The sequence below is a fragment of the Schistocerca nitens genome, chromosome 2 (genome assembly GCF_023898315.1).
Source record: "Schistocerca nitens isolate TAMUIC-IGC-003100 chromosome 2, iqSchNite1.1, whole genome shotgun sequence".
Classification (NCBI taxonomy): Eukaryota; Metazoa; Arthropoda; class Insecta; order Orthoptera; family Acrididae; genus Schistocerca; species Schistocerca nitens.
The window spans coordinates 753660432-754778438 of record NC_064615.1 but is presented as its reverse complement, the minus strand read 5'-3'; the positions used below and the strand labels follow the sequence as shown (position 1 = coordinate 754778438).

The following is a 1118007-nucleotide window of genomic DNA, read 5'->3' as shown; positions in this document are numbered from 1 at the left end:
CTGCGATTCATTGGCAGCACATTTAGAATGTGCAACAGATCTATTAATGATACTGTTACAGCACGCTTGTCCGTCCTGTTCTGGAGTATTGCTGTGCGTGTAGAATGCACATCAGGTAGGACTGACGGATGACATCGAAAAAGTACAAAGAAGGGCAGCTCGTTTTGTATTATCGCGAAATAGATGAGACAGTGCCACAGACATCATACGTGAATTGGAGTGGCATTCGTTAAAACATGAGCGTTTTTTGCGACGGGATCTTCTCATGAAATGTCAATCATCAGTTTTCTCGTCCGATTGCGAAAACAGTCTATTGGCACCCACCTACATAGGGAGAAATGATCATCACGATACAATAAGAGAAATCAGGGCTCGCACAGAAAAAATTAAGTGCTCGTTTTTTCCCGCGCGCCATTTGAGAGTGGACCGGTAGAGAGACAGCTTGAAGGTGGTTCATTGAATCGTCTGCCAGGAACTTTATTGTGAATAGCAGAGTAATCACGTAGATGTAGATGGAGATGAAAGAATTTCAGTATGGGAACTAGGAGTCGCAGTTACTTATTTTCAACGCTACATGACCGTAACTGAAAACTGACGTACGGACGTCTTTACTCAGAGTGAATCGTAATTCACAGACAATGTACACGCGAACGAAGTGTTTGGACTATGTGTTCGTGACGATGAGAACAAGAAAAGCTTAAGACATTACGTACATATGCATCGCCCTTGGAGTACCATACAGCACTTCTTTAGGAATGAAAGCTATCACATGTCCATGGTCCATGCTCCAACGTATCCTAAAAAGAGAAATTAAATGTTTAAACTGGCCACAGTTTTGACTCCGGCATAGACCAAAGCGGCGATACAGGGACTGGTTTTGTCTGCAATAACTCAGGAGTAATCTGAATCACTTATGCTGCTGCCATAATATGAGCCATCAAGTCCTGTTCATCCTCGACTGACGTTGCAAACACGCTATCTTGCATAGTCCCCCAGAGGAACCAATCTAAGGATGTGAAGTCCGGCGAACATGGAGGCCACCCCGTTAGTCCAGAGCGTCTGATCAATCCATTAGAAAATGCCCTGTCTAGGTGATTTCAGATGCAAGTGCAAAACGTGGAGTACCATACAGCACCTGCCTAACTGGCTCTGAGCACTATGGGACTTAACATCTATGGTCATCAGTCCCCTAGAACTTAGAACTACTTAAACCTAACTAACCTAAGGACATCACACAACACCCAGCCATCACGAGGCAGAGAAAATCCCTGACCCCGCCGGGAATCGAACCCGGGACCCCGGGCGTGGGAAGCGAGAACGCTACCGCACGACCACGAGATGCGGGCACCTGCCTAACTCTAAGAGTACATCTTCCAGAACTGCTGAACTATTTGTTGCAAAAACACAAGGTACATGTGAGCATTCAACCCTTAAGGTTGTAAGGATCAATAAGTGAGCCATTGACAATTCCCACCTATATGCTCACAGCAAATCGCTGTTGATAGTTAAAGACGTACGTAGCGTGAGGATGCTTTAGTGCCGAAACGTGGCTGTTGTGTCATTTTAAAATGCATTCACGGTTAATGCAAGAATCCTCCATAAACAACACACGTTAAGAGAAGTGCGGCTGTCGTCCTACTCGTTGTAGGAATCAGCAAATAAATTCCAGACGCCCAGGGAAGTCGTTCTGACCCAGGGCTTGTACCTCTTGTCGCTGAAAAAGTTGTTGACCAATCTCATGAACGACATTCGAGACATGACGCCGATCCACGCCAAGTTCATTTGCGATTCGTCTGGTGCATATCGTTGGATCTTGCTCTGCGCCATTTAACACCTCTTGGTCAAACTCACTGTACTAACAGTGCGTCTCCTGCCTGTACCATGATCTCTCTCATACGTCTGTCAACTGACACAAATGTGTTTTTGTAAGGCAGCCTGTGATGTGGATAACGTTCATGTGAATACTGCGAGCCGCTCTTGCATTGCCATGAGCAGCGCCACAGGCCAAGTGCCTGTCACTTAGCTCATTCCATGTGAAACCATATTCGATGTTAATGCATTAGAACACACACTCACTCGTTGGTACCTACTCTAGTCGATGAAAGGATACTTAAAATCATCGTTCTGCATTGCTCATCAGTCACTTCTAGCGACAGTGAATAGAATGTGATATGAAACTTCCTGCACATTAAAACTGGGTGACGGACCGACACTCGAACTCGGGACCTTTGCCTTTCGCGGGCAAGTGCTCTACCAACTGAGCTACCCAAGCACGACTCACGCCCCGTCCTCACAGCTTTACTTCTGCCAGTACCTCGTCTCCTACCTGGGCAAAGGTCCCGAGTTCGAGTCTCGGTCCGGCACACAGTTTTAATCTGCCAGGAAGATTCATATCAGCGCACACTCCGCTGCAGAGTGAAAATCTCATTCTAGAATGTCATTTGTTTACATCTGGAAAACACAAACAAGTTTCATATTTGAAAACTGTCATACAGCCGGAACTGATGTTGATGCACATAGCGCCGTAAATGTACAACTCCGTCCCCTCGTTCCTACACTCATATTCCTTCGTTTGATGCTACACTTCTGGCTAAATTGTTTTTTCGCACTCTCAATATGGTTCAAATGGCTCTGAGCACTATGGGACTCAACTGCTGAGGTCATAAGTCCCCTAGAACTTAGAACTACTTAAACCTAACTAACCTAAGGACAACACACACATCCATGCCCGAGGCAGGATTCGAACCTGCGACCGTAGCGGTCGCGCGGTTCCAGACTGTAGCGCCAGAACCGCTCAGCCACCAGCGGCCGGCTTTCGCACTCTGTAAACTGATAATCCTACAAATCATACTGACACACTGTACACACAATAAGCGCATTCGACCAGTGTAGCCTACCACCAAGCGCAAACACTCTAAGGGTAGAGTAGCGCTCTACCAGAACTGCGGTTGAGTAGTTTTCGTGTACTATATAAATGACTTAGTAAATGGTAGGATTACCGGAAGGATTGGTAGCATTGACAGGTAAAAGAAATCTAAATGAATTTGTAAGAAAGTGGGGGGGAGCCGGCCGCGGTGGTCTCGCGCTTCTAGGCGCGCAGTCCGGAACCGTGCGACTGCTACGGTCGCAGTTTCGAATCCTGCCTCGGGCATGGATGTGTGTGTTGTCCTTAGGTTAGTTAGGTTTAAGTAGTTCTAAGTTCTACGGGACTAATGACCACAGCAGTTGAGTCCCATAGTGCTCAGAGCCATTTGAACCATTTAAGAAAGTGGGAGCCCATGACTGAGCCGTAACTTATCTCTGGAGCGGTTAGTGTGTAGGCTGTTTCTTGTGCCCCCCCCCCTTTTTTTTTTTTTGCTGTGGTACTGTTGGCCCATATCGCCTATTGAGGCGCGCGCGGAGCAATTGGGCGCAGCAGCGAGACGCGGCTGAAGTTACGCGGCTTACTGGGAGAGGGCAGTGACCCTGTCAGACGCTGTCGCTGAAGTACTGGTCGTGCTGTGATCGGTGGTGGGTCGTGCGAACCCCGAGTTTGTTTTGGCCGAGTACGGAAGCAACGCTCGCAAGTGGACGACGTGGCGTGAGACCTCCCACTAGAACTGTGGGACAGGAGGACAGTGCGGCCGCGCACAGGCCTGAATACAACCGTCTCCATCCCGTCACTGTGCCCAGACTTCTGTCCGCGGGTACCACCTCTAGCTGCGGTAATTCTGGTGGATACGCTGTTTTCTCATCCAGGATCATTCTTGTAGGATTAACTGTTGGGCGGTTCTTTACAACTTTCGCGTTGAGCTGTGGTGCCTCAAATGAGCTGTCGCGTTTTGTGTGCAGGAGTTCATCGCCCCGTAGGTGCCGTTTCGCGTATAAGTACTACCTGTGTCTATTGCGTAATTTACTGGGTCTAACTTACAAAGCTGTGAAAATTGTCCAAAATGTATAGAGCTTGCGTCCGGGAAATTTGTATGGAGTAATATTTATTTATTTAAAGCCGAATGCCTGGCAAGTTCTACAAGCGTGACCGTGGTAAAGTCTGTTGTGTTGTTTGAAATCTGTTGTATTGAATAGCAGCGTATGTAATCTCAACTGTGAGGCAGACAAATTACTGGTAACGGTTGCTCTTGCAGTACTTGATTACGTCCTGGTTACCTCTATTCGATTGTGTACGCAAGCACCTCAAATTATGCAACAGCGTTTTAGTGGCAATTTTAAAGGTGTCATTTTTTCTTAGCCTTATAATGAGCTACGCTTTTACTGATTTGCGCACTGCTACAGTACTTCAATAAGCCTCCTACTTACATCATCTGATGGTTAAAGTTGCAATGAAAATGTCTCACCTCCTTTACAATATCGTAATATGCTTTAAGAACTTCGGGCGTTTTGACTGTTTGCAAGGCTGTATGTTAATATCTGATTTACCATTTTGCGTGCAAAAGGTTGCCTGCCTTCACAGTTGGAGTAAAACGGGCCATGTTCTCGTAGTTTTTTTGGTGTTTTATAAAAGGAACTTGCTGTCTTCTATGCTGTCTGGCCTGTGCCTCACGCGTTGCCAAGTGATGAGTACATCTAAGTGGTTCTACGACCGAGGACGGCTGCTAAGTTAGGGTAGTACTGTAATTGGTGCATATATTCTACCCTTAAGAATTTTTTTTCTTGTATCGGCGTAAAGTCAAGCGTCGGCACGTGAGTCGGGAACGGCAGAGCAGAGGCGGCTATGAAGAAGGCGTCAGCCAATTGCGCGCTGACCGACCCCTCTCTAGGACGACAACGTGACAGCAGCGGCCTCTATGCGAAGAGAGCATAAGCGCTGGTCCCGACTGGTCGTGGCCCACTTCTACAGCAGCATCAAGATTACGCACTTCTACACCAGCGATTTAGGAACTGTATATACTGAAGAGATTTCTTATTTGCATGTCGCCCTTTGCTTGCGACACTTCTATGTTATTGTGAAAGTTAAGTATTGCCATTGTTCGTTTCGTAATAACACTCATTAATACGATTTGTTTGAATTGTTGTCCAGTGATCCGAGAAAGCAGGTTTCCCAGACACGCCACATTTGACGAGTAGCCAGGATTCACCATTTCTGATTCCAAACTGTAGCTAGTAAATGTTTTTTTTTTGTGTTTTAAACTATTGAAAAGATTTCAAACCCTTCCGGAGTTGCCAGACTTGTTAGTAGTCAGTCAAATAATTTTTTATAAAGTATATGAATTGAACAAGTGGGTCATTTGTAAGGTATTTTATTAAAACTTCTTCTTTTTCAGAAAAGAACCAAAAAGAAAGCTATATTTTTCAATTAAGTCTTGTCACAAGCAAAAGCATAAGTTCCAAGTTAAAAAAAAAAAAATTCGTCTACTGACGGAAGTCCCTGTCATTTGTCTCAAAATAAAATTAAAAAAAATAAAACTCCTCCCAACGATGCCGACCGGCCGCCTCAGTCCATAGGCGTCACTGGATGCGGATATGGAGGGGCATGTGGTCAGCCCACCGCTCTACCGGCCGTAGGTCAGCTTCCGATACCGGAGCCTCTCCTTCTCAATCAAGTAGCTTCTCAGTTTGTCTCACAAAGGCTCAGTGCACCCCGCTTAAAATAAAATACATATTCTTAAACGTTAGGCTTGTCGTTCTGCAAGAGTCTTCTGAATTTCTGGCTTTTCGTATATTTGAACAAATAGTAAGTTGTAATATCGTTGTGTCTCTGTGCTATTACCAGTGTTGGTTGTTTCGATACCTGATGGATAAATCCTGCTGTTGGAAATGCTGTATGGACTTGGTCCTTTCAGTCCCCGCAGCATTGAGACCTACTAGCAACATACCAAGGACTTCTTTTCTTTGTTTATTTGGTTGTTTGTTTTGCACATAATTCACGTCATTCTGTTTTAACCCATTGTGAATTTAGTAACCTTACAGAATATAAATTGAATTTTAGAAGTAATACAAGTTACCTGATAGCGTAACTGCTGCTCTTTTATGTACCAAAGCAATTACTTTTGATGAAACGACAGTTTACATGTATAAACATAAAAAATATTTATATAATTTTTGCTTTTATTTTGGACTGAACAGAACGTTCTTCATCGCAGTCAAAGTGGAGAATTCCCTGTTATTATCGATAGGTGCTAAAGTTTTTTTTGTGAATAAAGGAAACACGTTTTATGTACCGTCGAAGTACTGAAGCGATGTTTGATATATTTCTGCTTCCGAAATATTGTGACCGGATGTCGAGATGTTACGGCTGTAAACCCGATATGAATACAACGAATTATTTCGCCGGTAAAGTTTACGGAGCCACAGTGCTGGAGGGAATTGACACCATGATCCTACAGGACTGTCCATAAATCCGTAAGAGTACGAAGGGTGACAATCTCTTCTGAATAGCACGTTACAAGGCATCCCAGATATCCTCAATAATGTTCATGTCTAGGGAGTTCGACGGCCACCGGAAGTGCTTAAACTCTGCAGAGGGTTCCTAGAGCCACTCTGTAGGAATTCTGGACGTGTGGGGTCGCATTGTTCTGCTGCAATTGCCCATGTCCGTCTGAATGCATAATGGACACAGATGGATGCAAGTGATCATACCGGTTGCTTATGTACGTGTCACCTGTCAGAGGCCGGCAGGGGTGGCCGAGCGGTTCTTGGCGCTACAGTCTGGAACTGCGCGACCACTACGGTCGGGCATGGATGTGTATGATCTCCTTAGGTTAATTAGGTTTACGTAGTTCGAAGTCTAGGGGACTGATGACCTCAGAAGTCCCATAGTGCTCAGAGCCATTTGAACCTGTTAGACTCGTATCTAGACGTATCAGGGGTCCCATAACGCTCCAACTGCACACGCACCAGACTATTACAAAGCCTCCACCAGCTTGAACAGTCCCCTGCTGACATGCACGGTCCATGGATGCATGAGGTTGTCTCCATAACCGTAATCGTTCATCCGCTCTATACAATTTGAAACGAGACTCGTCCGACCAGTCCAATGTCATCAACAGTCCAATGTCGGTGTTGACAGGTCGAAGCGAGGCGTAAGGCTTTGTGTCGTGCAGTCGTCAAGGTTACACAAGTGAGCCTTCGGCTCCGAAATCCCATATTGATGATGCTTTGGTGAATGGTTCGCACTGTGACACTTGTTAATGGCCCAACATTAAAATCTGCAGCTATTTACGAGAGGGTTGCACTTGTTTCACTTTGAACGATTCTCTTCAGTGTCCGCAGCTCGTGGTCTCGCGGTAGCGTTCTCGCTTCCCGAGCACGAGGTCTCGGGTTCGATTCCCGGCGGTATCAGGGATTTGCAGCTGCCTCGAGATGACTGGGTGTTGTTGTGTCGTCTTCATCATCATCATTCATCCCCTTTACGGTCGGAGGAAGGCAATGGCAAACCACCTCCACTAGTACCTTGCCTAGTACGACGGTGTGGGTCTCCCGAATCGCCCCCAACGCTCTTCAGTCATAGTTGGTCCCGTTCTTGCAGGATCTTTTTCAGGCCGCAGCTATGTCGGAGATTTGATGTTTTATCTGATTCCTGATATTCACGGTACACTCGTGAAATGGTCGTACTGGAAAATCCCCACTTCATCGCTATCTCGGAGATGCTGTGCCCCGTCGCTCGTCCGCCGACTATAACAAAGTCACTTCAATCTTGGTGATCTGCCATATTAGGAGCAATAATGTATCTAACAACTGTCCCAGACACTTCTCTTATATAGGCATTGCCGACCACAGCGCCATGCCTATACCAGTTTCTTTCCGGCTTCAGTGTAATTTAGGAAATGTCTTAAAATTTCACACACTTACATTATGAAATAGCCTGATATAAGATCGAGACATATGACTTACACACTCTCACATGTGGATACTGATAATAGGGAGAGGGTTTACCAACTACCTAGTACTCTTTTTGTCCCAAGTTACGTCAGAAATAAAAAGAATGAAAAGTCTTTAACATAAGTCTTTGAAAATATGAATAACAAACGTAGGTTATGTAGGGAAAACAAGCTCTACTAATTACCACCACAAATATTTTGTGTGTTATTTAATGTTAGAAACAGGAACAAACATAGTGGCTGAATTTTAACGCCTTCACATAACGAATCCGTTTGGCAAGACCGACTTTAACACCCCTCTGGGCACGCTGCATGGACGGCGTCATGACGAGTGCACTGTGGATACGACATATTAAGTAAAGAACACAGAGAATATATGACAAGTCGACTGCTTTGTGTAGTATTAAATCACAAGGAACTGAAAGGTTAGGTGGGGTGAGTGTCAATATATTTCTGGCGGCGATTGATCGCAAACGAGTAGTGAGCTGCAACTCTCAGAAACGATGTTGCATCCATCATCGCGAAGTCCGCGTCTCACAACGTCGATTTCGAACAGTTCTGTCCCTCAAGTGATGAATCTGCTGATGCGGGAACATGTTTCCCGCTGACGGAGTGAGCTCTTTATCTCAGCAGCTTCCGTCCGTTCTAAATACGACGAGTGACGGACACATTTGTTTCCGTCCGCCTGACAAATGGTTCTGTTGTCCGAGATGGCATTACTGAATTGATATAATAGCGACACCATTGTGTGTTTACTATGGCGAATGAAAGTGCGTGTCTGCCGTTCACGGCACCACTGTTCTATGACGTGCTGTGGTCTCTTGAGAGAGATATTGCCCTTTACGAATTCTGAGCAAATGGAAAAGAAAAGATAATGTTAGGCGATCGGAACTGTTATTTCCCACGGAGAAAGAATACAGATGTGTAAGAAAATTAGAGGTCTTGCTAACTCGGAAAACTTTAAAATTTGGAAACTTGTGTTAAGTTCCTTTGGGAGCAAACTGCTGAGGTCATCGGTCCCTAGGTTTACACGTTACTTAATCTAATTTAAACTAACTTACGCTAAGGACAACACACACACTCATGCCCGAGGGAGGACTCGAACCTCCGACGGGGGCAGCCGCGCGAACCGTGGCAAGGCGCCCAAGACCGCACGGCTACCCCGAGCGGCCAGGGTCTTCCTAATACTGAAGCAATAATGTATGAGCACGAACAACGAAATATTGCACTCATTAATACCAAAATGATATTTTACAACCTTGGTGATTCGACCCTTACTCTTTTGCGGAAAACAGCACAGTGAAGGAAAACTCAACTATAATATACGTCCTTGTGTCTCTACCCGGACATGCTTATGAGTGAGTCATCTACGAATGTAATAGTTTGACGCGACAAGTAACAGGAATGTCGTCAGACCTTGTATTGATCTCTGGCACAACAGTCGAATGCACAAAGGACAAGACGGATGATGTCAGCGTATTTAACAGCGAACAGGTCGTGGGCGTTCGGGAAAAGTGACAGTCCATCTCTATGAACATGCGGATCTGGGCTTTCCACGTGCTACCGAGACAATGGTGTGCCAGGAGTACCTTGCCTGATTCAACTCTTGTGGGCAACCAAGTATTGATGACAGGGCCCACCGAACAATGCCGCAGATTGGTACAGTGAACAGGTGGGCCTCAGCGAAGCTGATCATTGATCGATTTAAAGCTGGGCAAGGAGATTCCATACTATCCAGAAGCGCCTCTATGACGTACAGAAGCCACGGCTCCATTAGGGTACCGTGGCTCACCACATGCCACAAGTACAGATTAGCATTGGCGCAGAAACACTGCCATCGGACGCTTACAGCATGAGAGAAGACAACCTAGACCAATGAATGGTCGCATTCGTTCGTACACACTTTAGACTGGTTACGAGTACTGTGAAAACCACGTAAGACGATGAATTCCGCTTGCCAAAAGCCTTACTGACCCATTATAGAATCCCATTGAAACACATCCGCGCCACGCGCTCCGACATGCTTCATACTTCATACATTCTGTACAGCCGCACTCTGTGCGAGTCACTTGTTCACGGAGTTAACGTGTCATAAGGATCGATAGGAAGCGACAAAGATCTCTAAGCCACTGCCGTGTCATATCTTCGTGAGCTCTGATACTTGAACTCACTCGAGCCAATGGGAAGGCAAAACGCCAAAATTAATTTTCCAGCATGCTCTCAGCACGAAAGTATTTAAACACTTACACCTAGTTAAGGTATAGGTACAGGTAGCGTGATCATTAATACATTAATATATACCCATTTCCGTGAGTTAGTTGTTTTTTTTCTCTAACAGTCTTCCCGTAAACATCGCATAATTTACTACCTAATTTTTTCTGCACACTCATAACTATGCCACAAAGTCATCTCTGCCTGTCAGTATATAGCAACCGTTTTGCGTCCTTGCATCTACACTACAGTACCTGAACTGCTGCTGAGGGAAAATTAAACGTTAATATATTTTTTGTGCCACACATACTTGATGGTACTAACCAACCTAAAAACGTACTACTCATCATCGTCATCATCATCATTTAAGACTGATTATGCCTTCCAGCGTTCAGTCTGGGGCATAGTCCCCCTTATAAAATTCCTCCATGATCCCCTATTCAGTGCTAACATTGGTGCCTCTTCTGATGTTAAACCTATTACTTCAAAATCATTCTTAACCGAATCCCGGTACCTTCTCTTTGGTCTGCCCCGACTCCTCCTACCCTCTACTGCTGAACCCATGAGTCACTTGGGTAACCTTGCTTCTCCCATGCGTGTAACATGACCCCACCATCTAAGCCTGTTCGCCCTGACTGCTACATCTATAGAGTTCATTCCCAGTTTTTCTTTGATTTCCTCATTGTGGACACCCTCCTGCCATTGTTCCCATCTACTAGTACCTGCAATCATCCTAGCTACTTTCATATCCGTAACCTCAACCTTGTTGATAAGATAACCTGAATCCACCCAGCTTTCGCTCCCATACAACAAAGTTGGTCGAAAGATTGAACGGTGCACAGATAACTTAGTCTTGGTACTGACTTCCTTCTTGCAGAAGAGAGTAGATCGTAGCTGAGCGCTCACTGCATAAGCTTCGCTACACCTCGCTTCCAGTTCTTTCACTATGTTACCGTCCTGTGAGAATATGCATCCTAAGTACTTGAAACCGTCCACCTGTTCTAACTTTGTTCCTCCTATTTGGCACCCAATCCGTTTATATTTCTTTCCCACTGACATTACTTTCGTTTTGGAGATGCTAATTTTCATACCATAGTCCTTACATTTATGATCTACCTCTGAAATATTACTTTGCAAACTTTCAATCGAATCTGCCATCACAACTAAGTCATCCGCATATGCAAGACTGCTTATTTTGTGTTCACATATCTTAATCTCACCCAGACAGTCTATTGTTTTCAACATATGATCCATAAATAATATGAACAACAGTGGAGACAGTTTGCAACCTTGTCTTACCCCTGAAACTACTCTGAACCATGAACTCAATTTACCGTCAACTCTAACTGCTGCCTGACTATCTATGTAAAGACCTTTAATTGCTTGCAAAAGTTCGCCTCCTATTCCATAATCACGTAGAACAGACAATAACTTCCTCCTAGGAACCCGGTCATATGCCTTTTCTAGATCTATAAAGCATAGATACAATTCCCTGTTCCACTCATAACACTTCTCCATTATTTGCTGTAAGCTAAAGATCTGGTCCCGACAACCTCTAAGAGGCCTAAACCCACACTGATTTTCATCCAATTGGTCCTCAACTAATACTCGCACTTTCCTTTCAACAATACCTGAGAAGATTTTACCCACAACGCTGATTAAAGAGATACCTCTGTAGTTGTTACAATCTTTTCTGTTTCCATGTTTAAAGATTGATGTGATTACTGCTTTTGTCAAGTCTGATGGAACCTGTCCCGACTCCCAGGCCATTTCAGTTATCCTGTGTAGCCATTTAAGACCTGACATTCCACTGTATTTGATGAGTTCCGACTTAATTTCATCCACCCCAGCTGCTTTATTGCACTGCAATCTATTGACCATTTTCTCCACTTCCTCAAATGTGATCCTATTTCCATCATCATTCCTATCCCATTGTACCTCGAAATCTGAAACATTACTGATCGTATTTTCACCTACATTGAGTAACTCTTCAAAATATTTCCTCCATCTGATCAAGGCATCCACAGGATTCACCAGCAGTTTTCCTGACCTGTCCAAAATACTTGTCATTTCCTTCTTACCTCCCTTTCGAAGACTGCTAATTACACTCCAGAATGGTTTTCCAGCAGCTTGACCCATAGTCTCCAACCTGTTTCCAAAGTCTTCCCAAGATTTCTTCTTGGATGCTGCAATTATCTATTTGGCTTTGTTTCTTTCTTCAACATAACTTTCTCTGTCTACCTGAGTTCTAGTATGTAGCCATTTTTGATACGCCTTCTTTTTCCTTTTACAGGCTGCCTTGACTGTGTCATTCCACCAAGCTATTTGCCTCATCCTACTTTTACACACTACTGTTCCAAGACATTCTTTAGCCACTTCTACTACTGTGTCCCTGTACCTTGTCCATTCCTTTTCCAATGACTGTAATTGACTACATTCAACTAACTGGTACCTTTCTGAGATCGCTGTTGTGTACTTGTGCCTGATTTCCTTATCCTGAAGTTTCTCCACTCTTATCCTCCTACATATGGACCTGACCTCTTGCACTTTCGGCCTCACAATCCCAATTTCACGGCAGATTAAATAATGATCAGTGCCATCAAAGAATCCCTTGAATACACGTGTGTCCCTCACAGCCTTCCTGAATTCCTGATCTGTTATTATATAGTCAATGACAGATCTGGTTCCCCTGCCTTCCCAAGTATACGGGTGAATGTTCTTATGTTTAAAAAAGGAGTTTGTGATTACTAAGCCCATACTGGCACAGAAATCCAAGAGTTGATTCCCGTTCCTGTTGGCCTCCATATCCTCTCCAAATTTACCCATAAACTTTTCATACCCTTCTGTTCGATTTACAATCCTGGCGATAAAATCACCCATGAGCAGAACACTGTCCTTGTCCTTTACTCTAACAACTACATCACTGAGTGCCTCATAAAAACTATCCATCTTATCTTGATCTGTCCCTTCACAATGCGAATATGCTGACACAATCCTAATTTTCTTGCTAGACACTGTCAAATCTATCCACATCAGTCGTTCGTTTACATACCTTATTGCAACTACGCTGGGTTCCATTTCTTTCCTGATGTAAAGCCCTACACCCCATTGTGCTATTCCTGCTTTGACTCCTGACATGTAGACCTTGTATTCTCCCACTTCCTCTTCTTTCTCACCCCTTACCCGAATGTCACTAATAGCTAAAACGTCCAGCCCCATCTTACTTGCAGCCTCTGCCAGCTCTACCTTCTTCCCAGAGTAGGCCCCATTGATATTAATAGCTCCCCATCTCATTACAATTTGTTTGCCAAGTCGTATCTTAGGAGTCCCTGGTTTGTCAGTTAGAGGTGGGACTCCGTCAGCTCCAAAGGTCCGAGGCATTTTGCTCTGATTGTTGCCAGCATCATACGAGGGCAGTTCAATAAGTAATGCAACACATTTTTTTCTGAAACAGGGGTTGTTTTATTCAGCATTGAAATACACCAGGTTATTCCCCAATCTTTTAGCTACACAACACTATTTTTCAACGTAATCTCCATTCAATGCTACGGCCTTACCCCACCTTGAAATGAGGGCCTGTATGCCTGCACGGTACCATTCCACTGATCGATGTCGGAGCCAACGTCGTACTGCATCAATAACTTCTTCATCATCCGCGTAGTGCGTCCCACGGATTGCGTCCTTCATTGGGCCAAACATATGGAAATCCGACGGTGCGAGATCGGGGCTGTAGGGTGCATGAGGAAGAAAAGTCCACTGAAGTTTTGTGAGCTCCTCTCGGGTGCGAAGACTTGTGTGAGGTCTTGCGTTGTCATGAAAAAGGAGAAGTTCGTTCTGATTTTTGTGCCTACGAACGCGCTGAAGTCGTTTCTTCAGTTTCTGAAGAGTAGCACAATACACTTCAGAGTTGATCGTTTGACCATGGGGAAGGACATCGAACAGAATAACCCCTTCAGCGTCCCAGAAGACTGTAACCACGACTTTACCGGCTGAGGGTATGGCTTTAAACTTTTTCTTGGTAGGGGAGTGGGTGTGGCGCCACTTCATTGATTGCCGTTTTGTTTCAGGTTCGAAGTGATGAACCCATGTTTCATCGCCTGTAACAATCTTTGACAAGAAATTGTCACCCTCAGCCACATGACGAGCAAGCAATTCCGCACAGATGGTTCTCCTTTGCTCTTTATGGTGTTCGGTTAGACAACGAGGGACCCAGCGGGAACAAACCTTTGAATATCCCAACTGGTGAACAATTGTGACAGCACTACCAACAGAGATGTCAAGTTGAGCACTGAGTTGTTTGATGGTGATACGTCGATCATCTCGAACGAGTGTGTTCGCACGCTCCGCCATTGCAGGAGTCACAGCTGTGCACGGCCGGCCCGCACGCGGAAGATCAGACAGTCTTGCTTGACCTTGCGGCGATGATGACATACGCTTTGCCCAACGACTCACCGTGCTTTTGTCCACTGCCAGATCACCGTAGACATTCTGCAAGCGCCTATGAATATCTGAGATGCCCTGCTTTTCTGCCAAAAGAAACTCGATCACTGCCCGTTGTTTGCAACGCACATCCGTTACAGACACCATTTTAACAGCTCCGTACAGCGCTGCCACCTGTCGGAAGTCAATGAAACTATACGAGTCGAAGCGGGAATGTTTGAAAATATTCCACAAGAAATTTCCGGGTTTTTCAACCAAAATTGGCGAGAAAAAAAATGTGTTGCATTACTTATTGAACTGCCCTCGTATTTAAAGTACCAGGGAAGCAGGTTGCTAGCCTTACTTGCCCCGAGTCCCATTGGGTTTTACCCCTAACGGTTGAGGGACTAACCGGTGGATTTGGTAGTCTTTGCCGTATTAGCACAAAGGTGACCACGACTCAAATTATGTCCGAAATGCCCAGCCTTATTCCAAAGTAACTGGTATCCCGACTGCCGGGACCACTTACTTGGCCACTCATACGTTGCCCCTGGTTTATGACTAGGACATGACTACTGGAACCCACACCATGAACCACCGTACTACTCATAATAATTATAATTATTAGTCTGCAAATGAAGTAAGTATTGATGTAATTTTGTTCAGTAGCTTTCTTTAGTCACACATGGAAATGTCTGCACTTGTAGCCCAGACACTCTGTATAATCCTAATTGTGATTCTCTATTAAACAGTCGCATCAAAACAGAAGAGCTGAACTCTTGTACCTGTTGGGTAGATTAACATCGTGCATGGCGCTATGCATGTTACTTTTGAGCAACTATTTGTGAACGAGAATTATATGTCTATTTTTACTTTTTATTTTATGTCCGAAAATAGACAAAATAAGGTCGAAGACTGTTGGATCATTCTGGCTTAACGATAATCCAACAAACAAACCAGAAGCACACAAGGCGTGTAAAATATTATACCTCCAGAAAAATGCAGGTTCAAAAAAATGGCTCTGAGCACTATGGGACTTAACATCTTTGGTCATCAGTCCCCTAGAACTTAGAACTACTTAAACCTAACTAACCTAAGGACATCACACACATCCATGCCCGAGGCAGGATTCTAACCTGCGACCGTAGCAGTCGCGCGGTTCCGGACTGCGCGCCTAGAACCGCGAGACCACCGCGGCCGGCAAAAATTCAGGGGTAGTGTGGAATCAGAGACGTTCAAAAAATGGCTCTAAGGACTACGGGACTTGACATCTGAGGTTATCAGTCCCCTAGACTTAAAACTACTTAAACCTAACTAACATAAGGACATGACACATATCCATGCCCGAGGCAGGATTCGAACCTGCGACCGTAGCTGCCGCTTGGTTCCAGACAGAAGCACCTAGAACCGCTCGGCCACCGAGGCCGTCTCAGAGATGTTAATTTGCGCTCTGCGCACTTACGATATCCCCTATCACAACATGTGAGATATAAGGACACATTATAAAAGTCAGACACGTGCCGGTAGATCCTGGTTCAGTGCAGCTCTAGTGATGTATCAGTGTTTCATCACGATGTTCAGGTAAGCCTTGCTGCAGAGGCTAATCACAGGTTTCATTCACGATCAGTTTATGCTTCTCGTGTTTCAAGCACATATTTAGAATGATGTTCACTCAAAGTAATTTCTCGAACTACGTGTTGGGTGATCTGTCACGGGACTCGGAGACACTTTTGTGAGTTATGCACATGCGGGTGCCAGTATCCAGTTATAACTTTTCCAGCTGCGAGGACGAGGGCTTGCTGAAAGGTAATACCTCGGAATATCTGATGTGAAATCTTTTTTTTTTTCAGTTTTTTAGATGTGAAACGGTAAGACGGACTGCGACCATTTCCTAAGATTTTTTTTTTTTTAAATTGCTACACCGATTTCTGGATCGCTAAATAAAATTTTATCACTTAGTGTTCAGTAAGCAACACTTACTGAGGCGTTTCGATATATTTACGAGAACGTCTGTCAAAATATTACAGAAGTGAAAAGCAACAGAGTAACAAAGACATTGTAAATAATGATTATCAATTTTTTTATAAACATAATGGTCAAACCTATGAATACCTAACAAGAATAATGGAATTCATCATACACTGTACGGTGTCACGTGTGAGGTAAATGCTTGAGAGTACAACTGAGGGTGAAGTGGAAGTTAACAGAAATGACCTCGAGATAGCGTGAGTAGATGGCTGAAGTGGCGCTACGAGAGACTAATGGAGGTACAAAGATACAAGTGTGCTGATAGTTAAAATAAGATATAAAAGAATATAAAGAAAATGTAACAGATCACAGAATAATATTAAACATGTCATATATATCAATAACAGTCCTCTTTAAAAGTCACACAAGGCAATTTATTTTCTCTACTTTATGCAAACGCAGTCGGAGAGGTTTCAATTTCATTGCTTTTGTAGCACTATTTGTTTGTGTAAAAGGAGAATTAAACTTTACCAACTTTATCTTTTGTTAATTGCATTGTATAAACGTATTTAAATAAATCGTTGACCGTATTCTTCCGAAAAAATTTAATTTTACAACTGCTTTCACTTGGCGGCTCGAGTATTGTGAAACAAATTAAAAGGGAACCTCAGAGGTAAAGTAATTATGCTGTTTGTTTCTTCGCTGTCTCTGAAATAATGGTCTGGATGACAAAGGTTGTGAATCGCAACAGTCGGTGTTTCCTCGTACCGTCAGAACAATGAAGATGAAGAAGAAAAAAGGAATTGTCTCATACACATTAGTACAAAAATCGAGTCGAATACTGCTACATTTTCTTTCTTGACTTATCGGTGAAGGATTAGGTTTGCACGCACCACTTCGTCTCAGTCATCCTTATTTCACACTCAGTCGGTTGATAACAGTGTAGCCGGCCGAAGTGGCCGTGCGGTTAAAGGCGCTGCAGTCTGGAACCGCAAGACCGCTACGGTCGCAGGTTCGAATCCTGCCTCGGGCGTGGATGTTTGTGATGTCCTTAGGTTAGTTAGGTTTAACTAGTTCTAAGTTCTAGGGGACTAATGACCTCAGCAGTTGAGTCCCATAGTGCTCAGAGCCATTTGAACCATTTGATAACAGTATATCTTTTGAGAAGCGGAAACACTCGCTTTTTCCTGCAGAGTATTGGGTCCTATTTTCCTCGAGTCCAATTTTAAAGCCATAGTGCTCACTATACATTCTCGTACGGTAGTGTCGACATAAATATTAAACATTAAACGTGACATATCGCATGCCTGACGTATGCCCATTGTGACATTTATTTGTTTTCGCACTTCTTCATTAGTTTCTATGACTTATCTTATATGATTACATACGCTCCAATCCCATTAATGTGACCACCAACCGTGTTAGACGTCAATGCGCACTAACCAATCACAGATGCCAGGTGGTAGCACTAGCAGTGGAGGGTATATAGAGGTTCAGAAAATGGCTCTGAGCACTATGGGACTCAACATCTTAGGTCATAAGTCCCCTAGAACTACTTAAACCTAACTAACCTAAGGACATCACACACACCCATGCCCGAGGCAGGATTCGAACCTGCGACCGTAACAGTCCCGCGGATCCGGACTGCAGCGCCAGAACCGCTAGACCACCGCGGCCGGCTGGTATATAGAGGGTTGGGGGGAGGGGGGAAGGGGAGGAAAATAGTGCAGTCGTTGTCGTAATGCGGAAACGGAGCGATTACCTGACTTCATGGTAACTGGCTTTCGCTCCAAGTGTGGAAGCACTTCCCAACTGGCAAACCTCGTGCCGTCGTGCATGTCAAAATGACGCTATCTGATACCGGCGCCGAGGCAACTGTGTTGCACCATGCGCCATAGGTGACAGGAGTGGGCGATGGGTGAGGAGTATGTACGGGTGAACAGACGGGCAGTTGTTGAGCAACTGGCCACCCTGTTGAAACAGGGAGCTACAAATAGAGTCCAACCCTCAACGACTATTCATCGAACGCTGCTGCGTATGGGCTTCCACGGCAGGCGCCTGGTTCATGCACCTGTGCTGACTGCAGTTCATTGGTGACGAAGGCAGTAAGTCCACTGAGTGGCTACATATGACCTTTTCAGGTGAATCACGTTTTATGCTCCATCGGAGAGATGACCGTTCGCGTGTACGGCGTGAAACGTCTGAAATCAAACAATCGTCGAGTAGGTCGGCGCCAGAGGACGGAGCGATATGTTATGGGGAACGTTTCCATGGCACTCCCTGGGTGATCTCGGGATTCTGGAAGGCACAATGGATCAAACCAGGTATGTATCTATCGTTGAGGATAATGTCCACTCCTAAATGCAGTTTATATTTCCTGGCACGATGGCATCTACCAGCAGGACAATGCAATGGACACACAGCTCGCAGTGTTCGTGCGTGGTCCTAAGAGCGCTAGAATGAGTTTACCGCACTCCCCTGGCCGCCAAGCTACACCGATTTAAACTTAGCAGAGACTATTTCAGTCGGGCTATTCATGGCATGCATCCTTAACCAAGAAATGTAGTGCAGCTGGCAGCGGCACTGGAAATGGCACGGCTCGACATCGTGCTGGTGCCTTCCAGAACTCTGCCCTTGCACATCTCGCAGCGGTCCACGCGCCAAAAGATGGTTACACGGGTTTCTTACAGGTGGTCGTATTAATGTTACTGGTCAATGTACTACCCATTAAGAACAGTTTTTTAAAGAAATATCCGCCGTTTGAATGTTAATTGTTCAACTATTTTACACACTCATTATTTCTACCTTTGGAACCAATGCCAAGTACATGTCCATAAATCCGTAACAGTAAGAGGGGCAGAGATCTCTTCTCAACAGCAGGCAGTGCATGTTAAAATATATCTGACCTGTCTGTGACATATCATCGTCGAAAAAATTATTTCTGGTCTTACAGACCAGATGTCGTATTACAGAATACGAGTACATATGAAAGAGACATAATATGGCTGACATTGTGCAATGGTTAATTTAACTCCTGTTCATCGTCAAAAATGGCTCTGAGCATTATGCGAATTAACTTCTGAGGTCATCAGTCGCCTAGAACTTAGAATTAATTAAACCTAACTACCTTAGGACGTCACACACATCCATGCCCGAGGCAGGATTCGAACCTGCGACCGCAGCGTTCGCTCGGTTCAAGACTGTAGCGCCTAGAACCGCACGGCCACTCCGGCCGGCGTTCATCGTCACTTTTAGGTGATGATAGTTACTTTTATATGTTTGTCATTGCTTCCATTGCCACTATTTTGACTAATTTACCTTTCTTGAGCAGTAGAGCCTACAAAATAGATAACTGTTGTCTATTTCCTATTATTTACCCATAGCATCAAAAAAGAGTTAAGATAAATGGAAGATACACTTACCGGAAGGAAGTTTCAAGTGCCAAGTACCTATATTACTTCCACCAGGCCGTGAGCCGTAATCAATTATTATTGTTATTTGTGAACTTCTTAAGATATCTATGTCATTTAAACTTCTCGGATTTTTTTATAAATTCGGCACAAAGTAGATACTGTTTGTAAGATGACAATCAATTTATTTTTGGAACTAAAGTACCCGCCTGTTGTAACTCCGAGATTTTCCATGCACATTTCATTATGTGTAATGTGTTGCACATGTTCCATCATAAACTGCATCAGTTACACATGGAAGTGTTTTAGGCACTCTGCTGTTTCTCATCTTTTCAAATGAATTAGGAAACAACATAATCAGCCATCTTAGATTGATTGTAGAGGACTCTGTCGATTACCCTCTAGTTAAGTCATCAGAAGATCAAACCAAACTGCGAAGTGAATGAGAGCATATATCTGTGTAGTGGAAATTAATCCTAAAAAATGAAAAATGTAAGGTCATTTTCACTGAAGCGCCAAAGAAATTGATATAGGCATGCATATTCAAATACAGAAATGTGTAAACAGAATACGGCGCTGTGGTCGGCATCGCCTATATACGACAACAAGTGTCTGGCGCAGTTGTTATATCGGTTACTGCTGCTACAATGGCCGGTTATCAAGATTTAAGTGAGTTTGAACGTGGTGTTATAGTCGGCGCACGAGCGATGGTACACAGCATTTCCCAGGTAGCAATAAAGTGGGGAATTCCCCGTACGGCCATTTCACGAGTGTACCGTGAATATCAGGAATCCGGTAAAACATCAGATCTCCGACATCACTGCAGCCGGCAAAAGATCGTGCAAGAACAGGACCAACGACGACTGAAGAGAATCGTTCAACGTGACACAAGTGCAACCCTTCCGCAAATTGCTTTAGATTTCAATGCTGGGCCAGCAATAACTATCAGCGTGCGAACCATTCAATGAAACAGTACTCGGCGGTCACCAGCGCAGCCGCAGTCAGCTCGCTGCCCTCCTAGCCGCCTCTTCCGCCCTCCGCCTTCCCCGGCGATGTTTACTCCTTCACCGCTGCTCAGCAAAAAACTCACGCTGTCACACCGAGGCTGCTCTTCTGGTGAAGCAGAGTCCCCAGTCGTTACGGCGGCCCAGGCGTTAACTCCAGTTGCACGCCCTTCCGACACTGCGGTTGGCCGCACCTTGTGACGGCTAGTATCATCACGATAATGTTGTGGGAAAGGCGAACCAAAGACTGCGTTTTATTGGCAGACACTGGCTCCGTCCTCTATTAGAGCACTGATGTGTAGCGTGGGATCCTTACCAGTAAGGATTGACGGACGACATCGAAAAAGTTTGAAGAAGGGCAACTCGTTTTGTATTAACGTGAAATAGGGGAGACAGTGTAACTGGTATCACACGCAAGTTTTAGTGGCAGTCCTTAAGCAAAAGCGTTCTTCGTTGCGGCGAAATCTTTTCGTGAAATTTCCATCTCCACATTTCTCCCTCGAGGGCGAATTCTTTTGTTGACATCCACCTAGATAGGGAGGAAATATTTAAATGTTCGTTTTCCCTACGTGATATTCGAGAGTCTGTAATTGATTTAACGAACCCTCTTCCAGGCTGTGGTGAAAACAACAGTCTTTTATTGCTTTATTTACTCATGAGGGGCCTTTCGCCTGATATAAGGCATCTTCAGATTGACCAGTATGGTGTTTATAAGTGGGTTTTAGGTGGCACGATTAGGAGATCGGCAAAAACAGACTGCCCTCGTCATGTATATTCAAATAAATCGGAGCAAGTGTGTGCTCATGTCATACTATATGTTTTACTGTACATCACGAGAGCAGTCTGTTTCAGACGATGCCCTACCTGTGGTTCCCAGAATCCACTTAACCAACACTACACTGGTCAATCTTAAGTGCTTTGTATTAAGTGAAAAGTGCGTCCCGAATAAACGAAGGAATAAAATGAATTCTGCAGTCAAGACTGTTGTTTTCACCACATTCTGCATACTAGTTGCTGCACAGTTCAAAATGGTTCAGATGGCTCTGAGCACTATGGGACTTAACAGCGTAGGTCATCAGTCCCCTAGACCTTAGAACTACTTAAACTTAACTAACCTAAGGACATCACACACATCCATGCCCGAGGCAGGATTCGAACCTGCGACCGTAGTGGTCATGCGGTTCCAGAGTGAAGCGCCTAGAACCACTCGGTCACAAAGGCCGGCTGCTGCACCGCGCCATGAAGTGGAAATTGTCTGCCCGGCACTTATGTGTGAACTGCAGAGTAATCATATAGATGTACGATTTGGTTATCAACTATATTGCATGTATGTCAGTTTATACAGATGACATCAAGATATTAGTAATGCTACTGTTGCCACACAAATAACAGTTCAATAAAATTACGTCTTAGTTTAAAATACACAGTCGGTTTTTCGGTTACAACGGTTCTTTTCGCCTCCAGTTTAATCTGACTGTTAAAATCATTCAAAATAAACGGTTTTCAAAATATCAATTTTTCCGTCTTTTTATTGCCACATCTCCCAGTGATAAATGAAGACTTCGATAAATATTGAAAAATTGTAATGAAGATGAATAAAAAGGAGATCACGATCGATAAGGGGTTGATCCTGTAGGAGAAAACAGTTTCACTGTCTCCAGGAAAGACTGCGAAGGTGAAGGAGATAGGCGCGGCGACAGAGAGAGCGAAAGGGGACAAGTTGATGACCTGGTTCCCTCAAGTGTTGCATACTGCAAGTGCATGAGTAACAGACCACGCCACACGGCAGCAGGCAAATTATTGTCTATGCAATGCTATGCCGATTCTTATGTCGTATGTTTGTTGCTGGTTTCTAATTATAGGCGTTTTTATTAAAGAAGTGCTGATTGCTTTTCTCAACTTCTATAACAATTCAATATTTCAAGGCAATGGAAGTTTTATTCTTTTTTTATTTTTTTTCTGAAAAACCAAATATCTTAGCACTGGTGCTGTGGCAGATTGATAGCCGGTTGTTTACCCAGTTATTAGTAAAAAGTGAAAAAACTTGTAGCCGAGACCAAACAAATTCCGCAAAATGCCGGATGTTCAGAACTAAAATACCGCAATCGGTTTTAACCGGGCGGTTATCCCCATCCCTAGCGTCAAGTACTTCGATCCAGAGTATAATTTGTATGTAAACGTGATTATACAGTTTTGCGCAATGTTAGGCTGTGCTACCGTAAGCTGTAATTTCCACAATCGTGATACAAAAGGAACTAAAATTGTATTTCATACTTTGCTAAGGTGCAAGGCTAGAAGAAGCCTTATTGACGAAATGCTGTGGAAAATGCAATATAAATGTAAGAAACGGTAGTATTCGCTGTTATTTCCAAGAACCTGGTTAAATAAGAAACTGTTTTCGGTCGTAATCGTTTAAGTTCATGTATAAATAAGTGTTTAAACACTTCGCCATGCATTTGCCTTCGAACCCTCAGAAAAGTGGTTTCAAAGAGCAAGCAAGTTTGAATTAACGCTTGCTTTTATGCTCAGATGCGGCAACTCATTCTGAGAAAGTAGTGTCTTTAGAAACTTGTGTCCGACATCTACAGATTGGTTCCCCAGTACCCATCCAGAAATAATAAATATTCCTGCATAACGCAATCATTCGTCCTTCATGTTGTCGCCAAAAACAAAAGCAGCTCACCTCGACAAACAAGAACGTGGTATGCATCCTCATAATAGTGAACAACTTAATAAAAATTTGGGAAAATAAATTTACGCCATAACTGTATTGCAGGCAGTGCAGCTCCTTTAATAACGCGCATACAACGCTACTTCAAAACATCATCCACCGGAAATGCTGTGCTCTGATGTCACATCAACAGTCCTTGATTATGATATGCATTTAATGTACGTGCCTTAACAGTATTGTAGTTTGACAACGATCAAGAGCAAAATAAATCTTCAAGCGAAACTGGTCGCCGCTTCTTCTTCTTACAATTAAAAAATCGCCCACAACACTATTTCGCAGCGTTAAAAGACTTACAATGCCAAAGTTTGTTAGTGTCACTGACAAGAAGGCGAAATCGCTTTGTTGTTGGAAGTCGTGCCGTGAAAAACTTAATTCCTTGTGTTAACGTGTTTCAGTATAATTGTGTTCCAAGTTCTTGAATTTTTAAGTCAACGATTCTAATTAAAAAGAGGACCAGTGACAAAACACATACGTCATTTGATTTGTTGCTGATATGTCGGACATACGCTTACCGGTACCATAGAAGATGACATACACTACCGGAAAGGCGACGTCGATTTGGATCCGATAACGGTGTTCTGATAAAGCTTTCAGCGTCGTCCGCAAACAGACAGCGTAGTGGCATAGCTACCAGAGTCCATCTATGTCTACCCCTTAGTACGGAATGCTCACAGGTAGAAGGCTCAGTGTGGTGCAACCGTGTGAAGCAAGCAGGCCGTCATGCCACGGAGATGCACTTGTGCTTCCTACAGCCAGTTGAGAGAGTTTAAAAGCGGTAGGGTTGTAGCCCTCAGAATAATGGGACGGTCCTTTCTAATTGCCACACTAGCTGAACGTGTGCAGTGATGCTGGTATCAGAGATCACGTGAACATCCTCACATCTGTTGACGAGGTTCTGGGCATCTACGCAGCACAGATGCCCGCCTGGATCGTCGCATTGTAAGGGCAGTAGTGGCAGATCGCACAGCTATCGTAGCACAGATACGAGGGCCTTTGATCCCGTACGTTTCGACACGGACTGTTGCAAAACGGTTATTAGAAGTGGTACTGTGGGCATGGTCACCTGTAGCCCATCTTTCACTCCCCCAAAGGAATGAGGTTCACGGCTCGCCTGGTGCCATCAGAGGATCACTTGGGATACGGAATGGCGCACTTTGGTCCACACCGATGAATGCAGATTCTGCCTGCACGCAAGTGATGATCGTTTGCGTGTGCAAGGTAGACCTGGAAAGCGCTGCCTGTACAGTGCATTTGTCCAAGACACACTGGTCCCACTCCAAATCTTATGGTCTGGGATGCTACGAGCTCCAACTCTCGTTCACATTTGGTGTTTCCAGAGGGGACGCTAATCAGCGCTTGGTACGTGCAGAATGTTGACCCATTATTTTGCTGCTCTTGCAAGAGGAAGGAGATTTGTTGTTCCAGCACGATAATGCTCGCCCACACACTGCCCGTGAAACTCGACGTGAAGCAACTTCCCTGACCAGCACGATTCCCAGACTTGTCCCTAATAGGGTACGTGCGGGATATGATGGGAGGAGAATTGACTCGTGTGACTCGTAAACCAACATCTCTTATTAACGTGAGCAAGTCAAGTAGACGTGGAATAACGTATCCTAGTACAGCGTTCGCCATCTGTATGATCGCCTGGATGCCAGAGTAATATTAGAAGCGAACAGGACGCTCATGAGATCCTCGCAATGATTAAAGAAAAATATGTCGACCCGAAAGCAGAAGGAGGTGACAAGATACGGCAGTATTATTTACAACAGGACGATGTGTTGTACAGAAGGACAAATGTGAACTCAGATAAATAGCAGTTGTGCATTCCTAGACACGTAGTGGATGAACTTATTAAGTATATACACGCTGGTTATGCTCATTTTGGACCTCGAAAGTGTGTGTTGAAGTTGCAAGAAAGTGTAATTTTTGATAACATGCCTCGCAAAGTTCGATCAATTTTGTATTCCTGCGATATTTGCCAGAAGACGAAAGTGTCTACTGTTCAACATAAAGCATTTATGCACAGCATAATACCCAAGAAACCCGGAGAAATATCAGCTCTTGATTTATAGGGATCTCTGCCTCGCTCGAAAGGAAATTTTATGCAAATTATGGTTGTAATGGATGTCTATTCAAAATTCGTGCGGTTCTTCCCACTTCGAAAAGCGAAGAGGAAAATTATAATAAAGAAACTGAAAGAAGATTACTTTTTCAACACAGTCAAGCCAGAATGCATTTTGTCAGACAACGGCCCACAATTTCGTGCAAACCTTTGGAAAGATTTTCTACAGAAAGAAGGAATACGACATACAGCAATATCATCATATAGACCTGCGTCAAACCCTTCTGAACGCATCATGCGTGAATTAGGACGATTATTCCGTGCACATTGTGGGAAAGCGCATAAGAAATGGATCGAACGATTAGCAGACTTTGAAACAGTCATTAATAGTTTGAGTCATGATCCGACAGGGTTACCACCATGCACTGTTCTATTGAGTAAGAAACCTAACAGCATTTTCGATGCATGTATCAAATTTCCGCAGCAGGATGAGCTAACACCGGAAGATAGGATCAAATTAGCGCTCGAAACGATGGCAAAGAAATCAGAAGAAAGGAAGCAAGCCCACGATAAAATAGTGAAACCTATCACGTACAAGGTTGGAGATCTGATCCTAATTCGGACACATACGAAGTCATCTAGTGTGAATGAGGAGATAAAAAAGTTCAATCATTATTGCAAAGGACCATTCAATATTAGACAGCTGGTTCACCCGAATTCAGTGGAGGTAGAAGTGATTACATCTGGCAAATATCATAGCCTACAACATGTTGAGACCATTAAGTTGTATAAGTGTCCTGAACTATCACAAGGAAGTGTCAATTAGTGAACCATGTTTAGTTATAAACGCTACGCAACCGTCTTTGGCTCACGCAGCCTACACCTTCCACAGCCTCTCAGCTACGTTACTGATGGACAAATCTTTGGACAATAGTCGGTAGCTATTGTGAGATGTTGAAGACTGTAGTCGGTAGCTGCAGTGAGTGCGTTTTATTCTCTGTGTTTGATACCGTGTGACTTTCTCTTATGTCATGTGACAGGCGCAGCAGTGGACAACGGGTCGACGCTTGTAGCGTGTGTTTTGGTTTTCAGGAAGCAGGCAACAGTGCACAGCTAAGTGCGCAGCGCGTTAGTCTTTTGTTACCTCACGCTGCCGTAATGTTATTTTATTGTTTTCATGCCTGCCAGCCAATGACCCACGACGCCCGGCGCGCTACGGTTTGGCGGAGGAGGAGGTGGCTGACGTCACGAACAGCTGACTAACATCCGGTACTTGTCAACATAACGGGAACGTGCCACCGACGAACCGTACGGTGGAATGCGTCCGTGGAGTAGACACGGGTGTTTCAGCAGGGGCCGATTCCTGGTACCTCACAACACCTTGAGCTATTGATCTGTAAATGTAATCAATTCATGGACACCATATGCACTGTTGCAACAATAAATCTTTAGTGAACTGGACACCTGTAAAATAATTTATTACATTTTCCCTGCAGTCTATTTTTAAAATTAAGATTTTAGTAGCAGACAAGCATTTTATGTGTAAAAATTCTGGGGAACAATGTTCTTCGTGGTGATGTCATGGCGACCACCGGTAGCAGAGCGGATTACTTAAAGCCCAATTTATTATTTCTATAAGCGTCCTTGCCACTGCCCAGCAGGTATCGTCCCCTCACTCCACTCTGCCCCTTGCGGTGTGCACACACGTCGTCTGGGAACTCAAAATGTCAAGCTCTTTGCTTTTGAGCTCCGCCATTGCTTGGCTTACGTTAATCCCCAAGATCTGACTTTTATCCTGGAGTTCTGACTGAACTGCTATTACCGTTTCGGACAATTTATCAAAATCTACTACACTCCTGGAAATGGAAAAAAGAACACATTGACACCGGTGTGTCAGACCCACCATACTTGCTCCGGACACTGCGAGAGGGCTGTACAAGCAATGATCACACGCACGGCACAGCGGACACACCAGGAACCGCGGTGTTGGCCGTCGAATGGCGCTAGCTGCGCAGCATTTGTGCACCGCCGCCGTCAGTGTCAGCCAGTTTGCCGTGGCATACGGAGCTCCATCGCAGTCTTTAACACTGGTAGCATGCCGCGACAGCGTGGACGTGAACCGTATGTGCAGTTGACGGACTTTGAGCGAGGGCGTATAGTGGGCATGCGGGAGGCCGGGTGGACGTACCGCCGAATTGCTCAACACGTGGGGCGTGAGGTCTCCACAGTACATCGATGTTGTCGCCAGTGGTCGGCGGAAGGTGCACGTGCCCGTCGACCTGGGACCGGACCGCAGCGACGCACGGATGCACGCCAAGACCGTAGGATCCTACGCAGTGCCGTAGGGGACCGCACCGCCACTTCCCAGCAAATTAGGGACACTGCTGCTCCTGGGGTATCGGCGAGGACCATTCGCAACCGTCTCCATGAAGCTGGGCTACGGTCTCGCACACCGTTAGGCCGTCTTCCGCTCACGCCCCAACATCGTGCAGCCCGCCTCCAGTGGTGTCGCGACAGGCGTGAATGGAGGGACGAATGGAGACGTGTCGTCTTCAGCGATGAGAGTCGCTTCTGCCTTGGTGCCAATGATGGTCGTATGCGTGTTTGGCGCCGTGCAGGTGAGCGCCACAATCAGGACTGCATACGACCGAGGCACACAGGGCCAACACCCGGCATCATGGTGTGGGGAGCGATCTCCTACACTGGCCGTACACCACTGGTGATCGTCGAGGGGACACTGAATAGCGCACGGTACATCCAAACCGTCATCGAACCCATCGTTCTACCATTCCTAGACCGGCAAGGGAACTTGCTGTTCCAACAGGACAATGCACGTCCGCATGTATCCCGTGCCACCCAACGTGCTCTAGAAGGTGTAAGTCAACTACCCTGGCCAGCAAGATCTCCGGATCTGTCCCCCATTGAGCATGTTTGGGACTGGATGAAGCGTCGTCTCACGCGGTCTGCAGGTCCAGCACGAACGCTGGTCCAACTGAGGCGCCAGGTGGAAATGGCATGGCAAGCCGTTCCACAGGACTACATCCAGCATCTCTACGATCGTCTCCATGGGAGAATAGCAGCCTGCATTGCTGCGAAAGGTGGATATACACTGTACTAGTGCCGCTATTGTGCATGCTCTGTTGCCTGTGTCTATGTGCCTGTGGTTCTGTCAGTGTGATCATGTGATGTATCTGACCCCAGGAATGTGTCAATAAAGTTTCCCCTTCCTGGGACAATGAATTCACGGTGTTCTGATTTCAATTTCCAGGAGTGTATATTGAAATCTTGTAACTGTGATTCAGTACTATTTTGAACGTGCACAGTCTATCCCTGCAAAACATTTACAGACTGATTCATTTTGGTATATGCATATTTACCCCTTGCGTCTTTCACAACTTTCTTAATTTGATGATCAATTTTTTCGCATCAACATTACTACAAACACTTTCCAGCTTGTTAATTTCTTTACTCTGTTTGTCTATTGACTCAGTGAAACAATTTATTCCACTATCCAATGTACCTATATGTCCATGAAGCTTACTGCCCAATTAAGTATTCAAAAATCCCATTTCCCTTTTTAAATAATTCGCATCGACTTATTTAAGGAATCTGCGAGTATTTTATTGTTTAAAGACTGATTTTTAAGAATCTACTTTACTGCCTAAATCATGCCGTATTGGCTTTTTGAAGCATCTATTGCATTTTTTGGTAACCAACTATTTATTTTCACGCAATTATTTCACACATTTCACAAGTTCTTGCTGTAATTGTTTGCACTGTCTACCTCAAATCGCAGCTTTGGTATTGTGTGTAGAATGTTTAAACTACATACTGTACCTAAAGGCCCTAAACTGAACTTTTTGAAACAACTGGAAATTTACACACATATGTACGAATAAATATCCCGATGCCATTGTCAACTAACAAAACGATTTTTTAGAAAACATTATTCAAATTTTTGGGAAAGAAAGCGAATAAAAACCACTTGATACACAAAAACAATAGACAACCTTCAACCGGAGTTAACAACAAAATTCTAATATCTGTGATTCACAACCACCATCTCTGACTTTCAGAGATACGACGTACTCCGTTAACATAAAGCATTGTAGGAGCGAGAGCTGTCTTTTATCCGAGACGAAACTACGTGATTCGTATAACTTGTCAATGAGGGAAATATCCGCTCCAAAACGCATGATGACCGTCACTCCATCTAGACGTAAGTAAAATTGAAAAATAACTCTATATGAAAAATGCGTAGACGTAAAAAAGTGACATTAATTTTAACATCAACATATGCACTAAACCTTGGCACTCTAGCCGAAACATGCACATAATGAAGAAATACGACCAGCACAGGCAAGGGGATTAATTTGTACAAAAATGTCATATTTTAACTGTTGTGTTGGAATTGTGGATGGCACAAGTTTAGATGACTCAGTAACAACTTGAGTGATTACATAGTGATTCAATTTCAATTAATTTTAAATCGCTGTCGAGTCCAAGTAGTATTCTCAGTGATGTGTCAAATTACTATAAAGCTGTTTATCTTGTATATCATTCGTCTGCTCGTAACCATTAACATTAAATGCGTTTTTCTTAGTGTTATGTAGGTGCAGTTTCTATTAATTAATGTTCAGACAATTTGGTACGAATCTCGAGCATTCAGCTGTGAAATGACGAGTGACGAGTAAAATATGATTGCTTCGTCAATTCTTTTACGGCGATTGCGTTGCCTTGGATTTAAACTTCCTGAAGTGTCACAACTGGACGAGAAAACATCCGTGTGGAAGGTGAGTTCTTGTCAAGATGTTGCTCTCTGTAGAGGTCATCTACCTGAGTAGCAGTACGCCAACCTTCAGCCACAATAAGTGAAGAGTAATGATGCAGTTTTTAACTAAAACCTGACTTTACTATATACAACATATTGTTTAGATGTACCCGTTCCGAAAATATTGCTCTAGTAATTTACTTTCTCCACAGATTGTAGTATTTTTACCTTCTCCCCGTCGGAGGACGTTGTATTCACACATGCCTTCAACTGAAGATGGTCGGCTACGCGACCAGTGTGCATTTCCTTGTGTTTCCATTAGTTTACTGTCAACCCTAGCAAATGGACGAATTGCGTACCTACATAGTGTGCTGCAATAGGAGAGTCGAAGCCAGTTTTGAGTTGCGTTTTTAATAACGTCATATTTACTTTACTGGCGCACTGTAACCCATTTTTGAACATGTGTTGAGGAGAGGAAGTAGGTTATTAAATATAAAATACAAGGTAAAATTTGAAAAAGATGTGCTGCTGTCCATAATTCCGTAACGAGAAAAGTTAGAAAGAAAGCATTTCTGCTGGTTAATTTCCTGTGGATAGCTGGACAACATTTGCTTCATATTTTTCTAATTTTGCTTCTGGACAAAAAATTAACGCGAGTGGTCAGGATAAATGGGTCTCTTTGCTTAAATCTCACATTCTAAACTGAACAAACAGAATTACAAATAAAAGTTGATACAGAAGTCGTCCTTTTTACAATAACTGAAGATACATCGTTCTATTACTTCTCCATTGAGTTGTTTCAGGGTAATGTACAACGAATTCCAAAACAGTTGAGCAAATTTTACTTATAGAAGACATTAGTGCAATCTAATTCATTTGTGATACTTACAAATATTGCAAACGCTAAACGTACATTTTTAAATAGATGTTTTCAAAGTTTTTTCGACACATGTAACATGGCAACAGTAATGTCACTTTGATGAAAACACCGACATATACCTCTTGACATTAATTTACCAGTTCCCCTCTTGTTCACAGATTGCTCAACAGAGTATGTGTAATCATCAGATGAGGAAAAAAACTCTACGTCGAGTCTTCGTCACTTTTGCTTTCAGGCGATCAAGCTATTAGCGTCGTCCTTAGCATAAGTTACTTTAAGTTAGATTAAGTGGTGTGTAAGCTTGGGGGCCCATGACCTCAGCAGTTCGGTCCCATAAGACCTTACCACAAATTTCAACAAAAAAAAAATAATAATAATAAATAAGAGACAACGCAACCTATAAAATGTTAATAACTCAGATGTTGTATCTACTTTATTTTTCATTTTTATCTTTACGAGTGGTCAAATTAATGTATATCGCACCAGGAAATATATGAAACAAAGTATTTATTTTTCGTACCACGTTTTAATAGCCTTTATTATTGGTTTATGACGAATTAGGCCATCTTTTGATATGGTACTATAATACAGGACGTTGTTAGCACCATCACCTGGCATTCGTCGTTTCAGCTAACCAAAGTATTTATAGTTACATAATATTATATTCCAATATAATTTCAGAATCACTGTGCTTCAATATGATCCTCTTGAGAACTATGAAAACTAATCCTCTAAATCAAGTTTTTGTTCTTCTTATGTGTTGTCATCAGTCCGAAGACTAGTTCGATGCAGCTCTTCACTGTAATATAATCTGTGTGTCCCACTTCATCCCTACGTCGCTTCTACAGCCTACATCCATTTAAGCCTATTTACTGTGTTCAAGCGTTCGTCTCCCTCAACAGTTTTTGTCCCCCCACACTTCCTTCTATTTCCAAATTCAAGTTTCCTTTATGAATGGGTTGTGTCCTATCAATCGATTTCTTCCATTAGTCTAATTGTGCCAGAAATGCATTTTCTCTACAGATCGGCATAATGCCTTGTCACAAGTTTCCCTAACGTCAGAATTTCAAAAACTTTAGTTCTCTTCTTGTCTGAACAGTTTATCGTCCACATTTCATTTCCTTCAAAGTCTGCACTCTAGACAAATACTTTCGCCAGCCGCTGTGGCCCAGCGGTTCTAGGCGCTCCAGTCCGGAACCGCGATGTTGCTATGGTCGCAGGTTCGAATCCTGCTAGGGCATGGATGTGTGTGATGTCCTCAGGCTGGTTAGATTTAAGTAGTTCTAAGTCTAGGGGACTGATGGCCTCAGATGTTAAGTCCAATAGTGCTTAAAGACATTTCAACCCTTTTTGAACAAATACTTTCGAACAAGACTTCCTAACACTTACATTTGTATTGGACGACAACAAATTTCTTTAAATTAAATTGCAACCAACTTTGTATATTGTTAGCTATCATACAACCAATAAGTCAATGGACAATGTAAGTTGATAATTTCAACTATGCTTGTGGATTCCTTGGACAGAATAATTAGAAAGATACAAAAATACATTTTCTAAAACAAAGCATATGCTGCTTACATGGCATTGAACAATGGATTTTTTTCCCTTAACTCTGTGTCACAAGAAGAGGGAGACTGACAAACGTGCATCTATGGCAGCAGCTTAACATCTTGGTCTTAGAAGAAAAGGTCGTGTGAGACCCAACCCGCTTTATTTGTTCACGAGACCCAGAAAATATTAGATACAGGCTCCTAGATAGATGCTATTTTCCTTGATTTCCGGATGGCGTTCGATACAGTTCCGCACTGTCGCCTGATAAACAAAGTAAGAGCCTACGGAATATCAGACCAGCTGTGTGGCTGGATTGAAGAGTTTTTAGCAAACAGAACACAGCATGTTGTTCTCAATGGAGAGACGTCTACACTCGTTAAGGTAGCCTCTGGCGTGCCACAGGGGAGTGTTAGGGGACCATTGCTTTTCACAATATCTATAAATGACCTAGTAGATAGTGTCGGAAGTTCCATGCGGCTTTTCGCGGATGATGCTGTGGTATACAGAGAAGTTGCAGCATTAGAAAATTGCAGCGAAATGCTGGAAGATCTGCAGCGGATAGGAACTTGGTGCAGGGAGTGGCAAGTGACCCTTAACATAGACAAATGTAATGAATTGCGAATACATAGAAAGAAGGATCCTTTATTGTATGATTATATGATAGCGGAAGAAACACTGGTAGCAGTTACTTCTGTAAAATATCTGGGAGTATGCGTGCGGAACGATTTGAAGTGGAATGATCATATAAAATTAATTGTTGCTAAGGCGGGTACCAGGTTGAGATTCATTGGGAGAGTCCTTAGAAAATGTAGTCCGTCAACAAAGGAGGTGGCTTACAAAACACTTGTTCGACCTATACTTGAGTATTGCTCATCAGTGTGGGATCCGTACCAGGCTGGGTTGACGGAGGAGATTGAGAAGATCCAAAGAAGAGCGGCGCGTTTCGTCACAAGGTTATTTGGTAAGTGTGATAGCGTTACGGAGATGTTTAGCAAACTCAAGTGGCAGACTCTGCAAGAAAGGCGCTCTGCATCGCGGTGTAGCTTGCTGTCCAGGTTTCGAGAGGGTGCGTTTCTGGATGAGGTATCGAATATATTGCTTCCCCCTACTTATACCTCCCGAGGAGGTCACGAATGTAAAATTAGAGAGGTTCGAGCGCGCACGGAGGCTTTCCGGCAGTCGTTCTTCCCGCGAACCATACGCGACTGGAACAGGAAAGGGAGGTAAAGACAGTGGCACGTAAAGTGCCCTCCGCCACACTCCGTTGGGTGGCTTGCGCAGTATAAATGTAGATGTAGATTTAAAGATTACCTCAAAAGTGTTTCTTAACACGTCTTACCAACAGTAACAACAAATAGAAGATGAAAAAAACACCAGATGTGGGACTGAGCCCTCAACAAGCCCTGAAACCCCCGCGTTCTTGAAGGAGGAGGAGAATGAGATCGACAAAAACGGAAGAAACGTATGGGTGTCCCGATTCGCTTTATTGAATACACACTAGTCGAAGTCGGCGTATCCTGTAAGGAGGAGGAGAATAGAATATTTGTCGTATTGTTTATTGAGCTGTAACATGGTACTGTTTCAGAAGCCAGTGTCTCACTTTATTCTGCTATAAAAGTGCGGACTATTTTTTGCTGCGATGCTTTCGTCCCTTTACGTCTACCGCTAACGCTCACTCAATTAAAGGGCGCTCGTGCGAGCCGATCAAAGCGGGCCGCTGCCAGCCCAGCCGTCACAAAGCCACAGTACGTGCCAGCGCCGCGCTGCGCACGGTTCACCGCGGATCTCCAGCTGCGCCGGAAAAACGTGCCACCTATCCACGAAACTCATTGTGGACCATCCAGCACTCAGCCACAGGCAAAGTGTATCCACTGTAATAGCTTCCAACACATTGTGACGTACAGTTATTGAGGCATTTGTAGCCATTAATGCGATTCACTCATTACTGATACGAACAAAATGCCGTCCAGCCATGCAGCGGTGCTGTGGAAGTCTTTGTCACGGTAGCGGTTCCTAAAACGTTGGAGTGTAAAGTGTATGCGACGTATTATCAGAGTTTCAGAAAAATATCATCCACATAACTGGAACACAGTAAGGCCCCGTAAAGCGAGAACTAAAGCACAATTAGCTTAACAGCCCTTGCATCAAAGTTGCTGATAAAAATAATTTAAATAAAATGGGAAAGAAAATTGGGGATCTGTTAAATGTCGATCAGTTTGATTATAGGAAGGCGAAAGGCGCCAGAGAGGCCATTCTCACGTTGCGGTCGATGATGGAACTAAGATTGAAGAAAATTAAGACTCATTCATATTATTTGTGGAACTGAAAAAAGCGTTCGACTATGTAAAATTGTGTAAGATGTTCAAAACTGTGAGAAAAATAGGGGTAAGCAATAGGGAAAGACGAGTAATATGCAATATGTACAAGAGCGAAGTGGGAACAATAAGAGTAGAAGATCAAAAACGAAGTTCTCTGATTAAAAAGGGTGTAAGGCAGGGTTGTAATCTTTCCTCCACAGTGTTTAATGTATACCTCGAAGAAGCAATGAAATAAGAGAAAGGTTCAAGAGTGGAATTAAAACTCAAGGTGAAAGGATACCAATGTAAGGATTCACTGATCTCATTGCCCTCCTCAGTGGACTGAAGAAAAATTACGGTATTTGCTGACTGTGATTAGTAGAATGATGAGTACGGAACATACTGTAGTTTGAGTGTAAATTGAAGAAAGGTGAAAGTAATGAGAAGTAGCAGAAATAAGAACAGCTAGAAACTTAACATCAGGATTGGTGATAACTATGTAGATGAAGTTGCGGAATCATGCTATCTAGGCAGCAAAATAACCCATGACGACGGAGCAAAGAGGATATAAAAAGGAGACTAGCAGTAGCTTTTCGGACATTCCCGGCCAAGAGAAGTCTATTAGTGTCAAACATAGGCCTTAATTTGAGGACGACATTTCTGAGAATGTACGTTCGGAGCATAGTGTTGTGTGGTAGCGGGGAAACCAGAACAAAAAAAAATCGGAACATTTGAGATGTGGTGCTACAGACGAATGTTGAAAATAAACCGAACTTATAAGGTCAGCAATGAGAAGGTCTCTGCATAATCGGCGGGGAAAGGGATGTAGGAAAACACTGACAGGAAGAACGGGCGTTAGGGAACAACGTCAGTGGTACTAGAGGAAGCTGCAGAGGGTAAAAACTGTAGGGGAAACCGGAGATTGCAATGTATCCAGCAAATAATTAAGGACATAGACTGCGAATGCTACTCTGAAGTAAAGTTTATCGCTTTGACTTGAATTAATGCACTAAAATAAAACGAATAGGTCGATCGGGATGAAATCAGTGAATATGAGGGTAATGAAATAGTAGCAGTGTAAGCCGATCGTATTATCCCGTAAATGCAGTGCAGTATACGTGTAGTGACATTTGAAAATTTGTGCCAAGTGACGTAATGTTTAAGGTGAGAACTCACAAAGAAGAGGAAATACGGGTTCGAATTTTTTACACTGTAGCTACACCATACCTAAAAGGTTTGCTTGAAAGGAGAGACAGCATTGGTCGTATATTTTTGTTTATTATCGCAAAATCGATTTTCGGTCACTTAGTGACCATCTTCAGTGCTGTAATATATAACATAAATTAGTAAGCACTGGTGTCAATAAGCTTACGGCGATCACATAGAGTCTATATTACAGCACTGAAGATGGTCACTAAGTGACCGAAAATCGATTTTGCGATAATAAACAAAAATATACGACCAATGCTGTCTCTCCTTTCAAGTATACCCATTATCTGGTCGTAGTGCACAGGACACTATGGAGTCGCCAATCAATAAAAGGTTTGCACTGATGCGATGCTTCACCGACTGCGTCACCCTACTGGTGCTATTTCCACGTACCTCGTGGAGGGATCTTTAGTACTAGTCTTCGCCGGCCGCGGTGGTCTAGCGGTTCTAGGCGCGCAGTCCGGAACCGCGCGATTGCTACGGTCGCAGGTTCGAATCCTGCCTCGGGCATGGATGTGTGTGCTGTCCTTAGGTTAGTTAGGTTTAAGTAATTCTAAGTTCTAGGGGACTGATGACCTCAGATGTTAAGTCCCATAGTGCTCAGAGCCATTTGAAATACTAGTCTTCGCAAAAGACAGATGGCAGCAGCAGTGGCAATAACACTTCCAGTCAGGCCCAGATACATGCCGAGGTAGCTCTTATAGGATTCCGCCTGGTACAAATTTCATCGTCTATCGATCAATCCACTTAATTTCGATGCATTTCGTTTATCTCATATGCAGCCCTTGTGGCCAGATGCTATTCGCACCTAACCCGTGGAAGACATCCGATCACGGTACGGTGCCTGTTATAAAAGATATGACAGCCAGTTTGCTAATTTCTGGTGTTAAAGACACGGGCCTACCGCCAGTCTATCAGCATATTGCCGTTTCCGTGTCTCTCAGCACCTACCATCTCATCGTAGACGGATACGTATCCGCCACATGTGTATCTGTGATCAGCGGATAGAACATCTGAACATCGGTCAAGCCAGTAGAAGACGACTGGTTTTATGCGTCTGCTGCAACTTATGCTACCTACAGTAACCTACAAATCGAAAAATCATCTACGCCTTCCTATACCGTCACTTCTGTCTAGCCGGTGAGTATTTATATTGCAAACAGAACGTTCAGTGTGTGACAAATAGATACAGCCAAAGTTTCAAGACGTACTCCCCCCACAAAGAAGAAGAAATTTTAATGGAAATGCCTCCGGAAGCGCTTAATTTTTATCTTAGAACTGCTTTCCTACAGAGAACTTGCAGCTCTTCCATCGAGAAAATCCTAAAATCATTTACTCGATGTATGATAGCGCTTCTTCATTTTGGTGTTCACATCAGTGACATATGGAAAAGGTGGACCGATTCCCTGACCTCTTTGTTCTCCACCCCTAAACCGATTAGGGTTTTGTTTTTGTCGTATCGAACCCCGCAACAAGATGCAGGGAATTTTCGTGAGCGTATTGTGAAAGACTGCGATATCATACGCAGTACTTCAGGATACATCAGTGCTTCCGTCATTCAGTTTGACGGTGAATTAATCTATTTTCAAAACTTCATACAGGAAAGAGTTTCATGTAGCACACTGCTCGAGCTCTTTTGCTGTCGGACTGCAACTGGTGGCGTTCTGAGGGTGCCAGCCTGCGACCGTTAAACGCCTCAGCGACCAGAGCGGTCGGACATGCTGGATACCTACTCTACTCTGCAGCGTCTACACCTGCCGCACAGTAAGGTAAGCGCTTTGCTCCTTCAACACTCATTTTCGAGTAGAAATGCAGTCCTCGTAACGTCTATATTCTCGCATCAGACGTAGGTAAATCCCCTTGAAACACAGTACTCATTTTGAAAAGCTGCCTCTCGTATTATTTTGGTGGTTTTGCGTTATCAAGTTCGGTTGAGTTTCTGTTCATGCTCCAACGTTGCGAGCGTTTTCCAAGTTCATTTTTTCCAAGGAGGAAGACCACGCTAGGAACCTGAATTTGTGTGCCTTTATTCTCACCTTATTTACAACTGACAGTCAGCCAAACATGTACCTATAATCATCTGTCACAAACAAGCATGCTTGTTCACTCTGAATGAATGAGGGCATAATAAGTAATGCATGAAACTAGACAAATTCAGTTGGAGGCTCTTGGTTTAGCTTTGCAGTAGCAGCCTGGAAAGGCGGTTGAACGTTATTTTCGAAGCCAGCTCCATTCGCGACTTCCTGGCGCGACACGGGGTCGCCAAACGCGGCCGCATGTCTCCGGAGTGAGGCCTCGGAGCCCGCATCTCGTGGTCGTGCGGTAGCGTTCTCGCTTCCCACGCCCGGGTTCCCGGGTTCGATTCCCGGCGGGGTCAGGGATTTTCTCTGCCTCGTGATGGCTGGGTGTTGTGTGCTGTCCTTAGGTTAGTTAGGTTTAAGTAGTTCTAAGTTCTAGGGGACTTATAACCACAGCAGTTGAGTCCCATAGTGCTCAGAGCCATTTGAACCATTTGATTTGAGGCCTCGGAATGGCCGTTTTCGAATCCTAGCGTTCAGACACGGTCTTAAAACTATCAGCCGTTGAATGGAACGGAAAATTTTAGAGCAAGAGAAGCGGGCTTTTCCTTTCCTGTCTTCTGATTGGAGGGAACGCTTGCTCTTTCTAGAAGAAGCGGTTTGGAGATTGGTCACTACGCCCCCATCAAGTTTTGTACCACTGTCTATGCAGTGTCGAGACAATTGAGGTTTCTGGCAGAACTTAGCTGATCGTGGATGACATCAGCCTCAGCAAGCAGTCTCTGCTCCGTGGACAAGTAGACTTTTGGATGGGAATTAGATCGATTTCGCGTTAGGTTTATCTATAACGAGAAAACTCCATCGTCAGAAACAAATGCGATTTCAGTATCGTCTTACGTGAACTGGCACAGAACAGAATCCAGTGTCTGATCGGTCACGAAGCAACCAATTGCTGACAATCAGTACGGTAGTATGATTTGCTATTGTAGCACCATAGTATTAGTATTTTTGTGTGAGTTCCACGTTCCTTCTCCACTCCTGTAATCCTCAACATCCTATACTCGGTGAGAGAAAATTACTTAACATGTTCAACAAGGTTTAGCCTGGACACTTATTCTGATTTCAGTAATAAAATTTTCGTTGCGCAGTTTTCTCTTTAGGATGTAGAGTAGGGCTAATAATCAACTAAAGTTCACGGAACTTCAGACGATTTGGCACTCAGGACTGAATAACTAATGTTAATTACACTGTTTGCAAACAGTTAGAGCTAAGCTCTCCGAAGTCCTTGTTATAAGACTTTTATCTGAAGTGAACCCCTCTGAATGAGAGCTGACAGATTTTTCGTAAATATTAATGTCAGGCGATTTCGTTTGGAGGTTACACTAAAATGTTCCTCCTACTGGCCCTCAGATATGGTGCGTCATCGTTGAAGCCTCGCTCATGGCCGCGGATGGAATCCACGTACTAGTTGGGACACCTGTCCATCATCGTAGCTGTCAACGGCAACTGTGTAACAAGCATTTTAAAATTATTTGATGTATCAGGTGTCCTACTTAAAGTGTTTGAAGAGAGGAAGTGAGTGGGCCCTGTGGATACCTCGTTCCCTGTTTATTGATTAAACAGTAGCCATCAATGTAACAGGCACCGTGTAGTTGAATTTCCTTATCACCAAACGATTGAAGGATTTTAATACATATGAACCGCATATTTGTGTCAAAATGGCCAGTCATTCTGAAGAAATCTGCCAAGCTGCGTTCCTGAGAATTGGCTGCAGCAATTTCGCTAGTGAGTACAAACATTAAATCGCGAAATGTGTGTCGATATCCGGTAAGTGCGCTGATGGTCACGCTGTTCAGCGACCTAAGTCGAGCATCATAATCATCATGAAACACCTAATTTAAATGTCCCGTTGCAATCTAACTGTATTCAGAAAAATTAAGAAACCGAGCACTGAAAAACGTACACCGACAACAGCTAGTACATCGCCCTCAATTGGTCCACTGCAGCTTCAGAAGGTAATCTCACCAATACAAAACAGCATAACAGCTAACAACTAAACCGTCAAAACATGCACAAAACAGTTGTATTTAACTGGCTTCGATAGAACTCGTGAAATCCGTCTCTTTCATTGTGCAAGCTAGCTGATGGCTCCAAAATCTATGCGAAACCCGTTCCAGTTAGATACTAAGCCTTAACATCTACCAACATACATTACCGGGAATTTCACACCAGTGCACGAGACCACAACTTGCGAATTTCTTTATGTTTTCCGTCCTGAAATAAATACCGATCACTAAGTCCCGTAACGTGAGATACACAGCACATTTAAAAATCACATCTGAACCACACAGCCGTATGAGCTGTCTCCTTAAATCCAGGACGTCTGCCGACCGACTCTCAATTTCATGACTTCAAAAGAACTACCGACTTTGTTTGATCATCCAAGTCATCGGCCAGCTTGTCGCACGAGTGGGATGCGAGCGTTATCACTGACTACCCCTTTACTCCACTCGTAGCACTCCTCTGGGGAACGTTGTCTCCCGCCACGACTGCTCACAATGTTGTTAATGGGAAGTAAAGGAAAATTCTTTACCCATTAAACGACTGTGCTCGCAACTTCGCCGTGTACTCGTATTATGTACCTCCCTTAGGATCACTCTGTGCTGTTTATGACAACCCAGCGCATCTGCTGCAAGACCCAAAGTACGCATCCCTTGCTGAAAAGCCACCGGGAACATTCGCCTTGAGGCGTAGCTTTATATCGCTCTTGTCTACAGCCTCTGTATGGGGAGAATGACTCATGCGTGCACAGTGACAGATGGCCCGAAGCAGGTTCAGTCGAGTACTTGTAGTTCTAATTTCCATCTGGTAGAGCACAGTAGTGTACAGAGACATTGAAGAAACAGGTGATGAGAATGTTTTTGTGAATTGTTCTGTTTATTTCTTGAAGGCTTTTTTGTTTATTTATGTTTGTACAGTTTTGCATACGCTTTTAGCAGTGTGAACGATGCGTGAATGTGGTCTAAAGTAAATATGTAGACCTTTTTTTCTACTGATGAACGTTGTACGACGGGAAATTTTGTGTCATAATATGTCAAGTAAGTTTATAGTAAAAGGAGAGCTAATTCAAGTGCAAATGAAAAAAAAATAAATAACGTAAATTATGAACAAAATATCAATGTTAAATATTTATTTCTGGAAAAAGTACGGTTCGAAATTGTGTTATTTGTTGATTGGTTAGCCATGAAAACCGCGGACTAACGCTGGAGAATAATGTTTTTCTATTACCCTTAAGGAAAAACTGACCAATCAGAACGGAGTATTCTTCGCTCGTCTTTTCTCTTGGAGATATAGAATGCTTACAACAGTCTAAAAGAGTCGGACGCCAGCCTTTCAATGGTATGGTCGTGTGTAGTATGAGCTCCGAAGGAAGTTATAATTTGCCGGTTTTAGTTGTGCTACATGTTTCAAAAGCGTTTACAAGTGAAGGCATATTTATTCCCGTGTGTTTTTTAGAATGTACGGATTTTTTAAGAATTTTGTGTATGAGAAAAAACAATAATCCCGCTTGGCATATTGAGCAGATCGGTGACTAAAAACTTGACTGCATTAGACACCGATAAACTTAATAGTATGGCGAGCATTTTCATTTAAGAACAATCCGTACTTATTAGCTGTTCAGATTTCGGGAAATACGTTACCAGAAACTTGCTAACGTGAATGAAAGGTTTTGTGCATGATTGTGTTAAGATTGGCACGGGCTTGACAGAGAACGTGTACATTACCAAGGTTCAGATTATACCGAAGTTTTGCCAGTATTTCCACTTTCATTCAAAATTAAGATCTTTTCCCGATTTTGGAATAGTTACGTTGTATGCGGCCTGGTGCGACTTGCAGCACGTTAGATTTCTGCTGGGCTTTCCTACCAGCGATCTGCTGCAACGAGTTCACAGCAGGTAAAGGACGAAAGCTGGAGCCAGACGCCGGCTCTTGCCTCGCTAACAGCCTAGATCATGTCCGGGCGCTATCGTTTATCGGGACAGACACAAAAAGCAAATACAACCCCCTTCAGCCGTGGCGGGACTGGTGCCAGGGCTATCTTTGGTTAGGCACTATCGATTCCCTCTGGCAGAAGTTTGTCTTTGGAACCTGGGCCAGCTAAGGATATAGCGGGCAGTACCGGGTGGAAAGGGACAACAACGTTGGGTACGGCACGCGGAAGTTCGCATATTAGCAAGACGGTGTGCCTGAGTACGGGCAGCAGGGTCAGTAACAGCGGGCTGGCGCTGTGGCTTCTTGGCAACCTCGTGAAGCTATGCATGTGCTCACTTCCGTGAAGGAACGCGCTATTACTATCGGACAAACCAACGTCTGGTGTCTTCGCCACATCGATCCAGCAGCTGGCATCAAGTTAAGTAATTCAAGTCCTACCAACGATTAGTGAAATATGATGATGATTTCTCTTGAGGCAGCAAAGCATTGCAAGGACTGTGATGTTATATTTCATGCCTCTTATTAAGTGTGTGCTTCGCTCCATAATAGTATTGTTCTTACTTCAGCTGGCGAGTGTCTAAAACATTGATACGTGTGTGCAGCCTTACCGAACGATCTACACTCCTGGAAATTGAAATAAGAACACCGTGAATTCATTGTCCCAGGAAGGGGAAACTTTATTGACACATTCCTGGGGTCAGATAAATCACATGATCACACTGACAGAACCACAGGCACATAGACACAGGCAACAGAGCATGCACAATGTCGGCACTAGTACAGTGTATATCCACCTTTCGCAGCAATGCAGGCTGCTATTCTCCCATGGAGACGATCGTAGAGATGCTGGATGTAGTCCTGTGGAACGGCTTGCCATGCCATTTCCACCCGGCGCCTCAGTTGGACCAGCGTTCGTGCTGGACGTGCAGACCGCGTGAGACGACGCTTCATCCAGTCCCAAACATGCTCAATGGGGGACAGATCCGGAGATCTTGCTGGCCAGGGTAGTTGACTTACACCTTCTAGAGCACGTTGGGTGGCACGGGATACATGCGGACGTGCATTGTCCTGTTGGAACAGCAAGTTCCCTTGCCGGTCTAGGAATGGTAGAACGATGGGTTCGATGACGGTTTGGATGTACCGTGCACTATTCAGTGTCCCCTCGACGATCACCAGTGGTGTACGGCCAGTGTAGGAGATCGCTCCCCACACCATGATGCCGGGTGTTGGCCCTGTGTGCCTCGGTCGTATGCAGTCCTGATTGTGGCGCTCACCTGCACGGCGCCAAACACGCATACGACCATCATTGGTACCAAGGCAGAAGCGACTCTCAACGCTGAAGACGACACGTCTCCATTCGTCCCTCCATTCACGCCTGTCGCGACACCACTGGAGGCGGGCTGCACGATGTTGGGGCGTGAGCGGAAGACGGCCTAACGGTGTGCGGGACCGTAGCCCAGCTTCATGGAGACGGTTGCGAATGGTCCTCGCCGATACCCCAGGAGCAACAGTGTCCCTAATTTGCTGGGAAGTGGCGGTGCGGTCCCCTACGGCACTGCGTAGGATCCTATGGTCTTGGCGTGCATCCGTGCGTCGCTGCGGTCCGGTCCCAGGTCGACGGGCACGTGCACCTTCCGCCGACCACTGGCGACAACATCGATGTACTGTCGAGACCTCACGCCCCACGTGTTGAGCAATTCGGCGGTACGTCCACCCAGTCTCCCGCATGCCCACTATACGCCCTCGATCAAAGTCCGTCAACTGCACATACGGTTCACGTCCACGCTGTAGCGGCATGCTACCAGTGTTAAAGACTGCGATGGAGCTCCGTATGCCACGGCAAACTGGCTGACACTGACGGCGGCGGTGCACAAATGCTGCGCAGCTAGCGCCATTCGACGGCCAACACCGCGGTTCCTGGTGTGTCCGCTGTGCCGTGCGTGTGATCATTGCTTGTACAGCCCTCTCGCAGTGTCCGGAGCAAGTATGGTGCGTCTGACACACCGGTGTCAATGTGTTCTTTTTTCCATTTCCAGGAGTGTATATTCCGCGTCTAAAGACAGGCCCACATAGGGTGATCCATGTGATGATTGGGTTTTAATGAGCCAGTTCCGTTTGCATCATTCGTGTACGTGGTTCTGCTTAAAGGAATGAAATCAGTTTTATTATTGTCAATTTTATCGAAGTAGTTTTCTGTATAAGTTTGAGGATTAAGGTGAAGGAAGGGTTGTTTGGTTCCCTGTTGTCGCTTCTGATTTATGTTTCAGAGATCGGAAGCAGTGGGCCAATGAGTGCAGAGCCTCCCCTTTTAAATTACTAACGGGCGTACGGGTGGTGGACTTCGCCTGAGCTCGCGTGTGCTGTTTGGTTCCGATTTCGGTGTTCTGAACGGGGTGGAAGTACAAACGGAGTCCACATCTTAATTCAAAGATAACTACGCAGTCGCCTCCAGCGTTAGTGGCCAAGTCGCGGCCTCACAATCTCGGACCTCAGTTATTGTACAAGCTGTAGTTTTCTAAAACTTGTGGTGGCTCTGCAAGGTTGCCCAGGTTAAATGTTTTAAATATTTGTCTTAAGAATTTTGAGGGATTTTTAGAAGAATGTGTCTTAATTGAAACCGTTTTCTAAAATTGCGGTACAATTCAGCCTTAGTGGCGTATATCAATTTTGATGGGGAAATAACTGGGTTACTACTAATCAAACTGACTATAACTTTGTAAAGTTGTTTGGTAATATCCCGCCCAGGAGGGGTGGTTTTCAATCTATGTGGAAATAATAATTTATTTCCTGGTTATTTAATGTAAAGTTTATTTTAAATGATTTACTTGGCCCGAGTGGTGGTTTTTTTAAATGTTTGCAAAGAGATTAATTCGCTTGTGGTTTCATATAAAAAGCAGTTTGTAAAATTTGCCTGAGTGGCTGGTTTTTAAATGTTTTTAAAGAAATTTATTCATTTGTGGTTATATATAACAAGCAGTTTGTAAAGTTTGCCTCGATGATTTATGATTTTACTTCTCTTAATGATTTATCTATGTTGCAAATAAATATGTTGAAATGAAATTGTCACTGTATAGGTCAACTCCTTCCACTCCCTTTATATTAAAGGTTAAGAAAATTGCAGTTCAAAATAGAAATAACGTACCACCCCTGTCCCATTTAAAATCCAAATATGATAATTGTCCCTTCGAACCCTCGTTTCAAACGCATGGGACGAAATCTTACAAAATATGATCCCAGTATATTCCAATTACTAGTTTTGAATACATGCATCTCATTAATTGACAATATTTCATTCAAAATAATAATTATTTGTCCAACACAAATAAAATGAAAGTAATTCATGTACAAGTGAACTGCCGTGGAGCTGTCTCATGAAATTAAATCCACTATAACTCATAACACAAGCGCTCAGACACACAAGTGTTGACCATACTGTACTCGTATTGTTCAGCTGATTGAATAAATCAGGTACAGTGTAATTATAATATACACTGTGTGTGTGTGTGTGTGTGTGTGTGTGTGTGTGTGTGTGTGTGTGTGTGTTTGTGTGTGTGTATGTGTGTGTGTGCCTTGCCTATCGAAGTTCAGATAATACTTTTGGAAACAAAACAAAAATGGCTCTAAGCACTATGGGACTTAACATCTGAGATCATCAGTCCCTTAGACTTAGAACTACGCAAACCTAACTAACCTAAGGACATCACACACATCCATGCCCGAGGCAGGATTCGAGCCTGCGACCGTAGCAGCAGCGCGATTCCGGACTGAAGCGCCTAGAACCGCTCGGCCACAGCGCCCGGCTTTTGGAAACACTTTGCAGAATTCAATCCATTTCTAAAAACTTTCCAGAGTTCATTTTCCGCACCTAACACTTTCCAAAATCCAATCCTGTTCCAACACTTTGCTAGATACTTATCCTTCAACTAACACTTTCAAAATTCCTATCCAAGACGAACGCCCAGTTGCGAGCTAACATCCCAAAGTTGCTCGGGCTCCATTCAGTTTCTCTTCATCGAAATAAGTTGGCCTAAACTCGTCTAGGGGTGGAACCGCACGTGTCTCATTACACCCCCAGAACTGTCCCTCTGCCCGTCTCCGGCCGCGTCTCCCGCGTATCGAACATGGTCGCTCAACTGACTAGTGTAGTTCCCTTCCCTGAAGCCGTCCATCTGATTGGCTACAGATTATTCTACATTGTTTTACATTTTAACATATTTAAATAATCAAAGTTTGACCACTTTCACATTCCAAATAAAGTAACAATAATATCGATTACACAATAAACATTAAATTCTTTTATATAAAATCAATACAATTTTCTTCTTAACTTTGAATGTCATGGCCAGTAGCCGAATGTGCTTTCTGATAAATAAAGAGGAAATGGTGATCTGATGCTTAACCGGAAATACCGATAATTTAAGTTTACTATATCTTTCAAACAAATAAAGTTACAGAGTTGATATTTGCAACATTTGTCATTTTAATGATGCGCTTTCATAAGAAATGTAGATCGTTGAGATTGACCAAAGCGTTCAGATTTTAGCATTCAGGTCTTTGTTACAAAACTTGTTAATTTATCTCTAACAGTAAATCGTAAACTATTATACGAGGGCGGTTCAGAAAGTAACCTCCGATTGGTCACAGTGCGGGTTGTGGGGGGAGTAGCGACGCCATCTGTGCGTTCACGCACTCAACAGGTCAGCCGGCATCAAGCCGTGATCGAGGGAACGTCGTACCTGCGCTAGTTTAGTTTTTGTGGCAGTTTGAAATGTGTGCTGCAATAGAAAACCCCGCCAAATGTGAAGTGCGTGCTGTCATAAGGTTTTTTACAGCCAAAGGATATTCTGCAGCAGCTATTCATCGTGAGCTTTGTGCCGTGTACGGACCAAGAGTTATGAGTGAAGGAGTTGTCCGTAAATGGGTACGTTTATTTAAAAATGGACGAGAAAACGTTCATGATGAAGAGAGGAGTGGTAGACCATCATTGGTGACTGACGAACTCGTTCAGACAGTTGATGCAAAAGTTCGTGAAAATCGACGTTTCTCAATGTCGGAGTTGTCTACTGGTTTTCCACAGATTTCTAAGACTCTCTTGTACGAGATAGTGACAGCAAGATTGGGTTACCGTAAGTTCTGTGCACGATGGGTGCCCAAAATTCTTACCGACCACCACAAAACTCAAAGAATGGCCTCTGCATTAGACTTTCTGTCACGTTATGAGGACGAAGGAGAACCATTGTTAAACAGAATCGTGACCGGTGACGAAACCTGGATTAAGTACGTGAACCCTGAGACAAAAGAACAATCAAAGATGTGGGCACATTCAAATTCGCCTACCAAACCAAGAAAAGCCTCGCAAGATTTTTCTGCCAGAAAACTGATGGCAACGGTGTCTTGGGATGCCAAAGGGGTGTTGTTGGTTGAATTCATGGAACGTGGTACGACCATTAATCAAGACGTGTACTGTGAAACAATAAAAAAGTTACGACGGGCTATACAGAACAAACGCCGTGGTATGCTGACTTCCGGTATCGTTTTTTTTGCACGATAACGCCCGTCCTCACTCTGCTCGCAGAACAATGGCCCTTCTTGAGTCCTTCAAGTGGGACGTTATCAACCATCCACCTTACAGCCCAGACCTGGCGCCAAGTGATTATCACCTCTTCATGCATTTGAAGAAATGGCTCGGGTCACAGCGGTTTGATGACGACGAAGAGCTCAAAGATGCGGTCACAGGCTGGCTCCAGGCACAAGCGGGTGATTTTTATGCAGAAGGAATTTCAAAGCTTGTGAAGAGATACGATAAGTGCCTCAATCGCTATGGAGACTATGTAGAAAAATAGTGCAAAGATGTAGTTGTAAGATGTATATATTAAAATATTTTTATTTAACTTGGTGTATTTTTTTAAATCAACCGGAGGTTACTTTCTGAACGGCCCTCGTAGATATGATCAATATTGAAGTTTTATTGGGATCACCATGAAAATTTAAGAAAGATGGTAGATTAAAATTACTCTGGCTTCATTTCCTGAATTACTACAGAATTCAGAAGTTTTCATAAATGTTCCCCTTTTTAGATAATCTTTTCCCTTTTTTTCATAAATGTTTCCCTGTTTTTTAACTTCGGTCCGCCATATGTAACACTGCTACGCCTCCCTGCGCACGAACAGCACCTACGGTGTTTCCCTATGACGTACGTTCTCGTCTGTCTCACTCGCACACTACAGCGCTTAGGCCCGATCATCCTGGCGTCATTGAAAACAAGATGCCTGTCAGTTTCCCCAACTCGTGCGAATCTGCGCTCTTTGTGGCACACGGTCTTGGACGAGAGGTTTCGTTTCACAATTCCTGGAAGGCTGTCTCTTTCAGCCATGTACTTAAATGAGAGCGAATTGCTCGTTAACTCACACAGTACAACAGGTCGAATCACCAGACAGACATACAAATTTACAGTCAGGGTACGTGGGCTAACCATGATTGTGCTCCTGCAGTCGTAAGAAATCTCACCCCAGACCTTAACTGCCTGTGTAGGCCCAATGTGCCTAGCACGGAGACCGGTTGGTCGCTATCCCTAAACTGGCCTCCTTCTAACCAACACACGGCCAGCAATGTCACCGAGACAGAACCAGCTATCATCATAAAACACAACATGCCTCCACCCACCTTGCAGTGAACTCTTGCTTGACATCCCTGTTGTCACAATAGGCGGTGGTTTGGGGTTAGTGGAATGCTCGCTTGAGGGCGTCTTTCTCGGAGCAGTCCTTGAAGTAACCGATTTGTAACAGTTCGTTGTTCACTGTGGTGCTTCCCGCTGCTCAGATTGCAGATGCAGTACGACGCGCCAAAGCCATACACCGAACACCATGGTCTTCACACTCGCTAGTGCCACGTGGCTGTTCTCAGCTCCCTCTTCTTGAAACCGTACATTCCCGTAACTACCGCTGCCAGCAGTCGTATACAAGGGCTACAAGTCTTTCTACAATATCGCAGAACGAACATACAGCTTCTCGTGGCCCTATTACATGACCTCATCCAAACTCGGCGCGGTGTTGATAATGGCGTCTTTGTCGCCTGGCATTCTTGGCTAACATCAACTCACCTCCGTCCAGTCTCAAAGTCAACGACGTTACACCGTGTATTTAAAGCAAACCCGATTTGCACCCTTATAGTGGCGCTAATAGCGCCACTTTTATGTGACTGGTCCGAAATTTGAAGCGACATCTTCTTTCAGATACAGAAACACACCTACGAACTTTCGTTTATGTCTCGCAGCTCCTTCTTAGTGTTGTGATTTTTCTTTCTGTTAGTATACATTTCGCAACGGACCTGTTCATGGGACTAAGAGTCTCTGAGTTAAAAACAGTCGTTAACTTTCAAAATACCATATAATTTGCCTTTTCTTGGATGACTGTATTTATCACATTTATATTAATGCATGCACTATATCCTACTTAGTGAGGCGGGAATCAAAGTTTGGAGAAGGAAGTAATTTTATCAGTTGTTTCGTTTTGTAAGTATTCATGTGACTTGCTCTTGGTCTATTAATAGTAACAATTTCTCTTCTGGTGAAAGCCGAGTTGAGCAACCACTGGTGGCTTGGAATCTTCGCTGAACCGCCCAGTATCATGTGCCTTTGATGTTACGGTCTATGTTTACTAAGATCGTCCGTTTGGTTTTTGCTCCGTTGGCGAGTCTACTAAGACAATCACTGTATGACTGAGTATGGCGATGGGAAGTAAATGCTGCATCATTTTTGTTAGGTTGCGTTCATCACCCCTAATTGCAAAACGTCCCTATATCCATTGTAGATGAACCAGTTCACGCAGCCCCTTTGCACAATTGACATTCTCAGTACACTGTGTGCCAAAGGATTTATAGTTTTCCCTTCGTCTGCCCTCTGTGGCGTTGCCTCTTTGTCATAAAGCCGGCAGGTCTGTGTTATTGACATAATGTTATATTTTAGTTTCAGGGTGTGGGTAAGCGTTTAAATGCAAGAAACGCCCACATGCTATGAGGATCAGAGCAAGGAAGACGAATGTAGGTAATTTTCTTGGTAACCCTTCGTAAAATAATTGAAAATTAGCGAACGATGCTGATAGCTCAGAACTTCAATTTAAAGTTCAAAATTATTAATTACGTCATGAAAGAAAATGAAGTTTTCACTCATTTATTTCTGTAAAAATAGATTGTAAAGACATTCATTCTCTTCTGATACTGTAAAACATAAAATTTACTTTTAACAGAGTCAAGTCTTCGAACGAAGCGCTTGAGAATTCATGACTCCAGGAACAGATGGCTGCAGTATATCAATATCGATAATTGTTCTAAGGTGCATAAGAGATCTGAAGATGGAATGTTGAAATGCCGAAACTGGTAGCGAAAATAAAATAAAATAACTTCTCAATTTAAATGGCTGTTTGGCTAATTTGTTTGTTAAATGTTTGATCAGCCGCTGTCCCACGTCCACAATGGATCAACAGACACCAAAATATACTTCATTAGAAAGTTAAAAAATTATTACCCTGTTTTATTAAATACCAATTTGATAGAAATAACATTTCTAGCTCTCCTTGAAACAGTCGTGTATGTTCATATATAAGCTAATTTTCTGCTAATTTAATCACAATCTTCATAATATCAGAATGAAATCCATATCGTAATTAATAGCAAGATACAACACTCGATGAATAATTTACATGGAGTAAAGGGGACAATGAGTGAAAAACTTTGATGTTCGTCAACCTTCGCCTCGTTCCTGCTAGTGACCAGCTGTACGGCAACGTGATCCGTTTTCAGAATCGTGATGAATTCTTCCGCGTTCGCTCATCCTGTTAAAAGAGGAAAATATATCTTTTATAGTAACAGAACAAGCACATACTGTAACACATAAACCGTCCTTGTATGTGGATTGGATCGGCCGTTACAGTATATGAACGCAGGTAATAATCTCACGACACTACCCCTCGTGAGAATCCTTAAGATCACTCGTCGAGGGCATTGTCGACTTCTGAGTTGACTATGCAAATAACAGCTTGATGAATGACACACAACTCAGCAGTTAGTATCGACATTTCTGTTGGCAATAGGAAAAGTTGCCCACATTCTGACCCCAAAAAATGCGGCTCCTGTAGATACATGCATTTCGGAACCATTTCTAGGCCTACAATTTGCACCAGTCATGCCAGTTTCAATGCTATTTTGACGGTGTAAAGGCTTTTATATAATTTTTAAAACAATATTTAAGCTGTTTTTTGGCCATATGTGCTGATGTATTTCCCTTTTCAGACTAATTCCTTCCTGGATTCGCGTAAAAATAACGTTAATCCTGTGTGTGGGTGGTTTACTGATAAGGTTATTGCAATATTGACGTAAGCTTACATTTTCCTCACCATCTAGCTGTCCACTATTTTTAATATATTTCGTTGCATATGTACGTAAACTAAATAGTATTTAGCCAGAAAAGAAGGTCACAACCAAATAGCTTTCAGTTACATAAGGAAATCCGAAACAGATGTTAAACAAGTTACGTATGTTTCATAAGGCCGTGCGTTTTGCACGATATTGCCATGAATGTGAAAATATGTTCGTAGTAAATATCGTAAACATGCAATATGTCGTGCGCATTAGACCGGGCGGAACCATCTGTACGCTGCCCATCAATGATGTATGCGAATGAAGTGTCACTGATAAGGAGCGAGTAGAAGACAGCGGGCCATCAGGAGACCGTTCGTATCATAAAGATAAGGAGACACCGTAGGTTTCATCTAAGCTGGGAACACCCCTACACTCCGGTGGTCTAGAGGGTAATTATCACAACCTGTGTTGACAACTGAGAGGCGTAAAATCGGCAGTGTCCAGAATTTGTTCGCTTGACAACTGCTAGAACCAGTTGAGCTTCCCTAATACCAAATACGTCATTGCAAAGGGCATTTCAAGAATGAATTTCTGATGTAAAGCGATTATTCGTCAATCGAAAACTTCAGAAGCTATTCTTGTTTTAACATAAATAATTAGGCAGTTTAGTAAAAGTCAGTATCTAAAAAACAAATATAAATAAGCAACCAGCAAAGTGACAGTGGATAGTGCTTGTTGAACACCAGCGAATGGCTTAAAAATAGCTGCGATACGCTAACTTACTTAGTCGTCAGACTCGGTTTACATTTAATGAACTTATTTATTAATTCACAGTTAATTAAAAATAGAGACAGAGGTGCATACAACAGCATACAGTATGGGTAATGCATACTGATAACTTTATCAGAAATGTACGTAGAGATTAACACAGTTACTAACGCAGGAAACAAGAGAACGTATAACAAATTATTTCGGAATGCTATATTTTATGCCTGTCTATATTGATTTTAAACATGTCTGTTTTGTTGTACGAAATCTGGGTTTCTGTACAGGAACCCGACTATCTTCCCAGCTTTATTTCAATGTCGAGAAAAAGATAATTTCCGTGGAATCGTGGAAGAAGTTTTAAAGAGGGATTTCATTTAAAAGTTACTTTAGGTTTCCTAATACAAATCCCTAAAACATACACGCATAGCTAGCAATGGAAACTCATCAGTTAAGCAACTAAAACATTTTGCATTCATTCGACTTATTATATATTTATTGTCATGGTTATTAAGGTTGTCATGGTGTCAGTAGTATCTTGTAACGATACTAGACTTCCCTTGTCACCAGGGCCTCGTTGTGTGATAACGAGACTGCAGAACTCATTTTACTTGGCGTAAACTGCAAGTGGCCTCTGGACGCGGCATGGACTCTAAGAACGTGTGTCACAAGTATGCTAGGCGTAATCTATGGCCGGCCGCGGTGGCCGTGCGGTTCTGGCGCTGCAGTCCGGAACCGCGGGACTGCTACGGTCGCAGGTTCGAATCCTGCCTCTGGCATGGGTGTGTGTGATGTCCTTAGGTTAGTTAGGTTTAAGTAGTTCTAAGTTCTGGGGGACATATGACCTAAGATGTTGAGTCCCATAGTGCTCAGAGCCATTTGAACCATTTGAACGTAATCTATGAACCGTTTGGTCGCAGGCCGGGTGCCGGTACTGTGGAGTTCCAGGACCACTGGAGCCGCACCAGCTCTCACTAGGTGTGGATTCTCTACGCCATGTGAACACATCGGACCCTCTTCCAAGACGCACGTCCATCTACTTCATCCACAATTTCGCGGCAACCTCTCTCATCACTCGAATATGTCTGCTTCTGTGGCAAAAGTTATAATCTATGTTTGTTTACAATATTTATAGAAATTATGGTTTCCTCCTAATGGTTTCGTTAAAGTATTTTACAAAAAATATGTTCTCTTTTCATCAAAAATTTAATTTTACAGATACACAAAATCATCAGACGGGTAAAACACTTACTTATTAGTGATACAAAGCGGATATATTACAAGCACCGTCTTGTGGAATAAAACCTCCTTTCATAAGTATGCGTATGCCAAGAATATAATGCAGCAGGACAAATGTAATGAGATATTAGTCTGAAAGAGTTGACACGATTACAAAAATAAGCAGAAAACCAAATCGCTCTCTCGGTGACGAAATATGACATCCACTTGTCGCTGTTTTCTGTTGCAGAATTTATGTATAAATTTGGAGTAGAAACCCTCAAACTTTGTTACCATATTCGTCTCAATGGAGAGCATTGTAAGGGAATGTAGTCGTTGCTCTGACATGGTATTCCGAAGAAAGGTCTTGGTTCTCTTCAGAGACGGGATGCGTCTTTCAGCTTCAGCAGCTGCCATCGGTATTGTCACTACTATTTTCAGAAGTTATCTGAGAGAAGGTGTTCTGTAGATTGTCTTCGAAGGGAATCTGAGTAGCGATACAACTCCAGTAACATTCCTGAAGTCTGGTTGTTGACACAATACCGAGAGCTCCGCCTTTAACCTTAGTTTCTCCAAAACAGCTCAAGTTGGACAGCAACTTTAAGTTGTTCCCCGTGAAACGTATCGTGTGTTCTTCAAACTTTGAGAAATCCAACAGCATTGCTCCGTCAAGATTATATAGGGCTTGGAAACTGTTACAGGTTACTCTGTCAATCCTGTCGTTGACTTATTTTGCATCGGAACGTCGGCGAAGACTTACCTTCTGCAGATTGCCGTGAGAGATGGTTTTTGCTATGACGCCCAAATCATTTTCGTCGATTGAGGCACTTATATTAATAACCTGTATGAAACGGAACACCGCACTGAACTTTTTACTTTTTCAGCATCGACCGATCTTGCCTCCAACTGGCTGTACATGATATCCACATGAGGCATTAATTTCTCGAAGAATGTTAGCTAAAAGAGGGATCCTTCACCTTGTAGACTGCAGCGGAGTCCAACATCTTGGCAACAAGTTAGGTCGGGTGGTGATTTTTCTAGCGCCGTTAAACATTCCAGCCGCGAGAATTTACACTCCTGGAAATTGAAATAATAACACCGTGAATTCATTGTCCCAGGAAGGGGAAACTTTATTGACACATTCCTGGGGTCAGACACATCACATGATCACACTGACAGAACCACAGGCACATAGACACAGGCAACAGAGCATGCACAATGTCGGCACTAGTACAGTGTATATCCACCTTTCGCAGCAATGCAGGCTGCTATTCTCCCATGGAGACGATCGTAGAGATGCTGGATGTAGTCCTGTGGAACGGCTTGCCATGCCATTTCCACCCGGCGCCTCAGTTGGACCAGCGTTCGTGCTGGACGTGCAGACCGCGTGAGACGACGCTTCATCCAGTCCCAAACATGCTCAATGGGGGACAGATCCGGAGATCTTGCTGGCCAGGGTAGTTGACTTACACCTTCTAGAGCACGTTGGGTGGCAAGGGATACATGCGGACGTGCATTGTCCTGTTGGAACAGCAAGTTCCCTTGCCGGTCTAGGAATGGTAGAACGATGGGTTCGATGACGGTTTGGATGTACCGTGCACTATTCAGTGTCCCCTCGACGATCACCAGTGTTGTACGGCCAGTGTAGGAGATCGCTCCCCACACCATGATGCCGGGTGTTGGCCCTGTGTGCCTCGGTCGTATGCAGTCCTGATTGTGGCGCTCACCTGCACGGCGCCAAACACGCATACGACCATCATTGGCACCAAGGCAGAAGCGACTCTCATCGCTGAAGACGACACGTCTCCATTCGTCCCTCCATTCACGCCTGTCGCGACACCACTGGAGGCGGGCTGCACGATGTTGGGGCGTGAGCGGAAGACGGCCTAACGGTGTGCGGGACCGTAGCCCAGCTTCATGGAGACGGTTGCGAATGGTCCTCGCCGATACCCCAGGAGCAACAGTGTCCCTAATTTGCTGGGAAGTGGCGGTGCGGTCCCCTACGGCACTGCGTAGGATCCTACGGTCTTGGCGTGCATCCGTGCGTCGCTGCGGTCCGGTCCCAGGTCGACGGGCACGTGCACCTTCCGCCGACCACTAGCGACAACATCGATGTACTGTGGAGACCTCACGCCCCACGTGTTGAGCAATTCGGCGGTACGTCCACCCGGCCTCCCGCATGCCCACTATACGCCCTCGCTCAAAGTCCGTCAGCTGCACATACGGTTCACGTCCACGCTGTCGCGGCATGCTACCAGTGTTAAAGACTGCGATGGAGCTCCGTATGCCACGGCAAACTGGCTGACACTAACGGCGGCGGTGCACAAATGCTGCGCAGCTAGCTCCATTCGACGGCCAACACCGCGGTTCCTGGTGTGTCCGCTGTGCCGTGCGTGTGATCATTGCTTGTACAGCCCTCTCTCAGTGTCCGGAGCAAGTATGGTGGGTCTGACACACCGGTGTCAATGTGTTCTTTTTTCCATTTCCAGGAGTGTATTTTCATACATCACATTTATGGCCAGTAATTTAAAATCCCATCTAGCAGCTGGCCCGCTTCATGCTACCAATGCCTCGAGTTCGGAAATTCGTTCTGCCAAAGGTCGAAAAACCTGGTAAATTTAAAACGAAAATCCTAAGCAACTGATTTTGGGAAGCCGAGTGTTCCACTGCTATATTTAATTGGTGTCCATAACAATACACATAATGCGCATTAGGATACACTCTTTTAAGTTATTGGCTGCACGCCATCGGTACAGCTACTCATTACAGCTGCATAGTCGTACGTTTGTGCGAGAATCCCGTATGGTGTATCTTTGAACAAGAGTCTATAACATTCAAACAACGGTTTGTTAGAGCGTGTGCATTATACCCATTGGGCGTTAAAAAAAAGACTGTTCTCTTACATTGTACACTATTCTCTTTAAGCGGAACACTAAGACTTACTGCGTCTTTTTGGAAACATCTGTCGTTTTATCTTTCATTATAATAACACATTCAGTTCACTTTATTCCTTCAGAAATAACTTGACAGCAAGTTTCAAAAATACAGACCAGCAGCTCATTTTGGATGAATTTTGAAACTGATTTACAAACTTTATCACCTTCCAAGTGTTCTTTCACTGCACTGTCTATATCCGTAATTAAGTCTATCAGAACTAAAAAGACGCCTGGATTCCTGATGTTTCTGTCTTTTCATGCCCTCTAAAGGCAGTTTGGGAGTGCCACACCATTTTATACAATCAATAATTGTAGAGATCACATACCTTTTTTCTTTCCTCCCTGCTGATTGCGTTTCACTATGTGGTCGCGATTGGTGTGGCTTAATATTATTGCGATATTGGGTCTACCTAATGCACTAAGATCAAGTATGTATATTTATGATTTCCCCAATGTCCTAGATATTTCACGCCCCCTGTATCCTTCGCATCCCTAATCCCGAATAACAAACATGGAAAGCATCCACACATCCCCATCTTCTCGTGTACTTTATTTCCTTGTATACTCGCTTTTCTTAGCACCAGCTATAGCCTTTTGACTTAGATTTAAATCTGCATTAGGTCTACCCAACACTTAAATTCCCACTTTCTACTTCAAAGATCTACTAGTAAAGGACTCTTCAGCAGACTTTCCACAGAACTCGCCATGTTGCTTGGAAAATACTTTATATGCACTTTCAAAGAATAGATACAACAAAGATTTTCTTCAGCGAGCCAACAACGCTCTACAGCAGCGCCCAAGTTACGTGGTGCTGCAACAAGTTTAGCACTGTTACTGCTGGCACGAATTACGTCACATCAGAGCTTGTGCAGTTGAGCACAGACAGCAGTGTGCCTTCTCTGAGTGAATAGGAGTACGACTGAAATCATTTCAGCACTTGACACTGTGGATTCCAGTTATCACAAAGAGATTTCTACAAAACATGTTTTTGTCCATTTAGTTTCCATACAAGCTCGCGTTCGAAGATGAATGGCACGATTTTAGAGTGATTTAAAGCTTGTATTCGAAGAGAAATAGCACAACTTTAGAACGATGTTTACAGTGTGCTGTAGCACTTTAGCACATGATCACCAGCTGCCACTGACTGAAACTTCGTTTAAGCAGGAGTCTTCTACATTTTTGCAGTGGAAATTATCTTCAATATAAGCACCCAAAAATTTTGAAGATTATTTCTCGACAATTAACTTTTCTTCGTGCACTAAATTTATCATTAATCACCTCTTTCATCATCATAAAAAGATCCGCTACAGTTGTAAATTAATTTGTATTCTAAAATGAAACTGCAGCCCAGTTTCGGAACCTGTGCCAATCTTCAGATGCATCTGCAAAGTTATAAATAAATAATGACTCCTATCCAAGTTGTTAACTATTATACAACCCAACATCCAGCAATTTCCAGTACAAAACTTACAAAGGACCGATCTAAATGGCGTGCCAAACATCGATCTCTACAAATTTAGATATGCGCTCTTTCAAACGCTGAAATCAACAAGAAAGGGGATATGTGGTCTGTGTACCTGCAGACATATGTGAATACACGGTGTAGGCCCTGACTAAAAGTTACGACTTTTGTGCCAAGCACACACCAGAGTTGAAGTGAAGCCATAATGTAAGCATGTGCGCTGCTTGCACCATCTGACAGTGAAAATATGAGATACTAAAACCATTATCGTCAGGTCTAAGAACTCACAGACTAGTAACAATGGCAGTGAGAACTAACTTCACTCATGTACAGGACAGGCACAAATAGAACAGGTTACAACTTGTGAAGTAAATCTGGTACACACCAACAAACAGGTGCAAAAGCAAGTAAACAAACAGGTGCAAAACCAAGTAAACGGACATGATTCCTATAATGCGTGACAAGAAACCATACAGCACGTTATGAGAGAATAGTCCAAATTGTAACTAATTTGTACCCATTCAGGGATGTTGATAAACTAAAGAAAATGAAAATGAACCTATAAGACACTTCACAGCCTACCAACAATATACGAGTGCTGTTCGAAAAGGAAGTTCCGACCGGTCACGAAATGAAAACCACTGTTAAAATCCGATGAAGTTTTGCACAGATGTGTTTTTCAGTGTCTCTAATAGGCCCGTCGATGCATCACGTCGCTCTTTTCAGTTCTGTGCGCGCAGTGAGCACGTAAAGATGCCAAGAAAATACTGTCTCCCGCCAAGCACGAGGACCTGGTGAGAAATTTCACGTGAAGCTATGCAGCCCACATAAATGCCATGCTTTTCCTTCTTCAGGACAATTCTCAGCCGTATTCTGCAGAGGCAATGAAGGCGCTCTTAGAGCGTTTTGGATCGGAAGTGTTTGATCACCCACAATACAGCCTTTAATTGGCACATACTGAGTTTCATCTCTGCTCACATGAACTGCTGGCTGTGAAGGCAACATTTCGGCACAGACAATCAGCTGTAGACCGGCGTACAGAATCGCCGGAAAGCACTGGCGCCTGTCTTCTATGACGCTGGTATTGGAAAACTGGTACAACGCTACCACAAATGTCAAAGCTGGATCATCGACTATGTTAATAAGTAGCTGTAAGCTGCAGCTAACTGTTGCCTATAAAATATTTTTGTCTATCACAGTGGTTTCCATTTCGCTGCCGATGGGAACTTACTTCCCGAATAACCCTCATAGATGAGGCAGCTAAAAAATTACAGTAGTATTGATCACATTACAATAAAAGCCAAAATGAAAGATTTGTAATGAATATTGCCACGCAGCAAGAACAGACACACCAATAAAAAACCTGCAGCGGGGGTAGCCGCGCGGACTAGGGGCCCCTTGTCACGATTCGCGCGGCTTCCCCCGTCGGAGGTTCGAGTCCTCCCTCGAACATGGGGCCGGCCGAAGTGGCCGTGCGGTTAAAGGCGCTGCAGTCTGGAACCGCAAGACCGCTACGGTCGCAGGTTCGAATCCTGCCTCGGGCATGGATGTTTGTGATGTCCTTAGGTTAGTTAGGTTTAACTAGTTCTAAGTTCTAGGGGACTAATGACCTCAGCAGTTGAGTCCCATAGTGCTCCGAGCCATTTGAACCATTTTTTTTCGAACATGGGTGTGTGTGTTGTCCTTAACGTAAGTTAAAGTTAGATTAAGTAGTATTTAAACCTAGGGACCGATGACCTCAGCAGTGTGGTCCCATAGGAAATTACCACAAATTTCCAAATTAACCAATAAAAACCAAAATAAAATGCAGGTAACAAAAAATCATTGATGAAATTTAAAGCAATAAAATACATAGTAATCTTTAATAGGGAATCCCGTAACTGTGCTGCTGTGCAAAGACCACAAAACCAATAGCAACTACACTGAAGCGCCAAATAAACTGGTACAGGCTTGAGTATTCAAATACAGAGATATGTAAACAGGCATAATACGGCGTTCCGGTCGCCAACGCCTATATAAGACAACATGTGTCTAGAGCAGTTGTTCGATCGGTTAATGCTGCTACAATGGCAGGTTATCAAGATTTAAGTGAGTTTGAACGTGGTGTTATAGTCGGCGCACGAGCGATGAGACACAGCATTTCTGAGGTAGCGATGCAGTCAGGGTTTCCTCGTAAGACCATTTCACGAGTATACCGTGAATACCAGGAATCCGGTAAAACATCAGATCTCAGACATCACTGCGGTCGGAACAAGATCATGTAAGAACGGGACTAACGACGATTGAAGAGAATCGTTAAACGTGACGGAAGTGCAACCTTTACACACTTGCTGCAGATGTCAGTGCTGGGCCATCAACAAGTGTCAGCGTGGGAACCATTCAACGAAACATCATCGATACGGGCTTTTGGAGCCAAGGCCCACTCATGTACCCTTGATGACTGCACGATGCAAAGCTTTACGCCTTGCCTGTGCCCGTCAACACCGACATTGGACTGTTGATGACTGGAAACATGTTCCCTGGTTGGATGAGTCTCGTTTCAAATTGTATCGAGCGGCTGGACGTATACGCGTATCGAGACAGCCTCATGAATCCATGGACCCTGCTTGTCAGCAGGGGACTGTTGACATGCAGGGTAATAAAGTGAGGCGTGTGCAGTTGGAGTGATATGGGAGCCCTATTGCGTCTAGATACGACTCTGACAGGTGCCACGTACGTAAGCATCCTGTCTGATCACCTGCATCCACTCATGTCCATTGTGCATTCCGACGGACTTGGGCAATTCCAGCAGGACAATGCGGCACCCGTACGTCCAGAAAATCATTGAGCATATCTGTGATGCCTTGCAACGTACTGTTCAGAAGAGATCCCCATCCGCTTGTACTCTTACGGATTTATGAACAGGCCCGCAAGATTTATGGTGTCAATTCCCTGCAGCACTACTTCAGACATTAGTCGAGTCCATGCCACGTAGTGTTGCAGCACTTTTGCGTGCTCGCGGGGCCCTACACAATGTTAGGCAGGTGTGCCAGTTTCTTTGGCTTCTCAGTCTATTTATTTAATTTCTTATCTGTAGAACGCGAAGAAACCATATAGTTAAAATAAGGCAATGGCAAACCCTCGTCGCATCAAGAGAGAGTCGCTCCGTGAACAATCCTGACTTGAGCTTGAGGGAAGAAGAGAGTAGGTATAAACAAAACGGAAAGAACACCAAAGTGTAACTTTATAAGTTCTGTTTAGCTTCTTAATTGCTAAAAATGTGGATACGCATCTTATTTATTTATAACTTGGCAGATGCACCTGAAGATGGGGTACAGATCAGACAGCTACGCTATGCTTTTTTTTCTAGAAAATAAAAAAGATTTACAGTTCTAGTAGTTCACACCGTTGATGATGAATATCAACAGTTGCAGATGCCATGTCAAGAGAAACAAATCTCCTCCTTGTCATGGAGTAGAGATTGTTTTTAAAAGCGAAACTAAAGAAAGAGATCTTTAGCGGAAACCAGCTAATAATTATTTTAACGTCTCTGTACACTTACATAAATTCATTAGAAAGAAGTTTCTCATAATTTCTGTGGAGAGAATTATGACAATTTTCAAGTTTTTCATCCTTAATAAAGTCTTTATTTGCAATTTCGCAACTGGGAACACGTACAAGCGAAATGGAGTTGCTCATCGCATGTTTAAACATTCTGTTTGACGGTACCTGTCGAAACTGAATGTGAGATGGTGAAATTTCTGTAGATGTGTGCGGTGTAGTACCTCATCTGACGGCGACCAGTTTCACCAACTCAGAGCACCAGCGGCGAGGACGAAAGGATTGTCGGACTCCATAGAGCGAACACCAGACACTCAGCAACTTGGCGGGTGCCCTCCCCTCACTTAAGGATGGACACCTTGCGTAGATCCTGGAGGACAATACGAAATGTGTAGGCAACTGTGGACCCCTGCAGCTACCAAGAAAAGGCATAGAAACAAAAACACATGGAGGCATGTGAAGCTTCTGGCTGGCAACAGCCGTTTTCACCTGACGTAACAAGTAAGAACATGTCGAGAATTTGAGCACCCCACAGGTACTCGAGTGGAGCGTAGACCCAAAGTGCCAAGAAATCAAACAGGGAAGCTTGTGAAACTAAGGAACAGCGCAAGAAGTCAGTCTGCTTACAAAAAAAGAAAAAAAATGTTTGCTGGACAGTAACAAGTTTGCTTGTAAATCAAGGACGCCAGCAGATTATTAGACGAAACACGGATATAAGACAGTGCAAGACTCACACAAAGGTAGCCTTATAAGGAAGTGTTGTGTGGCTGGTTTCACAGCAACTTAGGATCGCAGAGAAACATCAGAACAATGTGCGACCAATGCTGGGAACAGCTTCGACAATGAAAACGTTAAGACTCACACACCAGCCAAAACAAGACAGATAATTTCCTCCCTGCGATGGGAGACGTGGTCAGGTAAAACGATCATTCATTGGGCAGTACTGAAAATTTTGCCAATCATAATGCCGAAGAGAGGAAAAATTTCAGGAGTCGGTGAGACTGCGTGGAAGGAAAAGGACATGGGAAATCTTCGATCCATATCCTACCTAGTCTGCTGACTTTGAATCTGAGCCGGACTCTCATCTTAATGTTCATCACCACTTTTTGAGGTATACTGTTTCTGTTCTGTGTTAAATAAACGAATTCTTAAGGACAAGTGGTTAGGAATGAAGCACTCGACTGAGCATAGAATGTCCTTGCCCAACATCTTGCTTCCGGCACCGCGATAACGCTGCTTCAACCACAAAACCCACAGCGACCTGTCGACACGGAAACTGGTCAGAGCCCTCACTGCACGGCCCCGTGACACAGCGGAGTACAGCCGACTCACGCCGCCCAGCTCTGAGACGGTGCACCGTACCGATCCAGCGTCTGCTAACACCTCACGACAAATGACCACGAAGAATAGTGAGATGATCCACTGCCACCTCCTCCCCTTTAACAAGTGAGTCGTGTTCTCACCTGTCAAATCGGCATTGAGGTTTGTGGCCTTACGTTGAAAAACTATTGTAATAGATATTTTTAATAATAATGTAATCAACCTAGTCCATTCTCTTAACAATATCTGATTCTCATAACCTTTTTCCGTTTGATTTCACGTGATTATTACTGTCACTAAGTTATTGGTGCTATCTTTATAATTTGCGTACTTGTCTTATCAAAGAGAATTTCGAAGAATTCACTACATTTTGGCTTCTAACGTGGGTCAATATAAAATAGTAAACTCCATGCCTTTCTACGCAAGAAATCAAAGAATTCGCAATTTACTACATTTTGACGCCCAACGTGGGGCGACCTCATTTTTCATCTACATGACATTTCTGATCAGAGAGGGCACTTCTTCAGTTCACTACATTTTTGACAGCCAAGATGGGGAAATAGAAATAGTCATCTGCATGTCATATTACGCAAGAGATCAAACCATTCACAATTCACTACAGCAGCTATGAAAGCGAATGCATGTAGTGAGTACTGAATGACAAACAGAAAATAAGTTTTAGCTCTCTCTTTCTCTCTCTCATCTTTTTCTCTCTGTTTATCTTTCTGTCTCAATTTTCTAAAACTGATACGTATGGAGCGCTGATGCTTTGACGTGTCTAACAACATAGATACATGACTTCACTTCCTTGTACATATATATAAACACTAGGGGCCTATACACTACTGGTCATTAAAATTACTACACCACGAAGATGAAGTGCTACAGATGTGAAATTTAACCGACAGGAAGAAGATACTGTGATATGCAAATGATTAGCTTTTCAGAGCATTCACACAAGGCTGGCGCCGGTGGTGACACCTACAAAGTGCTGACATGAGGAAAGTTTCCAAACGATTTCTCATACACAAACAGCAGTGGTCCATGGTGTGGGTTCCTGTAGTCATGTCCTAGTTCATGAACCACGGGCAACGTATGAGTGGCCAAGTAAGTGGTCCCGACAGTCGGGATACCAGTTACTTTGGAATAAGGCTGGGCATCTCGGACATATTCTGAGTCGTGGTCACCTTTGTGCTCATACGGCAAAGACTACCAAATCCACCGGTTAGTCCCTCAACCGTTAGGGGTAAAACCCAATGGGACTCGGGGCAAGTAAGGTTAGCAACCTGCTTCCCTGGTACTTTAAATATGATGCTGGCAACAATCAGAGCAAAATGCCTCGGACCTTTGGAGGTGACGGTGTCCCACCTCTAACTGACGAACCAGGGACTCCTAAGATACGACTTGGCAAACAAATGGTAATGAGATGGGGAGCTATTAATATCAATGGGAGCTACTCTGGGAAGAAAGTAGAGCTGGCAGAGGCTGCAAGTAAGATGGGGCTGGACGTTTTAGCTGTTAGTGAGATTCGGGTAAGGGGTGAGAAAGAAGAGGAAGTGGGAGAATACAAGGTCTACCTGTCTGGAGTCAAAGCAGAAATAGCACAATGGGGTGTAGGGCTTTACATCAGGAAAGAAATGGAACCCAGCGTAGTTGCAATAAGGTATGTAAACGAACGACTGATGCGGATAGATTTGACAGTGTCTAGCAAGAAAATTAGGACTGTGTCAGTATATTCGCATTGTGAAGGGACAGATCAAGATAAGATGGATAGTTTTTATGAGGCACTCAGTCATGTAGTTGTTAGAGTAAATGACAAGGACAGTGTTCTGCTCATGGGGGATTTTAATGCCAGGATTGGAGATCGAACAGAAGGGTATGACAAGGTTATGGGTAAATTTGGAGAGGATATGGAGGCGAACAGGAACTGGAAACAACTCTTGGATTTCTGTGGCAGTATGGGCTTAGTAATCACAAACTTCTTTTTTAAACATAAGAACATTCACCGGTATACTTGGGAAGGCAGGGGAACCAGATCTGTCATTGACTATATAATAACAGATCAGGAATTCAGGAAGGCGGTGAGGGACACACGTGTATTCAAGGGATTCTTTGATGATACTGATCTTTATTTAATCTGCAGGGAAATTGGGATTGTGAGGCCGAAAGTGCAGGAGGTCAGGTCCATATGTAGGAGGATAAGAGTGGAGAAACTTCAGGATAAGGAAATCAGGCACAAGTACATAACAGCGATCTCAGAAAGGTACCAGTTAGTTGAATGTAGTCAATTACAGTCATTGGAAAAGGAACGGGCAAGGTACAGGGACACAGTAGTAGAAGTGGCTAAAGAACGTCTTGGAACAGTAGTGTGTAAAAGTAGGATGAAGCAAACAGCTTGGTGGAATGATACAGTCAAGGCAGCCTGTAAAAGGGAAAAGAAAACGTATCAAAAATGGCTACATACTAGAACTCAGGTAGACAGAGAAAGTTATGTTGAAGAAAGAAACAAAGCCAAACAGATAATTGCAGCATCCAAGAAGAAATCTTGGGAAGACTTTGGAAACAGGTTGGAGACTATGGGTCAAGCTGCTGAAAACCATTCTGGAGTGTAATTAGCAGTCTTAGAAAGGGAGATAAGAAGGAAATGACAAGTATTTTGGACAGTTCAGGAAAACTGCTGGTGAATCCTGTGGATGCCTTGGGCAGATGGAGGTAATATTTTGATGAGTTGCTCAATGTAGGTGAAAATACGATCTGTAATGTTTCAGATTTCGAGGTAGAATGGGACAGGAATGACAATGGAAATAGGATCACATTTGAGGAATGGAGAAAATGGTCAATAGATTTCATGCATTAAAGCAGCTGGGGTGGATGAAATTAAGTCGGAACTCATCAAATACAGTGGAATGTCAGGTCTTAAATGGTTACACAGGATAATTGAAATGGCCTGGGAGCCGGGACAGGTTCCATCAGACTTGACAAAAGCAGTAATCACACCAATCTTTAAACATGGAAACAGAAAAGATTGTAACAACTACAGAGGTATCTCTTTAATCAGCGTTGTGGGTAAAATCTTCTCAGGTATTGTTGAAAGGAAAGAGCGAGTATTAGTTGAGGACCAATTGGATGAAAATCAGTGTGGGTTTAGGCCTCTTAGAGGTTGTCAGGACCAGATCTTTAGCTTACGGCAAATAATGGAGAAGTGTTATGAGTGGAACAGGGAATTGTATCTGTGCTTTATAGATCTAGAAAAGGCATATGACCGGGTTCCTAGGAGGAAGTTATTGTCTGTTCTACGTGATTATGGAATAGGAGGCAAACTTTTGCAAGCAATTAAAGGTCTTTACATAGATAGTCAGGCAGCAGTTAGAGTTGACGGTAAATTGAGTTCATGGTTCAGAGTAGTTTCAGGGGTAAGACAAGGCTGCAACCTGTCTCCACTGTTGTTCATATTATTTATGGCTCATGTGTTGAAAACAATAGGCTGGCTGGGTGAGATTAAGATATGTGAACACAAAATAAGCAGTCTTGCATATGCGTATGACTTAGTAGTGATGGCAGATTCGATTGAAAGTTTGCAAAGTTATATTTCAGAGCTAGATCAGAAATGCAAGGACTATGGTATGAAGATTAGCATCTCCAAAACGAAAGTAATGTCGGTGGGAAAGAAATATAAACGGATTGAGTGCCAAATAGGAGGAACAAAGTTAGAACAGGTGGACGGTTTCAAGTACTTAGGATGCATATTCTCACAGGATGGCAACATAGTGAATGAACTGGAAGCAAGGTGTAGGAAAGCCAATGCAGTGAGCGCTCAGCTACGATCTACTCTCTTCTGCAAGAAGGAAGTCAGTACCAAGACTAAGTTATCTGTGCACCGTTCAATCTTTCGACCAACTTTGTTGTATGGGAGCGAAAGCTGGGAGGATTCAGGTTACCTTATCAGTAAGGTTGATGTTACGGATATGAAAGTAGCTAGGATGATTGCAGGCACTAGTAGATGGGAACAATGGCAGGAGGGTGTCCACAATGAGGAAATCAAAGAAAAACTGGGAATGAACTCTATAGATGTAGCAGTCAGGGCGAACAGTCTTAGATGGTGGGGTCATGTTACACGCATGGGAGAAGCAAAGTTACCCAAGAGACTCATTGGTTCAGCAGTAGAGGGTAGGAGGAGTCGGGGCAGACCAAGGAGAAGGTACCGGGATTCGGTTAAGAATGATTTTGAAGTAATAGGTTTAACATCAGAAGAGGCACCAATGTTAGCACTGAATAGGGGATCATGGAGGAATTTTATAAGGGGGCTATGCTCCTGACTGAACGCTGAAAGGCATAATCAGTCTTAAATGATGATGATGATGATGATGATGATAAAACAGCAGTTCACTGGCGTTGCCTGCTGAAACGTTGTTGTGATGCCTCGTGTAAGGAGGAGAAATGCGTACCATCACGTTTCCGACTTAGATAAAGGACGGATTGTAGCCTATCGCTATTGCGGTTTATCGTATTGCGACATTGCTGCTCGCCTTGGTAGAGATCTAATGACTGTCAGCAGAATAAGGAATCGGTGGGTTCAGGAGGGTAATACGGAATGCCGTGCTTAATCCCAACGGCCTCGTATCACTAGCAGTCTAGATGACAGGCATCTTATCCGCATGACTGTAACGGATCGTGCAGCCACGTTTCGATCCCTGAGTCAACAGATGGGTACGTTTGCAAGACAACAAACACCTGCACGAACAGTTCGCCGCCGGCCGGAGTGGCCAAGCGGTTCTAGGCGCTACAGTCCGGAACCGCGCGACCGCTACGGTCGCGGGTTCGAATCCTGCCTCGGGCATGGATGTGTGTGATGTCCTTATGTTAGTTATGTTTAAGTAGTTCTAAGTTCTAGGGGACTTATGACCTCAGCAGTTGAGTCCCATAGTGCTCAGAGCCATTTGATTCATTTTTGAACAGTTCGCCGACGTTTGCAGCAGCATGGACTATCAGCTCGGAGACCATGGCTGCGGTTACCCTTGACGCTGCATCACAAAGAGGAGCGCCTGCGATGGTGTACTCAACGACGAACCTGGGTGTACGAATGGCAAAACGTCATTTTTCAGATGAATCCAGATTCTGTTTACAGCATCATGATGGTCGTATCCGTGTTTGGCAACATCGCGGTGAACGCACATTGGAACCGTGTATTTGTCATCGTCTTACTGTCGTATCACCCGGCGTGATGGTATGGGGTGCCATTGGTTACACGTCTCGGTCACCTCTTGTTCGCATTGACGGCATTTTGAACAGTGGACGTTACATTTCATATTTGTTACGACTCGTGGCTCTACCCTTCATTCGATCCCTGCGAAACCCTACATTTCAGTAGGATAATGCATGACTACATGTTGCAGATCCTGAACGGGCCTTTCTGGATACAGAAAATGTTCGACTGCTGCCATGGGCAGCACAGTCTCCAGATCTCTCACCAATTGAAAACGTCTTGTCAATCGTGGCCGATCAACTGGCTCGTCACAATACGCCAGTCACTACTCTTGATGAACTGTGGTATCGTGTTGAAGCTGCATGGGCTGCTGTACCTGTACACGCCATCCAAGCTCTGTTTGACTCAACGCCAAGGCGTATCAAGGCTGTTATTACGGCCAGAGGTGGTTGTTCTGGGTACTGATTTCTCAGGTTCTATGCACCCAAATTGCGTGAAAATGTAATCACATGTCAGTTCTAGTATAATATATTTGTCCAATGAATACCCGTTTATCATCTGCATTTCTTCTTGGTGTTGCAATTTTAATGGCCAGTAGTGTATTTTTGTGTGCAACCATTTGTTCCGCAAATAACCGAAAAAACCGACTTCAATACCCCGGTTGCCACCAAGGCTTGCGGTAGGTTTCCATTGGTACTAAGGAGGGAAGGAGCGCCTCGTCCCCGGCACGAATCCGCTCGGTGGAATTGTGTCGAAGTCCGGTGAACCGGCCAGTCTGTGGGTGGTTTTTAGGCGGTTTTCCATCTGCCTCGGCGAATGCGGGCTGGTTCCCCTTATTCCGCCTCAGTTACACTAAGTCGGCTTTTGCTGCGCAAACAAGTTCAGCACGTACGCGTACACCACCATTACTCTACCACACAAACATAGGGGCTACACTCGTCTGGTGTAAGACGTTCCCTGGGGGTCCACCGGGGGCGGAACCGCACAATAACCCTGGGTTCTGTGTATTGCGGCAGAGGGGTGGACTGCGGTAGTCGTTGTGGGGTTGTGGACCACTGCGGCTGCGGCGGGGACGGACCCTCTCCGTCGTTTCTAGGTCCCCGGTTAACATACAATACAAGGCAAATCTCGCAGCTGGCAACCATCGCTCAATATATTACCAGTCGACAACCTTTCTGTCCCACTCCCAGTTCAGTTAATACTTGGCTGAAAAGAACCAAGGGCTGAATTGGATAGCACCTGAAAGAATCCCCTCTTGCTTCAAAAACAAGAAATCATCTACTTGAAGTGTTCGTAATTTACATTATGTCCAACAATAAACATTACAGTGACAAAATACGATACGTGCTAATTGTCCACCACACGTCCCTGAGATACTGGTAGTGGATGGAATGGTAAAATGACGCTTCTGGTTGGTGGGTCACAATACAGTTTCTTTTCGGCGACTATGTTCCATACCACAAACCACCTTCTCTGACGCTCACCACTAAAATACATGAAAACCTGCATCCTAGAGACTGGACGTCATAGCACTGCACACTCTGGCAAGCATAATCTGTGACGCAGGTGTCAGCAAAGTGCATGGCGCGGACACATGCTGGGTCAGCAACTGCGTTGAGCACTTCATCTCTTCTGGCGCTTCAACGACTGTTCATTAGACGTATGAAATAGCTTTCCTGTCTACATCGACTCTGCTGTAATGAACGTTTTGAGAGGTCACAAGAAGATACTGTAACTTCTGTTCATTATTCAGGGTATCCCAGAAATGTTGCGACCAACTTCCAGGGTAGTAGAGGGTGGCTTGACCGAACAAAGCGAGGATAGGAAACCTTGTTCGTAACGTCATCCAACTACGCTGCAGAGTGTCGAAGCTATAGGCGCTGACGCCTTCCATGAGGCAGCACTCCGGCTGCTAATGTAACTTTTTACGCTGACGTGCCGTTAGCAGAAAGCCACGAAATGTTGTTTGTTATTCAGTGATAGCGACCCACAAAAGAGACAGCTTACATTACACTTGTCCGTCCTCTGCTGGAATACTGCTGCGCGGTGTTGGATCCTTACCACGTAGGACTGGCGGAGAACATCGAAAAAGTGCAAAGAAGGGCAGCTCGTTTCGTGTTATCGCGCAATAGGGGTGAGAGTGTCACTAATATCATACGCGAGTTGGGGTGGAGGTTACTGAAACAAAGGTGGTTTTCATTGCCACGAGATCTATTTACGAAATTTCAATCACCAACTTTCTCTTCCGAATGCGAAAATATTTTGTTGACACCCACCTACGTAGGAAGAAATGATCATCAAATAAAATAAGAGAAATCAGAGCTCGAACGGAAAGATTTAGGTGTTCCTTTTTCCCAAGCGCCATTCGAGAGTGGAATAGTAGAGAAGTAATATGAAAATGGTTCGATGAACCCTCTGCCATGCACTTTAGTGTGATTTTCAGAGTAACCATGTAGAAGTAGATTGCCACTATCGCCAGTGGACAAGATGGAGTCAGCTGCTGCGTAGGCAGCAGGCCTTGTCTCCTATGAAGGCAATGTTCTGTTGCCTTGGTGGACGACGATGTCGGACACGGGTTTCCATCTGTAGTTTATTTTTCTATCGAAAAATAATGGAAATTTTAGAGGATTCCAGCAGAAAAATATACCGCGGATGGAAATCTGTGTCCGAAACTGTCATACATCGAGGGAACAGATCATCGCAGTCAGTAGGAGACAAAGCCTCTCTACGCAGCAGCTAGCTCTATCTTCTCTACTGGTGATCGTGGCAACCAGTTGCGATGACTGAATAACAAAACCATTACGAGACTTTCCGCCTACGGCATGTCAGCGTGCAAGTCAGGTTTACTGGCGAAGGGATGTCATTTACATATACGAGTTCCTATCCTTGACTTGCCCCTCAAGAAACCCTCCACAGGCCCTCTAAGTTTGTCGTAACATTTCTGGGACCTCCTGTATATATAGAGGTGAAAGATATGGGATTATTCTGCAAAGGGTAGCTCTGTTAATTTTTTAAGTCACTCGTGATGGGTTCTACTGTTCTACTGTTCTGATACGCATTATCGTTGCACAATGCTTTACGGCTTTTGCCGTGGAGGTCTTCAAAACTTCTGTTCTGTAGCAAGGCTGCTAACGCTATGTGCGCAGTTATAAGTGCAAAGGGAACAAAACAGCACTCCGGTCACAGTTTGGCAGTCCGAAACAAATGTACTGCGATATTTATGCAGTAGAAGCACATTACTTGACAGGTTTTTAGCTTTTTTGTGGGCTGTACCTTGCCGTTCTCTGTTCTTTTTTGTACAAGTTCTATATTGACAAAGAAAGAAGCCGTCGCTTGGATTCTCTCTCGCAGATTATTTTGCACAAATAAATCGTTTTTGTTACAGGCTTGATTAAGGAGACATTAGTGACTAGTCACTTTGTCCATAAAACCGAAAGTGTTCACAAGGTAGGAAATACAACCAACGAACGAATTGTCGCAGAACTCCAGACATTACCCGTATGGCTATCCTGGTTATGGTTTTTCATGGTTTCCCTAAACCATTAAAGCCTAATGTCGGGCATTTTTTCCAGAAGGTCACAGCCGATTAAGTGGAGTGTTGATGTCCAATTCAAGCTTGGACTGAGTTCTTCGTCGACTGGGATTTTTTAAAAAAAGGCCTCCTGTCTTCCATTCAAAGTCACCAAGACTTCGGGGGAAGGTTAAGTTAATACAAGGAAAGAGAACATTCTCGAGAACATTTGTGAGACGTCCCAAGAAAGAAAGTGAATTCTGTACCGGATCTTCAACAGATGTTCAACAGACACGGCATTTTATTTGCAGGTTACCTGGGCGCACACAGTAGCGAGAAATTAGAATTGGGCTGCCGGGCTACGACCTAACAAGAGTCTAGACTTCTACGCGCTCTGCATTATTCACGCGCGTCTCGCAAGCAGACTCCACGTGTAATCTTGTTTCCTTCCATACCTGCATATCTGTTAACCTCTGCAGTGGCTCTGCAACTGCACTGCTGGGAAGACGAAGAGGGTGTAAGTAGGCTGTTTAGGTTTTTTTATTGGTAACTCCACCTCTGTATAGAAAATCACTGGCTGTGCGGTGTGCAGTCTGTGGCTGCTTTGCATTGTTGTAATACTCGCCATTGTAGTGTTAGGCAGCTGGCTGTGAACAGCGCGTAGCGTTGGGCAGTTGGAGGTGAGCCGCCAGCAGTGGTGGATGTGGGGAGAGAGATGGCGGAGTTTTGTAATTTGTCATGAACTGCTATATATATGATGATATCAAGGTAAATACATTGTTTGTTCTCTATTAATATCTTTCATTTGCTAACTATCCCTATCAGTAGTTAGTGCCTTCCATAGTTTGTATCTTTTATTTAGCTGGCAGTAGTGGCGCTCGCTGTATTGCAGTAGCTTGAGCAGCGAAGATTTTTGTGAGGTAAGTGATTTGTGAAAAGTACAGGTTAATGTTAGTCAGGGCCATTCTCTTGTAGAGATTATTGAAAGTCAGATTGCGTTGCGCTAAAAATATTGTGTGTCAGTCTAAGCACAGTCATGTACAATTGTTCAAAAGGGGACGTTTCAAGGGAAACAAATGACGCGCTGAAATTTTTAGTCTGTTTGTGAGACGTACACAGATAGTAAAGAAAATTTTATTACATTGATCTTTTCATACCATTTTCTGTGGCTTGTGAACCTCGCAATGTGTTCTGTATTTGAACATTTTCTACGGAAAACTTTGAAATTACATTAAGAAATACCGGAAGTACGACTTTTTATTCCGACACACAAGTTTAACTTTTCATAAATGTTTAATGTAAATTTTTAACGTGAAAACTTCTAAGGCTTTTTCTTCCAAAGACGTGACAGCTTGATTCTATTTATCAGCCAAAATGTTATTACGTTTTGAGGTCGATAACTGGTTTTCTGAAAAAATAGAATTGTATATCAGCGGGCACTGAATGACATACTGTACACATTTTTGCCATTAAATAATGAAGTACACTACAGGGAGCCTGAAGGTGGATAAATGGGGAAATCTTTTGCATTACAAATTTTTCTCTGCATACACCATCACATTTGTAGCATATCTTCATAGGGTAACTGTTTTTTCAGTTGCGTAACACGAATATGTTGCGCTGTAACGAACTGTGCATCTCTTCAGTTGGACGTGGATGTTCTTGTCTATTTTGAAATTGCATTCTTAGTCTCTGGATCTGTTATTATAGCTGACATCTAGGGCTCTAGGCTTTTCCTATAGAGCTAGTTTCTTTTATTTTATTATGTGTGGTCAAGGTAAAAACAAGGTTCGCGGAACTTGTGTGCTAGATCTTGAATCTCTGACAAAAAAATAGATACATACTCATTCTATGTTGTTAAGATGGATAATGCATGGGCTAAGTCGTTTCTAAACTTGAATCCTGTACTATATAGTAATTCTATAGCGTAAATAGTAATACTAATTATGATGATAGTGAAAGAATTAAAGTGCTCGAAATCCAGTTCTTTAACATCGTAATACTAGATTTGGAGTGCAAAATCGAGGCATGCAGTTCACACGGCCTACTCCTTACCCTCTCGTCTGGTGACTTTTCCCTTTGGCACTGATAATGTTTTCAGATGGCTTAGTTGACACCAGTAAAAATCCATCAGATGAACTATAAAATCCCACAGGGTTTAGTAACATTATGCTCATAGAATGGAATAAATGTCGCTTCACCAAATGAACCATGCTTAATGTTCAGTTATCACGTCGTTGCTCATATCAGGATACAGTGCACCAAGAGAACGTGTGGTAGAGATCTGCATCGCGTGACATTGTCAAGTCAGTTAAGGAGGTAGTATTCAGCAACTGGCGTCATACCGACCCCCGTAGGACCTTTGGATATCACAGAAAGCACTATAAAAATCGTACACAGAGTCGACATTGTTGGACACTTGGTTTCGCTGACGTATCATGCCTTTCTCGCCGTATATGACGATTTTCAACCGAAATGTGATTCTACAAAGATTGTGTGGAATCCAGCTCGCTCTTCTCGTTCACGACACCCAGAAAGCAGTAGATACCGATTCCTGGGTTGATACCGTGTTCCTTGTCTTTAAGAAGGCGTTTGGCACACTTTCACATTAATAAACAAAATACGAGTGTACAGAACATCTGATCATGTGGGTCACTGGATTAAAGAGTTTCTAGCAAAAAGAAAACAACCTGTTACTCTCAACGCAGAGAAATCTTCAAACGTACAAGTAACCTCGGATGTACTCAAAACGAGTGTTATAGGACCATTACTTCGCAACATACACGCTAAAGACAAAGCAGATAGTATCGGTAGTTTCATGTGGCTTCTCGCAGATGACGCTGTGATACAGGGTGTTCCGAAACTGTTCGTTCAAATTAATACAGGAGGCAGAGAAAGTGAAAACAAATAAATTCCGATGAGGAGCATGTGGTCTCTGAAGTCAAATTGTAGTGTTAGGGAACATTTTGTTAGTGATCCTGGCGTAAGTTGTTGTGTAAGTGTCACTGATTGCGAATGGGTACTGACATTCAAATATCCACAGCTCGCATCTTTGGCCGTATGTGAATCCACGAAGTACTCGACGTCGTGCTCATCAACAAGGAAGGCCACATAAAAATAATTGCAGGCAAGGTTCATGACAGGCAGACCCATTGTAAGACTCCTCAGGAAGTGTAGTACCCAGAAAGGAGATAGCTTGCTAAACACACGTCCGAAAAATGCTTGAATACTTCTAGTCAATCTGGGATCCGTACCAGAGAGGACTCGTTGAGGAAATAGAGAAGATCCAAAGAAGAACAGCACGTTTCGTTACACGCTCATTTAGTAAGCTGAGGGGCGTCACGGAGATATTCGTCGAACACCAGTGTTAGACGCAGCAATAGAGGCGTTCCGCCTCGCGGTGTGATTTGTTGTTAAGATTCCGAGGGTGAACGTTACCAGAGGAGTCAGCCGCTATATTATTTCATCCTACGCTTATCTCGCGAAAACACCATGAAGATGCTATTAGAGACATGCGAGCTCATACAGAGGTTTACCAAAAAACGTTCTTCTAGCTGACCATTCGCGACTGGAACAGGAAAAGGGGTAAAGTTACAGTAGTACACAAAGTACCCTCTCCCACACACCATAAGGTTACTTGTGGAGTAAAGATGTAGATGTAGATGAAGACTGTGGTTTGCGGACTATGACCGGTAGACGCTGTGACCTCCGGATTCGCCGGAGTGTAACCTCTTCTGGCATACATGATGTCGGCAGCCAGGGCAGAGAACGTAGACCAAATCCTCGTCAAACGAGTTTTGTTACCCGCAATACGGTAATCGGAATTTCCAAGAAACCAGAATTATAAGATGCCAAGTTTTCTTGCGTTTTTAACAATATTCTTGACGTAATATCTTTTTCCGTAGTTGGACTCGATCAAATAAAATGCAAACTCGCAGTTTCACAGACGGAATTTAGCTAAGAACTTGTTCGAAATACAAACAAGAGAATTGGGGGGACGCTTTGTAATTTTTATAAGTAATGTCAGTTCAGATAATTCCGAGCAGCAATGCAGCGATGTGTGAATGTGTTACTAATGGTGGCCGTGAGTTACATTCAGTACTTCAGGTAAAGCTGCTCTCGACGTGACCACGCTCTGGAGACGAGGACAAGCTGTGGTTACACACTTCCCGACAGCAGCAACTTACGGCATCCTGGTCTGGACTTCGAGCTAGCCTCTCCAGGTCGCGCGCTGTGTCTGCGACTGTTGTCGTCCTTTAGGATTGAATCAAAGTGTATTCCACCGGCATCAAGAACCACGATGAAAGACACCGAAGTATGTGAATCCACCATAAGATATATCACCACACACCACACAAAACAAAGGGTTTCCTTTCTCGAGTGCTTGGTGGAAAATAATAGCTTCTGCCTTCTTGTAAAATCGAACCACGTTTGCTGTCACATCTCATGAGGAATTGAAACTCCTATGATATAAGGGCTGAGCGTAGTTGAGACGGTGCATTAAAAATTACTTTGAGTTACTTACAGTACTACCGGTGATCGGCGCGCATCGTAACCCTCTAATGTTATGGACTGAAACTTCCAGATGTCGAACCTGTGGTTAGAAGTTATTGTGGCACTCCATAAATAACAGAACGGTGGAAGTTTAGCCGCATGTCCTTCTCTACTTTTGTAACTGCTTCCAATTTCCTAATGGCCCTGCGGACATTTCCTCCCGCTAGTTCTATCGCGACAGAATTCGACCAAAAAGTTTTCGATTGCGTTGAGCCACAGCCATGCACTTCTATTTAAAAGAGTAAACCAACAGTTTTTGACTGTGTGTTATAATGTTTATCTTCTGTACTATCCATATTTCGGTTGTTAGGCCATTATCAAGTACAATTCCAGAAGTTTTTAGGCCGTTATAAAGTCGTGTCTGCTAAGGTAGTCAAAAAAAGGCAGATATGACTTAAAAATGATGCAACAACTTTTAGTATTCTGCATGACTGATACTAGCTTAAAAGCTGAAATATGAAAAGTACAAAAGAAAAATATAATAATACACAGTCAAATGGTGGTTTACTCTTTTGAAAACCATTCGACCAAGTTCTCTGTTCCAAATGTCTCTTCGCACTCTCCTCAACAACTGCCTTCCTACTCTCCATCATGCGACTGCCTGATACGTACGGATTAAGCAAACGAATGGCACCGCTCCTGGTATGGTTATGGTGCTTTTGTGCAACACTGGTGTAACAATGAATTCAATATTCTTGTTAACTGGCTTTTATGTTGTTGACTTTCGAATTACTACTGCTATGGGGATTCCAAATTTATGGAATCGGTTACTACCATAATACCTAGTTCGCCAAGTAGTGGGCAGATTTTATCCATTTTGGCTCCAAAAACGAACGAAATATTAGCTTTCAACTCGCAAACAACATCGGACGGAGACGTCAGTGGGTAATGATACATCGTGATTTGTAAATACGAGAATGTATTGTAAAGTAATGCCTCTGAATTCTTCATCCCGTTCTCAATATCAGTATCATATCACATTACCCGGTGACTTTGCCGCTTCGCTGGCGCAAGTTGCAAACCTATGGCGCCAGAGGGCTGTGAATTGTAGCGGTGTGTAACGTAACTATGTCGGTGCGTGACAAAAAGCGTGCTGCAAGCGAGTTTCTAACCGCAGCAAACGTGCTTCCAGTTGTAGTTCTTAGAAGAATGATAGTTGTTTACGGTGATGACTGTATTTACAAGAGTAATTCGCGACGTTGGGTTGTTCGCGCTCCTGATGAAGCAAACAGTGTTAACCCCGGAAAGAAGAGAGTATAAATGGACTTCAGCAATAGAGGATTGCCGACCCCAAAAAACTTAAAGACCTAGCCATCAGCAGGTAAAATCATGGTCACAGTGGTCAGGGCTGTTCAAGGTGTGGTGCGTTTGGAATTCACGCCTAAATGAACCGCCAAAAGTCTGCAAGGTACTGCCGGACCCTCAGAAAAATGAAAACCCAAATTCGAAGAGCTCGTTAACACATGGAGCACCCTTTCTTTCAGCACTACCGTATCAGACCACACACGAGCACTACGGCGTCTGCGACAATCCGCGTCCTTCATTTCAGGGTCATCCGATTTTTCCAGACTTTAAGACTTGACCTCGATTGTGATGAAACAAGCAATCTCCGATAGAAAAGTTAAACAGCCTTCGCTGACGGTATCAACAAATTGGTCTCTCGTTGGGAAAAATATGTACATCGCCACGGTGACTATGTTGAGAAATAAATATGTAAATATGAAGCATAAAGGTTTAGAATTTCCATCAAGTTTGTTTTATTTAAAAAGCGTTAAGAGATTTCACATAAAATATTTGGAGACATTACTTTTCAGCACGTCCTCATTGGGAACACAGTTGAGCAGACCATAAAAGTCAAAAACAAGAGAAACACTCCTGTAATGTCCCGTTTGGAATACGAAACAGTCATTGGCGCAATATGTGGGATCTCGAAAAAGTGAATGTACAGTGAGTGGTGTGTAGGGAAAATGCAGGAAAATGTTACTTTTAACGCAACGTATTTCGAAAAAACCTGTAACTCCTCTGTCTGTCGCTAAGTGGTCTTAGTCCCAGATGCGGTTACTATGAATACACTCTCGCGACAGTGTTGTCCCAACTGAAATTGATTCGTGACATTGTGATTCTACCAGATACTCGCCCATTATGTCTTGAAATAAATGGAAAAATTCCATCAAACTGGCAATGTAGCAAATGATGATCAGCCTGCTCGACTTAGATCTTGGTACTGCTATCTCACCAGCAATACCTAAGTCCGAAAAACACTAAACGACGGTTCACTCTAACATATAATGAGGCAAAGAGTATGGAACGTAACATTTTACGAAATAAACTACCCGACAAAAAACTAAAGCATTTAAGAAAGGGAAGAAGAAACGAAATGAAACTTCACAGGCTGAGAGGGTATATGATATTATTTGAGCGATTACAATACCGAGTCAAATTTGTAAACAACTTGGGCCACTTACCAGCAAAACGTTGCACCTCCTCTGGCCAGGATGCATGCACTCATCCAATTAGGGCCGGCCGGAGTGGCCGAGCGGATCTAGACGCTACAGTCTGGAACCGCGCGACCGCTACGGTCGCAGGTGGGAATCGTGCCTCGGGCATGGATATGTGTGATGTCCTTAGTTCTAAGTTCTGGGGGACTGATGACTTCAGAAGTTAAGTCCCATAGTGCTCAGAGCCATTTGATCCATTTGAGCCGTCCAGTTGGGCAGAATGACATTAAGGCGTAATATCCTCTCCGTTGTAACTGGTCCTCGATATGCCGGATACTGGTACCGGTACGGAGGTGATGACCGCTCTGGTCCCAAACGTGTTCTATCGGGGACAAATCTGTAGATCCTATTGGCCACAAAGGACCTCAGTATTACGCAGAGAGTTCATAGAGACTCGTCTCTTGCGTTGACGAGCGTTGTCCTGTTGAAAAATGTCACCACTATACTGTCGCCTGAGAAGTGATAACACATGAGGATGTACGTGAAATACTGTTATCTGCCAGCGAGCTTCACTTCTATGTCATACAAAATGTACTGACAATCATATCGAATGAAACTAAATGCTCTAGGTGGTCGTAAAATGGGGGGATGATAAGCCTTAATTCGCCAGCACATTATTGGGCAAAATTTATTCCACGACGATGGTCATCCAGGAACTTGCAGAACCGCCCTTCATCGCCGAACAGATTGAGAGGCTATTCATCCGCGGCCCATGCTAACCGGTTGCAGGAAAACTCCAAACCCAAACGTTTATATTGTGGTGTTAACGACGGCCTACGAATGGGCTGACCCGTGGTCTAGCGGTTAATAAAAAACTGAGTGAAAGGATCAACAACGAACTTCAACGGATGTCTTGTGACGTCAGCTACCACCAAATACAACGAATAATACCGAACAAATTGCGAAAAACAAGCGGTAGCATATTTGATTCATAATCAAAATGTCTTCGGTCACGGGTTCGAATCCCGCCGCTGCTTAAATTTTGATTAATAATCAGCATTGGCGGCCGAAGACTTCAGGCATAAGAAGTCACTCCTCATTCTGCCAACAGCCTTGTCAAAGAGGGTGGAGGGGCGAACACAGGTTCTGGGCACTCTCATGTCCTAGAGATGCTACGTACTGTCTCAGATGCAGACACGTCTGCGAGATGATATTTACAACGTTTCTTGTAAATAAAACTGCACTGTCACTAGGACCATACGGAAGGTATAAACCATTTACATTTGGCTCGACCTTGAGCAAGAGCTTTAACTTACTTCCAGCCGAAGCCCTACGACTGCTCTCAATGTTCCAGTTACGGTGAGGTCTTTCTATTGCTCACTTACCTTCGGCTCTTCTCATAACATGTCCCACAAAGCGCGATCTGTGGTCTTTCACTACAGTATTGAGTTATTTGGTCTAAATGTCTGCCCAGAAGGAATAATTGTGTTGCAAAGTTGACCGTCTTACTCCAGCGACGCATAACAGACATTTCTTGCTTAAAATTTGCACATCCATCAATATCTACTTACTTCTGCTATAAAGTTAAAACTTTTGCTTTCAGAAACACGTGTGTGTTGAACATGCTCTTGAAGATAACAGCCTTGTTTCGTCTGTTCGGTACTCTCGATCTCTAGTCTGTCTGTAATACTGTACAGGCTAATCGTTATCACGAGATGCGACATTGTCCGAGCAAAATTCCCAGTGATCCATCCAGGAAAGCTTTTATGCTTTTATTCCAGTTATGGAGATTGTGGTCCGAAACTCGATTAAGACATAAACGCTAAGAAGGTTAGGTTTACCCCACTAAATATAATTCTGAATTGGGTTTTTAATCATGTATTATTTATAATTAAACCCTGATTAATCAAAACAATGTAAGCACGTAATTATTGTCGTGTTCACCTTTGGAGCGCAATACAGTGGGGCGATTCTCCGCGGCATGGATTCGTCTTTGGTAGGGTGGCAATAGATGTCTAAGCGGAAGTCACGAATTTCCCACAAAATGAGGGTGTCCCAGATGTGTTTCATCGGATTCAGATTAGGTGAATTTGGTGGCCAGGACATCAACGTGTGAGTTCATTATCATGCACCTCAAACCAGTGTAACAATTCAGGCCTTGTGACACGAACAGTTACCCCGCTGGAAGGTGTCATTGCCGTCGAAGAAGACATCAAGAATGAATGAATGCAAGGTGGTCCGCAACAGTTTTCAAGTAGTCTGAAGCTGCCATGCTGCCTTCGACTACTAGCACAGATCCCATGAGAGCCCGGGTGAATGTCACCCATAGCGTAATACTCTCTCAACAGCCTGTGTCTACGGCGTGTTATACATTTGCCTGGATAAGGAGCCAGCTGGACACGGTCATTGACTTGGTGTAATAAGAAACGTTTTTCATGAGACCAGTCAACACATTTCCACTGACCCACGGTCCACTCTGGACGATGTCATACTCATTGCAGTCATAATCGTTCACTCTATTACGTGTGTTTTTTTTTCCTCTAACGCAAGAGACTTCTCCAAGAGGTAATTCTTACTTTCTTCAAAAGCTTCCTTCCTTTCACAAGATGCGACAAACTCAATTCTGAATAGAGACAAACTGACGAAATTATAAAAAGCGGCCGGCCGCGGTGGTCTAGCGGTTCTGGCGCTGCAGTCCGGAACCGCGGGACTGCTACGGTCGCAGGTTCGAATCCTGCCTCGGGCATGGGTGTGTGTGATGTCCTTAGGTTAGTTAGGTTTAAGTAGTTCTAAGTTCTAGGGGACTTATGACCTAAGATGTTGAGTCCCATAGTGCTCACCGCCATTTTTTTTATAAAAAGCGGAAAACCACCTCCTGAAGATTGGTAAAGAGATGCCAGAAATAATTATGGAAACTTATGAAGGCGATCATCTCCCAGTCTAGTACCTTTCTTTTTCGTGTTCGCTGAGGCGTTGTTCGCCAATATACAGTGTGAAACCGAACTCTATCTACAGTATTTCGGAGGTTGTTCAGGGATATTTTCTGACCATTTTCGGTATAACGTATCCAGAATCTGCGGTGGCTCGTTACAGTGTTTCAATGCAACTAATTATTCGGTTCGTTACTCAAATTATCTCTGTCTCTATGAAAATACAGTCTCTATGAAAATACAGTGCTGTAATGTACACTCAATAAAATGTACAACACAAAACACAGAGTAATGCAACAACCCTGAGACACAGACAATTTTACCACGATATATATGTCGGTCTTCAGAACAGGACGTAACAAATAGATAACTGTTGCCTAATAGACAGTGGTCGAAATGTCGACCATAGTGATCACAGCAGAGCAGTCAGCTACTTACTGTCGACTGTTTTACACGCTCAAGACTCCCAGCCGTTTGGTGTACTATGCAGGGTGTCCCACGTGGAACGATCAGTATTCAGGGATATGACAAGAACGATCCATCGAAGCAAAAATTTCCGGTAAACAAGAGCTATTAAGTGCATACCTTAAAAGCTTCGAGCACTTGCTCAATTTCGAAACCGTGGAACACATATATTCTAATGAATGAGTATTAATAGCTCTTAAGGAATGCATTTCCGAGCCCATTCTTACCAGACAATTTTTTCTTGTTTTTATCCATACTACCTACTCCAAGAATGTATGAAGGATAGAGCTTGTAATACAAGTTGTTTCATACCATTGAAGATGAAGAATTACTCATAGCTTCTGAAGTATGCATTTTAGATCCCATGGTTACTCCACTTCTTTGAATGGTTACTCACATAGGCCTGAATACCGATCATTCCTCCTGAGACACCCTCTATACTACACCAAACTACTGGGAGTCTTGAGCGTGTAAGACAGTTTACAGTTCGTAGCTGAATGCACTGTTGTGATTACCACGGTCGACATTTCGAATATTACCTATTAGGCAACAGTTCTCCGTTTGTTACTTACTGTTCTGAAGACCGGCATATATACATTCCTGGCGACCAGGCCCATTTGAGTGTCGAGCGCAATCGCGTGAATTAGGCCTCCAGGAAAGGAATTCCATTCTTTTCATATCTGGTGTCCGACCTGGTCATGGAATATGACCACCGTGACCAGTACATTGTTGTCAAACAAAATGCAATAACACTCTAACGCGCCACAGGTGACCGAGAGACTCCTGTACCAATGTACTCAGAAACTACCCTGAGCAACCACCGAAATTTTGCCGGTGGAGTTCGGGTTCACCTTGTAGAGCGTGATATCAACAATGGGACTTAACATCTGAGGTCATCACTCCCCTAGAACTTAGAACTACTTAAACCTAAGTAACCTACGGACAGCACACACATCCATGCCCGAGGCAGGATTCGAACCTGGGCCGCAGTGGTTGCGCGGTTCCAGACTGAAGCGCCTAGCACCGCTCGGTAGATCGTGATATCCACATTGTGATTTTAACGTGCACTCCTCCAGGCACTAGCCCCGCTTGGCACTATGCAGACAGAAGGCACTCTTGGATGAGTGAATGAGTTCTTTAATCCATATACATAAAAAAATCATCATTTGCAAATCCCGGGAAAAAGGCAGAAACTTAGATGGTATTTTTGTACGAAGATAATGGATGAAACGTGACGGTTTGAAAGTTTTCCTGTCACATGTTTCCCTAACAACAAAAACGTGACGTTCAGTTTAATAATTTTGCGAAAAGGAATACATTTGAAAGCGATATTTCATTGTGTCATCGGTGGTGATCGCATCTTCAGTGTCTTGCAAATACTGTATTGATGTTAGTTCGTGGTAATTTGGTGTGTTGCAAACATTTACTTGATTTTCTTTGGAAAAAATGAAGCCAATGAGGCGTCCAAGTATCGGGCGGCGTACGCGCAACGGAGGCCAACTACATGATCGTCGAGTCAATGCGAAGAGCGTAGACAATGTTTGGAGGCAAGCCGAATAATATTTTCCAACGCGCTTCATTAGCACTCCGTAACAATGGATGCAGACGAGTTCGTATTACTCAGTTGAAACCTACGCGAAAAATAATGTGGAACGCCAACGAAACACGTGCAAATTTGTTTTCCCTTCCGCAGTCATTTTTAACAGAAAACAGAAAAGTTTTGTTTATGGATAACTTTAAAACCCCACCTGTTCGTAGACGGAACCATGCGAAACACTGTCATGAAAGCTACTATCCTCACAGATCCAGCAGCTACAAAGATCTCTCTCGTACCCCGTGTATTAATCATTCCAACCAGTTTACTCATTCATTTTCACTTCTACTCCTAATCGAGGTTCCGTTTGCAATAACAGTGCATAAGATCAGAGAGAGGAGGAGGAGGAGGAGATGGACAGAAAAGAGGGGAGAAAGTGGATATAAAGAAGGGAAAGTTGGATATGGACGGACAAATGAGGGAGGAGGATGTGGACACTGAGTATGTGGGATGAGAGATGTACAGAGGCCAGGGGGAGCTGATGAACAGAGTAAGGGGGTAGTAGGAGTATATGCGCAAATGGGTTGAGGGGAGTAATAGAGTCGTGGGACAGAGAGGGAGAATAGGACGTAGATCCAATTCCCATACACATTTAGCAATTGCGAAGTATTAACGGGTTTGTTAGTTTAAATTCCTGAAGACTTGCTCTGGTGCATAGTTTGACATCATCTATATCTAGTCAGCGATGGCTTACTGGAACCTCTGCTCACGGTTTTCTTGCGTACAGCTGCTACATTTCAAGTGTAGTCACGATGATGATAGTCAGAGACTCCGGCACACGCCAGCTGAGAGCGTGGTCCAGCAGGGCAGCACGGCAGCTGCTGGCTGGTGGCGCGGCTGCGGCAGTCTGCGTGACGCAGGATGCACCTGTTGTGGCGGTGACGCAGCACGGCGTGCGCCGTATTGATCGTGGCGCACGCGTGCCGTGCTGGTGCTGGTGGTGAGAGCACGGCCGAACTGGGGCGGCGCGTGACCCGCTGCCTACCGGGTCACCCACGCACCGCGGCCAGCGGCGCGTCCAATTAGCCGCCCCCTCGCCTGCTACGCGAGACGCTAATGGACCGCCACAGCTGCCCGATTCTTCGCGCCTATTGTCTACTGGAGAGGACAACAGAGGGCCGTGACGAGGCCCACCAGTCGAACACGAGCAAAGATCGTCCATCGGCTGTATCGAAGAAGTTAACATGAAGCTCATGTTGTTTCTTGTATTACAGGGGTTCTCAAACTTTTCTGGAGGCGAAACTCTTTTGAAACACTAGACACACTCTAAGACAGAAAAAGGACACATCACGAAGGAATTATCAAAGTGGAGCGGAAATCGATAACCGTGAGGTATGTGCGCAGAAAAAAAGTATGTATAATTTCATAAAAAGTCGATGATTTATTCAAGGGAAAGAGCTTCACAAATTGAGCAAGTCAATAACGCGTTGGCCCACTTCTGAGCCTTATGCAAGAAGTTATTTGCCTTTGCAGTGGTTGATAGAGCTGTCGGATGTCGTGCCAAATTCTCTCCAATTGGTGCGCTAGATCTTCAAAATCCCGTGATGGTTCGAGGACCCTGCCCATAGTGCTGCAAATTTTTTCTAGTGGAGAGAGATGCGATGACCTTGCTGGCCGAAGAAGAGTTTGTCAAGCACGAAGACAAGCAGTAGAAACTCTCGCCATGTTGGGCGAGCATTATCTTGCCTGAAATTTAAGCCCAGTATGGCTTGTCATGAAGGACAACAAAACGGAGCTTAAAATATCGTCGACGTACCGCTGTGCTGTAAGACTACGTTGTCCTCGATGGTGAGTGTTCATCGGAGGTGAGGGTATCATCTGGAGTGCCCCAGGGAAGTATGGTAGGTCCGCTGTTGTTTTCTATCTACATAAATGACCTTTTGGATAGGGTGGATAGCAATGTGCGGCTGTTTGCTGATGATGCTGTGGTGTACGGGAAGGTGTCGTTGAGTGACTGTAGGAGGTTACAAGATGACTTGGACAGGATTTGTGATTGGTGTAATGAATGGCAGCTAACTCTAAATATAGATAAATGTAAATTAATGCAGATGAATAGGAAAAAGAATCCCGTAATGTTTGAATACCCAATTAGTAGTGTAGCGCTTGACACGGTCACGTCAATTAAATATTTGGGCGTAACATTGCAGAGCGATATGAAGTGGGACAAGCATGTAATGGCAGTTGTGGGGAAGGTGGATAGTCGTCTTCGGTTCATTGGTAGAATTTTGGGAAGATGTGGTTCATCTGTAAAGGAGACCGCTTATAAAACACTAATATGACCTATTCTTGAGTACTGCTCGAGCGTTTGGGATCCCTGTCAGGTCGGATTGAGGGAGGACCTAGAGGCAATTCAGAGGCGGGCTGCTAGATTTGTTACTGGTAAGTTTGATGATCACGCGAGTGTTACGGAAATGTTTCAGGAACTCGGATGGGATAGAGGAAAGGAGGCGTTCTTTTCGTGAAGCGCTACTGAGGAAATCTAGAGAACCAGCATTTGAGGCTGACTGCAGTACAATTTTACTGCCGTCAACTTACATTTCGCGGAAAGACCACAAAGATAAGATACGAGAGATTAGGGCTCGTACAGAGGCATATAGGCAGTCATTTTTCCCTCGTTGTGTTTGGGAGTGGAACAGGGAGAGAAGATGCTAGTTGTGGTACGAGGTACCCTCCACCACGCACCGTATGGTGGATTGAGGAGTATGTATGTAGATGTAGATGTAGGTGATAACCAAAGGGGTCCTGCTGTCTAAAGAAATGGCACACCAGATTATCATTCCAGTTTGTAGGGCCGTATGGCGGGTGACAATTATGTTAGTATCCCACTGCTGTCTGGGACACCTACAGACATGTCTTCGGCCTAGTATCACATTAACCAGAGTATAATTGTCTTCAGTGATGAGCCCTCCTTAGAACTAAATTCCGAAGACCAGCGAAGACGTGCCTGGTGACGCCTCGAACAACGATGGGGTACCAACCTTACTTACCCGCCTTACGGCCAGACAACCAGGAGACATGGTCTACGGTGCCATTTCTTTTTCACAGCAAGATCCGTTTTGTTGTCACTCGCCGCATTCTTACAGTACAGCGGTATGTCTTTAGTATATTGATTCGACTGTAAAGTGACAAAAACGTTTCCATTTCATCGGAGGTATGAGGTATTTTTTATTATTTTTGACCAACTGTTTAATGTCAGGCTTGATAGAAGAGAGCTGACGATGCATGTCAGGTTCAGAATCCAGTCTGCTGCGGTACATTGTCTCTGTAGCTGCGTCTACTGAGACTCCAGTTTCACCCAAGTACGTTCTTGAGAACGGGAGAGGAACATTAAGATCCTGTTTGGGAAACTGTAGATATTCATCACGAAACGCGCACAAAAACTCACCAAACATTGTTTTGAACAATAATTCCATGCTTGAGTCTGATATCATTTTTAAGAAGGATTTTTTTCTGGCTTCTGTAAATTCGATGCAAAAGGATTCCGAACTCATGAATTCATTTTCAATTTTGAATTCTGCTCTTCAGGAAAGACATCTCAAAAGACATACATATCATCGAGACACTGAACCTGTTCTGCAAATGTTTGATCTTGTCACACCAACAGACACATTCAGTGTTAAAAAGCTCTTTAGTTCTCTCTTAGCCAACCCAAACAATCGAAAAATATAATTTTGTTTAAGGTTCAAATGGCTCTGAGCACTATGGGACTTAACATCTGTGGTCATCAGTCCCCTAGAACTTAGACCTACTTAAACCTAACCAACCTAAGGACATCACACACATCCATGCCCGAGGCCGGATTCGAACCTGCGACCGTAGCAGTCGCGCGGTTCCGGACTGAGCGCCTTTTTTTTTTCTTTTTTTTATATATATACATGGACAAAAGGCGTCTTTCAGTTACGACAAACAAAATTAGAAAATTGCAGCCGTAGCAACAACAGAACAAGAGTTCCTTCTAAACTATGAAAAAGAATTTGAAACTATTAGTGTGATGATAGATAATAAAGAAAGAAAAATGTAACCAAATCCCGCACGCCATTCCATGTGCATGGCCCCTCGGCGTACAGATTCCATGTTCCAAATTGTTACAACATTTCGCGGCGTGTGGAGCCCCATGTCGGCGGTCATCCTCTGCCCGGTACTCCCCAACTGTGAGGGGGGTTGTCGAAGACACTGCGCAAATAGTTTGCAAATAGCTGTCTGTATCGGGGTGTACACTCAAGTGTGCTATGACCGTCCTGGAGAAATTGCCAGTAATCAAGCACCATCTTCTCATCATCGCGAAAGAGGTAGTATATGGACATGCCTTTAAACCATGTGAGAGCGTGAGTCTTCGCAGGTGGGAAATAAGTATCCTTTGGACAAAGGAGGAGCCGTGGCTCAATTGTGCGAGGCGCGATACGTAGGTAGCAGGCGAGGATCTTCTGCACCAGCAGCCATACCTCTAACGCCGATCCACATGTTAAACGGTGGTCGTCAGTATCCACGAGGTGGCAACGTGGGCAAAGGGGGGAATCCGTCATCCCAATAGCGTGCAGCCTTTGTCGTGTTACAACCTTCCCGTTCACCACCTGGTACCACGCGGCTCGTACCCGCGTGGGGAGGAACGGCTTCTGGACCGCTCTCCACACTGCCGGCCATAGGGTCGTAGGGCTCTTCCTCTCAATCACATTCCGAGGTATGGACCTTAGCAGCAGTCTGTAAACGTCTCTCGCCTTGGGAGTGCGAGTGTGGGGAAGGTCTGGGTGCACGTAACTATATTCAAGAATAAATGTCGAGAGGTGCGAGAGTGAAGGTGTAATGTGCGCAACCGTGACAGGTGGCAGAAGAGACGCCGGCAGCAATTCCTCTAACAGACGTCCCGTAAGGGAAGCATCTTTGTGGGTCCACAATTTCATCATTGTGCACAAGTATAACGCTGTAGCTCTTGCTCGTACATTTATAAGTCCCAGTCCGCCATCACGCGGAGGGAGGGTGAGTGTTTCGTAGCGGACTTTGAATAGGTGTCCGGCGGTAAGGTAATATCCAAACGCTGCTTGCAATCTGTGTGCCATCGCTGTCGATATCGGTAGGACCTGGGCCATGTGGATCATCTTAGTCGCCACGTGAAGGTTGAGGTATTTCACACGCTGTAGGAGGTCCATCCGTCGAAGTAAGTTCCGGCGAACTTCTGTGCGTATGGCCTGTAGTAATCGTGCATAGTTCATTGCAGCCGTGCGGCGCACATCCTGTGTAAATGTTATGCCCAAGAACCGGATCTTGTTAACTAGTGGGAGTGGGGCTAAAGCGTCCTCCTGTAGACCTCTCCCAATCGGCATCGCTGCCGACTTGGCCACATTCATGTGGCTGCCCGCTGCCAATCCATAGCGATTGATCCATTGTATCACCGATCGTACCTCGTCACCAGATCGGACAAGTAATAGAAGGTCATCAGCATATATCCTACAGTGAAAGGTGTGATCCCTCAATGACATTCCCGAGAGCCTGTTTTTCAACCCTCCGACAAGTGGTTCGAGTGCGATCGCGTAAAGGATCATGGAGAGTGGGCATCCTTGGCGAACTGACCGTCGGATCGGAAAGGGACCCGCAATCCGTCCATTCACCAGTACACGGGATGCAGCTCCACGGAAAAGGCGCTGAAAGATGTCGAGAAAGTCAGGCGGGAAGCCCATGCGGGCCATAACGGACAGAAGGAACTTGTGGTGAACTCTGTCAAACGCGTGGTCGAAATCAATGGAGATCAGAGCAGCTCGAAGGCGACAGCATGTGGCGATGGCTATTAAATCCCTGCATTCGCTGGTTGCCGTTTGTATGTTGGTCACTCCGCCCTGTGTCGTTTGCTCCACTGAGAGGAGTAGGGGCAGAACCTGCTTTATGCGGCTGGCGAGTAGTCGGGCGAAGATTTTATAGTCCGAGTTGAGCATTGTAATGGGCCTGTAGTCCTCGACCGTCCGACCTCTGGAAGGCTTGTGTATCGGTATAAGGAGACCTTCCACGAATGCAGGTGGCACGTGGGAACCGGGGGTCATCAGTTCTTGGTACATGCTGATCCATCGGGGCATCATTAGATCGCGGAAAATCCGATAAAACTCGAGCCTCAGTCCGTCTGGCCCGGGAGATTTGTTGAGTGCTCCCTTGTTAAGCGCGTCCTCGATGTCGTCCCGTGTAATGCCACCTAACAGCGTCGCCGCTGCTGCATTGTCGAGGGTGTGCGACACGTGCTGCAGTAAGTCGTGATCGTCCGCTTCCTCTTCCTCCGTATTCACCTCGTCGTAAAACTGGCGATAGTGATCTGCAAAGGCTTCTGTAACCGCGGCCTGAGTCAGTACGACCCTACCACCTGGCAATACGAGGTCCGTGATCAGCTGCTGTCGGCGTCGGCGGCTGTCGAGCACGATGTGATGCATAGACGGGTTTTCTCCTTCCGCTCGGTCGTGACGTCGCGATCGCACGACGACCCCCTCCAAACGTTTCCTCGTAAGAGACAATATTTGACCTTTAATTCGGCGGCTTTCCATTTGTCGGTTTGGAGATGGTGGTTGGCCGTCGAGTTCGCGAAGCATCGTGTAATAAAAGTCCAATGTGTGACGATGCCAAGCTGCGATATCTTTACCGAATTGAGTTAGCACACGCCGAAACGCTGGTTTTGTACAGTCCACCCACCATGCTAGAGTCGAAGGATATCGGAGAAGACGACGTTCGCAATCCAGCCATGTGTTGGCGATAATTCGACGGCATTCCGGGTCTTGAAGATGTGCCACATTCAGCTTCCAGGGTCCGCGGCTGCGCCATATTCGCTGCTGTTGTAGAGTGAGTGTGCATATGAAAGCGCTATGATCGGAGAAGGCAAGCGGCCAACGTTCGGCGTCCAATACTCCCGGCGCTAGAGCTCGTGAGACATAAATGCGGTCTAGGCGACTGGCCGAGTGACTAGTAAGGTATGTCGGCCCGGGACGGTCACCGTGCACTGTCTCCCACGTGTCAGTGAGAAGCAGATCACGAACCAGGAGCCGAAGTTCTTGACAAGTCGAGAAGTGTGGGACTTGGTCTTTGGGGTGGAGCACACAGTTAAAGTCGCCGCCGAAGATATATTGATCGTAGCGGCTGATAAAGAGGGGGGCGATATCCTCCGAGTAGAACAGCGATCATTCGCGGCGTCGGTCAGTTCCTGATGGAGCGTAGATGTTAATGATGCGTGTGCCCAGTGCTGTGATCGCCAGCCCCCTTCCTGACGGAAGGTAAGTCACTTCTTCGATGGCAATTCCGTCGCGCACTAGTATTGCCGTACCGCTGCCATTCCGATCCGCCGGTGACATATGTGTCACGTAACCGTAGAAAACGGGGAGGGCCGCTATATACACTTCTTGCAACAGGGCAATATCAACATCCGAAGAACGAAGCATCTCACGCAGCAACTGGATCTTCACTGCCGTTCGTATCGTGTTGAGGTTAAGCGTGGCGATACGATATGCTTGTTGCCGAACCGCAGGTGATAAGTTATCCATTAAGACTGGAATTGCCTATGGCGCTTCTGACTCTATTGACACCTCCGCATCCCCACAAACCTCACCTGCCGTCCTTTCTAGAGAACCGGCGCCAATGGCGTGGGCCCTGTTGGCGTAACTTGCATGGTTCCGTCGTCGTCGTGGTCATCCGCCCACGTCGGGGAACTCAATGCAAGATCTGCTTCCCTAGCGTCCTCCGGACTCGGCATGGGTGCTCGCACTCCAGAAGGTGGTGGGCAGCATCTGTCCTGCATATCGGCATCCGATGTTGCCACTGTAGGTATATGTGGTTTGTCCTCAGTTCCGTTCGGTGGTGCCACACTGCAGCAAATGGCGGCTGCCTCTGTGGTAGCGTCGTCATTGAAGGTGGAGTCGTCGTCCTCTGGAGGCTGCGTCGCATCCCGTTCGGAAGTTGCTCTACGCCTCCGCTTCCGTCGCTTCGGGGAGCGTTGTTTCCTGGAGTGTCCTTCTGTGTCAGACGACGGCAAAGATTCCCGACGTTCCGGCACAAAGGCAGCTGTAGGCACAATAAGCGAGTCTACGGCCATGCTATCGTCATGTATGTTGTTATCCGTCGACGGGGGCGGCGGCATCGGAATTGAATCCGTAGCTTGTGGAACGGGTGTGTCGTCATCGCCCTGTATTGGAGGATGGAGCCACGACCCAACAGTGGATGTCGGCTGTCGTGGTGAAGTGGTAGCTGTCGTGAGGGCTGCTGCATAAGTCACGGGAAGCAGCGTCGGCTGCGATGGCGGGTCTGCGTCAGCCGGCGGCAGTTGCGTGATTCGACGTTGGAGACATTCTGATCTAAGGTGTCCCTCCTTCCCACAACCAGAGCAGGTCTTTGGTTGCCCATCGTAGATGACGATGGCACGGCAGCCACCGATAGTCAGATATGAAGGTACATGTCTTTTAAGTTCTATTCGGACCTGGCGGACTCCATTCAGCACAGGATATGTCTGGAATTGCGTCCATTTTTCCGCAATATGATCATGGACCGTGCCGTAGGGGCGCAGCGCTGTCACGACGTCCTCCGCCGGTAATTCGAAAGGAAGTTCGAAAATTCTGATCGTGCGAAGTCCCATGCCAGAATAATCGACGTGTACAGTCCCCACATTGCCATCAGCATGGCAGAAACGGAGGCCCTGTCTCGTGTCCCGAAGGATCCGTTCACATGTTGCGTCGTTGATGATCTTGACATATACGATACTACTCACAATGGACAAGTGAATGCCGAGAATGTCGGTCGCCGGGATTTTAACTTCTTCTCGTAGAAATCGTTCGACTTCGAGTGCTTTGGGCCGTGCAAATTCGTTGCGGAACGTAAATTTGAGCGTCGATTTTCGATATTGGTGCGCCATGGTGATCTATATGCTGAGTACGGCACGCGCGAAACGGTCGAGTACGATGTAAACAACACAAGCGCTCGCTCCGCGGCAGGAACACAAACAGCGCGTCCTCACCGCAGCACAGCCAAAGGCCAACTGTGGCCTTAACCGCGAGACCACCGCGGCCGGCTTTGTTTAAGGCGTTTATTTTGTTATTACTGTTGAAAAGTGTTGTCTTTTTCCCTTGTAAAGACTGATTTAACTCACTCATTTTTCTAAATATATCTGCCATAAAAGCTAATCTGAAATACAAAACTCACATCGCTCAATGTTTTAATTTAAGAGAAAGTCCAGTCCAAATGTTTCTAATTCAGCTCTTAGTTCGAACAGCCTTGTTAAGGTCTTACCCAGAAATAAGTATTTAAGTTTACTGTGGGACAGTAGTGTTTTATGTCTACTCTTGCAATCTTCACACAATATTGAAAACAATCGGCACTAAAGAACGCATGATTTAACATAATTGATTGTTTTTATTGCTTCATTAAGAACCAATTTTAGCTTCGGTGGCCCCTTCTTCATCGCGATTGGTCTGTACAAGACTTAACGACTGCAACTATAGCTTAGTGCTTTACTTTTTACTTGTGATGTCCCTCCTGCTGTTTTACCAGTCATTGCCTTGGCTCTATCCGTACAATATTGATACAGCCGTTCCGGTCAAGATGGTTTATTTCAAAAAATTTGATAATCGTGTTCTAACTTCTTTTTCGGTAGTGCTAGCAGCGAAGCAAGTCTTCTTCGGGTGAATGTTTATATGAATCAGCAAGATCGAGTCCAGCAACACCAGTAGACTCGTCCATGTGCAAGAGGAATTTGTTATGTTGAAGGCGACCAACTTATTCTTGTTTGATATAGCCTGCAAGAACATTAATTCGACACGAAACTGTCGTTCGAATGCGGCACTGTGGAAAGAAGCTTTGCAGATGTTTTCTCTAGTATACATAGTATTATGTCTGCCACCCGTAGTTTTATTAAGTTCTCAGAGATAGGGTGCACTTCACCCACTTGTGCAGTGCGATAGCCGTCCAGATAAAATGTCTTCGTGGCGTTTTCATTAACAGTTCGGGTTGCATACGTCACAGTTCCTTGACATCTTAGTAATTGTTCTTCCTTACATTCAAAACATTCTCGTTTCTTATCTGTGTGTTCGGGGTGTACAGTTTCGAAATGACAGCTCACCTTAGCAGATACCACGAAACTATTCGGTAGTAGCTTGCTAGGTAACATGCAGCGAGGTGAACTGTTAGAATCAACAAACCCGAGACTGAAATAAGGTTCGTCAAACTTTCTTTTTTTGGCCTTTAATGAGTCCTTAGACAACTTACTTCTCTTAACCATGGAGCCGCAGTCGTTACACAACCTTCTTAAATCTCAAAGACATGATCAGAAATCTTTGAGGTTGATGCCGCAACTTCCAGACGAACCACCTTTGAACATTCGTTGTAAGATTTTGTTGCAATTCCTTTAACCTAACATTCCATTCTGTCTTTTAAAATTAACAGTGTAATTTTTCAGTATGACAAGTACAGAATAATACCGCCATAAGATATTAAATTTTACTACGGTAATCAGTAACTAATACGACTTGAATATATTTCGGTCCAAGGTAGATGTGCACTTTCACTGTGCCGAAATGGACTGCTCACCACTGTCGCAAACTCCAGTAGGAATTCTACTCTGTGTTGGACAGCACAGAGTTATCTAGCTCCGGGCAGTGAATCATAGCAAAGTGACGAAGTCGTTCGAGGTGTTTGTGGATGAAAGAGAGTGTAGTGGAATGTTTGCAGCATTTGTAGATCAGAAAGCGTGCAGCGAAAGAAGAGAGAGAGAGAGAAAGAGAGAGATTAAGAGTGGTGGGGGAGAGGAGGGGGGGGGGGGGGAATGTCAGCATTGCTGCTGTGTGCTTGTGTAGCGGCGAGTATCGAGTTTCCACATACCTACTTTTATTAGCTATAATTCAATTGTTTGTAGGTTTTGATCATAGCACTGTTATAGATTTAATATAGTGCATGTCTCATTCTCGGCTATTACGCATTGAGAGAAAAAATAACTTTTATAAACCAGACGCTGATATGATGTTTATAAGAGTTGCTTTGCTGCCTTGTTCATTAGATTGATGTTATTTTGACGGAGGCCCTTGCAGAGGCCTTGCAGAGTCCCAGGTCTCCACAGAGCAAACTTTGAATATTTCTGCTGTATCGCACTGGTTTCTACACACGCTAGTGGAACATGGAATATCGTCACCTAAAACGGTGGCAGCATGTTCACATGTCTCATAATTCTAATTTTGCCCTTAAAAAAAGATTGACAGCATCTGTATAAATATATTGTTGTTCCTGTGACTTTAGCATACACCTTGCCACGTAAAAATGTTGGCACCCGGAAGAGGATTTAGCATACCGATGTGGTACACCTTGCCACGTAAAAACGTGGAGCACCCGGAAGAGGAGAAGGCAATGAAAATAAACTTCACATGCTGAGAGCATATGCAATGATATTTCATTGATTACAAAATCGAGTCAAATTTACTACGAACTTGGCAGAATGAGCGCACATATCACGGACGTTGCAGCCGCCTCTGGCATGGGTACGTGCACTAACTGGGTTGGTTAGCGAGTCAAAGCCGTATTATCCTCTCCTGAGGTACGCTGGCCCACAACTGTTGTAACTGGATCGTGATATCATGAATGCTGGCACTGGGACAAAACTGACATCCGAGCTTGTGCCACAAATGTTCTGTCCGGGAGAGATCTGGGGATATTGCTCACCACGTCAGTACCTCAACATCATAAAGCGTGTACACACTGGCCCAATGAAGACAAACAAACAACAGCCAATGGAATTGGCCGGACGTTGATCGCCAACGCATTGGCGTAGGGCCTGTCATCCTCAGCAAACCAAGGGTTTGGGACCAAGGGATTAGGCCATGTGGAATCAAAATGGACTCTAATAACTTTTCGAGGTTACTCAAATTTTGTTTTTATAAAGTAGCATTTTAATTACAGTTTCATCGGTCGATATTACGAGGAAAGAAGAGGGTTTAGCAGTCGTCGGCTAGTCGCATATGCAGAATTTATTTTACTGCAACAAGCCGATCATCAGAGAAGGGAAGAGAAGAAGATACGACCCTGGTGGACAACCTCCCTTTTAAAAAGCAGGGAGCAGAATGGTGGGGCAAAGTTAATCATAGAGCTGAATTGTTATATGGGCTATTTCATAATTTTTACTAACGAGAGATACAGATTTCGCATTGTTATTGTGTAGGCCCTGAAATTTCCAAAGATGACTTCTATTTTAGGAGGATTGTACCTGCAGTAAAAAGATATCCATAAGGACTCTATAATATCGTCCACATTATTTCCTAACTCCTCACTTATTTCTCTCCAAGCTTCTAGTCCTTTCACTTTGTTTTTATAATCGCAGCTTGGAGTATCACAATAAAACTGTCAACTTTACACTCCAATATTTTAGACACAACAAATAATTCGCGTACAGTATAATGTGACCCTATTCCATGAGCAGGCCATGCTTCCCGGTCGCGACGCCACACCAAAGGCAGCCATTTGAGATGAGGTGTAAACAGTTTACTACGCTTGGCACGTTAATTCCATAGTCTCGTTGCTGCTAGTCTCTGACCAATGGTGCGAAAGGGTACAGAATGCTGCCGGTAGTGCATTATTTGTTGTTGGATGTCAGGTGCAGATGTGAACCGTTCAAGACGTTTTCGGTGCATAATACGGATGTCATCCCTAGTCGTGCTCATATATGGTCGATCGGAACCTTAACGACGATTTTGCCTGCCCTCTAGCTCCCATGCAGGTCTTCAATGGGCCACTGTCACAACCGAATGCTCCACAAATCTTGATATTCCACGAGTCGACCAGCTGCCAAAATGGTAATTCACAATGAGGCCACTTTCAAACTTTCTCAGGTGCTCATAACGCTATCTCAAACGAGAATCAGCTCGTATAAATAGGTCTTAGATTCTTCCACTACCGATCCCTTCGATGTAGGAATGTCTTTCAGCCTGGGCTAAGGAATACTCACGTTCCGTTTTCGTTTATCTGTAAAAGTAATCATTGACGTGACGATAGCTTCCGCTGAGAGCGAGGCAGCTATAGGCAAGGCTCCGCGTAAGCACACCTTAGTGCTGCACGGCGAAGAAAAAAGGAATGTCTCGCCTATGTATCCGGGGCCGCACGCTACTGACAATACCGCATGCTTTGGCACTGAGTAGTAAAGCACTGAATCCTCTATTGGTGCTAAGTCTGTCAGTCGTTCGGTCGGACGAGAACATAAGTTACCGCGATTACTTTTCATGCAGACATGCGGCAGCTGATTCTCAGGTCACGTGCTTCCCGATCAGCATGTGGGCTACGTAAAAAAATTATATCGCATTTTGTGGGGCCACTACTTCCCGGATGCATCCGCTCTCTTTTGCTAAGTATTGATATGAATGAAATTCAGAATCCGATCAAAATTCCTATGTAGGTTTTATGGTTACACATCAACCACGTTCCATTCACTCATGAAATTCACATAACAGTTCACAATAGCTCATTTGTATGCAGGGCTATGTGGACATTTTAGCTTCCTCTTTTTTTCCGAATGGTTTCACGTTGTTTCATATTAATTTTTCATACACTTTCAGTCGTTTGTGAGTGAATTACTAGCTCAAGGTGTTAATCAGTTCTCGCTTAAGCCACTACTGGCGACGTACTTTATAGTCATCTTCCAGTTATTGACCCTGTGTGTTAAAATTAATGATGCCCATTGGACCCTCATCATTCTTTTTTTGTAGCAATGTATGTCAGCCGTTAATAACAGGTCTTTACAACCCGAGTACAACAAGCCATACTTTCCCTCCACCATCCTCAAGGTCGCAATCACACCCTTGACCAGTCTGTTGTCGTTAGACAGCTGTATGCCTTACATTTCATCTCTTAAGATAAGTTTCACTGTAAACCGAGTGTACGAGTCGCAGAGCAGGGCTACACACTAACTACTATCAAATTAATTTTGTTAATTCAATTAAGTCTTGATGTGTTAAAAACGAGAAGTAATCATGGAGAAGTGACTTATAGGTGACAGATATTTATTCATATTCAGCTTACACTTTCGAGTTAGACTTTGGAAAAGATAGTGTCAATTGGAAGTAACAGAATTTGTAATTGAGTGTGCTCATACACTGTACTGTTTTAGAGCATTCAGATATTATATTCTTTTTATTGTCTGCTCCTATTAATAGAGGGGGCTGTTTGAGATCCGGTCCAGTAATGAGCAGCTGTTGTTTTTTCATTATGCTGGGAGTGGGGCGTGGAGAACCCTGCATGGAAATACATACTGAGTGAGGACTTGTTCGGTACAGAGATCCAAAGTAACTTTCACACATGCATTTTGACAATGAGAGCTGTTTAAGTGCAACGGTTAAAACTTCTAAAGAAGTGAGGCACAATTACCATTTTTGCAATAGATAATGTGGAGGGAACTAAAAGAGAAAGTGAAGGAGGGCTCTGTTGATCGACTGCTCATTGAACATGAAACAATAACACATATTTGCCTTGCAAAAAGGTTGCTGTACTGTTTGTAGCACCATACTGCGTTAGGAGACGTTACAGTCGTGACAGGACTGATGTAGACGGGGATATTTCCTGCAGTTAAACACATTTCAGAGCTGTGACATTATGGGCCTTCAAGGCACCGAAGAATCGTTCAACGCGCGAGGTACGAGATTCGTTCAAGGCCTGAGATCACTAATATTTCTTTCGTTAGTACTGGAATCAGATATAAACATGGGGTTTGGCTTAACCCTAGCACACTAAAGCGAGAAAATGTTACATTGTAACTAAACCATCGTAAATTTTACTACTCCATATTTTATTTAAAAAAATCATAATTTGTAGTTTATGCACTAGTTAATTACAATTATAAGGTCTCCAACGGTGTGTCACATACAAAGTAAGTACAAAATGTCCTGTTTTACATTATATGCTGATAATACCAGATTAGAGGGAACCGCGAATTGGTACCAAGCGCTATCGTAAATTCTATGAGAATTTAGTAATTTAGAGTTTATACACGTGGCAACTCTTTGTGTACGCATGACAGATGGCAGCACTGTACAGCACACCGTACTCTAGTGGCTGAGGCCAGAGTGAGGAGTTTTTAATGTAAGACATAGAGATGTTTTCATTACAAGAACAGCGAATATACATTTTATTTCTCACTAGTTGAGAGAAACTCACTGCGATGGTGTCATGAATTTGAAGAATGTGTGTTAGTAGGTGTAAAAATTCAGAGAAAGTCGAGCGTCGAGTGAAGACGAATCAAAGCCATCTCGCCCTCGCAGTAGCAAGTCTGACAATGTGGTCACCCGAATAGATAAATTTGTTCTGAAGGATCGCCAAAGCGCACTTCGGTGAGAGTTATGAGCTACTAATATGTATTTAATAACAAACTCCTTCTAGTATGGCCAGAAAACCGGCGGAAGAGGCTGCATGTGTGTTCTTGCTCCAAGACGGGACTGAGGAGTGGTTGGGATCCTAATGTAGTCCGTTCAGTTGTGCAAAGCCATCACCGCAGGGTGGTATAGTCGTTAGTTCATCGGATTACTGAGCAAGAGAGCCGGGTTCGAATCTCGTCCTTGGTACCAATTGTCATTCGTCGCTCCAGTCTAAATATATACATCACATAACATGAAGTGGTTTCTCATCCTCCTTGCCCGTCTATCCTTAAACATAGTGATTTTTTGCTATTTTCGTCGATGAAAAGTGCAATCCATGGCCGCAGTTTCTCGATTATGCCGCTATTGTATCAACAGAAGTCAAGATAGACACCTGAAGAAGCATTCGCTGCGGCCACAGAATCATGCCGTCGAGATTGTGGGAAAATGTGTACTATAAATGAGCCAAAGTGTTCTTTTCAGAGATCGAATCAGAACCATTCACTCTCTTATTGTTTTCCATGACTCACTGCTCACTTATTAAAATAACTGAAAGGAAAGTAACTTGGCTTTTTAATTCAGTGTCATTTTTCTTGTATTTGTACCATTGTAAAGTGGTAGAGTTATAAACGAAATTTATAACCAGCAGCGCAGTGCCGGGGCAGAATCAGCTGGGCATGGGCCAGTGCACTGCGTACTCAGCAATTTCGGAACTGTCTCTGTACTGACTGACTAAACGTGCCACGAGGCTTCAAGGAGGTATTGAAGCCCAACTATGACAAGGTCGTCGACACAACCACAGGCCTTCGTGCGCGAAAAGCTAATGCCAACATTATCATGACATGAGCAAGGAGTATCAGTATTTAAGCACGCGCGAACCAGCTTGTCATCATCGAATAGCTGGGCAGTGACGTCGAGCCTGACCTATTCCTCACCACGCCGATGGCGTAGATGCTTCTGCCTCAGCCGGGACACGAACCGTTGCCTGCAGCCTAATCATTTGGGCACCAGGGACAGTCCCGCACTTCGCTGTCGTCCCCGAGAGTACGATGAGAGGACCCAGTCGTCCTTCCATTGCTGGGATACTAACGGAAGAACACCACTCTCCGAGCCTTGGAGTGGGACACAACCTGACGTTCTCGCAGCAACAGCGGATGGCCATATCTTTACCTGGAGCCCGCGCGACGCATCAGCAATCGCAGCAACAGAGGAGCACAGTGAGCAGCTGAAGGCTGCTGCACCGAGGAAACTCGGTCATGTTCACTGCGCTGCCCACTAATAACTGTGTACAGACCCCAATAAAGAAGTTATTGTAACCATCATTGGCCCTTCTTCAGCTGCACAACATCCTTCCTCAGCAGAGAATCCTAACCCACACGAAGCCATCAGAGCCATCCCATTACACCTTCTTTTAACCTGCCTTTAATGAACACAGAAATATGACTAATAATTTACCATTACGTCCCTGAACGTTTTGTGGTTCCCGGAAAGTCCTTTGCCTTCAGTAAAAATTTAAAATATCGCAACAAAATTCCGAATTTTTTATGAAGACCGGAAATCATAAAAAATAAAAGCCATGTTTTTATTTTTCATAATTTTATTCAAAACAAAAAATATAAAAATTGCAACAACATTGAAATTTATTTTCTACCTCCTGAAGTTATCTATAGCTGTCGTTCACAATCAGTGTGACTCTTTATTTCTCTAAGAGGAAGTAACTAATGAATTTTGTGGTTTGTTAACATAATTTGACTAATTTTACTCGATATGAGTTCACTCCTATTCTCGGTGCTTACTTTTCCTTCCTTGCATAATTCCGTTCACAGGCGCCAATGTAGTTGGAATATCTAAAATTTTCATAATGTACAAGTTAATTCCTGGGTACATCAGTAATCTGGATTCCAACAATTTTAAGGAATCACTGCTTCCCGGCAAATATATCTCTGATTAAAATTTGTCTATCAAAACTGCACGTATTGGTCATTAGGGAGTGGACTGCGAATCTTATTTATAGAAATTATATAAGGAGCAGTCAAATGAAAACTAGACAAACGGGAAGAAAAGTAAGTAAACTTTTCAAATAACTTACGGGTTTTCTGCCGGGTGACGTCGTCGACACCCGCCGATATTTCGACAGGATCATACCCTGCCATTGGCCATTGTCAAGGCACAACTGCAAGGAGGAAGCGGTGTGCAAGGTAATTTGATACCTCGGTTCACAGAGGAGAAACAAGGAAGATACACCACTGGCCATTAAAATTGCTACACCATGAAGAAATGCAGATGATAAACCGCTATTCATTGAAGAAATATATTATATTAGAACTGACATGTGATTACATTTTCACGCAATTTCGGTGAATAGATCCTGAGAAATCAGTACCCAGAACCACCACCTCTCGCCGTAATAACGGCCTTGATATGCCTGGGCATTGAGTCAAACAGAGCTTGGATGGCGTGACACAGGTACAGTTGTCCATGCAGCTTCAACACGATATCACAGTTCATCAAGAGTAGTAACTCGCGTATTGTGACGAGCCAGTTGCTCGGCCACCATTGACCAGACGTTTTCAATTGGTGAGAGATCTGGAGAATGTGCTGGCCAGGGCAGCAGTTGAACATTTTCTGTATCCAGAAAGGCCCGTACAGGACCTGCAACATGTGGTCGTCCATTATCCTGCTGAAATTTAGGGTTTCGCAGGGATCGAATGAAGGGTAGAGCCACGGGTCGTTAAAAAGCCGGAAACGTGATGGTACGCACTTCTCCTCCTTACACGAGGCATCACAACAACGTTTGACCAGGCAACGCCGGTCAACTGTTGTTTGTGTATGAGAAATCGGTTGGAAACTTTCCTCACGTCAGCACGTTGTAAGTGTCGCCACCGGCGCCAACCTTGTGTGAATGCTCAGAGAAGCTAATCATTTGCATATTACAGCATCTTATTCCTGTCGGTTAAATTTCGCGTCTGTAGCACGTTATCTTCATGGTGCTGCAAGTTTAATGGTCAGTAGTGTACCACACACAGAACAAGTAACCGCAGAGTCAACACACAACCGAAGATAACCAACATCAGAAATATCGATAGTGACTATTAATCAACAGGTGAGGTAGCATCAATTCTGTCCCTCTGTTTTTTTATGAGAGACAGAGCCGGTTTCCAAGTATGATTTAAACAAAGTCCACCATCTCAGTTTATAAGGTTGCTTGATAGTTTGATTTCAACTGCTTCCTTAATAACACTATCCCAATAGCTGGACGTGCAAGCCAGAATCTCTGTGTTGTTGTATTCCGTAGGATGAGCGGTGTCAAGGCAATGTTCTGCAATAGCGGATTTGCTCCGCTGTTGTAAGCGTGTGTGACGCTTATGTTCAATACACCGGTCTTCCACAGCCCTGATTGTCTTACCAGTATACGACCTGCCTCAACTGCAATGAATACGATAGGCACCAGCCTTACGCAAACCAAGATTATCTTTTACGGACGCCAACAGGGCCTTAATCTAAGAAGGTGGTCGAAAAATACATTTCACATCATATTTCCGCAAAATACGGCCAGTTCTGTTGTAAATGCTTCCTGCGTAAGGCAAAAATGCCGTAGACTGCCAATTCCTTGCTATCGTCACTCACTCGTTGCACAGAAGGCTGATAGCGCAAGGCACGTTTTATCTGCCTCTCACTAAAACCATTCTGACGAAAGATGACTTCGAGATGTGATAGCTCAGCTGGCAAACTTTCAGTGTCTGAGATAACGTGGGCCCTGTGAACCAAGGTACGAAGTACTCCTTCACGCTGAGCTGGATGGTGACAACTATCAGCTCGCAGATACAAGTCAGTGTGAGTAGGCTTCCTATGAACAGAATATCCCAGCGTATGTTGTTCAAATGCTGCTTGGAATCCGGCTATGTCTATCATCAATAAATAGAGGGACAGAATTAGTGCTACCTCACCTGTTGATGAATTGTCACTATCGATATTTCTGATGTTGGGAATATTTTAAATGGCTCTGAGCACTATGGGACTTAACATCTGAGGTCATCAGTCCTCTAGAACTTAGAACTACTTAAACCTAACTAACCTAAGGACATCACACACATCCATGCCCGAGGCAGGATTCCAACCTGCGACCGTAGCGGTTGCGGACTGAAGCGCCTAGAACCGCTCGGCCACACCGGCCGGCGATGTTGGTTACCCTTGGTTGTGTGTTGACTCTGCGGTTACGTGTTCTGTGTGTGGTAACTTCCTTGTTTCTCCTCTGTGAACCGAGGTATTAAATTCCCTTGCACATTGCTTCCTCCTTGCAGTTGTGCCTTGAGAATGGCTGGGTGTGCTCCTATCCAAATATCGACGGTGGTCTACGACGTCACCCTGCAGCAAACCCGTAAATTATTTGAACATTCAATTCGCCGGGAAAAGTTAAAAGGTTTCCCAGTAAGTAAACTGTTTATTATTTAATAAGTTATCGTCATAACTGTTAATATTGTATCCCACTGTGCGACACATGGAAAAATGCTTGCGGTTACCTGTGGAACCATGATGGTACCCAGGCGCTCACGTCTTCGTCCAAAGCAAATCGACGGCAATAAATGTCTTTCTTCAAGGCTCCGAAAATATGGAATCTCATGGAGAGAGACTGGTTCTATATGAGGGATGCGTAAGGGGTTCTCAGCGAAACTTCTTCAATGGAGCCGGAACAAGGCCGTCGATCTGCTTTGGTCGAAGAGCTGTGCGTTTGTGTACAATCATGGTTCCGTAGCCAACCGCAAACATTTTTCCATGAACGTATTGACCATTCAGTCTCACAGTCGGATACAAGTATTAATAGTGATGGCGATCACGTTTGAAATAATAAACAGCCTACTTACCTTTCTCCATCTGTCTCATTTCCATTTGACTGCCCCTTACAGTTATTTTCAGACTGTTGGTCACCGTTTTACCGTCTCAAAATTACCGGTTTTGGATAGTCGCCCATCTTAACGTCATTTCTTGAAGTTACCGATTCACTATTCTTAACAGTAACACTATCGGTTTCACCACCATATACTCAGTGTTTCCGTTCAGAGTGGTTATTCTGCAACTACGGGAAACAGGGAAGGTTCTAAAACATTTCTGCACACTAACTGTGATACGCGCTGTACACCAATGTTGCACATGGGCGCCTCTGCTGACCGTCTCAGCTTGGCGCCCCAAGGGCGGCTTGTGCCGTTTGAGCCCTAAACCAGCCTTGCCGAGAAATGACCTCAAGAGAGACAACTCTGTCCGAAACCGGTCATTATCTGATGATAAAATAGTGACTGACAATCTGAAAAAAGTATATTTTACCATTTGCACAGTTCGATAATCGCCACAGGTTCCAGGTATTGGCTTCCTTGGACCAGAGTAAGCTAACTTCAACTCCACCCAGACTGAAGAATTCCCACCTTTCAAGGTGGTAACAGGCTGGTGACTAGTCTTTTTTAAGTTTCCTTGCGTTTCAATACGTTTTCTTAAGGTAAATCGATTCTTATTGAAAAATATAACTGTCTTTTTGACATCAACAGCTTTCTGTATTGACTTCTGTATTGTGTGTTGCACAATGAGATTTAATGAGTGCACAAAAGATGGCATATGTGGACGAGTTGAAAGCACAATACCTAATTTCATGTTTGAAGTTCTGTCCGTTATTATGGCAGTGATTTTAAACTTGGTATTGTATTTGCTGATAACAGTGTTTAACTAATAAGAAATAATTTCTTTTTGCATATTGGAAGTACTGTGCAAAACAAGACTTTGAGTCTTCTTATCTATAAGGTGTATCGTCACTGCATAGAAACGAATATTATTTATAACGGTCCACACATTGCTGCCTTTAGCTGTGGTCAAATTACGTTAATTTTATCAAGTAACTGGACATTAGAGGCTTTGACATCTTTTTCGAATTTTTAAATCATAGTTTGGGCAAAGTATATACATGAATTTTTTAATGCTGTATATCTAATGCTACAATTTTTATCTCATGTAAACGTCTTTACAACTTCAAAGAATTTTCCTACGCGTTGTTTCCAACAAAAGTCGGCTGGAGATGAGGATGTCACAAAAGAAAGTAAATCAGTACCTGGCCAGAAACCCAGAAACCATGCTCGATACAGACTGAGACTCACTTTGACATCGTGGAAGGCGAATTTCATCTGAAGTGAAAGCAGACATTGCTAGCTTGATTGGCTTCCTGTCCCACACAGTTTCAGAGATACTGATGAGTACTTGGTCTATACATGTCTCTTCAGGTTCGATGAGCCAGAAGAACAGGGACTTATCAGCTCGCAGTAATGTCATTTTCATTTTGTTATCCACTTTGGTAAATTATATCACACGTTGCTTGAAGCTCTTAAGGCAAAGCATATATTGTTCATATGTTGTGCAGCACTCAAAAATAATTTATTTGAAGAAATTAAAATACTTTTTAAATACGCTACTGGCCATTAAAATTGCTACACCACGAAGATAACGTGCTACAGACGCGAAATTTAACCGGATGCTGTGATATGCAAATGATTAGCTTTTCAGAGCATTCATACAAGGTTGGCGCCGGTGGCGACACCTACAACGTGCTGACATGAGGTAAGTTTCCAACCGATTTCTCATACACAAACACCAGTTGACGGGCGTTGCCTACTGAAACGTTGTTGTGATGTCTCGTGTAAGGAGGAGAAATGCGTACCATCACGTTTCCGACTTTGATAAAGGTCGGATTGTAGCCTATCGCGATTGCGGTTTATCGTATCGCGACATTGCTGCTCGCGTTGGTCGAGATCCAGTGACTGTTAGCAGAATATGGAATCGGTGGGTTCAGGAGGGTAATACGGAACGCCGTGCTGGATCCCTACGGCCTCGTATCACCAGCAGTCGAGATGACAGCCATCTTATCCGCATGGCTGTAACGGATCGTGCAGCAACGTCTCAATCCCTGAGTCAACAGATGGGTACGTTTGCAAGACAACAACCATCTGCACGAACAGTTCGACGACCTTTGCAGCAGCATGGACTGTCAGCTCGAAGACCATGATTACGGTTACCCTTGACGCTGCATCACAGATAGTAGCGCCTGCGATGGTGTACTCAACGACGAACCTGGGTCCACGAACGGCATTTTCTCGGATGAATCCAGGTTCTGTTTACAGCATCATGATAGTCGCATCCTTGTTTGGCGACATCGCGGTGAACGCACATTGGAAGCGTGTATTCGTCATCGCCATATTGGCGTATCACCTGGCATGATGGTATGGAGTGGCATTGGTTACGCGTCTCGGTCACCTCTTGTTCGCATTGACGGCACTTTGAACAGTGGACGTTACATTTCAGATGTGTTAACGAGCCGTGGCTCTACCCTTCATTCGATCCCTGCGAAACCCTAAATTTCAGTAGGATAATGCACGACCGCATGTTGCAGGTCCTGTACGGGCCTTTCTGGATACAGAAAATGTTCGACTGATGCCCTGGCCAGCACATTCTCCAGATCTCTCACCAATTGAAAACGTGTGGTCAGTGGTGACCGAGCAACTGGCTCGTCACAATACGCCAGTCACTACTCTTGTTGAACTGTGGTATCGTGTTGAAGCTGCATGGACAACTGTACCTGTGTCACGCCATCCAAGCTCTGTTTGACTCAATGCCCAGGCGTATCAAGGCCGTTACTACTGCGAGAGGTGGTTGTTCTGGGTACTGATTTCCCAGGATCTATGCACCAAAACTGCGTGAAAATGTAATCACGTGTCAGTCCTAGTATAATATATTTGTCCAATGAATAGCTGTTTATCATCTGCATTTCTTCTTGGTGTAGCAATGTTAATGGTCAGTAGTGTAGTAAAAACTTAAAATAAGAAAGAATGTACATGCAGAATATTCAACAATCTATGCATGCATATGAGTAAAATTTAATAATGTAAGACATGAACTATTATTTTGTAATGATCAATATCTATGGCGAACTTAACACAAATCGAGAAAGATGAGTGAATAAATAACCAAACTGATTAGCGAGTGAATCAGTGAATGAAGCAGGACTTCTGAGAGCTGAAGCAGTGAATGAGCCAAGACCGCAAAGCACTTGGTGACTCCAGAGTCGCCATGCTGTCGCCCCCACGCATGGTCAGGAGTGGTTGGTAAGCTGTGAACTACTGACAGCAGCTAGTTCCCTTGTGATTTGCTCCACGCAGAATCAGAAATGGCAGGAGAGCGATGAGCAGGAGAGCGATGAGCAGAGAGCTAGCTCACCCACTCTCATGAATCAGTTCTTTGTATTTTTATAAGAAGGTAGAAATTCCACCATGGCTGTATAAAGCTTTGTATGAAAAGCAGACCTGTTTTCACACCAAATTAGGCACATTCTCAGGTGATCTAAGTAGGGAGTAGAAAGGAAGTATTTAATAATCTTTTTCTGTTCACATTGGCTTACTGAAGATTGTTTATGGAATAGAATAGCCCCAAACATTAAGTGCTTACATAAATTGTGTCTGTAACTATTTTACACTGTCACAAAGCCTGAAGCCTGATGCCTTTGCAGCTCACTCGTTCCCCAGTTTGTTGCTGTGTGCACCTTGTCACTTCTCTTTTCAAATCAAGAGCAAAAACAAACTACCAGAAAGGATTTCTTACATAAATAAAGCATCCTAAAGAGCTAACCTTTCTCCACTTTCTACCGTTTCCACGTCTGACAACTGCTCACAACAATAAGTTACACAATCATATACATACACATCATCTAACACGTATTTTCGTCCAGCTTGGAAGCTTTGTCTTACTATAATGGTCCATGCCGTAGTGAGTAATTTAGGATCTTTCGAGGGATGCCGTTGCATCCACCTGCTCCACAAATTTTGTTCCACTTGCGATCACTGGAGAGACGTCCCGGATCTGAAGAGCACCACTACTTTTTTCCTGAGCCACTGACTGCTCAGTCTGAAGAATATCTTTGCATAAGTTCAGGTATAGATCGTCCCTCTCTTGCATATAGCTGCAGGTTGAGAAATTACACAAATAAAAATATTTTTGTGTGGCTATTTCTTGAAAATGAAAATCAGAGACCTTAGAATTTGAATGCATCTCTTGTAAGATCTGCCCTGTGGATCTCTGTTAGTGGTGATGCCCAAAGAACTTGCATAAATTCTTGATGGAAGCTGCATACCCATACATACTTTCACAGTGCAATGTGGGTGTCAGATAAGACAATCAGGGACTCTTTGCTGCGATCTCTAAACCAACTAGCAGACTTAATGAGAGTTACGAATTTGTCAAATTTACATTTAGTGGTAAGAGGAGATTCATCTTTATTTCAGTGTTAGTTGCCCTTGGCTGCAAGCAGCAGCTAAGAGACTGGCAGCTAAAAGTGTTCACAAGACTTCAACATGTAGTATCATCTGCTGCCACACTGGCATTGAAGCCGTTGTTTGCAATGCTGCTGTGTCGGCCTCTTTATTTGTTGAGGGAATGCTAAACGCTTCAGGATTCATTTAATAAGCCGTTAGTGCTGTAGTCATGCTTTCGGTGATACCTACTCTGCTCCGCCAGCAAGATAATGTTAGACACATTTCTACATCTACATGTACCTTCGCACATAAACAACAAATGTAAAGGGAAAGACTTTTGGTTCAAATGGCTCTGAGCACTATGGGACTTGACTTCTGAGGTCATCAGTCCCCTAGAACTTAGAAGTACTTAAACGTTACTAACCTAAGGACACCACACACATCCATTCCCGAGGCAGGATTCGAACCTGCCATCCCAGCCGCCTGGACTGTTGGTATTTACCATGGCACAACATGTTAGGGGTCTTACAATTCCAACCATGCATGGAGTGTGGAAAGTAAGACTGATTGGTTGCCTGTTTACGTGCTGTAATAAAGCTAATCTTCCCTTCAAGGTGATTACGGAAGTGATATGTATTGGACAGAAGAAGACTTCCATATGCTTGTCTTAATACTGGTTATTGAAATTTTGTAAGTAACCTGTCGCGGGAAAACTGGACCCTCGCTCTCCCATGAGTCAAAGAAATTGTTAGGAATAGTGTTGCCCTTCTTTGTCTTCAGAAAGACCGTAGGGAACTCAAATGTGAAGAAGATGCGAATATCCTTTTAATATAAGAAATGAAGTATATCAAAGAAGCTTAATGGCTGAAAGAGAGATGGTAAATAAGCACACAGTGCCAAGGTTGAATCAAATGAGAAGCAGTAAGAGAAAAACGGCGTCGAAATAATGGAAAGTTAGGATCAATGAACATTATCACTGCAGATTTCACTAAAAAAAAAAAAAAAAAAAAACTTCATGTAGGGAAACCAGTGCTTACAAAGCCGGGAGAAAACAAGTAAACTCAGTGCCTGGCAGACAGAGGCACACTGTGTGAATAAAACGAAACTAAAAGGAAAATACACAGACAAAAACAGAGCTCTAGAGTAGCCACATTTTCATTGTTTTACAGAAGAATGGGGCGAAATGTAAACTTGTGCGCAGGTGTTTCGCAGAAGACAGGTGCATAATGAACAGGGGGTGCGGCAGCGCGGCGCCTTGCGGCTGGCTCGTGTTACCGCCGCGCTCTGGGAGGTGAGGTGTCAGCTGCTCTCCCCCACCTGCCGCGCTTTAATGGTGCTTCCTGGGCAGATCTGCGATAACGGAGTTCAGAAGATAAACAAATGCAAAGCGTGTACCAGAGTGCCTCCTTTCAAAAATGGTTCAAATGGCTCTAAGCACTATGCGACTTAACATCTGTGGTCATCAGTCCCCTAGAACTTAGAACTACTTAAACCTAACTAACCTAAGGACATCACACACATCCATGCCCGAGGCAGGATTCGAACCTGCGACCGTAGCAGTCGCGCAGTTCCCGACTGAGCGTCTAGAACCGCGAGACCATCGCGGCCGGCAGTGCCTCCTTACCACCCTTTTTGTCTTTCTGTATCTCTTTTCCTTCGTCACGTTATTTCTTCTTCTACGACGAGCGTTCAATAAGTAATGCAAGGCATTTTTTTCTCGGAAAATTTTGATTGAAAAAAAAAAAAAATACTGCGGTATCTGTTATGGGTCATCGTCAAATATTCCCGCTTCAACCCTTATAGTTTCATGAAGTTCCGATAGGTGGCGGCGTTATACGTAATATTCAAAATGGCTTCGTAATGGAGTTGCGTTCCAAGCAGAGGTCTCGCTGAGTTTATATTGCCTGAAAACCATAGCATTGCACATATTCTCATGCACTTGCAGAACATATATGTTTGCTGGCAGGGAAAAAAAGCACGGTTAGTCGTTGGGCGAGGCGTCTGTCATTAGCGGAATAAGGTCGCGCAAACCTGTCCTATCTCAAGTGTGCCGACGAGCCATGCACATCTGTGATCCCTGCAGTGTTGGAAAGTACGGAGGCTTATCATTTGAGATGATTGACGCATCACAATGAAATACCTCACTGCAGAGCTGAACGTCTCTGTTGGTAGTGCTGACACATTCGTCCACCGCTGCGGTACTCAAAGGTGTGTGGTCGCTCAGTTTCTCGCAGCTTTCCCAGAAGTCCATAAAGAGCAACAAAGGATCATCTGTGAGGAATTACTTGCCGGGTACGTGGCTGATCGTTACATTTTTTGTGAAACATCGTCACAGACGATGTAGCATGCGTTCATCACTTCGAACCGGAAACAAAACCGCAATGCATGGAGTTGCGCCACACCACTTCTCCTCGGAAGAAAAAGTTCAAAGTCGCACCATGAGCCGGTCAGGTCATGGCGATGGTCTTCTGGGCCCTGAAGCGGTTATTCTGTTCGATGTTCTCCGTCAAGGTACACCGATCGACTCTCACGTGTAATTCAAGAAACAACTGCGTCACTATAAAAATACAAACGATCTTTTACTTTTCCTTGACGACGCAAGGCCTCACACTGGTCTGCGCATGCGATAGCAGCTCACTCAACTTCATTGAACTGTTCTCCCTCATCTTCCCAACTGCCCGGACCTCATACCCTCTGACTTGCATCTGTTTTGCCCAGTGATGGATGTGCTCCACATGAAGGAGTAACTGGATGATGGGGAGGTTATTGATGCAGCAAGACGTTGGTTCTGACGTCAACCTATAGAGTGGTACCATGCGGGCATAACAGGCCTTCCCAGTAAGGTGGCGTAAGGCCGATGCATTCAGCTGAGACTATGCTGAAAAAAGGATTTTGTGGTCGAAAGAGTGGGCAATAATATGGCGTATCGGATGGTTCGAATGGCTCTGAGCGCTATGGGACTTAACAGCTGAGGTCATCAGTCCCCTAGAACTTAGAACTACTTAAACCTAACTAACCTAAGGACATCACACACATCCAGGCACACATCGAGGCAGGATTCGAACCTACGACCGTAGCAGTCGCGCGGTTCTATACTGAAGCGCCTAGAAACGCTCAGCCACAGCGGCCCGCGGCGTATTGGAATCGTGAATAAAACCAACCTGCTTTCAGGAAAAAAAGTAGCATAAGTTATTTCATGTATAACACTGAAATAGGAAGAAAAGAAGCAATACGGAGAAAGTCTTACTGGTCACACGCATGTCAGGAAATTATATCGTAGCCTTGGCAGAGTCGGAAGATGAAATTGTTGAGACTGTCAGTGCAAACTAACCTGCAGGTCGTAAAAATGGTAATTTCAGTAATGATAGTAAATAACGAAATTTTACAGTATAACAGGAAGAACACACGAATAAATTTGGAGGTGATCTGATGGTTTACAAGGTGTAATATTTAATGCACTGAGCCGCCACCTTTGGCAGCAACAACGACCCTACACTGGCTGGGCATCGCATCGAACTGAGATCCGATTATAGCTACGGGTACGCCTTTTCACGCTACTTCAACCCTGTGTTAAAGTCCATCAGTGTAGTCGCTGGCGAGTGGTGTCGTACTGGTCTCTCGGCACTCTCTGAGTACATTGCGTCCGGGTCTGGGACATCTGGAACAAGTGCTGACCGGGACAGCACAAGAACGCCGACCTTACCGAGGTAGGTCAGCACAGCACTAATAAAATGCGTCTTGCATTATCTTGTTCAACTACAGTGTCACTGAGACACTCCAAAATAGTGCGCATCCTCTCGACTTAAAACGTCATAAATAGAAAGGCTGCTGTCCAAATTACTCGCTTTGCGAAACAGATATAATCGTGTTGTGCGCTAAGAACCCAAAAACGTCAAGTCAAACGCTGGGCCTGTATGGTGACGAATGCAGTCTGGCCACGTTCTTTCTCCTCGGAGCCTCCACGCGGGGATCGGTCCATCGGTATTCTGTAAGAATTACAGACTCGCCTGAAAACACGGCGTGGTGGCACTCCCGTGTCCAGTTTTTCCATTAGGCGCACCTCCAGGCACGCCTGTCTCTGCCGCCACGTCAAGGGAAGCCGCAACAGTGGTCACCGTGCTGATAGACCTCGGTGTACTGCCAGTGTGTATATTTCTCATGCCGAAAACAAGCCCATTTCTTGAATCAATGTGTGTGATGTAGCTGTACGATGCGAAAAGGCCGAACTAATTATGCGTCTGTCTTCTCGGGCGCTAGAGACGTGGGGTCGTTAATATTCCGTATGCAGCTTAGTATGGCCATCTTGAATTTATCGATTCTTTACACGCATGACAGCCTTTAGATCACTACCATCACGAACTGCAGTTTCGCGGAATGTTAAACAGCAGTCTCGACACACCACGATCTTGCGGTGTTAAATTTCAACAAATGTTGATACGCGTTTCTCCTTCTTCCACAAAGCGTAACAGTATCTTCTAACAAACAGTCAACATACAATTGCAATTTCTTAATGAAAAACACGTTGAGTGATCTTTCTTTACTCAGCAAATATAGATAGCGTTACTCCTCCCTCTTTTGGCTGGCTGCACTGAAATGCTGACAGGTGTGGCTATAAAAAACGGGTATATTGGTGTAAAGCATTTTATTTTAAAAACATACATATTTAGTTATTGTCACCCTCAATATACTCCCCTCCTCTATCCGTACGAAGCTCTATGCAAATCTTTCAGTAATGGAAACAGTTCTGGAAGTCTTCCTCCATAAGCTTTTGATGAAGCGTGCCGCTTTTTCTTTCTTTTTTTTTTTCACTGTTTCAACAGACTGAAACAGATTTGGCCTAATGGAATAGATAAGAGTCATACGTGGTAAGTCTGGCGAATAAGGTGGGTGGTCTAACACTGGGATGCTGTACTTTGCTAGAAACCTCTTAATAGACAATGCGGTATGAGGCGGAGCGTTGTCTTCAGGAAGGACACACGATTTGTTCTTCCACATTTCGCGTAGATTTTTCTTATTTTCTCATATAGTTCAGCAAGAACCTCAAGGTAGTAATGCTGATTAATAGTTGATCTTCAGCAACCCAGTGAAGCTACACAGTTCCATGAATATCGAAAAAACAGTCAGCATCGTACTGAAACTGGATTTGTTGGTACGAGCGTTTTTCGCTCTCGGGGAATTGGGGCCCTTCCATGACATGGACTGGCACTTAGTTTCTGGAGCATGAGTGAAAAAACCAAGTTTCGTCATATGTTATCACTTTTCCAAGAAGTTAGTATAATTTTCAGTCGTATTCAAAACGTCAGTACAAACATTTTTACAGGCTTCCTTCTGGCCGATCGTGAGAGTTTCCGACACCAGTTTCGCACAAAATCTTCTCGTGTTAAATTGGTTATACAAAATTTTCCTTATCCTTTCTCTGTCAATTCCTATAGTTTCAGCAATCGATCGAATACTCAAACGACGGTCAGACCTACTTTTTTGGTATTTTCATCCGTTTTTGATGTTGAAGGGAGCCCCGGGAGTGAGCCATTTTAATCGTCTTTTCGGCCATCTTGGATACGTTTCAACCGCTCGAAAGCTCGCACACATGATCAACAGTGTTCGCCACACACTTTAGTAAATGATACGTTTTAGTAGCATTTTTTCTAAGTTCCTTCAGAAACTTCATGACAATTCGTTGCTCTGTTACTACACTTTGCATTTTCCGGCAAACAAAATAACAGCTCCTACACAAACAAAGGCCACTGCCACATTGGTTTGTCTAAAGACACCAGGGATACCGCATTCGACTGAGAACGCTTCGCACATCACAGCTATCGGTGGTTCATCTTTTGCGCATGTGTACTTACTTTGTGAAAACATCAGTCCCGTTACTTTATAACCACAACTCGTCGTCATTTGGCCGGCCGCGGTGGTCTCGCGGTTCTAGGCGCGCAGTCCGGAACCGTGGGACTGCTACGGTCGCAGGTTCGAATCCTGCCTCGGGCATGGATGTGTGTGATGTCCTTAGGTTAGTTAGGTTTAAGTAGTTCTAAGTTCTAGGGGACTGATAACCACAGCAGTTGAGTCCCATCGTGCTCAGAGCCATTTTCGTCGTCATTTGACGAGCCAAACATTTGGTACACTCTATACCAACTGGACATTTCTCGCTGCAGTTTTAACAGAATATCAGCATACTCGAATGCAGAAAAATGCTGAGAAGACACGAGAAGAAGTTCCCTTCGAAAAGTGCAGTGCACTGCAAGTTAGGAATTTGAGAGAGTCCAAAGCAGAGAACTTCAGATATCTTGGCACCACTTTGAACAGTCCTGAAATCTTGGTGCTGTAGATAAAGAATGGTTGATTTCTTCCATCCAGAACAAACTTTGATGTCATACAGGTTATGCTATCCAAATCATGGTACTAATGGTATTATATGACAATTGTCGGTAGACGACAAGGAACTATTAACGTACTGGCGAAAAATACTGAGATTATCATAGGCCTCACACGAAATAGGTAAAATTTGATAAGAATAAGGACTGAAGCGACCTGAAAATGAAGGGGAACAGACGTCGATTGGTAAAATATGTAGCTCACTTTCTTTGGAAACTTGAGTTAAAACTCTGACTATGGACGTTCGTCCGCGGAAGTGATGGTATATAACACAACTTGGGTCAAATATGGAACGACGAAAAACGTTTAAAAAGGGGAGAAAACTGTGACTTCGAGAAGTGCATTCAAGGTTAATAAAAGCAAAAAATGTTTTCATCGACGTGTGGAATGGAGTTTCTGACCATACTAATTCTAGTTGCTTTACTTTCGGCTTGATCTTTTTATGCTGATGCTATGTGTCAGAGTGCTCTCTAAAAAGTTAGTGCAGTCTAACGGCAGAACTTTCAAATAAAGTAGTGCACTTTGCGATGCTAGTTACGGTTATCGCATGAAGCTCTGATTCTGTCAACTTAGTGCTCTGCTTCCTACCGAGGACTGCGTTGATGTAACGCGACCGTGCAAACCACAACCGATAAGAAGGTACGTAGAATTAGTGTGTTTAACTTCACGATTGCTTATGACAAATAGAACTGATTATGGTTGGGTTATGTTGCTTTCAGCCTCAGCTCAGACGACGCCAACGTTTTGGATCATCCACAGAGTGTATAATAATGATTCCTGTTATCACTGTTATCACCCAGAGTCGAAGAGGTAAACAGATTTCACTCCATGCTGATGAACTTATGTACTGAGATCTAATAATACGTATGTTTCACTATTTGTATTAAACAGAAAGTGTCATCGTGCTTGGTGTTCTGTGACATGATTGATATGGTTATATTAGGTAGGCATCTGTTCCGGATTTGAACGCATGCAGAATTAGTATCCCGTCTACTAGCCCACAGTTACTATTATATATGTAAATGGAATAATAAAACACGGTATATGACTAATTACAATTTAAGAACCTTCAACATCGCAGCGCGTCAGCAATCGTTGGTTAATATATTAAAAAACTAAAAACCCGCCTTGATTGCGAAAAAAGCACCTAGTGTTAAGTGTTAACCTAGAATTCGGTGTAGATAACTACACCTTCTTGAGAACAACAATAAAACCCACAAGTGCCTAAGAAGACCTTTGTCAATGATTAAAAGAACACCATAGCTATACATTTATAAACGAAAAAGAAAAGGAAAACACAAACAGTACATATGTACAAAGTCAAAACCACTACTTAACTTGATGGTGTACGCTCCACCTCACACCGGCCTATGTTCGATGGCCCATGACCCGCCATAAACTGCAGCTACAAACGGTCGCTCACTCCGAGTGAAGTGTAGTTACCTTCGCCGAAACCTGGGTTAACACTTAACACTAGGTGCTTTTTTCGCAATCGAGGCGGGTTTTTAGTTTTTTAATACTAATTACAATCTAAGACCATATCCTTTACCGTCTGTGTAAAATGCTTTATTGGCGAATAGGTTTACCTACTTAACTATTTCAGCTGTTCTTGATATGTGCCTACTAGCGGTACGTTTAGTCACTTCCAATTCTTGTTTTCTTTGAGGTATCCTTGTACCATACTCTCATTATATATTCCAGGGCACAATTGAATAGTAAAGGTGATATGCAATCATCTTGTCTTAAACCTGCTTTTAAAGCGAATGGCTCAGAAATTTCTCATCTAAACTTCACTTTAGATTAGGTGTTGATTAGAGTAAGTGCTATTAATTTAATTATATTTGGATAGAGTTCCAGATTCCTTAAAATTTTTATTACTGAAGAACTATAGAGACAGCTATATGCCTTCTTAAAATCTACAAATGTTATTGCATGGTGTTTGTTCCGTTTCGTGTAGTTATACCTACTTTTATGACACATTTTGGTTCCACCCCATGCAAGTGACATTTATCATACAGCTTTTCAACTGTTTTATGTGGCTGACACAAAAAGAATATCGCCATCCTCGTCAGGTTGACATAGCCTAATTGTAACACCGAAATCGATTGTGTATGAATAAAAACAGTAAATACAGCTGACGGTGTTATCCTTACTATATATTAAAAATTTTAAATAAATCTGAGTTGCATAAAAAACAAACAGTTTACAATATTTTGAGTCTGGCTCACCTAATTAACAAAATAGATGACAGAAAAAATCTCCCTGAAGACGAATATCTGACGAGAACCGTCCGCAACGGGAGACAACTGCGATCTTTGTAGAGAATTGCAAACATGGCCGCATTTCCGCATGAGGTTAATGGTAGACATCAATTTTATTTAAGAGTGATGACTCATTGTTGAATTTTTACGGGTCTTGCTGTCTGGAAAGCTCTAAAATGACACTTCATAACACGATAAACTTCACTGACATGTAATCCGTGCTGGACCTGCTACAAAGCTTCCAAATATTTGTCTGCAAAATACGATCCAAAAGTCGTCTTTGTGGCCTTACCAGTACGCTAAAAATTTCAGGAAGAGACTGTACTTCGACTGTACAGCATAGACGACGTTACGGGTGTCGTGAAAGTCCTGTTCTGCTCCATCTTTGAATTACGTTACTGTCTCAGTCAGGGAATATTCCTGTATTGTACACAGATCAGTGTAACAGTTTGTGCGGGATTTACAGACAGTTCATAGTAACTGTTCATATTTGTTCTCTACGTTTTACTCCTCGCATATTGTTTCTAGGCTTTGGACACTAGTTAAGTTATGTGTGTATTTGCCGCTATGTTACTTACGTATTTACATAACATTGTATGTCTGAATGTATATATGTTATTCAACTAATTCCACCACATAAAATAATTTTCGTCGACCATTCCTCTTATTTACTTAATTTTGATGTTGCAGAAATCATAATGTCCGTATTTCTTCCATTTCTCCATCGATCGCCATTAAAATTAATTCCCTTTTTTCTACTGCCTAACTCCTCTCGCATTCATATTGCTTCCAATTCTCTCCCCAAAGCTTTTTCTGTGTTATCATGCGTGGCTAAGCGTTCTTCCACACGCCTGATTACTTTCTCATTCTTGAGACGTAAACCAAGATGTAGTGTGCTAAAAACCTTGTTTTTCTTAAAAAAAATACTTTTCAGTACCGTTCTACTGCATGTTTCAGTCAGTAGAATAAAATTTTATAATTGTTTTCTTATTTTTTCCTGTGCAATAAATTTACTTTCATTGCAATTAAAGATTTCTGCATCCCAGAGTTCAATTTAAAAAATACGGACACTGATTTGAAATAATTTCAGTTTCGTACCGCCTTAGAGTATCCCCATAAATCAAAATATAATGTTATGCGCAGCTGCCTGCAAACAAGCTCTGCTACAAAATCCTGGAACGGCGAAATGAGTCTGTAATTGGAAATTTCATTATACATCATGAGCAGAGACCCTCACCTGAAACGAGGCGTTTCTCTCGCTGTCATTAGCACTGCGTCGCTAATTACTTCGATTGTCAGTTCATCCCCAATACATGTGCTATAGAAAGGGGTGGTATCGGAAGGGGAGGGGGATGGCTACCGTCCATCGCACTGTTACAAGGGCAGCAGCATTACTGGAACAAAAATTAATATTTTTCAAACCACATTTTCTGCCTGAGTTACGTTCTTCCGGAAGACAATGTGTGATCATGACGAACGTTGTCCTAATTTCGTATGCTTTTTTTGCAGCTATTATGATGTTACAGGCAGTAAGTTACAGTCAGTGCCAAAATCTCATGACAGTTTATTTGCCCTCGCAGCCTGGAGCGTTGTTGTATCACAGATGGCGCATTCCCGTACCTAGTGTTCTGTATCGTGTTCATTTGTAAGGCATCTGTTTTGAATGTTTTTCGTCGGTTATACGAAAAACGGTTGACTTTAACGAGTTTCCTGAGCACTAAGAGTCAGAAAAAAGTGATTACTTTTTATTTACTTAATGGCAGTCTGTAACCGCGGTAATACTTATACCCAAGTAACTACTAAATATAGTGATGAGACAAAACCTTATGACCACCTCCTTAGCAGCGTATGGGTCCATGTTCGAGCTAATACGGCATCGATTCTGCGTGGAACAGATTCGCCAAGTACTCCGTGGCATGGCGGAAGCCACCATATGTCTGCAAAGATGACGCAATTCCCGTAAATTACGGGTCAATGTGGATAATCTGTTGTGAAGCCCCACGTACAACAGTGTGCGCTGAACGGAGTGCTCCGAAACACTTGCGCCTGTACCAGCACTGTGTTCTGTCGTCATGTATGCCGCAAACTATCCTGCTTTAGAGAGCGGGCAAGCCTTGTCGCCTACTCATGGTTTGACCGTCCTTCATCCTCTTTCCATGGTTCTTCTTTTTCCCGGCCTTATCCTGTGTCTTCACGTGATCGCCGTGCGTCTCTGGATTTGGCAGTGTTGGCGGTAGAGGGTTGCCGTATGTCCTATCCGTCGCCACCCTCTTCCACCGCAGGGCGAAATTTGTGTGCCACATGTGCCCCCGTTTAGCGTTATCCCATACGAAATTGCGAGATCGTCTTCAAAATATTAGCGGATCGTGTAGCTGAGAGGGGTCGTAAGTACCAACGTGATATGCAACTACTCGGATTTGGGAAACAGCCGCACACCGACCCCAACGTTAATCCGCCGGGCGGATTCTATCCGGAGATGTATGCATACAGCTTTTAACCTGCCCATGCTTGCCCGACAGCCAGGCAGGCAAGCAGCCGCACATTAGCAGCACAACGGGCAGATCGCATTACACCCATACAAGCCAAGCTAAATGAATCATGCTTCCCTGCTACGCTACGCTAGTGTTATGAGTAAGGTTCAGAAGTTGATTGAAAGTCTTTGTTTACCCGAATATCACAAGACAAGGCTCAACGAAATATATATTCATTGTAGGTCATTGTAGGCCTGAAAATGGTGGATTATAACTGAAGAACCAAAGAAACTGGTACACCTGCCTAATATTGCGTAAGGCCCCCGCAAGCACGCAGAAATCTGGGGGAAATTGACACCATGAATCCTGCAGGCGTGTCCATAAATCCTTAAGATTACGAGGGAGTGGAGATCTCTTCTAAACAGTACGTAGCAAGGCATCCCAGACACGCCCAGTAATGTTCATGTCTGGGGAGTTTGGTGGCAAGCGGAAGTGTTTAAACTCAGAAGAGTGTTCCTGGAGCCAATCTGTAGCAATTCTGGATATGAGGGGTGTCGCATTGTCCTGCTGGAATTGCATACGTCCGTTGGAATGCGCAATGGACATGAATGGGTGCAGGTGACCAATCACGATGCTTACGTTCAAGTCACCTGTCAGAGTCGTATCTAGACGTGTCAGGCGTCCCATATCATTCCAACTGCAGACGCTCCACATAATTACAGAGCCTCCATCAGCTTGAACAGTCCTCTGCTGACATGCAGGACCCATGGACTCATGCCGTTGTCTCCATACCCGTACACGTCCATCTGCTAGATGCAATCTGAAACGAGATTCGTCCGACCAGGCAATATATTTTCAGTCATCGAGAGTCCACATCGATTTTTTTTCGTTGAATTGCTCGCACACTTACATTTGTTGATGGCCTAGCGTTGAAATCTGCAGCAATTTGTGCAAGCGTTGCATGTCTGTCACGTTGAACGATTTATTTCAGTCGTCGTTGGTCCCACTCTTGCAGAATCTTTTTCCGGCCGCAGCGATGTCAGAGATTTGATTTTTTGCCGGATTCCTGATATTCACGGTACACTCGTGAAATGGTCATACGAGAAAATCCCCACTTCATCGCTACCTCTGAGATGCTGTGTCCCATAGCTCGTGCGCTGACTATAACACCACGTTCAAACTGATTTAAATCTTGATTACCTGCCATTGTAGTAGCAATAACCGATCTAACGACTGCGCCTGACACTTGTCTTATACAGGCATTGCCGACCGCAGCACCGTATTCTGCCTGATTACATATCTCTGTATGTGAATACGCATTCCTATATAAGTTTGTTGCTTCTGCTACGCTCGCAGTTTCGAAACCTGCCTCGGGCATGTGTGTGTGTGTGTGTGATGTCCTTAGGTTAGGAAGGTTTAAGTAGTTCTAAGATTAGGAGACTGATGACCTCAGAGATTAAGTCCCATAGTGCTTAGAGCCATTTGAACCATCTGAACCAGTTTCTTTGGCGCTTCAGTGTATTTTTCCCTCTCTTCCTTTCGGAAGTAATTCGTGCTTATTTATTTATTTTGATATGTATGGTTTTCTCTGCAACTTTGCCCTCTTTCGACTAGTACTGGCTGTTCTCCTTTCGCACCTGTAATACATCCTTTCTTCAGAAATCAGAACCATCCTTTGCAACGAAGAAGCTGAAGATGTCTGTCATACTGCAACGTCAACAAAAGTAAGGTTTCGGGAGTCTAGTTTCTGTAACCTAGGTGTGTTGCAATAAAATATGACCTCAGTTATTCCGGTTTTCATAACTTTTTCCAGAACGTGTACAGCTGGATCCCTGAGTTCATTCTAAGTGGCCAAAAGAGTTCATAGTAAATTTGTCAAATATATTTTGGAAACAAACAGTTCGTTTTCCGTGTTATGTTAATCTAAAATGTATGTGTCTGAAAGAAGACGCTCTTCTTTACTGCTAAGCTTTCTTCGCACTACGTTGCATATTACTGGAATGTGGTTTTTAATATCCACTGAGATATTTTGTCCCTATTTTCGTTAACGTTTGCCCTAAACATATAAAGCCTATATACTTCTAAATGGTCCTAATTCCTTACAATACATTTCCCCACATTTGTCAGTTAGTAAGTCTTTGTCATCTTTCCAAATACACTCCTGGAAATGGAAAAAAGAACACATTGACACCGGTGTGTCAGACACACCATACTTGCTCCGGACACTGCGAGAGGGCTGTACAAGCAATGATCACACGCACGGCACAGCGGACACACCAGGAACCGCGGTGTTGGCCGTCGAATGGCGCTTGCTGCGCAGCATTTGTGCACCGCCGCCGTCAGTGTCAGCCAGTTTGCCGTGGCATACGGAGCTCCATCGCAGTCTTTAACACTGGTAGCATGCCGCGACAGCGTGGACGTGAACCGTATGTGCAGTTGACGGACTTTGAGCGAGGGCGTATAGTGGGCATGCGGGAGGCCGGGTGGACGTACCGCCGAATTGCTCAACACGTGGGGCGTGAGGTCTCCACAGTACATCGATGTTGTCGCCAGTGGTCGGCGGAAGGTGCACGTGCCCGTCGACCTGGGACCGGACCGCAGCGACGCACGGATGCACGCCAAGACCGTAGGATCCTACGCAGTGCCGTAGGGGACCGCACCGCCACTTCCCAGCAAATTAGGGACACTGTTGCTCCTGGGGTATCGGCGAGGACCATTCGCAACCGTCTCCGTGAAGCTGGGCTACGGTCCCGCACACTGTTAGGCCGTCTTCCGCTCACGCCCCAACATCGTGCAGCCCGCCTCCAGTGATGTCGCGACAGGCGTGAATGGAGGGACGAATGGAGACGTGTCGTCTTCAGCGATGAGAGTCGCTTCTGCCTTGGTGCCAATGATGGTCGTATGCGTGTTTGGCGCCGTGCAGGTGAGCGCCACAATCAGGACTGCATACGACCGAGGCACACAGGGCCAACACCCGGCATCATGGTGTGGGGAGCGATCTCCTACACTGGCCGTACACCACTGGTGATCGTCGAGGGGACACTGAATAGTGCACGGTACATCCAAACCGTCATCAAACCCATCGTTCTACCATTCCTAGACCGGCAAGGGAACTTGCTGTTCCAACAGGACAATGCACGTCCGCATGTATCCCGTGCCACCCAACGTGCTCTAGAAGGTGTAAGTCAACTACCCTGGCCAGCAAGATCTCCGGATCTGTCCCCCATTGAGCATGTTTGGGACTGGATGAAGCGTCGTCTCACGCGGTCTGCACGTCCAGCACGAACGCTGGTCCAACTGAGGCGCCAGGTGGAAATGGCATGGCAAGCCGTTCCGCAGGACTACATCCAGCATCTCTACGATCGTCTCCATGGGAGAATAGCAGCCTGCATTGCTGCGAAAGGTGGATATACACTGTACTAGTGCCGACATTGTGCATTCTCTGTTGCCTGTGTCTATGTGCCTGTGGTTCTGTCAGTGTGATCATGTGATGTATCTGACCCCAGGAATGTGTCAATAAAGTTTCCCCTTCCTGGGACAATGAATTCACGGTGTTCTTATTTCAATTTCCAGGAGTGTATTTATGGAGTATGGAAACAGCTGGTCAAATTTACAAACATGTCATAATGTACTCGAGTAACTTTTTACACAATTTGCACAGCGACACACCTACTGATTAATTTGAAATGCCTCATAAACACACGACAACTTTTTCCCTGCTGGACTCGGTCTCTGTTTTGTGACTGGTATGTATCCGGCAAATCTTAATTTCCCGTCAGTCCCCTTTAACTTTTGTTTGCTGATTTTGCTGCTCCCACTGTCAAACTACCTAAGCAGGCATATAGGTGGGTAGTAACGTTGGATTGATAGAGCAACATGTCGTCAGATGCAGCAGGCTGAACGCGTCCCGTGAAGCTTGCCAGGCTTGCGGAAACCCAGTTTGGCCAGCTTTAAACACCACGCTTCAGTACACGTGCGCTCTTGTGTTATGAACTGTTTTAATGGTTGCGGCGGAGACAGGGGCAGGCGGGCTGGAAGCAGAATTTTTACGTATCTGTTCGATACGGGCCGACGCACCGCACCGAATCCCGGACGGGGCTAGCTAACATTCGAGGCTACCTCTTTCCATAGGTGGTCACGACAGTAGAACGCGAAGAGCCGACAAACCGTTTCTGTAAAGCTCATTCCTTGGCGCAATACCATAGCCATCAGTCCTATGTTCTAAGTCAGTGAGTTTATCCTCGCATCGCCACCAGGTAGCTTTCAATCTCGCGGTAGGTATTGGTCAAAGTCTTTTAGCTCATCAGTATAATTATGTCAACGATTTCGTAAGTGAGATATTACCCATCCCAGTCATATTAATATGACCACCTGTCAGAAGTCTGAATAATCACCTTTTGCGGAGCGCGTCGCTGCAAGACGTGCAGGAAGGGAGTCAGTGAGGTTCTGGAAGGTACCGACAAGGATGCTGAGTCCCGCCGAATCCAGTGCCATGGCCAGTTGTGCTGAATTTCTCGGTTGATGAGCCATGGCACAAACAGCCCGATCGAAGTGGCCCCATAGATCCTCCATTGGCTTTAAATCCTTGTAATCTGGTGACCAGGGGCGCGGTAAACTCGTCCTGGTGCACCTCCAAACATGGACGTACACTGCGAGAAGTGTGACACGTTGCATTGTCCTGCTGGCAGATGCAATCGTGCCCAGAAATAACGGACTTCATGTACGGATAGACATGGTCCCCAAGGATAGATGCAGACTTGTGTTCATCCTCTGTGCCTTCCAGAATGACGAGATCACCGAGTCAATGCCATGAAAACATTTCCCAGACCATAACTCTGCCTCCTCTGGCCTGCTTTCAGACGTTTCACGCCGTACACGCCAGCAGCCTTCTGTCATATGGAGCATAAAACGTGGTTCATCTGAAAAGGCCACCTGTCACTACTCAGTGGACATCCAGTTGCGGCATTGTATTGCAAGTTATAGCACTCGTAGCCGCTGAATAGCGGCGAACATGGATACATGAAGGTTCGTTGAGTGGTCGTTCAGGAGACGCTGTTGGTAGCCTCCTTGCTCAGCAGCTGCACGTCTATTCGCCCTCGCCTATCTCCACAGCCGTCGTTCACCCCTGTCGTCTTTCACCCATGGTGCACCACAGTTGTCTCGGCGCCATTTTGCAATGCACGGCATACTTTAGCCACGGCGGAACAGGAACAGTTTAAAAACTTAGCCGCTTCGGAAATGCTTCAACCATTGGCCTGAAAGCCTGTGATCATGCATTTTTGGACATCAGATAAATCGCTCCGTTTCCGCATTACGACAACGACTACATGTTTTCGGCGTCCTCCCGACACGCTTCATGTAGTCTCCGCTGCTAGTGCTGCCACCTGGCTATTCCGCGTCAATGTCGACCACAGACGGTGGTCAAATAAATGTGTCTGACTGAGCAATTTCTATATTATTTATATTACGAATGTAAAGCAAATGGGAAGTATATATTCAAATGACATACATATACGGCCTGGAACGTGTTAGTTCTGCGGTACATGTAATTACACCGTTGTCCTGATTTTCTGGTAAATCATACATTTACCGCCCATTATAACAATAACACTCGTTTGACAATTACATTGGTCAACAGCCAGAACAGATGGAAGAACGATAAGTATTTAACATTCTGACGTCATTAGAGACTGATCACAAGTTGGGACAGGAGAATGTTGAGGAAGCAAATCGTCCCTGTCCTTTGCAAAAGGAAATGTTAAATTATGATGGCCGCCAGGAATATGAACTCCTTTCGTCCCAAATATACTGGTGCATTCCATCAAACGCTTGACTACACAAAAGGAAAGCAGTTAGATGAACTTAACGGCATCTCCGTATCTGTTTTTTGGTTACCACGGTCCGGTCTGTGAGGAGGATATTTCAGAAAATCTATGGTAATTCTAATCGTATAAAGAGTCAATGAACGGATCAAAACTTTCCATTCAGTCTCTTTACGTCAATTTGGGAATCAAACTGAAAAAAATGGATGAAAAGCTAGAACAATGAACATTACATTAAAAGAAAAAATGAAATAGTTGCATAAAAACAGTCGCAACCCAAAGCGAACAAAGCACGGAATACTAGTGAACAGAATACCAATATTTAGATCGATTTCCTGTGTTTCTAACACGCATTTTGTCTCGTAGCTATTGAGAGCACCTTGGAAACGGACACTTCAGTGTGGATAGAACATGTGAATAAATCAGTTACATTTATAGGAAGTGTAAAATAATGGATGCACAACATTACTGACCGATCTTTTTAACTTCCAATTCTTAAAACATTTTATAACCACCAATATTGTCACTTAGAAGAAGGTGTAATTAGATGAATGACGAACACTTACTTCACGTAACGAAGGTTTATTCAGGACTTACACATACAAGAGCGCGGAGCGAACTGCCTCCGGTCGCAACAAGTACAGTATATACAGCTACAGAAGATTCCAGTACAATGATTCTTAACATTTGTGGATACTTGTAGAATGTAGTCGAACATAATATAGAAATTAAAATTGTACACTGCAGATAATTTTTGAATTTCCGACCCTCCATGCATTAGTTTAGTATCATAACCACTACACCACGGTGCTACTGAGCTTCTCTCTGCAACAATATTATCACATTCCTGTAGATAGAGAAGTTCTTCTCAAATAATTAATAAGCAAATACTGTTCTATGGTGGGAAACACAAATCTTTTTTTTCTCCACACATAATATCTGGGAAATCGTAGACGCATTCCGTCTTTGTGAGTTTTGGAAAAGGTGTATGACACTCTAATGACAACTGATAACTAGGAGAGGATAGTGGAGAGAATCTTTAAAAAATACGCTATCGGTTGTTTAAAGACGGTTCACCTAACAGAAGACAGTACGCTCATGGGACAAACAAACGACTACTCATGTTAGTGTGTAGAGTCTCTGGAAATGGTAACATACAATTAGATTTCGAAGAGAAGTATTATTCTCACAAACCGGAAGAGCGGATAAAGGCGAGAATCATCAAGTAACCAACGTGACAGATCACGCATCCAGTTCACCAGCCAGAATAATACCTAAAATAAATCTGCAATCAGTTTGGCTTTACGAATGGTTACGACACCAGAGAGATAATTCAAGATAAAGCCAAGACACTTTCATGGCATCTGTTGACCCAGAAAAAGCGTTCGACTACGTAACGTAATGAAGTACGTATGAAATCGTCAGAAAAATAGCTTCACGCCACAGGGAAAGACCGACGAGAATCATATTACAGCATTAACATCTTTCCCCAACACTACCAAACTGATTCTCCAGTATTCTCATGCCTGTGGGTTATCTCAATAAAGACTCCATTGAAACGAAACTTCCTGGCAGATTAAAACTGTGTGCCCGACCGAGACTCGAGCTCGGGACCTTTGCCTTTCGCGGGCACGTGCTCTACCATCTGAGCTACCGAAGCACGACTCACGCCCGGTCTCACAGCTTCACTTCTGCCAGTATCTCGTCTTCTAAAGACTCCATTGTTATACCACCTTATTTTCAATACATATGAATGACGTGAATATATGATCATTGTTATGTGTATTTCCCGTCACTGGACATTTTCGGATGACGATCGCAGCAAAGCATGACCAGAAGACGTAAATAATGTGCAGCGTTTCGCAGTCTCCCGCTCATTGAGAAAGGTCGAACAATTGGCATGAGGGAAATCAGCACATTGACTGAACGCACAGACGATCAGCTATAGTGCTCTGCTCCAGAATGGGCGGTGACGAGGTGGACTCTGGCCAATAGTGTGGCAAGAAGATTAGGTACAGCTCCTTCCAGAAGCACTGCACAGAAGAATATCATAGGATTGGATTGTTCGACAGACTCTGACGAATGTACTGCTGACACAACTGAAACCCGACCAGAGATTACAGATAATGTGTCACCAAGAACCGTTCTGATCTGATTACCAGGAACTCGGTTGAGATCTCCAGTTCCCATTCGTCGTTTACCACTGACGCCATGCTGCAAAAATGAGAGACTTGCAAGTTGCAGAGCCAGCCTCAACTGGGACAATGAATGGCATTCTGTGGCGTTAAACGACGAATCTTGCTCCCGAAGCCAGCGTGTTTGTAAATGACCTTTTAAAGGGTCACAGGAAAAAGCAGCTACTACGTAAAGGATCTGGTCCATTGCGAAGAAGTGGGAACATCCTTATCAAATAGGTGCTGTCACATGTTGGACCAAATACACTACTCCCTCCAGATGCAGCTTGTGTGCTAAACTTGATGAAAGTAATTTCCGCATGACATGTCAATGCCAAGTGACAGAGCTCACTGAAACTTGGACCATACATAGAGAAAACTGCTACAGTATAATACGGAAGGCAACTGAAAGAAATACGCAATTGAACGAATAGAAATAATACCTTTATTCATGGACAATAGTTAAACTGAAGTCATCGCGACTCATGATGGTCCCCTGGATGTTACAAATGGGCGTGGTTCATATCAGGCTGTGTGGTAACCAAGGACAGCAATCTGTGCTCTGCACTGTGCTCCGATGGTGGTCACAAAATCGATAAGCAGTTCTTATGTTAGGGCGCTCCATTCTTCCACTAGCGCGGTTGACAAGTGCGGGATGGTCATTGGTGCATGTGGACGTGCCGGAATATGTTTTTCCAATGCATCTCACACCTGCTCGACGAGATTTAAGTCGGAGAAACGAGCAGGCCATTCCATTCACCGAACATCCTCTCTTCCTCTCATCCCAAGAGCTCATCTACTTGCACTGTACGATGGCGTCATGGATTATTATCCATAAAGCGAATTAAGGGCCGAGCGCATATGAGCAAGAAGTACAGTGTCACTGCAACGTTGATCGGTGAGTGCCCATTGTTCAGAGATTTGGAGGTGAGTATGCCCAAGCAACACCATGCCTCCCCACGCCACAACACCTGCACCACAGAAACGATCATGCTCTACATTGTTCCCGGTTGTATTACATCTTCCTACATCTCGCATTTCTAGGGTACGTCCATCACTGTAAAATGACCATTTTGATGCTCCGCTCCTATTTTTTGTAACGTTGAATATCATGACGAGTTGTCGTGTGCCTAAATTGTACGGCCGCGTGCGTGCGGCGTTAACACGTCCCCGCGCAGCGTTCCGTGAAGGGAGTGGGACAGCGATATGGACGGCAGTGCTGGTACCCCTGGACAGCCGCTCGCCCTCTCATTTTACTCAAAAGTGTGAGTAAAATGACAATCATCCACATCTACATCTGCATGGCTATTCTGCAAATCACACGTAAGTGCCCAGCAGAGGGTTTCATCGAAACATCTTAACAATAATTCTCAATTATTCTGCTCTCGACCAGCGCGCGGAGAAAAACGAACACCTAGATCTTTTCGTTAGAGCTCTGATTTTCCTTATTTTATTATGATGACGGTCCCTCCTTATATAGGTCGGCGTCAACGAAATATTTTCGCATTCCAAGGAAAAAGCTGCTGACCGAAATTTCGTGATAATACCCCTCCGCAACGAGAAATGCCGTTGTGCTAATGATTTCCGCCCCAAATCCTGTATCATGTCCGTGACACTCTCTCCCCTATTTGTCGATAGTATAAAATGTGCTGCCCTTCTCTGAACTTGCTCTATATATTCCGTCAATCCTCTCTGGTAAGGATCGTACACAGCGCAGCAGTACTCCAAAAGAGAATGGACAAGCGTAGTGTAGGAGGTCTCTTTAGTAGGTCTGTTGCATCTTCTAGGTGTTCTTCCAATTAAAGGCAGTCTTTCGTTCGCCTTCTTCATAACATTTTCTGTGTGTCCTTTCCAGTTTAATTTGTTCCTAATTCTAATTCCTAGGTATTTAGCTGAATTTACGGTCTTTAGATTTGATTGATTTATCGTGAAACCGAAGTTTAACGGATTTATTTTAGCACTCATGTGGATGATATCACAGTTTTCATCATTTAGGGTCAATTGGCAATTTTCGCAACATACAGATATCTTTTCCAAATCATTTTGGAGTTTGTTTTGATCTTCTCATGACCTTACTGGACAATAAACGACAGCATCATGTGCAATAGCTTAACACCGCTGCTCAGACTGTCTCCTAGATCGTTTATATAGATGACGAACCACAGAGGGCCTGTAAAACTACGTTGTTGAACGCCAGAACTCACTTCTGTTTTACTCAGTGAGTTTTCGTCAATTACTAAGAAAGTGACCTCTCTGACCGGAAATCATAAATCCAATCCCACAACTGGGACGACATTCCACAAGCACTCGATTTGATTACAAGACACTTCTGAGGTACCATGTCAAAAGCCTTCTGGAAATCTAGAAATACAGAATCAATTTGAAATCTCTTTCAGGTAACACGCAACACGTTGTGTGAGTAAAGAGGTAAGTGTGTTTTACAAGAATGATGTTTTCTATGTCCTTGTTGACTACGTGAGGTAATTCGTAATGTTTGAACACAATATATGTTCCAGAATCCTGCTGCATATCGACGTTAATGATATGGGCCTGTAACTTAGTGCATTTTTCCTATTGCCTTTTTTGAATATTGGTATGACTGGCGCAACTTTCCACTTTTTGGCATGGATCTTTCGTCGAGCGACCGGTTGTATACGACTGTTACGAATGGAGCTGTTGTATCAGCATACTCTGAAAGGAACGTAATTGGTATACAATCTGGACCGGAAGACTTCCTTTTATTAAGTGACTTAATTTGGTTCACTACTCCAAGAATATCTATGACTTAGTTTCTTATGTTGGCAGCTATTCTTGATTCAAAATTTGGAATATGCGCTTCGTCTTCTTTGGTGAAGTTACTTAGGAATGTTGTGTTTAGTAACTCTGCTTTAGCAGTACTGTCATCGATATTATATCCATTGCTACCGCGCAGAGGAGGCATTGATTGTGTCTTACCGCTAGCGTACTTTAAATACGACCAGACTCCCTTCGGATTTTTTGCCAGGTTTCGAGAGAAAGCTTCATTGTGAAAACTATTATAAGCATCCCGAATTGAAGTCCGACCTAAGTTTCGAGATTCTGTAAAAGATTGTCAGTCTTGCGGATTTTGCGTATGTTTAAATTTTTCATGCTTTTTTCGTGGTTTCTGTAACAGTGTTATACCTCGTTTTGTGTATCATGGGGAATCAGCACCGTCGTCTTAATTTATTTGGAATGAATGTCTCAATTTCTGTCGATACTATTTCTCTGAATTTAAGCCATAACTGGTCTAATATTATATTGTTCATTTGGAATGAGTGGAGATTGTCTCTCAGGAAGGCGACAAGCGAATTTTTATCTGCTTTTTTGAATACATATATTTTTGGTTTATTTTTGGTGGATTCGGATGTTAACGGTATTCAGTCTCGCTACGAGAACGCTGCGTTCATTGATCCAGTATATGTTTTGATGCTCGTTATTAGCTCAGGATTATTTGTTGCTAAGAGGTCAAGTGTGTTTTCACAACAACTTATTATTCTAGTAGGCTCACGAACTAACTACTCAAAATATTTTTCAGAGAATGGCGAATGGTTCAAATGGCTCTGAGCACTATGGGACTCAACTGCTGAGGTCATTAGTCCCCTAGAACTTAGAACTAGTTAAACCTAACTAACCTAAGGACATCACAAACATCCATGCCCGAGGCAGGATTCGAACCTGCGACCGTAGCGGTCTCGCGGTTCCAGACTGCAGCGCCTTTAACCGCACGGCCACTTCGGCCGGCTTTTCAGAGAATGTTTTTAGTACAATTTTGAAAGATGTTTTATGCGTATCTCCGGATTTAGACATGTATTTTCGCCAACATATCGAGTGTGAATTGAAGCCACCATCAACTATAATTGTATGTGTTATGTTGGCTGAAGAGCCAACACCGTGTTACGAATGGAGGCCAAAATGCACGCGTTTTAGCTCACGCAGGCTGGCGTGAGGAGGGAAGAACAATACTGACGTGAGGTCTGGAACATGACAAGGAATTAGAATTCAGAAAGCGGACGTAATTAGTTTGATACTTAACTTTAATCCATTTATGATGAACGTCGCTCTTAACGGTACATGATTCACAATATTGTCTGTTCAGAAGATATAGTAACTGAATATGGCGCCTTGCTAGGTCGTAGCAAATGACGTAGCTGAAGGCTATGCTAAACTGTCGTCTCTGCAAATGAGAGCGTCTGTAGTCAGTGAACCATTGCTAGCAAAGTCGGCTGTACAACTGGGGCGAGTGCTAGGGAGTCTCTCTAGACTAGACCTGCCGAGTGGCGGCGCTCGGTCTGCAATCACTGATAGTGGCGGCACGCGGGTCCGACGTATACTAACGGACCACGGCCGATTTAAAGGCTACCACCTAGCAAGTATGGTGTCTGGCGGTGACACCAAATTATGAGTCAGCTATGTGTTTGAAATTAGACTCTAGTTTTCTTCAGCAATAGTATCATCTGAGTTGCGAAATCAGTAAAACGATTCAATTATTTTATTCCCGTTACAAAGAATGACCTCTACCGTTCTAATAGGAACTATCTACTTCAGTTTAACTGCAGATGATCTACTTCTAACAGAGACAAACACACCACCACCAACTATATTTAACTTATCCTTTCTGAACACAGTTAGGTCCTTCGTAAAATTTTTGCCTGAACTTATCTCCGCCTTTAGCCGGCTTTCAGTGCCTACAGCGATTTGAGCATCAGCGCTTTCTATTAGCTCTTGGAATTCCGGTAATTTCCCATCAGCAGAAAATAATTTTCTTCAGAAACACCTCACGTGCTTACAGGAAACAGTCGGACGTACGTTAACGAGCTTTTTACTTTAGACGAAACTGAGGAAGTAAAAAAAAACGAGTTCTAAAGGAGAATCTCCAGGAGTGGGTTGGGTTCCTGTGTAATTTTATCTGAAATACTTTAATATTTCAGGTTAAGTTTTACTAGATACTGCTAATGAAATCCGAAATGGTATCGACATACAGGAAGAATTTCTAAGACGGTGCATATATAATAACAAAAACTACATAAACACTAAATTTACAGAATCTATGTCCGATCATATTACTCAGCGTTGGCCATTCACTAATCGTTCGATGCTCTGCTGGGAGATTCAAATAACAATGACAAAAGTTATTAGTCCGTATCAAATGTATGCCGTGCCGGAGAGAAACATATATGCCTTACTACCATATAGAGATTGTATTTCGTACACAAAAACCGACACGTCAAAGAAAGCACATATTTTATTAATAAACTTTAAAAATGTTTTCGACAGGGATAGTTGTTTTGGTTGGCAGGAGAGCCAACACCGTGTTACTAGAGGAGGCCGAAAGGCACGCGTTTTAGCTCACGCAGGCTGGCGTGAGGTCTGGAACAGGACAAGGAAATTAGAATTTAGAAAAACGGACGTAGCTGGTGGAATACTTAACTTTAATCCATTAATGGTGAACGTCGGTCTGGACGGTACATGATTCACAATATCAATAGTAACTGATAATGGCGCCTTGCTAGGTCGTAGCAAATGACGTAGCTGAAGGCTATGCTAAACTATCGTCTCGGCAAATGAGAGCGTATTTTGTCAGTGAACCATCGCTAGAAAAGTCGGTTGTACAACTGGGGCGAGTGCTAGGAAGTCTCTCTAGACCTGCCGTGTGGCGGCGCTCGGTCTGCAAACTGATAGTGGCGACACGCGGGTCCGACGTATACTAACGGACCGCGGCCGATTTAAAGGCTACCACCTAGCAAGTGTGGTGTCTGGCGGTGACACACAATAGTTATAAATATCTGGAAAATGTCATGATTAAAAGGGTTTTGGTACCAAGTTCACGTGTGTGATTCAGAATATTCTTGGCAATACTTTATCAAAAGTCATTATTAATGGCAGGATAAGAAAGAAAATGACCATCAACAGATCCGTCAACATAACCTGGAACTCAATGAAAGTGCGCAACCCTTTGCAAGTAGAAAAGCAGTGTGGTAAATTGAGGTAACTGCAGATTCATTCGTTGAGAGTTTGCATTTGGCAAAATCACCGTCTTTTTTAGGTTAACAACTGCACCTGAAGCTTTTGCTATGAAGCTCTTCACACAAACGTCACACAGTAGGTGTCCGTTATCTATGGCATCATATGCAATAGCCTTCGAGTGTCAAGGAATGCAAATGAGCGGCTCATGTGCAGAGCTTTCGCTGATGATTTTGATATTTTCATGGAAAGTTCACGAGATGCTGACGTCTTACACAACATCCTCCGACAGTACGAAAAAGCTTCAGGTGCAGATGTTAACCTCAAAAAGACTTTGCTGTTTCCAATTGCAGATAATAAGTGGAAAATTCAGCGGAATTGGTTTACTGCTAAAAACCTACATAGAGTGTTAGGAGTCATTGTGACAAATAATCCACAAAGATTGGAGGCCCTCAATTGGCGCACGACACTATGTAAAATAAGAGGAATAGTAAAAATACATGCAGGAGGAAATTTAGCTATGACAGAAAAAGTCAAGCTTTGCAAAACAAACACACAAAAACACACACACACACAAACACACAAAAACACACACACACACACACACACACACACAAACACATAAATACTCGCAAAAGCGTTGTACTTGCTCAGATCCTTCCGATGCAAGAAACAGGTAGGGAGCGCTACACAGCAAGCGGTATACTGGTCCGTATGGAGAGGTGAAATCGTTAAGGTTTCTCTGCAGACAAGGCGCCATATCGACTTGGTAAAAAGTGTTAACCGGACAATAGCGACCAACTCCAAGCTTTACTCCATACAGTTAAAACCATCAGCCGCATGTGGAAATTGTAATTCAGAGGACACAGTTGAACACCGTTTTGAGTGCCTGAAATTTGTGCGATATGGCATACAGCAAGAGACATGGTTCGACTGACCAACTGAACGGGCATACGCAATATATGGGTTTCTAACGCCATGATACCCAAATGGATACCGTTCCCAAAGCAGAGCCACACGCAGCAACGTGGGTCGAGGTATATACAATTCATATAATTTTTGGACTTAAATTAACGGACAACTTACAGTATATAGCATACTTAAGGAATGAATACAACAAAATAACTCGTAGTTCTAAATACAGGCTAACGTACGCGAATTTTGTCAAGATTCCAATAATTCAAACTTACAATAATAATAATTTGGCACGAAACCTAAAGTAAAAAGAAGTAATGTGAATTCTACAAAAGTGTCATTTAAGAAATAACTTACTGGACGATTTCTTGCAGATTTCCGTACAAAAGACAGAAATATGAATGTTTTGTACTCTATATAATTATTTTTAAAATGAGTTTGATTTCTGTTATTATGTGAAACTGTTAAATGCCAAGTAAATGTCTTAAAGAAAGGAAAAAAAAGATACGTCTTGGTGTCACTCCAGCCAGACGAATTGTTTGGTGGTTCCATACGTATTATAAAAATGGATGTGTGTGTGTGTCTGCGTTTTTGTGTTGTGAGTGGGTAAATGTATGCCACATTTCCTCTTAAACCAATGTACAGATTTCAACCGAACTTCGTACACATATACCTTACTGTCAGGCGACAACCGCGGTGGGGGTAAGATACACCTATTAAACCAGGGAGTGGGGGTGAGGGTGAAAAAGGAGCGTAGCCCACCACGCATTTCCCTTAATTTATTGATGCAATGTTTGAGAATGAGAGCACTTAGCGAAATGCAACAAACTTACCGCATAATTTCAAATACTTACAAAAAATTTTCTCTCCGACAACCACTAGAAACTGATGAAAGGAAAAATTTTTTTAGCATACTATTTTCTGTTGTTCGTGCAGTAAAAGTACACCTGTGCAATGACGTTCAAATTTACTACATCTATGTTACTAACTGTATTCGCAATAAATTTCGCAGAAAGGATTGACATATGCCGCTAAATTCACCTACAAAATTATCATGGTACCACTCATAGTTCAGGAGACATTGCGTCACAAACAGTGAGATGCGCGAAAAACTGCCGCACTGCATGACACATAAATTCCTTAATTCGTTGCCCCTAACTCCATTCACAAAACTTATTGCAGATAGTATCCACATAAGCTCCTGATTGTACCTAAAAATTATGTCATTGTGCGACACACAAATCAGGAGTAATGATGTCATAAACATTAAACACAAGGTCAGACGATGCGTGGTACGGGCGTGGACGCACAGCTACAAATAAATACCTGGGAAAAGTGGGGTTTCTGCGCTAGTCTTTATATGGAAAAGAAAATGTCCATGCTGATTCACTATAGTCCAGCAGAAACGACAAAAGACAGAAACTTGAAATTTAGAGAAGGTGTTGATCTTATACTGTAGGCATTGTTTAAGAACGGACTTTTCGAAATTCCTCCCCTTTTGGGTGAAATAGGGGATGAAGGATTTTTTGAAAATATGACGTCATTAAAGCAATTTTGAAGCTAGAACTACGAAATTGGTATTTGGTTTGTCGGTTAGAAATAAAAAATTACGTTTATCAGCCGCTTTGTAAACTCAGCCCCTAATGGGATGAAATAGTGGGTGAAAGTTTTTTTGAAAATCATGTTAAAGAACATCTAAAACCTTTCTATAGCCAAACCTACGGAAATTCCTATTTGACTCCTGGGTTGGAAATAAAGTAATATGGGTGTGGAGATGGAAGTTTCTATGGAATTATTACCACAAGAATTCAAAAGGCAGGAGTAACAAAAACTTCGCCTGCAGCAACCAGAATCTCTTTTTGGTCAGAAGTAAATTCGGAAAATACCATGCTTCTATGCTCTTAATTAGCACAAAAAGTTTAAAAGGTGCTACAATTTGTGAATTAAATCAAAGAAACTATTTAACAATCGCCACTACAAGTCGGCTTCGTGACACTTGCACAGGAAAAGAACTAGATCTTTAATACATTCATTTTTAGTAGACCTAATATATGCACACAAAATTACTAGCTGACAAGCCTGGAACTGCCTCGGTATACATTTTTCCAAACGAAAACAAAATGTGAACTGTGTTTGTAGTGTAACACTAAAAAAATTCATTTCCCTGTATTAACGAAAACACCTTTCAAATTATGAAGCAGTCTTACAAAGAACTATGTGTAATGTACAAATGTATCAGTACAGTGTCCAAATTAAGAACCATAGTATGCAAAATATTAATTCTCTGTAATGTTCGTTTAACTCATAACGAGATAATAGACAACATTTATACGTATATATCTAGGAGCTACGATGAATGACGCAGCGGATTCTCATGCATCTCAGTGTTTCTGACGCCATGTCTCATGGTCTATGTGTCATATAATGATCTAAATTTGTAGGTACATACAGCGGCGTATGTGGTTACCGTCTGAAAAATGTCTTGCGAATGTAGTTTCTACCAAAGAAGTAATAAATTGAAATTTCATGTATAATGCGGCAGTTTTTCTCGTATCTTATTGTTTATGACGTCGTACCTCCCGAACTATAATAGGTAGGTGGTTCTTACCGCCACAGCAATTGTTGCCTGACAGTAAGGCATATGTGAACCAAGCTTGGTTTAAATCGGCCCTGTATCTTACGAGCAGACCTGGAACTCACACATACGCACATAAATTTTTGTAATATTTATGGATTTTTTTTGTAACTGCTACGCAATCTATTCATTACTGATCATAAACTAGATACCACGTTGAAATGTGATTCCGTGTATAGGAATATCTGTCTGAGATCACTAGGTTCTTTATTTGTCAATGAATAATGTGTATAAGAATACATAAATTCAATTAATTAGTTTCAAAAAGTACTCAAATCTTATACGAAGAATTGTTTTATTAAATTTTAATACCCTGTTTGCAGCTTAGTTTTCGTAGTCCAGATGCACTGTTTGCGCAGTGTGTAGATTTACACATGATCGATGGCCGTAATAACGTACAAATTCGGTTGAAGAACGGAAAAAAAAAGATCTAGCAGACAGTACACTCTGCGCGAGCCAAGTAGCTGCTGCTAACCTATGAAATTATATGCTTAAATCTTTCTTGTGAAAGGTATGTATGGATATGGTGACTCATACGCTGAGTTTCGTCCCTTCTTCCTCACACAGTTCAGCGCTCTCACTCTGCTGTGTACGTGGGTTTGTGGATACAGTAGCTCCCCGATTACGCTGGGAATACATTTGGGTAACGAGTGATAGAATTAAGCTGCTACATGGACCCCGAGAACTATCACCGTGTTCTGCCAGGCGGTTGGAGAGATCTCTGCGTAATTCAAGTAAAGCCGCTGTCCAGTAATGCCAGCTTAATCTATATAGACGCCTATTGTGTAGTTGACACGGACACAACATTCTACCACCGGATCTCTCGCTGTTATTCCACCGTAGTCAGCAGAGTCATGAAATTACTGTAACTCTAATAACAAACTAAGCATATAAAACTTGCCTGTAATGTGTTTATGTATGTATGTTCGCTTCAGTTTTATTTTAATACGGAAGACTGGTCACCACAAATTATTTAAGCTTATAAAAGTTTTATTAAAATTCTCAAGTTAGTCTCAGTTTCAAAATTACAAGCGCCTGCATTCATTGATATTCTCTCTTTGCTGTAATTTCTAACACACACTTGTGATATAGTTTTCGAACTCAGTACTGCTTTGTATTTAAAAAAGCGCTACCCGAGTAAAAGGTAATAAAACAGGCGTATAAACAGTCGCAAAACTTGCTTCCATCCACATAACTGAAGCTAATGATCAATCAGTTCCGCAGACGAGAGTGTATGCGCTACCTTGTTGCCATTAAGAACAAATACGAAGAAGGCAGCAACAGATGTATTCAATGTTGCATGTTTGTTAGTGTAATCTAGTTGCATCAGGACGCATTTATTACAGCAACTATTATGTAAAAAGGAAACACAGTTGGAGGTCTCCTAAAGTGTAATTTGTACAACAAAATATATGTCCACTTTACATGGAAATACAGTACTGGTATTCGGTCGCTCGGTTGTTCAGTTGCAATTACGTATACCAGAAGCTATTGAGAGCAAAGAACTAGGCATTTGTTATTTGCTTCTATATGGGGCATAGCAGTTGAACAGAATGATAATGACACAAAACTACGACATGTAAGACGTTCCCGTCTCGTCCACCCTGAAATGTTGTCAGTTAAAACTAGACAAAGCTATTCCAAGCAGGTGCTACGGTCGCAGGTTCGCATCCTGCCTCGGGCATGGGTGTGTGTGATGTCCTTAGTTAGGTTTAAGTAGTTCTAAGTTCTAGGGGACTAATGACCACAGCAGTTGAGTCCCATAGTGCTCAGAGCCATTAGAACCATATTCCAAGTAGGAAAAAATGAGAAATACTTGACAATGGACGAATAGCGAGAGAAATGATAGGAGTAGAGTGAGAGGGGACATTTAAAGTGGGACTTGAAAAATATCTCACAATCAATATCCGTTACTTGGAACGCCGTTGCGGTATCTTTAATTCGCACTAAAGAATTTCGAAGAATACAAACGATTTACGGTCGGGTAGTTGGCAATGTCTAGAAAAAACATTACTTTCTAACTGGATCAGAGAAGAGGAAGCAGCTTAACATTTCCACATTGTTGAGGTGGAAAGAAGAACTAGCACGCGTTAAGGTACTTTATCTGAACCCACTTTATTTAGCGACTGAGATTTTATTTGCTTTAACAGCAGTAGAACGTCATGGAAAAATGGCTGCACCGAACAGCGCAAGTCAGAATGGAGCTGGTAATTAACTACACTGCCGTTAAAAAGGATGTATAATTCACACCGGCAACTGACGATATGGAAATAACGATAACTCGTCATAAGACTGGTAGTCGTATACTTTAAAGGTTTACCGTTTACTTTAAATTGCACTGTGAGGCACCTGAATGGAAAACAAAACAAGCAGAGTGTTTGCTGACGAGACTGAGATATGAACTGCATGTGGTCGAAACTGGGCTCAGGATTAAGGACAGCTGGTCTGGTACAATTCTCAACTTGGGAGTGACTTTTAGGAGGCTTCCAATTCAAATTTACATGAATTACCAGGTAGCCCATGCCTACTACAGTAGTACAAGTTTATATGCCAACTAGCTCTGCAGATGATGAAGAAATTGAAGAAATGTATGATGAGATAAAAGAAATTATTCAGGTGCTGAAGGGAGACGAAAATTTAATAGTCATGGGTGACTGGAATTCGTCAGTAGGAAAAGGGAGAGAAGGAAACATAGTAGGTGAATATGGATTGGGGGGAAGAAATGGAAGAGGAAGCCGCATTGTAGAATTTTGCACAGAGCATAACTTAATCATAGCTAACACTTGGTTCAAGAATCATAAAAGAAGGTTGTATACCTGGAAGAATCCTGGAGATACTAAAAGGTATCAGGTAGATTACATAATCGTAAGACAGAGATTTAGGAACCAGGTTTTAAATTGTAAGACATTTCCAGGGGCAGATGTGGATTCTGACCACAATCTATTGGTTATGAACTGCAGATTGAAACTGAAGAAACTGCAAAAGGTGGGAATTTAAGGAGATGGGACCTGGATAAACTGAAAGAACCAGAGGTTGTAGAGAGTTTCAGGGAGAGCATAAGGGAACAATTGACAGGAATGGGGGAAATAAATACAGTAGAAGAAGAATGGGTAGCTCTGAGGGATGAAGTAGTGAAGGCAGCAGACGATCAAGTAGGTAAAAAGGCGAGGGCTAATAGAAATCCTTGGGTAACGGAAGAAATATTGAATTTAATTGAGGAAAGGAGAAAATATAAAAATGCAGTGAATGAAGCAGGCAAAAAGGAATACAAAGGTCTCAAAAATGAGATCGACAGGAAGTGCAAAATGGCTAAGCAGGGATGGCTAGAGGACAAATGTAAGGATATAGAGGCTTGTCTCACTAGGGGTAAGATAGATACTGCCTACAGGAAAATTAAAGAGACCTTTGGAGAGAAGAGAACCACTTGTATGAATATCAAGAGCTCAGATGGCAACCCAGTTCTAAGCAAAGAAGGGAAGACAGAAAGGTGGAAGGAGTATATAGAGCGTTTATACAAGGGCGATGTACTTGAGGACAATATTATGGAAATGGAAGAGGATGTAGACGAAGACGAAATGGTAGACAAGATACTGCGTGAAGAGTTTGACAAAGCACTGAAAGACCTGAGTCGAAACAAGGCCCCGGGAGTAGACAACATTCCATTAGAACTACTGATGGCCTTGGGAGAGCCAGTCATGACAAAACTCTACCGTCTGGTGAGCAAGATGTATGAGACAGGCGAAATACCCTCAGACTTCAAGAAGAATATAATAATTCCAATCCCAAAGAAAGCGGGTGTTGACAGATGTGAAAATTACCAAACTATCAGTTTAATAAGTCACAGTTGCAAAATACTAACGCGAATTCTTTACAGACGAATGGAAAAACTAGTAGAAGCCGACCTCGGGGAAGATCAGTTTGGATTCCGCAGAAATGTTGGAACACGTGAGGCAATACTAACCCTATGACTTATCTTAGAAGAAAGATTAAGGAAAGGCAAACCTACGTTTCTAGCATTTGTAGAGTTAGAGAAAGCTTTTGACAATGTTAACTGGAATACTCTCTTTCAAATTCTGAAGGTGGCAGGGGTAAAATACAGGGAGCGAAAGGCTATTTACAATTTGTATAGAAACCAGATGGCAGTTATAAGAGTCGAGGGGCATGAAAGGGAAGCAGTGGTTGGGAAGGGAGTGAGACAGGGTTGTAGCCTCTCCCCGATGTTATTCAATCTGTATATTGAAGCAGTAAAGGAAACAAAAGAAAAATTCGGAGTATGTATTAAAATCCATGGAGAAGAAATAAAAATGTTGAGGTTCGCCGATGACATTGTAATTCTGTCAGAGACAGCAAAGGACTTGGAAGAGCAGTTGAACGGAATGGACAGTGCCTTGAAAGAAGGATATAAGATGAACATCAACAAAAGCAAAACGAGGATAATGGAATGTAGTCAAATTAAATCGGGTGATGCTGAGGGAATTAGATTAGGAAATGAGACACTTAACGTAGTAAAGGAGTTTTGCTATTTAGGGAGTAAAATAACTGATGATGATCGAAGTAGAGAGGATATAAAATGTAGACTGGCAATGGCAAGGAAATCGTTTCTGAAGAAGAGAAATTTGTTAACATCGGGTATAGATTTAAGTGTCAGGAAGTCGTTTCTGAAAGTATTTGTATGGAGTGTAGCCATGTATGGAAGTGAAACATGGACGATAACTAGTTTGGACAAGAAGAGAATCGAAGCTTTCGAAATGTGGTGCTACAGAAGAATGCTGAAGATAAGGTGGGTAGATCACGTAACTAATGAGGAGGTATTGAATAGGATTGGGGAGAAGAGAAGTTTGTGGCACAACTTGACTAGAAGAAGGGATCGGTTGGTAGGACATGTTTTGAGGCATCAAGGGATCACAAATTTAGCATTGGAGGGCAGTGTGAAGGGTAAAAATCGTAGAGGTAGACCAAGAGACGAATTCACTAAGCAGATTCAGAAGGATGTAGGCTGCAGTAGGTACTGGGAGATGAAGAAGATTGCACAGGATAGAGTAGCATGGAGAGCTGCATCAAACCAGTCTCAGGACTGAAGACCACAACAACAACAACAACAACAACCAGGTGATTCCGCAATTCCACCTTAGATATACAAAATAAAAAGCGTTAAATCTTAAATATACTCAGGGCAGAGTTTTCATGATTTACTGACAGCCGGCGTACATGAACTCCGCGTCTTAGATTAAGGTGACGACTGGAATGAGGAAAGGCACGAGGGTAAAGAAATAAGTGTAGAACCCCGATGAAAAAATACTTATTCAGAACGGACTATACGAACCGTCACGATAACTATTGAGGAAAAAATTTGAAGTCACATGGGCAGAAATACAGACATATTTGCCATTTCTTACTTTACTTAGCAATGCACCTCCTACACTAGTACCTAAAGGACTACATCATTATGGATAGAGTGAGAAACTGGTATGTTTTTCAGTTTTATTCCATGTACGATTTGACTCCTGAGCAAAATATTTCCAAACAAAATGCCCCTTGTTTGAAAAATGTAAATCTGCGAAATAGTTCGATTTAGACGTCACGTGGCAGTTGGCAGATAACTGAGGAAACGCCGCTTTCACAGGCTTTGAGCAGCCAGTGTTAGCTGGTGACCTACTAATCAAGAGCACGCAGCTGATATCCAATTAGTCAGGCTAAGAGGGCCTCGTCCCTATGGACAGCTGTTAATTTGCTACAGCGTCAAGAGTAGTCTACTCGACATCATCCCTTACACCGGTACACAACAGAATCGCACTAATGTACTAAATACATCAACTCTTCATCTGCGGCACGAGCAAATAACACAGGAACAGCAAGCATTGTAAAAAGAAAGAAAGTAGCATCCTACGATTTGTAATCCAACTAACGCACCCTTTGGCTATGAGCACTATGCGACTTAACTTCTGAGGTCATCAGTCGCCTAGAACTTAGAACTAATTAAAGCTAACTAACCTAAGGACATCACACACATCCATGCCCGAGGCAGGATTCGAACCTGCGACCGTAGCGGTCGCTCGGCTCCAGACTGTAGCGCCGAGAACCGTACGGCCACTCCGGCCGGCTAACGCACTCTTTATTCAGCTTATAGTTCGCTCATCTTATCTACGTACGAAGGGCTGCTAACACTCAAAACAACACTAATTAAGCTTAAAAATGTAAAATTTTACGCCAGGAAATGCCACCTTTACTAAAATATTCCGGGCTCTTATGCACTGTATGGATGAAATCCTTTGAAAAACCCAACGTTTCGTCCCCACCCCCAGAGGTTATCTTCAACATGGATTGTGGCTTCTATAATCATCCTATTGACGCCCTAGATCGCTTTTGAGTGCAGTGAAACTTTGTTTCCTCGTGCTCCTGCTCAGGAGCATGACGTCACACGGTTTCAAAGCTCGAGCGCAAATGGCCGTTTGGCCGTTGTCGGTTGCTGTCGGTCACTTATTGCTACCGCCCCAGATGTGGAAGACTGGTACACATCGCCCCAACAATTGAATACAGATATCACTTAGATCTACACCCGCATCTTTCTGATTAATGTAATTGGCGTGTTTAACAATCTCTACAGCCTCTCAGTATATCGTGTCGTAATGCCTGGTCGTGGGGACTGTTGACCTAAGCAGTTTGCTCCCTTAGGAATTCAAACACATTTGCCTCGTCGTGGCAGCCAAGACGTCAGTCCTATCAAATCGAATCAGAGAGTCTCCTGGCAGCAAAGCGTGTTCCGTAATAGTTGATCTATTCGTCACACACGCCTCCACTAGTACACGCTGCTCTGAAAATTCCTGCTTTTTCCAGTGTCTTTTTGTCATCCTTGACCGACTTAAAATGGATGTTCCTGTGTCTCTCGGGTGGGTTTGTACACAAGGGTGACATTGCGTTTCCCTCCAGAAGTTCCCAGGGAGATCAGTGACATTATTAATGAACAGCAGGAAAACTTAGGATTTTGCACACGGTAACACGTCCATGCGATCCTTACGAGGCGGTCTTAACACGGTTTTCATTTCAGCGGATGAATACTGATTGTTCTTAGGTCTTCAACCATCAGGTTGGAAATCAACAGTTCTCTATGTATTTCTGTCTTCGGTCTTCCTGCTCATAGCGGTATAGGGGGTGCAACTGGCATCCTCCATGATCCGGTTAATGTATTCTGGTCGCAGTCTGCCTCTGGTATTTTTCCCTTCTACTGTGCCTTCAATAATTTTAATTATACCATTATGTCCCAGCAGATGCCCAACCCTTATGTCCCTTCTGTGTTCGATTATCTTCAGGAGACAAGGCTTCCCTTCCTCCACTTTGCGGAGCAACTCTGCATTTGATATCTTGTCTGCCCATGAGATCTTGAGCATACGTGGTAGCACCACGTTTCGAAGGCTGTTATTTTATGTTTTTCTGCTTTTTAGAATGTCCATGTTTCACTTCCGTGCAGCAGCACTCTCCAGACAAACTTGTTTATGAGGGTTTACCTGAGATGTCTCGCTATGATGGTGCATAAAAAAAGGTTTCTTCTCTTGTTAAAAGCAGTTTTTGCCTGGTAGATTCGGCCTGCAACAACTTTCCTTGACCTGCTGTCTGGTTAATTTTACACCCTAGGTAGGCAAAGAATTCGACGGTATCCAGTCGCTCATTGTTAAGTGAGCAAACGGTGTCTTGTCTGGTCACCATTAAGGTTTTGGTTTTACCTTTATTAATTTTCGTATTATAGGAAGAGCTGAGGTGGTTTCCATCTTGGCCAGCATCACTTCTAGTTCTGAATCTTCACTTAATAATGTGACAATATCAGCAAATCTCAGCGTGTCTTCTTATCATGAACTTTAATTCATAAAATGTCTCCTTGTTTCTCCCTAGCTTATTTATTTGCCCCTCAATGTATCCACTGAACACAACAGGAGGAAATGAGCAGGTCGTACACCTGCTTAATATAATAACTTCTTCATGTTCTCCACACCTTATCACAGCCAACTTTATGCGAATCTCTCTCAGCATCTCAAAAAGCTATCGCCAGTCTACCGTCTTAAATGGTGTTTCTAAGTCGATGAAGGCAATGTGTGTTACTTTACCCTTAGCCTTTTTCATGAATTAATCGTACGTCGAGTATCGCTTCTCGTCTCCCTGCACCTCTTCTAAAGCCAAACGGGTCATCCGTGATCACTGCATACACTATGTGGTCAAAAGTATCCGGACACCTGGCTGAAAATTACTTACAAGTTCGTGGCGCCCTCCATCGGTAATGCTGGAATTCAGTGTGGTGTTAGCCCACCCTTAGCCTAGACGACAGATTCCACTCTCGGAGGCATACGTTCATTTAGGTGCCGAAAGTTTCTTTGTGGAATGGCAGACCATTCTTCACGGAGTGCTGCACTGAGAAGATTTATCGATGTTGGTCGGTGAGGCCTGGCACGAAGTCGGCGTTCCAAAATATCCCAAAGGTATTCTGTAGGATTCAGGTCAGGACTCTGTTCAGACCAGTCCATTACAGGGATGTTATTGTTGTGAAACCACTCCACCACAGGCCGTGCATTACGAACAGGTTGGCTGGCTCTGAGCACTATGGGACTTAACAGCTATGGTCATCAGTCCCCTAGAACTTAGAACTACTTAAACCTAACTAAACTAAGGACATCACACAACACCCAGTCATTACGAACAGGTGCTCGATCGTGTTTAAAGATACAATCGCCATCCCCGAATTGCTCTTCAACATTGGGAAGCAAGAAAGTACTTAAGACATCAGTGTAGGCCTGTGCTGAAAGGTTGTATCATCATCACGGAATCGCTCTGAAGATGCGATGGCCTTGAAATAATAGCAGACATGGGTCAGTCTTATCACAGGACGAATTACTCATTGTTTCTGACCAGATAGACAGTAAAAGTTCGGTTATTAATATCGAAGAGACAAATTAATCTATCTAATTCGATATTTTCTCACCCAAGCTGTATGGGAACGTAGAGAGCTCGTAGCACTTCAGTGTGAAATGTTGGAGCGCAGCCAGTGCTGAGCGGTAAAGAATTAAAGTGTACAGAAAATTCATAAGAAGTAATGTCAGTCAGGGAATGTGAAACGAAACATCTGACAAATTATTTTCAAGACAGTACAATTTTTTCAAGACCACGACCTAGACGATATTTTTTCTTGAGGCGCTGCTCGCATGTACGAAAGAACTATCATTGGCAGAAGCCACACAGAATGTTGGTTACAGTGTAACGTACAATTGACAACGAGGCTTTTAGAGACGGAAATACAAGTGTATGGATTCAAGGTGGGAGAGGAAGTGTAACTCTATTCACGCCGATTTTCCTCTGAAAGTTAGTCACAGCACAGAACAAGGGCCTATTTATGTTGCAGTATTTGCAGCTGAACACATTCTCCAAAATCAATTTGAAATGTGTTAGTCAATCGGCTGACAGGAGGGTTACTGCCACGAGCTATCGCATAAGCTGCAACGATGAATATACGAAAGCGTGCTGAAAAGTAATACCTCCGTGTTACGTTACTCACCGCCATTTTACACGCTACAATTCGGAGCCCTCTAGCGGCAGAGTTTTAAGGGGTGAAAACTCTTAAAGCGTTTTTAAATAAAATTAATGTTGTTAACATTCTACATCTTTATTCTTTATGTCTACATAACTGCAGCCCTCTGCCGCAAGAGTGCTGCGAATTGTAGCGTCCAAAATGGCGGTGAGTAACGTAACGATATCGGTGCGTGACAAACAGCGAGCAGTAACCGAGTGTCGAATTCGAAAAGTTCGTCCAGACAACATGACAGTGCTTGACCACACACTAACGCTGCAATATCTGCAACAATCCGATGTCTTTGCTTCAGTGTAACGGATCATCCTCTATACAGTCTCGAATTGACCTCGTCCGATTTTTTTCAGCTGTTTCCAAAATTGAAGAACACTTTCACTTTGTCAGTGATGTAGCGGCGCAAGCAGGGGTGTGGTTATGGCTGCGTCAAGAAAGTCAGAAAGTCTACAGTGACGGTATCAACCAAATGGTTTTTCGTTGGGAGACGTGTTCGTCACCAGGGTGTCTAAGTTGAGAAAGGAATATGTAGACATGAAGAATAACGATTGTTTTATTTGAAAAGATTGAAGAGTTTTCACATTAAAAAATTCAGAGGCATACCTTTCCTGCACGTTGTCATAACTAAGGGATGAGCTGTGAATATGAGTGAAAGCCAGCGTGAAATCAAATACAAAATCCTCCGTGAACATTTACCGCGGTTTATCCATTAGTACACAAACTGTGATCGTCCTACGAGGACGAGAAGGAGAAGAACTATTTTGACGAACATTTCTTCTAGAAGCCAATGAAATCTCTAATACTGTAACCAACTTCTAATTGCTGTTTCTCTCACGCAAATGTTGGAATTAATATTCGCAGCTCATGCTGATAACACCAAAATATAGCGCCGTAGCCGGCCGCGGAGACCGAGCGGTTCTAGGCGCTTCAGTCCAGAACCGCGCTACTGCTACGGTCGCAGGTACAAATCCTTCCACGGGCATGGACGTGTGTGATGCCCTCAGGTTAGTTAGGTTTAAGTAGTTCTAAGTTCTAGGGGACTGATGACCTCAGATCTTAAGTCCCATAGTGCTCAGAGCCATTTGAAACATTTTTATAGCACCGTATTTGTTTTACGGCGTTGGCATTAGACTTTCCGAGTAAACCGTCTTTCTTCCTGTGTAGCTGACGCCGTCAGAATTAATGCCAAACGTACGTCAGAATGTAAACCTGTTCACAAGTCGGCTTTTGGTTTTAACACAATAGGGCTTTATCGGGAATAGCTCCAACAGGAGTAATACGCTCATTTACTCGCCGACTGAAAAGGAAACACACAGCTTAAAGTGGATTCTGAACCAAAGTGTAACATAGGCAACAGGAATTATAAACAAACACGCTATAAAATCTTTCTCCGCAAGTGGACGTCGAACTTGTTGAATGACGAGCGTACCTTCTGTTGCTTTATATTTATACTGCGACCATTTGCTATATAAAGATTTTTTAAGTTAGTTTTCCATTACATTTTATTCTAAGTGCAGCTAGTCGCTGGGACCATGGCACTCGTGGAGATAGATGGAAGTATGTGGATTCTGCGTTTCTATGCACATAATTGAAGGATTTCGATGTTATTTTGAAATTTATATATTATTTCATTCCTGAAGTAAGTATATCACTTTAAAACAATCTATTACATACCAGTATGGAGAAAACAGCACTAAGATGCACCTTGTTTAACATCATCCGTACAAACACGCAACTTAAACGCTAAGAATTACACGGTATGAAGTACGACACTCTTCAACAGGTCAAAAACGATTATGTTACAGCCAGTAATCGACAGATGTTGTATATAGATACCCCAACATTTTTTTATCTCAAGTGTGCAAATATAAGGCGCAGATCATTTACTTATTGAAATTATGGTTCAAATGGCTCTGAGCACTATGGGACTCAACTGCTGTGGTTATCAGCCCCCTAGAACTTAGAACTACTTAAACCTAACTAACCTAAGGACATCACATACATCCATGCCCGAGGCAGTATTCGAACCTGCGACCGTAGCAGCCGCACGGTTCCGGACTGCGCGCCTAGAACCGCGAGACCACCGCGGCCGGCTATTGAAATTATGTTCATGCGAAAGAGAGAAAGGTGTGAGTTTTATGTAAGTACAAGGTTCTTTCAATAAGTATGTTTCATTATTTTTTTCTGAACATTTTTATTCTTAAAATTAGAAACTGGTGGCAACTGAGCCAACATTTATTTTACGTGTACTACTGTCTACGCAGTATACGAGTATACCACGTTTTCTGTTATTACGCCAGTATTGTCATAGACCATGTATTGCCTCCTAGTAAAAGCTTCTGTTGTGGACTCGTAGCAATGTTTTCACTGCATGAATTACGCTATCATCATACTGAAGGTGTGGCCCACGTAGAGAGTCCTTAAGCGGTCCAAAGAATTGTTAGTCCGACGGCGTCACGTGTGGGCTGTGGGGAGGCTGAGGCATTTATGTCCAGCCAGTTTGGCGATATGCTCCCGGTCCTGAGAACTGTGTATGGGCAGGCTTTGTCTGGCTGGAGCACGATTTTTCAAAATTCCTGGCTGGCCAAACACGTCGGAAACGACTCATTAATTTGTTCTGAGGCATCTGAATTAATGGTTATCACTTTTAGCAACACAGCCACGAGGAGTACACCATCTCTAACCATAAAGACTCTCCTCATGACTTTACCAACGGAAGGAGCTGTCTTGAATTTCTTCTTTCTTTGGTGATTGCGAGTGGTGCCACTCCACTGGCTCCTTTTTTTCCTTCTTCTTCTTTCGGCTCAAAGTGATTTACTCAGGTTTCGTCACCCGTTACAATCCATGACAGAGACTGCTGTAGCATTCCACATACAATTTCCTTTCTTTGAATCTTGTCAGCATGCGTGGAACCCATGTTGAGCACACTTTTGAGTATTTCATCATTACACATGCACTTCCAGTGCTCTTGCGGAAGCCGCAGAGTCTGTTGTCGAGCTATGATGTACTGGTACGCATGAATGCGATTCACCTTGTCTGGCGCGTTGGCTTTGACAGAACGTCCCGAACGTAGCCGATTATGGCACTCAGCTTCTGCACTTCCTGACGTTTTAACTTCCTTTACCCATCGCTCATCAGTATTCGTATCAGCAGCGTCACTGCCACACACTGTGCACAAACGTTAATGGACGTTCACCACAGTTAATTTTCCCGCAACCAAGATATGACTTACAGCATGTTGCCTGTAACGACAGTCTTGCATAAATGCAATTCCCATGATTCACTGAAGCTCTGCCAAGATTGCCCTGCTAGCTGCGCGGTCTAACGCGCTACTACCCAAGCGGGAAGCGTGCCGGTCCCCGGAACGAATCCACCCGGCGGATTAGTGTCGAGGTACGGTGTGCCGGACAGTCTGTTGATGGTTTTTAAGGCGGTTTTCCATCTGCCTCGGCGAATGCGGGCTAGTTTCCCTTATTCCGCCTCCGTTACAGAGTGTCGGCGGTTGATGCGCAAACACTGTCCCCACGTATGCAGACACCATAATTACTCTACCACGCAAACGATTGATTTTTCGTCAGGTATGAGACGTTCCCGGTTGGGGGTCCACTCTGTGCGAAATAAATTATTTATAAATAATAATAAATCTTCACTAGTATGGGGAAATACAAGTCAGCTATGCAGCTTACATGGAGACTGCGATATGCAATTACGAATATATGTACTTGTTAATAGCAAATCTAGCACAAAGAAAACTCTAGATCCGTATTGATACCTCTATGAACAGGACGAGGTAAAAATAAAATTTATCACGTAAAGAAATCTAAGGTAGTATCGGAAAAAATACATTTTCGATATAATCTCAAACTGAGACTGCGATACCTAAATTCAGCTACAACATGAATCTCAGGTTATATGTCACGCAAATCATAACCAATCATCGTGTCAGCCCCGCGGGGTAGCCGCGCGATCTTGGGCGTCCTGTCACGGTGCTCGCGGCTCCCCCCGTCGGATGTTGGAGTTCTCCCTCGGGCATGGGTGTGTGTGCGTTGTCCTTAGCGTAAGTTAGTTTAAATTAGATTAAGTAGTGTGTAAGCTTAGGGACCGATGACCTTTTCAGTTTGGTCCCATAAGATCTTACCACAAATTTCCAAAAATCGTCGTGTCCTCAGAAAGCAGCCGATTCAGTATTTAATTAACAGAAACTCAAATGCATCTAATCACGTCACTAAAAAACTAACATACGCAAATAATAATTACAGTTAAAGGATACGTAGGAGCGCTGACGAATAATAGAGGAAAGTGCCCTAAAGTAGACTCACCGCTCCCCTAAATTGTACACCCTCCTCTCTTTGCTCTTCATCCTCCTTAACTCTAGTGAGGCCAAACGTCACTAGTAGTACAGGCTTCTATCAATCCTGCAGCGGAGTGCATAAATAACCCCCTCTACTTGTTACTTAACTGGCAATTATAGGTTTTGACAGACGAAAATGTTTTTACATTGTGCTAAATTTTTCGTTATTTCTCCTAGATATTGGCAATTAAGCCTTTTAACCTGTATATGTTCTTGAATATTAAGGTTTAAGATTAATACTTATAATCAAACCGGTTCATTTAGACGTTTGGTTAAAAATTTACTCAGTTAACAAAATGAAGGCTTAGTCATGCAAATTGGTCCCCATCAGTTGCTTATACTAGACCTCCAACTTTTTCAGTTTTTAAAGTGTGCTTGTATTAGTACACACTTTTATTCTCTTGGAATTCTCTTGCAGATTCCAAGAAGATAATTGGGAAGGTTGATCAAAGAAAGTGAAGTCCATCTAAAAAGACTAAGTCTAATGATGTAGGTCAGAGAAAGATGATGGGTTGGAAGGAGACCAGTAAACAATGTGATGTTCCAAAAACAACATTTATGTGTTTGTCCGACATGATTGACGTACGGCGCATCTGAGGAAGCAGTAAAAAACAAAAAGAGGCAGGCGTCCAATTTTGGGTAAAGATCTTGAAAAAGGGTGATTTACTGTTATCTTGCTACGGAAACTTTCTTTGGGCTTATTTGTAATTGAGTGTTTACAATGGCCGTAGAACTGGCCGAGAGAAATAACAGTGAACACCCATTAAGAGACGAAATTTCTGGCAAAAATATGTTAGCCTTTCTTAAACGCCACAAAGCCAAATTTTCGGACACAGAGCTTGCAGGTATACTCTGCACAGGACCTTGGGTTGAACAAAGAAAACAGGCATTCTATACCTTAAATAAAATATGGCGTTTCAGTCTTCGATCGCTGCTCTCCCTGAAACTCTGTACAACCTCTGGTTTAGTTAATTTATCCAGGTCCCATCTCCTTAAATTCCCACCTTTTTGCAGTTTCATCAGTTTTAATCTACAGGTCATAACCAATAGATTGTGGTCAGAGTCCACATCTGCCCCTGGAAATGTCTTACAATTTAAAACCTGGTTCCTAAATCTCTGTCTTACCATTATACAATCTATCTGATACCTTGTAGTATCTCCCGGATTCTTCAATGTAGACAACCTTCTTTTATGATTCTTGAACCAAGTGTTAGCTATTATTAAGTTACGCTCCCTGCAAAATTCTACCAGACGGCTTCATCTTTCATTTCTCTCCCCCAATCCATATTCACCCACTATGTTTCCTTCTCTCCCTTTTCCTACTCTCGAATTCCAATCACCCATGACTATTAAATTTTCGTCTCCCTTAAGTACCTGAATAATTTCTTTTATCTCATCATACATTTCATCAATTTCTTCATCATCTGCAGAGCTAGTTGGCATATAAACTTGTACTACTGTAGTAGGCGTGGGCTTTCTGTCTATCTTGGCCACACTAATGCGTTCTCTAGGCCGTTTGTAGTAGCTTACCCGCACTCCTATTTTTTTATTCATTATTAAACCTACTCCTGCTTTACCCCTATTTGATTTTGTATTTATAACCCTGTATTCACCTGGCCAAAAGTCGTGATCCTCCTGCCGCCGTATTTCACTAATTCCCACTATATCTAACTTTAACCTATCCATTTCCCTTTTTAAATTTTCTAACCTACCTGCCCTATTAAGGGATCTGACATTCCACGTTTCGATCTGTAGAACGCCAGTATTCTTTCTCCTGATAACGACGTCCTCTTGAGTAGTCCCCGCCCGGAGATCCGAATGGGGGCTATTTTACCTCCGGAATATTTTACCCAAGAGGAATCCATCATCATTTAACCATACAGTAAAGCTGCATGCCCTCGGGAAAAATTACGGCTGTAGTTTCCCCTTGTTTTCAGCCGTTCGCAGTACCAGCACAGCAAGGCCGTTTTGGTTAGTGTTACAAGGCCAGATCAGTCAATCATCCAGACTGTTGCCCCTGCAACTATTGAAAAGGCTGCTGTCCCTCTTCAGGAACCACATGTTTGTCTGGCCTCTCAACAGATACCCCTCCGTTGTGGTTGCACCTACGGTACGGCCATCTGTGTCGCTGAGGCACGCAAGCCTCCCCACCAATGGTAAGATCCATGGTTCATGGGAGTAGGAATTAATTTAAACGTAAAAGGCTGAAAAACAGGTATTCCAATGTCCTATGTACATCGTATACGTTAAAACCAGTTTTATAAACATTAAATAATTTATGCCAATGTGCAGCCCAGCACGCCATCTGGAGGCAATAGGTAGAATTACGAAGACGCTGTTTACATAATAACTCCTACTACGTCATATATTAGTAATAGAATAAGAGATAAAAAAATACCTATATTACGATTAAATACACCAGTATTCACATTAGCTTAACTCGTTTGTTAAAAATACTGTACAGTAATGCGGAAAATTGGAGGCTACGTGGCATATGAGCGCCATCTCATGGCATCGGTTAGAATGTCTAAGATCTCCGTTTCCATGGAGATATCGTCGTTGATATGAATGTCGTTTGTCAAAGATATATTCGATGGACGCCATTTGATGCCTTGACTACAGTGGTGAATACCAGTCGTCCAAGATGAAAGAGAATGGTGTCGCTAACAGAAGTGGCTCCAGTGTGTTGAAAGTTTTTGTCAACAGCAAGAAGTTGGCGATATTTACAGCAAAAAGACTAACTGAATTAAGTAAGCTGAAACAAAAACTGGAAGTTTGAATATTTTTTCTCAAGAGGTAAAGTCGACGTATAATATTGCGTTAAAAAACGTATAAATATCAGTCACAATGATGGAATAAAAAGGTAAACTCATTGATACGGATGTGATGTTTACCAAATCTGCGTCTTTTACATGGAAGAGGTAATTACCTCTAAAATAACCAGGTACTTTTGTAAGATTCATTGTCATGTTACCATTTTTTACCACTACATACCACACGCAAAATTCCATTAAAGACAAAACGAAAGGACAGTATGAGATACAACTATTCTCTGGTTTTGATAACATCTTCGATCGGCTGGGGTGGCTGAGCGGTTCTAGCCCTACAGTCTGCGGTCGCAGGTTCGAATCCTGCCTCGGGCATGGATGTGTGTGATGTCCTTAGGTTGGTTAGGTTTAAGTAGTTCTAAGTTCTAGGGGACTGATGACCTCAGAAGTTAAGTCTCATAGTGCTCAGAGTCATTTGAACCATTTGATAACATCTGCGAATAAGTCAAACAAGGCTTTTTCGCGGAAACTCAACAGATCATTCAAAAGAGCTGACGTATTACTCTGGCAGTGCACAGAAATTTTCAACTCATAAAGTGTTCAGAAGTAAACCTTTAGAGGTAGTGTGCATTATCTCAAGATTGGTTTTGATATCATCTTCTGAATGTTTGCTATTAGTAAAAAAAAAAAGCTCCGTCTTTAGGCCACAAGTGGCCCTTCCGGGACCGTCCGGCCGCCGTGTCATCTTCCGAGGAGGATGCGGATAAGGAGGGGCGTGTGGTCAGCACACCGCACTCCCGACCGTTAGGACGGTATTCTTTGACCGAAGCCGCTACTAATCGGTCGAGTAGCTCCTCAATTGGCATCACGAGGCTGAGTGCACCCCGAAAAATGGCAACAGCACATGGCGGCAGGATGGTGACCCATCCAAGCGCCGGCCACGCCCGACAGCGCTTAACTTCGGTGATCTCACGGGAACCGGTGTAGCCACTGCGGCAAGGCCGTGGCCTTGCTATTAGTAAGGTGTTCTGAAAATATACTTTTACTTAACTGACGGATCACTGTTTCGCAATAATGTTATCTTAATATCTTCTGACTGTTTTGATGCTGCTGCCACGAATTCCTCTCTTGTGCCAACCTTTCCATCTCAGAGTATCACCTGCAGCCTGCGTCCTCAATTATCTGCTGGATGTATCCCAATCTCTGCCTTCCTCTACAGCTTTTACCCTCTACAGCTCTTTCAAGAACCTTCGATGTTATTCCTTGATCTTTTCACAGACGCCAAATCATCCTCTCCCTCCTTGACAGTGTTTTCCATATCTTCTTTTGCACTCTGATTCTGCGGAGAACCTCCTCATTCCTTACCTTATCTGTCCACCTAATTTTCAACGTTCTTCTGTGTCAAGCGACGGTGCCTAACGATTACTGCTGCTGAGATGCTCTTCGTAACAGCAGTCCATACGAGCAAACCAGTTGCGTCTCTGTCTGCGACTACTCGTTGTTTAGGTACTGAGGCTACTCACGGCTCTGTTTAAAACGAACTGCTCGTTGTAGTCACAGGGTCGAGCCGCGCACGTTTGCTTTCAAGACCCGCAACTAATTCGCTGCAGATATTGATAGCATTTACCTGAGATACCGCAGTCAAATAGTCTTTGCATTGGATAGAATTGCTACTTAATAAAATACAAAGAAATACTAATTAAAAGTCAAATGAATAATTTCATCACATGGTTTCTGTTATGACGTCTGTATTTGATGTGGACGTCAGAAAATTATGCTGAAAAATGTTTATTCTAGAAAGGACATCTCAGATAAACGAGAAGTGGTCCTACAATATTCATTTAAAATACGGACAGAAAATACCCTTTTCAAATGCAATACCGTTACATTGAGAGCGTTATGAGCATGGCAGCAATAACCCCGAAGTCAATGACGATAGGCGAAAACTAAGTCCATTTCGTAATCACAATACACAAAATATTCAGCAGCTCAAAACATTTAATACACAAGACACCAAGAAGAGTAACACTCTGTCCATTCTAAGTTCCGTAAATCAAGCACCAAAAGTTAGAGCCCTACTTAGGAGCACATTCAGACCTCTCGAAACATAAAACCTTACGGTTTGAAGTATGGTTAGCGGCCGTTCACTGGCCAGAATCAGTCAACTTTACAATCGAATATCACTCGTTATCACAGATCGGTCTGCCTCCTTCCAGATCTCGCGTAAAGGAGTCCGGAAACACTCCCCTGATCCCTTAACTCGAGAAGTCCCAGTCTCCACTTGACTCCCATAGTGTTATATTACATTACGTTAATACTTGTTCCATAGATCATGAATACGACATTTCGTAATGATGTGGAACGTGTAAGTTTAACATAAGTTTTCTTTATACACCTTTTTTTTCAGTTACTACTTCACATCAAAAAATTCGTGTGTTGAGTAGAAAGAATTGTCATTCAGAAATTCTTTTAATTTGTTTCTAAATTTTAGTTGGCAATGTCTCAGACATTTAATGCTATTTGGAAAATGACTAAAGATTTTTGTGGCAATAATTCACCCCTCTCTATTGCAAAGTCAGATTTAACCCAGAATAGTGAAGATCATCCTTTCTGCTGTAGCTATGCACTTCGCAATTATTTTTAATTGGGATGGGTTATTTATAACAAATTTCATAAATGAATACATGTATTGCGAAGGTACTGTGCATATTCCGAGTTCCTTAAGTAAATGTCTGAAAGATGATCTTGGGTAGGCTCAAGCTATTATTCTGATTACATGCTTTTGTTCAATGAACACTTTTCTTCCTCTTAATGATGAATTGCCCAAAATATGCTGCCATACGGAAGCAGTGAATGAAAACAGGCATAGTAGGCTAATTTACTGATATGTTTATCACCAAAATTTGCAGTAACCCTAATAGCACAAGTAGCTGAACCTAACCATTTCTGCAGATTATCAATGTGTTCTTCCAATTCGATTTCTCGTCCGTGCACACACCCAGAAATTTTGAATATTCTGCCTTAGCAATAGACTTCTGTTCAAAGTCTATATTTATCTATAGTGGTAAGCCATTTACTGTACCAAAATGCATATACTGTGTTTTCTCAAAATTTACTGAGGGACCTTCACAGAGACTAACTTAATAATTTTCTGAAAGGCATTACTTACAATTTCCTCAGCTGATTCTTGTTTGTTGGCTGTCATTAATGCACTTGTATCACCACCAAAAACAACTAGCTTTGCATCTTGATGAATATAAAGTGGCAAATCATTTATACAAGGTGAAAAGTATTTAAACCGACAAACTCTGGGAGGTTGTAGGGGACATCAAAACAAACATTTTTCCCTAATGTCATTTTTTCCTATGAGAAGTATTTAAACCTGTAGCGGAAGATTTCTCTTGCAGCAAAGTAATTTAACCAACAAATTCTTTTCCATTTTTTTATGACCAAGAGACAACACATTAACACAACCCAATTTCAATTACAGTAGATTTTCAAAAATGTCTCCATTGACACGAAACCAAGGTTACACCGTCGGATCATGTTCTGTCTGACACGGGCAAAAACCCCAGGAGTATCCTGAATTGTTCCTGCTTCTGCTACTATCCGGTCAACCAGATCCTCTTCTGATGCAACAGGAGTTGCGTAAATAAGGTTGCGCATCGCTCCCCACACAAAAAAGTCCAGAGGGGACATGTCTGGGGATCGAGCAGGCCATGGTACAGGACCACCAATGCCAATCCACGATTCTGGGAACCGTAGATCCAGGAGTCGACGTACACGACGACTGAAATTTGCCGGCACCCCGTCATGTTGGAACCACATTCGTTGTCTTGTAGGGAGCGGGACGTCTTCCAGCGATTCTGGCTATGCTCTGGCTAGAAAATCCTAATAGTGCCTGCCATTTAATGGCCTAGGTAGCAGATACGGCCCAATTAAATAGTCCCCAACAACACCGACCCACACATCAACGAAGAACCACACTTGATGAGCGCTAGTAACTGTGGCATGTGGGTTATCCTCACTCCAAACATGCGAATTGTGCATGATCAGAGAGACCATTCTAAAAGCATTATTTATCAGTGTGCTGCTTTCATGTGCCACCCCAAGTAGGAAAATTAATTACTGACGTGAAATTGAAAGAACCAATTAATACTTCACGGTCAAGCTTTCTTTCGTACTTTCGAAAACATATGTTTAAATCATCACAAATAATAATTATTTTTCTCTCCATCTGACAGATAGCACAACAATGAATCCATGTTTCTCAAAAATAGCTGAAAATTTCCCAGTGGAACCTATACACAGCTACAATTATAAAAGTACTGTTATTTAGTTTAAGCTCATACGCACATGCTTCTGTATATTGCTCCACAAAAAAAAAAATTTAGTTTCTAAATTTTTCACGCTACGACCGATTTTAACATATATGGCAACTCCTCTATAGTGTCTCTATTTACATGTGCTGAAAGTTTGTATCTACCTAAAAAATGGTTCAAATGGCTCTGAGCACTATGGGACTTAACTGCTGTGGTCATCAGTCCCCTAGAACTTAGAATTACTTAAACTAACCTAAGGACATCACACACATCCATGCCCGAGGCAGGATTCGAATCTGCGACCGTAGCGGTCGCGCGGTTCCAGACTGTAGCGTCTAGAACGGCTCGGCCACTCCGGCCGCCGATAAAACTGTCAGATACTGTTCTCTTTCTGTGGCTCCTGTTCCTTGGTACTACCTCCCATCTGTCTTCACCCTTCTCTCCCTTAACTCAGTTCCTCCCCAGAAGTATCCAGTTCAGCCTTAACGGCCTTAATCGTCCTTTCGTGTTCAAGTTTTTTTCTATTCATTGTACATACTCTGCAGTACCATGGAAGAGGCCTATTCACTTTCCTAAGTCCCACGCCACTACATTACCCCCCCCCCCCAAATGTAATCATCTGCACACAAGAGCTGCATAGAACCCCAGAACTAGCTTTACTATAGCAGCTCAAACACTTCCCACTCGTTGTTTAAAATATTATTTACAAATTTTATCTAGCCAATAACAGTAATATTCTATTAACTACAGATCACAAGAGTAACTAAAGTTGGGTGGAACACTAATATACCTGTAAACGATTAATACAGTAACGTAATGCATTTAAACTAACCTTAAAACTCAAAACTTGTATATCCGAAAAATTAGGCCTAAGATCGTATATACGTGATATGGGCTTTACGCGTTTTGGAAGGAAATAAAAGATAGAATTTAAGGCCTTTAATTCCCCGAGTAGACACGACACTATTAAATATATGTGTAATGAAAACAACCCAAATTCTTCATTTAATATTTACGCAAACTTCTTAAATTTGTATGTAAACCTACGTCTAAGGTACGCGAAAACCGGCCATTAGGTTACTTAATGGACAGTTATTATATAATTAACTACTTATCTTCGTGAGCTCAATATTTAAGCATGTGCGATCTGCGCCAGGGCTGGCAACTGTGTCAGTTGTTTCCACTCCTCCTCTCTGCATAGTCATCCACGGATACAAGCATAAAACCATTGTTGTCAGCGCCGTTTTTACGATATCTGTTAATGTTCCACTACTATCTGCTTTTCCATTGACTGAAGGCCATTCCCACCAAAAATACATCGTTCTTAAGCTCTACAGACATTTGATGATTTCATTCAAGTTGACCATTTCCCACACTTACCTAATATAGTACAACAATATTTAAATAAGGAAATGTTATAATCATTATGTCACGCTAAGTTAATTTAGACGAGTTATAAATAAAGGTTTGTCCATAAATAAATAAGTCTGTATTCTTTTGCAGGTACGCTCACGATAAATTACAATAGACTGTCGTTATATTTTATTTAAACAATTATTTACGCCTTCTTGACAGACATCTTTTGGTTCTCTTTTCAGTTGCGGTGTCCGTTAACACTTGTTATGGAACACTTTTAAATTGACACTGTTTTTAATAGCACTTGCAATCAAAATTTTAAAAAAGTTAGATAAAGTTACAGGGAAAATAGGGTAAATTTTTCATTAAATAAAACGCAAGTATGACAAATTATGAGATACTAATGCTGTATTCATTTGCTGTATAAATGGGAAGAATACGACGTTCTGACAAACAATTGCGTAATAAGAAAGATACGAATGACGTAAACCAATAAATAAAATAGATACAGACATGTAGCTTTCAGGGATCGTAGCTACAGTACAATGCTATCATCTTAGATATCGTCTGTTAAAATCACACGAAGTAATTAAAAATTGTTAACTCAGAGATTCATTGCGAAAATGTTTATTCGCTGTGAGATACTAACTTCAGTAGTTTTAAAAATACTGAGATACTGTTGTGTCACTGGATGTGTCTCATTTTTTGAGATCGCAAATGTATTTAGATTTAGATGTCGAATCTCAAAGAGCTGTAACTTAGCCATCTTTAAGATTGTCGGACGCATTTCTTGGAGCATCTAATGCACAAAGGCCGTGAGAATATCAGCATTGGAATTTACCCGTTTCTGGGGACGTTGCTCGTCTTGTAACTGGATTCTCCTGTACCAGTCATTTAGCTTGAAGCCATAACTGCCACAGCGCGCCCTGAGACCTAGGCCTGCTACTAGTCAGCTCTGCAACAAATTCATCTTCCCTCATACCAATATTAGGCAGCTGGGTAGCTCGCCTAAATACCCATAACGTTGTCGACTGCACATCTCAAATGCTTCTATTCTCTTCTGTTTTAGTTTTCCCACACTCCATATTTCACAAACATAAAATGCTGTGCTCCAAAAGTACATTCTCAGGTATTTCTTCCTCAAATTAACATCTACATTTGATACTAGTAGGCTTCTTTTGGCCAGAAATGCCGTTTTTGATAGTTCTGCTGTGGTTTATATGACCTGTAATTCTTCTTCACTATCAGCATAGCAGCGTAACAGCATATATTATTGTTGATATCCTTTCACCCTGTATTTTACTTTCACTCTTGAAACTTTTATTTCTTTCATTGATTCTTCGGTGTACGTATTGCACAGTAGGGGCGAAAGACTATATACCTGTCTTACATACTTTTTAATCTGAGTAATTTGTTCTTGTCTTCCACTCACATTGTTCCCTCTCGATTGTTGCACATATAGTATATTACCCGTCTTTCCCCATACTTCACCCCTATTTTTCTCAAGATTTCGAACGTTTTGCACCATTTTACATTGTCTAATGCTTTTTACAGTTCGACAAATCCTACTATGAACGTGTCTTGCATTTTCTTCCTTCTTGCTTCCATTGGCAACAGCAATGTCGGAACTTCCTCTTTTGTGCTTTTAACTTTCCTAAAACCAAACTGACCGTCTAACAGATCGTCAATTTTCGTTTTCATTCTTCTGTATATTATTCTTGGCAGCAAGTTGAATGCATTAGCTGTTAAGCTGGTTGTGCCATAATAAACTGTCGACTCCTGCTGTCAACAAATTTGTGTGAATGACTTTTTTTCCGAAAGTCAAATAGTGTATCGCCAGACTGATACATTCTACACACCAGCGTGAATAGTTATTTAGATGCAACTGCTCCCAATTACTTTAGAATTTCCGAAAGAATAATATCCATTCCTCATGCCTTATTTGATTTTAAGTCTTCCAGAACTCTTCTAAATTCTGATTCTAATACTGGTTTCCTTGTCTCTTCCCTATCGCCTCCTGTTTCTTCTTTATCACGTCATCAGATAATTTCTACCCCTGATACATGTCCTCAGTCTCCTCCTTCCACCTACCTGCTATCGCCTCTGTATTTGACAGTGAAGTTCCCATTGCACTCTTAATGTTACCGTTCGTAATTCTCCGAAGGTTCTTCTAATTTTTCTATTGCTGAGTCAGTCTTCCTTCCAACAATCGTTTCTTTTTCGTTTTCTTCTTATTTTTCTTGTGCCCATTTCTCCTTACCTTCCCTGGGCTTCCTGATGATTTCATTCCTAAGGGACTTGTATTTCCGTTATTCTGAATTTCTCTGAACATGTTTGTACTTTCTTCTTTCGTCGATCAAGTGAAGTATTTCTGCTTCTACCTTCCTTGTGCAGACGTTTTTCTCTCCATTTTTGTGATTGCTGGCTTTGGTTATGTCCGTTTCTCTCCAGTCGAACTGCCTGCTGAGCTATTCCGTATCGCAGTATTTATAGCCTCATAAAACTTCAAGCGTATCTTTTCATTGCATAGTACTTCCCTCTACCACTTCCTTGCACACTGATTTTTCCTAAGAGGCCTTAATCTTCATCCAACTCCTCACGATTACCAAATGGTGATCTGAGTCTGTATATGCCCCTGGGTATCTGCCTGATCATGAGGTATCCTAGCTGAAATATTCCTCTATCTCCACCACGTTCCAAGTATACCTCCTCCTCTTGTGATTTTTAAACAGAGTATTCGCTATCAGCACCTGAAATTTATTGCAAAACTCAATTAGTCTTGTTCCTCTCTCATTCCTACTGTCAAATCGATATTCTCCCGTAACCATTTCTTCTAATCTTCCCCTGCAACTGCATTCCAGCCACCCATAACTATTAGATTTTCATCTCGTTTTACGTATTGTGTTTCAGTATCCTCATATAGTTTATCTCTTCATCTTCAGCTTGCGACGTCGGTATGTATATCTGAACTATCGTTGTCGATTTTAGTTTTTTGTCGATTCTGATAAGAACAACCCTATCACGGAACTGTTCACATTAACTTACTCTCTGGCACATCTTCCCAGTCATAACGAGTCCTACTACCGTCATACTATTTTCTGCTGCTGTTGATGTTGCCCTACACTCGCCTGACCAGAAGTTCTTGTCTTGTTCCCGTTTCACGTCACTGACCGGCTGTATCTATTTGAGCCTTAGTCTATCCTTTTTTACATTTGCTAGTTTCCCTACATGTCCAGACTCCTGACATTCCACATCCCGGCTCGTAGAATGTTACTGTCTCGTTCGATACTGCGCCCTTTTCTCATGGTCACCTTCCGTTAGCAGTCCCTTCCGGAGATCCGAATGGGGAACTATTTCCGGATCTTTTGCCAATGGAGAGATCATTATGACACTTTCCATTACAGACCACATGTCCTGTGAATGAAGGTTATACGCCTTAAATGCAGTGATTCCATTGCCTTCTGCACCCTCATGCCGTTGATCATTGTTGATTCTTCCACCTTTTAGAGGGGTTTCGCAACACAAGTGCAAGAAAGTGCCCTAAACCTCTGTCATCTTCTCCACCCTCTTTGACAAAGGGCTTTTTCGAAGTGAGGGTAACTTCTTATGCCAGAAATCTTCGGCCACCATTGCTGATTATTTTTATTCAGAATTGAAGCAATGAGGTTATAACCCGTGGCGTAGGACCGTTTCATTACTGACGGAAAACGCTAGTCGTACACCACAGGTATATATTCCATCGATTATTTTTACAGGGGATCTGATTCTGGTAACTATTTTTCAGACTCGCTAAAGGTAAGGTTTCTGAAACCCATTTTTTTCATTCTTACTTTTAATGATATTTTCTAAGAGTAAAATTTAAATGGTGCATAATATTATAATGCAAATATTGCATAGTTTTAAAACATAAATTATTATTTTCTATTTTTTTAAAAATCAAAAACAAAATAGGCTCTGGTTTTGTGTACTTTCTTCTACCTGAATATTTCCACATAGCGTCTCATATCATAAATCGACGCTATGTATGAGGTTATTTAAAGGAAAAGATCCCCAATATTAGAAAACGAAACGCAAATTAGAATGTAGGATTTTGACTTTCACCATTCTCGCTCCCTTCAAAAATATGTTCCAAATATGATGGAGTACTGAAAATCACGATATTCTCTTTCTTGTACCTTTGTCCTTCATCGGAATGATCACGAAAGAATTTGGAAAGCTTAGTTTAAGTGGTAGTCGTATACCCTTCCTTGTCGACACCCCTGTATCCTCCCAGGCGGAATATGTGTATCCCGTCTGTCTGCGCATAGGCTTACTTATCAGAGTAGGTCTTATAAATGTTTACAAATCGTGAACTGACACGAGAACAGGCTGGTATGCAACTAGAGTGATATGGAAAAACGCCAAAAATCACATCCAGATTGACCGACCCTCATCGATAATACGCCGGGCGGATTCAATTGGGGCTAGCGCACCTCCCCGTCCCGGGAGTGGCTATCTGGGTGGGTTGTAGCAAACTTCCATGTTTGCTATTAAAACGGTTTTAAATGACGTAAAGGTTAGAATTCCCGCCGACACAGAATAGACGGTATCTTGTTCCTCATACACAGCAGAGGTTAAAAAAATAATAATTTATCCCTCAACGACAAGAGTATGACGTCACATAACACTATAAAGGAATGCAGTTCAACATACGCAGCGAGAAATGACGTCACATTAACAAGGAAAGGAATCGATTATCGCATAAAGAGCAAGCCAATAATATTTACGGCAATTGTCAGCGACTAGTATCGCAAATTCCCCTTGACCCATTACGCTTATGTAAATAGAGAATTGGGAGGTTGCCTTGAACAGACAGGCCGGCCGGAGTGGCCGAGCGGTTCTAGGCACTACAGTCTGGAACCGCGCGACCGGGACGGTCGCAGGTTCGAATCCTGCATCGGGCATGGATGTGTGTGATGTCCTTAGGTTGGTTAGGTTTAAGTAGTTCTAAGTTCTAGGGGACTGATGACCTCAGAAATTAAGTCCCATAGTGCTCAGAGCCATTTGAACCATTTGAACCGGTTGAGCATTTGCACCGGCGGTGGGCTCTCGTCCGGAGCGCGCAGCCTTATGGGTCTTTATCGCCAGTTACACCGTACGCATCGAGTTGTAATGACACTCTCTAATGTACTCCAGTAGCAGTCCGCCTGAAAATGTTCCGTTTGTTTCTGAACAACAACAATAATTTGGAATCCCAGTAAACGTCCTGAGAGAATTTCGTCAATATTTTTGGCATGTTACTCATTTACCATTTTAAGGACAGTGTTGGACGTATGTAAACTGTTTCATAAGTGGTAATTATAGTGAATAGCAGTGGACCAAATACATATGTCACAATAAATGACTGTAACATAATATATTTACATTGCCACAGCTGGTGCATCTAATACCTTTATTTATTATTTATTTACAAATTCCGTACTCATGTGCAATCTCGTGATAATTAGTAAACTTAGCCTTCTTTCTTATCCTAACCTGAGCAAATTCTGTCATTATTTACTTGACGCGCACTAAACTGTAACTAAAATCTGTCACCAAGTTTTCGAAGAGGTCCTTAGATGTTTCCGACAAGACTTGAGTCCACTGCGCATCCAGGCCATGGCAACAGAAGTACGATGATCTCAAAACGTGCCGGCCGCTGTGGCCGAGCGGTTCTAAGAGCTTCAGTCCGTAACCGCGCTGCTACGGTCGCAAGCTCGAATATTGCCTCGGGCATGAGTGCGTGTGATGTCCTTAGGTTAGTCAGGTTTAAGTAGTTCTAGGTCTAGGAGACTGATGACCTCAGATGTTAAGTCCCATAGTCCCATAGTCCTTATAGTCATTTGAATCATTTGAACCATCACAAAACATATTGACAGTGGAGTGAGCTGCATAGAGACGAGTTACGTTGCTCATAAATACAAATCAATCGCCAATGCAGTCAGTACACAAGAAAGCACAAGTTCTGATGATCTATTTCTCATACTTTCCTGCTCAGAAAGAATTGTTTCAGAAGACATGGTGGTCCGTATGTACCAATGCTGATTCCATTCATCATTGGTGTGCCAGCTGGATTTCCAATGGGACTGTGGAATTTATGCTTATCAAACTTATAAATACACCGGTAAAAAAGGCCAGTACTAAAGAGCGAATCGTTATAGAATGATAAGAAATACTCCAGTCGATGTTCCACGGTTCACAATGCTTCTCCAGTGAATGCATTCACGCACTATGGCGATTTGACCTTAATAACAAGTAACATGTCGGTGTTGGTGTATTAAGAAACATATGCGAAGACGCTTATAGATAATTTGCGTTAATATTGTGGGTTCTGTTGTGGTGTGCGAGGCTCACGTCATTTTAATTGCATATTGCAGTCTGTACAGGTCGTCTCTGTCGGTTCCAGTGTAAACATGTCCTGGTATTATGCGAATCCCTTTCATTCTTTGGAACCAAATCTGCAGTTGTTGAAGTGCATAGTGAGAGTCTTCACTTGACTGATGTTCAACAGAAATTACATAGCTCCTGTTGTTCAATTGGTAGCCTATGTCAGTCCTCACAATTCAGGAAAGGATGTAGTTAATAAAACCCGACTTTTACTCCTATCAAAGTAAACACTGTAGCCGCACTCAATTCACTATTCGACGAATGCGAGATGTAACTGTAACAACTCTAGATGAAATATCACAATCATAAGGTAATTCGTTTTGCGGTAATGTGTTCCACATTTTTTTCTCAGAACGTACCAAGATATATTTATTCAACCATATTAATTTTCATTTTATATTTCATACCTCTTTGATTTATCAATACAGTCACTGAAGAGCCAAAGAAACTGTTAGACATGCCTAATATCGTGTAGGGACCCCGCGAGCACGCACAAGTGACGCAACACGACGTGACTTTGGCTCGACTAATGTCTGAAGTAGTGGTCGAGGAAACTGACGACATAAATCAGTAAGAGTACCTTGCAAGGTATCCCAGATATGCTCAGTAATGTTCTTGTCTGGGGATTTTGGTGGCCAAATGGTTCAAATGGTTCTGAGCACTAAGGGACTTAACATCTGTGGTCATCAGTCCCCTAGAACTTAGAACTACTTAAACCTAACTAACCTAAGGACATCACACACATCCATGTCCGAGGCAGGATTCGAACCTGCGACCGTAGCAGTCGCGCGGTTCCGGACTGCGCGCCTAGAACCGCTAGACCACCGCGGCCGGCGTTTGGTGGCCAGTGGAAGTGTTTAAAATCATAAGAGTGTTCCTGGAATCACTGTGTAGCAATTCTGGACGTGTTGGGTGTCGCATTGTCCTGCTGGAATTGCCTAAATCCGTCGGAACGCACAATGGACCTGAATGGATGCAGGTGATCATACGGGATGCATACGTACGTGGCATCTGTCACAGTCGTATCTAGACGTATCAGGGGTCTCATATCACTCCAACTGCACACGCCCCACACCATTACAGAGCCTCCACCAGCTTGAACAGTCCCCCGCTGCCATGCACGGCCCATGGATTCATGAGGCTGTCTATATACCCGTACACATCCATCCGCTCGATGCAATTTGAAACGAGACTCGTCCGACCAGGTAACATCAACAGTCCAATGCCGGTTTTGACGGGAGCGGCGAGGCGTAAGGCTTTGTGTCTCGCCGTCATCAAGCGTACACGAGTGGGCCTTCAGCACCGAAAGCCCATATCGCTGATGTTTCGTTGAATGTTTCGCATCCTGACACTTGTTTATGGCCCAACATTAACATCTGCAGCAATTTGCTGAAGGGTTGCATTTTTCTCACGTTGAACGACTCTCTTCAGTCGTCGTTGGTCCAGCTCTTGCAGGATCTTTTTCCGGCCACAGCGATGTCGGAGATTTGATGTTCTACCGAATTCCTGTTATTCACAGTATACTCGTGGAATGGTCATACTGGAAAATCCCCACCTCATTGCTATCTCGGAGATGCTGTGTCCCATCGCTCGTGCGCCGACTATAACATCACGTTCAAATTGATTTAAATCTTGATAACCTGCCATTGTAGCATATCTAATGCTACCTTGTCTACTTTTATAGGAGTTGTGCACGCACATTCAAGATTACGGCACGTCTTTAAATTTTTCTGTCCTGTAAGCACTCTGTCAGAAGAGGCACGTTCCTGCGAGTAGGATGTTGTGCCTGTTGCTGTGATACGAGTTGAATCCTATGCCAGTCTTGATCATTACGTCGCCTCACAGGTCGTGAATGGTAAGGGTTATCCAGATGATCAACCCAGAACCATGGTGCCAAATCAGCACTGCAACTATCCATTATCCGAACTCTCCACGACCTGCAGAGCTAAGCTGCCATTTGTACTGCTACATCTCTCCTCAAGCGAACAGGGGAAGATTCTGAAGAAAATTTATGAGTTGTGAAATATGCAAACAAAGTCGTAAGCTAAGAGCTAAATCGTTTATAGGCGAATGATCATCCTCAAACATTACCGTCAGGAATAAGACATTTGATTTCTGACGTCTCAAAACGAAAAGCAGTTCCCGATAAATTAATCATGAGTCATACAAATACAGTATTTCACAGGTTGACAAACTGCCTATTGGCTTCTGTCTCGGGTTCTTCGGCCGACGTTCATCTAATGATTTTTCTGACGTTTCGCCAGCACGAGTGGCTGGCATTGTCAAAGCTTCACCCTCCATTGCCGGTGGTGAACTGGAGGCGAGCTCGCGGCCGCAGACTATATGTACCTGGCGCGCCAACGTCCGAGGGCTTCTCAGCGGTCATTTCCGGTGCGGTTCTCCTCTTGCTACCTGCGACGGTCGTTCGCTGCAGAACGGGAAGCCAGGATCCGTTTACCTTAAGGCTTTCCTCTTTCTTGTTGAAACTGTTCGCGTGTTTTTGGATTTCTACAGCTTCTCTGAACAAGCGCGTGTGATAGTGGTTCTCTACAGCCAGAACTTCCGTGTCGGCGAATTTTATTACGTGGTCGGTCTCATTCAGTGCGTGTTCTGCCACGGCCGATTTCTCCACCTGCCCCAACCTGCAATGTCGCTTATGCTCTTTGATCCTGGTGTTAATGGATCGTCCAGTCATTCCGACATAAACTTTTCCGCATGTGCAAGGTATACGGTATATTCCCGACATTGCAAGTGGGTCTCTTTTCTCCTTCGCCGATCTAAGGCGAAGGAGAAAAGAGACCCACTTGCAATGTCGGGAATATACCGTATACCTTGCACATGCGGAAAAGTTTATGTCGGAATGACTGGACGATCCATTAACACCAGGATCAAAGAGCATAAGCGACATTGCAGGTTGGGGCAGGTGGAGAAATCGGCCGTGGCAGAACACGCACTGAATGAGACCGACCACGTAATAAAATTCGCCGACACGGAAGTTCTGGCTGTAGAGAACCACTATCACACGCGCTTGTTCAGAGAAGCTGTAGAAATCCAAAAACACGCGAACAGTTTCAACAAGAAAGAGGAAAGCCTTAAGGTAAACGGATCCTGGCTTCCCGTTCTGCAGCGAACGACCGTCGCAGGTAGCAAGAGGAGAACCGCACCGGAAATGACCGCTGAGAAGCCCTCGGACGTTGGCGCGCCAGGTACATATAGTCTGCGGCCGCGAGCTCGCCTCCAGTTCACCACCGGCAATGGAGGGTGAAGCTTTGACAATGCCAGCCACTCGTGCTGGCGAAACGTCAGAAAAATCATTAGATGAACGTCGGCCGAAGAACCCGAGACAGAAGCCAATAGGCAGTTTGTCAACAAGTGGCCACGAAAGCCTTAACAATTTTGTATTTCACAGGTTGTCAACTGTCGTCTCCGGAGTAACATGGAGATAGATCTGTTCAGCATTTTGTACACTGTAGTGGGCCATCAAGAAAACAATTCAGTAGTTTCACACGTCCGCTTCGACTCGAGACTTATTACGTTTAAATCATCTTTTTGTCGCCAAGCGGGATGAATTAGAACTTTTCTACAGTTGTTACTGAATCCTACTTTAAGGGCGACTCAACTTCGAGGATCTTAGTATTTACATCATTTTACATGTGTCGGTAACACAATTGTGTGTTTCTACGATAAAAGAACAGAAAATTGTTTGACACAGCTAGTTATGCCTTATTGAGGCCAAGTAAATTTTTGGATGCCTGCATTCGTTTCTTATTACCTTACTTAAAAATAATTTTCGTTGGACATGTTATGTAATGTACAGGTAGAAAAATAACCAGGAAGTCGCTTAAGTAATTACACATATATGAAAATAACATTATATTGAATTTAAATGCGATTTAGGTGCCAGAAATCGAGGTTTCACCATGTTTAAATTGGTTATACTCTCTGTTACTAATGTTCGGAAAAGGTTGTTACTAGACGTATCAGCTATTATACATGGAGCAGTAGTTTATTAGAATAGTTCAAGGTAATTCTCTGTGACCTGAATAAAGAAATCATCAAGAATTTCACTGAAGCTACTCCAGAAGATGACGGAATGATCCCAAAATGACAGCCGGAGATATGAACCGTGCACCCACCTAAGACGTTAACTGTCTTTGGCTAGTCAGACTGAAGTAGCTAATGAACACGAAATTGACAGGACGATAAGTTTCAGTTATTATAAATGGTGGTTGGAGATGAAGAAATTTTCGAGTAATTTTATTGCCCGTGTCTATTAAAATTGAGAGAGGACGGCAAAGCCGCGGAAGCTACATCAAACTTTTATACACAGTTATTGAATTTACTGCTAAATTAACTCAATAACAGAACACATAAATATGGAAATTGTGCATGGAACAGCAGCGGCCGTTTTAAAAGGCTGTAATATATTTCACTGTATTCATCACAATTATTAAATCAGTTATTCTCTTACTTATATATTTATAGAAGCTAAACTGTTTGGTGGATCATACTGTGAACCGAACAAAAGAGAAGGTACAAACAGTATTTTCAGGCTCATTCAGAGTAATTTCCACTGCCCACAATACACTTTGACAATGTTTATGGAAATGAGCTGAAGACTGTCAGCGCTGGCTTGTTTTGGAATCCATTGAAGTGATCACTTTACTCGTTTATGGATCACAGAAAAAAAGAAATGTGAGGTAGACACAACACATGGGCATGCTAATGGTTGCTCAACCTACTGTGGAACTTGTAGCGCCATGTCTCATCTCCTGTGATACTGGCTTCCAGGGTACATGGATGCCTGTCAGACATGTCACTAACTGTCCAGCTTTATCCACCTTCCTGGTCTTCTGCTCTCATTCGAAATGTACGGTAGTTTTCCTTGTAGTTTTAGTGGGTCATACCCACGATACATGCATGTTAGCTGTGTTGCATATCTACCAGGCATTACCTGATAACAGTCGGGGTGTGGGGGGGGGGGGGTTGTTTGCGGGGGAAGAGATCAAGCAGCAAAGTCATCGGTCTCATCGGATTAGGGAAGGACGGGGAAGGAAGTCGGCCGTGCCCTTTCAAAGGAGCCATCCCGGCATTTGCCTGGAGCGATTTAGGGAAATCACGGAAAACCTAAATCAGGATGGCCGGACGTGGGATTGAACCTTCGTCCTCCAGAATGAGAAACCAGTGTGATAACGATCGCATTCTCTACGTATGCGATCGGTGTCTTACCAGATTACCCTAAAACCTGGAAGCAGTAAATCGTCTGGAAACCGACTGAGATCTATGAAGGGCTGCGTAGTCTACGGAACATTTTCATTCTAAGTTACAAGCAGTATTTATAGCAGAACTGAACTGCTAAATGTTTAATTCAGGTTTTATTCGAAAACTGTTGATTTGTAACGTGAAATGTAGGCATGTTCTAGTAAAAATAAATAAATCAATACAGATTTCTCACAGAGCGCTAAAATCCGCAATTTCCTCAACAAAAAGCCAAAATGAAAAACACTGCAAAACGAAAATATATCAAACATAGCTTCAATATTTCGTCGAACTTATGTAAAATATGTTTCTGTTATTCTGAACGTCAAACCGGAATGTGCGCAACAACAATAATTTCTTTCTTTACCTTAAGGCTATGGACAAGTCGTAAGCAAAGTTTCTGCTCAAAGCTTTTGTTCTATTTTCTTGCCCCGATATCGAATGCTTCTCGGTCAGTGTTTTACACAAACTGCAGCCAAACATTATGTTTACCTGTTCCGTTTCACATCATATCAATCCCAGTGGGAGGATGATCAGTTTGAATGGGCACATTTCTGCTCCCAATATCTTAAAACAATCAACGAGCGTCCTGAAGATGGACTAGGTCCCGGAAAAATGGTGCTTTTCCACAGCGACAAATACACTTATAAGAAAAGGAGCCTAGCTCAGTACATTAAGATCAATGGAAATAGGAAAAAATACATTGAGCAGCAGATGGTATATACTACAATAAGTTCCAGCGCTTTCTATCAACACATAATTCGATCTTGGTCCCAACAAATCTGGAGACATATGAAGATGGTATCTGTTCTTTCGGATATGTAGTGTGTGGACATTAAGTTGGGAATGTGGGTCTCACGGAGAGCGTGCAAGGGATAAATCCCTGCAGTCGCACTATCCTTTGAGCCCTCGGTGGCTCAGATGGATGCCGGCACGGTAGCTCAACTTGTTCGGTCACAGGGCTGCTTGCCCTCTGTAATAAAAAACTGAGTGAAGGAATCAGCGGTCAACTTGAACGGATGTCTTGTGACGTCCGCCAGACCAAACGCAACGAACAATACCGAACAAAATGAAAAAAAGAAAAAAAATGGAAAGAGCGTCTGCCATGTAAGCAGGAGATCCCGTGTTCGAGTCTCAGTCGGGGCACACATTTCCAACTGTCCCCATTAGTGTATATCAACGCCTGTCCGCAGCTTAGGGTCTTGATTTAATTATCATTTCAATCCGGAGATAGTTGTGAAGAAACTGACAACAGTGATGATGAGGTTTGTAGCTGTGCCATAGAGCGATATAGCAATTAGGATGGTCGTGAGGAACGCTGGGAGAGCAAGTGATCCCATCACAGTCATCAAAAACATCTAATATTAAAGATAATTGTATGTGTGAGAGGCAAGATATGGATGTCATTTCTCTATCTGGAACCGGCTTTCCACTTCTGCTGGTGGGAGACCGCCACAGTCAATATAAACTGCTGAAAGAAAGTTTTCATGACCGTCAAAACTTGCACACTTTGTACGTTTTTCAATAACAAATATCTATGTCATTGTTCGTCTGATCAAGGGCTATCACTATTTATATCCACCGAGTAAATGAGGTAAAAATACATCTCGATTATCATCACAATGCCTCCAGTGGTGAACGGGACACCGCGACTTTTGTGTACTATTTAGTCTGCCAGCGTGCCTCGAAAGATCATTTCTAGCTTAGACTGTGCGTGCACTCTCTCTTTATGGCAAGTAAGGGTGTCAGCACGGGAAATTCCGAGCTGTACACCATAGCTACATAATTCGTTCAATCGCTATCGTAAGAGACAAATTGTGGACTATGTGCCTCGGAGTGGTCGCCATAGTTAACAACTACAGCTAATTGCTCATAGGCACAGCGAGGAAATATTAAGGAACCACACACCGCGGTTTGGAGACAAAGTGGGAGGGCAGCATTGACCCAGACTGCACGCGAACGTCTGTACAGCATCTGTCTGGCCTGTAGGCGGTATGATGGTACAATTTTTATACAAGAAACCTTCCTCCTACAAGTGTTACCATTGTGTCCACGGTACTCACCTCATTTGTTCTGAGACTGCAGTGTACTTGGGGGTCGCAGCGGGATCTTAACGAATAGGAAAAGGTAGCAGAGTTCTGTAAGTTATACTAACATGGCGTCTTCATTCCATGTGGTTTGTTCCAGCGTAGTGATCGGTGAAGTGTCAGCTCTTGATCAGGCATTGTCGTCCGAAATGGATTGCTACTGTACGCAGTTCGGACATTTAGGCTTAGGTAGACTATTAGATGACATAGTCGAAGTTCCACAAATGATGCCAATTGTTTTCTCAATGTTGCGTTAGCTAAAATAACGAAACCGTAATCAAAAAGTTGCGTGTACATAGCGATTAACGATCTAGAATCCACACGCTACGTACTCCACACTGTTGCAAGATTACTTTTCATGCAAAATTAGCAATAAATAAATTCCTAATAAGTAATTAACCTACATTGCTCACACATTTGCGCCAACACGCAATTATTTCGCTGCCGACAAGGTTCTGGGCTAGCACATCTGAATTGACTGCCACAGTTTTTCTATCCCAGGCGGCCTGAATGAAAAGAGCTTGCCCCAGTTAGCGGACAAGATAAATGTTGATAGGCCATCGGGATCTCATGTTATTATTCTACCCAAATATCAAACCTTCGGAAAGAATGGACTACGAGCGTAATTGTAGGGAGCCAATTATTTGAATGCACTCTGAGGGAAGGTGTTGGAAATCACAAGACAAATAAAATATTTAGAAACTAACACTAAGAGATATATTCTAAAATTAGCACAGAACAACGTACCCTTACCCGAGGGCAGCCTCCACAGGCGTAGACTCATTTACAGTATGAAACATATAAACAGCATTCACCTATGGCTACACAAGTTTTACTGAGAGCACTTCGGAGAGAGAATACCGAACCACGATAATTATGTTTCGGCAACAAAAGGATGTGGGCAGGTGGTAGAATCGGTGCACTTTAGCGCATGGCTGGCGCTGCTGCTCCCCCGTAGTATCGCTAAATATTCGCATTCACCAAACGACCGAAACGGCGATCAAATCTGAGTATCATTAGACTGTGCCCGAAGTCACGAACCGTTAAGCCTTTCCGTCGCATGGAGAAGCATACGTACGGACAAGAGGCGTTCGCGTAAGAGACGGCAGCCAGTGGACTTTCCAAAATGGTCTGGAGCACCGATGCTCAGGGGTTTTGTTAGCTGGTCAGCACCTTAGACTAGTGTGTCTACGGCTGAAAGATGTGGTTCCGGTGCGGTGCCAACTTGCTGTGTGGTCAAGCGGCTAGCTGTCGCCTGCGGGACCATAGACTTGGCCGCTCCCTTTTTGCCACAGAAGTTTTATAATCTGACGCAGCCTCGGCCGTTGGAACTGCTGGATGTTCTGTGTTCGCGCGCGCCTCAATACGCAGAAGACGCTCCGTTTGAACTTGAATCTTTTTAACTGCTGCCGCCATTTTGAATACTTTATTGTTTCCTCACAAAATGACGGCAGCCGAGATCTGTTTACAGATGTAGATTCCACCATATGTAAGCAACTGTTATTACAAAGTTATTTTCCTTTTTTGTAGTTATTGAGCTGCTTCAATTCGCGGTTGAATCTTTAGATATTTCGAAATAAAATTGATATGCAAATTATGGATAGAGCAGCGGTTTGTTCCTCGTCAAAAGACACCGAATCTGTCACTTGATTTCACATTTATTAATTGCTTCTCGACATCCTTTTTTCTGGCCTTGTACAGCCTCACACGCCCTCGTCACTGTACGTAGAGTTCTTGAAAGCGTTCGTAACACGATGTGTTACAGCTCGCACACCACGACTGTCTCCCATCACAGATCACTTCATGGGACGTTGTTCGGGCTGTCCATATCATTTCTTACTTTACAAATTTTATAGTACGAACTATTTCAATAACTACATCCTCACTGAAGAGAAACTTGTTCATGTCTTGTTTAACCAATAAATAGTACTGAAATTGTAAGTTTTGATGTGTAAGCCGTACCCCCGTCGGCAATCAGAACGCGCCATGCTTCGCTGGTTACGCATCAGCTAAAAGCTGGAGCTCACCGAACTGTAGTGCCGTGCGCAGACGGAAAGGTGGTGGTTTTCCTTGGTCGCAACCACTGGTATGCATGGCTGAAAAAACGAGAATTGTTACACTGGCCGTTACGAACAACTGTACAACACGGTGCACAAAGAAGGTGGCTAAGGCCTGGAACTGAACTAGGATCAGTGGCGTCGGGTTCTTTTCACTATGAATGCACGATTTCAGCCTAATGATCCGCGCAGGAGGGTGTGAGGCGGCACGGTACCAAAGGACGTCTCACGGAATTAATCCCACACATTAGAAGGGAAGTAGGTGAATATCAAGTACGAATGCTGGTCGCATCACATAGCCACTGTGGGTAACTGAAGGACTGTACAATATCAGGTTCCTCAAACGTACAGTCCAGACGTAGGGTCAGCATTTCTGTAATCTTATCATATTTCAAGACGATAATGTACAAGCACAGCGAGCCAACCACCAGGAGACAGGAATGAACCAAATAGAATGGCTTGCTGTTTCTTCTGGCATGAAACCGACAGAGCGCACTTGGAAGCAGCTGAAAATTCTGTCGTTGCAGAAATCCTTCTCACACAATGGATGACCTCAGGCAGGCTGCTACTGAAGACTGAGGCAGCACGCCTCGATCACCATGTGGACTGCGTGTCAGGCACGATCCAAACACTTTAAACTACACGAGACGATGGAAAATTGTATTGAATGTCGTTTAGGAACAAATTTTGATTTCGCGGATGACAAAGATGTGTGCTTTCTAATATATTGCCTCCATTTTGGTTATTTTTGTTTCCATTTCACAACATCTTGATTTCTTTAATGTCATAAGTCACAATCATTCAGCGTCGCTCCCTTCGAATGTAAGTGCACAGACGTTGGAAGATTTCCAAATGGTGCTAAACTTCGTTTCAGTTGTTTACAATCTAGAAACTTGCTCCTGGAGTTTATCTGCGTTTCAGAGTCTCCTTGCTAAATAGAGAGTTTAATCAGCTGTTGCAGAGACACTTCTGCAAATATCTTGATATTTTTACTATATCAAATACACGAACTGTTTATATCTCCAAATTTTCTTACCTATCTCAAACACTGTAAGGTTGTAGACAGATACCGAGAATTCTTCCGGGTTGCATGGCCGTGGTCCATGGAACTCTTCTGTCCCTGATGTTTCGTCCAAAGCAACGTTGGACATCTTCGGAGGTGCTCCTGGTTGTGCTGAGTCTTACCTACTGACAGGTCGGACGTCGAGGAACGGCGTAAATACCGTGGAAAGTGGGTGTGGTCTGGGTTTCACGTGATAGCAGAGATAAACCTTGTCAAGGATAATATATAACTATCGGTCATACTACGTCAAAGATAGAAACTTCTCATCGATTCTGTAACGACACTGTCCATATACCGCTGAGTTTCAAGGCTTCTTTTCTGTTAAAATTATCCCCATGTTTATATATTTCGATGGCTTCTCTATATAGCTGTGGATAATAGTTCAACATAGTACATAAAACTTCAGTTTCCGAAAATTTCACTATGTGATCACCCGACTGAAGAGCATGTTTCGCCACGGCTGACTTGTCTGTTTTCCCTAGTCGGCAAAGATTTTTATGTTCCTTCAACCGTGTATTCACACTTCTCTTTGTAGCTCCAATGTAGACCCTACCACATGTACTCGGAATCTTGTAGACACCCCTTGCCGACAGAGGGGGACGTTTATCCTTAACGGAACGAAATGCTTGGCCCATTTTCTTAGATGGTCTGAAAATCGGTCGAACGGACACAGCGATGGAAGAACACGGTTTCTCTACCCTTCATCAAAAAAGTAACGGATCAAATCAGCAAGATTTTAAGGAAACATAACGTTCGACCGATTTTCAGACCATCTAAGAAAATAGGCCAAGCACTTCGTTCCGCCCACATTCCATGGTATTTAGGCCGTTACTCGACGTTCGACTCGTCAGTCGGCAAGACTCAGAACAACCAGGAGCACCTCCGATGATGTCCAACGTAGCTTTGGACGAAACGTAAGGGATACAATTGTTCCACGGACCACGGCTATACAACCCGGACGAATTCTCGGCAGCTGGAACATCCGGTTGTGAAAGCTTTCATTATTGACCCATTATCAGGTGTGATGTACGTCACTGAAAAGTAATCAGTCCCAGTAAAACACATATTAACAAGCATTGACGGATGGTCTCATGTAGTTCACCGTGTCTGGTTATGTTTGCAACTAGACTCTCTCGATTTGGTGAGTTGATACATGAAAGGGTTTTTTGTAATGTAAAACAAACCGTTACAGTTAATTAACTGAGTTTCGCATTGCGGATTCTCTCTGGAGGAGTTACGCGCTCAGCCTTGTGATATGTCTGTATGGTTCCTTTATAGGTGACACGAATACATTTCTTTTAATTTATTTGTTAGTCTCACGATGGAATTAAATTGCTATCTCTATCTCTGTCTTTCTGTCTCTCCCTCCCACAACTACTCCCTTCTCACTCACTCTCGTTTTATTTCTTTCTTCTCTCACATTTTTTTGCTTTGCTGGGTATATAATATTGTCGTTTAGAAACACAGTGAGATCACAGCCATCATTTCTACATCTATATCATACTCCGCAAGCTACCTAATGATGTGTGACGGAGCGTACTTTCGGTACCACTATCTGATCCCTCCAACTCTCTTCCACTCGCGAATTGTGCGTGGGAAGAATGATTGTCGGTAAGCCTCTGTATTTGCTCTAATTTCTCGAATTTTCTCCTCGTGGTCAATACGCGAGTTGAATGTAGGGGGAATTAATATGTTGTCTGACTCCGCCTGAAAAGTGCTGTTCCGAAATTTCAATAGTAAATCTCTCCGTGATGCACAACGTCTCTCTTGTAACGTCTGCCAATGGAGTTTGTTTAGCGTCTCCGTAACGCTCTCTCGCCAACTAAACGATCCCGTGACGAAACGCGCAGCTCTTCGTTGGATCTTCCCTATCTCCTCTATCAGTCCTACCTGATAGCGATCCCAGAATCGGACGAACAAGGGCCTTATAATCTAGTTCTTTCGTGGATGAGATACATTTCCCGAAGATTTTTCCAATGAATGTAAGTCTTGTGTCTGTTTTCACACTATCTGTTTTATATGGGCAATCCACTTAAAGTCGCACTGGATAGTTACGCCTAGATCTTTTGCGGGAGACGCTGTCTCAACTGTTTGTCATGAATAGTATAGCTGTACAGTAGAGGATTTCTTTTCCTATGTATGCGCAATATGTTACATTTATTTACGTTCAGGGTCAACTCCCAGAGTCTGCACCATTCATCAATTTCCTGCAGCTCGTTTTGAAAATTCTTACTATCTTCTAGCGTTGCTATTTTGGTACAGACAACTGCATCATCTGCGAATAGCCTTAAAGAGCATCCGACGCTTTCTAATAGATCATTTATATATATTGTAAACAGCAATGGTCCTATCACACTTCCCTTTGGTACCCCGGATATTACCTTTACCTCTGTAGATTTAGTTCCGTTAAGAGCGACGTGTTGAGTTCTATCTGAAAGAAAGTCTTGAATCCAATCGCAGGTCTACTCCGACATTCCGAAAGCTCGTATTTTTTTCATTAAACGGCAGTGTGGGACGGTGTCACATGCCTTACTGAAATCAAGGAACACAGCATCAGCCTGAGCGCCGTTGTCCACTGCGCTGTGGATCTCATGGAGCAACAAAGCGAGCTGAGTTTCGGAGGATCTCTGTTTGCGGAATCCTTATTGATTTCTATAGATGAGATGTTCATTTTCCAAGAACGTCATAATTCTTGAGCATAAAACATATTCCATAATTCTAAACAAATTGACGTCAGTGGTATTAGTGTGGATCTGACTTACGGCCTTTCTTAAAAACCGGAATGACCTGTGCTTTTTTCCAGTAGTTAGGTACTTTTCTTTGTTCAAGTGAACTACGATAATTTACTGCTACGAAGGGAGCAAGTTCATTCGCATAATCTTTATAGAATCTTATATGTATTTCATCTGGTCCTGAAGCCTTTCCACTACTAAGCGATTGTAGCTGCTTTTCAATTCCGCGATCGGTTATCTCAATATCTGGCATTTCGATGTTCGTACGGCGATTGAAAGAAGGGACGGTGTTACGATCTTCCGCGGTGAAACAACTCCGGAAGACCGAATTCAGTATTTGGGCCTTCTCTCTGTTTCCTTCCGTTTTGGTGTCGTTGTGGTCGCTGAGAGAATGAATAGATGATTTTTACCCACTGACTGATTTTACATGCGACCAAAATCTCTTAGGGTTTTTACTGAGGTCGGTTGACAACGTCTTACAATCATTGAACGCTTATCTCATTGCTCTCCTTACGCTCATTTTCGCTTCGTTCAGCTTTTGTTTGTCAGCTAGGTTTTTACTTCTCTTGAATCTGAGATAAAGTGCTCTTTGTCTACGTAGCGCTTTTCTAAAACGGCTTTTAAAATGTAGTGGATCTTTCCCATTGCTTAAAACCTTACTCGGATCATACTTGTCAAGGGAATATTGAACGATGCCTTTGAATTTTTTCCATTTGTTTTCCACATCTTCGTCCTCATCGCTGAATATTTGATGTTGACTGCTGAGATATTCTGAAATTTGTATCATGTCAGCCTTGCTGAGCAAATATATCTTCCTACCTTTCGTAACATTCCTTGTAGGACCCGTAGTCATAGATGCTGTCACAGCCATATGATCATTGACACCTTCCTCAACGTTAACTGATTCGATAAGTTCAGGTCTGTTTGTTGCCAGGAGGTCTAAGACGTTACTGTCACGAGTTGTTTCTCTAACTATATGCTCAAGGTAATTTTCGGACAAGACATCCAGAACAATGTCACACGATTCCCTGTCACAAAGCATAACACTCCCAGTCTATACCTGGCAAGTTGAAGTCACCCCTTTACAACGTCATGATCAGGAAAATTACTAATAATATTCTGCAAGTTCTGTCTGAAGCGCTTTGCAGCTACAGATCCTGACCCAAGTGGACTATAAAAGCATCCGATCACCATTTTTGACCGTTGTTTGATACTCAATTTCACCCAGATTAATTCACATTCGGAATCCGTGATAACCTCGCTAGATTTTATCGAATTTTTTTCTGCAACAAACACACCGCCACCATTGGCCACTAACCTATCCTACGATAAACATTCTAGTCTACACTTAGGATTTCGTTGTCATTGACGTTTGGTTTCAACCAGCTTTCTGTTCCCAATACTAGCTGTGCATCATAGCCTTTAGTAAGCAATACTAATTCTGGGACGTTTCCTTGAGTGCTCCTGCAGTTTATTAAAATCATATTAATCTTTTCTCTCTCTGATCTGCGACGATTAAGAATCTCTGAGGTCGCTGTGGCTGATTGTAGAGGCAAATCGTCTTTGCTCCCAAATGAGGGGTCCTCTAACCTAAAAAAGCCTCATGTGCACGCCACACGTACTCCACTATCATAGTATCTGCTTCCTGTGTGTAGTGCACGCCTGACCTATTAAGGTGAACGCAACAATTCTGCAACCGACAGCAGAGGACGAGAAATTCGCATCCGATACCGACACAGAGCCGTCTGAGCTTCTGGTTTAGACCTTCCACTCTGCACCAAACCAGAGGACCGCTTTCAACCCTGAGTACGATCCTACAAATAGACAAATAGTCTGCACCCCACGTGCGTAGCTAGTTGCTGTCAAAAAATCAGCCAGCCGCCGAGAGGAGCCAAGGATGGCCTCAGAACCCAAGCGGCAATCGTCATTCGTGCCGACATGTTCCACTGCATGCAGCCGGTTGCACACAGTGCGCTCGATAGCCGCCGGTAGGGCCTCCTCCACAACACGGATGAGACTTCCCAGCAAACATACCGAATGTACACTGGAATTCTTTCCCTCCTTGCCTGCTATCTCCCTGAGAGGCTCCATCAATCACCTAACATTGGAGCTCCCAATGCTTCAAATGGCTCTGAGCAATATGGGACTTAACTTCTGAGGTCATCAGTCCTCTAGAACTTAGAACTACTTAAACCTAACTAACCTAAGGACATTACACACTTCCATGCCCGAGGCAGGATTCGAACCTGCGACCGTAGCGGTCGCGCGGTTCCATATCGTAGCGCCTAGAACCGCTCGGCCACTCCGGCCGGCGGAGCTCCCAATGACAAGCATACCCACCGTCTGTACTTGTTCAGACTGGGCAGGAAAATCGACCTCTGTCCCAACAGGAGGGGCATCCCGTGCTGGCTCAGAGCTATTAGCTACACTGGGCAGCACCTCGTACCTGTTGCTAAGACGTAGGGCGCCAGCCGCACGGCCTGCTCCCTCTTTCGCCTTCCGCCCACTGACACGCGAACCCACTACTGTCTGCCACCCACTCTGGAGTGAGGACGGACCGATGTTGCGGATCGGAAGCCGCAGCGACGTCCAGGTCACCAGGAGATTCAAGTGGCACCAAAGGTCTCACAGGTCTCGTCGCAGGCGCCCTGACGTGACCGCAACTTTGAGCATTAGCTAGAAGCTTGTCGACGGTAGCCAACGCAGCTTCCAGCTGTATGCGAACAACAGCCAACTCTCCTTGTGTCCGCTCACAACAAGCACAGTCCCTATCCATATCCTACTGCTTGTAAAATAGTTATAAGATCTCAAATGGCGCTACTGAATTTGAAAATATACCAAAGGAGAATAAAGTAACACTAAAAGTTTCTGTGCAGATTTCTCCCTGTACTCTGAGATCGCAAGCTATTAAATAGAAATAAATTTCTCTTCTGAAGTTGATGTATTTACAGATATCTGTTATTTGCCGAAAAGTTACTGCACAAGATAAATATTCAAACTAGAATTCACCGATCTAAACTGTGTGGTGCCTACTACCACAAAATTAAAACTTAGTGGCGTGACCGAGTTTCTGGAGACGGGAAAATTTGCACTAGGAAGCCGCCCTACACAAGGATATTCAGAAGACTTATGCAATAACAAAATCTACGATTAATTTTCTAACCACCAGACTACACAGTAAAATACAAACGTAGAGTTCACTCCTTGCAAAAGCACGTGAAGAAAAAAACAAAGACTAAACTAATGTACAGTTTATCAGACAAGTGCTGCTGCTGCTCTGCTGCGCGTCCTCTCGGCTCGGTGGCTGCAGCAGTTCATATTGTGCTGGAGATACAATCCGCTAAAACTTATCAGAGGGCAATAATCCACATTACTAAACGACTAACCCTGCGCACGGTCACCCGATCCTGGTTACAGCTTGCATATCTCACGGCTTCCAGTCCAACAAAAATGTTATTTCACTATTTCATATAGTTCCTGAGTGATTTAAAAAAATTAAATTGCTGTCATAATTACTCATTAAGAGGTATAATCCTATGTCACCCGATCCTAGTTACAGCTAGCATATCTCACGGCTTCCAGTCCAACAAAAATTTTATTTTACTATTTCATATAGTTTCTGAGCGATTTAAAAATTTAAATTCCTGTCATAATTACTCATTAAGAGGTATAATCCCATGTTAAAATATAATCTTATGTTAAAGGTTCAATATAGTAAGACAAAAAAACCATTCAAAGGCCAAGATCGCACAAAATATTTTTTATTCAAGGCAGCAGGTTTCAACAGTCTTAGCTGTCAACTTCAGGTCAGGCCTTAAACAATTTTTTGTAGTAAAACATGTTCATTTTACGCTGAACCTCACGCACAAGGTGTCAAGAGGAAGAAACGCAGCCCATTAAAAACGTTTGTCATTAAATATCTAAAAACACACAGCACCTTGTCCAAAAGGCCATGTCCATATACTTATTGCTCACAGATGCTTGTTATATGATACAAATACGATACATAATAGCACATGTGTTTACATATGCTGGGCGCATACTAAACCACGTTTAGTAGCCCATCTGTTTACATATACTTGTGTTGTTTTGTTTTAGGGCGGAGAAACAACTAGGGTCATTCGCGCCCATGTCAAAACTGTGAAACAGGAAGACAAAGAGAGGAGTTAAAAACAACTGCACGTTAATCCCAATCGACCAAAGAGAAGACAGCTAAAAACAGTGACGTCGAGAAAGGTCTATAAGAATATGCCATAGAGAAACGGAGGTCCAAAACTAAAATGTAAATGGCCTTCGCAATATTGCTAAGACGCATAGAAAGTAACACGCGATTGACAGCCCGCGAGTCTTTTGCTAAAACGGCAGATAACTCAGACGGTAAACCCAAGCGGGAACGTAAACAGTTAAAAAATGGACATTCCGTCAGGAAATGGCAGACTGTTAAAAGTTGTGCGCAATGTATACAAAGTGATGGGGAAGCGCCACTTAACAAATGACGATGGCTAAAAAGGCAGTGCTCAATACGCAATCTAGTTAAAATGTCCTCCTCGCTGCGGAAGGGCCGAGAAGAGGTCGTCCAAACCGCTGGGAGAGGCTTAATAACCTGGAGCTAATTACCGTGAAAGGAGGGACCAATGGCGATGCCAAAGTGACACCACCTCCTGACAGGCAGCAACACAGAGATCATCGGAGGGAATATAAGAGCAAGTGGGCTGAGGTACGAGGACTGGAGCTTTGGCAGCAGAGTCAGCAGCGTCGTTTCCCGTCAGACTGACATGACCAGGAACCCACATAAACAGCACAGTGGCTTCATCAAGAGTGAGCAAGTTTTCCTGGAGCCATTGCACTAATTGATGGGCGGTGTACAGTGCACAGAGGCTTTGATGGGCGCTGAGAGTCTGAGCAAGTGACACAATTGAAAAGCCTGTGTCGCCGGATATACTCCACATGGCCTGATACAGGGTGAAGAGCACTGCTGTAAATACTGAGCATTGTGCCGGAAGCCGATGCCGGAAAACGTCGGAGCCAATGACGAAGGCACACCCCACACCACGTTCAGTCCGAGACCCATCCGTGTACACAAAGGTAAAGTCGCGAAGTTCCCTGCGAAGGTCGTGAAACTGAAGGCGATAGACCGAGGCTGGAGTAGTGTCATTAGGAAGCGAATGAAGGCCAAGGAGAACATGTGCCACTGCACGAAGCCAAAGTGGAGAAGGGTTCACACTCACTGGGAAAGTTTCAGGTAGCGTGAAGTTAAGCAGCCGGACCAATAGCCGAAAGCGAACTGCAGGAGGTAACAGAGAAGAGGGCCAAGCCCTATACTGGCGATCAAAGGTGTTATCGAAGAAGAAGGCATAGGATGGCCATGCATGGCAGACAAATGTCAAATGTCATGCATACCTGCTGAGGAGAAAGTCACAGCAATAGGGTAGCGGTAGTTTAGCAGCTTCTGCATACATACTCTCAACAGGGCTAAACTAAAAGACGCCAGTGGCCAAACGGATGCCTCAATGGTAGATAATACTGAGACGGCATAAGAGGGACAGACGCGCAGATGCATAAACAAAGAACCGATAGTCTAGTTTCGAAAGGACAAGGGATCAATGCCAACGGAGGAGGGTGGTTCGATCTGCAGCCCAGGAAGTACCATTGAGGACATGTTGGACATTGAGGGACGGTGTGCAGCGGGCTGCCAGGTGTGAGGACCAAGAGAGTTTCCTATCGAGCACGAGCCCCAAAAATTTCGTAGTCTCAACGAACGGAAGAGCAACAGGCCCAAGATGATGGTGGGAGAAATAAATTGCGCCGCAAGAAATTCATAGAAACGGTGGAAAAACGAAAGCCATTGTCGATACTCCATGATTAATGACGTTCGAGACATCGCTGAAGACGCCGCTCGGTGAGACAGCAACGAGGAGCAATACATGGCAAAATCGTCAACAAAAACGGAGCTGGAGATGCCCGGCAGGAGACAAGCCATTACAGGGTTAATGGCGATAGCAAAGAGGACGACGCTCAGGACGGAATCCTGAGGCACACCGTTTTCCTGGATAAAGGTGTGTTCCATCACCTTGAAAACACAGTTGGTGAGACAGATGGGGCGGTAGCTACAAGGAAGGTGTTTGCCCTTATCAGGTTTAGGTATGGGTAAGACAGTGACTTCACGCCAGCGTCTGGGAAACGTGCCATCTGCCCAGATGCAGTTGTACATATTAAGCAGAAAGTGCTTGCCCGCAAGAGAAAGGTGCTGCAAAATCTGGATATGGACAGCGTGTGGCCCTGGGGTGGAGGATCGTGATGAAGTGAGAGCATGAGCTAGTCAAGGCGACATTCTAGCACTCACGATTCAGAGAAGAGAAGAATATCGCCCGAGCCTCCTCCGTTTGTTTCCGATGGAAGAAGGCAGAGTGACAGTGGGAAGAGCTCGAAATTTCCACAAAATGGTGGCCCAAGGTGTTACAGATAGCAATAGTGTCCACGATGACATAGCCCGCATCTCGTGGTCGTGCGGTAGTGTTCTCGCTTCCCACGCCCGGGTTCCCGGGTTCGATTCCCGGCGGGGTCAGGGATTTTCTCTGCCTCGTGATGGCTGGGTGTTGTGTGCTGTCCTTAGGTTAGTTAGGTTTAAGTAGTTCTAAGTTCTAGGGGACTTATGACCACAGCAGTTGAGTCCCATAGTGCTCAGAGCCATTTCCACGATGACATCGTCTGCTACTATCAGGCTGGAAATTGAAGAATGGATCTTGGTCCTAGAGGGCCGTCGGAGGCTGGCTCACACGACAGAGGCCAGAGTGGAATTGTTAAAAGAACTAGTGAATAAAATCCAGCTAGCTATTTTGCTATACCGAAAAACGCGACGTCACTGTGCACGCACCTGTTAATAATGAACGCAGTTTGTCGTCGTAGGATGACGGTTAAAAACGCGGAGAGCGCATCTCGGCCCGCGAATTGCGTCGCGGCGTGCCTCAGTCCACCAAGGGACAGTTCACCTGGTCATCACAACTGGGGAAATCGTTTTCGTCGAAGGTCGCCAGGGAGGAGTAAAGGCAACAGTAGGCCTTAGTAAGCTGCCATTTGGGTGTGCAAGCAGGAGTCAGCAAACTCGATTAGGTGTCAGAAAGAATGTACCACTCGAGACGATGGGCAAGCTGGAAAGTGCAGAAGGATAGGTCCAAATGGGAATAGGTGTGCGAGGAGTTGGAAAGGAAAGTGGGTGTTCCCGTGTTAAGACAGAAGAAGTTGATAGAGAAGGTCAACCAAGAGGGCACCTCTCAGACAGGTTCTGGGAGAACCCCAATGGGGGCGGTGTGCATTAAAGACACCGAGCAGCAGAAATTTGTGAGATAGCTGCCCAATAAGCTGGAGGAGGTCTGTCCTGCTGACATCGAATGACGAAGGGATATAAATGGCACAAATGGAAAACGTCAGGTGAGGAAGAAAAAGCCAAACTGCAACAGCTTGAAGAGGGGTAGTCAGAGAGATGGGTTGACCATGAACGTCATCCCGTATGAGCAGCATGACTCCCCCATGAGATGGAAAGTCGATCTCAGGGGGAAGGTCAAAACGGACTGGGAAGAAATGCGAGAGCTCAAAGCGGTCGTAAGGAAGCAATTCTGTTTCCTGAAAGCACAGTACAAGGAGACACTGTGATTCTAAAAGCAGCCATAAATACTCTTTGTTGGATCTAAGGCCGCGAATGTTCCATTGGAGGAGAGTCATGATGCGAAAGAAATGAAGGGATGTCACCACAGTGGTTGCTGAGTCCTAGCCTAAGAAGACTCACTGCTACTGGGCACAGAGGCAATAGGGTCCTGCTCCTTGAGATTCACAGAAGCATTAGCTTTCTTGTGCTGTTGATCTGCCGAGTCCAACGCAGAAAAACGGTTGGTGGTGCACACTGGCGACACAGAGGCTGGCCAGGCAAACGTATCACGTGGCGACAACGTCTAAGAGGATCTTCAAGACAGCGAAGCAGAAGAACATTTGCCTTTGTTGGACTTCTTCAACCCTTTACGGTTAGTGGAGAAAGACTCAGGTGTTGGTTGGCTGGAGGGATATAGAAAGTCTTCACAGGAGTACTCCTTCTGTTCTTTCTGGCCTGCCAGTTTTATGGCTGGTGGCTTCGCCCCTTCAGGTGAGAGTTTCATGGCTTGTTGCACTCTGGACGAGGGGACGGCGATGCTACCTTGACACTGGGCGATTGCAGAACCTCAGAGGTGAATTTTGAGGTCGCATGTCTGCTTGGCCATGTCCTTCATAGGGCTGGATGTAGCAAGTAGAACGCAAGTTTGTAACTAGCAAATAACTTGCGAGTGACCAGGTAAGGAACTTTTTCTTTTACTCTGATCTCCTGGACAGCCCGCTTATCGAGATACACAGGAGAATGTCGAGAGGAGGCAGCATGGTCACCATTGCAGTTGATATAGTGGGGAGAAGGAGGTGGACAATAGCGCTCGTGCACGTCCCTACCACAGGTTACACATTTGTCTGGGTGTCGACAAGTGTGGTGTCGACAAGTGTGGTTGCAGTTGTTACAGTGGGGAGAAGGAGGTGGACAATAGCGCTCGTGCTCGTCCCTACCACAGGTTACACATTTGTCTGCGTGTCGACAAGTGTGATTGTACCGATGACACTGGTAGCAGCGCAGTGGGGTCGGAATGTATGGTTGGATTGTGATAACTTCATAGGCTGCTTTGTTCTTGGATGGAAGGACCACTCTGTCAAAGATCAGAAAAAGAGTGCATGTGGGCACTAAGGAGAGTATCTACCTTTTTCATCACCTCATGGACGGCGATGACACCCTGATCACAGAGGTATGTTTGATTTTGGCCTCAGTCAGATCATCTAGCAACCTAGTGTAAATAACATGGAAAGAATTCAGAGTTCTATGGGCCTCGACACGAACAGGATAGCCGTGGAGAAGTGGCAAGCAGTTGTTGTGCTTGAGAATCAGAAGCAGTCTCCAAAAGCAAAGTGCCACTCTATAAATGAGAGAAGGATTTCACGGGGCTGGCAACTGCATCAACACATTTCTGAATAGTAACGGAATTTACTGTTGCGAAGGACTGGCCGACTTCAGCACATGAATCTACGAGGAACAGTGGTGCAGCTCAAAGGGTCTTTGAATCGTTAGCATCATTCCGTTTACGTTTCTTAGATGTTGATTGTGAAGATGATTGACTCATTGCTAGAAAATCCCCCATGATTACCAGCATCTCGGATGGCGCACTCCTTCCAACTGGGGGACCCCTCCACAAGTGGGAGCACCCACCTTAGGTGAGTGTTCACATTTCAGGTCACACCTCCCGAACACCTGACATACGGACCAACCGCCAGTTTGGGAAGGTAGCAGCTCAGGCAGTCACCCATCCCTGGGCCTAACCTGTACCAGGAGCATGTGCAAAGCCTACCTGTCGACCTGGGGCTGGGAATTACGCATCATCTAGTCACCTGTTACGTGTCAGAATTGTGGGTTGACCTTCAGGTGGGCACAGGGAGAAAGAAGAAAACGAGGAACCTCAAACGCCAAAGCGCAGGAAGGATAGGAGAAGATAAACAAAGAACGGAAAGGGTAGGAGAAACAGTGGTGAGACTGTTCTTATGTCAGCGACGGACAATGCGGAACATTCCCAATAATACACCAGACGTGTTCCCCAAGAAAAGGGATAAAGAATAACAAGAGGATAGACATGCAGCACGGAAGGGAAAAGATTGTGCAAAGTCCTGAGGTAGCCAAGCACGAACCCGCCAGAGAGTGGCGAGCCCCCTGGGGGAGTTTTATATATGCTGGGTATATGCCAAACAATATTTAGTATGTGTCCAACATATGTAAACAGATGTACTATAATGTACCGTATTTGTATCATGTAACAAGTATCTGTGAGCAATATGTACATGGACATGGCCTTCTGGACGAGGTGCTGTGTGTTTTTAGATATTTTAGCAATGACAACCTTTCTAAAGGACTGAGTTTCATCCACTTGACATCTAGTGCGTGAGGTTTAGCATAAAATGAACATGTTTTACAACAAAGAAATGTTTCAGACCTGAAGATGACATCGAAGACTGTTGAAACCGGTTGTCTTTAATAAAACTTCCAATAACGTTTGCAAAACTTTTCCTCGCTGATACTGCACACAAAGTTCATCGCTTATCACATTTTCACTGTTCATGCAGTAAAGCTGCAATGTCAGGCATGACGTTTTAATCTGTTACTTATTCGCTATTAACTCCATTCACAACGCATTTTGCAGACACTCTCAACATATGCCACTGAACGTTCAGAAAATTTTATTATGAACGACACATAGTTAGAACCAAGAAAAACTCGGGCCATGCAACGAACGTGTGACGTCACACTAGTTGCCTTGCCCGGCATACATCGTGAATGCTTGGTTCAGTCCGGAGCCCACACGAATCATTATATCAATGAGAAACTACCCACTAAAGGTCTTAGCTTTGTCGTGTATTGTCGAGAGGTTGCATGCATTTAAATGCTCAGTTACGAATAATTGAACTCATCTGAAATAGTTACTAGCTCCCCTCCAGAGACGTTCAATGGAGCTCGTAAGGCCTGCAGTCCCATATGCTGTGACGCACGTCACAGGGCCTGTACACTTCGATGACCCCAGTTCAGGAGATATGACGTCATAAACATTGAGTTGTGTGCAAAACTTAGCTTTTGCTAAAAACGAAGAGCAGATTATCCAGACTATATTCATTCAGTGATTTAATGGCACTACTTAGCGACCTACAACAATCTTTTAACGTAATTTCAAATCTTTTCTAAACTTTTTTTCGCCTACATGCTTCACGTCAGATGTTTAAAACATTAACTTTTTTGTAACTAACCTGCAGTTTAAAGCCGTTTTGTACATAGGAGTTCGAATCTTTAAGGAACCGAGTGTTTGTTGGTGTTGTCAGAAAATTTAAACATTCAATTGTTCTGCGACACAAGGTTTCACACCCACTAGACTCGACTGACCACAGCCTGGTTACGATGAGTGTGTTCGAAGTTTCTAAATATGTCTCTCAATGCGCATCCACTCATTTGTTACACACACGGTCACTTGAAACAGTGCGTGTTAATATAATTTTCTGATGCAGCCTATATTTTAAAAAATACCAAATTAAGCAGTTCTCAGTGTTATTTTGGAATATTACTGACTCCTACAATGAAATTGTCAATATTACTATTTCTGAACTATTTTTAGACAACAATACACCGGATTTCTTTTTCTTTTTTGTCAGATTTGTATACGGAAGCTTTCAATTCGTCCTCCTCGTTGTCATCGTAACGAGTTAAATGTAGTTCTAATAGGCCGTATGGCACTTTCACAAACACACTGTCCAGTTGAATTAACGTGATCACCAGTCAAAAGCCTGCAGAACCACATTTTGCAGACAGTTGCGATATGTGCAGGAAGAGTCAGTGAGATTCTGCAGTGTACCGACAGGGATGTGGAGCCATACCGACTCCTGCATCGCGGTCAGCTGCGCTAGTTTTCTCGGTTAAGGATCCATAACACGCACAGGCCTTTCGAGGTGGTCCTATTGGTTTCTGACTAGGTTTCAGACCGGGAAGTATAGTGGCCAGCAGAATACGGTAAACTCATCCTGATGCTTTTCGAACCACGCATGTATACTGCGAGCTGTGTGACACATTGCATTATCTTTGGTTTATAGTACCTGGGAAAATCGAACTCCATATAGGTGTGGTCATGGTCCCCAAGGGTAGATGCATAGTTGTGGTGATAGATTCTGCCTTCAAGAATGACGAGGTGACCCCGAGAATTCCATGATAACATTCCCCAGACCATAACGCTCCTTCCTCCAGCCTGGAGCCTTCCGAAAATTGTTGAACGGATTTGCTTCCACACGTTTCAGGCTGTACAAGCCAACGGCCAATTGTCCGATGGACCATAAAAAGAGACTCAGCTTAAAAGGCCACCGGTCGCCACTCAGTGGATTCCAGTTGCGGTACTGGCGTGCAAATTCCAGCTCTTGTCGCCGATAAACAGCAATCAGCATGGGTGCCCGAACCAGGCGCCTCGGTGAGGGATCGTTGGAGACATACTGTTACTACTTTCTACCTCCTTGTTCCACCTAGGCGGTCGGTTTCCCAACAGTTGCATGTCTATCCGCCTGTGCACGTCTCCACAGCAATTTTTCCCCTATTATCTACGGCCTGTGGTGCACCACAACTGTCTGGGTGCCGGTTCTCGATTCAGCTACTTTGCTATGCACGGTATATGTTAACCACAGGCAGGTAAACAGTTTAAGAACTCATCCGTTTTTGAAATGCTTCCATCTTTGGCCCGAATGCTAATGATTACGTTCTCTTGGACTTCAAATAACAAACAAATTACTCCATTTCCGCAATATACCCTACAGTCCTAGAGCTGCCATCTGCTGTTGACGTCGAACATAAACAGTGGTCACATTAATGCGAACCATAAACCATGTCATGGGGACACAGGTGACCTATTAATACGACAGTTAACTTCTGCAATAACTGTATGGAAAGTCGTTGAAAGCTTCACTATAGAAACAGATTTCCCACTTCAAGAAACCCGAGAAACCTTTTTCCAATAATGTCGCCCGTTAAATGCCATATCTCATTGTTGATGTGCATCTACATGAATACCTTGCAAGCCCATGTGTATTGCTCAAACTCCTCTCTGGCTGGACATGGGGGTTGAACCCCTCTACCATCCTCCAGACCTACAAATCCTTAATCCGTCCCAGCCTCTGTTATGCCAGTCCCACCTGGAACTCCACCCCCCCCCCCCAAATTCTATAAATCCCTCCAGATCCTCAAGCACCATGCGCTCCACCTCACCTTCTGTATACGCCTCCCATCCCCCATGCAGATCCTCTATGACCTGATTCCTTACCCCCAACTTCTCCTTTTCCTCGAACATCTCCGCATTCTCTACATCTCCCGCCGCCTTGATCCCTCTCATCTCCTGGTTGCTCCCCTTTTCTCCGACCCCACCCTCTGCCGCGCCTTCACCATTGTTTCCCCCCTACCCTCCACCTCTACGAAAAATGGCTCTGAGCACTATAGGACTTAACATCTTTGGTCATCAGTCCCCTACAACTTAGAACTACTTAAACCTAACTAACCTAAGGACATCACACACATCCATGCCCGAGGCAGGATTCGAACCTGTGACCACCTCTACAAACTTCATCTCCTTTCCCGAGGTGGCTTCTGTCGACTTCCCCTCCCAGATGATGTCCTCTCTCCCTCCATTTATCCCTCCTATCAACTCTGATCCTCACCTCCCCCTCCCTTCCTCTGTCCTTTTCCCGGGCTCCCTCTCTCCCCCCCCTTCCATCCTGTTTTTTCCCCGCCTACCCTCTCTATGCCTCCCTTCTCTCGCCCAAGTCCTTTTGCACTCCCCTCTTCAGTCTTTCCCCACTCTCTCTCACGTCTGCCCTGCCACTCCCCCCCCCCCCCCCCCGCTTATGAGTCCACTCTCTCCGTCGGCTCCTCCCCCCCCTCCCACTTCCCCCTTTTTTCCCACTCATCTGTCCAGGTCCCCCACAACTGCCCTTGGCTGTGGTGTGACATCTTCGTGCCAACTTTTTAGTGCAGTGTTTTAAGTGAGTGTTCAGTGTTGTGCATCTTTTCCGAAGTGCTGCGAACAGAAATCATACTGTCGCTGGTTCCGATTTTTATATCTCTTGCGAACAGAAACCAGACTGTCACCTTGCTTTTTTAGTTGTCTGTCTACTATTTTACTGTCTGCCTCCTGTGTATTTTATTACCATCACCCCTTTGTTTTATGTTTTACCTTCCAAAGTTTCCCACCATTTTACAATTTAAGCCGCCGTTTTTATCGCCTGCTTTTATTGTTTAATGTCTTCTTCTTCTGCTTTAAACATTCTGTAGGCCGAAGAGAGGCGTACTACGCTGCTGCCAGCCCGCCCCCTTTGGGGGGAATCCAAATTCAACAACTGAAAAAAACTGTGTATTGTATGTCACAGGATGCTTAGTGAGTTACAATATTTTAAGGTTCCTTTCCGTTGAAATCGTTTATTGAGCGCATAAGAATGATTCCTTAAAAGGGTCTATACGTACTGTAGCCAGTCTCATCTCGTCTTCGGTGGCGCATCAGGATCGAAACTTAGGACGATGAAAAATGCATCTATATTTGTCAGTTAATATTCATTCTTGAAGCTTTGTTTGAAGACTTCTGTGCCACCCTTCCTTGTATACGTTTGATATTCTCTGTTAGTACTTTTTGTATTACATCCCACATACCTGAGAAATCTTTAAGATGGAACGAACAACCGATTTATAAACAATCTCCTTTCTACAGGAACTGCATTTCCCCGGTATCCTGCCAACTAACTGAAGTATGCCCCCCGTCTTACGTACGATTGAGCCGGTGTGACTCGACGACATTGTACTCTACGTTTAGTTAAGTCCACAGTCTTCAATTCCTGATGATCTGAAACCATCTTGCACCACTTTCAAATCCTATCACTGTCCGACTGAATACTTCCCTTATTAGTTTTGTGAAGCTAGCGCAGAGCAGTTTCCGCTGTGTGTGACCTGAGGCTAACGAGGCAGATCAATCGGCCCCCAGCGACGGAAGCCTAATTGCAGGGAGGGGTTCCCGTATGCACGGCGCGACTGTTTTGGCAAGTCGGTGTGAGCGAGGCGGGGCAGAGCAAACAGCGGCGCCAGGCGTGTGCGCTTATGTCGGCGGCACGGCTGTGTACCCAGCCAGCCCTCAATGACACGAGGGCGGCGCGCCGTGCCGGGCAGATGGTGTCGAGAGTCGCTCACGGTCGATCTTCCTCGAGGGAGGGCGGCGCGTTTCGCCGCCCGCTCCCTAGTATCGACGCAATTGGAGTGGCGCGACACGGGGAACGGTGGAATACGGCAGGGTGTTTGCCTTAGAGAAGAAGCTGCAACAGCTGTGTCAGTGGCAAGCTTACCTACGAAGAAAGGAAAAACAAAGGAGACGGGAAGAAACTGTTATTTCCTGACACACACAGTGAAGTACTGAGAAGACATGGTCGAATGTCAGTGTAACTTCATACAAGTACACAATATGGGCAGGCATCTAATTATTACAGTTGCAGTTCTCTGTAATGGGTAAAATGGTCACCAGAGTGTGTTAGTTTTGTAAGTTTGCTACGTCTGTATTTTTTTTAGTGTCTGTATAGCACTACACAATATCCTAGACACTGGTGACGATCTACAGTCGTATTAAAGAGACGAAATGCATTCGCAAACTGCGAATACAATTAGAAATCAGTTGTACCATTTATTGGTTGGCTGATTTGGGGAGGGGACCAAACGGTGAGGTCGTCGGTGCCATCGGATTAGGAAAGGATGGGGAAGGAAGCCAGTCGAGCCCTTTCATAGGAACTATTCCGGAATTTGCCTGAAGTGATTTAAGGATATCTCGGAAAACATGACTCGGGATGGCCGGACGCGGGTTTGAACCCTCGTCATTCCGAATGCGAGTCCAGCGAGCTAACCGCTGCGCTACCTCGATCGGTCTACAGTTTGTTAGTAACACACGAAAGTTTTTACCGGACCGGGACTCAGGCATGGATTCCCCGCTTAACGCGAATTTTCGCCTCAACTATTTCGGCAATCGAGGCACGCCTTCCGGGCCTATCCAAACATCTTTATGTCTAGTTCCCTCAGCGTTCGCACCCATCATGTGAATCCTACCCAAGGAGAGACAATGTTACTATCGTCGGTTTGGCCTGTCTTGGAATGTAATACAACTCTGTAAGGTCTGTGCCGGCCAGGGTGGCCGAGCGGTTCTAGGCGCTTCAGTCTGGAACCGCGCGACCGCTACGGTCGCAGGTTCGAATCCTGCCTCAGGCATGGATGTGTGTGATGTCCTTAGGTTAGTTAGCTTTAAGTAGTTCTAAGTTCTAGGGGACTGATGACCTTAGCTGTTAAGTCCCATAGTGCTCAGAGCCATTTGAACCATTTGTAATGTCTGTATTTTACAGTGCCTACGTAGTATTATGCAGTGTCCTTCAGACATTTCGTATCCCCATGAGACAACTGATTCTAGGTGTGACTAACTGAAGCCGTATTTATAGGACATTAACATTTTCGTTATGCGACCTGCACAATTTTATGTATAAAAACTTAAAACAAGCTGTCTGTCTTTGCATCACTTTGTAAACTGTCTTCTCTGTAACTTTCTGCAGATAGACCTACGTTATACAGGTTGGCCCATAGATGAGGGACCACCCTTCTAAAACAAAAAAAAACTCAAAAAATATGAAATTTAACTAACTTATGGTTTGTAAAGTTTAGGAAGTGAAGCACGTGATGGTAAGTTCAGCTCACTAACATATTAAATTTTGACTGACCCAAATCCGTGACTCGATAACTGTGATTGCTTGCCACGCTTGGAACATAAGTGAAGATTCTGCGCAACTATTTCAGCCCTAGTGGCCAGGCAAAACTTACCTGTGGAACTACTGAGGTTTGCAGATTTCATCACTACCTATGCAGCCGGTGCTGCGCATGAATCTCACCATCGCTGGAGGTGAGTGTCTTGGCTCTGGGAGGTGCTGACGGTTCGATAAGTGCGCCTGTGTTCACGTAGCCCTCGGACGAGGTCTGAAACTAGAAGTCTGTTGGGCGAAGCCCCTGCCTGAAGCATCCTGACCGAAAAGTGTCCCAACTGCGTGCGGAACGCGAACTGTCTCTCCCTCTCTTTCTCTCTGCGACCGAACTGGCCTCAGAGTCCCAACTGTACAGACCGACCGCCTTGTCATCCTAATGCGAGGGCGTCACTAGATGCTAACTTGTGGCTAAAATGTGGCTAGTTTGTATGACATCTGGTCACTGAACCGCTTTCGATCATTGTCAGCTTTTGTGACCGAAGCTGACTTTTCAATCAGGCAAGGCACCTGCTGATCTGGCGTCAAAACGGCTAAGTGCACTTCGCTTGCCCGAACGATCACCCATCCAAGTGCTACCCAAGCCCGACAGATCTTAACATCGGTGATCTGACGGGAACCGGTGTTAGCACTGCGACAAGTCCGTTAACCTAACTGTCTCTACCTATTACAGAACGCGAAGTGACTCTGTTGCAGACAAAGGCCAAAGTTTGCTCTCTGTAAGAAGAGCATGAAGCCGCTCTAGTCAGAGCAGAATCCAAAGTGTCAAAAGAGCACAATTTTTTACCCCCCCCCCTTCCCCCAATAAAAAAATACGTGAACGCCGCTGTCTCCCAACAATTTACGGAAACTGCGGCTCTCCTAATCAAGTATACTGCAGCCCCCACTTCCAGAAACTAGCGTCTAAAAATTTATGTAATGACATTCCAGCTAATCCAGATATCTTATTTTTGGGCCTTTGGCGCGCTGTTTCCTATCGTGGGAACATGAGAAAAAGAAAAATACATTGGGCTAAACACCGAACAGGGGGCCAAAACGTGTGATCGTCATTTCCAGGGACTGTCCTCGTCTTTTAGAAAGCTTTCGAGATCAGTATTTCCCGTAGAATTTTTTTATCAAGAATGGCTCAGAAAACTGCCGGTGTTCTTTGAGAATCCTCCTACCACTGGAGAAACGTTTCGTGGATGTCTATAGCAGTAAAAATGCTAGCAGAGGCCGCCAGACCTAGTATGTCTCTCCAGGAATCGAGCGGCACAAAGGAGCTACCTTCACTAGAAAACTGGCCATCTTATTTAAAAAAGAATCCCCCTTCCACATGACAAACGTTTAGCGGATGTTCACAGCAGTAAAAATGTTAGCAGAGACCGCCTGGCCGATAATGTCTCTCCAGGAAGTCGGTGGCATACAAAGGCCGCCTCGCAGCCCACCGTCCGAGTTGGATACGTGAATACACCACCTGAGGCCGGCGTTTTCCCGGCCTACTGAACCAGCGGTGGGTTGGGGCAGTTATTCTATTGAACTGTTTGTTCTGCGACTAACATAGCTCACAAAAACCTTCTTAGACCGTAACCAGGAGAAATGAAAGGAGTATTTACAAGTACCGAGACGAAAGAGAAGAAAGACATCGCCTATGCAATCACTGTTGTATTGCAATTGAAAATAAACCTGCATTTCCTCTGCTCTCTGATTTCGACTGGATTTGATTAATTAATTAATTTTGATATCACACTGACACTAGTCTCCATATGAAAATGTGGCTAGTTTGTACGACAAAGTATTGTGGAATTAAAAGAAATGAAGCATACAGCTCCGACACTTTTCAGTGGGTAAAGCGAAACCTTAAAACCTGTGAGGCTATGTATCAACATGGCGGCCATTTTACTAGCCGCCATCTCAGATGCGACTCGTAATTTTCGGATGTAAAGGGCGAAGGTGGGGGGAGGGGGTCACGTGACATTTCAAGTAGATAATTACACGGTGAAAATAATGGTGTCCTTCATTAGATTATAGCTTTATTCATTCTTGAGTTACGTCTAATGTTTTTTTTCTCTCTCTCCTTACAAGTGCTATGAAAGCGCTGTTGGCCTTAACACAAGGTGAACGCCTTGCGATCGCCCTGCTATCACGAGAGAGGAGCACCCGCGTTATCATAGAGGGTTTCAACAAGGCAGACCACCCATTACCCTTACTTCAGTGGTGAAACTTTTAGCGAAATTTCGTGAAACTAAAAGAAAAATTCTAAATACTATTTTCTAGAAAAGAATGAAGACATGATCAATTGCACAAGGAGTTCAAAGCGGCAACTATATTGCCGATATCTGGAAGTGCGTTAATCCAATCCTATTAAATAAAACTCACTACAAAGTCAAGGATTATTTACAGCATACGGATTAAGACAAATCTCTAATAAAAATCTCTGTCATTCCACAACATAGAGTCAAAGTACGGTACATCTTACCACAAAATCTTATGCCCAAGACCTATGACGCACAATATAGTAAATGGTCTCCTGCTTAACATTTAATACCCAATTTACTTTCAGAAGACTGCTGACTCAGTTTGGCGACATACAAATGCTACAAGTTTTTGTGTTTGTGGGTATTCACAGCCTCCATATGTTTAATAAACGTAAACATGGTCTGTGGTAGGCTGTAACGTGATTTTTATTTAATCGTATTTCGAGTATTTGTGATTGTCAAGCACTTGCAAAACCAACATCGAAAAGCAATACTTTGTCTGCATGCTTCGTATGTGGAACTATGGTTGGAGTTACGAACGATGGCGGTCGAGTTTAGGCTTGTTCTGCATACTGCGACAGCCATTGAGCGTTCGGTAGTGTCCTGAGCGCTCTGCTCGGAATGCCGTAGTTGATGCGAGTATTAAACGTGATCGTAGCGAGTTGCTTAGTGAATTTCTGTTTCATTTGTTGCGAGTTGTTATCGCTGATGGCATGGCAAGTGATAAATTTTGCACAAGTAAGCGAGAGACATAATTTAAAGTATATACGCTTCCTTCAAGCGGAAAGCATGCGCATGCGCATACCGCAACTGCCGCTTGGTATCGTCAGCAATGCCAACCCCGTCCGTGCCTCGACATGTGCGAAGCGCCATCATTCGTGGATCGGACTATAGCACTTTACACACCTTACATTAAGATAAAACATTACTGCACAAATTTCTTACAACCACATGGTAAACGTCAGCATCTGTTAGTTTGTTGTAACAGATTCATATTCATCGAAAGACTTTAAGACTCTCGATAGCACATATCAGAGGCACATAACATATATTACTGGCGTTCCAGACTTACTTTATGCCATCAATAGAAACAGCGAGCGTCCAAAGAATACAGTAAGGGCATGCAAATGGGCATAAAATATTATCCACAGTACATGGAATATCACCAGCCAAACTCCACTATTTTAAACATCACAGCCGGCTGGGGTGGCCGAGCGGTTCTAGGCACTTCAGTCTGGAACCGCGTGACCGCTACGGTCGCAGGTTCGAATCCTGCCTCGGGCATGGATGTGTGTGATGTCCTTAGGTTAGTTACGTTTAAGTAGTAAGTTCTAGGGGACTGATGACCACAGATGTTAATTCCCATAGTGCTCAGAGCCATTTGAACCATTTTTTAAACATCACGTTAACAAAAATATAGAGGTATGTACAAAATTCCACAAATAATAGAAATGGAATACTCCATCAGCTGCTGCGGTGCCATTTATAACGACTGCCATATATCGAAGTCATCAGTGTTATGAAAGCTATTTCTAGACTCACAGAAGCCACACCTGACTGTTCGTATGGAAAGGTAAATTACAGAATTTTTTAGGTAACAACCAATATGCAATGCACGAAACGGTGTTAACCAAATGTCACCTTCGTTATTAAATGTATCGACCAGCTTTGGGAACATAAAGTACTTCATGACTTACAGTGTATGATAGTATCATAATATAAAATACATTAGAAAACCATGGGATCAGTTCAATATAAAGAGAGATAACATGGTAAATAACTGTAAATGAGGAGAAAAGACGCCTCAAAACAGGAAGGGTTATGTGGCCACATAAAGTAAGCATAACACCAAAATATAAAATGTGTAAAATCTGTATCACACTCCTAAAGGAAAAGCAGTTTGTTACTCAACATTCACTAAATCAAACATTACTGGGTATTTAGGGATTTTGTACGTACCTCTTGTATATTTTTGTTGACTACGATGTCTCAAAAAATGGCTTTGAGCACTATAGGACTTAACATCTGAGGTCATCAGTCCCCTTGAACTTCTTAAAACTAACTAAACTAAGGACATCACACACATTCATACCCGAGGTAGGATTCGAATCTGCGACCGTAGCAGTCGCGCGGTTCGGGACAAAAGTGCGTAGAACCGCTCGGCCACAGCGGCCGGCGATACGATGTTTAAAATAATTTAGTTTGCCCGGTGATATGCCACGTACTGTATATAATATTTTATGTGTATTTGTATGCCCTTAACGTATTCTTTGGTCGATGGCTGTTTTTATACATGTCATCTAAGTCCGGCACGTCAGTAATACAGAAAACGTGCCTATGATATATGCTATAGGGTGTCAAAGTCTTTGGACGAATGGGAATCTGTTACAACAAATTACCAGCTGCTGTGAGTTATCAAGTGGTTGTGAGAAATTTGTGTGATAATATTTTATCTTAACGTTAAGTGTGTAAAGTGTTAGTCATACATGCGATGCATGCAGACAGTTTAGTGCTTTTCCATGTTGGTTTTACAAGTGCTTGACAACGACAAGTAGTCGAAATCCGCTAATCGCACGATTAAATAAAAATCACGTTACAGCCTATTGGGGATCATGTTTAAATTTATTAAGATGCGAAAAGTTGAGTGTGTTTGTGTGTATGTGTTTGTGTGTGTGTGTGAGTGTGTGTGTGTAAGCAGTAGCCATAGAAACGGTAGAAATAAACATTGTGCAAGTGTCTTTTGAGATTATTGTTTAAGTTGTTTATAAATAAGCGTAGAAAAAGAAGAAACTTTATACCCAACATAAATCTTCTGTCGCATTACGCTTTGTGAAATAATACGACAGTATGTATGAATTAACTAACTTTTACTTTTCCTACATTTTTATATTAAAATGACATGTTGAATCTCGCTGTGTTAATAATCTAGGCGGAAAAAACTGAGAAACATGTACCAAAATTTTCCGCAGTGGGGGAACAGTGTGCGAGCACCGTGTTCCATCGTCCTCTGTCTTCCTCATCATCAAAAACACGACACTACACTCTGCACTTAATGCAGTTACAAGCCTCCAGTCGTCTAGATGGCGTACAATTAGAGAACTTAACGTCAGATAACAAACCAGAAATTAGGTAAGATCATAATTTTTACTAGGCTTATATTTCGTACTGACAACATCAGAGTTATCCAAGTCAAAACGCAGAACGCAATCATTTTTGACAGAAATAACGAATGTGTACGCTGAATTCATAACAAGTGAGATAATTACTGTACAAAAATGCGTTGTGACAATAAATTCAGCAGTTAAGAAAATATTTCATTCTGTTTCTCATTTCCGTTTCTCTGACTAAGACAGATCACTGCCTTAGATGAAAGGAGAGCAGATGGTTCATGCATATCAATTTTTAAAACACATGCAGTATACATGCGTGAAGGCACTAGTAGGAAGCAACAATTGTAGAAAGCAGTTAAGAGTTCACTGCAATGTAACCACATTACAGATAGATACATAAATTTTCTAATATCGCAGTCTGCTAAGAATCAAAGTTTTCATTTGGTTAATCAAATTAAACTTGTTTGTGACTTGTAATGAAAAATATTTTAGATAAGCTACCAAACAGCTGATGGCTGGTAGGAAAGTATAGTGTAATGAAGAGAACGCTGACTTTCACAGCAAAAGTCGTTCGAATTAGCCGTGTTCAAATAAAGGAGTATCGCGGGTTATAGGCTCGTACGACACTGACCTCTGCCTTTTTTCCATGAGCAGCAGCTGTTCTAGATGCACCGGGAATTCATTGTGCCAGACATTGTCAGTGATATCCAGATCGAGTTACACTTTGTCATTCGTCTGGCTACCTAATACCTCTATGGCATCACTGTAATTAAATATAACGAGAATTTTCTGACAACTGGATTTTCGCTGCATATGCCAATTGCCAATCACTATACTCGTGCAATCACTGCCCCTGACTCGTCACAATTTGAGACTTATGTTCCAGGAAGTCGGTGCCGAGATTCAGCTTTCAGAACTATGTTGGAGCAGTCTCTGCTGTTTCAAAGCGGCTTGTGTCGAGCTGTCATTGACTCCCATCACTTTTGAAAGTATTAGGTACTTGCACGTTAGTCGCGCTCTGCAAAGACTTTAAGGGGTTAATACAATGACGGAAATGGAAAGTGTTTCATCGTGAAGCATCAGGCCGATAATTATCAAACGTTGTAGATATCATCATCACGTAACTGGTAGTCCGCTATCAACATCAGTATGAGGTGTTACCCCCATGGGTACGAATACCCTCTTGCATTCGAAGTGGAAACAAAATGGTCTCCGAATTTAATCGAATTTCTTACCATGCCTGAAAGGAGCGCTTTGTCATTTCATGGAGATTGCTGGCTGAATTAATCGTGGTGTTAATTGCAGTGTGGGGCCGCGCGGGATTAGCCGAGCGGTCTCTGGCGCTGCAGTCATGGACTGTGCTGCTGGTCCCGGCGGAGGTTCGAGTCCTCCCTCGGGCATGGGTGTGTGTTTGTCCTTATGATAATTTAGGTTAAGTAGTGTTTAAGCTTAGGGACTGATGAACATAGCAGTTAAGTCCCACAAGATTTCACACACATCTGAACATTTTTTGCAGTGTGGGTTACAGAATTATCCTGCTGGAATATGCCTTCTGTTACCTTGATCTATATGGTACGACCCTGTTACTGTTCTTATCACATTCTAGCGAGCATTCTGCACCCTTTGAACAATTATTACACATTCTATTGTCATATCCAATAGCTCCCCATGTCATTTCTCCAAGAGGTAGAGAGTTATGGATCTCGAGAATCTCTGCTTTCTATGACCTTTCACTAGATCGCCTAAGGACAATTCGCCAACGACCTGACCGCCACACACATGTGAGATACACTGCTCAGCACCCCCGTCATAATGCTCAAAAATTACGGTAGCTTACGCTACATGAGCAGTTAAAAGTTCACTGTAATGTAACCATATTACAGATACATACATAATTTTTCTAATATCACAGTCTGATAAGAATCAAAGTTCGAGAGAGTACTCTCCGGGAATAGTTGGACAACATATTACTTCCTCATTCATACATTTCGCGAAATGACAACGATGGTAAACTTCGAGAAATTATAGCTTATACGGAGGCTTACCAACCAATTCGTTCTTCCAGTGCGCTATTTGCGAGTGTAACTGCGAGGGGACGATCGGTTAGTGGTACCAGAAGTAGGCTCCACTGCACACCGTCAGGTGGGTTACGGAGTGTTGATGTAGACGTAGGTGAATGCTCCACGCTGACTCCAGTTCTACGTTGTGCAAGTGCCTGTTGTCCTTAGTATTGTGTCAGTGGTAAACAGCGAATGGAAACTCGATATTTCAGTCTGATGGTTCGTGGTAACAAGCTGCATTTAGCCGCTGTTTGCATTTCAGCTGTTGTCTTCCAACTATTCGTAGAATCCTGGTAAAACAATAGCTTGATATTTTCGTGGTGTAGACTGGAAAGATCGTTGCCTACTCCTCTTGGTTCACTATGACACTTCCATGTGAAACTAGTCATCTAAAAACTTTTAATTCGAAACTGTCACTTTTAAATTCCGATTAGTGTCGCCAATATGTTCTAATCTCGAATAGCCTTTGCTACCGTTCTTTTGAATACAAAAATTAAGTATGTAAATTATTTACGACATGTGTGTTGCCAATTACTATAAACTGAGTCTGACTATTCGCAAATAAACAGAATATAAAGAATATCTATCAATAATACACTGAATGGCTTCCTCATAAAAGAATCACAACACAATCGGTAGCTGTTGTGCACTGAAACTCTGCCGTTAGAAAATGTATGTAATGAATTATGTGAAAAAATTTGCAAATCAATACTATTTCCTAACTTCGCCTCACGAAGTACGTTTAGACGTCACAATTCCTCATTGCCTGCACATCAGACAACCCGCGAGGGAATGGTCCCGTCCGACATATCGAAACCCGCTCTGAAATTTTGTTACACCAAGAGTACACTGAAAGAAACAATATGTCAAAACTTTAGCTGCTGATACACATTGTATGTATTTTTTTAATGTTGAAACCTTACAAATTCGTAGCTTTCCAGGCAGTTGGAGAAATGTACACCCCTACCGTAGCTGCAGCAGACAGCGCACAGGCAACACGGCAGGTGCATACCATTGATTGATGACGCATCGGTTAACATACAATACAGGTCAACGCGATCGTAATTTGTAAAGCGAATTTCAGTTTCCGGTGACAGTTCCTGTGGCACAACAGTACACAGTTACTATTTGCTCGAATCTGTAACTCATCACCGTAATAATCAGCAGTTGCCTTTGAGATATTGCTGACTGTTAACAATGCAGAAAACACTAAATTAATTTTCTTTGTGTTTTCTTCATACAAGTTTATTAATAGCATTTGTCTGTTTGCAGGTTCCAGAGTTTCACAGTGATGTGGAATCCAGTTTACGTCTTCAACCTTGAAAAGTTGAAATACGAAGAGTGTGGTATACAATCCAAAGCACTTACTTGTCCTGAAGACCTGTTATTTAGTAGTTAATTTCTAGGACATCTATTCGAATGATGTCAACATTTCGTTTGAACTTGTGGAATCATTAGAAGAATTAACTGGATGAATTGTGGTTCGAATTATGATTGTTGTGCTGATGAAAATCCGGAAAAAAATTCAGTAACTTCTTACCCCGAAGAAATTATTGCAGTAAGAGCTTTGAATGACAAAAAAGGATGCAAATTTTTTGATTAAACGAATGTGGGAGAAAACGCTTCTATTTAAGCAGTGTGCAAAGTCTGCCTTTTATTTTGTTTTATTTTTTTATGGAAGAAAGTTTACACTAATTATGAAATATGCGCCGGAATGAAACAGGCAAAAGTGTGAAAGAAAAATTATTCGAAAAATTTAGAACTGCTCGTGAGAGTGAATGCACCGTTACAGAGAGAGGTCTGCGAGACGTGGACTTCCGCACTGCAAGCGGAAGGAACATAACTGACTTCCAGGCTTCTGCAACCTAGTGCAACAGATTCAGGAAATTATACTGGAAAGGAAATTCCAGAATTACGAAATTTACTTCAAGTAAATGTGTAGAAACGTCATTAATAGGTAATAATATAGAGATTCGCAGATGACTTGAAAACGAAGCTTCTTGTTAACCCTTAAAATGCCTTATATAAAGCCAATCATTCCGAGCGAAAAACGCCTTTGCGGTCGATGAATACTATGACACATTCGCACACAACAATACCAGTGGTAAGTATCAGTGGATTGTTGTTTCCACCGTTTTATACCTTTTTTCGGGTACCTCAAGACAAATTAAGGACCAAAAATTTAAGAAACGACTGTTTGGTTGCATCTGAAAGTATTCTTATCAACTGCAGATAATTATTCATTGCTTTTGTTGGACTCTTGGTCTGGACGTAACAATACTCTATACACAGTAGCTCAACGAAAAGACTGTTAATATAACTCGGATTCCACCCGGAACTAATACTTTCTTTCAGCCTCTCGATGAAGAAGTGTTTCTACAGTAGAAAGTATTTTTCAGAGAATTGTTGGGCAGTGCAATTTCCAAAAGGTCTTTGTGATTTCAGGGTTACCAGTGTGTTCTGGAGTGCGTGGTACCGCCGTCCAAAAAGGAAGCCGTACAACCAGAAATAAACCGAATCCTGGAATGCAATGTTATAAAGAGGAGTACAAGTCCCAATCCCTTGATCATGACAGGAAACAGACATGGTAATGTCAGAATCGTGATTAGATGCACCTACGCTGAGCAAAGTTTTTCAACATGAAACGGATAGAGGGGGAAGAATGGAGGAGGAACTACAAAGATTTCATAATATACGATTATCCTCAACCTCACGGTTCACTACTGGCAGATCGCTCTTGAGGAAGAATCTAGGAAATATACTGTGTTTTTGTATGAAGGCAGTTGTTTACAGTATAACAGAGTGCCATTCGGACTGGACATACCAGTGTGTCTTTATCAGGGCGCTCGATAAAGTGCTACGCGTGGCACTAATTTCGAGACTGACAATGTACGTGGACAACTTGCTGTTGGCGAATGCGACCTGGCAAGAGCACCGATCTTTTAGACGTGGTTTCACAGAGCGTTACGCAAAGGTGGAATTACTCTGAAACTGAGAAGTTGAGTTTGTGTAGCAAAATTGAATTTTCTTGGTCACGTAATTACCATAGCAGGAATCGCCAATGATCCATAGAAGGTAGAGGCAATAATGAACTGTCAACCTTCAGATACTAGAAAAAAATTGAAAAGTTTTCTAGGATTAACTAGAATTTACCATAAATTCGTGAAAGGGCAGGAGTTCAATGATCCAAAATTAACTAAACTGTTACGCAAGAATCCACCGTTTGTGTGGACTAACGAGTATCAGGCCGCATTTGAGAAACTGAAAAGCGAGTTGTTACAGAGTAACATATTGTACCGTCCTGACTTTCCGTTACCATTTCACATGGAAAAGGATTCGTCACATTACGGTGTAGGTGTGGAACTGTTTCAGGTGGGAGAAGAAGCGGACGCTGACGAAAAGTGAGCGAAACTATACGATTTCTGAGAAGGAGGATATCGCAATCGTACGGGGTTTTAGAAAATGTAAAGGTTACTTGTGGGACTCAAAAGAGAAAATTCACACGGACCACAAAGCTTTCACTTATCTCGAAGATGGTCGTCTACTGCACGAAAGATTGACAACATGGTCTCTTTATTTACAGCAGTTTAATTATGACATATGTAACGCAAAAGGTACAGACAGCTACATAATGGATGCGCTGCTGCGTTTAACTGAAACGAATGATTGAGTAGTGAAAGACAAAGCCGAAGGTGTACGGAAATTGTACTACTTTGAAGACGTAGAAGGACAAAAGACGACAGAGAATATTTGTAAAAATGTGCGTCGTCGTCAAAGCGAGGACGAAGACGAAAAGAATAGAGACAGAGAAAAGTTGAGAAAGTAGTATAGGATGTACAGCAATATCATATATATATATATATATATATATATATATATATATATATATATATATATATATATATATATATATATATATATATATATATATATGCACAGACGATGATCGCGACACTTGGTGGACGTGTTGGCCCACCACGTACATGACCGAAATAGTAGGCTCTTGTCACTTAGCCTATGGTCATTGCGGACAAAAATGTACAGAGAAAATGGCTGGAGTTGTGAATTTTAACAACATGTTAAGGAGAATAAGAGATAGGATAAGACTTGTGGTAAGCGTCAGAGGGTGAAAGTGACCAACTGCAAAAATCGTGGTCCTATGCAGAGCATAAAACCTGACGATGTACTAGAGTGCACGGACATCTATGGCCCCCTGTCGAAGACCTCAGATAATTTTGCTTACATATTGCTAGTGATGGAAGCCATTTCCAAGTTCATTAAGTTGTATCCGATAAGAAAAGCGACAGCGAAAGCGGCATTAACGAACTTGCAAACAATTAGTTCGTTCATGTTGGGAAACCAAAACCTATTTTTTCCGATAATGGGGACAGTTCACTTCCACATTACGGAATGAAGGTATGGAAAGCAATGGGATTGAACCGATACACCTCTCGGCCTATTGCCAGGCCGGAAATTTCGCTTAACGATATATGTGTAAGGTAAGGCGACTTTGCCGAACGTATTGTCACCACAATCGCAGGGCATGGAGCAAATTTATAAACGATTTTGAAAAGATTATGAATGCTTTGAAGCACAAATCTACGGGATTCATTCCGGAGGGAATACCATTGAACCATAAGTCTAAGAGGTTGGTGGAAGAGAGAACTGATTTCCTTCCGCGAGTGAGTATTGACATTGAGGTGAAGAAAGAATGTTTACGAGACGTAATGAAAAAGAAAGCCGAGACGCGAATACGCCGTCATGACGCAAAAGCGCGGTTTCCTAAACTGTGACCTTGTTTTCGTCAAAGGCTTTGCCACACAGGACGCGGTCTGTTGCGGCGGTCGGCGATATGGCTGGGTCACATACAGAGCTATATCTGTGTGGGCGATCCAATGCTGTAGTTTTCCACAGAGTAGGATCACAGCAGTGTTTTGCACTGGTTAGAAGGTTTTTCAAGTTTTTCTCGGAAAATATGTAGTTCCGATGAGGAGCAACTCTTGCTTCTTTTAGCAATACAATGCAGGAGATGGAAAAGACGTTATTGTGTGGACCCAATTAATGAAAAAAGAGAACAACCTTTTCTGTAAGGAACTGCAGTCACATGAAGACAGATTTTTTTGTATATTCCTGTATGTCAAGACAAACTACATGACCTACTGCAACAGAAAATTGAGATCACTACGAACTGGAGAAGACTTATTGAAACTGGGGAAAGATTAGCCGTTTCTATGAGGTAAGTTAACCAAAAATGTACTCGCACGTATGTTATACGACCAATAATCTATTTCAGTTTGTCAGGAAACACTATGAACGTTATAATACATACTATACATTGCAATCATTTGTTATTATTTACAAATACCATTACCTAATGTGACTGAGAATGGGACTCATAATTGTCATAGAAGTGACGTGCATTTTCAAACAAATCGTTGGTTGATGAGCCAATGGGATTCATACTGTGATAAACTGTGGACGTATTTACTGAGTCAATGCGGTATTGTTATTTTTTGAGGAATACGAAGAATTATCAGACTGCGTTGTAGAGCAGAATGTGGAGCGAATTGGTGTACCAAACTCTCTCATTTCTGTTCTTGCGAAGACTGTAGCTAGCTCTATCTTCAGCCTTGCTTGTGTTGTTGGCTGAGATTTGCGGAACGTATCAGCAAAACTTATAAACAAATGATGTATGCCATCAAACTCATGTTTAGCAGGCTTGCTTTGGAAATAAGCAATGACTTTGTCAGCTGCAGAGTTTTGGGATGGATCACCTGGGGTTGTAGATCCAGCTCCATGTCAACATTTGGTATACTGATAATCGTGGAAATGGATCGAAGCGTATCATTCAAAAATTGCATGTATTCACTCCACGACCACTTGTGATACTTTTTGGCCTGCCCCGTTACGCCTTTTAAGTATTTCTTGCGTCTCAAATAACTGTTCCGTAAATTTTTCCACTTTGATTTGGCTTCATCACTTAAAACAAATTTGAATGTAAATTACTTTATCATTATTATTATTATTATTATTATTATTATTAAACTATTGCTTTGGTCAGGAACACGTGGCGATGTAATATTATAATAATAAAATTTTAAAAAAAGAATGGATGGAGATTAATACACATATTTTACAATGTGTCGAGGTTTTTGTTTCCTGCCTGTTAAGTGGTGATAATTCCATATAAACGTTTATCCCCTAACCCGTACTTCTTTATTTCTGAGAAGTCAAAAACCAGTTTTCATAGACTTAACTTCAAAAATGTTTTAATATAACGAAATATTTTCATGATGTGGCAACTTTTTTCAACCATTTCTTCCTTTTTCCTTTATTTGTGTACTAGATTGTAATTTCCAGTATCTCTGCAGGTATTTTACTACAGGCGCCAGTTTCTAAACCACAGCTTTTTCTTTCCGCTTGGGGTGTTCAACTGTTTCCAACATAATGAGTGAAGTTTGCGGAGAAATACGGAATATTTTACAGCGAATCTCTTTGTCTCCTCCCACGATATGCATGTGGAAAAAAGCTGAGGACGGTTTTTCAGCACTGTGGGGTTTCGCGAACAATACTGGAAGCGTAGATGGGAAACACATCAAATTAAAATGTCCCAAGAACGTGGATCTGACTACTAATGTTACAAAAATCATTTTTCACTCGTTCTTTTAGCGTTGGTGAACCAACTCCACAAGTTTATGGTCGCTGACACAGGAAGTTAATGAACGACATATCAAAAAGTACCATTTTTGAGAAATGAGCATTCTACCGACGATATATCGCTGGAAAAACAATTCTACCTCCGAAGCCACTACCTGGCACACACATCCACTTTTCTTATGTCATCGTTGGTGACGAAGGCTTTGCACTTCAAACGTACCTGATGAGACTGTAACCTAAAGCCGGAAAGCTGTCTGATCCCAGAATAAAATGTTCCAATGCACAACTCTCTCGAGCACGTCGTATCGTTGAAAACTGATTCGGTATATTGGCTATGAAATGGCATGTATTTCTGGGAGCCATATACAGATGAGTCAGCAACAGACTGCACAGTTACATTAGCTAGGTGTCTAGATCACTTAATTATAATGAAGAATGACAATGAATGTTCAGCTAATGATCAAAGTGAAGAGGTCATACGGCCTATGCATATGATGTTGCCAACACATGCTACTAATCAGGGATCAACCCATGCTGCAATCCAATTCGGCGAAACTTTTGCTGATTATTTTGTCAGTAGGACATAACTTTAATAGACATTGTTTGTAATACTAGCATGGGGTATCTAATAACAAATGATAACTACATAACACAATTTGTTTGTGAAACAAGAACATGTTCGTACTTACTAGTAACATTCAGCTCTTGTGCAATCATTTATGTAGAGCTAGTGTGAAATGTCGTACAGCTACATATACTTTCTCACGTTTTCTACGAACCAATCTGTTTCGTCTTCCATCTTGAAAAGACCTCTCGACGAACTGATGTACATCGCCTGGACCACACGATACTTTCGTGATTTTGTACAAACGTATCACCTGCCGCCTATAATTAATATAAATAATAATATTCCTTCTGCGTATGAGGATGAGAATAGAGATCAGATAATTAATAATATTTCAAAGTATCAAGATTAAACAATATTATTGTCTCATGCGAACAATGGTATTGGTGGCAGAGGTCGTGCCTTTGCCAGGTATTTTTACATTACCGAGTGAAATATCGGACTTCATGCAGTAAAATTGCCGTGAAGATTGATTTATGGTTCTTTTAGGATAGGACTTTATAATTTTCCAACAGACTGCACACAAAACTCTGTCATGTCGCAGCCGCTTACATCATTGTTAAAACTAATAAAATGAAAAAAAAAGACATAGAGATTAATAAAACATATGTTCAAGAAATCATACAAATTATGAAGAGAAACTTACATATAAATAATAATTGTTGCTTGGCAGTATATCAATATAAATGAGTACGTCGAAGCGTCTCTTTAAATCTGCTTATGTTCAGTATGCAACAAAATGTCTGGAGGCACGCAGCAATCACAAAATGCGTCCGTAGAGAAACAGATTATCTCACTAGTCTAAGTAGCGCGAGAGAAGTCAGAGCTGAAGTACAATAATAAAACGTTTTGCTCTTTTTTCAACCCAACTACATACTGTTTATAGATAGCGCTTCATATCACGTCCTCGACAGCGCGGAAAAATTATATTATCGCTTTCGCGTGCAGATGAGCCCTTAAACGCCGCGGCCAAAACTGTTTCGCTGCGACAAACCGCTTCGTGTGTGACGCGGCCACAGCAGTGTTGCGTCATACAAACGTATCGCTGGATCGCGGCGAGCAGGAATCGCTGCCCGCCACAATAGAGCGCGTCCTGTGTGGCGAAGCCTTAAAGCGGACGAGAAATCGAGCGAGACTGACAACGTGATTTCAACCCTTAAATTCGTTTATAATGGACCATTCTAAGTTTGGCAATATACCTCACACTAACGCTTACTGTTTAGCTTTTCCTAATTTTGTCAAGCTGTTAGGTGTTCGTAACATTGTTGACTTGAAATTGTACCAGTCAAGAACTGATTAATCTGAGAAAGAATGTCCAGTAAAAACTCATTTATTATTGTAATTTTCAAATTTTGTTCCTGTAGTGGACTGTTAAGGCAGCCAGTCCACAGTGAAGTAGCCGAAAGGGCACGCGTCAACTCACGCCGTCTGGCGTTAAGTCTGGAACAGGATTCGTAATGAATGTGATAAAGAAAAGAACGTAGCTACTAGAACACTTAACTTTTATATCGTCCTTTGGTATACAGCAATCTTGATGAGACAAGTGAGACTATCTTAAGATACATGCAATGGTACAAATGGCGCCTTGCTAGGTCGTAGCCATTAACTTAGCTGAAGGCTATTCTAACTGTCTCTCGGCAAATGAGAGAAAGGCTTCGTCAGTGTAGTCGCTAGCAACGTCGTCGTACAACTGGGGCGAGTGCTAGTCAGTCTCTCGAGACCTGCCGTGTGGTGGCGCTCGATCTGCGATCCTGACAGTGGCGACACGCGGGTCCGACATGTACTAATGGACCGCGGCCGATTTAAGCTACCACCTAGCAAGTGTGGTGTCTGGCGGTGACACCACAGTTCCAAATTTATTTTTGCGACCAGACGGTCATCAACGACTCTTATTACTAACGAGAAATTTAGCTTACAAAGTAGGTGTTCTGAAAGCAACTTAAACGAAAGGAAAACCTAAGCCATGGCTAATACCTATAAACGTAACTCTGGTATATATATCATTGTATTTGTGTAAATAACATGTTGTAAAAGTTCTTTTATACCATGTATTATGTAAGTGAAAATCGAAACACTCAGACAATTTAAACGGTCTGTGTATGCGTGTGAATGTGAGCAGTGTTGACCTATCCACTGGAATAAAAATATAAGGATTCCTTGAGATTTCTCGGGAGTGAATTTTCAAAGAACGCGAGGCAGGGGGACGTTCTGGAATGCCACGACACAAACAGATAGAGAAACCAAGCGTGCCGCAGTGACGCAAGCAACAGTGCCGTGTTTGGGATGATCCGCTGCGGTCTCTTAGAACCCTACGGCATTCTTCGTAAATACGTGTGTGGAATGCGACGTTTTTCTTTTTTGCACAACCATTGTAAAACTTTGATGTAAACATTTAAGTTTTGTCTCGACCCTTGCTTGAAACACATGAACTCCCATAATGAGAAATGCAATCTGTTAATGATTATGATATGTATGAAAAACTGTGTAAAGTAAACATTGTAACTAGTAATGTCTTTTCTCGTTTCTTATCTTTTTACTTATTCTTTTGTGTGCCTTCAACTGTGTTACTTATATTTTCTTGTGCAGTTCTGACACGATATTTTCGTGACAGATGAACCATATCAAACCTAATGACTTTTTGAAAGATGCAATTTTGTTGTTTAAAATATGTTATGGTATACTATAATGTTTTGAGTTAAAATGACACAGTGTTGTCATGCTAATTACTTGCGCACACATAATTATGATAATTTATGAGAATCTAAATGAATGATTAACAAAATTTATGTAGACAAAACTGAATGCCATTACGCATCTGCACTTTCGCTTGTATTTTTTCAAACATTCCCTGATTCTGTTTCCCTTCAGGAAAAACTCATGGAATGTGGGGCAAATGAAACACCGGAAATGCAGATAAAATACCTCCTACACTATCCAAAATCTTTCACCCTTTAATATCTGTTCATAACTTGTAATATAATGCTATTTCTGAAAATGTAAGCTTTATTACAGAACCTATATTAATATCTTCCCCCATGAACCATGGACCTTGCCGTTGGTGGGGAGGCTTGCGTGCCTCAGCGATACAGATGGCCGAACCGTAGGTGCAACCACATCGGAGGGGTATCTGTTGAGAGGCCAGACAAACATGTGGTTCCTGAAGAGGGGCAGCAGCCTTTTGAGTAGTTGCAGGGGCAACAGTCTGGATGATTGACTGATCTGGCCTTGTAACATTAACCAAAACGGCCTTGCTGTGCTGGTACTGCGAACGGCTGAAAGTAAGGGGAAACTACAGCCGTAATTTTTCCCGAGGACATGCAGCTTTACTGTATGATTAAATGATGATGGCGTCCTCTTGGGTAAAATATTCCGGAGGTAAAATAGTCCCCCATTCGGATCTCCGGGCGGGGACTACTCAAGAGGACGTCGTTATCAGGAGAAAGAAAACTGGCATTCTACGGATCGGAGCGTGGAATGTCAGATCCCTTAATCGGGCAGGTAGGTTAGAAAATTTAAAAAGGGAAATGGATAGGTTAAAGTTAGATATAGTGGGAATTAGTGAAGTTCGGTGGCAGGAGGAAGAAGACTTTTGGTCAGGTGATTACAGGGTTATAAATACAAAATCAAATAGGGGTAATGCAGGAGTAGGTTTAATATTGAATAAAAAAATAGGAGTGCGGGTTAGCTACTACAAACAGCATAGTGAACGCATTATTGTGGCCAAGATAGACACAAAGCCCATGCCTACTATAGTAGTACAAGTTTATATGCCAACTAGCTCTGCAGATGATGAAGAAATTGATGAAATGTATGACGAGATAAAAGAAATTATTCAGGTAGTGAAGGGATATGAAAATTTAATAGTCATGGGTGACTGGAATTCGTCAGTAGGAAACGGGAGAGAAGGAAACGTAGTAGGTGAATATGGATTGGGGGGAAGAAATGAAAGAGGAAGCCGCCTTGTAGAATTTTGCACAGAGCGTAACTTAATCATAGCTAACACTTGGTTCTAGAATCATAAAAGAAGGTTGTATACCTGGAAGAATCCTGGAGATACTAATAGGTATCAGATAGATTATATAATGGTAAGACAGAGATTTAGGAACCAGGTTTTAAATTGTAAGACATTTCCAGGGGCAGATGTGGATTCTGACCACAATCTATTGGTTATGAACTGCAGATTGAAACTGAAGAAACTGCAAAAAGGTGAGAATTTAAGGAGATGGGACCTGGATTAACTGAAAGAACCAGAGGTTGTAGAGAGTTTCAGGGAGAGCATAAGGGAACAATTGACAGGAATGGGGGAAAGAAATACAGTAGAAGAAGAATGGGTAGCTCTGAGGGATGAAGTAGTGAAGGCAGCAGAGGATCAAGTAGGTAAAAAGACCAGGGCTAATAGAAATCCTTGGGTAACAGAAGAAATAGTGAATTTAATTGATGAAAGGAGAAAATATAAAAATGCAGTAAATGAAGCAGGCAAAAGGGAATACAAACGTCTCAAAAATGAGATTGACAGAAAGTGCAAAATGGCTAAGCAGGGATGGCTAGAGGACAAATGTAAGGATGTAGAGGCTTGTCTCACTAGGGGTAAGATAGATACTGCCTACAGGAAAATTAAAGAGACCTTTGGAGAGAAGAGAACCACTTGTATGAATATCAAGAGCTCAGATGGCAACCCAGTTCTAAGCAAAGAAGGGAAGGCAGAAAGGTGGAAGGAGTATATAGAGGGTTTATACAAGGGCGATGTACTTGAGGACAATATTATGGAAATGGAAGAGGATGTAGATGAAGATGAAACGAGAGATAAGATACTGCGTGAAGAGTTTGACAGAGCACTGAAAGACCTGAGTCGAAACAAGGCCCCCGGAGTAGACAACATTCCATTAGAACTACTGATGGCCTTGGGAGAGCCAGTCATGACAAAGCTCTACCATCTGGTGAGCAAGATGTATGAGACGGGCGAAATACCCACAGACTTCAAGAAGAATATAATAATTCCAATACCAAAGAAAGCAGGTGTTGACAGATGTGAAAATTACCGAACTATCAGTTTCATAAGTCACAGCTGCAAAATACTAACGCGAATTCTTTACAGACGAATGGAAAAACTGGTAGAAGCGGACCTCGGGGAAGATCAGTTTGGATTCCGTAGAAATGTTGGAACACGTGAGGCAATACTGACTTTACGACTTATCTTAGAAGGAAGATTAAGGAATGGCAAACCTATGTTTCTGTCATTTGTAGACTTAGAGAAAGCTTTTGACAATGTTGACTGGAATAGTTTCTTTCAAATTCTAAAGGTGGAAGGGGTAAAATACAGGGAGCGAAAGGCTATTTACAATTTGTACAGAAACCAGATGGCAGTTATAAGAGTGGAGGGGCATGAAAGGGAAGCAGTGATTGGGAAAGGAGTGAGACAGGGTTGTAGCCTCTCCCCGATGTTATTCAATCTGTATATTGAGCAAGCAGTAAAGGAAACAAAAGAAAAATTCGGAGTAGGTATTAAAATTCATGGAGAAGAAGTAAAAACTTTGAGGTTCGCCGATGACATTGTAATTCTGTCAGAGACAGCAAAGGACTTGGAAGAGCAGTTGAACGGAATGGACAGTGTCTTGAAAGGAGGATATAAGATGAACATCAACAAAAGCAAAACGAGGATAATGGAATGTAGTCAAATTAAATCGGGTGATGCTGAGGGGATTAGATTAGGAAATGAGACACTTAAAGTAGTAAAGGAGTTTTGCTATTTAGGGAGTAAAATAACTGATGATGGTCGAAGTAGAGAGGATATAAAATGTAGACTGGCAATGGCAAGGAAATCGTTTCTGAAGAAGAGAAATTTGTTAACATCGAGTATAGATTTAAGTGTCAGGAAGTCGTTTCTGAAAGTATTTGTATGGAGTGTAGCCATGTATGGAAGTGAAACATGGACGATAACCAGTTTGGACAAGAAGAGAATAGAAGCTTTCGAAATGTGGTGCTACAGAAGAATGCTGAAGATAAGGTGGGTAGATCACGTAACTAATGAGGAGGTATTGAATAGGATTGGGGAGAAGAGAAGTTTGTGGCACAACTTGACTAGAAGAAGGGATCGGTTGGTAGGACATGTTTTGAGGCATCAAGGGATCACAAATTTAGCATTGGAGGGCAGCGTGGAGGGTAAAAATCGTAGAGGGAGACCAAGAGATCAATACACTAAGCAGATTCAGAAGGATGTAGGTTGCAGTAGGTACTGGGAGATGAAGGAGCTTGCACAGGATAGAGTAGCATGGAGAGCTGCATCAAACCAGTCTCAGGACTGAAGACCACAACAACAACAACAACATATTTAATATATAATAGAGGTAATAGTGTATTTATTTGTGAAGTGAACGTATATAATTGACTGTAATTGTAATGCAAATATTGCAAATGGCTGGCAGTAAGTGTGCCCTTGTATGGAGAGTCTCTGTCGCGCTGCAAGCAGAGAGAACACACAGCAGCTTGAGTCCCGAAAGAGTGCGGAAGTGTTTAACCAGCGACTTCATTTAACTTTGCTTTCAAATTTAGTATTTCAGTATAAGTAACTGCAATTTCAGTGCTTTGTGATCCATTTATCCTCTCGTGAACTGTTGTGGAAAAGTGACAATATCCTGTTGCCACACCTGTGATTATTTGCTTAATTTTCTTTGCCATTACTTTTCTTAAAAGCTCTCCGTCTTCAGGCCACAAGTGGCCCATCGGGACCATCCGATCATCTTGTCATCCTCAGCTGAGGATGCGGATAGGAAGGGCGTGTGGTCAGCACACCGCTCTCCCGGTCGTTATGATGGTTTTCTTTGACCGGAGCAGCCACTATTCAGTCGAGTAGTTCCTCAGTTGGCATCACGAGGCTGAGTGCACCCCAAAAAATGAAAACATTGCGTGTAGGCCGGGCTGGTCACCTATCCAAGTGCCGGCCACGCCCAACAGCGCTTAACTTCGGTGATCTGACGGGAACGTGCTCCCTGCCGCCGTTGGATAAACAGCTGCAGCAGCAAGTCGTATTCTCCTAGCTCACTCATTTGTTACACAGTTTAATTCTTAATTTCTTTGCGTGTTTTTGGTACTTGCATTGTTTAATTCGTAAATTTCGGGCGTGTCATAGTATTTGAGATTTGTAGCATCGCGTTTTAGTACCTGAATAGTGTAAATTCGCGTAGTCGTTTGTCTTCTGTTTTTGTTTTGAACGGCCAGTGTCGGTTGGTCACAGTCAGTGTGCTCCCTGCCGCCGTTGGATAAGCAGCTGCAGCTGCAAGTCGTATTCTCCTAGCTCACTCATTTGTTACATAGTTTAATTCTTAATTTCTTTGCGTGTTTTTGGTACTTGCATTGTTTAATTCATAAATTTGGGGCGTATTATAGTATTTGAGAGTTATAGCATCGCGTTTTAGTACCTGAATAGTGTAAAATCGCGTAGTCTCCTTCCGCCGCCGAGCAGTGTGTCAGCAGTGCGCAAGTAGCAGCATTACTGCATTTACTAGGCAATCTTGTATTTTAATAACCGTTTAAATTTTGTGTCGATTTGTTTGCGCTCTCTGTAGATTAGTTCAGACGTTCTTTGCACAACAGTTTTTAGCATGGATAGGGACTGCAACTGCTGTGTTCGGATGCAGGCTGAGTTGGCATCCCTTCGCTCCCAGCTTAGGCAGTGTTGGCTTCGGTCACACAGCTTGAGGCTGTTGCCAATGGGCATCACTGTGGGGGTCCGGATGGGGGTTTGTCGGGGACGGCCAGCTCGTTCCAAACATCTCCCGATCGGACTAAGACTGTGGTTGCCCGGGACACTACCCGCATTGAGTTTGATCCCTCACCTGTGGTAGAGTGGGAGGTCGTCTCAAGGTGTGGCAGGGGGCGAAAGACATTTTGGAGGGCTGAACGGAAGGCCTCTCCAGTTTGTCTGACGAACCGGTTTCAGGCTCTGTCTCAGGCTGATACTGATCTTCGGCCTGACATGGCTGCTTGTCCTGTTCCAGAGGTTGCCCCTCAGTCTGCAAGATCCGGGCGGTCGCAGAGGGTGGGCTTACTGGTAGTTGGGAGCTCCAACGTCAGGCGCGTAATGGGGCCCCTTAGGGATATGGCAGCAAGAGAGGGGAAGAAAACCAATGTGCACTCCGTGTGCATACCGGGGGGAGTCATTCCATACGTGGAAAGGGTCCTTCCGGATGCCATGAAGGGTACAGGGTGCACCCATCTGCAGGTGGTCGCTCATGTCGGCACCAATGATGTGTGTCGCTATGGATCGAAGGAAATCCTCTCTGGCTTCCGGAGGTTATCGGATTTGGTGAAGACTGCCAGTTTCGCTAGCGGGATGAAAGCAGAGCTCACCATCTGCACCATCGTCGACAGGACTGACTGCGTACCTTTGGTACAGAGCCGAGTGGAGGGTCTGAATCAGAGGCTGAGACGGTTCTGCGACCGTGTGGGCTGCAGATTTCTCGACTTGCGCCATAGAGTGGTGGGGTTTTGGGTTCCGCTGGATAGCTCAGGGGTCCACTACACGCAACAAGCGGCTACACGGGTAGCAGGGGTTGTGTGGCGTGGGCTGGGAGGTTTTTTTGGTTAGATGGCCTTGGGCAAGTACAGAAAGGGCAACAGCCTCAACGGGAGCGGGGCAAAGTCAGGACATGCGGGGACCAAGCAGCAATCGGTATTGTAATTGTAAACTGTCGAAGCTGCGTTGGTAAAGTACGGGAACTTCAAGTGCTGATAGAAAGCACCTAAGCTGAAATCGTTATAGGTACAGAAAGCTGGCTGAAGCCAGAGATAAATTCTGCCGAAATTTTTACAAAGGTACAGACGGTGTTTAGAAAGGATAGATTGCATGCAACCGGTGGTGGAGTGTTCGTCGCTGTTAATAGTAGTTTATCCTGTAGTGAAGTAGAAGTGGATAGTTTCTGTGATTTATTATGGGTGGAGGTTACACTCAACAACCGAGCTAGGTTAATAATTGGCTCCTTTTACCGACCTCCCGACTCAGCAGCATTAGTGGCAGAACAACTGAGAGAAAATTTGGAATACATTTCACATAAATTTTCTCAGCATGTTATAGTCTTAGGTGGAGATTTCAATTTACCAGATATAGACTGGGACACACAGATGTTTAGGACGGGTGGTAGGGACAGAGCATCGAGTGACATTATACTGAGTGCACTATCCGAAAATTACCTCGAGCAATTAAACAGAGAACCGACTCGTGGAGATAACATCTTGGACCTACTGATAACAAACAGACCCGAACTCTTCGACTCTGTAAGTGCAGAACAGGGAATCAGTGATCATAAGGCCGTTGCAGCATCCCTGAATATGGAAGTTAATAGGAATATAAAAAAAGGGAGGAAGGTTTATCTGTTTAGCAAGAATAATAGAAGGGAAACGAAAATTTCTGTTCCGACACTGACAATGTTGAGCGTTTATGGAAAAAGTTCAAGGCAATCGTAAAATGCGTTTTAGACAGGTACGTGCCGAGTAAAACTGTGAGGGACGGGAAAAGTTAGGAAACTACTGCGAAAGCAAAGAAAGCTTCACTCCAAGTTTAAACGCAGCCAAAACCTCTCAGACAAACAGAAGCTAAACGATGTCAAAGTTAGCGGAAGGAGGGCTATGCGTGAAGCGTTCAGTGAATTCGAAAGTTATATTCTATGTACCGACTTGACAGAAAATCCTAGGAAGTTCTGGTCTTACGTTAAATCAGTAAGTGGCTCGAAACAGCATATCCAGACACTCCGGGATGATGATGGCATTGAAACAGAGGATGACACGCGTAAAGCTGAAATACTAAACACCTTTTTCCAAAGATGTTTCACAGAGGAAGACCGCACTGCAGTTCCTTCTCTAAATCCTCGCACAAACGAAAAAATGGCTGACATCGAAATAAGTGTCCAAGGAATAGAAAAGCAACTGGAATCACTCAACAGAGGAAAGTCCACTGGACCTGACGGGATACCAATTCGATTCTACACAGCCGTGTACCGCAAGTCTCTAGAGGAACAGAAGGTTCCAAATGATTGTAAAAGAGCACAGGTAGTCCCTGTCGTCAAGAAGGGTCGTCGAGCAGATGCGCAAAACTATAGACCTATATCTCTGACGTCGATCTGTTGTAGAATTATAGAACATGTTTTTTGCTCGAGTATCATGTTGTTTTTGGAAACCCAGAATCTACTATGTAGGAATCAACATGGATTCCGGAAACAGCGATCGTGTGAGACCCAACTCGCTTTATTTGTTCATGAGACTCAGAAAATATTAGATACAGGCTCCCAGGTAGATGCTATTTTTCTTGACTTCCGGAAGGCGTTCGATACAGTTCCGCACTGTCGCCTGATAAACAAAGTAAGAGCCTACGGAATATCAGACCAGCTGTGTGGCTGGATTGAAGAGTTTTTAGCAAACAGATCACAGCATGTTGTTATCAATGGAGAGACGTCTACAGACGTTCAAGTAATCTCTGGCGTGCCACAAGGGAGTGTTATGGGACCATTGCTTTTCACAATATATATAAATGACCTAGTAGATAGTGCCGGAAGTTCCATGCGGCTTTTCGCGGATGATGCTGTAGTATACAGAGAAGTTGCAGCATTAGAAAATTGTAGCGAAATGTAGGAAGATCTGCAGCGGATAGGCACTTGGTGCAGGAAGTGGCAACTGACCCTTAACATAGACAAATGTAATGTATTGCGAATACATAGAAAGAAGGATCCTTTATTGTATTATTATGTTATAGCGGAACAAACACTGGTAGCAGTTACTTCTGTAAAATATCTGGGAGTATGCGTGCGGAACGATTTGAAGTGGAATGATCATATAAAATTAATTGTTTGTAAGGCGGGTACCAGGTTGAGATTCATTGGGAGAGTCCTTAGAAAATGTAGTCCATCAACAAAGGAGGTGGCTTACAAAACACTCGTTCGACCTATACCTGAGTATTGCTCATCGGTGTGGGATCCGTACCAGATCGGGTTGACGGAGGAGATAGAGAAGATCCAAAGAAGAGCGACGCGTTTCGTCACAGGGTTATTTGGTAACCGTGATAGCGTTACGGAGATGTTTAACAAACTCAAGTGGCAGACTCTGCAAGAGAGGCGCTCTGCATCGCGGTGTAGCTTGCTGTCCAGGTTTCGAGAGGGTGCGTTTCTGGATGAGGTATCGAATATATTGCTTCCCCCTACTTACACCTCCCGAGGAGATCACGAATGTAAAATTAGAGAGATTCGAGTGCGCACGGAGGCTTTCAGACAGTCGTTCTTCCCGCGAACCATACGCGACTGGAACATGAAAGGGAGGTAATAACAGTGGCACGTAAAGTGCCCTCCGCCACACACCGTTCGGTGGCTTGCGGAGTATAAATGTAGATGTAGATGTAGTTCCACGTCGGCAAAGCCGTTGCCCCGTTATATTTCTTATGGTTTAGGATATTCATTACCTTAATGGTATGGCGACCGTTTAATTGTTCCTTTTATATGGTAATCAGTATTTCGTGTATTTTATGTACCCTTTTCCCCCGTGTGGTTCGTGAGTGATTGCTCTAAATTCCACCTATTTCAAAATTATTATCAGTATTTCGATTAGGTTTAGGATAGATACTTTCTTCAGAAGTGTCTGTCATACATTTGTCTCCCACTAAACGGTGTTACTTTCTTTCGGTAACGATAGCCTTACTAGTAACATTTCATAAGGCATATGCAATCACTGTCATTTATATTGCAAACCAAAAGGCTGATTAGGAAGGGGGAGGTTACAAGCGGAACAGTATCGTTAAACTTCAGAGATTTGTGCATTGTCAATTTGCATCACCACGTTTTACACATTTCATCAAATATGCCTAGAACGCAGGAAAATGTGTGGAACAATGAATACAACCATTTCTTCCTCCATCCCAGTTTTGTGTAAATAAGACTATTAATTACTGACTCCATTAATTTTTCTTTTATTAGGTGTGCCCAGTGTAGGTAAATGTTTGTTTTCATTTCATCTTCCAACGCTGACAACCCCGGTGATGAGCTTCTTTTCATTATCCAACAAATACTTCGCATTCTTGTGACGACTACAGGGAATAAACAAAGAACTGTTTCATTGTTGGTGAAATAAACATTATTCAAAAATAATCATAAGAACTGTGCTAGAGGAACTGTTATAAAATATTTATTATCAACAGTTTAAAGCCCCCGTTGATGATAGTTTTCTGTAATGTAACACTGCCTTGATTTTCTTTACTTTACTAGTCACTTGGGTAACAATGGCATCTGCAACAGTTTGGCTGTAGTTATGAACTGCAAGTCTTTCAAAAAATTAATGATTTGAGACATTTTTGGTATGGTTTAAGAGTTTAAAATTCGTGTGTGTGCACTTTGGACTTGACGCTATGCGGTGTTATGTTCCCTTGTCATGGCTGCACCTGCTTGTTCGTAGATTCGTCCGCTACGCAGGAAGGGCTGTCCAGACCGCCGTTATAAGCGGTTCTACGTGCAGCAAGTATGAGTAACTTCAAAATTAAAAAAAAAAAAAATAAACCTGGCCGTGCGCCTTAGCAGCTAAAATTTTGACACTGCGTTTCTTTCGGTGTAGTATTCCAGAGTGAAAAATTTCAGGGAAGATTTCGACATATCGGATTGGACCATTGTCAAACCTGCCCTGTTTGCTTAACTGTGTAAAATGAAATGTTGAACTGCATGTACCTAAAATAAACCATTGTGCCGTTAATTGCCTTAGGGTTTATTTTTAGCTGCACTGCGAAATGAGAATTTATTACAAAAATGCACCTAGCTGTCCATGCAATAGTGAAAGGTTTGACAACACGTATATGTAAAGATATGCAATCAAACTGTGATGATAATCTCAGTGAATTATTGTCTCATGAATGAATGGTTGCTTTAAACTGAAATTATATTACGATTGTTTAATAACACGGAAGGGGTCTATATTATCTTGAAAATTAAGTTTTTCATTTGACATTATTGTGAACAGTTCAAAATGGTTCAGACAAACATCGCTTGAGTTAGGAAATTTACTCTTTGCTTTTATTACAAAACACTTTAAACTGAAAGTGGAGGGTGACAAATAATAAATAAAATTCTGCACACATGACCAATAAATCGCCATGGACACCAAATAAAACTCAATATTTGCAGTACCATAATTATACGGCTAGCGCATGCAGCAAATAAGAACTCTTTTCATGTTACCTTTCTCCAAATGTGCTGTCACTATTAAATCATGTCATAAGCATCCCATATCCTCACTCACATCAGAGAGCATCTCAAAATTCATTCTCCATTCAGCACGTCCACCTTCAAAGGTCCTCATTCACGGACCGTGCAACACTGTCTCGCAGCATATCTCTCTCTGACATCCTCTGCTACTCACACAACCTCTGGTAGCAAAAGAGCAGCCTTTCTCAAAGTCCGGAAGATGACGAAAACCTGTAGATGTATGTCCACTGCACGTTCTCTGTTGTGATCTCTTCTTGAAAAATTCCAGTAACGTTAGGGACAACCAATAACCATCAAGTACTCACACCTTTCTCCAGCTGTAGGAATCTTTCTTTTCCGAACTGAAAATAAACTCACGTAACGATGATTCTTTAATCAACAAACCCCACAGGCTTGAGAATAATGAAGTCACAGTTTGGTCGGTTTATTAATGGTGTAACATTTTCCATTTGCTTCCGTGTATTAGAACAAGCAGATACATTCAACACCCTGCCAGAGTGTATCAAATGACGTATAGGTTATGTGATGAACTCCTTACACTCCATCGAAATCCAGAACCTTTTAAAATTAGGTTGTTTTGTAATGAGAATCAGCAAGGTAATACGATGGTTTTTCCTAGCGCTAAATCGTTTCATCGTGTACACATACACTCCTGGAAATTGAAATAAGAACACCGTGAATTCATTGTCCCAGGAAGGGGAAACTTTATTGACACATTCGTGGGGTCAGATACATCACATGATCACACTGACAGAACCACAGGCACATAGACACAGGCAACAGAGCATGCACAATAGCGGCACTAGTACAGTGTATATCCACCTTTCGCAGCAATGCAGGCTGCTATTCTCCCATGGAGACGATCGTAGAGATGCTGGATGTAGTCCTGTGGAACGGCTTGCCATGCCATTTCCACCTGGCGCCTCAGTTGGACCAGCGTTCGTGCTGGACGTGCAGACCGCGTGAGACGACGCTTCATCCAGTCCCAAACATGCTCAATGGGGGACAGATCCGGAGATCTTGCTCGCCAGGGTAGTTGACTTACACCTTCTAGAGCACGTTGGGTGGCACGGGATACATGCGGACGTGCATTGTCCTGTTGGAACAGCAAGTTCCCTTGCCGGTCTAGGAATGGTAGAACGATGGGTTCGATGACGGTTTGGATGTACCGTGCACTATTCAGTGTCCCCTCGACGATCACCAGTGGTGTACGGCCAGTGTAGGAGATCGCTCCCCACACCATGATGCCGGGTGTTGGCCCTGTGTGCCTCGGTCGTATGCAGTCCTGATTGTGGCGCTCACCTGCACGGCGCCAAACACGCATACGACCATCATTGGCACCAAGGCAGAAGCGACTCTCATCGCTGAAGACGACACGTCTCCATTCGTCCCTCCATTCACGCCTGTCGCGACACCACTGGAGGCGGGCTGCACGATGTTGGGGCGTGAGCGGAAGACGGCCTAACGGCGTGCGGGACCGTAGCCCAGCTTCATGGAGACGGTTGCGAATGGTCCTCGCCGATACCCCAGGAGCAACAGTGTCCCTAATTTGCTGGGAAGTGGCGGTGCGGTCCCCTACGGCACTGCGTAGGATCCTACGGTCTTGGCGTGCATCCGTGCGTCGCTGCGGTCCGGTCCCAGGTCGACGGGCACGTGCACCTTCGGCCGACCACTGGCGACAACATCGATGTACTGTGGAGACCTCACGCCCCACGTGTTGAGCAATTCGGCGGTACGTCCACCCGGCCTCCCGCATGCCCACTATACGCCCTCGCTCAAAGTCCGTCAACTGCACATACGGTTCACGTCCACGCAGTCGCGGCATGCTACCAGTGTTAATTACTGCGATGGAGCTCCGTATGCCACGGCAAACTGGCTGACACTGACGGCGGCGGTGCATAAATGCTGCGCAGCTAGCGCCATTCGACGGCCAACACCGCGGTTCCTGGTGTGTCCGCTGTGCCGTGCGTGTGATCATTGCTTGTACAGCCCTCTCGCAGTGTCCGGAGCAAGTATGGTGGGTCTGACACACCGGTGTCAATGTGTTCTTTTTTCCATTTCCAGGAGTGTATTTGACTTGTTCTATACATGCTAGAGAACACTGCACGGGATCCGTGTGGTACGATTAATGTACCGTAACGTAACTCGCTCCGTAGCCGAGGTCACTAACGCACGCCTGTGCGATGGCGCTCGACTCTGAGGCAATCCGGTTCGAATCCTGGTGACAAATGGAACTTCCACTGCGAGCATTTGGCTGGCAAGAGGAGGAGAGGTGATGGCGTATAGTTCCTGATCACCAGTCTTTGCGCCATTGTCCTGGATAAAATTCCTTACCTTCCCGCAGTGTCTCTTGAAGTGAGGGCGTGTGACACTGTCGATGATGATCCGTACCTCAGGTGGGGATATAGATCTCGTCGGTTCTCTAGGCGATTTTTGAGAGGAGCAGGCTACCAAGTTTCTCCTTCTCCCTTCCCTTCACCCGTGACAGATACCCAACGCTACAACCTACAAGCACTCATCACAGTCCACACGACAAAGATAAAATCTTCACAGTTAATAACTGGTCGGAGAAGCAACGACAAAGCGCCTTCACCAGGACCTTGTCATGAGCGGCGGTGCAAGATTTCTGCACCTGCTTCTCCTACGCTCATTCCCTGAGTGTGATCATTCATCGTTATGTTAGAGTGTGTGAGTAGTTCATGACTCATCTAATATGCATCTGCCTGTAGTACATAATTTGATATTCCCAAAAGGCAAACTACAAAACTCGTGGATTCTCAGAAACTGATGAAGATAAATTACGATGGTGGAAGCGACTTAGTACAGATCTTCTTGAGACGGAAACTGAAGAAAGTACTGGATAAATTGAACGGAAGGTACAGAGCAGATGGATAACAATCATGTCAACGCGGTTCATGGGTTTACTGAAAGGCTAATAAAATGAGAACGTTGGAAGGAGGACTACAGTTAAACGTCCAATTAAGGATGAGTTTTCTACGGACGTGTGAGGAAATTTCTTTGTTTACATCAGTATTCCGGTATTCGCCTTAAGTTAGTTATGAACACCAGTATAAACTAAACCCAGCTGGTCCGACTAGAATTAGTGCCACACTTCTTTTAAATACGAGGGCGTGCTCAAAAGTAATGCCTCCGAGTATTTTATTCTAATCTCACTGTCGGTTGAGATATTACGTAGCATGCAAATTACTTTTTAGACTCCCCCCCTCACTGACGCAGGTTGCAAATCTCTAAAACCAGAGGGCTCTGAATTGTTTCGTGTAACATGGCGGTGTGTAACGAAACGTGCATGAGAAACTGCGTGCTATGATCGGGTTTGCAATTCTAAGAATTTGTCCACACACTTGTCACCGTCTCCTCCAGCATGACGATGTCAGACTACAACGAGCGCTGCGCCCTGTGTTAACAAACCAACGCCCTGGATTCACTCTCTTCTGTCGTCCTCCAAACATTCCCGACTTGGCCCCATCCCATTTTCACCTGTTCCCAAAACTTAAAGAACACCTTTGAGGACTTTACTTTGGTTGTGATGAAGCGGTGCAAGCAGAGGTGAGGTTTTGGCTCCGTAAACAAGTCAAAGTTTCTACAGTAACACTATCAACAAACTGGTCTCTCGCTGGAGAAATCTGTTCTTCGCCAGGGTGCCGATGTAGGGAAAATAAATACGTTGACATGAAAAATAGATGAAGAATGTTAAGAAAGTTTTATTTAAGAAGCATCAAGATTTTTCACATACGAAATTCAAAAGTATTACTTTCCAGCACGCCCTCGTATGAGAATAACATCAAAAACACAGCGCCACCTTACTACATCAATAACGAAAGGTAAATAACTCTTCTTCCATGACAAAGACGCGAACGTACAAAATGCAAGGATGTACTGTCTGAGTATCATGTCCTGGGCACATATTGCAGAAAGAATAGACAACGGCCGTGTGCTACTGTACTAGAATCCTCAACAGTTTTACTTTACCAGTACGAAACTGATAACATACGTAGGATAATATGACCTCGTCTTATGCTCAAACGTCTAACAAAGAAAGTGTAATTTAGGTATAACTGGTTACGTAGCAGAAATGCAGAGATATTCCACCAGCTTGCTCGTATAAACAACTGATCATTTCTTATTACACACCGTCGCCTTCTGAGCCCTCTCCATAAACTTTTAAGACCAACGTAAGGAGCAATATTCTTCAGTTTTATGACATAATACTTTTCTTAAGAGGATAAACCGAGCTCTAGTATGTAGGTCAACGAACATAAAGTCTGTTTTGCAGTTAGTCCTGCTTGTTATTCCTGCCCCTCACGCAACATAAAATATATAGTGGCACATGGGTACTGAAAATCACATTTCCCTATCTTCATACTTACCCTGCTGAAACTACTTTGGCTGCATGGTGTTTGAAATACGTAGATAGCGTCAAAGGTGTAGGATGTTTCAGAAGAAAACGTACAGAGTATCATATTCCACCTCATTCAGTATGTGACAACGTTAAACATCGAGCAAAATAAGTGCACTTTAAGTGTAATAAGTATTCACCATTCTTGCTCTACTTAATTATTACTGAGAGGAAATGATTCCAAACAAATCATTTTTAACTGTCTTCCTCCCTTGATTCCGACTCGATTTCTAAGGTCGGGTTTTTTATTTCTTGACTGAAAGACATTTATTCGCCTTTTCCGTCATTTATTAACCAAGAGAACAGCTGGTCGAGATGCAGGTTCTGCAGACAAATGAGCCAAATGACAAACGTCCTCAGACCAGTGGCGTAGTACCTTTCAAGTAATCAGCTAATCACAGACCGACCTGCGTAGTATCTTCACAGTTCCAAAGCTAAAGCCACACACACCGCATTGGCGCGCAAAGCACTTTTTTGTAATCTCACATTTCCGGAAAGATTTTCGCGAAACAAACTTTTCGTTATCATAATTTAAAAATTTTGGCATTAATTTTGACAAAAGTATACATTTTAGAAACATGAAAACTGCGGTTACAAAAATATAGAATTGGTTATTAAAATCTGATCCAATTACTGATATGTTTGACTCATAGAGCTGCTAAGTGCTATATCACCTACTGCACTCCCCTGACTTAAGTCCTCGTCGATTTCTAAACTGAATGAAAAACTTCACGGCATTCGCTTCAGAACTGCTACAAATTCGTCGGTGTAGACCGCGCCGCTCGAATTGCCAACACAACTGGCACTGCTAAGAGTATCCTACGACTTCCACATCGCTTGCAACGGGATATACACAATGCTGGTGACTACTTTGAAGGTCAGTAAGACATTGGAACACGTATCTATTTTGTACGAGCTGTAAATAAATAGTTGCCACTATTAAAGTTCCAACCCTCGTATGCAGGTTGGTCCATTGATAGCGACCGCGCCAAACATCTCACGAAATAAGCATCAAACGAAAAAACTACAAAGAACGATACTCGTCTAGCTTGAAGGGGGAAACCAGATGGCGCTATGGTTGGCCCGCTAGATGGTGGTGCCATAGGTCAAACGGATATCAACTGCGTTTCTTTAAATATAAACCCCCAATTTTTATTACATATTCGTGTAGTACGTAAGAAAATATGAATGTTTTAGTTAGACCACTTTTTTCGCACTATAATAGTCACAAACGTGTAAGTACGTGGTATCACGTAACATTCCGCCAATGCGGACGGTGTTTGCTTCGTGATACATTACCCATGTTAAAATGGACCGTTTATCAATTGCGGAAAAGGTCGATATCGTGTTGATGTATGGCTATTGTGATCAAAATGCCCAACGGGCGTGTGCTATGTATGCTGCTCGGTATCCTGGACAACATCATCCAAGTATCCGGACCGTTCGCCGGAAAGTTACGTTATTTAAGGAAACAGGAAGTTTTCAGCCACATGTGAAACGTCAACCACGACCTGCAACAAATGATGATGCCCAAGTAGGTGTTTTAGTTGCTTTCGCGGCTAATCCGCACATCAGTAGCAGACAAATTGCACGAGAATCGGGAATCTCAAGAAAGTCGGTGTTGACAATGCTACATCAACATCGATTGCACCCGTACCATATTTCTATGCACCAGGAATTGCATGGCGACGACTTTGAACCTCGTTTACAGTTCTTCCACTGGGCACAAGAGGAATTACCGGACGACGACAGATATTTTGCACGCGTTCTATTTAGCGACGAAGCGTCATTCATCAACAGCGGTAACGTAAACCGGCATAATACGCAGTATTGGGCAACGGAAAATCCACGATGGCTGCGACAAGTGGAACATCAGCGACCTTGGCAGGTTAAGGTATGGTGCGGCATTACGGGAGGAAGGATAATTGGCCCCCATTTTATCGATGGCAATCTAAATGGTGCAATGTATGCTGGTTTCCTACGTAGTGTTCTACCGATGTTACAGCAAGATGTTTCACTGCATGACAGAATGGCGATGTACTCCCAACATGATGGATGTCCGGCACATAGCTCGTGTGCGGTTGAAGCGGTATTGAATACCATATTTCATGACAGATAGATCGGTCGTCGAAGCACCATACCATGGCCCACGCGTTCACCGGATTTGACGTCCCCGGATTTCATTCTGTGGGGAAAGTTGAAGGATATTTGCTGTCGTGATCCACCGACAACGCCTGACAACATGCGTCAGCGGATTGTCAATGCACGTGCGAACATTACGGAAGGCGAATTACTAGCTGTTGAGAGGAATGTCGTTACACGTATTGCCAAATGCATTGAGGTTGACGGACATCATTTTGAGCATGTATTGCATTAATGTAGTATTACAGGTAATCACGCTGTAACAGTGTGCGTTCTCAGAAATGAAGTTCAAAAAGGTATATGTATCACATTGGAACAACCGAAATAAAATGTTCAAACGTACCTACGTTCTGTATTTTAATTTAAAAAACCTACCTGTTACCAACTGTTCGCCTAAAATTGTGAGCCATATGTTTGTGACTATTACAGCGCCATCTATCACAAAGCGAAAAAAGTTGTCCAACTAAGACATTCATATTTCTTTACGTACTACACGACTATGTAATAAAAAATGGGGGTTCCTATTTCAAAAAAACGCAGTTGATATGCGTTTGACCTATGGCAGCGCCAGCTAGCGGGCCAACCATAGCTCCATCTGGTTTCCACTTTCAAGCTAGACAAGTTTCGTTCTTTGTAGTTTTTTCGTTTGACGCTTATTTCGGGAGACACTTGACCCGGTCACGATCAATGGACCACCCTGTATACACTCGTCTCGACTACTTTGGAAATTTACTTTCTTTGCCCACAAGTTCATTTTAACGAGTTAAGCGAAAATATGATAGAAACATGGGTTTACTCTGTAGGATGTTACAAAATCACAAATGCACAGTCATTGAAGTCCCTCCCCTCTCCCCCTCGAGTGCTTTTATATACCCCTCCTCAGCCGTTCCCCACTCCCTGTCGCATCTGTCCAGAACCCGCCCCCTCTTATGGGTCCTCGTACTCCATCGGCTCCTTTGGCTCTGGCTCTGAGCACTATGGGACTTAACATCTACGGTCATCAGTCCCCTAGAAGTTACAACTACTTAAACCTTACTAACGTAAGGATCACCCGTGGTCTAGGGGCAGCGTCTTTGATTCATGATCCAACCGTCTTCGGTCCCGGGTTCGATCTCCGCCACTGCCTATATTTTGATAAATAATCGGCTTTGGCGGCCGAAGACTTCCGGCATAAGAAGTCAGCTTCATTCTGCCAACGGCCTTGTCAAAGAGGGCGGAGGAGCGGATAGAGGTTCAGGGCACTCTCTTGTCCCAGGGGTGGGAAATTGCCCCTAAAGGTGGAAGAATCAGCAATGATCAACGACATGAGGATGCAGAAGGCAATGGAAACCACTGCATTAAAGACACGTAACGTGTATCCACAGGACATGTGGCCTGTAATTGAAGAAGTGTCATGATGATCTCTCCATTGGCAAAAGATTCCGGAATAGTCCCCCATTCGGATCTCCGGGAGGGGACTACCAAGGGGGAGGTTACCATGAGAAAAAGATTGAATAATCAACGAAAGGATAACGTTCTACGACTCGGGGCGTGGAATGTCAGAAGCTTGAACGTGGTAGGGAAACTAGAAAATCTGAAAAGGGAAATGCAAAGGCTCAATCTAGATATATAGGGGTCAGTGACGTGAAGTGGAAGGAAGACAAGGATTTCTGGTCAGATGAGTATCGGGTAATATCAACAGCAGCAGAATATGGTATAACAGGTGTAGGATTCGTTATGAATAGGAAGGTAGGGCAGAGGGTGTGTTACTGTGAACAGTTCAGTGACCTGGTTGTTCTAATCAGAATCGACAGCAGACCAACACCGACAACGATAGTCCAGGTATACGTGCCGACGTCGCAAGCTGAAGATGAACAGATAGAGAAAGTGTATGTGGATATTGAAAGGAAAATGCAGTATGTAAAGGGGGACGAAAATCTAATAGTCATGGGCGACTGGAATGCAGTTGTTGGGGAAGGAGTAGAAGAAAAGGTTACAGGAAAATATGGGCTTGCGACAAGGAATGAAAGAGGAGAAAGACTTATTGAGTTCTGTAACACATTTCAGCTAGTAATAGCGAATACCCTGTGCAAGAATCACATGAGGAGGAGGTATAGTTGGAAAAGGCCGGGAGATACGAGAAGATTTCAATTAGATTACATCATGGTCAGACAGAGATTCCGAAATCAGATACTGGATTGTAAGGCGTACCCAGGAGCAGATATGGACTCGGAACACAATATAGTAGTGATGAAGAGTAGGCTGAAGTTCAAGACATTAGTCAGGAAGAATCAATACGCAAAGTAGTGGGATACGGAAGTACTGAGGAATGACGAGATACGTTTGAAGTTCTCTAACGCTATAGATACAGCAATAAGGAATAGCGCAGTAGGCAGTACAGTTGAAGAGGAAAGGACATCTCTAAAAAGGGCCATCACAGAAGTTGGGAAGGAAAACATAGGTACACAGAAGGTAGCTGCGAAGAAACCATGGGTAACAGAAGAAATACTCCAGTTGATTGATGAAAGGAGGAAGTACAAACATGTTCCGGGAAAATCAGGAATACAGAAATACAAGTCGCTGAGGAATGAAATAAATAGGAAGTGCAGGGAAGCTAAGACGAAATGGCTGCAGGAAAAATGTGAAGACATCGAAAAAGATATGACTGTCGGAAGGATAGACTCAGCATACAGGAAAGTCAAAACAACCTTCGGTGACATTAAAAGTAACGGTGGTAACATTAAGAGTGCAACGGGAATTCCACTGTTAAATGCAGAGGAGAGAAGAGATAGGTGGAAAGAATACATTGAAAGCCTCTATGAGGGTGAAGATTTGTCTGATGTGATAGAAGATGAAACAGGAGTCGATTTAGAAGAGATAGGGGATCCAGTATTAGAATCGGAATTTAAAAGAGCTTTGGAGGACTTACGGTCAAATAAGGCAGAAGGGATAGATAACATTCCATCAGAATTTCTAAAATCATTGGGGGAAGTGGCAACAAAACGACTATTCACGTTGGTGTGTAGAATATATGAGTCTGGCGACATACCATCTGACTTTCGGAAAAGCATCATCCACACAATTCCGAAGACGGCAAGAGCTGACAAGTGCGAGAATTATCCCACAATCAGCTTAACAGCTCATGCATCGAAGCTGCTTACAAGAATAATATACAGAAGAATGGAAAAGAAAATTGAGAATGCGCTAGGTGACGATCAGTTTGGCTTTAGGAAAAGTAAAGGGACGAGAGAGGCAATTCTGACGTTACGGCTAATAATGGAAGCAAGGCTAAAGAAGAATCAAGACACTTTCATAGGATTTGTCGACCTGGAAAAAGCGTTCGACAATATAAAATGGTGCAAGCTGTTCGAGATTCTGAAAAAAGTAGGGGTAAGCTATAGGGAGAGACGGGTCATATACAATATGTACAACAACCAAGAGGGAATAATAAGAGTGCACGATCAAGAACGAAGTGCTCGTATTAAGAAGGGTGTAAGACAAGGCTGTAGCCTTTCGCCCCTACTCTTCAATCTGTACATCGAGGAAGCAATGATGGAAATAAAAGAAAGGTTCAGGAGTGGAATTAAAATACAAGGTGAAAGGATATCAATGATACGATTCGCTGATGACATTGCTATCCTGAGTGAAAGTGAAGAAGAATTAAATGATCTGCTGAATGGAATGAACAGTCTAATGAGTACACAGTATGGTTTGAGAGTAAATCGGAGGAAGACGAAGGTAATGAGAAGTAGTAGAAATGAGAACAGCGAGAAACTTAACATCAGGATTGATGGTCACGAAGTCAATGAAGTTAAGGAATTCTGCTACCTAGGCAGTAAAATAACCAATGACGGACGGAGCAAGGAGGACATCAAAAGCAGACTCGCTATGGCAAAAAAGGCATTTCTGGCCAAGAGAAGTCTACTAATATCAAATAGCGGCCTTAATTTGAGGAAGAAATTTCTGAGGATGTACGTCTGGAGTACAGCATTGTATGGTAGTGAAACATGGACTGTGGGAAAACCGGAACAGAAGAGAATCGAAGCATTAGAGATGTGGTGCTATAGACGAATGTTGAAAATTAGGTGGACTGATAAGGTAAGGAATGAGGAGGTTCTACGCAGAATCGGAGAGGAAAGGACTTTGTGGAAAACACTGATAAGGAGAAGGGACAGGATGATAGGACATCTGCTAAGACATGAGGGAATGACTTCCATGGTACTAGAGGGAGCTGTAGAGGGCAAAAACTGTAGAGGAAGAAAGAGATTGGAATACGTCAAGCAAATAATTGAGGACGTAGGTTGCAAGTGCTACTCTGAGATGAAGAGGTTGGCACAGGAGAGGAATTCGTGGCGGGCCGCATCAAACCTGTCAGTAGACTGATGACAAAAAAAACCTAAGGACAGCACACAACACTCAGTCATCACGAGGTAGAGAAAATCCCTGACCCCGCCGGGAATCGAACGCGGGAACCCGGGCGTGGGAAGCGAGAACGCTACCGCACGACCACGAGCTGCGGACTCGGCTCCTTTCCCCCCACCCCCTCACTTAGTTTTTTCCTCTCCTTCCCCCCCCCCCTTTCCTTTCCGCCGGCCGAAGTGGCCGTGCGGTTAAAGGCGCTGCAGTCTGGAACCGCAAGACCGCTACGGTCGCAGGTTCGAATCCTGCCTCGGGCATGGATGTTTGTGATGTCCTTAGGTTAGTTAGGTTTAACTAGTTCTAAGTTCTAGGGGACTAATGACCTCAGCAGTTGAGTCCCATAGTGCTCAGAGCCATTTGAACCATTTTTTTTTCCTTTCCCGTCATCTGTCCAGTTTGCCCCCATCTGCCCTCGGCTGTGGTATATCATATTTGTGCCAATTTTGTAGTGCAGTGTTCAAGTGAATGTTCAGTGTTGTTCGTCTTTCCAAAGTGTTGCGAACAGAAACCGTGCTTTCTCTGTGTGTACATTTTATATCTCTTGCGAACAGAAACCAGACTGTCACCATTGTTTTTTTAATTGTCTGTCATTTCTGTTACCTGCCTGCTTCATATGTATTTTATTAGCATCATCAACCCTTTGTTCTATGTATTAAGTTCCACGATTTTACTCCATGTTACCATTTAAGTCTCCCATTTTATCGCCTGTTTTTATTATTCATTATCTTCATCTTTGTAAAACAAATTCTGTAGGCTGAAGAGCGGCATACAACGCTGCTGCCAGCCCGCCCCCTTCGGGGAGAATCGACACTGAATAAAGAAAAAAAAAAGTGATTGAAGTTGTAGATGGTATTTAATACGTTAAGTTTTGCTTAGGGGCCTATGTCCACAGTCGACCAGTTTCCATGTTACAAGAAAATATAAAATAAATATTAGCATTTCTTGTAATTACAGTGACTGCTCTAAATCATGGACACAGTATTCGTTGTAAAATTATAACTAACATTCTTGGTTAAGAACATTTTTCCACAGCGCTTAATTTTGCAGCACTCACACAAATAGGTCTTCCTTCAAAAATGCTGGAGTGTCATTAACAGCACTCCTCAACAAATGGTCGACACAAGTGGTGCAGCAGAAAGCAGGAAGGTCGGAAGTGCACTTCCCCATTTGGCCGTCCTGATTTAGGTTTTCCGTGGTTTCATTGTATCGCTCAAGGAAAATGCAGAGATGGTTCCGATTTCCTTCCCCGTTTTCCCGAAACGGACCCTGTGTTCCTTTTCCAATGACGAAAGACGTTAAACCCTACCCTTCCGCCCTTATTTTCTTTCGATTGTTGCGTTGAGGTGTCCAACGAAAACTGCTAGACCTAAATCATGTGAAAATCAGGTTTCTTTAGTTATGTTCTGTTGAACATCTTTAAAAAACTTCACCAATATTTCTTACAGCACACCATACAAGAAGACTACGTACAGGACACTGCGACTGGAACAGGTCGCAAATGGCTACTGTGCACGATGTGGATGATAGTTAATTAATAGATTATTAGTGATTACATTGTAATCTCAACTTCATGAAACCTCAAGTTCAAAAATTGCAACACCTACTGCAATTTATTTAATAGACTATTTTAAGTAAATTATTGGTCAAGAGCTTATAGACAACAGTTTTAACAAGACACAGCGTGTTCTATTCCTGGAGAATCTGCGGATGGAGAGCGTAGAAGATGTTCGTTTGCCAAACAAGGGATAAAATTTAGTTACATCATGATGGCGCCCCTGTGTATACGACGTTTGGTATCATAACTCAAGGAAACTATTCTGATGCTGTTTGGTTGTCTGTCACGCTGTAACTTGGGCATCATATTATATGAAACTTACAAATCATACAAAACAATAGGATATTATGGATCAGTTATTTGAATTATTGGAAATTTAATCCCAAATAGTACGTGTGTATGCCTAGTAGTGCTCTTCGAACGTTCGTGTTCTGGACTGGAAAGCTTAATCTTCTCAAATGACCTCGTAGTCGGCAGGATGTTAAACAATAACCTACCTCCCTTCCTGAAAATTTACACGAATTGCATCAAGATCAAGCCTCTCTGAATTATACTGTTTTGCCGGGCAGTGTGGCCGAGCGGTTCTAGGCGCTTCAGTTTGGAACCGCGCGACCGCTACGGTCGCAGGTTCGAATCCTGCCTCGGGCATGGATGTGTGTGATGTCCTTAGGTTAGTTAGGTTTAAGTAGTTCTAAGTTCTAGGGGACTGATGACCTCAGATGTTGAGTCCCATAGTGCTCAGAGCCATTTGAACCATTTGAACCAATTATACTGTTTCCGCAAGGCACTCATTTTCTCCGGTTTATTATCCGTTAAGGCGTTTGGCAACACAATGGGTATAGTTTGTCAGCCCATGCAGGCTGCAAGTGAGCATTACCGGTTACTTTTTATTCCTGGAAAATATAAACAGCGTGAGAAATGTCCATCTGGTCCACTGAGGATGTGAACACGGACATCCATTTATGTGAACCCAACTCCAGTAATTGAAAACGTTATAGCCATCGCCTCTGGAGCATTGCCGTTCCGTAGGGAAATACACAGTGCCAAACACACGCATTTAAGCTTCGCGCAATAACATACACTTGTCTGCTAACGTTTTTCCGCTGATCATGAGAGCAACTCATTTGCATTCCATGCGTGTGTCAGCGTTTGAAAGAGATGAAATCAATAATTAATACGCAATATGAGACGCCGTGTTTAACGAATTACAGTGCCAAATTTCATTGGTATTGCATTAACGAATCGGTTTTGTGCTTGCCGACACGAAATACGAGCTTCATTTCGAAGCGCTGATTAAGCCAAAGGAGATGAATAACATAGAAGTAATCTCGTTAGTCGGCGTCTTCACTGTAAATAAACACTTCTCTTCAACTGCACAGAATTTTTAATAAAATTTGCTGTTGTTGTTGTTGTGGTCTTCAGTCCTGAGACTCGTTTGATGTGGGTGGAAAAAATGGTAATCGAATCAGCAATGCGTTAGACAGCGTCTACTGTCGAACTGCAATCAAGGTCAAATTCTGACGATGAAAATTTCTTCCACAGTCAGAATTCTACCAGCTAACATTTAGGTGTAACGTCACTTCGCTAACGTGCATTTACAACGTCCGCTATGTAGGCAGCTCAAACATGTATTACATAACCACTAAGCAAATTATACAAGGCTGTTTTTCATCGAGGTGGCGGTGAATGCTACCGAGCGAATTGGGGTAGCTGTTTAGGCCAATCCGTGAGTATGAAATCCATTCGTTAGCGCAAACAAGAGAAACATTATTCTGTTGATAACTGTTCAGTCGGCACCTATGAAACCAAGTACCATTTTAAATTCCATATGTAATTACTCTATACTTTGAGTTTTACTGAATTACCGTTAACACAATTCATGTTAGAGCAGATACAGCCGTGAGATACTTTCAGTATCATATATTTTCTGCAGTGAAAAATCTGAGATACCTGTTACATATAGGTCATCCCCCTTACCACTAAGGCAGAATTTCGTTAATAGCTAAACACGTATCTTATGAAACCATAAGTTTGGACAAGAGCAGAAACACTATGAAAATTAATGTTATCGTGTAAGATGCTCTATACCTGCGTGGTCGTTCCCTCATGCACAAGAGCACGGGCAAAGGGGAGTAGCTTCATGTCAGTCAGTCAGGTCACCAAGATGAAGAACTAGTTAGTAGCGATCGCACACAGTGACTTGTCAGTTAGTATGTCAACAGTTCTGGAATAGTTTATGAGAGTGATATCCCGAACGCTATTCGATAAATACTATTGGGGAGGAAAATGAAGGAAGAAGACAGTACAAGTAGATGCAAAAGTTACTTTTGCTTTACATCCAAAACAGAAATAATGAAATATTTTTGTTTAATACTGCCGCTAACGGCCTTTCCGCTGTGGTAACACCGATTCCCACCAGAACACCGAGGTTTAAGCACTGTCGGCCTTGGCTAGCACTTGGATGGGTGACCGCCCACGTCTATCGAGCGCTGTAGGCAAGCTGGATGCCCTCAGCCATTGTGAGACCAACTGAGAAGCAACGAGACTGAAAAGTGGCGGCACCGGTCACGAAAATTTATAACGGCCGGGAGAGTGGTGTGCTGACCACATGACCCTCCATATCAGCATACAGTGACGCGTATCGGCAGAGGACGATACGGCGGTCGGTCGGTACCGATGGGCCTGAGGGGTGTTCGGATTTTAATACAGAGCTGCAGCTCATTTACGGAAAGATGGGAAAAGTAACTGTCTATGGTCTTGTAGAAGCTAATGTAACAAGTTTTCCCTGAAACGATTTTGAAATGTAATATCTTGTATCAGCTTGGAAAGCAAATTATTATTATTTTTTTCAATTTTATTATTCATCTAATACGCAGGTCTCGGTACTGCTGCACCACTTCACCCATTGAGAGTGACCGCCACCTCGATAAAGAAACAGCCTTGTATCACTTACTTACAGTTCGCATAATGCATTATCTGAGCTGCCTCCATAGCGGACGTTGCAAATACGTGTAAGCAATGTGACGTTCCATCCAGACGTTAGCTGGTAGAATTCGTACTGTGGAGGAAATTTTCATCGCCAGCATTTGACCAGCAAGGGCAAGAGAGACGTGTAACACAGTTTCTGAGCATCACACCGCGCACCAATGTCCTCGTTCAGCTTCAAACCTCTGAAAAACGCCTCACGTAAGAGATAATGTGACTAAACTGCTAACACGGTGCAATACGAAGGGTCGCAGTTGCAGGTTGCCTATCCATTAGCATCCAGGGGCAACAAAATTTCGTTTTTAATATTTCACTTTGATCAAATTTAAAAATTTAAAATGCTGTCATAATCTAGTGATTAAGGTATAATCTTATGTCGAAACTTTAACACAGTAAAGCAATTATTACAGTTAGAAACTGTTTATTAGTGTTGGGCAGCAAATCTCACAGCGCGAAAATTACCCAGATTATATTCCTCCAATATTTGAGAACAGAACACTCAGCAACTCCCAAAAACTTTACACATATTTTCAAACCTCTTCTAATCTTCTTCACATTTACGTGTTGAACGTTAAATACGTAACGTAATCAGACGTTTGAAGTTTTTTATACATTGGAGCTCCATTCCTTAAAGATTTCGAGGTGTTAGGCTTGATACTGTCGATCTTTCAGCCAAACAGTGGAGACGTTAAATTCGACGGCTCCATAGATGCTATTCGAGAGTGATAAATATTTCTTCTCTCTCTCTCTCTCTCTCTCTCTCTCTCTCTCTCTTTCTCCCTCTGTCTATCTTTACCTGTCTATCATTACAGTCTAGGACTCACTACAGACACTTAAACCTAACTGTTTCACTTATATCTTCTCAAAGCAAAGATGCTATATTGTGCGAGTTAGTTGTTACATATCTACCTCCCGCCCTACTAAGAATATACTTTGGTACTATCGCTAAATATGGGAGAGAATGTCACGGACATGATATGTGAATTAGGGTGGCAGTCAATACAGCAAAGGCGTTTTTCGTTGCGGCTGTGTCTTCTCATGAAATTGAAATCACAACTTTCTCTTCCTATTGCAGAAGTATTCTGTTGTCGCCAACCTACACAGGGAGAAATGACCATCACGATAAAATAAGAGAAATCAGAGCTCGCATGGAAGGATTTAAGTGCTCTTTTTTTCTCGCGCGACGTTCGAGAGTGGAACGGTAAAGAAATAGTTTGAAGGTGTTTCGATGAACCCTCCGCCAGGTACTTAATTGTGAATTGCAGAATAGTCATGCAGATGTATAGAAAGATATAACTGCAAAAGAAAATTTACGTCTCTAATTGTATGACTTAGAACCGCAATATTTACATGTCTAAAGCGTATAATAAACAAAACTGTATCCAGGTGGAATCATTCCTTCAAAATTGTTACCTTTAATTTGCAACTAGAATTCTGCAAGCGGAGTCAGTGTGAATAAAGTTTCCATAGGTGTCTTATCGTACAACGATGAAATTTACTTTTTCAGACGCCCTCTTTGCTGGTGATGAGACGTACCACTTCTCTGTTGTACACGTTAATGTGTCTAAACTGAGCTCTAGTCACTCAGCCACTTAACTCTATTACTTTTCCTGTTCTATCTAAAGAACGTTCTGCCTCTGTTGAGTAATAGAATTACCGAATTCAGTACCGACTTCTGACTACGCTGCAGGCTGCAGTCTCAGATTTACGAGGTCGGTCATGCTTGCTCTTGATTTCACAAGGACAGTGACGCAGCTGATCTCTCCATGATCCAACGAAGAGCTGGTAGTACGTGGGAGGGCTGCGACAGCTCGTGTCTCACGCTTACCTCGCTCATTCTTATGACATGCTTCTCCGAAGTTCAGCACACAGTGCAGCTTTTTGATCACAGTTTGCATGAAGAAATGTAAAATACCGAGTAAGCAAACGTAACACAAGTCTTACAAGAGTTTCGTCTTCCACTTTATCCTGCCTCAACCTTGAATTAATTTGCAGTAGTTTTCATGAAGCTCCTGCATATTAAACCTGTCTGTACACGGTGCTCATTACCCAGTCAGCTTCTCGCTTATGTCCCTTAAAGAGTACTTTCTAGTAGTGAGGATGGTATAATTTTCTTCATCAGTATGTGTCCCTCAAAGATGTGAAACCCTCTACTAACTGTATAAGTCAATATTTGCGTCTCACTTTTGCTCAGTAGTCAGTTCTGGCGTCTCACTTGTGCTCAATGAAGTTCTTCGATCGCTTTCCTTGCAATCCGATCAATCTACTGAAACTTCCTCTTATAGCCTACTTTACACAACTCTGTTCTCCTCCTTCCATCAGTTCCTGTTACCCATGCATCAGTGCCGTATCACATCAGTAGAAAATTTCTGCTTCTAGGAGACATAGGCACATCACGAGGCTTGAGAATTACATAGAAATTCATGGCCGCAAACACTAGGGGTAAATGATAGCAGATGTTGAAGATCGTAAAGAAAACGAGACAGTCATTTGAGACATTTATTGCGAATAATGAGCACACATGGTGAACGACATGAATACAGCTCTAATGTTGCATCAAATTCCCGACGTTTGCACGGTCAGACACACGCAAGTCCAATGAAGCAGTGACTGCCGGACACGCTCGAAGACGCCGGGAGTTTGATTGTAACAGCCGCACAGACGCTGCGACGAGATCCCTTTCAGACTTCAGACTCCACGCGATCGCGATACATATTTCAAGGCTCCTCAAGAAAGAAATCAAACCTCGATAAAACCGGTAAGCGTGGACCCCAGGCAACTGGTCCAAAAAATGGTTCAAATGGCTCTAAGCACTATGGGACTTAACCTCTGAGGTCATTAGTCCCCTACACTTAGAACTACTTAAACCTAACTAACCTAACGACATCACACACATCCATGTCCGAGGCAGGATTCGAAACTGCGACCGCAGCAGGCGCACGGTTCCAGACTGAAGCGCCTAGAACCACTCTTCCACAGCGGCCGACACAACCGGTCCATCACGCCCAATCTATCGATGCGGCGCCCCATCATGTTGGAACCACATACTGCGCCTGAAATTTGCTGGAACATCAGAACGTTTTCCAGAAAGGTCTGATAATTCGCAGCGGTCAAACGGGGTGATAAAGTTACGGCCAGTAGTCGCCGACCAAAACCGCCCACACATTAACTGTGAAGCGATACTGCGCCGCGCAGTGCCGCACACCGTGGGGGTTTTATGGTGCCCACAGGTGTTTATTGTGATGAATGAATACGCCATCCCTGGTTAATGTGATCTCATAGGTGAACAACATATAAGCTGGGAAATGCACGTTTCGGCCACTTTGTTGTAGAAAGCACCGTGCGAAACGCACACGTGCAGGATTGTCATCGGGCTGCAAGAACTGTACCCTTTGGAGATGAAAGGCGTTTAGGAACTCTGCCTTCAAAGCACGCTGGACACCGCTACGAGACAGTCTTAATTCAGAGACAATGGCACGTATCCTGGTGCTTGAATTAGACTCTACGACATCCAGCAAGTTTCCATCCACAACGACCCAACGCGCCCATCGTGACCTGTCCTCACTAGCCCTGTAAGTTCTTAATGACCAGTACTCGCACGAATTTAGATGCAGACGTGCAAACAAACTGTGGTTTGGCTGATGTCTGGGAAGCGTTCTCGATAAATGCGTTGTGCGGCTCGTCGTTGCACTCAGCAATGCCATACATTAGTGCATGCCTGCAAGCTCACCGTTCCTATACCGTCCCATGCTCCTCGTACGCTGGTTAGGGTTCGAATGATGAAATCCTCACACTCACCTCCAGAACTCTGTGTACAGCACCACCGAGCGGCGAGCGACGACGTTTGCGGACGCGGTTGCGATGCATTTCTCAATCTTTATGATGTGCCCCAGTTCCCCTTGAAGTTTGTTGCAACATTTCTAGGATACTCTATATAATAATATTATCAGAGACAATTCTGAAGGATAAACGTCTTACGAACATACGCATACACTGTGTCTTCACAAGTTGAATCTATGAAGATAGACAGGAATACATCTCGCACCCTAGGCGCCTCTATCAAGACTTTTGCACGTTTGTGAGGTGTTTAACACTTGATTTTGGTTTGCAGCACTTCCATAGCGCACAGTGGACGAACCCAGAGCGGCATCCAACTATGTGACCAAATGAGTCACGAAGATTAGCTGATTCTGGGAGATATACGAGGGCTATTCCGAAAGTAAGGTCCGATCGGTCACGAAATGGAAACGACTATGAAAATCCGATAAAGCTTTGCACAGATGTGTTGGGTAGTGTCTCTAGTATAACCCCAGTTAGCATCACGTCGCTCTTCTCATTTCTGAGCTCGCAGTGAGTGCGTAAAGATGTCTAGAAAATAGTGTCTGCCGCCAAGTACGGGGGCCTGGTGAGAAATTTCCCCTGAAGCTATGCAGCTAACATTACATAACTGTCGTGCTGTTTCGTCTTCAAGACAATTCTCAGCCGCATTCTGCAGGGGCAATGAAGATGCTCCTGCATCGTTTTCAAATGGAAATGTGAGATTACCCACAATACAGCCCGTAATTGTCTCTCTCTGAGTTTCAGCTCAGGTCACATGAACCGCTGGTTATGAAGACAACATTTCGGCACAAGACAACGAGCCGTAGGCCAGCGTAGAGAATTGGCGGAGAGCACTGGCGGCTGCCTTCTATAGCGAGGGTATGGGAAAGTTGGTACAACGCTACGATACACGTCTAAGTCGGGTCGGCGACTATGGAGATAAGTAGCTGCAAGGTGTATCTAACTGTTGCAAATAAAACATTTTTGATTTTTTCCGTGGTTTCCATTTCGCGACCTATCGGACCTTACTTTCGGAATAGCCCTCGTACAAGCAAACAGTATGTTTCCAATGTTTACAGACAGAACATTAATTTGGCAAGTACGAATTGTTAATGCGGGGAAAAGAGGTTGCTGACGAATAATGCTGCTCTTATGATGTTTCTTGACCTTGCTGGAAGGTACGCCTGCAAGTGGAATCGGATCAACTTATCAGCGACACTGTGTGCCGTTTACTTACCGAGGCCACAGTAAAACACAACCGCCTTATTTGGATCTTTATCCTCCGTTTTAATACTGCTGAGGGACCTAAGAAAACCCCCTGCGGGTTCTGGGGTTAGAATAGGCCCGCGGTATTCCTGCCTGTCGTAAGACGCGACTAAAAGGAGTCTCAAATGTTTCGGCCTTATGTGATGGTCCCCTCTCGGGTTTGACCTCCATCTTTCTAAATTATTCCGAAGAGCGAGCCAATTGGGGAAGGGCGCCTTACATGGTGCACTGTATCCGTCGTGCATTGAGACCTTTAGCCGGCTTTTTCGTCGTTGCAATGGTGTCCCGCTCGTTTTCCATCTCTTGGGCGAGGATACGTCCGTGGGTGCGATTACCACGCTGCACTCTGCAGTGTTGCTTTTAACTGCGATGACGACCTTGGACATTTTTGCACCTAAGATCCAGTCCGTTGTGGTGGGGCCGCCATGAACCCTGTTGGTTGTAGCCCCCTGACAACACAGGGATCGCTCTACTGATGCCTGCGCCGTTAACTCCCCACGTATGCCAAGGAGTAGAGGCCCATCTCCCTGGGGCATCAAGACACCCGGCAATGGCCATCCTGCAGGTGGCTATTGCTGCGGCTGGGTGGCGCCCGTGGAGAAGGCCCTTGGTCTGAGTAGGTGGCATCAGGGCGGATGACCCGCAATGAAGCGTGGTACATCATCTCTCGCTGGCGGCCAGCCACCAGCAGTCTCTAAGCGTTCGAGGGCTCATTTTAAAGCTAACGTTTATGACCCCAAATCGTTCCCATCCCTGGCCACACCATGGGAGGAACGAAAGGCAATGAATGACAGTGACGTGTATTCGCCCAGGTATCTCGTCTGTACCAGACCTGATGGTGACTCGTTTCTATCCGTGAAGCCTCAGTTCTTTGTAGAGCATTTAGAGGACAAGTTTGGGGAGGTGGAGGGCTTGTCCAAAATGCGCTCTGGGTCAGTTTTGATAAAAACGGCATCCTCTGCCCAGTCACGCAGGTTACTTGCTTGTGACAAGTTGGGGGATGTTCACGTTACCATCACCCCACATAAGAGTTTAAATATGGTCCAGGGTATTATTTTCCATCGGGACCTACATTTGCAGTCTGATGACGAGCTGCGCGCCAATTTAGAGCGCCGAGGTGTACATTTCGTCCGGCGCGTTCATCGGGGTCTGAGGGACAATCAGGTAGCTACCGGTGCCTTCATCTTGGCCTTCGAATGTGATACATTACCAGAGAAGGTCAAGGTGATGGTCTACCGATGTGATGTCAAACCCTATATCCCTCCCCCGATGCGGTGCTTTAAGTGCTGGAAGTTCGGTCACATGTCCTCTCGCTGTACTTATAGCCTCACATGTAGAGATTGTGGACGCCCATCTCATCCCGATAATCCATGTGCTCTGCCTCCCGTCTGTGTCAACTGTGGAGAGCCTCATTCCCCTTGCTCGCCGGACTGCAGTATCTTACAGAAAGAACGCAAAATCATGGAATATAAGACCCTGGACCGACTGACCTACACTGAGGCTAAGCGGAAATTTGAACGGCTACATCCCGTGCGCATGATGTCATCTTATGCCTCCACTGTCACTCCTGCTCCAGCTCCTTCAGCTGCAAGACATACAGTCAGCTCTCAGAGGACCTCACCTGCCCCCTTGACGATGGGGGCCCCTTCTCTCGCTGTTGCTCCCACACCATCTACCTCGGGAGCAGCACCCACTAAACCACTGGGGACACCAGTCCCCACTTCTAAGCCGGAGAAGCGTAAGTCTTCTTCGGCTTCTCTCGCTCGGCACGGCAGACACCAACCAGTGGTTGAAGAAGCCACAGGTCGCTGGTCGACGGGCTTCGCGATCCTCTTCTTTCCCGGAGACTGGCTCCAATAAGCCCTCTCAACAACGGCAACCAAAGGAACAGCGAGAGAAAACGACTTTGAAGACCCGTAAGACCAATACACCTGCGGTGGCACCTACTCCACTGCTACCTAAAAGCTCTGCGTCTGAGGATGAGGTGGAGATCCTTGCGTCCGCTGAGGAACTCGATCTCGCCGGTCCCTCAGACGCAATGGATAGCACTTGCACGGGTGCTCCATCGGAGGCAGCAGGTGACCCAGTGGCGTAATCTGCCTTCCCAGTCCCGTCACGCCTTTCTCCGCCATGGACAATACCATCCTCCAGTGGAACTGCAGCGGTTTCTTCCACCATCTAGCTGAGCTCCGCCAACTAACCAGCATTGCTCTTCAGGAAACTTGGTTTCCAGCAATGCGAACCCCCGCCCTCCGTGGCTATCGGGGTTATTATAAGAACCGGGCAGCATATGAAAGGGTGTCTGGTGGCGTCTGCCTCTATGTCCTTCACACTCTGCACAGCGAGTCTGTCCCTCTCCAAACACCTTTAGAGGCTGTCGCTGTTCGGGTGTGGACGCCACAGGCTGTTACCGTCTGCAGTCTTTACCTTCCACCGGATGGTGATGTCTCGCAGCATGTCCTGGCTGCGCTGATAGCCCAATTGCCGTCACCTTTCTTACTATTGGCCGACTTCAACGCCCATAACCCTCTGTGGGGTGGGTCAGTGGCAACAAGTCGAGGCGCCACCGTTGAGCATTTATTGTCGCAGCTCGAGCTCTCGATTTTAAATGATGGTGCCTTCACACACTTCAGTGTGGCGCATGGCACATACTCCGCCATTGACCTTTCAATCTGTAGCCCTAGCCTCTTACCGTCTGTCCAATGGAGTGTGCATGACGACCACTTTCCGATCTTTCTGTCACTACCACAGCGTCACTCTTCTGGGCGCCCTAGCAGAGGGCTATGAATAAGGCTGACTGGGACTTGTTCTCCTCCACTGCCGCTATTGAGCCTCTCTCTAATGATGACATTAATGCGGTGGTTCAATCGGTCACCACCGGCATCGTTACTGCCGCCGAATCTGCCATTCCCCGTTCCTCTGGGTCCCCTCGGTGGCGGACTGTGCCTTGGTGGTCGCCTGAGATCGCTGCAGCGATTAAAGATCGCCGGCGGGCGCTACAGCGTCACAAGCGACATCCCTGCATTGAACACCTCATCACCTTCAAACGGCTGCGTGCGCAGGCCCGCCGCCTTATCCGCCAAAGCAAGCAGGAGTGCTGGGAGCGGTATGTGTCCACCATTGGCCTCCATGTCTCTCCATCGCAGGTCTGGGCCAAGATCCGGCGCCTCTATGGCTGTCGGACCCCTGTCAGCGTCCCTGCGCTCTCACTGGATGGAGCAGTTTGTACAGACTCCGACGAAATTGCCAACAGCTTGGCAGAGCATTTTGCTCTTAGTTCCGCTTCTTCCAATTACCCACTGGCCTTCCGCTCCATTAAAGAGCGGATGGAACGTCGGAGCCTTTCGTTTCGCACCCACCACCCAGAATCTTACAATGCTCCATTCAGTGAGTGGGAATTTCGCAGTGCCCTAGCCGCTTGCCCTGATACCGCTCCTGGGCCAGATGGCATCCACTGTCAGATGCTGAAACACCTTTCAGTGGACTGCCAGCGGCGCCTCCTCGATCTTTACAACCGTCTTTGGGTCGAGGGGGAGTTTCCGTCGCAATGGCGGGAAAGCATTGTCATCCCCGTTTTGAAACCTGGAAAGAGCCCTCTGGAGGTGGACAGCTACCGTCCCATTAGCCTCACCAACGTTCTTTGCAAGTTGCTTGAACGGATGGTGAGCCGGCGCTTGAATTGGGTACTGGAGTCTCGGGGCCTTCTGGCTCCGTCTCAGGGTGGGTTCCGTAAAGGCCGCTCCGTCACCGACAATCTGGTGAGCCTGGAGTCGGCCATCCGTACTGCCTTTGCCCCCCGTCAGCACCTGGTCGCTGTCTTTTTCGACATGGGGAAGGCGTACTATACGACATGGCGTCATCACATCCTTTCCACGCTTCATGGATGGGGTCTTCGGGGTTCTCTGCCGCTTTTTATCCGCAATTTTCTGTCGTATCGTACCTTCCGCTTGCAAGTCGCGGCCTCATATAGTTCCTCCCACGTCCAGGAGAACGGTGAGCCACAGGGTTCTGTTTTAAGTGTCTGCCTGTTTTTAATAGCCATTAACGGGCTCGCTGCGGCCGGGGGCAATTCTGTCTCCACTTCCCTGTATGCTGACGACTTCTGCCTTTAGCTCTATTGGCATTGCAGCTGCTGAACGTCAGCTACAGGGCGCAATCCGCAAGGCGCAGTCTTGGGCTGTCGCGCGTGGTTTTCAGTTTTCGGCTGCCAAGACCCGCGTTATGCATTTCTGCCGGCGCCGAACGGTCCATCCTGCGCCGCGGCTTTATCTTGACGGCGAACTTTTTGCTGTGGTGGAGACCCACAGGTTTTTGGGTGTACTTTTTGATGCCCGGTTGACTTGGCTGCCTCATATTCGGCAGCTTAAACAGGCGTGTTGGCGGCATCTCAATGCTCTGCGATGCTTGAGCCACACCAGCTGGGTCGCCGACCGATCTACCAGGCGTTAATCCAGTCCCGTCTGGATTATGGGAGCCTGGCTTATGGCTCCGCTTCCCCATCTGCGTTGCGGGTACTGGACCCAATACTACACATCGGGATACGACTTGCCACTGGTGCCTTCCGCACCAGCCCTGTGGACAGCGTACTAGTGGAGGCAGGTGTCCCTCCCCTGCGGTTACGGCGCCAACGTTTGCTGGCCGCTTATGCTGCCCATGTTTTTAGCTTGCCCGGGCATCCAAACTATCGTCTCCTGTTTCCGCAATCGGTCGTACATCTGCCAGAACGTCGGCCCCGGTCTGGTTGTACGATCGCGGTCCGCGTCAAAGAGCTTCTCTCCGGGCTTAGGGTTTTCACTGTTCCACCTCCTTTCCGGGCCACTTTGCGTACTCCCCCATGGTGTGTTCCTCGCCCTTGCCTTCGGCTCGACTTGACACTGGCCCCGAAGGACTCCGTCCCTCCAGAGGCCTTCCGCCGCCGCTTTTATTCCATCCTGGCCACGTATCAGGGCTCTGGCATTGTTTACACTGACGGTTCGATGGTTGCTGGTCGTGTCGGATATGCGCTAACTCTAGGGGACCATTCCGAACAACGTTCCTTGCAGGATGGCTGCAGCGTTTACACTGCTGAGCTGGTTGCCATCTTTCGTGCCCTAGAGTATATCCGCTCCTGTTCAGGTGAGTCCTTCGTTATCTGTAGCGATTCCCTGAGCGGTTTACGAGCTCTCGACCAGTGTTTCCCTCGTTCTCGTCTGGTGATGGCTATCCATGAGTCCCTGCATACTCTTGCCCGTTGCGGCCGCTCTGTGGTCTTTGTGTGGACCCCCGGTCATGTCGGTACCCCGGGCAATGAACGTGTTGACCGCCTGGCCAAACAGGCCACCAGTGAACCCACTCTAGACATTGGCCTTCCGGAGACTGATTTGATGGCGGTCTTACGCCGCAAAGTTATCTCGCTCTGGGACGCTGAATGGCGCGGTCTGACCACCCGTAACAAACTCCGTGCCGTCAAAGAGACGACGACTGTGTGGCACTCCTCCTTGAGCGTCTCTTGCAAGGAGTCTGTCCTCCTATGCCGACTGCGCATTGGGCACACACGGATGACCCAGGCCACTTATTGCGCCGTGAGGACCCACCTCTATGTCGCTGCGGCTCCATTTTATCTGTGGTCCACATTTTCTTGGAGTGTCCGCTTTTAGCTGTGCTCAGGCAGACGTTCGCACTGCCTGACACGCTCCCTACCCTTTTAACTGATGACCCTGCTATGGCTGGCTTAGTTTTACGTTTTATTCGGTCAGGGGGTTTTTATCATTTAATCTGAGTGTTTCTGTTTTTTAGTGTTGATTCTGGCTTTTGGCCTCCGATTTTAAACAGAGTTTTTAATGTGTTCTCGGTGGTTGGCTTTTCCTTTTTTTTCTCTATGGTCGGCCAACCACCGTCACACTCTGTGTGATTTTAATTTGTTTTGTCTGATCTCTGTCGGCGTATTTCTTGTCCCGTGTCGTCTGACGTCTTTCCTGCTGTTCGTTTTTATTCTCTTTGGGTGGTTTTAATTTTTTGGACAAAGGGACCGACGACCGTTGCAGTCTGGTCTCTTTAATCCCACAAACCAACCAACCAACCTAAGAAAACGAGAAATACTCAAGAACTGTTCGGACGAAGTTTTTGTAAGTTACATCCTTCAGGGATGAATCACATTTCTTTAGGATTCTTCCAATGTGGTCAAGCTTACCTATAGCTAGTTCGGTCACAAAGCATACTCGTAGGTGTTGAGCAGTTGTGAATATTTCGAATGATTGATCACCAATCGCACAATTAATTGCGCTTACTTATGCAAACTGCTTTCTGGGGTAACTAACATTTTCTCATCCCAGCATCTAACTTCAATAGACCTTCCCGCACTTCGTTAAAAATTGCTCGTGCTTCAACTTCCGTATGCACAACAAGTATTTAGAAGATGTATAACTTGAGCTAACTGCTTTCCCGTGATACTACCGAATTATTTCTCTTTATCATGGGTATTTTCTTGTTATTTCCACATTTTAAAGAGTTGTCACTCAACATACCAAATGGAAATTTTTTCTAAACCGTTGTGAAATTCCTTATGATCACTCAGAGACAATACTTAGCTAAACACACCATCTAAAGCGCAACATTTCAGAGCACAGATGTCTGTTACAAACCGTTCGTCTATATTAAGAACATTACAGGTCCTTCTAAGGTTGCTTAACGCACATCTCATGTTACTCCCGTTTCTGTTGAGCATTCGCCGTTCAGTATGAAGTATTGCTGTATGTTACTTGAGTGCTTAAAACCAGTGATACATTTGGAGTAACTCCGAATAACAGTGCTTCCCAACTTTTCTTTCTGAGTACATTACCCCTGAGTGTAATCAGATATTAGCCATAATCCCCGCCCTAACCAACATCAATATTAGCGCCTAATTTAATATCAAAGGGTAAAAGAATTTTGTTAGAACACTTTCGTTTTTAAAACGATGAAAAGTAAATGATATTCTGCCTTCGTAGTTTTAGTAAACCAATAAGTCAATGAAACAACTCCTATTTTTTATTTTTAACAATCTTTTTTATGTTGTTGTTGTGGTCTTCAGTCCTGAGACTGGTTTGATGCAGCTCTCCATGCTACTCTATCCTGTGCAAGCTTCTTCATCTCCCAGTACCTACTGCAACCTACATCCTTCTGAATCTGCTTAGTGTATTGATCTCTTGGTCTCCCTCTACGATTTTTACCCTCCACGCTGCCCTCCAATGCTAAATTTGTGATCCCTTGATGCCTCAAAACATGTCCTACCAACCGATCCCTTCTTCTAGTCAAGTTGTGCCACAAACTTCTCTTCTCCCCAATCCTATTCAATACCTCCTCATTAGTTACGTGATCTACCCACCTTATCTTCAGCATTCTTCTGTAGCACCACATTTCGAAAGCTTATATTCTCTTCTTGTCCAAACTGGTTATCGTCCATGTTTCACTTCCATACATGGCTACACTCCATACAAATACTTTCAGAAACGACTTCCTGACACTTAAATCTATACTCGATGTTAACAAATTTCTCTTCTTCAGAAACGATTTCCTTGCCATTGCCAGTCTACATTTTATATCCTCTCTACTTCGACCATCATCAGTTATTTTACTCCCTAAATAGCAAAACTCCTTTACTACTTTAAGTGTCTCATTTCCTAATCTAATCCCCTCAGCATCACCCGATTTAATTTGACTACATTCCATTATCCTCGTTTTGCTTTTGTTGATGTTCATCTTATATCCTCCTTTCAAGACACTGTCCATTCCGTTCAACTGCTCTTCCAAGTCCTTTGCTGTCTCTGACAGAATTACAATGTCATCGGCGAACCTCAAAGTTTTTACTTCTTCTCCATGAATTTTAATACCTACTCCGAATTTTTCTTTTGTTTCCTTTACTGCTTGCTCAATATACAGATTGAATAACATCGGGGAGAGGCTACAACCCTGTCTCACTCCTTTCCCAACCACTGCTTCCCTTTCATGCCCCTCGACTCTTATAACTGCCATCTGGTTTCTGTACAAATTGTAAATAGCCTTTCGCTCCCTGTATTTTACCCCTGCCACCTTCAGAATTTGAAAGAGAGTATTCCAGTTAACGTTGTCAAAAGCTTTCTCTAAGTCTACAAATGCTAGAAACGTAGGTTTGCCTTTTCTTAATCTTTCTTCTAAGATAAGTCGTAAGGTTAGTTTTGCATCACGTGTTCCAACATTTCTACGGAATCCAAACTGATCTTCCCCGAGGTCCGCTTCTACCAGTTTTTCCATTCGTCTGTAAAGAATTCGCGTTAGTATTTTGCAGCTGTGACTTATGAAACTGATAGTTCGGTAATTTTCACATCTGTCAACACCTGATTTCTTTGGTATTGGAATTATTATATTCTTCTTGAAGTCTGTGGGTATTTCGCCTGTCTCATACATCTTGCTCACCAGATGGTAGAGTTTTGTCAGGACTGGCTCTCCCAAGGCCATCAGTAGTTCTAATGGAATGTTGTCTACTCCCGGGGCCTTGTTTCGACTCAGGTCTTTCAGTGCTCTATCAAACTCTTCACGCAGTATCATATCTCCCATTTCATCTTCATCTACATCCTCTTCCATTTCCATAATATTGTCCTCAAGTACATCGCCCTTGTATAAACCCTCTATATACTCCTTCCACCTTTCTGCCTTCCCTTCTTTGCTTAGAACTGGGTTGCCATCTGAGCTCTTGATATTCATACAAGTGGTTCTCTTCTCTCCAAAGGTCTCTTTAATTTTCCTGTAGGCAGTATCTATCTTACCCCTAGTGAGACAAGCCTCTACATCCTTACATTTGTCCTCTAGCCATCCCTGCTTAGCCATTTTGCACTTTCTGTCGATCTCATTTTTGAGACGTTTGTATTCCTTTTTGCCTGCTTCATTTACTTCATTTTTATATTTTCACCTTTCATCAATTAAATTCAATATTTCTTCTGTTACCCAAGGATTTCTATTAGCCCTCGTCTTTTTACCTACTTGATCCTCTGCTGCCTTCACTACTTCATCCCTCAGAGCTACCCATTCTTCTTCTACTGTATTTCTTTCCCCCATTCCTGTCGTTCCCTTATGCTCTCCCTGAAACTCTCTACAACCTCTGGTTCTTTCAGTTTATCCAGGTCCCATCTCCTTAAATTCCCACCTTTTTGCAGCTTCTTCAGTTTCAATCTGCAGTTCATAACCAATAGATTGTGGTCAGAATCCACATCTGCCCCTGGAAATGTCTTACAATTTAAAACCTGGTTCCTAAATCTCTGTCTTACCATTATATAATCTATCTGATACCTATTAGTATCTCCAGGATTCTTCCAGGTATACAACCTTCTTTTATGATTCTTGAACCAAGTGTTAGCTATGATTAAGTTATGCTCTGTGCAAAATTCTACAAGGCGGCTTCCTCTTTCATTTCTTCCCCCCAATCCATATTCACCTACTATGTTTCCTTCTCTCCCTTTTCCTACTGACGAATTCCAGTCACCCATGACTATTAAATTTTCGTCTCCCTTCACTACCTGAAGAATTTCTTTTATCTCGTCATACATTTCATCAATTTCTTCATCATCTGCCGAGCTAGTTGGCATATAAACTTGTACTACTGTAGTAGGCATGGGCTTTGTGTCTATCTTGGCCACAATAATGCGTTCACTATGCTGTTTGTAGTAGCTAACCCGCACTCCTATTTTTTTATTCATTATTAAACCTACTCCTGCATTACCCCTATTTGATTTTGTATTTATAACCCTGTAATCACCTGACCAAAAGTCTTCTTCCTCCTGCCACCGAACTTCACTAATTCCCACTATATCTAACTTTAACCTATCCATTTCCCTTTTTAAATTTTCTAACCTACCTGCCCGATTAAGGGATCTGACATTCCACGCTCCGATCCGTAGAATGCCAGTTTTCTTTCTCCTGATAACGACGTCCTCTTGAGTAGTCCCCGCCCGGAGATCCGAATGGGGGACTATTTTACCTCCGGAATATTTTACCCAAGAGGACGCCATCATCATTTAATCATACAGTAAAGCTGCATGTCCTCGGGAAAAATTACGGCTGTAGTTTCCCCCTACTTTCAGCCGTTCGCAGTACCAGCACAGCAAGGCCGTTTTGGTTAATGTTACAAGGCCAGATCAGTCAATCATCCAGACTGTTGCCCCTGCAACTACTCAAAAGGCTGCTGCCCCTCTTCAGGAACCACATGTTTGTCTGGCCTCTCAACAGATACCCCTCCGATGTGGTTGCACCTACGGTTCGGCCATCTGTATCGCTGAGGCACGCAAGCCTCCCCACCAACGGCAAGGTCCATGGTTCATGGGGGAAGATCTTTTTTATAGGCTGATCAAAAAATTCTCAGTGCATAGAGAATTATGTCTACAACTCAGTTGATCGATGAAAGGAGGAAGAAAAAAAAATGTTCAGCGCAGTTCAGAAAAACAAGAATCAAGACACCTTCATAGGATTTGTCGACCTGGAAAAAGCGTTCGACAATGTAAAATCGTGTAAGGTGTTCGAAATTTTGAGAACAATAGCGGTAAGCTGTAGGGATATGCGGGTATTATACGAGTACAATATGTACAAGAGTCAAGATGGAATAATAAAAGTGGACGACCGAGAACGAAGTACTCGAATTAAAAATCGTGTAAGGCAGGGATGAAGTCTTTCGCCTCTACTGCTCAATCTCTACATCGAAGGAGCAATGATTAAAACAAAGGTCCAGGAGTGGAATTAAAATTCAAGGTGAAAGGATATCAGTGATATGATTCGCTGATGACATTGCTACCCTGAGTGAAAGTGAAGAAGAATTACGTGATCTGCTGAGTGGAATGAACAGTCTAATGAGAACAGAATATGGACTGAGAGAAAATCGAAGAAACATGAAAGTAATGAGAAGTAGCAAAACTGAGAACAGCGAGAAAGTTAACATCAGAAATGATGGTCAAGAAGTAGATAAAGTTTAGGAATACTATTACCTTGGCAGCAAAATAACCAATGACGGACGGAGCAAGGAGGACATCACAAGCAGACTAGCACTTGCAAAAATGGCATTCCTGTCATAGAGAAGTCTGCTAGTATCAAACATACGCCTTGATTTGAGGAAGAAATTTCTGATAACGTACTTTTGGAGCATGGTAGTGAAACATGGACTGTGGGAAAACCGGTAAAGAAGAGAATCGAAGCATTTGAGATGTGGTGCTATAGACGAATTTTGGAAATTAAGTGAACTGATAAGGTAAGGAATGAGGAGCCTCTGTGCAGAATCGGAGAGCAAAGGGATATGTGGAAAACACTGACATGAAGAAGGGACAGGATGATAGAACGTCTTTTAGTCATCAGGGAATGACTTCCGTAGAACTAGATGAAGCTGTAAAGGGCAAAAACTGCAGAGGAAGCCAGAGATTGGAATACATCCAGCAAATAACTGAGGACGTAGGTTGCAAGTGTTATTCTGAGATTAAGAGGAATTGGTGACGGGCAGCATCAAACCAATCAGATGGCTAATGAAAAAGAAAAGGAAGACTGAATCCACATCTTCATCTTGTATTTAGGTGATATCATGTGTGAATAGCACGGAAGTGATTGTTCTTTGAGAAAACTTTCTTCTCACCCGTAAATAATGGGCTGTGAAATGAAAATGAGACAGAGGGAAGAAAAGTAAGTAAATTGTTCATTATTTCTAAAGTAATCGCCATAATTTAATTCATTTATCCCCTTGCGAGACAAGACATCATAGGAAAATGTTTTTGGTTGCCTACGGAACCACGATTGTGCTCAGGCGTTATCCTCTTCGACGAAAACAAATCAAGGGCCACGAATTTCTTTCTTCAGGGCTCCAAAAATATGGAAATCCCACAGGCAGGGATTGGCACTGTGTGCAGCATATGTCATGGCTTCCCAGCGAAACTTCTGCAATCCGCCCACATGTTTCAAACGTTCTTTTGAATGCGCTGCAGAAGTTTCGCTGGGAAGCAATTACACATCGTCCATACCGTAAGTACCTTAAGTAACAAGAATAAATAGTAAAACTAATTTTATATTCAAGTGGCAGAACGTTCAAAATCCAGTCACCATAGATTGATCCGCTTACTGGTGACAATCCAAAATTCACGATGAACTATGTGACTTCCAGCCTACAGCCTTTTAAGAGCCTATACGCTCTAGTTACATCAGAGTAACTGCGGTTGCATGGCAGGCCAGCAAAGCCCTCAGTACAACAGTAGCTATGGGCCAGATAACAATGAACAGTATACGCTACGGAATTAAGATGGCAAAGCCAAGAAAACACATCATCTAGTTCGTAGACGTAAGTCTTTTTAAGTCGACACATAAGAAAATAGTACTCTCAGCACAGCCCAACTGCAGTATTATTTCTGCTTTTGCAGCTTATCCACTCCATGCTGAAGGTGAATCATGCAACCTTTTCTCAGCGACATCCAGTCAACATCCATTACAGAAGTCGAGCAGCATCACTAAGTCCAGGCTGCCTCCTTTCTGAGAGACAATTGCTTATAATTAGCGCCGTTTAAAGACCAACCCCAATGTAGATCCAAGTCCGCCGCGCGGCCTCACACACACAATCGCCGGCCAAGCCGACTGACTCCCGGTGCTGGGACCATCAGCCACGAGGAGAAACTCCTCGTAGTTAATGCAGTTCGCAAAGTTCCTCTCTCCGCCGGCGGAACCGCTTCAACCGCCTTCACCGGCCGTGCCCTCTCTCGGCCGGCCAGAGATGTCATAGAATTCTCCGAGTAAAGATAGACGAGCGTAATGACCATCGTTACGCGCGCCCTCACTCGGGTCACTATGCAGCTGACAAGGGGACCGTACATACTAGCTCTCACCGATTTGATTCTTGGTGACAGGGTGTGTAGAGCATGGCTAGAACTTCAACTTGTGTAAAGAAGAAGGCGCAACTCTCAACCGTTTTCGAGAAAATCGAGTTGAAAGTTTTAAGAATGTGTATATATACTACTGTGTGGTCGCTACCACGCCAGGAGTTCGTAGCAGAGTGATTCATTGCTTAGTTTCGTAATGTCAAGGTCGTTGGCTCACATCTCGCTGTTGGCGCTTTTTTTCTTATTTTTTATTCTTACACATATTATCAGTATTTAATGATTCTTTTGTTATTTGCCTAATATTCATTCTGAAAAAGAAAAAAAAGAAAATACGAGTACTTTTGTAAGGACAGTGGAAATAAAAAAGGATACACGACCATTTTGAATCTGATCAGTATAGTCTGACGTTTTTGTACTTACATTTGTGACAGGTATGGGGCACTACTGGAATCAGGATGATACTGACTGTAGGAACATACACTCCTGGAAATGGAAAAAAGAACACATTGACACCGGTGTGTCAGACCCACCATACTTGCTCCGGACACTGCGAGAGGGCTGTACAAGCAATGATCACACGCACGGCACAGCGGACACACCAGGAACCGCGGTGTTGGCCGTCGAATGGCGCTAGCTGCGCAGCATTTGTGCACCGCCGCCGTCAGTGTCAGCCAGTTTGCCGTGGCATACGGAGCTCCATCGCAGTCTTTAACACTGGTAGCATGCCGCGACAGCGTGGACGTGAACCGTATGTGCAGTTGACGGACTTTGAGCGAGGGCGTATAGTGGGCATGCGGGAGGCCGGGTGGACGTACCGCCGAATTGCTCAACACGTGGGGCGTGAGGTGTCCACAGTACATCGATGTTGTCGCCAGTGGTCGGCGGAAGGTGCACGTGCCCGTCGACCTGGGACCGGACCGCAGCGACGCACGGATGCACGCCAAGACCGTAGGATCCTACGCAGTGCCGTAGGGGACCGCACCGCCACTTCCCAGCAAATTAGGGACACTGTTGCTCCTGGGGTATCGGCGAGGACCATTCGCAACCGTCTCCATGAAGCTGGGCTACGGTCCCGCACACCGTTAGGCCGTCTTCCGCTCACGCCCCAACATCGTGCAGCCCGCCTCCAGTGGTGTCGCGACAGGCGTGAATGGAGGGACGAATGGAGACGTGTCGTCTTCAGCGATGAGAGTCGCTTCTGCCTTGGTGCCAATGATGGTCGTATGCGTGTTTGGCGCCGTGCAGGTGAGCGCCACAATCAGGACTGCATACGACCGAGGCACACAGGGCCAACACCCGGCATCATGGTGTGGGGAGCGATCTCCTACACTGGCCGTACACCACTGGTGATCGTCGAGGGGACACTGAATAGTGCACGGTACATCCAAACCGTCATCGAACCCATCGTTCTACCATTCCTAGACCGGCAAGGGAACTTGCTGTTCCAACAGGACAATGCACGTCCGCATGTATCCCGTGCCACCCAACGTGCTCTAGAAGGTGTAAGTCAACTACCCTGGCCAGCAAGATCTCCGGATCTGTCCCCCATTGAGCATGTTTGGGACTGGATGAAGCGTCGTCTCACGCGGTCTGCACGTCCAGCACGAACGCTGGTCCAACTGAGGCGCCAGGTGGAAATGGCATGGCAAGCCGTTCCACAGGACTACATCCAGCATCTCTACGATCGTCTCCATGGGAGAATAGCAGCCTGCATTGCTGCGAAAGGTGGATATACACTGTACTAGTGCCGACATTGTGCATGCTCTGTTGCCTGTGTCTATGTGCCTGTGGTTCTGTCAGTGTGATCATGTGATGTATCTGACCCCAGGAATGTGTCAATAAAGTTTCCCCTTCCTGGGACAATGAATTCACGGTGTTCTTATTTCAATTTCCAGGAGTGTATTAAACAACAATTATTGTGGCAAACAGTACACGCAATGGACGCCGAGTTTTTGCATGAGCATAGTTTCATCAGTATTTCTACTGCAAAACAAACTTGGTTTATGTTCGCAAACGTTTCTCGGTCATCGCACAGTGTCGCGACGTACCACGCATATCTGATCATATTACCGAATATTTGTGGAGACAGTTGATAGTTTACGATTGATCGAATTTTTATGCAATCTTCTCTTGAAGCTATCTCTCTATTGTGTTCGATGAAGTACGAGCAATTTTCTAGTTGCTTTTCACCTGCCTGTGAAAATAAACGTTACAGGGCTATACCAGCAAAGTATATTTTGGAAGAATTACTTTAATAATGCACGTTGGCAGATACTCTCTATCTTCAAAAAATTCGTTGTATAAAACCGGGTTCGTCTGCAATCCCCTTGAATAGAGGGTCGAAAGAAATTGTTCTTCTCTCACGTATGGCTTCAGTTAGAAATTTCCTGTCTAGTACTGTTGTGAGTTTGCCGGACTCTGAAGATGTTATAACGTTTTTGTATTTGTGTGCGTACTCATCAGCTGCTTTTTGCACACTTGGTCCAAACGAGATAATAGTCTTTTGCAAGCAATCGAAAAAGGTTGGTTGTAATTTTCCAGATAAGGTGACAGCTTATTGTGAAATGCACTAATGTGTCGCCTTGTGCATATCTTTTCGCTGCAGAAAAACCACCCTTGTTCCGCATTCGGCCAGAATTCTGTCGTAAGTTAATTGATATTTGCACCCTGGAACAAACATTACAAATTAGCAACGGATGGCCTATAAAAACAGTATTGCAATTACTGAAAACGAATCAGGTACTTTTATGTGTAATATCTGTTTGATCAGTGTTAATAACAAAATCACTGGGCTCGAGTCTGCATTCGGAAATTTGCTGCTGCATCAAAGACTTGCTGCAGTGAAACGCTTTCCCTCTCGGAACAAATCTGATTATTTTTCTCTGAGGAATCCGATATCTTCATTTGAAGAGCACGATCCACGAGTCTGAAGCTTAAAAATTTAAATCAGGGAATTCGTTAGCAGCAGCAAGAGCCCATTGCTGCAGGATGATTACATTCTCGAGCTTCTATGAAACGATCTACGAATGAATTGTTTTCAATATACTTCCCATATTTTCGAACATTCCATGCTTTCTGGTCGTGAATCTCTCCTTCACAATGAGCGGTCAAACCCTTTCCTGGATGCTCTCTCACTAGATTGACGACCGTAATCTTGTAATACTGCGGATTGGTTGGTTGGTCGATTTGGGGGAGGGGACCAAACAGCGAGGTCATCGGTCCCATCGGATGAGGACAGGATGGTGAAGGAAATCGACCGCACCCTTTCAAAGCATCCATCCCGTCATTTTCCTGAAGCGATTCAGGGAAATCAAGGAAAACCTATAATTGGGATGGCCGTGCGCCGGTTTGAACCGTCGTCCTCCCGAATGCGAGTCCAGTGTGCTAACCACTGCGCCACCTCGCTCGGTAATACTATGGAACGAAATCACTTTCCGTTTCCGACTGCTCTTCTTCGGCCTCGTAATCGTCTGATGAATATGAAGCGACTTTTCAGTTTCTTCAAACACACCCTCTTCGTCGATGTCTTGATGGGAAATTCTACATCTACATCTACATTTATACTCCGCAAGCCACCCAACGGTGTGTGGCGGAGGGCACTTTACGTGCCACTGTCATTACCTCCCTTTGCTGTTCCAGTCGCGTATGGTTCGCGGGAAGAACGACTGTCTGAAAGCCTCCGTGCGCGCTCTAATCTCTCTAATTTTACATTCGTGATCTCCTCGGGAGGTATAAGTAGGGGGAAGCAATATATTCGATACCTCATCCAGAAACGCACCCTCTCGAAACCTGGCGAGCAAGCTACACCGCGATGCAGAGCGCCTCTCTTGCAGAGTCTGCCACTTGAGTTTATTAAACATCACCGTAACGCTATCACGGTTACCAAATAACCCTGTGACGAAACGCGCCGCTCTTCTTTGGATCTTCTCTATCTCCTCCGTCAACCCGATCTGGTACGGATCCCACACTGATGAGCAATACTCAAGTATAGGTCGAACGAGTGTTTTGTAAGCCACCTCCTTTGTTGATGGACTACATTTTCTAAGCACTCTCCCAATGAATCTCAACCTGGTACCCGCCTTACCAACAATTAATTTTATATGATCATTCCACATCAAATCGTTCCGCACGCATACTCCCAGATATTTTACAGAAGTAACTGCTACCAGTGTTTGTTCCGCTATCATATAATCATACAATAAAGGATCCTTCTTTCTATGTATTCGCAATACATTATATTTATGTTAAGGGACAGTTGCCACTCCCTGCACCAAGTGCCTATCCGCTGCAGATCTTCCTGCATTTCGCTACAATTTTCTAATGCTGCAACTTCTCTGTATACTACAGCATCATCCGCGAAAAGCCGCATGGAACTTCCGACACTATCTACTAGGTCATTTATATATATTGTGAAAAGCAATGGTCCCATAACACTCCCCTGTGGCACGCCAGAGGTTACTTTAACGTCTGTAGACGTCTCTCCATTGATAACAACATGCTGTGTTCTGTTTGCTAAAAACTCTTCAATCCAGCCACACAGCTGGTCTGATATTCCGTAGGCTCTTACTTTGTTTATCTGGTGACAGTGCGGAACTGTATCGAACGCCTTCCGGAAGTCAAGAAAAATAGCATCTACCTGGGAGCCTGTATCTAATATTTTCTGGATCTCATGAACAAATAACGCGAGTTGGGTCTCACACGATCGCTGTTTCCGGAATCCATGTTGATTCCCACATAGTAGATTCTGGGTTTCCAAAAACGACATGATACTCGAGCAAAAAACATGTTCTAAAATTCTACAACAGATCGACGTCAGAGATATAGGTCTATAGTTTTGCGCATCTGCTCGACGACCCTTCTTGAAGACTGGGACTACCTGTGCTCTTTTCCAATCATTTGGAACCCTCCGTTCCTCTAGAGATTTGCGGTACACGGCTGTTAGAAGGGGGGCAAGTTCTTTCGTGTACTCTGTGTAGAATCGAATTGGTATCCCGTCAGGTCCAGTGGACTTTCCTCTGTTGAGTGATTCCAGTTGCTTTTCTATTCCTTGGACACTTATTTCGATGTCAGCCATTTTTTCGTTTGTGCGAGGATTTAGAGAAGGAACTGCAGTGCGGTCTTCCTCTGTGAAACAGCTTTGGAAAAAGGTGTTTAGTATTTCAGCTTTACGCGTGTCATCCTCTGTTTCAATGCCATCATCATCCCGGAGTGTCTGGATATGCTGTTTCGAGCCACTTACTGATTTAACGTAAGACCAGAACTTCCTAGGATTTTCTGTCAAGTCGGTACATAGAATTTTACTTTCGAATTCACTGAACGCTTCTCGCATAGCCCCCCTTACGCTAACTTTGACATCGCTTAGCTTCTGTTTGTCTGAGAGGTTTTGGCTGCGTTTAAACTTGGAGTGAAGCTCTCTTTGCTTTCGCAGTAGTTTCCTAACTTCGTTGTTGTACCACGGTGGGTTTTTCCCGTCCCTCACAGTTTTACTCGGCACGTGCCCGTCTAAAACGCATTTTACGATTGCCTTGAACTTTTTCCATAAACACTCAACATTGCCAGTGTCGGAACAGAAATTTTCGTTTTGATCTGTTAGGTAGTCTGAAATCTGCCTTCTACTACTCTTGCTAAACAGATAAACCTTCCTCCCTTTTTTTATATTCCTATTAACTTCCATATTCAGGGATGCTGCAACGGCCTTATGATTACTGATTCCCTGTTCTGCACTTACAGAGTCGAAAAGTTCGGGTCTGTTTGTTATCAGTAGGTCCAAGATGTTATCTCCACGAGTCGGTTCTCTGTTTAATTGCTCGAGGTAATTTTCGGATAGTGCACTCAGTATAATGTCACTCGATGCTCTGTCCCTACCACCCGTCCTAAACATCTGAGTGTTCCAGTCTATATCTGGTAAATTGAAATCTCCACCTAAGACTATAACATGCTGAGGAAATTTATGTGAAATGTATTCCAAATTTTTTCTCAGTTGTTCTGCCACTAACGCTGCTGAGTCGGGAGGTCGGTAAAAGGAGCCAACTATTAACCTAGCTCGGTTGTTGGGTGTAACCTCCACCCATAATAATTCACAGGAACTATCCACTTCTACTTCACTACAGGATAAACTACTACTAACAGTGACGAACACTCCACCACCGGTTGCATGCAATCTATCCTTTCTAAACACCGTCTGTGCCTTTGTAAAAATTTCGGCAGAATTTATCTCTGGCTTAAGCCAGCTTTCTGTACCTATAACGATTTCAGCTTCGGTGCTTCCTATCTGCGCTTGAAGTTCCGGTACTTTACCAACGCAGCTTCTACAGTTGACAATTACAATACCGATTGCTGCTTGGTCCCCGCATGTCCTGACTTTACCCCGCACCCGTTGAGGCTGTTGCCCTTTCTGTACTTGCCCGCGGCCTTCTAACCTAAAAAACCGCCCAGCCCACGCCACACAACCCCTGCTACCCGTGTAGCCGCTTGTTGCGTGTAGTGGACTCCTGACCTATCCAGCGGAACCCGAAACCCCACCACCCTATGGCGCAAGTCGAGGAATCTGCAGCCCACATGGTCGCAGAACCGTCTCAGCCTCTGATTCAGACCCTCCACTCGGCTCTGTACCAAAGGTCCGCAGTCAGTCCTGTCGACGATGCTGCAGATGGTGAGCTCTGCTTTCATCCCGCTAGCGAGACTGGCAGTCTTCACCAAATCAGATAGCCGCCGGAAGCCAGAGAGGATTTCCTCCGATCCATAGCGACACACATCATTGGTGCCGACATGAGCGACCACCTGCAGATGGGTGCACCCTGTACCCTTCATGGCATCCGGAAGGACCCTTTCCACATCTGGAATGACTCCCCCCGGTATGCACACGGAGTGCACATTGGTTTTCTTCCCCTCTCTTGCTGCCTTATCCCTAAGGGGCCCCATTACGCGCCTGACGTTGGATCTCCCAACTACCAGTAAGCCCACCCTCTGCGACCGCCCGGATCTTGCAGACTGAGGGGCAACCTCTGGAACAGGACAAGCAGCCATGTCAGGCCGAAGATCAGTATCAGCCTGAGACAGAGCCTGAAACCGGTTCGTCAGACAAACTGGAGAGGCCTTCCGTTCAGCCCTCCGGAATATCTTTCGCCCCCTGCCACACCTTGAGACGACCTCCCACTCTACCACAGGTGAGGGATCAGCCTCAATGCGGGCAGTATCCCGGGCAACCACAGTCTTACTCCGATCGGGGGATGCGTGGGACGAGCTGGCCGTCCCCGACAAACCCCCATCCGGACCCCCACAGTGATGCCCATTGGCAACAGCCTCAAGCTGTGTGACCGAAGCCAACACTGCCTGAAGCTGGGAGCGAAGGGATGCCAACTCAGCCTGCATCCGAACACAGCAGTTGCAGTCCCTATCCATGCTAAAAACTGTTGTGCAAAGAACGTCTGAATTAATCTACAGAGAGCGCAAACAAATCGACAAAATTTAAACGGTTATTAAAATACAAGATTTCCTAGTAAATGCAGTAATGCTGCTACTTGCGCACTGCTGACACACTGCTCGACAGCGGAAGGAGACTACGCGATTTTACACTATTCAGGTACTAAAACGCGATGCTACAACTCTCAAATACTATAATACGCCCGAAATTTATGTATCAAACAATGCAAGTACCAAAAACACTCAAAGAAATTAAGAATTAAACTATGTAAGAAATGAGTGAGCTAGGAGTATACGACTTGCTGCTGCAGCTGCTTATCCAACGGCGGCAGGGAGCACACTGACTGTGACCGACCGACACTGGCCGTTCAAAACAAAAACAGAAGACAAACGACTACGCGAATTTACACTATTCAGGTACTAAAACGCGATGCTACAACTCTCAAATACTATAATACGCCCGAAATTTATGTATCAAACAACGCAAGTGCCAAAAACACGCAAAGAAATTAAGAATTAAACTATGTAAGAAATGAGTGAGCTAGGAGTATACGACTTGCTGCTGCAGCTGCTTATCCAACGACTTGTTTTTCCGCTAGCATTTCCAAAATTCTGCGACTTATTTCTTCTCCAATTTCCATGTAATGTTGTGTTATTACTGCAGAAAATTTCGAAGCGATGTGATTGTTTGGAGAACGAGCGGTTAACTATGCACAAGTGGCGTTTTTAATCGTACTTTTGAAACTTCACTGTAAAGCGATTCGGCTTACAATTAGGTTCACGTTCTCTTGCTGTCGAAGTACCAGGCACACCAATACATTTACTCGTAACATCAGACATATTGGAGCGTTGACGTGTAATTACGTCGGGGGCTAACATACGAATGAAGTATTGTTTGCGTTTGTAAACGCTGTTCCCTTTCTCTCTCCACCAACCGAAAGTTGTTTGTGCACATGCAGCTGTTTCTGTTGGATGAAAACTAACCGCAAGATTACTAGGAAAATGAATTCATACGGCGAGTCGCACCGCACCTATACCTATAGCGGGAAAATGGGACCATGGTGGTTGAAACGTATCTGCAGGAATATGACTATAATGGTAAACTACTTCTATAATGTTAGAAAGAAACCCGAATTTCCAAGGTGAAGATAACGTTAACATTAAATGAGTCCTTAGATACTAATAATTTGCACAGTCCTAATACACCTGTAATAAGGATTACATGTGAACAATGAAAAAAAATCAGTAGCAGCACCGAGATTCGATGCAGAGTCCTTCTGTTTATGAAACCAAACGCTTACCCGTTCGACTTTTTTTTTTTCGAGGATCGAAGGATCAGGAAGAGGATGTAGTGGGTTTGTCTATGTTGTTTTATTTATTTATTTTTTGATTTTATAACATTTTTAATTTAAAAAAAATTCATTTTGTATTGTATTTATAGATTTATTTTTGTGTCATTACAAAGAAAAGATCCTACCACTGCCTTAGCCGAGCGTCCGAGTCGTCTTCTCATCTGTTGGGAGGGGTTCCCCCCTATTCCGTCCGTAGAGGATCAATAGGCTCATATGCTCTAGGATTCTTCTGCATTTTCAACGTCTCATACCCGAAAATCCCCAGTGAGCAGGAGGATCCGCAAATAATGAACCTAAATAATTTGCGAAACGAGTTCTGTACTTCGGGTGGCGGCTGAAAGCTGCATGTGTCGTCATCAGTAGGGACCAAAAGTCGAGTGTGCCTTTGGGAGCATCGCAGAATATGTAGTAAAGGGCCATGCCTTTTATCCAGTTAACGGCGTTCGTCCTGGTTGATGGAAAGTATACGCCGTTGGGGCCCAATATATCATCTGGGGAGATAGACTCCGGCAATCGCCGCAAGAGTAATGCCAGCATGCGCTGCGTCAGTAGCCAGCACTCGCTGGTCGCGGCACAAGTCAAACGGTGTGTATCCGAGTCAACGACTGAGCATGTCGGACACAAGGGGTCGTCCGTCAGATGTATGGAATGTAGCCTCTGACGAGTAGCGAACTTCCCATTGACAACCACGTACCACAATGAACGTACCGTCGTAGGTAGAAAAGGTGTGTGTACCGCTCGCTACACCGTGTTCCAGGCAACTTCAGGATGTCTGTGGGCGACCGTATTTACAGGTTGCTGCTGTTGATAGAGGCGATAATAGTCTTTCGTGCCGGGCTTCCGTGTCGTCGGAAGTTCTGACCGTAAGTAGCTGAAGTCAATTAAGAACTCTCTGATGTGGGTGAGTGCCGGTGAAATGTGTCCCACAGAAACTGGGGAATGCAGAGAGAGTGGTGCCACTTCCGCTATCAGGGTGCCCGTCAGAGTGGCGTGGGCAGAGCTCCACGTGCGACGCATAGTGTTGAGATAAAGCGATCGCGCACGGTTATATACATGAATTAAACCGATACCGCCCGCCCGCTGCGGCAGTGTCAGGGTGGCGTATCAGACTTTAAAAACAAGACCGGTGCTTACGAAATGTCCATATGCTGCTTGAAATCTGTCGGCCATCGTAGTCGTCAAGGGAAGGACATGCGCAAAATAGTTCAGTTTTGAGATAAGATAGGTATTGACATAACGTGTTCTGAGGAGCAGATCCAAGCGACGCAATTTGTTGTCCTGCAGCAGAGCACGTGTCTGGTGTAGGAACTGGGCCCGCATCTCGTGGTCGTGCGGTAGCGTTCTCGCTTCCCACGCCCGGGTTCCCGGGTTCGATTCCCGGCGGGGTCAGGGATTTTCTCTGCCTCGTGATGGCTGGGTGTTGTGTGCTGTCTTTAGGTTAGTTAGGTTTAAGTAGTTCTAAGGTCTAGGGGACTGATGACCATAGATGTTAAGTCCCATAGCGCTCAGAGCCATTTGAACCATTTGAACCATTTGTAGGAGCCGGCGGTACGTAGCCGCCGCCGTGCGGCGTACATTGCTATAGAACTGCATTCCTAAACACTCGAGTCAAAGGGCACCGTTGCGTGGGAAAGTCCCCCTCCGACATCCATGTATTTTGTCTTCTTCACGTTGATGACGCTCCCAGCGACCGCCCCGTACTGGCGTAGCCACTGTAGCGCCATATGCATTTCATCCTCTGATCTGGCCAGGAACACCACGTTATCGGCGAATGCACCACAACGAAAGGTCACGTCCCGCATGGAAATACCAGTTAATCGTTCCCGTAGACCATGTAAAGCTGGTTCAAGCGCTTGCATGGGGGCTTAATTAAAATAAAATGCAAATAATTTTAATTTTTTGATTTAGTAGCTGTCTGTTCGGTTACGAAGTCTCGTAACGGTTGGCCCTGACTAGTATGATTACGCAACCTGACTGCATAGAACAACAACAAAGAATGAAATGGAAATTTTCATTAACACAATTAATTAATTAAGTCCCCAGCAACTATAAAACCTACGAAACCAAAGCACAAGTGTAACTGTTCTGTGTGTGGAAGTATGACTCAACGTACGCATCTGGCACGGTTCTTCTTCAACAACACAAGAAATTTTAAATATCATTTATACTGAATTAATTAAAGAAAATAGAAATACCATAATTACTCAAGAAAACCAGAATTACACTCTAATACAAGAACACAAGCCAGATGCTTTGTTGACTGAACCTGTAATGACGCATTATTCAGGACATTGAAATAGTAAACAGAAAAGGAAAAGTTTTTTTCTTTTACCTTCATATATTGACCAAAATCACTCTAATCATTACAATATATCTCCACACCGACTCGCTATTACTACATCTCAACAAGAACTTTTCAGTATCACATCTCAGCAAGCACTCCCTACTAGCACATCTCAACAAACACTCTCTGCTACGAGTTCTTAACAAGCACTGACTACCACGAGCTCTCCCCAAGCACTGCCCACCACGACATCTCAATAATCACTGCCAGTGGAGGCGGCGGAACAATGCTCTCTAGCGCGATCTCTGGCGCTGTGGCTCAGTGTAGCCACCTTTCACGCTGCCACAAATAATATACCCGACAGGGGGCACCCTTGTCGCACTGATCGTCCAACAATAAACAAGGGCTACAACAAACTCGATTTCCTCGAAAACTATTGAGAGTTGCTTCTTCCTTTTTACGTATGTTGAGGATCTAACCATAATTACGCACCCTACCAACAAAATCAAATTGGTGAGGGCAAGTACGTACGGTTCAGTGAGTTAAAATAAATACAAAAACTGGTTAAAAAATCTCGTTCCGCAGTCTTTAATTTTCGCGTTAAAATGATTTTTTCTAAATCTTTTCATGAGAGACTACTTCTGACTCTTCCAGCAAGCCGAATTCTCTTTCTGTCTTTGCCATGTTTAGGATTTCTGTCTTTCATTCCCTTTGAGCAGTGGCATGTTTCTTACACGTGGTTAGCTACTCCAGGCTCGTCGTAATTCCTCATTCCGATACAGCCTCTGTGCTTATTGTATATGAAAATCTATTCTTCCCGCCTGTTCAACATACTTTGTATGATAGACCTTACTTTTTTGTAACCAGCGTCATGCTTCGGGGTATACCTAACAAAATTGTTCGTGTGGAATGTTACTTTGACACTGCGAGAGCGTTTGTTGTAGTTTGCGAGACTGTTGCAGACGACAGCCTGAGTGTGATGTCCGTAACAGGAGAGACAAGTTGGTTTTCGTTCCAACACAACTCCTCAACTCATTCTTCACGGGCACAGTCAGACTTGCCGTTCCTTTGGCCTATCAAATTTTGTCTCATTCCCTTTAATTGTCCGGAACGACACCAATTGTTTTCTTCCTCTTTCCTCAGACTCATGACAGGCACTTCCTGAATGACGATGATGTAAGTTTCGAGGTTGATCGTTTCTTGAACAGTCAGATTATAGACTCACTGCCAGGCGAAAACATACAGATGAAATAACATCATTACCAGTTTCACGGTAGCAGCTTGATTTTTGTGAGCTGATAGTTGGAATTCTACGACTTCGCCTCGTAGACAGCGGTACTCATGCCTGCTTTGTGTGGCTGCACTGAAATGCTAATAACTCCTTGTAGTACACTACATCAAGGGCACCGGCTTTTAAAAATCGGTGTCGATGCTCTAAATTACTGTTCACAGGCGTTGAAAACTAGTCACCCTGAAAATCCAGTTTCTTATGGTTTTGAATGAGCTACACCTGCTAAAAGCAAACAGACTGTATTCTTTCGGCTCTTTTTGCACATTAATTAATTGATGCAAAAGTGATCCACAATCCGCATGGAACTGTTTTATTTTACTCACATCTATGTGTAATTTTTAATTCTCACTCATAAAGGATGTGTTCCTACGAAGACTGGATCGTTTGATAAAAATATTCGCCACTCTGTCGAACTCCAACTCTTTTGCTTCTTATATATGTATCTGCACCATGGCATTGTCATTTAATCTCTCTTGCGTCATGGAGTTGTACATGGAAGTCTTTCATCATATAAGGGCGGAGAAAGAACTTTCTGCTGTACATGTAGAAACTAATGTATTTAGAGAGATCTTTGTCAGTTTCACCGCCTCATGAATCATTTCGGTGAAATGCATATTTGAGGAAAAGAAGCGATGTAAGTCTTCCATAGTCCTACTTCCAACGAAATAATTTTTAGATTTACATATATCTGACATATTTCTGTGCAATGTATATTTCTCTCAGACGAATTCATCCTTATAAAATTGTATTACATACCTGCAATGTTTCATTTTTGGAACAAGAAACATTTTTACTTCTCTGAAGCGAGGCATATCAACTTTCAACGAATACTTTTATCACATTTTTGTCTTGTTTAGTTTTCTTCGCAAAGTGCCCACAAGAGGAACTCACTTCCTTAAATACAGAATAAAACTCTTCCCACATTTCTCGTCGTACAACAACCACTTATATTTGCCTTTCCACTGTTTTTTAAAAGAACGGCCAGCACCAAAGTGACCCGCTTTCTTTATTTCACTCGATATATCACCTGAATCGGAGCTACCTGATGCAACATCTGCGTATGTCGTAGCCGAATCACTTTTCTTCACTGACGAGCGAACGATGAATTTATCCATTACAAAAACTAACTACCACAAAGAAATAAACAAAATAGTTTCTGACTGTTAACAATCGTAAATGATATTTCTTCATGCAATATAAATGTAAACCAAATCTTACTGACGCACAAAGAACCGTACTGAGTGAGTGAACATCTGTCGACGTTAAGCAGGCGGTTTCAGTCTCTGCCCACCGACGCCCGTTAGCCGTAACGTTCTAAACTTTCGTGATTTCGGCGAGAGAGCAGTGATGGGCACTTGTCAGCTGATTTTGAAGGACTGAGAAGAGCTAGGCTCTGCGTGCATGGGAAAACGCAAGAACGTGAAGCCAAAATTGACAGTGACAGTTTTGGATTTTTCGCATTTTTTTCTTTTTTTCAAGGTATTTATTCTATTTTAGTTTCCTTCCCCATTTTGTGCGGGTACTGAGCACACCAAAAAAATTCCTGGTGGTGGAGGGGGGGGGAGAGGTTGCGCGAAGCACCCACCGGAGTCGGTGCCCGCTGCATTCCATGCCAATGTGACTTTTTTTTGCATGCTACACTAGCACACAGGACAGACTTGAATTGAATGCTACTAAATTTCTCCTGATCGTTTCACTACTGCATATAGTGACACAAGCCACACCGTTCCAGTTCGTTGTATCACACTGCCCGTCTCTTGAAACTCACTCAGCTAACGCTTCAGAGACCGTTTTGCACAAGAACTTTCACTAAATTCAGTTATATACCGCGTGTAACTGAGGTTAATAGATTGGCACAGGAGAGGAAATCATAGTGGGCTACATTAAACCAGAAGACTTATTTCTAAAAAAATCCATGTATCCTAGGAAACATTGTTTCCAACGACTGACGACGGACATCTCTTTGCCGGTCGTCATCTTTTCTGTCTTCCACGTTGATAACGGCTCTTATTGTGGACAGCCACTTGCAAAAACGTCTTTCGCTGGTTCTATTGAGAGCCTCAGGGAACTCCTTGGTATATGAAATACTGCTTTCTTAAGAGATATAATGATGTGGTGATCATCAGAATTAATTTTCCCTGTGTAGCGGAGTATGTGCTCATCTGGAGCTTCCTGGCAGATTAAAACAGTGTGATGTACGAGAAATCGAATCTGAGGTCTTTGTCTTTCACGGGAAAGAGCTCATGCGACTAGGATAGCTCAGTCGGTAGAGTACTTGTCTGCGAAAGACAAAGGTAGCAGCTTCGACTCTCCGTCCTGGAAACAATTTTAATCTGCCAGGAACTTCCACCCGGTGGTTAAGTTATGTATACCCAACACGTCTGCTGTTGCAGCGCGCGAAAGTCTAGTGGTAGCGAGTGGCGAGACAGACATTAGCGGTCTGGCTGCACAGGCAGTCGACACCCGCGCCCGTGATTACAACGCCGCCTTTGATATACACGGCGCATACCTGTCGCCAGCACGGCTCTCGCGCTTTCATCGCGGGCCGGTTAGCTGGTAATGTGCCGGCAGTCTGCGAACCATCCCGCCTGTCCCACGTACATTCTGTACGCCACCACTGATGACCCTCTGCCAGACTCATTAGTTCCTTCTTTCATTGGTCAGTAATTTAGCGCCTGTATAGAAGTGCTTCTCCACAGGCTGGAAGCCAGCTGACACGGAAACAATACCTACCAAACAAAGGCGACGTACGAACGTCTGATTTAACACGTTGGCCGAATGATAGATACCCAAAATATTACACCTATTAATAACACACGAAGGGGTTCACATATATTGTGACGAGACTGACCACATACCGTCCTATCATGGCCGCCAAATTGTCTCGAATCTGTGCCGGGATTGAATTCCTGTTTCACTTGACGGCAATTGGACTTCGGTGAAAATTAATTAGAGCCTTACCTCATGTATCGTTGACGTGGGATTCTTTATAGCAGGAAACAACTGGTCAAAGTCTGCTCTCTGCCGGTGCTACGACTGAACAAAAGTGGAACAATTCGTCAAGGAATTTCATTCGTTTTGCTCGCTATAAATGAAACATACTTTTGATGTATCACACAGCTTATTAAGAGACGGTCCACAGACGATGTCATGTGTTAATATACAGCTTAGCACAGAAAAATTAATTACGTCTGGCTTCTTTCAAGACACGAAGACAAGAAGAAAAAAGAACATTAGCGCAAGTCTCTCCATTTCTTCATAAACAGAATAAGCAAGACTTCAGAAATACCTGTGCAAAAATATTATTATAGTATCTGAAGGGGGCTCCACTTATGTCTTTGATCAATATACACGGGATGACAGTTATTTAAAACACCGAATAGGCTGGGCTCTGAGCACTATGGGACCTAGCTTCTAAGGTCATCAGTCCCCTAGAACTTAGAACTACTTAAACCTAACTAACCTAAGGACATCACACACATCCATGCCCGAGGCAGGATTCGAACCTGCGACCGTAGCGGTCGCGCGGTTCCAGACTGTAGCGCCCAGAACTGCTCGGCCACCCCGGCCGGCACCGAATAGGGACATTACACTACTCTTAGCATTAGCGAGAGAAAAGTTACCGTTTTGGTGAGCCGGCGCTTCTATATCTGTGTTTCTTTAGTCTCAGCCGGCCGGAGTGGCCGAGCGGTTAAAGGCGCTTCAGTCTGGAACCGCACGACCGCTACGGTCGCAGGTTCGAATCCTGCCTCGGGCATGGATGTGTGTGATGTCCTTAGGTTAGTTAGGTTTAAGTAGTTCTAAGTTCTAGTAGACTTATGACCACAGCAGTTGAGTCCCATAGTGCTCAGAGCCATTTGAACCATTCTTTAGTCTCATTTCCATCTCAGATTATTATGGCGAAAGTAGTTGGTATATTGCATGAATTAATATCTGTTCCGTAATTTCTTCCTCCCTGATTCCCCTGTGAGGTGCTGGAAGATGACCGGACGAGAAAACCCGTACTAGGAGGGCATCACCCCCGCAATTCACTGGCACACTATCGCCGTACCGCTTCAACTGACTTCGGTGGAGCCTGTCGATGATGGCACGACTAGTGGTGATGGGATGGCGATTACGGCGAATTTAGTTACCGTACATGTGCAGAACGAGCTCTTATATCGCGTATTCATAGACACTCTTCGGTCGGTTCATGAAACCTAATCCACATGTGTATGAATATGTTATCAACAAATTTATAGTACATTCCTACGCTTTATTTTTCTATTTTCTGTCCTACTAAACAATACCTAATTAGCCAACTAAGATCATAAATATAGATATAACAACGTATTGCAGTTCGCTATTTGCATTACAGGTGCATGTAAATCCCCACCTTTCACTCAAGGCGATGTAGGTTTTGATAGCGCATCCTCTTTCTCGCATGATTCGTTAGTGTATCTTGATATGTTGCTTTCAACAGTTTGCGTTCTTGTCGCTCCAAAAATTCAGGCCATCCACATGCAAATAACCGCATTGTCCTTGAGGACTATTGTCATAGTGCAATGGAGCAACGTGTGAACTTTACGCTTTTCAACGACGCCGTTCCATTTACTGATAGAGCGTGAGAGGAATGACTGCTTGCACGCTGTTGCCCAATTCCTCAACTTTTATCTGCAAGATCTCTGTCTCAAAATTTTCGCAGTTTCTACCCCAGAACGACGGTTTTTTTTTTTTTTTTTTTTTTTTTTTTTGCATATTCGTAAGAAGACGCTTGCGACGTCTTTTTTCGAGTATCTATCACTTACGGTTTTCCAACTTTTTTTTTCATCTCTCGCCAGTCAAACACGTTTGTGACTATTCGCAACGCCCTTCTTTGTACACACTTGATGGCCGCTGTTAATCAGACCTATTACTGATCCGACACACGTGAGCAGTATTCAGGTATGAGCTGTATAAGATTACGTATGTAAACTCCTTTGTAGACAAGCTGCATTCCCCCACTGTGAACATCTTACCCCTTGGTTTACCTACTTTATTTTTAGTTGTTTGGGATAAGCAATTTCAGCTAGGCGCAGAGCATTTCTTAAATTGTAAGTTTGTGGTAAGATCTTACGGGACCAAACTGCTTAGGTCATCGGTCCCTAAGCTTACACGTTACTTAATGCTAAGGGCAACACACACACCCATGTCCGAGGGAGGACTCGAACCTCCGACGGGGGGAGCCGCACGGACCGTGACAAGACGCCAAAGACCGCGCGGCTACCCCGCGCGGCTGAGCATTTCTTAATGGAGAAGATGCATACTGACAGATAGATGCAGTACGTCTCACCTTCCGAAAAGCATTTGACTCAGTACAACACCTACGCGTTTATTGGAAGTACCATCGTACGGGGTACGAAGCGACTTGATTGAAGATTTCATGGTTGCGAAGATCCAACACGTTAACTTGGAGATTCGTCGACAGATGTAAACGTAGCTTCAGATGTGTTGGGCTCTTGTTGTTCGTATTAGTGCCCCACTATTAGAATATTAATGAGTCACGATCGGAATCGGTGAATTCGCACAAATATCTAAGTGCAGCTATCTGCAGCAACATGAAGTGGAACTATCACATAGGCTCATTCGTACAGTCAGTAAAACAGGTCGTTCTCTTGGTTGCATACTGAGAAAATGCAATCCATCTACAATTGAGATTGCATAGAAAATGCGTATGTGACCCTTCCTAGAATACTTCTCAGGTGTGTGAGTTCCACGCACCTAGAGTAAGAGAGCGTCCTGAAAGTATATAAAGAAGAACAGCACGAATATTCACAGTTGTTTGATTCGTGGGAGAGCTCCACGAAGAAGCTGACAAAAAAAACTGAATGGCAAACGCTCGAAACAAACGCAAACTTGCCGTCTAAAAAAACCTTCCACAAAGTTTCTAGAACTAGCATGAAACGAGGGATCTGGAAATACACTAGAACCCTCTAGGTGTTGCTTCCGCAGGGATTGCGAGGACAATATTAGACTACTACAATTTGCGCCAAGGCTTTTAAGCAATCATTGTTACTTATTTTTAGCAATGTCTGAACAAATAGACGTTGGTGACAATCTTGTAGCTGTACTGCATTTATGAAATTTATTCGCTAATGCGGAATCTTACTGATATCACCTGCTCTGGATATGAAGACAGTACCTATTGTTGACACAAGAAAATTCGTGCCTGACCGGGACTCGAACCGAGATTTGCCGCTTGTCGCCAATGGTCGCCGTAACTGCTTCAGCTGTCCGACCACTTTTCCAGGACTGGCCCAAACTTCCATATGGCATACCGTCTACTATCCACTCCGCATTTGCGAAAATTATAATAAATTTAGTAGAGCTGCAATATAGACACCAATGCGTCTTTCCTCAGACATTGTTAAAAGTAATTGTTACAAGCCTCGACCAACAATATAACGATCGCAATACTAACGTTGAATACATTTGTCTCCTTGGCGCTCTGTGGCGGGAATCCAAGTAAAATTTCGAAGGATGAGGTCGTAGATAGCACGACATACGGAAGTTTCGGCTCGTTCTGGAAGTTTGCTTGCATAACCGAAGCGATCAAGGCGACCACTCGCGACAAGCAGGAGATCCGGGTTCGAGTCCCGGCCCGGCACGAATTTTCATTTGTCACCAGTAGGTAATATTTTCACACCTAATGTAGCTGACGTCAGAAAGATTCCGCAATGGCAAATAAATTTCAGTTATTGTTCCCGCGCTCCGTACGTGAAGGGAACGGAAGAAAGCTCTAATTATGGGTACACTGAAAAGTAGCCTCCGCGAAACACTTTACAGAGGTTTGCAGAGCATATAGATCGATGTGTTAATTTACTTACCAGATTATTCATGACTATATGTTGAAGTGCATCGACTGAAACTTATAATTAATATTTCACTATCGTCATTAACAAATTTCAGCCTCTCATTGAACTGTTTTACCTGACTGTGACTGTTTATCTCCGAACCTAACGGTAAGTCTTGTTAGTGTACCTGCGATACTAATAAGAAAGAAGGTGACGTAATCTGTCAGCACATTAACGATCATGACTGTGAAGGGAGGTTAAAATGTCTACTAACTGCGAGTTAAAACTGTTTGTTGAGCCTCACGGAGCTTCGGCGGTTAGGGAAAAAGCTAGCACCGCAAATAAAGCGCCATTCCCCTGCAGCCTCCGACAATTTGTTCCACTGGTCTGCCATTAGTTAGTTTAGTGCGAACACCTCTCTCTCGTTGGCAACTCAGTAACTCACCTTCAAACGGAACGCAACAGACAAAGTTACCGTTTAGTCCTAATTGTGTGCCCTCCATCCACTTGCACAGTGAAAAAGAGCAAAACTGAGTGTAGCCTTTGGTCTCTGTAATCCGCAGATTACTGCAGTTACCGGTTACAGTCAGTTCTTTTTCCGAATATATCGGGAAATTTAACAAACCAGTAAGTTTGTACTTACTGCTTCTCTTAGGTACTGATAAAACACTTACTGAAGATAATATAATAATGTAGTCATTCGAATCTTACTTAAGCTAGTCGAGCATATCGTATTAAAAGTGCGAAATGTTTCAGGACGAAACGGACCTACTTTCAGAAGTTAAAATAAAAGGTCATTCTAAAAGAAAACGGTAATACAAACATATTCGGTTGTGGCAATGCTTTTCAGGATACAGCTGATTGAATTTCAAGGTTTTTACCGTCTTGATAATTTGAATACGTATATCACTTGCTGATATAATGTACAGACTGAGTAATTTCAATGCAAATGGTAGGCTCTCTGTCAGAGACCCTTATTATTAATACAACGAATACATCGTAGAACAGAATTTTTATCTGTTTTTCTTGTTTACTGAATCATTAAAAGCCACGATTGCTCGCAAAAAATGAAGCATTTACATGAAAATTAAGTCACAAAACTATCGTAATCATGTTTAAAGTTCCCAGAATGAGATTTTCACTCTGCAGCGGAGTGTGCGCTGATATGAAACTTCCTGGCAGATCAAAACTGTGTGCCCGACCGAGACTCGAACTCGGGACCTTTGCGTTTCGCGGGCAAGTGCTCTACCAACTGAGCTACCGAAGCACGACTCACGCCCGGTACTCACAGCTTAAGTTGGAAGGTAGGAGACGAGGTACTGGCAGAAGTTAAGCTGTGAGTACCGGGCGCGAGTCGTGCTTCGGTAGCTCAGTTGGTAGAGCACTTGCCCGCGAAGGGCAAAGGTCCCGAGTTCGAGTCTCGGTCGGGCACACAGTTCTGATCTGCCAGGAAGTTTCATGTTTAAAGTTGGTGGTACAAGCCGCAGACTCTATAATCCAACTACTCGGAGGTTGATCGTTTCGTAAATTGGAACGAACTAGCAACAGATCTGATCCCCTACAGATTCCTCACAGTCGCTGATGCCGTAAAGCAAAAGATGTTTTGGGATATGATAGGCGTGTTCGCGGTTGCCAAAGCACTGTCATAGAATCTGTCCATTTAGTGGAACATTAGGAGTGGCAGTATTTCTTAAGTAAATAATAAGGAAACATTATCGTATAATTTAACCACTTACCCATTACAAAAACTGAAATTCTTTGCAAGGAATATTTAAGAGATAGTAAGTTGGTAGGACGGGAATATGTTACTGTCAAGTCATTATCAAAAAAACGATGAGCTTAACACTCAAAAAAGGAACTATAAACACAAACTTACCATTATACATATGAAATCAGACAACACACAATATGTTGAGTCGAATGTTTACTGCTATGTGTCGTCGTCCCTCACCACAGTTATTCTATCTACCCTTGTAACCTGGTCTGGTCCACTTTCGAAAAGCTAAAACGTAACACAAAAATGGCTCTGAGCACTATGGGACTCAACTGCTGAGGTTATTAGTCCCCTAGAACTTAGAACTAGTTAAACCTACCTAACCTAAGGACATCACAAACAGCCATGCCCGAGGCAGGATTCGAACCTGCGACCGTAGCGGTCTTGCGGTTCCAGACTGCAGCGCCTTTAACCGCACGGCCACTTCGGCCGGCAAAACGTAACACAGTTCATCTCATACTATCTTTACCTGCTACATCTATGATGTCATTCCCCCTAATTACGATGTACCCTGTTATGTGAGAGAATTTTATTGTTAAGTTTCAAATTCCAGTTAGCGAGTGTAGTTCATTAAAAACACTGGAAACAAAAGAAATGTACAGACGTACTTATGATTATGACATAAAGGTACTGAAATATGTTTGTGCATTAAAAAGGAACGTTGTCTGCATAATAGATGGACATGAATTCCAAAAATGTAAATCTTTTCTCGGGAAACGAAGAAAGACACATGAAGTATCGAGGTCGACAATGGCATGTAACTCCTTGTTCCCCCATATTCATAGGCTGTGGCGGCTTACTTCATGGAGTGTAACCTAGCACAGAACAACAGAAGTGAAAGGAAATTGTTATATTCTATATCTACTCCCAGAAACTCTGCGCATTGTTTGTCACCATCTTGAAAATGAGAACGCAAAACGTCATTTGTTCCTGCGTTATAGCCTTAGTGGATGGCCATTGGTACTGAACGAGTGAGCGAGGGAGTTAGCTGCGCTACGGAAACCGGCCACTTACAGCTTGCGACTGGGTAAACTTTTAGTTTCCATATGTAACTTAAAATCTCCCAAAGCCTCGCATGTGGAACATACAGGCTGATTCAAGTGCCGCTACCTATGGGTTTTATGCAACCCGCAACGCCAACAAAAACCATGCGCAAGATTTTTGTATTCTCTCGTTCGCCAAGTGCAAACAAACAAGACAAACGAACAGGATCTTTTTGTAGGAAGTGTAATGTAGTTAAAATTTATACTGGGATGCTCGAAAGCTGTGGCCTCCAGCGAAGACGTGTCCCAGCACAAAATTTAACAACATTAAATTTCCTACAAAAAGACCCTGTTTATTTTTTCCGTAGGAGTAATAGTTTGCACGTAACGAGCGAGGTAAGAAGAAAACCTCGCGCTAGGTTTTTGAAGACGATGTGGGATGGATGAATTACCATGTATATTCTTCTATTTTTTTTAACAACGTATTTTTAACTTCATATTGAGCAGAATTCATTCATTTTGACTCACTACATTGTCCTGATTTTGCTGTTGAATTTAACGCTAGTGTTATTCCTGTTGCACCTCAATATATCGTCGGTAGATTATTCAGTACACTATTCATCCCTTTCAATGTTTCCAGTAATTGTTACTCATTTTAACAGATCAGCAATGTCATCAGCGAATCTTAACGGTGGTACCTTTTCACTCTGAATTTTAACCCCAATTCTGGATCAGTCTCTCATTTACTTCCAGAATGAGATTTTCACTCTGCAGCGGAGTGTGCGCTGATATGAAACTTCCTGGCAGATTAAAACTGTGTGCCCGACCGAGACTCGAACTCGGGACCTTTGCCTTTCGCGGGCAAGTGCTCTACCAACTGAGCTACCGAAGCACGACCCACGCCCGGTACTCACAGCTTTACTTCTGCCACTACCTCGTCTCCGACCTTCCGAACTTTACAGAAGCTCTCCTGCGAACCTTGCAGAACTAGCACTCCTGAAAGAAACGATATTGCGGAGACATGGCTTAGCCACAGCCTGAGGGATGTTTCCAGAATGAGATTTTCACTCTGCAGCGGAGTGTGCGCTGATATGAAACTTCCTGGCAGATTAAAACTGTGTGCCCGACCAAGACTCGAACTCGGGACCTTTGCCTTTCGCGGGCAAATGCTCTACCAACTGAGCTACCGAAGCACGACTCACGCCCGGTACTCACAGCTTTACTTCTGCCAGTACCTCGTCTCCCACCTTCCGAACTTTACAGAAGCTCTCCTGCGAACCTTGCAGAACTAGCACTCCTGAAAGAAAGGATATTGCGGAGACATGGCTTAGCCACAGTCTGGGGGATGTTTCCGGAATGAGATTTTCACTCTGCAGCGGAGTGTGCGCTGATATGAAACTTCCTGGCAGATTAAAACTGTGTGCCCGACCGATACTCGAACTCGGGACCTTTGCCTTTCACGGGCAAGTTCTCTACCAACTGAGCTACCGAAGCACGACTCACGCCCGGTACTCACAGCTTTACTTCTGCCAGTACCTCGTCTCCTACCTTCCAAACTTTCTTTCAGGAGTGCTAGTTCTGCAAGGTTCGCAGGAGAGCTTCTGTAAAGTTTGGAAGGTAGGAGACGAGGTACTGGCAGAAGTAAAGCTGTGAGTACCGGGCGTGAGTCGTGCTTCGGTAGCTCAGCTAGTAGAGCACTTGCCCGCGAAAGGCAAAGGTCCCGAGTTCGAGTCTCGGTCGGGCACACAGTTTTAATCTGCCAGGAAGTTTCTCATTTACTTCTTTGCATCTTCGATCTACAGGTTGAGCAGAAGAGGAAAAAGACTGCATCCTTGCTTTACGTAGCCAGCCCCTGCGGCCGAGCGGTTCTAGGCGCTTCAGTCTGAAACCGCGCTGGTGCTACGGTCGCAGGTTCGAATCATGCCTCGGGCTTGGATGTATGTGATGTCCTTAGGTTGGTTAGGTTTAAGTAGTTCTAAGTCTAAAGTGACTGAAGACTTCAGATGTTCAGCCCCATAGTGCTTAGAGCCATTTGAACCATTTTTTTGCTTTACGTTGCTTTTAATACGAGCACTTCTCATTTGATCTTCCATTATTACTCTTCCCTTTTGGTTCAAAAGGTTCAAATGGCTCTGAGCACTGTGGGACGTAACATCTGAGGCCATCTGTCCCCTAGAACTTGGAACTACTTAAACCTAACTAACCTACGGACATTACACACATCCATGCCCGAGGCATGATTCGAACCTGCGACCGTAGTGGTCGCGCGGTTCCCGACTGAAGCACCTAGAACCGCTCGGTCACCGCGGCCGGCGCTTCCCTTTTGATTTCTGTGCATATTATACTTCACTTCTGAACAGTATATACTATTTTTCTGGGGTTTTGTAACATTTCGACTGCTTTGCATTGTCTAACGCTTTTTCTAGGCCCCAACAGTCAACGAAAGTGTCTCCATTTTTCTTAATCATATGTTTTGTAAAAGAGCACTCTTTTTACGTTCATAAAGCCTTTGCAGTGGAAACCTAAAAGATTTGTTAGTACGCTCCCAGAACCATTTGTGAGTGCTTTGACAAATGCCGTTCCACCGCTAAGCGATCGTACAGAAATTGAAGGCCCGCTGGTTTATTGACGAGCGGCTTCGTAATAAAAGACCCCCACGCCGCGCCCACGCTGGCGTGACCCGCGCACCGCGCAGCCCGTTATGCCGTGACCTGTTTGCGTTCCTCAGCGTCGCGTGACGGCGCCATATCACTTAGGCCATTCAAATTACCCAGTGAATCCCGGCCGCAGTCGCCACTGCCGCAGCTGCAAGGCTGGGGCAAGCGCGGCGGGATTGCCGTAGGCACGCGCTCCTAAACTGATTTCGGGACTCTGAAGCGCTACTGCGCCTCTCAAACCACTGAAGTTCTTCTCGTACAGCTGGATTACGTTCGCTGCGAAACACGCTAGGTTCTCACAAGTCCCTATCGTGCCGTAGAGCAGAAATGAAGCAACTGTTCTCGAATTGAAACCGCCGTTTGCAGGGACCAATATGCAGCTAAACCTACATCTACTTTATTACTCTGCTATTCACAATAAAGTGCCCGGCAGACGCTTCAATGAACCACCTTCAGGCCGTCTCTCTACCGTTCCACTCTCGAACGGCCCGCAGGAACGATCAATTAATTTTTTCTGTGCGAGCCCTTATTTCCCTTATTTTATCGCGATGATCATTTCTCCCTATGTAGCTGGGTGCCAACAGAATATTTACGCAATCGGATTAAAAAACTGGTGATTGAAATTTCATGAGAAGATCCCGCCGCAACAAAAAACGCCTTTGTTCTCATGAATGCCACTCCAATTCACGTATCATGTCTGTGGCACTGTCTCCGTTATTCCGCGATAATACTAAACGACCTGCACTTCTTTATACTTTTTCGATGTCATCCGTCATTCCCACCTGATGCAGATCCCACACCGCACAGTAATACTCCAGAATAGGGCGGACAAGCGTGGTGTAAGCTGTCTATTTAGTTGACCTGTTCCACCTGCTAAATGTTCTGCCAGTGAATCGCAATCTTTGGTTTGCTCTACCCACAATATTATCTATGCGATCGTTCCAATTTAGGTTATTTGTAATTGTAATTCCTAAGTATTTAATTGGATTTACAGCCTTCAGATTTGCATGACTTATCGCGTAATCAAAATTTAGCGGATTTCTTTTAGTACTCAAGTGAATAACTTCACACTGTTTTTATTTAGGGTCAACTGCCACTTTTCGCACCATACAAGTATTTTATCTAAATCATTTTCGTTTTGGTCATCTCATGACTTTACAAGACGGTAAATGACAGCATCATCTCCAAACAACCAAAGATGGCTACTCATATTGTCTCCTATGTCGTTAATATAGATCAGGAACAATAGCGGGTCTGTAACACTTCCTTGGGGAACGCCGAATATTAATTCTGATTTACTCGATGACTTTCCGCCTATTACTACGAACTGTGAACTTTCTGACAGGAAATCACGAATCCAGTCGCACAACTCAGGCGATATTCCATAGGCACGCAGTTTGGTTAGAAGACGCTTGTCAGGAACGGTGTCGAAAGCCTTTTGGAAATCTAAGAATATGGTATCAGTTTGATATCCCCTGTCGATAGCACTCATTACTTCATGAGTATAAAGAGCTAGATGTGTTTCGCAAAAACTACTTTTCCCGAATCGGTACTGTCTATGTGTCAATAAATCGTTTTCTTCGAGGTACTTCATAACGTTAGAATACAGTGTATATCCCAAAACCCTACTGCAAATCGGAATTAATGATATGGGCCTGTAATTCAACAGATTACTTCTACTTCCCTGTTTGGGTATTGGTGTGACTTGAGCAATTTTCCATTTAGGTACAGGTCTTTCTGTGAGCGAGCGGTCGTAAATATGGAGCTATTGTATCAGCATACTCTGAGAGGAACCTGACTGGTACACAATCTGAACCGGAGACCTTGGCTTTATTAAGTGATTTAAGCTCCTTTATTACACCGAGGAGATCTGTTTCTCATCTTGGCAGTTGTTCTTGATTGGAATTCAGGAATATTTACTTCGTCTTCTTTGGTGAAGGAGTTTCGGAAAACCATGTTTAATAACTCTACTTTTGTGTATGACACTGTGGTCAGTTCCTTCACCGTTGTTATGGCGCAGTTGTGGTATTGATTGTGTCTTGCCACTGGTGTATTTTATGTATGACCAGAATCTCCTTGGGTTTTCTGTCAGATCTCGAGACAGAATTTCGTTTTGGAAATTATTAAAAGCATCTCGCATTGACGTATGCTCTATATTTCGAACTTCTGCAAAACTTTGCCAGTCTTGGGGATTTTGCGTTCTTTTAAATTTGGCATGCTTTTTTCGCTGCTTCTGAAACAGCATCTGACCCGTTTTGTGAACCTCGGGGGATCAGTACCAGCACTTACTAATCTATGTGGTATATATCTCTCAGGTGCTGTCGATACTATCTCTTTGAAATCTTTCCACAAATTTTCTACGCTTACATGATCATATAGGAAGGAGTGAAGACTGTCTCTTAAAAAGACGTTAAGAGCATTTTTATCGGCTTTTTTTTAAATAGATATACTTTGCCTTTCTTTTTGATGGTTGTAGGTGTTACTGTATTCAGCCTAGCAGCAACTGCCTCGTGGTCGCCAATCCCTGTATTCGTCACGAAACTCACTATTTGTCCAGGATTATTTGTTGCTAAGAGGTCAAATATGCTTTAGCAGCCATTTACACTTCGAGTGGACACAAGGATTAATTGTTAAAAATAATGTTTTGAGAAAGCATTCAGTACAATTTCGGATGACGTGTTATGCCTGCCGCCGGCTTTAAACGTATAGTTTTTCCAGCATATTTAGGGTAGATTGAAGTCACCACCGACTATAATTGTATGAGTGAGGTACCTATTTGAAATGAGACTCAAGTTTTCTTCGAACTGTTCCGCAACTATATTAGTCCGATTGTCAGGTATAACCTCTACCCATACGATTTCGCAGGAACTATCTACTACAATTTCACTACAAGGCAAAGTACTTCTGACAGTAATAAATACTCCACCACCAAATGTATTTAATCTATCCTTTCTGAACACTGTTAGATCGCTTGAAAAAATTTTGGCTGAACTAATTTCCGGCTTTAACCAACTTTCAGTACCTATGACAATTTGAGATTCAATGCTTCCTATCAGGGCTTGGAGCTCTGGTTCTTTCCCAACACAGTTAGGACAATTTACAACTACAATGCCGATCGTTTCTTCAACTACCTTACTGTTTTTTACCTGCCCCGTTTTAGACGGGCGTCCTTTCTGTGAATCCCTGAGACCCTCTAACCTAAAAAAACCGCCATGTCCCTTCCACATAACCCCCGCTACCGGTGTAGACGCCTCCTGTGTGAAGTGGATGGTTCAAATGGCTCTGAGCACTATGGGACTTAACATCTGTGGTCATTAGTCCCCTAGAACTTAGAACTACTTAAACCTAACCAACCTAAGGACATCACACACATCCATGCCCGAGGCAGGATTCGAACCTGCGACCGTAGCAGTCGCGTGGTTCCGGACTGCGCGCCTAGAACCGCTAGACCACCGCGGCCGGCTGTGTAGTGGACTCCTGACCTTTTAAGCGGAACCCGAATACCCGAATACCGTCTTAGCGATATGAAAGGTAAGAGAGACAGCAAAAGGAAATAGAAGAACTAAATAAAAGGACGCTTTCTTCACAATACCTACAGAGTAATCAAGTCTGTCTTAAATGAATGTAGTTTCTTAGCTTTCTGTATTGGGTTTACATAAAAGACGGGAAGTTATAGATACCTATTCAAAAATGTACTGTTTGTTTCTAACAAATTATTAGTTCAAAACAGTTGCATGAAACCTACGAAGAAACAGATAAGCTATTTTATCATTAACTAAATTTTTTGCTTTCGTTTGTTGTTTAATGTCCCCAAGCACATCCTGTGCGTCTGACTTTTGCACTTTTTTTAAGGCATTATTTTTGTATGGCATAATTTTATCTACCGCCCGTTCAACAATTTTATTATATTTTTCCTTCAACCATCTTGGACTTGAAAAACTGTAATCTGCAACTGAACTAGCCATTTCATTTTCACACCTATTCTTAACAGGGATACGAAGTCATTATGAACATTATTTGTGTCTGTTGGCTCATGGCGTATCTACAGTTTCATCAGATACTTGACTTCATTTACTGAGGGTAAACATAGCGCTGCCCTGCAGATGGCTTCCGTGCTGGAATGGTACGTTAGTGCCAGTGAGCGGTCTAGTTACTTTTAGTAAGTCTGTAGATACACACTAAAATTAGAAAAAGAATAAGAAGAAAGAGGCATGTGCCAGCGTCCACGCATCACCTTTCGTTCAGCATTGTCTCATCATACTTGTGAAGGAATACATAAATCCTAAATGCAAGCAAATGGAAGGGATTTCCGTTCATTTATGTTATGCTAGGACGCAGGACACATCATTCAGAAACAGTCGCAGGAAACTCTGTCTGATTATTCCTAAGACTCCACTGAATACTCATGGCATCATAAGTATATTACGTCTATAATAAACAAGAGACTCGAAAACATGAGGGTTGAGTCACCTGATCATTTAAACTTGAATTTTTTTGAAATCGTTGAACATTTCGAAACTAGGTTTACGACATATTGTAGTCCGGAAAGGCGCGAGTATTTTGCTGTACGTCCAGTTGGTTACATCTTCGTTATATACTAAGGGGCATAACTAACAGCGATTTTATTGACGATTGTTAACGTCATTCGTAAACCCTTGAAAGGACTCTTAGGTACATGATGAATGTTATCATCTGCAGGGCAAAAATTTTAAAAATTAGGTAGTAAATGTGTCAAATACCCTGCAACACCAAGAAGGAGTTGTGCAACATAAACGAAAGATGGTAGGCGTGTTTCTACACTACTGGCCATTAAAATTGCTACACCACGAAGATGACGTGCTGCAGACGCGAAATTTAACCGACATCAAGAAGATGCAAACGATTACCTTTTCAGAGCATTCACACAAGGATGGCGCCGGTGACGACACTTACAACGTGCTGACATGAGGAAAGTTTCCAACCGATTTCTCATACACAAACAGCAGTTGACCGGCGTTGCCTGGTGAAACGCTGTTGTGATGCCTCGTGCAAGGAGGAGAAATGCGTACCATCATGTTTCCGACTTTGATAAAGGTCGGATAGTAGCCTATCGCGATTGCGGTTTATCGTATCGCGACGTTGCTGCTCGCGTTGGTCGAGGTCCAATGACTGTTAGCAGAATATGGAATCGGTGGGTTCAGGAGGGTAATACGGAACGCCATGCTGGATCCCAACGGCCTCGTATCACTTGCAGTCGAGGTGACAGGCATGGCTGTAACGGATCGTGCAGCCACGTCTCTATCCCTGAGTCATCAGATGGGGACGCTTGCAAGACAACAACCATCTGCACGAACAGTTCGACGACGTTTGCAGCAGGATGGACTATCAGCTCGGAGACCATGGCTGCGGTTACCCTTGACGCTGCATCACAGACAGGAGCGCCTGCGATGGTGTACTCAACGACGAACCTGGGTGCACGAATGGCAAAACGTCATTTTTTCCGATGAAACCAGGTTCTGTTTACAGCATCATGATAGTCGCATCCGTGTGTGGCGACATCGCAGTGAACGCACATTGGAAGCATGTATTCGTCATCGACATAATGGCGTATCACCTGGCGTTATGGTATGGAGTGCCATTGGTTACACGTCTCGGTCACCTCTTGTTCGCATTGACGGCACCAGAACAGTGTACGTCACATTTCAGACGTGTTACGACCCGTGGCCGTACCCTTCAGTCGATCCCTGCTTAACCCTGCACTTCAGCAGGGTAATGCACGACCGCTTGTTGCATATCCTGTGCGGGTCTTCCTGGATACCGAAAATGTTCGACTGCTGCCGTGGCCAGCACATTCTCTAGATCTCTCACCAATTGAAAACGTCTGGTCAATGGTGGCCGAGCCACTGGCTCGTCACAATACTCCAGTCACTACTGCTGATGAACTGTGATATCGTGTTGAAGCTGCATAGGCAGCTGTACCTGTACACGCCATCCAAGCTCTGTTTGACTCAATGCCCAGGCGTATCAAGGCCGTTATTACGGCCAGAGGTGGTTGTTCTGGGTACTGATTTCTCAGGATCTATGCACTCAAACTGCGAGAAAATGTAATCACATGTCAATTCTAGTATAATATATTTGTCCAGTGAATACCCGTGTATCATCTGCATTTCTTCTTGGTGTAGCAATTTTAATGGCCAGTAGTGTACATCTGAAAGAGGATATCTATTAAAATTTCGTGCCATTCACCAAAGAGTAGCGCCACGATGACGATGCAAATCATGTTTGCTTTAAATACACAGAGTAACGGTCGTGACCTTAGTTACCTTTGAGATGGGACGTGGCGAGTTGATGTTAACCAAAAATTCCTTTAAGGCGACAAAGGCGGCATTATCAACAGCTCACTGAATTTGGACGAGGTCGTATAACAGTGCTACGAGAAGCCAGATGTTCCTTCTGCGATGTTGCTGAAAAACGTGGCAGGAATGTAACCACCGTACATGTTGTCACGAAAATATACAGTCGCAAGAAGACTGCGTTCCGGACGACCACATGGCACTACCGAGAGAGAAGACCAGTCGTGTTTGGTGTATGACTGTGGCGTATCGTACTGCATCTGGAGCAGCTATCTGAGCTGCAATTGGCATCACAAAGACACAACGAACTGTTACAAATAGGTCACTTCAAACATAGCTCTGTACCAGAAGCCATGCAGCATGCATTCCACTGATCCCAAACTATCGCCATTTGCGACTTCAGTGCTGTCAAGCGAGATCTCATGCAAGGATAGGGTGAAAGTTTGTTGTGTTTTCGGAAGATCTGGTTCTGCCTCGGTTTGAGTTATGGTGATGTGTTGGTAAGAAGGACAGTTGAGGGTCTGCAATCAACCTGTCTACGTGCTAGACACACTGGATCTATTCCTGGAGTTATCGTCTGGGGTGTGATTTCGTATGACAGCAGGAGCACTCTCGTAGCTATACCACACACCCCGCCGGCAAATATGCGCGTAAGTCCGGTGATTCGACCCGTTGTGTTGCCTTGCATGAGCAGCATTACAGGGTGTGTTTTCCAACAGGATAACATTCGTCCACATACCGCTGCTGTAATCCAACATGCTCCAGAGAGTGTCCACATGTTGTCTTGATCTGCTCGGTCACCGTCTCCAGTCGAGCACACATGGGAAATCATCGGACGACAACTCCAGCTTCATCCACAACCGACATTAACCGTCTGTGTATCGAGCAACCAAGTGCAACAGGCGTGGAACTCCACCCCACAAACTGACGTCCGGCACCTGCAAAACACAATGCGTGCAAGCCCACATGCTTTCATTCAACATTCTGGTGGTTACACCGGTTGTTAATGTGCCAGCACTTCACGTTTACAATGGCTTATCTCGCGCTCACGTTACCTATGATCTTGCGACGTTAATCACTTAAATATGTTATCTAGACAAATGTATTACCTAAATTTCATTACTCTACATTAATTATTTTTGGTGTTGCTATATTTTTGCGTACATATAGAAAGAGTAACACTGCCAAGAGCCCGAGGATTAATCCGTCATTAGATATTTGTGTACAAAAACAAATGAAACTTGGAATAAGATCAAGAAAGGATAGCTTTAAAAATACTACAGTAATTTCTTTCATTTAAAACAGTTTTTATATCTCTGCGAGCACAGTGCCCTATTCCTTTCTCCATAGTGTATTAACTTGACTCATTGAATTTTTTTTTGTATCCGATGAGATTATAATTGTCTTCTTCAATTCTTGTTGTAACCACTTAATTTTCAATATGTGATACTTGGTTTCTTTCGCTAATGGCGAGTGTGGCTATTTTTGTGTCTGCAACGTTTCGTGCAGTATTCGTTTTGACTGCTACAGACTGAAGTTACGGACGGACAGCTTTGCGTGATTCTGCCTGCAGTACTGCCGGTGCCACGCAACTCTGAATACTTATGGTAACCATGGCAATTAATAACTACAACAGTAATAGCAGACACAGCCCTTATACTGAATACCAAATCATTTGTATTCTTTCTCAGACGCATGGAATAGACCAAATACAAGTTGAACATTACTAAGTTCATATAATATTTTGTCATCAGCTGATGAAGAATTATGTTCTTCAGCAACGAGGGAAACAACAATGCTATAAAGCAACAAAATCTTAATTCTCGGTCTTATTGTTATACTATTATTTGTGGTGCTACACCACCATGAAGCTAGCGTGAAAATTATATTCACTAAAACAATAATAACAGCAGATGTCGATGTTTATATCGGCTACAGCTATAGATCTATAGTGCGTGTCAGGGCCGTGCAGCGCCCTCGAAGCTTAAGTAGGTGGCGTACAGCGCCGAACCTCTTCATCCGTCCTTGAGGCCAGAAGGCAGTGTCCGCTAATATCACTGTTTTTGATGTGGAGCGAATAGTTTTTTCAGTGATGGGTCTGGTGGACCATGCGACACTTTGAGTGAGTCCTAATACTACTAGAGTCGTACGTGTATGGCATCTGCGGGGTGAGACGATTCGGACGAGCTGTGCAGACATCAACAGATACCGAAATACGATATTTCTATAGCAATGACATACTATACGTATCATCTCGTGTGCATTGCAATATTGCAGCATTTCTAGAATTGCATCATCGTCTGCCCTCAAAAATCTCCATCTTCTGTTGCGGTGCATATATACCCCTGGGCACAGAATACCGCTGAAATCAAACTAAAACAGTCTCCGAATACAGTGTGAACGTGAACTCGGATAGCTCTTTAGATCGGCCGAGTTTCGCTACACTACGGACAATAGTTTCAACCAAGGACGCTCGAGTCACCATGGAGTTTCAACGCTATCTACACGAGTGGTTGAAGCAGCACCATACATGACGAACCCGTCCCGTTAATCATGTGGGACGCCGTTGGGTTTCATGGGCGACTGTGGTGGGTCGAACTTACGAATGCTCATGACAGTGTTCGCTCCTGCAGGACAGGTATGCAAACAGAAGTGTTTCAGTTCTTTCAATGAATTCATTGAGCTGTATTCCAACAAGTCACAACTCATCCCTGTGTTGAAAGCAATGTTTCATCCCTGGCACGTCCATTCATCTTACATCTTTCCATATTTTGGCGGTTCGCTTGTGGAAATCACCTCGTCATCATAACAGGTCGACTTTGGTCTGGTATAGAATCTGTTAGGAATGCCATTCTATAATGACACTATTAAATTCTCTTTAATTCGAGCCTATGACACGGTGAGGCAATAGTTGCGTGTTGCAGTTCTGCAGACCTCCATTTTGGACATGTAACGTTTATTTTATTGTTCCTTTTCGGACCGTTTTTTAGTATCATAAGTAATATATATTTTAAACGTCAGTCTTTGGACTAGTTTCAACCCCTCGTCCTTGTATTCCTACCTTGTGCAACTCTTTTCATCTCTGCGTATACAGGGTAGTCAGAAACAGTCTGAAAAGCTTTTTAAGGGTGTTGCACGGTAGACTGCGCTGAGAAAAAATTGTTAAGAAGAAACACTATACGTTGCATAGTTTCCGAATTGATTAGCATGGAAGTTAGCCAATCAGGCCTTTGCGCGCGCAAATTCAAGCCAACCGCCAGAGACGGAGTCAGCAAGCGTGTTCTTCGTTTCGTTTTCTATAAACGTTCAAGAGACCAATACAAATATTGAACATTGGACGGTAGTAAGGAAACTGAGCCAAAGGCTGAGTAGTCTTATGCGCCATCATCTGCTGACACTAACTGTATATGGCATGATGCTTGAATTTGCGCGCGCAACGGCCGGATTGGCTAACTTCAATGCTAATTAACTCTAAAACAGCTCAACGTATCTTTCTCAGCACAACCTACGCTGCAGCACCCTTACGAGCTTTCCAGACTTTTTGTAAATGACCTGTATGCTATGCTCATCATCCGAAAGATCTTTTTAACATGTTTTCTTTGGTCTTCTTCTCTACAGTGCACTATACTGTCAAGTATCGAGCAAACAACTGATGGATGCCTTATCTTCTGATAAGGGTCCTCCACAAACTGTTTTATAACCAACCCTTTATATTACATATTTATTTCGCACTTTTACCTGTACTGTGCGCCAGAAATGATGAAGATTATAGAAATATAGTGTACATACAGGCCCTAAGTAATGTGGCCAGAAAGATTAGTTTACGCAAACTTATTTTCCAAAGACCTATCCAGCGTAGTATCAGAGTAAGCATGCTTCTCCGATGTCAAAGAACGCAACTTCCGCATTTATCATTGGTCTCTGGGAAGTAGATTCCTACAAGCGAGACGTTCTGAGTCATGCTGGGCATTTTCCAAAGACGATGGTACTCGTTTGGAACCAGTCAATAGAAGAGCCATACACAGCGAGGAATAAGAACTGTTTCACGCAATGGGTTCATATGTGAGTACGGCAACGTATTTTAGCAAATGCTAATTTCCAATGGTTCCATTTTCTTCTTTACTGACATGTTCATGGTCTACGTTTTAATTTGTTGAATTTATGACACCCAAAGCTATAGTTTCAGAAGCGTATTTATTGATTCCGTCTTAGTATTAAAAATCAGTATATACAGGATGTTACAAAAAAGTACAGCCAAACTTTCAGGAAACATTCCTCACACACAAAGAAAGAAAATATGTTATGTGGACATGTATCCGGAAACGCTTACTTTCCATGTTACAGCTCATTTTATTACTTCTCTTCAAATCACATTAATCATGGAATGGAAACACACAGCAACAGAACGTACCAGCGTGACTTCAAACATTTTGTTACAGGAAATGTTCCAAATGTCCTCCGTTAGCGAGGATACATGCATCCACCCTCCGTCGCACGGAATCCCTGATGCGCTGATGCAGCCCTGGAGAATGGCGTATTGTATCACAGCCGTCCACGATACGAGTACGAAGTGTCTCTACATTTGGTACCGGGGATGCGTATACAACAGATTTCAAATGCCCCCATAAATGAAGGTCAAGAGGGTTGAGGTCAGGAGAGCGTGGAGGCGATGGAATTGGTCCGCCTATACCAATCCATCGGTCACCGAATCTGTTGTTGAGAAGCGTACGAACATTTCGACTGAAATGTGCAGGAGCTCCATCGTGCATGAACCACATGTTGTGTCGTACTTGTAAAGGCACATGTTCTAGCAGCACAGGTAGAGTATCCCGTATGGAATCATGATAACGTGCTCCATTGAGCGTAGGTGGAAGAACATGGGGCCCAATCAAGACATCACCAACAACGCCTGCCCAAACGATCACAGAAAATCTTTGTTGATGACGTGACTGCACATTTGCGTGCGGATTCTCGTCATTCCACACATGTTGATTGTGAAAATTTACAATTTGATCACGGAATGAAGCGTCATCCGTAAAGAGAACATTTGCACTGAAATGATGATTGACACATTGTTGGATGAACCATTCGCAGAAGTGTACCCGTGGAGGCCAATGAGCTGCTGATAGTGCCTGCACACGCTGTACATGGTACGGAAACAACTGGTTCTCCCGTAGCACTCTCCATACAGTGACGTGGTCAACGTTACCTTGTACGGCAGCAACTTCTCTGATGCTGACATTTGGGTTATCGTCAACTGCACGAAGAATTGCCTCGTCCATTGCAGGTGTCCTCGTCGTTCTAGGTCTTCCCCGTCGCGAGTCATAGGCTGGAATGTTCCGTGCTCCCTAAGATGCCGATCAATTGCTTCGAACGAACGTCTTCCTGTCGGAACACCTTCGTTCTGGAAATCTGTCTCGATACAAACGTACCGCGCCACGGCTATTGCCCCGTGCTAATCCATACATCAAATGGGCATCTACCAACTCCGCATTTGTAAACATTGCACTGACTGCAAAACCACGTTCGTGATGAACACTAACCTGTTGATGCTACGTACTGATGTGCTTGATGCTAGTACTGTAGAGCAACGAGTCGCATGTCAACACAAGCACCGAAGTCAACATTACCTTCCTTCAATTGGGCGAACTGGCGGTGAATCGAGGAAGTACAGTACATACTGACAAAACTAAAATGAGCTCTAACATGGAAATTAAGCGTTTCCGGACACATGTCCACATAACATCTTTTCTTTATTTGTGTGTGAGGAATGTTTCCTGAACGTTTGGCCGTACCTTTTTGTAACTCCCTGTATAAATATATATATCAGTATATTTTCAGCTGTCCCCATCGACGTATATCAACAACATGCGTTGGCAGCTGAGGTTTCAATCAATTATCATTTATTAAAAATCAGTATTGCTCTTTCTTTGAAGAAAGTTTTCTAGACCCGCTAGGCACTGCTTCTGACGCCTCGTTTGTCAGTGGCACCTTATGTCGTCTTACTTCTCATATAATATATCCCTATCATTTGCTTTTTCTGCTATGCCTTATGTAATTACATTCCCATTTAATTCTCCTTCTTATCACTTGAATCAAAACGTCTCGCTAGGAGAAATCCATATCCCAGAGGCAATCATTCATCCCAAAACAGCAGAAATTGCGTTCTTTGATATCCGCAAAGCATATTGACACTTGCTTTCACGGTGCCACTACGTTGGACAGTTTTTTTGCTAAGTTTTCTTGCCACTTAATACAGAGCCTAAAGGTAAACCATATATCTTATATTTCATCACTTGCTATTGCTGTACTGTCCTACATTATATGCCCTCCGATTATGAGCTCTGATGAATCGAAGGCCTTCGCCTGTGATCATGGCTACCAGCATTTCAGGCATGGTCAGCAGGTTGTCCGCGCTCGGGCTCCGCAGGAGATATTCCGTTATATTCCATTGGCACACCTGCATGGCAACAGTAGGGCGGGCACTGAGTGTCAACCATTATAAGCTCAATTGTGTCCAAAACACGCCGCTCTGTTTTGAAGTGGAACTCCAGCCAGCACCACGGGAACATACGGCGCCAGCTTCGCTACAAGAAGGACCAACGTCGAGACCAGAGCCGCGAACATCCCAGACAACAGCGCCACAGCCGAAAGTATTACTTTGGCTCACCAAACCATGTGCCACCCAGGCACCGAGCACATATTACACTGCATCGGTTTAGAATGGCACCTGGCCGCTCTCTGCCAATTCAGTTCACTGAACCACTGTAAGTAATTCCAAGGCAGAGCGACCACCAAGATCTACAGCGCAGTGTTCCGGCATCACCCTGATCTGAGGGGTAGCGCACCGCAGACGGGCAGCCAACTCAACTCCTGTGGACTCTGTATTCCAAAACGAATACTTCTGTGTGCAATTTAGACTGTGAACTGTGTTCAATAGTTGCCACCATTACACTGTCCAATGGACATTAACTTCGTCACACTTGCACGATAGGGATCAGTGCTGATTCAACGCCAGACGTGTAATCCCTATCGTAAACTATTTAAGTGACTCCCATTATAATGATTTCTTCTGTGAAATTTATAGTCTTTCAAGTGCTGTCAAAGACAGAAATTAAATAAACTTTATTGTTTAAAAATCACTACTTTGTGGTTAAATCCAGTCGGCACACATAGTCAGTGCTGAACAAGTGTTTTGTGTGGAATTAGAGTAAATGCTAATTGAATACGACCAGAAACAATCAGCTGAGTGTGTGCTACAACATAGGGCACATCAGTTTTGGAGATGAGGTGATTATTTGTTGAACTGTCGCTTTTACTACGCCTAAGGTAGATGGTGTATCCTTTCAAGTAACTGCAAAAATTTTTCTCTTTCTATACCAGCTTGTCTGACGCTGGTCCAATGGACAAAAACTTAGTGCAACGACGAGATTTTATTTCAGGTACTTTCTCATAAACATGTTTCATTGTTTACTTGGACTGTATTTTTCTTGTACCTGCAGTGGTGCAGTACATATCAACTGTTTATGGCTTTGTGCAGTTAGACGCGGATGATGAGGGGGGCGGGGGGGAAGGGGGGCAGGGAGGGCGAGTAAGTGGTGTTGAGAGGCCAGTAGGCACAATAGATAGAAACTCTGTTGACAGTAACGAAGGCTTTTATTCAACTCTGCCAATCCATGGCGCGTCAAGGCTCAGTGAGGTAAACAAGCCTCACACTGAGGTCTGGGCGCCGGCTTCCGCACTGGATGCTGTACAGGCAGCCTGCAATACTACCAGAAGTGCCGTGGTCGGCCCCAGTCTCTGGAAGCCATGGCCTTGATCTTAGCGGCGTTCTGCTTCCCTTCGACGACATGCAACGCTGGCGGCCCCTTAGTTCTGCACGCGTTTACAGCAGCAGCTCATGGAGATAGCAGTGTGCGGGCTTCGACTTGCTGCTCTCTGGCAGGAGCTGGGCGGCGACTGTCGCTGAGGCACTAAGTCCCACTATAGTGCTGCCGGCTGCAGGCACGGATGGCAAGTTGGCAGGCTGTGGCACAAAGTCCCATGAAAAACTTAGTGTTGGAAGCGGTAGGCATAGGCCAGACTCGACCCCATGGCTACTGCTGGCGGTGCTCAGTTTTCTCGGTGCCCATCGCGAATCTCTGTGTCGTGGTGGTGCTGCTGGAGTCAGGAGACGAGAGCAATACAAGAGGGCCTTGCACCTCAAAATCCACATTTTTCCGCTAAAACTTGGCTCCCATTCACTTCGTTCAAAACAAGACACTTCCCATGGTGTGATGACATCGACCCTCCTACTAGGGCCATTACCACAGTGAGGTGCAGTTTTGCACTGATTGTGTGCAGGGCTACCCTTGTCTCACAATCCCCTCACGTGAATGTTATTCTGACCTACATGTCGCCATACTTGCGGCTATCAGCCCACAGCTGGAGTGTAATGCTTCACGATGGCTTTCTCACTAATTCTAATTATTTTAGCTATAGACCGCATACCGGTATTACTGTTTCAAGTGTTTTGTATCCTCAATGATGGAGATGAAGGTGCAAGTTTTCAAGTCTCATCCCATCAGTTGCGATTGATTATTGTTATTGGTTTCCATGTTTCATCACTCTTCTTAACAGCGACGGCAACAACTAATCTATCGCTTACGTTCTCAGTGTCGCCAGTGCATCCATAAACACTTTTTGAACTCTAGTGCCATTTCGCCACACAAAATGCAAGTGTATTAAGCAAGTTTGTTCACAGAATGAGGAGCAGTTGACACAACTACTGCATGACTGGTAGCTACTTTAGTAAGAACAGAATACTCTCCCTGCAAAGTAGGACCCGCCCAGACATTACCTTACCTCAATCTTTCCTGTAACTTCAACACCACTGGAAGCTTCTGCTGCAGACGTTGGCCCAGGCGAAGACGACCTTGCTTTCGTTGTTTCAAGACTTCAGTGAGAAAATGGAGCCGGGGCTGCCTTTACCACTTCATGGCGTCCACAGTTCACAATGATACACAACCAGCTCTTCTCGAAGCACTCACTGGTGCTCACGCCTATCAAGTACTTCAACGTCTTAAACCCAGTGTAGATCTCCGTACCGTAGCTAATGTTCTGTTAAAATCGCAACATAATGTCTAATACGTTTCAGGTGATAAATTTTGTGCCAGCACTACACATTCCGAGGCGTATTTTATGATGTAAGAGGAATATCTCCCAGTCAACATTTCTCATACGCTCAATAAAAATTTTAGTCGTCTTCCGCGTCGCAGTGGGACTACCTGCCAGCCTTCATAAGCACGATAAAAACTCCATATCGTTTTCCACACCGTAACTGCACTCCCTGCCGATCTCGCCTGCTTCTCAGATTTTTAGTGCTCAACCGCAAGCTCCACTTTCCGTAACGTCAGCCATTTCGCCCCTTATCCATTGTAAACGTATTAGAAGCCCACTTGCTTCAACTGCCACAGGCCCAACATAGCCCTCCAATAGCAACATGTTTGCTACCACTCATTTCGAGATGTTTTTGCGCTGCCCGACAACCTCTGTGAAAAAAAATTTCTAACTGCCACTGCAAGGTGTTCGTGCGATACCTCCTTCAAATTATGGAACTCAAATGTGACTGCACTTCTGGAACGGAGTCCTTTTCTGGACAGATTCTTTCAGCTGCAGACTGATTCTTTTTCTCTTTTGCTTCCTGTGCCTGATGCGCGCGCATACACTGTGTCTTCATCCAGCCCGGTAGATGGTGGTGACAGTTTCTGTATTAAGTAGTGTCTCTGCTACACATTCACATAATGATACTCCAGTTCTGGTACTAGTTCTTGCACTGTGCAAGTCTGTCATTGCTGTGATAGATTATGTGAGTGTAGTACCTAGCCCTGCTGCTGCAGCAGCAGTGGATGACCACATACTTCTGATTGCTCTGTCACTTGCCGCCCACAAGAGGGGCTAAGGATTTTGTCTCCAATTTAGCATCAGGGGGTGGCTCACCCTTGTATAGACGTATCTTTGTAGGCTCCAGGTCTGGCTTCCATCGATGACTCCCTATGCAAAACTAGTGAGGTCTCCAGGCCAGGTGCCGACCGCAGTTGCAGTTCAGCGATAAGAGATGTGCTAGGAAATCATCAGGTTCTTTGACACGGAAGTGTGGCCAGTAACCACAGCTGTATGGAGCCGCTGGCATCATCTCCAGGCTTCGCCGAGACTTGGCCCTTGCACCAGGGATACGAGTGGACTTTTATATTCACTGTCGTAGTGCCATGTGTAACAAACTCTTCCTTCTAAATTAAAAGCACCTCAGGACATTCATCTTGTAGCAGACACAGTCTCTCTTTTCAGTGAATGATACCGTTGTCATATAATTCCACTGCTTTCGGACGGAAGACTAAGCAAGATAAGCCCATCGGTCTTTGGTCCACACTGGTGTAGTCCACATGGCACAAGTCATCAGCTGGATGACAACTAGGTCACATACAGGACCCTCTCACCTCCATCGTGTCACCCACAACTGTTCCTCAGACAGCTTACATGGGTCATTGTTGAAAACCTTCATATAAAAAGATAGCCCTCTTTGGCACACATATCCAGCATCACCGGCGATTGGCATTTTTCTATCCAGATCCACTCTACTCCACTGGATCTGAGCCAGCTCCAGTTCTTGCAGCCACACTTGGGCCATCCATACCAATATCCAGAAGCTTCTTCACATCCTCGGGTCTGTGGTTCCAGGATTCGCTCACCCATAGACATTGACAACTACTCTGTGCAGCTCATCTATTTCGACACAACATCAATGTCATAATTTCAGTCTTCGAGATGGCACCACCATTTCTTCCCTCATGGGCGAGGGGCGCTGGATTTCCGTCAAACATCAAGATGGCTTCACCATCTTTCCGCTGGAAGGAAAGGGGGGATGATGCATCCAAGGCCTCTGGAGAAGGACTATCTTGTCAGACCAAAGCAACAACAGTATGGAAGCACGGCGTATCAGTCATGACAAGCTTGGTTATGTCTAAAGCATGCCAATCAGTTTTTAAGTGGGACTCCAGCCGGTACATGGGAACATGCGGCACTTGCTTCGCCACAGGAGGTAACTAGCCTCCAAACTGGAGACACGTGTCTCAGACCACAGTACCACAATGGGAAGCACTACTTTACCTCTGCGAGTCAGGTGCTATCCAAGTATCGAGCGACTCTATCAGGCGTGTTTTCAGGATTGAGCCCATCCGCTCTCGGCAAGCTCAGTCCACTGAGCCACTGCACTCAATTTCGAAGCAGAGCGACCACCAGGTTTTACACCACACAGTTCCTGCAGCAGCCTGATCTGGAGGATACCGCAGTGTACCCACTATGAACAGCCATCTGTTGTCAAGGGAACTTCGCCTCCTCCAGTGACTGGTATTCTTGTGTGGATCCCAGACTGCCAACTGCGCTCAGTAGTTGCCGTCACTGTACTACCCAATGGACTTTGTTGCACTTCTTGGGCAGTGCTAACTGAGTGTAAGATTATCATTATCATAAACTACTTCAGTGACTCCTGTCATCGTGATTCCTTCTATGGAACTTACAACATTTCAGGTGCTTTCAGGGAAAGAGACTAAATAATCTTTATTGTTTATAAATCACGCTAAGTTAATGCCAAACATCTTTTTTTTTATTTTTGTGTTTTTGTGTGTTATGAAAGTAAATACTAATTGATTGCGTCCTGGGACAATCAGTTATTGACTGTGTGTGCTAATAAATAGGACACATTAGGCTTATTGCCAGCATTCATTTTCATTGCTGTAATTTTCATAATCGTTGGCATAGAACCGTGTCGTAACTGATTAGTTACGACGAATCCCACACGGTTCTACATATTTTAGAATCATGGCTTATACCTTCTAACACATGAATGCCTAATACACCTGACCAGCAGTCCTTAACTAGGGGAAAAGTTGTTGGGTCAATATGATTTTAACGTACGAGTTCTTACTTTCTTCTCACTTTTAGCACGTCTTATGGTAATATCGCCAATGTGGTCATTAGGGAACACTACATTAGGTTCGGGTATGTACAAGAAACTGTCCCGTGATAAACCAGGGATGATGTTAACAAACCAAAGGAAACTAAGATTCATCTATTCTCTGTTTAATGCAACAAATTCAAGGGAATTTGTTGTGCGTCTCCCAATCCGTTGTTAACAGCAAGTAAAATTTGGACAAACGAGAAGTAAATGGTAAAATGGCCATGATTGTGTCAGAGCGGTGCGCGTTATTCACTTGCGATCTCAACAATGCAAAAGTCAAATTTTCAGACTACTTGCAACGCACGAAGAATACAAAAGCCGTAGGAATGTGTTAGAACTTCAATTCCTAACACACTTGATTATGAACTAGAACGTAAGGTGATTTTTATAGACGGTTCACTAAAGAAATTTTTGGCACTCGCAGTACGTTTCGGCTGTCGAAATTCTTTGCTATTATAGAATTTCAGTCTGGAAATTCTAAGAGTATAGTTAAATATATTTAAACATAGAATGATCTAGACTAAAAGTTGGCGTGGGGTAGCTGGAATCTAAGTATGTTGGAAAAATTAGAGCTGTCAACGAGATCTGTAATGAAGAGATGAAGAAAATTAACTATGTTAGTGGTGGTAGTAGTAGCAGTATTAGTACTTTGAATAGATGCTTAAGACTGAGCGAGCCTGTGGAGAGGCCATCAGTTGGTTCAGGCACAGAGTCCGTTAACAGAAAGGCCCTGAGCAGGGACGGGCAAATGTTCCTGTTTGCCGGCCAGCGCACATTTCTTTTCGCTGTCGCGGGCTGGTAGTCTAGCCCAACGCTGGCTCTCAACTACGGAGAGGTCGCGCATGCCAACTTCCAGGGAAGGAGGTTGATTCTGAACAATGGGGTGAAACTAAGGCAGACAACTATTTCATCATTGCTTAGAACAGCTCAATAGTTCAGTCTTAAGCGGTAAACAGATGGTCAATCAACACTGCAACTGTATAATTTTTGGCTTATCTCTCCCGCAGGCATTCTTATTGTTTCTGCCACCTCAACTATTAGAAACAAACCTGCGTTTGATAATGCCGCCTAGAAGAAATTACTCATTGCTTAATTTGGCAAACCAACAATGAGAAAAAATCCTGAAGGTATTGAAAATCCTAAGAATACTCAGTAAAGTGGAGAGCTGTTCCCGGATTTGGGAAAAATCCCCTCTTGAGCTGCTAACAAAGGGAATACCAAGGTTTCAGTGCAGTTCGGAAAGTCTTTCGAAAATAGTAGTGGAATGTTTACCCTCGTCTCGGTGATTACGACGATCTCTGACGCCATACTTAAAACACTATCCTTCTTATTGGATAAACAGCTCTTGACCTGAGAAGAAACATGCAATGTCTGCAAGGAATCACTTATACCGAGAGCAGCACTGGTGACATCCAGGTCGGAGCCATGTGACGTAAAGTAGGTAGTACGACGGTTTGAAGCGCCTGTAGTCCATAACTGAAATCTCAATCACAGTCTCTCTCTAGAAAAGAATTCCTAACTGAAATCTGGAACTGAAAGTTAAGTCCAGAGTCCACAAGTGTCTGGCAAAGTTCTCCCCGGAGTCTCTTGTTCTAACTGTTCATCTCATGCTTTTAGTTCTGAGAATCCGAGCATCTGTTACAAAATAGCAAATAATTGTATCAGGGAACTACGCTGCCCAACAAAAAAGGTGAATCACTTAGTAGACGGGACCGATGACCTTGCTGTTTGGTGACCCTCCCCCTAAATTAACCGACCAATCAACCAACTTACGAGACATGGTTGGGCGTCAATGTAACATCGTACATGTACGTATCAACGGCCGGTATATACATGTTTGGAATTTTAGGTCTCTGTGACAGACTTGCCGCAAGCGTACATTAATATAGTTCGTTTGTAGTGTTATTACCGGGCCTGGTAGAGTGCAGGGTGTCCTTAATTAATGTTCCAGTTTCAAAACGCTGTAGGAAGTGAACCATTCCTCAGAATGGAATCAACTTTGAACAACATGTTATTGAAGCAGGGGGAAACGCCCGAAACAAAAAGAAATTAACGTAGAACGGCTGTTCCTCAATTTACGTGCGAGACGCCCAACATTACTGTCTCCATAAAGGATCGGGAGCTTCTGGTAAAGCTGTTTTACAGAAAAGGTGACTATGTGCCAGTAGCCCTGAAGAAGTTACTGTCACTCAAGAGTATGAAGAAAGGCATTGATCCGATGTTGTATGGAGAAAATAATTACAAAATTGGAAAAGACAGGTTCTTTTGAAGAGCAACGTAGCAGAGGGAGGAGAGCAGTTGATCCTACATCTGTCGAAGATGTGGCCACAGCATTGGAGTAGGAGTAGGGTGGTGGTATGCAAACGTGCAGTGCACGGGAACTGCCCGAACTTTGGACATGCTTGCGAGCACGATGCGTAAAATCCTACGAAACATCCTGCATTGCTATCCATAAAAAATCACGCATGTTCAGTAGTTCCTCCCTGCTGACCTGTCAGCAAGACAGACGCTCGCTCTGGAATTTCTTGCCTACATGTGAGTGGACAATGGATGGCCACCAAACATTCTGTCTGCATACGAAGCTCATTTCATCTCCAAGGACACGTCAATAAGCAGGACTGCAGAGTATGGGCAACGGAAAACCAGCATTTCAAGGATATGAGACCTGGGGGTCCTGTTACCTCTACCGTCAGATGTGAACGCTATGAGAGACTTGCACATCAATGACATTCCAACCCTTCAGCATCGTGGATGTGGGGGTAGGATAATCTTTATGCAAGATAGGGCTCCTAGGCACATTGCACAGTTATCGAAGCGGCTGCTGCAGAGACATTTCGGAAATGCTACATTTATCAGCCGTCATTTTCCTAAAGCCTAGCCGTCCAGATCATCTGATCGTGAACCGTGTGATCTGTTTTTTGTTCGAGTGCATGGTGTCAGTTCCTTCGAAAGACAGACGCCACGCACATTCCACAGCTGTGGGACACAATATCTAAATTGAAGAGGGATGACAGCTATGAGCTGCAGCGGGACATTAAGCAGAATCAGCAGCGACGAGCGAAAATGTGTACTGGACCAGGATTCGAACCCGAGATCTCCTGCTTATTAAGCAGGTGCTGTAACCCATTCGCCATCCGGGACACAGCGCTGTCACAATTGCACGGACTGCCTCGGTACACCTCACGGCCGATCCACACTTCCACCGAGGTTTAGATTACTCCGTGATTAGGCAGATGTTCCGAAATCAGATACTGGACTGTAAGGAGTATCCAGGAGCAGATACGGACTCAAATCACAATTTAGTAGTGATAAAGAGTAGATTGAAATTTAAGAGACTATTCAGGAGAAACGAATGGGCAAAGAAGTGGGACACGAAAGTACTACGTAATGAAGATATACGCTTGAAGTTCTCTGAGGCTATAGGTACCTCGATAATGAATAGCTCATCAGGCAGTTCAGGTGAAAGGGAATGGACATCTCTAAAAAGGGAAATCACAGAAGTTGGAAAGAAAGACCGGGATGTAGTTTTCGCCCCTATTGTGCAATTTATAGAACGAAGACACAATGACGGAATTTAAAAAAAACGTTCAAGAGTGGAATTAAAATTCAAGGTGAAAGGATATTAATGATACGATTGGCTGTTAACATTGCTATCGCCGGCCGGAGTAGCCGTGCGTTCTAGGCGTTACCGTCTGGAATCGCGCGACCGCTACGCTCGCAGGTTCGAATCCTGCCTTGGGTATGCATGTGTGTGATGTCTTTAGGTTAGTTAGGTTTAAGTAGTTCTAAGTTCTAGGGGACTGATGACCTCAGAAGTTAAGTCGCATAGTGCTCAGAGCCATTTGAACCATTTGACATTGCTATCCTCAGGAATTACAGGATCTTCTGAATGGATTGAATAGTCTAATGAGTACAGAATATGGCCTGAGAGTAAACAGAAGAAGGACGAAAGTAATGAGAAGTAGCAGAATTGAGAACAGAGAGAAACATGACATCAGAACTTGTGATCAGGATGTAGATGAAGTTAAGGATTTCTGCTAATTAGACAGCAATATCATGTAGGACGGATGGAGCAAGGAGGACATAAAAAGCAGACTAGCACAGGCAAAGAAGCCATTCATGGCCAAGATTAGTCTGTTAGTATCAAACATAGGTCTTACTTTGAGGAAAGCACATGAAATAAATTTCTGAGAATGTACAGTGGGAGCACAGCATTGCATGGTAGTAAAACAAGAACATTGGGAAAACCTGAGGAGAAGAGCATTTGAGATGTAGTGCTGCAGAAGAATGTTGAAATTAAATGGACTGATAAGGTAAGGAATAAGGACGTCCTCCGCAGAGTCGGCGAGGAAAGCAATAAATGGAAAACTCTGACAACAAGAATGGACAGGATGATAGGACGTGTCGTAAAGAGATCAGGGAATAACTTCCTTAGTACTAGAGGGAAGTGTAGAGGGTAAAAACTGTAGGGAAGACAGATATTGGAATACGAACATCAATTAATTGAGGACGTAGGTTGGAAGTGCTTGGCACAAAGAGAAATCCGTGGTGGGCCGGATCAAACCAGTCAGAAGACTGACGACTAAAAAAAGGTTTTAAACCTTGAAGTTTCATTTCATTATCTCCTCCCCTCCTGGATGCTTCACTTTCTTTGTCAGGCAGTGTACTATCAACTCCAAACTCCTCGTTTTAATATTCTTCCAAGCGTCTTTCTAATGTATTCCAGAGACCTCCCTGTTGTTGAATGAAGCATCCCTTTGTCTTCTAGAAATCATCTCGTCAGCATCTTCGGTACGGTAACCATGACTTTCACAGTCATAACAAGCTTCGACACTTTCAGGAGTTTCGCATTTCCATTTAAAAGCTGAGGTCCAGTGCAGTGTCAAAATGGTTCAAATGGCTCTAAGCACTATGGGACTTAAAATCTGAGGTCATCAGTCCCCTAGACTACTTAAACCTAACTAACCTAGACTACTTAAACCTAACTAACCTAAGGACATCACACACTTCCATGCCTGAGGCAGGATTCGAACCTGCGACCGCAGCAGCAGCGCGTTTCTGGACTAAAGCGGCTAGAACCGCTCGGCCACAGCGGCCGACCCAGTGCAGTGTTACCAGCACCGTTGCCCAGTAGTACAACAACCCGCCTCTATTGCCCGACCTGCCTTAATGCAGAGTCATGACAACGGTTTCTGTGTGTTAGTCTTTTGTGTTTGAAGACGTATTTGAATGATAGATACAGTCAAGAGCGAGCGTGGAATTCTCAGTGTAATATTTATCTTCCTACAATCAGATAGTGTCAGTGCCCATAATCGGGCGACTATGAAAATTTTCATCCATTGAAAGACTTGTGTTTCATTAAAACTGTCTTGAAATTTTTTATACGATATCTGCACATCTGTTCAGAAAATTTCGGAACTTTGTCCACAAAATTTTTCTACCTTTATCTTTTACTTATTGTGAATGGTCTCCTTCGAAATACTCTCCTCCAGAATTCATGTACCGCTCCCAACGCAGTTTCCATTTTCGGAAGCGGACTTAGTATGTCTCTTGCTGGATCGCGCGTAACGCCGTCTGGGAATTTTCCTTTATCTCGTCCATGGTTGCCAATCTTCGTTCTTTCAACGAGCTTTTCAACTTCGAAAATAAACAAAAAAGGTCCTCGGTGGCCAGGTCTGGAGAGTATGGCTGATAAGGCAGCACAGTGATTTCGTTTTTTCTGCAATAGTCACGCACCAACAGGGTTGAATGTGCTGGTGCGTTAACGCGGTGCAAGGCGCCACGAATTGTCGCGCCACATTTCAGGCCATCTCCTTCTCACATTTTCTCGCAGGCGTCGAAACACGTCTTAGTAGTACTATCGATTAACAGTTTGTCATGATGAACTAATCCTTTAAAGTGAAAGAAAAGTATCAGCATGGCTTTGAAGTTTGACCTGACCTGACGAGCTTTTCCTGGTCTTGGAGAACCTTTCCAGACCCATTTTGATTATTGAACCTTGGTGTCAACATTATAACCGTAGACCCACGTCTCATCACCAGTTATGATTCTCTTAAGGAACATATCGATCTCATTTGCGCGATCCAAAAGCTCTTCACACATTGCGAGGCGTGGGACGAACTTGGCGGCAACACGATGCATTCCAAGATGCTGTTTCAGGATTTCATGAAATGATCCATCTGAAATATTGCATTCTTCTGCCATCTGCCGGACAGTCATTCTCCGGTTTGCACGCAAAATTTCGTTGACTTTCCTGACAAGAGCGTTGGTGGTGAACGTCGAAGGGCATCATGAAAGAGAGTCACCTTTAACTTCCGTCCGGCCATTTTTAAACCGTATGAACCATGCGTAACACCGAATGCGGCTTAATCATTCACCACCGTAGGCTTTCTACATAATTTGGCGTGTCTCTGTAAAGATTTTCTTGAGTTTCACGCAAAATAACATGCAGACGCGTTGCTCCTCTAATTCCGCCATCTCGAATTTCACAAGCTGTGCGTCACAACGTTCAAATCAATACAGCGTTGAACAGTTTCTAATAGACAAACAACAATGAAACTTCCGGCAGCTACACATTAAACACAGACATGTGCAGGGATGACAAACACATTTCGCTTCAAGACACCACTGGCGTGAAATTACGAATGTTCCAAAAATTTCTGAACAGACCTCGTATTTGTTGCAGTTACATCCCTTAAATCTATTTGACAGCATTCTCAAAAATTTTGCCAGCATTCTCAAAAATTTTAGAAAAAGTAATGTACAATCGGCTTTATAACCACCTTATCTCAAATAACATACTGTCAAAGTCGCAGTTCGGATTTCTAAAGGGCTCTGATATTGATAAGGCAATCTACACTTACAGTGAAAATGTGCTTAATTCATTAGACAAAAAACTGCAGGCAACTGCTATATTATGTGATCTGTCAAAGGTATTTGACTGTGTAAATCACAACATACTTTTAAGTAAATTAGAATATTATGGTGTCACAGGAAATGCTGCAAAATGGTTCAAATCTTATATCTATTGCAGTAAACAAAGGGTGTTACTAGGAAAGAGACATCTATTAAGCTATCAGGCATCATCCAGCTGGGAACTAATTACATGTGGGGTCCCACAAGGTTCCATTTTAGGAGCCTTACTTTTTCTTGTGTATATCAATGACCTTTCATCAGTAACATTATCAGATGCCAAGTTCGTTTTCTTTGCCGATGATACAAACATTGCATTAATAGCAAATCAGGTGTAGTCTTAGAATGATCGGCTAGTAAAATATTTGTGGACATTAATCACTGGTTCCTAGCCAATTCTTTGTCACTACACATTGAAGAAACACACTACATTCAGTTCAGAACCTGTAAGGGGTGTCTCACGAGTATATGCCTAACGTGCAATGACAAGCAGATAGAAGAAGTGGACAGTGTTCAATTCTTGGGCTTACAGTTTGATAATAAATTCAACTGGGAGGAACACACCACAGAACTGCTGAAGCGTCTTAACAAATCTCTATTTGCAGTGCAAATTGTGTCAGACATAGGGGATATAAAAATGAAAAATCTGGCATAGTATGCTTACTTTCATTCCATAATGTTATAAGGGATTATTTATTGGGGATAATTCATCAAGCCAAGAAACGTTTTCCGAGCACAAAAACATGCATAAAGAGTTATATGTGGTGTGAACTGAACAACATCCTGTAGAAGCCTGTTTAGGAAACTAGGGATACCAACTATTGCTTCCCAATATATTTATTCCTTAATGAAATTTTTCATAAAAAATATTTTCAAACCAACGGCTCAAGTCATGGAATCAATACTAGAAATAAGAATAATCTTCACAAGGATTTAAAGTCACTTACTCTTGTACAAAAATGTGTACATTATTCAGGAACACACATTTTCAATAACTTGCCAGCAGCCATAAAAAGCTTAACAACCGATGAAATTCAGTTTAAGAGAAGCCTAAAAGATTTACTGGTGGCCAACTCCTTCTACTCCATTGATGAATTTCTCAGCAGGACCAACTGATTTGTGTATATATATAACACTGAATTTAAAATAAAAAAGTTTTTTTATTTATGAGGTAATAAACATAAACTACTAGAATACTTATTTACATTACTGCAGTGAAACGAGCAGGAGTTATATAACTTCTGCCCATTTCACTGCAGTAATGTATTCAATGTAAATAAGTATTCTAGTAGTTTATGTTTATTACCTCATAAATAAAAAACCTTTTTTATTTTAAATTCAGTACATTAGTGTTTGTAAAATGATTTTTTCATATAGTGTTCATCAAAAAAATGACTGTGGAAGGTACATTAGCTTATTTGTTTCAGTTGTAAATATTTGTCATGTATTATTGTTCTTCTGACATGTTCCACACCCTGGAGGACCTCCTCACATTGGATCAATTGGAATGAAAGTAAATCTAATCTAATCTATAATACTACTACATGCCCAACAACCTCGTAAAAGTGATCAATGGATGAAACCAACTATTACTGCTACTGTTACTACCGTATGTAAATGCAACCCGTATCCGATATTTCAAAATAAATGAACTGGTTTATGGCCTTGTAGCCAGATAACACATTTTAAAAAGTCTCTTGAACAAAATCTATTGACCAAAGGACCTGTCACCCCCACAAAATATTTCGCGCCCGTCACATTATAGATGTGTAACAAGCATGTGGCTGTAACATGTTTTGGTATTTACACACTATGGTGCGTTGTCAGCGAGGCTTGTGTAGCTGCACTCCATTTGTGGTAATCGCGTCTCGGGGGAGGCTGCCACATGGAGGCGAGGTGTTTGACGATGTGTGACACCCGGATGTCCGCCGCAATTCCTGAGGGGCCGGTGTAGCACCGCTCCGCCTCCACTGCGTCAACACGCGCGCCGGCGCGGCGTGACGGTGGGTTATTAACTATTCGGCGCTGCCAGCTGTGGGTGCGTATGCGCACGAATATAGAGATGTGGCTGCAATAATGTAAATTCTCCATGAGATCCAGAAAGCAGTGGGTAGCGGTGCTCGGCTTGCTGCTGTATTTATTACTATTCTTTTTTGTTGCCACAATATTTGTAATTGTCATACCTTCACATGCATTGAGAGAATGCTTACAGTCCATCGTAGCAGGGAGGCTAATGTATCTGATTGCAACCAAGGGGACAAAAATTTGCTCCCCGGTCTTAGCAAGAACGTTTCCTTCGTCGAAAGACTATAAATTGATTTATTGCCCTGTGAAGACAGCCAAGAAATTATCTGAAGAACTAACAGTCCCAGTTCTGAAAGACAACATTAAGAGATGTTAGTCACACACGAGGGAAAAGGAGATGATGGTGATCATCTTCTAGTAATATTCGTGTGAGACGAGGTACTGGTTTGGATTTCGGAGACATCTTCTGAACGTCCGACTAAGTGAGGGAATGTGATTTTACTTGTCCTTGCCCATTCATCGGATAGGCATTCGAGACGAATAAGTTTGTGTCCCGCGCCAAGTTTTATATTGTTGCTTGTCTCTAAGACGCAGCACAAGCACAATATCGCACTCTGTTTGCACCACTCATCTCTGTCAAATATACATGGTTACTCAAAATGATGGATCCAATTTCATTAATTTGCATTTCACTGCGCTCTTGAGTTTGCAAGAAATGAGTCGACGGTTACAGTGCAGCGAGCGTTTCGTCTCCAACAACTCTGGCCGACCTGCGGAACCGTGTCACTGGTGCGGTGAATTCCGTAACAAAAAGACATGTTTCTTCTCATGTGGGACTAGTTCGGCTACCACTTCGACGTCTGTCACGCAACAGAGGATGAAACATTGAACGTTTATACGCCGCGTTAAGAAACTTTGAAACCACCTCCTTTCAAAGGTATCTAGGTTGTTCGTGTACAATTTTACACACATCAAAACAAGTTTTGTATCATTCCGGTTCCCAGAACTCCTGAAGGCAGACGTTGACTGTAGATATTGTATCACAGTCACAGTCCCTTTGACTGTTTAGAGATGTAACTAAACACCTCCATAAATGTAAACAACCATGCATGAGCAGAGCCATGCCTAGAAGGTGAATACCGCGGTTCGATCGCGTCCACATCGTTACTTTGTGCCAGGAAGGGCTCTCAACAAGGGAAGTGTCCAGGCGTCTCAGAGTGAACCAAAGCTATGTTGTTCGGACATGGAGGAGATATACAGAGACAGGAACTGACGATGACATAACTCGCTCAGGCTGCCCAAGGGCTACTACTGCAGAGGACTACCGGTACCTACGGATTAAGGCTCGGCGGGACCCTGACAGCAACGCCACCATGTTGAATAATGCTTTTCGTGCAGCCACAGGACGACGTGTTACGGCTCAAACTGTGCGAAATAAGCTGCACGATGCCCAACTTCACTCCCGACGTCCATGGCAGGGTCCATCTTTGCAACCATGACACTATGCAGCGCGGTACAGATGGTCCCAACAACATGCAGAATGGACCGCTCAGGATTGGCATCACGTTCTCTTCACCGATGAGTGTCGCATATGCCTTCAACCAGACAACCGTCGGAGACTTGTTTGGAGGAAACCTGGTCAGGCTGAACGCCTTAGACACACTGTCCAGCGAGTGCAGCAAGGTGGAGGTTCACTGATGTTTTGGGGTGGCATTACGTGGGCCGACGTACGCCGCAGGTGGTCATGGAAGGCGCCGTAACGGCTGTACGATACGTGAATGCCATCTTCCGACCGATAGTGCAACTATATCGGCAGCATATTGGCGAGCCATTCGTCTTCATCGACAATACGCGCCCCCATCGAGCACATCTTGTGAATGACTTCCTTCAGGATAACGACATCGCTCGACTAGACTGGCTAGCATGTTCTCCGGCCGTGAACCCTATCGAATATGCGTGGGATAGATTGAAAAGGGTTGTTTATGGATGACGTGACCCACCAACCACTCTGAGGTATATACGCCGAATCGCCGTTGGGCAGTGCGAAAATCTGGACCAACGGTGCCTTGATGACCTCGTGGGTAGTATGCCACGACGAATACAGGCATGCATCAATGCAAGAGGGCATGCTACTGGGTATTAGAGGTACCGGTGTGTACAGAAATCTGGTCCATCACCTGTGAAGGTCGATCTGTATGGTGGTACAACATCCAATGTGTGGTTTTAATGAGCAGTAAAAAGGGCGGATATGATGTTTATGTTAATCTCTACTCCAATTTTCTGTATAGGTTCCGGAACTCTCGGAAACAGGATGATGCAAAACTGTTTTTGATGTGCGTACTTATTTTCTAGAAAGTCAAAAAATGGTTCAAATGACTCTGAGCACTATGGGACTTAACTTCTGAGGTCATCAGTCCCCTAGAACTTAGGACTACTTAAACCTAACTAACCTAAGGACATCACACACATCCATGCCCTTAGGCACTATTCGACCCTTCGACCGCAGCGGTCGCGCGGTTCCAGACTGTAGCGCCTAGAACCGCTCGGCCACTCAGGCCGGCCTAGAAAGTCAAAGTCGATTGTATGTCTGTTCATTAATGAGAGATGAGAACAATGCAGGCATCCTACACTGCTTTCTTTGGTGAGATTCTAGTAAATGCTGCTTTTCAAGGCTTTCCGCTGGCCTATTATGAAGTGTTAGTTATAGTGAGGGGATACTGAATATATGCAAACGACAGCACGAATGGTCGTTTGATTATCTGACCGACGGGAGAGCACCAAGGAAATGCTGAAAAACCGCCGACCGGTCTGACCGAACAGTTCTAGGCGCCTCATTCCGGATCCGCGCTTCTGCTACGGGCGCAGGTTCGAATCCTGTCTAGGCCATGAATGTGTGTGATGTCCTTAGGTTAGTTACGTTTAAATAGTTCTAAGTCTAGGGGACCGATGACATCAGATGTTAAGTCCAATAGTGCTTAGAGCCATTTGAATTTTTGCTGAAAAACCGAAGTAGAAGATGCGTGCTAATAGACATCAACTATTCCGCAGAAAGCTACTTATAGCGTCCCGACGCCCATGGCGAGGTCCATCTTTGCAACCACGGTACAGATGGGCAACAACATGCCGAAAAGACCGCTCAGGATTGGCATCAAGTTCTCTTCACCGATGAGTGTCGCATATGCCTTCAACCAGGCAGTCGTAGGAGACGTGTTTGGTGGCAACCCGGTCAAGCTGCCGTTAGACACACTCTCCAGCGAGTGCAGCAAGCTGGAGGTTCCCAGATGTTTTGGGGTGGCATTATGTGTGGCCGACGTACACCGCTGGTGGTCATGGAAGGCGCCGTAACGACTGTACGATACGTGAATGGCATCCTCCGACCGATGGTGCAATCATATCGGCAGTATATTGGCGGGGCATTCGTCTTGATGGACGACAATTTGCGGCCCCATCGAGCACATCTTGTGCACGACTTCCTTCAGGATAACGACATCGCTCGACTACAGTGCGCAGCATGTTCTCCAGACATGAACCCTATCGAACATGCCTGGGATAGATTGAAAAGGGCCCACCAACCACTCTGAGGTTCTACGCCGAATTGCCGTTGAGGAGTGGGACAATCTGGACCAAGTGCACCTTGATGAGTTTGTGGATAGTATGCCGTACGAATACAGGCAAGCATCAATTCAAGAGAACGTGCTCTTGGGTATGAGAGGTACCGGTGTGTACAGCAATCTGGACCACCACTTCTGAAGGTCTCGCTGTATGGTGATACAACATGCAATGTGTGGTTTTCATGAGCAATAAAAAGGACGGAAATGATGTCTATGTTGATATCTATGCCAATTTACTGTACAGGTTCTGAAACTCTCGGAACCGAGCTGATGCAAAACTTTTTTTGATGTGTGCACTTCACGAAACACAAAGCAATTAAACTGGGTCCATTTTTTAATATCGCTGTATTATATTGCGATTTCATGTTGTAGGCATTCGACAGTTACAGACTACATTGCTCCCGCCAGCAATACACGAATGAGAGCCTGTTTCTTCAGTTCACACTGACTGCCAGTTCTCTAGCAGGAAAGTTTTCCGGACGCGAATATTTCAGTAATTAAAGATAAACGTAACTCCGACCGTAATTAAATCTAAGAACAATTTTTTGAAATATCTGGCTACACTGTAGAGATGTAAACCACGCGTGAATTTCGAATTTTTTACTTATGTGGAATAATGGCTTCACAGTGATTTTCTGTTGTCGCAGAGTGCTGAAGACTTTGGCGGCTGCCTGCAGACACTACTTAACGATACAACGTCGCCTCCTTGCACTTTAAATGTCAGACATCGCCTTACTTAACTCAGACTATTGTTACCAACAATGTTTCAGTAAGTGTCTCCTAAGTGCAGCCACTCTGCTGGCAAACTCTGCACTCTGCGATCTCTCTTCGCCATCATCATTAGTTGGTATAAAACCAAAATTTATGTTTCTGCCGTTATATTTACGACGTTTACATTTCCTTAAACCGATGCCTTTGGTTCGACCTCTTCATTTTCAGTTGTATCTTGCTTATTCAAACGAGTCCAGTTTTAGAGCGACTTTTAAGAATCAACTTCTGTAGTGTTATGCTACGAAACCTGGTCTGGGAACGACAGCTCTCCCACTCGTATTGTTTCCTTCAAGGAAGTAAGTACGGATGAGAAGGTTTTCTCAAAAACTGTAAACGTACACTGTTGATGTAGTGAGATTTCCACTGCTGCAGCCGCCTGAATAGTGTCATAGCAATACAATGTTTATCAAACAAACCTCCACAGCCGACAGCGTTTGTGTGGCAACATTGAGCACGATTTACAAAGCTGTTTTGCTGCACAGCACCCTCACCTTCAACACTGGAGCTCTGACTGCTGTTTCACAGCGTTACACCTACATTTACATTTAAATCTTGTAATGTGACACCCTTTTCTAACATTACATTTTTTATAGAAATAACCGCTACCATTTATACTATCGAATCTGGTATAGGTGAACTTTCTCCGCTATTTGACTGAAAGAATTTTATTTGATTTTGTATACGACGTATTATATTTCAGGCTAAAATGTATAAAAAGAAATTAATTTGTTAGTACTTTGTACGTACAGTTAAAATTACTTTTCTTTTAAGATTATTTGAAATTAGGAAATATCTGGCGTACTTAAAATTCCTATTATTAATTGCATAATCTGATGATAATTATAAAATTTATTTCTGGACTCATTTACAAAATAATGATATATTTTATCGAAGATTCTTCTTTTGTCAAGAAAGTTTGTTAACTCTTTAGCTTTGTAAACTCTTTGAAATTTTGTGAGTACCACAGAATGTAAGTAGTAGTGGGCATGTTTCTGATGAAACGCGCGAGTTTTTTTACTTTTGTCTACAACAATGTAATTGATGGTTTTATGAAAAAGGAGATTGTGAATTCAGTGTGACATTGAAAAATGTGACACAGAATAAAATTCAAGAAATATGCATTCATCTGTTATTTAGTCTTCAGGAACCCACAACGTTAAATCAAAATTTCAGCCGTAGGAATGTACCAGTAGACACAATAACTGGAGCCAACAATAACAACAACAACAACAAATTAAAATAAGTAAAAAGTTTTTCTTTTGTATATCTTACGCCTCACGAAGCTTTCAAAACTTGTGCAAAGACAGAGAATTTCAATATTGATGTATGGGACGGTAAGATTACAATCAAACCGCCACAAGTCATCTCACGGTGTGTGGCAGAGGATACGTTGAGTACCACTGTCCCTTACTCCCTTTCCTGTTCTAGTTGCGAATCGTTGGCGTGAAGAACGATTGCCAGTAAGCCTCTGTGCGCACTCCAATTTCTCTAATTTTATCTTCCTTATCTTTTCTGGAGAGGTGGAGGCAATATATTTGCCTGCCAACTTTTCTACAAGCATACGCTCTTGGAAATTTAGAAGTAAACCACAGCGTGATGTACCACACCTGTCTTCCAGCGTCTACCATGTGAGTTAACGGGCATTGTGCTATCATTTAAATATATGGCCGAAACAGCCAGCCTTCAGGAATTGTGTAACGATCCCAGTCGCCCAGGATCGTGTGCCACAAAGAGCACCGCATGCCCGGTGTGAACTCTAACTTTTCGCGTAGATAACTTGTATTTCGATGAGATTGTGCATGATCGAACTGCGTCAAATGGGTATGCGCTCGAGTGTAACAGTAACTCTAAATACGACCACATTCGCTATTAGTTTGATTTCTGAATAAACATTATTCTAACCAAATCACAACTTTGGGGCCTACATCATTTATGGATGGTTAACTTTATTTCCGATATTATTATTACTTTTATTATATGTTACGTTAACTTTGTATTTCGCAAACTTGCCATCAGCCAGACAGTTTAACCAAAGGGTCACAAGTGTCTAATCTAGGGCGTGTAATGCGACACGTGTGTTTAAACCCCTAAACTAGTTTGAGCCAAGACATTTCGTTGAAGATGAACCGCTTGTGAGCCCGAACATATTTGGGATGTTAGCTCGAAGCCACTGAAACGGGATTGGATTGCAACAGTTGGCGGCGAGGAGCTGAAGTTTTCGCCTATGTGTCTTAGACATAGTACGGCTTTCACGTAGCTTTCTTGATGTCACTTCACACACATTGTACGTCAGCTACATCAACATCTATATTTATACTCTGGAAACCACTGTGAAGATAATGACAGAGGGTACTTCCCACTGAACCCGTTAATAGGGCTTGTTTCCTATCCATTCACATAGTAAGAGCGGGAAGAATTTTTGCTTAAACGTTCGTTCGGAAACGATACGTAGTTGGCCTAGAGTCCTCACCCAAGGCTGGCTTTTGAAACAAGCAGGCTTACACAGGATGGTTTGCATCTATCATCAAGCGCTGGCAGTGAATTTTTTCAGCATCTCCCTAGGACTCTACAATGGATCGAACAGACCTGTGACCAGTTGTGCTGCCATTCTTGGCATACGTTCAATATCGCCTTGTTAGTCCTACTTCGTGTAGAGCCAATAGACGTGAACAGCACTCTAGGATGGGTTGCAGGAGTGTTTTCTAAGCAGTCTCCATTGTAGGCAGATTGCATTACGAAGCATCCTACTAAGGAACCAAAGTCTGCTACTAGCTTCACCTACCACAGACCCTATATCATCGTCCCATTACATACCTCTACAAATAGTTGTAGTCAGGTATTTGTATGAGTAGACCGATTCGAATTGTAACTCGTTGTTATTTGGACGAACGAGACTACGTTTTTCCGCTTTTTTTAAGTGCACAGTATTTCATTCCCAAAAATTTGGCTTTTTGCCAATCTTTACAACAGTTCGAAATGATAACATGATCTGGCTGAATATTTATGCAGCTTTTTTTAGACAGTAGTTCATTACAGACATTATCTGCGAAAAGTCTGAGGTTATTAGTTTTATTCGTTACATCGTTAATATACAACATGAAAAGCAAAGCTCCCAGACATACTGACCTTTTGCACGTCTGAAGTTCCTTGTACGTCTGTCGACGACTCTTCATTCAAGATGACACACAGTGTTTTGCTACGAATAAATCATCAATCCAGTCATCATTTTCTCTTGATACCTCATATGATTGTACTTTCGATTGCAAGCATAGGTGTGGAACTAAATGAATTACTTTTCGGAAATCACGATATACCAATCCACCTTGACCCATAGCTTTCATCACGGGATGCAAGAAATTCCTTTAGAAGATTGTTCATAGTGACTGTACGTCATGAAGAGCCCCCTTCCTCCGAATATCAACTGTGCTTCTAGGTACAGTCGTGCTCAAAAGTATCCGAACGACCTGAATTGCATTTCGCCTGATTCGCATGCAACCCACATAACTCAGCTGTCTAGCAGGTCCTCTAATCGCTCCTTGGTACAGTCGTTTGACTATTGAAAATGGTTCCAACAAGTCACCACTAGAAAACACTACTCTGTATCGCAATAACTCAAGATGTCAAGTAATACTAAGATACTACAAATATCAGGGAACACTTTATCACAGGAAAGATTGTCCTTAAGGCTTGTAAGCTCACATTTATTACAATAAATGACACTACCTGAAACGTTACCACTCTCATTATTACGTCAGATAAGTAATGCACGTAGTAAGTTCGTCGTATACATGATTTCCTCTTCAAAGTAACATACCGTACATATTATTTAACACAAAAGGACATTAAAAATTTAAATTATTCACGAGCAGATAGTTGAGAACACGTACGAACTTCAAGTGACACGGCGAACCGTCTCGTTCTGCACATGGATTCAAACCCAGGTCATGCAGACTAAGCAAAGATTTCGTGACTGACGGAAACTAACAGTCATTCCTGATGAGGCATACGGAGAGTGATATACCTCGATTTTAGACAGTATCAGTCAGCAAATACCAACTTTAAATTACATAACGCAAACATTTTTAACGGACTCGAGTTCCTACCCAGCACCTATTGTCCCTGTTAACGAACTACTAGAGATGTTAAATATTGCATCTTAACAAGTAACTTATTTGAAATGCCGTGAGGTAAAGCTTTGTGTTGGACAGGGATTCGAGCCCAGAACCTAATCGGATAGATATCGAAGCACAATCAACTGTGACATATCGCATTTTCTCGGCAGTAGCTAGATGTTTTAACTGAAAATACGAGACGAAATATTAATTTTTTCCTTTCCAGGACTCCAACCTAGCACCTATCGCTGTTTCATTCTAGAGAAAACGAACGTTAAATATCGGTTTCTTGCACCAGTAGCAACATGTGAGCATGTTTGAACTAGAAATAATATGACGAAGAGTTCAGTGCTGACTGGGAATAAAGCCCCACACACAAAGAGACGTCAGCTACCGAATTTTTCTCCACCAGCAGCTCGCAATAACATCTTGAACTTACAATGATCACGCAAATAGTTCTGTGTCTCGCTGGGAGTCAAAAACGTCAAATTTGGTTAGTGTTGACAACGAACGAAAGTACATTAAACATCGACATTATCGTCCACCAGCAGATAGGTGTTCTCATGCTAGATCTTGATAATACATAATGAAATCTTTAGTGCCTGGCCAGGATACGAACCCATTCACGCGCAATATGTGGAGATGTTGAGGAATCTGCAGTTTTGAACAAACAACAAATTGTAACCGACCTGTATGGTCACGAAGGGTTCAAATTCCGCGTTAAGGGCGGTCTGAGTTGCATTCTCAGTTCAGAACAAATTTTATCGACATACACAAGCTCAGATGAAAGATGGAATAAGTGTCCTGTGATCCTACTTAGCGTTTATTTCGTCAGTAGAAATAAATAACTACTATAAGAAAGGTCATGGTGATAGAGTTTCTACATGTCGCCACTCCAGATTTTTGTAGCTCACCGTAACGTCTACTTGGTAGAGAAGGAAAATAATTTTTAATGTGAATTTCAGACCACAAAGCCATTATATCTTCTTCACGTGGTATAGCCAGAAGAGAATGGAATCTGTCTCTCCCTGTCAAAAATCACTGACCGAAGTTGGAATCGAACCCAGACCATAGATATATGAACCTATCATCAGCCCAACAGACTACCAAATCCTCTTCTCAGTGTCTCATTTTTCTGTCATAACACCGTTGTGCCACACTGGCTGAGAATTCTGACACACAGGCTCCCTGTATCAATTTGCAGCATGTTCAATAACTTCATTTACTTTGTTGACTGAATCACCATGAACTAGCTGCCTCGGCTACCCAGTGCATACATTCAACTTTATTTTGTAATCACCAAAATAAAATCACGTAACTGCCGCCAACACAGAACTGCCAATAGTGTAGGATGCAGAAATTTAAATAGGAAATGTTACTTTCCACTTGAGCTACTCTATTGCGCTATCTGTTTGTTGAATACGCGGTGCAGTGTAAAAGAAAAGGTATAACTGTTTGTCTCTCATAAGTATTGACCTGGCCATATGCATTAACCCACAGCGCTGTGGAATGCAGAATTTCTGGAGGAATTGTTGTTGACTTCTGCAAGTGTTATAGGTATGTGTCAGCTAGTAGCGTAATGTTAAGTTTCGCGCATGGTAGATAACATGTCGCGTGTTCGAGTACATTCACTGCTATATTTTTTAAAACACAATTCTGCTGTCTTCTAAAGTAATCAATCTAATGGAACTTTTAACATAACTCCCTTCACTTCTCAACCCAAAAAAGTCGTATGTGGGGAAAAGGGCTAACTTCTGTGACATTTTGTTCATTTCAGGTTTAACAGCCAGCCAGACAGTAGATACATCTCGAAACTTTTGTATTATGTATGGGTAGAGCGCATCGTGCCAAAATACGTCGGAAAAGTATTTTCTACATTAGCTGTCGTCTCGTAGTGGCATTTTATTCTTCTTAAAACCTTGTTTGAGAGCTTTAACTCAGAACAAATTTTCTACTTGCTTGTAATCAATAAACAACATGTGCATTTTGAGACTGTTATAGATTATATCAGATAATTCGCATATATCGTTGATAATTAATTTCTCTCTCATGTTTACTGTTGTTTTAACAACATTAAAGGAAACCTTACGAAAATTGTGAACTGTATTATAAAAAATGAAATAAAACTACCCACGATAACCTTACGACTAAAGTCTGTTTTAATAAAACTGACTATCTGTACACAAACGAGCCTGTATCGACACGAATTGGTAAAATACTACTCACTTAGATTTTGATTGGGTCTGTGTTTAATTGGTATGCAGTGTCATACTCAAGAGGTATGCAAATGTGGCATTTCATAAATGAAATTATGTATTCCTAGAAACCCAATATGTGCTTGTCAGCAGCGGAATGAGGCGTTACCTGATGTGCAGCATTTTAAGCTTTTCACCATGAGCCGAAAGTATTTTCTTGAGATTTCCTTAGCGATGTTCGATCTGCCTGCTTGTAGCTCTTTCGCAGAAGGGATAAAAACGGTACACTCACTGAGACTGGAACTGCGAACCACAACAGACGCATTTTCACAGGTCAGCACGTTACCACAGGGCTCTCGAACAAGTATGTGTCTTAGATTCCTCTTACGAGACCAATAGTGGCTAGAACTCGTAAACCGCTATTTGAAGGACGAAATTATTTGCGATTTCCACGTGCAACGACTTTCCTGGGCTGAAAACCGTAAATTTACAATCTTTTGTTGCACCTCAAGCGATAATACAGTAACTCATATTATTCAATGGAAATGACAGGTAAAATCAAGTGAAGCCCGCATCTCGTGGTCGTGCGGTAGCGTTCTCGCTTCCCACGCCCGGGTTCCCGGGTTCGATTCCCGGCGGGGTCAGGGATTTTCTCTGCCTCGTGATGGCTGGGTGTTGTGTGCTGTCCTTAGGTTAGTTAGGTTTAAGTAGTTCTAAGTTCTAGGGGACTTATGACCACAGCAGTTGAGTCCCATAGTGCTCAGAGCCATTTTTGAAAATCAAGTGAACTTTGAGGCTTAATTCCGTGCACACCAGGAAGTAATTCGTCGATCACAGAGGTGCCAAACATACATTGCCTTGTTGCCAAATCTCAGTTACAATACCAGCAGGAAGTAGACGAACCGATGTGATCTTACTGCGGGCTGGGAAGTGACCATAGCTGGTGTCTCCAAGTCGCAGCTGCTACGGCCTGGAACACGTAATGCGTCTATTCGCATTTCTGTAACTATGTTTAGGGACTGGAGCGTAGTTACTAATAATACTCAGAACTGACTGCAAACTAAGCATCATAAATCAGTAACTGTCATAGTGTTTTTATATTTCTTTCGTAGGTGTACTCAAAACTAAGAAATTCATTCGCAGACGTTTTCGTGCCTCGCCGATAGTCGAGCACAACAAACAAATAAAAATAAAAAAAGAATGTTTGTGTGTGTGTGTGTGTTTGTGTTTGTGTGTGTGTGTGTGTGTGTGTGTGTGTGTGTGTGTGTGACAAAGAGGGAGAAAGAGAGAGAGAGAGAGAGAGAGAGAGATAAAAATCAAAAGAGAATGAGAGAGAGAGAGAGTAAAAAATTGTAAAGAAATTGAATCATGGTATGTAAAGAAATCATTCATTAAAATGACACGTTCCACATCATTACGAAATATCGTATTCATGATCTATGAAACAAGAATTAATCTAATGTAATCTAATCTAATCATATCATATTGATGACTAGCCATGAAGAGTCATGAATTATCGAAGTTTTTGCCAATACCAGTAACCAAATCTGAACTTGAAAATAAAAGACGACAGTTTTTGTAATAAGCCGGGACTTCTGTCAAGACCCTTTCGTCCCTGTTAATTAACCACGAAAGTTGTCTGATATACCTCTAGTCTGAAGTAACAAAGTGTGCATGCATTTAAAGATGAAGTGCGTGATGTGAAGTTCTGTGATAGAGATACGAACCCAACACGGTTCTTTCCCTGCCTACGGAATCCTTTTCATGTTAATATCAAATATCAGTAATTACTCGTAGATTACATTAAAACTAAAGTAATTGACGAAGACGTTATTTGATAACAAAAACGCGCTGCCTTTCTTCATATACTTGCGCCTAGAAATGGCTATCGAGTACTGCCAAACCAAAAGGCAAGACATCTTACTGCCTTCCGATCTACGTCGCTGTCAGTTCTTCCATATGATTTGGTCGACATGACCTGTTTCAGGTTGTGTATGACAGACAATGTTTTAGAAAAGCAATTGTTTTCCTTTGCAATAAACAGAAAGATTTTCATTCTAAGCTGTCCAAGTACAAAATTTTCGCAATATTAGTTGAAATTTAATATTCGCTCCTATAATGTAGGAAAGTATTTCACAGTTGCAAAACTCGCATCCGACTCATTGACTTTACACTTAGTCGCTGACCATAAATTCTAGCTCAGAGTGACACCAGAGTTTGCCAGTGCTCTTTCTCACCGGAAAATACGCAATTCACTCATTGGGCTCCATAAGTACACTGTAACAGTAATTTCTGTGTGTATGCAATGTATACTGATTCGAATTTAGTGGTGCTCTCTCTTCCACTTATGTATACAATATGCCCGACCTAAACGGGCCCTTTATCATTACAGGCCCTGGGCAGTGGAACATCATACTGACAACAGTAAAGTGCTTATACTGACAATCTGACTGTTCGTTTTACCTGATTTTGTAATCATTTAAATAAAACAACATGACCTTCCAGTGGGAGACATTTCGTCCCTCTTTTCCTTCTGTGAAATTTCTCAGTAAGCTTTTTGCCTTCCAGCCAGCGAAATGCGGCAGAGTACGGCCGGTAAACGATTCACAAATCACGATTTAGTGCCGTTAAGACGATTTCTTTAAACATTGTCGTAACTGAAGGAATTAAGTTTCGTCTTAAATCGTCACAAGCAGCAATGTTCACAGACATCTCAAATAGGAAAAAGCTCATTATCCAGGTACGAAGGCTGTAAAACTAACTTGCCACAGTTTGTGTCAGGTTGATCTTTTCTTCTGATAGCACTGCGTAAGTATTTTGTCTATGAGGTATCACAAGTAGTGTTCCTGTGGGTGTGGGAATCATTGGTTGAAAACTAGTTTAACACCAATGGGTAGAGTACTGCTAAATATTCAAAATGATTATCAACCTAAGTCTGAGTTCATCTGCAAACTGAGGGGAATTTATAATATTGAAGCTAGACTGTGTATCCTTGTCTTCCATGAGTGGGCATTGGAAGGCGTTTACACACACGTATACAATTATATGAATACTTCGAACGCTATAGTTAACGTTGCTCCCATAAACTGCTTTTGTTTTTTAATTCTTCTGGGTCTTCAGCGTGCAATATGTGCTGTAGAATCAGTCTTAGAGCAAAACTTTGACCGCCGAGTCGTTCACGTAAGGGGTGGGCAATACAGTTGTGCTCCTCTCAGAATACTATGTCCGGCAATATGCTCGATCTGGCAACATTGTTGACTGCGGCACTTCCCAGAGGAAGTCTTGACTTCAATCTTAGTACTTTATTCTTGACTACGACCGTAGTCTTGAGGTAAAACGCGAGACTAGCTAATACGACGTCTGGTAACTAAAAGCACCAGTCGACAAAGTTTTTATCGCCCCTTTCCTCTCGGTGCTGAAGCTATGAGTGTAATTCAAGCGAATCTACAATAGATTTCGCTTTCTGTCACACTATTAATAACAGTTTGATCCAACAATGTTTTAGCGAAAGATTTCTTTGCGGACCATCTGCCTCTCAACACCGCATGCGTCTGAGTTCTCTGGGACCCGTTTACTGCCTACCGGCGCGGGCTGAGGCACTGCATTGTCTCGCCTTCTGCCGACAACGTCTGCTCCGCTCCGCACTCTCGACCATGTAAAATGCTTTAATGTTGTTGAGTGGTGACCCACAAAATCTGTCTACGATTTGTGTTTCACTCTTGATAGCAAAGGAGGCACAAAACCGTTTTTATTTGATGATTATTTTATTATACTAGAATGCAATACATCAATGTGGCACAGAATTAATTTCATTGTTTCTGATCCAGTGCACTACAATTAAAGCGTCACGTTCTGTTCTTTTTCCTTTCATGGGAGGTTCCTCAAATAATTTATTATTGTCATGTTTTAGTCGTGTGTTAGTCATGTGTTAATCAAGGCACAGAGAGTAAATGCAATGTAATGTGTTTGATTTCTTTCTTTGATTCTCTATGGTAAATGGATGCAAAAGATTGTGTCAATACCTATCAGAACCTGCTCTGTAGCTACTCAGGCAAATTGCTTGTTTTGAGATCTATACCTTAATTAATGGAGAAGTTAACGCTGTTCACAAGTGATATTTAAAATATTCAATTCGACTTAAGGTGACAAAATTGCTCATATTTGTAGCTACCCGGAGAAAAAGTAAGTTGCTAGAGTCGCTGTTAGCAAATGTCTGCAGGAAGTTCCTAATTGCTACTGTGGAGATTTAGCATGGAGACCCTATAGTTATCAAGAGGTTCATTTCCTTCATACTTATCACCCTGGCATGTGAGTCTTAAGTGAAGAACAATATTGAAATTCGTATCGCTGATGGTCGATTCGAGTTTCTTCAGAGACGCTGGTATTGCGAAGCTGCTTGGCAAAGCCAAGATCTATGACCATTAACACAACTTACTGAGTCGAGCTACCAAGAGGATTTCATGTGTAAGGCTTTTCTTCCGCTTTCGATACAGAATTTTTTCTGGAAATTCGCAGCTCCATAAAATATATCAGAAAAAAAGCTCGCATACGCTGGCCCCTACCACAGTTAGAGCTGAGGGTTGATTGAGCCATTCTGACCCAACACACGGGCGGTAGCACCGGGCTACGGACACACTGCTGCCTGTACGCCCCTCTCATCATGGTATTTGTCGCTCAGCCTCATAACGCATAGTGAAAGATAATAAAAGTTGTCACTTATGTGAAAAATGGCGTTTCTTTAGGCAAAAAATTGAATTTTCCTTCTCAGTGTCTTAGTTTACATGAGGATTATATAGCACGAGACATTCCTATGGAAAGTGAATATCAAGTGAATTTAGCGAGTCAGTTCAGTACCATACGCGGAAGTGATTGCAAAAAATGGTTCAAATGGCTCTGAGCACTATGGGACTTAACTACTGAGGTCATCAGTCCCCTAGATCTTAGAACTAATTAAACCTAACCAACCTAAGGACATCACACACATCCATGCCCGAGGCAGGATTCGAACCTGCGACCGTAGCGGTCACGCAGTTCCAAACTGAAGCGCTTAGAACCGCACGGCCACAGCGGCCGGCTGAAGTGATTGCACTGTCACAGTGTTGCCTAATGTTTGTGACGATGTTGCCAATTCTCAGCTGTGCTAGGAACAGCTCTACAGCAGTATGCGAGGAGAATCCCGTGCTCGTGTCATAGGAGGATACAGAGAGGAGGCGCGGGGTTTGGTTAATACGCAGTGTTTTCTCCTACCAGTTGTGTCAAACATTCAGGTGTGCAATCTTCCATCACGATTACAGCTTCCTACAAAATATATACGAATAAAACACTTACTTTGTTACTTGGTGACGAAAGATTATTTCAGTATAATAAAAAGTCTTTGGAAATCACTTATGCCCACCTGTCACAAAAGTAAGATAACAAACACTTTGCACCTCGAAATCGATTGCACCTATGTGCAGTCTTGTGACGTTTAAATAAATCGTCTTAACGGCACTAAATCGTGGTTTGTGAATCATTTACCGGCCGTACTCTGCTGCATTTCACTGGTTGGAAGGCAAAAAGCTTACTAACAAATTTCACAGAAGGAAAAGAGGGACGAAATATCTCCCACTGCAAGGTCATGTTATTTTATTTAAATGATTACAAAATCAGGTAAAACGAACAGTCAGGTTGTCAGTATAAGCACATTACTGTTGTCAGTATGATGTTGCACTGCCTAGGGCCTGGGCCCGTTTAGGTCAGGCATACTGTACACAGAAGTGTAAGAGAGAGCACCACTAAATTATAATCCTTATGCATTGCATACACACAGAAATTACTGTTACAGTGTACTAGCCGGCCGCGGTGGTCTCGCGGTTCTAGGCGCGCAGTCCGGAACCGTGCGACTGCTACGGTCGCAGGTTCGAATCCTGCCTCGGGCATGGATGTGTGTGATGTCCTTAGGTTAGTTAGGTTTAAGTAGTTCTAAGTTCTAGGGGACTGATGACCACAGCAGTTGAGTCCCATAGTGCTCAGAGCCATTTGAACCATTTGAACAGTGTACTTATGGAGCCCAATGAGTGAATTGCGTATTTTCCGGTGAGAAAGAGCACTGGCAAACTCTGGTGTCACTCTGAGCTAGAATTTATGGTCAGCGACTAAGTGTAAAGTCAATGAGTCGGATGCGAGTTTTGCAACTGTGAAATACTTTCCTACATTATAGGAGCGAATATTAAATTTCAACTAATATTGCGAAAATTTTGTACTTGGATAGTTTAGAATGAAAATCTTTCTGTTTATTGCAAAGGAAAACAATTGCTTTTCTAAAACATTGTCTGTCATACACAACCTGAAACAGGTCATGTCGACCAAATCATATGGAAGAACTGACAGCGACGTAGATCGGAAGGCAGTAAGATGTCTTGCCTTTTGGTTTGGCAGTACTCGATAGCCATTTCTAGGCGCAAGTATATGAAGAAAGGCAGCGCGTTTTTGTTATCAAATAACGTCTTCGTCAATTACTTTAGTTTTAATGTAATCTACGAGTAATTACTGATATTTGATATTAACATGAAAAGGATTCCGTAGGCAGGGAAAGAACCTGTTCTTGGGAAACTACTTCTATAGTGACCAAAAGGCATCAAATGATCCTCAAGTACAATGATCCAGCAGCGGTATGAAGAAAATGATAGTAATAATGACGGTAATAATCCTATTATCCGGTAATTTCACACTTCGAGGTGGATTTTCTCGAATTAAGAAATTTCCTGAAATTGTGAAAATTTCAAAATGGCTTCACATCGAGCCTATGATGCCTAGAAGAGTCTTTACATGCTGCTGACATGAGAATAGCATAATCTCCGCTTCAGAAGGCTTGCTTCTACTTACCCATTTAATAGACTCGCGTTTTTTCCACCGTGACTAATTTTGTAAGCTAAGCACATCATTTGTTACAGCACACTCCTGGGGCTGGGAAATGTGGCCACAATGGTCTGGCGGAACGAACTATAACAGGTGCAATGCGTGGGTTCTGGCATTTACTTTTAAGAGGCACAAACAGATTTACTTTACACCTGGTAACATCAAGAGAAAGACGTTATAATCCAGAATCCGCACTAAACATCACGTTCCTTCATTACCAACTGGGCAGAGACGGTTTACGTTGGGAAATGACATAGCGGAAGCCATGGTAAACAGAAACACAGTCACCAGTAAACATACTTACATTAGAAAATTTTATTTTATTTGATGAACCAATAGCCATTTAAAGGAACAGGGGTCTTACTTTACTTGTACTTCATTGAACTAGAGACGTTGAAAAATTTGGTGCTGGACTGTGATTCGAAATCGTATCTCCTCTTTCGAGGATCTGAATCTCTCGCAACAGTATAGTTCAATCATTTTGTTCCTTTTCCCAAGATTGCAATCTTCTCCAGGTCTCCTCAAAAGGTAAGTATGTGGGTCCGAATCCTGATCTAATACAAAAATATTCATAATTTCATTTCAAGCCCTATCACGTGCACACCGTCCTGCTAGTGAAAATTAACGTACATTTTTAATGTCGGTTTATGTGTTGCCAACAATCGCAATAGGTGTCGTTAATTCTGGTCAAACACGCACACATCTTACTATTGGTGAGTAAGCAACTGATACTTAAGTTATATTCGTGGATGCACGGTAGGTGTGCAGTTCGGTTGTCGCTTAGCACAAAAGTTTGTATCCTTATTTTACATTCAAAAAATGGTTCAAATGGCTCTGAGCACTATGGGACTTAACATCTATGGTCATCAGTCCCCTAGAACTTAGAACTACTTAAACCTAACTAACCTAAGGACATCACACACATCCACGATTGAGGCAGGATTCGAACCTGCGACCGTAGCAGTCGCGCGGTTCCAGACTGAAGCTCCTAGAACCGCTCAGGCACACCGGCCGGCATTTTAGATTCAAACACCTAGCAGCTGGTAAGAAAAACCGATACGAAACATTTGATTTTACTTAGTTAACAATCCGATTACGTGTTGGCTTCGTATCTCCGTCACAGAATTTCACATCATGCACTTCATCTTTAAATGCATGCACACTTTGTTACTTCAGACTAGAGGTATATCAGACATCTTTCGTGGTTAGTCAACAGGGACGAAAGGATCTTGACAGAAGTCCCGGTTTATTACAAAAACTGTCGTCTTTTATTTTCAAGTTCAGATTTGAGTACTGGTATTGGCAAAAACTTCGATAATTCATGACTCTTCATGGCTAGTCATCAATATGCTATGATTAGATTAGATTACATTAGATTAATTCTTGTTTCATAGATCATGAATACGATATTTTGTAATGATGTGGAACGTGTCATTTTAATGAATGATTTCTTTACATACCATGATTCATTTTCTTTACAGTTTTTTACACTCACTCTCACTCATTCTTTTTTATCTCTCTCTCTCTCTCTCTCTCTCTCTCCCTCTCTCTGTCTCTCTCCCTCTCTCACACGCACACACACACATTCTTTTTTTGTTTTATTTGTTTGTTGTGCTCGACTATCGGCGATGCACGAAAACGTCTGCGAATGAATTTCTTAGTTTTGAGTACACTTACGAAAGAAATATAAAAACAACTATGACAGTTACTGATTTATGATGCTTAGTTTGCAGTCAGTTCCGAGTATTATTAGTAACTACGCTCCAGTCCCTATATCTAGTTACAGAAATGTGAATCAGACGCATTACGTATTCCAGGCCGTAGCAGCTGCGACTTGGAGACACCAGCTATGGTCTCTTCCCAGCCCGCTGTAACATCACATCGGTTCGTCTTCTTCCTGCTGGTATTGTAATTGAGATTTGGCAACAAGGCAATGTATGTTTGGCACCTCTGTGATCGACGAGTTACTTCCTGGTGTGCACGGAATTAAGCCTCAAAGTTCACTTGATTTTACCTGTCATTTCCATTGAATAATATGAGTTAATATCGCTTGAGGTGTAACAAAAGATTGTAAATTTACGGTTTTCAGCCCAGGAAAGTCGTTGCACGTGGAAATCGCAAATAATTTCGTCCTTCAAATAGCGGTTTACGAGTTCTAGCCACTATTGGTCTCGTAAGAGGAATCTAAGACACATACTTGTTCGAGAGCCCTGTGGTAACGTGCTGACCTGTGAAAATGCGTCTGTTGTGGTTCGCAGTTCCAGTCTCAGTGAGTGTACCGTTTTTATCCCTTCTGCGAAAGAGCTACAAGCAGGCAGATCGAACATCGCTAAGGAAATCTCAAGAAAATACTTTCGGCTCATGGTGAAAAGCTTAAAATGCTGCACATCAGGTAACGCCTCATTCCGCTGCTAACAAGCAAATTTTGGTTTTCTAGGAATACATAATTTTATTTATGAAATGCCACATTTGCATACCTCTTGAGTATGACACTGCATACCAATTAAACACAGACCCAATCAAAATCTAAGTGAGTAGTATTTTACCAATTCGTGTCGATACAGGCTCGTTTGTGTACAGATAGTCAGTTTTATTAAAACAGACTTTAGTCGTAAGGTTATCGTGGGTAGTTTTATTTCATTTTTTATAATACAGTTCACAATTTTCGTAAGGTTTCCTTTAATGTTGTTAAAACAACAGTAAACATGAGAGAGAAATTAATTATCAACGATATATGTGAATTATCTGATATAATCTATAACAGTCTCAAAATGCACATGTTGTTTATTGATTACAAGCAAGTAGAAAATTTGTTCTGAGTTAAAGCTCTCAAACAAGGTTTTAAGAAGAATAAAATGCCACTACGAGACGACAGCTAATGTAGAAAATACTTTTCCGACGTATTTTGGCACGATGCGCTCTACCCATACATAATACAAAAGTTTCGAGATGTATCTACTGTCTGGCTGGCTGTCAAACCTGAAATGAACAAAATGTCACAGAAGTTAGCCCTTTGTCCACATACGACTATTTTGGGTTGAGAAGTGAAGGGAATTATGTTAAAAGTTCCATTAGATTGATTACTTTAGAAGACAGCAGAATTGTGTTTTAAAAAATATAGCAGTGAATGTACTGGAACTCTCGACATCTTATCTACCGTGCGCGATATTTACCAGCTGACACGTAGCCATAACACCTCCAGAATTCAACAACAATGCCACCAGGAATTCTGCATTCCACAGCGCTGTTGGATAATGCATATTGCCAGGTCAATACTTAATGAGAGACAAACAGTTATACCTTTTCTTTTACACTGCACCGCGTATTCAACAAACAGATAGCGCAATAGAGTAGCTCAAGTGGAAAGTAACATTTCCTATTTTAATTTCTGCATCCTACACTGTTGGCAGTTTTGTATAGGTGGCAGTTACGTGATTTTATTTTGGTGATCAAAATAAAGTTGAATGTATGCACTGGGTAGCCGAGGCAGCTAGTTCATGGTGATTCAGTCAACCAAGTAAATGAAGTTACTGAACATGCTGCAAATCGATACAGGGAGCCTGTGTGTCAGAATTCTCAGCCAGTGTGGCACAACGGTGTTATGACAGAAAAATGAGACACTGAGAAGAGGATTTGGTAGTCTGTTGGGCTGATGATAGGTTCATATATCTATGGTCTGGGTTCGATTCCAACTTCGGTCAGTGATTTTTGACAGGGAGAGACAGATTCCATTCTCTTCTGGCTATACCAAGTGAAGAAGATATAATGGCTTTGTAGTCTGAAATTCACATTAAAAATTAATATCCTTCTCTACCAAGTAGACGTTACGTTGAGCTACAAAAATCTGGAGTGGCGACATGTAGAAACTCTATCACCATGACCTTTCTTATAGTAGTTATTTATTTCTACTGACGAAACAAACGCTAAGTAGGATCACAGGACACTTATTCCATCTTTCATCTGAGCTTGTGTATGTCGATAAAATTTGTTCTGAACTGAGAATGCAACTCAGACCGCCCTTAACGCGGAATTTGAACCCTTCGTGACCATACAGGTCGGTTACAATTTGTTGTTTGTTCAAAACTGCAGATTCCTCAACATCTCCACATATTGCGCGTGAATGGGTTCGTATCCTGGCCAGGCACTAAAGATTTCATTACGTATTATCAAGATCTAGCATGAGAACACCTATCTGCTGGTGGATAATAATTTCGATGTTTAATGTATTTTCATTCGTTGTCAACACTAACCTTAGCCGTCCGTGGTGGCCGAGCGGTTCTAAGCGCTTCAGTCCGGAACCGCGCGACTGCTACGGTCGCAGGTTCGAATCCTGCCTCGGGCATGGATATGTGTGATGTCCTTAGGTTAGTTAGGTTTAATTAGTTCTAAGTTCTAGGGGACTGATGACCTCAGATGTTAAGTCCCATAGTGCTCAGAGCCATTTGAACACTAACCATATTTGACGTTTTTGACTCCCAGTGAGACACAGAACTATTTTCGTGATCACTGTAAGTTCAAGATGTTATTCCGAGCTGCTGGTGGAGAAAAATTCGGTAGCTGACGTCTCTTTGTGTGTAGTCAACAACGATATGTATGGGGCTCTATTCCCAGTCAGCACTGAACTCTTCGTCATATTATTTCTAGTTCAAACATGCTCACATGTCGCTGCTGGTGCAAGAAACCGATATTTAACGTTCGTTTTCTCTTGAATAAAACAGCGATAGGTGCTGGATTGGAGTCCTGGGAAGGAAAAAATTAATATTTCGTCTCGTAATTTCAGTTGAAACATCTAGCTACTGCCGAGAAAATACGATATGTCACAGTTGATTGTGCTTCGATATCTGTCCGATTAGGTTCTGGGCTCGAATCCCTGTCCAACACAAAGCTTTACCTCACGGCATTTCAAATAAGTTACTTGTTAAGATGCAATATTTAACATCTCTAGTAGTTCGTTAATAGGGACAATAGGTGCTGGATAGGAACTCGCGTCCGCTAAAAATGTTTGCGTTATGTAATTTAAAGTTGGTATTTGCTGATTGATACTGTCTAAAATCGAGGTATATCACTCTCCGTATGCATAATCAGGAATGACTGTTAGTTTCCGTCAGTCACGAAATCTTTGCTTAGTCTGCATGACCTGGGTTTGAATCCATGTGCAGAACGAGACGGTTCGTCGTGTCATTTGAAGTTCATACATATTCTCAACTATCTGCTCGTGAATAACTTAAATTTTTAATGTCCTTTTGTGTTAAATAATAAATACGGTATGTTACTTTGAAGAGGAAATCATGTATACGACGAACTTACTACGTGCATTACTTATCTGACGTAATAATGAGAGTGGTAACATTTCAGGTATTGTCATTTAATGTAATAAATGTGAGCTTACAAGCCTTAAGGACAATCTTACCTGTGATAAGGTGTTCCCTGATGTTTGTAGTATCTTAGTATTACTTTACATCTTGAGTTATTGCGATACAGAGTAGTGTTTTCTAGTGGTGACTTGTTGGAACCATTTTCAATATTCAAAGGACTGTACCAAGGAGTGATTAGAGGACCTGCTAGACAGCTGCGTTATGTGGGTTGCATGCGAATCAGGCGAAATGCAATTCAGGTCTTTCGGATACTTTTGGGCATGACTGTACATGTCTATCGAATGCATAGTCACCTATTCTACTAAACTTGAGCATGAGTTTCTACATGTTGCTATCCAGAGCTAAAAGTTTCAAGTTCCTCACTGAGACATGACACTTCTGCTTCTTTACCTACTTTACTGAACATGTACGCCTTTCTACTTCTTTTAACTGCACTTTCTACTTTAATAATCATTGTTATTACAACTTCTTCATTGTCACTGATACCAGTTTACGACACTACCGGCTACCACTAAGTTAGTAATACACCCATAACTCACAGAACATCTACTTACTAAGGTCTTTATTGTTAATAATCATTCGAATGCATTGAAATATTGTGCAAATCATAATATAACTAAAACAACATTCAGAAAGGCATCAATAGTTTAATATCCGTACAAAAATGAGTCACATCCATGATCATAATCTACATACGATTTCAGCAACCGACCAGAACACATTAAGTGTCTTTGTGTGACACAGTGGAGTATTAGAAAGGAATTACAGAATCTTTGTATTAGGCAACTCCTGTTACTCCACAGAAGGGTATCTTCACAGAGGATATTACAACTACTGTACTGGGTTGTAATATCTAATTCGTATTAACGCTGTAATAATGTAACATTTCATTATTTCGAGATATTCAATTGTATTTGCTTAAATAATATGTACATGTGATTTATTTCCACCTAGACGCCCCTCTCAGTGCTATCCATGGAATGTGATTCAGGTATTAGAAACATAAAGACTGTACCCAACACTGTCTGCGAGTAACTACCTTCCTCTTCCACTTTACCTCGCATCACACGTTACTTCACGCACATGCCACATTTAAGGCTTCGTCAGATGGGTAATGAATCATTACTGAAGGCTTTGAATCATATTTAGCTTTTAGCCGTGTTGCTACTGTAATAAGGGGTCCCCATGTAGTGGACTTCTCGTAGTCCAAAGGAGCGCTTTTTATTCGCGGAAAATCCTTACAGAGTCAGAGCCACCATGCGTCTCGCAGCAAGTGCCCACGATTTATGGAACGTAGAGGGCAGCTGCGTCGCGGTTGCCTCTGGGAGTTTCTTTCCTGCCGGCTCGTATTTCACTCTGCGCGCAGGGCCCTGCATCATTTACTCACGTCTCTTCAGCCACGGAGACACCAGCCGTGCACCGTTTTGTATGCCGAAGTACCCCTAAAACGCACAGCTTGCCTCTTTTGTCAACTTATTTGCAGATTTCTTTTCGTCGACAGTTTCGTAGTCTTATGTTCAGTCCGGTATATGAGAAAAATAGGTGACATTATTGTAAGTTCTGAAGACAAAATCCACACCACAATAGCTCAGATCGCTAACCGAGATTATTATAGTAGCACTCTATCCAGAGGAACTTTTGACGGAGGATAAATATTCTTTAGATTAATCTGCACGGCTGGGAAAGAGAAACCATCACATTGGGTAAGAGCGTGTGGCACTGTTGTAGTAATGTGGTATTCTGCCCAGGTCATTACAGACTGAGTACAAGTTCGGATTGTGGAAGTATGAGAAACAACCTACTCTTTCAAACCCACTCTTTCTAATCTACTTTTTCAAACGAACCAACCCAGCAGTTGCCTTAGCGATTTAGGAAATTTACGAAAACTTAGATCTAGATGGCCGGACGGAGATTTGCACTGGCGTCGTTCCGAATACGAGTCCAGAACTTGTCGAATAATATGAAACTCGACAGTCGCCTTGGTGTGGCGGTCCAGGTTGGTTTGATTCTAGGTAACCACCTCGAGAGTTTTCTGTAGGGGAAAGATCTGAAACGAGGCCACTCTGCCTTGTGAGACTAAACGAAAAGTTTCTTGTTTAAATAAATAGAAAAACTGACATAGAAAAAAAAGAGAAATGAGAGTATGGATCGTTGACCGGGGTTCCCCATCCGGGAAAGTTCTGCCGCCAGGTCTTATTTCAGTCGACGCCACATTGGGCGACTTGCGCGCCGGTGATGAGGATGAAATGATGATGAGGACAACACAACACCCAGTCCCCGAGCGGAAATCGAAGCCGGGCCCGCTTGCATGGGAGGCGAGCACGTTACCACCCAGCCTAGCAGGCGGTCCCACTGACAGAGAAATGCTAGCACGAGAAAAAAAATCGAAACAACATACTATTCTTATTTACTTTTATTTCATACTATAAGAAATACAGCCAAAAATGGTAAAGTGACGTAAGATGCGTCTCAAATTTAAAACACCAGAAGACGAAATGTTTTCGATCTATAACAGCATGTGATAATACTTACTAGTCTTGAGAAACGGACTAGATTCTTCAGACATCACTTTCGTAATTGCAGACTATAAGACTGCTTCCAGACTAAAATGTGTAAGATGCGTAGGTCCGTAAGCTAGTGTAACAACTTTCTTTCACTTCATTTTTCGACCGTCACGTCCTCTATTGGGCAATAAGTAATATTGTTACCACAACTGGAGGGAAGTGGCTGAGTTCCTCACCAAGCATGGGAGTCGTGCAGTCTTTGTATCTCTTCTTCCATCTTTTGGGCGTAGGAGTTTTTTTTGTGATGACAACACCTGCTGAGGTATCCATAAGGCTTCTGTGTAGACTGTTTGTAGTTCTCAGATAGTTTTACCCTTGCGCAGAGCTGCAGGAGTTTCAAAGTGTTCATTTTCCTGTAGTACTATAAACTTAAGCTAGCGGCCCTTCTCATTAAAGACCACAAGGTTATTGTGGTGACGTGATAGATTTTGACCACCCAAGTGTTGTAATATCTGAGATGTGGTATCAGGTTACCGTAAATCTCCGTGTCACTCGTGAAGCCGCGCTCCGTGGACAAAATTATGCCCACTTGTTAAGGATGGATGCGTGAAATCAAATCACGATTGGGCAGTGTGTAACAGAAGTTATATAATTTTATAGTGTATGAATGCTTATGTGAAACATATTTATAATTTTGTTATTTTGTACGAAATGTAAATCTGATCGCATGAAGATGTTACTGAGAAGAAAGAACACATACGTACGAGGGTGGTTTGAAAAGTCCTCGGAACGGAATAGAAAGAAAGTACTTACATCACTTAAAATGTTTTTATTTTTCAATGTAGTCTTGTTGCAGACTAATGCACGTGGTCCAACGATGTTCCAGTGCCTTGATCCCATCTCGAGAATGAATTTCCTCCAGGCCTGCAAAATAGTTGTCAACTCCGACTATCAATTCTTCCTTTGAAGTGGATCTTCGTCCACCAAGAAAAATTTTCAGTTCTGGGAGGAGATGGAAGCCTGACGGAGCTATATCAGGCGAATAAGGTGGGTGTGTCAACAATTCCTACCTTAGCTCGTGTAATTTTCCATGGCGACGGCACATGTTTTTGATCCAGCGTCAAGAGTCGCGGCATCCATCTTGCAGATAATTTTTTCATTACTAGATCTTCAGTTAAAATGTGACATGCCCTTTCAGATGACATCTGGCAAGCGTGAGAAATTTCACGCACTTTCAATCGGCGATCCTCCATGACCATTTTGTGCACTTTTGCAATGATTTCTGGAGTAGTGACACATCGTTGCCGACCACTGCACGGATCATCATCTAAGCTCTCCCGACCAAATTTAAATTCATTTGTCCACTTGGAAACAGTTGAATATGAAGTAGTAGAGCCCCCAGTGTATTCTGGAAATCGGCATGAATGGCCTTTGCCTTCATACCTTTCTTTACGAAGTACTTAATCACTACCTGAATCAGAATTTTTTCCATCTTCGCAATTCACTACGCGGGAACAACAACAGAGCCACGTCATCGCCACAGCTCTCTTCCAAGAGCACTGACGTGGCACGTGTTTACAGGCAACAATCTGATGAATATCACGTGAACAACTCGTTGCGTTAGCGCTGACCTGTCGTGGTTATTCCGAGAACTTTTCAAACCACCCTCGTATGTTCTTTCGCGAACGTGAACATCAAAAATCTTGTGCATACGAAGTGAAAACTGAAACTGTAAGCAGTAAGCAAACAAGCATTAGTCTCGGAGTTCCAGTTTCTTTTTCTTTCGATTCAAATACAGGAAAAGCAGAATTAAAAGGACTACGAAAGCGACCTTTCACGTCACACCCTCCTCGCCTTGCTTATTCGAAATATGGCAACAAAAAACAAGTTACATTAACGAGACAAAACTATTACTCTTACTTTTCCTATTACTACTACTATTACTATTACTAGAGGAAATTCGCATTTAAGAGCAGAAAAAAATAAAAATTTCGTTCTTGACACTATGTTACTCATGTAAGCACTGTAATTTTTAGTATTTCTGACACTTATTGCGTCCACACGACAGAAATGAGTAGCCTAATATCAAACCGGGACATCTGTCCTCCAGGTCGAAATCTAGTTATCAGTGGGTTTCGATAGGAAATTTTCCGCTCTCTTCATTGGTGTAGTCCATTTGTTTCAGTAATGGGCATACGTATGATAAATTACACGTTGAAGTTCAGTGTTCACTTCAAAAGTGGGCACCCACACAACAGCTTGGTATCAAATTCGTAAATTTGCTGCACATTACCTCCAAAATCAGACATGGAGACCGCCCGTGCCAAATAATAAGTGTGCTAACTAGTATTTGAGGTGTCGAAGAGTTTTTTACTGTATTATCACTAATAATTAACAGTTAAGTGAGTGAAATGGAACAAAATGTTTTACCAGCCACAGACGGAAAAGCCATGAAGAGAATTCGGCAACCTGAAAAATGGAAAACAAATTTTGGAAAGAGCAAAGGTAAGGATAGCTTGTAATTTACGCTGCTCCATTTCTGCGTGTATTGCACGTAATCATCAATCGTTGGAAAGAATTTTGATGTCACAAATAATGTAAGGGTATACACGGAGGAATCTGGTACGACTTTCAACTGACCTTATGCTAAGAACTTCCGAGATTCAGGGCCACAAAAAGTAGTAATTCTGGTGATAAAATCTGAGGTCGTCGGTTGAATTGTTGGCTAAATGGGCACAGTGGAAGCGGTGAGAGAGTCACTGTTTAAAAATATGCACCAAAACACACTAAAAATTATTATTCAAATGCAACACTTAGACCACCAAAACAAGCGTGTTTCCAAACTGAGTGCTGTCTATTTAATCTTATAATTAGTATGCTAATGGGGAAAAATAGATGTTCATTGCTATTTTTACATGATTCTGCCTCCATTTTTTAAATATTTTTCTCAATTCTTAAATGTTTCTACTATATGGCAATACAAAATTGTCATAGCGGTTTCATTACTTCGTGTGTCCAGGTATTCCACTCAAGGCCTCCTAGAGTATCCTACATGTAACCGCAGAGTTGGCTATCAGTATTCATTAATAACGATGTCTGACATCAAAGACTTCCACTATGCATTTTACTCCAGAATAAGTAAGATGCAGCCATTCTCAGATACCGTCGTGATGAAACAGTCAACCATAAGACGAAGAAGAACCAAGGGCTTAAACTGCAAGTCTGTCGTGAAATATTCCTCAAGTTGTTGACACCAATAACGAAGCACAGGATCACAGAGGTGCTCAAGAGCTTCAAGGAAGGTAATTCCCATGTCCCAGTAGAAATCCGACGTGGAAACCACAAGGAGATCAAATTTGGCCCACTTAGAGAAGCGATGAAGACCTTCATTTGCAGTCTAGATACCTGTGAATCGCATTATTCAAGTTAAAAAACATTCCCTGCTTATCTGCCGAGAGATCTCCCTATAAGGAAACTATGGAGAATGTTCAGTTCAGAAAGAGGCGATCAAGACAATCACTCACACCTTTTTCAGAAAAGTTTTCTGCACACAGTTTAACATAGGATTTTCTTATCCAAATATTGACGAGTGAAGCATATGTACTGAACTGGGAAATAAAATATCAATGTAACAAAATGAGACTGCGAAGTCAGGACTAAAAATCAAATTGGGGCTTCACAAGAAACAAGCACAAGATTTTTTCCAGCACTTGCGTATAAAGCCAACAGACTGTTTTCTCTTGAACTTCAACTGTCTAAAGAACCTTGTTCCCCCTAACGTAACAGACCAAATTGCCTACTACTTCAGAAAGCTTTATTGCTACAATCTTTCAATTGTTCAAGACGTGTCAAGTGATCGTCTAAACGCTGCTAATGGATCAGTATACGGAAGATGAAAGCAAGAAATCCTTGAAGGAGGTGGCTTCCATCGTATTCAATGAGTTGAAAGCTGTTGATCTCTCAGGATATGACACCATCCGGCTGGTGGCGGATGGATGTGCAGGACAAAACAATAATATCAATATGTTAACAATGTTGAACAGGCTCTTGGATAGCTATGCACCAGAAAACATAATTAAAACTGTAATAGTCTTCCCAGTTATTGGCCAATTTTTCCTAAATTCAGATAGTGATAGGCCTAATAGAAAGAGATCTAAGAAAAAAGTACCATCGTCAATAAAGCTAGGTATCACAAAGTTTTTGAGAAGTATGGAACTCTGAAACTGACTGGAAGAAACTGGGTGTATCAAGATTGGAAAGAACAAGTCAAGCTGCATATGAAATCAGGATGTGAGCTCCACTTCAAACTATGAGCATGCAAGTGCATAATTTTTCTGGAAACGAAGTCGGGCAAAGTGGTGGTCAAAGGAGAACTTGATTACAACATGGCTCTAAGCACACTGGGACTTAACATCTGAGGTCATCAGTCCCCCAGACTTAGAACTACTTAAACCTAAGGACATCACACACATCCATGCCCGAGGCAGAATTCGAACCTGCGACCGTAGCAGCAGCGCTGTTCCGGATGTTTACAACATAAATATGGGAGCAGAGAGACCGGTTTCTAAAGTCAACAGCAAACCAGAAGAGATAAACCGTCAGAACATCACCATTGATATACCAATCAAGGCAGAAAAACTTCGAGATGTTGACAGGTTGCTAGTCAAACATTTTGGAGAAAACCGGACGAATCTTTACTCTTGAGTGGTAACGAAAGTGTACTACACAGACGGTCTCGTGACTCAGATTTGCCTGATAACCGATGTGAATGTGAAACACAGCAGAATGATTTTGGCAATGGTGTCCTTTTAATGTCTATTCGGGACCAGGTTCAGATTTACTTGCATTTACATTTTAAAATGCAAATTGAAATTTTAAGTTCCTCTGGCAATTTTCTCATAATGCAAGAACTTTAAAATAGAAACAACTGTAAATGAACGTCTTATTTTGTATTAGCATTCAGGTTACTGTAGTTTTTAGTTTTTCAGTAATATAATAGAGTTTAAAACATAATTTCTTTCAAATTTCTTTCACTTTATGTTCAAGTTCCTACAATTTCCCAGCTAATACTCTTGTAAAAGATTCACAGCACTGTGAAGTGAATCCCTGCGCATCAAAGACGGACACCTGCATGCATATTCGCATCAAAAATGGACATCTACACATTTTGGTTTCAAAGACGGATATCTGTATTTTCAAAGACAATTTTAACTGGTTTATCTAACGAAATTGACATTGGGTACTTTTCGGAACTATTCCTACAGTATTAAAGTTAATGATGGAGATATATTACCTCCACACTTCGTAATTAAAAATGACGTTTATCTCAATTTCTTGCAAACGACAGATGTCCATCTTTGATAATAAGTTACCTAATAATGAACAAGAAGCAATTGCAAACATTAGTCTGCTAATGGTTTGGCCTACTTAAGATGGCGGCAGGCCCCGCCCACTCTGGCTTCAAAACAACGTACAGCGTAAGTCTATGGCGCCGTCTCCCTCCGTTTTTTACCTCCATGGCGCCAACTCCCTCTTTTTTTACCTCCATTATTTTTCTCCTATAGCGCTTCGCAGCTGTTTTCGTAGACTGCAATTAAGCCGAGACGGAACTATTGTTTCCCAGAGACAAGTGTTAGGAGAAAACAGCAGCCATACTGATGTTTCCTGTGTGTTGTTGGATCTTAAAATAACATTTGGAAGTGGGAAAAATTTGAACAGTGGCTCAGAGATGTACTGGACAGCACATTTTATATTGTGTAAGTAGAAACACCCAGTTAAAAATTCATGCACCGAGGAGCTTTGTAAACCGAAGGATACGTACCAAAAACATATGAGTAATAGATACGTACCAAAAACATATGAGTAATTAATTTCTGGCTGGGGGAAGGAAATGGTGTACAGTTTCTGTAAACTATCTTTCAGGGAGTAGTTTTGCAGCTTATAATTGTGTTTCAAATTAATGCACGGATGAAAGTTATCAAGTTCCAGTGCACGTACGTGAAACTTAAATTCGTGTGTCTTCCTATTCTATAATGAAAAATCCCCGTTCATATAAAGATACGTAATTATAATTTTTTCATAATGCGAGGCCACATTCATAATACACTTCTTTAAAGTTAGTACTGTTGTTTATTCACAGTGTTACATTTACACCTACACAATCATGATTTCGACATCAAAGTGCCATTATCATGTGTTTTAGGTGTTATAAATTGCCTAAGATGTCATACTGTCGTATTAAAAAACAATAGTGTATTTTAATACGACAGTGTGCCATCTTAGGTAATTTACAACACTTAAAACACTTGATAATGGCACTTTGAAGCCGAAATCATGATTCTGTAAATGTAAATGTTACACTGTATATAAACAAGAATCTAATGGCGGTACTGACATTAAAGAAATATGTAATTACGTCAGAATGTCCATCAATTTTCAGAGCAGAGGAATTAATTGTCTAGAGAAGGTGTGTGCACAGAAGACATACTGAATAACAACAAGAATTTTTCACGTACTGGAATTATGGTGCCAAATAATATTATTGGACAACATATCGACACCGCAGGGAAAACTATCAGCAGATACCAGTACAAATAAAAAGGTCTTCATCAGGGTAGGTAAGATCGTTGTTTTCTATACAAAACTGCCACGCTCGTAGATTGACGACAAATCAACAGCGGCCCGGGACTGCCAAAATCAATTGTTATTAACGATCCAAAGGTTTAGTGAACGTTTCGAGTAGACATAAAGGTGAATCATGAGACGCAGTTGCTGTAATATATATATATATATATATATATATATATATATATATATATATATATATATATATATATACACACACAGCTGAAAGAGGTTGTAAATCAAGAACAGTTTCTATTATTTGTTGTCTGTTGTGGTCTTCAGTCCTGAGACTAGTTTGATGCAGCTCTCCATGCTACTTTATCCTGTGCAAGCTTCTTCATCTCCCAGTACCTACTGCAACCTACATCCTTCTCAATCTCTTTAGTGTATTTATCTTTTGGTCTCCCTCTACGATTTTTACCCTCCACGCTGCCCTCCAATACTAGATTGGTGATCGCTTGATGCCTCAGAATATGCCCCACCAACCGATCCCTTCTCCTAGTCAAATTGTGCCACAAATATCTCTTCGCTCCAATTCTATTCAGTACCTCCTCATTAGTTATGTGATCTACCCATCTAATCTTCAGCATTCTTCTGTAGCACCACATTTCGAAAGCTTCTATTCTCTTTTCGTCTAAACTATTTATCGTTCACGTTTCACTTCCATGCATGGCTACACTCCATACAAATACTTTCAGAAACGACTTCCTGACACTTAAATCTATACGTGATGTAAACCAATTTCTCTTCTTCAGAAACGCTTTCCTTGCCATTGATAGTCTACATTTTATATCCTCCCTACTTCGACCATCATCAGTTATTTTGTTCCCCAAATAGCAAAACTCATTTACTACTTTAAGCCTCTCATTTCCTAATCTAATTCCTGCAGCATCACCTGATTTAATTCGACTACATTCCATTATCCTCGTTTTGCTTTTCTTAATGTTCATCTTATATCCTCCTTTCAAGAGACTGTCCATTTCATTTAGCTGCTCTTCCAAGTCCTTTGCTGTCTCTGACAGAATTACAATGTCATCGGCGAACCTCAAAGTTTTGATTTCTTCTCCATGGATTTTAATACCTACTCCGAATTTTTTTGTTTCCTTTACTGCTTGCTGAATATACAGCTTGAATAACATCGAGGATAGGCTACAACCCTGTCTCACTCCCTTCCCAACCACTGCTTCCCTTTCATGTCCCTCGACTCTTATAACTGTAATCTGGTTTCTATACAAATTGTAAATAGCCTTTCGCTCCTATATTTTACCCTGCCATCTTCAGAATTTGAAAGAGAGAATTCCAGTCAACATTGTCAAAAGCTTTCTCTAAGTCTACAAATGCTAGAAACGTAGGTTTGCCTTTCCTTAGTCTATTTTCTAAGATAAGTGTAGGGTCAGTATTGCCTCAGGCGTTCCAACATTTCTATGGAATCCAAACTGATCTTCCCCGAGGTCGGCTTCTACCAGTTTTTCCATTCGTCTGTAATGAATTCGTGTTAGTACTTTGCAGCCGTGGCCTATTAAACTGACAGTTCGGTAATTTTCACATCTTTCAACACCTTCTTTCTTTGGCATTGGAATTATTATATTCTTCTTGAAGTCTGAGAGTATTTCGCCTGCTTGCTCACTAGATGGTAGAGTTTTGTTAGGCCTGGCTTTCCCAAGGCTGTCAGTAGCTCTAATGGAATGTTGTCGACTCCCAGGGCGTTGTTTCGACTTAGGTCTTTCAGTGCTCTGTCAAACTCCTCACGCAGTATCATATCTCCTATTTCATCTTCATCTATATTCTCTTCCATTTCTATAATATTGTCCTCAAGAACATCGCCCTTATATAGACTCTCTATATACTCCTCCCACCTTTCTGGTTTCCCTTCTCTGCTTAGAACTAGGTTTCCGTCTGAGCTCTTGATATTCATGCAAATGGTTCTTTTTTCTCCAAAGGTCCGTTTAATTTTCCTGTAGGCAGTATCTATCTTACTCCTAGTGATACTTGCTTCTACATCCTTACATTTGTCCTCTAGCCATCCCTGCTTCGCCATTTTGCACTTCCTGTCGATCTCATTTTTGAGACGTTTGTATTCATTTTTGCCTGCTTCATTTACTGCATTTTTGTATTTTCCCCTTTCATCAATTAAATTCAATATCTCTTCTGTTACCCAAGGATTTCTATAAGCCCTCACCTTTTTACCTACCTGATCCTCTGCTACCTTCACTATTTCATCTCTCAAAGCTACCCATTCTTTTTCTACTGTATTTATTTCCCCCATTCTTGTCAATCGTTCCCTAATGCTCTTCCTGAAGCTCTCTACAACCTCTGGTTCTTTCAGTTTATCCAGGTCCCATCTCCTCAATTTCCCACCGTTTTGCAGTTTCTTCAGTTTTAATCTACAGTCCATAACCAATAGATTGTGGCCAGAGTCCACATCTGCCCCTGGAAATGTCATACAATTTAAAACCTGGTTCCTGAACCTCTGTCTTACCATTATACAATCTATTTGAGACCTTCCAGTATCTCCAGGCTTCTTCCATGTATACAACCTTCTTTTATGATTCTTGAACTAAGTGTTAGCTATGATTAAGTTATGCTCTGTGCAAAATTCTACCAGGCGGCTTCCTCTTTCATTCCTTACTCCCATTCCATATTCACCTACTACGTTTCCTTCTCTTCCTTTTCCTACTATCGAGTTCCAGTCACCCCTGACAGTTAAATTTTCGTCTCCCTTCACTATCTGAATAATTTCTTTTATCTCATCATACATTTCATCAATCTCTTCGTCATCTGCGGAGCTAGTTGGCATATAAAATTGTACTACTGTGGTAGGCGTGGGCTTCGTATCTATCTTGGCCACAATAATACGATCACTATGCTGTTTGTAGTGGCTTACCCGCATTCCTATTTTCCTATTCATTATTAAACCTGCTCCTGCATTACCCCTATTTGATTTTGTGTTTATAACCCTGTAGTCACCCTACGAGAAGTCTTGTTCCTCCTGCCACGAACTTCACTAATTCCCACTATATCTAACTTTAACCTATCCATTTCCCTTTTTAAATTTTCTAACCTACTTGCCCGATTAAGGGATCTGACATTCCACGCTCCGATCCGTAGAACGTCAGTTTTCTTTCTCCTGATAACAACGTCCTCCTGAGTAGTCTCCGCCAGGAGATGCGAATGGGGGGCTGTTTTACCTCCAGAATATTTTACCCAAGAGGACGCCATCATCATTTAACCATACAGTAAAGCTGCATGCCCTCGGGAAAAATTACGGCTGTAGTTTCCCCTTGCTTTCAGTGGTTCACAGTACCAGCACTGCAAGGCCGTTTTGGTTAGTTTTACAAGGCCAGATCAGTCAATCATCGTTTGTTGCCCCTGCAAGTACTGAAAAGGCTGCTGCCCCTCTTCAGGAACCACACATTTGTCTGGCCTCTCAACAGGAACCCCTCCGTTGTGGTTGCACCTTGGTACGACTATCTGTATTGCTGAGGCACGCAAGCCTCCCCACCAACGGCAAGGTCCATGATTCATAAATACAGATGAAAGTGGTTGGAATTCAAGAACAGTTTCTATTATTATTCCGATCAATATAAAAGTGGCTCTCGCAGTTGCAAACGCGTGTGCTTTATATGATAACTACGGTAGAGTAGTGTAGCTGAGCCATGGGGTATAAACGGCCAGTATCGGTTGGTCGCAGCCCGTGTACTCATACTCCTAGCTCACTCATTCGTTACATAGTTTAATTCTTAATTTCCTTGCGTGTTTTTGGTACTTGCATTGTATAATTCATAAATTTCGGGCGTATTATAGTATTTGCGAGTTGTAGCATCGCGTTTTAGTACCTGAATAGTGTAAAATCGCGTAGTCTCCTTCCGCCGCCGAGCAGTGTGTCAGCAGTGCGCAAGTAGCATTACTGCATTTACTAGGCAATCTTGTATTTTAATAACCGTTTAAATTTTGTGTCGATTTGTTTGTGCTCTCTGTAGATTAGTTCAGACGTTCTTTGCACAACAGTTTTTAGAATGGATAGCGACTGCAACTGCTGTGTTCGGATGCAGGCTGACTTGGCATCCCTTCGCTCCCAGCTTCAGGCAGTGTTGGCTCCGGTCACACAGCTTGAGGCTGTTGCCAATGGGCATCACTGTGGGGGTCCGGATGGGGGTTTGTCGGGGACGGCCAGCTCGTCCCACGCATCCCCCAGTGGGACTACGACTGTGGTAGAGTGGGAGGTCGTCTCGAGGTGTGGCAGGGGGCGAAAGACATTCTGGAGGGCTGAACGGAAGGCCTCTCCAGTTTGTCTGACGAACCGGTTTCAGGCTCTGTCTCAGGCTGAGACTGATCTTCGGCCGGACATGGCTGCTTGTCCTGTTCCAGAGGTTGCCCTTCAGTCTGCAAGATCCGGGCGGTCGCAGAGGGTGGGCTTACTGGTAGTTGGGAGCTCCAACGTCAGGCGCGTAATGGGGCCCCTTAGGGATATGGCAGCAAGAGAGGGGAAGAAAACCAATGTGCACTCTGTGTGCATACTGGGGGGAGTCATTCCAGATGTGGAAAGGGTTCTTCCAGATGCCATGAAGGGTACAGGGTGCACCCATCTGCAGGTGGTCGCTCATGTCGGCACCAATGATGTGTGTCGCTATGGATCGGAGGAAATCCTCTCTGGCTTCCGGCGGCTGTCTGAATTGGTGAAGAGTGCCAGTCTCGCTAGCGGGATGAAAGCAGAGCTCACCATCTACAGCATCGTCGACAGGACTGACTGCAGACCTTTGGTACAGAACCGAGTGGAGGGTCTGAATCAGAGGCTGAGACGGTTCTGCGACCGTGTGGACTGCAGATTCCTCGACTTGTGCCATAGGGTGATGGGGTTTCGGGTTACGCTGGATAGGTCAGGAGTCCACTACACGCAGCAAGCGGCTACACGGGTAGCAGCGGTTGTGTGGCGTGGAGTGGGCGGTTTTTTAGGTTAGAAGGCCGCGGGCAAGTACAGAAAGGGCAACAGCCTCAAAGGGTGCGGGGCAAAGTCAGGACATGCGGGGACCAAGCAGCAATCGGTATTGTAATTGTAAACTGTCGAAGCTGCATTGGCAAAGTACCGGAACTTCAAGTGCTGATAGGAAGCACCGAAGTTGGAATCGTTATAGGTACAGAAAGCTGGCTGAAGCCAGAGATAAATTCTGCCGAAATTTTTACAAAGGCACAGACGGTGTTTAGAAAGGATAGATTGCATGCAACTGGTGGTGGCGTGTTTGTGGCTGTTAGTAGTAGTTTATCCTGTAGTGAAGTAGAAGTGGATAGCTCCCGTGAATTATTATGGGTGGAGGTTACACTCAACAACCGAGCTAGGTTAATAGTTGGCTCCTTTTACCGACCTCCCAACTCACCAGCATTAGTGGCAGAACAAATGAGAGAAAATTTGAAATACATTTCACATAAATTTTCTCAGCATGTTATAGTCTTAGGTGGAGATTTCAATTTACCAGATATATACTGGGACACACAGATGTTTAGGACAGGTGGTAGGGACAGAGCATCGAGTGACATTATACTGAGTGCACTATCCGAAAATTACCTCGAGCAATTAAACAGAAAACCGACTCGTGGAGATAACATCTTGGACCTACTGATAACAAACAGACCCGAACTTTTCGACTCTGTAAGTGCAGAACAGGGAATCAGTGATCATAAGGCCGTTGCAGCATCCCTGAATATGGAAGCTAATAGGAATATAAAAAAAGGGAGGAAGGTTTATCTGTTTAGCAAGAGTAATAGAAGGCAGATTTCAGACTACCTAACAGATCAAAACGAAAATTTCTTTTCCGACACTGACAATGTGAGTGTTTATGGAAAAAGTTTAAGGCAATCGTAAAATGCGTTTTAGACAGGTACGTGCCGAGTAAAACTGTGAGGGACGGGAAAAACCCACCGTGGTTCAACAACAAAGTTAGGAAACTACTGCGAAAGCAAAGAGAGCTTCACTCCAAGTTTAAACGCAGCCAAAACCTCTCAAACAGAAGCTAAACGATATCACAGTTAGCGTAAGGAGGGCTATGCGTGAAGCGTTCAGTGAATTCGAAAGTAAAATTCTATGTACCGACTTGACAGAGAATCCTAGGAAGTTCTGGTCTTACGTTAAATCAGTAAGTGGCTCGAAACAGCATATCCAGACACTCCAGGATGATGATGGCATTGAAACAGAGGATGACACGCGTAAAACTGAAATACTAAACACCTTTTTTCAAAGCGTTTCACATAGGAAGATCGCACTGCAGTCCCTTCTCTAAATCCTCGCACAAACGAAAAAATGGCTGACATCGAAATAAGTGTCCAACGAATAGAAAAGCAACTGCAATCACTCAACAGAGGAAAGTCCACTGGACCTGATGGGATACCAATTCGATTCTACACAGAGTACACGAAAGAACTTGCCCCCCTTCTAACAGTCGTGTACCGCAAGTCTCTAGAGGAACGGAAAGTTCGAAATGATTGGAAAAGAGCACAGGTAGTTCCAGTTTCCAAGAAGGGTCGTCGAGCAGATGCACAAAACTATAGGCCTATGTCTCTGACATTGATCTGTTGTAGAATTTTAGAACATGTTTTTTGCTTGCGTATCATGTCATTTCTGGAAACCCAGAATCTACTCTGTAGGAATCAACACGGATTCCACAAACAGCGCTCGTGTGGGACCGAACTCGCTTTATTTGTTCATGAGACCAAGAAAATATTAGATACAGGCTCCCAGGTAAATGCTATTTTTCTTGACTTCCGGAAGGCGTTCGATACAGTTCCGCACTGTCGCCTGATAAACAAAGTAAGAGCCTACGGAATATCACACCAGCTGTGTGGCTGGATTGAAGAGTTTTTAGCAAGCAGAACACAGCATGTTGTTATCAATGGACAGACGTCTACAGACTTTAAAGTAACCTCTGGCGTGCCACAGGGGAGGGTTATGGGACCATTGCTTTTCACAATATATATAAATGACCTAGTAGATAGTGTCGGAAGTTCCATGCGGCTTTTCGCGGATGATGCTGTAGTATACAGAGAAGTTGCATCATTAGAAAATTGTAGCGAAATGTAGGAAGATCTGCAGCGGATAGGCACTTGGTGTAGGGAGTGGCAACTGACCCTTAACATAGACAAATGTAATGTACTGCGAATACATAGAAAGAAGGATCCTTTATTGTATGATTATATGATAGCGGAACAAACACTGGTAGCAGTTACTTCTGTAAAATATCTGGACGTATGCGTTCGGAACGATTTGAAGTGGAATGATCATATAAAATTAATTGTTGGTAATGCGGTTACTAGGTTGAGATTCATTGGGAGAGTCCTTAGAAAATGTAGTCCATCAACAAAGGAGGTGGCTTACAAAACACTCGTTCGACCTATACTTGAATAGTGCTCACAGTGTGGGATGCGTACCAGATCGGGTTGACGGAGGAGATAGAGAAGATCCAAAGAAGAGCGGCGCGTTTCGTCACAGGGTTATTTGGTGACCGTGCTAGCGTTACGGAGATGTTTAGCAAACTCAAGTGGCAGACTCTGCAAGAGAGGCGCTCTGCATCGCGGTGTAGCTTGCTGTCCAGGTTTCGAGAGGGTGCGTTTCTGGATGAGGTATCGAATATATTGCTTCCCCCTACTTATACCTCCCGAGAAGATCACGAATGTAAAATTAGAGAGATTCGAGAGCGAACGGAGGCTTTCAGACAGTCGTTCATCCCGCGAACCATACGCGATTGGAACAGAAAAGGGAGGTAATGACAATGGCACGTAAAGTGCCCTCCACCACACACCGTTTGGTGGCTTGCGGAGTATAAATGTAGATGTAGATGTAGAAGTTCCATTATGAATATGTTAACGACGAGAAAATATAATATTTATTTAACTTCTAGCAACTGTACAAGATTTCATTTAGAATATGTTAATTCTGAGAAAATACCAAGGTTATTCAGATACTAGTAACTATTTCACACAAACTCTTCATTTAATTGTATGTCTATCAAGTCTTGGCCGAAAAGCCTTTGCATTGGTGGTTGGCTTTATGGAATCAGTAAGCTTAATGATAAGCTATTTTGAGAGCATTCCACTCTCAAATTCGTTTGGTGACAAATAAAAGATCGTTACATTGTTGTGCGCAGTGAGCGAAAGAAGAAGACACAGTACAAAACCGAGAGGACGCATAGCAAATTGAGACATCGTATAGCGCAACAAATTAGTAACAATATACTGTAATAAAAGCAGCGAGAAGGAAGCAGACGCAATAATGAAATGAAGTAGCACTGATGGAAGCTGGTGGGATTCGGTATCGTCGTTCGCAGTGACTGATCACGATACACGCGCAACAATGCGAACACAACATTGCACTACACAAGCAAACGATACGAATACACAATTTTGTATCTACTTCCATTCTTTGCAAACCACTATGAAGAGCATGGCACAGTAATCTTCACAGTGATCCACATATTAGGGTGTCTTCCCGTTCCATTTACGTATGGGGAGCGTGAAGAATGATTGCTTAAAACGACTGTGCGCGCTGCAACTGTTCTAATATTTACGACATCTATGGGAGATCACGTAGAAGGCTGTCGTATATTCACAGATTCCCCCACATAACACTGCTTCTTGAAACGCTATAAGTAGGTTTTAGCGGAATAGTTGATGTCTATCAGCACGCATCTTCGGTTTTACAGGATTTCCTTGGTACTCTCCCGTCGGTCAGATAATCAAACGACCATTCGTGCCATCGTTTGTATATATTCAGTATCCCTTCACTATAATTAACACATCATAATAGGCCAGAGGAAAGCTTTGAAAAATAGCATTTACTAGCATCTCACCAAAGAAACCAGTGTAGGATTCCTGCATTGTTCTCATCTCTCATTAATGGAACCTGTACAGAAAATTGGAATAGACATCAACATAAACATCATTTCCTGCTTTTTTATTGCTCATGAAAACCACACATTGCATGTTGTACCACCATACAGAGAGACCTTAAGGGTGATGGCTCAGATTGCTGTACACACCAGTAAATACCCAGTAGCACGTCCTCTTGCATTGATGCATGCCTGTATTCATCGTGGCATACTATCCACAACTTCATCAAGGAACTGTTTGTCCCACTCCTCTACGGCGATTCGGCGTAGATCCCTCAGAGTGGTTGGTGGGTCACGTGGTCCATAAATAGCCCTTTTCAATCTATCCCAGGCATGTTCGAAAGGGTTCATGTCTCGAGAACATGCTGGCCACTCTAGTCGAGCGATGTCGTGATCCTGAAGCAAGCCATTCACAAGATGTGCTAGATGAAGGCGCGAATTGCCGTCCTGGAGACGAATGCCTCGTCAATATGCTGCCGATATGGTTGCACTATCGGTCGGAGGATAGCATTCAGTATCGTACAGTCGTTACGGCGCCTTCCATGACCACCAGCGGCGTACGTCGGTCCCACATATTGCCACCCCAAAACATCAGTGAACCTCCATCTTGCTGCACCCGCTGGACAGTGTGTCTAAGGCGTTCAGCCTGACCGAGTTGCTTCCAAACAAGTCTCCGACGATTTTCTGGTTGAAGGCATATGCGACACTCATTGGTGAATAGAACGTGATGCCAATCCTGAGCGGTCCATTCGGCATGTTGTTGAGCCCATCTGTACCGCATAGTCGTGGCTGCAAAGATAAACCTCGCTATGGACGTCGGGCATGAAGTTGCGCGTCTTGCGGCCTATTGCGCACAGTTTGAGTCGTAACACGACGTCCTGTGGCTGCACGAAAAGCATAGGGGCGTTGCTGTCAGAGTTCCTCCGAGCCATAATCCGTAGGTAGCGATCATCCTTTGCAGTAGTAGCCCTTGGGCGGCCTGAGAGGGGCATGTCATCCACAATTCCTGTCTCCCTGTATCTCCTCCATGTCCGAACAACATCGCTTTGGTTCACTTCGAGACGCCTGGACACTTCCCTTGTTGATTGCCCTTCCTGTCACAAAGTAACAATGCGGACGCGATCGAACCGCGGTATTGACCATCTAGGCATGGTTGGACTACAGACAACACGTGGAGGACGGGAGGACGACGGTTCAATCCCGGGTCCGGCCATCCTGATTTAGGTTTTCCGTGATTTCCCTAAATCGCTCCAGGCAAATGCCGGGATGATTCCTTCGAAAGGGCACGGTCGACTTCCTTCCCCATCCTTCCCTAATCCGATGAGACCGATGACCTCGCTGTCTGGTCTCCTTCCCCAAACAACCCCAACTCGTGTACCTCCTTCCTGGTGGAATGAGTGGAACTGATCGGCTGTCGGACCCCCTCCGTCTAATATGCGCCGCTCATACATGGTTGTTTACATCTTTGGGCGTATTTAGTGACATCTCTGAATCGTCAAAGAGACTGTGCCTGTGATACAATATCCACAGTCAACGTCTGTCTTCAGGAGTTCTGGGAACTGGGCTGATGCAAAACTTTTTGATGTTTGTAAATGTAATACGGTACTTCCAAAATCCTCAAAGGCAGCTGTTTAGTTCATTTTGTGGATTATTACCACATTAGTTATTCATCCAATGAAGTGATGGCCGGTTTCATGAAATGCTGAAGGTCGTGAATGACTTGTATGATGTAACAAAACCTTCGCTTAAAGGAGCAAACGATCAGCTTTGGCGTATGCTGTATGGCTCTGGTCGTCAAACTAGGGCCCGAATCATACATTTGTGAGGCCCACTGTTCTCAGTCGTATTTTATAAGAGTAGCTAGCAACTGACAGCCGAACCTAAAACTCTCAATAAACGTTAAGAGCTTGTTAAAGAGTGTAGTTTCCCTGCTCGGTAACAAACAAAAACATAGAGAGACAAAGAAATACTTTATGGTGTGCTTAATTTTGATTCACTTTGATCAATTCGGCTGTGAGCTAAATGAAGTGGGCTGCTTATCCCAGGAATAGAGGGGTAAGTAGGGCGGTCATAGCAGGGTTGGAGGATATAGGAAAGGTGGTCTTTTACTGTTTATCAGCCAGTACTGTCAGCTCAATGGCGTGCGCGACTCGTAACGATCAGCTAATGTCTATTGCGGATTTAGAGGAGGGCACAGGGGCACATCGCTTTAGAACTTCATATTCATGATCTACACATTTTAAATGTATGTACTTGCAACTATGACCGGTAGATAGTTGTAGTAGAGGAACTACTACCCCTATTCGGTATAATTTAAACGAGCATGGTTGACAATATGTTACTTGTGGATTGACATGACACACGTGATCACATCAGCAATTATTTGTAAGCATGCATAATTGTGTCTGCTTCCCGCGTGCGTTTACTGGAGACGATATGAGTGGGTCTAAATGACAAAAGACACTTCGCTAGTTTTTTTGCAAAAACTTTAAAAGTGAAATTAATGTTGGAGAAGGTGCAACACTTCCAGCGATTGTGAATTCAGCTTCTACCAGCAATTCCTCTATAAGCAGTGATGTTTTTCTGGGGGAACACTGGGGGATGCGTACCCCTAAACTTTTTCGTCGACAAAGTAATTTTTTTTACTATGTTGAGAACTTGGACGAGTGCCAAAGATTTATTTCACTGACGTAAATATTTCATTTCATTTTTTCGTGTTGGTAATTGCAATACGAATGATACTAGTGCAGTTTTTGGTGGGAAAATCGATGTCATTGACTGTTTCAAGCATTTCGAAGCTGCGGCAACCGTTCTCGACAACTGAATCGCTGGCAGCGAGTTCGACAACGATGTAGTGCCCTCGCCCGCTAATAGTGTGCGATACTAGTGCTAAACGGATATGTGTACGCTCAAATCGCATGCTTAATTTGAGGTGATGTAAACTGAAGCGTTCGATACCACATTCTCTTGTATGTGTGTTCCTTAGTATCGCCTGCTTCATTTGAGCAAAGTCAACTGAAGAGTCTGATACCATTTTTTTGTTTCGACATGTTGATGACGTCATGGCTAAAAGCAGACGGATGGTATCCCATGCTTCAGTTATAACTAATTTTCACTGCATTTTATCCCATGTCGGAGTACCCTCAAACTTTTTTTTTAAAGCACTGTCTATAAGTAACTTGGGTGATTTATGTGATGACGAGACTGTTGTGGATGAACACAATATCGGTCATTTGGTGAACAGAGGTCGACATCTGATGGACGAGGAAATAAATATTTCAATGGTTAAAGTGTATGTGGGTACCTCCAACCAAATTTTGCTTTTTGCATATTGCAGAAGATAATAAAATTCAATCCTTCCAGAGAAAATGGTTAAAAGAAAATCTTTGGCTGGCCTGCGGCAGCAAATTAAGGTCGGATTTTGTAAAGCTTGCGTTCTCTCCGGTGGGGAGGAAGGAGGCAATAGTGATGTAAAACAAGGAATACTAGTGAATGAACCAATGAAAATGTATAAGAAAGCAACTGGTATTATACACAGTCGCCAAAGAGAAAGCGTCTCATAAGAGATATTTGGTTGCCTGGCAGAATTTTTTGCATATGATTGAAGGGAAGTCAATGGATGTTTTAACAAGAATGGATGAAGTTAGAGAGAGAAGATCGGACGAAAACAGAAAAAAATAATCCCAGTTATAGAAATACTTTTACTTGAAGCCCACAATATACTCTTGCGGGGCATAGAGATCATGAATTATTGCTTGCTGAAGGCCGTCAGGAAATGGACAGTGGATCGTTGGAATTTACTTCAAAGGGAAACTTTCGTGCTTTACTGAAATTTCGAATGGACGCAGACGATGAAATATTAATAGAACAATGAAATATTAATACAACACATACAGCCAGTCTCCAAAAATGTGATCTCTATCAATAAGACAACACAAAATAATTTTATACATTTCTGTATTAGTGTTATTACTGGAAAGCGGTTGATTCTGTAAAGGAATCTAAATTTTTCACGTAATACCAGATGAGACAGCTGATACAAACATCTCTGAACAATTATCGCTATGCATACGTTTCCTTGATTTTAAGAGTAGTGTTGTAAGAGAAGAATTTCTAAAATTCATTCCTGTTACTGACGTGACGGATGAAAACTTAGCAAACACCATGCTCCAGGAGAGTAAAGCAAGTGGCACTGATGCAGCTTAGTGCCGAGGACAGTCCTATGCCCTCCAACGAATAAGAGTGGTAAAAGTAGTTCAAGCAATTATATCACAGGAACAGCCATTAGCAACTTACAGTCACTGTACTAGTCACAGACTCAATCTTGCCTTAAGCAAAACCTTTACTGTAAGCAGCGTGCAAAATCCTGTGCATATAGTCCCGTAGCGAACTTCATCAGGGAATCTGCTCAACGACGACTCTTACTAGAGGAAGAAATACAGTAACCTCTACCAGCAGAAAAGATTCACACAGTAAGAAACCGAGTGAAACTCGATGAGAAGAGAGTCATGATGCTGTCCTGCATTTTCAAGACATCGTTCCTACCCTACCTACTGTGCTGCAGACGTTATGTAACATTCGTTATGGAAGTAGTACTGTAACGACTGCATTGCCTTTACTTCATGATGTGCACTCATCAGAATTTATTGTAAGTTTATTTCTATTTGACAAAGTGCCTGGGATAACACTGCCACTTGCACGACAAATGTAGGACAAGGAAATCGTTCTGTTCCAAGTAATGCAATTCGTGGAAGCAGCGTGCGACAGCTTGAAGGAATTTCCAGAATTTCTTACATTTCCATGCTGTCTATAAAGTAGCAGAAGAACTTGCTGAAAAAATTTGGCACTGAGATAAAATAACTGCCCTACAGAAGACTCCAACGAATGTCCTCGCCGAGTCACACGAGGAATACTTTAAAGTGGCGATCTGGATTCCTGTTCTACATTTTCTGTTTAATGAACTGCCCTTTAGATTCCCCAAAGCATACCTTGAAGTCATTGGTCATTTAAAGAAGCTAATACCAAAATACATTTCTGATGTGTCGACTAACGGCCGGTGTGGCCGAGCGGTTCTAGGCACTTCAGTCTGGAACCGCGCGACCGCTACGGTCGCAGGCTCGAATCCTGCCTCGGGCATGGATGTGTGTGATGTCCTTAGGTTAGTTAGGTTTAAGTAGTTCTAAGTTCTAGGAAACTGATGACCTCAGATATTAAGTCCCATGGTGCTCAGAGCCATTTGAACCATTTTGCGTCTACTGGGGAAGTGTTGAAGAACGATGAAATATACAAAAATGATTTTTTATGCTTCGCACCTTTGGAAGGGGAACTGATGATCTGGGGACAGTTGTGGAAGAAACAAGACCACAAGCCAACCTCTCCAGCAGAAGCTCAAAGAAGTTCATCTTGAGTTTCAAACATCGCAGTCTTCCTCCAACTCCTACTGATTCTGCCCATCACTGCTAGCTCAGCAGGAAGATCATTTCCTGCGCTTCGACGCTTAAAAACCTATCTCCGTAGCACCATGGTAGAAAACCGACTGAATGGCTTAGTTTTGATTCATATCAACATAAACATTAAATTTACAGTAGATAAAATGCTAGAGTCTTCTGTCGAAAATTTAAGAGAAGATTTAACGTGCAAAATTTTTGAGAGTGCAGTATTTCTCAGAGTGTATCTTATGTTAGAACTATGTAAAATGTTTATTTAACTTGCTTTACTACAATTAAACCAGCATAATTTGAATAAAACAGTTCAGTTGATTTAAATTTATTACGAAGTCCTCGCGGAGACCACCTTGACTTAACATATAGATACCTTATCACAGACACAGTATGCTGTGCTGTGACATGGATAGTTATTGACGTGAAAACTTGTGCTGCTCCCCTCCCTCAGAAAAATATTATATATCCGCCCCTAGCTGCTATGGTACAAATAAAAAATATAAAAATATCGGAAGTAACATAATTCGCGAATAGAGATGATCGTCTTCAAACACAGTACTTATTTGTAGCAAGGAGAAAATTATATTCAAAATATTTAGGAAGCATTTTTTTAACGTGATGCACATTGCATGTAACTTTTCACCAGTAAAGGTATGTTTGCACCGCTTGCTATTTGTGTTTCAAATTGCTGCTGTTCCATCTAACTGCATTATTTTGTATTGTCATTATTTTATTATCTCTCTAAATTCCACATCGTATTTTAACTGTCCTCCCAACTTCTACAAACTCTTGGGCTCATGACTACTCTGTAATTGCGGTGGCTGTGAAAAGAGCTTCTACCGATAGTGACTGAAATTTAACAAGGCCTGGTCGATATGAATATCTTAATATGTCAAATTAAACCTTCTTATTAACGCAATATTTCCTTTTGCCAGGTCTAAAGTTACTCAGAGAATTAGATGGAGAAAAAAAATACTGTACTTTTAAGTATAGTCTAAGAGTAACCTGAGAGACGGTGTAACTTTGTACCAGTATTAAAAATGAAATTGTAGGAGATAATTAGCGTACATTTTCACTTTCGTTAGCACTCAGTAATTTTAGATGTAAAATTTTACAATTTCCGTTAATATGTGTAATTCCTACTCTGTGTCCAGTATTTTCAAAAAATGGGAAAGAAGTGGTACGAAGTTCCCCCGGTTGAATGTAATATACTAAAGCTAGTGTATGTAGGTTGCGAATTAATAATATCATTAAATGTGTGGCCAGAGGTGCTGCTCTGCAAAATGTCCGTTTTGGCACTTCAGCAAAAAGCGTTTGACGTCCACCGCTATAGACGATAGCCAGTTAGTATGGACCGGTAGATAGAATGGGCTACTTAGTGTTTCTCAAGTTTGCCGCACAACAGATGACGTATGCTGTGCTTGGAATACACCGCAGACATGACTTTCTCATGTGCTAGAACTTAAGCGATGCAGTTGTTGAGTTTGTGCCACAAGTTAATTCATTTGTTCTTGAGTGGCGAAGCTGGTGAGCGTTGTAATTTTCATCAACAGTTGATACTTCTAAAGGCAAGAATTGATGTTATTGTATCAGTATTAGTATGTCAGTAGTCTAATGTAGACCGTATCGTAATGATGAAATTATACTCGCTCAAACAGGTTTCTATTTCCGCCACTTTGTATTGTGTAATGCCAGTCGTGTAGTATGGGCCATTTGAAAGTCGGTTGTTGTAGGCCATATATACAAGTTTTTGGTTTGTTTCTAGGGCATAATGCCGGTGAGGGTCGAGGGGAGTAGTCCGAGACTGTGATGAGGCAAGCTGCGTCAAGTGTTTTGAAGGAGAAATAACCGGAAGGGCTGCAGCAGATGGTTTTATTGTTCCTAGATTTACAAAAAATTGAAATTTGTGGTAAGGTCTTATGGGACCAAACTGCTGAGGTCATCGGTCCCTAAGCTTACACACTACTTAATCTAACTTTAAATTACGCTATGGACAACACACACACTCGAACATCCGACTTGGGGCACCGCAAGGACCAAGACAAGACGCCCTAGATTTAGACTGACAAGGTGAGGCCACTACGTTCGGATCACGGATTTACTTCAGACATTTTATTTCCCGTTAGGACAACACAATCTGCAAGTAGTAAGGCGTACTATTTAGGCAATTTCGAGAAAATCGCAAGAGAAGCTTTACACGTCAGTAATGTAACGGTGTATTGCAACCCTCACCCCGAGATGGTGGGATCATGGGGTTAGCGTTCAAGCTCCATAATCGGTGGATCGCTGGAATGGGCTCCTTCATTTATTAAATGTATTTGTTCCAACACTAATCGCATTATTTCGTACATATTACATTTGAAAGGTAGTATGATCAATAGAAACGTGTATTTGCATGAACATTTATTGAATTCTCAATGTTATTTGACTTTTTACTAATTTTTGTATTACAACAGATATTGTGCGACTTCTGTTTCTATAGACAAGTTAAAAACTTCACCAAGGCCCTCCAAACCCGCTCATATTTGGTAGACAAGGAACGAGAAATTGCTTCTCGAGAAGATGCAACTATAATATATCGCCAATTTTCGACACGGATATTTACGAAAATGTTGCGTCGTGCATGGTTTTGCAACCAAACTGTCGGAAAAAAGAGCAATTTTTCCAAATGTCAACGAGTTTTGTTTTTCCTTATAAACTCTGAAGATCCCTTGCGCATGTGGGAAAACTAGATTCATTCGATGTAGCAGATGCCATTTTAAAGTATATTTCCCCTGCCCGTATGAAAAGTACCATCCTGCAACTTGTAATGTCGAAAGCACATCTGACAATTAATCGTATATTACCCTCACATTCTGACATATTGTAACTTATTGTATTATTAAATAAAATAATTTAAATATTTGATTATCGATCTGTATATCGAAATGTCCAGCTACAAAGCTACGTTCCCGATTGCAGTTGGTATAAGGGATTTCGGAAATCACGACAGGCATACATTTTCAGGGAAACCTCATACGTCTGTTCGCTTACTTGTTGATAATTACTAAATATAATATTTGTAGTGACAGTAAAAAGTAGTAAACAACCACATAACACTGGAGATTCACTGAAAGTTCATGCAAATAAATGTTGTGTCTTTTCATCGTATTACCTTCCAAATGTAATATGTATGAAATAATATGACTAGTATTGAAAAAACATACATTTAAAAAAATGAATGTGATTCCATTCAGCGATCAAGCTATTACACAGGTTGAACGCTAATCACATGATCGCTGCCACTTCTTGGTTAGAGTCGCAATGCACCGTTATATCAATTACGTATCTCGCGATTTTCTCGAATTCGCCTAAGTAGTACACCTTTCCACACATTCATTATGTTGTCCTAATGGACTACTTAAAATGTACAAAGTCTGAAGTAAATCCCTGATCTGGAAGTTGTGCCCTTTCCTTATGGCATTAAAATCATTGTAAGGAATCACCTGACATCTGTGACCCCTCAGATGGGGATTTTTAAACAAACGTTTGAATAAAATTACGAAGAAATACTTGTAAGGCATACGTCAGATTTAGATTCCGGGTTAATGTCGCTAGCAAAGATTGAGGTTCACGAACTGACTTACGATTTGGCAGAAAATTTAAAACATCCTCATAGATTTAACAGACAAAAGATATTGTCAGGTAAAGATATGCATCAAACTTTGCGAAAAAGCAACCAGAAGTCTCTTACAGGAAACCTCAGACTACAAGTTTAAAGCGATGCTTTAGGATCAATCGACCACAAGGTGAAAAGTTTTTTAATCAACTGTTTCCTATATTATCTCGTCGTTCTGACTGTTGTATGGTCTACACTACCCGGCCTTTACCGTAACATTTCAAACTGTAAGTCTTATAAAATATTTTCTTGCTGTGTGTCGTTTTGGCCAGAAATCTTCTTTTCACTATTTACACCAAAACAAATGTTCAAGCAAATGTTTCATGCTGTTATATCTTATCTCAAATCAAGAACAAAAAGTTTTATACTAATTCTGGCTTGTCCGGCGTTCCCCTGTACGCGTGAGTTTGAAATGCATCACTTTGGGAAATAATCGTGGAAAATTAAAATATAGAAATAGGTACATGACAGCGAAAGAATGTCGTAAGAAAAAAGATTGTTAACATCTCACACGCACAGCTAAACAAACCAGATCAGTAGCCATTAATGTACAATGCAGCTTCCATTTTATACGAATTGGTCAATTTTAACGTCTTCATGCCACGACCAGTGAACGCGCAAATTGGAGTGCTTTTCGCTTTACGCTTGCGGGGCAGGTGCCTCAGACGCGGACCATCTGTTACATATCAATTGCCTTCTCATTTCATTCCGAAAGCATGCCAGGTCTCCTCCATCAAGAAGTATTCTATATGAATAATACAGTATGTCATTGGGATGGATGAAGTATGGCGGCAAAAATATACGGGAGTCAGATGGATCGATAGCGGGTAAGTGTGTTTAAGAAGAATATGGCAAGTAAATGAGGTTGAAAGGACGACAGGAGGGATTTTTCGAATTCAGAGCATCGCCTGTATTATAAACCAGAATCATAACTATGAGCTAAACAGTAACATTAGTCAGGCCACAATGGGAGAAATTTAAATTATTCTCTTAAAAGATCGCCCAATATGTATTAATCGCTGGGGGATTTTTAGATTTCAGGGCATCGCCTGTATTATGAATCAAAATGATAACTACGAACTAAATTATAACATTAGTCAGGCCACTCTTATGAGATAAATTTAAATTATTCTCTTAAAAGATCGCCCAATAGGTATTAATCGTTCAGCTCCCTTCTGTTAGACGTACTGCTGTCATACGTTCCGGTGTCCCCGGATTTGAGCTAGTTTTGAGGGCGTCCGGGAAAGTCCTGGATTTATTTATCTTTTTTTTATACAACTGTCCGGGATAAACCCGGGCCTTTTTTGTATCTGGAGAAAGTCAATGTATTTGAACGAAATGTTAGTAAAACTTGGTTCGAACTCAGTAAATGAGGACTGGGCATAATTATTTTCTTTCGTTTTGCATTAAATAACAAGCGGAAAGCACGCTTAGATTCTCTCCTACACGTCCAATTATTTTCTGTCCCACACCTCTTTATTGAGAACAAAGGGAAGTCGCCGACAATAGACGATCGCAAGCATTGCGGCTTTCACCGCCGCCTCCTCTCCCCCCCCCCTCCCCCCCCCCCATCTTCCACGCCGACAGTCAGTTATCCTATGCGCACGCAAGCCAATTGTGCAAGTAAACGTTTTTCGTTTAGAGTTTTTAACTGGTGGTATTATTTGTTGTCGGGGAGTTTTCGGCGTCTTTGTCTGGAGTCGGCAATTTAAGTAATGGCAAATCCACTTGATGGATCTGTTGAAGGCGCCTGAGGGGGGAAGGGAGAGCAAACTGTGTTCCGTGGAACATTTGTGTTCCGTGGGAAATAATTGAGTGCTCCACGAGAAACAATTACTAATATGTGTTTTTAGGACACTTTCACGATACTAATCATTTTTTTTATTTGTGTTATTAGTTGACCATCTCAGGTGCAAAAGCCGCTAATTGCATGATAAGCGCAGCCGGCCGAAGTGGCCGTGCGGTTAAAGGCGCTGCAGTCTGGAACCGCAAGACCGCTACGGTCGCAGGTTCGAATCCTGCCTCGGGCATGGATGTTTGTGATGTCCTTAGGTTAGTTAGGTTTAACTAGTTCTAAGTTCTAGGGGACTAATGACCTCAGCAGTTGAGTCCCATAGTGCTCAGAGCCATTTGAACCATTTTTTTGCATGATAAGCGATCTGAGATAATCGCAAAAACTCGTCCCATCCAAACTATTAAAGTAGAAGACATCATTTATTTTTTTTAAATAAGCAAAAAGTAATTAATTATTCGCTAGTAATGGCTGATACCTGCGATTAAGTTTTATACGTTAAAATCTTAAGTGAAATACTGACTTAGCGGTTTTTGCACCCAATTTATGCAATTGGCATGTTTTGTAAACTTATCGACCAAATTACGAAACAAACATTCGACTGCAAAACCCGCTATTCGGTGACATGCTACGAATGACAGAAGGATGGATAGTAATTATTGCGAATGTAAGCAAAATACTTTTTATTTCAAAGATAAGTCTGAATATTCTACAAAACTGTCGTATAGAAATACGAAGGCGACATTATTTTAACAGATAAACTGACGTATTTAACGTCAAAAAGAGAAGAGAAATGAATGTTCATCGTCAGGCTTTTTTTTAAATTATACCATCATGCTTTTGACATCACAAGATAGTGTAGAAAATAAAATAAGCTCCAAATTGCATCTTAGAAAACCGATAAAATTTTAGAAAATAATAAAATTGGCGGAAAGTTACATCTTAGATAAAACAGCGACAAAAAATTCTAGAAAATGAAATTGCCTCAAAATTGATTTTAAGTGACGCCGATCAACTCAAAATCGCTTCCGTCTCCTTCCTCGTTCTGAGGGTTGGCGGCGGCAGGAGCGACTCTAGCAGTGCCTTCCTGCTCGTCTGCCACCTTGGTGAAGAATTTGCGTTTGTCGTTGGTCGCCCAGTCTTCACCAAAGTGGAGCTCCAAAAGCTTTTTGACGTCTCCGAGTTTGACTTCTGAAAGTCCTACACCTCCTGTGACTGCTGTTGGGCCGTTTCCTTCGCTGAAACTTTTCCCGCCCTTCAGGATGCTATTCCCTTCTTCGGCTTCAGAATTATAGAAGGGGTCTCCACGAGCTAGGCAAATCGTTTTGTTTTTGCTTTTCGTGAAAATGATTTTTCTTCCTTTTTGATCTGGAAATGCCAGTTACCAGCCACTTTCAAAGAACCTTCCGCGTAGGTCATAATAATTATAGTTGGAGTCACGAACGATGACGGTCGAGTTTAGGCTTGTCCTGCGCATCTACACTCATGCTCATTAATTACGTATAATGATGATACATGCTGAAACAACGGTCTGGTGGGCGGTTTGCGGGTTTAAATCACCTGCGGTCGTCGCACGGTGGCGCTGGCAGCAGTCCACGTACGCAGAGGTGTGTTTGAGCATGTCAAGAGTACGGTGCAGCGAGTAAGTGTGCAGACGTCTTCAGACGTGCTAATGGTGACTGTGTGTTGAAAATGGCTCAAAGAACACATATTGATGACGTTATGAGGGGTAGAGTACTAGGGCGACTGGTGGCTGGTCAAACACAGCAGGACGTAGCACGGGCCCACCGTGTGCCACAAAGTGTGATCTCAAGATTATGCCAACGATTGCAGTAGACAGGAAACGTGTCCAGCCGCTACAGTAAAGGACGTTCACAGTGTACAGCACCACAAGAAGACCGATATCTCACCATCAGAGCCCACAGACGGCCACGCAGTACTGCAGGTAGCCTTGCTCGGGTCCTTTCCGCAGCCACTGGAATAGTTGTCTCCAGAAACACAGTCTACAGACGACTGAACAGACATGCTTTATTCGCCCAGAGACCTGCAAGGTGCATTCCATGGCCCCTGGTCTTAGTAGAGCCCGTAAAGCCTGGTGTCAAGAACACAGTACATGGTCATTGGGACAGTGGTCCCAGGTTATGTTCACGGACGTGTCCAGGTATAGTCTGAACAGTGATTCTCGCCAGGTTTTCATTTGGCGTGAACCAGGAACCAGATACCAACCCCTTAATGTCCTTGAAAGGGACATGTATAGAGGTCGTGGTTCGATGGTGTGTAGTGGGATTATGATTGGTTCACATACACCCCTGCATCAGCTGTATGGGGACGTCATTTAGCACCAGTTTGTCCGCCGTTTCAGGGGTACAGTGGGTCCCACCTTCTTCCTGATGGATGATAACGCACGGCCCCACCATCTTGGAGGAGTACCTGGAAACAGAAGATATCAGGTGAATGGAGTGGCCTGCCTGTTCTCCGGACCTAAACCCTATTTAGCACGTCTGGGATGCTCTCGGTAGACGTATCACTGCACGTCTTCAAACCCCTAGGACACTTCAGGAACTCTGACAGGCACTGGTGCAAGAATGGGAGCTATACCCCAGCAGCTGCTTGACCACCTGATCCAGAGTATGCCAACCCGTTGTACGGCCTGTGTACATGTGCATGGTGATCATATCCCATATTGATGTCGGGGTACATGCGCAGGAAACAGTGGCGTTTTGTAGCACATGTGGTTTGGGACGGTTTTCTCAACTTATCACCAATACCGTGGACTTACATATCTGTGTCGTGTGTGTTCACTATGGACCTATGCTGTTAGTGCCAGTTTTGTGTAGTGCCACGTTGTGTGGCACCACGTTCTTGAATTATCCTTAATTTATGAGCATGAGTGTATGTCACGCATACTCCGACAGCCAATGAGCTTTCAGTAGTGTTCTGACCGCTCTGCTCTGAATGACGTAGCTAATGAGAGTATTAAACGTGATCGTAGCGAGTTGTTTAGTGAATTTCTATTTCATTTGTTGCGAGTTGTCATCGCTGTTGGTGGTGGTAAGTGATAAATTCTACATAAGCAAGCGATAGACATAATTTGCAGGCTATGCGCTTCCTTGAAGCGGAAACACGCGCATGCGCATGCCGCAACTGTCGGCTGGAATCGTCAACAATGACATTCCCTCCGTGTCTCGACAAGCCCGAACCGCCATCGTTCGTGGATCAGATTACAGGGTATACACAATTTACATTGCATAAAATTGCTTTAATAATACTTTTTGTGTTCTTATCTTTACGTTTTGGGAACATTTCTTTCCCACTGAGCAGGGCGCCGCTTCCTTTTCCGGGAGGGACCGTCGCACTCGTTATCGTTCTGGACGTTTTCAAACTAGTAATTGTATTAGTAATTGTATTAGTAATTTCAATTACTCCGACTGCTTTTGTACCATCTTGTGCATTTAAACCGTCCACAAAATCACTCACTTTCTTCAAAATAGTCACGCAAATATTTCAACACACATCCTGTTGATCAGCTGAACTTTACTTGCCAGCGTGTATTTAGACAACGCATCGGCAGTGACAGTTTCACTGTTGAGTACGCGTTCGCTACAGTGCAGCCACCCTAATTGTGAATAAGAAAAATAACCCTTCCAATCCTAATAAATGGAAATGTAGCTCTGAATGTTTAGAATGGTAAGCTTGTTGCCGTGGGTTGCTTCCGGACATGACACGGCGATCGCCATACCTGTTGAACTTGGCACGTTTTGCAAACGGTGGACATTTAGCGAGCTTTACACCCGAAGAGAATGGGCCGTTAACGGCTTTTGCATCCAAACACGATTTTCTACAGCCATTTTCAACGGTTTATAGTGGGTTTTGCATCCAGAAACCCATTCCATCGGGTAGCCGCTGAAAAAATCCATACGGCAGTGTGTTCATATCAAAATCGACAAAAAATGCATTTAGCGGCTTTTGCAACTGGCTACTCAGTTATGATTTAAAATCTCTGAAACAGTTTCAACTTTTTATAAAATTTTATTAACTTTCAAAATAAACAGTGTTCCGTCAGAGGGAAAGTATGGGAACCCCTGCTCTAGGGAAAATTCTCAGACCTAGGGAGTATTCATTTAGCTTAATAATGTAAAAAAAGGAATATGTAACAGCACAGCTTGGATTTAAAATACTTGGAAATTTATCACCAAATGAGCTGAAAATGTCGATAAAATGACGTAAAACTAATACAAAACATATATAACCTCTGTTATAAAATGAACTAGAGCAATCAAAAACTTTGTAGTATAATTGATGTAAAATCTCTGTTTTTCTTTCTTTTTCTTTTTCTTTTTAACTTTTCTTTTTCTTTAGAGCTATTGCAGAGTATGCCAGTCAGCATTTCTAGGTTTCCGAAAGCGAGGGAATATCTCTTGTCGGACAACATATACAACTCAAGGCACCTATAGAAACAATCTGGTAGGCCATTCCGGGGGTTGCGCTGATGTTGGCTAATGCGTATGACGTCAGCGGGAATACCGTTAGTGGCTTCTGCTCTTGGGACTCTCAATACCGTCTGTGCAGACCGCGAGATTTTCAACATCAGTTTCGTGAACTGTATGTTGTAAAGTGCTGATGCACGTTATCAAGCATCGCTTGGATCTAAAATTATTAAATAAACACTTGGATGTTATAATAACAGCCACTTTCGAAGATTACACCTTGCTTCATAAATACTCATTATAGCTCAGAAAGATTACGAAGGACCACACTGAAAATTTTTCTTCGCGGCAAGTGTTTTCATGTTTTCTGTTCAAATGGCTCTGAGCACTATGGGACTTAACTTCTGAGGTCATCAGTCCCCTAGAACTTAGAACTACTTAAACCTAACTAACCTAAGTACATCACACACATCCATGCGCGAGGCAGGATTCGAACCTGCGACCGCGCCTAGAACCGCTCGGCCACTCGAGCCGGCCATGTTTCCTGTTTTATGTTCTATGTTCAGATACCATATTTAATGAAGGTTCTTTGACCGACGTAGAGCGAAACCACTTTTTGATGCATTTCGGGAAACTTTGACGTTATTGTAGAAATTATCTTTTGCATCACTTTGTCACACGTAGCAACATGTCGTTCATGAAAACTGCAAAATGTCACTTCAAACTCGTTTATTTTATTGTACGTCACCCCACGTCTGGAGATTATGGAGATGCAGTCATTACCGGTGATGTAACGTGAATTTAGACTGAACCCAAGGAACTGTCAGTGTAAGATAGAATCTTGTCCGATGTGAAACACTATCCAATTCTTCGTTTTATTGCAGGAGAAAACTGGCAATTTACCATTAATAATGGAAATGCGAAGTCATTCCACATGAATACTAATAGAAATCCACAAAACTTCGGTTTCACGATGAATCACACAAATCTAAAGGCTGTAAGTTCAACTAAGCACTTAGGGATTACAGTTACGAATAACTTCAATTTCAACGATCACATAATTATATGGTAGGGAAAACGAACAAAAGTTCAACGAAGCACTTAGGGATTACAGTTACGAATAACTTCAATTTCAACGATCACATAATTATATGGTAGGGAAAACGAATTGCGATATATCGGCAGAACACTTAGCAAATGCAACAGGTCTACAACGGAGACTGCATACACTGCGCTTGCACGTCCTCTTCTGGAGTACTGCTGTGTGGTGTGGGATCTGCATCAGATAGGATTTACGGAAGGTATCGAAAAAGTTCAAAGAAGGGCAGCTCGTTTTGTACTATCGCGAAATAGGGGAGAGAGTGCCACGAGCGTGACACGCGAATTAGGGTGGCAGTCATTAACGTTAAGGCGTTTTTCGTTGCGGTAGGATCTTCTCATGAAATTTCAGTCACTATCTTTTTCCTCCGAATGTGAAAATATTTTTCTGGCACCCATCTACATAGGGAGAGATTATCGTCGTAACGATATAAGAGAAAACAGAGATGGAATGGAAAGATGTAAATGTTCGTTATTCCCGCGCGCTGTTTGAGATTGGAACGGTAGAGAAATAGCTTGCAGGTTGTTCGATGAGCCCTCTGCTGGGCAGTTTATTGTGAAATGTAGAGCAGTCGTGTGGATACAGAAGCACATATATGTACTTCTACAACGTATTTCGAATACTTGGCTTGCAGGAGCCTATTGCTTCTTTTCAACGCGTTGTTTTCTCTCCTCAGCAATTGTCTTAATTTTTAACTTGTCTGTTTCGCGTTTAGCAGTAACCACTACGTCGAGAACTACATCTGTGCCGGTCGACTGATGTAATTCAATTTTCTACAGAGATAAATCCTCTATGGCAGACAGCGTACTCTTCCCTTATCACATCGGCGATCTCTAAAAAAATAGAGCGAGAATATTTCCAAAGCCGATAATACACAGAAACATGTTTCTAAAGAGGATGAATATCTTGTAATTATATGTACGTTGTTCTTGTTGGTGCTTGCGACAACATGGAATTTTTTGTGATGGTAAAAATCACCCTCTAATTATGTTTTCAAAGAAAACCATAAAAGCTCATTTTTAAATTCCCGTTCAGAATCTTCGGAAAGGAAATTATCTAAATAAACCCTTGCATTATCAGAATTAACAGGATCATTTCTTTTAACAGCGTGACACTGATACGCCCTGTAATTCACTTATCCTTAGGAAATCGACGGTAAGCGACATCCACAGTTTAATATGAAGCATTTTTGCATTCAGCAATAGCACAATAATTTCTAGTTTTGCTCATAGTTCTACAAATCGACCATTAAGAAGAACAGTTGTACTCTAGCCATCCCTGCTTAGCCATTTTGCACTTCCTGTCGATCTCATTTTTGAGAAGTATGTATTCCTTTTTGCCTGCTTCATTTACTGCATTTTTATATTTTCTCCTTTCACCAATTAAATTCAATATTTCTTCTGTTACCCAAGGATTTATATTAGCCCTTCTCTTTTACCTACTTGATCCTCTGCTGCCTTCACTACTTCATCCCTCAAAGCTACCCATTCTTCTTCTACTGTATTTCTTTCCACCATTTGTGACAATGAAACTCTGTACAACCTCTGGGTTAGTCAGTTTATCCAGGTCCCATCTCCTTAAATTCTCACCTTTTGCAGTTTCTTCAGTTTTAATCTACAGGTCATAACCAATAGATTGTGGTCAGAGTCCACATCTGCCCCTGGAAATGTCTTACAATTTAAAACCTGGTTCCAAAATCTCTGTCTTACCATTATATAATCTATCTGAAACCTGTCAGTATCTCCAGGCTTCTTCCATGTATACAACCTTCTTTTATGATTCTTGATCTAAGTGTTAGCTATGATTAAGTTGTGCTCTGTGCAAAATTCTATCAGGCGGCTTCCTCTTTCATTTCTTAGCCCCAGTCCATATTCACCTACTATGTCCCCTTCTCTCCTTTCCCTACTACCGAATTCCAGTCACCCATGACTATTGAATTTTCGTCACCCTTCACTATCTGAATAACTTCTTTAATTTCATCATACATTTCTTCAATTTCTTCGTCATCTGCAGAGCTAGTTGGCATATAGAGTTGTACTACTGTACCAGGTGTGGGCTTCGTGCCTATCTTGGCCACAATAATGTGTTCACTATGCTGTTTGTAGTAGCTTACCCGCATTCCTATTTTCCTATTCATTATTAAACCTACTCCTGCATTACCCCTATTTGATTTTGTGATTATAACCCTGTAGTCACCCTACGAGAAGTCTTGTTCCTCCTGCCACCGAACTTCACTAATTCCCACTATATATAACTTTAACCTATCCATTTCCCTTTTTAAATTTTCTAACCTACCTGCCCGATTAAGGGATCTGACATTCCACACTCTAACCCGTAGAACACCAGTTTTCTTTCTCCTGATAATGACGTCCTCCTGAGTAGTCCCCGCCCCGAGATCCGAATGGGGGACTATTTTACCTCCAGAATATTTTACCCAAGAGGATGCCATCATCATTTAACCATACAGTAAATCTGCATGCCCTCGGGAAAAATTACGGCCATAGTTTCCCATTACTTTCAGCCGTTTGCTGTACCAGCACAGCAAGGCCATTTTGGTTAGTGTTACAAGGCCAGATCAGTCAATCATCCAGACTGTTGCCCTTGCAACTACTGAAAAGGCTGCTGCCCCTCTTCAGGAACCACACATTTGTCTGGCCTCTCAACAGATACCCCTCCATTGTGGTTGCACCTACGGTACGGCTATCTGTATCGCTGAGGCACGCAAGCCTCCCCACCAACGGCAAGGTCCATGGTACATGGGGGGGGAGTAAGTACCTATTAATAGGAAATTGTCGATTATTGCTGTCATTGTTCCAAGAAAAGTCTTTGCTTAACTACTTCAAAAAGTTTTATATAAACCATATAGTATTTTTAAAATTTTCGATCTGTTCTCGAAATAGCTGTGTGCTATGCTGATACTTTATTCTCATCAGTTAGAAATCAGGATATAGTCACATCTTAGAAGCATTTCCTTATTGCAACTCTCAAAGCTGTGAAAACATTCAGAATACATTATCTCTGATCAATGTAAAAACCAAAATTATGATCATGTAATACTGTCACGAAGTTGGATATGTATTTGTCGATTTCCAACTAACAAACAACAAAAGAAAACTTATAAAAGCAACTGTGCACAACGAGGAATTTGACATGTCATTCAACAGCATTGTTGTACAGACATTACCCTGATCTGGAATCCCAGTAGGCTGTGGCATAACTAATGTGCTACTAAGAAGACTGAGGGGTTTATAGATGGCATTAAACATAGTAATTTCATTGATACTTTTATGTGTAGAAGTCTGTTATTTTTACCATATTCACTCTGTTAGAAATCCAAATTTTAATTATACTTCATCTTGAAACTTTGTAGCATATTAAAACTATGTGCTGGGCTGAGACTTCACCTTGAGACTCTAAGCCTTTCGTGGGCGAGTGCTCGACTGACTGAGCTACCCAGGCATGACTTACAACCTGTCCTCACAGCTTCCACCAGTATCTCATCTTCAACCCACAAAATTTCACAGTACTTCTCTCATGAAACTTGCAGGACTAGCACTCCAGGAAGAAAGGATATTGCAGACATGGCTTAGGCACAACCTGGAGAATGTTTCCAGAATGAAATTTTTACTCTGCAGCAGAATGTACCCTGATATGAAGTTTTCTGGCAGATTAAAACTGTGTACTGGGTTGAGACTTTAACTTTGGACTTTGGACTTCATGCTTGAGTAGTTCAGTCAGTAGAGCACTTGCTTGTGAAAGGAAAAGGCCCTGAGTTCTAGTCTTGGTTTAGCTTGTTGACCTAACCTGCCAGGAAATTTCAAATCAGAGCACACTTCACTGCAGAGGGAGAATTTCATTCTGGGTGCTTCATCCTCTCTCGTCCAAAGTTAAATTATGTAAACAGAAACTGAAAGCCCAACTGAAGTATGTATAGTACTTAAACCACATAGCTCACAAGAGTTGAGGTGCTGCCCTTGTTCTCCTTAAAAATTAAGTAGCAATTCTTACAAAGTGTTTCATGCATGTTTCAAATACTCATCTATTTAAGTGGTAGGAACAGTTAGCGTCTACATGAGAAATATTACTCCAACATAATAAACTTATTGTATCTTTGTAGATTTCCAACAAAAGCAACAAGTGCAGTCTTCACACATTTAGAGACTGCTGGAATTTAAAGAACTTTGGACAAATGGCACATCTGTGTGTAAAACAGCCAACATAGCATTGTTATACAATAGAATTTTCTAGGAGGTTCATGTGAAAAGTTTGGTGTATAAGACTCCAGTTGAATCACAGGTGCATGCATTCTGCTACAGTTCTCAGAGTCATCCTAAATCTCAAAATGATAGAATTTACACATTGGTCTGTGGCACACTGCTATACAGTTTGTTGTATTCCCGAGGAATTGCTATTTCCGTGAAATGCTATAAAATAAAAAATAAGACTCATCGTATGTTACAGTGTCAGAGAAAGTGCTGCAGCCTGATCCAAAAAGTGTTCAGATGCAACAATGACCCAAAGCTAAATTTCAAAATCCAGAAAACTAAAAGTGAGTGGTAGGTGGTAGAGAGGAAATAAATTGAAGATATAGTTCTGGTAGGAAAGAGATGCAAATTACAAAGTAAGCAAAAATGTGAAGAAAGATTAAAACTAAAAAATAGGAAGATATAACTTTATTCATGTGGGGAGAACAAAATGAGGGAGAATTTACTGTAACTTAAAATAGACTGATTGCAAAAGGCCAACTATATTTTGGGGAAACTACTTCCCACATCCTGTTTTTTGAAGGTCTGTGTGAAAGGATTCAAATGACCGGTGTGATGAAACAAAAATCTAAGTTCCTCATAATAATATTGATAGAAGTTATGAGTACTTAGTGTCCTTGTTAGCAGCACCCAAGGTCCCTTGTGTTCTGCAGAATATTGGGTTACTGGTATGGGCAATTTGTGGTGAGAGCTACCAGCTTTGTAGTGATTGTGAGAATATAAAAAACTAGATAACATTTGTAGGTCAGATGAAGCACCACATGAGGCCACACTGCATGGTTTTATTTTCCTTAAGTTATGTATTTGTATGCTAAGAAGGTGCAAAGTGCAGTTTGTACTACTGTGCTGCTTGTTTGGATAGGAACTCAAGACTAAAAATACATGACAATTCATGACTCCGATTATTGGTGAGCACTGCTGACTGTAAGACTGAATGCCCTTCATGGAGTTCCAGGCATGTGACATGGTAAGAAAAATATCTAATTGGAGCGGAGATGAATGGCAAATCATTCTAGCTACAATGTGAGTCACAAATGGAGAAATCCACTGACGTGAGTGACATTGACAGTGGTCATATTGTTATAGCCTGATGCTGGGAATGAGTATCTCATGGACAACACATCTGGTTGGCTGTTTATCAACTAGTGTCGTGAGTACCTAAGGAAAGCAGTTGAAGGATGGGGTAACCACAGGTAGGTGACAAGTTGTTAGACATCCACTTCTCATCAGAGAATGTAGAAGTCCGAGGCTTTCCTGCTCTGTGAAGCAGGTTGATGGTTGTGTCATGATATACCATCACCCTGGAAAATGGATGCTCAGAACATGAACCAAGACACAGATGACAGAGAATGGGGACAGTATTATGCTATGGGCTGCATTCACCTTGGTTTCCCTGGGATCTGTGTCAGTAATCAGAGGCACCGTGACAGCCATGCATTTCATAATCACTGTTGGTAACAGCCTACATTTGTTCATGCTTCATTTCATTGTTGAGGTTGATGGCATCTTCCAGCAGAAGAATAAAGTCCATGTTGCCAGGTCAGGATCATGCCACAGTGATTTTAGGAGCCTGATAGTGAACTAATGTTTACATATTGGACACCAAATTTACCCGAACTGAGCCAAACAGAACACATCTAGGATATTATTGGGTGAGAGTTCCACATCCAAAAACCACTTGTTCATAATTTACAGGAACAGCATGACTTCTGCAGTGATATCTGGTGCCACATACATTTGTAAACCTACTAAGGGCTTGACAAATCCATGCTAAGCAAAACCACTGTTGTAGGTGGAGCAGCATATTGTTAATCAGGTGGTGACAATGCTTTGGATCATCGGTGTTCGTCAGTAGTGTAGGATGTGTAGTGGAACATTATGTTAATAAAAATAAGAAGGCTTTTATATTCATCTTACATAACAGTATCCAATTTTGTAGCCAAGGTCATTAATGCACACTTGTGTGATGACACTAGACTTGGAGATTGTTCATTCAAATCCTAGTGGTAGAAGAAATTTTCGCCATCAGAGTTTGGCTGGCAAGTGGAGAAGAGATAGAATTAATTTTCTGATCACCAGATTTTATGCCAATATCCTGAACTAAATTCCAAACCTTTCCACAATATCTTATGGAATGAGAGCATGTAATACTGTTGTGGTGGTCTGTCTGTGACACGGAAACATTAATCATGGTGCCCCCCTACCCCTTGGTAATATTTGTGAAGAATAGGCGCCAGGTTCCATGTTCACTTTTCTCCATTCATCATGCAAATAAACTGTCACACTGTATACACATACCATATGACTCTTTCTTTCTTGCCTTTTCAAGTCAAATTCCTGGCAATTCCTATTATTAACAGGTTCTAGTTACGCATGGTATTGTGGGCTGAAGAAAATATTTGTTTTTTCTTTAGACGGGCATCATTCAGCTATGTGCCAAGGGATCTACTTTAATGTTGCCTTTGATGGGCATTTTGGATGCAAAACGATTTTCAAGATTATTGGTGCATTTAGGGAGAGTATCTGTACATAATCTAATATTATTTCTGCCCAAACTTTTCCTGCAACTTGTTTTTGCCTTTACCCTGCTGTCTATATTTTCTGTTTCTATTTCTTCCTTGGGGTTTGTGTAGAGTTCTTCTCTTCCCTGTTTTAATTAAATTCTTCTTTCTCTGTAATCAACAAAGGATGCATAGTCTACAAATCATGCACGGCATGACAACTATTTTGTGATCACATTCCCTACCTGTTGCCACAATTATCAGTCTTTCTAAATGGATGGATGTCATCAATATGTACATATATACACTGTGAACCACTATGAAGTGCATGGAAGAGGGTACATCCCATTCTACCAGTTATTAGGTTTTCTTCCAGTTCCATTCACTTCATTAGTGCAGGAAGGATGACTGTTTAAATCTCTGTGTGTGTAGCGTAAATAATTTAATCTTGTTCTTGCAATCCCTGTGTGAGTGATACCTAGGAGGTTGTAGTATACTCATAGAATCATCATATAATGCCAGTTCTTGGAACATTGAACATAGCTTTCTTTGGATAGTTTATGTCTATCTTCAAGAGTTTTCCAATTCAGTTTCTGTAACATCTTTCTCCTTCCATGACGGATTGCATTTCCCAGTATTCTACCAATAAACAAAAGTATACCACCTGTTTCACCCATGACTGAGCCTATCTGGTCATTCCATTTTGTATCCCTACAAGGTGCTATACCCAAGTAATTGTGACTCATAGATATTATAGTCATAGGATACTATGTTTCTTTATTCTGTTTTATAAACTGCACAAGTTTACATTTATGAATATTTAAAGCAAGTTTGCAATTTTTGCACCATTTTTAAATTATATCAAGATCTGACATATTTATGCAGCATCTTTCAGACAGTACTTCATTATAGATAACTACATCATCTGCAAAAAGTTGATATTACTATTAATATTGTCTGCAAGGTCATTAAGATACAGCATGAACAGCAAGGGTCCCAACACACTTCCCTGGAGTACACCTGAAATTATTTCTACATCTGGCAATGACTTTCCATCCAAGATAACATTCTGCATCCTCCCTACAAAAAAATCCTCTATCCAATAACAAATGTCACTTCATATCCACTTATGATAGTTGTTTTGATAATAAGAGTAGAAGTGGTACTGAGTCAAATAAACTAAACTAATTTCTATCTGAACAGACCTCGAAGGCCCAACACTACCGACTGGCTGCCGTATCATCTTCAGCCCACAGGTATCAGTGAATGTGGATGGAGGGCACATGGTCAGCAAACAACTCTCCTAGCCATTGTCAGTTTTCTTGACAGAGCCAGTGCTTCCCCATCAAGTAGCTCCCTGATTGGCCTCACGAGGGCTGAGTGCATCCTGCTTTCCAACAGCGCTCGGCAGACCAGACGGTCATCAAACTAGTGCTAACACTGTGGCAAGGTATTGGGCCACTGATTCAAATGCTTTTCAGAAATCAAGAAATGTTTCATCTACCTGACTGCCTTGGTCCAAAGCTTTCAGTATTTCATGCAAGAACAATACAAGTTTAGTTATGCATGATTGATGTTTATGGAATTAATGCTGATTGGTATGATGGAGGTTATTCTGTTTGAGATACCTCATTGTATTTGAGCTGATAATATGTTCTAAGATTCTACAACAAATCAATGTTAAGGATATTGGAAGGTAGTTTTCTGGATTACTTCTACTACCCTTATGGAAACGGGTGTGCTTTCTTCCAGTTACTAGGCACAGTTTTTTGCTTTGAGGTATATATGAGAGACTGTAGTTAGAAGAAGGGCTAACTCAGCTGTAAGTTCAGTATAGAATCTCACAGGGATCCCATTGGGTCCTGGAGCTTTGTTCAGTTTTAACAATTTCAGCTCTTTCTCATCACCACTGATGCTAAGACTTGCTTCACTCACATTTTCAGTGGCATGAGGATTAAATTGAGGCAGTTCTCCTGGGTTCCCCTTGTAAAGGAACATTTGAAAATGGAATTAAGTATGAGGTGCATTCAAGTTCTAAGGCCTCTGATTTTTTTTTCTCCGGACTGGAAAGAGATAGAAACATGAGCATTATTTTAAAATGAGGCCGCATTCATTGTCAATACATCCCAGAGATGGCAGCACTGTATGGCAGATGGATTTTACCGCCAGCGGCGAGAATGAGAACTGTTTTAAATACTTAAAATGGCGACGTTTTCCTTACTTGAACAGCGTGCAATCATTCATTTTCTGAATTTGCGTGGTGTGAAACCAATTGAAATTCATCGACAGTTGAAGGAGACATGTGGTGATGGAGTTATGGATGTGTTGAAAGTGCGTTCATGGGTGTGACAGTTTAATGAAGGCAGAACATCGTGTGACAACAAACCGAAACAACCTCGGGCTCGCACAAGCCGGTCTGACGACATGATCGAGAAAGTGGAGAGAATTGTTTTGGGGGATCGCCGAATGACTGTTGAACAGATCGCCTCCAGAGTTGGCATTTCTGTGGGTTCTGTGCACACAATACTGTATGACGACCTTAAAATGCGAAAAGTGTCATCCTCGAATGCTGACGGACGACCACGTGGCTGCCTGTGTGGCATGTTGCCAAGCAATGTTGACGCGTAATGACAGCATGAATGGGACTTTCTTTTCATCGGTTGTGACAATAGATGAGATGTGGATGCCATTTTTCAATCCAGAAACAAAGCGCCAGTCAGCTCAATGGAAGCACACAGATTCACCGCCACGAAAAAAATTTCGGGTAACCGCCAGTGCTGAAAAAATGATGGTGTCCATGTTCTGGGACAGCGAGGGCATAATCCTTACCCATTGCATTCCAAAGGGCACTACAGTAACAGGTGCATCCTACGAAAATGTTTTGAAGAACAAATTCCTTCCTGCACTGCAACAAAAACATCCGGGAAGGGCTGTGCATGTGCTGTTTCACCAAGACAACGCACCCGCACATCGAGCTAATGTTACGCAACAGTTTATTCGTGATAACAACTTTGAAGTGATTCCTCATGCTCCCTACTCACCTGACCTGGCTCCTAGTGACTTTTGGCTTTTTCCAACAATGAAAGACACTCTCCGTGGCCACACATTCACCAGCCATGCTGCTATTGCCTCAGCGATTTTTCAGTGGTCAAAACAGACTCCTAAAGAAGCCTTCGCCGCTGCCATGGAATCATGGCGTCAGCGTTGTAAAAAATGTGTACGTATGCAGGGCGATTATGTCGAGAAGTAACGCCAGTTTTATCGATTTCGGGTGAGTAGTTAATTAGAAAAAAAATCGGAGGCCTTAGAACTTGAATGCACCTCGTATTTCAGCTTTTGTTTTGCTACCCTCAGTTTCAGTTCCTGTCTGTAAGTGACTGGACACTAACTTTGGTGCCACTAACACCCTTTTCATATAACCAGAATTTCATTGGGTTTTGTCAAAGATCATTTGACAATACTCTGCTATGATATTTATATTAAAGACTTCACACACCATTCTCTTGACAGCCCAAACACATTTCATTCACCATTTCTCTATGTTTAGTCCTATGCTTTGATTTACCCCTGTTATGTAATGGTCTCTGTTTCTTTAGAATTTCTTTACAGTGACAGTATATATGGAGGGTCCCTTCCATTATGAAATGTTCTTCTTGATACATATCTCTCTAATGTACAGTCAACTATTCTCTTAAATTTGAGTCATAATTCCTTTACATGCTTCTGTCCTGTGCTGAAAGTTTCAAATTCCTCAGCGACATATGACACTACTGCATTTCATCTAGTTCCTGAAATACATATTTTTCTATTTGTTTTGGTTGTTCTTTGTAATTTGGTAATCATTGTTACCACAACTGCATCACGATCACTCAGACCACTTTCAATCTGGACATCCTCAAAGACATCAGGTGTGTTTGTTGCCATTAAATCTAATGTATTTCCGTCATGAGCAGGGCTCTGAACTGTCTGTTCTAGGTAGATTTCAGAGAAGGCCTTTAGGAATGTTTTAAAATATGTCTTGATATGACCACCACAAAATTTTTTATAGTTTTTTGCCCATCCCTGATACTGTGTCTTGCTTGCTCAATCTCACATGCAGCTTCAGTTTCTGTCTCAGTGGATCTGAGTTTCTTGTCTACTGAGACAAATACACCACCTCTATTTCCCATTAGCTTAGCCTTTCAAAAAACGCATAAATTTCCTCCAAAAATCTCACTGCTATCAATTTCAATTTTCAACTAGCTTTCTGTACCTTGTATTACGTGAGCTTCACTGCTTTTCAAGAGTGATTCAAACCCTGGCACTTTGTTGTGAATGCTTCAACAGTTAACTACTAGGATTTTGATACTCTCACATGTAGGGGGTATTCTTTTGAACCTTGCTCTTTCATTGTCTGCACTGAATGGAGAGTCACCTAATCTAAAACACCATTATGTGCACCACACACACAGTCATCTACCTGGGTAGAAGCATCTGATGTGCTGTGCACACCTGACCCAGTTATGGGGACTCCACAGTTCTCAATGCTGTGAAGCAAGTGTGGGAAGTTGCAGCCTACTTTGTCATAGAACCTTTGATGTCTGTGGTTCAATCCTGTCACTTGACTTGGAACCATGGGCCATGATCTGTTTTGGGAACAATGTTGCAAATAATGAAATTTGATAAAACTCTGTGTACAAGGCTGGTCTTCTGAACATTCTCTACCAGTCACTGGAATGATCCAAGTATGACCTCAGAGCCCAGATGACAGGTTTCATTTGTTGCAATATGTGCCACAATCTGCAGTTGATTGCACCCTGTTCCCTCAATGGCTGCTGGAATAGCTTCTTCAACATATTGAATGAGGTGCCTGGGCATACACACTGAGTGGAGCTGATGTTCCTTCCTGTCCCTTGCTGCCATTTCTGTACGGAGTACCATTATTCACCACATGTTTGAACTGCTGATGATTCATAGATCCTGTCTGTGTTTGCCTCCTCTTGACACCGGACAAAACAGGTTTCCCAAAAACAGGTGAAATAAGTCCCAATGGCTCAGTTTTAGTTTCAGTGAACAGCACCACCTCAAACTTGTTGGTTATTGTTGGTTAGTCCCTCCCTGTCCCTATCTACCCTGTACAGGATGCTTAGATCTACCATTGACATGCCACTCACAGTCAAGAGGATGAATAGTGACAGACCCTATACTTCCTGCAGAGGAGAGAGAATCCACAGGGGAGGGTAGCACTTCAGATATCTTCAGTACCACAGGTAGGTGACTTTCGGGAGCTCTTCCACTACACTGGTTCACAGTAGCTGTTGACTGTTTGACAGTAGTCAGGGCAGTTTCCAGCTGCGTATGATTGTCAGCTAACTCATCCTGTGTTCGAGTACACCACTGGCAGTGGGGTTGCATTGTGGCTGCTGCAGTGTTTTACAGGGTAGTACACAAAGAACTTGAAACTAAGCCTGTTGGCTATCTTTTAATCTGTTGACCTAAAAAAATTACTGATTCCTTATAAGAACTGAAGCAAACACACAAAATGACATTTCTATTAAGGTAACATAAAAACTTGATAAAAATTACTAGTTTCCCAAAACTATTTCAGTTTAATTATAGTCACTAACAGGCTCAAAAATAGAATGAATTTATGATAAATATAGATAATATATTCTCCTCTTGGAAGGGTAAAACTAAATGTAACACAATTTGTTAGTACAATAGCTGCTGCAGCCATTAAATCAAAAACACTGTTTAAACACAATAAATTAGTTTATGCACAGGACAATGACAGCGTCTCAAAATTCTCAAAAACATACATGTATTTGATTTGATTTATTATTGGTCCTGTAGATCACACAATTTGTACAGAAAAGCACATCATGATACAGGAAAAATTATTGGTATACATTAAAATTCAGGTTGATCTGTTCTGTTGTAGTAACTGTGGGTCAAAAACGCTGATTTCATACCCAATCAGTTATCCACAACTCCACAACTGTTGTAACTTACAAAATTTCCAGAAATATATTTTTGTAAGTGTCCAAGAACCTGTTTCTCATGTAATCAGACAGTGAAATTAGAGAATGATCTTTTGAATGAGGATGTGCCAACTGCTCACAAAAATTTTAAGAGAGCATAAGTAGGTTTACGCTAAGCTTACAACTGATGATAACCATACAAGTTTACTATGGTACTCGCAAATGTTCAAAATTTAACAATATATCACAATTTAAATGAATATCGACTCAGTCAAAAAAATATTATGTAGAATATATGAATTTAGAATTTCAAATCAGCACATGGATCTGGCATACGATGTAAAATTCCGATGTCAGATTTTCCATATAAATAAACATGCAAATTGCATGGCTTTTGTACTTAGTGATTCTATTATAACTTCTATGTTGGTTTACCATTTATGTCAGGCAAAATCTTGAAAATGTACAGCACCAACAAGCATGTCCTCTACCTGGAACAGCTAAGAATGTAGTCTATATGTGTCTGAAGGTGTGAACCATTTTTCATGAGTGTGTTCATATTTTAACTGTTTGTGAATCTTATTTCTGTAGCAATGATGGGAAAGCAACCCATAATTATCCTTTATGACCATGAAAAACTACTACCTGAAAAGACTTTTTTACATATTCTCTTTACTGTTTAATTTAGGAACACAAGCTACATGAATGCAAACACAGTAATATTGTTTGCTATGCCGTAAGCTGTTCAAAAAGGATTGGTTGGCTGGTGGATTTAGGGAATGGGACCAAACAGGATGAGGAAGGAAATCGGGCATGCCCTTTCAAAAGAACCATCCCGGCATTTACCTGAAGCAATTTAGGGAAATCATGGAAAACCTAAATCAGGATGGCTGGGTGTGGGTTTGAACCATTGCACTCCTGAATGTGAGTCCAGTGTGCTAACTGCCGTGCCACCTCTCTCGGTTCAAGAAAGAAGTGAAAGTGGAAGTGGAATAAATATCACTAAAAATTATATAATAGGAAAATTCCAGCAGAATGTAAATACATTTAGGAGTAAATGAGACTGTTCACTGAGTAGAAAAAGGTGTTGAGTCATCGAGAGGCACACACAAGAAACAATGAAAACATTGCTAGGTTTTGGAAGAATTCTATTGATGAATCTAGAACCTTGACAGCAGACAGTGAAACGGATGCAGAGGAGCTGCCATGGCTATTGCAGCAGAATAGTACAGAACACTGTGATGGAGGATATGTATGAAGTGTGACATTGGCAGAGACACTGACCAAGGCACTTACCTGCTGGTGGCAGTACACCAGGTCTGGTGGTCCTAGAGCTGATCTCTACACCTGCAGATCAGGCCTTCACCTCAAGTAGTGTTCTGTTCCCATGAGCTTGGTTGTCAGTTGCTCATTCTGGTCAAGAGTTGTTTTGTCCTCCATGCTCATTCTCTACATAGTGTTCAGACTCAGTGCTCCTCTGTAGATCGACTCACACATTGAGATTTGTTCCCTCTTGAGTAGCTCAACTTCCTACCACGTAACTGACTCAATGTCAGCTAGCGTAGTTACGTTTGTGCTGACAGTGACTGCTCTGAGGTGATGTCACACCTACACCAATACTAAAGCAGCAACATCAGTCATTCTTAAACATGTGATGCTCTTGCTTTTTTCATAGTGTTAAACCATGGCCACCATGGACCCAGAATTTTTGCAGTTCTGGGAGGAGCAGTGGTGCCTCCTGCAGCAGCAACAAAAGCTGCAGCAGGAGCAGGTGCAGGAACTGCTCAAACAGAATGCGGAATTGCTCTTTACTCATGCCACACTGATAGCTAGCCAGTCATAAGCAGAGAAGGTGTCTCTCCTGATGCTTGCCCGCTGGCTTTGATCAGTTGACAGAAAGGGGGAGAATTATGCATGCCAGCTCTTGCTGCATTGCAAAGTAAGGCACATCATTGATCCTCTTGATAAGGATGCCTTGTTATTCTACAGCAGTATGGGATTATATGAGATAGTGCAGAATTTGCACCTCTCTATTGAGATTATATGAGATAGTACTGAATTTGCACCTCTTTACCAACACTGAGAAACTTAAATTTGGAGAACACAGTATTTTGATCTTAAAAACCATGTGGTGATGGCATGGTTAAAAACCCAATGCCGAGGTCCAAACTAGGTCATTGGTTATGTCCGATCTTCTTTTAGCCAAAATCCCTAAGATTTCTGAATCCAATGAACTTACATCAGTGGCAGTTGGCAGGTGGCAAAGTTAGACATGCAACTCCTGGTGCCCTGTGGGGTGAGCCAGATGGCCTTGTTTTGTGCTGCCCCAATGTGTGTTGATATTATTGACGATTTGCGTGCAGCAACATCACAACACTAGCCATATTTGCACTAATCAGGCTTGATGCATAAATCAAGGCTTCATTATCTCAGCTCATGATGATTTTCACATTCTTTGGTTACTCTCCTTCTGCAACTGTCTTCACTCAATGGGTAAGCCAGCAGTCCTGCTGCCCAACTGTCGTTTGGTGCATGTTTGACATGATTGCCCATATGTGGAGGCCATGTGTGGAGTCTGCCACAAAATTTGCCATTTGGCAACAGTTTGTGACAGTCAGGTAGCCGCGGGATGGTCATCAGGGGCCCCAGTGTTTACCTGTCTCCAAAACCAGACAAGAATCACCCCAGCATATTCTCCTGTCATTTGTAATGGATGGGTGACTGATGGAGTTTCAGGTAGACACAGGAGTGACAGTCAGCCTAATTAACATAGGTACACACAGACTCTTGGGCTGCCCTGTGTTGCAATGGCCACTACGTTAAGTTGTGCCATATAGTAAATGATTCATTCCTTTGAGGTGGCAATACTTAGTCTCAGAACACTAAAAGAATGTGGAGTGGGACTTACATTGTTAGTGGTAAATTCACAGCTGGAATGAAATATTTTTAGGTTAGATACCTTTTCTGTTTTTGGCTTCCAAATACTTGACAAATTACATTTACTGTCTCAGTCATCACCTTTCAAGATTTTGACTCCTTATTATGATTGTACAGTCAGCTATTTGAGAATACTTTTGAGACACGCATCTCCCATATGCCATTTTTTTTTGTCACCCCTGCTCCATCCCCTTCATGATGCGCAGTGAGGTCAAAGTCAAGCTGTAGTGTTGGCAGGGTCTCAGCACCATTTCTCCTATTTCGTTGTGTCAGTGGGCCCCTCTTTCAATGGTGATTCAGAAGTCAGATGACAGCGTGCGCCATTGCAAGGATTTTAAACAGTCAGTGCACAGTGTGTCACATATTCATATTCAGTTCCATGGCCAGAGGTGTTACTGTTGAAGTTGTCAGAGAACCAGTATTTCTCACGCATCAGCATGTGCAATGCATAATTGCAGTTGCCACTGGATGCCACTTCTCTGAGTTTCTTTGTGCTCAATACCTCCTCTGTGAATTATTAGTCACTTGCCTCTTGGAACTGCATCTCTGCCTGGAATTTATCAACAATCTTTAGAGCAGTTGATTTAGGACATTCCTCATTGCATAAACTAGTGCAATGATGTCTGTGTCACAGGCTGCATGCTAGAGGAGGTTTTATGAAATCTGGAGGCAGTTTTCCAGTGCCTGCAGGAGAATGGCCTTCATTAAAGAAAATAGAAAAATATGGTTCTTTTCCCCTGTACCATAGTGCATTTTTGGGCCATGTGCTCAGCAATGATGGCCTCATTCCTACAAGCAATCTGAGGGGGCTCCAGTCCATTTTAGGCAAGATTTCATATTATGCTAAGTTCATTTCCCAGGCCATGCACATGTGTCATCTTCTTACTTTCCAATGGGCATAAAATGTGTGTCAGCTGCAAGCTTTCAATGGGCTTTTTAGTCTCAGAAATGGTGTTTGTGCTCCACTCCCTGCCTGGCTGGCTTCTTTTACACCATGTATACCTTTAAACCTAGCCTGCGACATGGCGCGGATATGTGATTGGTGCAGTCCCCTCACACTCAAATCTGGATGGCACTGAGCACCCCATCACTTACACCCTTAAGATGATTTGTGCAGTGCAATGTTATCATTCACAGGTGAAAAAGGAGGCACTGTCTATGATTTTCAGAATTAAAACATTTTTCATTTTCTTATATGGGGCGATGTTCCTACTCATCACTGATCACAAGTTGCTACTTTCCTTATTTGGCTACTGATCTCAGGTACCATCTAGGACTGCTCACCAATTGTAGAGGTAGGCACTCTTTCTAAGTAATTACTGTTATGACTTTTATACCAGTTCAACACTCAGCATACAAATGCGGATGCTCTATCGTGATTGCTGACAAGACCAGATCCAGAGTTCGACAGACAGGAGGCTCCCGTTTCTGCCTTGGATGATGCCTTGGAGTAAACTCTGTTGGATTTCCCTTTGACAGCATAGCAGGTCATGGTTGCTATAGCCACCCACCCACTTTTCTGGAAAATTGTTTTGGCTGTCCAGGTAGTGGGTTGGATGCAGCATATGATTGAACCTGAGTTGTCCAGTAGGTCCTCATGCTTGCAAGTGAGGAACAAAGCTGTCAACTGTTAATCCCTCCAGCATTATGTCCTTGCATACTCCAGGTGCTGTATGCATCACACTGGGCTATGATTTGTATGAATGCTTTAGCAAGTTGTCATGTCTACTGGCTGGTATTCAATTGTAGTATTGAGCATCTCATGTGGGCTTGCACAGCCTGTGCACAAAACCAGGCTGCAACAGTGTGTCAGTTTTCTGTTTGGTCAAGCCAGAGCACCACTGGGACAGGGTGCTTGTTGACTTTGCAGTCCTTTTTGGGGAAGCATGTAGTTGTTGATGATTAATGCTTTGTCATGTTTCTCATACACCGTCAAGCTGTCTTTCGTGATATTGACAGCAATTGTTCATGCATTGTTGGTCATTTTTGCTATTGAGGGCTCCCCCTGGACCTTCATATCCAAAACTGATTGGCAATTTTTGTTGTAGGAATTTGAAGACTCTTGTGCTTATAATGGAATCCAGAATCTGACTGCCACCTCATTTCACCTGGCATCTAATTTTGATGTGGAGTGCTTTGTACATGCAGTCAGAACTCAAATGAAGAAGTCTGTGTCTGCACAATCCACTTTCAATTTTTCTGGCTACATACCAGATGATCCCAGTTAATGGATGTAGTCAGGCAGAAATTTTGCATGGGCACCAGCAGTGGGGTGTTTTGGATTTGTTGACCCCGAGTTGGATGCCATAGACATTGCCAATATGGTGGAGCATGTTGTGTTGGCAGCATCTGCGTCAGGGCCTTCAGTGGCCTTTCCAGTCTTGTGATAGAGATCATGGCACAAACTAGCCCATTTCTGGCCTATCTCACCTTTCGGGAGTGAAGGAATTAGTATCACCATCAGTGGACATTGAGAGGTATGCAGAGGAGTTGGCATGATTATCAGAGCAAGTGTAAGGTCTATTTGAAAAAAAAAGGGTCCAATAAGTAATGAAATGGAAACAACAGTGAAAATCCTATGATGCTTTGCACAGGTGTATTGGACAGGGTCTCTAGTATGCATGTCAATCACATCACTTTTCTCTTTTCGGTTCTGAGCACACAGTGAAGACTTAAGAATGCCAAGAATAATTGTGTCTCCCAAAGAATATGGGTGCCCACTACAAGTTTTTTGCCTGATTTCATGCAACCCCACTTACTTTACCTCTCATGTGTTTCCTTCTTCATGATAACTCAGTCGCAAGGACAATGAGGATGCTGCTGCAACATTTTTGATATGGAGTGTTTGATCACTCACCACACATTCTGGACTTGGCTCCCCCTGAAATTCATCTCTGCTCACATGAACTGCTGCCTATGAAGACAACATATTTGAGCAGACAACAAACTGCAGACCAGTGTAGAGAAGTGGCAGAAACTACAGGCAGCTGCCTTCTATGACAAGGCCTATGTAGAGGAGTAGCTGAAAGATGCAGCAAACTGTTGCAAGTAAAACAATTTTAATTTTCACTGTGGTTTTATTGTCACAACCTATCAGATCTTACTTTCTGAATTGCCCTTGTAGTAAAAAATGCTGTCATGGTGGGTGCATGCAAAGTGTGGCACAAGCAGAGCCACTGGCCCTAGTGCTTACCTGCTGGTGACAATAGGCCAGGCCTGGCAGTTATAATGCTGATTTCAACACCTGCAAACCAAGCCTTCATCTCACACAATTCTCTGTTCCCATAGTTGCTCACACTGGTTGTGTGTTGTGTTTTTCTCCATGCTCATTCTCTTCATGGTGTTCAGACTCTTTGCTTCCCAATAGAATGACTCACACATCAAGATTCATTCCCTTTTCTGGGGTTCAGCTCAGTGGTGTGTAGTCAACACACCATTGGCTAGTGTAGTTACGTTCATGCTAACAGTGACTTCTCCATTGCATTGTCACACCCATGCCATGAAACTACACAGTGGTCTCCATTATTCCTAATTTCTTTACTCACTATAAAATTTCTGTGAAATACAACTCCAGTCATTCAAATGCTATTAACATCTAATGATAATGGCCTGATAGTTATCATATCGCATAAGTAAAAACAATCTGGGTTTCATCACCACAATGTGTTGTAACAGCGACTGGAACAGTCGCGGGGTTGAAGTGACGGAAACGCGGCAGGACCTGTGGAGCGGCCTGCAAACAATAACATAACGGGGAGGACGGACACGACCAATGAAGGACCTTATGACAACAACAAGAATAGACAACAGAGTCAAGAAAACCAAACAAGACAACCACATCCACTTGAAAAGAAAACACAAAAGTAAATATGCTGTCTAATGCTAGGTGATGTGTCCTGAGACATATGCAAGGTTAGACTGGCAGGCTGAGCGACAGGCAGGCGCTTAAGTACTCGATCGGGGATGCCACTATTGGCTGCTGCAACCATGTGTTCCACTGTGGCACCCTCACTCTAAATGCGGGCCAGGAGGCACGCGCCGCCACAGCTCACGGCGCGATGGTGTAGAGACCTCTTTGGGTCTTCAATGTCCATGACGTCTGGCAGGGATTCAAATTCTGTGGCGTGCGGTACCAGACAATGCTTTAAGGTTAGTGACAAATCACAGAAACACATTCATGTCAGCAACAATTTTATTAAACTCTTGTACTGTAATTTATTAACAAATTAAATGACCTTTTGCACACACAAATGATTGATACATGCATTATTGACATCTCACTAGCCTTGCAAACATAACAAACAATACATATTCTATTTATTAGGTTTTCTCTTTTAGCTTAACCAATGCACAACTTCAGCAAGCATCAACCGAGAAGATAAAGTATACCTGTACACAATTACCATTCTAATGCCACCATTTATGACATCAATACATTGGGAATGGCACCACCAAGAAAAGATCATACAATCATTTCTGATGACTAAGTGTATTATACCACAAGTAACTTAAATATGCAACAAAAAGATTGATTATTCTAGAAATATTTATTCTCCAAACAAATTTTTTGTCCTGGAAATCATTTTCTATGCTATTTATATTTTGAATAGAATATGCTGACACAATGTCAAACTAACTGAAGTGAATGTATTCAGGAAACAATATCAATAGAATAATTTAGAAGAAGAATTTATATTAGAAAATCACATATTGTTCTGACAAGCAACTAAATACTATCACAACCATTTGAACAAATATCTTGAATGTTGTCTCAAGTATTTAAACCTTCTGCTACAGCAAGACTGACACTGAACACATCTGAATGTTTTAAATTTTATATAAAAACCTTTTGCAGTCTAGATGATCTACCACAACAGTAGCACTGAATTTAACATTTACTGTTAAAGATTAATATTTTTGCTCACAGAGAGATATTTCAATTCATTAACATCAGTTCACTACAGTGCCTTTTTTTATCTTTTCTTAGAGAAACTGTTGTTATTTTACTTACAACTTACAGGAAAACTATACACTGTGACTGCAATGAAAATCTAGAGTTACAGGAACATCAGAACTAATATACCAATCTCGTTTACACAGTATAAAGTTTCTTATAAATTATTATAGATCATTGTACACTTCATCATACTACTCTTCTAACTGAGCTACCTACAGGTCTATAGAATATATTCTCACACTGTACAAAAGTTTTAAAAACATATTTACTTTTTACATTTTTGTCATAAAATAATTTTAGGAAATATGATCACAGTGTTAAAAGTTTTTAGGTCATCCACAGTAAATTTCACACTGGAGACAAAGAAAGATTTAATAGCTCAAAGTAACTTTATTTATGCCCAGAATGTTTAAAATGTTTTATTTATATCATCATAGATGACTCTCAGATTCTCCTCATATTCTATTTGATCATTACTTTATTCACCTCTTTGCAGTAAACAAGTCAGTAAAAAGTTAATTGCAAGGAGTATTGCTCATAACTGTATCAAAGTATTCATAAAGATGTCTAGTAATGATATAATATAACAGCTAAATAATGATAATGCTGATTAAAATGTCTCATGATATTTTGTTGGTGTTATGTATGGGAACATTGTGGCTCCATATAATGTCTGTATGTTTCACCATTACTGTTTGACTTTTCCAGTCTTCTTCAGTTGTGATTATGTACTGGTACTTCTTCAGGTCATTTGCACTTGTTATTAACATTTTATAGCTGTTTTGGTATTTGATCCACATTGTCTGCTACATTATATTCAGATTCTGGATTCCTTATATTGTCTTCTTGTGTCATTCTTATGTTATAATAGTATTGTTAGTTCAGAATAAGAAGCAGCTGCCATTGGCCTTTCAAACATTGCATAGAGGTATGAAATGTACTACACAAATGACAGTTTTCCTTTCTGAGTAAATACACGTTTCTCAGAAAAACTTGAACATATGTAACTGCACATTGCTACAAATTTATTGAATACTAAAGATTTTAACTCAGAATTCAAGACAAGTTGAAAGAATTACTATGATATAGTAAAACCATTTAGCTATTGGAGTGATACATTTTTCTTGTTTACACCTTCAGTGAAGAACCAGTAGTTCATATATAATTTGTGTGTCTGGATAAATCAGGATAAAATCAGTGGGTAAGGTCATAATTTTATCAAACTCAAACTCAAATATATGCAGACAAAAAAGAATAAATAAAAATTAGTTGCCTGTGTTTCTTGTACGGCTAAAGCTATGTCTCAAGCACTTCCAATAACATGCAGATTTGAAGTATTTTGTTTGAAAAAGCTCATTAACACAATGAGTATACTGAAAAAATGTGGCCAAATTGTTCTATTCAGTGTGAACATCGGTGAAATAAAAAAGCAGAGGTTCTGTTTCCCATTTTCTGGAGCTGTGGACGCTTCTGAAATTTATCTTGTAATATGTCGTGTGATGAGGGCCTCCCATCGGGTAGACCGCTCGCCTGGTGCAATTCTTTTGATTTGACGCCACTTCAGCGACTTGCACGTCGATGGGGGTGGATTGATGATGATTAGTACATCACAACACCCAGTCCCTGAGCGGAGAAAATCCCCAACCCAGCCGGGAATCGAACCCGGGCCCTTAGGATTGACTGTCACGCTGACCACTCAGGTACCAGGGACATACTATCTTGAATTTATCAGATATGAATGTCTCATTATTATGAAAAAAAATTGTGATACTGGTCCAAGATACACAATAAATATTTGAAAAAAGTCATATGATCATGGAATGTGTTAGTGATAGGCCATTGTCAATGTGATTAAATAAATCCAATAACCCAAATGGAAAAGATTGCATAACTGGAGGAATCCAATGTAAAAGGAGTCAATAACTGATTTTCACCTGCTTACAAAGGTCCAAAACTTCCATTATTTGATTACATTGCGATTTGTCAATCTTAAACCAATCTTAGCCAATAATGAAGCACACAACCAGTAACAGAATATGTGGCTAGTAACTCTGCTGATGGCAACCAAAGTGAGAAATAAAACAAGGACTCCAATTGCTTACAAATTCTTGATAAGGCAGTTAGAAAATCTGCCTTACACTACTGATACATTATTTATTATAGACTTAACACAATCAACAATTCATTGACTGATGCTATGATGTGAACTGGGGTTTTTTGAGAACAACAAAAGGATCTGACCATCACGAGATCACACTACATTAGTGAACAACTTATCATGGTATGTTCTGCTATCCTCAGGTGATCAGTATAAGACTGAGAACAGTGACAAACAATAGGTTTCTAATTAAACTAATATGGCAAGAAATATTCTTGGTTTAAAATGATAACACTGATTGTGGTGCTTTAGGATTACATGATATGGAATTACCTAAATAGCTGTCATAACTGAAACTTCAAGTGCACTGAGGGTGCTTTATCACTGTTTTATAAAGTTCAGTGTGCACTGATATGTCTGCACAAGATACTACAGATTAACTTACTAAGTCACTGTGTTCCCATCATTACTAAAGTAAAATTGATTATCTTAGTAAACTTAGGGACTTTCTGTTACTTTCTGCTCAGGGAGCTAGAAACTGAAATACTAATTGATATTTTAGTGTCACCAGTTTCCATATACACAATATTTCTGGATCATAAACCATTAGACTGCAAGTGAGAAGGATGTTTCAATATAGTTTTTGGAGGTTATAGGTGAAATGTAAATTTCTGTGCTGATGTCTCCTACTATACAGAATGGAGATGGTACACCAAAGGAGGACAGCACATTTTGTATTATCACGAAGTAGGGAAGAGAGTGTCATTGATCTAGTTAGTGAGCTGGTATGGCAACAATTAAAACAAAGCCATTTTTCATTGCAGCAAGAGCTTTTACTGAAATTTCAATCACCAACTTTCTCCTCTGTGTGTCAAAATATTTTGCTGACTCCTGCCTACACAGGAAAAATTACCATTGAAATAAAATCAGATAAATCAGAGCTGACACTAAAAGATTTGGGTGTTTATCTTTCCCATGTGTTATTTGTCAGAGGAGCCGTTCAGCAATAGTCTGAAAATGGTTGTGTGAACTCTCTACCAAACCATTAAGCGTGAATTGCAGAGTAATCATGTAGACATACATGTAGACCTTTGATGAAACACCACCATGCTTCATGCTTCCCAAGATGAAAAAAACTAATAATGAGGTGGATTTCCTCTCTGCAGGGCATGCCACAGATAACATTGTGAGGTTTCTGATTCAATATTTGAGCATTTTAAGATTTACTTACAAATAATCCGTGAAAATTAATATCATAAGTAACCTGTAGCATCATAACAACCCATACATTGAACAACCAGTGAAGAAGTGATTTTAAGAAGACAAATAATAATAATAACTACAATAACAATAGAACAGATAACACGAATGAGAGACTGAGGAAGGGTTAGTACTAACGTAGAACTCTCACTGCCTGTAAAGGGTGTGTTCTTAAGTACTAGTAGTGATGGGAAAGAATTGCTGGAAATGTAGATTAGTGAACAAATCTTTGTAACAAGGTACAGAAATGTCTCAAGTTTGGCCTGTATAAACCTGGGAAGTAGGATATTGTCCAATTTTAGATGCTTCACATCCCTAAATTGTTGTGTAATTGTTAACAGATATTTGTGATATTTTTCATGTTAGGTATTCCTACATAAGTAATTTCCAGCATACTGGAAATCCATTTACCTAAATGTTTGTTATATATGACACCTCTCTGTACATCTGTGTCTCTGATTTTTCTGTTATTGGAGAACCAATTTCAACATATATGATTGATTGTGACAAATGAACAAGGAACTACTACCAGTATGTAAATTGCAGGACTTTACATGTAGAACTTAACACAAAATTGTTTTTAATTGTATGACACAACTCAAAACAAAGATATTGTTGTTTATCTATCTCTCCATTGTATTTTTACTATACTCTGTTATCATAATGTTACTATTTATATACCCTGCATTTCCATAGTCATTATGATAAACTCATTCTGTAACTTCACAGTGAGAACTGCCAAACATTTTAAAATAAATGTTACAAAATATATATATACAGTGAGATATTTAAGATGGTCACTATGTAAATATTCATAAAATGATAACTATAAAATCATTAAATTGTAACTTTTGTACGCTTTGTAGTATTCAATCAACAGTGAGAGTCCAATAACTTAAATTACAATGTTGGACTTCCTCTGCATTTTACATTGATTTTGATGTTGCTTTCGAAATGAGACAGAGTTCACTCTTGCAAGGCTACAATACTTTATGATCAAGTTTGTACAACAAATGCAAAGCTCATATTAAGATCTGGAAATGTTTAATTAATATCCAGACTGTGGTCTGTTTACAAGGTTTATTTCTCAGTTGGACAAAACTGAGCTACATTATTAAATGATTATTTCTGTGCTTGCTGGAGATGATCGCCACACAAACAAACTTGTTAACTGCTATCAAATATTGGAACATAGGGTAAGGACTGACTGTGAGTTCTAAAGCCTGGGTCATGGAAAATAAAAAGCTGTCAAACACAGGCAAGAAATCTGTTTACTTGTTTAAAAAGAATGTAATAATTACAATCCTCCAAGTACTTTCTCATTCACTGAAACTGAAACTTAAGCAGCTTCAGTACTGTTTTATCTTACCAATTTCAATAACTTTTATGTTATCCTCTTTTGTGCAATACTCTCACACAGCCTCATACAGGTTATTCAGGCTGTTAACCAGAATATTTCATAGTGGCCATTAAAATGGGAAATACTGAGAAATTCCATTCTCTAAACATGTAACAGCTTTTTGTATCTTCTCATCAGTATTTCTGTAAGTCAGACAAGGATACTGTAATGAAATAAAATAAAAAAGCCTTTTGACATAATAACTCATTTAGCTCCAGAGAGTCAACAATCACAAAACAAATGTGGCATACTTGACTGCAGACATTAAGCCTTGTGAAGCAACCATATCACTTTCAGTGAACGCTCACTTTCTCAGTAATTTTCACAGTTAAATTCTCTCTGGAATATCTGCTGAACAAACTGATGGCACACATGACATAATATGAGAGTGTTCATATTTATATCACATATATGATAATATTTACAATTAAAAATGAGATAAATGGAAGTATATAAATTGGAAAAGAATGTGGGGAAGGGCCAATGGAGAAAGTGAAAAGAGTGTTAATACAATTCAACACATGATGCCTATGTAGTACAATTTCAGTTTTGAAAGATGCATTTTTCTGTGATCTTTCTGTTCTGATATTATTATTATTACAGTTCACAGTCCACTTTTTCTTATGCAGCCTTTCATTCTTCATTAATCAATGACATATCATCTCAGCCAATAACTCTCCATCATTTAAATTGTTGTACTTCAGCTGCGACACATTTATCTGCTATCTGCTTTAGTTATACATTCAGCATTTTCTTTAGATTGATACAGCGAATATTTAACAGATGTTTGCTGTTGCTTGCTTGTCATTCACTATTCTAAGTGATCACCTGCAAAAAGTTGAATAAAGATATTTCAGTACAGAAAAATGCAGAGCTACATGGACCAGTCCTCATAAATGTTTATATTACTTTTGGAAACTGTCCATAGGCCTTGATTAAACTGCTTATCCTTTCAGATGTTGAATATAGTTTTTATTTTCTGTGTGTTGTTAAGAGTAGTATTCCAGGCAACATTAATAAATAGAAGTGAATATCAAATGCTCTTCCACCTGAATTACTTGTAGTTTAGGCCATCTTGCAGTACATGTATTGCTGTATTTTTAATGGACAATTTTTCTTGTTAGACATGTCACTTTTATTCATATCTGATTGGATTGTTTTTATTATTTCTCAGTCATTACAAAAAAATCAATTAAATCATTAGGATTACTATCATAAAGCAGACCATTTTTCAGTTCTTTGCAATCAGTGAACCTTTGCTGGGTAAAAATAAACATGTTCCTTGTTAAACATCTTGATAAAGCTCCACTTATCATTCTAGTGATATATTGTTTTCAGTTTAAATCTGTTTGGTCATCTTGTGGATTCCCTTGTTTAAATGCAGTGCATAAATAATCTATCAAACTCATTAAAATACTATGCAGTTAGCAACTCACACTCTCACCTTGGGAAGTTTCTGGTAATGTATACTGTAGCATGGACTGCCACAGCTTTTGACAGGTATTGTGTTCCAGTGAACAATGTGGATCAGTTGAAAGGATTTTGTTTATGTTCATTGTTAACCTGCAAAATTTTTTATATGTTAAAATTCCTTATACGGAAACTCTGATACCCAAAGACTAGCCATTTTCATACCACTTCAGTACTTTTTTTATTTATTTTTCAGATTTCTCATTCAAAAACTACTGATGACATCAGTAGTTCTCATCTTTGTTTATTCCTTCAATACATCAGATTTATTTCTTTAAGGTACTACATGTAGATCCTTTAAAAGCTATGCTGAAGTTGGTGTGTGTAGAATGAATAGTGATAAAACTTGACTGTTGAGGAGTGAGTGACCTGGTGCCTGTTGACATAGAAGTCTACAACCACTGAGGGACTGCTGGTGATCACTGTTTTAAAATACTGTTAACACGTATTGAAATCCCACTACTGTATATTTCATGTTTGTAAGTTGCTAGCATCAATGCATTTCTCACATGTAACCCTGAATGAATACTATTTATAAACTTAAGATGTGTAGCAAATAATTATTCTGTAGTAATTATAGTGTGCCAGAATGAGCCCTGCAGTAGATACACATTAAACCTATTGCTCTCAGCAAGTGACTTTCCCCTTTTGTTGTCACTGATGACCATGATGTTGAGTGCTCCACAAACCAACATCACCATCATCATCATCATCATCATCATCCCCTTCTGTTCTTCCCAGCATATATTGTTAGTTTGGATTTTTGCCACAAGTAAGGATTCTTCAGCTAAAGCGTGTCCTCCAGTCCCTCATTGCTACATTTTCTGCAATGAAAATTGGATAAGAACTTACACTGTAAATGACTGCAGTATATGCCAATACCCATACTCTTATCTATCTAGGAGCCTCAAGCAACCCAATTTTTAGTTAAGACATGGATGATTCATATAATTCTCGAAATATTCACATAGTAAAAATGAAATTAAAAACTTATACACCACTGTGGGTAGTGCAGCAATCAGAGCTGTTTTGTGTTACATCGTGATCCAATTCCTAATCAACATTCTTACGTATATGGGGGCTTATTTTAACATACTAAAAGTAAAATTGTCTTTTGGTTCTTGATTGAGTAGTGTAACATCATGATAAGGAACCATAAATGACGTAAACTTATATTTAATTTCCACTCTGTAGTAAGCGTGATGTAAGATCTGCTCTTATTCTAAAGAAAGTAAGCTAAGCATGATAGATGAAAAATCTGCTGTAGACAGAACATCCCATGTTACACAGTAAATGTATTAACTGTATGTAATCTGATCTATGTGTAAATACATTTTCGACACACAGTTTACCAGTCTCAAACAAAACACATACCCAATTAATTACCGGTACCAGTACTGTCCATAAATGTCTTTACAATGACAAATATATAATCTACAACAGATTTTCACAAAAGATGCTAAGCACTGTTTTAGATATTAGTAACAGGTAATGTCTTTTGATCACATGTTTCAGACATAGCATAAAATAGTACTGATTCATTGCTTTCAATAATTGCCAGTTATTGAATACACATGTTGTTCATCAAGTATGCTTAACTCTTATTATTATTTTTAACAGTTCATGTTTTCATAAATAAACAGCACAGATTTAAAAGCAATGTAAAAGTTTACTTATTATAAGTCACTATGGCATACAATAAGTAAAAATGAGCATATTTTAATGTGCCTTTGTTAAAGAAAGACTGAAAGTTAAATTTCTAAGAATCATCTATCTACAAAGAATTTGAAGGTACTGTAAAACTGCCTTGTACAAAAACACATTAGGCCCATGCTTAGAACAGCATTTTTGTTCTATAATTACAAACAGAGTACAACAAAATCCTCTAATACTATCAAAGTTGATTACTGAATTGCAAACGTAGTGTGGAGTTTTATGAATTTCGTTCCATGTCTTGTAATTTCATGGAACTCTCATATGACTAGTACAGCCTGGTTCACAATATTTAGCACCACTTATCCTCATTTGTGGCTGATTGTTGATCAATACCTAATATAAGAAATACTGATTTTACTCATATAATGCTGATTCATCTCAGTCATTCATAAGTACATTCATTTCACATTAAACATCACACATGAGTGTTCAACATAGTAAAAGATGTCAGCCATTTCCCTATGTGGTCCCTGTAGATTGTCTATGCTTCAGTTTGCCATTGTAGAGTGGCCTTACCTACAATCATCAGTAACAAGAGGAGATACATCAGCTGGCGATGCTCTATTGTGCAGGTCAGTCTGCTCTTGTGCCTGTTGACTGTCTTCAAGTGGTGGTTGTGCCTCTTCACTCTGAGGCTGTTCTTCTTCATTTTGAACTGTATTTGATGCTGTCACACCATCTTGTCCCTCTTTTCCAATCAGGTAGTATGTCATCAACTGACCTTTACCTTTCACAGAAACAAGGCCACGTTGTTCAAACACATAGCCAAAGTGCCTCAAGATTTCCATTGTTTCATCTGTTACCTGCAAAAAAATGCAATAATTAGTTATTAATATAACAGTATATTAAAGACAATATTATACTGGCCATCAGAGAAATAATGTTTTTATCTAATGTTCCATTTTAATTTTCATCTAAGATTATACGAGGGACTTACTGATTTACTATGGCATTTTTGAATGTTGCACTACACTTCAATGTGACACAGATACATGATTCTAGTTTCCACAAAATTCACTAAGTCTCTGTCAAAAGTTGTCAGAACTTTCTACCAGTCATTCAGTTCCTCAACAATAGAAATCTGCACCTTGATCAAGGAGCCACTAAAGAACAACTATGTGAATGTCCTCATTGTTGAAAAATCTCCTTCAGTCAGATGTTCTTTCAGCTTTCAGAAAAGGTGGAAATCGCTTGGTGCGACATATGGTCATCCAGATCAGCATCACCCCTTTCTGTGTGACCTTGGTCAACTTGTTGGCACCAATCTATTATGGCTGGACACAACATTGTGTACTGCCTACCTCCAGAATTTCACAGTATATCTATGAGAAAATTGGACAATTTGTACACAAGTACTGAACTGACCTGCTTGCCTCAGATTTGTAGTATGTTTCTAGTTGCAGCACACTGTGGTGTGCCTGTTATCCATACCACAACAGAACTGTGTCTGCAAGGAACCAGGGACATGTACTGTCTTCTGGCAATGTGCCACTCTTGTTATGCAATGGTCTTGCAGTGGGATGACATGTGTAACATACTTTCTGAAGTCCCTGCATACATGATGATAGTGAGATGTCATCTGATTGATTTCATTAATCACTTGTTACTTCAGTGACACAAAGTTCCCCACTGTAAACAACTGCATCATATAATCCTTACAATGAAGGTACTGGCAAAAAACTGAATTGCACATCTATAGCCGGCCAGTGTGGCCGAGCGGTTCTAGGCGCTACAGTCTGGAACCGCACGACCGCTACGGTCGCAGGTTCGAATCCTGCCTTGGGCATGGATGTGTGTGATGTCCTTAGGTTTAAGTAGTTCTAAGTTCTAGGGGACTCATGACCTGAGAAGTTAAGTCCCATAGTGCTCAGAGCCATTTTTTTGCACATCTATAAAAGACCTTCATCGTAAGTCAAAATATAAGATTTTTCAAGAGATTAGCAGATCAGAGTTGGATTGATGTGTGTAGAGAAACCAACAAAAATACAAAATTTTCTTTGTTCTCAATATTATTTAAATTGAATTTACAAAAGAGATTTGTAAAAGTACCTCCTATAGTAGCAATGTTTCACAAAAACAAATGGATAATAGCAGCTGTTATGAAGTCTTCCCAGACCCTCACATACCTCATGCCCATACAATAAAGAGTCATAATGAGCCATAGTTCTTAAGTTTCTTTGATAGGTACAAACTTATTTACAGTAGGGTGCTGAAGCTGCAAAATGAGTTATTTAATGACAAAATAATATACAGTGCAGAGAATAAATAAAAGCACTCTGATGGTATGAAACAGAAAACAGAGAGAAACAGACAAATGTGTAATAAAAAGCAGAATAGGGAGATGGATAAGGTAATAAGTAGTCCAATCAGCTGGCTTGGATGAAGTGGCAATCTGTGCTCTGAAATAGTGCACACACAGCATATAAGCTCTCTTAACTTTCCAGAATATCTTAAAACAGACATTAATTTTGCCTCTGCTAAAGAAAAGTAGTGCAGAAGACTTAGAAACTATAGGCCCATTTTCCTGCTGGTATCTTTCTCAATAATAATAATAATAATAATAGAATGAATCATGTAAGATGGATTAATGAATTACTTGAATAAATAGCACCTTTTAAGTGATTTCCAATTTTGGTTATAAAGTGGAAGAAGTATAAAATCAGTCGTAGAAGAATTCATAAAGTTGGAACATAATGCTCTTGACAAGGATGAGCATGTGAGCAATAAATTCTTAAAAATTTCTAAGCTTTTGATGAGGGCTATACCAGACAGATCACTGTCAAGGACACAGGCATAAAAGGGGTGCAAAAACTTAGTGGAAAAAGAAGAAATAAAAAAGAAAGACGCTTAAGAATTAAGTGGGAGAGTGACATGAATTCTTCTACCCTTTGTGTTCCTGTGTTCTGTATTTGAGAAAAGCCTTCCCATCACCCTGTGACTGTAAATGCTTGCTCTTGTCTCAGTGACACTTTGTCCAAGAAGTGACACAAAGAAAAGACTAACACTGAACAGGTGTCTTCCAATAACAGGTTTATGTGGCAACAGTGTGCTCATTACAGACAATTGCCACCTACACAGCTCACTCACATGGAGCTCTAGCTGTTACCTTGCTACAGTACTGTAGGTCAACGAGTGGGTGTTGAAGCAAATATGTTATTTGACTGAAAGCTTTCAACGTTTGCTCACTGAAGGCTAGGGTAGAATTCAACAGTGGAGAAAGCATGCAGGAAAGGTGGGGTAATTTACTTGTCCCTCCAATTAGCCCCTTTTATGGCTCCAAAGTTTCAGTTAGTACTGTCAGATTCATAAATAAAAAAAAGAACTCAGGAATAAGCTTTTGTGGCAGATTAATATTATTAGTGGCTGAGCCTCTATTTACCAAAGTTTAATCACCATGTAAATAAATGCATGATCTGCCAAAGGTCATGGACAGCACTATTTAAGCACTTAGTGTTGAAGACCACTGGAAGTAGACCTTTGTTACTGTTAAGTATTTTGTTGTTATTCTAGAGTGAATGAAACTCTGACACATGCTAAAGCACTGAAAGTTGTAAGCTCATTGCTGTGTTAAACTATTAAGCCATGTAACTCTTGTGCCAAATCTCAAGTCAGTTTCACTGTGCCTGCCATTTGTGTTGTTCATAATTGCGTATCGGACAGGTCATCAATATAGATCATTTAGGACATATTTTCCAATAAAGCATAATTTTTGTTAATTCTATTATAAGATTCTACATCTACATCTATATTCTGCATACCATTGTGAAGTGCTTGACCGAGGGTACTTCTCATTGACCCAGTTACTAGGGCATCTTTTCGTTCCATTCCCATATGGAGCATGAGAAAAATGACCATTAAATCCTCAGTGTGTGTGCTACAATTAATTTAATCTTGTCCTAATGAGTCCTACAGGAGCAATACATGACACTCTCCCACAGGTCAGACTAATCTGTGACCATTCAAGCTACCCTTCTCTGTATACACTTAATCCCCCCCTCCTCAGTCCTACGTGGTGCAGTTCCCATACATTTGAGCAATACTCTAGGATGGGTCACACAAGAGATGTGTAGACACCTTTGCAGACATTGAATTTCCTTAGTATTCTACCAATGAACTCCTGTCTACCACCTGCTTTACCTACAACAGAGCCTCTGTAGCTGTTCCATTTCACTTCCCTACAAAGAGTTACCTCTGAAAAGTGACTGACCCCACTCTGAAGGGTGTGGGGTGGGTGAGGAGGTCAAAGTCCACAGTTGAAATACTGTTAATCATTAAGCATGACTTTTATTGACTTCAACACATGGCATAGAGAGCCATACTTCTCTCTCCTTGTTGCCCCTGGCTGGTGCCTGTGAACAAGCATCGGCTTCTGCCCATAGCTGCTGAGGTGCACCCTGCATTGCTGAGGCCAGCGGCCTTTGGAGGCCAAAGTCGTTGATGCCAGTGGGACTATATGATGTGCTGTGATGGTGTTCTGCTCAGGGAATGGCCCCACAAGCAGTGGTGGTGTGTGGTGTCTGCTGTGTGCAGGGCTCAACCCGCTGCCCGCAGGTAGGAGTCAGACAGTGGATCCCATGGTTGCTGTTGGCAGTACTCAGTTGTCTCATTGCCTGATTTAGCTCTGGCATGGAGGTGGTGCTGCTGGTTTCCAGTGAGAGGAAGTAATCCATGCCTCAAAATCCGGAGTTATTTATATGCCTCTAGGAAATGTTTGTTTTACTGGAAGCTGACATCTAGTCTTCTTGCAAGAGACCTGTCCTGGTGTGGTGACGTTGCACTGTTGGCTACATGATTACCATTGCATGCTACAGTTTAATGCGGTGCTTAGCTATCGTGGCTTTGAAATCCTCTTGCATGTCTATTACTGTGACCCATATGTCGCCACACTGACAGCTACTGGTTTGTGGCCATTAATGCAATGCTTCACAGTGGCTTCCACACTACTTCTCATTATTTTTGCTGAAGACATAATTTTTACTCAAAAATTAGGTAGCAGCACTATACTGCCCCCGTCCACAGAGAAGTTCCAGTCCCTTGGGTCTTGCCCAGGCCTGGCTCTCTTTTGCAATTACATCTTTGGGAAATATGAGTACAGAGCAACTCCAATCATAGTAGCTGATAAATGGAATGTAGGTCCTGTAATTTCACACATAATCCCATTGATTAATAGTCCACTACCTCCCAATTCTAAACGTCTTGTCACCATGAATTTCCTTGTTCATAGCAACTAGCAACCACCCCCATGTCACTGTGCACTGAGTATATCCAATGTAAACCAGCTCTCTGAAAGTGTGGTACTGATTTGGTCACCTCCTTCTGAGTAAGATCATTCCTCCACAAACCTTTTATCCTTAAAGAGTTGCATGAAGCACATGCCCCCACTTGTTGCAATCCTGAGTTAGGCATATGGTGACTACCCTGCTCTGACATTGCTGGAGCTCACGCTCAGTCATCATGACATGTTGATCCCTGTTTTCTTCTAATAGTAGCACCCCTTCCTCTCTCACTTGCACAGATTTCCCAACTGATGCCGAGTTCAGTGGATAAGAGCGCACTGTGTAACACATAGTTACATGAACCAGGTAAGGAAACCTCAGTTGTATTTGATTGGAGATATCAGTATTGGTAAATATACAGTAACTGAAAAGACCATAAGCCATCAACAGGATGTGTATATGCCATATTTTCCGAATTTTGTTGCTGTAGAATGTTAATGCCAGTTCTTCAATTCTCTCTCCTGAATCAGGTAGCAGAATTGGAAGCCTCAAGGCATTAGGATAGTATCTGATATGGTACAATTTGCTTAAAAAGTGCCAATGCAGACATCAGCTAAACACAAAACATTTATTCAGAATATTATTTTTCCTTTCTGCTTGCAGAACATTAGATGTACAATATTTTTAACCATACATGAAAAATATTTAACTTCTGCTTGAATAGCATCATCTGCTTTAGATTCAGATCCACTTACCAATGTACCAACATGCAATGGATTAGTTTGAAATACAGTATTCTTAGCATGCTTGTCAGCCACCGGTAACAACTTTGCACTATCCTTTGTTACACCCATTTTAACACCATGGTAACAGAACAACAAGTTCTGGTTGCTTGGCTCTATTACTAGATGTAGTTCTGGTGGTAATTCTCCTTGCACCATCCTTAATTTTTCCAGATACTACTCCATCAACAGCAAAATGGGAATTAACTGACCATGTAGCACTTGAGGAAAGGCTCCCTGCAAATCTGTTGATTCTACTCATGTTTCCCTGTGTTTGTGCCATGTTCAAATCCTGGTTCAGAGTGTTAGCTAAGGCCATGGCCAAATCCATGATTTCCTTAGGCAGCCGTGGAAGCATGTATGTGTTTTTTAACAAACCAAATGCAATCTGTGTGGATTGCCACTCTACAGTTTCTTTATTTGTCTTCGTGAACCAGCTTGAAGCTTCTACTGTTTTGTTCAATTGGCTTACGTTGCTTACATCTGCTGTCCAGAATATGGCTTTCAGTAATCTACCCTAGTGGCTACCCACCCCCCTCTTCACTTTCCTTGATTCATGCAGCACCACTCTGATCACCATCTGCATCTGCTCCTTTGGTCATACATATGCTCCAATGAATTTCTTGCGATCCTTTGAGACTTCTCTCAGCCTCCCAATACTAACTACTGACTGTTAGATCACTGAAAACACCTCCTTCAGTCTCCTAATTTTGTTCCACAACTGCCACACATTAAACTCTAAACCTAGTGACCCATCTATGACTGGATAACAACACATCTAGTTGCCTGGAAAACAAAACTGCTGGAACACAAAACCCCTCCATCATCTCATGCGGCAGTCTGAGGACAGGGATTGGTATCATCTCCCACTCACCTCAGAAGCCTGCTGTCATTACACAGCACACTTTAACACACAACGATAAAACCTACCCTAAAACAAATATATAATCTTATCTAAAACCATATTCATCATCATCATCAGTTTTCTGCTATATTAGCAGGTGCTTTGCCTCTCCATTTTCTGCAATCCATTGATTCCTTCTTAAGGCTACTGTATGTTGTACAGTCCATCATGTCATCCAGTATCTGAAATCTCTTCCTTCCTTGCTCCATTTTCCCTTTTACATAACCTTCTAAAACTGTTTTTATCAGTCCATCATTCTTTTTTAAAATATGCCCAATCCAGTTTCTTTTTCTTCTTTTTATTACATTTAGTAAATGTCTTTTCTCTCCCACTCTCCTCAGTACCTCTTCATTTTTTACTCTGTCCATCCAACTTATTCTTTCCATCGTCCACCATGTCCACATCTCAAAATCCTCCAGCCTTTCTCTATCTTTCTCCCTCAAAGTCCATGTTTCAGCACCATACAGAAGAACATTCCATACAAGACATTTTATGAGTCTCTTCCTGAGTTCTCTGTCCAGACTGCTGCAGAAAATTCTCCTTTTCTTATAAAATGCCTCTTTTGCCATAGCTATCCCAGTTTTAACTTCTGTGGTGCACTTCCAGTCGGTGTCCATCCTGCTTCCAAGATACTTAAAATTTTGCACCTGTTACAATATTTCTCCATTCAGAATAATGTTTATTTCCTTATTTCCTCCTAGTGCCAATACTTATGTTTTCTTTGTGTTAATTTTCATTCCATAATTTTTTCTGTTAGCTTCAATGGTGTCCACCAAATCCTGTAATTCTTTTTCCCCTGTGGCTAGAAGGACCATGTCATCAGCAAACCTCAAACACCCTACTCTTCTTCCTCCAATTTGTACTCCTTTGTCATCTAATGAGCATTGGTGAATCGTATTTTCCAAGTAGAGGTTGAAAAGGGTAGGTGATAGACAGCATCCTTGTCTTACACCTTTTCCTAGTCCAATCCAGTTTGTACTTCCTCCTCTCACTTTAACTGAGGATTTTTGATTAAGATCTAATGAGTTTACAAGTCTTCTGCTTTCCCAGTCCACTCACTCTCTTTTCCCTCATTATAGTCGCCAGCTTGTCCCAAACCACATTGTCAAACGCCTTTTCTAGATCAATGAAACACATAAATAGGTCTCTTCCTTTTTCAATAAACCTTTCTCCCAAGATTCGTAGGAGCCCTATTGCATCTCTGGTGCCTGTATTCCACCTAAAACCAAACTGCTCCTTGCCAATATTCTCCTCCATTACTTTTTCAAGTCTCCTATTAATTATTCTTAACGTCACTTTGGCTGCATGTGAATGAGGCTGACTGTCCTGTGCTCACTGCATTTCTTGGTTCCTTGTTTTTTTGGTAATGGAATCACCACTGTTGTCAGAAAGTCCTCAGGCCATTCACCACTGTCATATATTTTATTGCATAACCTCAATATTTCTCTTATTCCATCTTGGTTCAAGCATTTTAATATTTCTCCCGGTATCGTATCTGTACCTACCGCTTTGCCATTTTTCATTACAGCTATGGCGGACTTAATTTCTTCCATTATGACGGTTGCTCCTTTCTTGTCATCACTTACATTGTTGAGTGATTCAAGTTCCAGAGTTTCTGGTTTGCGATCTGTGTCATATAGCTCTTTTGGATATTTTTCCCATCTCTGGAGGACATCGTCATGATCTTTGTACACTACCTCTTCACCTTTACTCAAAATTTCCATAGTAGCACTTCCTGCTCTATTTTGATCCCATGTCATAGTCTTTACTCTGTTGTATAGTAAGTCATATCTTCCCTTCCTGTCCAGTTCTTCAAGTGCATCACATTCCTCTTTTAGCCATGTTTTCCTAACCTGCTCTGTTTCCCTTCACAGTTCATTATTTAACCTTCAGTACATCTTTCTTGCATCTTCAGTGTTCTTGTTTTGGAATTTTCTTCTCTCCTCCATCTTGGATATCATTTCTTGTGTGACCCATGGTTTTTTTTTTGTTGCCCTTTTCCCTTTTACATATCCTATATTTTGCTGTCCTGCTTTAATGATTCCTTCTTTCAGCATATTGCAGTACTTAATGGCATTATCATGTGGTCCTTTGTCTTGTAATGTGTTTAAAAACTCCTAAGACAGCATTTCTGTAATTTGTTCTTCGTTAGATCTTATCTTCTCTAGGTCCCACTTCTTCACCATGGTCGCCTTCAGTTTTTTCATTCTTATTTCTATTTCTGCCTTAAGTAAGTTGTGGTCACTATTGATATCTGCACCTGGTAATGTATGCACCTTCTTGATTCCATTTCTGTATCTTTTTTCTACCAGTATAAAATCAATTTGGTTTCTGTATTTATTTCCTGGTGATTTCCAAGTATAATGCCATTTATTATACATAAAAGAAAATATTCTGAAATCATACAGTTGAAATGCACATCAATTACTTCCTTGGTGTCAGTGAATACTGAATATAAGATATCTGGATCTCATTCTGCTTTCTCTCATCCTTCCACTTCCTCCTCTTGGTCTGTTTTTCCATCTTCACTAATCCCTCTGATGGGATTGCCTCTGGCACATCCTTGAATGGTGTAGACATCCAGTATGTTGTCCTTCTCAGCAGCTGCAGTTTCACATTTACTGGGATGTAGTTTCAATTACTTGGTATAGGCCCCGGTACTGTATTAACTTTTTCACCTCTCCCTTTGAAGTATATGTACTTGACAGTGTCACCTACTGGCCTACCGAGGTAATGTTTCCTCTCACTTCACACCTCCTCCTGCTTCTCCAGCACCTTAGTATGTGCTTGTCAGACATTTTCTCCACACTTCCCTTCCCAGGTTCATTGACCTCTTTCCTTTCCTGCCTCCTTTCTGCCTGATTGTGTTCAACGGCTACGGCATTTTTTTCTGTATGTCACCTTGGATGGTGACAATCTTGTGCTAATGCGTACTTTGGAGTCATATCCTCTCACTATGAAGGATAGATGCATGTCCAATGTGAATGGTGTGCACTCACATAATAACAAAGTATATTTCCAATAGGGTATTTGATTGTTTTCTGGAAATCATCCTAAATGGTTCATGATGACATGTTATGCTCATCACATACTCTTTTCCCTCTTGAATTTCAAGATCTTTTATAAAAATGGAAATGAAATTCAAATAATTTGAAAGTCTGCTAAAACGCTCCATTCGAGTTATGCAATGCCTGTGTTGTCGCTTGCTAGCTCACTGCTCCTACTATCATCAGGCTAATTCACCGTGATGCCTTGTTTTGGAATTTACACCTTGGAAAGCCGATTACAAATGGTGTGTAGTACCACACTGTATGTCCACAGCTCATGGCCTAGTGGCTAGCGTTACTGCCTCTGGATCACGGAGTTCCGGGTTCGATTCCTGGCCAGGTTGGGGATTTTCTCTACCTGCGGAATGGGTGTTTGTGTTGCCATCATCATTTCATCATCATTCATGAAAGTGGCTAGATTGGAGTGCGTAAAGATTGCGACTTTTTATGGGTGCTGTTGACCGTGCAGTTGAGCGCCTCACAAACCAAACATCATCATCATCATCATCAACAACATACTGTACAAATATATCCATAAAAACTCTTGAAAAATTGAAAAATTGTTTTTGAGTGTTCAAAAGTATGAGAAGATACCTAAAAAAGTGGTTGTGTCGGGAAAATGCAAAATGCCACCACATTAGTATTCAAGTTTCTTACTTAATTAAAAATGTGATTACACTGCAAAACTAACATTAATATACCTCCAAGATATGCTACCACACTGTTACAAAGAAGGATAGTGTCATTGAATGACATCCAACTCTCGCCAAAACTTATTGTCACAGCTGTTTCCTTACACATTATTTGGTAGCTTGTTGCCAGAGTCATGGACTATTTGGAATTTGAAAATGATATCCATAGATTGCTGGTTTGAAACCAGCCAGTAAGAATATTTTAACTGATTTGTAAAACAAATCAACAGTCCATTTATATGAAAACCAAATCACAATTACAAAAACTTCACCACTCTGATTAGAAATGGAACTTTATTGCTATTTCTGAGCATTTGCATGTGCTTACATTTGCAGTAGTCGTCCACACATGTAATGTTCAAAAATATATTTTCTTGTTTATGTAACCACACACTTTTTACTTTTATTAGAAACAGTGTTTTTTTTATCTTCTTCCTGTCTAGCTAGGTTTCTTATTATTTAAGCTTTTGAAGTTTAATCATCTTACTTAAGATGAAGTTAAGTATGCTTCAGACACTGATGTTAGTTTTCACTCACAAACAGCACAGCCCTTACATTTGCATTACCTGCATGTTGTACTTGCTTTACATCTCTCTGCATACAGTCCGCAGCTTGAGGTCTAGTGACTGGCGTTGCTGCCTCTGGATCATGGGGTCCTGGGTTTGATTTCTGGCAGGGTTTGGGGATTTTCTCTGCCTAGGGACTGGGTGTTCGTGTTGTTCTCATCATTTCATCATCATCATCATCATCATCATCATTTGTTGATTGGATTGCGCGAAAAACTGGGACTTTGTATGGGCACTGGTGACCATGACCGTGCAGTTGAGCGCCCCCCAAATGAAACATCATTATCATCATCTCCGCCTACAAAACTTCATCATCCTACACCACAGTGTACTGTCGGAGTATTCACTAACAGCAAAGCTTTCCAAAAAAAGGTAATTGTTTGTGAGCAAAGTAAATCCATTTCTCTTCTGTTGCATATTTTCCAGACTAAGATTATTGTGAAACTATAATACATCCTACTTCAAAGCAACTGTCACAATGAGTTCTTGCTAATGCTATTTTCATATTTCATGTAAAAGTTTCAAAAATATATGAGCCTTCCAGGATTGGAACCTGTGTCCTTGCCACCCACAGTCACGTGATCCCCCCCTCCACATTTTTTTTTTTTTTTTTATATTGGGTGGGATTATTTGTGACCAGGAGAATAAGACCTCTTCAGGAAACCTGCACTCTTTATTATCTATTAGCTAACAACTTTCTCTTTTGTATGACATAAAATTAAATATGGAAAACATAAAACAAGAGACAAGCAAGACAGTACACATTTCTTCAATCCTTAGGTCCCAGCATTTTTTGCTCTCTAATATTGCTACAGCTTTACACAGTGTGCTTTCCTTTCTGTGAAAGAATCTATTACCTCATCAAAGTCCATTAAACATATTGCTGCATGAAAAGTCAAAATGTCATTATCTAATACTGAAAAAGCTGTTAATGCAAATAGTATGGAAGACTGATGTGGTTTCTCAATTTGAGTATGTCTGTTTTGACACTGTCTGCTAGATAAAGTGAAATAGGCTTTCTAATATTGCAGCAATTGCAACACATGCCAAATATGTGAGATTCTTTTGGCACAAATGGTCATTCTTATGTACCTCATATACGTAAACAGCATGACAGAATATAATTCACAAAGTACCAATATCAAATGCCTGTTAGGCCCACTACAAGCAAAATGTTTTATCTTAGGAAATATTTTCACATTCCATTCATATGCTCCAGTTACTCAAGCATGAGATCAAAAAGTAGCAGTACAAAATTTTTATGTAAATTTGGACTCGTCATAGTCTTCCATATAATTTGTGTCCCTGTTTCTTCCCCTTCCTTGTTCTAACAAACAATCTTGTCATCACTAATCCTGTAACTATTATAAAAACTTATTCTCCAGTTAACTTCACTAACCATGCCAGAATCACTGGTTCAGCTATCCTGCATTTATTATCCAGTTAGGCATTATTATGTGTTTGTACAACACATTTTCCATGCTACTCTGAGAACAGAACTTAAGGCAGCTGCTAACCGGGGACCTTAGTAGTGTAGCGATCTGTCAAAAATGTTCTGTCAAAATTTCATTTTCTTGGGTATACTGAGAAGATAATATGTACCTTTTCTTCCCTGTTATTCATGTTAGTCATTTATTTCCACTCTGATACAATCTATGGATTTCGCTAATTTGCACACCCAGTGCATAAACAAACAGTGGTAGGCATTCACTCACTGAGATTTATTCGGCTCAGCTCGTACAGCCATGTCCCCTTTTGTCTGCAAGAAAGTTTTTTATTTCTAGATGTGACAGGGCTTCCCCTTTCAGAGATGTCATGTACACTATGCATGCATTCAAAAATCAACTTGTGATTCAGGAAATTAACTTAGAATGTGTTCAAATATGTTCAAAAACCAACTAGTATGCATTTCAAAACTATATGAATATTCAGTGGACCAACATGCACAGGATGCTCGGTGAAACAGTTTTTTTCTTCAAGAATAAGAATTCCTTGTGTTTTGTGAGAGATATTCAATAGTATTTTGTGATGGTAGTTATTAAATTCATCATGCCCTCCTGACAGCCAGACATGTTTCATTTAGCATTTTATCAATGGCCGTGCACTTTGTTTTACACCTTTTATGAAGTAGTCTCTGTTTCTTTAGACGTTTCATTACAGCGACTGTATATGTCTTGCTTCTATCATGGGCTGTTCCAGAAGATTCATATCTATCAAGTGCTTGGTCAACTATTCTTTTAAACTTAAGCAACAGTTCTTCTAAGTCCTCTTCTCCAGAGCTACATGTTTTTAGTTCCTTGATGTGATATGACACTACTCCCTCTTGATCTAGTTTGCTGTAAATATAAATTCTTCTACTTGTTTTAGTTGCTCTGTGTACTTTGGTCATCATTGTTGCTATAGCTGCCCCATATGGCCACTGATGCCAGTTTCTAGGTGAACATCCTAAAAAAGTTCAGGTCTGTTTGTTATTACTAGATCCAATATATTTCCATCATGAGTAGACTTCTGGATAGCTTGTTTTAAGTAGTTCCTGAGAACACATTTAATAATGTTTAGCAGAAGTCTTGGTCCTCCCACCACATACAAAACTATAATTTTTCCAATTGATTGTTGGATGACTAAAGTCTCCTCCAGTGATGACAGTATGATTGAGGCATTTATGTACTAGTGGAGATAGATTTTCTCTAAAGCACAGCTTTTGGTGTTCTGCAACAGGTGCAGGATCATCTAGGTATAGTTCTGTTTTTGATTCTACGGCCATGAAGATTCTACTAAATAAGCTAGAATCATGAGAAATAATAGGTGCAGCTTAATAACTGGTTCCAATTGCATCTAATAGATAGAGTACAAAGAGACAGCACAAACCTCAAACAAAGCTAAACTTTCATTTTCAGAACCAAAATACATTAAGATAGGAGTTCATCAGGGTAGCATACCAGGAGCAGTGCTGTTCCTAATACACATTAGTGACTTTCCCAGTGGTGTTAAATAAGGGGAAAGTATTCTCTTTGCTGATGAGAGTAATGTTATAGTTATCGAGCAATCAAGAGCACTCCTTGTGGAGAATGCAAATGAACCCTGGGTAAGGAGGTTTATCACTTGCCAATAATCAAAATAAAGGAAACAAATGCCATAAATTTAAGTTTTAACTGGAAAAATGACACTCTTATATAAGATGCATCATTGCAGATTGCACAATAACACAAAATTTCTGGAATGAATACTGATTTTCAATTTAAGTGGCACAAATACCCAAATATACTTGTAAACAGAGTGTCATCAGCATCTTATACTTCTAAGAATCCTGTCATTTGCATATAACTTGAGGTGTCTTTTACTTACATACCATTCATATGTACGTTCAGTTCTTATTTTCTGGGGAACAACAACATAAAATATGAACACAGCTTTCAAACTACAGAAAGAGGCAATAAGAATAACAACCAAAATTATTAGTTGCACTGATTGTAAAGATCTGTTTAAAACACTGGATTTTACCTAAAGCAAGTGAGTAAGCTACATTTAACATTCACTTATGTACATCAAAAATAACCTTAAACAAACAATGGAAAGTCCAGGTTGGAATATCAACAATCATGGAAAGGATAGATTGCTGTCACTGTAGAGACGAAATGGTGAGTTACAGAGAGGAACAATGAAAAGACTGTTATACATTAAGCTTTTAGCAAAGCATTCTTTAGACAAAATAAAATGCACACAGTCACATAAGCAAGCAGACCTCAAACACAAATGACCGCTACCTCCAACTGCTCAGGATAAACTGAAGCTGAAATGTGTCATACAGGAGCAACAATCCATTGTGGAGCAGGGAAGGGAAGGGATAGCAAGGTACATAGGGGGAAAGAGGAAACAGTGCTGCCTCGCAGAGTGCACAGGGACTAGAGGTGACAGACAAGGCTATCTGATGCTGCATCGGGAGGCTGCGAGAGAGGGAGGGAACAGGAAAAAAAGGGAGTAGAGAAGGGGAAAGGTTACTGGGTGCATTGGCAGAGAGCAGTGTACAATGAGGGTGATGGGACATGAGTTGAGAGGAGGTGATAGGACAGATGGGAAGGAAACAATTGGGTGGAGGGTGTAGAGACAGAAGGTTACTGTAGGTTGAGGCTGGGATGATTCTGGGTGCAGAGAATGTGTTGTAAGGATAAATCACATCTGTACAATTCACCAAAGGACGTGGCTGAGGGGAGGAAGCAGACAGCCCAAGTTATGAAGCATCCACTGAAATGAAAGATGTTATGTTCAGCTGCATGTTGTGCAACATGGTTGTCCACTTTGCTCTTGGCCACACTTTGGCAATGGCAGTTCATCCTGATGGATAGCTGGCTGTTAGTCATAACAACATGTAGGCAGAGGGTTGGATGAAGCCCTCAGAGAAGAGGAGATCAACATCCAGGAAGGAGGCACATTGGATTGAGAAGGACGAAATGAATTGGATAAGAGAGAAACTGTTTAGGTTGTGAAGGAATTAATGTTGTCCTGGCTCAAATATGAAGATATTGTTCAGTGGACCTGATACAGATCCAGGGTTTGTAGTTTTGGGAGACTAGGAAGGTTTCCTCTAGATGAGCCATAAACAGGTTGACATAGGAGGAGGCCTTGCAGGTGCCCATGGCTGTGCTACAGTTTCATTTGTGTACCTTCCCTTCAAAGGTGAAGTATTTGTGTATTAGAATTAGTTATTAAGGTGTATTAGGAATGAGTAGTGGGTTTGGAGTTTGAAGGATGGTGGTAAAGGTAGTGTTCAACAGTGGCAAGATCATGGGCATGAGTGAGGTTGGTGTGTAGGAAAGTGGCATCACCACTCACAATTAGGGATCCAAGAGGTAAAGGGGTGCGAACAGTGGAGAGTCATTGAAGGATGTGGTTGGTATCTTTGATGTGAGAGACTAGATTTTGGTCAATGAGGGCCACAATTTTATCAGTGGGAGCACAATAACCAGCTATTCATACAGCTTACTAACTATATTCTAGCACACAATTACTTGTCCTTCGAAGGGAAGATATACAAACAAATCAATGGCACAAGCATGAGTACCTGCATGACACCTTCCTTGTTTGTGGGCCATCTAGAGGAAACCTTCCTAGCCTCCCAAAAGCACAAACCGCTGATATGCTTCAGGTTCATTGATGAAGTCTTCATCATCTGGACTCAGGGCCAGGACACCCTATACTCGTTCCTTCACAACCTCAATACCTTCTCTCCCATCTATTTCACTTGGTCCTTCTCAACCCAGCATGCCACTTTCCTAAACATTGAACTGACTCCATCCACACCTTTGTCCACATTAAACCCACCAACCATCAACAGTACCTGTATTTCCTTCTCAACCCGGCATGCCACTTTCCTAAACATTGAACTGACTCTATCCACACCTTTGTCCACATTAAACCCACCAACCATCAACAGTACCTGTATTTTGACAGTTGCCATCCTTGTCACATTAAAAAATCCCTTCCACACAATCTAGCCACCTGTGGAGAGTGTAACTGCAATGATGGCAGCTACCTTTCCCAAGATGTTGAAGGTCTGACAAAGGCCTCCAAAGACATAGTCCCCATATACCCAATTTCTCCCCCTCCCCCCCCCCCCCATTTTTTCATGGACTCTGTAAGTGATATTAGGAACAACATTGAAACAACAAACACTAATGCAAGTGATCTACTTAAGCAACAACAACCCGCAAACAATACCTTTAAATGGAGGACAATTGCACCTACTGAGATTACAAAGATAGTGGCAGAGTTCTCAAACTCCAAGAGCATTGACTACTCTTGGTTGTCCAATTACATAATTAAAAAAAACAGTGCATATAATTAGTGAACCATTGGCCTTCCTGTTTAATAGGTGTCTAGAGTTTGGAGTCTATCCTACAACTCTAAAAATATTGAAAGTTATACCAGTGTATAAAAAAGGGGACAAATATGATCTCAAAAATTACCGACCAGTTTCAATAGTTCCCATTTTTTCGAAAATATTTGAATCTCTTATATATAACCAACTAAACTACTACTTTGAGTCACATAACTTACTCTCTAATAGTCAATTTGTCTTCCGCAAGGGAAGAAATACCACCACTGCTCTCCTTTCAATTGTGAGTTAAGTAATAACAGCCTTCAAGAATAAAAATAAACCCTCACTTCTTTTATGTGATTTAAATAAGGCATTTGACTGCATTTCTCATGATATCTTACTTGCTAAACTCAAATTCTATGGTGTAAAAGACTCTGCATTGGCAGTAATTGAATCATACCTAAACAATAGAAAGTAGTTTGCCTATGTCAGAAACAAAGACTCACAATTTCTAGAAGTTAAGACAGGAGTCCCACAAAGTTCTGTCCTTGGGCCCTTCTTTTTTATAATTGCAGTCAATGATTTAACCCATTGTATCCCCAATACTGTTATTTGTTATGCTGATGACACAACTTTGCTTGCTCAGCATGAGAGCATATCAGTTCTGCAAAATATGATGCAAGATGGCCTGGAAGCAGCACTAAATTGATTCTCATCAAATACACTACTTTGCAATCCTGATAGAAACCAACAGATTATACTAGGATTGTCAAAAGAGATAGAGGTGAAAGCAGTTAAAGTTCTGGGAATTCATGTAGACTCTAAGTTAACGTGGGAAACACACATCAACCATACCTGCACAAAATTGTCTTGAGTTACGTATTTAATGTGGAAACTGAGAAGCCTGGTGACAAAAGAATAGTTAAGAGTTATTTATTTTGGACTCTTTCAGTCACATATAGAGTATGGGCTACTGATATGGGGACACTCTCTTCACATCACTGAAGTTCTAAAAATTCAGAAGAAAGTGATACGGGCGATGAGCAATTCTAGTAGATCAGAGCACTGCCGGCCAGTGTTTATTCAGCTGGAAATATTAACAGTTATTAATCTTTATATATTCGCCTCAGCATTGTATGCAAAAAACAATATAGCAGATTTTGAAATGAGGGAAAACATACACCACCATAATACCAGAGGCAAAACAAAATTAGACATACCTAGGCACAGGCTGACAAGAACAGGGAATTCCCATCTAATCAATAGTCTAAAAATATTTAATAAACTTCCATTTTCTGCTCGGTCAGCTCACATAAGGAGCTTCAGAAGCAGGCTACTAAACTGGTTACTAATCAATCCTTTTTACAATATAACAGAATTTATGAATATAAAATCAACTGACATTAATTTTTAAGGATTTCATTATGTGATGTCACTGAATATATTTATCTTACGTTATGGTGTATGTTATCATCTATGGACACTATTTGCAATGCTCATTTAGCTTTAAGGTACTATTCAAGGAAAATGTTACATGATATCAGGTGGTCAATGGTGAATAAAGAATCTGAATCTGGTTTAAGATTTTCATGGTTTCCCTAAAGTACTTTGGCATTACCGACCATCTATCCCATCATTGTCAAACTAGACTGTAAAGGTAGTGAATGCTTGCACATTTGAATTATGTTTACTCCTGTTCTCAACCCGTAATACCATGACACATCCAATACCCTTATAAAAGTAATCCATGGATAAGCAATAGTACAGCAGCAATAACTACTACTATTATACTGCTACTACTGCTAGTATTACTACATGTAAGTGTGACTGGAATGAAAATAAAATAAAGGTAGTCCTAACTCCTTGCTCCATGGCTGATACTTCTGTGAAAGTTCTTCATGCAAGGTATGTCTGATACATCTATCCAGCACATCCTACTCCAGTCCTGTCATCTCAGGCTTATTTTATCTTATTAGAAGCAAGGCCACCAGTGGGAGCTGTTAAATCATATATCAGTAATGTAGTAATTCCTACATAGCATTTTATGTGGGTATGAGCACCAACCAGTTGTCCACCTGAATGAATGGCCACCAGTAAACTGTGCCCAAGAGCAGAGCTAACCACAGAATGGCAGAATATGGTACTGAGGACAACATACTTGATTTCAGTGGCTGCTTCATTACCTGTGCCATCTGAATCCTTCACCCCCTTAATCCCAATACCAACGTCTCTGAATTACGTAAATGGGATTGGTCCATCCACCAATCCTGTAAGCCATCTTTCTCTGTTTTACCTCCCCTTCCCAATATACTTTTCCACGTGACTGCGCTCTGTCTCCTTTCTCCTCTTGCCCACTCTATCAGACAGAATTGTCATCCCAGTTGAGCTACAGCACTGGGATAATTTAGTCAAGACAATGTAGTAGCCATACAGATGTGTGTCAGATGTGTGTGTGTGTGTGTGTGTGTGTGTGTGTGTGTGTGTGTGTGTGTGGGTGGGTGGGTGGGTGCACTCTGTACAAGGGGATATAAATAAGGTTTGAGACTAGCTCATTCTACAACATTTGTGCTATTATGTTATACTGAACAATGAAGGCAATTCTCACTAAACCATTTTTCATAATATACTGCTGCCTAATTTGTCCCCAGGCTGCTGACCCAGAAACAGAACTAACTCCACATGAGAGTCTACCAAGATCTTCATTAGTGTGCCATCACATGGATGATTAAATTGGTCATATGGTTATGACCCTGAGACAAAGCAACAGTCTTTCCAGTGGAAGAGCTCATGATCAAGTCTGCAGCATGACTGAATGCATGCTCATCAGCTTTTTTGCGATTGAAGCATTGTGTGTTATGAATTCACCCACAGATATTAGCAGTCAACAGCAAATTCTACTGTGTGTAAACTTAGATATGGAAATAAAGTACTTTCTTGTAAACAGAGCTGGTCACGAAACTTTTTCATTCATATTTGTAGCACTAAAGAAGGATTCATGTGAAAGCTATCAGATCTCTCAAACTCATCTGTGTGACTAACAATGACTTATTACCTCACCTATTTATTGAGTTTTTACTTTTAATTAGTTATATTCCATGAAGGAATGACATATGATGTGAAAAGACAGGTAGGCATCACATATAGTCAGTTGAATGGATGACATATGGTTCGTGGAAGTATTCCAGAATGTAAGAAAAGACTGAGTGTGACCTAATGGAAGGTGGGTGGATGATATTAGATAAAATGAAAAAGAATTTTGTGTAGGATAGCTGAAGACTATTAAGTGCTGTAGAAATCTGGAGGTGGCCTTTATCCAATAGTGGACGTTAACTTACTAATGATGATGTTGAAATTAGTTCTTGAACATCATTGAATTTTTATGTTAGTAATTTGGGCAGAAGTAGAACTTCCTTCTGTCTTTATTTGATTATAGTTTCAATTTGGATATCTTCTTTATTGGAGAATGACAAAAGATTAGACATTTTGGAAGAGGAAGTGCAACATTTAGCTAAGCAAATGGATCATAACTGGTCTAAGGATGGTCTTTGCTGAATTTCAAGAGAAAAGAGAGGACTCAAATGACTTTGTAATTGAATGTAGATTGATGACTTCATAAAATATGCAGAAACAACATGGATGCATTTCTCTGAAAACCACAACACATGGAAAAGTCGAGAGGAGGACTTTATGCAAAAGATAATGTTGGTAACTGATAGTGTTTTCTTGTTTTTCTGTCTTCATTTTGCCCAGTTAATGAACGTGTTAAAGCTTGGTGATTGGTCTGATAGTTTTTATTTTCTTATCCCCTCATGATCACTTCATGAATTCAGAATGTGCTTATTTCAATGTTATGTTATACTTATTACAAGTTTATGTGGGTACAAAGAACTGAAACGAAAATTTTCATCACAAACTTATAAACAAAACTGTCACACACAGTAACTGGTGCATCATTACAGTGTATATTGCCAATTCTTATATATAGCAACTTGAGGTTGATTACTGATGTGGAAAGCACTAAAAACTGAGCATTTCTCAGAAATCGATGGAAAGATGCATATTGAGATTTGCTAAATGAGACAGGAAACCAAATAAATGGACCAGCTTGCAGGTCCATGTGTTTGGAACTGGAATCTCACTTTGGTTTATTTTATGTTTGGGACTGTAATTTCACTTTGATTTATATTAGATAAGGGTCAAAGTCAAAAACACCTTTACACACTCTGACATTTTGGGTTGAAACATATTTTGTGTGAAGACTGCAACGTGACCAGTTTGAACTTTGCCTAGTAAATGAACACTTGAAAGCTCTGTCTACTGCTCCTGTCAGGCCATTAGGTACCGACTGGCTGCTCTATCATTGTCAACCAGTGGCATCATTCAGATGCAGTATGGAGGGGAAATGGGTCACTGTCAGTTTCCCAGACCTTGGAGCTGCTATTTGTCACTCAAGTAGCTCCTCATTTGGTATCGTGAGGCTGAATGCACCCTGCCCCAGTCCATCCACCAAGGAAAAGTCCCTGGCAGTACTGGGAGTCGAACCTAGGTCTTCCACATAACAGTCAGATATATTGACCACTTAGCTATGGATGTCAACTCTCATAGTAAATTGTTAAAATTTTAAAGAGTTTCCTTTTCAAGAGGATACCTGGCAAATTGTGCAGACATGAGTTTCTAGTCAATTTGTATAGGAAGTTCTTTGTGTTGTATCACCTCCAATGCACTAAGTGATGGCGTACTATGTATGTGAGTTTCTTCTTTCTACATGCCTCTGTATTAAAATCATCCAATAAGACTTTCAAATTATGTTTTGGGATTTTGTTGATGGCACTATATAAGAGTTCTTCTTTCTGTGGGGATCCCTTATTATTGATGTTTGTGGGATCTTGAGGACTGATCAATGCATGCACTTTTGTGCTAGGTTTCACTGTAAATATGAAGAGTTTTCCAGATGGAGAGTTAATATCAAGTACTGAATCTATAATATCTCATTGTTCCAGAAAGGCTTTCCCCAGTACTGTTAGATTTCCCTTAATCCTTGAGGCTGATCCACCCTTACTGTATATGTCCTGTTGTTTTCCATGTCAAAGTGACTGTCAGGTTTGAAGCTTGTTTCCTAGGAAAACTACAATTTGAGTGTGTCAAAAGCTTTAGTAAGCTGTTTATGCTTGCCATTGGTGTGTCAGTGTTACTGTACCTAAGAATTTTTTCATTACTCTGGCAAGCAGAACAGAAGAAGCTGACAATGTTAATTTACAGGTATGAGAGTAGAGATCAATGGGCACACAGTGGATGAGCCTACATGTTTTAACTTCCTAGGTATCCAGATGAAAAATAAGTTGAGGTGGCATAATAAAGCCCGCATAGTACTAGCCAATCAGAAGTAAATAGCAACAAAATTTCAAATTTTGATTGGAAAGTATACGACAAAGATATTCTGGCTGGCCGTGGTGGAGAAGTGTGTTTATAGCTATAAACAGTGTGATAATAGCTAGTGAGGATAGCATAGATTCCAAATCTGAAATAATTTTGATGAGGATAATGTGTTAAATGTTGAACAAATGTGACAGTATCCTCAAGATCTGTAAAGGCAGGAAATTTCAAGGTAAACTTGCAGAAGTCAACACATTAATTTCTTGATCACATTATAGTATTTGGGGGATGATCTCAAACAACCAGCTGCTGACTGGGGTATTCAAGTGATTAGGATGAGTGGTAGGGATAAGGACTTGGGTGATATTTTTCTAAATTACTTATCCAAAACTTACCTTAAGCAGTTAGTCAGAGAACCAATTTATGAGAATAATATGTTAGACCTCCTGGTTACAAACAGGCTAAACTTTTTGATTTCTTTAACAGAGACCAGGGAATCAGTGATATAAGCCCATTATGATATCACAGACTATGTGTGTCAATTGGGATGTAAAGAAAGGGTGGAAGATATTTTGACCTAGTAAGTAAGACAAGAAACAGATTTCAGATTACCTGAACAATCAACATCAAACATTCCCTTCTTTGACTGAACCGGACAGATTTCATGAGCATTGTACAATACACCTTAAAGAGATAGGTATTTGTGGCAAGCAAAATTGTGAGACCTAAGAAAGGCCTGCTGTGGTACAACAGCACATTAGGAAGCAGTTCCAAAAACAAAAAGGGCTGCAACACAGATTTAGATATAGCCAAAGATTAGTAGACAAACAAGGACTGTCTGAAGCTAGAATGAGCGAGGAGATAGTGATATGTGAAATGTTAAATAAATCTGAAAATAAAATCCTGTCTCTGATTTGACAGAAAATCCTAAGAAATTTTGTTCTGTGAGAAGTCTGTAAACAGATCAAAGCCATCTGTCCAGTCATTCAGTGACCATATTGGCACCACAATGAAGGATGGCAATAGAGAATGTCAAAATATTAAATTCAGTTTCAAAAATTGTTTCACTGATGAAAATGATATATGGTTCCTCTTTTCAGTCATCAAAACACCAGAAACTGAAATAACAGACTGTGGGGTAGAAAATCAAATAAAATCATTGACATAGGAATGGCTACTTGATCTGATAATGTTCATATATAGTACAGTTCCACATAGTGTATGAGAAAAAGGTTGCTCCTCTTCTAGCACCTGTCTGTCATAGACTAGAGGAAGGAAGTGCTCTAAATGTCTGAAAAAATGAGCAGATCCTTCCTATTTTGAAGATGGGTTGTCGAACACTTGCACACAGTTGTAGGCTTATGTTACTGACATCAATCTATTGAAGAATATTGGAACTCATCTTATGCTGGTATATATGACATTTCTGCAGACCAAAATTACCCACTGTAAAAGTCAACAAGGACTTCACAAACAGTGATAGATACTGGCAGCTTAGTTTATGCTATGTTCTTTGGCTTCCAGAAGGCATTTGATACAGTTTCAGATTGTTGCTTAATGAACAAAATACAACTTGTTCTTTTTTCTGCCTGGAGCTGATTATCCAAAAAGATAGTAAAATAAGCCAACAAAGCACGTAAATATCCAAAGTAAGCAGCTTTGACAGCATGCTTGTATGTAGAGGATACAATAATGTGTAAGAAGAAATTCTAGAATAAAGTCCGTTTTTTTCCTATCAATGTATATACCGGTACTCAAAAACTTAGTGGAGTTCACTTGCTGTATTTGTTTCCTGCTACATTATCAATCATATCCACTTGTTTCTTCTGTGTCACATCCACTGAGGATATCAGTGAATTCACTATTTTCAGAAGTTTCCATGATTTTTTGCTGCTATTTTACCACTATGAGAAAAGTATCTTCGGCACAGAGGGAGATTGTGTTCTCCATAATGCACAGAGTGTGAAGTCATTTATAAATCCTACCTATTAGATAAGACTTAATGATCCCTGTCTCCACTACTCAGCTTAACCCACAGAATTCTGTTTTACTTAGCAAAATTTCATGTTTGACATGGTCAGAAGTCTTAGATACGTCACATAGCATTCAGACTGGTGCCAGTTTGCTGTTAAAGATGGGAGATTTTGATCAGGAAGCAGAAAATTGCACCATCTATTGATAGGCTTTACCAGAGACCACATTGACTGAGTATGCTGTGGCTGTTCAGTTAATAACCCAGGCTCCTGAACATCAGCTTCTCTAAGACTTGAAAAAACTTTTTAGTATGGAGACTGGATAGAAGTTTGTTCCATCAGTTGCCTAACTCTTCTTGAAAAATGGTTTCACACACATAATTTAATTGCAGGGGAACAATATATTTCTGTAGGGATTTATTAAATATGTGACACAGGACTGCACTTATTTAATCATGACAGTGCCAGAGTATCCTGAAGGAAATATTATCAACTCCAAAATAACTTTTTATTTTCATCTGTTTGACTGGCTTCTTGATCTCATTAAATGTGATGGGAGTTATTTGCATCTGACTGATGCAGGCATTGTTAGCTTTAAGCAGAATGGCTTTTACATCACTCACTAAACCTTTACAGCTTGTTTTTTCTGTAGCTGTTAAAAATGTTTATTAAATATATTAGCTGCTTACTCCCTAATTTTTGAAGGCAGTTTTATGGAAATAAAACAGCAATATCAAAGGAATATTATAAATCAAAGCAGCCATGATTGCAATACAACATTTATCAGAAATGACAGCCAGTTTCGGCCATATAGTAACTACCTTCAGACCATATGCAACTTGATGGACTACTGAAAACCATGATAACAGGCGGTGGTAGTGAATGGAACATGTATTGTAGATACATAAAAGTCAGCTGCTCAGCATTAAAAATATCTGTTCCATTCATCACCACCACCTGCCATCATGGTGCATATGGCCTGAAACTGGTCGGTGTCTGACTGAAAGCAGCTGTCATTTTTAATAAACTGTCTATTGTGATCAACACAGTTTTAATTTTAACTTGTAGAAAACTTCCTCAGTGCTTTTTTACGACATTTTCAAAGTGACTTATTTATATCAAACAATGGAAAATCCAGGATGGAATGGAACAGTATTAGAGACAGAAAGTTGCCACTCACCTTATAACAGAGATCTTGAGGCACAACAAAAAGATTCACACAATTACAGCTTTAGGCCATTAAGGCCTTTGTCAACAATAAACACACACACACACACACGCATGCACACACACTCTCATGAAAATGCAACTTGCGCACATGTCTGCAGTCTCAGGCAACTGAAACCTCACCTTAAGCAGTAGCACCAGTGCATGACGGGAGTGGAAACTGTATGGGGTAAGGAGGAGGCTGGGGCAAGGAGGGAGAGGGATAGTATGGTGGGGGTGGCAGACAGTGAAGTGCTGCAGTTTAGACAGAGGGAGAGAAGGTGGGGAGGGGGGAAGGAAGTAATGGAAAGCAGAGAAATAAAAAGAAATTAAAAGACTGGTTGTGGCGGTGAAATGATTGCTATGTAGTGCTGGAATGGGAACTGGGAGGGTGCTGGATGGGTGAGGACAGCGACTAATGAAGGTTGAGCGTAGGAGGGTTATGAGAACATAGGAAAGCTGAGTTGGTGGAAAGAATCCATATGGCACACGCTGTGAAGCAGTCATGGAAATCAGGGATATCATGTTTGGCAGTGTGTTCAGCAACAGGGTGGTCCACTTGCTTCTTGGGCACAGTTTGTCGGTGGCCATTCATGTGGACAGACAGCTTGTGGGTTGTCATGCCTAATAGAATGCAGCACAGTGGTTGCAGCTTAGTTTGTAGACTGTATAATCAGTTTCACAGGTAGCCCTGCCTTTAATGGGATAAATGATGTTAGTGACTAGACTAGAGTAGATGGTGGTGGGAGGATGTATGGGACAGGTGTTGCATCTAGGTCTATTACAGGGGTATGAGCCATGAGGTAAGGGATTATGAGTAGGGATTGTGTAGGGATGGATGAGTATATTGTGTAGATGATTCTTGGGAGTTCCCACCGATTTTAGTGCATTTTTGCCTTCTGCTATCATCATCTTCCTCAGTTTTCATCTCATTTTTTCCTTTTTCATACATTTCATCCTTTCGTGATTTTTCACATATATTTGGGAGTATTTTTGCTTAATTTTTTGGACGTAATTCTACTTTTTAATGTAATTTTTAGTATTTTTTGCAGCACCATGGATCCTTGCTCCTTCCATCTGCATCAATACAGAAAAGTTTCCTTATCCCTATCCAGATCCCAGTCCCATATACTGTTCCTGCATTGTTGCTTGGCTCATGAAATACCCCCTAATGGCCTTACCATCAAATTACCTATCTCTGGTTGCCACCCGTCCTTCCACAATGACCTTCACCTATTCAGATTCTGCCAATCCTTAGCCCTCATCAACACAGTCCTGCAAAACCATATCAACCAAGCCCAAAACCTTCAAACCTCCCCCATGTCCCCTCATAGCTTACAAGCCCTGTCTCGCAGACCTAATACAGTTACCCCACCCTCAAAAACTCCCTCCCGTCACCACACAGAACCCAGAACCTAAACAGACCCGCAACATAGTGATGAACCTTTCCCCCAGAAGCCTTAATCTTACAGTAATATCAGTCCTTTCCAATGGCCTCACCTTTTGACCCACACCCAAATTCAGGTAGCCAGGACTTGTTAAGGACCTTCTCTCCTTCTCCTGGTCCCTACAGTGGAAATACTTGTTTGCCACCAACCCAACCAGATGGAACCAGAGACCAATATTGAACCTTGTCTAACTCAATTCACTACTCTATCCAACCATGATTCACCCCCTCTGCCCCCAAACCATCCCCTGTTAACTTTCCAGAATTTCTTAACCTCGAACCTTGCCTCGCTATCATTCCCCAAATCCCTCAACACACAAGATAACCTTACATCCGCAGAAAGAGCTGCAGTTCACCATCTAAAAACTGATCCTGACCTTATAATCCTACCTGTAGATAAAGGCTCTACCATCATCATTTTGAATCAAATGGATTACCTGGCAGACAGACTCCATCAGCTATCAGATACTTCCACTTGCAAACTGTGCCACAGTGACCCCATTCCAGTAATCCAGCAGGATCTCCAGTCACTACTCAAATCCGTAGGCCCATCCCAGAACCTCTCCTCAGAATCCATCTCTATACTTACTCTTACCATTCCCTGCAATCCTACCTTCTACATGCTTCCAAAACTCCATAAACGCAACCATCCTGGATGCCCCATTGTGGCCAGTTACTGTGCTCCCACTGAGAGAGCCTCTGCTCTTGTAGACCAACACCTTCAGGCTATTACCCAGAACATACCCTCCTACATAAAAGATACCAGCCATTTCCTCCACCACTCTCCACAGTTCCTGTCCATTTACCATACAGTGCCCTGCTCATCACTATTGATGCCACCTCCTTGTATGCAAACATTCCTAATGCCTGTGGCCTTACCACTATTGAACACTACCTTTCCAAATGCCCTATGGATTCCAAACCAACAACCTCCTTCCTAGTTGCCATGAGCAACTATATTGTCACCCACAAATACTTCTCCTTTTAAGGCATTACCTACAAACAAATCCGGGTTGTGGCTGTAGGAACCCACATAGCACCATCCTATGCCAACCTATTCACAGGCCATTTGGTGGAATCCTTCCTAAAAACACAGAATCCTAAACCCCTCACCTGGTTCAGATTCATTGATGACATCTTTGATATCTGGATAGAAGATGAGGACACCCTATCCACATTCCTCCAGAACCTCAACAACTTCTCCCCCATTTGCTTCACCTGGTCCTACTCAACACAACAAGCCACCTTCCTAGATGTTGACCTCCACCTCAGAGATGGCTACACCCATACCCTGTCCATATCAGACCTACAAACTACCAGCAATACCTCCACTTCGACAGCTGCCACCCATTCCATACCAAGAAGTTCCTTCTGTACAGCCTAGCCACCCGTGGTCGTCGCATCTGCAGTAACGAGCAGTCTCTCTTGAAATATACCAATGGTCTCACTGAAGCCTTCATTAACCATAATTATCATTCCAACCTTGTACAAAAACAAATCTGTCGTACCTTACCTTTACAGTCTCCCATCACCTCCCAAAGTCCCACAGTCCAGCCAGAGAGGAGCACTCCCTTGTAACTCAATACAATCCAGGACTGGAACAACTGAATTACACTCTCCTGCCATGGTTTCAATTACCTCTCGTCATGCCCTGAAATGAGAAATGTACTGCCCACTACCTCCCCACCCTTCCTACAATGATATTCCGATGTCCACTGAACCTACACAATATACTCGTCCATCCCTACACGACCCCTGCTCCTATGCCCTTACCTCATGGCTCATACCCCTGTAATAGACCTAGATGCAAAACCTGTCTCATACATCCTTCTACCACCACCTACTCCAGTCGGGTCACTAACATCACCTATCCCATAAAAGGCAGGGCTACCTGTGAAACCAGTCATGTGATTTACAAACTAAGCTGCAACCACTGTGCTGAATTCCATAAAGGCATGGCAACCAACTAACTGTCTGTCCGCATGAAAGGCCACTGACAAACTGTGGCCAAGAAACAAGTGGCCCACCCTGTTGCTGAACACTCTGCCAAACATTATATCCCTCATTTCCATGAGTGCTTCACAGCCTGTGCCATAAGGATCCTTTCCACTAATACCAGCTTTTCTGAATTGTGCAGGTGGGAACTTTCCCTGCAATACATCCTACATTTCCGTAACCCTCCTGGCCTCAACCTTCATTAGTCAGTGTCCTCACCCATCCAGCCCCCTCCCTGTTCCCATTACAGCACTACACAGCCATCATTTCACCGCCACACCCAGTCTTTTAGTTTCTTTTTATTTCTCTGCTACTTCCCCCCCCCCTCCCCCCTCCCCACCTTCTCTCCTGCCATCCATCTAAATTGCAGCACTTCACTGTCTGCCACCCCCAACATACTATCCCTCCCCCTCCCTGCCCCAGCCTCCTCCTTACCCCCACCCAGTTGCTACTCTCATCATGTAGTGCTGCTGCATCTCACGGTGTGGTTTCAGTTGCCTGAAACTGCAGACATGTGTGTAAGTTGCATTTGTGTGTGTGTGTGTGTGCGTGTGTGTGTGTGTTTGTGTGTGTGTGTGTCGTTGATGACAAAGGCCTTAATGGCCGAAAGCTATAATTGTGTGAATCTTTTTGTTGCGCCTATTGCAACTCAGCATGTCCGCTATATGGTGAGTGGCAACTTTCTTATTTATATATTGGACATGCACTATACTTCTCTCCCACTCTTCCTTTTTATAACTTTATGTGTATGGTTTTGCCATTGTTGTTGCAGTTGTCAGTTTAAGATTCAATGTACATAGTTTTGGATATTTGAATGATTCTTTTAAAAATATTACAGTAAAATCTATAGTTCTTCTTTATATGGTATCATCAGATATCCTTAATGATTCATATAAATTTCTTTTTTAGGATAGGATTATTTCTCTCTCTCTCTCTCTCTCTCTCTCTCTCTCTCTCAAACAATGACAAAACATATTAAAGAATGCATTAAATCAGTCATTAACATGACTGTCCTTATACACTAGGTCCAGTTGATCTGCTGCAAGTAAGTGCTGAAAGTGTCTCTGGTGTCTGTTATTATTATTGTTGTTATTATTATTATTATTCTATTTATTATTAATATTATTACTATTATTGTCTTGTCTGAAAGATTTGAGAGAATATTTAGCTTTACCATAATGGTTGATGTCATTCACTGTATGCAGTTATCGAGGTAGCTTACAAAACCCTTGTTGGACCATTATGTGAGTATTACTTCTCACTCTAGAATTAGATTGAAAGGGGAAATGGAGAATATCTAAAGAAGAGCAATGCATTTTATCATGGCTTCATTTTGTAGAGCAAAACAGAGCATCACGGAGATTCTCATCCAACACTAGTGGCATTGCGTGTCATAGAGCAGTATACTGTCAGAATTCAGAGAGTGTATATTCCTAGAAGAGTCAAAAATATATTTCTTCCTTTTACAAATATTTCTCATGAAAAGCAAATAATGATAAAATTATGGAGATTCGAGCTCATGTGGAGGTTCCCTAACAGTATGTTTTTCCAAGAACCATTCACAGATGGAACAGGGGAGGGGAATCACATTGATACACAAAGCACTCTGTACCACACAACAAAAGGTATGTGCTTTGCAGAGTATATTTATGGTAGATAGGATGGATCAGCACCTTTCTCAAAGACTTGTGTGTGTGTATGTGTGTGTGTGTCCATGAAACAATGATTTTTATGTATTTTTAAAAAGTGTGGTTGCGTATTGAAACTGATCTGCTATTATGGTTGGCTGCAATTCATTGTAAATGATCATGTAAGTACACAAAAGTGTGAATACAGTGACAATATTTTGATCTGACTGTGGCATGATTTCACTATACAAGAATTTGTTTCTTTATTGTGATAAGACATAATGAACTACAGATCACACACTTTTACTAGGCCACTGAGTGGAGGGTGCTAAGAGCAGAAGCTTGCAGTCAACTCATAGCATATTGGCTGCCAGGACAAGCCCCACCTCCTTCTTCCAGAGCAGTCAGCTTACAGCTTATAAAAGAAACACATATGTAATGGATTAATTCATCACAAAAGTGACACAAAAGTTGGTGGAGAGTCATTAGCAGGACCAGGTACAGCCTCTTAGCTCATTTTTATAAGCAGTATTAACAATCACTTTGCATAACACTAAACACTATATTCACAGAGGTTACTTATTGCTACAGTACACGACACTGTTATGTAACTAAGTTTGGCAATGAGTGCAAACATTCTGGGGTGGCATGAATTCACTTTACTTTCACCCTCAGACATGTACCAAATTAAAATGTGTGATCTGCACAGTTGATTAAGTATAATTATTAAAACACTGATAATAATTCTTTTTTAATGTTACAGAAAGATAACAACATAAAAATCAATCATTAAACTCTTACAGATTTCTGGGAAACAGTGAGATATGGCAGTTTGCTCGGTTATAACAGGAGTATCGGAACTATTTTGTGACCTTCTATATCTCATTTCTTCCTCATGAGAGAAGTCTTAAATATTCAAAAAAAGGCACAGTGTAATATGTGTGTTTAATTTTGTGTCATTTAGAACTGACACAATTGCTTCCAAACTGTTAAATGGTAAGTAAATATTATTAGTCTTCATTTATGGGTTTTATTCTGAATAACAAATAACGAATCTAGAAAAAAATGACTTTTTGATAGCTGTCAGTCCTGTTATGTTTCTGGCAGAGTCATCTATATGCAGCAAACAATAATGATAGTCTTTGCATAGTTAGATTGTCTGCAAGCAAAATACTCCAGGTCTGTATGACTGTTAAGTTACAAGCATATGGTTCTTAAAGTGGAGGCTCTGATATATTTCTAGCTGCAACAACAAGGGATCATTTTGTTTTTCACATTTAGCATGTAACAGAAACATAATTAACAAGTACTACATCTGTTGCACTTTAACGATTTCAGTGTAAAGATTATTTATGTAGTTATCTGCTGAACTAACCTGAATACATCCTGCTTTCCCTGTGCTCTCCATCCGTGAGGCTACATTGACTGAATTGCCCCAAATATCATAATGAGGTTTTCTTGCACCAATGACACCAGCAGTAATTGGGCCATGATTGATTCCTGCCAAATAAAGAGAAACATTTGATGTGGATAATATAATATTTTTCCATTATTCATTGCATTTCAATAGTGGTTTCTGATGTACTAATAAGTGTATTGTAGATGTCATTCATAGCCAGTTGTTTAATGAATGATAACTAATTTTAAACATTTTCAATGAAATAAGTCAGACTTACAGAGTTCTTAATTGGATATTTAGAGATTGATGCTGAACAACGGTGTGGGTGAAATTACTTAATGTCCACATTCATTAGATATTGCTATATAATCTAACCCCCCCATGAACCATGGACCTTGCCGTTGGTGGGGAGGCTTGCGTGCCTCAATGACACAGATAGCCATGCCATAGGTGCAACCACAACGCAGGGTTATCTGTTGAGAGGCCAGACAAACATGTGGTTCCTGAAGAGGGGCAGCAGCCTTTTCAGTAGTTGCAGGAGCAACAGTCTGGATGATTGACTGATCTGGCCTTGTAACACTAATCAACACTAACTGACTGGTACTGCAAACGGCTGAAAGCAAGGGGAAACTACAGCCGTAATTTTTCCCGAGGGCATGCAGATATACTGTATGGTTACATGATGATGGCATCCTCTTGGGTAAAATATTCTGGAGGTAAAACAGCCCCCCATTCAGATCTCCTGGCGGGGACTACTCAGGAGGACATTGTTATCAGGAGAAAGAAAACTGACGTTCTACGGATCGGACCGTGGAATGTCAGATCCCTTAATCGGGCAGGTAGGTTAGAAAATTTACAAAGGGAAATGGATAGGTTAAAGTTGGATATAGTGGGAATTAGTGAAGTTCGGTGGCAGGAGGAACAAGACTTCTCGTCAGGTGACTACAGGGTTATAAACACAAAATCAAATAGGGGTAATGCAGGAGTAGGTTAAATAATGAATAAAAAAATAGGAGTGCAGGTAAGCTACTACAAACAGCATAGTGAACACATTATTGTGGCCAAGATAGACACAAAGCCCACGCCTACTACAGTAGTACAAGTTTATATGCCAACTAGCTCTGCAGATGGTGAAGAAATTGATGAAATGTATGATGAGATAAAAGACATTATTCAGGTAGTGAAGGGAGACGAAAATTTAATAGTCATGGGTGACTGGAATTCGACAGTAAGAAAAGGAAGAGAAGGAAACATAGTAGGTGAATATGGATTGGGGCTAAGAAATGAAAGAGGAAGCCGCCTGGTAGAATTTTGCACTGAGCATAAATTAATCATAGCTAACACTTGGTTTAAGAATCATGAAAGAAGGATGTATCATGGAAGAATCCTGGAGATACTAAAAGGTATCAGATAGATTATATAATGGTAAGACAGAGATATAGGAACCAGGTTTTAAATTGTAAGACATTTCCAGGGGCAGATGTGGATTCTGACCACAATCTATTGGTTATGAACTGTAGATTAAAACTGAAGAAACTGCAAAAAGGTGGGAATTTAAGGAGATGGGACCTGAATAAATGGAAAGAACCAGAGGTTGTACAGAGTTTCAGGTAGAGCACAAGGGAACAATTGACAGGAATGGGGGAAAGAAATACAGTAGAAGAAGAATGGGTAGCTTTGAGGAATTAAATAGTGAAGGCAGCAGAGGATCAAATAGGTAAAAAGATTAGGGCTAGTAGAAATCCTTGGGTAACAGAAGAGATACTGAATTTAATTGATGAAAGGAGAAAATACAAAAATGCAGTAAGTGAAGCAGGCAAAAAGGAATACAAACGTCTCAAAAACGAGATCGACAGGAAGTGCAAAATGGCTAAGCAGGGATGGCTAGAGGACAAATGTAATGATGTAGAGACTTATCTGATGAGGGGTAAAATAGATACTGCCTACAGGAAAATTAAAGAGACCTTTGGAGAAAAGAGAACCACTTGCATGAATATCAAGAGCTCAGATGGAAACCCAGTTCTAAGCAAAGAAGGGAAAGCAAAAAGGTGGAAGGAGTATATAGAGGCTCTATATAGGGGCGATGTTCTTGAGGACAATATCATGGAAATGTAAGAGGATGTAGATGAAGATGAAATGGGAGATACAATACTGCGTGAAGAGTTTGATAGAGCACTGAAAGACCTAAGTCGAAACAAGGCCCCGGAAGTGGCCAACATTCCATTAGAACTACTGACGGCCTTGGGAGAGCCAGTCCTGACAAAACTCTACCATCTGGTGAGCAAGATGTATGAGACAGGCGAAATTCCCTCAGACTTCAAGAAGAATATAATAATTCCAATCCCAAAGAAATCAGGTGTTGACAGATGTGAAAATTACCGAACTATCAGTTTAATAAGTCACAGCTGCAAAATACTAACGCGAATTCTTTACAGACGAATGGAAAAACTAGTAGAAGCCGACCTCGGGGAAGATCAGTTTGGATTCCATAGAAATGTTGGAACACGTGAGGCAATACTGACCCTATGACATATCTTAGAAGCTAGATTAAGGAAGGGCAAACTTACGTTTCTAGCATTTGTAGACTTAGAGAAAGCTTTTGACAATGTTGACTGGAATACTCTCTTTCAAATTCTGAAGGTGGCAGGGGTAAAATAACAGGGAGCGAAAGGCTATTTAGCCGGCTGGGGTGGCCGAGCAGTTCTAGGCGCTCAAGTCTGGAACTGCGTGACCGCTACGGTCACAGGTTCGAATCCTGCCTCGGGCATGGATGTGTGTGATGTCCTTAGGTTAGTTAGGTTTAATTATTTCTAAGTTCTAGGCAACTGATGACCTCAGAAGTTAAGTCGCATAGTGCTCAGAGCCATTTGAACCATTTGAAAGGCTATTTATAATTTGTACAGATAGCAGATGGCAGTTATAAGAGTCGAGGGACATGAAAGTGAAGCTGTGGTTGGGAAGGGAGTGAGACAGAGTTGTAGTCTCTCCCCGGTGCTATTCAGTCTGTATATTGAGCAAGCAGTAAAGGAAACAAAAGAAAAGTTCGGAGTAGGTATTAAAATCCATGGAGAAGAAATAAAAACTTTGAGGTTCGCCGATGACATTGTAATTCTGTCAGAAACAACAAAGGACTTGGAAGAGCAGTTGAATGGAATGTACAGTGGCTTGAAAGGAGGATATAAGATGAACATCAACAAAAGCAAAATGAGGATAATGGAATGTAGTCGAATTAAGTCGGGTGATGCTGAGGGAATTAGATTAGGAAATGAGACACTTAAAGTAGTAAACAAGTTTTGCTATTTGGGGAGCAAAATAACTGATGATGGTCGAAATAGAGAGGATATAAAATGTAGACTGTCAATTGCAAGGAAACCGTTTCTGAAGAAGAGAAATTTGTTAACATCAAGTATAGATTTAAGTGTTAGGAAGTCATTTCTGAAAGTATTTGTATGGAGTGTAGCCATGTATGGAAGTGAAACGTGGACAATAAATAGTTTAGACAAGAAGAGAATAGAAGCTTTCGAAATGTGGTGCTACAGAAGAATGCTGAAGATTAGATGGGTAGATCACATAACTAATGAGGAGGTATTGAATAGAATTGGGGAGAAGAGGAGTTTGTGGCACAACTTGACTAGAAGTAGGGATCGGTTGGTAGGACATGTTCTGAGGCATCAAGGGATCACCAATTTAGTACTGGAGGGCAGCGTGGAGGATAAAAATCGTAGAGGGAGACCAAGAGATGAGTACATTAAGCAGATTCAGAAGGATGTAGGCTGCAGTAAGTACTGGGAGATGAAGAAGCTTGCACTGATAGAGTAGCATGGAGAGCTCCATCAATCCAGTATCAGTACTGAAGACCACAACAACAACATATAATCTAAAGTTATATAAGCTACTGAGGAAACTGAATTCGGCCAGTTTTACTCTTAAAATTACCTCACTATGTTTGTTCTGAAGTAAAACTACTGAAAATTTTATTAATTAAATTTGTTTTGTACTAAGCACTTTTTTATGGTTAGACAACTCACATTAATGACATGATGGTTCAAAGCAATTGATATAAGTAGCTTTGGTTAAGTGTTTATTTTACTTTTTAGAAGTTTCTATTGAACCAATGAAGTCATAGCTATTGCACTGTATTTACAGGTTTGATTGGCAGAGCAATAATCTTCAGCTCTCTTCTTTTAATGCTAGCTTTTATAAGTGACCAGTCATCAGGGCCAGTTGCAGGCCCAAGTGACATAGGCAGTCATTTTAGACACTGAATAGAGAGGTGCCAGTGGTGCTGAAGTGGAAAATTTGTTTACAGTGTGCATCATAATTAGTAGTGAAAACTGATATTAGTGAAGGTATATGATGCTAGAAGCAAAAATGTTTCAGTGAACATGAGTCTGCAAACAAGTTATTTGCTAGATAATTGCAAATGTTTGGTTACAGGTCACCACTGACTTCAGTATCAAATACTGCACTATTTCATTTAAATGTATTTGAATAGTTAAGTTTTCAGTAGGGATGAAATATCACCAAATGATGAAGTTTTGATTCTAGCACTCATTTTTTATACTGTAAATTCTCTGCTAAGCTCCATTATCTTATACTGACATATTTCTCAGCACTTTTTGAAAGTTTTCAAATCTTCTTGACTTTACCAGTATTTTGTACCTAGTGGTGAAACAAGTTTTTTTAAAAATCTAGAGGTACCGTACTTCAAGCTAACACATTCTCAAGAACAGTTGTGTCAACTGTCAGCTTTAGTCAATTAAAGCAATGTCTTCAGGACAACAATTTCAAATTTAAATTTGAAATATTTTGCTAAGTAAAAGCTTGACACAGCCAACATAATGCTTTTATCCATGGGAATAACTGTCAGTGCATATAATGAAGAACTGTAGAAGTTATTTATGACTTTATTAATTGAATACCCTTCGTTTGTATATCACACACAAACTTGTGTGTTCCTTTTCATTTAAATATATAAAAATGTTTAGCATATTTATCTATTTTCAATTACTTTCATGGTAAATTTTCTGAAATTTGATTGCTTAACGACCAGTTTTCATCATGTGTAATGCACAACTTATGCACTTTAGTTATGTTTGACACATTAGTTTGAAATTAGGTGATATTTTTGTAGGCCTATTTTTGTCTGACCTTTTCTGAAGGAAAATTTTGTAGATTGTAGGATTAAAAAGATAATTATTTATAAAAAAAAAAAAAACAGATATTCTGTATTTTCATTCTTTCTGCTTGGTTCAATAGGTAGCACATTTTTATTGAAGCTGGAAAAGTATAGTAGGTCTAGTTCATTCTGCTTTCACTTAAGTTTTTAAAGATCTCAGGAACTACCTTAAAAGGGAATGAATTGTTTCTTCTTTTAATATTTAGCATTCAGATAAGATTCAAAAATTTATTGCTGTCACAGAGGAATGTCTATATAGCAGTCTCATTAAAAGAAAAAACAACCCACTTTCACAACTTTTCAGTGATCTGAACAAAAGTTCAGGGAAAGGCAAACTAGCATCTGGGGAGTGGGGGTGAAGAGTTGGGGTGCAAAATCACATGTCACTTTTGTGGAAAATGTTCTCAAAATGGCCCTGTCTATTGCTGATCTTATTCTCCATGACATTATTGGTATTGTCAGTTTGTTGGAATCTGTCAAACTCCCATTAACCATCATGAGCTTGAAGTTAATGCATAAATGACTGATGTGTAGTTTAGTAGGGAGCTCAGAGTCTTGAGTTTCCTGAGTGACACTGGTCTCTAGCTGTACAATTTGGCGTGGATCACTATACAGTTTCAGCCACTTCTTTCAAAGGTCACTTTCATTAACTGAAGATTCAGATATAACAAACAGAGTAGCATATGCTAGTTTCATGCATTGTATCAACCTGTCAGTGGTCCTCATTCGGATCTTCTAAATCATTTTTGGGTTTCTGGTATCTGTGTATTATTATTTGTGTTGTAGTCCTCTGTGTTACAATTACTGAGCCAGTGATGCTAGTTAGAACAGATACAAAACATTAACAGAACTGTCACATCAACAGTGACATTCTTGCTCTGCATTCTGATCCTGACAGACCACTTGGTGCCATCCAGTTGACATGTTTTATTGTGCTAATGGTGTCATTCAGGTGTGGTAGAGTGGGGTACAGAGTCTGCATACCACTCTCCCAGCTGTTGTCAGCTTCTCAGAGCTTGGAGCCACTATACAAAACATAAACAGAATTGTCAAGTCTACAGAGACATTTTTGCTCTGCAGTCTGACCCTGACACCAGTTGCTGCCAACCAGGTGCTAATAGTGTCATTCAGATATGGGAAACAGGGGTGCAGAGTCTGCACACCAATCTCCCAGCTGTTGTCAACTTCCCAGAGTGTGGAGCCACTATTTCCAATTGAAATAGCAACTCAGCTGGCATAATGAGGCTGAGTGAGCTGTACTACATTCCTCCCACCAAGTAAAAACCCTTGGCAGTTCTGGGAATTGAACCTCAATCCTCCACTGACCGTCCAACTGCAGAGGTGGACTGTACAATGAAATAATGAGATTTATGTCCCTGTCTACACTGAGAACAATCCCTTTGCCACACAGTTCATACAAAGATTTGTTGAACAGTTCTCACAAGAAAGTCATTCTGTTAGTGCCAAATCTTTTAGTATGAACAGAACATCAAGCAAACTCATGAAAAGATATGTATGTGAAGTCTATCATATATGAAGATAATAATTTGTTTTTGTTTCTAAAGCTTGCTGTTTTCTATCTATGTAAATATTTGTGAGGTGAATTCTACTTTGTTTTTAAGTTTCAGCACTCTTGTTTTCATGTTAATTAGATATTGGTTATATAGGAATAGATAGTGCTCCAGAAGGGAATTTTCTCTTGCAGTAGTGTGAGAAATCTGCACCAAATCACAACCTTAACCCAGAGCCCTGCAGTAATGCTGTTTTGACCTGACTTACACAGATGCATAATCTTGTGATTTTGCATTTGTAGGTGCAACATTCCAGATGACAAAAGAAAACTTAAGAAAGTATACAATTTCTAAGCAACATGTTATTGTGGTATCAAACAAAATCACAATGTCCTTACAGAGCATCCTAATATGTATAAGATATTTATATGTGGATTGACTTGTAATTGTGATCAATCTTTATAACATGTTATATTGTGTGTTACAGCTTCCACTGTTCTGTTTGAGTAATGACTACCAAAGGTTTGACACTGAAGGTATTAAAATTCAGGAGGAACTGCGAAAAGTAACTTAAGATATTGGGCGCTAAATGCTATGGAGAAAGCCAGAACTGGCACAAAGCTACTGAAATGACTTTAGTGCTGCCAGTTCTTCTAAGCTGAGTTTTAAGCAATGAAGTTCAACATCATAGTAAACAGCCAAAAGATGACTTGTAGCATTGGTACAAAATATCACCTTGGTGATTGGGAATGATTGAGTGAGTGAAAATGACTGAGTGAATGAGAATGAGAGAGAATATTCTAATTTTATCTAAATTGAATGTGGAAGGGGAAGAAAGAAAAAGGAAAGGGAAGGAACTTATTATGTCAGCTACAGTGAGACTTTCTGCATTCATATAATTGAGCACTAATTTTATGTGAAATTATATGTAATTTCATATTAATTGGAGATCCAGGTAGCAGGTTGGACAAGGATCCAATAACCATGTCAGTGAGATGCTACTGTCACCACTTTTTCGTCCCAGTTTCACATTTGCAAAGATCATACATTTTGTATCTTGGAAGACCTCCAGTGAAGCTTGCTATCAATAAGTCAGTGGAAGGGCTTGAAAATTTTTCCAGTGAATACAGCATTTTCACAACATCGTGATTATTACGCATTGCAGTCAGTTGCAACTTAGGTGTTCCAGTCTTTGTCATTAATTCAGTGACCAGAGGCACCTAGCACACCTATTTACCAAAATAAATTAATGTAATATGGAATAGAATCATGCTTTCAATGTTGTTTCCATAGTCAGTATGTTCTAATAAGGGAGAGAGAGAAAGAGAAAGAGACTTGCAATAATGATGGCATCAGTTAAAGCAAGTAATATGATATGAATAATGGAATGTGTAAAGGTGTATATTTCAGCCACCGAGCAGTCAACCAGTAAATAAACAAAAACTGGAATTTATAAAGGGAAAAAAATTGTCTAAAGCTTTTTTAAAGTTTTTGTTATTGGTTGGGACTTCATTAGTCCCAGTGGATTGATCCAGCAGAGTGAATTCAGAGACATGCTACAGAACTGTTAAGTCTAGGATGACGTAGAATCAATGGTCACAGCTTAAGAGGAAAGCAATAGTAGACACAGTTCTCTTTCGATTTCAGAATTCTCATGTGTTATGCATGAAAGAAAACAATTCCCCACTTTATTTAATTCTTACTCATACAGTAACATATATAACAAATGGTGAACATCTTACAATTTAACATGGAACTGAGGCATTTTGTAAATTTGTATTCTCATACACAAAAATCTATAAATACCACTGTTGTCAACCACAGACCTGGCAGTGACTTTAGCGCCCATCAAAGTACATTAAGTGTGGCATAAAAAAAGGTGGAAGATTTAAAGCTAAATGCAGAAACATATTGTTGCCATCCAGCCTCAGTTACAGTACAAAAGCCTGCAAGAGTTAATTTGCAGATCATGACTACTGTGTTATGCAACAAATGATAGAAAGTAGTGTATTAATTTTTCAATTGCTACGAAGGTAAAGTGTACCTAATATGTACATTAAGTTTCAGTATGTTTTTGTTCACCAGCAGTCAATAATGTCTTCCTGATAAGTGTGTCACTGCGGCAGTGCAAGGCTACAAGTACACAGAATGTCTGGCTGATACTTAATTTTAGTAGGCAATACTCAAGTGCTAAAAAAAAAAAAAAAAAAAACTATTAGCCTTAAAAATGGATTGTTGCTTCATCAGGTAGGAAAGAGGTATAGATTTGGGAAAACTGAAAAAAGGTGATTACTTAGGCATGAGATTGAAAGGGACCCATCTTTTTTGGGGATGAGGGGAGGCTAACAGTTTTGAAGGCTAGGAATAGTTTTCTTGTACATATAAATACATGTATAAGTGTACTGAAATTTCAACTCATGAAAGTAAGCAGAGGTCAGCCATTCTGTCTCTGTCATTTTACAGTTTTCTTAAGTTAATTCTCCTTTTGACACAATAATATCCTAATTTGATCATCAATTCAGCAAGGAAAATATTAAACTCACCCATTTTTAGCACGAAGTGGTTGAAACTCTGTTCGTTAATACTCTGTAGCGCTTTCTTGAGCTCAAGTGCAAACTGAACAAGGAGAGACAGGTGTGCCCACCTTACAGTAATAGGATCATCAGGCTGAAGGAAAAGAAAAAAGAAAAACAGTTTAATTCATCAAATGCTATATCTGAACTGCAAGTCCAGCAATTATGTGGAATCCATTACTACTTTCATTCATCATTTAATGTATCTCACTAAAATACAATTAAATCCATAACAGCTATCCTGAAAGTAGCAGTCATAACAAAAGCAATATACATAAATGGGTAAATACTTCCTAACATCTTAACTAATAAAACTGCTATATCAAAGGAAGGAAACTGACACTTCTCTTTCTTTAAGGAAAACTTTTTCAGTCAATAAATCCCATGAAATTATTAATATTGGAGGAAAAAGAGATCCCCATTCATTGTAGTGGTGGAGAATGTGTAATATATGGATAGAGTGCTGAACAGTGAATGGGAAAGTAACATGGGATGGGTTTAGCAAAGATCTGAAAAGAGGGTGATGGTATTAACGTTGAGATGCATGAAAGAAAAGTTCTTCCAACCAGTGCTAGACGAGGTGAGATGGACATACACTCTAAGACAAAAAAATAAAAGATACATACCATTAAGGAGATGTGATGTACATGTACAGACAAACAAATAATTGCAATTTCAGAAAAATTGGATGATTATTCAAGAGAAAGAGCTTCACAAATTGAGCAAGTCAGTAACATATTGGTCCACTTTTGGCTCTTATGTGAGCAGTTATTTGGCTTCGCATTGATTGATAGAGTTCTTGGGTGTCCTCCTGTGAGATATTGTGCCAATTTCTGTCCTATTGGCACATTAGATTGTCAAAACCCCAGGATACTCATAATGGTCCAAACATCCTCAACTGGGGAGAGATCTCACAACTTCAATGGCAAAGGTAGGATTTGTCAAACATGAAGACAAGCAGTAGGACCTTTTTCTGTGCGCTGGTGGGTGTTGTCTTGCTGAAATGTAAGCCCAGAATGGCTTACAATGAAGGACAACAAAACAGGGCATAGAATATTGATGACATATCACTTTTCTGTTAGGGTGTTGTGGATGATATCCTAAGGGGTACTGCTATGAAAAGACATGGCACCCCGGATCATTACTCTAGGTTTTCAGGCTGTATGGTGGAAGACAGTCATGGTGGTATCCCACTGTTCTCTGGGTTGTCTCCAGACAGGTCTTTGGTATGGAATCTCACTGACTAGAGTTGATCTTCATTAAAGAGTCCACTTTGAACTGGGCTTCGATTACCAGTGAAGATATGTCTGGGTACACCATGGACAGCAGTGGAATACCACCCTGATTGTCACACACCATACAGGCTGAAACCCGGAAGTGATGATAAGGGATGGTATTTCTTTTCAATGCAGCACCCATTTGGTTGTCATCCTTGGCACCCTTACAGCAAAGTGGCATGTCAATAATGTTCTATGCCCTGCTTTGTTTTCCTTCATGGTAGGACATCCTGGGCTTACATTTCACCAAGGTAATGCCTGCCACACATGGTGAGAGTTACTACTACTTATCTTCATGCTTGCTAAACCCTACATTAGCCAGTCAGGTTGTCAGAGCTCTCTCCAGTTGAGAAAATTTGTAGCATCATGGGCAGGGCCTTTTAACGGAACATATTAAAGGCTTTACTTTAATGAAGTATGCGATCCCTTCCAAATTCAACCAGTTTAATGAGTATTTATGATTATAGAAAAGTTATTGTGTATGTTAACAATGATTGCATAACATGTCTCCATAAACAGTCAACCCATTAAATTATACTGAATAACTGACCCACACAAAAGTTAATATCACTTGATCACTGATACAGCAAATGTCATCATGTAAAAACACTAAGTTCATCTTAAATAATTAATATGAAGTACGAAAAATAGTGGCCAACATAGGTATTTTGGATCTCCTTAAATAAATATCACCCAGTGAAACCTATTTGTTCACTAGGAGCGTTTTCATTCAGTATTCACGTAATCAATCCTATTTTAGACGAAAACCAATTTAATTCTTAATAATTCATGTTACTTACTTATTTATGCAAATTAGAGAAGTGAATTGACAAACTTCTAAAAAACGACCTTTTTGTAACAAATAATTATTCTGTCAAGTCAACAAATCTGTCTGTCATTTTAATAACATGTTAAATTATGTCACTCGATACAAATTAATAACTTTTCTGCACAAATTATAACAACAGATGTACATGTGACTTATAAACTATATCTCTTTTTAGTAGTTCTTTGACAATGTTATAAATACAAGCAGCGAGAAGGGTCGTGAGAGCAGTCGGAGGCAGTGGGGCAGTCGGAATGTCACTTTGGTGAAGTGTGTTTCTGTGTTATTGTTTGGGATGGAAAAACAATGCAAAGAACATGTAAAGGAAGTACTACTTTGTGTTGTGTTATGGTCTTTGGTGGACAGTGGAATTAAGAAGGCCACCAAAGTAATAAATATTTGATGTTTACATATGTGTTGGTTTCGTTTGTTCTTTATCATCAAAAGCACATGAAAAACACGGGACCTCATGTTTTTAACCCTAGACAACCAGATTTAGAGCCAGCATCAGCATCGAGACACAGCAGCGATCCAGCAAGCAGCAGCGATTACTACAATGCATTGTAATGGCGCCAACCTAACATCAAGTGCTAACAAGCTCCGTAAATGGGAGTGAAATAGTGCGATTACAGCAACTAGAGATATCAACGACTAGGCGGACCATTACAGCCTGCACCATCTCAGGATTTTGATGATCTAATGAGCAGTTTGAAATAATTTGGCATGGTAGCCTTCAGGAGGACATACAACATTTTTGTCAATCAGTGCCGAGCTAAAGAACTGCTTGCATAAGGGCCAAGGTGGACAAATGCATTATTGACTAGCTCAATTTGTGAAACTCTCTCTCTCTTGCATAAATCATTCAATTTTTCTGAAGCTGTAATCATTTATTTGTGCATATACATGACATCTACTGACTTCTGTCCCATTTAGATAATTCCTTTGTGGTGCCTTGTTTTTTGTTGTAGAGGCAGGGGTTCCCAACCTGAGGGTAATTACCCTCTAAGGGATAAAATGTAATTTTCTGAGGGTTAAATGTATTTTGACTGTGAAACAAACTATTTTTAAAAGTTTATTACTATTTTGATTATTTTGTAAGGCAGAAATACATAAGTTATCAATAACTATATTTTTTTCAAGTACCATTGTTAATGTGTGACCCAGTGTAATGGAAGTTACAGCTTGTAAAATGAATGTATGAATAACATTTTCTTCACATACTTCACCCACTGCAAACATATGTACAACTTTCTGCCATGCATCTATGACAGTAAAATTGGGACATAATTGTCACATATGCTTAAATATCTCACAAAATTGCTTCTCTGATTTCCAGGCAGTTCCTGCAGTAGATCATAAACTGCTTCATTATCCATTTTGCAACAATAAATATACTAATCAACAGGATAACAGAACATTAACTACATAATGGCTATTCTACTGCTGCAGGCCCTACACAGTTTTGCCATTATTATTGTTGCTGTTATTGTTATTAGTGGCAGTGGTCAGACACAAAGCACTGCCAGCCTGAAGATTTACAATTTCTGACAGCTCAGAAGTAAGGAGTCCAGCAGTCAAGTGATTTACAATGAGCAGGCCCAATTACAGTGCACACTTTTTAAGTTGGCCGATTTGAAATGTGGCTGCAGGGTGTGTGTGAAGCAATTGTCACTAGGGAGAGGATTTGTGCAGAGGAAGTAAGTTTTGTAAGAGGTATCTTGTCTTCTTGTCAAAATGTGGATAATTTTCTTTCTCTTCTCAGGAATTGTAGGTAGCACTCACAATGTGCTGAGGCTTGCATCATTATATAGGTGAGAATTACGGCTGTTCCTGGAAACCTACATAATTACCTCACGACACAGCAGAGCTAACATTTTTAGAAAAGAAGTCACACCATACATCCATAATCAAATTGGAATTGTATGAAAGTATTGCAGAACTCTGTTTGTTTACCATCACCTATATCACATATTTTAAAATATTTAAGGCTTATACAAACCATCCTTCAGGTCCTTAAGATGTGGTAACCAGATAAATTTGAAATCAAATGTGAACCCAGGAACTTCATATTCCTTTAAAATTGAGAAAAGCGTATCTTATCCTCAGACCAGGAAAGTTAGAAACACTGTGCAAATGATTAAAATGGCCCTTAATAGATTCTCGTTTTAGTATTTAAAACATTTTTCCTCTGTCCATTATTCAACCTTCCAGTAGTTTGTTGTAGTTGGTGGCTAATAGTTGCAAAGCTGGAAGATGGAGATATCATGCCTGACTAGACACTAGACAGGAGTTCTCACTAAGGCAACTATTGTTAACAATTGCAGAAAAGCTGTAATACTCAAAATACAAACTTCAAGGACACCATTCTCTCTTTCAGTGTTGTCAGATGGGACATCAGTGACACAAGTGTACTTAAAATAATTTTGGCAGAGGAAGGACCTAAGAACCTTCAAGATATGGGAAGATGTCTTTGCAAGCACTGTTCATGGAGCTGTGTAAGCATATTATGCTTATAAGTACTCTCCTAAGGCTTTGAAAGTAAAACAAAAATTAAACGTGACTAAACTTTTTATTTTATTTATCAGCATTGCTCTTGGCTTTGTGAAAGTCATTTCTAGTTTATGCCTGTGGGGCAGTTTGCAACTCACATATCTTAAACTTTACTGTTTCTGTAGGTGAGTGATGAATGTGTATATAAAGCAGTGTGTTGTTTTGCCAAGTTATTATAAATTTTATTTTCTTCAAAATGTCCAAAACATACCTCTTATCAAGTTTGTATAGTACATGCAGTTTTCCATAAATTTTATTAATGCTATCGCTTTTACTTTGAACGTGAGACTTAAATGATGATGTTTTACTCTCACTAGAATGAATGTTGTTTGAAAATATTGCTGGAAACTTATGGTAGAGGTTTTCTTTCACAGTATTAATATGTATTGTGTCTGATTGTTTGGAATGAAGTGGTGAATTTTCAAGTTAGATTTTAATGAACAGTTCTAGTATAAAATCTTCAACAAACAGTTGTTTGTTCTTAGGTGGTGCACAATCCATCTGCACCCACTATTTGTACCCAATGTCATCTTGCAGGTTAACATCTTTGCACAAAGTATGACTCTTAGTTCAGTTTTTCGTAGATACCTATCTCATCAGTCAAGCATGCAATCTTTTGATTCTGTACTGCATACTGTCACACCATTAAAAAAAATTATAATTTCTTTCCATAATGCTACTAGCAATCATCAGTTTGACAATCTGATGAGTGGGACCCACACACAAGGAATGAATTTAGGATGTCCTTAGAGTGACACATCACTTAGGTCTGAGATCAAAGACTTTGCAGAAGCCAAACTTACTTTGATAAGCAACAGACATCTCTATCAAGTTACATAGCAACAGTTCTGCTTTTGAACCATTATCCCATCAATTTTACAGACACAAAGTCTTTCATCCCTTGACAAAGTCTACTGATTTCATCATTATCAAAGTTCCAAGCACCCTATTTTTTACAGAATCAGACAGAAAGTTGCTCGAACTTCTGTTTCTTGTGTTGCCAAAATACTAACCTATTTTTTTTCCAATTAGCTGGCTGATTTCACTATTCTCTCAGAAATTCCAAACTATGTAGTTGTCTTTCTGATGTACCAACTGTTTGCTGCCATTGTCAGAACCAGAATTGTTTCACTGTGACTTTATATGCATGGGTTGGATTTACTTTGAAAGAAGTTTCAATGTAGTTCATACAGTTTTCACTCTCACACTGTTGATAAGCTGACAATGAAGACTGCTGTATACCTTTTGGATGAAAACTGTTTGCAATTGCTACTTCATTAGTTATCAGTTTCTGGGAATGGTTATCTTTACACCTGGTATAAACTTTCAATTCACTTTTTTCGGACCCTTCTTTATTTTAACTGGTGAAGTGTCAATAGGAATCAAACTTATATAAGGTGTAAATCAAACAATGGAAAATCCAGGATGGAATGTAACACTGTTATGAGAAGGAAAGTTGCTACTCACCATATAGCTGAGATGCTGAGTCACAGATAGGCACAAAAAAAAGATTTTCACATTTAGAGCTTTTGGCCATTGGCCTTCGTCAACAATAGACACATATATGTGCATACACACACACTCATGCAAATGCAACTCACACACACAACAGCAGTCTCAGGCAACTGAAACCACATTCCAAGCAGCAGCACCAGTGCATGATGGGAGTGGTGCCTGGTTGGGGGTAAGGGGGAGGCTGGGGTGGGGAGGGGGACAGATAGTAGGGTATGGGTGCTGGACAGTGAAGTGCTGCTGGTTAGACACAGGCAGAGGAGAGGTGGGGCGTGGGGGGGGGGGGGGGGTGAAGTAACGGAAAAGGAGAGAAATAAAAAGACTGGGTGTAGTGGTGGATTGACAGCTGTGTAGTGCTCGGATGGGAACAGGGAAGGGATGGATGGGTGAGGACAGTGACTAACGAAGGCTGAGGCCAGGAGGGTTAAGGGAACATAGGATGTATTGCAGGGAAAGTTTCCACCTGCGCAATACAGAAAAGCTGGTGTTGGTGGCAAGGATCCATATACCACAGTCTGTGAAGAAGTCACTGAAATGAACGATTTCGTGTTTGGCAGCATGTTTGGCAGCATGTTCAACAATGAGGTGATCCACTTATTTCTTGGCTACAGTTTGTCAGTGACCATACATGCAAACAGCCAGCTTGTTGGTTGTCATGCCTAATAGAATGCAGCACAGTGGTTGCAGCTTAGCTTGTAGACCATATAACCAGTTTCACAGGTAGCCCTGCCTTTGATGGGATAGGTGATGTTAGTGACTGGATTGGAGTAGGTGGTGATGGGAGTATGTGTGGGACAGGTCTTGCACCTAGGTCTATGACAGGGGTATGAGCCATGAGGTAAGGGATTGGCAGCAGGGGTTGTGTAAGGAAGGACGAGTATATTGTGTAGGTTCAGTGGATGGCGGAATACCACTGTGGGAGGGGTGGGAAGGATAGTGGCAGGACATTTCTCATTTCAGGGCACAACAGGAGGTAATCGAAACCATGGCAGGAGAATGTAATTCAGTTGCTCCAGTCCTGGATGGTACTGAGTTACGAGGAAGTGCTTCTCTGTGGCTGGACTGTGGGACTTTGGGAAGTGGTGAGAGACTGGAAAGGTAAGACACAGTAGATTTGTTTTTGAACAAATTTGGGAGGATAATTACAGTTAGTGAAGGGTTCAGTGACACCCTCAGTATATTCCAAGAGGGACTGCTTGTCACTGCAGACAAGATGACCACAGGTGGCTAGGCTGTACAGAAGGAACTTCTTGGTATGGAATGGGTGGCAGCTGTCGATTTGGAGGTATTGCTGGTGGTTAGTAGGTTTTATATGGATGGAGGTACTGATGTAACCATCTTCAAGGTGGAAATCAACATCTAGGAAGGTGACTTGTGTTGAGTAGGACCAGGTGAAGCAAATGGCACAGAAGTAGTTGAGGTTCTGGAGGAATGTGCCCACACCCTCAATCCAGATAGCAAAGACATCATCAGTGAATGTGAACCATCCCCAGTATCCCAAATCCACCCCCTGTTAACTTTCCAGAATTTCTTAACCTCAAACCTTGCCTCACCAACACTCCCTTACAACAGCAGAAAGAACCACAGTCCACCATCTAATAACTGATCCTGACCTTATAATCCTACTTGTGGACAAAGGCTCCACCACCGTTGTTTTGAACCACAAGGATTACCTGGCGAAAGGACTCTGCCAGATGTCAGATATGTCCAACTACGAACTTTGCCACAGTGACACCATTCCAGTAATCTAAAAGGATCTCCAGTCACTACTCAAATGCTAAGCCCATCCTAGAACCTCTCCCTGCAGTCCATCTCTCAACTCACCCCTACCACTGCCCACAGTCCTACCTTCTACATGCTTCCTGAAGTCCATAAACCTAACCATACAGGATGCTTCAGTGTGGACAGTTGTTGTGCCCCCACTAAGAGAATCTCTGCTGTCATAGACCAACACCTTCAATCTATTACCCAGAACCTATCCTCCTATATAAAAGATACCAACCATTTCCTCCATTGACTCTCCGCAGTTCCTGTCCCTTTACCACATGGTGCCCTGCTCGTCACTATTGATGCCACCTCCTATACACAAATATTCCTAATGCCTATGGCCTTACCACTATTGAACACTATCTTTAACAACACCAGATGGATTCCAAACCAACAACTTCCTTCCTAGTTGTCATGACCAACTATATCCTCACCCACAATTACATCTCCTTTGAAAGCATTACCTACAAACAAATCTGGGGTATGGCTATGGACACCCGCATAGCACCATCCTATGCCAACCTATTCATGTGCCATCTAGAGGAATTCTTCAAATATAAAAAAATGATAATAATAAAAAAAACCTCACCTGGTTCAGATTCATTGATGACATCTTTCCTATCTGGATCGAAGGTGAAGACACCCTATTTACATTCCTCCAGAACCTCAACAACTTCTTCCCCATTTGCTTCACGTGGTCCTACTCATCACAACAGCCACCTTCCTAGATGTTGACCTCCACCTCAAAAATGGCTACATGAGTACATCCATCCATATCAAACCTACGAACCACCAGCAATACCTCCACTTCGACAGCTGCCACCCATTCCATACCAAGAAGTCCCTTCTGTACTGCCTAGCCACCCATGGTCATCACATCTACAGTGACAAATATACTGAGGGTCACACTGAAGCCTTCACTAACAGTAATTAAACTCCCAACTTTGTACAAAAACGAATCTCCCCTGCCTTATCTTTCCTGTCTCCCACCACCTCCCAAAGTTCCACTGTCCAGCCGCAGAGGAGCATTCCCCTTGTAACTCAGTACTACCCAGGACTGGAGCAACTGAATTATGTAATTCTCCTGTCAGGGTTTCGATTACCTCTGATTGAGCCTGAAATGAGGAATGTCCTGCCACTATTCTTTCCACCCCACCCACAGTGGTATTCTGCCGTCCACTGGACCTACACAATATACACATCCATCCTTACAAAGCCTCTGCTCCCAATCCTTTACATCATGGCTCATACCCCTGTAATAGACTTAGATGAAAAACCTGTCTCATACATCCTTCATCCACCACCTAATCCAGTCCAGTCACTAACATCACCTCTCCCATCAAAGGCAGGGCTACCTGTGAAACAAGTCATGTGGTCTACAAGCTAAGCTGCAACCACTGTGCTGCATTCTATGTAGGCATGACAACCAACAAGCTGACTGTCCAGATGAATGGTCACCGACAAACTGTGGCCAAGAAACAAGTGGATCACCCCATTGCTGAACACGCTGCCAAACATGATATCCTTCATTTCAGTTACTGCTTCACAGACTGTGCCATATGGATCCTTCCCATCAACACCAGCTTTTCTGAATTGCACAAATGCCCTGCAATACATCCTATGTTTCTGTAACTCTCCTGGAATCAACCTTCGTTACTCACTGTCCTCACCCATTCAGCTTCTTCCTTGTTCCCATTCGAGCACTACACAGCCATCAATCCACCACCACACCCAACCAGTTTTTTTAATCCTCTTCTTACATTACTTCCCCCCCCCCCTTCCCCCATGTTTAATCTGCAGTACTTTACTTCCATCACCCCCACCATACTATTCTCCCCCCTCCCTGCCCCAGCCTCCTCCTTGCCCCTACCCAGTTGCCACTCATATCATGCACTGGTGCTGCTGCTTGCAGTGTGGTTTCAGTTGCCTGAGACTGCAGTCATGTGTGTGAGTTGCATTTTCGTGTGTGTGTGTGTGTGTGTGTGTGTGTGTGTGTGTGTGTGTGTGTGTGTGTGTGAGCACGCGCATGTGTGTATAGTTGTGAAAGTCTTTTTTTGTACCTATCTGTGACAAACCATCTCCGCTATATGGTGAGCACCAACTTTCTTTTCATAACATTGTATTAGGTGTTTCACACATGCCCAAATCTGTATCTTCATAAGAGAAGTTGAATCAGAAGCACTTGCCAACTTATTAGTCTGCTAAATGTGAGTTGTTGTGCACAGTTTTTGACCAGGCAAAACATAATTTCCAACATTTCTCTGTTTATTTCCTATAGTCTGATATATTAGAAACAAACTTTTGTGAACATGGTATTTCCTTTTAGACCTGAATAGTAACTCATATTTTGAGAGATGTAAGGCTTCATGATGAAAACAATAGATTAGTTCAGTTTATCAATGAACCTCAGGTTGACAAAAGTCCTGTTTGCTCAGCAGAAAATTCATGTAATACTTGTAACACTATACTTGACTTAAAAGTCAGCAGATGGTAACTGAAATTTCCCAAGTTGCCAAAAGTGCAAGAGCTTCATTCAGCTGTTGACACCATTGAAAATGTGGCAAAACTTCAAACCTACAAGAAAAAACCTAATAGTGTGGGGTTACACCTGTAGAGTTTTCTGACAGACCCATGCCCCTTTCTTGGTAGCCAGATATCAAAACATAAATCCAATGCAGCTGCTGTTTTCTTCATCTCAGAGACAATACTGTAGGTTTTATTTTATTTTTTTAAATTTTTTTTTACAATGCAATAATGTAGATAACAACAACAGATCTTAATTTGGGTGGAAATATACAACAAACTTAGTGTCAATATGACAGTTTAGGCAAAATGAACTTGAAATTCACTTTCATACATTTCTGTTAGAGAACTACTCAGATACCAATGCAAAATGGTGGCTCATGCAAAAATTTAGAAATATCTTACAATGTGGTAGCCTATAGCTTTCTGTCTGAAGAGAAGGGTAGCAAGCATACCTAAATTGAGTATATTAATGTTATGTATATGAATTGAGCTGTATAAATATATTCAAATTTTATAATTAATCATTTGACATTGTGCCAAAAAAAAAAAAAAAAAATAATGATGGTAGCAACAAGAATTGAACCCAAGCTGATGGACTGCCATCTGGTATGCTTGAACACTACATCACACCAATATATTAAGTGCTGCTAAAAATCCCTCATACTCTATACACAAATCTTTGGACAGCATTTCACCTTTTCATACAGCTCTCTCAGGCAAAAAGGGCATCTATAGTGGCGGATTAGCCATGCAACTGAAGTTAGCAAATGCCCTGCACATTAGGGGCCCCATGCCTGGGTGTAAAACAATCTATCAAGTTAGATATGAATGATCTTGTACCTACCATCCAATGGAAAGACAGTGGTGCCAAATATACAATGAGTAACAACAGTTTTACTTCATTTCTAAAAGTTAGTGCTGGTCATACCATAATTATGTGTCATTAGTTGACAACTCCACAAAATTTACCCATATCGAGAAGTTCCTTAATGTTCAAATGGTTCAAATGGCTCTGAGCACTATGGGACTTAACATCTATGGTCATCAGTCCCCTAGAACTTAGAACTGCTTAAACCTAACTAACCTAAGGACATCACACACATCCATGCCCGAGGCAGGATTCAAACCTGCGACCGTAGCAGTCACCTTAATGTTGTCCAAGCTATTCATAATAAGCCAATCAGTTAGAATAGGGTTCTGTTGAGTACCAATTAGAAAGTAACTGATGAACAATATATTTACTTTTGTAAGTCTACTACTACAGTCCGTAATTCCTTCCATTTTTCTTCCAGTACTTCTGATTTGAGCCATCTAGAGTGAAGGCTGCTTTCTTGTTAGCAGACTATTATTATTGTATAATACATTGTAGTTTCATGGTTCCTGCTTTTTTTGTGTCATAGTTTCTTTCATGGTTCCTGTGAACTAATGAGATCCAATACTACTGTTTAACATCCTTTTTCTTCAATTTCTTTGAAAGCCTCTATACATTTATTCTGCTTCTGCCTATAGATGGGGTCTTCTTTTGAAAGCAGTGATAGAAACTAGTTCAAAAGTTTCAGTTTTGGAGGGGTTGTTGGACACTAGGTGGTCAGCCCAAGCAGATGCTACAAAGGAATTTTATGTGGCTTTCCCATACCAAGCAGGTTTTGGATAACGTATCTAATAGAATAAATCAAAAGTTAGAGTGTTATAATCAGGCTTATGGACTAGTTTCAAAGATGAATAAGATGTAAATCAGAATAGTGACTATCCCTTGAAATGTAAAAATGTAAGAATGCTTACAAGTGACCAGCGTTTTCCTGGGATCATCTTATCAAGACTTAAACAAAGGATATGCCATTTATAAATCACTAGCTGGGTATACAGCTTCACTCAGGAACTTGATATGAGGTTGTGTCATAGTTGGAATAAAAGGATAAACTTTAAAATATAGGAGGTAAAAAAAAAATGTAAAGCTTATTCTAACTATCCCACCCCCTCCACGAACCATGGACCTAGTCATTGGTTGCGAGGGTTGCATGCGTCAGCAATACAGATAGTTGTACTGTAGGTACAACCACAGCAGAGGGTATCTGTTGAGAGGCCAGACAAACATGTGGTTCCTAAAGATGGGCAGCAGCCTTTTCAGTAGTTGCAGGGCACAGTCTAGGTAACTGACTGATTTGGCCTTGGTGTGCTGGTACTGCAAACAGCTGAAAGCAAGTGGAAACTACAGCTGTAATTTTCCTAAGGGCATGCAGCCCTACTGTATGGTTAAATGATGTTGGCATCCTCTTGGGTAAAATACTCCGGAGGTAAAATAGTCCCCCCATTTGGATCTCCAGTTGAGGACTACTCAGGAGGGCATCGTTATCAGGAGAAACAAAACTGGTATTCTATGGTTGGAGCATGGAATGTCAGGTCCCTTAATTGGGCAGGTAGGTTGGAAAATTTAAAAATAGAAATGGATAGGTTAAGGTTAGATACAGTGGGAATTAGTGAAGTTCGGTGGCAGGAGGAGCAAGACTTCTGGTCAGGTGAATACGGGGTTATAAATAAAAAATAAAATAGGGATAATGCAGGAATAGGTTTAATAATGAATAAAAAAAGTAGGAACAGGGATCAGCTATTATGAATAGTACAGTGAATGCATTACTGTAGTCAAGATAGAAAAGACGCCCACACCCATGACAGTAGTACAGGTTTTTATGCTAATTAGCTCTGCAGATGAGGAGGAGATGGAGGAAATTTATGATGAGATAAAAGAAATTACTCAGATAGTTAAAGAAAATGAAAATGTAATAGTCATGGGGGACTGGAACTTGGTAGTAGGAAAAGGAAGAGAAGGAAAAGTAGTAGGTGAATATGGAGTGGAGAAGATGAATGAAAGAGGAAGCTGCTTGGTAGAATTTTGCACAGAGCATAATTTAATCATGGCTAACAGTTGGTTTAAGAATCCTGGAAGAAGGTTGTATACATGGAAGAGACCTGGAGACACTAGAAGGTTTTAGATTGATTATCCAATGGTAAGACAGAGATTTTGGTACCAGGTTTTAAATTATAAGACATTACCATGGGCAGATGTGGACTCTGACCATGATTTATTGGTTGTGAACTGCAGATTAAAACTGAAGAAATTGGAAAAAAGGTAAGAATTTAAGGAGGTGGGACCTGGGTAAACTGAAAGAACCAGAGGTTGTAGAGAGCTTCAGAGGGAGCATTAGAGAATGGCTGACAAGAACAGATGAAAGGAGTACAATAGAAGAGGAATGGGTAGCTTTGAGAGATAAAATAGTGAAGGGAGCAGAGGATCAAGCGGGTAAAAAGATGAGAGCTAGTACAAATTCTTGAGTAACACAAGACACATCGAATTTAATCGTTGGAAGGAGAAAATATGAAGATGAAATAAATGAAGGGCAAAGGGAATACAAATGTCTGAAAAATGAGATCAACAGGAAGGTCAAAATGGCTAAGCAGGAATGGCTGGAGGACAAATGTAAGGATGTAGAAGCAAATGTAAGGAAACAGATATGAATATCACTAGTGGTGAGATAGATGCTGCCTACAAGAAAATTAAAGGGACCTTTGGATAAAAGGGAATCACATGTATGAATATCAAGATCTCAGATGGGAAACCAGGGAAGGGAAAGCAGAAATAGTGGAAGGAGTGTATATAGGGTCTACACAAGGGATATGTGCTTGAGGGCAATATTATGAAATTGGAAGAGCATGTAGATGAAGATGAGAAGAGAGATATGATGCATGAAGAATTTTACTGAAAGACTTAAGTCCAAAAAAGGCCCTGGGAGTAGACAACAATCCTTCAAAGCTACTGAGAGCCTTCGGAGAGCCACCCATGACAAAACACTTCCACCTGGTGAGCAAGATGTGTGAGACAGGCAAAATTCCTTCAGACATCAAGAAGAATATAAAAACTCCAATTTCAAATAAAGTAGGTGCTACCATGTGTGAAAATTACTGTCCTCTCAGTTTAATAAGTCACAGGTGCAAAATATTAACATGAATCCTTTACAGAAGCATGGGAAAACTGGTAGAAGCTGACCTCAGGGAAGATCAGTTTGGGTTCTGGAGAAATGTAAGTACATGTTAGGCAATACTGACCCCACGACTTCTTATAGAAGATAGGTTAAGGAAAGGCAGACCTACATTTATAGCATTTGTAGACTTAGAGAAAGCTTTTGACAATGTTGACTGGAATACTCTCTTTCAGATTCTAAAGGTGGCAGTTGAGGGGTACAAAAGGGAAGCAATTGTTGAGAAAGGAATGAGACAAGGTTGTAGCTTATCCCCTACATTATTCAATACGTATATTGAGCGAGCAGTAAAGGAAACAACAGAAAAATTTGGAGTAGAAATTGAAGTCCGGGGAGAAGAAATAAAAACTTTGAGGTTTTCCGATGACATTGTAATTCTGTCAGAGACAGTAAAGGACTTGGAAGAACAGTTGGATGGAATGGACAGTGTCTTGGAAGTAGGATTTAAGATGAATGTCAACAAAAGCAATATGAGGATAATGGAATGTAGTCGAATTAAATCATGATATTGAGGGGATTAGATTAGGAAATGATACACTTAAATTAGTAGATGAGTTTTGCTCTTTGGGAAGCAAAATAACTGATGTTCAAAGTAGGGAGGATATAAAATGTAGACTGGCAATGGCAAGAAAATCTTTTCTGAAGAAGAGAAATTTGTTAACATCAAGTATAGATTTAGATCTCAGGAAGTCCTTTCTGAAAGTATTTGTATGGAGTGTAGCCATATATGGAAGTGAATAATGGATGATAAACACTACAGTAGAATGCTGAAGATTAAATGGATGGATCATGTAACTAACAAGGAGGTACTGAACAGAATTGCAGAGAAGAATAATTTGTGGTACAATCTGACTAGAAGAAGGGATCGATTGGTAGGACACGCTATGAGGCATCAAGGGATCACAGATTTAGTATTAGAGGGAAGAGTGGGGGATCAAAATCATAGAGGGAGACCAAGAGATACAGTAAGCAGACTCAGAAGGATGTAGGTTGCAGTAGTTACTCAGAGATGAAGAGCTTGCACAGGATAGAGTAGTATGGAAAGCTGCATCAGACCAGTCTTTGGGCTGAAGCTCACAACAACAAAGTTCTAACTATTTACAACACTTGTTTATAAACAACATTTTTCATTTTGTTATCTAAGGTATATATGTACAAATTTTTCAAATTTCTTACTCGAGAGCAAGCTACATATAGTTTACCGTGAGAAAAGCGGGAGTCTTTGATGTTGAAACCACAATGTTTTAAAGTTTGCCTTTACACTTTGTTAATTGTAAAACTATAGGCTAATTTGATTGGAAATTCCAGTCTTTTTAACTTGGAATGGCAGTTCAGAAGAGATTAGTGGTATTCTGGGAATAAATAGGTGTGTCCTTTGTACTTTCCAGACATAAGTTTGGCTTTGATGATGTATTTCAATAGCTGTTTGATGATCTCATCCATGTTCCATAACATCGGTTTGGTGAGTTGAGATTTCTGGGTAGTGTGACCAGAAATTCAATTTTAAGTCAAAGGCAGGATAATGGCATTCCTGGTACTTGCAAAGAGTTTAGAAATTCTGTAGGGAAGTTCACACTTTCTTCAATCTTTAACATCATATCAGACAATTTGTATATTATCTCTTCACCAGGAATTTTATTTTGACTATTTAAGTTGATATCATCGATAATATTATTTCTAGTTACCAAAATTGAACTGTCAACCAGATTGGTATATTTGTGAATGATGTTTGGATAAATTTGGTCAATGAGTTCATTTTCAGTAGTGGCTATGTTGCAGAAATCACTGTTGAGTTTAACAAGGCCAGTAGCTGGTCACTAGGATGTGTGTCTTTGCCTATTTGTAAAAATTGTTGAGTAAAATGTGCTGATGTTTCATCTTTTGATAGTTCAACTCTCATTTTCTTGTTAGTTGAGTATTTATTTGTGTGGCCAGAGATGAAATTTTTCTACAACTGGAAGTGTTTGCCAAAAATCTTTTTAAAATGTGAGTAAAGCTCCTCCCATGACTTCAGAGTTTCCTCACAAGTCTTGTAATGTTGTGTCCATGGCTTCAAGTGATTTTTTGTGTGTCATTGTGTATTCATCCCAGAAGATAATTTTATCTTGCTTTAGAAGTTCACCCTGTCCAGATGCTCTTGAGATTTTACATACTGGAAATTGTTCTTTGGCTGTATTCAGTGGTAGTTGTAAGGTGGAATGGGTAACATCCTCTTTCCACAAGTGTGGCTGCAAAGCCGGATGATGCCAGTGCAAGTTTGACATGTTGTTCACCGTGTATCTTCACCAGCAATAGATTTATTAGAAACATTTTCCTGGTGGCACCTGGTGCTTCCAAGTAAATAATTCCACTAGTGTTGTTGTCAATCCAGTCCAAGATAACATTGCAAATTTCCTTTTGAAGAGTGGTTTGTTGTGAGCAATGTACCGAAGTAGTTCGTTGGTATCTTAGCTCTTTCCCTGTGTAATTTCGAAGTTTATCACACTGATAGCATCTTTTCATGCTTCTTACATCCCAAGTTGTATTAAGGTATGGTTGTTTACTGCTAAACATTCATGTTCTGGGAGAATAAATGTTTCATTGAAAATGTTGTTGAATTTGACAGTCAGTTCAGGATAAGTTTGATGGATTTGGTACAGTATGTCATGACCTGTACTCTCTTTGATGGAGTCCCATAGCTGTGTTGGATTTGAGGGGTTACATGTTGTTAGAATTATGATGAATAAGTCTCTCATTTGTTCAGCTGAGGCTGTGAGTGAGATTTCTTGTTCTGTTAATTGCCAGAGGTTGTTGGTTTCCAGTAGTCCTAGGCATTGGAGTGGTTCTCTGTATATCTAGCACTGTTAACCATCAATAGTCTTGATATCCATGAAACTTCTTAGTCTCCATATTTTGTGTAGTATGTAAATGGTCCGCCTAGTCGTTGATATCTCTAGTTGCTATAATCGCACTATTTCACTCCCATTTACGGAGCTTGTTAGCACTCGATGTTAGGTTGGCGCCATTACAATGCATTATAGTAATCGCTGCTGCTTGCTGGATCGCTGCTGTGTCTCGATGCTGATGCTGGCTCTAAATCTGGTTGTCTAGGGTTAAAAAACATGAGGTCCCATGTTTTTCATGTGCTTTTGATGATAAAGAACAAACGAAATCAACACATATGTAAACATCAAATATTTATTACTTTGGTGGCCATCTTAATTCCACTGTCCACCAAAGACCATAACACAACACAAAGTAGTACTTCCTTTACATGTTCTTTGCATTGTTTTTCCATCCCAAACAATAACACAGAAACACACTTCACCAAAGTGACATTCCGACTGCCCCTGACTGCCTCCGACTGCCTCTCAACCCTTCTCGCTGCTTGTATTTTTAACATTGTCAAAGAACTACTAAAAAGAGATATAGTTTATAAGTCACATGTACATCTGTTGTTATAATTTGTGCAGAAAAGTTATTAATTTGTATCGAGTGACATAATTTAACATGTTATTAAAATGACAGACAGATTTGTTGACCTTGGGCGCTAATGACCATAGCAGTTTTGCGCCCTAAAACCACAAAAAAAAAAAAAAAAAAAGATTTGTTGACTTGACAGAATAATTCTTTGTTACAAAAAGGCTGTTTTTTAGAAGTTTGTCAATTGACTTCTCTAATTTGCATAAATAAGTAAGTAACATGAATTATTAAGAATTACATTGGTTTTCGTCTAAAATAGGATTGATTACGTGAATACTGAGTGAAAACGCTCCTAGTGAACAAATAGGTTTCACTGGGTGATTTTTATTTAAGGAGATCCAAAATACCTAAGTTGGCCACTATTTTTCGTACTTCATATTAATGATTTAAGATGAACTTAGTGTTTTTACATGATGATATTTGCTGTATCAGTGATCAAGTGATATTAACTTTTGTGTGGGTCAGTTATTATTTCAAAGTCAGTTCTCATTGTGTCACAGATTAATCAAGATAATAGAAGGAACATAAATATATTACATAGATGGACAGGTCAGATGTCCATAGGAAAAACAATGCAACTGTCTGCTCGTTTTGAGCCACATAAAGGAAATGAAAACAAAGAACATAATTATAAGTATGGACATGATATATATAAACACAAACACTAGAGAAGTCACATGTATGAATATAATATGCATTTAAAAAAAAGAAAATATTTAAAAAACTTGTCTCCCATTGAGACACATAGTCAAGATAGTGCAAGAACATATTAATACTAAAATTGAACACTTAAATTGGTCAGAACATAACACAAACATCAAACTTGGCGAACATCTGATTAGCTGTAGAAAATTGTACACAAATCTTATGCCTAAGAAAACAATAGTAACAAAATGATGGGTCTTGCACAACAATTTTTACATTGTCTTTTATTTGGTGCAAGTATGCCCCATATTCAACAATACAAAAGAAAAGTAATAAATGTTTGTCACCTTCTTGCCCGTTGCAAGTAAAGAAGATGTCTCAAAATTTAATATTCAATAGTGACAATAAAAATATAAAAACATTCTCTCAGAGATCTGGAACTTTTCCAGGGTCTGTAGCATGAGTGGTAGTTGCTATTTGACACACCCAGTAAAAACTTTGCTGATAACTTGCTTTACGGAAAATGGGTAAGTAACTGTATTCAAACAGGGAAATGTGCTTAATCATGTTTATATGGTTTCAATTCTGTGATGTTTCTTAATCCATATAACCTTCTTGATCTGGGAAAGATAAGTCTATACGCATTAGGATGTGGGCTTTCTTTTATTTCAAATGGACAAATGTCAATGTTTGCTTTAACATATAATACATCATTTTCAATTTCTTTAGTTCCTAAGTCTAATGTCTCTTTCCTACACTTAGACACATCCCTCTCTGTTTGCAAAGCATTGACATTTAAACATAAACCTTTGTTTTCATCTGTTCCTCTTAACACTGTGTTGCCACTCAACAAATTATTGTTTTCACCCCATTTTTTATAAAGTCCACTACGGATTCTTATCCACCATATAGGATACAAGGTTGCACTTACCTTTGCTAATTCTTTCCAAAAGGCATCTTTGTTTATACAGTTTCCATAGTTGTTCCACAAAACTTCTAAAAACTTTTCCCCTTTTCCTTGAAAACACACATTTACATTCCATCCGTTTATATTTTCTTTAATATTATTATTATTACCATTCTCATAGATTAGCGTTTCATAGTTCCCAATAGGCAATAGCTTGTCCTCAGATACACATTCCCTAGTCTGCATTTCACTTAAATTAACCTCATTATTACCCATGTTTGTCACATTACTTACCTTTTCCACATAATCACTTTTCAATTCTACAAATACTTTTATTTCTTCCTCCACACTCTCATCAATAACATCACTTGATTTAGGATCATTATTTAAATGTCCCTCTATTACTTCTTCCTCCTTCTCCACAACAACCCCATCTTCAGTTTCCCCCCTATGTATCTGAATCTCAGCAATTGAGTCTTTGGCTCCATTAAACACTTCGTCATCCCCCTTCTTATCAAATAAACCCCCCAAAATAGATTCTATTTGTGGTGTGTCTGACTTGTTATTCACACCAGTATCCTTTTCAGCCCAACTATGGAACTCTGCAATACCTTCAACTTCTGCACTTTCACTAACTACCTGTGCTTGAACACAGTTTTTATTAACTGTATCACTTTTACTCATAGTATCCCAAAACCTTTTATTAAATTCTAATTTATTCATTCTAGCTACATCAGTATTTTCATGGTATTTACTTTTTACATTGTATCCTCTCCTTTTCCAGTTTCGGTTATGTGTTGTCCTGTCATAATATTGTCTAGCTACAAAACTACGGACATCTAGTGGGACTGTCCACCGTTTCCCGGCTGGTTTCCTCAGTCTGTCCGTTTGTAGTTGTCGTTTTGTTCACTAGTTTCAACAAACCCCCTTCTATCTTGTTCTCTTCCCCAATACCTATTTCTATCATTCCTGTTATCTCTCCTCCATCCTCCCTCCTGTGAATTGTTTCTGAAATCATTTTCATATCTCCTATATCCCCTATTTGGGGCATTATTTCCAGAATTTTCAAAGTTTCTCCTCCCATAATAATCTCTATTTACATTCCTGTTCCACCCCCCATACTGGTTGTTGCCAGAGCCAAAACTTTGGTTACTTTCTCTTTCCAAGGCCCTATCTAATCTATCTACAAATTTCAGGAACTCTTCCATTGAATCATCTGGTCCATGGACCAATTCCCACTGCAGTCTCTCTGGTAACCTTCTTTTTAAAACATCAATTTGTGTCATAATATCAAAAGAGTTATTTAAATGAGCAAGTTTTTTCAATTGATCTCCGCAAAATTTTTGCATTCCCCCTACTTTCCCTCTATACACTGGTCCATTTAGGAATTCTTACTTTAATCTGGCTTGTATGGACTGTGACCAAAATTTACAAATAAATTTAGCTTCAAACTCTTCAAACGTATTCCAAGAATCATTATTCTCATTTGCCCAGGATAGGGCCTCCCCTTCTAGAAACCGTTTTACTAACTTAATTTTTATGTTATCTGACATTCCTACAACAATCATATCCTTACATTGGTGAATAAAGTCAATAGGGTGCAGATTTTCACCAGGAAAGCATTTCACTTGGATGTGCCCATACATTGTATTTTGATTGTAAATCGTTTGTTTGGACATCAATGCGTCCTCCAATTGTGTATATTTAGTGTGTATATTTTCTACTTTTGTATCTACATTAGTGGTGTACAGGTTGTATTCCTGTTTAAGGTTTTCTGATGTTTTGTCTATTCTCTGATCTAATCTTTTAGCTTCAGTATCTACTCTGTTGTAAATGACAGCAATGCTGTCTGTGTTCGCTTGTATTTTTTCATTTAAACTTTCAACTTTAACTTGAAATTCTTTTCTGAAGTGTATCAACTGTTCGCTAGTGTTCTTACTGAGGGTAGTTTTAATTTCCTCACACTTCTCATTGAGACGAGTACTTAATAGATCAAAATCCAAACTTAACTTATCCAGTCTATCTGTGTTTTCTTCACTTGATTGTTTAAAATCCAAACTTAACTTATTCAGTCTATCTGTGTTTTCTTCACTTGATTGTTTAAAATCCAAACTTAACTTATTCAGTCTATCTGTGTTTTCTTCACTTGATTGTTTAAGTTGCGAGCTTATTTGAGTTGCAAACCCTGCTAGCCACTCTGTTAGGTTTAATTGTTCACCACCCCCTGGTTCAATTTTTACATTTCCTACGATCTCATCCCTCTCAGGTAGAGACATGTTAACAATTAATTATTTTAAATGACAACAACAACAAAATACCTTGCTTTATGTCTATGCTATGATGTCATGGTCAGTGTTCTTGTTGGCTTTCTTCACTTATATTCGGTTTTATTGAAGCTGAAGTCTTGATTGATGAAATCCATTGACATAATCCAGACGTTAATCTTCCGAGCGGTGTGATGATAGTTTTTCGTAGTCGCACAAACACACTTTATTTATTTATTTATTTTAGACATATTTTCACTGTTGCCACAATGCACAAATAATTTTTTTTTTTTTTTTGGAGTGCCAAGCACTTAAAAAATTTATCGCTGCACTATTATCATCGATGCACTTAAAGATCCCGGACGAGCCCCCACTTTTGTAAATGGTCCGCCTAAGTCGTTGATATCGCTAATTGCTATAGTCGCACTATTTCACTCCCATTTACGGAGCTTGTTAGCACTTGATGTTAGGTTGGCGCCATTACAATGCATTATAGTAATCGCTGCTGCTTGCTGGATCGCTGCTGTGTCTCGATGCTGATGCTGGCTCTAAATCTGGTTGTCTAGGGTTAAAAAACATGAGGTCCCGTGTTTTTCATGTGCTTTTGATGATAAAGAACAAACGAAATCAACACATATGTAAACATCAAATATTTATTACTTTGGTGGCCATCTTAATTCCACTGTCCACCAAAGACCATAACACAACACAAAGTAGTACTTCCTTTACATGTTCTTTGCATTGTTTTTCCATCCCAAACAATAACACAGAAACACACTTCACCAAAGTAACATTCCGACTGCCCCTGACTGCCTCCGACTGCCTCTCGACCCTTCTCGCTGCTTGTATTTATAACATTGTCAAAGAACTACTAAAAAGAGATATAGTTTATAAGTCACATGTACATCTGTTGTTATAATTTGTGCAGAAAAGTTATTAATTTGCATCGAGTGACATAATTTAACATGTTATTAAAATGACAGACAGATTTGTTGACTTGACAGAATAATTCTTTGTTACAAAAAGGCTGTTTTTTAGAAGTTTGTCAATTGACTTCTCTAATTTGCATAAATAAGTAAGTAACATGAATTATTAAGAATTACATTGGTTTTCGTCTAAAATAGGATTGATTACGTGAATACTGAGTGAAAACGCTCCTAGTGAACAAATAGGTTTCACTGGGTGATTTTTATTTAAGGAGATCCAAAATACCTATGTTGGCCACTATTTTTCGTACTTCATATTAATGATTTAAGATGAACTTAGTGTTTTTACATGATGACATTTGCTGTATCAGTGATCAAGTGATATTAACTTTTGTGTGGGTCAGTTATTCAGTATAATTTAATGGGTTGACTGTTTATGGAGACATGTTATGCAATCATTGTTAACATACACATTAACTTTTCTATAATCATAAATACTCATTAAACTGGTTGAATTTGGAAGGGATCGCATACTTCATTAAAGTAAAGCCTTTAATATGTTCCGTTACAAGCAACATCTGGAGATAGAAACGTTTAGCATTGTTCAGATGTATGCTGTATACTCAGCGTAGTGCAGCAATTTTCATAATTCCTGGGTGATATTCTACTAGAATTCCTTGTTCTCATCATTTAAAGATTTTTTCTTGTTGTGTTCCATCTGTAATAGGTAGGGAAATTGTCATATAGTAATGTTTTCAGGAATGGGTAAATTTGGTACAGTTGGAAAAGAGCTGTTAATGTTGTGTTCTGAGGTGGTTCACTTGCAGTTTTTCTGGTGGTGTCTTTTGTAAAGTAAACTCCCTTTCCATTCTCCAAATGTGCTGCTAGATGTTACACAGTTGCTTCGTGTTAATGTACAGGAAAACCAAAAATCCGCCATGCTGCTTCATTACTGATGATTATGTTCCCATTTGGTACATGAGGATCTCATCATTTCTGTTTTGTTGTTCACTGTCTTTGGCTATTTTAAATTGTGTCATGTCACTTCCTTTGTTCACGTACTTACAGACATATTTCATGGATTTCACTGAATTGCAGTACTCTACATTTATATGTGCTTGGTACATTTTGGAAAGTAGTGTTGTGTGGTACTTTGTTACTAGGCAAGACCGAAAACAATGAATTTTTGACAGAATAATTTAATTGGATAGATAAAAAACTCAACTTTCTCACCAAGCAGCGGCAGAATACACACATAAAAGACAATTGTGATTGGTCAGCTTTCAGAGCCAGTGGCTCCTTTTTCAGGCAGAAGGGTTGAAGGGGAAGGAAGAGATGTGAAGGAAAAGGACTAGAGAGGTCTAGGAAAAGGGGTTAGATTTCAGGAAAGTCACCCAGAACCGCAGGTCAGGGGAGACTTACTGCATGGGATAAGAAGAAAAGACTGATTGTTGGGGACTGCATCGGACAAGATTTGTAAACCTGAGTGCTTAAAGGTGGAAGACAGGATAATAAGCAGACAAAGATTACTGCTTAAACATCATGCATGATTTAATAAGAATGAAAAGCTAAGTGCACTGTACATAACAGAGGTGGGAGGGAGCAATGAAAAATGGATGGATAAGACAATGAAAGATGTTGAAATCTAAAATGGAGTGAAGCAAAGAGTAGTTATTGTGAAGAAATGCTGAGACTTAAGAAATTAACATAAATTGAGGCCAGATGTGTGGCTAGAGCCAAGGACATGTTGTAGTGCAGTTTATCAGAGCTCCGCAGGTGGGAGCTAGCGCTACAACATGTCTTTGCTTCTTGCCACCCACATGGCCTAAATTTATGTTAATTTCTTCCATCTAAGCAATTCTTCACAGTAACTACTCTTTGCTTCACTCTGTTTTAGTTTTCTACATCTTTCATTGTCTTACCCATCTATTTTTCACCACCCCCTCCGACCTCTGTTACATACAATGCACTTAGCTTTTCACTCTTATTAACTCATGCATGATGTTTAAGCAGTAATCTCTGTCTGGATATTACCCTGTCTTCCATATTTAAGTGCACAAGTTTTCAGATCTCGTCCTTTGCAGTCCTCAACAATCAGTCTTTCCTTCTCATCCCATGCAATAAGTCTCTCCTGACCCACAGTTCTGGGTGACATTCCTGAAATCTACCCCTTTTCCTTGACCTCTCCAGTTCTTTTCCTTTACCTCTCTTCCTTCCCCTTCAGTCCTTCTGCTTGAAGAAGGAACCAATGGCTTGGAAACTTTCCAACTATAACTGTCTTTTATGTGTGTGTTCTGCCGTTACTTGGTGAGTAGGTTTTTTACCTAACCAATTTAATTATTATGTTACTAGTGTGTTATGTGGTAGCCACTCATTCACTGCACCACTTTTTTGTTTCCTTTCTTCGTCACTGATAAGAACTTGAAGTTCAAATCAATGACAGGTCTTAATTTATATACCACACCAATGGGTTGCCCCACTAGTGGTGAATTCTAGTGTTGTGACTTGCCGATCTTTCACAGTGCCACCACGCAGTTACGCGCATCCTCTACATGCGGCGCTGTCTGCCAACCATACAGCAGCAGCGCCACCTAAGCGGCCAGCCAGCCAGTGGTCACTAGACTTGGACTCAGTTCTGATTTGACTGTTAAAGTGTACACATGTCTTACTTTGTTTACTTGATCTGTGACTTACATGTATTGTGTCGTCCTTGCAATATATTTGTTCAACTTGAAGTTATAACTATTGGCGACGAGGTAGTGAATTTTTCTTTTTCATCGTTGACCCACAGGTTTCCATGGCTACTTTAGAGCAACTATTGCAAGGTCTATAGAATAGCAAATGCTTCTCACAAATGCGATTCGTGATTTCGGCGTGGCATCCAATGTGGGGCATCTCTCGTCATTGTCTCTCCCTCCTTTTCCTCCTTACGATGAGACGGCGGAAGACTGGTCTGATTACGAAAAACATCTTCGACAGCACTTCTTGGTATTTCATGTTGCGGATGACCAAACATGTAAGTCTCTGTTCCTTTCATGAATTTCACCTCAAATGTATTGGTTGTTGTCGCAATTGGCTCCTTTGAAAGATCCTGCGTCTTTGTCCTTTGCTGAAATGTGCTCACTTCTGTCCGTATATTTTCAAAAGCATACGCATGTGGTAGCCTCTCGTGTTGCCTTTTATCATTGTCAAAAACATCTGAATCAATCCTATCACGCTTGGGCTGCTGAACTTCATGGCCTCAGTCGAAAGTGTCAATTTGTTACTGACGTTCACAAAGAATCCTACGCCGATTCCATGGTACGGGATGCTATTATCTGGTCGGCGCCCAACAAAGAAGTTACGCAACTTGCCCCTCAGTTGGCAAATCCAACTCTAGATGAAGTCCTATCCATCGCTCAGTCTTTTGAAATTTCTCGCGCCGCTGGAGCGCAAACAGAGGCATGGGGTGATGTCAGGGACATACAACTTCTGTGCGCTATTGACGAAGCATGAGACGTGTCCCCACCAGCCGATGTGGCTGCAGTACGCTCCCAAGAGCAGCCTCGGCCTAACTGTAAACAAACCTCTAAGAAACTGCAGCAAACCCCATGGCAACTTCCTTCATGTCCGCGGTGTTTTACGAAATATTCACGAGAGGATTGTCCCCAACATTGGGCCGTGTGTCACAAATGCAAAAAGAAGGGTCATGTGCCATCCATTTGCAAATCCGATCGCATACATGATGTTCATGAACATGCTGCTGATTCTGATTCTGTGTTGTCTGTCAATTGTACTTCTTCCCTTTCAGGGAAGTTATTCCTCATGGTCCAAACACTTGGTCGGGATGTTTGCATGCAGGTGGATACTGGTTCTGCTGCCACTATCATCTATTCTCAGACGTATCTTCAGTTGGGTTCTCCAATCCTGTCACCTGTTACTAGGCAATTACGGACTTACAATAAACAGAAGATTTCTCTCTTGGGACAATTTGATGATGAGGTATCTTACAAATCTGTTGTTCACACTGTTCCCACATTTGTGGTCGACCATAGTAATGCGGAGAATCTTTTCGGTTTTGATGCCTTTTGCGTTTTTGGATTCTCTATAGATGACTCTGTCAACATCATCTCTGATGCTATTCGTTATGCTCAACTGGATTCCTTGTCGACGACATTTTCGACCCTTTTTTTCTCCTGGGTTAGGCTGTGCAAACGACTTTGAAGCTCATATCACGCTCAAACCCACTGCTCAGCTTAAGTCTTTTTGGGCTCGGCCCATTCCTGTGGCCCTTCGTGATCGGGTCAAATGGGAGCTGGATCATCTCACTGTTTCAGGGGTCTTGCTTCCTGTCACTTCCAGTGATTGGTCCTCTGCTGTCATTGTCATTGCTAAGCCCAATGGTGATATTCGTCTCTGTGGCGATTTCAAAGCCACTGTAAATGCTCAATGCCTCGACCTGAAGAATTGTTCACTAAACTTGCTGGAGGCCAGTATTTTTCTAAACTTGACCTGTCAGAAGCTTATCATCAACTTCCTCTCGAAGCTGCTTCCCGGCAGTTTCTGATCCTTAACACGCCTTTCGGCCTCTATCAATACCAACGATTGCCATTCGGGGTTGCCAGCGCTGCTGCTCTCTTTCAGTGATTCTTGGAACATTTATTGCTCACTGTCCCTGGGATTATAAATTACATGGACGACATTGTTGTCACTGGCTCCACCACTGAAGAACATCTTCAGAATCTCCGCACACTTTTTCATGTCTTACAGACTGCTGGTCATAAGTGTAATCTTCAGAAATCAAAATTTTTTCAGGCATCTATCACGTACTTGGGGTTTCAACTGTGTCGGGATGGTATTCGTCTGCTTCAGCAAACTGTTGCTGCGATCAATGCCCTTCCTTGCCCTACATCTGTTAAGGAACTGCAGGCCTTCTTGGAGAAAATAGCATACTGTCACAGGTTTTTACCGTCTGCTGCTTTGGTGGCTCAGCCATTGCATCGCCTGTTGCATAAAAACGTGCCTTTTCACTGGTCCACGTCATGCAAAGCGGACTTCCAGAAATTGAAACTATGCTGAAACAGGCCCCGTGCCTGGCTATTTATCGACCTGGCCAACATCTTGTTCTTGCCATGGACGCCTCTCAATACGGGGTTGGTGCAGTCCTTGCGCACCGTTTTTCTGACAGTTCTGAACAACCCATTGCTTATGCCTCCAAAACGCTCACGGATGCCCAACGAAAGTATTCTCAAATTGTAAAAGAAGCTTTGGCCATTATTTATGCTCTTCATAAGTTTGTTGTTTTTCTCTATGGATCCAAATTTCATCTTGTTATGGATCACAAACCACTTGTTTCCTTGTTTCATCCATCAATGTCACTTCCCGACAAGGCTGCACACCGCCTCCAGCGTTGGTCTCTTTACTTGTCTCCTTTCAATTATGAGATTCATTTCCGGCCGACGGCTCAACATGCAAATGCTGATACACTGTCTCGCCTTCCCATGGGTCCTGATCTGGCATTCGATAGGGATGAACGTTTGTGTTTCCACCTGGATGTTGCCGAGCAACGGGTTGTGGACGGGTTCCCCAACACTGGGGACCGGCTGGCAGCTGCTACGGGTTCTGATTCTACTGTCTCCTGGGTTTTACACTGTATTCAGAAGGATTGGCCAGATCGTCCATCCACTAAGACTTCTGATCCATTGCGGAACTACTACCCTTTGCGTTACCACCTCATGGCTAGGGATGGTGATATCCTCCTTTCCACTGAAAATGCTTCGCAGTGTGTTGTGGTACCTGCGTCTTTGCATGCTTCAGTCTTGCGCCTCCTTCACCAAGGGCACTGGGGTGTCTCTCGCACAAAATCTCTGGTGGGCCATTATGTGTACTGGCCCGTCATTGACTCTGAAATCGCACACATGGTCGCTGCCTGCGGCCCTTGTGCGTCACAGGCTATCGCTCCGAAGTCATCTTTGTAACCGTGGCCTTCGTCTGAGAAGCCCTGGGAGCATATTCATGATGACTTCACAGGACCTTTTTTAGGTGAATATTGGCTTCTCATTATTGATGCCTACTCTAACTTTCCTTTCATTGTCCGTTGCACATCGCCTACCACCACAGCAACCACCAATGCTCTAGCTCGCATTTTCTCTTTGGAAGGCCTTCCCTCTACTCTTGTTACTGATAATGGTCCGCAATTTGCCTCTTCCGATTTTGCGGATTTTTGTGCCCGACACGGCGAAATGCACGTCACGGCCCCTCCGTTCCATCCACAGTCAAACGGTGAGGCTGAACGTCTGGTCCGCACAATTAAGGCTCAATTGAGGAAACTCCTGACTTCTTCTGCTGCTGATGATGTGCTTCTCCAATTTCTGGCTTCTTACCGTTTCACCCGCATGGGCGACCACAGCCCGGCTGAGCTCTTACATGGCCAACAGTCCCGCATGCTACATCATCTTCTGCGGCCTTACACCTCACGGCCGTGGGTGGCTTCGCTCGGCCAGTTCACTGCCAGCGACCTTGTATGGGTAAGGGTATATGGCAGGCGGCCAAAATGAAGTCCTGGCCGCATCTTACGACACCGTGGGTGACGCCTGTATGAAATCTAAATGGACACGGGTGTTGCAGTGCGTCATTCGGACCAGCTTCGGCCTCGTGTACTGGCAACGCCTTTTCCGGATGCCGCTACACCACCTTTGGCTCTACCTGATGCTCGGGATCCTGGAATACCTCATTACTCACACTGCAGTCCTCTCACCATCATCTCGGTGCCAGCACAAGAACGGAAGCCAACGGGAGACGTGCCCATGCAGGAACCATATGACCACCATCTGTCGGAACAACTCTACTCACCTCCTTCTACTACAGATGCGGACACATCGCCCATGTCTTCTGTTATAACAACCGGACTTGCCGCAATGGACAGATTGGTGCACGGGGCCCCAGCAGATGCGACCCCCATGTCTCCTGTCATTTCGACCAGTTATCATTGGGGACACTTCCGTCTGTACGGGAAGCCTCCTCCTCGAGACTTTACGGCCAGTCAAACAACACCTATGGACGTTAGCAATCTAGAGGCCACCTCCATCAAGACGTGCAAAAACTTCAAAGGGGGGAAAAGTGTTGTGACTCGCCGATCTTTCAAAGTGCCGTTGCGCAGTTAGGCGCATCCTCTACATGCGGCACTGTCTGCCAGCCATGCAGCAGCAGCGCCACCTAAGTGGCCAGCCAGCCAGTGGCCGCTAGACTCGGACTCAGTTCTGATTTGACTGTTGAAGTGTACACACATCTTACTTTGTTTACTTGATCTCTGAGTTACATGTATTGTATCGTCCTTGTTCAACTTGAAGTTATAACGTCTAGAACATACCAAAAAGGCTTCAAATGGTACACATTGTTCAGAACATTGTACAACATTCAAGATTGTGCTGGAATGTTCCACAATATTCTGGGGTGTTCCAGAATGTTTCTGAACACTCTGGAATCTTCCCGAATGTCCCAGGCTACCCCTGAACATTCCAGAACATCCTGGATCTTTATGGAACATTCAGGAACATTCTAGAATGATGTGAAATGGTCTTGAATACTCACAAATGTTCTGAAATGTTTTCAAATGTTCCGGAATGTTCTAGAAATTTCTAGAGGGCCAAATTTCCCAGCCCCTATATCTTCAAAAGCATGCCCTTCAGGTAAAAATGAGAACCTTCTTCATGGATGGGGGATTGTGCGTTATCACACCATATAACTCCCTTGATTGTATCAAGACTTGTTTCTGAGTTTTAGCAGTACCCACATTGCACACTTACTTTTATATTACACTGAAATGCCAAAGAAACAGGTATAGGCATGTGTATTCTAATACAGAGATATGTTGTTGTTGTTGTGGTCTTCAGTCCTGAGACTGGTTTGATGCAGCTCTCCATGCTACTCTATCCTGTGCAAGCTTCTTCATCTCCCAGTACCTACCGCAACCTACATCCTTTGCTTAGTGTATTCATCTCTTGGTCTCCCTCTACGATTTTTGCCCTCCACGCTGCCCTCCAATACTAAATTGGTGATCCCTTGATGCCTCAGAACATGTCCTACCAACCGATCCCTTCTTCTAGTCAAGTTGTGCCACAAACGTCTCTTCGCCCCAATCCTATTCAATATTTCCTCATTAGTTATGTGATCTATCCATCTAATCTTCAGCATTCTTCTGTAGCACCACATTTCAAAAGCTTCTAATCTCTTCTTGTCCAAACTATTTATTGTCCATGTTTCACTTCCATACATGGATACACTCTGTGGTGTCACCGCCAGACACCACACTTGCTAGGTGGTAGCCTTTAAATCGGCCGCGGTCCGCTAGTATACGTCGGACCCGCGTGTCGCCACTGTCAGTGATTGCAGACCGAGCGCCGCCACACGGCAGGTCTAGAGAGACGTCCTAGCACTCGCCCCAGTTGTACAGCAGACTTTGCCAGAGATGGATCAATGACAAATACGCTCTCATTTGCCGAGACGATAGTTGGCATAGCCTTCAGCTACGTCATTTGCTACGACCTAGCAAGGCGCCATTACCAGTTTATATGGAGATTGTAATTATGTATCATCAAGAGCGATGTTCTCCAATTATGGATTAAAGTTAAGTATTCAAGCAACTACGTACTTCATTTACTAGACTCAACTCCTTTAACTGTTCCAGACCTCACGCCAGTCTGCGTGAGCTTAAACACTTGCATTTCAGCCTCCTCTAGCAACACGGTGTTGGCTCTTCTGCCAACACATCACACTCCATACAAATACTTTCAGAAACGACTTCCTGACACTTAAATCTATACTCGATGTTAACAAATTTCTCTTCTTCAGAAACGATTTCCTTGCCATTGACAGTCTACATTTTATATCCTCTCTACTTCGACCATCATCAGTTATTTTGCTCCCCAAATAGCAAAACTCCTTTACTACTTTAAGTGTCTCATTTCCTAATCTAATTCCCTCAGCATCACCCGACTTAATTCGACTACATTCCATTATCCTCATTTTGCTTTTGTTGATGTTCATCTTATATCCTCCTTTCAAGACACTATCCATTCCGTTCAACTGCTCTTCCAAGTCCTTTGCTGTCTCTGACAGAATTACAATGTAATCGGCGAACCTCAAAGTTTTTATTTCTTCTCCATGGATTTTAATACCTACTCCAAATTTTTCTTTTGTTTCCTTCACTGCTTGCTCAATATACAGATTGAATAGCATCGGGGAGAGACTAAAACCCTGTCTCACTCCCTTCCCAACCACAGCTTCACTTTCATGTCCCTCGACTCTTATAACTGCCATCTGCTTTCTGTACAAATTATAAATAGCCTTTCAAATGGTTCAAATGGCTCTGAGCACTATGCGACTTAACTTCTGAGGTCATCAGTTGCCTAGAACTTAGAACTAATTAAACCTAACTAACCTAAGGACATCACACACATCCATGCCCAAGGCAGGATTCGAACCTGTGACCGTAGCGGTCACGCAGTTCCAGACTTGAGCGCCTAGAACCACTCGGCCACCCCGGCCGGCTAAATAGCCTTTCACTCCCTGTTATTTTACCCCTGCCACCTTCAGAATTTGAAAGAGAGTATTCCAGTCAACATTGTCAAAAGCTTTCTCTAAGTCTACAAATGCTAGAAATGTAGGTTTGCCCTTCCTTAATCTAGCTTCTAAGATAAGTCGTAGGGTCAGTATTGCCTCACGTGTTCCAACATTTCTACGGAATCCAAACTGATCTTCCCCGAGGTCGGCTTCTACTAGTTTTTCCATTCGTCTGTAAAGAATTCGCGTTAGTATTTTGCAGCTGTGACTTATTAAACTGATAGTTCTGTAATTTTCACATCTGTCAACACCTGCTTTCTTTGGGATTGGAATTATTACATTCTTCTTGAAGTCTGAAGGTATTTCGCCTGTCTCATACATCTAGCTCACAAGATGGTTGAGTTTTGTCAGGATTGGCTCTCCCAAGGCCGTCAGTAGTTTTAATGGAATGTTGCCTACTTCCGGGGCTTTGTTTCGACCCAGGTCCTTCAGTGCTCTGTCAAACTCTTCACGCAGTATCGTACCTCCCATTTCATCTTCATATACATTCTCTTCCATTTCCATAATATTGTCCTCAAGTACATCGCCCTTGTATAGACTCTCTATATACTCCTTCCACCTTTCTGCTTTCCCTTCTTTGCTTAGAACTGGGTTTCCATCTGAAATCTTGATGTTCATGCAAGTGGTTCTCTTATCTCCAAAGGTCTCTTTAATTTTCCTGAAGCAGTATCTATCTTACCCCTAGTGAGATAAGCCTCTACATCCTTACATTTGTCCTCTAGCCATCCCTGCTTTGCCAGTTTGCACTTCCTGTCGATCTCATTTTTGAGACGTTTTTATTCCTTTTTGCCTGCTTCATTTACTGCATTTTTATATTTTCTCGTTTCATGAATTAAATTCAATATTTCCTCTGTTACCCAAGGATTTCTACTAGCCCTTGTCTTTTTACCTACTTGATCCTCTGCTGCACTCACTACTTCATCCCTCAAAGTTACCCATTCATCTTCTACTGTATTTCTTTCCCCCATTGCTGTCATTTGTTCCCTTATGCCCATTCTGAAACACTGTACAACCTCTGGTTTAGTCAGTTTATCCAGGTCCCATCTCCTTAAATTCCCATCTTTTTGCAGTTTCTTCAGTTTTAATCTACAGTTCATAACCAATAGATTGTGGTCAGAGTCCACATCTGCCCCAGGAAATGTCTTACAATTTAAAACCCGGTTCCTAAATCTCTGTCTTACCATTGTATAATCTATCTGAAACCTGTCGGTATCTCCAGGCTTCTTCCATGTATACAACCTTCTTTCATGATTCTTGAACCAAGTGTTAGCTATGACTAAGTTATGCTCTGTGCAAAATACTACCAGGCGGCTTCCTCTTTCATTTCTTAGCCCCAATTCATATTCACCTACCACGTTTCCTTCTCTCCCTTTTCCTACTACCGAATTCCAGTCACCCATGACTATTAAATTTTCATCACCCTTCACTATCTGAATAATTTATTTTATTTCATCACACATTTCTTCAATTTCTTCATAATCTGCAGAGCTAGTTGGCATATAAACTTGTACTACTGTAGTAGGCGTGGGCTTCGTATCTATCTTGGCCACAATAATGCATTCACTATGCTGTTTGTAGTAAACAGGCAGAATACGGCGCTTTGTTCGGCAACACCTATTTAAGACAACAAGTGTCTGGCACAGTTGTTAGATCAGTTACTGCTGCTACTATGGCAGGTGAAAAAGATTTGAGTGAGTCTGAACTTTGTGCTATAGTTGGTGCATGAGTGATGGGACACAGTATCTCTGAGGTAGTGATGAAGTGCAGATTTTTCCATACGAACATTTCATGAGTGTACATGAATATGAGGAATCTGGTAAAACATAAAATCTCCAACATCACTGTGACTGGAAACAAAATCTGCAAGAAATGGACCCCCTTCTGCAGATTGCTGCAAATTTCAATGCTGGGCCATTAACAAGTGTCAATGTGTGAACCATTCAATGAAACATCATTGATATGCTGGATCATGGGGTCCCAGGTTCAATTCCAGCCCAGATTGGGGATTTTCTCTGCCCAGGGACTGAGTGTTTGTGTTGTCCTCCTCATTTCATCAACATCACCAACATCATTATCATCATCATTTGTGATAGATGACTGGGTAAAAATAGGTACTTTGTATGGGCCCTGATGACAGTTCAGTTGAGCACTCCACAAACCAATTATCATCATCATCATCATCATCATCATCATCATCATCATCATCATCATCATCGATATGAACTTTTGGAGTCAAAGTGTGATTTGTGTACCCTTGATGACTGTATGACACAAAGCTTTAGACCTTGCCTGGGCCCGTCAACACCGGCATTGGACTGCTGATGACTGGAAACATGTTGCCAAGTCAAATTGTATCAAGCAGATGGACATGTATGGGTATGGAGGTAACCTCATGAATCCGTGGACCCTACATATGAGCAGGGGACTGTTCAAGCTGGTGGAGGCTCTGTAATGGTGTAGGGTGTGTGCAGTTGGAGTGAAATGGGATCCCTCATATGTCTAGATATGACTCTGACAGGTGACATATACGTAAGCATCCTGTCTTATCACCTGCATCCATTCATGTCCATTGTGCATTCCAACAGACTTAGGCAATTCTAGCAGGACAATGTGACCCACCATATGTCCAGAATTGCTACAGAGTGACTCCAGGAACATTCATCTGAGTTTAAACACTTCCACTGGCCAGCACAATAGAGCATCGCCAGCTGATGTATCTCCTCTTGTTACTGATGATTGTAGGTAAGGCCACTCTACAATTGCAAACTGAAGCATAGACAATCTACAGGGACCACATAGAGAAATGGCTGACATCTGACTAATGTCTGAAGTAGTGCTGAAGGGAATTGACACCATGAAACTTGCAGGGCTGTCCATAAATCCATAAGACTGAGGGGGTGGAGTTCTCTTCTGAACAGCACGTTGCACATTTGCTCATTAATGTTCATCTTTGGAGAGCTTGGTGGCCATGGACAAAATTTTACCCTTCCAACCTAGAAAGCAAAGGGGGCCAAAGCAGTTGACTGGCTCTTAAACTTACTTAAAGCCATCCATCTTCCCCTGATTGTGGGCAGCTCCTGCGCTCCATTATGGAACAGGCTGGTTTCACAGTTGGATAAAGCCTGTAGAACAGGTTATTCAGCAGTACATTGAAGTGTAAAATAGGATTCTTCCATTTCTGGATGTCAGGATGTTTTGGATGAACGGTGATTATTTTGATTTGCTGAGCTTCAGTCTTGATGGCTTACTTTCAGGTACTGCCTCACCTGGTGGGTCAGTTGTGATTGGAAAATGGTTCACTTAAGAGCCAATTATCAAACATTTCTCTCTGAGCATTATCTACTGTGGCAGTAGAGTATATCAAGAAACTGATGGCTGTGTAGCAGTGCTGAATCTTCTCCTAAAGAGAAGGCATGAAATTTCAAAGTCATGAGGCTCTCAATTTGACATGGGACAGATGATGGCAGAAAGCCATACCACAGTATGTCTGTTAAAAGTCGCGGGACACCTGTGCAGTAAAGTCTTTTGAGAGCTTCAGCATTACAGTAAGATATGGAGAATATAAAGTTACACTAAAGAAGCTGATTACAAGTAGTTGTTAAGAGTGAGAAGAGTGGACTGGTATTAATAAATGATAAATATGTTCACTCCTCCCTTAGTTCTCTCTCCTTTAAAATTGTCTTTCCTATGGACACTATAGTATTGATGTACAGAAATGTCAGACTGTCTCTGCCAATCACTGGCACATTTATGTTCCAGTGGATCAAGGGGCCATTTTGTTGATGTTGCTCTTTTTCTTTTCACATTTTTCTGTTCAGTTGGGGATACTATGATAAAAAAAAGTTAGTTGGGAGTCTCACTACTTCCCGCAAGCAGATATCAAATTATACATCATCCATGAGCTGATCAACTTAAGTCTTACCCAAAAGTACTAATGTTGTATGATTTAATGATTCTTTCTTTTGGCATTTTCACATCCTTTTTCTTTTGATGAACAAGAGAATATCTCTGCAGTTGGTACTATAATCCTAACTTTGCATCTCTCTTGCCAATTGAAAAAGTTTTTCTGAGAGGTACCATCTTCTGCTGGTATCATCACTTTTATGATTTTCAGTTGATATCATCACTTTTATAGAAGATAAGATCCACTGCAAGTCCATGATCATAGAAATTTAGAGTTTATGTAGAATTCAGTTAAACCACTGGTTATTGTGGAGTTTGATAGAATTTTCCATCATCAGAATACAGTGTACACTTCATAACCTTTATTTCTCAATTGCTATTTGTTCAGAAAACATTGGAGATTAGCAATAAAAAGGTAAATAATAAGCTACTAACAGCAAATGAACAGCTAGAATATAGTAAAACTGAGGACACAGCAGCTTTTTGCAGAGCAATAGCTATCTCTTATTTACTTGATTCAAGTAGGCATCAGCATTATAAAGTGTGTTTCATTCAGTGTAAGACCATTAATGTCTACTATTTGTACTAACATGCTAGTGTTGCAGGCTTGAAATTGCATAATAGGAGTCTTTGTTATGGTGTTAAGACTTAAATTGTTAACTGTGAACTGCTTGTAGGCATCTCCATCTATCATCTGAGCTGTGCTAAGGATGAGATTGGATCCTTGATTAGTATGATCATGTAATCAGAAAACATTACAGTTTTTGAGTCACCTTTTAAATTCATGATCATTTATCATATGCCCTATATATGGCACTCCACAGGTTATATTCTCTTGTTCTGGTCAGTATCATGCCTGAGACAATCTGTTAATGAAACCCTCTACTCTCTGTTATGAAGGTAAGATTACATACAAGCAAGAGGAATGCTGGTCTTCCTACAAGATTTTAGGTAGCTACCTAGAATTTGGCCATCCATACAATCACACACTTTAGCAGGGTCATAGAATGTACTAAATGGATAATATTTCTTGTTTAGCTCTGATAACACTTAATTTGTGAGATTTTGTATAGATTTTTCTGTGGAGAATTCTTTATGAAAACCAAACAGAAATGGCTAACAATTTCTCCTCAGTTAAATAAGACATTATTCTGTAATAGAACACTTTCTCAAAAACGTATGGAAAGGTTGAAAGGAGTGATGTAGGACTGTGATGAGAGATGGCTTACTGATCATCAGTTTAGGTTATACATGTTCATCTTTGCTAGTGTGGAACACATCTCTTCTATTGAGCAAGTGTTCGTGGCTCTTTAGGTATGCATTTTACAGCCCATGTTTGCAGAACCTTTTCTCTTATTTTGGTCCATACTACCACCTCTGAAAGCTGCCTACCCTACAGCCTTAGCAACAACAGTATGATTACATGTATTCCACTGTCAGCGGTACATATCAGAAAGTAAAACTGAGGTTTCTGGGTGCCTTACCTCAAATTCGTACATATATCCTTCTCCATCATCCTAGAAAATTTGTAACACCATCACTGAATCATCCTTTATATACATCCATTTACAGGCACTGGGACCTATAATTTTGACACTGTGTAGTATTGTTGGATGACGTTTCTGAACATGGGTTCTTGTGTAAAACTTGATCTACTAAGACCACTCTACAACATCTAGAGGTGTGTAACATGAATTGTGAAACTCCCTATATGTTGCATCCATGTTTCATGAAGTTACTGAGAGAGGTCATAAACCAGATACTGGATCATAAGGTGTACCCAGGAGGAGATATAGCACAGATAATTAACAGTAAGCTGAAGGTTAAGACCATCATCAGGAAGAAGAAATGTATATGGATACAAGGTACAGATCTGTTGAGGAATGATTATGTGCGTTCAAAGTTCTCTGAGGCTGGAGCTATTGTGATAGTGAAAACCACAACACGTAGCTCAGCTGAGGTGGATTCAACATCCTTGGAAAAGGTAATAACAGAAATTGGATCAATAAAGTTAAATGAAGAGACTGTGGGTAAGGGATGAAGTACTTCAGTTGACTGACAAAGGAAAAACATACCAAATGTTCAGGAAAAGTAAGGATTGCAGCAATATAGAGCCACTTAGATATGAAACAGTAGACATTGAATTGGTTGTAGGACAAATGTAATAAACTGAAAAGGAAGTGGTCATTGAAAAGGATGGCTTCAGCTTACAAAAAAGTCAAAATTAGTTTCAGAGAATTTAAAAGCAAACACATGACAGTCAAAAAAGTAATCCAGTGTTGAATGCAGATGAGAGAGTGGGTAAGTGTAGAAATAGTACATTGAGAACCTCAGTGAGAGGGAGTAACTGTCAGCTAACATAACAGAAAATGAAAAGAGGATCCATTTAGAGTCTTGCTAGAGAACAAGCAATAAGAAACAGAAACATTCCTGCTGTTATGTAACTCTCCTAATTCACCATTTAATTACATAAAGGCAATCAAATACATTATTTTTTCATTGATCCAAAACAATGTTTATGTGTTATAGAACTTTGTTCAGTTGCAAAGCTACATGCATAATTAAAATTGTGATGAGATTTTTGTCTGTTAATTATTGTTGCTGGTGAAATTAGCTTCAAAACACATAACTGTTAAATCAATTCTAAAATAAAATACGCATCAAAAATTATGTACAGTAGGCATCTGAGAAGAATGGCTGTGAGGGATGAGATGGGAGCAGGGCACAGTCCTTTCCCATGCCCCGGTTCTACCTGCCCTGTCTGAAAAATATTGCCTTGCCAGTAGACTTAACTGTCAGCATTGTTCACCAGTTATGGTCGCTTGTTTCCTTTCATTATTTACAGCTTAATGCAAGTGCGCCTATATGATAGTTTGTGGAGGGGAGAGGGGTAGACCTGGCGGTATTATACGTATTTCTAATATTTTGGAAGATGAATGCTGACTTGTAAACAGCCACAAAAAAGTTGCAGTTTCAACCCTGTTAAAAACCTGGGTGATCACTATCAGCTACAAATATTGAAATACTGTCATCTTAGATTTATAACATTTTTCTATGAGAAAGGAAATTTCCCTGACATATCATAAAAATTGCTGATTATGCCTTATTTTGCTAAAAGCTACTAATTTTATGTTATTTTTTATGTTATTTTTGCAAAATTTTTCTGCCCATAGTGATGTTTTAACTGAACAAAACAAAAAACCACATCTCAGTAGTTGCATGCACAGTACAGTGTTAATAAAGTACTGATTCAGCAATTAAAGCTACCATAGATGCACATGAAGAATTTGTCTGGTATTATTTTCGAAGTATGAGTAATTAAAATAATTTATTATAGTTGCATTGTTCAAATCTCTTCAAGTTAGTCACTTTTACAATTTTCACATAGTTGTTTTATACGTCTTTAGAACAGCATACACTTTCTTTCTAGACCACATCACCCTACTTGCAGCCACACTCCTACTACATGCATTCTTCTCAGCTGCAGACAGTATTTCATATTTCATGAAGGAAATTTATCTAATTTATTACTAGAACATGTATCATGAAACTAGATATAAAAATAAGTAATAATGGGCTTCATGTAGCAACAACAACAATCAAAAATTATAATATGATTATAGTTATGTATTGGTAAGGAGCGGACAGTTATATTATGAAACTGGATTTCAGTTATACTACATAAATGACAAAGTTCTGGGAAAATATTGTATTCCCAGACATTTCAGAATAAATCACTACTATATTGTGTATTTTATAGCATCAAATTATATTCATTTCAAAAACCAGGAAATTACTCTGTGGAATTTCTAAATCACTAGGGAAAGTCAAAACCAAATGGCTATTCAAATTAGTGCATAGAAGCTATGAGACTGAAAGTATTCTATTACCTTGGAAGCCTAATAAACCAAATAGCACAAGCAAAGAAAGTATTCTTTACCAAAGAAAGTCTCCTAGTATCAAAAATGGAACTTAGTTTGAGAAAGAAATTTCTGAGAATGTTCATCTGGAGCTCTCTATTATGCTGAGGTCAACTGTGAACTTAGAGAAAATATGAAAAGAAGAGAATCAAAGCATTTGACATGTGTTCTTCCCGTTTGGGTCTGAAACACTGGTTTCAAGAGATTTTCATTTTGTGAGAAAATCTAAGGCATTACATGACAAAACAGAAAATGAGTAAGGTCACTGCAGTAGTTTCCACTAATGAACTGTTGTACCAAAGCAGAATACACCACAAAAACAAATCAGAAAAGTCTATCATACCTTGTCCTCAAAATAAAAGAAATGAAAATCATTTGAATAAACATCTATCGTTTGATAATATCTGTAGATTTAACTATGGATACTTGCTGAAACATAATCAAATGAAACAAGGCATACTTTTTTGCCACTTGTTTTAATAAACATTCATTTTTGTGGCCTAGGTTGTGGGTTATGCTGCAAAGTGTGCTAATTATGCAAAATGTAAATTGCAAAAATAAATAATTAGTGAGACAAGTTGAAAAAAATTATTTTTCATCTACCATTTGCGTTATGTTAAAGTAATACATGAATAGGTCTTAAGATGATCAGCTGCTTACAAAACTAAACTGCAGGACTGACAGCTGTTATGGAAGTCATTAAATCAATTGATTCTCAAATTTTAGTGCTGCCAGTTATTCACTCCTACTGCTAATTAGTTATCTGGTTAACTTTCTTTGTGTAATTGTTTAATGCTATTAAAGAGGTGCAGACTGTCTGTCAATGTTTCAAAATACAATAATTTCTTTCTTCCAAAACAAAATAAAATGAAGAAAGCTGTGTGACTTTCTAAAGTACCTTTACTGTGCGTGATGGGTTGAGACCACTCGCTGCCATGTATGTTGAACCAATTGTTTTGATCTTGATAATATCCTGGTAGTGTGGCTGCTCCAGCAACTGAAAATTAATACAAGTAATAAAAATTGTGAGTATGTGCAGAAATTATAACAAAATTAAACATAATTGTAAATAAATGTAATGTTGTACCAAAAACTGCTTTAGATTTCTTCCTTGTTGTCCTCTTGCAGATTCAATGCAAAAAAGAAAAAAAAAAAAGAAAAAAAAATATTATTTGTACAGCACTGCAGTGCCTGTGTCAGTAAGAAGTAAGATGCAGTGTTCCTTTCGACATGCGTCCATGTCTGAAGGAACAGGCACTGTGGTGACTACAGATGTAATTAAATACATGAAATGTATTCACAGTGGTGAATATGAACATCCTACGGCTGTATAGTGGAATGATAAAACTGAAAATCTGTTTCTTACTAGGACTTGAACCCCGATTTTCTGCTTTACACAAGCAGTCGCTTTAATCACTTTAACTATCTCAGTGCAACTGAAGGCCATACTGAAACTTTCATAAGTCATTGTCTATGTGTCTACAAACTTCACTCATCCACATCATACCTGAAGGAACATTACATCATACTTCTTAACCAACACAGGCACTGCAGTATCGTATTTACCGGCCAATACCAGGCCAGCAACTTTCAGTTAAAATGTCTCCTCTGCATGAGAATTACAACAGCATATGAAAGTTTGGGTCTGGCTGTGAGTGGTGCCTGAATAGCCAACGTGTTAAGGTAACCACTTGTGTTAGGTGGGAAGTCTGTGTTTGAGTCCCAGTCTGTCACAGATTTTCATTGTCATCATTCCATTATGAAGATGTAGGTTGTTTAATATTTGCCATTGCCAATGGATTTCATATTATCATTTGTTTTCATCTTGTAATTGTTAAACATATTGAAAAATGTGAAAATCACTGTACAGTTTCAAAATTTTCATGATCAAACTAACATAAAAATTTAACAAATCTCCTGAGGGAAACTGAACATCTGCGTGCCTTACTTCCACTCTCTATCAAAGTTAAAGGGCAAAATGACTACCGGAAAATTGTGATGAAATCAAAAAGGAAATTTGTTTTGCAGGGACTGTTCAGTGTATAGAAGAGTCAAAAAATTTCTGGTGAAATTTAAAACAAGAGGGGCAGTCCTTGCTAAAAGAAGTCTACTGGTGTCAAACATAGGCTTTAATTTGAGGAAAAAATTTCTGTGAAGGTACATCTGCAGCAAGGCTTTGTGAGGAAGTGAATCATGGACTGTAGGAAAATTAGTAAAAAGGGGAATTGAACCATTTGACATATGGATTACTGAAATATGCTGAAAACTAAGCAAACAGACAAGAAAAAATGAGAAGATTCTCCACAGACATTAAGATATTGACCAATGTGATGCAGTAGGAAGGCTCAAGACATTTTCCAACTTGTATAATAGAATGAATACTCTTTATTAACCAAAAAATATTGACAGTAAACATTGTCATAAATGAAATAAACAGTGACATGCATCAGTTCACAGAGTAGCAAGCATTTATACTTAGACCAAGAACTTTTCTGCTCCTTACGTTTCGTCCAGAACTGCGCTGGACTTCCTCAGAGGCGCTGCTCCGCTGAGTCTTGCCGACTCAGCGGAGCAGCGCCTCTGAGGAAGTCCAGCGCAGTTCTGGACGAAACGTAAGGAGCAGAAAAGTTCTTGGACCACGACCTCACATCCCGAAAAGTATATCAACAGCCATGTCACCCGGTCGTGAAAGCCTTCATTCTACATTTATACTTAGAACTGATGTACAGTTTAAAAACTTTTTTAATATTATAAAACAAGCTACTTACTTAAAAGCATTTTTTGCGGCAAAATTATATAAACATTTCTTATATTTATTTGGTGTTCTGGGGCACATGTGTTTCAAGGGTTTCAATCCAAAAAAAATTATAGAACGTAATAACTGCTAGTTTGTAAATGATAAAGCAAGCTGTGTGCAAAAGGTAATGAGACAGACAACAATATGAGGAATTTGGCAGTGCTGTGATGTTTTACTTGTGCATACCAGTGTGTTCATCCCATCCAGAAGCTCAGTCAGAGTTTCAGCTCTGTACAGCCATCATGTGATTTTTGAGACTGCCATTAGGACGTTGTGCTGTTGTTGTGTTACAAAAATGGAACAGCAGCTCTTAGAGCAACGTTAAGCAATCAAGTTTCATATGGGACTTAGGGAATCCATAAGTGTAACCTGTGAAAGGTTGAAACAGGCCTGTGGGGAACATTCTTTATCGAGAGCAGAAGTTTGTTGGCACAAATCATTTTTTGTAATTCTGAGAACATGTCAAAAATGATCCTCACTCTGGGACACCTTCAATTTCAAAAAACAACATAAACTTTGAATGTGTGTGTGCTCTTGTGAAATTACACCAACATTTAACAATAAGGATGATGAGTGACCTGTTAAACTTAAGCACTTTCACTGTAAATTAAATTTTGTCTGTAGTTTTGCACATGCAAAAGATCAATTCCAAAATGGTGTCAAAAAACCTCGCAACTGAGCAGAAGGACAATCAAAAACATGTGTGTGTTGATCTTCTTGAGAGGATTGCCAGTGACTACAAATGGTTCGATTGTGTGCTCACAGCTGCTTAATCCTGAATTTTTGAGTATGATCCTGGGACAAAGCAGCAACACTAAGACATCTCCTCAGCCGAAAAAAGCTCAAATGAGCAAATCAAAGATCAAACCAAAGCTGATTTGCTTTTTTGACAGTAGGGGTATCGTGTAAAGAATTTGTTCATCTAGGACAAATTGTCAACTAAATGTTTTACAAAAATATCTTTTAACAGCTCAGGAAAAGGATGAGTCGAGAGAGACTTTACACTGCAGACAAGTGAATGCTGCTCATGAAAATGCCCATGTCACATGGTCACTTCAGTCATGGAATTTCTGACCTCAAAAAGCATTCCTGTTGTTACCCCCCACCCCCACTCATATTCATTTGATCTAAGTCCTTGTGACTATTTTCTTTTCCTGAAATGGAGAAATGCATTAAAAGGACGTCATTTTGGGACTCTGGAGAACTTTCAAAAGAATGTGACTGACATGTTAGAGGCCCTACCAGTTGAAGCTTTTCAGTGCTGTCACCATGGTTGGGAACAAGGACTCCACTGGTGTATAGCTATGAAGGAAACTACTTTGAAGTTTGTTGTTTGACAAAAATAAAAAAAATAAAACTTCGGTAGATAAAAAACCAGTCTCATTATTTTTCTCACACACCTCATACCTAAGTGGCCAGCAATAATGTCATGAACAAAAGGACAATAGTGAAGAAGGAAAGTATAGTTGTAAGTTATGTTTACAAATTCATGAAAGTGGATTTGTACTATGCTATGTACGTTCAGCGTATGATGAATAATATTAATGTTAAAATGTGCGTGTCATGAGAATATTGTGAAGGGTGGGGATGGAACTTCTACCGTAGTGGAGGAAATGCCTATGCTAAGATTAGGAAGTAATGCTAGGTCATGTGTTGTGAGAGATGGTGACTGGAATTGAGTGGCTAACAGTTAGTAAGATATAGCTGGTAGAATTAGGCTTTTATTTATGTTAGGTACAGAGGTGTGGTTGCGAACACTGGCAGCAATATGTGCTGATGAATGACAGTCCTGTCCAGGCTGTTGGCTCACCTGACGCCAGGGAATACAGCACAGGAAAGGACATGTACTCAAACCGTCAGCCCCGGGATACTTGATGATGAAGGTGTGTGCCTGCCCTCCACAATGATCAGCAACAAGGTGGTCTGCAAGGACTGGAGAGCAACAAAAAGGTGGCCACATAGCTTGTGATCTGGACCCAAACACACTTCCCACCTGAGAGGTGGACACCAAAAGGAGGTAGTCTCCCAATAGGTGACATGGCATTGTGACGATGCCAGTTAGTATGCATGTGATCTGTTCAGGTAGATGTCTGCAGCTTCTGGAGCCTATGTCCAGGTTAGGTGACTGACTGCGTGTACCACAAAGGGCTTTGAGTCTGAGTTACAGACTGATGCTGACAGCATCATGTGGCATCACCTGCATAACAACACACTGTCTGGAAACATCTGAACAAACTAAGAATAAGAAACTTATATGTCTCCCACAGCAGCACTCCCAACTCAGAAGTGTAGTGCCATCATTGACTTTTGGGCACTACCATAGAAATATTTGCTCTGCTAGAGCTGTATTAAAAACATGGATAGCCAACCAGTGCTGAGGTAATGGTGTGTCAATTTCATCAACACATTAGTTTATTTACCATGAGGCTGGCCAAGCCATGCCTTGCATTCATGGCACCATAGAAAAAGAGTAAGACAGCTGTGGGACAGGCCAGGAGGTTTCTACATCACTGATCCACAGAAGTATTGTTTCATACATGATTGGAAGCTGTACATTGACATAACAAACATGCCATTATCCAATATAAATGCTCTTTGATTTTAGCAGAAATAGGTACAGTCTGGCAGCACCCATCCCCATCTTATGGATCAGCCAGCAGCTGACAACAGACAGGGCTGCCTCCTCCATCAGATGAGTCTCAACTGCAAAGTCCACCATTTGTAGATGTGGTGCCTTGCTTTAGCTGCTCCCAGGTTCTCTATATCAGTAGCTGAACCTCTGCCTTGGAGGTCATTGATTTGTGTCCCAAGTAGTACAGTCCTCTGCAATCCACCACATTAGTGACCATTCCTGCACATATCATTGTCACCTGTAAGGGTGAGCTCTTCTCTCAACTGACGCCTCCATGAGAATTGTGGTAGGTAGATGTGCCACTGGCCTCTGCTGCATGCTGCACATTGTGCAGACTGGGCCATATGTCACTGAGTAAACAAAACAAGTGTCATAAAAGCTGGATGTGGACATTACTGCCAGACACATAGCCAGCAGCTGGCTTCTGCAGCGGACAGCAGAGTCACCATACCACACGCCCAAGGGGGCATCACTGGGGCTGCAGTGGCCAAAGAACATTGTAGCACAAGTTGAAATGAAAGTGTTTCACATTCCAGCTGTATTTTTCTAGCTAGCACCACTGTCTCCACCCCCCACTGGCCTCAACCTCTACAGTCTTCACTCACCCCTCAGGCTGCTACAGTTTGGTGTCAGAAGTAGAACACGTGAGTTGGAGGGTAATGGTGAAGTGAATAGCATCATGTTCCTGGAACCCGTTCAGGCATTGGATGCCCTTTTAAGGGGCTTCCCACCCATAAGGCCCAGAAGGACTAGGACACGTGCCTCAAAGGACTTGCACTCTGCAGTCAGGTTGACTACAGAATTTCAGAAATTTAAATATCAGTGGGAATACATGATTGACAAGGGTTTTTTCTGCCAGTTTAAAGTGCTATATCAGATCACCAAAGTTAAGTGCTGTTAGGCTTGGCTAGCACTTCGTCACTGTCAGGGTCTGTTGAGTGCTATTGGCAAATAGGGGGAGAGGGGGGATGCACTCAGCTCTTGTGAGGTCAATTGAGAAGCTTCTTGATTGAGAATGGTCATGATAACTGCCAATGGCCAGGAAAATGTTGTGCTGACCATGTACCCCTTCATGTCTGCATCTGGTGATGACTCAGGACTGAGGCTGGTCAATACTGTTGGGTCCTCTAGACCTGTTTTTTTTTCTTTTCTTTTTTTTTCTTTTTAAAAAAGTGATATAGATGTGGACAGACAGTGCATGTCCAGAGGCACCCTCAGCTTGTTAGGTATGGCATGGTTGGACACAGTCATCATGATTTTAGGGGCACTAAGACTAAGGAAGGGGGAAAGAGACAAGTGTTAAACAGAAGAGGGAACCCAAAATCTGCCAAACTGCATTCATGTTAATTTTAATGCCACTGTACATATGCAAAGGCAGAATGAAGTATAATGAGACTTGTCTGAGGCACGAAGCACAAGTTTTTGTTAGACACAGGGTAGTCCAGATGCAATTGAACCCATCCCACTGTAATTTGTGTGGAGTTGGGGACAGTACTGTTAAGTCTTTTGGTTCAGCTATAGTGAATTTTCAGATTGAGGCAGAACATTTAAGCAATGTGGAGAAGTCTTACCTCCTGCAAAAGAGGGTTACTGTATGATCCTATGGTTAGACATTCTGATAACACGGCATCAACAAATTGACCTTAGGTAATGTGTGACTGAACTTAGAGGGTTCATCTATCTTAAGGAGTGAGCCAATTGAAAAATGAACAGCAACACTAAGGTTTAATTTGCATGATATTGCGCTGCAAGGCATTGGGAAGTAACTGTGGGTGAGTGTGGAACCAGAGTGGCCTGTTGATATGTTGTGTGTGGTTGAACACTTTGAGAAAATAATGTTCTGGATAAATCAAATTGTTCTTTGAGAAGAAGTATTGTATGCATACAAGGGAAAGGTGACAAGAAAGTGGTATCTGTAAATATAAGTAATTTTGGTGCCAATGATGTAAAGCTGACCAAGGAATTCCTGGTAACTAATCTGGATATCCTAGATGAGGATGAATGGGAAAAGGCACATGTGCATCATGATTAGATGCAAGCCACTGCAAAAATTGCATTATTTAAGAAGGCAAAGCATCTAGAAAGAACTGAAAGAGTGAAAATGGAAAAGTTGTTCTTAGAGTTTGAGGATTTGGTTTTTCTTTGAGGCCCATTGCCAGCAACACCTGTGACACAACACTGAATTCCTATGGGGAATAAAGCACCAGTACATCATAAACCATATCCTAGCAGATGGAATAATAGAGGAAGCACTAGTCTGTGGAGGGCTGAAGACGTCATGAGATGGACCTAAGAAATATAGGTTCTTCTGTGACTACATAGTTCTTAAGAGCAAGTCAGTATCAGATGTGCAAACAATACATTATATCACTGTGACTTTCAAAAACTTGGGACAATGCAAATATTTCCCCACCATAGATCTAAGAAGTGGGTTCCATCAGCTGGAGGTATTGCATGGGAACCAATGGAAGAAAGCATTCTTGGTCACTTGTGATCATTATCAATATCAAATGATGTCATTTGGTTTAATGAATGCACCAGAAATTTTTCAGCAGTTGTTGGACTGGGTTTTAAAAAGTCTGAAAAATCAGCAATGTATGATATACCTAGATGATATAATTGTTTCCATAAGGGTTATTGCAGAATGTATATGACAGTTAAGAGGGGTTTTAAAAGGTTAGAGTGCAACACATTTAATGCTAAGCACTTAGAAGTGTCTGTGTTGGAGAAAATTTCATAATTGAGAATGTAATTAATACTGAAGGGGCTAAGACAGACCCAAGATTGATGCAGGATGTTAAAGATTTCCCAGTTCCTAGAAAAAATAAGGAATTAAAACCAGTTTTTGGGTTCAGCAAATTATCACAGAAAAATCATTAAAGGGTTGGCAGGGATGGCAAGACAGCTTACGTGTGCAGTTGTGAAGAAAGACGTAAAGTTTGAGTGGGCAAGGGAATGGCAAGATGCATTTGAGGAATTGAGTCTACTCTTGGTTTTTCTGTAGTGCAAGAAATAATGTGTTAGGGTTTCTTACATTGTTATTAGTTGTAAAGAACCCCTCTTGTAGGGTCACTGGTGCTAAGACTGAGCAAGGTTGAATATGAGGTTGCACACAAAGTGGTAAGAAACATGGGAACACATTTGGCTTAAGCAGGAAGGTAGCAGTAATACAGACAGGGGTCATGATCTATCACAGAAGCAAGTGGTGCAATGTGCTGACACCAACTGCAAGCTACATGCAACACAGCTGCAGTTGATTGTATATGATGGCCTGTTATGTAAAACAACAATGTTAGGGCTGTATGTGGTAGTGCCAGCTAAGCTGAAGGAGGAAGTTCTGGAGCAGACACACAATCACATGCTGTCTGAGCATGTACCATGGAGGGTGAAGAACAATGAATAACAGAGTGTCAGAAAACAAACAATGAAAGATGAGAAGGAGAGATGTTGACTGGTTCATAAGAAACTATATAGAATGTTCGTAAGGAGCAGATATGAGCCATAAGCTAGTACCACTGCAAAGGTTGCCAGAGGTGATTAAACCTTTTCAAATGACTGAATGGATATCTTCAGACCAATTAACTGGACCCTGCAGGAAACTTGATTTGTATTAAAACTTGCTGATCATTTTTCATGATACCTGGAAATGATTGTCATTCCTAGCCTGAGAGAAGCAACAGTGGTGCAAGCATTGGTCAACAGCTGGTTGCTCGAAGGTGGATCACCGGAAACCGTAGTCATGGACCGAGTGACAAACTTTATATCTGATAAAATAAAACAGCCAAGTCATTTGCTATGGGTTTAGAAATGAAGAGCTAGTCCACCACACCTGTAAACTAATGGTAGGATAGAGCATGTGCATTATCTGTTGGACATTGAGTCATTATGTTAACTCACACCATAATGACTGGGGCACATATTTATCATTTGCTGTGGCAACATCTAATTCATGATACATTTTAATACTGGACTATATTTGCATGAGGTGCTTTATAGAGGAAAGATGCCTTTGCCATTTGACAAGATCAGCTTCAAAACTGGTAAGCTGCAGAGAGTCTGTTAAGCAGTTTGCCAAAACACTGAAATAGGTATGAAGGTGTGTTCAGGGGCAAACATTGAAGCCCTAGAATGCAAAGGGCAGGTAGGGAATAGCATGGGACAAGGTTATGGTTAATATTACTGAGCCCTTACATCCTAAAGGGCAAGACCAACAAATCTGTTACCAGGTACCAGGGATCTTATCGGGAAATTGAGACATCACTAGTTAACATCAAACCTCAGTTACTGACTCACACAGCAATAGTTCATTTTGGACACCTGTGAACATTTTGAGGTGCTCTGGATGCGTTGCCAAAGGTATCACCATCCATCATGGGAAAGTGAGAGGTAGTAGGAAGAAAGGTGAATGCAAGAACCTTGTGTGAACTGCACATCGAACTCCATATGGAGTGAGGACTAGGAAGTAGGAGAGGATATTTAGTGTTGTATACATTTAAGGGGTTAAGTTGAATCATAATGGTAATTGGGGTAAGTGTCAGGAAGCTGCTGTGTGGCTTTGTAGCAGAATTTGGTTGTGACAGTCAAGCTGTTTCACATTCAGTTATGTAATTAAGTCTTTCTTTCTGTGTTTGCTGGGCAGCAGACCTTTCCAAAGGGAGGAGGAGAATGACTGCAGCTCCCTGTCCCCAGTTTGCTGCATACCAGGGATAGAGATGAGGAGAACCCTAGTTATGGTAGTACTTCATCTCTCCACCAGGAGTGGAATGGCAGCAGTGAAAATAAAACCAATGGAGAGCAGAGTGTTTTCATTAGATGAGAGTATGTGGTCCTCATAAGTCATTAATGGAGGCTGAAACTAACTTTAAATCCATGGGAGATGCCACCAGAATCAGAACTTATTGCACATCCATACACAAAGAATCTACTGTTGTACTATCACATAGCAATAGAGCAACAGTCAAGACTAAGATGGACCTGACACACCTATATGTTTTGATTCAATTTCCAGTTACCAGTAGTTACACAGTTTAAGTGTTTCACCATTCCTGTTAAGGTAGGAGACCTTTTTTCATAGAGGTTAAAACAGGAGAAGTATTGCTGATCTCAGAAGATGAGGCTAGGCCTGAAAATATTGGAAGAAACTCAGCACTGTCAGAGGAGAAGCGTTACAATCTACCCAGCCAGAATAATTCATATTGGCATGGGCACATCCAAAATTCAGTTATGCTTAGGTAAGATAGATGGGGTATGACAGTGTGGAGCCATGACCCTACCTCCACCATTCCGGAAATAGTATTGTAGTTTTGGGAGCTAACTGCTACAAGCGGGGAAGGCTTGCATGGGTTAAGAGATTTGAAATGCATGGCTATGGATTAATAATTAATGGAACAGATTGTTGCCATTTCACTTGTCTACTGCTTGTAGTATAGGAGAGACTAAGTTAAACATTCCTCAGTCACAGTTGTACTGGCCAGATAGACTACTAGCAATGCTCCCAATGCAATATTTGACTTATCTGAATGAAACATTAGATCTTGATGTAATTCTTACCATGAATCAGCTAACAGACATGCAAGAGGAACAGATTTCGACAGGGAGAGGGGGGTTGCTTTAACATGTGCTGCTAGTTTGGGAGGAACAATAACATATGGTTGTGACTGTAAGTGTCACAATAATGCATGCAGAGGTAGTTTTGACTCTGTTTTGTGCAGCTTTCACCTACCTTAGGCAGAGAGTTACTCATCAGTGTGAACCCCCAGTGTATCAAGTACGACTAGACTTGTTGACCAGTTGTACATAAAATAGAGGATTAGAATACAGGAAGTTTCAGATAAGTCTAAAGGTAATGCTAAGGGATGTGTATTCTAGAATTAAGAATGTGTGAAATTCAGAGGGCATGGGGCCCTGAGTAAATTATTGGTATGAGAATTTTGGGTGCTCAAATGGAAAAAAGTCATGATGGCAAAATGAGTGAGAAACGATGTTAGTAGTTATTGTATGTTGTTATAAGAGTAGTTAGCAATAAGAGGGGAAGTTCAGCTTAATGATGTATGAATGGAGATGGATGTGCAACACCCGTTGTTGTTGTTGTTGTTGTTGTTGTGGTCTTCAGTCCTGTGACTGGTTTGATGCAGCTCTCCATGCTACTCTATCCTGTGCAAGCTTCTTCATCTCCCAGTACCTACTGCTACCTACATCCTTCTGAATCTGCTTAGTGTATTGATCTCTTGGTCTCCCTCTACGATTTTTACCCTCCACACTGCCCTCCAATGCTAAATTTGTGATCCCTTGATGCCTCAAAACATGTCCTACCAACCGATCCCTTCTTCTAGTCAAGTTGTGCCACAAACTTCTCTTCTCCCCAATCCTATTCAATACCTCCTCATTAGTTACGTGATCTACCCACCTTATCTTCAGCATTCTTCTGTAGCACCACATTTCGAAAGCTTCTATTCTCTTCTTGTCCAAACTGGTTATCGTCCATGTTTCACATCCATACATGGCTACACTCCATACAAATACTTTCAGAAACGACTTCCTGACACTTAAATCTATACTCGATGTTAACAAATTTCTCTTCTTCAGAAACGATTTCCTTGCCATTGCCAGTTTACATTTTATATCCTCTCTACTTCGACCATCATCAGTTATTTTGCTCCCTAAATAGCAAAACTCCTTTACTACTTTAAGTGTCTCATTTCCTAATCTAATACCCTCAGCATCACCTGATTTAATTTGACTACATTCCATTATCCTTGTTTTGCTTTTGTTGATGTTCATCTTATATCCTCCTTTCAAGACACTGTCCATTCCGTTCAACTGCTCTTCCAAGTCTTTTGCTGTCTCTGACAGAATTACAATGTCATCAGCGAACCTCAAAGTTTTTACTTCTTCTCCATGAATTTTAATACCTACTCCGAATTTTTCTTTTGTTTCCTTTACTGCTTGCTCAATATACAGATTGAATAACATCGGGGAGAGGCTACAACCCTGTCTCACTCCTTTCCCAACCACTGCTTCCCTGTCATGCCCCTGGACTCTTATAACTGCCATCTGCTTTCTGTACAAATTGTAAATAGCCTTTCGCTCCCTGTATTTTACCCCTGCCACCTTCACAATTTGAAAGAGAGTATTCCAGTTAACGTTGTCAAAAGCTTTCTCTAAGTCTACAAATGCTAGAAATGTAGGTTTGCCTTTTCTTATACTTTCTTCTAAGATAAGTTGTAAGGTTAGTATTGCCTCACATGTTCCAACATTTCTGCGGAATCCAAACTGATCTTCCCCGAGGTCCGCTTCTACCAGTTTTTCCATTTGTCTGTAAAGAATTCACGTTAGTATTTTGCAGCTGTGACTTATTAAACTGATAATTTTCACATCTGTCAACACCTGCTTTCTTTGGGATTGGAATTATTATATTCTTCTTGAAGTCTGAGGGAATTTCGCCTGTCTCATACATCTTGCTCACCAGATGGTAGAGTTTTGTCATGACTGGCTCTCCCAAGGCTATCAGAAGTTCTAATGGAATGTTGTCTACTCCCGGGGCCTTGTTTCGACTCAGGTCTTTCAGTGCCCTGTCAAACTCTTCACGCAGTATCTTATCTCCCATTTCATCGTCATTTACATCCTCTTCCATTTCCATAATATTCTCCTCAAGTACATCGCCCTTGTATAAACCCTCTATATACTCCTTCCACCTTTCTGCCTTCCCTTCTTTGCTTAGAATTGGGTTGCCATCTGAGCTCTTGATATTCATAGAAGTGGTTCTCTTCTCTCCAAAGGTCTCTTTAATTTTCCTGTAGGCAGTATCTATCTTACCCCTAGTGAGACAAGCCTCTACATCCTTACATTTGTCCTCTAGCCATGCCTGCTTAGCCATTTTGCACTTCCTGTCGATCTCATTTTTGAGACGTTTGTATTCCTTTTTGCCTGCTTCATTTACTGCATTTTTATATTTTCTCCTTTCATCAATTAAATTCAATATTTCTTCTGTTACCCAAGGATTTCTATTAGCCCTCGTCTTTTTACCTACTTGATCCTCTGCTGCCTTCACTACTTCATCCCTCAGAGCTACCCATTCTTCTTCTACTGTATTTCTTTCGCCCATTCCTGTCAATTGTTCCCTTATGCTCTCCCTGAAACTCTCTACAACCTCTGGTTCTTTCAGTTTATCCAGGTCCCATCTCCTTAAATTCCCACCTTTTTGCAGTTCCTTCAGTTTCAATCTGCAGTTCATAACCAATAGATTGTGGTCAGAATCCACATCTGCACCTGGAAATGTCTTACAATTTAAAACCTGGTTCCTAAATCTCTGTCTTACCATTATATAACCTATCTGATACCTTTTAGCACCTCCAGGATTCTTCCAGGTATACAACCTTCTTTTATGATTCTTGAACCAAGTGTTAGCTATGATTAAGTTATGCTCTGTGCAAAATTCTACAAGGCTGCTTCCTCTTTCATTTCTTCCCCCCAATCCATATTCACTTACTATGTTTCCTTCCCTCCCTTTTCCTACTGACGAATTCCAGTCACCCATGACTATTAAATTTTCGTCTCCCTTCACTACCTGAATAATTTCTTTTATCTCGTCATACATTTCATCAATTTCTTCATCATCTGCAGAGCTAGTTGGCATATAAACTTGTACTACTGTAGTAGGCATGCAACACCCAGAGGGCTAGAACTGTAAAGTGAATGTATGGCCTCTGAAACTTGTGATTCAAGTCACATAATTTTAATAAGGAAACTTGAATAATATGAGTATTTGTTGTTTTTACATATGTGGAGTCTTTTTTTGCAAACCTGTCATGTGCAGAGACCCAGGGACTGGGTCTGTCCTAAGGAGGAAGGTGTGCAATTCTACTGTTAACTTTTGGGCGCTACCATGGAAAACAGCAGCTCTACTACGGCTTTGATGAAAACCAGGGGCAGTCAACAGATTATGAGTTCATTAACAGGCCTGTTTACCTACCATGAGGTGGGCTGACCTCTGCCTCGCAATCCTGGTGATGTAGCAGAAGTTCAGTACAACTGCAGAACAGGCCAGAAGGTTTCTACATTGTTGAGCCACAGGGGAGTTAAATCATATGTGGTTGGAAGCTGTGCATCAACATAACAAACATGTCATTAAGGAGCACAGGATTTGAACAGAGATAGCTGCAGTCTGGCAGTACCCACCACTATTTGGGTGCCAAGCCAGTGACCATCAGGTTATGGGTCAACAAGCAGTAACAAATGAGCCACTCTGAGGCTCTCTACATCAGCAGCCAAACATTTGCTTTGGAGGCAGCAGTTTGTGCCCTGGTTGACATGGACCTCCACACTACACCACCTAGATGAAAGTTCCTGCATCCACCATCATTGCCCACAGGGGCAAGCTCTTTTTCCAGTCCTGATATCTCCATGAGAATTCTGGTAGACGGACATGCCATTGACACTTCCTACAAGCCATTATACCATGCAAACTGGGGAACACCTTGTTAAGTGGGCAAAACAAGTGTCAGAAACAATGGGCGTGGACATCACAGCTAGACACACTGCCGGCAGCCAGGAAATGCAGTGGTCAGCATGGCCCATTTGCTGCATGCCAATGGGGTCTGATTGCAGCATTACCACACTATGACTGTTGTAGCAGAAGTTGTGTTGTCCTAGCCACCATCAGGTAGCACCACCCTTCCCACCCCATGTGTCACCTCAACCACTACACCGTAGTGGTCTCTCACTCCTGGCTCCTACAGAAGAGGCAGCAGGTTGTACCATCCAGGTGTCACTTTTGGATGGTGATGACTTCATTCGTTCTGCTCTTCTGAGCTAGAGCTGCAGTATTCCCCAACTTCACTCAGTTGATGCTAACTATCTTCTTATGCTTTGTAGACTTCTTGAATGAGTGTTCTTGCACTCTGAGTGTATCTTCTTACTTTATAGTTTGTGGTCACCAAAATGGTGGAACCTCCCTCCATATGGCATCATTTTACTGCCCTGTCACAGGCGGTTCAATGCCCCAGATTAGAGCACTGCATAGCACCCTTCCTTTCTGTGGCTTCTAGTATTACCAGGGAGGTGTATTAATTTTTAGCCATCTACAGCATGTACATTATTTTGCTGTGTAACACTACATATAATAGAATACTATTTATATAAATACTTATGTTCTCCCTTCCTCTGTCTCTCTCTCTCTCTCTCTTGTGTGTGTGTGTGTGTGTGAGTGTGTGTGTGTGTGTTTAGATACTGCTGTATAAAATTTTTAAGTTTTCCATGAGAACAACTTACTGCATCAAAATCCGAAATAACTTCATTCAGGAATCTTAGGCATTCCAGTCCTTGGTTGTTGACAGTTTCCTCTGAGTAAAAATCTGTAACAATAAGAGTGTTATTCTCATTCAGTTAATCATTTCTGTGACAGACATGAATTTCAAATTACTAATTCTAGTTATTATGCACCCTTCATATATGAATAAATGATTTCATATAAAATGTTGTATTATGCAAAGAAGAAACAAGAGGAAATTCATAAAAAATAAATTTTTTTGATCAGAGAAGCAAGAAAAAGGTGATTTACAATTGGACCAACCAGAAGTTCTGTTAAGATTTTGAAAAGTGACTTAAGTAAGTAAAGTACAGCAAGTCAATCACCAGTCCAAAGACTATTTTGAATGCCACAGTGCTTTACTAGGCATGGTCCTAATGAAGGTGGTATGCTGATGCTGTTGCTTTCCTCTTACCTTTGAACTGATTTACCCAGTCTGTTATAGGGGGATCTACAATTTAATGTGGATTCTGAACCATGGTGAAACTCAGTGTTTTTCACATGAGCAAACTTTGCCAGAGTTGAAAAAACTGATAAGTGACAGAATAAAATCCTAGCCAGCTGGTGTGGCCGTGCGGTTCTAGGCACTTAAGTGTGGAACCGCGTGACCACTACGGTCACAGGTTCGAATCCTGCCTCGGGCATGGATGTGTGATTTCCTTAGATTAGTTAGGTTTAAGAAGTTCTAAGTTCTAGGGGACTGATGACCACAGATGTTAAGTTCCATAGTGCTCAGGGCCATTTGAACCATTTGAACCAATAAAATCCTAGGACTGACTGGTGATTGAACCCTAAATCTTTGGACTTGTAATCTGGCATTTTATCAGTGAGTTGTTGGTACCTCTTTTCACCAGTCCAAATATTTATTTGTGAATTTTATTGAGATGATATTTTTCTCTGAGGAGATATGTACAGTCCTATAACATTAGAGTTGCCTTTTCCACCAATAATAATAATCTGCACAAGAATTTAATCCACTCATTGCAGATCACAGATGATAAACTGTCTCAGTCTGGAGTATATAAAATTACTTGCGGTGACTGTCTGAAATTTTCCATAGGTCAGACAGGCCGAGTTCTCATGACTAGATATAATGAGCACATCCCCACTAGAAGCGGAACCCACGAGGGGTTCCACTTATGCAGAACACCTTATACAAATGGCTCATGCGCTGAGTCCTCCGTCTAATATCGAGTTGCTTCATGCTCAAGTTAAGGGTTCAAAATTGGACATCTTAGAGGAAATGCAGATTTTTAAACACCTGCAGTATGCCAAAGACGATGTCCTTAATGATGAGTTGCAATTAAAAAACAGAAATTTCTTTGAATGTTTCGGTCCCTTGCTTAATTCTTTATATTAAGTTACATGATGTGGAAGTTGGTTGATGCTCACTCATGATGTTGATTGTTCACAGATGGTAACGACCCCCCCCCCCCCCCCCCCCATTTTGGTACGTTTTCCCTTCTACTGTGTTGAGGGTTTGGTTAGCCAAGAAGAACACCATTTGTATTTTCTTATTGCTGCACGCTTTTAGGAGGTATTTTACATATCTTCATTGGCTTCTATGTAATTATAAAATCATGGAGCCAAGGTATGTTACAAATCTTTAACGTCTTCTGATTACGGCCTGGTCAGCCGCTTTATGGTGATGTAGCGACTATGGTTGTTTTTGCTGCAGATATTATTAGTGCGGTTTTATCTGTTAACAATAATGTCCTTAGCATAGCTATCTCTTTAGTTTTGATGTTATCCCACTCAAAAGCAGCTGCTGATACAGAATATAACTTTCCCAGTACATCTAAAGGGGGTGTAGTTTTCTCTGAGAAACACATAAGTAAAAGCAATTTTGAAATGATCTATTATACCTGTTACCCTTAGCAGAACAGCCATCACAGTCAGCATGGCAACACTCTACTGCCACATGACAAATGCTGAATAACAAGTAGCTTGAATCAGAGTTTAGTAGAATGAGATTTTCACTCTGCAGCAGAGTGTGCGCTGATATGAAACTTCCTGGCAGATTAAAACTGTGTGCCCGAGCGAGACTCGAACTCGGGACCTTTGTCTTTTGCGGGCAAGCGCTCTACCAACTGAGCTACCGAAGCTCGACTCACGCCCGGTACTCACAGCTTTACTTCTGCCAGTATCTCGTCTCCTACCTTCCAAACTTTACAGAAGCTCTCCTGCGAACCATGCAGAACTTGCACTCCTGAAAGAAAGGATATTGTGGAGACATGGCTTAGCCACAGCCTGGGGGATGTTTCCAGAATGAGATTTTCACTCTGCAGCAGAGTGAAAATCTCATTCTGGAAACATTCCCCAGGCTGTGGCTAAGCCATGTCTCCACAATATCCTTTCTTTCAGGAGTGCTAGTTCTGCATGGTTCGCAGGAGAGCTTCTGTAATGTTTGGAAGGTAGGAGACGAGATACTGGCAGAAGTAAAGCTGTGAGTACCGGGCGTGAGTCTTGCTTTGGTAGCTCAATTGGTAGAGCACTTACCCGTGAAAGGCAAAGGTCCCGAGTTTGAGTCTCGGTCGGGCACATAGTTTTAATCCGCCAGGAAGTTTCAGAGTTTAGTAATTTGCACACCTGTTTTGTCACCTTTTATGTTGGCATTCAACCTCACTGTCAATAAATTTAATGATTAATAATGTGGTGCCACACCTCTACAAAAGTGTATTTCCATTCAAACTTCCCTCATTCATGCTGCAAGATTATAAGGTGCAGTCCTTTGAACTAATGTCAGTACAACATCAGCTTACCTTCCATGACAACTAGAACACTGTTCACATTGGTGACTAATATATTCCCATCAACTAATATGTAGGCAATGCACAATATAAGTACACAGGTGCATCATAACACTTGTTGACACTTTGGAGAGTTACTGTGTGCAGAATTGGAGGGACTTGCACTGGGAAAGGATAAAATTAGGGACAGGAATATTGATTTTGTGGGGTAATAGATTTAGAATGGAAAGTAGAAATGAATGTAGTATTGGAGGATGGCTGATACAAACACATGTGATCGGAAGTTGGAATGACTAGGATTGTGCAAGAACACCCATATCCCTGGGTAAAGAGGGACCGAAACTCGCAGGGAAAGGAAAACATATTTATGGTTCAGTTAGGGGTTTTCTTTCAAGAAAATCATTTAAAACTCTGTATTATGCAGGTTTTTAACTGGGTTGGAACTGGAAGTTTTTTATGACTACTTACATATCACCATTCATCTTCCAAAATATTAAAAACACTCCATACCCACAGGTATACGTTCCCCTTCCCCTACAAACTATCGTATGGGTGGCTTTGGGACAGAGAAAAAAATGTTAGTTGTGAAGAGGAGAGCAAAGGAAGGTATGGGGAAGAAGGGGGATCTGTGATTTGGGGTAGGTATTAGGAGCACTTGATTGGATACGTTAGAAGAGATAACTGTCAGGAATAACTTTGTTTTCTGTGAGTGGTAGTCAGCTAAAGATGAAGTGGGAGAAGTCACAGAGGACTGAGATGTGTGGTTCATTAGATGTGTTTGTGCAGCCAGGCAACATATTTGGATTGGAAATTAAGAAGAAATGGTGGGCTTGGAGTCGAAATTGTGGGATTTGTAGCGTATGTTGAGGTGTCTGATATCAGCAAGGAATTATGGGATTTTGACACTTTGGTAGAGGGTTCATGTAGGCAAGGACTCAATGGATGTGGAAAACAAGACAAAGTGTATGTCTTCATGAATTAGGAGGGCAAGAGTTGCACTCTATCAAAAGTATGGCTTGGTAGTTTTGGTACACTAGGCCTACATAATTGATGTAGTAAATGGTAGGATTATTGGTAGTGCTGTAGCATGGTAGTGGAAGACACATTAGTAAATGTGTAAGACAGAAACTGGGAGTCAATTGTTTGTTTGATTTGCACATAATTAGAAGTACACATCAATCAGTGTTAGTTCATTGTGTATTTCATATCCTTGTAGAATTTAAATTTACTGTTCACTTTTAAATAACAGACAGAAGGATAACATTCTATAACAAAAAGGTTCCATAGGCTACGTGGCCCTTTATACATCCTCACTCAGTTTCTAGACTATTCACTGCTTCTAGTAAGATACTGAACGCATATGCAAAGAAAGTAATCATTATGACTGAGATAATGCCTGGTAGGTATGTAACACACACATGATACAGGTAATCCGGGCATGAACATAACTGATCAAAGCTACAGGTAGCCTACAGGTAGTTTTACAGCTCTGGGAGGGACTAATAGAATCTGAGAAGAGTCAATAAGTGGATGAGGACAACGTGGATGAGCATATTTGGTAAATGAGTGCATAGGAGAGGATACATTGGATCAAGGGCTTGTGGGTGTGTAGGATTTTATTCTAATATGCCTTTTCTGTTGGATTTTTAGAAGGCGGGGTTTCGGTTTTAGTTGATGATCGAGGAGATCACAAGGTATTTTAATGTGACAGATATTCTCTTTAGTACTGAAATTTTCAGATATTGAAGCAAATGGAACACTTGCATTACCAGAGCTCCGCTTTCAGGAGTATGAGGACTCAGTGAGTCGCGAGGATAATTGTTAGTGCTGGCGTTTGTGAGGGCCGGAGGGCGCACCTGAGAAGTTGGGCATGGAAGCGAAGAGCACGCCGACCTCTGCGTAGCTCTGGCTGTACAGCTCCTCGTGCTGGCGCTTGCGGCTGCCCATGAAGTGCGCGGCGACGTGCGGCGGCAGGATGTTGTACACCAGCGCCTCGTTGCGGCGCCGCATGTCGGCCGCGCGCTCGCGCTGCTCCTCCACCTCGGCTCGCCACACGAATAGCACGCGCATCGCCTTCTCCGTCTGCAAAAGCCGCCGATGCACAGACGATACCGCAGGCAGCAGGTACAGGTCACACAGCAGGGCACGTCAAAGGCACAATCACCCAGCGGGAGAGCAAAATTGAGGTACTCTGTATCGTATTTTACGACTTTTAATTTTGCGTTTCTAGTATTGAATGTAGGAAATGATTTGAAATGATTCCAGGTCCCACTCTGGCTACTTTCTTGCCCTAAAGTCGTCATCACACGGGACGAGATAGCTATCGTTGATGTAGCGCTCTACGAGTTTTGTGACGTCATTGCGCGCTATTTCACGTTGAGGAGCCGTTTAGTTACGTGTGACACAAAAGTTCTACGATATTTCGGCAACGTGCCACGTAAAGCAGAGTAGTAGAAAGGAAGAACGCTCCCTGCGTCATGAACAGAAAGCCATACTGTATCTGTCGTATTCACTAGAAGCCTATATTCGTTGGTTTTCATGTTATATGTTATACCCTACCTACACCAAAAAAAGTTTTGTATCACCCCGGTTCCCAGAACTCCTCAAGATAGACGTTGACTGTAGATATTGTATCACAGACATAGTCCCTTTGTTCAGAGATGTCACTAAACCCTCCCAAAGATGTAAACGACCATGCATGAGCAACGCCCATTAGACGGAGAGGGACCGACAACCGATCAAAAATGGTTCAAATGGCTCTGAGCACTATGGGACTAAACATCTATGGTCATCAGTCCCCTAGAACTTAGAACTACTTAAACCAAACTAACCTAAGGACATCACACAACACCCAGCCATCACGAGGCAGAGAAAATCCCTGACCCCGCCGGGAATAGAACCCGGCAACCCGAGCGTGGGAAGCGAGAACGCTACCGCACGACCACGAGATGCGGGCGACAACCGATCAGTTCCAGTCATTCCACCAGGAAGGGAGTACACGGCTCGTGATGTCTGTCGTTCAACCATGCCTATACGATCAATACCGCCATTCGATCGCGTCCGCATTGTTACTTTCTTCCAGCAAGGGCTCCCATCAAGGGAAGTGTCCAGGCGTCTCGAAGTGAACCAAAGCGATGTTGTTCGGACATGGAGGAGGTACAGAGACACAGGAACTGTCGATGACATGCCTCGCTCAGGCCGCCCAAGGGCTACTACTGCAGTGGATGGCTACTGCAGTGGATGGTCGCTACCTACGGATTATGGCTCCGAGGAACTGTGACAGCAACGCCACCATGTTGAAGAATGCGTTTCATGGAGCCACAGGACGACGTGTTACGACTCAAACTGTCGCAATAGACTGAAAGATGCGCAACTTCACTCCCGACTTCCGTGGCGACGTCCATCTTTGTAAACACGACAACATGCAGCGTGTACAGGTGGGCCCAACAACATGCCGAATGGGCCGCTCGGGACTGGCATCACGTTTTCACCGATGAGTGTCGCATATGCCTTGAACCAGACAATCGTCGGAGACGTGTCTGGAGGCAACTTGGTCAGGCTGAACGCCTTAGACACAATGTCCAGAGGGTGCAGTAACTTGGAGGTTCCCTACTGTTTTTGGGTGGCATTATGTGGGGGCCGACGTACGCCTCTGGTGGTCATGGAAGGCACCATAACGGGTGTACGATACGTGAATGCCATCCTCCGACCGATAGTGCCACCATATCGGCAGCATATTGGCGAGGAATTCGTCTTCATACACGAAAATTCGCGCCCCCATCGTGCACATCTTGTGAATGACTTCCTTCAAGATAATGACATCACTCGACTAGAGTGGCCAGTATGTTCTCAAGACATGAACCCGATCGAACATGCCTGGAATAGATTGAAAAGGGCTGTTTATGGACGACGTGACCCACCAACTACTCTGAGGGATCTACGCCGAATCGGCGTTGAGAAGTGGGACGATCTGGACCAACAGTGCCTTGATGAACTTGTGGATAGTATGCCACGACGATTACAGGCATGTATCAATGCAAGGAGACGTGCTACTGTTTATTAGGGGTACCGGTGTGTAGAGCAATCTGCACAACCACCTCTGAAGATCTTGCTGTATGGTGGTACAACATGCAATGTGTGGTTTTCATGATCAATAAAAAGGGCGGAAATGATGTTTATGTTGATCTATATTCCAATTTTCTGTAGAGGATCCGGAACTCGCGGAACCGAGGGATGCAAAACTTTTTTTGATGTGTATATGTTACCAGCATACTGTATGTCTCGAGAAAGAATCGTAATCGGTGCGATTTGTTGTAATAATATGACGGGGAATCTCTTCTTGATGGTTAAAGGCGTTTCGTAATGTTCTTGTTGTATCTCGCGTGTTATGAGAGGAAACTGTTCTAAAGCAACAAACCATTGATGATTCATGAAAGCGTGTCGTTCTTCTTAGAATTTGTAACAGTTAAATGTCAGTTAATAATACTTGGGTGATTAAAACTTTTAAATATAGTAACAAAAAATACAAGGTTACGAGAAAAGGAATTAGAGCATAGCGTAATTGCTTGATGGGTTACGTTACAGAACCGAGGATCGATCGATAGAGCGTTTTCCTTCTGCTATATACTATTTTTTTCACCTTCACATTTTCAGAAAGGTTGTGGGATTTTCCTGTGGCATTAATAGAAATAATTTTTGTAATATCTGATGTTGTGTAAATATAAACGTGCTTTCTGTCAGGAGTGAGTTTGTTCAATTTGGTAAACTTTTATGAGCTGAACATGTATGTTTCCTTTTCGTCTTATTGCATGTCTACAGATATTGAAGTTTTTATTTATATGTACGACAGACAGAATAACATGAGGAGAGTAAGATCAAGAAAGGAAATGTGCTTTTAATAGAGCTAACGTAGGAAATCTACGCGCACCCATTTTTTGAGCAAACTGTATTGTTTGTGAGCCAAATGAAGCAGGCAGTTGCCGCTGGAAAATGCTGTGAGCGTAAAATTGGGTTAACCAGCTCTTGCTGTGTGCCGACGGCGCTGAGTCTCGTGATGTTGACTACCCCACCTGCGTCCACTTCAACGTTAGCTGTCTCGTCCCGTGTGACGATGGCTTAAGTGAGAAGTGTATTTCACCATCTTCCACTCTGACATAAGACAGCAACCAAGGCGGAAATGGAAGATGTAGACCGAAAGTTACCAGAGTTATACTGAAGCATTTTCATGGCTGTTGTATGAATCTCCTGCTTATGCGAGAATATTTTCAGTACAGAAAAATGCCATTCCTACGGATGAAGAATGCTCAAATGGTTCAAATGGCTCTGAGCACTATGGGACTTAACATCTGTGGTCATCAGTCCCCTAGAACTTAGATCTACTTAAACCTAACTAACCTAAGGACATCACACACATCTATGCCCGAGGCAGGATTCGAACCTGCGACCGTAGCAGTCTCGCGTTTCCGGAGAAGAATGCTCTGAGCACACAAGGACTATTGGTTGTGTCTAACGTTAATGGAATTTTGCAGGTGGAGATCAAAACAAAAAGCACAGAAGGTGTGCACGTGCAGCTTTTCGTCATAGAGGGTGATTATAATTAAACTTTCGCTATTTGAGAGGGCCACCAGAAAAACGAGTGATCGTAAAACAATGAAACTTTGTGGAAACATTTCTAAGGATACGCTTAAGATAATTAATGATTACCAGCTGAAACAAACGCATTACAGTTTCCACATGAGAGGGTAAAATTTGTTAATTGCGTACCGTGTTTAGATTCTAGGTTATAAACGTTGCTCAATGTGATGACCAGCTACAGACTGCTCTACTGCTGCCCGAAACAACGGTAGACCATGGAACATTTAACTGTCGTGAAAGCTCGTGCGGCCGGCCGCGGTGGTCTAGCGGTTCTGGCGCTGCAGTCCGGAACCGCGGGACTGCTACGGTCGCAGGTTCGAATCCTACCTCGGGCATGGGTGTGTGTGATGTCCTTAGGTTAGTTAGGTTTAAGTATTTCTAAGTTCTAGAGGACTTACGACCTAAGATGTTGAGTCCCATAGTGCTCAGAGCCATTTGAACCATTTTTGAAAGCTCGTGCGCTGCTTGATGATCCCACATTGCGTCCAGTATTCTCAGCCAACAGTAACTTAAACAATTTGTGGCCTTATTGGCCGTCGGTCTCTACCAGGGGCAATTCCCTACTCTCTAGTTAATTCGAATTTCCGAATCGTGTTCTTCAATCCCGGCGCGGGAAGAGGCTCTCCGTTATTCCTTTAATGTGTCGATATTCGTGACGAGCAGCAGCACTATTGCCTTTGTTTTGATAAAATAGTTTAATGCGTAAAGTATCAGTATCAGCGCCTAACGCCAAGTCATAATATTGACGTACTAACAACGCAAGTTGTGCAGCTCACAGTCTGAACATCATTCCTACAAATTGTGTACCCATGCGGTAGTTTTCCGTCGACACAGATCAAATAGCAAAAATTTCATTATAACTACCCTCTTTTTCTGATACAAAGAGAGGTCAAATCTTTGGCATGAGGGCATCATACTGACAGATCTCACAAATAGTTGGCTATACTAGAACGGCTCCAGACCAAGTGCTGACTTCCCAGAACGACTGCACCACAGATCATAGAACTGTTCGACTGTCCCCCCATAGACGGATGACAACGACTGAAGTCTGGGCAGAGCATCAGCATGAACCATCGGGAACATATTACTGGAAGTTGGGTTGAGGTCTCGAGTTGCCACGCGCCATTTATAATTGACACTGTACCACAGACAACAGAGGCTTGCATGCAGTAGAGTCAAAGGCAATTGGGACACTGAGTGACTTTCTTTGGTGTTCAATGATGAATCTTGATTCTGTATGTGGCGGTCAGATAGACACTATTGTGACTGTACGCGAAGTGACAAAAGGGCACAGGAAGCGACGATTCTCAAGACTCATACACATTCAGCCCTGAAATCATGATGCGGAGAGCTATTGGATATGAAAGACAGATTCGGTAACTAATGGAGGGAGGCTTAATGCCCGTTTATGACAACAATACTAAGCCCTGTAGTAACACAATTTATGATCAACACAGCAACTTGGATACTCCAACAGGACAAAGCAAGACCCGTCTCTGCAGTTCACACGACGAATGCCTCGAGGAATGAACATATTCTTGATTGGCTACGTAGTCTCTTAAAGTGTCACCCATAGAGCACGTCTGGGAGAAGACATACAGTTTCATACCAGGCTTCAGCCTGCAATCTTCGTGAGATAACTTAGCAAATGTTTCATACATGGCAACAAATTCCTCAAGATGACATCTGGAGGCTATTTGTTTCCATGCCACAAGAATACAACAGTGCACTCGTGCCCGAAAGGGATCGCACTTTATACTGATGTTGATAATTATGATCGATTCTGAATGGAAAGAGAGTGTAATTATTTAATCCTCGTTGTATGATGAACATCTCCACAAGTACTGATAAATCCGGACCAGTGCTTCGTGGTGTAACACTTTCCGTTTTTGTCAGCGTACACTGAGGTGACAAAAGTCATGCAATACTCCCTAATATCGAGTTGGACCTCCTATTGCCCTTCATGGTGCAACAACTCCAGCAACTCGACGTGGCAAGGACTCAACAAGTCGTTAGAAGACTACACAAGTAATGAGCCGTGATGCCTCTAAAGCCGTTCATAATTGCGACAGCGTTGCCGGTGCAGGATATTGTGCACGAACTGATCTCTCGATTAAGTCCCATAAATGTTTGATTGGTTTCATGTCGGGCGATCTGTATGGTCAAACCATTCGCTTCAGTTATCCAGAATGTTCTCCGAAACCAATCATGAACAGGTGTGGCACTATGACAAGGCGCATCTTTGTTTGGGGACATGAAGTCCCAGAATAGCTGTAAATGATCTCCAAATACCCGCACATAACCATTTACAGTCAATGATCGGTTCAGTAGGAGCAGAGGACTCAATCCATTCCATGTAAACGCAGCCCACACCATTGTGGAGCCACCACCAGCTTGCACACTGCCTTGTTGACAATTTGGGTCCATGGCATCGTGATGTCTGCGTCACGCTCGAACCGTACCATCAGCTCTTATCAACTGAAATCGGGACTCGTCTGGCCAGGCCACGGTCTTCTAATCGTCTATGGCCCAGCCGGTATGGTCACGAAGCCAGGAGAGGCGATGTCGTGTCGTTAGCAGATGCACTCGCGTAGGTCATCAACAATCATAGCCTATAAACGCCAAACTTAGCCTCACTGTTGTAACGGACATGTTCGTCGCACGTCCCACATTGATTTCTGCGCTAAATTCATGTAGCACTGACAACTCCACGCAAGCGCTGATGACCGCGTAGTTGAGCGCTCCCCCCCCCCTTCCCCCCAAACCAAACCAAACCAAACCATCATCCAACGCCATGCAAACGCCGCTGCTCTCGGTCGTTCAGTGAAGGCTGTCAGCCACTGTGTTGTCCGTGTTGAGAGATACTGCGTTAGCTTTGGTATTCTCGGCACGCTCTGCCCGGGGACTGGCTTTTTGTGTTGTCATTATAATTTCATCATTATTTCATTCGTGGCAGTGGTTACATTGGATTGTGAAAAAATTGGACTGTGTGAAAATTGGGACTTTTTAAGGGCGCTGATGACCGCGCAGTTGAGCACCCCACAAACAGAAACATCATCGGCACAATCTTGGCACTGTGGATCTCTAAATATTGAATTCTCTAACGATTTCTGAAATGAAATGTGTCATATGTCTAGCCCAACTACCATTTCGCGTTCAAAGTCTGTTAATTTCCGTCGGGGGGCATAATGACGTCGAAACCTTTTCACCTGAATCACCCGAGTACAAATGACGGCTGCACCAATGCACTGCCCCTTTTACTTATGTAGGCGATACTACCGCCATCTGTATATGTGCATATCACTATCCCATGACTTGTGTCACCTCATGGTGTAACGCATCATTGTTAGTGTAGGAACAATTTTCAACAGATCGTACTGAAGAAGGAGACACAGCATAACAGAACAATCGACAGTATGTCCAAATCATGGAAAGTAGAAAAAAGTAATAAAAATATTAGCTGGTCTCGGCTGCGTTTTAGTAACAATAGTTACAATCTAGATGCTAAATCCAACTGGGTACTTACAAGTATTCCAAGGTTCTATTGTAGATTATCTACATTCTTATATGGGGTAGCAACCGCTGGATTTTTGAGTCTTCTGAAAAGAATGCTGACACTTTTGGAAGTAAAAGGTTTGTGTTCTCCCCCGTAATTCTAAGGTGAAAACTTTTTGCCACTTCATCAAAGATTCTTGTTTTTTCGTAAAGTCAAACGTTCTTTCGTGAGCAGCATTTGAGATAATATATACTTCATTTACGATGTTCCTGACAAATTTTCATTCATCTCAAAATACCTGCGAATACACTCAGTATTACCTACATTTGCAAAGAGTTTACTCGTCTCGGATTTAAAGAACAGACGGTAACTGCTTTATAAAGTGATTTTTAAACTAACCATATGAGATCTCTTATAGCTTCAACACCAGCTTCATAGTTTCAAATCTCAAAATAACTGATTTATATCTTTTCCACTGTTTCCCGTTGCCCAGTTACACTTGAAAACGTTTCTGCTGTATCAGAAGAAAAGCGCCAATGTTTTGCAAATCCTATGGAGAACCTATAGCCATCTACAAAAGCCTCACTCAGAAGTGTGGAAATAAAGCAACAACCTCACTCAGTACTGATTGAAAGAGGATCTGCTAACTTTTAATTTGTTACTTAGGACCCCCTTTGAGGAATATTTCTGATGTGTTTAATAGAGAGCTTAACTGACATCCCATAAAAGATTGACACAACTACGAGGACATTATTTGGTGTCAGTTATTTAAAAGAGTAGCCAGTTTTGTGTACCATTATGATATCGCTGAAATTTTTAAATCTATTGTTGACTACCATGTGGAAGTTGCAGTCGGGGAAAATAACGTTCTCAGAATGAAATGCTAACTCTTAATTCGACAAACAACATGCTCGAAATAAAATGAGGCATTAAAAATAAGCTGATAAACTAAGATAACTGAATCTCATAATTACGAAATTGCCCTGTACTGAAGGTGATACGTAGCCTTTCAAATTTTGCTACGAAATCCATCCCGATATTCCCTCCTACTATTAAATCTCACAGACTCCTCATTTCACATTGCTTGTTAACGCTCCACTCACCTCTTTCCTTATTACTCCAATTACATTACGGAACACATACATCCTTCCCGTGATCCATATGCGAATGGAACCGGAAGAAGCAATAATGACCGATACAGTGGGAAGAAGGGCACTATATGATGCTCTTCACAGAGGTTTGCAGAATATGGATGTAGATGTAGACGGAAACTGCCTTGTTGACATCCAACTATCCCTCTTAAAATTTTTAAAATATGTGTTCCTTCTGTTTTAGGAATTCAGTGGCTGCTGTTTCCTTGACTTAAATGATTGTTTGACAGGTTCGAATCCTGCCTCGGGCATGGATGTGTTTGATGTCCTTAGGTTAGTTTGGTTTAAGTAGTTCTAAGTTATAGGGGACTGATGACCTCAGCAGTGAAGTCCCATAGTGCTCAGAGCCATTTGAACCATTTTACTGAATATGCTGTCGGTAACGGGCTATATGGATGAAACACCAACGAAGGAAAAGAAAGTGCATTTTGAAACCCCTAGCAGTTCATCAAGTTCCCTATGTTCCTTTTACACATCAAACACCTACAAAATTCCTGTCGCTCCATCTAATTGCTACAACGGAACTCAGTTGTCTGACCACTGTCGCCTTGCACCTCCGTATTTACAGGGTGGAGAAAAATTGTGTCACGAAATTTTAATCCTGTATGGCTGATTCCAGTAGGAACCAAAATTACTAATGTTGTGCAGGTCGACAACGCACCATTTTTAAACTACGGAAACTGTGCGCCATGCGCTCCGATTGGCCGTGGGATTGCCCTGTCGCCGTTCATCGGCTGACGGGCAGTGCTATGGTTGTCGGTTCACCCATACAAACGTCCCTCGCCCCGTCACTGCCCCAATGTGATACACGTGTTGAACAGGTCTTGCTGTTTGCCTCCACTTCACGTCAGAGGCATTCATACGTAAGCTTCGCTTCGGAGCACACACACGTCACCTGCAATTTAGTCATGCAGTCAGTGGCGGATCTAAAAATTTTACGCCCCTAGGCACACTATATTATATGCCCCCCCCCAAAAAAAAGACATATTTTAAATAATAACTATTACCCGATTACTTCACAATTGACGTTTTGGGTGGGAGCGCTGTGAGCTGTTTCCGTACTTTGCTATTCGTTATTCTGAATGACGCGTCAGCGGTCTAGTTGCGCTCAACAAATTGTTAATATGGTTCCGGAACTGCACTTGGTGTACGGCAGCGGATAAAGCAAACTTAAAACTGCATTCTGTTAATACATTCTTCTGTCGAAAGATAACATAAACGAAGACAAGGATAATTAACTTTTCTTTTATGGCCTAAAAATTCAGCAGAGCGTGTAGTAGACAACGGATTTTTGTTATACATTCACTTTTAATATGTTTTTTTTACACGAAACCGTTGAAAAAGAAAATAAATTTGTGTAACGATCTAAAAATTGAAGCGAAGGTGTCATACATTAGAAATTAATACGTACGTTTACAGAGATGCGTTCAAAATTAAAATTAAACTGTCGTTTTACGATCTAATAACTTGACTATGTAGCAGATAAAAAAAAACACGTTCGGTATTAATACGTGAATCTATAGGAAAGCGTAAGAAATGAAAATGAAAATGAAATAGAGATTTCGGTGCTCGAACTAACAACTAAATACAGACGAACAAACACAGAACTGGATTTGCTATTACATAATTTCAGAGACTAGTGTGGAAAAATGAAAATTGTTTTATAATCTAATAGTTTACTTGTAAAGCATTAGGGTCTGCGTAGCTAGGTGCTGCATAATAAGTGTACACAATACCTTTAATCCATGTAAGGGCTGAACAGTTTTTAAACTGCAGCTCCTTCTCTCACCATATCTCTTTCTAACGCCATTAGCAAAGCTTTTACGTATTTATGGACAGAACTGAACTACGTTATTTATTAACACTTTTTCATCTGAGTGTATTCTGCTGTAATATAGCTTTCCGCGATAACTATACATTTCAGCAGACGCCAAGAATACGCATCAGCTATACACTACAGTATCAGTATGACTTGACTGTACAGCACCGAGCGGCCTGGGTCATTCTGGTATTTTTTAGTATTGTCGGGCGCCTTCGGTCTCGTCTGCACGTACACGAGGTTTAGTTCCTCGTTCTGCCATCGGCAATTGTAAAATAAACAGGTAATATGTAGTTTGTAAATCCAATGAATGTGCTCTAAGTTATAGTAAAAATCACATTATAATCTTAAATTTTTAGAACTAATATGAATAAATAAACAAACTCACCAGTCAGTAAAGTTTGCGTCTGGCTTTGGCGGCAGAAAACTTGTTGATCATATCTTCATAGTTCAGACGGTTATCAGTTAGGAGGTCGGCTTCGATGTGAAGAATGGACAAGGCGTTCCATCTCTCCTCAGACAACGTAGAATGTAGGTGCGATTTTCAGGGGTCCCAGTATTTTCATGGGGAAAATATGGTAAGGTTAAGTAGAAGCCGACAACATTCTCGGAATAATAACGTTTCAAACATTGTAGTGTAGATTGCCGTCCTGACAGCTTACTTCAAAATATTTTGAACAATCATGAAAATGATACCAGACAGAAACCCAATGTTAAATTTCCATTCAGTCGCCAAGTAAACTATGTATATTTGCAAGCTTCTATTGTCGATTTTCCTTCTTAACGCTTATTTAAACTAGGAAGTTGTTTGACAATATTAAAAATTTTTTTCGTTTGTAAGCGCAGTTATTTTAAAACGTAAAAATGAGTACAGAGCAAAAAACGCCGGCCCCCTTAAGGTCCCGCCGCTAGGCCCACGCCTAGTGGGCCTATAAGTAAATGCGCCACTGCATACAGTAAGAATGGCGGCACAGTATTCGTTTGAAGAACAACGAGATATGGTATTTGTTTGTGGACAAGTCGACGGAAATGCGCATGCAGCTCGGCGGTTTTATGTAGAACGGTACCCAGCAAGACGCCACCCACACCCGCAAACATCTACAGCATTTCACTGGCGACTTGGCGAAACAGGCTGGTTAGCGGGAAATCATGGTGATGCTGGAAGACCTCGAATACGACGGGATGGTGCATTTGAAGAGACTGTTCTCGAGCACTTCGAGGAAGCACCTACGACAAGTACTCGAACGGTTGGACACATGAGAGTAACTCATCAGTTAGTCTGAGAGGTCTTGAGGGATGACGGCCAGCATCCATTTAGTTTCAACCCTGTCCAAGATCTCAATCTTGTGGCGGACTATGAACACAGGCCAGGGATTTACCGGTGGTTTCTGCGACGTGTTGCACGAGATCCCCACTTCCCCGCCATTTTGTTGTTTACCAACGAGTGCACCTTCCATTGGGATGGCCTTTACAACACTCGAAACTTTCGTTGGTGGGCAAGGGGAAATCCTGAAATCACGTACGTCCACTTACACCAGGAACGATTTTCGCTCAACATTTGGGCATCTGTTGTGGGTGACCATCTGATTGGGCCGGTCTGTCTACCTCCTCGACTTACTGGGGCAAATTACCTTCCCTTTTTGCAAGAAACTCTACCCGGTCTGCTGGAAGATGTTCCCCTGGATATACGGCTATGCATGCGGTTGCAGCATGATGGGGCTCCCGCACATAACAGTCGTGCTGCGCGTGGATGTTTAAAAGAAATCTTCGACGCCCGGGTAATTGGCAGAGATGCTCGTAGACATGGGCCCCGCCAGCACCAGACCTCACGTCAACGGACTTTTTCCTGTGGGGATTCTTCAAGGTTCCAGTTCGCCCACCCGGACGCAAACCACCTAGAAACGAAGAGGAATTAATGGATCGCATTCACCATGCCGCCAATCACATCAGGGTAATGCCAGGAATCTCTTAAAGAGTTCGACAAAACACCGTTCGATGTTACCAAGCTTGCATCGCATCAGAGGGTCGCCAGTTCGAGCATCTGCTTTAAGTAAATAATGTCCCAGTTACAAAAAAGGCCCTTTTCAGGGCCGACACATTTTGTAAAAGACTTCCTGTACGCAAATTAACAGCTATTGACGGGTTTGTTCCCCGTCGTCTTATCATGAAACTACAATGGATGTGTCGGAAGCCCGGCGGATTCGCCCCCAGGATCCCAGAGTGGAAGGCTGGCGCATTACCAGCCAGCGTGCGGGCCGCCTTGAATACATCGCGATCTCAGGCAGGCATAGCATTCGCAGTCATGAGTTGTCCAGAGCTTCCGGCAACAGAGCAATCTCGCGGCAAATCGGAGCGCGTGGCGCCAAGATTCCATAGTTTAAAAATTGTGCGTTGTCGACCTAAACAACATTATTAATTTTGGTTCCTGCTGGCATCAGCTGTCCAGGACTAAAATTTCGTGACAATTTTTCTCCACCCTGCACATTTAACAGATTCCCAATGCCATATCACGAAATACATTCAGACCCATGTTTCTTATTAGTTGTAATCCAACTAGTCCCTCTTTCTTACGATTCTATCCAGATTTCGTGATTCAGAGTCCGTCATGCTACAAGAACTGCCGACGTTCATGTTTTCCCTCTTCAAAAAGCCCTTCACGTAACACAGTTTTATGTTTGAACTCAGATGTTTCGTTCCTACTATCGCCCTCAACTTCCACTGGACGATTGAAACATTGTACTTCAAAACTACAATTCTCTTCTAGTAACAAACACTCATTACGCAAAGTTTCGATTCGGACCCAGTGGCGTATCCCAGTGCTGCTCTGTAAGCTACACGATCAGTTTACCTCAAGGTGGTACGGAATACCATATAGCAAAGAGTTGAAATAGTAATCCGTCTTTCACGTGGGTAATTTGTACTAGCAGCACCTAAAAGAAGACAAGGAAGGTTATGGATGTTTCTGATGCAGAATAAATTTTAGTCTCTGTTAAAACAGTGTATTTTGCCAGTACTAGATCTTCTCAACGACAACTACAAGGATCAGCCTTTAATGTGCTGGTCAAGATGTAATTACATGTGACGGTTACCGTATATCTGTGAAATTACATCAAACGTTGTTCCGTACTAATAACACCTTATATTCACGAAATTGTCACGAGCAGAATGGAAAATAACTGTCATGTGCAGTCTTCGGGATACAAGCGCCAGTGGCCCTGAATGAACATGTTTTACTAGTTTCAGTTTGTTGAATCTACACACAGGATAGCACCAATTCCCTGTAGCCTCTGACACTGCGATGAATAATTGTTTTGACTTCATACTGCGTAGCCTTTAACGTGTGCAAAATGCTAATTTCCAGTTTATAAACTTCTCGAGAAGTCAATGGAGTGATAAGGTGATGCAAGATGGAGTGAATAAATCAAAGTATCCAAACCCAAACTGAATGTTCATTCTATATTAGTTGCATCCAGCATTAGTTCTTGGCCATAGCTGTATCATTTCCTGTACGTAAAGAGTGTGGAACTGCGTATTTCATTAATATGGAATCCAAACTCGGACTTTCTACGAATATGAGGGGTCCTAAATATCGTGAGGATTTCTGACAGCCGTTTGAGTACATTCTTTGGACTAACGAAATTAATCTCCCAAAGAAATATTAACACAGTTTTCACGCTACAGAAAATAGCTATAAATAATAACCAAAAACAGTAATCAGGCTTATTGTGAAGGTATGTTTAAAACATCTAGGATTTCAACTACACCATGTGAGTACATACACGAATCATTTATGCGCGTGGAAAATAATTTTGATTACTACTGGACAAGCAACCCTTCCGTGACCTTGGAAAAGGACTTACAACGAACTTATGTGTAACAAGAAAAAATAAAAATAAAATTCAAAATAGCATTTTCTAACAAGTATTAATTGTACACTAAACTGCCCAAGAGGTTATTAAAGTGAACTTATTTAAAAAAGCAGTTGTAAGGTACCTGTTAAGCAATGAATTCTATAAATATGCTACTTAAATCTTAAATAAATCTGTGTAGGCGCTTTCTAAAAACTGTAACACAAGTAGTTCATATTAATAAAACATCTCCGATATTTCATATCGAAGTTCCGCACTATAATGTTTCTTTTTTGGAAAGATTTACTGCAAAACTCTGCAATGGATATTATTAAAGTCTTGTCCTCTTTCTCTGTTCAATATGTCAATAATAACGGAAGGTTGATGACTCAGTTTTTCAGACAAGCAAATGGGAAATTGTGCTACACGAAACCGGAACTAAGTATCTTCTTATTCTTGCCATCAGGTGCAGATCCACTGGATGGGAGGAAGGGGAGGGAAGGGGTCTGCCATGGGGTTTATGACGTGCCCCCCCCCCCCCCCTCAGAAACGTTTCAGTAAAAGTCTTTCAATTTTTATGCTATACATCAATTTTCAGAATTCACTGTCGGAGAATAACACTTCAGTACGTCTCAAATATAACAAGGAATCATACAGGGTGAAGAAAGTCTCGCGCACTCGGACTTCGCTGTGCGATTCCACACATACTAACAATATAGAAATGTCAAAAAATTTCGTCCTCCTCATGCTTCCGGCATTAAATGGACGTTAAGGATTGGCAGTCTGGCAACACTGTAGTCACTTGTATGGTAACTACTTCTGTCAGCCTATCGGAGTAATGCTGTGCAGGTGGTGCAGGGGATAGTGTTGTGGACTAGTATATAGTGGGGCTAGGGTTCAATTCTGGGTGAGATTATTTGTTTTTATTTGATAAATGTAAGTTGCGTGGTACGGTATCTGGCGTCTTAATTGTCATACAGCGATTACAGTGGGTCTTCTACAAAACATCTGCACTTACGTACTACGAACACAGAAACTGAAGTACAATCGTTTTCATTGGTCATCTTTTAAAGAAACATTTTGCACGTCGTGGACGCAAATTGTTTCGCACCACTACAACTATTAGTTTCCAAACTTGTTTTCTATGTCCTGTCCCCCAATGATCCCCTCGATTAGTACCTACTATTATTCTTGTGACGTTCAGGTCCATTACATTTCGTTAGGGCCTTCCGTAACCAGTAGGTCTAGCAACGTGCTCAACAAATAATTTCCAAACTCGGTTACCATTCGTATATATTTTCACCATAGAACCAGTAATTATGCCTTTCAACACTGAATCTGGTAAGCGCTTGCTGTTTAGTATCTCCATGCGTTACTACTACTACTACAACGACCACTATTACGACCGATGGAAATGTAGAAACATCACGTCAGTTACCGTTAAGGAAACAGTTTGATTCGATAACGAAAATTTCACAATTAACAGTGTCGCGACGAATCATGCACAAGAAGAACTGTAAGTGAGGTGATTGCGCGTTAGGTGGAACAGTCCGCCGTGACTAATTAGCGCTGTTCACCAGAAAGGGACTAGTTGCTAGCGGAGTAACTCGCCCGTGACGGACTCCATGTACATCCGTACACATGTCGTATTATTTTCTAGCGGTATTCTAAAACAGTGAGGCAAACGTATAGCATACACAAACGACGAGTATGTGGATATGTTTCTTGTCCTTCGTGCACATGATAACCGCGCTGGTGTTGTCTCTGGTGAATATGCAGCTAGATATCCTGGTCGACGTCATCCACATAAAAATGTGCTTCGCCTTCGGGGGACAGATTCTCTCCTTCCAGCATCGCGTCACAGAGATCATACACAGACTCGCCGTACTCCAGCTGCAGGGGAAGCTATTCTGGAGGTCACACATCAAGAACCCCAGCGAAGTACAATTAGCGTAGCAAGGCAGCTGCTGATGCAATTCAGCGAATGGTTCCAAGAACAACAGGGAGCAAACGAATACTTCATGGACACTGTAATACGGTCGGATGAAGCAGTCTTCACTCGTGAGAGTGTCTTCAACATGCACAATGCCCTCCGTTCGTGTGACATCAACCCGCACACCACCCGCAACTATGAATATCAAATTCGCTTTGGCATCAACATCTGGGACAGAGTACTGGGAGACAGGAGTTGGGGTCCCTACAGGTTGCCTGACCGGTTGAGGCACAAGGTATCATGCACTCCTTTCAGACTACCTGTCTGACGCACTAGAAGATGTCTCACTTTATGATCGGCAGAGGTTGTGGTCCCAACATGAAGGTGCACGTCCACATCTTGGGATTAATATGCGACGATATTTAGACAGGACATTTCCAGGGAAACGGATCGGACGGGGACGTTCAGCTGCAAGGCCTCCGCGTTTACATGGCCTAAAAACCCTGAATTTCTTCCTGTGGGGACACTTGAAGGAGCATGTGGAAGAACTGATAGAGCGTTTTCAGCTGGTGTTCATCTGTGGATGCAGCGCAATGTTTAAACGTGCCGGGGAGTCTCTTTGAGCATCTGCTCTGAAGACAACGTATCCTTTCGTAAACGTCATGAAAATTATTATTATTATCACAGGTTGCTAATGTGTTACATCTGGGCGGACGTACTGCAGTGCACGTAATACAAACGACCAGTAGTTGTTATTTAACGGTGCAATTATCTTCTGCGTCTTCAAACTGATACTATTTTTGAAGTTATTCTGTCCTATGACAGGCCATTTGTTTCAACTGTCTATTTCTGACTTGCCTGACCACGGTTTTGTTACTTTCACTGATACAAAACACTGTACTATGTAAATGTCGGATACGTATGGCTTAAAAAATGGTGTATACTGCAGTATTATATGACAGAATGAAACTGGCAAATAAAAACAAATACGCGTCAACCCACAACCGAACCTTCGACCTCATGCATGCTAACCCAAAACGCTATCCGCTGCACCATCTGCACAGCCCTGCCACAGGTAGTTACCGTGTATGTGGGTACAGTGTTGACAGAGCGCCAATCTGTAACTGCCGGAAAGATGGGCAGAACGAAACTTCGTAGAGACATTTTTGTATTGCTAGTACGTGAGAAAGCGCGCTGCAGAGTGCGAGTGGGCGAATTTTTCTTCACCCTGTACATATTAAACCTATATTTAACACAGGACACTTTTCAGTGGTCTGTTAAGAGCATAATTTTTATTAATCTGATAAACATTTTGTATATTTTGTTGTTTTTATTATCAAAATCCTAGGCTCCTCTGACACGTTAAATATGGGGCTGACGGCAAATTATATTTTGTGAGGGTAGGAGGGTGACAGTGAAACATTTTGAACTGAACGCTAGATCCTCACCTGTGGCAGTAGGCATACGGAATGTCTTTACTGATAACTGACAGAACTTTTAGTTGATGCTGAGGAGGTACGTGGCAGGTACTCACGTGCCTGGCGACGAATGCGAGGGCCAAGGTGACAGCCAGCAGCAGCACTCCCAGGGACAGCTCGGCCGGCGCAGAGCTGCAACGGAAACCACAACACGTGTCTCGACAAGCAGCCACTAGGAGTCATTTTCATCTGCCGTGTTAAAGCATTATAAGTCTAATTAAAACATTTATTACCCAAAGTGTCTGTTAGTTTCATAATATTGAGGGCTGTTTGGGATGAAACTTGTTTCGGTAAATTGTAGCGTAGTATTATCTAACCAGGCCTATTCAGTAGGCGAGCTCGAGCGCGGGAAAATGGGCTAACCAGACGTCATTATGTGGCGCAGGGGATGTGCAAACTGTGCGTTGTTTTCAGAGGAATGACCGTGTGCTAAGTTGGCCATGGGCTTAAACACTAGGCGGCCTACTTAAACTGGACATTGCTTAAAGCGGATTTTAAAATTGGTGTAAAGCAACATTACGACCGGATCAGGAACTTCACAGTGAAGATCACACACACCAGTATCAATTTATAACACGTCAGTGCAGGATGACTAGCTACATAGAGCTACAGTGTGACAGGCAGTTGCGTGATAAGTTTCACAATTTGAAAATTGAATACTCGTGCAAAAATTATCTTCAACATTAATTTTCACGACTTCACTGGTTTTCAGCTACGGTTATTTCAACGTTTGGACCTACACACTTGTGCGAGTAACTTTTTCCGCAGTGAAGAGCAAGGGATCTACTCCCAGAAGCTGACTGACGGACTTCAAATTAAAAGCTTATTATCAAATTAGTGGTGCTCAGAAAGCGGTGGCAGACACTGATGCTTTAGTGAAAAGTAAAATCAGCAGTATTCATTGACATCCAGTGCTTCTATGTTTGACTTGTCAATAAAATTGTCACGAAATACAAGTTGGTGTCAACTTAAACCAAGTCCGAAAACGCGATTCACCATAAGGCCGCACCAGTCATAAGAAATAGCGTGTTACAGACTTGGCTGTCAATTAAAAGAAATGTAAGTTTTATTTTAATGTCAATTCTCATCAATAAAACTGTATTAGGACATAAATTTGCTGCGGAAAGCATTAATTATACACCGTGAAGCGATAAATTTCCGTAGGACTATTATTAGTAGCCACAGAACTGAGTTTGTCGTGCCGAACTGCTTTGTTTAGATTCCCCCTCCTGACCCCCCTCTTCCTGCACCATTACTCAGCGTGAGCCGGGCGGTTTCTAACTGCTGAGGTGTGAATGACAATCAATTCTCACTAGTAGATGGGTGGAATGTCCTGATCTAGACATGAAATGATTTGCTGTCTATTGACTAAGACTATATTGTTTTAATTATTTAGTTCGTTTTACTGCTATTTCAAACTAGCCTCGAATGTTAATTTTCATGGTTGCTCATGCGAGCTAGTTAAATACTGTGCTGGAACTGCTCTTCCATTCCCAGCGCAGGGAGTCAAGTGTTAATTCTTGTCGTGTACATGACTTCTGAGTACCTGTAAATTCTAATTTATGTAACAAAAAGATGTTGTAAAGTACATGGCTTGTTGGCATTGTACGTTAACTAAAGCAGTTTCAGACATACCGTAATATTCTTAAAGGTGCACTCGCGTTCATCTGTCTGATTCATTACACTTAGTTAAGGTTAGGTTTGGTGTTGAATTAACAACGTTCCCTGGAGCAGGCGGCATTCATTTTGTGTGCTATTCTTAGATATTTAGACGGTACTTTCGTTATTTAGCCTAACAGAAGTGAGATTTTAAATAGCTTCTTAGAACATCTGAATTCAATCCACACGAATATTTGATTCATAGTGCAGGTGGACAAGGATGGTTGTCTTCCCTTCCTTGATGTGTTAGTAGGGAAGAGGACCTTCAGGCTGACGGTTGTCATCATCCGGCTCAACATGAAAGAAAAGGAAGGAAGATTAGTAGTTCACGTTCCCTTGACAACTAGGTCATCACAGACGGAGCACGGGGTCGGATTAAGAAAGTATGGGTAAGGAAATCGGCCGTTCCCTTTCGTCCTCCCGAATGCGAGTCCAGTGTGTTGACCACTGCGCTGCTTCACTCGGTGGTTCAGCGAGAAAGGGTACTTCGTACCATGGTTTATAGGACCCACGCCACATCAGACCATGAAAGTTTGTCAGCTCAGTTACCCCACCTCGAAGTCATCTTCGCCAGAATGGTTATGGTGAAAGAAAGATCAAAAGGGTCTTGCGCTATTGAACAACCGTGAAATGCGTGAGCGACGAAAATAACGAGGTGGCACTCAAGTCTACGACCTTCTCCCCTTGCCAGGTGACATTTCCAACAGGAATTGTCATATTCTGCGGAAACACGATGTGAGGTATGTTTTTCGACCACCATATAAAACTACCACCGTTTTAGAGTCTCTATGAGATGATTTTATTTTGCGTAAGGCTAGTGTCCGCCGTATCCCTCACAGTTATGACATGTCATACACTGGTCAAACTACCAGGAGCGTGGAGGAGCTGTGTGTTGTGCACAAACGTTGCACACACAACAGCCCAGAAACTCTGCTATGGGAGAATATCGTTTTCGGTTCGGAGAGATGAACCTATATTTCATCACACGTGACAATGTTCGGCAAAAAAATTCTCACGATCAGCCTTGTAATGCGCAAGGAGTTTCGCACAGATGGTCCTTCGTTGCTCTCTATGGTCATCTGGTAGGCTGTGAAGAACCCGGCGGGCGAGCAACTTTGAGTACCTCCACTGACAGACGAGTGTGCAGCACTACTAGGAGAGACGTTCAGTGAGCAGCGAGGTGATTGATTGTGATACGTCGACCACCTCGAATGGAGTGTCTGCAAGTTCCAACATTGCAGGAGTGACAGCTGTATGCAGCTGGCCGGCACGTGCGAGATCGGACAGGTTCGCACGACCTTACTGAGATGATGACCGCCGCCTCGTCCAAAGATTCACCGTGCTGATAGGCGTCCGTAGGCATATTGCAAGCGTCTGTGAATATTTATTTGTGATGCTCTGGTTTTCTGCAGAAAGAAACTCAATGACATCTTTCGGCTTGGATCACAACTCCACTATAGTAGCCATTTTGAAGGCTACATTTAGCGTCGCCACCTACCGCAGCTCGATGAAATTTTAGGAGCTGAAGCGGGAATATTCCATATTGTCCCACAACAAATTCTGTATTTTTCAACAGAAACTGGCCGAGAAAGAAGAGTGTTGCAATGCTTATTGAAAGCCCTCGTAACAACATAAGGATTCTAACGTGCACTTTCGGCTGTTGGCATAGTGTTATTAAGGAAACGTGGGAGTCTAAATTAACAAGTGATGTCATAGATAAAGATGGAGGTTTTTCCCTTAAATTCTGAATGCAGTCCTGCTCTATTCCTGCTTAAACAACATAGGGACAGATGTAAGGCTACTTGCTCACTCCGCATCTCGTGGTCGTGCGGTAGCGTTCTCGCTTCCCACGCCCAGGTTCCCGGGTTCGATTCCCGGCGGGGTCAGGGATTTTCTCTGCCTCGTGATGGCTGGGTGTTGTGTGCTGTCCTTAGGTTAGTTAGGTTTAACTAGTTCTAAGTACTAGGGGACTTATGACCACGGCAGTTGAGTCCCATAGTGCTCAGAGCCATTTGAACCATTTGAACTTGCTCACTTCCTGGTAATTAATATTCACTACCAATAACTCCTGACGTTTGTCGCCTATGGTTGTGTTTTGGTGCTAGCTGTTTAAGGTGTGTTTGTTGTCTTTCTACATATGCCTTAGATACCGAGGTTTTGAATTTCTTTGTGCAGTGCTTTCGAGGTGTATTTGTGACTTGAAAATGATTGGTTGTGTACTAGTCGAAATATCGGCGATTGTCGAAGACGTCATCTAGCTGCATTCCTGAAAGTTGTATAAACGCTTTGTCTGTTTTAGTACTTAGATGCGAGATTACAAAGAGCAGCTGCGTTAATAAATAAATTTAGCCTGCGACTCCAGATTTCTTAAAGGACGGCCGTTTACTGCTGCTTTAGACTGTGGAACGCGGCCTAGATTCTTATGATAGAAAAGAAGCGTTTTTTGCCACTTTGTGTGGGCTTGCTAAAAGGAGAAGGATTCATCGTCTACTGGTGAAGTAAGGAACAGTTCAATGGCGTTTCAACGTGTGATTGATGTACGATAAATTACGTAATTTTTGTCTCGCGGGACCTTTGAAGAATGGGAGACGTTGTGGCTCAGAAGCAGCATTAATGTAGCAACATACTCTACACCTCCCGCCGCCTTGATCCCCCTCACCCCCTGGTTGCTTCTCCCGTCCCCGCCACCTGCCACGCCTTTACAGTTGTGTCCCCCCAACCCTCTATGTCTACACCCTTCATCTCCTTTCCCAAGGTGGTTTCCATCAACTCCCCCTCCCGGATGATGCCCTCTCTCCATTTATCCCTCCTATCAACTCTGATCCTCAGCCCCCCCCTCCTTTCCTCCATCCTTTCCCTGGGCTCCCTCTTCCCCCCCTTCCATCCTGAGTTTTATCCCCGCCTAACCTCTCCCTACCTCCCCTCTCCCCACCCCCCACAGTCCTTTTGTATTTCCCCTCCTCTGCCTTTCCCACTCCCTGTCGTGTCTGCCCAGCACCCCCACCCCTCTTATGGGTCCTCATACTCCATTGGTTCCTTTACCCCCTCCCCCCTTCGCTTTTCCTCTCCTTCCATCCTTTTTTATTTTCCCATCATCTGTCCAGTTACCCCCCACCTGCTCTCGGCTGTGGTATGACATTTGCCAACCTCTTAGTGCAGTGTTCCAGTGAATGTTCAGTGTTGTTTCGTCTTTCCAAGTGTTGCGAACAGAAACCATGCTGTCGCTGGGTGTGAATTTTATGTCTTTTGCGAACAGAAACCAGACTGTCGCCGTGTTTTTTAATTGTCTGTCTATTATTTTATCTGTCTGCTTCACATGTATTTTATTAGCATCATCGTCCCTTTGTTTATGTTTTAAGTTCCACGATTTTTTCGCCGTGTTACCATTTAAGTCTCCGATTTTATCGCCTGTTTTTATTATATATTCTCTTCACCTTTTTAAAACAAAGTATGTAGGCTGAAGAGCGGCATACTAAGCTGCTGCCAGCCCGCCCCCTTCGGGGGAATCGAAATTCAATAAAGAAAAAAAAGTACTCATTTGTTTGTCTGTACATGTACATCAGATCTACTTTCCGTCCCATGTGGCTAATTCCTTTGGAGGCGTCGTTTTCTTTTTGTCTCAAAAGTGTATTAGCGCAGCTTGTGTAACGTGTGAGGGCCATCTGGCATGGGCCACTCTGGAAGTTGGCGGGACAGACAGGCAGAGGGAGCAGGCGGCTTACTTGGGCCAGTTGCTCCTGGCGATGGCCTCCTCGCAGCGCAGCGCGGGCGCCAGCAGCGTGCAGTTGAGCGCGACGTGCGCGGCGGCCAGCAGCGCCAGCAGCAGCGCCTTGTAGCCGTGCGCCAGCTGCACCGGCAGCGAGGCCGCCACCAGCGCCAGCACGCAGAACGACGACACGTAGCTGGGCAGCAGGCACGCGTCCCACGGCCCGTGCCGCAGCATGCCCGTGCAGTTGCTCGCCACCGCAGACCACGTGCCTTCCTCCGGCGACACGCACGGCACCTACAGACGAAAAGCCACTTAATACTGGTGAGCAAATAGGAAGGCGTTGATATGCAGTGGCTAAAGTGGTGTCCAAGTAAGCAGGCGGGTGTACGAGGTGTGTGATAAAATTTTGAAATTGACAATTGACTCTGACAACGCCGCAAGCGATCTGACAACGCTGTGTTGTTCTACTTGTGTACGCTGGTCTGTTAATCCTTTCGAAATGCTCAGTCTCATTTTCAGCTCGCCATCCCCTGTGGCCGACCGGTTCTAGACCTTTCAGTCCGGAACCGCGCTGCTGCTACGGTCGCAGGTTCGAATCCCGCCTCGGGCATGGATGTGTGTGATGTCCTTAGGTTAGTTAGGTTTAAGCAGTTCTAAGTCTAGGGGACTGATGATCTCAGATGTTAAGTCCCACAGTGCTTAGAGCCATCTGAACCATTTTCATCTCCGTACAGCAATCACATGATTTTTTTAGAGTGCCATCAGTGGAACTGTGTTTTTGTTGTGTATTATAGAAACAGAATAGTGGAATTGAGACCAACTTTATGCCCTCAAGTTTTGTGTTAAACTTGAGGAGTCAACGATTGCGACTTTTGAAAAGTAGAAACAGGTCTATAGGAAACATTCTTTATAAAGAGTACAATTTTTTCGCTTGCATTAATCATTTCTGGAAGACAGTGAACACGTTGAGGATGAACCTCATTTAAGGAGACCTTCAACTTCAAAAATCGGTGAAAACATCAGACGTGTGCATGCTCTTGTGTGAAAAGAGCCGTGTTTAACATTAGGTGTGATTGGTTACCAGTTAAACACTTTCATACCTTGCACCAAATGTTGACCAAAGTTTTGCACATGCGAAGGGTTGTGCCAAACTGGTGCCAAAAAACCACACAACTGAGCAGGACAGTCAATGAAATGCATGCGTTGGTCTTGTTGAGAGGACTACCAATGGCCACGAATCGCCCATCCCCGTGATCACAGGTGGTCATTCCTGGATGTTTGAGTAGCACCCTGAGACAAAGTGGTTAATCTGCGAGTCGCACACTCGGACATCTCCTCATCTGGAACAGTCTCGAATGAACAAATCGAAGATCACTACAAAGCTGATTTTCTTTTTTGACACTAGGGTTATTGTGCATAAAGAATTTGTTCCTCCAGGACAAACTGTCAACCAAGTGTTTACAAAGATTCCTCGAAAGAGCCGGGAAAATGGTCAACCGAATGACACTGAACAGTGCAGACAAGTGGTTGCTACATCATGAAAACGCCTCCTGTCACATGACCACTTCAATCACGGTTTGGCTGAGTAACTGGGTGAGGGGGGGCTTATGGGACTAAACAGCGAGGTCATTAGTCCTGCAATTCCAAAGTTACATATGTCCGCTAAAAGTGGACGAATCCAGTCAGAGGAGTCAAACTATAAAATGACGAAGTTGAAATATACATTCCAGAAGGTATAAAAAGATGGCCCAAATCTAAAAAGTTGGAAAACAGAGGGATAAAAGAGTGGTCTTTGGAAGGGGACAAAAACACACGCTTTCTGCGGACACTGGGCATTGCATAATGTGGTGAGTAGTATTTGTTCGGTTGAGTCCAGCTATACATTGCAAGAAATTATAAGTATGTACCGAGTCATGATTCTTAGGAGCGACAGCGATAATACTATGGAACTTATGCGAAGGAAAGCCTAGCAGCCCAGACATGTATACTGTAGAATATCTTTTCCTTACAAATCATTCCCCACTTTATTATTTACAGAACATTGATAGCCTGCTACTGAATTTTTCAAAGACAAATTGATGGAATAATATTCGATGACACTGGACCATGCTGCTAGTCCTGAAGCCTCTGAGACACCCTTTCTTTTATCGAGACAAAAAATGTCAGCGTGGTATGGGCTGAGGATGGGTGGCAGTCGGGAGCTGTCTGTGGAGGGCGCAGCTGATTGAAAGAACATAGTCATGTCTGGCAAGGAGCATCTCATGAGAGGGTGGCTGCAGAGCCCTCAGTACATGGCAGTTGTGTGGCGTTGTCCTCGGTGGCCAGAACACTGCAGACCCTGACATTATGGAAGTTGTTTGAGCACATGGCCTGCTCTCGATGGTGGTGGTGGTGGTGGTGGTGGTGGTGGTGGTGGCAGTCATAGCGGCAGTGATGGCAGCAGTTGTTGCAAAAGCAGTGATGGTGGTGGTGGTTCAAAATGGTTCAAATGGCTCTGAGCACTATGGTACTTAACATCTGAGGTCATCAGTCCCCCAGAACGTAGAACTATTTAAACCTAACTAACCTAAGGACATCACACACATCCATGCCCGAGGCAGGATTCGAACCTGCGACCGTAGCGGTCGCGCGGTTCCAGACTGAATGTGGTGGTGGTGGTGGTGGCAGCAATGGCGGCAGGTATGGTAAATGTGGACTGGGGCAGTGGGGCAGTGGAGTTGATGTGGCCTTCATTTAAAATAAAGATGCAGTTATACCCAACCTATTCTACTACATACAGCAGGAACTGCTCAGTCTTGTATTTATGATAATCTGCATATGTATTTGGACATAACTGTAATTGTTTTAATGAGCACACTAACTAGCAGTTTTTGAATTTCTCACCGTTGTTACAGTGAGCTATGTACACTATTACAATAAAACACAACAACAGTTGTTTTAATAAAGGAGCTGTCATGCATTTTATAGTTAGCAGAATCTAGGACACATGATTTTTTAGCATGATACTGGTGTAAGCATATCATAAATATCCCTAAAACATGGATTTTTTAAATTTAAGCGTTTTCACACAGTAACAACATAGAAGCTGACTCACGCAATAATTCACAATAGCAGCCATTTGGCTAACGCACCGATCTCCCACTATCTTGGATCTTCCATGTTTGATTATGAAGTCATACTTCGGGGATAAATCTGGCAACCCTGTACACTGCACAAGCTCACCCAACAAATAGGACGACGCTATATACCCCAGTTATTAAATTTCCCGCCACTTACCTCTCACCTGGTCGAACTAGAAGGGCGGCAGAATGGGGCAGGATAGAGGAGAATAAGAGATGTGAGATCTGGTAACAATGCAGGATGTGTCAGTGTCCTCTTTGTTCCATTACTACCTATAGGTAATGATGTTTCTATCGAAATGATTAATCTGAAAAAAATATACAAAAGTAATATTCAAAATTATTTCCAGAATCTTTATCAGAGAATATAATTATGAGAATAGACAAGAAAATGAATAAGAAAATAAATTAATGCACCAAAAAACTGAATGGGTTGGGAAGTGTATTTATGTCTGTAATGAAAATGAAGTTGAGATACATAGAATATGTTTTTTCTCTCCTTTTTTAATTCCAAGATAAAATAATCTAATGCGGGTGGGTAACACTGGAAAACATGCATGAGCACGCTGGATACGTATAGCTGACGATCGTATTGAATGAAGAAGTACAGAGAAAGCTTTTGGCCAACACCATTTGGTTGATAATAACGATGATATATTCAAATAATTTTATAGCTGTTCCGATTAGATCTCCAACTCTTACTATGGAAGAAGGTTCATTTGAGCCTTCCGTTCGTTACTAAGCAAACTCTGCAAATGTCAACTGACTCCTAAATGTATAACTTCCGAATTAAAAATATACTTAATGAGTCTCCATTTCTACACTTTATTTGAATCCTTGGACTGAAAGTAGTAATGTTAAATGTAGATAGCCTGCTATTGGTATAGCCAGCAGAAAATTGAGATTCTTCATAAATGTTACTCCAGTAAAATTACGAGTAATAATACGAAAATTAATAGATGAACAGTAGATATTTAGTGCAACTAGGAAGGATTATCGATTTTTAAAAGTAGTGACCATCTCGTTAATTTCATAGTTTTAAATTTATCCAGAATAAACACACACTATCTGTAGCTGTTCAGTTTCCATCATTAAAACAGTCCCTAACAGAAATATCTTCCCTGCTAACATGTACAGTACCTTAACTAGTTTCATACACCTGAATCTTTTACTTCATAATGAAATCCATAGAACACGACGACTGAATGACAGCGTGAATGAAAGGATGCAAAACCAATTAAAATATGTTAGGAACATTAAATTAAATACGAAACTGTAATGCACAAGAAGTAAAGTCTTAGCAAGCAAACTCTGCAAATGTCAACTCATTCCTAAATGTAGAACTTCTGAATTAAAAGCATATTTCAAGAGTCTCAATTCCTACACTTACGTTCTAGAAAACCTAGAAGTTATGAATCAACGTAGTTGCTGCGAATGATAAACTTATGCCAAAGAAATCTTTAGTACTTCATGTTTTATACTCTATGTCTCGGACGTTTGTCATCTGCAAATGCAAAAATGTTTCTATGCATTTATCACACTTATTGACAGAGTATAGATTGTCTATTGCACTGCACACTGAGACACGTGTGAATCTTGTAGACTTAAACGAAAGAACGTGTTAAAGGGTCGCTGACAGATGGAGGTGCGGTGGAGACGAAGGCCGTCTCTGGACGAGTCGGCGGCCCGGTGCGGGTAATTGGACTGCCACTCTAGACGCCGCCGGCAGCTACCGAAGATGTCACGGGGCTTTCGCAACGAAACGCTGCGCGATGCGCGCTATCAGAAATCCCATTTCCTGGCCTCAGATGCTCTTTCCACCTGTCCTGCTTGGAACGCTGGCTGGAAAAGCAATACTTGATGTCCGAAACTAGACTGCATGCTGTGGAATGCTCGAGATGGGGAGATTGTTTATGACTATAACTTTTATTTTCAATAAACTGAGGACGAGCTTCAACAATTGCAGCAATCGCTTCTTACTGTGATAAGATTTTGATTAAATATTTATTTTTTCTACCCGTGTTTCTGGTTATTAAGCCGTCGCCTAGCATAGCTGACTTGTATGATGTAGTGTTTTATAGTACAAACATAAGTAGCTACGAATTTATAGTCATTAAAAGAGTAATCCGCAACAATAAATATATAGCGTAATGCATCCACAATCAGAGAACACTAAAACAAATAATTGATAAATCGATTAAAAATATTGAACTACATATTCAGTCATGTTTGGCAATATTTAGCAATGGTAAGTAACTGAAGTCTGTTTGCTGATTTATAAGCTGTTCGGGATGGTTCTTGCAGAGCCTCTTGATGCCAAGCAGTGATAATTTCTGTTCATTTGCCCAGAGTGCAGTTTTTCTACGAGGGCTAGTAGGCAATTAAGGAACGATCGGTTACGAAATGGAAACCACAATGAAAATCCGGGGAAGCTTTGCACAGACGTGCTGTGAAGTCTGTCTAGTATGCCCGTTGATAATGTCACGTCCTTGTCAGTTCTGAGCGCACAGTGAGAGCGTAAAGTTGCCAAGGAAAAAGTGTCCTCCGCGAAGTATGGGTGCCTGCCGTGAGATTTCGCCTGATTTCATGCAATCCCACGTAACGTAACCATCATCCATTTCCTTCTTCGTGACTGTTCTCTGTCGCAACTACAGGGACAATGAGTGTGAAGTGTTTAATCATCCACCAAACAGCCCGTAATTGGCGCCCTCTGATCTCTGCTTAAATGAACAGCTGACTATGAAGACAATATTCTAGCACAGACAACAACCTACAGTCCAGCGTAGAAAACTGGCGGAAAGCACAGGAGGCTGTTTTCTATGAAGAGGGTATTGGGCAATTGGTACAACACTACGACTGACGTTTAAGTCGGAGCGGTGATTGTGTAGAAAAGTAGCTGGAAGGTGTAGCTAAGCGCTGCAAATAGAACAGGTTTGATTTTCACTGTTGTTTCCATTTTGCGGCCGACCGTTCCTTACTTTACTAATAGTCCTCGTACATCTGCAAACAATACTCACCAGCCCAATCCTGTCGACAGCACTTTTAATAAAATATTAAAATAAGATAAACACTGGAATATGAACCATCTGTGTCCCCAAAGGTTCTCAAACACAAGTACATTAGTATTTGTTGGTAGACTCACTACACTGAGTACCAAAATATACAACACTCTGAAGAAAAAGATATGTAGCCATCTACTTTACTACAGAGACAACAGGCAGAAATTTGCTTGTTGTTGTTGTTGTCTTCAGCCCTGAGACTGGTCTGATGCAGCTCTCCATGCTACTCCTCTATCCTGTGCAAGCTTCTTCATCTCCCAGTACTTACTGCAACGTACATCCTTCTGAATCTGCTTAGTGTATTCATCTCTTGGTCACCCTCTACGATTTTTACCCACCACGCTGCCCTCCAATGCTAAATTTGTGATCCCTTGATGCCTCAGAACATGTCCTACCAACGGGTCCCTTCTTCTAGTCAAGTTGTGCCACAAACTCCTCTTCTCCCCAATTCTATTCAATACCTCCTCATTAGTTACGTGATCTAGCCATCCAATCTTCAGCATTCTTCTGTAGCACCACATTTCAAAATTTTCTTTTCTCTTCTTGTCCAAACCATTTATCGTCCATGTTTCACTTCCATACATGGCTACACTCCATACAACTACTTTCAGAAAGGACTTCCTGACACTTAAATCTATACTCGATGTTAACAAATTTCTCTTCTTCAGAAACGGTTTCCTTGCCATTGCCAGTCTACATTTTACGAGTATATCCTCTCTACTTCGACCATCGTCAGTTATTTTGCTCCCCAAATAGCAAAACTCGTTTACTACTTTAAGTGTCTCATTTCCTAATCTAATTCCCTCAGCATCACCCGACTTAATTCGACTACATTCCATGATCCTCGTTTTGGTTTTGTTGATGTTCATCTTATATCCTCCTTTCAAGACACTGTCCATTCCGTTCAACTGCTCTTCCAAGTCCTTTGTTGTCTGTGACAGAATTACAATGTCATCGGCGAACCTCAACATTTTTATTTCTTCTCAATATAAAGATTGAATAACATCGGGGACAGGCTACAACCCTGTCTCACTGGACAGGCTACAACCCTGTCTCACTCCCTTCCCAACCGCTGCTTCCCTTTCATGCACCTCGACTCTTATAACTGCCATCTGATTTCTGTACAAATTGTAAATAGCCTTTCGCTCCCTGTATTTTACCGCTGCCATCTTTAGAATTTGAAAGAGAGTATTCCAGTCAACATTGTCAAAAGCTTTAAGTCTACAAATGCTAGAAACGTAGGTTTGCCTTTCCTTGATCTATTTTCTAAGATAAGTCCTAGGGTCAGTATTGCCTCACGTGTTCCAACATTTCTGCGGAATCCAAACTGATCTGCCCCGAGGTCGGCTTCTACCAGTTTTTCCATTCGTCTGTAAAGAATTCGTGTTAGTATTTTGCAGCTGTGACTTATTAAACTGATAGTTCGGTAATTTTCACATCTGTCAACAACTGCTTTCTTTGGGATTGGAAGTATTATATTCTTCTTGAAGTCTGAGTGTATTTCGCCTATCTCATACATCTTGCTCACCAGATGGTAGAGTTTTGTCAGGACTGGCTCTCCCAAGGCCGTCAGTAGTTCCAATGGAATGTTGTCTACTCCCGGGGCCTTGTTTCGACTCAGGTCTTTCATTGCTCTGTCAAACTCTTTACGCAGTATCGTATCTACCATTTCATCTTCATCTATATCCTCTTCAATTTCCATAATATTGTCCTCAAGTACATCGCTTAGCTTCGGAGATAAGCAGTTCCCTGTGAACAAAAGCGGAATCTATAGTATTAGATTCAAAGAGTGTGGCCCATATTTCAGAGCAAAAACCAGACAGATATATGTGCGCCAGGATTAAAGAAGAGCATGGAAGCTAGAGGCTGCATAAACCAGATTCCACTTTTGTACAACATTGTCCGGAAACCAGACATAGTGCTGTAGTAGATGTAGGATACTATAGTCTGAGTATAATGAACTCATATCTGTAACTGTATGACGTACTGGATATCTGGAGCCGGCCGAAGTGGCCGTGCGGTTAAAGGCGCTGCAGTCTGGAAACGTACGCTACGGTCGCAGGTTCGAATCCTGCCTCGGGCATGAATGTTTGTGATGTCCTTAGGTTAGTTAGGTTTAACTAGTTCTAAGTTCTAGGGGACTAATGACCTCAGCAGTTGAGTCCCATAGTGCTCAGAGCCATTTGAACCATTTTTGATATCTGGAAGTACCTCAAGAACCATCCTGAATAGCTACTAAATAAGCCGACAGACTGTATTTACTTACCATTTCTAAATGCTGTCAAATCTGGCAGAATACGCGGTCCAATACTGTTAAATCTGTTTTACATTTACTTATTTATTTTAGGTTCCTGTAAATGTAAATTTATTAATACAGATTAATTTCTTTGATGGTTGTAAAATCTTTACTATTTATTTAAGAATGAACTCACAAATTGCAATTATGTTGCTATCAGCTGTAGAATATTTCAGAACAAATGAAAATTTATCCCGGAACAGGACTCGAATCCAGATTTCCCACTTGTTGCAAATCGTCATCTTAACCACTTACGCTGTCTGAGCAGGCTTCTAGGAGCGGCCCAGCTCACCATTTGTCCTGGCCTCTACTTTCCATAGTGCATTGCTAGGCAATGACGAGGGAAAACAGTGCCTCACCTCGTACAGGTATCATAGTAACATATTGCGAGCTCTAGGGGTAGACAGCAGGACAAATGGAGAGTTGGACCGCTCCAAGAAGCCTGCTCAGGATGTTAAAGTGGTTAAGGTGATCGCTCGTGACAAGCGGGTAATTCGGTTCGACTCCTGGTCTGGCACAAATTTTCATTTTTTCTGTTATTATGCAGCTGATGTGGGACCATAATCGGGGTTTGCGAGTCCATTCTTAATTGAACGCAGCTGTTGATCCTCAACGCAGTGTCTCAGATTCTGCACCACAGTTGTGTGTTTCTGTTTACGCACAACAACATCTTTGTCAATCTTGCTGCACACTGGAATAATAATTTGAAACCTATGTCATAAAAATAAATAATTTGTGAAACAAAAGATAAAAAGTGTTTTTCTACACGGGGGAAGTAGCTACGCAATTACAAGAGCGTAGGTAACGGCTGGGCGAGGCCTAACTGTACTCCTTGGGCTGCAACTTACCTTGTCGTGGCTGCAGTCCAGCCAGATACCTGTAACACTCCAGCCGCTGACAGTCAGACTGACGTCTCCAGGTACACCCATATTGCACACCCAGACAAAACATAATATTACATACTCGCGAGTACACAGATGAGCCAAAACTTTATGAATGCTGCTCACCAGGAGACTGGATGCCATCTAGCGATGTTGCAGGCACGTGGCACGGCTAGGAAAGAATGTAAGCGGAACCGACACGAATGGGGAATCGTTCTAGGCACGACACTGGCCGGAAATGTGGAAATTTATCGACATAAGCAACTTTGGTGAAAGACAGACTGTTATGGCCCAGTATATGGGAAGGAATATCTCTGAAGCGGCAAAGATAGGTGGCTTTTCACTTGGTACTGTAGTCAACATCTATGGAAAATGGATGAAGTATGGTCAGACCAACACTGGGCAACAAGGTGTTCAGATATTGTCTCTCATCATATAACGTGGGAGCTGGAGGCTGCCTACTCTGTAAAGCAGAACAGATGATTATCTGTGGCACATCTGGCAACAGAGTGCAACACTGTTGCAAGTGAAAGTACTTCGGAGCACACCGTTTAGAAGACACTGTTCAACACTGGGCTCCACAGCAGACAACCCTTACGTGTTCCCACATTGACCCAAGACATCATTGACTGGAAGAATATAGGATCATTGAGATTGGATCATAGATGAATGGAAACGCGACGCCTCATAGGAAAAATCACTCTCAGCTCGAGTACCATCCAAGAGAACGGTCCCCCAAAGCAAACATCGCACCACAGACGCAGGCTGAAGGGGGCAGCTTCGCACTAAGGAAGACATTCATTTAGGCTTCCAAGGGACTTCTGGTAGTAATCAAAGCCAGGAAGACAGCTGTTGCGGACCACCTGCATCACTAAATGATTGATGTCCTTGCCGACGCCGATAACACCTTCTAGGAGGATAAATACACGTCACAAGGCCAAAATCGTGCTAAAGGGGTTTGATGAGCGTGATAGTGAACTCACATGGATGTCTTCTCAACGGAATGCGCCGGATGCGAACCCAATGGAACACATCTGGGACGCTATTGAGCGCCATTTCCGTGCCAACAAACACCGGCTTTTAATGTAAGCTAATAATTGATATGTGAGAAGAAATCTAGTGTCACGTACCTCCGGAAACGTACGTAGGACTTGTCGAATCCATGCAAAGGAGAATCTCTGCTCTATTGCACTCCAAATGAGGACCAGAACGCTGTTAAGCATTTGTTCGTTATCTTGTGGCTCGCCAGTGTATGTTCCACTTGAACGACAGCCCAAGACTACATCCACAGATGAAAAGATTTTGACGCCACACATGTAATAGAGGCACGAATTTTACAGGGAGATTCTACTATGAGAAAGTTTTATGCGAAATGAATGCTGCATTTCTTGATGCTGATGAAAGTAATCGCAGAAACGGATTTTGCGGTAATATTTGGATCATTTAAAAAATCTAACTTTTCTTGTGCGCCTGTTTGTTGCTATGAATATACGGGTCCCTCACACCACGCAAAAGTCGAAATACGATAAGCTTTCAATAAGCAATGGAACACACCAGTTTCGGTTGAAAAAAAGCGGAATTTGTTGTGAGACATTGTGGAATACTCCTGCTTTAACCTCTATAGTTTCGTGAAGTTCGGTAAGTGACGGCGCTACACGTTGCCTTCCAAATGGCGCCTGTAACGAAGGTTCATTCTAAGCAGAAAGCTGTCATTGAGTTTCTTTTGGCAGAAAAACCAGAGCATCACAGATGTTCATAGGAGCTTTCAGAATGTATACGGAAACCTGGCAGTGAAAAAAAAGCACGGCGAGTTATTGGGCGACGCGTCAATCATCATCGCAACAAGATCGCGCAAACCTGTGCGATCTTCCGCGTAACGGCCGGCCGCACACAGCTGTGACTCCTGCAACGTTGGAAAATACGCACACTCTCGTTTGATGTGATCGGCGGATCACAATGAAACACCTCTCTGCACAACTGGACCTCTTCGTTGGTAGTGCTGACACATTTACCCGCCAGCTGGGGTGCTCAAAGCAGTGTGCCCGCTGGGCTCCTCGCCGCTTAACAGAAAGCCGTAACGAGTAACAAAGGACCATCTGTGCGGAATTGCCTGCTCTTAACGAGGCTGATAGTGACAATATTTTTGTTGAACATTATCACACACGATGAAACATGGATTCATCACTTCCAAATGGAAAAAACCGCACTCACTAGAGTGGCACCACACCACATCTCCTCCGAAGAAAATGTTCAGAGCAGCATCCTTAGCCGCTGAACTCATGGCGACGGTCTTCTGTGACAGTGAAGGGGTTATTCTGTTTGATATCCTCACTAACGGTGCAAAGATCAAATCTGCAGTGTATTGTCCTACCTTCAGGAAATTGAAGAAACGACTTCAGCATGTTGGTAGCCACCAAAAATGCAAAAGAACTTCTCCTTCTCCATGGCAACGCAAGACCTCACACAGGCCTGCGCACCCGAGAGGAACTCATAACACTTAATTGGACTGTTCTTCCTCATCCTCCCTACAGCCGTAATCTCGTACCTTCCGTCTTCCATCTGTTTTGCCCAATGATAGATGCACTCTGCGGGAAACAGTATGTGGATGATGGGGAGGTTTTGGTGCAGCAAGACGTTGGCTCCGACGTCGACCATTATAGTGGTACCGTGCGGGCATACAGGCCCTCCCAGCAAGGTGGTGTAAGGCCGCCGCAGAGAATGGAGATCATATTGAAAATTAGGAGTTTGGAACCCAAAGAGTGGAGAACAATACAGCATATTGAAGTCCTGAATAAAAACAATCTGTCTTCAGAAAAGAATGTGTTGCATTACTTTTTCAACGCCCCTCGCAGCATTCAAATTAGTGGGACAAGCCGGTGACAGTGCACTAAATTATGCAAGACAAAATGGGTTTCATTGCCATAATGATTATCGTCAGTGTGCTGTTTGAGGCAAAAGGGTTATTGAGAACTTTAGATCAGCTAAAACATTAAGTGGTGAGTATATTACACAATTTTCTGGAACGACTTGACCGAAAAAGTGGGGTGAAGAGAACTTTTGTATAAAGGAAAAAAAAAAATTCGCTAGGACAATGCAGCAACTTCTACAAGAGATTTTTTGGTGCATCCATACTCCCCTCTATATTTGGCACCCACTTACTTGTAGTTATGCCTACATGAAAAAGAATTAGTAGATGCTAAGTTTATGTCGTTAGTGACCATGTTGTGCCGAATCCCCTGTTGTGGTCTTATCACCGCAATAACATTAATCGAAATAAACTGAACTAAAGAAGGATTACGAGGAAAAAGGATACCTTTTAATTAAGCAGGTCCATCTTTCACTGTCAGACTGAGTTTTCTAGAGACCCGCATAAAACAGTTCAACACATGGATGACCTACAGATGAGGAACAAATGTTTATTCGGATCAGGGGCCACTCTAACCTTTACGCATGAAGTGCTAAGTAAGTTAGTGCAGTAAGCTGTTGTCGCTGGCAATTAACATCACAAGAATATATCGTTGGCAGTTTGAAGGAAACGCTAAGAAGCACGTGGTCTGTGAGTTGAAAAGATGCAGGGTCACCAGGTGCCATCATTACACAGCGAATCCAACTCATTTGTGCCAGTATTCTTCTAGTATATTTAAAAACACACCAAGGAGATTGTATGTAACGACGGCACGCAAAAAAAGCAGTGGTGGACGTTTTGAAAAAATCTACAAAGGAGTGGATGTTATGGCGTCGCCTCACTGTGAGTGTGGAGACCAAGAAGACATGCCTGCCAGCGACGGAGAAACTGATAGGACATCTTATCTGAGAGCTGTTGAACTTCGCTGGAAATGAGTGTAAGAGGTAAAACTTAAGTTAAAAGTGGTCTCCTAATAAACGGATGGAAGAGCAACCGAAAGAGATCAGGGCACCCTTTGGCTCTTGAGGTCACAAACTGGACTTAAAATGCGAAAGAATCACATCAGTGGTATGCAGAAAGAAACTAATGCTCTACAGACATACAAAGAGTAACCACAGGAAATGTAGGTTATAAGTGAACAAAAAGTGCATACTGATCACAAAACTGACAAAAGATTCTGGATTCGCATCTCTAGAAGGGAACTGACAAGTGGCAGGTGACCATTAGAAAAAAATTGAAAAACCAACGAATCTGCAATATTGTACGGGTCGGAACGTGAGATGTAAGAAGTCTGAATGTAGTAGAGACGCTAGAAAAGCATAGAAGAGAAATACAGTCACAGAAACTACATGGGTCCAGTGAAGTGGGGGCCAGTGAAGTGAATGTGAAAGCTGATGGAGATACCTGGTCAGACGAATATGAACAGTATCAGAAAACTTCATAAAGGGAGAGAATTCGTTAAGGCTTCGAAGGTAGGAGAAGGAGGGAGTTACTGTGAACAGCTACCTATGCCGAGGTCACAAGAAGAAGTTGATGGAATGGCGTTAATGATGGAATTGAACGGATAATTCAGTATGAAAAGAGGGATGAAAATCTATTAATTGTAGGGAGGTTGAAACGCTAAGCGGCAGAAAGAAAAGGCAGGTGTTATGGAAGAATACAGACTCAGTAATAGGAATGAGAGAGGAGAAAGACTCCTCAGGAAGAATAAACATACGAGAAAGTGGGAGAGTGTTGAGGAATGATGATGTGCATTAGAAGTTCTCTGTGACTGTAGAATTTGGTACCAAACGACGTAGTTCAGTTGAGGAGCAATGAACATACCTAAATATGGAAATGACAGAATTTTGACTGACAGATATAGATACAAGAAAGGTAAACGAAAAGGAACTGTGAGAAACAGAAGAAATCCTTCAGTTGGTCGACGAAGGAAGGGAATAAAACGCGTTCAGCATATGCAGGCAATACAGATATACAATCAACAGGAAATTCAAGTAAGTTAAAGAAAAATGGATCCAGGGCAAATGTGAAGAAACCGGAAAGAAATGATCGTCTGAGGGGCAGATTGAAGATACAGAAGAATCAAACTTGACATATGAGGAATGTAAAAGTAAAAGTGTAAATGTCATGAACGAGCAAAAGAAATTTCGGTTTTAAACGCAGAGGAGAAAACGAACAGATGGAAAGAGTGCATCGAGGGTCTCTACGAGGGAACGAAATATCTTCTCAGACAATAGAAGGAATGAATGTCGATCTGGAAGACTTAGGAAGTCCAATATTAGACTTGCAACCAAACAAGGCAGTAGGAATAGGTAACAGTTCGTCTGAATTTTCGAAACCAGTGCGAGAATTGCTGACCAAATGATTATTAAAATCAGTGTGCAGAATATGTGAGACTTAAGACATGCATTTGTATATTTTTAAGAACATCATCAACATAATAAAGAATGCATTGACGTCAGGTGAATCCAAGAACAATCGCGCAATCAGCATGACAGAACATCCATCGAGTTTGGTGTTCACAATAATACACAAAGGAAAAGTTAGGATTTGTTAGATGAGATCAGTTTGGCTTTAGAAAAGGATTATCCATATAAAGGCAGTTCTGACGGTTTGTTTGATTATAGAGCTTACATCGGATACGTCGATCTAGAAAATAAAAGTTCGGAAATACAAAGTGGTGAAAATACTTTAAATCAACAGAAAAGCAGGTACACCATGCCGCAATGTAAGAAAACCAAGGAAAACCTAAATCTGGATATCCGGACAGGAATTTGAACCCTACTCCGATTGCGAGCCGAGTATCTTACCATAAAAAAAAGAAAAAAAAAAGGAAAAATCACTGGAATGAAAGGGGAAATTGAGGGGAGCTATTGTGCGACACTACAAATATTTCAATATGTAAAACAGATTTAGGTGGAAATAGCATATAGTAGGAATGCAGTGGCGGAAATATTAGTGTAAGACAGGGGCAAATTGAGAAGGAAGCCAAATTTATTTAACTTCCTGTCATATTGAAACAGTGTCCTGCTCCGGGAGTTTAATCGAAATCCTTGCCTTTGTGGAAAAATCTCTCAAGGATGGCTGACATCATGTCCCTTCTTATTACTTCGTACTGCAAATACCTATTTCCTACATTCCTGGGAACTGGGTCCACGAAAGGCAAGGATATGGCTCTGAGTCCTGGCCTAGCACAAAGCTTAAATCCCTTAAGATGTTTCACAATATCGAACTCCTTGCTGTAGAGAGATACATTTTTTGATATTTATTTAATAGAGCTAATTCGCCACTCGACTTGCTTTCAAAACTATGGAGCTCAAGAATAACTACAAAGCGTGCATAAAACAGTTACTATTTTTCCAGGAAGAACTGTTGCCATTTGCTTTCAACATTTCTACAGCCATGTAAGAAATTTTCGTATAGAACTCAATTCTGAGTCGCTGAAAACATCTGCACATAAGCCATACGGAGCTACTTATTTCCAGTGAAACTGACGCAGATGTCATATCTGTATGACGTCTTCTTTTTCATGTATCTTTGTCCCGCACAGGCGCAGTGTCGGCACGATTACGAACAAATCTTAGTTTAAAAGGTGGCCCGAAGACCTTCCTGTCGTCACTCAGTAACCTCCTGTGACAGAATATGTGTACCCAAAGGCTCTGTGTTTGTTGTTATTCATGTGACAGTGAGCGAAAATTTTCTAAATGTTAGCGAATCGTGTACCTGAGGTGAGACTTGAATCAGTGAGGTATTCACCTCGTGGGATGTGAGACACTGCCTAAATACCACATCCAATCTAGCCCGCAGACCGACCCTCGTCGTTATTCCGCCAGGCGGATTCGATCTGGACTGGCGCACCTTCCCATTCCGGAAGCGGCTGTTTATCATTCACGGCTATCCGAATGGATATGGCATATTTATATAACAGTAAGAACATCGTCGCGCTTGAATTATCTGTCACATAAAATAACACTCTCAGTGGTAGCCTGCTCGTTGGATGCTGTACAAACGTCGCCACTAAAGCATTCAGAAAGACGAGGGAAATACTTACCACAGCGACGGTGTTGGCGGCGCCCAACAGGAAGATGATGGCGACCACGAGCAGCCTCCTGGACCAGAGCGCGTTGTTGGTGGCCTCACTGCAGCGCACCAGGGGCCGCGGGAACACCTGCGCAGAGAGTGAAAGCAGTCAAAGTGAAGCAGCTTAAGAGTCTTACTGTCGTTGATCATAAGGCCGTCTTCGTTCAGTTCCTATTAGAAATTGTGGTTATGAGTCTTCCGAGAGTACTTCCCTTCAATTCCAACCCTAGAATCTTGATGTATTTTACATCATGGTTCAAGTCACTGTTGTAGTAGCCTATACAAAAATTTAATGTGCAGCGTCAACTCAATTCTTTTTGTTTTCTCGATGGAGAACCTACACACATAAAAAAACGTTTTGCATCGCCACTGAAGAACCCCTGAAGATAGACGTCGACTGTGTATATTATATCACAAAGTCCCCTTGACTGTTCAGAGATGTCACTAAACCCACCCAAAGATGTAAACAACCGTGCATGAGCAGCGCCTATTAGACCGAGGCGGTTCGTCAGCCGATCATTTCCAGTCATTCCACCAGGAAGGACGTACACGGCTTGTGTTGTCTGCAGTTCAACCATGCCTAGACGACCAATCCCGCGGTTAGATCGCGTCCGCATTGTCACTTTGTGCCAGGAAGGGCTCTCAACAAGGGAAGTGTGCAGGAATCTCGGAGTGAACCAAAGCAATGTTGTTCTGACACGGAGGAGATACAGAGAGACAGGAAATGTCATTCACATGCCTCGCTCAGGCCGCCCAAGGACTACTACTGCAGTGGATGACCGCTACCTACGGATTACGGCTCGGAGGAACACTGACAGCAACGCCGCCACGTGGAATAATGCTTTTCGTGCAGCGACAGGACGTCGTCTTATGACTCCAACTGTGAACAACAGGCTGCAAGATGTGCAACTTCACTCCCGACGTCCATGGCGAGATCCTTCTTTGCAACCACGACACCATGCATCGCGGTACACATGGGCCCAACAACATGCCGAATTGACCGATCAGGATTGGCACCACGGTCTCTTAATCGATGAGTGTCGAATATACCTTCAACCAGACAATCGGCGGAGACGTGTTTGGAGGCAACCTGGTGAGGCTGAACTCCTTAGACACATTGTCCAGCGAGTGCAGCAATGTGTATGTTCCCTGCTGTTTTGGGGTGGCAATATGTGGGGCCAACGTACGCTCTGATGGCCATGGAAGGCGCCGTAACGGCTGTGCGCCACGTGAATGCCATCCTTCGACCGATAGTGCAACCATATCGGTAGCATATTGGCGAGGCATTCGTCTTCATGGGCGACAATTCGCTGCCCCACCGTGCACATCTTGTGAATGACTTCCTTCAAGGTAACGACACCGCTCGACTAGAGTGGCCAGTATGTTCTCTAGACATGAACCCTATAGAACAGGTCTGGGATAGATTGAAAAGGTCTGGTTATGGACGACGTGATTCACCAACCACTCTGAGGGATATGCGCCGAATCGCCGTTGAGGAGTGGGCCAATCTGGACCAACAGTGTCCTGATGAACTTGTGAATAGTATGCCACGTCGAATACAGGCATGCATCAGTGCAAGAGGACGTGCTACTGGGTATTAGAGGTGCCGGAGCGTACAGCAATCTGGACCACCACCGTATGGTGGTAGAACATGCAGTGTGTGGTTTTCATGAGCAATAAAAAGGGCGGAAATGATGACCTCTATTCCAGTTTTCTGTACAGGTTCCAGAACTCTCTGAACCGAGGTGATGAAAAATTTTTTTTTGATGTGTATATATTTTGACTTCTTTCATCTTCACTTGAGATTGACGTGGCGTGAAGTAATGACTCTTCTCTCTGGTGTTCTTCTTCTGTGTGAAGTTGCTACCAACACCAGCATCTTCCTTTTTCTTTCAGTGGAGAAGGCGTAGTTGCACAGCAACTTGGACGAAATCATTCACTGGTCTGCCAAGTCTGTGTCCAATCACCGCATGTCCCTCAACGAAAGTTATACTTACAAGTATTTGAGTTTATTATTCTCTGAGGCTATGAAATCGTTTATGGCCAATTAACATCGTTACATTACTTCAAAGATTACAATTAACAATGTTAACTTATCTATTGAGGACATTTGGTGAACTGATAGAAGAAGGCTCACCACATGTCCAGTTATTCATTTGTTTATCGGGTCATTCTGTAAAATACTGTCCTGTCCTGAATGATCTTGAGAGATGGGTTAGTGACTGGTGTGCTGTTTAGATATATAACCGAAAGCGCGATGTAACCTCTTCGCTTGTTGTTAAGCAGTGGCCTGGTTCACGACTCGAAATGGTTCAAATGGCTCTGAGCACTATGGGACTCAACTGCTGTGGTCATAAGTCCCCTAGAACTTAGAACTACTTAAACCTAACTAACCTAAGGACATCACACACATCAATGCCCGAGGCAGGATTCGAACCTGCGACCGTAGCGGTCGTGCGGTTCCAGACTGTAGCGCCTTTAACCGCTCGGCCACTCCGGCCGGCGGTTCAAGACTCGCCAGGGGTCATCCGCGACTGTGCTGGGCTGCCTTAACACCGGTCCACATCATCTCGCTCTTCGACGTTTTTCACCAATCGTTGGAGAATGGTCAGCCAAAGGCAAGTGCAGACAGTTATGTGGGGCATGGACGCTACGAGCAGTTGCTGGAACTGAATATTATACCGAACAGGTGAATGGCACCACTCTACTAGCGTATACACCCAAGAAGCACATCTCTCAGAAGGCCCTGAAATGTAATCTGATAGTAATTGCTACAAAATTCACAACAGGCAAAGTGGAGTTACTGAATCGTAGGCGCTGTTGCCCACTGATCTTGATTGGTAAGCACGGTAGTGTGTAGACTGTGCAAACATTTCGACCTATCTGCTGGGTCATGGGGATAATAATATTAGGCGTTTTAGGTTTGAGTTAATTTGATTTTATTTTTACCAGGTGGCTAATCTACATTTCCAAGGGTGTCTGACTATTTGTTCCACAGTCATTCTTGTTTAGTGGGTCAGAGACTAAGTTTCTAATTTCTGCGTCATGGGGATAATAATATTAGGCGTTTTAGGTTTGAGTTAATTTGATTTTATTTTTACCAGTTGGCTAACCTACATTGCCAAAGGTTTCTGACTATTTGTTCCACAGTCATTCTTGTTTAGTGGGTCAGAGACTAAGTTTCTAATTTCAGTTCTTGATGCCTGTGTGTGATTTGATTTTGTACTCAGGATTAATTTAACTGCTTGTTGTTTTAGTGGAAGCCCTGTGGGCATTGTCGTTTAAATTATATTTATACATTCTTTCATGCAATAAGCCTGAGTCATTACCATTTTACCTAAAGAGTTTAAAAGTAATATTTTCTTGATTTAGCCAAGCTTATATTTTACGACTGCCCATTCCCTCCTTTCATTTGCTGCACATAAAGTTCTAAATTGATTTGTTGACTACTGATGTATTTTTTTTTCTTTGAGACTTGTGTTAGCGTTCTTGATGTGTTGTAAATTTTCAGTTATTAAATGTTTTGATTGTTTTGTTCCATCTGATTGCACGTGATAAAGTTCATGTGTTTAAAAGGGACAATGGAAATATTAATTTTACTAATTCCTTTATGGACAACAAGTTACGTTTTTGTGGCCTGATTCCTTACCGATTCCAAGTCCTTGCTTGCCACAACATTTAAATGATAGAAGAACGTGGTTGCAGGGGTGCATGAACTTGAAAAGGAGTAAAAAGTAAAATTTAGTTTGTAAAATTATTTCGAGTATTGTGTACTGTTCGAATGTTTTTTGTTCATAGGTAATTCTGTTTTCAATCGTGGCTGTTAGGGAGGTATTCAGCATCGAGAATCTCAAGAAAGACCAACTCATATGCAAACTACAAATTCGCAACAAGCCAGCTGAGGACAGTGTTGGCGTCTCCGTTGACTTCCCCGTACAGATGAGTCCCACAGTCTTCAGCGAGGTAGGTCAAGCCATTTTCGTTTATCTAGAGTCTCTTTCGGACATGTCCGAAAGAACAGATACCATCTTCATATATATAGGGCTTACCGGCCAATGATCTTCTTCAGTGCGGTTGCACTCACATTGCCCGATCTCTTACGGGAATCGGTAGACTGACTGCTGCAAGTAATGAGTATAGTGGGCAGGGGCACTACGATTGTAGTGTGTGGGTCTCACAGGGAGCGTGCCAGAGATGAGTCCCTGCAGTCGCATTATCCTCTGTGTCCTCGGTGGCTCAGTCTGATAGTCCGGAACCACGCGGCTGCTACGATCGCAGGTTCGAATCCTGTCTCGGGCATGGATGTGTGTGATTGATGTCCTTAGGTTAGTTAGGTTTAAGTAGTTGTAAGTCTAGAGGACTGATGACCTCAGATAAGCCGGCACGGTAGCTCAGCGTATTCCGTCAGAGGGTTAGCTGCCCTCTGTAATAAAAAAAAACTGACTCAACGGATCAACGATAAACTTGAACGGGTGTCAAAGACGTCTGCCCCGAACAAACGCAACGAACAAAATTAGATTACTAAAAAAAAAAAAAAAAAAAGTCCCGGTCGGGGCACACATTTTCAAATGTTCCCACTAATAGTTATCAACGCCTGTAAGCGGCTACTGGTCTGGATTTAATTGTAATTTCATTATTTACTTCGGGTGAGCTCATCTCAATCATTTAAGTAACTGGGTATGGGGTTTGCTTAAAATTGACACTGATGTAAAGCAAGGGGCAGAAATCAGAGAGTTGCAGGGAAACTTTAGTGAACCCCAACACTGCACTAATCTACTGCAGTGGAAAGAAATTTCTTATGAGCAGTTAAGGTTCAAATGGCTCTGAGCACTATGGGACTTAACTTCTGAGGTCATCAGTCCCCTAGAACGTAGAACTAGTTAAACCTAACTAACCTAAGGACATCACACACATCCATGCCTGAGGCAGGATTCGAACCTGCGGCCGTAGCGGTCGCGCGGTTTCAGACTGCAGCGCCTAGAACCGCTCGGCCACTCCGGCCTGCAGCAGTTAAGGGTACAGAATGATTGAGTGTAAGTTATTTCACAGAATGGCGAAGTTATGGAGACATGGAAGAGTTTTAGTCATTTTCCTTTCGTATTATGACCATTACACACGAGATTACTGAACTGTCAACGGAGATCAGTGACCAAACTCTAGAATTTTTGTATTTGTCAGTTAAATTCCAACAGTAGGTTAAAGTCCTTCATATACCCGATCTTGCAGTTATTCAGAGCTTTTACCCATTAACTAATGTACAGTTGGCTAGTTTGGTTGACCAGTTAATTCGATAAGGAAGTTCATCGAGTGGTTTGCACGACATGATTGCTAAACAAGGCCTATCAGAGAGACTGAGAAGTTAATTAATTAAGAAACAACATTTTATGGCACAAGATCAACAAGAAAACTTTGTGAAGTGTATTGAGACTATTATATGTGCTCAATTAGCATTGTGTGTTGAGATCAGTGAAATAACGCAGTCCCTAATATAAATGAAGAGATGCAGCTATTGCTTTGCATCGGAATAAAGTAGCATGAGATATAGAAAGCATTAGTTTCGCTGGTCAGGAAAGGAGGCTTGCGAAGCAAAAGAGTATCTTGTTTTGAATTTATTCTCGTCGCTGTCATGGGAGTAGCTAACATGAATGTGATAGCGGCAATTGTTTTAGGTATAATAAACTGGAACATTTTGCTCTGAAGTGTCCCATGTGACGTGAGAAAGATATTAGCAGATGATGTATGCAGAAATGAGGTTAGGGGATCCGAATACTTTGCTACCAGAGGGGTGTAACCAGTTAAGTGGAATCTGTAAGTCCTCAGTAAGTCCTCTCTATCTTTTACGTGCACCCTCATTAATCACGAACCGGTCTGTAGACTGCAGGATTCTGACAGCAATATTTCGTTGCTTAATTACGCTTCGCATCTCAAGAATAGTAATATAAGTAAATTTACAGACTGATGCTGACAGCATCATGTGGCATCACCTGCATAACAGCACACTGTCTGGAAACATTTGAACAAACTAAGAATAAGAAACTTATATGTCTCCCACAGAAGCACTCCCAACTCAGAAGTGTAGTGCCATCTAACTTTTGGGCACTACTATAGAAATATTAGCTCTGCTAGAGCTGCATTAAAAACATGGATAGCCAACCAGTGCTGAGATAATGGTGTGTCAATTTCATCAACACATTAATTTATTTACCATGAGGCTGGCCAAGCCATGCCTTGCATTCATGGCACCATAGAAAAAGAGTAAGACAGCTGTGGGACAGGCCAGGAGGTTTCTACATCATTGATCCACAGAAGTATTGTTTCATACATGATTGGAAGCTGTGCATTGACATAACAAACATGCCATTATTCAATATAAATGCTCTTATATAAATATAAATAGTAATATAAGTAAATTTACCACTTTAAGACCACTGGATGAACATGTTTAAACTGTTAATGGTCAGTCATTATCTTTTATAGGAAAATATAGGGTAATTTAAGGATTCAGAAATTCTCACGGCCTATTAAAATTTTTGATGCTGAACATCCGTCTACTGATTTACTATTTGGGGTTTAATATTACAGACAAAACGGGTTTTGCGTTGGACAACTCTGGAAATAGTCTGGTATTTCAATTTCATCCTAGGAAGGGCCAACCGTTATGTAGTAACGATTCACTTCCACTAGTTAATAGTTTTGATTTGACTGATTTTGAGTTTGATGTCGGGCATCTGGAGAAAGACGAAGGTGAATAGTTACTAAGTTTATTATAGAATTTCAGGATGTTCTCACTGAACAGCTGGGTGTAACCGAAAAATCGAGTATCAGAAACAACTCACTAACAAAATTTTGGTGCGTCACTCTTCTTACCGGTTATCGCCTCCAAAAATGTATGAATTAAAGAAGAATATTGATAAAGTGCTTGTAGAGCAGGTTGGTAGATCTTCATACCTTCCTTTATGCCTCACCAATGTTTTTGGTTTCCAAAGACAATGGGGAAGGTTACGGACCCATTGTGGAATACCGAGCGCGTAATCAGAAGGTAGCTTTAGAGTTGTTGTCATTGCCTGACCTTTATAAGTTCTTTACTTGGCCTGCGGAAGTGCGCTATTTCACAGTTTTGGATATTAAGCAAGCCTACCACCAGATACTTCTGACTGAAGGATCCAAAACTCTGCTTCCTGCATGGACTGAGACTTGTTTCAATTAAAAACCTTCCGGTTGTCAACTAGTGAAAAGGTCTTGCCATGTTTCCTACACACCGTTTTGGGCAAACTGAACTTCCATTATGCATTATGCAAACGATGTGGCTGTTTATTGTAAGTCCGTTAGTGAGTACCTTCAGCACTTCAGACAGGTGTTGTACTCTTTTACGGAGGTGGGTTTGACAGTCAAACCCACTAAAGTTCATTTCGCCCATGCCGAGATTTCTTTCCTGCGTCATCTAGTGTCTGTCAGTGGCATTAAGATACATACACCCCTCAAACGTCGTTCGCGGAAAGTGTTAGTGGTACGTCAAATCAGCGCTGATTATGTATCACAGCCAATGTTAGAAAGCCCATAAATCCAATCAACTGGTTTATTTTTGGTTCCAACTCTGCTGTCCATGAGGGGATTAAAACCCAGTAAACTTTCCGATGTCAAGCCTTCGGTCCATCAGTCACATCCTACCCAAGGAAATTGAAGCTGACACCATTAAAAGAAACTGGAATAAGGTGACTAACGACATTAGTTTTTCACATAGGCGAGAAGCCCGCAGATACACCGTCCAGTCACATTAATGTCAAAAGCCTGAATAACCAGATTTTCCGGCACGGATGTGCAGGATGAGTCAGCGAGGTTCTCCAAGGTACCGATAGGGATGTGGAGACATGCCAACAAGGGTGCTGTGGCCAGCTGCACTAGGTTTCTCGGTTGGGGAACCATGACGGGAACAGCGCGCCCGAAATTGTCCCACATATTCTGGAGTTGGTTTAAATCCGTAGAATTTGGTGGCCAGGAGAGAATGGTAAACTCATCCTGGTGCTCTTCGAACCACGGATGTACACTGCGAGCTGTGTGACACGTTGCATTGTGCTGCCGGTACATGCCATCGTGTCGAGGAAAAAACAAACTGCATGTAGGGGTAGACATGATCTAAAGGATAGATGCATATTCCTGCTGATCCACTGTTCCTTCCAGGATGACGAGATCATTCCCCAGACCAAAACGCTCCCTTCTCCGGCCTGGAGCAATCCGACGGTTGTTGAAGGGCCGTACACAGCAACGTCCACCAGTACGATGGAGCATGAAATGTGACTCAGCTGGAAACGCCACCTGACAACACTCAATGGACGTCCAGTTGCTGTACTGGTGTGCAAATTCCAGCCGTCGTCGCCGATGAACAGCAGTCAGCACGGGTGCATGAACCAGGCATCAGCTGCAGAAGTCCATACACAGAAGCTTCCGCTGAACGGTCCTTGGCGAGACACTGTTAGTAGCCGCTTGGTCGCAGGTCTGTTCACCAGTACACATCTCTGCAGTCGTCGTTCATCACTATCTATGGTCCGTGCTGCACCACAGTTGCTTCGGCGCCAGATGTGGATAGAGCCATTTTGCCATGCACGATATACTTTAACTATGGAGCCCCGCAAACAGTTTACAAACTAAGCTTCCGCCCTTGACCTGAAAGCTAATGAATATGCCCTTTTTGACGTCAGATAAATCGCTGTTTCTCTACAGAACGACAACGACTGCATTGTATTAGGCCTACGCGTCCCCCCCCCCCCCCCCTCACATGCGATTTATATACCCTACACTGCTAGAGCTGCCACCTGTCATGTAATAGTGGTTATTGCTCGTTGATGTCGGACAGAGGTGGTGGTCACATCAATATGACTGGACCGTGTATAACGGCCATAAACGGCCTTACTCGTTCACTACACTAACAAAGAGCAATATTTTAAAACATATAAACGTCGACATCTATAGGGTTATAGATGGGGATAACAGGTAACTGTATTCGACTGCGTTAGTGAAAGAGCATGAAACCTCTTAGTAAGATCTGAACGGTAACGATAAGGAGATCACGTATTTATTAGCTCATGGATTATGCGGTCTTGACATTCGGAAGTTTTCTTATTACACATAAATACGTGTAAAAATAGAGTTGTGTAATTATTGCTCAGCAAGTGAACCAGTGAAACGGACAAATTAAGTGGCCAATCGAAAACTGTAGATGCGAAAAGCTCGTCACACGGAGAAAGTGGCAGGAATGAGTAATGCAGCTAAATCAGGAAGGAGAAGGAATAACTGGGCATGTAAGGCACTAGTTTGGAAGACATTTATAAGATGATTTCTGTTATGACTAAAGTGGTAAATTGTATTTATTCAATTTGCTGCCGGCCTGGTGCGGGCTTTTATAACTGAGAGCAGTACGGCAGGGGGCAAGTCTGTTGTCTCACGTATAGCAGTTTTAGCGTAGATGACTGTAACGGAAGTGTGAAGAGTGAATTATGTATGTTGGCGATGATGATTACGGAGATAGGTGAGGACTCAGGCGTAAGGCCTATTTTAACATCTCCAGTTCATGGGACACAGTGGAGAGTTTAGATATGTAACGCAGGGCCGAAAAGTTTGGTGATCAGGAACTTATGCCACCACCTCACCTCTCCTTGCCGGCCAAGTACCTGAGACGATAATTTCTCCATCCCCAAGATCCCAACCTGATGCCTTCTAATGGAGCACCACGTCAGGATCGTTGCTACGCAGTGGGGGTAGTAAAGTAATATGCAATTTAAATGTTAACCAGGCTATGCAGCATGAGAGAAAAAGAGAGAAAACCGAATCTGGTGAATACACTGGCAAAAATTGATGGACGTACAGGTATTTATTATTACTGCTCTGTTATATAACAACTGACTACTACATTTCTTAATAAATTACAAGAAAAATTGATTGATGGTCCCTAGTAATTTCATATGTGATCCAAATATTTGTAACACGTACTCAGGGATTGAGGAAGTCGTTAGACTGTGCAATAAATTCAGTACGGTGTACGAACAACAGAGTAATGTCCTCCGGAAGATGGAGAATTTGTCTATAACGGGATGTCTACTAAACTAGTTAGAAATCTTTGCATTTACGAATATGGGGAAAAATTGTTACCGGAGATTGAGAGTGTTAATTGTAATCAGCTACTTGCTAATATTGACACTTCTTTCGCGTGTCTGCCGAGTATGCAACTCTAAACTAAAACCGAGATGAACAATGAAACTGAAATTTTCTGTGAAGGAAGTCTTTCTCATTCAAGAGTTGCATACGTTAAATACGAGTGCTGTCCATGTTACCGTATTTAAAAAGAAAATTGGAAAAAGCAGAATTGAAAATAGGCTCAGTGGCTCCAAAAATAACTATCATTTAGTTAGATTCACACCAGTGATACAAACACTTACCGGTATCTCAGATATCTGAAGCGAAAGAGTGTCCGAAGAATGGAGAAAGCTAAAAGGCAAAAAGATTTACGGCGAGGCTAATATCAGTCTGCTGCTGAGATTAATGCCTGCAGATGAGTAACGAGGACAGATAAGTGGTGGAGGCGGTGGAGCTTGAGGCGGCAAGTGTGGGACCCTCTCCCGCCCACAGAAGGTTTAACGAACGGACTGCAGAGGCTTTAGCTGGCGCGTTAGCTCGCTAACAAGATAACTGGAAGCAGCCAACCAGTTTAGGCTCAGTAGCACGAAGTTAGTTGAAAGTTGACTCAGCTACCTTGCTTCAACAAGGGTGGTAGCACTTCAGAACATTTAGTCACGCCGTCTCATATTTTGAGCAGAAGTGGAATCTATTATGGTAATTTACCCGCTGAATAAAGTTAGTCATGGAACTCTAACGAAAATATAATAAAGAGAGATTTTTACGTACTAGGTTAAGGTTAAAACGTAAGTTCCGGGTGATCAAAAGCTCAGTATAAATTTGAAAACTTAATAAACCACGGAATAATGTAGATAGAGAGGTAAAAATTGACACACATTCTTGGAATGACATGGGGTTTTATTAGAACCAAAAAAAGCACCCCATATTGCTAGACGCCTGAAAGATCTCTTGCACGCATCGTTTGGTGATGATCGTGTGCTCAGCCGTCACTTCCGTCACGCTTGGCTTCCCAGGTCCCCAGACCTCAGTCCATGCGATTATTGGCTTTGGGGTTACCTGAAATCGAAAGTGTATCGTGATCGACCGTCATCTCTAGGGATGCTGAAAGAAAACATCCGACGCCAATGCCTCACCATAATTACATCTACATCTACATACATACTGCGCAATCCACCATACGGTGCGTGGCGGAGGGTACCTCGTACCACAACTAGGATCTTCTCTCCCTGTTCCACTCCCAAACAGAACGAGGGAAAAATGACTGCCTATATGCCTCTGTACGAGCCCTAACCTCTCTTATCTTTCCGCGAAATATAAGTTGGCAACAGTAAAATTGTACTGCAGACAGTATCAAATGCTGGTTCTCTAAATTTCCTCAGTAGCGATTCACGAAAAGAACGCCTCCTTTCCTCCAGAGACTCCCACCCGAGTTCCTGAAGCATTTCCGTAACACTCGCGTGATGATCAAACCTACCAGTAACAAATCTAGCAGCCCGCCTCTGAATTGCTTCTATGTCCTCCCTCAATCCGACCTGATAGGGATCCCAAACGCTCGAGCAGTACTCAAGAATAGGTCGTATTAGTGTTTTATAAGCGGTCTCCTTTACAGGTGAACGACATCTTCCCAAAATTCTACCAATGAACTGAAGACGACTATCCGCCTTCCCCACAACTGCCATTACATGCTTGTCCCACTTCATATCGCTCTGCAATGTTACGCCCAAATATTTAATCGACGTGACTGTGTCAAGCGCTACACTACTAATGGAGTATCCAAACATTACGGGATTCTTTTTCCTATTCATTTGCATTAATTTACATTTATCTATATTTAGAGTTAGCTGCCATTCTTTACACCAATCACAAATCCTGTCCTAGTCATCTTGTATCCTCCTACAGTGAAACAACGACGACACCTTCCCGTACACCACATTATTGCTGTTCACAACATTATTCCTCGACTACAGCTATTGTTGAGGAATGATGGTGGACATATTGAGAATTTCCTGTAAAGAACATCATCTCTGCTTTGTCTTACTTTGTTATGCTAATTATTGCTATTCTGATCAGATGAAGCGCCATCTGTCGGACATTTTTTGAACTTTCGTCTTTTTTGGTTCTAATAAAACCCCATGTCATTCCAAGCATGTGTGTCAATTTGTACCTCTCTTCTACATTATTTCATGATTTATTCAGTTTTCAAATTTTTACTGACTTTTTGATCACCAGTACGAGGGTGTTAGGCAAATGGGTCGAAACAATCTGAACCAATTTCTGGACCACTTGCAAATTTTTCTCCGTTATCTTCTATCATCACTTAGCATGCTATAATGACTATTACTTGTTATCGATGGCCTGCCTGATTTTGGAGTATTATGAACGCTTCCAGTTCTTCGAAACTTAGTGACGAGGTTCCGTACAATATTCCGGTTAGGCATCCTCACTCCTGTGAATTTTGCTGCGAATGTAGCTTGCACTGCTGAGGTAAACTTGTCTCCACAAAAAATTCTTGCGTCATGCGTTCCAGTTGTTTTTAGTTACTGAAGTATTTCAGATAACCCGACACCTAACCGTTCAATTGTCTAAAATCAGGCAGTCTGGGAGAGCAATCTTGAGGAATACAACATCCTATCCACCTGCATCAGGATAATTTAGCCAAATGTCGTCTCGCAACCACAGCGCAATGAGGCGGAACAACATCCCGTCGTAGCAACAACCTTCTGTGTAAGTGGAGAGGGATCTCTTCCAACAGCGTTTTTTCATGTTTTCCTCGGTCATCACACTGGACTTGGTGCCCATACTGATACGTTTACATATTTTTGGATCCACTCTATCTGAGTCATTTGTTGCATAGTTTCGTATAACGACAGTTATAATTCCTCTATCTAATTCTGTACTTATTTGCAAATTCCTTTCCTGTCGCTTCATGAGCTCTCAAAAATCTCACCTACGTTGACTTACTTTTCTGTTCTTCTTTTTCGTTAGAGCCCATGCCTCATTTCCATATATTAGGATAAGAAGAGTTTGTTTTTCGGTCGTCAGTCTTGTGGCATGTTTAATGCGGTCCGCCACGAATTCCTCACCTACGCTAAACCCTTCATCTCAGAGTAGGATTTGCATTCAACGTCCTTAATTATTTTTGCATGTATTCTGGTCTCTGTCTCCCCCTACAGTTTTTGTCTCTGGTGCTCCTTCTAGTACCATGGAGGTTATTCCCTGAAGTCTTAACACAAGCCCCATCATCCTGTCCCTTCTGCATGTCAGTGCTTTCTATGAATTCCATTCTTCGCCGCTTTTGCGGAAAATCTCCTCATACCTTATTTTACTAGTCCACTTGATTTTCAACATTCTTCTGTAGCACTACATCTCAAACCTTTCGATTTTCTTCTTCTTCGTTTTTCTCATAGTCCATGTTTCACTACCATACAGTGCTGTGCTTCAGACGTATGTTCTCAGAAATTCCTTGCTCAGATTAAGGGCCATTCGGAAAGTAAGGTCCTTTTGGACGCGAAATTGAAACCACAATGAAAATCCATAGCTTTTGACGGGTGTGCTGGACAATGTCTCTAGTATGCCCATCGATGGCATCACGTCGCTCTTTTCAGTTTTGAGTGCGCAGTGATCACGTAAAGATGCCTGGAAAATAGTGGCTCCTGCCAAGTGTGAGGGCCTGGTGAGAGATTTCGCCTCATGTCATGCAGCCCACATAACATAACTGTCATACGGTTCCTTCTACACTACTGGCCATAAAAATTGCTACACCACGAAGATGACGTGCCACAGACGCGAAATTTCAACGACAGGAAGAATATGCTGTGATATGCAAATGATTAGCTTTTCAGAGCATTTACACAAGGTTGGCGCCGGCGGCGACACCTACAACGTGCTGACATGAAGAAAGTTTCCAACCGATTTCTCATGCACAAACAGTTCCAGCGTTGCCTGGTAAAACGATGTTGTGATGTCGTGTAAGGAGGAGAAATGAGTACCATCAAGTTTACGACTTTCATAAAGGTCGGACTGTAGCCTATCGCGATTGCGGTTTATCGTATCGCGACATTGCTGCTCACGTTGGTCGAGATCCAATGACTGTTAGCAGAATATGGACTCGGTGGGTTCAGGAGGGTAATACGGAACGCCGTGCTGGATCCCAACGGCCTCGTATCACTAGCAGTCGAGATGAAAGGCATCTTATCCACATGGCTGTAACGGATCGTGCAGCCACGTCTCGAACCCTGAGTCAACAGATGGGGACGTTTGCAAGACAACAACCATCTGCACGAACAGTTCGACGACGTTTGCAGCAGCATGGACTATCAGCTCGGAGACCATGGTTGCGGTTACCCTTGACGCTGCATCACAGACAAGAGCTCCTGCGATGGTGAACTCAACGACGAATCTGGGTGCACGAATGGCAAAACGTCATTTTTTCGGATGAATTCCAGGTTATGTTTACAGCATCATGATGGTCGCATCCTTGTTTGGCGACATCGCGGTGAACGCGCATTGGAAGCGTGTATTCGTCATCGCCATACTGGCGTATCACCGGGCGCGATGGTGTGGGATGCCATTGTTTACACGTCTCGGTAACCTTTTGTTCGCATTGACGGCACTTTGAACAGTGGACGCTACATTTAAGATGTGTTACGACCCGTGGCTCTACCCTTCATTCGATCCCTGCGAAACCCTACATTTCAGGAGGATAATGCACGACCACATGTTACAGGTCCTGTACGGGCCTTTCTGGATACAGAAAATCTTCGACTGCTGCCCTGGCCAGCACATTCTTCAGATCTCTCACCAATTGAAAAGGTCTGGTCAATGGTGGCCGAGCAACTGGTTCGTCACAATACGCCAGTCACTACTCTTGATGAACTGTGGTATCGTGTGGAAGCTGCATGGGCAGCTGTACCTGTACACACCATCCAAGTTCTGTTTGACTCAATGCCCAGGCTTATCAAGGCCGTTATTACGGCGAGAGGTGGTTGTTCTGGGTACTGATTTCTCAGGATCTGTGCACCCAAATTGCGTGAAAATGTAATCACATGTCAGTTCTAGTATAATATATTTGTCCAATGAATACCCGTTTATCATCTGCACTTCTTCTTGGTGTAGCAATCTTAATGGCCAGTAGTGGACATTACAATTCCCGGCCGCTCTATGCAGGGGCAGTAAAGATGCTCTTACTGTGTTCTCGATGGGAAGTGTTTGATCACTCACAATACAGCTCGTAATTGACTCTCCCTGAGTTTTTTCTCTTCTCGCATGAACCTCTAGCTTTGAAGACATGTCTGGCACAGATAACGAGCTGCAGACCGCAGGAAAGATTTGGCGGAAAGCACAGGAGCCTGCCTTCTACGATGAGAGTATTAGGAAGTTAGTATAATGCTGCGACAAATGTCTAAGTAGCAGCGGCGTCTGTGTAGAGAATTAGCTGGATGGTATAGCTAACTACTGCAAATAAAAAAGTTTTGATTTTCACAAGGTTTCCTCCTTGTTCCGTCCATCTTGAGCTATTTTGCTTCCAAGGTAGCAGAATTCCTTAATTTCGTCTCTTTCGTGATCACCAATTCTAATTTCAACTTTCTCGTTATTCTCATGTCTGTTACTCCTGGTTACTTTCGTCTTTCTGCAGTTTTCTGTCACTCCATTTTCTGTGCTCATTAAACGGTTGATTCTATCGAGTAGGTTCTGTAATTCATTCTCTCTTTCACCGAGGGTAAGAATGTCATCAGTAAATCTTACCGTTGATAATCTTTCTCCCTGAAGAATAGTGATGTGTTTCTAAATATTGATCATTGCATCGTACGTTACTTAATTCTGAAAATTATTGAAAGACACGGCAGTGTAGTTGAAACTTTTTTCTTCATTGCCTTCGTGTTAATATATGGAGAATGGTGAGTCCTAGGAAGTTGAATGAATGATCTCCTATTTATTTACTTTAGGTATGATTTTGGGCGCAATATGTTCTGGTCCTCCAAGTGCCACGGCTTCAAGGCTTTTGGCTGAATTACAAGACTGTATTTTGGATCTTTCTGGAGAGTTCGTAAGCGAATCTCTGTAAAGGTTTCTCAACGCCTGAATTACCTGTTCATCAGAAAATAAAACAGTTGTGTGTTTACTATTAGGCATATTGTGATCACAGTTCTTAATGTTCTTTATTCATTACCATTCATGACTTATGTATTGGACACAAACTTTTATTGTAAGTTCTTTTAACATATGTGAAATTTGCATGATTTTCTCTAGACTGATGACATTTTTTCACGATTAAATTTACAGTATAGTTTCGTACAGTCTAAAAGTAGGAGAGCTTCACTGTTATTCTCGACGTTCTACGATACTACAGGTAACTGTAAAAGCTTAACGTGTGCCTGATATTCTCCTGCACGGCTGGGTTTACTCTTATAACACGATGATTCCCGCTACTTTGCGTATTCTGCGATATAAAATTCCGCTAGCAAGAAACAGCTAATGTTATTTTCTCTCAAGTAGTTATAATTATACAGTAAATATCATGTTAGATCTAGAGAATATATACTGTTTTTACTGCCAAAAATTTAGTTGAAAATTTGAACATATTTGCTGATATTCCCAAAACTTCTCTGACGGATGTGTTGTTCCCCTACTGTGAGGAAACAGCTACCGGAGTTCATTAGCGTGTCAACAACACACTGAACTATGGAAATTTCAGTGATATGTTATTACAGGACTACGGGAAAGTATCGATAATTATAGTTGCTCCAGAAAACAAAGCAAACAGCTGTAAGAGAGCTTGTTAGATAACGCCGTGTGAGGTATGTAATGAAGGAAAACTCAAGGTTTAGCATACTTTCACCGATTGGCTCACTAGAGAGAAAAGGACAGGGAAGCAAATCAGCCGCGGATATATATAACGAAGGAAAAAATCAAGGTTGGCATACTTTCACCGATGGACTCGTTAGAGAGAAAAGGACAGGGAACAAATCAGCCAATGCGTTCTCAAAGAAATCGCACTAGGCCTCGTCTTGAGCGATTTTGGGTAATTTAAATCACCACGCCTTGACAATGATGTGCGATCCTCTTGAAGCCGAGTTCAGTTTTGTAAACACTGTAAATGGCCCCTTGGTCCAGTGAAATGCAAAGTCCCCTTGAAGCAAATTTGACTGCAGCAACCAGAAGATCAGCATGAAGATTGCTCCCTATGGTTTAGCGTAGTGACCTGGAGTGTTGGCTCCAGTGTATGGAAACCAAACCATGATCAGGAAATGAATTTACGACTTGTGCAGACGCTTTTAGAATACGCTTGACAATGATGTGCGATCCTCTTGAAGCCGAGTTCAGTTTTGTAAACACTGTAAATGGCCCCTTGGTCCAGTGAAATGCAAAGTCCCCTTGAAGCAAATTTGACTGCAGCAACCAGAAGATCAGCATGAAGATTGCTCCCTATGGTTTAGCGTAGTGACCTGGAGTGTTGGCTCCAGTGTATGGAAACCAAACCATGATCAGGAAATGAATTTACGACTTGTGCAGACGCTTTTAGAATACAAGGAAAATTGTGTTAATGATCGATGAGCTGGTCTACCGTCGACGATTATAATGAGAAACACATTAGAACTAAAATGACAGAAGAAAACGACTGTTTGTTACTGGAATCGAAAATTCGCACGTACATTAATGCCCCCCCCCTCACCCCTCCACCCAAAAGATCGTATTCGTTGAAGCACTCTTACCGATTCATGCCAAAAAATGCAATGCGAATGGAAGCAACTGGAGATGTCAACGACATGTCTGCGCATAAATCACACTTTATGCTAGTACGGGGGTAGGCTAATAGGGTGACAATGGTCCATTTGTTCTCCTTACGTAAACATAATGGACGTTTGCCCTAGCTTCCTTATGTGAACAAAAGACTTACTTGGATCCTTGTTAATTAATGGGCAATAACTGTCATTGTAATTACCATGATTTATATCCCTGATGACGGCTGAATAGTGTACTTACAAATATGGGCTTTGGGATAATTTTTCCTATTTTTCAAGAACGTCGACGTAAATACTGGAAAGTGAAGGCTTAAAAAATTTCAGAAATGCGTTGTTTAGCAACCAATACAATACTGATATGTACATTCTGTAAGAAAAATAGCCACGTTTTTCAAGAAGAGATGCGTCAAAACACCAACCAAACAAAAACCATAGTGCCATAATTTAAAAGATTACACGGATCTTCAGCGTTATTTATTTGTGTATTACGTCACTATTAGGTACCTTAACACTATAAAATTACGCTGGACTTGTAAAAATAATGGCGGGAAAGCTACAGAGCTAGCTTTATATGAACACATCGCTAATGTCCCACACGTGCAAAGTCAACACTCATCCGGAGAAACTCGCTCCTTACTTAAGCTGACCATTTTAATGGGTTAGGTGTGCTGGTTCATGGGTAAAATCCGCTTACATGTTACTTTTATTTCATTCTGCGATTCGAATTTCACACCTGTGGTAGCTGTGGTACCTATGATGGTTGTGGTGAATTAAAACTAGGGATATCTTTACATGTTATGATTTTCATACTGCACTGCAGATCGTGATATGATATGTGCATGACGAACTTTTGTCTATTAAGTTGCATGGTAGTTACCTGGTCACTGATAATGAAATACCGTATATTTCAAATAAAATAACAAAAATACAATCTCATGCAGGAAAATTACTTGTTTCCAGGAGCAGGCAAAGAACAGGAGTAGAAACATGAAAGGTTACAACGCACAACGATAGCATTCCAGAGATCAGATAGAGCGTATCGAATATGTTTGGCAGTTGACGTAATGTAAAATTACTTTTTACGTGCTTTCGCTCACAAACGTTTTAATAATTCATGTTGTTGTTGTTGTGGTCTTCAGTCCTGAGACTGGTTTGATGCAGCTCTCCATGCTACTCTATCCTGTGCAAGCTTCTTCATCTCCCAGTACCTACTGCAACCTACATCCTTCTGAATCTGCTTAGTGTATTCATCTCTTGGTCTCCCTCTACGATTTTTACCCTCCACGCTGCCCTCCAATACTAAATTGGTGATCCCTTGATGCCTCAGAATATGTCCTACCAACCGATCCCTTCTTCTGGTCAAGTTGTGCCACAAACTCCTCTTTTCTCCAATCCTATTCAGTACCTCCTCATTAGTTATGTGATCTACCCACCTTATCTTCAGCATTCTTCTGTAGCACCACATTTCGAAAGCTTCTATTCTCTTCTTGTCCAAACTATTTACCGTCCATGTTTCACTTCCATACATGGCTACACTCCATACAAATACTTTCAGAAATGACTTCCTGACACTTAAATCTATACTCGATGTTAACAAATTTCTCTTCTTCAGAAACGCTTTCCTTGCCATTGCCAGTCTACATTTTATATCCTCTCTATTTCGACCATCATCAGTTATTTTGCTCCACAAATAGCAAAACTCCTTTACTACTTTAAGTGTCTCATTTCCTAATCTAATACCCTCAGCATCACCCGACTTAATTCCACTACATTCCATTATCCTCGTTTTGCTTTTGTTGATGTTCATCTTATATCCTCCCTTCAAGACACCATCCATTCCGTTCAACTGCTCTTCCAAGTCCTTTGCTGTCTCTGACAGAATTACAATGTCATCGGCGAACCTCAAAGTTTTTATTTCTTCTCCATGGATTTTAATACCTACTCCGAATTTTTCTTTTGTTTCCTTTACTGCTTGCTCAATATACAGATTGAATAACATCGGGGAGAGGCTACAACCCTGTCTTACTCCCTTCCCAACCACTGCTTCCCTTTCATGTCCCTCGACTCTTATAACTGCCATCTGGTTTCTGTACAAATTGTAAATAGCCTTTCGCTCCCTGTATTTTACCCCTGCCACCTTTAGAATTTGAAAGAGAGTATTCCAGTCAACATTGTCAAAAGCTTTCTCTAAGTCTACAAATGCTAAAAACGTAGGTTTGCCTTTTCTTAATCTTTCTTCTAAGATAAGTCGTAAGGTTAGTATTGCCTCACGTGTTCCAACATTTCTACGGAATCCAAACTGATCTTCCCCGAGGTCGGCTTCTACTAGTTTTTCCATTCATAATTGAATGGAAAAACCACCAATCAAAATTAAATCTATAAATCTACAAAACTCGACAATATTCGCAAGAACCTTCCATGATACCTCAATTGTAATAAAGCAGCACATACTTTCCTTCGAAAATTTATGAAATGTTGTGGTTCAAAAAGGAAGTAACTGAAGGCGGCTAACAACAAATAAAGAAGAGAAAGAAGAAGAGAGGGGAGAACAGGAAAATTGGACGATCGTCCTTAATCTTAACCGTACACATCTAACGTCGCGGTGTCTTTTCACTTCACATTTTATAAGCGGTAAAAATAGTTATACGCCAGTGAAAATGCAAATTTTAGTCACTATTTTCAAATTCCCCAAGACACGCTTAGGAAAGACTCAACAGAATAAGTGATAGTTTTATCTGAAAGAAAATTTCCGACAGATTTTCATTAGATCTAACAAGTAAAACTTAAAAATACACTATGCAAGAACTTGCTGATTAAGCGCTTAAAAATATTAAATGCGATAAGTGACTAATATGTGATAGTTTAGGAGCATTGCAACAAGAGCAGCTTAGTAGTGTTTAACTCATGTGTGGCCAGAGCAGTGAATCTACTTCCATTGCATTAAGGAGTAATTTAGTAACCTCTTATAATATGGGTGCAGAGACTCATTAAACTATGTCGTTTCTGTGAGTAATGTACTGTAGAATCAAATCAAGAACTGAGATGAAATTTTACGCGTGTACCTCACATACTAACAGTCTCTTAACTGCTACATTATAAGCCCAATAATTCATTAATTTAGGATTATTTAGTTAGTCCGCCAAAATATAAGATTTTATTACAAATACTGAACCACTGCAACAACACAGAAAAAACTTTTCAAACTTCCTGAAGCTCAGCTGTGTTGGCACGTCGTTTGTCTACGCCCTCAGGATTTCCACAAAACCCCCTCGGCTTGTTTCTCGGATTTGTGTCAGACGGCCGCAGTCTCCCTGTGGGACGGCAGGAAATCGCAGCCCAGTTATCTTTCTTCGGCTTTTATTGGGACCCGGCTGCGAGGTGACGCCTCGGGCTCGGGTTCAGACAGGCAAACAAGACGGTGAGGCACGGCCCTCGTAAATAACAGCAAAGCGCCGTTCCAGCCCGCAAGTAGTCCGTAAGTCGTGGACCGGCTTGTTTATCGGCCACAGACGACGGAGATATATGCACCGCAAGAACGACCAAATATCACTAGGAGGAGGTAGGAATTTCTACACGTTTCTCGCAGCACGTCTGACGAGAACAACACGGCAAGTGGAATAAACCGATTTTCCAGAAACTTCGCTCATTGGAAGAGGAAGTGTCCCGGTTTATCCGTAGATACTCAGTCGCTTCTGAGAAGTTTTCAAGGTGCTTCATGTACATTTTAGCGAGTAAGTCGTTCAGTCGAGGTGGTGACGCAGTGGCTACTTCACAATTTTGTGGCTACTTCACAAATTTTCGATAACATCCAAGGGAATGCTCCAAATCTTCCTAAAGACTGAACATAAGTTAAAATATAAGAATTAATGTAAGAACTGACATAAAAAAATGACAATTTAAAAAGATTGTAACCCCTGAAAATACCATACACACATATGACACTTGTTGCGCAACCCAGTTGTAATTTTACAGTTAATATAAAACAATTGTATCCCCTTATTTGATAAGAAACATTCCTGTAGTAACCTTCTACAGACATGGGTAGATAAATGAAAAATAAAATAAAAAAAGGATGAAAGGGTTTCGAATATGGGGCTCAAAATTGGAACTCCACGACTCTTTCCATTCTGTGATCATTTCTGCTGCCATTAGGGCGCTCTAAAGGACATATACATTACACCGAAAATATTGGCCGTCGATTTCTCAGAAACAGTCGAGTATCTCGGATAAGCCGAGATACGTGTTGACCCCACTTTCACTGAGCGAAGTTTCTGGGAAATCGAGGTATGGCTGTTGCTGTGTTCTCCTCATGAGCAGTAGTTGACTCACAGCAGAAAATGCAGACAAACCAGGTTTTCTAGCAGGAGTTGTCTCCTGAACTTGTAAAACAAACGTTTTACTCGTGAAAACGTTACACATTAAACGGGTATTAAGATGTAGAATTTCCCATGACCCACTTGCAAGCCGATATAACTGGTACCACTCTAGTTGCCAAGAATCGGTATGCTTGTTTGTGTGCTCAGTAATCTTAGAAATTAGTTGTGATAGATCTATAGTACAAGAGGCTTGTGATAATTCACTACAGAGCGCGTCATGTCGGAAGAAGTGTCTGTACAGACAGAGTTAGCCGCGCAGATTGCGCGGCTCCTCCCGCCGGAGGTTCGAGTCCTTCCTCGGGCATGGGTGTGTGTATTGTTCTTGGCATAAGTTAACTTAAGTTCGTTTAAGTAGTGTGTAAATCTAGGGACCGATGACATCAGCAATTTGGTCCCTTAGGAATACACACACACACACACACACACACACACACAAGCACACACAAAATGGTTCAAATGGCTCTGGGCACTATGGGACTTAACATCTGAGGTCATCAGTCCCCTAGAACTTAGAATTACTTAAACCTAACTAACCTAAGGACATCACACACATCCATGCCCGAAGCAGGATTCGAACCTGCGACCGTAGCGGTCACTCGGTTCCAGACTGAAGCGCCTAGAACGACTCCACATACACACACACACACACACACACACACACACACACAGAGCCAGAGCTAGCGATAGTGAAGTGTGGAGTGTATTAGGTCTGCCTACGGATTCCGGAGCAGTACCTTCTCTGTTACCAAGCTTTACCAGGTGTTGCTGCGGAAAACGACGAAAGAAATTGTATTGCGCCTGATTTGTAGCCATGTAACAATATGGAGAAGAGACGTCCAGCACTTTTCACTGTGTCCCGAGGAAGACTAAATCTCAGGGTCTGCCGAGGGTTGGCAGAGCTGTGCGCGTAGAAATCTTTAAAACTGGGCGGCCTTCCGATGTGACGCGGACTGCAGTAATTCTAGCCGTATTGTCGTGGTGATGTGCAATCGTAAATGCTTCCTGCAGTGTCACTACATACTCTTTTTTAAATACATTTTTCTCTCTATACAGTACAATAGGGAGAGCTGTTTAAGGTCCATACCATTGTAAAGATAGGCCCTTCCCTTCAAATCTCAGCCAAGCTAGCATTTTTAACTACCATGTCGGACTAGGTCATTCGGGAGGTGTTTATAATGTGGCAGAATCTTTAAATAATTTAATTAGTAAACATTATATACTTCACTTGTTTTCGAAGTTATTCCTGCTGTGGGTTCGGTATATAATGGCTTCACAAAAAGGAAATGTTTATTGTTTTACACAAGTACATTTTGCAAATCTTAGCTGTCAGTGCTCTTATATTTTTTGTCTTCTAAACCAGTAAAGGAAGAACGTTTGGGTGTTCAGTCTTATATGAATATTAATTACCTTTTTACAGCATTCCACGAAATTCCCAAATGAAGTACATATTCACGTTTGAACTATAGAAATTGATGGGTAGTTCCTTGAAACAACTTATGAACAGGTAGTTTTTGGTTTGAAATCATAACCATACCCAGACGAGTCATAGAAATATTCATTCTTCCTCTGTAAGAATTATTCAGCGTTATTGAATATATCTGTTACTTTCTCAACATATTCTACATAGACATTCTGCAGTCGTCAGGTTACACGAGGAAATCTTTTTTAACTTATTCAATTTGAAGTTTCGTATTAGATTACGCTCCTCGAGCTCATCATTCAAATCAGACGGCAGGCTGAACGTTTGCATTGTAAACAATAGACCCAAACCCACGATGCCGATTACAGGCTTTATTTACTCCGCAGAGTCGTGCAGCTGAACCGCACAGTAGCGTGTAAACAATAATAGTTCATGCATTAGCATGAAATTAAAACAAGGGAACACCGTTTGGGAGCAGCCCTGCCGTTCGAACTGTGATGTGTGAAAGTATGGCTTGTAGATCGAACGCTCAGCTATCAAACTGGCATTTATTGCGTGCTTCGAAAATAAGATGAGGAAACTAAACATTTCAAACCGATAAAGCAGACTCGCTTAATGTTGTTGTATAGCACTTCCCCACTGTCTGGCATACTAGGCAGTATCGACTACACTTTTTGCGACCCATAAATATAGGAAGCCAGCGGATAGCAATATCATAAAATGACACTCTAATATAGCGTGAAGTTGAGAATCAATGAGCTAAAAAAATCGTTATCAGGACACTGACAGGGAAGGAATTTCGCCTGCGTAAAAAGAGCGAACTAGAAAGTACACAACAGGCCATTAAAATTGCTACACAAAGAACAAATGCAGATGAAAAACGGATATTCATTGGACAAATATATTATACTAGAACTGACATGTGATTACATTTTCACGCAATTTGGGTGCACAGATCCTGAGAAATCAGTACCCAGAACAACCACCTCTCGCCGTAATAACGGCCTTAATACGCCTGGGCATTGAATCAAACAGAGCTTGGATGGCGCGTACGGGTACAGCTGCCCATGCAGCGTCAACACGATATCACAGTTCATCAAGAGTAGTGACTGGCGTATTGTGACGAGCCAGTGGCTCTGCCACCACTGACCAGACGTTTTCAGTTGGTAAGAGATATGGAGAATGTGCTGGCCAGGGCAGCAATCGAACATTTTCTGTATCCAGAAAGGCCCGTAAAGGACCTGCAACATGCGGTCGTGCATTATACTTCTGAAATGTAAGGTTTCCCAGTGATGGAATGAGTGCCGTCAATGCGAACAAGAGGTGACCGAGACTTGTAACCAATAGCACCCCATACAATCACGCTGGGTGATACGCCAGTATGGTGATGACGGATACACGCTTCCAATGTGCGTTCACCGCGATGTCGCCAAACACGGATGCGACCATCATGATGCTGTAAACAGAACCTGGATTCATCCGAAAAAATGACGTTTTGCCATTCGTGCACCCAGGTTCGTCGTTGAGTTCACCATCGCAGGAGCTCCTGTCTGTGATGCAGCGTCAAGGGTTACCGCAGCCGTGGTCTCCGAGCTGCTGCTGCTGAAAACGTCGTCGAACTGTTCGTGCAGATGGTTGTTGTCTTGCAAATGTCCCCATCTGTTGACTCAGGGATCGAGACGTGGCTGCACGATCCGTTACAGCCAAGCGGATAAGATGCCTGTCATCTCGACTGCTAGTGATACGAGGCCGTTGGGATCCAGCACGGCGTTCCGTATTACCCTCCTGAACACACCGATTCCATATTCTGCTAACAGTCATTGGATATCGACCAACGCGAACAGTAATGTCACGATATGATAAACCGCAATGGCGATAGGCTACAATCCGACATTTATCAAAGTCGGAAACGTGATGGTACGCATTTCTCCTCCTTACACGAGGCATCACAACAACGTTTCACCAGGGAGCGCCGGTCAACTGCTGTTTGTGTAAGAGAAATCGGTTGGAAACTTTCCTCATGTCAGCACGTTGTAGGTGTCGCCAGCGGCGCCAACCCTGTGTGAATGCTCTGAAAAGCTAATCATTTGCGTATCACAGCATCTTCTTCCTGTCGGTTAAATTTCGCGTCTGTACCACGTCATCTTCGTCGTTTAGCAATTTGAATGGCCAGTAGTGTATATACTTGGCACTTTTGATAACCTTTGGTGACCTGCGATGTTCCCGAGTCGAAGGCACTGTAAAACAAGCTGTCACTATTACAACTGTATGCGGGAAATTGGAAAGTATTCAACAGCTTCACCAAGCAATAAAATATTCCCATGAATTACAACTATGGAGCCGCTCCTCAGTTTCACGGGGAACATTGAGTACGCTTGCGGAATAATTACATACGATGACCATCTCTTACGAGGAGCTGTGAACTGGTAATAAATAATAGGCAATAAACTAACCACTAGGCCTATAGAAATGTAGCATGTAGAAATTAATCTCTTACGAGGAGCTGTGACCCGGTAATAAATAATAGGCAATAAACTAACCACTAGGCCTATAGAAATGTAGCATGTAGAAATTATGTGAATGGAAGGATAAGTGTCAAGAAAGACATCCTTGTGTAAATACACAGGCCACCAAGATCGTTCACGAACTGATGCATGCCAGTGAACAGACTCACTACATGTGATGAGCACGCATTACGGTATTATGCTAGTAACACCAAGTTGTCTGCCGACTAACAGGCTTTCTGACAGAGAGATGTGCTCTGAACCACGTCAGTCGACGGACGGTGCCTGCTACATGGAATATATCTGATACACCTTTTAGACCTCTACTGTTTTAAGCGTACCGTAATGGCTGAAAATCGCGAAGATGAGAAACTGATGATATGGGCGTTGGGGGTGGGGAGAGGGGAGGGGGTTTGTTGTAGTACGATAAGGACCATAATGAGTATTAGCTTCTCCCTGACGTCGAAGAGCTATTGAGAATGAAATGTGTCCCCACAGTTGTGGTATGCTGTATTTCCGAACCACAAACGGTCCTTCTTTCCAGTCGGAGAGGGGAGCGCACCTGTAACGCAGTTGGATCATGAAAACACCTGAGATTTCCCTTTGAGACTGAGATCAATAGAGCTGAAGTCCTGAATGGACAATCATGGGGCAGAGAATCAACCGTTGTTATAAAGGAACTATGGAATTCGCGTGACCTGTTTTGGAGAATCCTAAGCCTGACTGATGTGTCTGGTATCTGAACCCCATGTGGGGTGGCGGGTGGAATAATTGTTAATGTTCCTATTATTTATTTAATGCTGTTGTTTGCCGTTCTCAACACTGGTTTCTCTAACTACAATATTGGCATCCAGAAAGTGATTAGCAAAACGTGAAGCCTGTAATTAGAATTCCTAGTGCCCACTTCATCTGAGAAATACATTTATAGCTACAGCTTATAGGTCTGAGGAATTAGGAGATTGTCTGGGATTAATAATCAAAAACCATTCTCTCTAAAATGTTCACTATATTCTGAAAGTCACAGACCAAAAAAGAATCCACACAATCCAACTACCAGAGCTGTTCAGAGTCTAATGCGCTGATGCCACTATATCTGTTCAAATTAAATGTTTAAGTGAATGCTCGCCATAATTTGATGATAATGTTCATCAAACACCATGCTAATAATGGTAGAATGTCTGTCCTGCTGCGGCATGTGAAAATACGACATACGCAAACTAAAGATAGATCATTAACATCATCACAAAATTAACACTTCACTCGAAAACGATTTCATGGTTACGCGTATCCCGAGTAACTTATTACTGTATCCGAGGCTGTTGATATCAACGATACTGCCGCGACGCGACTCCCCGCACAGGTGGTGCGCTAATCAACGTCTGGAGAGAACTGGGGCCTTCTTTTTTCTCGCGCAGCATTCTTACATATAAAGCCGCGGTGCCGACGGCTAAGGGAACGCCTGATCAAATCTGCTCTCCCGACTAGCCGCTGGGCTAGTAATGCACCACTTTAAGTTATCGAATAAATCATTGCTTCCTTTGTTGATGGCCGATGAAGCTTTCAATTTAATTGTGCAATCAGCACACAAGTAAGTAATCATAATAAAAGTCTGAGGTGGCTAAGTGAAATATTTTGGGCGAGAGAATTAATTTAATTACACTACATGCAGTAGACGAGCTCAGAACTTGCTCTTTGGAGATACGCTATCGCTATAGTTTTATAGTTATTCTGTTGAAACTTCTCACATTTTTATGATTATAGAGGATATCCCTTCTACTTTAATTTAAACAACCTAGCTTTATTTATTCGCCTACTTAATCTATCTTGCTTCCCTAATTTCTAAGACAAAAACCAGAAAATCATCAATTTCGAATAAAATTTTAATTTGTGAGATACAGAATACTGTTTCTACTAAATTATTATGCAAAAGGAATCTAAATATAAATTTTTAAGTTTCTAGCTCTTTTCTGTTGCGCCAAAGATTTTTACAGAAAAACGTCCAAATTTTGAAAATGGTTAAAGTTATTGAACTGATATTCAACACATACTGATTTAGTATTACTCCTGACATGCCAGAAACGTTTCAGGTTTTTACTTGATTTTTAAATTATTGTGCAACATTTATGACGTCCGAGCCAGTTACAATGGACTGGCTGGCACACAATGGAAAGACTGATGTGAATTTTATAAGGCGTGAGTAGGCTGCTTCCCTACACCCACTCATCTTGAATGCAACTTTAGTGTCTTAACCAGTGTGCTACTCCCTGTTTAAACATATATCATCGACTAGTTGAGTACCATTCATCAAAAAAATAGGATAATCGAAGGCGTATCAGTGGGTAGATTAAAACTCGCGCGCGTCCCTTGTAGAACTTCCACTGGAGCTGCGTTAACCAGTTCAACAGTTTAACCCTCCCTGCCAACCGTCATTGTTGCTGTTCGATCTTGACGTCTGAATCTGTGCTTCTCACTGATAGTGCTGTTGTGCCATTCACAGTGGCAATGAAGAAAGGTGCTAGTCAGTCAAACTTAGTTTGGGAATATCGACTTGGAAATGCTATCAATACCTAGCATTAAAGAGAACTCTGATGGTGTATAAAATTTGCCAGTGTATTTCACAGTGAAGCTCTCAAGAGTATTATGAATATGATAGAAAACCAGAATTTAGACATGATGGTTCATATAGGGACAAAGTCAAGGACAATAAACAAATGACCCCTTGATTTATGAAAAAATTCTTGATGTGAAGCGTGTAACACTGATCTTAAAGCGACTATCATGTGGCTTGGTTATTTTTTTCAGTAATCAGTCTTCTGACTGATTTGATGCGGCCCATCATGAATTCCTCGCATGCGCCAACTTTTTCATTGCAGCACTATATTGCAGTACCTGTGTTATTCTGATAACGATGCAGAGTTCCTTTGGACATGCATGCAGTATCGACTTTCAAGTGCAACGACTGACCTGTAGGGGAATACCCATAATGCATGTACGAGTACATGTTGTAGACGCATGATTGACGGTATGTGGAAGTTTGGGTAGGGTCGTGAGTCGTGCACGGATAGCCAAATGGTAAGGAAACCGCTCGCGATAAACGGGAAATCCGGATTTGAGTCCCGGTCCGGTACAAATTTTCATTGTTGTTATTCCATTCTACAGCTGATGGTAGTCCTTATCCGCAATTGTGAATTAATTTGATATCTTCACTCCAGAGTTGAACTTGCATCCTCAGTTACTTAATGCACGTATTCCAATCTCGGCCATCACCCATAGTTTTTGTCCTCTACAGTTCCCTCTAGTGCCAAGAGGGTCATTCACTGATACCTTTAACACACGTCCTATGTTCCTATCTCTTCTTCTTGTCACTGTTTTCCATGTTTTCCTTGCTTCCTCAATTCTGCAGACAAACGTATCACTCCTTACCTAATGAGTCCACATAGTTCTCAACATTCTTCAGTAGTACCACATCTCAAACGCTTCGATTCTCTTCTGTCCTGGTTTCCCTATCGTCCATGATTCACTACAATAGTATTCTGTGCTCCAAAAGTACATTCTCAGAAATTTCTTCCTCTGATTAGGGTTTATGTTTGGTACCAGTGGCCTTCTCTCGGCAGGAATGTCCTCTTTGGCAGTGCTAGACTTCTTTTCATGTGTCCTTGCATCGTGCGACATGGGTTAGTTTGCCTCTGTGCTAAGAGAAATTTTGTTGCTAACTTTCTCGCTATTCTCATTACTTTACTCTTTTTCTAGTCTGTTCTCAATCCATGTTTTCGTACTTATTAGACTGTTCATTCCATTCAACTGATCCTGTAATTGTTCTTCGCTTTCACTGAGGATAGCAATGCCATCACCGAATCTTAGTATTGATATCTTTTCAAATGGTTAAAATGGCTCTGAGCACTAGACTTGGAAGTACTTAAACCTAACTAACCTAAGGACATCACACAGATACATGCCCGAGGCAGGATTCGAACCTGCGGCCGTAGCAGCAGCGCGGTTCCGGACTGAAGCGCCTAGAACCGCTCGGCCACAGCGGCAGGCGATATCTTTTCACCCTAAATATTAATCCCACTCTTGACTCTGTTTTTTATGTCCATCATTGCTTCTTCTATGTAGATGTAACAATAGGGTCCCTGTCATTCATCCTTTTTAATCCGAGCATTTCGATCGTGGTCTTCCAGTCTTATTGTTCCCTCTTGTCTACCTATTGTATATTACCTGCCTTCTCCTGTACATTACCCCTATTTTTCTCAGAATTTCGAATATCTTGCATCTTTTTAGATCGTCGAACGCTTTTTCAAAATCCAATGAAGGTGTCTCCATTTTTTCAGTCTTGCTTCCATTATCAACCAAAACGTCAGAACTGCCTCTTTGCTGCCTTTACCTTTTCTGAAGCCAAACTGATCATCACCTAACAGGGCTTCAACTTTCTTTTCCATTCTTCTGTATATTATTAATGTCAGTAACTTGGATGCATCAGCTCTTAAGCCTATTGTGCGAGAGTTCTCGCACTTGTCGGTTCTTGCTATCTTCGGAATTGCGTGGACGATGTTTTTCCGAAAGTTTGAAGATATATCGCCAGTCTCATGCATTCTACACAACAACTTGAGTAGTTCTTCGGTTGATTTTAGAAATTCCGATGGAATGTTATTTATCACTTCTGCTTTATTTGCTCTCAAGTGTTCCAGAGCTCTTTTAATTTCTGACTGTAATACTGGATCCTATACGTCTTCCTTATTGTCTCCTGTTTCTCCTTCTATCCTTTGATTAGAGAAGTTTTCTCCTCATAGAAGTCTTCGATGTGATCTTTCCACGAAGACGCTCTTTCGTTTGTGTTTAGCAGTGGAGTGCCCATTGCACTGTTGGTGTCACCGGCCTTGCTTTTAATTTCATCGAAAGTTGTTTTAACGTATCTGTATGCTGAATCAGTCCTCCCGACGATCATTTCTTTTTCGATTCGTTCAACTTTTCCCACAGTCTTTTCACCTTGGCTGCCATGCACTTCTTATTTATTTAATTCCTAAGTGATTCATATTGCTTATTCCTGTCTTTCCTCAACATTTTTTTACGTCCTTCTTTCGTCGATCAATTGAAATATTTCTTGTGTTACCTAAGGTTTCTTCCAAGTTACCTTCCTTGTACCTATGTCTGATTGTCCAACGTCTGTGATTGCCCTTTTTAGAGATGTCCACTCCTGTTCAATTAAAGTGTTTACTGCGGTATTCCTTACGCATTATTCACGTATTTACTGCGATATTCCTTACCGTATTATTCACGTCTTCGGTGGTGTTCAAAAGCGTCTCATCTTTTCTTAGTACTTTAACATCCTACTTCCTTCTGCACTGACCCTTCAGTACGATTCTCTTAAACTTCAAACTTCTTTTCATCATTAATAAATTATGATCTGACTGTATACCGTATCAGCTCCTGGGTTGACCTTGTATTAAAATATCTGATTTCGGTGTCTCTGTATAACCATGTCTCCTCATATACTCCTCCTCTTATGATTCTGGAACAGAGTATTTGCTATTACTAACCTACATTTGATAAGAACACATTCAGTCTTTCTCCTCTCTTATTCCTACTACCAAGCCTATATTCTCCCGTAACCTTTGCTTCTACTCCTTCCCCAACAACCACATCCCAATCCCTAAGATTGTTAGACTTTAATCTCCCTTTACATACTGAATTACCCCTTCAGTATCCTCATATACTTTCTCTATCTTTTTATCGTCTGCTTGCCACGTTGACGCGCACTTCAAAACTATAACTGTCGAGTTCGTTCGCTATCACATCTGGTTAGAACAACCCTGTCACTGAACTGCTCATATTAGATCATTCTCTGCCCCACTTTCCTATTCATAACGAATCCTTCTCCCCTTATACGATTTTCTGCTGCTGTTGACGTTACCCTATACTCGCCTGACCAGAAATCCTTGTTTTCTTTCCGTTTCACTTCACTTCTCTAGACTGAGCCTTTGTATTTCCCTTTTCAGACTTTCTAGCTTCCCTGTCATGTTCAAACCTCTGACATTCAACGCCCCGACTCGTAGAACGTTATCGTTTCATTGATTATTCAACCTTTTCTTCGTGGTCACCTCGACTATGATAGTCCCCTCCCAGAGAGCCGAATGGGGGACCATTCCGGAATCTTCTGCCAATGAAGAGATCATCATGATACTTTTTCAGCTACAGGCCACATGTCCTGTGGATACACATCATGTGTCTTTAATGCAGTGGTTTCATCGCTTTCTGCATCCCACGCCGCTGATCATTGCAGATGCTTCCACTTTTAAGAGCAGTTTCCCACCCTATGGACAAGAGAGTGCCCTGAACCACTGTCTCCTCTTCCGCCCTCTTTGAGAAGGTCGTTGGCAGAATCAGGGTGACTTATTATGCTGGTAGTCTTCGGCCGCCAATGCTGATCATTAATCAAAATTTAAGCGGTGGCGGGTTTCGAATTCGGGACGCAGAACGTTCTGATTATTAATCACAGACTCTACCCCCCCTTTTTTAGTCTTAATTTGTTCGTTATGGCTCGTTTCATTTCTTCGCGGCGGACATCCCATGACATCCATCCAAGTTCATTGTCAGTCCGTTGACTCGGTTTTTTATTACAGAGACCAGGTAACCCCCTGATCGAACACGTTGAGCTACCGTGCCGGCACCCATAGAACACGGATCCACCGTCTGCCTTACGTGCTTCAAATGTAGGCACGAAATCAGGGAGTTAGACGTCCAGAGTGAGAAACTGTCGGATTATACTAAAGCAGATAACCGTTTCAATGTATCTGTTAAAAATATTATTAATAAGGAAGGCAGCAAAAATGAGTAAAATCTTAACACAACCCTAGTTTCTAAGAATGAAAATTCAGCATCCGGTTCTAAGGCAAATGAATCACGCATGTTATACGGAACAAACAGGCTACTTTTGCCAGTTACAGGAAAGTCTTTAAGGAAGCGTCGCTTTACAGGCATAAAAAAATTGCCGGTCACTTACAAAAACTAAAAAAATCCACAGATGGAGACAGGTATTTTTATAGAATGGTGTGACACCGTATTTATGTTTGAAGTCAAAAGGCATCATCATACAACTGAGAATTCTGGAAACTTTTCTTGATGGTGATAACCACGCTGCAGTGAGGTAGCGAATTTTTTTTTTCCAACGTTACTTCTGTCCTTCATCCAATGGGCCAGGGAGTCACCAAAAGCTGAAACATTTATACAGAAACATTGCTGCGTACGGTAGTGATCGGGAAAGAATATGTAAAAACAATATGTGCTATTGTATAAGGAAACTGAGTTCAAGGATGCTGCGTATATGGCAGAAGAAAGTTGGGTTACTGTCAGTGACACTTCAGTAGCATCTGATTTTCCTTATTTTATTACGATGATCGTTTTCCATAAGTAGGTCTACGTCAACAAAATATTTTCGCGTTGGGAAGAGAAAGTTCGTGATTGAAATTTCGTGAGAAGATTCCATCGCAACGAGAAACGCCTTTCTTTTAATGATGTCCACCCCAGAATAATGTATCATGTCGGTGACGCTTTCTCCCATATTTCTCGACAATACAAAACGTGCTGCCTTTCTTTGAAGTCGCTCGATGTGCTCCATTAACCCTATCTGGTAATGATCCCACACCGCGAAGCAGTACTCCCAGAGAGGACGGACAAGTGTAGGTAGTCCCTTTAGAAGATCTGTTGCATCATGTAAGTTCTTCGTAACTGAAATTTCTAGGTTTTTAGTTGAATTTAGATTTGACTGCTTTATCGTTTAACCGAAGAAAACGCATTCCTTTTAGCACTGATGTGGATGACCTCACGCCTTTCATTATCTAGGATCAATGTCTCGCACCAAACAATATCTTTTGGAAATCGGTTTGAAATTTGTTTTGATCTTCTGATGACTTCACCAAACGATAAACGACAGATTCATTTGCAAACAACCCAAGACGAGTGTTGAGATTGTCTCCTAAATGGTTTCTATAAATAAAGAACAGTAGAGGACCTATAGCACTATATTGGGGAACGCCAGAAATCACTTCTGTTTTACTCGATGACTTTCCGTCAGTTAATTTGGAATAAGCTCCTTCCTTCAGATGAGTCTATCTCTGCACCTGAGAAGCAACCAAACAACCAATTTTCTGTTGAACTGGTTGGGTAGGTAAAGAATCTTCGCATTTCAAGAATACGACCAGGATAATATTCAAGACTGTCTCGAATGTGATGCTGATACCCTGGATGTCAAGTACTGACGAACAATGAAATGATTGTCACTGTAATCTACGGCCAAAGCCTTTACGACAACGTAGAAAAACGATAATGCAGTGAGGAAGCTTTTCACTGGCATGAGATGGCTGTCAAGTGGTTAGAAGAACAAAAAGAATGTTTGCTTTTCAGTTGCTGCCTTTGAAATGTTTGCAAGATTTAGCGGCAAGAAAAACGAATCATAATTATGAAGCAGAAACAGATTTCAGATTTATTATTACGGCTGTCATATGAAGTGCCAAAATTGCTACATGTTACACAGTGAGGTGACATAAGTCATGGGATAGCCATACGCACACAAATGGCGGTAGTACCGCGCACAAAAGGTATAAAAGGGCAGTGCACTTCGAGAGCTCTCATTTGCACTCGAGTGAGCCATGTGAAAAGGTTTTTGATGTACTTATGGCCGCACGGCGCGAATTAACAGACTGTCAACGCGGAATGGTGGACGCAAGGGACATTCCATTTCGGAAATCGTTAGGGAGTTCAGTATTTCGAGATGCACATTGTCAGGAATATGCCGAGAACAACAAATTTCAGGCGTCACCTCTCACAACGGACAACACAGTGACCGACGGCCTTCACTTAACGACTGACAGCGGCGGCGTTTGGGTAGAGTTGTCAGTGCTAACAGATAGGCAACATTGGGTGGAAGAACCGCAGAAATCAGCGTGGGGCATCCTCTGGCACTTGAGAGACAGATATTGCTACATCTCTCATAGAACGTATTTGTCACTGTTCTTCTGGATATTGCTATTAAACGTGAACGAGTAACGCTTTTCCTATAATTATTGTGCTTCTTTTAAATATAGTTGGGAAGCATTTTACTTCGCTGAGGTGAAAAAGTCAGTGAATTTAATCACTGCTAAATAATAATAACGCCTCTACAACCCACGGGCCCTTCTACTCCACAACTTATGTTGGTTCTTAAATCACCGTTATATTTAAATGCCAACATAAATTGGACAATAACACAGATTCACTCTCCCTGGTCTCTTCAACTACACACCAAGTTCACTCGACATCTGTGAAAATAACATATAGCAGCTACTCTCGCACGTTGGTATTATTGCTCAGTATTGCTCTTTCAATAACCAAATTAAATGTTACTTGAAGACTCAGTGAAAGCACTTAACGCAGTGTCTTCGTCTAATGGACTTCTGTAGACATCTACTTGTTAATTATGCTTAAAACCATTCCGTTTCTTAGCTTACCTTCCAATGCAATTTCTAACCATTACATGAACTCGGGTATATTTTTCCTTCCTTGTATGCCCACAGACCCACAATTCACAATAACACATCTCAACGCTCGAAATATTCATTTCTGAAACAGCTTCTGTTGACCTTGACCAGTATCTCACAGTGTCATATGAAACTTCCTGGAGAATTAAAACAGAGATCTGAACTCGGGAGCTATGCCTTTCGCGGACAAGTCTTCTACCAACTGACCTACCTAAGCGCGACTCATGACCAATTCAAATGGTTCAAATGGCTCTAAGCACTATGGGACTTAACATCTGAGGTCATCAGTCCCGTAGACTTAGAACGACTTAACCTAACTAACCTAAGGACATCACACACACCCATGCCCGAGGCAGGAATCGAACCTGCGATCGTAGCAGCAGCGCGGTTTCGGAATGAAGCGCCTAGAACCGCTCGGTCACATCGGCCGGCCTCATGACCAATCCTCACAGCTTTGCTTCCGCAGTATCTCATCTCCTACGTTCTCAACTTCAGAAAAGCTATCCTGCGAAACTTGCAGCATTAGTACTTATTGAAGAAAATGTGTTGTGGAGGGTTCGAGTCTCGATTCGGCACACAGGTTTAATCTGCCAGGAAGTTTCATATCAGTGCACAGTCCAGTGCAGTGGAGAAGGTGTCAGTTTGGAAACATTCCCAAGGCTGTGGATAAGCTGTGTCGCAGCAGTGTCGCAGCCCTGAAAGTTTCGCAGGAGAACTTCTGTGAAGTTTGGAACGTAGGAGATGAGGTACTGGCGGAAGTAAAGCTGTGAGGACGAGTCGCGAGTCGTGCTCGTGTAGCTTAGTCGGTGGAACACTTGTCAGCGAAAGGCAAAGGTTCTGAATTCGGATCTCTGTCCGGCACGTACTTTTAATTTGCCGGGAAGTTTAATTTCAGCATAAATTTCGCTGCAGAGTGAAAAGTTTCATTCTGAAGTTTGATATAATTCCACTGAAATCGCTGCCTTTTTCCATAAATGAGAGATCGATTGCGACTACGTGACGTCTCTTAAATCGACTGCTTTAGATGAAAATTCCTTTGTAACAATAGGTTAAAATTTTGTGTAGTACAAATTTGCTCTGATGAACTATAGCACACTTCCAGCCCCTACATATAATCGCTTGAAATTATCCTTCTGCTTCCATAATGAGCTTTATACAGGGTGACAATTATCGAACTATATGAAAAAAAACGTAAATTAGTTACAAACTACGGCGTGCACACACTTTATTCAACATGTAAACGTTACTGTAGATATTCAGACTTTGGTTATGACATGTTCGACGTGGATGCCATCATTGGCGATGGTGTGACGTAGACGAATAGCGAAATTTTTCATGACTGCTGAAGTGTCGGAACATTGATGCTGTCGATGAACTCCTGAATGGTTGTTTTCAGCTCAGCAATGGTTTTGGGATTACTGCTGTACACCTTGTCTTTAATATAGGAGCTCAGCAAGGAGTCAAATGGTTCAAATGGCTCTGAGCACTATGGGACTTAACTTCTAAGGTCATCAGTCCCCTAGAACTTAGAACTACTAAAACCCAACTAACCTAAGGACATCACACACATCCATGCCCGAGGCATTATTCGAACCTGCGACCGTAGCGGTCGCGCGGTTCCAGACTGTAGCGCCTAGAACCGCTCGGCCATTCCGGCCGGCAACAAGAAGTCATGTGTCTTCAGATCCGGTGAATATGGCGGCCAATCGAGGACCATAGCAGTGCCCTCTGGGTACCCCAGAGCCAGAATGCGGTCCGCAAAATGCTCCTCCAGGACATAAAACACTCGAGATCCGTCTTGCATGAACCACTTCTTGTCGAAATCAGGGTCACTTTGGATGATGGGGATGAAATCCTCTTCCGAAACCTTAACGTACCGTTCGGTATTCACCGTGTCATCAAGGAATATCACACTGACTATTCTGTGACAGGACATTGGACACCACACAGTCACCCGTTGACGGTAGAGACACTTCTCGATCGCTAAATACTGGTTATCAGTCCCCCAAATGTATCAATTTTGCTTATTGACGAACCCATCCAAATGGAAGTGGACTTTGTCACTAACCCAAACCATCATGCGCATACTAATTGTCATCATGCCCATAGGCCAACCGTGCAGTTAGAACGTCCTAACGCAAACCGTTCAGAAGTTATCACGATTTTATTTCATATATTTCAATAATTGAAATCCTGTATCTGTGTTTACTTTCGTCATTCTTAGGAATTAGTGATTAACGTTGTCAGTTTACATAACAATCACGATTTTTCATTTTAGGGTAACTTAGCTCTAAGAATACGACGATGTGTAGTGATTGTCACACACTGAAGAGCATTTGAGATTGACCTGAAGATGGCTCGCCAGTGAGCCGAAACTGGTAATCCATAACGAAATATTTGCGATCTTGTTGTAGGATTTTTATCCGCACACAGGTAATTACTTTATCAGTTTTGTTCGTGTGGTTCAAGTCGTCGTTTATAAATTACTGCCGGCTATACTAACATATACCGAGAGTCGACTGCCACAGTGACATAACAGGTTGTGTGGGGGATAGCTTCCACGAACTAAACATGCGAAGCCCGATGTCAAAGCATGGGTCATCTTAGTTTTAACACTTAAAAATGCCATTTTAAAGAATTGACGTATTTAAACCGAAACAAATGGTCAAAATATCTCGATTCAAGTAATAAATATCGTTTAAAATTACATGTATTTAATCAAAAGATCGATACACATTCATCGACAAGTCTACTGATACATTCCCTAGAGAAAATCCAAGGTACGTTTAGTAATCATCATATGAAACAGAATCTTTTGATTTACATGTCAGTAACATTGTTTGATTTTTATTTTGCCATTTTTAATTATTTTACGATTTGTATGTCTTAGCCCTTTTACCAATTTCAATCCGATTCAGAAAGTATAGTCTAAATACAATTTGCCTGTTAACAGAGCCGGCGGGCTGCATGGGTCCCTGAATACTATTTCGCTCCACTGAATAGGAAAATTGGCCTTCAGTGTAATTGAAAATTATGCGAATCGTAATTTATGTGAATGATGGGCTGGGGGAAACCGGAAAAGAAGAGACTCGAAGCGAGCTGCCAAAGAAGGATGCTGAAAATTAGTCAGGCTAATCAGATAAGAAATAAGGATTTTCTCCGTAGAGTCGGCGAGAAAAGGAACTTACGGAGGACATTGACAACAAGCGGAGACGCGATGGTATGTCCTAAGATATCAGCGAATGATTTCCATGGTAATGGAGGGATATGTAGAAGGTAAATGCTGTAGGGGAAGGCAGAGATTAGAATATATCCAGGATGTTGAGTGCAACTGCTACTGTGAGGTGAAGCGGAGCACGCAAGACATTAATTCGTTGCGGCTCGTATCAAACTCTCCCCCCCCCCCCCACCCACATCCTCTCTCAAAAGACCAGAACACGTCGTAATTCTGACGTAGGGCTTGTTTGTCGCTATGGGAATGAGGCTATAAGGTCAGAAGCCACCAAAGCAAAAGCAGCAGTCGCGGAAGAAGGTGGGCACTTGTGTGGACAATTTCTGCAGAGCGTTGACTTAGTTAGGACAGCGCTTCTGGTTTTTTAGATTTATTAAATAATTTGTTGGCAATGCTGACTAATCCAGTCTAAGAAGTCTATATTCTGAACTGAACAGTAAGAAAAGAACGTTAGTAGAAAGTTTTATACACCTAAATTCACCTAAAAAAACTGTGGACAAGCAGCCCTAGACAACCAATGACCAGAAGATAGGTATTTTGACGGGAATTTTGGATTAGAGACTGATGATGAGGAAGCATAACTAGATCTCAGCAGGACATTTAAATTTTTGGAGGACAGTGTCATTTTAAATGCTGGTGTTTATTCCTCCCGACTTTTCTTTGGCCTGCGCGTGTCATCTTTCTTACATCAACATAACAGTGAAAAAAGTTAAGCATAGTCGAGAAAAGTGAAACAAAAAAAAAAGGAAGTGAGCAATTACTGTAAATGACTGTCGTATTTCTTCTGGAAATCTGAAATTGTGCAATGTGTGAAGGAAAGGAGCTCCTCTGCTTTTAACAGGCACGTGGTTCAAAGTCAATCAAACAGCTTTCCTCGTGAAATTTGTAAAATAATGCCGCAAAAACATCATTTGGGCACTGTTCTTCTAGGGATTAGTCCGATGGCTTTAAACAGGTCTTGCGCACACGAAAGTATCTGTAGTGTTGAAGATATAATATCTACATCTACATCTACATGGATATTCTGCAAATCACATTTATGTGTCTGGCAGAGGGTTCACCGGACCACCTTCACAATTCTCTATTATTCCAATCTCGTATAGCGCGCGGAAACAACACATGTGTCTTTCCGTACGAGCTCTGATTCCCCTTATTTTATCATGCTGATCGTTTCTCCATATGTGGGTCGGCGTCAACTAAATATTTTCACATTTGGTGGAGAAAGTTGGTGATTGGAATTTCGTGAGAAGACTGCTTCGTAACGAAAAACGCCTTTGTTTTAATGATGTCCATCCCAAATCCTGTATCATTTCATTAACACTCTCACCCTTGTTTCACGATAATACAAAGCGTGCTGCCCTGCCTTGAATTTTTTCGACGTACTCCGTCAGTCCTATCTGGTAAGGATTCCACACTGCGCAGGATTATTCTAAGAGGACGGACAAGCGTTGTGTAGGCAGTCTCCTTAGTAGATCTATTATATTTTCTAAGTGTCCTACCAATAAAATGCAGTCTTTGGTTAGCCTTCCCCACAACAGTTTCTTTGTGTTCCTTCCAATTTAAGTTGTTCGTAATTGTAGATCCTAGGTATTTAGTTGAATTTACGGTCTTTAGGTTTGACTGATATATCGTGTAACTGAACTTTAACGGATTCCTTTTATCACTCATCTGGATGACCGCACACTTTTCGTTATTTAGGGTCAATTGCCAATATTTGCATCATACAGACATTTTTTCTAAATTGGTTTGCAATTTGTTTTGGTCTTCTGATGACAGCTTCATCTACAACAACCTAAGACGACTGCTCAGATTGTTTCCCAAATCGTTTATACAGATAGAAAACAGCAAACGGCCGATCACACTAATTTTTAGAACGCCAGAAATCACTTCTGTCTTACTCGAAGACTTTCCGCTAGTTACTACAAACTGTGACCTCTCTGACAGGATATCACGAATCCAGTCACATAACTGAGACGATATTCCATAAGCACGCAATTTCGCTACAAGCATCTTGTGTGGTACAGTGTCAAAAGTTTTCCGGAAATCCAGACATACCGAAATCCCTTGTCAATAGCTCTCAACACTTCATCCGAGTAAAGAGCTAATTGTGTTTTACAAGAACGATGTTTCCTAAATCCGTGTTGACTGTGTGTCAATAGGCCGTCTTCTTCGAGGTAATTCATAATGTTCGAACACAATACATGTTCCAAAATCCTGCTGCATATCGACGTTAATGATATGGGCCTGTAATTTAGTGGATTACTCCTACTACCTTTCATGAATATTGGTGTGACCTGTGCAACTTTCCAGTCTTTGGGCACGGATCCTTACATAGAGCGAACGGTTGTCTTTAATTGTTAAGAATGGAGCTATTGCATCAGCATACTATGAAAGGAATCTAACTGGTATACTGTCTGGAGCAGAAGACTTGTTTTTACTAGGTAATTTAAGTTGCTTCACTACTCCGATACGTTACTCGTGTTGGCAGTTGTTCTTGATTTGAATTCTGGAATATTTACTTCGTCTTCTTTTGTGAAGGCATTTGGGAAGACTTTGTTTAGTAATGCTGCTTTGGCAGCACTGTCTTCGATAGTATCTCAATTGCTATAGCGCAGAGAAGGCATTGATTGTGTCTTGCTGCTAGCATACATCACATACGACCAGAATCTCTTTGGATTTTCTGCCAGGTTTGGAGACAAAGTTTCGTTGTGGAAACTACTAGAAGCATCTTGCACTGAAGTATGCGCTAAATTTCGAGCTTCTGTAAAAGATCGCCAAACTTGGTGATTTTGCGTCTGTTTAAATCTGGCATGTTTTTTCCGTTGTTTCTGCAACAATATTCAAATAGCTCTGAGCACTATGGGACTTAACATCTATGGTCATCAGTCCCCTAGAACTTAGAACTACTTAAACCTAACTAACCTAAGGACATCACACAACACCCAGTCCTCACGAGGCAGAGAAAATCCCTGACCACGCCGGGAATCGAACCCGGGAACCCGGGCGCGGGAAGCGAGAACGCTACCGCACGACCACGAGCTGCGGACTGCAACAGTATTCTGACCCGTTTTGTGTACCAAGGAGGATCAGCTCCGTCGTTTGTGAATTTATTTGGTAGAATTGCTGCCGATACTATTTCTTTGGATTCAAGCCAAACATGGTCTACACTTATATTGTTACTTTTGAAGGAGTGGAGACTGTCTTTCAGAGATGTGTCAAGTGAATTTTTATCTACCTTTCTAAATGGGTATATTTTTCTTTTATTTTTGGAGGATTTGGGGGTTACAATAATCAGTCTCGCTACCACAACTCTGTGTTCACTAATCCCTGTATCCGTTTTGGTGCTCGTTGTTAGCACAGGATTATTTGTGGCTAGGAGGTCAAATGTGTTTTCACAACCGTTTACTATTCGCGTGGTTTCATGAACTAACTTCTCAAAATAATTTTCAGAGAATGCGTTCAGCACAAATTCGGATGATGTTTTATGCGTATCTCCGGAATTAAACATGTATTATCACCAACATATAGAGGGTAAATTACAGTCACCACTAACTATAACTGTGTGAGTCGGGTACGTACTTGAAATCAAACTCAAGTTTTCTTTGAACCTTTCAGCAGTTGTATTTTCTGAATTGGCAAATCGGTAAAAGGATACAATTATTATTCTATTCCGGTTGCCAACAATGACCTCTGACCACACTAACTCAGAGCATTTACATACTTCAATTTCACGACAATATATACTTAACAGCAACAAACACGCCACCATCAACAGTGTTTAGCCTCTCCTTTCGCAAAACCGTTAGGTTCTTTGCAAAAATTTTGGCTGAGCTTATCTTCAGCTTTAGCCAGCTTTCAGTGTCTATATCGATTTGAGCATCAGTGCTTTCTATTAGCGCTTGGAGCTCTGGTACTTTCCAAACACAGCTACAACAATTTACAACTGTTAGACCGATGGTTCCTGTATCTACGTTTCTCCTGTGTGCGGTTTGCACCCTTTGTGGCTGAAGCCCTTTCTGTGTTTTCCCGAAACCCTCTAACCTAAAAAAACTGCTCAGTCCACGCCACACAGCCCCTGCTATCCGTGTAGCCGCCTCCTGCTTATAGTAGACTCTTGACCAATTCAGCAGAACCCGAAACCCAACCACCCTATGGCGCAAGTCGAGGAATCCGCAGCCTACATGGTCGTAGAACCGTCTGAGCCCCTGATTCAGACCCTCGGCTCTGTACCAGAGGTCTGCAATCGGTCCTGTCGACTATGCTGCACATCGTGAGCTCTGCTTTCACCTTGCAAGCAAGACTGGCAGCCTTTACCACTTTTGTTAGCTGCTCGAAACGAGAGAGAATCTCTTCCGACCCTAAGTGACACACATCATTGGTACCGACGTGAGCGACCACCTGTCGTTGGCTGCACCCTGTGCTCTTCATGACATCCACAAGGACCCGTTCCATGTCTGGAATGACTCCACCCAGTATGCACGCAGAGTGTATATTGGCTTTCTTCCCATTCTTGGCAGCCATGTCCCTAAGGGGCACCATAACGCGCCTAACGTTGGAGCTCGCGACTATCCAAGCCTCTGTGATTGCTCGAATCTTGCAGGCTTAGAGGTTTCCTCTGAAACAGGACAGGCGTCGGCATCTGGCTCAGCGACAGCGTCAGCCACAGACAGCACCTGGAACACGTTCGTCAGACTAACTTGGGAGGCCTTACTTGCGGCCCGCTGGGAAGTCTTTCACCACCTGCAATGCCCCGGGATGACCTCCAACTCGACCACAGGTGAGAGGTAAGCCTCAGTGCGACCAGTAGCTGGGCTGGCCACCGGTGAGGATCGATCAGAGGAGTCGGGCGTACTGGATGTCTGTTGGAACACCGCAGCCGGCACACAACAGTGGTGCCCATCTACTGCAGCCTCAAGCTGTGTAACCAAAGCCATCACAACCTGGAGCTGAGATCGAAGTGTCACCACAATCTGCATCTGCACACAACAATAATAGTCCCTGTCCATACTGAAGACCGTGGCAAATTCAACTACCCAGATAATCGGACTATCGGCACATGCTGCGGATCTCTACTGCAAACGCTGACGAAAATGCTGTAACTGTGTGTAATAAATTAGATTAATATACAGAAATTCAAATACATAGCTACCGAAGCATACTAGTGAAACTATATAATTCGCCCCTGATTACATAAGAAATTTCCATTTCAAGGCACTGGCGACGATCCTGTCCAACAGTATACTACCAACTGTCTTGCCGAGAAGTTGTGTTTCGGAGGTTAAGAGTGTAATGTGGTTTCCTTCAGTCACAATCCATTTTTTACAATCTGAAGATGACAGATAAGTCTGTCGGAACTGTGTGTTTTAAATAAAGAGACACTTATGCCATCTTGGCTGTAGAATGTTTTTACCTAAAATATTTCATTGATCAGAGATAGATAGGTAAGTTCTCGAATAGCCCCGTGATCAAGAAGCAGATTTCTATCGACTGATAGTTAGAATGTTGCTGACTATTGTTTACAGAGATTTGTGATTATGTTGAGAAATAGTGTCATATATTTGTGACACTTTGAAGTGTGTTGCAGAATTCAATAAAAGTTACTTCACCTGCCATAATAATGGGCAGCTTACTTTTTAAAGTCCCCTTGAAGAGTAAAAATTAAGTTCAAAAGTCAAAGAGGAAATAGCTCTTTCAAAAAGTAAATGCTTTTCTCTAATTAGCGTTGCAGTCTTTAAATCAATATATGCATTGTACTGCACACGTTATAAAGTAGCCTATGTTCGTCCTCAGAGTTTAAGCTATCCCCATATTTCGTTAAGATCGTTTCAACAATGTAGTCATAAAAACTTAACAGACAGAGTTACTTTCGGATTTGCACTGAAGCGGCAAAGAAACTGGTACACCTGCCTAATATCGTGTAGGGCCCACGCGACCATACAGTGGTGCCGTAAAAAGACGTGGCATGGAGTTGACTAATATCCATGCCCGAGGCTGGATTCGAACCTAGGACCGTAGCTGTAGCGCGGTTCCGGACTGAAGCGCCTAGAACCGCTCGGGATCAGGCAGGATGATTACGGAAGTGTCACCTGTCAGAGTCGTATCTAGACATATCAGGAGTCCCACATCACTCCAACTACACACGTCCCACACCATTACAGAGTCTCAACCAGCTTGAACATTCCCCTGCTGAGGTTGTCTCCATACCTGTACATATCCATCCGCTCGATACAATTGGAAACGAGACTCGCCCGACCAGGCAATATGTTTCCAGTCATCAACAGTCCAATGTCGGTATTGAATGGCTCAGGCGAGGCGTAAAATTTTGTGTCATGCAGTCATCAAGGTTACACGAGTGCACTTCGGCTGCGGAAGACCATATCGATGATGTTTTGTTGAATAGTTCGCACGCTGACTCTTGTTGATGTCCCAGCATTGATATCCAGAAATTTGCGGAAGGGTTGCATTTCTGTCACGTTCAACAACTCTCTTCAGTCGTCGTCGGTCCCGTTCTAGCAGGATCTTTTTTCGGCCACAGCAATGTCGGAGATTTGATGTTTTATCTGATTCCTGATACTCACGGTGCACTCGTGAAGTGCTCGTACGGAAAAATCCCCACTTCATCGCTACCTCTGAGATGCTGTGCCCCATCGCTTGTGCGCTGACTATAACACCAGGTTCAGACAGACTTAAATCTTGATAACCTGCCACTGTAGCAGCAGTAACCGACCTAACAACTGCGCCAGACACTGTTGCCGGCCGTAGTGCCGTATTCTGTCTGTTTACATGTCTGTGTATTTGAATACGCATGACTATAGCAGTTTGTTTGGCGCTTAAGTGTATAATATTGGTATGTGGGTGTGGATAGGAAAGAAAACGACACCACAGTTGAGCATTTCACACGTGATGTCTCTGAAGAGAGCAAATGTTAGTGTGAATGCAGTGTGGGGGCTGCTGAACACTGGTGAGCGCACCACCGTGTTGACAGCCATTCGATTCTGATATCTGCAGGCGCAGATCTGCGTACTTACCGAGGGGAAGAACTCCGCGACAGACACGAGCGCCAGTGCCAGCAGCAGCAGCACGGCGACGCCCGCGAGAGACACGCTCAGCACGTCCCTGAAAATGCCACCGTCCGTGAGTGCGAAACGTGCTGACATAGTGACGATATGCGCTGACCTCTTTTATGCAGGCTATTTGAACAAGAAATCACCACAATAGAGTAACAGTGAAATTTGGGCAAATAACTCACAAAACAGGCGTAAATTACGTCAGTTGAAAGCAAATTATTTTTATCTTTGTTTACATTGCATGGCAGATATTCTGTCTGAATTAAAATCGTTATCGAACCAAATGGTATGTCGAATGTCGTTTAGAAATCCGTAACTCCGTTACCTGAGTCTTGTCCATGGTATAATTGGGCATACATTAATGATGCACAATAAGAAAGAAAAGAAACGGTACAAGTGTGAGAAGTTAGATGACGGTGCAACTGTTCCATATATGCACATGGTTTTCTACAATTGTGATTTATCACGTTTCTTCTGTTGAATAATGTTCACCGTAGCTAAAAATTTGTGACCTCCAGGGATATCTGTATTAAGCAAGTTAATCTTGGCAATATGTATTAATCGTCGGTTCGAAATCCAAGCTGAGTCAAAGAAGAGGATGAAAACAACTTTCTAGGTCTATCAATATTCCGTACGTGTTTTTGAAGACCTGCAGCGTTGGATCATGGATACCTGTTTCATTAATGGGATCTAAATACATTCAAGTATCTCGAGTTATGCTGCTGCCGCAGTTATTGGCAGATATCCCACCGGGCATAAGGCAGCCACTGTGGTACCAACATGATGCGTGTTCATTCTATTCAGCACATGAAGAGACAGGCGCCTTTAGAGCGTTCAGGAAAATGTAGAAAAATGTAAGTTAATGAGGATAATTGGGAAATGCAAACCCGTAATGTTCAGAAATAGCATTAATAGTGTCTTGTTCGAGAGAGTCATTTCTTTTAAATATCTGGGCATTACGTTGTACAGCGATGTGAAATGGAACGAACGTGTGAGGATTATGGTAGGAAAGGCTAATGGTCGACTTCGGTTTATTGGGATGAGGGCGCGTTTCTTTTTTTTGTCATTTTTTGTGTTTTTTTCTTTTTTTTTCTTTAAATATTTGAATCTTTTATTTTTTCTTATTTTTAAAAATTTTTAAATTTCTTATTTTGTTCCCAAAAGTTTTATTCTAGCAAAGGGTGGTTCATCTATAAAGGACACTGCATATAGAACGCTAGTGAAACCTGTCCTTGAGTACTGCTCGAGTGTTTGGGACATGTAACACGTCGGATTAAAGGAAGACATCGAAACAATTCAGGGGCGGACTGTTAAATTTGTTACCGGTAGGTTCGACCAACACGAAGTGTTATGGAGGTGCTTCGGGAACCCAAATGGGAGTCCCTGAAGGGAAGGCGACGTTCTTTTCGAGGAACAATATTGAGAAACTTTAGAGAACCGCCATCTGAAGCTGAATGCCTAATGATTCTGTTGCCTCTGACATTCATCGCACGTAACGACCACGAAGATGAGATGAGCGAAATTGGGGCTCGTGCGGAGCCATACAGACAGTCGTTTCTCTCGTTCTGTTTGTGAGTGGAATAGGAAAGGAAATGGTTAGTAGTGGTCCACGGTATCCTCCGCAGCGCCTAATGTGGATTGCGGAATAATCGATGTAGATGTCTCTCAAAACGGTCAGCACACTAGCAAAACTTTTTCTATATTTTCATCTGTGGCGAAAATTAAAACTGGAGTTCTTTTAGGAAATGCCTTATTACACGGACCAGTGCTGCCGTTAACTCCAGACGTCATTCAACGTGCCGTATTGTTTCTCCAGGATCACTGTATAGCGCGTACCTCAAGATCAAAAATTTGAGCACCTGATATGACAGCCATGATAGTAAATACACTAATCGTACCTGAGTAAAGTGTTTGCTTGCATTTGATATAACAAGACAGACGTTGCGAAACCTCTTCTCCTGACGGCGGGACAGTGGTTTGTAGAGCGGTTGTCTTAATATTATTTGATCGAGTCCCATACAGGTAACGTAGTTAAATTTTCCGTAGATGCTTCTTGCAAATGCCACAGAAAAAGGTATACAGAGCCAATAAAAAGAAATTGTAAACGAAAGAAATTACTTGCGTACGTGAGAGAACTGTGGCAGTCAGTTTGTATATTAAAATGGGATAACTGACACACTGGATATTCTTTCAACCAAACTTTACTTAAGTGGAGTTACAACGGAATTTTTTTTCCATTTTAAGATTTTTATCTCATTATAAAATTTGCAATTTTCCGAATAAAATTATTATATATAAACTTACATGCGAAGTATTTTTTTTAAAAAATATAATCTACACCGGTTGTAAATGTTAAAATTTTTACGTGCATTACTTCAAGATCTAATAAAATCTATAATTTTTTATATAGAAGACTGTAGATTGCTGTGTTATAAAGGTTAAATTACGAGTTTGTATTGGTAGGACTGTCAGAAACAGTATCGTATCGTTTCATGGTACAAACAAGCGTTGTATGACGAAGTGCTAACGTTTTTCTGATGAAAAGTGGCAAATAGATTCGTAAATCTCTCAAAAAGTAAAGTATGACGCCAAAAGGAAGCGTTTTTAAGAAACGTGGGTTTCATGGTAATAGAGTTTCGAATAAAGCGAAACACTGTGTTCAACATGTGGCGCGTGAAGTTGCAGACAATGAAATACAGGCAAACTCGTCAGTATCTAGAGAAACACCCATTAGTGCTTCGAAGATTAAAATAAAACGTTGTGACACACAGTTTTCTCAAAACGAAAGTGATATAAATGGCAAGTTAACTTATATTCTGATAGATTTACACATCCCAAAAAGAGTGTTAGGTGAATGTGTGTGTTGTAAAATATGTGGAGGGCCAGTTAGTTCACATGAAGGCAGTGAGGTAGCAAATGGACTAGCCAGGAAACTTATCATTAATTGTGCCAGTTGTAAATATACTCATTCATTTTGGAATTCTGAAAAGTGTAAAGATAATTATTCTGAAGTAAATGTTAGGTGGGTTTGTGGATTGAGAGCTATTGGCAAAGGACAGACTGCAGCAGAAACAATGTGTGCCGTGATGAATATACCACGCCCACCTTGTAAAATTGACAAGTATGCAGGATTTATTGGAGCTGCTGTGGAATCTGTTGCATGTGAGTCAATGAAGGGTGCTGCAAACGAAGTTGTTGAAATAAATGATGGTATGACTGACATACTAGTAGCTTTTGATGGCACTTGGCAAAAGCACGGCTACGGTTATACGAATTCTGTTGCTATGGTGACACCTGCGGATACTGGAAAGGTAATAGATTTCCAGATTTTAACCAAATATTGTTATAAGTGTAAATCAGGGAATGAAGAAGGGCACATCTGTGACAGAAATAATGAAGGAACAAGTGGTGGTAGGGAGGCCTCTGAAGCTACTGAAATTTTTAGTCGATCTTTGAACGAAAGGGGAGTGTGTTATACTAAGTTCATAGGTGAGGGAGACTCAAATGCATATTACAATGTAGTAGCCGCTCAGCCTTATTGTGAGAAGATTATCACAAAACTGGAATGTATTGGTCGTGTCCAGAAGAGGATGGGCACTAGGTTGAGGAAGTTGAAACAAAGTTTGAGAGGCAAGAAACTTTCTGATGGTAAAACCATAAGAGACAGGCTGACAGACAAAATGATTGATGGACTACAGCATTATTATGGGACGGCCATTATAAATAATACTGAGATTTGTTGAAAATGAAGCAGGCAGTATGGGCCACCATCTCCCACAGAGTGTCAACTGATGACAAACCAGAACGTCACCTTTGCCCTCCTGGACCTGATTCATGCTGCAATTACCGCAATGGCCAGTACTCAAACAGGTCATACAGCCACGAACATTTCATCCCAGCAGAAGTCATGGATACCATAAAAACTATTCACAGAAACCTGGCAATTCGTGAATTCCTGAAGAAGTGTCTGCATGGTCAGACTCAAAATTTCAATGAGTCGTTCAGTAATCTTATATGGACTCGTTCACCAAAAAATGTTTTTGTTGGAATGAAGACACTAGAGTGGGGAGTCAGTAATGCTGTTATTGCTTTCAATGATGGAAACATTGGTAGGATGAAAGTGCTACAGCATATGGGAATTAATCCTGGAGCAAATTGCATCAGAGAACTTGAATGGATGGACAAGGCTCGCATTAATAAAGCTGAGTATGCACCACAGTTCGCCACTAAGTAGTCTTGAAAGAAGAAAAGAAGAAAAAACTTGGAAAAAGATCAAGAGGATGATATATGGTATGGTATATGGTGCTTCTGAGTGACTAAATAAGTTAAGGAGTGGAGCAACCAACGAGTACAATTAGTGCACTTCAGAAGTAATAAGAGACACGGGAGACGCGCGTGCGTACCTGGGCAGCACGACGACGCGAGCCACGGTGACGAGCAGCAGGGCGAGCGGGCAGCCCAGCACGGAGACGCTGCCGAAGGACTCCTTGTGGTGCTGGTACTCCACCTCCTTCTGCTTGTCGCTGAACGCCAGCGTCACCAGGTGCGTGTGCTTCGACAGGTCTCTGCGACACACCACAGCCGCTGTGTTAACGCCCAGCACTAGCGCTCGATAACACGATCTTAATTTGTTCTCGCCACGCAATGTGGTACGTCATATGTAGATGATCTGTGAAGTAGTTTTTAGACCAACTGTTTAATTTTGTTTCCAGTATTTTATTTAAATTGATAAACTATAAATAGTGCCACCATAAAATTCATTTCATAATTTTTGTCAGCAGTAGCAATTCTTCCTGGAAAATATTTAATTGGTCTGCATTTAAACTTGTACGAAATATCGGATGCCATACATATACCACCATACAGTTTACATGAATTAACAATCGTAGAACCGTTTTGAATTAATCCAAGTGATTTTGCACACTTATGCCTTTGCTACTGGGTTCCACTTCATATAGGCGAAAACGAAACAGCAACCAAATTAGTGGCTTTTACCTGGTGTACCTGCACCAGAAAGCGTGAAGATGATTTCATGTGATGGAGAAGTTTCATCTCACTGATTTTCTCAGGTAGGGTAGAATGATGCCTTTTAAATTCTACGCTACTTCTGACAACGGCGTGGGGAAAAAGAGTGAGAGATGCCTGGATTGCAAAAGAAATAAAAGAAATATATATTTCATCACGACACTGTACCTACTGTATAAAGGAGCTTTGACAATGGGAATAATGATGGGTTTCAAGTATGAGAGTTGACACATACCGTTGTGTACTGCTTTGTACACAATGGTAAGGAGAAGTGAGCTACAGGACGGTGCAGCGGTGTCGTAGGGAAGCTAGACAGGAGCTGAAATGATTAGAGAACAGGCAAATACATTAAGCAGAAGTTAACTTATAGCGTTCTACAAACGTTGCGAAGTAACTTTACAAAAGAACAGACAGCAGTCGACTCCAGCTATCAGAAGAAGCAAACTGGGGAGCATCGTGCACTGTTGTGCACAAGTGAACTGTCGAGGGCTACTAAAACCGAAGACTGCGACAGAGACGGGCGTGTAGCTGCCGTCGGCCATCCTATGTCGCAGCGGCACAGAGCGCTCACAGTTGGAGCTGCTGAAGGTGTGGCTCAGCGGACGCGCATCATTGGACCCGCCGGGTCTCCGCTTGACCGCTATCGGCGTCTGTCGAAAACTTGCATTTCCGTTGCAAACAATGAGATATCGGTGGGGGTGGTATCTGTCTATGATACCCCCAGGCAACTTACTGATCACTGTAACCAGAACTGTGCTCGAGTAAACATAGTGTGCGAGCGCTCTTTCAAAGCAAGAGCTATATGGAAGTGAATATTGACTAACAACCGGACAGTGACTCCAAGTGATGTTTGGTGGGTCCTACGGTGAAGGAGGCGGCAGTCCACCAGACTGGCCCGCCCCACCGACGTCGCACTGACGTCATGAACAATAGCTTAGATGGTAATGAAAGGTGTAAATGCTGTGAACAACAACTAAATAGATGTACGAGTAAGCTTAGACAGGGACTAAGACTATAGCAATTCGGATACGTGTAGTGGTAGGAAATGTGCTGCAGGCCTGCAAAGAAAATGTGGAGCTGCTAAATGAATGGAATTAAGTGATGTTGTGGTAGATCAGGAAATGTAAGACATGAGACACGTCAATCAGTCGGACATAACTCAAGTTAACTATCCATAGTCAATCGCTTTTAACAAAGTATGATTATGCAGAACCCTACTCTGAGTTGTCTTAACTCAGAGACAACAATAAACAGCAACAGAAAATAATAGATTCAGGTCCTTACGTTGTACATATTGAAGCGAAAAAGGGTAAAGTAGGAAATACCCATACGATGGCCACTGGAAAATTGTTTCACGATAATATGCCGGAGGTAAGAGTCTAGATTTGGAATATTACGAAGCGAAAGTAAATAGGTTGAAAGTGGAAGTGAGGAGGGCCAAAGTAGCAAATAGAACAGTGCAGACTCCGACATTAGTCGTTCATCAGCTAGAACCGTAAGTACCAAACTATCTACTCTACGAACAGGGTGTAACAGGTGGAGTGGATGCAAGATATAAAATCGTCAGTGAAATCATTGGAGGCTAGGAGAATGAATGAAACGATACTACAGAATAATACTGAAACAGTACTGACACACGCATTCATTCACAGTACGCGATGTTCATTGGAACTCTACTCGCTGCCTGTGCGGATATGCTATAACAGTTTACATTTTGGACTCTTGAGAGGCGGTCTCATATCATATTCAGATGTGACATTGATCACGGAACGTCAAACTATGAATCAGATAGGTTCACTTGAGCCAACTGTAGCGATGCACACTATGCAACAGACAAAGCGTACCCAAAGTATATCGGAAGGAGACAAGTGCATGAAATTGCTGCACCTAGGAACATCTCATTTAAAAGAGCGCTGGAAATACTGAAAAACAGATCTTACGCCGAGATCGTTACACGTCAGCAGATAGGCTGTCTCTCAATGAGAACTGATCTTGTGTAGTCCCAGGTGCATCACTAAGAGATTTCTTTGTCTACCACAGGTAAATAAATCAACAGTCAACTCACAGAACACAGTGAACGCGTTATTAGGTCGGACGTCAACAAGCACACCACCTCGTTCGCCCAGACGGGAAATGCCGCAGGACAGCGTATAGGGACCAGGCGCGGGCAGTACAGAGGGAATGAGATACAGACCGACAAAGCGTCTCGACTCATTGGACTGTAGCGCACTAAAGCGAAGACTTGCACGACCCCTGGGAACGTTTCAGCAAAGAATAAGCAATGGCTACGAGAAAAAAAATAACTTTGTAGAAGAACTAGTGAAACTTCTAACTCGAAAATGGAGCGAATAAAAACAGGTGATTTCATTGATACAATAAACATACGGCAGCTACTCGAGGAAGAGAAAATCCTGCATCTGTATAATGGAAAAACTATCAGTGACTAAAGCAGCAATGGATACATTGCACGCTAAGTCTGTCAGAAGAAATGCAACGGTTCTGCTTATCTTGGTACAAGGTAGTGACATTAAACTGTAAGACATTAACAAAACATGGCTAGCCCCACCTGAGAACTTCACTTGCCAAGAGTATTAGCTGATACGAGCTGATAGACAGGACGGATAGGGTGATGCAGCAATCATGATACACTCTGATGTAAATTACAAACGGGTCGGAATAAAAAACATGGTCAGAGTAACCGAGGCGTGTGCCACTGAAGTAATCATTGAGGGAAAAACTATGCCAGTCCTTTCATTATACGGAGCTCCCAAAGTACGATTAAGTAAGGAGACAATTTTCAGTATAGTGTTTCAAGTAGCGGCCCTAGAGTGATTCTGGAAGGTCTCAACATACACCACCAGAACACGGGGTAATAGACGGTCAGATAGAAAAGGGAACATGGTTCTAGAAATAACCGATGAAGAGAATTTATTAATGCTGAATGATGGCTCGGTGACTCGCGTCAATACGCCTAGTCAAGAAAAGTTAGCAGCCGACCTTATTACGGTGTTACTCGAACTGACTCGTACACTGGTGCGTACTAGAAGATCCCACTTGTATCGGTCACCTGTCGCTGCTAATAACATTCCTCAGCCAGGAACTTCTACCAAAATTCGTTATCATATGTATACATGGGATACACGGAAAGCTGATTGAGAGATGTGCAATACAAGGAAGTAACTGAGGATACATACGTCGCCGTAGCGGCGTATACAACTTGCAGAAGCCATCACAAATGCGCCTACGAAGCCATACAGCAAAAGCGGAAGTGTTATGTGCCAAGACGCTCCCCAAGGGAATGGGGGAGGCGAAATGACAGGACACAAAGGAAATATGAATGGAGACATTAATGCGAACTCACCACATTAGACCCTTAAACGTGCGATTGCGAAAGCCAAAATTACTTTGAAACAAAAGTAAAGAAAAAGTAAGAAGACATCTGTTCCACTTTCACAAAAACCATCACTCGTAGAAATCTGGCAGAAAATAAAGCGCTTCGCGAACTGAGGGAGAACCATGTTACAGAAGATTCTCCGTTGCAGGACCTGTTAGAGAGAATCCTGCAGAAACTTCCACCCCTCCTCCTCTTTCACCGGCTTCCAGACCACAACAAAGATGTGAGGATGCAACGCACAATCTTTTGCAACTGTATAGTCTAACAGAGAATTTAAAAAAGCATTATTAAATGCGAAACATATACTGTAACTGAATCTGAAAATGTTAACTACAAAATGTTGTGGCACCTGCCAAAAACGAGGAAAAGAACCTAATTAAGATTTTCAATAGAGTACCGATCAATGCATCGTTATTCCATCCATGAAACTAGTGAGGACTGTGACAGTTAAGAAACAAGACAAGGACAAAAAAATATGGTTGAATCCTAGAGACCAATCGTAACGGACGATTAAGTATGGATTACAGTGATGGGCGTGAAAAGACAAGTTTTCTTTCACCATACCAGTATGGGTTTAGCAATTTTTACGGCTTTAACAAGTGCATACGATAATGCATAGATACCGATGTTAACGCATAAGCTGATTAACTATGGTCCGTCCAAAATATTTGCTCAGATTTTCGACAGGTATTATTGTGCCGGAAAATCATCATCAAAAATTGTTTACAAACAATGACGAATGTCGCTTGCCGCAAGGATCTATCTTGCCCCAGTTACTTTTCAGAATATGTAGGAGGGATGTACATACATAATCTAGTGGGGGATAACATTAAGACGTTGCAAACTGCTGACGATCTATGCATTTATGCAGTCGGAGAGGCATTAAACTATTGCATTCAAATAACAGGACAATTGATTAAGAATTTCCAAATAATTCACTCGAAATATCCGCTTGTAAGACATCCATCTGTATGTTCACTGGATACAGATGTACAGGTTTGAATCAAATGAAACTAGGCCCAAATACATTTCCATTCAAGAAAACTATCAAGTATTTACTCTTGTAAATAGATCACAAACTGACATGGGGCCCATAAAGGCGAAAGAGCAATAAATATCAAACGAGCAGTTACCGGTAATGCCTAGGGAACAGATCCCAGTGTGTCTAAACATTTACGGAGCACTTATCCATCTCTACCTGGACTATGCATGCATCCGCTATGGGTCTGCAATCACGACCACCCTATTTAAACTGGACAAAATACAGTGTTAAGCGCTATCCATCCGTGTCGATGCGATGAAATGGACACAAACAAATGCATTGTTATGAAAGACATTAGGAGTAACACTACACCTCCTACGGCGTTGTCTCGCATCGAAGTTCATGCTAAAATGTAGCCAGTTTACGAATTCGTTTGTTATATAGAACATCCGGACACTGGTGATCGATTATTTTACGGAGCGGTACTGGATCTACAAAGATACTCCAATGTATGTTTTAGATTAAGTAAAACAATTACAACACAGAGTGATGCGTTCTACAGCTACACAGTGTAACGACAACTGTGATCATATAACCCTCATAAATTCAAGGTAAACGATCTCTATGATGCCCCCTGATATCATTTTAGAGCATGCCAGGGCGATACTGGAAATCTTAGGACACATAACGGGCGCCAAAATATTAACACAGATGGCACCAGAAATGGATCCGTATGTCAGACAACACAACCTTGGAGACTGTATAAATAACCTGCGGAAATGTCTGTTATAGCAGCAAAATTAGTAACTATTGTAGAAGCACTTACGAACTAAGGAAACTGCATTGAGGGAAAAATTATTATCTTAACGGACTGCCGGGAAGCTGTCATGATCTTGAATAGGCCAATTTACAAAGCGATTTTTACATAGCGGCAGAACAACCGAGTCGATGATTTTTCATTCATGTAGAGCAACAGTTATACACTTAAGCGCCAAAGAAATTGGTATAGGCGTGCGTATTCAAATACAAAGATATGTAAACAGGCAGAATACCACGCTGCTGTCGGCAACAAGTGTCTGGCGTAGTTGTTAGATCGGTTACTGCTGCTACAATGGCAGGTTATCAAAATTTAAGTCTATTTGAACGTAGCGGTATAATCAGCGCACAAGCGAAGGGACACAGCATCTTCGGGTACCGATGAAGTGGGAATTTTCCCGTTTAACCATTTCACGAGTGTGTCGTGAATGTCAAGAATCCGGTAACACATCAAATCTCTGGCATCGCTGTGGCCGGAAAAAGATCCCGCAAGAACGGAACCAACGAATCGTTCAACGTGACGGAAGTGCAACCCTTCCGAAAATTGCTGCAGGTTTCGATGCTGGGCTATCACCAAGTATCAGCCTGCGAACCATTCAACGAAACGTCGTCGATATGGGCTTTCGGAGCCGAAAGCCCACTCGTGTACCCTTGTTGACTGTACGACACAAAGCTTTACGCCTCGCCTGAGCCCGTCAGCGCCGACATTGGACTGTTGGTGACTGGAAACATGTTGCCTGGTCGGGTGAGTCTCTTTTCAAATTGTATGGAGCGGATGAACATGTTCAGGTATGGAAACAACCTCATGAATCCATGGTTCAAATGGCTCTGAGCACTATGGGACTCAACATCTTAGGTCATAAGTCCCCTAGAACTTAGAACTACTTAAACCTAACTAACCTAAGGACATCACACACACCCATGCCCGAAGCAGGATTCGAACCTGCGACCGTAGCAGTCCCGCGGTTCCGGACTGCAGCGCCAGAACCGCTAGACCACCGCGGCCGGCCTGAATCCATGGAAATTGCAAGTCAGCAGGGGGCTGTTCAAGCTGGTGAAGACTGTGTAATGGTGTGGGACATGAGCAGTTGGAGTGATATGGGACCCCTGATACGTCTAGATACGACTCTGACAGGTGACACGTAAGCATCCTGTCAGATCACCAGCATCTATTCATGCCTATTGTGCATTTCGGCGGACTTGGGAAATTCCTGTAGGACAATGCGACACCCCACACATCCAAAATTGCTGCAGAGTGCTCTAGGAACACGCTTCTGTGTTTAAACACTTCCGCTGACCAGCTAACTCCCCAGACAAGAACATTATTGACCATATCTGGGATGCCTTGCAACGTGCTGTTCCGAAGAGATCTCCATCCCCTCGTACTCTTACGGATTTATGGACAGCTTGTAGGATTCATGGTGTCGGTTCCCTCCAGGAGTACTTCAGATACTAGTCGAGTGCATGCCACACGGCACCACCATTTGACCATATGATATGCTATTTTACATGATCTGGATTTCAGCCTTAGGCCATTTTCAAGTGTTACAAATTTTAAAAAATCATCTTACTTTTGTAGAGCACACGATGAGTTGTGCTCCATACAAGTCAGATGATTTTTGACATCTGTAACACATGATGAAAGGCTAAGGCTTAAATGTAGATTGTGTAGATATGCATATGATACAGTCAAATCGCGGTTATAACTTTCCATAACAGCCCAGTCGTTTACTAAATTATGTAGCATCTCAGAAAAAGACGCCACGTTAATCTAGGTCGAAGACGACAACAGCATCCACGGCGACGAGCAAGTAGACCAACTGGCTAAACAAGGTGCAGCTTCAGGAACGCGATGCATTTCAAGGGTACCGCACACAGTCTTCATACGGTGGCCAAAATGACGATGAGAATGAGGTATGACGAGGAAGGGAGAACAACAACCAACTACAAAGGAAATCATATAAAACGATAGATCCTGTGATCCCGACAACGATTTGATATAAATAAGCAAGCGGTTCAAGAGGATATTATACAACCATTGAACGAATGATATTCAATCACGGCCTACATCGCCTTGGACTGATCGACAACCCTCTTTTTATTTCTGGAAAGGAAGAAGACATGAACATTATAATACTGTAATGTCCCGAGAGGACAAGAGAAACAGGACTCTAAATCAATTATATGCTATTTGGTACAGAGGCCCCCACTGCGTTACCACTCTTCTCGGAACGACAACGTTGCGGGTTATAAACTCATATACTCACCTCCTAAGGAATCAGGAGTGTCCATATGATCAGCCACAGTAATCTGTGAATCCTTTGAGTGCCGTAAATTTTTATTCTTTGGTCAGAACAGACCAGCAACACGAGACAATATGCAAGAACTGCCACTCGGAGGAAGCAGAGACGAGAAGGAAAACCGCGTTGCTTGGACGACGCAACCCAATTACCGAATACGTCAGACGACAAATGGAACACATGAAGTCTTGCGTTTCCTTCTTCAGTTAAAAATAATACTTCTTTTTTGAAACTGAAATCAATTTAAATTGTCTGCACTAAGCTCAATGCATACATGTAAATATTATAGAAATACATACCTTTCTTTCAATAAATGGGTTCAAATGTTGTACATAGATAAAAATCAAAACTGATGAGTGTTACTAATTTGAATAAGTTACGGTTGGCTGTACAGTCATGAAACCAAAGGACAATAAGAATAAGATTTTATTGATCAGAATTTCTTCTTTACCACGTAGAAAAAATGATTTATTTGTAAAACTCTGGGTTCAATGAAGAGGCTGTGGTTGTGCCAGTCGTATGTGGCAGTTTTCTACAACTTATAGAATCACTCTTCAGGAACGGAATTTGTCGACTGGAAAAAAATACATCAAACAAACTTTGGCATAGTCGATTCATCCAAACGAGGACTACGTCGAAAATTAAATGAATTTAACCTAATTTCGCACTGATACGTGGAGAAAGTTGTACTGTACCCTTGTACAACAGCGTAACAATTGACTCAGACCTGTGAGTGTGTGTTGCAGGTAATATAACTCCTGGAACTGGAGGGTGGTATAAGATACCCTGTTAATATATGGAAACTGCAGTAATCGGGATTTGTTACCCGGCTCGCCAACGATCATTTTACATCATCTGTGAAGAATGAAAGGCGACATAAAGTGTTGTTTTCATGTACTGATAACTAAATGAAACTGATAATGTCACGAAATGGCGCTGCCTGCATCGTGTATCGCACCTGTCGTTTGTTTGTGGCAATCGCACTTTAAAAACTATGGAAGCTAAATTGATACTTGCGTTGTAAAACTGACGTTATTTAATGTTTCGCTTTTCTTTTATCATTTTACTAATAGAGATTTCCTGCGCTTGGGCCATCATACACGATAGTTATCATTAAACTTACGCTACATGAGAGTGCCCCCCATGAAAAACGAGTCATCGTAGCACACTGGAACTTTGTGGAAGTATCGGAAGAGATATAACAACTAAACCATAGAAGAAAACACATTTTAATTTCCATATGAGAGGGTAACATTTGTTAATTGCGTATCATGAATAGTTTCCGGGTTACAACCGTTTCTCAATATGACGACCATCTGCATCCACGAAAACCTGGAACCGCACTAGAGATTCCATTTTAAAACCGTTCGCAGCGCTTTTCGTGCGGTGGAACATGGAATGTTCAACTTTCGTGATACAGCTCGTGCACTGCTTGAAGAACGCACACTGCGTTCACCATCCTCAACTATGGCAACAGTAGCTTGTTCGACAGTTAGTTGCGCAATTGGCCGTCGACCTCTCCTACAAGCGCCGCGTGAAGTGGCCACGCGGTTTGAGGCGCCATGTCACGGATTGCGCCGCCCCTCCCGCCGGAGATTCGAGTCCTCCCTCGGGAAGGGATATGTGTATTGTTCTTAGCATAAGTTAGTTTCAGTTAGTTTAAGTAGTGTGTAAGTCTAGCGACCGATGACTTCAGCAGGAATTCACACACATTTGAATATTTTTCTTCCACAAGCAATTTCGACGTCACCAGTTAATTCCAATTTCCGAATCATGTTCTTCAACCCCGGATTAGAAATAGAATCTCTCCCTTTTCCTTTAATACCCCGATACTAGAGAAGAGCAGGGGCACTGTTGCTGTTGTTTTGAGCAGGCCAGTGTCACCGAGCGGTTCTAGGCAGTTCAGTCCGGAACCGCGCGACTGCTACGGTCGCAGGTTCGAATCCTGCCTCGGGCATGGATGTGTGTGATGTCCTCATGTTAGTTAGGTTTAAGTAGTTCTAAGTTATACGGGACTGATGACCTCAGATGATAAGTCCCATAGTGCTCAGAGCCATTTGAACCATTGTTGTTTTGATAAAACGGCATTACGAGTAAAGCCCCGTTCACCTTTCCAGAACCATGTCGACTGTCTGCAACTGCAATGTACACTGATGTTTGTGTTTCAGCCCAAAGTCGCCGTATCACTACCCGCGCCCGTCAGCAACTCATGATACTAACACTACTTACAACGCAGATTCTACCGCGTATAGTCTGAACATCATTCCTATAAATCTGAGTATCCATAAGGTAAATAGTTTTCCGTATACATTTGTACGTCGTATAAATTAAAATATCTACATTCTACGCACATTATCTTACTGGACAGTAGCATAAATGAATTAACTGTTATCGGAAATATGTCGCAGTATGTCTGCCTGAATTCGGTGCCTTACCATTAATGACAATGCCCTTATTAACTGAGGTACTCAGGTACGACACTCTGACTGCAGAGTGGAAGACTCCTTGTGGAAACAGCCCATAGACTTTAGCTAAGCCTTTTTCTGCTACATCTACATTTGCATAAATATTCTCCAAACAACTGTCTCACGTTCGGTGGAGACTACATACCAATATTAGCGACATCCTATCACATTCTGTTCCCGAGGAAAAAATGAACACTGCAATCAATACAAGTTCTAACCTCACCTAACCTATTCTCATGAGCCTTACGTAACATATACTTTGGAAACCGAAGAGATGTTGCACATTATTTCTCGAAGTCACATTCTCTGAAATTAGCCAACAGGCTTATGAAAGAACTTTGATGCCTTCCTCCCAAAAATTTCCATTTAATTTTCCGGAGCTTCTCTGTTAAATTTTCGAATGGGCTGTGCTGAGCTATTACGATCGTTGCAGCGCGACACTAAATTCATTCGATTTCTAGTGTCTAGTTGATAAGAGTTCCAATACCACAATAAAAGTTCAGAATCGTTTGCAAGTTTGTCTTTTATTTTTTTAATTATCTTTTTACAAGCGCTCCGTAGTTTTCCAGCATTCTCACAAAAAATTTTAGTATTCCATTCCCCAACCATTTCTTTTCGTAATGCTGATTTTGTGCAAGAGAGTTTTTGTGAAGTTTGAAAATTAAAAAAGGGGTACCAACAGATTTGAGCGGTGGAGGAGGAGCGAGATTCCCACTTTTACAGCTCGGGTAGAAAGAACAAAAGACAAAGAGTACGGATCCCAGTGTCTATACAGTACACAGTTTTAATCTGCCTGGAAGTTTCATAACAGCGCATACTCCGCTGCAGAATGGCAGTGTATTTGGCTATATTCGAACATACACTAGGATAAGCGGCACCCTAGTTCCTCGGCACGATCCTGTTAAGCATATTTTGCAACCAAAGAAAATGCTTTGTAGGTCATTTACATAACTGTGAGAATCTCTGCTGGCTTAGTCCTGCCAGAAGTCCAACTGCGTCGAAACAGAAGATGTAACAGCCAACCCCCACTGCAAGGAACAATGACTTTGTCATTGTTGTAGGTCAAACAAATTTTTCGTGTAAATAACATAATTAAAATGCTGCTTGTGACGATAAGTCGTGCCAGTGATCTCTCACGTTTTCCTGGCGTCATTGATAGATAGTGTGCTTTCGCATATCCAGCAGCTGAAGATGCGAAAGCACACTATTAAACGGCACCAGTGTTTGGGTCAAGGTAAGAAATAGATGTAAACAGACAAAAAATTAACTACTGATGATGATGTAAAGTAAAACTAAACTAATTTAAGCAAATTTATGAAAACTGTGAAAGATGTCATAAACTAGAGATTATCTCTGATAACTGTGTTACTACTCGAGAGTGAAACATTAAATGTTTGATGCTTTCATTAAATTCTACTTCTTAATATAGAAAAAGGAACTAAGGAATAAAAATTTATATCACAATGTGTTACAAGGTACATGAAATACTTTTCATGACACCCCGTTTATTGATAACTACACAAAATTAATGAAATTCTCTGATTTAACGATATAGATGAAAATTAACCACGATATGAAACGTGTCGATATTTCCAGCTCCCATTCTGAGTGTACAAAATGACTCCGTGCCTTCCGCTGTGGTGTGTGGTCGATGCCTACCTCTGGCCGTCCCTGTTCACCAGCTCCTCGCGTAGCCGCTTCTTGAAACTCTCCGAGTCCTCTCTCCCTCGCCCGTTCCCCAGCACGTGGTTCTCCTCCACAGGACTGGCACACTGTGGACAAAATACATATCAGAGACATGTTTAATACAAGTCTGTTCAGTAACAGTGGGAATAATGAGAGCAAAACTGCGGTTGCACTATCAATAATACAAATTATCGATTGAACTAAATACCTGAGGATTGCAGTTACACACAACTTAAAATGGGAATCATCACGTTGAAAATGTTGTTGGGAAAGCCGACCAAAGACAGAGTTTTATTGGCAGAACATTTGTAAGATGCAACAAATCTACTGCAGAGACAGACTACACTAGATTCTACATCCCTTGTTACAGTACTGCTGTGCGGTATGGTGGTCTTACCGCATAAGTTTGACGGAGGACATAGAAAATTTTCAAGGAATGGCAGCTCGCGAAACAGATATGATACGCGAGATGGAGTGGCAGTCACTAAACCATAGGTGTTTTTGTTTGCGGGAAGATCTTTTCACAAAATTTCAAGTATCATTCGTTTCCTCCGAACGCAAAAATATTTTGTTGATTCTCAGTATTCGGGGAAAAGTGATCATGGTAATAAAATAAGAGAAATCAAAGCTTGCATGTGAATATTTAGGTATCCATTTTCCCACAAGCTATGCGAGAGTGGAATGGTCGAGAAATAGTCTAAAAGGGTTTCTGTGAATACTCTGTGAAGCACTTCATCGTGGATTACCGGATACTGATGTAGCTGTAGATGTAGGAAAGGAAAAGAACAACTGAATGGCAAGAATTTCAAGAGAAGCAATACACCGGACAAAGCGCTAATCACGATAAAACGCTAATATCGAGTAACATCGCCTCGAGCATTCATGAAGGCCTCAATTCGAGGAGGGAGAGAGACAAGTTTCTTCAGGTAAGCCACGTCCAGAAGAAACTCCACATTCGTCATTAGATCCTATACAGCTACCAAATTGCAGGCCAATAAGTGCTATGTTTCACGTGGCATTACAAATAGCCCCAGATATTTTTCTATGGGATTCAGATAGTAGTGATATAGCGGGACAGTCGAGGACCAATAGGAAGCCTGAGTACTGGTCATACCAGGACGCGTGCGTGCAGCGCTCTGTAAACACAGCAGAGTCCACAGCATATTCACCGTGAAGAAGTAGAAGAAACGGCAACTCCTGGTCACCGTGAGTTAGTTACTTAGTTTCACGTTCCTTGCATAATTTTCTCGATAAATCGTAATGACGTGGAATGAGCCATTTTACCTCCATGTAACAAATTACTTTGTAAATACAGCCACATGCTGACCAATTTTTTAATGTACACATGTGAGTTAGTAATTCCTACCCACCTCATTTAAAAATTACATTAATATAAATTCTTCTACGCATTATAAGGAATTGTCAAGGAGAAACGTTTTTAGTTAGTTACCAAATTTCAATTTGCTGTCTATGAGACATTTGATATCACTGGGCAAAGCAATTCACATTTTAATTCTAAAGACCTTAACATGGAGCGGATGAATGCAATTTTATCTTCCAGTACTGTACATTGCATACGTTATTTTTCCTTTTGAGCTGCAGTGGATTATTACCAAAAATCATGACGAAAGAAATATACTAAGAATGTTTTTGTTGTGGTCTTCAGTCCTGAGACTGGTTTGATGCAGCTCTCCATGCTACTCTATCCTGTGCAAGCTTCTTCATCCCGCAGTACGTACTGCAGCCTACATCCTTCTGAATCTGCTTAGTGTATTCATCTCTTGGTCTCCCTCTACGATTTTTACCCACCACGCTGCCCTCCAATGCTAAATTTGTGATCCCTTGATGCCTCAAAACATGTCCTACCAACCGATCCCTTCTTCTAGTCAAGTTGTGCCACAAACTTCTCTTCTCCCCAATCCTATTCAATACCTCCTCATTAGTTACGTGATCTACCCACCTTATCTTCAGCATTCTTCTGTAGCACCACATTTCGAAAGCTTCTATTCTCTTCTTGTCCAAACTATTTATCGTCCATGTTTCACTTCCATACATGGCTACACTCCATAGAAATACTCTCAGAAACGACTTCCTGACAGTTAAATCTATACTTGACGTTAACAAATTTCTCTTCTACAAAAACACTTTCCTTGCCATTTGCCAGTCTACATTTTACATCCTCTCTACTTCGACCATCATCAGTTATTTTGCTCCCCAAATAGCAAAACTCCTTTACTACTTTCAGTGTCTCATTTCCTAATCTAATTCCCTCAGCATCACCCGACTTAATTCGACTACATTCCATGATCCTCGTTTTGCTTGTGTTGATGTTCATCTTATATCCTCCTTTCAAGACACTGTCCATTCCGTTCAACTGCTCTTCCAAGTCCTTTGCTGTCTCTGACAGAATTACAATGTCATCGGCGAACCTTAAAGTTTTTATTTCTTCTCCATGGATTTTAATACCTACTCCGAATTTTTCTTTTGTTTCTTTTACTGCTTGCTCAATATACAGATTGATCAACATCGGGGAGAGCTACAACCCTGTCTCACACCTTTGCCAACCACTGCTTCCCTTTCGTGCCCCTCGACTCTTATAACTGCCATCTGGTTTCTGTACAAATTTTAAATAGCCTTTCGCTCCCTGTATTTTACACCTGCCAACTTCAGAATTTGAAAGAGAGTATTCCAGTCAACATTGTCAAAACCTTTCTCCAAGTCTACAAATGCTAGAAACGTAGGTTTGCCTTTTCTTAATCTAGCTTCTAAAATAAGTCGTAAGGTCAGTATTGCCTCACGTGTTCCCGTATTTCTACGGAATCCAAACTGATCTTCCCCGAGGTCGGCTTCTACCAGATTTTCCGTTCGTCTGTAAAGAATTCGCGTTAGTATTTTGCAGCCGTGACTTATTAAACTGATAGTTCGGTAATTTTCACATCTGTCACGCCTGCTTTCTTTGGAATTGGAATTATTATATCCTTCTTGAAGTCTGAGGGTATTTCGCCTGTCTCATACATTTTGCTCACCAGATGGTAGAGTTTTGTCAGGACTGGCTCTCCTAAGGCTGTCAGTAGTTCTAATGGAATGTTGTCTACTCCCGGGGCCTTGTTTCGTCTTAGGCCTTTCAGTGTTCTATCAAACTCTTCACGCAGTATCGTATCTCCCATTTCATCTTCATCTACATCCTCTTCCATTTCTATAACATTGCCCTCAAGTACATCGCCCTTGTATAGACCCTCTATATACTCCTTCCACCTTTCTGCCTTCCCTTCATTGTTTAGAACTGGGTTTCCATCTGAGCTCTTGATATTCATACAAGTGGTTCTCCTTTCTCCAAAGGTCTCTTTAATTTTCCTGTAGGCAGCATCTATCTTACCCCTCCTGAGATAAGCCTCTACATCGTTACATTTGTCCTCTAGCCATACCCGTTTAGCCATTTTGCACTTCCTGTCGATCTCATTTTTGAGACGTTTGTATTCCTTTTTGCCTTCTTCATTTACTGCATTTTTATATTTTCTCCTTTTGTCAGTTAAATTCAATATTTCTTCTGTCACCCAAGGATTTCTACTAGCCCTCGTCTTTTTACCTACTTGATCCTCTGCTGCTTTCACTACTTCATCCCTCAAAGCTACCCATTCTTCTTCTACTGTATTTCTTTGCCCCATTCTTGTCAATTGTTCCCTTATGCTCTCCCTGAAACTCTGTACAACCTCTGGTTTAGTCAGTTTATCCAGGTCCCATCTCCTTAAATTCCCACCTTTTTGCAGTTTCTTCAGTTTTAATCTGCAGTTCATAACCAATAGATTGTGGTCAGAGTCCACATCTGCCCCTGGAAATGTCTTACAATTTAAAACGTGGTTCCTAAATCGCTGTCTTACCATTATATAATCTATCTGAAACCTTTTAGTATCTCCAGGGTTCTTCCATGTATACAACCTTCTTTCATGATTCTTGAACCAAGTGTTAGCTATGATTAAGTTGTGCTCTGTGCAAAATTCTATCAGGCGGCTTCCTCTTTCATTTCTTAGCCCCAATCCATATTCACCTACTACGCTTCCTTCTCTTCCTTCTCCTACTGTCGAATTCCAGTCACCCATGACTATTAAATTTTCGTCTCCCTTCACAATCTGAATAATTTCTTTTATGTCATCATACATTTCGTCAATTTCTTCGTCATCTGCAGAGCTAGTAGGCATACAGACTTGTACCACTGTCGTAGGCATGGGCTTCGTGTCTATCTTGGCCACAACAATGCGTTTACTGTGCTGTTTGTAGTAGCTTACCCGCATTCCTATTGCTTTATTCATTATTAAACCTACTCCTGCATTATCCCTATTTGATTTTGTATTTATAACCCTGTATTCACCAGACCAAGAGTCTTGTTCCTCCTGCCACCGAACTTCACTAATTCCCACTATATCCAACTTTAACCTATCCATTTCCCTTTTTAAATTTTCTAACCTACCTGCCCGATTAAGGGATCTGACATTCCACGCTCCGATCCGTAGAACGCCAGTTTTCTTTCTGCTGATAACGACGTCCTCTTGAGTAGTCCCCGCCCGGAGATCTGAATGGGGGACTATTTTACCTCCGGAATATTTTACCCAAGAGGACGCCATCATCATTTATCCATACAGTAAAGCTGCATGCCCCCGGGAAAAAATTACGGCTGTAGTTTCCCCTTGCTTTCAACCGTTCGCAGTACCAGCACAGCAAGGCCGTTTTGGTTAGTGTTACAAGGCCAGATCAGTCAATCATCCAGACCGTTGCCCCTGCAACTTCTGAAAAGGCTGCTGCCCCTCTCAGGAACCATACGTTTGTCTGGTCTCTCAACAGATACCCCTCCGTTGTGGTTGCACCTACGGTACCGCTATCTGTGTCACTGAGGCACGCAAGCCTCCCCACCAACGGCAAGGTCTATGGTTCATGGGGGGTTCTTGTCTCTGTTCAGCACTTTGTGATTAGTTAAGTGATCTACCCATATCATATTCAACATTCATCTGTAGCATCACTTTTCCAAAGCTTCTATTCTCTTTTGGTTTAAACTGTTTATCGTAAATGTTTCACTTCTATACATGGCTGTAGTCCAGACAAATACTTCCAGAAAAGTCTTCCTAACATTTAATTCTATATTCGATGTTAACAAATTTCTCTTCTTCAGAAATGCTTTCCTTGCCATTTGCCAGTCTACATTTTATATCCTCTCTAATTCGGGCATCATCGGTTCTTTTGCTGCCCAGATAACAGAATTCATCTACTACTTCAAGTGTCTCCTTTCCTAATCTGATTCCCTTAGCATCTCTTAATTTAATTCGAATATATACCATTATTGTTGTTTCGCTTTAGCTGATGTTTATGTTATGTCCATCTTTCAAAATGCTGCACATTTCATTCCACGCCTTTTCCGTGTCCTTTACTGCCAGTATCTGACAGAACTACAATGTCAATGGCAAACCTCATAGTTTTTATTTCCTTTACCAGCACTTTAATTCTAACTTCAAATTGTTCATTTGTTTCCTTTAGTGCTTGTTCAGTTAAAGATTGAATAAAATCGGGGGTAGGTTACAAACCTGTCTCTCTTCTCAACCCCTGCTTCCCTTTCATGCCTGTCGACTCTTACTATTGTCGTCTGGTTTCTGTACAATTTGTAACCGACCTTTCGCTCACTGTGTTCCAGTCAACTTTGACAAAAGCTTTTTCTAACCCTACATGTGCTACAAATGTAGGTTTAACCTATCTTCTAAGGTAAGTCGTAAGGTCAGTATGGCCTCGCGTGTCCCTACATTTCTACAGAATCCAAACTGAGCTTCCCCGAGATCGGCTTCTATCAGTTTTTCCATTATACTGTAAAGAATTCATGTTAGTACTTTGCAAACATAATTTATTATACTGATAATTCGGTAATTTTCACACCTGTCACCACCTGCTTTCCTTAGAACTGGGATTATTACGTTCTTCTTAAAGTCTGAGGGTATTTAGCCTATCTCACACATCTTTCACACCAGATGGGAGAGTTTTGTCATGGCTGGCAGGAGTTCTGACGGAATAGTGTCTGCTCCCAGGGCCTTGATTCAAATTAAATCTTTCAGGACTCTTTCAAATTCTTCTCGCAGTATCGTATTTCCCATCTCATCTTCATCAACGTCCACTTCCCTTTCTATAACGCTGCCTTCAAGTTTATCTCCCTTGTACGGTCCCTCTACATACTCGTGAGTCGTGTGTATTTCCATCTTTCCACAGCTCGTTTCCTAAGTGTCGTGTGGAGCCAATATTTTTGGTAATCGACAGTGTTTGGGCGCGATCGGGCTCTAGCATCTCGTTGCTGTCTTTTATTGCTTCGCTTCTATTTCGTTTTCCCGTGGTTGTTTAGGGTTGGTCTTTTATGAAGCTCTTTCGTTTGAACTCCCGCCCGTAGTGCACCCACTATCGATTGCGAGTTCTGTCTTTCGTGCACTTAGAAAGCATAGGTTGGTAACACTACAGACTCACGTGTTTACTGCAGCAGACTCTTTGGCCTGTACTATTTATAGGCGAGCGCGGTCACGCTGGAGTCCCTGATGATGCCCTCCTCCCCTCCATCTACCCCTCCTACCAACTTTGATCCTCCCTCCCTCTTCCTGTGTTTGTTCCTTTGGGCACACTCCCTTCTCTTCCCCTTTCCTCCCTCCTCCCTCTCTCCCCACTCCTCCTCCCGGGCTTCCCCTACCCCCATACCTCCATTCCTCCTACCCTCTCCTCTGCCATTGGCATCTTTGCTCTCCCCTCTCCCTCCCCCTCCCCCTTCTGCCCCTCTTGGTAGGTCCACGGACTCGCACACGTTACGTGGACATTCGCGCGCAGATCATCGCCATCCGTTTCTCGTGTGCGTGCCATCGTGTTTGTGTTTAGTGTTCGCCGTCACGCTCCAACATTCACATGTGCCGTCGACATCATCAGTGTTTGTGCGTCGTGTCGACAGTTTTTAGTGTGGTTTTTCGTCGAATGTGAACGGCTTCGTGTTTTTTTATTTTCTGTGTCTACTGTTTTTTTACCCGCCAAATTGTTCAATGTCTTCTGTGTCTTCTATATGTTTTCTCACTGTTAACTCTGAGGCTGAAGAGCAGCGTGAGGTGCTGCTGCCAGCTTACCTGATGTACAGGTGTTGAAATTACAATAAAGGAAAAAAAAAAACCACGCTGGAGGAGGTTGTCGCGCAGCGGCCTTCGTGTCTGCTCTAGTGACGTCGGCATCCTGCCTTCCGCGTACGGGTGTTGTTATCGAACCCGCACTTCTACCCGTGGAGGAACGCCGGCCTGGTTGGGCCCCTCTGTCCACTCTTCACTGGTTGTCCGCGGGAGGCGGATGGCAGTCTAATCATCGCCTGCGTCGACGAAGGCAAACAAACAGTAACCATCATGGGGCGGTGGAGCCGCCGTTTGGCGAGGGTTTGAGTCCGGGAGTAGTTTGGCTGGGTCGGTGTCTGCCGGGACGACTGGGGACGGCTCAGAATTGTGCACAGCATTCCCGGACAAACGACGAAGTGCGCCGAGGGAAAGGAGAAAAGAATTTAAGTGTGAATGTTTCAAGTTGATCATCCTTTGGGATTGAGTTCATCCAGTCGTCTTTCTCACCTTGAGGCCACCGCTGTGGAAATCCTCTGTTCTATTCACTGGAGCAATTCTGACAGTGCAGATTCCTCCACGTATCGTTGCTAACCGGTGTAGTGGTGTATTTGGTAGTTATTTGTGTACGTTTGCACTTCTATGTTTTGGTAGTTCATCCTCCCGTCCTGTAGTTGCAGAATTTCGGGTGGGGAGTTAGTTCCTTGTCTCCCAAGATCTAGTGCTGTATTATTAAGGTTAATTCTAGTTCAGTCTAGTGTTCTGTTAATCCCTGGGTATATGTGTCCACCATACTATCTGCGCTGTATTTCTTCTAATTGAGTTGCACTGACAGTAGGTGGGGTTTCGAGTCCTGTCACGGAGCTGATAAGGGGTCACATTGGTTTCGGCTTGTCAGTTGGAGGGTGTTGCCTTAGAGGTTTGTTGACATTGGCATGTCAGCACTGTCTAGCGCTACCGGGACCTAAAGAAGGACATTGTGCTGATTAGGGAATGTTGTTACACGTTCTTGTTTTCATTTTGATACCTGTATTTGTGAAGGCAACCGCATGAAGTAAGATCTGTTCTGAGGCTATGCTGGATCTTGCGCTCTTGGGATTTTTGGTTTTGTTTCGATCCCGACTATTTGGGTGTCAGGAATATGGAACTGTGTTGTTAATGTTTGGCTTGAACAGCGGATACGCGGCTAGTTTAGTACGTTTGGAGTGGCATGGCGTCCTCGTGAAGGCGTGCCCGCTAGATTGCTATTGCGTCTCCTCAAAGTGTAATTTCCACCTTACTAAAACCCCCTTGATAAAAGGGAGGAAGAAAAAAAACTTTAGAAATACCTTCTATTTGCATTAACTGTCTTACCTGTCGCTTAAGTAAATATCTGCTCAGTGATTAAGCTAATGGGAGCACCTATCCTAAAAGCAACTAGCGCACTTCTGTTACGGTGGCCCTCGTGCCTATTTTGGTTCAAATGGTTCAAGTGGCTGTGAGCACTATGCGACTTAACGTCTGAGGTCATCAGTCGCCTAGAACTTAGAACTAATTAAACCTAACTAACCTAAGGACATCACACACATCCATGCCCGAGGCAGGATTCGAACCTGCTACCGTAGCGGTTGTTCGGTTCCAGACTGAAGCACCTAGAACCGCACGGCCACTCCGGCCGCCTACTTTGGTCCGAAAGATTGTACACTCCTGGAAATGGAAAAAAGAACACATTGACACCGGTGTGTCAGACCCACCATACTTGCTCCGGACACTGCGAGAGGGCTGTACAAGCAATGATCACACGCACGGCACAGCGGACACACCAGGAACCGCGGTGTTGGCCGTCGAATCGCGCTAGCTGCGCAGCATTTGTGCACCGCCGCCGTCAGTGTCAGCCAGTTTGCCGTGGCATACGGAGCTCCATCGCAGTCTTTAACACTGGTAGCATGCCGCGACAGCGTGGACGTGAACCGTATGTGCAGTTGACGGACTTTGAGCGAGGGCGTATAGTGGGCATGCGGGAGGCCGGGTGGACGTACCGCCGAATTGCTCAACACGTGGGGCGTGAGGTCTCCACAGTACATCGATGTTGTCGCCAGTGGTCGGCGGAAGGTGCACGTGCCCGTCGACCTTGGACTGGACCGCAGCGACGCACGGATGCACGCCAAGACCGTAGGATCCTACGCAGTGCCGTAGGGGACCGCACCGCCACTTCCCAGCAAATTAGGGACACTGTTGCTCCTGGGGTATCGGCGAGGACCATTCGCAACCGTCTCCATGAAGCTGGGCTACGGTCCCGCACACCGTTAGGCCGTCTTCCGCTCACGCCCCAACATCGTGCAGCCCGCCTCCAGTGGTGTCGCGACAGGCGTGAATGGAGGGACGAATGGAGACGTGTCGTCTTCAGCGATGAGAGTCGCTTCTGCCTTGGTGCCAATGATGGTCGTATGCGTGTTTGGCGCCGTGCAGGTGAGCGCCACAATCAGGACTGCATACGACCGAGGCACACAGGGCCAACACCCGGCATCATGGTGTGGGGAGCGATCTCCTACACTGGCCGTACACCACTGGTGATCGTCGAGGGGACACTGAATAGTGCACGGTACATCCAAACCGTCATCGAACCCATCGTTCTACCATTCCTAGACCGGCAAGGGAACTTGCTGTTCCAACAGGACAATGCACGTCCGCATGTATCCCGTGCCACCCAACGTGCTCTAGAAGGTGTAAGTCAAATACCCTGGCCAGCAAGATCTCCGGATCTGTCCCCCATTGAGCATGTTTGGGACTGGATGAAGCGTCGTCTCACGCGGTCTGCACGTCCAGCACGAACGCTGGTCCAACTGAGGCGCCAGGTGGAAATGGAATGGCAAGCCGTTCCACAGGACTACATCCAGCATCTCTACGATCGTCTCCATGGGAGAATAGCAGCCTGCATTGCTGCAAAAGGTGGATATACACTGTACTAGTGCCGACATTGTGCATGCTCTGTTGCCTGTGTCTATGTGCCTGTGGTTCTATCAGTGTGATCATGTGATGTATCTGACCCCAGGAATGTGTCAATAAAGGTTCCCCTTCCTGGGACAATGAATTCACGGTGTTCTTATTTCAATTTCCAGGAGTGTATAAACAGGCTTACATGCTCCGTATCGAACTACTGATGTTGTTTTTTGAGTGATTGTGGATTATTAAAATTGATTATAGTGCAATCGTTTGTAATTTACCAATCGTGTTTATAAGTTATTAATGTGATTGGCTGGAATGTAATACGAAAGTTTTAGATCCATAGGCTGTCCAGGTAGAAATTTTGAAGCCATGCTGTGTTGTGAATTCATGTATTTATGTTTTATATTGTAATGAGAATTTAAATGTGGTAAATCCACGCTTTGTGATTAATAATTAAAGATTTAAGAGTGCGTTCACTTAGCGCTTACTTATGTGTTGTGTTATTATTATTTTATAAAAATTACAATAGGCTCTTTAGTTTTTTAAATTAAAGCCTTTCCAGTTTAGAAGTAGTGGCCCTCCCATTTTGGGCAATTGTAAGCATCGAAGCAGGATTTACGTAGTTGGTGTTATGTATTCCTGATTTTCCCGGAACATGTTTGTACTTCCTCCTTTCATCAATCAACTGAAGTATTTCTTCTGTTACCCATGGTTTCTTCGCAGCTACCTTCTTTGTACCTATGTTTTCCTTCCCAACTTTTGTGATGGCCCTTTTTAGAGATGTCCATTCCTCTTCAACTGTACTGCCTACTGCGCTATTCCTTATTGCTGTATCTATAGCGTTAGAGAACTTCAAACGTATCTCGTCATTCCTTAGTACTTCCGTATCCCACTTCTTTGCGTATTGATTCTTCCTAATATCTTGAACTTCAGCCTACGCTTCATCACTACTATATTGTGATCTGAGTCTATTATGTGTTAAATCATGTCTGATATGTCAATTCCTTGGCCCCGTCCACACCTTGGTCGTAGTCTTTTAATATTAAATGATCAGACCGCCGTTCCAACTCGTTCCATCTTTTACCTTCCCCTTCTTTGCTTGGAGTGGTTACTCATCTGAGCTCTCGATATTCATACAGCTGCTTCTCTCTTCACCAAAGTCCTCTTTAGTATCCTGTAGGCGGTATCTATCTTTCCCCAAATGAAATATGCTTCTAAATCCTTACATTTGTCTTCTAGCCATTCCTGCTTAGCCATTTTTCACTTTCTGTCAATCTGACTTTCTAAGCGTTTGTATCCTTTTCGCCTCCTTTATTTGCTGCATTTTTATATTTTCTGCTTTCATCAATTAAATTAATTTTTTTTTGTCATCAGTCTACTGACTGGTTTGATGCGGCCCGCCACGAATTCCTTTCCTGTGCTAACCTCTTCATCTCAGAGTAGCACTTGCAACCTACGTCCTCAATTATTTGCTTGACGTATTCCAATCTCTGTCTTCCTCTACAGTTTTTGCCCTCTACAGCTCCCTCTAGTACCATGGAAGTAATTCCCTCATGTCTTAGCAGATGTCCTATCATCCTGTCACTTCTCCTTATCAGTGCTTTCCACATATTCCTTTCCTCTCCGATTCTGCGTAGAACCTCCCCATTCCTTATCTTATCAGTCCACCTAATTTTCAACATTCGTCTATAGCACCACATCTCAAATGCTTCGATTCTCCTCTGTTCCGGTTTTCCCACAGTCCATGTTTCACTACCATACAATGCTGTACTCCAGACGTACATCCTCAGAAATTTCTTCCTCAAATTAAGGCCGGTATTTGATATTAGTAGACTTCTCTTGGCCAGAAATGCCTTTTTTGCCATAGCGAGTCTTCTTTTGATGTCCTCCTTGCTCCGTCCGTCATTGGTTATTTTGCTGCCTAGGTAGCAGAATTCCTTAACTTCATTGACTTCGTGACCATCAATCCTGATGTTAAGTTTCACACTGTTCTCATTTCTACTACTTCTCATAACCTTCGTCTTTCTCCGATTTACTCTCAAACCATACTGTGTACTCATTAGACTGTTCATTCCGTCCAGCAGATCATTTAATTCTTCTTCACTTTCACTCAGGATAGCAATGTCATCAGCGAATCGTATCATTGATATCCTTTCACCTCGTATTTTAATTCCACTCCTGAACCTTTCAATTATTTCCATCATTGCTTCCTCGATGTACAGATTGAAGAGTAGGGGCGAAAGGCTACAGCCTTGTCTTACACCCTTCTTAATACGAGCACTTCGTTCTTGATCGTCCACTATATTATTCCGTCTTGGTTGTTGTACATATTGTATATGACCCGTCTCTCCCTATAGCTTACCCCAGCTTTTTTCAGAATCTCGAATAGCTTGCACCATTTTATATTGTCGTACGCTTTTTCCAGGTCGACAAATCCTATGAAAGTGTCTTGATTTTTCTTTAGCCTTGCTTCCATTATTAGCCGTAACATCAGAATTGCCTCTCTCGTCCCTTTACTTTTCCTAAAGCCAAACTGATCGTCACCTAGCGCATTCTCAATTTTCTTTTCCATTCTTCTGTATATTATTCTTGTAAGCAGCTTCGATGCATGAGCTGTTAAGCTGATTGTGCGATAATTCTCGCACTTGTCAGCTCTTGCCGTCTTCGGAATTGTGTGGGTGATGCTTTTCCGAAAGTCAGATGGTATGTCGCCAGACTCATATATTCTGCACACCAACGTGAATAGTCGTTTTGTTACCACTTCCCCCAATGATTTTAGAAATTCTGATCGAATGTTATCTATCCCTTCTGCCTTATTTGACCGTAAGTCCTCGAAAGCTCTTTTAAATTCCGATTCTAATACTGTATCCCCTATCTTTTGTAAATCGACTCCTGTTTCTTCTTCTATCACATCAGACAAATCTTCACCCTCATAGAGACTATCAATGTATTCTTTCCACCTATCTGCTCTCTCCTCTGCATTTAACAGTGGAATTCCCGTTGCACTCTTAATGTTACCACCGTTGCTTTTAATGTCACCAAAGGTTGTTTTGACTTTCCTGTATGCTGAGTCTGTCCTTCCGACAATCATATCTTTTTCGACGTCTTCACATTTTTCCTGCAGCCATTTCGTCTTAGCTTCCCTGTACTTCCTATTTATTTCATTCCTCAGCGATTTGTATTTCTGTATTCCTGATTTTCCCGGAACATGTTTGTACTTCCTCCTTTCATCAATCAACTGAAGTATTTCTTCTGTTACCCATGGTTTCTTCGCAGCTACCTTCTTTGTACCTATGTTTTCCTTCACAACTTCTGTGATGGCCCTTTTTAGAGATGTCCATTCCTCTTCAACTGTACTGCCTACTGCGCTATTCCTTATTGCTGTATCTATAGCGTTAGAGAACTTCAAACGTATCTCGTCATTCCGTAGTACTTCCGTATCCCACTTCTTTGCATATTGATTCTTCCTGACTAATGTCTTGAACTTCAGCCTACGCTTCATCACTACTATTTGTGATCTGAGTCTATATCTGCTCCTGGGTACGCCTTACAATCCAGTATCTGATTTCGGAATCTCTGTCTGGTCATGATGTAATCTAATTGAAATCTTCCCGTAGCTCCCGGCCTTTTCCAAGTATACCTCCTCCTCTTGTGATTCTTGAACAGGGTATTCACTATTACTAGCTGAAACTTGTTACAGAACTCAATTAGTCTTTCTCCTCTTTCATTCCTCGTCCCAAGCTCATATTCTCCTGTAACCTTTTCTCTTACTCCTTCCCCTACAACTGCATTCCAGTCGCCCATGACTATTAGATTTTCGTCCCTCCTTACATACTGCATTACCCTTTCAATATCCTCATACACTTTCTCTATCTGTTCATCTTGAGCTTGCGACGTCGGCATGTATACCTGAACTATCGTTGTCGGTGTTGGTCTGCTGTCGATTCTGATTAGAACAACCTGGTCACTGAACTGTTCACAGTAACACACCCTCTGCCCTACCATCCTATTCATAACGAATCCTACACCTGTTATACCATTTTCTGCTGCTGTTGATATTACCCGATACTCATCTGACCAGAAATCCTTGTCTTCCTTCCACTTCACTTCACTGACCCCTACTATACCCAGAGTGAGCCTTTGCTTTTCCCTTTTCAGATTTTCTAGTTTCCCTACCACGTTTAAGCTTCTGACATTCCACGCTCCGACTCGTAGTACGTTATCCTTTCGATGATTATTCAATCTTTTTCTCATGGTAACCTCCCCCTTGGCAGTCCCCTCCTGGAGATCTGAATGGGGGACTATTCCGGAATCTTTTGCCAATGGAGAGATCATCATGACACTTCTTCAGTTACAGGCCACATGTCCTGTGGATACACGTTACGTGTCTTTAATGCAGTGGTTTCCATTGCCTTCTGCATCCTCATGTCGTTGATCTTTGCTGATTCTTCCGCCTTTAGGGGCAATTTCCCACCCCTAAGACAAGAGAGTGCCCTGAACCTCTATCCGCTCCTCCGCCCTCTCTGACAAGGCCGTTGGCAGAATGAGGCTGACTTCTTATGCCGGAAGTCTTCGGACGCCAATGCTGATTATTTATCAAAATTTAGGCAGTGGCGTGGATCAAACCCGGGACCAACGACGTTTTGATTGTGAATCAAAGACGCTACCCCTAGACCACGGTGTCTCTATTAAATTAATATATACATTTAAATATTTTGAAGTTTCCACCCCTTTATTTCCTCGTCATATATTACATGTATCATTGGTGTGCCGTATTTTAGTGACTATAAAGGCTACGGGCTATAAGACGCACCTTAATTTGTCAGCACTAATGTAAAAAAAAAGTTATTGGATTGCAAAGCCAGACTAAAAAATTCTTAGTTTATAAAACCGACCTGACCTTTAAAATCCCTGAAAATCGTTATCTGAAATTTCTTCTTCTTCTTCTTATACCGCCTCTTCGTCACCATCATTGTCCTCTTCATATATAAGACGGTCATCACTGCCATCGAGAATGTTACTTACGCCGCAATTCTTGAAAGATTTGACAATAATGTCTTCTCTCACACTAGACCGCGACTGTTGTATCCACTGACACACTTGTTTGATTGTAGGTTGATTTAAAGCTCTCTTCTGCGTGTATTCACGTTGGGTTTCATCCTCATCCATTTGTTCATTCCTCTCTCGTACACATTTTAAATGGTTTATTTATCGAGACATGAAGATGTTGCAATCGTGAAGTAAGTCCTCCCGGAATAACAGCAAGCTATGTACTTCCCTGTCTCAATTTCTCTTTCACAGAATTTTTCAAGTGACTACTAAACTGATCAGGCACAAGAAGAGAACTCTTCTTGAATAAAGCACCTCTCCTTCTCTTCCACACTCTGTTAATCCATAATTTCATGCCAGCTTCGTCCATCTAACCCTTGTCATATACGTGAACAACAAAAGCTGGCGGTATTTCAGAAGGTTTTAACATGGTTTGGCTCTTGGAAATGATCACTGAATTAAGTTTAGTACCGTCCTTTCTAAGATATTTTGGTTTTGGTTCGCATGCTAAGTCCATGACGCACCAACCAAATGCACCCTTAAAATCTGTTAACTTCCACTATAGTGCTAGCTTACCATCGTGTATCAGAATAATTTTTGTATTAATTCCAATGTTATTTTTACGGTGGCCTTGACTCCAGCTCAGTACGTCATCTTCTAGTTTTGGCCATTTTGCTTTCAGTCCTCTACTTGCATATTTAGTCTTCCTCATTGTTTTTTCAGTTCTTCTTTACTAGTCCGCCAGTTGCGAATGGTTTTATCTATTGGAGGGTCGAAATGCCGCTCGGCTCACCTGTTTCCACGTTCTTCTGCATATACTATTACTTTCAATTTATAGCCCGCGTCATATGAATACCTTTTTTTTCATTACGAAACTAGCTACTAGCAAAAATATTGTTATGTTACCGACAACACATATCACTTTCTAGTTCACTGTCATTGTAGACTGCAATTACTCATCATATGCTAGACAGAGTTCTGGGTTTGTTATGGCGGGGTGAGAGGGAGTCAGTTTGGCAAGCTTGTGAATCCCCGCAACTGATGTTCGTCGCATCGGAGCACTGCTGCTGCCAATTGAATCCAATGTTGCCAGGCAGAGATATATATGGCCATTTTTAAGGCTGGTGGGAATTTTAAATCAAACACTGGAAATTTTTATATTTTCGAGTTTAAGACGCACTTCAATTTCGGAGGCAATTTTTCAAAGAAAATATAATCCCAAAAATACGGTAGTACCTCTAGATATAAAGAATTACGTAGGTAGTGTCATTTTAATTCATTGAGTGTGAGACCATTCGCAGAAAACCAGTCAATATACTTTTAAGAGCTTTGTTTAACATTTCTTCTGTGGTTGTATGTATGGTTATATTGATTCAATTCTAATGTCATCCACAGAAGTAAATAATTCTACTTATTTTACATTAGACGGAAGATCGTTTACATATATGCTGAGCAATAGCAGACCTAAGATCGTGCCTTGGGAAAACCCTTACGTGATTTTTCCTCAGACAGAAGAATCTACATCTCTACTAAAGCCATCCACCCTCACCGCCCAGTTCTGCCCCACAGGCCGTCCTTCTTTTTCGTGAATCCCGTCGCCTCTACCGATCCTTCCTTCGCACTAGTGAATCACGGTAGCTCAGCGTGTTCGGTCAGAGAGTTAGATGCCCTCTGCAATAAAAAAAAAAAAAACTCTGTTATACTGGGCAAAATTTTGACGACCGTGCGCCCAGTATAACAGAGTAGTGGCGCAGGACATACGTTTCCATATGTAATTATATTTCTGTTCGAAACAGGCTTAGGTCTGTTGAAGTTATTTTACTGGTCTTGACGCAGCTTTTGGGCTAAGATATTTTTCATTTATTAGTGTATGTGACGCCTGAAGAAGGCTATATTATTACAGCAGAAACCATAGTCAAGGTTCAAAATAAACAGACTTTAGTGCAACTGTGGACTGTTTCTCATTCGAGACAATTTCGTAACGGTTGCTGTTGTCATTGCCATGATGAAAATAATAACTTACAAATATGCTGCGTTACGTGATATTGCAAAATGAACAGTTTTTTATACCACTTTACAAATAGTCTCTGAATTCAGTAAAACATCAGTATAGAAACATTTTAAATTCAACATACTGATGAAAGTGAACATGGATTATATAGAGCGTTACCGCTATAAGTTCAAATATTTCTACTATGAGAGAGGACAGTGCGCTGGACATCATTACGTCATTATTTACTTCATTTGCAGACTAACAATTTTAGCTATTACGAGTGGCATGTTTTCAGGTTCGTTAACACCTGAGTGTACACCGGACACAAGCAAGCCATTAATGCTCGTTTGCACTGGAAACAGGTCAGGTATTGAAGAGTGGACACGTGGATGAAAAATGGAAAGTCTATGCTAATAGGCGTCGACAACTATGCGGCGCACTTACCTCCGCGCAGTAAGCATCAGGTAGTGAGACGCAGAGAAAAAATAACTAACTCGCTGAAGTGGGTACATACATTGCTTGGCAGCTACTAAGGAACGGAGAAATTGTTGGGCAGGTATAATGACAGGCAATGATGGACGACACTTAATGCAGTGCATACGTAATAGAGATGGAGTGCTATATTTGTAACGAAAAATTATAGAGATTTCACCACACGAGAAAGCAAGATAACATACATAAATAGCGTTCGTATTTGACACAGGTAAGACTCCCAAAATAAGGGCCAGTGTACGACTCTCAGTAAGGAATGTGCCCTCCTGGGGAACTTAATGCACATTTTGTACCTGTTATTCATGCTGGTTATCAAACCATTGAAGAATTCTTGGGGAATGTAGCCCCACTCCTCTCTCAAGTCGATTTTCAGTTCATTCACAGTTCAGGGAGAGGGTGTTCGTTGAGAAACTCGTCTGCCAAGACCGTCCCAGGCATACTCTACAGGGTTTATGACTTTATATCCGAGGAGTACGCAGGCCATTCCATACATCCAAATAAATTCACTTTCGAGTGAGTCCGACGCCTCAGCGGTTCTGCATGGCTGGCATTGTCATCCACTTAAGAAAGTCGGAACTATCGCACCCGTAACCCACCCGTTTGGCCGAGCGGGCTAACGCACGGCTTTCCGGGAGGGAAGGAGCGCCGGTCCCCAGCACGAATCCGCCCGGCGGATTAGTGTCGAGGTCCGGTGAGCTGGCCAGTCTGTGGATGGTTTTTAGCCGGTTTTCCATCTGCTTCGGCAAATGCGGGCTGGTTCCCCTTATTCCGCCTCAGCAACACTAAGTCGGCGATTGCTGCGCAAACAAGCTCTCCACAAACACGTACACCACCATTACTCTACCACGCAAACGTAGGGGTTACACTCGTCTGGTGTGAGACGTTTCCTGGGGGGGGGGGGGGGGGTCCACCGGGGACCGAACCGCACAATAACCCTGGGTTCGGTGTGGGGCGGTGGATGGTTGAAGTGGACTGCGGTAGTCGTCGTGGGGTCGTGGACCACTGCGGCTGCGGCGGGGACGGAGCCTTTCAGTCGTTTCTAGGTCCCCGGTTAACATAACATAACATAACATAACATAACTATACCCGTAAACAGACGAACATGGTTCAAAATAATCTACCCGCAATATCGTTGTGCTATAACGGTACTTCGCGCAAAGATATGTAGGGGTGTTCGGCCATTGCGCATAATACCGGCCCACAGCGTAATGCGAAGGCCATACCGATGACGCTGATGCACGTTGTGTGGTGTATAACATGTTCCCCTCTCTCGTCACTAACTAGTGGCCTGATTCAGCTGGCTCACTGGAGCAGGATTCATCGGTGAACATCACTCTCGACTGCTTCTGCTGACCTCAACAAACATTCTCCTTACACCAACGAATTCTTTCTCGACGATGGCGTGGTTGAAGTGGGGCTTTCGAGCATACAAATCAGCCTGATTTAATCTCCGCGACATTATTCTGGCAGAGATAAGTGCACCGGTAACGGTTACAATGTCTGCAGCGATCTGCCAGGAGTGAGATGTCTACTCCTTTTCGCCGCTAGGGCTACGTATCGATCCTCTTGCGGTGCTCTGATCCGTGAACGGCTACCGACATGCTTGCATATAGCATTTCCATCTTCACCGACCTTTTTCAGTCGTAGCATAACACTTTTGGACACAGTCTTTACTGTGGCCACGTTAGTGAGCCTTTGACCGACTTCCAACCGTCCGACTGAGTTCTTACGCTTCACGATCGTAAGCACTGAAATGAGTCGTGCAAAGATGCCGTATCACACGGAATGTCGCACTAGTCGGTTCCACAAAAACCTTCCTCAAACACCGAAGTACATGAACTGTCGAATGCATACAGAGCGTTCGCGCACAGACTTCGCTGCAGTTAACACGTCCCGCCCTCTACACTTTCTTTAACTACCATTGGTCTGGTGTTCCGTAGCAATTGTCGGTTGCTCCGTAGCAATTGGCGGTTGTTTCTTAGCGAGTGTCACTTATTGCTTAGCAGCTGTCAAGCAGTTTACATAACATTTCTGTATTCACCCTGTAATACGTACAAATTTACTTGTTTTTCAATGTATAATGAGTAAAATTCCATAACTCACGGCTCCGGTCAATGTTAAATTTTGGTTTACATTAACAGTCCAGCTTACTGACCTCGTCCGTGTATTCTACGTCACTTTAATTAAGCTCACTTTTCTTAGACTTACATCTACCGCTCTGTCATCACACTAGGCAATATCTCTAACAGCTCACCTCCCCGGCAAAGTACCGCTTTTTCAGATCACGTTCATTGCTGCCAAGACGCTGTGTCAAGCCTACTAAAAATCTTGTTACGCAGCTCCACTTCAAGGAGTTTATAACATTTTGTTTCTTGTAGTGTGCGATCAGTAATGTCTATTTAAAAAAACCAGCAGATTATTTCTCTTGTTTGAAATAGTGTAATATATTTGCTGTGAACCAGCTGAAGGCCTGTTTAGCTATAATTTAGGTTGTGTCTGATGTGGCTAAGTTTGATCCGTTATTGTTATTTTTGTGTTGTCGACAAACATTACAGTTTTTGACCGAACCGCCAATGTTATTGGGACGTAATGCATGTAGGTTACAACAGAAGCGAACATTTAGCCGGCCGCAGTGGACGAGCGGCTGCTACGGTCGCAGGTTCGAATCCTGCCTCGGGCGTGGATGTGTGTGATGTCCTTAGGTTAGTTAGGTTTAAGTAGTTCTAAGTCTAGGGGACTGGTGACCTCAGATGTTAATTCCCATAGCGCTCAGAGCCATTTGAACAATTTTTTTTTTTCAGCGAACATTTAGTGTCTCGGAGTGGATCTCCAACGGGCCTGCTGGACACTCGCATGCGGCCTTTCACTCGTGAACTATTTTGTCATGAATTATTCCTATGGTGCAGTTCGTCAGTTGTAGCGTTACTTGCTTTTATAAAGTTGAGTCTCTAGCCAGGCGCAAGGAATGCCATTAGTGCTATAAAACATTTGTTTCACAAGTAGAATTGCATGGAGCACACAATTGCTTCGTCACTATCACGGAATACATCAGGATGGCAGTTTTTGTTGCTAGGACATTTGTGAGATACGATTTCCTACATAGACAGTCCTTTACGAAACCAAAAATAATAAGAAAGGCAGTTAACAAAATATGGTGTCAAAAATGAATCAGGATTCCATTGTAAGGGGTTTCTCAAATCCTGCTGGAAATAATAGAACGGAAAGAAATTGGCCTGTAATTAGAGTGATTTGTGGATTTCCGTTTCTGTGAATGAGTGTCAGTATTGCGTACTTACATCTGTCAGAAATATTTCGTCAGTTATTGACTAATTACGAAGTTAGTTCAAAGATGTTCTCTTTTGGATCGGCACAGACTTTTAATATTCCGATAGAAACACAACCATAACAAGAATTACCACAACTTACAGACATAATGTTTTTTATCATTATTTTAGCGGTTTTATTTTTTAAAGCAGTGTCTCCGGTAGTGTAAATACGATGTAAATATAATACATCTAGAGCTGATTGATTATGGGAATGTACAATGTTCACTACATCTACGAAAATGTCGTTATCAAAATCGATTACAAATGATTTGATGTGACATAATTTACCTCACAATTATTTTTTTGAGACCGTAGTTTCTTGAAATAGTTCCAATCCCCCAGTGCGACTAAGATTTTTTGGAGATTTGTCTTCATCATCAGGCGAATTTCGGAATTGCAAGTAGCTTTCCAAATATTCCGCTCCCAATGTACAGGGATATCTGGCTGGGACAACTAAGTTGAACGAAAGCCCGCCTTACTCTGGCGTCTAGGAAATAAAGGGTGTGAAAAAAAGAGCAAATAAAGAAATGCACCATATTGGTAATGTTCCTCTTGAAGAGTTCCTTTCTTGTGTAGTAAATATTTTATATTGAGAGTTTCATGTTAATTATTTATTTATCTTATGGCATACATCACAATCATTCTACATTTTATACATAAGTTGACTACAGACTGACACCAAGACATTTAATATAATCAACTGCCTCCTCTGTTGCAGTGAGGAAATCGTTGAAGGTTTCCTTATAGGCTCGAACCGGGCATTCTTCCGCTGTGTGTCGGACTGTTTGTTTTTCAGCGCCGCAGTCGCAGTTTGGTGTTGGTATCGTTCCCCATTTGTAGAGGGCGGCAGCACATCTTCGGTGGCGAGTACGTATGCGGTTTAGAGTTGTCCACACTTTGCGTGACTGGTTGAAGCCAGGCGGTTTCTCAGCTGTCATGAAACTTTGGAAATTTGGTGGGCAGTGTTCTTGCCAGTGTTTTCCCACAGATTGCCAACGTCAAAGTTGTAGTTCGTCATCTCTTTAGCAGAGAGTAATGCTGGTCTTCTCATTTTAAGTCTTCTGCGCTCCAAGTCAGTTATATCGCTGTTTATGGGCAGCTGTGGGTTATAAGTTACCTTGTTGAACTCACTAAGAAGAGCGTTTTTTCTCCATATTTCTGGAGGTGGTATATGGCTCAGGGTTGGCAGCCATACAGAGGGCGTAAATTTTATTGTGCCACTGATAATGCGGTTGGTGTCATTTAGTATCACATCAATCCTGCTTGTATGCCGGCCGTTTATCCACACATGAGCGCCTTATTCTGCCACCGAGTAGACAAGTGCAACTGCTGATGTGCGGGGTGTGCTTGCTGTGGAGCCCCAAGTGGTGCCGCACAGTCTATAGATGATTTTGTTTCTTGTCCTCATTTTATCTGCAAACTTTGTCAGGTGCTCCTTGTAAGAGAGCGTCCTGTCCAGTGTGATTCCTAGGTATTTGGAGTAGTTGTTATGGCTAAGGTGTTTCCCTTTAAAGACGACATTAAGCTCTTTTCTTGCTGAGTGGTTGCGAAGGTGGAAGCATGATACTTTGGATTTGGCTGCAGTCTCCATTTGTGGAAATAGCCACTCAGCAGCTCCAAATCGGAGCACAAGTTGTCTTCAGTAGCCTCGAATGATTCATATTGCGGTGCTATAGCCCAATCGTCTACATGTCCAAAGTTCCTAGATTGTGTGTTTGAGTTGACAGAAGTATAAATATTGAAGAACAGTTGAGCAAGGACTGAGCTATGTGGTAGCCCATTGTTGAGAATTTGGGAGCTCGTTCGTTCTCCAGTAATCACTTGAAAAGTTGTCCCGGCAAGCATGTTATAGACGAGTCTGATGATATTGCTGCATGGGATTATTTGTATGAGTTTGTACAGCAGTCCTTGTCTCCACACAGTGTCATAGGCTGTACTCAGGTCTATGAATGTAACTGATATTTTTTGCTTTTCTGGTAGCCTGCCTCTATATGTGTTGTCAGGCAAAGTAGTTGATCAGTGCAGCTTCTATTATGTCGAAATCCTGATTGTTCGTCTGGAATTGATTCCAGTATTTTTGGGCTCAGTCTGTCATACAGGAGACACTCGAGCAGCTTGTATAAGACTCCGAGCAATGCTATTGGCCTATAGCTCTTCGACTGATCGCTTGGTTTTCCTGGGATAAGCAGTGCAATGATCTTCGAGTTCTTCATAATCTGTGGTATGTTCCCTGTTGCCATTATATTTGAGTAAAACTCTGCAAGCCTTTGTTTGGTATATTCCCCACAGTGAAGAAGGAATTCTGGGTGTATTCCATCCAAACCAGGTGCATCTCTCGCGCCGGCCGGTGTGGACGAGCGGTTCTAGGCCATTCAGTCTGGAATCGCGCGACCGCTACGGTCGCAGGTTCGAATCCTGCCTCGGGCATGGATGTGTGTGATGTCCTTAGGTTAGTTAGGTTTAAGTAGTTCTAAGTTCTAGGGGACTGATGACCACAGATGTTAAGTCCCATAGTGCTCAGAGCCATTCTAATATTAATTGTGTCTCAGAGACACCTGAATCACGGCCGTGACGGCTTACTGCTGGCTTGACCGTTGCTAGGTAAACAGTTGGCGGTTCAGATACATTCCGATGCACGTCCTGCTGATATTGTTTCGTATACAAAATGCACCGTTTGATTAGAGAACGATGTTAAGTGGCAGAAATGGCCGTACCATCAACTGAAGATCTAAACATAAACCTTTGCTTTTCTAGTTAGACATATACTCACATAGAAAAACGTCTGGAATGGCGAATAAAGAACATCCTACCATCCTAATAAACATTGACGTGCAAAGATCTCAACAATTTATAATGTACCTTCTTCCTGACTGAACCACTCCTCTTATGATGGATATGAATGGCGATATAAGTGACAGAGATGGATGGAAGTAAGGATGAACATTTTTCGTGGCGTCACGGAGTCACGGTTTCACGCGTCAGCTCCGGAATTTCAGCAGTCAGAGCAGCAGTGGCGCCTCTAGTCACCAGACATGTAACGAATGACGACGCCGCTCATATTTTCCAGCTATCGTGTGAGGTGTAGCGCCCGTCAACTGCATTTTGTAATATTGAGGGAACTGACCTTTTGAAATAACTGCTTGGTGAAATTAAGAAACTTTTTCAAAAATATTCTCAGCGTATTTTGAAGGCACGTCATGTTAATAGATAGGGAAACTACGTAATATCCATGCCGTTGTCAAAATCGTTGAAATATGTGTATTAACGCAATTTCCGAAAGAGCATTAAAACCGAAAATGTGTGGCATACTGTGATCCGAATCAGGATTTCTTATTTATCGCGAGCTCTCACCTTACGCAATTATTTTATTGAATCATCAAGCTATTAACATTATCACACAGTCAGTTGACGTTAATATTAATCAAACTTAAATGACTGCTCATTGTAACACATTCTCACTTCACTCTTAAAAAATACAGGCGTGTGTTTCCTGCTTAATAAATGCAAACATATCGACGACCATACGCATCACCACGTTGTTCTTCTCTGTTTTTACGGTAGAGATGTTTCCGACAGATATGCGCGCCAAGGTGCAGTGAGGTCTGTCACTAATAATCTATGGCGAAAGTAATTCTGCAGTATGGCTTCACTGAGTGATTTAAACGTAAAGACTCGTGCAATGGTTCTCAGACCATGAACCCTGAAGGGAATTAGCTAGCAGCCGACAACGCGCCACAATTGGGCACCTAACAAAATTTTCCGTCGAAAAAATCCAGTTCTATTTTTAAAATGACGAAATATAAATATAATGTTAGCAACGACGAAACAAAATACCCGCTTGTTTAGGTGTTTTATCAAACGTTGAAACAATGGCTTCAATTTACAACGAACGACCATGTGCTGCGATTGTGCATGGCATAGCACAGGTATTGGCAATGCATCATCACGGCAATACCCTCATATAGATGTTGTCATATTGCTTGTTATGATGAAATACTTATATATTTTTCCATTTGTCCAAAGCGCGAAAGCCTTATTGTGGCAACAGACTATATAGCGTATTAGGTTGTGCTGGAAGATGACAGTTTGAGTCTAAGTTGCTGAAGCAAACGAGTGTGAATTCAGTAATCCGATTGTGATGACACACTGATCTGTAGCGCAGCCCGACTATGTCACAGGTGATAATTTTATTTGCCATGAGGGAAGTGAATAATGCGATCAGGTATTTCTTTTTTTTTTTTTTTGCGAACGAAAGTAAATCATCTCATTGTTATGTCATTTGATACTGAACAGCTTCTGATACTACACCATCTTAATATCCATCATTGTACGTGGCAGATTTTACCACCATATACTCAAGCTTAGTGTGTGGACGCCCACTCATAAACGTTTATCGATACAACGAGTTTATGAACCGATCGCTACTGGTTAATCCCTTATGATTTGATAGGACTTCAAGGCCGGGCTTCATAATGACAGCATATAATATATTTCGCTAGGACTGTGGCGCACTTTTTCTTCTTAGTTTGATAATTGTATATACAGTATATATGGCTGCAAGGCATTTTGATTTACAGCGCGCGCAGTCGAGTCAGGCCGACAGCACGCGTGTTCGCACGACAGGCTAAACTGAGAAAATTGAAGAATAAGAAGATATTCAATGTATCTCTGTAGGATTTCCTGTCCGAATTTGTTTCACCGCTTGCGAATAGTAATGAAAGTAGTGATTCCGAATCGAACACGCCCTTGAAGAAGTAGTTTTCAACAACATACGGGCTACAAGGAAAAGAAAATGATACCAAGCCAACTATCATTCGAGAACACCATACATTCAATTATACTCCACAAGGTGAGGAAATACTACTCGAATAATATAGTAATTTCGAAACCTATCTGATAGGTGAAGAATCAGAAGCAAATGTGTACACCCGCCGCGCGGAGTGGCCGTTTTGTTTAAGGCGCCATGTCACCGATTGCGCGGCCCCTCCCCCCGGGGGTTCGAGTCCTCCCTCGGGCATGGATGTGTGTATTGTTCTTACCATAAGCTAGTCTAATAGTGTGTAAGTCTAGGGACCGATGGCCTCAGCAGTTTGGTCCCTAAGGAATTCACACACATTTGAACATACATTCGTGTACAAGCACAAGGGAAATATAACACAAAATAAGCTGCTAGTCGGAACGACGAAACAAACTGAAACTTCTGACAAATTAAAACTGTATGCTGGACCAGGAATCTAACGCGGGACCCCTGCCTTTTTTGGTCAAAAGTTCTCCCGACTGAGCTACCTAAGCACGACTCGCGACCGATCACAGCTTTACGGTTTGGAAGGTAAAAGATGAGGTACTAGAGAAAGTAAAGTGTCAGGGAAGGTCATGAGTCATACTTGATTAGCTCAGCTGGTGGGGCATTTACCCGCGAGAGGCAAAAGTCCCAGGTAGGGTTCCCAGTCTGGCACAAAGTTATAATCTGCTTGGGGCTTTCAGATCATAGCACACTCCATTGCAGAGTGAAGATTCATTCTGTTGATACAAAATACTCTCCTCAGTATCTAAATTCAGTGCCATAAATCTGATACAGGTTGGTATGGTCTTCAGCTAAAGACTGGTTTTATTCAGCTATCCATGGTTCTCTATCATGTGCGAGCCTTTTCAAATCGGTGTAGGTACTGCAGCCTACATCCGGTTGATCCTGCTGATTTTTGTTTTGAGCCATCAGTCATCAGTCTGCGGACTGGTCTTATGCAACCCGCCACGAATTCCTTTCCTGTATTAACTTTCCCGTTTCAGAGTAGCAATTGCAACCTTATTTGCTAGATGTATTCCGATCTCTGTCTCCCTCTACCCTCTACTGTTTTCACCCTCTACAGCTTTCTATAGTACACTACTTCTTGTCAGTGTTTTCCATATATTTCTTTCCTCGCCGATTCTCCGGAGAACCTCCTCATTCCGCAGTTTGCCAGTCCACCTAATTTTCAACAATCGTCTGTAGCACCACATCTCAAATGCTCCGATTCTCTTCAGTTCTAGTTTTCCTATAGTCTATGTTTCACTCCTACACGATACTCCAGACATATATTCTCAGAAATTGGTTCCTCAAATTAATTCCTAGTAGACTTCTCTTGGTCAGGAGCGCCGTTTCCGCTAGTGCTAGTCTGCCTTTTATGTCATCCTTAATCCGTCCACCATGGGTTATTTTCCTTCATGGGTAGCAGAATTCCGTAACTTCGACTGCTTCGTGATCGTCAGTTCTGACGTTAAGTTTCTCTTTGTTATCATTGCTGCTGCTTCTCATTACTTTTGTCTTTCTTCGATTTATCGTCAGTATCTATCCTGTACTCATTAGACCACCCCATTATTCTTCAGTTTAACTGAAGATAGCAATGTCATCAGCGAATCTTATCATTAATATCCTTTCACCTTGAATTTTAATCCCAGTCTTGTGCCTTTCTTTTAATTTCGTCATTCCTTCATCGACGTATAGATTGAACAGTAGGGGCGAAAGACTGCATCCCTGCCTTACAGCCTTTTTAATTTGAGCACTTCGTTCTTGGTCTTCCATTCTCATTGTTCCCTCCTGATTATGTAATATTATTTATTGCCCGTCTTTCTCTATAGATTACCCCTATCTTTCTCAGAATTTCGAATATCTTAAATTGTCTGACGCTTTTTGTAGGTCTACATATCCTATGAACGTGTCTTGCTTCAGTTATCAACCTCAACGTTAGAGCCGCCTCTCTGATGCCTTTACCTTTCTGAAAGCCAAACGGATCATCTAATAGATCCTCAGTTTTCTTTTCCATTTTCTGTATATTACTATATCCTGCTTAATGTAGCCAAACTTAGGTCTCTCTGTTTTTGCTCCCACCCTTCCATCCACTTCCAAAATGACGATTTCTTGATTCCTCACGGTGCATCGCATCAATCACTCCCTTCTTTTAACCAGATTCCCAAAAATTTTTCTCTCCAATTCGACGTAGAACATCTTCATCTGTTATTCACTTTACCAATCTGATCTGCAGTGTTCTCCTGTTGCAGCAAGCTTCTCTTTTCTTCTTACCTCAACTGTTTAACGTCCACGTTTCACAACCGTAAAAGCTTACACTCCAGGCAAATACCTTCAGCAAAGACGTCATAACAATTAATTTTATATTTGATGTTAACGAATGTCTCTTTCAGAAATGCTATTCTTGCTATTGCCAGTATGAATTTTGAAGCCTTCCTATTTCGGCGATCTTCATTTATTTTACTGCGCAAATAACCAAATTCATTTACTGCTTACGGTATTTACTTTCCTAATTTAATTCCTTCAGGATGACATTTAATTCGAAAAGTAGATACGGAGATGAAGCAGTGGCGAAAATAAAAGAAAGGTACAAAAGTGGGATTAAAATTCTAGATGAAAGGATATCAGTGATAAGATTCATTATTGTTAGTATCATCTTATCTTACAGCCTCTTTTCCAGACATCATTCTGTGTATCTGCTCTTCCACGTTCTTTGGGATATTTTACAGAATTATGTCTTAGGCTGACTTCAGTATTTTTATTTCCTCTCCCTCCATTTCAAATCTCTTCTCAAATTGCTCATTCACTTCCTTTGCTGCTTTCACAATGTAATGATTGAAAAACAGGTTGGACTGACTACAACCCTGTCTTACTCCGTTCTGAAGTACCTTTCATGTCTTTCAACTCTTCTAACTGGAGCCACCGATTTTCAGAGTTATAACACCAGGTTTTACAGAAGTCTTCGAATTTCCTGCAACTTCCTAAAACTAGTATGGTAAATGTCCTTCACCTACAACGATGCTATCGAATTGTAAGTTTCATGGTGTAGAGTAAGTTACAGAATGATAAGAGAAATATCCTAGTGAATCCAAATGTTATGACCAGTGCCCAATGCGAGATTGAATGTCACCTAATGGTGCTGCGAGCACGTGATGCGGTAAGGAAAGCATATATGCGGAGAAGAGACGAAAAGGAATCATTATACCAACGATATCGGCCACAAATCAGGAAAACCACTGACATAATCAACTCTCAGAAAGGTCAAATGCACTGTGCAACAAAGTTAATGGACCACTTTCTCGATAGCCCCTAACTGTCTCCCATTCCGACCCCTAAGTCTGAAGTTTGAAGATTGACTAAAAGGAGGCTACAACATTTCTGTGTAATAATACAAAAGTGTGGAGCCCTGCGACGTCACCATGTGGCTCGACGGCGGTTCAAATAGAAAGGTGTTGGCTCTTGTGGAGCAAAGGCAGGGGCACTCAAGTTCACGCAATGTGTAAAATGGATTCATGATCTCACAATGGCACCGAATTTCACGACAGCTCTGCCCAGCGCCACCGTGGACGCCTCAAACCATGGGAAGATCGTCACATCTCCTCTTACCCACATTTCACCACTTCTTTTGACGCCTCTGCGATGGGGTCAGAACCGTTCCGCCCAGCTTTGAAATCACATTATTTTCTTGTGAGTGGCCATGGAAAACATTTCTTACTTACCGCAGCCCAGAATCGGAACGAATAGGACCCAGAGGGTGGCGTAAAGGGCGTCAATGAAACTACCAGTTTTCTTGTGACGTTGATACACTTTTGGCGGTCGAAAACGACAGTTCGCATTGCGATGAGCAACAGGACAACCTGTGATACATACTGCTGACACGATTCGGCCCCTATTTAAGGACATCATGGGTCAGCAACCTCACTGAACGTTGTCCCACCTCTTTGGAGTGCAGAGCGACCGCAACTTTTGCTTTGGTGTACAGAGTGGAACCACTAGGACCTTTCAAAACCATTCGACGAAATTTGAACATGGCCTGAAATAGCAAAGGATCCTTATGCTTTTTCAATATTCCTGTTTCATGCACTCCCGTAGTATGATCAGGAAGGGGACCGACATCAACAGATGTGAGAATAAAACGCCAAAGAGTTCCTATAAGTTCCGCCCTGCCAATAGGCACATAAGCGTATGTCACAAGTGTTCTTTGTAAAGGCACACTTTAAAATAATAAATGTGGACGGATGCCACCGACGGTTTTGCCGAACTGACAGATGTTAGGGGGACTCCTTGTCGTTTCATCCAGACATTTATCAATGTCGCACCCCTCGTCGACGAGGCCGGGGATGACTCCGCAGGGCGCCAAACTTTTTCACCATTACAGAGGAAGGCTATAAGCACCTTTGAGCCAAATTTCAAAATTATGCGCCGGAATGGAGAACAGTTAGGGGTATCGAAAAAGATTTCCTTTAATTACGTTGCCGGCGCCTGGATACAAGGCATCTAGGAAATGGCGAGGCAGATCGGATGGTCACGCGCTTCTGTCATCAGCTTATATGGAAAGTAGTTCTAGGACAGTGAAACCACAAGTTACTCCTCAACGCATAAAGTGTAAGTCAGAGGCTTGCCTGCTGTGTAAAGCAGAATACGTGATAAATTGTGACAGACCTGAGGACAGAGTGCAATGCTGGCACAAGTCTAAGTGTTTCGGAGCACACTGTTCACCGTATGTGTTGAAACGGGATCCGCAACAGTTTTTCCGTGTTGACTCAGCAACATCGTCAGTTACGATTGTAGTGGTAACAGGATCATCGAGAATGCATCTTGGATCAGTGGAAACGTATGGCCTGTTCGGATAAACCACATTTCTTGTTACATGAGATCGATGTTTGTATCCAGGTATGTCGTCGTCAAGGAGAATGGCTGCTCGAAATATGCACCACGCCACGAACTCGGGCCAGTGGGAGTAGTTTTATGCTATTGTGGGCGTTCACCTGGGCTTCCATGGGCTTTTGGTAGTAACCAAAGGAACCAGGTGGCTGTGGACTGAATGAACATTATTGGCGACCATCTGCATTCCTCCATGCTTAATATCTTCCCAGACGACAGTGGTATCTTCCAGCAGGATAACTGTCAGTGTCAAAAGACCAGAACCATGATACTGTGGTATGAGTAGCGTGATAATGAACTCGAGTAGGTGACTTGATCGCCAAATCCATGTAATATGAACCCTGTGCAAACACATGAATACGCCGCGCTGGGTAGTCGCGCAGTCCGGGGCGCCTTGTCACGGTCCGTGCGGCTCCCCACGTCGGAGGTTCGAGTCCTCCCTCGGGCAGGGCATGGCTGTGTGTTAGATTAAGAAGTGTGTAGGCCTGGGGACTGATGACCTCAGCAGCTTGGTCCCATAATACCTTACCACAAATTTTCAAATTTCCACGTTATCAAACCGCAGCGGAGCCTACGAGTCATCGGCCCCAATTTTACGGGAATTCAGTGGTCAGTCTGAAGGTATCTGGTGCCACATACCTCCGTAAACCTATCAAGGACATTTCGAGTCCACGCCACGCAGAATCGCTCTTCTTTCGACTTTTAAAAGTTGATTAAAACACTATTAAACATGTGATCATAAGGTTTGGCTTATCAGTGTAATCCCTACTCACTAGTACGAGATCTCAAAACTTAAATACATTAGGGCGTTATAAGAGATTAAGACACACACATTATCTAAGAAATTGTAATTGACGCCAAATTCGTAACGATGCCACATATCTGAAGGTGGTATCTGTAGTGTGTCACATACACATTACGTGGCATCAGTTATCGTTTTGAATATATTTATATTATTTCATTTACATATATATTTAAAATATGCAAAATTTGGCGTAGGATTTAGAACACCAGGATAACCGTCATGCTGGAGTTCAAGATAAGGGTAACTCTACCGAAAACATACGGAATGTACCTTAGCTGCTGCTAGAGAAAGTGATATTTGTAACGATGCCAACAAACTACACTTCAGTATAGGGCATCTCATTGACAGCTCGAGTACGCTCTCTGAAGACCTACATTCAACGCGAGGGTATCTGGTTAACTGATAGTTCGAGCCCGTTGTCAAATGAACTACAATTTTTACTATGGTGATTTTTACGAATCAACAGCTCGAAATTCCATCAAAAAGCTACGTTTTTGATTACTGTGTTATATTTGGTCTCCAGGGTTTGTACTCTATTTAGCCATTAGAACACTTGCTTACATAGAACACATAATTGTACAGACAATACACAAATTCATGTATACAGAACTGAAAGTGTAAGCCGTCATTTCTCTCCACAACAAATACTGAACGAACAGAATGATAAGTAAACTAGGCATATTTATGTTATCAGTTCACAATACTTCTTAAATTTAAATACAAATCATACTGATAAATGAAAATATGAGTCCCACACATTTTTACCTATACTCTTAAGAAAATTGACGATCACTTTAAACTGGCGGAAGTCCTTAGAAGTCAAAAGAGAAAACGCTAATTGAAGGAGGAGGTAATCCATACTCATCAAAGTCCTCAGGAATTCAGATAGTTCATAGTCAAATTTGGAATATGAAAACAAGACAATGAGGGTTTAAATCTCCCCCTCCCCCTTTAACACAACTAAACTCATTTCAGTCAATTCTGCCTCTTTCACAGTTCTACGGCTAGTTTTCTGTCATTTTCTTGGTATTGTGGATTCAGTCTTTTACAAGTAGTGGCTGTGTTTTCCGAGGAAAAACTGTGAGACTACTCACCGCTGAGTCTTCGTCCTTCTCAGTTATGACAGCTGTTCCATCTTCTGCTACAATGCCGTTTCCCATTTCTGCACCATCAGGGCGGAACTGTGGAATAAACAAACAGTAAATCAGATCGAATTCGTTTACTGGAAAACATAAATGAGGGTGACGTGTGACCAGGATGTATTAAGGAGAATGTGGCTGCGTCGTACTCTGATGACTGGATAGGACTTACAAGAGTAATCTCATATTAACTCTTAGTCAATAATGCCAACGTATAACGTGCCGTAAGAGAAGAAACATAATTTGCTGTGTGAGTTCAAAAAAGTTTTCTTCAGGAATGGAAGATAAATACAATTACGAGAGCATTTGTGTGTCACGCGCTCTCTGGTCGAATTGTAACATGATTATGTGGATTCAGAAGTTATGTGTATAAAAGTTGCAATCTAATCAAGATAGATAACTAGATGAATCCTTCAGATTATAATATGTTTTGCCCTAAGTAAAATTTATATCATATTTTAAGTTGGATTTTCATTACATAACATAAATGACAACTGCATATTGTTGCGGTTAATTTTCTGAGTCGTTATATAATGAACAATATTACCATATATGACTGAATCTCTATTCTGTATACACAAAACATTATACTGACACTTATATCAAGACACAATCACGCAGCGCTTGGTCAGGCGATTGAGAACCAGAGGGTGAGGCGGACTGAAATATTCACAACAAATGGCAACTGATGTGAGCTCAGAGCAATGTGTACTCAATCCAGAAGGTTTCAAGCCCGAGCATTGTGATCAATTTCCATGGGTGCATGGCAGGAGAGTAGCTGTGTAATGCGGATGGCTGTTGAGTGCTAGTCTTCAAAATATTAGTTTGTGTTGTTTTGGATAATTAAACATCTTTGTAAGAATTAGTACTATACGCACATGCCACAGTATCATATTTGCGGCCGGGTTCGTATTGTATAGGTATCCGTATTTCCTCTTCCAAAGCTATAAATGGAGGCCTAGAAGCCTAAGAGCAAAGCCAGATTTTTTTAATTTTACCTGAATCACATCTGCCAGGAAGTTAGATGTCCTACAACTCGTTTCGTAATTTTAATTGCAAGTAATTATAGTAGTGTGTATCGTTCTTCTGCTGTCTTCTCGTGTTGACTAAGGGTGCATTTATGCTGCCACCTCCCTGTTCGCCAGCATGGCTTATCGATGATGAATCAAGCCCATTGAGTCTTACCGTGAAATGTTAGTTTACCTCTTCTCGGATGATCGCTCTGTCACTGAGCTTCCACAAAAATTCTGCGCTCTACGTGGCAAGAATGAAGAATAAAAACTGATTTTTGGTACAGTAAGTCTTACTCTAAGGGAACTAGTCACGCAAACTTTAGTTCTACCACAAATATGGTTATTCGGTTTAGTGTTTTCCTGACATTTACGTTCCAGAATAAAGTCAGAAACGTGAGTGGGGTCACCGAGAACTTCTACGAAATCTCCTTCTTGGATCCTCCGACTATGGTCCTATACAATCAGGCAGTGAACTAACTTTTCCTCATTTCTTCGTTGGCTCATTATGACGAAAAAAAAGATTCCAGCAGTTTATTTTTGATTTTTTTATCACGAAACTGAACTGAACGCTTAGCTAGACGCGTATCCAGTGAAGTGGTGTCACCTCTGACCTTCACGTACATACAGTCGTCTCTTATTCAGTGACATCGCTCACGATTTAACCGGCGGGAAATGAATTGTAGGTGTCTGGACATAACCCAGTCTTATCAAATAGAGTCAACAGGGCAGTTCATCTTAATGTCCGCAAGTATTGCACAGATTGCCTTCAACATATTACAAGGTATCACATTATAACATTCAGAAAAAAAAATTTCGAGCTTTTTACAGAACAATGAGATCCGCTCTGGTAATTATAAACCATAAGCCATCAGCTCTCCTTTCCTTTTCGGTCAAATTAGGATGAGAAAAATTTCTTCCTCTCTTGAGACTTGAATAAGCAACTTCCGATTCGAGTATCACCACACTGGCTATTTTAGCAAATTTGACTTCGGGTGCCGTCTGTTTGTTAAGAACCCATTTTAAAATACGGATTACGTCCGTAAAGCATCACAGCAGACAGTGATAGGTCCGTCAACTTGGAAACAAAGAATCACTTGCGAGTGCAACAGCGTTCTCACGTAAATAAAAGGTGCGTTTTGCAGCCACCTTTCCTATCCCGTTTAAGTACTGATGCGACGTGTGTCCGTTTCTACTCGAGATGCGGAGTACGGCAGACTACATGATCAACAGAGTATTTCGTAGCATACACAGAGGTAGGCAAATCGCTGTATATCCTAATCCGGTGTCCCGACTCTCTCTACGACGCAAAAGGCCAGATCATGTGGTTGTCATAGTACTATACTGTAGATTAAGTATTAAAAGTGCTCCACGTACTCAAAATTTCTGAAGGATTCGTGTCTCTCGCTGTAGTGAGTAATTTGAACTAAATCTGTAGAAGGTTGGGACAGGCAACCATAACTACTGTGGAGTACTTTTAATCGTTGCATCTTGCGTGTGCTGATACCCAGCAATGGGGCTCTAATGGGCTATAAACTAAAAATATTCAAACCGTTAATGAGTTCTTTTTACGAAGTGACCGGATACTTAGTGTTAACCAACGACGCAGAGAGTACGCTTACACAAATAAAATGAAGAGCCAGTTATTTAAAAGATAAGCACTTAATTGACTCTGACCAATATTTTTTTAATGATGGAAGGGATTTCTGCTGTTGCGAACCCTTCCACCGTGGACAAAGAGACTTTACGCTTCGGATCTGTTATAAACTGGCAATAAAGCACCAAATGCCAACTGAGGCTGCCACTCTTCATCGGTGTGAGCTGCGAGGGCGGTCCTTTAAAATCTCGCATTGTGAAAGAGAACTCCGACAGGGTACTAAAACAGCATTACACGGAGTGGAAGAAATACGCAATAAAGAACTTCAAGGCTTGACATCAGTACAGAAAAGAGTCAGATATACGGTGTCACATATATCCAACAAGTTGACAAAGCATACTAAGTGTCTTGTGGATAATGTGGCAGAGTTCAGTGTGGTGTTAACTTTCTGTTGAGCAACTTCTTTTACTACTGTGAAGAAGATCTTCATAGTGACTCCTAAGCTTAATGTTTTAGATTCTTTCGTAGTTAATATTACTACTGTAATACAACAACACTTGTTGACGTAAGCTCATTCCATTGTACTGCACTTCAACAAAATGACCGAAAGATGTGACGCCTTGGTGAGACATTGGCTTACGGGAGAACGACCCATAACTTTCCTGTCCGACCACCCAGATTTGGATTTCCAGCGTTTCCCCACAATCAAATGTCGGGATGATTGAAAATGACACGACCAGTTTCGTTTCCCATCCTTCGCCATGCCGGGTCTGTGCACAGTCCCTAAACACTTCGTCGTTGAGGGAGCTCTAAATCCTTACGTTGCTTCCTTCTTTAATTAAAATGTAATTTCTTGACTTATTTATACGTCCCAGAGAGTCCTCTAATTTAATGCGTACTCTATATCACACTTCTAAATTGAAATATGCATGATTTGATCAACATCATGCCTGTTTTCGAGGTCGTGCCACGCGTTTTTCAGAGTGAGTATTTTCACAGTAGAAATCGCTTATCTAATGCTTGCTCTCAACGTAGTAATAGCATTCGCTTCCATAGAAGACGCTTGTTCTTGGCGTAATGGAAAAAGTATTAATCGATAAAGTGAGAATGTATCCACTGCGTGAGTTCCAGCGATTGGGAAGTTTGCACATCAGGAATTTCCGAACAACATATTGCTTCCCTACGAAGGAAAATGGTAGGCTGCCAGACTTTTACTTGTTACAATAAAAATTAGTCGAACATGTCAAGACACGTTGCTCGGTTCACTGTTTTTAAATAAACGAGTAATGAATCAATTATCGCATTTTCATCAATCATAAACAGTGCGACAGTCGAACATGTCCGATCACATAATTTGAGTGTTGTGAGCCACATGTTGGAACAAAGAGTGTTAGTAAGGTTCCAGTATCAACAATACCATGACAGAAGTGCTTCAGTATGTGAGTTATTTACTAAAGTATTGTTTTTACCTGTTATCGATTGTGACCTGCTTGTGATCATATTATGTCAACACTTCATGAAATAATGAGTGAGCAGGGTAGAACTGACGTTGCATGCTAGATCCTCCCTGATTTTCGTAGGTGCTCAGTGTTCTGTTAGCGTGTGCATGAAATATATAATAACCATTTTCATAACTTCATTTGAATGTCGTGACAATCAAATAACATTCATGTGCTATGGTTATAGCAATATACTGCAGGTGGATTTCGACTTGCAAGTAAACTAGAGATAACAAACTTTACTTCACTCTTACTGATGTTACGATTTGTAGCTGACCAATGGGAGTTTCCGTGCTGAATACACTAATCTGACAGAAAGTAATCATAGATGGAAATCGACTGTTTCCTAGAATGACACCATTGGCATCCATACTAAGCAGAATATCTGTAGTAAATACATGTTCGTGGGACATACGGTTAGTCTCTACATTTCAATGTAATATGCATGTGTTGATCATGGCACATTAATGCGCTGATGTTTGTGTATAAGCTCTCTGGCACTTCTGATCTTTGACTGCCTCCATCATTCTTTTATTCAAGCATGTTCCAAATTGCGTATCTGAAATGTTTTGAGACAGTTACAGATTTCACATCTGATGAACCAGTTCCAGACAATATCTAGAACTTCTTCACATCGAAAGGACTGATTTTATTTTCATATACAAAACAACAATTTGCGCTCGTCGTTGCATGACTGTTACTGAGTGTCACATAACAGCGCAAAATTCTGTATCGTGAACACAAAGTTATGAAAAACTAATTCACCATGTTTCAACAACAACAGTTTATTCCTCACATTTATTGTACTTCACTTTTCAAAATGTCCTAGGTGCTCTCGCAACGTAGGTCGAAAGGTAACTAAACGCGATGTTGCAAGGAGACCACAAGAGCGTTTTCAGTGCGGAACTACAGTGTCGAATAGCACTGTACCCAACACATGTACATAGAAAGGTAAAGAGGGAGTACATTGTGAACATATCTGACTAGTGGAATAACCGGCTTTGCCTCGGTATGTATTTATTCCGATTCTATTAGCCCATCTCTTCTTTCTCCCTCTCTTTGTCCATTTCCTCCGCTCTCCTCTCTGTCCTTCACTTTCACCGCCTTCTCTCTGTCCACCTCGTTCGCCTCCCTGCTGTCTGTCTTTCTCCTCCTAACCCCCTCTCTGGCAATCTGCTACTTCCCTCTCTCTCTCTGTCCATTTGCTCTGCCCCATTCTGTCCATCTGCTCCTCCCCATCCCCACCCCTCCTCCTCACACATCCGAGTCCATCCCACCTGCGCCTCTACCGCCTCCTTACCTCCTATATCCCCTCCCTCCCCTCTCTCTGTTAATCTCCTCCTCCCCCTCTCCCTGTCTCTCTCCATCCATCTCTCTTCCCTTTCTCTGTTTATTTTCTTCTCTGTGTCTCTGTCCCTCTCCTCCTCTTATCTTCCCCTGTCCATCTCCTCCTCCCTCTGCTGATCTCCTTTTCTTCCATTTCTCTGTCCATTTCTACCTCCCCCTCACTCTGTCCAGCTTCTCCTCCTTCCTATCTGTGTCCATGTCTTCCCTCCTATGTCTGTCTATCTCTTCCTTCCCCTCCCCACCCCCCTTTCTCACACTGCATCATCATCCCAATAGGAGGTTGGTGGCTATTACCCCCAGAGTATATCTCTGCAGATAGCAAGTTTGGTTGCAGTCGATCCAGGGGTTTAGGAGGAGCTTTTAATGTGCGGCTCTGCCATAATACGCACACGTCACTTATATTTCACATATATTCAACATATTCCGCACATATCTGTAGCTGATTCCTCCTGCAGTTTCGTTTTCATGCAGCACAGTCTCTATGGCGTCATACATCCCGAACGATGGGCCATACAATGACATAATCTTGTATGTACGTTGAGCTGCATATGTGGGTACTGTCTGCGAAATTTGTTGCTAATATAGTTAGCAGAGAAGTAATAAATTTAAACGTCACGCGTGATGCGGTAGTTTTTGAAGCATCTGTGTTTTTTAAGTCATTTATCGTACAATGATATGTTTTTGTGAGTATATTCGGCGATATATGCGTTTACTCTCTGCGAAAGTTGTTGCGAATAGAGTTAGTAGTCAGAAGTAATAAACTTAAACACGTTGCGGCAAGAATAGCGAAAGTGTTGTAAGCGATAAACTTTCGTTACTATTTTTGGGGATTTCCAGCGAGAAAATTTTTTGTAAAGGTTTGACATTATGTGTAAAGTTCGTTGCAGCTCACTAAGTGCTTTCTGTCTCTCCCAAATACTGAATGAATAAAGTCTGGAAATTCGCGCGATGTGAGCTACACTACTTTTTCACACCCACCGTCGCCCTTCCTTACCCCTAAAGCGATTCTTACCATACATTGATGTGTGTACCATGTTTATGTGAAACTGGGCCAGAGCTTTAGCATCAGATGTGGAAGATACATAAATACATACATACATACATTTTTATAACATGTATGGATTGTGGATAAATTTGAATAACATCGATCAAGAACTTTTCGAGATTTTTGCTAACAACGTCACCTGTTAAATCTTAAAAATATTCATATAATATTTATGTTAAACAAAATCGTCTATAGCCAACCACATTTTATTTGATTATCGTGGGCCGGCCGCGGTGGCCGTGCGGTTCTAGGCGCTGCAGTCCAGAACCGCGGGACTGCTACGGTCGCAGGTTCGAATCCTGCCTCAGGCATGGATGTGTGTGATGTCCTTAGGTTAGTTAGGTTTCAGTAGTTCTAAGTTCTAGGGGACTGATACCCTAAGATGTTAAGTCCCATAGTGCTCAGAGCCATTTGAACCATTTTTTGATTATCGTGCGAATATTTGAAATAAATCGTTAAAGAACTTTTTGAGATTTTTGCTAGCAACGTTTCCCCTTTATGTATTACATACATATTTGCAAACCATTTATGTTTAAAATACATACAGTATTAGAGTAATATATAACAACAACATGAAGTAAAATGGTGAAGAAGTTTAAAGATTTTTGCTAACACCGTTTCCTCTGTGTTTTTTCCATATATTTATATACCACATATACTAAAATATGCAGCATCAGCATATATTAAAAATTGTGTGGCCTATGTCCATCTCAATGTTTATTAGAGTACCGTATAAAAATTAGATATTTTTAGTAACAACTTTAAAGTACAATTTGTCTTTATACAGGATGAGTCACTAATTGCTGCCACCAAGATAACTCCGAAACTGTGATAAGAGCTGAAAAGTTTGTGGGACAAAAGTTGCATGGGACAACATGGGCCATAATATGCCTTTTTTTTGTTGTTCAAATGGTTCAAATGGCTCTGAGCACTATGGGACATAACATCTGTGGTCATCAGTCCCCTAGAACTTAGAACTACTTAAACCTAACTAACCTAAGGACATCACACACATCCATGCCCGAGGCAGGATTCGAACCTGCGACCGTAGCAGTCGCGCTGTTCTTTTTTTTTTTTGTTCTTAGGTGGGGTTGCGTCAGAGATATGAAGGTAAACGTTGTTTTTTTTTTTTTTTAATTGGGATGCCATAGTTTGGTACTTATTCTCTGATATTATCAATGATGTGCAAGAGTAAGGTCTTTGAAGGTCAACGAAAGTCACAAAGCTGGCATCAACGTCCATTTACACAAGATGTTTGAAGTGATGACTACTGCTATCAGTGCAGTGCTGCAATCTTCCTATCTTGGATTGAGTGGTATTCCTTATCACAGCGGCACTTCTCTCGCGAATCTTCAGGTGTATTTGGAACGCCTTTATAAACAATGTCTTTTACGAATCCCCACAAGAAAAAATTCAGACGCCTCAAGTATGGCCAACGAGCCGGCCACGATACATATCCTATGCGTCCAGTCCAACGATTTGGGAATTGTCTGTGCAACTCATTTCTAGCCATCAGCGAAATATGTGCCGGACACCCATAGTGTTGATACTATATTCTGTTCCTTGTTCCTAAAGGTATTTCTTCCAATATCAGACCTAATGTTTCTTGCAGGAATGTGGTGTAGATCCTACCATTAAGATTTCCTGCGATGAAATTAGAAAAAAAAGCACTCCATCTTCAGGCCACAAGTGGCCCATCGGGACCATCTGACCGGTGTCAACCTCAGCTGAGGATGCAGGTAGGAGGGGCGTGTGATCAGCACACGCTCTCCCGGTCGTTATGATGATTTTCTTTGACCGGAGCCGCTACTATTCGGTCGAGTAGCTCCTCAAGTGGCATCACGAGACTGAGTGCACCCCGAAAAATGGCAACAGCGCATGGCGGCCCGGATGGTCACCCATCCAAGTGCCGGCATGTCCGACAGCGCTTAACTTCGGTGATCTGACGGGAACCGCTGTATCCACTACGGCCTATAAATCTGTCCCCCAGAATCCCGCACCGACCACGGTTATTGGTGTGCAACTTTCTGCAGCCAACATGAATTTTCAGTTACCCAGTAATGAATGTTATGCAAATTAACATTTCCATGGTTCGTGATGTCGCGTCGTCAGTAAATAAAATCAAATTAAGAAATGTGTCATCCCTCTGAATCTGAAGTTGAACCCATTGGCAGAATTCAATGCGATGCATACAATCCGTACCAGTTAATTCTTGGTGGAGACTATATGGTAAGGATGATGTTTATGGTGATGCAGAACACGAATAACACTACTTTGAGTCATGCTAGATTCCCTTGCGATTTGACGCGAATAAGACAAGGATCTCGAACCACAATGGAAAGACTGCCAATTTCAGTTTCCTCGTTAGCAATTTTCCTTTGCCGGACATTCTTCCGATGCGTTAAAGACCCAGTTGTTCTCAATTTATCATACACATATTTAAATGTATAGCGTGTAGGGTGAGTATGTTGAGAATATCTTTCAGCGTATACGTCTCTATCTCTCACTGAATCTCGTTGGCATTCTCCGTAAATGAGAAGCATATCGACTTGTTCTTCGATTGAGTACATCATTCACATTCACTTGATTCGAAGGTACTAATCTTACCGTTCCTATTAGTGTTGTATTTCGAAACCGTCAAATGGTGTTTACATGTCAATGGCACATTAAGCGGATACTCCGTATTCGGCAAATATTTACTATTTGCACGTTATCCGAGAGAGAACTGTCAGAGCATGTGCTTCGATAAGTGCCGAAGTGATCAGGAATACCACTCAACTGCATTGTTACCCAATGGTCATCACTTCGAATACCTTCTGTGAATGGACATTCATGCCACCTTTTTTACCCTCGTTGACCTTCAAAGACCTTACTGTTACACATCATTGGATTCATCTCGATAGACGCTATCAGAAAATAGGTACCAAACTACAGCATCCCATTTAAGAAAACAAAGCTGACCTTCATACCTCTGACGCGACCCCACTTAGCAACAAGAAACCAACGTCATATTGTGGCCCACGTTGTCCCATGCATCTTTTGTCGCACAAACTTTTCACCTCCTATTATACTTTCGGAGTTGTTCTTGGCGGGAATAATTAATGACTCGCTCTGTATACAAATTAAATAGCAATTTTGATCTTTCTAACCGTTTAAGGGCGACACTGCTTTGAAGAACCATAAATAACATATAAACATTATACATAATTATTATACACTCTACATAAGCGACCAGCGCGGAACGCGATACAAGATGTAGGTTGTGTACCTAACACCTTCTAGGGGCAATAAAAACTGGATTTTCAATGTTTAACGTAATTAGTGACCGAATTGAAAAATCTAAAATTTTCTTATTACATACCCATTAATAGGTACATTCTTTTTAACACAGTAATACAAGTTTTACAGTTACAAACTGTGCGTTTGTCTTGAGACATCTTAACTGACGGCGTGCAAACATCCGGACTTTATTAATCCACTATTTGAGAAGGAGAATAGTTAGTGAATTCCAATAAACCTTACACATAATGTCAACCTTTGCAAAATATTTTTTCGCTGACGAACCACCCACAAAATGTTTGGAGGTATGGCGTTATAAACATAGGGATCAGTGCAAAACTAGCTTTTTTCTTAAAATGGAGTGCAAATTATCCAGACTATATTCATCCAGTGGAGGAGGAGGAGATTAGTGTTTCACGTCCCGTCGACAACGAGGTCATTAGAGACGGAGCACAAGCTCGGATTAGGGAAGGATGGGTAAGGAAATCGGATGTGCCCTTCGACGGTATTTGCCTGAAGCGATTTAGGGAAATCACGGAGAACCTAAATAAGGTTGGCAGGACGCGAGTTTGAACCGTCGACCTTCCGAATGCGAGCCCAAGTGCGCTAACCACTGTAGCACCTCGCTCGGTATTCATCTCATAGTGAGAAAACCTAGTGACTTCCAACAAACTTTGAGCATAATTTCAAACCTTTTTAGAACTTTTCTCGCTTACATGCTTGACGTCAAATATTTAACACATTAACTCATTTGTAAAGTAATCAGACATTTGAAGCTCTTTTATAGAGAGGAGTTCGATTCCTTAACGAATCGAGGGTTTACTAGTTGACACCATCAGTTTTCATTGAATCAGGTGTGTGTCACTATAAACTAATAGGACCAATTACGGTATGTAGATGGGTACTGAAACGATCGACGTACGATGACATTATGTTCCTAATTGCAATCCCCGTTACGTTGAACTTCAATATAGACCATGTTGCACCCAAATTGTTAATTATTGTTGAATTCTGTCATTTAGCATCCTTCTATACTGATGGTATCACATCGAATTTTTATCACATCTCTCTAAGTAACAATTCTATTCTAAACGTGGATTGCGTAGTAATCTAACCAGAAATCTCCCGATACATCATGCGCTCTGACGGCGTGGAACACGAAACTGCTTCGAGGTACTAAGTATGGAATTAGAAAAAAAAGTGCGGTAGCAGTTTTAAATGATTACACTATTCTTATTAATCCATTGGAAGCCTTTACTGACAATCCGTTGTGCGTTGTAACAGAACTAGGACACTGTCAGTTTGCACTCCTGTTTGCATCACAACTGAAAAATGTTACTGTTACGGCAGTATCGGGTTGTCTATGCTGAATGGATACTCACCCCGCGTTCGGCAGACAGAGCTACCATATCCGGATACGGCTTTTCCGGAATACGACGTGCAGTCAACAAACCGATGACATTACCGTATACGTTGTACATTTAGCGAATTATCTGCGGAACTGTAACCGAGATACAGTTCGAGACCTCCTCTGTGAATGCCTCGTCTCTATGTGAAATCGAAGTTCTTTCGCGCTATAAATATAAATGTGTCGTCGAATGATTTCCTTAAAGGCGTAAAGTAGAGGAGAGAAACAAGGGGTCCTGGAACTGTTGTAACATTACCGATATGCAAAGTGTTTGGTGCTGAAGTAGATCAGGAAAACGATACGTCTTACAACTAGAGAAATCTTTATTGTTTCGAAACGTAGCAAAGCTTTCATTCCGTTCCGCAAATAATCCTCTTAATTTATCTAGTGTAGTAGTATGAGAAGAGAATTTGTTTTAGAAGCGTCACGGACTTTCTGCATTTTTATTCTATTGAATACTTGAAGTGCGTTACAGGAGCACCACACAGTGAAATTCTTATTCTACGCCGTTTGGAAATTAACCATAAAAAGCATGTTCACCGTGTGTCAAATGGATCACAGTTTTAATCGGAACAGTAAAATCCTTTAGGTCCACCTCGCTAGCTGCCCGGTCAGCGAGACGGATTGCTAAACGGAGGGGTCCGGATTAGAGAAATATAAAGTTTTTAACGACCATTGATTTCCTCCATCATTCTTGTCCACTGTCATTGTGAATGAATAAAAGAATTTACAGAGTTTTGTTATGAGGGTTATGAAAACACACAACAATTTCCACATGTGTCCACAGATGGACAGACGTAGAGCAAGGTGTGGTCGTACTACTGACCAGGAAGGAAAACTGTCGAAGAGTGAGGTACCAGAACATGTCGCCACAGCATGTGGTACATTTTGTAGTACCACATGGAAGGTAGCATTCGGCATTGTTCGAGGTTGTTTGACAGGATGGGACACTCCTGATCCGATTAGTAAATGCGAGGGTAGTAACGAGCAGTGGGTATTCTGATCGTTTGTTATCAGTTTCTGGGTTGAAGATTGCGTAACAAACGAAGGTTGTTGAAATATGTTTATGTGGACTTTTTCTTTTTTTTTTCTCTATAACTGTGTGCGTATTCGGCAAACACCTGACGCTTTGCAGCGGAGTGTACTCCTGCTACCAGTATCTGATCCCCAGTTACTTATTACATTCACGAATGATGCATGGGGACAATTATTGTCGGTAAATCTCTGTGTTATCTCTAATTTCACATATTTTCTCGTTGTAGTCATTTCCGAGATGTCTGTGGGAGGAAGTAACGCGTTGACCGACTTTTCCCGGAACGTAGTCCCTCGGAATTCCAACAGCAAACCTCCCATGATGTACAACACTTTTCTTATAGCGTCTGACACTGGAGTTTGTTAGCATCTCTCTAACGCTGTCGCGCCGACTGAACAATCCCGTGTCGAAACACGCCGCACTTCGTTGGATCCTCTCCATCTCTTCTATCAGTCTTATGTGGTAACGGTCCCATATTGATGAACAACGCTCAAGAATCGTCGGACAAGTGTTTTGTGAGCCACTTCTTCCGTGGATGAGCTACATTTTCTTAAGATACTATCTATGAATATACACTCCTGGAAATTGAAATAAGAACACCGTGAATTCAATGTCCCAGGAAGGGGAAACTTTATTAACACATTCCTGGGGTCAGATACATCACATGATCACACTGACAGAACCACAGGCACATAGACACAGGCAACAGAGCATGCACAATGTCGGCACTAGTACAGTGTATATCCACCTTTCGCAGCAATGCAGGCTGCTATTCTCCCATGGAGACGATCGTAGAGATGCTGGATGTAGTCCTGTGGAACGGCTTGCCATGCCATTTCCACCTGGCGCCTCAGTTCGACCAGCGTTCGTGCCGGACGTGCAGACCGCGTGAGACGACGCTTCATCCAGTCCCAAACATGCTCAATGGGGGACAGATCCGGAGATCTTGCTGGCCAGGGTAGTTGACTTACACCTTCTAGAGCACGTTGGGTGGCACGGGATACATGCGGACGTGCATTGTCCTGTTGGAACAGCAAGTTCCCTTGCCGGTCTAGGAATGGTAGAACGATGGGTTCGATGACGGTTTGGATGTACCGTGCACTATTCAGTGTCCCCTCGACGATCACCAGTGGTGTACGGCCAGTGTAGGAGATCGCTCCCCACACCATGATGCCGGGTGTTGGCCCTGTGTGCCTCGGTCGTATGCAGTCCTGATTGTGGCGCTCACCTGCACGGCGCCAAACACGCATACGACCATCATTGGCACCAAGGCAGAAGCGACTCTCATCGCTGAAGACGACACGTCTCCATTCGTCCCTCCATTCACGCCTGTCGCGACACCACTGGAGGCGGGCTGCACGATGTTGGGGCGTGAGCGGAAGACGGCCTAACGGTGTGCGGGACCGTAGCCCAGCTTCATGGAGACGGTTGCGAATGGTCCTCGCCGATACCCCAGGAGCAACAGTGTCCCTAATTTGCTGGGAAGTGGCCGTGCAGTCCCCTACGGCACTGCGTAGGATCCTACGGTCTTGGCGTGCATCCGTGCGTCGCTGCGGTCCGGTCCCAGGTCGACGGACACGTGCACCTTCCGCCGACCACTGGCGACAACATCGATGTACTGTGGAGACCTCACGCCCCACGTGTTGAGCAATTCGGCGGTACGTCCACCCGGCCTCCCGCATGCCCACTATACGCCCTCGCTCAGAGTCCGTCAACTGCACATACGGTTCACGTCCACGCTGTCGCGGCATGCTACCAGTGTTAAAGACTGCGATGGAGCTCCGTATGCCACGGCAAACTGGCTGACACTGACGGCGGCGGTGCACAAATGCTGCGCAGCTAGCGCCATTCGACGGCCAACACCGCGGTTCCTGGTGTGTCCGCTGTGCCGTGCGTGTGATCATTGCTTGTACAGCCCTCTCGCAGTGTCCGGAGCAAGTATGGTGGGTCTGACACACCGGTGTCAATGTGTTCTTTTTTCCATTTCCAGGAGTGTAGTTCTGGCATCTGCTTTTCCAGTTATTTGTTTTATGTTGCTATTCAATTAAAGGTTGCAGTTTATTTCTACTACGTATGCGCTATATGATACATTTATTTACGCTCAGTGTAAACTGCCAGAGCCTGCACCATCGATCTGTAGGTCATTTCGCAAGTCTATACCGTTTTCTGGCGCTTCTGCTTTCGTAAAGACAACCACATCATCTGCGAACGGTCTTAAAGAGCTTCTGACGCTATCCACTAGATCCTGTATATATACTGCAAAACATTAGTAACGTCCCTATCACATTTCCTTGGCGTTCTCCTGAAATTATCTTTAAGTGTGTAGATTTGGTTCCGTTAAAAGCGACATGTACTGTCTGAATGCAGACATAAATCTGGTAAGACACTCGGTAAGTTCGTATTTTTTTCACCAAACGAAAGTGCAGAACTGTATCCAATTTGTTCGCAAAATCGAGGAACACGGCGTCAACCTGAGCGTCGATCTCTACGGCGCTCCGCATCTCATGGACGAAGAGAGCGAGCTGAATTTCGCAACATGTGTAGAATCTGCTGCTAAAACTCTGTTTGATACATCCTATACAGGCAAAATCTACAGTTAATGAGTAATGAGAAATGGAAGCAGTGTGCGTATGTATCATCGATACCTCCAACTGGCACCTTCTCTGGTTGTATGTTTAACTGCAATTGTTGTACTTAACTAAGCACAAGTCGAGTAAAATTTCTCTTTAGTGTCTCCAGTTTAGACAGCAAACGGCTTAAAGATAAATGACTGTGATTTTATTAATGATGCATATGAGGTCGTGTTAGTGAAAAGTGTAGGCTCAACCACCCGTCACAGTGCAAAAGCGCAAGAAGTGACGCGTTTCTGAGGAGAAAGCCTTCATTGACAAACTTGTTGTACAAGAAGTTTGTGAAAGTTTTAAAGAGAAAAACGTAAATAAAAGTATTAAAAAGCCCTGTTCAATCCCTTGTAACCGTTCCTTCCTAAAATGTTCTACGACATAATTCGTGCAGTCGGTGAAACAAAGTAAAGTGGATTGGCATATGCAGCCTTTGAATACAAAAAGCGTCACGGCAGCAGCTATTCACGTGGAACGCCCATATACCTCAAGGAAAGACCTAACCGTATGTTGACACATACGTAATGAGACTGAGAAGTTCGAGTACGTAGTTAAGAAATGAAAGTCATCCCTCTTGAGGTGCCCAGGAGTTCGAACCTTGTCATGCACTGAATGTCATAATCTACACGAGATGTTTGTTCTTTCGGACAGTCCGAAAGAACAAACACCACACTAACATTCTATGTAACGCGAAGATGGCCAATGATCTCTTTAGTGCAGATGGATACCAGGCTCAAAATCTTACGTGAAACGGCGAAACGCCGCGAATAATGAGGAGAATGGGGAAGGGGCACTACATTAGTAGTCTGCGGACAAGTTGAGAATTTGGGTCTGACGGTAAGCGTGGTAGGGTAGTTCCTGCTGCTACGATGGCCAATGCGTCCGGATGGAGCAGTGGTCAGCACATCTACCTAGTAAGCGGGAGACCTGGGTTCGTATCCTGGTGTCTGGTGTGGCACAAACGATCAACTTCTCTCGCTGATTTAAATCCAGTGTCTGCAGTTCCTTTATCTCTTCCGATGGCTGTTCTTTTTCACACACAATATATATATATATATATATATGTGAAACTGCAGGAGAGAGAGGTGCAGTAACAAACGCGAGCACGAGGGCCGCGGCCACCCACCGGCTTGAGCGTGCGGACGATGAAGAAGGTGCGGATGCCCGCCATGCGCAGCATCTCCTCGCGCTTCTCGCCCAGCGCCGGCTCCACCTCGAACTCGCCGTTCAGAAAGCCCAGCGTCTTCTCCGAGATGTGCACCCGCCTGCAACAACAGATGCAAGAAGCTCTCTGTGACTACTAATATCCTGATACTGCGTTAAAAAAAAAAAAAAAGCTGCGGGCACTTACATAAAGCTTGGAGTATGAATACACAGTCGAAAAAAATTGCAACACCTACAAGAATTGTGTTCCGTGCCACCTCGGTGTAATATGTGCATACTGAGGGCCTGTCGTCTTAATGGTTCATTTGTCACGGTCACCGTCGATCAGACGGCGCTCTGGAGGCTTGTCGGTGCACCCCACGTTTTGACGCTACAGGCAGTAACTGTACTTAGTTTAGAGCTGAAAACTGTTTGCAGCATTCATTCTAGGATACAATCGTGCCTCATTGGCGAGTACATACTCATGTTGAACAACTTCAGCCATTTGCACTGGCCCGCATTGTGGGCCCGCGGGATGCTGGATGGACGTACAGTCGGTTGCTGTACTTGTTGAACACAGTGCGTCGGTGGTGTTTCTCTGATAGCAACAGCGATCTGTTAAATATTCGCACACCCGTAGACGAGATTCCGGACTTCCGCGCATGTGAAGGGTGTCAACGGATTGTGCGACCACGTGCTGCAACAGCTGTGTCACCAGTGACCACTGAAACCGTCTGCTTGCTGAAGGACTCTGATTAGGTTTTCTCTGGTCGGGTTATCGCTGACACCACACCACCAACCATGAGTATCTGGTATCTTGAGAGAGCCGGCTGGAGAGTGGAATGGCACCCTCTTATCAGCGAAGAGAGTACGTCCTGCGTGTGTGTGAGTCACTGACGTACACGTGTACAGAGTAGACCTGGTGAGTGTGGCCAATTCTGGAGCTCATTCACCCAGGTTACACAGGTCCCATCCCAGGCTTCATAATGTGGTGGCCCATCAGTTACAACAAATGCTGTATTTATGTCCTTTTGCAGGGTAAAGTAATCAGCGCTCGCTACAAAGCACAGATCGTTATCCTCTCGCCATTGGCATTTCTTTGACAGGAAGGTGATGTGATTTGTGCTTTTTCAACAGGAATATACACGTCCACATACGGCTGATGTTGCGGAACGTGCTCTTCGTGGTGTAAAAAACTGCCCTTGTCAGCAACATCGCCTGATCTCCCGGTAATAGAACGCGTAAGCGACATGTTGAAATGGGAATTTACTCGTTCTCCAGAGCTTGCAACAACCATTGCGGATTTGAAACAAAAGGCCCAAGACGATTAGGAAAATCTGTCGCAGGGTGCCATTCGGCGGCTTGTGAGAACATGCGCCTTCATTGCTGCCAGTGGGGTACACTGCGTAATGACGGGACTTTTTGGACACCCTTTGATGTGAAATGTGTACAAGATTTGATATGCAGGACATCCGAACTGAAAAGCACGATTAATTAATTGAAAGATATCCGCTTGAGTTATATTAATGATTTACCTAAACCACGACCGGTTTCGGGATGTTAAAATTACGTCTTCATGTGTATGAATTTTTCTTTTTTAGACATCCATAACACGTAGTCGGGCCAGTCAGTGCAAGGGCTGGAAACTGTTGAATGTTACGCAGAAACTGTCCGTCGTCGGTCAGCGACACGGTATCAGCACCAGTCACAACTGCGTGGAAGGTCACGCAGGGTGTCTGGAGGCACTATTGCTGACTGGAGCGACCGCTTGTTTTTCATGTCTAAATAGAAAAACTATATACACTTCAAGATAGGATTTTAACATTCAGAAACCGGTCTTGGTTTGAACAAGTTAGTAGCATGTCTGAAGCGGATCTCTTTATATTAATTACTGTGAGCCGGCCGATGTGGCCGAGCTGTTCTGGGCGCTTCAGTCTGGAACCGCGCGATCGCTACGGTCGCATGTTCGAATCCTGCCTCTGCCATGGATGTGTGTGACGTCCTTAGGTTAGTTAGGTTTAAGTAGTTCTAAGTTCTAGCGGACTGATGATGACCTCAGATGTTTAGTCCCATAAGCACAGAGCCAATTACTGTGACATGTGAGTTTCATTTGGTCTTAATTAATTGCCGTACACTCTTACAATGATGAAATACCTGTCACATCACATGTCAGAAAATGACCTTGTCTTTTAGGTTGTCGATTTCTTTGCGACAGTGTAATTGAACATGTTACTGACACAAAAGAAAGATCTGATACACACAAGAAAAGGAAAAGAAATGCGCAAAAATTTCACACTACAGTGTAGAACATGACTAAGAAAAATTTCGTGCAATCCAAACCTACATTACTCACCCATTTTACTGTATTTCACACCCTAACGTTCAATTTATTCATTTAATTTTATTCCAGCGGCTTACTTGTAAGTAAAATCTATTATTCTTTCGCATTCAACGAATCTAATGAATAGAATGTCTTGTTACTCTTTAATCGGAGTATCACAACCAATTACATGGACTGGAATGTCAACCGCGTTTCTGTGAACCCGTTTCAGGCATTCACTAGATTTGTAAAAAAGTTCTTACCTTCTAAGTTTCCGATACAATTATAAAATTAAGGCTGAAATACTTATTTATGTTTCCGAAACTGCTTCTTCGAAGATGCTGACAGCATAATCCTTATTGTCGGCTACTCAAAATGTAAACAAAGAAATAACTGAACATGGATTTGACAAGCAACTCAAGACACTCCCTGGAGAGAAGAGTTCTGAACCTGATCGATACACGTAAGATTTTATATTCACTAGGCGGAAAAAGTGAATGCTCCTTATGGATCTGTCGATCGTAGGTTGATGGAATAGCAAATCTTATCATGTGGATGAGAAAGGGGGCTCGTCTATCCAGGTTTTAATAATGTCGTAGAATGAAGCCAAAAACTATAATTCTGTTTAACTGACACCAGATTGTTGTAGAGTTATGTAACGTATATGATAAAAGTTTTTAGAGATCTAAATCAACTCGGGTTCTACCAGTACCGGTGCAGTGAATCTTAACTTGTTCTGATCATTCACGAAAATCGTACAGATGGATTGGTTGAATCGACTGATATCGAACATCAAATGTGACGTAAAGTTGTGAAGTAAAACTGTTGTAGCGTGTGGAACTGAGATAAAACGATACGCTAATTATTTATTCTGCTCATACAATTTATTTATTTATTTATTGTAGACAGATCTGTAGCGTAGGTCGAGATCTCATTTTGATTTCAAGCTGATTGTTTATGAGTTGGTGAAGAAAAACAATCATAGTGTTAGCTAAAGAACAGTTGCTTGATAAATTTTGTATTTTGCTTCTGGACCAAAAGTCACTCTAAAGGCAGCCGTAAGAAGACGAGAAATGCCACAGACTCTCAATGGCTCTGCTGCACACAGATTTTACTATCCATAAATGTTCAATGCAACTTCTCTGCATCATAAAAGTAGTCCACAGCAAGTTTTCACTTGTCGCTTGAAACTTACCGTTGTTTGTAGGCTTAAAGCCGGTTATACTGTTTTGTTGAATGCAGTTTACGTTGCTCTTAGATCCCTCCAAATACATTTACATAGTCACTCCGAAATTAGCCTGTAATGACCCATTTCACATTATTTCAGCTATTGTGTTTTTCGTTTCTTTTGTCAGGTCTCTCAGACGACGCTTTCTTGTCGTCTGGTTATACAGGGACCAACGTGTAAGCGCTTGGGAAAAAGAAGCGTTAGAGTGACTTTATTTTATGTCAAAGTCAGCAAAATCTTTCCTCTCTGCTCCATTCTTTGAGTAATTTTGCACAGTACGAATGAATAGATGAGCGATTTTGAATGTAACTTAGAGAATCAGAGAGAGTCCTCCACCCTAGTTTCCCTCACCATAGGAAATACCGTTAGAGGTTGGACACAGCAGAGACCCGTCGTTGACCGGCAGTCGGGACACGCGCTTTCTCCTGCCGTACTGTAAATAAGCTATGCTTTTTCTCGTAACGTGCGCTGATGTAATTATGGATCTTCTTTCTGAAGAACAGTTGCTATATTTTGTCAGGGATCATGTTCATTCACTAAAGGTATGCGGCAGGAAAAATTTTCGCTTAAATTACCAAATTATTTCATTGATACTCAATTGTGATGTGTGAACTTATAACTGTGCCTTGTGTCTTGACATGATTTGACCACATGTTTTCAACACAGTCGTTAGTTAGTTTTAAACTGTTTCCCCTAAGTTTAACAGTGTATCTCGCTAGGCGAAGTGTAAAACGAGCAGAGTAGTTGATCTTGTAATTTTCGTATCTCAGTGAGAACCACGATGCGCGAGTGGCAAACTCACGCGTAGTGCTCTAATAATGTAAAATCGTGCAAGATGGAGAGCAGTCAGTAAATCGATCGTCTTCAGAGATGTAATGTTCCTACGTGTCTCAAGTTGAAGTTGCCGCGGTTTTATAGTGATTTCCTTTTTTGAACTGAACTCGTTCTCTGTGTAAGGCCGACTGCTGTGGCCGTGCGGTTCTAGGCGCTTCAGCCCGGAACCGTGCTGCTGCTACGGTCGCAGGTTCGAATCCTGCCTTGGGCATGGATGTCTGTGATGTCCTTAGGCAAGTTAGGTTTAAGTAGTTCTAATTCTAGGGGACGGATGACCTCAGATGTTAAGTCCCATAGTGCTTAGAGCCATTTTGAACGTTTGTGCAAGCGTTCAAGAATATGAAGTCAAATCAGTAGTGCGCTAGTGAAGAAAAGCTGCATCCATAGCACAAAGAATTTCGAGGAAACTGAATCCCATATGCGTTTGGAGAAAGTTTGACGAATAAGGGTTTTTAGATTTTACCATAATTTTTCTGTGTTATCCTAAACTTGACTATCGATCTTTAATCCCCTCCCCCCTCCGAAATGCAGTGTTCAATAATTACGTTCTCGGAGACTTTCGAAGTCTGTATCCCAGTCGTGTTACGAGGTAATCATGCTGACATTCGGAATCTTCCCACTCTCTCTCTCTCTCTCTCTCTCTCGACATCAGTCTTCGGACTGGTTTGATGCGGTCCGCCACCAATTCCTCTCCGGCGTATCCTGTGCATTTCAGAGTAGCACTTGGACACTACGTCCTCAAATGGTTCAAATGGCTCTGAGCACTATGCGACTTAACTTCTGTGGTCATCAGTCGCCTAGAACTTAGAACTAATTAAACCTAACTAACCTAAGGACATCACACACATCCATGCCCGAGGCAGGATTCGAACCTGCGACCGTAGCGGTCGCCCGGCTCCAGACTGTAGCGCCTAGAACCGCACGGCCACTCTGGCCGGCACTACGTCCTCAATTATTTGTCAGTTGTACTCTAATTTCTATCTTCCTCTACAGCGTTTGCCCTCGAGAATTGCCTCTAATGCCATGGAGGCTATTCCCTTATATCTTAACACATGTCCTATCAACCTGTCTTTTCTTTTTGTCAATGTTTTGCATACGTTCCTATTTTCGCCGATTGTGTAGACAACCTCCTCATTCCTTATTAGTCCAGCTGGTTTTCAACATCGTTCTGTAGCACCACATCACAAACACTTCTATTCCCTTCCGTTTCTGTTATCCCACAGTCCTTGATTCATTACTCGTCATTCCTCAGTATTTTATTAACCAACTTTGTTCCACACTAATTCTTCCGGATGACTCTCTTAAAATTCAGTCTCATATTCATCAATACTAAATTGTGATCTGAGTCTGTAGCTACTCATTGGTAGTGCTTACAGTGCAGTACTTCTGATTTCGGAATCTCTGTGTGACCATGATGTAAACCAGCCGGAATCTTCCCGTGTCCCTTGTTCTTTTGAAATTACAGATACATTTCCTCCCCAGTGATCCTTGACAAAGTATTACCAGCTGAAATTTATTGCAGAGCTCAGTTATTCTTTCTCCTGTCTCTTTCCTACTGCCTTCTCCATATTTCCCCGTAACCCTTTCTTCTACTCCTTTCCCCACAATCGCGTTTCAGTCCCTCGTCATTATTAGATTTTATTCTGACCTTACTTACTGAATTATCCGTTCAGTATCCTAAGATACTTTATCTCTTCGCCTTCTGCTTGCGATTTCTGCATTTATACCTGAAACATCGTTTTACCATTTGTTTGGTGTCGAATCTGATGAGAAGAATCCTTTCGCTGATCTGTACACAATAGCTCACTCTCTGCCACATTTAACAATTCATATCAAATCCTATTTCCACTATGCCATTTTTGCTGCTGTTAATATTACCCTATATACGTCTGACAGGAAATTTTTGTCTTATTTCCGTTTACCCCCTCTGATAACCAGTATTTCTACATTGAGCCTCATTATATTGTTTTTCAGATTTTCTAGCTTCCCCACTACGTTCAGACTTCTGACATTCCATGTTCCGACTCATAGAACGTTATCCTTCCGTTTATTGTTCCATCTTCTTCTCGTGGTCCCCTGCCCGTCGCCAGTCCTCTTCTGGTTATCCGAATAGGGGCCTTGTCCTGAATCTTTTGTCAATGGAGAGATCATCAAGCCACTTTTTCAATTGCAGGCCACGTGTTCTTTGGTTGCACATTCATTAATGCAGTTGCTTCCATTACCTTCTGTAAACTCTAGCCGTTGATCATTGCTGATTCTTTCGCCTTTTAGGGGAATTTATCACTCCAAGGGCAAGAGAGTGCTCTGAATGTCTGTCCGATATCCTCCGTCCACTTTAACAAGGCGGTTGTTAGGCAGGACTTGGGTGACTTCTTATGCCTGAAGTCTTCGGCCAATCTCATCATTTTTATTCAAAAATTGACTAGATTTGAACAGGGGACACATGACGTGGTCTTCATTAGCAGCAGAAAACGCTACAGCTAGACTACGGGATTTTATTCCTGAAACTCGTGCATTTTAATGGCCCTATCTCGATCATTCATTTGTAAAATTTTTGAATTGTCTTGTGGAGAGCCTGTTTTCTGTTGATGTAACAAATAGCCACTTTAGTCACACGTAATCTCCTTCTTACTTTCGTCCTTTACACCTGCCGCCTTTCCTTTCCTTTAGACCACCTCTAGAAGATTTGAATCTCAGACTGTTTCCCAGGTACATCTATGAAGATGTATGTGGTTAAATGTGTACTTCGTCGTAGCGAAACGAAAACGTTATCCTTTGCGTGATTCAAAAGATATTATTAATATTTCTGGACTTAATAAAGAAAGTTACTTGTGGTTTCGTTCCCCAATCTGTTTCCCAGACCTCTAGTTCTATTTGCGAATTCCTCGAGAGAAACTGTTATTCGAATCCCGTTTGTGCTCATGATTTCTGTAATTTAACTCTTGTCAACATTGCAGGGGACGAAAGAAGTGGGAAATAATAAGTGTACAGTGTATAAATGTTAATATAAAATTGTAACAGTCTCGCCTCTACTTTGTAATCCGATACCTCCCGATCGTTCCCCCACGACCAGGGCGGGGAAGCGGGAGCCCGCGTGCCGTACTGCCAATGCTGACACTATGGTGTCAGCGCTGTCTCGCGACGCTACACAGCTACCAGTCAGTATCCTCAAATCAAATCCCGGTAAGTTTGCCTGTTACAAGCTTTTGTAAGGCTACTCGCTCTCTCTGCTGCTGGCCACGATATGTGACAGACATATCCTAAAACCTGACCTCCTCATATGAGAATTATGCCTTTCAGCAAGCCTCCCCCTATGTAGCGCCCATGTGGCTCTGCCTTAATAAACAACCTGTGCATTAGATATGCATTCCCATTAATCTTAAACCCTCCTGCTCTACTGACTCCCACTGCCTAGCTTGGTCACTCTGCGTGGGAGTTCTTAAGGTTCAGAAAATGGCTCTTCGCGATGTGCAGCTCCTTTCCGGTAGGGTCTCGTATAGGAGCACTTGCATTTCCTGTGATGCCTCGTAATGAAAAAACAGTCGTATTCTGAAGTGCGCAACTCTGCTTTTATTCCTCTGAACCTATGTTTATACAACTTGATGAGGTCCGAGACAACAAATACTCAAGTACTGGTCGAATCGGGGATTTGCAGGTCATCTTCTTAGTGGATGAACTGCACTTCCTATAGATTCTTACAACGAAGCTCAATCTGATATTGCTTTCTCCTTACCTAGATTTATGTGATTCCTTCATTATAAATCGTCCCGTGCAGCTACTCCAAACATTTTACAGGCGTGATTCATAGCCAATCGTACGCTCAAACGATCACAAGGGTATTCGACTGTTACACGCAATAAATTTTGTGTGGTGATGTAGAATATCAGCTACCAGATTTTGTAACAAATGATGATCATCCTCAAGTCTTCATATATTTAGCAACAATTTTCTTCCGATAGGACCACCAAATATACAAATAAGTCTTGTTTAAATATCTTCAGAGAGCACAAAACATAGTCATTTAGGTCGCTGTTATAGATTATGAACAGCAATTGACTCATAATAGGTCATTGAGGTTCATATACTTCTTTAGATTCTTCTGGTGTTTCCCATTAATAACGACGAACTACGTAGTCTTCTTCCTCATTCCTGTTCCTAGATTTCGCAAGGACATGTTCTGTTTACTAGGTGGGATATGCTGAACGTCCCTCCCCCAGTAACATTCAACTATAGTTTTCATGAGGAGTATCGTGGTGCAGTTGCTTCTCACAATATTTATTGATCGCTCAGACAAGTGAATAGTACATATTCTTCGTTGTTTCAAAGACTACTGTTTCTTAGTACGAAATCCGCGGTTTCAATCACAAATAAATGGATTACTTTACCTACGGAAACACCGGTCACAGAGCGAAAAGCATATAGAGAGCCCAGTAGCTATCTCATATACCTAATCCTTCACTACATGCAATGTACTCGCTGTGGAGAGCTCACAACTAGGCGATGATCACAATAATGTGACTGATAAAACCTCCGAAAAATCATAAACGGTGGATTTCATTCCTAGTTTTGGTTGGAATAAAATGTAGTCAATAAATATCAACTAATGAAATGAATAAATAATTATTCTGAAACGAATCAAAAGAAATAACAAGAAATACAAAAGTAATAAGTAACATCATAAGTAATATCACACTTCGAGCCGGTAGGTAGCTCCTCAGGAAAAATCTTACTATTGTTAAAGGAATGAATGATGTTCCGAATCAGCCAAGGCCGCGTAAACTAAGCTCTGTATTTAACGGTAGTAGAGATCTTTTTCTATAAGATCAAAACAACTTCAGCCATGAAGTATGAAACCCTACATCTACATCTACACCAATACTCTGCAAGTCACCTGATGGAGTCTGGCGAATCGTACTATCTGATCTCCCTTTCCCTCTTGCTTTCGTTAGTGGCGCGTGGTAAGGATAATTTTTCGAATTTTCTCGGTATGATCATTTCGCGAGACATATGTGGAAAGAAGCAGTGAAATAATATGTTGTCCTACGCTTCCCGGAAAGTACTCTCTCGAAATTCCAATATTAGACGTCTCCGTGATGCACAACGACTCCCTTATAGTGTCTGCCATTGGGATTTGTTGAGCATCTCTATAACACTCCTGCGAGGACCAAACGACCCAGTGACTGAAATTGGCACTCTTCAGTGGATCTTCTCCATCTCTTCTATCAGTCCTGCCTGATAACGATCCCAAATTGATGAACATACTCAAGAAACGGCTGAACAAGTGCCTTGTAAGCCACTTCTTTAGTGGATGAAGTACACTTCCTTAAGATTCTTCCTATGAATCTCAGCCTGGCATCTGCTTTTCCTACTATCTGTTTTAAGTGGTCATTCCACTTAGGGCCGCTCCGGATAGATAATGCTAGGTATTTTATGGTAGGTACTGCCTCTAGAAATTTTTCATCAATAGCGTAATTGTATAGCAGTGGAGTTCTTTTCCTACGTACTCATGAGACATAACAATTGACGATGCCTATGGTAGTAAATGGGACACGGGCGATGAAACGATCTCATAACAGATGCCGTTACTCACACAATGGCATCTATTGAAAGTAACATCTTCTTCTCCTCCATAGAAATCCCTCCCCTCATATTCTGCAAGGGTAGCTGAAGCCAATTCTAGAGATGGCATTTTTGTATATTGTCGGAGGTGCGTTTTATTCCGTTATTAGGGAACAGCTTCGAAGATTAATCGCGAGAGATATAAATTGGGCACGCAACTGTCGCGGTGCCAGATATATATTTCGTTTACAGCGTTGACAGTGGGGCGTCTTCTAATGGTGAAGCTTGTCAGCAGTGTTCTGGAGATGAAGCCAGCGATGCCAATGCAGTGCATATTTGCACTGGCGGAAGTTAATTCCGAGACTGTGTGCTCTGTAAAATGGTTTAAGAGTTCTTTTGGGAATAACATGCATTGTTGAATGACGATTTTCGGAACTGCGAGGACTGTCAGTGTCTGAAAATATTTAAAAAGGAACGACTGATGTCGATTTCCCTTTACAGTTATGTTGTCGGAATTGTCAGAAAAAAGACTACGATCACGAGAAATGCATGGTTCGATAGATGTAAATGACGGTACAACAGAGTATTATTTTAGTCTCTTGTTAAGGTAAAGAATATACGTTAGAAATCACTGCTTCGGAAAGTGGATTATTTACAACAGTGTTTGCTATTACTATGGTTTCTGTGGTGAAGTGTATTATGCAATAGAGAAGAATGAAGGCTTGCTATAGATGGTGAAAAAAAGGTCGTTGAAGTAGATGAATCGCACATCATAGCTCGCAAGTACAGGAAAGTACGACTTCTGGTAAACGAATTGAACCAGGTATGGGTATTTGGAGGCGTTGAAAGGGAGTCTTGGAAGAGCTTTAGTGTCTGTTATTAAGCGCTTTATCTTCTCAGGAGTCAAAGAAATCACCGACGGCTGAAAGTCCTACAATAGTTTGAAAGAAGAAGGATTCGAACACGAATCTGTCAACCATTCAATCGAATTCGTATTTTCGAAAGATCCCTCGGTTCATACGCAGAATTTCGAGGGCTTGTGAAAAATCTCTTAAATTCTCTATTAAGAGACAAGATCGGACGGGAAACAGCGGTGAACTGCCGTCATGTTAGTACCTGTATTTCCGCTGTCTGCGGTTGGGTGGCAAAAAGATTCCTTGCGAAACTCTCGTAGTTTTCTTTAGAGATACAGTACGAGTGTATCCCAGCTTCAGCAAAATAGGATTGCTCCCTACACAAAAGGCGGAACTTTCGATGATAAATATCTCGATGACGTGTAACATAAGTTAAATTATTGAATTTCAAGATAAATTCTTACGATATGTACTTTATTTTTTTACCTCTCCAGTTGTATATCATCAACGAGCTACGGGAAATCGGGGCCTGGAAATGGAGGCAATTGCTTTTCTCTTAGACTGAAGTACATCTTTTGTCGTCAACGCTGTAATCAAAATCAATACCAGGTGCCATGACAGTCAGGCGCTCGATATATATTTTTCACAAGTAATCTACAAAATTACCCCTTAACACAGATTTTACCGAGATATTGCAGTCGGGCTTTATTTACCAAGTTGACTATGCTAAACTCATTACATTCGAGAGCGTGCAGAAAAGTAATGCCTCCAAGCTTTTTATATGAAAACCCTTACAGCTTTTTAAATAAAACAAATGTTATAAACTGTCTATATCTTTGTTCTTCACGTCTAGATATTTTAAGCCCTCTGTCGCTAGAGGACTCAGAGTTGAAGCGGGTTACATGGCGCTGTATAGCGTAACTATGTCTGTGCGTGAGAAACAGCGTACTGGAATCACATGTTGAATTCTAAGAGTTTGTCCACACATGGAGCAACCGCCCCTTCAGCATGACAACGACAGACCAGACACACGAACGCTGCGACGTCGGCAATAATCCAACGCCTTGGAGTCACTGACATCGATCATCCTCGATACTTTTCCGACTGGGCACCATCCGATTTTCATCTGTCTCCAAAACTTAAAGAATACCATCCAGTACTTCACTTTGATAGTGATGAAGCGGTGGAAGCAGAGGTGACGTTGTGGCTCCGTTAATAAAGTCAAACAGTGTTCGTCGCCAGGGCGACTAGTCTGAGAAATAAATGTATAAACATGAAGAATAAAGATGTAGGAAGTTAATAACGTTTGTTTTATTTAAAAAGCTTGAAGAGTATTCACATAAAAAGTTCGGAAGCATTACTTTATTGCTATCCTCGTATCATGCTTGGGATGAAATCTGGTAGTTATGATTTAGTTATTATCTAATTTTGGTAACGCAGCCGCTGGAACTGCAAAAAGCATTTTACTCGCGTGCAATGGGTTGTGAGATGGCAGTATTGAGTGATGTGTATGCTAGTAGTTGTTTCTTACAATCGTTCGGGATTTAGTGACGAGCACGGTTGCGTATGTAGTCGGAGTACATTTTGTGTTTCCTCTGATTAATATTTAATTTATAACTGATGACATAGAATTTTATCGCTTAGGTGACTAATGTCTTACTTTTGGTATCGTGGCATGCTATTCGATTATTTTTAGGTAATGGGAACTTATGATGTGTGATTCTGGTGTAGCCCACATTACAATAAACGTGTCTGTTTCTTACCTCATATACTGAGTAAAAAATATTCAGTCTTGTTCATCTCTTTCACATGCGATTACGTTTAATGTTTGGTGATTGATTAGAATAAATGCACATAATTATTGGTCAGGCAGCACACTCAACGACATGTCGATCGAGACACCGACCATTTGAAACCGTTATGAATCCAATACACTAAATAAGGTGCTCTACGCATCCGACTGTCTTATTTTTTCTAGATATTTCCGCTGTTGCACATTTAGTGTTATGAATGAAGTAACTGTCAATAGCATACCACAGGGATAGTAAAAACGGCAGTTCCCGTTCTAACAGTAGTGTTTTAAATTGAAAAACACAAAAAATTATTCCGTTTCATTGTGGCGGAGTACTACAGCAACCAGTTTCGAATTATTTCGGAATAAAAACAGTCTTGGTAGCAAAATTATTCAATATCGGTGATGTGTTTCTCCATTTTCGGGTATCATCAGAATGTGTAAAAGTAGCTGGATATGTAACCCATTCGTCATAAAGCCATATAAAATGGAAAATGGACACAGCAGTAAGTCGGTAAAACATATAAACTGCAAAGTGGACCTTTAACACACCCTCTGACTCCGCCATAACAGTGCAAAATAGGGGCACGCGTACAAAATAAACGCGATATGAGCCGCACGCAGCACAATCTGAATTTATGACGGATGGGTTACACATCCAGCTACTTTTACAAAAAAAATGGTTCAAATGGCTCCGAGCACTATGGGACTTAGCTTCTGAGGTCATCAGTCCCCTAGAACAGAATTACTTAAACCTAACTAACCTAAGGACATCATACACATCCATGCCCGAGGCAGGATTCGAACCTGCGACCGTCGCGGTAGCGCGGTTCCGGACTGTAGCGCCTAGAACCGCTCGGCCACTCCGGCCAGCTACTTTTACAGACTATTACGTTGCATCCAAAGGGTGAAACGCGTCACTGGTATTAAATAATTTCGAAGCCAAGCCTGTTTTTATTCTGAAACGACTACAGGTCTTGTATACCAAACGACACCAAGCACGTAAACGGTCAAATGATCAATGTCAAGTGCGAAATATCAACGGCGTTCATGTCACATGATAAAGATTCATTTGAGACTGAAAACCATAATGCTTTTCAATATAAATATAGAACAGCTTGAGCTGATATTTTTGCAACATGTAAACAGTTTGGATCTGAACATTCTCCTCATGTAGAAATTAACAAATCTGAACGATGATGTGGAAGTTCTTCCCCAAATTAATGAAGGCTCAATTCCTCTATTGATTGGACGTCGTATATTTAATGGACGTCTACATACTTTCTGATGCACACAGTACATTTCAGCAAAAACGTTTTCGTGTCGGTTTTGAAACTGCATCCTTCATTGTGCATCATTGTTTACAGCTCGTATTAGGATTGCGCTGAAGTGTCGGTACCATCTCTTAGAAGCCAACGAGTGCTCTATCTCTCCACACTATTGCTTCTGGCCTCGCTAGCTGCCATATTTAATACTGTGTATCAGAAATTCAACTCCATCAGGTTCGACGTCTGGAATCACTGAACAGTTTATTAAAGTTCTGATTGTTTCACATGTCAACTTCGTGCAGCATGCGCTGTACTAGTACGACACTAATACAAAGGCACGTGTACGTAAACACAATGCATGCCTGCTACGAGTGTGATGTGAAGATGCAGGGTGTGAGTTCATACCCGGGCAGGCCGCTGCTCTCCATCTTGTTGGCCAGCTCCACGTCCTTGGAGTAGACGTCGAACTGCCACTGGCGCTGCCCCAGCACGCCGGCCAGCACCGCACCCGTGTGGATGCCGACGCGCATGTCCACCGGCGAGTTGGTTGTCTGCTGCACGTACCTGCCAACACACGCCACCACTGTACCTCCAAGTTTACCTGGTGTAGGTGTGATGGACTAATGCCTGGGAAGAAAGGTCAGAGTTGGTTCAAATGCGTCTGAGCACTATGGGACTTAACTTCTAAGGTCATCAATCCCCTAGAACTTAGAGCTACTTAAACATAACTAACCTAAGGACATCACACACATCCATGCCCGAGGTAGGATTCGAACCTGCGACCGTAGCGGTCGCGCAGTTCCAGACTGTAGCGCCTAGAACCGCTCGGCCACCCCGGCCGGCGAAAGATCAGAGTCGTACATCGATTACTCAATAGGTCCAACATCTCTGCCGACTGCCTGCTTTCTTTCTGGAGGTAAATTTTGTGAGGCACAAATGGATTGGCTATATGTCCTTTCTGTTCACCGATGGTAAACATATGTATTTTATAGGGACTTTCGTGCCTAAAATTCAGTTCATCGTTGCTCATGTTTCCTTATCCTGACAACATGTTTATCATCTGCCCAAACAGCAACGCATCGAGCATTTGTGTAGTATTTGAGAGGGAGAGAGTAAGAAATGCGGAGGCGTTGAGTTATTGCCGGACAGTCACTGTACAGCATTACTCTTTTTAGCTGAGTTGCACCTGGTGAAATTCGGAGGATCCTGACCAAAGGAAACGTTAAAACTCTTTTTGTACAGAATGAGATTTTTACTATACAGCGGAGTGTGCGCTGATATGAAACTTCCTGGAAGATTAAAACTGTGTGCCGGACCGAGACTCGAACTCGGGACCTTTGCCTTTCGCGGGCAAGTGCTTTTTGTACAGTTCGAAATGGCAAAGGAAGTGTTACTGTAGGGCAAAAGATCGTATAGACACCGACGAAATTATTACTTTCCTCGTGCATGCGGTGAATGTATGTTTGATATTTCCCAAAATGTTTCTGAACATTTTGCAGAACATCAAAGACACATTATACATTGAGACTGCGTTGGAAAACATAGTAGGATCGAAATATGCCTGCAAACGGGCACTCGAGGCTAAGAGGCTGTAGACGAAGTGTTGGCATTTCAGCAGAAGAGGTGGCGTTTCTAGAGTCTTTCCACTTCAGAACTCGATGTAATCTCAGATAAACATAGGCAGTTTCGTTGATTTATTCAAAGCGTCACGATGACCTGTATCAAAGATCTACTATTGTTTAAAGAGAGACCAAAGTGGCGGTCACGAAAGTTTCACTAGATGATCACCATGGACGAAGTAGTCAAAAGCTCGAGTTATTCAAATATGGTGTGTGAAGAAGACTAAGAGATCTGTATTCAAGGATGTGGTCAAGGGAAACTTTATTTTCGTTATGGAATAATGTCGTAAAAGATACTCCAGATGGTTAAATTGTAACAACTGCCAATGAGGTAGCAAGTGGGATGTGAACATCTGAGCTTCGTACGTCGAGTTAGTTACTGCCACAATTTCATGAATCATTTACGTGGACGTTCCTGGGCATATTGAAATACTGTAGTTCGGCCTCTCTCCACATTCTTCAGCATAACAACTGTGCATCACTTTGATATAGTCAACTGAATGTGCCCGTATGCACTTTATTATTATGTGCACGTTTTTTACGTTGATTGTGAAAATGAGAACAGAGAGGGCAAAATCCAGCGGCAGCAGATACTGTAGCATCGCTCGAATTAACATCACACGGACATGGCATCACGTGGACGAGATAACATCAGCAGTTGCATATGATGTCGCTCCTGGGTCACACCGGAGAGGTTTCATTTTTAGCACATGGCATTAATACACAATACCGCTTTTCCCCATACAGCAGAAAATTAGTCTGGAAAAGTGTTTCGGCAGTAAGAAACTAACCCCAGTAATGCACATCATAACACAAATACAATTATTGTAGAGATACTTAATAATCTGACAAACATCCTGGGATCCAAAACTTAACTTTAACAACTTAATATTGCTTAAATTTTCAATTTATTACGTTTCATACCAACATTTACTGTTTCAAGCCACATCGCCTCACAAACGAGTAATTATTTGCCCATTGGTGCAAGTAATCATGCCTGTCTCATGTTCTGAAACAGATCATAGGTTTTATTGAAAACCATGGATATACAGGGCTAGAAAGCCAAGACAGGAGACCCAAAATATACCCAGAACGAGATAGTGTTCCGAGTTGTGGTTTTTGCAGAGTTACAGTCGGCAGTTACCGATTTTTCTATGATAATTCAGCTTTTTAGCTTTTCCTACAGCATATAAAAGCGTGTTAACGTTTCATTAATCGCTATGTTTCAGTTTATACTGGTGTAAGTACGAAGATCTGTTCGCTTGTTATTCGTATACAAATTTCTCAAATGCCTATAAAGATTTAACTCGTGATGTAGAGTGTAGATTGAAGATGATGCAGAAACATCAAAACTCGAAACATATAAGAGGAAGATGAAATTTCTCTTAAAGGTATTTTATAAGTAAAGAGTACATCAAAACAAGAACTTTGTACTACGTGAATTGGGAAACATAATACTGGATACACAGCATTGCTATCTGCTGTTAGTTATGTGATGAGGTCATGTCGTATACAGGACTTACCTAAAACACTGTTGTAATCAGATTCATTTGGTTTACGTACGTACATAGCACACACTACTGTATACTGGTGCCGTTTTCTATGCAAAGGACGTGTCGCATCCGGCATCGCCTTTCGTAGGAAGGTTAAAATAAGGATTATGGTTGTAATCCTTAATCAGTTGTGGTATAATTTTAAACACCGAAAACTTAAAAATTTGTGTACAACTAGTTATTTAATCTCAAGAGTACATTTTAAATCAATATTTCCTAGGAAAACACTATTTGGTTCGTGGTTCATTTTTCTACTGGAACATGTTGGCTCCTATGTCTTCAGTGGGTTGTGTTCGTGAAAATATGAGCACCAAAAAAGACATGAGAAATATTTCAAGCATTATTAAATCTGAAACAGGATAAGTGATGAACTAGATATCACCTGTATGCAGCTGAAGCTACAAATCTAAACAAAAAAAAACACATTTGAAAATGAACTCGCACGCAGTTTGTGAAATATATGGAACAGTGCAATACGCTAAATCAGTTAATGAAGACACTCTTTTCACAAATACTTTCTGCGTATGTAATACACACGTCAACGATCTGATAATAATTGAAATTGAGATATTTCTTACTTTTTCTACTTATTTATACATTTTGTGTCGTGACAGTCGAAAAGTGGGGAGAAATCCCAAAGGATAGAGTGTGATATGAAAGTTAGAATACAGTTGTACAAAATGTCCACCAAAATTGCAATACAATACACAGAAGTGTAGTCATAGGATACCTTCTAATATAGTGTCAGACTTCCTTTTTCCCTGCGTAGTGCAGCAACTCAACGTAGCATGCACTCAACAAGTCATGGAAATACTGAGCCATGTTACCTCTACAGCCGTCCATAACTGGGAAGCAGTTCCGTAACCGGGAAATAGTTGCCAGCGCTGGATTTTGTGCACGAACTGACTTCTCGATTATGTCTCATAAATGTTCGATGGGATTCATGTCGGGCGATCTGGATGGCCAAATCATTAGCTCCAATTTTCCAGAATGTACCTCAAACCAATCGCGAACGGCTGTGGCCTGGTGAGAAGATCGCTGATGAGAACATGAAGTCAGACTGGCTGCAAATGGTCTTGAAGTAGCCGAACATAAGCTTTTCCCGTCAATGATCTGTTCGGTTGGATCAAATGACTTAGTCTATTCCATGTAAACACTGTCTACACCATTCTGGAGGCAACACCAGCTGGCACAGGGAGTTTCTGACAACTTGGGTTCATGTCTTCGTGGGGTCTGCGCCACAAGTGAACCCTACCATCAGCTCTTGCCAACTGAAATCGGGATTTATCTGACCAGGTCACGGTTTTCCAGTCGTCTAGAGCGCAGCTGATATGGTTAAGAGCCCACGAGAGGCAGTGAAGGCGATATCGTGCTGTTAGCAAAGACACTCGCGTCGGTGGTCTGTTGCCATAGCCCAATAGCACCAAATTTCGCTGCAGTATCCTTTAGCACCCGTTCGTCATACGTCCTACATTCACTTCTGTGGTTATTTCACGCATCGTTGCTTGCCTATTAGCACTGACAACTCTACGCAAACGCCGCTGCACTCTGTCGTTAACTGAAGGTCGTCGGCCACTGCGGTGTTAGTGGTGAGAGGTAATGCCGAAATGTGGTATTCTCGGCACAACTCTTTACACCATGGATCTCAGAATCTTTAATTCCCTAACGATTTCCGAAATGGAATGTCCCACGCACCTAATCTGTTAATTCACGTCGTGTAGCCATTATCGCGTCGGAAACTTTTCAACGTGAATCACGTGAGTAAAAATGACAAATCTGCCAATGCATGACCTTTTATGCCTCGTGGACGTGGTACTACCGTCATCTGTATATGTGCATATAGCTATTCCATGACGTTTTGTCACCTAAGCGTACAGCACCAATATTAACAGTAAAACTTGGTCTCGATGCTCTTCCTCCCAAGACAAGAATATACCACAGATTTTTGCATCTAGAAAATCTCACTATCCGCTGATAAAAATTTAGCATAAGGCATAACAGTTCAGAAAAAAGAATGATTGCAAAATACACTACTTCAATGAAAATTAAAATAATGTAGGAACCCAGGAGATGGTCCAAATACTTTCACCTCTCTTTCTTCTGGGATCTGAAGTCTACTAACGGTGGAAAACACTCGATTCGCACTGGAAAGGACGCACGTTCAGATCCCTTCCCGGCTTTCCAGTTTAAGTTAACGGTGATTCCCGTAGATAAAGGCTGTCTTTGTGAGAAGGCACGGTGCTCCAATCTTTCCCAAATCGAAATTGCACTGTGTCTCTAATGACCCCGAGGTCAGCAATATGTTAAACCCTGATCATCTTACACTCCTACCTTGAATTCTACTGTCTCCCATACGACATGTTGGAAAAAGCAAACTTCCTTGTTTTGGAAGTTCAGCGAGAATGTTCCCGTGCTCCATAGGCTGTCGACAGGGAGAAGTGCATTAGCACGATAGACTGGCCTACAGCGGCTGCGACCGCGGCCGTTCCAGCGCGTTAGTCCAGGGGAAGAGGGAGGGCCACTCGTGGCTGGCTGCGCCGCGCCGCCCCGTACCCTGAAAGGCAGCGCCTGCTATCTGGGGCGGCCGCCCGGCCTGCTAGCTGTGGGAGAGGGGCGGGCGGGCAGCCCGCAAAGTGGCAGCCCCTGTCGCTGCCGCTGCCCGCACAACTCGACAGCCCACTCACATCGCAGCGCCACATTGCTGGGCGGCACGCGAATGCCTTCCAGCACGGGCCAGTTTCGGAACTAGCCGCTCGCCCTAAGTATTGATTTGCGCATGCCGCCGTAATTCACACGCCCAACCTTGGGCTTTCATTGTCTCTTGTAATCCAGCAGAGAACTTATTTGCTCCATACACCATCAATTCGTCAGTCTACGCGTTTATTTTCTAGTACAATTTCTTCTGAAAGCTCATCCTGCTACCTTGTTCGTTTGTTTTCTTTTGTGTCCTAGTACGTAACTAGAGTCACTTCTGCACTGCCCGCTGACAATCCCACTCTGTTTTCGAACTGTTTTCGCACTATTGGTCAAGATATCAAAGCCGTAATTCAGAACTGTAAATACGCACTAATTAAAAAGTTTTCTTTTCACACGATTTCGGCACTTCGTTATAAGAGCTCTGTTTAGTTCCACCAAAAGTATTACAGACATTTTTTTCTGTTCTCTTCATTTCGTTTTTGGTCGGACTGAGTAAGTGAAGAGGCGAGGATTGGTAAATACAGCATAAAAAGTAATAGCAGTGGGCATTGATTTATATGAATGCGGACAGTTGAAAATTTTTGCCAGACCGGGATTGGAACCCGTGTCTTCTGCTTACTAGGCAGATGCGCTGTCTACTACCATCTGGACACAGTGGTCAACACAACTGCGCGAAATACCCTAGCACACATCCAAACAGACAAAAATTCTCAGCTTATTCACACACAACGGTGGTGTGCCGCTTTGGCCATAATCCTTATTACTCACGGCGTTTCGAAGCCTCCCGTGAGTTCGAGCTTGGTGTGTATCTGGAGTAGTCACTGGTCTTCCATGCCTTAATTACATATATGTAGTGTCTGTTCTTCCAGACATATTGCATACTTACCGCGACCTCGGCACGAGAAACTGTTGTCAGCGAGTCTGTTCTAAGGCCTTAACAGTTCTAGAGCGATCGCCTCACTGTGGCTAATTAATGCCTTTCGTGGAAAATTTATTTCCTAATAGTGTTGAATTGATGAGAAATGACAATCAAATGAAACTTACATTTTTTAACTGATGAGGCAAAGAATATCAGGCAGCTAAATACTAAATCTGATGTTTGTTACGACCGATACAGATTTATGATGAATGCCTTTTTCGGAGTAAGTTTGAAATGATATCAATATGTATTTCGTAACAATTTTATTCACTGGTTAAACGTAGAAACACTGAGTATCCATGAATACTACTTATTTTGCTTTTCACTGCAACATCAAAGCCTGGTACCGCTTTGTGATCGCTGCTAATTCGAAGGTAACCTTTTAAATGTACGTCTGTCAGTAAGCATCTGTGGATAGACATCTTTCTTTGCCAAGCGGGGTAGCCTTAAGCCATGCGGCTACCCTGCGCGGCTCTCCCCGTCGGAGGTTCGAACCCTCCCTCAGGCATCGGTGTGTGTGTTGTCCATAGCGTAAAGTTAGTTTAAGTTACATTAAGAAGTGTGTAAGCTTAGGGACCGATGACCAAGCAGTTTGGTCCCATAATATCTTACCACAAATTTACAGTTTTTACTTCTTTAAATAGCTGTTAGCGCAAATCTTTGGATCCGAACATCGACGTAATCGTAACTGCAAACTTGTAAAGTTGTGAAAAGTTATGTACATTTAAATTCTTATACGAGTCTGCAGGGCTTATTTTAGTATGAAACTCATCACTCAGCTGCCTGTCACACTGCAGGTCTATATGTTCTAACTGCAGTTATGCATCCTGCACTTACGTGTTATGAATTGATACGGGGGTGTCTCATCTTCACTCTGAAGTTCCTAACCGGCTCTATTCTGCTTTCCATGGGTTTTAAAAAAGCTGATCTCCACTTCCATTAAATACTGCACCGTGATATACGACTGCGTTTAGAACTACGGTGAACCTAACGTACTCTCATTCCCCTGAAGACAGCACACAGTTTGCACTTTCCCCACGCTAAATAATGGCAACTGACTGTCACTTTTGACCGCTCATCACACAAAAGATATGAACACAAGTGCAACGTTTCTGGAAAGAGAAAAGTTCAATTTTTTGTGGGTTCAATACGGGCACCATGTGTTGCGCGACAAATATCAGAACAGTGGTTCATTTCCTGCCACGCACGAAGTATCTGGTCTGTCATTATAGAATTCACAGCTTTATCAATGAGCTGTCGCGGACTTTTAAGACTGACAGTCACGGAGGGGATAAAAACGCGGTCTTTTCCGTAACACCACAGATAAAAGCCACACAGTGTGAGGTCTGGCGACCTAGAAGGCTAGCGGCGATGAAGTTTATCTTCTTCTCATCCTCTTCTAATTCACCATCCTGGAATGGTCCCATTCAGGTAACGTCGGACGTTCTTAGAGAAATTCTGTAAGAAAGGCAAATGGCACTTCTAAGTACTTTGCGTAGTCCTAATGGGCATATTCGTATATAATGATAACCATAATAATAATAATTTTAAGAAGTGTCTAACACAAAAGGGGCACTCAAGGAGTTTCCGTTCGCAGGCCGTACAGCCAAGGATCGGTATGCCAATCGTGCAAAATCGCCGTGAGCATTGAGGGAATCGTCCCACCGACGCACCAAGTCAGAAATACCTGCTTGGTGAAACACTGTGTCCTGTTACACGAAGAAATCCCTAACGGCCTGACGCACTCGTCCGACAGGAATCGACGACCCTTAAAGGCCTTTTTTAAGGGACATAAGGTATGATAATCGCGTGGGGAGTAATCAGGACTATAGGGAGGCTGCTCGAGTGCCTCCCGCTTGAGTTCTTTGTCTAATCACGCCCGACGTTACCTGAACGACACCATTCCAGGGCGTTGGTATGGAAGAAGAGGAGTAGAAGATGAACTTCATGGCCGGTGGTCTCCCAGGTCTCCAGACCTCAAACCTTGTGACACTTACCTGTGGTGTTAAACAAAAGACAGCGTTTTTATCCCCCCTACGCCTACCACTCTTGAAAGTCTGCCACACCGCATTATTAAAGCTGTGAATTCGGTAACGACAGACCAGCTACTTCGTGTGTGGCAGGAAATGAACCACTGTTTTGATATTTGTCGTGTAACGGATGGTGCTCGTATTGAACGCACTGAAATTTGAAATTTTGTCTTTCCATGAAAGTTGGAATTGTATTTCCATCTTTTCTCGCTTGGTAGCAATAAATAGTTGAAATCTACTCCTTATTTTTGAATAGCCCTGTACATTGCACTGAATAATGCGTTTGTTTATCTAATACAGAGATCATTACCGCGTCGTATAAATTTGAAACAGCAAAGGACGAACATCTTACGCTGAATGCTCAGCAATCGTTTCCAAATGAGTTTCAGCATGGAAACTATGATGCTCATTCGTGTTGCGTAATAAACATGTTAGCTTTCTGAAACGAAGGTATGATAATACAACATATCTGGTCTTTCCTTATCATTTGTTTTTAAAAAAAAAATACTTAATGTTGCGGACGAGGATGTGCATCAGGCAGTTACGGACTTCTTCATGTAACAAGATATGGTGTCTTACCAAACTGGTGTTTTCCACCTGGTCCCGTCGGTGAGATGACTGCCTCAATGCTGACGGCGATTTTGCACAATTGGCACACCGATTCTGGGCCGCACTACGCTCGAACGGAAATTTTTTGATCGCCTCTTATAAAGGGCGAGTCAGGTGGAAAGGCACATGCTATGAGACGCGATTGCATTAATGATTCTGAACAAGAAACTTCATATGGACATATGCCCTATTACGAATGGTTTCCGAGATAGAAGACGTTTAATATCACTTTTGTACGTTTTTCTTTAATAGCTCGAAAACTCCACACTCTAGAGAAAACGTATCCCAGTACACAAGTAAACTGAATTAAATTTGCTACAGAAAAAGGTTCTATTTATTTTTCGTCTGAGACTAACATTTTGCCCGAAGAGATTGCGAGAATATTGAAAGCCTGCGCTGTAGCTTAGGTACTCTTTGTAGGCCAGTTTGAGGTAGTTTTCTGACTTGATTGACCACAAGCGTGCTGTATCAAAATGTCCATCTCAACTTCCTCTATAGCACTGTGGTACATTGTAAACAATGACAATGAATAATACAGAAAATAAATAGAAATGTACATTAAAAGTGTCCTGTCTCGGAAACCATTCGGAGTAGGGCATGTGTCCACATCAAGTTTTCTGTTCGGTATCACTAATGCTATCACTCGTCAAAACACGTACCTTTCCTCCTGACTCACTCTGTATATTAGACGCTTCCTAAAATTATTGTTAATATTATTTGCGAATAAGCCCATTAGGACTATGCTAAGTACTCAGAAGTGGGCATTTTCCTTCCTTTGTACCCATATTTCTTTCAGTCTCTTCCTGCGAGTTTCCTTTCTCCTCTCATTTTGTTCATTTTGTTCAGTGCTCATCTTTGATTTTAATCTTGAACACAATTCGCGTTTTTTAAAGTCTCTTTGGGTTTATTCATTTAATGTTTCGGTATAATCGTAACCTGTATTTTCTATATTTTTCTATTATTTATGTATTGTTTAATTCCCTGTTTGCTTGTGGGTCGGTATTGTTGGTCTACAACTTTTGGGACTAGAATTTGCCTTATGATATTTTGTTCCTTTCTGTTAATGTTTTCAGTTTCCATTTTCCTGTTCATAATTAGTGTTTCTGATCTATAAAAGTATTCTGCTTTAATTACGAAATTGCACTGTCACTACTACTAGCAGGTGACATTTTAAAATTTCGATCTATCTCTGTTTACCTCCACTAGCAAACAAACACGAACACTTTGTCAGTATCACCCATGCAGTGTAAAGCTAAATGCTACGCATCAGACTGTTTGCGTAAAGTGATAGGCAGGCGAGCACACAGCCTAATTTACTCTTTTATGTACCCTGCGTTAACCGCCAAGTTTGAAAGACGCAAAAGCAATCAGCGGGAGGCTACTTAAGGCGCGCCATGTGATCGATGCGTCGCCGTGCAAGTCGACTTGCCGAGCGGGCGCCGCACACCCTGGGGCTCCCCGAGCCGTTCGAGGCTGCCAGAATGAAACGATTCCCCGGGAATCCCCGCCTCGGGGAGCGCCGCCGGTGCTCGTCTTTCAGTTATCACCTCACCCCAGCACGATATAAAATTCACATAATTCCTCGCTATCATTGACTCGCTCCTGCGATAAATATCGACAGATTGCGATGCCCTGCTATTAAATCACGTTTTATGTTACTATAAACCCCGGAAATATATTTTATGGGTGCTTCCGTGGGGAGCACGATGCGGCTTCATGGCTACAAGCGATACAGGATAAGGAAGTTATGGGTCTCAGTGGAAGGAACGGCTTACTACAGAGCTGTGAAGGAACAGAACTCTTTCTTCCAGCCTGATGTTAATGTATAAAAATATAGCTATTTTCTATGCTTTGTATGCACCTTTATGAGAAAAAGCATGTTAATAATTACAGTTTTTAGCTTCGTCACTACAGAAGAAATGAGCAAGATGCTAGTCCACTAACAGGATAATGATATGTTGGGCTCGTTGGTCCCAAGCTGGTAGAAGTTGGAACATTTCAACTCAGTGCTGATTCTTCTCTGGTTACTTCCATACTTTACAGCCAAACAAAACTGCAGCTTGACAGCAGTAATTTTTATATTACCTTGTCCATGAAAAATGATATATTTAAATTTTTACTGAGTTATGGACGGTAATAGTGTCACATATTCCTAAAGAACTGAGTATTGGGCAAAACTGTATGGAAAGTGCCTATAATTTTCCGACCCCTTTGGACATTCGTGATGTGTGAAGGGCTCGTGCGACCAAGACTTCTTTACCAAGGCATGTCCTTCGCAAGAACACACGCGAAATTTTCCTCGAAAGTTCTTTCCTTGTCCTTGAGGAAGCGCTTACACCTTCTCAAGTTCAAGCAGTGTATGATGAAAATGTCTAAACAGAACCTCACACAGGTACTATCCGTTATAGGGCAGGTGAAAATTCAGGAAGATTCTGAAAAGATGATAGCTTTTACTTCCAAAGTACTCTCAAAGCATGAGATACTCTGTAATTGAGAAAGAGTGCCGTGATGTTTAGACCATTAACAGTATCGGCCTGTATGTATTTGGCAAACCATTCACCGTTGTGACAAACCACCATTCTCTACGCTGACAATCCGAAGAACCCATCGGCTCGACTGGCACAATGGGCACCGAGATTTCAGGAGTACGATATCACAGGGACACAAACACAAGAAAGCTGATTGTCTTGCAAGGCATCCTTTGGCGGAACACAGAAGTGCGAATGAAATCTCAGTCATTGCTGTATTAAAGGATGTTGCTGTTGAACAGGGGAAAGATAGAGCACTTGTGAAAACCACACTATCCTCTAAGTGGGGAGGATCCGACCAAAGGAGAATTAATATACGAAGCTAGGTAAGAGGAACTATGGTCCAGTCTGGCGGAAATGATTGCTCTCCATCCCAGCTCATCAACAGCTGACTATTCTATTCAGCTATTTCCACGACACTCCGACATCTATTCGCATGTGACACTTGAAGACTCTAGACAGAATCAGAAGCAGATATCACTGGCCAGGTCTCCTCCATCCGTTAGACACTATGTGAGTCACTGTAATACTCGTAGCACTGAAAAGAATAACGAAGTAAATATTAGTGTCAGTGCAGTTGAGAAACATCTGAAATAATTAAAATTGAACAAAGTTCAGGGCCTGACGGAATCCTTGTCAGATTATACACTGAATTTGCGGCTGCGTTAGGCTCCTTCCGTAGAACAAAAAACAATGTTCCGTTCTTGGAAAAAGACACAGGTAACACCCGTTTACAAGAAGGGTAGTAGAAGTAATTTACAAAACTACCATCCAGTACCACTGACATCGTTTTGTTATAGAATCTTAGAACATATTCTGAGCTCGAACATAATGAGGTACCCTGAACAGAATGATTTCCTCGATGCCACCCAGCACGGATTCCGAAAACATCGATCACGTGAAACCCAACTCGCTCTTCTCTCACATGACATACTGAAAGCTTTCGATCAAGGCAGCCAGGTAGATGCTATATTTCCTGATTTCCCAAAACCATTTGACTCAGGGTCACTCCTACGCCTATTGTCAAATGTATGATCATATGGAGTATCAAGTGAAATCTGTGACTGGACTTGGGTCATTTTGGTAGGGAGGACGTAGCATGAGGCATGGATGGTGAGGCATCATCAGATGTGGAAGTAGCTTTGAGTGTGCCCCGGGAAAGTGTGTTGGGACCCTTGCTGTTCATATTGTATATTAATGACCTTGCAGACCATATGAATAGTAAAATCAGGCTTTTTGCAGACGATGCAGTTATATACAACGAAGTGCTATCTGAATGAAATATTCAGTCAGATCTTGATAAGATTTCAAAGTGGAGCAGAGATTGGCAACTGCTGCAAATATTCTGAAATGTAAAATTTTGCACTTCACAAAACGAAAAAAACGTAGTATCCTATGATCATAATGTCAATGAGTCGAATTTGGAATCGTCCAACGCAGACACGTACCTAGGTGTAACACTTTATAGGGATATGAAATGGGATGATCTCATAGGTTCAGTCGTGGGTGAAACAGGTGGAAGACTTCGGTTTATTAGTAGAGTACTGGGGTACTGCAGTCAATCTACAAAGGAGATTGATTACATATCATTCCTGGGACCGGTTCTAGAACATTGCTCAAGGGTGTGGAACCTGTGCTAGATAAGACTTAAAGGGGATATTGAACGTAAACAGCAAAGGGCAGCACGAATGGTCACAGGTTTTTTTAATCCGTGGGAGAGTGTCACAAAGATCCTGAAGGAACTGAACTGAAACACTCTTGAAGATAGACGTAAACTATTCTGAGAAAGTCTATTAAGAAAGTTTTAAGAATGGGCTTTAAATGTTTGCTCTAGGAATGTACTACAATCCCCTAGGTAACTCTCACATAGGGAGCGTGAGGATAAAATTAGAATAATTACCGCACGCGCAAGGGCATTCAGACAATCATTCTTCCTGCGCTCCATACATGAATAGAATAGGAAGAAACCCTAATAAATGGTACAATAGGACGTATCCTCTGCCTTGCATGTCACGGTGGTTTGCATAGTATACGTGTAAGTATAGAAGAAATGTCAACGATGGAAGCACGTGCCGCTTTTGGTAACGATTTGCCCCGAAACAGTTCCCTGTTGAGATACGGACCAACGTGGACACTGTAGGCACTTCTGCACCCGGTTATCGGGCATCATGACTCATACTTCTGCTCTATTCAGATTGTATTCATATGCATTGATCACACTCTCCTGCAGCATTTGGATGTTGTTGATGAGTTTTGCGTACACCAAAGCCTTTAAATATCACCATACCAGAAATCCAACGATTTAGATCCAGATGTGGAGGCCATACTATTGTCTCTTTTCGACCAGTCGATCATCATGAAACGTTACGGTGATGTACTGTCGCACAGTCCATAGAAAAGGGGATGGTGGCCTGTCGTGCATAAACCACAGTCGTCGTCGTTTTCTGCAAGGGTATCGTTCTTCAACAGAGCTGGTAGTTCATCGTGGAACACAGTACGTGTTGATCTGTTTAGTAGCGTGTACACCACTTGAGTTTTTCACTCTCATTTCCCTCCCATGCACTGATACTGAAGTGATGCGCATGCCTCAGTTCCATAATAGGTCGAGGATTTGCGTCTGTCTCCCACACGTGCGTATTGTGCCAGTTTCCTACGCTATCTCTTACGAATCCTGCCTCACATGTAAACGAAATGCAGGCTGTGAACTGGGCATCATCAACAGTTAAAATTTCAACTGGTATTTGTCCTCGGACATTTCATTATGGGAACTTTTCTTATAGTTTTCAGCGATACTACCTCGTGTAACAATATGTGACACTTTTATTTTACTCCCCGTGTAATGGACACATCACTGTTTGATGGTACTGCCCATTGCCACAGAGAATTGTCCTGGTTGTATTCGTTCAATACACGATTATCACACTTCTCAATAATCACAGCGACGAACACGTATCCTCTATGGGATCAGGGGCGATACTGGGAAGAGAAAGGAGTATGTGGAGGCAGGGGTATCTAACGAGTGGGGGAGGAGGGAGAGGAATGGAGAAGGAGTGAGGCTACTTGAAGTGGAGAAAGGGGCAGGGAGGGAAGCGAATAGGTAGGAAAAGTAAAGAGAAAGAAAAGATATGGCAGAAGAAATTCAATCACTGTAGGTGAAAAAGAAAACACAAAACTATGAATTTTAGAATATAAAATAAACATTAAACCATCTACAGCACTCATAACAAAAACATTCAAGCTGCTTTGCGGCTTGATTTGAATTGAAACAACATGAGGCATGTATTGGATCGAGTTTTACCCAACTGATTTGGGCAGGCCTCAGTGAGAGACGCTGGGTTTTCCTCTGACTCTAAGGTACGTTCGGTTGGATTCCAAGACGTTCTCTAAGGTTCCTCTACCGTCTTATATACGAAATGAGAAGGTCAGTGATCCAAAACAAAATCTGGTTCACAGCATGCTGTGATGTATCAACCTTGTTTGACATGCAATCGACGAGGGCATGCTAAAACATAGTGTCTCCGAAATTTTTTCTTCTGTTCACAGTATCGGTTGAGGTATTAAATTTCGTATGTATTACTCGCTCGGCACCCTGCATCGCTGACGAAAGTTGCAACACTCTCTCGCTAGAGGTTTCCGAATTGTAGCGTGTAACATGACGGTGCGTAATGTAACTAATGGGCGCGTGTGAAACAGCGAGCTGTAATCGAGTTTCTAGCCGCAGAAGAGTACGTCCACACACGGAGAACCCTCTCCTTCAGCATAAAAATGCCAGACAACACACGAGCGCTGCGTCATCTGCAACAATCCGACGCCTTGCTATCGTTGTCATCTATCGTCCTCCATACTACCCCGGATTGATCTACTCAATTTTCATCTACCGAGCGAGGTACGTCAGTGGTTAGCACACTGGACTCACATTCGAGAGGACGACAGTTGACACCCGCGGCCGGCCAACCTGATTTAGGTTTTCGGTGATTTCCCTGAATCGCTTAAGGCAAATGCCGGGATGGTTCCTTTGGATGGGCACGGCCGCTTTCCTTCTCTTTCCTTCCCTAATCCGATCTTGTGCTCAGTCTCTAATGATCTGGTTGTTGACGGAACGTCAGACACTAATCTCCTTCTCCTCCTCCTCCGATTTCCATCTGATTCCAAAACTTAAAGAACACCTTCAAGAACTTCACTTTGACGGTGCTGAGGTGGCGCAAGCAGAGGTGAGGTCGGTTTTGTCAACAAAGTCAAACATTCCACTGTGACAGTATTAACAGGCAGGTGTCTCATTGGGACAAACGTGTTGGTCGCCAGAGTGATTACATTGAGAAATAAATATGTAGACATGAAGAGTTCTAAATGGTTCAAATGGCTCTGAGCACTATGGGACTTAACTGCTCCCCTAGAACTTAGAATTACTTAAACCTAGCTAACCTAAGGACATCACACACATCCATGCCCGAGGCGGGATTCGAACCTCCTACCGTAGCGGTCGCGCGGTTCCAAACTGTAGCGCCTAGAACCTCTCGGCCACTCCGGCCGGCAGACATGAAGAGTAAAAAAAAATGGTTCAAATGGCTCTGAGCACTATGGGACTTAACATCTATGGTCTTCAGTCCCCTAGGCACATGAAGAGTAAAGATGCAGAATGAGCATAACGTCTGTTTTATTTGAAAAGCTTTAAGCGTTTCCACAGAAAGGTTTGGAGGTATCACTATTCGGCACCTCCTCGTATTTATCCACCCAGACGGAAAGACGCCAAAGTGAAAAGTAGTCTACAAAAGATTAATGCCTTTATTCTCGGAGGCAGAAGATGCCCCAATATTTCATGAAGGTTGATGTGTAAAGGTAGTAAACAGTAGTGTAATTTTCCCTAACATTCAGTTAACCTTTGGTGAATTACTCAAATATACAAACGAAACCAGCAAGTCATGTGTAAAGTGTACTCTCGTGAGATAATGGCTCTGTTTTGCTTAGTGAACCGCCAGCATTACAAGCGTTAGGTCCGGCAATGACGAGGGCAATCAGCGCCGCGTGATCAGATTAGCATCAACAAAACGCTGCTTCACCTGCGCACCCGGCCGCACTGAATTATCGACTCTTCCGCGCGAGTGCGTGGCCGCGATCAGGAAAGCCAGCCACAAAAACGTTCACGCACTGGCGGTTTGCTATAGCTCGGCTAATTATGCATACGACTTCTATGGAACAGGACGCGAAAAGACTATCTGACTTCTACCACAGGTTTATTAACATCGCTGCAAAAAACTTTGGCAGATACAACAAAATACACTCGGATAACGAAGAACTGAAATGGTGCCGGCTCGTATATATGATTAATATCAAGCATTCAAGACACAATTGTAGGATGAAACACAAATAAATACTAGATTATATAGAACGATACAAAGTATATCACAGCAATCTAAGTGGTTGGTGTTTAGTTGTAACTACAACATCTTTCATATGTGATCTTTCCTCAGAAAACACCAGGTAGTGTGAAGGACAACATACAATTACTTTTATTAATCTACGATAGGCACAGACTGTAATGAAGTAAGTCGATATTTATTTTACTCTACTACAACTACAGCGTTGTTAACTAACTGCACAAACCTGTGAATGTAGGCTGAGTGTTGTGGTCACGCGCCGAAAGTCGGTAGTTCTGACGTACAGTAGACAGTACGGAACATACCACAACTATGTGGAATGATGATTCACAACGATTTCAGAACATCAGTCGCTGATGATAATACACTCCTGGAAATTGAAATAAAAACACCGTGAATTCATTGTCCCAGGAAGGGGAAACTTTATTGACACATTCCTGGGGTCAGATAAATCGCATGATCACACTGACAGAACCACAGGCACACAGACACAGGCAACAGAGCATGCACAATGTCGGCACTAGTACAGTGTATATCCACCTTTCGCAGCAATGCAGGCTGCTATTCTCCCACGGAGACGATCGTAGAGATGCTGGATGTAGTCCTGTGGAACGGCTTGCCATGCCATTTCCACCTGGCGCCTCAGTTGGACCAGCGTTCGTGCTGGACGTGCAGACCGCATGAGACGACGCTTCATCCAGTCCCAAACATGCTCAATGGGGGACAGATCCGGAGATCTTGCTGGCCAGGGTAGTTGACTTACACCTTCTAGAGCACGTTGGGTGGCACGGGATACATGCGGACGTGCATTGTCCTGTTGGAACAACAAGTTCCCTTGCCGGTCTAGGAATGGTAGAACGATGGGTTCGATGACGGTTTGGATGTACCGTGCACTATTCAGTGTCCCCTCGACGATCACCAGTGGTGTACGGCCAGTGTAGGAGATCGCTCCCCACACCATGATGCCGGGTGTTGGCCCTGTGTGCCTCGGTCGTATGCAGTCCTGATTGTGGCGCTCACCTGCACGGCGCCAAACACGCATACGACCATCATTGGCACCAAGGCAGAAGCGACTCTCACCGCTGAAGACGACACGTCTCCATTTGTCCCTCCATTCACGCCTGTCGCGACACCACTGGAGGCGGGCTGCACGATGTTGGGGCGTGAGCGGAAGACGGCCTAACGGTGTGCGGGACCGTAGCCCAGCTTCATGGAGACGGTTGCGAATGGTCCTCGCCGATACCCCAGGAGCAACAGTATCCCTAATTTGCTGGGAAGTGGCGGTGCGGTCCCCTACGGCACTGCGTAGGATCCTACGGTCTTGGCGTGCATCCGTGCGTCGCTGCGGTCCGGTCCCAGGTCGACGGGCACGTGCACCTTCCGCCGACCACTGGCGACAACATCGATGTACTGTGGAGACCTCACGCCCCACGTGTTGAGCAATTCGGCGGTACGTCCACCCTGGCTCCCGCATGCCCACTATACGCCCTCGCTCAAAGTCCGTCACCTGCACATACGGTTCACGTTCACGCTGTCGCGGCATGCTACCAGTGTTAAAGACTGCGATGGAGCTCCGTATGCCACGGCAAACTGGCTGACACTGACGGCGGCGGTGCACAAATGCTGCGCAGCTAGCGCCATTCGACGGCCAACACCGCGGTTCCTGGTGTGTCCGCTGTGCCGTGCGTGTGATCATTGCTTGTACAGCCCTCTCGCAGTGTCCGGAGCAAGTATGGTGGGTCTGACACACCGGTGTCAATGTGTTCTTTTTTCCATTTCCAGGAGTGTAATATGCAAGCAGCCATTACATAACATTTTGAAATGGAATGTACCCGCAGTTTACTATCCGTCAACCGTTACACTGCAACTTCGTCAACAAACACTAACCTTAACACTACTTGGTGGTCAGCCCCATCAAATAAATTCCCTTCTATAGTTATTGGTGAATACAGGAAATCAGATACTGCACACCGAATTTCGATGACGAAAGCTACCGAACTATAACGAACAGCGTTCAGTGTAGGAATCTTATTGAATTTCTAGAATGTGTCTCACGAAATGAATTATTCCACGCATAACATACACCTTTTCAACTGCTACTAGTTTCGTGATAGTAAGTGTAGCATATAATGAAATGAATAAACACTCTAATAAGTATAGACAATGCAAACGAAAATATTTAAATAAATCAGTGACGATATTTTTCAGAATTCTCGTCGGATTTAGATAAAGACTTGTCTGCTAATATCTTCTCCCCAACTTCCATTAGATTCTCTACTCTTTAGTTCCTTATCTCTTGGAATTCAGAAAAGAACATCCTTGGTCCATATGTAATTCATTTTTCAGGTCATCCCATCCTCATTTCATTTCCATAACGGCTACAACTCTTTCACCCCATTCTGTTCCCTGATCCTTTAGTTTTCTTTCTCCCCGTAATTCGTAATACGTATCCTTCTTACACTCAGTTTTTTAATTATTTTCACAAGAATAATTCCCGTGACACTTCCATAATTTAAAACTGGTAGTAGCAACTGATTGTAAACTAGCTTCTCAAAAAATTAGAAGCTCTGGGCGTCCTTTTAAAAAAGCACTCACAAATCATTTGCATTCCTCTCTTTATTTCTTTTCCAGTCTATTTAGTCGTTGCCTTCATCAGTGCTAAATACTGACACTAACTAGTCAGTTGTGTGACTTCATTTTCGACTTTCACTATTTGATTTTTGAAGTGTTGATCATATATTTACGTTAAATTGATCTTTACGCTAACTTTTAAATTATTCCACTACTTGTTGAAATTTATCTACGCTGGGATCAAACAATACAATCTCAACAGTAAAAATGAAGGTAATTAGTAGATGTCCATGTAATACGTATTCTTTCATCGTTTTCCAAATTTAGTGATCCGTAAACTTCATTAGAACTGGTAAGAATAAGTTTGGTGATACGGACTTCTCTTGCATGAACCTTTTTATGCTGAGTTTCGCACGCGACTTACGAAGCCTCATGGGAGCTGTAGCATAGACGTACATATTTCCCAGCGTACTTAGACAGCTGGAATATATGCATTGTTTATCAAGAGCTGTCAGTACACATTTTGTTGAAACCGAAACAAAAGCTTTTACAAAAATCTATGATAATCTTTACACGATTTGAAAATGCTCCATTGCGCAGTATTCACTTGTAAAACCAGCTTATTCTTTTGCGGAGATAAAGTTGATAGGTCTGCAGTTTCGATTCAGGGAACAAAACAACTACAGAATTATGTCAGAGATGGGGAAACCTTATAAATTTTAGTAATTTTAATTAATTTCAGTGAGAAATCTTCTTCCTCTGTAACATTATGAAAGTTTCTTCTGTATTAGTTAGGTCGAGCCATAACCATTGCTATTAAAACACCGTCTTTTCCTGAGCCTTCTCTTATTATACAGCTTAAAACAATCTAAGACCCAAACAGCGCTCACAATCTCAATATTACTGACACAATAATATTGTCAGCATACTGAGTGGGAATGCGAGGCGAAAAACGGAACGTTAATATTCCGCAATATTTATGTCTGCTAAGTGCCAGTTAGAACTATATCTTCATACTAAAGACGTCGACGTTCGAAAAAGTGGAATTCGCAGGTACTACGCCTGAGGTACTACAACTGAGTTGCCTGTCTTCCAAAACACAAGAAAAATTGTGCAGAACGGATGAAATAAGTCTGACAAGCTTATAGCGAAATTTTCAATGGAGCAGGGGCTCATTCACGACAACATAAATTTGCAAACCATAACAACAACTAATTACAAATTAAATAAGTTAACTGCGGAATTTATCGTGTACATGTGCTGTTTCTGTAAGTACAGTTGCAAACAAAATAAAACAGTTAGGCTGAATGAAAGTTTATATGATATTATGCATGTTCTGAGACATGCATGCTTAATGGACAGCTGACCTGACTTTAACTGTCAGTTCTGAGAGCTGTTACGAGTAAAATAAATATTGGTGCTTGCTGCTATGGTCCATGGTCTTCAGTTTCCTCTGATGTTGTGGACAACGGAGTAACTGACGTTTTCTGATTAATCAGGTACTTCACTTCTGAAAGTATCCCATAGTGCTTTCAGATACATCTTCCATCCAGTTTCTTGATCTTTTGTCATTTACATTTCCAATCCTTTGCGCGAATTCTTTCGGAGAAAATTGAATTTCTCTTGGTCTCGACAGGAACTTCCGTGTACTGCGCAAGCCGTGTACCGCAAGTCTCTAGAGGAACGGAAGATTCCAAATGATTGGAAAAGAGCACAGGTAGTCCAAGATTACAAGAAGGGTCGCCGAGCAGATGCGCAAAACTATAGGCCTGTATCTCTGACATCGATCTGTTGTAGAATTTTAGAACATGTTTTTTGCTCGCGTATCATGTCATTTCTGGGAACCCAGAATCTACTCTGTAGGAATCAACATGGATTCCGGAAACAGCGATCGTGTGAGACCCAACTCGCTTTATTTGTTCATGAGACCCAGAAAATATTAGATACAGGGTCCCAGGTAGATGCCATTTTCCTCGCACTGTCGCCTGATAAACAAAGTAAAAGCCTACGGAATATCAGACCAGCTGTGTGGCTGGATTGAAGAGGTTTTAGCAAGCAGAACACAGCATGTTGTTCTCGATGGAGAGACGTCTACAGGCGTTAAAGTAGCCTCTGGCGTACCACAGGGGAGTGTTACGGGAGGATAGATTTTCACAATATATATAAATGACCTAGTAGATAGTGTCGGAAGTTCCATGCGGCTTTTCGCGGATGATGCTGTAGTATACAGAGAAGTTGCAGCATTAGAAAATTGCAGCGAAATGCAGGAAGATCTGCAGCGAATAGGCACTTGGTGCAGGGAGTGGCAACTGACCCTTAACATAGACAAATGTAATGTATTGCGAATACATACAAAGAAGGTTCCTTTATTGTATGATTATATGATACCGGAACAAACACTGGTAGCAGTTACTTCTGTAAAATATCTGGGAGTATGCGTACGGAACGATTTGAAGTTGAATGATCATATAAAATTAATTGTTGGTAAGGCGGGTGACAGGTTGAGATTTATTGAGTGAGTCTTAGAAAATGTAGTCCATCAACAAAGGATGTGGCTTACAAAACACTCGTTCGGCCTATACTTGAGTATTGCTCATCAGTGTGGGATCCGTACCGGGTCGGGTTGACAGAGGAGATAGAGAAGATCCAAAGAAGAGCGGCGCGTTTCATCACAGGGTTATTTGGTAAGCGTGATAGCGTTACGGAGAGGTTTAGCAAACTCAAGTGGCAGACTCTTCAAGAGAGGCGCTCTGCATCGCGGTGGAGCTTGCTGTCCAGGTTTCGAGAGAGTGCGTTTCTGGATGAGGTATCGAATATATTGATTCCCCCTGCTTATACCTTCCGAGGAGATCACGAATGTAAAACTAGAGAGATTCGAGCGCGCACGGAGGCTTTCCGGTAGTCGTTCTCCCCTCGAACCATACGCGACTGGAACAGGAAAGGGAGGTAACGACAGTGGGACGTAAAGTGCCCTCCGCCACACACCGTTGGGTGGATTGCGGAGTATAAATGTAGATGTAAATGTAGATACCAACTTTACACGGTTTAACATATTACACGGTATGTTGAGCGAACATTAATAATTTTAAAGCTCTACAATTTTCTTCACTATATTATGGAAACAGTCAATACCGGTCTCAGACGTCAATAATATTGGCTAATATGGCGCAATAGATATTTATCGTAGGGGGGGCCCCTCTATTGAATTAAATGATGCAGGTTTCTGCAGCCATGAGAGCTCAAATAAGATAACTGTGACATCTGATATTTAAACGCTAAATTAGCAAAAGCACTCTGCAGGCTGGTGCCACCAACAGGTATCAGGTGAAATTGTTTGGCAGATTCTACCTGAAATAATTGCAACATGACCGTGAGTAGAATTCATTCACAATGACTGTTAAATAGACTAGAAACTTGAATGAGCAGAATAAGTTTTAGTGTCGAATTCTAGTAAATAAATGTAGAAAAAAGAAGACAGAAAATCCTTTGGAATGAAATACAATGTAATAATTACTTACGAAGGTTTGTAACGAATAACATGTCAATAGATAACGAAATTAGTGCAAAGTTAGATATCCAGAAGCGTGAACTACAGTTCCGCTTAATTTTTCCTATAATTTTAAAGATGAAATGTAAATGAGAACACTTTCTAGCAGAGTGAGAGTCTTTGTTCGGTTATGAAACACTCAACTACACGCTGTATGAATTTGCTGTAGTAACGCAGGTCAACAGTACGAAAAAATATAAGGGCCGATCAAAAATTGTTCTTTTAAAGGAATTGCTGCATCGTATATGCAACATAGTGCGACCCTGTGCAGGTATATAAGAACCGAAATGTTGGCAAGTGATTAGTGTGGCATTTGTACCTTTCCGAAGTGCGTGCAATAAATGTGGAAACATGAACTATGGCGACGTTATTATCAAGTGCATTCGAGAAGCACCAACAGGTTATTATTATTTTCTTTGCTGCCGAAGGATTAACACTTTCTGATCGCCCCTTACACATAGGTTAAAGTTTATAGGCAAATTAAACATATCTTATTAAACGGGATAAGTACATAACTGTGGAAGTGTGGTTATTAAATAGCACCGTGAGTAGTTTGTTGTCATACTGTTTCCAGCTTTTAGCCACATTAATTCTTTCTCAGAAAATACAGGATTTAGTGTTAAATCTATTACGGAATGAGTATATGCTATCTTAAAATAATATTTTGAACCACATTTCTTTCTGAAATGGGTGAATATATTATGCGACTAACATTAAAATTGGAGCACTACACATAAGACTGGATGCACACTAGCGGTCACAATCAGCCCAGCGTATTTTAAATAATAGACGAGACATGTAACAATAATTTAATGTAATTTTGTACATCAAATGTTCAAAATGTTCAAATTTGTCTGAATTGCTAGGGGACCAAACTGCAGAGGTCACCGGTCCCTAGACTTACGCACTATTTAAACTAACTTATGCTAAGAACAACACACCCAACCATGCTCGAGGGAGGACTCGAACCTCCAGCGGGAGGGGCCGCGTAATTCATGACATGCTACCTCAAACCACGCGGCCACTCTGCGCGGCTATTTTGTACATAATTTTTTTGTCAGAAATGTAAACAAGTATAACTTATTCTGTAAATACGGTAGTATGTTATATCATTTGTATGTAGGTGAGAATGCTTTGACCGGATAGGAGAAATTTAAGGTGTGCAAATCCTTATTAAGAGGGAAGTGGCAATGAAAAAGGCAGTTGCAGGTGGGAGTTGGCATTGTAATGACGGAAAGAGGGGACATGTATTATTATTATTATTATTATTATTTGAAAATAGTGAGTCGTCCGTTGTGGCCGGGCGGTTCTTGGCGCTTCAGTCTGGAACCGCGCGACTGCTACGGTCGCAGGTTCGAATCCTGCCTTGGGCATGCATGTGTGTGATGTCCTTAGGTCAGTTAGGTTCAATTAGTTCTAAGATCTAGGGGACTGATGACCTCAGATATTAAGTCCCATAGTGCTCAGAGCCATTTGAACCATTCTTTTTTTGAAAATAGTGATGATTTCGCGATAAAGGAGCAGTCTTCTTAGTAGTAACAGTCGGAAAGTGTGAAGTGGAGAACAGAATTACACTACGGAGACAGTGGAACCAGTTATTGTGCAGAGACTGGAAAAATAGGTCCGTTTTAGTCATTTCACGTCAGCATATGTTAACAAAAATGAAGTCGACTGATGCGTTCCATCGTTTCATGTACAAGTAAATTTGCGACCGTCATTAAATAAACAATGGCTCAATAAATTTTAACAATTCACATCACTTTATACATTCGCAGTTCTACACAAAAGTGGCTCTAACGATATTAACACATTAACACACAAGAACACAATCGGAACAGAGAAGTAACATATCTTTCTAAATGGTTACATAAATTTTACTGTGATTTTTATCTTTGTGCTTGTTGTGTGTGTGTGTGTGTGTGTGTGTATGGAATTAAGTCACGTGCCATAGGTAAAAGCAGGAGCCAGACAGGACATATGTAGGTCAGGAGAAAGTATTTGTCAAGTACTGAATTATTTTGGTGAAACAGTAGGTAGTGATGAGGTAGTATTTCGTTTATGTTCATTGATAGTGAGCTCTGTCGAGTGGCTCCAGTTGTACTGCAGTAGTACTTCCATAGTATTCCAGAGTTATTTACGTAGTCAGTCAAATATATTTGGAATCGCTACCGTTTTAGTACCAATTGCAGTTAAACAAATGTTCAGTTAATCACAGGAATAATGAGTTTTTTGAAGATAAATACAAGAATAGAACTGTATTTTCAGCGTCTTACATTCATCTCAGTTCTTACTAATTGTAACTAATCATACACAAAAAGATTTAAGCGGTAATGAAGCAACGTGTCGCTTGGGATGAATAATTCATGACACAATTTAATTCTACAGTCTATATAACTGTGACACAGAGATCTCCTATATAGCTTTATACTCAAGAATGGGCCCGAAAGAACAGATACCATCTTCATATACGTATAGTTAAGGCTCACCGGCCATTTGAACATCTTCTTCTGTGCTGATGCACAATCAGCGCCAGAACTCTTACGGTAATCGGCAGTAAAGTCGCGAGTAATAATGGGCAGGGGCACTATGAATATAGTGCGGGACAATAAGATGCGAATGTGGGTCTCACGGGAGGCGTGCCACAGATAAGTGCATGCAGTCCCACTATCCTCTGTGTCCTCAGTGGCTCAGATGTGCGCCGCTCCGCTGCCATCAATTTTCAGCATGCACTCAAAATTTTCCGTACGACGGGGCGACAAAATCTTCTCCGCCGACTCGATTCTTTACAACGTGTCCAGTAGCTCAATCAACACGTGGTGTCCAGAATGTTCCTCATCGCACAGGTCCTCCCGCTGCCATCAACTATTGGACGCAGCCGCCAGGCTGCATTCGGATACTTTCTTACGGCCCGTACGCTCTTTAAGATCCGCCACGACACGCTCACCCTCACCCCGCGAGCGGGAGGCCTCGGCCTTGTCAATGTGCGACTCCGAGCGGCGTTCTTGTACATGTCCACCAAGCACAAGCAGTGGCACGGGGGCACCTCCCCTACGCGCAGCTTGTTGGAAATTCTTATGCTCGCGATCATAACAGCACCAGTACCAGTCGGACACATCAAGCACCATCTGATGCACATATCTGATTTCATCGTCGACTTCAGTCATGCTCACACACTTACCGACCACGCGTTCTCCTCGACCTAAAGATTTTTACACCCCACTTCTTCGTTCCATACCCAGCAACAATATCGAACTCAGACATCCGTCCAAGCGGTGACCCACGCTATGGCGTCATATCCACCAGCCTTTTCTTCCCTCCAACGTCCGGGCAACATGGTGCCACGTCGCAAGTGGAAAATTCGCCGCAAATCAACGTCCTCACGCCATCGGACTAACGGACTCTCCACTTTGTTCCATTTGCCACCTCATGGATGACGATGTCCACCAACTGACTTGTGCTGCCACCAGTGCCGTCTGGAAACTTGGCTGACATTTCGTTGCCTGTTACCTCCGCGTTCCACCTGACTCGATTGACCCATGGACTTTTATCCATCCTGAGGATACTTATTTCCCCGCCACCAAAGATAATGCGGTTGTATGGGTCAAGGGGTAGACAATCACCTACACGTATAATGATGGCGACAAATCACGCCTTGATTTCTGGCAGTACTTACAAACCGCTCACAGTGAAGTTGAGCACCGACCGCGCTACCGTGCCTTCTTCGTCAATTACCTATACGCGATCTTTACGTCACCCCCGATCAGTTGGTTGGTGCGACAGGCCGACAGCACTCCCGGCCCACCTGCTGACATCTGAGACTCTCCGCGCTGCTTTCTATATTGTAACGCACAATGGAGTAGGCGCATAGACACGCGCCTCCTTTCTTTTGTACACTATACCAGAACACGCTGGTTTTTCCCCCAACTCTATTGCTTCACACCTCTTAGCTTACATCAGTATTATTTTTATTTTTTTCCTACACCTTGTTAATAAAAAAAATTGCTCGCCTTGTACGAGTGTAATCTCTCGTGTTATTTTCGCCAGAAGGATGGCATCTATATTGTATTTAAGCTTGTACCAATAAAGATATTTTGTTCATTTATCCTGTTCCTGGTAAAAAAAAAAAAAAAAGATTGATAGAGCGTCTGACATGTAAGGAGGAGATCTCGGGTTCGAGTCCCGTTCGGGGCATACATTTTCAACTGTCGCCGTTGACTTAAGTCAACACCTGTATGCAGCTAAGGGTATTCATTTCATTGAACTGCAGTCACACTATACTTTGTGTCCTCAGTGGCTCAGATAGATAGAGCGGCTGCCATGTAAGCAGGAGATCCCGGGTTCGAGTTCCGGTCGGGGCACACATTTTCAACTGTCCCCGTTCACTTATATCAACGCCTGTATGCAGCTAAGGGTATTCAATTCATTGCAATTTTATACTCATTTACCTGTGACGCAATACGGTGGTTATTTGTTGTACTGTACTTTGCAGTGAACCACCGGACACTTCAGAGTAAAAACGCAATAAAAGAAATACAGCCTGACAGACGTAATGGTCGAGCCCTGACCCGCACGTGCTGAAGTAGCGCGCGGAGGCATGGAGCCACAGCCAATACCGACATCAATATTTGGTTGGGATGATCGACTACGGCAGAAAAATAGGCCTGGATGGGTGGCGACGTACGCCATCTGGTAACGTCACAAGTTCAACATTTGTCGTCCACTTTAGAGGTATTTCCCGATATTTGCGATCGTATGTTTCTCATATTAAATAGTTTGTTGCAGAAGGCGTCTATGTCGCTTCGGAGGTTTTTGAACGTTAACAAGAATGACCACGATCCAGTCATATTCCCTGGGACACTCCCGACGGTACTCTTATCTCCGATGAATACTCGTCGTAGAGGATAATGTACTGGGTTGTATTACTTACGATGTCTTTCAGCTACTCAAACTGTGTATCAGGGACAATCAGCACCCGCACCCGTCACAGCGCCACTGTAATATCGTTTTCTGTGAACACTAATATTTTAAATTGTATTTTTGTTTTATTTAACGTGGACCAGGCAGATTCAGAAACAGTGTGCTATCCTGCCTTTATCTGGTGGCCGTGGTTCGCTATTATTGGCTACACTGCACCGATGATTCTCTGAATCGGGCACCCGCTAATGGGCCATCGTCCTCAACTACTGTAGAAGAGATGTGTGCTGCCATACCTCAACCTCCACTGATTTCACACGAATTATCCGGCACACGGTAATTATCTTACGTAAGTAATTCTAAAACATTTTTATGCTTGTCAAAGGTATCAAATAGAAGGGAGGTAGCAAATAGCTTAGCAGTTATAAACGGGTGTGCATGGGCCATAGACATTAATACATTCAGACAGGGAAACAGACAAACATGACAGTAATTAAATCATTTTCACCTGTTAAATCACTTCCACGGATTAGAGTTAGCGTACATAAGTATTTATACACGAGTAAACATTTAACGACAGACGAACTAACAAACGTCAAATTAAATTGTTTTCGCTCAAAATCTGATATAAAGCACATCCGGGCGTCACCTGGTAACGGTATTAACAGCCGGCTATTCTTTCCACTCCAAAGGCATCAACCATTCTCAAACTAATAGCAAACATTTCAGGAAAATCACTGCAGTGGCGTCTCATTGGCCTGAGTACTATTCAGTGCTCAAGCGCTGCAGAGCAGAATTTGTTGTAGCGATTGAAAAATTGGGTACACATGAAATGTACAAATACACTGACGGAAAGCAATCGCAACACCAGAAAATAATTAATGTAAACATATGCAATTGACAACATTGCAGAATCACAGGTTAAAGTAAGCGCGAGTTAAACCATTTCAAAAGTGGAATTCTGGTACATTAATAATCGTTGTAACAGCCAGACCGTTGAATGCAAGCATGCAAACGTGCTTACATTGATTTGTACAGGTGCCGCATTTCAGTTTGTGGTATGGAGCTCCATAACTGTTGCACTTGGTCGATCGATACGGGATGCTGTTTGTGGAGGGGCTGGAGTTATCATCCGGTAATGTCCCATGTGTGCTCGCTCGGAGACAGATCTAGTGGTCGAAGAGGGCAAGCCAGTATGTCTACATTCTATAGAGCATGTTGGGCTACAAGAGCGGTATGCGGATGAGCGTTATCCTGTGGGAAAACACCCCCTGGAATGCTCTTCATGAATGACAGCACAATAGGCCAAATCAACAGACTGTCGTAAAATTTACATTAGAATTGCGTGGAATAACCACGAGTGTGCACCAGCTGTCGAACGAAAGCGCACCCCAAATAATAACTCCAGGTGTAGGTCCATTGTGTCAAGCAAGCAGACAGGTTGGTTGCAGGCCATCGAGGCAGATTCAGGTTTCATTAGAAAACACAACAGACCTAAACCTTTCCCGCCAGTCACTTCTCGCTTCTCACCACTGAAGTCGAAAAAGGCGGTGGTTTGGGGTCAGTGGAACGCACACTACAGGGTGTCTGGCTCGGAGCTGTCCCTGAAGTAACCGATTTATAACAGTTCACTGCGTCGCCGTGGTGCGAACTGCTGCTCAGATTGCTGCGGCAGAAGCAGTATGATGGGCCAGTACCAACGCCGAACACGAGTGTCTCGGTAGTCCACCTGCAAACGTGCGACCGCACATTATCGTGACCACCGTTGCCAGTAATCATGAACAGTGGCTACGTTCCTGCCAAGTCTTTCCACAGTATCGCAGAGGAAATACCCAGCTTCTCGTAGTCGTATTACATGACCTTGTTGAAACCCCGTGAGGTGCTGATAATGGCGTCTTTGTCACCTTAAAGGCATTCTTGGCTAACATCAACTCGCCTCGTCCAATCTCAAAGGTAATTAACGCTCACGGCCGTTACACTACGTATTTAAAGCCAACCTGATTTGCTTCCTCATAGTGGCGCTACTAACGCCACTCTTATGCGCCAAGAGAAAACTGTTAATAGGCATCATCTTTTAGACTTACGAAAACGCATTACAACTTTCGTTTATATCGCATAACTCTTTCTTGGTGTTGCGACTTTCTTCCTGTCAGTGTAAACTTGAACTGATTTTTTTTTATCGGAACACTCTTTCTTACCAATTTCACCATAGGATATAGCAACGAACAATCATCAGTGTAACGGAGGTAAAAATAAACCTGCATTCCCAGTGCAGTTGAGTAGAGAGTGCTGTGCCTCCAGTAGTAACTGGGACGATGAAGTTCCAGTGCGCTAAGTCTCAAACACCTGCAGTGGGCATCCGAAGCTTAAACTGTGCGCTCGTCGTCGCCTTACACGTTACCTACAAATTATGGTTGATAGGTACCGTGAAGAGAATGCAGCATAGCTGCGCGCAATATTTTTGGAGCCAACTGGAAGTAGTGTGTTGATTCGCATACTATCTAACCGCCTCCACACGATTAATTTGATCTCTAGGCGTCTTTTGCGAACAAGAGCAACCTCCCCTCCCCAGAAACATCATGGTACGCGGAAGAGGGGATGGAACCTGGATCAGTATCGTCGGGTTCCCTTCATCGACGAGTGAAGGGTTTCTTAGACGCCTGACGATAGTCGTAGTAGCGTGTGGAGGTGGCTAACTGCCAATGGAAGACTCAATCTGCCCATTCGCAAATTCAGCAAGGAAAAGGGTGATTCACGTTTCTGGCCGTTATCACGTACAGTTGTTGGGAGAGTCTCCGCGCTATTTAAGCGGTAGGAGCTGATTGGGAATGGTAGAGTACAGAGGCCTCATAATAAATTACACTTGAACAGCACTTTATTAAAAACAATTCTTTACAATGAGTAAACACAGAATTTAGTAGTGGGAGCACTGTAGGGTAGTGAATAAGGAAGTTGAATTCAGTGCTCATCATAACAACTATACAAACGGCTTAAGGCCCAATGACAAATGCCTACCGCGGTGAGGCCAAAACAATATAATGTAATTAAGGTTTGCATACAAATTTCATTATGGAACGCGATACCTCGGGCGTAAAGACGAGTTTCCCGCAACACTGGCCAGTCTTAAAAGAATTTCACTACGTGGAACTTAAACAGCATTTAAGACAAATACGGAATAACTGAATTAACTGTCGCGGCCCATGCAAACAGGCTTTACAACTGGTGAATGAATTTACATCAAATTTGGTTAAAATACAAGAAATCCATCAGTAACAAAGTGGGATTTAGAGGCCATCAGTTGCATTAAACCGTAAGAGAAATAGTTATAAGCATAGAGGTCTCTTATCAGTGCCGTATAGAACTGAAGTCTAGAAAACCAGAGCAAGTCAAACTGTTAATCTCGGGGTTATAGGTAGCCAAACGACAGCAGCAGCTGACCAGACATACAGAATGAAGCAACTAAGCGCGGAGGGCAGAAACGGCAAACAAACAAATTACAAGATAATTATCAGACCGATGGCTAGTTCGGAAAACTCCTAATGACAAATATTGCGTACTTACTAGAATCAGCTGGCCTGCGGTCTTACCAATTGATTTCTCACTGATGTATGAGGAGACATTACAAAATAATTTGAAGAATGCCATAAGACTAACCGAAGCATACACTGAGGCTCCTTTTCTTTCCCCTGGATTCGATAAATGAGGCATTAGATAATGGATTATACACGTATAAGCAGTATTAAACGCTGTTCTAAGGAAATACAAAACATCAATGAATAAAATTAGTTTAATAAACACCGAAAACGCTAAACTGAATTCTACTAAAATACAAAACTCCACTGAATTAAACCAGTTAGGAAATCACTGAAAGCATTAAAAACTGTTCTAATAAAATACTAAACGTCAATTAATTAAATCAGTTTGGCAAGCAATGAAGGCATTGAACAGTAGTCTAATAAGGCACCAAAATGCAAATGTATTGCAAAAGGGTGGCGAGCACTGAATACATAATGTACTATACACGTAACGTCCATAAGGATTTCACGGAAATTGCTGTGTTATCTACAGAAATAGCCCATCCAGCTACCCAGTAATGTGGCGAGTGGACAACAAAACCAAATTGTAATCCATGTTCGGTACAAAACGCGAATACGTTTCCAGAAAATCGGCTAAACGCAGTTTGATAGAAAAATATAAACAATCACCCTCGACTCACAACTGTCAGATAGGCCAGAAAAGAAACAGATGCAGTGGGGCACACCTCAGTTGACAACGAAGTTACTGGCCATTACAAAAAGCCTCGCCGTATAATCCACTACATAAGCACACAGTGGTTTCCCGAGCAGGCCCACTTCCTCTAATGGTAAAGCACCTCACAGATAAACCCCAATGGACATGATGGCCCCAATAACGCTCCGCAGGCTAGGCATCCGGCCTCCAGAAATGTTCGGTCCAAAAGAGAGCTCACACGTCGTAGGTAAATCTGGACCTCCAACTATCCACTGTGTTGCCACGAAGTCACAATTTTCCCGCTCTCCAGGCACGCTCCTATAACGCCGTACACTGCTGCTTACACGTTATCACGCGGGCAGGCGTCGTCCGGTATCACAGAGATGAGGAAGAGACATACAAAGGACGATTGCAACTGTTACTGACCACCATGGTTGTCGCGCGTGCACGCACAGCTGTTATGGTTTATTTCATGGGTTTTCAGCATAGCAACAGGAATTACTTACTACATTTGGATGATGGGTTACTTACTGTTTCAATGAAGAAACACACTGCATTCAAATATACACCTTCCTCCAGCAGACAGTAATCAACTGAATGTAACAGCTTGCAGTATTTGTTAGTGTGAACCGACTGCACATTTCTCAGACCTGTCGAAACATGCAGTGCGTCATCGCAGAATTCCCTCCAGAACACCGGATAACCCCAGAAGGATCGCCGTCGAATTGTCGGATGCACATGAGCAGCAACTTTGTTCACAGCATACCAGGGAGGACCGAAGGTATCGAAAACGCACGATATCGACTGTTAAGCAGATACAGATTGTTACTGCTTTTATTTTGGCCACCTTTATAGCTCAGTGGTACAGCCGGGAATGGGTCCTTGATGGAACGACTGGAACGGGGTGCATTCAGGATTGTGATATCATTTGAGCAATTACTCTACTTAAATGAGAAGCAGCGGATCCACAGTCGAGAAATCAAACAACGGCGGGGAGAGTGGAGTGGTGATCCCATCTCCCTCTACATCACATCCACATGGCGCCATTGCCAGAGGATGGCACAGGGGCTGGCTGGCCCCGACTGCCTCTTGCGGGCCAGAACACAGACATTTCCTTGGCTTTTGATTGATGCCTTTATTTTGGTTATTATTTTGTTTCTATTTAATGGGAAGTTTTATTTAGTTTCGTAAGCTTTATTGTGTTTTTCACGAATCTAATCCTACACGGAATCTTACATGCGCAAGTAGTGCAAAACGTTTTTTCGGCAGTTTATGTGCGTTAGCTTGCGACTATCTAAGTCATATCCAATTAAAGAATCATAAGGGTGTGGCAGCAACATATTATAATATAAGCGGATGTTTCGGCCATAGTTGCTGGTTGCCTTGTTCGGAATAACACAATGAGGTACAAAAGTCATGGGAGACTTGCTAATATCCTCCTTTGGCCCGGCGAAGTGCACTAGCTCGACGTGGGATGTACTCAAGAAGTTGCTCTAAATCGGCTGCAGAAATATTGGGCCATGTTGTCTCTATAGCCGCCTATAACCGCTAAAGTGTTACAGTTGCAGGATTTTGTGCACGAACTGAACTCTCGTTCATGTCCCATATATGTTCCGTGGGATTCATGTCAGCCGTTCTGGCTGGCCAAATAATTCGCTCAAATTGTGCAGAATGTTCTTCAAACCAATCGCGAACAATTGTGGCCCAATGACATGGCGCATTATTATTTATAAAAATCCCATCGTGCTTTCATGGAAATGGTGTCCAAGTAGCCGAATATGACCATTTCCAGTCAATGGTCGGCTCAACTGGACAAGAGGATCCGGAGCCGGCCGCGGTGTCCGAGCGGTTCTAGGCGCTTCAGTCCGGAACCGCGCGACTGCTACAGTCGCAGGTTCGAATCCTGCCTCGGGCATGGATGTGTGTGATGTCCTTATGTTAGTTACGTTTAACTAGTTCTAAGTTCTAGGGGACTAATGACCTCAGATGTTGAGTCCCTTAGTGCTCAGAGCTATTTGAACCATTTGAACTCAGCACCACATTGCACGTTGCGCTGTTGACAACTGAGGTCCATGCCTTCGTAAGGTGTGCACAATATTCGATTCCTCCCGTCAGTCAATACCGACTCAAATCGAGACTTATCCGATGAGGCCACGGTTTTTCAGTCGTCTAGGATCCAACCAATATGGTCAAAAGCCCGGTGAGGCGCTTAAGGCAATGTCGTGCTGTTATGGAAGTCACTCGTGTCGGTCGTCTGCTGCCATAGCTCATTAGCGCCAGATTCCGAAGCACTGTCCTAACGGAAAGGTTCCTTGTACGCCCCACGCTTATTTCTACGGCTATGTCACGCAGTGTTGCTTGTCTGTTAGCACTGACAACTTCATGCAAATCCCGCTGCTCTCGATCTTAAAGGGAAAGCTGTATGCTACTACGCTGTCCGTGGTGAAAGGTGATGCCTGGAATTTGGTATTCTCGGCGAATTTCGGAATACTGAATACCCTAACGATTTCCGAAATGGAATGTCTCATGGGTCTAGTTCCAGCTACCATTTCGCGTTCAATGTCTGTTAATTCCCGTCGTGCGCCCATAATCACGTGCGATATCTTTTCACATGAATCAGTTGAGTAGAAATGACAGCTGCGACAATGCATTGGCGATCATGGAGGGTAACGCAGGATTAATGTTCAAAACCGCGTCCAGCCATCCTAACTCACTTAAGGCAAGTGCTGGGATGGTTCCTACAAGAGAGAACGGCCTTTTTCTTTCTTCATCCTTCCGTAACCTCAGCTTGTGTGCAATGACCTCGCTGTCGACGATACATTAAAAACTAATCACCTCCTCCTCCAATGTACTACGTTTTTACACCTAGTGTACGTGATGATACGACTATCTGTATATGTGCATATCGCTAGCCCACAGCTTTCGTCACCTCAGTGTATAGCGCATACATGACAGCAGCGAGGAATGTGAGAGGCGGCTGTGAGTGGCGGAGCGCGCAGCTGCGCCGCGGTGCTCCTGCTCTCAGCTCTCAGCCCTCCCTCAGAGGCTGCGGGCCCGGGGCGGCCGTGCCCCGGTGGGGCAGCAGCAATTTCCTGCGGCGGCCCGGAGCAGATTGCCGGTGCTCGGCTTGATCGCTGAACAGCGGCGCCCGCTTACGCCCGCCGGGGACCGGCAGCTAGACGTCACACTGCGGAGTGATGGATGCCACTACTCCAGCTCTCCTGGGCATCAACTACGTAGTTGCGTGTACTAAAGCTGCTCGTCTTCATTTGATAATCACATTGTCATCATCATCACCTGCCATTTCTTTCACAAAATGCGAGGTGTCCTCAGATTACAACTCGAGCCTTTGGCTGTTCTCTTGCAGTAGTTTTCCACACGTACTGCTCTTAGCTGGCGACCTTCACCTGGGGACACCACTGTAGTATGTTTATTTCTCATACTTCCTTCTGAGCAACCAACTCCCACTTCCTCACTGATTTTTGGCTGGGGATACCTTCTTCAGCGACTGAAGTTTGTGAAATTTGCACGGTATGACATCCGCATGGGGATGGAGTATGTTGACGTTTTACAAAAGCCCTGGTCACTTAAGGTAGTTGACCTCGGAACAGGTTACATAAAATGTATTCGCAATTGCGAATATGGACGACCATCTGCTGTAGAAAAGAATGACAACAGTGAAAAGTTTTGCCGGAAAGGGACTCAAACACGGATTTCCCGCTCATACCGAGCGGTCGCCTTACCGTCTGACTATCCGTGCACTCTGTGAAGGCATTGCTAATTACGCATATAATTTTTTTTTCGTGATTTTCTTTAGATTTCTATTCTTTTTCTTTTGTTCATATGGGCATTTCTAATTGTGATTATGTAACATTCTACTGTGGTTTTTAAATGTAAAGATGTAAATTGTGATTATTTCGTTTGCCAATGGATAAATATGTTTCTTGCTTTGTACCTGTGGTAAAGTTTGTAAAGTTCTCTTTTGGAATATTATTAATTGTGAAAAATGCAGTCAATAACATTTATAAAGATTTATGTAATTTACGATAACGATATAACATCTATAGACAGGGGACAGAGATAGTGATACCGATAGTCGAAAGGTTGTTGTGTAGTAGAGGGGATGGTGGATGGTGTGTCTGTGACGCGTGCGCGGAAAATAGTACTGTGTTTTATGAAAACCATACGTAATTGTATGGACAGTGATACCCAACTATAATTCTCTTTACCACTGCGGTATCTAATGTCATCGCCAGCGAACTTTAAGAGCAATTAAACCGGACTGTGAAAGTGCCGCTAACAATACTTTGTTGTGGCCGACACGAACAGTGCTTTTATGCGAATGAACTTTGCTGGTATTGGTTTTGGGTGGTCGAACTGTTGTCTATCACGTTCTATCAAGCCGTGAAAGTGAAGACTTTAATTAACGGTGCAATATAAATGACTTTCAGTGGCATTGTCGAAGTTTGAAATACGAGAACAAAGTGAACATTGTTTACGGTGTGCTTCACACACAGTAACAATTCTATGAACTGTGTATTTGTGACTAAGACTATGTGAATGTGACGAACTTTGTAATTATGGAGAATAGCGTCACGGACAGTGCATAAAGTGTAAACACGAGCGATGTCTACGTAATGTACTTTGAAAGAGAGGACATGTCAACAAAGGTCGTATACTGGCGTCTTGTGGTTTGTTAATCACCACGGGGTTAATGATACAGCTGTGCCGGAACTTTATTTGCGTTTCGTCGGAGAAGATTAACCAGCGGAACTGCCTGTATCCTGCTCTCATCATCGTAACCCGCTGACATCGTGCTGCCCAACGCAACGCTTCGTATGTAACAAAAAGTTAAGAGATTTCGCCGAACGCTATCCCCTGACCTAGAAACTTTCTTTCTCTATTAAAAGCATAAGAATTACAGACTCTATTCAAATAAATTATTTGTTTAGTTTATATTTGCTTTCTGCTAATGAAAATAAAATTACAATCTGCGAATTAAAAGTTGCCTGGTAGTCATTGTTGAAACACCAGTAAATATGAACTTCTTCCTCTCATTAAAACTAATTCTCCTTGCATGTTAAAATTATTGTAGTTATTTTATGTAGTTTTATGTATTGTTATGAGACTACATATATGACAGTGACTGATAAGAGTATTTTGTCGCGAAATATGGCTTCGCGCGAAAATTACGGCGACCGCCATAATTGCTTGCGTTCTGATCAATAACGTAAAAAAAAAAAATGGTTCAAATGGCTCTGAGCACTATGGGACTCAACTGCTTAGGTCATTATTCCCCTATAACTTAGCACTAGTTAAACCTAACTAACCTAAGGACATCACACACATCCATGCCCGAGGCAGGATTCGAACCTGCGACCGTAGCAGTCTCGCGGTTCCAGACTGCAGCGCCTACAACCGCACGGCCACTTCGGCCGGCAAATACGTAAAAGCTGTTATTCACGTATTGGTGCATTTCCTGACGTGAGCGTGAATTATAAATGTCAGCTGTCAAATCCGTAGGGACTGTTTACCCAGTAATAAAAGTTTTTGATATTGTATTGCTACGAGTCGTAGTAATAAGAGACACTGGTTATACTCAAAAGTGGGTAGATGTATGGTGAACCCCCCCGTGTTCATGCGATTATTACCAGTATTGTGTGTGATTCACGAAATTTTGTCACTTTTTCTAATTCCTTTCAGACATTGTCTTAGATATCTTTGAAGTTTCAGAGAATATATACACAATTTTGCCGGTTCAGGTTAATTTCAGAGCAGTTTCTCGTGAATATTAGAGTTTTCAGCTCATAAACAAAGTGGGATCGTGACCAATTGAGAAGTATAACAGAGAGTGTGGTTTTCCAACTACAATTTTGGATGACTTCACAGTTCAGATTTTGATAATTATTTTTCCTGTGGGTTGAGGTCATCACAACTCCTCAGAGCCACACCTAAACTTCCACATCCGTCAACCATGCGTCTGCAACCTGTTGGCGTACATCCATTATGTATATTCCCGCACAGATGAAACAGTTTTCTTGAAAGGCGCTTACCCGGGGCTGGCGGATAAACACGATATTTGCACTACTTGTGTTATTCTGATTTACGATGTAAAGTCCCTTTAGACATGCATGCATGTCCAAAGGAACTTTGCATCGTGTTGCAGAATAACACAAGTGGTTCAAATGGCTCTGAGCACTATGGGACTCAACTGCTGTGGTCATCAGTCCCCTAGAACTTAGAACTACTTAAACCTAACTAACCTAAGGACAACACACACATCCATGCCCGAGGCAGGATTCGAACCTGCGACCGTAGCAGTCGCACGGTTCCGGACTGCGCGCCTAGAACCGCGAGACCACTGCGGCCGGCCAGAATAACACAGGTACTACAACTATCGTATCGTAGGATACACCAGCCTGTCCGTCGCTACTTGCGAAGTACTACTGGGAGGGGTCATTTAATGTATTACGAAGTCTGTCATCTTACTACTTCACTGACAAAAGACTCTGGTGCATGTCTTTCTCCCAGAGCTCAGTTGATCTCTGACAGGCAAGTAGTGTTTCGTATCGTGAGAATTGCGAAGATGGAGTTCACCGAGACCATTAAAGGGAAGCCTTTATTGATTCACAAGGAGTATCAGTATATATACAACTAAACAAGAACCGAGCGAGGTGGGGCAGTGGTTAGCACACTGGACTCGCATTCGGAAGGACGACGGTTCAAACCGGCGTCCAGCCATCCTAATCTAGGTTTTCCGTGCTTTCACTAAATCGCTTGCAAACAAATCCCGGAATGGTTCCTTTGAAAGAGCACGGACAACTTCACTCCCCATCTACCCGAACCCGATGGGACCGATGACGTCGCTGTTACCTCCCCTCCCCCCAAACCAAACAACAAATGAACTAAATAAGATGTAACTTACTGGCTTTGTGTAAATATTGTAAAGAATAAATGCAAATTAAGACTACCCATAAGAAATACAATTTTAGATGAGGGTAGCCATGTTTGTGTTCCACCTGAATCAGCAAACGAAGTGAGAAAGTATTTAGTAAGTGCAAAAAGAAGCGTGCAAAAGAAAGAGAAACTACAGTTTCATCAATTTATGATGAAGAAGGAGGGCTTCAGACGTTGGCTGTGTCTCAGTAATATCGTTACCATCACATATAAGGTAAAAACAGTAACTGCATCCGATTAGGAGCAAATATACATGAAATCTACGCAAGATCCGATCGATTCTGGAGGAATTTTCTCTCAAGAAACTAATTTAGTGATGGATGGTGGCAGCAAATTTTTATTCGCAGGGAATATTGGTGTATGCCACCAAAAATAGAAAATGCTACTTATCTAGTTCGCCACGATAGCTGGCATGTAAGCACTGAGACCGATATCGAGGATGACAGCAGAGTGGCGATATACAGTGAGGGAATGTTAGTAAGTGTGACATTCCAGTGCCTGTGTTGTTCTGATCACGATGCAAAGTCGCTTTGGGCAGGCATGCATGTCCAAAGGTACTGGCACTACGGCGACTACAGCTGTTATGAAATGCATTAAATGAACACGCAATTGTGAATAAGGAGAACCACCAGCAGTAGAATGGAATGACGACAATGAAAATTTGTGCCAGACTATGAAACTAACTCTAATATCCCGCTCATCTCGAGCGGTCGCCTTACAATTTGGCTGTCCTTGCACGACTCACGGCCAGACCCAAACTTCATATGTCGTCAAACATGCATCTACGGCGTGTACTCCTACATCATTACGTATATTGCCGTACAGGTCAGACGATGTACTTGAAAGTTTCTTGCTCAGTATCGGCAGAAAAACACGGTATTGCAGTGACTGTGTTATTCTGATTACGATGTGAAGCTACTTTGTACACGCAAATGTTGACGACCTATGGAAGTTTGTATCTGTCTGTGAGTCGTGCACGGAGAGCCAAATGGTAAGGCGACCGCTCGAGATGAGCGGGAAATTGGAGTTCGAGTCACGGTCCGGCACAAATTTTCATTGCCATCAGTCCATTCCACAGCTGAAGGTTGGCATTATTCGCAGTTGGTAGTTCATTTAATGTAAGCCAGTGAGCGTGTGTGTGCGACTGTATGGCAGGATGCGAGTCGTTGATTTGGGATGTAAAAACTTTCCACGACAGTGTCTTGTGGAAGTTAGCGATTGACAATTGGGATTACCGTCGCAGTGCGTAATGGAATGATCGTTATAAGCAAAAAGATCGTACGGCTTGAATATTACTAAATGGGCTATGTCTCAACCGGTACTGACAGTGCTTACGCGGGTAGGCATTATATCTACCGTCTGACTGAAATTGTTTTTACGTTAACCGGATCGTGAGAGGCAAGACTCCATAAAACGGTGTATTATATTTGTCTTCGTAATGAACAGCCAAGTGTCTTAAGCCGTAACTGTCGCGGTGAACATAATTACAATTGCGGATGAGGTGCACGAACGATTTTACTGACTGTGAATTGGCGATTACGGTAGTGATATGCAAACGTGACGAACATTTATATAGCGGTCGGAAATTATTATGAAGAGCGTGTGATGTACTGAAACGAGAACGAGGTGTGTAAAACGAGTAACAGACGTGTACTTGATAAAAGTGTGGATTATCACGAACAATTTTGTATATTCAGACAGTGGTCTATTAAACGCCACTGCAGATAACTTTGCGGCATAACCGAGAAGAGTCTTAACCACCATACTTCGCCGTGGAGCTACGAGGATCGGAGTTGCTATAATAACTTTATCTGCAACATCGCAAGCCGCCGCCTCCATCTCCACACGCCACCATGCCTTTCCAACAGCGAAGAGATAAGCTGCATTATTAAGCACTCTCCCCAGTTAAAGAGTAACAGAATTCAGCAGTTATGATTGTAAATTGTTTGTTTCATTATAAAACTATGATTTTTTCAGTTCCTTTTCTTAATTTTCGCTAAGTAAATAAAACTGCTAGAAGTGACTTCCTAACTTCCAATGTAGCTTTTTTGACACACCATTATTTATAGGCTTTTTTTAAACTTAAACTCTCTCTTTCTCCTAAATTAATGCCAATACAGTTGCATGTTTTTGCCTCTTGGAGGGAAGTGCTACAGATGCGTGTGCAATGTTAATTTCAAAAGGAGTTTGATACGTTAATGTCCGATATGGCTGCGTTCGCAAATCGCGGTGTCCACCATAAGTTCCTGGACGACCGGAATTAAACTTTCTCACTCGCTATTGATCTACAGTTCGCGGTGAGACAAAAATTGAATGTGACATCTGTCAAACTACGCAGGCTGTGTTTACATCGTACCTAGTCAAGTTACCTCATTTTCACGAGTAATTATCTGGTTGTAGATGATTAGAGAGGTAAGTGAACAGGTATAGCTAATCTTCCAGTGTTTACGGGGTTAGTTACAGAGGTCTTTGTAATTTACAAAATGTAGTTACCAGGTTCAATTACATTCTCCACATCTACTCGGTTTAGAAGTGTTTCTAGTTCTTCTGGGGAATTATAATCAGGCATCAACTCAGTTAGGTTATTTCTAACAGATTCTCGTATGTATTCACGGTATATGATTTCACGAACTATACCCCTGAGAACCGTTTTCTCCGCATATGTAGACCGTGTAGTGATAGGACAGTGTTATTTTATACTTATATTGATATGGTGTCTGTTCTTTCAGACATGACCGAAAGAACAGACACCATTGATGACCTGCAGCCGTCTAGAACGAAATTAGAATTATAGTAATACCTTCAGCTGCTGACGGGCGTTGATATATGTCAACGGGGCAGGTGAAAATGTGTGCCCCGATCGGGACTCGAACCCGGGATCTCCTGCTTACATCGCAGACGCATCGATCTGAGTCACCGAGGGCTGTCATATTAAAATAAACTATTAGACACATTGTCTTAGACAATACTCTATTAGACACATTGTCTTAGACGATGTGTCTAATAGTGTATTTTAATAGGACAGTGTGGGATATTAGGGAATGTATAACAATTGTAAGTAAGTATTATAAATATGGATTCTTATATGGTTATATCACTTGTTGTGTACTTCACTGTTATTGTCTTATCTGCTTTCAGAAAACACTTGATAATGGCACTTTAAAGCCGAAATCATGTGTAAGTTTAATTGTAACACTGTAAATAAACAACAGTCTAATAGTGGTAAAGACTTTAAGAAATATGTTATGACTGTGGCCCCCATTATGAAAAAATTATTAAACGAACTATGAACGTCACCACATGTTGGTGATGACAAGCAACATAAGCTTAAACCAGCAGTTGATTTTATTTCGCGTTTTTGAAGTTTGGTGGAACTTGTCTTTGAAAATTGCATATTATTAGTTTTTTAACTTCAGTTCATAAGCAGATATTGGTTTTGAAATATTTATGGGTGGCATGTTTTATACTCAGTCTCCTGATATTAAATTGAATAAGCAAAGGCTGCCTTTCTACTATCCATGGAGAGTGAGTTTTCTACTCGTTCTCATGTTCCATAAGACGTTTACCTGAAAATCTTCGTCATTCTACACAATTCAGATACTGTTTAAGAGCGTGACGGAATTTCTTTCATTTTAATGGTGAATAGAATATTGCACTCTGATTGGAGTGTGCAGTGTGTGTGTCTGTGCGTGCGTGCGTGCGTGCGTGCGTGTGTGTGTGTGTGTGTGTGTGTGTGTGTGTGTGCGAGCATAATAACGTAATTCTTCAAATGAATATTTTTGTATATATCTTACACATGTTGTTTGGGCGATTTAATGATTTAATTTATAAGATTAGAAGCCAAGATCGCTTGATATGGAAAAGTTTATTTCATGGCCAGTTTCGACAGTAACTATCGGTCATCATCAGATTCTCACATCTCCCAGAAATATAACTAAACATAAGTTTCATCGACATGCACATACTCACATCTCGCTGAAATATAACTAAACATCAGTTTCATCGACAAACAGGGAACATGCTCCAGTTATGCCGTATGGTTATAAACGGAGTGTATTATGAATATGTCGACGAAACTGATGTGCAGTTATTTTTCTGGGAGACGTGTGAATCAGGATGATAGCTATTATTGTCGAAATTGGTCATGAAATAAACTATTCCACATTAAGTGAGCTTGGTTTCTAATATTCTGAACTTTTGTATATGATGCAAAATGTGCGTTCCGATAGTTTTGAGCAGTTTGTAAGTCTGTGTGTGTATGAGTGCGTTTTTATGCGTTTAAATTTGCCAGTCGACGGTATTTTTTATTTTTTAAAATTTCATTTTAATTTTTCAAGTTTCTTTGAATTATAAATTTCCTTCCATCTTCATGAAATCGTCGAAAACGGGGCTTGGCTTGTTACTTTACAATGATGACGTTATTCATACGGGGTGTGACGAATAACTTCTTCTAGGTCATGTGATGTAATCAAAGTGGATCAGAGCATACAATGTAAACAAATTGATTCAAGTGGTACTTTTCTGTGGTATTAAACACAGCTGAATACCCATACGTACACAAATAATACAAATAATTTTGATTCTAAATGACAATGAGCTGATTGTGGTTTTCAGGGGAACAAGTTGCGTCATATCTTTAGAAAGTAAGTTTAGAACAAGTGGTACTTTCTTTGCAGATTTGAAAGGTGTTAAGGAGTAACTGTGGCATGGTGGATGGGCTGAGGTATTACGAATATTATATGCGGGTTTTATTTCTGTGAATTTGGAAGAGGATGGTACTATATACAGGGTGGTCCATTGATAGTTACCGGGCGAAATATCTCACGAAATAAGCATCAAACGAAAAAACTACAAAGAACGAAAATCGTGTAGTTTGAAGGGGGAAACTAGATAGCGGTATGTTTGGCCAGCTAGATGGCACTGCCATAGGTCAAACGGATATCAACTGCGATTTTTAAATACGAACCCCATTTTTTATTACATATTCGTGTAGTAAGTAAAGAAATATGAATTATTTGGACCACTTTTTTCACTTTGTGATAGATGGCGCTGTAATAGTCACAAACGTATAAGTACGCGGTATCACCTAACATTCCGTCAGTGCGGACGGTATTTGCTTCGTGATACATTACCCGAATCCCCCCCCCCCTCCCCCCTGAACCATGCACCTTGTTGGTGGGAAGGCTTGCGTGCCTCAACGATACAGATAGCCGTACCGTAGGTGCAACCAGAACGGAGGGGTATCTGCTGAGAGGCCAGACAAACTTGTGGTTCCTGAAGAGGGGCAGCAGCCTTTTCAGTAGTTGCAGGGGCAACAGTCTGGATGATTGACTGATCTGACCTTTTAACACTAACCAAAACGGCCTTGCTGTGCTGGTACTGCGAACGGCTGAAAGCAAGGGGAAACTACGGCCGTAATTTTTCCCGAGGGCATGCAGCTTTACTGTATGGTTAAATCATGACGGCGTCCTCTTGGGTAAAATATTCCGGAGGTAAAATAGTCCCCCATTCGGATCTCCGGGCGGGGACTACTCAGGAGGACGTCGTTATCAGGACAAAGAAAATTGGCGTTCTACGGATCGGAGCGTGGAATGTCAGATCCCTTCATCGGGCAGGTAGGTTAGAAAATTTAAAAAGGGAAATGGATAGGTTAAAGTTAGATATAGTGGGAATTAGTGAAGTTCGGTGGCAGGAGGAACAAGACTTTTGGTCAGGCGAATACAGGGTTATAAATACGTAATCAAATAGGGGTAATGCAGGAGTAGGTTTAATAATGAAAAAAAAAAATAGGAATGCGGGTAAGCTACTACAAACAGCATAGTGAACGCATTATTGTGGCCAAGATAGACACGAAGCCCACGCCTACCACAGTAGTACAAGTTTATATGCCAACTAGCTCTGCAGATGATGAAGAAATTGAAGAAATGTATGATGAAATAAAAGAAATTATTCAGATAGCGAAGGGAGACGAAAATTTAATAGTCATGGGTGACTGGAATTCGGTAGTAGGAAAAGGGAGAAACGTAGTAGGTGAATATGGATTGGGTGGAAGGAATGAAAGAGGAAGCCGCCTGGTAGAATTTTGCACAGAGCACAACTTAATCATAGCTAACACTTGGTTCAAGAATCATAAAAGAAGGTTGTATACATGCAAGAAGCCTAGAGATACTGACAGGTTTCAGATAGACTATATAATGGTAAGACAGAGATTTGGGAACCAGGTTTTAAATTGTAAGACATTTCCAGGGGCAGATGTGGACTCTGACCACAATCTATTGGTTATGAACTGTAGATTAAAACTGAAGAAACTGCTAAAAGGTGGGAATTTAAGGAGATGGGACCTGGATAAACTGAAAGAACCAGAGGTTGTACAGAGTTTCAAGGATAGCACAAGGGAACAATTGACAGGAATGGGGGAAAGAAATACAGTAGAAGAAGAATGAGTAGCTTTGAGGGATGAAGCAGTGAAGGCAGCAGAGGACCAAGTAGGTAAAAAGACGAGGGCTGCTAGAAAACCTTGCGTAACAGAAGAAATATTGAAGTTAATTGATGAAAGGAAAAAATATAAAAATTCAGTAAATGAATCAGGCAAAAAGGAATACAAACGTCTCAAAAATGAGATCGACCGGAAGTGCAAAATGGCTAAGCAGGGATGGCTAGAGGACAAATGTAAGGATGTAGAGGCTTGTCTTGAAACGAGGATATAAGATGAACATCAACAAAAGCAAAACGAGGATAATGGAATGTAGTCTAATTAAGTCGGGTGATGCTGAGGGAATTAGATTAGGAAATGAGACACTTAAAGTAGTAAAGCAGTTTTGCTATTTGGAGAGCAAAATAACTGATGATGGTCGAAGTAGAGAGGATATAAAATGTAGACTGGCAATGGCAAGAGAAGCGTTTCTGAAGAAGAGAAATTTGTTAACATCGAGTATAGATTTAAGTGTCAGGAAGTCGTTTCTGAAAGTATTTGTATGGAGTGTAGCCATGTATGGCAGTGAAACATGGACGATAAATAGTTTAGACAAGAACAGAATAGAAGCTTTCGGAATGTGGTGCTACAGAAGAATGCTGAAGATTAGATGGGTAGATCACATAACTAATGAGGAGGTATTGAATAGAATTGGGGAGAAGAGGAATTTGTGGCACAACTTGACTAGAAGAAGGGATCGGTTGGTAGGACATGTTCTGAGGCATCAAGGGATCACCAATTTAGTATTGGAGGGCAGAGTGGAGGGTAAAAATCGTAGAGGGAGACCAAGAGATGAATACACTAAGCAGATTCAGAAGGATGTAGGCTGCAGTATGTACTGCGAGATGAAGAAGCTTGCACAGGATAGAGTAGCATGGAGAGCTGCATCAAACCGGTCTCAGGACTGAATACCACAACAACAACAACATTACCCGTGTTAAAATGGACCGTTTACAAACTGCGGAAAAGGTAGATATCGTGTTGATGTATGCTATTGTGATCAAAATGCCCAACGGGCGTGTGCTATGTATGCTGCTCGGTATCCTGGACGGCATCATCCAAGTGTCCGGACCGTTCGCCGGATAGTTACATTATTTAAGGAAACATAAAGTGTTCAACCACATGTGAAACTTCAACCACGACCTGCAACAAATGATGATGCCCGAGTAGGTGTTTTAGCTGCTGTCGCGGCTAATCCGCACATCAGTAGCAGATAAATTGCGCGAGAATCGGGAATCTCCAAAACGTCGCTGTTGAGAATACTACGTCAGCATCAGTTGCACCCGTACCATATTTCTATGCACCAGGAATTGCATGGCGACTACTTTGAAAGTCGTGTACAGTTCTGCCACTGGGACGCGACGATAAGTTTTTTTGCACGCGTTTTATTTAGCGACGAAGCGTCATTCGCCAACAGCGGTAACGTAAACCGGCATAATATGCACTATTGGGCAACAGAAAATCCACGATGGCTGCGACAAGTGGAACATCAGCGACCTTGGACGGTTAATGTATGGTGCGACATTATGGGAGGAGGGATAATTGGCCCCATTTTATCGATGGCAATCTAAATGGTGCAATGTATGCTGATTTCCTACGTAATGTTCTTCAAATGGTTCAAATCTCTCTGGGCACTATGCGACTTAACTTCTGAGGTCATCAGTCGCCTAGAACTTAGAACTAATTAAACCTAACTAACCTAAGGACATCACACACATCCATGCCCGAGGCAGGATTCGAACCTGCGACTGTAGAGGTCGATCGGCTCCAGACTGTAGCGCCTAGAACCGCATTGCCACTCTGGCCGGCACGTAATGTTCTACCGATGTTACTAAAAGACGTTTCACTGCATGACAGGGTGGCGATGTGCTTCCAACATGATGGATGTCCGGCACATAGCTCGCGTGCGGTTGAAGCGGTATTGAATAGCATATATCATGACAGGTGGATTGGTCGTCGAAGAACCATACCATCGCCCGCACCCGTTCACCGGATCTGACGTCCCCGGATTTCTTTCTGTGGGGAAAGTTGAAGGATATTTGCTATCGTGATCCACCGACAACTCCTGACAACATGCGTCAGCGCATTGTCAATGCATGTGCGAACATTACGGAAGGCGAACTACTCACTGTTCAGAATAATGTCGTTACACGTATTGCCAAATGCATTGAGGTTGACGGACATCATTTTGAGCATTTATTGCATTAATGTGGTATTTACAGGTAATCACGCTGTAACAGCACGCGTTCTCAGAAATGACAAGTTCACAAAGGTACATGTATCACATTGGAACAACCGAAATAAAATGTTCAAACGTATCTACGTTCAATATTTTAATTTAAAAAACCTACCTGTTACCAACTGTTCGTCTAAAATTGCGAGCCATATGTTTGTGATTAATACAGCGCCATCTATCACAAAGCGAAAAGGGTGGTTCAACTAAAACATTTATATTTATTTACGTACTACACGAATATGTAATAAAAATGGGGGTTCCTATTTTTAATAAATACATAGTTGATATCCGTTTGACCTATGGCAGCGCCATCTGGCGGGACAACCATAGCGCCATCTGGTTTTCCCCTTCAAGCTAGACATGTTTCGTTCTTTGTAGTTTTTTCCCGGTCACGATCAATTGAGCACCCTGTATTTTACCGAACCCACTCCAAGAGCTTGCAAAGAACAGTGCAGAGGAGAGAAACTATGACTCGGAGAGGAAGAAGAGGATGCTGCCGAGTCCAAAAGGACGGGTAGATAGAACGAATATCATCGTGAGGTTTGTTGAAAAAGGATGTAAGTTTATGTATTAGAATGATTGATGTTAGCTGCATATATTGGCTTTAGTGTGACTGATATTGAGCAAGTGAGAAATGAAAGACTTCCGTAGGCGTTCATTTGGATGAAGAGAAGGAAGAACGTTATTAATACAGGAAATGCATTTAATAGTGGAGGAGAAGTGGGTGCAGAAAGGAATTTGAAGTGCATCATATCCAAGGACACGGAGAGAAAGGAACTGCATAGAAGAAACTACAGTAAATCGAATAAAGGCTGTGTATCTGTGCTATGCTGCATGGTGAAGGAATGCAATCCCCATGACCGCCCGGGTTGTATTGTTAGTCCATTGTGACTTTCTATTAAACGGCTACTAAGTGATACTCCCTTGTTTATGACTGAAGGTGAATATGAATCTTGCAATTGGATAGGAAGACTTCAAGTGTTTGGATTAACCCACAGATGTGATATTCGAAACGTCAGTGAGACACCACAGAAGAAATTCTCTCTTTATGTTCAAAGAGAGATGTATTCTGTGATCTGTACTTGGTCCAAAGAGCATGTTGAGTTATATGTTTCTTGTTGGTGTAAATTACATTTCTCAGACAAGAGGCATCGGTGGCAGCTGTGACGGTCTAATACCAGTTTCAGCACTAGTTTTCTCGTAAAATACCCAAAGCACAACGCAAGACACTAAATACAGCATTCAAGAATGACCCTAGAGAACCTTCAGTGCAACAAAATAACTTGTTCAAAAATCTAGAGTGGCTATCGGGCAATTGGTTTGAGAGTTTTTGAGTTCTGTAAATTTTGTAATACATTGCAAAGGAACAAAAAAGAAGTTGCAGGGGGGCGAGCTGTGCTCTCACTATCCTTTAAAGAATGTCCACCTACCTGATGGGTTTCATGTTGTCTTCCCTTTTACTCTGCGATGATACATATTGTTTTGGCCGGCAAAAGCAAGGGTCACATAACTCTAGTCTATGGGCAGTAGTTGTACGTTAGTTAAACTATCGAGCGTTCGGGATTCTTGCAAGAATCGTTTGAAAAAAAATGTGTAAAATTTCCTTTAATTTGGTTTATTGTCTTTAAAACACGTATTTCATAGCGACCACAATTATACAATGTTACACTAGCCAAGACTACTTGCAAGTTAACACATTCAGTAGTTTAGTATGATTCGTGTAAAGAAGTGCTCTCCATAATTTCTTGTAATCTGCATGAAACACGCCACGCGGAGTTTACATATGACATGAAGTGCTCACACGCGAATATCTCCTAAAATCAACCACTCACAAAGTTCAAACTTTCATAAAATACTCATTACTGTAGTCGGTTTACGGCGACGACACGAGAACCGGTCAAATGCACGAATCATTTCATTTTGCTACAAATTTGATCACGACGGTTTAACGTAGGTGTTTACCAGGATAGAGCTCCCGAGCGACTCTCTCGACTCACATATCTGAGGCACAAAGCCGTACTCAAATGCGCGAGAAATGTTGAATTCCTATTGGCTAGTAGATTAAGCAGCCAGTTAGATCATCTTGAGCACTTCTACACTCGCGGTTTTTCTAATGTCACCCAGTCAGATTACCACAAGTAATTTAGACTAGAAATCTCCGAAACTAAATAAAATTTAATGAAAGCAATATGCAATTCCTTTCCACAAAATAAATTAATAATAAATGTAATACTGAACGCCCCTTCTGGTTGCCTTCTACAAAATCAAGTTCACTCGGATATACGTCACACGTTCCCCTATTGCACAACTTTCTCGCGCATTACATTTACGTAGTTTTAATAAAATATCACATTCTCACTTTATATAAGTCCTCCATTCACTCTTTCAATCTCTCCAAACCACTCACACAATCAAAACACGATGAAATAATAATTTTCCGAAGTAGTTTTAATTACGTCACAAATCTATCCTAATGAAACTAAAGAAAATTCCAGAAAATTAGATTACATTAGAGTCAACGACTCAAGTTTTTCAATGCCAGCACTGTTGTTCTGTATTTTAGGAAAAAATTTTGTATCTTTGAAAGTATTGCAGTAATTAATTTGAAACTTTGGCAGTTTGGTTGTGTTGTCCGTAGAATTTTATACACTAAATATGAGAAAGAGCAATTAATATTTAATAGTACATCTTCAAATTCATAGAGAGTATGTGTAACATACTGCACACAGAGTTAAGTAAGTACACGGCTCGCTCGACCCAGTAGCCATCGTCAGCCACGCCAGCGTGAGAACCAAAATCTGGTCTCCTCACAGCCCCATGGCAGACTACGCTTCCTACACAAGATGACAACTCGCAATAATTTGCGCGTTACAAAGTGAAGGAATAGTACTCATAAATGAAGATATGTGGTTAGAAAATAGTTACGTTTAATACTGTAATAAATTGTGCTATGACATAGAAAGTATTATTGCACGAATACATGTTGACTTCGTATGAAAATAAAATATAGCTTATCTTCCGCCGATTTAAAAACATTTTTGGATTTTAAACGTTAGCAACACGAAGAGGTATCGTAATAACAAACATAAATTGTAAGTCACATTCCTTACCACGCTGATTTCACGCTCAAGAAAATTAATGACGATGATTCTGATTGTGACTAATCTTGCATCGTAATTTATCGCACTTCCGTGAATGGAACGTGGTTCTCTCAGTCAGTTGCCTAAAATCATGTTACTTTGTATCTCTGCTTTCTGCTTGGTCGTCAGTTAACAGTTTAGCAAGATTAGGTTAACGTATGTATTCCAAGAATTTGGCGATTCACGTGTACTGTCTGCTCAACTGCTGCGCACCTGTACACTGACGTTCTTACAGACAATTCAAATTACTACACCCTGTACGTACGTGCCGAATACACACGTAATCGTTAGTGTTCACTGAAGAGGAAAAACGTATAACACGTATGATTCGTACAAAGATAGTAACTGTTCCCAAAGAACAGATACCATTGATGACCTTGCAGCGTCTCTAGAATAAATGATAATTAATTGAAACCCTCAGCTGCGGACAGGTGTTGTTGATGTACCTCGTAGGGACAGCTGAAAAGTGTGTCCCGACCGGGACTCGAACCCGGGATCTCCTGCTCACATGAGGCTGCACGGTCATCGTTGGTATCTGTACTTTGGGAACAGTTACTATCTTCATATAAAATTAAAGGCTACCCGGCCATTGACCGTCTGTGCGAATGCACACAGGTTGCCCGGACTCTTACGGGAATCGCCACCTTAGTTGGCGCGAGTAATGAGTGGATGGGCAAATATCAATTAGAAACATTACATATGTAGATTGTCGACAGTTGGAAATATGGGTCTCACGGGAAGCGTGCAAGGGATAAGTCCCTGCAGTCGCGCTATTCATCTGTGTCCTCGGTGGCTCAGATGGATGCGGGCATGGTAGCTCAGCGTATTCGGTCAGAGGGTTAGCTACCCTGTGTAATAAAAAAACTGCGTTAACGAATCAACGAAGAAGCTGAACGGGTGTCATCGGACGTCGTTCCCGAACAAATTCAACGAACAATATACACTCCTGGAAATTGAAATAAGAACACCGTGAATTCATTGTCCCAGGAAGGGGAAACTTTATTGACACATTCCTGGGGTCAGATACATCACATGATCACACTGACAGAACCACAGGCACATAGACACAGGCAACAGAGCATGCACAATGTCGGCGCTAGTACAGTGTATATCCACCTTTCGCAGCAATGCAGGCTGCTATTCTCCCGTGGAGACGATCGTAGAGATGCTGGATGTAGTCCTGTGGAACGGCTTGCCATGCCATTTCCACCTGGCGCCTCAGTTGGACCAGCGTTCGTGCTGGACGTGCAGACCGCGTGAGACGACGCTTCATCCAGTCCCAAACATGCTCAATGGGGGACAGATCCGGAGATCTTGCTGGCCAGGGTAGTTGACTTACACCTTCTAGAGCACGTTGGGTGGCACGGGATACATGCGGACGTGCATTGTCCTGTTGGAACAGCAAGTTCGCTTGCCGGTCTAGGAATGGTAGAACGATGGGTTCGATGACGGTTTGGATGTACCGTGCACTATTCAGTGTCCCCTCGACGATCACCAGTGGTGTACGGCCAGTGTAGGAGATCGCTCCCCACACCATGATGCCGGGTGTTGGCCCTGTGTGCCTCGGTCGTATGCAGTCCTGATTGGGCGCTCACCTGCACGGCGCCAAACACGCATACGACCATCATTGGCACCAAGGCAGAAGCGACTCTCATCGCTGAAGACGACACGTCTCCATTCGTCCCTCCATTCACGCCTGTCACGACACCACTGGAGGCGGGCTGCACGATGTTGGGGCGTGAGCGGAAGACGGCCTAACGGTGCGCGGGACCGTAGCCCAGCTTCATGGAGACGGTTGCGAATGGTCCTCGCCGATACCCCAGGAGCAACAGTGTCCCTAATTTGCTGGGAAGTGGCGGTGCGGTCCCCTACGGCACTGCGTAGGATCCTACGGTCTTGGCGTGCATCCGTGCGTCGCTGCGGTCCGGTCCCAGGTCGACGGGCACGTGCGCCTTCCGCCGACCACTGGCGACAACATCGATGTACTGTGGAGACCTCACGCCCCACGTGTTGAGCAATTCGGCGGTACGTCCACCCGGCCTCCCGCATGCCCACTATACGCCCTCGCTCAAAGTCCATCAACTGCACATACGGTTCACGTCCACGCTGTCGCGGCATGCTACCAGTGTTAAAGACTGCGATGGAGCTCCATATGCCACGGCAAACTGGCTGACACTGACGGCGGCGGTGCACAAATGCTGCGCAACTAGCGCCATTCGACGGCCAACACCGCGGGTCCTGGTGTGTCCGCTGTGCCGTGCGTGTGATCATTGCTTGTACAGCCCTCTCGCAGTGTCCGGAGCAAGTATGGTTGGTCTGACACACCGTTGTCAATGTGTTCTTTTTTCCATTTCCAGGAGTGTAGAACAAAAAGGGCGTGTTCGGTCAGAGGGCTGCGTGCTCTCTCTAATAAAAAACTGAGTCAGCAGTCGGCAGCTGAGGGTTTGAATTAATTGTCATTTACGTATGATTCGTGTATTGACGTTCTGCATGAAATGGGGAAAAACTGCGATTTGTTTGTTTCTGTTTGACTTGGTCACTGGACACGGTGTGCTCCAGTTGGTAACGATATGTAGTAGGTAATAAATATATCGCAGCATCCAAAAAAAAAAGATATGTTTAAAGCGAGGGAAATAACTATGAAAGAGTACCAAGGAGCCAGGCAGAAATGAAGACCGCACTTCTCCTGACTGTTAGCCCAGTGTCTTTATGGTGGCGGCCTCACATGAGGTAACGACAATTTCAGGCTACTCCCGCGATATGTTGCGTAACGCAGCACATTTATGCAACACAGCGAAAGTATTTAAGTAGTGAACAAAACTAAACTCCATCGGAACAGGCATCGGAAGGTGCAAAGGCGTCGTTCGACTGCCATGTCATCCTCAAACGCCAGGCGGCAATGGACGCAGGTTTGGACGGGCACGTGGTCAGCACTCCGCTCTCTCGGCCGTTGTCAATTTTCGTGACCTGAACCACTATTGCTTGATCAACCTTTGGCGAAATACGGTTGCACAACACCTTCAGTCAAACACAGAGCACACTGTCAGATATATATGGACTGTCTCCAGATGTTGTTTGTTGTTGCAGTCTTCAGTCCAGAGAATGGTTTCATGCAGCTCTCCATGCTACTCTATCCTGTGCAAGCTTCTTCATCTCCCAGTACTTACTGTAACCTAGATCCTTCTGAATCTGCTTAGTGCATTCATCTCTTGGTCTTCCTCTACGATTTTTACCCTCCACTCTGCCCTCCAATGCTGAATTTGTGATCCCTTGATGCATCAGAACATGTCCTGCCAACCTGTTCCTTATTCTTGTCAAGTTGCACCACAAACTCCTCTTCTCCCCAATTCTATTCAATACCTCCTCATTAGATATGTGATCTACCCATCTAATCTTCAGCATTCTTCTGTAGCACCACATTTCGAAAGCTTCTATTCTCTTCTTGTCCAAACTATTTATCGTCCACGTTTCACTTTCATACATGGCTACACTCCATACAAATACTTTCAGAAACGACTTCCTGACACTTAAATCTATACTCGATGTTAACAAATTTCTCTTCTTCAGAAACGCCTTCCTTGCCATTGCCAGTCTACATTTTTTTATCCTCTCTACTTCATCGTCAGTTACTTTGCTCCCCAACTAGCAAAACTCCTTTACTACTTTAAGTGTCTCATTTCCTAATCTAATTCCCTCAGCATCACCCGACTTAATTCGACTACATTCCATTATCCTCGTTTTGCTCCAGATAGCGAAACGTTAATCGCTTTTTGAAACTGCTTAACACAGCCAATCTGTGTGGCCTTGGCCTGCCACTAGTGGTTCCGATCGATGCCTTTGCAATCTTTCAAATGGTTCAAATGGCTCTGAGCACTATGGGGCTTAACTTCTGAGGTCATCAGTCCCCTAGAACTTAGAACTACTTAAACCTAACTAACCTAAGGACATCACACACATCCATGCCCGAGGCAGGATTCGAACCTGCGACCGTAGCAGTCGGGCGGCTCCGGACTGAGCGCCTAGAACCGCTATACCACCGCGGCCGGCTTGGAATCTTTGTATTAGGCACTACTTCATCAGTATTGGTGGTGGTGGTGGTTAGTGTTTAACGTCCCGTCGACAACGAGGTCATTAGAGACGGAGCGCAAGCTCGGGTTAGGGAAGGATTGGGAAGGAAATCGGCCGTGCCCTTTCAAAGGAACCATCCCGGCATTTGCCTGAAACGATTTAGGGAAATCACGGAAAACCTAAATCAGGATGGCCGGAGACGGGATTGAACCGTCGTCCTCCCGAATGCGAGTCCAGTGTGCTAACCACTGCGCCACCTCGCTCGGTGTTTCATCAGTATTAACATGGGCACTCATGACTTGTTCGTTCCTGCGTAGGCCAATAGTTAACGCCTGTACACTTTAGGGTGACCTATACTGGTGTCAGATACGCTAGCAACCTGTTGAGTGCTCCCTGAGGCAATAACAAACAGACGTGTCTGCGTTGTTTTGCTAAACCAATCTACCTACGTTCCTTCAGCGGTTGCGCCTTACTCGCATCACAGTGGCCTGAATAGCACTGTGAGCCATTTACGAAGCGACGGGGCACCTTTGCAAAAAGGGCTAAGGTATTATAACCGCCCTCTAACAGTACCCAACACTAATCTAATGGTTGAAATTGCTGGCAAGAGTGAATGGAAATGTCGTAAATTCATAACCGTGATAGCCATCACAGCCAGTCAGGTGACGCTGTAGCTCATATCGAACACGCTATCGATTCACGGCGCACGTGGATGGGTTTTTACGAGAACTGAGCGTTCGCTGCCAGCGCTTTTCACAAGCTGATGGGGAGGCCCAGAGCCCTTTCTGTGTGATCCCGATTTCTATACACTACATTTTCTTATTATTCGCATACAATATACGAAATTCCCGGCCGAACGAGTCGAAAAATTGCTTTTTCACAACGAGAGAGGTAGTTTCCGTATTCAATTTAGTACCCTTCACAGAATGATTTTTGAAAAGAAAAAAAAAAGCATCCGTTCCAGTGTTTCACGAGCCAGAGAACGTAAACAGTCCCATTAAAAGAAAATACATACATAGAATCTCCAATAATTGGGAAAATATACTGCTCTCTCGACTGCACGAAATACTCTCTCCCGCATCATAAAGAAGTCTGATGGCATTCAAAAATATGCTGCCAACTGACTGGAAACTTTTTATGCTTCTCGGGAGCGTACAGCGCAACAGTGCTGATGTAATTTTCGCATTTAGTGGAAGAAAAGCATTTGATTCTGCACAGAAGCTTTAATGTGAAGTAAGATGCATTTTCTAGGTTTTTCAATTGTAAGTAACATGTGTCACCTGTTAAGAGTTTTAACCGACTGTAGTAAAAAAATTAAATAATTCTGCAAAATTAAAGAGCAGCTGCTACCTGCGATTGAAATAGAATGGTTTAGGAACGTTGTTACTACCTCTCCGCTGGCGGAGCACAAACGATTACGTCACTTGGGGAATACATTATGTGGTACAAAAGATAACAGACGAAGGCTACAAAGAAAATACACACATTGCTGCCGGGGCAGAGAATGGAGAAATCTGCTGATCTATGTCACTTTGACTGAAGAAGGATTTGTAATGGCCCTGTTGCTGAGAACGCTGTATAATTTATAACTTTGCCAGATTTACTATTGCCGTATTTCGTAGAACAGTCTTACATGCCAACCTGGTGGGAGAATTCCTGGCACAGGCAGCAACCGGGTGCGTGTAGTGTAGCCTGGAGCGCTGGAGATGGCTAAGCATGAGTTGAACTACGTCACGTACAAAATGCGTTGTAAGATTATTTTGGAAATTGGAAATTTGTGGTAAGTTCCTATGGGACCAAACAGCTGAGGTCATCGGTCCCTAGGCTTAGGCCTACATACTACTTAATCTAACTTAAACTAACTTATACTAAGGACAACACACACACCCATGCCTGAGGGAGGACTCGAACCTCCGACGGGGTGTGCCGCACGAACCGTGGCAAGGCGCCCGAGACCGCGCGGCTACTGTATGGCAAAGTAACTTCATTCGGAAAGATTAGTTGTGAAAGTCTGTAGGCTAAATAACTGGTAGCAGGTATGTGTAACGAATTTTGTCTATAATCTATTGATAGAAAAAGAGATTGTCGGAATACAGCTGATTACTGCCGGCAACAGCTGAATTCTTAAATCAGTCGTGAATGCAAGGTGACAATCTATACTGGCTGATGGTTCGCTACAGCGTGCAGAACAGTACATGGTGTAGATAAGTTACTGCGGATCACAGCTGTAAGTGATCGCTCTGGTCTCGAAGGCTATGTCGCCACACAATATTTAGGTTTCGTGTCAAGAAAATTTCACAATTCACTGTCGGTCGAATGAAAAAGGTCCTGGTATGCAAATTACTATCTAGTTTACGTACCATGGCATCCTGAAATACAACGAGGCTCCAGAGAAACTGGTATAGGCAACCGTATTCAAATACAGAGATATTTAAACAGGGAGAATACGGCGCTCCGGTCGGCAAAGCCTATATAACGCAACAAGTGTCTGGCGCAGTTGTTAGATCGATTACTGCTGCTACAATGGCAGGTTATCAAGATTTAGGTGAGTTTGGTGTTATATTCGGTGCACGAGGGATGGGACGCAGCATCTGCGAGGTAGCGATGAAGTGGGGATTTTATCGTACGATCATTTCACGTGAATACCAGGAATCTGGTAAAACATCAAATCTCCGACATCGCTGCGGACGGGAAAAGATCCTGCAAGAACGGGACCAACGACGACTGAAGGGAATCGTTCAACGTGATGAAAGTGCAAGCCTCTCGCAAATTGCTGCAGATTTCAATGCTGAGCCATCAAAAAGTGTGAACGTGCAAGTCATTCAACAGAACATATCGATATAGGCTTTTGGAGCCGAAGGCCCAGTCGTGTAGCCTTGATGAATGCACGACACAAAGCTTTACGTCTCGCCTGGACCCGTCAACACCGACATTGGACTGTTGATGACTGCAAACATGTTGCCTGGTCGGACGAGTCTCGTTTCAAATTGTATCGAGCAGATGGACGTGTACGGGTGTGTAGATAACCTCATGAATCCATGGACCCTGCATATCAGCAGGGGACTGTTAAAGCTGGTGGAGGCTTTGTAATGGTGTGGGGCGGGTGCAGTCGAAGTGATACGGGATCCCTGATGCGTCTAGATACGACTCTGACTGGTGACACGTACGTAAGCATCCTGTCTGATCACTTGCATCCATTCATGTCCATTGTACATTCCGACGGACTTGGGAAATTCCCGCAGGACAATGCGACACCCACACTTCCATAATTGCTATAGAGGGCTCCAAAACACTCTTCTGCGTGCCGCTGGTCACCAAACTCCCCAGACATGAACATTATTGAGAATATCTGGGATGCCTTGCAACGTGCTGTTCAGAAGAGATCCTCTCCCCTCACCCCGCCCCCCGCCTCCCCGCCGTTAGTGCTCTTATGGATTTATGGACAGTCATGCAGGATTCATGGAATATCTGCCCTCCAGAACTATTTCAGATATCAGTCGGATCCATGCCATGTCGTGTTGCGGCACTTCTGCGAGCTTGCGAGTGCCTTACACGATGTTAGGCAGGTGTACCAATTTCTTTAGTACTTCAGTGTATATTCAACACAGCAGTCTCTGATACAGCCGTCAGTATTGTGCATCAACGGTGGAAGAACGCATATGAGTGATGTATGTCGGATATCAGGTTCAGAACGAGTGACTGCACAGTGAAGTAGTTCAATTAGGTACAATTTTCTGCACGGACCACGATCTGGGCCACTGTCAAACGTTAGGACGAGTTCTTAGCAGTGTGACGCAAAGCACCGAAAGGGCACGGCTCACCGGCTATACAGATGTTCTCGTGTTATCATCTGTCGAATATGAATGGATGTTTGTGAAGGTGCTGGTTTATGCCAAGATTTTGGACATTCGCATTTAATTCAAGATTGTGGACGTCTGTGGCACTCCCTTTCTGTCAGGATCAGTCGGTGGTAGTCGTTCTCAGAACTGAAGCTGCAGATTAACGTTGCAGGAGGTACACGATTTTGTTCACCACACTGTTTGCCATTGGGTGTTGCCAGTGGGAGTTAGCAAAAGAGCGCCAGTACATGTGCATTTGATCGTCCAGTTCGATACTAGTGATGACTGGGATACGTCAAGAGGTAAGAGATCGAGTCACTGTTCACCGTTTGTACGCACGGCTCTGGTTATTCACTCTCTCAAATTAGGTGAGAGTTTCTAAACATGGAATTCCAGGCTCCTTAGCTCCAGATCTCCACTCGCCGTAAAGTCAAGCGCCGGCACGCCAGTCGGGAACAACAGAGCAGAGGGGGCTGTGGGAAGAGGTCAGCGAATCGCTCGCTGACCGACCCCTCTCCAGGATGACAACGCGACAGCAGCGGCCCCTGTGATAGAGTACGTAAGCGCCACGCCCGACTGGTGGCGGCCAGTCAAACAGCACCCTCAAGACTAGCGACTTGCATAGAAGCGTCAATGCTCATTACTCCGCTTGAACCGTCCATGTATCGGCTTGCTTATTTCGTAGGTCGCCCTTTGCTTGCGACACATCTATGTAACACAAAGTTAAGCATTGTATTTGTTCATTATGTAACCAAACTCATTAATACGATTTGCTTGAATGTTGTCTAGCGATCCGAGAAAGCATGTTTAGTAGCGACCCCGTATTCGACGACTAGGCAGGATTTAACAGTCGGCATATACTTTTCACTGAGGTGACAAATGTCATCGGATATTTCCTAATGCCGTGTCGGACCTCCTTTTGCCCAGCGTAGTGTAGCAACTCGACGTGGCGTTCACTCAACTAGTCGCTGGAAATCCCCTGCAGAAATATTGAGCCATATGCCTCTACAGCCGTCCATAATTGCGGTGCAGGATTTTGTGCACGAACTGTCGTCTCGACTATGTCCCATATATGTTCGATGGGATTCATGTTGGTCCCTCAAATTGTCCAGAATATTCCTCAAATCAATCGCGAACAATTGTGGGCTGGTGACATGGCGCATTGTCCATCGTTGTTGGGGAAGATGAAGTACATGAATGGCTGAAAATGGCCATTTCTAGTCAATGGTCGGGTCGGTTGGACCAGAGGACTCATTCCATCCTAAATATTCGTTGATCCATTATGGATCGTTGGACGACGGCTGACATGAAGTTCCTGCTGCAATAATTTACCAACAGCCGTGTGATTTGTAGAAGTTTATTTTATTTTATGAACTTCTATCTGCTGACCAGTTTCGGCATCAATGTAATGCCGAAACTGGTAGCACATAGAATTTCATAAAATAAAACAAACTTCTACAAATCACATGGCTGTTGGTAAATTATTGCTTCAAGACATTCCATCATAGGTAAACACAGCCCACACCATTATGTAGCCATCACCAACTTGCACAGTGCCTTGTTGACATCTTGGATCTATGGCTTCGTAGAAACTGCGCCACACTCGAACCCTACCATCAGTACTTACCAACTGAAATCGGGATTCATCTAACGAAGCCACGGTTTTCCAATCGTCTAGCTCCAACCCAGGAGAGGCGCTGCAGGCGATGTCGTACTGGTAGCAAAGGTACCCGCAACAGTTGTCTGCTACCATAGCCCATTAACGCCAGATTTCGCCGTACTGTTCTAAAGGATAAGTTCGTCTATTTAAAGCAGTGTTGCTTCTCTGTTGGCATTGACAACTGCAGACGCCGTTGCTCTCTGTCGTGAAGGCCGTCAGCCACTGCGTTGTCCGTGGTGAGAGGTAATGCCTGAAATTTGGTATTTTGGGTACACTTTTGACATTGAGTCTCGCAACATTGAATTTCCTGACGATTTCCAAAATGGAACGTCCCATGATCTAGCTCCAACTACTGTTCTGGGTTGAAAGTCTGTTAATTCCCGTTGTGCGCCAATAATCGCGTTCGAAACCTTTTCACGTGAATCACCTGAGGACAAATGACAGCTCGGCAGTGCGCGGTTCTTTTATACCTTGTATACGCGATACTACCGCCATCTGTATATGTGCATATGGCTATCCCATGACTTGTGCCGCCTCAATGTATTAGAAGATTACAATCGGTTGTTCTACATCTTAGCAATAGTGTTGTCATACCTAGTCACCCATCCTGCATATTTATATGTTTCTGCATAGTTCTGTGGTAGAATCCCATTAACAGCTCATGGATCATTAAGCCGTATAGAATAATGATCACGTAAATTGTAATTCTGTGTAATATTTGCTTGAGTATTTTTGATTTGTCTTTATTTGTAACATTACACTTTTTATCAAACAGATGAGGCTTGTCACGTAATATATACTAGACTATAAAGGAACTACTTGCCAGAAGTCATAGATTATTGTACAGGTACAACGAATGCGACGGCAGCCGCCTGTCTAGACATTGTTAACTGCATAAGGAAGGCGGGAGATCATTGCGACCTGTCTGTCGAAGAGGATGGGCGAAGTAGCCAATAGAAATGAGAGGCTGCGCAAAGTGAGGGTTGGTGTGGTTTTAGGCCAATGCGGTGGCAGCTGCAACCTTTGTTCTGTACAGTCAATGATATGTTTTGCACAATTTCGACGAAGTTTCAGCGGATACTAACATGTTTATGCAAGTATTTGGAATACACAGCGTAATAAGGAGGAATCGCTCTGCAATACCTCTTACCGAACACAACAGACGATAACGCAAGTACATGGGAAACGTCCCGTAGTGTTGTGGGCACAGACGATTGCATTGACTAACAAGGCCTCTGTGTCTGCTTTCTCTGTCTTACCCAAAACATGTGTGTAAGTAAAAGCAATGGGACACGTTAAACAAAGAACTGTTTGCAAGTTCCACAGCAACGCTAGTGTTTGGAAGAGTCTGCTACTGGTTCATGGGGAAAAGTGCTTTTTGTGGGCGTATTGTATTCGGGTGATGCCCAGAGTCTCTTAACATATTTCACATGACAATGACAACATCAGAAAACTCTTCGTATCTCCGTCTCAGTGGAATGTCTGTCTTAGACGATATGACGATTACAGGCAGGTAGCAGCACTGCGGGAACGGAGGGAAGTATTGCTGTGTGTGGGAACAAGATGTTTAGCTCGTTTGTTACGCCAATTTTGGGTGTTCCGCTGCGAAAGAAAGACCTAATGAGAACTCCGGCTTTGAGGTCTTCTATTGATAAAATAACAACGGAACCCATCAATACAACAGCTTTAGCTCCAGTATTCAGGACTGTCGTATTTAAGAGTGAAATTTTAGGAAGTTGAGTCGAACGAGATGAGAAAGTCATAGTAATGTTTTCACCAAGTCTCTATTTTTTTCGTCTCTTATTGCAAGGGCTGATGAATCGTGTTACACATTGGGACGTGTTGATAATTGCGAAAAGGTATATCGAATGCGACTATCAGGTGATGCTTCTGCTTACCAACATGGTACCGCTCAAGCAGATGGAGTAGGTATTCTAGATTGGATGTCTGTACACGAGATGAAATGAGGCTGTTAATACCACTGTCATCATACCTCAACAGCAGACTATAGAGGAAATTAATGTTCAATTATACACAACTGTTTGTTCGCGTGCAGCACCTCACGAACAGCCCACTACCCATCGATCACGACCTTTCTCTCACGATAATTTGGGCAGCGCACTACAGACATAAGGATGCTTGAGCACTCTTAGCTCTTCACCAGTCCGAGACAACCAGAGCTCAGTGCTGTCTAACACATTTACTATATGATCGAGGGAGATGCCGCTCAGATAAACGTCTTGTCGTCTCCTCCACGTCTTTTGTCTCTCTCGGAGTCCCTGCCACAACGGGCCGTCGCCGCCATCAGGGTGAAAGGCGGTGGTCTTCCTTTTATATAACTACTCTTGTTTCTTGTACAGTGTTGCTTTGCACACTATCCATATCATTCAGGTGTTTTTTCTTCTGTTTCGGTTAACAGGAGACAACGAGACAATTCCAGTTTCTATTCATTTGCTTTCTTCCCTTCGTATAATTTCTTTCATCTGTTCACCATGTCTCTATTCTCTCTATCTTTGGACCACTTCATACCTCGTTTGTCACTGCTTCTACATGTGACTCAGGAGGAAGAAATTCCACCGGAACGGTAAGATGAAGAGTTATCATTTATTTTGTTATGATCATTCCCAAGTGAAAATATCTTGGGAGACACCGGGATGCATCCAAATACTATGTGCTTTCAAAAGCCAGTTTTTACACTTGAAACTATTGCACCCCCTCTCAAACTTCATTAAAACTATTGTTTCTTATTTAGCTTCAAATGGTTCAAACGGCTCTGAGCACTATGGCACTCAACACCTGAGGTCATCAGTCCCCTAGAACTTAGAACTACTTAAACCTAACTAACCTAAGAACATCACACACATCCATGCCCGAGGCAGGATTCGAGCCTGCGGCCGAAGCAGTCGCGCGGTTCCGGACTGAAGCGCCTAGAGCCGCTCGGCTACCGCACCCGGTTCTTATTTAGCGTTGCAATGAAGCACACAAATATTTCTTTTGTGGTACGGTCACTAGGATTCATGTCTCACAATGGGTTTTAACTACAGGCATGGACTCTAGAATGAATTTTTCGTTTTGCAGTGCACTGTGCGCTTATACGAAACTTCTTCGTGCGTGAAAGGCAAGGTACCCAGTTCGAGTCTTGGTGCGGAACACAGTTTTAATCTGTCAGGAAGTTGTATGGAATCTTTCTAAATTTATCAGTTTTCTTCTGAAGTTATCTGATTCTGCTGTTTCTTCTACTTTTGTATAGTGCAGTTCTAAATCTTTTGTAGTTTTTCAGACCCAAGTTGTTGCTGGTTTATTTACTTAGTAATAATTGAAGATTGTTTTTTTTCAGTCTATCGTCATTCATATTATAAAAATGTCAAAACAGCTGTCATTCTTGTTTTCCTTATTGTTTTTGCCATTGTGTTTTTTATATTTTTATTTATTAGGAAAAATCTAGATTTGGTGGTTTTGGAATTCTCTTCCAGGTTTCCTAGTGTCAGGTTGAAAAATAATCCGTCTCTGAGAGCAGTAACGACATCAAACAGCTCGGGAATTTCTGCATCCCAGAACGATCGTCATTTAATCAAACTGGGTTTTGAGAAATATTTCGCTTAATTTATTGTATGGCGGAAGGCATTATTGCTGTATACAAAATACATCATCGTCGATTGACACTGGACAGCAGAGATAGAACAAAGATTCACACTACACTTGAGAGGAGAACGTGTGTATTAAATACTCACCGAAAAAAAAGATGTATATAAAATATGAACGGAAGTCATAAATGTGATTTTTAGGTAAATCAAGACGTATTTCGAGTCCTGGAAGTCGTCCATCTTCATAATCTTAGAATGAGATTTTCACTCTGCAGCGGAGTGTGCGCTGATATGAAACTTCCTGGCAGATTAAAACTGTGTGCCCGACCGAGACTCGAACTTGGGACCTTTGCCTTTCGCGGGCAAGTGCTCTATCAACTGAGCTACCGAAGCACGACTCACGGCCGGTACTCACAGCTTTACTTCTGCCAGTACCTCGTCTCCTACCTTCCAAACTTTACAGAAGCTCTCCTGCGAACCATGCAGAACTAGCACTCCTGAAAGAAAGGATATTGCGGAGACATGGCTTAGCCACAGCCTGGGGGATGTTTCCAGAATGAGATTTTCACTCTGCAGCGGAGTGTGCGCTGATATGAAACTTCCTGGCAGATTGAAACTGTGTGCCCGACCGAGACTCGAACTCGGGACCTTTGCCTTTCGCGGGCAAGTGCTCTACCAACTGAGCTACCGAAGCACAACTCACGCCCGACTCACGCCCAACTCACGCATGGTTCGCAGGAGAGCTTCTGTAAAGTTTGGAAGGTAGGAGACGAGGTACTGGCAGAAGTATAGCTGTGAGTACCGGGCGTGAGTCGTGCTTCGGTAGCTCAGTTGGTAGAGCACTTGCCCGCGAAAGGCAAAGGTCCCGAGTTCGAGTCTCGGTCGGGAACACAGTTTTAATCTGCCAGGAAGTTTCATAATCTTAGTCTGTTATACGTAAATATATGTAACATGTTATCAGATATGGTATATAACGTATTATGTATGTTAGTAACACATTATACATTGAGCACCAGAAGATGGACCCTGATGGCTCGAATTAAATAAAAACCGTATTTGCGACTGAAAGCTTGTTATTTCCTTAATATTTTACGGACATAAATCAATCACGGCTTATACAATAGCCCTTAAGGAGATCAATGAAAAATAAAAAAAATACTCAACATTAGCTTCATACTTTTTTCAATTCCAATTGTTTTAAAAATGTTTGTGATAAGTTCACGAAAGTTAAGTATCTGTCTCCACATATCATGATACGATTTGCTAGGCAGAACACGTGTGCACGATAAGTGCACACGTCTGTCTGCTTCAGACACTGATACGCTCTCAAGACGAAGAACTTTCAGACTGCCGAAATACAAAAGTAATACTGTTTGTGGTAAGACATTAATATGCTAACAGAATGTCATTCCGCTGTCGGAGTTAATCATATTTTCACTGCCTACAGACAAAGCAAGGATAATCGAGGCGGCTGAATGTTGCTTGGAAGACATCTTAGGCGGGCAGCTGAGCTGAAGCCCTGTACGGAGGAGAAGCACTGAAGCGCAAAGGAAGTTGTTGATTGAGTTCTCGCTGTGTCGCAGCCGGATTTACGCGAGCGACTGCCCCCGGCCATCCCTCTTCCAGGAAGGGCAGACGCGACGGAAATCAATATTTGCCGGCAAATCCCAGCACAGGGTGCCGCGGAAGAGTAGTGGCGCAGGCGTTATAAGATTACGGCCCGGTCGCCTGGGCGGCGGGAACTGGGGAGTGAGTGGCGAACAGGAAACGCCGCCAGAGCAGGCGAGCCTCCAGAACGACGTCGGGAAACAGCACTCGCAGGCCGACTGGGCTGACGGCGGCGCGCTTACCTCATTACAGGCCACGTCCTCTGTCGATAAGTTGAGGGCACTACCACGTATGCGACAAAGAGCAGTCTTACCATTGCTCTATATAACCACACAGGACTAAGAATTGGTCGTCAACTTAAATGAACACAGTGTACGCACTGGAGTGCCGTAAGTGATGCAGAGGTGATTCTAGGCAGTCGCTCATGTGATCCACCACCGCCAACGTTATGTTGTGGCAGTGAAGTGGTGTACTTAGTTGTAGGAATTGTATGTTTGGATATGTCCATGACCACACCGTTAATGAAGTATCCCCATTTGTTGGCGTATTGATGCGGACTGTCATAATGGTTCAAATGGCTCTGAGCACTATGGTACTTAACATCTGACGTCATGAGTCCCCTAGAACTTTGAACTACTGAAACCTAACTAACCTAAGGACATCATACACATCCATGCCCGACAGGATTCGAACCTGCGACCGTATCGGTCGCGCGGTCCCAGACTGAAGCACCTAGAACCGCTCGGCCACAGCGGTCGGCGCGAACTGTTTGACATGTCTACAAGAACCGGCGTGACACATGTAAACGTGTAAAACAGCGTAAAAGAAGATGTAAAAAGGTCCTAACCTTCCGGAACTGGACGTGAGTGTCGTGCTTTGTCTCTGACGATCTGTTTCAGACCCGACAGGCAATCCTGCTACGAATGGATGCAAGGTGATCTGAATTAGTTTCCAAGCGAACCTAGCGGTGGGAACCGCATGCGAGTGACATATGGAGGCGGGTATCTCGCAAAGTCCATTGGTCACAACGGTACATGAAGCTACAAGTTTCCAGTGGACCAGACCGGAGGCGTCTAACAGAACGCAATTTTTCCTCTTTCCACTCACGACCCAACGATGCGTTTAACTGGCAGGGTGTACAAGGTAGATTTCAGGCTAGAGGAGTTGCTGTGATATAGTAAGAGATATATCATGCTTTACATGGAACCACTCATTAAAGCAACGTTGAACATGTTTATTGCAAACGGACCTGTCACCAAGTGTTGCCCACCCTGTGGACATTCCCGCCTTCCAAGACAAGAACAGACCATGTTCACGCTGCTGCAGGCACACGCTTCTGGTTCGACGAACATTCAGGCATCCTATTGTACATCAAATGGCCCAGCGAATATCCAGATGGAATGCCTGTAGGAAATGAAAGGGACTATCTCTAACACGAAGTGAATAGTAGCAATTAACATCTCTATACCTTAGTAGCTGTAGGGGATCTAATTCACCAGTGAGTATGGGTATGGCAAGTAGTTGACCAATTGGGTTCTACCTAAAAAGGCCCATTGTTCTCCTTACACAAACAAATCAACCGCTTGCCCTAGCAATCTCATGTAAGCTTGGGCTCGTGTTTTTTTATGTAGAATAGCTGTGATTTTAATTACCGTAATTATGACCCGAGACCTACATCTAAATCTACGTGGCATTAACCTGGTACGTGTTCGTAGAAGCTTTCTTCGAACCTTTGAGCACTTGAGTCATCTGAGTCGGGAGGTCGGTAGAAGGATTCAATTATTATTTTATTCCAATTCCCAAAATTATCCTCCACCTATACGACCCCGAAGGAATTATATGTTTCAGTTCCGTTACAAGCTAAACTGCTTCTAACAGCAACAAACATGCCACCCCAACTGTGTTTAGTCTACCCTTTCTGAACATCATTAGGCCTATAATGATTTATCATCAGTGCTTTCTGTTAGCGATTAGGTACTTTCCCAGCAACGCTACGGCAATTGACAACGGCTTATACCGATGGTTCCCAGATCTACGCTCTTTCTGTGTTCAAACGGCATCCTTTGAGACTGAAGACCTCTTTGTGTTTACCCGATACCGTCTGAAAAACGCCCAGTCTACGCGACAGAGACCCCGCTACCCGTGTAGCCGCCCACGTTTAATGGAATTCTGACCTATTTAACAGAACCTGAAATCCCATCGCCCTATAGCGCAAGTCGAGGAATCCGCACCCACACGGCCGCAGAACCGTCTGAGCCTCCGATTCAGACCCTCGACTTGGCTCTATACCAGAGGTCCGCAATCGGTCCTGTCGACTATGCGGCAAATCGTGAGCTCTGCTATTATCTCGCCGTCACGACCGGCCACCGATTGATGTACATGCACACGTGTTTCGATGTGTGGCTGATAATTCTCATCTTAATGAGAATAATTTATAACCGAAGATTCGTTTAATCTTAACGACCGTAATTTTGATCCAATAATGTCAACCTCCGCTCCCCTAATCATGTAGTGTGTTCCCATTTGGCGCCCACATCCACCACCACCACCACCACCACCCTTGGGGGCTTTATGAGAGGAGACCTACAGTAGCATTCGTGATCTGCACCTCGGTCGGTTAGCATCAGCAGCAACAGCAGAGTCACGTGATATTCGCTATATCGTTTTCGCATTTCCAGCGGAGTATTGCGCCCATTGGTGTTTTATGCAAGAATGCTAGTATATGGTGTTAATTACAATCTTTGAGACAATTCATAATAATTGTATCAGTATTTATAATTAAGTGTAAAAACAAAGCACACAAAAGTGGGCACATAAGATACTCAAAATACAGTTCTCATATATGAGGAGCTACGTGGCAAACTACACATCGAGAAACGTAGTGGTAAGAAAAACTACTGTCGCAACAAATGTGTTAGCAACCATACAGACGGTAGTTGGCTATCAAAGAATATAACCATTAGGAAAGCGTACAATGTATATAACGCTCATGTACTACATGAAGCTTAAAGACATGGAGAAGCCATGAAAGAGATGAAGCTTTAAAAACGCGCATTGTGTAATGTACAGATTGAAAAATAAATAAATTTAATAAAATACACAGACTTCATGCAGGGTGTTAGCTGTTAAAATTATAAAACGTAGATGAATAATTAAATGAAACGTAAATTAAAACAAAGTGCAAGATATAAATATAGAAACATTACGACACAGTTTCTTAAATGATTATAATGTAGGTTTAGCGTTACGCAAGCAATTACAGTGTTAGTCATCGGAAACCTAATATGGTTTATTTTTTTTTCACAAGGATGTACAATAGTGAAAAGGAAAACACATCATAAAAGCATACGACGTATCAAACGTAAAACGTAAAATGACAGACAGTAAATTGATAACATATTAAAAACTTACCAAAGAAAGCCATTATAAAAAGGTAAACATGAAGCTATGCTCAACCTAATATATAGACTACGAAGTAATGTGTATGAAGGCCAAGAGTAGTCAACAAAATTATCTTGTTATGCATGCATCCATGACATGCATAACGTGTCATACGTAAAGTCAGGAAAACCAAACATAACTGAGTAATAATGAGATATTGTCAAAATATAAACAAAGATTTTTATGAAATCTGCAAAAGAAAATACCAAAACACTATAGGAATTAAGTTCCCATGACAACACGATACAGCTAAAACGTAATACGCCTAAAGTCAATCTACAGCGGATCATAACAGTGTGACGTGTCAAAGCGTGACAAGAAGTTACTAATTGCCGTAAGGTACAACACTCTGCAGTGACAAAATAACTGAATAACTAAAATCAGTTCCAACTGGCAACTTGCATGTCTATAAAGAGGGAGGTGGGGGGGCGGGGATGGAGATAAGACGCAAAAGGATTATTAATATTAAAATTCAAGGGAATTTTTGACATGTATCACATAGCACATCAGAAACAAGAGAGAACAAGCAAGTAAAACTGAAAGTTACTGACTGTGTGACACGTACCACAAAACGCATCCTGTACCAAAATGCATATCTGGCTATGAACTGCCAAAGTAAACAACATTAACCACACTTACCTAAATAACAGTCTGCAATTCTTCGTGTCTACCTCCTGACTCGTATTGATTTTCAAACGTTTATGTATCACACAGCGAAAATAGACCCATTTATAGGTTTTAGGTCAGCAACATAGCATTGGTATAACAAAATTTTAGATACATATTCAGAATTCAAGGTGAAAAATTCGCTCTCAAAATAACTGACAAAAATCTCTGCCGAAGTACTCGCTCGGAAGCTACCCATTATTAAACCGGTTGACTAAGAATAAAATATATGATTGAAAACTAAAGACCTAACAGAAAAGGAAAGTCTCAATTGTTCCACCAACTCTACAACTTGAAACCTTCATGGACGATCATTCTCTCGTTTATCTCGACCCCTACAACAGTCTTAGAATTATTATTAAGTGTCTGGATACTTTAGACCAAGTAGAGTATGTAAATATAGATTTCAAATCGCCAATTCGTACTCTGCTCGAAGTAAGTTTAGTAATTAAACGGGTTTTGTTACATTGTTCTCTTGGACTACTAGAGTTCGTTTAAAAGTTGTGGGTTGATGCGCCCCAGCTGTCCATTTTTAATACTGTTGCATTCGGTTTTTAAAGTTGTTAATTCTCTGTCCAGAGCCAGGGTGAGCCCCATCGAGTGTTGTATTGGAGTGGGCATTACGCAGAGAGCTGTGGAGATGTCCAATATTTTATGGGTGTAACTGATGATCCCCCCCCCCCCCCAATCCTATCCCAGTGGTTGTGCGCAGTGGTTAGACACTGGACTCGCATTCGGGAGGACGACGGTTCAATCCCGCGTCCGGCCATCCTGATTTAGGTTTTCCGTGATTTCCCTAAATCACTCCAGGCAAATGCCGGGATGGTTCCTCTGAAAGGGCACGGCCGACTTCCTTCCCAATCCTTCCCTAATCCGATGAGACCGATGACCACGCTGTCTGGTCTCCTTCCCCGAAACCAACCAACCAACCAGTGGTTGTGGCACATGTGTGGGATAGTGGTGTAATTCATCCTAGCACACAATTCTGTATTTCTGCAAAATTGTAAAGAGCAATGGTATGTGACCATATTTGGGAGTATTTCCAGAAGGTTTAAAGCAAGGGTGTATCTGTTATTTAAGAATACATTACAGAAATTGTTTAATGTGGAGTAACAGCACAGTTTGTTAAAACATCATTTTGTGGTAATGGTTTAGCTTTTAGAGTACAATACTTACAAGCATCTCATTTCAAAATGTTAGAAAATCGGTAAGATTGCAAGCAAATGCCTCACACTATTGTTAGGCTCTCTAATAACAATAAGAAGGATTTAGAGAGATGTTCTTAATTACTGGTAGTTTACATAAATCACTTTCTCAGCTGCAGTGGAATGTTACTTATTCAAAAACATTGGAATAACTTCGATAAATTAAATCACTGATCGTTCACAGTTTGCATTTCGGAAGGGCCTGTCCACATAATATTCTACTTTTCAGTTTACTAATTATTAACACAATGTTTGAAAATAGTGAAATGGAACTTCTGTGGTTTATCCAAGCCACACAGTATTCGTCGAGAAAAACGTAAGTATGATTGTATTAGAAATCAGATGCTTCATTGATTTTCATCTTAATTTGTTAGGAGACTGTAATTAGTCACTTAAAAAAGAACTGTTAGAGGCTTCAAAATGAAGCAGTATCTTCAGAACACGGAAACTTGCCTCCAGAGCAGCGGTTAATAATGCTCATTTATGCAATGGTAATTGGCTCTGACGTTGTTGTTGTCGTCTTCAGTCCAGAGACTGGTTTGATGCAGCTCTCCATGCTACTCTATCCTGTGCAAGCTTCTTCATCTCCCAGTACTTACTGCAGCCTACATCCCTCTGAATCTGCTTAGTGTATTCATCTCTTGGTCTCCCTCTACGATTTTTACCCTCCACGCGGCCCTCCAATACTAAATTGGTGATCCCTTGATGCCTCAGAACATGTCCTACCAACCGATCCCTTCTTCTAGTCAAGTTGTGCCACAAACTCCTCTTCTCCCCAATCCTATTCAGTACCTCCTCATTAGTTATGTGATCTACCCATCTAATCTTCAGCATTCTTCTGTAGCACCACATTTCGAAAGCTTCTATTCTCTTCTTGTCCAAACTAGTTATCGTCCATGTTTCACTTCCATACATAGCTACACTCCATACATATACATTCAGAAACGACTTCCTGACACTTATTTCTATACTCGATGTTAACAAATTTCTCTTGTTTAGAAACGCTTTCCTTGCCGTTGCCAGTCTACATTTTATATCCTCTCTACTTCGACCTTCATCAGTTATTTTGCTCCACAAATAGCAAAACTCCTTTACTACTTTAAGTGTCTCATGTCCTAATCTAATTCCCTCAGCATCACCCGACTTAATTTGACTACATTCCATTATCCTCGTTTTGCTTTTGTTGATGTTCATCTTATATCCTCCTTTCAAGACGCTTTCCATTCCGTTCAACTGCTCTTCCAAGTCCTTTGCTGTCTCCGACAGAATTACAATGTCATCGGCGAACCTTAAAGTTTTTATTTCTTCTCCATGGATTTTAATACCTACTCCGAATTTTTCTTTTGTTTCCTTTACTGCTTGCTCAATATACAGATTGAACAACATCGGGGAGAGGCTAAAACCCTGTCTCACTCCCTTCCCAACAACTGCTTCCCTTTCATGTCCCTCGACTCTTATAACTGCCATCTGGTTTCTGTACAAATTGTAAATAGCCTTTCGCGCCCTGTATTTTACCCCTGCCACCTTCATAATTTGAAAGAGGGTATTCCAGTCAACATCGTCAAAATCTTTCTCTAAGTCTACAAATGCTAGAAACGTAGGTTTGCCTTTCCTTAATCTAGCTTCTAAAATAAGTCGTAAGGTCAGTATTGCCTCACGTGTTCCCCAAGGTCGGCTTCTACCAGTTTTTCCATTCGTCTGTAAAGAATTCGCGTTAGTATATTACAGCCGTGACTTATTAAACTGATAGTTCGGTAATTTTCACATCTGTCAACACCTGCTTTCTTTGGGATTGGAATTATTATATTCTTCTTGAAGTCTGCGGGTATTTCGCCTGTCTCATACATCTTGCTCACCAGATGGTAGAGTTTTGTCAGGACTGGCTCTGTCAGTAGTTCTAATGAAATGTTGTTTCGACTTAGGTCTTTCAGTTCTCTATCAAACTCTTCACGCAGTATCATATCTCCTATTTCATCTTCATCTACATCCTCTTCCATTTCTGTAACATTGCCCTCATGTACATCCCCCTTGTATAGACCCTCTATATACTCCTTCCACCTTTCTGCTTTCCCTTCTTTGCTTAGAACTGGGTATCCATCTGAGCTCTTGATATTCATAGAAGTTCTTTTCTTTTCTCCAAAGGTCTCTTTAATTTTCCTGTGGGCAATATCTATCTTACCCCTACTGAGATAAGCCTCTACATCCTTACATTTGTTCTCTAGCCATGCCTGCTTAGCCATTTTGCACTTCCTGTCGATCTCATTTTTGAGGCGTTTGTATTCCTTTTTGCCTGCTTCATTTACTGCAATTTTATATTTTCTTCTTTCGTCATTAAATTCATTATTTCTTCTGTCACCCAAGGATTTCTACTAGCCCTCGTCTTTTTACCTACTTGATCATCTGCTGCCTTCACTACTTCATCCCTCAAAGCTACCCATTCTTCTTCTACTGTATTTCTTTCCTCCATTCTTGCCAATTGTTCCCTTATGTTCTCCCTGAAACTCTGTACAACCTCCTATTTTTTATTCATTATTAAACCTACTCCTGCATTACCCCTATTTGATTTTGTATTTATAACCCTGTATTCACTTGACCAAAAGTCTTGCACCTCCTGTCACCGAACTGCACTAATTCCAACAATATCCAATTTTAACCTATCCATTTCCCTTTTTAAATTTTCTAACCTACCTGCCCGATTAAGGGATCTGACATTCCACGCTCCGATCCGTAGAACGCCAGTTTTCTTTGTCCTGATAACGACGTCTTCCTGAGTAGTCCCCGCCCGGAGATCCGAATGAGGGACTATTTTACGTCCGGAATATTTTACCCAAGAAGCCGCCATCATCATTTATCCATACAGTAAAGCTGGATGCCCTCGGGAAAAATTACGGCCGTAGTTTCCCCTTGCTTTCAGCCGTTCGCAGTACCAGCACAGCAAGGCCGTTTTGGTTAGTGTTACAAGGCCAGATCAGTCAATCATCCAGACTGTTGTCCCTGCAACTACTGAAAAGGCTGCTGCCCCTCTTCAGGAACCATACGTTTGTCTGGCCTCTCAACAGATACCACTCCGTTGTGGTTGCACCTACGGTACGGCTATCTGTATCGTTGAGGCACGCAAGCCTCCCCACCAACGGCAAGGTCTATGGTTCATGGGGGTAGTTAATAGTCATGGGTGACTGGAATTTTGTAGTAGGAAAAGGGAGAGAAGGAAACGTAGTAGGTGAATATGGATTGGAGGTAAGAAATGAAAGCCAGATCAAATTCTGGCGATGGCAAAATTGTGTTTGGTTGACAATAGGCGAAATATTATGTCATAAAATTTCTGATCGTTAGATGTAGCACCTACGTAATGGATTACAGTCCAAAGACCTTATTTGAGTGAAGAGTGAAAACCTCTGTCGTACTTTGTGATGTGTAAGTTAAAATGTTTGCGATTAGTAGATTTTAAGCCCCAGAAATTTCTCATAATCATTATCATAATACTTATCATCATCATCATCATCAAGAACAACAGCAACAACAACAACAGCAGCATTAACAGTAGAAAAACGATGCTACACTCTATACACACTTATCAGTCACATACACAAGATATTTAACTCGGGCACTGAGCCACATGAAGAAAAATTGGGAAAAATTACAGCTATGCAGCACATTCATAAATAATACCCCTACGCATATTCTTATTACACAGTGTGTAATACATAAATTCCTCACTTCTAGAAAATTACTAATCTACCTGTACCTGCTTGCTACGAAATAACAATACTGATTTCCAGAAGAACGGAAACATTGCCAAAAGCCGACCACGGGGATGTAAAATCCCCAGGAGGATAACTGATGTTATTAATAACTTTCATTTAATGTATATTGATCGAAGAACTACGTGGAGTTGCCTTCAGCTGCAAGACTAATTTTCAAGAGATATCTGCAAAAATGACAGCTTAACTAGGAACAAAGGAAGTGACTTGGGCTAGTAATAAAAGACGGCTCCTCCCGTCGGTGTTTCGAGTCCTACCTCGGGCATGGGTGTGTGTGTTGTCCTTAGCGTAAGTTAGTTTAAGTTAGATTAAGTAGTGTGTAAGCTTAGGTACCGATGACCACAGCAGTTTGGCCCCATAAGATCTTACCACAAATTTCCAAAAATAAATCAGGTGATCTACATCTGCTTTAATACTCCGAAAGGCGCTGCAGTCTGGAACCGCAAGACCGCTACGGTCGCAGGTTCGAATCCTGCCTCGGGCATGGATGTTTGTGATGTCCTTAGGTTAGTTAGGTTTAACTAGTTCTAAGTTCTAGGGGACTAATGACCTCAGCAGTTGAGTCCCATAGTGCTCAGAGCCATTTGAACCATTTTTTAATACTCCGAAAGCCACCTAACGGTGTGTGGCGAAGGCTACGTCTGGTATCATTAATTGATCCCCCTTCCTTTTTTCATTCGGCAAAGACGCGTTGGAAGTACGATTGACGCTAAGCCTCTGTATTAGCTCTGTTTTCTCGGATATTCTCGTTGTGGTCATTTTGCGAGACTCATGTGGGAGGGAGTAATATGTTGTCCCACTGTTCCCAGAAAGTACTCGCTCGAAATTCCCTAGTAACCCTTCCCGTGATGCACAACCCGTCTCTTGTAGCGTCTGATACTGAAGTTTGTTAAGCATCTCTCTAACGCTCTCGTGCTGACTAAACGATCTCGTGACGAAACCCGCCGCTCTTCGTTGGACCTTTTCTATCAATCCTACCTCGTAACGACCCCAGATTGATGATCAGAGCTCAAGAATTGATGGAATATATATACAGAATGAAGCGACAGATGAAAATTTGTACGAATACCAGGAAATGAATTCGGGCCTCCTGCTCACTAGGTAGGTGTGCTGAACACTTCATCACCACGGCGCAGCGGCTTTAAGGCTCCCGCCTCAGTCCACAGGACATTGGAGAGGCTCTCCAACTGTTTTGGAATAGTACCTCAGAATAAAAGGGAAAGGGAATCCAACCTGAAATCCAGGCATACGTGCTTCAAATGCCAAGAGGGCTGAAGCGTGAATGGGAATTTGGGTTGAGGAGGGAGGCATGCTAGTTTAGACCAACAAAAAAAAGAAACAATGTTAAAGGCATTAAACCACATCATGCTGAGGGAACTAAAAAAAAAAAGGAAGGAAGATTGGATTTAACGTCCAATGGACATCGAGGTAATTAGAGACGGAGCACAAGCTCGGATTGTTTCAAGGATGTGGAAGGAAATGGGAGTCTTGCTGTTTTATTGTCAAAATGAATGTGGAGACAAAAGTAAAGAGGATGCAAAACTCAGACTAGCTACAGAAAAAAAAACTTTTCAAAAAATATGCATAAATATTTTAATACTTAATATAAATCTAAGTGTTAAAAAATCTTTTCTGAGATTCTTTGTCTTGCGTACAGCCTTGTGCATAAGTGAAACGTGGACGATGGACATTACAGGCAAGAAGGGAAGAGCTTTTAAAATGTGGCGCTTCAGAGGAATGTTAACCAGGGGAATAGTCACAAAGGTGCCATAAAACAATGACTTGCGTTTCCGTAGCCTATTTAACAACTCACTTAAACACGTCAGTCATTTTTCCATTAAACCTATACTGCTTGCAAGTTACGAAACAGTAGCTCTCGATGAGACAGTTTAAGAGGTGCGACTTATTACGAAGCGTTGATCCGAAAATTCGTTTAATTTCGAACGGTATCCCAGAGCTTTTAGAACTAGAAATACGGTGACATGCAGCCCAAATTTAATGCGGAAAAACGAAATGCCCTGCACGTGAAGATCAAGTCAGTACAGAGAGGGTTTCGCTGTGTCAGTGGTTTTTTATCCGACTTTATTAAGCGCTGTGTTTAGCTACAACCACTGATAAAATCTAATTGTTTGATGTGAGATGAATCCACAGGCTTCATGTAATTATTAAACAGGGAAATTTCCTCTTGTGGCTGTCATAACTTGTATTTGTGTAAATATTATTCATTATCTAAATACGCAGATTTTTGTGAGAGATAGTTGCGAAAAACGATATTTCACGCAAAAATAATTCCCGAGATTTTTCCTTCTGCCTCCTCTTCCTACACCTCTTCTTGTTCTTTTCTGCTTTATTTTATTTCGGTACATATGTTCTGTTGCCTGTCCAATTTGTACCCTTAACGGCTGATGTCAGACTTTTTATTCTTTCTTCAACGTCCCTTTAGTCTACTTGTAAGTAGTGTGTTTATATTTTTGTATGTTGGCAGCGCTTTAGACTACAGCGCTGTGCACCCTCTGTAAGAAACACTGTGGCTGGTCGGACTCGCACTTAGAAGTTAATATTAGCAGTGATGGAGATTAGAAGCAGTGTTAGCGCGAGCGGACGCTCTGGACGTGTGTCCCTCATGGAGATTTAATAATGGTTGGACATGGATTGTAAAATGTGGGTAATGGAATTATTGACGATTATACAATTTTTGGAACTCGATCTCACGGACGATTATATAATTTTTGGAACTGGATGTCACATGATTGAGGTAAAATCTGTTAAATACATTGTTTGCGCTGAAACAAAATCTTTTCTTTGCTAACCACATGCCTATTAGAAGTTAGAGCCTACAGTAGTAAGAATCTTTCTATTTAGCTGGCCGTATACTTGGTGTATTTGCTGAAGTTCATGTCATGAACATTTTCTATGAGGTAAGTGACTTATAACTTGTTAGGATTTTTTTCTAACAGGGCCATTATTTTGTGTTAATTAATAGTCAGATTGCATTTTCCTTGTATATTGTGGGTCATAAATGAATAGAATAAGTTTGAGTAATATTTGTCAGCAACAATTCTGTAGGTCAGAAATGAAATGATAAAAAGTAGCAAAGAGGCAGTAAGTTCAGTTTCACTCAGCAGTTTTAGAAGGTTCAGGTGCATTAAGCAATTTAAGTGATAACATAGAAGTTTCATCTTCTCATTCATTTCAGTATAAGTAAAAATAAATAAAGAAGTTGCATACCGTACGCCTGTTTGGCAGATAGTATAAGTTATAGCGTGTACGTGTATGGACGGTGTTACTTTACTTCTGGAGTCCAGTAGTGATCTTTTATAGGACGGCTTTGTTGAAGATTTCCACCACATCCACAGTCAAAGAGCTTTTTTGTTTCATTACCGATTTCAGAACGACAGTTTCACTTTCAGATGATGGTATCACAAACAAGTACCTGGTGCATATTGGTACATATTTGTTATGTTATCGCTTGGAAATAAAACCGTTGTATTGAAACTGGTAAATGTACAAGAAATTCTTTTTGAAAGCAGGTGTGGGGCAATTTTTCATCGAACTACTCTATACTGCAGTGAGTGCGGGCACAAGAACATTACAGTGAACGAAATTCTAAGCTTTCTTGTAACTGATTATTTGTACGTAATTCTGTTCACATTTCTACATTTTTACCCCTCTGTACTTATTTTCTACCTTCCTACAAAACTTCATTTTTGCGGTCTGTGATCTTCTTCCCTGTTCCTCATAGGTTTGTAAAATTGTATGAAAGCCTTAATTTTATCTTGCAATTTATAAACATTAAAAACGCTGCTGTCAGTTCTCCTCGTGCCAGCGAATGAAAAGAAATCTGCCTTAGATCCGCGCATGAGCACTGCGGCAGGTACTCGAAGCGACTAGCAGCCGACATAGGCATGCCATTCTTCACAGTACCGAAAAGTGTGGTTTGAGTACGTAATACTGTTCAAAATTCGCTGACCATGAATGCATGATTACGACAGAATATTCACTGTGTTCTGAAAACTGTCGTAAGTATCACATAATGTCATTTTATTCCCATTCACATCGACGACTTGTTTTGGATTTTACGTTCCGGAATACGAGTTCTGAATGGAGTAAAGTACTACATTGTACAAATACATCTATAGAAAGACCAGAAAAATTCGTCATTTTTTCTGTTTTCCGTCGTTCCTTAGTTGCTTCTAAATCCATGGAGGTACGTTCCGCCTATGCACTAATTGAAGGCAGTTTGTTTATTGCCGTATATATTTCGCTTCCTTCACTCGTAATGATGCTTCACAAATAAAAGAAGCTAAGTAAACCATTTGCAGAAAAGAGTACATGAAGTCACTAGCAATTTCTGCCAACACAAATACACTCCTGGAAATGGAAAAAAAGAACACATTGACACCGGTGTGTCAGACCCACCATACTTGCTCCGGACACTGCGAGAGGGCTGTACAAGCAATGATCACACGCACGGCACAGCGGACACACCAGGAACCGCGGTGTTGGCCGTCGAATGGCGCTAGCTGCGCAGCATTTGTTCACCGCCACCGTCAGTGTCAGTCAGTTTGCCGTGGCATACGGAGCTCCATCGCAGTCTTTAACACTGGTAGCATGCCGCGACAGCGTGGACGTGAACCGTATGTGCAGTTGACGGACTTCGAGCGAGGGCGTATAGTGGGCATGCGGGAGGCCGGGTGGACGTACCGCCGAATTGCTCAACACGTGGGGCGTGAGGTCTCCACAGTACATCGATGTTGTCGCCAGTGGTCGGCGGAAGGTGCACGTGCCCGTCGACCTGGGACCGGACCGCAGCGACGCACGGATGCACGCCAAGACCGTAGGATCCTACGCAGTGCCGTAGGGGACCGCACCGCCACTTCCCAGCAAATTAGGGACACTGTTGCTCCTGGGGTATCGGCGGGGACCATTCGCAACCGTCTCCATGAAGCTGGGCTAAGGTCCCGCACAACGTTAGGCCGTCTTCCGCTCACGCCCCAACATCGTGCAGCCCGCCCCCAGTGGTGTCGCGACAGGCGTGAATGGAGGGACGAATGGAGACGTGTCGTCTTCAGCGATGAGAGTCGCTTCTGCCTTGGTGCCAATGATGGTCGTATGCGTGTTTAGCGCCGTGCAGGTGAGCGCCACAATCAGGACTGCATACGACCGAGGCACACAGGGCCAACACCCGGCATCATGGTGTGGGGAGCGATCTCCTACACTGGCCGTACACCACTGGTGATCGTCGAGGGGACACTGAATAGTGCACGGTACATCCAAACCGTCATCGAACCCATCGTTCTACCATTCCTAGACCGGCAAGCGAACTTGCTGTTCCAACAGGACAATGCACGTCCGCATGTATCCCGTGCCACCCAACGTGCTCTAGAAGGTGTAAGTCAACTACCCTGGGCAGCAAGATCTCCGGATCTGTCCCCCATTGAGCATGTTTGGGACTGGATGAATCGTCGTCTCACGCGGTCTGCACGTCCAGCACGAACGCTGGTCCAACTGAGGCGCCAGGTGGAAATGGCATGGCAAGCCGTTCCACAGGACTACATCCAGCATCTCTACGATCGTCTCCATGGGAGAATAGCAGCCTGCATTGCTGCGAAAGGTGGATATACACTGTACTAGTGCCGACATTGTGCATGCTCTGTTGCCTGTGTCTATGTGCCTGTGGTTCTGTCAGTGTGATCATGTGATGTATCTGACCCCAGGAATGTGTCAATAAAGTTTCCCCTTCCTGGGACAATGAATTCACGGTGTTCTTATTTCAATTTCCAGGAGTGTATAATATACTCGTATGTAAGAAGGGCCGATGTCTTGATATTTAATTATCTTTAAACTCTTAATTGCATAAAAATAACAGGTATTTTTAACAAAAGAAAATAGTCTGTTGTGAACTCACTTTCAAACCAGATGCGTCCTGTGGTGATTCTTTAGTAACACAATCACTAAATCCAAAGCTAAAACCGCTCAGTATGTTTAAAATTACACATTATAGGTGTAAACAAACCACAGCTAACCGAATGACAGGGCCATACCGAAAGCCGAAACATCTCAGTACAGTTGTCGAAAAATCGTGGGAGAACCGTTCGGTAACATTTCTCAGAAGCTTGCTGAATAGAAAATCCGGATAAAGAACCGAAAATGACGTCAGTACCGAGGCTAACCTACTGCACCGATCGCTATGAACGACACAGAGTAGGGCCCTGGTTTGGTCGCCGGTAGGCATTTAGCTGTCTCTGCGGGCCGGCAGCACGGCAGCGCCGTCGGCCTGCAGTGGACAGCAGCAGCAGCAGCAGCCGTAATTGTCGCTCCCGGCAGCACTGCCGACGGCAATTTGCGGGGCTCCCCCTGTTTGTGCGCCCGTAGTCCCCGTCTGTCCCACGAAACAGCGCCAATTTGCCCGGCGATAATTGAACAATTACGGAACAGCGCAATTTCGTTTCGCAGATTCAGCCCTCAAGAGACGTACACGTAAGCGACGGAGACGGTGGTTCCGACTGTCAATCTCTCTCTACACAACAAACGAAGTTTCTAGATAAATCTTTGTGGGTGCGTTGCTGTCTTAGCAGATCATTGTCGCTACGCCCCCCAAGATTATTTAAAAGAAATCGCGATATTTTCTGCCCTCTCACGAGTGATTTGCAACAACGTACTTCACTAGGAAAACGTTACTGCTGTAGGTTTTACATAATTAAATATCTCCCATGTATTCTGCTCAAGGCGTTTGTGATGTTACAGAAGTTAAAGAGGCTCTAGATCTTACGTCTCGTAGTACCACTGAAACTTGTAATATTTAGATATAAAAGCCATCATCTTCTTCAGACAATGAAGGCGATTGTTGGTGGGAGACTCCATCAAGACATTAACGTGGTAACGTACCAAGCAAGTGATTTGACTGCAAGTCTTTCTGTTTCCATGTGCTGTAAGAACTGTGTACAGGGTGCAGCGCTTAAATCCGGACAAATGATTTTTTTAAAGCAAATGTATTAAAACACAATACAAATGAAAATCCTTTTACATATAAGTAGTGATATCTTTCAAGAGCAACATTACTCGATGTAAGCCCCTTCAGCTGCAATGACAGCCTCCAGTATTTTCCTAAAGCTATCGCACGCACTCTTTAAAACAGCGTTGACCATATTCGCGAATGCGGTGCATAGAGATGCGACGTTAGGGTGCATCGTCTTACAGGTAACTCTTTCGACTACGCTCCAAACATACGAGGGTTGACTGAAAAGTAATGCCTCCACCTTCGTAACTCTTCAGCAGTTAGCAGCATTGGTATGCAGCAGATACTGGCTTGTTCTGTATCCTCTTCTCTACAGCTCCTGTTGGCGGGAAGCCTTAGCATTGAACGGTTGTGTTGTTACAGTGTAAAGTATGGAACCCTGCGCAGACGGTCGGTCAGTGCGATTTAAGCAACGTGCAAAAAATGGTTCAAATGGCTCTGACCACTATGGGACTTAACTTCTGATGTCATCAGTCCCCTAGAACTTAGAAATACTTAAACCTAATTAACCTAAGGACATCACACGCATCCATGCCCGAGGCAGGATTCGAACCGGCAACCGTAGCGGTTGCGCGGTTCCAGACTGTAGGGCCTAGAACCACTCGGCCACCCCTGCCGGCAGCAACGTGCAGTCACTGAATTCTTGACAGCAGAAGGTGTCAACCCAAAGGAGATTCATCAGAGAATGAAAGCAGTTTATGTTGAATGTGTTAATGTGAATACTGTGCGTCGCTGGGCGAGTAAGTTTAAAGATGTTGAGGGGAGAACGTCTGTCCCACGTGACAAACAGAGAGTTGGACGTCCTGTGACAGCAGCTACCGACTTTCACAAGAAGAATGTTGACAGACTGATTCAGGACAATCGTCGTATCACTCAGATAGAAACTGCAAGCACAATCGCCATTTCACAAGAATGTGTGGGTCACATTATTGCTTTTCTTGGCTATAGAAAGATCTGTGCACGAGGGATACCCATGATGCTGACTCCTGAGATGAAAACGCACAGATCTGAAATTTGCCAGGAACTCCTCTCCCGTTACAATGAAAGTGACGCCTTTCTCCATTCAACTGTGACAGGAGACGAAATGCGGGTACACCATTACGAGCCGGAGACTATACGTCAGTCTATGGAATATCGACAAAAAGACTCGCCCCAGAAAAAGAAATTCAAGACGCTGCCCTCAGCTGGAAAAATCATGGCGACAGTGTTCTGAGACGCAGGTGATGTTATCCATGTTGATTTCCTTGATTGTGGAACAACAATAAATTCAGAGCGTTACATCACAACGCTGCGAACTCAGAAACGACGGCTAACAAGGGTCCGAAAGGAAAAGGGAAAAGTTTTCCTGCAGCATGACAATGCCAAACCACACATTTCGCATGCCACCACAACAGAACTTCAGAGACTGAATCTCACCACCATACGGCATCCTCCATACTGTCCAGATTTAGCATCGTCTGACTTCCATCTGTTCCTGATAATGAAAGACGATCTGCGGGGACATCATTATGCTTCTTATGAAGACGTTGAGAGAACGGTGAGGCTGAGGTTGCAGAAACAGAGTGTCGACAACTTCCATGACGGCTTCAGAAAACTTGTTCATCGTTAGCAGAAATGAATCCAATTGGCTGGAGATTATGTGGAAGAGTCAATATACACTACTGGCCATTAAAACGGCTACACCAAGAGGAAATGAAGATGATAAACGGGTATTCATTGGACAAATATATTATACTAGAACTGACATGTGATTAAATTTTCACGCAATTTGGGTGCATAGATCCTGAGAAATCAGTACCCAGAACAACCACCTCTGGCCGTAATAACGGCCTTCATACGCCTGGGCATTAAGTCAAACAGAGCTTGGATGTCGTGTACAGGTACAGCTGCCCATGCAGCTTCAACAAGATACCACAGTTCATCAAGAGTAGTGACTGGCGTATTCTGACTAGTCAGTTGCTCGGCCACCATTGACCAGACGTTTTCAGGTGGTAAGAGATCTGGAGAATGTGCTGGCCAGGGCAGCAGTCGAACATTTTCTGTATCCAGAAAGGCCCGTACAGGATCTGCAACATACGGTCGTGCATTATCTTGGTGAAATGTAGGGTTTCGCAGGAATCGAGTGAAGGGTAGAGCCACGGATCGTAACACATCTGAAATGTAACGTCCACTGTTCAAAGTGCCGTCAACGAGAACAAGAGGTGACCGAGACGTGTAACCAATGGCACCCCATACCATCACGCTGGGTGATACGCCAGTATGGCGATGACGAATGCACGCTTCCAATGTGCATTCACCGCGATGTCGCCAAACACGGATGCGACCATCATGATGCTGTTAACAGAACCTGGATTCATCCAATAAAATGACGTTTTGCCATTTTTGCACCCAGGTTCGTCGTTGACTACACCATCGCTGGCGTTCCTGTCTGTGATGCAGCGTCAAGGGTAACCGCAGCCATGGTCTCCGAGCTGATAGTCCATGCTGCTGCAAACGTCGTCGAAATGTACGTGCCGGCCGGAGTGGTCGAGCAGGATCTAGGCACTTGAGTCTGGAACCGCGCGACCGCTACGGTCGCAGGTTAGAATCCTGACTCGGGCATGGAAGTGTGTGATGTCCTTCGATTAGTTAGGTTTAGGTAGTTCTAAGTTCTAGGGGATTTATGACCTTAGATGTTAAGTCCCTTAGAGCACAGAGCCATTTGAACTGTTCGTGCAGACGGTTGTTGTCTTGCAAACGTCTCCATCTGTTAACTCAGGGATCGAGACGTATCTGCACGATCCGTTACAGCCTTGCCGATAAGATGCCTGTCATCTCGACTGCTACTGATAAGAGGCCGTTGGGACCCAACACGGCGTTCCGTATTACCCTCCTGAACCTACCGATTGCATATTCTGCTAACAGTCATTGGATCTCGACCAACGCGAGCAGCAATGTCGCGATATGATAAACCGCAATCGCGATAGACTACAATTCAACCTTTATCAAAGTCGGAAACGTGATGGTACGCACTTGTCCTCCTTACACGAGGCATCACAAGAATGTTTCACCAGGCAACGCCAGTCAACTGCTGTTTGAGTATGAGATGGTTCAAATGGCTCTGAGCACTGTGAACTTCTAAGGTCATCAGTCCCCTAGAACTTAGAACTACTTATACCTAACTAACCTAAGGACATCACACACGTAAATGCGCGAGGCAGGATTCGAACCTGAGACCGTAGCGGTCGCTCGGTTCCAGATTGTAGCGCCTAGAGCCGCTTGGCACCCCGGCCGGCTGTGTATGAGAAATTGGTTGGAAACGTTCCTCATGTCAGCACGTTGTAGGTGTCGCCACCCGCGCCAACCTTGTGTGAATGCTCTGAAAAGCTAATCATTTGCATATCACAGCATCTTCTTCCTGTCGGTTAAATTTCCCGTCTGTAGCACTTCACCTTCGTGGTGTAGAAATTTTAACAGCCAGTAATGTAGTGTATCAAAGATTATTCTACGGATTATTTCTGCGTTTGATTTATTAAAATACTCCTAACCAAACCCAATTAACGAAGGTGGAGGCATTACTTTTCATTCATAGTAGACGAGGGGGTTCAAATCCGGGCTATTCGGGAGCCTGAACTCCGTTGACCAGAACATGTCAATGTGGTCAGAGAGCCAGTTTTGAAATAAATGGCTCGTTTGAGGTCCTCCTCTGCCATCACGCATTGTTTGTTCACTGACATTCAATACTGACGCCAATTTCTTCAGCGATTGTCCCGGATCCTCAGAAATCAGCATCTGAGCGTTTTCGATGACTGCCGAAGTTCGTGACACGCGTTTCCTCGAATGAGGTTTCCTCGTCAGGTTAGCGGAACCTTCCACAAACTTCGCCGAAGTGTTATAATTGGGCACAGGATCGTAAACAGTTAATTTCGGGTACCCGAAGAATCGAACTACACTCCTGGAAATGGAAAAAAGAACACATTGACACCGGTGTGTCAGACCCACCATACTTGCTCCGGACACTGCGAGAGGGCTGTACAAGCAATGATCACACGCACGGCACAGCGGACACACCAGGAACCGCGGTGTTGGCCGTCGAATGGCGCTAGCTGCGCAGCATTTGTGCACCGCCGCCGTCAGTGTCAGCCAGTTTGCCGTGGCATACGGAGCTCCATCGCAGTCTTTAACACTGGTAGCATGCCGCGACAGCGTGGACGTGAACCGTATGTGCAGTTGACGGACTTTGAGCGAGGGCGTATAGTGGGCATGCGGGAGGCCGGGTGGACGTACCGCCGAATTGCTCAACACGTGGGGCGTGAGGTCTCCACAGTACATCGATGTTGTCGCCAGTGGTCGGCGGAAGGTGCACGTGCCCGTCGACCTGGGACCGGACCGCAGCGACGCACGGATGCACGCCAAGACCGTAGGATCCTACACAGTGCCGTAGGGGACCGCACCGCCACTTCCCAGCAAATTAGGGACACTGTTGCTCCTGGGGTATCGGCGAGGACCATTCGCAACCGTCTCCATGAAGCTGGGCTACGGTCCCGCACACCGTTAGGCCGTCTTCCGCTCACGCCCCAACATCGTGCAGCCCGCCTCCAGTGGTGTCGCGACAGGCGTGAGTGGAGGGACGAATGGAGACGTGTCGTCTTCAGCGATGAGAGTCGCTTCTGCCTTGGTGCCAATGATGGTCGTATGCGTGTTTGGCGCCGTGCAGGTGAGCGCCACAATCAGGACTGCATACGACCGAGGCACACAGGGCCAACACCCGGCATCATGGTGTGGGGAGCGATCTCCTACACTGGCCGTACACCACTGGTGATCGTCGAGGGGACACTGAATAGTGCACGGTACATCGAACCCATCGTTCTACCATTCCTAGACCGGCAAGGGAACTTGCTGTTCCAACAGGACAATGCACGTCCGCATGTATCCCGTGCCACCCAACGTGCTCTAGAAGGTGTACGTCAACTACCCTGGCCAGCAAGATCTCCGGATCTGTCCCCCATTGAGCATGTTTGGGACTGGATGAAGCGTCGTCTCACGCGGTCTGCACGTCCAGCACGAACGCTGGTCCAACTGAGGCGCCAGGTGGAAATGGCATGGCAAGCCGTTCCACAGGACTACATCCAGCATCTCTACGATCGTCTCCATGGGAGAATAGCAGCCTGCATTGCTGCGAAAGGTGGATATACACTGTACTAGTGCCGACATTGTGCATGCTCTGTTGCCTGTGTCTATGTGCCTGTGGTTCTGTCAGTGTGATCATGTGATGTATCTGACCCCAGGAATGTGTCAATAAAGTTTCCCCTTCCTGGGACAATGAATTTACGGTGTTCTTATTTCAATTTCCAGGAGTGTATTTCAGTGCACTAACGCGCAGCGCGAAGGCTTTAGATTATCGCGGCTCTTCCGTTGTACTCCGCACTTTTCCGTAACATTTCGGTCATTTTGAGGCTCTGGCTATTTACTAGATGCCTATGGCTTTCGAGAATGCCAGTCGCGACCTCCGACGGAAATACGATATGGCGGGAAATTCAAATTTAAAATTTTCCGGATTTAAGCGCCGCAACCTGTATAATTCAGTTCCATTACGGCATTACTAAAGGAAGGCATACAGTTTCTACAAGAAGAGGCCTTTCTTGGAATTTTGCCTCGTCAGCTGGTTTGCTTCGAACACGAGAGAAGTCAGCCCATGTAAAAAACCTACATTTGTATGCCAGGAACGGCTGGGAGACCCCGAGGGCAAGTTCAGCCGCCTAATGGAAATTTTTTCCGTATCTTTTGCTAAGTATGAGAGCTATGTGCGTAAGTTTATCTGTTAGGTATAAGTGACTATAATGAGTGCATGTGTAGCGTATTTTCACGTTCGTGTTGGATACATTGAGAGTATGGAGAGGGTGGTACTCGGTGCCGACGCATAGGCTACTCGTCTCGAAGAGCACGAAAGACACCGCCTAGCTTAACGACCCCAAACGACGAACGACTCACAATCATCTTGTCGCAAGCCCTCATTTCATGAGACACTGCGGAGAAATTTGGAACTGAATCCAGGACATTTGGCACAAAGAGTGGTGATCAGAGACTTTACGCCGCCACCAATCCTGTCCCCACTACCGTAAAGATAAAGGGAAAATTTTAACTGCTCTCAGCATACCTGCATGGTCACCCATCCAACTACTGGCTACGCCAGACGGTGCTTAAAGTCAGTGATCTTACTAGAACCGGTGTACTAACCTCCGCACGTCTGTTGACTAACCCACATTCAAACAAGGCGGCGTGGTGAAACGACTGTACCAACGACGCCGCAAGAAAACGGCGTTTGTAACGCCACACCCTGTTATCTGGAGTATGTGCAAGGGACCAGTCATTGAGATTACGCCATGTTTAAGGAATAGCAATGACAAGTGGAAACTTTTCGAGATAGAGCTGGTTGGCTCTGAGCACTATGCGACTTAACTTCCGAGGTCATCAGTCGCCTAGAACTTAGAACTAATTAAAACTAACTAACCTAAGGACATCACACACATCCATGCCCGAGGCATGATTCGAACCTGTGACCGGAGCGGTCGCTCGGCTCCAGACTGCAGCGCCTAGAACCGCACGGGCACTCCGGCCGGCACTCGCGGGCAGCCGGAGGACCACGGGCCCTATTGACTGCCTTGTCCGAGAATTACTTCGAGCAGATAGTTAGAGAACCAACTCGTGAAGCTAACGTTTTAGACCTCATAGCAACAAATAGACCGGAACTTTTCGACTCCGTGAATGTAGAAGAGGGTATCAGTGATCATAAGTCAGTGGTTGCATCAATGACTACAAGTGTAATAAGAAATGCCAAGAAAGGAAGGAAAATCTATTTGCTTAACAAGAGTGATAGGGCACAAATCGCAGAATATCTGAGTGACCACCATCAAACGTTCATTTCTGAGGAAGAGGATGTGGAACAAAAATGGAAAAAATTCAGAAACATCGTCCAGTACGCCTTAGATAAGTTCGTACCGACTAAGGTCCAAAGCGAGGGGAAAGATCCACCGTGGTATAACAATCATGTACGAAAGGTGCTACGGAAACAAAGAAAGCTTCACCATAGGTTTAAGAGTAGTCGAATCATAGCTGATAAGGAAAAGCTGAACGAAGCGAAAAAGAGCGTAAAGAGAGCAATGAGAGAAGCATTCAACGAATTCGAACATAAAACATTGGCAAACAATCTAAACAAGAACCCTAAAAAGTTTTGGTCATATGTAAAATCGGTAAGCGGATCTAAATCCCCTATTCAGTCACTCGTTGACCACGATGGCACCGAAACAGAGGACGACCGAAGAAAGGCAGAAATACTGAATTCAGTGTTCCGAAACTGTTTCACTGCGGAAAATCGTAACACGGTCCCTGACTTCAGCCGTCGCACGGACGCCAAAATGGAAAATATTGAAATAAACGATATCGGAATTGAAAAACAACTGCTATCACTTAGTAGCGGAAAAGCATCCGGACCAGACGAGATACCCGTAAGATTCTACAGTGATTATGCTAAAGAACTTGCCCCCTTTCTATCAGCAATTTATCGTAGATCTCTGGAAGAACGTAAAGTACCTAGCGACTGGAAGAAAGCGCAGGTCGTTCCCATTTTCAAGAAGGGTCATAAATCAGATGCGAATAATTATAGGCCTATTTCGCTTACGTCAATCTGTTGTAGAATAATGGAACATGTTTTATGTTCTCGTATTATGACGTTCTTAGATAATACAAATCTCCTTCATCATAACCAACATGGATTCCGCAAACAGAGATCATGTGAAACTCAGCTCGCCCTATTTGTCCAAGAAATTCACAGTGCCGTAGACACTGGCGAGCAGATTGATGCCGTATTCCTGGACTTCAGGAAGGCATTTGATACGGTTCCGCACTTACGTTTAGTGAAAAAAAATACGAGCTTACGGAATATCGGATCAGGTTTGTGATTGGATTCAGGATTTCCTAGAAGAAAGAACACAACATGTCATTCTTAACGGTTCAAAATCTGCAGATGTAGAGGTAATTTCGGGAGTACCGCAAGGAAGCGTGATAGGACCTTTATTGTTTACAATATACATAAATGACTTAGTTGACAACATCGGTAGCTCCGTGAGGCTATTTGCAGATGACACGGTTGTCTACAAGAAAGTAGCAACATCAGAAGATTCGTACGTACTCCAGGAAGACCTGCAGAGGATTAATGAATGGTGCGACAGCTGGCAGCTTTCCCTAAACGTAGATAAATGTAATATAATGCGCATACATAGGGGCAGAAATCCATTCCAGTACGATTATGCCATAGGTGGTAAATCATTGGAAGCGGTAACGACCGTAAAATACTTAGGAGTTACTATCCGGAGCGATCTGAAGTGGAATGATCACATAAAACAAATAGTGGGAAAAGCAGGCGCCAGGTTGAGATTCATAGGAAGAATTCTAAGAAAATGTGACTCATCGACGAAAGAAGTAGCTTACAAAACGCTTGTTCGTCCGATTCTTGAGTATTGCTCATCAGTATGGGACCCTTACCAGGTTGGATTAATAGAAGAGATAGACATGATCCAGCGAAAAGCAGCGCGATTCGTCATGGGGACATTTAGTCAGCGCGAGAGCGTTACGGAGATGCTGAACAAGCTCCAGTGGCGGACACTTCAAGAAAGGCGTTACGCAATACGGAGAGGTTTATTATCGAAATTACGAGAGAGCACATTCCGGGAAGAGATGGGCAACATATTACTACCGCCCACATATATCTCGCGTAATGATCACAACGAAAAGATCCGAGAAATTAGAGCAAATACGGAGACTTACAAGCAGTCGTTCTTCCCACGCACAATTCGTGAATGGAACAGGGAAGGGGGGATCAGATAGTGGTACAATAAGTACCCTCCGCCACACACTGTAAGGTGGCTCGCGGAGTATAGATGTAGATGTAGATGTAGAATCCGGCCTGCCTTCTCCTTTTGTTTGTTGACTGGGAGTGCCTACTTCTATTTTTTCTCGTATTGACGTTAATAAATAAATCTTGTCCGTTGCGGACGTATTAGTACACTACAACTGTTGAAACTGGAGGTAATTTATAATTGATTAGCTGCAACCAGTTACTATTGCAGACTTTTATTTTCCCATGATTACATCGAAGATGCCTGGTATCTCGTCTTCGAATGTTAACATTTATTTACGCGTTATGAACATTGTTTTTCTATACTAACGGCGTTGCCGAATTTTGCTATGGTAATTTAAGACAGCAGCAACAAAACGTCCTCAACGTTCACAGCGCGTAAATAAACATAAACATCTGCAGATGGGGTGAACATGAAATGGACTGTACTCTCAAAAATGCGTGCGTTGAAGCTTTGTTGGCACGGGGCGTGGAGGTTCGTGAAGATTGTGCTATCTATGTCGGTGCATTATCCCATAAACTTTAAAGTCACGGCCTCCACAGTCTTGACATTATGCGCTAGGAACGCTGCTGTCGCGTCATGTGATCTGGTGACCCGGCAGCTTCAGTAAGTGAATGAGGCTCGTGGGTCACCAATGGATGCCCATCCCTGAATTGCCTCAGAGAATAAAACTTTGTTCAGATTGTTTTGTTGGAGTTTTAGAGACGCCTCACAAGACGCTGCTGCTTTCTAATGGTAGTGTTTCAGTCACTGCTACCCTCTCTACACTACACTCTGTTGCTCATGGCGTCAATGGTATCACGATGGTCTGAGATTCACTGCCTGAAGTAATCCTCTACTCTTTTTAAGCCTCGCCCCACTGTAGACGAGACCTTGGAATCATATGTAACAAATGCCTCTTGTGTTACGTAAGCACAACGCTTTCGCACAATCCTGGCCTCTGAGCTGCCAGTCAATATTAATTTTTGTTCAATCAATCAATTATTGTAATAATATATCATATTTTTTATGCTTATGTGCAAAGGTTCTGAACATGCTCTTGCCAAACTTCACTTTTCACTGTCTGATACCACATTATTTCTGTATCACATTTTTGTCACTTCTCTTGCAGGATACTATGCACATTGTAGCTTGTTTTGTTTGGCATATACTTCATTGTTAGCAGCCTGGCGCCACAATCAGTGAAGTCATAAAACCCCTTAACCATAAACAACCCCATACAAAGTAACTATTCTGTAATTTCAAACCTCATTGTATATTTTATTCAAGCAGAATATCTTTCCGTATTAAAGACATATTTTAGTGCTCAAAGTACAGTGACCATAGCACATTGGCGCCCGTCATGGGACAAATCATGATAAGTAAACACTACCTATTGTATTGCGGATTTTTGCATTAAGACTGATCTTGACAGTGAAAATGTCACGCCATCTGCGTATTAGTGGAGTCTCCTGTTCCACCCGTCACAATACATGCCCACTTCTTAGCCAGGTTTGGCTGTCCTAGTATGTGTATAGTAAAACAGCTTAATACATTTCACACAGAAATGATCATCCCACAACCCCTTTGGCTTCATTATTTTTGACTCAGTCGTTCTGGACTGGGTTTCCTTATCTCAAATTATTGCATTTGACCTTTCCTGTCTTCCTTGAACTTTTTATAACTCAATATGTGTATTCCCCCTGCACAGTTGTTACTACGATATATTTTTCTTTCAGCGTCTTCATAGTATTTATAGTGTTTAATAGCGACAGCGAATGAACCAAAGCCTGCAATATATTTTCTTTTGTATGAAACTGTCTTTTCATATTGTCTACTGATAGTCATTTTTGTAGACTTTGTGAATTACTCCGAAATTCATCCCTGGTAGTCACAGAATTCTCAGTATTCCAACCTGTTTAACATAAGACTGAAAAGTAATGTTTGAAATCGCAGTGCTTTTTATTTCTACTGGTGATAACCAGTTCTGTTATAATAACCATAATCAGACTAAGATTCTGAAATCAATAATGAGAAAATGGGGCATAGTAGCGGATGACATGCTGCTAATAACATTAAGTCATAAACATAAAACGACATTAGTAAAAAACGTAAACTTTTTACTCAGAGCATATGTGCCGCTATATGTTACGTTTTATGTTTGAGACTCGATGTTGCTAATAGTATATCATCCGCTACTATGACCAATTTTTGTATTATCGTATTTCAGTACATTAGTTTCATGATGATCATTGTAATCGAAACCGGTTATCACTTATATAAAGAAAAATAATTCAGTTTCGACTGTTGTTTGTATCCCATATTAAGGAAAAAGCGCAGAAGTTTTAACATATTGCCAAAAATTTACTGTTTAAGCAGTGAAATCCTTTCTACCTAGGTCTACAATCTCACTGTCAGTGGAGAAACCTTTGTTGGTCTCACTTCTTCTTTCCATTATTAAGAGTTGGGGTGGTTGTTGCTTATAAAGTCCCTATCCTATAACAGAAGTTATCGTAGTCCCATTCAGCTCCGAAAGTCAGCAGGTGTCTGGCAATAATTCTTCTTTTTAATAGTAACACAGTAATCGTCTTCATAGTAGGTATCTTTTTAATACTTCTGTTCCATCGCCGTATCCACGATTGGTTAAATACTTGTAAGTTGCTAATATCAGGACGTCCGTAACCTGGGATTTGCATACACATTGTGTAAGTCACCATGCGGTGCATACCTTCACTAGTCACACCAACATATTTTTACTTGTGCTTGCGATCTTTACGCGAAACAAACGATGCACTTGGTCCGAAAGCAACAGATAAAACAAATCATCGAAACTTCGCGCAATTTCAATGCTGACATTCGACTGAAAACACGAAAACTTTTCATCAGAGAAAGCTAATAGTATTTATCATTAGTGGTGAACTCTAGGAACCTAACCCGTCTTTTAAACATTAAGCGAAATGATGTAAAATGGAATTATCATGCAAAATTTGTAGTCTTTACTGGAACTTGAGGAGTCTTTTAAATACCTAACGAAATGACATTAAATGGAATTAATGTGTTGTAAAATTAATAACACGCATTTCGCCTGGAGGACGGATTTGTTAGGAGGATCTTGGCGTAGATCAATGCATCTTTGAAGGAACCAGAATATATCACGCTTCTAGAGTACATATCCAGACCTTATCTAGAAGGCTTGGCTGCAGCTTTCCAAAGAATTACAAAAATGCGATGTTAGAATCGTAGAAGGACAGAGCAGTTAGCACAAAAATACGAAAGTGTAACGGATTTCACTTTGTGTTAAGCCAAACATGTTTTTCCTTGCCACACTAAATATCATCAGAGGTTTATAATATGCAAAAAACTATTTAATTGTACACATTTTGTTAGAATAACTACAGAGGTTCCTGGCAGCACATTTAAATTGTATAACTATTTACAAATATACGGTTGTGATTTGTCACTTACGTCAATTTTTGTATTCTCTTCGTGTTTTTATTGGTGTTCCGATAACCCTAGAACCACATACTACATGTTCAGAATGGATAGTTAGTCACATGGTCACATTCATACATTTTACTACACGCACATTTTTTGTTGCCCACTGCGCATCGCCGTGCTCACTGGCTCTTTACTTCACTGAGGGATAATGAAATCGATGGAGGGTTAGACTGGAGTGGGGTGTTGGAATGGGGATACAGAAAGGATGGGTAGTGAGAACACTGTGTGTGTGTGTGTGTGTGTGTGTGTGTGTGTGTGTGTATGTGTGTGTATGTTTTCAGTTTCCTTTTTCTACGTGTTTTTTAAATAAAGTTTCTTTATTAATTTCTTTATTAATTAGTGAGAATATTGTCTTTCTGTTACTGCTTTTTTTATCAATGAGCATATTTTGATTTTCACTTATTGTCAGCTGTATAAAATACTCTTCTTCGAGAGTGAGCATTCCTTTTCTTTTGGTACTGTGGCGTAAGATTGCCATGTTTGTTTTTAACCCGATGTCGTGTTGATTTTCTTTTATTATATGGTCTGCATATATCGAGTGGGTACATTCACTCTTCAGCGCCCTTATAAGTTGTTTATACTTGATATTAAAATTTCTTGAAGTCATTACTATTATTTAAGGTGAAGCTGTGACCTTTTAATTGCATATTCCCGAACTACTGTATTCATTTTTCTCTTCTGTCACAGGATCTGACTGCTTACGTATTGTATTATTTGTCTTCAGGGATGATTCAAATCTACGTTCTGCGAAGATATTGCCAAATTTTGTGTCAGTGGGTTGTGGTTAATATAGTGTCCCATTCTGATGGGTGACCTTTCCGGTTTGAGTGTCCATTGCGTGTTGTTGTTACGTCTTGGTAAATCTGGACCGTTCTTACTATCGCCATCTATTGTGTATTTAATTTAATGGTGCTGTGTTGTTTCCGTACTCATTTGCTGTTGTAACCATTGTTTTGTAATATGTTTATGATCATTTTTAACTCTTCTTGACAGTTATTTTAAGTTTAATGTTTTCCGCATAGCCGGCCGCTGTGATATAGCGGTTCTACGCGCTTCAGTCCGGAACCACGCGGCTGCTACGGTCGCAGGTTCGAATCCTGCCTCGGGCATGGATGTGTGTGATGTCCTTAGGTTAGTTAGGTTTTAAGTAGTTCTAAGTCTAGGGGACCAATGACCTCAGATGTTAAGTCCCATAGTGCTTAGAGTTATTTGAACCATTTTTTTTCCAAATAGCCTTCTTGCATATGCTGGATGACTGCTAATTATATTACGATGTTGGCGGTTTAATTTCTCTTGTATTGCCATGTCTGAAACTATTTCTTTTCTGTAAATGTCGAAACTGTATTTGTTGTTATTTTGAGGCGAAGGCACTGTATTGTTTTTTCTGGTTCCATTTCTACATTGTATTATAAGTTGTGAGGTGTTCCTGTGTAGATTGTTTTTGTGCTCCTTTGGATTGTCTGTGGGGTATGTGATATCATCTACACATACACTGATCAGCCAGAACATTATGGCGACCGACCTACTATCGATAAAATGCCGTTCAGGCCATAGCAGCGCCACCAAGCGAGGAATGACTGCTTATCACTGTATGTGTGTGTGTGGGGGGGGGGGGCGGGAGGGGGGGAGGTTGGTTGGTGTGTTTTAACTTTCTTTGATTTATTATTTTTTTAATTTTCTTATTTACTCATGTACACTGATCTGGGGAGAGGGACATGAACTCTGATCCAGCGTTCAACCACATCACAGAAGTGTGCCATCGGGCTCAGATCTGGCGAGATGGAGGCCAGCCCATCAACTGTAACTCGCCACTGTGTTCCTCGAACCACCCCATCACACTCCTGCCTTGTCGCATGGCGCATTATCTTGCTGAAAAATGCCACTGCTGTCAGCAAATATGATCGTCATGGAGGGTTGTACAATCAGTGTAGAATGCTCCTTGGCTGTCATGGTGCCTTGGATGAGCTCCACTAGTTCTTGGATGCCCACATTAATGTTCTCCAGGGCATAACGAAGCCGCCGCCAGCTTGTGTCCGTCCCGCAGTACAGATGCGAAGGAGCTGTTCTCTTGGGAGACGACAGATTCGCACCTGCCATCGTCACGATGAAGAAGGTATCAGGACTCATCAGACCATGCAACGCTCTGCCACTGCGCCAATGTCCAATTCCGACGGTCGCGTGCCCGTTTCAGTCGTAGTTGTCGATGTCGCTGTGTTAACATTGGTACACGCATGGGTCGTCGGCTGTGGAGGCCCATCGTTAGGAGTGTTCGGTGCACTGTGTATTTAGACACACTTGTACTCCGGCCAGCATTAAAGTCTGGTATTAGCTCCGCCACAGTTCGCTACCTGTCGAGTTGTACCAGCCAGCGTAACCTACAACGTCCGACACCTGTAATTAGTGGTGGCCGTCCAACTCCACGACGTCTGGAGGTGGTTTCACCACGTGTTGAAGACACTGACCACAGCACTCCTCAACCATCCAACAAGTCGTGCAGTTTCTGAAACACTCGTGCCGAGCCGCCGGCCCATCACAATCTGCCCTCGATCAAACTCAAATCGCGTGCCTTCCCCATCCTACACATGGACAGCACGCTCACGGATACTAAATGCTCCATGCGCGTGTCTGACTAGCAATCATTCCTCGCCAGGTGACGCTGTTATCGCCTGTACGGATTTACATAGATAGTAGGTCGGTGGTCATAAACCTCTGGGTGATGTGTATTTCTCTTTGGTACACATTTTCGTCGAAATCCTCTACAGCCAAGCAATAAATATGTGAAGCACATTACACGAGCGCAGCTGCTCTCCTGATATTCAACGAGGTGGTGTAGTGATTACAACAATGGGCACCTATTCAGGAGAACCAGGTTTTAAGTTACCGTCCTCTAAGCCAGATATCGGTTGTCAGTGAATTTTGTTGGATACATGAAGGCGAATAACGGAATTGTTCCTTGAAACGGACGTTTAGGTTACGAAAACAGAGCTTGTACTCTGTCTCTGCAAATTTCACTGTCGATGCAGCATTAAATCATATTTCTCTTGTCTTTGAATTTCCTAAACCTGGTTGGGTGATGATGCAACGAGTTTGGAAGGGAATGTAAAAAGGAAATTTTCAAAGTGGAATAACTGTCAGTTTACTGGAAACTGTCAGTTTACTGGAGAAGGAACAAAAGGAAGGAAGCGAACATGGTGTATGTTTCAGGACTTATCGGGACATGCGTCTGAATGATGATTTGGAGAAATAAAAGAAAAAATGGACTAGGGTCCGAACAGTGGTTCTACAGAATTAGAATCTAGTGCCTTAACCACTATACCACCTTTCGCTGTTGATCCTGTAACCCTTTTTTCCCCACACTTACAGTACAGTATCTAAACGATAGGAAGGATAACAATACAACGATACTCTGTAATACACTGGGAACCTCACTAAAATATTAATAAAAAACTTTACATGTGACCTCGTTTCAAAATTACCATAGTAGATGAATATGTCAGACTCTTAACTAGCTTTCGTGCTTTTCATGAGCAGTCGGAAAACTTCTGAGATTCCAGGAGAAGAAATAAATATTTGTCATATCTGAAGGTCATACGTGAAGGTTAAAGTGACTGCTCATGAAATGCAAGAAAGCTGGTTCTGAGTCTCAAGTTATAGAATATCACTGGATGTGCTCTTCTTTATTGGTGCTAGAACAGGAAAAGGAAGTTGACTATCGTTAGGTGACGATCTGTTTGACTCTAGGAAAAGTAAAGGCACGAGAGGCACTTCTGACGTTGCACTTGATGATGGAAGCAAGACTAAAGGAAAACCAAGGCAGTTTCAAGGATTTTTGGCTTAGAAAAAGTGTTCGATAACGCATAATTGTGGAAGAAATTCTGAAGAAATTAGAAGTAAACTATGAGGAAAGACGGATAATATACAATATGTAAGAGAACCAAGAACGAGGTGCTCGGGTAAAAATGGTGTAAGAGAGATGTATTCTTCTTCAGCCTCTCCCCCAGCATTCCCAACTGTTCAATCTATACATTGAACAAACAAATATGGAAAAAAAGTTCAATGGTGGATTTAAAATTAAGGGTGAAGATTCACAGCTGATTTTGCTATCCTCAGTGCAAGCGAGTAAACAGAAGGCTGACGAAAGTAATGGGAGGGGGGGGGGGGGCGGGTGCAATACCGAGATTAGCGATAAACGTAACATCGAAACTTGTCATCACGAAGTAGACAATGTTAAGGAATGAAATTTTCACTCTACAGCGGAGTGTGCGCTGATATGGGTAGCTCAGTTGGTAGAGCACTTCCCCGCGAAAGTCAAAGGTCCCGAGCTCGAGTCTCGGTCCGGCACACAGTTTTAATCTGCCAGGAAGTTTCAATGTTAAGGAATTTTGTAATCTTGAAAGAAAAAAACACGCGATGGACGAAGCAAGGAACACATAAAAGGCGGAATAGCCCATTTAAAGAGGGCACTCATGGCCAAAAGATATCTACTTGCATAAAACATAGGGCCTAATTTCAGGAATAAATTTCTGACACAATACCTTTGGAGCATAACATTGAATGGAAGTGAATCATGGACTGTGGGAAACGGGAATGTAACAGAATCTAAGCGTTTGAGATGCAGTTGAAATTATTATATGTGTAAAATTTCTGCCGATACTGCTACCTGTGCTGTTTGACGTGCTGTGAAATTTGATTTTGTGTTGACGGATATAAATGGTCAAGCAGTTAAAATTGGGTTACAGTAGCTACTGCTTTGTCTTAGATAATAATTAAACTGCAGGAATTATAGCTTTTGAAAACGTTCCTCCGTGAGTTGTTCCTCAGCACTGAAGATTAGACCGACTGTCAAGAAATGAGGAGATTCTCCACAGAATCAGCGAGGAGAAGAACACCCGAAAAATTATGACTAATAGAAGTGTCAGGACAATAGGTCATGTGTTAAGATATCAAGGAATGATAGTTGATGGTGTAGAACAGGATAAAAATGGAAAGAGAAGATAAACATTAGAAAATTGATGATACTGGATACGAGTGCTGCTCTTAGATGAAGAGGTCGGCACAGAAGATCCATTCATGGCGGGTCTCATCAGACGAATCAGAAGATTGAAAACCTCCTCACCCCCACCTTCAAAACAAACAATAATAATAAAATAAAAACAGCTTTCCTTCATGATTTCTTCAGTATTTGGTATTTGAAGAAGAGAACCAGACCATAGCCAAACAAAAATCTTTCACTGTGCTCCGAAGGAGAATTTTTCTTGAAGTGCAGTGTTCTCAGTGCATACATCATCTGTTTCCAGTAAACAATCATCCAAAAAAAGAATGACTATTTGAAGACGTCTCTACCCAGATCTTAAATATGAATTGTCGCTAGTTCAGCCTTCTCAGCGCACAGTTCTATAATTAGATTTTTTCTTTGCTTTGTGAAACGTGCACATTCTTATCAATTTTCGCAATAACATAATAACTGAGAATAATAGGTGGTACATGAGCTTCAAACGCAAATGTGTTTCACAGCTATATCATTTCTCTATCCTTTTCAAACTGTATCTGTGGTCATCACATATCAGCTTCAGATTTATCGAAACGAATTTTGATTGTAAATGTTCGGTAGTATATCACGTCTCTTCGTCCTCTGAAGATAACCGATATGAGAGAAAATAATGAGGCTTCCTGCCGGCCGTAGTGGCCGAGCGGTTCTAGGCGCTACAGTCCGGAACCGCGAGACCGCTACGGTCGCAGGTTCGAATCCTGCCTCGGGCATGTATGTGTGTGATGTCCTCAGGTTAGTTAGGTTTAAGTAGTTCTAAGTTCTAGGGACTGATGACCTCAGAAGTTAAGTCCCATAGTGATCAGAGCCATTTGAACCAATGAGGCTTCCTGTGCTTCTCTAGCACACGAATTGATAAATGTTTGCTTTATCAGTCACGGAGATTTCAAGGAACTGACTCTTTTTTTTCTAAATTGGCTATCAGTACGCCTCCAGACGTTACTTAAACTTTATTGTGACTGAAGGTTCTTCTATACATGGCATCTGAACACTAAAACCAGAGGCTCTGTGACGGGGTATGTGGCAACAGAACAATTGGATGGAGGAATCTGGTGGATGACCGTGTGTAACCGAGCCACAGGGATGACACATGTTACGTTGGCTGAAATGAAATGCATGGAGTCAATGCGGATGAAAAAGTTGAGATAAAATGACGAAAAGTGGCTCTGAGCGCTATGGGACTTAACATCTATGGTTATCAGTCCCCTAGAACTTAGAACTACTTAAACCTAACTAACCTAAGGACATCACACAACACCCAGTCATCATGACGAAAAATGATACCAGTCAAACACCTGTAATGAAAAAGATATGTCATGACAAGCCAAAATTTTCTGTTCAAGTCCCGGTTACTGCATGTTCAGTGATTTCCATACCATCGATCCATTCATTTCGTTTCAGTGACTCTAATACATCTGCTACCACATCACAGGGTCGGAGAGTGACGGCCACGAGATGTGTATTTCCGTGTTAATATAAACGGACGATTAAGTCCCATTGCAAAGCGATACTCACTTGATGGCCTTTACCATGGAGAGGCCCATGTGGACACACAGCACGGCGTGGTCAGGACGCTCTCGGGGGGCGCCGCTGATGCAGTAGTAGCAGTCGCCCAGGATCTTGATCCGCAGCTGGTGGTAGCGCTGTGGACAAGAAAGGACCACTGCTCGACACTGCTGACACAAGAACACGAGTGCGTCACTGCTATCATACAAGTGTTATCTTTCCCTGGAATTTGCAGTTACTAGTACATTGCAAAATGTACTCTGATGTCTAGACACAATATTGCATTATATCGTTGGTGACATTGGTTTTATAGGATTTATGCTGTGACTTAAGTTACATGTCTGTACCTAAAGTATCGTCTTCTGTTTCGAAGGCGCCGTCAGAGGCTATAAGTCATAACTAACTTTCAAACGTAAACATATATTGCTAGCCAAAATGATCAACCTTACTGTTAGTGACCGGGAAACAATTGAACCGTGACTTCATCAGAACGCTGGCAAAGGTCACGCGTTCACTCGGGTGCGCGTTAGAGAGCCTCTTTTTGAATTTCTGTGGTCTCGTAATACATCATAGCTCAGTAACGATTGGAACCAATAAAACTTTAGCATCTGAGATTCTAAGCTGGATGTTCCTGCGTTCCAGTGCTTGTTCATATGCTGCTGATTTATCCGTATTGCTGAGTCGACCGCTGCTCTTGAGTTCTTTCAGCCAGATGTTGATCTTTCGTCTAGTGGTTCCCATGAACATCTAATCGCATGAACAGGGTATTTTGTACACTCCTGCGGTGGAAAACTGGTTTTCACGATGTTTGACTATGTTTGGATGGCATCATAATCCAAGTGTAGCTCTGTTACCAGCATTAATAGCTGGCCAGTTTTGGACAGCTAAAGAAGTTTACGTTTGAACATGAACCACGTCTTTGGCCTGTCAGGACGTTACCCACGCTAGGGGATGAAACTTTAAGCACCATAAGAAGCCTCTGACCATGACCTAATCCCCATATAACCCCAGATTTGGCTGGTTCAAATGGCTCTGAGCACTATGGGACTTAACATCTATGGTCATCAGTCGCCTAACTAACCTAAGGACAACACACAACACTAACCCCAGATTTCTCCAATTGTCGGTGCAGTCACTGATGTGTACACACGAAGTAACTTGTTAACGGCAGTAGTATTCGCTGTTCCATGCTCACCTATCAGGGCAAGTCGCATACCATGAAAACTTTTGTAGTATAAGAAAACAATGAGCTACAAGCTACAGACTTCCCGACATACACTGACGAGCCAAAACATTTTGAACTCATGCTTAATATCATGTGATCCAGCTTTGGAATGCGATTTGGCGTGAAATGGATACAAGTCCTTGGTAGGTCTCTAGAGGAATTTGGCACCAGACGTCTCCACTATGGTAACGGAATTCGGTGGTTTGTGGACGCTGATATGCCGTCTATTGGCATCGCAGCTGTTCTTCATTAAGTGTCCTAGACATCTACATTTACATCTACATACGCACTCCGCAAGACATGGCAGATAGTACGTTGTACCACTATTTGTCTTTACCTTTACTGTCAAAATGCCTTCATACGAACTCCAATTTATCTTATTACTGTAATTTCACTACATGCGTCACAAGTCACTGCAGCACGATTCAGGCCTTCTGAGACTGAAAGTTATTCTGCTGGAAAATGCCATCGCCATCGCCATCGGTGAAGATATCAAGATTGAAAAAGGGTTGCATTTTCATCTCCGCCACAGTTGTCGTGCTGTCTTTGATTACTACTACACCTGCCACGAAATCTGAGGTTAATGGCCCCTTATAGCATAATATCAGCCCCAATGGCCTGCATTCATGGAGCGGTGCATGTTTCGACAAGCCGTTCACCTGGATGGTGGCATATCCGAACACGACCATCCATCTCGTCTAACAAGGAATGTTATTCATCCGACCAGGTGACATGTTTGGTTACTCCACTGTTCACTGTTGATGATCCCATGCCTACACAACATGCCTGGTTTGCAAGGCAGCTTACATAAAGGAATAAGGGAAATATGTTTTTGCCTGTATTTATGCTCCTATTGGACTGTAATGTTGTAAATCCCATAGTGGTGGTACTCATGGGGCCTGCTGTTTCTGAGCCAAATTTGGTAGAAATTCAGCAAGGGGTTTGTAAAGAGATCCCAGACATACAAACATATACATTCTATCTTGTATTCTTAGAGAAGAAATGAGTATCAGTTTGAATCTTGCTGTGTTAACATCTTTTTCACCTTTGCATTTCGTAAAAACTTGAGGAACTTTCGTATTAAATTAATGAGGAATTTTTCTGCAGTATTCGATGTTATGCAAATATAAGTGCTCTATTCCTCAGGAGTGAATTTGTCCGATTTTGTGTACTTTCATGCGTTGATGCTCCTAATGACTGGACATGGAGCTTTCCTTCGTCTTATAATATGTTTATTATTTATTTGTGGACACTGCAGATAGAACAATATGACTAGTGAATGGATAAGGGGGGAAATCTGCGTTTTAACACAGATAACTTAGGAATTTTATGCGTGTCCATTTTAAAACAAATTGTTTGGTTTGAGAGCCATATACAGCCGACATTGTTCGCTGTAGAATACCATAGCCACAGATTACGTCCCATATGCCGATGGTGCTGCGTCTCGTGGGATTGGATTTCCTATCCACATCAACGTCAGTTGCAGCACTCCATAGAGCGGTGTAAGTGACGCAGCGCCCGGCGTTTGGGAGGGTCTGCAGAGCGCAGCCGCCTGGTGTCGGCCGTCCTGTTTGCGCTTGGCCACCCAGCCACGCTGCCTGCTGCTCTGGCCGCGTTCACGACCTCACAGCCACACAAACAACAGCATACACACGCTGGCGTGCACTTCACACAGCGCCCTGTGTGCTCTGTAAACGCGAACTGCTCCTCGTGGTGTGACATTTAGGCACTGCACCTACATACTCTCCATACTGGTAACGAGCAAGAGACACACTTGAGGACACTTACTCCTGCACCAGCATGGTGCTCCGCCGTCGGGGATCTGTCAGACTTCCTTGTTCTGTGACGAGGCTTGGATGTCCAACACGCTGTCGCTTACTAGTGGTTTCACCGTCCTTCAACCACTTTCCAGAAATAATCACGGCAGCGGTACGAGAACAGCCTACCAAACTATGCCATTTCCGAGATCCACGTATCCAGGTGCTAGGCCACAATAATCTACCGTTTCTGAAATTCGTTTATGTCATTTGATTTCCCCACTCGTCTCTGCTCGGCTTATAGAGTTTCCTAGTCGCGTCACTTGCACTCAGTGCACCAGATGACACTGAATCTCGCAATAGACGATGGGGTCTATACAGTGTGAATCAAATTTCGCACACTCCGTCGCCACAGAGCGAGTCCTTGTATAGCAGCACTACAAAAATGTATCTACCACAATTTCGTTTGTACATATGGAAAATGGACGTCAAAGAGAGACAATATGGAAACTTTGTAATCATATATGGGACAAGTGACTTCACTTAATACTCTGTAGCTATGCGGCACAGCTAGTGCAGTGGGTGCAGTTTTGTGTTATAATACTGGAGTTTGAGTATTCGATTCCAGGTATAAGCTTATCTTAGGGTTCCGGTAAATGAATAAAAATGGAACCCATATAGGATCACTTTGTTGTCCGTCTATCTATCAGTCTGTCTTACTGTCTGAGTGTTAATAATCCTTTTTCTCAGGAAACTATAGGCGTGTCAGGCTAAAATTTATCTCAAATACTAAGGTCTGTAGTCCCTTGGAGATGTAAAATGTTTAAGCTTCTGCCTCAATGCAGTAAAAGATTCTGCCATTTATGTCACATATTTTGATATCTTGCCAGTCTCGATATCGATAACAAGCAAAAATCATCAAAATTATCGATTTCCGGATTTGAAGAGATATCTATACACATAGTTAAATTTTTACGGATACCTTGGGGCACGAGCTCTACTCGCACGTATCAGGATTTCTACTATGTAAAAAACTTTACACTGCTTGAAACAGCCGGCCGCGGTGGCCGTGCGGTTCTAGCGCTGCAGTCCGGAACCGCGGGGCTGCTACGGTCGCAGGTTCGAATCCTGCCTCGGGCATGGATGTGTGTGATGTCCTTAGGTTAGTTAGGTTTAAGTAGTTCTGAGTTCTAGGGGACTGATAACCTAAGATGTTAAGTCCCATAGTGCTCAGAGCCATTTGAACTTCGTGAAACGTTATCTTGTTTCTTAATTGCTATACAGCAAGTACATCAAGTCTTACACAAAATTCACGAAATTATTTAGTGCTAACGCAGAAATTAGACTAGAGGAAAGGTTTGTACCTAGAAGATAGTGTAACTGGGAAAATATGTTTACTGTTCTGTTCTTCATTCTAGCGACTGAGTCTAGAATCACACGAGGGAATAGTCTCAAGAGGCCGCCATTCCCAGTTCCCGAGATTTTGTACAGCTTTTGTTGTTCTTACACAAGAAGGTGCTTTTTGTGTAGCATATGTTAACATTTCACGTTCTGCACATTTAAGTGGTGTACAATGTACCATTACTTCTTGAGTTACAGAGCACTGAGATGAATAAAATGTTATATATTTTTATAACTATTTGTATAACCAGTGGACAGTTAAGCCATAGTTCGTATGACATGCATCTCCTTGTACCTTGAAATAGAAGGAGGTCTTTTAACACAGAACATTGCTAATGAATTGCCTTTAATATCGAAACAATTTTACATTTTGTAAATTGAAATTTGTGTTACTTTCCAGTAGCTTCTATTTCAGAATATGTTTAATGTCTGTTGTTAAATAAAGTAGTAACAGACGACTAAATACAGTACTGACAAGACTTTCTCGATTGCAACGCTTTTAAATTTCAGCAGAATATTTGTTCCCATGTACATGACGATGTTGAACCATGGAATATGTTTTCATATTCGGAAAACCATTCCTCAGTAATTTTTGTAATTTCACTGAAAGACTCAAACACATAAAATTGGAACGCTATCATTTAAAAACAGAATAATAAAATAAATTAAACTTATTTAACGGGGCTGGATAAAGGCAAAAATTAATGTCTAACATGCAGGCTTTTGGGGAAGGTAGAACAAACAATATTGACAATGAAATAATCACAAGATTTTTATGCCTGAAGGGTACAATCCATTAGTCAAAATTTTATTCGATACTGGCAACTGTCTACTGTTTTCAGTAATTTGTATAGTCCTTTCAGCTGTGATTTTTCTTTAAACTACTGCATTTCAGATCAGCATTTCCAGTGATGTGAGACAGAAAGAGGTTCCGACCGAAATTGTCAAATACTGGTATCAGTTTTAATTCCACTACATACTTTTTCTTGAGAACTATATAGTATAGCTTTACAGAGAAAAGTTACAAAAGCGAGGTAAATACCATTTACAGAGCTATTTATTATCTATTCATGCAAGGTGCTAAGTTGCACTTTCAACGAATAAGAACGAAACAGTAGTTTCTTACCTAGTTATGATGACTAAATAGTCTCAACACTGAAAATAGCTAGCGCATGAACATCAATGAGAATAAGTGATGACATTATCCGTAAGAGGCAAAGAAATACACTCCTGGAAATGGAAAAAAGAACACATTGACACCGGTGTGTCAGACCCACCATACTTGCTCCGGACACTGCGAGAGGGCTGTACAAGCAATGATCACACGCACGGCACAGCGGACACACCAGGAACCGCGGTGTTGGCCGTCGAATGGCGCTAGCTGCGCAGAATTTGTGCACCGCCGCCGTCAGTGTCAGCCAGTTTGCCGTGGCATACGGAGCTCCATCGCAGTCTTTAACACTGGTAGCATGCCGCGACAGCGTGGACGTGAACCGTATGTGCAGTTGACGGACTTTGAGCGAGGGCGTATAGTGGGCATGTTGGAGGTCGGGTGGACGTACCGCCGAATTGCTCAACACGTGGGGCGTGAGGTCTCCACAATACATCGATGTTGTCGCCAGTGGTCGGCGGAAGGTGCACGTGCCCGTCGACCTGGGACCGGACCGCAGCGACGCACGGATGCACGCCAAGACCGTAGGATCCTACGCAGTGCCGTAGGGGACCGCACCGCCACTTCCCAGCAAATTAGGGACACTGTTGCTCCTGGGGTATCGGCGAGGACCATTCGCAACCGTCTCCATGAAGCTGGGCTACGGTCCCGCACACCGTTAGGCCGTCTTCCGCTCACGCCCCAACATCGTGCAGCCCGCCTCCAGTGGTGTCGCGACAGGCGTGAATGGAGGGACGAATGGAGACGTGTCGTCTTCAGCGATGAGAGTCGCTTCTGCCTTGGTGCCAATGATGGTCGTATGCGTGTTTGGCGCCGTGCAGGTGAGCGCCACAATCAGGACTGCATACGACCTAGGCACACAGGGCCAACACCCGGCATCATGGTGTGGGGAGCGATCTCCTACACTGGCCGTACACCACTGGTGATCGTCGAGGGGACACTGAATAGTGCACGGTACATCCAAACCGTCATCGAACCCATCGTTCTACCATTCCTAGACCGGCAAGGGAACTTGCTGTTCCAACAGGACAATGCACGTCCGCATGCATCCCGTGCCACCCAACGTGCTCTAGAAGGTGTAAGTCAACTACCCTGGCCAGCAAGATCTCCGGATCTGTCCCCCATTGAGCATGTTTGGGACTGGATGAAGCGTCGTCTCACGCGGTCTGCACGTCCAGCACGAACGCTGGTCCAACTGAGGCGCCAGGTGGAAATGGCATGGCAAGCCGTTCCACAGGACTACATCCAGCATCTCTACGATCGTCTCCATGGGAGAATAGCAGCCTGCATTGCTGCGAAAGGTGGATATACACTGTACTAGTGCCGACATTGTGCATGCTCTGTTGCCTGTGTCTATGTGCCTGTGGTTCTGTCAGTGTGATCATGTGATGTATCTGACCCCAGGAATGTGTCAATAAAGTTTCCCCTTCCTGGGACAATGAATTCACGGTGTTCTTATTTCAATTTCCAGGAGTGTATATTTTCATTGTAAAATCTAATTTGAGCCACGATAAAGAAGTACAAGTCGACATGTTAACATATTAAAGCAATCTGTCACAGCCAAAGAAATTTTGTACGATTGGTTCCAAAACAAGACACTATTAGATCATGAAACTTCCTGGCAGATTAAAACTGTGTGCTGGACCGAGATTCGAACTCGGGACCTTTGCCTTCCGTGGGCAAGTGCTCTACCAACAGCTGTACTTCAGCCAGTACCTCGTCTTCTACCTTCCAAACTTTACAGAAGCTCTCCTGCGAACCTTGCAGAACTAGCACACCTGAAAGAAAGGAAAGCTTCTGTAAAGTTTGGAAGGTAGGAGACCAGGTACTGGCGGACGTAAAGCTGTGAGGACGGGGCGTGAGTCGTGCTTGGGTAGCTCAGTTGGTAGAGCACTTGCCCGCAAAAGGCAAAGGTCCCGAGTTCGAGTCTCGGTCAGGCACACAGTTTTAATCTGCCAGGAAGTTTCATATCAGTCCACACTCCCCTGCAGAGAGAAAATCTCATTCTGGGAATTATGAGATCATGCTGAAAAGTTACATAGCGACAATAAAAATGACGAAAGACCGCAAAAAGAAGAAACAAGCTGACTCTGAATGAATTACTAGAAACATAGGAAATCTTTGGAGTTCAGAAATAAGTTTAATTTAGCTTTCTGTATATCTCAGGTGGCTACTCACAGAGGTCCATTGTGGGCTGTAATTGACGTATGGGTACTAAACTTAGCAGATATCCTAATGCGTTTGTGTGGAACCGATTTAGACTGGAAAAAACTAGTGTCATATGTGGCCACCAGGTGGAACACTGGCGCTGTGAATGCAAGAAAGACGTAATGGATTAGGAACAGAACGTGGGCAGAAAAGGTCAAGCAAGCGAGAAACGCATAATGTAGATTTTATTATTGACTGCCACTTAGACAATCTGTTCAGTATGAGCACAGGAGGCGTCTAAAAAACGCTGTACCTGCTAAACAGTTGTTTGCAGCAGTTCCGGTGGGATTTGAGCAACGTGTTCGTGTAGCCTTTGCAATACGTAGAGACCGAACGTGTCCCGGGTAAACGCGTTCTTTTAGGTATCCTCAGAGCCTAAAGTGGCATGGATACCTATGAGGTGATCTTGCAGGGTATGCATTTGGAAAATCTCTGAAAATAACATGTTCGTGGAATCTTGGATTAAAGAGATCTTTCAGCGACATGAGGTGTTATCCCAGCTATCATGAAAACAATGGTTTCCACACAGCAGCGCTCTTCCAAAGGAGGAATCACATGCTCTATAAGAAGGCCCCTATAAAGTACAGCCGTCACGGTACACCTGACAGGCCTCTGGGTGTATTCTCTTCAAACAAGAACGGACGGAGAATAATGACACTTTCAATTCTTACCACACAGTCACATAGGGCGATTGCAATTGTTCTCCGTAAACAATATACAGTTTAATAGTACACAAAATCACACAGTTCTGTGTATTGACTGTAACCTTTAGTGTAAAATGTGCCTCGTCACTCCATAGAATATTAGCCGGCCACATTTCATCAACTTCGGTCGGTGCCAGAAACCGAAGAGCAAATAAAGAACATTGGTGCAGATCGTGAGGTTTCAGTTGCTGCACCGTCTGGATCTTGTGAGGTTAGTAGTGTAAAATAGACTGACACTTTCCGTACTATTTGCTATAGGATGGACGGTTCCCGTGACACTGTACTAGCACTAGCTCTACCCGGGAAGCATGCAGCATCATGGTTAGTTACACCAGCAGTAACTTCGTCAATAACTTGCTCTGGAATAGGAGGCCTTCCTCTTCCAGGTGCCATACCAAGATCACCCGTGTTTTATTTCATTATCAGCTTCCTTAAAACATTTAATGACATCGGACCTCTCCTCAGACCTTTCAGTCGGCGATACTCTCACAGTACAGCACTGTAATTGCTGCCATTCACATAAAACAGCTCCATTAACAGCACACAGTCTCTCTTCTGGATAATCGTGTTGTTCAGACATCTTATGGGTTATCAAATGGTGTTGATGTCAGTATACAGCGCAAGATTTGCACATGGTGGCCAAAATTGTAACTAATATTTTTTACAGCGTAAGTCGGTTCCTCATTAACGTATTAGCATATCTACCAAGTTTTGCTGCCATAAAATAATTGCACCCCACGCTAGATCTCCGTGAGTAGCTGCACTTTAACTAGAATCACCTGCCAGATAATCTGTGTACCACAAAAAAAAGGCAGTGTGAGCTGTAATAAATTACAACAGCCCTAAGCTAGTGTACATATAGGCACATAATGACAACTATTTTAACTTTTAAAAATAATCTTGGAGTTTTGTCTTACTTCTTCACTAAGCTTGTTTTGTAATTAACCGTTTATTTACATAGAATATAAACTAGACAGTAGTGAACGTGAGGCTGCAGATAAAAAATTGAAGTGCATCCTTTAAAACAAATGTGGCAAGTTTCTTTGACCGCACTACATTGTTTATTTCCGAGCGTCAGGATTCATCCTCATATGAGCTTTTACTAGGACAGATATTTTACTGGCAACTGAATCATACATTTATATCCCCAGAAAAACTGCGCAGCTTCCCAGGGAAAGAAAAGAGCGTCAGGATTCATCCTCATATGAGCTTTTACTAGGACAGATATTTTACTGGCAACTGAATCATACATTTATATCCCCAGAAAAACTGCGCAGCTTCCCAGGGAAAGAAAAGTCTTCAAATGAAGTTCCACAACTTGATCAGAAGTGTGTAACGTTAAAGGTAGCCTTTGTTGGATGCATCAGCGCTCCTTCATTAACAGTTGGAATACTTTCATGAGAAGTGCTGCCTGGAAGATGAGGGGAACCAATTGATTCCGTGTATGTATCACACGTTTATACACAACCCAACCAAATAAATAATGCAGTCCTGCCTGTTTCCATAATACTAATACCTGTAGGATCCGAATCTTGAATTTGTATCTCAGTCTCATCATCAAAGTGTTTGGATTAGAAATAAAAATCCAAGAAGTGCTCGTCATCTTCAGCTTCATATTAAGATGACCGAATATTGAGCAATATTTATTAACTTGGTTACATTCCGTAATTTGACGGGCGTAGGATGAGTATAACCAGTTTCTCGAAATTTTGGAAAAAAAAGATTCAACACAGTTTGTTGACAATCTAGTAAATTACTTGTTTGGAAAACGGTTCCTCAAATAATTTCAGAGCAGTTGTAGTTGGCAGCTGAGGTCCAGTTTGTATTGGCTTCCACTACTTCTTCTCACTGAAACTCAATGTTGTAAACCATTTTAGTGTAACAGTGCAGAGTCTCATGGCGATAATATTGAATAAAAAGTTCTCGCGTTTCCAACTGTGTCAAGTAATCAAAATTACACGAGCTTTCGACCGAGCACCCCTTGCCCATTGTCAATGGTATGACTGCCATTGGGCTGCTGGTACGCCCCTTACATACATCAGCTGCCGGCTGTGACGTCACAGGTGCCCGCGGCATCCAGATATACGTGCACCAATAGCACCTACTGCTTATGCTTTACCGAAGACCCTGAAGGACGGGAATCCATTCCGCCTTATTGTATCCACCATTTGTTCATCAATATACAAGCTGGCGAAGTACTTGCCCAACCTCCTCGCTCCACATGAGCGACACTGCGAAATTCGTATTAAAAAATTCGGCGGATTTTATCAATCAGATTAATCGTCTTGGAGTTAGTGAGGGCGACATTATGGTCAGTTTTGAAGTTGTGGCGCTGTTTACGAATGTGCCTGTCAAAGGCTGTTTGTACCTAATATCCCAGTTTTTGTAGGTGAAGCGGTCGAGCTATTTAGGCAAACTCTTATTTTCTGTACAATGGCCAGTATTACTATCAGACTGACGGAGTTGCAATGGGTAGTCCGTTAGCTCCAGCTGCTGCAAACCTCTCCAAGAAGAATTTTGAGGATATTACCTCAGACACGACGCCGTTAAAGCCTAGAACTTTGTTTCGATACGCTGACGACACGTTTTTCGTTTGGTCCCGCGCATGTGAGAAACTCTACGAGTTCTTGGAACAACTCAACGGCATTAACAGTAACATCGAGTTTAGCATGGAAGTAGAAAAAACAATGTTCTATCGTTCCTGGACGTTCTCGTGCGCCGCAAACGACGTGGATGCCTTGGCCACAGCGTCTATAGAAAACCCACCCACACCGATCCGTACTTAGACGCCATCAGCCATCATCACCCGGCACAAAAGCACGCTGTTTTACAAACATTGGTGCATCATGCAAGAAAGATATCAGACTCTGATAACCTGCTCCGTGAGCTGAGCCACCTACGCATGGCCCTTTGGAAACAATTCCTATAACCTCCATCAAATACATGAAGTGATTTGAATCAAGTTTCACAAAAAGACCACGGACGAGGACCAGAAAGAGAAATTTGCTTTCTTGTCTTTCTGTGGCTCCGTGTCGGGCAGTATAAGCTGCCTGCTGAAACGACACAAGATCAAATCGGTCTTCAGGCCTCCGACGAAAATTCGTCAATTACAGAGACCAGTTAGAGAGGCATCACGCCTCAGAAAGTCTGGGGTCTGCAAGAGATCTTGCGAATGTGGCCAGTATTATCTCGTACTGATAGTACACACTGTGGAAAAACGCGAGGAAGAGCATGAGAAGTTTTACGCTTACACTACCCCGAGAAATCTGCTTAAGCTGAACATGCTTTAGAAAACGGACACCGGATAAAATTTGACCAAACGTCCGTCGTTGCTCGCACAAACGGCCTCTGCGATGCGTAATTATTGAAGCCAGTGCAACAAAAATTGCCAATAACACCCTAAATAGAGACGGTGGCCTGCAGCTCAGCATGACGTGATCCAACGATGGCGCGGCTGAAGTGGGCATATCGAACGCCGAGTTACCATATGTCTGTATATGGCGAAGCCCAGGGCACTAGTTACGTCACAGCCGGCAGCTAGTCATACCAATTAAAAATGGTCAAGAAGTGTTTGACTGAAAGCTCGTGCAATTTTAATTACTTAAAACTTTTGGAAACCCGAGAATTTTTATTCGTATCATTTCAAGATCTGTCTACAGTGCATCATCTTATCTGGTTTCTACAAAGAGACTTTCGTACCACATACTAACACCGTTTACAAATTAGTTAGTTGCTACATTCTCTTTTGAAATAATATCTGATAATGCGCACCCGAAGCCACAGTATGATTCAGTAAGTTCCTAGTGATTGGAACTCTCATTTTTGCAAATGCGTCTGGGTTCATTTCACTTACTGACAAACTGATAACCAGAAGCAGTTCCGCGCTCCCCTTGAATTTTTCCTAAATTTTCAATATGTCGAATTTTTCCTAAAAGTTCAATATGTTACTACAAAAAGTGATCTCTCTCGCAGTAGACTCACTTTCAATATCAAACAGTTCCGAATATATATTTTTTTAATGTGAGGTACGTATGCAGCAAAGTACAAAATCTCATAAGGCAAGTAGGTGTGATTAATTTTATGGTTCACTTGGCTACAAATAGAAATAACTCCAAGTGTTCATCATATGCCAACATTACATATCATTTCAGATCCAATTTGCTATAAATCCCTGCCTGAATAAACGTTCAGTTACCTTCTTTGCCACAGTTTAGCAGAGTGGGTTGAGTTCCCATTTAGAAATATGCTACTACTTGTCTCCAGCATGCACTGACGTATCTCACATCACGAAAACAATACAGGCTAGCTGCAACTTCAGGGAACTACTAAATTCTTGATTTGAAAAATCTAGATGTCTTTTTAAAAGCTTGTCATATTCTGCAAATGATATTATTTGCATTTCATCTAATGAAAGTATACACAGCCATCCTTGCACATATTTTGAGAAAAGGTTCACGCTAATCTCTCGTTAATGCCACACTGGATGCCTGGTGCAACTATACAGGATTCAATTCTCTTCCTCAATGTTCTTGCAGATGGCAGTAGGTGATTTGTACCTCTCAAAAACTCTTAACCCTTTGCACCAACAGCACGTTTCACTTTTAGGTCAAATCTTACAATTTCATTGGCCGTTTCTGGGGATTTCATGCAGAGAGTCTTTGTAAATAGTTTGTCTGCTCTCGCTGAAGAAACATTTTCTGCTTTCCCTTCATGGCAGCTTTCTCACATGTCTTTCTTTTTATGTTTGGAGTCATAAGAATGATTTATATATCATTCAGTCGTATGCAAATGGTGACACATATACTACAGCACAGATATGACTTGTGAATTTTCTGAATAACAAAAGTGACGTTAGTATAAACCCCCGCCTTTGCATTTAGCTCTTCGTTTTGCAGTTACAAATTTACAATAAGGTATTCAGTTCTATTACACATCTCCTTTTGTAGTTCAGAAGTTTCATTAATAATGAACGTAGTTAAGGAACTCTATTATTTAATGAATCAAAATTTTCAGAGGGAAGTTAAATCTGAAGCAGCTTTTCAGCAGCCATTTTAATAACATTACGCAGTCTACAGCACATACGTGTATCAAGTTATCAAACAATTTTCAGTAACATGACAATTTAACCTCTGCGTTGCACACCGCTATAAAGCTAATGTTGCAGTGTGTATCATTACATAATACATCATTGCACTTACAGCTTGAATACTTACATCAGAGAAGTGGCCATATTTGTTGAAATAATTGTATCTTGTAGTATTTTTAATGCAAAAATATTTTACTGACAACATTATACACAACGAGCTCTACTAGCCATGTCGTTGACAGGAAGTACAGAAAGATAGCAGCGGTATACAAATTACTGAGCGTCCACAATTTTAATCAGAACTCATTTCGCTAGTTGTTAATTTGGTATCTTTACAAACCTACCATGCCTTATGGTACTGAAGAGACTAATATCAGATCGCGGCGATTAGTGGTTTACAAACAACATTATAAATTTTACTTAACATTAGCATTTTTATCGTAAAAATATATGCCAAAAAACTTGAAAATACATATGAGAAGCTCGTCGTCACTACTGTCTGTTATGGTCAGTCTTCGCTTTTTGATATTTCAGATTACAAATAGATTACGAGCGTTGAATTTCAGAAGAACTGCATTCCATTCTTATAGCTCCCTTGTATCAGCTTTACTCATCTCGATTTGCGAGTCCTCAAAGTCCTCCAAGTATATCTCAGACAAGATATATGCACTTATACTTAATAGAAAAACACGATATCGCAGATCTAATTACTTACCCCACAAACAGTTAGTTTTCATTTCTCTCTCCTATAGTTTTGTAAACATTTAGGTTTCCGACTGATAGCCTCATTCCTTTTGCTGAGTTATTGCTACAGCTCGATGCAACGTAGCATCCTATTTGGAAGCTTCCTACAGCGAAATTTACTTTCACTGACGATGACTATAAACAAACTTTGCCTGCTACAATCGTATGAAGACCCAAAAGTAGGCAGCATCGCAAAGGATTTTGGGAGCGTGACTTGACCTCTCCTATACAGACCTTGTTGGGCAGTGGTCGTAACGTTTTGGCTCATTAGCGTATGTATGATAGTTACAATGCTTGTTGCCTTCTTGAATGGGTTTTCATTTTTATGCCTTGTTGCCTTGGGGAGTTCCACACGCAGCACAGAAATATAGTGGCCATATTTGTTCATAGAGCCTTTTGATGTCTCGTAGCCAGGGCTAATAAAAGCAATGTATAATAATTTATTAGTAGCTGACTATTAATGTAATTATAATTACTGGGACGTTATTCATTAACGCACTCTGAAGCCGTGTTACGGGTTTCAATAAACGATGTGTGCACTGCAATGTGGGCATAGGGTGTACAGTGATAAATTTGGCTCAACAGAAGCTTGGAATTTTCTTCTACTGTTGAACGGTTGTGATCATAGGACGCGCTGCATTGCCACTGCCGCCTGTGGGAAGTCAGTCATCGGAACATAATCAATAAGAGTGGATTCATAACCAAATGAATAAGAGGGCCTTTATTTTCCATGAGTTATGCAATATGATCCTGTAAGTGTATAATTCGCAGCCACTAGCCCGTGTTCTTCCAGCAGTTGTTCCGGAGTGTTTGACGAGCACCTTTCCGTGCTCTGTAACGCAATTCCATAGCATTCTGTCAAACAAGACAAGGGACATGTTGGATAAAGCACAGGTAATGTAAGTTTATCATTCATTTAGACTGTAGGATTTAGACTGTAGGATGCTCTCAAGAAGCCCAAATAAACGTTCTAAGGTGATGTTCGCCTCTCACATCGGTTGAATATCTGTGTTTCCATATGGTATCCAGTGGAGCCAGCTATGTGTCTACGTTATAATGAGACAACAGTAACATGGATGTTGTAAAACAACAATGTTTTTTTGCAGTAGTACACTCTTAGGGTAGCCCAAGAAAAACAAGCGACCTTCAGAATTTGGGTGTAATTAATATGGATATTTGGTTTTGTAAGCGAAGGGTCACAGTTCGTAGTAAATGATGGAAAATCATCGAGTAGAACAGAAGTGACATTTGACGTTCCACAACGAAGTGTTATAGGCCCTCTGCTGTTCCTAATCTATATAAAGGATTTAGGAGACAATCAGAGCAGTCCTCTTACATTGTTTGCAGAATTTACTGTCATTTACTGTCTAATAATGCCAACTGCAAGACAAGATGATTTAGACAAGATATGTGTAACGTGCGAAAAGTGGTAGTTCACTAAATAATGAGAAGTGTGAGGTCATCCACATGAGTACTAAAAGGAGTCCGTTAAATTTCCGTTACACGATAAACCACACGAATCTAAAGGCCATCAATTCAACTAAATACCTGGGAATTGCAATTAAGAATAACTTAAACTGGAACGATTATATAGATAATGTTGTGGGGAAGGCAAATTAAAAACTGCCTTTTACTGGCAGAAAACTTGGAAGATGCAACAGGTCTGCTAAAGCGGTTACCTACACTACGCTTGTCCGGCCTCTGCTGGAGTACTGCTGTGCAGAATGGGATCCTTACCAGATATTATTTACGGAGGACATCGAGGAAGTCCAAAGCAGGGCAGACTGTTTTGTATTGTTTCGAAACAGAGGCGAGAGCGTCTCGGATGTGATAGGAGGGTTCAAGTGGAAATCATTGAAACAAAGGCGTTTTTCATTGCGGCTGGAAATTTTCACGAAATTTCCATCTCCAACGTTCTGCTCCGACTGCAAAAACATTTTGTTGACATCCACCTACACCGGGGTATATAATAAGAGAAAGAGGAATTGTATGAACCCACTGCCAGGCACTTAAGTGTGCATTAGAAGGTACTTATGTGGATGTAAATTAAAATAACTGCATCAACTGATTTAAGATTTATATCAGATTTTAAGAATATTCTTCTTAATGATAATGAAACTAATCAGACAAAATTAGGTTTATAGGTTACATCCTGATAACATTGCAGGGAGAACTGATAATTAAGTATCAGAATTGTAGATAATACTGAAATGGCCATACGAAGATGAAGAGGTCCAGCTGCTGACAGTGAAGTTTGGGTGACAGGGTCAGTAACCTTCAAAGTGGGAGACGTAGCGTATCCACAGTATGACTACAAGTAGCACTCAAAGGAAACATTGCTGAGGCTAGCACATCCCTGGACTGCATGGTTTAACAATCTTGCTTTCCTACGAAGAATAAGTTTTATAAGGTCTCACGGAGCAAACCGTGAGATTATGCAGTGTCTCAGCTGGGTACTTAGAAAAGTAAATTGATTGGTCATCAGCAATAGTGCCTGAAAATGGCGGTTCGACTCAACACGTACACGTGGACAAGGTACGCTTGTGTGCCAAAGCCGGCAGCAAGCTACATGGAGAAGTAGGTCTGTGCATGTGGGAGACGAACCAGGTCGTTCATTTAGCTTCTCTGCCCTCCCCATAGTACTTGCAGTCCCTCTTGTTGTCTGGTTATATGTATCCTCTTGAATAGGCAGTTGAAAGAAATCTCTTGTTATTATGTCATTTGTTAGTTTGATAATTTTCCTCATTTACTTGCACACGAACACCTTGTTTATTATGCGGAGCGCGAGGAACCAGTACAGTTTTTGAAACATTAGTACTGTTGCACCGAAATCCAAATCAAGCCAAAACTGAAAGATCGTCAATGAGAGACAACATTTGGCACAGATAGACCGTGTATGGACGGCGAGTACAGGTTTTTACACAAACATTGAATACTCCAGAATATACGAACATTACGAACATAAGATATTTCAAGAACCTTCCACAAATGATAAACACTAAATAACAAATAACTGAATGCGGTCGCTGAAAGTACGACCTGAAGCGCGGCAGGCAGTGATGCTACTCACTGCGCCTAACTCCACGCACTTCAGTTCACGCCGTTTCTGTCTATCCTGAAGAAACAGTGACTCCCTGTTTCAGACGTCACTGGAGCCGACTACAGCGCCCAGGATCTAGATCTGGTCAGTGTTACTGTGTATGGCAGCGCTGGCGGGCTCTCGCATTATGTCCGTTTTATCCTGTTCGCTATGATCTTCGCCGTCGTCGAGGAGGTCTTTAGTTTTATTGATCCTACCGCCGTCGATATCGTCGATCGGCACTTCTGGCATATAGCAGGGCTTCATTCGGAGGACATGGATGAAGACAGAGAGCTTTTGACTCGTTGGTAGTCATAAACTTCGACTTGATACGTGACGTCCGACAAGCGAAGAGCGATACGGTACAGCCAAAAGTAGAGGTATAGCAACTTTTCCATAGTAAAGCGTAAAAATACGTGCAAAGTCTCCCTGGCCGCATCTCACTGGCCGGTGGTTGGCGCTATAGCCCTCTCGATCTCTCTCCTGGAAATTTAGGGTTCGTATCAGAGTCACTTGCCAGCTGCCTTGGTGATACGTTTCACGTAGTAATCTTGAGTATAGTCCAAATGAAGCAGCGACAGTGCATCCGTTATACACTGAAGCACCAAAAAAACTGGTACAGGCGTGCGCATTCAATTGTAGGGATGTGTAAACAGGCAAGAAACGGCGCTGAGGTCGGCAACGCCTATATAAGGCAACAACAGCACAGTTGTTAGATCGGTTAGGTTGCTGCAATGGCAGGTTATCAAGATTTGAGTGAGTCGGAACGTGGTGTTACAGTCGGACACGAGCGATGAGACACAGCATCTCCAATGTAGCGATGAGGTGGGGATTTTACCGTACGACCATTTCATGAGTGTCCAGTCAATATCAGGAATCCGGTAAAACATCCAAGCTCCGACATCGTCGCGGACGGAAGAAGATCCTGCAAGAGCAGGACAAACAATTCTGACAGGTGACACGTACATAAACATCCTATCTGATCACCTGTATCCATTCATGTCCATTGTGGATTCCGACGGACGTGAGGAATTTCAGCAGGACAATGCGACACCTCACACGTCCAGAATTGCTACAGAGTGGCTCAAGGAACACTCTTCTGAGTTTGAACACTTCCACTGGCAGCCAAACTCCCCAGACATGAACATTATTGATCATATCTGAGATGTCTTACAATGTGTTATTCAGAACTAATCTCCACCCCCTCGTACTCTTCCGGATTTACGGATAGCCCTGCAAGATTCATGGTTCCAGTTCCCTCCAGCATTACTTCAGACGTTAGTCGACTCCATGCCACGCCGTGTTTCGGGACTTCTGCATGCTTGCGAGAGTCCTACACGATATTACGCAGGTGTATCAGATTTTTTTGCCTTTTCAGTGTTGTTTCGGCCTCGTGGCGGAGGAGGAGACAGATGTACCGTTTTGCTCTGCTGTGTCGTATGCAGACACGGTGGTCAATATTGTAGCCTAATCTCTCTGTTCCACTTTAGCGAACACCGACAGCAATTAACCAGAGCTGTGCATCACGCCACATTTACCCGTCCCAGCCCTTCTGCCGCCGGCCGCTCCGCTATGCCGCACGCACCGCGGATAGTCGAGCTCAGCCGTACCTGGGGTACAATGCGCTAGCCGCGACGCGCCGTCGGAGACGGCTGTTCGATCGGGTACCCGGTCGAGTCCGGGTGTCAAAGGACTCGATGCCACAGGGAAAGAGACAGCGAAAGCGGGAATGACTGGCCACACACGAGTGGACTTGCTTTCTGAATCGTCTGCAACTTTGAGAATCATGAAGGTTTGGTACGCTAAGGACAGGGCGTTCTTTATCCTTTACAAAGAAAAATAACTCATCCTGGATGATAACGGATGTAACACAGTAATGCATAACACAATAATGAACATAGTACAGCAACTCTTTATTGGTTTGCACATATAATCCTTCTCTTTTTCGTCCGCAGCTCGTGGTCGTGCGGTAGCGTTCTCGCTTTCCGCGCCCGGGTTCCCGGGTTCGATTCCCGGCGAGGTCAGGGATTTTCTCTGCCTCGTGATGACTGGGTGTTGTGTTCTGTCCTTAGGTTAGTTAGGTTCAAGTAGTTCTAGGGGACTGATGACCATAGATGTTAAGTCCCATAGTGCTCAGAGCCATTTGAACCTTCTCTTTTTCCACTTTCCAAAGCATCCACATTTCTGAGCTCTTTTGTGAAACATGATGTCAAATTTTGTAGCTGAGTTCTTGTTACACTTTGCTCCAAAGTGGGAATATCGTCTTGAAATGATTCAAGAATCTCTTTCTACGACCTACTTTTTATATTCTCCTTCTTGTATTCTGCCAGCGTTATTGTCCACAAACAAGGTCTCTTTCGTTACAATTTAATAAGTTTTTCGATGTGGTCAGTTGCCTTCTCCCTCAGCGTACTGGAGGCGACAAGAATTTGCTGTCACGTCGGCACCCTAGGAAACTCATGGGCGTTCTGAAGGTGGCCTGGCCCGTCACTGCGAAATCCGCATATGTGCTCCCAGCTATTGAGGCCGGATCGGCTGTTTCGAGAATTGCAGCTAACGGTCTCCAGGTCGTGTCTCCATTAATGCACAGGAGTAGACTGCAGGTGTTCCAGAATCCGTTGGAAACAACTGAGGACTGTCCCTAACATCCTTTCGTGTGTGGCCGGCTAATGCAGCCCTATGCAGACAGTTCAGTGAAAACACTGAAGAGACCAGATTGTAAGCAACTCGCAACTGTTTTGGTTTTCTTGATAGCGTTTAGGTAATGGTATAATAATAATAATAATAATAATAATAATAATAATAATAATAATAATAATATTGTCAGAAACACGTATAGAACGGTGAAGGTCCTCCCAACGGCCAAGAATTAGAACATGTGTAGAAGAGAAAAGAAAGTTTCCCTGAAACTGGAAGAGGAACACACACGTTGAAGAGAATTAAAAAGGAATTGTTGGTTTTGCAGAATGTAGTGGCTGTCGTAAGGTATTAACTTTCCGTGGTGACAGTACCAGAATGCTGTTGGAACACTTGAATATCTGCAAAGTTTCTCCTAATAGTCAAGTATATAGTAGTGGCTACCTTCCGCCTCCAGCTGAATCCATTGACATGGAGATGGGTGTAACTATGGATGCAGGAGATTTGCGGCCGTTTAACACTGTTGCAGGAAAACGCTTTCTACGTCTTGCACAACACTGACAGGAACAGGAGCACAGTACCCAACTGCAAGTGCAAGGGACATGATTCTTCATTCATCAGCAATTTTTTGCAATGAAAATGAAATGGCAGACTATTAAATTTTTGCTATGGTCCCACAAGTGATGCAAGATATGGAGGATGGTGCGTGCGCGTACAACTTGCACGTGGAAAGACGCGCTCCTCTTACTCTACTCTTACAATGCATGAAATCACGGCGAGAGTTCCAGTGTAAAAATCGGGTCCAGTTTTCTGCGGATATCCCATCTGATGTGGAGAAAAGTGATACAAATATATAGGGAAAAACTGAAACTATAACACGACCAAGTTAGTGATATTTACAAGCCATCTGCCGAATGTTACGTTCGTTACAGGTAAGGTGACAAATGTAAAAAAGCACTCGAGAATAGAACTACTGTTACTTGCGCACAACAATCACTCCCATTAGTACCGTTCTTCGCCACACTCTTGAGGATAAATAAACACATCAAAAAAGTTTTTCATCACCCCGGTTCACAGAACTCCTGAAGATAGACGTTGACTCTGGATATTGTATCACAGACATAGTCCCTTTGACTGTTCAGAGATGTCACTAAACCCACCCAAACATGTAAACACCCATGCGTGAGCATCGCCTGTTAGACGGAGGGGCCCGATAGCCGAACAGTTCCAGTCATTCCATCAGGATGGAGGTACACGGCTCGTGTTGTCTGTAGTTAAATCATGCCTAGACGGTCAGTATCGCGGTTCGATCGCGTCTGCATTGTTACTTTGTGCTAGGAATGGCTATTAACAAGGGAAGTGTCCAGGCGTTTCGGAGTGAACCAAAACGATGTTGTTCGGACATGTAGGAGATACAGAGAGACAGGAACTGTCGATGACATTCCTCGCTCAAGCCGCCCAAGGATCCTGCAGTGGACGATCGCTACCTACGGATTATGGTTCGGAGGAACCCTGACAGCAACGCCACCATGTTGAATAATGCTTTTCGCGCGGCCACAGGACGTCGTGTTACGACTCAAACTAGGCGCAATAGGCTGCATGATGCTCGACTTCACTCCCGGCGTCCGCGGTGATTTCCATCTTTGCAACGACGATACCATGCAGCACGGTACAGATGGGCCCAGCATCATGCCGAATTGACCGCTCAGGATTGGCATCACGTTCTCTTCACCGATTAGTTTCGCTTACGCCTTCAACCAGACAATCGTCTTCATGGACGACAATTCGTGCCCCCATCATGCTCTTCTTGTGAATGACTTCCTTCGGGATAACGACATCGCTAGACCAGAGTGGCCAGCATGTTCTCCAGGCATGAACCCCATCGAACTTGCCTTAGATAGATTGAAAGGGGCTGTTTATGGACGACGTGATCCACCACTCTGAGGGAACTACGCCGAATTGCCGTTGAGGAAATGGTCAATCTGGACCAACACTGCCTTGATAAAGTTGCGGATAGTATGCCACGACGAATACAGGCACGCATTAACGCAAGAGGTCGTGCTACTGTGGTATTAGTGGTACCGGTGTGTACAGCAATCTCGACCACCACCTCTGAAGGTCTCACTGTATGATGGTACAACATGCAGTGTATGGTTTTCATGAGCAATAAAAAGGGTGGAAATAACGTTTATGTTGATCTCTGTTCCATTTTTCTGTACAGGTTGCGGAACTCTCTGAACTTTTTTTAATGTGTGTAATTGCAGGAATATTGTCCTAAGGTTAACGCGTCGTTGAAATCGACGAGAAATGCCTTAACTTACTTAAAAAGGCGTGCCCATGTGAAATATTCTTGGTTGCAGATTACCGTACAGCAGCACAGTGAGACTCGTCTTCATACCCATCAACAAATTGCTGAAGTTTTTGTGAATTTGGTCAAATACACTTGTTTATGAAACGATATTATCAAGTATCTAACAAATTAATTTTCTCGAAGTATTCCAAGACGCTACTGAGGCTACGGAAGTTGACAATAGTCCAACGCCGCAGTTGCTTATGCCGCTGATGTACCATGTACAGAAACATTGTGCTGACAAAAATAAAATTCAGATTTTGGTTAAATATTTTAAGCACTTAGAACTGGATAAGAGGTCGTATTTAAAGCAGACGGTGTGCCACAGTATTTTAAAGGAACTGAGGAAAGCAAGCCCTTGAAATCCCTTAAGCGAGGAAATGGAAGTGAAGCCAGTGCATTTGCTTGTATTATTTCTAGTACGACAGGTGCCTCATCTAAAGCAACGCTTGATAACAAATACAGGAAGTTTATGCCGCAACACGTTCCAGGTGTGATCCAGTTTAAGGTAAACTCCATGTTATGCAGCTCTACTGAGTAAATATATTATCAGCACTGACGTCCTCAGTGTTTAGTCCTATAGTAATGTAAAGACGTAAATTCATGCGAACAGTGTACCAAATTTTTTGGCAGGCACGCAATATAATGTATTTGTTCTCCATACCGGCATGCCGTACTATCTGCAGATTGTCGTACAGAGGACAAAGCGTCAACATCGACGCCTTCAAAACCTGCAAAGTGTGTGTCTTTGCATCTTAGGCAGAGGAGCAGGAAAGTGTCGAGAAAATTTCCATGTATCTGTTGATGTGACATCCAGATGAAGTACAGTCACCCATGGAGTCGTGGCGGTTAAAAGCAACAACTCATCACCGAGTGTCGCAAGTGGCACGAGAAGTCATATGTAGAGCTGCCTCTATTGCCTCTGGCAAGAGGGTGGTTATTACAGCTGGGCTTGTCATTACGGATAAACATAATGGAACATCTACGGTAAATCTGAATGACCTGCTTATGGTGCACTGCAGTATCATTGTATGTATCAGATATAACATCTTACACTCCTGGAAATTGAAATAAGAACACCGTGAATTCATTGTCCCAGGAAGGGGAAACTTTATTGACACATTCCTGGGGTCAGATACATCACATGATCACACTGACAGAACCACAGGCACATAGACACAGGCAACAGAGCATGCACAATGTCGGCACTAGTACAGTGTATATCCACCTTTCGCAGCAATGCAGGCTGCTATTCTCCCATGGAGACGATCGTAGAGATGCTGGATGTAGTCCTGTGGAACGGCTTGCCATGCCATTTCCACCTGGCGCCTCAGTTGGACCAGCGTTCGTGCTGGACGTGCAGACCGCGCGAGACGACGCTTCATCCAGTCCCAAACATGCTCAATGGGGGACAGATCCGGAGATCTTGCTGGCCAGGGTAGTTGACTTACACCTTCTAGAGCACGTTGGGTGGCACGGGATACATGCGGACGTGCATTGTCCTGTTGGAACAGCAAGTTCCCTTGCCGGTCTAGGAATGGTAGAACGATGGGTTCGATGACGGTTTGGATGTACCGTGCACTATTCAGTGTCCCCTCGACGATCACCAGTGGTGTACGGCCAGTGTAGGACATCGCTCCCCACACCATGATGCCGGGTGTTGGCCCTGTGTGCCTCGGTCGTATGCAGTCCTGATTGTGGCGCTCACCTGCACGGCGCCAAACACGCATACGACCATCATTGGCACCAAGGCAGAAGCGACTCTCATCGCTGAAGACGACACGTCTCCATTCGTCCCTCCATTCACGCCTGTCGCGACACCACTGGAGGCGGGCTACACGATGTTGGGGCGTGAGCGGAAGACGGCCTAACGGTGTGCGGGACCGTAGCCCAGCTTCATGGAGACGGTTGCGAATGGTCCTCGCCGATACCCCAGGAGCAACAGTGTCCCTAATTTGCTGGGAAGTGGCGGTGCGGTCCCCTACGGCACTGCGTAGGATCCTACGGTCTTGGCGTGCATCCGTGCGTCGCTGCGGTCCGGTCCCAGGTCGACGGGCACGTGCACCTTCCGCCGACCACTGGCGACAACATCGATGTACTGTGGAGACCTCACGCCCCACGTGTTGAGCAATTCGGCGGTACGTCCACCCGGCCTCCCGCATGCCCACTATACGCCCTCGCTCAAAGTCCGTCAACTGCACATACGGTTCACGTCCACGCTGTCGCGGCATGCTACCAGTGTTAAAGACTGCGATGGAGCTCCGTATGCCACGGCAAACTGGCTGACACTGACGGCGGCGGTGCACAAATGCTGCGCAGCTAGCGCCATTCGACGGCCAACACCGCGGTTCCTGGTGTGTCCGTTGTGCCGTGCGTGTGATCATTGCTTGTACAGCCCTCTCGCAGTGTCCGGAGCAAGTATGGTGGGTCTGACACACCGGTGTCAATGTGTTCTTTTTTCCATTTCCAGGAGTGTATTTTCGTTACCATAGACCTCTAGCATCGCAATTATTGGCTGTAGTGTAAGACTCTAATGTGATGTAGATATTTTAGCATATTCCAAAGAGCAATAGTTCCTAAATCGTCTGTATTGGATTGGTATGATTAGGGGTGTTGTGATGGCTGAGATCGTGCTTCATAATAGTCGCCGAATACTCGTCTTTTTTCTCTGCAGTAGCGTACAACGTTCGCAGGGTGTCCACAGTGAAAATTGATAAGAGTATTGCCTCCATTCTCTTCTGCGGGGCGCCATAATTAAAGAGTTGGTTGTACCTACTTCGGTCGGATGCTGGGTTGTCGCTTGACGGTTGTGATTTTAGTCCGAGTTGGCAGAGTCCATTCTTCATGACATGTACTACTGGTGGTTGAGACAGGTGTCGTAGGTCTATAAACTTTTAACATTCTCTACTACTGATTTTTGCTTCTTGGAGGACCACAATCATGTAGAATTTTTAAAGAAATTCTCGTTTGACTGTATTTATTTCACGTAATCATGATTTCGCCTTAATAGCCATTCTCAAGTGCATGCTAAAATGTTAAAACAAATCTCCCCTGCCTTTGAGACATCATCGTAGAAAAATATGTTTATGGTCTCATTGACCAATTATGTTTCAGAATATGTTTACATACCGAAGGTAAACAAGATACGACTGACATTGTGCTGTCTTACAGCCTGGTGTATGAGACTGGCGACGTCATGGTGATCTACCACAAGCACAGCCAACTCTTTTCCATTGCATTTCCCCGATGCGCTGGCACCAGTTAATGCATTCTTCTGTTGTTATGAGATCCTTCACCAGAAGACTTCGGGACGTACCTTGGTCGACGGCTTTCGTCAAATGTGATATTCTATCGGTTTCTGTCTTATTCAGATTCATTTTTTGATTGTCACCAAATGTTTTTCTCAATGTGGCTTTGGATTTGTCGCAGCTATTGAGCTTCTCTTCGTTGTATTCCAACATTGCTGGGCTGTGCCGTCCAAGTAAAATATACATCATATCCCAATTGTTGTGTTTCGTGACTGTCGAATCCCCTCAGCCACTTCGTCGGGTCCTGAACGGCGGCATGGGAAAAAATCTGATGGAGGCTTAGTGTGCAGCTGACTTACTGCTAGCTTGGAATCCATCGGTCTCCTGAATATATGGAACTTTGGAAAGATGTACTGCTTGTATTCTGGTTCCTGCCTGTGCAGGTGACGGCTATTATACAGCCGGCTTTTATGTAGCCTAATTGGAGCGACTGTGATGTTACCTTGTCAAGACCACGATCGAGTCCAAATCCCAAAGCATGGTCGTCAATAAAATACAACACTTTGCACAGAAAGCACGTTTATTACGAAAAGAAACGTACAGCCAAATCAGAACTGACTTCCTTGACGGAGTGTGCAACTATTTATTAAAAAAATAATATTCCAGATAGTATTTTTACATGTATTGAATATTCGAGAATTTATATCAATCACAAACATAACTTATTTCATGAACCTACTAGAACGGGGAAGTACTACTTAAAAATATCAGTTCGTGGTAAGAATTGAACTGGCGACACGCAGGACTGCAGGTGGCGAAGCTAACCACTGCGTCACACTCCACGCACGACAACTCGCCGTAATGTCTTCGAATTAAAGATAAATACTCATTTGCTTCCAGAAAATCAGATAACTGCATCTTTTACATGCAAGAGCAGTGGGAATAGTAATAAGTCCTTCTATACCCTCAACTCTCTAATGTCATATGTATCACATTAATGAGGTGTGCAGTTCTCCATTGATGTGGCTCAACTACATATAACTAGAGTTTAATTGTAGGATTTTTCACTGTGAGAAAATACTGTAAATTGTTTCTGAAAATGTTTATTATTCACATTTCCAGAAATCATTTAAAGAGAGGGTGTTAGTGCTTGCTACTCACCTCCGAAAGCCGGTCGAAGCGTGCAAACAGCTCGTTGAGTATTTTCACCAGCTCTGTCGCGGAGTACGTGGAGGAGATCGCGGTGAAGCCGACGATGTCAGCGTACAGGATGCTGCAAAATGAAACGAAATCTGTTAGTTTTCGGCTGTTGTCTGTTCCTGTATCTGACCTTACATAACATTTCTTTGCAGTATACCAGTAATACAAGAGACTAGAAAACAGCTAGAGACAATATTTTAACTGATGCTTCCTTGCGGCGTTAGGCGTCGTATTAATGAGTTCGCCGCCCCTGGAACGAAGGGATTTATCCGAACTAACAGGGTCTGCTAACCAGGTGTGCTGCATCTTTGTACTACTCACAACACCAAATTGACAGAGTGGTTTTGGAAGAGAAAATCTTAATATCGACTGTGTCTAGCCAGAGGAAAGTATTTTAGAAGTTCGGTCTACCCCCTTTCACCTAAAACAGATGACTGGATTATGGGCACTACACACTGCATACAAACGCTGTAGAGTGCTTACGCTCTGCCAAATCTCAGGAGCATAGTCAAGTGTAAATGACGCCTCATGTCGGTGTAATTTCAGCCTACATTTTGTGTCTAATAAAATGTATGCGTTTGTGTGTGTGTGTGTATGCGTGTTTGTGTGTGTCTGTGTTTGTTGATAGATTAACGAGGAGTAAATTGTTCGTCAAATGGCTCTGAGCACTATGGGACTCAACTGCTGAGGTTATTAGTCCCCTAGAACTTAGAACTAGTTAAACCTAACTAACCTAAGGACATCACAAACATCCATGCCCGAGGCAGGATTCGAACCTGCGACCGTAGCGGTCTTGCGGTTCCAGACTGCAGCGCCTTTAACCGCACGGCCACTTCGGCCGGCTAAATTGTTCGTCAGATCTCCACTTTAACTACGAGCGAATTGGAGACACTGTACTCGTATTCGAGAATACAAAAGTTTCATGGTCCGAAGGATCATACAGGTTATGGTTTCCTGTGGTTCACTGAGTCAGTTCGAACGGATAATGGGATGCTTTCTTGGACACAAGAGATCTACAGATCTACCGTCCCATCTTTGTTCAGTCCGACTGTCTACGTGTGCCTGAGGTATGTTACATTACATCCTAATGTTCCTTTGCTTCTTCTTTGTGCGCTTTCATCCAGAATGCGACATAATTATTAAATCTACACGTCTTTGTTGAATATAGTATTCTATACCTGAAATGATAGCTAGATATAGAGGGAATTACTGAAGTTCAGTGGCAGGAGGAACAAGACTTCTGGTCAGCTGAATACAAGGTTATAAATAAAAAATCAAATAGGGGTAATGCAGGAGCAGATTTAATAAGGATTAAAAATTACAAGAGCGGAGTAAGCTATTACGAACAGCATAGTGAACGTATTATTGTAGCCAAGATAGACACGAAGCCCACGCCTACCACAGTAGTACAAGTTCATATGCCAACTGGCTCCGTAGATGATGGAGAGATTGAAGAAATGTATGATGCGATTAGAGAAATTATTTAGACAGTTAAGGGAAATGAAAATTTAATAGTCATAAGGGACTGGAATTCGATATTAGGGAAAGGAAGAGAAGGAAAAGTGGTAGGTGAATATGGACCGGGGGTAAGGAATGAAAGAGGAAGCCGCCTGCAAGAATTTCGCGCAGAGCATAACTTGCGAGCGTTAACAGTCAAGCAAACGTAAAATACGTCGCAAATTAGTGCTACACTACGATATCTGCGTAAATCAGTGTTATAATACAACTTCAGAGCCCTTCCTACATACGGTTTAGTTAGCAGAAAGCTAAAACTCACCTCGCCGTCTGCTTAAATTCCTTAGCTTATTGTGGGCTTTAGTGATCGTGTACTGTAAGACCATCGATTCCTATAAAGTAGAGTTCGTATTTTTGCTTTACATTCTAACTCTTATTGTTAGCTAAGAATGTTATCGATAGTTTCATAGAGAGCATTAGGGAACGGTTGACAAATGCAGTGCAAAGAAATACAATAGAAGAATAATGGGTAGCTCTGAGAGACGAAATAGTGAAGGCCGCAGAGGATCATGTAGGGAAAAAGACGAGGGCTAATAGAAATCCTTGGGTAACGGAGGAGATAATGAAATAATTGATGAAACGAGAAAATATAAAAATGCAGTAAATGAAGCAGGCATAAAGGAATACAATCGTCTTAAAATGAGATTGACAGAAAGTGCGAAATGGCTAAGCACGGACGGCTAGAGGACAAATGTAAGGATGTAGAGGCGCATATCACAATTGGTAGGATAGACACTGCCTACAGGAAAAGTAAAGAGACCTTTGGAGAAAAGTGAACCACCTGCATGATTATCAAAAGCTCAGATGGAAAAATCAGTCCTAACGAAAGATGGGAAAGCAGAAAGGTGGAAGAAGTATATAGAGGGTCTATACAAAGGCGATGTCCTTGAGTGCAATATTATGGAAATGGAAGAGCACCCCCGATGTAGATAAAATGGGAGGTATGACACTGCGTGAAGAATCTGACTGAGCACTAAAAGACGTAATTAAAAAAAAAAGGCCTCGGGAATATACAACATTCCATTAGAGTTACTGATAGCCTTGGGAGAGCCAACCATGACGAAACTCTATAATCTACTGAGCAAGATATATGAGACAGGAGAAATACCCTCAGACTTCAAGAAGAATATAATAATTCCAATCCCAAAGAAATCATGTGTCGACTGGTGTGAAAATTACCGAGCTATCAGTTTAAAAAGTCATGGTTTCAAAATACTAACTCGAGTACTTTACAGACGAATGGAAAAACTGATAGAATCCGAACTCGGGGAAGATCAGTTTATATTCCATTGAAATGTTGGAACAAGCGAGGAAATACTGACCCTACGACTTATCTTAAATTAAGGAAAGCAAGCCTACGTTTCTAGCATTTGTAGACTTGGAGAAAGATTTTGACAATGTTGACTGGATTACTCTCTTTAAAATTCTGAAGTTATTTACAGTTGATAGAGAAGCCAGATGGCAGTTATAAGAACAGAGGGGATGTGAAAGGGAAGCAGTGGTTGAGAAGGGAGTGAGACAGGGTCGTAGCCTATCCCCGACGTTATTCAATCTGTATATTGAGCAAGCAGTAAAGGTAACAAACGAAAAATTTGGAGCAGGAATTAAAATCCATGGAGAAGAAATAAGAACTTTGAGCTTTGCCGATGGCATTGTAATTCTGACAGAGACAGCAAAGGACCTGGAAGATCAGTTGAATTGACAGCATCTTGAAAGGAGGCTAGAAGATGATCAACAAAAGCAAAACGAGGATAGTGGAATGCTGTCGAATTAAGTCAGGTGTAGATTAGGAAATGAGACACTTAAAGTAGTAGATGAGTTTTGCTATTTGTGGAGCAAAATAACTGATGATGGACGAAGTAGAGAGGATATAAAATGTAGACTGGTTGTGGCAAGGAAAGCGATTCTGAAGAAGAGAAGCTTGTTAACATCTGGTATAGATTTAAGTGTCAGGAAGGTTTTTCTGAAAATATTTGTGTGGAGGGGAGTGAAACATAGACGATAAATAATTTAGACAGGAAGAGAATAGAAGCTTTCGAAGGTGGTGCTACAGAAGAATGCTGAAAATTAGATGGGTAGTCACGTAAGTAATGAGGAGGTACTGAATAGAATTGGGGAGAAGAGGAAATTGTGGCGCAACCTGAATAAAGGAAGGGGCCTGTTGGGAGGACACATTCTGAGGCATCAAGGGTTCACCAATTTATTGTTGGAGGGAATCGTGGAGGGTAAAAATAGTAGAGGTAGACCAAGAGATGAATACACTAAGCAGTTTCAGAAGGATGTAGGTCGCAGTAGTTACTCAGAGATGAAGAAGCCTTGCACAGGATAGAGTAGCATGGAGAGCTGCATCAAACCAGTCTCTAGACTGAAGACCACAACAACAACAACAACACCTGAAATGAAGACAGCTGAAAAAAATGGTAAGAAAAAAGTAGTTGGTTTTGAGAAAATTCGTAGTGAAGTATCAATAAAATTTGATAAATAACATTTGTGAATTGCATCCACTCTAATTTTTTTTATTCAGGTAAGCCATTATTTCAAATATTTCTAAAGTAACGGCAAATTTTTTAATCGTAATTTTTATTCAACATTTTATTTTTAAAAGCACATCAGTGCGTACTTAAAGTTGTGTACTTTCAGACTGAGTGCACGTAACACGAACTAGCATTGACTTATCACAGTTCAATTGTAGGGCGAGATAATGAAACATTACTGTGGAACCTCCCAGAAACACAAATTTAGAAGATCCGAATCGTTTCAGATTATGATACTATGGTTTTCATTAACAATTTTAGCAATTTTCGCAAAAATTAATGGACAACATAAATTTCATTTCGTTGTCGCCTTACTCCAGGACGTAGAGAGTGTTAAGGATGTTGCTTAACATAACTGCCATCATATTGACGCGTAAAATATACGTAAACTATGATAAGGGACGCAACTTAACAGTATTTACTTGCTTAAATAATTATTCCGATTTGCTATACGTGCAACAAGTTTTGAAGAGCATTTGCGTTCAGTAACGCACTCAGGAACTTTATGTGACTAGGAAATGCTCCAGTCCGACACGTCGAAACTTACCCTGAAATTTGTCGTGCGGGAAGGATCCACCGAAAAAAATTTCACTTGGAAATTTTTAGCTGCTAAGGTGCACTGCAAATGTCATTTAAAATATATGAAAATTGCTCATTTTTGCCGCACGATGAGACGCTTGTAACGGCGATTTGTACAGCCCTTCCTGCCTATCGCGCGAATCGGCGAATAAGCAGACGCACACGTGACCTATAGCGCGAAGTCCAAAGTACACACATGTGAATTTTATGCATTAAAGCTATACCAGAAATGAATCAAATCATTAAGTTTGGGAATAACTTTCATTTTATATTTACAAAAAAGGTGCTTCTATGTAATTGTTAGGCAAGTGTCTCGTAGAGGAACGAACAAGACAGTGTATGACGTTACAGTACAGACAACTTCAGTCAATCGGTACTTTAATCTGTTGACACGAAATGTTTTATAACAATTCTTGTTGCACAGTTTTTATGATAATTTTTCAGTAATGTATATTTTAGTAACAACGAAACAGTTTCTTGTTTATTCTCTGTAGTCGTCACAAAAATGCGAAGTGTCTATTGGATAACGAAAACTAACGTTTTCCATAGATCAGGCAGACAATAAAAGAAAAATGAAAGCATTCAATTACTTCGCAATAATTGCTAGTTTTGTTCAGACAGAATACGGATAGAGGGAGAAATGGTCGGGACTGTTGTTCTGCATATTGTGCTGCGTACCACGCATACTTCATCAACTTCGTAAAAGGTGATGATGCAAACTAACGATGCATAAACCTGATGCATAAACCTGATTTGACGAGACATGCCAGATGTTATAATGTCCGACAATTATCTGGAAAATACTTCACACTGTTGATTATCCAGAGGCTAAATGACAGTATTAGCTTCTGGAGAAAAGGTATCTGAATTGTATTAACAGGCTTTTCGGCTTCCTCCTACAGACAGAGATGTTGTTATGTCCGGTCCAAGTGGCCACCAAAAGCAATGAATTATTCTCTCCAATTGGTAAGAAAACGTTCAGATGTAATATTAACACTTATTCTCTCCCGTTTTTGCATATTTTGTTATATCAGATGCAAGATTTTGCAACTAAACAGGCGTTTCTTAAATTTTTGGCCTTAATTTGCCTTGAGATTCCCGAAGAAAAATATAAAGCTGCGGAAACAGTAATCTACAGATACTTATCTGTGGCATTGTTGTATACGAATGTATCACAGCATTTGTCTACTGCAAATCTACTTTGCCATTTTTCACTCGAAATGATGAAGCGTGTTTCGCACGCAGTTTTTGCTTAAAAATTGACTGATTGGATTAATTTTTTTCTTTGGTCATCAGTCTACTGCCTGGTTTGATGAGGCCCGCCACGAATTCCTTTCCTGTGCTGACCTCTTATCTCAGAGTAGCACTTGCAACCTACGTCCTCAATTATTTGCTTGACGTATTCCAATCTCTGTCTTCCTCTGCAGTTTTTGCCCTCTACAGCTCCCTCTAGTACCATGGAAGTCATTCCCTCATGTCTTAGCAGATGTCCTATCATCCTGTCCCTTCTCCTTATCAGTGTTTTCCACATATTCCTTTCCTCTCCGATTCTGCATAGAACCTCCTCATTCCTTACCTTATCAGTCCACCTAATTTTCAACATTCGTCTATAGCACCACATCTGAAATGCTTCGATTCTCTTCTGTTCCGGTTTTCCCACAGTCCATGTTTCACTACCATACAATGCTGTACTCCAGACGTACATCCTCAGAAATTTCTTCCTCAAATTAAGGCCGGTATTTGATATTAGTAGACTTCTCTTGGCCAGAAATGCCTTTTTCGCCATAGCGAGTCTGCTTTTGATGTCCTCCTTGCTCCGTCCGTCATTGGTTATTTTACTGCCTAGGTAGCAGAATTCCTTAACTTCTTTGACTTCGTGACCATCAATCCTGATGTTAAGTTTCTCGCTGTTCTCATTTCTACTACTTCTCATTACCTTCGTCTTTCTCCGATTTACTCTCAAACCATACTGTGTACTCATTAGACTGTTCATTCCGTCCAGCAGATCATTTAATTCTTCTTCACTTTCACTCAGGATAGCAATGTCATCAGCGAATCGTATCATTGATATCCTTTCACCTCGTATTTTAATTCCACTCCTGAACCTTTCTTTTATTTCCATCATTGCTTCCTCGATGTACATATTGAAGAGTAGGGGCGAAAAGCTACAGCCTTGTCTTACACCCTTCTTAATACGAGTACTTCGTTATTGATCGTCCACTCTTATTATTCCCTCTTGGTTGTTGTACATATTGTATATGACCCGTCTCTCCCTATAACTTACCCCTACTTTTTTCAGAATCTCGAACAGCTTGCACCATTTTATATTGTCGAACGCTTTTTCCAGGTCGACAAATCCTATGAAAGTGTCTTGATTTTTCTTTAGCCTTGCTTCCATTATTAGCCGTAACGTCAGAATTGCCTCTCTCGTCCCTTTACTTTTCCTAAAGCCAAACTGATCGTCACCTAGCGCATTCTCAATTTTCTTTTCCATTCTTCTGTATATTATTCTTGTAAGCAGCTTCGATGCATCAGCTGTTAAGCTGATTGTGCGATAATTCTCGCACTTGTCAGCTCTTGCCGTCTTCGGAATTGTGTGGATGATGCTTTTCCGAAAGTCAGATGGTATGTCGCGAGACTAATATATTCTACACACCAACGTGAATAGTCGTTTTGTTGCCACTTCCCCCAATGATTTTAGAAATTCTGATGGAATGTTATCCATCCCTCCTGCCGTATTTAACCGTAAGTCCTCCAAAGCTCTTTTAAATTCCGATTCTAATACTGGATCCCCTATCTCTTCTAAATCGACTCCTGTTTCTTCTTCTATCACATAAGACAAATCTTCACCCTCATAGAGGCTTTCAATGTATTCTTTCCACCTATCTGCTCTCTCCTCTGCATTTAACAGTGGAATTCCCGTTGCACTCTTAATGTTACCACCGTTGCTTTTAATGTCACCAATGGTTGTTTTGACTTTCCTGTATGCTGAGTCTGTCCTTCCGACAATCATATCTTTTTCGATGTCTTCACATTTTTCCTGCAGCCATTTCGTCTTAGCTTCCCGGCACTTCCTATTTATTTCATTCCTCAGCGACTTGTATTTCTGTATTCCTGATTTTCCCGGAACATGTTTGTACTTCCTCCTTTTCCAACTGAAGTATTTCTTCTGTTACCCATGGTTTCTTCGCAGCTACCTTCTTTGTACCTATGTTTTCCTTCCCAACTTCTGTGATGGCCCTTTTTAGAGATGTCCATTCCTCTTCAACTGTACTGCCTACTGCGCTATTCCTTATTGCTGTATCTATAGCGTTAGAGAACTTCAAACGTAAATCGTGATTCCTTAGTACTTCCGTATCCCACTTCTTTGCGTATTGATTCTTCCTGACTAATGTCTTGAACTTCAGCCTACTCTTCATCACTACTATATTGTGATATGAGTCTATATCTGCTCCTGGGTACGCCTTACAATCCAGTATATGATTTCGGAATCTCTGTCTGACCATGATGTAATCTAATTGAAATCTTCCCGTATCACCCGGCCTTTTCCAAGTATGCCTCCTCCTCTTGTGATTCGTGAACAGGGTATTCGCTATCACTAGCTGAAACTTGTTACAGAACTCGTCTTTCTCCTCTTTCAGTCCTTGTCCCAAGCCCATATTCTCCTGTAACCTTTTCTTCTACTCCTTCCCCTACAACTGCATTCCAGTCGTCCATGACTATTAGATTTTCGTCCCCCTTTACATACTGCACTACCCTTTCAATATCCTCATACACTCTCTCTATCTGTTCATCTTCAGCTTGCGACGTCGGATTTATACACAGCATTTTAGGGATAACAAAAAGATTCCTTTTACATCAGGAGCAAATTCCTCTATACTACCTATTAATGACAAGTCCTCTTTACTTGAAGTAAATGTCGTAACTTTGCGACTTCCTTTTGCGTATAATTCCCGGGATCTGTTTAAGTAGGTCGAGGATGCCTGGAAATCAAATGTTCATCTCACTTGCATTTCAGAGGACCTTGTCTCGTAAATCTCTCTCGGTAATGGTTCATTCACTCTCACGAGCAATTCTAAATCATTAGAATAGTTTTTCTTTCAAACTTTTGCGAGTTTAATTTTGGCACATATTTAGTAGAATGTGTGATTCTTTTTCTCATTTATAGAATTCAAGTTCAGATTTTACAAATTGAAACTGGCTTCGCATAAAACATAAATATACGCATTTTATCCCTCCTTCATTCAACCAAACAATTTACAGCCTTTTTTGTCACTGAGATCTAAGACTGGAAAATTTTCTTTGGACTAGAAAGGTACTGTATTTTTCTGGACTTTAATTAGCACAGTAGTCATCATTTCAACCAAAATTCACCGAATCGTCAGAGTTATTTCCTGTTTCTCCTAACGTTTACACAGTTTCCAACGAAATATTGACATCACTCGAATGACTGTCCAAAACATTACCTACTAAATAACACAAGAGATGTAACTGATTTCGAGTGTATACCATGTTCTTCATATGTCATCTTCGCAAGTTTGAAAACATCAATTGGATTCCACTTTGCTGTACTACTCTGGAACCGCACAAAGACAGATGCTATTAGCAAGCTGAAACGACTCAATGGAGTCGCTCCATAAAGCTATTGCCAGTGACGGTGTGTCACGGACACCTGCCATGTCTTATTTCACTCAATGTTTCTCGCACTTCCTCGAGGAGGCTGAGCAGGACGCATTAGATGAGATTGTACATGTTAGACGCCAATGTATGTTGCCGTTTGTGAACGTTACCCAATGATCACGTTGAAATTTCATGTGATAATTAAATTCTGTAAATATATGTTCCCTCCTCTTTGAATGTTAGTGGGTTTGTACGTCTTGAGAATGAATGATTAGTTTATTGTGTATTTTGAAGTTATTGGTAGTCGTAATTAGCAAGTTCCTTGTCTTGTGCTGTGGTGCAGGATGGCCAAGTTACAGTCTCTCAGCCTCTCCGTTCTGGATAGAGAGGTCTACCCCTTTCTAGCTTCAGGTGTATTGTAAGGCTGATGGAGGAAGCTGTTCCTCTGACTTGTTCCGGCATTGGGTGGGGATAGGGTCGGTTTTGGTTCAGAACGGGAGCGTGGACAGTCGTCGTTGTCCGTCCTGAGGCTGGTGAGTACTTAAGTTAAGGGAATGCTGTCCTTAGAGTATTGTGTTAAGAGCGATTAAGCATAATGTAAATCCATAGTGAAATATTTAAGTCACTTCAGATCAACTTAAGATTTATTATTCAAACCTCGAACAGTAGAAATTCGTACCTCGAGAAGAATTACTTTAGAGCTAGCCCACCGAACGAAACTTACCATTTCTAGGCAGAGTGGCGGAAAGGATTAGTTGGCGTTAGGCGGGCTTGATGTATTAGTTGTTACCTTTATTAGGTGTGAGTGTGGTGTGAATGAATTCTTGTGCGGGTATTATCTTCCCTCGTCCCGTGGAACGCTTTACGTGTTTCCCTCGTGTTCAGTAGCGTATGAGAGCGAGATACCGTTCATTAAGTCGGGGAAATATTTAATTTAACTAAACTGCTTTCCTCATGATTAACTAATCGCACCCAATTTTCATGTCCTTGTGCCACTTTCCTGGGCGCGCAGACTTACTGAGACAAGATCCACCATGACTTGTGCTCATGATTATGTATCAAATTGTAGTAATTGTCCTGTTGTATGAAAGTATGTCAACGTGTCCTAATTTCCGTTTCTTTATTCCGATTGGACTTTAACAAATGTTAGTCGCCCTTCACGCTAGCAGTGAGCAGGTACCAGCGTGTAAACCGTACATGTACTCCCCATTTACGTGTGAACTTAGAAATAAATCGTGTCAATTGTAATTTTTCGTCTTCCGCCTATTTATTAATGATCATCAGTCCCATTTATTCTGTATTTCATGTTTCTTAAGTTCAATAATTGATCCTTCTTCACTAAATTGTATCAAGTATTCAATCAACAGTCAGCTTAGCTGACGATTTCCAGTTCGCTCTAGACAATCTGGGAAGAGCAATACTGGTGGCGACCCTGTTTCTGCTCGTTGAGGTTTGCAATATTAGCTGACTTAACCACGCTCAAAAACGGTTCTGTGGGCTTGGACATGGTACGAGAAGTAACACCAGTTCAGGGTTAAGTTAAGGTGCTTAGACGAACTGGGGTTTTACAAAGCATATAGAAAAAGAAGACGAAGAAAATAATTACAATTTATCTCCATTCTTAACAGTGAAAACACAAAGGGAACTGCCAGTTATTATACAAGTTGAATGAGTTGCAGATTCGAGCTGTAAACAACTGTGTCAGAGAAACTACCAACGGAAACTGAATTCGCTTTACAAATTACGGTCGCGTTGTGCGGTGTTATCTGTTTCCTGTGCGCCGTCAAGCAATGCTATGCATCTGCTATGTTGAACTTTCACTGTCTGCTACAGCTACAGGGGTAGGGGTGTACGTTTCGCTAACCTCCTGGCGAGATGTGAATTTCGAAATTTTCAACATTAAAAAAAAAAACTTGCAGTGTATTTTAGCAGCTAAAGTTGTGACGTGTTTCTTTTGGTGTATTCTTCTGGTATAAAAAAAATTCAGGGCATGCTCCAATGTTTCGGGTTGAACCGTTTCCTTGTGAGTCTTAGTTATCCACATCATCCTCGGATTTGTGCAAATCGTCCCTGAAAGGCATTTTCCTGCCATGAACACTGCTATTGGCAGTCATGTTTTTGGCACTTCCAAGTGTTTACTATGCACACGTGCTGACAAAGTTGTCATTAGTGAGAATCTGAAATTACAGACAGAGCTGCCTTTTCTCGGTTTATCGCGGAACTGTCAACTAATATGAATAAAGTAAGACAATTAAATGTTTTGCATGGCGTTAACTCTGTTTCCCATCGACTGTCCCTTACTGTTTTTTATAACTGAGATATCCAAATCTGTTATAATCACAGCTGATAGCCTTGCTTATTGATATTAAATGGTTGAACAATGAGAAGGAACTCAAACTAAAATAAATCATTTTAGCGCAAATATTACTACCAGTATTTACGGAGTGCATTACAGAGTGGGCGAGCGTTGACGTTCTGTGACGAAGTGTGCTAGTCCAACACTTCGTCGCTTACTCGTGGTTTCTCCATCTTTCGACTTTTCATAGATGTTCGCGACAGAAGTGCTGACACCAAAATGTTCGATCGAAGACGCCAGGCCGTTACAACATGCTCTTTGTCAATACCTTTATCAATACTCGTATAGTGGCTACAATGATACCCCATTCGCCTCGAATGAGCTTATAGATCATACACACCACGTCGTGTCCAAAGCACCACCAAGGGGGATTTAGTCCCATAATGAGCAGTAGTCAAAATATTTTACATTATCAGCGTATGTGTCAAGTGCTGTTTGCGTATGCAAAAATTTATTATATAGTTTTGACTGAAAGTTCACACTGTTTATTACCGAGTAAAGAAGACACAGTGCTTATCTCTCTTCTGAAGACCACTGACGTTAGATACAATATGTAACTAACAAACAATTTGTATCAAAGTCCTAATCTGGTTAGGCTATGCTTCCAAGAAGTTGTCTGTCAATTCGCTAAGCGATGAATGTTGAGGGCTAGCGGCCACTGGAGATGGGTGGTGGCGTTCGTCATACTAGCTGGCGCAATGTCCGCCCCGGAAGTAGATTCACTCGCTCTTTGGCTGAATTCCAGCTGACTCGCTACTTTATTTTCTGCACGCCGGACAGGAAATAACGTGTAGTCCCGCCACATACGCCTGCTACTCAGGCAACCCATTTACCTTTGCCATACCGCGTGGGTTCTTTGTGCCCCTAGCACACAACACTCACAGGGGAAACTCCCCATCGTACCTTCTCAGATTTAGTGGTAAGAACGCCCAGTAGAGAGCCTGTAAAAACTGAGCACAGATCAAGCATGAGAACAGAAAGATTGTGTACCGAACTGTGGAGAAAATAGAAACAGTTAACCGTTCAAGGCCAACAAGCAGGGTAAAATAAGAACATAGTTGTCGGTAAGTGGTCACGGTGATGGACTGCCAAGTAGGCGAGCCGTCTTCAAACCTCCATGGTACCAATTTTTTTTCCCCGCTGTTTGCTGTATTCAAATTTGTGTCTTTGTCGTGGAGTAACGTCCGTTTGCAACAGCGAGGTGTAACGTAGGGACCTACAATGATAGCTGATTTTGCTCACCTACTCTCAGTCGAAATGAAGCGGCTTTCAAACCGGAGCCGAAAACTTTTGATTACAAGGTGAAAATTCAATCTATTCTTCAAACGGAAAATACATCTGGTGTGTCATACACGGCATTAGAGACAGTATGTGTGTCATATGAATCTCTTATGGACGCACATAATTTGTACGTCTGGTAAGCGAGTGCCTCCTTGCGCGATTTAGGTGTTCATATGAATTTGAATGTGATCACTCCCAAGGAAATGTTGAAAACATCATAGTTTGTCACATACGCTCCAACAAATGAACGAACCAGTTTCAAAATCACACAGCTTCCCTGTCAAAACATCTGTTTTTAACGTTTTTGAAATTGCGTTCAGTTTTAGACGTTTTGACTGTTTAACTCTTTCTTGTAACATAGTTCTCTCTTTCAAATTCTGAAGGCTGCATGGGTAAAATACAGGGAGCGAAAGGCTATTTACAATTTCTACAGAAACCAGAAGGCAGTTATAAGAGCCGAGGGGCACGGAAGGAAAGCAGCGATTGAGAATATGAGGCAGGGTTGTAGCCTCTCCCCGACGTTATTCAATCTATGTTTGGAGCAAGCAGTAAAGGAAACAAAAGAAAAATTTGGAGTAGGAATTAAAATCCAAGGATAAGAAATAAAAACTTTGAGCTTTGCCGATGACATTGTAATTCTGTCAGAGACAGAAAAGGACCTGGAAGATTAGTTGAACGAAATGGAGGTGTCTTGAAAAGAGGACATAAGGTGAACATCAACAAAAGCAAAACAAGGACAATGGAATGTAATCGAATTAGATCAGTTGATGCCGAGGGGATTAGAATACGAAATGAGACACTTAAAGTAGTAGATGAGTTTTACTATTTGGGAAGCAGAACAAGTGATGATGGCCGAATTCGAGAGGATATAAAATGTAGACTGGCTATGGCAAGGAAAGCGTTTCTGAAGAAGAGAATTTTGTTTACATCGAGTATAAATTTAAGTATAAGGAAGTCGTTTCTGAAAGTATTTGTATGGAGTGTAGCCATGTAAGGAAGTGAAACACGGGCGACAAATAGGTTAGACAAGAAGAGGGTAAACGCTTTCGAAATGTGGTGCTACAGAAGAATGATGAAAATTACATGGGTTGATCACGTATCTAATGAGGGGCTACTGAAAAGAATTGGGGAGAAGAGGAATTTGTGGCACAACTTGACTAGAAGAAGGGATCGGTTGCTAGGACACATACTGAGGCTTCAAGGTTTCACCTACTTAGTATTGGAGGGAAGCGTGGAGGGTAATAATTGTAGAGGGGGACCAAGAGTGAATACTCGGAGATGAAGTGGCTTGAATAAGATAGAGTAGCGTGGAGAGCTGCACCAAACCCGTCTCTGGACTGAAGACCACTAGAACAACCACCTCGTAGTTCACACCCATTTATTTGTTGGTTTCATTTCTGTGAGAAGTCTATGTGGTATCTCGCGTTCTCTCACTATTCATCACGTTTTATTGCGACGGTAAAGTATTCTTAACACATTACTCGTATTCTATAACCAAAGTACAGCATGTCAACTGCCAAGACTACAGAAAGAGAACAAACATTTCAATGACCGGACGGAGAGTTCTTGATGGTGAAAAAAGAAATGAAAATAAATGGCACAAGGGAGTACTGAGCACGGTTCGTCTAATTTACAGTCCAGCACCTCGACCACTGCTTGACCACTTATCCACGCCAGCGCCCAAGTTCAGTTTTCCTCGATATTGCACTTCCACTTCGCCACGACGCCGCGAGTCTTCACTTTTCCTCGATATTGCACTTGCTAAGCTTGGACCGTTCACTATTTTTATTTTGCTTTTTTTCAGTACACCTTCTCCCTTTTAACATGCTTAAAGTGTTTTTAGTTTTTGACGGGCTCTCCATTGGGCGATCTTACCACTAAATCTGAGGATGGTGCGATAGGGAGTTTCACTTGGTAGCATTATAGCATAGTTAACAATTCGTTTCTTTTGCGCAGATTTTGGCAAGTGATTTATCTAACTTCATTGAGTGGATACTCTGAATTATAAATATAGTCTGTTCAAAAGGGCTGTGCTCCACAAATATTAGGGGAGGGAACAAATTTACAACGACGTGAAGGATGAACCTTCTGCAGGCCATTACGAATGTGGTTTACTCCTCCTCAGGGCAATATCATACAATGGAAGAGTCTTAGGACCAGACACATGTCACGGAATTTTAGCAGTCGGAATGCAGATATCTCCAAATCCAGCATAATGAGGAAAATAGCACTGTGCAAGAGCAATGTTATGTTGGTTAAAAAATAACTCAGGTGGCAAGACAAAGAATTTGAGTTGGTCAGTTGATTATAAGTAGGGGAAATGGTTCAGATGGCTCTGAGCACTATGGGACTTTACTTCTGAGGTCATCAGTCCCCTAGAACTTAGAACTACTTAAACCTAACTAACCTAAGGACATCACACACATCCATGCCCGAGGCAGGATTCAAACCAGCGACCGTAGCGGTAGCTCGGTTCCAGACTGTAGCGCCTAGAACCGCTCGGCCACCCTGGCAGGCATAAATAGGGGAGAAACAGCAATATTCATTATGTGGACACTTACGTGCTAGTCTTCATGTGGAAAATCGCTGAAGTCTTTGGTTTTTAGTGTGAGGAACCGTTATCAGTGAACATCAAGTCATTAACTCCTGGCTCAGTTTCGCCACTGTGTTCACACATACGAGAACTGCCACCCGGAAAAGCTGAAGCTACCACGTCACATATGCAGTAGCGGTTTGTCAGCATCAGCGGATCATCTGTACACACACTATCAAGAGAAAGACAGTGAACTATTATTCGGGATGATAGCAGCTGAAGTATGAATCCAACTACATATATTTAGGTTTCCTACGATTTTCCTAAATCGCTCAAGATGAATTAAAAACTGATTCTCTAAAAACGCCCAGCTGATTCCTTTTCAATGTAAGTTTGTGCTCTGCTCCTAATGGCTTCATCGTTTATGGACATTAAAACAAAATCTTCCTTTCCTTTTATATAGTTGGTAGTAAAAACACGACTGCCCTTCCTTAAGTTATGTCAATATTATATTTCTCACAAAATAATGAGTACACAGAAAAGGAAGCATGAGATCATTATTAATGGACCAAGCGTAGTATTATTCCTTCCTCTAGTTTGTAACAAATGCGAGAGGCAAATCAAATTTTGCAGAACTACGAAATCATAAACATTCTTGGGCTCTTCTAAAGGGGCGTTTTTTTGCTATTGTTAGGGAAAGTAATCTTACTAGAGCCGACATATTTCACTTTATTCCCTATGATACGTAATGTAGCATGACCATGTCTTCGGAACCCATTGACTTCACTTCATGTTTTTGGTTAACTGATAAGTATCTAAAATCATTGTGTAGGTAAATAATCCTCCCAGAATCAAGTCCTATTTTTATGAAGAAATCTGATCAGAAAAAGCACTTGTAATTAAAGGAAATTGCTTGCAAAAATACTGCACTCGTCGCAAATTGTGTGAAGGCCTGTAATGCAAGTCGGTGAAAAGAATCGCATCTGACTTCAGGATGCTAAACCGTTGGAGAGTGCGCGCCAGAGCAGTCAGTAGCGTCACAAAAGAAAAGGGAGGTGAAAGTGTTGGACGTAAGAGTGACGAGGGAGGAAGATATAGGAGGGCTGTAGATAACATTAACTCATGTGTAACTGAACACTGTTTCCACATAAGAACTTGTGAATATTAATGATCCTAATTAAAATTTGCATGTAGCAGATTGTTTCAAGGATATTGCATAGCAGTCAGGTTACATCATATTAATAGACATAAAAACTGCGTTGCGCAGATAAATACTTAAAAAGTTACACTTAAAATTTAAAAAACGAAAAAGATAAACACATTAAAAATCCAGCAACAGGCTCGTTATACTCGACCCCGTGAGAATATTTTAAGAGAGAGAGAGATTATAAATATTTTATAATGAAAGGTACATTATAATACAGCATAAATTAGGAGCAACATCTTTAGCATGATGAATTCCATTAAAATGTATAATATGTGAGTAAATGGTCAGGAAATCAAATTATTATTACCCTTCTGTCGTTAGTACAGTACACTCCGTACTTTATTGAAGAACAATACGTTTTTTAAGGAATATTAATAGTCCGATTAGACACATCAACACCGAAAACGTTTTCCCAAAAATTACAAGAAGCTCGGAATATAATGCGAAATAGGTTGCATTTGATAAATTTAAACTCAGTCTCTGAATCAACAGAGTCACACATTTTCACGTTTTTAGTGCTGTTGGAAATCGGTAAATATTTCTTAAATCACTTTTCAGTCACAATCACATCTATATTTTTTGTTATTAGTGAACTGTACCAAACAGTCATTATCATATGTAAAAAAGAAAATTATAACTTCTGTATAAAGTGGCAGATGAGATATCTTAAATAATGGATTAAGTTATGAAAAATTACTATGAACGTTTCAAATGTTAGTTACCAACTGACATGAAAGAAATTATACTGGGTCTGGCAGTAACCAGAAATGAGCCGTTACGGGGCAATGCACGGACTGCGTCCCCCAGTGTACAAGTTTGTATGACTCGGATGATGTTTGCTCTGCTGTCCAAACGCGTGAGCTGACTAACGAGTCCGTCTGTATGCAAATGAAATCGATTGCTGCGACACGGCGGCTCGGCGGCCCCCGGCGCTGGCCGCCCGCATTCCGCGTCATATTCCGCGCTGGACAGCAGCCCCAATAAACGCGGAATTCTGTGAACGGTGGCGGCCGCGGCGCGATCCTCCACCAGGTTTTGCGACACCGCGCGAAATGTTTTTGCTGCCGGTATCTGCAGGGCAAAGGGGCCGTGAAGTGGGAGGTCATTCCCAGGGTGTCAGAAGGCAGGTGACGGTACGGGCGAACAATGGTAGTAGATGAAAAGTAAACGTTAGTGCAGGTGTTCTCGGAGACAATTAGGAGCTAAGTTTCCCGCCCGTGTCTGACGCTGCGAGTATTAGCTCTTTATCGTGTGTAAAATACACATACCACCCTCTCTCAGCAAAGTGTGCAGAAGGTTTCGTGCCGTAATTACGTATACAAACTGTAGAGGGTACTAACTGGGGTGCTTTAGATAAGCAAACATCTATCCGAAACGAATTTTTCAGGCAGAACGTCGTCTTGAACAAGCTATGTATGAAGGGCACGTGTTTGGAAATCTCTTACCTCCCATAACAAAGGACTGTCAGCTACATAAATGTTAGTGACGCTATCTTATAGAAATGGTCAGATGCGAGCAGGAATCGCGTTCTGAGTGTTCCGTAGAAAATTATGTATAGAGGCAGTTCATCCTTCCCGGAATTCGACCATTTTTGGCAGTTACCGACGCTGATACTGGCAAGACATGGGTCCTAAGAATTACAAGATTTTCGACAATATTTCAATTTTAATTTTAGGATTCGGATAAGAAATGACAAAAAAATATTTTTTTCTAGTTATATAATTACAAGTTAACAATTTTCAGATTTTTCCCTTCTCTTCACACGTGAAACCTTTCTTCTTTCCAATTTTCTTGATTCCAGGCCAGCAGGAAGTACCCAATACATTTTTATATGCATAAATGACCGTATCTTTTTAGTCCTTTGACTTAGAAGCTTGTATTTATTACACTGTTAATGGACTTTAGACTTAGTGCGCGACATAAATTGTAACTTGATACGTCTACAGTTGTTGAGAAAAAGGGGTCTTAACAGAAGGACAGGTGGCCGGTGTGGCCGAGCGGTTCTGGGCGCTACAGACTGGAACCGCGCGGCAGCTACGGTCGCAGGTTCGAGTCCTGCCTCAGGCATGGGTGTATGTGGTGTCCTTAGGTTAGTTAGGTTTAAGTAGTTCTAAGTTCTAGGGGACTCATGACCTCAGCTGTTAAGTCCCATAGTGCTCAGAGCCATTTGAACCATTCTTTTTTTTTAACAGAAGGACAGACGGACAAAAAGATTGTACGACATATTTGCATATTTTCTCTTTTGAGATTTTTTCCTTTACTTGTACTGTAAAACCTAGCTTCTTGCCAAATTTCATGATTATAGGTCAACTGGAAGTACCCTATAGGCTTTAATGAGTGAGTCTGCGACTATCAAAATATGTGACATACATAATTGCTACAATTTTTTACTCCTCCAAGGGACCGTAGGCCTCAGTGTTTGACACAAATTTCAACTTGACGCGTCCTGAGATAATTGATTTTCACCAATCGCTCAGACAGACAAACAGATAGAGGATAATAAAGCGATCCTATAAGGGTTCCATTCTTAACGATAGAGGTACGGAACACTAAAGAAATACCTGTCGACCGTGAGGAGCCCTTAGTGTACCACTGTTTACGGCATATGACTGAACACAGAATAATAGTCGTTTTAGGGACTTGCACACATGCGTTTAATGTGCGGCGCAGGAAGATGTAGCACTACAAAAACCCAATGAACGTACAGAGAAAAATTTCAGAATAAGTTTCATCATAATTTGAAGAAATTTATCGCAACAGGTGGGAACTTTTAAGAAAATGTTTTGTTCAAGCGACAGAAGATCAGCCAAGGATCTCAACAAAGAAACATGATCACAAACAATTACAGGAAATGGTGTTGTACCGTGTAGGGGACATGAATTAGTTACTCTCAACTTAACTAGGTAGGCATCTGCATAGATGATAAGATGATAAAAATTCTTCACGGTGTTTCACCACGTCGTCGTATAAAATTCTTTAAAATACACACTACTAATGTGACGTTTCGGCCGTTTTCAACGTTCTTGCTCGGGAAAAAGACTGGTTTTACAGGAGGAAAGGTGGCTGTATTTCTTGTAAGCAATCGGTGTTAATACGTCATATGCGTGGAACTTCATCGATCCTAGAACATAACAGGCCAGCCACTTCGAGAGGGAGGGACCGATGGGAGGCTATTCGAGGACTATCCGGCTCGTCGATGACTGGCGACAGTCGGCAAAACAGCCCGACCGTGTCCGGCGAGGCTACTACCCGAGATGGCTCGCATTCCGTTTGAGTGTGATAGCCGGCAGCCAGGACCCCGGAAATTCGTAGCCGTCCTCCCTATTAATATTGTCAGGGTACTTAATAATTTCAGTCGCTTCTCGTGTTTTGGGTTGGTGCGTTCGCGACTCATGTTCCAGGAATCCTGTGTTCTGGCGAAGAGTTGCGGTGCGGAACGCAAAATACGAGAGGCGATTGAAATTGTTAAGCGGCCTAACAACATAAACAGAGGGGGTGGCTACAAACTGGGGGTGTCCTGGCTGCCGGCTACCCTAGTCCGACGGACTGCGAGCGGTCGCGGAGCAGAAGCCGCACCGGGCACGGACGCGGCAGCTTCAGCAGCTATGAGGAACAGCGCACCAGTAAGGAAACATACCCTACAGAACCCAAGTGTTGATTTGCAGACGGTCACCAATCATCGAAATGCCGAATAGTTCACGAATAACCTACTTCCCATCCTCTCCCTCCCGCCTTGAGTACCCTATTATAAGCGAGGACGAATGGAGTTCCACAAATGTGACGTACTGACAAGGATCGCCTGCAATAAATAGGGGTACCTTTCCTACTGCAAAACCAGTCTTGCTCTACGGAAGGCGATTGTAATACGCCGGCCGGTGTGGCCGTGCGGTTAAAGGCGCTTCAGTCTGGAACCGCATGACCGCTACGGTCGCAGGTTCGAATCCTGCCTCGGGCATGGATGTGTGTGATGTCCTTAGGTTAGTTAGGTTTAATTAGTTCTAAGTTCTAGGTGACTGATGACCTCAGAAGTTAAGTCGCATAGTGCTCAGAACCATTTTTGATTGTAATACGGCCGAAACATCGGGTTAATAGTTTACATTTTAAAGTCGTTAATCCAATTACGCGATAAAATACCCTCATGAATTTTAACCAACTGTCAACTTGTCTGAGAAACGCACGCTTCCGAGAATACAGTTTGGAGGATACTGATGGAGCAAAAATTACACCTGTATCACAAACAAAATCTTCAAACAATGGCGTAATGGAAAATATGCACTGCGTTCAGCTTCATCAGTTATTGTCATTGTTATGCATTCACTGTTAACGACGGTTGTCTTTGAGAACGGATTCTATTAGTAAGGTCCGAAAAAGACGACCAGTATCTTTCGTCTCTATGACGTCGTTAACACAACGAAATATTCGGACTATTTTAGAAATGTCATTACTGCATTTTATATCCGTTGTGCGATACGACACGAACGTACATACAAATACTTTTTTCCTGCGTTAGAAGAAGAATGAAGTTTCTTGTACTAGTGTTTACTATCAGTCCAAGCCTTTCTTAAAACAGACATTACAAACTAATTCCATTTGTTACACACACATTACTATTTTACTTTGTTCCATCACTGTAGTCAAAATAGCGTCAAAATAGAGTAGAATAAGTGAGCCGTGATTTCCTGTAAACAAAGGGTTTATAAGTTAGTGAGCCAGTACCAGAAACACCGTACAGTTTAGTAGAGGAACTTAGGGCTCATGAAATGAGGCGTCTGTCCACAATAGGCTGGCAAGCGCAAATACCTATTTCGAAAAGCAAGAAAGTACTGCTAATACCATTCCGATGACTCTATAAATAGTCTGTTGGTTTCATTTTAATAAATTTATGAATGATTTTTCATTTGTTGGCAATATGATTGTATATTTAACTGACACACTCTGGTGATACACAACGTCTACATTTTAACCTAATACTGAATTTAATCAGATAAAAGTATTTAAACTAATATGGGGAACTTAATGGCAAACCATGTGATCTTAGTACTTAGAATTAGGAATTTGACACGTCTAATTATCGTATGAGAATTATATCATCGGCAGAAACGTTTATGCCACACTAACTAAAATACTGTACGTATTCTAAATATCCACGAAATATGTGCGCACTCGAGACTACAGGTTTCAGAGAACGGCTTAGGTAGCATTTCCGCAGGATAAGATCTTACGGTTCTTCAACGTTCCACGGCGGTCGATAAATATGTAATGGCAGAGGTTCTATACGTTATGCTACCGTCATCTGTGAAGCAGTTGCTATGCTGGAAGGCCCCAAATTACATATCATCTTGGAGAAATTTATATTACGATTACTGTCACTATAATAGTCACATAACCTACATGTTGCAGCTAGGAAGGACTGGGAAGAATGGAAAGTGTGAATACGAAAGAACGCAAACCTTGGGTAACACGTCCTTGTCCATTTGCAATAGCAAAAGTTCAGTGACCAGGCTGTTACTGTTGAGTACCTGAAGTGTGTATCCACCTTTGGCAATTTTTTTAAGAATCATCAGTTTCTGACTGGATGCGGCCCGCTACGAATTATTCTCCTGTGCCAACCTTTTCATCTCGGAGTAGCACGTGCAACCTACATCCACAATTATTTGCTAGACGTATTCCAGTGTCTGTTTTTCTCTACAACTTTACGCTTTACATTTCCCGTTAGTACCATGGAAGTTAATCCCTGAGGTCTTAAAAGATATGCTATCATCCTGTCCCTTCTTCTTTTCAGTGTTTTCGATGTATTCCTTTCCTCGCTGATTCTCCGGAGAACCTCCTCATTCCTTACTTTATCAGTCCATCTAATTTTCAACATTCTTCTGTAGAACCACATCTCAAATGCTTCGATTCTCTTCTGTCCCGATTTTCCCACAGTCCACGTCTCACCGCCTTAGAAGTTTTGATTTGTTGGCAATATGATTTTATATTTAAGTGACCCACTCTGCTGATTCACATCGTCTACATTTTTACTTAATACTGGATTTAATCAGATAAAAATATTTAAACTAATATGGGGACCTTAATGGCAAACCTTGTGATCTTAGTACTAAGAATTAGATGCAACAAGTCCACTAAAGAGACAGCTTATACTACACTCGTTCGTCCTCTGTTAGAATATTGCTGCGCGGTGTGGGATCCTTACCAGGTGGGATTGACGGAGGACATCGAAAGGGTGCAAAAAAAGACAGCTCGTTTTGTATTATCACGTAATAGGGGAGAGAGTGTGGCAGATATGATACGTGATTTGGGATGGAAGTCATTAAAGCAAAGACTTTTTCGTCGCGGCGAGATCTATTTACGAAATTTCAGTCACCAACTTTCTCTTCCGAATGTGAAAATATTTTGTTGAGCCCAACCTACATAGGTAGGAATGATCATCAAAATAAAATAAGAGAAATCAGAGCTCGAACAGAAAGGTTTAGGTGTTCGTTTTTCTCACGCGCTGTTCAGGAGTGAAATGGTAGAGAGATAGTATGATTGTGGTTCGATGAACCCTCTGCCAAGCACTTAAATGTGAATTGCGGAGTAATCATGTAGATGTAGCTGTAGAATGCTGTGTTCCAAATGTATATTCTCAGAATTTTCTTTCTCAAACTAAGAGCAATGTTTGATACTAGTAGACTTCTTTGGCGAGGAATGCCTTTCTGTCAGTGCAAGTCTGCTTTTTATGTCCTTCTTGCTCCGTCTGTGAAGGATTATTTTGCTGCCTAGGTAGCCGAAATTCTGAACGTCTACCTTGTGATCCTTAATTATATAAAGCACAGCAGTACGCCAGCTCACTAGTCACTCCATGTCTGCAACTATCTTGTAAAACATTAGGCCCCCGCTGAACCTAATTGACCCTATTTTCTGGACCTGTTTCCTAAACTTAAAACCACGTTGGAAGCACGCCGTTTCCAGACCATAGTGGAGATTCAGGGCAATGCGAAAAAGACCTGCGCACGATCTAAGAAAGTGCGTTCCATAAAGCTGTCCAGAAGTGGAGGAAATGTTGAGAACGGTGCGCTACCAGTGGAGGACACTAGTTCGAGGGGAAAAGTGCTTAAAATGTAGTACAATGAACAATAAAGATATTATAAGCAAATTTATGTTTTTTTTGAACACACCTCGTAAGTCAATAGCGCCACCATGAGATAGACACTTTATATTTATCAAATTGTAAAACACAACTCAATTCCTGTCAACGAGTGGTGGGGCATTCTGAAGTCGTTTAGCTGCCTTCACTATTACAGCAGTTGCTTCTAGTCCTTTGTGAATATAAAAGAGAGAAACCTTGCTGATTGCAATATTCTATCAAAAACGTACACATTGTTACCAGTCTTTATACTTTGCTTGTCATTAGTTGTTCGGATCATCGTCCTCGCTTTATTGTTGTTTCGATGTTGATACGCTGATCTCGATGTAGGCGTGAAGAATGAAGAGCTATTATGTATCCATCACTACCTCTGGATATCCGAATCTACGCAGAATGTCACCCCTAGGGAAGTTTCCTGTGATTACTAATTCATTTTGTGCAAACACAAAAGGACTGTCGTCATTAACAGCGAAAACTGACACAAATAAAATTCAAATAGAAACAAAAATTTACAAGTAGTATGAGTTCGCAAACTAGGTGTTTATGAAATAACAGCGAATATGTGGTTCCAGCCGCCATTGACTTACGTATGAAATATTTTCCTAGCTAGTACAGTCTATAAATGTAAAAGGTAATGTCCAAAGTGAGTGACTCATCATCACCAGACCAAATTGCTAACGACAGAAACTTGAAATTAGGAAAGGTTATTGATCTTATGCTGTAGACGTCGTTTAAGAAGGGGTGAAAAAGAGAATGAAAAGTTTTTTTTGTTTTGAAAATATGTCACTATTAAGGCAATTTTGAACGTAGCCCAACGAAAACTGGTATTTGGTTTAACGATCAGAAAGAAATTCGTGTTTCAGCACTTTTGGAAATTTAGCCTCTATGGGGGTAAAATGGTGAAATTTTTGGAAAACTAATCTTTATTGAGGAACTGCTAAAGTATTTTTAAAGCTACATCTAAGAAATGTGGTATTTGACTTTTTGTTTAGAAATAAAAAAATACGTGCTCATTGTTTCGGAGATTCGACCCCCTAAGGGAGAGAAATAGAAGACGAAAAGTTTTATGAAATTATTTCATTATGAAAACATTTTCAAAGCTAAATCTATAAAAAAATTTATTCGACTTCTCTGTTATAAGTAAAAAATTCGACTTTTACTGGTTTTGGAAATTCAGCCCCTGAATTAAATCGGGGATGAAAATTCTTAAGCTAATATTTCATCATATTAAAAAGACTAAATTTATGAAAATTAATGTTTCACTTCTCGGTTAGATATAAAGAAATACCTGTTACGAGTTCAACGTTTCTGTGAAAATATCATCACAAGACTACAAAATGCATGATTAACGGAAACCTAGGACTCCGGCTACAAGATTTGCTTTATGGTGAGAAGTACATTCGGAAAAGATCATTCTTCTATGGCCTCAATTATTGTAAAAAGATTAGGTGTTGACAATTGTGAATAACATAAAAATTCGATTAATGGAAGCAGCAGGCTCCAAGCTAGCTGTATTGTAAATGCAAAAATGTGTGAAATCCCAAGGGACCAAACTGCTGAGGTCATCGGTCTCTAGTCTTACACACTACTTAAACTAACTTAAACAAAATTATGCTAAGAACAACACACACATACATGCCCGAGAGAGGACTCGAACCTCCGGCTAGAGGTATTGTAAATGCAAATTTAATCTAAAAAGCCTCATGTAATTAAGTTCAAATTTCACCATTAGTCATTCTCAACAAGAACTATAACACTGACTCTGTACGTTACATGTTACAATTTACTGTACACTCTTGCCTGTTAACGGTGTTCCCTGTGTCGTCCTCGCATATAGGTCTAATACTGTACTTGTCTCTGCAGTAATTTACGAATACCTTCAAACTTCCCCGACCCAGCGCTGATCTGTCAAAGAATTTGGAGTAGAACAATCTCCTGAAGATATGTTCCTTGCCACAAGAGACTGTTAAGGGTCTTGATTTTTATTGTGCTGTCCTTCCTCGATAATATGGGCTTCCGAAGGTACACAAAGAAGAGGTTCTTCTTAGGCCTATGGTCAATAGTATTGATTCTCCTGTATATCATACAGCAAAACACCTTGCTGCTCCGATGAGCCCACCAGTAAGTAGGTCGGTATGTAACTCGGCGGATTTCTTACTCTGATTAGAGAGACTGCGTTTGGATGACTGATATTTTAGCTCACTTTGGTGTGTCCTCTTTATTCATTCACGTTCTTCTGTCTGATTCGTTACGGTTAATTGAGGTTAAGTTACTTGTTTAGTTAACTAATCTATTTCGACATGTGTTGGCTTCTATTTACTTGTCATTAATCACCAGTTTTATGAACAGAAAGATGGAGTTCCTATGGGGAACCTTCCGGCACCTGTTGTTGCCGGTTTGTTTATGGAACATTTCGAGGAACGCGTCCTGAAGATTGTGGCACTGAATCCAGCTTGCTATTCTTCTTTTTGGTTTTCTTATTTTATTTATTAATTTTAGGTAGGTAGACTGTTTATCGTTCGGCCTCATGACAGTGATAATTTGAACAGCTGGATACGAATATGCGCTTTATTGAGAAGATGGAAAAAGTTCGCTGTATTATCTTTCTAGGTGCGTTGTTCGAAAGGAAGGTTGATGGCACGTTGTTCCATGTCGTTTGTAGGAAGTCATTTCTCACTAATGTGTGCGTTCAGGTTGATAGTAGTTACCGTCCGGAACGGCATGAAAGATGCCTGCTGAGTTAGGACACCTCAAAGTTTCTTTCGTCACAGTTGTTATAGTGAACATAGACAAGATGCGCATTGCACATACACCAAGCGTGAGTAGGGCGTAATGAAAATAACAGGGTGGCACCTAAATCTACGGCCTTTCTGTTTCACGCAAGCAGAATTTCAAGATCGGTCGTATTTTGCGGAAACATGGCTTGAAGAATATTTTTCGAGCATTGTCTTAGATACGGTCCTATTACGGTCTAAAAATGATGATCATGATTTGCGTATGGCTGTTATTGACCGTATACCATGCGCTGTGGCATGTCACACATTGGTCAGACTATCAGGATGGTAGAGAAAGGGTGCATAGAGTACAAGCGCTTATGACGGCCGAGAAAATCTGCTACTGTAGAGCATTGCCTAGGCACCGGTCACCCTGTGGAGAAAAAGAACACCAAGATTCTGTCGTGCACTTACTGGGATTATGTTACTAAACGCAGTTGAGATTAAATTATCAAGTAGAGGTGGAGGTTTTTGATTAAGTTCTGCACGGAGTACAGCTATCTGCGTGAGAGAAGATCAGAGAAACGAAATTAGTGCTACTTATCCGTCAGTTGGTAATTAATGTTCACTATCTCTAACTTCTGAAGTTGTTCTACTTTGGTTGTGTTGTAGCGCTTGTTCTTTATGTCGGATATGTTGTCTTTATACATATGCCGTATGACGGTTCTTGGTCGACGCAGCCCCGCATGATGAGATTTTAAATTTCTTAGCACAGCACAATCTCCTTGCATTTGTGCGTTGGAAATGACGTTACATGCACCCGTCTAAATGCCAACGGCTGTCGAACATATTGTTGAAGTATTTATACGCCAAAAGAAAGTCAAGTTTCAGATGCGTGGGTCATATCGTTAATCTCCTGGAGACTGTGCTACTCACAGCTCCAGTTCTTCAGCCATGTCAACTTCATTGCAGCATACTTCTCTTTTGTAATAACTCCGAGTAGAAGAATGTATAACATGAGGTCAAGTTACCTCTGAGAGCGTCTTGAGCGACACAGATGTCGACTTACATCAGCAGCAAAAGGTACCTGTGATCCTTCATGGATGTACTGCATTTCCCTACCACTAGCATTGAGTAAAATTTGAATCCAGTAAGATGACTTAACCGAAATTTTACATTTAAGGTACATTTATACTATAAGGAGCGAACAAAAAGATTCCGTTCGAAGATCGTACAGCCTAGGATCGGCATGCTAATCAAGCAAATGCGCTGTGAGCAATGAGTCAATCGTCCCACCGACGCACCAGACTGAAGATACTCGTTTGGTAAAACACTGTTCTGCAGCGTGAAGAAGCACGTAAGTGCCTACTTCACATCGTCGTCCGACAGGAATCGTCGACCATTCAAGGCATTTTTTAATGTACCGAAGGCGTCATAATCGCATGGCGAGAGATCAAAACTATGGGGTGAGTGTCCGAGTGTCTCCCTCTTCAGTTGGCGTAGCTTCTGCGTTTTGACATTTGCGATATGGAAACGGGCGTTTTCATGAATCAGCATGGTGGTTTTCGACAGACATGCTGCCCCATACACATTCTTAACTTTTCGATCGATGTCTACCGAAAAGAATAACAGCACGTTGGTCCACTTTGGATGCATTTGGTAGCAAAGTCGCCATAGTTCACGTTTCCGCATTTACAACGCGCACTTTGGGAAGGCACTCATGTATCATTAATCCCTTACCAACATATGGGTGCTTCTATTCATTCCATATTCCCTACGGCCTCAAAGGACAACTTTTTGATCGACCCTTATAACTAGGAAGCTACTTCATACAGGAAACAATAGCGGCTCGTACATTTTGTACATCTATACCCGCTAGCCACCTTATGGCAGAGGATACTTTGCGTATCACAGTCACATCCATCCTCACCTATTCCAGTCGCGAATCGTACACAGGAGGACCGATAGATGTTAAGCATCATTATAAGTTCTGTCCTTTCTAATTTTACCCTTACTGTCTTTTCGTGACATATAAGCAGGAGGTTGCAATGTATTGGTTGCTTCTTATAGGAACGTACGGTCTCGGAATATAAACGCTAACCCACGCTGCGCTCCAGAAACCCTCTCTTGTAGCATCTGTTATTTGAGTTGACTGAGCATCTTCGTGACGCTTTCGCACTTGCTAAGTGAAGCTATAATGTAACGCATTGCTCTTCTCTGGATCTTATCTATTTCCTGTATCAAACCTGTCTCGTAGGGAACTCAGACTGACTAACAAAAGTATTGATTGGACGAGGATTTTGTAACCAGACATTCGAATTACCACAACCCCTGTTTATTAAAATATTTTTGCCTCTGTTGTTGTATACTTTTACCCTGTCATATTTCATTATTACTTATTATAAACCCAGTGTAATTGTTTCTGCTGCAGTATTATACCAGAATAATCGAACCTGTGGCACTTAACGTATCAGATTACATACTTTCAAGAAACGAAGGCTGCAGAGTGAAAGCGCAAATGTAGCAACAGTGGCAAAACAAAGGCGTTGTAACTTCAATTGTACGGCACGTCACCGCTGCATCTGGAACGCAGTTGTGTGAATCTGCGGAGCACAGAGCCTGATGGTTAAATTTTCTGCTGCTACTCGGCTTTATTAATCGCTAAATCGGTTTTTCTGGAATCCGAGACATTCGGGAAATGTGCGATATGGGAATGTAATTGCGTCAGCGCACAAGCCGCAATAACCCGCTGTGGAGGCCGCGAAATTTCATTTCTGCCTAGGCGGATGCATATTACACGAACGGCGAATGTGCACAACAGTTCCTCATGCCAAAACTACCCTTTATACGTACTGAAAGGTACTTCGATGTAAACTGTGTCTGAGAAGGTATTCGAGTATAGAAGAATATATCGTCTGTCTCTTATTTTCAGCGAAAACGCTGTGGTCTGAAATGGTGAAAGCTAGTTTCGTGATGCAGTTACATGTCTACCTCAGAAAAAAACCTTTTGAGAAAGAGAGACCTTTGAATACTCCGAAAAAAGTCATTGCTTGCAAAGTACGGAGAGCGCAGGATGCCACCTTTGTTCTTACGACGAGGCGAGAGAAGCACTCCTGGTAGTACTACGTGTGTGTTATGCGATTCGAAGCGAAAATCAGTACGAAAACGGGAGCACATATGGAAGTAACGAATACTTAAACAATAAGGTGGTTGAATTTAAGAGGAATGGACATCTTTAAAAAACGCAATCATAGAACCTGGAGACACAAACTGGGTACAGAGAAGGTAACTACGAAAGAAGGAAGTCCAAGCATATTCGATCGAAGACAGAAATACAGTAATATAAGTCACCTAAGAATGAAATAAATAGGAAGTGCTGGGTGACTAAAACGAAATAGCCACAAGACAAGTGTGAAGAACTCGAAAAAGAAAGGGTCTCTGGAAGGACAGATTCAGCATGGTCAGCGCTATCTTTGGAGAAATTAAAATCAGTGCGAGACATAGCACTGTACGTGCGGATGGGGAAGCATGCTTATTCGAAAGAAGCTAAGGGCTATGTCAGAGGTATCGCAGATACTGGCGGGGTCTCCCATGCTGGACAGGCCTCAGCAGACGAACCACATGAAGCGTGCCCCACTAGATCCCATCTCTCCCATTTCCTCTCTTATAGTTCTACCCCATTTCTCACCTATCTGAGTAATTGGCCCTGCATCGCGTATGGAAGTTCCCTGTTGTCGGCTGAATATATCCCCAGTTCTCGTGGGACCAAAATAGAGAACAAGGAACAAGAAAAAATAGGACATGAGGACCATGTTAAAACCTTAAACATCCAATAATCAGGGTTGGAACCAATGAAACACGCTTCCGCAACTGTATCAGGAGACACACCAGTACAAGATGCAGAAAGTGTCACGGAGAAGTTCGATCAGGTCAAGAGTAAACACTTGTCTGTGGTTCAGAGGAGATAACGTCTCAAAGAACAGAAACAAAAGGAAGGGATCTAAAAGTTCTTCAACTTAAGACCCTCAAAAAATGGCTGTCTCAGGGTGAAGTGGTTAAACAGAACCCATTTAACTCGAAGGTATGAAACAAGACAACAAGGAGGAGTCGAATAATCCCATTTCTCTGGATACTCCCATCTGGAAACAGTTGGGGCAGGTAGTAGGGATATCGGCCTATAGCACTGCAATATCGCTTTTCAGGATGGCGGTTATCCAACAGTGATATCCACTGTCTAACATCACCTAGCAGGATATAAGACTTGCTCAGTTCACTCTCCTCAGGAAGACTGTGTGAGGGGACTTTCTTCCAGGAGCGAAATTCAGGAGGGTCAATTTGTAGAGGGTTTTCTCATCTTTGTCTATGAGTTGATGGGAACAGTGGATTGGTTTAAGGAGATGGTGCTCAAGACATTTCTGTGGGAGGAGGAAAAGCTGCAGGTCAAGACAACAGCTGGGGTCTTAGAGACTGGAAACGTAACAATTTGCCAAATTTTTTGGAAGGTACTCCTCCACGGACTCTGGTTGAGAAAACAGGAGTGTAGAAATAGAATGTCCCAACAGAAGGTTGAAGGGTAATGAGCTGAAAGGTTTTACCAGATGGCCAAACCTTTGTGGTGGAAGTCAGCAAAAACTCCCTAAAGGTAATTTGGGAACAGGAGCTAAGATTGTAATTAGGATTCTCACAAGTTACTGTCAGGATAGTCAGAGATATTGGAAGCGAACATGACGCCGGACATCCCTCAGTGGATGAACCACACGAAAAATGTTCCACATCTCTCCCATATCCAATCTCTTTCTTAGTCCTACCCCATTTCCCCAGATACCGAACCCAAGGGGTGATGTGATTCGTGCTGAAGAATGCATGGCACCTGGGAAGATGTGACATTAACGGAGCCTGGAGGATGCCAGGATACCCTTCTGAGTAATTAACCTTCCACTCCATGGGTGGGGGTGGGTGTTGGGAGGGGGGGGGGTTCCACGATCTTGACTGAAACATAGTAAACGGGCAAATTCTGTCTTGAGTCATCTTCTGGGAAGGCAGGAGGTGGAAATGTCCCTTAACCAAGAAAATGCTATATAAAGCTATATTGTATAAAGGGGGCGTCTGAGGCCTGGGAGGAACTACAGGCACGTTATGCCAAATATTTAAGGAATTCTTTCTTTCCTGGAAGTGAGGATAGTAGTTGACGTCTGCTCACAACAGAATGAACAACTGCTGGTTGTTTGTGATGACAATGGCCACAATGTGGTGTGGGGAAGCAGCGAGACCAGCAGCTGAGGTCAACACCTCCACGAACTTTGAAAGCAAGCCAGAGATCAGAGATACTCGATGGGGGCACGGAACTGACATTATTTTGGAATCCATTCTGCTGGGCAGCTATGTCAGACAGTGGCATGTGGCATTGGAACCATTCTTACTGTACCATATGTATATTAAGTATGTGGTTGAAACTGGTGTTAAACAGACCATGGCCACTAGACTCTTAGGAGTTACAAAGAAAAGACCTCAACTTATGCCTATCTGAAGACAGAACTTTGATAAGAAATCCAGTAGATTTCGAGGATGCATGACGTCTGTCATTATGATCTCGTACTTAGGAAACTCATCAGTTACCAAGATCTGCACAATCAGTGCAGTTTGGTGAAACATTAACCTGGAATTGAAAAGGAAACGGGTAAGAAGACTGTTTAGCCTTGCAAGAAGGAAAGAACAATGCTTAAAATATCAGGAGGCCCTTGAAAATACAACTTTGCGATGAAGCAAGCGAAACTGGCATCCTGGAAGAGATTTTGTGAGGAAGTGTAAGGTACGGCTACTTGCGCCATTTCCTCTAAGAAAGGAGGATGGTGAGAATATAAGTACAGAAAATGAGGTACTAGATGTGCTCCTCAAGACTCACATCCCTCAGTGAACTTTGACCGATAACATAGACCGAGATACAATCCTTGAGAGGCACTGGTTTACATATAATGAAAGGGGAAACTGGGAATCTGCCAGAGAACGAGATGATTCCAGAAAAATTCGGTGGGCAATGGGAACATGTCTGCCCTTCGTATTACCAAGCCAAGATGGAGTCTTTCCAGCCCTGCTGCAACAGGCAGGAGAGAATTTAGACTCTTATGCAAGCTGTTTAGAATTAGCCTAGCAACAGGAATCATTTCTTATGCTAGGAGGACAGTGAGGTTTTCCGAAACCAGGGAGAACTGATCATACCAAGCCAAGGATATGAGATGAATCAGTCTGTCGTCCTTTCTTTTGAAAACATTAGAAAAATTGGTCAACGTTCACCTTAGAGAGAGGAGGCTACATGTAAATCAACACGCATATCAACCAGGCAAACCATGTGAAACAGTTCTTCACCAACTAGTTGGGAAGCTGGAAAAAGCACTACTTCCATGAAATTGCTCTCTACATTTTCCTGCATATCGAGAGGTTTTTAGCAAAACGACCTTCGAATGTATGGTTAGAACTGCAAAAGAGTGTGCCATTAAGACCATGTTGAGCAGAAGAAAGGTAGAAGATACCATGATGAATGGGGTGGTCCTAAGGAGGGATTTTGCCCCACTACTGTGGAACCTAGTGATCAGGAACTCATTGTAGAGCTAAATATTAGAGGCTACTTTTGCCAAGGACATGCAGGACACTTAGACACAATAATACTTGTCAAATTTGCTAGTACTGTTAGTACAATGACGCAACTTGCATCGAGGACTGTGCAAAATGTGCAGGAAATAGGATCTAAGCATATTGAGCCCACTCACTGGAATCTTAACCTTCTCGATGAATCTCTACCTGTAGATGGGGTAGTGAACTATCTAGTGGATACGAAACTACCATGGACCTCGCACATAAGGAATATATGTACTCTTAAGAGGACTAGAACCGAATTAGGAAAAAATTGAGGTCTAAAGCACAAGAGTATGTACTATGTATACACCACTGTAATAAGCCCTGTGATAATTTATGGGGCTACAGTATGGCGCAACAAAGAAAAACAGAAGGCGGCTGCTAAGGAGCAAGAGGGGCCTGCTTAGTCATAACAGGCGGTATTGGCAACACACTCACTCCTGGGATGGAAAATGCTGGACACGCCACCATTAAACGTGTGGATTAAAATGGAAGCAGCGGCAGGGGCATACAGGTTACTAACTGGATATAATTGGGTACCTTTACGATATCCTGAATCTCTGTAAGGAATGTGGAAGATATAAGAGTGGTCGACGAAAGTCCGGCTAACTATAGAATAACTAGCAGCTGCTTCAGTAAACTGTAACAATTGGAAGACGAGGGCAGTGAAAGAACGAGCCACTACCCGAGCAGGAGACATTGTCAGGTTTACTGATGGGTCGGAAACAGGCTAGCCCATTGTGGCCGTTGTATGCGGGGTACAGCCTAGACTAGAGACAGAGGTTTCTCTAGGGAAGCTGGCCACAGTATTCAAGGCGGAAATATCCGTTATCAGTGTGTGCGCAGAGGAGAATTTGCGTAGACGCCTCAAGGATAGTACATCTATAATTCTTTAAACAGCCAAGCAGCTCTGAAATCTCTATCAACCCTTGCACCGAGAAGAAAGATCAATCCAGAATGCCACAAAGTTATTTTGAGACTAGGGGTGCCTGGTCACTCAGGAATCTGTGGCAGTGAAGAAGCTGATAGGCTGGCCAAAACAGGTGTAGCGACTCCATTTATTGGACGCGAAACGGTTATAACCGCCACTGAGATGTTGGTTAAATAAAAAATACGAAACTAGTTCGGAAGGCAGCATGTAGAATAATTAACAACGATTCAAAAACAAAATATGTCAAGCTTATGATGCCACAGCCATGGTTTCAGAGAAGTTCTGCAATCCTGGGCTTGGATATAGATAAAGATGCCACCAGGTGTAGGCAGTGTGGTTAGGGTGACGAAACCTCACCACACCTAATCATAAGATCAAAAGATACAGAATATTCGGGTCATCAATATCAGAAGAAATTTTGTTTAATAAAGAAATAGTAAAGTGCCTGCGAAAGAAAAAACATTCTTTGGTTTGCCTTCCCCAAAAAATTATCTGTATGATCTTTCCACTTTATTGTGTATTTAGCTGAAATGACAGCCTCTAGATTTGTGTGGTTAATCGTGGAGCGGAATGTTTCTTACTCAAGTGAATGGTCTCGCACTTTTCATTATTTAGAGTCAATTACCACTTTCGCACCATGCAGATAACTTGTCTGAATCATTCTGTAGTTGGATTTCTTTTTCTGATGACTTTACTAGGTAAATTACAGCACCATCTGCAAACAATCTAAGATGGCTACTCAGATCGTCTTCTAAACAGAGGCCCTGTAACAGTTCCGTGAGGAAAGCCAGGTACCACTTCTGTTTCATTCAATGAATTTGAGTTAATTGCTACGAAATGTGAGTTCTCTGATAGGAAATCACGAATTCAGTTATACAACTGAGACCAAGCTCCATAGGTATGCAATTTGATTAGAAGCCACATGTGAGGAACTGTATCAAAGCCTTTTTGAATTCTAGAAATATGGAATCAATTTGAGATCTCCTGTCGATAGCGTTCATTACTTCGTGGTAATAAAGAATTGACTGTGTTTCACAAAAACGATATTTTCTTAACCCTTTTTTGTGTGACAAGAGATGGTTTTCTTCGAGGTACTTCATAATGTTCGAATACAATATAAGCTTTCTAAAAATCATGCTGCAAATAGATGTTAGATATATGAGTCTGTAATTCTTAGGATTACTCCTGTTTCCTCTCTTGAGTCTTGGTGTGATCTGTGTAACCTTCCAGTCTTTGGGTCGTTTGTATATGATTGTTAAGTATGGAGCTATTGCGTCAGCATACTGCGAGAAGAACGTAATAGTTAAAGAGTCTGGATCGGAAGACTTCCTTTTACTAATTGATTTAAGTTGCTTCACTACTCCAAAGACATGTACAGTGCTTCTAGGTTACTCATCTCGGCAACAGTTCTTTATTCATGTTCTGCAATATGTACTCCGTCATCTTTGGTGAAGAAATTTTGGAAAACCGCATATAGTAACTACGTTTTAGTGGCACTCATTGGTAACATTACCATCGGTATTGTGTCTTTCCGCTGGTGTACTTCATATACGACCAATTCTCTTTGGATTTTCTGCCAGATTTAGAGACTGAGTTTCGTTATGGAAAGTACTAAAAGCATCTCGCATTGAAGTATAAGATCCTGCAAAACTTCGCCAATCTTGGGTGTTTTGCGTTCATTTAAATTTGGCATGCTTTTTTCGTTCCGCAACAGTGTCTTTTGTGTGTCTCATTGGGGGGCGTGGAACAGGGGAGACGGAAGGGGTCAGTTCCGTCTCCATCTCTTATTAGGAAGGTTGTGTGACAGGGTGTGGAGCAACCACATATACGAGTACAACGATTGTTCATTCCTGTCTCTCTAATGCCACACACACAGTTCGCAGTGAACACCAAGTTGGGGTACTAACTACGGGGTGTTTGCAAGAGTTACATCTGCTTTCTCAAGAGTGAAGACAAGAAGACAGGAACCCGGTCCAGCCTTGAGGCAGTTCGTTGTTAAGAGACGCTCTTACTCGCAGGTGCCAGTTCTGCGGTGCTCTGATCTCTTAGAGAATGAAATTATTGGCATGTGAGAAAAGAAAACAGATGTCCGACGTATTCAGATATACGTCCTTTCAGCAAAGAGGAACGGGGTCAACTTTTTTATTGCGAAACAGCGCAAAAGCCAAGTTTTCGAGTGTCTCTCCTCCTCGATTGTGACACGTCGCTGCTTTTTACCCCATACCCCATCTCGTACCATTTCCTTTTTCCTCTGGAATGGAGCGTAGCCTCATCACTGAACACGAAAAATGAAACAAAATCCTTATCTTTCACCTCCATGCGTAGAATGACTTGATGAAAGTCTACAAGTTGTCCTTTTGTACCATCATGAAGGGCCTGTAGCAATTTTATCATGTATCGCTTGAAACATAAACGTAACGGCACAACACTCCAAACATACACACGTAATCGAAAATTTTCGGATAGCACGGCGAGTAGACTTGTGTGGAATAGGCGCAAATATCCGCTGAAGGCGCTCCACGTCTTGAATTAGCAGACGAACGCCACTTACGGATTTCCCATTAAAAACCACAAAAATCTTGAGACTGCTGGTAATCGTGCCTTGAGTTGTAGGATGTGCAGTGCCACGTAGGGATGGGAAAAACCTACCGGTTAAAATCGACACCGTTACAATAGTTCTGAGTAACCGGTACTTTTCTGTGTTTTTTTGGCCTCAGCTATAACAGGTCTTGCTTTTTTTTACTAATAACCGGATAAAAAACCAAATTATCGATTAGTCATAGCAACAGTACTGAACTTTTTGGTTTTTATATAAATCTTTTTTTTAACGACTAATTTTAGTACAATCTCCGTTACTTTTAAATATTGTCTTATAACAGAAAACGGGGAAAGATATCAGTGCTATTCTAATAGCAATGCCGACAGAAACGAGCAACAGACACATGGCATTCGAATCGGTACAGCGTTGCTGAGAAAATAGTGTACCTTTTAAGATGTGGCGTGGCTTATTGGGTGGTATACTTGTACGTGCAGTGTGCAAAACTTCTCCCATCTGATCTACAGTTATGGTAGTTCCTCGCTATCACCATCGGTCATCAACTGTATTACAGAATGGCACCATCCCTAGTCTGGAAGTATTTTAGGAAGCTTTGTTGTGTCTTCTCCTGTTTTTAAGCTTTTAAAAACAGGAGAAGCCACAATAAATTTGCGACATCGTATAAAGAGAAAATTAAAAAAAATGACAATTCACACATCTGCTGCCTTTAACTGCTTGTACCCCTTGAAAACGACAAATTAACATGAAAAATAACGTTTTTCATCCTCTGTTTTCACCCTTTAGCACTACCATTCGCAATGCCCCAACAATGGTATGATTCCCGGTCACAACATGAGTTTTGAGCAGAGTTTCAAAAAGATTACAATCAATAGAACAATATTGATGATTTTTATTAGTATTCAAACACTTACCACTTTTCGAGAAAAGCAGCGGTGGATTTGCCTATTTAATTTAGCATGTATCTTGAAACTAAGGAGGTCAAAATTTTTCAATCTTTGCTCGATTTCTACGTTCATTAAAGGAAATATTAGAAATTAAGTGCCGATTATCTTAAGCGATTTTAGCAGGAGGGTTAAACGGTGTTGAAACCACTGATATAACTGAAAATCGGTTGTTTCAGCGATTCCTACTGCGTCAACGAATATCACGCCTCACAATTGTAACTAAGCTGCACCTGTTGAAACGGAGAACACTAAACGCTTTTTGTCGCTGTCTTATCACCCCCTCGACTCCACTCACACTGCGCACTATCGGCAACCACATGAACCAGCAACTTACAACTGGCGCCAACATAAACTTTAGATCCGTAAGTTAAATTCACTTCAGTTCTCTATCTGATGTATAAACGTAACAGTCTTGTGAAATCGGATCAATCTCTGATACATCCTGCATACGTCTTTGACCTGTTGATATGTGAAAAGCACAGGACCTGCACGACTTAAAAATAATGTACCTTACAAATGTAGCATACATATATGGTCTGATATTTCTTGGGTTACCCATAATGCACGCCACTTTCACTCAGAATGAAAAGATCGATCACATGACGACAACATGCCACCCACAATAATTTTATACATCCAGGTTTTGACGTTTCTAGAGTAGTTTAAGAGGATAATCCTAATCTGTATTTATTACTCCACTTGAATACATAGCTTAAGTTTTTTCAGTCATTAGTCATTTGTCTGATTTGATTTGGACCGCCATGGATTCATATTCTCCCCTTCATCTCAGAATTTCACTTGCCGCTATGTACTGAATTATTTATTGGACGTATTCAAATCTGTGTCTTCCCTTAAAGTTTTTACCCTCTGCAGCTCCCACCAGAACCATGGATGTTACTACCTGATGTAACCCATGTCCTATAATTATGTCCCTTCATCTAGTAAATATTTTCGAAATATTCCTTTCTTCGCCATTTCTGCGGGGGAACCTCCTCATTCCTTATCTCATCAGTCCACCTGATTTCCAACATTCATCAGTAGCACCATATCTCAGACACTTCGATTCTCATCTGCTCCGGTATTCCTACTTTTCAAAATTATTCGCTACCATAGAGTGCCGTGTTACACGCGTGTATTCTCTAAATACACACACCAAAAAAGGCTTTGCATTACCTCGGATCCGAGAGTTCCGAAGCTAGTACAGAAAATTGGAATAGAGATCAACATTAACATCATTTCCGTCCTTTTTATTGCACATGAAAGCCACACATTGCATGTTGTACCACCACACAGCGAGACCTTCAGAGCTGGTGGTCGAGACTGCTGTACGCACCGGTACCTCTAATACCCAGTAGCACGTCCTCTTGCATTGATGCAGGCATACTATCAACAAGTTCATCAAGGCACTGTTGGTCCAGACTGTCCCACTCCTCAACGGTGATTCGGCGTAGATCCCTCAGAGTGGTTGGTGGGTCGTCATTAAACGGCCCTTTTCAATCTATCCCAGACACGTTCGATAGGGTTCATGTCTGGTGAACATGCTGGTCAGTCTAGTCGAGCGATGTCGTTATCCAGAAGGAAGTCGTTCACAAGATGTGCACGGTAGGGGCGCTAATTGTACATGAAGAATGCATCGCCAATATGCTGCCGATATGGTTGCACTATCGGTCGAAGGATAGGATTCACGTATCGTACAGCCGTTACGGCTCCTTACATGACCACCAGCGGCGTACGTCTGCCCCACATAATGCCACCCCAAAACATCAGAGAACATCCATCTTGCTGCAGTCGCTGCACAGTGTGTCTAAGACGTTCAGCCTGACCAGGTTGCCTCCAAACACGTCTTCGACGATTGTCTTGTTGAAGGCATATACGACACTCATTGGTGAAAAGAATGTATTGCCAGTTCTGAGCGGTCCATCTGTACCGCGATGCATGGTGTCGTGGTTGCAAAGATGGACATCGCGATGGACGACGGGAGTGAAGGTGGGCATCATTCAGCCTATGCGCACAGTTTGAGTCGTAACACGACGTCCTGTGGATGCACGAAAAGCATTATACAATATAGTGGCGTTGCTGTCAGGGTTCCTCTGAGCAATAATCTGTAGTTAGCGGTCATCTACTGCGGTAGTAACCCTTGGGCGGCCCGAGCGAGGCCTGTCATCAACAGTTCCTTTCTATCTGTACCTCCTCCATGTCCGAACTACATCACTTTGGTTCACTCCGAGACGCCTGGCACAAAAAGTAACAATGCGGATGCGATAGAACCTCGGTATTGACCGCCTAGGCAGACAACAGGAACCGTGTACCTCCTTCATGGTGGAATGACTGGAACTGATCGGCTGTCGGACCCCTCCGTCTAATAGGCGCTGCTCATGCATGATTGTTTACACCTTTGGGCGGGTTTAGTGACATCTCTGAACAGTCAAAGAGACTGTGTCTGTGATACAATATCCACAATCAACGTCTATCTTGAGGAGTTGTGGAAACCGGGGTGATGCAAAACTTTTTGTGATGTGTGTATCTTCCTCAGATTAAAGCCTATGTTTGATAATGGGAGATTTCTGTTGACCAGGAATGCCCTCTTTTCCTTTACTGGTGTGCTTTTTACATTGTCCTTGCTTCGTCCATCATGAGTAATTTTACTTCCAAGGTAGCAGCATTGTTTTACTTTGCTATGTGGTCCCCAGTTTTTATGTTTAGTGTCTCGCTAACCTTATTTCTGTTAATTCTCATTGTCTTTGTCTTTTCTGGTTTACTCTCAATCCAAGTTCTGTATTCCTTCGACTGTTCGTTCCCTTCAACAGATCCTGTAATGCTTTTCCATTTTCACTGAGGACAGCAACGACATAATAGAATCTTTTATTGATATCCTTTCACCCTGACTTTTAATCCAATTCCTAAAACTTTCTTTTATTTCCATTATTGCTTCTTTATGTGAAGATTGAACAGGAGGTTAAAATATATGTTACACATACCGATCATAATGGCCCTTTATAACAGAATGCCGCTAGTTTGATGAATGGGGTAAGTAATTTTGCTTGTAGTGTGCAACGTTGTGTTCGACAGCCAAATGTAGACGTTTAATGCTTCTTCCGTATTCTGCGCTATGTTTTGACGCTGTCATATCCTGTCATTGAGGACATGACGCCAGGTGCTCGATGAGGAGAGGCTACAGAGGACTGTTTGCGCCGTATGCTTTCCAGCGGAATCTGTGGCGCTAGTGGCGTCCCACTATCAGAAATATCGTAATAATATTTGCTACCATAAACGCACATTCTCTGAGTTTTGTATGATGTCGTCTAGAGGTCAGAATATTAGACATAAAAATCACCGAACCCTCGAGCCCTCACTAAAACTTGATGTGTCAAGAAAAGAGAGATGTTCATCCACTAATTTAAAATTTCCCGAAACATTCTTTCACTGGACATTTAACAGCGATCGGTGTAAAATATTACAATTCAGTAAAACAGTCTCGATTGCAACAGATATTTACTATAGTTAGAGACTGCTTTCGGTCTATAATTCAGAACACCTTAAGGCGGTAAGCACCGTGATGGCGGCTGGCGGCGGTAGACCGAGCAAAAACCGTGAGAACACGGACGTCAGCTGCATTCAAGAATGTCGTTCGCGAGCAACTAAGTTCTCACTAGGTTTCTGTAATTGAACCGTAGTATATACTCTTTTTATTAATAAATGTGCGTGTAAATTGACTCATATTAATGTTTTTTGATAACATGGCTTGGAAATCAGCGATCTAAATTGTATTGCAATGAAATAATCAACCTAGATCGGATAATATTTTATTCGTGGTAACCGGTCTCAATCTTTGAAGATCATCTTCAGACCTGTAAGTGTCTGCATCGAGCAGCCAACGAATGTGCCTTCTGGCAGATATTGGGCTCCGCTCGCCGCCTCCGCAAGTCGCTAAAGGAGACGCTTAATGATCTGAAGATGACGTTCAAAGGTTGAAACCGGTTACCAAGAATAAAATATCTTGCGATCAAGACCGAGTACGTTATTATGACTCATTTTAGTTGTTTCGAAGGAGTATACGTCGTTTTTGTGTCCTCTTACAATATTGGTACCAGTGAGACAGACTGTCATGCTTACGGGGAAGATGAGTAAAGCAATCTCTTGACGAAAGATCTGCCAATCTTTTAGTGATAATTCAGACTGGTGAAGTAAATCACAGTTAGGGGACATGACCTCCGTGAACCAGAGCAATTCAAGAAATACAGTTGGCAAAAGTTATTTTGTTTAGCATGTGGATCAACGAATTACAAATAACAAAGGAGGGTATGATGAGAAGAATAAGGTGACCGCTACCACTGGTTCAAAATACAGTTATCAGAGACTCTCTCTCTCTCTCTCTCTCTCTCTCTCTCTCTCTCACACACACACACACACACACGAGAGAGAGAGAGAGAGAGAGAGAGAGAGAGAGAGAGAGAGAGAGAGGATGGTGGACGCCTTGTCGTGCGTCGATCGTGTGCACTTGGTCACCTTGAATTTCACAACTGATGCGATATCGACGGACAACGCTTCTACAGGATAACTTACTCATCGACGTTTGGTGAAAGTGCTGTCAAAGTAAGTTATTTTATCGTTGTCAGAATCAAGACGTTAAGTCCGTAGCCATGTGAACAAGCCAAAACACGTTTACATCGATTTCCGCTTTCCTTAGAGCACAGCGTCCAGTCAGTACACAAGCAAATAGAGGTCGAAGTCTGAATGTAGCTCGTAATCATTCAGTCAATACAAATGCAATTAGAGGTCAATCTCTCAATATTAGAATAAGAAATTCGCGGAAGCGGATTTGGTATTCGAATAATTGTCATATTCCCACACCATTTCGGTAATGCTGATTGTGAATAGGCTATAAGGAATTAAGATGGGATCGTGGAATGTAGGTAAAAAATTATGATCGCATAATGTGCTGCGTTTTTGTTACATGTATAAGGAATTGAGTTATATTAGAACTTCTGCTTCGCGACACACCGCTAAACCAATATTTTTATGTGACTTCTGGGTATAAAGTCAAAGAATACCTATAGATGCGAAGCGTATTAGGTTCAAGGTAGAGGATGAGAGCGAGATAGACCTAAAACTGTAACCACTATTCTATGCTCCATTGGAATTAACTCTGATGTGCTTCGGAAACTTAAATTTTGTTAACAATATTTCTATAGCTACTGAGAAGATGCTCGATAAAAGCTCGGCTTCTTGATTGGAAAGACTGTGGCTCAAAGTCGCGCTCTGTCGCCGCTAACCTCTTCGATGCATGCTGTCTGCCGTCGTGCTTGTTGATGGTAAACCACAATGCAGTGCACCATCAGTTCCTTTCCGTTTCGAAAGTGTTTGGACGAGTCATAAACGCAGATTGAGCTCAGGGTTTCATTTTCGTACTTTTGCGTCAATATTTGCTTAATCGAGGTATGTTGCCACGGGATGGTAGATCCGCAAGTGTTCACTACTAAGGAAATTAGTTATTTTTTTTTATTTCGTCCATCTCTGTTACACTGATACGAAATTTTGCTGCATTGGTTATAGGTTTCGGGGTGAGACGTCCATTCACAAACCACACACCTCATTATCAACTGTTACGGACGGGTCAGCCCGAAACCGGTAAGCACTGCAGAAAAAAATTGTGTCAATGCAGGTAAGTCGAACGAAATAAAATAAATTATCCAATTATATCAATATTGCAAGCGTCTCCGTTGGGATTTTTCATGACTTGTAAGAAACAGTTGAACTATGAGTTCTCATTAGTCATTTGTCTGATTTGACGCGGACGGCCTTGGATTCCTATTCTCCCATTCATCTCAGAATTGCTTTTGCCGCCTGCCTGAATTATTTATTGGACGTATTCAAATCTGTGTTTTCCCTTAAAGTTTTTATCCTCTACAGCTCCCAATAGGACCATGGATGTTGCTACCTGATGTAACCCATGTCCCTTCATCTAGCAAATGTTTTCCATATCTTCCTTTCTTCGCCATTTCTGCAACGAACCTCCTCATTCTTTACCTCATCAGTCCATCTGATTTCCAACAGTCTTCTGTAGCACCATATCTCAGACACTTCGATTCTCATCTGCTCCGGTTTTCCCAGTTTTCAAAATTATTCGCTGCCATACAATGCCGTGCTACACACGTGTATTCTCTGAAATACACACAGCAAAAAAAGTTTTGCATTACTTCGGATCCGAGAGTTCCGCAGCTAGTACAGAAAATTGGAATAGAGATCAACATAAACATCATTTCCGCCCTTTTTATTGCTCATGAAGGCCACACATTGCATGTTGTACAGCGAGACCTTCAGAGATGGTGGTCCAGACTGCTGTAAACACCGGTATCTCCTGACACCCGGTAGCGCGTCCTCTTGCACTGATGCAGGCATACTATCCAAAAGTTCATCAAGCACTGTTGGTCCAGATTATCCCACTCCTAAACGGCGATTTGGCGTAGTTTCCTGAGAGTGGTTGGTGGGTCACGTCTTCCATAAACAGCCGCTTTCATAAACAGCCCAGGCATGTTCAGTAGGGTTCTTGTCTGGAGAACATGCTTGTCACTCTAGTCGAGCGATGTAGTTATCCTGAAGGAAGTCATTCACACGATGTACACTATAGGGGCGCGAATTGTCCATTAAGACGAATGCCTCTCCAATATGCTGTCGATACGGTTGCATTATCAAGGCTCTGAGCACTATGGGACTTAACATCTCTGGTCATCAGTCCTCTAGAACTTAGAACTACTTAAACCTAACTAACCTAAGGACAGCACACAACACCCAGTCATCACGAGGCAGAGAAAATGCCTGACCCCGCCGGGAATCGAACCCGGGAACCCGGGCGCGGGAAGCGAGAACGCTACCGCACGACCACGAGCTGCGGACGGTTGCATTATCGGTCGAAGGATGGCATTCATGTATTGTACAGTCGTTACGGCGCCTTCCATGACCACCAGCGGCGTACGTCGATCCCACATAATGGCATCCCAAAACAGCAGAGAACATCCACCTTGCTGCACTCTATGGACAGTGTGTCTAAGGCGTTGAGTCCTACCGGGTTGCCTCCAAACACGTCTCCGGCGATTGTCTGGTTGAAGGTATATGCGACACTCATTGGTGAAGAGTACGTGATGCCAATCCTGAGCGGTCCGTCTGTACCGCGCTGCATGGTGTCGTGGTTGCAAAGATGGACCTCGCGATGAACGTCGGGAGTGAAGTTGGGCATCATGCAGCCTATGAGCACAGTTTGAGTCGTAACACAACGTCCTGTGGATGCACGAAAAGCACATCCGGTTTGTCAAAGGAGATAAATCTGCATCAGCTTACTGTGTCGGACGCCAAGTAGCAAATCCTGAGACGCCTCTTGATGCCCAAGTGCATGCAAGCATTTTTAACACAGGTTGACATTCTGGTATCAGCCTATTGGCAGAATTTTTCAGCCACATTCCGAGGAATTTAGATCCTGTGTGGGAAACGTCTTCATAAGAGTAGAATTAGACCGGTGGTATCAGTATTTAACTGGAAACCGTAGAGTGGCTAAACACCCACGAGCTTCCGGCTGAGTGCTCCTTGGCCACTGTCGACTGTCGTGTAACTGTTGCTGCCGTCCTGCCACCTGTGACGTCACTGATGCTCACTCCAGTGCCGTATGTGGTAACAGGTAAGAGTGGTGTTTGTTCTGTCCGGACTCCCGTTGCAATCAGAAAAATGCGAGTACGGGATTAATGAGCGGGGGTCGTCGTGGTGCGGAGAGCGGGAAGTTGGAAATTTGGGTCTGACGGGAAGTGTGTTCGGATAGCCGAGGCGGCAGTCAGCCTTCGGAATGACAGCAGCTCGGACGTCCAGTTTACGTACCTGCCGCGTTAGCGCGCGGCCGTGGTGGTTTGTTCTTTACAGCCGTGCTACTTACTTCCTCCGACAGTTCTCATTGCCGTATGAGGTACCAGCAGAGATGGTGGTCGCGGCGTTGAAACCCATATGGTGGAAAAATGGGTACACCGTACCACGTAGCCAGTTCTGAACTGGGTGCGCCAGGTGCCCATGGACCTTACTAAATATGTCTCGTCCTACATCTACATCTACATCTACATCTACATTTATACTCCGCAAGCCATTCAACGGTGTGTGGCGGAGGGCACTTTACGTGCCACTGTCATTACCTCCCTTTTCTGTTGCAATCGCGTATGGTTCGCGGGAAGAACTACCGCCGGAAAGCCTCCGTGCGCGCTCGAATCTCTCTAATTTTACATTCGCGATCTCCTCGGGAGGTGTAAGTAGGGGGAAGCAATATATTCGATACCTCATCCAGAAACTCACCCTCTCGAAACCTGGCGAGCAAGCTACACTTCGATGCAGAGCGCCTCTCTTGCAGAGTCTGCCACTTGAGTTTGCTAAACATCTCCGTAACGCTATCACGGTTACCAAATAACCCTGTGAGTAAACGCGCCGCTCTTCTCTGGATCTTCTCTATCTCCTCCGTCAACCCGATCTGGTACGGATCCCACACTGATGAGCGATACTCAAGTATAGGTCGAACGAGTGTTACCTTACCAACAGTTAATTTTATATGATCATTCCACTTCAAATCGTTCCGTACACATACTCCAAGATATTTTACAGATGTAACTGCTACCAGTGTTTGTTCCGCTATCATATAATCATACAATAAAGGATCCTTCTTTCTATGTATTCGCAATACATTACATTTGTCGATGTTAAGGGTCAGTTGCCACTCCCTACACCAAGTGCCTATCCGCTGCAGATCTTCCTGCATTTCGCTACAATTTTCTAATGCTGCAACTTCTCTGTATACTACAGCATCATCCGCGAAAAGCCGCATGGAACTTCCGACACTATCTACTAGGTCATTTATATATATTGTGAAAAGCAATGGTCTCATAACACTCCCCTGTGGCACGCCAGAGGTTACTTTAACGTCTGTAGACGTCTGTCCATTCACAACAACATGCTGTGTTCTGTTTGCTAAAAACTCTTCAATCCAGCCACACAGCTGGTCTGATATTCCGTAGGCTCTTACTTTGTTTATCAGGCGACAGTGCGGAACTGTATCGAACGCCTTCCGGAAGTCAAGGAAAATAGCATCTACCTGGGAGCCTGTATCTAATATTTTCTGGGTCTCATGAACAAATAAAGCGAGTTGGGTCTCACGCGATCGCTGTTTCCGGAATCCATGTTGATTCCTACAGAATAGATTCTGGGTTTCCAAAAACGACATGATACGCGAGCAAAAAACATGTTCTAAAATTCTACAACAGATCGACGTCAGAGATATAGGTCTATAGATTTGCGCATCTGCTCGACGACCCTTCTTGAAGACTGGGACTACCTGTGCTCTTTTCCAATCATTTCCAACCTTCCGTTCCTCTAGAGACTTGCGGTACACGGCTGTTAGAAGGGGGGCAAGTTCTTTCGCGTACTCTGTGTAGAATCGAATTGGTATCTCGTCAGGTCCAGTGGACTTTCCTCTGTTGAGTGATGCCAGTTGCTTTTCTGTTGTCCTACGTGAACATCGGCGGATGCCGTGTCATCGTAATTTACGACGGCTAGCCAAAGACCTGTTCCGAATGCGGGCAAAAGAGTCTTCTCAGTCTGTATGCAATGTCGCATTAAGCAACTGCCGACGGGGCAGCAGGAGATGTCGCCCGATCTGACGGTGCTCCCGTCGACATACGTGGAGACCCTTAATTTTGTTCCAACTGTTCATCGACTGGAGATAGAGGCGTCGAGTTTAGTCGACCCCGAGCAGCCTGCGATGTGGTGGCAGGGCACTGCAGATGGACATTCTGCACTGCCAGAGCGCCCCCTGGTATAAATCTTTCAATGCGAAGGAGGAACGGCTACGCAGGGGGAGTTGGCCACCGCAGATTTGGTGGTGAGAACTGACGATTTTGTTCCTGATGGAAACGATTCCCAGAAGTTGTTGGATACCGACACTCATGCCTGACAAAGGACTCGAAACCGACAGAAAAAGAAATAATCTACTGGCTTCATCCAACACGTGCAGGACGATGTCTACAGAAGACAAAGATCTCGACGGTGACGACCACTCCCAGCAGGAAGATATGATCGTCGGTTCCGCTGACGGGATTCGTTCGACAGGGGATTCGAAGGAGACTTCTCACAGTGCCATGTCTGTGGATGATGGACAGCGGATGGACTAAGTATCTTACACTCTCACAGATGGGCTGCAAGCTTCAGCCGTCCCGTTAATTCCGAGGGATGATAACAGCACAAGCCTGAGTGCGTGGACCGACCGTATCGGGGTCGTGACGCCTGCTGCAGCAGCTGAAGTTGTTGCAGGTGCTTCACATCACGACATACAAACGCCAGTGGACATTTGAGGGGACACGCTGACGTCATGGCCTTCAGCTAGTCTGCCTCCACCCCTACCAACGGTCGTCAAAAATATCGCCATCCCGTGCCAGGCCTACCAGATTAGCACTATAAACTTCAATACCCTCAGTTATGCAGATGTCTCGTGACATGTTGCGGGCGGCAGAACTCGCACTCCTCCAGGAAGTGCGCCGCAACCAGTTCCCGTCTACTTATGGGTACTAAGTTTACAGGGTGCCTCGAACTGATAATGGCTGCAGTACGGCCGTTCTTGTGAAGGAAGGCATCGTTATTGATGGTGTGACAACGTATCTTCTATCAGCATGAGGACTTGCTATCAGGGCGTCAGGATTGAGAATGTGTACGGTCCCTCAAGCTTCCGGTAAGGACAAGAGGAGATACCTTTCGAAATTTTATGCGCAGGAAGTCAGGCTCTTATTCGAGGGACGCTACAATCATATCATCGTAGGGGTCGACTTCAGTTGTACCCTGTCACCACAGGATCAATACCATACTTCAGCATGTACAAAGAACTGTAACGCGAGGTGCAAGACCTTTGCCTTGTCGTTCCCTGGCAGGAATACACATAAGTTACCGGACGATTGGCGAGTCGCCTTGACAGGTTAACAGAGTCTACATCTCCAGGACACTTCGGTGGAGACACTTGATGCTGAGACATGGCCGACAGCCTTTACGGATCATGATACCTTCTTCTCAATGATCTGCCTCCCACGGCAGAGGGTATGACAGACCAGAAGCTCATGAAAGATGAATGTAACGTTCCTCGAGGATCTTGAGTGTCGGCAGGACATAGTGGAGACCTGGAAGAACTGTGAGAGGTGGCATCTGACTCGATCTGCGCTACAGCGTGTGAAGATGAATTCCGGTAGAGAGGATATTTTGTTGACAACAGCACATCATGGAACATCATTTTATGCTACTCGGGAAGATATCCGCCCAACCACCGTCACCAGGATGTCAGGCTGAAGTTTAGTGATTACAAGCAAAATTCACTACACTTACACAACATCGTCTTGTGAACATGCGTAGTCAAGACAGGATCGAGGGTCCATGCATCACATTACCCATGAATGTCGCAGATGTCGAAGAGCATTGATCCCCATTCTGGATATCCCAGGTGACCAGCGCCTGACGGCCCAGAAGGATATCACCAACTCCTTTTTGAATCATTACTTGCGGTTCTACGTCACATAAGGCCATGATGCTATCGAGATGGATGAAGTCCTCCACTTGCTGCATCAGACCCTCGATGGAGACGTGTTAGAGAACCTCACGGACTCGATAACGACGGAGGACGTCGCCAATGACCTCCGTAAAGGGGCGGCCAACAAATAGCTGGGCCCAGGTGGTCTCCCAATAAGGTTTTTTTACATGTTCCCTGATGTTATGATGTCCCGATGCATTACAATGTACCGAGAATTGATGACAGCATACTTATGTTTGTACCAAAGCTATTTGCCAGGAGGGGAGTTTCACCAGCGTCTTACGTTGCCCGGCAGCGATTTCAAACTCTTTGAGAGAATTATGGCTACTTGCATTGAGAGTTTCCTGCCCCAAGACGTCCCTGCAGACCGGAAGTGCCTTAGTGGTAACAGAGACCACCATACGGCGTTCAGTTATTATCGTGATGTCATCGCACTGACGGAGGTGTGTAGCCTGTGGAGGCCCTCAGTGTGTGTTTACTTTAACCACGCTTTCAGTAGGGTATATCAAGACTATCTTGAGAAGATGCCACAGCAGTTGGTCTTCCCCTAGTCCTTCATAAATACTGTCACACACCTTGTGTGACTTCACAAGTTATGATCAATGGACGTACAGCGGGCAAGATAACTATTGCTCGCTCTGTGAGGCAAAGTTGCCCCTGTTGGTGGTTATGTATACAGCTGCCATTGAGCCACTGTTACATGGACTACAATACCGGCTGCAGGGACTTACGCTGAGATACCTATACTTCGTGTGCTGTGCATATGCAGACCATCAGGTGTTTTTAGTGCATACAGCAGATAAGGTCCAAAGATCACTGGACTGGATTGCCTAATACGGTGTGACAGCCAGAAGCTGCTTGATCCTGGGGAAGTCTGGATCGACCTCCTAGAAGGAAGCTTTGCCCCATACTCATTATAAATCAAATGTTTGGGTATTATCTTTACGCATGACAGTCGTCAGATAGCACATTTTACCTACACTTGTCTCCTACAAGACATATGTATGGATGTCTGTATCAACTTTTTGCAATCTTTGGACTTGGTCCAATGGTGGGCTTATGTAAACATCTAACAACCATCCAGAGTACCACATCTGGCTACCGTCCTTCAGATGCGAAAGACGATAGCAAGCAGTTTACAGGCCGTTTTTGGTCACTTCTCCATTTAGGGAATGAGCATCAAAGTGCGATACAATACGCTCTTTCTCCCTACCAAAAACGGCAGTCTCTTAATTGTCAATGTGTGGGTCAGTTCAGCTGCTTTATTTGTCGTCATGATGATGAAGATGTGGAATCATCACCAGCGCAGCTTCACAGGAACTCTGAATGAAGAACTGGCCCCCACCTCTCATGAACCACCAATTGCAGTGGCGCATATTTCACCAACACTGCCTTACCTTAAGGAGTTTTTGTGGACTTCAGTTATGTCAATGCTGACGTGCCGAGAGAGCGGCTGCAAAGGGCTTGTGATGTTTATTGCCAGATGATACGAGCCCATCCCCGAAGTCCAACTGAAATCCGTCTACTCTCAGTAATTTACCCAGTGGTCTAACGTTCAGCATAAGCCGCCCTTCTCGATTCCGACGCCAGAGTGACCAGGTATTTAGTGGTCAACCACAAATATATGAATCGCCAGAGACTCCATTGTTTACATATGGCAGATTCTCCATTATGTTCTCAATGTCATCTACCTGATGCACATGAACAGCTTCTGTAATGTGGAGGTGTGGAGATTCACGAGACTGATGTTAGCCCTGATGCAGCGAACGACTCCTACAGCAGTGACTCCGATACCCTTTCTTATCCGATATGTCGTTTTATCCATGTACTAAGATGACTGCAGTGATATGGATCAAGTGTCTGGTCATATTGAATCTTTACCGGTACGGTAACAAACACTTTCCCGATTTTTGGACCTTCCTGTTGGAAAGATTCAGAAGTCTACGACGTCACCCGCGCTACCACCAATACTTTGCTAATTATCTGGGTAGTGTCTTCTTGGACCCCCCCCCCCCCCCCCCACAGTTGCGTGTGTCAGGTATGAGAAGTTAATCTCATGTGCATGCCAGTGTTACAAAATGGACTGGAACAAGTGGAAGACCCCATTTGAATATTTTCTTTGTTAGAACGTTCTCGGCTCCAATGGTGGATTGGAAGTATCCATGAAAATGCTGATCGATGGTACCAGTGGGTGTAGTGTCTAACAATGGTTCCGTCAGAAGGGTGGCCTTTACGCTCTACGTCTGCTTTAATTTTGTTTTTTGTTCTACAAATAAGGATATTTTGTTTAACCCGCCTTCTTGCTCCATCCAAAAAGAAACATATTGGAGGGAGTGCTTCTGGAGTGGGAAGCGGGAGGCATAGTGGCCAGGCCTTGGATTTCGACTCCTGGGCTCCTGCCACTTCGGAAAAAAATTTCGTTCTAGAGAAGCAGAGCATCCGGGTTCGAGTCCCGGTTCTGCAAAGATTTTCAGCTTTCTTCGTTGCATTGCTGCACTGCCCTGTGCTGCTGGAAGCCATTAATTCCTTTCTGTCTGTTATCTACACAGTTTCTTCTCCATTCCTTTCACCCGAATTATTTATGTACACGTGTAATGTTTTTGTTGTGCAATCGTCGTACCCGCTCCAACCTTCCGATGACCGTGTGACAAGCTCATATAAGCTGCAGTCTCCGTCTATAGGAGCATCCCAGAAACGATTTGTTCGTTTCATGATAGATGTCTTGCCGAAAGCCGAAATCTCTTGTGTATTTAAAAAATTGACACAGTTGGCAGCGCGAGAAAATTTTATAATTGTACATTGCCGTGATACCATGTATTCCCGCATAACGTAACCCTACGGTGAGGAAACGCGGCGCAGCGTTTAACACAATGGGAATCGCGCGTTAAGGAGTCTAGCAGAATAAGTTCTCTAGCCTTCCTGTTATGCTGCATTGATGAAAAGACGATTCCACGATTTTCCATCGTTAGCCACTATATTGGCACTGCTGCCGCCAGTAGAATATTTCACCTTGTCTACTTTGCCCTACTATCTGAGAGACTATATAACAGCCGATAGCAACTGGATACAAAAGGCCGTGACGTTATGAAAGTTCACCTATTGCCGACGGAGTTGCTTTGGATCGACTCAGCCACACTACCACAGCAGATACTATCACAGAAGAAATCCATGGAAAAGCAGAAAGGGAAACTAAGCCGCTTTGGCAACGACAAAATCGGGCAGAACATGAAACGAAAGAACGTATCGTTATCGGCTTGACGGTGAGAAATATCGATGCTGATTCCTTGCCGCTCATAACTTCGCAACATCGCCACGAAGCATCCCTTTCATTGACATAACAGGTGGTGTAGAACAAGTAGTTCACAAATACGCAGTGAAACTGCAGAAGAAATTTCTTGTTTGTAAATCCAAGTCGCTAGGGCCAAACATGACAGCTGAACACAGTTGCCTTCCTGTTCTCATCACTGTACTGCCAGGTGATGAGGGCAAGACAGCCGTCGTAAGTGAACATGGCGTTAAGTTCCGGTTCTTGCTGGGGGAGCAGACGTAACAGATTTTTCGTGGACCCAACATCCAGAGAAATAAAGAGAACTGCGGAGAACTTGAAGCAGTCATCGCTGGAAGAGAGTGTCGTTAAGAATCCCCTCCTTCAGGTAGCTCGACCATCTACGTTTTGTGGTGTGCCCTAAGTGCATAAGAAGGAAACACGCCTACGGCCCATCATGATCATTCGGATCGCAGTCTTACGTCCTTGCAGAAAACCTGCCCAGCCACCTTACTCGAAATATTAGCCACTGTCTGCACCAAATTGGGAACATGGCTGACTCCAATAGCCAAATTAAACGTCTGCGCCTTGAAGACAGAGATACGGTTGTCAGCTTTGACGTCGTCTCACCATTCACACAACTTACAATCAAAGACTCCATACCTTTGCTTTTTGACGACGATTCTGTGGATTTAATTAAGCATTACTGACGTCCAGTAGTTCCAGTCCTAACCAATCTGTTCATAGAGTACTTTAAGGACATAGAATTTGACATGGCTCGTGCTATGTCTAGTTGCTTTTATTGCTACGTCGACGTCTGGGCTCAGGGACATGAAAGCTGGGAGAGTTCTTGGACCACATCAGTATCATTAATGACAAGTTGTTCACGAAGGATGTAGAGACGTTTCTTGACGTCCTCGTCCGTCAACAAAAAAAGGGTGTCTCAGATACAATGTTTACTGGAAATTCACCCAGACGGACTGGTACCTGCGCGCTACCAGCTACCAACACCCATCGCAGAAACGTCCTGTTCTGAAGACTGGTACATCGAGCGGTAGCTGTTGCAGACGCTGAGACCCTGCCGAAGGAAGTTACCAACTTACGGAAAGTATTCAAGGAAAACGTCTACAGCTACTTACAAATTTCGCAAGCCATATCGGTGAATAACTTAAAGTGAAGGCACCTGGGAAGGACATAAAGAAACTTACGTTTTTGCAGTTCTGTAGCTCAGTAACAGAAAAAATTAGCTGGCTCCTAAAGAGGCACAAAATTCATTCGGTCTTCAGGTCTCTAGCACAGCTTCGACAATTCAAGAGGCCGGTGAAAAATTATGTAGGGTTCAGAACGCCAGGGATGTATAAAATACCTTGGTGGTGTGGAGGATTTTATATTGGAGAAAATGTGCAAGAGATTGAACAGCACCATATAGAACACGAAACATGTCACCGCGTAAAGTATCACGGAAATCAGCGTTAGCAGAATATGCTGCGGAAAACGGACATCGATTTACATTCGACGACACATCTAGTACTAAACAAACAAACTGTTTCTTGGACAACGTTAAAGAAGAAGCAATCAAGATAATAATTTGTAACAACTCTCAATAAAGACTATGGCCTGTAGATTAGCACAGCGGGTCACACGGCAACTGGAAGGTTTAAGCGGGTGCGGCGGTTGCGGAACGAAAACATTACCGCATATGGCACTGTGTAGTAAGCACCAGCGACGTCACAGGTAGGTGGTAGCTGGGCTATGTAAGGACAGCAGCATCAATCACACGACAGTCACCACTTGACAATGGCCGAGGAGCGGTCGGCCGAAAGCACTTGGTTATTTAACAACCTGATGCGGCTCCAAGCTAGAGAAAATTTTATTGGCATTTGTCGCTGTGAAAACAAGCTTTCATACATAAAGGGGAGGTGACTGGACGTGTTAATAAATCAGGGAATAATTTATAAGATACTAGAAGCAGCAGTAAAGGGAGAGAGATTGCAATGCGTTCAACAAATACGAGGGTCAGTCAAAAAGTAATGCCTCCTATTTTTTTTTCTACGTTTAATTGTCAGGAAATTTAAATGCAATTACATAGGTTGAAAACCACAACATTGAGGATCATTTTGTCATTTTTCAATGTAATCTCCGCCCATCTCTACAGTTTTGGTCCATCTTTGAACAAGGGCATGTATCCCAGCACGGTAAAAATCACAGCTCTGCTTCCTAAGCCATTGACGCACGGATGTTTTGACGGCCTCCTCATCTTCAAAATGAATCCCACGATGAGCTTCTTTTAGTGGCCCGAACAGATGGAAGTCTGATGGTGCCAGGTCAGGGCTGTATGGGGGATGAGGCAAAACTTCCCATCCAATTTTGACAATCTCGTCAGAGGTGTGACGACTGGTGTGTGGTCTTGCATTGTCATGCAAAAGAAGAACATCTGCCATTGATTTTGTTGGGCGAACTCGCTGAAGACGTGCTTTAAGTTTTTTGAGGGTTGTGACGTATTGAACAGAATTTATTGTGCATCCCTGCTCCAAAAAATCAACCAGAATCACACCCTCTGTATCCCAGAAAACTGTTGCCATAACTTTCCCTGCCGATCGCACAGTTTTGAATTTTTTCTTCCTCGGCGAGCTTGTGTGACGCCACTCCATTGACTGCATCTTTGATTCGGGTTCAAAAAAATGCACCCATGTTTCGTCCCCGGTCACAATTTTTTTCAGAAACTCATCTCCCTCCAAACGGAAGCGCTGCAAGTGTTGGGAGGCTATTGTTTTCCTTGCCTCTTTATTCTGATCGGTTAACATTCTTGGAACCCACCGTGCACAAACTTTTGAGTACCCCAATTGTTTAATAATCGTGATCACACTGCCTTTACTAAGAGAAATAATGTGACACACTTCATCTGCAGTCACCCGACGGTCACCACGAATGATGTCATCAACTTGCTGAATGTTGTGTGGAGTCACTGCACTCACCAGCCTGCCGCTCCGCTTTTCGTCAGTCAACGGTGTTTGCCCTTCAGCTTCCTTACAACGACGAACCCATCGTCTAACAGTGCTGACATCCACTGTCACAACACCATACACCTTCTTCAGTCTTTCATGAATGCGTATGGGCGTTTCACCTTCTGCATTCAAGAATTCAATCACACAACGCTGTCTCAAACGAACATCGATGTCGGCCATCTTACAAACTTCTGCTGTGCTGCCACCTGTTGACACAGAAAGTTACTACTGCAGTGGACTGCAGAAGAAGGTTTGAGGAATGGCGCCAAATTCAAATTTTTCACTTAACTTAATTTCTTTAAGTAGAAAAAAAAAGGGAGGCATTACTTTTTGACCGACCCTCGTAGTTGAGGCCGTTGTGTGTAATTAGGTAACACTGTGAGGTGAAGAGACTGACGCAGGAGACGAATTCGTTGAAGGGTCGCAGGCCATATCACTCCAGTAAGAACACTCACGACAAAAAAATTAAAACAAATCATATACCTCATTCCCAGACTATTGACCGTGGCTGAAATTTGAATCCAGATGATGACTTAATCGAAATATTTAAATTTCAAACACATTAACCCTAACTAAGACAATGTTTGATAGTGATTTAAGTAGTGCTCCGTGTCAGATTTTTACAATAATCCTACAATAGGCTTTTTACGGACCTATGTTTACTGGAGCATATTTGCTCCTAGTACTGTACTCTTTGAACCACATCAGTTTTCACTATTATGAGACATGCTGCGTACATAAAATTCAAAACGAGTGTTTGAGGTGACCAAACATAACACGCACAATAAAAGCCATTGTAATGTTACCTCCATGAAAGAATATAAAAGTTTACTCTGCCACCTTAATGCTCAAACTCGAGGAATTTGTGCTTCACCTATACCAGTAGCATAGCCTAAGTACTCTGTTTGAAAACTGATGTCAGCATTCGTATTTCGATGCTTGAAGTTATGGGCTCTCAGTAGATACAAAATAATTGTGAACTGTGTCACCCACCAAATTGTTAGTTATTTACTAAAGTATAGTAGGCGAAAGAAGATACCTAACTTCTGGCAGTGCTCTTACGAGCTTTCAACTACGAATCGCAAACGGCTACAGACTAAAAACTGAACAGTGACAACACGAAGACCTTGTTATAGAGACGTATACAAAAACGTGCAGCCGCGAACAGTCATGAAACTTCTACTGTCGACCCTACTGTAGCACAACCCCTGTTGAGTACGCGAGATCATTTCTACAGCCCGTTCTCACGCGGGAAGACTTGGGGAGAGTATCAGTAGTCCCTGAGTTCTCACCTGACGTTCTCGTGCCGGCTCATGTAGATCTTCTTGAACTGGCTGTCCTTGGCGGAGCCCAGGTCCTGCCGCATCTTCACAGCCACGTGCTCCGGCAGCACCGACAGCAGCAGCCGCTCCTGCAACAACAGCGTGCCGAATGCTCTGTATACGGAGTTCAGATTCACTAAAAGTAGGTGCAACAAGGCTCTAGGACACTCACACGTCTAGTCCGTATTCAACTATTTATATTACGAATAAGAGCAAACCAAGCCACGATAATACACGTTTCCCACAGATTTTGCCACTGTCGGAAAGCTTGTTTTTTATTATTTCTACGCCCGCAGGTTCGAATCCTGCCTCGGGCATGGATGTGTGTGATGTCCTTAGGTTAGTTAGGTTTAATTAGTTCTAAGTTCTAGGCGACTGATGACCTCAGAAGTTAAGTCGCATAGTGCTCCGAGCCATTTGAGATTTTATGTCAATCTGAGCCTACTCCTTGTTTGATATCTAATGACCCGTATAGATTTTTTTAAGGTTACTGCACCTCAGAAATACGTTGCCAGTAGTGACTGCACTTACCTCTAATATTATTGACAATGTTTTCTTATATCGGTAGAATTCCGCAATCGTCATATACAATCTAACATTTACTCAACGGTTAGGTCTCATATTTGTTCACATTTTGTTGTAGAAAAGGTTCGTGTCTCACTCATTGAGTCTTGTTTACAAAAATGGTTCAGTTTCCCGAGAAGGACATTGCAGAAGAAGACTCCAAACCGGAGGACAGAAACGTTGCTGGATACGATGTCAAGAATGACGCTGTCTCTCAGCTCAAAAGTTCCTGACAGATTAATTATTTTCTTATTTTTTTGGTCCTCTGGACCCGCTTTTCTCAACCATTTTTTCGTTTGGGGAACATCAAATTATGTTTCAAACTTTCACGACACCTCTACATACAATTTTTTTCCCACATGCACAAAAGGAAACACATATAGGGAATACAATACATTTTTTGTTGTTATACTTATAATCATGTTTAATGCTGGACGATTTCTTACAAATTGGGCTACTTCAAGTAGGAATTGGCCGATAATTTTTATGCTCCAGATGTTTCATCTGCGGAAGGTTAGAATATAAACATCTCGCGACAAACCTAACATGTATTTGCGGCACACCAGTGCGTTGCGTCACGGCGGTTGGGAAACTACGGTCTGGCCATAAAGGTAATTAAACAGCAAATCTGGCAGTTTATCATAAAATTACTAAACTTATAGTTACTATACTTCTGGGCTGAAAAAATGATCGGTATACTTTTACGCTAATACAGAGTCCCGGAACTGAAATCACAATGATGAGTGACCTGTCGAAGATAATTGTTTTTTTAAATTATTTTTGGAAATAATTTATACCAAACTTCTAAGTTTGACCAGCCACATGACGAAACCGTAAGTTCATCTTAATGTACTGGTTCATATATTTTAATGTTGTAATTAATACAAATTGTTAATGTACGGAATACAGTTACACGAGTTAACGTCAGTGATATTTGCAGATCTAGAAAACTAAATTTGCAAAAATTTCACTACCACGCAGGAGCCATCGAAAGCGAATCACACAGACGTCGCAAAAGACTGTTACTATACTTCTGGACCGGAAAAAATGAGCAGTATTCTCCGGTACTACACTAGCCTCCTCGGACTGGAATCATTGTACTTTCGCTATCAAATTAAACAAGGGTTTGATCTGTTTGTTGGTTTGTTGGTTAATTTGGGGGGAGGGGACCAGACAGCGATGTCATCGGTCCCATCAACTAGGAAATGAAGTCGGCCGTGCCCTTTCAAAGGAACCATCATTGCATTTTTCTGAACCGATTTAGGGACATCACAGAAAACCTTTTATCAGGATGGCCGGGCGGGTGTTTGAACTATCTTCCTCCCAAATATAATTCCAGTGTACTAACCACTGCCCCACCTCACTTGGTAATCTGTTTGGTTATCTTTCCCTCCCAGGCTACGTCGACATTAACTCGAAAAATTTTTTTTTTATTCTCTCGGGAAGGTTGAACCAGAACCAGTCTATCCTGCCACCCTGTGTTTTAGTTGTACTTGTGTAACATGGTAAAGCCTACGTTATCCCCGAGTTCTCATCCGATGGAACAGATATGGCGAACCACAAATGTACTTCCAATAATCTGCAAGAAAACTATAGAGGAATATGAAACAACAGTTAGTAGATTCAAATGGATATAGGTTGCTTTATTTACGCAGAGAAAGATTATAGTTGGGAGCTGTATCATACCAAGTGTCGGACTGAAGACCGCAACAACTGCTTCATATCACAGGTACTTAAGACGGATATGTAGTGTCCTGCGGTCGGTAAGAAAGAACTAGCAGTCAATTTGAACGCACTTTATTATAATTAAAGAAAAACGCTTTCTTGGCATACAGTAAATGTTAAACGCAAGAACAAACAGAATAGAACCTCACAGCTCTTGTGGTGGCAAACCAGATAAGGAAACAAGACAACGGAAGAAAATACTGACCAAAATCTAGACTACATAATACAACGTACTACTACAATGCTACGGCTAGTGAGTACAATGCTAGGGACAGCGTAAGTACTGGGCGGATCTCTTCCTAGCACTTGCTAAACACAGCCAGTCTGACGGTCTAGACGTGCTTACAAATACAGGTCGGCGGAGTGCTATATGAGTCATATGAATTGCGAATGGTGGAACACTGTCACATGTTGTCTGGTGAAGTAGTTCCATGTTTATTTGGAAAGTCTGTTATTGTTTCTGTCCGCTGGCGATATTTCTTTGCCCGCTCCTGAAAGGGGGTCGGGAACCAATCTTGGGTGTCGGTTGTGGGGGCCCTCTAACAATAAGGGGCCGCTACGACACCATCACCCTAATTAAAGTTAACTGCAATAGTGCAAAATTTGAGAATTTTTCACCATATCGCATTCAAACCTTCACATTTTTTTCTTTTGGATCGATGAAACTTGTGTGTCCGCCACCAGAAATATCGTAAAGTATACCTTACGAATACTTTCTTCAAGAATTTTGTGATTACTTCCCTATTTACTCATTAAATCATCTGTTTCATTACTAAAATTAGATACAAGATCACAGCACACATTAGAAGGAAATGTCATTAAAAATTACAGTTTATTTCGTTGACATAATGACATTTTACGAATTGAGACTTAGTAAACTGATAATCTGTAAAAGAAGTAGCTTGGGAGGTGTAAATCCAGAGCTTTTAAGACACATTTACTGTTCATTTAAGAACCTATGATTTATAGTTGCATATTCTAAATAAAGTAATACCACTAAAAAAAATTTTTACATCTGTGCTATAGACTATTTTTAAAAAAAGTTCTCATCAGGGGCCGGCCGGAGTTGCCGAGCGGTTCTCGGCACTTCAGTCTGGAACCACGCGACCGCTACGGTCGCAGGTTCGAATCTTGCCTCGGGCATGGATGTGTATGATGTCCTTAGGTTAGTTAGGTTTAAGTAGTTCTAAGTTCTTGTGGACTGATGACCTCCGATGTTAAGTCCCATAGTACTCAGAGACATTTTCTCATCAGCGGTGAGAACTATATAGAATAAGGTTGACAGCTGCATACAAGTGTATGAGAGTGTTCATAACAAAATTTAGACCAATAATGGAAGTAAATAGGAGAGAAGAGTGTATGATTTTTAGTTTGTGTCGTTCATTATTGAAATTACTCTTTTAGCTCAGTATCTTTAGGGACTGTGAGCACGCTTTCGATGGAGTAAACAGGAATGTGTAGTGGATAAATGTGCAAGAGAAAGGAATATCATATCTTCTGGGATCCAAAGCATAATGTAACACGAGGAAGACATTGCTAACAACAAGGAAAAACAAGTACCCGAAAAATATACGTGCCAATAGGAGCTTACGACGATGCACTACGAATCACACGTTTTCTGCTTTGTTTTTACAGCACTTAATTTTACAAGTCCTCTGAAGACCACAGTGGGCTCTCATTCGGAGGACAGCTGTTCAAATTACTGTCCCGTCGTACAGATTTAAGATTCCCATTGCTACCATCAATTGCGTAAAGCAAATGCCGGAATGGTTCCTTCGAAATGGATACGGCAGATTTCTTCGCTAGCTTCCCTGATCCGAGCTTATGCTGAGACTCTAATAACCTCGTTGTCAGTAGGACATTTTTTCTATCTTCCTTACAACGAAATCGTAACAAAAGCTGGAGAAACATGACGTATGGAGAGCAGTCTATGAGCTACATACCCTGAGTTCTGAAAAGAACTTCAGTATCGATTATAATATGTTAACTGACAGACCCGTTTTCCATTTGGACCTATCTGCAGGCATCGTGGTAAGCGCCTCAGTCTCGTATTTGCTGATTCGGTGGACCCGACAGCCTGCCCTCGCTGTAGATATGCCCAGAACATACCGTCAACCCTAGCCCGATTCCTCCGTTTCTTCACATGCAGGGCGGCAGAGGCACGCTGACATCTGCTGCAGGATGGTCACACACAACGGAGCTGTAACGGGCTTAACTCGGCTTAACTCCGCAGTTTCGCCACAATTCACGGTCCAGGAGTTCTCCCTGGTTCTCGTCACGCAGCATGAGCCGCCGCGCGTTGCGGACTCGTAGAGTACTGAGTTTATGGGGCAGTGCAGTGGCAACAAACAGAAACGGCCAGGCCGCACACCGCCATTCAGTGTGTGACCGCCTCTGTATCCGCCAGCATCATGCGCGGAATGAAACGCAGAGGATCTCCGACAACGTTTTCTCTGCAATTAACAGCGATGCTGTAATACAATAATTATGTATATAGCATTAAGCTTCAGGCGAGCAAGTTTCTTATTCCTTAGCAACGTCTGTCTTTGTCAGGTTCCGCGGATTCATCCGAAACAAAGCTACTGTGTCACGGAATGAGTAAGTGCGTAGTTCACTAAATGATTATTAGAAAATTTATGAACATAAGTGTTAATAAAACAAGAAAAAAATTGAGAGACTATACGAATAAATAACACGTTACAGAGAAACTTTCTCAGATAGCGCAAGAAACTCCTTTATAGAATAAGAGTGTGCCAGAAAGAAACTTTTCACTTTGGATTTGAACACTTATGGTTTATCACTCCATTTTTTCAGTTCTGGTGGGACCCTATGAAAAATGAAACTTGCTTAACAGTCCACATCATTCTGTACAATGCTTAACGAACTGTTATCAGGTGAGTGTCGTTTTCCCGTCACCACTCAGTGGATGCTGCGGGTTCCTGAGAATGAGGCAGCCGGCCGCGGTGGCCGTGCGGTTCTAGGCGCTTCAGTCCGGAACCGCGGGACTGCTACGGTCGCAGGTTCGAATCCTGCCTCGGGCATGGATGTGTGTGATGTGCTTAGGTTAGTTGGGTTTAAGTAGTTCTAAGTTCTAAGGGCCTGATGACCTAAGATGTTAAGTCCCATAGTGCTCAGAGCCATTTGAACCATTTTGAGAATGAGGCACTGTTGTCATGGCGGAATTTATGGACAGGAACAGCAGGTTTAGAAGTCTAGGACACCAGAACAACGGCCTACTCGAAATTCGTGACGTGAAACAGCAGATCAGACCGATCGCCCTGAGAATATTCTTGGTGGGTGCTCAGAGTTGTCCCAAAAACTATCTTCAGGCGAGATAATAGAGTGAAACTAAGCAAACAAGACTTCGTGTTTATGTCAGAGTTAGTAGGGGTCATTCATGTAGAGAGGATAGCAGCATTTAGTTTCTGCAAAGGACCTTGAATGTCCTACTTCAAAAGAAAGCAGTGTGCCCTTAGTCTTAAAAATTTAAAATGGTAGATTTTAATTTACTGTCTATCTACCTTCTATGGCGGCGCGGTTCCTTTCTTCCTTTTTACCTGCACCTCCCTGTGAACTCGTTGTAGCAGATCGCCTGTAGGAAAGCCAAGCAGAAATCTACCGTACTGCAACTCACACCAGGCTGCATACAACGTAACTATTCTAAGAATGGGGAAAAGATCATACTTTTGAATAAAAGGTGGAAATACTGGCCAAACTTCGGTATATTCTGAAGTTGAGAATTAACGTTCACAGCCAAACCCGTGCTAACCCTAACACAGTCATGCATAAACCCTTTCATTCACGTTAGCAAGTTTATAGTAATGTATTTCCCGAAATCTGAATAGCTACTAAGCACGAATTGTTCTTAAATGAAAATGCTCGCACCACTATTACATTAATTGCTGACTAATGCACTCAAGTTTTTAGTCACCGCTCTGCTCAATTTGCCACGTGGGATTACTGTCTTTTCTCATACGCAAAATTACTTAAAAAATCCGTACTTTCTAAAACAAAACTCCGGAATAAATATGTCTTGACTTTAAAGCACTTTCGAGTCGTGTAGCACAGCTAAAACCGGCAAATTAGAACTTCCTTCGGAGCTCATACTACACTCCGACTCCTCAGACTGCTGTAAGCATTCTATATCTCCAAGAAAAAAGCAGCGAGAAGAATACTCCGTTCTGATTGGTCAGTTTTCTTTAAGGCCAATAGAAAAACATTATTCTCCCGCGCTAGACCGGGCTTTTCATGACTAAATAACACGCTTTCGAACTGTTCTATTTGCCGAAAAAATATTTAACTTTCTGATATTTTGTTTATACTTGACGTTATTAACTTATTTCATTTGCACTCGAATTAGCCCTCCTTTTGCCATGAACTTATTTAACATATTATGATACAAAATTCCCCGTCGTACAACGTTCATAAGTAGAACAATGATCTACATATTTACTTTAGACCACATTCACGCATTATTCACACTAATAAAAGTATATACAAAACTGTACAAACATAAATAAACAAAAAACTCCTTCAAGAAATAAAAAGAACAATTAACAAAAACATTCTTTTGACCTATTTCTTGAATGTATCTGAGCACTACTGTCCTCTGGCAGATTAAGATTAGCACTACGCACTCGACTGAGCCCGATGCAGACCATCTGTCACAGTGCACACATGAGTCATTCTCCCGATACACAAGCTCTAGACAGGAGCGATACAAAGCGCCAAGCCTCACTTCGGATAATAAAACATTGATTTTAGAAATGTTCCACGTCGAAAACTGTATGCATTGCAGTTTGTTCTCAGAAAGCCACATACTTCTGATACTCACTCTCACATTAGCTACATCATTTATATTACCTTCCACATCTTTCACAGTAATATATACATCACACGGAAAGAGAGAAAATGTTGAGTCATTTTACTGGAAGATCACTGGTATACGCTCTGAGACAAAAGAAAGATGCACCACGAAGTAATTATGGAAACTGGTCACAAACTGATATTCATATAGTTACTGAAGGAAAATGCGAAATTGTAAATTTTGGCGACTGATGGAAGAATGCGTGACACTGCAGCGCAATTTCAAATAAAATGGTTCAAATGGCTTTGAGCACTATGGGACTTAACTGCTGTAGTCATAAGTCCCCAAGAACTTAAAACTAACTAACCTAAGGACATCACACACATCCATGCCCGAGGCAGGATTCGAACCTGCGATCGTAGCGGTCGCACGGTTCCATACTGTAGCGCCTAGAACCGCTCGGCCACACCGGCCGGCGAGTAATTTCAGCTCTCAGCTAAGATAGTAAAGACGGAGCATGTCGATACCAGGCATAAAGTCTTTGCGAATTTCATTTCGTGTACCCAGTTGGACAATAACTATGCCTTGCAGACAGGCGTCTTAACAAACAATATTTGCAAAAAAAAAAAAAAAAAAAAAAAGAGTTCAAAATGTGTGTGAAATCTTATGGGACTTTGCTAAGGTCATCAGTCGCTAAGCTTACACACTACTTAACCTAAATTACCCTAAGGACAAACACACACACCCATGCCCAAGGGAGGACTCGAACCTCCGCCGGGACCAGCCGCACAGTCCATGACAGCAGCGCCTAAGACCGCTCGGCTAATCCCGCGCGGCTCAATATTTGCAAATATCAGTATTGGAGAGAGATCCATAGCGGCCCTACAAGAAGCCGGTTGGGGTAATTAGCCAATCGCTCGACATTTTAATAGGATAGGTGCCACTATTCGACGATGTTGGCAGGAATGTGTGAACCATGGCCGAACATAGCGTCAAGAAGCAAGCGGTCGACCTAGAGAGACTAAAGAACGTGGGGCACTCAGAACCCCAGATTCATCATTACCATCGATCCGACATGAGACTGATACTTCAATGACCACAAGAATCATTAACAGGCGATTAACAGCTCACGGCGCCTCTTGTGCCAACCACCATTGACCTCTGTTTACCAACAACCTTGTCCGTATTGATGTCGGGTACTTTCAGTCGCCGGCCGCGGTGGCCGAGCCGTTCTAGGCGCTTCAGTCCGGAACCGCGCTGCTGCTACGGTCGCAGTTTCGAATCCTGCCTCGGGAATGGATGTGTGTGATGTCCTTAGGTTAGTTAGGTTTAAGTAGTTCTAAGTTCTAGGGTACTGATGACCTCAGATGTTAAGTCCCTTAGTGCTCAGAGCCATTTGAATCATTTTTTACTTTCAGTCTGCAATCTCGCTGTCTGCAGTAGAACTATCTTCAGTGACGAGTCCCACTTCGAACTGAGCCCCGATGGCCAGAGAAGATTTGTAAGAAAACGCCACAGACAACTGTGGGATACCAACCTGATTGTCGCCCGCCATACGCCCAGACAGCCGCGAGTGATTGTCTGAGGTATCATTTCATTTCATAACAGGACCCTTCCGGTTCTCATGTGCGGCACCCATGCAGCACAGCGATACGTCTACGGTATTGTACCCTCCGTTCTGTTACTCTTCATGACAAGGCATCCTGGGCTTACATTTCAACCCACACATGGCTAGGGTTCCTATGGCTTGTCTTCGTGCTTGCCAAACGCTGCCTTGGCGCATCCCTCCAAAACTGAGAACGTTTGGGAGCATCATGGATAGGGCTCTTCAACCATCTCGGGATTTTGTCGAACTAACGTGCCAATCCGACGAACTTTGGCACGATATCCCTCAGGAGGACATACAACAATTCTGTCAATGAAGACGAATAACTGCTTGCGTAAGAGCCAGAGCCAGAGGTGAACCAACGTGTTGTTAACTTGCTCAATTTGTGAATTTCTTCCTCTTGCATAAATCATCCAATTTTTTGGAATATTAATCGTTTGGTTGTCTGTAAACGTACATAACATCTCCCGATTTCTGTTCCATTCGCACAATTCCTTAGTTGCACGTCTTTTTTTTTTTCTTTCTTTTATGTCTTAGAATGTACGTCAAGAAAACTATGGACACAGAACAGAACCCTGTGGGAATCTTCGCTCTATATGACCCAAGGCAGATTCATATCTCTTTCCTATCTGTCACTGAAGATAACCTTCCGCTTCTTCTTTTCCAAATATGTGGTGAGCCAATGTTGAGGTTTATCCCTGTTCTCATGATGTATAATCTGCAAAATACGTGGCCTGCATAAATTCCTTTGTTAAATCATAGAAAATACCTGTACTCTTGAGCTATCTTTTAGCGCTGCTACTGCCTCAAATGATTGAATGGCATTTTATGCGGACATTCCTTTCTTGAAGCCAAGCTACGAATGTGACAGAAAATTATATGTAATGAGACGTGTCATTACTCTCCTATACCTTGTTCTCTCAAAAAATTTTGAAGATACTGATGGAAAAGAAATTTGCTGGTAATTGTCTACATCATCTTGTTAACCCTTTTTATAAAGAGGTTTCTAAACGTGTATTTCACTCTGTGAGGAAACAGGCCACGATTAATGACACCGGTGAGTAAGTACATAACTAATAAATAGTGCACTCATTTTTATAATCCTACTTGAATGTTCATCATACACGTGAGAGACTTACTCTGTAATCACACAATAATTCAGTTTCATCTTTGCTTACTTCCTGTACCTGTATGTGATGTAGTGTCTCTGAACACCAACTGTAAAGAGTTGAGTTTATTTACCTGTACCAATAAAACTTTGATTTAACCTGCTGACTACTGATCAGTAGTGATTATTCAAATCATACAAGACAGGTATGCTTGCATTGTCTTTTCTGACTTATGAATTGCTGTGACCTGTTTTCTATTAGTCGTTAGCAAGAGAATTTCAGAAACTAAGAGCTTACGATTTGTTTATATCATGCCTTTTCCGCAACATTATGAATTAATCAATTTTTCTTTAGCGTCTTTTGAAGTATAAAACATACAGGTGAAAAGCCTGCAAACAATTTTACCTTCGCTCACGTCATAAAAGTACTCATATATTCGAAGAATGTAAGAGCATCAGGATGCGTCTATCAGGCAGCTAGCTGAAAAGTAGGCAGCTCTGCGTTTTATGTGAGAATCTGCGGAGCCAGCAGCTTGAGGAGAACACCAATAACATTTTCCTCCCACTTTGTTCCGCTTCCCTCAGATCTGAACTGGGCCAATATCGACAAGCCGATCCTTTCATATGCTCCATTCAGTCGTTTTTCTAATACTCTTTCTCCTGGAAGGCTTTTTTCCTTTATGTAGAAGACGTTCCATTCCTTACCACTAAGGTACGCCATAAGCTGCTTTGTAAGACGTTCTTATAATTAATGTCCGTACTCATAAATTTTGTGTTAAGTGGCGTGAGTTCAATTCTTTGCAGAAACGCTTATATAAAGGCCTTGTCCTTAACGGATTTCAACATCGGTGCACCGACCCTTCGTCTGTTATTGTATCTGTTACTCTCCAAGTGGTTACATATTGCTAAATGAGAGAAAGAGAACAAAAACAGTATGTTCATATTATTGAACAGCTGCCGCAAAAGTATTTATATCGAAAACAGAAACATGGTGGCAAGTATTTTAAGCGTTTTTCATTCATACTGTCTTGAAAAGTTCGTTACAGTTGCGACTATACGAATGAACAACACAAGAAAATTTTATAACTGCTGCAGGAAACCCGTGGACAGAACAGAAGTATATCACAGAGAAACCCTTCAACTTAGATTTTAAGATTTGTTGTTCAAGTTTTTCTCTTTTACAGGATGTTTGTTGAAAATTAAGTATACTGAATAATACATAGCTCCCTGCACAATACCTAAGACATCTTTACCAGATCGAAATAATTTTTCCAACGATCACACACGGAAATAATGTTGGAGTTTCTTATGAATGCATAAATACCGTCAACAAAAAATCTCATGACGGAATGTGTTAGAATCCTTAGGTAGCTGAGCAACAGCATACACACAGTTCGTGAACTGGCACCGCATATCCGTCTGACTACCCTCCTCATGGTAAGATTGCACAGATAAGATTAGTGATTAGGGCACTGTGGAGCGTCAAAGTCACAGACTTGCTGATGGATGTGGCGTTGGATGTCTTTCCAACAACAGCGGTCATGCCGTGCAGTAAATTACAAAATGGGTTTAAAATTTAGACCTCCAGCTTCACTGCAGTGTGTGCACCATCAATGTAAAGGGGGCGAGGGTTAAACGTCTCGTCGACATCGAGGTCATTAGAGAAGCGATGTAAAGACTTACACACATGGTTGTGTTGCAGCTGGGCGCTCAGTATTTTTCTGTCGCAGTCTGGATTCGTGCAATAAGAACCTCCTCTGATATCGCAAGAGTAGCATACATCAGTCTACAAACTACTCCTCAAAAACTAGCAGAGTGATTGAAACGTCGATGGTATAGAAGAGATATGACGCGGCCTAACAACCCAGAAGATTTGTTTTCATTCACAACGGCCACGAAAGCCTGCAGACTTTCATAAAAGTATACATGTTTATCTCCTCTCACAGTCCTTAAAGGTGGCAAACAAATTTTGTCGCTCAATATAAATACTATTAGAACTATTACAACTTGAATATGTCGCATTAATCTTCCACAACAAAATTCATTTAATAGTTAGTTACGAACCGGTTTTAGGCTCGCTAGGCCATCGACAGATAACTTAATACAAGCGGATAGTCGACAGGACTTCAGCGAGAGTTCATAGCTGTTTTTCAAAGGTGTGAGACATTTGACGACTACATCGATACAAAAGCACAGGCATAATGTCATACGCATATAAGCTCCGAACAAGTAGGTCTTATATCACAGTATATTCAGAGATTAAAAATATAGGAATGTTTACGTCTGACAAGTGACTAATGGCACAGACTATCATGTTGCATGGACAAACTGGTGAATGTGATAAACATGCTGAACAAAAGAGCGCATGGGGATGGGATTGAAGAAAGAAGTCTATAGAATGCGGATGTGGAACAATTACAACAAACATATTATCTACCACTGAGAGAAATATTAACTGGATGCTGCTGCTTTAGTAAGGATGAGTTACGGAACAGTGTTTGGACATTAAGAACCAGGTCGGAATTCTTTGATTGTTGTTTGTTGACGGCCAGAATTTTGAGTAATGTTTGTTTTCTGCTTTTAGTTCTTCTATGGAGAATATTACAATATCATAAGAACGACATACATTCATATTCAGAAAAGGTGGAATCTTTGTTTTTCAGTCTCCAGTTCCTCTGATGCCCAGTCAGTCTAGTAGTTTATACGTCTGCCAGACGAACATATAATCTGCCCCACGGATTGTAGGAAATCCTATAAATTCCACTCTGTTCCGAGAACGTTATCTTATCCTTACTGCTGAACAACATGTGAGCAACAGTGTTCCTAGTGTAAAAAGCTGGGGTATATTTCCTGGATATTAGTATCCTGCCGAGAAACTGTTACGTTTTACCCACGTATAGAAAGTAGGCCCTTTTGTTATGAGTGTGGTTTAGTGCTATCTGACGAGGGTAGAAAAGCGATTTATCCTCAGTATCTTCTTTCTACGGAGTATGTTGTCAGTTAGGGTAGAACTATAACCATTACTGTATGCTATTACTTTATGTTCAGTTCATTTTCGAAATATGGTTCAGTTCGAGGTATAACTAGTATACGGTGCACCATGGAGTGGAAGGCTGTATGTTTATGTGTTATGGAATGTCGGGAACTGGTATTATTGTTTCTGCAGAAGTTACTTTCCTGTATATGTTAAATAAATGCTATTGCTTTTTAATTAAAAAAACATTATTGTGGCACACTGATACTGTGTATTCAAGTTTTTATGTGTCTGTGTTCGAGTAAGTACCGACAGAGTATTCCATGAACACTGTTACGACTGTTTGTCATTGAAACTTGTTACTGTATTTGCAAGATACCGGACAAACTATTTGTCACCGCCACGAAAGAGCGTACTAATCGCTTTGCAGTGCTGTAGTTGGTGTATAGCTGGCAGCAACCAACCATGTGGCCCTCCATCACTGACACGGGTATGTCAGTGAAGTGGTGAGTAGTTACAGTGACTTGTATGTTTTTTTTAGCTGGATTTATTAGTCATAACATTCCACAGTAGTACATATTTTTCAATTGACATTTAAAAGTAATAAAACAAAGGTTCCTTGGCATTTAAGGAATCAGCACATCACAGATGGTTCAACGTGGTGACATGACAAAATGGCAAAGACGAGCTGTCGTGTTTGGACGCGTCTACAATGAATGGTGTATCAGTTGCAACGAAGTAACACTTCATAAGAACTGGGTCGTCAACATATCCCAAACAACAGGGACCGGAGACGAGTGTCATGCCTTGTTAATTACAACCGGTTCCATAACCAACAGGAAATGTTGCTGTGAATGATTTCAGGTCCATCTTAGCCTGTTTCCGAGTGAGCATTGCGAAGAAATCTCATTCAATGGGCATTTGGACTCCGGTATATCATAAAACGCAAGGGTTCGTAGCCGCACATTAAATTGAATCTCTTCAGTGAATCAAATGAACACAGAAACTGGACAGTTGCTGACTAGAGGCGTTAGTGTGCCCCGACAAGTGTTCATTTTGCTTCTTTTCAAATTATGAAAGACGTCGAATATACCGGCAGTCAAATGAGACGTTTAACAAACAATAATATAGGAAATTAAGGAGTTGTACGCTGGATAAGCTCAAAGAATCAGAGGGTGGCTAGAGTTTCAGAGGGAGCATTAGGCAACCATTGACAAGAGCAGGGGACAGGAATACAGCAGAAGAAGAATGGACAGCTTTGAGGGTTGAAATACTGAAAGCGGCAGAGGATCAGACAGGAAAAAAATACAAGATCTACTAGAAATCCTTGGGTAACATGAGAGATACTGAATTTCATTGATGAAAGGAGAAGATATAAATATGCAGTGAATGAAGCACACGAAAGGGAATACAAACGTCTAAAAATGAGACTGACAGGAAGTGTAAAATGGCTAAGTAGGAATGGCTAGAGGATAAATGTAAGGATTAAGAAGCATATGTCACTAGGTTTTTTTTTTTTTTTGGGTCATCAGTCTTCTTACTAGTTTGGTGAGGCCCGCCACGAATTTCTCTCCTGTGCCAACCTCTTCATCTCAGAGTAGCACTTGCAACCTCCGTCCTCAGTTATTTCCTGGATGTATTCCAATCTATGTCTTCCTCTACAGGTTTTGCCCTGTACAGTTCCCTATATTTCCATTGAAGTCATTCGCTCATGTCTTAACATATGTCCTACCACCCCGTCCCTTATCCTTATCAATGTTTTTTACATATTCCTTTCCTCCCCTATTCTATGCTGATGCTCCTCATTCCTTACCTTATCAGTCCACCTAATTTTAACATTCGTCTATAGCACCACATCTCAAATGCTTCGGTTCTCTTCTGTACCGCTTTTCCCGCAGTCCATGTTTCAGTGCCATACAATGCTGTACTCCACACGAACACTATGTGATCAATAGCATCCGGACACCTGCCTGAAAATGCCTTACAAGTTCTTGGCACCCTCCATCGATAATGCTGGAATTCAAAATGGTGTTGGCCCACCCTTAGCCTTGATGACAGCTTCCACTCTCAATCAGGTACTGGAAAGTTTCTTGATGAATGGCAGCCCATTCTTGACGGAGTGCTGCATTGAGGAGAGGTATCGATGTCGGTCCGTGAGGCCTGGCACGAAGTCGGAGTTTCAAAACATCCCAAAGGTGTTCTATAGTTGTATTTCTGTTATCCATGGTTTCTTCGCAGTTACCTTCTCTGTACCTATGTTTTTCTTTCCAGCTTTCGTGATGGCCCTTTTTAGAGATTTCCATTCCTCTTCAACTGTACTGCCTACTGAGCTATTCAACTATCGTTGTAGGTGTTGGTTTGCTGTCGATTCTAATAAGAATAACCCTGTCGCTGAACTGTTCACAGTAACACACTCTGTGGCCTACCATCCTATTCATAACGAATGCTACTCCCGTTATACCATTTTCTGCTGCTGTTGATGTTACCCTATACTCATCTGAAAAGAAATCCTTGCCTTATTTCCATTTCACTTCACTGACCCCTACTATATCTAGATTGAGCCTTAGCATTTCCCTTTTCAGATTTTCTAGTTTCCCTACTACGTTCAAAGCTTCTGACGTTCCACGCCCCGATTCGTAGAAAGTTATCCTTCCGTTCACTATTCAATCTTTTTCTCATGGTCACCTCCTCCTTGGCAGTCCACTCCATGAGATCCGAATGGGGGACTATTCCGGAATCTTTTGCCAATGGAGATCATCATGACACTTCCAATTACAGGCCACATGTCCTGGGGCACACGTTACGTGTTTTTAATGCGGTGGTTTTAATTGCCTTCTGAATTCTTATGTCGTTGATCACCGCTGATTCTTCCGCCTTTAGGTGCAGTTCCCCCTCCCACCCCCAAACCCTCACTCACCCTAGGACAAGAGAGTGCCCTGAACCTCTGTCCGCTATTTTTGACAAGGCCCTTAACAGAACGAGTGTGACATCTTATGCAGGAAGTCTTCGGCCGCCAATGCTGGTAATGAAAAGTTAAGCAGCGGCGGGAATCGAACCCGGAACCGAGAAAGTTTCGATTATTAATCAAAGACGCTACTACTAGCCCACGGGGGAAATATAGACAGAGCCTAAAGAAAAATCAAGAAGGCCTATGGAGAAAAAGAGACCCACCTGTATGAATGTCAATAGCACAGATCGAAAACCAGTCCCAAATAAAGAAGGGAAATCTGAAAGGTGGAAGGAGCACATAGAGAGTCTGCACAAGGGAAATGTACTTGAGGGCAGTGTTATAGAAATGGAAGAGGACACAGATGTAGATGAGGTGGGACATGTGATAGTGCGAGAAGAATTTGACAAAGCACTGAAAGATCTAAGTCAAAACAAGAGTAGACCTCATTCTGTTAGAACCACTGATAGCCTTGGGAGAACCGGCCGTGCCAAGTCTCTTCCATCGTGTGAGCAAGATGTATGAAACAGGCGAAATACCCTCAGACTTCAAAACTAATGTAACTATTCCAATTCCAAAAACAGCAGGTGCTGACAGGTGTGACTGATGCAAACTATCAGGTTAATAAGTCATAGCTGCAAAATACTAATACGAATCCCATACAGAAGAATGGAAAAACTAGTAGAAGCCGACCCTGGGGGAAGATCACTTTGGATTCTGGAAAAATGTAGAAACATGCGAAGCAGCACGCGGTTCTAGGCGCTTCAGTCTGGAACCGCGCGACTGCTACGGTCGCAGGTTCGAATCCTGCCTCGGGCATGGATGTGTGTGATGTCCTTAGGTTAGTTAGGTTTACGTAGTTCTAAGTTCTAGGGGACTGATGACCTCAGATGTTAAGTCCCATAGTGCTCAGAACCATTTGAACCATTTTGAAGCAGCATGACCGTACGATTTATCATAGAAGAAACGTTAAGGAAAGGCAAATCCAAGTACATTTACAGAAAGCTGTTGACGATGTTGACTGGAGTACTCTGAAATTCAGAGAGTAGCAGGGATAAAACATAGGGAGCGAGAGGCTATTTACAACGTGTACAGAAACCAGACGGCGGTTGTAAGGTCGAGGGCATGAAAGGGAAGCAGTAGTTGAGAAGGGAGTGAGACAGGATTGTAGCCTATCCTCTTACGTTATTCAATCTCTAGACTGAACAAGCAATAAAGGAAACAAAAGAAAAATCTGGAGTAGGAATTAAATTCCACGGAGAAGAAATAGAAATTTTGAAGATTGTCGATGACATTCTAATTCTCTCAGAAACAGCAAATGACTTGGAAGAGCAGTTGAAGGGAATGGTCAGTCTCTTGAAAGGAGAATATAAGATGAACATCAACGAAAGAAAAACAAGGATAATGGAATGTAGTCAAAATAAATCAGGTGATGCCGAGAGAAATAGATTAGAAAACGAGACACTTAAAGTGGTAGATGATTTTTGCTATTTGGGCAGCAAAATAACTGAGTATGGCCGAAGTAGAGAGGATATAGAATGTGGATTGGCAATGGTAAGAAAAGTATTTCTGAAGAAGAGAAATCTGTGAACGTTTTAAGTCTCAGGAAGTCTTTCCTGAAAATATTTATATGGAGCGTAGCCAAGTATGGAAGTGAAACATGGGTGATAAACAGTTTAGACAGGAAGAGAACAGAAGGTTTTGAAATATAATTAGCATTCTTCTGTAGCATCATATTTCAAAATCTTCTGGTCAGGTGGGTAGATCAATTAACTATTGAGGAAATACTGAGTAGAGTTGGTGAGCGAAGAAATTTATGGCACAGCCGACGAGAAGGAGGGAACGGTTTGTAGGACATATTCTGAGACATCAAGGAATCACCAGTTTGTGAGATGGGAGTAAAGTGCGTGTGTGCGGGGTAAAAATCGTGGAGGGAGACCAAGAGATTTATACAGAAAGCAGATTAAGAAGGATATAGGTTGCAGCAGTTACTAGGAGATGAAGAGTTGCTTGTAGAGCTGCATCATACCAGGTCTTCGAACTGAAGGTCGTAACAACAACCGGTAGTGCGTGCAGGATGTGGTCAGGATGTGGATCTATGACGTCTTGGTGGTGTATTTTGTGCCATGGCCCGCGCCTACTGATTCAGGTTACCGCGAAGGTGACCCATTCCAAATGAAGGCTCTCCGTGAACTAGGATATTTATTTCAACATCCTCAGTGAACAAGTGTTACCCTTTGTTCTACAACTTCATAATGATTATGCTTGGACACACCTGTGGTCTAAGATGAAAGCCATGTTCGCACGGCTATAAGTATACCTCCTAATTACATGAGCGCTCACACTTGTATCATACGTCGACGGGCCCGCTGAATCACCCTACTTTAATCCCACAGCAAATGTCTGCTGCTGTTTGGAACAGCGGGTGAGACGTAGCAATCAGCATTTCCGCTGTGTGGTAGCTCTACAGAATCTAATCATCAGTGAACAGCTTCAGGTGGATATGGCATAACTGAGGAACTTATAGACTCTCTCTCCGTAGGCTAGTTGCCGATAGGTGTTCACTGAACTCCGACTGTGCGATTTTTGCGGTATCTGTCACCAAGATACTTGGAAGATGCTAATTCGTTAGCAATGGTTGACACGTACTTCGAACGGCTGGATAAGGACCAGGCATGTCACGATCGGTAGACTGGTATCGCAGTGAAAGTTATCCACGGAATTTGGTCTATCGCAGTGACGTTACATGGGTACGGACACCGGTAGACTGCAGGGAGAAAATGCAAATAAGAGAACAGTTACTTTCCCGCCTTTTAAACGTGTGTGATGACAATAATAAGCGTATGTGAGGACAATAACAAGGGATGTAGACGTCATCTTTCATCAACAAGGCGTCTGTGCACATGAGCTTCAAAATGATTCAGTTAATTAACATTCGTAATGCTGATCTATATATATTTGTACCTCAAAGTTTATAAAGAGGAGTGTGTTCGTATATAAATCTTGTCATTTTTCATGAGAATGCGAGGGAGAAGAGCAGTTTCCGGACTGCTACAGGGACGCTGTGAATTTGAAGGAATTTTTTTTTAATGTTGTGTTGGCACATTCTGCACAATAACGTGATGCTATGTTGATTAGATAAGCTGGATACAAAAGAGATTTTTATCTGTCGTCTTGCAAATGGAGCTACTAACAGGGCGTGGTGAAAAGTAATGCCTCCCAATTTGTAATGTGAAAATTCTTCAAGATTTTGAAATAAATACCGTATTGAATTTTTAAATCTTTTTTCTTAACATTTATTTTTCAACACACTCACCATGACGACCAACGCATTTCTTCCAACGAGAGACCAGTTTCTTGATACCAACACTGTAAAAAGTTTGACTTTGTTAACGGAGCCACGACTTCACCTCTGATTGAACTGCTTCATCACTATCAATGTGAAATCCTCGAAGGAGTTCTTTAAGTTTTGGAGGCGGATGGAAGTTGGATGGGGTCAGTTCGGGATTGTATGGAGAATGATCGATGACGGTGAATACATGGTGTCGGATTGTTGGAGATGCTGCAACGCTCGTGTCTGATCTACCATTGTCTTGCTGAAGGAGAATGTGCCCCATATGTGGACGAACTCTTATAATTCGAAATTAGATTATAGCGCGCTGTTTCTCACACTCCAAGATAGATACGATACACACCACCATGCTACTCGCTACATTTCAGAGCCCTCTAGTGACAAAGGAATGCATATATGTAACATGAAAAATTAGGACGTAAACTGTTAATAACGTTTGTTTTATTCAAAAAAAGTTTATCAGTTTTCCCATAAAAAACAATGAGGCATTACTTTTCAGGACGCCGTTGTACAAGTGAATAATAACGAAGTACTCTCGACTAACTGGATATCCGAAAATTCATCATAAGAGGCTGAAAACAAAAACTTTTAACGTCACAATACATTTGCTTACAAGGGAACCTCCCCATCGCACCCCCCTCAGATTTAGTTATAAGTTGGCACAGTGGATAGGCCTTGAAAAACTGAACACAGATCAATCGAGGAAACAGGAAGAAGTTGTGTGGAAGTATGAAAAAAATACAAACTGAGTAGTCCACATCTAGGAAAAGGTGGATGTGGCGCCCAGTCTGGGCGGCAAGTGGGAGAGCAAGGTAGTCAGTAGGTAGCAAGTAACTGACAAGTAAACAGAGACCTTGTCAAGTGAGGCTTACAAGTGGAATGGAATGGCCTCGGATTTAAAATGTGGCTGTAAAAGGGTGCTCTCGATTTGGGAAAAGCTCTAAAAATGATATTAACAACTCCAAGAAGAGCTAAACAGAGCTAATTATTGCCAATGGAAAGACCACCTAACCGCCACATGCTCGCCACCACGATTGCGCAGCCCCCCTCTCCTTTGAGTGATGAAATCCGAGAGTATCCTTTGCATAAAAAGCATTAACAGTTTTACAGTGCATTTTATTGATGTGTGGCGCAGTTATGCTAGTACTCTTTATGTGCAGAGTAAAATTTACTTGTTTTTTTCATACATATAAAAGAGAATATTTACGTTTGAATATTTCGAAACTTAACTAGAAAATGAACTTGAAAATCAGTTTAGGAAAAAGTATTACTTGGAAAACAAAAGTGTTGTAATGTTTGTTGCTTTAAAGTTGTTTTCAAAACTACTTGCTTCACAAGTGGTATCATAAAGCACTTTGTCTTGAGGTTTTTTGAAGTAAAATTTTACTGGAGATTATCTCTGATTTTGTAGAGATTTTGTCAGGGTAAAGAGTGTTAAAATAGTACAAAATTAATGGTCTCAAATGAAAAAGTAAACCTATTTTACCTTAATGCTACTTAATTTTGAAATTGTGTATAGTTTTGTTGTTACAATGAAAGGTATAGTCTGTGGGACCACATTTCTTTTCCATCATAATAAAAAGAATAAATCAGATTAGTAGGTTTCTGGTTAATGAATCTTAAAGTGATTACTGAGAAGTAAATGTAGAATGTTTGTATGCTTCTGTATAGTAAATGTGTGTATTAATTGTACTTCACTATTATATGTGCTTCTGTGGGTGGTGAAGAGCAAGTTTAGACTTAAAGGCAAAAGTAATGATTAAATTAAACAAGAGAAAGGGCTCAATTGCAAACCTTGTGACTGCTTTAATAGTAAAGTGACAACTACTGCTACTCACTGTGTAAATTTTCCACTTCACAGAACAGTCTTTAATGAAAGTTCGTTTTGAATAAGTAAAAATAGGTTCTTTATAAATAATGCTTTTACATTATTATGCCTAATTAGGCTGGCGACCGTATAAAAATTTCATTTAACAGTTATCAGTTACTGTTACCTTTTGCAAAAATATTTTCTTTCTGCTAACTACCAACAGCTATTATTACGAAATTAAGGTTCGATACCAATTTTCCGTTAGGCAAACTCGGTCAGATTCCAAACTCCTCTCAGAGGGTAACATTTACTGCAAGTATAGGCCATACTTGGCAAATTTACTGCCGCAGTAGTGTTATACGTGGCTGCCTTGTGACAGAAATAAACCTTGTTGTCGGTAGGTAAACTGCATGCCGATATAACAAGCGGAGCAGTAGCGTTACATGTGTACTAATGTTATCTCCTATTTTATCTTCCACACATTGCTATATCTGGAGACATTTGTGACAGAAAATCTTTTGCATCTAATGAAGAGATTGTGACAACAAGTTGTACGTCGCAAACCTCTCAGACGGTCTTCTCTAGAATGGAAACCACTCGCTCGTAAAAGGTACTACCAAGTACCTCGACCTAAAACAGTTGTGTCGAAAAATATGTGCATATTCCCTTTGAAATGGAAAGAATTCTAGGCTGAGAACTTTGCACACACGTGTTAACGTTATTGTTATGAAAGAGCCTGTCGAGAACACAAAGACACAAGCACGATTATTTTCACCTAGTGTTGCAGTCTTCCGAAATTGTGCTGTTTCATGAACAAAACTGTATAAATTTACTAAGTGACCAAGCAGCTCGTTACAACGAAATTAACACCCTTAGCTGCTTACAGGCGTTGACATGCGTCAACGGGGACAGATGAAAACGTGTGGCCCGACCGGGACTCGAACCCAGGATCTGCTGCTTACATGGCAGACGCTCTATCCATCTTGTTTTCCCTTTTTTTCTTTAAATCTCGTTTTGTTCGCTTTTGTTCGTCGCAGCTGCTGGGGGCGGACGTCGTAAAACACCCTTTTAAGTTCGTTGTTGATCGATTAACTCAGTTTTTTTATTACAGAGGGCAGCTACCCCTCTGACCGAACACGCTGAGCTACCGTGCCCGCATCTGAGCCACCGAGGACACAGAGGACAGCGCGACTGCAGGGATTTATCTCTGGCACGCCTCCCGCGAAACCCACATCTTCAACGTATTGTCCCGCACTACATTCGTAGTGCCCCCGCCCATTATACTCATTACTCGCGGCGCGTTGCCGATTCCCGTAATAGTTCGGGCACTGTTTGTGCATTCGCACAGAAGAAGAAGATGGTCAAGTGGCCTCTGTGTCCTCGGTGGCTCAGATGGATAGAGCGTCTCCCATGTAAGCAGGAGATCCCGGGTTCGAGTCCCGGTCGGGGCACACGTTTTCATGTCCCCGTTGACGTATGTCAACGCCTGTAAGCACCTGAGGGTGTTCATTTCATTGTAAAACTGTATAAAGCGATCATCCATTTTTTCCCACTAAGCTAGATTTTATTAACTGCATTGACGATATGGATATTGTTTGAATACTTTGGCAACAGCGACTGCCATCTGTAGGAGCGTCTTTATCGTGAGTGGGTTATTTGTCCACGAGAAGCTTCCAGTCTAGTGCCCGAGCGTAGCAGTGAGCAGGCCACGCGACCGGAAGACAGAAGTGTCAGTGGCCGCTCAGGAGCAGGCTCCAGCCTGCGATGAGCCGCGCTGAGAGGCCTGAATGCCCCACTCGTGCCGTCCCGCCAAGTGATACCTGATACCTGTCGCCGGCAGCCAGCTCTCGTGCCCGTAAACACACAAACGGGCCCGCGCAGGCGCCGCTTGTAGCAGCCGCTACAACCTATCTTTGATCGCTGCCGCTTGAATATTTCTCGTACCGACAGTCAAGTGCCGAGTGCCAAGTACCGACTGTCTGTCAAGTAGGGTGGACCGGCGGGCCTACAAAGCGTAACGATCACGGGACGCGTCAGCGACTCTTCTAGACCAGACAGGCTACCGTACTTCACGCTCGTGTGGTGCGCTCTGTATTGTCTGTTCTCATCTTGTAGGCTTTCGGCGGTGGTCAAGCGTATAAAATAGAACTTATCTTTCAACAAAACGTTCCACGTTGTTGTTATTGTTAAAACAGAGCTGGTTCCCACTGAGTCTATTACTGCAAATCTGTTGCACAAGCTGCGTTCCGGCGGGACTGTGAGTAGAACTATATCCAGACGACAACGGACATTAAAATCGCGTACAGACACGCGTGACCGAGCGGGGTGGTGCAGTGGTTAGCACACTGGATTCGCACCGGGGAAACGACGGGTGAAAGCCTCGTGTGGCTGTTCTGATTTAGGTTTTCCGCGATTTCTCTAAGTCGTTTCTCCCAAATTCCGAGATGGTTCCTTTGACATGGCACGGCTGATTTCGATCTCCGTCCTTCCCTAATACGAGCTTGTGCTCCGTCTCTAATGATCTCGTTGTCGACGGGATGTTAAACACTGCCTCCACACGCGCGGTTGGAGAGAAACATGTAGAAGTTCGGCATAGCGATAACTATCTTTCTGGTTTCCGTTGATTACGTCTATTCAAAATTCCAAAAGTTTGAGCTTGACCCTATGCAGTCGATGCTTGAATACTTTCTGTCTCTTCCGATATATTCCCTAACTACCAGCAATCACAAATCTCCGATTCTATCTAAAGTTTGACACCAATTTTTGTTGTAACTGGCTATTGATGCCTGGCCCACCGAAAGTAATTAATTTGACGTCAAGCGCCACAATACAATAAAATAAGGGAAACTTTTTTAGTAAATTACTAAAAATTGCTACGGGAGCGACGCAGAGTAGCTGCGAGTGAATGGGGCAGGAGAGTGAGAGAAAAACTTGTTTGTAATTGTATCAATACTTATGACACGATAAGGAAACGGTTGATAATGCATCACACTTAAGTCGACTGTCAACCAATATAACGCAAAATAACACGTAGGTAGTGCGACTGACACGGGTACAAAACTGCCGGTTGAACTCGAGGGACTGGTAATTGGCGAGGGCACTTGTAAAGCCGTGATCCACAAGACACTTCGCTGACTAGTACAATTTCATTCACACAAGTTCCTGAGATCCACGTTTACTCCAAAATATCTTGATAAGACACAATGATACTTGCTGCTAACAGTTCGATTTCTTCTAGACTAGCAACTTAGTCACAGCGCATATCCTTTCGTTCGAAGTCCAAATGCGTCCGACAGAAATGGTGTTTCAGCAACAACATCGCTAATACAATTGTTTTGTTTGTATCTTGTATTTCTTATTATTATTATCCAACTCACCAACATTTTCAGTCATGTGACTATCAATAATGACCAACAGCCTCGCTTATCCTACTTTAAACACTGTTTGTTAAAGTGAAAAAATAGCAGCAGGAGAAGAAGCACGGAGAGAACCGCTGTTGTCTCGTTACATTCAAGAAAGCAAATCAAATGGGCACACAGATAAATGTTATTTCACCAAACACGATAAATCAAGGAAAACAATAACAGTTCAAATAGCTCTGAGGACTATGGGACTTAACTGCCGAGGTCATCAGTCCCCTAGAACTTAGAACTACTCAAACCTAACTAACCTAAAGACATCACACACATCCATGCCTGAGGCAGGATTTGAACCTGCGACCGTATCGGTCGCGCGGATCTAGACTGTAGCGCCTAGAACCGCTTGGCCACCCCGGCCGGCAATAACAGTTCATTTATGAGGTAATAACATTAACAAGTCAACGAAAGAGTACATGGTAACCTTCTTTCGCGATTGGCCATGCACTATAAAAATGATGCGCAAATTAGTAGCACGAGCATAAAATAACTGTACTATTTGCTACAGAAACAGAATTTGTTATTGAGTCTAAAGGTGACTTAAGACAGTCAAGTTTCGTTTCCCACATAACAGAGTTGCAGAGCTATATAGTGCATGATTTACAGCGTATATGATTTCGTCTCTGTCTCTCTCTCTCTTTCCTTTTTTCATGCTTAAGGTGATGAGCAACATGGATGTGTCGGTGGGCACTAATCGCACTCCCTGACAGATTGAGATTTCCAGACAATTATAAAAAAATACATGATTGTTTTTGTTTGTATGGTTCCCGTCGGGTAGTATTTGAGGACTGTGTTCTCTGCATGTATTCTAAGATGAGCTGCTACTTTCGTGGTAACAGTCTTCTTGTTGGTGGTAACAAACGTGTTCAACGGCTGCCTATATCTGCTAGTACTTACTTTCTTTTAGTTACTGTGTTCTACAGACGAGTTTCCGTTTTGAACTCTGAAGACTCAACCTGTAATATTATATATTTACGAATACGATCATGGAAGCAAGAGCGTGTGAAGCAGATACCGATAATTTTTCCTCGAAAGTCCACAAGATCCGTTATGACGATATATTATCACGACATCGTTCGTAGACAAAATGGCGGATGAGATCATTTACAGACAAAAAATACCATGCCAGCACGTTATAGTTGAGTAGGAAACGAATCCCGGGAAATCACCCGTTCACAGTTTGTTCGTATTGCCTTGTGAAGCCCTGTACGTTCCGTTTCAGTTCCAGGCTCGGTGTGCCTGCTACACGTCGTAAGCCAGCAGTGACAGCACGAAATGACTCTGTCGTGTTCGCGGCACACCAAGCTGGCGTATCCGCTGCGCAGAACTTTCCAAATGCCGACACGCCACGCGAGACCGCACGCCATTGTGTGATTGTGTGTTTCAACGTCTATACCAGCGGCGACCCGGCAGAGCGCACGGAAAGCTCAGCTCGGTGTGTTTCATCGAGGATATTCCAGCGCGCTACGATTAAACTCGCATGCCGTCCAGTGCATACAGGTATCTGACTCAGTCTCACTTTTAACGGCGTATTCTGGTCCATAGACGGAAAGAGGAACTGAGAGGTTGTTTTTAAAAATTACATTTCGTTACACGATGCATTTCTGTCTGCCTTACTACGATTTCACGCTAACGTACCACAATATTTTGCATGGATGAAAGATTGATATGACACGACTTGTATTGTGAGCTGCGTTGTCATTTATTCCCGTGCAAGAACGTATAAAAGTAATTTTTTAAAAGATCGACAGCAGTATATGTCCCATTCATGAGCTAATCGATATTTACTCTTCAAATTTTATAACACCACTGTACTCACAAGTTATTATAGCATCAACGTAGAAGGCGAGTAACATTTAGATAGCAAGTATTTCGACACATATTGAAAGTATTGAAACGATTCTGTCACCTAATAGCGCGCAGAGAGGCGATTGTTTTTACGCTGAGAAACAGCAAGTATAGGTTTCCATTTGATATTTCGACAAATATAACGTTAAGTACAGGTATTCAGAACGAAGCAAAATACAACCGCCTGATAGTTTATCGTTTCTGAAATGTGTTGCTTCGGTATTTTCAATGTTTGAGAGAAAAATTACTTTGATATCTGTGATGACTGTCTCTGAAAAATGCTCATTTTGATATGTTATACAGGGTATACAGTGCTAAATACTTGAACGAACTGCGTCTTTAACAAAGCAATATTTATAATGTTTCTATTTAGATTCATTGATAGGCTATGGTCTTCACGTTGTATTAAGCATGGAATTTTCTTTTTTAACATGTTTTTATTAGGCTTGCTCGGCACAAATTTTGCAACTGATTTTAAACTAACTTCCCGATGAGCTAGTGACTTGAAATTTTAAACGTAAATCGGAACTGATGACAATGCAACATTAACTCACTTTAGATATAGCCGACGTATTGTCGGTGGAACAGCGACCAATACAGTCCTGAAAAAGTATGTGTTTTGTGTCTTCAGGCATAGTTTATTTATTTTTCCTACTGGCTGCCGGTTTCGATACACTGTAACATCCTCAGCCCATCCTATGATTAAAAAATTCGAATACACAGTTAGAAGCCGGCCGTTGTGGCCTAGTGGTTCTAGGCGCTGCAGTCCGGAACCGCGCTGCTGCTACGGTCGCAGGTTCGAATCCTACCTCGGGCACGGATGTGTGTTATGTCCTTAGGTTAGTTAGGTTTTAGTCGTTCTAAGTCAAGGGGACTGATGACCTCAGATGTTAAGTCCCATAGTTCTTAGAGCCATTTGAACCACAGTTAGAACAGTAGAGCAAGGGTAATGTACTAAAATGTTATCCTCGATGACAGCAAACATATGGTATAAAGTGAACGTTAAAATATATAGGTAGCCCTTTACACCTGCCACGTAGTCGTCATGCTCGCTTCTGAAGCAAGTGTACTAGATCTGAAAATGACAAATTATGTAACAAAATAGTCCCCATTGTAATAAAAGATTAAAAGTAAAATCACAAGCGTGTTAAACCAAATTTACGTTTTACCGTTATACACAATTTATACCATTATAAAATATCGATCTCACCAGGTGTCTTTAAATTAAGTGAATGTCGTCGTAATAATAGCCGTACATAATAAAAATACGTCTTAATTTTTATTGAGAAGAAAACAAGCGTCCAGAGGGAACATTGAAATACTGTGGTAAAGTATTACTTTGCAACCGTCAGCTGATGATCTTTGGCCGCATCTCCAGTTTCATATTTGTCTAAGCAGTGTCCACGTGTAGGTAGGAACTCTCCGGTGGCCCTGCAACTCGCCTTCTCCAGGCCCCTAACTTAAGATACATTTCTTACGTTTAACTGTTTAAAACATGTTAACTAGTGGGGTATATTAAATTAAATACCATATAGTTTTTCTTCTTTACGTCCAGCAGCATAATACATGTCTCATAATAACATGATTATTAGAAAGATCCACCAAAATAGTTGCTTATAATAACTAACCTGTATTTACGAGAGACTGTTCGGCATTTATCGTCATTGTCAAGTACCTGCGATTGCAGTTCCAGTGAGAACGTGTATAAATATGAGTGACATTTACATTAAAGTGACTGTATTGTACCCACGCCTAGATTTATGCGACGCCCACATCACGTCGTTAGTGAATTGTCTTATAAGTCACTGCTTTGATAAAACGATAAATGACGTAAATACGTATATTGAAATTAAACGTTAATTACGGTACGACAGCAGTACGACCGTTCCACTCTTACGATGCTATATGTTTACAAAGAATAACAAAATATATCGCGGTTTATCTGCATAATCTTTGTCGTAAGTGTGGAACTGTCAACCTATTTCATACCGTAATTAAGGTTTAATTTCAGTGTATTTACGGTATTTACCATCTTATCAAAACGGTCACAATTATGGGACAGTTCGCTAACGGTGTAATATGGAAGTCACGTCAATCTAGACGTGAGTACAATATAGTCACTTTAATACAAATGACATTCACATTATACACGTTCTCACCAAAATTGTATTCGCGGGTACTTAACAATGCGATAAATGCCGAAACAGTCTCTCATGAATACAGGTTAGTAATTATAAGCAGCTATTTTGGTGTATGTTTCTAATAAATATGATATATTTGCACACTGTATAGGTTATATACGAGAGGGTGGGGGGTTGGGGGGAGGCTGTGGCGCAAGAAGGAAGTGACAGATGAGTGGAGGAAAAGGGAGTAGGATGTCACAGGCATAAGGGGGTGGACACAGATAATACAAGTTCAGCCAAATGTTGAAGCTGACAGTTCTAGGAATTACTTTTCCCTCCGCTCCGTCTGATCATTAAGTAATTTACCTGCTCTTCTTTCCATGGGACTTTAAACTTCCATTTCCTCCAAGATGTTCATCAATGGGCACTTAGCGGCATTATACAAAATTTCAAGATTATTCCCTATGATTCTGCGACGATCTTGGATGCAAATTTTTCGATGTCTGCTATCGGGTGGAAAGGTAGGACCCCCCTATCAGATCACACCCCTACTACACGCAGGAAGTGGCTTCGAGGGTGGCAGATTACGTTTGGAGGGCACAAGTCCGACGAGAAGCATTCTGATTCCAGACTGGACAGCATTCGTCATAAATGTAGAAAAAAAGGAAATGTAAATATTGTATCAGTTAACTGCACTATCGTCTACGGAAACGTTCCAGAACTAGTCTCACTTATAAACGGTAACTATTCCCACGCAGTAATCGGGACATAAAGCTGTCTGAAACCAGATGTTAAAAAGCAGTGAAATTGTAAACTCCGATTGGAACGAATATTGCAAAGATAGGTTGAACGCTGATGGTGGCGGCGCGTTTATAGCAATAAAAAATACGATAATATCTAGTGAGTTCAGTATAGACTCTGAATGTAAAATAATCTGAGTATAGATAATACTTAAAGGTAGATCAAACAGGGTCGTCGGATGCATTCATGAACGCCTGCCTCAGCAGCAGTGAGGCCGAACATTTGAGGGAAGCTTGGAGTATATTTCGTAAACTTCCTGGTCGTGTTGTAGTCTTAGGCAGAGATTTTAATTTACCAGTTATAGACTGGGATACTCAAGTAATTTGGACGATAGTACGGACAGAAAATCGAGTGAAATTGTTGTAAGTGCCTTATCTAAAATTTACACAGAGCGGTTAATCACACGACTCGTGGAGATAACATAACAGTTTAGACCTGATTATGACAACAAACTTTTCGACACAGCTTGGAACAGGAAATTGGTGATCCGTTACATCACTGAATATGACTGTAAATAGCAACACGAAGTAAGGTATGAACATAGTCTGTTTAACAAGAGCGACAAGAGACAGATTTGTACAATATACAGACTAAAGCGACGAATAAAAATTTGTACCAAAGCCGGAAATCTGAGTCTCTTGCTCATTAGGCAGATGCGCTAACCACTACGCCATCCTGGCACACTGCCTTTGTACCATTACACGCTGCAACTCCTCTGCCTAGTGAGCAAAAGATCCGGGCTCGAATCCCCTCCTTGGTACAAAGCTTCATTCGTCGCTTTAGTCTCCATATATTCGTCACAGATGTCTAAGATTTGGAAGGGTCTCTGGAACCATTACATTTCACGTTGCTTGGCACAAACAAAACTAAACGAAACTAAATCTAGCGTAAAGGAGGGCTCTCCTATAAGTGTTCAACGAACTCAAAAGTTAAGGTCTACCTACCGGTTTCACAGAATATCTCAAGAAGTCTTGTCCCTCTTCTAGCAACAGAGGCCTCTATGGGAGCGAAGTGTTTCTAATAATAGAAAAGAAAGCACAAGTCATCCCGATTTTCCACAAGGGTCGTCGAAGAGACGCACAGAACTATAGGCGTATGTCTCTGACAGCGGTCTGTTGTAGAATTTGCAACACTTTTATGCTCGATTATTATGACATCTTTGGAGCCCGAAAGTCTCCTTTGTAAGAATCAACATTGTTTCCAGAAACCGCGATCGTGTGAAACCCAGCTCGCTCTGTTCTTTCACGAGACAAAGAAAGCAGTAGATACAGGTGCCTAGGTAGATGCCGCGTTTCTTGTATTCCAGAAGGCGTTCGATGCAGTTTCTCACTGCCACCTAGTGAACAAAATACAAGCGTACGAAATGTCAGACCTTCTGTGTGACTGGACTGAAGAGTTTATAGCAACCGAAACACAGCATGGCATTCTGAACGGAGAGAAGTCTTCAGACCTAAAAGTAAATTCGGGGTAGCTCCAAGGGAGTGTTATAGAACCATTACTTTTCACAATATATGTAAATAACCTAGAAGATGAAACTTCCTGGCAGATTAAAACTGTGTGCCCGACCGAGACTCGAACTCGGGACCTTTGCCTTTCGCGGGCAAGTGCTCTACCATCTGAGCTACCGAAGCACGACTCACGCCCGGTACTCACAGCTTTACTTCTGCCAGTATCTCGTCTCCTACCTTCCAAACTTTACAGAAGCTCTTCTGCGAACCTAGCAGAAATAGCACTCCTGAAAGAAAGGATATTGCGGAGACATGGCTTAGCCACAGCCTGGGGGATGTTTCCAGAATGAGATTTTCACTCTGCAGCGGAGTGTGCGCTGATATGAAACTTCCTGGCAGATTAAAACTGTGTGCCCGACCGAGACTCGAACTCGGGACCTTTGCCTTTCGCGGGCAAGTGCTCTACCATCTGAGCTACCGAAGCACGACTCACGCCCGGTACTCACAGCTGTACAGAAGAGCTTCTGTAAAGTTTGGAAGGTAGGAGACGAGATACTGGCAGAAGTAAAGCTGTGAGTACCGGGCGTGAGTCGTGCTTCGGTAGCTCAGATGGGAGAGCACTTGCCCGCGAAAGGCAAAGGTCCCGAGTTCGAGTCTCGGTCGGGCACACAGTTTTAATCTGCCAGGAAGTTTCATATCAGCGCACACTCCGCTGCAGAGTGAAAATCTCATTCTGGGAACCTAGAAGATATCTTCGGAAGTTCAGTGAGGCTTTTGTTATATGATGTTGTTCTACACAGAAAAATCGCAACGCTAGAAAATTGTACCGAAATGCTCAAAGACCTGCATATGATCGACTCTTAGTGCAGGCAGTGGCAACTGACCTAACAAATCGAAAAAAAATGTAGTGCATTAGGAAGACATAGAAAGAACAACCCTTTATTGTATGATTACATTATCACTGGGAAGCACTTACTTCCGAACATATCCTGACGTATGCGTACTGAAGAATTTGAAGTGGAACGACCAGATAACATTAATCGCAACTGAATCGTATGGCAGACTGAGATTCTTTGGAACAGTCTGCAGGAGATGTAGTTCATCAACAAAGGTGATAGCTCACAGAACACTCTTTCGACCGGTACATGAACATTGCTCGTCAGTTTGTGGTTCATACGAGATAGGATTGATAGCCAAAAGAAAGTTGAAAGAGGAGCAGCACTTTTCGTTACAGATTCATTCAATAAGCGCGAAAGTGTCGTGGAGGTGCTTCTCAACTCCAGTGGCAGACGCTGCAACAGAGGCGCTCTGCATCAAGCTATAGTCTACTGTTAAAATTCTGAGACCACACATTCCTAAAAGAGTCAACCAACATATCACTACCTGCTATGTACACATCAAAAAAAGTTTTTCATCAACCCGGTTCCCAGAACTCCGAAACACAGACGTTGACTGTGGATATTGTATCACAGACACAGTCCCTTTGACTGTTCAGAGATGTCACTAACCCCGCCCAAAGGTGTAAACAACCATGCATGAACAGCGTCTATTAGACGCAAGGGGTCCGACAGCGGATCAGTTTCAGTCATTCCACCAGGAAGTAAGTACGCGCTGGTGTCGTCTGTAGTTCAATTACGCCTAGACGGTCAATACCGCGGTTCGATCGCGTTGTTACTTGGTGCCAGGAAAAGCTCTCAAAAAGGGAAGTGTCCAGGCGTCTCGTAATGAATCAAAGCGATGTTGTTCGGACGTGGAGGAGATAGAGATAGAGATAGAGAGAGAGAGAGAGAGAGAGAGAGAGAGAGGGAGAGAGAGAGAGAGGAACTGTCAACGACATGCCTAGCACAGGCCACCCAATGGCTACTACTGCAGTGGATGACCGCCACCTACGGATTATGGCTCAGAGGAACCAGGAAGACAGCGCCACCATGTTAAATTATGCTATTCGTGCAGCCACAAGACGTCGTGTCATGACTCAAACTATGCGCAATAGGCTGCATTATGTGCAACTTCACTCCCGACGTCCATAGCGACGTCCATCTTTGCACCACGACACCATGCAGTGCGGTACAGATGGATCCAACAACATGCCGAATGGATCGCTCAGGATTGACATCACGTTCTCTTCATCGATGAGTGTCGCATATGCCTTCAACCAGACAATCGTCGGAGACGTGTTTGAAAGCAACCCAGTCAGGCTGAAAGCCTTAGAAACACTATCCAGCGAGTGCAGCAAGGTGGAGGTTCTCTGCTGTTTTGGGATGGCTTTATGTTGGGCCGACGTACGCCGCTGGTGGTCATGAAAGGCGCCGTAACGGCTGTACAATACGTAAATTCCATCCTCCGACTTATAGTGCGAGCAGCATATTGGCGAGGCATTCGTCTTCTTGGACGACAATTCGCACCCCCATCGTGCACATATTCTGAATGACTTCCTTCAGGATAACGACATCGCTCGATTAGAGTGGCTAACATGTTCTCCAGACATGATTCCTATCGAAAATGCCTGGGATACACTGAAAAGGGCTGTTTATGAACGACGTGACCGTCCAACAATCTGTACCAACAGTGCCTTGATGAACTTGTCGATAGTATGCCTCGACGAAAACAGGCATACATCAATGCAAGATCACGTGGTATTGGGTATTAGAGGTACCGGTGTGTACAGCAATCTGGATCACCACCACTGCAGGTCTCTTTTTATGGTGGTACAATATGAAATAGGTGGTTTTCATGAACAATAAAAGGGGCAGAAATGATATTTATGTCGATCTCTATCCCAATTTTCGGTACAGTTTCCGGAACTCTCGGAACCGAAGTGATGAAAAACTTTTTTTGATGTGTGTATAAGCTACAAATTTTAGTAAAATATCCTTAATCTTTAGTCGAAGGTATTGATCAAACTCGAGTGAATGTCTCTAAACTGTACTCAAAACTATTTTCAATAGTAACCGTTCGCAGCGTAAATCCCTATCGCCGACTAGTGTGTTGGCTTCTGACAGCAGGAAATTTTCAACGCCAGCATCTGAATGGAAAGCGTGGACTTTCGGTGACGGAGAGTTGCTGAACAAAGTCAGTCGTAGGATTCATTATAAACCACTCCGCACAAAGGCGAGTGTCACTGTCCATAAGATGAGTAATTACAACTTCCCCCGTCGGGGACATTTTGCAGGGATACTTTATGTATTAGAGACAAATTTCGCCCTCTTGCACCGTTCTTCGTCATCAAATCGAAGAGTTGCTAATTAGACATTCGGGACATTCATATACAATGATCCAAAACAGTTACCTAACTGTACTCAGTTTTCGCTAAAAAGAGATGTGAAACGTTCATGAAAATTGGTACACCTGAGTGTTCGAACCCAGGAGGACCTGTCAGCCAAACAATGCTCTGCTTCTTCAACCAAACTCAATATTTCTTGTCATTTTTGGAATAGTAAACATTCAGAATTATTCATCTCAAACAAATCTGATAGGACACTACCCGTTGTTCAGAATCCGCTGTTGAGTCTTCTTGCAAAGTTATATTCATGCTAAGAGACACGACGGTAAACTCTTGTCTCCAAAAACCTACAGAGATTAAAGGTTTAACGTACGACTTTCAGACTAGATTATTATCAGTTTCAACACTCAAGACTTAAAGAAACCACTGTATTCATACACTGACTCGTGAACATGCATTATTTCTAATAGTGTGGTCAGGAATGCAATACAGAAATGCATGTAATATCTTTATATAAGATAGTGACAGTCCATTTCAATTTTTGAGGAATTCTTACATACAACTTCTAAGGTTTAGAATACTGCAAAGTATTGAAGCAAGTAATCCAGAAATTGAAAAAGCGTTATTAAGAAAAAAAGATGATTACCCCAGGCAAAAAATAAAAAATGTGTGGGATATAGTGAAGACACAGGCAGGTGAGGCCAAAAAGGAAGAGGAACAGATAACTCTAAAAATAAATGAGACATTGGTGACAAGTGCATGTAGTGTTGCAAACCTCTTAAACAATTAGTTTATTTCTGTTACTGACAGCTTGGGTTTATCTGGTTCGTTGACCAGTGCAATGGAATATCTGAGACTGGTATTTAAAAATGGGGTAAAATGAAAACGTATACAGTCTGTTAACAGCGGAACACTTCCAGACTGGCTAAAATATGCTGAAGTTAAGCCTCTTTACAAGAAGGGGGATAAATAGATACCATCAAACTATTGCCCAGTTTCACTTTTACCAACTTTTTCAAAAACATTTGAAAAAGTTGTGATCAACCGTCCCCTTAAGCATCTGACTGAAAATAACATATTTTCCAAGTCACAGTGTGGGTTTCTTTATGGTTCTGACATAGAGAAAGCTATTTACACTTACAGTAAGGACGTTCTTAATTCATTAGATAATAAATTACAGGTTACTGGCATTTTCTGTGACCTGTCAAAATCCTTTGACTGTGTGAACCACAGCGTTCTCTTAAATTAATAAAATATTATGGTGTACCAGCAGTGCTGTGAAATGGTTTGCGTCTTATCCAACTAACAGGAAACAAAGGGTGTCGTAAAATATGTATGCAGTAAGCAGTCAGTCTTCATCTGATTGGGAACTGATTACATGTGGTATTTCTCAAGGTTCCATCTTGGGTCTGCTCCTTTTACTTGTGTACGTTAATGACCTCTCATCTGTTACACAGCCAGATGCTAAGTTTCTTTTGTTAGAAGATGATACAAACATTGCAGTAAGTAACAAGTCAAGTACAGATTTAGAAATAGCTGCGAATCAAATTTTCACTTACATTAATAAATGGTTTAATGCTAATTCTCTGTCATTAAACTTTGAATAGACGCACTATATGCAGTTCAGAACCTGTAAGAGATTTCCTTTCAGCATATGCATAACATATGAAGACATGCAGATCGAAGGAGTTGACAGCATTAAATTTCTGGGATTACATCTCAATAATAAATTCAGTTGCCAAGGGCATACCATAGAATTGCTCAAGCGCCTAAAGAAGTACGCATTTGCAGTGAGAATGATGTCGGATGCAGGAGATATAAATATAAAAAGTTGCGTAGTTTTCTTACTTTGATTCTGTTATGTCAAACGGGATCATAATTTGGGGTAACTCATTAAACAGAGCAAAAGTTTTTAGCATGCAAAAGCGTGTAATAAGAATCATTTGCGGTGTAAATGCAAGAGCATCATGTAGAAACCTGTTCAAGGAGCTTCGTATTCTAACCACTGCTTTTCAATGTATTTATTCCTTAATGATGTTTGATGCAAGTAATATAGCTCATTTCGAACCAATAGCTCAATACATAGCATCAGTACTAGGAATAAAGACAATCTGCATAAAGAACTAAAATCACTTACCTTGGTCTAAGAAGGGTCCAATATTAAGGAACACATATTTTCCATAAATTTGTAGCAACCATTAAAAACTTGGTTTCAGATAATGAACGGTTTAAACATAGAGTGAAAGACTTTTTGATAGGCAACTCCTTCTACTCTCTAGATGAACATCTTAACAGGGACATCTTAACAGGGACTGTTAGACAAGATTTAGTAAAAAGTCTGTTAGATTTCAGTTTTGACAGCACTTGGTCACAATAGTCAAGATTGGGTATTTTGTGTATGATAAATTTATTAAAGGTACATAACTATGTGGAATTCTGTAAATATTAGCAGTTTCAGTTTACTGTAATGTATTCACCTGTTTTGACAATCTCCCGACAAATGATCAAGGTACTAAGTATTGTATCACATGTTTTATATTTTTATGTTATTCTGACTTGTGCCACATCCACGAGAACGAAAACTGAATCTAATCTGATCTAATCTTCGCCTAGTAAGACTGATTATAATATTTCCATCATCAGGAAAGAACTAATTTCGGCTCTTAGTTATACAAAAGGAACACATCTGCATGTAACAACAACAAGAGCAGACCAATTGTCGATCCCTGTGGAACATCTGAAGAGATTGTACTGCATTTTGAAATTGGAATTTCTTTGTGCATCTCCTGGGATGAATCTTTCAGTTACAGGGGATGGATTCCACTTACCAGCAGGAACTGTGATACAATAACATAGTGATGTGAGCAACATAAGGACCAAAGTAGTATTCGCATTTTGTGTCACTGCCAAATAACATAGTTCGATGAAACGTGGACCTTAGGTAGAAAGAACTGCTACAATGTAGAACATCAGGTAACTGAAAGAAATATACAATGAGGCGACAAGAAATGAACTTCTATTGAAAGACAATAATTTTACCGAAGTCAGTGCGATTTATGATGATGGTCCCCTATACATTACAACCGGCGTAATATTTCTTAATCGGGTGTGTGATCACCTCGAAAAGGCAAAACACTATCAGCTGGTCGCAAGGTTGATAAGGAGTTTTTGTGGTATGGCGTTCCATTCTTCCAATAGCGCGATTGGCAACTACTGAATGGTCACTGGTGCATGTGGACATGCTGAAATACGTCTCGTCAAAACACATCACACGCGGCCGATGGGGTTTAAGTCGGTGGAACGGACAGGGCAGTGCATGCGCGGCCCATACTCTCGTTCCAAGTGCTTCTCCATCTGTAAAGTTCAATGCTAGCATGCATTAATATCCATAAGAATGAACGAAGTACGACAATTCTGGACGCACCCTCATATGGCGAGAAGCGAGAACACGTAATGCACGTCGGAACATTGTAGAATATGATGATTTTGGTGATTGAGATGTTATGATGTGGGAAAACATAATGTTGGATGGGCATACTGGCCTCCAAACCTTTGACCAAGGTACACGTTCTTGTGATGCAGCAATCTTTCCCCATGTGCGACTTCCAAGGGTGCACTCGGTCTTGAGCTCATCTAAGGGGCAGGAGTTCTTGGAAGGACATTCGGCCAGCAGATTTGCGTACACGTTCCCGCGACTTAGTTCCCATCGTCCACGCGTGGAATGCGTTGGGGAGATGTATTGCAGCACGTACTCGTGCATCAGCGACTGCTCAGGAGTTGTCAACCCGCTGGTGGGGAAATGCAATGCCCTACCAAAGAAACTCCTCACCAACCTTGTGGCCAGCATGGGAGCGCTTTCGGAGCATGCACTGCTGCCTGTGATGATCACACCTCCATTAACAACGATGTCTCGCTTTTTGTATTGTCCAGGGGACTATAATTATTCGCGGTGACCTAAGTGTAATTATTATCTCTGAAGAAGTGTTATTACTGTCCGTTTCATAGCGTAATTCTTTCAGTTACCTTCTGCACTTTACTCTAGCAGTTCTGTCTGTGGTCCAACTTTCGTGGAGCTATGTTACTTATCAACAAGTAAAACTTTCTTTCGTCCTCATGTTTTGCACATCAGTTTATCTGAGATTCTCTCAAAGGAAACCATGAACTGCACAAGCGAATACTTCTGGGAAGTCATACGACATAGCTGTTTTCAGTACTTTATCATTTAAATTTAGTACACGAAACACATGTCATCATCAGACTACTGAAGGCACTGTCGAACTAAACAGCAAAATTCGGGAAAAGGACCATAAGAACCTGACGACTGCTGCCTCCCGACACTCGAAAAGCTAGCAGTAAGGGAACCATGTGGCATTACCCACAGACGCCTTGTACGTACCTCTCCAAGGACTTAGGTTGTTAAACTGCGCCTTCACAATACATACGAGTACATCCACTAGTGAAATTCTTCATAAGTGATCCATCACCATTTGAGAACAGTGACATCCATACGTACAATATTAGAGGGAGAAACTGCCTTTGAAACTGACTGTTAAAGCTGACAGTGGCTCTGGAAGGAATTCAGTATGCAGCAACAGAAGTTTTTAGTCATCTGCCTAATAACGCGAAATTATATAATCTGGTAGTTAGTATATGTATGCTACCAGTTACATATACACTGAAGAACCAAAGAAATGGTATACCTGCCAAATATCGTGTATTGCCCCCGCGAGCAAACAGAAGTGCCGAAACATGACTTGGTATGGACTCAACTAATGTCTGAAGTAGTGCTGGAGGGAACTGACATCACGAATCCTGCAGAGCTGTCCATAAATCTGTTAGAGTACCAAGGCTACCAAGGGGTGGAGATCTCGTCTGAATAACACGTTGCAAGGCATCCCAGATATGCTCAATAATGTTCATGTCTTGGGAGTTTAGTGGCCAGTGGAAGTGTTTAAACTCAGAAGAGTGTTCCTGGAGCCACTCTGTAGCAATTATGGACTTATGGGGTGTCGCATTGTCCTATTGAAATTGCCCACGTCCGTCGGAATGCACAATGGACATGAATGGATGCAGGTGATCAGACAGGATGTTCATGTACGGGACAACTGTCAGAGTCGTATCTAGGCGTATAAGGGGTCCCATATCACTCCATCTACACACGCCCCTGCTGACATGCAGGGTCCATAACCTCACACGTCCATCCGCTCGATACAATCTGAAAAGAGACTCGTCCGACCAGGCAATATGTTTCCAGTCATCAACAGCCCAATGTCACTGTTGACAGTCGCAGGCGAGACGTAAAGCTTTGTGTCGTGCAGTCATCAAGTATACACGAGAGGGCCTTCGGCTCCGAAAGCCCTTATCGATGATTTTTCGTTGAGTGGTTCGCACGCTGACACTTGTTGATGACCCAGCATTGAAATATGCACCAACCTGCGGAAGGGTTGCACTTCTGTCAAGCTGAACTATTCTCTTCAGTCGTCGTTGGTCCCGTTCTTGCAAGATCTTTCTCCGTCCGCAGCGATGTCTGAAATTTGACGTTTTACCGGATTCCTGCTATTCACGGTACAGTCGTGAAATGGTCGTACGGGAAAACCCCACTTCATCGCTATCTCGGAGATGCTTTGTCCCATCACTCGTACTCCGACTATAACACCACCTTTACACTGACTTAAGTCTTAATAACGTGCCATTGTAGCAGCAGTAACAACTGCGCCAGACATTTGTTGTTTTATATAGGCGTTGTCGACCAACATATCTCTGTGTTTCAAATCGCATGCCTATACGTTTTTTTGGCGATTCAGTGTATATATTGGCTACTAGTTTTTAAACAAAAGTTCGTCAACGGTATAGGAGGAGTTATATAGACAAATTAATTTAAGTTAGATTTAAAACTTGCTTTATTAGCTGTCAAAAAAATGGCTCTGAGCACTATGGGACTCAACTGCTGTGGTCATTAGTCCCCTAGAACTTAGAACTACTTAAACCTAACTAACCTAAGGACGGCACACAACACCCAGCCATCACGAGGCAGAGAAAATCCCTGACCCCGCCGGGAATCGAACCCGGGAACCCGGGCGTGGGAAGCGAGAACGCTACCGCACGACCACGAGATGCGGGCTTATTAGCCGTCAGACTTTTGTTGTTATTGGGCAAATGGTTAAAAATGTTTGTTGCTGCATACTGAACTCTTTTCTGAGCCACTTGTAACTTTAAGAATGGGTTACGAAGGTAATTTTTCTCTTTAATGTTGTAAGTATGGACATCTGTGTTCTCAAATTGTGAACATAGTTTACTAAGACTGAAACCGGTCACATCATTAGCGATCACGACTGACTATTTTCGTTAAAATACGATATACAGTAAATCATGTTCCTAACATCTGTACAAAAATTATTAGTACTTATGAGTACGTAACAAATTAGGAATTGTTTGATTATTGTTGTTAACTTTACGTGTGGCTTTCGTGTTTGAAAGAGAGGACATATGAGTTGACGACGAAAGCAGCTAAGTGGTGCGGAAGGCCCCCGTCTGATAGCAGCAGCGCGCGCTACGCTGTCACCCGCCACACTGCAGACCGGAGCGGCGGGCCGGCGGCGACAAAGATTCCTCGTTGGGGACGCGGCCCAGCGCGGCGGGGCAGGACTCAATTAACGAAAAGCCGCGACGGCAGGCGGCGGCGTGCCGGGCGCAGCCGCACAATCAATAGGAGCCCGCCTAGCCCGCTGCCCCCGGAAACTCAATACAGGCGGCGGCGGGGGCGGCGGCGGCGGCGGAGGCTGAGGGGGCGGCGAACGCGCCAAAGCGCGGCGACACCCGGCCGCTTCCCGCATGTTCCACGCTGCTGCAGGGGCGGCGGTGGCGGCCGCAGCTGCGGACAGCCCGGGCGCGGCAGACGAGCGCTCCTCAGCGGCGGGAACCGGGCGAGCGTGCGTCTCGGTTAAGTCTACACGCCGGACCGGCACTCGGGCCCGGAACATTTGTTTTCGCTGGCACGGCTGATAGCGACTAAGATATCCAGGAACGAGATACTTTGCTTATGAGATATACAGCGAGTCATGGAACGTGTATCGCAGACAGATTTGACGCCTTAGGAGGGGGAATGTTTACTGTGGTTGACATAAATGTTACACAGGGTGTATAGAAAAGAATCGTCCATATTTTTTTTTAAATCATAACTACTATGTTATCTGAGATATGTGCGTGCACAACGTAGTGTTGGGAAGAGCAAACTCTCGAGATTTACATGGTCCCCTCTAGGTACCAGGAGTGTGCACCCACTTCGGTACTAGTGAAAATGGGGTCGGGACAACAGAAAGCGTTTTGAGTAGGTTTTGCGCAGTGCGGATCAATAGTACCTGTTCAGCGTGACTTTCGTACTAGGTATGGTGTGGATCCTCCTACAGCACAGTACATTAGACGATGACATGAACAATTCCGAGAAACAGGTTGTCTGTGTAAAGGCAAATTGCCGGGCCGTCCCCGAGCGTCTGACGCAGATGTAGAACGCATCCGCCACAGTTTCACAAGGAGTCCGCAGAAATCCGTACGCCGTGCATCTCGACAGCTCAACATGACCCTGATGTTCGTCTGGCGTGTGTTGCTTCGAGTTTACAAATGCAACCACAGAATTCAGCTACTGCAAGCACCTCGTCAAGTTCTGTGTGGAGTTTTGTAATTTCGTTCTTGGCAAGATGGAGGATGTCAGTTTTCTTCCAAGCTTTTGTGTTTAGTGACAAGGCAACATTCCATTTAAATGGAAAGGTTAACCTTCATAATGTGACAGTACATGAAATTGTACAACATGAGAGGGAGTCTCCAAAATTTAATGTGTTTTGTGCAGTTTTATGGGAAAAGGTGTATGGTCCATTTTTCTTTGCGAAGAACACTGTTACGGGAAGCATATATCTCGATATGCTTGAGAACTTTCTTTTGCCCACAGTTGGAGACTCATTCGAACGACTTCATTTGCCAAAAGGATGGGGCACCGCCACACTGGTATCTGGAAGTGCTGGAATTTATAAATCCAAGGATTACTGAAAAATTGATCGCTCACACCGGACCACATGATTCAGCCTTAAACTACTAGCCTCTGAGGTCACCGGACCTGACTGTATGTGATTGTTTCTTGTGGGGGCTCATAAAAGACTCTTCATGTGCCTCCTTTACCAACAACAATGAATGAACTCAGACATCGCATAACAGCAACTGCGGAAGCTGAAACTTATGCTCGCTGCAGTGTGGGAACGATCTGAGTATCGCATTTGCAAATGCATCTCAAGCGGGGCATATTGAACACCTTTGAAAAGATATGAAAAAACTTCTTGAATTTCCCGTTCATCAAAAAACTAAATTCATTGTATATGTTTATTATTTTCAGAAACATAGACGTGCCTGATCGGATAATTATTTTCGTTTCACACACACACACACACACACATATATATATATATATATATATATATATATATATATATATATATATATATATATATATATATATATAGGGTGTCCCAGCTATCTTGTCCACCCAAAATATCTCTGGAACAATAACAGCTATTGGAAACGACTTTCACCGGTATCAGTGTAGGGCTGGGGCCCATGAATGTACATTTTTGGAAACATTCTAAAACGAAAGCATATGTGTTTTTTAACACAAACGTATGTTTTTTTAAATGGACCTCCTATATTTTTTCTTCAGCAATCCATAGCATGACAAAGCACATACACAATGGCGTTGATTGCATCGCAATATTCCCATTACATCCCGAGATATTGAGACGCGAAGTTGACGCTTGAAACACCCGACATGCGCTGCTAGCGCACGTCCTGAGGCTCAGGCGTGAACCCCATGCTGCCCGTAATCGCGATGTGATTGACATGTGTAATCACACCTCCATACTTATCAAGAGGTCCGAAACGAATAATACAGTATGCTGCCATCAACTCTCATAAGCACATAATGGTTTCCAAAAAAATGGTTCAAATGGCTCTGAGCACTATGGGACTCAACATCTTAGGTCATAAGTCCCCTAGAACTTAGAACTAGTTAAACCTAACCAACCTAAGGACACCACACACACCCATGCCCGAGGCAGGATTCGAACCTGCGACCGTAGCAGTCCCGCGGTTCCGGACTGCAGCGCCAGAACCGCTAGACCACCGCGGCCGGCCTAATGGTTTCCCTCTTGCGCGTTTTACGTATCTACGTACACAATATGAACCAGTACTGATCGGTGTACACCCGTCAGGTTGTCTTATTTATCCTGCACACCCAAAGTAAGGTTTACCTAATGCGTTATATCACCCATTGTGCCTGTCGCGCTGGGCCTGGCTCTACCTAGTCAAGTGTCCAACGTAGTTCCCACTACTGCCACAGTTACCACTTCGCCTTGTTTATGATTTGCGACCCATGCAAACTCCTGTATTCCACCACCCTCCGAGCATCCCATTTGTTGTTGCTTTGGCGTGCAGTACACCGCTTGCCAGTGTAGTCGTGCATCAGAGTAACCTAGTGACGGCCGGAGGTAGTACACATTGTGAATAAACGTTGTGTTGTGGAACTTATACTGTACAGTATAATGTACACACATGAAGATATGGTAGAAATGCTGCTGATCTATGGAGAATGTACGTTGACGGGAAATACGTTATGAGATTGCTTGTTTGTTGATAGTACTGTTAGCGAACATTATGATTATTAAGTTAATATGTCTGTTTTCTACCCTATTCTACATACCTGCACTGTACCCTGTTGTAGGTGGACGAAATGCTGTTCAGGCAGAACGACTGTACAGAAGACGATTCCCTGACATGCCATCACCTTCGCGCCGGATGTTTGGTCGTCTCACATCTCGTCTACGTGAAACGGGAAGCTTAAATCCAAGACCTCGACATCGTCCTAGAACATGCACAGATGAACTTGCTGAAGTTGCTGTGCTCGCTACCATAGCTGTGAATCCTCAAATCAGCACACGTCAAATTGAACGTGAAGTTGGTGTGTCGAAATCAAGTGCACAGCGTATTCTTAAACGTCATAAATTTCATCCTTACCATGTTCATTTACACCAGGATCTTCATGGAAATGACCTCCGCAGTAGAGTAACATTTTATCGGTGGGCTCAGCAAAAAATTCTGACTAATCCAATTTTTTTTGCAGATGTTCTCTTTACCGACGAGGCATCATTCTCCAACAAAGGAATTGTCAATATGAGGAATATGCATTATTGGTCCGCAGACAATCCAAAATGGCTCCGTCAGGTAGAGCATCAACGTCCGTGGAAAGTTAATGTTTGGTGTGGGATTATTGGAGATACCATTATCGGACCTTTCTTTATAAATGGTATCCAGAATGCCAGACAATACTCCAGATTTATACGACACAATCTTCCTGTTCTCTTGGACACCGTACCTCTGAACCGGAGAATGGTCATGTGGTATCAGCATGACGGATGCCCTGCACATAACGCCTTACGAGCATGACGACTTCTGAACCGTAAGTTCCCTGGTAGGTGGATTGGACGAGGTGGCCCAGTTAGGTGGCCTGCCCGATCTCTGGACCTTACACCGCTGGATTATTTTCTTTGCGGAGCAGTGAAGGATGCTGTTTACCAACATGAACCAACAACACCAGAGGACATGATGCAACGCATTATTGATGCTTGTACAGCCATCAAAGAGGAAACAGTAGCACGAAGTAGGGCATCCTTCATCCGCAGAGTGACCCTATGTATGCAAACCAGTGGGCATCTCTTTGAGCATGAGATGTGAACGCTATGTTTAGTATGTAGTGCTGGTATCACAGTGGAAGTTTCTACAAAGGGCCATTTTACCCAGTGATGTTAAGAAACATTTGTTTGCAACAATTTGTCATTTAACGCATTAGATAAACATAACATTGATAATTATGTGATAATAAAACTAATTGGTTAAACATGTTTACATTCATCTTGTATGTCCTACCTGAACTTCCCAAATCAAAACATTTTTACCTAAACAACGGTAAAACTTTTAGTCCACTTGCTCGTTTCACTAAAAGCATCAACATGAATTTTACTATTACGAGTGAATGATTAACTGTCACTTACGCTAGATCTACAGTAAAGTAAAGTTTTAACGTTGAACGGCATTACCTTTTTAGTAACGGATTAACGATAAGCGAAGTTAACTTTGTGACTAACGTTGCGGTACACAGATATGTTGCAGAACCGCATCACCCCCAGCCTATGGGATAAATACCTGCTGGAATGTATGACGTTAATGCAGGATGGCAGCAGACCGTATTATTCGTTTCGGACCTCTTGATAAGTATGGAAGTGTGATTACGCATGTCAATCACATCGCGATTACGGGCAGCATGGGGTTCACGCCTGAGCCTCAGGACGTGCGCTAGCAGCGCATGTCGGGTGTTTCAAGCGTCAACTTCGCGTCTTAATATCTCGGGATGTAATGGGAATATTGCGATGCAATCAACGCCATTGTGTATGTGCTTTGTCACGCTATGGATTGCTGAAGAAAAAATATAGGAGGTCCATTTAAAAAGACATAAGTTTGTGTTAAAAAACACATATGCTTTCGTTTTAGAATGTTTCCAAAAATGTACATTCATGGGCCCCAGCCCTACATTGATACCGGTGAAAGTCGTTTTCCAATAGCTGTTATTGTTCCAGAGATATTTTGGGTTGACAAAATAGCTGGGACACCCTATGTGTGTGTGTGTGTGTGTGTGTGTGTGTGTGTGTGTGTGTGTGTGATGTCTGTTCTTTCCGACATGTCCCAAAGAAGAAACACCACACACACACACATACACACACACACACCTAAAATTAAGGCGAGACGGCCAGTGATTTCAGTACGGATACACATCAGACTAGAACTCTTTCGGAAACCAGCGAAATGTCGCTAGTAATGAGAATAGCGGGCAAGGGGCACTACATTCGTGGCGTATGTGTAGATTGAGTGCTAGGGTAGTACCTGCAGTTCCGATGTCCATCGTGTCCGGACAGGACAATGTTCAGCGCATCTGCCTAGCAAGCAGGAGACTTCGGTTCGAATTCCAGTCCGGACAAATCTTCAGCCTTCCACCTTCATTTATATCAATGTCCATTCGCAGCCACGGTCTGTAATTCCTTTGTGTCTTGGCAAAAATATTGTCTCTATTGAGGTGGAATTCGAGTGTGACAGTGAAGTTATCCGGTCGTGTATAACAGGTCTAGCTGAAATAAAGTTATTTGTTGGATGTTGACACTTAATAGCCTATTCCGCTATGAAATTTTAGAGTAATTGAAACAAAGTTTATGGCCTGCAGTGCGGAAATATCCAGATGAGCAATATAAGTGGGAGGTGACTTTAACCTACGAGTACACACTGAGATATATATGGATTCACTGCAGGGGGTATACACAAAGAGTACTGCGAAGTACTTTGAACACGTTTTCCGAAAACTGTCTTGAGTAGCTAGTTCGACAGCCTGTACACAACGTAAATACTTTACAAGTAGCTACAAACAGGCCTAACCTTATCGAAAGCGTCACTATAGAGACAGGTCTTAGTGACCATGATGCCATCATAATGACTGTGGTTGCTAAAATTAATACATCATTTAAGAACACTAGGAAATTATTTCCTGTGAAAGAGAGATAATCAGTTATCAGCATAGCACTTAGTAAATGAATTTACTTCACTTAGTTCCAGTATGATGGACGTAGAGGAAACAAGTTTAAACACATTGTTAATAATGCTGTCGAAAAGCTGTGTCGAGTAAGCGTATTAAGGACGGAAAAGAACCACCGGAAGTTTAACAAAGAATTTCGCAAAATGCCAAGGAAGCAACGACTACTGCTTTATCGATTCAAAAGAGAACTTGTAAATGACAGATAAAAGCTAGTAGAGATTCGTTCGTTTGTAAAAAGATCCATGTGCGAATCACACAAGAACTACCACTGTCGCACCTTAGCAAAAGATCTTGCCGAGCACTCGAGAAAATTCTGGTCACAAGTGAGGTGGCTAAGCGGGTGTAAGGCGTCTATCGAGTCAGTCGTTGACCAGACTGGTGCGACCGTAGAAGATAGCAAAAGCAATCCCAAACTTTTCAGTTTAAGAAATCGTTCAAGCAGAAGAATTGCACACACATGCCATGGCTCGACCATCGCACAGATTCCCGTATGGCTTACACAGTAATAGCCCTGGTGTAACTGCTGAAAATAAATAAGACACCAGCTCCGGATGGAATTCCAATTCAGTTTTATAAAGCGTACATTACGCCATTGACTCCTACTTAGCTTACATTTAACGCGAACCTCCCGTCCGGCGCAAAGTCCCAAGAGACTATAGAGAAAGGGTAAGAGAAAGGACCAAGAAAATTACATATGAATATCCTTAACATTGGTCTGCTGCAGAATTTTTGAACATTTTCTCATTTCGAATATAATACATTTCCTTGAGAGGGAAAAGCTTCTGCCCACTGATTAGTATGGATTTAGAAAGCATCTCTCGTGAGTAAATCAGCTTGCCCTTTTATCACATGATATCCAGCGAACTGTGAATGAAGAGCAGCAGGAAGATTCCATATGCCTAGATTTCCGGAAAGCATTTGACAGGTACGTGAGTGACTCGAAGACTTCTTAAGTAACAGAACCAAGCACGCTGTCCTCAGCGGTGAATGTTCATCAGTGTAAAGGTTATCGTTAGGAGTGCCACAGGGAAGTGCGATAGGATAGTTGATGTTTTGTACATACATAAATGATCTGGCGGATAGGATGAGCATCAATGCTTGGTGATGATGCCGCCAAGTATAGAAAGGTGTTGTCGTTCGAGTGACTAGGAGGAGACAAGACCCCTTAGACCGAATTTCTAGTTGGTGTGATGAATGGGAGCTAGCTCCAAATGAGTAAAATGTAAGTTAAAGCAGATGAACAGGAACAACAAACCTGTAACTTTAGAATACAGCATTAATATTGAGCTGGTTGGCAGAATTTTAGGGAAGTGTGGTTCCGCTGTAAAGAAAACCACATGTAGTATTCAAGTGTGACTCGTCCTTGAGAATGCTCGAGTATTTGCAATCATCACCAGGTCGGATTAATGGAAGACAACGAAGCAATCTAGTGGCGGGATGCTTGATTTACCAGTATGTTCAGTCAACACGGAGATATTAAGAAGGTGCTTCGTGAACACAAATGGGAATTACTGGAGTGGAGGCGACGTTCTCCTCGAGGAACGCTATTGAGAAAATTTAGAGATCCAGCATCTGAAACTAACTGCTGGACCGAATATGCTGCCGCCAAGGTACATTTCGTGTAATGACGACGTAGACAAGTGAAATTAGGGCTCTCACGGAGGCATATAGACAGTCATTTTTCCGTCGCTCTATTTGCGATTGGAACAGGAAATGGTTAGTAGTAGTACGGTGTACCCTCCGCCACGCACCGCACGGTGCCTCGCGGATTATGCATGTAGATGCAGATGACGCAGAAGCCACTCTCACAGCTTCAGTTCTCTCAATTCCCTACTTCTGTGACTCCCTTCTCAGTATCCTCTCTTCCACGACTCCTTGTACAGCAAGATCAACAGGAGAGGTTATCTGAACTTTCGAATGTGGAACTGAACCTCTGAGTCATACGTCGACAGTTCAGTCACCGACAGCATTGTCCGCGAAAGGCAATGCTCCGTGTTCGAGTCGCAATTTAATTGAGACGTATCTTCGTATGACGTTCAGCCTGGAAATTTCCAAACAGAGCACACTCCGCTTACGAGTGGTTCACTCATGCCAATAACTATTGCGATTTGAATTCCTCTTCACATTTATTTAAATTATCCATTTAGCCGTTTCATTAACATAATGAAAGATTAGGTTATTGTAGAAGCAGTGGGTATTTCCTGCACGTTACTCTTATGCACCATGTGTCAAATTGCTTTGTGTACAACTGTTTCATACCGTACAAATAAGAGAATAGATGTGACTGACACAAGAGACTGTAATTAGCGTGTAACGATAACGAGCTTGTCATTCAGAATTATCTACCGAAATTTCACACGTTTGTTATTACAAATGCGATCCAAGCGCTTTTTTGAAATCATATGTCACAAATGATAATAAATGATGATCATTTATTTCATTTCCACTGCGACATAGAGGTCCCACGTCCTCGCATATGCAGCAGCCTTCGCACGTTGGAAAACGAAACGGTGGGAAATATTGCTATCACACTGTTATTTTGACTATGAGTATAACTGAAACAACCATACATTAATGTCATTCGCTCCGAAAAAGGGAAAGTGAAAAGGTTGCAGATTGGATAAGAAACCAATGTCCTGAAATGTACCTTTTAGATGTAAAACAAGTTTGAAGTTCGCATCTCCTGATTCATGGTAAGCACACAGCGGAGATTTAAAAAACTGTGTGTTTTACTGTTTCCCATAGCAGCGGTAATGTTTCGAGTGCTCGTCGTCGGGTTCTCTTCTAAGTGACGTAGGACGTCCTGCTCTGAGAGTGTGGCGTGTCCGGGGAGGACCACAGTCAACCCTCATACCTGTAATTGCGAACCTACGAGTTTCTCATAACCGTTATTTTACTCGGACGAAACTGTAAGCGATGTAATAATCGCAACTGGGACGGGCAACGGCGCCCACTTCTCAGTTTGTGTGCGTACGTGAAGCGGGAGATTTGAAAGTGATCCCTATCTTCAAACTTACTTACATCTACATATACGTAAGCACCCTGCAATTCACACTTAAATGCCTGACAGAGGGTTCATAAAACCACATTCATTCCATTTCTCCACAGTTTCACTGCCGAAGAGCGAGGGGGAAAAATGAAAACTTTTGTGCGAGCTCCAATTTCTGTTATTTTATTACGATGATCATTCCTCTCTATGTGAGTGGGCGCCAACAAAATATTTCATATTTCGGAGAAGAATATTGGACATTGAAATTTCGTGAAGAGATCTCGCCGCAACGAAAATCCCCCATTTTTTAATAATTACCATCCCAGCTCGTTTATCATATTCGCGATAGTACAAAACCAGCTGCCCTTCTTTGAACTTTTCCGATGCCCTCCGTCAATTCCGTCTGGTAAGATTCCCATACCGCACAGCAATACTCTAGTAGAGGACAGACAATGGGTAGTGCAGACGGGCTCTTTAGTGGCTTTTATTGTATCTTCTAAGTATCCTGGCAATGAAACGCAGTGCTTGGTTCACCTTCCCCATAACATTATGTGGTTGGCTCAATCTGAGTTAACTGTAATTGTTATCCCAAGGTATTTGATTGAATTAATAGTCTCTAGATTTATGTGATTTATCTCGTGACCAAAATTTTACGCATTACTTTTAGTACTCATATTGATGACCTCACACTTTTCATTTTTTGTGGTCAGTTGCCACTCTACGCACCGTAAAAAAGTCTTGTCTAACTAATTTTGCAGTCGATTTCGATCTTCTGATGATTTTACTAGACGGTAAATGACAACATCATCTGCAGACAATCTAAGGAGGCTGCTCAGATTGTCTCCTAGCTCGTTTATACAGATTAGGAACACCAGCGGGCCTACAATAATACATCGGGGAACGCCATATACCGCTTCCGGTTTGCTCGATAACTCTCCGTCAGTTATTAGAATCTCCATGTGCTCCGCAACTGTTTCTTTTAATGAAAAGGCTGTTCTAGTTGCTCTGCAGAATTCAACTGAATTCACTACCTTCTTTTTTGTTAAACCTTTCTCAAGAGAATCCTAAACTGTCACACATATGCATGTATATTATTGAAGAGAAATAAAAAGGAAAGCTTCATGTGTTTATATACAGACAGGCTATAAAACTTACAATGGAGGAGAAATATACGAAAGGTAGAAGTACAAGTCTGGTACTCTTAAAATGTTACTTGTCTAATAATGGTATGATAACATTGTCCTCTCAAGTCTATATTAGTCATTACATTGTAAAAATTCTTTGGGTTGATAGAGATTTATGTTTCCGACGTATTGCAATTTGAATGTTGTATAAGTAAGAGGCTAAAAAGAGCATTTTAATAAAAGTGCACAATACCAGAAACAACTCAATAATACCTCTTACAATGAATAAAGAATATTTTATAGACTCTTTGAAGAAATAGAAATTTACGCTCACCTAAAAAATTCAAAAAACAAAAAGAAAAACATATTCAATGGTCAAGGCACAGTTACAGGTATCAGTTTTTGGACATCTCTATCTCCGTTACTCATAACATCTGTACGATTACTCCAAAACATCGTAACTCTACCTAGATGGTATCTAGATGTTTATAAATATGCTCCGTAAGCAGCCCACGACGCACCCAAGCTATACTGACATCCAATCTATGCTAAAATTCAATCTATATCCATGACCTACACAGACTTCTGTAGTTCAACTTCAGCACATTAAATATATAAATCAGCACTTGACTACGGTGCCCCGACCATTGCTATTGTGTTACACAATTATTAAAAAGCTGTTTTTAGGCTCTTACTTGTACAACATTCAAATTCAAATATATCGAAACATAAATCTCTATAAACCCAAAGAATAATTACGATATAATTAATTATGCAGTCTTGAGACTGCAGTATTGTGACGACATCATTAGACATCCGAGATTTTAAATCTACCCGACTTGTACTTACACATTTTCGATATTACTTCACCACAGTAAGATTTATAGTCTATCTGTATATGAACATATGCAAGGTTTGTTTTGTGTACGTCTTTAATCATGTTCTTGTATACGGGCACCATACATATGCCAGGATGAATCCACTTTAGAAAGGCTTTTAAAAAAGCCGAAACTCAGTTAAGTTCTATAGTGGAAGTGAAGCGGCTCTCAACTGATTTCAGTAAATTGCTCCGAACTGTGAGGTTTCTGACAGGAAATCACGATCCAGTCGCACCGCTGAGATGGTGCTCCATAGGCACGCAATTTGATTACATGCCGCTTGTTAGCAACAGTATCAAAAATCATCTCCATATCCAGAAAAATGGAGTCAATTTGAAATCCCCTACCGATAGCACTCAGTGCTTTGTGAGAATAAATTAATTGCTTAGTGAAAGAACGTTATTTTCTGAATCCGTGCTGACTGTGTGTCACTGAACAGTTTTCTTCCAGGTAATTCATAACGTTAGAACACAATTTATGTTCGAAAATCCTAGTGCAGACTGAAGTCAGTGATTATTCCTACTCCTACTGCTACTTCCGTTCTTGAGTGCTGGTATGGCCTAAACAACTTCCCAGTTCTTAGGCACGCAGCTTTCGTCGAGCTAGCAGTTCTATACGATTGCTGGGCATGGAGCTATTATATCAGCGTATTCTGAAAGGAATCTAATTCGTATACACTCTGGCCCGGAAGACTTAAGTTTGTTAAGCAATTTGGGCTGCTTCGCTACACCGAGGATTTCTATATTTAAGTTACTCGTGTTGACAGCAGTTCTTAAAATAAATTATCGTATATTTACTTCATCTTCTTCGATGAAGGAAATTCGGATAAACTGTATTTAGTAACTCCGTTTTAGCCGCAATGTCATCAGTAACATCACCATCGCTATTGCACAGTGAAGAAATAGATTGCATCTTGCCGCAGATGTGCTTTACATTCCACGAAAATCTCTTTGGGTTTTCTTTTTGTGCTGTGGAAACTGTCACAAGCATCTCGCATTTAGATTTGCGCTACACTTCGAGATTCTGGAAACTTGCGTCACTCTTAGGGATTTTGCGTTGTTTTATATTTGGTTTGCTTATATCGCTGCTTTAACAACAGCATTCCGATTTCTTCGAAAATGTTCAAATGTGTTAATACCATAAGGACCAAACTGCTGAGGTCATCGGTCCCTTGACTTACACACAACTTTAAACTACCTTAAACTAACTTATGCTAAGAACAACACACACACCCATGCCCGAAGGAGGACTCGAACCTCCGCCGGGGGGGGGGGGGGGGCGTACAGTCCGTGACATGGCGCCTCTAACCACACGACCACTCCGCGCGGCTTCAGACCTGTTTCGTGTACCATTGTATATCAGTTCCGTCTCGTATTAATTTATTTAGTACATATATCTCAATTGCTGTCGACACTATTTCTTTGAATATAAGCTACATCAGGTCAAAGCTTACATAGACCAGAAGGAATGAACGCTATGTCTTAGAAAAACGCCGGCCGCTGTGGACGAGCGGTTCTAGGCGCTTCAGTCTGGAACCGCGCGACCGCTACGTACTCAGGTTCAAATCCTGTCTCGGGCAGGATGATGTCCTTAGATTAGTTAGGTTTAAGTAGTTCTAAGTTCTAGGGGACTGATGACCTCAGCTGTTAAGTCCCATAGTGCTCAGAGCCATTTGAACCATTTTTGATCTTAGAAAGACGTCAAGCGAACTTTTATCTGCTTCTCTTAAACGGATATATTTTTCGTTTATTTTTAGTGGATTTGGATGTGAATATGCTCAATTTCGTTGTAGTCATTAATTCCTGCATCTTTCATGATGTTCCCCAGTTGCTTGGAATGATTTTTTGCTAAGAGGTCAGAATAGTTCCGCAATCTTTTACACATCGAACGGTCTCCTGAGCTAATTGCTCAAAATAACTACTGGAGAATGCATTTAGTACAAATTTGGACGATGTTTTACACCTACTACCGGCTTTGAACATGTATTTTCCCCAAGACGTCGAGGGCAAATTGAAGTCACGATCAACGTATAACTATACGAGAGGCGTATATGTTTGAGTGATACCCAAGTTTTATTTGAACATTTCATCAGTCAGGGGCTCGGTGAAATGGACAAATTATTAATTTGTTTCGGTTGTCAAGTAAAACCTCTACCCATACCAACTCCTAGGAAACATCTACATCAGTTTCGAAAGACAAACTAACAGCAGCAAACATGCCGCTATCAAATGCATTTGATCTATCCTAACTGCACACCCTTAGGTCCTTTGCAAGAATTTCGACTGAATGTAGGCTTTAGCGAGCTTTCAGTCTCTACGGAAATTTAAGTTTCTGTGGTTTCTATTAATGCTGAGAGCTCTGGTTCTTTCCCAATATAGCCACGACAATTTACTACTGTAATACTGTTTCTAGACGACCATTTTCCTATTTTTCACATTCTCTCTTTGAAACTGAAGCCCTTTTTTCTCTTTCCCAACTCCCTCTAACTTAAGAAACCACCCAGTGGATTCCACGTAGCCGCCGCTATCCGAGTATCCGCCCTCCTGCGTTCAACGGTACCCTGACCTTCTAAGCGGAACTCGATACCTCACCACCTTAAGACTCAAGTCAAGGAATCTGCAGCCTACACGATCGCAGAACCGTCTGACCCTCTGATTTAGACCCTCCACTCAGCTCTGTACCAGAGGTCCGCAATCGGTCATGTCGACTATGCTGCAAATGGTGAGCTTTGCTTTCATCTCGCAAACAAGACTGGCAGTCTTTAGCACTTCAGATAGCCACCTGAGAGAATCGTTTCCGATCCAAAGTGAGACACATCATTAGTACAGACATTAGCCATCATCGGCAGTTGGCTGCAACCTATGTTCTTCATGGCATTTGGAAAAACCCTTTCCCCATCTGTGATGACTCCCTCCAGTATGCAAACAGATTGCATACTGGATGTCTTCTTCTCCTTGGCAGCCATATCCCTAAGCTGCCCCACTACGCTCCCGACACTGGAGATCCCGACAACCATTAATCCCACCCTCTGTGACTGCCCGGACTTTGATGACTGAGAAGATTCCTCTGAAAGAGGGCAAGCAAATGCATCTAGCTCGGGATCCTTGTTAGCCAAAGATAGGGCCTGAAACCTGTTTGTCATACGAACCAGGGAAGACTGACGATTGACCTCCCAGAGAGTATTCCACTGCTTGCCATACTTAGGAAAGACCTCCCATTCGACCACGGTTGGGCGGCGAGGGAGGGGGGGGGGGGGGCAACCTCAGTGCTGGCAATATTCGAGGCATCATAGTGGACCTGTCTGGGTACATGTGGGGGTGCTGGGCGTCCCTAGGATCCCACGTTCAAAGCCCCACGGCGATACCCATGGGCAACAGCTTCAAGCTGCCTCGCCGAAGCTTGGAGCTGTGAGACAAGGAGATCACAGCGTCTGTCCATAAAGAGCTCTTCACTAGACAGTTATTAAAACAAGAAACTGTGTCAACTAAGCACACAAACACACAAGAAATTTACGAAGTAAACTATTACGTACAGAGGTTGCTGAAAATAATTCGCTTCTGTTTGAAGCTCGAACAAATAACTGACAAAGGAACGCAGCATTTTTTTGTTGTGCGGCGAGGACAAGAGTTTCCGCCTTGCTTTTATATCCAAATAATCCGTTTCTGAATATGAGTTCCCTGTCAAAATTGAGCCCAGTGACCTCTATAACTACTAGAATCCTATAACATGAGTTGTAAAACACCCTGTATACAGGATGTTCTATTTATCTTGACCACCGGAAATAACAATTTTCCCAGAAGCAAAATAAAAATCTCAGGCAAATGTTGTTTAGCTACCATGAGAACTTTCATCAGCATGATCGCCTTTCTTGAAATTTTGTTCATCACAAAGATATAAAAAGTGGTACGTCTTTTTAAACAGCACCCTACACTTCTTTTTCGGTACGCCGCTTCCTCTCCTCGAGACCTGATCAAAAACGTATCGCACTGTAGGCCTACCATTCACGTCAACATGACTTTATTAAAAGCGTAACACAAAATTTGCTTTGAATCTCCTGTAGTAGCACGCAGTGCACATTTGTATTTCACAGGTACATACAGTTAAGTTGATACAAGATAAGATAAAATGATATTAATCAGTACAAGCAAATACTTCTTCAAAGCCGGGTGCCTCTCATAAGAGCTATCAGGTGCACTTTCCTTGGTGTTTCAGCAGATATTTGTATTTCGTTTTTGTATTGTCTAGCTGTAGTCAGCCCAAACAATTACTGATCGTCGCGCCCAGTGTTAACAGAAAACAGTTTGTTTCTCGTGAGAAAAACTAGTTTTCAATTGGATTTTTACATGTCCAGCCGATAGAGCGCTCCGAAACTAGTCTAGTCAGATATTCGTTTGCTCGATATGTATTAAATGGGCCTGTAAAACACGAAGGAATATAACAGCAATCTAGCATGCTTAGCCGTAGCAGTCAGCGCGGGCCAGGTTAGTGTTGTCCTTGTGGGAGTGCTGGTTGTACGAGGGCTACTCCGAAAGTAAGGTCCGATCGGTCACGAAATGGAAACGACTATGAAAATCCGATAAAGCTTTGCACAGATGTGTTGGGTAGTGTCTCTAGTATAACCCCAGTTAGCATCACGTCGCTCTTCTCATTTCTGAGCTCGCAGTGAGTGCGTAAAGATGTCTAGAAAATAGTGTCTGCCGCCAAGTACGGGGGCCTGGTGAGAAATTTCCCCTGAAGCTATGCAGCTAACATTACATAACTGTCGTGCTGTTTCGTCTTCAAGACAATTCTCAGCCGCATTCTGCAGGGGCAATGAAGATGCTCCTGCATCGTTTTCAAATGGAAATGTGAGAGTACCCACAATACAGCCCGTAATTGTCTCCCTCTGAGTTTCAGCTCTGGTCACATGAACCGCTGGTTATGAAGACAACATTTCGGCACAAGACAACGAGCCGTAGGCCAGCGTAGAGAATTGGCAGAGAGCACTGGCGGCTGCCTTCTATAGCGAGGGTATGGGAAAGTTGGTACAACGCTACGATACACGTCTAAGTCGGGTCGGCGACTATGGAGATAAGTAGCTGCAAGGTGTATCTAACTGTTGCAAATAAAACATTTTTGATTTTTACCGTGGTTTCCATTTCGCGACCTATCGGACCTTACTTTCGGAATAGCCCTCGTACTTAGTTGTACTGTCCTTGTTAACAAAAATTGATAAAAAAGTATCGCCCTATGTTAATCTGGAACAGCTCTATCGAATGCGCACGTAAAATACCGTTTTAAAATTAATTTCCTTTTTAAAGGAAAACAAACCAACGCTATCAGTCCTCACTGGATATCACAAAGCTGACGTGGTGAGTACTATTTGTCTTGGTGGTCTTCAGCTACATAGTGCAAAATTAAATTGCATATATCTGCTCAAACACCAGAAAAAGAGCCTTAGTACCGTAGGAGAAACATCCTGTATACAGGGTGAACATTAATAAAATCGCCGGCCGAGGTGGCCAAGCGGTTAAAGGCGCCACAGTCTGGGACCGCGCGACCGCTACGGTCGCAGGTTCGAATCCTGCCTCGGGCATGGATGTGTGTGATGTCCTTAGGTTAGTTAGGTTTAAGTAGTTTTAAGTTCTAGGGGACTGATGACCTTAGAAGTTAAGTCCCATAGTGCTCAGTGCCATTTGAACCATTAATAAAACCGACAAACTGCAGGGACGGATTACTGACTGGAAATTGAGGAAAAGTGGTCCTATGGACTTGTATCCGGAAATGCGTTGTTGTAATGGTAGATGGCGCTGACGAATCACGACTGTTCCTCTCACGTGTAGTGTGTTCCTTGAATGTTTCAGGATGTGTGTCGTTGACGCAGAGTACTGTAAGCAACAGAATGACCTGTTGTTCATGCCGGAAACAAGCCGAGATGGTGTTTGTGAACGGCCAAGTAGACGCAAATGGTTGAGAGGTAGCACGGCTGTACCAAAACAAGTACCCTCACAGACACCAACCACATCACACAACATTTCAAGCCCTTTTTGTGCGTTTGTATGATCATGGGTTCTTTCAGACAGACGAATGTGCAGGGAGGCATCAGATTGCGCACACCACATTTGGAGGAGCGGGTTCTACAAAATACTGAGACGAACACTAGTACAAGCTCCAGGCAAGTGCCCCGCCAACATACTGTAATCCAAAGTACGTTTATGTATGCCGCGCGGGATTAGCCGAGCGGTCTGTGGCGCTGCAGTCATGGACTGTGAGGCTGGTCCCGGCGGAGGTTCGAGTCCTCCATCGGGCATAGGTATGTGTGTTTGTCCTTAGGATAATTTAGGTTAAGTAGTGTGTGAGCTTAGGGACTGATGCCTTTAACAGTTAAGTCCCATAAGATTTCCACACATTTGAACATTGGAACATTTCACACACATTTGAACATTTGAACGATTATGTGTACTCTGCATGACAACCGTTACTATCCCTATCACCTGCTTTCCCATGGAGGCCACTTTGAACTTCTGTCGTGACGTGGATGCGATGCAGCTCTGTACTCTGATTCTGGACGATTTGTTGTTGTTGCAAGTACGTCGTTCATTTCCGAACACATGTCAGTAGGATCTTTCTGCCTCCATTTACAGTTAGGAATCCGTCCCTGTAGTCTGTTTTATTAAAGTTCGGCCTGTATATGTCTATGTATAGATAATACTCAAAGCTGGAGAACCGGTAGTAGCTAAAAGAAGCTGAGATACCCATATTTCCAACATAGTTGGATATCCATAGACTACAACCAGTTACTTGCTGCAAATGTTGCGTCTAAGATTTCTTTCCAGGTACCCATGAATTTTCTTTTTTGGCAGTTGTGCAAAATGTGGTTCACTTTTGTACAGATGTTAAACAGTCGCGGAATACGAAAATGGTGTTAGAGAACGAAAGCGATCACGTAGAGTGTCCTGTAAAGTGGCATTAATTGTAAAGACGACTGTTACTGCATGCAGTAAACTTTCTGGTTTTAATTCTGACGCTTGCATGTCATATGCTCGCTTTCATATCAGATTTATCGCCGTTTATTACCATACATACATTACAACATATCGATATGTGCTGCTCTTGAAAATGGCCTTTAAGGCCGAAACTGGCCGATCTTGCAAGGCATAATAAACTCACTAACTGTGAAAAATCAGCTGAGGGGAAAGAAACTTCAAAATGTGCTTTAGTTTCATGAGCTGCTAAGTCTGTCGTCGGAGATTTGGAGGGTACTGACAGCCATTGTGTTGGTGTTAATTTAAGAGTTCGTGTCACGATCGTCACCCGATCATTTAGATGGATATAGATCCCGTTGACATGGTCACTTCTATTCAAAACAGAAAAACTGTATTCGGCGACAGGAACACAACCGCTTATGCTGTAAATCTTCAGGCGTTTGCATTAAATCCGCAATTAGCACCAACCAGTTTTCTTAATGTGTTATTCCTCGATTTTAACTTCTGGCCTGCTGGTTCTAGGTGTTTCCTAAATGTCAGAGATCTGTCAAGACTCACAGCCAAATATTTGGAGTGTCGTATATCCCGTAATTTTTGGATGTGCAAGGTTACATCTGTTTACCATTTTGTTGGACAGGTGGAATGACCTGACTTCTGATTTGTAAGGGTTTCGGCAGAGTCTCTTTACGTAATACTGGTCGAGCTTTTCTAGACCGTTAGTTAGTGTTTGATACCCTCCTTGGAAAGTATTGCTTTGAGTTGCTATCGTTGTGTCGTCGGCGTAGCTATACTTCACAGAATCGGTGATAAATATGTCGCTGGTGGACAAAAATAAAAGCTGGACCGGAACCGAACTCTGTGGGTAACATATCTTTACAGTACAGAATTTACGTGTAGTTTATCCGATGTTAACTGTAAAGAGCTGTTTTAAGCATGTTTTCCGCCAGTGCTGCTCTCTTTGAACATGCAATGGTTTGGTTTAGCTTATACGTTAATCCATCCAGTCACACTGTAATACACTGCTGTGAGGTCAATGAGTGCCAATGAAGTTTCTTTTTCTTTTGGAAGTAAACAAAGGGAAACACTAGGAAAATGCGTACCGATCATTCAGTCACACGGCTAAAGGTTTGTGTGAGTACAGAGTACGCCAACGAAGAATGTAAGTTAGCAAGTCAATAATGTCAATAATGTTTTCGCATTTACACTGCGAGTAAGTGTAGTAGAGTATAGTAGTACTTCTAAACGATATTATGTGTGCAGTCAAGGCTGTCCTTGATGAAAAACTGCATCATCATCACTTTTCTCTCATCGTGGTTGAAGTTAGACATAATGCTACTCAGGTTGACTGATGGACTGATGTGGATTTCCACTGTTTCTTTTTGTTTACCGAATAAAAAATACGGAGTACTATTTACTAAAATTGGCCAAGTGCGAGTGTCAGTCTCGATTCAGAGCTCCGGGATTCGAGTTTCTCGACGGTTTCTGCCCGTTAACGAAATCTGTAAGGTATTGGCCCTGGTGATTCCAAAACTCCTGGGGATTCCAAGACCGTATCAGAATCTCTACAGTAGATTCTGAGACTAGCCCGGAAATAGAAAACGAAACGAGCAGAGGATTTTATATATGTAGAGAGAGAAGATAATAAAATATTGTTTATGCACTTACTAAAAGATAACGACATTTACAAAAAATGTTCAGATGTGTGTGAAATCTTATGGGACTTAACTGCGAAGGTCATCAGTCCCTAAGCTTACACACTACTTAACCTGAATTATCCTAAGGATAAACACACATACCCATGCCCGAGGGAGGACTCGAACCTCCGCCGGGACCAGCCGCGCAGTCCATGACTGCAGCGCCATAGACCGCTCGGCTACACATTTACATTTTATTTCTACGTGAAGTAATGAATGCAATGAAGGTTCTAATGACAAAAACATACTTTATGTGATATCATTATAATTCAACCATTTTCGGATTTCTTCCCTTTACTTGTATAGTGAAACGTTGCTGCTTGCCAAATTTCATAATTCTAGGTCAACAGGGAGCGTATTTTTTTTTTTTTTTTGAGTGATTAGTCTTGCTACGTGTTTGATGCGGCCCACCACAAATTCCTCTCCTGCGCCAACCACTTGCAACCTACGTCCTCAATTACTTGCTGGATGTATTGCAATAGCCGGCCGCGGTGGTCTAACGGTTCTGGCGCTGCAGTCCGGAACCGCGGGACTGCTACGGTCGCAGGTTCGAATCCTGCCTCGGGCATGGGTGTGTTTGATGTCCTTAGTTTAGTTAGGTTTAAGTAGTTCTAAGTTCTAGGGGACTTATGACCTAAGATGTTGAGTCCCATAGTGCTCAGAGCCATTTTTTTGTATTGCAATATCTGTCTTCCCCTACAGTTTTTGCCCTCTACAGCTCCCTCTGGTAACATGGAAGTCATCAACAGGGAGTGACCTGTATGTTTCAAGGAGCGAATTTACGTGACAAATGGTTGTATGTTATGCTTGCATGGACTTAGAAGCTTAAGATGTTCACACCGCCAAGGCACCACAGATCTTGGTATGTGACATAAATTGCAACGTCTACGCGTTCCTGAAGAACAAGGTCGGACAGACAGACAGACGGCCCTTATAAGCGTCCTAGTTTTACCGATTGAGATACTGAACCCTTTCATGTCTTATATAAAAACAAAGCTACAAGAAAGGCAGCCATGCTGGTTTATGTCCTCCTAGTAGCTATGCAAAAGTCATTTAATACATTTTTAAATTTAGTTGCTACGCAAAAAGTTTTTTGGTGTGACCAGGACAAACGGGATACTGTGTATAACCATTGCGCTTCATGTTATATGAAGGAAGAATCAACGTGCGACCATGATTCGCACCCTAAGGGTGCTGCATTAGCCAGCTACTCTCATCCACTGTGACCGACAAACAGCCACCTCACCAGAGCTGCTGCATCCACGAATGTCGTAGTGCATCATTTTAAAAATGTGCCCTCTGAAATGGAATGGGACATTGCATGATGGCAAACAAATGTTCCCCGGATGCCATTACATAACGTACCGGTACAGTTAGACAGATCACAGAGATTAAACATTATTGATAAGGAACACATAATCTGTAGCAGGCGGTCGATAGGGTCACACCAGCTCGTCCGAGCATGTACCCAAAATGAAAACCTTATCAGCAACACAAGGCCCACAGCAGACTCCAGTACTTCATTGTGGTGGACCTATTCACGATCGCATATTTTACATTTTTAATAACTGTTTTACTAGTATTTGTTTATGCTTTTTCCTTAATATCCCGCACCGTTCCTAAATTGAATTTTGATAAGCATGCTACACGACTATTTCTGTGCCAATATTTTTACTTACCACATCTTTCTCTAATTTTAGATAATGAGTTTTATGTGACTAGATCCAGAATTCTACCGCCATTTTACTTCCTCATCTGTTTTATATTTATCTGGTTCTTCTAACTTATATATTCCTGCGCCCTCTACTTATATAGTTTATGTTGTTATTACAAGCCTAACGTGGAAGCACGAATGGCAGTTGCAGTTATGTGGCTATTTGTGAGTCACGTTACTCTGCGACAAGGTGGATAAATAACAGGTAAACATTCTTTCATTTTATATGTAACACTACATGTCTGCATTCTATCTACCCTCTTCTGTATCAACTGAAGCCATTAAGTTTTTTATTTTTAAGGATGACAACTTAAAACAGTCGAGACTGGTCGACGATGTAACTAATTTTTGCGATCAAGACAATTTTAACAAAAACACGTAAGAGGCATCTACTTCTTCCGTATTTTTAAACAAACTTTAAGTTTCCACCGTGTACCATGCTTACAGACGAAGCTGTGGTTAGACCTTCTTGGTTAACTTGCCTCTACATTGACGACAGAAGAGAGTAAAAACAGCAGCGTGTCATTTTAAAGAGCAAATGCTGTCTTTTAAGCTAATAGGCATCTCTGCCTCCTCCAAAGAGCGCTTCTCTGATGAGGCACTACCTTTGTGGGATCAGCTGGGTAAGCTCGTTACGGGTTCCCAGAACACGGCAGTGCCTCGAGGGGATCGCCCCGAAATAGCGAGCGGGAGCTCCACAGTTACCTTAAAGCTACAGTCCAAACAAACGTGACACGTAGACCATGGTACAGCATCAGTAAGTTCTACCTGGTAAATGATCACGGACAGTTGAAGTTAGGCTTTACTCTGAATGTTAAGAAAGTCAAATGGAACTACAAGAAACAAGTTACTGTGAGCGCGCGTACACACACACACACACACACACACACACACACACACACACACACACACACACACACACACACGCACACAGACACACACACACAGGGAGGGAGAGAGAGAGAGAGAGAGAGAAAATATGATTTACATTTTACATGTTTCAATAATAGTTTATGAATAAGTAAAACTGTCCGGTCTAATTTACGAACCCAAGAGATCAACCCACAATCCCTGTCAGAATGTCGTTGTTTATGTTATTTAAAACATTTTCTATGTTTACCTCAGTCCTTGCTTAGATAAAACGTCTAACAGATGTGATTATCTGTTGTGAAGTCGATGGCCGGAGAGGCCGAGCGGTTCCAGGCCCTACAGTCCGGAACCACGCGACCGCTACGGTCGCAGGTTCGAATCCTGCCTCGGGCATGGATGTGTGTGATGTCCTTAGGTTAGTTAGGTTTAAGTAGTTCTAAGTTCTAGGGCACCGATGACTACAGAAGTTAAGTCCCATAGTGCTCAGAGCCATTTGAACAACTTTGTTGTGAAGTCATCATACAACTATCTCACGATCAGTACACACCAATTTTCGAAAGTGTGTGACTTATTTAACACAGAATATTTTTATTCTCCAAGTATCATGTTACTGCTACAGTCAATATAAAGTGATGGAAAAAATCGCAACATCAAGAAATAATTTATGTATAGTAATGAACTTTCGGGGATACATTTGTCTAGGTAAAATATTTAAGTGATTGAGTTTGCAAGATCACAGATTAATGTAAGTGTGAGATAGGCAATTGCAAATGAGAAATCCTTGTACATTAATAACTGGTGTAACTGCCAGAATGTGAAATGCAAGCATGCAAACGTGCATGAATGTGTTGTACAGATGCCGGTAGTCAGTTTTGTGAGAGGGAGTTCCATGCCTGTTTCACTTCGTCGGCCAGTGCAGGGACAGTTAATGCTGTTGTGGATGACGCAGAAGTTGTCGGATGATTATACCCCGTATGTACTCTAGTGGAGAAGGATCTGGTGATCGAGCACACCAAGGCAACATGCCGACCTTCGGTACAGTATGTTGGGTTACAACAGCCATATGTGGGCGAGCGTTATCCTGTTGGAAAACACCTTGGAATTCATGAATGACAGCACAACAGGTCGAATCGCCAGACTGAGGTACAAATTTGCAGTCAGGGTGCGTGGGATAAACACGAGAGTCCTCCTGCTGTCATGAGAAATCGCACTCCGGACCATAACTCAGGTGTAGGGCCCGTATGTCTAGCACGCAGACAGGGTAGTCCCAAGCCGTCAACTGACCTTCTAACCAACACACGTCATCAATGCAATGGCACCGAGGCAGAACCAGTTTTCATGCAAACACAATAGACTTCCACCCAACCCTCCAATGAGCTCACGCTTGATACCAGTGAAGTCGCAAATGGCGGTGGTTTGGGTTCAGTGGAATCCACGCAACAGGGCGTCTGGTTAGGAGCTAAGTGATTTGTAACAGTTTTTTGTGTCACTGTGGTGACAACTGCTGCTCGGACTTTTGCTACGGATGCAGTACGATGTGCCAGAGCCATACGCCGAACACAATGATGTTCTCCCTCGGTAGTGCAACGAGGCCTTCCGTAGCCCAGTCTTCTTGCGTCCATACATTCTCGTGACCACCGCTGCCAGCAATCATGTTCAGTGTCTACACTCCTGCCAGGTCTTTCTGCAGTATCACAGAAGGAACTTCCAGCTTCTCGTAGCCGTATTACACAACCCAATAAAACTCAGTGAGGTGATGGTATGGGGTCTTTGTCGCCTTAAAGGCATTCTTGACAAACATCAACTTATTACGTCCAATCTCAAAGGTAACAAACGCTCAGTTAAAGTAAACCTGATTCCCATCCTCACAATGGTGCTACAAGCGCCGCTCCTATGAGACTGGTGTGAAGTTTGACTAGACATCATCTTTCAGATGTAGAAACACGCCCACCAACTTCCGTTATGTCATACTCCTTCTCGATGTTTCGTTTTTTTCCGTCAATGTAGACAGATTTACGTGTGTGCCAGAATATGTAGTAATGCTTTGTTTTCTGGTTTTATAGAACTCGATTATGGGATAAGATAGTCCTGAATAATTTTGTATTAAATAAATCAAGCATTTTGAACAACTGGCACCTAATATTCACAGTATTACCAGATGTCAGTTTTAAGACAGCTACTAACTGATGTATAAGCGACAAACTTTACGTCCTCTCAGTACATACGCACATCAACACCCTCTCATCCAGGCTCCACATGCTATTATTTATGTACACCAGACACGAAATGATAAGAATCGTGTGACCAAAAGAGGTATTTACATTTACAGTACTGTTCACCTGCTATAGGCACGAGACAGCCTACATAGAAGTGCGCCTTCGGTTAAGACGGAGACAAGGTGAGACTCAAGAGAGGGTGCAATGACGAAGACTATGTTACGTATCCACCTCAGATCACAGAGGTGTTTCTATGTGGACATCCAAGATGAATATAAGCAGACACATAGCTCCACTCAACAGCTAGTGGTACCTCAAAATAATACCTTAGGACGGTGACTCAGCGAGTCTCTCAGGACTTACCTAAGAAGAATCCAATTGGACAGTGTACTAGTGGTGTTAACCATCATTCACTCGATCGAGGACTATGCTAATGATTAAAGATCTACATTAATGATCTACATTGCTATTACTTCAGTTAAGTCTTATAAAGTTTCTGTCGTTAAACCGTTCCGACTTGTTGCTAATCAGCGTTGTCCTCTCTACCTGCCACGTTTATTTGTTTGTCACCAAGTGCACTCCGTGAATACAACACACAGTACATCCAGGACCACAACATACAATATACCATAATCCACAAAAACAAATGACCTCAAAAAAAAGGCTCATCGAGGAAGCTTGTCGCTCCGTGATATCAACATCCTCGCATCTCTTCCGCAGGTCGTTTAGTAGGCGCGCTGACTGAGTTGTGCATTCAGGAAAATGGGTACTCCTTTGAACATCTCTTTAAAAATGAACATAGCGTCACCAGAAAATCCCTCTGAAAGCAGCCAATTACGTGCAGCATGTTATATGTGTTGTTGTTGTGCTCTTCAGTCCAGAGACTGGTTTGATGCAGCCCTCCATGCTACTCTATCCTGCGCAAGCTTCTTCATCTCCAATTAACTACTGCAACATACATCCTTCTGAATCTGCTTAGTGAAGTCATCTCTTGGTTTCCCTCTATATTTTTCACCCTCCACGTTGCCCTCCAATACTAACTTGGTGATTCCTTGATGCCTCAGAACATGTCCTACCTACCGATCCCTACTTCTAGCCAAGTTGTGCCACAAATTCCTCTTCTCCCCAATTCTGTTCAGTACCTCCTCATTAGTTACGTGATCAACCCATCTAATCTTCAGCATTCTTCTGTAGCACCACATTTCGAAAGCTTCTATTCTCTTCTTGTCTAAACTAGTTATCGTTCATGTTTCACTTCCATACATGGCTACACTCCACACAAATACTTCCCGAAATGACTTTTTGACACTTAAATCTATACTCTACGGTAACACATTTTTCTTCTTCATAAACGCTTTTCTACATTTTACATCCTCCCTACTTCGACCATCATCAGTTATTTCACAAACAGCAAAACCCTTTCACTACTCTAAGTTTCTCATTTCCTAATCTAATCAGACCGATGACCTCGCCGTCTGGTTTCCTTCCCCAAAACAACCCAATCTAATATAATCCACTCAGCATACCTGATTTAATCTACAGCTCATAACCAATAGACTGTAATCAGAGTCCATATCTGTCCCTGTAAATGTCTTACAATTTAAAACCCGGTTCCTAAATCTGTAATACAATTATATAATGTATCTGAAACCTTCCAGTGTCTCCAGGCCTCTTCCACGTATACAACCTTCTTTTATTATTTTTAAACCAAGTGTTAGTTATGATTAAGTTAAGCTCTGTGCAGTATTCTACCAGGCGGCTTCCTCTTTCATTCCTTACCCTCATTCCATATTCAGCTACAACTTTTCCTTCTCTCCCTCTTCCTTCTATCGAGTTCCAGTCCTCCATGACTATTAAATTTTCGTCACCCTTTACTACCTGAATAATTTCTTTTATCTCATCATACATTTCTTCAACCTGTTCGTCGTCTGCGGTGCTAGTTGGCATATAAAATTGTACTTCTGTGGTAGGCGTGGGCTTCGAGTCTATCTTAGATACAATAATGCGTTCACTATGCTGTCGTAGTAGCTTACCCGCTCTCCCATTTTTTATTCATTACTTAACCTACTCCTGCAGTACCCCTATTTGATTTTGTACTTATAACCCTGTATTCACCTGACCAGAAGTCTTGTTCCTCCTGCCACCGAACTTCACTAATTCCCACCGAATCTAACTTTAATCTATCGATTTCCCTTTTTAAATTTGCTAACCTACCTACCCGATTAAGGGATCTGACATTCCACGCTCCGATCCGTAGAACGCCAGTTTTCTTTCTCCTGATAACAAGGTCCTCTTGAGTAGTCCCCGCCCGGAGATCCGAATGGGTGACTGTTTTACCTCAGGAATATTTTACCCAAGAGGACACCATCGTCATTGAACCATACGGTAAAGCTGCATGCCCTCGGGAAGAATTACGGCCGTAGTTTCCCCTTGCTTTCAGGCTTTCGCAGTACCAGCACAGCAAGGCTGTTTTGGTTAATGTTACAAGGCCAGAACAGTCAATCATCCAGACTGTTGCCCCTGCAACTACTGAAAAGCCTTCTTCACCTCTTCAGGAACCACAAATTTGGTTGGCCTCTCAACAGATACCCCTCCATTGTGGTTGCACCTACGGTACGGCTATCTGTATCGCTGAGGTATCTCAAGCCTCCCTCGTAGCGGCAACGTCCATGGTTCATGTAGGGAGGCATGTTACATACACACCTGAAACTTTTAGCTTTTCTAGACTCCCTAACAAAAACTGATAGAAGTTTGCTTTAAATTGTCCATAGTATTCTATTCAAAAAATTATAACTTATTGCTGTAACTCTCTGGCATATAGCTAAATAAACTATATTAGAAACTCCGCAGTGAGAGTGACATTCATTATGTTTATTTGTCTACATAAATAATCGTTTTGCTTATTAATTTGTAGGACACAAGCTTACGTGAAGCACACCGTATATGGCGCTTCAGACCTATGTATAGGCGCTTTTTTTTAGGATCTGTGTCCGATCTGCCTCACGTAAATGCGTTTTACGCAAACCAATAAGGGCGAATAGAATGGCGAAACTTAAATTGCCAGAAAGCTGCTGAATAATGGAGAATACGAACTGAACTTTATAATTTCAAAATCGGAAAATGGAAAAAAAATTAATGCCTTTGAAAAGAGATCTCAAAAGTGATCATGTGTTATCTAAAAAGTACGTTAATGCTTTCTGTAACTGGCCATTTAAGTTACTCTTAAGAAAAGAAAAAAAAAGTAGAATAACTGCTGTGTCTTCCAATGCAATGAGGTTTAAATTGTTCAAATGGCTCTGAGCACTATGGGACTTAACTGCTGAGGTCAAGAGTCCCCTAGAACTTAGATCTACCTAAACCTACCTAAGCTAAGGACATTACACACATCCATGCCCGAGGCAGGATTCGAACCTGCGACCGTAGCGGTCGCGCGGTTCCAGACTGTAGCGCCTAGAACCGCTCGGCCACTCTGGCCGGCTGCAACAATGAGGGAAAAGTATTTTCTTTTGTTTCTTCATCAGTTACAATTCGAAAATTCATAAAAAATCCCATGTTTGCCTCCCATTCCATCCTCCACCACCCGACGTATTTTCGAATGTGGAAGCGACAGTCATGCATCATGAATTCTGACTTTTATGCCGGCACTCTATTGATACACAATGTAATGCCTACGCCCCCAGACGAATTAATGACTAGGGGTATAATATGGTGACCATGGTGACCCATTCACTGACTCTCTTGTGCTAATGCATAGCGCAGCAAAATTTTGACTTAAAGTAATCTTCATCACTCAGGAAAAATGTGTTCGATACTGATCATGCTGCAACGACATAAACAACAGTGTAGCTGGCGAAGTACTAGAAAAAACGGCTCTGAGAACTATGGGGTTTAACATCTGAGGTCATCAGTCCCCTAGACTCAGAACTACTTAATCCTAACTAACAAAAGGACACCACACACATCCGTGCCCGCGGCTGGATTCGAACCTACGACAGTAGCAGTCGCGCGGTTCCGGACTGAAGCGCCTAGAACCACTCGGCCACACAGAGCGGCTATCTTCTAGAACCTCTGGCAGTGAATGTTCGAGAATTTCAGACTACAGCTCACTGTTTAATTGTTCATAACACAAGTAACGTCCGATGAATTTATCGTGGATGAGTCCACACGAATTATGAGGGACGTTCAAAAGGAAACGAGCTGGAGGCATAATTACAGAAACCAGTACCTGTATGTTATAAGTATTGACCCTGGCTGTCGAGACACTTGTCCGACTGTGACACAAGGCGGTGAACGACTGTCTCAGAAAATTCCTGGGGCTACAGTGTTAACCAGTTCCGCACCTACAGCTGGACATCGCTGTCCGAGGTGAATCGTTTGCCCCTCAGAACCTTTTGAAGGGGACCAAACATGGCTTAATCACAGGGAGAGAGGTCCGGACTTTATGGAGGGTAGCCAAGAAACTCCCCTTTTGAATTTCTGCAGGAGTGCCGCGACTGTGTTGCCCGTAAGGGGCTTTGCATTGTCGTGGAGCAGAATGACCCCAGGGGTGACATTGTCTGGTCGTTTTGATATGATCACTTGGCGAAGAGTGGTCAAGGTTTGCGAGTAACTCTGAGCATTCACTGTTGTCCCGTGCTGTAGGAAGTGAATCAGAAGGGGGCCATCTTGATCAAAGAAGAACGTCTGTGAATTCGTTGCACCTCACCATTGCTGCGAATCCGTGACTCCAGTCGCGTGAAATCGTATGTCCAAAGAAGACGGTCATGCAGTCTCTCTGCGCAAGTCCTCTCTCTTTGTTAGTAATTCTGGGGATATTCTCCTGGTACCGTAATGATCACACATGCCTCTTCATAGACCTTGCTATTACTGAACGAATGACAAACAGTCTGAAGAGCACCACCAAAACATTTAACTACGTTCCGCCAAAACGCCTCTTTTTGGACTTGAGTAACGGCACTAGAACTGAAGGAATACATGTCATCTCTCAGGTGACAACAGTTCCCACTGAACGAAGTTGATTAAGGCAGCGTGGCGAATTTACTAACATCATCGAGCGGAGTAAGACAAGAAAAAAATTAGAATGTTCAGCAGTAATAGCAAAAAATTTGAATGTTCAGCTTTAAGAGCATTTTTCAACGACAACTGATTTTTTCCGTGTCCCTATTTGAAATTATTAAATTAATTCCATTTTCTCTATTTTTCAGCAGCGTCGAGCAAGGTAAGATTGATAATTCTATTTGCGTTAAAAAAACTTACCGTTTCCTAAAAAGATAACTTTGCTACATGTCCGAAACACATGTGCAGTCACTGTCTGACACAAGTTATATTTACTTAGGTTGATTGTCAAATAGTTTTTTAGCTGTGCATTTCACTCATTTCTGTGCAAGAGGTCGATTCAGTTAGTACAGATAATTTTTACTGTTTATAAGTACCTCCGTTAGTCTGAAATTAAAATTTAATGTTAACAATAAATGTACCGTGGTTAGGCACTTAATATGACCAACTGCTTGAACTGGCTCCATCCCGACGTCACAGTTAACCCATTGGAGGGAAGTCGTGCATGCCGACAATTGGTGAATAGTTTGATTTCAGCTGTTTGTGCATCGTATTTTATGAGACTCTAGACTGCAGCCCGGCATTTGCCTAAACAATGGCGGAAAAACATTAAGCTGGTCGGTATACCAGACCAATGGTCGCTAAGCCGCCACAAGGATTCGAACCGGGACTGGCCTTTTTTTCTTTTTTTTGGATCATCAGTCTTCTGACTGGTTTCATGCGGCCTGCCACGAATTTATTTCCTGTACCTACCTCATCATCTCAGGGTAGCACTTGCAACCTGCGTCCCCTATAATCTACTGGAGGTATTCCAATCTCTGTCTTCCTCTACAGGTTTTGCCCCCTATAGCTCCATTTAGCTCCATGGAAGTCATTCCCTGATGTAACAGATCATGCTGTCCCTTCTCCCTGTCAGTCTTTTCCACATATTCCTTTCTTCTCCGATTCTTCGAGAACCTCCTTATTCCTCACCTTATCAGTCCACCTAAATTTCCTCTGCATTTAACAATGGAATTCCTACTGGACTCTTGATGTTACCACCCTTGCATTTAATTTCACCGAAGGTTAAATTGACTTTCTTATATACTGAGCTAGTCCTTCCCACAATCATTTAATATTCGATTTCTTCAATTTTTCATGCGGCCATTCCGTCTTAGCTTCCCTGTACTTCCTATTTGTTTCATACCTCAGTGAATTGTATTTTTGTATTCCTCAATTTCCCTGAACTATTTTGTACTTCCTTCTTTCATCGATCAGCTGAAGTATTTCTTCTATTACCCATGATTTCTTCTCAGTTACCTTCTTTGTACCTATGTTTTTCTTTCCAACTTCTCTGATTGCCCTTTTTAGAGATGTCCATTCCTCGTCAACTTTAAGCCTCTGCCTACTCTTCATCACTACTACATTGCGATCCGAGTCTGCATCTGTTCATGGTTACGCCTTACATTCCAGAATTTGATTTCGTGATCTCTGTCTGACCACGATGAAATCTAACTGAAATCTTTACGTGTCACCCGGCCTTTTCCAAGTATACTTCCTCCTCTTGTGATTCTCGAACAGAGTATTCGCTGTTACAGCTGAAATTTATTACATAACTCAATTAGTCTTTCTCCTGTCTCATTTCTAGTCCCAGACCCATATTACCCTGTAAACTTTTCTTCTACTTCTTCCCTTACAACTGCATTCCAGTCCCCCATGACTATTAGATTTTCATCTCCTTCTACGTATTGTATTACCCTTTCAGTGTCCTCATATACTTTCTCTCTCTCCTCATCTTCTGCTTGTGACGTCGGCATATATACCTGATCTATCGTTCTCGGAGTTGGTTTGCTGTCGATTTTGATAATAATAACCCTATCACTGAACTGTTCACAGTAACACACCCACTGCCCTACCTTCCTATTCATAACGAATCCTACTGCCGTTATACCATTTTCTGCTGCTGTTGATATTAACCTATACTCATTGACCAGAAATCCTTGTCTTCCTTCCATTTCACTTCACTAACCCCTACTATATCTAGATTGAGTCTTTGCGTTTCCCTTTTACGTATTATAGTTTCCCTGCTACATTCAAACTTCTGACAGTCCGCGCCCCAACTCGTAGAACGTTATCCTTTAGGTGGATATTCAAAGGTCATCTCCCCCTTGGCAGTCCCCCACGGAGATCCGAATGAGGGACCATTCCGGAATCTTTTGCCAATGGAGAGATCATCATGACACTTTTCCAGTAACAGGTCACATGTCCTGTGGACACAAGTTGTGTGTCTTTAATGCAGTGGTTTCCATTGCCTTCTGCATCCTCATGCCGTTGATCATTCCTGACTCTTCCACTTTTAGGGGCAGTTTCCGACCCCAAGGGCAAGAGAGTGCCCTGAACCTCTGTCCGCTCCTCCGCCGTCTTTTACAAGGCCATTGGCAGAATGAGGGTGACTTCTTAAGTCGGAAGTCTTCGGTCGCCAATGCTGATTATTAATCAAAATTTAAGCGGTGGCGGGTTTCGAACTCGGGGCTGAGGGCGTTTTGTCTATGACTCAAAGACGCCAGTCTCCTTTTTTTTCCAAATCTCATCTTGTTCTTTATAGTTCTCCGCCGTCTTTTACAAGGCCACTGCCAGAATGAGGGTGACTTCTTATGCCGGGAGTCTTCGGTTGCCAATGCTGATTATTAATTAAAATTTAAGCGGTGGCGGGTTTCGAACTCGGGGCTGAGCGCGTTTTGTCTATGACTCAAAGACGCCACTCTACTTTTTTTTTTCAAATCCTGTTTTGTTCATTATAGTTCTTTGCATTTTTTCGGTGTGGATGTCCCATGACAACCGTCAAAGTTCGTCGTTGATCCCTTAACTCAGTTTTTATTACAGAAGGCAGCTAACCCTCTGACCGAACACGCTGAGCTACCGCGCCAGCACCCTAGACCACGATTCTATTCTGTGCCGTGTTGTACAAGCACATCTTTATCCTTTCCGACGTTAGTGATTGAAAATAAGCGAAATATGTTAACTTACTGTTTCCTTTGACTCCAAAGTCGGCTTTTATTTTTATGGTAGTAGTAACTAGATCTACGTATTTCAACAAATCGACAAAGTCAATTTAGGCCCTTAAGGATTAGGTGTTTTTGAGTGTACAGAAACGGATTAACTGTATTTTTTTTCAAAATTTCAAGCTAGTTCACTTGAGCAAGATGCCAATATCTGTATCCGCAGTGATAGGGAAGTCTTCCAATCACATTGGAGGATATCATCAGTCGTTCTTCCTGCGAATCATTTGCGATTGGAACGAGAAAAGCGGGAAGTGATACTGGTACACGAAGTACCCTCCACCACACTCCATAAGGTGGTTTACGGAGTACAGATGTACATACATATGGTTAGCATGGAATGACGATAACATGTACCTTCAACCGAGTCCTATGAGATACTCACGATAATTTGTCTTTGAACAACGCTATACGAATTTGGTGAAGAGGTTTCTGTAACGCTGTACAGCCTTCCTCTTAAACCTATAACTCTAAATGGGGGAAAATGTTACATTGTTACTAAACCATCGTAAAATTTACCACTGCCAAATTTATGCAAAGGACGTCAAAATTTGAAGTTTATTCACTAGTTAACTACAATTATTAGATCTGCTGTAGTAGGTTCCGTGCAAAATAAGTGCTAAAGTCCTGTTCTGTACCCTGTAATGACAATTTTATGCTCAAAACGTTGTTGGGGAAATAAATCAAATTTGATATTGAGCACTTTGCATTATTTCGGTGTGGAGGTTCAAAGACAACCGTCAAGGTTCGTCTTTTATCCAGTTACTCAGTCCAAGAGCATTTTACAGACAAAACGAGTAGTCTTTCGCTTTATACACTCTTGCTCCAGTCCAAGTAACACGTGGCTCAGGGATTCTTCTTCCAGTTCCTCGTTTTCGTCATTTGCTGTTTCAAAGTCCTGGTCTACATGACTGTCATCTGTGCACAGAACACTATCTTCAAGAAAACCTTTCTCTCCACTGAATTCTCCATTGTCTATCTCTTTATCAGCTACTAAGCAAATCACCCATTACGTTAGCGTCAAAATAAAACTCAGCATCATCCATATTGTTCTAATTTTTGTAGCAAAAGAGGAGATTGCCACTATAGAGCGCCAGTTGTAATATAAGCTAACACTCTTCTAACTGTGACTCCTTAATACCTCATCTAACTTGCTAAACTAAGACAAATTCTAAGCGATAAAACAAATATGTCGACCATCAGGAAACACGTATACCATTACTAAGCATTAGTAATATTTACGACAAGAGCACCAGTGTTAATAAATCGCTGGAGTCAGGCAATAAATAATTCAGCCATAGTTAACAATAATAGTTTCCATGAAGGTATTCATAGACACGCGTTACTGATGTGTGCCAAATCATCGGGTGTAGCGAAGAGATACCAACCGTTTTCGTAAATTTTTCGAGACTTCAGCAATCTAGGATTTAGTAGGAAGGAAACCAGATACTGGGAGAGACATGTATTCTATAGAAATACAGGGTGTTTCAAAAATAATATACGTATTACAAAGTCCTCGTATTATTTTGTCCAAACTATCGATCGCTGCGCCTCGTCTCGGCTACTGGAGAAACGAATCCATAGTCTAATTTATACTAATAGCCACTAGATGTCAGTTGTCTTTTGTTTTGGATGATAACAGTCATATGTTTAAAATGGCTACTTCGCAACAGAAATCATTTTGTGTTCTCGAGTTTGCGAAGTGCAATTCCGTGATTACAATGCAAAGACGTTTCAGGTTTAGGTACCAAACTGATCCTCCGAATGGGTGGAACATTCGCAGATGTTATCGATAGTTTCTAGATACAGGACGTGTATGTAAAGAAAAGAGTCCTGGCTACCCTCGTGTTCCTGAAGAAAATGTTACGTGAATTCAAACTGCTTTCGAACGTAGTCCTTCAAAATGGACTCGTCGTGCCAGTCGGGAGCTACAGCCCCCTACAACAACAATTTGGCATATTTTGAGACGTCGGTTGGTTACGAAGTTACAGCTGTTACAAGCTCTGCGTCCTGATGACAAATGCAAATGTGTGGCATTTTGTAACGTGATTCTTGATGTTATTGAGAATGATAACACTTTCGCACAACGCATCCTGTTCAGTGATGAAGCGACTTTCCATAATAGTGGTCAGGTAAATAAAAACAATGTTCGAATTTGGGGCCTACAGAACCCACATGCAGCCATTGAACATGTGCGAGAGTTGCCCGAAGTCAGTGTGTTTTGTGCGATAACTCGATCATCTGTTTACGGCCCATTCTTCTTTGATGGGAACACAGTTAACGGTCAGCAGTATCTCGATATATTACAAAACTGGTTGTTTCCGAGGCTACCGAAGACAACATTTTTCAACAAGTGCGTGAATATCTGAATGAAATTACCGAACGGTCGAATGGTCGTCAAGGAGTTGGTGACTTACCATGTCACAGCTGTGCTCCACGGTCACCGGATTTGACACCCTCTGACTTCTTCCTGTGGGGTTTCGTTAAAGACAACGTTTATGTACCACCACTCCCACAGGACCTGGAAGAGATGAAGAACCGGATCCGTACTGCCATAACATCAGTGACGAAGGACATGTTTGCCCGAGTACGGGAAGAATTTGAGTATCGATGTGATATTGTTCGTGTCGCTGATAGATGACATACTGAACATCTGTAATCTGAACTTGAGAGGTTCGCAAATATGTGTGTAAAGTTTCATAATCGTATGTCTTAAAAGTTTAATAAATATATGCATTCGAAATACATATATTCTTTTCGGAACACCCCGTATAATATCACTGACGCGCGATGCTACTTCGCAGCCTTTGAGGGATCGCCAGCGGCAGCTCCTTACGCATTCGCAGAAGGCCGCAGCGCATCACGTGCAGGGCGCGCTACGAGAATAGCAGCGCTACCCCGGCCTACTAGCCCGGCCCTGCCTGCCTTACTCAGAGCCCGTGGGCTGGGCTCGCGTGCAGACGCGACGTCGCGTGCCGCCAAGCGCCGTGTTTTCTGAGCGGCCGCGGCCGCCTCTCCACGTGCCGCCCACTCCGCCAGCGTCTGCTGGACAAACAGCCGCTCCCCGCTCACTCCAGCAACAACTGACTCCTAACACCAGATAAATATTAATGAACAAGCAGCACCGATACACTTCGATATTTTAAGGTCGTCTGTATACAGCTCGTTCACAATGAAACCTACACATGTTATGGTCTAGCAATGCTACACGCACTGTTCTCTCTTTCGTTTCCTTTTTTCATAACAATAAATGAGAGATGAGCTCTTGTCATACTGCTCCGGAATATACACTGCCCCAATTAAAACTGGAACTCCACTAAGTTTAGATCAAATTTCACATGTTGTCCATATAGAGCATGGAAAGAATAACAGAGAATACACTTTTATGTGATTCTTCGCAGCTTCCACATATGCGGTAATTATGCGGACCCCGGACAATTGAGAAAAGACGAAGAGGTGCCACTCTTGTGTCCAATGACGTCGGTGGGTTCACCGCTGTAGGAGCTCTCCCTCCTGTCTGCTGGCGCGTGAAGAGAATACCAAACAGTGGTCGCTATGGTTCATCAGACGACGGCCCAGTGTACGTATGATACACACATCAAAGATAATTTGGCATCATCCCGGTTCGCAGAACTCCTGGAGACAGACGTTGACTGTGGATATTGTATCACAGACACAGTCCCTTTGACTGCCAGAGATGTAAACAACCATTCATGAGCAGCGCCTATTAGACGGAGGAGGTCCGACAGCGGATCAGTTCCAGTTATTCAACCAGGAAGGAGGTACACGGCTCGTGTTATCTGTAATTCAATCATGCCTAGACGGTCAATACCGAGATTCTATCGCGTCTGCGTTGTTACTTTGTGCCAGGAAGGGCTCCCAACAACGGAAGCATCCAGGCGTCTCGGAGTGAACCAAAGTGATGTTTTTCGGGCATTGAGGAGATACAGAGAGACAGGAACTGTCGATGTCATGCCTCGCTCAGGCCGCCCAAGAGCTACTACTACAGAGGATGACCGCTACCTACGGATTATGGTTCGGAGGAACCTTGTCAGCAACGCCACCATGTTGAATAATGCTTTTCGTGCAGCCACAGGACGTTATACACTCCTGGAAATGGAAAAAAGAACACATTGACACCGGTGTGTCAGACCCACCATACTTGCTCCGGACACTGCGAGAGGACTGTACAAGCAATGATCACACGCACGGCACAGCGGACACACCAGGAACCGCGGTGTTGGCCGTCGAATGGCGCTAGCTGCGCAGCATTTGTGCACCGCCGCCGTCAGTGTCAGCCAGTTTGCCGTGGCATTCGGAGCTCCATCGCAGTCTTTAACACTGGTAGCATGTCGCGACAGCGTTGACGTGAACCGTATGTGCAGTTGACGGACTTTGAGCGAGGGCGTATAGTGGGCATGCAGGAGGCCGGGTGGACGTACCGCCGAATTGCTCAACACGTGGGGCGGGAGGTCTCCACAGTACATCGATGTTGTCGCCAGTGGTCGGCGGAAGGTGCACGTGCCCGTCGACCTGGGACCGGACCGCAGCGACGCACGGATGCACGCCAAGACCGTAGGATCCTACGCAGTGCCGTAGGGGACCGCACCGCCACTTCCCAGCAAATTAGGGACACTGTTGCTCCTGGGGTATCGGCGAGGACCATTCGCAACCGTCTCCATGAAGCTGGGCTACGGTCCCGCACACCGTTAGGCCGTCTTCCGCTCACGCCCCAACGTCGTGCAGCCCGCCTCCAGTGGTGTCGCGACAGGCGTGAAAGGAGGGACGAATGGAGACGTGTCGTCTTCAGCGATGAGAGTCGCTTCTGCCTTGGTGCCAATGATGGTCGTATGCGTGTTTGGCGCCGTGCAGGTGAGCGCCACAATCAGGACTGCATACGACCGAGGCACACAGGGCCAACACCCGGCATCATGGTGTGGGGAGCGATCTCCTACACTGGCCGTACACCACTGGTGATCGTCGAGGGGACACTGAATAGTGCACGGTACATCCAAACCGTCATCGAACCCATCGTTCTACCATTCCTAGACCGGCAAGGGAACTTGCTGTTCCAACAGGACAATGCACGTCCGCATGTATCCCGTGCCACCCAACGTGCTCTAGAAGGTGTAAGTCAACTACCCTGGCCAGCAAGATCTCCGGATCTGTCCCCCATTGAGCATGTTTGGGACTGGATGAAGCGTCGTCTCACGCGGTCTGCACGTCCAGCACAAACGCTGGTCCAACTGGGGCGCCAGGTGGAAATGGCATGGCAAGCCGTTCCACAGGACTACATCCAGCATCTCTACGATCGTCTCCATGGGAGAATAGCAGCCTGCATTGCTGCGAAAGGTGGATATACACTGTACTAGTGCCGACATTGTGCATGCTCTGTTGCCTGTGTCTATGTGCCTGTGGTTCTGTCAGTGTGATCATGTAATGTATCTGACCCCAGGAATGTGTCAATAAAGTTTCCCCTTCCTGGGACAATGAATTCACGGTGTTCTTATTTCAATTTCCAGGAGTGTATTACGACTCAAACTGTGCGCAATAGGTTGCGCAACTTCACTCCCGGCCTCCATGGCGAGGGCCATCTTTGCAGCCACGACAGCGCGGAACAGATGGGCCCAACAACATGTCGAATGGACCACTCAGGATTGGCATCACGTTCTCTTCACCGATAGTGTCGGATATACCTTCAACCAGACAATCGTCGGAGATGTGTTTGGAGGCAACTCGATCAGGCTGACGACTTAGACACACTGTCCAGCGAGTGCAGCATGGTGGATGTTCCCTGCTGTTTTGGGGTGGCATTACGTGGGGCCGACGTACGCCGCTGGTAGTCTTGGAAGTCTCCTTAACGGCTGTACGATACGTGAATGCCATACTCCGACTGATAGTGCAACCATATCGGCAGCATACTGGCAAGGCTTTAGTCTTCATGGACAACTATTCGCGCCGCCATAGAGGGCATCTTGTAAATTTCTTCCTTCAGGATAACGACATCGCTCGACTAAAGTGGCCAACATGTTCTCCAGACATGAACCCTATCGAACATGCCTGGGATAGACTGAAAACGGCTGTTTATGGACTACGTGACCCACCAACCACTCTGAGCGATCTACGCCGAATCGTCGTTGAGGGGTTGGTCAATCTGGACCTTGATGAACTTATGGATTGTATGCCACAATGAATACAGGCATGCATCAATTCAAAAGGACGTGCTACTTGGTATTAGAGCTACCGGTGTCTACAGCAGTCTGGATCACCACCTCTGGAGGTCTCTCTGTATGGTGGTACAACATGCAATGTGTGGTATCCATGAGCAATAAAAAGGGCTGAAATAATGTTTATGTCGATCTCTATGACCATTTTTGTACAGGTTCCGGAACTCTCGGAACCAAGGTGATGCAAAACATTTTTTTGATGTATGTCTAGCTGCAAATAGGCCCATTCCGTAACGCAATGTACATGACGTAAATGCACGTTCCTGCGCACGGAGAGAACACGTGCTCCCAGTATGCGAATGACTGTGTAAATCCTACTATGACGTTCAGAATGTGTCTGCTGAACCCATCGAGCCCTTGCATCCCAGATACTGACAAAAATAATGCACATAAATATGATAAAATAAATTGACGATTTGACAGATGATGATTATTCAGGCTTTGCGGAAAGTAAAGGTACCAGATGGGAATTTCTGACATTGCACATGATAAGGGAAGCAAGGTACAAAAATCAAAAGCACATTCATCGAATTTGATGAGCTATAAAAAGCCTTCCACAATTTAAAGTGGTGCCAAATGTCGCAATTCTCAGGCAAATAGGTGTAAACATTGGGAAAGTTGGATAATATTCAATATGTGCAAGAACGAAAAGGCATAAATAAATATGGAAGAAAGAAGGCTCGAATTAAAGTATGTGTAAGACAGGAATTTAGTCTTTCTCTGCTACTTTTCAACCTATAAATCGACGAAGCAATGACGGACATAAAAGAAAGGTTTAGGAGTGGGGTTAAAAATTACTGTGAAAGAATATCAATGATCGGATTCGTTGACGCCTTTGCTACCCTCAACGCAAATGGGGAGGAATTTCCATAGCTGTTGAATGGGTTGAAGCTAATGACCACCTACTATAGATCATGAGTGAAACGATGGAAGACGAAATTATTCAGGAAAAGCAAAAACGACAAAACTCTTAACTTCAGAATTGAGGATAACTAACTAGACGAAGCGAAGGAATTCTGCTATCTTTGTTGACAGACTAAGGAGGACGTAAAAGTCAGACTCGCACCCGTAAAAATAAGTCTACTCGGATATACATCGATCTTAATTTGAGAAATAAATTCCTCAAAATATAAATTGTCTGGAAGTGAACCACGAACCGTAGAAAAACCGGAAAAAAGAAAATCGAAGTCGACTGATATAAGAAATGCTACACCAAGCAGAAATGCAGATGATAAACGGATATTCATTGGAAAAATATATTATACTAGAACTGACATGTGATTACATTTTCACGCAATTTGGGTGCATAGATCCAGAGAAATCAGTACCCAGAACAACCACCTCTGGCCGTAATAACGGCCTTCATACACCTGGGCATTGAGTCAAACAGAGCTTGGATGGCGTGTACAGGTACAGCTGCTCATGCAGCTTCAACACGATACCACAGTTCACCAAGAGTAGTGACTGTCGTATTGTGACGAGCCAGTTGCTCGGCCACCATTGACCAGACGTTTTGTTGGTGAGAGATCTGGGGAATGTGCCGGCCAGGGCAGCAGTCGAAAATTTTCTGTATCCAGAAAGGCCCGCACAGAACCTGCAACATGAGGTCGTGCATTATCCTTCTGAAATGTAGGGTTTCGCAGGGATCGAATGAAAGGTAGAGCCACGGGTCGTAACACATCTGAAATGTAACGTCCAGTACTCAAAGTGCCGTCAATGCGAACAAGAGGTGACCTAGACGTGTAACCAATGGCACCCCATACCATCATGCCGGGTGATACGCCAGTATGGTGATGACGAATACACGCTTCCAATGAGCGTTCACCGCGATGTCACCAAACACGGATGAGACCATCATGATGCTGTAAACAAAACCTGGATTCATCAGAAAAAATGACGTTTTGCCATTCGTGAATCCTGGTTCGTCGAACTGTTCGTGCAGATGGTTGTTGTCTCGCAAACGTCCCCATCTGTTGACTCAGGGATCGAGATGTGGCTGCACGATCCGTTACAGCCATGCGGATAAGATACCTGTCATCTTGACTGCTAGAGATACGGGGCCGTTGGGATCGAGTACGGCATTCCGCATTACCATTCTGAACCCACCGATTCCATATTCTGCTAACAGTCATTGGATCTCGACCAACGCGAGCAGCAATGTCGCGATACGATAAACCGCAATCGCGATAGGCTACAATTCGACCTTTATCAACGTCGGAAACGTGATGGTACACGAGGCATCAAAACAACGTTTCACCAGGCAACTCCGGTCAACTGATGTTTGTGTATGAGAATTCGCTTGGAAACTTTCCTCGTGTCAGTACGTTGTAGGTGTCGCCACCGGCGCCAACCTTGTGTGAATGCTCTGAAAAGCTAAACATTTGCATATCACAGCGTCTTCTTCCTGTCGGTTAAATTTCGCGTGTGTAGAACGTCATCTTTGTGGTGTAGCAATTTTAATGGGCAGCAGTGTATAATCAGCATCTATTTCACTTTTAATTTTTCGTTTCCATTAATTCATGTTTCCAGTCATCTTTTAATTCTCTGCGTCCTTGCGCAAGGTATCACCGTTCTCAACGAAACTAGCACCAGTACCTTGATAGAAGGAGGAGGAGCGAGAAGTGTCACCTAGAATTTCAACCTAGAGAAGCTCAGTCATCATATACCAAAACACTAAGTTTTTTCTTTTGTAATTTTCGTTCTGAATCCAGAAGGTGAGCGGATCAGCTGAAGAGGGCAGTTGTTTTCAATCATTAGCGGGCAAGCCGGTAATGCGACAGACTGAGTCCCAGTTTGGGAGTATTTTTGACGGAATTTCTAGTTGCATCGTGTGCTTTGTAAACAAGGGAAACCCCACGAAGCCCTTTCATGGAAGCAGATGATTGGAAATTATTTTATCTTTTCAACAATTCGAACCAGAGAAAATGTAAGTGTGTTTCATGCATGGATTAAGTAGACTTGCGTAAGGCCTATGCCAGCGTGCTAAATTCTAGCATGTGGGAAACAATGAATAACTGGAACATACATAAATGTTATGTACAAGACGTTCTGAAGCTGTATTCAGAAAATACTTGGTGTGTTAAAGCTGGGAACTTGCTCACACTTTAGGGTTACCAAAAGACTGAGGCAAAAATTTTGCCAAATGGCGCAGTGGAAAACATGGAAATTAGAATAGTTGACGACATCAAGTTCTCCAGAATTTCGCCGACGATCATGTACTTTCGCCTCGGAATAATATGATTTGTATTACATCTTAAGAGAATGTAAAACAGTAAGTGAGTAGTGTGCTATGAATAATAAACTTCAGAAAGATTGAGAACTTCGTTGTCGGAGGTGTAGGAAGGTATCTTGTCATGGATGCTGGATTAGTAATATAGAGAGGTTCATCAATTAAATATTTAGTGACAGTTATTTTCGACAAGAGTGGAGCATTATTTGGAAGAAAAATACAGGGTGTTTCAAAATGAATATACGAGTTTTAAGGGTTTTTAATATTTATTGTATTTAACTCACAATTATAAATAATACACCAAGTGAAAGAGCAACTATAACAGTTTCTCTTAAAAGAGTTCAATGTGAGCACCATCGTCACACATCGAGTCGATAGGCGAGTTCTTCCAAAACCTTGATCTCTATGTCTATAGCAGTTGTTGCAACAATGCTGTTTCTGAAGTCAGATAGATCATCTGGTAGCGAAGACATATACACATAATCCTTTATGACCCCCAAAGGCATGGGGTCAGAACGTGTGTGAACATAAAGGTGATATAAAACGAGATCTGTCACCCAGTGCCTTGCGGCCAATCCAGCGGTCGGGTACAACGTCGTTTAACCAGTCGCGTGCTGAGTTACGCCTATGAGATGGCGCACCATTTTGCTGCCAAATAAAATTCTGTGGTTCAGCTTCTTCCAGTTGAAGAAAGAGTCATAGTTCTAGAGCATCAATATGAGAAAGAACAGTTACAGTTGCTTCAACGAAAAACTTTAGAGGAGTCTCGTTGCAACTGTACCATCTCGTGAGGATTTGCTGAGCCCCAGATAAACACATTACGTATGTTCACATTTCCATTTAGGTGAAATGTCGATTCACTACTGAAAACGACGCGATCCAGAAAATCTTCGTCTCATGCAGCAAAATTTCGATTGCGAAGTTGCCACGTAAACCGTAGTCTGTAGGCTTTATAGCTTGCAACAACTGCGAACGACGAGGACGAACTGATTCCTTGGGACTATGCGTGATAGACTCTCATTCGTTTATGATGTTTTTCATTCATACTTGGTCGTTCCACACACTTCCCTTTGCGCACGAATATACAAACCATGCTGTTTGAATTTCTCTTTCATTTGATGTATTATTTATAACTGTAAGTTGAATGTAATAAAATGCTACCAAGCCTTAAAACCCGTGTATTCATTTTGAAACACCCTTTACGCCAGAAAATTTGAGAAAACGTGAAGTAACAGGAAGAGACAAAATAAGAAATGAAGTGTTACGAGAACATACGCGACTTACAAAATATATTGTGGACACAATAGAAACAATCGCCTCATAAGATATGGATAACTGAGAAGAATGCCCGGGTAAAGATTTCTAACATGTGGAACCTCTACGACACAGAAAGAAGGAAGGACCCCGTCTACACTGGAACAATGGTGTGAGGCGTGAGATACAGGATAGATCCATGCAAGAAGAAGACTGGCAAGATAGGAGATGGGAAAATGGATGCGAGAGACGCCACATGGCGTAGAAAACTTGCGGAAAGAAGAAGAGGAAACATGAAAGTTTAGTGCTTGTTAGAGTATCTGTTTATGAGTGTAACAGTAGTAATGCCAATAATTTGCTCGACGTGTGCAATGTACGTGGTGTGCTGCGCTGTGCGGCCTGTAATTTGCAGAGTCAGCCTCTTTATCTGCAGGCCACAGGCTGTGGTGCCGCCCGCCAGGTGCGACGGCAGCGCCCCTTAAAAGGTGGCGTCCACACTCTCGCGGTACGACAACAGCTGCGAGTTTCGTATCGCTGCCCGACTGGAATATCAAAAGATTCTCTTTTTTCAAATCATTAATATTGTCATTTTCTATCAGGCAGTGCTTCTTATTCAATAAGCAGGGTGTGAAATGTTCAAAGGAAACGTGCCATCACGACCACCGTACTAAGATTCGGGAATTTTTTTAAATTAGTAAACCTGAAAGAGTGTTATTATTTCCTTCTTCTGTTAGGGCTTATAATAAAACCAGAATTCTATAGATGCAGTTGTCATGGGACTCAGCAATTCCTCATCTAAGGTGAAACGTTGTCTGCGTATCTACTTCATATCCAGGAAAAATGGGAGTCAGTTAGTGCCAAATACAGCTGAGTCACTGGAAACGATACTGAGGTTATTCTCAAATAGGTGATCGGGCACTATCGTACAGCAGAACGAGATCTGACTAGAACATCTCTCTCCATTTATTCTAATGAATGTATGTTGCCTTCGTAACAGCAACACATCAAAGCATGCAGATACATAGATTCCCGTTCATGGTACCATACATTCTCGTGGTGTAGCTATGTAATACTCGCGTCCAGTTATCGAGTACATTAAGGAAGCTAGCCACTTGGACTCTGCGCGTGGGCCTAGCGGTTTCCAAATAAAAGACACCGCAAATGATCATTCTACTAGGGCAATACAATGGAACAGATGGCTCTGCATGAGCAGCGAGGTCAGCTAACGGTCGTACTGTTGGTAGAGGATGATGGAGGAGGGGTAGCAAAGACCAAATCAAAGCACAGACAATAAAGGAATTTAATAGAAGTAAATGTTAAAGACTAACAGCAGATGTAGAGTGGAGGGATAATCCGTTCTGCCAACGACTGTAGCTTCTTAGCAAATACGCCAGCCTCCGCAGCTCAGTAATCAGCGTGTCTGACTAGTGTATGAAGAACACGGGTTGCATTCCTGGTACTATTAGTGATTTTTCGGTTGAGGGGGGAGTGGAACGGAATGTACTCAGCCTAGTGAGAGCTACTCAAGAGCTGCTTGATTGAGAAGTATCGATTCGAAGTCAAAAAAGCATTTACATTGGACACCACTGGCAGAGGACGACACGGTGGTCCGTCGGTCCCGACTGTTTCGTTTGGACCAGAACGAGGAGCTTTGCTCTTAACAAGTGCTGACATTTCGGAACGTGCCGTCTGATTTGGATTCTCTCTGTTCCCAGGGAGACATAATAAAGATCAAATTGAGACTTCGTAATTGCGCTTAGTAGTTGAAGGAGGTGGCCGTTTTGGTAGTTTTTAGGTGTACTGGAACTCGTTTTCGCCCGAAAATTTTGAGACATTGTAATGTGTCATGTATTGTGTGTTTTTAAGAGGTAAACGTAAGAAATTTTTCCTGCTGTACGTCCGCAAGTGCAATGACTTTTTAATAGCATGAGAAGGTTTTGTAAATAGTAACAAAAGAGTATTAACTTGACTGTTAGAGAGTGAGTCGCTCTTTTCTACTGGTCACTCTTTGGAGATCGTCATAACTGACTATGCTAATGTAAAAGAAGTGCTTTTGTTTACAGCATGAAACGAAGAGAACATGTATCGCAATTAGTCTCATTTCCTGTAAGAAAAGCAATAATGGCGGCAGCTATTGATAGTTGTTGGAGTTACCGAAACATAGACAAGTCTCAACGGCGTAGGGGGTGTCAGATGTCAGCCAACACCGTGTTACGAATAGAGGCCGAAATGCACGCGTTTTAGCTCAAGCAGGCTGGCGTGAGGAGGGAAGAACTATACTGACGTGAGGTCTGGAACATGACAAGGAATGAGAATTCAGAAAGCGGACATAATTAGTTTGATACTTAACTTTAATCCGTTAATGATGAACGTCGCTCTTGACGGTACATGCTTCACAATATTATCTGTTCAGAATACAGTCATAGTAACTGAATATGGCGCCTTGCTAGGTCGTAGCAAATGACGTAGTTGAAGGCTATGCTAAACTATCGTCCTTGTAAATGAGAGCGTATGTAGACAGTGAACCATCGCTAGCAAAGTCGGCTGTACAACTGGGACGAGTGCTAGGGAGTCTCTCTAGACTAGACCTGCCGAGTGGCGGCGCTCGGTTTACAATCACTGATAGTGGTGACCCGCGGGTCCGAAGTATACTAACGGACCGCGGCCGATTTAAAGGCTACCACCTAGCAAGTGTGGTGTCTGGCGGTGACACCACAGTTTTAACTAGCTAAAGATTCACAATTGCGAATATTGACTGTGTAGAACTCTCGGATCGATGACAACCGAATGCACAGAATCGTAAAACCTGCACACACAATCATTAATTCTTCGGGAGTCCTTATTACCCCGTTTCTGATGTACACTGAGGTTCTAAAGTCATGGGATACCTCATCATATCGTTTCGGACCTCTTTTTGACCCGCGTAGTGCAGCAATTCGACGTGGCATGGACACAACAAGTCTTTGCAAGTCCCCTGCAGGAATACTGAACCATGCTGCCTCTGCAGCCGTCCTTAACTGCGAGTTAGTTGTCGATGCAGGATGTTGGGCATGAACTGACCTCTCGATTTTATCCCATAGATCTTTGGATTCTGTTGCACGATCTGGGTGGCCAAATCATTCGATCGAACTGTCTAAAATGTTCTTCAAACCACTGGCAATCAGTTATAGCCCGGTGACAAAGTGCATCGTAGTTTGGGAACATAAAGTCCATGAATGGCGACAAATGGTCTCCAAGAATCCGAAAGTAACCATTTAGAGCCAACGGTAGGTTCAAGTGAACCAGAGGATCAAGTTCATTCCATGTAAACACAGGTAACACCATTATGAAGCTACTAGCAACTTGCACAGTGCTTAGCCGGCCGCGGTGGTCTCGCGGTTCTAGGCGCTCAGTCCGGAGCCGCACGACTGCTACGGTCGCAGGTTCGAATCCTGCCTCGGGCATGGATGTGTGTGATGTCCTTAGGTTAGTTAGGTTTAAGTAGTTCTAAGTTCTAGGGGGCTGATGAACACAGATGTTAAGTCCCATAGTGCTCAGAGCCATTTTGCACAGTGCTTTGTAGACAGCTTGGATCCATGGCTTCGTGGAGTCTGCGCACACTCGAATCCTAACATCAGCTCTTACCAATGGAAATAGGGACAATTCTGACCAGAGCATGCTTTCCAGGCGTCTAGCGTCCAAACGACATGGCCACGGGCGCAGGAGAGGTCTGCAGGCGATGTCGTGCTGTTAGCGAAGCCACTCGCATCGGTCGTCTGTTGACAAAGCCCATTAAATCCAATTTCGCCTCACTGTCCTAACAGATGCGTTTGCCGTACGTCCCGCATTGATTTCTGAGGTTATGTCACGCAGTGTTCCTTGTTTGCTAGCGCTGACAACTCTACGCAAACGCCTCTGTCATCGGTCGTTAAGTGAAGGCCGTCGGCCATTGCGATGTCAACGGTCATAGATAATGCCTGAAATCTGGTATTCTCAGCACACACTTGACACTGTGGATCTCGGAATACTGAGTTTCCTGACGATTTCCGAAATAGAATGTCCCATGCGTTTAGCTCCAACTACCATTACGCGTGCAAAATCTGTTAATTCCCCTCCTGCGGTCATAGTCGCGTCGGAAAGCTTTCCACGCCAATCACCTGAGTACAACTTACATCTCCGCCAATGCACTGCTCTTTAATGTCATGTGTATACGATACTACCATCATCTGTATACGTGCATATCGCTATTCCAGGACTCTGGTCACCACAGTTTACAACACCTGCCACCATAAAACTCGCCATTCGCGTAACTCCAACCCACAGAAAGATGTCGACGGATACATCCGTCGTAATCAGTGAGAACGGGCAGGCTGTTGACGAACATATCCGCGACATCCGCTAGAAGGGTTAGGCTCAGAGAAGGATATTCATTTAGTTTTTGGAGAATTAGAAGTCATTATTTGTAATAAACTAAACAGCCCACAGTGAATCTTGGGCAGTGTCCTACCGTGCGCTCGGTTCCTAGTTGTCGCTGCCGGCGCCTGGTAGGCCGTCGCCCCGAGCAGCCAGCCAGCCGTCCAGGCAGCCTCCGTAACGGCGCATGCTAATTGGCGGCGAGCCCTGAAGCACCCCGTCGAGGGGCAGCGCCCTCAACCTCAGCCTCCGCCCCCCACCCCCTACATCTGGAGCAACAGGCTGGACCGCCGCCAGCCGCAAGCCTTAGCAAGACAGCGCACCGGCTGCAGAAGTAGCAGTCTCACGCCGGGAAGCTGCTCTCTAAGTGCGGTCATCGAAAGGGTTTAGAACGAAATGTGCTCTGACCGAAGACTTCTGATTTTTGCAGATTTCTGCCAACTGAGACGCGTAGTGAAACTGTTTAAACTAGAATGCTTCAAACTACTCGTATTTGGTAGACTAGAAAGTGAAATGGGAAACATGTCTGACGTATAACACATTTCCTCACTTCAATTTCCTGCCAGGAAATGTAAGCCTTGTATGTTATCTTGAGAAATATAGATTTTTGTGTCAAATACAGCGGAATTGTCGATACAGCTGCACTAATTAACGAAATTGTGATTTTCAAATTTCAGCAGAAAGACCTAATTCAGAGGACTGACGAAGCTTTGCATTGGATATTTTGAAGTTTTATTTCAAGTTATGGATTACGAGATGCTTATCCAAACATCGAAAACAGATTTAATGATATTCATGACAATTTCAATGACTGCAGCACCTCGTCAATGCAGTTTCAGCAAATTAAAGTTGATAAAAAGCAGCTTAAAATCGACTGTAACTGAAGCCGACTGTCATATTTTGCTCTTTTTTCGATAGAATGCGACGCATCTGCTAGGTTTGACTTCAGTGATATAGTCAATGGGTTTGCTTTGCTTACAGCAAGGAAATGGAAAGTAAGATGACGAGGATTGGCGAAAAGTTAATGCACCGAATTTCTTTTCCCAGCCGAAAAGAATGCTACGAGTGCAAAACGTTACTTATGTATTACAATACTGGCCATTAAAATTGCTACACCAAGAAGAAACGCAGATGGTAAACGGATATTCATTGGACAAATATATTATACTAGAACTGACACGTGATTACATTTTCATGCAATTTGGGTGCATAGAGCCTGAGAAATCAGTACCCAGAACAACCATCTCTGGCCGTAATAACGGTCTTAATACGCCTGGGCATTGAATCAAACAGATCTTGGATGGCATGTACAGGTACAGCTACCCACGCAGCTTCACCACGATACCACAGTTCATCAAGAGTAGTGACTGGCGTATTGTGACGAGCCAGTTGCTCGGCCACCATTGATCAGACGTATTCAATTGGTGAGAGATCTGGAGAATGTGCTGGCCAGGGCAGCAGTCGAACATTTTCTGTATCCAGAAAGGCCCGTACAGGACCTGCAACATGCGGTCGTGCATATCCTGCTGAAATGTAGGGTTACGCAGGGATCGAATGAAGGGTAGAGCCACGGGTCGTAACACATCCGAAATGTAACGTCTACTGTTCAAAGTGCCGTCAATGCGAACAAGATGTGACCGATATGTGTAACCAATGCCCCCCCCCCCCCTACCATCACGCTGGGCGATACGCCAGTATGGCGATGACGAATACACGTTTCCAATGTGCGTTCACCGCGATGTCGCCAAGCACGGATGCGACCATCATGATGCTGTAAACAGAATCTGGATTCACCCAAAAAAATGACGTTGTGCCATTCGTGCCCCCAGGTTCGTCGTTGAATACACCATCGCAGGCAATCCTGTCTGTGATGCAGCGTCAAGGGTAACCGCAGCCATGGTCTCCGAGCTGATAGTCCATGCTGCTGCAAACGTCGTCGAACTGTTCGTGCAGATGGTTTTTGTCTTGCAAACATCCCCATCTGTCGACTCAGGGATCGAGACGTGACTGCACGATCCGTTACATGCGGATAAGATGCCTGTCATCTCAACTGCTAGTGATACGAGGACGTTGGGATTCCGCACGGCGTTCCGTATTACCCTCCTCAACCCACCGTTTCCATATTCTGCTAACAGTCATTGGATCTCGACCAACGAGAGCAGCAATGTCGCGATACGATAATCCGCAATCGTGATAGGCTACAATTCAACCTTTATCAAAGTCGGAAACGTGATGGTACGCATTTCTCCTCCTTACACGAGACGTCACAACAACGTTTCACCGGGCAACGCCGGTCAACTGCTGTTTGTGTATGAGAAATCGGTTGGAAACTTTCCTCATGTCAGCACGTTGTAGGTGTCGCCACCGGCGCCAACCTTGTGTGAATGCTCTGAAAAGCTAATAATTTGCATATCACAGCATCTTCTTCCTGTCGGTTAAATTTCGCGTCTGTAGAACGCCATCTTCGTGGTGTAGCAATTTTAATGGCCAGTAGTGTATTTGAAGTCTCCAAATTGAGCGCGCCAAGTTTCCGTCACTTCCGACAGATAGCGTAGATGGAGGTCTGTTTCCAAGTGGCTTCTGTAGGTGATGTACGTTACAAGCAATGTGCCGTCGTTGAATTTCTCAATACAGAGAAAGAAACTGCGTGGAATATTCACAAACGCTTGTGCAAAGTCTGTGGGGCAACTGCTGTTAACAGAAGTATAGTTTGTCGCTGGGCACAGAGTATGACGTCATCAGAAGGCTGTTCGGCGGAGCTCCACGATTTACAGCGATCGGGGAGACCATCCACGGCCGTCACACCTGACACACCTGATCTAGCTCCGTTGGACTTCCACTTGTTTATGCCATTAAAGGATACCATTCGTGGAAAACATTTTGATCACGATGAGGAGGTGATTGACACAGTGAAGCATGGGTTTCGCCACCAGGACGAGAATTGGTACCCACAAGGCATACAAACCCTTGTTTCACGCTGGAGGCGGGCCATAGAGATTACGTGGAAAAATAGGGTGTGTAGATGAAACACCATTCTTTCATGTAATTATCATTATGTTTAATAAAGAATTGTTGAAGGAATATGCGGTGCTTTACTTTCTGTGCAACCCTCGTATGATAAAAACACATAACTTGGAAAGGGATTTGTTTTCAACACTTAATTACAGAAAGTTTTCGTTTATTTCCAATTAATAATTTATGGAATATAAAAATAAAACATGTTCTTTATTATGCAGTGTGATTCCACCCTGAGGTTACCACATTTTAGGGAGATGGACCTGAGTATGGGAACGACCGAATCGAAAGTTACTAGCAAAAATCTATTCTAATTTGCCTCACCCTCGCGCGGCGCTCGAACTAAGTGCCTCAACTTCCCAATACAGATCACGAAGTACAGAATTCACACTGAATACTCCCCAATACCCTTGGATAGTTTCCTTTGTTAATCGAATAGTAACCATTCACGCAATCTGATGTTAGGGAAACCGAAAATCTGAAGACCGTGGTACAGTAATAAAGTAATTCCATTTATCTGTACAAGAGCAAGAAGCTGCTACATTTACAACAGGGCGTTTCGCAGTGACAGTACCGACATGGCATCTTCGTATAAAGTTCAGTTGTACTCTTTCTATAAGGGTGGGCTGAAAAGTAATGCCTCAGAATTTGTTACGACAAGACTCAAAGCTTTTTAAATTAAATAAACGTTAGTAACATCAAACATCTCTATTCTTCATTTCTACACATCCTGGTATCGAATACACTTCTTCCACCGGGAGACCACTTTCTTGATACCGTTTTTTGGAATGATTGGTGATGGAGCCACAACCTGCTTGCATCTCTTCATCACCATCAAATTGGAGTTATGGAAGGTGCTCTCTAAGATTTTTGAACAGATGAAAATTGTATGGAGCCAACTCAGGACTGTATGGAGGATGATCGATGACAGTGAGCCCAAGGAGTTGGATTGCTGTAGATGTTGCGGAGCTCATGTGTGGTCTGGCATTGTCAAGCTGCAGGAGTGTGTGCTGCATGTGTGGACGAGCTCTTGGAATACGAAGCTCGATTACAGCATGCTGTTTCTTACACACCGATATAATTATGTTACACACCGCCAAGTTACACCCAACAATTTGGAGTCCTCTAGCGTCAGAGGACTGTAAATATTTAGATACGAAGAATAAACATGTAGAACGTTGTTTCATTAAAACTATTTGAGTTTTTTCACATAAGAAATCCGGAGGCAGTACTTTTCAGCACGCCCCAGTAATATACCCCTTATCGTTTGAACAGTGTGGTAGGCAGCGAAAATACCTGTCAGCGTCCAGAGCGCAAAACTTTTTCACATGGACCCACAAGAAAATATCAAATGGGGTGAGATCAGGTGAACGTGCTGGCCAAAAAATAAGACCTCCTCTGTCGTCCACATTCCTGGAAATCTGTGATCCATGTGTTCACGAACCTCCAAAGCGAGGTGGGGCTCCGTCACGTTGAAACCACATACTTTGTAGAATAACAAGTGAGATATATTTCAGCAACCTGGGTAGTACATGTCTCATAAACATTGTGTATACTGGTGCATTTAAGCGGGGAGGTAGAAGAAACGGCCCTAGCACGTATTCGTTGACTATTCCTGCCCCACACGCTGGCTGGTAATCAGTTGATGACTCTCCACAGCCTTAGCGTGGAGATTCTTATTGGTACAAACATGACTTTTGTGAGCAGTTAGCTTTCTGTCAATGGTGAAAGAGACTTCATCCGTAACAAGTAAATAGGCAGGAAAGCGAGGATCGACTGAAAGGCGCTGCAAGATGTATTGGCTGAACACGACACGAGGTTCGAAGTTAGCAGGAGTCAAAGCATGCTCTTTCTGTGCATGGTGGGGCTGTAATACACGTCACACAGTACTCTTGCGAAACATTCGTTTCACGAGCTACTGATCGAATGCTGATTGCAGGCACCTCACGCACTCGAGCAAGCACTGCACCTTCTAAGTCCGTGGTGTTCGTCGTCCTCGGTCGTTGTACTGTAGCACCAAATTGTCCTGTTTCCCTCAATCGTAACAGTCTTGGAAACAAGGTGAAAGCCGGACGTCTTCCATGCAGATATTTGGTGCTAATCAATCTTTCCACTTTTCTGCTTGTTCCATTTCCGTCATCGACTTCACTACTTCAACTTGTAAACACAGACTGCTGTCTTCTACAGTGCAGGCATTGTTCACCAGGACCGCTCATGTCATTACACAATACGCCATCTGCTTCGGATTAGTACTTTTTTTTTAACTTCTACTGCTATAACTCTGTAACATCATCACCGCAACACTCTGTACAACATACCAAAATCCATAATCGACTGTTCCCTGCGCTCAACGCCCCTGCTCGCCCCTCCCACCTCCCCCCCCCCCCCCCCCCATCCCATTCCGCTGTTCCGAACAGGCGCGAGAATGTGAGGGCTATATGCGGAAGGCTACACACTCGCGAAACTCAGGAAGACGTGTTTGCAATACAGTGCGACTGTTTATAAGAGGCGTATGCTGCACATACTTTTGTATGCAGGATTTTATCACATGCATTTATTTGCAGTTCTTTTTTAATTTTCCTCCTAAGCAGTAACTATTACCACTTAATTTACGAAGTGCGTTATGTAGTACTAATACAGTGATGAGAACAACAAAAAGTTTTACATATAGACATTTAACATTAAGTTATGCTTTTTATAAATTTTTTCATACACTGTCCGAAAAATAATTAGTACACCGATTTAGAGTTTTCCAATCCACACAAGATTAATTGTTGCAAAATTGCGTATGAAGTAAATGAAATTATTACATTTACAGATCTACAGCACAAGTAGTTCTGAGGTGTCAAGTATCGACCCATGCTGAAACACCCGCATTAGTAAGTGCTGTACCCTCCAATGTCGGCAATGCAGATGCTGCCTCTGGCATTCAGACAGTGGCACAGATAACGAAAAATGTCCTAGGACATGTTAGGCCACGCTTGATCGGCCTCTTCACGTACTTCTGTGAGTTTTTAGCTGACGATCCGCATTGGTCACGTCTCGTCCATCATATCCCACAAGTTCTCGGTTGGAGATAAATTCGGAGATCATGCTAACCAGGTAACTTCCTGCACGTCATGTTGAGTTTCTCGGGAAGTGTGGGGCGAGCATAATCCTTTTGGAGTGACATATTGTTGCAGTAACGGGTCTAACAACATTCTGCACCTACCGAGTGCTGGTTAACGTCCCCTCCAGCAACACCAAAAGTGAACGAGAGTTGCAGCTAATCCCACCCTAGACCAAAAAGACCTGTGGTGGGGCAGTGTGTCTTGGACGAATGCACTTTAGGAGACAGTACTCAGTAGGTCTACATCAAACGTGCAAACGACCATCACAGCCGTGCAGGCACAATCTGCTTTCATCGCTGAATTCCACGGCACACCATTCCATCTTGCAGGTGATCCTCTGACGGCATCAGTCGAGGCGTGCACGTCGATGCTGTTGCGTGACTGGAAGACAAGCTAGCAGTGTGCGTGCCACTAGTCCCACTGCTAATAACCGGTTCGCAACATTTTATTCTGACACGTCTTGACTCAAAAGCCCTCTTATCTGTGCTGTGGTATCTGTACGATCTGCCGCTACTGCTCTTCCAATACGACGATCCTGGAGGGCGTATGGGCTCCATGGATGTCCAGAACCTTGTCTTCTGGTGTGAGAATGTTCGCGTGACCATTGATACTAGCATAGTTGCACAACTGACGCAGCACGTTCAACTTGTGTGGCAACTCTCCGAAAGGACCATCCCTCAAAACTCTCGCAACTGGCTGTAGGAAGCACAAGAGCATCTCCGTGGCATGATGACGTGCTTGCTTCACACGTTTTCACCGTTCTGGGCCTTCTGGCGGTGAGCATTTCCTATTAAAGGGTAGATACAGATGGGGCGGACAACGTTAAAACCATTAACAATGCACTAATTATCCCCCAGGTGGCACATGCAGTCATCGGGTCAAAATCACCATAGCATTTCCTGGTGTACTAATTTTTTTTCCTTGTAGTGTGTTTCGATCTTATCTGGGACTATGGCTCCTGGTGCAAACTCATGGAGTTGCGCAGTTCAAAATCTGTTAGACACGAACGCTTGCGGGACTGTCAGTTTCATAACAGATAAAAAACGTTCGCAAATATGTGTTGAACCTAAGATTGGAATAACTTTAGAAGCTTGTCTGTGCAGTCCAGTACACTGCCCTTAGGGTAATATTTTATATGAGTCTACTAAATTCCTAGACGTGACAAACAGATCGTTGGGCTTGTTACTACACCGTACGTCTATCAGTCCATGCTGGAAGTAATGAGGTACATCAGCATTCAACAGCGAGAACGGTTTGACAAAGACATCGATATCAATCTTCAGTCGCGCAGTGTCTTGGAATGTCTTTGAGAACTCTGAATGAAATCTTTCAGTTGTTGAAACGTAGTCAGTCGTGACTGGTTCACAAATTTTCGCTCTGAGTTATGAGAAATGTTCCATTATTTTTACATAGGATTAATTTTCGTTTGCTAATAACGATGTCGTCCGCCATAACAGTTACCAAATGACTTTATTCTTGCATTAAGACACTTAATGAATTCATGTGATTGGTAATGTCGACCATAAAAGATTTTGTCAGCATTCTACCTGTACTTAACTCAGTTTTCTTTTCCCTAATGGCCACCTTCAGTTCAGCCAGCACTCACTGTGGTTCGTCAGAAGACAAGTGCATCAGTCGTCTCTGCGGCTGGTGTAATGACGTTCCAATAAATGTTTTTCCAGCTTACAATAGGGTTGTCACGTACGAATATTAAACACTTTGCACTGCCTTCAAGCGACACCAAAAGTAAAGCATTTCCTATTCAACATTGAACAATGTGGCGCCTCTACTTTTTCTTTTTTGGACAAGTGCGTGGACACCCATAGTATTCCTAATGCAGAACGTAAATCTAATTTAACGTAAGTTCTATCGTCAGGAAACTGCTTGGCGTCTGATAAGGCGACTGCTGTGCTCTGGCGGTGTTCACCTGCAGCGTTAATTTCCATCTTCCTCCTCCCCCCTCAGCCCCACTAGCCGCTGCCCGTGGGGCAAAGGAAAGAGAGCGGCCGGAGCGCCCGCGCTAACGGAGAGCCGTTTTGCCGGGACTGTTCCATATCTGTAATACGCCTGGCTACTGAGTAACGGTAAGTGTTCATATCTTACTTCGGACCTAAGAACTTCGTGGATTTTTCTCTCTAATATTTGCAATTTAACATACACAAACTGGTGCCAAGCTAGAATGTGGAAAGTTTTTAGGCCAATCTACAATATGACTGTAGATGCAGCTTCAGTACCTAAATGCATTTTTTGGCATTTCGTGTCAGTTATAGCGAACGGCTTTCCCGCAGTGGTAACATGGTTCCCGTCAGATCACCGAAGTTAAGCGCTGTCGGACTGGGCTAGCCCTTGGATGGGTGACCAACCGGTCTGCCGAGCGCTGTTGGCAAGCGGAGTGCATTCAGCCCTTGTGAGGCAAACTGAGGAGCTGCTTGATTGAGAAGTAGCGGCTCCGGTCTCGGAAACTGACATACGGCCGGGAGAACGGTGTGCTGACCACATGCCCCTCCATATCTACATCTACATCTACATCTACATCCATACTCCGCCGGCCACCTGACGGTGTGTGGCGGAGGGTACCTTGAGTACCTCTATCGGTTCTCCTTTCTATTCCAGTCTCTTATTGTTCGTGGAAAGAAGGATTGTCTGTATGCTTCTGTGTGGGCTCTAATCTCTCTTATTTTATCCTCATGGTCTCTTCGCGAGATATACGTAGGAGGGAGTAATATACTGCTGGACTCTTCGGTGAAGGTATGTTCTCGAAACTTTAACAAAAGCCCGTACCGAGCTACTGAGCGTCTCTCCTACAGAGTCTTCCACTGGAGTTTATCTATCATCTCCGTAACGCTTTCGCGATTACTAAATGATCCTGTAACGAAGCGCGCTGCTCTCCCTTGGATCTTCTCTATCTCTTCTATCAACCCTATCTGGTACGGATCCCACACCGCTGAGCAGTATTCAAGCAGTGGGCGAACAAGCGTACTGTAACCTACTTCCTTTGTTTTCGGATTGCATTTCCTTAGGATTCTTCCAATGAATCTCAGTCTGGCATCTGCTTTACCGACGATCAACTTTATATGATCATTCCATTTTAATTCACTCCTAATGCGTACTCCCAGATAATTTATGGAATTAGCTGGTTCCAGTTGCTGACCTGCTATTTTGTAGCTAAATGATAAGGGATCTATCTTTCTATGTATTCGCAGCACATTACACTTGTCTACATTGAGATTCAATTGCCATTCCCTGCACCAGGCGTCCAGTGACGCCTAAGGGCTGAGGATGATACAGCGGCCGGTCGGTACCGTTGGGACTTCATTGGCCTGTTCGGGAGGAATATGTATTTATGTTAGTTATTACGTTTGATTTCGATCTTTGCTTTTACTGTAATCCCCAGAGGACGCGTCGCCATGTGTCAGATGCGCGCTGCCTTCGAGATGCGGGTGGGTGGGGCTGTTTCCATAGGTATGCTTTGTGATAAGATCACGGACGACACTGCAATCTCTCCATATGACCTTATACGCTACAGCAGGCATGGGCCACCTTTGGTGACCCGCGGGCCTGATTCACATACTTGCTGAAGCTAGGGGCTCCCTTGTAACGTGACGCGCAAACAGCACTCCTAGCAAATAAAAACCATGGCGTCCGTGACGTTAATGTTGACGGGCTCACTCACAAATATCAATGACACTCCTTTCCCGACACATCACGTCAACAAATTATGCCTCAAAATGCACGTTTTTAAGATGACATTCATTTTATGTTAACCACATGTCCAGATGTTTACATTTATTTAAGGTTTGTGAATCTTGTTTCTTTATTTACTACGTTCTACAACAGCAGCCTTAGAAACATCCATCCCAAAATTCTGCAGCGTCGTTATTAAAGAAGCAATGTTCACGACATGCAAGTAAATTTAAACATCCGAAGACGGGGTACCAGGCATCTTGAAATGCTATAATGGAAAACAGGACGCTTATAAAAACATGTGGTTGCAGATAACTCATTATAAATTACCGAATATTTGAACAGCTGCAGCGTTCTAATACGTCGACAACGGACAAGCGTTGTTTACTATCGTTAATATGTGAAGGAATAGGAAAACAAAATAGGTCCTTAGGTGGGTAGTCCCGGTCGACAAACAATTAGGAGTATCTTGGCAATTTTGCACCACAGGCCGTTCATTCAAATGTTCTTCAAATCTAGCAGCGGGGAAATGGCATTGCACATACATGGAGTAACCAAAATTTCCATTGCGTCATGAGCTGCAAACCCGGGGTGAGACGAGCGTGGCCGGAAATACGGTAAAATGCTTCGTGGGTGGAATACAATGCGTGCACCTCGCTCTCTCCCGCACTAACCCTTTCCGCGAGCCTGAATGAAACGGATCACGGACAGAAGGATCTCGCTCGTCATCCCTGCCCTGTAGGATGGTGACCCGCAGCAAAAGGAGAAGACCAACGACTTGCTGTAAAGGAAACCAAAATGTTTCGGTGGACATCTGGCCTGACACTTCGTGATCATGTAACAAACGATGAAATCAGCAGACGGCATAGAGTGGCACCCATCGTTGAGAAGATGAAGGAACGTGTGGCACGCGTAGAAGAGAAATTAAATTTCCACGAAGACTTAACGGTAACGACAGAATACTACGTAAATTGTTGAGCCTAAATTCAAAACAATACAGACTACCTCTACCAGTCATATAGGCGTGCCACAGTGGGTTCTTCGAATCAGTACTCAGCTTCACAGTGAGCACTTTGGAACACGGACTGTACCTGATCAACAAAGCATCAGTCAGACGAAGGCAGAGAAGTGTCCTACTTGGGCTGTCTGGAGCCCTTGGCACCACCGCGGTGGTTGCAGTGCGTGTGGTGCTCGGAATATGCAACGAAGATATCACCGTCAAATACAAAGCTACAAGGTGTTGGAGAAATATTGGAAAGACTAGATAACATACACACAATATCTGGTGTACCTATACAGACGACATATCACCTTGAATGATGGTATTTGGACACTTTGAAAGGTGAGTGGGGTGTTAGTGATAAGGCACGAAGACCGTAAGACTTCGTCCCTGACGTAAGGAAGCGATTGAGGATGAAACATATCGATCCCAGCCGCGGTACGATACATTTCTTAACTGGACATGGACCTTAACCGACGCACTTCAACCGCGTGAATCTGAGACAGACACCTACACGCACATATGGGAAAGAAAGGTCCCCAGAACACACTGTCTTATTCTGCGGGCAATACACGAAGAACAGACATACTCTGCATTTAGACTAGAATGAAATAGACATACATATATACGCAGCAATAAGAGACGAAGAACAATGGGCACCTTTTCATGCATTAACAAACAGTATTTTAAAAGCAACACATGATGAGTACCTGCGGACCCGACATAATAGACATGTCTAGATGCAACGTAACCACAACCTCCGGAGGGAGGACAGTGACACCACATTCACAGCGAAGAAAGTGACACTGAAGAGGAACAGGAGGAGGAAGATGAGATATAACAGTAAATAAGACACATATGTGACTCAGATACAGCATGCCAAAATGCACTGACAAGTTGTACATATTGGTCAAATAACAGTCAACGATAGCGAATACTAGCGTAAATGTATTGTAAGGTTGTGGCTATCTAGCAAAGCAAGCATCCAATGTAGTGCACGGACGAGTGACTGACGTTAACGCATACGATTAGCAATACCATTCTCTACTACTAATCATAAACAATTTTGTTATGACTGGCGGTGAACAACTCGAAGAAACCATTTAGAGGTACTCACCACCAGTCAAAATCGGTGATGGCACTAACAAATGTCTCCTCTGTCCAATCCTCTTTTTATATTATTCTTAAAACAACAAAATCTTATTTATGTTTCAACCTCAAATTAGTGTTATTCTAAAAAATGTTATTCTTTGTCAAATGTTGCAGATAGAAACAAAACAGAAAACTACAAAATAGACGACATACGAAAACAGTAATACGTACAACCTGTTTAAAGTATCAGGTAACAGGTATTTAAATTTGTGATAAATAAATAATGAACTTCGACATATCACGAAACAACAGAAAAATGCTTGTTTGAGTAGAGGGTCAATGGCAATCAACGTTATACACTGAAGCGCCGAAGAAACTTGTATAGGCATGCGTATTCAAATACAGAGATATGTAAACAGACGAAGACGGCACTGTAGTCGGTAACGTCTGTATAAGACAAGTTTCTGGCACTCTTGTTAGATCATTTACTGCTGCTACGATGGCAGGTTATCACGATTTAAGTGAGTTTGAACGTGGTCTTATAGTCAGCGTACGAGCGATGAGACACACCATCTCTAACGTAACGATGAAGTGGGGGTTTTCCCGTACATCCATTCCATGAATACACAGTGAATATCAGGAATACGGTAAAACATCAAATCTCCGACATCGCTGCGGCCGGAAAAATATTCTGCAAGAACGGGACCAACGACGACTGAAGAGAATCGTTCAAAGTGACAGAAGTACAACCCGTCCGCAAATTGCTGCAGATTTCAATGCTGGACCGTAAACAAGTGCGAATCATTAAGGAAACATCTTCGATATGCTCTTTCGAAGCCGAAGGCCCACTCGTGTGTCCATGATGATTGCACGACACAAGGCCTTACGCCTCTTCTGGATCCCGTCAACACTGACATTGGACAGTTGATGACTGGAAACGTGTTGCCTGGTCGGACGAGTCTCGTTTCAAATTGTATAGAGCGGATGGACGTGTATGTGTATGGAGACAACTTCATGAGTCCATGGACCCTGCATGTCAGCACGGGATTACTCGAGCTGGTGAAGGCTTTGTAATGGAGTGGGGCGTGTGCAGCTGGAGTGATATGGGACCCCTTATACGTCCAGATGCGACTCTTACAGCTGACACGTATGCAGGCATCCCGTCTGATCACTTGTCCATTCATGAGCATTGTGCATTCCGACAAAGATGGGCAATTTCCACAGGACAACGCGACACCCCATACGTCCAGAATTTCCAGGAACACTCTTCTGAGTTTAAACCCTTCCGCTGGCCACCAAACACCCCACACATGAACATTATTGAGCATATCTGGGATGCCTTGTAACGTGCTGTTCAGAAGAGATCTCCACCCCCTCGTACTCTTACAGATTTATACACATCGCTTCAGGATTCACGGTGTCAGATCCTTGCAGCACTACTTCAGACATTTGTGGAGACCAAGCAACGTCGCGTTGCGACACATCCGCGTGCTCGCGGGTGCCCTACACGATATTAGGGAGATGTAGCAGTTTCTTTGGCTTTTCAGTTTATGATACACTTTACATGAATCTCTAGGTACTGCGTTCCCGTCTTGATCACGCCCAAGATTGTACCATTAGAAGACAAAGAGCCAAAAAGTCGGATCCCACTACAATGCGGGCTGGAAGAAGAAGACTGATATCGAACAACACATACACAAAATGGCAGTTGTAGATGTGGTACTCCCACAGCAGTCATGGCGTCGCTGCGAACTGCAGCACGCCGCTCCGATACGGTACGTGCAGCGCCGACGCGCAGGCAGTGCGAGCCCGAAGAATGCGGGCTACTGCAGCGAGGCGGGTATTTCCCCAGCGAGTGCTCGCGGGTTCGCCGGGTGGAAATATTTACGAGGCTTGTGCCGCGGCGCATCGATTCCCTTACCGGGATTTCGTGGCCCGAGTAACGCCAGCTGAGGCTCCGAAACTCTGGGAAGCTAAGGTATGGCAGAGCAGAAGGGCTGCAGCTTACAAGGGAGAATTATCTTCCCTTCCTCCAAAGCTTCCTCTCGCCCGGTCCATGACATCAACTAACAGCAATGTTTGTGGAAGATGTAATATTAAACGGTGCATTGGCGTACGTGAATATGCATTGTGAGTCGTCAGAGTTCAACTTCCTGTTTCGTCACTACGTCGTCGTTTTACTTCTCAGTGAAATAACTACAAAAAATAAAAAATGAAACATAAAAAACGGTGTGTTGTGGATATATAGTGTGCCAGGTTAAATTCAGTGAGTTAATAATAGAGGGAATAGGTAAGATCAGGAAAACGGAGAGGGAAAAACTAAATTAAGTCTCTACGTAACCTGTTGTAAAAGGAAATGGAGATGTCTACTGTTGTCGTTGATTGATAGAAAAACTTGAAACTACAGAAGGGTGCTCTAAATCATACGATTAAGTGGGCTACTAAGGTTCGTCAACACACGGATGACATTAGGGCTTCGGAAATTCTTTATAAGAGACACATGCTAGTCAGTGGGACATATAGAAAGACTTACGTAACCAGCTATTTTGTAATTTCTACAATACAGACAGATGGCACCATATGTGTATGCTCACATAAAGTCTGCGCAGGAACTAGGAATATTGATTAATACAGTGGACCATTGAGTTCTGACGGGGTCCGAAGAAACAATGGTGTTGCTTATACTTTTAATCGCGTTATATGATTTCATCTTTCATTAAGAATTCTGTGCTGGATTCTATTCTTACAAATAGCTTGTAACATAAAGATTGTGTCTTGGGTGTATCATTAACGGATTGAATTCTTAGTAGAATATTGAATGGTACGACTTTCGCCGCCCATTGGACAATCTACACGGGTCTAGACGAGAAATGTTACTCGTTGAATTACGACTCAACACATCATATACAGTTTCATATTTCGTCAATGAATCACGATTTTAACGCCGCTTCCTTGTGCGCGATAATTTTAGGAAGTGCTAGTGTCGTTAAGACTTCACTTTCGTTTTATTCGCTTTATATTTACAAAAGTGGCAACTGTTTTTGTTTTGTTTCCCTTAATTACAGAAGCCATCGTATTAAGTCCTTTAGCTTCGAGTTAGCGATACCAAAGATTTCTCCAAAAGGACGAAAAAGGCATTCGAAAATCCTTCCTCCATGAAATACTACAAGCTATTTTATCGTTAGCTATCATGGCTTAAAATAATGTATTTGAACATATTTGTTCAAACTCTTGTGAACGTTAAGTCCAGCTTAGTAGCGATGTATTACTATTTCTAAATGCAGCTCCTGATCAGTTATGATGGGCAGATCTTCAGTGGTCCGTGGATACCAAAGAAAGGACATTGAAAAAAAAAGTCTAATTGTAAAGCAGAAGGGGGTGAGATGCACAGCTATAAAACAAACAATGGACGAAAAGCTGACAAGTACACTGTTACACAACTGCTTAAACTCTGATTCTTCTTATCAGCTCACCCGACTATAGCACAGACGAATACCTGCCTACAAACAAATTGTCACTTACTTCAAAACAAGTGGTCACCGTTTAATTATGTGAATACATTTCTTGACCAACGAGTGGAACCGCAGTTCAAATGCCAAGATCAACATCGTAAAGTTTATCGTGAAAGTGAAGTATCAGCTAACTTTCATTTGCGTAATGCACACTCTATAACAGATTGCATCTACCGTGCGTGTACACCCCATGCACCGTTATTTTCACATCTGTAATAATATTGATTATCCTCACTTTAGTGTTGTGTTCACACTGTTTAAGTCGAATATTAGAATCAGTAGAAACCATTACCAGATCCGCTTTCCCTATTACAGTAGAAAGTTAAGATGGCCACTATTGAAACAAAATTGCTAGTAGCATAAGGAGTGATCACGAAATCACTAAAACCATCTACAACTATTAGACTGGAGATACGAATCTGAAAAGTAAAATTTTTGCCGTTTAATGCACATCATTGTAAAATAAATCCGGAAATCAGGAAGCGGAAATCCTTAGTTAAACATGTGTTCCACGACAACAGACAATATCGATCCTACACTACCAGCAAGTGACAAGGCGCAGTGGGTAACACATTGTTCTCCCATTCTGGAGGACGACGGTTCAAATCTCCGTACTGCCGTCGAGATTTAAGTTGTACGTGAATTCCCTAAATCGCAGAAGGTAAATGCCGGAATGGTTCCTTTGAAAGGGCGTGGCCAATTTGCTTCCCCATCCTTCCCAAATCCGAAATAAGTCTAGAAGTGAGGAAATTTTGCCATGAAGGAGGATGACCAGAATACTAGAGACACAGATATAAGCATTTCAGGAATCCCAAAAATAAAATAAAAATATGAACTACTCAGCAACATAGAAAACAGATTAACAAATGCTATGGATATTTCTCTGAGGAATAACTGGATAATGAAATTTTCTTGGCAACAATTGGTTGATTGGTTGGTTGATTTGCGGGAAGGGACCAAACAGCGAGGTCATCGTTCCCATCGAATTAGGGAAGGATGGAGAAGGGAGTCGGCCGTGTCCTTTCAAAGGAACCATCGCGGCATTTGCCTGAAACAATTTAGGGAAATCACAAAAAACCTAAATCAGGATGGCTGCACGCGGGTTTGTACCACCGTCCTCCCGAATGCGAGTCCAGTGTGCTGCCCACTGCGCCACCTCGCTCCTTTAAAAAATGGTTCAAATGGCTCTGAGCACTATGGGACTCAACACCTGAGGTCGTCAGTCCCCTAGACTTAGAACTACTTAAACCCAACTAACCTAAGGACATCACACACATCCATGCCCGAGGCAGGATTCGAATCTGCGACCGTAGCAGCAGCGCAGTTTCGGGCTGAAGCGCCTAGAACCGCTCGGCCACAGCAGCCGGCACCTCGCTCGGTTCTTGCCGACAAAATACTGTCATAATGAAGAGATGAAAGTGTGAAAACAGGTCTTGGAACAAATTACTATGACATTGGACATAAAAAAAACATCGAGTTGTAAAAGTGGTTGCAACGAGAGGGCTTTGTTATTAGAACACAGTGTTCGCCCAGTATACTCGTATGATCCGCCGTTCAGAATTACTCAATAGCTGGTTTTTCCCAAGTATCGTTTCGTTTTACAGGCATCTCCTTAGATAGCGTAACGCATAGGGCGCTAGTTTGCGAGACAGGTGAGCCACATCCGCATCAAACCCACGCGGCGGGTGCACCGGCCATTCTGAGTGTGGTTTTTAAGCGGCTTTCCACTCTCCCTTAGCAAATACTGGGCTGGTCCGACTTAACGCCTCAGAAAATACGGTAAACAGGCACTTAAAATACGGTTACACAGAACAAAGACTACACACTTCACAAACAGGTGGCGCACACTACTTTCACCCCATCTTAGGTAACTGAGGATTTCAGTGAAAACAAGGGCATCCGACTGCAAAAATAAAATAGCCGAAAGTTGAGCACCACGGAGCCCGTACTAGAAGAGGAAAACGATAACGAAAAGAACAACCGCTTCAGTCTTGTGAAGCCAACCTTTACATGACGACACGGGATGCAAACTGAGGAATAAGAGTAGCATTCTAGAGTTTATTGCACTCTATAACACCTAAACACTAACTACACAACTAGAACAAAATGTGCTGTAAAATACTTGTGATGAAAGAATCAGCTGAAGGGTCACATTGCTGGACTGGTAGTTGAAAATGCCTCTGTGTCTTAGTTTAAAAAAAATGGCTCTGAGCACTATGGGACTCAACATCTGTGGTCATAAGTCCCCTAGAACTTAGAACTACTTAAACCTAACTAACCTAAGGACATCACACACATCCACGCCCGAGGCAGGATTCGAACCTGCGACCGTAGCTGTCGCGCGGTTCCTGACTGAGCGCCTAGAACCGCTAGACCACCGCGGCCGGCCTGTGTCTTAGTTAGTTAGTTAATTGTTTCACAGACAATTTGAACGCTTACTTTATCGAAATGATGTGGAACAAGTCATTTTACTGAATATATACAAATGTTTATAATTAAGATTATGAAGACAGTACTTTATAGTCGTACTCACGCAACTACTCATAAGCTAGGATTTTTTTATTTGCGTGCTGCGTCACACTCTAACCCTGCCATCAGCTCTTAGCAACTGAAATCTGGATTCATATGACCAGTCCTCAGTTTTCCTGTGTCTGGCGTGCAACCGATACGGACACGAGCTTAGGAGAGGCGCTTCAGGCGATGTCTACTGCCATGGTCCGCCCCCGGTAGCTGAGTGGTCAGCGCGACAGAATGTCAATCATAAGGGCCCGGGTTCGATTCCCGGCTGGGTCGGAGATTTTCTCCGCTCAGGGACTGGGTGTTGTGTTGTCCTAATCATCATCATTTCATCCCCATCGACGCGCAAGTCGCCGAAGTGGCGTCAAATCGAAAGACTTGCACCAGGCGAACGGTCTACCCGACGGGAGGCCCTAGCCACACGACATTTCATTTCTACCGCCATAGACCATTACCTCCTAATGTCGCCGTACTGTCCCAACGGATACGTTCGTCATACGTCCCACACTGATATTTGCGGTTATTTCACACAGTACTGCTTGTCCGTTATGACTGACAACTCTACGTAAAGGCCGCTGCTTTCATTTATTAAGTGAAGTCCGTCGGCCACTGCGTTGTCGGTGGTGAGATGTAATGCCTGAAATTTTGTGTTCTCTTGACACTGTGGATCGAGAATATTGAAATCCCTAACGATTTCCGAAATGGAATGTCCCATGCGTCTACCCTCAACTACTCTTCCGCGTTCGAAGTCGGTTAACTCCCGTCGTGAGTCCATAATAAGGTGGGAAACCTTTCCACATTAATCAGCTGACTACAAATGACAGCTCGGCCAGTGCACTGCCCTTTTGTACCTTGTGTACGCGGTACTACCGCTATCCGTATATTTGAATTTCGCTATCCGATGGCTTCTGTCACATCCATGTATATGAACTGTAATGGTGCAGTTTAAACGTATAAGCCGGCCGCGGTGGCCGAGTGGTTCTAGGCGCTTCAGTCCGAAACCGCGCTGCTGTTACGGTTGCAGGTTCAAAAAAATGGTTCAAATGGCTCTGAGCACTATGCGACTTAACTTCTGAGGTCATCAGTCGCCTAGAACTTAGAACTAATTAAACCTAACTAACCTAAGGACATCACACACATCCATGGCCGAGGCAGGAGTCGAACCTGCGACCGTAGCGGTCACGCGGTGCAAGTTCGAATCCTGCCTCAGGCATGGATGTGTGTGTTATCCTTAGGTTAGTTAGGTTTAAGTAGTTCTAAGTCTAGGGGACTGATGACCTCATATGTTAAATCCCATAGTGCTTAGAGTCATTTCAACCATTTAAACGGATAACTCCTTGAAGAGTGCTCGCTTTTGGGCAATCCATACTTCCTTTCTAAATGGTGAATTACTTCAGAACTTTATATTATTATTATTATTATTATTTAGTGATAATATGTAAAATTTGTAAGTAGGTTGGTTGATTTGTTCCTTTCCAAGACTAGCAGTTATAACAAGAGCAAAAGCAGCTGAACTAAATTGTCTGATGTTTGTATGACTATCTGTTGTACGAAATTGAATATACTGTCTTCTCAAAATTTAGGGTCAGTACATTTTCAGATAATTACTTAATAATTGTTTGGTTGTTGGGTCTTCTCTAATGAGATTTCTTATAACGTTAGCTTCTTCTACAAAAAGTACCAATTCTGCTTGTTGACAATTAAGTGGAACGCTATTCACATATATAAGGAATAAAATTTTCTGAGTTTTTCTAAGAGTGTTATACGATTCGCACAATCAAATGCCTTGGAAGGATCACAAAAAATAACGACTAACGAGGCTTTATTACTTAAATCTTGTAATATTTGCTAGGTGAATGTACAAATAGCATTCTCAGTGGAGTAAGTCTTCAGGAATCCAAACTGTGAAAGTAAATCCAGTGCATTACTTTTTCGAGTATTTTGGAAAACGATGTCAGTAAGGAAACTGGATGATAACTATTTAACTCTTTCTTGCCACCTTTTATATTAAGAGTTTCAAGAATTTCATATTTTAATCCGTCTGAAAACATTCCCAGTGCCGATGATGCATTACAAATAGCACTAAGGACATTACTTATTAAATTAGAGCAAATTTTGAGAATTATCTTTGCAATTCCGTAAACAAGTTATGAGCTTTTGTTTCGTAGAAGTTTATTATTCTATTAATTTCAGTGAAGAATGTTGGTCGCTACTTTGAGGTGCTTAACTTTACTGGAACGACATTTTTAATATATCCTTTTACTTCTTCAACCGAACCATTTAACGCTTTATAATTGATTGTTAAAAGTACTAACAACTTGTGAATTATCAGTCACAACGTTGTCATTTAATTAAATTATTATAGAATCTTGTAAATTGATTAGCTGTCCTGTCTCCCATTTGACAGTATGCCGTAAAGTCTTACATTATGTGCATTATTTGTTTCAAAATGTTCAAATGTGTGTGAATTCCTAAGGAACCAAACTGCTTGGGTCATCGGTCCCTAGACTTACACACTACTTAAACTAACCTATGCTAAGAACAACACACACACCCATGCCCGAGGGAGGACTCGAACCTCCGGCGGGAGGGGCAGCGCAGTCCGTGAAATGACGCCTCAAACCGCGTGGCCACTCCGCGCGGCTATTTATTCCTGTCGGGACGTGCATACTCCTGGACATTTTACTGAATTTTATTTACAGATAAACAACCAAATATTTACAACCATATGTGTCTAGTTTGAAGAATGACCACAGAAGATGTTTTACAAACAAACGCGAAATGCGTCTGGTGTAATATTATCTTCAGTTAAATTGCATTAATAACTGATTTTAACAGCTGCTGCGGAAGATGTCAATGCTAACAAATATGCTACAGTATTTGTTGTAGTATGCAAGAAAGGTCGAATCTTGATTTATTCTCTTCCTCTCAAATGAGATTTTAATTCCCGTATGTAGCCGTGGCTTACTTTCCATTTAATGGATCTTCTGGATTGCTTTTTAGGATAGCTGCTTTCAAATATTTACACAAATTAACTATTTAATAAATTGAATCTGACATTAGCAGCTCACTGTATATAAATATAACTTCTTTTAACTTGCTCTTAGAACACTGTATCCTGTTCTCATTAATAATGCTCACTACCATGTGGGAACCTGCCTCAGGGCTGTCAGGTGCTATATTGTTTATTTCCTGTAATTGTGCGTGATGATCACAGTCCGTTAATAAACGGTTATACGCTATTTGTTTCAACGTCAGCAGTGTCTATAAATATATCAATCAATGTTCTGCTATCATTGTGCACACGGTTTGGAATACTGACTACTGAAGTTAGACTAAAACATCCAAATAATTATTGCTGTTCATTTTTCCTGCTTGTATCTGTTGAGAAATCTATACTGAAATATCCACAAATTACTGTTTCTTCTTGTCTGAGAAGTAGCTCAATAATGCATATATATCATTAATAACAGCTACTATATTGCAAGGACCACTTTCTAGTGACTATTCGCTCCAGCACCCCCTTTGCGATACTTAGCCACCATTCGCTTTCTGATGTACAGGTGGTTTATTATGACAGGTACACACACATTTTTTCGTGTTTCTGTATGACTTTTTCTTGTCATCTGTCTGTTGACTGGTTTGGTGATTTGAGGCGGCCCGCCACAAATTCCTCTTCTCCTGCGCCAACCTTTTCATATCAGAATAGGACTTACATTCAACGTCATCAATTATTAGTTGGTTATATTCCACTCTCTGTCTTCCCCTCCATAACTCTCTCAGTTACCATGGAAGTATTTTAACAAATTTTATATCATCCTGTCGCTTTGCGGGAAATCTAGCAGTGAATCCAGGCTTTGTAACTTGGAAAAATCTGTTTTTATATAGACGACACGTTCTATTCTCTTGATTACTTCTTATTGCAACGCCAGAACCGTTTCGGCAATTGGTCCTAGGAAAAAGGATGGGATACTGGTGCTGAAAGTAGAACTGTTTTCTCGATCTGTTAATATTACACGCACTATGAAAGTAGTTTTATTTCAACAACGGATGAAGAAAACGGCTGACTCGAGTGACGGCTGTTGTTGATGGTACGGCGACCTCTCCGGAACTCTTTCGACCAGTTGTAAATTGTTCAATGATGCGGACAGGTTTCTCCAGGAAACTGAGACATTTCTCAGAAATACTTTTGTACAGAGAAATGTAAAGGCGGTAAACTAAACCGTTCTCATGAGGAGGATCACAACTGCAGTTCGTTTTCTCAACTTTCCTGCACCACAAAAAGATGTGACGGACGAAAATTTTTTATTCAAAGGAATGGCATCAATCAAAACTTCTATCAGTCTCTGAAATAGCAAGAGTGACGATAATAATAACACTTGTAAGGGTATATATATTTTAAACTCTGTTATCAAAGCTACGATCAGAAAATAACTGCGAAAGTCCTGGTAAAGAAAATTCGTGTAATTTAGTAGATTTTATTCTACAACAAATATAAAAAAGCGACGGGAATAAAACCGAGGAACATATGCCACTACTTCCGATAAAAATAATCCATCTCAAACAGTAAAACATGCACGAAGACAGAAATACCAAAGCATTTTATTGATTTCATAAAATTTCAACTTTTTCGAAACATTCTGGCGATGAAGGCGTCTCAGAGCCCAGAAACATGTGACAGGCTAGAAAATGGTGCGACGTGTTGTCTATTCCTTTCAGTTTGTAGTTACATTACTCTGTCAAGAAATGAAAAAGATGCAAGCTCCTACCGGTATAAAACGCCAAGCTGTAGTAACAGACTAATTTTTTAGTTTAGTTTTGTGACGACCATGCCGTACTAGTTCTCATTGAGAATCACCAACAAAGTTCTGTTCTCCTGTCCAGGAAGGATACCTTAAGATGCAATTGCAAAATATTAAAGCGGATACGAAGGGAAAAGACTATACAGCAACAAGACATACAGCAACAAAACTATGCAGTGAAAACATTTCTATAATAACGGAATAAAATAAATAGGGTCTTTCAAATACCTCTAGTATAACATTAAACTTCTATTACAATAAAAATGTTCAAAGTAAAATAGCTCTTATCGACGATGTGCGAAGAAACTAGAAAAACTAAATATTTCCTCTTTCCGTCCCATGTTTCCCCTTTACTGGTCAGTATTTAAGCAACAGCCGCACATTTTTACACACCAAAAAATGATGGTGTGAAGTTACGATAGCAGTAGCAGTGAAAAATGGCACGTCGCCGAAGTCGATATTGTAATATAAGTGATAGTTTAAAACTATGTGGCGGATTGGGCCTCGAACCTGGGATCTGTGTCTTTCGTGCAAGTACCATTCACGATCCACCCCTACAGCTTTCATTTCGCCAGTACCTCATCTCCTGCCTCCCAAACTTCTCAGAAGTACCCACGCACTCTATGCGGGGCTAGTACTTTCAGAAGACAAATGACGAAGGTTTCAGTCCCGGTCTGGCTCACGGTTTTTATCTATTAGGAAATTTCAAATCAGCACAGAGTGGAAAGTCATACTGGTTAAATGACATTGATTCTATAACAGTCAAAGTGGAAAATGGTATTTTCCTTTAAAAAACTCATGCAGTGGAGCCCGACATGAAAAAACTTATTACTTCCAATCTCTTGTTCTCTCGTTTTTCTGTTGTCGAAGTATTACTTTCACACTACAGTGCCGGAAAAAACTTAGCACACCTGAAGACACGACGTCGATTTTGATCAGATTGTGGCATATGTCACCTGGTGGATAGTAGATGTAATGATAATGGTTTCATCGACGTCCGCCAACACGTAGCGTGGTTGTATAGCTACCAGAGCGTCATACGCGTCTACAGTTCAACAGCGAATGCTTACAGCCAGGCTCAGTGTGGTTCAAACGTGTGAAGCAAGCAGGCAACCACGCCACAGAGACACACGCGAGCTTCCTACAGCCAACTGAACGAATTTTAAAGGGGTCAAATTGTCGCCTTACGAGTGGCGGTATGGTCCTTCCGGTTGGGCGTGCTGCGTCAGTTGAGCTACGATGCTGGTATCAGTGGTCACGTGAACAATCTCACACCCGAAGACAAGGATCTGCACTCCCACACAGCACAGATAGCCCTGAGGATCGTCATATTATAAGGACAGCAGTGGCAGACTGTACAGCTATCACAGAACAGATAAGGGGGCTTGTGAGCCCAGACGTGTCAGTACGAAACTGTGCCGAACCAGTTATTAGGAGCGGGACTACAGCCACGCACACCTCTACCTCGTCTTCCACTCACGCCAAAGCATCGATGTGCACGGCTCGACTACTGCTGTCGGAGGATCACTTGGAAGACTGAATAGCGCGCCGTGATCTTCAGCGATGAAAGCAGATTCTGCCTGCTCGCTAGTGATGGTAGTTCGAGCGTATGACGTGGATATGGTGAGCACTGTCTCGTAGATTAAATTCGTCCAAGGCACACTGGCCTCGCCACAGGCCTTATGGTGTGGGGTGGGATCAGCAAAAGCTCTCGTTCACATTTCATGTTTCTGGAGTGGACGCTGACGAGCGCTCGGTACGACCAGACGTTGTTAGACCCATTCTTTTTCCATTCTTGCAACAGGAAGGTGATGTGTCGTTGCAACTGGATAATAATCGAGCACACACTGCCCGTGAAACTCAACGTGCTCTGCAAGACGTGAAGCAACTTCCCGGACCAGAACAATTTCTGCACTTGTCTCCAATCGAACACATGTGGGGCATGATGGGATGAGAAGTGATGCGTCAACCAACAACTCTTAGAGAAGTACGTGAGTAGACCGAACAGGCGTGGCATAACATAACCCAGGACACTATTCGCCATTTGTACAGTTGACTGCCGGCCGGAGTGGCTGAGCGGTTCTAGGCACTACAGTCTGGAACCGCGCGACCGCTACGTTCGCAGGTTCGAATCCTGCCTCGGTCATGGGTGTGTGTGACGTCCTTAGGTTAGTTAGGTTTAAGTAGTTCTAAGTTCTAGGGGACTGATGACCTCAGAAGTTAAGTCCCACAGTGCTCAGAGCCATTTTTTTGTACAGTTGACTGGATGCCACAGTCAGCGCCTGCGTTTCAGCCCGTGGAGGCCACACCATACACTTACACTGGTATCTCAGCATCGTTCGAGATCTGGTAACTCAGAACCGCTTGTTCTATTCAGCTGTAAATATAATTTCATGTACTCCACATCCCCTCTTGCAACAATAAATTTTGAGTGAACTAGAAATCTATAAAAGTGTGTACTATTTTTATTCCAACAGCATATATTGTGCTCTAAAGTACACTCTCAGAATTTTACGGTCAATAATAGTCTGTATATAATAGTAAACTCACAAATACATAGAAAACACCATTCATAAATTAGGCCTGGGGCCCATTCCGACTGGCTGACTGCTGCCTAAATAAATTTCATGAAGTTTTGGATACACCAACGAATTTCTGTGTCAATAAATTTTCGATGATGAAATTAAAGGACAAATGTAGAGGAAAAAATTTCATGTACACTAAGGGAAGTACGAGTAATGAGAGGAAAAGGAGAACAAGAAGTCTGCTTTCAACTGTCCGTTATAAAACTAATGTGCTGTGCACGGCGCTGAATTAAATTCAAATATAAATTATGCAACCCAGTTAAAGGGCACATTTTCCACGCCACGAAAATTTGAGATTTGGCTCAAACGAGACTACAACCTTTCCCTGTAACAGTGTACTTGACGGCCTGCGACGTCACTCACAGGTTGGATGACGCATCAAACAGTAAGATGTTGATACATGCGAAAAGAAGGGCCGAGCTCAGGATTTCATGTGAGGTGTAGTGTGGGTTGATGATGTCAGATCAGCACCAAATATCATCAAATTTCGGTGCAACGCCACCGTGGAAGTGTCAAAGAGAGGGAGTGTCGTCATACCCCCCGGCACCCCGTACCCTACCCACATTTCTCTCCTTCTCTCGACCTCTTTGCCATGGTGGTCAGAACCGTGATACCCAGCGCTTAAATCACAAGGTTTACTTTTATGGGTGGCCGAGGAAAACTATTTCAAACACACCGGCGATCAGAATTTCCTGGAAAAACCTCAAGAGGGTGGCATAGAAGGCGTCAATAGGACACCTCCTCCCTTGTGGCGTTGATTTCACACATTTCGCATATATCCCCCCCTCCCCTCCCCTCCCCCTCCACACCAAAACCTCCTCCAAACGATTCATCACTTCTGTACGGCTATCGTGGACCTGCAACCCCACTGAACGTGATTGCACCCTTCTGGAGTGCAGTGTGACAACAGTTTTTCGTTGTGGTATCGCTGGGGACCATTGAAAAGAATACGACAAAATTTGAACGTGATCCGAAGCAGCAAGGGGTGTTTTTCAGCTCTCCGGTTTGGCTCCTTTCTGTGGCGCGATCACGGGGGGGACCCTCAAATCGGGACACCCTCGTTGTCATTTTTGCACCTCTTTGGGCATTTCAAAGTGTATGTGTACAGAGACAGCCATTCATTAATTCCTATAGTCGGATCCACGAACGATGGTGATCACGCAGACGAGGACGAGGATTCCATTGTTGCCGATTCCAAGCGATAGTTTCGGTGCGCGCACACTCATGCTTCGCGCTTTGTGGAAGCGTGTATCCCGCAAATTACAACTGTCGCTTGCTAATGTGAAATTATTCACTTACCACCACCGCAGCCATGACAACTCGCAACAAATGCAATAAAAATTCACTAAATAACTGTCTAAGATCATGTTAAACTGCCGCACAACATTCAACATTCACAGCAGAGCGCTCAGTACACTTCTGGACGCTCATTGGCTGCCGGAGAACGCGTGAAGTAGATGCGCAGAACAAGCCTAAACTCGACCGCCATCGTTCGTGACTCCAACTATAGGCGCTGTTGAGAGATGCAACGATTTCGACACACCTCATATCAGTGGCGTAACGTCGCTAAGCTAACCATTGGTGGCCGCATGCGAAATCTAATGTATGGCAACGATGGTGCTGATGTACTGTGGGGTCCTAGAGGGAACTTTCGCCGTTTTATTCAATGCCAGACCCGCCCTCCCCGTGCTCACGCACGCGTCCAACAGAAGGGCTGAGAAAGCATAAACAACCTTTGCTGCTTCGGGTAATGTTGAGATTTGGTCAAATGGCTATAAACAGTCCCTAGTTGAACCAACCCATACACCAGAGCAAAAATTGTGGTCGTTCTACGCTCTAAAGGGGGTGCGATTACGTTCAGTTGGGTTGGAAGAGAATTGTGTCCTCAGAGAACGGTTGAATCGTCCAAAGGGTGTCAGCTGTGCCAAAGATTGTAAATAATTGTCGTTTCCGAGGTCGAAATGTGTGGTAATCAACGCCCCAACGGAAGGGGTGGTTTCATTGACGCCCTTTATGCCACATCTGAGGCCTTATCGTCGCAATTCTCAGCGGTGGCGTGTCTGCCGTGTTTTACTCCGCCAGCCATAATAAAACCGCGTGATTTCAACGTTGGGAGTCGCTGTTCTGACATCCACATCAGGGGAGTCAAGAGAAAGACTGAAATATGGATAAGAGAGAGTGTGACCACTTCCTCATCGTGTGACAGTTCCAAAGTGACGTTGGACAGAAACGTGGTGAAACCAGCGGCCAGTGTCACACAATTAACCCACATTACAGTCCTCACGAACCTGTGAGCTCCGGACCTTTTTTAGCATGTATCGACACCTTGGTGTTTGAAGCGTGACCGAGCCCGAGCGTGACATCACTGAGCGCCATGCTTTTGCACCAGGATTCGCGCTCCTTTCAGCCAAATTTCAACCTTCTGCTTCACAATGGAAGGCAGTTAGGTGTTTCGAAAAAGTGGCTATTTTACTGTGTTGTGCAGTGCATTTATTTCTCAGTTTGCAATGAATTATCATCTGAATAGGACGGTTCAGCTATATTACCTTTCTTGACATAAAATTCTAATAGTACATTGTGTTTTGGGTAACAGGAAAGCTACAGACAGTGGCAAAATTATTAGAAGAATGTCTGTCTCGGGGTTCAGCCCGACCCCGTAACCGAAGTCGCTAGCTCATGCTCGTAGGGTGAGACTCAACTCAGAGGTAAGCCGGTTCTAGTCCTGGCGGTTGGCGAAATCTTCGCTGCCAGTATTCGGGCCGGCCGCTGTGGCCGAGCGGTTCTAGGCGCTTCAGTCTGGAACCGCGCTGCTGCTACGGTCGCAGGTTCGAATCCTGCCAGGGGCATGAATGTGTCCTTAGGTTAGATAGGTTTAAGTAGTTCTAAGTCTAGGGGACTGATGACCTCAGATGTTAAGTCCCATAGTGCTTAGAGCCATTTGAACCAGTATTTGGGCAGCACGGAGAGGAGAGGTGCTAGCGTAAAGTTTCTGGTCACCAGTCTTTGCAACGATGTCCTGGATTAAATCTCGAACCTCTCCGCAGTGTTTCATGAAGTTGGGGCATGCGAGACTGTTGCTGGTCAGCCCCGTGTGAGATGGGGACGTTAAGCTCGGCGGCCCCTTTCGAGCTTCTCGAGACGAGAAGGCTTTGTGCCGGCACCGAGTTTCTCCCTCTCCTTTCCTTTCAGCCATAACAACGTAAATACTTGTCAAGCACTCATCACAGTCACCCACAAGACGCAGTTACACACTTAACACTTCATAGCAGGTTGGAACAACGCAGCGGCAAACCACCTCCCCTAGCTCCTTGCCATGAGCGGCGGTGCGACAGTCCTGCATCTGCCATCCTGTGCTGCTGCTGCTGCTGTGGTCTTCATTCCGAAGCCTGGCCTGATGCAGCTCTCTACTAATGGAGGGTACATTCATTTCAACCTGCTACTGTATTCGAGGCTCGGGCTCATGCCACTAATTACATTTATGAAGTCAGTTTTTACAGTTACAATAATCAGGTTGATGAAATTTAAAAAATTAGAAAAAAATACATTATTTATGAAGATTAAGCAGTATCATAAAAATATATTGTTATTTATCTGACTGATATTAACCCAGTCTCCCGTAAACAGAGAAGGGCTCCACCTGACGAGTACGCATTGTGTGCTTAGGATGCACGACCGATGCGTGCGGAAACGCAAAACACTTTGCGCCCCTGCGACACGGACGGCGGCTTTTTATGGGTGTCTAGAGCTCCGCCTGCGGCGGCGATAAGCCGTGACGACCGCTTACGACGCTATCCGGGCCGGGCTTTCCGGGACGCGTTCTGCGTCGCCGAGTTCGGACCGCTTTATTGTCCAGCTTCATGGCCTCAGAGATTACCAGCGTCACGGCGGGCGCTTCGAAGATTGCTCCTAACATGAAGGTACTTGCAATCCAACAACCCATGATGAAGAAGGTGATGACGATAAAGTAAGAAGAATAAAAATAACAGAAACAACATCTACAGCGTTGTTACGACGCTTTTTTTTTCGATTTCAGCCATTAAATTATTGAGTTTTTGGTGGATCAGGTGATGCGGGTGGGGAGTGGGGGGGGGGGATAGATTAGGAAATGAGACACTTGAAATAAATGAGTTTTGCTGTTCGGGAAGCAAAGTAACTGATGACGGTCGAATTAGGGAGTATATAAAAGGAGGACTGGCTATGGCAAGAAAAACATTTCTGAAGAAGAGAAATTTGTTAATATTGATTACAGATCTAAGTGTCAGGAAGTCCTTTATGAAAGTATTTCTATGGAGTGTAGCCATGTACGGAAGTGAAACAGGGACGATAAACACGTATAACAAGCAGAGAATAGAAGTTTCTGAAATGTGATGGAATAGAAGAATGCTGAAGATTAGATGGGTAACTAATGAGGAGGTACTCAGTAGAACTGGAGAGAGGATAAATTTGTGGTACAACCTGACTGAAAGAAGTGGTCGTTTGATAGGACACATTCAGAGGCATCAAGGGATCACTCGTTTAGTACTGGAGAGAAGCGTGGGGTGTAAAAATCGTAGAGGGAGACCAAGAGATGAATGCAGTAAGAAGATTCAGAGGGATGTAGGTTACAGTAGTTATTCGGAATGAAGATGGTTCAAATGGCTCTGAGCACTACGGGACTTAACTTCTGTGGTCATCAGTCCCCTAGAACTTAGAACTACTTAAACCTAACTAACCTAAGGACATCACACACTTCCATGCCCGAGGCAGGATTCGAACATGCGACCGTAGCGGTCACGTGGTTCCAGACTGAAGCGCCTAGAACCACACGGCCACACCGGCCGTCGGAATGAAGATGCTTGCACAAGAATTGGGTAGCATGGAGAGCTGCATCAGACCAATCTTTGGACTGAAGGCAACAACAAAAACATACCTATGATTAGACGAATAGCGATGATTTCTGAGAAAATTATCAGCAGTGGTACCCAGACGTTCCATGTTGTAAATGACACATGAGACGACCTAACCATTGTTCAGAATACATTTTTATGCATTGACACAAGCAAAGTAAGTTTAATGTCGTTTACAGTTTTGGCTATGTATGGTGGAAAGCTAATATCATAAGCAGTTCAACATTTGGAATTATGATTTCCGAAAAGTGGGTACATATATTACTGTATGATTAAAACATTAATTTTTTTTTTTTCGCAGGACAAAGAAACTGTTTTGGTTCTGGAAATTGGTTGATAAATTTTCTATCGACATTCAGCAACAGAACACCGGTAAACTCACAGTAAAACGTCTTGTGGAAACATTGCTGTTAGACTGTTAACCAAGGAAACGAAGTTGAAGCTGCCGTTATCTTGATCGTCAGAGTTAACACAATTTCAGCCGTCTTTTCGTCAGCTGCTTGCAACAATCATATCTAATATTCTCTTTTTGGACGTTCTGCGCCTGGAACAGATAGTGCCGCAAAGGTTATACCACAAACTGTAGTCTGATTGAAATAATTTCATACTTGACACTTCTCACGTTGGAGCTGCTTTCCTCGAATCAGGCGGTCATCATCATGTCCGAACCGTTCCCGTTGCCAAACTGCCACAACAATTGGTCAGCGCACTTCCAATTCCTTGTCTGGCTTTCTTTCTTCATGTGTTTAGATCCCCAATCCTGAGCCTGTCTCTTTTATTTCGTATTTCATCACACATGGTAACTACACCAAAAACAACATAACATACACAATTACACTAACAAAATACACTCGTGTCGTACACAGCACTAACCGAAAACTATTGGATACTTCCGCACAAGACATGATTCAGCGTCACATAAACAGCTATTACAATTACAGAGATGGGCTTTAATTAGATAAGCTTCGCACGACATTGCGGGATGCCGTATTATGGAAGGCTGCGGTTCAAATGGTTCAAATGGCTCTGAGCACCATGGGACTTAACATCTGTGGTCATCAGTCCCCTAGAACTTAGAACTATTTAAACCTAACTAACCTAAGGACATCACACACATCCATGCCCGAGGCAGGATTCGAACCTGCAACCGTAGCAGTCGCGCGGTTCCGGACTGCGCGCCTAGAACCGCTAGACCACCGCGGCCGGCGGCTGTGGTTCATCGTTGCGCCTGGGCCACCAGATATATGTATATACGATGTTCATACGCAGTGTAGTGTCGTAGCACAGTGGTTAGCATATAAACCTGACGTATGAAAGGTTGTAGGTTTAAATCTAGTGGTATGAAAAGATGATTTTTTTATTTTTAAATCTAATCAAAGACTCTCATTATTATTTTTACTCAGTTATTTGGTTTAAATGTAATTTTTTTCTCCTTTTGATACCTTGCCGCGACGTTTCATAATCGTACTGACTTTTTTTATTTTCTTTAATTTTCTTCCTTTTTTTTTAAAACTGTCTGTGGTGGGAATAATGTACAATCAAGTTCCAACCAGGACAGCTCATCGGCTGAAAATGCAGTAGCTTGTGCAGTCTGCTAATGGTTTCAGGTACTCAATGATAGCGAGAAATTACAGTTTGCTTTTAGCTCTGAAACTGAAATTTTTCTGTGTTAAGTTCGCTATTAGAGGTTAGCTTTAATCGCCGTGAACAAAGCGATCGTATTTTTAGTTGTGCTACGGATTGTTGACTGCCGTTTTCTCCCGTATTTTGCACATCACGAGATTATATTTAGGTTAGAACACAGGTTAATAATTCGGGGCTACAAAAAGCGTCGTCTGCCGCAGTTCAGTCATTGGTCACTTAATACCAGCTGTCGACAGAGCCTCTCGCATTTCCGTCATAGCTCTCGGCGGCCTCTTCCAGCATTGCTTCGCGTTACACTTTAACAGCACTAGTAAAGTGATCCGTCATGTTTGTTTGTCACCTACAATCGAGCGGTATACAGCAGCCGAAGTTGCAACACTGCAGCGGCAAGTGACAGACGTCAACTGTGAAGTAATTTTAATGGGACTGTAGTAGCCTGATCCAAATGATACTTCGAAAATAAGTATTTCAAACTAATGGCTACGATATAACACATCACGAGCGTGTTTCTGTCTCTAACCAGTGACCTCTCTGTAACGTTCGAATGTAGAGTTCATCAGAAATATAATGGAAGCTAATGGAAGTGCATGATATTTCAAAAGTATTTCACAGATTTTTTGGAGAAATGCAGTGACCACCAGTCTCGTTACTTCTGCCAAAGGCACGTAAACACTTTGTTGTAGAATGTCGCATAGGCTCTAGGTGCTGGGAAGATATTTCTCAGTCTGACAACGGTCGTTACGCTCAAACACCGAACCACACGTCATTGCTGTTACACAAAGAGTTGAAAAACGAACTTACCAGAGGCCAAAGCCTGTAAGGTATTCCACGCCAGAAGTCAAGTACTGGAAGCGCTAAAAAGTAGGCACCGACGGTTACGTTCGGTCCTCACACAAGAACGTAGCGCCATACACTGACGTTTCCTGAGGCAAAAGCTTTTATCCGAAGTAAAGTGTCATAGATGCTGGAAATTAGAACCCAGTAAGTTCATGTTTGAGACCGTATGATGACCGTGTTATGTAGCTTTGAATGTGAGGCTTGGTGTAGCATTAATTGTAATGTTAAAGTTACTTGCGCTAACAGTTAATAAGCTGAAAATTAATATAAATATTGCCTAATTCTTGGTTTTCTTTTAATAAATACCATGAGGATCTTAAAGTGAATCTTGCAGACCCTCTACAGGTAATGCCTTTTTCTGTTAATAACCAGTTTCTATCAAAGTAGCGTATGTGACCTATACAGCTCCTAGAAAGTAAGCCACAAATGTAAACACACAGATGAAGTAAAACAATAATACAGAGGAAAGAGGAGAAATAATTCTGGATTCTGTATGATACTAGCCAATAACAACACATTCGAAATGACCACGTAAATAATGCTCTAAGGGCATACATACATACATATTATAAAAATGTGTGTGTGTGTGTGTGTGTGTGTGTGTGTATTCCACATCTCCTAAACTACCGGACCGATTTCAGCCTAACTTGAGACAGATATCCCTTACTGTCAGGCAACAATCGCTGGCAGGGAAAGAACCACCTATCTATCATAGTTCAGGACATATGACGCCATAAACAGATGCGCGAAAAACTGCAGCATCGTTCATGTAGTTTAAATTTTTTACTTCTTTGCTACTATCACTACATGCAACATACAGGGTGTACATGAAGTCCGCGAACATTTTCAATTATTTATTGCACAAGAATTAAACATTGTACAGATGTCATACATATTGCATTTTGAAGAAAAACTCCGAAAGCTTTTTACAAACATATGATAAACGAACCATGAGTGGCCCGGCAGGTGTCAACACGGTAATACGTTTCTTGCCCTATCCGTCCCAGCATGGCATCGTCGTCTGTGGCAGTCGCTTCCAGTATTCTCTCCTGGAGCTCTGCTACATCACTTGGTAGAGGCGGTACACACACCAGATCTTTAATGTGTCCCCACAGAAAAAAGTCACACGGAGTGAGATATCGTGATTAAGGACGCCATTTCATGAAACAGCTGTCCGCTTCTGCAGCATGGCCGATCCATCGATGTAGGAATTCCGTGTTCAGGTACCCACGAACTTCACCATGAAAATGGGATGAAGTCCCCTGCTGAAAGAGAAGGAATATCAGGTGATAGTGCTCTCGGCGAAGAAGCATTGCCTGCACAGTTTTCGACGAGACAAGGAGCAAAAAACATTTACCTTTGGGGAATCACGCTCAAATTCAACGCATTCGTGTGTGTGCTTTGTACCCCAGATTCGACAGTCATGCCTGTTCACTTTTCCATTTGTGTTAAAAGTGGCTTCGTCGCTCAAAATTAAGCGATCAACATCGCCATTCCCATCCTCATTCAATTGTTGTAACTGCGAACAAAACTCAAAACGCTTGTCTTTGTCGTCGTCATTGAGCTTCTTCACTAGCTCCAATTTCAATGGTTTCATAGACAGCTTCTGTCGCAGGATTTCCCACACTGTCATTGGAGCCATTTCGAGTTCCACATTAACATCACACACACTGGGACGTCCGCTACCTTTGGAGGTAGCACACACAAGTCACCTAATTCCCGTAAATTCAGGGGAGAGGGCGATGTGTTCTGACGCCACGTTCACTTGTATCCAAAATGTGTTTGATTGGGATCACATCTGGCGAGCTGGTGGCCCAGCACATCGTTTGGAACATGGCAGTGCGTTCCTCGAAACATCCCGAACAGCTTCTGGCCCTGTGTCACGCGCATTATCTGCTTGAAAAATGTCAATTACATCGGGAAACGTGATTGTCATGAAGGGGTGTATGTGGTCTGAAACCAGTGTACGATATTCCTTGACCGTCATGGTGCCTTTCACGAACTCCACTGGATCCATGGATGCCCACATGAATGTTCCCCAGAGCATAATGGTGCCGCCACAAGCTCGTCTCCTTCCCGTCATAAAGGTACCAAGGAGCTGTTCCCTGGAAGACGACCAATTCGCGCCTCCCATCGTCATGATCAAAAAGGTATCGGGATTCATCAGACCATGAAACACTCTGCCACTGTGCCCATAGTCACATGCCCATTTCAGTCCTAGCTGCCGATTTCGTGGTGTTAACATTGGCACAAGCATGGGACGTTGTCCCCCGCAGGTCCATCGTTAGGAGTGTTCGGTACACTGCTTGTTTAGACGCACTTCTACTCTGGCCAGCATTAAAGTCTGATGTTAGTTCCACCCCAGTTCGCAGCTGTACTGTTTTACTAGTCTGCCCAGCGTACAACATCTGACATCCGATATCTGTAATGGTGAGTGGCCGCCAGACCCCACGACTAGTGGAACTGGTTTTACCTTCTTTACGCCACGTGTTGAAGACATCCACCACAGCACTCCTCTAACACCCAACAAGTCATGCAGTTTCCGAAATGAAGGTACCGAGCCTCTGGGGCATCACAACCTGCCCTCGGTCAAAGTCAAATACACACGTCAAAAAAAGTTTTGCATCACCTCGGTTCCGAGGCTTCCGGAACCTGTACAGAAAATTGGAACAGAGATCAACATAAACATCATTTCCGTCCTTTTTATTGCTCATGAAAACCACACATTGCATGTTGTACTACCGTACAGAGGTGGTGGTCCAAACTGCTGCACGCACCTCTATCTCTAATACACAGTAGCACGTCCTCTTGCATTGATCCATGCCTGTATTCGTCGTGGCATACTATCTACAAGTTCATCAAGGCACTGTTGGTCCAGATTGTCCTACTCCTCAAGGACGATTCGGCGTAGATCCCTCAAATTGGTGGCCGAGCGGTTCTAGGCGCTTCAGTCCGGAACCACGCTGCTGCTACGGTCGCAGGTTCGAATCCTGCCTCGGACATGGATGTGTGTGATGTTCTTATGTTAGTTCGGTTTAAGTGGTTCTAAGTCTAGGGGGACTGATGACCTCAGATGTTAAGTCCCATAGTACTCAGAGCCATTTGAACCATTTTGATTGCACTATCGGTCGGAGGACGGCATTCACGTATCGCAGAGTCGTTATGGTGCCTTCTATGACTACCAGTTGCGTACGTCGGTCCCACGTAATGCCAACCCAAAACAGCAGGGAACATCCACCTTGCTGCACTCGCTGGAGAGTGTGTCTAAGGCGTTCAGCCTGATAGATTTGCCTCTAAACACCTCTCCGACGATTGTCTGGTTGAAGACATATGCGAGACTCACCGCTGAAGAAAATGTGATGCCAGTCCTGGGCGGTCCATTCGGCATGTTGTTGGGCGCATCTGTACCGCGCTGCATGGTGTCGTGGTAGCAAAGATGCACCTCGACATGGACGCTGGGGGTGAAGTTGCACATCATGCAGCCTACTGCGCACAGTTTGAGTCGTAATAATCCGTAGGTAGCGGTCAACCATTGCAGTAGTAGCCCTTGGCGGCCTGAGCGAGGCATGTCACCGACAGTTCCTGTGTCTCTGTCTCTCCTCCATGTGGGAACAACATTTCTTTGGTTCACTCCGAGGTTCCTGGACACTCCCCTTGTTGAGAGCCCTTCCTTGCACAAATTAACAATGCGGACGTGATCGAACCGCGGTGTTGACCGTCTAGGGATGGTTGAACTACAGACAACACGAGCCGTATAACTCCTTCCTGGTGGAACGACTGGAACTGATCGGCTGCCGGGCTCCCTCTGTCTAATAGGCGCTGCTCATGCATGGTTTTTTACATCTTTGGGAGGGTTTAGTGACATCTTTGTACAGTCAAAGGTACTGTGCATGTGATATAATATTGGTACTCAACGCCTATCTTCAGGAGTTCTGGGAACGGGTACGATGCAAAACTTTTTTGATGAGTGTATATCGCACGCCTTCCCCTTTCTGCACACGGGCGACACTCAGGTACTATATGCACCGCGCGTGTGTCTGGCTAGCAGTCATCCCTCGCCAGGTGACACTGTTGTCGCCTGGCCGTTTCACATTGATGGCAGGTCGGCGGCCATATGTACTGGCTGATCAGTGTATGATGAAAGTGTTGTTCAATGTTTTGTAAGGAAAAATAACGAATTACATTTATTTTTTTGTTGGTTTAATGAAGTGTAATGAAGAAAGCCCGTGACGTGGAATAACGTTGTATACCTGATGGAGTTGAGAAGTATTCCGGCAACAGAATCAAAACAAAGAAAGGCAAAAAAAGTTAAAATTCGTAACTGAGTCCGGTTCAACGTACGAACTGTGCGTGCAGAGATTAGTGACGATCTGCCCTTTTTTCTGGAACTACACTCCTGGAAATGGAAAAAAGAACACATTGACACCGGTGTGTCAGACCCACCATACTTGCTCCGGACACTGCGAGAGGGCTGTACAAGCAATGATCACACGCACGGCACAGCGGACACACCAGGAACCGCGGTGTTGGCCGTCGAATGGCGCTAGCTGCGCACCATTTGTGCACCGCCGCCGTCAGTGTCAGCCAGTTTGCCGTGGCATACGGAGCTCCATCGCAGTCTTTAACACTGGTAGCATGCCGCGACAGCGTGGACGTGAACCGTATGTGCAGTTGACGGACTTTGAGCGAGGGCGTATAGTGGGCATGCGGGAGGCCGGGTGGACGTACCGCCGAATTGCTCAACACGTGGGGCGTGAGGTCTCCACAGTACATCGATGTTGTCGCCAGTGGTCGGCGGAAGGTGCACGTGCCCGTCGACCTGGGACCGGACCGCAGCGACGCACGGATGCACGCCAAGACCGTAGGATCCTACGCAGTGCCGTAGGGGACCGCACCGCCACTTCCCAGCAAATTAGGGACACTGTTGCTCCTGGGGTATCGGCGAGGACCATTCGCAACCGTCTCCATGAAGCTGGGCTACGGTCCCGCACACCGTTAGGCCGTCTTCCGCTCACGCCCCAACATCGTGCAGCCCGCCTCCAGTGGTGTCGCGACAGGCGTGAATGGAGGGACGAATGGAGACGTGTCGTCTTCAGCGATGAGAGTCGCTTCTGCCTTGGTGCCAATGATGGTCGTATGCGTGTTTGGCGCCGTGCAGGAGAGCGCCACAATCAGGACTGCATACGACCGAGGCACACAGGGCCAACACCCGGCATCATGGTGTGGGGAGCGATCTCCTACACTGGCCGTACACCACTGGTGATCGTCGAGGGGACACTGAATAGTGCACGGTACATCCAAACCGTCATCGAACCCATCGTTCTACCATTCCTAGACCGGCAAGGGAACTTGCTGTTCCAACAGGACAATGCACGTCCGCATGTATCCCGTGCCACCCAACGTGCTCTAGAAGGTGTAAGTCAACTACCCTGGCCAGCAAGATCTCCGGATCTGTCCCCCATTGAGCATGTTTGGGACTGGATGAAGCGTCGTCTCACGCGGTCTGCACGTCCAGCACGAACGCTGGTCCAACTGAGGCGCCAGGTGGAAATGGCATGGCAAGCCGTTCCACAGGACTACATCCAGCATCTCTACGATCGTCTCCATGGGAGAATAGCAGCCTGCATTGCAGCGAAAGGTGGATATACACTGTACTAGTGCCGATATTGTGCATGCTCTGTTGCCTGTGTCTATGTGCCTGTGGTTCTGTCAGTGTGATCATTTGATGTATCTGACCCCAGGAATGTGTCAATAAAGTTTCCCCTTCCTGGGACAATGAATTCACGGTGTTCTTATTTCAATTTCCAGGAGTGTATTTATCACGTATCTGTAAATTTTGGGAAATGTGTCGCACAGCGCTGGTAACGCACTCTGTTCTTTTTGTCTGAGCCTTAATAGTAACAGGCAATAAACAAATAACTCAATAAAATAAAAAATAAAGAATAAAACTTAAAACATCGAGTGTAACACAAGGCAATATAACTAAATGGATACTTTTAGGACGTGAGAGCTTTGGGTGTTGAAACAATTCAACGGCTGGACTTAAACATTTTTGCCGAACCGGAACTCGAAGCAGGATGATCCGTTATCTACAACGGTTGCCTTAACCGCCTCTGCTATAGGGGTAAATTCCCACTGTTGATCTGACCCCAATCACTTTCCCCTTTGGTCCCAGCCTTACCGTATTCCCGCACGGGGACGTAAGATGGTATGCATTCGCATGGAAACCGAATGAACAGACACCATGCATATAACTATAATTAAAAGATAAAATTTTATATCTACTACTTTTCAAGGATATAATGGAGAAATAAACGGTAATGGATGTATAAACGGGTGGCGGTAATTGTTTCTGTGACGTGGAGTACCATTGCTGAATATCGTAAATGACGCACACGAATTTACTTCATTAGTTCACACACGGAGCACTACAACAGTGTCACGTGCCTTCGCCCAAAGAGCAACCACGAGAGGATTGTAGCTGACGATCTGGTAGAAGTTATATAGGACTATCTCTCCTACCATGACCAGCCGCATTCCACTAACGTAAAAAGTAGTTGTATGATTAGGACCGTCTGCGTTCTTGTTTGAGCGCTGTTGCTCTAACGTGCATTAGTAACCTCAGCTACGGTACTAGATATACACCATGTGATCAAAATTATCCGGAAACCCACAAAAACATAGGTTTTTCTATATTATGTGCACTGTGCTGCCACCTACTGCCAGGTACGCCGTATCAGCGATTTCAATAGTCGTTAGACATCGTGAGAGAGCAGAACTGGGCGCTCCGCGGAACTCACGGACTTCGAACGTGGTCAGGTGATTGGGTGTCGCGCTGTACGCGAGATTTCCTCACTCCTAAACATCTCTAGATCCACTGTTTCCGATGTGATAGTGAAGTGGATACGTGAAGGGACACGTACAGCCCAAAAGCGTACAGGCCGAACTCGTCTGTTGATTGACAGAGACCGCCGCCGACAGTTGAAGAGGGTCGTAATGTGTAATAGGCAGACCTCTATCCAGACCATCACACAGGAATTCCAAACTGCATCAGAATCCACTGCAAGTACTATGACAGTTAGACGGAAGGTGAGGAAACTTGGACTTCATGGTCGAGCAGCTGCTCATAAGCCACACATCACGCCGGTAAATGCCAAACGACACCTCACTTGGTGTAAGGAGAGTAAACATTGGACGATTGAAGAGTGGAAAAACGTTGTGTGGACTGACAAATCACGGTACACATGATGGCGATCCGATGGCAGCGTGTGGGTATGGCGAATGCACGGAGAACATCATCTGGCAGTGTGTGTGCAGTAAAATTCGGAAGCGGTGGTGTTATGGAGTGACCGTGTTTATCATGGAGGGGGCTTGCACCCCTTGTTGTTTTGCGTGGAAATATCACAGCACAGGCCTGCATTTGTGTTTTAAGCATCTTCTTGCTTCCCACTGTTGATGAGCAATTCGGGGATGGCGATTGCCTCTTTCAACATGATCGAGCACCTGTTCATAATGCACGCCCTGCCGCGGAGTGGTTACACGACAATAATACCCCTGTAATGGACTGGCCTGCACAGAGTCCTAACCTGAAATCATATAGAACACCTTTGGAATGTTTTGGAACGCCGACTTCGTGCCAGGCCTCACCGACTGACATTGATGACTCTCCTCAGTGAAGAACTCCGTGAAGAATGGGCTGTCATTCCCCAAGAAACCTTCCAGCACCTGATTAAACGTGTGCTTGCAAGAGAGGAAGCTGTCATCGAGGCCAAGGGTGGGACAACATCATTTTGAATTCCAGCATTACCGATGGAGGGCGCCACGAACTTGTAAGTCATTTTCAGCCAGATGTCCTTATACTTTTGATCACACAGTGTAGATGATTAACATACAAGTATAACAAAATTAAGTAAAAGAAATGTATATACAGTTGTGTAAGAAAATCAGAATGTAACGCACCTCTTTGTGGTGTCACACATCGCCTGCCGCCACTTGCCCAGCAAATGGAACCCAAGGCAGTTAGTGCCACCACGCGGCCTCTGAAGCATTTGACACGGGACAACAAACGGAGGTCAGTGAAGCAGTAAGTTAGAACATCGATTAATCAAGGCTTCCCATGCGTATGTACATGGATAGCAAGTGCTGTACCACAGAACAGTGAAGCTCGGATTTGACTCAATAATTGCAATGTATTCCGGATTTAAGATTTAAAAAAAAAAAAAAAAAAAAAAAAAAAAAAAACAGGAAAACGAATACTGAAAACTCAAATCGGGAGGAATTAGTGGACTAATAGCAGGTTTCACATGTGATCAAGCATCACTTAAAAATGAAAATAAAATGTTATTAAGCCAGCCACTGTAGGATGAAACGAAAAAGAGAAAGAAATGCTACCAACGAGAAGCAACCGCTGTCGGGCAGTAGTTGTCTACTCATCGCATGAGCCACGGAGACCATTTACAGCTCGCGAGTACTGGAAGTCATATTTGATTTTCAAGTGTTCTCCGAACTCCTATAAGTGCGTGAGGCGTTAAACATTTCGCTGTTACGGACCTGCTCGTTGTATTCCGTGCTGAGGCGGGTTTTATTAAGGCGTACTGCTCGCCAATTGCTGGTGCCTATGCTGACAGACAGCGTTCCGACAGGCGTGAAGAACTTATCATTCGACTTTTAGAAAACCATTTGGTGAAAACGTTTGATTTTTGCACGTCTTGCAGTCTGATATCATCGCTCGACAGAGAACTGAATTAATTTTCATCCGTCATCTTACTTCGCTGCGTCAAATTAAGTAAAACATTGCTCGAAATTTTAAAGAGTTCGCAGAGGTAAAAACGCATTGCATAAACAATGCGTATGGTTGGTTTTAACTCATATATTTAGAAAATGTAATGGAGATAAGACGTCAAAATTTTATTTTCAGTTGATGCCAGGAGGAGACGTCATTGGGTTTTATATCCAAAGGACGGTCGTACACGAAGTGCCCATTCACTTTTTTGCACATCGCGAATCGTTTGGCCACAAATATCGTAGTATCACATAAACGATTCCAGATATTGAAACGAGATTTTTTTTCTTTTGCAAATGATAACATGCTATAGGACGCATTTGTTGTATGAAAAATACTCGAAACCATTTCTTTCACCAAGATAAAGAAGTTACTCGTCCGCAGCAGTGAGTCGTCGGCGGATCAGGAGGCATTCAGATGTCCACAGAACTGTTGGAAAATCCAAGCGGCGCTTGTATACCTGTCCTCAACACCTGGGGAATCGCGTAACAGGACATGTATACACACCCACAGCAGCGATGGCTTAGAGCCAAATTTTCGCCAACATGGCGCCTACTGCGAAGTACACCGTTAAGGACAGTGTGTACATGGAGGCTACTGGTTGGCTGCTTCAAGACACCAACAAAATAGCGGCTGTAGGGTCCTATGTAAAAACAGCAAGAAAGCAGCAGACTGTGAAATAGGTGGGTACTACTATGTGTTGCCAACCCAAACAAAAAGTTGTGTCCGTCCTACAATAGTGATCTGAGAGTACTCCCAGATCTCTTAGGTTGCCATTAACCGGCTGGTCGTAACTGCCATCCACTTTTCAGAAAGGTATCCTCACGCTCCTGGCGTCGTTCAAAACAAAGAGCCACTATCAATCAGGGTGATAGTGGTGACCTCCAATAGCTAAAAGTTTGAGAGGCCTTGGGTGGGAATTGAACTGGCTCAAAATCACGACTGTATCCCGAGACTCATTTCTGTGTCACTCTAATCTCGAGGTCACATAGGAAATTGGGAGGCAAAGTTTTTTAAATTTTAATTCAAGGCTTAACTAGCTGCCCCTACGGTGTTACCTGCGGTTAAACAGTTATTTATAAAAAACTGCACAGGTATATATTTATTCCATTCATCTGTTAGTCTATCTCCACCATCCCAGTCCACATCTTTCTTCGATTTCTCTGTAATTCCTTTTCCCCTTTCTCTGTCCATCTCCTCCTACACCCTCTCTCTGTCCATCTCCTCCTCACCCCACTCGCTGTTCGTCTCATTTCTCTCTCGTTACTCTGTCCATCTGCTCATCTTTCCCTTCTCTGTCCATTTCCTCTTCCCCCTCTCTCTTTCAGTCTCCTTCTCCTCCTTCTCTCTGTTCATCTCCTCCTGCCCACTATCTGTCTCCATCTCTTCCTTCCCCCTCTCTGTCTGTCCATCCCGTCCATCCCCCTTCTCCTTCCACATATCACCCCCACCCTAGTAGAAGGCTGGAGGTTCTTACCACCATAGTATTTCTAATATGTGTTCCAGGGCTCCAGGATCAGCTATTTGCTGCGTACGCTGATGTCAAATACTAAACATGTATTTGTACAGATATTTCACCAGTATCTCTAGTGAATTTCACCCTGCAGCTTCATTTTCAAGCAGCTCAGTGTGTATGACGCCGTATCTCCCGAACCGTACGTGGTATAGACATACATTCCGCAGTACGCGTGTCAACTGTCTGCGAAATGTGTATACAGTAAGTAGTAAAAAAGTAAATAAGTAATAAATTGTCGTACACAGTGCGGCAGTTTCTCACGCATAGATGTATTTGACTTCATGTCTTCTCAACTATGTGTGGAACAATGATATAATTTTGCCCGTACATTGACATACGAGTATGTGAATACCGTCTGGAAAATGTGACGTGAATACAGCGTATAGAAGAAATAAATTAAAACGTCATGCGTCATGCCGCAGTTTTAGTGCATGAAAAGCGAAAATGCAGTAAGCTATAAACATTTCTCCTTTCATCATTTTGTGGTGGCTGTTAGCGAGAAAAAGTTTTGTGAAGGTGTGAAATTATGTGTAAAGTTTGTTGCAAGTCACTATGTGCTCATCCGCGCATTGTGGGCTAAAAGTCTTTGTCATCCCACCCCCACACCAATAATTCCAGATTTAGTCCAAATCCATCCAGCTATTTCAGTGTGGAAGAGTAACAAACATCGTCACACAAACGCGCGCGCGCACACACACACACACACACACACACAGACACACACATAAACTATCGCATTTGTAACAAGCACAGTGTAATGGGTGTAAGTGTAGATATTTTAGATACTTCTGTATGCAGCACCTTAACATGTACGCACATCGGTGTGTTGGTTGCTTTTTCTCTGTATCGACTGGTCTTCCCACAAACACGTCACAAACCTTAAGACCTGATGTTTCCTGCATGGTCGTAACTGCACCACTAAGTGGACGATGCTTGTCAGCATAGACTGACCGTTTTGCATCCATACATCCACACACCAACAAATGACCTGTTGCTCATGGAAAACAGGCATTAATGGCTTACTCTTGCCACATGTATTTGGTAGTACTACCCAACCTAAAAATATACGACTTCTTGTAGCTATAATTGTTAGTCCACAAATAAGTAAATACTGATGTAATGTTGTTCAGTACAGTAATATCCTATACACCCTGCATATAAGACTCCCCAATGAAAATATACTTATGGTATCGCAGCTTAATAAAGAGGAATTAATTGAACCTTAGAAACTAGACAACTTAAATAAAGTCATGGCTCTGTCTGGCACTGAATGAATTAATACTCACATACCGATAGAGAGACCAAGATCAAAAGCGCAACGGAATCAAATGTCGGTTCGCGGAGCGTCTCAGTCGTTCTGGACAGAGAGTAACGCAGAGAATCGCGTAGGCAGAGATGAGGGCGGCGGTGACGTCGGCCCGCGGCGCCAAATTACTGCGCGGAGCTGGGCGGCCGCCAGGGAGGCGAGGGGCGGCCAGCTGATTGGCTGCCGCTGCCGCTGCCGAGAAATAAGGAGGCCGCCGCTTCCGCACCCGGAAATTGGACAGAAACCCGCGTCGCCATTGTGGCCGCTGGCCGACCCCAGCCTCACTTTCTTCTCTGTGGTCGGCACAGTAATGAGGAAGGCACGCGGCTCTCACTGCTCTCCTTTTGCGCACGTACGTTAATGGCTGGCCACTCCCCCACTCACCCTCTGGGTATAAGTCAAATGCCTTAGCGAGAGCCCATATCGCGCAGTTTCTAATGCAGAAACGTACACACTGTTCCTCACGGCATACGTCAGTGGAGATGAAAGAGGTGTAAATACAACTTGTGTCTTTCATCCCATGTTAAGTTTCAAAAAAATCTTTTAAGTGTATGAGATGCTTCACTTCAAATAAAATACTCGAGCATTCGACAGTTGTCTCCCTCAAAGTCATCGGAAGTTAAAATCGCTGACTACTGCGGCTGGAGCAGTGTTCTGCTTATAGAGGTGCCACACCAGCATCTGGAACCTTCCAGAAATGGCCGAATGGGTGACACATGCACAGAAGGCGAATTGGGTAGATACCACTTCCATCCTGTTACAGGTCCGGGACCAACGCTTGGTTTCGGAGCCCACGAAAAGAACTTGTGACGTCACAGTAGTCGCCATGTCCGCCATATTTCGCGAATGCTCGACTCCGTGTAGGACCCACGGGAAATCAATATATCAATGAAAAGGTAATCACGAAAGTATCTTAGCTTCGTCGTTTGCGATCCGGAGCTTGCATGGATTTAAATGTGCAGTTAAGAATTATTAAACTCGTCTCAGGTACATCTACATCCCCGTGATTATTCTGTTACTCTCAATAAAGTGCCTGGCAAAGGGTTCAACGAACCACCTTCAAGCTGTCTCTCTACCGTTCCACTCTCGAACAGCTCGCGGGAGAAACGAGCACTTAAATTTTTCTGCGTGAGCCCTGATTTCTCTTATTTTACCGTGATGATCATTACTCCCTATGTAAGTGGATAGCAATAGAACATTTTGGCAATCGGAGGAGAAAACTGGTGACTGAAATTTCATGAGAAGATCGCGTCGCAACGATAAACGCCTTTGTTTTAATGATTGCCGCTTTAATTCACGTATCATGTCTGTGGCACTATCTACCCTATTTCGCGATAATACGAAACGAGCCACCATTCTTTCAGCTTTTTCGATGTCATCCGTCAGTTCCACCTGATGCGGATCCCATACCGCAAGGCAATGCTCCAGAATAGGGCGGAAAAGCGTGGTGTAAGCTGTCTCTTAAGTAGGTCTGTTGCACCTTCTAAGTGTTCTGCCAGTGAATCGTAGTCTTTGATTTGCTCTACCCACAACATTATCTATGTGATCGTTCCAATTTAGGCTATTCGTAATTGTAATTCCTAAGTATTTAGTTGAATTTTCAGCCTTCAGATTCGTGTGACCTATCGCGTAATGGAAACTTAGCGGATTTCTTTTAGTTCTCATGTGAATAACTCCACAGTTTTCTTTATTTAGGGTCAATTGACACTTTGTGCACCATATAGATATCTTATCTAAGTGATTTTGCTCATCTGATGACTTTACACGACGGTAAATGACAGAATCATCTGCAAACAATCTAAGACGGCTACTCACATTGTCTCCTATGTAGTTAATACAGATCAGGAACAATAGAGGGCCTATAACACTTCCTTGGGGAACGCCGGATATTAATTACTTCTGTTTTACTCGTTGACTTTCTGTCTATTACTACGAACTGTGACATTTCTGACAGGAAAGACTACATTCACTACGCCAGCTAGTAACCGAGAGCATTCGAGGATTTTTAATTCCACCTATTTCCTACTTTGTACGCAGATCCAAATGGGGAACGGACGTTAATAAATAGATTTTTTTTCACACAATTTCTGCCGGCCGCGGTGGTCTAGTGGTTCTAGGCGCTCAGTCCGGAACTGCGCGACTGCTACGGTCGCAGGTTCGAATCCTGTCTCGGGCATGGATGTGTGTGATGTCCTTAGGTTAGGTTTAAGTAGTTCTAAGTTCTAGGGGACTGATGACCTCAGAAGTTGAGTCCCATAGTGCACAGAGCCATAGTGCTCAGAGCCATCACACAATTTCTGTTGCAGCAGACGCAATCAAACCCATCATTTTCGGCAAGTATACAAAGTTTGACGCCAAGTGAGGTGCTATTTGTCCGACTAGTGGCTTCTCCTCGTCACAAAACTGATAACTGTCAGCAGAGCGAAGTGCCGACCCCACGCCTCGTCGTACCGCATTCGGTGACGCCACCGGTGGAACATGGTACAGTGGTCGCTCGTTACCAATGGCTCCACCAAGGTCTGTGGACGGAATTTGCGTATTTAATGGAAGCAGTTGCCACGAAGCAGGACTAAAAACCGCTACTATGGTTTCCTACAAAATTTCCGCATGTTCGACACTGCAGCGGGACGTATTGCATCGAAAATGTCCGATTCTGTTACATAATATAAATCTTTATCTATACCCGTATGTCAGAATCCTTTACAACACCCACTTCAATAATAATAATACACCGATTTATAAAATAAATTAGAAATATAAGTATACAGAGGATGTAATTGTAATTCGCAGCAGAAGCTGTGGAACTTTAATGTAAGCATTATATATACATGATCAAAGTAAACGTTTCATATCGATTTATTGTCAATACTGGGCATAATGGGAAACAAAGCTTTCTTTTTCTGTCAAATATATTGACAAGAAAACAAAAAATAAAGAAGACAAGCATATTTCTGCTTGATAAACACAAGAAAATAAAACGAAAAATACCTTCAAAATATTCCACTGCAAGAGCAACAGTTACTTCTCACTGTCATCTTGTATACCACATAGTCCATGAACCAGTTGGCCCTCCTCGTAATTGAAAATACTTCAGAATGCGATTAGACATATTCCTTACTAAATTGTCAGTATTTCCGTGGGATAATGTCTCATTCATTCACTTAGAGCTATTGAAACCTAACTAATCTAAGGACATCACACACAGCCATGCCCGAGGTAGGATTCGTGCCTGCGAACGTAGCGGTCGCGCAGTTCCAGACTGTAGCGCCTAGAACCGCTCGGCCACCCTGGCCGGCGACCAAGTGCAACGGGCATGGTACTCCACCTCACAAACTGACATGTGGCACCGGTACAGCACAATGCATGAATGTTTGCATGCTTGCATTCAACATTCTGGCGGTTACACCGGTTGCTAATGTACCAGCAGTTCGTATTTGCAGTGGCTTACCTCGCGCTTAAATGGTTCAAATGGTTCTGAGCACTATGGGATTTAACATCTGAGGTCTGAACGGTTCTGGGCGCTTCAGTCTGGAACCGCGCGACCGCTACGGTCGCAGGTTCGAATCCTGCCTCGAGCATGGATGTGTGTGATGTCCTTAGGTTAGTTAGGTTTAAGTAGTTCGGTTCTAGGGGACTCATGACCTCAGAAGTTAAGTCCCATTGTGCTCAGAGCCATTTGAACCACGTATTTTTATTGTCAGGTAAAGAATTTGATCAAAAAGCTTCAAAACTGCTCTTATCACATCTAGATAGAAAAAAAATCACATCTCGAGGAGAGTGAATCAAAACACATTTCATTGTATATCACCAGCTGTCCTCCCCAATATTGGTGATATGCGTGGTTTGTTGCCAAACCCTGCGACGAAGGAGAACGTTTTATGAATGTTAAATAAGTTTGTTTTCCTACGGAAACATTGAAACAACCATGTATTTGTAAAAATGCGGCGTTTATCACCTTTGCAAGGTCCCAGAAAATTACTGCTTCCCCTGTTTTTACGATCAGTGTCGCCCCCCCCCCCCCCCCAGCATTTGTATATCATCAGGTATAAGATAATAAACGTATATGATTTTAAATACGAAGTTCTCGTGCGCGCCTTACAATCCCTTCCTGGAAATCTGTTTGCAGACGCACATTATCCTATGCGTTTTTTCATGTTTTTTACCAAAATATTAATGAACACAATCGGCTGAGCATTAGTTCGGTTCACTTGAAGTGTAAGTAATGCAAAAATAAAAGTAAAACGTTTTCTCGGAATGACTCGAACAGAGGATTCGCTGATTACCATTCGTACTGTTTCCGCTACGCCTCCGCTGCTTGGAAACTACTGTAACATAAATGTGTCATGCCTCGCCCGACGCGCAACGAAAGTGCTATTTTTTCGAAATTTTTGGCCACATGGAGCTCCCACTTCAGTCTCATTATGGTCAAGCCCTGAAGATACCATAAATGTAAACGAAGTCGGAGATGACGAGTAGGCACGGTCTCATTGTGAGCCCTGCTCTGACTCGCGTGCCATCTGGACGCCGCCGTGGACTGTCTTGCGGTGCGGGAAGTGTTGGTGATGTTTCATCAAGCTTATAAAAGTTTCACGCAATGGTTTAAACGTTACAAAAAGCACCCCTGATCTGTGTAATGTGAAATAATTATTTTTAACGTCTAAAACTGCTGCCTAGGTTTCGATGTATAAAAACGTTCCTACCTCAGGTCTGGCAGTGGTGGTTCTAACATATATTAGACTATTGAATTTGACTGTGTTGAAGTGTTTGCTTTTCCTCCCATTTTAAAGCTGGAACAAGCACGCTTAAGTGGGCACGCTTAACTGGGCTATTTGAATTTTCCCCTAGAACAAGTAAGAGGTCTTGGATTTTCCCACCATTTTTTTTTAATTTCCCGTATAGTGAGCTAGTTTCGTCATCTTGTGGGAGAGGGGCTAGCAGTGTAATAAACTGAGTAATAAAATACGGCCAAATGATCTTGGCAAACTCTCCTGGCAGCTATTTTTGGGTCATAAATTATACTAATTAGGTCATAAATTGTAAGGATAATAAATTGGTTTATATAAAATAATTAAGGGATAAATTATAGCAATAACAGCCCAAGTGGTCTAGACGTGGCGTGGCTGAGAATGACAGGTCATAAATCATTCAACCAATATGCCTCATCCACATAAAACAATTGGCCTAGGCGGGTGGCATTGGGGATTGGGTCATAGATCTTTGGCCCAGAACAGACAAAGCTCATTTACTATTGTATAGTGATGTTTTCCAATATAACAGTAACTGACATGGTAATGCCTTTCAGTTGACATTACATAATTTACCTAATCTTTTACAGGCTAATATGACCTTATTTCCCGTGTTACGTATGTGTCATTATCCTTGTTAAGGGCTGCACAAACTGCTGTACGAGACTAGCAGGTTATTTTCGCTACCATTGGACAACAACTCTGCTGTTCTGACAGGTGCAGTCGGCAGTGCTACATCTGGGTAAACATGGTAGTATGACTGTACCCTTACAGCTTAATACTCCTGGTATTTTGGGAAGCCATGTCCTTGGTGGTTTGTGTTGGCTGTCTGAGTTATTCAGGTGATTATAATATAATGTATTACACTTAACCTGAACAACTGTCCCTTCACATTTAATATACATTATTCATATGTCTCTGTTTCATATGTTTTGCTTTAATTGGCTGCTTTTGGTCGTGGACTTGTTTCTTATGCTTATTCTCTGACTTTACTATCATTTAATAGTTGCTGTAACAGATAACTGCCACTTGATTGTAGATCTAGTCTCGAAATTATTCGTGGCGTAAAATAAAATGGAATAAAATTGTTAAAATGTTTTTAATGCAGGTTCTGTTGTATATCCGAGTGCATTGGCTTCAACATATGCAGGGCGGTCAGAAACAGTCTGAAAAGCTTGTAAGGATTTTGAAGGGTAGGTTGTTCTGAGAAGTAATTGTTAAGATAAAATTCTATACGTTGCAACGTTTCCACGTTAATTATCTTTGAAGTTAAACAGTCACGCACTGCACACGTAAATTAAAGCGGCTCGCTAGAGACACTGTCGCCAAATGTAATCTTCGTTTCGTTTCCAAAAACCTGGAGAAGAGAGCGCTCCAAAAACTGGACATGGGACGGTAGTAAGGATTTTTTTTTTACAGTTATTTCTCAGTAAGACCTACCCTGCAACACCCTTACAAGCTTTTCAGACTGTTTATGACCACCGCGTATCTCTGCAAGCCTCTGCTCATCGTGATTCGTGGGTGTACAAAGGCCCTTTCAAAACAAACAAAGATTTAAAGTCAAATAGTGTGACTTGGGAGACTGGGAAAACCTATGACGCCATGTCACGAAACATTTTGATCATTTTGAATGCAACTCGGTATTTTGAAATGGGTATCGGTTTTGTGACGTATCAAGCATATAAAGTTTCACGCTGGGAAAACAGTGGTGCCTCTCACTTGAGTCTACCTTTTTTTATTTTCGAATTAGGCTTCAGCTAAAGAACAAAGCAATTCTGGTGATAACACACAAAGGACCGGCTGTGCTCGACGTGTTATCGAACACATATTAAAATTACTATCATCGGCTTCACTCATTCCTCAAAGACATCTGTACCGGTATGCAAGCACAATCATGAGCAGTCTGCTTCTTTAAATTTGGAGTGTTTTTGATGTGCACCGCATACACAAGCCTTTACGTGTTTCCATTAACATAAATATAATGGACTTAAATCCGGGTAACGTGGTGACTACTATGTCAGATCTCTTCGGCCTATTGTTTCAGTGAAAACTGGGTATTAAGGTATGCCCGGAGAACTAGCCTGTAATTTGGTGGTATACCATTGTTGTAAATAAAGATGGAAATGGCTCGACTTTAGACAGCGGCGACGGCAGCACAACTTTGGCTAACACTTAAAGATAATGGACTGCTGTTGGTGTACCCAGGAAAGTACCAACATCACATATTCCGCGCCTAACAATCAATTTTGGTATGCCGGCTACCTTTAAAGTCTCCATCTAATGAGGGTTGAATTTGACACGTATCTGTGATAGTGCTTATTTACCTCCGGATTCACATAGATACAAGCTCCATCCATAAACAATGCGCAACCACTCAATCACCAATATACAAATTCATTTGACTGTTCTACACATGATTACTATTTTAGTGCGTCACACGTGTGTAGATATCGTAATAGTTTAAACATATTTCTGGTAGTTAAGAATTTAATACGAATCTGTGGTTACAGCTATTCAATCCGAGGGAGCATTTTTGTATGAAATATTCAGTATTTATTGGCTTTTGTTAGACTCAATATACTTAACTGTTCACCGAAAATAAATTACCTGCCTTACACCGTCACTAATTGTTTAAGAAATGCCTTTGACTCATCTCCAAGAGCTCTTGTGGAAGTACTTATTGTCTGTGTGAATTATTCGTACTTACATCGTCAGTATTCTCCTTAAACTAACCATATAAATCGAAAAAAATATTACGACCTCGGCGGTGTTGGAGTGTTAACAATACCTTCTTTGTTAATTATTTCTTTCTTAGTTAGTATTTTGAGCAAAACGAAATGTATTCTTTTCTAGCGGAACTAGGTTTTGAACTTACTGCTGCAACTGAACTTGAGATTATCTGTGAAATTTTGTTTGTCAAAGCCGATCCTGGTTCACTGCGAAATAATCTGAGATTAACGTTTGCTACAGATTTAAGAGGTCAGCTTAATCTGATTTCATTTTTGGTGCTCATCTAAGATCAATTGGTTTGCAGAATCTGCTCTTCACGTATCAAGCTAAGAAATTGTTAATCTGGAGGCTACACATTGTATGGTTCTTTTCTTATCCGAATGGATGAAACAGGAGAAATTCTGCACGAGAATATTGAAATATATGTTTAAGTGAAACTTCCAGTCAGATTAAAACTGTATGCACGACCAACACTCTAACTCGGGACCTTTACCCGCGGGCAAGTGTTCTACTGAGCTATTCAAGGACGACTCACGATTCTCCTCACAGCGTTTCTTCAACCAGTACCTCGTCTCCTACCTTCCAAACTTCACATAAGTACTCCTGTGAAACTTGAAAGACTAGCACCCGTGGAAGGAAGGATATTGTAGAGACATGACTTAGCCACAGCCTGGGGGAGGTTTCCAGAAAGAAATTTTCACGGGGTACTGGCGGAAGTAAAGCTGTGAGGACAGATTGTGAGTCGTGCTTGGGTAGCTCAGTCGGCAAAGGACTTGCCCCCAAAGGCAAAGGTCCCGGCACACAGTTATGATATGCCAGGAAGTTTTATGTCAGCGCACACTCCCCTGCACAGTGAAAATTTTATTCTGGAAACATCGCTCAGGCTGCTGCTAAGCCAGGTCTTGCAAATTTTGGAGGAGAGCTCCTGTGAAGTTTGGAAGGAAGAAGACGAGGTACTGGCGGAAGTAAAGCTGTGAGGAGGGGTTTTGAGTCGCGCTTGAATATCTCAGTCGATAGAGCACTTGTCCGCGAAAGACAAAGGCCCCGAGTCTCGGTTCGGCATACAATTTTAATCTGCCAGAAAATATCATATCAGTGCACACTCCACCGCAGAAAGAAAATTTCACTCTGTATGATTAAATGTTAAGGCATAGCAACATGTGTAAGTGGAAAGCACGGGTTTAGTCTGGCGGAACTAATTTCACCAATTCTTATTGCACTGGATGAACTTCTCATGTCTCGAATGACGCCGTTCAAAATCTTAAAAATGACATCATCAACTCAAAGAGATACGAACATCGTGACAGTTGCTAATATGAATAATGTGTGTGTGTCCGGAATCATACACGACAAGCTTAATTCTTATTATAAAACCATTCATCGTGGATTCCAAGACAATTGAATGAAGTAAATATGGACCTTTATTGTAAAGTCATAAAATGGTTTTTTATGGAAGGTTGTGACATTCTGTTACGTGGTACATGGAAGCGCCAAAATCTTGAATGAAAAAATCCTGAGAAAAAAGTTCAGTTGCTGGAAGTTTTCTGGTACTGATGCTCTTGTGCTATCCTCGAGGCCCACATTTTTGTCACTGTTTGGGACAATCTATTGTGAACAGAGAGAGATGGTTCAATATGACATGGACCTCTCAATGGGAAGAAAACGTCAAGGTGCTCTCTCAGAATGAGCCACTCTGCTGGCGTCTACATACTGCCCACGAAATGCGACAAGTAATCATTTTGAGTTTGAAGGCGGTGTCACGTTCACCTTTACAGTCCAACCTCGTTTGGTCTTGTGTTCGGGTAGCTCAGTAAGTATTTACTCGGCACCTAGTTCAAAGTCAATTACGAGATGCATTATGCTGACTAAGCCGCATCTCTCAGGATGGTAAAGTGTCCTTGCAGAAATACTGTCACAATGTTTTCCTAAAGAGGTAGTCAACATATTGCAAAGTCGTCGAGGAAATATTATTTGCGGGTTTAACTGCTGAAATTAACGCAAAACTCGAGGATCCAATGAATATGACATAAGTATAAAACCCGCAGCAACGCATCCACACAACAGCATACTGACTTTAACATTCACTCTCTCTACGTAAAATTTAGAGTATTACCTACATCCTCTCCTCTGTATGTCAGCTTATTACTGATGCTGTTTCTTCACATGAATATTTATTCTTCTCTGAGAAACAATCCCAATTTCCTAAATATCATTGACAATGACACATCAGCACTACCGCCAACAGCATCATCTCGTGTTTAGTACGTGTCTATTTTGGTCAGTATGTTTAATTAAATCATATTTCCAAAATGTTAGTGTTCACTTTTTAATGCGTAATTTACATCGGTTGGTGACAGAATCTGTAGGTACGGATAGTCCGGAAGCGTGTAGAGGAATGGAGGAATAATGTAACTGTGAGTTAGGAAAATCTAACACCTATCGGCATCCCGTCATCCCGACTCGTGTCGGAACTTAGGAAGTTGTAACAATTTTCAAAAACTGAGAGAAAGATGAAAGAGTTAGGCTGTGTCTCTTCTCTAGAGTACAACCACAAAGAAATGCAACTGCAGCACGAGCTGAACTAGAATCACTTTCTGTTACCGGGCGTCGTTGCGAAACTATAGAAACGTTTGATAAGAGTACAGTCGCAGTGCTATCATGAAGCGTTATCGTCTACAGTCGTCCCAGAAACGCCTTCTAGCAACCACTTTCATGTTGAAAATGATTGCGTAGGCCTTTGTCGGGCCCCTGCTGCGTTGTTGCTAACGTGACGTAAGTCAATCATAATAGAACGCACTCTGAAACATCGCTGCAAAATGGAAACATAACTGATTCTGACAACAAACCCATTTTGTGCGTTTGCGTTAACAGTAGCAGTGGCGATAAAAGCGGAAAAACAGCTTTGTCGCGATCCATTTAACACTGATGTAGTCGACTGAAAGCATTTTTAATGCCATATCTCATCCGCCATCGCTCCACCCCCTTCTGGCATCTCTCTCTCTCTCTCTCTCTCTCTCTCTCTCTCTCTCTCTCTCTTTCTCTCTCTCTCTCTCATTCACTCACTCACCCACTCCTCCTCTCCCTCTCGACTGGCCTTCCAGGTCCGCTACAAACAGTCGCGGTGAATGCCACCGTCTGTTCCTTTCGCGTAACAACGCGTTTGATCCCTTTGTGTTCTCACCGTCACAATTACGTAACGCTTTGTCTGGTCTCCTGCCACAATAGTAGTCAACCGCATTACAGGCTGGGGGAGAATAGTGAACTTCGAAATGCATAGCTACGTCTCTGGCGCACAAAGCAGTCGACCTACAACGTATTTTATTGGGATGAAAGTTGACCAGTGTGTCGTTCTCTTTTGAGTAACTGTAGGCAACGTACGAACACGTCGTCCTGGATGTTTTACCGTATTTAGAGACGCTCCTGCCCTGTGTCTCTTCATGGCTGCGCCGCTAAGTATGTAACTTATTCATCAAATTCTAGATCGGCCTTGTCAAATCTGATCCACGCCACCAAAAGTAACTTTTGGACACAGAAAAATGGCTGTGAGCACTATGTGACTTAACATCTGAGGTCATCAGTCCCCTAGAACTTAGAACTACTTAAACGTAACTAACCTAAGGACATCACACACACATCCATGCCTGAGGCGCTGTTCCAGGCTGAAGCGCCTAGAACCGCTCGGCCACACCGGCCGGCTTTTCGACGCAGAACGGCACATATTCGTAGTATGTGTAGTTCGATAACAAGTACACTTCCATTGCAGTACAACCCGAAAAGCTTAGGAGACAGGAAGAATATAAACGTTGAACTAGGTCAGTTATTAGTATACCTTCTGCACTTAATGATTAGTACTTTTTATAATTTTTTTATTTCAAAGAGTAAAGATATCACATATATGCAGTATCAAAACTCAGCTATTCAGTATCGTAGCATCTTCGCTGTTTTCACAAATACCCTGGTATAGTACGCAAAATCCGCATTCTGTCCCAAATAAAATGGTAGGTTCTCCATGGGCCGAGAGAAAACCGGATCTATGACAAACTTATGGGACACAGTTTGCAACTCCACATTCAGAAGACTTGGTAACGGGTCAGTGAATGCTTGAACCACTGAAAGGAGTTGAGCAAAATAAGATAAAAATTCTCCTCTTTAAAACAGTTTTCCACATATTTCATGCTTATGACGTTACAAGTCCTGCAGTATGTGTCTTATAACGATACAATTTTTTGTACATTCACTGATATAGGTAGATACTGTCTGCAAAACGTGTTACGAATGGAGTTACTGGTAAAGAAGTAATAAGTTTAAACATCAAGTCTGATTCTGTTCTGCATGAACACCGAAAATGTAGTTTTCCTCCAACTATCTCATAGGGCTGTCAGCAAAAAAAGTTTCGTAAATGTTTGAAATCTTGTGTAAGGTTAGTTGGAAGTCACTACGTGCCCTTATTTTCTAATACTGGATGATTATAGTCTGGGAAATTTTTATGAATATACAGGACTACAGAAATACAAGTCACTTCGGAATGAAATAAATAGTATGTGGAAGCAAAAGTTAAACAGCTGCATGAAAAATGTGGAGTACTTTAAAAAGAAATTATGTGTAAATTGAAGGTGGAGGGAGGCAGAAAGAAAAGGAAAGGGAAGGGATTACTGCTGTCAGCTGCATTAGGACATTACGCGAAGTCAGCGGCTACGAGCGAGAATGAGAACGGGACCGGGATTCGAACCCGGGATCTCCTGCTTACTAGGGGGATTCGTTAACCACTACACCACCTGGGACACAGTGTTCTCGCAACTGCGCGGAATACCTCGGTACGCCTCACGCCACGACGCAAATTCCCAACGAGGGCCACCTGTTCACAGTCCCTGGCCATTATACTCCCGTTCGCTACTTTGAGATTCCCGCAGAAGCTCGGACGTACTTGTGTATCCACACAGAAGAAGGTGGAGCCATTACCCATCTAGACGAATCAATTACATGAATGCGTGGTCATGTCCGGAAGAACAGACACAACGCATTCATGAAAAAGAAATTACTGTCGGAAGGAGTCACTCAGCATATATAAAAGTCAGTATTCTTTGAAATTAAACGTAAGGGCGGTAACATTAACAGTGTGATCGGAATTCCACCGTCTAACGCAGAAGAGAGAGCATTTATGTGGAAAGAGTTCACTGAAGGGCGTGAGAGAAGAAGAAACAGCAGTCGACAGGAAAAGATAGAGGACTCACTATTAGAACCAGAATTGAAAAGAGTTTTGGAAGACTTAAAATCAAATGAGGCAGAAGGGATGGATAGCATTCCATCAGAATTTCTAAAATCATTGGGGCAAGTGGCAACAAAACGACTACTCACGTTGGTGTGTACATTGTATGAGACTGGCGATATACCATGACACTTACGGGAAAACATCATCCACACAATTCCGTAGATTGCAGGAGCCATCCAGTGCGATAATTATCGCACATTCAGCTGAAGAGCTCATTTATTCATGTTTCTGACAAGAATAATATACAGAAGAATGGAAAAAAAACTGAGAATCTGTTACGTGAGGATCAGTTTGCATTAGGAAAGGTAAAGGCATCAGAGAGGCAGTTCTGCCTTGTTGGTTGATAATGGAAGGAAAACTGAAAAAAAATCAAGAGAATTTCATAGAATTTATCGACCTGGAGAGAAGTTCAACAATGTAAAACAGTGAAAGATGTTTGAAATTCTGTGAAAAATAGAAGCTATAGGTAAAGACGAGTAACATACAGGACGTATAAGAAAAATGGTTCAAATGGCTCTGAGCACTATGAGACTTAACATCTGAGGTTATTAGTCCCCTCGAAGCTAGAACTACTTAAACCTAACTGGCCTAAGGACATCACACACATCCATGCCCGAGGCAGGTTTCGAACCTGCGACCGTAGCGGTCACGTGGTTCCAGACTGTAGCGCCTAGAACCGCTCGGCAGTACGTATAAGAACCAAGAGGATCAATAAGTCAAGAGGACCAAGAACGAAGTGCTCAAATTAGAAAGGGTGTAAGACATGGATGTAGTCTTTCGCCTCTACCGTTCAGTCTACATATCGAAAAAGCAAAGACGTAAATAAAAAGTAGTTTCAGTAGTGGATTTGAAATTCAAGGTCAAGGTCATGAAGAGATTCGCTGATGACATAGATAACCTCAGTGAATGCGAAGGAGAATTACAGGATCTGTTGTACTGACAGAACAGTCTTTATCCACAGGGCCCTTTGGTACTAATGTGGATAAATTAAATTTAGGATAGAAACCAACAGTACACGATATGGACTGAGAATAAATCGAAGGAAGCTGCATGAAATTATATGAGAAGAATCTGGTACATTGTGTATGTTCTGCCACATAGTACACAGTGGCTTCTAGAATACATTAATATTCCTAGATGTTTTTCTAGAATTTTTTGAGATCTGTAATGTTTAAAAACACACCAAATGTTTCATGTGACCCTGGTAGATGTATCAACTGCGCAACCATGCCCTCCCTTCCCCATCCTCCTCCCGTCCTTCCCGTAAAACTACATTTCTATAAATTTTTATACGCAGACATGGCAAATTTTATAAATTTGTGTCTCAGTTCAATAAAGATTAAGCTTTCAAGACTTTAGATGTTTTAACGTGTGTCAGAGTTTCATTCTCGCTAGAATAACAACAAAGTAACTTACGCATTAGTCTGGCTACTAGCAATGATCTTAAAACACCAGATGCTTGAACAATACAGCCACTGACCGATGGCAGAACGTACATTTATAGACATGAAGGTTCAACTTAAATTAACAGAGTACAGCTGTCTGCAGATGCAACAACTAACACCCCATGTAATACAGAGAAAGCTTATAGTTGAATATTTGTTTCTTTTACACCGTAGACAGTAACTAAACTTTGGAGCAGAAAAAGTATTGTGTGGAGAGGCAAGTAAATTACATATCGCCTACAGTTTCTTTTAGAATGGTATAATCTACGAAAGAAGAACTTAGACTGTTGCACCCAACTTGTTGCAGCTAGTTTGCGCACCTATTGCAGTCGCTAATGTAATATGAATTTGCACACGTTTCTATGGCAACGCCTCAGTGACGTCGTAGCTCTACAGAAGACTTGTTTCGCTTGCAGACGTTCGCGTTTCGCCGCTGAAAGCTGGAAACAGTGCTGGCATCTGTAGCGGAACTTCTTTCCACGACTTTTCAGTAGCCTACTCCACAACCCTGTCTTGGTATTTCGCAGCAGGTAGAAATTAGCAAAAATTGGAAGCCTTCGGTCGAATAGCATTCACTGATAAGCCAAAACCTTGTGATCACTGCCCACCGCAAAGCTGGAAGCCGCCTGGTGGAGTTCCAGGCACGTGACGCAACAGTAAAAGCGGAGTGAACGCATACGAGGCAACACCCTAGCGAAGATATCAGCTGCAGATGGGGAAATCCATTGCGATAAGCAACTTTGACAAAGAGCAATTGTAATTAGGCAGAATCTGTGAACGAGTATCTCGAAAACGGCCAAACCGGTCGAACATGCACGTGCTACTGTCGTGAGCATCTACGGAAAGAGGCAGAAGGACAGTGAAACTACCACTTGGTGCTAAATGGTTGGACGTCCACGACTCTTCACAGAACATGGTGTTCGCTGGCTTGTCTGCTCTGTAAAGTACGATAGATGGTGATTTCTGGTATCTCTGCCGAAGGAGCACAATACTGGTGCCCGCACAATTGTTTTGGAGAGCACCGTTCATCGTACCTTTGTTGAACATGGAGTTCCGTAGAAGATCACCCCTATGTATTCACATATTGACATTGCCAGTTACGATTGCAGTGGGCACGGGACCATCGGAATTCGACAGTCGGTCAATGGAAGCACGTCGGCGCTTCGGGTGATTCACATTTTTGCTACAATAGATCATTGGGCGTCACCACAAATGCCGTCATCGAGGAGAATGCCGGTTCCCATTACGGACATAGGCTGTTGGGAGCCGCATTATGCCGTGGGAGACATTCTCATGCTCATGGTAGTGATCGAAGGCACACGGACCGCTGCGAACCACCTTCATCCCTTCATCGCCGTTGGCTTTCAGTAGTATAATTGTCCGTGGCTCGGAGCCAGACTGTGCTCCAGTAGTTTGTGAAGCATTGTATTGAACTCTCGTTGATATCTCGGCGAAAAAATTCACCTGATGTAAATCCTGTGGAACCCATCTAGTTTGCTTTCGGGCGCCATCATCGCGTACGCCAATCAGCGACCGTTATTTACGCGAATTATATGACTAGCGCCTAGATATCTAATGCCATATACCTCCATAAATCTACCAACAAACAACCGGAACCCTGATACGCAGAATCAGTAATGTATTTCATTCCAACGACGGACAAACAAACTATTAAGCAGGTGGTCATAATGTTTCGGCTCATCAGTGTATTTGCTTCAGCATCCGCTAGCTGACTTTTGAAATCGTACAGTAACATAGTGAAGTATCAGTAAGGACTCAGTTCTTAAATATGAGCGAGATCTGTAGATGGCTGCTGAGTGAATCACGTACACTGTTGCCACATGTTATAGACAGACGGCCGTTCGGTAGTAGTTGTTTTGATGATGTTGATTGCACGAAATGACACTCTAGAAATTACACAGTGACCGAGCCCGTTTACGGTCGCATCCCTGTCCCTTTCATTTTCAATCTTCTTTATTTCTGGTTTCTTTTCTGGTCAGTTTTTGCCCCTTCTCTGAGCCTGCATGCTTCACGGGATCCTAGCTCTTCAGGCCCTCGGTACAGCCATGGTTGAGAGATTCGAGTAATTGAGAAGAATTAAAAATGTATTGGATGCAGGGAACTTAAAAGGTTGCAATTTGCTGCTGCATGAATTGGAGCAAATGTAAGCTTGATTTATCGAAAGCAATTCCTTGCATTTTCTGCTCGCCAATCTCACGGCCTGACTCGATCGAGCTATAGGGTGAGCAACCCGACACGGTCGACGGCGTAATCACGAAGACCTACACGCGGCTCTCCCGCCAATTAGCGGCAAGTGGCAGAGAACGCGGCGCCGCTTGTAGGAGCTCGGGTAATTAGCAGAGGCGTAGCAGGGGTGAGGTGAGCGCCTGCAACGTAGGCCGGTAGCACTGCAGCCCAGATCCGCGGGGTCGCAGCTTGCTAGGGACCGGGAGGCATGAGTGGCAGCTAAGCTAATCTGGCTAATGCTCCCGCCTTTACGTCATCTAAACTTGTTACACGCAGTCTGGTTAGCATAGTGATGAGAACAATCTAATTAAAGCAAACGATTCAGTCAGTTGGTAGAAAATAATGGATTCACTGAATCAGTTGAATTATTCATTCCTTCTCTTGAGTAAAACCAGCCTGTGGCAGCAACCGAATGTACACTGTCGATTCAGTGTGTTGCAGTTTTACGTATCGATAGGATTAGTGTTCATTCATTGCTTTCAAGTGAAATCAGTCTATGAGGCCAAATGCATGAAAACAGTCGTTACAATCCGGTGCATTTAGCTCCGAGCGGAAGTGTTCTGTCGTTTGGCCATTATTACATCATCATTATTGATTGAACTCTATTATCACTTGTCATCACTGTTATTGCTGTTCAGTTATTTTCTTTTTACTGAATGTAAATAAGTAGCTTTTAGTTCAGTTTATCGTCCATGTTACGAACAGGCGTTATAATAGTAGTGAAATGTGTGTCCACATAAGAATGCAGAAACGCAGGGTGGCGTGCAAACAGGAGAAATCACATTTGGATGAAAAGTGGTTCTCAAGATAAATTCAGTGCTATACAGCGTGACCCAAGAGCAGTGGTCAATATTCAACGATATGACAGGAACGATCATTCCAAATAAAAATTCTATAAACATGGGCTCTAAAATGTATACCTTAAAAATTATGAGCACTTTTCCGAAAGTAATTCTCTGACTGCGAATTTATTGAAATCAGCTGTATTAGGCAGACACAGATCTGGTACCCAATAGTGACATATAAAAATTTGTGCCGGGCGGGGAGTCGAAGCTGGATTTCTAAAGTGAATTCCGTAAGAGCTTTGAGCATTTGCTCGTCTTCCCTACAGTGAAATACGTCTCTTGTACTGAACAAGAGTTCATAGCATTCAAAATATGTCTTTTAGAGTCAATGTTCACCAGACAATGTTTTCTTGTTTTGGCCCATACTATCTTCTACCAACATACGAAAAGCAAAGAGCCTGCAGCAGTATAGATTTGTTTAACAGTATCTAACAATACCAGCACTTGCAAAGTAGGTTAGAAATCAGATTAATAATGTTGCTCATGCAGCATATGTTCGCTTTATCGGGCAGCAATAAAGTTATTGACTGTAGATGTTATTGTCAGAATGGAAATAATGAAGTCACTGACAACAACAGGGGAATGAATACAATAGAAGATGAAAGGGGAGCTTTGAGAGATGAAACAGTGAAGGCAGCAGAGGATCAAGCAGGTAAAATGACGAGGGCTATTAGAAATCCTTGGGTAAAAGAAGAGATATTGAGTTTAATTGATGAAAGGAGAAAATATAAAAATGCAGTAAATTAAGTAGCCGAAAACGAATACAAACGTCTCAAAAATGAGATCGACAGGAAGTGCAAAATGGCTAAGCAGGAATGACTAGAGGACAAATGTACGGATTTAGAAGGATATATCACTAGAGGTAAGATAGATACTGCCTAAAGGAAAATTAAAGAGATTTTTAGAGAAAAGAGAACCGCCTGTATGAATATCAACAGCTCATAACGAAAATCAGTCCTAAGCAAAGGAGGGAAAGCAGAAAGGTGGACGGAGTATATAGAAGGACAATACAAGGGAGCTGTACTTGCAAAAAATGTTATAGAAATAGAAGAAGGCGTAGAGGAAGACGGTAAGGGAGATATGTTACTACATGAAGAAATTAATAAAACACTGAAAGACTTAAGTCGAAACAAGTCCGCAAGAGTAGACAACAATCCGTAAGAGCTACTGATAGCCTTGGGAGAACCAGCCACAAGACTCTTCCATCTGGTGAGCAAGATGTATGAGACAGGCGACATACCCTCAGACTTCAAGAAGAATATAATAATTCCGATCCCAAAGAAAGCAAGTGTTGATAGATGTGAAAATAACCGAACCATCAGTTTAATAAGCCACGGCTGCAAAATACTAACACGAATTCTTTACAGACGAATGGAAAAACTGGTAGAACCCGACCTCGGGAAAGATCAGTTTGGATTCCGTAGAAATATTTGAAGATACGAGACAATACTGACCCTATCTTAGAATACAGGCTAAGGAAAGGCAAACCTACAGTTATAGCATACATTTTTATGAATTACCTGGGCGAAGAACTAATGTCACTAAATATGTAGATGTATGGATCGCTTAATAATACCGTACATTATCAGGACCGAAGACCTAAACAAGCTATGTATCATGATCAAACCGGAAACCGTTTACAAGAGGACATGAAACAAATTAAAAATCGGTGCAACAGTTTTACGGAACAAACACCAACAGATCTTGTCACTCCCACATAAAACAAATAAACAGATTTAGGAGTACGATGCAGAGCCTACAAACACTGTCTCTGTGGAAATACACACATACAAGTTAAATACACAACACAGATGTTATCCAAAACAAACTGAATTAGCACTAGAGTGACTAACAAATCAAATTAAATAAAATGGGGGAGACAAACTTCATGAAGAAGTTCAACAACGAAAGGTTATCATATACCAGAAGCACGCTATATATTCGTAACATCTGACTTAACAACTCCTTTCGAGAATCATGGAATTAACATTACCGTCTGAATCAAAAATAGCATAGGAGAAACACTTCCATACACAGAAAATAAAGAACATTTTTTAAAAATCTGAATCTAAAATAATTGATGTAAATAAATTTAAAATTCTGGGAATAATAAATTTCCTCAATAAAATAAGCACATGTCTCACTAATGAACAGATGTAATTTTGCGAATTAATTTAAAAGTCAAATTCTTTCACTGATGTATAACATTCTAATCACCTACTTAAGCAGGAAAATGCAAAAATCGTTAAAATCTTTAGTACAGTTTATAAAAGGAAAGTGAATGTTACGTTCATCTGTTGAGTTAGCAAGGAGAAAACGTAATGCAAATGCAAAGACAATGCTAATTTACGAAGTCGGTTCTGAAATATTTTGCTCATACAACAAACGCTCCTTCCACAAAAAAAAAAACTTTGTTGAATGCAATGTATCCTGTTTATCTATTTGAACGAAGCACTGCTGATGATTATTTAAAATATTTTGCACAGCGTGACGCGTGTCTCGGCTGGTTCGGCAGGCGCCTTGCCTTGTTTGTCAGCCAACTTGAGGAAGTCCTGCAGCGGGGACTCCAGATTCATGTAATACTGTGAGGGGAGTTCAGTCGACCGTAATCATATTAGTCTCCCGACGTTGAAATTAAATTCCCCAAACTTCTCGTCACTTAGAGGCTGCAAATAAGATTCGCCAGCTTCCACTTTGGCAAGAGCGACTGAAACTTCGTAGTGGCAGAGCGTTCCTATGAAGTCTCACGTTCATTCCGCATTTCGTAATTTCTCTACAGAAATTATTATCATGTTTTATGCCTGGACCCAGTATTGTAAAGAGAGTTATAACGGACTGGCGGAGGCAGAGGGTGGTTAGGTGAGACAATGACTTACCAACTTCAGTCCTCTTCTTCTAAAAACACCCTAGCTTCTTGTATGAGGGCGTACTGTAAAGCAATGTCTCCGGATTTTTTATTTGAAAGCTCTTCAAGTTTTTTAAATAAAATAAACTTTATTAACATTCTGCATTTCTATTCTTCGTGTCTACATATGTATTTTTCAACACGGTCACCCAAGCGACGAACACTTTTCTCCCAACGAGAGACCAGTTTGTTGATACCGTCACTGTTGAATGTTTGACATTGTTGACGGAGTCACAACTCTGCTTGCACCGCTCAATCATTAACAAAGTGAAGTCTTCGAAGGTGTACTATAAGTTTTAGAAACAGATGAAAATCGGATGACGCCAGGTCGGGACTGTATGGAGGATGATCAGTGACAGTAAAAAGGCGACACATTGTTGCACATGTCACAGAGCTCTAGTGTGGTCTGGCATTGTCATCGTAAAAGAGAGATGGGTTTCAATTGGGGGCACATGTTATGCGGTTGCTAACTCGATAACAGCATACTGTTTCTCACGCACCGACGTAATTACGTTGGACACTGCCATGTTACGTGCTACTCTCCGCAGCCCTCTAGCGGCAGAGGGTTGCAACTTGCGCCAGCGAAGCGCGAAAATCGACCGAGTAGATGTACGACATGTAATTAATACCTCAACCGATATTGAGAACAGAATAAATCATTCGGGGACATGCCCTCATATAGTGTAAATTATAGCTCTCTTTGATGATGTAGTCGACATTAGTACAAATATTGCAGTCACTGGTAGTCACCCGTTTACGGGTGCTATTATATCGAGTTTACGAGTGCTCTTATATCAACAAAGACAGCGGAGTCGTCATTAACCTGTTTCGCAGTGTTTACGTTTCCGCAGCGACTGTATTTCTGAATTGTACGTCTAGTGCGTGGGAGAGGTATAATATGAGAGAGATTATAGCAGTTTATGGCTTGTATCCTCTAAATTTCCGTATGAACAAAACCTTAGCTTGTGTTCGCGATAATGTTGAAGATGTGGCGGCACTAAGTGCTCGCAGAACACTACGCTGTACATACATTTGGTGATAATGTTTCGCTACGACGCCATGCGAAACAGTAACCGAGTTTGATAACGTACGCTACTGCGATGCGCAATTCGGAAGTCCCTCAGCATATCAATGAACGATGACAAGTCGGAAGGCTGCTGGGCTCTTACAGCAGTTGGGCAAGTACGAGTTGGACCTTCGCAAACAGAGTTCCGCAAAACTTTATTATGTATGTATACTTCACCCATCCTGGGAATCGAGAATCCGAATGGTTTTGCCTTTTATCGCTATCGATACGACCGCATCAAAATCGCTACAATAGTTCCTCTGACTAGCCCGGAGATGCAAAAAGATACGAGCAGGGGACATCGGTTCATATATGTACGAGGGTTGGAACTTTAATAGTGGCAACTATTTATTTACAGCTCGTAAAAAAATAGATACGTGTTTCAAAGTTTTACTGACCTTCAAAGTAGTCACCAGCATTGTGTATAGCCCGTTACCAGCAATGTGGAACTCGTAGGATACTCTTAGCAGTGCCAGTTATGTCGACAGTTCGAGCGGCGCGTTCTATTGCCCGACGAATTTGTAGCAGTTCTGAAGCAAATGCCGCGAAGTGTTTCCTTTAGAAATTGAGTTGAATTTAGGAGGGCTTAAGTCAGGAGAGTGCAGTTGGTGGTATAGCACTTAACAGCCCCATCAGTCAAAGAAATCAGTAAAAGCTTGCTCTGTACGTCCTTGAGCATTGTCCTGAAAAATGATGGTCAGGTCCTGCAGAAAGTGTCATCACTTCTGTCTCTACGCTATTCATTTTTGGAACACAACCTATTACCAGCTTAGAGACAAAAGTGATGACTCTTTCTGCAGGACCTGACCATCATTTTGCAGGCCAATGCTCAAGCACGTACAGTGCAAGCTATTACTGATTTGTTTGACTGATGGGGCTGCTAAGTGCTATACCACGTACTGCACTCACCTGACTAAGGACCTCATAAGTTCGACTCAATTTATAAACTGAAGGGAGCACTTCACGGCATTCGCTTCAGAACTGCTACAAATTGGTCGGGAAATAGACCGCGCTGCTCGAACTGTCAACACAACTGACACTGCTAAGAGTATCCTTAACATAGACAAATGTAATGTATTGCGAATACATAGAAAGAAGGATCCTTTATTGTATGATTATATGATAGCGGAACAAACACTGGTAGCAGTTACTTCTGTAAAATATCTGGGAGTATGCGTGCGGAACGATTTGAAGTGGAATGATCATATAAAATTAATTGTTGGTAAGGCGGGTACCAGGTTGAGATTCATTGGGAGAGTGCTTAGAAAATGTAGTCCAGCAACAAAGGAGGTGGCTTACAAAACACTCGTTCGACCTATACTTGAGTATTGCTCATCAGTGTGGGATCCGTACCAGATCGGGTTGACGGAGGAGATAGAGAAGATCCAAAGAAGAGCGGCGCGTTTCGTCACAGGGTTATTTGGTAACCGTGATAGCGTTACGGAGATGTTTAATAAACTCAAGTGGCAGACTCTGCAAGAGAGTCGCTCTGCATCGCGGTGTAGCTTGCTCGCCAGGTTTCGAGAGGGTGCGTTTCTGGATGAGGTATCGAGTATATTGCTTCCCCCTACTTATACCTCCCGAGGAGATCACGAATGTAAAATTAGAGAGATTAGAGCGCGCACGGAGGCTTTCAGACAGTCGTTCTTCCCGCGAACCATACGCGACTGGAACAGGAAAGGGAGGTAATAACAGTGGCACGTAAAGTGCCCTCCGCCACACACCGTTGGGTGGCTTGCGGAGTATGAATGTAGATGTAGATGTAGATGTAGACTTCCACACCGTTGGCAACAGGTTATACACAATGCTGGTGACTACCTTGAAGGTCAGTAAAACTTTCAAACAAGTATCTATTTTGTACGACCCGTAAATAAATAGTTCCCACTGTTAAAGTTCCAACCCTCATAGAAGGAGAATATTTAATAAAATATTTTTACTTGCTTAATATGACTACAATATATATTTTATGTTTGCATGCAGTAATGCTCGTCTATTATGCTTTTGACGGATGATGACTGCGATCTATGGTCAAATGGCAAAAGGTATTTTTTATGTGATAAAATCACAATTTCACAAGTTTCAAATTTTTCAATTTTACTTTTACTGTGAAACCATGCTTCTCGCCAAATTTCATGACTCTAGGTCAACGGGAAGTATTGAATACGTTTTGATGAGAGAGTTTGTGGCTATCGATTGTATCACATGACTGACGTATATTTTTATTCTGCCAAGAGACCGTAGATTGTAGTATGTGACAAATTTCAACATGATACGTATACATGCTCCTGAGAAAAACGATTTTTAACAGTTGGACTGGCAGACAGGCAGGCAGACGAACAAAAAAAGGATCCCATTGAGATATGAAGCCCTAAAAATGACAATCTGGCAACAACTTAACGACATGTATAAAGATTTATTCGCATGTTATACATTTCTTACGTCGTGTATAATTTTAAACATGACGTTAGATACGTGTGAACAGAAGGGCTTTGGTAAGAACTCTAGTGTCTACTATTCTCTGCTGCAGTTATACCGTCGGTGGTGATCAGTCATATTTCACACTCTACTTCACTCTAATGTCGCTGTGTGTCAATCAAAACTCGTACTGTATAGTGGACCCAACTCTTCTCCATCAGTTGGCAGCTCATTGTCTACAGGCTGGGGCGGTAACTCACAACGAGACAATCAGGCTTATGGATTTTCTTAAGCTTTTTACTTCTGTGATACATGATGTTCAGAACTGAAGTATCAGTCCACTGAAGCAGTAATATAAAACTTTCAAAAATTCCTGACGAAATTTCCGATGAATTTTAGTTCACTCTAGTTAAGACGATCTTCACAACAGGTCGCGTGGCTACCTCTGTAGCCTCGGAGGTTCGTAATGGGGTACTGAATAGAGAGTTAGTTCAGATCTCAGTCTTGTCTATTTTCCTTTTATATTTTGCGTCCAGTTCGAATACCTACATCATCTAAATATTAAATTCATCAAATATATGATAATTAACGCATATCTAATCATAAGCGTCTTCTTTTTTCTAAATGTTATGAGCAGACGAAACTACAATCGCCCCGTCATAACTGTGGGTTCTTTGATTGCTCTGTGAGATGGCTCATCTGAACTACAGAGCACGAAATATTGGTTCATTTATTACACGAATGATAAAAAAGGTTACTTAACTTGATACGATCCTACGTCACAACAGTGCTTGATAATTTACAAATATCATTTATTATTAAAGTACCACATGATGCATTAATTGAACTGTTGTCCTGAAGTACAGTGTTCAACGTTTACAAAGTACATTTCCATCTGAGAATTGAATAACTCTCAAGTTCTACTCTATGATGTTAACTGTTTCAGATGACGTCGCGAGTTGAGCAGAGCGCTTCCATGCTCAGCACTATATTGACCTCCGTGCGAGGGCACTGTTGTGCTGAGAGAGACGGCGTGTCTTCTTCAGCTTCTCCCATTCATCGTTGCGGACTGCAGTGGGACAACGCTAATGTCTGTGGTATTGATGTACTTCGGCAACTTTGGTGTGGCGCCGCGATCTTTGGACGATACCACTTACCACACACATTGCAAATAAAAATGCGCAGTTATCGACATTTTATAGGATTGTTTCAATTTGAAAAACATTTGAATGACGTAGGTGCTCTAAATGAGTGAAAAAATAAAACAAAAGATAAAGTCCATAGCGAGATTGGAAGCAGCAATCCTCTGAGCTCTCGATTGGCATTCTGCAATGCTTCCGGGTGCAACATAAGCTCCGTCGCCAAAATTGTCTTAACTTACGTAAATTGAAGGTCCTCAGAAAACTTCATAGTCAATTTTCTCGAGAATTTGAAAGTTACATCGAACTGCTTTGGTGACTGACATGTGAGTTCCGATATTCACGTACCATTAAATAAAAAAAATTACAAAATTCGGAACGTCAGATGGTCTCCTTGTTAGCACGTTCGGACCGGTGTAGAGCTGCCACACGTCCGAGTTTCCCTGGATTCCTCCTAATTTATAGAGCGTGCTGCCGAGGGGTGTCATATGATTGTCCTAGGTAAAGCCGATCCTTTTTTTCCCATGAAGAAATTCACTAGAATGGAAATGTACAGATTTTAATAAATCTTAGCTGACATTCACTAAATGAGGACTGACGCATAGTTAGCTCTGTTCGTTTTATATTAAAAAGCCAGAGGAAAGTACGCCTAGACGCTCTCAAGCACAAATTTTCCATACTTCTTTGTTGACAACAATGAGACGCCGTCGACAGTCAACGATCGCATGCACCGAGGCGCTGTCCCGTTCGCCAGATAGTTGTGCGCAGGCAATTCAATGGAGCAACTGTAATTTAACATGAATATCTTTGTACTGTAGCACATCGACTTACGTCAAGTTGGTATCATTTATATTCGTTAATATGACGGTTTTATTTGTGTCGGCCAGCTTATCGATGACAGACTGCATGTGTCCGGAAAGAGAACCCGATTTGACCCAAATATCCGTGGTTGGCAATTTAAGTGATGTTAGGCTTAGTAAGGGGGCTGGCCACACTCGGCAATTAAAAAACTGATTAAAGTTTTCTTGGTTGCACTGTGAGAGACGTCATGCGACATCCGCAGAGAACCAATGTCCCTGCAGAAGAACAACCACAAAAAGACAGGATCTCCAGTTCAGTAGTGCCGTACGATAATTTCATTTCATTTTCGAACTCCATCATGTCTCACACATGTTCATAGTGGGACAGAAGTGAACATTATGACGACTATCTCGCAGTCCTTACTTAGTAGGGCATTTGCGTTCACCAACCGTACAGCCACGTTTCTTTGGCGTTATAGAGGCAACAACAGAATGACCGGGATGGTTTTCTGTATTTCCTCTGCTCTGGTTAGTAGTCCGTCAAGAAATACCTGATCTATAACGCGATTGCAGGTTGCGGCTTCCCACGCCACAATGGTAGAATTCGATCTGCATGTCGTTGCCCGATAGATTCCAGTGCTTCCATCCTCTGGTCCACAAGGTCCTAGCAAAGGACTGTCCCTGGTAACAGGCCGTGGCACGCTTTCACATCTGATCACACGTGTCCGCATATCAACAGTCCGCTAAAAGGCGGAATGCTCGTGACTCGGTGAGAGACGAAGGCAGGCGGCCGGCACTCTTGCGTAAGGTCCAGCTTGCTTATAAGCTGACACTCTGGGTGCAGCGTTGGCTGTGAGTTGTCATGCGGGCGTCTTGCCATCAGCAATGACTGGTCGAGCGATCCACCTGTCCAGGAGTGAATGCCTACGCCGCTGTCGTCTCGTCAAGAGTCAGCTCGACGAGCACGTGGACCTGCCATGGGCTACGGGCACCTGTACTGGTACACTACTGACACCTCCCGTCCAACGTGTAGGACAGCTCACCAGAAGAACCACCCAGCCTCGCGCATTGGCACAGTATGACCCTGTAGATATTTACTTACATGGATATGGTGTCTGTTCTTTCGGGCGTTGATATATATCACCGGGAACCGGTGAAAATGTGTGCCCCGATCGGGACTCGGACACGGGATCTCCTGCTTACGTGGCAGACGCTCTATCCACCTGGGCCACCGAGGGCACAGAGGATAGCGCGACTGCAGGGACTATCTCGCGCACGTCTCCCGTGAGAACCACATTGTCTCCTTGTATGTCCACACACTCATTACTCGTGGAAGACATTCTTACCAAGTCCCGCAAAAGTTCGAGGAATATGTATGCATCTGCACAGAAGAAGAAGGTCATGGCTGGTATTGCCAGAACTATGTAATTACGTGGACATGGTGTCTGTTCTTTCGGACGTGGCCATGAATGGCCTTGTGGCCGATGCTAATCTGCTTTTTATGTCCTCCTTGCTCTGTCAGTCATGGATTATTTTGCTGCCTAGGTAGCAGAATTTTTTAACTTCATCTACTTCATGATACCCAATTCTGATGTTAAATTTCTTATTGTTCTCATTTCTGCTACATCTCATTGCCTTTTTTTTCTCTTTTTCCGGTTTACCCTCAATTCTTTGTGTCCTCATTACATCGATCAGTCCATTCAGTAGATCCTGTAATTCTTTTTCAGTTTCACTGATGATATCAGCGAATCTTGATATCCTTTCACCCAGAAATTTTAATCACACTCTTGAATCTTTCATTTACTTTCGTTATTGGTCCTTCGATGTATCGATTCAATAGTAGGGGCAAAAAACTACAACCCTGCCTTTCACCCTTAGGTCTCTCTTTGGTCCAAGCACTTGTTCTTGGTCTTCCACTCTCATTGTTCACTCTTGGTTCTTGTACATATTGTGTATCACCCGTCTTTCTTTATAGCTTACCCCATTTTTCTCAGAATTTTGAACATCTTGCACCATTTAACATCGTCGAACGCTTTCTGCAGGTCAACAAATCCTGCGAACGTGCCTTGATTTTTTCTTCACTCTTGATTCTATCATCAAAACAGTCAGAACTGCCTCTCTGGTTCCTTTAATAACTATAAACTGAGAAGAATAGCATCAAAATTAAAATAACCCGCGAGTGCTTCCATATCCTACGAATGTTATTATCCAATTTCTAACACTGTCGTTTCTTCACGACGCGTAGAAAACCGATGATTTTCCTACTATTGTGAGCCATTGTCATGTAGAATTTTAGAAATTACAACACTTTCGTTATCTGGCTTACTTCATTTGATCTCACACGAAAAACCGCCTCGGAGTATTAGACTGTTCATTATCGCCCGACAGTTGTCTGTGATTTCGATGCTGTTGCGATTAAGTTTATTTGTTATTTCTCTGTTATCTGGTTATTACATATTTATCTTTGTACCTGCTCGTGGCGGACAATAATTTTTGCGTAACTGGTGAGCAGTCTGTATTCGGGGCCTCTTTTTTGTGTGCCACCCTGTTTATCTCAAGAGCATCACATTCAGTATTTGACCACACTGAGCAAGTCATCTTAATACCACTCTTATGATATGTTAGAATAGTTCTCTAACATATCATGCAATTAACATGTCAATTCCTGTATGGCAAAATAAAATGTGATGTTTTTGACATGAAGGTACAAATGGTTCAAATGGCTCTCAGCACTATGGGACTTAACATCTGAGGTCATCAGTCCCCCAGAACTTAGAATTACTTAAACCTAACTAACCTAAAGACATCACACCCATCCATGCCCGAGGCAGGATTCGAACCTGCGACCGTAGCGGTCGCGCTTTTCCTGACTGACATGCCTAGAACCGCTCGGCCACACCGGCCAGTAGACGAAGGTACAACATCCACTGCAACTACTTTGGTAGAGACAATAGTGTACCACTTAACAACGGCTATAACACAGAAACTGCAGTCGTGTATCCAGGAGGGTAGTGAAGATAAATTTAGAAACCGAATTAAAATTCAGGAAGAAGAACTTAAAAATTGAGATCTGCCAGTGACTTTAAAATTCTTTTAAGGCAAACTGCAAAGAATTTGGAAAATTAGTTGAAAGGAGCGGATGTGCCTTGAAGAGAGTAGGACGAATATCAAGAAAAATGAAACAAGGTTATATATAAAATGTAATCGCAGTTGCAAACACGAACAACCATCAGCTGTATAATGCATCGACGGCAGTTAAATTTCGGTCTGGGATTCGAAACCGGATTTCCCTAATCGATTTGGTTACCCGTGCACGACTCACGGTCAGAGCCGAACATCCAAGTTTCTTAAAGCGTTTGTTAACGATTCTGTCAACAGTTGCAGTGTTTACATTGGGCGACTAGTTTCGAAGCTTGCCCGTTATTTATCAAGCCTGAGGCTATACAGACAGATCCTAAGCAAAATAATAATCAACAAAGATCCTGATCCTAATAATAAACACCAAAGTATGTTACTAGGTAAGATGTGAGTGTGGATTGTGGCATTCATTCTGCAAACATTTATAATGTGTGTGCTGACATTTTGATGTTTATTATTATGATCAGACACTGTCAGTGTAGCCTCAGCAGGCCAGGTTAGTTCCCTGTCAACAAAATGTTGAAACTGAAGAAACTTCCATATGTCGTTGTTCTTACGTCACAACAGACATTATGAAATTCCCGTACACGAAGCACATTTTAACTGAGCGTCACCGACCGGCATCAGCTGAAAAATACGATATCGTTTGCATGGATGTCCGAAGGATAATTGTACCGTTCTGCTTAACAACACAAGCACTGCAATATCGTATACAACAATGTTAATGGAACGTAGTCGAATCAAATCACACGATGCTAAGGGAAGTAGATAGGAAATACGAGACCAAAAGAAGTAGATGATTCATATCACTTGAGCACCAAAATAGCTGATGATAACAGAAGTAGAGAGGATGTAAAATGCCGACTGGCAATGACAAGAAATGGATTTCTGAACAAAAGGCATATGTTAACATTGAATATAAACTTAAGCATTTTCTAGAGGATTTTGTCTGGAGTTTAGCCTCTTGCGGAAATGAAACTTGGATGATATGCAGTCCAGACAGTGCGGTGCTACAGAATAATGTCGAAAATTGGCTGGGTGGACCGAATATATGATGAATCGAACTGGGGCGAAAAGAAATTTATGGAACAACTTGAATAACAGAACGGATAGGTTTATAGCACACACCCTGTAGCACAAAGGGATCGTCTGTTTTGTAATGGAGGAGAGTGTGGTAGGGTGCAAATTTCAGAGGGAGACCAAGGCTTAAACAGAGTAAGCAGGTTCAAGTGGATGTATCGTGCAGTAATCATGGAGAGATGAAGAGACTTACACAAGATAGATTATCGTGGAGCGATGCATCAAAACAGTCTTCGAACTAAATACCGCAACAGCAGCATCATCCAGAAGGAATGGAGGAGGAGTCAGATGGCTCGGTCATTTTCATTTAGACAGGAAAAACATTGTTAAAATTTTTAAACAAATAAAATGATAAACAGTTCCACTAAACAAAACATCACACTTTAATTAAGTGCGCTTGTACATTTGGGATACAATTATTTTAAAACCTGTGATCTGCCCCACCTTCGTGGATAGCATTAAGTATCCACTGCCAAACGACTTGTTTATGTTATGTAGTAATAAACATAAACCTTCCTTTGAAATTGCAGCATAATGGAGAATATGAGGTATTTTTATTTTTTTCCAGTATCGTCAAAGTTGCGATGATAGTCATTTCTTTGTGGCGACTAGTCTCGGATCATCACGCCCATTTTCAAATCATAGTCTAAAAAAGGTTTTATGGTGTTAACAAAGGTGAAGTTACAATCCTCTCCCACAATTGTTCGCAAAATATTTTTATTCTTATTACATTCGATTACCGTAGTGTTTCATCCCTGAACTATAACGTGTCCTATGGTCAGCTCACATCGCGAATTTTAAAATCTTGAAATATTCAAAAATTGTCATCGGCCGTATTCAGATCATATCGTAAAACATTAATCAGCAGACACAGGGTGGGCACATCAGATGAGAGACGTATAAACGAATATGATAATCATGGTGGTAGCGTTCATTTTTTATAAAGAAATGTTTTATTTGTGTGGGATAGTAACAGTGTACATTGTATGAGAAGGTACGACCACTTCTTGTTCATCAGACCGGCACACGTATAAAATGTGCTGAGGGGAGAACATTTCCAAAAGTCGGTAATTCATTAACAGTGAGGTGAATATAAGGAATTTACCTATTCCGATGAAGATGTTTTAAAAGTTGTAACGTTTTACGATGTGACGTGAATACATCAGAGATAAGATTTTAATATTTCAAAGTTTTAAATTTTGCGATGCGAACTGACCACAGCACACGATATGTTTCAGGGATGAAAAACTGTAGTAATCGGAGGTAGTAAAAATAAAATACATAAATAAATAGGAATAAGGAAATTGCCTGTGGCTGTGTCTGTCGAGACTGCCAGAAGGTGGTTTTGGGCACGCCATATTGTAGCATTTCTTTGATTTTACTGTGATGCGTGATATAATATAATTATGTATGTAATAATGTGTAAATGTTTGTAATTAATTGTAACAGTTGTAAAGATGGGTTGTGCTGTTGAAAGTGGTCTGATACCACTGATTAGAAAAACAAGTAACGTTTTAGTTATGTATGAGCGAGCTCTATGAAGGTTACGAACGACTAGGGCAGAGCAGTGTTTCAGTTTTCTGCGCTCGATTGGTAGGAAACCATATTAAATATTCACATGAAGTTTAACGTTTGTATTAATGTACGAGATTTCTAATGACAAACGTGAACATTTGTTACTCATAAGTACATTGGCTGACTGTACGATTACATTTACATTTAAGATACGTAAAAACACGTATTTTACGGGTGAAATATTTTATAATGTTTCATGTAATGTTCAACTTATATGCACAATTGTGGATGAACATTGTGAATTAATTTTTGTTAACATCATAAAGTCTTTTGTAGGCTATCGTTTGAAAATCTACATGATGGTCCGAAACTAGTTGCCACACAGAAATGGATATTATCGAAACTATGAAAGATATTGAAAAAAAAAAATAAAAATAATACAAACCGTCTTCAGTGTCTATTAGTGAGAACTGTATCAAAATCCCTACGGTAGTTCCTGACTTTGTCCTTCATATACAGGCAGAAAACGTGGCGTTAGACATTGTTTTACAATATCTGTAAATAGGTCTTCATCACTTTGGGTGTCATACTACATGACGAGAATTTTGGTTAATTGAGATAATTCCCTCGTAGTGATTATGTTTTCAAAACGTTAGTGTTCACACAAACGTGAGAAGCATTTCAAAATTTAGTGATTGTATTCAAGAGAAATAAATTATGGAAATTAATTTCTGCAAACAAACTGAGGGAAGTTTTGTGACGTCCGACAATGGAGAACGGCGAGCCATTTGAAAGTGGAAACGTCGCCGCCGCGCGACGAGAATTGCAGTAGAGGAGGGGCTCTTGTTATTTTTGCCAGACGGTGCGGCGCGGCGGGGCGCGGAACGGAGCGGCGTATCGACTGTCGGAGCCAACAATTAGCGGCGGCGAGCCTGGCCGCGCTGTCTGCCTGCGTCGCCGGCTCTGCGGGTGGGGGTGGTTGCTGCACGGCGGTAGGGGGCGGGGGCGGCGGTGGGGGCGGTGGCGGTGGCACAGTGCTAGCCTGCGCTGCGCTGGGCATTATTCATGGCGGGGGCGCCGCCCGCCGCACCGCTAATGGACAGCGACACGGCAGCGCCAGCGTCCCGGGAAGGCCTGCCGTCGCTGCCTTCCCTGTCACGCGGGTACTTCGCCCACCTCTGGCTGCGCCACTCACGCCCCAGCATTTATTCATTCACCGCTGCTGCAGCAGCAGCAAAGAGCACAGCATTACTGCACGGCGCGTGTCACATGAAGACGCGCTGGCTCTCAGAGTCTATCACGCACGTTATATGTACACTGTACCTAGAAATGAGCCGCACGTTATTACTGGTCATGATAGTGATGAGAACGATATTTTGGTTGCGCCAGGATTAAAAGGCACAACAAATTGTCTGAATGATAACACTACCTACCATTGGATGGAAACTCGAGTCACATAATCTCAATCGCACGGCTGTCCACAACTGTTTCTTCGCAGGAGTCACGAACTTCGCAAGATGATTTTCAACTATTTTCACGAGCGAAATGCACATACACAACACGATAGCACATGTGGATGCTGGAGTGTAGATTTATACGAAAATGACAGTTATTGGACTCAAATGCAGGGATAGCTTGTACGAGTATATTAGACAAGGAGTGTAGCACACCAAAATAATACAAAAACAGTGTGGATCCGAAAATTGTAGCACCGAAGGAGAATTACACACACTATAAATGGAGCTTGAGGAAAAGGAATCAGCATTTTATATTTTAGAAAGTCGAAGCATCAGATTTTTCATTTGCTGCATCAAACTGTACCCAGAATTGTGAAAAGGAACACATCCTGTGAAAAATTGGTTTGTTCAAGGCTAATTGCTAGCCCAGTCGAAATTTCTGTGCAACAGTTATATCTCTCTCAAAACCTTTTCCTTACATCTTGTATTTTGCTTTTAATAGTTCAAGTGTCTTATTTGTACCGGGGTTAGCTAGTGGAACTACATAAATATTGACCACTGATACTTGCAAAATTGTTTCACACACAATCCAGAGAGCTTCTTAACAGTAAATAACCAACAGCTAACTTCAACAAACAACTTGCAGTGTCTGATGGTTCCAGTCCATTTCTTTATGAAACACTACAAATGCCTGACAACAGTGAAAGAAATTCCATCTTCTAATCAGTCTTATTCTACCCACAGTACGTTTTTCACTTCAAGATGGAGTCATATTGCAGTCCATTTCATTGTAAAATACTCAATATGATACCGATATTTTTTAAAATCCACTTTATAATGTAGTATATCGCAAGTAATTTAGTAGGCTCACGTTGTACAATTCAGACTTCTACGTCATTGCGTCAATTAATCTTTCGTCATTTACTACAAAATTTAACATAAAAGTAACGAAATGAAACAGTTTTCAACAATAACGAGCAACAAATAGCTGATATCAACCACGAAAATCACGATGAAACGAAATATGGAGGTTTGCGCATGGACGTGAGTCAGGAAGAAATGAGCTTTGGGGTCACATGATCAACAACAGGTGGACATCAACCACCAAAACTTTATTCCCGAGAAACCTTCACCGTGACGTGACGTGACGGGATGGGTAATGTGGCTGCCGCCATTTGAAACGCATTTCAGAATGTTTTGATGGTACGGGATGTGACGTGAAGTGACGGCCAGTCTGAATTGGCCTTAATGGTCGAAAAGCTATCAGTTGGGGAGAAATACGGTGACCCCGCTGGCCAAGGTAGGGTTTGGCAAGCATAAAGAGGTAGCAGAAACTTGTGTGGGCGGGCGTTATCTTGCTGAAATGTAATCCCAGGACGGCTTATAGTGAAGGGCAACAAACCGGGCATAGAATATTGTCGACGTACTGCTGTGCTGTAAGGGTGCCGCGGATGACAACCCAAGGGCTCGTACTATGAAAAGAAATGGCGCCTCGACAATGAGTCTTCGGTGTCGAGCCGTATGGCGGGCATCATTCAGGCTGGCATCCAACCGCTGTCTGGAGCGTCTCCAGAGACGTCTTCGACCTGGAATCTCATTGACTAGAGAAGAAATGTCTTCACTGATGAGTTCCGTTTCGGACTGAGCCCTCGTGACCAGCGAACACACATAACCCCACCCGTCCACCCACCCACCCACCGGCACACACACACACACACACACACACGCGCGCGCGCGCGATAGAGAGGAGGGGGGGCGGAGGGAGGGAGAGAGAGAGAGAGAGAGAGAGAGAGAGAGAGAATATGAGTGGGGGAGGTATATTGTCGATCCACACTATGGTGGCCATTTCCGAGTACAGGTGACATGTAGAGACCACAGCTCAAGACTTTGGTCATTCGATGCATGCTGCTCAGTTAAGGGTAGAAGGGTACTGCTTGACATCCGAACGCTATTCTCTCAGTGATACTATCGACTGTAGAACCCTAGAACCGGTGAAGTTTGTCTCCTGTCACATGTACCTGGGATTGAAGGATACCGTGAGTGAACTAAGCACACAGTTATGAATGACTATGTTTTGAAATACAAATAGCAAGGTCCCATTGAAGCTCTGAGATGAACGTCGTCAACATCTGTGCACAGCGGCCAACCAACAAACTATTGCCGAACATCGTAATTTGTAAATAACAGGAAGATCAAGTGGACACTTGTTCATCAGAACAGTTCACCTACAACTGCAGCACTGGCATTTCTAAACATCTGAACGGAGTACTAAAAGCTCTGCACTGAAAAAGGAAACTTGAATCAGTTCGACTGTATCGAAACTGAACTGTTAATAATTGTCAGCGGGCAGATTTCTCTGAGGAGTCACATTTTATGTTTCACAGAATGAAAGCGTCAGATAGCAGGCCTCACTGCGATCATTGCAGGAAAAACCTAGGGCGACGGGGACAGCTTTGCTATATGAGGGAACGTTTTCGTAATATTCTTTAGGACTGTCGACAGACGCATCGAATGTGCTTACGAACAAAGCTTCGGACATCAGGTTAACGAATACGTGATGCGGAAGGAATCCTTCGGAACGGTAATTCGCCTTTTCATGCGTTTGAGAGCGTCGAGAGATGGTTATATTATCACATGAAGGAATTCATAGAAAATTCCTGTCCCCAAATTCCGACTGTATTAAACAAACAGAAATCTGTACGGGCAACGACGTCGTGTTCACAGTGTGTTTTCTCCGCTGACCATAGTTTAATTGTGGGTACAGGATAGCTGACAGCATGGCTACAGGTACCACTGAAGATCTATTAGAACTACTGAGTCACTTGCAACCCAACTAGTTAGTGTGTGGGCATCAGATGGACGCTGACAGGTTGCCGTGCCTCTAAAGTGTACTTAGAAAAGGAATTAACATAAAAATACTAACAGAAGCAATGTCGAAAGACTCCAAAGTCTGCAATTACGATGCACGTACTTGTGGATAATTACTTTCAAAAAACATGATGAACCAGCCACTCTGAAACACATTAAGATCTCTTTCCTAACGTTACATCTAGCAGACTTCATAAAAGACGGAACGCAGAAACCCGTGCCGCAATCGTGTCATTTTTTTATTGACTTATTTCTCAAGTAAAGACTTGCTGCCTGTTAACATATAGAAGGTCGTACATTGTGTTATTTTACATGTTGTATTATAAAAATTCGGTTTTTTTCTAGTATATTTTTGTTGAATATTTTATAAAAGGATAAACTTTAAAAATTATATATATAATTTTTTAAATTTATTCCGCCCCCCCAATTGAACCATGGACCTTGCCGTTGGTGGGGAGGCTTGCGTGCCTCAGCGATACAGATGGCCGTACCGTAGGTGCAACCACAACGGAGGGGTATCTGTTGAGAGGCCAGACAAACATGTGGTTCCTGAAGAGGGGCAGCAGCCTTTTCAGTAGTTGCAGGGGCAACAGTCTGGATGATTGACTGATCTGGCATTGTAACATTAACCAAAACGGCCTTGCTGTGCTGGTACTGCGAACGGCTGAAAGCAAGGGGAAACTACAGCCGTAATTTTTTCCGAGGACATGCAGCTTTACTGTATGATTAAATGATGATGGCGTCCTCTTGAGTAAAACATTCCGGAGGTAAAATAGTCCCCCATTCGGATCTCCGGGCGGGGACTACTCAAGAGGCCGTCGTTATCAGAAGAAAGAAAACTGGCGTTCTACGGATCGGAGCGTGGAATGTCAGATCCCTTAATCGGGCAGGTAGGTTAGAAAATTTAAAAAGGGAAATGGATAGGTTAAAGTTAGATATAGTGGGAGTTAGTGAAGTTCGGTGGCAGGAGGAACAAGACTTTTGGTCAGGTGATTACAGGGTTATAAATACAAAATCAAATAGTGGTAATGCAGGAGTAGGTTTAATAATGAATAAAAAAATAGGAGTGCGGGTTAGCTACTACAAACAGCATAGTGAACGCATTATTGTGGCCAAGATAGACACAAAGCCCATGCCTACTACAGTAGTACAAGTTTATATGCCATCTAGATCTCCAGATGATGAAGAAATTGATGAAATGTATGACGAGATAAAAGAAATTATTCAGGTAGTGAAGGGAGACGAAAATTTAATAGTCATGGGTGACTGGAATTCGTCAGTAGGAAAAGGGAGAGAAGGAAACATAGTAGGTGAATATGGATTGGGGGGAAGAAATGAAAGAGGAAGCCGCCTTGTAGAATTTTGCACAGAGCATAACTTAATCATAGCTAACACTTGGTTCAAGAATCATAAAAGAAGGTTGTATACCTGGAAGAATCCTGGAGATACTAAAAGGTATCAGATAGATTATATAATGGTAAGACAGAGATTTAGGAACCAGGTTTTAAATTGTAAGACATTTCCAGGGGCAGATGTGGATTCTGACCACAATCTATTGGTTATGAAATGCAGATTGAAACTGAAGAAACTGCAAAAAGGTGGGAATTTAAGGAGATGGGACCTGGATAAACTGAAAGAACCAGAGGTTGTAGAGAGTTTCAGGGAGAGCATAAGGGAACAATTGACAGGAATGGGGGAAAGAAATACAGTAGAAGAAGAATGGGTTGCTCTGAGGGATGAAGTAGTGAAGGCAGCAGAGGATCAAGTAGGTAAAAAGACGAGGGCTAATAGAAATCCTTGGGTAACAGAAGAAATATTGAATTTAATTGATGAAAGGAGAAAATATAAAAATGCCGTAAATGAAGCAGGCAAAAAGGAATACAAACGTCTCAAAAATGAGATCGACAGGAAGTGCAAAATGGCTAAGCAGGGATGGCTAGAGGACAAATGTAAGGATGTAGAGGCTTGTCTCACTAGGGGTAAGATAGATACTGCCTACAGGAAAATTAAAGAGACCTTTGGAGAAAAGAGAACCACTTGCACGAATATAAAGAGCTCAGATGGCAACCCAGTTCTAAGCAAAGAAGGGAAGGCAGAAAGGTGGAAGGAGTATATAGAGGGTTTATACAAGGGCGATGTACTTGAGGACAATATTATGGAAATGGAAGAGGATGTAGATGAAGATGAAATGGGAGATAAGATACTGCGTGAAGAGTTTGACGGAACACTGAAAGACCTGAGTCGAAACAAGGCCCCGGGAGTAGACAACATTCCATTAGAACTACTGATGGCCTTGGGAGAGCCAGTCATGACAAAACTCTACCATCTGGTGAGCAAGATGTATGAGACAGGCGAAATACCCACAGACTTCAAGAAGAATATAATAATTCCAATCCCAAAGAAAGCAGGTGTTGACAGATGTGAAAATTACCGAACTATCAGTTTAATAAGTCACAGCTGCAAAATACCTACGCGAATTCTTTACAGACGAATGGAAAAATTGGTAGAAGCGGACCTCGGGGAAGATCAGTTTGGATTCCGTAGAAATGTTGGAACACGCGAGGCAATACTAACCTTACGACTTATCTTAGAAGAAAGATTAAGAAAAGGCAAACCTACGTTTCTAGCATTTGTAGACTTAGAGAAAGCTTTTGACAACGTTAACTGGAATACTCTCTTTCAAATTCTGAAGGTGGCAGGGGTAAAATACAGGGAGCGAAAGGCTATTTACAATTTGTACAGAAACCAGATGGCAGTTATAAGAGTCGAGGGGCATGAAAGGGAAGCAGTGGTTGGGAAAGGAGTGAGACAGGGTTGTAGCCTCTCCCCGATGTTATTCAATCTGTATATTGAGCAAGCAGTAAAGGAAACAAAAGAAAAATTCGGAGTAGGTATTAAAATTCATGGACAAGAAGTAAAAAATTTGAGGTTCGCCGATGACATAGTAATTCTGTCAGAGACAGCAAAGGACTTGGAAGAGCAGTTGAACGGAATGGACAGTGTCTTGAAAGGAGGATATAAGATGAACATCAACAAAAGCAAAACGAGGATAATGGAATGTAGTCAAATTAAATCGGGTGATGCTGAGGGGATTAGGTTAGGAAATGAGACACTTAAAGTAGTAAAGGAGTTTTGCTATTTATGGAGCAAAATAACTGATGATGGTCGAAGTAGAGAGGATATAAAATGTAGACTGGCAATGGCAAGGAAATCGTTTCTGAAGAAGAGAAATTTGTTAACATCGAGTATAGATTTAAGTGTCAGGAAGTCGTTTCTGAAAGTATATGTATGGTGTGTAGCCATGTATGGAAGTGAGACATGGACGATAACCAGTTTGGACAAGAAGAGAATAGAAGCTTTCGAAATGTGGTGCTACAGAAGAATGCTGAAGATAAGGTGGGTAGATCACGTAACTAATGAGGAGGTATTGAATAGGATTGGGGGGAAGACACGTTTGTGGCACAACTTGACTAGAAGAAGGGATCAGTTGGTAGGACATGTTTTGAGGCATCAAGGGATCACAAATTTAGCATTGGAGGGCAGCGTGGAGGGTAAAAATCGTAGAGGGAGACCAAGAGATCAATACACTAAGCAGATTCAGAAGGATGTAGGTTGTAGTAGGTACTGGGAGATGAAGAAGCTTGCACAGGATAGAGTAGCATGGAGAGCTGCATCAAACCAGTCTCAGGACTGAAGACGACAACAACAACATAAAATTTTCAACTAAAATGTACTAGTAATAAAATCGAATTTCTATAATACAACACGTAAAATATATGGATGTCCATAAGGTCTTCATTTTATGCACTCACACTTTAATTCGTCCAATAATGCGTTCTCATTCTCCTTATCAGTGACGTAACAGATATGATGAAAAAGCATGGTTCGTGGTGGCGCGGTTTGTTCCTTGTAAACATCTATTGATGTTATTTCCTGGTCAGTTACAATAAATCCCGTGTGCTCCGGTACCGTTTCGTTTCAGATATTTAAATGATTTCATGCATCTTCCGCATGATTATTATAAAGTTGTAAATACATAGCCTCTAACTGAAAAAAAGTTTTTTTTCAGTGCACGATCGTTACAATTGTCTGTCATCGCCGACAAGTAAACGTGCAAGCCCTCTTGTCCACAACTCCACACCAAACGACACCACTGTTGTCTGTGGAGGCGGTGACATAATAATACCTGACTTTGATGTCACAGTGATTACTCGTGCAATTTACGGTGCCTCTGAAAATGAGTCTGGCAGTCCCGAAATCGATCGTGCATTGAAGGAAACAAACATAGTTTGTTGCAGTGAGAGGCATCCACTACGATGTGAGGCTAAAATTTATTATTAACCCATTAGCAATATATCTACCTTTAAGAACTATAATCCCCCGCAAGCGATGATTAGGCGGAATCTAAAAGGCTATCAGAGCATTGCGTCACTCGTTGGTGGCGATCTGAACGTTATATTATTCTTGAAGAATCAAGTTTGCGAAGACCGGTAGTAATTCTTTTTGCTGCTATTACTGGTTTCGGCAGATCTACGTTGTCATCGGTTTGAGGTCAGGGAGCCTGGAGCGGTAGACCGAGTCGAAAGTGATTAGCGAAAATCATCTACACTCCTGGAAATTGAAATAAGAACACCGTGAATTCATTGTCCAGGAAGGGGAAACTTTATTGACACATTCCTGGGGTCAGATACATCACATGATCACACTGACAGAACCACAGGCACGTAGACACAGGCAACAGAGCATGCACAATGTCGGCACTAGTACAGTGTATATCCACCTTTCGCAGCAATGCAGGCTGCTATTCTCCCATGGAGACGATCGTAGAGATGCTGGATGTAGTCCTGTGGAACGGCTTGCCATGCCATTTTCACCTGGCGCCTCAGTTGGACCAGCGTTCGTGCTGGACGTGCAGACCGCGTGAGACGACGCTCCATCCAGTCCCAAACATGCTCAATGGGGGACAGATCCGGAGATCTTGCTGGCCAGGGTAGTTGACTTACACCTTCTAGAGCACGTTGGGTGGCACGGGATACATGCGGACGTGCATTGTCCTGTTGGAACAGCAAGTTCCCTTGCCGGTCTAGGAATGGTAGAACGATGGGTTCGATGACGGTTTGGATGTACCGTGCACTATTCAGTGTCCCCTCGACGATCACCAGTGGTGTACGGTCAGTGTAGGAGATCGCTCCCCACACCATGATGCCGGGTGTTGGCCCTGTGTGCCTCGGTCGTATGCAGTCTTGATTGTGGCGCTCACCTGCACGGCGCCAAACACGCATACGACCATCATTGGCACCAAGGCAGAAGCGACTCTCATCGCTGAAGACGACACGTCTCCATTCGTCCCTCCATTCACGCCTGTGGCGACACCACTGGAGGCGGGCTGCACGATGTTGGGGCGTGAGCGGAAGACGGCCTAACGGTGTGCGGGACCGTAGCCCAGCTTCATGGAGACGGTTGCGAATGGTCCTCGCCGATACCCCAGGAGCAACAGTGTCCCTAATTTGCTGGGAAGTGGCGGTGCGGTCCCCTACGGTACTGCGTAGGATCCTACGGTCTTGGCGTGCATCCGTGCGTCGCTGCGGTCCGGTCCCAGGTCGACGGGCACGTGCACCTTCCGCCGACCACTGGCGACAACATCGATGTACTGTGGAGACCTCACGCCCCACGTGTTGAGCAATTCGGCGGTACGTCCACCCGGCCTCCCGCATGCCCACTATACGCCCTCGCTCAAAGTCCGTCAACTGCACATACGGTTCACGTCCACGCTGTCGCGGCATGCTACCAGTGTTAAAGACTGCGATGGAGCTCCGTATGCCACGGCAAACTGGCTGACACTGACGGCGGCGGTGCACAAATGCTGCGCAGCTAGCGCCATTCGACGGCCAACACCGCGGTTCCTGGTGTGTCCGCTGTGCCGTGCGTGTCATCATTGCTTGTACAGCCCTCTCGCAGTGTCCGGAGCAAGTATGGTGGGTCTGACACACCGGTGTCAATGTGTTCTTTTTTCCATTTCCAGGAGTGTATTAATGTTACACGATACGATGATGACAGCGTAAATTTATCGGAACCCGCAATAGTAATAAAAAGAATACTAGCGATCTTGGGAAACTTTATTCTTCAAGATAATATACCGTAGTTTTGTTAGTGTTCTTCGGACATCATGGTATATGAATAATAATTAATTGTGTCTGCATGTTACTTGATTATTCTGAATATCTGATGAAGTGAAAATAATTGGCCCCATTTCCATATTTTTAACAACCATCAACGAAAAAATTATACTCGCGTTGTTATCCGTGATTAAACCAATTGCCGCAAAGCTAACATTTTCCTCGATTGTACTGTACATTTTAATCACCAAAGGCTACGGGATGATGGGGAAAGGTAAATGTATCAGTTTGATGTAGGGAACCTGGTACAGTAAAGACCGAGTCGAAAGTTATAAGCGAAAATCGTTCTGATATTCCAGACAATGGAATACGTGTTCTGGTACTGTAGTTGCTAAAACTGTAGGGTAGGCAACCCCATCGAGCACTTAGGTGTACAGGTTAATGCAACAACTCAGCTAATCCGGTGCAGACAGCGTACTGTGTACTGACATGAGCCATCTTGGTGTAGAATGTCTGTACTACAGTAGTCTAACGTCAATCAGCCCTAACCAAATGGAGCTGTATCCGGTGAAGACATAATTTTTGTGTATGGGCAAGCAAATGGAAGCAAGAGAGAAGAGAAAAGATTATACAGGACCAAATATCCGCGTTTCCAAGACTGTTCCAACGATTAATTCAAACAGCACAACGGCCGAGGAGGACGACGAACTACTATTCTACTCCCGATTCAGGCGATGTAATGCTTGCTCGAGTGCATGAGTACTCTATCAGTTGTACGTGAATGAATGTTTCGCACAGTACTGTGTCGCAAGTAGTACGAGAAATTCAGTTACATCCTTCCACCCGCGGAAAGTGCATGTTTTGACCCCTGCTCACTTTGGACCTAGTGTCGTGCTCAGTTGCTGCGTATGTACTTTCCACGGATGAAGGCTATTTCACCTTGGTAAAATGCTAAATGCGCACACAGTCATGTTTGGGCCGATAAGAACCCGTATACTACGGTTGTTTTTCTGTGCCGCACTTCATCGTTCCTTAACTTAGCAGTCCACGTAATTTTCAACATTCTTCTGTAGCACGTCATCTCAAATGTGTTCATTCTCACTTGTTCCGGTTTTCCCATTGTCCATTATTCAGTAATATACAATGCTATTTCATAACAATATACTTCTCTTGAGCAGGTATATCGTTTTTGCCTGTGCTAGTCTGCTTTTTATGTCCTTGCTTCTTCCATCATGGAATATTATGCTCCCAAGGTATCAGAATTCCGTAACTTCATGCAGATCGTGTACAAAGTGTACAAGTATTATTCATACATATAATACTCAGTCCCCTGGAACATATCCCACTCGTTATTCGGCAATGGATGTGGTTGCAACACGATGGAGCAACCCTCCTGCCCCCCCCCCCCAAACCTAGCACTATTTTCTGAGAGTTAGTGAAGACCTGGACCAGAAAAGTGGATAGGCAGAGAGATTTCGTGCCCAGAATATTCACGTGATCTCACCCCACTCGATTCCTTCCTGTGAGCCCATGTGAGAAGTCTTGTGTACGAGACGCCTGTTGATACTGAAGGGGATGTCTTGGAAAGAATTCTCTCTGTCTGCGACAGTGTTCAAACGATACTGAGGATATTAGAACTGGTTGCATTGACGCTTGAGGACGCCATTTTGAACAGCTGTTGTAAATGTAGCAGCTTGTGAAACATATGCAGGTAAAAGGAATTCGTTACTGCTGTACAACAGACTTATCATTTTCGGTCTCTCTCTGGGATCAATTTATGTCTGCCGTTACTAGTCCATCACAGGGGACATTACCTGAACGTCATGATCACGGTTCGGGAGCTGGGACCCCTTAGTTTGAGGAAGCACGAGGATAAGGCGGAACTTGAATAGATTTTAGCTAATACCTTTTGACTCGGTGGCTGGTCCCGGTGGAGGTCCGAGTCCACCCTCGGGCATGGGTGTGTGTGTTTGTCCTTAGGATAATTTAGGTTAAGTAGTGTATAAGCTTATGGACTGATGACCTTAGCAGTTAAGTCCCTTAAGATTTCACACACATTTGACACTTTTTGACTCGGTCTTTACCGGACTGGGGTCCTTTACCTCAAATTGACTCATTTATCCTTCCCCATCATCCCTGAAAGTTTGTAACATCATCGCGGAATCGAGCTGTATATGACCATGCAGCTGCTTTTCTGTCAGTTATCGATTTAGTCGGACAGGAGGACCCAGTCTATTCCAAGTAAACACAACCCACACGATTATGGAGCCACCATCAGCTTACACAGTGCCTTGTTTACGACTTAGGTCCATTGCTTCGTGTAGTCAGCGCCACACTCGAACCCTACCATCAGCTCTTAACAACTGAAACCGGGACCCACCTAACGGGGCCACGGCTTTGCAGTAGTCTGGGCGCCAACCGATACGGTCAGGAGCCCAGGAGAGACGCTGCAGGCGAAGTCGTGTTATTAGTAATGGCACTAGCATCGGTCGTCTACTGCCATTGCCCATTACCGCCTAATTTCCCAACGCATACGTGCGTCCTACGTCTCACATTGATTTCTGCGCTTATTAAGCCAACGCTGCTGCCGTCAGTCAACTTTAGGCTGTCGGCCACTGCGTTGTCTGTGATAATGCCTGGGATTTGGTATTTCGGCACACTCTTGACATTGTGGATCTCGGGATGTCGAATTCCCTAATGATTTCCGAAATGGAACGTCCGATGGTACCATTCCGCTTTCGAAGTCCCGGTAACCTTTTCACAAGAATCACCTGAGTAGAAATGAGAACTCCGTCAATGCAGTGCCCTTTTATACCTTGTGTACTTCATACTACAGCCATCGGTACATGCGCATATCGCTATCCCATGACTTTTCTCACACAGTGTATGGAAGCGGAACAGAGACGTATGCGAATCATTCTAATGACGATAAAGGCTGGAAACCCACTGACGAAGGGCAGATTGTCATTGACCAGCGCCTGAGAACGAGCACCTAGGAAGCGGCGAAGTTAGTCCACTGTTCGCGTACGACTGTCACCTGTAACTATGGTTGGAGGTTCCAGAACAGTGAAACTGCGAGTGATCGACGATGTTGGAAGTAGCCGTTTCATCACAAATGTTTCAAATGGCTCTGAGCACTATGGGACTTAACATCTGTGGTCATCAGTCCCCTAGAACTTAGAACTACTAAAATCTAACTAACCTAAGGACATCACACACATCCATGCCCGAGGCAGGATTCGAACCTGCGACCGTAGCGGTCGCGCGGTTCGTTTCATCACAGAACAGCCTTCACCGCACTATAAATCGGTATAGGTGACAAATTGTAGCCGATCTGACGACTGAGTACAATGCTGGTGCAGGCGAAGGTTTTGGGAGCACACCGTTCAGTTCACATTGTTGAACATGTTCGCATGTAAACACAAAACCGTCATCAGGTTCGATGCAGCGGGCAAGAGACCATTAAGAATGGACCGTGGATCAGTGTCGCCTAGTTGGATGAATCACACTCAGGCGAATGCCTGCTTGAAAAAATGCACTGTACCACTGAACGTAAGCCTATGAGTGCAGTATGATGCTATGAGGGTCATTGATGTGGGCTTCCAAGGGACAAGTGGCAGTAGTCGAAGGCAACACTACAGCTGACCTACTTAAACATTACTGCAACCAACCTGTATCCACTTATGCTTGCAGTCTTCCCTAACAGTGATGGCATCCTCCAGCATGATAACTGTCCGTCTTACAAGGCCAGACTCACGCTACATTTGTCTGAGGAGCATGAGAGTGACCCCACATTTTCGCAAATTCGTCCGATCTGAAGCCAGTGGAATACATCTGGGATGGTGTCATCCTTGCATACGCAAACCACCGGCCTAAAATGTATGGATATTTACGGGCACTGGACTACCTATCCACAGACATTTGGTGTCACGAATCTCTCGTAAACTACCAAACATCCGTCGAATCCATTCCACGTAGAATCGCTGCTGTACTACGTTCCAGACATTAACCAACATGCAATTAAATCGGAGTAATAAGGAATGCCTGAGGAATTACAGGAGTGATAATGTTTTCGCACATCAGTGCGACGAAGAAATGCTGCTGTTGTGCCGGCGTTGGGGATGGAGTGGACATTACAGTGTAAGTAGTGTAGATAGAGGCTGTCCTACCTGCTCGGCGGACTGCTCCTCGATGACGAGCTTCATCTCGAGCGACTGCCTGGTCTCGAGGAAGGCGCGCCGCTGCTGTTTGTCGGCCAGGTAGTAGGACATCAGGCCCAGCAGGTTGGCGGCCAGCAGCAGCACGCCGTTCGCAGCCATCTGCGCAACAGAAGACAGCCGTCACTCCTAAAGTCACGCTGCCTCTCTCTCAATATTATTGTTGCTCTGCTTGTCCTGAAAAAAGTTAAGGGCATTTTCAGATGCAGCACTATCTCTTAAGTTGTGACACACTGCTATGTTTAGATGTGTATTACTCTTACAACTCTTTTTTTCTGGTTCACATTATTTGTTATAGTTAAATATCTTCCCCTTTTGTTACTCCTTCTTTAATCTGTAGCCGGGTTCGTTTATCGAAGGTGAGGCACATATGTCTAGGCACGCACGAACTGGATATTTAGGTCTTAGTATTATACAGAGTTATTCAGCTAAGAAATTGCACCTCAGATATGAGGAGCATCGTTTCAGATCTTATTAAGTGCATAGATCATAATTTTACAGTGAGAGAACGAACGTTTCGCTTCCTAACCAAATGAAATATGTAAACATTCTCAACGGCAGGAACTAAGTATTTAATTTTCCAGAATTAGTGGTGATTGGATCATTTCCCAGTGCATGATGGCACCATTTTAAATTTTAAATTGCACTTAGTACGTTTTGAAGTAATTCACTGAACAAAAAACGTTTTCATCCAGTCATGTTTTTACATAACATGGTTTGAAAAATTTCATTTAATTTTCTTTTTTTTTTTTTTATTTATACACACATCAGAACAGTATTGCATCACCGCGATTCCCAGAACTCCTGAAAATAGACGTTGACTGTAGATACTGTATCACAGACACAGTCCCTTTGTCTGTTCAGAGATGTCACTAAACCCAGCCAAAGATGTGAATAACCATGCATGAGCAGCGCATATTAGACGGAGGGGATCCTACAGTCGATCAGTTCCAGTCATTCCACCAGGTAGGAGGAACATGGCTCGTGTTCTCTGCAGTTCAACCATACCTAGACGATCAATACCGCGATTCGATCGTGTCCGAATTGTTACTTTGTACCAGGAAGGGCTCTCGCCAAGGGAAGTGTCCAGGCCTCTCGGAGTGACCAAAGCGATGTTGTTCGGACATGGAGGAAATACAGAGAGACAGGAAATGTCGATGGCATGCCTCGCTCAGGCCGCCCAAGGGTTACGACTGCAGTGGATGACCGCTACCTACGGAATATGGCTGGGGGGAACCCTGACAGCAAAGCCACCATGTTGTATAATGCTTTTCGTGCAGCCACAGGATGCCGTGCCACGACTCAAACTGTTCGCAATAGTGTGCATGATGCGCAACTTCGCTCGTACATGGCGAGGTCCATCTTTGCAACGATGACACCATGCAGCGCGGTACAGCTGGGCCCAACAACATGCCGAATGGACAGCTCAAAATTGACACCACGTTCTCTTCACCGATGAGTGTCGCATATGCCTACAACCAGACAATTGTCGAAGACGTGTTTTGAGGCAACCCGGTCAGGCTGAACGCTTTAGACACGCTGTCCAGCGAGTGCAGCGAGGTGGAGGTTCCTTGCTGTTTTGGGGTTGCATTATGTGGGGCCAACGTACGCCGATGGTGGTCATGGAAGACACTGTAACGGCTGTACGATACGTGAATGCCATCCTCCAACCGAAAGTGCAACTACACTCCTGGAAATGGAAAAAAGAACACATTGACACCGGTGTGTCAGACCCAGCATACTTGCTCCGGACACTGCGAGAGGGCTGTACAAGCAATGATCACACGCACGGCACAGCGGACACACCAGGAACCGCGGTGTTGGCCGTCGAATGGCGCTAGCTGCGCAGCATTTGTGCACCGCCGCCGTCAGTGTCAGCCAGTTTGCCGTGGCATACGGAGCTCCATCGCAGTCTTTAACACTGGTAGCATGCCGCGACAGCGTGGACGTCAACCGTATGTGCAGTTGACGGACTTTGAGCGAGGGCGTATAGTGGGCATGCGGGAGGCCGGGTGGACGTACCGCCGAATTGCTCAACACGTGGAGCGTGAGGTCTCCACAGTACATCGATGTTGTCGCCAGTGGTCGGCGGAAGGTGCACGTGCCCGTCGACCTGGGACCGGACCGCAGCGACGCACGGATGCACGCCAAGACCGTAGGATCCTACGCAGTGCCGTAGGGGACCGCACCGCCACTTCCCAGCAAATTAGGGACACTGTTGCTCCTGGGGTATCGGCGAGGACCATTCGCAACCGTCTCCATGAAGCTGGGCTACGGTCCCGCACACCGTTAGGCCGTCTTCCGCTCACGCCCCAACATCGTGCAGCCCGTCTCCAGTGGTTTCGCGACAGGCGTGAATGGAGGGACGAATGGAGACGTGTCGTCTTCAGCGATGAGAGTCGCTTCTGCCTTGGTGCCAATGATGGTCGTATGCGTGTTTGGCGCCGTGCAGGTGAGCGCCACAATCAGGACTGCATACGACCGATGCACACAGGGCCAACACCCGGCATCGTGGTGTGGGGAGCGATCTCGTACACTGGCCGTACACCACTGGTGACCGTCGAGGGGACACTGAATAGTGCACGGTACATCCAAACCGTCATCGAACCCATCGTTCTACCATTCCTAGACCGGCAAGGGAACTTGCTGTTCCAACAGGACAATGCACGTCCGCATGTATCCCGTGCCACCCAACGTGCTCTAGAAGGTGTAAGTCAACTACCCTGGCCAGCAAGATCTCCGGATCTGTCCCCCATTGAGCATGTTTGGGACTGGATGAAGCGTCGTCTCACGCGGTCTACACGTCCAGCACGAACGCTGGTCCAACTGAGGCGCCAGGTGGAAATGGCATGGCAAGCCGTTCCACAGGACTACATCCAGCATCTCTACGATCGTCTCCATGGGAGAATAGCAGCCTGCATTGCTGCGAAAGGTGGATATACACTGTACTAGTGCCGACATTGTGCATGCTCTGTTGCCTGTGACGACGATTCGCGCCCCCATCGCGCACATCTTGTAGATGACTTCCTTCAGGATAACGACATCGCTCGACTAGAGGGGTCAGCATGTTCTCCAGACATGAACCCTATCGAACATGCCTGGGATAGATTGAAAAGGGATGTTTATGGACGACGTGACCCACCAACCACTAACAGGGATCTACGCCGAATCGCCGTTGAAGAGTGGGACAATCTGGACCAAAATTGCCTTAATGAAATTGTGGATAGTATGCCACGACGAATACAGGCACGCATCAATGCAAGAGGACGTGATACTGGCTATTAGAGGTACCAGTGAATCAGCAATCTGGACCACCACCTCTGAAGGTCTCCTGTATGGTGGTACAACATGCAATGTGTAGTTTTCATGAGCAGTAAGAAGGGCGGTATGATGTTTATGTTGACCTCTGTTCCAATTTTGTGAACAGTTTCCAGAACTCTCCGAATCGCGGTGATGTAACACTTTCTTTGATGAGTGTATGGTGAGTCTGTAATCTTGTTCCATTTTATTCAGTACACTGTCAGCTTTTTTGTTTTTCGTCGTAGAATACCGCGGCCCTACCCCACTTCAGTCTGCCTTCTTTGTGATTACATGGTGGCTCAGAATTATTTAAATGTGGATCTCGGTTGAAATAGCTAAAACGAAATACGTCTCCTCACGTCATAATTGTAGATATTACAGGCAGATTGTAAAAATATGCATTTATGCAATCTTTCCTACAGGAATAACGCATCATCGTACCAACATTACATGTTCCACTGAAAATGATAATTTGTAAAACATATCAGGAGTTATTACTTACTGAGATAACTTTTCGCGCTGACTTATTTTTCGCAGCTCTGATTCTCATTCTGTGAACTTCCTTTAGATCGCTGTCCTATGAGGAAGTGGCCCTCCCATGGCGATCGAAAGTGCACAGCCATGCATTCAACATTACACTCAGAGCTACAAAATGAAAATAATGGGAACAACCAGCAAAAGATCGAGCTTATAACGCAGGATGAGAAATTTTTATATTTCGAACCGTCGGTTGTGGAGTACATAACATGATTTGGTGCGATTCACATTTTTCATCATTTACTGTGGGAAAGAATACGAAATGACCCGATCTGAATCAACAGAATTAAAGAGCATACTACAATTGACATGAAAATGCATTAAACATTTTTTTAACCGTCGCTGCATTTAATACGTTCTGAAACGAAGTTCCTCATATGTCCTGAACCGTTTCAGATTTCGTAAGTCTGTGAAATCGTCCTCACTAAATGACGTACAGCCACTTTTCACAGGTATATTAACTACAGAGAGATAGCGTCATCTTCACTTTTCAAATTCAAATTTCTGCTTCTAGTAACGTGGTTGTAAAAGAGAAATTTAGTGGTGTTTCACTTTCTAAAAGCTGACTAATAGTTTCGATGAAATCACAATATTTACAGCTTAGGACTGATCTGTTTCGGGCGTGGAACCGATTGGTGTCTTATGCGGAAGCTCGTGGCTTTTTACGGTTCTGTCACGTCAGCGTCATTGGGAAATCCAGCTCAATGCAGTCTGCCTGTAAGAGTGGAATAGTGGAGAAAATAACTTAGAACTAAAAATAAACACACTTGGTTACATGTTGTTCGAACGATACACCAACAGTAAGGCAAAAGACGCAGAATCTTTAGATGACTCAACAGAAATAGTTCTGCTCTTGTCTGTGCCATAATTTTTGTGGATTTGTAAAACAGGGAACTAAGGAATAAAAATTGTTGCTTCGTGTGTAGAATGTCAAGATACATGCTTACATTCTAAAATTACACCGGCAATGGCAACAGAAAGGAAATAACAAAATAAAGTGCTCCTAAACACTTCTGTAAAATTCCATGTATGTCATCAAGTATTTGAAATGTTCTCTGTTTACTGCAATACAAGTATACAGTCCCTACCGCAAGGTGGTCTTGGCACATGCAGCAGCAGTGGAATTTTTCAAATCCTCTAGAATAGTCGAAACTTGTGAATGGATTTCATCACTGAATTTACACCAAGTAAAACAGTGCAGTGACGTAAAATCGGGCGAAAGCGCAGGCCATCTTCACATCCCACTCAGTGATTAGAAAAGAGATGGAAGATCACTTTCCCAGACAACATCGAGCCGAAAACCGAGCATTTTGCATTTTGGTGGCCCATACATCAATGTATTTGATGTGGTACTTCCTCTAAGAGAGCAGTTGGCACTTCGGTAAGAAACTGTTCGTGTCCTTTACCCCCTTGAAGCTAATTCAATGAAGTAAGGACCAGTTATGTAGTCTTCAGTAATCCTGTACCAAGCATTCTTACTTCACTGCCTCTGATGTTCAACCGGTGTCAGCCAGTGCAGATTCAGAGCTGCCTGTAAAGCATATATCTTACACCCAGCAGTCCATGATTTGCAAAGAATCCTTAACGGGCATAAAAGAATTTCTTGAAGGCAGGATGTATTGTCCTCATGTCACATCAGGAAGAAGCGACAGAGTTCTATGTGTCTTCAGCAGTCCTGCTTGGTAAGGCAGCAGCAAGTTTTTGGCAACATACATTTAATATTGCATTAATTATTTTCGATTTATTTTTATATTAGATCAACGTTTATGGTGCGCAATCAAATTCCTAATCATTTCATTGGCTGATACTAGCTATCACCACGTACTAACAATTTCTGTAGTAATGAATGCCTGGGAATTAATTAGAACTGAGCGCTGACAGAAAGTGTGACGTGGGCAACTCGTTCGTTAGAAGACACTATTGATTCAAGAGGGATGGGAAAAGAATTGTCGTATTCTGAAGGGGGAGTCATTTACTGCCATGAGAGAGAGAGCAGAGCGAGGAGGCGGCTGTTTACAATTGTGGACAGGGGTTGCGCTCTGGTGGGGCAAAAAAAAAAAAAAAAAAAAAAAATTCAGAGCAGCATACCTGGCCAAAGAGTATCAGGGGCTGAACAAGGCGAAAAGGCATCCTTTTAGTGTGGAAGAATGCGCAGGGTCACAATCGACAGTCGCGAGCTGACCTTCGAGCAATCTTCTCGTTTGAAGCGCTGGAGCATCTATCCACTGAAAAGCAGAGGTCCGTAGCATATTTATGAATTGCTATGAATGTAGGGGGGAAACAGAAACTTTAGAAAATCTTCGGGGAAGGGTATGAACTTTAGGCGATTTGCTGGCAGACTCATGATCCATGTAGTGGGAGCTAACGTTTTTTAACGGCCGCTGGCATTTGTAGCCTGAGTGCAAAAGTAGACGCCACGTGTCGAGGAGGGAGTGGGAGTATGGCTGGAGATACTTCCCTGCGTGGGTCGACAGAAGACACTTCCCTCCGGGGATAGACCTAGAGACTTCACTGACGAGAGACGCAGCGGAGTACTTGGCGGTTAGACAAGTGTTGATTTAGTCACAAGAGCGCACGAAGTTGTTTCTATATGAACAGAATGGTTATTCTGTGTATTCTAGCAACGATTCTTTACCTCTCTGTGGAGTCTGACATACACTGAAGGACTTCTTTGTGGAAGAATACTTAAGTCGAATTTCTATTCCTGGATAGTGATCAAATAGAAATCTTGACTCTTGTTCTGTCTTGTGTTGAGGTAATTTCTGCCTTAAGAGTTTGTGCACGGTATATGTGTCCACTGTGTGGGCAGAGAATTACAGGTACGTCACGTACATCATATGCACAGCAGCCAATGCCCCAATGAGCAGATAATCGGTTCAGTATAGCTGTTGCACATACTTCAATAGGTGCTACGCACACTTTAGTTTAGCGAATAGTGAAACATTCACAGTAAATGAGTTGAGTTCCATTTGCTTGTCCATTGAGCTTTTTCTGAAAGTGCCAGTCAAGCTGTATCCTTCTTCTGTTTCTCTCCGCTAATCAGTATCAGCCAACTTTGTGTCCGTCTAATAAAATACTAAAGACTAAAGAAAGTCAAACAAATGTTCCGCCAATTTCGAAATTACACTTAGGGTAGAATCTGACATCATGTACTTCATATTTATACAATTTTTTGCACTGTACATATTTTTTTGAGACTAAATCCAAGTTGTGATTCATTCTAGTAGCATTCCAATAATAATAACTGGTTTGATTTGCTAAACTGAAATGAAGTAAAACCACAACACAATACTTCGTTTTATGGAAATCCCTAGATGTAGGATGTCAATGGCAGGGTCGTTTTCATGATTTGTAGGCGTGGCAATTCCACTATGGAGACAACTTTAGGCAACCACACACACAACACACACACAAACAGGCACTTTATGTTACAAACGCCACAGGAGTTTACAACTTGACACATGATACAGATGTAAGCTAGTTGCGCGCGAAGTGTGAAAAACGCTGGATCGCATCGCAGTTTTTCTAGAACTAAAACGTGGGTCGTTAGAAACAGCTGCTATAATATCTGTTCGGTTCGCTCCGGTGGTTGTAGGCTTGTTCCTTACCCTCTATGGAGTGTTCCAGTGCCTTTCCAAGAGCGATGTTTTGTGCATTCGCCGAACTGTCATTCTTCTTGGGCACAGTCTGTCGGGAGACTTTTGTGCATACAACTCAACACTTCCTTCGTCTTCGTGAAGGCGTAGCCAATATTATCTCTGTTGGTTTGGGAGAGATTTATTTTTTCAAACTAATCAGCACTTAAAACACGTGAACGATACGGACGGAGCGAGAGCTACGTTTCCTGTTTGACCCTTTTACACCAGTGCCGCGGTGGTGCAGCACTGTTGCTTCGCCGGCCGGAGTGGCAGCCGGCACGGTAGCTCAGCGTGTTCGGTCAGAGGGTTAGCTGCCCTCTGTAATAAAAAAACTGAGTGAATCGTTCAAAAACGAACTTCAATGGGCGTCAGGTGACGTCCGCCACGAACATTTGAAACGAACAATAACGAACAAAATGAGATTTAAAAAAAAAAAAAAAACAAATAAAAAAAAAAAGAGTGGGCGAGCGGTTCTAGGCGCTACAGTCTGGAGCCACGCGACCGCTACGATCGCAGGTTCGAATCCTGCCTCAGGCATGGATGTGTGTGATGTCCTTAGGTTAGTTAGGTTTAAGTAGTTCTAAGTTCCAGGGGACTGATGACCCCAGAAATTAAGTCCCATAGTGCTCAGAGCCATCTGAATTTTTGATCTGTTGCTTCCTCCTTATCCGCACCGAGCGAGCTGGCGCAGTGGTTAGCTCACTGGACACGTTTTCGGGGGCCGACGGTTCAGATCTCCGTCTCACCATCCATATTTGGGTTTTCCGTAATTTTCCTATTCCGTCCAGGTAAATTCCGGAAAGGTTCCTTTGAAAACGGCACTCCCGATTTCTTTTCTCATTCTTTCGTAATCCGATTTTGTGTTCCGTCTCTAACGACCGCGCTGTCGACGAGATGCTAACTCCTATCTTCCTCCCTTCCTTCTTTCGTTATCCGACGCTACGTACTGCCTTATTTGAGTTGCTACCGTTATCTCGGTAATTAATATAGTTATGAGAAGAGACTATACGTCACCGCGGGACCGATACGGTCGCAGGTTCGAATCCTGCCTCGGGCATGGATGTGTGTGATGTCCTTAGGTTAGTTAGGTTTAAGTAGTTCTACGTTTTAGGGGACTGGTGACCTCAGAAGTTAAGTCCCATAGTGCTCAGAGCCGTTTGACTACACGTCGTTTAGAATTACGATATCTTAAATGATTCCTGAAAAATTTGAGGTGAACAACTTTGCTGAGCACTCTGTATATCGCCCAGGGGATGCCGATAACGAAAAGCACACAAACTGTTCATCTACGTTCACGTGCTAGCGTAATTTAATGAGCCTTCGCACTCACCCGCGTCCTGCTTATGCACTAGGCACTCGCGAAGCATTGGCGCTTTTCGATTACGTACAACGAAATGGTATGAGGCGTACGTTGGTAGCCATAGATCGTCAGACAAACTGGGGTCGTCACATTATTTCTTCAAGCCGCTTATAAATCTTGAGTAACTATGTAGTTTTATTCTGCTTTTTTCTCTTCAGAACCAATCTGCGCCATCTCTGTAGACGTTACCAAGATTTAGTAGGTCAATACTGCGAAAATGAATGAAGATCTATACGTTTCAGATATAAAGCAACACGCGCTCTAAATTATCCAGTGACTATTAATTCATAATACCGTGCCTGTAATAATCCTGCTTCAGCAGATGGCGTTAGCGTTTCACCAGTAAACTAATGAATAGTTCTATGGTTCAAATGGCTCTGAGCACTATGGGACTTAACAGCTGTGGTCATCAGTCCCCTAGAACTTAGAACTACTTAAACCTAACTAACCTAAGGACATCACACACATCCATGCCCGAGGCAGGATTCGAAACTGCGACCGTAGCAGTCGCGCGGTTCCGAAATGAGCGCCTAGAACCGCTCGGCCACCGCGGCCGGCGGTAGTTCTATGAAAGTTATTTTTTGTTTCCTTGTTTTAAGAAATGTGGATCACTAACTGACGGGCTTGGAAAACTTCAAAAGCAGAAAAATATAGCCATCTTACGAACTTGCACGTAAATAGTTCCAGTCACTCAGGTACTAGCTCAAACAAACCAGCATAAACGAAATTCCCACTTAATTTGAAACAGGAAAGCTAAACATCGGTTTTTAGTTTCTCCCGTCAGGGGTGAAAAAAAGAGTGCTCTTATTGCTTCCTTTGTGAAGATTACTGCTATGACGAGTAACAGAGAATTATGATCTCAGTCAGTTTTCCACAACAATTGTGAGAACGAACGTTTCCAAACTAGAAAACCCTTTTCACATCAAAAAATAAAGTAATTATTGATTATGTATACTAATTTTAACACATTATTATTTAGAAGCAGAAACCTTATTTGTTTGAGAAGGGAAATTTTCGTGAGGCAGACAAGTCATTCCATTACGAAACAAGCCAGAATAACGTTCTGATTTATGTATTATGATTTTTTATAATCACTTGCATTAAATACAATATCAGAAACAGATTTCTTATAGAATGTAGATTAGTAGTTCGTACCAGAGTCATGTTTTCCTATCCAAATAACTTTTAATAAGAAAACCTGTGTCACTTTTTCAGGAGCAGAATGCTATATAATCTAGTTCACATCAGTAATTGTCACAAGGTTAACTGATGTTTAATGCAGTATTTTTTTCGAATCTTGGCCTTGAATTTTTGAAAGTTAAAACACTTTCAATCCATACTAGTCTAGTTCCTTATTTAATTGGCAAGGAACTTAAGAATAGAACCTTGCTAAGAAATGCAGGTGTCAAGGATTTTATTTTTTCTTCTTTCGAAATCGAAATTTTGTTTAGGTCTTTGAAATGAAATCCTTTTGACTAATGTAAAAAAGAAATAACTACAGTAAACTTTCGTAATGTTAACATGACTGTTATTGATCTCTTGCTTAATTCTATATAATCAGAGGAATGCTGTAAAAAGAGTGCTGCTCACCCTATCGCTAAAATCATTTGTGTATATAGAGAACAAAGGACCCTTCAGACTTCCGTCTCCGATGAACACTCGTCGTCCAGGACAACGTACTGGGTTCTGTTACATGCAAGTGTGCGAGTCACTCACGTATCAGGGAACATACACAACTGGCCATTAAAATTGCTACACCAAGATGAAATGCAGATAATAAACGGGTATTCATTGGACAAATATATTATACTAGAATTGACATCCGATTACATTTTCACGCAATTTGGGTGCATAGAGCCTAAGAACAACCACCTCTGGCCGTAATAACGGCCTTGATACGCCTGGGCATTGAGTCAAACAGAGCTTGGTTGGTGTGTACAGGTACAGCTGCCCATGCAGCTTCAACACGATATCACAGTTCATCAAGAGTAGTGACTGGCGTATTGTACGAACCAGTTGGTCGGCCACCATTGACCAGACGTTTTCAATTTTGAGAGATCTGGAGAATGTGCTGGCCAGGGCAGCAGCCGAACATTTTCTGTATCCAGAAAGGCCCATACAGGACCTGCAACATGCGGTCGTGCATTATCCTGCTGAAATGTAAGGTTTCGCAGGGATCGAATGAAGGGTAGAGCCACGGGTCGTAACACATCTGAAATGTAACGTCCACTGTTCAAAGTGCCTTCAGTGCGAACAAGAGGTGTCCGAGACGTGTAATCAATGGCACCCCATACCATCACGCTGGGTGATACGCCAGTATGGCGATGACGAATGCACGCTTCGAATGTGCATTCACCGCGATGTCGCCAAACACGGATGCGACCATGCACCCAGGTTCGTCGTTGAGTACACCATCGCAGGTGCTCCTGTCTGTGATGCAGCGTCAAGGGTAACCGCAGCAACAGTCTCCGAGCTAATAGTACCTTCTGCTGCAAACGTCTTCGAACTGTTCGTGCAGATGGTTGTTGTCTTGCAAACGTCCCCATCTGTTGACTCAGGGATCGAGACGTGGCTGCACGATTCGTTACAGGCATGCGGATAAGATGCCTGTCACCTCGACTGCTAGTGATACGAGGCCGTTGGGATCCAGCACTGCGTTCCTTATTCCCCCCCCCCCCCCAAACCCACAGATTCCACATTCTGCTAACAGTCATTGGATCTCGACCAACGCGAGCAGCAATGTCGTGATGCGATAAACGGCAATCGCCATAGACTACAAACCGACCTTTATCAAAGTCGGAAACGTGATGGTGCGCATTTCCCCACATTACACGAAGCACCACAACAACGCTTCACCAGGAAACGCCGGTCAACTGCTGTTTGTGTACGAGAAATCGGTTGGAAACTTTCCTCATGTCAGCATGTTGTAGGTGTCGCAACCGATGCCAACCTTGTGTGAAAACTGTGAAAAGCTAATCATTTGCATATCACAGCATCTTCTTCCTATGGGTTAAATTTCGCGTCTGTAGCACGTCATCTTCGTGTTGTAGCAGTTTTACTGGCCAGTAGTGTAGGTATACTGCAATTCTGTCAAAGACGACAAAGGAATTGCAAGATCATTTGAATATAATGGTGGTGTACTGAAAACTGTTATAAGATTAACATCAAAAATAGTAAATTGCGAAATGAAATACTGGAAAAAGAAGATGAGTTTTTCAATTTGGGCAGGAAAGCAACTAACAATAGCAGAAGTAGAAAGGTTATAAGACACTGAGACATAAAAATAAGACAGTAGATCGGACACCAACTGAATAAATACTGAAACGAATAAGAGAGAAAATGACTTTACGGAAAAATTGGACTAGAAGAAGAGATTGGTTAATAGAACAAATCCTTGTTCATCTCTAAATAATTAATTACGGAGAGAAGTGTGGGCGGGTAAAATTGCAGAGGGAAACGAAAGATTGATACGATAACCAGATTCAAGTGTACATTGATTGTAACAGTTGTGCAGAAATGAATAGTCTTGCACTGTGTGGACTACATTCTGAATAAAATTACTTGATAGCTGACAGTTCACGCGTTTTATTTGGTTTCCTACAAACTGAGCGCTCAATGTCACGTCCGAACCGTTCACCGTTGCCAAAGTGCCACAACAATATCCTGTAGAACCCGGTCCTCCAAACCTGGAGTACGCACAGTCCGACGCCTCCCTTCACATTCGCCTTTCTGAAAGGACCCATGATCACACAGACGCCGAAAAAGGGATTGAAATGGTGTGCGATGTGGTTGTGAAGGTACTTGTTTTGGTATAGCCATTTTGCCTCTCGACCGTTTCTATCTGCTTCGCCACACTCATACACCATCTCTGCTTGTTCTCGACATGAACACCGGACTTTTATGCTGCTTACAGTACGCTGCGTCAATCACACAATCTGCAATACGCAAGGAACACACGGCGCATGGACAGAGGAACTTACATTCGTCAGCACCATCTACCATTGCAACGATGCAGTTGCTGACACATTTTCATAGGACCTTTCTCCTGCGTTTCCAGTCAGGATAACTATTTAACCTAGTGTTTAGCGCTACGCAGTGGGTAGTGCATGAACTCCACATGTCGTAGGTTCCAATCTAGTCATATCTAGCAGGATTTTCAACTTCTAAATCTAATCAAAAAAGTTCATTATTCTTTCTATTCAATTAACTGCTTTAAAAGTAATTTAATTTATTTCTACTTCTTTGTCACATCATTCTCATCGACGTATTCACTTTTTTATATGCACTTATTTTTCTTCCTGTCATTCCTTTTTTCATTTGAAATCTTCCTGTGTGAACGACAATCTGCAACCAAGTGTCAACGAGGACTACTCATCATCGGTTGGTAAGGTGGCAGTTCGTGTAGCCAGTGTGAATAGTTTAAAGTAACCAATGTGTTATGTCTTCTTTACACGCTGTGTCGCTCTTTTATATATATATATATATATATATATATATATATATATATATATATATATATATATGTGTGTGTGTGTGTGTGTGTGTGTACAAAAGCTTGACGAGCCCTGGCTACTAGGGAAGTCCGTAAATTTTGTTCAGCTGGCAAACACTCAGAAAAGGGTGAGCTCCGGAGCGGGTTGCTTGTTCCTCATTGGCAGGTGCGTAATCGTTCATGGCAGCGCCCTCGTGCCGCTGTAGCGGCTGTAGGAAACACGGCGGCAAAAAAGATGACGCACGTATATGAAAGTGCGGCCAACCGAATCGTGACCGATACCGCACAATGACAGCGAGAAATTACAGTTTGCTTCCAGCGGTGAAACTGATTCTTTTCTGTCTTGAGTTTATTCGTAGAGGTCAGCTTTAATGGCTATGAACAAAGCGATCGTGATCTTAGTTCTACCGCCGACTGTTGACCGCCATTTTGTGGGAAACATTGCACAACACGAGCTCCTGGTTAGCTTAGGACATGAGTTTCAATTCAGGGCTACAAAACGCGTCATCTGCCGCAATCCAGTCATTGATCGCTTAAAATCAGTTGTCGACAGAGTATTTCGCATTTCCGATATACCTCGTGGCGGCCGCTTTCAACTTTGCTCCGCGTTACACAGTAACAGCATTTGTGAAGTGTTCCTCCGTACTTCACCTATAGCCGAGCGGCAGCCGGCAACCGATGTGGCAACACTGCAACGGCAAGTGACAGATGTCAACTATCAAGTAATTATAGTCGGACTGTATTGTTGACGCTGCGTCAAACCAGCGTTCGGTCTGAAGACCGTAACAATATTATCAGTGAGAACAGCCGGAAGAGAATTTACTTACCCCCGTTTGCACAGAAAATTAGGGTTCAAATGGTTCAAATGGCTCTGAGCACTATGGGACTTAACAGCTATGGTCATCAGTCCGTTAGAACTTAGAACTACTTAAACCTAACTAACCTAAGGACAGCACACAACACCCAGCCATCACGAGGCAGAGAAAATCCCTGACCCCGCCGGGAATCGAACCCGGGAACCCGGGCGTGGGAAGCGAGAACGCTACCGCACGACCACGAGATGCGGGCGAAAATTAGGGAAGACTGGCTTCTTTGGTATGGAAACATCCTGCAGCAGCACGTTCTACTGCAGCACAACCTGAACACTAATAGCAGTGGGCCACGAGGGCGATCTAACCTAAAACGGGAGAACGCTGTTAACAATGATACGAAATGTGTTGGCGTTCTCCGTGGAGGTGCCATAGATCCTGGAAAGTGATATTTCAACATCCCAGAAAGCCTACTCTACAAATGTGGGAAAACGTCAGACTGAAGAAGTTCTAGCAAATACTAAATACACAACAGTTGTAATACAAACTTAAAAGTCCCGGCATCCTTTGCACTCTCGCGTTAGCAGCCTTTTTCGTCTCTTAAGGGGTTACTGTACACTCCTATCTACGAAGTGCCGCTTCATTTTGATCTTTATCTGTCGACTTAATTTTTAATATCATGGTGTAGCAACGAGATATTTTCTCTGGTTTTCCCATGTTATATTAGCCTCGTCTTCCATGTTCATGTATGATAATGGGACAGCTGTACTGCTGAACAAAAGTTCACAGGCCGTCGCTAAACTGTTACTTATGCCTTCCTCGCTTCGGTTATCTTTTCTTGTAGATTGCAGGATTCTTGCATTTATACTTTACCCTTCTAAATTTCGATATAAACAACAGTTATTCAATTGAATAAAATATATTCTGAACACAAGCTGAAAATTTTAATGCAAACAACTAAAACAATGCCTTTTGAGGAAAACACTCGGCGTTGATTAAAATTTGTGTTAAAATAAAATAACTGAACAAGAGAAATACTTAAAATATCTTTGCTGGGGTACGGCCGGCCGGAGTGGTCGCGCGGTTCTAGGCGTTACACTCTGGAACCGTGAGACCGCTACGGTCGCAGGTTCGAATCCTACCTCGGGCATGGATGTGTTTGATGTCCTTAGGCTAGTTAGGTTTAAGTAGTTCTGAGTTCTAAGGGACTGATGACCTTAGAAGTTAAGTCCCATAGTGCTCCGAGCCATTTGAACCATTTTTTTGCTGGGGTACAATATGTGATTATGACAAATACACAGAAAATATAATTCTTGAGTTTAGCGACATGAACGGTACAATGAGCAATTCTCTGAAAACCATAACTCTGAAATATCCGAGATTACACTTTTGTAAGAATGTTGTTCTACCAACACTATTATGCTGGAGTGAAATATGGGTCGTGAACAAGAGAGAAGAAATGCATACAAAGAGTACGAAGTTTAGGTTTCTTAAAAGTGGGCGATTGCCTGCCTCCTTCCCGCTGCTGTATCAACTGCAATGGCGACCATGCTGCCTCCTCTCGAGATTATCACTTGTGTCTCGATGAGCTGGCTTGTCCAGCAGATCCAGTTGCTCGCAAACTATTGGCTAATCGCAAACCCCGAGGATGGCGTTCCATCTCATGGGAGATGGAATGATGTTCATAGTCAACCAATCTCCCTAACTAACCATCTTCAAGCTGTTGCAGTTCGCGTTTTTCTTCCTTACTTGAACTTTGCCTTTTGCCCTGTTCACATTCCTCGGTCATTCGATATCACCAGGGCAGACATCCTAAAGCTTATTGGGCAGCTATCTCATTTCCTTCTGCTTCTCAGAGACTTAAATGTGCACCATCCCCTTCGGGGATCTCCTACAACCTGTCCGAGAGGTGCCCTCTTTGCTGACCTCAATCAACTTAACGTCCTCTGCCTTAACACAGAAGAACCCACGTTCCTTTCACACTCCTTGTACAACTATTCCCATTTGGGCCTATCATTACGTACTGTTCAGCTTGCCCATCGTCTCGAGTGGTCCTTTCTCTCTGTCACATACTCTAGTGACCATTTCAAGTATGATGTCCGTTTGCTGACTTCTACCCCACTTACGTGCTCATCCAAATGGCAGCTTTCTAAGGTCTACTGGAGACTTTATTCCTCTCTGGCGACCTTCAACGAACAACATTTCCCCAGTTGTGATGACCAGGTAGAATATCTTACATACGTTATCCTTATCGCCGCAGAACGTTCTATTCCACGCACTTCCTCTTTACCACGCCCTGTACTGGTCCCTTGGTGGACTGAGGCTTGCCACAACGAAATTCGAAGGCGGAGACGTGCTCTCTGCGTTTTTAACCGTCACCCTACGATGGTAAACTGCATTCGTTATAAACGGTTGCGTGCACAGTGTCGTCGCGTTCTTCGGAATAGCAATAAAGCTAGCTGGGTTTCATTCACTAGTTCTTTTAACAGTTCCACTACTTTCCCGTCGTGTGGGCCAACCTCCGACTGCTATCTGGGACCAAGATCCATTCCCCAATTTCCCCTGACAATAGCAGTTGATGTCATAGTGGACGCTGTTGCTATCTCCACCACCTTTGGCCGCCATTTTGCTGAAGTTTCGAGCTCATCCCACTATCACCCTGCCTTCCTCTATCGGAAACGAGAGGAGGAGGCTCGGGCGATACCCTTCTCTTTTCGAATCGTGAGTGCTACAACGCCGTCTTTAGGATGAGGGAGATAGATCATGCTCTCACTTCATCCCGATTCTCTGCCCCAGACGATGCTCACATTCAGATATTGCAGCACCCTTCTCTTGCTTGATAAGTACAACCGCATCTGGGCAGAGGGCACGTTTCCCAGACGCTGGCGTGAAGCCACTGTCGTACCTTACCTAAGCCCGGTAAGGACAAACACCTTCCTTCTAGCTACCGCCCCATTACTCTCACCAGCTGTGTTTGCAACGTGATGGCACGTATGATTCATGCCCGGCGTGTATGGTGACTCACAGTTTCTAACCACTGAACAATGTGGAATTCGGGGGCACCGTTCTGCAGGTGACCGTCTCGTTACTTTGTCCTCTCATGTCGTGAATGCTCTTCTGCGGAAATTCCAGTCTGTGGCCGTGTTTCTCGATTTGGAGAAAGCCTACGACACCTGCTGGAGCACTGGTATTTTCCGCACCCTCTACACGTGGGGCTTACGTGGCCGTATGCCCCGTTTTCTTCAGGAATTTTTAAAACACCGAGTTATTTCTGGGTTGTCGGACATCTTTATCCAGGAAAACTCTGAGCCTCAGGATTCCGTCCTGAATGACTACCTCTTTGCTGTCGCCATTAACTCTGTAGCGCCCTGTATCCGGAAGAGCATCTCCGACTACCTTTTCGTTGACGATTTTGCCATCTACTGCAGTTCTCTAGGATTTATCTCATTGAGCGGCGTCTTCAGCGATGACTCGATCATCTTTACTTATGGAGTATCTACAATGGCTTTCGTTTTTCCACTGACAAAACCGTTTGTATGAATTTCTGGCGGCGCATTGGTTTGTCCCCAGTCTTTACATCTAAGGCCTGTTGCTCTTCCGTTCGTTGAAATTACGAAATTCCTGGTGCTCATGCTCAATAGGAAATTTTCTTGGTACTTCTACGTATCTTACACGGCTGTATGTGGACCCTCAATGTCCTATGTGTTCTCAGTGGTACTTGCTAAGGAGAAGATGGAACCACCCTCCTCCTTTTGTACCGGTCTCTTGTCCGTTCGAAACTAGACTATGGCTGTTTCGTTTATGCCTTTGCACGTCCGTCCCTCTTACTCTGTCTTCATACTATCCACGATCGTGACATCCGTTTGGCCACTGGCGCCTTTTACACTAGCTCTGTTGAGAGTCTGTACGCAGAACCTGCTGAACTACCGCTGTCCTCCTACCTCTGATCTCTACCGCCGTGACTTTCTCCTCAGCACGTACGCATGGCGTTTGTCTGCATGCGTAGCCTCCCATCCTATGCCTCCTTCTTGGATGACTTCTTTGATCGCCAGTATGGGGAGCATCCCTCTTCTCTGTTACCGCCTGGAGTTCGCTTTTGGCTCTTGTTCCAGCAGCTAACTTCACGCTACCTGCCACTTTCCCGGTGGGTGTGAACCCTTCACCACCTTGGCTATATGCAGCGGCCCGTATTCACGTTGGCCTTCATTCGCTTCCTAAGAGAACACTCCAGCCTTGCTCTATCGCCTTCAGTTTCACGATTTTCGTAAGGAACTTCACGATTATACCTTTGTGTACACTCAAGGCTCTCTGACTGACCGTGGTGTCGAGTGTGCCTTCGTCATTGGCACCAACGTTGTTTGGTATTGGTTCCCGGAACACTGCTCAGTATTTACACCAGAGCTCTTCGCCCTGTATCTGGCAACGCAGTACATCCGGCATCAAAGGCTTTTCAATTGCATCATCTGCTCCGACTTTCTCAGAGCCTCCAAAGCCTTTGTGTGCTGCACACCGTCCATCCCTTAGTGCAGCGGGTCGAGAAAAGCTGTCACTTGTTCATCCTTGATGGAGCCACTGTGATGTTTATGTGGGTTCCGGGTCACGTCTGTCTGACAGGAAACGACGCCGCTGACGCTGCTGACAAGGCTGCAGTTCTCGTACCTCGGTCCGCTAGTTCTTACATACCTTCTGATGATCGCTGTTTTGCCGTCTGTCAGCTGGTGGTGTCACTTTGGCATCACCACTGGGCCTCCCTTCATGAGAACAAACTCCGCGTTGTTAGGCCTCTCTCAGTGGCTTGGACGACCTCATCTCGGCCTTCTCGCCATGAGAAGATAATTTTAGCTAGGTTGTATATCGGGCACTGTCCTTTTAGCCATCGCCGTTTGCTAAGTGGTGCTCCCCGGCCTCTCTGTGCTCGTTGCGCTCAACCTTTGGCTGTCCGCCATTTCCTGACGGAATGCCCTTTTCTTAACCACTTACGTTCTCGTTTGTGCTTGCCGTCTGAGTTATCGACCGTTTTATCGAACGACGTGCGGGCTGTCGACCGCATTTTACTTTTTATGCGTCGTAGCAATATGTCAAAGGTCATTTAAATTTTAGTTCAGGACCTCCGTTGGCGTATTTTATAGCCCTTTCTATACGTCCCCTTCTTTTAGCTGTCTTCTCTACCGCCGATTAGGATTAACGTGTAGTCGTTTTCAACTCCTCTCTTTGTCCTCGTGTTCGACAGTACTGAAATTGGCGCATATGACCCTAGTCGTCTTTGCGCCCTAAAACAAAACAAGCAAACAAAGAATGGATTGGCGCTTACTCTCTGGATCATAAGTGAAAAACCAAGATTCGTCACATGTTATCACACTTCCTAAGAAATAAGGATAATTTTCAATGGTATTCAAAGTCTCAGTACTAACATTTTCACGACCTTTTTGTTCGATCCTGAGAATTTTCGGCACCAGTTGCGCACACATTTTTCTCATGTTAAATTTGTTACGTAAAATTTGCCTTAAGCATTCTTTGTCAATTCCTACAGTTTCAGCAATCTTTCAAATACTCAACCGACGGTAATATCGAAACAGTTTACCTACTTTTTCGATATTTGCAACCGCTTCTAACGTTGAATGGTGTCCCGAGCTTGAGTGATCTTCAGCGCCTTCTTGGCCGTCTTGAAAACGTTTGAACCACTCAAAACTGGCGTACGCGATAAACAGTCTTCGCCATACCCTTTTTTTTAGTAAAAGTTGGCTTTCAGTAGCAGTTTTCCCAAGTTTCATGTGAAACTTCGCGACATTTCATCGCTCTATAATTACACTTATCATTTTTTCTGCGAAACAAAGTAAGAGCTCTAACACAAACGAAGGCCACGGCCACATTAATTTGTCTGCACACATGAGAGACGCGGCATTCGACTGAGAATGCTTCACTCTTTACAGCCATTTGCCGTCCATCTTTGTCGCATGCTTACTTACTCTGTGACTGCATCAGTCTTGTTATTGTATAGCCACATCTCGTACATCGTACTTTATCTACTCTAATGTCGCACCTAATGTGATTGCTTCTCTTCTTCTTCGACTTTTCCGACTAGAGGTTAGTCGTTTCCTTCCTCCAGTAATCCCAGTGCTGCCAATAGGGAGCTGTTAACTCCTTTCATTTTCTCCTCAAGGCCAACATTAACACTGTCTTCGGCTACTTGCCATTGTTCATTCTTTTAACATGCCCGAACCACTGAAGATTGTTATAATCCACTCTCCATTTTGTGGTCTGTCACTTCCATCTTATATTCTGTGTGTTTTGATCTTGATGGATGACCTGTAGGCATCTTATCATAACTTCTTTCCAGTGTCCTGATCTTGCCCTTTCCTTTATTCGTAACTGGTGACATTTCTCCATCACAAGAAATTATATTCTCAGTTTCGTGCTATAATTGTTAATCTGCAGAGAAGGGCTTGTAAATAGGTAGTCTCTCTCACATTTAGCCATCAGACTATAACAGTAAAAACTTTATTTGCTGCAGCCTGATACCGCAAAAACTGGATAGCGGTAGGCATGTGCGATGCGTCTGATGGCTTTATGCTGACGCTCTGCTATCTCAGAGGCACTGCGCGGCTCTCAATTCTTTAACAGCTACTGCGAGCGCAGTTAAACAGTTATCTATTCCCAACACCTTTGCGGTTGTAATAGCCACACAGTTTATTCATAAAGGAGTTGAATATTTATATGACGCAATGTACCGCACGGTTTGTGGTTGAGTTTCATACATACACGTAAATGCATACTTTCATAATTTCGTGCAGTATTGCGTTGGGTTAGATGGTAATGTACTGCCCTCTGTTCGCGTGTGCCCCACTGTTGGCCTGCGGATATTTTCGCAGACAACGTCTGTCTCACTACACACTTCGCTGAGTAGCAGACGCAACCTGCATCGAGGGAGGCACTCGCTTAGGTAATGAATATAATGAACGAATAACAAGGGTAGTGGACTTCGTCACGAACGTAAACCCTCCACATTTCTCCGTTTGAGAAATGTTATCAAGGGAGTTCCCTCCACTTCTGTGAACGATTATGTATTCGTAAAGTACAAAACGAGTCACTGGATAGCCTTTCTGACCACACTCATGACAGATCACCGTGGCAAGGAGTCATTATTTTCTAATGTTTTCTTCTGTAACACTGTAAGGGAATATATGGTATACTGATTTATCCATTTATGTGGCCTATCGTTGTTCTGCAAGCACAGTCACACAGTATTTTTTGAAAGAATACACCGTCATTTGACTGTATGTTTCTATATATTTCTTGTGTACAATCTAAATTTCGCCTTTCACGGTGTCATCGAACGCAATGATAAAATCAAGTATGTGCAAATAGTAAGACACATAGTAAAAAATTGAAAATAAAAAAAAAGATGCAAGTTAATATAAAATTAAGAGATATGTACTTACACCTTAGACCGCTAACATCATTTTACTGTGCACTGTGCAATATGACAAATGCACAATTCAACACATTTCCTTAACGTGATATACACTCCTGGAAATTGAAATAAGAACACCGTGAATTCATTGTCCCAGGAAGGCGAAACTTTATTGACACATTCCTGGGGTCAGATACATCACATGATCACACTGACAGAACCACAGGCACATAGACACAGGCAACAGAGCATGCACAATGTCGGCACTAGTACAGTGTATATCCACCTTTCGCAGCAATGCACGCTGCTATTCTCCCATGGAGACGATCGTAGAGATGCTGGATGTAGTCCTGTGGAACGGCTTGCCATGCCATTTCCACCTGGCGCCTCAGTTGGACCAGCGTTCGTGCTGGACGTGCAGACCGCGTGAGACGACGCTTCATCCAGTCCCAAACATGCTCAATGGGGGACAGATCCGGAGATCTTGCTGGCCAGGGTAGTTGACTTACACCTTCTAGAGCACGTTGGGTGGCACGGGATACATGCGGACGTGCATTGTCCTGTTGGAACAGCAAGTTCCCTTGCCGGTCTAGGAATGGTAGAACGATGGGTTCGATGACGGTTTGGATGTACCGTGCACTATTCAGTGTCCCCTCGACGATCACCAGTGGTGTACGGCCAGTGTAGGAGATCGCTCCCCACACCATGATGCCGGGTGTTGGCCCTGTGTGCCTCGGTCGTATGCAGTCCTGATTGTGACGCTCACCTGCGCGGCGCCAAACACGCATACGACCATCATTGGCACCAAGGCAGAAGCGACTCTCATCGCTGAAGACGACACGTCTCCATTCGTCCCTCCATTCACGCCTGTCGCGACACCACTGGAGGCGGGCTGCACGATGTTGGGGCGTGAGCGGAAGACGGCCTAACGGTGTGCGGGACCGTAGCCCAGCTTCATGGAGACGGTTGCGAATGGTCCTCGCCGATACCCCAGGAGCAACAGTGTCCCTAATTTGCTGGGAAGTGGCGGTGCGGTCCCCTACGGCACTGCGTAGGATCCTACGGTCTTGGCGTGCATCCGTGCGTCGCTGCGGTCCGGTCCCAGGTCGACGGGCACGTGCACCTTCCGCCGACCACTGGCGACAACATCGATGTACTGTGGAGACCTCACGCCCCACGTGTTGAGCAATTCGGCAGTACGTCCACCCGGCCTCCCGCATGCCCACTATACGCCCTCGCTCAAAGTCCGTCAACTGCACATACGGTTGACGTCCACGCTGTCGCGGCATGCTACCAGTGTTAAAGTCTGCGATGGAGCTCCGTATGCCACGGCAAACTGGCTGACACTGACGGCGGCGGTGCACAAATGCTGCGCAGCTAGCGCCATTCGACGGCCAACACCGCGGTTCCTGGTGTGTCCGCTGTGCCGTGCGTGTGATCATTGCTTGTACAGCCCTCTCGCAGTGTCCGGAGCAAGTATGGTGGGTCTGACACACCGGTGTCAATGTGTTCTTTTTTCCGTTTCCAGGAGTGTAAAAATGGCTCAAAATTAACGTCTTGTCGGAATGCGCATTATCGAACAAAAACATCATTACGCGACACTCTGCTTTATGTACTGTGATACATTAACTGACTACTAAATAGTAATAATATCTTGGCATCGATGAAAACTGTCTCTTCGGAACTATCCACACGACGTATCCTGAGACGTCTACTTCATGTGCATTATAACGTCAAGCACATTTTCATTTAGCCCCATACATAATGTATGGGGACAGATGGTAACGTCCGGAGCTGAAGTGCTCATATATCCAGATATATTATAAAAATTGATGTATGTATGATCCACATCTCCTCCTAAAGTAATGGATCGATTTCAACCAAACTTGGTTTAGGAGTTAACTGTCTTCCCATTAGAACCGAAGAAAGAGCTCGTTCGGGCTGCATAATAAAACCTGACTCCCATCGAATACGTTAGGAATTTATTTTGTAGTCCAGCTTTCTTTGGTGGCCTACTATGTTGGCACGCATCCGAGATCTTAGGGTCTGCAAATGTCTGTGTAAGAACTTTGTAGATTATTGTTGTGACCGTTCAAAAATAGTTCAAATGGCTCTCAGCACTATGGGACATAACATCTGAGGTCATCAGTCCCCTAGACTTAGAACTACTTAAACGTAACTAACCTAAGGACATCACTCACAGCCATGCCCGAGGCAGGATTGGAACCTGCGACCGTAGCAGTAGCGCGGTTCCGGACTGAAGTGCCTAAAACTGCTCGGTCACAACGGTCGGCGTTGTGGACGTAGCGTCCAGTAGCTTTCGGCGCACAGCAAGGTAATGAAAACGGTTACCAACGACAGACCTCAAGTCTCTATAAGTCGTCCGTTGTTCTGGAATCTAAGTACTGAACCCCTATTACATCTGTTAGACAGGGCGAATGATACTGAAGGTGTTGTTGCATGCGCAGCTGACATCATACTCGTTGTGTCTACAAACTACAGGGCCAGACTTGAGGAAAAGCTTGCTCAGATGCAGCACTGCTGCACGGGTAGCTGTCTGACTATATATATGTACGAACAACGGCATACACACTTCTGAAGGGGAGATTATCTCTTTCCAGATGTTCCCTGCGACTTGACAGAACCCGTGTAAACGCAGTACTGTTTGTAGATATGTAAACCATATTTTACAACTAATTACCATCATCAGTGGCATGGCAACCCATCGTGCGCCCTGTTGCCAGTGCCTGGGCGCGTAGCTTTCGACCTGGCAGCTACAAAACAATGCTGCAGGAATTCAGGGAACGTATTCCTGAGGACCGCCGGTGCCTTTCGCACAACGCCTGTAAAGGGTATACTGTTGATTTTCGGGATATGTCGGATGGATATCTCAGCACGTCACATGGCAGCGATGTATTGGTTGGAGCGAAAACAGTATGACCATATATACCAGAACTCATATGAGTGAGGAAAGACATTTACGGGCAATGGTGGACAACACAGTCTGACTGGGACACTAGAAGCACTGCATGGTGGGTTTACAGCGTGTTACCAACCATCAGGATCACACACAAACTGCGCGCCATTGCCCGTACTCGAGGTATGATGCACCTGTTAACAGGTCACAATCAATATCTCCAAAATTTGCACCGAGAGGGATGTAAGGAGTGTGGAGAGGAAGGTTCTCTTGATCATATCGTTTTCTGTTACCGCCTTTTTCAGGTAGAGAGAGACTGCAAACAATTGTCAGTGACCATTAAATGTAATAGGCACAAATAAATTTAATTAAGAGAAAATATTACACACACTTTATATATATATATATATATATATATATATATATATATATATATATAAAGTGTGTGTAATAGTTTCTCTTAATTAAATTTATATACGAGGGCTATTCCGAAAGTAAGGTCCGATCGGTCACGAAATGGAAACGACTATGAAAATCCGATAAAGCTTTGCACAGATGTGTTGGGTAGTGTCTCTAGTATAACCCCAGTTAGCATCACGTCGCTCTTCTCATTTCTGAGCTCGCAGTGAGTGCGTAAAGATGTCTAGAAAATAGTGTCTGCCGCCAAGTACGGGGGCCTGGTGAGAAACTTCCCCTGAAGCTATGCAGCTAACATTACATAACTGTCGTGCTGTTTCGTCTTCAAGACAATTCTCAGCCGCATTCTGCAGGGGCAATGAAGATGCTCCTGCATCGTTTTCAAATGGAAATGTGAGATTACCCACAATACAGCCCGTAATTGTCTCCCTCTGACTTTCAGCTCAGGTCACATGAACCGCTGGTTATGAAGACAACATTTTGGCACAAGACAACGAGCCGTAGGCCAGCGTAGAGAATTGGCGGAGAGCACTGGCGGCTGCCTTCTATAGCGAGGGTATGGGAAAGTTGGTACAACGCTACGATACACGTCTAAGTCGGGTCGGCGACTATGGAGATAAGTAGCTGCAAAGTGTATCTAACTGTTGCAAATAAAACATTTTTGATTTTTACCGTGGTTTCCATTTCGCGACCTATCGGACCTTACTTTCGGAATAGCCCTCGTATATAAAAATGAATGATCGTATGATCGTATGGCATTGTTGGCCGGGAGGCCCCATGCGGGGAAGTTCGGCCGCCGTATTGCAAGTCCTTTTTAGTTGACGCCACTTCGGCGACTTGCGAGTCAATGATGATGAAAGACACACAACACCCAGTCATCACGAGGCTTTTACACTCCTGGAAATGGAAAAAAGAACACATTGACACCGGTGTGTCAGACCCAGCATACTTGCTCCGGACACTGCGAGAGGGCTGTACAAGCAATGATCACACGCACGGCACAGCGGACACACCAGGAACCGCGATGTTGGCCGTCGAATGGCGCTAGCTGCGCAGCATTTGTGCACCGCCGCCGTCAGTGTCAGCCAGTTTGCCGTGGCATACGGAGCTCCATCGCAGTCTTTAACACTGGTAGCATGCCGCGACAGCGTGGACGTGAACCGTATGTGCAGTTGACGGACTTTGAGCGAGGGCGTATAGTGGGCATGCGGGAGGCCGGGTGGACGTGCCGCCGAATTGCTCAACACGTGGGGCGTGAGGTCTCCACCGTACATCGATGTTGTCGCCAGTGGTCGGCGGAAGGTGCACGTGCCCGTCGACCTGGGACCGGACCGCAGCGACGCACGGATGCACGCCAAGACCGTAGGATCCTACGCAGTGCCGTAGGGGACCGCACCGCCACTTCCCAGCAAATTAGGGACACTGTTGCTCCTGGGGTATCGGCGAGGACCATTCGCAACCGTCTCCATGAAGCTGGGCTACGGTCCCGCACACCGTTAGGCCGTCTTCCGCTCACGCCCCAACATCGTGCAGCCCGCCTCCAGTGGTGTCGCGACAGGTGTGAATGGAGGGACGAATGGAAACGTGTCGTCTTCAGCGATGAGAGTCGCTTCTGCCTTGGTGCCAATGATGGTCGTATGCGTGTTTGGCGCCGTGCAGGTGAGCGCCACAATCAGGCCTGCATACGACCGAGGCACACAGGGCCAACACCCGGCATCATGGTGTGGGGAGCGATCTCCTACACTGGCCGTACACCACTGGTGATCGTCGAGGGGACACTGAATAGTGCACGGTACATCCAAACCGTCATCGAACCCATCGTTCTACCATTCCTAGACCGGCAAGGGAACTTGCTGTTCCAACAGGACAATGCACGTCCGCATGTATCCCGTGCCACCCAACGTGCTCTAGAAGGTGTAAGTCAACTACCCTGGCCAGCAAGATCTCCGGATCTGTCCCCCATTGAGCATGTTTGGGACTGGATGAAGCGTCGTCTCACGCGGTCTGCACGTCCAGCACGAACGCTGGTCCAACTGAGGCGCCAGGTGGAAATGGCATGGCAAGCCGTTCCACAGGACTACATCCAGCATCTCTACGATCGTCTCCATGGGAGAATAGCAGCGTGCATTGCTGCGAAAGGTGGATATACACTGTACTAGTGCCGACATTGTGCATGCTCTGTTGCCTGTGTCTATGTGCCTGTGGTTCTGTCAGTGTGATCATGTGATGTATCTGACCCCAGGAATGTGTCAATAAAGTTTCCCCTTCCTGGGACAATGAATTCACGGTGTTCTTATTTCAATTTCTAGGAGTGTATATATGGCGGGCAATGTAGAATAGTGCAGCAACAAAACGTTAGTAAGCAGACCTCGACTTACTTCGAGGCTGCCAGCAGCTAGTAATATAAGCTGGAACTAACTCACTTGGAACTTGTGTTAATTTATTTTATTTTATATTATTTTCAACTGATTCTCATTTTCAATATTCTGTTTTATTTCTACATTAATTTGATCAATGGTTGGTCTTAATATATCTTATTGTTACATAAAGAACATAAAACATTTTATGTCACCATGATAATTGAATGTCTGCAACCTATTCACAGTTTCCAGATAACAGGTCTAAAATTCATGACAGTAAATTCAATTGAATTGTGTTCAGTTTTCTGAGCGGAAACTTCAGTTTAAGAGTAAAGGCATCTGAATTCATACGCCATTCATAAAAATACAGTGTTTCTGAATTCACAGTGAAAATAGCTTCTCGAGGATGCATTGCGCAGTAAATGCTGTGAGAGGAATGGGCAATACAGCGCAAACTTTGCTATGCTATGCCATACAACGACGCACTCAAAATTTGCTACTCGTATCTTAGTTCTTACTGTTCCTCCTACTGCTTCTACTCCTCCTACGCCTCCGCCTTCTCTCACAGTGAGGTAATGAGCAGCTGGAAAACTTCCTCTTTAAGCCGAGACGAGCGCGCTGTAAACAGCTGTTGTGCTCAGAGTGGTGCAGGAAGAAGGAGGCAGTTGAAAGCGCAGTGCTTGGAGCCCCTCGGAAGTCAAATCCCTCGCCGCGCCGCGCCGCGCCCTGCTCAGGTATAATTAAGGCCGTCGGTGAACGAGCTGCTCTGGGGCTAATGCTCCGCCCGGAAAGCACGTGGCGGTCGCGAACAAACACTCGTTGGCGCCAGCGCCGCGGCCAGGCCGCCGCACCTGCTAACTGGTAAGGGCCGCGCGATTACGACAGGTGCTAGGCCGGAGAATCAAGGTAGTAGCCCAGCCTCTGCCTTCTGAGGAGCGGCGTCACTTCAGAAGTACAGCTACTGAACATACTGCACAACTTTAAATATAAAATGCATCAACCCGAAAAGTACGGTGCAATCTACATTCACAGGGCCTCACTATTGATAATCCGAAGACCTTCGTCGATATAAACTGTGACAAATCGTGAAGCAAAGAGGATATCCATGTAACGCAACTGAAACACTATACAGGGTGCTTCAATTGCCCCTATCGGTGGGTTTGATGCAACCTGCAATGCCTTCAAATACGACACGCAAGATTTTCATATTCTCTCGCTTGCTATGTGCAAGCCGGCCGCGGTGGCCGTGCGGTTCTGGCGCTGCAGTCCGGAATCGCGCGACTGCTACGGTCGCAGGTTCGAATCCTGCCTCGCGCATGGGTGTGTGTGATGTCCTTAGGTTAGTTAGGTTTAAGTAGTTCTAAGTTCTAGGGGACTTATGACCTAAGATGTTGAGTCCCATAGTGCTCAGAGCCATTTGAACCATTTTTGCTATGTGCTAATTATTATTCCTGCAGAAAATATGAACAGGACTTTCTTGTAAGATACTTAACTTGGTTAAATTTTGTACTGGAATCCTTCTTCGCTGGAGGCCATAGTTTTCGAATTATTCAAGAAAAACATGCAAAAGTGACGTTCAAATACGTTTTTCTTGAACATCTGGAGAACCGTGGTTCCCAGCGAAAATGTATCCCAGTAAAAACTTTAACTAAATTAAAAAACCTAAAAAAAAGTCCTGTTCATATTTTTTCTGTAGGACTAAAAGTTTGCACTTGGTCAGCGAGAGAATAAGAAAATCTGTGTGTGGTTTTTGATGGCATTATGCATAGTGTAGAACTCATCGGTAGAGGCAACTGATTCAACCTGTATAAAGTACAGTGCAATCATATGTATTACTAAACTATCCCAAAATGAAAGATAAATTGATCGAAGAATAGTGTGGGAATTGCCTGTGGCTGGTGTATTATATTGCATATATACCAACGCACTCATTTGGTTCTGACAACAGCAGCTTGGCGAAACTTTCACATCAGAGCAAAAGTTTAAATACTGATGACCCAATTATTCTCTCATAAGACGATCTCCAAATATGATATCCATTCATTTGCTAATTAACAGCAGGGAAGTAAAAATAAAATAGTTCTTAAAAGTTTTTCATTTATAGGCAAACTATTCAGATGGATAAAACATGATAATACATAACATGTCGTTGGAATAATTTTTTTGTCATATAGGATACCACAGCCACAAATTTGTTAAAAGACAACTCCGTTATTCACGTTGGCTGTAATTACAATCACTGTCACTGACGCACACTATCTGTTGAGTTCGCCACTGTGCTTTCCTTAAAGTGCTGCTCCTGTCTTTATAATTTTACACCGTCACCCAATGTGTATACACCGACACAGCAAGCAAATGAAAAATGGCTCAAAAAAAATAAAGTCTGAGAAAAAGAAGGAAGCAACAACGACGAAAATCTTAAGATCACAGGGGCGTACGTAGAAAGATCAAATAAGTAGTGCAGAGATCAGACTAGACGAGGAGCTCTTTAGCAGGAGAATGGGTGACTGTAGACGTCAGTAAGTAGAACACAGCGGTCGGCTTACAGATCTCCAACAGCAACCTCAACGCTGTAGAGTTCACAATACAGACCACAAGGTTGTCAGGCAAAAGGAATTCCAAAAACACGCTGACAGGATAGTGAAAGAGACATACGAGCCTGTCTGTTCCTGTAGAACAATGTGATGGTTTAGAGTACATGCTCTTTTGGAAAATAAAAAGTTACGGTATCATACGAATCACAGTATCATACAAATCACAGTGAGCCGGCTGGTGTGGCCGAGCGGTTCTAGGCGCTTCAGTCTGGAACCGAGCGACCGCTACGGTCGCCGGTTCGAATCCTGCCTCGGGCATGTATGTGTGTGATGTCCTTTGGTTAGTTAGGCTTAAGTAGTTCTAGGTTCTAGGGGACTGATGACCTTAGATGTTAAGTCCCATTTGTACCAAATCACAATGTCGTACCAACAGTATCGTACTACCTCTTCGTTTCTGCAAATAAGTTTGGTAATACTCTCGTTGGTGTACTTTCGAGTGTTGATTTATTAGGCACGTTCTCACGTGAATGAACTCCCTGTTTGGTGGAGAAGACTGAGATAAACGAACTAGAATCCGTCAACTTAAAGTCAACGTGTTCTATCTATACATGGGCAACTCAATTGTGGAGCGAGCACATGGAACATTTAAACTTTATGCATTATTCTAATACAAAATTGACCACAGCGCATTGGTTGAAAGATGATCCTTCGGTCACAGTGTATATAGGAAACACATGTATTTTACTGCCAGATAAGGACAACCTCGACGATGAACTGCAGCAACTACGAATAGTGTTCTGAAGGAGCGGGTACTCAGATCGACAAACTGAGCGGGTGCTGTAGTCAAATTCAACAATGCCTGAGAGAGGGGTTGGGAATGTGAAAGGAAAAGAAAACTATAATGGCTTATATAGTTCGTTCGTCAAGAAAGATAAATGGCCGTATTTTTATAATATTAAAAGTGACCTAGGTCATGGAAAGCCATCCAAATGTGAAATTAATAAGTGGGTAGACCTTTAGGAAAGGGTTTCACCCCTTTTCTAAAGGAAAAGTACCTGGAACACCAGTGGCACACTCGACTAAAACCAGCAATCAAATCATCTGTCACCGAACACAGCGTCCAGCGTATTCTGAATATGAAATATGTTGAGACCAGTACAGTGGAGCAAAAAACCAAGATTCTGGAATAGTGTAAATAAGGAGTCTGTTAAAATAAACATGTCGAATTAGATAATGAGTCGGGACAGCGGTTTTAATTTAACCAAGGCTTCAGATCCGTCACTCAATTTAGTAAGAGCTCGCGACCCATCTTTTCCGGCAGGTCGTGCAGAGTGGCCACTCCGTTAGAGGCACTATGTCACGAACTGCGCGGCCTTTCCCGCCGGAGGTTCGAGTCGTGCCTCGGGCAAGGGTGTGTGGGTTGTCTCTAGAGTAAGTTAGTTTGAAGTAGTGTGTAAGTCTAGGGATGGATGGCCTCAGCTGTTTGGTCCCTTAGGAATTCACACACATTTTATCCAGCAGAGTTGGAATATGCTGAGAGAATGTGCGCTCCATGGAACAGCAGTGCGGTCTCCGAAAAACAACTAAGCAACAAATGTCCGTCAAAGAAAGTAACGCGCACCAGGAGTTGAACTCGGCCATATATAATAGCGCGGCATTATCAACACAGTCTCGTTGAAGGTCCAGGAAAAGGGAACAGATCCTAGCACCAGAAGAAGACGAGTAGGTTGAAATACCGTGAAGAAAAGTGAAATCATCAGTTTGGCTGAAAACCAGCAGGTACACCATGAACGTGCCATTTCATGACTAAGTTTTCTCGTAATTGGTTGGTTGATTTGGGGGAGGGGACCAAACAACAACGTCATCTTTCCCATTGGATTAGGGAAGGGTTGGGAAGGAACCATCCAGGAATTTGCCTGAAGCGATTTAGGGAAATCACGGAAAACCTAAATCAGGATGGACGGACGCGGGTCTCAACTGTCGTACTCCCGAATGCGAGTCCAGTGTGCCAACCACTGCGCCATCTCGCTCGGATTTTTCTTATAGTCCTGACGCCTATTAGTAAAGCCTTTATTCCCTGAAATCTCCTTAACAATGTTGAACCGACGACATAACTACAATTACAATACGCACAATATTTTTAACGTCTTTATAAGATGTTTCAGAAAATAGAGGAAGGAAACTCTTTTTTGCACTTACGTTACCTCCCTCTGCGCCCTCCTAAAGCTGTGTAACTACAAGACGTATGCTTCATTCTCCATATAAAGCGTCAATAAAAACTGAAGGGTTAGATGTAGTAGCCTCTGCAACACTGACCCGGGCGGGGGGGGGGGGGGGGGCATCATTATTCATTCACCCGTAAACAACTCAAATACACCACAGGGGAGCACAACCCAACAATTTTTAATGGCACTATCGATCGGCTTCGGTACAGTACGGTGTGATTACGAAGTTCGCAGCAGCCAGCGAAGAGACACTAGCGGTGAAATCAAAACTAGGGGACCGAAATATCAGGAAAGCGTGCACTCTGTAGGTATCCCCTTTTACCATCACAACCATATCAACGCTTGTTATCCTCTACACATATAAAGCCTCTACTAACACTTCAAAAAATATATATATAATAAAATAAAATCCAATTCCTTAGGCCAAACATAATATTTTTCCATACAGAAATTTCCCTCTACACATCCTCCTATCTGTGTACACTCTTACATCACTCAAACCAAAGCTGTCACATTTCAGCACCAGAAATACGTTCTACAGCTGACTTAGTTCACCATCACCAGAACTACGACAAGCGTTCAACTGCCAGAGAAGAAGCAACCTAAGACACACTACACCATCATGTAAACTGAGACACAATTTTAATATTTTAATGCTTTTCCGTACATGATTATGGCATAGTTATAAGCGCCCTTACAGTATGTAAAGGTATTTAGTCAAGAATGGAAATCTTCCCTATCAAGCAATCTTCCAGTTACAGAGTTCCACGAGCAAAAGGTTTTAGAAAATGTATGGGAACGCCAACGTTGTGTTTTGTGTTTCACGAGGCACCTGGGAACACTTAACAAATGTACTACGGGGTGTTATCTTCCTGATGTATCCTAAAAAAACCCTGTATTGATGAACGTAATCTCCGAAAAGCAGTTCTTAAACTAGTTGGTGTTGTCTAATCGCTGAGGGAGCATTCTTGTTTATTTCCTTTTTGTACAAGGATTGGTGGAATTCTTTTGTACACAAGACCACGGTCGGATACAATTCCTACGTTCGAGTTTGAATACTTCATTTGTCTCCAATAATAAATCCTTGCGAAGAAAAATCTCGTTTTACCAAGTCACGTCAACATATTTTCTGTGAAAGCGCACTTGATAATCGTATTGTATGCAATTACATGGATAACGCTGAATATCAACTATGACGTTCACCGCAATTTCCGAAGTCCAGATCGACACATCCCTTTGTGCTACTTGCAAAGAACAATAAAGCTTTTTGACCATTGGTCTGTCAATATATCTTTTGGTTCTAGCGTCGGTGGGAGAAGCGATGTAGCCGAGGTAAAAAAACGGAGATAATCATAGTGTGGTGTGTTGTGATTAAGGGACGGGGGGGGGGGGAGGGGGGCGGAGGAGAGGGTATAATAGGAAGAGAAGATGTTTTTGAATTGGTGAAGGTTTTGTGACACATTGCCATTGCTAATACACACTGAAGCGCCAGAGAAACTGGTATAGGTATGTGTATTCAAATACAGAGATATGTAAACAGGCAGAACACGACGTTGCGGTCGGCAACGCCTATAGAAGACAGTAAGTGTCTGGTGCAGTTGTTCGATCGGTTACTGCTACTACAGTGGCAGATTATCAAGATTTATTTCAGTTTGGACATGGTGCTATAGTCAGCCCACGAGCGATGGGACACAGCATGTCCGAGGTGGTGATGAAGTGGGGATTTTCCCGTGCGACCATTTAACGAGTGTACCGTGAATATCAGTAATCCGGTAAAGCATCAAATCTCCGACATCGCTGCAGCCGGAAAAAGATCCTTTGAGAACGGGACCGAAGAGAATCATTCAACGTGACAGAACAGCAAGCCTTCCGCAAAATGCTGCAGGTTTCTTTGCTGGACCATCAACAAGTGCTAGCGTGCGGACCATTCATCGAAACATCATCGATATGGGCTTTCGGAGCCGAAGGCTTTACGCCTCGCCTGAGCCCGTCAACACCGACATTGGACTGTTGATGACTGTTGCCTGGTCGGCCGAATCTCGTTTCAAATTGTATCTAACGGATGGAAGTGTACTGCTATGGAGACATCTTCATGAATCCATGAACGATGCATGTCAGCAAGGCAGTGTTCAAGCTGGTTGAGGCTCTAAAATGGTGTGGATCATGTGCAGTTAGGGTGATATGGGACGCCTGACCCGTCTAGATACGACTCTGACAGGCGACACGTACATAAGCATCATGTCTGATCACCTGCATCCATTCATGTCCGTTGTTCATTCCGACGGATGTGGGCAATTTCAGCAAGACAATGCGACGCCCCACATGTCCAGAATGGCTACAGAGTGACTCCAAAACACTCTTCTGGTGGTAAACACTCCCCATGGCCACCAAACCACAGAAACGAACGTTATTGAGCATATGCAAGTGGTGTTCAGAAGAGATCTCTACCCCCTCGTACTCTTACGGATTTATGGACAGCCCTGAAGGATTCATGGCTTCAGTTCCCTCCAGCACTACTTCAGACATTAGTCGAGTCCATGCTACGTCGTCTTGCGGCACTTCCAGGCAGGTGTATCAGTTTCTTTGGCTCTTCAGTGTTCGACGATGCATTTCACGGGGTCACGTACTTCATGTGTGAAACGAATTGACGTATAATTAACTTTTCTGCATTAGGGTGCAAATAAGAATGATGAAAACATCATGGGAAATAAGCAATGAGGCTGTCCTGCAGCAAAGTAACGAGAAGTAGCCGCTTCATAATGCCATGTGAAAGTAAACAAAATATAAACTGACAGCCGAACCAAAAAAAATCAAGAAATTGAGGCAGAGCATTACGCTAAAGCGTTATCGGTACAATTATGTACGGCCACTACAGCCAATTGGCAAGAAAGGCAAGAGACATTAATGAAGGGGCACATCAAAACGGCACATACTTTAGTAGAAGAAAAAGAAGAAGATAAAGAAAAATAATAAGAAGGAGAAAATGATGAAAGCGAAGGGACATGCGTTGTGAGAAATGAAAATACTGTGCAACCATATCTGGGAAAGCACAATGCGATGAGGACAGACATTTCGCGCTGGGATACATTTTTTGCCATTCTCTGACCATTAATCCATGTGGAAGAGTCTTGTAACCGACTTTTCTTTGAAGTCGTCTGTGAAGATTGCTTACAGTCGTACGTGTCGTACCTGGGGAGGATTTGATGAATCATGGAGATTTTAGACCCTTACGCATGAACAGAACTGTGCAAGGACTCGAAAAGCTCGGCCATAACTTCAGAATGTTGCTAGGGTCCAAACCCTCACGTTTCTCAACAAAACTGATCTGTGGTAACAGTTCGATCGTTGTGGACGCTGCTTGACTACTCCTCCCCACATCCTTGAACAGACATGGGAAGTGCTGAGAGCACAGAACATCTTATTGCGAATATGATTTGTCATCTCAACATACGGAGCGGCATTAACATGTCAAGCCTACCGACTATCACTGGCACTGCAGTGATATTTAACCGTTCCATGCACAGCATAATAATTATATGACAAATGAAACTAAACAACGCGCAAAGTCTCCCTAAAGCGCGCTGCACATCAACGCCCTGTGCCTTTTCGTGATTGACGCACGAGGATACAATACAGCCGAAGCTCTGGTGACGAAAGACAGGCAACTATTTCATCGACTGCTGCGTGACGTCACAGGCCACGTAGCTATTTTGGGTAAATGAGCTGCGTCACGGAATGTCTCATACGCGGGTAAGGTTACCATTCAAGAACTGAAGCAGGAGGTAAATGAAACACTGTGATCGCTATTCTATATTCTGCTTGAAACACCAGTGCGAGTATTTGTTTTAGCTGATATTGTTTATCATGTTAGGCTTCAGAGATCACTCATCAGTCAGTCAGGTGGTAAATATTGCTCTTATGGAGTATTCTCTTTCCACATAATTTGTTGATAAAAATTCGGAAGTACTCACTACATATTGCAGACTGATCGTTTTGGAAGTACTTAAATAAAAACAATTAAGTGCAATAATTAAACATTCGGCAATTGAAGATCGGATCGCAATCATTTATGATAATCAGTGGAAACAAAACAGAGATAGTTAACAAAGTGACCTTTTCATTACATATAGTATTACGTTTCAGTTAGAGATCGTCTTTACCAAAAATTAATGCGTTTCACTATCGCAGTGTTTGAAATTTTGTAATTAATAATCACTACGTCGTTAAACATAAGCAAAATGGCAAACATGACCATGGTGTACAGAAAACATCCGAAAGGTTACAAAAATCCAGAATTTTTGGCATGGTAGTCAGTTACTCCAAATTTGTAAGTACTTACATTTTCTAGTATTGACGTAGAAAATGTAGAACATTTACTGTAAAATAATGAGGACTTCATTATAGGTTTTGCAAGTATCTTAATCAGAGTTGAAAGAGAACATGCAGTATCGTGTAATTGGTTTTGTAATGGGGGATGACCTCCCTCCACCGCCTCCCAGGTATTCAGGTAACAAATAGATAAAATAACGGTAATCTTTTTCTTGATATCCATTTCGTTGAAGGATGATTTTGGTTCTATAGATGTTATTCAATAAAGTTTATCTTATTCCCAAGTATTACCAAAATCGTTTTACCATCTTCGTTTTGCGTTATTTCATAATATTTTCATCGCCTCTACCAAAGACAATCGATCTTCATCTGGGAAAAATTATTTAATTTTCATCATATTATGTAAGTGACAAAAAGTACAACAAAATATGATGTACAGAAATATTTGATGTAACCCAGTGTAAATCCATCAGGCCTACAAATCACATCATTACATCTAGGCAGCACTGTTCCAAAAATTTTTGCCATTAGGGGCGTATTAATGTTGAGTAATTCAAAGATATTTTTTTGTGAAATGATAGCAGAAACGAAGGCAATTAAGGATTAACGTCCAGTCGATGATGAGCTCATTAGAGAAGAAATAGAAGCTCGGGCTTACGAGGGAAGAAAATCGTCTGTACCTGTAATAGTGTCTGGGAATCAACCCAATATTCCTTTCAGTTATTAAGGAAAACCATGAGAGAACTAAATGCGGATGGACAGAAAGGGATTTGTACCGCTACGTCCCCAAGGCGTGTCCACTGCAGCACTTCCCTCTGTTTGAAACGATTTCCTTGATGAGTGCGACGAAAATGGCAGGTAACGTAAAGCAAGGCGACCTGTTACAAGCCCGAGTAGAAATATGTGCCTGCAGAGGAGCAAGCTGAACAGTAATAGTGTGTCTACCACGCTAGGTCCAAATTAAGGTGCACGAATAGGTTCTCTAGGTATTTTAAACAATATATACTGTACTATCCTTTTATAAGAGCAATAAGCGTTTGATCACTCTTAAGGTTTCTTTCCTTTAGGGAGTGAAAAATTTTTCCTTCCTTTCTTGAAAGAACATAGCCACCTTGTGATATTATTACACCGTACCTCTAAGGGCATATTTGATAGGCATTAGTGAACGTCGTCGCATAATACTTCAAAAATAACGTGTAAAGCTTACATTTCTTAAACTATGACCGAGCGAGGTGGCGCAGTGGTTAGCACACTGGACTCGCATTCGGGAGGACGACGGTTCAATCCCGTCTCCGGCCATCCTGATTTAGGTTTTCCGTGATTTCCCTAAATCGCTTCAAGCAAATGCCGGGATGGTTCCTTTCAAAGGGCACGGCCGATTTCCTTCCCCATCCTTCCCTCACCCGAGCTTGCGCTCCGTCTCTAATGACCTCGTTGTCGACGGGACGTTAAACACTAATCTCCTCCTCTCCTCCTTAAAGTATGTGGCTATTAAAAAAGAAATCTTGTCTTAAGTTTACTAAATCACAACAATTTCACTAGAAAACTTATCCTACAATTGCGTAAGAAAACTCAGTTAAGTCTCAAAAAGTTCGAGAAATGTTAGTTGGGCATGTCGTGCGTTTCAAAAACTTTCTTATAACTATATTCCGTTGGTAAAACAAATTTTCGACGATTTTCCCTTAAATACCTAAAGTTCTCCTGGGATGGATTTATTGCCGAATTTCTATTCCCTGTCTAGATTCCTTGCTACAGATGCATTAATTCGCGTTCCTGCTGATTGTGCTTAATCGTCTACTATTATTATAGTTAATGTATTTCTGGATAATTTCTACCCACCTTTTATAGTTTTTTCTTATAAGCTACTAGGTACATCACTAATAAAACGACAAGGTTTCTGCACTTGGGAGTACAATAGCGAGAGGCAATAAAAAGAATATGTATGTCTGCAATAGGAAATATATAGGAACAATTTTGCGTTATAATTAATACTGCACTGAAAATTATTAGTACAGTAAAGAGAAACAAAAATTTGTATACTGTCTGAAAGTTGTAATTCTAACAGTAAAATCTTATCAAGTTGTCAATATTCAAAACAGAAATTTCGAAATCAGTAAAGCGTCGTAGGGGATTTATTTTCTGCAGAAAACCACAGATAAAACTTCCAGATGTTTTGGAAATTGCTCACAGATTTGGTCTACTGAGGATTATAAATGAAGCAATGAGCATATCAAAAAGCAAAACCTTTTACCTACAACAAAATCATCATTTCTCCATGCTCTTGTCAATAAATCAAAAATATAAATACCTCATCAACAAAGTTCATGGCCTCAATAATATTTCGTGCGAATTAACCATATTTTCTTCTGTCCACACATGCACTGTATTTAGACACGCATGAGATTTTATAATTGTCACAGGGTACATTTCCAAGTATATCATCACTAAGCACTTTATAAGAAAAGTAGTGCAGGAAAGATGAATTACCACCATTTGCTTTGTTTACATTTTTATTAAGGTATTAGAGACGGCTTAGTGTAAAAGAAAAGTTATATATATTATGACAGTAGAATACTTAATACATTTCAATTTGGAATTAAAAACAGAGCCATCACATGATATTGTATTATTCAGCTCAATCGCTAGATACCGTAATATTTAAATATCAGTATATTATTAGCTATATTCATGTGTATCTAATCCAAAAGATAATAACTTTGAAACATAACAGTATTTTCAAGGTTAAGTAAAATATTAAAGTGATAGGGAAGTAATAAAGAATTATTTTTCCATGTTATTTAATTACCACAGTGGAAAGAGTGAAATTAAGAGACCCAAGGAGTAACTTCATATCACCAATGATGCATCAGAAGCATCATTATTGGGTCCATTTTTATTTTAGAGACATATAAATCACATCATATATATTCAAAACCCCGAGTTATTTCATTTCGAGGACAAGGGAAATATTAAAACAACGTAATGTATTGGAAATATTTTGAGAGCACAAGTGTTCTGAGAAGTAAGTTCCTTTTGGTAATCGTTTTCAGCAACCAAAACTATGAAAATGTGAAACCGCAGTGGGAAACGTTACAGTAGTTTTCCTTCAGACAAACGAGATCTTTCTGAGATTCTCTTCTAAAAGTGCCGCGTATAGATCAGTATAGATCAGGGTGAGGAAGTTGAAGCTTGTGTTTGTGTCTGTGAGAGAGAGAGAGAGAGAGAGAGAGAGAATGTGTAAATTTCCGCATCTCTACGACGCGTAGGTCTCTTGCTTTAAAGCTTTCTAGTATTTTCACTTTTGTGAAACTGCAGCGAGAAGCATATACCGGCGCATAAAGTGTACCGTTTGTTACGTGGACAGCTTAAAGTCCGGTTGACATACAAAAGACAGCGAGCGTTACACGTAGCCAGATGTGATGGTGGTAAAGGAAATCGAATATGTAGCGAGCACGATTTAAATCATGAAACTTTCTTGAAGAAAGAATATTAACAGGTACTTTTCATTCGATTGAACTGAACATTTTCTGCTATATTGTCTTTTGAACTAACATCTCTATTTATTTTCCATGATACATAATTATTTGCAAAATGACGCAAAAAATAAAAGATTAAGTGCCACCCTTTTTATCTCCTAACAGCACCCAACCGACGTCCTCATTTTTTAAATATATATACACAGAGTTTTTCACAAATGATGTTATACACTTTTAGAGGTTATAGAGAGGACTTAGTAGGTCAAGTTGGCAGGACACTTAGAAAATGTAACAGATCTACCAAGGAGACTGCATATGCTAAGCTTGTCCGTCATCTTTTAGAATACTGCTGCGCGGTGTGGGATCATTACCAGATAGGATTGACGGAGCACATCAAAAAAGTTCAAAAAAGGCAGCATGTTTCGTATTGTCGCGAAATAGGGGAGAGTGTGTCACTGAAATGATACAGGATTTGGGGTAGATATCATTTAAACAAAAGCCTATTTCGTTGCGGCGGAAGCTTCTCACGAAATTCCAATCACCAAATTTCTCCTCCGAATGCGAAAATATTTTGTTGACACCGACTTACATAGGGAGAAATGATCACCATGATAAAATATGGGAAACCAGACCTCGTACAGAAAGATACAGGTGTTCGTTCTTTCCGCGTGCTATACGAGATTGGAATAATAGAGAATTGTGAAGGTGGTTCGATGAACCCTCTGCCAGCTATTTAAATGTGATGTGGAGAGTATCCATGTAGATTTAGAAGTCCGGAAACGTCATCCAATGACGCTACATAGCGTTAAAGTTAAAGGCGTCGGCGCCTGTAACTGTATGTACAGTATATACAGGGTGATCGCAAGATTATGTTACAAACGTTCAGAGATGATAGAAACGGATAATGTATCAATCTGAAGGAAGTGTCCCTCGTTCGGAATCGAACGAGTCCCCAAGTTACAAGTGACAATCATTCTATTACCTCTGACAGTGGAATATACGTATGTACCGATACTGTACCGATAAGAATGTAGGGTATGCTACTTTCAGAGGTGGTAGTACGGGCCAAGACTAAAAAAAATGGCTGGTAATCATGGTCACTAAAATGAATACCTCAGGAGCTATGAGCACTTGTTCATCTTCGCTAGTGTGAAACTGGATCGCATTCGGAAGGACGACGGTTCAAACCCGCGTCCGGCCGTCCTGATTTAGGTTTTCCGTGATTTCCCTAATCGCTTCAGGAAAATGAAGGGATGATTCCTTTGAAAGAGCAAGGCTAGTTTCCTTCACCATCCTTCCCTTATCCGAGCTTTTGGTCAGTCCCTAATGACCTCATTTTCGACTTGACAAACAGTAATCTGCTCCTCCTCCTCCTCCTCCTAATGTGAAACACCTCTTCTACTGAGAAAGTGCTCATAACTCTTCAAGATTGTATTTTAGAGTCCATGTTTACTAGACATTCTGTGTTGTTTTGCCCAACCTGCAATCTTTGCAACAATCACAGCCACAGATACCAAAACGGTTTTCGGTTATAACTTTCGGCTTGTTCGTTTCCGGTAGAGGGACGCTTACCTGAAATTGATACAGTTATCTTTCTCCATTATCCTTGAACGTTTGTAACATCATCACGGAATCACCCTGTATATACGTACATTTACAGGCACCGGCGCCTATAACTTTGATGCTCTGTAGCGTCGTTGGATGACGTTTGCGGTCCTGAGGTTATATGTAAAACTTTATCTACTAAGTCCGCTCTACAACCTCTAGAAGTGTATAAAAATGTTCAAATGTGTGTAAAATCTTATGGGACTTAACTGCTAAGGTCATCAGTCCCTAAGCTTACACACTACTTAACCTAAATTATCCTAAGGACAAACACACACACCCATGCCCGAGGGAGGACTCGAACCTCCGCCGGGATCAGCCACACAGTCCATGACAGCAGCCCCTTAGGTCGCTCGCCTAATCCCGAGCGGCAGAAGCGTATAACGCGAACTGTGCAACAGCCTGTATATTCCAGCCTCTTTCTCTTACAGTTTTTATTCTTTATTATTTCTTGATATCTTAACACCAGTCCTATGATGCATGGTGCCAGAAAAGAATTTAATACTTAAGTAAACGTAGTTAGTTACTTACGTGTTCCATTGATCAATCTTATGGTAACCATTATGATGTGGAACGTGTCAAGTGCATAAAAATGCACACAAAGAAGAGCCTAAAATTTTTATTACCTGCGCCATTGTCTTAAATGACACAAAATGCATATATTATACCTACTGATTTATTTATTGCTATTAAGGAGTTCATCTATGATATAGAAGGAGTTGTCAAGGACATATAATTTAAAATTATTTTTAAAACTGTTACTGCTATCTGCCAGACATTTTATTTCACCTGGTAATTTATCAAAAGGTTCTACAGCAAAATATTTTACCCCTTTCTGTACCAAAGATAGGTTAAGTAGAGGATAGTGTAAGTCTTTCTTTATTCTGATATTATAATCTTGAATGTCACTGTTGTTTTGAAACCGGTCCATTTTGTTGAGAACAAATTTCATTACTGAGTAAATGTACTGTGAGCCTTTTTTGAGAATTCCTAACCTTTTAAAGAGACTGCTATGAGATTTACGACTATGAGCCCCACACATTATTCTAACCAGTTTCTTTTGAGCAGTGAATATTTTCTGTTAAAGTGTTGAGTTACCCCAAAATGTTATTCTGTATGACATCAGAGAGTGAAAGTATGCAAAGGATGTTAGCTTGATAATTTCTGTATCCTCAAAATTAGCAGTTATTCTGATCGCAAAAGTTACTGAACCTAGTCGCTTTAGGAGATCCAAAATATGAATTTTCCAATTAAGATTTTCATCTATATTTCTTTCTTGCACTGGTGCCACGTCCCGCACTGACACAGTGTCGGCATTGTTAGGAACTGATTTGGCAAAGTTAGGATGAAGGGGTGGCCGCATGCCCTTCCTGCCGCCACCCTTTACCCCCCAGGACGGACTTAAGTGTACCCCAGCTGTCTGCGTCTAGTGTAATTGATGAAATAGTGCGAACGTATTCAGATGTATGCGAGTCGTGTAACTGAGGCGGAACGTGGAGCCCGCATCTCGTGGTCGTGCGGTAGCGTTCTCGCTTCCCACGCCCGGGTTCCCGGGTTCGATTCCCGGCGGGGTCAGGGATTTTCTCTGCCTCGTGATGGCTGGGTGTTGTGTGCTGTCCTTAGGTTAGTTAGGTTTAAGTAGTTCTAAGTTCTAGGGGACTGATGACCATAGATGTTAAGTCCCATAGTGCTGAGAGCCATTTGAACCATTTTTTTGCGGAACGTGGGATCCAGCCCAGTATTCACCTAACGAGATGTGGAAAACCGCCTAAAAACCACATCTGGGCGGATTCGATCCGGGGCCGTCGCGCCTACCCGAGTCCAGGAAGCAGCGCGTTAGCGCTCTCTTCTATCCTGGCGGGTTAAGATTTCATCTATACGTGCACCCAAAAATTTGGTATGCTCTACCCTGGCTTCTGACTTCTGTTGACGTGTTACATTTATTGAAGGAACTGTAGTCCTTGCAGTAGAAAATTGTATGTACTGTGTTTTTTCAAAGTTCAGAGCAAGTCCATTCACAGAAAACCAATCAATAATTTTTGCAAAGACATTATTTGTATCTTTTTCTATTGGAGTTTGTTTTACTGGATTAATAATGATGCTTGTGTCATCAGCAAACAGTGTCAGTTTAGCTTCTTGTTTCAGGTAAGAAGGGATGTCATTCATGTCTATCAAGAACAGAAGAGAACCCATGATCGAACCGTAATGTCATTTCACCGCAGTTAGATGAAATGGGAAACTTCCTTAAATCATTTGAACCATATAAAGAAACTTTTTGCATCCTCTTCTGTAGGTATGACTTAAACCACTCATACGCTGTTCCATTTATACTATAGAATTGCAATTTCTGTAACATAATGACATGGTTCACCCAATCCAACGCTTTGGATAGGTCACAGAAAGTTTCTGTCGGAGACATTTTACTATTTAAAGACTCTGTTATGTGGGCAGTGAAATTGTATGTTGCTGTCTCAGTGGAACAGCATTTTTGAAATCCAAACTGTGATTTACTAAATATCCCATTACTGCTGAGATGGCTAGCCACTCCTGAGGACATGACTTTCTCGAAAATTTTTGAAAATGCTGTGAGTAAGGATACTGGCCGGTAATTATTAACATGTGTGATGTCCCCGTTTTTGTGGAGAGGCTTGACAATGGCATATTTTAACCTGTCTGGGACAACACCTTGAATTAGTGATGCATCACAGATGTGACGCAGAACACCAGCTGTAACTACTCCATATTGTTTTAATATCTTGTTGGAGATATATGAAATGACATATCAAATGACGAGCAAATATTAATCATGTAGAGCAAGAGGTCAAATAAATTTTTGAAAAATAACATTTCATAAACCATATTTATAGATTCTGTTGGTCTAGAAAACTACAAAACAGAAAAAAAACAGGAGGGCGCGGTTACCAACTGAAAATTTTTTATCGAGGGTAACAACGGACGCGTCGGCTTCCGCATTTCTACACTGTCCAGTCAGATTAATGTGACCACGCATCAAAAGCCTGAGTAACTACCTTTTTGCAGTGCATACAGCAACGAAATGTGCGGGTAGTGAGGTTCTGGAAGGCACTAAAATGGATGTGGATCCATGCCGACTCCAATGTCGTTGTCAGCAGTACGCGATTTCTCGGTTCGAGGCTCCCGATTGGGTTTAAATGCGAGGGTTTAGTGGCCAGGGGAGTATGGTAAGCTCATCCCGATGGTCTTCGAATCACACGTACACTGCGAGCAGCGGGACACATTACTTTGACCTCCTGGTAGATGCTGTCCTGCCGAGGAAAAACAAACTGTATGTAGGCATGGACACGGTCCCCCCCCCCCCCAACAGATGCATACTTGTGTCGATCTAATGTGCTTTCCAAAAGAGGAGACCATCCAGCGAATGCTACGAAAACAGAGACGTTTACTTTCTGACGTTTTATGCCATACGCGCCAATCTGGCCGATGGAGCAAATGTGATTCATCTGAAAAGGCCACCAATCACCATTCAGTGGACGTCGAATTGCGGTACTGGCTGCCAAATTACAGTCTTCGTAGCCGACATATAGCACTCAGCACGGATGCGTGAATGAGGCACCCCTTACAGAGACCCACACACATCAACGTTCGCTGAACGGTCGTTGAGGAGACACTGTCCGTAGCCCTTTCGGCCCATATGGGCGGTCAATTAGTAAATCGTTGCAAGTCTATTCGCCTCTACGTATCTCTACAGTCGTGATTCACCCCTGTCATCTACTGCCCGTGTTGGGCCACAGTTCCCTTGGCGCCAGTTGTGGGTGGCACGATTTTGATATTCACGGTATACTTCAGCTAAGGCGGCACTCAATTTCTTTTTCTTTTTTGCAAATGCTTTCGCCCTTGGCCCAAAATGCAATTATCAGCCCTTTTGGGTCTCAGATAAATCGCCGAATTTCCGACTGCACAGTTTTCCGTGTCTTCGCGATTGCTCTATATACCCTCCACAGGTAGGGCTGCCACCTGTCGCCAGTGGGTAGTTATAGCACGTTATAACACGTTGACATTAATGTGAGTGGCCCGGGTAGTACAGGAAGTAGCAATATTCACGTAGAAGATTGGGACCAACTGCTATCGGGAATACTGCCGAGCACCTGAGACAATGAGAAAGCAAGTCGACAGCAGAAGCAGACCAATGTCTGTTGCGTGACGATACGAGGAGCCAGAAAATCAATGCCGGGTGTCGCAGCGGCCGTATACGAGGTGGCAGTTGGTCTCCGTGGGGACGTGTGGCCGGGGGGGGGGGGGGGGGGGCATGAGCCGCCACGCCACGTCACGTTGTGCTGGCTGCTAGCGGCGTGATGGATGGCCCTTGCGGCGCTGCGGGCGTTCCGCTGTCGCCGCCATCACTGGAGCGAGGATGAAACAGATAGTGCCGCAGCCCCATTACGGCACAGGAGATTTCTGCCTGACGGGCCGCATCGCTAAAAATGCTTCTGTTGGTTTTTAGTACAGTTAAACAATATCTGTTGCACGATCGTACAGCGTATTCTGAGCTCAAACGTCACGACACAGTGGAGGAAAACACGATTCTCCGAAAGAATCAGCACAAGTGCAGGAAAAACCACTCGCGTCAAACAGCTTGCTTTATTCACACACTTCCTCTTGCAAACAACAGATCATATAAAGACGTGGATTCCATAGTCCTAGGTATCCGAGCGACGCTTGACACCACGTGGATATGGACTGATGATTATGTGGTCTTCAGTCCTGAGACTGGTTTGATGCAGCTCTCCATGCTACTCTATCCTGTGCAAGCTTCTTCATCTCCCAGTACCTACTGCAACCTACATCCTTCTGAATCTGCTTAGTGTATGCATCTCTTGGTCTCCCCCTACGATTTTTACCCTCCACGCTGCCCTCCAATACTAAATTGGTGATCCCTTGATGCCTCATAACATGTCCTACCAACCGATCCCTTCTTCTGGTCAAGTTGTGCCACAAACTCCTCTTCTCACCAATCCTGTTCAGTACCTCCTCATTAGTTATGTGATCTACCCATCTAATCTTCAGCATTCTTCTGTAGCACCACATTTCGAAAGCTTCTATTCTCTTCTTGTCCAAACTATTTATCGTCCATGTTTCATTTCCATACATGGCTACACTCCATACAAATACTTTCAGAAAAGACTTCCTGACACTTAAATCTATACTCGATGTTAACAAATTTCTCTTCTTCAGAAACGCTTTCCTTGCCATTGCCAGTCTACATTTTATATCCTCTCTACTTCGACCATCATCAGTTATTTTGCTCCCCAAATAGCAAAACTCCTTTACTACTTTAAGTGTCTCATTTCCTAATCTAATACCCTCAACATCACCCGACTTAATTCGACTACATTCCATTATCCTCGTTTTGCTTTTGTTGATGTTCATCTTATATCCTCCCTTCAAGACACCATCCATTCCATTCAACTGCTCTTCCAAGTCCTTTGCTGTCTCTGACAGAATTACAATGTCATCGGCGAACCTCAAAGTTTTTATTTCTTCTCCATGGATTTTAATACCTACTCCGAATTTTTCTTTTGTTTCCTTTACTGCTTGCTCAATATACAGATTGAATAACATCGGGGAGAGGCTACAACCCTGTCTTACTCCCTTCCCAACCACTGCTTCCCTTTCATGTCCCTCGACTCTTATAACTGCCATCTGGTTTCTGTACAAATTGTAAATAGCCTTTCGCTCCCTATATTTTACCCCTGCCACCTTTAGAATTTGAAAGAGAGTATTCCAGTCAACATTGTCAAAAGCTTTCTCTAAGTCTACAAATGCTAGAAACGTAGGTTTGCCTTTCCTTAATCTTTCTTCTAAGATAAGTCGTAAGGTCAGTATTGCCTCACGTGTCCCAGTATTTCTACGGAATCCAAACTGATCTTCCCCGAGGTCGGCTTCTACTAGTTTTTCCATTCGTCTGTAAAGAATTCGTGTTAGTATTTTGCAGCTGTGGCTTATTAAACTGATTGTTCGGTAATTTTCACATCTGTCAACACCTGCTTTCTTTGGGATTGGAATTATTATATTCTTCTTGAAGTCTGAGGGTATTTCGCCTGTTTCATACATCTTGCTCACCAGATGGTAGAGTTTTGTCAGGACTGGCTCTCCCAAGGCCGTCAGTAGTTCCAACGGAATGTTGTCTACTCCGGGGGCCTTGTTTCGACTCAGGTCTTTCAGTGCTCTGTCAAACTCTTCACGCAGTATCGTATCTCCCATTTCATCTTCATCTACATCCTCTTCCATTTCCATAATATTGTCCTCAAGTACATCGCCCTTGTATAGACCCTCTATATACTCCTTCCACCTTTCTGCTTTCCCTTCTTTGCTTAGAACTGGGTTTCCATCTGAGCTCTTGATGTTCATACAAGTGGTTCTCTTGTCTCCAAAGGTCTCTTTAATTTTCCTGTAGGCAGTATCTATCTTACCCCTAGTAAGATAAGCCTCTACATCCTTACATTTGTCCTCTAGCCATCCCTGCTTAGCCATTTTGCACTTCCTGTCGATCTCATTTTTGAGACGTTTGTATTCCTTTTTGCCTGCTTCATTTACTGCATTTTTATATTTTCTCCTTTCATCAATTAAATTCAATATTTCTTCTGTTACCCAAGGATTTCTACTAGCCCTCGTCTTTTTACCTACTTGATCCTCTGCTGCCTTCACTACTTCATCCCTCAAAGCTACCCATTCTTCTTCTACTGTATTTCTTTCCCCCATTCCTGTCAATTGTTCCCTTATGCTCTCCCTGAAACTCTGTACAACCTCTGGTTCTTTCAGTTTATCCAGGTCCCATCTCCTTAAATTCCCACCTTTTTGCAGTTTCTTCAGTTTTAATATGGACTACCTTCGCAAATATGTCATTCGCTCGAGGAATATTTGAGTAACAGAAATCGGTACGTTATACTTACTACATGGCGAATGTTCCAAAGAAACGCAAGTAAATCAGGTAATTTTCGTTATAAATGCCGAGTTTTACGGAATTATCTTTCAACTTGTGGGAAACTAATGTGTTTACAATCACGAAAGTGTATTTAATTTGAAAGACTCAATCATATTAACAAAATGGTTAGAAAGCTAATTTTGATTTCAGTACAGCTTCATCTATAGAACTGTTTACGTGTTTCATAGTGAATACACAGAGCCTATGGGACTTAGCCTTACAGTGACAAATTCATTGAAACAGCTAAATAACAGAATACTGCACCATTCTTGTCCAGTTCTCCTTATCGGATACGAGAGATACGCTCCCCTAAGAAATAACCGAGAACACTGGAGCAGCTCGGATTAAGCATCAATGCGTGATCATCGACTGGGCGTGGCTACATAAGGTAGGCAAGGAAATGGGTTACCATTTGGATGTGTCCTGTGACAAAGAATCACTAATACAACATCTGCAGAGTTAAAAATGCGATCTTGGGTGAGATACGTTTTTATTCATGCATCAGTAACATTTTTACATGTAACACTTTGGAAAATTTAAAGCTTTGAAATGAATCATTTGTAGTAGCACTGAACTTTGACTCAGAGTTTCTTTTAAGATCATACAACAGACAAACGTCAGAGGTACTGAATTATAATTTTGTGGATCACTTCCGCTGCTTTTCTCGTAAATGCGTGTAATTTGTAGGTCTTTCAAATTACGCAAATACTGGATACAGTTTTTTGTACAAGGAAACTGTGGTGTATTATGAGAGTAGTAGAATAAGAGGCAAACTCAGGCGCAATTTCTGTATAGAGATTCCTTTGGACACTGGGGCTTTGTTCAGTTTTAGCGACTTCAGTGGTTTCTGAATACCAATAAAACAATTATATATACATACATATGTGATCAAAAGTATCCGGGTACCTGGCTGAAAATGACTTAAAAGTCCGTGGCGTCGTCCATCGGTAACGCTGCAATTCAGTATGGTGTAGGACTACCATTAGCCTTGATTACAGCTTCCTATCTTGCAGGCATACGTTCAATCAGCTGCTGGAAGGTTTCTTGGGGAATGGCAGCCCATTCTTCACAGAGTGCTGCACTGAGGAAAGGTATCGATGTCGGTCGGTGAGGCCTGGCACGAAGTCGGCGTTCCAAAACATCCCAAAGGTGTTCTATAGGATTCAGGTCAGGAGTCTGTGCAGGCAAGTCCATTACAGTGATTTTATTGTCGTGTAACCAATCCGCCACAGGCCGTAAAGTATGAAGAGGTGCTCGATCGTGTTGAAAGATGCAATCGCCATCCACATCTTCAACAGTGGAAAGCATGAAGGTGCCTAAATTATCAATGTAGGCTCTGTGCTGTGACAGTGCCACGCAAAACAACAATGGGTGCAAGCCCCCTCCATGAAAAACACGACCACACCGTAACACCACCGCCTCCGAATTTTACTGTTGACACTACACACGCTGGCAGATGACGTTCACCGGGCGTTCGCCACACCCACACCCAGGCATCGGGTCGCCACACTGTGTATCGTGATTCGTCCTTCTACACAACGATTTTCCACTGTTAAATCGTCCATTGTTTACCGTCCTTACACCAAGCGAGGCGTCGTTTGGCATTTACCGGCGTAATGTGCGGCGCTTGAGCAGCCGCTCGACCATGAAATTCAAGTTTTATCACCTCCCGCCTAACTGTCGTAGTCCTTGCAGTGGATTCTGTTGCAGTTTGGAATTCCTGTGTAATGGTCTGGATAGACGTCAGCCTATTACACATTACGACCCTCTTCAACTGTCGGCGGTCTCTGTCAGTCAACAGACGAGGTCGGCCTGTACTCTTTTGTGCTCTACGTATCCCTTCACGTTTCCACTTCACTATCACATCGGAAACAGCGGATCTAGGGATGTTTAGGAGTGTGGAAATCTCGCGTACAGACGTATTACGCAAGTGACGCCTAATCACCTGACCACGTTCGAATTCCGCGGAGCGCCCCATACTGCTCTCTCACGATGTCTTAATGACTACTCAGGTCGCTGATATGGAGTACCTGACAGTAGGTGTCAGCACAATGCACCTAATATGAAGAACGTATGATTTTGGGGGTGCCCGGATGCTTATGATCACATACTAACTACTAAGACCGCCAGTAGTCTCTTCAGTGTGGATGTACAACATGCTCGAACTCTTACGGCAATCGGCGAAATGCCGCGAGTAAAGCGGATAATAAGCAAGGCGCACAATATTAGTAGTGTTAGGATAAGTTGAGAATTTGGGTTGACGGAAGACGTGCTAGGGTACCGCGTGCAGTTGCGATGACGACTGTGTCGGGATGGCTCAGCAGTCAGTGTATCTGCCTGGCATACAGAGGATCCGGGTTCGAATGCCAGTCCGGCACAAATTTTCGACTTTGCCCATTGATTTTAATTAAGTCCCTTTCGCAGCCAATGTCTGTAGCTTCTTTGCCTCTTAACTGAAGCAATTGTTCTTATCATTCATCTTCGCTGTGACGCAAATTTAATCTGGAGACGTACTCTTGTATCACCCTTTGATGGTTTGCAGAATAGCAGGTTTGCAGTTGGATGTGACAGTGAGACAGTGAATTCGGCATCAGATTCCATCCATACTCTATGGTGTTTGTCAGTCAGTTTGAGCTGTGTAGGTCGGTAACAGAACTTGAACCACATCATTGTTACAGAGTTGTTGGATGTATACAACTGAGAAAAGAGATTTGAAGTACTGTTTCGTTACTGCCCGAAACCTTTCGTTATTCACATATTTTCTTACAGGATCGCAGTTCATGCCTGTTACGGTCGAGTCGGTTGTTTCCGAATTCCTATAATTAGTTACTCAGAGGGATCGGATTGATAGAAACGTTTCATTACTCGCATATCAACTTCGTCGCATGCAGTTCGTACCGACTCGGTAGTTCTTCAGGTCTTCCAATCTCTTAATCTCAACTGACCAAGTCAGTGATGACACGGAGTGGCAAATACGTTTTGTCACTATGTTTGCCTTCCCACATGCAGTTCGTGTCCGGCTTGGCCCGACTCGACAGTTTTCATTTCTCACAGATGCGCTTCAAGAGCTACGCATTTTCACTCGCTGCGGTTGTCGTATGACAATTCGGTGACTTTTAGATTACCTGTGGCATTATATGGGGTTTACACACGTTGAGACATGTGACTAGAACACATCTATATGGCAGAAACGGTAGTGTGTGAAGCAGACCTCGCCCTGTGAATTCAAACACAGTGCGCGAGCAACTAATGATGTCGGCAACTTGTACGGGAACTTTCTGTCACCGACGTCAGTTACATTAAACTCCCTGTCTTTATTACAATACGTTCAAATCTATGGTAAAATTAAGCGGTAGTCTGAGTGAATGGAGAGTTCGTTTTCTTAACCGTTCTTTCCTCTTCGCAGTCTGTGAGTCAGCAATTACTCGGAAGCATTCTTTCTCTAAAAATATGACAAAACATAAAGTTGACATAGAGCGAAAAAACTTAAAGCTCTCCTTGGACTGCGTACAAAATGCACATTTCTCTGCTAGACAAAGCAGGATATATCTATTTAGCGAAACGAAACTGTCAGGTTCACTGAAAGATGATAAATTTGATGAAATCAAATGATAATTAAATGGACACCCTAGCTGCAAGCAGGCGTTGATACACTTCATTGGGGACATGTTGAAAATGTGTGCCCCGACCGGGACTCGAACCCGGGATCTACTGCTTACATGGCAGACGCTCTATCCATCTGAGCCACCGCGGGCACAGAGGGTATTGCGTCTGCAGGGACTTATCCCTTGCACGCTCCCCGTGAGATCCACATTCCCAACATGTCCCCAACACTACATTCGTAGTGCGCCTAATAGATGTTTGCCCATCATACTCATTACTCGTGGCAGATTAATCTACCAAGTCCCGTACGAGTTCGGGTATAGCGTGTGCGTTCGCACAAGAAGGTCAAAGGCCGGAAACCCATATTTTTTTAACTATATATGACGGTAGTATATATATGCGAACGCACACGCTATGCCCGAACTCGTACGGGACTTGGTAGATTAATCTGCCACGAGTAATGAGTATGATGGGCAAACATCTATTAGGCGCACTACGAATGTAGTGTTGGGGACATGTTGGGAATGTGGATCTCACGGGGAGCGTGCAAGGGATAAGTCCCTGCAGACGCACTATCCTCTGTGCCCGCGGTGGCTCAGATGGATAGATCGTCTGCCATGTAAGCAGTAAATCCCGGGTTCGAGTCGCGGTCGGGGCACACATTTTCAACATGTCCCCAATGAAGTGTATCAACGCCTGCTTGCAGCTAGGGTGTCCATTTAATTATCATTTGATTTCTAGCAAAGCTGCATGGTCATTGACGGTAACTGCTCTTTCGGGAACAGATACTACCGTCATATATAGTTAAACTTGATAACTTGACAGCTTTATTTGAATATGGCTACCTAAGACTGTAGCTTATCGGTTATTTACCATACATACAGTACGGATTATTTAGACTGGGCATAACTCCTACAACCTTCTCCTGACCGTCTCCATGCATTAATGCAACTACCTAGAAGAATGTTTTCTCACGACATAAGGAAATTGCAAATTCATTTCTGGCTCTCTTAAATCCATATATAAAATTCTACGCCGATATAATCGTTTATAAAATTGTCTACAAAGCTACATTCCATACATATGACAAAGCAGCCGTCTACCAATCAAGCTAGCGACCTCTACAATAATGGATGATGGTATCGAACATCTCATCATCAGGGCTCAATTCGAATCAGGACATCATTGAAGACGTTTTTACTCCAGTCTGTGAGATTCGAGGCCGAACTGGAGACGCACCAGACAGCGGGTGATACCAGCCTGACTGCCGCTCGTCATATGGCCGAAAACCAGGAGTGATGTTCTGGGGTGCCATTTCTTTTCATAGCAGGGCCTCTTTGGCTGTCATCCGTGGCACCATTGCAGCAAATTGGTACGTCGACGATATTCTACGACCCATTTTTTGCCGTTAATGGAATACTACCCTGGGATTACATTTCAGTAACATAATGCCCTCTCACACACGGCCAGTTTCTGCATCTTGTCTTCGTGTTTCCCAAACCCTATCTTGGCCAGCAAGGTCGCCAGATCTCTCTCCAGTAGATAATTTTTGGAGTATTATGGACAGGTCCCTCCAACCAACGCACCAATTCGACAGAGTTTGGAACGATGTGCCTCAGAACTACATCCAAACCTCTATCAATCAATTACAAGCCGAATAACTGATTGCATAAGAACCAGACGTGAACCAACGTGTTATTGACTTATTTGTGAAGCTCTTTCTTTTCATTAAATCATCCAGTTTTTCTGAAATCATCATTTGTTTGTTGGACATGTACACCACATCTACCGATTTCTGTCCCATTCGGGTAATTCCTTCTTGGTGAAACGTCTCTCTCTCTCTCTCTCTCTCTCTCTCTCTCTCTCTATCTATCTCTCTCTCTTTCCTGAGAGTGTTTGTTTGAAACAGTCACACGTATAGATACACATTTTAATGTCATCAGTGAAAATGGATAACATCGTCATGGAAATAAATTTAAAATACTTCCAATCTCCCAAATTCGACTGATATTTTCGGATGTTTTCCTTTGGTTATCAGGTGAAAGCTGCAGCTGGAAATAGCCTTCAGCATATTCCTACTTGGCAGTACTGTGCTCCACTCCCGTCCCACTGGGATGTCTGACGGAAAATAAAACTCTGCTCTGCGGTGTACTCACACTTCTGCTCTCATGAGTAGTAAATGACAGCAGTAAACAAAGTGTGTCGTATGTAGGAGACATTCCAATTGGCATCACAATTAAGAACTCCTTTGACTTGTCCCACAAACGTCAAACTGCAAGCCACCAATCGTTACAGATTAACCAGATAGGATACACGGAAACTGCCGTTCTCCAGTCCCTGGTTTGCCTTAGAAGACGTGTAGCTTGCAGTGGCATGCATACTTCACCAGAGCCATAGATTCGAGGAATATGGTTAAAATAATCGTTCCATAGAGAAGGGATATGAGGTTCACAGTACTTACACTATCTGATCAAAACTATCCGGAAACACTACCTAACGTGGAATTTACCACTAGATGTCCAGGAGCCGGACCCTCCGGTATAAAAGGAAGCGAAGAGTACCGTGTTGTTAGTAGAAAAGCAGTAACAGCAGAATGGGTCGGTAAAAAGAACTTAGTGACCGCCCCACACTGGAATAGCACCTCAGCGTTGGACGTAACGGGGAAGTCCACAGACTCCCCATTACGTCCAACGCTGTGGTGCTATTCCAATGCCGGAGAGCCCTGGCAATAGTGACAATGTAAGGGGGAAAATAAGCTGAAGATATGAACTGAAGTTTGTTTTGGAGAGGGCTATCGAGCTGGGTAGTTCGCGCAGCAATGTTGACAATAGTGCTGTGGTGGTGTGATGGTTAGAATTTCTGAGTAGTAAACACGAAGACACGGGTTCGAGTCCTGTTTCGATCATTATCGTAGATGAAGATGAGGCATAAATGTATCGGGGAAAATTTAATTATAAGATCACCGATCTTACAGGACTTCCCCATTACGTCCAACGCTGGGGTGCTATTCCAATGCTGGAGAGCCCCGGCAATAGTGATAATATAAGGGGGAAAATAAGCTGAAGATATGAATAGAACTTCGTGACTCGAACGTGGATTAGTGATGTTATGCCACCTGAATAAAAAATCCGTCAGGGCATTTCAGCCTTTCTAAAGCTGACTAAGTCGACTGTTGTGCAGGATCGAGCAGCTCCTCGTAAGTCACACATTTCTTTAAAACTCGGAAAACGTCACAAAACAGAAAACGAGGCACACTAGAAATTCTGAATCTCTTCCATAATTCTCGAAATCAACAATTGCCCCGGGCAAGTACACCTGTGACATACAAATTATCTTCTTGTTCTCTAATTGTGGCGTTCTCTCCAAGTAAATACCAGTATTAAGAAGATTGTCCAGCTCGTTGTTCCGTTAAACGCAAGGAGTTCGTGGGACTTTATGTACACCGAGAAAACACACACACACACACACACACACAGACAGTGACAAATTGTCGCACGTACGGTCCACCTAATCCGGTAGGTTAGTGTAGCTTTCTTCTTTAATTTCTTCAATTTTTCTCTACTTTGATTTGTTTTCGTATTGTTTTTCTGATTCAGCTATATCACACTTTTAGTTTCTGCGATAGACACTCACGGCTTACTTTTACTGGAACGTGACTGATGTCAATAAAATGTCGATGGAATTCTTTCTACATTTCATATTAAAAGTTTTATTTGAATCACTAGGCACTCACCGCTTACAGTCGTAGAAAGACTTGCGATAACGCAATCACTGACGTAGACAATAAAAAGCAGCAGCACGAGTGAGATTCTGGGGTGATCTGTACGCCGATCAACGCCGGTGAGTTAATCACCCGTCCCAGAAGTGCACTCTCTGGCTGCGAATCGATAAGATAACGGCTTCCGTCTGTAGAGCGGCATATGTCTCGGCTAGGAAGCCAGCTACGCAAGTGGTTACAGATTTAAGTGGAAAAAAATGAGAAGGTATATAGTAGGAAGGGTGGGGTTGATAAGGCGTGAAATCAGGAACCAAGGATTTTTCACGTTCCTTCTTAGTATTAATTCTTTGATACCACACAAAACTAACAACTATACGACTTACCGTAACAGCACAGCTTAAATACAGAGACGTACAAGAAAAATCAACCAGCTGGTAACACAGACTAACTATCGAGGTGAAGAAAAATGAGTACTGAAATTTTAAAAATGGAGAGTAGTATTTATAAAACACAACGCTTGTGGTGAATCTATTTCTTGTTGACGACTGACAGTTGTCAGCTCAATGTGGTTCACAAAAATGTTATTGCTGTGTCCATTGGGAATAAGAGTATGAGACGGATATTTCAAAACGCGACGTCACTCAGTTCGGGCTTTACAAACTGAAATTAAAAGCCCGTTTTACTCATTATTTTGAAGCAGTTCCATTACAAGACCACACAGAGAGAGAGACAGAGAGAGAGAGAGAGAGAGAGAATTCATTCACGCATGCAAGATTATCACGGATGTCCTTTTTAATAATGCGGGCCAGCCACAAAGCCGCAGCAGATGGAATTTGTCGATTACATGAAGGGGCTTTTTAATTTTGCTGTGCGCCTGAGCTGTTCAACGGAGTGCTGAGAATTACAGTAATTTATTTCTGCCTCCACTTAATAAACGGGAATATAATCGTCAAAGTGTATTACCTGCCGCATCTACTACAGAAGCGCTTAAGTTTTCCATTACTTCGCTATTAAATTAACAACTGACGGGCGAGTATGATCCAACAAAATCTGTAATGCATAACATTCTCATGAGTCTATCGTTATCGATATTCAGAGATCGATCGAGATCTTTTCTGTTGCTAATGGTTAAATGCATTTTGGCTTACTAACCTAAAAGTATCGAATACTGAAAGTGCGTTCTATTGCAACAAATATTTAAGAATGCAAAAAAAAATAATAATAATAATTCCAATACCCCGTTTCTTTTCATATCAATTAATTTACAAATGTATATTTATTCAGCCCTTGGTCAGTAAGTTATCTAATTTTTCCTTTTCATTTTATAATGCTTCTAATGTTTATGCTCAATGAGAACCATCAATTATTCGCACTTAGGTACTAAATTTTGTCGGAGGATGACTTCCGTGAGCTATACTCTCCAAGCTAGTATAGACACACTGCACCATTCGGTTTCACACCGTTAGAAAAAAAAAAAAAAAAAAAAAAAAAAAAATTTTGAAGCTATTATTTCAGACGAAGTTGGATCGAGACAGCTATTTTCTCCCAAAAAGTGAGATTTTAAATATTAGTAATTAGTTGCCTAGCCAAAACCTGATACAGATTAATATTTCCAAGACCAAGTGGTATCCTTTGATACGCGCGAGTTTAAGAATTAATTTAATATTTACGGCAATTTTGCTTTTTATCTTTTTTTGCGCTTCCAGCCTCTTGTCAATCCAGTTCAATGAATACGTTATTTGCATGCATACAGATCCAGCACTGCAAGGGCTCTCATTTTCATGAGGAGGCTCTAAGCCATAAGGTAAATCGCCTTCAGCCTAAATTACCAATGCATAAAATTTCAGATGAGTTCAGAGTCATGACGTCAATAGGATTTATAGATCGTTTGACAATCTGATAGCGATGTAGCGAGGAAATGTCTTTTAAGAAGCTACCTGTCTTAACTTGAACAATTAGTTACAGACAGGGACACGTGTACCATAAGTATCAATTTTCTAGCTAATATTGTATCGTGACACTTTATAATGGTAAAATTGATGTTAACCGTCTAGAATCTTCAACCGATGTGTCTTTTAGCATAAGTTTGGTATGCAAGATGATAAATAAACAAGTTTTTATTTTAAACTAGCTGCTCGCGGCACAGCCTGGTTAATTGGAAAAGAAAGAAAAGAGAAAGAACATATTTATAATATGTATACGTCCTAATCTCCTTCCCCATCCCTGTCTCTGTACATCTCCTCCTCCACCTCTATTTGTCCGTCTACTTCTCCTCCCACCCTCCCATCTCATCTCCTCTTACCTCTTCTCTACTCCCCATATCGCTCTGACCATTACCTCCTCCTTCCTTTCTATCTTCTCCCCCACCCTCTCCCTTCTCCTTCTGCCTCCTCTCTCTTTCCATATCTTTTTGCCCCCTCTCTCTCCGCTTCTCTGTGTATTAGTTCCTTCCCCTTTTCTATATCCATCACCTCCTCCTTCTCTTCTCTTTCTCTCCATCTTCTGCTGCACCCTCTCACTGTCCAATTTCACCTTTCCGCTTTGTATATCCATTTCCTCCCGCCCCTCTGTACGTCTCCTCTTCCCCCCTCTCTCTGACTTAACGCCTTGTTTATTATTTTTGCAAATTCAGATTCTGAAGTAGTATTGTAATCAAAGCCGATAAGCCATAAATACAGCTTTCCTGTTTACTACCAACGTTTCACTATTGCATATTTTATATCTATTGTATGTATTATATATGTTTCCACTTTTTACACTATATATTTGTGTGTATATTACGAACAGTAAAAATATATAGCCTGTGTCCCTCTAAATGTTCATTAGAGCATTTTGCAAAAATTTGAAGTTAGTTGGTCAAGAACTGTTCGAGATTTTGATAATAACATTCCACCTTTATATATTATATATTTATTTACATATTACGTATATTAAAAAACATGTATACGGAAACACGCATGTATTCGAACGCAACGTTGTGCCAAAATTTTGAAGCAATCCGTGAAGAACTTTGTGCAACTCAAGCTTTTTAACAAACGAACAATTACATTTTTGTATAATTTTCACTATAGATATAGCACTCCAGTTGATATATAAGGACACTCACGTATTCAAATGTAACTATTTGTCAAAATTTCAAAGCAATCGGTGAAGAATTTTCGGACATATACGATTACTATCATTTACATTTTTATTTTTATACTTTATTGATTGACAACATAACAGAAAAGACTCAAAACTGAAGAGTAGCCGTGGACCAGCACCTCTACAAGAGACATTTAAAACAAGCGTACATCCAGTAAGGTTGTGAATCGTCTGTTCACGTAATTACAATCATGATTCTCGAAATAATTGCCAATAAACCTTAGGTATTTTTCATAAAATTCTTCTGGGCTGTAGGCCGCATCACATTGTGTGAAATGTAATGATCGAATGTCATTACTGTCTGGAAGAACCCTGACTCCGGTGTCCTGACGTCTAGTGCAAGTCCTTCGATTTGACGCGATTTCGGCGTCTTTGTGGTGGAGGTGTGATGAAGTGACTACGTTAGCACAAACACACAGTCCCCGAGCGAAGAAAATCTCTGACCTGGCCGGGAATCGAAACCAGAACTCACGACAGAGGTAGGAACAACGAGAGAGGTAATGCTTGCTCCGTCCATGGCATTCAATAAGCCACACGTGGTCCCCTGCCTCACAGGTAGTGCTAAATGGCAAGCACTTCAGGCACCTCAGTCTTTGTTTACTGAATATGGGTTTGGCCAACCCAGGTTTCGTGAGCTGGGGCTGCTAAGTGCACCTGGTCCTCTGTAACCACGCGCCCTGGACATGTCTCAGCGACCTCCATGCGGTGCGGCGATGGAACGTCAGAGGGACTGGGGACCTTGCCTTAGCCGCCCGGATTGCGATGATGTTCAAACCTCAAAAAATAAATAAATAAATAAATAAATAAATAAATACCTCAATCTCAAGGTGTATGAGAAAAATTGCTGTTCACATCTACATCTGCATGGGTGCTCTGCAAATCACAGTTAAGCGCCTGGCAGAGGGTTCATGGAACCACCCTCACAATAATTCTCTGTTGTACGAAAAGCGCGCAAAGAAAACGAACTCTGATTTCCCTTATTTTATTTTTACGATCGTTTCTCCCAATGTAGGTCGGTGTCAAAAAATATTTTCGCATTTGGATGAGAAAGATGGTGACTGAAATATTATGAGCAGATCCCCCCACAACGAGAAATGCCTTTGTTTTGATGATGTCCACCCCAAATCCTGTATCATGTCCTTGACACTCTTTCTCCTATTTCTCGTTAATACATAGCGTGCTGCCCTTCTTTGAACTTTCTCGATATACTCCGTTAACCATATATGGTAAGGATCCCACACCGCGCAGCAGTACTCCAAAAGAGGACGGACAAGCGTAATGTAGGCAGTCTCTTTAATAGATCTGGTGCATCTTCTAGGTATTCTGCCAGTAAATCGCAGTCTTTACCTCGCCTTCCCCGCAACATTTCCTATGTGTTCTTTCCAGTTTAAGTTGTTTGTAATTGTAATTCCTAGGTATTTACTTCAATTTACGGGTTTTGGATTTGACCGATTTATCTTGTGACCGAAGTTCAACGCATTTCCCTTGGCATTCATGTGAATGACATCACTCTTTTCATTATTTAGGGTCCATTGCCAATTTGCGCACCATACAGATATCTAAATCGTTTTACAACTGGTATTGACCCATTGATGACTTAACTAGACGATAAAAGACAGCCTCATCTGCAAAAAACCGAAGACGGCAGCTCATATAGCCTAATAAATAGTTCATATAGATAAAGAACAACAGAGGGCCATAACACTACACTGGGGAACGCCAGATATTACTTTTGTTTTACCCGATGATTCTCCGTCAATTAGTAAGAACTGCGACCTCTCTTAGAGGAAATCTCGAATCCAGTAACATAACTGAATCGACACTGCATAAGCACGCAATTTTAACACAAGACGCTTGTAAGCTAAGGTGTAAAATGCCTTCTGGAACTCTATAAATATGGAATCAATTTGAAACACTTCGTGTGAGTAAAGAGCTAGTTGTATTTCACAAGAACGATGTTTTCTAAATCCGTGTTGACTATGTATCAATAATCTCTACGAGATAACTCATAATGTTCCAACGCAATTTATGTTCCAAAATCCTGCTGTATAACGATATTAATGATATGGACCTGTAATTTAGCGGATTACTATTATTGCGCTTCTTAAATATTTGTGACCTGTGCAACTTTCCTGTCTTTGGGTAAGGATCTTTCGCCGAAGGAGGTGTTGTATATGACGGTTAAATACGGAGATATTCCATAAAGCATACCCTGAAAGGTACTTAATTGGTATGCAATCTGGACCGGAGGACTTGCTTTTATTAAAAGATTTAAATTGCTTCACTACTCCAAGGATATCTACTTCTAAGTTACTCATGTTGGCAGCTGTTCTTGATCCGAATTCTGGAATATTTACTTCGTGTTCTTTGGTCAAGAAATTTCAGGAAGCTGTGTTTACTATCTCTGTTTAGCAGCACTGTCATCAGTAGTGTTTCCATTGCTATCCCGTGGAGAAGGCATTTTGTGTCTTTCCGCTAGCATACTTTGCGTACGACCTTCGGAATATTTTACCCAAGAGGACGCCATCATCATTTAACCATACAGTAAAGCTGCATGCCCTCGCGGAAAAATTACGGCTGTAGTTTCCCGTATCTTTCAGCCGTTCGCAGTACCAGCACAGCAATCAGGTCAAGGCGGGTTTGCTTCATTTGAATGTGCAGCCTTACGCCCCAAACATAATGCACTATCTTAAATGCCAGCGTTCTGGGCACACTACTCTTGAATTTAAAGGAGAATCTACTGGAAGAAAATGTGGTAAGGCTGCCCATTAAGGAGTCGGTTGCTCATATCCTCTGAAGTATGTAAATTGCTCTGGGGTCACTCTGTCTGGAGTAGGGACTGAGGTGTCTTGCTCCAGACTTCACTGTCTACGATGCTGAATTTTACGCAGTCTTGAGGGTACTGGTGCAGATGCGATGTCCAGAAACTGCTAAATTCCTTCTCTACCGGCACCCTGTGTATCCTTCAGTCTGTACAACACTTGTACGCAGCAGATAAAGTAGACCAGGATATCCAGGACATCCTTCTCTACTTACAAAAGCTGAAGAAGGACGTGTGTTACTGCAGCGTGCCAGGGCGTCTGGATATAAACTGCAACGAAATGGTGCATGTAGCAGCCAGGGAGGCATGTCGCGACCGTCGGTTTGTTCATGTGCCTTCCACCTGCATGCTCTCGCCTCGTTGTTGAGGTACTGAGTCTTGCGACGATTGGAGGATGAGTGGCTGTAAAGTCCACAACTCGGCCATGGCATATCTCCTTCCAGCCACGCATACAGCATAAGGTCCTTCTCACTCGTCTTTCGTAGGGCACAGCCCTCTGACTCATGGTTTTATGCTCCAACGAGAGCATCCTCCAATATGTAGTGCTTATGGCACGCAGATCAGGGTGCGCCGGCCTGCCGGAGTGGCCGTGCGGTTCTAGGCGCTACAGTCTGGAGCCGAGCGACCGCTACGGTCGCAGGTTCGAATCCTGCCTCGGGCATGGATGTGTGTGATGCCCTTAGGTTAGTTAGGTTTAATTAGTTCTAAGTTCTAGGCGACTGATGACCTCAGAAGTTAAGTCGCATAGTGCTCAGAGCCGCTTGAACCATCAGGGTGCGCCACACTTTACTAGCATTCAGACAAGAGAGCAACAGCTCATCTGTCAACTCATTTACCCTCTACTTTAAATGACACGAATGTGATACTTCTTTTTACATTTTGTGCAATGTCCAGGCATGTTCCCTAAAATTTTAATATGTTTTCAGACTGACTGTCTCACCCGCGTTTCTTTTTTTTATTTTTACACATACTCCTATAAACCTATTTTATTTTGCTCATCCCAACTCACCATTTAAATACTGTCTTACATGGAGTGAGCTAGCGTGATTATGCGGCTGATCATGGGTCAGACTGGGAGAGAGTGAGTGCGATTGCTTTATATTTCTTTTGAGGCATTTTCTACAATTTAGCCACATTCGCTGCTTCTAATTTTCGTATGACCGTTAATAACGAAGTTGTTCTCACATATTGGTTCTCTGTTATACATGTATACGTCTTGACGTTTGTATGTAGTTCTTGCTATAGGGCTTGATAATGACTGTTGAGGAGTCGAAACTGGTAGCATAAACAAAAAGCTATACAAATAACGGCTGTTGGAATATAATTTAGAATTCATGGACCAGCCCCAGCCCAACACTCCATAACAGCAAGATCGAGTTAACTGTTTCAAAATCGGCCGAAATTTCCGATATAGCAAATAGCCGTCATCAACGTGTGTAATACTACTGGAGCAATGAAGCTATTAAGTCATATACACTTATTTCGTGCCTTCCACAGAAGTGGTTATTGCATCGCAATGGGGTAGCTCGTCGATCCATACGCTAACGCTGCTGACAGGTATGACAGCGTTTGCCTATATCATTCATAGCGTTGCACCCTTATCTTCCTTTTGGACGTAAGTGGCTGTCTGGCTAGCAGGGGAGAAATTCAGAATTTACACTTGGGTGTTCTGCCACCACGCATTTAATCAAGTCGTACTAACATTATGCTATACCCGTGTTGCCTAAAACCTATTCTGGTAGTTTGCCCCGTCTCTCCAAGGTGAACGACTCCCAACTCACAGATGTCATCACAATCTGTCGGCGTCTGCAGCGTATCCACATCAGATTTGGTTGACCTAGCATATCTCTGATATGCTCCGATATGTTATTAATTACTCACTCGGGAAAGAATTTTCCCCACACAGTCAGTCCTCCCAGCTCATATGACGAAAGTGCGATGCATAGTTTCTCCATCTCCTTGTCTATCTTCCGCTCTCTGGAAATGGTATACAGTTTCTGCACTTATAACTTTACATTGCCTGCATCACTTATTCGTTATGCCCTCTTAGTCATTGTATGTACACTGAAGAGACAAAGATACTGGTACACTTGCCTATCGTGTAGAACCACCGCGAGCACGCAAAAGTCCAGCAACACGTCGTGACATGGACTCGACTAATGTCTGAAGTAGTGCTGAGGGGAATTGACACCATGAATCCTGCAGGGCTGTCCATAATTCCGTAAGAGTACGAAGGGGTGTAGATATCTTCTTAACAGCACGTTGCAAGGTATCCCAGATAGGCTCAATATGTTCATGTCTGGGGAGCCTGGTGGTCAGCGGAAGTGTTTAAACTCAGAAGAGCCACTCTGTAGCAATTCTGGACGTGTGGGGGGTCGCATTATCCTGCTGGGATTGCTCAAGTCCGTCGGAATGTACAATGGACATGAATGGATGTAGGTGATTAGACAGAATGTCTATATGTTTACGTACGTGTCACCTGTCTGAGTCGTATCTAGATACAGCAAGGGTCTCATGTCACTCCACTGCACACGTCCCACATCATTACAAAACGTCCACCAGCTTGAACAATCCTTTGCTGTCAGGCAGGGTCCAGGGATTCATGCGGTTGTCTCCGTACCTGTACACGTCCATCCGCTCGATACAATTTGAAACGAGACTCGTCCGACCAGGCAACACGTTTCCAGTCATCAACAGTCCGATGTCGGTGTTGAAGAGCCCAGGCGAGCCATAGAGCCTTCTGCCTTGCAGTCATTAAGAGTGTACCTGTGAGCCTTCGGCTCCGAAAGCCGATGTCGATGATATTTCGTTGGACGGTTCGCACGCTGACAATTGTTGATGGCCCAGCATTGAAATCTGCAGCAATCGGAAGGGATGAACTTCTGTCACGTTGAACGATTCACTTTCTTGCCCTCTGTAGACACGAAGACTAAACTGGGCAAGTGGCATCACATAATAAGCACAATCTTACGTTCCAGATGATGGCATAGCATCCGAAGAAGATTCCACGGCCGACAATCTGTCTCCTGCACTGGGAACACAACTTTAGAAGACGATAGGTTGGTGGAAAGAACTGTTAGGGACTCTTATTCAATCCCTATAGATCTCTCCAACTTCCAGATCTGACTTCCCAAGGGCACGCACAATTTATAAGATTTTCGGTTTCATAGGTTTTGTTTGCGTGGCGTACTTCTTCAGCTACTTCAGAGCGAAGTCGTGCTGCTACCTGTTAACTGAACTGATTACATCCGTGACAAGTGCCGATTTAGGAGTGGGTGCAAAATTTAGTCATTTCTTCACAACTGACACCGCATCCTCATCCAGTCGCTTGTCCATGAGACTGATGATAGTCTTGCAGGGAATATCATGAAGTTTCCTCTCAGATATGTGCTCGAATTACAGTGTTTGACATCCGGTAGCCTTTCTTTGTGCGGATTCCGCGCGGAGTGGCCCGCGTGACATTATCAACCCAGTCCACCGTCCAAGAATTGAAATGGTTTGCCAGCTGTAGATGTTATTTTGTAAAGTTCTCTGTTCGTCCAGTCCAGGCACTTGCGAGTAAAGCGGATTCTCCTACATACCATGGATAGGCTGGCACGTTTCTTAATTCTTCTGACTGCTGCTGAGTCGATATGATGCGTTAGTTCGGCCAAATTCGACACTACACGTTTTTCACGGCTTCATCTACATCTACATCCATACTCCGCAAGCCACCTGACGGTGTGTGGCGGAGGGTACCTTGAGTACCTCTATCGGTTCTCCCTTCCATTCCAGTCTCTTATTGTTCGTGGAAAGAAGGATTGTCTGTATGCTTCTGTGTGGGCTCTAATCTCTCTGATTTTATCCTCATGGTCTCTTCGCGAGATATACGTAGGAGGGAGTAAAATACTGCTGGACTCTTCGGTGAAGAAACTTTAACAAAAGCCCGTACCGAGCTACTGAGCGTCTCTCCTGCAGAGTCTTCCACTGGAGTTTATCTATCATCTCCGTAACGCTTTCGCGATTACTAAATGATCCTGTAACGAAGCGCGCTGCTCTCCGTTGGATCTTCTCTATCTCCCTATCTGGTACGGATCCCACACCGCTGAGCAGTATTCGGCCAAAGTGGCCGTGCGGTTAAAGGCGCTGCGGTCTGGAACCGCAACACCGCTACGGTCGCAGGTTCGAATCCTGCCTCGGGCATGGATGTTTGTGATGTCCTTAGGTTAGTTAGGTTTAACTAGTTCTAAGTTCTAGGGGACTAATGACCTCAGCAGTTGAGTCCCATAGTGCTCAGAGCCATTTGAACCATTTTTTTTTTTTTTGAGCAGTATTCAAGCAGTGGGCGAACAAGCGTACTGCAACCTACTTCCTTTGTTTTCGGATTGCATTTCCTTAGGATTCTTCCAATGAATCTCAGGCTGGCATCTGCTTTACCGACGATCAACTTTATGTGATCATTCCATTTTAAATCACTCCTAATACGTACTCCCAGATAATTTATGGAATTAACTGCTTCCAGTTGCTGACCTGCTATTTTGTAGCTAAATGATAAGGGATCTATCTTTCTATGTATTCGCAGCACATTACACTTGTCTACATTGAGATTCAATTGCCATTCCCTGCACCATGCGTCAATTCGCTGCAGATCCTCCTGCATTTCAGTACAATTTTCCATTGTTACAACCTCTAGATACACCACAGCATCATCTGCAAAAAGCCTCAGTGAACTTCCGATGTCATCCACCAGGTCATTTACGTATATTGTGAACAGCAACGGTCCCATGACACTCCCCTGTGGCACACCTGAAATCACTTTTACTTCGGAAGACTTCTCTCCATTGAGAATGACATGCTGCGTTCTGTTATCTAGGAACTCCTCAATCCAATCACACAATTGGTCTGATAGTCCATATGCTCTTACTTTGTTCATTAAACGACTGTGGGGAACTGTATCGAACGCCTTGCGGAAGTCAAGAAACACGGCATCTACCTGTGAACCCGTATCTATGGCCCTCTGAGTCTCGTGGACGAATAGCGCGAGCTGGGTTTCACACGACCGTCTTTTTCGAAATCCATGCTGATTCCTACAATTTCTAGTCTCCAGGAAAGTCATTATACTCGAACAAAATACGTGTTCCAAAATTCTACAACTGATCGACGTTAGAGATATAGGTCTATAGTTCTGCACATCTGTTCGACGTCCCTTCTTGAAAACGGGGAAGACCTGTGCCCTTTTCCAATCGTTTGGAACGCTACGCTCTTCTAGAGACCTACTGTACACCGCTGCAAGAAGGGAGGCAAGTTCCTTCGCGTACTCTTTGTAAAATAGAACTGGTATCCCGAAGACCTGTGCCCTTTTCCAATCGTTTGGAACGCTACGCTCTTCTAGAGACCTACTGTACACCGCTGCAAGAAGGGGGGCAAGTTCCTTCGCGTACTCTTTGTAAAATAGAACTGGTATCCCATCGGGTCCTGCGGCCTTTCCTCTTTTGAGCGATTTTAATTGTTTCTCTATCCCTCTGTCGTCTATTTCGATATCTACCATTTTGTCATCTGTGCGACAATCTAGAGAAGGAACTACAGTGCAGTCTTCCTCTGTGAAACAGCTTTGGAAAAAGACATTTAGTATTTCGGCCTTTAGTCTGTCATCTTCTGTTTCAGTACCATTTTGGTCACAGAGTGTCTGGACATTTTGTTTTGATCCACCTACCGCTTTGACATAAGACCAGAATTTCTTAGGATTTTCTGCCAAGTCAGTACGTAGAACTTTACTTTCGAATTCATTGAACGCCTCTCGCATAGCCCTCCTCACACTACATTTCGCTTCGCCTAATTTTTGTTTGTCTGCAAGGCTTTGGCTATGTTTATGTTTGCTGTGAAGTTCCCTTTGCTTCCGCAGCAGTTTTCTAACTCGGTTGTTGTACCACGGTGGCTCTTTTCCATCTCTTACGATCTTGCTTGGCACATACTCATCTAACGCATATTGTACGATGGTTTTGAACTTTGTCCACTGATCCTCAACACTATCTGTACTTGAGACAAAATTTTGTGTTGAGCCGTCAGGTACTCTGTAATCTGCTTTTGGTCACTTTTGCTAAACAGAAAAATCTTCCTACCCTTTTTAATATTTCTATTTACGGCTGAAATCATCGATGCCGTAACCGCTTTATGATCGCTGAGTCCCTGTTCTGCGTTAACTGTTTCAAATAGTTCGGGTCTGTTTGTCACCAGAAGGTCTAATATGTTATCGCCACGAGTCGGTTCTCTGTTTAACTGCTCAAGGTAGTTTTCAGATAAAGTACTTAAAAAAATTTCACTGGATTCTTTGTCCCTGCCACCCGTTATGAACGTTTGACTCTCCCAGTCTATATCCGGCAAATTAAAATCTCCACCCAGAACTATAACATGGTGGGGAAATCTACTCGAAATATTTTCCAAATTATCCTTCAGGTGCTCAGCGACAACTGCTGCTGAGCCAGGGGGCCTATAGAGACATCCAATTACCATGTCTGAGCCTGCTTTAACCGTGACCTTCACCCAAATCATTTCACATTTCGGATCTCCGTCAATTTTCTTCGATACTATTCAGTGTAAATGCGCTCAACAAACGAGTTCTCCGGTGGCGCAGGTTGTCAAGTCCTTTCATGCTGACTTTTCATGCTGAGATATATCTCCTCTCCGTAAAGATATGAGTGTACACAGTCCATCGAGTCCACAATTACATAAATGCTGCCATTGTCTGCTTGAATGACCAGAGTGGCACTATATTTTCTCAGTCCTACAATCTCTCGTCGTTCTTACTTCAGTATATTTGGTTTTGGTGAATTTTCCCTTGTCTCAGCTGAGGACAGATATCATAGCGAAGTTCCCGTGGATTCAATGGTATCTTATTTAGGAATGCATTTAGGTACCAACTCGAAGTTGAGTCCTGTGACCAAAATGTCTGCAGCGGCATCATTAAAGATGTGGTAGGAAAGGTTGACAAATGTTTGAGAGAGGTGCCACTGAAAATAGTTTTCATTCAGATTTCTGGTGACAATCATCGAATTTCATCTTTTTCTGGCAACGGTGGCCAAAACGTTAGTACATTTTACATGAAGCGACCATTTATTTCTCATGATGACAGGAGTATACTCTTCGAAAAACAATAGTTACCGGAAATTCCGGTTCTCGTCTGTGTTGCACGCTCAAATACTAATTAAATGATATTGCAATCCTTTGTTTAACGTCTATCTTGTCAGGCGAAAACAACAAACTACTGCTCATTCTTGAAGAGCAACACAGTCTCCAGAAACTGAAGACATACCCAAATTTAACACTTCTAGAAAACCGACGTGATATTCAAGAATATCATCACACAAGGCTTCTCTGGCTGTGAAGAGTAAAAGCCGAAGTTGGAATACAAAGATGACTGTTAAATTTGTTAACAATGAATATTTTCTTAAAGATAAGAAGTTTTTTGGTGAATTCTTGGTAACTCATTACAGGTAACCTACGTTGAATCAAATGTTATTATGCTAAACATTGAAATATAGGGATCAAGGTTACACCAAGACATTAAATAAATGAAACAAATATCAGGGCCTACGGAATATCATCGTGATAATACAGAGAGTGTTCTCAAGCAGTGCACGAAAGAAAACATTCGAAACGAAGTATCGATAGGCAAAAGAAGAGACAATACTGTATGCTTGTGTATTACTACTGAAGAACATAATACTTCATTACAATGTAAGGAGTGCATTATTTTCACATTTTTAAGTAAGTTATTTTAATATATATGGTTATCATGAACTTTCTGAATTTCCATCATTAATTTCTGAAAAAAGACACTTGTGTTAGGTAGGAGCCCTTGGCGTTTCCGAACTTAGCATACCAAAAAAAATTAATATCACCTAAATCGATTTTAAAAAATTGTAAAATTTGTAGACCTGTTAATTATTTGTGTACTATAGTTACAAAACTGTCCTGTTTTCATATCCATGTTACGTATGAATTCATTAGTTACTGGGCAGTATGTGCCATCCCTTGTATTGCACTCACACACTGCTGTCCCAATAGTTTCTCTCCGAACGGTGGCACAGAATGTCTTCAAAACAGTCGAACGTTTGAGTGTATTATGACAAATCTGATGTCCCGCTAGGTCTCAATTTGGACCTGAATAGATTTTCAACTATCCATTGATACTGTAGTCGCCATAGACAAAGTACCAGTATGAGACATTGAGTGCACCATAGTGCTTAGTTGGGCATTGGATTACACATTGACTGAATGATTAATTAGATCCAACAAGATTTAAGTTATTTTGTAACATAACTCTCATATAGAATGGTAGGAAATTTGCCGAAATAAAATACAAATTAAAGGTGAAAGTTAGTAATGCATCTTATGAGATACTAGCACTTTGAAGTCAAGGTTCAGCTTGGCAATATATTTTGTGGTAAGGTGTACAACTCATTTTTTAATATTGTGTTTTCCTACAACTTTCCTTGACACAAATTAGATTTGAAAAAAATAAAAGAATTAGAAGACAATTTCTGTATGACCACAACTACTACCATACGACGCCCACAGAGGTTTGCACAGGATAGAGTAGCATGGCGTGCTGCATCAAACCGGCATCATTGGTCCAATGTAAACTACTGTATGAGTGAGAGGTCAACAAAGTGAATCGAAGTTGCGTGCTTCGATGACTTCAAAAATTTCTGCGCTGTGATTACAAAATCGAGTGTCGGTCACACTTATGTGCACTGTCAAGCGCAGAGATTGAGGAAAACTGAAGAACCAGCCTCAACGGAAAAACGCCTCCACCCCTACCACCCATTAAACACACATGTATGGGTAAATTTCGGGATACGGAAAATTTTGTGTTTCGCAAGGGTGAACATGCAAATCAAGAAGAACGTGTTTAACAAAAAGTCACTGAATTTTCTGTGGGGCTGTTCACAATACCTTCAAGGAGTCATCATGAGTGGTAATATTTCAAATTTCATCTCTGTCCTGTGAGAAAAATTATGTTTATATGCAGGCATTCAGGACCTCTGCCCAAAAGAAGTTGTAGCTTACCAGATTACAGATTGCTTTCTTCTGAGCAGGCACCATAGTCGTACAAAATTTGTAAAATTACAAAATTTCAGCTATTAACTGTAATTATTGTTTGTCGCCCAATACTGTCCGATTTCGGCTACTCTGCCAATACCCATGGTAGCCATCTTGAATGTGGACAGGTTGTCCCACTGTTCAGCCACCACCATACGTACGGCGGGCGAACATAAAACGAATGACAAGTGGACAAGCGTGAAACAAGTATAAAAACAGCTCAAAAGCAGTACCGGAAGCGAGAGCAGTTTAACCGCGGAACCAGCCGAAACTGGTCAATAGTGAAAGTCAGCAATAAATACAACAGAAAGCGGAAATGTTGTCACTTCAGGGACCGGCAACGGTGATGATACTGACAGTTTTCTCTAACGTGTAATAACCATTATCAACCAGTTATTCTGATGATTTATGGGAAAAAGATGTAGCATATTTTGCTGATACAGAGACCATAGGTACAACCAAACACCATCAGTTTCCATCACGGTATATGAAAGTCTTAATACTGCACTCGGGGCAATTGAGAACATTAACCACGAGGGATGGAAAATGGGTCTACAATCCCTATAAATCTTGAATAGCTCATCTATTTCGATTACTGCAAACATCGGCTCGCGGAAGTTTCCAGATTTCAACGAGTTCATTACAAGTATGACACAACACTGTAATGATCAACGTCGCAGTGTTACGAACGTGCATTCATGTCATGGAAGTGAAGATGCCCACCGTACAATGCGTGAAATCGATAAAGTTCAGTGAAATTTCTACGAAATAAGACTTTAGCTCTTTAAAATATATTTCTCTGCTTACTGAAGAAAAAGAGCTGCTGTCTCGTGAACCTCTCCCTATAGCAATGAAGTAAGGTATTCAAAATTAAAACATATTATTTGAGATTTCGGTTGCCTGCTTTCTGAAGATTAATAGCAGTACAAACCTAAAGTAAACAATAGATTTGAATTCTAATGGTTCTCTGGAATGTTTCCACGTTTGTCGATATTAGTCCTTCACACTCTTATGTGCTATTCGGTCCACACACTGGGAAGATAATGATTTCAGATAAATTTGAATGTAGAAAATTTTTTATTATGTTAGCACATATTTGTTCATTTGCCTTAGAAACGCGGGACGTTGAGGAACTACAGAGAAATTAAAACAAACTTGTCCTGTCAAACATGTTTCGTACGCAATAAAAGCCTCATTAACTGAAAATTCGTTGCTCTCGAAATTTCCAGTGCGAGTATATTACATAAATGTTACAGCTTATGTTACTGAATTGAAACGAACGATTTGCAACCTTCGAATTGTAAGATGAGTTACATTTTATATCACAACATACAAAAACAAAAACAAAAAATTCAAGAACACCGTTGTACATCAGACAAAACCTGCAGGAAGGGTGTTGGGCTTGAAGTGGCAGCCATTGTTTATAGGCAACAAAATAAAAAAAAAACTGTACATATGTACTGTCATTGAGTCAATTATAGATTGAGAAGCTAACACAGCTAGAAAAAGTAATTACCCATGAACTAAAGGCAGCCAAAAAATTGCAGGGCTATACGTACGTACTCATATTACAGATGCTCAATATGTGCACCGTTTGTGACGTGGCAGAAGTCGATATGCGCGTTAAATTCACTAAGTCGATGACAAAAATTGCCCTCTTTGGAAATCTATTCATTTGGTTGCCTATCAGCAGGCGTCAACTGATTCTATGCGACAGTACGGAGTGAATTATTTGTCTGCATGTTGTGACTCGCCTACTCCCTGGTGAAATTATGCAGCAGAGTGTACTGCGTACTGCGAATGGGAACTTTGAGAGATAGCCTATCGACTGATATGTTTCATTTTTCGGTATGTCTCGTAGTTTTCATGGAGTGGTCTTCTGGAGTCCCGGAGATAGTTATGAATAACCAAGAGCACAAGAAGGCTAGAAACATGCAGTCACTCGTCTGAATGTACATATCAAACGCCAGTACCACTGTGAATTAAGTCAACCAAAAAGGCATAACAATTACCACACATTCTGCACCTGTAAACAACGAATAGAGAAGTTTCAGAATCAAGATAATTTAAAGTTGAACTCATCTTTTGAAGAGCTTTATAGGTTCAGACGTATTCGTACATACGTCAATTTTTATGGGTTAAAGGAAATAGAAAAATATGAGTGCGAGAGAAAATCATAATAAAAATTGTGAAATGATGTACTCAGCACTTGCGCCTATGGATACTAGAAACAACAACACAGATGTGAACAAATTAATGACATAAATATGTTTTAAATCTCATAACGCTGTCACTGACGGTGAATTATTGTCTGGTGCGTTCCGTACTCCGAGAACTCATCTCCCGGCATTGCACGAAATTGCAGTTTAAACAATAGCAGTAACACAAAAAGCGCAATATTACAATCTACAGGCGGCGCCCGGCGCTTCCAATAAAAGTAATTCCCCTCATTGTGGTTGGTGTAGCGATACGCAGAAAACCTCCGAATCCACTATATAGAGCAGCGAGCCGCGTGAAAATCTATTACAACTTCGTACGCTGGGATCATACTACAAAGCTGTATATGTTATCGAAATTCACAGATACGTATGCCCTACCATATGCATGAATTATTGAAGTGTAAGCCCACTTATTTCCTGTGGTAAATTATAAGCCATAGTGATAGATACGACGACACCTGCGTCTGTTGCTGATGTTCACATATCATATTTTAATCATATCAAGAGTTACTCTCCAGTCACTACATAATTTCCATTGCATATTTATGACGCATAATATTCTGAGTAGCTTTAAATGTGCTAACCGGTTTAATAGCACGACGAGAAAGTACAGGTATTCGATCAGTGTGAAATTCATGAAAGCAACTGATCCGTTCTTTTGTACAGTTTCTCTGCTGAGATGGAATTCCAAATATTTTCACAGTTTTTGCAAACTAATTAGCCATGTACATAATAGTGCAACAGAATCATAAAAGAATACTAAAGATAAAAGTAGAAAGTCAAGGAGAGGGAGTGCTACCACTAGCTACCAACATCAGTGTATGAAGGTGGTCATAACTGCCATACACGAATGCAATGACGGCGGGGAGTTCAGTTATACAAAACTTCACTTTTTGGCGTTGTAGATAGTTTGATATACCGGCAGACTGCACAAAAATAGAATCGATACTGATAGAAGTTCTCAAGTAATTTTTTGAAAAGACGCGATTACAAATAATATGAAAAATATGAACTGACTACAAATATGAAAACAGATCCAACGCAGACTATTAAGACCGATTATGCAACACTAGACATCGCTGACTTTATCTGAATCAGTAGTGAGAAGATGACTCTCTATGACAATGAGGTGAATGTTTGGTACACTTACGACAGCATGATACATTGCATTTCTGGTTAAAACTGCGTAAGAATTTGGCGTTCGAACACTGGTACGTGCTTTAAGTGGCCGATGCTCGTCCATTTGAGCTACCTGGGCAAGTGTTAACGAATTACCACCCTGAAACAATAGCTCGATTCGTACGGAGTGCCCAATGTAAATTTAAAGACCATTTCCTACGAAGTAATTGGCGTTTCTCGGATGCAGTTGTCCAATAGAACGCCGACAGACATTTTTAGGTGATGTTTAATACAATAGCAATTGTTTCTACAGTGAAATAGCACAGCAACTGTTGAACTAATAAGATAGCGCTAAAAAAGAATATATCCGGATTACTCAAGATTTTGAAAGAAATGTCCACCACCAATATTTAGCTAGCACGGGGAACAGAGCAAATGAGTTACATTTTCTGATAAACATGCAGTGCTTTAATATCCTGTGTTATTCCCAAACAACTTGCAGTCCTCCGGAGTATGAGTAACTGTAGTATCGGATTCGCGTTCTATTTTCCATAATCGCCTAGAGATACACCATGACAAACATGCGCCGCACAACCATTCGTTGAAGACATCTAAAGAGCATAAATACAAAATCGAAATCCTATGCTAGAGTGAGAAAAGAACCACTACGGCGCTGTTTCAGTAAGCCCCAGCACTGAACCATTTGAAATGGGGTAAAAGGTGCGGGTTCAGATTTATGATTAGCTAAAAACAAAAGGGACAATTTTATAACATACTAAATACACTGTTAAATCCCTTTTGATACAGGCGGTACCTGTGGTCATATTACCTGACTTGAGATCTGTGCTTTCAGTGTAGGCAATAATTTAAATCATTCGCCATCTAATAGCTGTGACCCTCAGAAGGAAGTGAGAACCGGTGGCCCAGTGTTTCTGGTGAGGTATACAGTTGGCAACTATCATTTTTGGACGTTATATTTAACGAAGAACATGCACTGTGACATCTCAATGCAGTGCAAGCTGCAAGGACGGTCTGCCTGATGCAAAAAGGATGGACATTAGGTCGTGCTGCTGCAGATGCCTGTCCATGTGTCATCCATAGGTTGTGGACACGTTAGAGGAAGACAGATCAGTACATAAGACAGTCTGGACAAGGTCGTCGACGTATTATAACACAACGCGAAGTCCAAGTTCTGGCCATATCTGCGTTGCGGTGGCTTACGGATACCACTACAAGACGATTTTCGGGGCTACTGGAGCCGCTATGTTCGATCAGACTGTGATAACCGGGTTGCGAGAAAGGACCATAGGAGGAAGACGTGCTGTGGGAGTACCACGTTTGACACAATTTGCAGCTGGCCTTCAGTTCTTCCCTTCACTTGTCAACTGGCGACTTCGTCATTGCCGAAACGTGTTATTCACAGACGCGTCCAGAGATCCTGTGATGCATCATGGCTATAGTAGTGTGCGGAGACTCGTGATGAGCAATATCTGCAAAATGTTATCTAAGAATTCGGCAGATTTCCAAATTCTGTGATGTTCTATTGTGTTGTGCTGACAGCCATACAGATCCTGTCGTTGTCAATGGTCGTCTTTCTGCCGAGCAGAATATCGGACAGATCGCACTGGACCATGTTGTTGCCGGCTGGTGTGGCCGAGCGGTTCTAGGCGCTTCAGTCTGGAACCGTGCGACCGCTACGCTCGCAGGTTCGAATCCTGCCTCGGGCATGGAAGTGTGTGATGTCCTTAGATTAGTTAGGCTTAAGTAGTTCTGAGTTCTAGGGGACTGATGACCTCAGATGTTAAGTGCCGTAGTGCTCAGGGCCATTTGAACCATGTTGTGGGTCTGAATTCCTTCTAGTGCCAAGGCCTATGTGGCGGGCGTCAGCAGGTTAGTCTTGCGAAGTCTGGACATCGCAGTAATGGAGTGGGCGGCAGTGAGTCTCGACCTAAACTCCATCTTGCTTATGTGGGATACGCTTGACAAACGTGTTCGTGAACTTCCTGTTCCATCACAGACTCTCCAAGAACTCTCACGCTCTCTCATAGGAGAATGAGCCCACGAGCTTAGCAAAGTGGTAACGTGTTTGCCTATCATGATGTGGGCCCGGGTACGGTTCCCAGCCGGATTGGAGAGTTTCTCCCCTTGTTGACAGAATGTCGTGTTGTCATCATCATCATCATCTCGTCATTACCGACAGGCAAGTCGCTAAATGTGGCGTCACCTGAAGTAAGACTTGCAACCCGACGGCTCAACTTCCCCGGACGGTAACTCTCAGCCGTCAATGCCACACGACATTTCATTTCACTATATTGAAGCATGGGAACGGATGCCACAGGGTGACCTCTGTAAACATATAAGGAGCATGCCACATAAGTGTCAGGCATTGATAAACTCTCACGGAGACCATAGAAGTTACTGGAGCTATCTAAGTCCAAAGAAAACCACCCAGGATGACGAGATGCGTGATCGTTTCCACTTTGTTTTCGATACATGTCGGACATTACAGTTATTCTCATGTCTAAGATCAAGGTTTCCATTATGTTTCATGACATATTCAATTTGTGAAAGATAAGGGTATAATTTAGTAACATACAGAGTCCTAAATTATTGCTCAATAGAGCATAGTAGACGCCCATAGTCATGTTACCCTAATTCTTTTGAGCAGTATAAAAGGGGAGACGAGCCGACTTGAGGCAAGCGATAAGGTTTAAGGTTCCAGTAATCCTGGAGCATCCCTCTCTATCTACGACGAGAGCTGGAAAGTTATAACGAAAATGGAGACACGGTGTACTCAAGTAGAGAGGTGTCCTGTGTCGTGTTATCCGGTCCTTCTTAGACGGGTGTGGTAAACAGCAGCGAAGAAAGTTGTGGTGGGAGGGGCGGCTCCTTGTGCGGGTAATTGCTCGTTAGGGCCGCGTCTAATCGCCGCCTGATTAGATGCTACGGGTGACGCGCCGCGCGTCTCCGGTGACGGCTTTGATTAAACCGCGGCGCGGCGCGGCAGGCTAGTCAGCTCGCAGCCGGCTCGATGGATGGCCCACCGGCGCGCTCTGATCAAAGGCCGCGGAGGTGCCGCCAGCCGGTCGGATCCGGGGCTCCTCGTCTCTCTAACGCCGTGAACGACGCCAGTCAATACGCGGCCGCAACACAAACACCGCCGTCATCGATCCGCCTCTGTTAATGTTGAGGCTTCTGTTGCTTCACGAGTGGACTAGAATATGCAGACGAAATGAACAATTCTCGATATAGAAAGGAATGGTGTTGATACAAATGAAGTTTTGTCTCATTGCACAATAACTTTATCTGCGGGGTACTATACATTACAGGCGTTGTAGCAGCAGCAGCAGCGATCTAACAACTCCGACAGACGTTTGTTGTCTTATATAGGCGTTGCCGACAGCAGCGCCGTCTTCTTATCTGCATTTCAGTACCCATGCCTATACTAGCTTCTTTCGCGCTTCAGTGTAAAACAAAATCTTTCAATTAATCATACTCCTGCAAGAACGGGACCAACGACGATTGAAGAGAATCGTTCAACGTGACAGAAGTGCAACTCTTCCGCAAATTGCTGTAGATTTTAATGCTGTCTCATCAACATGTCTCAACGTTCGAACCATTCAACAAAACATTATCGGTATGGGCTTTCGGCGCCGAAGGCCCACTCGTATACCGTCGATGACTGCACGACACAAAGTTTTACGCATCACCTGGATCCATCAACACCGACATCGCAATGTTTATGACTGGGAACATGTTGACTGGTCAAACGAGTCCCATTCCAAATTGTATCGAGCGGATGGATGTGTACGTGTATGGAGGCAACCTCATGAATCCGTGGACCCTGCTTGTAAGCAGGGGACTGTTCAAGCTCGTGGAGGCTTTGTAATGGTGTGGGGCGTCTGCAGTTGGAGTGATATGGGACCCCTGATTCGTCTAAATACGACTCTGACAGGTAACACGTACTTAAGCATCCTGTCTGATCACCTGCATTCATTCGTGCCCATTGTACTTTCCGACGGACTTGGGCAATTCCAGCAGGACAATGCGACACTCGACATCTCGAAAATTACTGTAGAGTGGGTCCAGGCACAGTTTTCTGAGTTTGAACACTTCCGCTGGCCACCAAACTCCTCAGACAAGAACATTATTGAACATATCTAGGATGCCTTGCAACCCATGCTGTTCAGAAGAGATCTCCAACCCCCCCCCCCCCCCCGTACTCTTACGGAATTATGGAAAGCATTGCAGGATTCATGGTGACAGTTCTCTCCAGTACTTCAGACATTAGTCGAGTCCATGCCGCGTCGTGTTGCGGCACTTCTGCTTGCTCATGGGGGCCGTACGCGACATTAGGCAGATGTGCCAGTTTCTTTGGCTCTTCAGTGTAGGTGACGATGTATATAAGTTATCTCCAATTATCGTGGTAGAAATGGAACAAAATGTTTCAACAAGTGCAACTTTGGAAAATAGTTTAAATTTTGGCACTAATCAGTTGAATGATATAGATTTTTTTTAGTCTGTTTGATGCAAGTCCCTTTAACCTAAATGAACAAGATAGAATGGAGTCAGATACCGAGCCTATAAAGCAAACAGAAGAGGGAATGGTGTTAGGGGGGGGGGGAATAAACCAGAAAGCTTGCAAATAATGTTTGCAGCGTTAATGTTTACCAGAACAAACATTTTACTGAAGTAAACGAAAATATGGAACAACAGACTCATAACCCTGATAAGAAATTCGAACAACAGTCTATTGAGATTAAACAACACAGAAGTCTGACTAAGGAGATTAAACAACGATCTAGTAGTAGCAATAATTAGGCTGGTGAACGTAAATAGTTTAAATATGAAATTAATGTGTAATTAAAAAACCAGGCTGCTGAGTTATAGAAAATGTGCGACAAAAATTTATGTTTGTTTAACACTAGGGTTGATATAAGAATTTCTCAAGTTGAGAAAAACTGTAAGTAATCCACAGAAAATGTCAAAAGCCAGTTAAAAGACATTACTAAAAAGGTAGCCATTTGACGCAAGCATAGAATCGCTGATGTAGAATTTTTTTGCAAAACCATTTATTAGTTATTTGGAAAAGGTGAAAAAAATGTTGCAGGAAGAGGAGCAAGCTAATTATAACTTTGGGCCCCAAAGTAATGTGGATCACGGCCATAATGTTAATGTAAACAGACTGGGTATGTTCTATAATGATAATAGAAGATTACCCAGGAGCTGGCGGCATACTACAGCAAACCAGTTACCAGAGAGCAAGGAACTGCATATAGGTCTTGTCACCAATTTATGACGATGTTGATTTACAAACTAGAGAACAAATAGGATGCAAAGAAGCAAAATCACAGAGCATGGGAAACTTAACTCCGTCTCTGAAGTGCATTTGTGGAACTGGTAAAACTGATTTGAACCCTCTCATTGTATAAACTAACATAAAAGTACCTGAAGTTCGAAGTAATTAGAGGAGTGGTAGAACTGAAGCTAATGAGAGTAATGAATTTAGAATATGCATATTTAACGATGGCTTGGAAGAGTTTCTCAGTAGGAAAGAAAGAAGTAAACACTGCTGCACAAACAATTTTGTAGATGGTTTAAAGGAAAATGATTAAGCGTCTGATATACAGAAAAGCCGTCTACAGTGCAACTGATGACGAATCTTGCCACGAAAAAGAGGAGAACACATAATTAGGGTTCAAATGCTTCAAATGGCTCTGAGCACTATGGGACTTAACTTCTGAGGTCGTCAGTCCCCTAGAACTTAGAACTACTTAAACCTAACTAACCTAAGGACATCACACACACCCATGCCCGAGGCAGGATTCGAACCTGCGACCGTAGCGATTCTAGGCGCTACAGTCTGGAACCGCGTGACCGCTACGGTCGCAGGTTCGAATCCTGCCTCGGGTATGGATGTGTGTGATATCCTTAGGTTAGTTAGGTTTAAGTAGTTCTAAGTTCTAGGGGACTGATGACCTCAGCAGTTAAGTTCCATAGTGCTCAGAGCCATTTGAACCATTTGAACCAGAATAACTAACTCACCCTGGAAAAGCCACGAAAACATTCCTCCGAGCGTAAGGAACGCTTTCAGACATTTCAAGCCATACATGTCCGATAGAGCATAAAAAGGCCACCTGTCTCCACTCAGGGGACGTTCAGTAATGGTATTTGCGAGCGAATTCCAGCCTTCGTCGCCTGTGAAGAGCAGTCAGCATGGGTGCATGATCCAGTCGCCTGCTGATGAGGCTCATACGCGGCAAAGTTCGCTGAACGGTCGTCGAGGAGACGCTGTTGGCAGCTTTTGGTTCATGTCAGCGGTCAGCTGCTCAGCAGTTGCACTTCGCCTGTACACAGCTCCGCAGCTGCCGTTCATCCCTGTCTATGGCACATGGTACACCACAGTTACCTCTGTGTCCATTTTGTACAGTGCCGTTTTGCCATGCACGGTAGATTTTAACAACGACGGCACGCGAAAAGTTTAAAAACTTAGCTGTTTCTAAAATGATTCCACCCTTGGGTCGCAAGCCAACGACCACGCCCTTTTGGAAGGCAGATAATTCGCTCCGTTTCCACATTTCGGCAATGACAGCACTTTTGTCCCCGTCCCCTCGGCATGCTTTATATACCCTCCACTGCAAGTGCTGCCATATGGCGTTGAGAGTGGTTTCTGCACGCTGGCGTCGAACATAGGCGGTGGTCACATCAGTGTGACTGGTCCGTGAATAACTTCTTACAAGATTCAGATGGGAGTGGGAAGACAGATACGGGAAGCAAGACTGAATGAATGTGGACAGTAAAAATGCCTATATTTCGGGAGTAGTCGGATGAGGCTGTTGTAGGTTTAGAGAACAGTGGAAGCAAAGCTTGTATGTATTTTCACCACTGTATCTCCCTTATTGACTCTAGTCAAATAGCACACCTCGAGCGAACGTTTCAGTTTAACATATTCCCTTTGACGAAATTGCGAAGAAACGAAGCGTGCGAGCCAGAAGTGAAAACGAATGAAGCCTGGGGGAGCAAAGCATATGCGCCGGGGTGTGGACTTTTATACGGCACGCCGGCCGCATTAACGGGAGAGAGCAGGGTAGCAGGTGGCGACGCGGGAACTGGGCCCCAGGGCTGACAGGCTGGGGGCAGGCCTGGCCACATTAGCATTCTTCTTGGCCGGCCCATGAATAATAGATGCGGCCGCGGCTGCGGCGCCGCGGATCCCTGCAATTAGGACAGCCCCGCTGCATATTTCACCCAGCAGCCCGGCGCGCCACAGCCCCTGCGATGCGATGCGAGGCGAAGCGAGGCGCGGCGGCTCGCTCGTCCTGCTCCCCTCATTAGCGGCTGATGGCTGCAACGCCTCCTGTCCTACCGCCCACACACGGCAGCGAGACTGTGTGTAGTGTCGAGACTCGACTCGAACTCTCATCTTCGGCAGTAGTCACTAGCTTACGCCCCTGTTTATCTCGACCTGTCTGAGGATACATAAGCTGAACCAACGATGTGACTAATTTACGAAAACAAAGAGCAAATGCTCAACATTACCAGAAGTGAACAATGAATTCATATTTCTATGAAGGAGAGATATATGCAAAAAGGAGGCAAACCGCGTCTCGGGGTAGTACTCCCGCCTCATCAAGTGATGACTGAGTGTTCGCGTGCTCGCCTGGTGCCTGTGTGTGGGTTTTGTGTACTGTATTTACTATTTTCACAAGCTGCGACATAGTCGCGAATTGAGCAATGACCCGAATATAGAATAAATGTCCCGTACTTCACATCTATGGTCACAATTTTTTTGTCATTAGACAACCGGTTTCGGTCTATAATGACTATCCTCAGATCTGTTTGAGCAGATTTTTTTATAAAACAGATCTTCATTACACACCGGAACCGGTAGTCTAATGACAAATTTGTGACCATAGACGTGAAGTGCAGGAAAATGTATTTGTTACTGATAATGGCCATACTGACTAAGAGCTGATACGCTACTTGTGAATAATTTTTTTTCCTCTGCCACCATTTCCATTATTCTTACATTAAAAAATTCCTGTGCGTTTCGAGCACGTTTTTCTCATCAGGCGTTTTGTATTGCATGCCTATAAATACAGAACCTATTTTCGTACGTCCCTTTGTGTAATACCAGCATAGGTAGGCAGGCGTCCAGGAGCAATAGAGCAGCGAACCGTCGCCGCCAGAGATCCGGACAAGGGCAAATAATTACTCCGTACCAATAGGCGGTATATGTATCGTAAGTCAATCCTGAAATACATTCAAAAATAGGAGTCCAAGCTTCACAGCAAAATACATCAACACAGAACGCACAGTCTGCAAGTCAGAAATCCAGCCAACGACCAACTTAACTGAAAGTTATCTGTCGCGGGGCTGTACCACATCCAGTCCGCAGAGATCGCCCTTGTCGGCAGCTGGTGGAGGCAGAAACCAGCGGGCGTGCATCACTGGCCTCGACTGTGTCCTGTGCGACCTCTATCGACGTCCGCTGAAATCTGGCATTGTGTTGGCAGTTACCGCGCCGGCCGCTGTGGCGGAGCTGTTCTAGGCGCTTCACTCCGGAACCTCGCTGCTGCTACGGTCGCAGGTTCGAATCCTGCCTCAGGCATAGATGTGTGTGATGTCCTTAGGTTAGTTATGTTTAATTAATTCTAAGTCTAAGGGGACTGATGAACTCAGACGTTAAGTCCCATAGTGCTCAGAGCCATTTGAACCATTTGAACCAAATCCCAAACATCTGTGATGTATAAACACTGAACGACGAATGAAAATTTGTACCAAGGCCGGGAGAGAAGAGAGCTGGGATAGTGTCTGCAGTTGTGCAGTGGTCACTGTGCCATGTTAGCATACTGGTTAGCGCAGAGCACCTGCCTAGTGGCCGGCCGGTGTGACCAAGCGGTTCTAGGCGCTTCAGTCTGGAACCGCGCGACCGCTACGCTCGCAGGTTCGAATCCTGCCTCGGGCATGGATGTTTGTGATGTCCTTATGTTAGTTAGGTTTAAGTAGTTCTAAGTTCTAGGGGACTGATGAGCTCAGATGTTGAGTCCCATAGTGCTCAGAGCCATTTGAACCATTTTTGAACCTGCCTAGTGAACTGGAGACTCCGATTCAAATCCTGGCATTGGTACAAATTTTCGTTCGTCGCTTCAGTCTGCATATATTCATGACAGAAAGATATTGAAATTGTACGGTGACAGCTGCAGTAGTGGAATAACATCGTCTGAGGACGTTGGTGCTTTTAAGAACGGAATAATGTGAATTAATGATGATACGCGCTCAGATTGTCCCAAATTCGGCGTTCGTTATAAGAATCCCGGACACATGGGATTTATAATGCATCAAAACCTTCATATTTCCAAGTATGTACAGAATAATTTGGATAAAATGCTGTTGCATGTGTACCTGCGTTATGGTTTAAAATACTCCAACCTTTTGAAACTGATTAAGAGGCTTTCATTCGCAGATGTTGTATGCTGACCATCCCATTGAAGCTGACTCGAAAAATCTGGACTACCCAAACAAAGACTAAACTTCAAACAAAGCCCATCAGCAGTGACAGCCGAAAACGTCTGGGTCTCTGGGTACAAGGGGTCATCTTCGTTTTGCCAACGGCGTTGTCGAAGCAGGCGGGAGAGCTTACAGGTTGAGGGTAACCTCTTGCTATTATGATAGGAAACTGGCCCTAAAAGGTGGAAGAATCAGTAATGATCAAAGCCATCAGGATACAGGAGGCAATGCAAAAAATGGTTCAAATGGCTCTGAGCACTATGGGACTCAACTGCTGTGGTCATTAGTCCCCTAGAACGTAGAACTACTTAAACCTAACTAACCTAAGGACATCACAAACATCCATGCCCGAGGCAGGATTCGAACCTGCGACCGTAGCAGTCGCACGGTTCCGGACTGCGCGCCTAAAACCGCGAGACCACCGCGGCCGGCACGGAGGCAATGCAAACCACTGCATTAAAGCCACAGAACATGCGGAAAAGTGTCCTTAATTCCCCGATCAAATATCGGAGAGGGAACTGACTAAGGGGAAGTAACCAAGAGAAAAAGAGTGAACAATTTTCGAAAGCGAAATTTCTATGAGTCGCAGGGTGGTATATCAGAAGTTTGAACGTGGTAGAAAAACTAGGAAATCTGTAAAGAGACTCAATGTAGAAACAGTGACGGTCAATGAAGGAAATGGAAAGAAGGTAAGAATTTCTGGTCAGACGATTATAGGGAAAAATTAACAGCAGCAGAATGTGATATTATGGGTATAGGGGTCGTTGAGAGTAAGGGGGGGGGGGGGCGGCAGAGAGTGGGTGACTATGATCAGTTGTTCTCATCTAAATCGATAGCTATCCAATGCCGACAACAACCACGTGTTGTTACCGATGTTACAAGCAGAAGATGAAATACAGAAAGTATCTGAGGACACTGAACGAGTAATTCAGTATTTAAAGAGAAATAATAATCTAATAATCACAGCGGACTGCAAAGCGGCAGAACGGAGGAAAAAGAAGAGAGTTACGTGTGAATCTGGGCTTGGCAGGAATCAGAGAGAGATAGAGAGAGAGAGAGGGGGGGGGGGGAGGTAACTGATCGAGTTCTGTAATAGAATTCAGCCAGTAGTGGCGAATACACTCTTCTAAAATCATATGAGGAAACAACTTTTTGTGAAATTAAAAGCAAAAGCGTCAACATTACGTATGCAAGGGGAATTCCATTGTTCAAGACAGAAGACAGGCGGACAGAGTAAAAATGAACGCTGTTACAACGTTTATTAGTCTGACGACATGAAAGAAGAAGAAAGGGAAGTCATTATGGAAGACATGGGCCATCAAGTATTAGAGTCATACTTTAATAGATTTTTGGAGGACTTTATGAGCAAATGAGATAGAAAGAATGACATTCTTTCGAAATTTGGAAATGAACCAAAGGAAATGGCTACAAAAAATCCGGGCTTGGTGAGCAAATAAGGTAGAAGGGATGACATTCTTTCAAAATTTCGAAAAGTAGCAAAAGAAGCGGCTACCAAATAACAATTTCAGTTGGTGTGTAGAATCTATGTGGCTGGTGACATACCATCACAATTTCGGAAAAATATCATCTACGCAATCTCCAAGACAGGAAGCGCAGATAAATGTGAGAAGTAGTGCAAGATCGGCTTAACAGCACATGCATCCCATTTGGGTACAGGAGTACACTGTCAACTAGTCACGCAAAATTACACTGATGTGACAAAGGTCACATAACCTCGTAATATCTTGTCGAACCTCCTTTTCCGATGCTTAGTGCAGCAGTTCGACGTGGCATGAACTCAACGAGTCATTGGCAGTCTCCTGCAGAAACATTGAGCCGTGTTGCCTCTATAGCCACCCATAGTTGCGAAAGTGTTGTCGGCGCAGGATTTTGTGCACGAACTGAGCTCTCCATTACGTACCATAAATGTTCGATGGATCTCATGTCGGGCGACGTAGGTGAATAAATGATTTGCACTAACTGTCTAGACATTCTTCAAACCAATTGCGAACAGTTGTGGCCCAGTGACTTGGCGTATTGTCGTCGATAAAAATTCAATGTTTGTTTGGAAACATGAAGTCTCTGAACGAGAGAAAATGTTCTTCAGGTAGCCGAACATAGCAATTTCCATTCAATGATCCCTTCAGTTGGTCCAGAAGACCTACTCCATTCCATGTAAACACAGCCCGCACCATTACGGAGCCATCACCAGCCTGCACAGGGCCCTGTTGACAACTGGAGTCCATGGCTTCGTGGGGTCTGCGCCACTCTCGAACCCTACCGCCAGCTCTTACTAACTGAAATCCGGACTCAGCCGACCAGGCCACGGTCTTCCAGTCGTCTAGGGTCCAAATGACATGGTCATCAGCCCTGGAGAGGCTTTACAGGCGATGTCGCGCTATTAGCAAAAGCATTTGCGTTGGTCGTCTTCTGTCATAGCCCATTAACGCCAAATTTCGTCACACTGTCCTAACAGATACGTCGTATGTTACAGATTGATTTGTATGTTTATTTCACGCCGTGTTCCTTGTCTGTTAGCACTGACAATTCTACGAAAATGCCGCTGCTCTCGGTCTTTAAGTGAAGGCCGTCGGCCACTGCGTTATCCATGGTGAGAGGTAATGCCTGAAAGTTGTTATGCTCGACACACTCTTGACACTGTGGACCTCGGAATAGTGCCTAACGATTTCCGAAATGGAATGACCCATGTGTCTAGCTCCAACCACAATTATGGGTCAAAATCTGTTAATTCACGTTGTGCGGCCATAGTCACGTCGGAAACCTTTTCACACGAATCACTTGAACAAATGATAGCTCCGCCAATGCACTGCCGTTTTGAACCTTGGGTACGCGATACTACGGCCATCTGTATATGTGCGTATCGCTATCCCGTGATTTTTATCACCTCGCCGTGATGTACAGAAAAATGAAGATCTATTAGATTATCTCTTTGGCTTTCAGAAAGATAAAGGCACAAGAGAGGCTATTCCGACATGAAAGCTATACATAAGAAAAATCAAATACTTTCATAGGATTTGCCACTCTAGAAAAAGCTTTCCGTAATATAAAATAACGCAACATGTTCGAAGTTATGGGAAAAATGTTCAATATGTACAAGAACAAAGAAGGAACACTACGAGTGGAAGATAAAGAACGAAATGCTGGGATTAAAAGGGATGCAGGCTTTCGTCCCTACTTTCAGTCCGTACACCAAACAAGCGATGCAGAAATAAAAGAAAGGTTCAAGAATGGAATTAACATTCAGGATGATAGGATATCAGTGATAAGATTTTCTGATAACATTGTTCTCTCAGCGACAATGAGAAGCATTATAGATCGTGTTGAATGGAATGAACAGTCTAATGAATACCGAATATAAATTGAGAAAAATCAATGACAGGAATCAGATTATCAGTAAAGTTGACATCAAAATTGGTGAACAAGAAGGAGACAGAGCTACGTAAATTTTCTACTTTGCGAGAAATATAACATATGGCCCACGAAGCAGGGAGGACATAAAAAGCAGACTAGCACAGATAAAGAAGGCATGCTTCACCAAGAGGAACCTACTAGTATCAAACATAGTCCTAAACCTGAGGAAGAAATACATAAGAACGCACAGCATTGTACGGCAGTGAATCATAGACTGTGAGGAAACAGGGAAAGAAGGAAACCGAAGCATTCGAGAGGTGTTGCTATAGAAAGATGTTGAGAATTAGGTGATGAACTGATAAGGAATGAAGTGGGCGTCTACATAATGGGCGAAGAAAGGTACATATAGAATATCGCTGAAATTCGCGGTGAAAGCCTTCAGCTGTCTTATTTTGCAAAGTCCTCCTACTGTCAGTCATGGAATATTTATAGGCTTATCAGGCATAAATGGCAAGAAACTCATATCATGATGTCAACGATTAAAAGCTGCTGTTGCAGGTCAACCATAGTCAATAAAATTGTCAGCATTAAAATAAATGTGCAGAGCAATTGTCACTAGAAAGCTTATTCACATAGAAAGTCAATAACAATCATGATGGTATTCCTGTACGGCCCATTGTGAATAGTGTTAACATCTCTGCATATTTACTTAGTCAAATTTAAACTATATCCTTAGTTACAATTATGTATTCTCAAACATTTCATGAAAAACTCTGAATAAGTGACTGGTATACTGAAACAGGTGCACATGCCCTATGATTCTAACCTTTTCTCACTATATGTGACTAACTTATGCACTAATTTTTCTGTAGATGAAACGTTTTTAATTAGAAAACGTTTACTGGAACATAAATTACAGTTCCCAGAAGTCATGGAACTGGTGGATGGATTTCAATTAGTTCTATTACAAAATTTCTTTATCTTTGACAACAAGTACTTGATTCAGCCTTCTGAGCTTGTTATGAGTAGCTTATTCGCTGGCACTATGATCAATATTTTCTTAGATAATTTTGCTACACCGAAGATATGTTGATGACACAATTATCATTACAGATAAAGAAGATAATGATGCTGATGATTTTGTTAATTTAAGAAATAATGCACATAGTAATATGTCTTTCACAACTGAAAAAGAACAAAATCATAAAATTACTTTTTTGGACCTGTAAGTTACATTAGACAATCGGAAATTTCACTTCAAGATTTTCAGAAAAGATACCATAACTGATATGATTATACGAAACTACTCCTGCCATCCTGAGTCTTACAAACTCCATTCCATAACTGTTTAACATCCCTCTCTGTAGACAATATTTAGGAGGTTGTTTGTGAGTTTCTATGTGAATAAGTCTTCTAGTGACAATTGTTCTGTGCAATAATTATATTGCTGACAATTTTATTGACTATGGTTGGCCACGAACATATAACATTTCTGCCATTTATACCTGCGAAGCTTGAAAATGGCCTATGACCGAAACTAGCGGCACTGTGCAAAATAAAAGACAGCTGCAGATTTTCACCGTGAGTTTCAACGATTATTTAGCAGTTGATTTTTCCCACCTGTATTCATACACATATGTAACAAGAAAAGGGACAGGATCATAGGGCATTTCTTAAGGCATCATGGAATAACGTTTATGGTACCAGAGGGAGCTGCAGAGGGTAAGAACTCTTAGGGAAGATAGAGATTGAAAACACATAACAAATAATTGAAGGTGTAGGATGTGAGCGCTTCTAATGACTAAAAAAATCAGTTAAACAAACGGATAGTTTCTTACGTAGTGTATATACAAGAAAATTCGGATTGATCTTTGTATTATATTGTCCGCAACCAAATGAAGAAGAGATTTTGCAGAATGTAGCAACAAAAACTAGTAGTTCACATTTTACAAGGTCGTCAAATTGTGCAGGGACATTTGAGTCGCATTGATGGTTTTTCACTGCGATCTTAATTAAATCAAAAGGTCAACAAAAGAAATAAACTTCATTTCATCGAGCCGCAGTGTAATAAATTTCGTTTTCCGATCGGAACAAATTTCGTTAACAGCAGGGCTCTTCAGCGTGTTTTCCTTGCTTTCACTGCCAGAAATGCCAAATGCCACCGTTGCAACGCTCACTTTTGTCCCGACTCCGGGCGACTGTAAAGGACAGCAGCCGAAACCACTACCTGCTGCCGACGTTCAGGGGACAAAGTTCTGCCGCAAAATCTTCCGTGAATCTGATAGCGGCAGTCACAAGTAACGGTGAAGTAAACCACAACATGGTTGACTTCAACTAATGGAGCTATGAATGTTTCGTTGCCCCAGTTCTCACTTAAGATTTGAAATCTCTTATTCTGTATTAACAGAATCGATCGTATCAACATATGCTCATATTAAAATAGAAGACTCTACAAACAACACCCGAGCGGTGCTACGAAGAGTCATCTCAGCTATATGGCTTCAATTCCATCGTTTCCCTAATTCTATAGCCGAGGTTCTTCTCATTCGTGACCTAACTGAGCTAGTAATCCTTCCGTAATGCTGACACCGTTCACGGTACGTTCTTACCTAACCAATTTCAGCAAGTGTTTGTTTGAAAACTATAATCGTATGATTACCTATAAATTCTATTTTTCATAGTGGCTTTAAAATTCATTGTGAGTAGATCTAAAATTTCACCTATTTTCTTGTTAACTGTAGTTCTATAAGGTATTTACTTCGTGACGGAAAATTAATTTACATGTAGTGAAGTGACTAATTGAAGACATTCCCAAACACAGTTAAAAAAATTTGTATCCGTTCAGTACTATCAGATTAAACCAACAAGTGGCCTTTTATGCTTTCGCCTTATAACCAGTCAGCTACAACTTATCCCTCCGAAATCTCTGAAAAACTTTCTAACTACGAAATCAACACATCGACTCTTACTCTCCCCCCCTATAACCTCTACCAGAAGATAGGATATATTGGTCGCATGTATGTACAAGATCAATCAAGCATACATAGAACTCTTATTTGACTATACTTGTGTAAATAGGTAGAACAATGAAACTTCCTGGCAGATTAAAACTGTGTGCACCGACCGAGACTCGAACTCGGGACCTTTGCCTTTCGCGGGCAAGTGCTCTACCATCTGAGCTACCGAAGCACGACTCACGCCCGGTCCTCAGAGCTTTACTTCTGCCAGTACCTCGTCTCCTACCTTCCAAACTTTACAGAAGCTCTCCTGCGAACCTTCCAGGACTAGCACTCCTGAAAGAAAGGATACTGCGGAGACATGGCTTAGCCACAGCCTGGGGGATGTTTCCAGAATGAGATTTTCACTCTGCAGCGGAGTGTGCGCTGATATGAAACTTTCTGGCAGATTAAAACTGTGTGCACCGACCGAGACTCGAACTCAGGACCTTTGCCTTTCGCGGGCAAGTGCTCTACCATCTGAGCTACCGAAGCACGACTCACGCCCGGTCCTCACAGCGAAAGTCATCATATATATATATATATATATATATATATATATATATATATATATATATATATGTGTGTGTGTGTGTGTGGTTCATTGTAGTGACCGGGCCAAATATCTCACGAACTATCAAACGAAAAAACTACAAAGTACGAAACTCGTCTAGCTTGAAGGGGGACACCAGATGGCGCTATGGTTGGCCCGCAAGATGTCGCTGCCATAGGTCAAACGGATATCAGATGCGTTTTTTTAAAATAGGAACCCCCATTTTTATTACATATTCCTGTACTATGTAAAGACATATGAATGTTTTAGTTGGGCCACTTTTTTCGCTTTGTGATAGATGGCGCTGTAATAGTAAAAAACGTATAAGTGCATAGTATCACGTAACATTCCGCCAGTGCGGACGGTATGTGCTTCGTGATACATTACCCGTGTTAAAATGGACCGTTTACCTATTGCGGAAAAGGTCGATATCGTGTTGACGTATGGCTATTGTGATCAAAATGCCCAACGGGCGGGTGCTATGTATGCTACTCGGTATCCTGGACGACATCATCCAAGTGTCCGGACCGTTCGCCGGATAGTTACGTTATTTAAGGAAACAAGAAGTGTTCAGCCACATGTGAAACGTCAACCACAACCTGCAACAAATGATGATGCCCAAGTAGGTGTTTTAGCGGCTGTCGCGGCTACTCCGCACATCAGTAGCAGACAAATTGCGCGAGAATCGGGAATCTCAAAAACGTCGGTGTTGAGAATGCTACATCAACATCGCTTGCACCCGTACCATATTTCTATGCACCAGGAATTGCATGGCGACGACTTTGAACGTCGTGTACAGTTCTGCCACTGGGCACAAGAGAAATTACCGGACGATGACAGATTTTTTTGAACGCGTTCTATTTAGCGAAGAAGCGTCATTCATCAACAGCGGTAACATAAACCGGCATAATAAGCACCACTGGGCCACGGAAAATCCACGATGGCGGCGGCAAGTGGAACATCATCGACCTTGGCGAGTTAATGCATGTTGCGGCATTATGGGAGGAAGGATAATTGCCCCCCATTTTATCGATGGCAATCTAAATGGTGCAATGTATGCTGATTTCCTACGTAATGTTCTACTGATGTTACTTCAAGATGTTTCACTGCATGACAGAATGGCGTTGTACATCCGACATGATGGATGTCCGGCACATAACTCGGCTGCCGTTGAAGCGGCATTGAATAGCATATTTCATGATATGTGGATTGGTCGTCGAAGCACCATGGCCCGCACATTGTCAATGCACGTGCGAACATTACGGAAGGCGAACTACTCGCTGTTGAGAGGAATATCGTTACACGTACTGCCAAATGCATTGACGTTGACGGACATCATTTTGAGCATTTATTGCATTAATGTGGTATTTACAGGTAGTCACGCTGTAACAGCATGCGTTCTCAGAAATGATAAGTTCACAAAGGTATATGTATCTTATTGGAAGAACCGAAATAAAATGTTAAAACGTACCTATGTTCTGTATTTTAATTTAAAAAACCTACCTGTTACCAACTGTTCGTCTAAAATTATGAGTCATATGTTTGTGACTATTCCAGCGCCATCTATCACAAAGCGAAAAAAGTGGTCCAACTAAAACATTCATATTTCTTTACGTACTACGCGAATATGTAATAAAAATGGGGGTTCGTATTTAAAAAAACGCAGTTGATATCCGTTTGACCTATGGCACCGCCATCTAGTGGGGCAACAATAGCGCCATCTGGATTTTGAACATTATTAAGGTAAATACATTGTTCTCTACCAAAATATTTCATTTGCTAACTATGCCTATCAGTAGTTAATGCCTTTAGTAGTCAGAATAATTTATTTAGCAGGCAGTATTGGCGCTCGCTGTATTGCAGTAGTTCGAGTAACGAAGATTTTTGTGAGGTAAGTGATTCATGAAAGGTATGGGTTATTGTTAGTTAGGGCCATTCTTTTGTAGGGATTATTGAAAGTCAGATTGCGTTGCGCAAAAAATATTGTGTGTCAGTTTCGTGATTATCAGAATAAGTAAAGAGAAAACTGAAACTTCCTGGCAGATTAAAACTGTGTGCCCGACTGAGACTCGAACTCGGGACCTTTGCCTTTCGCGGGCAAGTGCTCTACCATCTGAGCTACCGAAGCACGACTCACGCCCGGTCCTCACAGCTGTACTTCTGCCAGTATCTCGTCTCCTACCTTCCAAACTTTGCAGAAGCTCTTCTGCGAACCTCGCAGAACGAGCACTCCTGAAAGAAAGGAGTTCGAGTCTCGGTCGGGCACACAGTTTTAATCTGCCAGGAAGTTTCATATCAGCGCACACTCCGCTGCAGAGTGAGAATCTCGTTCTAAAGAGAAAACTGTTTGAGTACGCTGAGTTTTGCTCAGCTGTTTGAAAATCAAATAACGCAGAAGTTTACCATCATAGTCATTCATAATTTTTCAAAGGGGACGTTACAACAGCACAAAAACAAGAAAAAAACAATATTACCATCATACCATAACATTTTTAATCAGTTACATAAAATTTAAAAGAATGTGTCAGGTTTGCATCGCAACCACACGTTGACACCATAAATGCCTCCATCAAAATCAGTGTTGGGGTTCTTAGTTAGCTCCAGGGCCCATTTAAACCGTGTCAGCTCAGGCAGATCAACACAAAAGCCGTTTACTGCAAGATACTGCGCAGTCGATGCAACGGTTACATATAAATTTCAATTACCAAAACACACAGTAGTTACTGCTGACACATGCGTTTGAAATTTAAATAAAAGAACACAGAAACTATGTGATGAAAAGTATCCGGACGCCTGGCTTAAAATGGCTTACAAGTTCGTGGAGCCCTCCGTCGGTAATTCTGGAATTCAATATGGTGTTGGCCCACCCTTAGCCTTGATGACAGCTTCCATTCTCGCAGACACACGTTCAGTCAGGTGCTGGAAGGTTTCTTGGGGAATGGCAGCCCATTCTTCACGGAGTGCTGCAACTGAGGAGAGTATCGATGTCGGTCGGTGAGGCCTGCCATGAAGTCTGAATTCCAAAACATCCCAAAGGTGTTCTTCAGTATTCACGTCAGGACTTTGTGGAGGACAGTCCATTACAGGGATGTTATTGTCGTGTAACCACTCCGCAACAGGCCGTGCATTATGAACGGTGGCTCGATCGTGTTGAAAGATGCAATCGCCATCCCCGAATTGCTCTTCAACATTGGGATGCAAGAAGGTGCTTAAAACATCAATGTAGGCATGTGCTGTGATAGGGCCACGCAAAACAACAAGGGGTGCACGCCCCCTCCGTGAAAAACACGACCACACCACAACGCCACCGCATCCGAATTTTACTGTTAGCGCTACACACACTGGCAGATGACGTTTACCGGGCATTTGCCATACCCACACCCTGCCATCGGATCGCCACATTGTGTATCGTGATTAGTCACTCTACACAACGTTTCTCCGATGTTCAATTGTCCAATTTTTATGCTCTTTACACCTTGCGAGGCGTCGTTTGGCATTTACTGGCGTGATGTGTGGCTTATGAGCAGCCGCTCGACCATGAAATCAAAGTTTCCTCACCTCCCGCCTAACTGTCATTGTGCCTGCAGTGGACCCTGATGCAGTTTGTAATTCCTGTATGATGGTCTCGATAGATGTCTGCTTATTACACATTACGCTCCTCTTCAACTGTCGGCGGTCTCTGTCAGACAACAGACGAGTTCCGCCTGTACGCTTTCATGCTCAACGTGTCTCTTCACGTTTCCACTTCACTGTCACATCGTAAACAGTGGATCTAGGGATGTTTAGGAGAGTGGAAATCTCGCGTACAGACGTATGAAACAAGTGACACCAAAGAGTACTTGACACCTAATATGAAAAACGTATGTTTTTGGAGGTGTCCGGATACTTTTAATCACATAGTGTAAATGATGGGGCAGCTGCGTTCCCATGAGCACCATCTAGATTGGTGCACAACAGTACCACGTTCACTTACCTTTGGGCCAACTAAGTAGTACAACAGACGGGAGCTTACCAATAACTCCCGTTGTATGATGATGATAACTGCCACAATGGTCCCGCAGCAGTTACACCTCAGTGAAGTATTTTCGTGGCAGAATTAGAAACTGGAGTCCACTTGCAAATGCTCTTAACCAACAATGGAAATACCGCGAC

The 1118007-nt window shown here is 42.7% G+C and overlaps 1 protein-coding gene and 3 non-coding genes across 4 annotated transcripts; 2 read left to right on the top strand and 2 right to left on the bottom strand.

Moving 5' to 3' along the window:
- Positions 1-394859: 394859 nt before the first annotated feature.
- Positions 394860-1023450, bottom strand: LOC126235306 (adenylate cyclase type 3). Its single transcript, XM_049944030.1, has 19 exons — positions 1023301-1023450; positions 844964-845082; positions 788249-788360; positions 761487-761614; positions 660712-660870; positions 646435-646573; positions 630425-630511; positions 597947-598059; positions 585709-585870; positions 581267-581354; positions 535296-535412; positions 518998-519278; positions 513673-513748; positions 496114-496339; positions 491471-491553; positions 476671-476769; positions 435624-435747; positions 426367-426491; positions 394860-395150 (listed from the first exon to the last, which is right to left on the bottom strand). Exons 1-19 carry the CDS (start codon positions 1023448-1023450, stop codon positions 394860-394862), a joined length of 2679 nt encoding a protein of 892 aa, XP_049799987.1.
- On the top strand, positions 725671-725745 carry Trnas-cga (transfer RNA serine (anticodon CGA)). Its single transcript has one exon. It is a non-coding gene; the product is annotated as a tRNA-Ser (tRNA).
- Trnal-caa (transfer RNA leucine (anticodon CAA)) lies at positions 768898-768972 on the top strand. Its single transcript has one exon. It is a non-coding gene; the product is annotated as a tRNA-Leu (tRNA).
- Positions 1023451-1113421: 89971 nt separating the features above from the next.
- Positions 1113422-1113495, bottom strand: Trnas-cga (transfer RNA serine (anticodon CGA)). Its single transcript has one exon. It is a non-coding gene; the product is annotated as a tRNA-Ser (tRNA).
- Positions 1113496-1118007: the final 4512 nt, after the last annotated feature.

Coding starts and splice junctions, on each gene's coding strand:
- LOC126235306 (XM_049944030.1), bottom strand. CDS start 1,023,450: ATGGCTGCGAACGGCGTGCTGCTGCTGGCCGCCAACCTGCTGGGCCTG. Junction 646,574..660,711: donor GAGAGCAGCGGCCTGCCCGG/GTATGAACTCAC, acceptor CTGTTGTTGCAG/GCGGGTGCACATCTCGGAGA. Junction 491,554..496,113: donor TTCCATGCCCAACTTCTCAG/GTGCGCCCTCCG, acceptor TTATTGTTACAG/ATTTTTACTCAGAGGAAACT.